We start from the raw sequence: 1026013 nt of genomic DNA, 5'->3' as shown, positions 1-1026013 counted from the left end.
CGGTGGGGGAATAGCTATGGGTCCCTAAGGGGAGACTCCCAAGGAGATTTGCCAACAACCCTTTCTCGGGGTTCGCTGGGAGGTGTTGAACATGAGAGGAAAACAGGGTGGGATCACTACGTGGCCCTCTCTGATGAGCCATATATGAGCACCCCGGTTTAGGACGCTATACCAGAGGTATCAAGATACCAGGCTTGGTTTAAGGGCGGGCACTCTAGAGTGGGGCAGTTGTGGAAGGACGGGAATTTTGGGAGTATTCTGGAGTTGTAGGAAGCACTGGCGATAGGTACTCTTTCAGTGCTCCTCTACCTTAGGTTGAAGGGTATTTTTACAGAGGAGAGGTGGAGGGAGTTGATTCAGAGGGATCTCACACCAGTGGAAGGGGTCTTGGATGGACATAAGGAGATGAAGGGTCTCATCTCATGTCTCTATGGGTCACTGCTAGAATCAAAGGAGAGGGCAATTCAAGAGCTGCACCAGAAATGGAAAGGGACTTGGGTATGGAGCTGGAGGGAAACCTCTGGCAACAGATGTGCCGCAGAGCCTTCAAGACATTGATCTCTTGTCTGTATAAGCTGCACGGTGTCAAATTACTATACAGGTGGCAGTACAATACAATGCGACTATCCAGGATGTTTCCCACAGTGAACCCCCAGCGTTGGCATGGTTGTGGCGACACCACAGAATATTGACATATGTGGTGGGACTGCCCTAGAGTGCGAATGTACTGGACAGATGTCCTGGGGTGGATCAAGGATGCGGGAGGTGGAGTGGGGGAGTTCGAGCCTGATTTAATGCTGATACTTTTTGGACTTGAAAAAAGGGAGGACAGGTGGTATGCCAACCCCCCCGTTGGCATATTTATAACTCCTGGCAGCCCGGGCAACCGGAGCTAGACATTGGAAAAGAACCGCCCTCCGTACACTGAAGCAGTGGGCGAGTACCGCGAGAGGTATATATTTGATGGAAAAGATCACAGCAGCAATCCACGGAGGGGGTGCTGTTGTAGAGATGGAGCAGCAACCATTCTGTAGTGCTTTTTGGCGAGGTGGGCAAGGTTAAAAGATGCAGGGAATGGGGCCTGGCCCAGGCCAGACAAATATTAGTTGATGGACAGACGAGTTGAAGGAGGATAAGTGTGGCCTTACACCCCAGAAACCAATAGGGCATTGTTCTATTCGAAGGTGACTCTAAGTGCTGGACCTATTGAGGATTACTCACCTGGGGGGGGGGTGGGAGGGAGTGAGAGGGAGGGAGTGTGGTGTTGTAAGTGTAAGTTACAGCAACAGTATTCTTGTTATGGATGCTTGTCCCTTGGATGTACATTGACTGTGAACAGAAAACTAATCAAATTCATAAATAAAGGACAGGTCAGAAGCTGCTGTAGAATTTGTGGTACAGTTTGTGTTATTCAGGTATAAAATAGGATAGTGTGACAATGTAGATCCCAGCTGCGCGTCTACCACCGCATGCAGTGGTTGCGGGTCGCAAGGAGGGACTCCAATTGGTGCTGTCAAAGAGAATGCAGTAAGTTTGTACCTATTTGTATCATGGGTTTCTTGGTTAGTGGATTTGATAGGAAGCAATATCCGTTGGAATTGTTTCAATGTTATTGATTCTAAAGTCATCAGTCGAATGGGGAACTTCATTCATCAGAGAGTTAAGTGTGTTGCATTTTTTTCTTTGTGTAACACGGCTGTTGTCCTTGCCTCACAGCTAATTATTGCAACTCCCGCAGGTTTGATTATTGTGTTTTCCATCGGTATAGGAAGGGTGCCTCTTTGAAAGGGGTATGAAAAATGTTCTTCATCTGAAATGTGAGAGTCGGCTTGGGTCTTAGATTGTGTTCCCTTCCAAAGATCTGCGCTCTTTTGAGCAGGCAGTTTATAAGCGCGAGGAGGAATGGTGTGAATCATTGTTCCGTCAGACTCAATGTGGATTTTCGACAAGGTCTGCCAGATTGATCTTAAATCTGGGCTCAGCCATTTAGCTCCATTCCATGATTAGCAGCATGGCCTCATGGTAGGGTAATGGCATATTGGTCTGCAGAGTGTATGCAGTCATGATTTGGTGCGCTTTTTTTTCACACTCCCCTCCTAGTCGCTCACTCTGAGTTTTTCCTGGGTAATGCAATCTCTGAGAGTAAGTTATTTTATGCAGTCGGGAGAAAGAGGCTCCAAGGCTAAGGCTGTACGCTGCTCTGCGGAAAAGTGAAAAAGCACTTGCCAAAGCACTCACCCAAGTAGCTTTTCTAGGGCTTCTGGGTGTTTAGGGGCGGAGCTAAGCAGATTCTGCACAGAGAGAAGTCTAAACAAAGTCTCAGTTGGTTTCCGCCCAGTTGTTGAAAGACAGTAGTGGGCCTCATTACGACCCTGGCGGTAAGGGGTTAGCGCCAGCGTTAGCTGCGCCGACCCCTTACCGCCAATTACGAGTTCCCTTTCCGCCATGGCGGTTTTTACACCTGCTTTTAGCGGGTGTAAAAAACCATGGCGGTAAGGGAACTTGGTGTTAATTACGCCACCGTAATTTACGGTGGCGTAATTAACGCCTTCCCCACTCCCATTATGCCCTATGGGGCAAAAATGGGAATGGGGAAGGGTAAATGGGGATTGGGGATTTACCGCCCCGCCAAGGTCGGAATGGGGCGGTAAATCCCCTTACCGCCATGGCGTTAACGTAGTTAGCACCATGGCGGTAAAGTCACGGCCCTGGCGGTAACTTACCGCCAGGGTCGTAATGAGGCCCAGTGGTTAATGACAGTTTGGGCCTCATTACGACCCAGGCGGTAAGTTACCGCCTGGGCCGTGACTTTACCACCATGGCGTAAACTACGTTTACGCCATGGTGGTTGGCGGACTTACCGCCCCATTCCGAGGTCGGCGGGGCGGTAAGTCCCCAATCCCCATTTACCCTTCCCCATTCCCATTTTTGCCCCATAGGGCATAATGGGAGTGGGGAAGGCGTTAATTACGCCACCGTAAATTACGGTGGCGTAATTAACTCCATGGTCCCTTAGCGCCATGGATTTTAACACCTGCTAAAAGCAGGTGTTAAAAGCGCCATGGCGCTAAGGGACCTCGTAATTGGCGGTAAGGGGTCGGCGCAGCTAACGCTGGCGTTAACCCCTTACCGCCAGGGTCGTAATGAGGCCCTTTGAATGTTAAAGATCCTACTGCTTTCCGGGACTTGAAGTGAATGAATGAATGCTCTCTCAGTCTCTGGATTCCAGCAACGGTGGCGCGTAGACAATAAAAGCAAGGGACAGGGCTCAGCGAAACAGCACTCGCCAAAGCACTCACCCATGGAGTGTTATCACTGAGGCTTTGAGCATGCCCACACCCTCAAACAGTGCCGGCAATGTTGTTTTTATACGCTGTATTGTCATTTCTTGGTTGCTTACCATGTTCACCTTGCTCTCCCCGCAAGGTGCCCCTTCATCACTACTGACTGTTCATAGTGGATGACAGGCCTGTGACTAAAAAAAGGCCTTAAAATATAAATACATGAGCCCGTAGGGGCAAGAACATACAATGATATGTTAAACTACGCATTGCAGTGAGGGTTAGTAGCAATAATATTTGTGCTAATGTTTGTACTACTTAATAATAGTAGTACGCCATTATTGTCGACACAGTATGCAGTTGGTGTTTCTGGTTCGGAATATAAATGCCTTATATGACATACCCTCTCGAGTCAAGCCCCCCCTTAAACAAAAAGAGGGTCACCTATTGCCCCACATATCTCTTATCTTGTTCATAGTGGATGTCAATGAGGGCAAGGACCCTTGCAGTGGGGTAGGTTAGTAGACATCTGCCAGTGGTGGGGCTCTGTATTAAATGTTGAGCTGCAGATACTATGTGCCCTTTGTGATGTAGGTCACATCGGAAATGTCCTGTCGATGGGAGCGGGTGTGCAGCAACCCATTGGAATATCCTTGCCTGGGAGTGAGTCAGCAGGTAGAGGTCACTTATCATCTGATAGAGGTTCTCATTCATCACGTTGACGGTGGCCCCAGTGTCCACGATGAATTGATGATTCAGTACCCTTATCTGGATAATTACTCTTAGGGCTGTGCCATCATCCGCCTCTGCACTTATTAGTCGCGCGTGCTCCCTGCTGTATCGATCAGTGTGGACATGGTCCTCCTGGACATACGCGGCCTCTTCTTGCTCCACCAGTGCGTTTTCACATATGGGTCTCCCATATATCCCGGGTCATATGTTTCGTGGTGACGTGCATATGGCTCTATGGAGCTTTTCAGGTAATATCGCTCTGCGTGGTATTGCGATGGCATCTCGCTCTGATGAACCTGGTATGGGGCTGGGGTGGTGGTATGGGCCTCCCTGGCGGTGGTCTCTGGACAGTCTGCTCGGGATACATCCTGGTTTTAAATCCCTGGGTTAGTTCTTGGCGCCTCGCCTGTCCTTCTGGCACGGGGTTCTTGCAAATCGGGAGGGTCATCGTCTTTTCCTTGCACATCGCCTGGAAGTGGTTTTCTCAACCACACCTCATACACATTTAACAAAATACATATATTATTTCACTCTGCCCCATCTCAAGGCCCGTCCAATCTCACTGGCAAAATATCTGATGAATCTGTTTCAAACTGCATCACAACAAGCCCCATGTTCTTATGTTCCGCGCAAAGGAGAATACCAAAATGTATGAAAACCGTTAATAATCGGTTTATTAATAAGCCAAGTTTCATGAAAACACTAAAAAATGTTAAATTCTATCCCAAATAACTTGCCAAAAGGGGCACCCAACAAATGGACATGACCCCTGGAATTCCAAGATGCCAATTTTAGGTGTTGGGGTCACTTACCACCTATACCATGTAACTATTGCGAACATGCGAAATTATCGAATGATTTCAAACCTCCTGCTACCATTCGATTATCTTGTAAGGTATGAACAGAATGTTCCACATTAACTCCTTATCTCAGAGTTATTTTCAAAGGTGACTTAGCCCAATATTTCTGTACACTGGGATTTATGACACTAGTAGTCGGATTACAGGGAAGTATCCGTACTATTATTACCCAGGGCAAGTTATTTGAAACATTCCATCCCTGATTCACTGGAATAAACATTCCCCTTTTCTCATTTCCCCATTTTCTCACCCCGATTCTTAAATACATCAAAACCCAGCGTTAATAACCTATTTACTTCACCAAGCACTGCCGATTTTATCAAGCTGGAGGATAGATGAAGCATGACCAAGTCCATTTTTTGTTCCCCAATAACTTCAACCTGTAGGATATGCAACAAGTTTATCAACCTAAGACTAGGCATCTCATGAAACAATGACAGAATATAGTGTCGATTAGGAGGGGACCCATTTAGGTCTTTTAACAAACGTTCACATACACAGAATGAACATTACATCCAACCACATGAGCAGGGGCCACATTAACAGAGGCATCTTATATTTGTTTAGTGCCATGATGAGAGGGTGGAAGGGCCCCTATTACCTTACCACCTGTGACAGATCAGGCTGCATTCCTGTTGCACCCCGCGGCATCCCATTCCCATCGCGCCTCATAGCAATGTTTTCTGACCTGTTGTCTTGACGGCACTGTTCTGCGTGTAGCTCCATCCTACATAGGGGTCCCCTTTCAGAAACCCCCACCGAAGGACCTAGCTGGTTGGGCAGGTTAACAGACCTAGAAAGCTAGTCCGGGCAAGCCTGGAAGGAAGCAGGACGGTGCAGGGACAAAAGTGGAATGGTTGATGGGTCAAAAACCAAAGAGGATCTCTTCTGGGACGACAGCCATTGCAAAGGCGGATGGTCGGTGAAAATGGTAAAGGAACGACCCAGCAGATAATAGCACAAGGACTCCACGGCCCACTTAATAGCGAGACATTCTTTCTCAATTGTGGAATAGGCCACTTTGTAAGGAAGCAACTTGCGACTAATGAAGGCCACGGGCCTTAAGTCACCCGTAGATCCCTGGGAGAGGACTGCACCCAGACCAGTTCTGGAGGCATCAGTCTGTAGAATAAAGTGTTGTGAAAAGTCTGGACATTTCAACACTAGAAGAGACAAGATGATTCTCTTCAGCTCTTCGAATTCCGTCACAGCCGTCTCCTCTGATCTGAGGTCACCCAAGTGGGACGATTTCAGGGCCTCCATGAGAGGCATCGCTATAGTGGCGAATAAAGGATAAATCGACGATAATAACCTACAAAGCCCAGGAAGGCACGTATCGCCTTTTTGTTGGTAGGCAAAGGTATCCGTAGTATGGCCATGACTTTGATCACTTGTGGACGTATTTCACCACCCCCAACAGTGTATCCCAGGTATTTGGTCTGATTGCTAGCTAAAATGGGTTCTTTTTGGGTTGATGTGTAAATCACTGTTTTCCAAGGTGGCGATCACACTGCAAAGATGTTCCAGATGTTCTGGCCATGATCGGCTGAACACGATAATGCAGCCTAAGTAAGGGGAAGTGTAGGCCTCATGAGGTACCAGCTGCCACGATCCCCAGTGGAACCCACAGTGTAGGCAGAGTTTGGACCTTGGGAATGACTGGTTGACACAGTTTACAACATAATTCTGGGCATGTCACCTGCAAAATGGCCCCCAGAGTGGGATGTCAATCAGAAACCAAGATGGCTCCTGGCAAACCCCTTTCATTAACATCCCAGGTGGTCTAGTGGTGCTGGGTGATGCCCAGGGCTATGTAAGCCACACCCTGGGCCACACCTAGTGTTTAGCCTTCCCTTTGGCTGATGGAGACAGGCAGCGTAACGCTTGCTCTGCCCTGGAGTCCACGTGCTCCCGGCTCTCCTTATGCTTACCCAACGTGGATACAAGGCTCCTGCTACCTGTTATATATAGTCTTGTACATTGTCACTGGCCTGCAGTGATTGCCAATAGAATGTGATGTATGATGCAGCCAGGAGAATGTTGAGTGCATCAGTGTATCAATGTTCTGAGTGAGTCAGTTGGGGGCCTGAGCTGGAGTGAATGGATGGCCGGTGGGTCTTCTCCTTCATGTGTACTGTACTACCTACCCCTGTCCTTGTCCTGTCATCCAGACTACTGTAAATACCTGAGAGTAACTGGAACTGTACATATTGTACCAATAAAGCATACCTGGAACAACATCAGTTTCCACAGCTGGTCTGTGTGTCCCTTGTGACTAATAAGAGACTTTATTACATTGGCGACGAGGAAAACTAGAAATATGAAAGGACATGGAGAAAGGGACTAGTCAGCGTGCAATGTTGAGTGCATCAGTGTATGAATGTTCTGAGTGAGTCAGTTGGGGGCCTGAGCTGGAGTGAATGGATGGCCGGTGGGTCTTCTCCTTCATGTGTACTGTACTACCTATCCCTGTCCTTGTCCTGTCATCCAGACTACTGTAAATACCTTAGAGTAACTGGAACTGTACATATTGTACCAATAAAGCATACCTGGAACAACATCAGTCTCCACAGCTGGCCTGTGTGTCCCTTGTGACTAATAAGAGACTTTATTACATTGGCGACGAGGATTTAAGAACCCAGGAATATGGACAAATACAACTTAAAAGGACAGAGTGCAACTGAGGAGCTGCAGCTACAAAAATGTACAGTAAGGAGAGCTGTGGGGGTGAAGCAGCCTAAGAGTGACCCACCGTTCCCCCAAAGACTCTAAAATAAACATCCTGCCAGCTCCAGGGTTGAAAATGTATAATGTGCCACTGGACTCTGGGAGGGAGGTCCCCAGCAACCAAAAACATTTCCCCAGAGTTCCCTCATGGAAAGGCGCGAAAAAAAAATAAAATAAATAAAAAGAGGAATATGCCCCAGAGATCTTAATGGAGACAAAAAGGGCCCTGCTAGTTGGGAATTGACTTTTTGAGCCCCGTTCAAATTAATAAGTAAAAAGATAACTCTCACCGTAGGAGTTGGGGGCAGTGTGTGTCAATGAAATGCAATAACTTCATGGGAGCATTTTACAGTTTCATTGACCACCCTGTACATTCTGCAAACCACCGGGTGGCGCCAGAGCTCCATGCACTCAGAATATTAACTGTGAAAATGAATACATAAAGGCAGTGTGCAACCCGTAATGAAAGACATTTTTGTTGTGCCAAGTTCTTTTTGTGTATTAAACAATGTCTCCCATGTGGAATGAACATGGATAAAGTTTGGAGTTTGATTTTATCAAAGATCCTGCCTGAATTTCAAAAAATGCTCCGTGTAATACAGTTACATCAGAGGCCCAGCGAGGTCTGTTCTCCTCCAGCCCTTCGAGTGAATGATGACGTGTGTAAACATTCAGTGGGTGATGGTGATCCATGGAATGCGGAGCAGACAATGGAAGCCTGTGATGCGTGGCAATTTCATTTCTTCAACTTAATATGGGTTAATGGAGAAAAAAGATGCTGAGTTCGCCATCGTGACGTGCAAACATGTCCGGGAAATGAATAATTTCAATGATTGCCTTAAACAAACTGGTGGTATTGGGTGAAGGAAGGAACACTTGCAAGACAAAATGTTATTTTATCAACAGAACTGAAATTACAACCTGGGGGAGATAAGTAAAAGAAGCTACAAGAAAATATATTTTCTGTTGGCTCCAAAATAGTGGAGTTAATGGTTTTTGGCAATTATGCAAACACTTGCTGCCGTGTGCGTACCTTAAGAAAGCCTTAGTTTGGGGCGCTGAAAGGAACATTTTGCACGACATTTTCTTTATCATTATATACATCAATTGAGGAGCTGAAAGGAACATTTTGCAAGACATTTTCTTTATTATTATATACATCAATGGAACTAACGGCACAACGTGAGCAAGCAGCATACTTGTGAAATAAGCTACGAGAAACCCCTTCCCTTGGCATCATTATTTTGGATTGAATTATGTTTGGCAATAATGCAAACGTGACAATTTACATTTTTTCTTTATTTTGATTTTTTTTTTTCTTAATGAATGTGGAAAAGCCACCATGGACTTTTGCAACACTTATCAATATAAAATAAAAACGAATATATTTTTTTTTTTAAGCACAAAGTGAATAACAATATTTTTTTTTATTTTCTAAATTTTCCACCATCACCAAGAAATGTTTACATAATGAATAATGTATGTTATGGTTATGGTGTTAAGGGTCTGATTTACCCTTTGGAGGGTTGTTGAACAAAACATTAGTTACATTGGATACCCTGCAATTGACTTTGGGCCATTGTCTTGCTCAGTTTGTGTGATGTTGTGGCCCACCGTTATGTGTTCCATCCCCGCCATGACACACGTGTTGTAGTTCATGGTCGCGGTGCAGGGTATTCCTGTTAATGTGTACTAATCAAATAGTATTGGAGATATTTGAAGCCAGGTGAGAATTTTAAATTTCCACCAGAGCCACAAAGAAAAATGTGGCGGTATGTATACTCTTTTTTGAGGTATATGTTATATGCGTACGCGCTAATGTGAGATGCTTAAGTGGCCAACCGACTGCATAAGGGTTGCATCATGAAAGAGTTTGGGCAGCTGACTGAATAAGGGTTGTGCCTAAAAAAAATAAAAATCTTTTTTTTATTGCCGGCAAATGTACATTCTGTATATATATAGTGCACACTTTTGCATTAGTTACTGTTAAGCATTCACCATTGTTCCTTTAGTAATAGTTTTAAGCTTAAGAGCTCCGGTGCTGCCAGGAGCACCTCATCTGCTACATGTAGTTCATCCGTGTGAGATTCTGGTTGTGTTTAGATTTATGAGTGGGCGAGTGATGTGTATTTGGCTGACCTCCCTCCACCCCGAATGAAAGGATGATGTTTGTGTGTATGAACCTGATATGAAAGGGAGATGTCACGCGTGGGTACATCCGGTATGAAAGGGAGATGTTATGTTATGGTTGAATCTGGTAAGAAAGGGAGATGTTATATATAGTCTTGTACATTGTCACTGGCCTGGAGTGATTGCCAATAGAATGTGATGTATGATGCAGCCAGGAGAATGTTGAGTGCATCAGTGTATGAATGTTCTGAGTGAGTCAGTTGGGGGCCTGAGCTGGAGTGAGTGGATGGCCGGTGGGTCTTCTCCTTCATGTGTACTGTACTACCTATCCCTGTCCTTGTCCTGTCATCCAAACTACTGTAAATACCTGAGAGTAACTGGAACTGTACATATTATACCAATAAAGCATACCTGGACCAACATCAGTCTCCACAGCTGGTCTGTGTGTCCCTTGTGACTAATAAGAGACTTTATTACACTACCACTCCTCGTACCTGCTTGGCACCCGGGCTTCTTCCTCCAATATGGCCGTAACATCTAGGATTTAAGAATAACACGCGTAAGACAACGACAGAGCCCAGAGCTTCCCAGCACATCCATCCCCTCATCCTTCAGACTTCTGCTTACCTCCGGCAGCCATCAGCTGTTCGACCACTGGCTTCCTCGAACTCCTGGCAGCGATCCAATGGCAGCAATCAGCTGTTCTACAACTCCCGCTTCCTCAAACTCCCGGCAGCAACCCGATAGCAGCCTTCAGCTGTCTCCATAAATCGATGGCAGCCATCAGCTGTCTCCATAACTCTCGCTTCCACGAGCGCCTTTCCGCGTAATAAGTCGGAAACACTGCACCGCTGGAACTCTGAAAAACAAAGGGCGTTGACATTTACTACAAGACAAAGACAAGTATATAACACGCTCTGATCAAGGAACACTGGACAGTATATAAGCGCACAAAAGCAGGAGCTCAACTTCCAGGCATCCAGTGTTTTGCAGCATAACTGGCCCACCACTCGCAGTGAAGCAACTGGGAGACAGATGCCAGTGGGGTTAACCTTAATCCTGCAAGCAGTACCAAGGTGAGCACCTGCCCATAAAGCCTGCCAGCCAGTACATTTTGGGGGAAGGCTAGGGAGATGGGGGGAGGGGCATCAGAACCAGTAGCTTACCTTTTGTTTGTTACTTACCTGTAGATCCATGCCCCAGCATCACCACCAAGGACCTCCAAATCACTCCCAACTCAACCATACGCTGGGCAGTTGCCACCAGCAGACTAGTTGGGGAAGGAGTGGGTTGGGCCCACAGCCACGACCCAGGTCCACACACAACCAAGACCCAGGACCATACATCTGGCGAACCGAACCAGGCACTCTTGCAGGGCACCAGAGGTAAGCATTACAGAACGCTAAACCCACATGCATACGCCCTTCCCGTGTGTCATGACTTCAGAGGTTGACCAGCTAGCCGCAGTGCTAGGAGAGTTGCGGGCAGAGGTACATGCTACCCACTCGGAAACCAACGCCATGAGAAAAGAGTTGGTAGTCAATAGGGAGAGAACAGAGGAATTGGCAAAGCGCTTAACTAGGACAAGCCGGACAAACCCCTTTGCCTGGTTCCGCTGATGGCGCTGCAGCAGCGTCACCCCAGATACAAGTAACCACACCAGTTGCAGTCCCTTTAGCTTCACCCGAAAGGTTCCTTTGGGACCCGCAGAAATATGCAGTATTCATTAATCAATGTAGACTCCACTTCTTGTGCCGGCCAGGGGTGTCCCCATCTGACCAAACCAAGGTGGCCTTCGTCCTGTCCTGTCTGGGGGGGCATGCAGCCAGTTGGTCGGTACCGCTGGTGATCGGGGACGATCCCATTCTGTACAACTTTGCGAGTTTCCAGCAGGAGTTGGATAAGCTGTTTGCCCCCCGAACTCAGGGGCATGCCCTAGACGGAGAGCTGCTGGCTCTTCGACAAGGATCTCAGGACCTATTAGTGTACATTACCACCTTCAACTGGCTGGTGGCAGGGACCAGCTGGCCTGAGGACAAGAGGACCACTCTTTTCTATTGCGGCCTCTGCTGCGTACTAAAAGACGTCTTGGCACAACTTGTGAATCCACCGGTGCGCTGTGCTGATTACATAGACCTGGTGGTGCAATTGGATCATCAATTTAAGGAAAGACGGTCTGACTGGTCTCGCTTTGAGGACCATCCTTTGTATGTACATCCCAGGGAAACATCAACCCGAACCACAGAAAACACGCCTGAGCCCATGCAGTTGGCCAGTATAAGAGGACCCCTAACCAAAGAAGAGAGGGAACTGATGCAGGAAACAACAACTTTGTCTTTTCCAAAGGATTGCCCAAGTAAAACAGCCAGAAACCACTGGCAGCCATGGAGGTAGGCATATCAGAACCAAAGGAGCTGTCGTAAAACTCCATGGCTCGACAAGAATAGAGATCGGCTTGTCGGGAAAGGAGAAGATGTCCACACTACACCCGTTATCCTACAGTGCCCTGAAAAGCCTCAATGAATGTATGCCTTGGAAGCGTACATCGACTGTGGGGCAGTAGGGAATTATATGGACAATACTGTGGCCATATGGATCGGTGTTCCCGTTCAGAAGAGAGAGAGCAGACAACATCATCTCTGTGGACGGAACGCAGCTGTCATTAGGACCAGTGACCCAATGTACAGGTGAAGTTGTACTGTTATACCATGACGGCCTCGGGAACATATAGTCTTTGACCTAATGAATGCACCCCAGTTCCACCTCATATTAGGCATTCCCTGGTTGGAGTGTCATAATCCGGTTATAGACTGGTGGGCCCATTCAGTGACCTTCTCAGCTGGATGTGCGCAGACCTGCTACCCAGTCATGTCCAGCCAAACCAACACCACCAAAGTGCCTGTGTCTGAACCACCGAATAGAGACCTGAGGGTGACAATCGGGATCATGGGACAATTACCTCCAGAGTTCGAAGCTTATCAGGACCTCTTCCAGAAGGATCAAGACAACATCTTGCCTCCCTGCAGACTATACGACTGTCAGATCGACCTGGTCCCGGGAACCCAAGTACCTTGTAGCCACATATATGCGCTCACGTAAAAGGAAAATCAGTATCTGCGCAACTGCTTGGATCAGTACTTAGCCAATGGGTTTATCCGGCCATCTAAGTCACCTGCTTCCTCTTCTCTTTTTTTGTCCCAAAGAAGGAGAGGGACCTTAGAACATGTATCGATTACAGAGGGCTCAATAAGATCACTACTGAAAATCGGTACCTGTTACCATTGATTCTCGTGTTGCTGGACCAGGTGAAAAGCACGAAGATCTACATGAAACTTGACCTCACAGGAGTCTACCATCTGGTTCGCGTGAAGGCTAGGGATGAGTGGAAGACGGCCTTCTGCACAAAGTTTGGGTTATTCCAATATACTGTTATGCCTTTCGGGTTGTGCAACGCCCCGACGGCCTTTCACTTTTTTATGAATGACATCTTAAGAGAACTCCTGGATGTTTGCGCTATGGTGTACATAGACTACATCTTGATTTATTCGGCACCCTGGAAAAACATGTACACCATGTGAGGGGGGTCCTGGAAAAACTATGCCAGCACCATCTGTTCGCGAAGCTTGAAAAGTAAAGTGTGCCTTCCATGTAACCAAAGTAGAGTTTCTAGGATACATCCTGACTCCCTACGGAATTGAGATGGACAATCACAAGGTAGCAGCAATACTCCAGTGGCCTTCACCTACCTCCGTCAAGGCGATCCAAAGTTTCCTAGGGTTAGCCAATTTCTATAGGCGATTCATCGCAGACTTCTCAGACATAGTTCACCCCATCACTTCCCCGCTTCGGAAAAACAAGACCTTCAACTGGACCGCCAAGGCCGAACAGGCCTTTGTGCCGCTTAAACACCAGTTTACCACCGCTCCTGTAATCTAGCACTGGGAACCGGAACTCCCATATTTGGTTGAAACTGATGCATGAAGCATTGCCATGGGGCAGTTTTATTGCAACAGGATCCATAAATTCACCAGTTGCACCCCCTAGCATTCTGGTCCAAGAAATGTAACCCCTCCCTGTCCCCATCATCCCAGAAGAGAAGTTGTTAGGTGCCATGACCATCCATTCACCCTCCTTAGAGGATCCACACGGCAAGGTTAGAAAAACCATGCTGCCTGACCAGGTGCAAGCATGGGTTTCTCAGCACGGGCAGCGAACAATGGAGAATGGGCTCCCATATCACCAGAACCGCCTGTATCTACAGAATTCTACAATGCACAACCAGATATTAGAGATTTATCATGATACACTTGCAGCAGGACATCCCAGTGTCACGAAGACAATGAAAAAGGTCCGGAAGAACTTCTGGTGGCCTACATCGGAAGGATACTATTCACTACATCAAAACCTGTGATTCATCGCTTTGAAGGGTCTACCGACAGCGGGAACTCTGGCACAGACATTCTTACTGAATATAGTCAAGTTGCATTGCTTTCTGTCTGTGGTTATATCAGACCGGGGAAGCCAATTTGTATCCAAGTTCTGGAAAAGTTGTTGTACTAAAGCCCAGATTGACATCTGCCTATCCACCAGCCACCACCCACAGACCAATGGCCAAACCAAAAGAATCAACCAAACCCTTGAACAATACCTGCGATGTATGCTCACTCAGATAGACTCCAGCTCGGTAGAACTCCTATGGGCAGCAGAATATGCCTATAACAACACCATCAATAGAGCCACAGGGTTTTCACCCTTCTTTTTCTTACATGGGAGAGACCGACGCACTACAGCCCATGACCCACTGGTAACACCCCATATAAACCGTCATTAACCCTGTGGCGGTAGGACTTAAGCTACCCTCTACACTCCGTATACAACCAGTCTTCCACATATCCCTGTTGAAGCTCTGCATCCAGGTACTCAGGATTCTCTGAGCCGGCCCCCACCAGTGGAAGTACAGGGAGTCAAAACTGAGTACGAGGTTAGGGACATCCTAGATTCCAAGGTAGTACGACGCAAGCTCTATTATTTAATCGATTGGAAGGGGTATAGTGTACTAGATTGAACCTGAGAACCGGCAGAAAACATACATGCCGCACGCTTACTTCTGGGGTTCCACCACAATCACCCTGAGGGACCGGCCCGAGTGTAGCTCTCCTTGGGGGGGGGGTTGGAAGGGAGTGCTGTCACGATCCCCAGTGGAACCCACAGTGTAGGCAGAGTTTGGACCTTGGAGATGGCTGCTTGGTGCAGGTTACAGTATAATTCTGGGCATGCCACCTGCAAAATGGCCCCCAGAGTGGGTCGTCAAACAGAAACCAAGATGGTTCCTGGCAAATCCTTTCAGTAATATCCCTGGCCTAGAGGTGCGGGGTGCAGCCCAGGGCTATATAAGCCCCTCCATGGGCCACACCCAGTGCTTAGCATTCCCTTCGGCTGATGAAGCAGGCAGCGTACCGCTTGCTGTGCCCTGGACAGTGTCCCCGGCTCTCCTTGTGCTCCTTACCCGACGTGGATCCAAGGCTCCTGCTACTGCACCTCTTACCTGCATGGCTTCTGGGCTTCTTCCTCCGTCACGGCCGCAGCATCTAGGAATTAAGAATAACATGCGTAACAATGGAGCCCAGAGCTACCCAGAACCTCCCCTCAGCCCTCAGACCTCTGCTTACCTCCGGCAGCAATCAGTTGTTTCACCACTCGCTTCCTCGAACTCCCGGCAGCGATCTGACGGCAGCAATCAACTGTTCTACAACTCCTGCTTCCTCAAACTCCCGGCAGCAACCTGATAGCAGCCACCAGCTGTCTCCATAACTCGATGGCCGCCATCAGCTGTCTCCATAACACTTGCTTCCATGAGCGCCCTTCTGCATAATAAGCCAGAATCACTGCACCATTGGAACTCTGCAAAACAAAGGGCATTGACACTTACTACAAGACAAAGACAAGGATATAACACGCTCTGATCAAGGGACACAGTCGTGCACAGCGCTTCAAATGCAATCACAGCTAAAGGACACTTAAAGACAGCGCTGGAGAGCACTATAAGCGCACAAAAGCAGGAGCTCAACTTACCGGCATCCAGTACGCCACAGTAGGACTGGGCCACCACTCGCAGTGAAGCAACTGGGAGACAGATACCAGTGGGGTTACCCTTAATCCTGCAAAGAGTACCAAGGTGAGCATCTGCCCATAAAACCTGCCAGCCAGTACACTTTGGGGGAAGGCTAGGGAGGTGGGGGGAAGGCTCAGACCCAGTAGCTTACCATTTGTTTGTTACTTACCTGTAGATCCATCCAGAACGTCTGCTCCAGTATCACCACCAAGGACATCCAAACCACTCCCAACTTAACCTTATGCTGGAAAGTTGCCATCAGCAGACCGGATGGGAAGGAGTGGGTTGGCCCCACAGCCACGACCCAGGTCCACACACAGCCACGACCCAGGACCAGGCACTCCTGCAGGGCACCAGTAGTAAGCGTGACACCAGTATCTTGTCCATTAAAGATTGAAAAGTGGCTGGGGCACCGTGAAGACCAAAAGGGAGTACTGTGAAATTATATAATCCCCTTGGACTGAAGAAGACTGTTTTCGGTTGGTCTTCCTTTCTCAGGGGTAACTGCCAGTGGCCTTATGTTAAGTCTATTGTGCTTAGATACAGAGCTGCTCCTAACTGGTCCAGCAGTTCATCGATGCATGGCATGGGATAGACTTCATATGCTGGTATGGAATTGAGTTGGCGAAAGTCCATACAAAAACCGATCGAACCATCAGGTTTGGGTACCAGCACTATTGGAGAGCACCAGGGGCTTGATGAGGGTTTGATGATGCCCATGTGCAACATTTCCTCTATTTCCTTTTGTACTTTGCCGCTCTTTGCTTCCGGTATGCGATAGGCTCTCATCCTTATGACCTTTCCAGGAACGGTGTTGATGGTATGTTCGATGAGGTTGGATTTTCCAGGTAGGTGGGAAAAGACATGGGCCCATGGTTTCAGGGCCTGAAGGACTTCTTCTTTGGACTGGGATAACATATTCCTTCACCAGTGGACATCTTGTAAACCCAGTGTTCCCCCTTGTGATCATGTTCAGTGGTGGTTTGTTTCAGAGACGATCAATGACATGTTCTTGACCAGCCCCTTCCACTCCTTTAACAAACTTACATCATAGTTTTTGTCCTTATCCTGTCTATCGGGTTGGTGCACGAGATAGTTCAGTGGACCCAACACTGATTTAATGGTGTAAGGCCCACTCCTAGCATTTTATTGCTGCTGGTCGATAGTAGCACCAATACCTTGTCTCAGGACTTGGAGCTCCTCATTTTGGAGGAACAGCTGTAGTACTCTTCTTGTTTTTCTCCTGCTCGACACAGATTGGTTTGAGCAAGAGTTATCAGCGTATCCAGTTGGGTGTGTAATTAGTCTACATAACTGCTTTACTTGACTTCCATCCTTCTCCTTCAACACACAATAGTACAGACCGCTACTCTCCTCAAACGATGCCACGATGTGACCCCTCTTGTCTTCACCCCCAAGCGCTTGTACTCGGGCTCTGTGAAGAGTTGGATCAGTCTGGCGTTCTGCCCGAAAAGAAGCTTCAGAACCCTCAGGAAGCCAGTCGATGACAGCAGCCGCTGCCCATTTTCTCTTTTCTTCTCTTACTTCCCTCGTAGTTCTGTGAAGTTTTTTCCGTTCCGGCTCCTGTAAAGTCTCTTGAGAGATAGGAGCTGTCTGTAGCCATTCTTTCTCATTAATGCAATCCTGGAATGTAGGGAGATTGGTACCCAACAACACGGGGGCTGACAGTGATGGTATTATGGTGGCCCTAACGTCCAGTGTGTGATCCATTATACCCAGAGAAACAAGCCTGGATGAATAAGGCTGTATATCTCCATGGACATATTTAACTGGTATTTTTACCCCATCCCAGCTTTGGTTACCACTTACTTGGGGTGTTATGGTGGTCTGTTGACTCCCGCTGTCCAACAACGGCTGGGTTGGCTTTCCATTGGTCGTCACTTCCACCGTATTCGGGTATCTCCCTCCTTCTTCAGTACTCTTGGGACTGTAGAACCCCTACTTGCAGAGGTTCAGGCTTGCTTTTACGTGGGCAGAATCTGACTATGTGGCCCTACTCTCTGCAACCAAAACATTGAGGTTGTCTTGAGGTTGGCAGTCCAGGAAGTACACATGGTTTTGCTCAGGGCACCCGTTGTTTGCTAACAGCCCAGTGACTTGTGGAGGGTTTTAGGAATTCTGCTGTTATTGCTGTTGGATGTTGGCTAATCCCAGGCTTCTTGAAGGCAGAGGCTATATTGATAGCTTCCGATAAGGTAGGGCGGTGGTGTTGTCTCACCCATGTCTGCATATGCCCAGGAAAGGCATCCACAAACTGTTCCAGTTGTATTTTCTCCACCGCGTCGACTTTTGTGGCTGAGGTCGCTTTAGCCACTTTTCTGTTAAATCCTGGATTCTGTAATACAATTGACGGGGTGTTTCCCCTTGCTTGAGCTTCACTTCTCGCAGTTGTATGCAACTGAAAACTCTTTTGGAACGGTGCTGCAGGTTTTTATAGGGGAGATGGGTCTCAGCCAATCAGGATACTTGTTGCAAGGTAGTTGAAATTCCAAGCCCCGCTCCCTTCCTGAGCGACAGACATATTCCTGTTTTGCCTTTGCCGTGTTTTTGAGGACCGTATCCTTCACTCTTTACAAGGTAAATGCCGCCCATAGGCCAGGTAGGGTTGCTGTCATCTTGGTGAGCAGGGAGGACTGACTTTGCTCGAGTCAATGTATGTGACTCCAGTTCTGGTAAAGTGTGGCCGCAATGTATTCTGTCCCAAAATGGGGAGGGTTGCTGCATCCCCATGGCGTCCCAAGAACCCAGCTGTAGGTAACCCCTTACAGGGCTCCGAAACCGTGCCTGCAACTGCTCAGGGTCGGGAAACGCAGTACCTGCATTGCTTGGGTCGGGAAATGCTAACATTGTATTCACTGGCGTTCCTGTTGCAACCCGTGGTATTCCATTCCATTTGCGCCTTGTAGCAATGCTTTCTGACCTGTTGAATTGACGGCACTGTTCTGCGTGTGGCTCCATCCTACACACGGGTCCCCTTTCACACCATCTATGGACTGGGCCAAATAAGGCCTACCAGAAGTTTGATCGACAGCGGATCTACAAATTGTTTTGGACACATCATGATAGCCCATCGAGTTAGCACACTGAGCCTCCAAACTAAGAAATGAGGGTGCATTACCACCACCCGGATTATCAGAGTACTCTTTTATCTGATTGCTGCCACTATAAGAAGTCTGAACTGCCCACAAGCCATTGCCGTCTGTGGGCTGGGCCAGATAAGACTTGCTAGAATTACCTGGGGGCTGAACAACTACAGGTCTCCAAAGCATTTTGGTAACATCTGGATAGCCCACGACTTAGCAGAGTGAGCCTCCATACTTAAAAATGGTGGTACAATTTAATTAACTTTCCCTGTCTGATGATTATTTCTGATGATTATTTACAGGTATTTCACTAGCAGGGACCCCAAACACTGTCCCTTTCACCCTTGTACCAGCGAAATTGAGGGCCTTACTTAGAGATTTCCATCTCCTCTCTTAATATCTCCCAGGCATTGATTACAATAGGAGGAACCATCACCGAATCTTTCACCACATTTATGCCTGCGGCTCCCTGACTCAACATATCCAAAATGCGGGGAGCCCTGTCATTGTTTCCTACACATATCTGAGGGAGCATAGGGGTATATTCATGCTGATATGCTGATTTGTTTCACCCATATATAAAACATCCATCTGGTCCCTCATTACAAAATCACCATCATCAGGGTCAATGGTCAAGATGCTCAAGTCTAAATCATCAGGCTGTGTGGACATGGGAACATTAATTCCTGCATAGAAGCACATTCTTCCGTCGCGGCGGGATACTGCTCATGAGTTGGTGATACCTGTGTCACAATTTGATTTATTAGCCATCCGATATTTTAACTGTCTCAAATTCTTCTGTGAACACTTGTTCTTATGTTTCCCCAAGTTCTTAATATTTTTTGATTATTTTCGCTGAACAGCTAAAATCTGGACAGACCCCACATCAGGAATTGTGTTGGGAGCTTCAGACGGTAAACAATCCCGATTTACGGGGAGACCTCCAAGTGGCACTGATCCCACATCTACCTCTTGTGTTAAATTTGGTTGGTCTTTACCCGAGGAGCCTCCCTCCATTGTGCCCCCTGTCACTAGGACTGAGGCAGCAAAGTTTGTAGCTCCTTTATTTAGCCCCATTGTTTAACAGGACAAGAGGGGAGTTCGCTTAAACCTTGCCGCAGTCAAATCAAAATGTTCAACATTTCCTCTGGTGTTATGTGGCAGTTTTTACCACCCCCACCTGCCATAGTGTCATGATTCCTGCCCCTCTTGTACCCAGCCCTCCAAGATGTCAGGCTGGAGCCAGGCCATGATCACCTACATGGCCCTCAGGGCCTCTCCATCCCTCCAAAGACTCACTTGGAGTCAGACTTGGTGCTTTTGGCACCAGACTCATTCACTCCCATAGGATAACATTGGGGATTGGACTTGTAATGCATTGATGGGGACAAGATGGATGCCCCCACATATTTCGGTTCCCAGAACTGCATGTGCGGTCTAGTCTTTTGGGTGTGGTTCAGCCCAGAGGCACCTGGGATACCCAGAGACTATTTAAGCCACACACAGGCTGAGAAGCATGCGTTGCATTTTCTGTACCTGCAGCATGACACTCACCGTGTTCGGATTGGTCTCCAGTGGGCCTGCATCTTTCTTCTGCGCTCAGCTCCTGCAAGAACAAGAACACTGTTAGGAACAGCCTTACCTTGCAGCCCTTCTGCCCATCATTCAACGCTCCTTCTGTTCTGCGGGCATCTTCGGCAGTGTCATTCCCATCGCAGCACGCCGCTTCCTAAAGAAGAGGAAAAGAACTGAGAAAAGGCATTAGTAAGCATTCTACAGCTCTTCGCTTATTTTTTTCAAAAACAGTACGAGCTTCAAACGCTTACCTGAATCCCAGCCGCTCTGGGGGAACTGTGTCTCCGGAACTTCTCATCCATCTGCGAGGGGGAAAAGACACTCCAGGTTAGCGTGGAAACATCTAGAGGCGCCGCATACCGCGCTTACTTACCGCATTTGTTCTTCATAACCGGCATCCACGCTGACAACGTCGCGGCACCTAAAAGACACCGAAAAAAAATTCAGTTCAATACAAATACGAAAAGGGTGCATCGCGCATCGCGCTCTCACTCACCTTCAGCGCCACTCATCTCAGCAGCACGCCGCCATCCACGGATGCCGGCCATCATCTAACCAGGAAAGGAACGAAGTTAGAGAACTGTTCAAAGACTCATTATACTTACCAGTCGGACTCTCGCCAGTGAAGTAACTAGGCACCAACGAGCCTGCATCAATCAACACGCCCCTGCACTGAAAACAGGATGGAGAGCACAACATCCAAGAAAAAAAGGTGAGCTGTGGATCAAAGGGAAGGGTTGGACCCCGGGGAGGAAGGGGTTCAAGCACACAGAGACAATAGGGAGTTAAACTCTACCAATCCTGTGTTTCAGGCCCAGTCGCCAGTCGAATAGCTTCCAGGGAAGGGTTTGAGGTCATAAGAGGCCTGGACCGGCTGAGTGACGTCCCTGTGGATACCAGGTGAGCGTTACACATAGATGGAAGCTGCAGAAAGAAGACCCTCCAAATAGTTTAACTTTGCCAAAGTGTTTGCCACAGAGCTGGATAGAATGTTGTAATCGCCGTGCAAGTACTCATATGACTTTACCAGATCGGATAGAGTGAAATTTAACGCATGTAATACACTTGAAGACGGAGAAATGTTATCACCATTAAAAGGAGGAATAATTCAGTATTCAGACAAGGAGATACAATAAAATTCAAAGAGGCTTGGCCTCTCCTTGGACTATCCAAAGGATATAACAAAGGAGAACGTGATAAGAGGGACTGAGGAATCGTAGAAACTGGGTATAACAGCTGCCCGTCACAACCACTAGATTTCTGCATTTGCTGAACGTCAGCAACAGTGTTAGATACCATGCACATGTTCGGCGCATGCTGCTGCAGTGGTTGTAGATCCATTCCAAACGTTTGCGGAAGTGCTGCAAAAATAGCCGAGTCAGATACTTCAGTTTTTGCAACTCCGACATCATTGGCACTTGTCTGCACAGATATAGTTAAAGGGTCTTTCATTTGCACTCCATACAGGGTCGAACTGCCTCCCGGTATAACGACCGCCATCCAGGGGAGCCGAATTATGAATTTCCTGGAACGTACCCAAATATAGGAAGTGACATCACCGGCAATTATATGACCGCATTTGCACGTAGTCGCCAACTTGCACGTAGTCGGCACAGAACAGTGGAAACATTGGTTAGCATGTATTGCATATACTAAAATCAAGTAAGAAGGAGATTTAAGCCTTCGAGTTGCATTCCGATAAGCCAATAAGCATAATCATCCAAGTTGTAGCCCTCAAAAGGCAGAGCAACACGACTAGGATGGGAGAACGAAATGCTCGCTAAACAGAAGATACAGCTGCAACACCAAAAATGTTCCCAATTCAAGGGAAAACATGAAGTAAAGAAGTTTACTGATTAAAAAAGGACAACAGTGCTTTGTTATGATCTACATCATACCGTTCGTACCGCAGCATGACCATCACCCCGAAGGTGGTCTAAATGCCTGCCTGAAGCTATGGCCGGTGTTTAGACCATATTTCTGTACCAGAAGGACCCTCTGGAAGTTGGTCACTGCACTCTAGTGCAAGAGACACTACTACCCCTGAGAACCGGGCAGATTTACTACTGGACAGCAATACTGCTTTGGGTCCACCTTTGGTGTGAATATATATATTATGATTTTGAACCATTTGTTGTGTTTTTGATTAACATTAGATGCTTTCAGTATCTTCACTACAGTTTCAGTAAACCACTTGCATTGTAGTGGCTTTCATACGCAAAAAGAAACACATTCAAAATGCTCTCACTTTTGTTTAGTATTTATGTATATTTATTAACTTGTAAAGATAATGTATGAGCATTAAGAATAGTATAGTCAAACAATACTCCGTTAACTTATTGCTAATATTAGGGAGTAGATACCCAGCAACCTACTCTTCTATTTATTTAGAAACGTTTTAAACTACCAAGCAAGATGTGTGTGGTGCCATAGCCCAGTAAAACCTCAACAAATCAAACTCAATAGTGCTGCTGTGGATTGGCTAGCCAAGAGAACAACGAGTTTTAGAAATGGTGGCACAGATGCAAAGCAAGAGGGGTGCATAGATGTACAAATACACCCAACCCAAAACGATTTTCAAAGATGGAGGCAAAGCAAAATGGGTGCACAGATGTACAAATCCTCCAAACCCAAAATGTTTTTTAAAAGGTGGATGCACAGATGCAAAGCAAGAGGGGTGCACAGAGGCAGAAGTACACCCAAACCAATTTTTTTTTTTAAGATGGATGCATAGATGCAAAGCAAGAGGGGTGCACAGATGTACACATCCACCCAACCCAAAATGATATTCAAAAATGGCGGTAAAGCAAGATGGGTGCATAGATGTACAAGTACACAGAACCCAAAACAATTTTAAAAATGGGGACACAGATGCAAAGCAAGAGGGGTGCACAGATGTACAAATACACCCAACCCAAAATGATTTTTAAAAATTGAGGCAAAGCAAGAGGTGTGCACAGATGTACAAATACACCCAACCCAAAACGATTTTAAAAATGGAGGCACAGATGCAAAGCAAGAGGGGTGCACAGATGTAGAAGTAACATCTTTTTGGGTTGGGTGCCTCTGCATCTGTGCAAACCTCTTTCCATGAGGGGTGCACAGATGTGGAAGTACACCCAACCCAAAATGATTTTTAGAAATGGAGGCACAGATGCAAAGCAAGAGGGGTGCACAGATGTAGAGGTACATCCAACCCAAAATGATTTTTAGAAATTGAGGCACAGATTTTGTTTTGCATCTGTGCCTCAATTTCTAAAATTCCATTTGGATTGGGTCTACCTCTACATCTGTGCACCCCTCTCAAAGAGGGGTGCACAGATGTATAGGTATACCAAACCCAAAACGATTTTTAGAAATGGAGACAGGGTGCAAAGCAAGAGGGGGGCACAGATGTACCAATACCCCCAAACCAAAACGATTTCAAAAAAGCAAACCCAGATGCAAAGCAAGAGTGGTGCAGAGATGTAGAGGTACACCCAAAACGATTTTTAGAAATGGAGGCACAGATGTAGAAGTGGGGGAAGTGAAAGGGGGTGGGTGGGGTTTGTTGGGCAAATACATGAACGGCGGTTGGGGCGCTACAAAAAGTAGTGGTCGAGAAGTAATAAGAGGGCTGAAATGGAGAAAAAAAACAAAAACGTACCTGTTTCTAAACGTGCTGCTCTCTGCTTGGGTTGATGCTGTGTCCCGTGTGCCTGCTGCTCCTGCCTTAAACACGGGCCAACCAGAAGCAAAACATCAGAAGGTTCCGGTGGCCTCTAAGCCCTCCCCTCCAGGACCATCCACCAATATGAGGCCGAGAGGGGAGGGCTTAGTGGAAACCAGACTGTCTCAGCCCCAAGTTCATTCTGCCCGGGCCCAGAGCACCCACTTGCTCGGCGCCCCTGCCGCCATCGACTTCGGAATTACTGGGACTGCTGGTGCTTCTGCTAGCACCAGACCCAACTTCCGATCTGGAAAGAGTTTGGGGTCAAAGGCTACTTTACTTCGTAAAGTATACATCTTAAGAAACTGTGCTGCACTCACAGTAACAACATAGTCAATGCTCCAAAGCACAAAGTCAATATGGAACCCAAGTGTAAACCGCTCACAGAAATAGAACAGCACGACGTCCGCGTGCCCTCTTCATGGCTGCACTGCTGTAACTGTGTAACTGTGCAACACTCACAGAGCACTCCGCACGGCAACTGCTTCTTAAAAATAGACTGAATATTATGCTCAACAATAGGGAATAAACGAACTAGACCCCGAATTGAATTTGCAGCAGGTCCTTACATATGCATAGAATACTGTGTCCAGAGTTTAGACTGTGTTTAAAATGGCTCTTTACTGGCCTATAGACTGTACATGGATCTGTCTGGACTGTTACAGGGACTTGGCTACTGGTACGCTCCACATTGCTGCTGGTAAATTTGGAGCAGGGTGTGCTGGACAATTTGAGGTCTATATGAGCCTACGGGCTATATCAGTGTGTACAGCCCCCAGAGTGCAGACTACATACCATTGTTTCCAATGCCAGGACAACCCAAACGTGCTAGGGGCTATGATGCTTATTTCATTCATTGAGAAATGTGCAGAAGTGAACATGTTTTTTTAAAATCATGTTTGCAAATTACTTGATTGTTGATTTTGCATTGTTTGTAATTTTTATTGTACATCTTATTTCTAGACAACTTTTATTGCCATTTCCTTTGAAGCCAATGGAGTTAAAATGTCACGTGACAACACTCCCTGCAATATTATTGGTATCACCTATCTCGGTATCTCACCTGCCATTATTGCAGTGATGTTTCTGGTGTCACAGGCAGAAATTACATCACTTCCTGAAACAACATAGCAACATAGCTCAGCTTCCTGCTCATTGTATTTGGCTTGCTTAGCGATTTAGAAAGCAAGTTTGATAAGGTGGATCGGGGTGGGCTATGACGGAATCTAAGAGACTGGAATGTCCTCCAAGTCTTTTCCAGAATCATAATGGGTAACTTTTCTGCATATGGGAATAGTATCAGAGGCAGATTTTGTTGCCGGTGGGCGGGTGGACAGATAATAGGGCACCAGTGAGAGGCTGGGGGGGCGCACTGGGCAGGGTGGGCGGGTCAGGGGTTGTGTTTTCTGGAGCAACTTGTCCTGTTTGATGGCCGTGGGCAGGCATCTCCCCATCTGTATATGCAGTATATGATATGATGCCCATTGCAGCTTATAATCAATCTCTCTCTCTCTCTCTCTCTCTCTCTCTCTCTCTCTCTCTCTCTCTCTCTCTCTCTCTCTCTCTCTCTCTCTCTCTCTCTCTCTCTCTCTCTCTCTCTCTCTCTCTCTCTCTCTCTCTCTCTCTCTCTCTCTCTCTCTCTCTCTCTCTCTCTCTCTCTCTCTCTCTCTCTCTCTCTCTCTCTCTCTCTCTCTCTCTCTCTCTCTCTCTCTCTCTCTCTCTCTCTCTCTCTCTCTCTCTCTCTCTCTCTCTCTCTCTCTCTCTCTCTCTCTCTCTCTCTCTCTCTCTCTCTCTCTCTCTCTCTCTCTCTCTCCTCCCCCCCCCCCTTTGGAAAGGGGTCAGTCAAGGCCAGTTCTTCCATTTACAGGCTGGTTAGCATGAAACGGGCCCCCTCCCTGCACAAGCATAGTAGATGTTGCAGACTGAGCCCGTGCCTCGGGCCGCTTGCGCTCGCACACGCACTTGTACACAGAGACACAAAGATGCTGTGCTGCTTATGAGGTCCCGGCGGCAACTGCCATACGGGACGTCTTTATTCAATCTGTGCATGCGTGGCCAGAACGAGGCTCATACGATCCCTTCTTTTCTTTAAACAGAAACAACATTCAATAACATTTAACAAACTGACTTTAACCAAAACTCAACGTGAGTCAAATGTCCTGGACTTCTACCAGCTCAGTCTCCTGAGTCCATGATATAGTCCTTAAAGTGCACTGGTGGTTGGCGTTCCTGTCTCGCCGGGATGCCTGCTGCTACTTCCTGTGGTCGGCAGCAGTGTGACGTCGACGGGTGGTAGATCCTCCAGCCTATCTGCATTGGGGACATCGGACCTCGCTTCTCGTCTTGCTGAGTCCTCCTGCACTCCTTCCCTGTGGCGCACTTCGACCTTCTTAAAGAACGACTTGTTGCGAGTTACTGTTCCCCTTTCTCTGGCCGCCGTTACCGTTTGCTCCTTTTACGTGGGTGACAGTCCACGGCTGCGGCTCATACATGAGGGACAGCTTCCCCTCCGGTCGGCGGTTCTTAACCAGAGTCACCTACCGCTACTTCCTTCTCCAGCAGGCCTCTCCTCTCACTTTCCTTGGCATTTTTGGCTGCCCTGTCTTGCCGATCTCTGTCATCGTCGATCACGCCCAGCTCGCGCCCTTCTATTTCCGGATTAGTCCCCTCAGGCAACGTCCGAATAGGGCTTCAGCTGGTGCAACCCCGGTCGATTGGTGGGGGGTCGTTCTATACTCCCGTAGGAATTCAAACATGTTTTTCTTCAGCTCCCCTCTGCCGTTTGCTGAGATGCGGAATACTTTATTCAGTGTCCTCATGAACCTTTCCGCTTCCCCGTTGGCCCGAGGCCAGAGCGGTGTGACCTTCCTGTGCTGTATTCCCTTCGCCTTCATGTATTGGTGCAAACTGGTTTCCAGTGAATGGTGGGCCATTGTCAGAGCAGAGAACGATCGAGAAGCCATGAGTTGTGAACATCTTTTCAAGAGCCAATATGGTGTGATCACTGGCAGTGGGGCCACGAGCTGAACTTTGGGGTACCTCGACCACTGGTCGACAACAGCCAAAAAATACATTCCCCTCCCGGTCGAGCCGAAGTCCGCGTGAACAGCACCCCACGGAAGTTCGCTCCTGTCCATAGACTTTATGGGTGGTGCCCTTTCCACCGGGCTTACTGCTTGACACGGTATACATCTTCTCACATGTCCTTCCACCTGGCTCTCTAGATCGGGGAACCAAACTTTCGGCCTCAGCCGTGTCTTTGTCTTTGCAACACTTTGGTGACCGGTGTGTGCCAGCTCCAGGACTCGGGATCCCAGTGCGTGCGGGACTACGATCTGTCACCCTCTTAGTAGAAGTCCATCCTCTGAGACAGAAAGCTCATCTCGCACTTTCCATAAGGCTTGCATATCTCTCTGCGTCCTCTCCCACGCCTCGCGTTGTTGTTGAGCACCTCCTTCCACTTTCCGCTCTGTATGGCTGACCATATGATCTTAAAGACTTCATTGTTGCTGGACTCTCGGGCCACCACCTCCCTCAATAGTGCCACTGGCATGGCCCCTTCGCCGACATTGTGGACAAATTCCTGACACTCTACCAACCCCCCCGGACCGTCCTCATTTTTGCTGTTCGGGTGACGGGACAGGTAGTCGGCAGGATTGTTCGTTCCGGGTCTGTACACCAATTTTACCCCATACTCCATGAGGGCCAGCATCCACCGTTCAATGCGTGACGGGGGCTTGGACGACACGCCCGCCAGGATCGGTATCAGCGGTTTGTGGTCTGTCACCACTACTACTGGTTTCCCCAGTATTTAGAGGTGAAAGTGTCGACAGCCCCACAAGATCGCTAGCGCCTCCCTTTCGATTTGTGAATATCGCCTTTCAGTCTCTGTAAGGGACTTACTTGCATAGGCGATGGGCGCATGTGTCATGATGCCTACCCCCGGGCATCCCGATCAAGCCCATCAGTCCCGGGAGCAGGAATCCATGTATTTAATAAAACCCCAGCAGCCCCGGCTGGGGGCTGTCTGGGGTTCAGTCCTGGCACCTTAGGCGCCAGGCTCATAATAGAAATCAGTCCTGGTGCCATAGGCGCCAGGCTCATAGACTTTACTTACCTCATGCAGACCATGCTGCAAATGTATCCAAGCCAACGTGAGGCCTGGATGGGACTATTTTTCTACAGGGACTATTTTTTACTCGGGTGTGATTCTAGGGACTTCTTACCTGGAACTACTTTTGGAGGCTATTTAAACCACGCCCGAACAGCAGCACATGCTTCGTGTTATTCTGCATCCAGCAGTGTAACGCTCACCGTGCCTGCAGTCAGCATCCAGTCTTCAGCCACGCCCGTCTCGAATCCAGAGCTCCTAGCAATAGAAGAAAGAAGAAGGAAAGGTTAGAAAACAGATATTATTTTAGTCCTTACCTGAATTCCGGATCCATCACGTCTTCGAACTTGAAAAGGACATTATTCTACACCCGTCGCATCGCCAGCTGCAGCGCCGCGCCATACTCACCAGTCCTCACAGCATTTCTCGATCCGGCGCAGCCTCCATCATTTTCTCCGCCAAATTCCACCATCTAGGGGACAAAAGAAACATAAGGTGAGCCGAGAGAGCCAACAAATACAACCTCTCCACCATAGACTTACCTGATTAACAACCGGAGGCATTATTCTGTAACAAACCGCAACTTCTTACGCCGCACCTATAAGGAGAGAGAAACCAGCAATTTAAACACACGCATCTTTTGCCGGACAGTGTTGGGTAATACAGACTCTTACCTCAACACCGTCAGCTGCCACAAGACAATCTTCCCTTGGACCCAGCTGCAACACAAGAAAGGAATGTACAAGAGTGAACATCGGACATATTGAACTCTTTGAACTTTATACTTACGGGTTCTCGCCTGGAACCTCGGAGTCAATATTCATCCGGAACTCTTCCAATGCCCTCAAACCAGTGAAGTAACTGGTATCTACGCGCCCCTGCATTCCACGCAGGATGGAGAGCTCATCATTTACAAACATAAGGTGAGCTTACAGAAAGTGAATATGAATATCGGTGGTGATTAGTGGGGAGAACAGTGGGGTGCCATTACTAAAATCCACGGGTGGCTGAATCCCTTTCTCCACTTGCAGGAGAATATTTCTACGAGTCTGTCATCTCTGCACTATGCTTCCCATTGGAGGAGGTCGCAGCTGTCCGGGTCCGATCAACGCCCCTGTGGAAGCCAGGTGAGCGTAACAGAACACGAAGCCTATCTACAAATTCCCACCCGGGAGTTATGGAAACCTCCGAAACAGACCAACTAGCCCAATTATTAGGGGAACTTAGGGCAGGAAGTGCACTCTGTGCGCCAAGAGACTAATGCCCTCAGGAGAGAACTGATTGTGTCAAAGGAACGCACAGATGATCTTGCTAGACAAATGCTGCAAAATCAAGCTGGGCAAACACCCCTACCTGGACTCGGGGGAAACCCAGCTCCTGTTTCATCGAGCAATCCTGTGCAAGTAATCCTACCAGGGGCTATTCCTTTAGCTCCACCCGAACGCTTTGCTGGGGACCCAAAAAGGTTTGCAGTGTTTATGAATCAATGCCGCTTGCACTTTTTATGCAGACATGGAGGTTTTCCAAATGACCAAGCCAAAGTAGCCTTTGTACTATCATATCTTAGTGGCAGCGCAGCTGACTGGTCAATTCTACTATTCAACCAGGATGATCCTCTTCTTCGGGATTTTCAGGGTTTTCAAAGAAGCATGGAAATACTATTCGCCAGACATTCACAGGGACAGGCCCTGGATACTTTTATCCCTTCGACAGGGTAATAAGGATCTGCTAATCTATATCGCAACCTTCAATAGGTTGGTGGTGGAAACCGGATGGCCTGAGGAGAAACGAATTACATTATTTCATCGTGGGCTTCGGGAAGAACTCAAAGATGTTTTGGCTCAAGTTGTGAACCCACCTCAGGATTGCGCAGAATATATAGACTTAGTGGTCCAGTTAGACCACCGACTTCAGAATAGAAAGGCTGAGCGAGCTAAGTTCGAGAGTCGGGTATGGGTTAAACCCAATGTCACCCCCAAAGGAACAGATGCATCAGAACCTATGCAGATCGGCGGGGTTAAAGGACGCTTAACTCAAAAGGAAAGAGAAAAGAGACGGCAGATGCAATTGTGTCTGTACTGTGGAACCACAGGACATTTTCTATGGGATTGCCCTATAAAACCACCCAAGAAAGTAGTAGGAGTTGCTGACAAAAGTCAAATAGAGCCTGATTCGGGAAACGACCACGCTCGACAAGCGTAGGGGTCCGCTTGCCGAGCTTAAAGAAGGACACTCAGACCTCCCACCTAATTATACCAATGGTCCTAATTGATCCAAGGCAGGCATCACGTATATGCCCGCAGTAAGGGCATACATTGATAGCGGGGCCGTAGGAAACTACATGGACCACGAATTGGCCTCAAGGATGAATCTACCCCTTTGCAAAAAGACCGCTTCGGATGTCATCACCACAGTCGATGGAACTGAAATTGCCTATGGGCCTGTAACTCATTCCACTACTGAGCTGACACTGTTGTTATCAAGATGGGCATCGAGAAACTATTGTGTTTGATTTAATCAAGGCCCCGCAATTCCAAATAATTCTGGGAATGCCATGGTTGGAAACACATAATCATTGTATTGATTGGCGAGAGAAGAGAGTGACCTTCCCAGATTGTGCACACACCTGTTAGCTGGAAAAAACCTTGAACAAAAGCCTGGCCACCGTTACTAATCCAGTTGTGCAGTTACATCAGGAATATCAAGAATTTCAGGATGTTTTTCAAAAAGAACAGGCAAATACCTTACCACCTCACAGATCATACGATTGTCAAATTGACCTAGTACCCGGTGCACAACCTCCATGCAGTAGAATCTACGCCCTTACGGAACCCGAAAATCTTCACCTACGACAATATCTGGACCAATACCTTGCTAATGGCTTCATTCGTCCATCCAAATCTCCTGCATCCTCAGCTCTATTCTTCGTGCCTAAAAAGGAAGGTGACCTTAGAACGTGCATAGACTACTGTGCATTAAATCAGATTACAGTAAAAAACCGATACCCATTGCCTCTGATCCCCGAGTTACTAGACCAAGTAAAGGATGCTTGTATCTACACTAAGTTAGACCTCCGAGGGGAATATCATCTGGTACGTGTAAAGAAAGGCGATGAATGGAAGACTGCTTTTCGCACCAAGTACGGGTTATTCGAATACCAGGTGATGCCCTTCGGGTTGTGCAATGCACCAGCAGCCTTCCAGTATTTTATGAATGATGTCCTTCGTGAACTCATTGACGTCTGTGTTGTCGTATACATAGACGATATTCTAGTGTACTCCTCCTCAGAATCAGACCATGTGAAGCACGTTCGTGCAGTCCTAGAGAAACTACGCCAGCACAAATTATACGCAAAATTGGAGAAATGTGTTTTTCATTCTACTAAAGTTGAATTCCTGAGATTTATCCTGACTCCAAAAGGAGTTCGAATGGACTCTCGAAAGGTGGACGCAATCCTAAAGTGGCCATCACCCAGTTCTGTTAAAGGGGTACAAAGCATGCTTGGATTTGCTAATTTCTATCGCAGATTTATTCCTGAATTCTCACATATTGTACACCCCATCACAGCACTTTTGCGAAAAAACAAACGTTTTTTGTGGACTGAAGAGGCTGAAAGAGCCTTCCAAGAGCCAAAATCAAAATTCACGTCTGCCCCTGTCTTAAAGCATCCACGCCCTGAGCTTCCATACATAGTTGAAACTCATGCATCCAGTTTAGCCATGGGAGCTGTCCTGTCCCAGAAGGATCCCGAAACCGGTCAACTTCATCCAGTAGCATTCTGGTCAAGAAAGTTCTCAGCACCCGAATTAAACTATGCGGTTACTGATAAGGAGTTATTAGCCATCAAATCCGCCTTCAAGGCTTGGCGGCATTATCTTCTCGGTGCCAGGCATACCATCACTGTAATCACAGATCACAGGAATCTGCAGTATTTGAAAACAGCCAAGGCCCAATCATCGCGTCAACTTCGGTGGGCATTATTCTTTGCCGAATTCGATTTCGTAATCACTTATCGACCAGGTTGTAAAAACGGCAAGGCAGATGCCCTATCCCGGATAGGGATGGGAGAAGTATATTCGAACCCGGAACCGGTGCCTATAATTTCAGAACAAAGAATTCTCGGCATAACTACTCTACAGACTCTAGAAGACATTAATTTAAAAATCCAACAACTTTTCGATCCAGCAGCCCTGCAGGACTGGGTAAAGAAAGGCCAATATTATTCAGTCATCAATGACCTGCCTTACTATCAAGGACGTCTATTTCTACCACACAAGGAACTACAAGAACTAGTCATCTCCAAATATCATGACGCCCTTATGGAAGGACACCCAGGTATCGCAAAAACTGAAGCTAAAATTAAAAGACAATTCTGGTGGCCCACCTGGCGAAAGGACGTAAAGTCATTTGTGATGTCTTGTGGTATCTGTGCCCAAAACAAAAGTCAAAAGAAAAAACCAGCTGGCCTTTTACAACCTTTGGATATTCCACCTACACCATGGAACACCTTGTCTTTAGACTTCATTACAGATCTACCTCTGTGTAATGGATTTAACACCATTCTAGTTATTGTGGATCTTTTTTCCAAAATGGCCCATTTTATTCCTTTAAAAGGATTACCTTCCGCTTCAATTTTGGCCAAGGAATTTCTCTAAAACATTGTTCGAATCCATGGATTTCCTTCCGTATTGGTCTCTGACAGAGGTAGTCAATTCATTTTGCAATTTTGGAAGAAATGCTGTCAATTGGCGCAAATCGACGTAAGGCTATCAACCAGTCACCACCCCCAAACTGATGGTCAGACGGAGAGGACCAACCAGACTCTTGAGCAATACCTACGTTGTATGCTACACCAAACCAAAAGCAATTGGAAAGATATTTTATGGATTTCCGAATACGCATACAATAACTCTGTACATTCAGGAACCGGACAAAGCCCCTTTTATACCATATATGGACATCATCCTCGAACCTCAGAACTCGATTCGGCTCAACACTTAGAAATGCCTGCAGTGACTCATCTGCACTCTACTATTACACAAGCCTTTAAGGAAGCAATAGAACACTTGAAACAAGCAAAGGAGAAATACAAGAAAAATGCTGATCGACATAGAAGTAAAACTCCACAATACCAGATTGGAGATCAAGTTTGGCTAGAAACAAAACACATACCTCTAAAGGGAACTCGAACTTTCAATCCTAGATATTTGGGACCTTACACCATTAAGGCCATTATCAACCCGGTGGCCGTCAAATTGGAATTTGCGGATTCATCCTGTCTTTCATGTTTCACTTCTAAAACCAGTTCAACCTGGGACAAGATTAACCAAACCACCTGACCCCATCCTAATAGATGGAGAACCTGAATTCGAGGTAAAGAATATCCTGGACTCTAAGATGGTTAAATCAAGACTTTTTTATTTAATTGACTGGAAGGGTTACGGACCACAAGAAAGGTCATGGGAACCTAGTGACCACGTTCATGCACCTCGGTTGGTGAAGAAATTCCATCGGAACTTCCCAGACAAACCAGGACCAAGGGGAAGAGCAACTTTAGGAGGGGCCTTGGGGGGGAGTGCTGTCATGATGCCTACCCCCGGGCATCCGGATCAAGCCCATCAGCCCCGGGAGCAGGCATCCAGGTATTTAATAAAACCCCAGCAGCCCTGGCTGGGGGCTGTCTGGGTTCAGTCCTGGCGCCTTAGGCGCCAGGCTCATAATAGAAATCAGTCCTGGCGCCATAGGCTCATAGACTCATAGACTCATGCAGACCATGCTGCAAATGAATCCAAGCCAACGTGAGGCCTGGATGGGACTATTTTTCTACAGGGACTATTTTTTACTCGGGTGTGGTTCTAGGGACTTCTTACCTGGAACTACTTTGGAGGCTATTTAAACCACGCCCGAACAGCAGCACATGCTTCGTTTTATTCTGCATCCAGCAGCGTAACGCTCACCGTGCCTGCAATCAGCATCCAGTCTTCAGCCACGCCCGTCTCGAATCCAGAGCTCCTAGCAATAGAAGAAAGAAGAAGGAAAGGTTAGAAGACAGATATTATTTCAATCCTTACCTGAATTCCGGATCCATCACGTCTTCGAACTTGAAAAGGACATTATTCTACACCCGTCGCATCGCCAGCTGCAGAGGCGTGCCATACTCACCAGTCCTCAGCATTTTTCGATCCGGCGCAGCCTCCATCATTTTCTCCGCCGAATTCCACCATCTAGCGGACAAAAGAAACATAAGGTGAGCCGAGAGAGTTGACAAATACCTCTCCACCATAGACTTACCTGATTAACAACCGGAGGCATTATTCTGTAACAAACCGCAACTTTTTACGCCGCACCTGTAAGGAGAGAGAAACCAGCAATTTAAACGCACGCATCTTTTGCCGGACAGTGTTGGGTAATACAGACTCTTACCTCAACACCACAGCTGCCACAAGACAATCTTCCCTTGGACCCAGCTGCAACACAAGAAAGGAATGTACAAGAGTGAACATCGGACATATTGAACTGAACTCTTTGAACTTTATACTTACGGGTTCTCGCCTGGAACCTCAGAGTCAATATTCATCCGGAACTCCTCCAACACCCTCAAACCAGTGAAGTAACTGGTATCTAGGCGCCCCTGCATTCCACGCAGGATGGAGAGCTCATCATTTACAAGCATAAGGTGAGCTTACAGAAAGTGAATATCGGTGGTGATTAGTGGGGAGAACAGTGGGGTGCTTTACTAAAATCCACGGGTGGCTGAATCCCTTTCTCCACTTGCAGGAGAATATTTCTACGGGTCAAGCAGACGAGATTAGGCGGTCCAGTCCAGTCTGTCATCTCTGCACTACTTTTTTTTTTTTTTTTTTTATTGGTTTGTTACAAACCTTTAAAAAATGAATGAGAACAATTCCATCAAAACACTTTACATCAGAACATCAAAGCATCTAGAAAATGGAAGAACTTCTTCGGTGCATCATTCTATCTGTCACTTTTCCGAATTAAATGTGAGAAAGTTTCCGAAATGCCATTAAAAAATTCAGATTAGCACATGAGGAGACAAAGATCCTTATATTGCTAAAAAGACCAGAGTAGTAGAGTCATGAATACTAGGTTATTAAGTAACTTCTGCATTTCTAAGTTTTTTTTCTACTGATTCCAAGAAAAACGTTAGGTCAATTGTTAATCGACGATCAGCGTCCTGAAATGAGTATCTCCACCATTCTTCCATAGTCAATGATGCTTTTTCCGTTATGTATCTTCCCAGATGATTTGCACGGTCTTGATGCAAATTGGGACACAATAATGTGAGATGTTTCAATGTTTCTGTGTCATTTCCACAGAGTCTGCATGTCAAAGAACTTAGTCCTCCTGCTTCTCGAATGCTCTGATTCTCCCGAGTAGGGAATTGATTTAAACGGTATTTCATGAATGTTGCTCTTCTTTTTTTTTCTGGAAACTTTTGCAGGTATGGCTGGACCACGTTTAATTTTTTTTTTTTCTTCAACTGGAATCAGTTGCATGATTCTATGCTTTTTGCATGAATCACCAGTGTCTATCCAATCTTGATTCCAAAGCATTGGCTTAACTTTGTTAGGATTTTCTTGAAGTAGAGACATGTCTGCTCCTATATCTGTTAGTATCTTTTTGCAGCGTCTTGCCCACTGCGATAGAACAGAGTCACATGGTCCGTTGATCACGTCTTTTAAGATGTTATATTGTGGTTGCGGATTCTTGGCAGTTATTTTGCGGAATTCATTGAGTGTGTTCCAAGCTATTCTTCCGTTGATAGATAGCAGACTGAGTTCATATCTTATACAGTCTGTGGGCACACCCAGTGGCAAGCACAGCACTTTGGACCAAAAAGAATGCTCCAACGAAGCCCACACCGCAGCAGGGCAACCGAAGGCACTCTCTGCGCCATGAATTAAAGCCAGTATGACCTTTGTTTTATAAAAGGTCAAAACAGGTAACATAGAATGTTTACCATATTTCATGTTTACGATGCAGGCTTGTGCTGTCAATTGTTTAGATTTGCTTTTGACTTTATCAACCCATGGGGCATCATTTAAGCTCGAGCTCAGCAGCATGCCCAAGTACATTGTTTAATTTGTTAAATCAATCTTTCCTTCACCAAGATTCCAGGAAAACTTTTTTTTTCCAATAGGATCTTTGTTTTTCTGCATATCTTGTAAGATCAGAATTTCTGACTTTTGAGTATTCGCATTCAGCCCATTTTTTTGTATGTATTTATCTAGAATGCATAGTTTTCGTTGAAGACCTATTGGTGTGAGGTCTAGCAAAACTAGATCACCTGCATAAAGTATCCAATTAATTGGTTGTCCGTTTACTTTTGGAGGGTAGATGTTTGCATTTTCATATGCGTCACCCAAGTCTGATATGAACAGATTGAAAACAATCGAAGCGAGGGGACAGCCTTGCTTTACACCGCGAAAGGTTTTTATAGGAACCGATAAAGTTCCACTTTTGTCCATCCTTATTTTTATCTCGGTGTCCGTGTGCAATGCTTTAATTGCCAATAGTAGGCTGATTGGACACTTCCAATCGGACATTTTTTTCCAAAGTAACTCTCTATCTATACTGTCAAAAGCTTGTGACAGGTCCACAAATGCGAGATAGATTTTTCTGTTTCTTTTTATTGCATCCATTTTGAGTATGTTAAGTATAAATAAATTTAGGCCACATCCCACTCCTTTGACAAAACCAGATTGTCGGCAATCTATATGGTTGGACTCTTGGATCCACTTTAGGAGTTGTTGCTGCAATTGCATGGCAAAAAATGTTCCCAAGACATCCAGTAGGGCAATTGGCCTATAGTTTTTGGGATCAGCTCTGTCACCTTTTTTAAATATTGGAATTATAATTGCTGTTTTCCAACTTGTAGGGATTTTTCCTTTGTTGGCGATTGAGGCGAACAATGATACCAAAAACTTTGACCACTCATCCGGATTTTGTTTGATGACAAAGTTGGTTAAGCCTTCTGGACCTGGGGCTCTTGATGAGGAACTTCGTCGGATGCTTGTTAAGATATCTTCTCTTTCGAATTGCAAGTCCCATTTTGGTAGTTGTGGCAGAGGGGGGTCAACTGAGATACTTTTTTTCTTATATACAGCTTGATAATGTTTGACCCACTCACTCTCCCTCACCATGTTGGTTTGGATTGCTTCTTGGCGACATTCGATGTTATTTATCAAGTTCCAAAAATCACAAGAATTTTTATTTTTAAGACTGGCCAGCATTAATTCGCTATCTTGCTGGTACATGATCGCTTTATGCGAAATTTGCCAGTTTTTATATCTTTGTTTACTGGTTTTATTTGCTTGTTTTTTTGTTTGCCTTTAAGATTTTTGTGTTGTCTTAGTTCTTTTCGAAGTTGCTGTTTTCTTTCACGGACTTGCTGATCAAATTGATATTTTGGTTGAAAAGATGTGTGGTACTTCGCATTTATACTTATCGTATGCAATTGTAAGATTTTTCACTTCCTGAGGTTTTATTTTGTTAGGTTCTACCGTCACTTGATTGTTCCATTGCTGAGGCTTTGCAATATTTGTCATTTTTATCGAAAGTTTAAGTTGGCTGTGGTCACTATGTACGTCCGGTGTAATTTGAAACGATACAGCTCGACGATGTACATTTTGTGATATAAAGAAGTAGTCTATGGTTGACGATTGTTTCATACATCTCCAAGTTACCTCAGGAGGAATATCGCCTTTGATGTTCCCATTGACCATGATTATGTTTCTTTCTTCCAAATCATTACACCATCTTTTTGCTAATTTTCGAAGTGGATTTTGAGGGCCGCAACCATTTTTGCTCTCTATCAGGCAATCCAGATTTAAATCCCCACAACAAATAATGTTTGGATTTTGTTGGATACTATTTATTTCATCTATCAAGTTGTTTATCAGTTTTAAGAATTTAAATCTGCCTGCATTTTTGTGATGCCAGTATAGATTTAGGATATGGATTTGATTGACATTGTTGTTTGTGTTGTTTTTAGCAGATATCACTGTATACTGTATGAAGGGCGAAAGATTTGATGTTTTTACTAAAGACCTGCCAGAACTCTTTTTAATCATAGTCAGAAGACCAGCTGATGGACGTCCCTTGGTTCTTGTGATGGCTGGATTTATTGCCAATTGATATTGATCTGAAATTGGACAAGCAGCCATCCAAGTTTCTTGCAAACAGATTATGGTAAGATCATCACTCCAGCTGTTGGATCCGTTGAATAAATGCACAAATCCTCTGGTGTTCCAGGATAAGATTTTTATAGTAGGACCAGTAGGTCCTTGTTGGCATTAGCTTTTATTGCCACCCAAGACACCAGCCAACCAATTCCAATTTGAATTTTTGTTTGGGTCTTGTCAGTCCATCTCAGCACTGTTTTCATTATTGGAAATGTTTGTATTTCCATTTATCGTAATTTTTATTTGTTCGCCAAGAATAAAAGGTGATTGGTTCTTGGCTCCATCTTCCGTTTCCAACCTTGGCTCAGAAGCGTTGGTCACTCTCTGTGAATTCTCACTGTGAGCTTGAGAGTTCTCAGGTCGCTGATTCTTTTTTGTCTGAGTTCTATCAGCTTCTCCTCGGTCTCTTGGTCGGTCTTCTTGCGCGACAATAGGAGTTGTGATTGGAGTCACTTCATTTATGTCAAACCCCATAGAGAGTAAGAACTGAATTGCATTTAATAGAAGGTCACTTATGAGTCTTGAATATATGTGGAGCCTAACTTTGTCGTTCTGTTCTTCATTGACAAATTCAACCGTTTGAATGTCGTTTGACTCAATAGAGCGGAGGCCCGGCACATGATGCAATAAACGTAAAACATTGTTTCGGTTTAACGTTAAGCCGTCTTTTGTGTCTAAAATTCTTTCAAGAATCAAGACATATTTCCCAGGACTCTTATGTTTTACAGCTCGTGGACAACATTTTTGGTTTTGGCCTCTACTTTTTTCTTCATTTCCTGAGACTGTGGATTTAAGCATAAATTCTCTTGTACAGAATTGTCCAACAGGAGGGCTAGAAGAACTCTTAGGTCTATTGATGTTTTCATCTTCCGTTTCACTTAAGTTGTCACTTGGAGATTTTGTATGAGTTTTGTCAAATTTTAATTTGTCTAACACCTTCAGAATTTCTTTTCGTTTTCTTTTTTCATCCATAGTCTCGAATTTTACTTCTGAAACTGTCGTAGGTTGAGCTTTAGTTACGTCCAAGGGCAAGATTAATTGACATATTCTTCCACAATTTGCCATAGCTTCACTTGATTTTTCCATCTGTGGAACAGCATTAGGTACTGTAGTTGGATCGGTGCGGGTTTCCTCTATTTGGTCTTCCATTTCTTCATAACACTTCTCTTCTTCATATGTAGAGAAATTAAGTATTTCGCTCTGCAAGATTTCCTCATTTTCTACATCTATAATCGGTTCTTTAGTAAAACTCTTGTCATTTGGTTTGTGGTTTGTGGGGTCTTTCATTTGATTTTCACTCATGTGTTCTGTATTTACATATACATTTACGGCCTTTAAATTTTCTAGAGCCCAAGTTATTTCGTTTTCTTTTGCATTTTTGATTTTTAGGTTTCTTTCATTGAGTTTGATTTGTATTACATGAGTTTTGCTTTTCAAAGATTCCATAGATTTTTTCCCTGACCACATTTTGCTCTAACAAGGTTATAGGTGGAGAGTCGTTACTCCCATTATGTTTTTTTAAGGAGGGAGTATCAGCTCTGCTTTTTCCATCAACGAGACCTGAATTTTCATTTTCCTGTTGTTCATTATTGTCATTTTCCGCTTGATCATTATTGTCCAACACAGGATGGGACGCTTGAATAGGAGTTTCACCTGATCCAGCGACACCAACCGCGTTGGTGGAAGTAGTGGGAAAAACCTCCACAGGACGTGGAACAGTGGAGCTCTCTGTCAAATTTTTCTTTTCCTGATAGATATTAACACCTTGTGGCTTAGTTGTTGCTCTTTGACCAATGTCATTATCTAGCTGGATTGTTTGCAGTTCCTTGGCAACTGCTTTATGAGGAAAGATAGCAACCAGATTTCCCAACGTTGCCGGATCAGGAGTTTGCTCTTCCACTAAGCATACATTTGATACTTCTTTCTCATCATGAATTACACATACTGTATTATGATTTACCAAGGGTCTTGTAAGGTGTGAAGACAGAGTATCGTCAAGTGCGGTTTTGTTTATAGTCATTTTTAGTGGCAATTGTGAGGTGCGGCCGGCAACTAGATCACACTCATCTCTTCTTAGTTTTTGATTTATTTTCAGCAGGCCCAAGGCTTCTTTAGTCACTTCGGCTAGTAATTTTTTATCCTCACAGTTTGTACGCTTTTGATCAGTTAGATCCTTTAGTGACTGGTCTATCCTCTGAATGCTAGTCCATATATTATTAGATGCTGAATCTCGTTGCGACTCTGGAGCATAAATTTTGGAATTTAGTAAGGCAGACAAAGTTGATAGATCTTTTATATTATCACTGATTTGTTCATACATCTTAAGCATTGGTGCTATGGCTATTGTCAGTGAGGACATGACAAAAGTTCTTAGTTCATTTAGGGCTTCCTTAATTAGTTTTTGAACATGGAGCTCACTCATGACTGGATTTAGAGAGGCTCTATGGTACATCCGTTTTGGTTTTTGCTTATTTCGTCTTTTTTCTGTTGCAAATGAAGTCGTTTCATCATTTGAGGACGATTCTGAATCCTCATTTAAGGACAGCCGGATAGGTGGTGTTGTTGTAAAGCTTGCGTCCTGTTTGTTACATGGTAATTTTGGTGACGGAGTTTTAACAAGTGGCTTAGGTCTATTTTGCGAGCATTCGAATGGAGGAGACGTGCTTAAGGCAACACGTCTTCGTTTTCTGGATCCATCTGGCCTATGGTTCATTGGTGTAGATTCTTTAAATCGATACATAACTGGTTGCTGTAGTAACACAGAGTCCTTATTGTGTTCCTTTACAGTATGTATTTCACCAGCAGATACCATTTTTGAAGAAGTTTTTGAGATGAGTGACCCATTCATTTCCGTCAAATCTAGCAATAATTTGTTCACAATTGCCAGATAATTTCTCCTTTTAGATGGTGAAAAGGCACTTTCGCATGACGTATTACTCTTCGTATGAGGTACAGTGTCTGCTTTTTCATCTGTATTCACTTCATTAACCTCTTCAGTCACCTCTTCAGCGGTCAAGTCAACTATGTGCTTTTCCATATATTCAGAAGTCTGTAGGTTCATTTTTACTACTGAGTCTTGCCTCACTACCAATTTCTTTGTGGACTCAACTCCTTCCTTGGGTAATTCTGGGGAGAGAGTGTCAATATGAATGTTTATGCCTCGATTTTCAGCATGGGTCACAAGACTCATTGTAGAGTCAACTGCGGTCTCTAGCCAAGAGCTGGTACTTTCGGATGTTAAACGACTTTCCCTAGTCGCAGGCACGCCAAACTCCGCACAAAAATCAGAGCGATGCGTCTTTGCAGCACAAACATCCTACGTTCGCATTGGCGGCAATGTGAACGCCGCCGCTGTATCTCCGTGCATCACAACTGAATCATTGAAGCTCCCCCACACACTCGGATCACAATTATCAGAGACCACCCCCCTTTTCGGGTTAGAGTTCCTCAGTACAAACGAATCGACAGCAGTGACTTCCCTCAAATTGCCCATACACCCCGCCTCCTTGGATAATTGCTCTGCAAGATTTACACGTTCATAATTAACGGTAGGGTTTGGGAGACACTGCGTATGATTTATTGTATGATGTGTGAGTGCGCATTCATCATCATTTTGAAAGCAATCCACTTCATTTGTTGTATTATATGTTATATCTTTGTGCACAGAAATTTGTGGAAGAAAAATGGTACGGGGGTGGGGGAGGAGGTGCACTTGAGGTCTCTTACTTGAGGAGCCTCCGGACGGCTCATGGTGTCATCAGACTGTTCAGAGCTCCCTCGCTCGGATCGGCGTAATTGCAGCCGCGTCATTGGATGATGTAGATTTCTGGACGGTTAATTATCGCGACTCATGCCGAAATCCGCCGCACAGGCGTGTAAAGATTCACAAATACGCCTAGTGCCTGCTTAGCCTCGTGAGCCACCAGAGACTCACGAGACTCTGCACCGACTCCGCGCCGCTCCGCGGAATAGATGGGATTTTAAGTGATTCCACACCCTCCAAAGTAGTAGAGATAGAAGAAGGACCAATGTCAGTCTTTCCAAAAGCAGCTCCAAAGACACAGGAAGGTAGAGTATCAGAGACTCACGAGACTCTGCACCGACTCTCTGCACTATGCTTCACGTTGGAGGAGGTCGAAGCTGTCCGGGTCCGATCGACGCCTCTGTGGGAGCCAGGTGAGCGTAACAGCATGTTTCCGCTGGCGCCTGCATGAGTACAGCGCCCAACCCCGCTGGGCTGGCATCCAACACTATCTCTGACACAGCCGCTGGATCAAAATATGCCATTGTGTCCTGATCTGAGAGTGCCTTCTTAATGTCCTGGAATGCTTCTTGCTCCCTTTGGTCCCATGTCCATGGTACATCATTCTTGGTCAGAGCGCGAAGTGACTCCGAAAGTGAAGCGAGGCCTTTTATGAAGTGTCCACAATAGTTCACCATTCGGAGAAAACTACGCACCTCAGTAGGTGATTGAGGTGCAGCGGCCTCCTGGATGTCGCAGACCTTTTCCGGGTCAGGTGATATCCCGTTTGCGTGAAAGATGAAGCCAAAGAATCCAATGCCATCCCGGAAAACTCACATTTTCCACGATGCAGCGTCAGGCCCAGCTCACTCAGCCCCTGTAGTGTTAGCTCTAGCTGCTTCATGTGCTCCATTTGAGACAACGCAAATACGAGAATGTCATCGCTCATGTTGAGCACTCCCTTTAGGCCCGCCAGCGCTCCTCTTATTGTGTTTTGAAACACTTTGGCGGCAGAGGACACACCAAATCTGAGGCGCTTGTATTGATAGAAGCCTTCATGGGTGGTAAATGTTGTTATGTATTGTGAGTCTGGGTGGAGCTCTAGCTGATGATACCCGGACTGCAGGTCTAGCTTTGAAAAGACCATGGCCCCTTGCAATTCGCTCACAATATCATTCAGTGTTGGCGTGATCTGGCGCTCGCGTTTGATAGCGGCATTAGGGAGTCGCATGTCCACACAAATACGGACCGCGCCAGGTTGCTTCGGCTTTGGTGCTACAACAATGGGCGAGACCCAGGGTGTTGGCCCCTCGACTTTTTCAATAATATCCATCTCGATGAACAACTGCAGTTCTTTCTCGACTTGCGATCTGAGGTGGAATGGAATTCTCCAGTGTTTGAGTGCCATGGGTCTTATTGTCTCATCAATATGGAGGCATACTGGATCTGCTTTTAGTTTGCCCATCCCTTGGAAGATGCCAGTGAACTTGCCCAAAGATGTTCAATATCGGCCTGATATACTGCAAGTGTAAAGTGCACAATGTTAAGGGCCTCTGATGCGGCGCAGCTCAGAAGTGAGTGTGGACTGACGTCAGTGACGTAGGATCGCGCCTTGATAGCCTTCGGGCCATGTGTCACAGGTGCAACGAAGACGCCCAGTATCGGCAAAGTCGTGTCACCTCCAAATGTGTAGATTCTCGCCTTCGATTTGTCTAGCGGTGGTGGACCAGGGATTGCGTTGTAGTGCTCCCTGGCCAACATACACACAGAGGCCCCTGTGTCAATCAGTACGAGTTTGGGGGCACCTTGGATGTCTATGACACAAGTGGGTTGCTTCCTTCTCTTGGTGCCTGTGGCAAGGTTTCAAATAAAGAAAATCTCTTGGTCATCCTCCTCCTCCTCCGCGATGTTGATCCTGTGGGCTTCCTGTTCCAGCGCCGCGACACTTCGCGGTCTCCTGCAACCACCCCCACATGCCTTTGCTGGTCCTCTGTGTGTCGTTACTAGGGCTGCTGCTCGGCACATCCTCGCATAGTGGCCAGGCGTATTGCACCTCCCACACACCCTTGATTTTGCCGGACATTCTTCTGTGTGTGTCAAGTCGTACCCGCAGTACTGGCACATTGCCGGGGAGCCTTGAGTGGAGGATGCTTCTTGGCGCTTCTGGCTCCAGAGTGTCTTTGCTGGGATGGACTACCCTATGGCAAATGCTTCTTCTCCTTTGCACGGGCGTACTGCAGCGTCCATTTAAGCTCCTCTGCTCTGAGCGAGCTCATACACCGTGCCATTGTCCAGGATTTGTGTTACAGTCATGCCTGGCTCTCTCAGGATCTGCCTCCTTAGCTTGCTGGAGCTGCATCCCTGTATCACCTGGTTCCTAATCATTACCTCCTCATTGTCCCACCTGCACGTGCTCGAAGGTTGACATAGTCGTGCACAGAACTGGTCCAAGGATTCATGGTGTTGTTTCTCCCCAAACATCACGAATCTGTCGAAATTTACGTTGGACAATGGGATAAAGTGGTTCTGGAGCGCAGTTTTGACAGCAGCATATGTCACCACTTGGAGATTTAAGGATTCGTATATGCGCAGCACTTCAGTGGCTGCCGAGTATAGTAATGTTGCGACCTTCGCATCGTCATCATCCTCCCCTGTCGCCCTGAAAAACATGTCCAATTTCTTTATCCAGAGGAGCCACTTGGGTCCCAGCTTCGATGGTGGGCCTGAGGTATCAAACTCCTGCATGGGTGCTAACGAACCTTGCTGTTGCCGGGCCATCCTTACCGGTGAGGCTGTCTCGCCGTCGCTGTCACCCATCTACACAGGTCGCACAGGCACCTTCCTCAAGATGGAGGCCGCAAACCTGTCCTTCTCAGGTCTACCGCAGCCCTGGTCATGTAGGTGGTGAACTGTGGTGTGCCCTCACCTTCAGTGAACTCCAGAAGCTGTGATCCTTTGCTTGGCAGGCATGCTCTCCACCATGCAGAGAAATGGGGTCCTCACAGACCAGATTTGCGGCCCTCCAGATGGGGGAAGGCCACGAGGGTTCCAAAAATCGGATCTGCATAGCACGTGGGTAGTGCACCAGCACCCTCGCGGGCCGCAACTACGCCACACGCTGAAAAACAAAATGGCCGCCCACTATCGTGTCAGGTACGGGCTGCGTTGGAAAAAGGGAGTGGGATTGATGCACTCGCGCGCACCAATCATCCTTTTCTTGGCAGCCGTTCCTCGTCGCCAATGTTGCAGGCTAAGCCCGTGCCTCAGGCCGCCCCACTCGCGCTCGCACACGCACTTGTACACAGAGACACAGAGATACGTGTGCTGCTTATGAGGTCCCGGCGGCAACTGCCGTACGGGACGTCTTTATTCAATCTGGGCATGCGTGGCCAGAACGAGGCTCGCGCATGCACACTTCATACTTACGACGTAACAGTAGAGACTAATGGTAACAGAAGTAGAGCCCTAGTCTGGTCGAGTACTGGAACGCTGGTAGTAAGAGAACAAGGCTATTTGAGGAGTCTTTCCAAACTCCAATTCCAGCCAATCAACTTGCTGGGCTCAGCTCTTATCACCTCGCCAAATCAGGGCACTTGCCTGGTCTGGATCACTCTAACCACCTTCTGGCACAGACCAGGTTGCCCATCTTATTCTGCTTGGCTGCTGCTGGGGAGTTTCCATCATGTTCCAATTGAAACCTACAGCTTGGAGAGAACACTCGTTGCTGTTAACCAAATCCTGACCCTGAAATAGGATCCTGCAGGCAGGGACCGTATCTCTCCAGCCCTAAAATCTCTAGAATGGCTCCTGGTTTCCCCAAGGATCACATTTAAATCCCTCTGCATCATCCATAAGGCTGTCTGGGGCCGGAGACCATGCTATCTGCAATCTGCTCTCACCAAATACTCCCCTTTCAGATCACTCCGATCCTCTGGCTCCAACTCCGCTTGTCAAGCACTTCTCTAAGCAGAGAGCAGGCGGACGTTCCCTTTCCTCAGCTGTTCCCTCCACTGGCACAGCCTCCCCGTTTCTCTCCATCTTGAGCCAAATCTCCTCAAGTTCTGCAAACACCTCAAGAATGTCCTCTTCTCCTCCTCCTCCTCCTTCCGTCTCTCATGTAGCTGTGATTGGTGGCCTGGACCCTTATGTCTCTGTCTGGGTCCTGTCCTTTTACCCATCTGCCCGACGCCCACAGCATCTGCCCTCCCCCTATACTTGTCTTCGGGCTCCACCTGGCCTGTGCTGCCCCACAGGCTTGCACTTATTGTATGGGCTGGCGGCCCCCCTCCATCCATTGATCACTTACCTGTTGCATTGCAACGGTCTCCCTGGTACTTCACGCCTCTGTGGATCCTCTATCGCTTACCCCTTTCCCTTCTCTCTCTCTGCATTTGCACAATCCCAATGTTCACAAGGCCTAATGTATTTTGCATACTCCAATGCCTTGCTGTTTTCCCTTGTTCCCTTCCCTTTGCCTGGTGGGCGCTTTGAAACACAATTTCATTGATGTATAAGCGCCTTACAAATGCCAAATAAAATAAATAAATAAATAAACTTCCCTGGAACTGTGAACATTATCCATTTGGAACTTTTGCTGGATGCATACATTTTTGAGAACCTGAACATTTGTGCACTATCCAAGCCAAAGACAATGGGCCTCATTCCGAGATTGGAGGTAGCCATGCCGCTATTTGCGCCATGGCTGCCTCCAATACCGGGTCCGGCACCGGTCTGGTTCAATGGGGACTTACCGGTGCATTCCGACCCTGGAGGGACCGGTAAATCCATTGAACCAGACATTCCCCATTCCCATTTCAGCCCCCATAGGGCTCAATGGGAATGGGGAAGTAGCTAATAACGGTACCGCAATTTGCAGTACCGTTATTAGCGCCCTGGTCCCTTAGCGGGACCCGTAAAGGACGTGTTGTCAGACCACACGTTCTTTGAGGCTCCCGCTAAGGGACCTCGGAATTGGGCGTTAAGGGATTACCGGCACCGGTCTCCTTACTGGTGCCCGGTATCCCTTACTGCCCAACTTGTAATGACCCCCAATACTCTTAACACCTTAGAGTTACTTTTAGAATGATAGGGCTAGAATAGGATTTCGGACACTGGACGTTTTTTCTTTGGACATCCTGACTCTTGACAGACCCTTAGTTTTGGTTGCGGTAGGGAAACTCTGAGAGTTAGTCCTAGTCAGGCATTTTCACAACCCCATTTCTTTTATTAAAGGTTTGTAGAAACACATGGCTGCCCTGTGTCCATGTCTCATTCCTGGTTCCTCACACATCTTAAAGAAAAAACCATGATGGCAGTCAGGTATAAAAAACAAATTTCTTGATAGCTTTGTCCATATCTTCCATGATCTTGCTCCATCTTAGTGAGAAGAAAAGGTATGAGGAAGCTGAGACCTTAAGACTTCAGCAGAAGACGTACCGCTGGACGTTCCTGTTCAGACACCATGACGGACCGGTCAAGAAGTCAAGGGGCTAGACTTCTTGGAGTCATACATGGGGCAAACAGGAAATTGTGAAGTGGAATGAGGTACACAGAGGGGTCCAGTGTAACATGCAAATTGGACACTAACCCCTGTGATCGCGGCAACTGGTCTCTGCTGAAATAATTATATTTTTGAACGAATGAGCTGAAAGGGACCTCAATTCTTCAGACGTTGAAGATAAATTGGTCTGACAAAAAGTCTCTAATTTTTAACACCAGAGGGGTCGAGCATGAAATTATATACCAAATGCGTTCCCTCGGCAACTGTGCAATTTGGTGCAATCTTGTGAAACATATGCAAAGTTCAGAAAGGTACATATAAGAAGAGAACATTTATTTTATTTAAATTAAAAAAACAGAACAAAAAAGAGATGCGGATTCACCGTTCAGAACATTGATATCAGGCAATAAGTGCCCTGACAGACGTGTTATTAAATAAAATACATGGCAGTTCTTCTCCCACATTGAGTTCATCTTGTTTAATCGATTTCGAGATAACAGGTAGGATTACTCTAAAAATGGAGGAAGCCCATATGACAGTCATCCCCAAGCCCAATAAAGACCACACAGTCTGTTGCTCTTACAGACCTATTGTGATCATAAATCAGGATGCGAAACTGTACACAATGGTTTGGCTAATCACACAGAACCTGTACTCCCTGTCCTGATTAGGTCTCCACATTATTGAAAAAGTGGGGATTACTAAGCGACCAGCAGTGCTTCTCGAGCTGGACAGGCACTGCCCACTGTCAACCCAGCTTTTCGCTTTAGTGATGGAGTCTGCCTCTCGCGAGATTTGGTGGGGCCTAAGAGAGCCTAAAATAGGCCCTTTTGCGAGGCTGTTCTTGTGATGCTTGTAGAGCCAGACGAATCCATACCCAAGGTAATTGAGGCAGAGATACAGCTGTACTCTAAAGTAGCGCACTAAGCTTGACACATTGGCTAGGTTATCTTGAGGTAGGCTTTGAAGTGAGTGGCCCATGCTGGTTGCAGTGGGCTCTTTGCATTTCTTCCTTTGAGGCAGGTGATGTCCACACAGCAGAGCGCAGGTGTGAGGGTGGATGTTACTTACACTTTGGTTTATTCACGCTTTGTGCATGGGAGGGGTCATGTCGGAGAGGTGCTCCCTACATGATAACCCTTGCTCACTGTGCTCAGTGAGGCACAGCTTCCCCTCACTGAAGAAGCCCTACTAGGCCGAAACACGTTTCTGGTGTTGCTGTTGATACTCTTGTTCAGATGAGAGTTTGCCTAGCATTTTGGTGCTGGACGGCCCAAGTGGGTGGGACCAGACTGATAGGCAAATGGTTATTGCTCCTCAGTGAAAGGTACAGTGAGCTAAAACGTGGTTGTAGACCCTCCAGAGAGGGCACCTTCAGAGAGAACAGGTTATTTGACTGTGTTTGCTCTCGTTGGAATGGCTCACAGACCTTTTTTGAATCTTCCTGTCTTAATATCAAGAGTAGAACTATTAATATGAGAGGAAGATGTCTTTAACTTTAAGTGGTAGGGTTAAAAACCATGCATTAACAAGCAGGATCTATTCAGGTTACAGGATGTGGGTAAGCTTGGTTGCCCTGCGGTAGTAGAATACTTTAAGCCACCAACTCCAGGCACTCGGTGAATAGATGCAGCCAGCCTCGGAAAAGTCATGGTTCCATATGGGTGAGACACTGGTGAGGACTCAGATTTGAAAACATATGTTGTTGTTGCCTAGAAGGAAGAAATATAAGTCTTTATATACCAAGGCTCTCATCCAAACCACAATCTCGATATGGGATGAGGTTTCTTGAAAAAGGAAAATAACTTAATTTCCTTCTCCACTAACACCTATTTTACACACCTACTCTGTCACGCTAGGAATATAAGGATATTTGAGAAATGGAAGGAGGTTGCCATAGGTGATATGTTTTACAAGAGGACAATCAGTAGGAGGGTTTCCCTAGTGACATTACAGAGATCAAGGACAGAAGGCAGGTTGGGCCTCCCTGACTATGAGAAATATTTCATAGCAGCGCAGTTGCAGATGGTCTTGGAGTGGGGACAACCAGGAGGGGACGTCTTGAAAGGGATGGTGGGGGATTTACCGCCATATCAAAGAGGGGTTGAACTATTATGGAACCCAATGGGGAATAAGAGGACTACAGTAGTGTTCGAGGCAGTCAGAGAGACGTGGAGGAAATATGTTCGTAAGAAGGGACATGGGGAACTCTATGCAGGGAATCTACCCTGAGGGATAGATCGATAACTGCGGCAAGCGATAGGGAGTGCCGGGGTACAGATGCTCTAGAGGAAGGGATGTGAGGTGGTGGAGGACCTGTTTGAGGGAGGGAAGCTGCTGACATTCTCAGAATGGTGTACAAAGTTTGAGTTGCCAAAGGGATTGTTTCTGGGATATGAGGCAGTCTTTAGGAGACTAGCGGAAATGTTGAACGGGATTCCGGAGGAGCTGGAAACAAGCCCGGTGTTGCGGATACTGCTGGAGCAGACAGAGGGGAAGGCAAGGGTCTCACGCATATATAAGGGCCTACAAGGCGAGGAATCTAGAGGGGAATTGAAGGTAAAGGAGAAGATCCCGGAGAAGAAATGGATAAAAATATGGGAACAGGTCCAGAAAGTGGGACGCCAGATTCCAATTGGTCCAATTTAATATCATGCAAAGGACATGTGTGACCACTACTAGACTATGGGCTATGAATAGAACGTTAACAGATGAGTGCCCTAGATGCGATTAAAGCCCCGCGTGAATTTGGCACATGATATGGGATGGTGGGGTCATAGCAAACTATTGGGATAAGGTTATGAAAGAGGCGAATGGGTTGCTGGGGACGAAAATGGAACATAACCCGAGAATATGGATTTGGGGGATCCTTCCATGGGTAGGAAGAATTGTATGGCCATTGCGTGGAAACATCCACAGGGACCATCAATAGCGCTATGGCAAGCAGATGCCTGTAGATGGGGGGTAGCCGAACTGGAAACATTGCAGGGGCGAGGGCTGTCACGGAGGGGGGTGGTGTAATAGTAAACTGGGGCCAAATACTGAATTATCCGGCTATACCCAACGACTTGAAACTGCCATGAGAGATGGGACAGGGGGAGGCGGGACGATAAGGCTAAAGGCAGGAAGAACACGGGTGTGGGTAAGGTTGAATCCGTTCTTCTGGGAGGAGGAGGATACAAGTTACTAGCTAATTACAAATGACGGGGGAGGCTGGAGGTGTGACAGGAATGATACAGGACAAGAGGTCTCATGGGAATCTGTCGGGAAAAGAATAAGAGGGATGGCGGGGAGGGAAATGTTGAAACGGTTCTGGTTTGCCTTGTTTATAAAAATGCAAATAAAAAGTGTTTTTAAAAAAAAAAGACATTTTATGTCAAACCAGTCGAAAAGGTGGCAAGGTTGGTGGTAGGTAAGCTTTAAACATGCACAATCCAAGCCTCCGGGTCTTGACATAGAATTTCGATTTTCAACACTAACATTACAGAGAGTCATAATTCGATTAAAGACACAGAGGCGACGGATTATCCCATGATAAATGATTTGATGATGATTTTATGATGTAACTCTGTTATGCGAATGATATTGTAACATTAATACCCACACAAATAGACCAAATGTCTGAGATATGGTTTATGTTGCAGGTTCCGTTGTGGACAACAAACCGACAGGGACATGGAGGTTGAATTGGAGGTTGAATCCAGTTAACGTTTACAGGTTGGGGCACAAAGGTTTTTAAGAGGACCAGCGAAAGAAAGAGGAGGAAATAAGATGGTGTACTGTATTTATATGGCTGGTGATGGACTATTTGTTAAAGAGGATCACGTGTTTTAAGGACCAATGACCATATGAACTACCAAAGTTTCAAACTATCTTGGGGATTGTAGTTTTTTCATGCTTTGTTGATATATTGTTCAATGTTAAAGTTTGCTGCTCGAGAAAGTAAAGAAGAGACAACGCATAATCCTTTGCCTCTGTGTCTTTAATAGAATTATGACTTCTGTAACGTTAGTGTAAAAAATCTCTATTATAGATGGTGCAGTTAAACAAGCAATATCAAGGCCACTTTCCTCTTCAGAGTCTGTTCCTCCATATTTAATAGGAGTGCCAAGCTCTGACAGGGTTTTGGTTGGAGATCAGTACCAGCATTAGCAGGATTGTGGGGCATCTTATTCTGGAGGGTCCAGCCTGTCTTCTGTTGAAACTCCCCCTACACACAATATAATGGATAATCTCCAGAACTCTAGAACGATCTCTAAGCTTATATTGGCTGCGAAATGGTGCACACACGACTATGGACGAAATTAGAGGCTCCAACAAAGTTAATCTGGTTGACAAAGGTTTTGGCATACCTCTCAACTCACCCGCTTTTGACAGATGTCACCCGCCAAGGAAAGTGTTCACTCACCCACCAAGCCCATCATCTGTCCATTTACTGCAATGGACTCTCCTCCGCCTAAAAACGAAATTTTGTGTTTTCACCCGACCTTTGAATTCTAAAGTATGAGAGCTCTGGTTTTGCAGCTATTAGTGATGGACAAGGCTGTGTACCATGTAACACTGAAATGGTCCAGGTAGTATTTCTACCACCTTATATGAATGTTAAGACAACTGGAATATAATATAGGGTGTAATTAAAGGCCTTGCCTTGCACTGCTTCATTGGGTGCTGATCCAAATAATTATATTCCCCAGTTCTCTTTCCTGCAGCCCAAAAGCGCGCTGAAGCAACCAAATGCATGTAGCATTTTACAAAAAAAGGTTTAAAAAATTGCAACAGATGGGTCAAGCTGACTTGTAGTCCAATGAACAGCATACCTGCCTAACCTCTGTGTTTAGGCCAGAGACTCTGGGTTTTTACACTCTTCTCCGGGTCTGCGGGGAAGAACGTGGAGGCTCAGGGTTTTCCTCTGCAGGCCCCAAGTTGCTGTGGCTCTGGGGTTCAAAGGGCTGGAGCACTCAACCATGAAGGGGCTATGGCGACACTTTGTAAATCATGGGGGTCTGCGAAAATCACGGAGGAAGACTCTGCTTCCGTGATTTTCTAATTAAGGGTTACTTCTATTTGTTGTTGCCAGGGTAGTGCTGACCAGGTAATGGTGAGGTGATTTCTCAGCAGGACTTCACAGGCTACAGGCATTTTCCCCTCATTCTCTTTGTTGCTTTTAAGTAACCCACTTGGCACGTCTTATTGCAGGCATTAGCAGACAAGTGTGTGGGAATGGGCCAGTTCTCTGTCAAGCCACAGCTTACTAGGATGAGCTGCTTGGCATTTAAAAGCCCCATAATCTGCATTTACGCTAAAGTAATTACGGTAACATGTCTTTATATCGAAACCCATATATCGAAAGTATTGTATAGTGAAAAACATACAACGAAAACACATTTCTCGAAATGCTATTAACGACATGAAAGCAGTTCATATAACGAAACATGTATAGCGAAATACAGCAATATCGATAGTAAGCAAAGACCACTGAGAAAAGGACCCTAATAAGGTATGTAATTAACTCGAAGTGGAACACGTAGAAGGCCAATATTTGGCAAAACAATATGGAATTGTTACTCAGCTGTACTATAAGAAAATGCCAAACTAATAATAAACTCGAAGGATGTCACAATGGAATAAAACAATTGATCAAAACATGCAATCCTAATTTATGGTGCTTTTTAAAATATCTAAGAAAGAACAATCACATCAAGAAATGAAAGTTGCACAAATTATTTTGAGAGAAAAAGCCAAGTTCAAAGAAAGAAATATCGCGACAATCAACAACGACTTAAGGACTGTGTGCTGGCATTCGAAAAACAGACTAAAATTACCTATTTGACCAGTATTGCTTTAACATAAACTGTTAGAAATCACACTTACCACTGCAAACACCACTTTTCGGAAAACTCCAAATTCACACGAAAAGAATTCTGCACCCAAATCCATAACAGACAAATTCATCTAAAAAAAACAAAAATACAATGAATCCAAAGTCAGAAAACACCAGAAAAGTACAGAAAAGGTAAAAGACCCCACCAAAACAGATCTAATACATGTTCCAAGTATTGCACTGAAAAGCAAAAAACAGATACGTGGCAGCGTCCTATTCCCTGCTCCCAAACACTGGAATGCCCTTGCTACGAACCTACGAACCTAAGGAATGAGACCTCCCACTTATCTTTCCGCAAATCACTCAAAACCAAGTTTTCAATTAGCTCAACCCACCACATGTTGCCCACGCTTACATCTATCCCAGGATGGTCTTGAGTTATCTCTGGCTCCTTTGTAACCTTGGACCCATTGAGATTGTAACCTTGCCCACGTTGTCAATGTCAATGTAACCATCAATTGTCCTGTATCAGCTTCACTGTAACTAAGAACCACAGGCAAGCCTCCATGTTGTTTTCATGTAACTAAGTAATCCTCGTTTTAACAGCGCCATGATGCCCCGGGGCCGCTTTGTGCCGTTTATAAAAAAAAAATTGAAAAAATAAGTTCCATTAAATCCATGCACAAAAACCCAAAGATTCATCCAAAAACAGCCCAGGCAGTCCAGGGAAAAAGTTGAAAAAATACCGAAAAATCCAGGCAAAAATAGAAAAGAAGAGGGAATTCCAAAAAAACACTCCACCCACTCCACGGGAGAAATCCAAAATGGCTGCAATGGATCCTATAGATCCAATTCTAATAAATGGATGAAAGAGCTACACTTAATGGACGAAAAAGATATTGCATATGATGAAACTATTATTATATTTATTAATATTTTAATAAAAGTTTAATTAATGGTTAAACTGTTTAATCTAATTAATTGTTAAAACTGTAGTCAAGATTAAAAGATTCAAGATAAAAACTATTCAGTATATGTGTTATTCTATAAAATAAATCACTAAAAGGGGTTTCCATATAAAGCATTCAATAAAAACACTGCATACCGTAAATACCTGACTAACAATGCATACTAGTCTGTGCCGTGCCTACTTGGTTGACATGAAAACAATGTTTTTACCCTTTATGAGGCATTGCACATTTTATTTACGTCCTGCATAACAAGATGCATGCCAGTGTGAAATGACTGCACTGCTTCCGCTGTTGTTGGTATCACACGAAAATAGTTGAAATGATCGGTTGTCGGCTGTACCAAAATTATCTACAGCCAAAAATGCTGAACATTTTAACCATTCGGTTTTCATTATAGCGAACAAGGGAAGCGGGGGATCTTTGGAGGCCCCCTTGCCTGCAGCTGAGAAGAACTGCCTGAACATGTTAGCAAAAACACCTTTATTTGGAGTAGTGTAAAGTTTCCAAATGCAGAAGGGCACTGTAAAAATTGTAAATGCGTTTCATTTGATGCAGTTTTGTAGACCTAGTCGACCACACAATCAATATAGTTTGCCTTTTTGACATGTGGACAGGGCATGTGGGTGGAGCCTTGTGCAATTGGGCAGAGTCTTGTGTGGCTATGGGCGGGGCATACATCTCAGCGTTTTGGATTTACAAATGTAGGCAGGTATGATGAACAGTTTCTTATGCGTCTACTGATTGGGTGTCATCGTGGTCGCTAGATCATCCTCGTTATAGACCAATCCTCTATTTTAGTACACAAACACATCCTGTAATTCATATTTAGATGTTGCCCAATCACGTATTGAGATTCAAAATCACACATTACCTCCATGTCCTTTCTTTCTCGTCCCAGCACTTATCAATGAGGTGTCCCACCTCCATACCTCCATACAGGTACCCTCTTTCTCTTTTTAAATTTCCTCAGGTCCCGCCCCTCAACCTCCGCCCGGGGCATAAAAGCCCACCTTCCCCAAGACCCAACATTTCGTTGTTTCCTGGGTCTCTGTTTTCTTCAGCCCCCCGCGCCCTTGGCATAGCCAGGTGGGGGGATTTGTTGTTTTTTCCAGCCGCATCGAGGGTCCCTTGCGGGGCAGGGACTGGTTCGATTTGGTGGATGTTCTCTGGGGAGGACCAAGGGCCCCCGGTTGAATGCGGGCAGGGTGCCCGGTCCCGCCCGTCCCTGTTGGAGGGCGGGGTCAGTGGGGCTTCACTGAGCGGCTCGTTCTCCGGATCTGAATAGCCTGAGGTGGTCATCACCCCGGGCGGAGGTAAGCAGGAGCTGGGGGCGTGCGCTATACTGTGATTGTGTGCACCTGGCCTCCCGGGCTGCGTTTGGTTGCCTAGCAACCAGGTTTTTTCCTGCTATAGGGTTATAATTTGTGCATGGGTCTCTGGTTGACTCTGTTGCTTCCTCCTCTGGGACTGCTCCTCTCTCCTTGCGGGCCTCAGCTTCTGGTTGTTGGTGCTGGCACCATGGGGAAGCACACATCCAAATCTCGCCGTGTGGAGCCCCGCTCTCCTTCACCTTCATATTCCTCTTCTTCCTGTTCTCCTACCCCTCCTAAGAGGCAGTGGGGGTATAGGGTGCTGAGGACCGTCACCTGCAGTTTTTTCAGCTAGCCCTGCAGGAGGAGGGGATTATGCCTCATCGTGGAAGGGGGTGTCCCCTTCCTCTTCCTCATGCACTTCCTATAGTCTGAGTGATTCCCTGAGGTCAGCTGAATTCAAGGGCAAGTACCTGACCAAAGAAGCCACGGCGGATGTTCCTCTTCAGGTGTCCCATTTTATGGGGTTTCGGACTCTGAGCACCCGTCTGTTCTGGCTGGAGGGGTTCGGCCCCCTCCGCCCCAGTTTAAACGCACTCTTAAGAAGGGGCTCCCACTTCTCTCTGAAATGAAGACTGAGATTTTGAGGAAGTGGGTTGATCCGGACGAGCCAGCGGTCCCCAGATTGCTTGACAAGCTGTATCCCTTGCAGGGGGTGTGTGGTCCTGCTGCGGGTGGTTCTGGTGGATGACATCATCCCCAGTATGGTGAGGAGGCCGTCCTTGGCCTCAGACAATTCTCTTCGGGACCCCATGGCTCGTAAAGTGAATGCCTTCTTGAGGAAGGCGTATGGTGGGGCTCATGGCCTCGTATACCTCATACACGGCAGAAGCTGCCCTTAGAGTCTGAAATCAGCCCTGAAAGCGACAGAGGAGGGCTCGGATCCTGCGCTCCTTCTGCAGGCTGTCAAGTCTCAGGTGGAGTTTTTGTTGGACTTGCTGTATGATGGTGTGAAGGCGGGCACCATGTCCATGGTTTCCAATTGTGGGGGGCGTCGACACGTAGGGATTAGAAGACAGACGCGGACGCCCGATAGTCGACTGCCATGAAAATTCCTTTTCAAGGACGGATGCTGTATTGGGATTCCCTGGAGGACAAGGTCCATAAGGTCTTTAAGGTGGTCAAACATGCTGGCCAGCTGCGTAGGAATTCTGCCCCTCCTCGCAGGGGTTCTGCTGGGCCGGCTTCCCATCCCCAGCGGGCTTGCCCCCACCCTCGGGGCGGGGCTCGGCCTGTGCCTGGGTGGAATTGATGCTCGGATCCGGTCTCCCCCCCCCACCAGCAGATGTCCTGATGCCGGGCCTCTCGGGGGCTGCCTGACATTCTTTTGGAAGCAATGGTCCCAGCTCTGGGGGGATGCCTAGGTCAATTGTCTGATAAGATGGTGGTACAAGTTGTAATTGGTCTCCCCTCCTGTTTCGTCTGGTCGCCTCTGCCCAGGTGCCCTGTCAGGAGGTTGGCAATGCAGCAGACACTCTGGGAACTTCGCTCCAAGAGGGTCTTTAAGCGGGTGCCTCGATCAGAGGGGGGTCTTGGGGTTTACTCCATTGTCTTCCTGGTGCCCACATCTTAGGGGTCCTTCCATGTGATTATAGGACTCAAGGTCTCGAACCAGGACATTCTGACTCAGAGGTTCAAAATGGAGTGTCTTCAGCGGGTCATTCCTCTGGTGAAGGACTCAGAGTTCCTGGTTTCCCTGGATCTTCAGGACGCCTACCTGCCCGTTCCTATTTGGTCTGCCCATCAGATGTTTCTCGGGTTTGCGGTAGGAAAAGATCATTTTCAGTTCCGGACCTTGCCTTTCGGTCTGAAGTCCGCTCTCCGGGTCTTCACCAAGGTTCTGGTGCCGGTCATCGCCACTCTGCACCTCCGGGGGATTCAGGTGTTCCCGTACCTCGAGGACTGGCTCCTGAAAACTTGTTTGAGGGTTCCTCTGCTGCAACACCTGGAGTCTACTTGTGCTCTATTGACCTTTCTGGGGTTTCTCATAAACTGGAAGAAGTCCCATCTACAGCCCTCTCAGGATCTTCAGTTCATTGGGGCCAGGTTTTGGACTGCTGGGGGGCGTGTTCTTCTTCCCTTTGTCAGAGCTCAGATGCTGCAGGATTACCTGGTGCATTTTCTGGTTCGGGAATCGGCCACAGCCAGGTACTTTCATCAGGCTCATGGGTACATGGCGGAGTGTGTCTTACTTGTTCCCTGGGCGAGACTTCACCTACATCCTCTATTGCTCCACATCCACAGATTCTGGAAGGAGTCGTCTCTGGACTTCGAGGCTCCTATCCCTGTGGGTCCTTCCCTCCGAATCCAGTTTCATTGGTGGCTGCACCTGCCCAATCTGTTGTAGGGGTTCCCACTTTGTCCACCATCTCCGATCATTGTTATCACAGATGCCAGCCTGGTGGGGTTGGGAGACGGTGGCTGTGGGTGGGGATCTGCAGAGAAGTGGTCCTGGGATGGGCCGGTCAGGTGCTCCAACTGGAGAGAGCTTTTGGTGTCCTTCAAGGCTCTGAAGTCCTTTTGTCCGGTCTTGGTGGGGCAGGCTGTTCACCTCCGCTCTAGCAATACGGCCACTGTGGTGTATATCAGCCACCAGGGGAGCTCTTGGTCTCGGTCCTTGGGGTCTCTTGCTCTTCTCCTCTGTACTTGGGTGGAGTCTCATCTTCTGTCGCTGTCTGCTTGTCACATCAGAGGGCGGGACAATGTGGTGGTGGATCGCCTCAGCCGTGTGTTCCCCTCTGGGGAGTGGGTGCTGCGGGACGTAGTATTTCAGAGGATCTGCAGGGTCCTGGGGACTGCTTGGGTCCGCTGTGAATCACAGCGATGGAATCTGATGTCCCTCTTTGCCACCTTGTTTGCCTCTTCACTGTCTGTGAAGGCTCCCTCAGTTTTTCTCCTGGCCCCACTCTCTCAGGGTCTGGGGGGTGGATGCTCTGACTCCCTGTGGCCGCCGGGGCTCCTATATGCCTTTCCGCCCTTCCCTCTCATTCAGAAGGTGTTGCTGCGTGTCCGGGACTCTCGGCCGGTGGTGATCTGTGTTGCTCCGCTTTGGCCTCACAGGTGCTGGTTTGCCCTTCTCCTGGACTTGGCTGTCTCCCCCATGTTGCCTCTCACTGGGGGTCTGGATCCGGTGGTGGGCCCCTTAGAGGTGGAGGGTCCCAAGTACTTGGTCTGGGGGGCTTGGACACTGAAAGGGCAACCTCTTTTCTGGGGGGCTCTCTGATTAGAGGGTTTCTCACATTCAGAGGGACCAACAATCTTCTACCTTGAGGGCCTATGAGAGGCACTGGGGCACTTCGTGTCCTGGTGTCTGAGTCATGGCGGTTACTCCTCCTTGGGTTCCAGGCCTCCTGTGCTCCAGTTTCTTCAGGATAGTTTTAACTTGGGTCTCTCTGTCTCCACCCTGAAGGCTCAGTGGACTGCAATTTGCACCTTTGGGGGTCCAGCTGTGGGTGGTCGCTCCTTGGTGGGCCGCCTTCTTCTGGGTTTTTCTCTTTCTCAGCCTGTCCCTGTTTCTGTGTTGCCCTCCTGGGATCAACCACTGGTCCTTCGTGCTCTACTGTTGTTAGGCAGAATTGCAGGCAGTACCCTCTGGTACCACTACACACAATTAGGACTACAGGTGTTAGCCAAACCAACCTTTGGTATAAGTCCGTACCACACAGTTTTTGGTAGCGAGCTGAGCAGCCAGGCTTATCTCAAGAGGGAATGTGAGCAGTACAAGTAGTTACACAGAGGACTTTCAATCACAGTAGTTCAAGTAAACACTTACACGCAAGGTTACTTGGTAAAAACACTTAGTAATTTATTACAATCATTTAGAACACATATCACTAGAAGAAGGCAACTTAATATTATATACTGATACACGTCAATACAAAATTCTACGGTTTTGAGCCAGTTTGAGCTACCATGAAATAGGAGCCAAATGGCAGTTCAGTTACTTAGTTAGAAAGGAGCAAAAGCACAAGGTAAGTAAAATAGATCATAGATACTTAATAGACAGTGCAAATAGTTTTGGTTCACCAGAAGAGTTCAATTCAAGTCAATAGGCCAGGCCAAAGTCAATGGGCTAATGTTCTGGATAGGAAAAAGCAGTTCTGGTATCAAACAGTAAAGTCTTTGTGAAAGTTCTTAGAAGTTGTTTAGGCGAAAAGGAATCATATGTTGGGTCACAAGCTGATTAGGCCTGCAAGTTGGGAAAGTTTAATGAACTTTCACCGCAAGAGTGGCGTGCTCTCAATCGGGTTGGCACAGCATCTTAGTATGAAGAACAAACTGCAGCTGAAGGCCTTGGTTCCTGGCAGGTCCTGCAGATCTCACTGTTCCTAAGCCTCAGTCATGGGGACAAGAGGGAGGACATTGGGGGACATCTGCACTGCACAGGATCATCGAAAAGACAAACAAGATGGAGTCGCTTCAGTTCCAGTAGCTGTAGATTAAAGTGCAAAAGCTTGTATCCCTCTCCCTGGTTAATCCTAACCAGCCTTGAGAATGGTATCCATGTGGCTTACGAGTTGATTGGTCCCACCAACTCAAAGGAAGAAGTCGTCCTTGAAGGGGCTTCTGTGTCGAGATGAACTTGGCAATTCGGACCTGCAGCAGGGCTTCACCGGTCAAACCAACGGTCAAGGTGTTGCAGCAGCCGTCCTCTTCCCGCTCTTCTTCGGTTCTTTCATTCCAGTGGTCGACTCTGCTTTCCAGTCCAAGAGACTCGCCTTTTTAAACAGTTTTCTCCCTTTCATTCCAGCCTAGCTATCACTCAAAAAAGCAGGGTGGCTGTCCTTGCCGGACAGCCAGCCAGCCAATCACACCAGAGTGCATTTGGGTCTCCTAGGAGACTAAGCACAGGGAGTTTCAGGCACCTCCCTCACTTCCTGCCCACCCTAGACACTCAGATGCCAGAGGCGGTCTTCAGTCCTAAAGCCTGCCAAATGCACACGAACAAAGGGACCAAACCTGGTTTGGCGCGAAAAGACAAACACTAGAAGGACCTTTCCAAAAAGAAACAGCGAAAAAAGAAGACCGGGACCCGTTTAAACAAAGGAGCTTAAGGAGCCATCTTGAAAAACATGGCTCTCGTGATTTTTAGCTACCGGTGTTCGCGGTCAGGAAAAATCATGGTAGTTTGTTGTAAAACCACTGCCACCAGCCTTTTCAATAGGAAAGGGTAGCATTTGACTATTACATGAGTATTTAGACACAGGGGATACTATGTAACCCCTCCAGCACTTGTAAAATGTGTGTAAAATGGTGTGTCCTGGGTCTATGAATTTGTCTATGAATTTGGAACGACTAGTAAAGTCAATTTCACTTTACATTCTCTGGGAAACAGTATTTAAACCTGTGGGAAGTCTAAGAAGACCCCCCCTGTGTCACTGCACTGAGGGTGCTGTGGACACACATGAAACAGATGATGCCTATGGAGTTATCTAAAACTCCATAATCAAAGAACACAAATGTAAAACCCACATCAAAATACATGAAAGAGTGGGGAAAAAAGGCTCACATTCTTTCCAGGTAAAAAAATCGGCAAAGTTGCTGGGGGTCTCTAGGGTGAAGGGAATTAGCACTTGTATGAGAATTCTCCCTAACACTCGTCCCCCCCAGACTAAGGGACAGGAGGATTTAATCCACCCCTGGATGAATCTCCTTACTCCAGTCGGTCAAACATTCTGGAGAGACCATCAGCATTTTGGTGATTACACCCTGACCTGTGTTCAGTGGTAGAATCAAACCCCTGTAGGCTGATTGACCATCTTAACAATTTAGGATTTTCCCCCTTCATCTGCATTAACCATCTCAAGGGTTGGTGGTCAGTCTGAATCACAAAAGTAGATCCATACAAGTATGGTCTAAACTTCTTCGGTGACCACACAATAGCAAAACATTCTCTTTCAATGGTTGCCCACCTTGTTTCTGGTTCCTTCAGCTTTCTGCTAATGAAGCAGATGGGGTGAGCCCTATCTTTCTCATCCAGCTGACTCAGAACTGCACCTATACCTGTATTGGAAGCATCTGTTTGCACAATTAAGGTTTGGCTGTAGTCAGGATCTCTTAGGGCTGGAGCTTGACAAAGGGGCTTTCTTAAATCCTTGTTGCACTCCTCATTCCATCTTACCCTTTTAGGAAATTTGGATGAGGAGACCACATTCAAGGGAGAAGCTATGGACCCATAGTTTTCAATGAAGTTCCTATAATAACCAGTGAGACCTAGGAAGGCTCTCACTTGGGTTTGAGTAGTAGAGGTGGCCCATTCTTGTACAGCTTGTACTTTGCCAGACAATGGCCTTATTTCACCTCCTCCTACCTCATGTCAAGGTAGTCCACTTTGCTCTGACCAATTTGACATTTGCTTGCCTTTATGGTCAGATGGGCCTGCTAAAGAGCCTGCAAAACATATCCTTGGTGATCAACATGTTCTTTTCACATAGGGCTGAACACTGCAATGTCATCCAAGTATGCCATGCAGAAGTCCTCCATCAGATTCAGAACTTGATTGTAACGCTCACCTGATTCTCGCAGAGGCGCCGGTCTTGACTGGGCGACTACCGTATCTTCAAAGGTGATGTGTAGCACCCGGTTGGCTCTTTGGGCTGGACCTCTGTGCACTGTATGCCTGACGTGTAGAGTAAGATGTCTGCAGATAGAAAATATGGGGTTAATGAACTGGGGTTATTGGGGTGTCCCTATCTCTTTCCTCTTCTCCTCTCCTGTAGACCCCCAAAGGTTAACGCTCTCACCTTAGGTAAGTGAATGCCGAGCTCTCCATCTGCCTCGGGGCAGGGTGCTGTAACCAGTTTCTTCACTGGATAGGAAGCGCAGGCCTCTTGACTTCAGAGGACTGCTGTCCGTCGTTTACTGCACGAACGGTAAGTTTCGAGTCATTCAAATGTCTTTAAAGTCTTTAGTAATGATGTCTCTATTTTGCAGGGTTCCGGCGATGGCGGATGACGGGCTGAAGTGAGTTGAAGATGGAGCCCGTGTGATGAATAGAAGCGCCTGGAAGCACGTAAGTAAGCGCTTGTTGCCTGCTTCACTATGCGCTCTAACTGTCTTTTTATTTTGCAGGTACGAGTTCGGAGCAGCTGCAGGGTGCCGGAATACCCACTGGATTAGATGTGGAAAGGAGTAATGGCACGTGAGTATTAAAGTTCCCCAATGTCTTTAAACGCACCTTGTTTTGTCTTTCAGATGCCGGAATGCAGTGTGAAGACCTCCGGAGCGCACGAAGAGTAGGTAAGCCTTTGCCTTCCAGATGCCGGAATGCTAACCTGTTCTTTCTTGTCTTTATAGGTGTTGCTGAAGACTGGATTCAGGATGGTAAGCCTTTGCCTTTCAGATGCCGGAATGCTAACCTGTTCTTTCTTGTCTTTATAGGTGTTGCTGAAGACTGGATTCAGGATGGTAAGCCTTTTTCCTTAGGCCCAGGACCGGATGCAGAAGACACGATGAGCGTTCTGCTGCAGAGGTTGCAGAATAACGCAAAGCAAGATTCATCCACCGGGTGTGGTTTAAATAGCCTCCTGTAGTGCTTAGGTGTCTCCTTCCACAGCCACGCCTAAGTAAGAAAAGAGTTCCTGGTAAGAAAAGAGTTCCTGCCTTCCAGAAGAGTTCCAGTGTTCTGAATCTAGGGAGTGGCTCCAGCCCCACCCAACAGGAAAAGTAGTTCCAAACAGAAGAGGATCAGAGGCTCAACTGGCAGGCAAGTAAGCAGCATGGTCTGCTGAAGGTAAATCCACCGAAGCATTATGAGCCCGGCGCTTCCAGCGCTGGGACTGGGCATATTTATGAGCCTGGTGCCACTGGCGCCAGGACTGGGTCCAAAAGGTCCCAATTGGGACTGGTTGGCACTCGGAACCTGGGTTATGGATCTGCTTCCAAGGGAGTTGGGAAAACCCTGACCTTTTGGAAGCAGAGATCATGACATTGATTAACCATCCTTTGGAATGTTGCAGGTGCATTCTCTAGTCCAAAAGGCATTACCTTAAACTGGTAGAGGCCCGCTGGGGTTGGAAATGCAGTTTCCTCCTTGGCATGGTCTGTCGTTAGCCTGACGCTAGGTCAAATGTACTGAGGTACTTGGCTGAACCAAGTTTGTCCACCAGATCATCTGTCCTAGGTAAAGGATGGGCATCAGTCTTTGTGACTGCATTTAGAGCTCTATACTCCACACACAATCTCAACTCCTTGGATCCTGCCTTTGGCACTAGTACAACTGAACTAGACCATGGGCTAGTAGAGGGTTCTATTACCCCGAGATCAAGCATCTTGTTGACCTCTTCCTTTATGTGGGTTCTGACATTATCTGACATCCTGTAACCTCTGCTTTTGACGGGTAAACAGTCACCAGTGAGAATATCATGCTGGCCTAAATTGGGCTCTGATGTAGATAAATTCTGTAGGAGCTGTCACACTTGTTAGATCTCTGGCAAGAGTGGAGCCAAGAATGTGGCATCTTTGGTGCCCCTCCCAGTGGTGGGAGTCCCTTTTGAGAGGGTAGGAATCAACATTGTTGGTCCCTTAGACCCTCCAACCTCTTCAGGCAATCGATTTATATTGGTTGCAGTAGACCATGCTACTAGGTGTCCTGAAGCCATTCCTATGAGGACTGTTATAGCTCAGGCTGTTGCTAAGGCCCTACTTGGTATTTTTACCAGGGTAGGTTTTCCTAAGGAAGACATCTCTGCCAGGGGATCAAACCTTATGCCCCACTACATGCATGCCATGTGGAAAAACTATGGAGTGACTTACAAGTTCTCAACTGCCTACCACCCACAGACAAATGGATTGTAGAGAGGTTTAACCGTACCATGAAGAGCATGATAGGTGCTTTAGAGGAACCCCCTAGAAGAAAGTGGGACCTTCTACTGTCATACCTTCTATTTGCTTATAGGGACCCTAAGAAGGGTGTTGGATTTAGTCCCTTTTAGCCTCTCTATGGTCATCCAGTTAGAGGTCCATTGGCCCTAATTAAGGAGGGGTTGGAGAGTGCTCCTTCTACCAAGCCAGTGAGGGTCACTGACTATGTGTTAGGTCTCCGGAGGAGAATGACACACATGATGACAGAAGCATCTGATAAATTAAAAGCAGGTCAGGCTCTGGTGAAGCATTGGCATGACCAGAAGGCCAACATGTTTGAGTTTATTCAAGCCCAGCAAGATTTAGTTATGTTTCCTACAAGGCAGAGGGCCTTACAGGACAAATGGATAGGACCCTTCAAGGTAGAGGGGAAAACCTGGAGAGGTCAACTATCTGGTGGACTTGGGCAATCCTAATGAGGACCCCAGGGTCTTTCACACCAACCGTCTAAAAGCTTATGTCACCAGACCAGAAGTGGGAGCTTTGCTTCTAGCTTCAGCTCAAGAGGAGGAAGAGAGTGAACCTCTATCTGATCTCCCCAGGGGACAACCTTTAGAAGAGAATATAGAAGGAGTTAATCTCTCTTCTAATCTGACACTGGAACAACAGGAGGAGTGCAAGTTTCTGTTAAATCAGTTTGCCTCCCTGTTTTCACTATCACCAGGCTTTCCTTGTTCTTCTTGAAGCTCATGTGACTAGCCAAAGGAATCTCGTAAGCTAACTGTAGGAACTGACGTCTTGTCTCTAGAGGTACTGAAAGTCTTCTGTAGTCCCCTGGGATAGACTCAGTTGGTTCACTGTAGAAGAGGCCATCTTCCCAATACAACCTATGCTTCCCTTGCTCTTGCCCATCCAGCTGGGAAGTTGCCTGTTGGCGAAGACCCTCAAGAGTGAGACACTCTTTCTGGCCTCTACTGAAGTTTGCCCTACAGGGGTCGCCTTCTGCCAGTAAAGACTGCAGCTCAGGATGGTCTTTAGGATCCAGATCTCCAACAGGGGTCAGGTCTTCTTCCAGCTCTGAATCTTGAGCAGCTGATTCAACCTTTCCTGGCTGTTCCTCACACTCAGCCTCAGCTGGTGGAGCAGTCACATGTGTGACCTTGGACAGTCCTCGTGTGACCTTGGACAGTCCTCTTGGGGATGTCCTGGTGGGTAGCACAGGAGTGCTTTCTGACTTTTTCCTTGAGAGCTTGGGTTTCCTTTTTGTCTCATTCTTCCATGAAATAGCAGTTAGTAGCTCCTGTGGGCTAGGTGTTATAGATTCTTCTGTAACATCCTCTGGAGAGCCACCTAAGCTACTCTCCCTAGCCCTCCTTTTCTGCTCCTGTTTCCTTTTGCTGGGAGGCCTTGGGGTGCTTGATACAACTCCAAGAGTTTTTAAGCCATTCCCCAACAGGACTCTCCAGGGTACCTCGGTCTGTACACTAACAGGTATCTTGACAGTCATGTTGTTGCACTGGAGGAGAGCTGGTAGTCTAGGAAGCATTTGGACAGGGCCTCCAGCAAGCTTAGGGAGGCTTTTGGGTGCCTTAGCAACATCCTCAGCCTTGAAAAAAGATGTATCCACTACAGTAATGCTGGACCCAGTGTCTCTAATGGGAGGGGTCTCCTAACCATTTACAAGTACTGTGGGATGTTTCAACCCACGCATCCAAGCCATACAACATCATTGTGCATTACTGACATGGGAAACATCAAAATGGCCGCCGGAAAGCATGCTGCTGGCCAGAAATCACCAGAAAGTGTGCAGTGAGAACCTGACAGACAGGCTGCCATCTTCTTTTGCCTCTGTCAGTGTTAATACTGGTGTGACGCTCACCTGGCTCCCACAGGGGCGTCGGTCGGACCCAGACGGCTGCGGTCTCCACCAACGTGATGCGTAGTGCAGAGATGACTGACTGGACTGTCCCTCCTAATCTTGTCTGCTTGACCCGTAGAAGTATTCTCCTGCAAGTGGAGAGATGGATTTAGCCACCCGTGCATTCAAGTGATGGCACCCCCCACAGTCCTCCTCACTAATCACCTCCGAAGTGCCCTCTCAGCAATCTCACCTTATACTCTTGAAAGCTGAGCTCTCCATCCTGCATGGATTGCAGGGGCGCATTGATGCCAGTTACTTCACTGGTTTGAAGGCGTGGGAGAGTTCCGAGAGTATTGACTCTGAGGTTCCTGGCGAGGACCAGTAAGTATCAAGTTCATAGAGTTCAATATGTCCGATGTTCACTCTTGTTCCCCCCTTCCTTCCTTGTCTTGCAGCTGAGTTTGTGAGAAGATGCTCTCGTGGTAGGTGGTGGCACTCAGGTAAGAGTCTGTATTACCCGACGCTGTCCGGTAAATGTTGCACGTGTTTAACGTGTTGTTTTCTCTCTCTTTGCAGGTGCGGCACATGAAGATGTGGAGAGTTATAGAATGATGCCTCCGGTGGTAAATCAGGTAAGTCTATGGTGATAAGAGTTATATTTGTTGGTTTTCTCGGCTCACCTTGTTGTTTTCTTTTGTCCCCCAGGTGCCGGAGTACGGCAAAGAAATGATGGCGGCAGCGCTGAATCGGAAGATGCTGCGAGGACTGGTGAGTATGGCGCGGCGCTTCAGCTGGAGATGCGACGCATACTGAAATGATGTTCTTTCCAGGTCCGGAGGCGAGATGGATCCGGAATCAGGTGAGGAATTCGAAAATAGTTAGTTTTCTAAACTTGTTCTTTACTTTCCTCTTTGTTTTAGGAGCTCCAGATTCGAGGCGGGCGTGGCAGAAGAGTGGATGCTGACTGCAGGCATGGTGAGCGTTACGCTGCTGGATGCAGAATAACGCGAAGCGTGTGCTGCTGTTCGGGCGTGATTTAAATAGCCTCTAAAGTAGTCCCAGGTAAGAAGTTCCCCAGAACCACGCCCGAGTAAAAAATAGTCCCTGTAATAAAATAGTCCCATCCAGGCCTCACGTTGGCTTGGACTCACTTGCAGCATGGTCTGCATCAGGTAAGTAAAGTCTATGAGCCTGGCGCCTATGGCGCCAGGACTGATTTCTATGATGAGCCTGGCACCTAAGGCGCCAGGACTGAACCCAAACAGCCCCCAGCCGGGGCTGTTGGGGTTTTAATAAGAATCTGGATGCCTGCTCCCGGAGCTGATGTGCTTGGTCCTGATGCCCGGGGGTAGGCATCATGACAACAGGAGACCATTGCCAGCCCCATCCTTTGGCTGCCTACAGAACAAAAGCAGACAAAGGGATACATAGCTGTACAACAATTCATTTTCTTTATTGTCAAAATTGCTAGAATCATGGGCAAGAAACCACCAAAAACAATCCAACTTCTGGTTGGGTGTTCTACATTACTCTACTGCAGAATCCACATCAATACAATGTTAGCAAGGATCATATGCTATCAAGTAAAATCCCCTTTTTGAAATGTATTAATTTAAGGCAGTTGTCAAAAATGGGTGCAATACCGGTGCCCGCCACTGACCGGCGCTAGCGATCTAAATTCTGACAGGAGACTTGTATTTCAGGAGCTAAACAGTGAACCTGAGTTAGCTGGGACTTCAAAGGCTTGCTTGTCCATGAGAAGTCTTCACACCTGGTCATCTCAGCAAGAAGGCAGGAAATCACACGGTTCTGTTAATCAAATGGAGAGTGGCACCCTGGACTGATGCCCTGCTAGCAGGAAAAACCAGACAAAGGATTCCTTCAGCTGAATAGGGTATGCTGATTTTGGGTGTTAACTGTCAACACTGCTCCAGGGGAAGGCAAGACATCTGATCTCTGAGTCAAGCCAAGTTTCTAGGGGCGGGGACAAACCAATGGGTGTACTGCAGTGGAGGCAAATGTATGTTTTATTTAATTGCTTATAAAATATTGTATCAAGTTGACAGAAATGTACAATTTGGGGATTCTTAATATGAAAAATGCACCCACGATTTGAGACTAAGCTGGACGTTGTGGGATGTTCTGAGGCCAAGCCCTGTAATTATTAATATTGTAACGTCTGTGTTTATGCTAGAGACCTCAAAACTTACTGTAGTATGCCCAGAGAGGGTGTGTACCTCTGTGTCAGATTTGATGAAAAACCAATATGGCAAAACACACTAAAAGCACAAAATGTTGTCATTTCTGAACCCAAGCTCGTAGAAACATGTGACTTGAACCAAACTGTACCTTGAGCAATCTGTCATGCAATTTAGGTAATATTAACAAGTGGGGTATATTGTAATTATGTGTTTTATGAAAAAGAAGATATGTTGTATGGACACAAAGGGGAGTGTCCTTTCCTTGAGCCCTAACGATGATACCTGATGACTCATTCTGACTCACAATTCCCTTCTCCAGTCAGGTCACAGTAAATCCTTTAACCTATCAGGATCCTCAGAGGGTTGGGCATAGAAAGTCAGCCTTCCCACCCACTTTCAAAAGACATAAAGAGAACCACTGAGACCCAGATAGGGACATTCATTTTCCACTCTTCAATCGATTTCTGCGCAGCACGCTGCCTGACCATGTCCAGAACTTAGACTCCAGAAAGACACCAGAACTTGAAGCAGAGAAGCCAGAACCAAAAGCTGAATCCTTCTCAGCAGGCCTCAGAATCCAGCAACCTAACCAATCTATTCAACAGCCGGGCAAGCTGTTTGATTCTGGCTAGAACTATATCCAGACCCAGAATGCAGAGCTGTATCCAGACCCAGAAAGCAGAGCTGTATCCAGACCCAGACCAGACCGCTGTGCAGTGCCGATAGCAGACCAAAGGCTCTGCTGTGAGCAGACCCAGTGCCAGAGACCATCCCGTGGTGAGAGAACAGCAGCCCAAACCTGACCAGATCTGTGACGAGGTCCATTTCCTTCCAAAACTAGGAGTGAGTATCCGGAACTGTCCAGAACCCATCTCTTAGTTTAAAGTAATCTTATTCAAACCATTTCAACCTGTCCAGAACTGCATAGAAATCGTGTGTCCATTCTGTGATTTCAAAGCTGCAAAAGTGTCATCTGTCATTCTGAAATCTTGACTTCATTTCTGAAAATCTACCTCCATAAAAACGTCCGTATCATTTGAACCGTATGTCCTAGAAGCAAGATTTAACTGTCATTTTAAAGCTAAGAACCTAAGCCCAATACAACATTTCAACTCCTCATAGTTTTTCCGTAATCTCGATCGATGCACTCGGAAAAAGTGCCGCGGATTGCAAACTAGCTCAATTTCACCACTTGTAAAAATAGCTGCTTCTTGCTTTCCACTGCTGAAATTCATTTTCAACCTGATAATCATTCCTGAATCATTGCTAGTGTTGACCTGAACTAATTCAAAGTAGCTATCACCTACCCTGAATCTCCTATAGGGAATTAAAATCATTTTTAGCATATTTTTTACTTCATTGCAATCACATTTAAAAGTATTTGCCCTGTGTTTTAAAATCATCCCTGTTTCTCTAAGCTTGCTGGGTGGAACGGGAACTGAACTGCTTCTGATTGTATTCCTGAAAACTGTGTGCTCTCCTTTCCATCTCTTCATATTGCATAGGGGGGGGAGTGAGTTGTCCCAAAGGAAAAAGTGATCAGATTATCTCTTGTTGAAACCATATCCAGTTTATTTCTGTGCTGCATTCTTTCCATCATTGATGTTCCTTGAAACCATACAAAGTATTCTCTGCTACCTTATCCTTTCTATACCAACTCCTAAGTAATTAAAGAATTGTGCTACTGTAATAATATCCACTGTTGATCACTGTCATATTCAGAAGCGTGATATCAAATATTAATGTATTCATAAAAGTGTGATATATATATATATATTGTTTAATTCTTCCAATAAACCTTTTAATTTGCAAAACAAACTTACTTCTTGACTCAGTGAGGTCAGGGGGATTCAAAGAGAGGGGCGTTATATAAGGGTTCATCATCCAGATTTAAGAACTTGACATAAAAATATATGAATAAGGGCTTCCATTGGGCATTCCAGACTAGGTATTGACTTAGTGGGATTGCTAGATTGAGGTCACTTACAGTACACTGTCCTTGTAATATTCTTTTGTGTTATCTGGAATCGAACTATAGACATCTAAATTCTGCTGATCCCACAGACCCACGGACACTAAAGAAATACTGTCAGAGACTTCAATGGGGTCTCCAGCCAGTACTTGAAAGTTACCACTTGTCACATTTACTTCTTCCTCTGGGGAGAAGGCTAAGGAGACAGCGTGGATCCCTGAAGGTTTACCCTTGCATCTGGTATCCCCTTTCACATGGTCAGTAGACCCACAAGCATAACATTTTCCAAATGTTTTGGCAAATGGGGGTCTCTGCTGACCTTCCTCTGGTTTGGCACCAGAGGTTTCACTAGCCTGATTCGGTTTCCCTGGTGGCTTACCCTTCTTATGTTTGGGGCCCTCTTTTGGATTTGAGGTGTTAAAATCCTCTTTGCCATCTTTCTTTTGCTGATTCCCATCATCCTTCTTCTGAGATGCCCCAGAATCCTTGTGAGTAGCCATGTGACAACCCACAAGTCAGCAGCCTTTGCTAACTTCTTTGGATCAATTTCCTTAGAGTCAGCCAAGTGCTGTCTCAGCTCAGGAGAGCAGGCATCAAAAATAGATTTCAACAAAAATAGATTTCTCATTCCTTCAAAAGTGTTACCTCTGTAACTCTTTACCCAACCATCTAAGTTTTTCAAACATTCACAGACCCAGGAAGCCCAAGGGGTACCGTCATGCTTTTTGAGAGTCCTAAACCTCTTAAGGTACTGGGAAGGAGTTTTTCCAAATCTAGCTATTAAAGCTAACTTCATATTTTCATACTCCAATCTTTCAAGTTCCCCCACCTCCATTACAGCATCAGTTGCAACCTGGGTGTCATGACCCAAGCCCAAAACCCCCTCTGGCAAACCCATTGGCCAGGTGGAGTCAGGACTCGGGCCTCTAGAGCCAGGCATCCTTTTCCAAAGCCCTCTTGGGGCCACTCCTGGCGCCTATGGCGCCAGGCTCACACACCATGAGAAACATGTGCTTGGGAACTACTTATTGAGTTGCCAGCCAACATGGAGGCATCCACATAGCTTGGTTCCCAGGAACCAAGCTATGCGGTCTAATGTTTTGGGTGTGGTAGCCTAGGGACTACTTTACCTGGACTATTTTGTTGGGGCTATTTAAACCACACCCGAGCAAGACAACACGCTTCGCATTACTTTGCAGCTTGCAGCGTGATGCTCCCCGTGTCCAGCTATTCCCTCGAACCTCAGAAAAGCAGAACCTGCAAGGAGACAAAAGGAACATCATTAGCAGCAGCATCTTACCTGCAGTCTTCATCTTTAACCACTCGCAGCTTCTGAGAACAGCTTCCTTGAATCAGTACGCCTCCCGGACAGAACGACCTGAAAGAGGAAGAAAGAGGCAACATTAAAGAAAGCAGTAGAAACATTTGTAAATTATGAACTGCTCAAAAGACTTACCTAGCTGGTCGCCTCACGGCTGGCACCATTCCGGACATTCTACTCGCGCTGAAGAACACCGCGACCTACAAGGATGGAAAACACAGGTTAGCAAAGGCAAGACTTTGCAGCAAGGCGCATAGCACTTACTTACCTCATCATAGCGCAAATTGGACCTTCGAGGAACGCACCACCTGGTCCGAGTCAGAAAAGGAGATGAATGGAAAACCGCCTTCTGTACTAAGTACGGCCTGTATGAATATCAAGTCATGCCCTTCGGGTTATGCAACGCTCCTGCGGCATTCCAATATTTCATGAATGACGTCTTAAGGGAGTTCATTGATGTGTGCGCCTTAATGTACATAGATGACATCCTAGTACACTCAGCCTCGAAACAAGATCATGTCAGGCACGTTCGTTCAGTCCTCACCAAGCTCCGTCAACATCGCTTGTTTGCAAAGCCTGAAAAATGCTTTTTTCACGTCACCGAAGTAGAGTTTCTTGGTTTTATCCTTACTCCAGGAGGCATCAGAATGGACGTGCACAAGGTAGATGCCATTCTGAAATGGCCTTCACCGACGTCTCTGAAAGGGGTACAAAGCATGCTGGGCTTTGCGAACTTCTACTGCCGTTTCATTCCAGACTTCTCTCAGGTTGTGCACCCAATCACAGTACTATTACGAAAAAAGAATAAAAAGTTTGCTTGGACCGAAGAAGCAGAAGAAGCCTTTCAGGAACTTAAACGAAGAGTTACCTCCGCTCCAATCCTGCGACATCCTCGTCCAGACCTCCCTTATGTCGTTGAAAATTATGCATCCAGTCTCGCAATGGGGGCTGTCCTTCCACAGAGAGACCCGGAAACCGGCTAACCACATCCTGTGGCCTATTGGTCGAAAAAGTTCTCACCTCCAGAGATTAATTATGCCATCACGGACAAGGAACACCTGGCTATCAAATCTGCCTTTAAAGCCTGTAGGCACTACCTTCTGGGGGCCAAATACACCATTACAGTCATCACAGACCACCGAAACCTGCAATATCTCAAAACAGCCAAGGCTCAGTCCTCGCGCCAATTACGGTGGGCCCTTTTCTTTGCCGAATATGATTATGTAATCACATTTCGACCAGGAGTCAGGAACGGAAAGGCGGATGCCTTATCTCGCATGGGCATAGATGAAATGGTATATACAACTCCAGACCCAGTACCAATTATACCAGAAGACAAACTCTTGGGTATCACAACAGCCTTAACACAAGCAGAACTACAAAAAGAAATCGAACAGACAATGAATCCTGATGCCTTCCTCGCATAGCAAACTCAAGGCGAACAATATACCATCAAGAACCATCTACCCTTTTTTAGGGATCGCCTATATGTACCCAAGAAGGAATTACAACAGCATATTATTTCAAACTATCACAATTCACTGATCAAAGGGCATCCTGGGATCGCCAAAACCCTAGCTAAGGTGAAAAAGAACTTTTGGTGGCCTACCTGGCGTAAGGACATTATTCAGTATATTCAATCCTGCGGTGTCTGCGCACAAAATAAATCAAAGAAACAAAAACCATCTGGCCTCCAACAACCATTGGACATTCCTCCAGTTCCATGGCACACTCTTTCCCTTGACTTCATCACTGATCTACCTCCAAGCCAAGGGTTCAACACCGTCCTTGTAGTTGTGGACTTATTCACGAAGATGGCCCATTTTATTCCTCTCAAAGGCCTCCCAGATGCAGCCACTTTAGCGAAAGTGTTCCTGGAGGGCGTGGTTAAGCTACATGGCTTCCCTTCGGTTCTGGTCTCTGACCGAGGCAGCCAGTTTGTTTCAAACTTCTGGAGAAAATGTTGTGCAATGGCGCAGATTGACTTTCGGCTATCTACCAGTCACCATCCTCAAACGGACGGCCAAACCGAGAGAACCAATCAGACACTCGAGCAATATTTAGGCGCATGCTGCAGCACGAACAAAGGAATTGGAAAGACCTACTATGGATAGCCGAATACGCATATAACAATTCTTTGCATTCAAGCACGGGACAAACACCCTTCTATAGCCTTTATGGCAGACATCCACGTACCTCTGAACTAGACCTTCCAGCCAGCTTGGAAATGCCAGCGGTAAAGACTCTACACACAACCCTTACCCAGCTTTCAAAAGGGCAAAGGAACACCTTATTCATGCCAAAGAAAAACAAAAGAGATTCGCCGACCAACACCGGAAAAAGGCCCCTGATTATCAAGTAGGAGACAAAGTTTGGTTAGCTGCTAAATTCGTACCCATAAAGGGAACCCGGACCTTTCATTCCAGATTCTTAGGACCCTATACCATTAAGGCAATTATCAACCCAGTAGCCGTGAAACTGGATTTACCACCTAATCTACAAATCCACCCGGTATTTCATGTGTCCCTCCTGAAACCAATGCAACCCGGCACACAAATTGGGACACCACCTAAGCCCATACTTGTTGACGGAGAACCAGAATTCGAAGTCAAAGATATCTTGGACTCTAAATATTCTAGGACCAAACTATATTATCTCGTCGATTGGAAAAGGTTTGGACCACAAGATAGATCCTGGGAACCCAGTGAGAATATCCACGCACCACGTCTAATCAGAAAATTCCATCAAAACTTCCCAACCAAACCTGGGCCAGACAGAAGGAACACCATGGGAGAGGCCTTAGGGGGGAGTGCTGTCACGACCCTCGCCCAAAACCCCCTCCGGCAAACCCATTGGCCAGTTGGAGTCAGGACTCGGGCCTCTAGAGCCAGGCATCCTTTTCCAAAGCCCTCTTGGGGCCACTCCTGGCACCTAAGGCTCATACACCATGAGAAACATGTGCTTGGGAACTACTTATTAAGTTGCCAGCCAACATGGAGGCATCCACATAGCTTGGTTCCCAGGAACCAAGCTATGCGGTCTAGTGTTTTGGTTGTGGTAGCCTAGGGACTACTTTACCTGGACTATTTTGTTGGGGCTATTTAAACCACACCCGAGCAAGACAACACGCTTCGTGTTACTTTGCAGCTTGCAGCGTGACGCTCACCGTGTCCAGCTATTCCCTCGAACCTCAGAGAAGCAGAACCTGCAAGGAGACAAAAGGAACATCATTAGCAGCAGCATCTTACCTGCAGTCTTCATCTTTAACCACTCACAGCTTCTGAGAACAGCTTCCTTGAATCAGCACGCCTCCCGGACAGCACGACCTGAAAGAGGAAGATCGAGGCAACATTAAAGAAAGCAGTAGAAACATTTGTAAATTAAGAACTGCTCAAAAGACTTACCTGGCTGGTCGCCTCACGGCTGGCATCATTCCGGACATTCTTCTCGTGCTGAAGAACACCGCGACCTTCAAGGAAGAAAAACACAGGTTAGCAATGGCAAGACTTCGCAGCGCTGCGCATAGCGCTTACTTACCGCATCATAGCGCTCTTAATGCGCCATCATTTACCAGCGGGGCTCAACCAAGCCAGTTCGCCGCTCTGAAGCTCCACATACGTAAGGGAGGAAAAAGAGAACAGCAATAAGACCTACCTGAACAATATCAAACGGGCTGGCGTCAGTGAAGTAACTAGACCGCACACGCCCAAGAAAGACAATGCGCCCCTGCAAAGAAGGCAGGGCGGAGAGCACGCCTAATTCTACCACCAGGCAGAACCTTCCCCGCAGACCACATCTGGGCAGAGCTGAGAAGCATACCAGCGAGTAACCTGCTGGGTGGCGTCCCTGTGGATACCAGGTGAGCGTAACACTGGGGGAGCCTAGACAAAAGCCAAGGAATCAACTGATTCCCTATGAAACCCTGAATCCCATAGTTATATTCAAAAGCAGCCAACCAATCTAAAATATCAAGTCTCACCTCATGCATACTCACAGCTTCTTTAGGCATGCGAGGCCTCTTAGAACTGGAAGACCTAGAAGACTCTGGGAGAGAACCATTTTCAAGAGACAATTTCTTCATTTCAAGTTCATGATTCAATTCCATTTCTCTGAGCCTGAGTTCTTAATTTTTACTTTCAGTTTGCATTTAAATTCTTTTTAACTTTTCAAGAGAGATAAATTCTGCACTCAGTACTGGACCTGGTAGGGCCCCTGTGGTTATAGCTTGAGGACCTAAAGCAAGTAGAGGTGCAGTGGGGCTCACATCCTGAGACTCCTCTTGCTCTTCTAACTCATCAATAACATTAGAGCCTGACTCTGAATCATTATCATCCTCATCAACATTATCCAAATTTGCTGGGGGGATGGGGGTTATAGCTCTACCTCCCAGTCTTTGATGATTCAACAATTTCTCAATCAATTCATTTTTCTTGCCCTTAACAAAGAGAGACCTGACTTTACACATATCTTTCAGTTGATCTACTGTTAGAATGATCAGGGCTTCCTGTTTGAAGTTATCCATACCTGGCATTATAAAACATTTGCTTTTCTAGTAGTGCTTATCCTTGTGAAGGTTATTTGAACAAAAGTAAGAGCAGCACTCAATGTAACAACTATACTTTATCCTCACTTCTGTACACCAGTGTTAGGCAGAATTGCAGGCAGTACCCTCTGGGACCACTACACAAAATTAGGACTGCAGGTGCTAGCCAAACCAACCTTTGGTATAAGTCTGTACCACAAAGTTTTTGGTAGCGAGCTGAGCAGCCAGCTTATCTCAAGAGTGAATGTGAGCAGTACAAGTAGTTACACAGAGGACTTTCAATCACAGTAGTTCAAGTAAACACTTACACTCAAGGTTTCTTGGTGAAAAACACTTAGGCCCTCATTACGACCCTGGCGGAAATCGAAAAACGATGGCGGAAATGCAATACCGCCATCGAATAGCGCTCGGTGCGACTATGACCCGTCACCGCAAAGTACGAAGCCATTAGCGACACCGTAGTGAACGCCAACGCTAACTGCACCAAGCACGCGCGCGCGCGCCATGCCAAACCGCAAACACCACCATGGTGCAACGGTACGCCAATTCCGACCCTAGCGGACATGTACCTAACGCCATCAGGCATGGCGGAATGTACCATTCCGCCATGGCGAGAAGTACGGCATCGCGAATCAACCGTAAACGGCCCCACTGAGTGCCTGTACACCGCTCCCTGCCCACAAAGTACAACTCCCCGTAGGTGCAATGAAGCCACAATGCAACCATTGAAATGTACAAGTCACCCATGCATGCCAACGAACAAAAGAAACACAACAGGGGCCAATGGGAGCTGCAGGGCACAGATGGCACGAATACAGAAGCCATCCCAATGGACATGACCACAGTCCCCCACCAAGAAACGCACGCAAACACAGGCACCTGTGACCAGCAATATTCCGAAAACCACATCATTCAACCAGTCCACCTGGCTGACCGGCATCTGTTACACAAAACCCAATCCCCCGCCCCTGAGCATGACAACATTCAAACTGGCATATTGGCAGCCCCCATCCCTGACCTCACTGGGCTTCGTAGGCAAACGCGCACAGCACAGTACCACGCAACTAAACCCCGAAGCTGGAACCCAATGCAGATCTCCTCACAATACATCGCCCCCCAAATAGGCATATGCCACATCACTTGCAAAGAAAAACGCTACACGGGCCAAATCAGAATCGAAATTTTATGCACATCAAAATCACAAAGCACATACAGCCATCAGGCCATGAACTCCAAAACACTAATCACCATTGTGGGCTGCTTCCGCAAGAAATGACCAGCCACTACCTGTGTGTCGCCCTGTTCCCCCATGGTACACAGAGCCACATTCACGTACGAAAAGGCAACATGGAAGCGCACAGAACCGCAGGGCCGTCCCAATGGGGAGGCACTAGTCCAGCTGAAAGGTCGAAATGTTGCTCCGAGCCACCAGTACTGCGTAAGGGCATGTGGCCCATTGGCGATCGTCCCATAAGATCGTAATGCTGCTCCACTGATTAACACGAAGCAGCAGGTGTCGGGAGTAAAATCCATCTGCAGGAGTGGCATACAGATGGCAGTGGCAAAAGGGGAGGAGATACCTGTCAACCAAAAGAAAAGAAAAAGAACAGAATGGCCATCAGAACTACATACCAACAACTCACTTCAATGATCACACGAAATCCACAGCCATATGCATGCTAGCCCACTCCAAAGGAACATCACCACCCCAAAACCACTTGCGACTCATAACCATCTATATCGAGGTGCAAACACCATCACAAACGAGTGTCTGAGGGCGCCTCGAGACAGGGAGGGCTCAACAAGGCCAGATGGACGATGGTCCCACTATGGCAGCCCTGCATCACATAGCGTAGGGGAGGCGGATAGATCCCAAGAAGCCCTGTACATGGCAAACTCTGTATCAAATCACCTGCCCATGCATCCATCCATCATTCCCTCATCCCGGGATCAAAATGCCTGAATAATTACTCACATAACATTAGAAACATCCATTGAGTCTGTGCGTTATGCAGCCTGCTAAATCCACAGTGCCCCAGCCCGTAATTCCAGTGTTGTGAAGTAACATGTATTTGGGAACGGACGGCCTCATCGCCCACGTAGCAATTGCGCATCCCAAACTATTCATATCAATCATTGCTCCCTCGCCATGGGCCCTGTCTCAAGGACATAGAACAATAGAACGTTACATTTGCAGTCAGACCTGTGGGCATCTCCTCGCCGCTAGCTGGAAACCGAAAGCGCCGCCCTTCGAATTCCTCATTTGCAACATCACGTCGAAAAGGCATCTGTGGCCGTTTAAATCACTAATTATTCCATCGAGTGCGGCTGTGTGTGAAAATGGCAACTGCCTTCACCCACGAATGGGACGCGCCGCCCGTCGTTGCAACTCGGTACAGTGATGCATGAGGGCCCACCGTTACTCGAGTACTACGTCCCACTGACCCCTCACAAGTCTGTTCGCGACTGCACAGATAGTATGTGAAACAATGGGACCACAGCAGAATGAACATATCAACCAATCTCACACGGCCATCGGGTACAAATACATGATTGCAATAGCAAGATACAATTCCCCGAATTGCAGCGTTGTGCGCGGGACGTGCTCGGCCAAAGGGGAGAGCAGTTTGCACAGGTGGAATCAATCACCACAGGTGGAGGCCATACAGCCTGAAAACACATAAATTGCACAGCCAGTCTCCTCCCACAACCACACCGAAATGCTACCGGCAGGACTCGCGATGTTGGCCCTGGGGGACCTGATAGCACTGCAAGTGCTCCGACTCCAAGAAGTAGACGAACACCAACTACAACCAGCCGCACGGAGGAGACGCAGGAGGAGGAGGAGGCCAAGGCAGGGCCAGCAAGGCCCACCAGCACAGCCACTACCACCACGCAGGCAGCCCGCAATTCAACGCCTCCGAGCACATCCGTTCAACCTCACTGATGAGCAGATCCACACCCTCTACCGTCTGGACCGGGACACCATAGCCGCCATTGTGGACATGACACAGGCTGACCTTGTCAGCATGATAGATAGCCCAACCGCCATCCCACCCCTACTGAAGGTGGTGTCTGTACTCCACTTCCTGGCCACAGGCACCTACCAGCACACAGTCGGACAGTTGCATGGCATTTCTCAGCCACTGTTCTCACGGACACTATTGCAAGTGCTCGATGCCCTCCTGAAGCACGCAGACGACTACATCTCTCTACCACGCTCGGAGCAGGAAATAACCAACACAAAAGTGGGATTCCATGCACTTGCCGGCATACCGGGTTGCATTGGTGCCATCGACTGCACCCATGTTGAATTGGTCGTCCCACATGCCATGGAGGCCCAGTACCGCAACCGAAAACAATTTCATTCCCTGAATGTACAGATGGTGTGTGACTCCAACAGGATCATTACACATTGTTGTGCCCGATTCCCTGGATCAACCCATGATTCTATGGTCTTGAGGAACTCTACAATACCACGCTACATGGAGCGACACGCAGGGAACAGATCCTGGCTACTCGGTGAGTCTCATTACATGCATGATGATGTGGGGTATGTGAATTGTCAATGACCTGCCAGGAAGGGGGGGGGGGTGTGCGTACGTATCAATGGCATTCCACATCATACGTTTCTCGTCCACATACAGGTGATGCTGGATATCCACTGAAGAGATGGCTCCTCACACCAGTCCGGAACCCACGGGACCAGCATGAGGAGGACTACAACCATGCCCACTCACGTACCCGTGTAGTCATTGAACAGGCATTCGGCCTACTGAAGACCCGTTTCCGCTGCCTCAGCAGGTCTGGCGGGGCACTCCTGTACCGCCATGAGAAGGTTGCAAAGATGGTGATGGCATGTGTCATGCTCCACAACATGTGCGTACGTAGAAATGTGCCCATGCCCCCTGACGCAGAACTGCAAGCACCTGATGATGGTCATGATGAGGGTGGGGATGTGGCAGCACCTCATGGAGTCTGCGAGGCACCGGAGGCCCGTGACATTCGTCAGCATCTCATTGATGTATGCTTCTAGCACTCACGCCTGGTGGCTGATACATGGACACGGGACTCGTGGCACTGCGTGTGTCTGGGACATGCACAATATGGACTGTACGCCTATGATGGCCTAGTACACAAAGATCAATGTCCACACTTCTCATTGGTTGATCGTGCACTTTTTATGGCATATGTGATATCATGTTGAACACCCTATCGACCCGCCACCCAAGTGAGCCCAACACACGCCCTCCACCCTCCTACCTCCCCCCCGAACACCAGTGTCCAAAGATGCTCATTGTCAGTGGGCTGTCGCTATTGCATGCCCCCTCTGCGGGTATCAGGGGCACCCCTGCCTGTGGAGCGCAGGTTCCTTCCAGATCTACGTTGGGGGCTGCCCTGGACGGAACTTGCAACGGATGATGTGTCTGCCTGCTCACGTCCATGCATGTCCCTAAGGGTTTGCGAGAGCTCAGTGAGCACACGGCGCACTGCGGCAAGTTCGGCACATACGTCTTTGGACGTCGCATGCAGTTCCCCCCTCAGGCTCTCGGTGCTACTCTCCATTTGGACTCTCAGGCTCTCGGTGCTACTCTCAATTTGTGCCCTTAGCGTCTCTGTACCTCTCTCCATTTCTGCCCTAAGTGTCTCTGTTGATGTTTCTATGTCTGCCTTGGTGCCCCCACATTCATCGGCATGGCCCTTGAGGAGTGTGGCCATTTGCTGCTGTTGGACGATTAACTTGTCGAGGGACTGTTGCCTCTGCTGGGCCATGGCCATTTGCGGTGGTGTCACAGAGGGGCTGTTGTCCTCATGTTGCCTTGCCACAGGGCTTGTGGGGGATGGCCAGTCGTCGTCTTGTGGCTGCACCTGCGTGGTATCCTCATGTTGTACGGGAGGGGACAGACAGGGGGATTGGGACAGGTCATGGATGGATCTGACCTCGACATCCCCGTCTTCTGTGTCCGAGCATGCTGCCATCAATGGGGTGTCACCTATGGTGCTGCTGCCACCAGAGGCAGTGCCTTCTGTGGCATCCATTGGGGGGACCTGTGGTGGTGGTGTTGTGGCCATGCTGGCTGCTGGGGTGCCTGTTGATGTTCCCTCCTCTGTGCTGCCACCTGATTTGTGCTGCTGCCGTGTCTTGATGCGTGCAGCTGAGGTGGAGGGTCTCTGGCCGTTGGTCTTGGCCCTCTTTGCAGGTGTGCTGGTAGGGGTGTCCTGTAGCTCGTCGTTTGGATCGGACCCTGTGGTGGAGTAAAGGAGGGCGAGGGTTATTGATGGGTCAGTGGGAATTGGAATGGCATTGTATCACATGCATTGGGGTGGTACCTGAGGGTGATTTGGGTCGGGGTCTTGGAGGTGCTTTGATTTGTGTGTGGAGTGAGGGTGCAGTTGTTTGGCAGCCTGCAGTTAGGGTGTGCCTGCTGCACGTGTAGTGCGTGTATTAGGGGTTTTTAATTATTTATGTATTTATTGTGGGTTTTGACGTGCGCTTTCAGGCCGATGTGTGTGGACGTTCTCCTGGACATGTGTTTCTGTAGCACTATGTGGACGCATGGTACTTCACATGGATGGACTGTGTGGATTTGGCATTGTTTTATCTGGCCCACCTACCTGAATCTTCGGATGTCTGCACTCCTTTCTCCATCCCTCCGACTCCCTCTATGCTCTCCATTCCGATGGTGGAGGCACAGATTTCTTCCCAGGGGGTCAACTTGATGGGTGATTCAGGACCTCCCCCGGTGGCTGTGGCAATGTTGCGGTTGGCAGAGAGTATGCTGCGGACGCGTATCCGCAGGTCGTCCCATCGCTTGCGGCATTGCTGTGGGGTGCGGGGTGCGGTCCCCACCGCACTTACCCGCTGTGCCACCAGAGCCCATATGGCCTTCTTGTTTGCAAGTGCCGTCCTGGTCATTTGCGTGGAGAAGACGACGGCAGCATTCTCCTGGAGGGTCTCTGTTAGCACGGTGAGTTCCTCACGGGAGAAGTGGACCTGCCGCTTGCGGTCGCACGCTTTCTTCGCTACTTTTCCCATTTTTCTTGGTTTCGCTAGGGTGGTTGACGGGTTGGGGTGTGTTTCAGGGTAGTGATTTTAGTGGTTGTGTGGTTTTGGTGTTTTTATAGGTGTACGCCGGGATGTTTCCCGTTCCGGGCCCATGTTTTAACTTCCGTTTCCGTATATTTCCGGGCACCGTACTTTCCGGTAGGCGCACACTGCGGTGACCGCTAAGAGGGGTGGCGGTATTGCACCTAGGGCGCCGTACGGCGGCGGTGTGGGCCGTTTTGGGGTCATTTCCGCCATCGCGGACTTTGCACTTCCGCCGTGGCGTGGTGCTCGTGCCCGATGGGTCGGAATGGGCCGCACTTTGCTCCTTCGTACAATGGCGGAAACGCTATTTACGCTGTGGCGCTCCGGTCAGTCGCTTTCCGCAAGGGTCGTAATGAGGGCCTTAGTAATTTATTACACAATCATTTAGAAAACATTTCACTAGAAGAAGGCAACTTAATATTATAAACCGATACACTTCAATACACAATTCTAAGGTTTTGAGACAGTTTGAGCTCTCCTAAAATAGGAGCGAAATGGCAGTTCAGTTACTTAGAAAGGAGCTAAAGGCACAAGGTAAGTAAAATAGATCATAGATATTTAATAGACAGTGCAAATAGTTTCAGTTCACCAGAAGAGTTCAATTCAAGTCAATAGGCCAGGTCAAAGTCAATGGGCTAGTGTTCTGGATAGGAAAGAGCAGTTCTGGTATCAAACGGTAAAGTCTTTGCAAAAGTTCTTAGAAGTAGTTTAGGTGAAAAGGAATCATATGTTGGGTCACAAGCCGATTAGGCCTGCAAGTTGGGAAAGTTTCACGAACTTTCACCGCAAGAGTGGCATGCTTTCAATCGGGTTGGCACAGTACCTTAGCACTGCATTTCTTAACAAAATTGATAAGGCCAGGAATATTATAACCAAATCCCAAGCGGCTACCAAGTCACCCACTCAAGACTTACCAGAGGAACTTGCTCAACAGATGACCCAATTTAGGTTCAAGCCCATTACTGCCAACGACATGATAAAAGCCCTGGCATCCATGAAACCCACCACTTGCGCCGAAAACATACTCCCGGCCAGCATCATCTTAGACCACCCTGACATCTTTGCACCAGCCTTAACCAAAGTGATAAACTCATCTTTCCGCGATCAAATTGTGCCTAAAAGTATAAAAAGGGTAACAGTCACCCCCCTTTTTAAAAAACCGAATCTAGACCAAAGGGACCCAAACAACCTAAGGTCCATAACCAATTGCAATTTTATACTTAAAATAATGGACAAGATTGCCACCACACAGCTCCAAGAACACGTAGAAAGCTCAGACCTCCTCCACCACCAACAGTCTGGCTTTCGACCACAGACTACAGACCAGGATGCCCAACATCATTGATCAGGGGAAAGCTGGCTTGCTCGTTCTCTTGAACCTGAGCGCTGCTTTTGACCTATTAGATCACAACCTACTCAAGACAGCGCTAAAAAAAACAGCAAACTGCTCAGATGAAGCAATAAGCTGGATCATGTCTTTCCTACAAAACAGAACATCTAGAGTTCATTGGGGAAATCTATTCTCAATAGAAAACGAAATCACCTGTGGAGTCCCACAAGGTGCCAGCATGTCCCCACTCCTGTTTAACCTCTACCTTAGGTTTCTATGCATAGTCCTCGACAACATCAACACGTTCTTTACCAATTATGCTGACGACACTCAGCTGGTAATTGAAGTAAGTGGAGACCATCAAAAGGACAACAAAAAGCTAAGCCTAGTTTACAACGCAGTAGAGCAATGGATGGACCAAAATTGGATGTGCCTAAACGGCAACAAAACAGAGCTTATGGTCTTTGGCTCCAATCTTGTCAGATCTAAGCTCCATCCTGCATACAACACCTTCACTATCAAAAACACCCAAAAGAAGGTCCTAAACAAGGTTAAAACCTTGGGGATAATGCTGGAAGCATCCCTGGGATCAGATGCCCAAACCCTTTACGTTAGAAAAACGTGCTCATGCCACCTGCGCCTACTAAAAGCCATAAGACCCTACTTATCTGAGGAAAATAGCACCACGGTCGCAAGAGCTACCATCTTTTCTCGCCTAGACTATGGCAATGCCCTAATTCCAGGAGCTAATAAAAACTGCTACCACAGCTACCAAGTTCTGCAAAACAATGCAGTGAGAATCATTAAGCAAAAAACCAGGAATCAGCACATCAGCGAAGCCAGGAAGGAACTTCACTGGCTAAAAATTGAAGAGAGAGTCCAATTTAAATCCCTCACGCTCACGCATAGATGTATTTTTGGCAAAGCCCCTGCATACCTGAAAACTAAAATCATTCCATACAAACCTACGAGAGAGCTCAGATCAGCCGAACAAGGTCTGATAGTGGTAGCTCCCTTCAGACTTAAAAACGGGGCAGGTAAATCCTTCCCTATAACCGCAGCAGGCCTTTGGAACAACCTCCCTGGCCAGTTAAGGATGGAAGCCAATTATCAACGCTTTCGCAAAAAACTGAAAACCCACATCTTCAAGTAATACATATACTACAACCTGCCCCCCTACCTATGCAGCCCTAATGTCTCGCGTTACGTGTTTTATCGTCTTACTTTTTGTCTTTGTGTTCTTGTCTCTGCGCCCCGAAGCTCGAGAGCTACCGGCGCAATACAAATAAATAAATAAATAAATAAATTAGTATGAAGAACAAACTGCTGCTGAAGGCCTTGGTTCCTGGCAGGCCCTGCAGATCACACTGTTCTTAAGCCTCAGTCATGGGGACAAGAGGGAGGACGTTGGGGGACCTCTGCACTGCACAGGATAATCGAAAAGACAAACAAGATGGAGTCGCTTCAGTTCCAGTAGCTGTAGATTAAAGCGCACAAGCTTGTATCCCTCTCCCTGGTTAATCCTAACCAGCCTTGAGAATGGTATTCAGGTGGCTTACGAGTTGATTGGTCCCACCAACTCAAAGGCAGAAGCCGTCCTTGAAGGAGCTTCTCTGTCAAGATGAACTTGGCAATTCAGACCTGCAGCAGGGCTTCACCGGGCAAACCAATGGTCCAGGAGTTGCAGCAGCTGTCCTCTTTCAGCACTTTTTCAGTTCTTTCGCTGCAGTGGTCGACTCTGCTTTCCAGTCCAAGAGACTTGCCTTTTTAAACAGTTTTCTCCATTTCATTCCAGCCTAGCTGTCACTCACCCAGCAAGGTGGCTGTCCTTTCAAGACAGTCAGCCAGCCAATCACGCCAGAGTGCATGTGGGTCTCCTAGGAGACTAAGCACAGGGAGTTTTGGGCACCTCCCTCACTTCCTGCCCACCCCAGACACTCAAACGCCAGAGGCGGTCTTCAGTCCTGAAGCCTGACAAAGGCACATGTCAGGTGTATTGACCCACGTTTGAGTCATTAAGCTGCAACATTTGGTGCTGTGGGCTTAGAAAATCCAAGATGGCCCAAAAGCCCACATGTGCGCCAGAATCCAGGAGAACCACTCAGTTTGTGCGCACACCAAAATGGTCGCCTAACCTTCCACCCACCAGTGCGAGCGTGATGGGCCAAGGGTGCCATGAGTGGAATGAGTGCCAAAGGAAAAACAGCAGTGCCTGTTAGCTTAAAAAGCGCTTTGAAATCACCTTGGTTTCTCTGAATGCAAGCTCAAAATGCCTATTTGAAATATTGCAGGATATTCAAAAATCTCACTGAACACCAGCAGACATTTGGCAGAATGAAGTTTTGTGTGCATACAAAATCTGGAAAGAAAAAGAGCCCAAAACAATGTTCATAACAAAACTGGCTGAGCTGTGGAGGTCAGCAGCTTAAGTTAAACTGAACTGAAAACCACTAAAATCGAAATGTTTAAATTAAATGAGGGACCTACTTTTGAGTGTCACATAGTTTGTAACTGTTGAAATGTCATAGTTTTGAACTTAGAATCAGCATTCTAGCTGCATGTGTAAATATTGTTAGTTTGATTTGAATGTAGAAAACTGGGAACAAAAAGTGACATTTAGCTGAAACCTGGCTTAATGAAACTGGATTCTGCCTGACAACTACCCCCGACAGGAGTTGAAACTGGATCAACAGCTGTGTTCCCAGGCCTGGCTGCATTCTGCTGCCCCCACAAAAAGGAGGTGACATCTCTCTGATTGAATTACCTGGGGACTGCAGGAAACTGAACAATGGACTCAGGCAAATGTTATATTGGGGGAGCCGTAAAGTGGCTTCCTCTTGGGAGAAGTGGGAGGAGAAGTGCCTGTGAGAGCTAGCTGAGCTTGGGGGAAGTGGATAAACAAGTTCTTCCACCATGTGATGTGGGAAGCCACACCTCTTTTTGACCAGGGCATACGTTAAAAAGATAGATAACTCATAGTGCGGACTGGTCAAAATTATATAAGTAATATCATTATTCTTGGGTTTTTTCTGTGCACGTTTTAAGAGGCGTTAGGACCCTGTGGTGTATTCTCGTGGGTTGTTAGCGGAAAATAGGGTCTCACTCCAAATGTCTGCATGTTAAAAATCTGACACTTCATCAATTAATGTCCATACTCCTTGCGCACATGTGTGTAATTTTTGGTAAATGAATGCAAGCCCCCAGGAAGATCAGAGGCGGACAAACATGGACCATAAGGAATATATAATGTGTACATGTAATTTCAACAAATTGTGTATCTGGGAAATATGTATTTGAATCAAATATAGATTTGTGGGCAAATTGATCAGGGGAGGATCCTCTGACCCATAAACAGACCTCATCACTCTGACTCACATTTTCTTCCCCCAATCATGGGAGAGGGGAGAATTGGGCCAATGACAAGTAGAGAGGGGCAGGCTCAGTTATGCCACGCACACACCCACTTCCAAAACACATAAAAAGAGACTGCTGGGACAGGTAGAGAGATTCAATTCCATTTTCTGCGGGACGCTCTGCCGGGAGACTCCAGACTTCACATCCATCAATCTTCAGAGACCAGAAATTTACTTCAGAACTTAAAGCAAGGGCCTAATCCCACAAACTGAGAACTCTTCTCAGCAGGCCTCAGCATCCTTAAAATCATTTGCAAACTATTCCACAGCCGGGCGAGCTGTCTGAATTCTTTTTCCAAGAACTTTTGCCAGTACCCAGAAAGCAGTGTTGCATCCAGAATCCACTTGATCCGGACCGGAAAGCAGAGCAGTATCCAGAACCAGAGGCCGCTGTATCCAGGGAGGCTAGACCAGCGGAGCAGAGCTGACCCAGACCGCTGTGAGCAGAACCAGAGATCCGGATCGCTGTGAGCAGAACCGGTGCCTGATTGACCCGCCGAGCAGACAGAACCGCCGCCGGAAGTGTTGACCAGATCTGTGACGAGGCCTAGTTCAAATTTATATTGTGAGTACCTAGCAGGACTGTGCAGAACCAATCTCTTAGTTAAAATAATCTAATTCAAGCTATTTTAACCTAAGTAGAACTGCCTCCTAGAAATCGTGTCATCTGTCATTTTTAAAGCTGCACAACTGTCACCTGTCAATTCTGCAGCTGCAAGCTGTCACCTGTCATCTACCTTTATTAAATCGTCCGTATCTCTGGAACCGTTTGGGCTAGGAACGAAATTTCATTTTAAAGCTGTGATTCTAGGCTTTCCAACGAACCTAGAACCGACTTCCTACTCCCTATACTTTTTCCGCAATCGCGATTTACGCACTCGCGAAATTTACTGCGATTTGCGATTTTGGCTCAATTTCTCCACTTGTCAAAATAGCAGCTCCATTCTTTCCTTTGTTAAAAATCCGTTTGCAACCTGGTAATAACTCATAGAGCATTGCTAAAGTGAGCCTGAACTAATACCAACAAGCATCTCTCACTCACCCTGAATCTCTAGAGGGAATTAAAATCAGTTAGCACATTTTCCCATCCATTGCCATCACATTTAAAAGCATTTTGGGCCTGTGTTTCAAACTTCTACCTGTTTCCTCTAAGCTTGCTGGGGGGGAACTGAATTTCGTATTGTATTTGATTGCATTCCTGAGAACTGTGTGCTCCTCTTTCCATCTCCTTCCATTTCTTACATTGCATAGGGGGGGGGGGTGAATTGCCAGAAACAAAAGTGATTATCTTATCTTGTGCTAAAATCATATCAAGTATTTCTGTACTGCATTTTATTCCTCATTGCTTTTCCCTTGAAACCATAAAAGTATTTTGCTACCTTATCCATCCTATACCAACTCGTCATTGATTGTAAAGAACTGTGCTACTGTAGGATTACCTATTGCTGATTACTGCTCATATTCACAAGTGTACTATCCATTATCAATTTATTTATAGAAGTGTGATATATGTATATATATTGTTTAATTTTCCAATTAAACCTTTTAAATTTGCAAAACAGACCTACTTCTTGGCTCAGTGGGGTCAGGGAGATTCTAAGAGAGGGGTGTTATATAAGGGCTGTCATCCAGAGTACATGAACTGGACCTAAAAATATATCAATAAGGGTTTCCCTCAGCACCCCAGACTAGGCATTGACTTAGCTGTAGTGTTGAAGTGAAGCCGCTTAACAAAGTGGGGGCTCGTAGCCAGAGATTCTGGGTTAGATCTATCACTTGTGCAGATTAATACAGTGTGCTAACTGACAGGAGACATACATCCGCTCTGATCACCACGCTGTGTTACGCTGTAAAGCACTCCTCAAAGGAACACTCTAAGGAAACAGTCTGTTTTGCAAAAATAAAATACAATCTTCTGTAAGTCAGGAAGGAACTCAAATTCCAGAATGACGCCACTGGTAGGCATCAAAATAGCCAGAGAGCACTTCTTACATAAGCTATTTGTGAGAGGTGAGTGGACTCATCAGGACCAAACGGTCTGGTTGCAGGCAATCGCAGAACAGGTCACTGAAACTGGGTCAGATATATGGAGAGATCAGGGTCCATTACATGTGGCCCTGAGTGAATTATATATGGCTTCTAATGCCAAAGATGAACACAGGATAGCGGCATATTTGTATCTACATATGGGAGCCATGCAGGACAAATGTGCTGAAGGCCAAGATATGGCAAAAAGGCAACAGATGGCGTTAGAAAAGGCCCAATCTGACCTGGTCTCTTCTGAGCAGAGGCTGCAGAGGAGCCAGGAGTCAGAAAATGATGGTAGGCATTATATCATTTAAATAAAAGAGGACATGGATATACTGCAACAGGAAAAGACAGACCAGGATACCAGAATTCTGGCTTTGCAGAAGGAGCACCAAGACAGTTTGGACTCCTTACTGCAGAGCCAGAAAAAGCTGGAGCAACAGATCAATTTCAACAGGGCATGCACAGAGCAGGTAGCCACCCTGCAAATCCAACTAGACAGAGAGAAAGAGGAAAGCAATAAATTGATTTTGAAAGACCTGGATACCCAGGCAGAGTTTGATGAAGAACGCCAGAAAGCTGGTGCCTTTCAAAGGCAGAGGGACGACCTGGTGTCACAAATGCAGGCTCTTGGTCAGGAAAGGGATACCTTAGGCCAGGAAGTCTGCCATTTAAAAAGAAGAATTGAAGAAAATCACTTCTGGGTGACCTCCAAAAAGAGCATCAGGGCTTGCTAGATCAAACCAGGAGGGTGGAGGAGGCTCTGGCAAGAAAGGAGCAGGCCAGTATGGATGGGACTGAGGAGGTAACCCTCCTGCAGCAGAGACTGGCCCAGTACTCCAGGACCAATCAGGAGGCACAGAGAGAAAATGAGGCTCTCTGTCAGCACAATGATAGGCTCCAGCAACAGGTAGCCATGCAGGAGAGACTGATAGAGTCTAGTAAGGCCTTAACTGAGGAACTGAAAGCGCAGGCTCTTGCATTGCAACAGGGAGCAGGGGCTGATAGAGACGAGGTTCGCTGGGAAAGGGAAACGCCTGAGCATAACCTCAGGAGCCCTGGTACCAGAGGCCTTCATCTCTCCCAGTCCCTGGACTCTGCCACCCCCATGTCCCCTGGCGCGCATGAGCACAGGGCCACAGGAATGACAGATTACTATCCAGCCAAATGTATGGGGCTCATAGGCCAGTACCACCCAGGAATGGAGGGGTGGGTATCCGGGTATGGGCACCCAAGCACAGTGCAATTTAGTGGGGAACCCCGGAGAGTAGGCCCATTAAGGGCATCCTGAAAACCTCTGCCCAGTTAGGTCAGTGGGGGGTACCCATCAAATCCTGGCAGCAAGGAGGGATCTGAAGACTCCTCTGAGCATTACAGGACAAGGGAGACCAGGTCCCCACATTCTGCCAGCCATTCCCAGGCTCGTAGAATCCGGGAAAACCTGGAAGATCAGACAGGCACCTCTGGGAGCAGTGCTTCTGAGTCAGAGGATGAATGGACCAGGGTTACCCGAACCAAAAAGGCCAATAAGGCAAAAAAGGGCCTTGCTTAAGGACCCATTGAAACAAATAAAGGCAATAAGGAGTATCATCACGCCTTATCATAAGAACGCCAAGTATTCTGTTTGGGAACACTTGGAGCTCTATGAGCAAATGATGGAGACTTTCCATTTGAAGGACAGCAGTAGCTGCATCCAGTACGTCAAATGGACCTTCTCACCAGAATACTCCAGTTTCTTTGCAGGGCTGGAGGATCACAGCCATTCAAGGTGGTCCACATACAGGGCGGCCATCTTGAAACATTTTTTGTGCACAGAAATCCTCAAGAGGCTCGCAAGGCAGCCTACAATTTGCAATGTGGGGAGGATCAGGCCCCACAAGAATTCGTACAAGAATTGAAGCGTGCCTTTGCGCAGACCACCAGAAGGGTGCACACGGACAGCAGAGAATTTGTCAATACTTTTTTTCGTGCCTTGCCCAAATACATCATGACCCAGCTAGTGAGAGATTTTCACGAGAAGAGGTCACTAGACTGGGTCATTGAACAGGCTACCCGGATCTATGAGGTGCAGAAGCCCATAGAAAACAAAAGTAATGTGCAGAAAAACTCCAAAACCAACAGCACCCCTGCTGCTGCCAAGGTGGCGGAGGTAAAGGTTGCCCCCGTTTTAGATTTGGAGATGGGGGGGGCCTAAAAACCTGCCTGCACCAAATAATTCCCAGCCCAGAAGGCCCTCGGGCCAGTCACAGACAGGGAGTCGAGGAGGTAGTCCCACAAATGGGGTCCCCCGCTCCCCTGATTATGTAAGTCCCTGCTACAAGGGAAACCGACCCATCCTGGGTTATGTGTGGACTCCTCCAGCCCAAGGGGGGGGATCCAGCCAAGCACCTAACCCAGGGAACTTCCCTCCCAACTTCCCACAGGAGGGCAGAAATTCTCCAAATCCTGGGCAGAACTTTTTCCCGAGGTATCCACCCAATTTCCAGCCCCAAAATCATCCATCCTTCTTTCCCCAATTCCCTGAGCCAGGACAACCTAATCCGGGAGAGGGGAGGCCAAGGGTGGAGGGGTACCCAAATCTTCCCAATCCGGGTATTACCAGAGAAGGGATAGCTACCCTTCCCGGGATCAGCCCAGGGGAGAAAATAGAGCCCTGTATCAGCCTGAGCGGGTTTCACAACTCGAGCGCCAGGTCCAAAATATGGCACGAGATCTGGGTCACATACTGAGGGCTCAACAGAACCCTCAGATGAGCATGCCATCGCAGAATGCCCCAAACTCTGGACCTGGTGCTCCAGAACAATGACGGGGGCAGCACCCCGATAACCCACCGGTTCCCAGGGAGGAGGCACAAGGGGAAGGGGGGTGTAAAGCCTTGGAGGAGGCTTCCTTCCCAACTTGTAAACAGCCCCTGGAAAACCAGGAACCGGAAACAAAATCTCCTGCCCCTGAAAGCCTGCCTCCCAAGGAGCAGAGGGGGGGTAGGAGAAACAAAGGACCCAAACAGACCCACTTTGTGGAGGAGGTACAGGTCTTCCAATTTGAGGGAGAGGGATCCTCAGAAGATCCTGGGAAAAGGATCTTCTCCTTCAGAGATGGGGGAACTCCTCCCAAGGAAAAATGGGTCCCAAGGGATGCCAATTCAGACTGGGGAGATGTGGTGACTGAGCTACCGCCGCCCATCATCTCATCCCAGAACCGACAATACCAAAATCCCATGGGTCAAACCCATCCTGATGACTGCCTCCAAAAAGGGGGTGGGCGGCCCAGAACTGGAACCAGGGGAACCCACAATGGCTCTGATCTCCAGTTGCCAACTTTTTCTTTCAGATTCACAAGACTCTCCACAGAATTCTGCCCAAATCTCTTCTCTCGCAATGTCCAAAACCAGAAAGTTAGCCCACCAGTTGTCCAAAAATGTGCATTATCTGTGCCCCCTTGAGGAGAAGGAGGGAAGATATTATGCCCCGGTACAAGTACAGGGGCAGGGTATAATTTTGGCACTGGCGGACACTGGATCCCAAGCTACCCTTCTGTCCAAAAGGGCCTTTGATGAACTAAATGCAGGAAGGGGGGAGAATTACCGTATTCCTCTCACCTCTCTTCCTGGACAACTGCAGAACTTTGACGGGAAGGAAATTCCCGTCGAGGGGACGGCAGATTTGGACATTAAAATTGGGCGACACAAGGTGAAACATCCGGTCATAGTAGTGACTCCAGAGGGCACCCCTTGTTTACTAGGGAGTGACCTCCTGAGAAGGTTGTCACCCCTAATAGATTGCGTAAACAAGTTCCTCTGGACCCAGACTAGCCGACCAATAAAATTAAAACAGAGTGTCAACCATGTTAGTTTAAATGGCACCTGCCACATGGTTGAACAAAAATCTGACCAAGTAGAATTTCACTTCCAAAACAACCAAATTCCAGACGTGAAAGTAATAGCAGTAGGACAACAGACTAGTGATGGGGGGTCCTCTCTATTTCTGAAAATCAACCTTCCTTCCAGTTTAAGGTGGTATTCCACACTGGAAGGAAATACTCTGAAATTCTTTACCAATCCACAATCAGACACTCCCACTCCTATAGTCCAGAAAGATGTGAAATCAGCTCAGAGCCTGGCTGATATTCAGCTAATTGGAGAGCAGTTGTTCATCCCTGTTCAGTTAAATGATGGGAAGGACTCTGTTCTCGCTCGAGTGTGTGTGAACAACGGTAAGAGCTTCATTAGCGAAGCCATGTTCCGCTAACTCCCAAAAGATCCAGCCATTCCCACATTCAAACTGATAGACAAATGGGAAATGGACCTGGAAGCACCTAATTCCAAACATCTCCTGCCAAGCAGGTGTATGCTCAAAATCTCCATTGGCAACAAGAGCATAGTCCATAATTGTTGGGTCATGCGAGACGTCACTGCCGCCTTTTACTTAGGCAGTGACATTCTCAATCGCTTTGCCATTAGTTTGGACCTAATAAACTTCAAAGCTTGGTCCCGATTAGCGGATAATCCCATGGGCTTTGATGATCCAGAAAAAGCATTTAGGTCAGCTCAATTGCTACCTTATGCAGTTGAAATTCAGATTAAAGAGGAAGTCACCATCCCAGAAAGGACCCGACAATTCTCCCTGGAAGTGAAAGTTAAAAGAGGACAAAAATTGAAAGACCCTGATGCTTACATACATCTAAATGCTTCTCTCCAACAGCAAGGGTTGGGGGTAAACCCAACTCCATTAGTCAACATAGAACATGACACCATTCCAATAGAGGTGGATAACAGCGACTTAAAGAGTATTACTCCAGCCGCAGGCACCATTATTGGAATGGCGGTTGATGACCGACATTTCTCCATTGATTTAGGAAATGAACTGTTAGGACCGATCCCCAAGGACTGTTTTGACAGTGACAGTGAGGACAATACAACATCAGACAGGATGTTCACCCGGCATGGGGGGAACTTCCTGGTGTACACTTCTTGCCCTTATGGTAAGGAAGATGTGACTTGTGACTTCAGGAGGGATAAGGTGATTTTCCAGGTCCATGAGGGCTGCCTTTCCCACCTGAAGCCTCAAGTCCAAATCAGCACTCTGACCAGGGACTTCTCCGCTCAGCTGGAGGAGGCCGCTGATATAGCCAAACCAGAAGTCTTCCCAGGCTTCAGGCAGATGGTGGAAGAGAGAGTCAACCTAGCTGATGCCTGTGTGACTCTGGAACAGAAGCAAAAGTTGAAACAAGTTTTCTTGGATTTCCAAGATCTCTTTGCAGTAGACTCATATGACTGTGGTCGCACCGACATCCACACAACAACAATTCCCACGGACCCTGGAATGACACCAGTGTTTGTGAAGCAATATCGTTTGCCTCTCGCATCCATGGAGTCCCTTACTGAAATAATTAAGAACCTTGAGTCCCGGGGAATAATCCGTCCAGTCCACAGCACGTTCAATAATCCGGTGCTGGGAATATTGAAGCCAAACGGCCAGTGGAGACTCTGCGCCGACCTTAGGGAGCTCAACAAACGGGTCCATACTTCCCGATGGCCTCTGCCCTACATTGACCAAGGGCTGGCCCAGATTCAAGGGTCACAAGTATTCACTGCAATAGACCTGACCAATGGATACTGGACCGTGCCTGTCAGTAGGGAGGACCAATACAAACTGGCTTTTACCTTTGGGGGCCAGCAGTACACCTGGACACGGACTCCCTTCGGATACCTCAACTCCGGCAATGAATTCAACATTTTCCTACATAAGGCCATGCCTGACCTGGGTGCGAGGGGTAACCTGGCTTATGTAGATGATGTCCTCATCAAAAGTTCATCTGTGGAGGAACACATAGCGGAGATCCGTTATGTTCTGACACAGTTGAGGGCCACCGGAGCAAAACTTTCCTTTCAGAAAGCACAGTGGCGTAGAACCCGTGTTAATTTCTTAGGGCATGAGATTACTCCTCAAGGTCTCTGTCGCCAGGAAAAGAAAGTGGAAGCACTCCAGAAACTAAAAGACCCCACAACTCTGCGGGAACTAAGGAGCCTCCTTGGACTGACTAATTACAGCAGAAAGTTCATTGAAGGCTACACAGAGATCACTAGACCCCTGATTCATCTCTTGAAGAGGGGGGGTCAAGTGGGAATGGGGTCCAGAACAATCCGAGGCAGTAAGACAACTCAAAAGAAGCCTCTCACAAGCGCCTTGCCTAGCTTACCCTGTCAGAAACAAGGAGTTCTTCCTGGAGACAGGGTTCTCTAATACGTGCTTGACGGCAGTATTATACCAAAAGCATGACAAGGTCAATAAAGTAATCTCCTATGCGAGCAAAACTTTATCCTCTGTGGAGGAAAAATTCAACGATTGTGAGAAGGCACTCCTGGCAACGGTGTGGGCATTGAAGAATTACCGCCCGTTTATCCAGGGGGAACACATCATAGTGGAGACTCCACACCAGCCTCTGCAATATCTCCAAAGTGACAGAATCCGGGCCGCAAATCTGAGTAATTCCCGAATTACTTCCTGGATTCTGTCAATGCAAGGCTTTCCTGTGGAGGTCAGATATGGCCAAAACAAGAAGAGTCCCCTCGCGCAAGGTCTGGCTGATTTGCATGATTGTGCCAGAGGACGAAAGTCTAAAAATCAAGGACAACATGGAGGCATACCTTAATTCCCCACACAAAGTCTTTGAAGAAGACAAGTGTGAGGGAATGCCCACTGTCTATGTGGATGGATGCTCGTACCATGTTGACAACAACGGGGAGAAAGAACTGGTGGCCGGCGTAGGGAATGCATGGGTGAACGAGTCCCCAGAACCCTCCGCTGGATACAAAATTGGTCCCCAAAGTAGTCAGGTGGCAGAATTGATGGCTGTGCATCAGGCCATCCTCACTGCTGTCCAACATCAACTCCACAAACTGGTCCTAATCACAGATTCGGATTATGTACGGAACGGGTTCGTGGAGCACCTGGTTAATTGGAAAGCCAGAGGCATGTTATGTGCTAATAACAAACCCCTGAAACATGGGAAGCTAATCCAAAATATTGATGATCTGGTCACATCGAATGGGATGACCATCTACTGGAAAAAAGATCAAGGGTCATTCCAAAGTAGCGGGACCAGACTAAACTGGAAATGACTTAGCTGATCAGCTGGCCAAAACCGGGGCCATCCAAGGGGATCTAATAGAAATAGAGTCCCTGTTGGGGGAAATCCAGGTCACTGCTATCACTAGGTCCCAACAAATGCTCACAATGATCTTTCAACCGCACAATGGATTAAGGAGACCCCTGAGGCTGATTTGATTACAGCTCAGAAAGGTGATCCAATAATTGGTAAGTTTTACCAACACATTGAGGACCCTGAGAACCTTCCCCTGACGGATACTGATTACATTGGGAAGGAGGACCTTAGAGTGTTGATGAAATGACCAAAGATGTTCCGCATCCAAGACGGTTTGTTGGTAAGGAAATCCCAAGCTGGCCATGATCAGTGGGTGGTTCCTACCTCATTCCGAAGCCTGATGTTAAGTCACGCCCATGATGCGGCCACCGCCGGTCATAGGGGGTATCACACAACACTGTAAATCTTAAGAGAGGTTGCATACTGGCGACAAATGGGGCAAGACCTCGACCAATACTTGAAGGGGTGTCTTGTGTGTGCACAAGTTCAGCCATCATCCCTCACACACCGTGCGCCTCTCCAAAAGAGGGGGATGACACTGCCATGGTCAGATTTGCAAATCGACTTTGTAGGCCCTGTAATCCGCTCGTCTAGAGGAAACAAGTACATGTTGACCGTTACATGCTTGTTTACCAAGTGGGTGGAATGTCTCCCAGCCCCAAACTGCAAGGCAGAAACAGCAGCTGCCCTGATGATTAACCACATCTTTTCCCGTTCTGGTCTACCTCAAAGGATTGAGTCAGACAGAGGTAGCCACTTCACCAGCGAAGTAATGACAAAGATGTGGGAGATACTGGGGGTCAAAAGGAAGTTACATATTGCTTACCGGCCAGCTTCCTCTGGGTCAGTAGAACGCTACAACCGAACCATTGTGAGCATCTTAAAAAAGTTTGTGGCAGATTCTGGGCCAAGTTGGGATATCCGACTACCTGTGGTCCTAATGGCCATCAGATCTACCCCTTCATCTGCAACTAAAATGTCACCATTTGAGTTGATGACTGGACGCAAGATGGTGCTTCCCCAGCATCTGCTCTACAGGACCCAAGAGCAGACACTGATAAATGCCTCCACAACTCATGAGTATGTGGAGAATTTAAGGAAACACCTTCAGCATGCTTTTGCCTATGCTCAGCGGAATCTAGAAAGATCAGCTAATAGCATGAAAACCCACTACGACCTGAAGACCACCAGGAAGGAATATACTGTGGGGGACCGGGTCTATCTATACAATTTCCAAAGGAACCAGGCCAAACAGTGAACATTTTTGCCTACGTGGAAGGGACCCTTTGAAATTATAGACAAGATCTCCCCTGTTGCCTACAACATCTGCATCCCCAAAGGCGGTTTGGCGGAAGGGGAAGACAAGTGGGTACATATAAATCAGCTAAAGTGTTGCCATCGCAGGCACACGCTACAGCAACTGGAGGATTCCTCTGCAAAACCAGAGGGGACCGCTCCAGATTAATTCAGTTCCAACCCTAAAATATCCCACATATAGTCTCTAAAATGTTATGACGCTTGTAAGCCACTGTCTCTGAATTATATCTTGTTTTTCAAAATTGGAATGCTATGTCTATTAAAGTATAAAATGTATATGCCACCCCACTATATCAATGGTGGGGAAGAAATGTCTACGAATAGGTATTGCCGCTTTCCTTTGTCGTCCTAGGAGAAAGAAAACCTGGAGACTGGCCAAGGAGGACGATTTGGAGACCGGGGGCAAAGATCCGAGGGGCCCGGGGTACCGCCCAATATTCCCATCAGGACCGGCGAGGAGAACCGATCGATCCAACCGGATGGAGGAAAAGATGCTGAACTGTGCCATTTGCGGAATTGGAAGAAGATGATGCGGACATACCAGTGCGTGGGTCAAAACATTCTTCGCACCCGACTCCCCCTCAACTAAAATTCAAAGTGCAGTCAGGTGGGGGGGCTTTGTCAGGTGTATTGACCCACGTTTGAGTCATTAAGCTGCAACATTTGGTGCTGTGGGCTTAGAAAATCCAAGATGGCCCAAAAGCCCACATGTGCGCCAGAATCCAGGAGAACCGCGCAGTTTGTGCGCACACCAAAATGGTCGCTTAACCTTCCACCCACCAGTGCGAGCGTGATGGGCCAGGGGTCCCATGAGTGGAATGTGTGCCAAAGGAAAAACAGCAGTGCCTGTTAGCTTAAAATGCGCTTTGAAATCACCTTGGTTTCTCTGAATGCAAGCTCGAAATGCCTATTTGAAACATTGCAGGATATTCAAAAATCTCACTGAACACCAGCAGACATTTGGCAGAATGAAGTTTTGTGTGCATACAAAATCTGGAAAGAAAAAGAGCCCAAAACAATGTTCATAACAAAACTGGCTGAGCTGTGGAGGTCAGCAGCTTAAGTTAAACTAAAATGAAAACCACTAAACTCAAAATGTTTAAATTAAATGAGGGACCTACTTTTGAGTGTCACATAGTTTGTAACTGTTGAAATGTCATAGTTTTGAACTTAGAATCAGCATTCTAGCTGCATGTGTAAAAATTGTCAGTTTGATTTGAATGTAGAAAACTGGGAACAAAAAGTGACATTTAGCTGAAACCTGGCTTAATGAAACTGGATTCTGCCTGACAACTACCCCCGACAGGAGTTGAAACTGGATCAACAGCTGTGTTCCCAGGCCTGGCTGCATTCAACAAAAGGTAGGTGACACCTCTCTGATTGAATTACCTGGGAACTGCAGGAAACTGAGCAATGGACTCAGGCAAATGTTATATTGGGGGGGCCGTAAAGTGGCTTCCTCTTGGGAGAAGTGGGAGGAGAAGTGCCTGTGAGAGCCAGCTGAGCTTGGGGGAAGTGAATAAACCAGTTCTTCCACCATGTGATGTGGGAATCCACACCCCTTTTTGACCAGGGCATAAGTTAAAAAGATAGCTAACTCATAGTGCGGACTGGTCAAAATGATATAAGTAATATCATTATTCTTGTGTTTTTTCTGTGCACGTTTTAAGAGGCGTTAGTACCCTGTGGTGTATTCTGGGGGTTGCTAGCGGAAAATAGGGTCTCACTCCAAATGTCTGCATGTTAAAAATCTGACACTTCATCAATTAATGTCCATACTCCTTGCGCACATGTGTGTAATTTTGGGTAAATGTCCGATATTGGTAAACAAGTCAAAAAGCGCAAAATGTTGTCATTTTTTAATGCAAGCCCCCAGGAAGATCAGAGGCGGACAAGCATGGACCATAAGGAATATATAATGTGCACATGTAATTTCAACAAATTGTGTATCTGGGAAATATGTATTTGAATCAAATATAGATTTGTGGGCAAATTGACCAGGGGAGGATCCTCTGACCCATAAACAGACCTCATCACTCTGACTCACATTTCCTTCCCCCAATCATGGGAGAGGGGAGAATTGGGCCAATGACAAATAGAGAGGGGCAGGCTCAGTTATGCCAGGCACACACCCACTTCCAAAACACATAAAAAGAGACTGCTGGGACAGGTAGAGAGATTCAATTCCATTTTCTGCAGGACGTTCTGCCGGGAGACTCCAGACTTCACATCCATCAATCTTCAGAGACCAGAAATTTACTTCAGAACTAAAGCAAGGGCCTAAACCCACAAACTGAGAACTCTTCTCAGCAGGCCTCAGCATCTTTAAAATCATTTGCAAACTATTCCACAGCCGGGCGAGCTGTCTGAATTCTTTTGCCCAGAACTTTTGCCAGTACCCAGAAAGCAGTGTTACATCCAGAATCCACTTGATCCAGACCAGAAAGCAGAGCAGTATCCAGAACCAGAGGCCGCTGTATCCAGAGAGGTTAGACCAGCAGACCAGAGCTGACCCAGACCGCTGTGAGCAGAACCAGAGATCCGGATCGCTGTGAGCAGAACCGGTGCCTGATTGACCCGCCGAGCAGACAGAACTGCCGCCAGACGTGTTGACCAGATCCGTGACAAGGCCTAGTTCAAATTTATATTCTGAGTACCTAGCAGAACTGTGCAGAACCAATCTCTAATTCAAGCTATTTTAACCTAAGTAGAACTGCCTCCTAGAAATCGTGTCATCTGTCATTTTTAAAGCTGCACAACTGTCACCTGTCAATTCTGCAGCTGCAAGCTGTCACCTGTCATTTTGAGTTTTACTTTAAATCTGAAAATCTACCTTTATTAAATCGTCCGTATCTCTGGAACCGTTTGGGCTAGGAACGAAATTTCATTTTAAAGCTGTGATTCTAGGCTTTCCAACGAACCTAGAATCGACTTCCTACTCCCTATACTTTTTCCGCAATCGCGATTTACGCACTCGCGAAATTTACTGCGATTTGCGATTTTGGCTCAATTTCTCCACTTGTCAAAATAGCAGCTCCATTCTTTCCTTTGTTAAAAATCCGTTTGCAACCTGGTAATAACTCATAGAGCATTGCTAAAGTGAGCCTGAACTAATACCAACAAGCATCTCTCACTCACCCTGAATCTCTAGAGGGAATTAAAATCAGTTAGCACATTTTCCCATCCATTGCCATCACATTTAAAAGCATTTTGGGCCTGTGTTTCAAACTTCTACCTGTTTCCTCTAAGCTTGCTGGGGGGAACTGAATTTCGTATTGTATTTGATTGCATTCCTGAGAACTGTGTGCTCCTCTTTCCATCTCCTTCCATTTCTTACATTGCATGGGGGGGAGGGTGAATTGCCAGAACAAAAGTGGTTATCTTATCTTGTGCTAAAATCATATCAAGTATTTCTGTACCGCATTTTATTACTCATTGCTTTTCCCTTGAAACCATAAAAGTATTTTGCTACCTTATCCATCCTATACTAACTCCTCATTGATTGTAAAGAACTGTGCTACTGTAGGATTACCTATTGCTGATTACTGCTCATATTCACAAGTGTACCATCCATTATCAATTTATTTATAGAAGTGTGATATATATATATATTGTTTCATTTTCCAAATAAACCTTTTAAATTTGCAAAACAGACCTACTTCTTGGCTCAGTGGGGTCAGGGGGATTCTAAGAGAGGGGTGTTATATAAGGGTTGTCATCCAGGGTACATGAACTGGACCTAAAAATATATCAATAAGGGTTTCCCTCAGCATCCCAGACTAGGCATTGACTTAGCTGTAGTGTTGAAGTGAAGCCGCTTAACACACACGAACAAAGGGACCAAACGTGGTTTGGCGCGCAGAGACAAACACTAGAAGGACCTTTCCAAAAAGAAACGGCGAAAAAAGAAGAGCAGTACCCGTTTAAAAAAAGGGGCTTAAGGCGCCAACTTGAAAAACATGGCTCCAGTGATTTTTAGCTACTGGTGTTCGCGGTCGGGAAAAATCATGGTAGTTTGTTGTAAAACCAATGCCACCAGCCTTTTCAATAGGAAAGGGTAGCATGTGACTGCTACAAGAGTATTTAGATATAGGGGATACTATGTAACGCCTCCAGCACTCCATTGTAAGATGGTGTGTGCTGGGTCTATGAATTTGGAAAGACTAGTAAAGTCAATTTCACTTTACATTCTTTAGGAAACCGTAGTTTATCCCAGAGAAGGTATTTAAACCTGTGGGAAGTCTAAGAAGACCCCCCCTGTGTCACTGCACTGAGGGTGCTGTGTGACACATATGAAAAAGATGATGCCTATGGAGTTATCTAAAACGCCATAATCAAAGAACACAAATGTAAAAAACACATCAAAATACATGAAAGAATGGGCAAAAAAGGCTCACACTCTTTCCAGGTAAAAATAAATCAAGTCCTCAAAATCCAGCAAAGTTGTTGGGGGTCTCTAAGGTGAAGGGAATTAGCACTTGTATGTAAATTCTCCCTAACAGCTTTCTCCTCCTTTTAAGCCTTCGCCTGAAGATTCCCTTCGTGTCCTCATGTTGAAAGTTGGTTTCCTGGTGGCTATCACTTCGGCGCCGCGGTTGGGGGAGCTTGGTGCCCTCTCCTGTGAAGCACCCTACCTGGTGTTTTCCCCCAATGTGTTGTTTCTTAAGTGCCACACGTCCTTTCTTCCCAAGGTGGTTTCTAAGTTTCCTCTTGCTCAGGAGATTGTTCTTCCTTCCTTTTTCCCCTCTCCCTCCTCTCCGGAGGAGGTGCATTGGGCCGCTCTTGATGTGCGATGGGCGGTTCTGCTCTATTTGGAATGCACTAGGGCTTTTCATTCCTCGCCTAGCCTCTTTGTTACATTTGGGGGAGCTGTCCGACGGGCGGGAAGTGTCTGTGCCTACCAGGAGCCGTTGGCTCTGGGATGCTATCGCTTTGGCTTACTCTTCTGTGGGGTCATCCCTTACGTCTGGTGTGCAGGGCAGGTCCAAAAGAGGGATGGCTGCATCCTGGGCTGAGGCTCGCAGTGTTCCTATCCAGGACATTTGCCATGCTGCCACCTGGTCTGGTCCACACACTTTCATTAACCATTACCATTTGAATCTACACCGCCGGGATGCAGGGGCTTTTGGAGCGGGTGTGTTGAGTGTGGTGCTCTTGTGAAATTCCTTGTTATTACTATCTGGATTTGTGTATTTGAATAAATTGGTGTTGCATTTTTCATTTGCTTTTTGGTGTTTTTCTTTGCGCTCAGCCATTCTCTCTGGAGTTGTCACGCCTCATTGATAAGTGCTGGGACGAGAAAGAGTGGACATGGAGGTAATGCTCAGATTACCTACCGGTACTCTTCATTGCTCCTAGTCCTTCTCTTCATCGTCCCAGCACGAGTTTCCCGTCTCTCCATTCCTGTGTTGAATGGGCCTATTGGGCAGTGTTGCCAGGTAAGTGAACCCCAGGCCGCCCCTCACATCACACACGCACCACACACAAAGATGCACCGACACATCTGATATGGTTGGGGTCCCGGTGGTGAATGTAGCCTCCGGTCCTCATTTAATGAAACCTGCATGCGCGAGCCGGAACGAGGCTCGCGCATGCATATAAGCCATACTACGCTATGTAACAGGCACTATTACCTACTGTTGGGTCTTTTGGAAGGTGGGCTGTTATGCCTGAGGAGGGAGGTGGAGGGGTGGGGCCTGAGGAAATGTATCAATAGAAAGAGGGTTCCTGTATGGAGGTTGTTGTGTACGTGGTACACGAAGTGCGCATGCGCGGCCCGCCGGGCCGGCGCACGCGCACTGGGTTAATAAAGGCGGTGCCCAGGCAGTTCGCGCCGGAGCACCGGAACACACAGACGTCTCCGGCGTGCGTTCTTGCGCGCCCGCCCGCGCACGCTGGTACTCAGACCCTGGGGAGCCCGCATGCCATCACTGGGCTTCCCAGGTCACAACACTGGCGACGAGGAAGTACGGATCACTTCCCTGCTCCGACAGCCTCGGAGAGACGGAAAGCGCTTCCGTATCACGGACCCGCGGAGTGCGGGCGGCCATTTTGTTTTTGCTCGCACACACAGCTGCAGTGGTTGCGGCCCGAGAGGGTGATCGTGCGCCACCTGCCAGCTGTGTTTTGGAGAAGACAACCTAATTTTTGGAACTCCCACAGTCCTGCAGGCGCAGGGCTGTGGCATTAAAGAAGAAAGAAGGTTTCTACACCCCAGCACCACTACAAGCCCGGGACAAGACGCCCATCATTCTAGGAATAGACAACTGTGAGTACGTAATGCAGAAATGGGCGAAGAGACTGATGATGAAGGTGCCGTAGCCCCAATCCCGCGCAGATCTCGCAGCTCCCTGGCCCCCATGCCTGAATTCGATACTACCGGCCCCCCTTCCAAACTGGGCCCGAAGTGGCTGCTGTGGGTGAAGAGGCTAGATATGTTCTTCAGGGCATCTGGGGTGAACGATGATGACACCAAGATCGCGACTATGATCTACTCGGCAGGCGCGGAAGTCCACAAAATCTACGATTCCCTCGTCATCCCCGTGGTCACGTATGACGCAGTCAAACAGGCACTCAAAGACCATTTTCTCCCCATGGCAAATGTGGATTTTGATAGATTTGTCATGGGCGCCGAAAGGCAACTAGACGACGAACCCCTAGACAAATTCTGTGCCTGTCTGAGGCACCTGGCGACCACTTGCAGATGGGTCGATGAGGAAGAAATGGTCCGCAACCAGCTATTGCAGGGGTGCAGCTCCGGAAAACTTAGAAGGCAAGTACTGAAAGAACCTGGTCTGAACCTCCAGCAAATTTTGGACCTGGGAAGAGCACATGAGCTGGCAGAAGCCAGAGGTGCGAAGATGGACGCTGCCACGCGACCAAAGAATGATGAAGACGCATTTGCTGTGGGACGTTCAGCAACGGGAAGGTCGAAATGGGTGCCGAGAAGGCCTGATGCCCCGCCCACACTAGGCAACGCCTCATCCTGCTCCTACTGTGGATATGACCTTCCCCACGGAGGAGAATGCCCAGCTAAGTCAAGGACATGCGGCCGGTGTGGAACACCAGGGCACTATGCAAGGATGTGCCGGGCTGCCGCCCCTGTAGCGGCAGGAAGAGGACCGGAGAGAGTGGGACGTGGAGGCGCTCGCAGAGTGAGAGGCATCTCATCGATCAATCAGGGTCTGCAGGACCTGGACATTGCAGAAGAGGAGGAGGAAGAGATCTTCTTCATTTCCAGCATTGTGAAAGGTCCTGGCACGAGACGCCAACCCACATGCACTGTTAACATCCATGACGTCCCCACCCCCATTCTCATAGATACTGGGGCTTCGGTCTGTGTGCTGGCCACCAAACATTATGAAGCCCTGCCAGGCCCACCGGAGCTGTCAGCGTCCACGGCGCGAATATATGCCTTCGGAGGGGAAACACCTCTACCCATCCAAGGTGTGTTTGTAGCCCCGGTTTCTCATGGACAGAACACTATCAAAGCGAGGTTCTTTGTCACCAGCGTCAGCCCACATTCCCTGTTGAGCTGTGCGGCATCAGAAGCACTCGACATCGTCCACTTCTCGTTCGGAGTATACCATGCCGATCTGAAAAGCATGCTACACAGATTTGAAACTCTCTTCAAGGGCATTGGAAAGCTGAAAGCAGAGCCCATACGCTTACATATCGACAAGTCTGTGAGGCCGACGGCCCTCAAACATCGCCGGATTCCTTTCCACTTGAGAGCCCAAGTGGAGGAGGAATTGCAGCAGCTGGTCGACCGGGACATCATTGAAAGAGTGGAAGGCCCCACCCCTTGGGTTTCGCCCATCGTAGTGGCCCCAAAGCCGAAGCAACCGGGGGCAGTACGCATTTGCGTGGACATGAGACTCCCAAATGCCGCCATCAAAAGGGAGCGTCACCTCACACCCACTCTAGACGACATCGTCGGAGAACTCCAAGGTGCCAAAGTCTTCTCTAAACTGGACCTCAGGTCTGGGTATCACCAGCTAGAGTTACACCCCGAGTCGAGGTACATTACGACATTCACTACTCACGAGGGGCTGTACTAGTACAAGAGACTAAATTTCGGAATATCGTCCGCAGCAGAGGTTTTCCAAAACGCCATCAGAGGAGCCCTGTCCGGACTGAAAGGAGTCATAAACATGTCCGACGACATCTTAGTCTTTGCCAGGTCGGAAATTGAACATCTGAAACGGCTAGAGAACACTTTTGAGAGGCTACAGGCGGTGGGTTTAACCCTGCACCAAGAAAAGTGCGAATTCCTAAAAGACCGACTAGAATTCTTTGGTTTCACCTTCCATGCTGGGGGCATATCCCCGGACCCTGGGAAAGTGAAGGACATTAGAGATGCACCTCCACCCACATCACCGGCAGAAGTTCGGAGCTTCTTAGGGATGGTCAACTACTGCGGCCGTTTTATCAAGGACTTAGCCTCTCTGTCGGAACCTCTGAGGGCACTCACCAGGAACGACATAGCCTGGCAGTGGACTGAGAATGAACAACGATCCTTCAAGGCCATCAAAGAAGCCCTGTCAGAGCAGGAAACAATGGCCTATTTCAATCCCAGCCGGGAATCGGAGATTGTGGTCGATGCCAGCCCGGTAGGACTGGGGGCAGTCCTCATGCAGGCAGATGAACTAGGGGCCATGAGGCCCATAGCATATGCCAGCAAAGCCCTCACCGACACGGAGAGGAGATATTCCCAGATAGAAAGGGAAGCCCTCGCCATCCTGTGGGGGTGCAAACACTTCAGAATCTACATCCTCGGCAAACCTGTCATCGTGATAACGGACCATAAACCCCTGATTTCTATTCTGTCAGGAACATCTTCCATGCCGCCACCCCGCATCGAGAGATGGATGCTATCCCTCATGGAATACGGCGTCAAGCTAGTATACCGCCCAGGTACACACAACCCAGCCGACTATCTCTCTCGTCATCCAGGCACGAGGGATACCCAGAGCCCCGCGGAGATGATGGACACTGGGGACGCCGTACACCTCGTCATTGAATCGGCCCTGCCCGTGGCCTTATCGAGACAGGACATTGCGGACGACTCGAACTCCGACGAGGCGTTCCTGAGGGTGAAAAGGGCGGTGGCCACAGGAGAGTGGGGGGACGTCCTTTTGAACAACGCCAGGAGGAACCCGGAGGTGCAAAGGGACCTTCAACTGTTGTGGAAAGCTCGACACGAGCTCTCGGTGTCCACGGACGGTCTGTTGCTGCGAGGGCACCAGATCGTGATACCCAGGTCATTGGTCATGAGAGTCCTCCAGTTGGCCCACACTGGGCACCAAGGCATGCCCAAGATGAAAGCACGCCTCAGGCTGAAGGTCTGGTTCCCCGATCTGGAGCACAGGGTGGCCGAGTTCGTGAGGACCTGCATTCCCTGCCAAGCCACGAGTCCTGTGGAAAGGGGCCCACCCATCCGGGCCATGGAGCGGAGTGACGTACCATGGGGAACGGTGCACGCAGACTTCGGCTCGACCGGAAGGGTCCTATATTTCCTGGTGGTCACGGACCAGTGGTCGAGGTATCCGGAGGTGGAGCTCGTGGAATCCACCGCCAGTGATCACACCATCCTGGCAATTGACAAAATTTTCGCCACCCATGGGTTCCCCTTTGAGATCTGCTCAGACAACGGAGCACCGTTCCAAGGGCAGCGGTTTGCTAGGTACTGCGAAGAACGAGGCATAAAGCACCGGAAGGTAACCCCGCTATGGCCAAGGGCCAATGGAGAGGTTGAGCGATTCATGCGGACACTGAACAAGATTTTTTGAATTTCTGTCAATGGAGGGGAGGACCTACGACACAATCTAATTGACTTTCTTTGTGAATACCGGTCCACCCCACATCGATCCACCGGAATCGCACCCGCCGAGGCGCTGTTCAGGCGAATACCCAGAGGGCTGATACCCGAAGCGGGAGACAGACACCCAGGCGTGATTGATAGCGCACGGGTGACAGCAGAAAGAGCAGCGAGAAACGAGAACGAAACAACAAGGCGGAGGCTGCCAGAAAGAGAGATATCGGTAGGAGACACCGTCCTAGTCCGGAACAGGAAGCCGGAGGGAAAACTCTCGATGACTTACGAAACCCAACCAATGGGAGTTACTCATGTCAAAGGGTCAATGGTCACAGCTGCGAATGCGCGGGGTACCGTAACCAGAAACGTATCTTTCTTCAAGCGCATAGGACCTGTGGCGGCGGAAGAAGAAACCAATCCGGACCAAGGACAAGCAGCAGAGGCGCCACGTGGAGGCGGTGAGCCGCCAGAGGACCCGGGGGGACCAGAGGACCCCGAGGGAGGTTCGCCCAGGTACCCGCGCAGGGAAGGACGTCGCCCACCGCAAAGATTCCAGGATTTCATCATGGACTCAGCAGCATGAGTAACAAGCCCTGTTAAGTACAGTTTGATTTGAGCCCTGTTTAATGTGTTTGTTGTTTGGGGGGAAAAGGAGGGATGTTGTGTACGTGGTACACGAAGTGCGCATGGGTTAATAAAGGCAGTGCCAGGGCAGTTCGCGCTGGTGCACCGGAACACACAGACGTCTCCGGCGTGCGTTCTTGCGCGCCCGCCCGCGCGCGATGCTACTCAGACCCTGGGGAGCCCGCACGCCATCACTGGGCTTCCCCAGGTCACAACAGAGGTGGGACACCTCATTGGCAAGTGATGGGACGAGGAAGGATTAGGAGTAATGAAGGTTACAGGTAAGTAATCAGAACATTTTCGGCCAGTTAAGACTCATATCAGTATTTATGTTTATTATCTTGTTATATGGCGAATCCTATTGGTATTATAAGCAACGGGTCTTTTCTATTTTTGGTATGCTACTATTTTCAGAGAGATGTCTTTAAAGTAAATCAAAGAAAATGTACGCCTCAGTGAGTGGGGCCCGAACATGTACCATGAATCTATGCTTTTAAATGACACTTCATATGAAAATGTAATTTTCCACTGTAAGTATAATTAATTAAAATAAGCCATTTTGCATTCATAACAACCTCATTCTCATAGTATAAAGGTATGTCTTGTCGATTCTAATGGATGTTAGAAACGTTTCAAGATGGCTGCCAGCGTCTACGCTTTTGTTTGAAGGCGCTGCACTCGCCGTGCTGTCCGTCGTCTCTTTCCCTCGGCACCTCTCAGAGTTGTTTGTGTTCGGGCTGCGGCGGGGCCTGTGATTGGCGCGCTGCATGGGAGTGGGCGTGGGCAGCGTAGGCAGCTTGCTCGGTTCCCCTATGCTGGTGGCCTGGCACTGGCCCCGCTGTCTGTCGCAGTCGGTAAGTGGCTGCTCCTGGGAGTGCTTCTGCTGGCGGTGGAGGGCAGGTGAGCTGCTGCGAGCAGGACGTGTGTTCGCGGGCTCAGGGGCGTTTGCGTGGCTGCTCTGGGGGAGGATATAGTCTGTAAAGTAAACTCTAGGCAAGCAACCTTTGACCAGTGTCCCCTCCCCCCTGTCACACTCGCCTATTACCAGCATTATATCCCTCGCCGCCTACTTATTTCTCCTGTTGCCTCAGCCATAACTTGCACTTGTCCTCCATCTTGACAGCCTGACACTACTCCTTTCTCTTAACCTCCCTCCCTAGTCCTGTTCACCCTACTCCAGTCATGCTGCTGATATGTTGGTTCCTGTGTAGTGCCTTTCACCGCTGTCAGGTCCGTTTCAAAGCGCTAAGAATTAAGCGCATAGGTGATAGTGAGGCAGAGAAAGGAAGGCTAGGTACGTTGGTGGCTTGTAATTACACATCTGTAGGGTCACTCGCAGGGCAGTGAGTGCAGTGCATAGTGGGAGAGGAGTGGCAGTATAACCCCTCCCTCCCCACCTTATGCTAAAGATCTAGTTCTGAGGGCACTGGGCTCATCAGTCATACATGCAGACAAACACTGAGCTCTATAATAGGGATGACTGGGTTGAAAGTAGTTTCATATAGCCTCTTGCTCCTGTCGTGGTCACTCTTGCTTGAGTATGTGTTTTAGTTTTATTTGTTCTGTTGGCGGACAATCTTAAGTCATAATACAGTACCTATAGTGAGCAACAGTTTAATGAAGTGTTTATAGCTGACATTTGATTTGCAGCGTGCATGTTAAGAATAACAAGAATAGGAATTCTTTATCAAACTGGGGCTGCAAGCAGATGGGTTTATAACAAATTCTCTACTCGGGATTACTAAAGGCATCATCAGTTTGGTGGTAGCAATGTTTTTTGCAGTATTTGTAAAAATCCTGTTGTAATTACCGTCTTCATGGTTTGGGGGAAAACCTGTGGCTTTTCAGCAGTCTGCCTATTTGTTAACCCCCCACTAAAACTTGGAGATGCGCATTTTGAAGTGGCCCTCCAGCATTGTTCAAAAATGTATTTGCAGCAGCATAGCACGTGAGTGAAAATGTAGGCATCGCCGATATCTCCCCCTTGCCCATGTAATGCACAAAAGTGTGAAAGTTGCTTTATTGTTAATTTTTTACATGCAGTAATTGTGTAAACCACTACTGTGCCTTCTCCATTTCCACCTTCACATTGCGGGTTGGTGTGGAAAGTAAAATGGTGTAAAAAATCCTATAATTCAATAGTGGCAGTAGTATTTCTGGAATGCCTTCCAAAAATACCTACCCCAGTGTTACCCTCTGAAAAGGGTGGACTTGCAGAAATATCCCAGGTGCCACTTCCCCTTCTTGCTCCTTCAACATAACCAACGCCACAACACCAGTCCTTGGGCTAGCCACACTACACATAAACAAACCAAGAGTCAATACTATGTTCATACCCATCCTCTCTGAGATGCTGGAAGCACACCTAGCTTGAACCACCCCACATAGTCCATATGCCAAGTCGTCCCAAAGAGAACTCTTTACTATTCTTAAAGAATTTGAAGGGAAGGATAATTCAAACCCTGCATTGCCAAGAGCGAGCAATGCTGTTTTGAAATACAACAGGGGTTTAGTGCTAAACGTAATTATCACTGGGACAAGATTGCTCCAAACTGGATGCTTCTTCCAGTATTAAAGCTGATGATATCTGAGTTTTCTGGTTCTACCACTGCTGTCTTTAACTTTAAGGAGATAACTGAAGTTGATCTTTCCAATATTGTTTCACACCTTATGCCATCTTCTTGACCTGATGACATTTGTCCTCCTTCAAAAATTAAAGAATGTTTTACCTGTTTGGCTCCCTTTGTCACTAGACTGATTAATTCCTCATTTGCCACCTTTACTGTTCCTGCCTCTTTGAAAAGTGTCTGGCTCTCCCCTATTATAAAAAAGGCTACACTTGATACTGCCTCTGTAGGCAGCTATCGTCCGCTAATGTGTCATTTTAACAAAAAAATCTGGACAAAGTTGCCTACACAAATATACAACAACACTTTGAAGATAATCACTTATTGGGTTCCTTGCAATTGGGCATTGGAGCTTTACATAGTACTGAGACGGCCTTGTTAGACCTGAAAGCTAACCTATGCCATATTGCGGACTCTGGTCAGTTTGCCCTTCTGATGCTCCTGCACCTCTCCATGGCTTTTGATCTGCTGGATCACTCGTTGCTGCCCGAGACGTTGGGGGTTATTGCAAACTGATCCAGTAGTGCTTTGCTTTGGTTAGCTTCTTTTTTTGTACCCAAAATCTGCCTGCGTTGACTCTGGTGGTTTTAAATCTCCCTTCGAACTTCTTACGTGTGGTGTTATGCAGGGGGCATGCCTCTCCCCTACCCTTTTTAATCTTTTCACCTGCCCTCTTTTATCTCCTGGACAGCGTTGGCGTAGGTTATACAAACTACGCAGATGATACTCCCATATTGCTCAAATTGACATGTGACAATGACTCTATTAAAATCACCTAAATGCTATGATAAAATACTGGATGATCAATAATTCCCTGGCACTTAATGGGAATAAAACTGGGCTTATGCTTGTTGGTACTACTCGGCACCTTGCTAGGTTAGATCCCAGATATGCAGCTTTCGACTTTGGCAGGTCTTCTATCAAAACCAGCCCCTGGGTTAAGACCCTTGGCGTTTACTTTAATGCTACATTAAACATGAAAAAACATGTTAGCCAGGTAAAGGCATCATGTGCTTACACTACATGCCTCATTAGGCAAATAAAACCTTCTCTTTCCGAATCTAGTACTGCTGTTTTTGCTATTGCCCTGGTTAATTTCAAACTGGACTATGGCAACAGCCTCCTTGCGGGTACCCCGAAGTCCAATTTGGACTCCTTACAATTTGCGCAAAATAATGCCCTCTGAGTTGTGTGCGGCCTCTCAAGAAGGAATCATGTTACTGAGGCACGTACATCTCTTCATTGGCTCTCTATTAAGCATTGTAAAACCTGCACAGTGATGTCTCGCACTCACAAGTGCCTTACTGACAATGCGCCATCCTACTTGATGGAAAGGGTCAAGCGCTTTTGTATCTCCCGCTCCCTTTCGTTCCAGAAACTCTGCACTTGAGCAGCCTCTATATACGCTGGCTTGTTTTGGAGTATTAGTTTTGACTCTATTACTCCTCGCGTATGGAACTCGCATCCCACCTGCCTATGTCTCTGTTCGGAGTTACTTCTTTTTAGGATGTCTCTTAAAACATTTCTCTTTAACTCTAACGCCTAGGTTGTTCTCATGATTTTGGTGTCCTCTCTCGCTCTCCGACCTTTCCCTGGCTTGTTGCGCACTGAGGCCTTCGGGCGAGTTGCGCCTTACAAGAGTTATTTAACATAAAACGTCAGCAACGCAAGTACATACCAAGGCACCAGATAGTCTTAGAGCTATAGCCACCTGTGACTCTGGATCCCTTAAGGACACTAACCAGTGCGCACAACCACACAACACACTTACACAAACAGTATCACACAACCAAGTCACTGAATCTTACCCATACGGTTACAACACAGGGGGCTTCTCGCACCAACTTCCACATTCAAAACAACACTCAGATGCCAGTTCCTCCTGGTTCTGAACCTATCCTCCCATCCTATCTTCACTAACCTACCAACCCTCTCTTCTAGCTCCACGCGAGCGCCTGGAGACTTCCCCTGGGTGGTAGCAGTGCGTGGTATAAATCAACTTAACATGGACAATATTTGTACATAAAATCCAGGCTCCTCTTTAATGTCCAGGCTTCTCTTTAATGTCTTGCTTATCATGGAGGGTAGACCAACCCCAGGCTCCCTGGAGAGTTTAGAGATCCTTTTCAATATCAATTGTGAAATTCTTTTCGGCTCATTAAATTGAACAAATGTAAGTTTAAAAAATAAGTTTCCATGCTTATTTCCACAAGTGTCTTTTTGAGTGTCGTAGAGGCAGTTTGTGACCAGCATGGTACCCAACTGCAGTGCAATGTGGGCATCTGTTGACAGATTGCAGGATTGCTTTGGACACTAGCAGTGTGAAATAGGTGCAACATAGGCACAATGTTGAGGCAGGCCTCTTATTCTTTGGGTACTAGCTGAACAAATATACATTCCTCCCTTGCTCCACCAAAAGTACTGTGCTTTACTGTATATAGTGGCAAGCATAATGCTAGAAACCTCTGGTTGTAAAGCGATACGCTGATCTTGGGCTAGGTTTGTGTTGTAAGCAATACAATAAAAATGTTTTAGAGTGGCAATGCTGGCATGAATAAATGGCCTCATTATCTGATTTGGGCACAACCTGCTTGAAAGTGGGGAAGTGCTGGCATGTATCATTGATACAGGGTTTATTTATTTTTTGGAACAGCTTGCGTCAACATGTGTTGCAAAATGCTCCAGTGTATTGCTAATGTCCTGGCAGCTACTTGTTTCCCAAAATAGACTGTAAATGCTCTAGTTAGCCCCCTTTTCTGATGTGTCCTGCAAAATGCAAGATTTCCCCCCCATTATTTAAAAAGATTTCTGCGGGTATGATTCACCAAAAGCCATATTATTTCAGACGTGCTCTCTCGGGAAATACGTTTACACCCTTTCACTTTACAAATACACCAGCTGCCTCTGCTCAACACCTCTACAGGTATTGTTATAATGGGACAGGAAAGCCCAAGACGAAGACTGGTTAGGTCGTTCTCCTTTCTTTGACCAGACGATGAGCGAAGCCTATTCCCCACCAAAGACGAGAGCACTTTTGCTATAGACTCCCCTTAGGCCCCCTCCTCTCCCACCGCGACACGCTGATGCCCAATCTGGCCGGATTTGAGTTATGCAATGGATCCTTGGCATCTTACCCACCTTTGTAGTGCGGTCATTGTTGACATACTCATTTTTGTGCGCAATTCTATTCTTGTCTCTGCTGCTCAGTGCACTTTCCCCATTGCTCTATTTGATTCTGGATCGGATATGCATCCTGAGGTTGCACGCCACACAGGGTAGAATATCTGCTTCCTCACTTTTTCAGATGTTCCTTTTGCTACTTACTTAACATGGAAGGTAGACGCCCTGACACCCATGCTGTCTGTAGGATCTTCACACTAATTGACGCTGGCCCTCAATTCTAGCACTGCAGCCTGGATTTCACCATGCCGCGTAACAAGGGGCACCATATCATCTTTTTGAAGAATATATGGGCACCTACATTAGAAAAAAGTCTGCCGATAGGATTCTGCATTCTGTTCTCTATGAACGTTGTTTTGTTAAATGTGAATTGTTTGTGTTTTTCTTCACTTTTTGCGTCTGTTGGTTATATTTTCATGTAACATTGGGTTCCGTTTTTGTATGCCTGGTGTAAAATGGCAATATTAATATGAGCATAAAATGTCATTCTGGCGTATTTCGGTGTGTGACCGTTTGGTAAATTGGTGCTTGATTATTCCCAGAGTGATGTCGGTGATAACTTTACCAGTTTTACCCATGTTGAAATTGAAACAGTTTTCTGTTTTTGGAATAAGTACCCAGCGAGGGCCAATCAGAATGTAACAAACATTCTGATTGGCCCTCGCTGGGGCTTTACCCGACCAGGAATTCCTCAGCTGGGATTCCTTTCCTTTGTTCCCGGCGGAGGCCGTGGGACCCCTCAGCCAATGAGGAGGCTCGAAACGGGGCAATCCGCGCTCCGAGCCTCCACACAGCTGGAGGCTGCCATCCTCCCCCCGCTGGGGGTTGAGGTAAGTATTTTCTTTCTTCCTCCACTGCAAATCATCCCCTCTCTGACCTCCCAACCCCACTTACCTTCTTTTTTTCTCCTTTTTCGGGCGCAAACGCGCTGGGAACACTTCTGCAGTCACATTGATTTGTCTAGTCACTGTTTAGATATGAGTCAAGATAAATGCCAAGTGTTTCACATCCGTGGAAACATTTATGATGTTGCCGTCGATGTTAGAGTCAAACTGTCCATCTAATATGAGTCTCGTATGGGATCCTAGTAGGAATAACTCTGTCTTATCATGTAAATAGGTATATCTCAGCTCATCATAGCTTAATTAAAAACACATCTTTCAAAGCGGACCACATGCCTGTCCAGAAAAAATACCACATGCCTGTCCAGAAAAAAAAATGGGTGTTATGTGGCATGACATAGCCACAAATATAATATTTGGAGACAGCTAAAAAAGTGTGCCGATTCCTGACGTGTTTCGAACCCTTCTCCAAAACCTTTCTTTTATGCTGTAGTTGGCAAGATAATCTCCAAGTATTATCTTTTTAAGTGCGTGTTCTATGGTGTCCATTTTCATGGCAGCGTCTTCATCCTGATGATTGCAGCTTGTTATATCCTTGTTGACCAATCCTCTGGATTGTCAAGTCTGTCTGTTGCTGGTTCTTCACGTTTCCTTTCACATAACCTGACAAAAGGAAGCACAGTGTGAGGCCTCTGGTGCAAATCCTCCCAGTCCAATTAGCAGCTGCTCGTTTTTGGACTACAAAGTGTGGATGGTGGTGGATCAGGAACTGGTCTTTCTGGACATGCATTTTGCGAAATGGGGTCTCGACCTCTACCTGTAAGGAAGCGGATGCTCACGCCACTGACTACTTCATTAGTGCATGTTTGCAGCACTGCAAACCTTTCTACTTCTTCCTTTATAACCAGTTTGCTAGCAGCTAATAACGCAGGCTTGCAGAGGCAGCACGACCACAGCAAATAATCCAGTTATTTCTGTAGTCCCCTGGGCTCTTCCATACTCGCCAGTAGGCTCCTGGTCCAGGAAACTATAAGATAAACTGTCTTCACTTTATAAACCGTGAGCGCCTCGGATTCATGGGGGCACAGTGTGATTTTGGCAGTGTATTTAAAGGTTGTAGGAAGTGCTGGCAGTCTAGTAGGAGCGAGTCAGCAAATGCTGCAGGCAAACATTTGAGCCTTATTGCCAAGGTTTTAATTAGTTGTTATATTTGAAACTGGTACATTTTGTCTTGCACTCTCTTATTCAAATTGTCTTTTCTGTTAAACGACGCAAGAGTCGAGTGAATTTGAATTGTGTTTTTAGTTTAAGCAGACCTCGAGACTGCGTGTAAAATAGTTGCCAATACAAGTGTATTTTCAAAAAGCAATAATTGTTCAGTTTGGGTGCCCCGGCACCCTGGTTTCTGTACCTGTGCTTGCTGTAACGGTGCAACCCTTAACTTGCACATATACTGTGCAGGAAAGTGTGTTTACTAGATATGGGGCGTATCATTTCAATGTTCTCTCAGACTGGGATGCTGACGTCACCTTCTCGGCCTTCTCAGAACGTGCTGTAAATTACTTGCCCTGCTCCAAATCCTGTGCAGGCTAGAGAGGTTTGCACTCTGTTCTAGGAAGCACGCCGAAGTAGTGTCCTGTATCTGAGTTTACTTAAAGCAGCGTGTAACTTCTCCCCGCTTGACTCGCTACATGCGAGTGAGGATTTTCTGCACAAATCCGAAAATAATACACGTTGCGTTACTCCTCTTCTCCACCGTAGAAGATTCTGTGAGGATTGGTGCAGAGGGACCTTCCCTGGAAGCAATGTGACCCAGAGCCTTTGGTCATGCGATGGTTTTCCTCGGGTTAAAGACAGTGAAGGCCAAATTGCAGTTCCTGGCTAAGTGATCCTGACATTGTGACCACGGGCCATGCCAGCTCGCACTCTAACTAGTTACCCCACTAGTCTGTGATAGAATCACTTTAATTTATGTTAATGTTGTAATGCAGGCCAGAGGACTAACTTTGTTTCTGTTAAAAACATAAACGTTTACACACAGTTTGCTGCTGCCCAGTGTCAGCAATTGTTATTGGGGAAAAAAGGCGAGTTAGTTTTCAAATGTCAACTAAACAGACTGCACAAAGGCACCCCATTACATATTTCGGTAGTTTTTTGTTACTTTGCTAATGTTTGACTGGGGAGCCATTCAAAAAGTACGCCTGGACCCATGTCGTGGTTATTGATTTGAAGAGTTTTATAGCCTAGAATGTGAACAGTACAGGTCAAAGTTCTGAACCTTACACAGTATCTGCAGTGTTAGTCGGTTTCGTAGATCAGAATCCTTTCCTCGACACGCATTTCACCATTGGTAACCACTTCATGAGGTAAGAAAGTAGTGTTTAAAGGCTCATCGTGCTGGATCATAAACATCTGAGAAGGCGATTTACAAGCAGAGTGAGTTTTAGGAGTGATGCTATTCCTTGAGTGTAGGTGGCCTTCAACTTTTCCTGCAACATGAGAGGACATGCATATGCTAGCACAAACTACCTGAGTTTAGTTCTACATTCGAGGTATCGCATCACTCTTTAACCTTGGTGCCTTGCACATCACCATCTTGGATATTTACAGCCTACGGTGAGCCGTTACACACAGCTATTCGACTCCCGATGAAGCTTTTGGAAACTGTGAAACCAGGATCATGTGTTTAAAAATAATTTATACAAACTTCGCACAGTGCAGATTGAGTACAATCTACTTTTTACTTTATTGGAGAAAATTGGATTGAAGACTGTAGTTAACTCTTCAAATCAATAACCCTGAAACTAAACCTGCAACAAATTCACTCAAGACAAGACTCTTCTGTTCAAGACAGCCAGCGCTAGACAAACCTTGCTCTGTTGAATGAAGTTGAGGTTCATTGGGTTGTCTAACTCCTTCTAGTGTAAAGCAAGGGAATGCCATTTGCATTGCCAGAGGGCGCTGGCACTTCAGCGGCATCACGAGCGCAGGCCAATAGAAAACCGATTTTCAGATTGACACCAATTATAAGGAGAACATCATGTCCTTATGATAATAACCATTTCTGTTTTCTTCAGCCTCGCCCAGGCATTCAACCCCTGACTGTTGCTTTCTTTTCTGGGGCTTGACAGATCTGAATACTTTCTCAGTTCTGTTTCTTGGATGGTTCTGGGCTCGGGTTAACTATGTGTTGTCTGTTTCTGCAGGGAGATGAGGAGTTCCGGGCGTGTGGGGTGTTGGTGTGAGATTCCATTCCTGGAATTCCTGCATCATCCTGGCAACGGTGCACTGTCTCAAGGTAAGGGTTGAGCGTAGACTCTGATGTTATGGGCACCCCCGCCACCGTCCATTGTCTTGAAGTCGTGTAAACTACTCCTCTGTTTCTACTAAAAGTAGATCCTTATTACCAATCCTATGTAACTATGGTTCTATTGGAGCTGCTCCAAATGAAGCTCTGCACATTACGGTGCCTGCATTGTGCACATGTTTAACTCCTGCTCCTTTTCAAAGTATAACTTTGTAAATGTAGTCCTTACGTGTCCAGTTTTAGTTAATTCTTATCACACCGCCTAGAGCATTGTTTTTACGGGTTTATTGCCCATTTCAAGCACCAAATTTTGAAGTGGCATCTGCTTGCAAGCTATAGGGAAGTTCCATTTTTATGTTCTGCTATTGAGCTAGAGAGTTTTAAGTCGAGTATAATCTGTCTGCACAAAGATTGTGAGTAGGCACACAATCACTGAAATGCAATTACACTACGTTTCAAAATGGGAATCGTACCGAAATGTCGCTCTCATTTTGTGTGCCCACGCAGTCACTGCGTCTTTGGGGCTGCACAAAATGAGGGCGACATTTACTGCACCCAAGCAGAGCAGCGGGGGATACAGGGGTATCCCCTGCATACCATTTTGGCAAGCGGGGGACAAGAAAGAAAAAGAAAGAAAAGCACCCTCTACGGTCTGCTTTAATCCACCTTAGTGGGAGGAGCTGATGCCCCAGGGATAGCAGGTCGTAGTCAGCACACACAGAAGTGTGCCGCCATAAAGGTAGGTGGGGTGGCGGCGTTGGGCAGGGAAATGTGGGCCGGGGGATGTGGGCACAGTGATCTATTTGATCACTGCGCCGTGTCGCAATTGGCGTCAACATTTTGGTTGCGCAGTTATGGGCGGCACAGTGATCATAGATTCTTTCAAATGTACTGGGCACAAACTGCTGAGAACTGCACAGTACATCTGATGTAGAAACCTGTTCTTAGCTAATTGGGCTAAGCTTTAACGCATGAAGATGTATCTTCATCCTCTGAGAAGGTTGAGAAGGTAGCTTAAGGTTCCAGAACTGATGGCCAGTCCTCTAAACCGCATGCGCTTAAATAAGCACCAAAAACCAAGGGGCATGGTCTTGGGGAAGCAGAAGTGGGCAATACTTTGTCAATGTATTTTTGTCTGTTTTGCGGCATCCAACAATTAGTAACCGTAGGTCTGCACTTTTTGCATGCTCATATTTCTAGTTATGTGCACAATGTTGTATCATTTAGGTGACACAGGTATAACAAAACACACCAAGTATCCACACAACTATGATTTGAATATAAAAATGGCACAATTCTATTATCGCTACGTGTGGATTCATTTGTTCACTGTTTTGGAACATGCCTAATTGTTGTTAGGTGGGAGCTGTTTAAGCTCCTGACTGGAGCCTGGTTAAATCGACGCCAACAACTTCCAAGAGTTACTTCTGACTAGCCATGCCCACTGATTCCATACCTATGTCAAATTACACCTAGAAGATCTAATGGGTCATGTGTGATGGAAACCATGTTCTAGGCTGCTTCTTGTTTGGAAGATAGTTTCTGAACACTGTACTACTAGCCGGTTGTTGAACAGGGTCATCGCCTGATGGTCCTTGATGCACAGAAGCTGTTTTTGGCTTATGCTTTATACCCTCTTTATTTCTATCCCCCACATGCCTGAATACAGGTACTTGAATCGGATGTTCTTCTTGAATGTTTGTGTCAGCTGCTCTCAGAGCAACTTGTTTTTCATGTTCCCTTTTTGAATTTGTGTCAGATTGTTTCCCTTCTTGGAAAGTATGCACGAGATTCAGATATACTTAATATTCCCAAATTATGTATTCATTAAATGTACATAAGTGATTAATATTCACTATTGAGGAGCTAGTTTGTAGGCTTCTATGTTCATGTTAAAATGGAAATATTAATATGTGGTAGACTCAGAAAACAACCTTGGGGAGGACACGCAAAGAAGGATGTTTACCCTTTCTTACCCCCAGTACTTGCCTGCTCTCATCTCCAGTGTTTCTATCTAAGACAGTCTTTTTTTGGATCAAGCTGGGTGGAAATTAGCTGGTGGTGGATGAACTGCTTTGCAAGCATAGTGAATGATGAGGGAGACGGCGGAGTATGATCTGAGCTTAAATGGCAGACTGTACCATAAGGTGCAACGTATGGGAAGAGACTGCATGGATAGTTCTCTAGGCTCTAATGGGGGGAAAATGAAAACTACATTTCTTTACTGTTCGGAAGACTTATCAAAATGATGCTATTGCAATCTCAAATGTTCTATAAAATGACAATGTTTTCTCCTTGGGCTTTGGCCTCTCATGCCATTGTCTTGTGGTTACCCTTCTCCTTCCCTTTGTGGACTACCTACATTTGTGTAGTTTGGCGGCTTCATGTGTGATAACAGCCTTTTGGTGTTGCCATTCCTTTTTCTGACCCTTTCCACCCCACGTGTGATTACCTCCTGTTTGTGGGCCTGGACTCTGTGTACAGTTCTTTCTTTGCTGCTTTAAGAAAGGTGAAGGTGGGTTATGCATGGTGATCTGGCTGTAGATGGTAAATTGGGCATATGACTTGTGGGTTGTGCGGTGGAGTGTTTTGTGTGCAACAGTTCATCAGAGCGGAACATCTGTGTTGTTGGATGCAAGGTCCTCTGGCTCTAGATCAGTCTACCATCCCATCTACAGTGATACTTGACTGGGACTAACTGTACCTGACTTCAACAAGCCACCCGGTGTCCTTCTATCTCCAAGATTAATTATTCCAACACCTCTTAAGCCCTGAGTTTACCTCGTCCCTTCTGTCTGACGCGTCCTGCTCCACCCTTCGTGTCCTAAAGTCTTCTGTTTTATGCAGCAGATTAATTCATAGGAAAAGTGAAAATGCAATTGAAAAGAGGATTCTAAAATCCCATTTGCTCATGTGCCAAGAAAAGGGGAGCACTTAGATTATTTATGCATTTCTGGGGTGTGATAAAGCAGTCTTCAGAATTTTCTGCTCTCGCTCGTGACCTTTAAATTGGCATGTCTAAATCTTTGATTGGCAAAATATCCTTCTTTCAGCTACTGTCTTTTTTATCAACGAAGGGTCTCTGAGGAATGATGATGGAAAAAGAGACAGAAAAAAGCTTCTTTACCCACAGTCTCCCTTGCTCTTGCATAGGCCTTATCCCATACTGCTCTTCTGAACATGGCACCTGAAAGAGCTTGCTCTCTGCCATTGTTTGGATGGTTCTCTGTTCAGCGGAAAAGATCTACATTGAAGCACGAGAACTGGCTCTGGCGCACCAGCCCCTAAGCGTGCCTGAGGTGTGTTGGACCGTTGCATGGCTGCTGGTTTTACAGGGTTTTCCAACACTGGGTGATGCAGTTAGGTGGTTGGAACATTCACTGCAGATGGGACGTGCTGCAAGTAGGCACTTGATTGAAGATACCCAAATGTGAGAGAAGGTGCAACTGTATGGGTACACGTTCTTCTCGCAGGCCCAGAATATCAGATCCGCATGAGCCAAAACGGGATATTCCACCACCATTACAGAATAGTGCAGGCATGCAGTGCAGGAGCAGATTTCTTTTGAGCCCAGGATTTCTTTTTTTTTTTTTTTTTTTTTATTGTATATTGGCTAAAATATTTGCAACCTTAACAATTTTACTAAATTAAGAAAGACAAAAAGAAAAGATAAAAGAAAAAAAATGTACTTCATACACACTAAAACCTTGTAAAGTTGTCCAATAATAACAGTTTAGACCACATGGTTAAAACAAATTAAAACCACCCGAAAAAAACGAAATGTCTTAACTTTATATTTCACATGGTTCTAAAACAAATGATCACTCAAGTTTAAATTAAAGTAATCTGGTAACTGCTATAACCATAGAGGATGTATAACCAGCCAAGCAAAGTGTCCATCTGTTCGGGATCTGAAATACAAGCCTAATGATCCCAAACATTTCTAAAGACAGAACCACTTAACCTCCATAATTCTGGGCAATAGATAATTAATTAGATGCTTTAAGGTTTCGTCTCTTTCCATACAATATCTGCACATATTCTCCTCCATAGGTATAATCTTTCTACGCAGCAACATTTCATTGGTCATGTACAAATTCCATCTAAACCTTAGAAATTGATGAATAATTAAAAAACCTGGAGATAAGGGGCTAAAACACTTTTTTTTTTATACTCCTTTACTAAATAATTGAGAGAGTTGCAACCATGAAATGTATCCACTGCGCTACACCAATCACTATAACAATAGTTTTTTAACACGGCTGGGGTCATCCCTAAGATCATAGTCTAAAGACGCCAATATTTTGTGACCACTACGGACCAAGTTATTGACAGCTAAATGATGACCTAACGCGACCAACTTGCCCATATCAGCATACAGCAGATTCTCCCCTGGGGACAGATGTTCACTAAATAGTTGGATAAGCTTCCACTTTACATGTGCCCCTACGTAGATCAACACCAATTCGAAACGTATTGCAGCAGTAAGAACCGCTATGGGTATGTAGAAAACCTTGCACCAAACCCATCCCTCTAATTGATCCATAAAGTCGATGATGCAAAGCGGCAAGACCTCCAAGTCGTATGTTAATTTTTAAATAACTTTCCCCTCATAAAATAAGTGTGGGATTATGGAGAACTTGCAGTATGTGGTCTTGCACCTGAGTGGATAAATCTCTCAACCTGCCAAGAAGATATTCCTTTATTTTGATAGACAAGTACCAGGAACCCTAAATATATCCTATTATCAACAACCTTGTGCTTGTTGGTACCTAATTTCCATACATAAGAGGCGTGTCCGAATTGGAAGAATATTCGTCTTGGAGTGATTGATGACCAATCAATTATTTTCTGCCTACAATTTAAACGCCCTAATCAGTCTTTGGAGACCTATCTGAGTTTAATCAAATAACCTAATGTAGAACTGGGGAGGGCGTGGGGAGGGGCTTGGTCTTGCAAATGCTAGTGGTTCCAGACTTTCATCTAAATCTGATAAGCATAAATTGAAGAGACGGGGCGAGAATGCACCCCTGCCTCACACCCCTATTAGTAGGGATCACCCTAGAAAGTGTACCTACCCTGTCCAACCAAACTTGTATATGTGATTGATCATAATGACCACAAATCAAACGTAAAAGTCCCTCTGGGATCCCTCACTGTAAGTTTTTACCACAAGAGAGCCTCATCTACTAGATCAAAGGCTGCCTTCAGATCAAAGGAAGCCAGACAAATATTGTCCTTGTCCCCCTTCCAGAAGGTGTCCTGCAGAGACTTTAATATAAAACAGTTCAAATTGGTACCATGACCCCTACGAAAACCAGTTTTACATTTTTTAACTCCACAAACTTTCATCGCCCAATCCTCCAGATGGGACAGCAAGATCGCTGCAGAAACCTTGCTCTCCACATCTGAGATGGAGATGGGGCGATTGTTAACTGGGTCAGATTTGGGGCCCTTTTTCTATAAGCCAGAAGGATAGCTCAGGAGCAACATGTTTGTGTTGGAAGCAAGACCACGCATAGCAACACAGGTTTGAATCCTGGACTCCCTCTTAAAAAGTGGTTCTCCTGTATTAAGCGTGCTATAAAGAACAATTCTAATTATAATGATTATATGGGAATCGCATAAGCTAGCCTCTAGGATGATGGAAAGTGACTGGTAGCCACAATTTCTTTGAGTAAAGAGTAGTGGCTCATAGCCCGGGATTATCCTTCAAAACACATTACACAGTTTATAGGGACCCGGCGCATGTAATCGTTAGCAGTTTCAGAACAAGTAGGATCTAATATAAGTGGGTTGAGAGGGGACTCTGCAACGGTATAGAATTTAGTAAAGTGGATAACCCAATCCTCTTCAAAGACTGCATTAGTTAAGCGTTCATTAGGATTCCCGTTTAGTGAATTCATCAGGGATCAGAATCTACCGCTAATGGCACTTTTATTCAGGCAGTTCATCTCAAGTTGTGCATCCCTTTGCACCAAGCAGGTTCATTGGTGCGTATACTAGTTTTTAAACTGTTGTATAATCTTTCGTATAACTGATGTAAAATCTGGGCTTTTAAAGGCCCTACGGGCCTTAGCATCCATAACTCGTACGACCACCACGCACTGCTAAGACTAACACCCAGGACATGAAAGATGACATCACAAATGTCATTGATGATGACCTATATCTGAGCCACTTGTTTTTGTTACCCGACAATGAGAATTTCCGTAATTTAAAAGCTGCTATATATCTACACATTAACCTAATTAACAGATTAACTCTGTTATTGTCATTTTTGGTGTTGTTGCTTACTTTAGTTTCCCTGTATGTGCCTCTAATTTTGTATGCATTGTGTGTTTTTAGATATACTTTTTCTAACACAAGTGTGTGGTATGTTTTAAAATGTTCCCGATTTATTCCATGTTTAACATTACTCAAAACTCATGAGGGAGCATTTATTGTTTTACTATCGGAAATTACCAGATTAAAAATATTATACTTCTATGGTCATTGCTGCAACCATTGCCCTATGCATGTATGATTAGGTTCCTATACTAACACCGGCAGGCCAAGATATCGGCCCAAGTGAAGCAAGGGCAGATAACGAGGGCTCTGGGCCATTCTCTCCCATTTCAGTCCCTGCAACGGGGGGGGTGAAGGCCCTTGGCACTCCGGGTTGCCAAAGCAGTAAATCGGGGTGCTAAAAAAAAGGACTTTCTTTCCTACAGCTGGATGCGCGCAGTGTCCGGCTGTAGGAAGGAAAATCCTTTTCCAAGATGGCTGCCATGGAAAGGGAAGGCGGGGCTCTGTACGCAACCCCTCTTCCTTTTCCATGGCGGCCTGCGGGAGGTGAACGGAAGGTGCGAAAGGTGCAGCATCTGATGCTGCCGAAATAAGGTAAGCAAAGGGTAAAACAAAATGGGAAGATCCCATCCAGCATTTGGACCTGTACCCACAAGCAGAATTTCCGTTTCCCATTCAAACCTATCACAATTTCAAAAAACTTTGCCACACTTTCCATGGTGGCAATACCCACTTTAACCCCATTGCTAGTCCCTTGTGGTCACGGTCAGTAGCCATATTGACCGGGTCAGGCCATGACCTGGGCAATCTGGCTACTGCCCATCGCCACAGACTATGTCAGTCACCAAAGGTATATCACTTCTTTATTTTATTTTTTTGTACCTACATTATGACACTTTCCGAAAAATAAAACGCTGACAAATTTGCAAAACCATGCTTTCAGGTCATTGCCAATGCTCCTTGCACGAGTTTGCTGCAAATCCACCCTAGTTTTATTTTTTCAGAAGTGTCAAAATATACATGCATAAAATAGTCATATAACTTTAGTCTCCACTTGACAAAATCCATCAGACTTTGCACAAACATTCAAGGTTGGGTCTAATCTTTCTGAAAACCTTTCTGCAAAACCGTCAAACGGCAACAAAGTTATAAGCCATCTAAAATGTTGAGACCCTCTATAATTTTGCCCCTCTTGACAAGATCCCACCGAATTTTGCAAGAACATTCATATCTAGGTCTAAAATCTTTTAGCACATGTGTCCAGATAAGCCAAATGGCACCACATTTATAACCCTTTAAAATATTTTGGGACCCACCCTCTAATTTTGTTCCCTCTTGGCAGGGCTGGACTGGGAACCAAAAGTGGCCTTGGAAAAAGTTTTCAAAGTGGGCCCCATATTCTTTTGCCGAAGGAGCGAGCACAGCGCGTGAACCCAACCCTTCTATGATGGGACTGGGCGTATCCCCCACGAAAACACGAAGACAGAACAGGTCAGCATAAGCAGCAGCAGTGCAAGATTCACTGACATTGAACTGGTACAGCATGGTCAACAGCCAAGCATGCTTCCATCAAACACAGAACATATCAGCAAACACAGCAGCAGAAGGTTCTCTTTCATAGATACAGCATGGGCTACAACATTTCACAATTTCCTCATATTGGGCAAATCAACATTGGCTCTCCTCGGGGCAAGCTTGCCTCACATAAAGGAGGCACAGTATGGGCCATAGCAGACACTGCACGTTTCGCTCAAGCAAAGAAAGGCCATCATAGGCTGCAATCTCACATCTTTCCCTCACAATGAACAGGCACAGCAGATTCTGCAGCAGATGATGGAGTACATATTCCTTAAGCATGCCACAACATCACCCAACTCCTGTAAAAACATATGCTCTTGGCCACACGAATGGCAAATATGCAGAATACACGCAGAGAGCGTACTGTAGAAATAAGCACACCAATGTTTAGCTTGTTCTGTGTTGGAAACCAATTCTTTAAGTGTTTAAATATGTTAGTTTTGCAAGTAGCTTTATTTTAAGATGTGTAGTAACATTGCAACAGAATATTGTCTTCTGTGCTCACAGCACGCTACATATTAAATAAACATCCTTCCATGTATAAATATATCTTATTCTTAGCTAACGATATTGAATTGTGAGGGGTAGGCAGTTCAGAATGAAGGAATCTGAAAAGTGGCAGCTGGTATTCTGCTCAGGGACCTGCTTTCAACCCTTGGCTTTGGCAGGCCAACATGCATTTGGCCAAAACAGCTGAACTGTAAAATAATATTACAGTAGGGTACTTATGGTATGTTCTTATTGCAGGTGGGTAGTGATGTAAAATGAAAACTACATGGATGCTAACATGCCCAATCCATTCTGAAGATGCTAATCCAGTCCTGGTTTTATTTTGGCATTCTCAGATTTATAGTTCTGGATTCATGATTGGGAATTCTAAGAAAATTACTCATAGAATGCAACGAAAAAACAGGACTGGACTAGCATCTCCCAAATCGAATGGAGACATGCTGGCACTAATGCTGCTAGGAAAATGTGTTGCAGGTTTTAAAATAGATAGTGCTGGTAAGATGTCAATAACTATGCTCCACTGGTGGGGGGCGTGGCTAGGAAGCCATGTGAAAGGACGTGTCTGTACGGGGGCTCCCGAAGATCCGTACATTATCCGACTGAAAACCGTGCAAGGACCGATGTATTTTGGCTGAGACTGATATGACTGCGTACATGAATCTCAGGTGAACGTGTGGACAGGTTTCGATACGGGCCTGCACCGTGAAAGCGCAACAAGAAGCTAAGAGAAGACTTGGAGGCGAGAGTGCGATGAACGAGAAAATGGCCGCCGCCGCTTAACGAAGGAACAAAGGAGTGATTGATCTGGGCGCCTGACGATCGCACTGGAGCGTGGTGGTGGTGAAGGAGCATGACTCGGGTGCATTGTGGTCATTAAGGACACCCGGTCCCGCGAGGCCGACAGCGTGGCCCTGGGAAGGGAGCAGGGCCTGGCCGAAGGTACTTTGTAACCGGACGAGCGGATAGCAGGGGAGCGTGCGGTGTGACCTGAAACTGTGCCCCTGACTCTTCATGGCCTAAAGTGCGCTTCAAAGGGTGAGACGCGACCTGGCCAAGCTAGGTAGTAGACAAGATGGCCGGGGGAGCCGGAGGACAAAGGAACTTTGTGTCGGAGATGTGGCGATAGCGATGGGACACCCGAAGAGCGCACTGTGACACCCTGCCCCAGATCCGAGCGGGGATAGAAGAACGGGAGACATGTCTAATAAGCTCCTGAGAGCGAAGAACAAACAGCCCACGCTCGACGAATACGCTAAAACGCCTCCCGGCCCAGACGGAGCCAAAAGCAAAGATAAAACTCAGGCTAAGGAAATGGCCGCCGGGGGTGCGAACCAGGAGGTCCTAGCTGCGATCGCAGACATGAAAGCGACCTGGGAGACTAAGCTCCAGCTCGCTGTGGCTGAACTGAAGACCGCAATGGAACTCCAGGTTGGGGCGGTGCAGGAGGACGTGAACCTCCTAAGGCAGGACGTGCGTACTCTGGCAGAGCGCACGGAGACTTTGGAAAAAGAAATGGGCCCTACCGCGGCGGACTGCGCTGTGCATAAGCGTGAACTCCATGCCCTGGTGCAACGTGTGGGCAATTTGGAGAGTAGGGCGTAGGAGGCAGAAGGACGCGCCCGGAGGAACAACATCCGTATCGTGGGCCTGCCGGAGGGAACTGAGGGCCATAATCCAACGGAATTTATCGAGAACATGCTACTGCAGGAGATCACGGGAGGCACCCTGTCGCAGGGTTTTGCGGTGGAGAGAGCGCACAGGGCCTTGACTAGGAAGCCACCGCCGGGAAACCCGCCCAGGCCGGTGATAGCCAAGATCCTTAATTACCGGGACCGAGAAAGGATCCTTGAACACTTCCGCAAGGGAGGCACAATACAACGAGGAGCGGCGAACATAACTGCCTATCCCGATTATACCCTGCAGGTACAGCGCAGTCGTATGAACTTTGGATCGGTGAAGAGGAGATTGCGGGAAGCGGGGTTTAAATACATGTTGCTCTACCCGGCCAAACTGAAGGTTTTCTTTCAGAGCAAGTTGCTGTTCTTTGTCACTCCGGAGGATGCCATGGAGTGGCTGGATGCACAAAACTGCCCTCAGGAGCCAGATGTTCAGACGGCTGGTGGAAAATAAAAGACGAGATAAGTGACGCTGTAGGCCCGGTCGGGTCACGAACATTGGGACTTGAATATAGTCATTGAACTCGCTGGAGAACATGCGCGCGTCAGTGGTTATGAAACATGGTCCGTGAGCACGGACATGGTTGCGAAGGGAAGGAGCCTCCAGAGGCCGCTCTTTATACCCCTTTTTTGTGTTTAGTTTAGTCACTGTTAGTGGGGTGACACCCTGTCGGGTTCTCTATTTGGGTTTCCCAAGGAGGACCGAACACAGGGATGCCTGAGATCCAGGGATGGAGCTGGGCAGTTGTTTGGGGTAGGGGTTTGGGGGGGTGTTTTAGTTTTTGTATGAGCCTGGGGGTGAAATCGAGATTGGGTGTCCGCAAAGTGGGGAGGGATTGCCTCGGATGGGGGGAGGAAACTACTGATAGGCCATGGGAGACCCCAGGATATTAACGTGGAACGTTAGAGGGCTTAACAGTTATCTTAAGCGAAATAAAGTCATGTTGTATCTTAAGAGGCAGAAGATAGACGTAGCCCTGCTACAGGAGACACATCTAAAGCGAGAGAAACTGGAGCTGGTAGGGAGGAAGTGGAAGGGGACAGTGGTAGGATCAACGTACTCCGCCTATGCCAGAGGAGTGCTGGTGTGGGTGGCGCCACACGTCCCATTCAAGCTAATTGAGGAGGTAGTGGAGGAGGATGGGAGGTTGGTTATGGTGAGGGGGCTGCTAGAGAACAAAGTAGTGTGCATTGTAAACACATATGCGCCTAACCAGGACACGGCGACATATTTTAGGACGCTGTGCACCAAGCTCAGTGTCGGGATGGGGGGTACGGTGATATGGGGTGGCGACTTTAATTGCGTGTTGAATCCCAGGGAGGATAGGTCGGATGACAAGATGGCTAAGCCCAGTCCGGCGGCTAAGGTATTGCAGACGCTGCTGGCGGATTTTGGCCTGGTAGATGTGTGGAGAGCGAAACACCCGGGCAGGAGGCAATACTCGCATTATTCGGCCCCGCATCTACTGCACACGAGGCTTGATTACTTATTCGCCACGCCAGACATAGTCGCGGAGTGCGACCATATAGACTACAGGGCGAGAGTCCTCTCTGACCACTCGCCCCTGGTCATGCGATGGCAGCTGTATTCCCCACGAGCGCGTATACCAACATGGCGCCTCAGGGGGGAGGCGCTCAAGGACCCTGCCTTCAGAGAGGATATGAGGGAAGAGATAACTGCTTATTTTGAGGTGAATACAGGGAGCGTTAAGTTGGCTGGCACCTTATGGGAGGCCTTTATACGAAGATTGTGAGGGGGGCAGCCAGGAGGAGATAGACGAAGTGCTGGAAGATGTAGGCTTGCCCAGTGTCAGTGATGAGGAGCGAGAGGCGCTGGATGCTCCGATCACCCTGGAAGAGTTGAAGGAGATTGTGAGGCAGTTGCCCACTAGCAAGGCCCCAGGGGCGGATGGGTTCCCCAGTGAATTTTATAAAGTATATGCGGAGGAAGTGCTCCCGCCCATGCTGGAAATGCTCAAAGAAGCGTACGAGGTGGGACGGCTACCGGAGTCACTTAGGGAGGCGATTATAATACCGCTCCCCAAGCCAAATAAACCGGGACATGATTGTGGCTCCTACAGGCCCCTGTCGATGCTGAACCAGGATAGCAAGATCCTGACAGCTGTCCTGGCTACTAGAATGCGTAGAGTGATCAGTAAGTTGATCCACCCTGACCAGACGGGCTATGTCCCTAGCAGGAACATTACTCACAACCACAGACGCCTCCACAGGGTGGTCGAATGGGGATGTAGTGATGACGGCGAAATGGCGATAGTGGCATTGGACGCGGTTAAAGCGTTCGACTCTGTTCGGTGGCCTTGGCTGCTGGCGGCTCTGAGATGGTACGGGATGGGACCAGGTTACGTTAGGTGGGCTGAGATGCTATACAGTGCACCACTGGCCAGGGTCCGCACGGGTGCAGTGGTGTCAGAGAGATGGCAGTTGGGCAGAGGCACTAGGCAGGGGTGTCCCTGGTCCCCAATGTTGTACATCCTGGCCCTAGAACCCTTGGCAATTTACCTCCGGCAGCAATATGACCCGGTCGGCATCGATGTAGGAGGAGAGTGTCACCTTATATCCCTGTATGCAGATGATATGCTGCTATACCTAAGATACCCAGAAGAAAATTTGCAGTATGTTTTAGAGGTGATGGGGAGGTATGCCTGGTTGTCCGGTATAGCGGTAAACCCCCAGAAATCCACTCTATTTCCGCTGGGAGGCTATGTGGGAACTCCGGTGGAGAGGTTGCCAGTGTTGCAGATCCCGTGGGCGACGAGTTCCTTTCGATACTTGGGAATTGACGTGTATCACACGACTGAGGAAGAGCACAAGCACAACACTGAACTTGCTGTGGGGAAGATCGAGAAATGCATGAGGTTCTGGGAAAGATTGCCATTAGCGATGATGGGCCGGGGAGCTATGCTTAAAATGGTGGTACTGCCCAGGCTTTTGCATTATTTTAACAACATCCATTACATGATTCCTAAGAAGTTTTTTGTGAGGCTACATGGTGTTTGCAGGGAATTCCTGTGGCACGGCACGCGTAACAGAGTCGCACTGTGGAAGCTGCAGAACTTCTACGAGAAGGGCGGAGTTAAACTGCCGAACTTTGAGGCATATTATGTGGCAGCGCAGCTGCAATATGTGTCCAGGTGGCTCTCTGACGACGAGACCCCTGAACACAGGCTGTTTGGGAGGGATTGTTCCCCTTTTTATTTGCGAGAGGTGATCTGGGTGACTAATGCATGCATGAGGGAGCGGCCTGGAATGCTAGCTTTGGGACGGAACATGTGGAGACGGGCCTGCCGGATGATGGGTAACCCTTTGCCGTGTGTGTCGCAGTTCCCATTGGTCGCACTGGCGAAGGGAGACGGGCAGCTCAGAGCAATCATCCGGACATACTGGGAGTCAGTGGGGTTGGTCACCATGGGAGATATTTGGCAGGATGGGACCATCATGGAGTTCGAAGAACTAGAGGCAAGGTCGGGATTGCACAGGGGTCAATATGTGACATATCACAGGATAGTGCAGGAGATCCGGAATAGGTGGCCTGAAACTACCCTGGCCGATGAACCGGACGCCACGGTGGAGATACTATACAACACATCGGAGGGCGGGCATGAGGTCTCTAGGTTGTATGAGATGTTGATGACAAAGGTTGGGAGTGATTTAGTGCACTTGAGACTGGAATGGGAAATGGAGATGGGGGCCCCGATGGCAGATGGATTGTGGGAGCGTGCCTTGGGGTATCATAAAAAAGTATCGAGGAACGCCAGGTTTAAGCAAATACAGCTTTATATAACGCACAGGGCATACATGACCCCCTTGAGAATATCCAAATTTCGGGATGTTGGACGCCAGGCGTGCCCCAAGTGTGACGAGGAGAATGCAGACATGATACACATGTTCTGGGCGTGCCCAGTAATTGCAGGCTACTGGGGTGAAGTGGCGCAGAAACTGGCAGGGAAGGGTATCCCGCTCAAAGTGGATTCAGCCTGGGCCTGCTTGCTGGGGGGATATCCCAGAGCGCGTAAACTCAGACATGTTGAGAAATTGAAAGATCTGGCTTATGTGCTTGCTAAACGTAGGATTGCAATGGGATGGAAGGAGTGTCATAAGCCACGAGTGGAGGTCTGGTGGAGGGATCTCCAAAAATGGGCGGAGGCCGAGACGGCGGTGTGGCGGGATACCAGTATTGCAGGGGAGGAGGAGGAAATGTGCTCCCTCGCGGCATGGAAATTGATGATAGCCGAACTGTTTGGAACGGGGTCGGCTCCAATTGAATCTGAGAGCGATGACGCCCCTCCGTTCACAGCGGATGCCGATGGCGGACACCATAGAGGCTCATAGGGGGGAGGGATGGGGATTGCAGTGCTTTTTGTTATGTGTTTATTTATGTTCTGCTGTATTGTCGTTTGGTTTATATATAAAATAAAAATATATTTAAAAAAAAAAACTATGCTCCACTGGTGAAATGCTGATACCCACTAATAGCAAATAAATGAGCATATTAGCATTTACCCGGCTTCGGTATGTGGTTGTGGCATATTAGGTTGATTGCAATTGATCAGTGTGTGCCTATTCCTACACCCCTCTATATTCCTCTACTTTCTCACTCTCGGCTGCACCCCAGTCTTCTGATCCTGATGTACTTATGTGTACACCTATAACACTACCTTTCACTGCACACCTATGGCTCCCCAACATCTCTTCGTGCTGCGATTATGCTCCCAAACCTCTTTTCCCCACACCTTGTGGCCCCAGAGTTGTTCAATGGCCACTCCGTCAATTATCTTCAATATGAATGGCGAGTTAGAAATAGGCCGATAGTAGCAATTTTGGGGTCCCGACCTGTTTCTTTTAACAGTGGGGTGATCCAGGAACCCTTCAGTCTTGTGGGGACCCGTCCTTCTTTAAAGGATGCATTCACAATTTTTGTACTGGAGCCGATCAAAAGCCTAGAACAGGCCTTAATGGCTGTAGCTGGGAACAGGTCCCCTTTGCAGGTGGATCGTTTGAGTTTGATCAGGATAGTACGAAGTTCATCTTTAGTAATACTCCTGAAATTGAACTTTGGAATGGTCTGCATTGAAGGGGCATTTTCAATTAACATTTCCTTAGAGGGTTTGACGGGTAGTATAGTTATAGTTTGTTCAATAAATGTTTTAATCTTTTCCGTTTTAGTCACCATGGCCTTTTGAATGTATGTGCACCACTTCTGATCTTAACAGATGGGTTCTTGGAATTTGACGTCAGGTTTCTCTAATTCCTTAAGGATAGCGAACATTTCTTTGGAGTCATATTGGGAATTCTCTATGCGCCCTTCATAAAAGTAATGTTTAACTTTTATAATAGCCAGTTTAAATTTCCTGGCCGCCCCCTGATAAGATATCTTATCGTCTTGCTCCTTTATTCCACTGATAGAATTTTTTTCTTTTAGCCACTCTTATCATTTTAAGGTCATCCGAGAACCAAGTATTTTTGGAATGGTTAGGAACCTTCCTATTTTTTTAAGGGAGCTAGGATTAATAACTTTAGCAAGGACATCTAGGAGGGAGTCCGTCATACCATCCACATTCGCCGAAGACGACAGATTTGTCTGGGACATAGGAAGGATCAACTCCTTCATGGACTCCGGATTGATCCTCTTCATGTTTCTGGACATAATCCAGTTTTGTCTCGTTATACTCTTTTTGCACACACTAAGTGTATTTATACTAAATTCGATAAAGGGGTGATCCAACCAGGGACATAGGGAAATGTCAGGTTTATTAATCTTGTATTAAGTGAGAAAACTCAGTCCAACATATGGCCATTACTATGCGTGGGCTTGTCTATATGTTGGAAGCCCAAAGCATTTATACACGTGACCAGTTCCTCAGCTGCAAGATCTTTAAGGTAGTCCTTCCAAAGATTGAACTCGCCCATTATCAGCCATTTGGCGGCCCCCTTGAGTTGGACTAAAACCAGGCTCTTCCGATGTGAAACAAACACTGGCATGATGTTTGGGGGCGAGAGGGTGATATATCAGTAGCATATTCAGCCTGGTGGATGCCTCTGTTCTAACTTTAAAGCAGAGTATCTCACAAACACTTGGGCCTTGAATGGCAAATTTCCAAATGTCCAGAGCATTCTTGAATATAATTGCCCCCCCCCCCTTGATTCTCCCTGTTGACACATAGAATGAAATAATCTTTGGGGGTGGCAAAGCCAGGCAGGGGCCAGCAGCCTCATGGAGCCACGTCTCAGTCAGGGCACAAATATCCAAATCCCGGTCTGATAAATACTCTGCTATTTTGACTGCGTGTTTAACCATTGATCTGCTATTAAGTAGTAGTACTCTAAGACTCATGTTATTACCCTTCTGTGGGCAATAAGCCGAGCAGTCTCGAAATAGTTCCCGATTTATTTATATCAAGGACCATAGGTACATCGGCATTCATTATAGGGACCCAACCGACCAAGGGTGTGTTAAGATACAGAAAAAGTAAGGAAAGGCAAGCAAGCTTACCGTAGTGTTGCTGGCGAAGCCGCTGCCTAGGCCAAGGACTGGCAAAGACAGGCTTGACTCCCTCACGCCATCGCTCTCGCGTCTGATCTGAAAATACGTAGTCTCTAGGACTACAGAGCTGCCAGGTGATGTAGTTCCAGCGAATTTCACAGAGCAGACTACACTCTAAATGTATGAACGGTATTTCAAATTGAGTAAAAACTTTTAAAACACCAAGTTCACCGACCCCAAGAGCAGACAGCAAAAGCAGGACGGTGGGGACCCAAGCACCTGAAGGAGTGGCTGGAGCAGGAAATAAAGGAGTGACGCTAGAGGCACTAATGGAGGCCACACAAGTTACAAAGACCTCCATGGAGGGGAGCATCAAGGAAGTGGGGGTGGACGTAACCCTGGTTAGAGCGGACCTAAGGAAGATGTGCAAGAGGGTCATTGAGGTGGAGCACAGGGTGAGCACTATGGAGGATGACCTACAACTTAAAAACCAGGTGGTGGGCCTTGTGGGGGCTACCAGGATGCTTGAAACGCGAGCGGAGGATGCAGAAGGACGGTCCTGGCGCTGTAACATTCTGCTGGTGTGGATCCCTGAAAGAGAGGAAGGACCGAGCATGGAGCTGTATGTGGAAGACCTCATCCTGAATACACTGGGGGTGAAGGGCCTCTCGAAGCTCTTCACTGCAGAGCGGGCGTATAGGGTGCCAGGCAGAGCCCACCACTGGAAGGCAGGAGAGAGTGATAGTTTCCAAAATCCTAAGCTTTCGAGATAGGGTTGCTATTTTACAGGAGTCTCGGAGGATGGGCTACTATGGGACAGGTAACACCAAGCTGCAAATCTTCCCAGACTTTACACTGGAGGTACAGAGGCAACTGAGAACTTATGATGCAGTGCAACACCGACTACAAGAACTGAATATCAGATATATGATGTTCTTTCCAGCGAAACTCAAGATTGTGGTGGAAGGAAAATCTTAGTTCTTTGCATCGCCACAGGAGGTGTGGGACTGGCTGGAGTCTAGGCCGCAACGACCAAGTTCCAGTGAGCATAGAACAGAGAGGGGGGGGGCAGTGGGTGGGGGGGGAGACACGACAAGAGGGCTGCACTCACTAAGGAGGGGGGAAAAGAAGAGTGGAGGCATGGGTTGATGGTGTGAATTGGAGCTAAGGGGGTAGTAACTGATTGAGGATGGTAGGGGGATAGGGTGAGTAGGGGGAAGAGGACGGCAAAGAGGGAGATAATCTTTCTCTATAGTGTTTTTTTCGTTTTGAGACGGGTGGAACGGGAGGGACAGAGGGAGGGGGACATCCCCCGGTACTCCTAGTTTGTCCACAGGGGAGAAAAGGGAACGTGGACAGCACAACTGGGTGTTGAGAACAGGGGAGGGATGATGGGAAGATTGGAGATGTTAGGAAGGGGACTGGGGGTTGAGGATGAGAAGGGGGAGTTGGTGAGGGGGTATGCAGGGGAATTGGAAAGGTATGAAAGTGAGACAGAGAGGAGGACTTGGAGAGGGGGATGTCGACTGCAAAGAGGAAGGGGAAACAGCAGAGGAAGGAAGGAGGGGGGGGGTGGAGGGCAGGATGTTAGATCAGGAGGCGACCGCAAGCTATTCTTGGAAGCATCAATGGGGAACATGAAGATTGGAACATGGAATATTTGGGGGCTGGGAACGATCCGCAAAAACAAAGAATGGGGGGCTTTCTAAAAAAAAGCAGGGAATACAGGTAGCTCTTATACAAGAGACATTTAACCAGGTCCGACCTGGTGGCCCTAGGAAGGCAATGGGGAGGGCAAGTGGTTGGTACTTCATACTCCTCGCAGGCAAGGGGGGGGGTGTTGAGTTGGGTGGCGGCTGGGGTGCTGCTTTAGGTGGAAAATGTCTTGACGGATGAGGTAATGAGGACATTAGTGTTTTTGGGGAAATTGGAGGGCGAACAATGTGTGGCAAATTCGTATGCGTCAAATATTGACAAGGAATATTTTCCATCGGGATTAAATACAGTAGGGGTACATAGAGAAGTCCGGTTTGTATGAGGAGGGGATTTCAACTGCCAAGTGGATGCGAATTTGGATGCTGCTTGAGGGTCAGGGCCTCATAAGAGGCAAATGAAGGCAGCACTACATAGGGTAATGGAAGGGCTACACCTAGTGGAGAGAGGCACCTGGTGAGAAGGGGGGGGCATCTCATATCACTTGGGTGAACATGGGTCCTACACCCGTTTGGATTACCTTTTGGCGGGTAGGGAAAAATGTCATCTATTTGAAGGGATGGAATACTTAGGTCGCACCTTATCAGAACACTCCCCCCTTCCTGACTAAACTGTGAGGGACGGGGAAGAGGCCCCCGCGACGGTTGAGGCGCATGCAGCGGATGACAAAGGATGCTGCTTTCAGGAATGAGCTCGGGGAGGGATAGAACACTATTTTGAGCAAAATGCTGAGTCAGTAGCAATGGTGGGGGTTCTATGGGAGGCCTTTAAGCAACTATAAGAGGGGTTTGTATATCCACAACAGTAGGCACAAGGAAACTGTTACAGGGAGCTCAGATGCACGCTGAAAAGCCAAGTGGTGGAATTGGATAGGGAAGCGGCTGGAGGGCGACAGGTGGGTGATAGACTGGTCAAGGCTCAGTCGTCATATAATAAGAGTACAGTTTGCAATGTCCCAGATACCCTGTGCTTTTTGATTGTAAAGATGGATATCTACACAGTGGTTTGGATATAGTCGCCTCACCGGGATTTGAATCACAACGATGCAGCAGCGAGCCCAGAGCCTATCCAGGATAATCATCAGCCGAGATTTACAGAGGGCGAATATATCATTGCCACGGCCTAATCAGGAGTACTACTAGTCCAGGAATTATATTGGGCATTACCAAGCTATTTTTTCTGCCTTGAAAAGGACCCTAGCGGTCGAAACACGTGTCGGCTGACGATTCAAGACTATATGTCTCCATTACTTTAACAAAACCACTTGAGTTTATTTGAAAACCACGTGTAGATCTCATCTTTACAATCAAAAAGCGCAGGGTACCTGGGACATTGCAAACTGTACTCTACCAAGAGGAGGTGTGGGCACCACCTCCACCCACCTGTGAACTTGCTGCTACCTAAATAACCCAGCAAGTACCAGAGCAAAGCGCAAGGATTGCTTCAGCCTGGGGTCCACCTTCTCCGTCATATAATAAGACCCTGGTCGACCTTTCAAATTTCGACAGTAACAAACGAGATTTAGAACTGCATGGGGAAGGTGACAAAGCCGGAAAACTACTGGCCTGGTTAATGGACACTATTACCCAAATCAGGGATTGAACGGGTGTACTGGTTGGTACCCAAGAGGAAGTTAATTAGGCATTTCAGGAATTTTATAGGAAGCTATATACCAGTTTATGAACGGTCTGTGGAGGAAGATGCCAATGAGTTGCTCTGTACGACCAGATATCCAATGCTAGGGGCAGACCGGAGGGAAGAACTGGAGGGTCCAATAGAGGAGGAAGACATACGCTGGGAATTGTGAACAATGAAGACAGGTATGGCCTGGCAGTGATGGGATCCCAGCAGAATTATACTAGAAATATGTAGGTCTCCTGGCCCCATGGCTCAAGAAGGTGTATGAGGAGGCATTGGAGTACGGTATCCTTCCAGAATCTGAGGAAAGCCATTATCACTGTCCTGCTGAAGGAAGGGAAGTACCCAGCGGACTGCATGTCGTATCATCATGTATCATTGTTAAATGTCAATGGGAACATTTTGGGAAATATCTTGGTGAATAGACTGGCTCCAGAGTTGATACACCCAGATCAGTGCGTATTTATTTGGGGCCGGTGGGGGGGACAGAAAAAGGAACATTGGCCTACTGCATCATGTAATGGACCAGGTCATAACCCTAGGGGGGGGGAATATGGCGGTAGCCTCCTTTGATGCCATGAAGGCGTTCGACTCCCTAGAGTGGAGTTGGTTATTCCAGGTGTTGGAGAAGTATGGGTTTGATATGAATATTTGCAGATGGCTGGGTTTATTATATAATAGACCATTGGCGGTGGTGAGGAACAGCGATTGGGTGTCTGGACAGAGGGAGCTGGGCAGAGACACGAGGCAGGGGTGCGCAGTCTCCCGGATTATATTTGCATTGGCTCTGGAACCACTGGTGGGGTATATACAACAAGAGATGGGGAGGCTGGAATTCTAGTGGTTGGGGTGAGACAGGTCTTGCTCTATGCGGACGATTTGTTGCTGTACGTGGGCAATCCACTGGATAATATCCCAATGTTGTTGGAGGTGCTAAGCTATTCAGATAAATAAGAAGTCCCTACTGTTCCCGTTAAACGGTCTTGGAGACAGTAAAGGGGAGGACCTACCAGACTGGGGGATAAGATGGGAGTCATTTCAATATTTGGGTATCCGAATATTTCAAGAAATGGAGCAAACATTTGTACAGAACATGGGGAGGGCACGATCTAAGATAGGAGACTACAGTTTGCAAAGGGTTGCCTCTCTCCCTTATTGGAAGGGTGGCGATAGGCAAAATGGTGCTCTACTACTTCAACATACCATACGTGATCAAAAAGGTGTTCTTTAAATTGTTGGATGGTAGAATCGGGGAATTCTTGTGGAACACAGGAAGGTGAGGGGGTCCATGACAACGTTACGACGTCCTAGATTGGAGGGCGGTCGCAGTTTAACGGATTATGAGGGCTACTTTATAGCAGCATAACTGCAAATGGTGTGGTGGAATGGGGGCATCCAGGTCGAGAGTCGAGAAAGGGTTGGTGGGGAATCTACCCAATACACAGAGTGGGGGGGTGGAGTGGTTGTGGGACTTGGTGGGAAACAAAGTGACGACAAATGTGTTCCAGGCAGTCAGAGCTGTGGCGAAAATCTATTCAGAGGAGGCGAAATAAGGGATTGTATAGTGGGGCCTTGCCCTGGAGCTGGGTAGAAAGCAATTAAAACAGGCTATCGGGAGGGTTGGGGTACATAGGCTCCGGGTAAAGGATTGCTGTGTGGTGGGGGACCTTTGTGTGAGTGACACTGCCGACATTTTCAGAACGGTGCGTAAAGTACGTGCTTCCAAAGTGGCTGCGCCTGGCATATGGAGCCTTAGTTAAGTGACTAGCAGAGGGAGGGAATACCTGACAAACCTACTGTCAGCCCGTTAATGCAATTACTACTGGAGCAGGTGCCACTGGCCTACATGACAGTCTTATTACCTGACCTGAAACTAATTTTTTTGTACCTTTTCTTAATGAAAATTAGCCCAAATGCAAAGAAAATTCTCCAGGGAATGGCCCGTTTCCTAGACCATTTTCTGGAGAAAAAGGTTTGCATTTGAGATAATTTGCAAACTCACAATGCCTTGCTGATGGCTACTAGATGGTGTTATGGAATGTGACTTGGCTCATAATATATTATTTATTTATTTACAGGGCCTGCAGTAGCGGCCCTGTAGTTATGGTTTAGTTGCTCAACCCATAGGAAGAGCATAACTTCACCCACCCCCCCCAGACAAATCCTCATGAAACTTTGCAAAACCAGTATATGGCATCATTAGATTGATGGTGTGAAGTTTGGTGAGGTTTCGTGCAGGGGGATTGCACATTTATGGGGGTACCAATATTTGTGGTTTTTCCGCTAAATACAATGGAAAAGAATAAAATAAATGCTCACGCCCACAAGCCCAAACCGCTGGACGGATTTTCACCAAATCCACGGCAGGAGCTTGGTCCCAAGAGCGCGCCTTAATAAATTTGATTTAAATCCGTCCAGTATATATGTATTTTTTTTTTAAAAGGCCAAAAGGTAGGACCATAAAAATGTGTGTTAAAGGGTTTGGTCCACTGATCCACTTCCCGGTTCGCTCCGCGGATTGGTCAATAAAAAAAACGTGAGATGCTTCATATTTATGGAAACGTGCGCCATGTTGGAATCGCAGACAGCGTGGTAAAAACATAAAAACGCACAGCATTGCACTTGTCAAACTAATGAAACAATCTCTGGGAAGGTGAGGGGTGATAAGGATGTGATATAGCTTTAAAAAGCCCACAAAACCTGTCTTTTTCCTACTGTGACATCCGCAAACAATCCTGATGTCTGGGGCAGTCCTGTGATGTCCGCGAAAACCTTGGATGTTTGCGGGCATCTATGCCTATTTCTGTATTACAGGGTTGGTGAAAAGCAGTTTTTGGATGGCTTATGACTTTGGCACAACTCAATGAAATTGCATGGAATTTTGGAATGTCATTCGAGGCCTGTCTCCGAATGGTTCTGCAAAGGGTGGCGCTGTTTTGCAAGAGGCAGTGCTGGACTGGCCCACCGGGACACCAGGACTTTCCCCTGGTAGGCCTCGGGGTATAGGGCCTTTTTTTATTGCTTCGGGCTCGTACCCACTCTGATGCTGCCTGTCCCGGGAGGTTTTTCATTTTAGAAACCCCATCGGGGTTTGCATGGGTAATTAAAATCATAATTATTGTTCACAACACTTTTTTTTTGGTTGGAGTATTGGCTCGAACCCCCAACCTTTCAGGTACAAGTCACAACACTGACTGTGCCACAGAGACTGGCATGGAAATCATTGTATAGTAAGCCATGTAATATCAATTCGAGCAAACGCTTGTTTTGAATGAAAAGCCCAAGATTCACAGACAAAAGTGCACAAATGAGATCATATACAGTTTATAGAAAGGAGAAGTGCTGGAAATATATGATAGGGTGGTGGTAGTGAGGGCGTGTTGGGGGAGGTGCGGTAATTGGTGGGCTGAGATGCAGTAGTCCTTTTATGTTGCTGGTCGTCTCGGTTTTTCGTTTTGCAAATCTGGTCACCCTATCGCTGCTCGACGATGACTGAGCTCAGGCGCACACACTGCCATTTCAGGTGTGAATTTGTGTTTTTTATTTTTGTTAATAATCTTCAATCAGAGCTGGCGTGTTGTTCAGGTGTTTCGGACCAAGCTTCTGGTGCCTTGGTGTTGTGGTGTGGCTGGGCACGGGTGGCCTAACTGCTGGTGAGCGTGTGGGTGCACCATAGATATGTTTTTTTATTTTTGCTAATCTTCATTCAGAGCTGGCGTGTTCAGGCGTTTGTATTTCCAAACGCTTGTGTCTCGGTGTCGTGCCTTTCTGTTTTCGTTTATGAATTTGCTAAATTTTACTTTTGCATTTCTCTCTCATCATGTACATGAAACATGTAAAGTACGTGCAAGTGAGCAAACTTTCCTTTTCTGAATTGTCGCCTATGTCTGCAATAAGGAGAGAAGCAGGAGCATTTGCCTCTCTGCCTCTGGTGCACAAAGTGCCGCTGCTTTAAGACATTGTGACTTGAGAAGGACTTTACTGCCCTCCCCCGTCGTTTCCTCTTGTCCTCATATTCTCACTCGATGCCAGTTTGGGATAATGGCATGCCCAGTGCGTCTGGGCCTAACTGGTGGTGGATGTGTGTGAGCTGCGGAGTGGGGGAAGAGGACCGGAACAGGCAGCCATTCTGCAACTATGCTGCTTATCGGGATGAATGTTCTGGTGAGGGGAGCAGAAAGGTGGGAAGGGGCACCATGGCATAGAGAGTGTGCGGTTTTTTTGTGAGCGTGGGTTGGGGATTGGCTGGAAAGTCTGTCCTCAGACGGAGGAGGGATCACCTGCTTGAAGTGGATTGCTGCTAGGGGGCAACCAGGGCAGGTCTGGTCAGAGGAGCTAACTCTTTACAGTCGTGGTGTACAGGGAGATGGGTTGTTAATAGTATGGAGCTAGAACAACCTTCAGGGTTATAGCCAAGTGATTGTTTCCAGGTGGGGCTTATTGTGCCAGGGGTCAGGTGAGGGTATATATGTTAAAAAAGGACATCAAATAATATAAAAGCAACATAAACTGAAAATGTGTATCTATTTGCCACCCTGTGTGAATGTTTGCTGCTGTATATGTCCCGAGTGCCCGGTCCCTTCTCTTTCCCTGAGTCTGCTCTCGCCCCAGCGCGGGGAATAGCCGCAGATCTAGAAAAAGTGAAGGAAGAGCGGTTCATTGGCGAGAAACTCCAGCGCTGGTCTAACAGGCACAAGAAGAGGCTTAGGGGGCTAAATGCAGAGAGGACAACGGTAGTGCAGAGGCGCGAGTGGTATGCGTTCAGGAGAAGAGAATTCCAAAATGAGAAATGTGCAGGCTGTTGAGGGGTAGCAGGGAGTGAGCCACAGAGAGTTGGAGGTAGAGGAGAGAGAAGCGTGCAGTGGGATCAAAGGGGAGCTCATGAATCGAGAGAGGGTCCACAATTGTGATACTCTGGCATTTACAGGGTAGGGGCTAGAGAATGGCAGTAACTTGAGAGACAGCAGTTGCTGCTGGCAGGTGGGTCGTTTACTGGGTGCATGATAGAGGTGTACAGGGAGATCAGAGTATGCAGAGTGGTGCAGCGGAGATAGCCATACAGTGTACAGTCTGGTCAAGGTGTGGCTAAAAGAGAATTTGCTAAACTTCACGTAGTACAAAACCGCACTATTAGAGCAGTTATGGGGATGCAGAAGTATCCACATGTGTCGGAAGTGCGTAGAAGTCTGTACTGGCTACCGATTGCCTCTAGGATAGACTTCAGGCTACTTACTATTATCTGCAAATCTCTGGCAGGGCTTTGCCCTGTTTATATACTCTGCAGACTTAAAAACAAACCTGAAGTAAGCTGTTTTTGCTCAAACAGTGCAAAACAATTGCAAATACCGACAGTCTCACTTGAACTGGTAAAAAAGGGGGCTTTCTGGGTGGCTGCACATGCATAGGAATACCTTGCCACCTGAGCTAAGCTAGAACCTTCCCCTCCATGGAGTGTTTTAAGAAACAGTTTAAAACGTATCATTTTAGATAATCTGCTGGGTTAGGCACTCTTTGTCGTACCCCAACATCTGTCATCTTTTACTATCGACACCCGTATGCCTCAGGCCACTTTGGTTGTGCCTAAAGTAAAAACTTGTCGGTATTTTAAGTTTTATTTTTTGGCCTTTCTACATCTTAACGGCCTCTGTTGCAACTTCTTTCAGGCGGGGTCCTGTACTGCCTCCTCTCTTAATTGTGCTTCACAGGGGCCGCTTCATATTCCCCAGCTGGTTCTGCTTGCATTCCAGACCTCACCAGGGTTGATCTCCGTTGTTGTCAGCCAGCGTCTCCCTACTCTGAAAGCCAGGGGTGGTGATTAGCCCGACCCCAGCGGCCATCTTTTCATCAGGTCCTGTGCGTTGTTGGGTTTGTCCCTCGCGCTTCTCTGGGTCACTTCTCCCGGCAGGATCCGGCTTGCCATACGCTCTTCCAGGTCCCCAGGCTGGGGGGGGGGGGGGGGGAGTACTGTGCTTGCGTTCAGTTTTCCCTTTTATTGCAGGATTTCACTAAGTGTTCATGCTCCGACAGCTGGCCATGCCCCTCAATTACTCTCATAGTTAATTGCCAAACAATGAAAGGTGAACCCCAGATGTCCGACAATGAATGTAATATTTGGGGGATTATTTCTACTGAGAAATCTTTGGAAAATTGTTTTTTTTGTGTACTTGTAAAACAGTTTTTATTGTTGTTGTGGCTCCAGGTGAACTTATGGTGATGGCTATAGGGTGGTGGTGTGGCATGTGACTTGGCTCAAATAGCTTATTCTACATTTGCTTGTTAGTGTGTCGTTTGTGATGTTTTCAAATGTGATATGATTGGGTGGTATGGAAGTAGTCCCTAATGTTTTTGTATGAGCAGTGCCAATATGTAAACTAAGGTATGTTTTGTTTAGATTTACCAAGATACTTTTGTTGATGTAATTATACTGTGCCATGCTGGTTTGTGTATGGGTTTACTGACCTTTTGACTGCTGTAGCTCTACAATCTCTAAGGACCCGCACCAGGCTCTTTCATTCTCTGGTAGGCGGACCTGGCGCCTGGTGTAGCAGAACTGGCGCACAGCCCCTTCACAATGGGTGAAGGTGAAACTCGAAGCCTGATCCTCAGCATGTGCCCATACAGTGTAGGCTCCATTGTACTCTCTCTACTAGAGCCGAGCATGGTTCCTTGTAAAAATGGTCAATGTCCTATTTGGATGTTTAAATAATTTCTCAAATCCTTTTTCAATAAGTGCCAGGCAATTATCAAGTCTATGCAAAAAGGACGAGCATACTCGTCTTTAGTACTTAAGGGGTTAATCTTGCTTGAATTTGTACCATGCGCCCATGCAATTTTCATAGAATATGTTAGGTACTGGGACGAGGAAGAGACGAGCCAGAGCAATAAATCCTTTTTTTACACGCACGCACTTACACGCACGCACTTACACACACACACACGCACTTACACACACACACGCACTTACACACACACACACGCACTTACACACACACACTTTCTCCCTCTCCTCAATGTGGAACTCCCAAGCCAGCAGTGAACCGTCTAGTTCTTTTTGGACAAATCAACCTGGCGGCAGGTTTAAAAGCAGGAAGAACAGAGAAAATGGAATCTGCTGTCGAAGCAGATCTACAGAATGCTAGAGAGCCACCCTCTCCTGCAAGGAGGTGTGGTAGACTTGTGCTCGAGAACCCCAGCTCGACGCAGTGGGACGTGAGACTGAAGGATGCTGGAGGCCTGCGGCAGACTACGGAAAGGGAGCAGACATGACCAGGCAAAGCTTCTGAGTAAGGCCCCAGCGGCGAGAGATGCATCGGGTCAGGAGCGATGCCACAGAGAACCCCTGCGGAGACCAAATGAGGCGCTGCGCCACACGTTAGAGGGAGCGCAAGCTTGGGGTCTGGAAGCCTAGCTGAAAAGACATAAGCACCGACGGTGAATCAACCTAGGCAGGTCGTCACCGGGGCGGCAGGCAAGCAGGTCAGACCTGTGAAAACCTTGAATGAAAGCGTGCATTTTTGAATATCGATGTGAATTGAAGTACTGTTGAATATCAATCAGAATGAAAGCAGTTTTGTGGATTTGCACGCCCTAAAGGAACTGTAACTTGAGAGAACAAGCCTTGGCAAGAGCCATAGAAGCTAATGAAACTGCACCACGGGAATCGTGGCAAAATAAGCAATGGCAAAGCATCACGACGATGTGAAATAAACCAAGCACCACTGTAGAGCTGAAACGGTGGCAACATGCATACAAAGGAAAAGAGGCAAGTAAGGTGTGTCGGTTGCGTGACCGGTGACAGGAGGACTGTGTGGTCTGACGGCTGCGTGTAAACTGAGTACACCTACCTATGGAAAAGCCGCTTAGAATTCCTGCAAAGTAGCTTGTGATTGAAACTAGAGGAGCTTTTTGTGTGACCAGAAATTAAAGAACTATAAGTTGTGAAATTGTTGAAAGGTAACCAAACCAGAAGAGCTGGGACGGATCCCCAGGAATTGTTTTGAAGAAGTTGAAAGACTTGAAAGCTTGGGGAAGGGAACCCCTTTGCATTGTGAACTATTTTGACCCTTGGAGAAGAACGTCCTTGACCAACCAAGAGCTGGAGGAAGCTCTGAACTGTTTTTGAACACTTATTATTGTGATGCTGACATCCCTATACATTGTATACAAATAGGTGTGAGGGCAAGCATATCTTTTGGACACAAACACACTTTTACTTTGAACTTCCTGACATAGACTATTCTTAGTTTCATTTAGGTTGGGAAATCCCACCTTAACATAGGTTAAGTTAGGCCTTCTACCAACTGCATGCTTTGTTGAATAAAGGTTTGTAGCTTAAACTTTAATTCAATTGTCTATGGCTACTTCATGATGCCTTCAGACTGGTATGTGTGTTGATGGTAAAGGAATTGTGTGGTGACTGCTCCAGATGGCTGGTGTGGGAGAGGGGCAGTAGTGGCAAGTCCATCCATGTGGGAAGATCACATTGTGTGTGTGTGTGCCCGGCTTGGTGGGGGGCTCCTTTGACCTTTTGTTTCAGGTGGATCCTTGACAAGTGAGCACTGAGATGATTTGTTTTCTCTCTCAAACTGGATTTGACAATCTCTCCATATAGAATGAGTCTTGTTTCACTGTTTGCTGAAAAACGTACAGATGTCATAGACAACTGAAGTTCAGATAGTGTGTGAGTACTCTGTATATGGGTAGGAAAAGTAGGTTTACATGGCCGTTTAGTTTGAGGTGATGAGGAGAGATTTGCAATCTTGAATGTCTACTGATTGCAGAGATGAGGCTGTGATGTGATTGTTTTTGTGGACCATGACAAGGCTTTCTGTAAAAGGAACCACAGACTGTAGGTGTTCACCAATGTTTTAGAATTGGCTAATTGGGTTTATTTACAAGCGCCACCCCCCCACATACACCCACCCCATCACCTCAAATCACGGACATCAACAGCTGCGGCTTTACAATCCCCAACTGCTTCTCCTTCGTATGCACTTTCCTGCTGCACTATTTTCATGTTAAATAATCAATGAATTGTACCTATCGCACCTTCTCGCTTGCCTTCTGTCTGCATGTACGGGTTTTTAGTGGTTTTGGAGGGCTTCGTAGGCTTCTGCTTTGTAGTCATCAGCCAGGTGTCTGTAAGTAAGAGCATCTGAACCACCTTCATTGAGAAAGTCATTGATTTCGTTGTGCGTTGCCATTGACAGCACGTTGATTAAACCACAGGGTAGTGTCCTTTTTGAGACTGTCTGTTGGTGTATGATTAATGGAGTTCTCCAGTTTCCGTCATGGAGGTAAAGTATTGATGCAACTTTGTATGTTTTGCAAACGTTTCATCAATTTAATTGCTGCGAAGATCCGAAAGGTTGCATGTGGGACCAATCGGCCCTGTATCCTTCTACGATGTCTAAGCTATTATTATTATTTATTATTATTACATTTGTTAAACACCCAGACCCTGGGGTATCACAGCGTTCTTACGGATATCTTATAATGACTGCGAAAGAGTTGCATTACATCAAGCAAAAACTGGTACAATTGTTAACACAGGTATATACAGTACATGAATACTTACAATCTTCAACTGCTGGGATGCAGCTCCACTATAGGGGCCTTGAGAAGGAAGCAAGGTAACTAGGAGTGTGGTGTGAGCGGATGTGAACTAGTATTGATTAAAGAGCCAGGTTTTTAGGTCTTTTTTGAAACGGTAGAAGGAGTCTTCCCTTTCAATGTTAATGGGGAACTTATTCCACAGTTTAGGGGCCATGACTGAGAAACTACTCCCTCCTGCTCTGGATCTTTTAAACCGGGGGACAGCAAGGAGTGATTTTGTGTTGGATCTAAGCATTCGCGTAGATTATTTTTTTGCAGATAGAATTGTCAAGGTAAGTGGGAGCCTTGCTGGAGAAGCATTTGGGGGTGATGCATAGAGCCTTAAATATATTTCTTGTTTTAATGGGTAACCAATGTGTCTCCCTTCTGATGTTGCAGATATGATCAGATTTCTTGATTCCCAGTGCTGCTTGGAGCACTTTATTTTGCATTAGCTGGAGGTTTGCTAAGTTGGCACTGGAGGTGCCTACTAGGAGTATGTTACAGTAGTCCAACTTAGATAGAACTAGTGATCTTGCTAGTGTGATGCAGTGTGAGGGTGAGAGGAACTGGCGACTCAATGCCATCAGTTTGGACGTATAGGATGTGGAAGTTGATGGGGCACTATTTTGCCTAGTCATAGTAAGATTAGCGTCCAAATAAACTCCTAGAGTTTTAACCTGTTTTTGATACAGGGATCATGGAGCCAGCAATATTAATAGCTGAGTAGTCCGAATGGAGTGCGCTGATTTTGTTTTTGGAGCGCACCATGAGAATTTCGTTTTTTTTCCTAGTTAAGGCAGAGGCTGTTCAGTGCCATCCAGTTTTGATTTTTTAATAGATCCTGTTGATAGTTATGGTGTGTTGGTCATAGTTCCCAGAGATAGGGATGAGTATCTGGGTGTCATCTGCAAGGTTAGTATAGATTACACTCATGGCATTCAGAGCTGAGAAGAGGAGTTTTGTATAAGCATTATATAAGGTGGGTGAGAGCCAGGACCCTTGGGGAACCCCGATGGGGACTGGTATGGGGTCAGCTGCTTCTTTGCCAATGCTTACTCTGGACGTGCGTTCTGCTAGGAAGGATTTCACCCACTGGGTGACGTCGTTGGAGAAGCTGAAGTCCTTAGTTAATGTAGCGCAGAGTTTGTCATGGTCTACCAGGTCAAAAGCTGCAGACAGATCTAATGGTGGTAGTATGCAGAGTTTTCCTGAGTCCCTGATGTTGCCAATATGGATTTTACGATCCAGAAGAGCCGTTTCTGTACTGTGGTTCGGCCTGAACCCAGATTGTCTATTTCCAAGGAGTAGGTTCTGTTCAAGATGAGCTTGAATTTGGTTATAAGCAGTTTTATCGATAATCTTTAGTAAGAACGGTACCGTGGTTATAGGCCTGTGATTGGTAGGCACTGTTGCATCAAGAGATGTTGTGTGTTTTAGTTATATATACATATATATATATATATATTTTTTTTTTTTTGAAGAGGTGTCACTCGCACTTCTTTTATACTTGCTGGAACTTGATTTATATTGAAGGGAGTGTTCACATAATTAGTAATGATGGGGGTCTGGAGAGGGGCGCAAAGTTTAACTATTTGTGCTGGGAATTTGTCAGTGAGATTCATGTTATCCTTAGTTGTATTGAGGTTGATTTCTGGTATTTATCGGCTAGGATTTTTCTTTTAATGAGGATTTTCTTTTGGAGCAACTCAATTTTGGAGGGTAGAGCATCTTGTATAGTCGTACACCATTCCTTACTGGCATTGGCAGGTGAGGTAGCTGGGATTGGATTTTCCAGTTCCTTAGGAATAGCAAAAATGTCTTTGGAATTAGAGGATGCGTTACTAATGCGTGTGTTGTACGCCATGGCCTTGTGGGTAACAATTGCGGTTTTATACATTTTGTTAGCAGCTCTGTAGGCTATGGCAGAGTCTATTGTTGATGATTGTTTATTGATATGTTCTAGTGATCTTTTAGTGCGTCTCAGCTAGACCAGCTCTTCGTTGAACCAAAAGCTCTTGCGTTTGTCGGAACAGCAAGTTTTGGTTGTTGGGGAGTGCTGCAATATCAATGGTGGCAGTAAGGCACTTATGGTAGGCCTCTGCTAAAAGGTCGGGGTGGTTGCTAGAAATCACGCACTCCAAGCACAAAAGCTAATGAAATTAGAAAAAGAGGTTACGATATAGGACGCATCGTCCAACAATAGGTGAAGACAAAAATTGCTTCAGCCTTCATCCAAACTAAATGGTACCTAAACTAGACACTGTATGTTTAATTACTCATTTCTCTGGTCTATAAATCACACAATGATTTTATAAACATTGGTGGCTGTTATTAAAGCCTTTCCTTTGGGGAGAGATGAATCTGTCTATCGGACATCTTATTCCGAAATCTATAAATCTGCTCTTTTCTATGCTAGAAAATAAAGATGGACGTGTCCATAACGCATGCAGAAAATCAACCCCCGGACCTCCCCCTTTTTACAATTTGCCTGTTAATTATGTGAAATCCTTTAGAGAAATATATTTTTTTGCGATTGGCTTTAAACAAACCGTTCACAACAATAACAAAAGAGAAAAGGAATTCATACATCTGTGTAAGATGCAGAACTGTATGAGCTTAAATATCGCCACCTGACATTGTACATGCCTTATTTCCTCCCGCTCCTAGGTCGGCTCATGCTTTATCTGCATCTAATTTAAATGTCATGCTGCTTAATTTACGCGCATTGGTTGTGCATGCCAACTATATATATGATCTACTTTGCAGCAATGGCCCTGGTTTGTTCTGTGTGACTGAAACATGACTGACTGATTCTTCGGCTACCATATTTCTGCAGTTCTTGCTAGATGGCCATAATATTCATCATTTAGATTGAGTTGCCTTCCATCCTGGTGGGGGAGAGGGGAGGGAGGGTAGTTGTCATTTTTAAATCGGATTTTAGATTAAATCCGTTAGTTTGGTGACTTGTTCTCACACATCGGATATGGAATCATTGATGGCAAGTCGGGCGATATCTGCCTCAGAAGTCGGTCTATTTTCTACATGTTTACTGCCCTCCTGGGTCTTATTCTTCCTTTTTACATCCTCTTCTGGAATTGGTCACCTCGCTTCAATTGAAATATGCTAACTTAGTTGTCTTGAGCCATTTTAACATTAGACTTTACTTACCTCTAGCCCCCATTCTTGGTCAATTTTTGGAGAGTTTTTCTGACCTTGCCATATAACAATACCTGACTGTACCTACCCATCGGCTTCATGGCATCTTGGACCTGATTTATTTTCAACTATTCTGGGGTAGTAGTTCTTCCCCTTACCCCACTCATTTGGACAGATTATTTTCCTTGTCTCCCTGACTAGAAATTATCATCTGGCGATTAAAACGGCTAAGCAGTCTTCTTTTTATTTATTTTGTAATTTTGTTTTACTCCTGGTATCACAGCTGCTCTTAACCAGTCAAAGGAGCTTTTTCATCTACTACCAGTTTCCTTCCTACTGCTTTGCCATCTCATTCTCATTGCAACGCTTTAGCTGACATTTTCCATTCCAAAATCGCTGGCATACGCAATGACATTGAACTTTCTATTTCTGGCACCAGCGTGAAGGTCACTGACTCTAATCCGCCTGTAACCACCACTTGGGACTCCTTTCCAGTATTTACAGACAAGGTTGTCCTGACTTCCAACTCTTAAATGGGCAGCCTTGTCTGACCTTGTTCCTTTATTTGTTTTAATGGATCTTTTGCCCCTGTAAGAGGATTCAATTCAGCACTACAGCCAAGTCAACGCCTAGTCTAGAATACTGAATGAAAACCCTTATTGATATATCTTTATGTCCAGTTCATGCGTTCTGGATGACTACCCCTATATAACACCCCTCTCTTGGAATCCTCCTGACCCCACTGAGCCAAGAAGTAGTTCTGTTTTGCAAGTTAAAAGGTTTAATTGATAATTTAAACAATATATATATATATATAGATCACGCTTTATAATAAATTAATAATTGAATATCACACTTAATCTGATATGATAAAGATTAACAACGGAGAATCTGGCACTAGCACACTTCTTTATAATCACTAAGGAGTTGACATGAAATGGATAAGATAGCAACAATATTGTTATGGTTTCCAATGGATGCAATGTGGAATGAAATGCAGTACAGAAAATAACTTGATAGGATTTCAGCAAAAGACAATGTAATCACTTTCTTGGACAATTCACCCCCCCTTTTTTGCAATGCAATGCAATGCAAGGAAAGGGAAGGAAGGCACACAATTCTCAGAAATGCAATTCAAACGTAATTCAGTTCACCCAGCAACTTAGACTACAGAAGTTTAAAACACAGGCAAAATGCTTTGATATGTGCTGGCAATGGAGTGAAAATATGTTAAAATGCTTTTAATTCCCTCTAGAGGTTCAGGGTGAGTGGTATCTAGTTAATATTAGTCCAGGCTCACACTAGCAATGATTCAGGGATAATTAGCAGGTTAAACGAATTTCTGGCAAATGGAAGGCAAGCAGCAGCAGATTTTTACACGTGAAGAAATTTGCAAATCGCGGCAAAATTCGCGAATGCGTCTGGCGCGATTACAGAGGATCTACAAGGGCTAGGAAAGCCTAGGATCTCAGCTTCCAGATGAAAGTTACTGCAAGTCTCTAGCACAAACGGTCGCGGAGATATGAGCGATTAAATAAAGGTCGTTTTTCAGATTTGAAATTTTAAAGTTCAAAAGACAAGTGCAGCTTGCAACTAGAAAATGACAGGTGACAGCTTTACAAATGACAGTTTACAGTTAGGAGACAGTTCTACTTAGATTAAAATAGGATTGAATTATATTATTTTAACTAAGAGATTGGTCCTGCACAGTTTTCTAGGTACTCACACTATATTCTTGAGTTAAATGGGCCACGCCACGGATCTGGTCAGGTTTTAGACTGGACTCTGGTTCTGCTAACAGTGGTCTGGGTCAGCTCTGCTCTCTGAAGGTTGATGGAGGTAAAGTATGGATTTTCCCGGCAGAGCTTCCAGCTGCAAATGGATTTGAAGGTCCCTATCTGTCCTGTCTCTCTGCTTTTATGTGTTTTTAAAATGGGTGTGTGTGAGCAGCATCACTAGCCAGCCCCTCTCCACTTATCATTGGCCAAGCTTTCATTTCTCCCCTGATTGGGGGAGCTAAGTTGTGTCAGAGTGATGTCATTTTACAGCCTGCAGAAAGTCCACTCCTCCTGTCAACTTACACACAAATCTAGATTTGAACCAAATACATATTTCATAGCTACACAGTGGTTTGAAATTACATGCACCCATCACATATCACAGGAGGTATACCCTGTTCAAACTCTGCTCTTCCTGGGGGCTTGCATTCAGAAATAGCAATATTTTGCACTTTTTAACTGGTTTGCAATCCCGGACATTACCCCAAATTTACACACATGTGCGCAAGGAGTATGGACATTAGTTGATGAAGTGTCAGATTTTTCACATGCACACATTTTGAGTAATATCCTCTTTTCCGCTAAAACCCCCCTAAACATGCCACCGGTTCTAAAAACCTCTTAAAATGTGGGCAGAAAAATCACAAGAATTATGGTGTCATTTAAATAATTTTCACAAGTCCGCTCTGAGTTATTCATCTTTTTCTAAAACCATATTCTGGCTATAGAGGTGTGTCTTTTCATGTCACATGGTACAGAAACCAGTCTTTCCAGTTTCTGCCAAGCTCAGAGACCCTGCCCCTCCCAGCTTCTGCCAAGAGGAAGCTCCATTTACGACTCCCGCCAATAAAACATTTGCCTGAGTCAGGACAGGGCTTTGTTCAGAGCTCCTGTATTCTGTGGGGGCTCCCCTTAATTCAATTATCAGAGAGATGGCATATCCTTAGTGTGGCCAGCAAAAGGCAGATAGGCCTGGGAACACAGCTGTTACTCAAGTTTCACTCCTGATGGGGGTAGTTGCCAGGCAGAATTCAGTTCCTTAAACCAGGTTTCAGATAAAATGTCACTTTTTGTTCCCCAGTTTTCTGCATTCAAATAAAACTAAAGATTTTTACATATGCAGCTAGAATTCTGATTCTAAGTTTAATACTATGACATTTAAACAATTGAAACCTATGTGACACACAAGTAGGTCACTCAGTCAATTTAAACATTTAGATTTTTTAGTGTCTTTCAGTCCAAATTTACTTAAACTGCTGAAATCCACAGCTCAGCCAGTCTTGCTATAAACCTTCAAGTCACTTCAGAATATAACTTTACATTGGATCCACCTCTCAGTAAGTCTTTCTTTGGCTTGCTTTGGGTTCATTTATTCAGTTTTCTACAAAATCTGGTGGTTTTAAAACGCCGGCTTTTGGATAGTGGTGAGTACTGGTACTGCACCCCTTTTTGGGATTTAAGAAAATGAATTCCCAACAGTTATGGGTTTGCTTTTGGCAATCAGCATTGCCACTCCCAATGGTTTCAGACTACTGTGTGAATAGTCCAATGGTGGTTTTAGGCAGCGTCCTTCTGTGCCCATAACATCGGCAAAAATGAGTGGCAGCCTATTCTTCATGCATTTCCCTGTACATTTTCTGGGAAGCTCTGGCCATCATGATGTTTTCCATGTCAATACTGCACAGTTTTTGAGGTATGGCTCGGATGCATGGGTAAATACATCCCACACCCCTGATCATCCCTTTGGTGACTAGGGCGGTAAACCTCTCCTGTGGCCTAGGTTGTATTCCTAGTGAACAGGCCACAGTGGGGCATCTTCTAAAGAAACCGTCCCTGGACACTTACATTCTTTCTAATTTCCACCCCATCTCTTTACTTCCTTTCTTTTTGAAACTTCTTGTCCTTTGTCTTCCTTCCTTGAGTCTTCCTCGGTGCTTGACTCTTTATTTCAGTTTGGCTTTTGCCCCGGTAGGGGTACGGAGTGTGTTCTGGTCTCAGTAATGGACGATACTACCAGGCTTGTTGATGGTGGTGGAGGGGGGGGGGATTGAATGAGCGGCAGTTGGCTCAAGATTAACGGGGATAAGACTGAGGCCCTGGTAGTAGGGACCTCCTCTGCATTGGGTTCTTGGTCTTACTTTTTTTTTTGCCTTCTTCACTGGGTGCATTTCCCACTCTGGTAACTGTTGTAAAAAAAAAAAGTAGGGGTCTACTTGTCTGCATCACTGCCTGTGGCCTTGCACGTTAGTGCGGTATGTCCGTCTGGACACTTCTTGTTGTGGGTTCTTTTGCAAGATTTGGCCTTTATCTTCCTTCTCCGCTTTGTCCTACATGTGGCTTCTCTTGTTGCTATTCTCTTTACCTAGCTCTGCCGATAGGCCTTATCCATCGGCTTCAACTGTTACAGAACCTGCCACTGGAACACCCACATAAACCCGGTTCCCACATAAACCCGGTTCTGCGTCATTTACATTGGCTTACCGGTGAAACGGCTCATAGTTTTCAAATCTGTATTTGTTTCACCGAGCCTATTATCAGGTTGGGCCTGAATTCCTTTTCCAGCCTTATATTCCTTGCCGGACTCTCTGCTCAGGTGGTGACTGTCTAGTACTAGTTCCCAAGTTCCGCCTCCAGCGAGTTGTGGTTGGTTTTTTTTCGTAGAGGCCGGTAAACTTTGGAACAGCAGACTGAGAACCATTTGGATTTCTGCCACTCACTTAAACTGTTCTCTTTGGCTAAATTGTTGTCGGCTGCAGTGCAGTGTTTTTCCTCGCTCCAAGGTGCCTATGGGTGAAGGTGCATGTGATACATTTATCTAACATAACATGCTGCACTACTTTCTACTTAAGTGAGATAGTCTTGTAGAGCCCTCCCTTTCAGCCTTGCCAGCTGGAGCCAGGACCATGAGCTGCACTTAAGTGCAGATTTTCAGGCCTGCAGCTCTCCCAAAAGCCCCCACCCTTTAAAGATGACTCCACCCGACCCTGCCCTTCATTTAAATAATGTAATCGACGTATCCTGTCCCCTCCTCCCTTAATTTTAATTCATTCTGACCCATCTGCCCTTGATTTAATTCTGACCCCATCCTTTAACTTAATTAATGCTCACCCGCCCCTTCATTTTAACCAACTAACCCTTATCCTGTAACTTTGACTTTTTACCATTTAACCCTTTATAAAACAAAAGTAAAAATTGCAGTACAAATCGATCTTTAGAAACTGCTCCCTAGCCATTTGTTTGAACCCGCTCCAAAACTACCTTCAGGTCTGAGAAGACTGAATACTGAGCCATCAATTGTTTAGCTTTTCACCTAGCCTTGAGTATACGACGAACCAGAGGGCGTTTTGCCACTGGGACGCCGTCCATTGTCTCACACCCTGCTGAAATGGGCAAGAGCAACCTATTCACCAGCCTGTTAAACCGGCAGATCCTCTACTACTGAGTGCTATGTAGTAATACCCACTGGCCTACTGTATGGAGATGTATAGCTTCCCTTACGGGGTTACTGTGCAATGCACGATCACTGGTGTGCCTTCAATTGGACACATGCAATTTGCTTCGTTGGGCATGACTGAAGCATGGCTCATGGAGAGCTCTGCTCCGGACATGGATCATGTCATTCCCAAAGCCTGCTCCATTTTACATGGGGATAGGGATGCCGTCCGCACAGGGGGTGGCGTTGCTCGGCTTTTAAGACATCCCTAAAATGTTCATCTATACCTATTAAGTGCATAGCTTGAAGATGGAGTCGCTGTTGCTACGGCTCTTTCTCTTTCACTGTGACTATTTATATATTAATAACATACTGTCCCCCTTCCTTTGATGCAACATTTCTTGTAGCATTTTCCAATTTTGCCGTAGCTTTACAACTTCAAGACGGTCAGTTGTCCTAGGGGATTTTAACCTTTGGGTTGACGATTCATCTGACTTGCTTGCTGCACATTTTGTGGCTCCATTGTCCGATATTCATTTAGAACAAATGGTATCTGCTTCTACCCATTCCCATTGGACTTGATCTTCTCTGACTCTAGGAGTGTTGCTACCTACCCTTCATGTAGAATAGTCTGACCTCTTTATTTTGCCATTTACGCTTGCTGTAGCGTCAACTGCCCCCCTTCCCACCTCCACCTAGGAAGAAGCACCCTTGCTTGCCCTCTCGGAATTGGAGGCAGGTCGATTTTTTTTTTTTTTTTTTTCTTCGTCTGCCTCCATCCGTGAGCTTAATGATCGGATCACGTTACAGCCTGATGTGGACCCGTTATTTACTTTTCATACCGCTTGTGGGGGTGCTGCAAATGACTTGGCGCCTGAAAGAAATCGCACTAAGCCATCAGGGCTGTCCGCCTCTTGGTTCTCTTCTGAGCGGCACTATTTGAAAATTCAATACAAACGGTATGTCTTAAAACAGCCCGATTCAAATATCACAAAGCCATAACAAATGTCAAGTGTATATTTTTCCAATCTTATTTCCGCAGCAGGGAATAGTTCTAAAGAACTTTTTGCTGTGGTTCGTGAACTTTCCATCCCAGCTGCTGCTGCTTCAGTCATACCAGTGTCAGACTGTGTGACTCTGTCACTTTGCTTTACGCTACGATCCGGGCAAATATTGCTGTCTCTTCTTTGGACCTCATGGACCATGATGTTGCTAGAGCTCCTGTTACTGTTGGAACAACCACTTCATTTTTGGTTTTCTTTTAAGCTACTGTGGATCAGGTTTTTAAGATTCTTCGACAAATTAAATCATCTTCTCCGAGATCCTGTACCTCCTAAAGATGAAGTGTGGCGAGGAACTTGCTCCGATTCTTACTGGAGCACTGAATTTGCCTTTCTCTACTGGGTTAATCTCTCCCGCGCTGAAGTACACTGGTATATCTCCCCTCTTAAAGAAGCCCTCCCTTGATCCTGCTGTGCCTGCCCATTTTCAGCCGATCTCTATGCTGGGTTTTCCTATGAGGAGGCGATAGTAACTCCCCAGCTGAGAGAGCCAGCTGCTGTTGATGTTTTTCAGTCCGGCATCTGCCTTGTAATGGGAAGAGAGTCTGCATTAATCTTGGTTATGGATGATCTGTCTGAGGTTTGATCAGGGGGGTATAGGTCTGCTTATTATGTTGGATCCCTCAGCAGCGTTTGACACGAGAGATCATGCTATATTGTGTCAACGCCCAAATGAGATTTAGATTGGCAGGGTTGTTCTTGACTGGTTTGTGCCGTTTCTGGATGAACGAATGCAAATCCTTACCCTCCCCATTTTTTCGCCCCCTCTTCTCCCCACCACGGTAGCATGTTGAGTGCTGCAGGGCCTGGCTATTTCTCCTCTATTGTTTAATATCTATGTCCTTCCTTTGGTAAAACTCATTCATGTCCATGGGTACCTCCTCTTTGCATATGCTGATGACACACCGCTAATCCTTCGTATTGATCATGACTGTGTCATCTCATTTGAGAAATTGTCTCACTGCCATTGGGAATTGGGTCAATGCCAAATAAACTCTGAGAAGATGGAAAACATGATCTTGGGAAAATCCCCTACTGTGGCTTCTCTATGGACAAATGACTTCTGGCCTATCTCCTGGGGCCCTCTGCCGACCCCGATTTCTATTGTCAAGAACATGGGAGTGAAAATCTCCTCATCACTTTCTCTGGTTCGAGGTCGGTGCCAGGTGTAGCACAGGCTAGTTCAAACTACATGAAAGAAAATTCTGCCCTATGTTGCAGGGAGTCTGAGGTGCTAGGTGGTTGCTGCCACCATATCCGTCACTCTGGACTGCTGCAGTGCACCGTTTCTTTCTCAAACAGAACTTCGCAATGCATTTTACCATCTCCCTGCTTCCAGTTGCTACAGGTGAGCTCAACCATATTGCGGGCCCTGGCTATTTGTTGCGACGAAGTAAGAATGACTGCTATCAAGAGCTATGATCGCCCTCTTTATCTGGACGTGCACCCTGCCTGTAATCAAGTCATACCAGTGAGGCAGAAAGGATGCTTGAGCTGCCATCCAGTATGCTTCAAAGTCAGGAAGAGTGAGTCCCCCTCATTCTGAAGGAGCTACTAACGTACACGCGCCTGCTTTCCTTGCCATATACATTTCGTTATTATGGCCTTCATGGGCACTGCAATGGGCACACTAAGGAATGTGTATAGAAACCTGGGCGAAGTTACCATTTTAACAAACGCTATCCGACCATACAGGGACAAAGGCAGGTTCATCCACCTCCCAAGGGTTGCCTCAGCGTGTGTTAACTTTACCCCATAGTTCTTCCGGTAAAGCACTTTGGGCGATCTTGCTACCATCACCCTGAGATAACGAGTGTGATCTGAGTGCCACTATCAGTTGAACTCCTCTTGAAATCTCTGTTTCCTCGAACAAGGGAAACAGCACTGATTTGGATGGGTCGATATTGAGCCTCGAAAAAGCACCCAAAAACCAAAATATCCCTCCTGACCGGTGCGAAGTTCGTTGTGGGTTCTTTAACCAATAGAATTCAGTCATCTGCATAAAGCAAAGTCACTAAATTATGCTTTAACATTTGCACTCCTCTATGTACCTAGAGCGGACTAGTGCCGCAAGAGGTTCCACAGCGAACGTGAATAGTAGGGGGGACAACAGATGCCCCTACCGCAATCCCATCCCCATCCCAATGGAAGCGAATAGTCTGCTGTTAAACCGCAGTCGTGCCACATGGCCTTCAAATAACAGGGAGACCATGCTTCTAAATCCCTCATCCAGCTTCGCCTGGCTCATTTTAGTCCGAGTGGAATACATAGCTCTGTACTAATCCACTAGTGCCCCCATTATCTTTTCGTCCGTCTGCAGTAGCCCCTTCCCTGCGGAGCTTAAATTGCTGTGATATGCAACTAGGCATTTTTCGGTTCTCATCAGTCGGGCCAGCAAGCTCCCTGTCCTTTGTCCCTCCACATACTGTCACAAGCCGCATTCCTGTTCAGAAATCTCACCTCTGCCGTGTCTCTTAATACCCACAATTCTTCACAGAATCTGGCCTGCTTCCTATCATCTTTAAGGAACCCCACTCCTATATCCAAGATCCGTAATCTAGTTTCACAGGCTGCCAGCTCAGCCCTTATACCTCTGAGAACTCACACTTCTTTGGCGATACATAGTTCCAGAATTATACTCTTAAAGGCTTTCCAGAGGCTAAAGTAAGATGCCACAGAGCCCTCGTTCTCTTGCAAAAATCCCTCCCGAACTTCCTCCTGAAACACTGAATCTCGCAAACTCTTGTTCTTAAAGTACCAACTCCCCAGCCACTTCCCAGGGATAGTTAAAGTTGCAGCCACCGGAGCGTGATCGTAGAGCGTGTGCACCAAAATCTTCCAATCAGTGAACCAACCTGACCCATTTGTGGAGACAAGAATATAGATGAGCCTAGATGCAGAGCCATGTACAGAGGACCTAAATGTAACCCCCTTCCCAACCTGTGACGATCGCTCCTCACATCCACTAGCCCCTCGTTGGCACAGACCTGCTGCAATTTGCATGTACCCCTGGCTGTCCCCTTATTGGTTCCCTCCTGATCTGTTTAGCATGTTGTTCATGACCGCGTTGAAGTCTCTGGCCCAACACACTATACTCTACTCTCCGGGTGTCTCCTGAGATGCTCTTCAATAAAATCCAGTATCTCGAGAGAATGAGTGTTGGGACCTTAATGGTTCACAAAGGTGAATCCCTTCCCCTGTATCAGTCATGTAAGAACCAGGGCTCCCCCTTCAGTATCCCTCACCACCTCTAGGAAGCCTGCCCCTATTTGGCAATGCAGACCCCGCGGGATATCTAGAGTATGAAGAAAAGTACCTCTGGCAGCCACACGATTTTGGCAAAAGCAGCCTCCCCAGAAAGTGAGGGGTGTCTCTTGCTGGAATGCAATGTCCACCTGGTGCTGTTATTGTTATAGAGGTTCAATTCAGGCCTGCCATTCCATGTCATACAGGTAATCCCCCTCCCCCTGCTAACCATCCCGTTTCAGGTGCAACTTCCCTGGACTCAGTACTTCATGGGGGCACTACTATCAAGGCCAACCTTGGCTGGGAGAACCCACCACATCACCACTTCCAACCACCCCCCCCGCCCACTCCATCCATGGCTGACCCCACTTAAGTAGCGGTTGGTAACCTGTGTGCCGTCAGATCCAGCCTAATGCCAACCAAACCTTAAACTGGAACTTCCCCACCCCCAATATGCCAGTTTAGTCCCCTCCCCCCCCCCACCAATAGCAACCAAAAAGCCAAAGCATGAGAGCCTCTCAAGGCTTAGCCACGCCCACCTACCATAGCCATTAAAGGCCACGACAGTAGGTCAACCCACGCTGACTCAAAAATTGCCACTGTTCATAGGTCCTTTATCTGCAGCCTCTGAGACCCTGATTATCCTGATCTTATTACGGCAGCTCCTAGACTCCAAGGGCCTGATTCAGAGTTCTATAATGGTGCAATCGCATAGGAAAACGCTCTGTGAATCGGGCCCTAAATTGACTGCCTTCTTCAGCTGGGCCACTTCCCTCTGTTGCGGTGGACTCCTCCTACACGTGGAAAGGTGTGGCTCCGCTTCGTCCAACCTGTCGCCATGCCTGTTGAGCCGGACCTGCATGTGGTGGACCTTGCAGGCAAGGGTGTCAGTTTTGTTATCCAAAGAATTGATGCTAGTCTGCAACTGCGGCAGGATGCACTTTGTCCCGTAGAGTGTCCGGAGAACGTTCTGCTCTTGGTTCAGCTGCCTCCTCCATTTCCTGAGATCTCCTCGCTGCGTTTATTACATGTAAGGGGGTGCCATAAGGAGTTTGGACTGAGTTTTCTCGTGTTTCCCCATCTTGTTAGACTGGTGCGAGCCCACGGACGCCTGCATGATTGTCTGATTCAGATCTGCACTATTCAGCCACACTGCAGTACCTTTAAACCTGAGCAGGGGGCCACCCTTGGAGGGCTGATATCAGTGAGCCATGATCCCAGTGTTGACGTCTTCTGCCTTGGTATCACTGCGTACACTATTGCAGGCTTCCCAGCTGATGGCCCCACCGACCAGTGATTGGGATCCGCTGATAACGTGGCACCTTACTCAGTCCTTCTTGGGAGAAAACTCAGGCCCACCCCTGGCCTCGCAAGTGATGTCCCTTAGAGAGGCCCAACAGGAGCTAAGCGCAGCCACAGGATAATGCCAGATCGCCCCATCCAGGCTCCATTGCTCACTGCACCACGACTGACCTGCAGATGCTTCGCATCCCCTTTACCTGCTTTGCTCCTCTTTGCCTTCTGTTCTGCAGCTGCTAGCCCGCTCCTGCAAACTGGGCTGCAGCCACAGAAGAGGTCTTAATGTTAAAGCTGGGGGCCCACCCAGCCGATATGAGTGGCCTCCTGCCTGCCACCAGCGTTCACACCACAGTCCCCCTTGCTCTCCAGTGCCCAGAATTAGCTGTTGCTTAATGCACCTGATGGGGGTGCCTCCCGGAGCAAACCTTTAAATATGTACGGTTCAACACACTGGATGCAGGTGCCTCCCCTTAGCCCACACGTTGTACCAGCCTGCAGGTAGCGACTCCCTGGCCCGTGCTTAGGCTAAATGTTAAGCGTATAGAAGCCGCTCACAGTTGGAGATCCCGGCAACAAGTTTGGATGGATTTTCGGCTGTCGTGCACGACGGGCAGCCTGGCCCCAGTCTCACTCAACTGTTCCTCGCTCGATGACCCGCCCAGGACATCGGGCACATCGCCAGTTAGGTACCTGTATTAATGCAGGCAGTCCTCCACATGGGCTCAGCAAATCTTTGATTCAACATTTACAGATTCTAAAAAACTAGGCGGCCTGCCTGTGGGCCTGCCCAAATGTGTCCACACCTCGGGTGGTACGTGAGCTTCACTGGTTCCTGGTGGAAGCAAGAGTTGAATTCAAATTGATCTGCATTTTTCATGGGGCTTTTTATGGCTCTGGGACTGTGTGCCTGCAGGAAAGGTTTGTCTAGCATGTTTCCCCTGCAAAAATCTTCTCTCAGCAGACCGTTTTCACCTTTCTGTTCCTAGAGTGGTCGGGAGCACTATTGGTGGCCGAGTGTTTTCAGTGGCCACTCTTGTCCTTTGGCACTCCTTCCTGCTTTCTTTGAGAGCCACTGCTGACCGTCTGTCTTTCAGAAAAAAACGGAAGTCCTTCTTTGTGTGGTTGGTGGCTTCTGTGGCCTCTCTAGTTGTGGGTACCTACCAGTGGATAGTGACCTTCCAGCACCAATTTGCCCTCGGCTCTTTGCTGCGCTCAGTACACCTCCTTCTCATAACCTACTGAGGTTATGGAATTCAGGACGGTCGCCAAATGGGATGCACCCCTCTTTCCAAGCACCAGTGACTTCAAACCGATCAAGGAGTTCTGTAGCACTTGCAGGTGAAGGTGGTCGAGTTCTCACCCCAGATCCCAAAAGGTCAGTGGTGCTCAACGTGCCCTGAAATCTGCTGTCAGTACAGGAGACCTGTCCTGCATCAGAGGAGAGGGAAACCCACAGAATCATTCAACTGAAGTGCCCTGATCTGCTGTCACCTCTGGACTAGAATAAGTTATTGACTTGTGTTCTTGCCAGTTCCTGTGAGTTGACTGCCTGCTCTAGGACTTTCTGTCGCAGTGCTAGAGGTGGTTTTGGGAAGAGAGCACATGTTTAATTGATGTCTGCGCTTTCCCTAAGGCTGTGTAGGTTCCTATGAATTGTCCAGTTTCTTTGGCAAACGGATTGCCAAAGAGTCAGTCTTGAGCCCGCTGTCCCATTTCTGATGTTGCCAATTTGAATAGTTTGGCGTCTAGATCTTTATTGGCATTTCTCTTGTTCATCTGTGGAAATGGCACATTTGGTGTTGACCTACGGATACAATGTCCTTTGTGATCAGCTCACTGGTTCTCTGGTATCGATGGCCCTTTCTGCTAAGCGCAGGGTCTGTGACATCTTGCCACTTGTACAGACCTCTGCCTTAATGACAGTCAGACTGAGATTCTACTCATCGGCACACCCACTCCCTCCTTCCCTGCAGCTCTCTGGCCGGCCTCTCTTGGCCCTCTTCCTGTTCCTACCTGCAAGGCAAAAAACCTTGTGGTCACCTTCGACTCCACACTCTCCTTCTCCTCACATATCTGATGTCTCTAAGAAGTCACACTACCAGCTGCACCTCCTCAGAGGTATTCTTCTTTTCCTCTCCTTCCCCCCAGAAGCTCTCTGTCTCCCGAGCCCTGGTTCTCTTGAAGCTGGACTACTGTAACAGCCTCTATCTAAATCTGCCTGCCTCTACACTCCGCCCTCTGCAACTTACCCAGGACTGCGGTGCTTGTCCTTGGCCTCAAGCCCAGGGACCGTATCTCTCCAGGACTGAAATCTCTACACTGGCTCCCAGTGACTGCGAGGATTAAGTTTAAAACACTCTGCATCGTCCACAAGGCCTTCTGGGGCCTGGGGCCTAAAGACCTTCAACTCTCTCTTCCTAAATATCTTCCTTCTCAAGCTCTTCGCTCATCCGCCTCCAACTCCCTCAGGGTCAGCCGCTTCTCCAAGCAACGAGTTGGGGGTAGATCTCTCTCTCTCTCCGCGGCAGGGGCCTCCCTCTGGAACAGCCTTCCTGCCTCCCTTAAACTTGAGGAGAACCATCTCCGGTTCCGGAAGCACCTCAAAACCTTCCTCTTTGCTTCTGCTTTCTCTTCGCCCTATCCCCTGCTAATTCTTGACTGAAACTGCACTGAATCGGCAACTGGGCCACTCTCCCTGATCTCGGTCCTTGGCCCAGCCACTCTCCACTTGCACTGACAACCCCAGGACTGTCTCTGTATCCCTACAGCCCCCTTCCCAGCACTTGTTCTGCACTTACCACTAGCTGGCCATATTATTTATTATTATTCTACTTACCCTGTACTGCACTTTCCCCCTTCCGTTCCCCCTTGCACTTTTCCCTTCCCTCTACCCATGCACTTGCATGATCTGAATGACACCTGGCCTACTAGGATCGTTGTCCGTCTTCCCTTTGTTCCCCCTCTCTGCCTCGTCGCGCCTTGAAACACTTGTGTATAGGCGCGTTACAAATGCCATATCATATCTTACAGTGCTTTTCCTAAATGGGTTAACTTCTTGGTGTCCAGTAGAAATGACCTTTTCTTTAATGTGGAACATGGGGCTTTCTGCCTTAAACTTACCCCTTATGATGATCATCTTATGGCGTCTCAGGCAGTCCACCTTTTTGGTTGGGCGGATGAAGGGGGCAGTCGGGGGCTGTATTCACCTGCCCTTGCTGAATATTATCTTATAGACTTATAGGCAAACATTCTGGCGGTTTCTCCTTTTTGGACTTGTGTAGCGATCCCTTACTGAGTAGTCCCGAAAAAGGTTTGACTCTGTTCTTGGTCTTCAATTCAGTGGAGATGCCCCTGCTAGCCGTGCCACCACTTGCCCCATTTTGTGCCGTGCTCCCCATCTCCGGCTCAGCAACCCGTGTATGAGCACTCTGGGACTGCACTATATCTACTGTGGCTTCCTCAACAGGTAAGTGCTTATTCTTCACGGTTGTCGGTAGCACTGCTTTGTGGAGCTTTCCTGAGGGTTATTTGTGGCCTGGCTTCCGAAGCCCCATCGTTGCGCAGGACAGTCGGGTGTGTTGGCAGGTAGCAATCCTGCAGGTCCATGAAGATGCTTTGATATGTGACTGCGCTACTGCACCCTCCCATGCAATGATGATCCCCATGATATAGAAGGAACCCGCTTTCTGAAATATAGTAGCAAAATATGTACTACACGTGCTACACGTGATTCCATTCCTGGATAGTATGTTATCTCAACCTCTCTGGTGATCGGATGGGACCTGCAAGGTCTGGGCACACTTTGCCAAGCTACTTTTGATATGATAACACGGGTAAAGGGCAGATTGTGAGCAGTGTACCCTTTATCGCTGTTCACACGTTCCCTGACCAGCCTCTGTCTGAAGGGGCCACTGGGCACCAACCGCTGCTCCAAATCCAGTCCCTTCGTCCTTGTAATACCCTAGTGACCTTCACTTTCTGGGTATATTCTGCATGTGCTTACCCCCTTTGGACCCAATAATCCTGCCCCCTCCTGTGATAATGCCACACTTCACATGTAGCTGCTCCTTGAAGTGCTTGAGGTTTGCTTAGTCTTTTGTGGGATTTGTTGCACTAAAAGGTGACCCACAACCAACACAAAATGGCCATCTTCAGACCTGGCACATTGCTTTTCATAGAAATTGAGTTTTACCTGCAGTGGAATATCCAACACCGAGTTCTCTTTGCATCCCGAAATAAAAGGAGTTTTAACAGAGTATTGCGTAAATACTCTATTTGATGTGAAGCCGTTAACGCACACTTTCACACCATAATTCTACCGTAGAAATCTGTTTGAAATGTGAAGTGGGCAGAAGTCAAAAATGAATCTACGCCCTCTATTTGTTTTTCTGTACCTGGACATCATTCTACTTGGAAGTAGGCCAATAGAATGTTCTTGGGTGCCAGAAACCTTTGATTTAAAGGTTTGGGAGGGTGTGGCAGTCCCCTGGAATGATCTTTTCCCATGAAAGTATGTGAAGCCATCCACAATGTTTTGAGGGTGTTGACTTTCAATAGAGTAATGAAATGACAAAGTGCAGTGGTGCCCAGTCCTTGCTCTCCCAGCTGCTTTCCAAAACCCTTCCACTAACGGAGGGGCAGCATCGGGAAATATGGAAGCTTCTGCATTTGGATTGCCAGTTGACCTACTTCCCTACCTCTCACCCCCGCACACATTTTATAGCTTAGGAGTTAGTGTGAGTTGGGGGACAGAGAACACCAGTCTTCCAAGTTTTCCAGTCTGTGTACATCCCCATGGTCACAAAGCTAGAATTAGGGTTATAGTTGGGAGATTTGTATTCTATTCCATTATGGTGGATTGAAAAGGCTGTAAAAATTCACCTTCGGCTTGGAACCACAACCGCAAGGCATTGTGGGTATACAAATTAGCCCAGACTTGGAGTCTGTACAACGCAAATCAGAATGTGGGCCCACGCCTGAAATAACGGCACCTCCACAACCTGCCAGGATATAGCTGACATGAGTCAGGCCCTTGGGGCGAATGGCGATATAGATGGACACCCAATGCATTCCAAGCATGGTCTAGAGCTCCGTCTGCATTCTCCACAAACACGTGCACTGCAAATGCCTGCCTCTGTGTTAGAAGTCTATGGTGGAGAAATGCAGCTCGCGCGCTGACATTCCCCAGTGCATGGTGGTGGGCTTTACCCAGAGTGTGCATCTTGGGATTCGGGAACCGATGGGACTTCATGGACCGCTGTGCATCCAGCTTCACGGGAGCCCCGCGGTCCAGCTGCTGCACTAAGGCCCGGTCATCGGCGTGACCGGCCCATGAAATGCAGAGCGCATCAGGAGCAGTGATGCTGGCGTCTTTTTCCGGGGATAAGAACTTGCTGGGGGGCAGACTAGGGGGAATATGAAACACTCGCCCACTGCGGTCTGCAAATTGCAGGCATTTTGAAAGCAAATGAGCGCCATAAAGCAAAATCTCCCATGGCAGATCATTCACAATGCCCAACATCTAGACACAACTGCCCCTGGCAATACAGTGCACATACGTGCACAGTGCAAGGAAGGAGGCACTGACCTTCTACTTGAGGTGCTGTTTACAGGGATGGGGGAGTGTTGAAGATTGTCTGACGAATTTCTGGAGGAATTCTGAGAAAGGTAGTTTGTTTTTGCCTTAATCGGTGCTGCTTGACTTCTTGATAAAGAAAGCAAAGCCTATCCCACTGCCCCAGCCCCGACGTTACTGCTTGAGTGGTACATTGCATGCCGCTCTCAATTTGTTTTTGTGCCCCAAGTATAATTACTAGGCAGATCTACAAAGAAGAGTTGGCGGTGGGTAAAACCGTTTGTGGGTCTCTGCTGAGGAGTATTGACCTCTGTGGATGGCGGAAAGGTGTGTGTTCAGGATCTCTGTTTACACTGTCCAGTTTGCTGGCGAAACATGATTTTTTTGTTGTTGCAAGGGTGAATTCTTTCTCTCATTCCAGGATGAATTTGGAGAAAGCTTGTAGTTTGTGTTTTGAATCTGCATTGATTTGATGCCTGGTTTACGACTTTAGCCTACAACCCTCCACGCACCATCAATACGCCAGAGCAGACCAATAAAATGCTGACTTGACTAGTATTCCAGGATGGGGACCTCCTCAGCCACTGCAATCCGTGGTCCTTAACGTTTTCGTGGTGGTGGCTGAACAGCCAGCCCTCGCCTAGTGGGTACCTCTGGCTCGAAGTGTTGGCACTTAGGTTAGCAAAGCACAAGACCATCTTTATGGTACAATACCATCTGATGTTCTTGTAAAGCTTCTTGTACTGCGCACTGTTGCCACCTGCACGGTCTCTTTGTGTTCTGGCAGACCAGCAATGCAGGGGGGGTAGCAGGTTTTGTTAGTTGGGTTGAGCGGGTGAAGAGCAAGAGACTTTGTCCTGTTGGCAGCATCTGTTCAGAGAAACCCGTCACGGAGCGTTGGTGCGTTTGCGGTCGGTAGACATCCTGTCGTGTTGAGGCATGGTTGTGTATGGTTTGCGGTTTGTGGTGCGGTAGTGGTATGGTTGCGTTTAGTCCAGAGTTTCAGGGTGGGTATGCAGAATGGTGACTTTTCAGTATGGTTCGTTGGTAACAATACATGCCCACACCAAAAATCCATTCAAGTGTGGTACATTGCCCACCCCCAACAATCTATTCAAGTGTGGTACATTGCCCACCCCCAACAATCTATTCAAGTGTGGTACATTGCCCACCCCCAACAATCTATTCAAGTGTGGTACATTGCCCACCCCCAACAATCTATTCAAGTGTGATACATTGCCCACCCCCAACAATCTATTCTAGTGTGGTATATTGCCCACCCCCAACAATCTATTCAAGTGTGGTACATTGCCCACCCCCAACAATCTATTCTAGTGTGGTACATTGCCCACCTCAACAATCCATCCAAGGATGTACGTGGGCTTGCATTCGTCAGGTCTGAGGACTGGCACTGATGGGTAGTTGGCATGATTTGGACTGTTGTCTTCGGATTGAACACCTGCTATCTCCAGAGTAGAGCAGAGACCACCGTGTGCGTATCTTCTGGGGGATGCCGGCTCTACTGGATACAATTGTGTGTGCTGCTCCTCTTCAACAGAAGACGCGAATTACCTTGGTGGCTGCTTACCTGTGTATATTCTGAAAATATTGCATTGCTAGTACTGCAGCAGTTATGTAACTCCATTTCATAAATGTTTCACTTTCCTTTTTAAAACTGGAGTTTTTCGGTGAGGTGCCAAGTTTTCTTTTGCGCATGAGGTTTTCTGTAGGTTCGTGGGAAGCCCCTGCTGTGTTTCCTGCGCAGTCGGTCGCATGAACTCTGCTGGTCTTGGCAGTGGGACAAGGCCTTATTTGCTCAGGTGAGTGGCTCTCGGAGGGGGCCCGCCAGGGTCTGGACGTTCCCGGGGCCCAGCTGTAGCAGTGGTCTCTGGAGCCGAGCCCGCTTCGCTGAGAGCCCGGGCGAGCCGCAAGAGCCCCTAGGCTGCAATGAGTTGCTTAGCTGAACCGGGAGCAGCGGGTTACCGAGGTCAATGTGCCCGCAGATGACTGTTCATCTTCCTCCCAACAGTGACGGGTCACCGGGCTTCTGGCGCTCCTCGTGTGCAGACATCCAGGCTCTGTGACCAGTACACACACAGGCTTCCTAGCCCTCCAGGGCGTCCCGTGTAGACTTGTGATAAGCGCGCTGGTCGGAGCAGTGCTCCTCTATTTTTAAAACAAAACAAAATGTTACTGTTGCTATACTTTCCGGAATGGTTTAGTCTTAAAAGAAGTGCAGGAAGAAGTTGAAATGTGCGCTGAATATACCCTTAAACAGCAGGTGTTTGGGATTGCACGTGGGAGTGGGTGCTTTGTGGGGACCAGGGCCAGGCCATCAGGGAACATGGTTCCACTACTTTTTGTGCACTTCGACCACAGGATAAGCGTTCTGACTTTCTCTGCCCACTTGAGTGAATTCTTTCTAGGTGCCTTTCGACAACTATTTTAGTAACCCCTTCTAGAATTCCAAAATGTGCTCCTATTTTCAAGATGCAAGGGCATTCTAGAACAAATTCCTTTATTATACAAAGTTTGACATGCCTTGGCATGGATCGCCAGCACTGAAGCAGCGAGGCTGTCCAAGTTTGGTGCTACCGAAAGAGTGCCGCCTGCCAGTGCCCACTGATGCCGCCCTGGATGGTATGAGGGTTGTGGGGGGAGGGGGTGATCCTATCTATTTTCTGTCACGTAGTTATTGTAACTGAAACCCTCGTTCATGCCCTTCGGTGTGCCCAGCCTTGTGGGGGGCATGCTGTGGGTCACAGTAGTGTCAGCTGGAGGTCTGAGGCGAGGAGGTATTTTTGACCTCTCTGCACGATTTTTCCTGCTCTGCATGGCCAGTTACCTGACAAAGGCCAGCGTTGTCACTATAAATATTTGATCACGTTGGGTCAAGAAAAGCGACACCAAGATTGAAGTCTCTTACTGTGTGCCTCCAGAATGTTTTAACATCGCTGTTACAAGGTGATAGTTCACTGGGGTTTCTTCTCTTACCTTCTAGAATCTAATCGAAACACACGAACATTGCCAGGACCCTAAAGATGTGAGTGATCCTTTCCCAAAGCCCCACCTAATCCAGTGGCTCGGACAATGGATCGGAATAAACGAAATTCCATCGCTGGCTTCCCGCCGCGCCTGGACCGGCTTGAAGACCTGGATGGCGGGGCTGGTGGTGGTGGTGACAGTAATGCCGCACAAATGGGGCGTGTCTATTCCACATCCTACAAAGCGCTCATCAGTGCCTTTTCCAGACTGACGCGGTTGGACGACTTCTCCTGCGAAAAGATCGGGTCCGGCTTCTTCTCCGAAGTCTTCAAGGTGAGTGTGTTACGTTATCAAGAGTAGAATGCATAGCAGACCGCAATATCTGTATAAAAGCCTGGAAATAATGTTCTCGTTACCGGCTAGTTGTGAAATCATAATGAACTGTGATATGAAAATGACATCCCTGCTCTGTAATCTGTTATTACGCTTCAGTTGCGACGTCACCATGCCTGCTGCTTGAGCCAGCAGGGGATTCTAGCTGTCACTGCAGCACTTAATTAAAGCCGTGAAAAGCTTTTCAAATTCCTTGCTCGCAGAATCGTTTTCGGTGTCACTTCACAGCCATTAACTGACCAGGAACAGTTTATGGTGCAATGTTTAATTTGTGCACTGCTCAAGATTAACACGTGAGCAAGAATGTGCATGTTATTGCATCTTGTAAAGCACAAAATGATACATTTTATTAAACGGCTAGAGCTATTTTTCAGCAACATGTTAGTAGCTGCATTTTTGGTTTTTTATCCAAACTGATTTTAAATTGATTATATGGATTAGCAAATGGAAGATCTCACGTTCTATTATGCAAGAGGCGAGCTATTAAAGACAGTATGAGGAATAAAATACCCCCTACCGTGCATAAAAAGGATATTGCATGTCGCCTCAGAGTTTAATAACCTTACAGAGGAAGTCTGCATTCGGCCTTGTGCACCTGTTTGATCACAACTCCTCAGTGACTTCCAATGTCCTTACAACGTACGGCGGGCGGGGGGGGGGGGGCTTTGTCCCATATATTAATGCAATCCACTCTGAATAATGCACAACTCGTCTAGCCTTATTGGCAACCATGCCGACTTTGTATTCTGAGAATGTGATATACACGTTACCAGATTAACTGGACCTGGTGCTCATCCTTGAGATTCAGGAAACGTGGCTTGGATGGCTTCGCGGATAATGGCCCTCATTACGAGTGAACTGGTCCAGAAAAAAGTGCTGGTAACAATGGTTCTGAGTCACTCAGTCTGCCCCTAGGGGCTATGAACTACCGGCAGGCCTGACCTGCCATTAGTTCATGGTACCTACCGGCAGAAAAATCACCATTACGAACTGTGGCTGTGCTTCAGTGTTCCCATTCACATGGAGTCCTGACTGCACAGGAATGGGAATTTACCATTCCTCCTCCGCCGCCGTAATATGCAGGTATTACCGGGATATCAGGCGGCGGAAACGGTAAGCTGTGGTTGCTGGTAGGCCGCCGGTAGCATCAGCAACCTTGTTAATGAGGGCCAATGTGCCTAGAAACAATGCTTGGGTGGCTTTTTCTCGTGTGAGTTCCTTGATGTGCATGACGGTGGTGGTGTGTTAATCTGCTCGTTGTCCCACGGGTTTTCCCGAGGGAGTAGTTTGTGTACCATCTACTGACACTGAATTGCCTGGTTTTTGAGGGGTGAAGCAGGGTACCCACTTTAATTTATCAGCTGTAGAACAACATTGTGTACTCTTTATTTGGTACTACTGCTAAAGGATGGTCCGGCATCCACCACATGTTTCTTCTGACCTGTTGGTGTGGGTAAGGGTACTAAACGGCACATCTGGTCAGTGAGAGGCAGCATTCAGTTCCTGAAATACCAGCGTATTGCTCTAGCTGTTCCCTTAAAGTAGTCTCTTTCCTGACTCGGCTGCACTGTTGGGTCATAATTTGGGTCAGTTTCCTTCAGGTTTCTCGTTTATTATTATCTCGTGCTGCCGTTTCCCAAACTGTACTTGTCGAGAAGCCCTATCGCTTGGCTGTGGTGACATTTCCGCTGAACGTGGCGCTCGTGATTTGTGAGTGTGCTTTGCTGGGAGTGAGAGTTGTATGGCATGACAATGGGAGTGTGTGGTTGCAGGGAGATGGCTTCCAGAGTGCTGTGTGGGAACTCTGGTCAGCTGCACTGTAGGGGGGATGGCCATCAAAGCACAGGTCTCTCCGTTTGCCACCGCACTGCTCGGATGATGTGTGAAGCCCCTAGCGGCTGTGCAAGGACTTCGGCTGAAGTGCTGCCCGATGTGCCGACCCCCTCTACCCCAGGATGACTCCTTTCCTTCTTAGAATTGCTAGCTGTTAACCGACTTCAAACCTCTAGTTTTACTTTCCTAATGCAACCAGCTGAACATTAACTGCTATTTTCTCCCTAGACGTCCTTTTACTCCCAACTAAAATACTGACGCCTCACCTTCTTTTAGGACTGTGATGGGAAGAGCTTAAGCGGGGCATTGTACGGTGTATGGCGCGGTTATGGAGCTCGGAGTGCTGGCGGGCGGGGCGGGGGGGGGGGGGGGGCTATAAGAGCAAAGGGGCCTTTGTGTGGAGGGAGTTGGGGGGGGGGGGGGGGGTCTGTACCTTAGTTCTGTGCAGCGCCGTTGTGGGTTAGGCTGGTATTTCCGGGTGTTCTGCCGCAGGCAGGTGAGGGCCGTGGAGTGCGAGTCTAAAGTGAAAGTGGCACTGTCTACAGACGGCGGCTGTACACTTTCCGAGGGCTAACATCTGAATGAGGAAAGGGGGGCGACGGGACGTGCACGTGCAGAGCTCTGTGCCAGAGGAGGCTCAGGCAGGGGAACGAGGGAACATGGTGCCCCACAGCAGAGGCGTGAACGCTTCGTGTGGAGGGAATACTAATGGGCAAGTGGATTGGTTCTCTGCCCTGGGGGGTCTGTAAGGCTGCTGTGAGCAGAGGGCTGCTTGCAAGCCCGCAAAGGTTCTCACGCTGTTACATTTGCTCTTATCCATGCGGCATGCCCTTGATTTGCTTGATCAGTGAACGGAAGTAATTTCACTGCTATGAAGTGACCTGTTTTTACCATGGTGGGCGAGGTCTAGTGGGGGTGTAGGGGGGGGTATGAACGCGCCGTTTTTAGGTAACGAGTTCTAGCTCCACGCTTGGTACCTTCTAGTTCTACCCTGCGTGTATCTGCTCCTTTGCACACTATACTTCCTAAAGTTGCCCTAGCTAGTTAATGGGCATAACTGTTAGAACCATATGCAGCCATACTTGCATTTGTTGTGTTGGGGTGTGTGTGTGTCGTGTTTTACTGCCCTTGCCCTCCCCATGAAATATTACACCACAACAATTTGGTCAAGTGTTGGCAATAAAAAGGCTGTAGGTTTTTTGTTAGATATGGTTATCGAACATAAACGATAATCGCATATTATTGTAATAATCTAGTATTTTTGGGCACCGGGTCCTGAGGTTACCCCCTCTGGCCTGTGCCGCCTGTTCTGTCCCATGACTTGTTGTGGGCACCGTACAGTGTCCCGAGCTTCTTTCCGTTGTTCTCCCCTTTTTCTAGGGTGGGAGGGTTTGTGGAAAAGAGAGAGCAGGAAGACGCTGACTACACAGCGAACTTCCCTCAAGTGTTTGGGGTCCCCGTGCAGGGTCCACAAACAGTTTGTGAATTTCTGAGCTGAAAGCAGCTCATTATATAGGATCCAGGGAAGCCACTGGGTCTTTGTAGTACCTCTGTGGGGCTGTGAACCAGGCCAGCCATGCAGCTGACTATCTGGGCCCCCGGGATGGGGGCATCCATTTGTACTTTCCCTGCGTGGGTGTTCCTGCTTCCCTTGGGTGCAATGCACCCATGTTTTCGTGGAAGGGTGAGGTATTCTTATTACCTCACCCTCCCTGAGCTTTGAAGCGCCAGAGACTGCTGTCTCCCTTACCCGTCGGAGGGGAGGGCTGCTGCACCTCACCTGAACCTGCTGCCATGGGACAGCAGTTCCCTGGCCTCGCCTGGGGCGGCCCGGCGGCGTTGCCCATCATTACAAGTTCGGCGGTAGCACTCGCAAATGGGCCATAACCAGCTCATTACGAGTTGAATGGGCCGGTAATTGCCCATTCGCCGGTGCAGGTGTGGGTGGGCTCCTGATCCCCATCCTGCCCCATAGGGGTGGGGAGCATGGTTGCACCGGCACCTTTGATAACGGTGCAATCACGGGTCTGACCAGGCATGCAGAGCGGTACCCGCGAGCAGAATTCGTCATGTGGCGGTACAGTTACAACGCTGCCAGTAGCTCTACCGGCGCCGCTGTCACTGTACCGCCACAATCGTAATGAGGCCCAATGTCTTGTGTTCCCAGTAGGATAGAAAGCGTATTTACCCACCTCATGTAACCGTGCTAGTCCCTCCATCTCTGAAGACTGAAGTGAAAAATCCGTGTAGAGTCCTTTGGTGCGCCGGGTTAACACGTCGTCCTTGCTTTAGAAGAACAATGTAAAGGTGGCAACTGAGGAGATGGTGGCGTTTGTTTTATGTTGGTGCTTTTATAGCGATTTTTTTTTTTTTCCAAAGCGCTTAATGCAGCTCGTTAGCAGAAGAGACTGCATCCCCCCCTACCATGGACACTGGCAGGATGCGCACTACTGCAATCATTTATATTGTCCTTGAAGCAGGATTGTAAAGCTGATACTGGTGAGGCCTGGGGACATGATATGATAAGTCGTTTATAATGCGCCTGTACACCAGTGTTTCTAGATACGATGGGACAAGGGAGGGGAGACTAGGACAAAACAACGATCTTTCTAGGCCTTTTGTCATTAAGATCGTGCCAGTGCGATAACACCAAGTGCAGGGGGGTGGGCCGAGGAGAAGAGGGAAGTGCCAGGGAGAGGTTAAGTGGGAAGTGCAACCAGGGCAGCGCGGCTCTGGGTAGTGCAAGTAGAAGGGACCATAGGGTTACAGTTACAGCCCTAAGTGCGTGGTAGGCCCTGAGGCAGTGCAGGGTGACTGGTCATGGAGAAGCAAGGTACTGGTGAGACTGAGGGTAGCCAGGCCACCAATCGGTGCAGCAGATGAGTTGGGTCAGCAGGAGAGGGTGATGGAGAAAACTGAGGCAAAAAGGAAGGTCTTCAGCTGCTTCTGCAACTATTACGGCTCAAGTTTGAGAGGCCAGGGAACCCATTCCAGAGCGAGGCACATGCAGAGGAGAGAGATCACCCCCATCCCCACCGCACACTCCCACTCTCTGCCTGGAGAAGCGTCTGACCCTCAGAGTTAGAGGTGGCTGAGCGAAGGGCTCGAGAAGGAAGGTGTTTAGGAAGAGAGAGTTGGATGTAGTGCAAGCCTCGACCCCAGAAAGCCTTGTGGACGATGCAGAGGGTCTTGAACTTGATCCTTGCAGCCACCGGGAGCCAGTGGAGGGATTTTAAGGCTGGAGAGATATGGTTGCTGGATTTGAGGCCAAGGACACGTCTTTCAGTCCTGTTCTGGATTAGTTGCAGAGGGCTGAGAGTAGAGTAATGAAGATTGAGAGGCTGGTGCAGTAGTCCAGCCTAGAGAAAACCAGTGCTCTCGAGACTGTGAAATTCTGGGGGAAAGTGGAGAATACCTCTGAGGAGTTGCAGCTGGTAGTGAGCCTTCTTGGCAAGGTCTGTGATGGGAGGAGAGAGTGAAGTCGAAGATGACACCAAGGTTATTTGCCTCGCAGGAAGACGAAGGACGAGGGCCCAAGGAGGGCTGCCAGAGAGAGTAAAAGAGGGAGCTGGGGTCCCAATGAGAAGGATCTCAGTCTTACTAGCATTAAGGCAGAGATCGTTGGAAGTGCACCAATGCTGAATCGCGCATCCAGTCAGAATGAGCTGGAGAGGCGAGGCGAGGCTGAAGGGAGCCTGGACGAGAGTGGAGTGTCATCCGCATAACACTGAAATTTAGAGGAGAAGATGGAGATCAGGTGGGCCAAAGGGGCCAAATAGACATTGAAGAGCCAAGATGAGAGGTTATAGCACTGGGAACACCACATGTGGAGAGAGGGGTGGTGGAGAGAAAGGGCCCTAGATGTGCCTGGGAGGGTCGGTCAAGGAGCAAGGAGGTCGGCCATGCCAGGGCCTGATCCATGATGCCCAGGTTCTCCGTCAATTGATCAGGATGGCGTGATTGATCGTGTCAAAAGCAGAGGAACGGTCTAGGAGGATGCGGAGACCAGGAAGGCTGGAATCGAGAGCAGGTCTTCACGGGTGTTCAGGAGAGCTGTTTCTGTGCATCTGGCTGCTCTGAAGCAAGACTGATGGTCACGACTGATGGTCACAAAGACAACCAACAGATTCAGTGTGGAGAGTAAGCTGGGAGATGGCCAGCTTTTCCAGGAGTTTGCCCAGGAAAGGAGTGGTAGAGATTGGGCGATAGTTTGCCATACAGGGAGGATTGGCAGAAGGTTTTTTAAGGAGGGGGTGCACATGGGAGTGCTTGAGGAGGGGGGCGGGGAAGAGTTCAGTGGAAAAAGAGTGATTGCAGATATTGGCCAAGGCTGAAGCGAGGGTGTTTATGTGGTCCTTGATGGTTCTGGATGAGCACCTGTTTGGACGACACTTTCATAGATCCGACTTGTCTAGAAACCTTGTCAGTTGTTGTCGGAGGGAAAGAGGAGAAAGGAGGAGGAGAGGGAGTGGCAGACGGCCGGTGGGGGACGAGAGAGGGAATGGTAGAGGAAGGAGCAGTGAAGTGAGAAGCCAGGGCCGTGCATAGGGGAGGGAACAGAAGAGGTGGAGACTGCAGAAAGATTGGCTGTGCACTAATCTAATCCACAGACTGACTTGTTCTCAATGTCGGTGTTTTACGTCCATCCCGCAAAGTGTATGAAACACACCTTCATTGGTGTTGTGGGCCGGAGAGCCGATAAGGGGCTTATACCCCAATCTCCATGGAATTCACAGAGCCCAAGCACTGTTCGTTCACCAGGTATGGGAGGCAGGATTGTTATGGCGATGCAGTCCCCTCTTAACTTTTGACTCAGAGTGCTCGTCTTTGCCATACTTGCATGCTAACATTTTGTAGATCCATGTTTTTTCCGAACTGTGTAGAACTCTTTGGCTCCATGTCAGACACCCTGCATGCTACTATGTTCAAAAGGGTGTAGAGCAGTCTGTTGTTCTTTCACTTGTACAAGCAGTGGTTCCCCAACAGCAGCTTGTTCTCCATGATCTCTAGGGATGATGTCTGATATTTCATTGCAGTACTCTAGAATTGTGTAAACGGGACGTTCCCCAGGAAGTTCAGGCTGAGCATAATGCCAATGTCTAGTTTGCTAGTTGCTCCATATTTATGGATCTTTTGATACCGTTACCTCGCCTCGCTTTGTATTTGGGAGATGGGGCATTGGCAATGCAGACCACTATGCTTCCAAAACATGTCATCGCTGGATTGTTGCCATGCCAGTTTGGTGCACTGATATTACTTTGTTTCCACGACTACATTGTTTTCGACCACCCCACCCCCTCCCCGACGGGCACTGCCATGCCCTCCAATCTCAGGTCCACTCTTGCCTCGAGACCAGCCCATACAATGATTCCTCCGTTATTTCAAGTCCATCAACCAACCAACTACATGCGTCTGACTTGTACTTCGACGTAGTACATACACCTCCAATAACAGAGCAAGCATTGGGTCACCACGGTCACCTGACTTTTTCACCAACACTTCTCCCTCCAGCCACCACCTGGGCGATACCATAGAAACCAGCATTTGATCATTGTCCTGCCAAACCTAAACGCCCTCTCCCACAAGGTTGTAGATAACCTCTTCTCCCTTTTACCAATCTTTTTATTTATTTCCCGCCCCCATACAAACCGAAATCTGGTTTCTGCAGATGTGGTACCAATATGCACTCTGGACAAGTCTGCACACCATGCGACAAGCAGCCCAAATTGCTATTTACTGGGAATGCCACGCTGGGTGTTGCTTGAATTTCAGGCTTACAGCGAATATGAAACTGGGAGCTTGTAGTGAATCGGAAGGTTCCTGGGAATATCGATTTGAGATCTTACTGGAGATGTCAATTATTGGAGATGGCTTGGAATAGCCTGACCTACATCCTTCAATGTATCATCTGATGGCAATTACCTGATGACCTGTACCAACTGGGAGTATACCGGGTTAAATCAACAGAGCAATTATTTCAGGGCACTCCTATTCATACATGCACCTTTTTTAGAACGTCAATTTCTTATTTTTTTTTTATCGCCTTTCAAGAATGGTACGTTGCAGAAATCTTTAATTCATTGTTTCAATACTGGGGTGGATTTTTAGAATGTTTTTTTTCTAGCGGTCTTTATAGATGTTTTTTTGTTTAAAAAAATGGGACCTGCGTTGTCATATTTTTGACGCATGACAACGTGCGCTAACATTTAAACTGTTTTTAATTTTTTTTTTTTTTTTTTTTTAACCAGATCCCCTGAAACGCCTTTAATGGCATTTGGAGAGCTTTAATAATTGAAGACTTCTATTCAATTAAGCAGTAATGCTGCCATCTGAGGACCAATAACATGCTGTAACCGCATTCAGCCCTATTTAATCACGCAGGTGTTTAACAAGAGCCAGGGATTGATATCACCTGGTTATTTCTCAAGACAGAGGGCATTATTTAAACTTCAGACCTATTCCTAGGGCCATACAATTGCATAGGGGCCCTGAAGACATAGTGTTTAATGAGGCATGAGGGCCCATAATGCCAGAAAAGGAGGGACGTCCCTGATGCTCTTGTACAAGAATTCGAGGCCCCCATTCAATCAAGCGAACTCCAAGTCTTGATCGAACTACAGAAAGATACAATACAAGGCCCAGATGGGTTCACAGCTTTATTTTACAAGGTATACCAGAGGCAGCTTATTGCCCACCTGACCTTGCGATATATATTTTTGCTCCTTCATTCGGGTTTGATTATTCCTTCCATGAGTGAATCCACAGCCACTTTTGATCCTGAAACCAGGGAAAGATCCAGCTACGTGTGAATCGTATAGGACTGTTAAGATGATGAATACTGAGGCAAAAATGTATTTGGAAGACTTAGCTAATCGGCTCTCCACAGTGATGCCCTCTGTGATCCTCTGACCAAACTTGTTTATTGTGGACAGGTCCGCCCATGATATTAGTCGAACCCTTAACCTTATTGACATCTGGACAAGGAAAACCCTCAGGATTGGACCTACTGTCTTTGGATGCCACATTGCATTCTCCATAGAGCCTCTCACCACAAGAATCGGAGGGAATCTGCATATTGGTGGGATTGCCCAGATGGGAACTGAATACAAGGTTCCCCTTTTATGCAGATGACCGCCTTCTGACCCTATCCAGCACCCTAACCTATGTGGGTGTGTTGGTGGTAGAGCTGCAATTGTATAAACTAGCATTGAATGCGATTTCCTCAATCGGGTGGGGGGGAGGGAGGGTCTATTGAACAATGCAGACTAAGGATACTGGCTAACCTGCTTGACTTATGCCTACTTAACATCACTCCACTGTTTAAGCAATTAGCTTAAGATCTGGACATATGGGGGAACCAGGAGATCTCCTGGATAAGGGCGTATCACAGCAGTGAAGATGATCCTGGTTCCTAGGCTCTTCTAGCACTGCTTGTCCGTCCCAGTGAAGATCCCAGTCTCTAGAGTGCACGGGTTACAAAATAAAATCCCCTTTTCGTGGGAGGAGGGACACCTAAATTACTGCAAAGAGTTCTCCTGCGAAGTGAGGCATGGGAGTCCCTGACATATCTAGGTAAAATGTGGCAGCACAGATCTCCCCCCACGCTGAGTGGCGTTTCGCCTGACAACCTTGCCAAAACCGCAAATGATGGAACTGGGGATCACCATTTTCCCTTCACTCCACTTTGCGAGATATGCCATCACTCTTAATCTCTACCTGCACCACAACATAATGTTTGGGGTTGTTTCACTAAGGTGGAAATGATCGAAGGAGAAATAAAGGAAGATTATTTGTTCGAAATAATCTTCGGTCTTTTCTTCCCTGAACATTCCCGATGTGGCCAAACCCCTACCCACACACCCAACACATCCCCCAACCCCCTACTTTCAGTTTCATCTCGCTAGTCTCTGCGACGCCAGTTCCCCTTCACTTCTGTGACCGGGAACCGGCGCTGCACGATTTATTTATTTTTGTTTGTTTTTTCTTTTTTTTCTTCTTCGGGTCAGCTGCAGGGGTCCTTCTTTCGGACTTTTGGTTGGTTCCGTCATTTGGATTCAGTCATTTTGGCTGAAACCCAGCATACTACTAGACTAGACCAGACCAATAAATCGCTAGGCTACCCCAGTGGGACAAGGTCCTCTGTGTGCAATCTTAAAAAATCCAGAATTTCAGCCTGGTATGACCAAGGGCAGCTTTGTGAGTTGGAAGCTGGAGGAATAAGCATTCCCCCGGCTACCAACAGTTTACCATGAGGAAATCCCACTGACGTTTGAAGAATCAAACATTACATGTCAATTGACCAAGACAGTCTGCAGTACACACAGATCATAAACTGGACCACAAACCCTAGGGCCAAGCTCAGGGGACCAAACCCCTTAACGCACTCAAGCTCACCCTCCAAAAAAAGCAAGGCCAATCCAAAGCATCCATTCTAGACAAGCTCTGGAGCACTCCGACCCTTCAAAAAAGCTCCCACACATAGGCAGATGAGAAGACCTAATCGTTGGAGGAAGAATCTTGGGGACACAATTTGCATTAATCGTACAGCTGCATCACCAACAAAGAATGTGTATTTTATTTGTGCTGTTGGTGGTACCTTGCCACCCAGAAGACTTCACAGAATTCGGCCAACCTTTCCCGCTGCATGTTGAAAAGGGGACTGTGATGAATATGTACTGTTTGTCCCTTCTCCTCAGAGGGAAGCCAACCCCTTTGAGGCTAGGTAGGCGAGCCTGCTCAGCAACGCCCTCACTGGGAGTGACTCGCCTCTCTTGGTCAAGGACTCCCATTCCGATAAAGAACTCCCGGTCCAGTGTCTGGGAATCAAAAAGACTGTTACTTCTCTTTTGAACTTTCCAAGTATTGACATCCCTTCAACTTCTGGTAATGATGGATCTCGATGGAACTCCAAAGTCAAAAAGGAGTGACACACTCAAAAGGAGTGACCCACTCCTTTCCAAAGTCAAAAAGGAGTGACACACTCAAAAGGAGTGACCCACTCCTTTCCAAAGTCAAAAAGGAGTGACACACTCCTTTCACTTGACATGGCGTACATACAACGAATGGACCAGAGAGAGGACCAGAGTACTTTGGGAAGTCCAAGAACTACCAAATATAACAGAACCTTCAGAGAGGTTGTGAACTCTGTTGGACATTGACAAACTTTTAAAACCTATTGAAAAGAGAAAACCTTTTCTTCCCGGAGAGAGTGAATTGTATGGAATTGGAAATTTTCCATACAAAACCCGCAGAGAGGTTGTGACCTGACTTTGTTTGGCGACTTGACAACTTTTAAAACTTATTGAAAAGAGATCCAAGTGATTGGCCAGGTGGAAACTGAAGAATGAGGCTATTGCTCTGGCCTTTTTATTTTGATATTTTTCTAAGTGGTAGGGCCATTTAGCTGAATAGGATTTGGACTACTATGTCTTTGGGACTTTGACGAGCACTCTTATATCTTAGGTTGGTGGCAGAATCAGAATAGCAAGGAATTGGAAGGTAGCTGAGGGCGCGCTACTACAGATGTGGTGGAGTAAAATATGGAACATTCTAGCCACTGAAAAAATTCTCATCACTGTACTCCTATATCTGTCCTCTTTCCACCACACCATACTTGTGGGATATTCCATCCTTGGGGACAGGACCAGAGCACTTTTTGATGGCATCCAAAAACATTTGCTTTTTTAAAATGTATTTATTTTTTATTTATTTTCTATTTAAGTTGGGCCAGCATGTGTGGCTTTAGCCCTGCCTTCCTGAGACCTGCCAAGTATATCACCCTTCAATCCTTTTCTCCCTTTGGTCAGGATCGGGCGCACTGCAGTGCAGTATTTTATTACCCTGCTGTTTGTCTTCAATCTGTCTTCCTGACTTGGTACCGCAGTAGTTTTATTTTTCTCTGCCTATGCCGGAGCATGAGGGCTTCTCCCTCGTGTGTCTCTTGCGGACATCATTGCACAGCAAGTGGACCTTTAGTCTTTGCCTTGTGTGTCTACGCCCAGACCATTGTTGGAACGCGTGAATCTAGTGCGACTCCCTCTTGGTCTGTGCACTCGAAAGAAGGCTCATTAGGTGGGACACTGTTTCGCACTGCTCTCCTCCAGTCTACTTGCAGGAATTAATTGAAGAAAAAAACAGCTTGGTGTCTTTTTTTTTTTTTTTCTTCCCCGAGCACCCTCTCTGGGTGACTCCTTCCGGGGGTTATGCGGTTCAGGGAGGAATCGTATGGACTCTAGCATTGCCATGGCTTGCCCTGTGGTTCCCCACTCTGGGTCGAAGCTGGATACCAGAGTTTCCCCCTCTGGGGGCTAAATGTATTGGGGGGGGGGGGGTCATTCCTCAGGGTCCCCAAATAGGGGCAAAGAAGTCTACTTGCAAGGACAAGGATCCCTGTCCCAGGGCTAATAAAACCGGATTGGTTTCTGAGGTTCCCCTTAAAAGGATTAAACCTTTTACTAGCCAGTCTGAGGGAGCAAAATGGATGGATGCTTGTCCAAAGTCCACATCTTCCGGCTCTGCCGCGGATCCCTCAAAAAGAGCGAAAGAACCTTCAAAAGCTCATAAAATGAGAGCCAAACCAGCCATGGACTCTGACTGGTGACATGCATCACAGATCTGAGCATCAAAATGTCACCGATGTTCAGCTGCATCCAGTATGGATGCCAGGCCCAAATCCTTACCATTTCCATCCTTGGGGGGGGGGGGGGGGGGATTTGTACAGTCTGAGAACGAATTGGAATAAGAGAATGTCCCGAACACCGACAATCACACTTCCTTCTACTTGGGCCCCATTACACTATATAGACCCATGGATGAGGGGTTTGGGGGTGGCTCTTGGCAGCCAATGCCAATATGATTGTGAAGGCATATTCTATTCAACAAGCTGGTTCCAACTGTACAGCCAATGATATCTTCTGAGGAGGCTTTTTTCTGCACTCCAAAACCTGGTGCGCGCAGATCCAATGAAGACCTACCTTAACAACCTCTTTCAGATAGCTTGTGCCAAACCATCAGAACCTCCAAGACCAATGGCTGTAACACCTCCTCCTCCGAGGCCAGTAGAAGTTCCACCTCTGCCACCCCTTACCCCCTCTGAGAGTCCTTCTGAGCCTAAGGAGCCCACGCCTCTGCCTCATGTTTTGTTCTCAGCCTTGCCTGCTGAATTTACCACCGAAAAAGGTGCGATAGATGTGTATGACAGGATGGTGGATCTTAAGTCTTATTTAGACATTTGGACTCCAGAACCTCCTACTTTACAGGCAGGCATTTTGTCAGGGGCTCTTTGAAGACACAGGAACGGGCAGGTCTTTTCTGTCAAAAGGATTTTGGCTGGGGCAAGGAATGTGTGGGGAAAAATCCACACACAAGCCAACACTTAAACAAAAATATAGATGCTAGATACAGGCTACAAGCGTATAAGGAAATGTCCCTAACCACATGTCCCGTTCCGTCTTTTATGGTGATGGCAGCAGATACCTTCTATTCTAAGCCTTTGGCATCGTCCTCTGCATCACAAGTCTTGTCAAAGGAGGATAAGAGTTTGGAGGGTGTTGGGAAGAAAGTCTTTGCAAACGTGGCCCTCCAGCTCTTGTCAAGTAAATACCGAACTGGTGCTGACTGTGGCAAACTTAACTCTGGATCTAGCTTGCGGAATTCGAACAGTTAATTCCCCAATACAATCCTGACCATTTGAACACTGGTCTATCAGATTCCATTCTCCTGGCTCGGGCTATGTTGGCGACCGCTGCACATCATATTGACACTTTGGCGTGCGGCCTTCTGATTGGTGTCGATGTCACCCGCCAGCCGTGGCTTCACACAATTAAGTTCACTAAGGAAGTCCAAGAGATGGTTATGGAACTTTCCCTCGAGGTAAAAGAATGTTTCCACAGTGCTAATGATGAAGAGATGCCAAAAACCATGGCGAGTACTTTGGCGGCAAAATTACTGTCCGTCCTTGCAAAACTTCCAGCTGTGAATTCCTCTTAATCCCCCCCCCCCTCCCAAATCAGACTTTTGTTCCAAATCCGGTTCTGGGTTTTCAAAATCTAAAGTCTGTGGGATGTATTTGCCCATGCATCCGAGCCCTACCTCAAAACTGTGCAGTACTGACATGAAAACATCATGATGGCCAGAGCTTCCCAGAAAATGCCCAGGGAAGTGCATGAAGAATAGGCTGCCACTCATTTTTGCTGATGTTTTGGGCACAGAAGGACACTGCCTAAAACCACCATTGGACTACCCACACAGTAGTCTGAAACCATTGGGAATGGCAATGCTGATTGCCAAAAGCAAACCCATAACTGTTGGGAATTCATTTTCTTAAATCCCAAAAAGGGGTGCAGTACCAGTACTCACCACTATCCAAAAGCCGGCGTTTTAAAACCACCAGATTTTGTAGAAAACTGAATAAATGAACCCAAAGCAAGCCAAAGAAAGACTTACTGAGAGGTGGATCCAATGTAAAGTTATATTCTGAAGTGACTTGAAGGTGTATAACAAGACTGGCTGAGCTGTGGATTTCAGCAGTTTAAGTAAATTTGGACTGAAAGACACTACAAATCTAAATGTTCAAATTGACTGAGTGACCTACTTTTGAGTGTCACATAGGTTGAAATTGTTTAAATGTCATAGTTTTAAACTTAGAATCAGCATTCTAGCTGCATATGTAAAAATGTTTAGTTTTATTTGAATGCAGAAACTGGGGAACAAAAAGTGACATTTTATCTGAAACTTGGCTTAAGGAACTGGATTCTGGCAACTACCCCCCATCAGGAGTGAAACTTGAGTCACAGCTGTGTTCCCAGGCCTATCTGCCTTTTGCTGGCCACACTAAGGATATGCCATCTCTCTGATAATTGAATTAAGGGGAGCCCCACAGAATACAGGAGCTCTGAACAAAGCCCTGTCCTGACTCGGGCAAATGTTTTATTGCAGATGTCGTAAAACAGCTTCCTCTTGGCAGAAGCTGGGAGTGGCAGGGTCTCTGAGCTTGGCAGAAACTGGAAAGACTGGTTTCTGTACCATGTGACCTGAAAAGACACACCTCTATAGCCAGAATATGGTTTTAGAAAAAGATGAATAACTCCTAGTACGGACTTCTGAAAATTATTTAAATGATACCATAATTCTTGTGATTTTTCTGCCCACATTTTAAGAGGTTTTTCGAACCGGTGGCATGTTCAGGGGGGTTTTAGCGGAAAAGAGGATATTACTCAAAGTGTGTGCATGTGAAAAATCTGACACTTCATCAATTAATGTCCATACTCCTTGCGCACATGTGTGTAAATTTGGGGTAATGTCTGATGTTGCAAAACCACTAAAAAAGTGAAATATGTGCCATTTCTGAATGCAAGCCCCCAGGAAGAGCAGAGCTTGAACAGGGTATACCTCCTGTAATGCATGATGGGTGCATGTAATTTTAAACAATATGTACCTCTGCAAATATGTATTTGGTTCAAATCTAGATTTGTGTGTAAGTTGACAGGAGGAGTGGACTTTCTGCCGGCTGTAAAATGACATCACTCTGACACAACTTAGCTTCCCCAATCAAGTGAGAAATGGAAGTTTGACCAGTTAGAAGCTGAGAGAGAGGTAGGGTCAGTGATGCTAGAACACACCCACATTCTAAACACATAAAAGCAGACAGACAGGACAGATAGGGACCTTCAAATCCATTTGCAGCTGGAAGCTCTGCCGGGAAAATCCATACCTTGCCTCCATCAAACCTCCAGAGAGCCAAACTAGAGACTTCAATCTATCCAGAACTAGAGACCCAGACCAGAAGAGTAGAGCTGACCTGTTAGCAGAACCAGAGAGAGCTGACCCAGATCACTGTGAAGTGCAGAGACCAGAGGCGAGTCTAAAACCTGACCAGATCCGTGGCGTGGCCCATTTCATTCAAGAATATAGTGTGAGTACCTAGAAAACTGTGCAGAACCAATCTCTTAGTTAAAATAATATAATTCAATCCTATTTTAATCTAAGTAGAACTGTCTCTTAACTGTCACCCGTCATTTGTAAAGCTGTCACTTGTCATTTTCTAGTTGCAAGCTGCACTTGTCTTTTTGAACTTTAAAATTTCAAATCTGAAAAACGACCTTTATTTAATCGCTCATATCTCCGTGACCGTTTGTGCTAGAGACTTGCAGTAACTTTCCTCTGAAAGCTGAGAATCGTGGCTTTTCTACGAACCTAGAACCGCATTCCTACCCCCTATAGTTTTGCCGCAATCGTGAAAAACGCACTCGCGAATTTTGCCCGATTTGCAAATTTCTCCACGTGTGAAACAGAAGCTTCTTGCTTTCAGTTGCCAAAAATTCGTTTAACCTGCTAGTTACACCCTAGATCCTTGCTAAAGTGAGCCTGGACTAATATTAACTTGATTTCACTCACCCTGAACCTCCTAGAGGGAATTAAAAGCATTTTAACATTTTCACTCCATTGCCAGCACATATCAAAGCATTTTGCCTGTGTTTTAAACTTCTGTAGTCTAAGTTGCTGGGGTTAACTGAATCACATTTAATTGCATTTCTGAGAACTGTGTGCCTTCCTTCCATTTCCTTGCATTGCATAAAAGGGGGGGGTGAATTGTACAAGAAAGTGATTACATTGTTTTTGCTGAAATCCTATCAAGTTATTTTCTGTACTGTATTTCATTCCACATTGCATCCATTTGAAACTATAAAAGTATTGTTGCTATCTTATCCATTTCATGTCAACTCCTTAGTGATTATCAAGAAGTGTGCTAGTGCCAGATTCTCCGTTGTTAATCTTTATCATATCAGATTAAGTGTGATATTCAATTATTAATTTATTCTAAAGTGTGATATATATCTATTGTTTAAATTATCAATTAAACCTTTTAACTTGCAAAACAGAACTACTTCTTGGCTCAGTGGGGTCAGGGGGATTCTGAGAGAGGGGTGTTATATAGGGGTAGTCATCCAGAACGCATGAACTGGACATAAAGATATATCAATAAGGGTTTTCATTCAGTATTATAGACTAGGCGTTGACTTAGCTGTAGTGTTGAATTGAATCCTCTTACAAGTCGCATCAGCCAGACTGCTCCCCGTGCAGCCTGCAAACACCAGAAAACGTGTGATAGCAGATTTTTCTCACTCGGCAGCCTTCACCTCGAGAACCAATACCTCCTCTTTGGATAAAAATCTCAAATGATGGTGTGGAATGGTCCCACTCTAATCCATTGGGCCGACGTATCGCTTTGCACCTGGAGGCCTGGTGGACCATCATGAAGGACCCTTGGATTCTGTGAGTAACCCATTGGGGTTTCCGCCTTCCTCTCCCACCAATTCATCTTCCATCGCCCCTCTACAGCAGACCAGATCTTCCTCTCTCCTTTCGTGAGTTCAGAATTAAGGGCGATCGCGCCCCTCCGTTGGAAGAGAACAGGGGTTAATACTTCTGTATTTTTACAGTGCCAAAATCCAACCAGGCTGGCCTGAGCACTATTTTTTTTGTTAGACTTGTCTGATCTCACTCTCCACATTCCCCAGGAAATATTCAAGATGATCTCGCCCACACAAATCCATTCCTCTTGTGTAAAGGATGATTTGCTCTCTGTGGTGGATCTTCAGGATGTGTACTTTCATATACCAATATGGCATCAACACTGCAAATACCTTAGTTTGTCGGTAGGAGGCAAGCATTTTCAGTACTCGTTCCATCCTTTCGGGTTGAGGTTGGTGCCCAGGGTCTTCGAAAAGATGACGGCTGTCATAGCGGCGTTTCTTAGCCTTAGGGGGAGTCCAACTCTATCTATATCTGGACTGGCTCGTCAGGGAGTCACTGTTTTCAGAAAGCAGCGTCACAAATGCACTTTTTAATTGCGCTTCTTTTCAAACTGGGATTGTCCGTTAACTGGAAGAAGTCGTCAATGAAATGACTATCTCTCGAGATCTTGATTTGCTTGGACTTCCTATGGAATAGTCAACGGACGATCGGATGAGACCTAGTGCATACACAGGTCAGCATGGTGCTTCCAGGGCTTCTGGGCTTAGTGGGCTTCCTGCCTGGTAGGATGGGGAAAGGGTTTTACAGGGAAAAGGATACCGAGTCTCTCCTTCCGGGGTCCCACTTCCACTGCCCGAAGATCCCTCATCCAGGTGATCCTACTGCACTGGTCCACCCCCAGGAAATGGACCCAAAAGCGATGGCTCTGTCCTGGCCACCTGGATGACAGATCCCTGGGGACTAGTGGATGAGACACCTTCAGGTTTCTCAATCGGGGTCTGGTTTTCAGAGCGAAATACGCTGTCGGTCTCTCTCCCAATCTCCTGTACCAGAACGACCAACTGGTTTGGCAACCCTCTACACAATCACTGAACTTAACGGCCTGGTTCCTGAAATCAAGTCGCTAGCACAGTTCAACCTATCCGATGAACGTGTTCTGCCATAAACCGATCGAGCCCATGGCAATGGTGGTCTTGAAATTGCTCACCTGGTAGGTGGTTCCTGGTTGCCATCACTTCAGCTAGAAGGATTAGCAAACTGGAGGGCCTCTGTATTGAATAACCTTTTGTGGCTTTTCATAGGGTTAAGGTGGTGTTGTGCACACACCAGGCTTTCCTAGCAAAAATAATTTCAGAGTTTCATATTGTCTATCATGTTACCAGGGGGTTTTCTGGACCCTGCGTCAGACGAAGAACCAGTCCTTCACAACCATGACCTCAGAAGAGCTCTCAAGATGTATCTTGATAGGATAAGTCTTTAGAACCTCTTCTCACCTTTTTGTGACATTCGAAAATTCAAAAAAAGAACACAAGTCTTTATGGCCACAATTTCCTGCAGCCCCCATCCCGCCCCCCCCCCCGCAAGGGCATCTGCGCACATCTAGTATTGGGTAAAGCTGCCTCTATAGCTCTCCAAAAGTATGTTCCTTCATTGCCAAGGCGGCCACTTGGACTGCCTCCTTGGTGCTCTGTAAACATTCTCTACCTCCGCTTTAGGGCAGATACTCAGTTTGGTCAAGTGATCCTCAGAAACCTCTATATCTAGGTGTTTTAATCCATCCACCCAGTTCTGTAAATCAGTGCTTGTGAAACTCCAGCAAGCATGGAGGAAAGGGGACGGGACATAGGAGCAAAAGTCACTCACTGTAGTGACCAACTTCTAGTCTATATACCCTTTCGTCCATACGCCCGCCTGCCATCCCCTCTAATAAGTTTCAATTGCTAACCGGTCTACCGACCTTGGTGATTGAAAAGGATTGAAGGGCAGTACGTTGGGTGGGGCTCGGGAAGGTGGGGGCTAAAGCCTCACGCTGGCTCTCATAAAAATAAAAAAAGGAAAAATGTTATTTGATGCCATCAAAAAGTATAGGACTATGTAAGGACTACAGTGAGGTCCTGTCCCGAAGGACGCAATCGCCCCAAAGTATGGAGAAAAGCAGGCTATGGACTAGGAGTACGTTAGTCACTACTTTGAGTAACTTTTTCTATCTTGAACAGAGATTCGAAATACGTTGGTGTTTATCGGATACATACAGATACTCCCCCAATTACCGAACAAGCTTAAACTCGTAGCACACTTCGACCAACTGTAGACCATACGGTTCCATTTGTGTTCTTGTACTCGAACAGATGGAACTTGTATCAAAAGGGGGAAGCGGCAGAGGGCTTGGAACAAGAGGTTATTGGTTTTAACCGCTAGTGGTGTTAAATTACTTACTGTGTAGCTTTCTGATACTGCACTGTGAACATTGCTTCCTACCTGTCCTGTTTATAACCAGTGATGGTCGTACCTTTACGTTTTTTTTTTAAGCTACTATAAATCCCACTGCCACTGTCTTTCATGAGCAAAAATCCCCCTGCACCCTTTCCTATGACTTGAAGTGCCTTATTGCTTTCTAAGCTAGGCCTGCGCTCAAGCAATACAATTACAATAGCAAAAGGCTGTTGTGGGGAAATTGGCTGCGTGCATCCCTGACACTACTGGTGCGCTATATGTTGGTTTCCTCACGTTCTTCCGTTTTGTATAGCTGCAGATTATTCATTGAGAATGGTTTCAATGTTCTCTTGGTTATAATTGGATGGAAGCATCATGCAAAAATTGATGTCCATGAAAATGGATGAAATTCGGAATATTATTTTTTAGTTTCCTTTTTTACCTATTCAAAGACCTCAAGTCATAGCCTGGTATTTCATTGGATCTAGATTGTGCCTTAGTATGTACTGTTCCATTGTGTTTCCGAAGAGAATGCAACTGAATGGTCGAGGGAAATATGCAAGTCTTGTGACTGCAATACGAATTTGAAGGCATTACGTGATGTATGATTGCCTCGCATCCTAAGCAGACCACGCACATCAATTGGACGTATGTGTATGGCACCAGCTGGGAAGAGTGTGAAAGGTTGCCATTACTGGGCTGGCAGCAGTTGGCCCCTGACTCCACTTTTATGGCGGGGTTAAATTACTTGTCTTAGAGCCCGCGGAAGAGGTTAACGTTGGTCGGAGCACTGGTTCAATACAGTAGTTCTACTGCCGGGCTACTGCAAATGCTTCAGTGCACCAGGTCTAAAATCATCCAGATGTGTTAGTCGTGATGGGGATACACGAGCCCTGCAGGTGCTGGAACAGATCTGCCGCCCTGTAGTAGCTCTTGTGCAAAGAAGTGATCTCTGCTAGTGCTTGCAAAGGTGCCAATCGGACGCACCACTTCATGGCACCGTTGTTGCCCTGGTGCTATGGCAAGTGACGTGTGCCCTAATCAGTTACCAGAGGATGGTGTTGGAGGCCCTTCCCCCGAGTTTGCTGCTTGCTGGGGCAGCCTTTGCCTGCAAGCCCATGAGGCAGAGTGGGTCTTTACTGCTGTGTCCACCTTTTGGTTTCGGCCTCGCTGCTTTGAGAGTGCCTGATCACCATGTGTGGTGCCGTGGAATGCCCCCTTTGCGACACACCAAAAGGTAGCACTTGCTGTTCAAAAAGATTTGGTCCCTTTTTAGTAGCATTTCCTTGTTTTTTTTTTAAATTATAATTTGTTTAATTCACGTTGGGCAAAAGTGAATCTGATCTGCCGTCAGATCGAAGTGGGGTGTGCACCCCGCCGCAGGGACCTTGCATTCACCCTGCCCAAAACAGTAAGCGGGGTGGGGAAGAGGTCACTTGCCTTCAGACTCCCACCTCCAGATGGCCCGCTGCTCCTAGCAGGGTCCGTCTTTAACCCTAATCGCGCAAGACTATTCTGCAGACCTCGTTTGGAGCAGCGTCGTGTCTGCGGTTTTACACTCGTGAACCACGAGACTTTTTCAATAGTCTGACAACAGTTTTTTTTGTTTGGGCGAGGCGGGGCAGCTGGCCATTACATTTTCTGAGATATACATTTTAACCTGCTTACGACCATAGGGGTGGCTGGCGTTTCGTGTACGGCACGTTTCTCAGCCCTTTTATTTTTTGTATAGCCTTATTTACCAGAGCCCTTATGGTCGGCCTACTTTTGGCAAACCTTGCTCCTTATTCCGAAGGCTAAACATGCTGCCTGCATCCGAGACTCGCCGTCTAGGACGGAGGCCTGCGCTCCGTGGCTCTCCAGCTATTTTGAACTAAGGTTCCCATGATCTCTCCATTGACTGTGCTGGCTCATGGGAATTGTAGTCCAAAATCCCAACTCCCTCTGTTGCAGGATCGTCCCCTCTCTAGACTCCAGCTGGCCCTGTGCTAGATAAGAAGCATGCACGTGTTCCGCTGTGCTTGAGTGGGAACCTTCAGCAAAAGAAGAGTTGGGATGACATTCCCTTTTTAGACTAACATTTACTTTAGTCTTTTGACCTTGAAGTGTGAAGATACTGCCAGGACTCGACTTTATCATCGGCCGCCTTGGCTTGTATTTTATTTGCACTTTGACATGTTGTTATGATGTTCTGGATGAAAGACAATTGCTGGCCAAGCTTTATTCTATTACTGGGAATTGTACGTCAGCCATTTTTATGATCTCCAGGCCCACTAGTGTATCTGAAAGTGAGGGGAAAATGCAAGATAGCTTTGCTCTTCTGTTGGTGAGCGCCGAACGCAAATACCCTGGCCCATGCGTCCGTTTGTGGGGGTTCACTGTTAAGAGTACATGAGTTCTGTCCAGAATGGGAGCCATCTGTGCTGAAGTTTAAAGATACGTTGCTCGAGGCTGAAGCAACATAGCTAAGAAGTTACATAGCTAAGAAAACTCTGCGCTTGGTATCGGCTTTCACGCCTGCAAAAAGTCCAGCCCTTTCTGCCTCTGGACAGTTTTGGATCCACCGTTCAAGTACTGGTCCTATCCCACCCGGATGGTGACAATGCACTCCTCCAAGACCTCCCTTGTGCCCCAGAGAAATGTCCTACACACGGCTGCATGCCTCAGGTGTCTACACAGATGCAACCACATCGCCCGACCCTCTGTGGCTTTCACTGGGTCCCACTGCACACACACATCCCCTTCAAGTCTTGCTGCATCATCTATAAGGCAGTTGCCCTCCAGTCACCCAGCTACCTCGCAGGGAAACTCAGCATCTTTGCCCGACTGCACACCACCAGTAGCCAGGACACGTGCAGACTTAAAATCTGCTCCTGCATAAAGGAAATGACCTCAAAACAAGCCTTCTCTGCCCACCCACCAAGACTCTGGAACCTCCTCCCTGTCTGCATCAGACTCGCCCCCACGCTCCTTCAATTTAGAAAAGACCTCAAGCCCCACCTCCTCAAGTAGTCTCTCCTCCTCAACACCTAGACCATCATGTCGCCCCTCGTGGCACCTGCCTTGCTAGACGCCACATACCCCACTGCTCCCCGGTACAGATTTACTTCTCCCCTTTGCTCCTGTGCGTCCTACCCCTGCTGTATATCTCTTCTGTTACCACTGAAAAGCGCTCTGGTATGTATCTGTATTGCTGTATACCTCCTGTAAAGCGCTCTGATGTGTATCTGTATTGGTGTATACCTCCTGTAAAGCGCTCTGGTATGTATCTGTATTGGTGTATACCTCCTGTAAAGCGCCCTGGTGTGTAACTGTATTGGTGTATACCTCCTGTAAAGCGCTCTGGTGTGTATCTGTATTGGTGCATACCTCCTGTAAAGCGCTCTGGTGTGTATCTGTATTGGTGTATACCTCCTGTAAAGCGCTCTGGTGTGTATCTGTATTGGTGTATACCTCCTGTAAAGCGCCCTGGTGTGTAACTGTATTGGTGTATACCTCCTGTAAAGCGCTCTGGTGTGTATCTGTATTGGTGTATACCTCCTGTAAAGCGCTCTGATGTGTATCTGTATTGGTGTATACCTCCTGTAAAGGGCTCTGGTATGTATCTGTATTGGTGTATACCTCCTGTAAAGCGCTCTGGTATGTATCTGTATTGGTGTATACCTCCTGTAAAGCGCTCTGGTATGTATCTGTATTGGTGTATACCTCCTGTAAAGCGCTCTGGTATGTATCTGTATTGGTGTATACCTCCTGTAAAGCGCTCTGGTATGTATCTGTATTGGTGTATACCTCCTGTAAAGCGCTCTGGTATGTATCTGTATTGGTGTATACCTCCTGTAAAGCGCTCTGGTATGTATCTGTATTGGTGTAAACCTCTGTAAAGCGCTCTGGTATGTATCTGTATTGGTGTATACCTCCTGTAAAGCGCTCTGGTATGTATCTGTATTGGTGTATACCTCCTGTAAAGCGCTCTGGTATGTATCTGTATTGGTGTAAACCTCTGTAAAGCGCTCTGGTATGTATCTGTATTGGTGTATACCTCCTGTAAAGCGCTCTGGTATGTATCTGTATTGGTGTATACCTCCTGTAAAACGCTCTGGTATGTATCTGTATTGGTGTATACCTCCTGTAAAGCGCTCTGGTATGTATCTGTATTGGTGTAAACCTCTGTAAAGCGCTCCGTTGCTTTTGGAAGCCAGGTGAGCCCTCTATAAATACCATAATAATAATCATAATAAATGAGTTGTTTGGAGAGGCCTAGCTATTTGATGTCTGCTGGGAAGGTGTTCCGTTTCTATATGTGGGAGGTGCTTGGCTGGCATGCCGAATGTTTCTTGCAACGTGCAATAGAAGCACGTTGATGCATGGTCAACTTCCGTGACCATGGTCAGCTGACCTGCTACAGTGTGGCTTTGTGGGATAAAGTCACTGTCCTGCACCCTGTGTTGCCATGTCTCCTTGCCCCAGCTGGGGTTTTCTTCAGAAGAGAGGCAACATGTTTGAAGCCATGTCACTATGTGCTCAATCCTGGATGTGCTTCCTGCACCGATCTACTTCCCTTCACTGTTCACCAGAGATTCAATTGGATTTTTGGGAAGTTGCTTTATAAAAAAAATGTTTACAACTAATTTTGTTTAGTTTGCTTTGTGTTTATCAAGCTTGTTTCAGATTCCGTCTAGTACCAAGAAGCCCACCTTAGGGGATAGTGTGCTCTATACAAAAAGTACACCCGCTGAAAGTATCATCCCGACCTTGTACCTTCAACCCAAAAATAATCTTGTTCAAGCTCTAGTGCTCACAAAGCTAGTCTCCCCTAAAAGGATATCTGCACGTTACAGGCCATCCCGTGCTGGCCCCAGGAAAAACATGTCTTTGGAGACCTATGCAACGTGCAATGGTTTCCAGTAAAAGGCTGCATCAAATGAACGGCCCTGTGAATGACTAGGCAAGCTGTATGGAACCCAGTGCCTGCGTATATCTGCAGCCTGTTGAGCATATGCTCGCCACCCTGCCGTTATTACAGCTGACCGAGTTATCCAACCAAAAGCGGGGACGGAAGACTGAACATAACGTGACGGCAACTATGGCATGCGCCACTTCATCTCCTCCCAGAGTGGACTGGAACCTAACCACCCGAGTTTCCACGTGGCCCTTCAACAGATTTCAGAACCCCCTCGTTTCCATCCCCTGTCCTAGGCAGTCACTCCACACTTGTCTGTAATTATACCTTCAAAGGACTTTTCAACGTTATTGGTCTACCTGCTGAAACTGGCCTGCTGCCTCATCACTAACCATCTGAGTGATTTGCCGTAGCTATGCTCTGAAAAAAGGTCGCAAAAAGATCCGGGCCTAAGTTAATGTTGCGACTGTCAGGACTTGGGGCTAGCTACCCTTTTGGTTGTAGTCCCTGGGTTTTTATCCGGGGCTACAACCAAAAGACCCGGGGCTATAGCCTCCTCAGGCCCCCACAACTGCCCCCAGCAACGCCTCTCTATCTTAAAGAGGTTAATCTGGTGTCTGAGATCTGCGATAAGAACATGTTTCTCAGTCTGAGCAAGGTCTTTTTTAATGGCTTTTGAAAATTGTATGGAGTGGAAGCTAATCTGGAGCTTGGCAGACTAAGTTGGTTTGCCACTCTACTTTGTCATGAGCTGTGAATGTTCAATGTGGAAGCCTAGAGATGGTGCCCGGTGGGCGAGTGTTTGGAAGGAGCCCAGCTTGCCTCCATCCACCGGGAAGGTTTCCATTTTGTTGTTCTGGGCTCCCGTTGCAGAAAAGGATGGATTCCGTGTTGGATATCTCACTGATCAGAGTAAGTGAAACCTGGCCCGACCGATGTCCCCTGCTACTGACCTCTTTAGGTGGGTATCCGTGCACCGGTGCATTATTTTCTCGTTGTCTGGCAAGACGTCCATGGGTTCCATGCAGAGATGTTAACGTTAAAGGACATTTGTACCGCGCACTATCACCACCGGAGTGGTCCCCTGGCGCTCTGGCGGCTTTGAAAGAGGGAGGGAGGGAGGGAGGGAGAGGGTGGGTTAGTGGGAGTGAGCTGGAAAAGTGCAAGATAGCAGTGATGTGCTGTTGGCAGCCTCAGCCTGGTGGGTCCGTTGGCTGGGCTTGGGGTGTTTTACGGTTGGTAGTCGTCGTGTGCTGTTAAAGTGTATGTGCGGTTTGGTGGTTGTTGTAGTGAAGTTTGTGCGGTTTGCCGAGTTTAAGACTTGTGGTTGTGCTTGGTAAGAGTTTGAGAGGTGTATGCAGAGGGATGAAATTGTTAGTGTATTGGTTAGTTGGCATTGCTGTGCTTGCAATTATGTCTGGGTGTGGATCCTGCCATCTTTCACTATTCCATCTAAGTGTGGCACCTGCTAACATTCACAATTCTATCTAGATGTGGCGCAAGCTAAGGTTGAGACCCTGAGCTAAGTGTGGCACATGTTAACATTATTGCCCCTGTCTAAAGGTGATGCAGGTTGATCTTGACCGTTCTCTATAGGTGTAGCACTGATTGACATTGGCTAGTATGTTGGCACCCTCAGGATTCTGCGCTGAGGAATAGCATCCTAACGCCCCCCCCCCCCACCCCTTCCAGTCCTTGCAGACATATCAAGGCCCCATCCCTCCTTATCCGTCCCTCACTACCCTTTGGCCATTTTTCTTTTCTTTTTCATTTTTCTTTTCATTTCCGCTTTCTATTTAAGTGCATTTACCCTTTTCCATTTAGTTTTTCCTTGTTTTCTTGTTCTGCTTTCTTAGAATCCTTCCACTTCTCCCTTTCCCTCCTCATGCTTCCTTTTATCCCAGATTCCCTCTTCCCCTTTTCCCTTGGAGGTCATTCTTTCCTACCGCTCTAGCTCCCCCTAAGTGTTTCCTTTTGCCTGCTGGGATTCCCCCCTTACGTCGAAAACCAGGGCTGCCCTAACTCCAGTCCACCTAAGCTGTCCTCACCCCCCCTCAGGCCCCTCCTTCCCCTATGCGCCCTCCTGTTCCCATGAACCCCCGCCCCCACAATATCTACCTCCTCCCCGGAGACCAGAGTCATTCCTTCCCCATCCTAGTCCCCTTCCCCGTCGCTTAAAAGGTCCTCCCCAGGTCTCCCCCTGCTCCTCTTGGGCCACTACTCACCGGCTGCCAAGTGCCCCCCCCTCCCAAGCATTCCCCAGTGTTCTCCCTAAGCCTTCCCTTGTAACTGACCCTGCTCTCCTCCTAGCTCACCCCCACCCCCAGCTGACCCATTGTCCCAGGTACCCACCCTCCCAAGCATTCCCCAGTGTTCTCCCTAAGCCTTCCCTTGTAACTGACCTGCTCTCCTCCTAGCTCCCCCCCAAGCATTCCCCAGTGTTCTCCCTAAGCCTTCCCTTGTAACTGACCCTGCTCTCCTCCTAGCTCCCCCCACCCCCAGCTGACCCATTGTCCCAGGTACCCCCCCCCTCCCAAGCATGCCCCAGTGTTCTCCCTAAGCCTTCCCTTGTAACTGACCCTGCTCTCCTCCTAGCTCCCCCCCTCCCAAGCATTCCCCAGTGTTCTCCCTAAGCCTTCCCTTGTAACTGACCCTGCTCTCCTCCTAGCTCCCCCCTCCCAAGCATTCCCCAGTGTTCTCCCTAAGCCTTCCCTTGTAACTGACCCTGCTCTCCTCCTAGCTCCCCCCCACCCCCAGCTGACCCATTGTCCCAGGTACCCCCCCTCCCAAGCATTCCCCAGTGTTCTCCCTAAGCCTTCCTTTGTAACTGACCCTGCTCTCCTCCTAGCTCCCCCCAAGCTGACCCATTGTCCCAGGTACCCCCCCTCCCAAGCATTCCCCAGTGTTCTCCCTAAGCCTTCCCTTGTAACTGACCCTGCTCTCCTCCTAGCTCCCCCCCACCCCCAGCTGACCCATTGTCCCAGGTACCCCCCTCCCAAGCATTCCCCAGTGTTCTCCCTAAGCCTTCCCTTGTAACTGACCCTGCTCTCCTCCTAGCTCCCCCCCCACCCCCAGCTGACCCATTGTCCCGGGTACCCCCCGCTCCCAAGCATTCCCCAGTGTTCTCCCTAAGCCTTCCCTTGTAACTGACCCTGCTCTCCTCCTAGCTCCCCCCACCCCCAGCTGACCCATTGTCCCAGGTACCCCCCCCTCCCAAGCATTCCCCAGTGTTCTCCCTAAGCCTTCCCTTGTAACTGACCCTGCTCTCCTCCTAGCTCCCCCCCACCCCCAGCTGACCCATTGTCCCAGGTACCCCCCCCGCCCCAAGCATTCCCCAGTGTTCTCCCTAAGCAGTCCCTTGTTACTGCCGCAGATCTCCTCCTAACCCCCCCCCCAGCTGCCCCATTGTCCCAGGTACCCCCCAAGCATTCCCCAGTGTTCTCCCTAAGCCTTCCCTTGTAACTGACCCTGCTCTCCTCCTAGCTCCCCCCCCAGCTGACCCATTGTCCCAGGTACCCCCCGCCCCAAGCATTCCCCAGTGTTCTCCCTAAGCCTTCCCTTGTAACTGACCCTGCTCTCCTCCTAGCTCCCCCCCTCCCAAGCATTCCCCAGTGTTCTCCTTAAGCCTTCCCTTGTAACTGACCCTGCTCTCATCCTAGCTCCCCCCTCCCAAGCATTCCCCAGTGTTCTCCCTAAGCCTTCCCTTGTAACTGACCCTGCTCTCCTCCTAGCTCCCCCCCCCGAGCATTCCCCAGTGTTCTCCCTAAGCCTTCCCTTGTAACTGACCCTGCTCTCCTCCTAGCTCCCCCCCAGCTGACCCATTGTCCCAGGTACCCCCCCCGCCCCAAGCATTCCCCAGTGTTCTCCCTAAGCAGTCCCTTGTTACTGCCGCAGATCTCTTCCTAACCCCCCCCCCAGCTGACCCATTGTCCCAGGTACCCCCCCCCCGCCCCAAGCATTCCCCAGTGTTCTCCCTAAGCCTTCCCTTGTAACTGACCCTGTTCTCCTCCTAGCTCCCCCCCCAGCTGACCCATTGTCCCAGGTACCCCCCCCCCGCCCCAAGCATTCCCCAGTGTTCTCCCTAAGCCTTCCCTTGTAACTGACCCTGCTCTCCTCCTAGCTCCCCCCCCCAGCTGACCCATCGTCCCAGGTACCCCCCGACTTTTCCATCCTCCTTGCCGACACTGTTTAAACTAAAATTCTTTAATTCCTTCCCCTCCCCCTGTTACTCTCCTTTTTCTTTTCCATTGATGTACTTCCCTTTTTTCCCCACCCATGTTTGGAGTTGGAAGGTCTTCCAAGCCTCCTATCCCTCCCCTTTCATAGGGGCCTCCCCTGAGCCTAATACTCCTGGGTGCGGTTCATTCTAAGCTGATGGCTGTGCAGTTCCCCTTGTGGTATCCGCCAGTACTTTCTAAAGGGAGCACCATGTAACATCCCTGGGCGTTTTTGAAAGAGAAAACAGAAGGATAAAACATGAAATGAAAAAGGGCGGGTGGGAGGGCAACAAACGGAAAAGAGGCTGAGCCCACAGCCTGGGGCCCCCTATACAGGCTAGGCCTGCGCCCCGTCGCACCGTGCTGCGTCACCCTCCTGTGGGCGGTGTTCACCAGGCCTTGGGACTGACCTCGTCGTGTTCAATGAGGGGGGGGTCGGCACTAAGGGGGGGGCCCCGCCAATGCCATTCATCAAATGGCACGGGAGCCCGGCGTTCTCGCGCTTTGGTAGCACATGGAACTCCCATTTCATGAATGTGCTCTGAACCCTGCTGCTTGCAGCGGTGCCACTCCCCGGGAGGGCTCGAAGTACGCATGCAGGAGTTGCCTGCTGTGCAGATCAGTGATAGCATGGGTTACATCATCGGAAGACCGTCCTCGGTCGAGGTGTAGGAGTGAGGCCATCCGTGTACATTTCTCCTAGAAACTTCAGGGAAAGACATGATGTGCTGCAGAGTATGAGGGACAAACCGCAGTGAAATATGACAGCATTGTTTAGGAATGGGCTTAACCAGTACAAATCCGGCATCCCGTCGTATTTGGGGGACTGCTTGCAATGGACAGATGGCGTTTCCTTGTCGAGTGTTGAGAAGTGACCATTGGAGACAGCGCTGTAAATGGAGCGGGGTGGGGGCTCGGGGCGGCTGACCGGACGGGTTTATCGGGGGCCGAGGCTCTGCTCCATCCCGAGCCGATACGTGCTGTCTTGCTGGGGCTCTGCTAGGACTCCCCGACCCACTTCCGTTAATGTCACTCTGCGAGTCCCGCACCTGTTGCATAGTTATTGATTTGTTTCATTTTTAGTTTGGCCTGCACTTTGGAAACTTGCATTAGAGTAGATATGGGTGGGGGGGGGGACGGAATGGCAGGTGAGGAGGGACGCAAAGCTGGTAGGTGATTGGAGTTTAACCCACCCATTGAACGGCCTTGCTAATCCATATGGCGAGTCTCGCCCCTTTCTGCCACTCTGGGAACTAGTTGAGCTTGCCTTATTCAAGCTTGACCATCAAACCTTGCACACTGCCTGCCACTGATTGTCAAAGCAGTCTTTTGAGAGTTTGCTACTAGTGCAGTAAAAATATCTTAAGGTCTGCCTTCAGCCACTCGATTTATAAGCACTCTAAAATCCTGTTAACACAAATTGGCAATTTTGCCTTGTGTGGAAGTATTCTGCATTTGCCAGGCGCCGCTATTGGATGTACTGGTACTCAACATTTGGCACCTGCTAACATCAGCCAGTTAATGCCACTACGGCAGTGCTTGGCAAGTGCTGTTCCCATGACTACGAAAACCCAAACTTTTGGCATTGTCAGTGCGTCCGTTTTGGTGGTAGTTTTGTGATGCATAAAAGTTGCCGGACTTTGAGAACTCCCCCCACTTTTTTTGCACGTCTGGCACAATGAGATTACACGGTTCGCCCAAGATCACAGATTTATGATGAACAGTAAAGCCAGGATTTTTAACAGCTGTAGAATTAAAGAACTTGACCAAATACTTTCTGAGCTCTCGGTGGTACATACACATTAAGGTTTTGGCTTCCTAGAGTTGACTTGCAGACCAAACTGAAAACAACCTGCACTACATAAATCCCCCCCTTAGAATCAAGCCGAAATACCATTGCAGCCATATATTTTTTTTTTAAAATCTTTTTTTAACAGTTTAAATGGAATTAAATTCCAAAATGCAAAGTAATGAAATCATGAACACTCGGCTTCCTCCATTCTACTTTCAGCACTAGCACACCATAAAAGCAATGGTCTGGTTTGGTTCTGCGGTCTTCACGCCTGCCCTGTTTGGTATTAAGGGAATTTGAATATGCACATTAAATAGGGTTGCCACACAACTCCACATTGAGTCCTGTAAATGCAGAGCGCTCCAGTTTTCCAATACCATGCATGAGTAGATGGTGGAGTCTGCATTCTAGGACTTGTAGTTTGCTTTCACTATTTGCAGAGATGAATACCTCCACTGCATGACGTGCTCTTGCATGTGTTAGGTTGAAACTTGAGCGCTGCACGTGCATGTATATATATCTTTTATTTAAGGCCGCTATGCAGCTGATCAGCGAATCGCCCAAATTCGACCCTAAACAAAATATCTTTGATCTCATTCACTCCCTGTGGCCTCCGAACTCGACCAGTCCTGACCCTTCAAACTCCATAGGTGTACAAATGTAGTCCACTTCGGAGCAACCACAGAATAAAGTCGCAGGAAATATGCCAGCACAACCTGCATTAGAAAATGATCAATGACGAACACACCGCTGCTCCTGCATGCACAGAACACACCGCTGCTCCTGCATGCACAGAACACTCCGATGCTCCTGCATGCACAGAACACTCCGATGCTCCTGAAGATTTGAGTATAAAATGATCAATGACGCACACATTGCCGTACTCTTACGTCCTGTCACCTTTAATACTGCACGGGCATCCCTTCCAAGGGACGGGAGACGTAACCGTTTTCACCAGGAAAAAAAACACCTTCCCCTTTAAATTTAGAGGCGCGCGGGGGTGCGGCCCTTGGAGCTTGCGCTGCCCTCTGGTGCCACACCTCAGTCCCCTTTTCTGTGTCGACTGGAACAGGCCGAATTCACCAGCGCTCCTGGTTTTGGCTTTGGCCATGTAATTCCATGCGCAGATACTTCTTCTCTTCTGTCTTTTTTGTCTTTATCATTCAGGTACTCGGTCCTCAGGCCTCGCGCTCCTCCCTGGCGCATATCGACTTCTACAGGGTTCAGCAGGTGTCCATCCTGCGACAGGCTTTTCCCAACTAAAGACCCTCACGCCCTCTGCCTAGGGTGCCTTGGCCCAGACCACGGTTGGCAAGCTTGTACCGTGTGCAACACGCTTTCCTCGAGGTCACTGAAGAACAAACAGACTAGCCAGGTGGATTGAGTTGTTCCAGAGATTGCCTCCAAAGGACCTAAAGGACTTTGTCTACCATCGATCCAGGCCCAAGGTAGGGCCGCTTGTTTCCAGCGCACCCCGCAAGGGAGACTCCTTCCCAAGGACTCATCTGCACGGGTGGGACCGCCCAGGTCCTGGTACCAGCACAAATACCGAGACTGAATCGGCTACCGGCTGACAGGCGAGTGGTCAGTGGATCCTCCCAGTGACAGTGCTGAGGGACCGGAAGGTTCTTTTACCGGGTCTTCACCTGAGGGGCTACACCCTAGTACCCGCAACATGTCCGAGGGGGGGCGCCTATACACAGTTCTACCGGCAGATCCGCCAAGGACGAAATGCCTACCGGGCCTCGGCCTGGGGAACAGGGTGTAGGACTCATGATTCACACTCCAGAGTCCTTGAAGGAGCGGGCACCAGTGAGCCGAGCAACACGACACTGGCACGTGGAAGGCAGCTTGACAAAATGGCCGCTGCGCCAGAAAATCTGGACAATCGGCCGATGCCGCTCCAAGGAGCAGGTGGAGGAATGTGTGTCATGGTGGGACTGGTGTCGACCAGGTATGTGGCCTACAGCTTACCCTTCCTTCGCAATGCAGGTTCCCACTGCGTCCATATGGGCAGGGTACGCAACAGCTCCAGCAGCCGCTCGCTACCCCGACAATATCGCCTACCACCACTTCGGCGTGCAAGGACAGGTTCTTTGAACAGTTCCTTGGGCACATGAAATCTCCTCGGATGGGGGTCATTTTCAGGGATGCCATCAGGGGCGTGCTCCCACCAATTGGATCGGGTGCGGATCGGGTGCTGCAGGCCTCAGTACAGGCGCCCCGGTCCCTGTTCAGCCTCCATCGCCCGCTCCGACCCCCCCCCCCAACCAAAAGTGCTGGTGGTCCCGTACCAGCCTGCGCTGCAGCCTCTGCCTCCGTTCCCCATACCAAAGCCTTCGGTGCCCAGCACCCCTCCACCGGTGCTGGACCAACCGGACCCTCAGGTGGACACTGAGGAGGACGACCCCGACACACCGTTATGAGCCAATGCCTTCCATGAAGGTCTTGCGGGGTTGGCAGAGTACTTGGGTCTTCCTCAACCTGAGGTCGAGCAACTGTCTGAGGGGGTCCTCGCTGAAGTCCTCCTGCTACATCCCACAGCTAGAGCAGGTATCCTGATGCAGAAGGACGTAGTTGCCTTGACCAAAAAGGGCTGGCTCAAACCCCACTTGGTCCAGCTGGTCAATCGACACTTGGACGCCAAGTACAGGCTGATGGAGGGGGATACACTCTTGCTATCGGGCCACCCTCAGCTGCACTCTTTGGTGATCGCTGCGGCATTACTATACTCCAACCCTCAGTCGTCCTCGGCCTCTTCCTCCACAGCGCTGCTAGGCAAGGAGGATATGATCTTGGAGGTGTAAGGGAAGAAAAGAAGCTGTATTCCAAAGCGTCCTTGCACCTTCGTCAAGCCAACTCCGATGCCATGCTGGCAGCCGTTAGCCAAAGGCTCTGGAAGGAAATTGCGGATTTCCTCCCAGAGCGTCCGGCACAGAGTCAATCCCGATTCAAGGCGGGATTGGCAGAGGCCAAGATGGTTCCGCAGGACATCATGGAGTCCACTGTGGCCTACATTGAAACCTCTGGCCGTGCCATCTGCATTGCCACGGACATAAGAACGGCCTGGCTCCGTGCTTCGAAATTCAACCCAGATGTCTAGGAAGAGCATCTTAGATCTTCCGTTTGAATGAGATGACCTCTTCCACTCCACCGGACGAGTAGCTGGACAAAAAGAAAAACCGCTCACAAACGACCAAGTCGTTATCCATCTTGACCAAGACCACGCCCAAAACGTACACCCAGTCACAGCAGCGATCGGACAAGGGGCGTACATACAGAGGGTTCCGCGACTTCCAAGAGCGGAGGTCCAGGCAGCTTGACAGTTTGCAGACTCAACATCGGCGCAAAGAACAAAAAGGGGGAGAGGGTAAGGGCTTTTTCCAGTCCCCCTCCTCCGCAACAGCCTTTGAGGGAAAGACGGCATGACGTGCCCCTCCAGACTTGCTCTCATGCACATTTCTGCTGCCAGAATTTCGTGGACCCCTGCATCCTCTCTGTAGTCTCCGCGGGGTACCGCCTCCCTATCCCAGCCTCTCCTCCCTCCTCCCCTACACAGGTTGGGACAACAAATCTTTTGGCGGAGATCCACCACTGCCTGGCTCTCGATGAGCAACCGGAAGTCCCAGCCACCCAGCGAGGCTTTGGCTTTTACTCCAAGATTTTTGACATTCAGAAAAAGAACGAGGCGGGACCGAGAGTTGTGCTGAACCTTTCCACCCTCAACCTCTCCTAACTCTACAAAAATTCAAGATGGTTACGCCTGCTTTGATAGCAGAGACATTGTGCAAGGGAGACTGGATGTGCTCCCTGGATCTGAAGGACGCATACCTACACGTCCCCATCTGGCAGCCTTATTGTTCTGGATCAATGTAGCATATGCTGCATTCTACGATTCAGGATCACAGGCTACCATTTCCAATACAAGGTACTTCCTTTCGGCCTGGACTCGGCCCCCAGGGTCTTTACCAGGCTGATGAACGTAGTGGCGCCTCTCCTCATGTCGCAGGGCTACCACATCTACCCGTACCTCGACGACTGACTCGTCAGGGCGACTTCTCCGGAAGCAGTGCACCATACTTCCCACGCTCTTATGAATACACTGCGAGAACTGGGTTTTTCACTCAACCTCAAGAAGTCGCAGCTGCAGCCCACGAAGAGACTGACCTTCTTGGGTCTCATTTGGGACAGGTGCTCCGAGAGAGTTTTTCCCTCGGAGGACCAGATCACAGCCCCAAGAGAGCCACCGCACACTTCTTCAGCAGAGAAGTGACCTCGGCCTAATGGTACCAACACCTACTGGGGCTCATGGCAGCAGTCCTCTTGGCCATCCCCCCACACAAGACTCAGGATGAGGAGGGATATAGCTGCACTTTGCAGCCTCTTGGAACCAGGAGCGAGGCTCTCAGTCAGAGATGATCAACGTTCCTCCATCACTTCACCCAGACCTCACATGTTGCTCCAGGGGCTGCAATCTTCGGCTGGGCAAGCCCTTCTGGTAACCTACCCCGCCGGTCACCATCACCACAGACTGCTCTCTCGAGGGCTGGGGGCGCCAACCTGGATAACCACTGCGCCCATGGCACCTCGACCCGGCAGGAGTACCACATCAATTGGTTGTAACTAAAAGCCATCAGGCTGGTGCTTAGAGCCTTCCTTCCGATTATCGAGGGCAGGGTCATCCTCATTCAGACAGACAATTCGACCAGCATGTTCTACGTCAACCAGCAGGGTGGTACCGGATCCCCCCCGTACCCCCAACTGTGTCGGCTCGCAGTCAGCATGTGGGAATGGGCCCTGGAGAACATCTACCTCAGGGCTGTCCACCTGCCGGGGGAATCCAAACTGGAGGCAGACAGGCTCAGCAGATTGGGCGCAGACAACTACGAGTGGCAGTTGAACGACCTAGTTCTGCAGGCAATCTTCTACAAATGGGGGCACCCCCAGGTGGACCTCTTTGCCTCCTGGGACAACAGGAAATGACAACTGTTCGCTTCCTGGCAAGATCAGGGCCTGGGCTTCCTGGGCGATGCATCCCAGATTCAGTGGGACGGAAGGACCGCATACGCTTTCCCGTTGTTAGGGACTTGGTTTTTTTACCTGGAGAGAGTGACTTTTTTTCCTCACTCTCGCGTGTTTTGAAATGTCTATTACTCTTGTGTTTCTTTTGGTTATGGAGTCTAACCAACTCCATAGGCATCATCTATTCAGTTGTCACACAGCACCCTCCGTGCAGTGGCATGGGGAAACCTTTTCAGGCTTTCCCAAGGTTTAAATACCTTCTCTGGGATAAACTACTGTTTCCCAGAGTAAGTAAAGTGAAATTGACTTTATTAGTCTTTTAAATTCCTAGACCCAGCACACCCCATCTTACAATAGTGCTTCAGGGTTTACTCTGTATCCCCTGTGTCTAGATACTCATGTAGCAGTCAAACGATACCCTTTCCTCTCAGAATGGCTGGTGGCAGTGGCTTTACAACAAACTACTTTTTCCCGAGCGCCAGTAGCGTTAAATCGCGGGAGCCATGTTTTTCAAGATGGTGTCTGAGCCCCCTCTGTAAAAACAGGTCCCTGTCTTCTATTTTCGCCATTACTTTGTGAAAAGGTCCTTCTGGGGTATTGCTCTGCACGCCAAAACAGGTTTGGTCTTTGTTCATTCGCCTTTGGCGGTCTTCAGGAGTGAAGACCGCCTCTGGCGCCAGGGTGTCTGGGGTGGGCAGGAAGTGAGGGAGGTGCCTGACACTACCTGTGCTTAGTCTCCTACGAGACCCAAATGCACTCTGTGGTGATTGGCGGGCTGACTGTCCGGCAAGGACAGCCACCCTGCTGGGTGAGTGACAGCTAGGCTGGAATAAATGGGAGAGAACTGAATAAAAGGCGAGTCTTTTGGCTTGGAAGGCAGAGTCGACCACTGGAATTAAGGAACCGAAGAAGAGCTTGAAGCGGACGGCTGCTGCAACTCCTGGACCGTTGGTTTGCCCGGTGAAGCCCTGCTGCTTGTCCAAATCGCCAAGTTCACATTGACATAAAGCCCTGCAAGGACGACTTCTCCCTTTTTGAGTTGGTTGGAACAATCAGCTCAACAGTAAGCCACCAAGATACCCATCTCGGAGCTGGTTGCATTTTCCTCAGAGTGCTGCAGGAAACCTTATAACCAGGGAGCGGGACACCAGTTTGTGTACTTTACTCACAGGTACCGAAATTGAAGTTTGCCAAGTGCCAGCTTTTTGTCCAGTCCCAGTGCAGTGGAGGAGTCCTCCCTCTTGTCCCCACGACTGAGGCACAGGAGCAGCGAGATCTGCAGGGACAGAAGCCACCAGCTGCATCTTTTTCTTCGTTTGTAAGGTACTGTGAAATAAGACTGAGAGTACTTGCCTCTCGCTGTTAATGTGCTTGAAACTTTTGCAACTTGCAGGCCTAACCAGCTTGTGATCCAACATACGATTCTTCTTTTTACAAACTACTTCCAAGAACTTGTGCAGAGACTTTACCTTTTACTTACCAGAACTACTTTTATCCTATCCAAGACTTAGCCCATTGACTTTGGCCCAGCCTATTGAATTGAAATGACTCTTCTGGTGAACTCAAAGTATATGCACTGTCTAAGAATTATTGTAACCTTTCATGTTCTAATAATCTTTGCCTTTTACTCATCTTGAAAAGTATTCTGAAATAGTGTTGAAGTAAATTTGTGTGTGAATATATTGCCTCCTTCTAATTAATGTTTTATAACTGTCAGATAAATTAATAAGTATTTATTTATCAAAGAAACCTTGAGTGTAAGAGTTTACTTGAACACTTGTGATTGTAGAGCTCTGTGTAACATCATTACTGCTCACATTCCCCTCTTGAGATAAGACTGGCTGCTCAGCTCTGCTACCAAAACTGTGTAGTACAGACGTATGCCAAAGGTTGGTTTGCTTAAACCTGTAGTCCTAGTTGTGTGTAGTGGTCCCAAAGGGTACTGCATACAAACTTTGCCTAACACCCGTCCACACCACGGATACACAGGGTGATATGCAAGATCAAGGAATCTCGCCACCTCAGCATCATTCTAATAGCACCGTGGTGGCTGGCAAGGCCATGGTTCTCGGAGCTGTTCAGCCTCTCGGACAAGCTGCCCATTCGCATTCAGACTGGTCCAGCACATCTTCTGGCGCATCATGGGGGGGGGCAGGGTCATCCACCCTGCGCCACAGAAACTAGCCCTCACAGCGTGGTTCCTGAGCAAGCCACGTTAGCTCACCTCAGTCTTTCCCAGGCTAACATAGAGATCATATAGGGCGCCAGGAGCAAGTCTACCAGGGCCCAGCATAGGAGCAAGTGGACCAGGTTCTGCCACTGGGCAGACTAAGGGTATCCACCCCCTTGCATGTGCCTTGGACGACGTGCTCTCCTTCTCGGCGCACCTCACCCACACAGCTGTGCAGGTGGACACTTGCTGCACCTACTTGGCAGCCATTGGGCGGATTAAGACCAGGGTATCGGGCCTCCTTAGCCCGTTGGATGGTCTCAACCATCAAAGAAGCTTACAAGGATCAGCACAAGCCACTGACGGCCAACATGCACGCCCACGCGGTCGGAGCCAAGGCAACGGCCATCGCTTTCCAGCGACATGTCCCCTGCCAAGTCATGGGCCACCCCTTCAGCTTTCTGCAAGCACTACTGTTTGGATGCCGATTCTAGATCAGACTCAGCTTTCGGACAGGCGGTTCTTAGAAACCAGTTTGCTTAAGGAGGGTCTCGTCTCCACCCTGGGGCTACACTCAGTTGTAATCGCCCTTGCAATATGGAGGAAAGGGGAGGGGGATGTATGAGTAATTATAAGTTACTCACCATAGTGAATAACGTACTCTTAGTCCTTAGTCCCTTTTCCTCCATGCGTCCCACCAGCCTCCCCCCTAATAAAACTGGTGTCATTAGGCAATGTTAATCTATTGTCAACGCGTCTATGGAGACTCTGGTGTGGTGCCGGAGGGCGGAGTCAGGGCAGCGCATGCTTCCAGTGCCGCACCCCCATGCGCCTCTAAATTTAAAGGTGAAGGTTTTTTCTGGTGAAAAAGGGTCCGTCTCCCGGCCCTTGGAAGGGACACCTGTGCAGTATGAAGGAAAGGGGACTAAGGACTAGTCACTACGGTGAGTAACCTATATACATGCACAGAACACCCATGCTCCTGAAGCCTGGAGTAGAAAATGATCAATGACCCCACACATTGCCGATATGCATGCACGCACACATTGCCGATATGCATGCACAGAACACAAAGCTGCTCCTGAAGACTAGAGGAACCGGTGTTATTCGTTACAGTTCATGCCTTTTTAAAACTGCATGAATTCCATTGGGAACAAAGTGTCCTTGAGCATAAAAGCAAATAAATACACGTTAGCTTGGCTGTGAAACTAGCCAACCCGCCCACTCAAAAATGTGTATTAACTGCACAACACAAAGCGTGTATACATCGAGACTAGCACCTCGTGCTTTGGTCCCAAATCTAGGTGTGTTGGGGAGGAGCAGCAACTGTACATTGATTTTGCTTCAGTGATATTGTTTTTGTTGCTAATGTATAAGTTCCCGTGGCGAGATGCAGCAGTTTCAGTTGTTCAGGGCGTTCCCAGCACCCATTGTCAGGTGAATGCAGCCCATCCAGTGATCTGGGCGCTTTTTGCGTTTTATGCTTCTTAAACCTCCATTTGTTGCAAAATGCAAAACTACAAATCCCACAAAGCAGAGGCACACCGAATTGGCGACACTGCCCTGGTGTGGCAGCGGTCTGCGCACTTTATGGTGAGTCTGATCAAGCATTTCTGTGTGCACATAACTAATGGGACAAGTGATTAGACGCACACAGTTATTGACATCCTCGGCGCCAATGACTCTTACGAGCACAGCCACTACTGCGATCGACAGCGGGCACAGCCACTACAGCGGGCTCATCCGCTACAGGTATCGACTGAGAGCACAGCCACTACTGCGATCGACAGCGGGCACAGCCACTACTGCGATCGACAGCGGGCACAGCCACTACAGCGGGCTCATCCGCTACAGGTATCGACTGAGAGCACAGCCACTACTGCGATCGACAGCGGGCACAGCCACTACAGCGGGCTCATCCGCTACAGGTATCGACTGAGAGCACAGCCACTACTGCGATCGACAGCGGGCACAGCCACTACTGCGATCGACAGCGGGCACAGCCACTACTGCGATCGACAGCGGGCACAGCCACTACAGCGGGCTCATCCGCTACAGGTATCGACTGAGAGCACAGCCACTACTGCGATCGACAGCGGGCACAGCCACTACTGCGATCGACAGCGGGCACAGCCACTACAGCGGGCTCATCCGCTACAGGTATCGACTCAGAGCACAGCCACTACTGCGATCGACAGCGGGCACAGCCACTACAGCGGGCTCATCCGCTACAGGTATCGACTGAGAGCACAGCCACTACTGCGATCGACAGCGGGCTCATCCGCTACAGGTATCGACTGAGAGCACAGCCACTACTGCGAGCCCACCCACTACAGCGGGCACAGCCGCTACTGGTATCGACTGAGAGCACAGCCACTACTGCGAGCCCACCCACTACAGCGGGCACAGCCGCTACTGGTATCGACTGAGAGCCCACCCACTACTGCGGGCACACCCACTACTGCAGGCACACAGCCAGTACTAGTATCGACTGCGGGCACAGCCGCTACTGGTATTGACTGCGAGCCCACTGCCGCTACTGGTATTGACTGCGGGCACACACACGGCCGCTACTGGTATCGACTGAGAGCACAGCCACTACTGCGAGCCCACCCACTACAGCGGGCACAGCCGCTACTGGTATCGACTGAGAGCACAGCCACTACTGCGAGCCCACCCACTACAGCGGGCACAGCCGCTACTGGTATCGACTGAGAGCACAGCCACTACTGCGATCGACAGTGGGCACAGCCACTACTGGTATCGACTGAGAGCACAGCCACTACTGCGAGCCCACCCACTACAGCGGGCACAGCCGCTACTGGTATCGACTGAGAGCACAGCCACTACTGCGAGCCCACCCACTACAGCGGGCACAGCCGCTACTGGTATCGACTGAGAGCCCACCCACTACTGCGGGCACACCCACTACTGCGGGCACACAGCCAGTACTAGTATCGACTGCGGGCACAGCCGCTACTGGTATTGACTGCAAGCACACTGCCGCTACTGGTATTGACTGCGGGCACACACACGGCCGCTACTGGTGTCGACTGCGGGCACACAGCCGGTACTGGTATCGACTGCGAGCACACTGCCGCTACTGTTATCGACTGCGGGCACACAGCCAGTACTGGTATCGACTGCGGGCACAGCCGCTGCTGGTATTGACTGCGGGCACACACACGGCCGCTACTGGTATTGACTGCGGGCACACAGCCGGTACTGGTATCGACTGCGAGCAGACTGCCGCTACTGGTATCGACTGCGGGCACACAGCCAGTACTGGTATCGACTGCGGGCACAGCCGCTGCTGGTATTGACTGCGGGCACACACACGGCCGCTACTGGTATTGACTGCAGGCACACAGCCGGTACTGGTATCGACTGCGAGCACACTGCCGCTACTGGTATTGACTGCGGGCACACACACGGCCGCTACTGGTATTGACTGCGGGCACACACACGGCCGCTGCTGGTATTGACTGCGGGCACACTGCCGGTACTGGTATCGACTGCGGGCACACTGCCGGTACTGGTATCGACTGCGAGCACACACACGGCCGCTACTGGTATCGACTGCGAGCAGACACACGGCCGCTACTGGTATCGACTGCGGGCACACACATGGCCGCTACTGGTATTGACTGCGGGCCCACTGCCGCTACTGGTATTGACTGCGGGCCGAGCCGCTACTGGTATCGACTGTGGGCACACACACGGCCGCTACTGGTATCGACTGCGGGCACACACACGGCCGCTACTGGTATCGACTGCGGGCACACAGCCGCTACTGGTATTGACTGCGGGCCCACGGCCGCTACTGGTATCGACTGCGAGCACCCACACGGCCGCTACTGGTATTGACTGCGGGCCCACTGCCACTACTGGTATTGACTGCGGGTCGAGCCGCTACTGGTATTGACTGCGGGCACACGGCCGCTACTGGTATTGACTGCGGGCACACGGCCGCTACTGGTATCGACTGCGGGCACACACATGGCCGCTACTGGTATTGACTGCGGGCACACAGCCGGTACTGGTAACGACTGCGAGCACACTGCCGCTACTGGTATCGACTGCGGGCACACAGCCAGTACTGGTATTGACTGCGGGCACAGCCGCTACTGGTATTGACTGCGGGCACACACACGGCCGCTGCTGGTATCGACTGCGGGCACACACACGGCCGCTGCTGGTATCGACTGCGGGCACACTGCCGGTACTGGTATCGACTGCAGGCACACACACAGCCGCTACTGGTATCGACTGCGGGCACACACACGGCCACTACTGGTATCGACTGCGGGCACACACACGGCCGCTACTGGTATTGACTGCGGGCCCAGCCGCTACTGGTATCGACTGCGAGCACACACACGGCCGCTACTGGTATCGACTGCGGGCACACACACGGCCGCTACTGGTATCGACTGCGGGCACACACACGGCCGCTACTGGTATCGACTGCGGGCACACTGCCGGTACTGGTATCGACTGCGGGCACACTGCCACTACTGGTATCGACTGCGGGCACACTGCCGGTACTGGTATCGACTGCAGGCACACACACAGCCGCTACTGGTATCGACTGCGGGCACACACACGGCCACTACTGGTATCGACTGCGGGCACACACACGGCCGCTACTGGTATCGACTGCGGGCACACACGGCCGCTACTGGTATCGACTGCGGGCACACTGCCGGTACTGGTATCGACTGCGGGCGCACACACGGCCGCTACTGGTATCAAAAGCAGACCGTGAAACAAAAATGTGTAATTGCCAGGCCAGGCACGACTTTCAGCAAGACACTTTCTGGGGTCGGGGTGAGAGGGGGGGGCGGAGTGCGCGGGGGTAGGGGCAGGGGGGTCATTTTGGAGTTGCTGCAACATCCTTTTTAACACGAGAGATTAACAACTTGGCAACATGTTTTTCTTTCTACTCGAGAAATCGTATACTTTCACAGGACACCTAATGCATTCTCATGTTGTTCAGTTTAACCAAGTTGGAACCTCATTGCTTAAATATTGCAAAATAAAACCATATTTAATGTGTCAGCTCCGGTTGTCTACTTCCTCCATGCACCGTTTCTTTTGCTTCCCCTCCGGAGCTTCTGCTTATGCGCGGCCGCTGGTCGCCTTCTCGACCTCGGGATGAGGGACTGTGCACCGCCTGTGAGCCCCCGAATTTCTCGAGGTGCAAGTGAGGGAGAAGCATGCCAAGATTTCAGCATGTGTGTTTTGATGACTAGTGGCGTTGCGAGGCTGCGGTTAAGCAGCAGCTCTCTGCAGTGTAGATCTCAGGCTTTCCTTCCTCCCTCCTCCTTCCGCCGATGATAACCTGCCGTGCCCTACACATGGACACGCGGCGAGGCCTGCAGACACCCGCCCCTGCACATCATAGCGCCTGTCCTCGGGGACGCATCGAGGCATGGGGGCTTCGAATAAGCAGAAAGGACGCTCCTTTAAAGTCCTCTTCATCCTGATTGGAGCCCGAATAATGAACACCGGGCACTTGAAGATTGAGATCGGGGTGGACTGGCCTATAGGAAACCTCGGCACCCTGGGCCTCTTCTGAGTGGTATTTCCACATTTTCCCCTAGGTTGGGGCTACTTTGAACTTTCCTTCCAGGGCCGCTTTTGGTTCCCAGTCCACCCCTGTGTACTTGTGATCTAGCATCGGCACGGGCAAGGTATTCCGGCCGGATTAGTAAAGCATGGAACCCGTCATTCACCCCCACCCCCCACCCCACAGAACGTGAACCTGCTCGGGCCTGACTATAGAAGACGATGGATTGCTCATACACATTGGAGGCTCCCCGAAAGGTGTACACATTGGGGCGTAGCTTGAGATTGGAAGAGGGCCATGGGTGGCAAGTGCTATCGCTGTTAGTGAGCCAGAAAGGGCATGGCTTCTGGTGGGTCACATCAGTGCTCTGTAACATTGTATGTGAAGCAACACCAGCCAGTTCAACCACGAGAGAGGTTTTTATTGCGGGGGGCGGGGAGGCTGACCATTCTGAAGCATTTGGAGACTGGCATATGCAACGGGTTAATAGTTGCTTGGGATCACACACACACACACACTTTAAGAGGCCAAGCTCGGATTAGAGCCCACTGTGCAGTTTCTGCACTTGCACCAACCTCTCCATTTTGTTTTTCATACAGCAATGTGCAAATATTGACCCTGTTCTGTAGACCTAGCTTGGGTGGCAGCAGGTTATGTTAAGGTGAAGAGAAGCCTGCAAGTACCCGAATATTGATGAGTCTAACCAATCTGATCTGGGTGCTTCTGTTGCATTGCCTTTGAAAACTTTATATCGTGGTGCACAGTTTGCACTAGCCATTGGTCGGTCTCCCCCTTGGAGGGAGAGCCGGAATGGGAGCCTCGGCAGTTTGGTTACTTTCTGCTCTTCATCCTCTTTAGGAGGGACTTCGCGCTAGGAGTGCACCATACGAATGCGCTGTTCCTTTTCAGAGCCAGTGAGGTCTCGGGTGATATCCACACCTACCGTGTGTCGGCCTCCGACATGGGACAGGCTGTATGGTCCGGCACATGCACAAACTCACCAAGCTATCGTCTGTACTACAGTGTCGCTCAAAACATGAGGCCGCTGGAGGGGTAGTGAGCGCCCAAACTGTGCGCACTGCAGTGGGCAGGGGCGGCATTGCATGACTCGTCGGAATGCATGCAATGTGCATGTCGAGAGCTCGGCAGCAGGCAGTCATGTGGGCCCTAGCTCGGCAAGGTGGGGGCCCAGGGCAGGTGGGTCAGGTGGCCCTTTGCCCTCCCGTATAGACGTCTGCTTTCACTCGTGCGTGCAGAGCTCACTGTTCGCGTTTCTTGGCAAACCTTCCATTCTGCACGCCTCGCCTGAGCTGGCCACCACTCCATTTCTTTACATTGTTCTTACTTGCGCAACCACTCGGTTCAGTTGGCTTTTTTTCTTGACATTTAGCTGCGCTGTACACGTGTATAGGCAGTTACTGCAGTTTGAGGGGTACTGCATTTGCACAACAGCGACACCCTTACGATTCAACAATGTGTGCGTTGTGTTGCTTCTCGGGAACAGAAGCCCGTTATGACCCTTTGCAGTGCTTAAGCAGGCCTAGGTCTAGCCCGGAAGTCTCCAAAAGGAGTTCCCTAGCCAGGGCCCTGCCGATGGCCCACCCCCGACTAGCCCCAGATACGCCGACCCCTCAGACAGCCCGTTTAACCAAAGCGCTGCATAGTTAAGGTGCTCTCTGCTGAGTGTTGGCACCTTGCTAAGAAAGAACCCAGCCCTCCTGTTTGTTAGTGAAAGGCACTAGCCCCCAGCAGACAGCCCTTTCACTCATGGAGCCGCATGGCTAAAGGGTAGCCCACATACACCTGCAGTCAGCCCTTTAACTGCTCGGCTCCTTTATTGAAAGGACTCCCTGCAGGGAGTTGGTGTGTCTCATTAGGAAACAGGAGGGCTGGCACACACTAGTATCATACCTTTAGTGCAACCAGACTCTCCGTTTGCTTCTTAATCACATGCTCTGACCCCGTTGGGGTGGGGGGCGTGGCCTATGCACACGCTCCCGTATTCTGCCTCACTTATAGCACTGGCCCAGTTCTCAGGGACCTGGCCCTGCTGACTGCACTGAACGTTCTTCTTGCCGGAAAAATTCAGGTTTTCTAATAGCGCTCAAGTCAAAAGTGGTAGGAAGCCCGGAAAATGCTTTTACATCCTGAAGTGCCCCGATTATCACGGTCATCCTTCTAAGTAGCATTTCTAGGTGGAAGGTAGTGCCCGCCGCTGGCCCCTGTGACCTCTGTTCCTGGATTTAGGCGCGAAAGCAGCCTAGGGACTGCATCTGAAGGGGGGGGGGGGGGAATCTTTCCTCGCACCAGGATCCAACACAGTCCATTTATCCTTTACCATTATCCACAGCTGTTCTTCACTCTGCTGTTACTGAACATACCCGTAGCAAAACCAGGCCAGTTCTACACTTGCACAGATCTGTCTCTTTCCTTCAGAGAAAGCGGTCACATCTGTGCTTGGCCAATTCATGGATTCACACTTTGTGACGAATTCGTGGTATTCGTCCCTTCTCCCCAAGGAGGAGACAGCCCTTTTGAGGCCAGGAGGGTGAGCCCACTCTGCTGGACCCTCCCTAGGTGTCTGGGCAAGTGGGTCTTCACTGGGAGTGGCCCCTCCTTAGGGGACAATGACTCCCATTCCCAAAGGGGACTCCCTATGCAAGATACTTCATCTGCATATGTGGGACTGCCTTTCATGAAAAACCGTGTCTTCCTGTTTGGGTATAGGCAATGTTGAATCCAGCACGCCTGTCTGAAGGAAAAGGGAATACTCTTTTTAAGAGGAAACTCGCATGAAAGTGGGACAAGTAGGCCAGAAGAGGGAGAGAGAACAGTACGTAGGTAAAACCCCTCTGATGTTAGAACGCTGTGGAGAGGTGGAGCAAAGTTAAACAACGGGAACCGCAGAACTGAGATCGAGAATGCCAATCGCAGATGCTGCAGCCCTGGCGAAGCAGACAACGGCAAAGCTGTTATCAGTACAGTTTAAGGAACTGTCCGACATGGTGTTGTGGTCACGTAAGTACTGTGGTGGGCAGGCGCCCGTTTACCAATGCCGAAACCTGGGAGATGAGAAGTGTTGATAGGTCCCATCCGCTGCCATTTGCTGAACGTGGTGAGCTGCAGGTCCACGGACAGGTATGCATGTGAAGCCCGAAAGGAAGAAGCGAGAAAGCAAACAAACCTACCTGAGCCCCCCCCCGAGGTTGCCCACAGCAAACCAAGTTCAGGGATGAACTGCAGAAGTGGGAGGCTGCTTGGGCAAGATGTAATGAATAGAGGTACTGTGATTGTGATAAGGGCGATAACGGAACATTGAACCAGTATGACCTGATGCGTGATGAACAATTCAGACACCCGGAGTAAAAGAATGGTGGGGTCAATATCCTGGGCGAGGGAGAAAGCCCCAAGAGAATTCCACGAGCGATAATTAACGAAGAGTGGGGAGACCATTTCATGCAAAACTGCTGAAAGTGTTGTGAGCTAAACGCAGTGAATTAAAAAAAACATTTGTAAACTTTTTTTTAAGCATTTGTTGTTACAATTACAAAAAACCTTAACCTTATACAAAAGAATTCAAAATAAAAAATGCATGAAATAAACAGTGTACAGAACAAAAACTAAGTGTCGCGTCCTCATTTTTGTCCTCTGCCCACTTTAAGACATTTCTTTATAGTTCGCATGATGCCAAAGCTGAACCTGAAAGTACAGGCTTCCACAAGGTGATCGAGAAGAAAGGTTGAGGATGATTAAACTCATTCTTTCCTATTTCTGTTCAGAAAATGTATTTCATGTCTTAGTGGGCTTTTTTCAGTTCAGGATATTAGTTTCATGTCTTAGTGGGCTCGTCGGCCTTGTCTGTTTTCAAAAGCTTGTCTCAAAAAAACCAAGCACGGATAGCACCAATGCAGTGTTTTCACCTTGTAAAATCTCAGACCACCAGTGATCCTATAAATCTTGTTACAAATTTCCCAACAAATCTACCCATCCATCTATTTCACTTAGTGTTGAGACCCGGGCATTGCATAATCAGGTCTTGTAGGGTCCCCTTTTGCTCGTCGCACCACCTGCAGGTAAGGTCCCTCAAGGTCTTAGTTTTTCTAACTTCCATGATTTCTTTTGTCGGCATTAGGTTCATCCTGAGTCCTCATGAAATCTACAGGGGAATTTTTTCAAGTATAGTCTTGTTTTTCCTCTATTGATAGGAACTGAATTGTTATGACCATACAACTTTAAGGTACTTACATTGTCTCTTGTGTGTGTCCTTCAATCCAGGTCTAGAAGTTTACGTTTAACTCTGGAAGGATTCATTTTTAATATTTCTACTGAGACACATACTTCCGCTAAGATAGCTAGACAGTTGTTTTTCCAGATGTTCAAGTTGTGTTCGGACTCTTTACATAAAATTTGATGTAGGAACTTAAAGCCTCAACTCAAATTGTTTAACAGACATTTCCTGAAGAAAGCAAGGTCTTTCTATTGTACTGTAGCAAAAATGGAGGGCAAGCGAGCTCCTGACAAATGAGGCCCATTGGGGTACATGGAGGGAGAACCAGTAACGTTCACCAATATATCCCCTCTAATTTAGGCCAAAGATCCTTCGATATCCAGAGTGGCCTCTGAGCCATAAGTTATGATGGGGGACGACCTTGATGTTGTGAAACTCTGTTATTGGTTGTAGTGTAAACTTGCAGTGTTTTCTGAGGATCCTTTTTCCCTGTGAAGTTAGGGTTCTCATCTTAGTTCTGAGGCTCAGTTCTTGCAGCGCCTCTATTTTGCTGTTGCTACTCGTAATCCCCAGATGAACAATGCTTGAGCCTTCAGGTATGATTTCTCCTTTGAAGTACCATTTTTCCTTACCCGATGTTTTTTATTTTGCCCAGAGGGAACCAAGCAATGAGTTGGAGGTGTTAAAGCAGGGATCAAGTCGAGGGTACATGCGGGTGGGCGGAGTCCCCCACCCTCCCCCCCACATATGCTACTTCACATTCAATTGGTTTGTTATTGGGTCCCGACACCTTTCTTTTTATTTTTTTATTCTATTTTTTATTTTTTTATTAAAGCACTTGACCCCTGGTTAAAATCACTGAGTGGGCAACGCTCAACCCTAATAAACAAGGGAACGACAGAAAATAAAAGGAAGGTGTCTAAGATGTTAGGGAGAATTCTCTGTTTAGGCTGAATTTCCTAAACTAGTGAGTCCCCCATCAGCTTTGCTGGATTTCTGGAGTTTGTTTTTTTCTCCTGCCAAGAGTGAGACTCTTTTTCTCCCACTCTTGGACATGATATGATGTTCCTTTGACTGTTAATGTGTTTTATGGGCTATGGGGTCCTTTATCCGATAAGGTCTCATGTGTTTTTACTATGTGTGTTACACAGCACCCTCCGTGCAGTAACACAGGGGTGTCATAGTGACAACCCACCATAGACTCCATACCCTGGGACTGACTACAGTCTCCCAGGGCATGTAAAGTCACCATTGGCTTTACTAGTCCCAAATTATTAACAGAAGCCAGTACAAACCATCATATTGTGGACGCACTGGTCGGGGAAATTCGATTGCCCTGGGGTCTGTTAGTCGAGGAGGCACGTCTCTGTCCCCCCTGATCGAATTTTGGCTGGTGGCAGTGGATACTACTTTTTATTTTCGACCGCGAATATATCCCTATGGGATTTTCCCATTGTTCGAGGCTACCAACTTTAATTATTTAATTCTCATAGCCTCGAACATACCGCCGGTTTATTTAATTTTAATTCGCCGGTTGGTATTTTTTGCCAGGACTCGATTCTAAAATGGCGTTTGTGTTCTCTTCTGTGACTCCAACCCAAGTCGAGCCCTTTGTTCCACTTTTTGGTGGGCTTCTCCACAGAAGCCTCCAAAAGTGGTGCCACTCTGTCTGGGTAGCACAGGAGGTGTGGGAGGGGGTTTAGGCACCCTGGACTGAGTTACCTTGGTAACTGAAGTCGCACTCTTGTGTGATTGGCCCAAGTGGTGAGCCGGCCAGCTCACCACTTAGCATGTTTGACAGCTAGGCTGAGTGAATGGGGGTGTGCTGCATAAAAGCAGGGCTTTGGGGACTGGAACTTCAGAAGTCGCCACAGGACCTGAGAATTCGACTAGGGAGAAGCTGAGCCGACCTACCACGACGACACCACATGTGGAGCCCTGCGGAACCGACTCACCACTTCCCGACGACAGAGAAGATCTCCCGGCTGGAGAGGCTTCTTCCCCTGACTGGTGGGCACAACCAGTTTACCTTAGTTTCCTCGCATCCCAGGACGTCTTGTGGTCGAATTACCCGTGCCAAGCACCCCGGCAACTGGATAGCCACTTACCACTGAACCGCGAATAAAAGGACTGCTCCTTTTACCTGAGAACTCCGCGGCTGGTTTCTTTCCTGGCAGTGCAACAGACTCCTATCTTCCTCCCCGACGAGATCCTCTCTTCCCCCGGACGAAGCACCGACTTGCATCCGCTGCCAGGAACAACTGCCCCCGCTGGAGTATTCTCACCACTTTAAGGTACCGTGTCCGCCAGGCCTCCCTTTCTAAAGATTGCTTTAAGGTAATAATAATCCCTTAACCTTCTGGACTGGGCTGGCCGCCTTGACCCTCTAACTGGTCCCTTTCTTTTGGTCCAACTGTTTCTGAACCTTTGCAAGTCTTTTGTGCACTTCAACCGTGTGACCTTTGGACACATATCGTTCTGATCCTCTTAAAGTGGATCCGGTATTCTGAACTCTAACTTCACAGTTTTACTTGCCTTCCTCTCTTGTTGTGTTCTTGTGTAAGTGTTGGGATCTGTTTCAAATTATACTCTGCTTTTCTCTCCCTTTTAAAACGAATTATTAGAGTGCCATCTGCGTTAAGCGCTCACCGCTGTCTGAAAAAATAAGTGGGGCTTTACTTTTTAGTGACTGTGTTTTTAACTGCTTAACATTAGTGCCTGTGTGTTTTTATAGATGTGGTTTTAAATAAATAATTATCTCTTTTACACCAAGCTCGGGTCAGTGTTTACTTGTTCTACAGTGTTCTTTTGACCTATTGTGAATACTCTGTATACTGCCTAACTCTTCTTGAGGGAAGTCTGACTGCTCAGCCACAGCTACCAAGTGAATCTGTGTGGTACAGACTGCTACCAAGTGGGTTTACTGCCAAACACCTGTAGTCTTAAATCTTTTGCAGTGGTCCCAGAGGAAAGTGCACAGGTATCTGCATAACATAAGAGAATATCTCAAAGAGAAGAATGATAAATGTTATGTTAGGAAGACAAGATCTTTGAACAGTTGAGAGGAGGTACGAGAGCTCCGGAGTAAAACCAGAGAAAAGAATCAGATGAAATTCCCATCGGGAGCAGATTTTCAAAGAGACATTTGCATATTAAAGATTGGTGTAGAACAAGAAAAGCCTGAGAGAAAGCCCAAAGACATCTGGGTAAGGGGAGACAGCTAAAATGGAAGCCTTCCTTTGGCAACTTTTAGTAGTTACTGTTGGGCTCGGGTAGATTTAGGCTTGGACTGAAACTTTGACTTTGGCACTTCTGAAGACAGACGAGGACCTCCTAGATGAATGTAGTCATGTAGGGCGTCCCTCTATAGCGATAGTGTGAGAGGCCTTTTTCCTTCATAACGTCCACTGTGTTCGACCCATTCCTCAGACTCACCACAGCTTCCATTCCTTTAATTGGCGCCCTGCATCTTTAATTTCAAATTCTCATTGCTCTTTGTACCCCCTTTGCCCAAAATGTAATGACATATTAAAAATGTGGTGTGGTGAGTTTGATGCATCCAGTTCATGGGTCTACTGATGTGGACCGTTGAGATGCATGGTATTAAATTTTCCATAAACACTGAAGAATACAGGGTTTGGACCATTTCAAGCAGCTCGATGTACGCCTTGGTTTCTCATTTACCTACTCTCGGAGCATCACCAACACCACTGGGGTTGCAGGGTCAAAGGTCACCCAGTTTAGTTTGCTAGCCCTATGCATTAAAGTCTAAATACTTGGCACACAAAGTTATCTGGGCCTGGACTTTCGTTTTACCCCTTGCATCTAGAACCCTTTACTGGAGCCCCGCCGAGTGTGATATTCAGCCTCTGCTTCCATTGGCCTTGGCATCATTTTACAAACCGGTAGATACCGCCCTGTTATGGGACTCTGCTACACCGTGCACCACTTAGCAGGCGCACCATTATTCACTACCCTCTGGAATGGGGCTGTCTGATCCGTTCTTCTTTGATCAACCTTATATTGATGCCATTTTAACAAGTAACTTTGTATGAGATGCACCTGTTTTTCAGAATACCTAATATCCCTAATTACTTGCACAAACCTCTCAGCCGATCAGATGCGAGATCCTGAAAAACGAATTTCTTGCAGAAATGTATTTTCGGTTTTCTGTCCATAGGCTGAAAATGTGTTGCTTTACCGACTCGAGAATTACTTCTGAATGGGGCGAGTTCAATGACTGACTGGCAGTTGCCGGCCCTTCTGCAGCTGGTTCCCCCCTTACACACAAGGGAGAACTATTCCTATGGACCTTGTCCTTCACTCTGGCCGCAATGGCTCTATGTTGCACACAAATTGGTGTATTTGGGCCAACTTGGTATCCTCACGGTCTAGCCTCTGCACGCTCGTGGCTTAGTCTGAGAGGACCCACTGCATAGCCCCTATGCACAGCTGCCCTGAGCCGGCGAGTTGTTGGCTATGGATGTGTCGCAACCTCTAGATTTGGTCTCGTATGTTGCCATGATGGTAATTGGCATTAGGATGCATTTGACCTTTCGGGATTAGCCTGGTACTGGCAGAGGATGAGTGGTTACGTTACCATTCGCTCACTTGACTTTGCGGCCAGATGGTGGTTGATGGGTGGGGTGGGGGAGATAGGAGAGGGGCCTGGCCCCTCCATGAAGAGGCACAGTGGTTCTAGAAGTAGCAGATGTCTTTACCAATTGCTCCTGAAAGCTAGGTGGCGGTGTGACTCTTACAAGTGCGGGATCGAGGCGCGCCTGCACCGGAATCGCTTTGACTTCGACATTTTGAGTTAAATAGTCTTTCGTTGACAAATTTGAGTTATTAAATCAGTATTGTGTGATTACATAAGCATTGTGCTGCCTCTTCGGCTAATCTATAATGCAGCCTGTAGTGAAGGGGGTGCTAATCACGTGTATGGAGAGTGAAACCAACACCAAGGTTATAGTCCCTTTACAGAAGGCACTTTTCGGTTTCGGTCCAGTTTGCGGTGTTGTGTCTTTGATAGTTTTGCTCCATGAATTTAGAACTGTAGTGCACGTTTCTGTCTTGGGAGAGGATTTTCTGCCAATAGAATGCTTCTGGCAAGAAACATGCAGTGATGTGTGTGGGTTCATTTCAGTGGTATAGCACTGTAGATGTATAGATGACTCAAGTTGTGTAGAGCTATGCCCCAGGATCAAGGGTAAGCAGCTGTTGGTGGCATTTTATGATACATGTTCTCGTAATATTAGTGAATCTTGTGATCTAGACCGCAAAGAGATTAACAGTTCACATGCAGTTGATCACAGAGAGCCACACTGGGGACCTCAAACTTATAGTTGTCATATAGAAATGGGACTTTGGTGTCTTGAAATCTAGCTTTGCTGTAATTTTTTGCAGATAGTGCTTATAAGATGCCTGATTTAGCAGAGTACTGTATATTAGAGGGGAAATGAAGTGCTTGGGTTGGAGGGCTGGGGATGAAGTGTTCATCTGCTTCTAATGGGGTTCTCCAGAGGTATGGACATTGGAAGCCGAGTTGGAGAATTTAAAGGGGTCAGGGAGGGGGAGGATAAAGGATTGGATTAGGACAGTAGGTGCATAATTCCGTCAAGTCCGCAGAGGTGATGCAGAGAGGAAACCATTGGCTCCGTTACATGGTGCATATATTTTCAGACTTCTGTTGAATATAGAACCATTGGATTGACTCACTAATGGGACCTTCCCGGTTCATTTTTACCACTTTTGCACATTTTATTACAATATTTGAGTCACTTCAAGTAACTTTTTTGATTATGAAAATAGTTTCTTTTAAAAAAGAAAATGAATGTTTGTTTTAGGACATTCCCCTTTGTTTTTAAGCATTATCCTTATGCAAGCATATGTTGGGAATAAAACAAAGCTGTAACGAAGTCGGTGCTGCATCTTATTATAAACTCGTATAAGCATTGCGCAACAGTCTGGCACCCGCCGCCACGCTTCGCGTTTGCTCAAGGCACATCCTGTTGGTAGTCTGCCTTTTCCTGTTTCGCATTAGTGTTGCTGTGTTGCTGTGGAATGGGTGATTGGGTTCATTGTCCTCACTCCCTACAGTGATAGAGGCCATCTCGCCTTGATTTTATTTGACAGCCCATCTGGACTCTTAATGCTATACCTCGAAGGCAAATCGCCCAAAAAAGGTATGCTTCGTAATTATTTTTTTGGGTGCTTGCTAGTTTCCAGGCTTCAAATGAAGGTGGCCATTTCCCCAAACGAGTCTGACCCCAAAACCACAGCCCCGACTAAAAAGTTACTGGTGGAATACCTAGGATGTTAGAGCACTTTTACATGAAATTAACTATTTGACTCCACAGAATAGGAAGCATTACTGAGAAATAACAATGAACCTGACCATTCTTTGAATAGTTGAGTTTAGACCATTCTCTGCTCATGTTGCAAAGCCCATGGTTTACAAATGTGTCATAGCAGCCAACTGGTGTTTCGACCCTCCAGGGCTCTGTATACATTGAAACCAAATCCCCTGGCGAAACACACATGGTATTTCAGAAACTTGACACATTACTTGTTTTCATCTATGCAAAAAGTTATGTTATTATCAAAATCTAAAAACAAGTGCAACAAAATAGAATTGGAGCGTAATGTTTGTGCAATTTTATAGGTCCAAAATAAATGTGTTTAAAAACAAACAAGCCGTAATGGTTACAATTCATTATTAAAGATACTATTGACTGAAATAGAATAGTGTGTAATTTTTTAAAATTCAATTGGTGTTTGGGATTCATTAAGATTGGTTTGTGATCTGGTTATTCTGATATTTACAAAACCAAAATTAAAATAGATGGGTAAATGACATAATGTTTGGACTCCCTGTTATAGTGATTATTCTTGCATCTATTGCTTTATGGTTGAAAGGTGTTTTTAGCCTTTTGGCTGTTAATTACTTTAAACCATAGAAATGATTTGAAACCGACAAGATCAAAACCGAAGTGAACGTTTTAAAATAATTCTCGCATTTGTACCACTTACCTCAGATGTGTATGTATAAACATATTCAAATTCACTCGAAAGTTCACTCTAGTTATTCAAGACCGAAGTCCCAGAGAAAATATCCATGCAGGAACCAATGTCATTCCTGTCGATATCTGGTCTTGCACACACAATTATTTGTTTTCCTTGTAACCATGATTGGAGAAACCATAAAGTATCCTAAGTATATAAGGATATAACGTACTTAATCCAAGTTAACCCCACAGCTATTCGATGAACTGATTGATTGCTGCCCAATTTGAAAAAAAAACAACTCATTAAAAATAGGAAGGCTAATGGCATTAAACAGAAAGTGTTCTAAACTCTCAGAATAGTTTGCAGACAGTAATTGTGGAAATGGCAATCTCTGCATGTGGAATCCCGAACGCCTCTACTAGCGTTTTACCTATAGGTCACTTGTTGTGTACAGTAGGATTTTTGGATTTGCAATATTACCAATGTTTTGCGTGACTTTTCCCAAATGTATTTTCCATCTTGCACTGCATGTGACTGTGTATTCGCTCCTGACTACAGTTTCTGTGCTATTTATGCTTGTGGTTTATTTCCGCCAAGTGCTTGCATGTTTTTCTTGTGTGTATTTTGTCCTGTATTTAACTATTGCATTAACGCTTCACTGTACTTGGTTCAAACATTGCCTGATCACTATGTTTTGTACCTTTACTTATGATCACTATAGTTGTTCGTGTGTGTGAGAGGGGGAGAGACGCTGTCTTGCTATGTTTACCTGTGTTTAGTTCCTGCCATTGGGTTTAGTCCGCGGTGTCCCTTGCACATGTAGTATGTGTGTTGGGGTTGTGGCACAGAATTACTCCAGTCATGGGGAAAGGACTCAACTCCCTCCTAAAACTAGTCGTCCCACTAACTCCCCGGTGTTAATCCTGTTCCCAGCAGAGCTACCAGGCGTTTCCACTGTAGTGCCATTGTTGATCTATAAATGTCCATTACTGTTGCCAAAGTGATATGATATGGCATTTATAACGCGCCTATACACAAGTGTTTCAAGGCGCGACGAGGCGGAGGGGGGGAACAAGGGGCGACGGACAACGATCCTACTAGGCCAGGTGTCATTCAGATCGTGCAAGTGCAAAGGGTAGAGGGGAAGGGAAAAAGTGCAAGGGGAGAGGCGAAAGTGCAGTACAGGGTTAGTAGAATACAAAATAAATAAGGGCCAGCTGGTGGCAAGTGCAGGGTAAGTGCAGGGAGGAGGGGCTGTAGGGATACAGAGACAGTCCCGCAGTGCTGGGGTTGCCAGGGAGGCAGTGCAGGGATGAGTGGCTGGGCCAAGGACCGAGATTGGTGAGTGGCCCAGTTGCGGATTCAGTGCAAGTTCAGTGTTTTTTAGCAGGGGAGAGGGGGAGAGAAAGCGGAGGCAAAGAGGAAGGTTTTGAGGTACTTCCGGAACCGGAGATGGTTCTCCTCAAGTTTCAGGGAGGCAGGAAGGCTGTTCCAGAGGGAGGCCCCTGCTGCGGAGAGAGATCTACCCCCAACTCGTTGCTTGGAGAAGCGGCTGACCCTGAGGGAGTTGGAGGCGGATGAGCGAAGAGCTTGAGAAGGAAGATATTTAGGAAGAGAGAGTTGAAGGTATTTTCGCCTGAAGCCCCAGAAGGCCTTGTGGACAATGCAGAGGGTTTTGAACTTCATCCTCGCAGCCACTGGGAGCCAGTGTAGTGATTTCAGTCCTGGAGAGATACGGTCTCTGGGCTTGAGGCCAAGGACAAGTCTCGCAGTCCTGTTCTGGATGAGTTGCAAAGGGCGGAGACTAGAGGCAGGCAGATTTAAATGGAGGCTGTTACAGTAGTCTAGCTTCGAGAGAACCAGGGCTCTAGAGACAGTGAGCTTCTGGGGGAAGGAGAGGAAAGGAAGGATACCCCTGAGGAGGTGTAGCTGGTAGTGTGACTTCTTAGAGACATCAGATATGTGAGGAGGGTGTGGAGTCAAAGATGACCCCAAGGTTTTTTGGCTTGCAGGAAGAGGGCAGAGAGAGGCCAGCCAGAGAGCTGCAGGGAAGGAGGGAGTGGGTGTGCCGATGAGTACAATCTCAGTCTTACTGGCATTAAGGCAGAGGTCGTTGGCGGCATACCATTCATGGATAGCAGAAAGACAGTCGGAGATGAGGGAAGGGGAAGAGGAGGCCGTGGGTAGCCTGAAAATGAGCTGGGTATCATCCGCATAGCACTGAAAGTTGGGACAGAGCGGCGATGCGGTGGGCAATGAGTGCCAGGTACTGGTTGAACAGCCAGGGAGAGGGGTTAGATCCCTGGGGGACACCACAGGTAGAGAAAAAGATGTCAGAGAGGAAGGACCCCAGTTGGACCTGGGAGGGTTGATTGGAGAGGAAAGAAGTCAGCCACGCCAGAGCCTGACCAGTGATACCCAGGTTATCACAGAGACGGTTGAGCAGGATGGTGTGGTTGACAGTATCAAAGGCAGAAGAGAGATCGAGCAAAATGAGAACACAAGGGGTGTTAGAGTCAAGGTTCGAGAGCAGGTCCTCACGGATGTTCAGGAGAGCAGTTTCCATGCTTCTGGCAGCTCTGAAGCCAGACTGATGGTCATGAAGACTACCAACAGATTCAGCATGGAGATTAAGTTGGGAGATGGCCAGTTTCTCCAGGAGCTTGCCCAGGAAGGGAGTGATAGAGATTGGGCGGTAGTTAGCCGGGCAGGAGGGGTCGGAAGAGGTGTTTCTTAAGGGGGTGCCTAAGGGAGTGCTTGAGGGGAGATGGGAAGACACCAGAGGCGAAGGAGTGATTGCAGAAGTCAGCCAGGGCAGGAGCCAAGGAGTCGATGTGGTCCTTGATAGTTTTGGAGGAACAGGGGTGGACCTGTTTTGACGAGACTTTCATAGATCGGACTTCTCTCAAAACCTCGTTAGCAGAAAAAAGGGGAAAGGCAGAGAAGGAGGGAGGAGGGGTGGCTGCAGAAGGGCCAGAGTAAGAGCAGGGAATAGAGGGGGGGGGGGGCGGTGATGGGAGGAGAGTGAGGACAGGATGTCCTGAGTTTTTGAGATGAAGTGAGAGGCCAGTGCTGTACAGAGGTTCTGGGAGGGGACAGGAGAGGTAGAGACTGCAGCAGGGTTGGCCAGCTTCTTGCAGATTTTAAAGAGTTCGGCCGAATTGTTAGATGCCACAGAGATGTGGGCTTGGATTTGGGCTCTCTTCTTGGTGAGAACGGAGAGCCGGTATTGCCTTTGGAGCAGGCGGCAGGCCAGTTTGTCAGAGGATGAACATGAAGCACGCCATTTCCTCTCTGCCAGCCTGCACTTGCGTTTAAGGGTGACGAGATCCGAGTCAAACCAGGAGTTACATTGGCTTTGGGCTTCAGGCGGATTCTCATGACTGGGGCAAGGATATCAAGAGTATCAGATCTAGCAGAGTGGAGCGTGGAGAGGGCTGTGTCAGGGTGAGAGTCAGGGATGGGGGAGCGAGAAGGTGGCAGCGAAAGCCTCAACTGGCACGCGCTTCATGGGTCGGATGACCGAGAAGGACGGTGGCAGTGATGAGGGTGGCTTTGCCCGTTGGGTGGGGTAGGGAAGGTGATGTGGGGGGATAGGAGAAAGTGATCACTCCAGGAGAGAAGAGTGGAGAGGGGGACAGAGAGGGGATGGTTAGAGATCAGAGCATCAAGAGTGTGCCCTGCAGAATGAGTCGGCCCAGATGGGAGAATAGAGAGTGAGAGAGAGTCGCAGAAGTCGCGAAAGAGTCCAGAGGGAGGGCAGGAGGCATCCAGGTGGATGTTGAAGTCTCCTAGAAAGAGGAGTTGAGTGGTTGAGGACAGGAGTGAGGAGGAGAGGTCCGCCCACTCGGAGAGGAAGGAGGAGATTTGACCAGGTGGCCGATAGATAGTAGCCACAGTAAGGGAATGGCTAGGAGAGAGAGTCGGCAGACAAGCCATTCAAAGGAGGAGTTGGACTGCGTAGGACAGTGGCAGGAATCCACTCGGGGAAGATAAGGGCCACACCCCCCCCTCAGCACGGTTGGGCCTGGGCACGGAGAGGATCTTGTAACCGTCGGGTAGGAGTGTGTCAAAGCTGGTGACAGAACTGGCCGTGAACCATGTCCCAGTGAGACCGAGGATGTTAAGGTCCAGTTCCTCAAGAAGGCGACAGATATCTGAGGAATGTTTGACGGCAGAGCGAGAGTTAAGTGTGGCAATGTGGAGAAGGTTGCCATCCTTGAAGGATTCGGGGGAGGGGTACCGGTCAGAGGTACGCCCTGCGGAGGTGAAGGAGCCTGAGAGGCGGCAGAGTGGGAGGGTGGAGGCAAGGTAGCCGAGGACAGAGGAGAGGGGACAGCAGGAGAGGAAAGGAAGTTGATGAGGTGCGGGAAGCGTCTATCAAAGAGGTGGAGGTTGGCCTGAGGGCCTTGGACCAAGACGGTCCCATTAGCGTAGACATGGCCTTTCCTTGGTGATGCTACCTTCTCTCCCTGCTCAGCCATGCTGCACTTGGCCTCACCCCCTCCCTTGATTTAGGTCTACTTGATCGAGCATTTTTGACCTTTTCCAATTTCAACAAAGTCTATTGGCTTTTGTTGTTCGAAAATGCAGGGGAGACACCACCCATATTCTTCTCAGCACCCATCCACATGCCTACCACATAGGTTGCTTCTCTACCGGTGCCTGGCATCCCCGGCTAAGCCCATTTCAGCCAAATGCACACATGCAATATAATTTTGCTCCATGACCTCCAACACTCTGGACTTTGGTCCTCCGAGGGCGTTCCCACTAACAGCGCATTGATCCTTAATTATGGTAACATTGGCACTATACAAATTACACTTGCTGCAAATGTATTGTATTTGTTATCTACAGCCTAGGGCTGAACCAATACATCTCTTCTTGAGCTAACGACCTGGCCTGCCCTTTTCGTTTATTGCCACTGCCTGTATGTGCACTGTAATTTCCACCTCCTTTTTGTCACTGTTGCCTGGCAGCGAACAACCAGAAACCAGCTCTGCAGCCTAGGGCTGACCATTTATAATAGCCTCCTTTGCCCTCCCCCTCCCCAGTAACAGCAATCTAATAATCTAGCCTGCCCTTTCCATCTATTGTCCCTGACTGTATTTGCCCTGCACCCTGTAATTTCCATTGCCCTTCCCTGGGAACCGTACAGAAACTAGTCCTCACTTGTTGTGAGACGAAGCATCATGGGGGTGGGTAGTGGGGCTGACTCTGCAGTGGGTGGGAGCGACAGCTTTGTAGAAGTGTATGGCGAAAGGACAGGGCTCTCCTTTTGGTTGTTGGTGGAGTGCTGACAGGCGCGGGGGCAGAGAAGCTGAGGAGGCACTTTTCAAAGATTCCCTGTATTCCCTTCTCCATTCTTCCCCTTTTCTCCTCCCCCAACCTGCTCTAACTTTCCACCAGTAGGCCACCTGGCCTCTGTTTCCCATTGCCGTTCTCTGTGTGTCTCACACTCCCTTCTATCTAGAATACATTTGTTCTTGGTTTCTGCAAAGGCTTTGGTGCCTTCATTTGTGTTCCCGCTTTTCGGTGTAACCTGCCTGTTCATGCCAGGCAGGGGGTGAGGACCCAGTCCACATGCACAACACACCCTCACTGGGGTCTGTTAATTCTCTGGCCCAAAACTGTGGCCCTGCCGGGTGTCCCCCACACAGCCGTCTCCATTTTGTCCTGCCTCCCCTGTCTACATAACGGAGTACTCTAATATTCACATTTTTAAAAAGCAGGTGACTGGGGGCATTGATCTAATTATGTATAGAAACAAGTATATTCAAGAAAGAAGAGATTTAGTAAATACACTGCTATGAATCCTTGTCAATGATCAATGTCAAGTATGTAAGAGCAAAACATGCATTGGCTGTTGGGATGGGTTATTAACTAGAGATGTAGGTGAATATACTTGTGTGAAACACCGTAGAACACTATATATATATATATATATATATATATTTCATTTCAAAGACCACAAGGAATATATTATTTCCACCATTAAGACCAGTTTGAAGCAGCATAGGTGGTATGATAGTACCGTAAGCCGTATTTGTGGATTGTTGAGATTTGTATGTTCTTTCCACTTTAGGTAATCGCTAATCTACTGTCAGTAGTATACAGTCCCACCAACAATTCTAGGACAGTAAACCGGTTAATTGTGATCAAAACTCAAATGTATTTAGATAGAAGAAATCCAAAGTCTGTCCCCTTACAGGGGAATTCACCACATAAGACAATTAATGAACTATCGATATTTGTTTCTCACAGGCATGCCAATTCTAATTGTGCAACCTCACTATGAGACAGCACACATTTCCAGTCAAACCATATCTATACGCTTTATATTCATAACCTTTTTATCCTAAGTAGTACAAGACCACCACTAAGTAGCATATTCAATTCGATGGCAACCATACCACTCGTTCCATATATTAAAGCTCAATTCATTTATAACAAATTGCTTTCTGTTCTTCAGTAGCAGATTAAATCTCATGTTTTCTACAATACCAAAAACCAGCAATGGTATTGAAGAAAGCTGGGAATGTTGTGGATTTGTGACCAGCATATAATTTTAAATGTAGACTAGGAGTAGATGTACACCTTCTTGGGTTAGAAAAACAATGCGAACAATTTAAAATGGAGATTCTTGGTTCACCTATCCAGTAACTGAAAAGTATTGTATGATAACCTAATACGAGGATAAGTTCTCCCACTTCGTAAATCTGATTCCACTGGTGCAGAGCTCTTCCCCTACTGTACAGTGTCGAGAGAGGAGGATGTGTTTTTTTTTTGTATGCTTTTCTTTGGGAATGGAATCGAGATGGGACAAATCCTTTTTTATTTCCCCATCCATGGTTTACATGTCTATGGCTTTTATGTCATACATTATCGAGCAGTGTTCTATTTAGACTGATGCGTGGCCACCGATTCACAGTCCAAAGTGTTAGATTATACCTATGAATATAACGATGACGTACAAAATGCTATACTGTCGAAACTAAGAAGGGCTGTCTGGTTTGCACAGCAGTCGCAATACAGAAAACACATTTTTGTTGATATTTAAGTATAATCTCCATTGGATTTAGTACAATGAAAGTAGGATATAACCTACACCAGCAAACTACAATACCCTATTCACATTCTGATTTATCGATTTATCAGCCCTTTCTCATAGGACACATGAACCTTCCCCCACGTTGGAATATGTAGGCAAGGCTAACGGAAGAAGTGAGTTTGTGGGTGATTTCACTGGAGAGCTTATCCAGCAATGCCTATGGCAACCCAAAACATCAATTGATCGTCTATGCTTAAAAGGGTCTATTTACTTCTATTTTAATGGGAAAGTGTAAGTCCTTCTTATCGATAAAGATTGCAATGGCTTAATTCCTTTGTGTTCAACATGATCTAAATAGGCATCATTACCAACTCTGGCAAAAACTAGATGGCACACGGTTTCATTTTGGCTTCATTGTAAACACCTAAAATGTTCATTTATAAAATTACACATGAATGGATAGGTTGGTGTTATCTTTACATTAATTTATGGTTGGTCTGCAACTGGTGCTGCTTAAGTTTCAGTGCTGTGTGCCATTATGACGCAACACTTTAAATGCAGGCAGAAAATGTTACTTTATCATTGTTTTCAGCACTTCTGGTTGTGGGTTTAGTATTTAGTTGCACATTTTCTTGGTGAGTGGCAAACTTTGTGCCATTTGTTCTATGCTGTTTCTCATGGAACTACCTACCTGCATCTCGCATGTACACCCTTTTCATGATAAATGGAACAACACGCCAGTCTCATTTGGCTTTGCTTCTCCCATACAGAACGAGACACTAAAACAGCAGAACATGTTTGAGATGGTAAAGCTTTACTTGTCAAAATGAAGACCTAACATGGTAATCCCATGATTGAGTGACCTTTGACGTAATTACCATGTGTGCGCCCGCGCATGATTTGGGAATAAGGATTGGGAATAAGGATTGGGAATAAGGATTGGGAATAAGGATTGGGAATAAGGATTGGGAATAAGGATTGGGAATAAGGGCAGTCCCGTATTATCTAGATCAGCATTGTTAGTTCATATGTGAGAGTTGAAGGTACTATCAAGGTGCTTGAGCTAATATTGTCTAACAATTGATGGGATGGAAGCCCCCAATGTGCGCTATCAGCACCCCTCCAAGAAGACCATTCCAAATCGCAAATAATTTTATGTCAAATGTGGCAGGCAAAGCAGTATGGCTGCTGGGCATCCATATCACAGGCATAAGAAGCGAATGGCTGGAGATGCAGGCGGAGGGCAATGCCTAGGCTAGCAGAGATCTACTGAGTCTGGATGTGATGACACCCTGCCATGCTACATAGAGCAACACGTGTTTATCCCAGATGCCATAGCCAGAGAATTTTATGCAATGTGTGGCCCCTGGCGGAACCATTGCTCCCCGTTACCTCACCCCACCACACACTGCTTTGTGTGCTCTTCTTTCTTTGACTTCTATAAAGCTTATGAACACTTGTTACTAATTTGTCTGTTCTTTAACGGGCGACTGTTTTGTGTGGGATCTTGGTCTCACACATCATGCGATATAGGGTTGTGTATATTAAGAGCAGGCAGTTATTGCTCCACAGTATCTTCGATCCTGCTCCACACAGCCTCAGTTTGGGACATTTGGGGAGTTAAATTCCCTGTTTCCTTAAGGTTGTTGTGTGGTAACTGTAAATATTGAGCAGTTACCTACTGGCCTTCATTATAAGGTTTCATGGTTCTACTGTGATCTCTGTACTTGTTTTTTATGCATTATGGCTGAACGATCTGGAAGAAAAGAGAACCCTGCCCGACTGCCATGTGTTTTAAATATATGCCTAGTTTGGAATTTAAGAGCAGCTCAGGAGATTTTTGTGCTGGCCACAGATGAGTCTATCAGCTTGTTGCTCAGTCTGACTGCAAGCCTTCATTTAACACTTTGGTCAGATTTGTAGTCCACGGCAGCCACCCAGCCGATACTTCTAACGAAGCGACAACAGAATACAGGTGGGGACACAACCGCAATAGCACAAAGAACCCAAGATGTCGCCCTATTAGTGTAACGGGACTAGTACCATTATTTTTCCCATTCCCACATGTGGAAGAGGGCAGGGTTGGGCAGGTACTGCACACTAACGAATGGGTGAGCAGTGGTTTACTTTCAGCCTCAGTACAGGCCAACAGGATGTGCCCTATGTTATTCGGAGGTTCCGCGCCTTCGGGCTCTAGGTGTTCCACCTATCCAGTTTGAGAGGTGCCGCCAAACGTCCAAGAAAGCACTCGCCAAAACGGATTGGTATTTCTTTTGAAGTTGGTTGTTTCAAACATTTGGATTTTAGTTTTCATAATTTGAAAATGAATCTAAAGGAAGAAAGCATGTCCACAATTTGAGGAGAGGGTATACAAGATATAAGGAATAGGAGCAAGAAAGGGAAAAGACACAAAGAAAAACAGTGCAGGCAAGAACACCTCAAGGATGAATAATGGGTAACTGTGGTGTAACGCTCCCACCCCATCCACCTGGAGTAATGGTGGCAGTGAAACACCAGGGAATGAGAGATGGGCACCTAATGGCAGGCGGAGGCGGCCAACAACCGTGGCAGTGCTGTCTGCACATGCCAGTGCAGGAAGTTGTTGGCTAGTTGTAAAGCCAACTGCCATACAAGTGGTCTCCCAGTGCCGTTTAATTGCCCCACCCAGTTGACAAAACACTGCTATTGTTTAGTGGCTAGAACAAGAGCGTAGATTGTAGGTTTAGAGTGACGTGTAGGTCCGATGTGTTTCATTTAATTTATAAAACTAGCTTGGAAGATAAAGACAGCCCTTTTATAATATTTGACTTTATAACCCTTTGATGATGATGATCCATTGTTTGCTTCTCGCAGTTGCCGGCTGGTAAGTAATGCACGCAGTGTCTCAGATCTAATCCATGGAAAGCTCTGTAGGCCGAGTCGATTGTATGGTCACGGGTAGCCAGTCGAGCATTTGCAGGGCAGTTTTCGTGTACTTGTAGCAGTGGAAGCAATGTTGGGAGTATGCAGCATCATTCTGACCAACTGGCAAAGACCAGTATTCTAGCCTGAAGGTAGAGTTCCTGCCTTCCCTACATCATGGTGAGACTGTGTTTTTCATAATTAAACAAACCTGGAGACCCGTTTCAGAAGGCTGATCAGTCCACCTAATCTCCACCATTTCCCTGGGCCATCTTCAACATAAAATAACCCTGAAATGTATGTCGTCTGTATCCCTCTAACCAGACATGCAAGGAAATGCACAACACTAGCGCCCAGGTTCAGCCTTCAATGAGGCTTCTGTTAAGCCCCTTGTAAACTTAACTGCTGATTAAGGAAGGATTGCGACATAACCTACTGCTGCTATGCAATTCTCCTCTGAACAAGGGTGCCAACAGCAACCCCATGCACTGGTTTCGGCCTAGTCTGGGGGAGGAAGCGGGGGGAGGGGCGGGGGAGAGTTGGGGGGTGGCGGGTGCGGTTTGCTGATTATACTTTTGTTCAGAGGAGGTTTGGCTAGCATTTCGGTGCTGGACTTCCCTTGTGGGTGGGGACTAGACTGATATGCAAGTGGATATGTCTGCCCTTTGAAGGGTGCAGTGAGCTAAAACGTGGGTGTAGACCCTCCTGAGTGGAAGGATGAACAGGTCTAAATCTGCGAGGCCATATTCCCTTTATAAAAAAGCACAAGTGACCCCAGCCTCGATTTCAGTCTTGTTGGACATCATTTGTGAGGGGCAGCAAGCTGTGGTGGTCGGTCTCTGTAAACCAAACCCTACTTTAGGAGACTGAGAAAGCCAAGGAGTAATGGATAGAAATGTTTGTCAAGAATAGGTTGCGCCTCCAAGTCTTGGGTTCAGCCCTACAAGGTGAAAGCTGCGAATGTGCTAGTTTATCAGGGAGGAGTGACGGGAGGCAAGTATCGACTGACTTAATTTGTTTATTGTCCTTTCTGCAACTCGCTCGGAGACGCACCTTGTTTTATGAAGGTTGACCCTCCCATTTTACGTGTCTTCAGTGGAGGTTGATGCACCGTCATTACTAAGTTTCATTATTAGTCCAGTTGAGGAAAGTGCATTTCATCACATGGCGAATCTCCGACACCAAAGACTTCTTGACCTGTGAGCACTGGTTTCTGTTCCACATTAGGACTATTTTGATGCCCCCTAAGCACTGCGTGCTCGAGGGATGGGCTGAGTGAAGGAACTATCCTGGGAGTAGCACAAGCCTTGGCAACAGCATGTGAAAGGCAGAGGCAATCTGATATACGGGGCACTCTACATGTCATGGTACGTCTGCATGCCTTGTACAGTGTGAAATATTTAAACATGTTTAGTTTTAACCTGCCCAACTTGGCAGTTGTAACGCAAACATGGGTAAAGAATGAATTGACTTTGGGTCTAGGAACTCCAACCCTACTCCACACCTGGCAAATGGATAGGTGGAGGGAGGGTGTGGTCGCGGGCGTAGGAAGCTTGTGCCAGGTATGAAACGGGAATATATGCTCTTGTGCACGATCATGTTCTGAGCAGGAAACGACCAAGGCCATTGCATACTAGTGCTGACATAGGAAATGGGCTCCACTGCTTTTGGGCATACTTTCTTTCTACCCCGCCTGACCACTGCACTTGGGTTAATAGCAGCTCCTCCAAGAGGCTGTGCCCTTATCCTGCTGGGAATCTGAAAGACAGATTGTATTTACAGGCTGTAACTATGCACAAAATTAAAATGCACATGGATTGGTGTCAAAAGCCAGGCATTGTCCAACTTGGGATCCGAGGCATTGTAGAGAAGACCACTTTAACTCACTCTTGATTACTTGGACTCGCTTATTGGAAAACCCCTACTGTTGATAATTTGTGCATCATCAGTTCTCTGTTCCATGGATTCATGTATTTAGCAGGTTGGTGACAGTAAAGCAGGATAATATTGGGGCGGATCAATTTAAAAGTTTTGTTTTTATTGGCAGAATTGCAGCCATATTGGAGTCTGTGATTTAAATTTGCCTCAAAGATCAGTGATTGATCTGTAATTTGTTACACTCCACGAGTTCTTGGTGCTACCAAAGAACAATTGGCCACACAGGCTAACATTTGGCATCCAATAAACTACAGCAATTGTTGGCTTTCACTTTTATAGACGGTGACCATTGCAAAAATCTACTGATAATGCAGCCTCTTATCAAGAGCTTTGCACCTGTGAATAAGAAGGCAGGCCATGCGTGGCTACTGGAAGTATATTTAAATGCAGTGTTGCTGCTTTAGCTCTGATTGTTAGTGTTTCCTACAGCACAGAACATGCAGAAGTAAACCAGCTTTAGTGCTTTTGTTGGGGGTAGATTGGGGCAGGATATAGAGATTAGCCGGAATGGGTTGAAAACGCCCGGGTCTGAAGGAAGGGGTGGTGGCATAAGATCCTCTGGGGCGTAAGCACATTGTCACTCCTGGTTATGAGCGGGAAAAGAGGGGTGGGCCGTGAAAATATTTCTCTTGGCTCTAGGGTTGAAGTCCTGTGCCGCCAAGCTGGTGACGGAGGGTCATCAATCTGTTTCTCAGCGGGCAACCTTCCTTTGGACTTGAAGTCCGCATAAGTGTGTTATCTATGCACTGGTTCACCTTGGCTTTTCCTAGATTGTCCCACTGCTTTATTCCATGGTGCTTAACATATTTCCTTGATGGATGACTAGTCTGCTGCAGATAAGGGTAACCTAGTAACCTCTGTGCTCTTCAAAAACAGAACTTGAGGGGTTTCTTGCAGGAGCTCTCCTGCTGATGAGGCTAATTTGCCAGAGTAGGTTTCCATTTTTTCATTCAAAGTATTTTATTAGATACAAGATGGAAACGGAGCTGTGTATGTGTAGTAGCATATTGCACCTGAATCCGACCTTCAGTACATAAAATATCGCTAGACAGACTGTTTCCATCTTACACCATTATCTGAATGCTGAGTGATAGGCTACACATCACTACCATGTATGTTGTTGGGCTACACATCACTACCATGTATGTTGTTGGGCGAGAGATGTCGTTCTTGCAGGAATTTACAATAAAATGAGGTGAAATTCTGGGCAAATTCCCCTTACTATGCATACATAATTACCCCCACCTGCTATTACTCATGTGGCCGGCAAGTGCCCCAAAGTATAGTCCAGCATAACTTGATCTTGCCTCATTGCAAGGACACTTGATTTGAGGTGACGGGTAGGAGAGAGAACCCTCTGAACCCCACATCCATGGAGGAAAAACTCAACATGCCATTCCCTAGTTTCATAATAAACCTATCCTCTGTGTGTAAACCAACACCGTCAAAGCTGCCAATCAACGGCACACGAGGTCAGTAAATCAGCATACTGTATACCCCCACAGAATAGCACCTAGATGGCACTGAAATGGCGCTCGCAGACAAATCCTCACCCAGAAAACTTGCATACCAGACCATACTTACGTCCCGTCCCCTTTCATCCATACTGCATGAGCGTCCCTTCCTAGGGACGGGAGAAGGAACCTTTTTCACCAGAAAAACCTTCTTCCCTCTTTAAATTTAGAGGCGCGCGGGGGTACAGCCCTGGGAATATGTGCTGCCCTGACTCCGCCCTCTGGCGCCACACCCCAGTCCCCTTTTCCATGTCGACCGGAACGGGCCAAATTCACCAGCGCTCCTGGGTTTGTCTCCAGCCATGTAATTCGACACGCAGATACTACTTCTTTCTTTTTTTTTTTTTTTGTTGTTTTTTGTCTTTATCATTCAGGTACTTGTTCCTCAGGCGTCACGCTCCTCTCCGGCGCATGTCGACTTCCACAGGGTTCAGCAGGTGTCCATCCTGCAACGGGCTCTTCCAAACTTCAGACCCCCAAGCCCTCTGCCTACGTTGCCTTGGCCCAGACCACGGTTGGCAAGCTTGTACAGCGTGTGACATGCTGTCATCGAAATCACTAGCCAGTTGGAGGGAGCGCTTCCAGAAGTCACCTCCCGAGGGCCTCAAGAACTTCGTGAAACACTGAGCCAGGCCCAAGGTAGAGCCGCTATTTTCCATCGCACCTCGCAAGGGAGACTCCTTCCCAAGGACTCGCCCACGCGGGAGGAACAGCTCAGGTTCTTGTACCAGCACGTGCACCGAGGCAGCGGCAGCTGCAGGTACCAGCCTTGGGGCAGAGGGATCCTAGGATCCTCCCGGTGTCAGTGTTGAGGGAACGGAAGGTTCTTGTATCGGATTGTCACCCGAGGGGCTCCGCCCTTGTACCAGCAGTATGGCCGAGAGGCTATGCCCTAGTACCGGAAATGCGTCTGAGGGAGCGCCTAAATGCAGCTCTACCGAACCCCGGGTCGAGGGTGTGTCACCTACCGGGTCTAGGCCCGAGGAGCAGGGTAGGTCTCGTGATCCACAGGCAAGAGTCTTGGAGGAGGCTGGGCCCAGCGAGCCGAGCAACACGTGGCAGGCAGCGCAACAAGATGGCCACCAGACAGAGGCACCCGTCGAACGCCATTCCAATAGTTCGGCGAACGAGTGTCAAGGTGGGACTGGCCTCAACCAGGTACGTGGCCTACAGCCTATCCTTCTTATGTGCAGGGCAGTTTCCCACTGCTTCCATACAGAGCGGGTATGCAGCGGCTCCATCAGCCCCCGGCTACCCCGTCAGTACCCCCTACCACTTCTACGGCCAGTGAGAGGGGTTCTTCGAGAGGTTCCTCGGGTTCATGAAGTCACCTCAGATGGGGGTTATCCTCAAGGACGCCATCGGGGAGGTCGTCCCTACGATGCTACCGGCACCACAAGCTCCTCCGGTGCTCCTGGCCTCGGCACAGCCGCTGCCTCTGGCTCCCCAGCTGATTCCTCAGGTGATTCTGTACCAGCCTCGGCCTCCGGCTGCGGTCTCTGTACCCCAGCCTCCGGTCCAAGCTACTCCTCCACATCCTGACACGCCATCCTCAGCCAGGGCCTTCTGCAAACATCTTGCAGGGCTGGCAGAATACCTGGGCCTACCTCAACCCGAGTTTGAGCAGCCGGCAGAGTGGGTTCTGGCTAAAGTTCTCATGCGACACCCCTCTGACAAAACTGGGATTCCACTGCAAACTGATGTAGTCTCCCTGCCAAGAAGGTTTGGCTCAAGCCCCACTCGGTCCATCCAGTCAATCGATGCCTGGGCGCCAAGTACAGGCAGATGGAGGGGGATACACTATTGCTATTGGCCCATCCTCAGCCTCATTCCTCAGTGATCGCTGCGGCATCACTATACTCCAAGCCTCAGTCGTCATCAACCTCCACAGCAGCGACGCTACGAGGCAAAGAGGAGATGATCTTGGAGGCGTACGGGAAGAAGCTGTATTCCAACACATCCTTACATCTTCGTCAGGCCAACGCTGATTCCATGCTGGTGGCCTCTAACCAAAGGTTGTGGTAGGAAATTGTGGACTTCCTCCCGTAACTCCCTACGCAGAGCCAATCACATCTTAAGGCACGACTGGCTGAGGCCAAGCTGGTGGCGCAGGACCTCATGGAATCCACTGTGGCCCATATTGACACCTCTGGCCGTGCCATCTGTATCGCCACAGACATGAGGAGGACAGCCTGGCACCAGGTAATGAAATTAAACCTGGATGTCCAGGAACGCATATTAGATCTGCCGTTCGTGGGGGAGAGGAGGGCACCTCTTCCACTCCACCACGGACGAAGAGCCGGACAAGAAGAAAAATGGCTCACAAACGGCCAAGTCTTTATCCATCTTGAAAAAGACTACGCCCAAGTCGTACACCCAGTCACAGCAGCGCTCTGACAGGGGGCGTACGTATGGAGGGTTCAGCGGCTTCCAGGAACAGAGATCCAGGCAGCCTGACCGCTTGCATCTCAGAACCGGCACAAGCAACAAAAAGGGGATGGGGGAGTAAGGGCTTTTTCCAGTCCCCCTCCTCCGCGACAGCCTTCGAGGGAAAGTAGGCATGACACACCCCTTTGGGTCCATGTGTCTCGCTCTCCATGCACTTCTCTGGTGCCAGAATTTTGCGGACCCCTCCCAGTCTCTCCTCCACTCCCTCAAGTTGGGACAGCAACTGTTCTGGTGAAGATCCTCCACTGCCTGGCTCTTGACGAGCGACCGGAAGTCCCAGCCCCCCAGCGAGGCTTGGGCTTTTACTCCAGGATTTTTGCCATTCACAAGAAGAACCAGGCGGGCCTGAGAGTTGTGCTGTACCTTTCCATTCTCAACCTCTCCTTACCTCTACAATAATTAAAGATGGTTACGCCAGCTTTTATAGCGGAGACATTGTGCAATGGAGACTGGATGTGCTCCCTGGATCTGAAGGACGCATACCTACACGTTCTGATTTGGCAGCTCCATCGTTCCTTCTTACGGTTCAGGATCATGGCTACCATTTTCAATACAAGGACCTTCCTTTTTGACCTCAACTCGGCCCCCAGGGTCTTTACCAGGCTAATGAATTACAGTGACTGCCCTCCTAAGAAAGCAGGGCCTCCACATCTACCCATGCCTCGACGACTGTCTCGTCAGGGCTTCATCTCCGGAAGCGGTTCACCACTCTTCCCATTCCCTTATGAACATACTGCACGATCTGGGCTTGTTGCTCAATCTCAAGAAGTCGCAGCTGCAGCCCACGCAGACTGACATTCTTGGGCCTCATCTGGGACACGTGCTCCGAGAAGGTATTTCCGTCAGAGGACAAGATCTCTGCCATCAAGAGGGCCACCACCCACTTCCTCAGCAGAGAGGTGACTTCGGCATGGTGGTACCAGCATCTCCTGGGTCTCTTGGCGGCGGTCATGTTAGCCGTTCCGCACACAAGATTGAGGATGAGGAGGATTCAGCTGCACTTCGCTGCCTCATGGAACCAGGAGCGGGGCTCCCAATCCGAGATGATCAATGTTCCTCCATCTCTCCACCCGGACCTAACATGGTGGTCCAGGGACTGCAACCTACGGACGGGCATGCCCTTTCGGCCGCCTGCCCCGCAGGCCACTATCCCCACAGATTCCTTGCTAAAGGGCTGGGAAGCCACCCTGGACGATCTCTTGGTCCAAGGCACCTGGAATCGACAGGAGCAGGAATACCACATCAATTGGTTAGAGCTGAACGCCATCTGGCAAGCGCTGAGAGCATTCCTATCACTTCTCAGGGGCAAGGCTGTCCTCATCCAGACGGACAACTCGACCAGCATGTACTACGTCAACAAGCAGGGAGGCACCAGATCCCCACCTCTGTGCAGACTGGCAATCAGCATGTGGGAGTGGGCCCTGGAAAACGGCATCTACCTCACGGCAGTCCACCTCCCGGGGGAATACAACCTGGAGGCAGACAGGCTCAGCAGCAGTTTGGCAAAGGACAATTACGAGTGGCAGCTAAACTACCTCGTTGTTCAGGCAATCTTCAACAGGTGGGGTCATCCCCAGTTGGATCTTTGTCACTTGGCACTAAAGTGCCCTCAGTTTGCCTCCTGGCAGGGACAGGGTCCCGGCCCCTGGACGACGCATTTCATCTTCAGTGGAACAGCATGAAGGCTTTGCCCCCCCTCTGCTGATTCACAGAGTGATTTGCAATATCAAGGAGTCTCTCCAACTCAACATCATTCTAATCGCTCCATGGTGGCCGACCTTGCCATGGTTTTCGGAGCTGCTCAGCCCCTCGGAGATGGCACCGATTCACCTCCCGCCGGGCCCAGCACATCTTATGGCACAGCAGGGTCATCCACCCTGCGCCTCCAAACTAGCCCTCACAGCGTGGTACCTGAGCAGATACCGCTTCGGCACCGCAGCCTCTCCCAGGATAATCTGGAAATCCTACAGGGTGCAAGGAGCAAGGCTACCGGGGCCCAGTATAAAAGTAAATGGACCAGGTTCTGCTACTGGGCGGACCCTAACGAAATCAAACCCCCCCCCCCCCTTCCTGGTATGTACTTTGGACGATATGCTCTCCTTCTCTGCGCACCTCGCCCACTCTGGTGTGCAGGTGGACACCTGCCGTACATATTTCGCAGCAATCGGGGCGACAGGACCTTGGAGGAGGGGATCTTCTTCTCCTCCTCCATTCCTATAGTCCAACATTTGACAGGGCTCGCAAGGCTCTACCCGCCCATCAAGAGGCCGCACTCCATGTGGGACCTTAATACAGTCTTGGGAGCACTATTGCATAAACCGTTTGATCCAATGGGGTCAGCGGACATCAGGATGGTCACCATCAAGACGGCCTTACTAGTCTGCCTCACCTCGGCTCGTAGAGTCTGAGAAATCCAGGCACTGGTCACCTCAGAACCATATACTACCTTTCACAGGGACAAAGTAGTCCTGCGGATACACCCAGCATTTCTGACCAAGATGCCGTCTGCTTTCCACTTGAATGAGGAAATAGTCCTTCCTTCGTTCTTTTCCGATCCTAAGAATGAAGCACAGGGTGCTGCACTACCTGGATGTCAGTTGTGCCCTGAAATTCTTCTTGGACAGGACCAAGGGCTTCCGCAAATCAGATGCCCTGTTTGTCACTTTCGGAGGCTCAAGAGCAGGCTATCAGGCCTCCATGTCCCGCTGGATGGTCTCGGCCATCAAAGAAGCGTACGAGGGCCAGCACAAGGCGCTTCCGGCCAACATGTATGTCCACGCAGTTGGGGCCAAGGCAACAGCCATCGCTTTCCAGCACCATGTCCCTTGGCAAGTCAAAAGCAGGGCGGGCACGTGGGCCACTCCCTCAGCTTTCTGCAAGCATTACTGTTTGGATGCCAGCTCTGGATCTGATGCTGCTTTGGGACAGGCAGTTCTCAGGAACGTAATTGCTTAAGGAGGGTCTCCTCTCCACCTTGGGGCTAGATTCAGTTGTAATCGCCTGTGCAGTATGAAGGAAAGGGACGGGACGCAAGAGTAATTATAAGTTACTCACCGCAGTGACTAACATACTCTTAGTCCATAGTCCCCTTTCCTCCATACGTCCCACCAGCCTACCCCTTAATAATACTGGTGTCTTTAGGCAATGTTAAATTTACTGTCGACCAGTCAATGGGGCCTGAGGTTTGGCGCTGGAGGGTGGAGTCAGGGCAGCACATGCTCCCAGGGCCGCACCCCCACAAGCCTCTAAATTTAAAGGGGGGGAAAAAGGGTTCCGTCTCCCATCCCTAGGAAGGGACGCCCATGCAGTGTGGAGGAAAGGGGACTAAGCACTAAGAGTACGTTAGTCACTACGTTGAGTAACTTTTAATTTACTGTCTGCTTTGGAACTGAGCTCGGAAGTGAGAAATGGAGCTCACCTGGAATACCACTGCAGTAACTGAGCCCCTGCGGCCTAAGTGGCAGTTGAGTAGCACCCCTCACCACCACTGCCAACCAAGCCCCTGAGGTGCCACACCCAAGAGGCGCTACAAAGTACCTGTCAACACCAACCTCTAATCTGCAGTGTGTATGGGGTACTCAATGAATAAACAAAACCATTTAGGGAGAAAAGGCATCAATCTCCACCTAGCGGGGAGACTGGACTTCCGTTTGGGGGTGATCAATGTGCTGGCGAAATCCTTGTCTGACTTTGCGGCAACAAGCGCCTGAAGCTTTGAATGCTTCAAAACCTTGTTTTGATCAGGTTACTACTTGCAAGCCGACATGGACAGCTGCCAGGGCCTGGCTCGATGTGGTTGGGAAGGATTGCATGGCATGCGCTGGATTGGTCATTCCATCTGCGGGCCAGAGGTCTATTTCGACAGTTTGATGACTTGGTGGAGACTTATAATGGGCCCCCTGCTGTGTGCCCAGGTCTGGCTGGTGTTAATTCTGTCTCTGGGGTTCCAGTCAGACCAGAACTGTGCAAGGTCTTTGTGGAACTGATATGTCAACCTCTGTGGCCCCTCTGATCTACTAAAATGCCCCTTGCAATTTTATGGGACAAGGAACTGCAAATGACAATCCCCTTGGGGGCTGGCGTGACTAAAATATGATTTTCTGTTTTAAGGGCCTCACTCATGGCAATACAAAATGTTAGCATGTGGCATGTCTGAATTGTTGGGGTTGAATTATGTCTCTCAAAATGTTCCCCGTTGCTCGAATTTTGTCTGACTGCATGTACTGTAAGGAGGTCAATGTTCGTTTTTCTTTAGTTAATAACAATTTCCACACATGTATGGGGAATTGTTGCAAGATTTTGGCTTCAAGGGGGATTGAGGTTTTTGACGATACGAAGACTGAGCTCTGTCACGCCCTTGATTCCTGGCATCATTGATAAGAGGTGGGTGTTGGGACGGGGGGAGTCAAGGAAGGTTCTTTTTTTTTTTTTTAAGTATCCTGTTATGGGTTCCAGGGTTCCTGGTAGCAATTCTGAGCCTTTCTTTGATCCCAATCGCCCTAAAATCGACTAAACTAGATCGGAATTGGTACAGAGGCTGAGGCATATTTCTTCAGCTGCCTTTCAAGTCTCGCAGCAGGCCCAGGATAAGGTGTATGCCTTTGCCATTCAGGCCCCTCCCATGAATCAAGTTTAGAGTTCATGGGTGTTGATGGAAAGGGAGGCCCAGTGGCACTAGTGAGCATTCTGTGGCCAATGGTCCTCCTTTTTCTGATGCATTATGTGTGCAGTCCCCTCGCTCGAAACTTGGGAATTGTTGGTGTGCATGTCTTCGAATGTGGCGGATATTACATCCAGATTAGATTATCCTGGGTCTCTGTCACTTTTTGAAGGGTCCGATATTATTCTAATACAAGAGTCCTGGCCTTTAGACAATGTGGATGTTGAAGGCTTTATGGCTTTTTCTGTCCCGATGCAGAGAAGCTCCAGGGGGCATTGCTATGTTGGGATGTGTCTCCTAGTCAAGTCCATCTATGTGTGCGACTCCTTCCAGCTGGTGTTTTCCTACCCTTTCCTGCAGGCGGTGACAATCCGCTGGGTGGGTGGCCACAACATTTTGGTGGTCCACTTTTATAATGGCCCCCATGCCCAATTTAGTTGAAACACTTTCTATTTTGGCCACTGTGATTGATGGCTTGGTCAGTTGGGTGGCTGCAGATGACTTACTTTTTATTTTGCCTGGGGACTTTAATGTCAAATTGGGCAGTGAGCTAAGTGTGACTTTGTTTGACCCTACTGAAGATGATCTGGCTGGTATCTTGCCCCCTACTATGAGAGACGTTGGAATGTGTAGAGAGGGGCCTAGGTTATGGAAGTTATTTTTTTCCTGGGGGATGCGGGCGGTCAATGGTCACTTGCCCGAAAGTTGTTCTGATTAACTTTGTTTTTTTCTTCTCAACGCTGGGCCGCACTTTTTTTTTTTTTTTATGCTTTCCAGTAAAATTCTGGGATAGGGCTATCGGGTTTAGTGTGCTGGATGATATATTCAGCTATCATTTTCCTATCCGAGTGGAGCTTAGGGTCCAGGGTAGGTCTCCCCGCCCCCCCTAGGTCTAACATGTCCCCTGGGAGCTTGAAGCATCGGTTAAAGTGGCAGTCAGTGGATTGGGAGAGCCTGCAGAGGGATATTGGCCTAAAGAATTGGCTGGTTTTTGACGTCTTTTCTCTGGCAAGTCAAATCAGGGTGACATTTGGTCCACTTTTCGCAGCTGCAGACAAATCTCTCTCTGCCTCATTTACTTTGCGGCAGGGGAGAGTAATAGCAAGAGCTGTGGTTTAACACAGTAGGTGGTTTAACGCAGAGTGTGTAAAACTGAAGTCTTGCCTGTTGAGAACCTGATTTTATTATAGCTCAAACTATTTTTAAGAAAGCCATAGCTCATAGAAAGCATGAAATTAAAACCGTCTTGGGAGGGCTAGGTCAACTTTTCTGTAACAGATGTCAAACTCTTTTGGGACATTGTTTATAATGGGCCCTTTTTATAAATGTAAGCTTGGTGGCTCGTGATGGTTTCTTGTTATGACTAGGTAGCCCATTACTCTTCTTTATATAGCAACAATCCGGGGGATGGTATAATTTATTATCAAGCACTATGGAAGGCAGCATTATTTTGCCTGTTGAGGCAACCGTGTTAGCTATCAAATCAAGGTAGGAATAAGGCCCCAGGTCTGGATAATGTTCCTGCTGACTTGTTTATGGCATAACAAAATCTGTGGGCCCCTATTGTGGCACTGGGGGTTTGATGTTGTATGTGCCCATCCTGCTTCCTTGTCCCGCATTGTGATTCATCCAGTCTATATGATGGGGGGGGGGGGGGGTAAGAGCACTCCCAGCGTCATATAGGCCAATCTCTTTTAGATTCCTTATTTCAGATCTTGAGGCGGGCCCTTCGTGGGAGATTGGAGTCCTGGGTGGAGAGTACAAACATCCTCTCCCATATCCAGCTCGGGTTTAGACTTGATTTGGGAACTGCAGAGCAGGTCTTGCATCTTTACTTGGTGGTGGCACATTCATTATTCATCAAGGATGGAGTCTATCTTTTTTTTTTTTTTGGATCTGAGCACTGTAATTCAGCAGGTTAATCGTGGTAGGCTATGGAGCATGCGCCCATCTATGAATTGCCCCACTGCTTTGGTGGATCGTTTGGAGGGATTGCTTCTCTCGACAGTGGCTTGTGTAAGGTGTGGAGCCACGGAGTCGGTGTACCTCCTTTTTTTTTTTTTTAAGGTAGAATGTTTGGTGCACCAAGGCTGTGTCTTGCGCACTCTGATTTTGTCTGTATATAAATGGCCTATATGACAATCTACTTAAATCCAACTCTGAGTGAATCCCTAGAGTGGATCATTTTGATTACCTGGGGCGTGAGAGTCTCTTCGAAACATTCGGACTGAGGCACATGTCGAAAAGACCCTAAGAATCAAACAGGTGATTGGAGGGGAGTAACCATAGTTTTGTGCTTGTTTAAAACTAAGCTATTTGAACTGGTGCTCAGTCTTTCATGGTAAAGCCTCCTCTGTGGCAAGACATGGGGATGGAGCTGTGGCGATTTGGCAAAATTGATCCTAGCTAGGTGACCGAGAGCATTTTGGGGTTACCTGGGTATGCTCCCAATTGTGCAGTCCACAAGGTTTCTTGGCGATCTTACCTCCCAGACATTGGTTTAGAATTTGGGGCAGTACTAAAGGTATCTTGACCCAGGAATCTATTAGCTATCTTGTGCTTGGAGATCCTCACTTGAAGATCCCCCGGCTTATGTATGTAAAAGCTTTGTTAGTGGATGCGGGTGTGGGTGACTGTCTTTTTACTAATGCCATTTCATCTATCAGGGCTACAAAGGCAAATGTACTCCAGTTTATACTGGATAGGAGTCCCTGGAGTTTGAGACCAGTCAATAGGAAACATTCAGTCCTCGCGTCCCCATGTTTGCAGACGTATCTGAGCAGGGCTCAGTGCAATCGTGTTTCTAGGGCACATTTTAATTGTATTTTGTTTTTTTTATTATTTAGTTGAATTTAATCAACTTTTAAAAACAAAATCTATACAAAGAGGAACAACATGAAAGACAATGTATACAGGTGAGAAAAGAAAAATTAAGAAAGAAAAATCCAGAGTGATGAGATGGCACAATTTCTTTTAAAACAAAAAGAAAAGTTAAATATTCACTATGGAATTCATTTTTAAGCAATTGACAGTTAATACAATTTAAAAAAAGTCACATAGGATAACATTGAATGACATTAAAATACAATTAAATTGGCTAAATATCTTAATCAGAGTAATCGTGGATTTTTATTCTCATCATGAAATGATTATTTCTTAGGAATATAGGCCATGAAATAAAGGGTTATTGAGCACATCATGGAGAAAACGGATAACATTAATTCTAAGTGAAGTGTATCTCCTTCAAGTATCATTTGCCATAGCGAATTCAAGGACAGTTCAACGTATTCTTTAAGGGCAGGTTTGAGGAACTGTGTTCGCTTTGTAACAAGAGATGTACATTCGGTAAGCAAATGTTTTAATGTTTCTTTTTGATTAATCTCTTGACAATGTCTGCAATCATTAGCCAATGTCAACAATTTTAGTCTCATCAGTATTTCACGTATTGGACAGATTAAACCTTAACCTAGAAAATTCCTTTCTGTATAATACTGACGGCGATCTAATCGGATACGATTCGATTGTGCTCTGTTTTTTGTGTGCCTGGAAATCATTTGAAAAATCACACAAGGTAGTGCACCGTTTCCGAGTTCTGATCCAGTCAGCGTTAATCATCTTACTTTTAACTTTCATGGGGTTTTGAATTAAGGTTTGTAAAGAGACATCAGCGTCAGCTAGCGCATTAATGGCAATTTGACGCCATTTAGATGTATGCGTTTCCTCGCTCATGAATATGTCAGCATACAGAGTACCTATTAGTATTAAAGAGTCCATAGTCATTAAGCATTTTCTAAACAAACTTGCTATGAGCCACAAATGTCGCCTGTATAAAGAGGTCAGGCCCAGTTCATGTCTGATCCAAGAGATTAGGACACTGTTTGGAAGTCCCAAACAGCGTTTCCAATAAATACTCTCCAGTCTAGACCAACAAATCTCTGGCATTAGATCCTGGGTCTCGGAACCATGAAGAATTGGGGTTACCTTTTGGCAGTAGCAAATTATTGCTGGTTTGATTGAGAACTTCCCCAGCCTTGCTTGGATAATCTTGATTCGCGAAAGCATCTGGCTCAATTTATCATTAATGGTATACCAATATGATTGAGTTTTGATATTGGATATAGTCGCACCCAAATAGGTGTATTGATTAACCATTTCAATTTCAGAATTATTGATGTGCCAATGAAATGGTTTTGTTTGATTTAGTTCCAAAAGTGATAATTTTGGTTTTAGATAAGTTGATGGACAACAGATTTTTCTGAGTGTACGTTGATGCTCCATGTAAATTTTGGAGACCAGACAGTGTTTTGGACAGCAAAACAAGGTCATCTGCATAAAGCAAGGCTGGAGTCGATTTAAAGGCAAGCATGGGAGGATCTCCCCCTATTTGACTGAAACTGTCACCAATACCTGCGATGAAAAAGTTAAATATTGATGACGCCAGAACACACCCTTGTTTCAGGACACTGAAGGCTTTAATCGGGGAAGTCAATGCACCTTCACAAGTCAGTCTGATCTGCACCGTTGTCTGATTGTGTAAGGCATGAATTAACAAAATCAAATATAAGGGGCAACCAGCTAGCTTCAATTTGTGTAGGAGTATTTCACGTGAGACTGAATCAGAAGCAGCTCTTAGGTCAATAAATGCCAGATAAAGTGGTTGATGATTCATAAAATGAACATTTAGTATGGTTGTTAAAAAAGAAAAAAGAGAGTAATCGAAGTTCCCAAACCCTGTATGAAACAGACTGGCAAGGGTCGCGTTTGAAATGCTTTAGCGTCCATGAATTAAAATCTCGCAAAACAAAGCTGGCAAACAACTTTCCAGGAGCATCAAGAAGGGCGATTGGTCTGTAGTTTGAGGGATCAGACTGATCACCCTTCTTGAAAATTGGTACAATCACTGATTGACACCACGATTCCGGAATTGTATTAGTTCTGAGAATTTGGGCAAAGATTCGATGTAATATCATAGCCCATTCAGCCGGATGTTGCTTAAAGGTGTAATTGGAGACGCCATCAGGGCCAGGAGCTCTCAAAGAGCTGGATTTCTGTATATAGAATAAGATGTCCTCCTCCAATATTTCCATTTGGCTAAAAGGTGCAGATGGTGAGCTATAAAGAGGTTGAGGCACTTCAGGCAAGGCATACAAGGTCTGGTAGTGTTCAATCCATACACATTCCAACACCCCATTTATATGCACAGATGTCTGTGAGTCATCATTGGCAAGATTTAACAAGGACCATATGGCCATATGGCAGATAGCATTGCCTTGCCATCATGCTGTAGCTGGGTGATCTTATAGCACCTTAACCAGTTGTTATATCTACATTTGAGAGTTTTTATGGTAGCAACTCTGCTGACAAGAGGTAAATGTGCTGTTTGGTGTTTTCGCCAATTTAGCCACTTCTTTTGTTCTTGTATTTCTCGATCACATATTTTTATGAATGTGATGTGAACGGAGATTGACCCCAATTTTAGTACGAAAAAGAGAGAGATGTCAAGTGTAAGGCTCATAATGCCGGTTCATGTGTTCATGTTCATTTGTAAGTTGCCCAAGTAATTCTAATGATTTGTGCGTCCAACACAATCTTTTACGTGCATATTAGCCAACAACGGGATCTTATAGGTGTCATCTGTACACAATGCAATCTTAGAGAAGGGCTTCCACAAGATTGACAAAAGTTCGTGGTCACTGGAGTTGCGTTTAATCACTTCAAAATTGGAGGTTTCTGACAAGGTGCACGTGTTAACCAATACAAAGTCTATGGTCGAGATTGAAGAACCTCTATGCTAAGTGTGGTGAGGCGGAATATCACCCTCACAGGCACCATTCAGCATAATAAGATTGCGATATTTCATGAGCGTTTCCCATTTGAGGTAAACTGATGAAAGTTTGCTTTTTGAGCTGGGTAGACAATCTATGTTGAAATCTCCAACTATGAATAAATTGGTAATTTGTGCATCTTGCATAATGGTGTCAAGTAAAATTTCCAATTCACAGAAAAAAATTGAATCTATTATTGCAGCAGGATTTCGATAGATTTATAAAGGCAATGACTCCCCCTGAAAATGCAATTCTAGCCAATTGTAAATAATGATTTGGTGCAAGCCAGGGACTCATTTGAAACCCTAAACCACACTTCACAGCAATCAACAATCCCGATGATGGGCGCCCCATCATTCCTGGTTTAGCTGGATTCTAAATATCATACCCACTCCATACAGGCCTCTGTAACAACCAAGTTTCTTGAAAAGCGATTGTGACTCAGTAGGCAAGTATCCATAGCATTCATCAAATGGGAATGCCCACAAGTATTCCAACTAGCAATTCGATATTCAGTGGTTTGGGACTGCAGTGGTGGTTATTTCTGCTAATGCCAAGCTTGTGAGTTGGGTCCATGCTTAAGGATGGGCTGAGCTTTAGTCTGTGAATGCAAGAAAGGTTTGGAGGAAGAGTAAATCCTTGGCTTTTTAGTCCTTGGAGTAGTAAAACCTGGGGCCACACTAGAAGATTCCTCCAAATCAAACGTATCAAGAGCCAAAAGAAAGCCCATTTCAAAGATCTTCATTTTTGCTTGCCATAAGGTGTTAGGAATCAGTGTGGAAGCTACCCAAATGCGAACAGACCAGTCTTGGTCATCCAAAAATTCGGCCTGAGATGTCTTGTGTGGATGTACCACTTAATGAGTCAACATCATTCAGTATGGCTAGTACACTCGCTCTAGATAAATCATAGGATGGAAATGGAGCAGCTCAGCATTTAAGAATGAAGCGATGATGTTTGTTAGGAGGTAAGGCATGTCTAGATTTAGGAGGAGCACACATCATTGTAACCTTCATTCTTATTATTCTTTCCAATATGGTCAGTTGGATAAGAGTGGTTATTATCTCTGTGTGGAGGTTGAGGTCGGAATTCAAGAGAATTTAAACAGGGAGCTGTTAGCCTTCTCGCAGATAGTTCACAAGATTGATTTGTTGAGGATGTAAATTTTGAGAACTCTTCCATAGAATGTCTAATCTCAGCTTGCACATCCGCCAATATAGCCTCAGGTTGTGACAGTGTGGCTACAGGAGTTTCGTTCGAAGGTGCCGAAGTTTGTGGAGCAGAGTGACCAGGACATGCAATAGATGGCATTACGGCTGGCATGGTAGCAGGCCAGGGTGTCGGCTGATTCATTAGTGTTTTACTTTTTAAAGTATTCATCCATTGATTTTTTTTAATCTCAGCCCGCATATCGGGTAGTATATCAGCTTGTGACTGAGTGATTTCAGATGCGATTTTGGGAATTTCTGCCGCAGATTTTTCTTGCAGGGCGGGTTTGGAAAAGGGTATTACATTCAATGTAGGTGAAGAGTCAAATATCAAGTTATTGGTTAGTTTGATTTGAGCTGAAGCAGAGTCTAGATTTGATGGTGCTTCAGATTGAGTTGTAATAGCTTGAGGTAAATCATTTAAGGGTTCATGATCTTCAATGCCAGAACCGAGTTTTAGAAGATTAGCTCTTGTTGACTTCAAATTCTTCTTACGTTTTGCTTTGTTCACTTTATTCATATTACTGTTTGGTATTTGAATGCGTCGTATAGGTTTGGTGCATTGTTTGTTGTTCGTACTTCAAGGTAGATGAATTTTTTTTAGTAGAAAAAAAAGTTGTGAAATCTTCAGGGGGATTAGCGTTGAATATATTAACCCTTTAAGTGCCATGGGTATTTCCCCCCAGTGCCACGGCCTTTTTTGGTGATTTTGGTATGTTGCCATTCAATGGCTTGTAACTTTTTTGTTACATGAGATATCTCGGTCAAATTTGGCTCCTTTTTTCCCACATGTAGGCGGTCGTAACGCCACCCAGGAATCCCAGGTTGCTGTAGGGGGGGTGAGAGAAAATAAGAAAAAAGGGTGAAAATGTTGGGTTTTTTCAAAAAATGATGTACAAAGAAGCCTGTGGTTTTTTCCTTGTAAGAGCTAGGAACAAATGGCTTGCTGTGCTGAGTTCCCCAATATCCTGGCTTTCAGGAACAGGTTGAGTGGAAATGGCAAAACATTATTTTGATGTGGTTATCAACCGTTTTGTGAGAGGTAGGCGATTTTGGCCATTTATATTTCTGAAAAGTAGACAAAATTCCAAGTTTAGGAAGGGGTGATTTGCATAGGTCAGGCAACAACTAGGTTGGGGAAACTGCCATTGAATGGGGGAAAAGCGGGAAAATGACTGAAAAAAAGGTATGTGTTGGACATGGTTGGCTTGGTACGGCAATGGCTTCTATGAATTTTGAGAAAAGCAATGCTCCGCTACATTCCCCCGACTCTTGCAGTTAGGAGAGCATACATTTTCTGTAGTGTTTTTACAAAACAAGCAATACCACAAGCCAAACACTGAGCCATGGTACACAGGAGTTTTACGCTCACGGCCTGACCAGACGCACTTAGTATGTGTAAATCGGGAAAACCAATGTGGTGAGGAACGGCAAGCATACATTTTTTGAAAGAGCACAGGCAGACCTTTCCAAGGGTAGGTGACTTGTGCAGGTTACAAAAGTGTATGGTGGCTAAAGCAGCGACTAAATGTAGGTCACATTTGGGAAATTAAAGGGTTGTGAGACAAAGGCCACCAGCAAATGGGTCAAAACGTTATGATAACCACACAAACACAACACATGGCCTACCGTCCTGCGTTCCCACAGGTGTCCCGATGAAAATGGTACCTCACATTTGTGGGTGCACCTACCTGGACGCCAAGGGGAAAGCCTAAAACACAAGTAACCCTAAATCTGTTTTCAGAGCGAAATCTCAGACATTCTGCCGAACGGCACAACGCACAGATCTGGGCCTCGGGTGTCCAAGCCACCGAGGAAAACAGGGAACCCCATGCATTTGCGAAAAGAGGACACCCGTGGGAATCCGCAGAGGTATGATTTGCGCACATCGGCCTAGATTTTATTACCCAGACAGCCCCACAAAGTCCGAAATGTGGGGAAAAAAATGCTTTTTCCGCACATTTCACTCGGCGCACCCATCGAAACACGCCCCCAACAACACATGGCCTACAGTCCCGTGTTCCCACAGGTGTCCCGATGAAAAGGGTACCTCACATGTGTGGGTGCACCTACCAGGGCCGCAAAAGGAAAAGGTTAACCCACTGGTCACCCCAAGCCTTTTGCTACTTCCCATTGTGTTCATGTGGGCAACCTACAGATTTGGCGCTAGGGCGTCGAAGCCAGCAAGGAAAACGGGGAACCCCATGCATTTCTCAAAAGAGGACACCCCTGGGAATCCACAGAGGTCTGCCTTGCGCAAATTGCCCCAGTTTTTATTAGCCACAATCCCCGACAAAGGGTTATATTTGGTGGGGAAAAAAAAACCACAATGTTCACTTGGTCTGGTTTTCTTGGTAATAAATTCTGGGCCGCTTCGCGCAAGTCAGACCTCTGCGCATTCCCACAGGTGTCCTCTTTTGGGAAATGCATGGGGTTCCCTGTTTTCCTTGCTGGCTTCGACACCCTAGGGCCAAATCTGTAGGTTGCCCACATGAACAAATTGTGCTGTGGCGAAAGGCTTGGGGTTACTAGCGGGTTACCCCTTTCCTTTTGCGCCCCCGGTAGGTGCACCCACACATGTGAGCTACCATTTTCGTCAGGACACCTGTGGGAACGCGAGAAGGTATGACATCTGTTGGTGGCGACGTGTTTCGGTGAGTGCACACAGGGAAATGTCTCTGAAATTGGCTGGAAATGCAGACAATTCTCAGATATTTCCCTCTGGCCCCTCACGGAAACACACCGCCAACAACACGTGGCCTACCTTCCCGCGTCGCCACACGTGTCCAATGAGAGGCAGACCTCTTGTGTGCAGGTGTCGTACCTGAGTGACAATGGGTACATCTTTTGTATAGTAACTTCTTTGTAGTGCGCTTAGGAAACAGTAAAGTACTGGTAGTAAGCCATTTCACATGCACCTTTCCTCACACTTCCCATACATACCAGACACAATGCAGTTAGACACGCAAGGTGGGATTTAGCACAAGGAGAAACCTCCTTATGTAGCACAAGGTTTGTCCTTGTGAGCAGTGATGCCACGACAAGGCACCCACCGGATCACTGGCCATGCGTATCCCTTTCGTGTCTGCAGTCAGTTGGCATCCATTTCAGCAGTTGCACTTCTACCAAATCACTAGCACCAGAGCAGGTGTATCTACACATGAGCATATCTACACACTTACACCACGTGGACATGTGCGTACAATGCAACTGTGTCTCTAGCAATATCGTAACTATCATTTGGCAGCAATTGTATAGCAACTGTGTCTGCATGCAAACTTTATGTGCCTGCAATCACATGTGGACACTGATAGCAAGTGCATACTGGCTCACTTTGCTACCCTGCCCTACAGGCGCTATCTTCCACACCAGCTTTGAGTATGCCCATAGCAACTATGGGCAAACATTCTTATGTTCAACCGTACCCACATAAAACAGCCACCCTGCAACATGACGATCATTTCTGCAGTGCTGGAAAAGTGCATTCAGAGAAATTGCATCTGCATGTTCTTTGTATCTTTACCCAATTCACACACCAATCATATCTAATTCATTCCTACAGAAGACGTGTCACTTACACCACACATAACATTACTCGCAGTAAAACAATAAACAAGGCAGGATGTTAACGAGGTACGCAATACACCGCTGCCATATAGTTGGTGTCCAAGTACCACTTTCATGACACTTAGACCTCAAGGGAGGGAGCCAAAGTGGCGTGTCTTATTTTGAAAAGACACCCCTTGAGTGGAGGGAACCTGAATGGTGTTCTGGTCTTCCACAACGCACCGCTTGAGTAGAGGGAGCGGGACTGGCCTTTCTTTGCTTGCCAAACCTTAGGTGGAAGGAGCCAGATTCGGGTTCCTGTCCAAAGTACGCCGGAAGCAGATGGGGCTTTCCAGACGTTTTTTCTACGGCAATCCCGAACCGGAGCAAGCTGCACTAGCGTGCCTTGCCAGGACACCCCAAAGGGGAGTAACCCAGAGTGCTCCCCCCTTCTCCATGGCCCGCGTCAACTAGAGGCGGTGGAGTGGCATTCCTTTCCAAGATGCGCCTGCTTTGGAAGAAACAAGCATTGCGTTACTTTGCAAGGCACACCACGCGCAGAGTGAGCTAGACTGCCTTTTCCTTATGAGGCAGACCTGAAGTGAAAGGTACCGGGGGTGATGTCTCTTTCCCAGGCAGGCATCAAGTGGAGGGGGCAGGACTAGCATTGCTTGCTTAAGCACGCCAAAGGGGAGTAAACCAGAGTGCTGTCCCCACCTACTCCAAGGCACACCTCAAGTGGTGGGAGCTAGAGTGGCATTTCTTTCCAAGATGCGCATGCTTTGGAAGAAACCAGCATTGCGTTACTTTGCAAGGCACACAACGTGCAGAGGGAGCTAGACTGCCTTTTCCTTATGAGGCAGACCTGAAGTGAAAGGTACCGGGGGTGATGTCTCTTCCCCAGGCATGCCTCAAGTGGAGGGAGCAGGACTAGCATTGCTTGCCAAAGCACGCCAAAGGGGCACAACTTAAGTACAGGGACTCGTAATGATTTACTATTTCGCAGGCACGCCTCCAATGGAAGGAGCCTGATTAGCGTTACTTTGCAAGTCACGCTTTGAGCTGAGGGATCTAGACTGATGTACATTTCGTAGGCAGGCCTCAAGGAAAAACTACGGCTGTGGTTGCCTTTCCAAGGCAGGCCTCAAGTGGAGGAAGCAGGACTAGCAATGCTCATGAATGCACGCTAAATCAAGTGAAGTGAGTTGACATCCTGTTGCATTTTCATTGAAGGTACACCTCCAGGGCAGGGTGCAAGAGTGCCATTCCTTTATAAGACGTGCACGATTTCAGTGGCGAAGGGTCCCTTTCAAGGAATGATGGGCATTTTCGGAAATCAATTGATCTCCCAATAATTTTCCTTTGTATGATACAAAAGGAAACAAGGCTGAAAGCAGAGGGCAGGCTGGGAAGGGCATTGGGGACAGTACACCAGAGTATCCTTCCTCTTTCCTTGTTTTGTACACACCTTGCATTTTCGGTACGGTTGTGCCTTCGTGGCAGTGGGAGGAACATAATCACCGAAGTGTCGCTCTTGCAATCTGGCCACATCTTCGACCTCTGGAAAGAAGGGAATTTGTACATGAACATTAGCCAGAGATTGAACAATTGCTAATTCAAAATCCAAAAAGGAGAGCTTGTTTTCTGGAGTAGCAGCACGGTACACCACATAAGCATTGTACGTTGCCATATGCACAATGTGTGTGGCTAACTTTTTGTACCAGAAACTCGAGTTGCGTTCAGCGTGGTATGACTCAAGCACTTGGTCATTTTTGTCTACTCCACCCATGTACTTGTTGTAATCCAGAATGCAATTGGGCTTCAACACTTGCTGAGTCTGCCTGCGCAGAGGGACAGCTGAAGTACTTTCATCATGAATATTACTTAGCATGTACACATCCCTTTTGCCGCAGAATTTCACTGCTAACAATTCATCCTGCCGCAATGCCATACATTGTCCCTTGGCCAACTTCTTACACACAAGTTGTCTGGGGAAGCCTTTGCGGTTACTGCGGATTGTACCGCATGCCAGTGTGCCCACATTGAACAATTCCTTGAACAGTAGAATTCCAGTGTAGAAATTGTCTACATACAAATGATGTCCCTTGTGGAGCCATGGTGTGAGAAGATCCCAAACAATCTTCTCACTTGTCCTTAAATGGGCTGGGCAGCCCGGAGGGTTTAGGGTAGAGTCTTTACTGGTGTAGACTCTCATGCTGCTGACATACCCAGTGGTACTTTCACACAACATGTACATTTTAATCCCATATCGTGATCTCTTGCTAGGAATGTATTGCCTGAATACTAGGCGACCTTTGAACAACACCGATTCATCAATGGATATGTTCTGGCTAGGAACATACACCTCTGCAAATCGGTGAGTGAAGTGGTCCAGAAATGGCTTCAGTTTGAAGAGCCTATCAAAGTTTGGGTCAGTTCTGGGTAATATTGCCGAGTTGTCATTGAAGTGCAACATACGGTGCAGTGCTTGAAAGCGATTTCTGCTCATTGTAGATGAAAATAACGGGCAATTAAGTGGTGCTACAGTAGACCAGTATATCGCGACAGACGGCTTGTGTCCAATTCCCATGAGCAGAATGAGACCCCAAAACTGTCTCATTTCAACATCGTTTGTGGGTACCCATGCTTGTGCTCTGGAGTGGGGTTTCAGAGTGGGACCCCTAGACCTCATGAACTGTGCAGCGTATAAATTGGTTTGCTGAACCACATCAACAAAAAGGTTGAAAAAATCAATAGGCTGAAACCCTTCTGAATTGAATTCACTGTGCACCCTGATATACCAGTGAAAGGGGGCACAACAGGCTGAGCCATTGCTGGAGGCATCCAGAGCGACTCTTGAGTCATGTCAGGAACTGCCACATTGCGTGGCCGTCTTGCACGTCCCCTCCCCCTTACAGGTCCCATGCGTGTGGGAAGTGTGCGAAAAGGTGGACGCACTCTTCCTTCCTCTTCGTCATCAGATGATGATGATGAGTGGGAGGAGGGACTTTCGTCAAAGGCCATCTCACTTCCCCAATCACTTCCCTCCAGCCCCTCAGAAGCGCTATCTGTTTCAGAATGCATGTTCACATCTGTGCCTTGCTCTGAGCCAGACTCCATCACTACAGCTAATGCCTCCGCACCAGACATTGATCGCCGAGAAGCCATGAGTACCTTCGCTATGGAACCCTTCACTGCCCAAAGACCAGATGAAGACTGAAACAATAAGTATGTGTGCTTCTCAAAGTATGGAACGTAGCACAGTAAGTGGTATTCAGTGCCACAAACCTACTCCACACAAGTACACCAAAAGGTCCAGACTTTGCCCACAAACTGTAGCAGCCCTCTGCAATATGACATACTCCCTGCACGCTACAACATACGGAATACTACTTTGCAAACACTCACGTGAAATGCTAAGGAACGGCTGACTGCTTTCCTACAAGTGGGTAGACGGCTACAACACACCTGCACCTAAAAGAAAGAGAACAAAAAATCTATGGACAATGTACTATTCCGCTAAACTGTACAGAAATACAAGCGTGGGGACGAGGATTTCAGCCACACTACCTATTCAGAAACAGCCAACATGCTTTGCACCATGCCCTCCTCCAGGGGATGCTTGTGGATGGGAAATCGAGGTGAGAAGCAACCATGCAACGTATTAGTGATTGGGTGAGTTGAAAAGCCATAGGCAATGAAGAAGCAGAAAGGGAAGATAAAGTACACGGCAGGCCCTTCCAGGCAACTGCTTGCACACTTTTGACAAAAACACCTGCTCATTCACATAGGGGTGTCTATTGTAAGGGGAAAGGTCACCAGGACAAAATTAATGCAAGGCCAAGCAAATTGATGTAGGCTGAAGCAAGTGGTGATGGGTAGCTAAGAAATAAGCAGCACAAACATACTGAATGCTTTGACATGCCATGAATGCAAACAATTGCTAGGAAGTGGAAGTCTCACTGCCAAAATACTTACTACCATTTTTATTCACTTTTCACATCTTCCAGTGCTCCATCAGTCACTGGGCACACCCCCCCTTAAAATAGCGTCTGGGCAAAATCCAGTATGTCTCCAATGAACAGCTCCATGCCTGTTTTGGAAAGGTGCACCCCATCTCTGTGAAACATCACAGCACCTTTGATATTGCCATGGTGAATGGTCCGTATTCTGGTGTTGCCCTCTTGTCAGTCTAGTGAACCCCCCATTCAGTTTCCACACCGAGCGGTTGATGGCCCTTCTATTCCCTTGAGTTCTCCAATCCATCCTGGGAATCATCTGGGACCAGGCCACCACAGTGTTTGGAAACCTCTGTGCAATCCATTCAAGGTCTGCCATGAGCTGCTCCCGTACCCCCTTCCGTCCCACAGACGCAAAATCATTTCCTCCCAGGTGCGCCACTATAAGGTCAGGGGGGGGCTCTCCTTTTGCTTGGGCATCGATGATGGCTCCTCGGAGCTGGTGAAGGCGCAACCCCCCCCCACCCCAAACCAATGCACTGCAAGGCCATCCCTTCCAGACCCAGATGTAGGTGGCCCTCGGAAAAGTCGTGCAGCCCTTTGGATATAAGAGTGGCCGAAAATCCACACAACCCTCATCCTCACTAGGAAATGAAACAGGAAAACCCCCATGATTATGGCTACACATACATTTTACCAAATTACACAACAATTGCGTCAATACATGACTCTTGTAACAATCCCAGACACACACTTCACCCATTCGGAACGCACCTCTCATTTGAGATAACAGTAGGTCGACACATAATTGCCACATTATTTTCAGGGGAAAGAGGCGAAGAAGATAGTATGTCACCTTGTGCCAATAACACAGTTGTGCTGGCGCAATTGGAATCAGTACAATTCTGCTCCTGCTCCTGTGGCCCACCGCCTGCACAGCACTGTGGTAAGGTGACTTGCACATGCTACATCGTTACACTTTGGCAGGGTGACTAGTCTGACAGAGGATATGAAGTCCACAGGAAGTGTGCCTTGTACGCTCTCTGAATATAGGTACCCTGACAGAATGTGCCACATTTACCACAAATGGATGCACCTTCAGACACTTTCATTGCGAGTGTTTCGGCAACAGCTCCAGGACCACTGGTGAACTTGGGGGCACTCGACTACCAAGGAAGGGAGCTGGCCAAGGTCACACCCATCACCCACCACCACCCTACATCGCTTCCTGGTCAGCACTACAGCTTTCCCCTCCAGGAAGGGATTGGACCCTGCCAGGGCACCCTGCACCCACTGCTGAATTTGGGGGACAAAATATCCACCTGGGGGACGGACGCCCAAGGCCAATGACATCCCACCCCTCCCCTCTCTAGCTACCCTGCGTTAGTTTTTCCCCATGCAAAAGGATGGGGACCCTGACAGGGCACACTGGGACCACTGCTGGAATTGGACCACAGAAATGGTGAACTTTGCAGTAAAAAGAATGAGCTCTAACAAGTGTGCATAGCATGCTCAGAAAAAATGAACATCTACATAACTACTGGAAAAAAATTGAAAATTTGCTGCTACTTATATCGGCCAAACCTTTCCTTCTGCAAAGCAGCCGCCTTCCTCAATGCAAGGCACACCCATCACTGGCCCCCGACCCTCCCCACTACCCTTTCCCACCCTTATCACTGACAATCCAGCCACAATTCCTTCCACCGCAGTAACCCTCCACCCCCACATTACCAAGTAATAAATGTTGTACTTGCATAAGTCAGCAATAGCTTTTCAGTAGCCACAACTGCAAAGGAAACATAAAAGAATTACATTCAATGCTTTGCCTACCAATAACACATCCAAACTGTCTGGCAACTATCTGTACATTTTTCACTTCCTTCCACCAGTTCCATGACACTTCTCAGTCATCTACCACTACGGAAGGCTAGACTGCACACGGATTGGAAATGGAAATAAGACAAGTGGGCATATGGCATCCTGCAGAACAAAACAAAAAAAATAATCCCGGAAATCTGTCACCAAACCATCAATGTTTGGAAACCTCTGTGCTATCCATTCCAGTTCCTCCATGAGCAGCTCATGTATCCCTTCCCCTCCCACAGACGCTAAATCATTTCCTCCCAGGTGCACCACTGTAGGGTGGTGGTGCATCTCCTTTTGCATGGACATCGCTGATGGCTCCTCTGAGCTGGTGAAATCGCTTCCCCCTAACCCCAAACCAATGCACCAGGAGAGCATCCCTTTGAGAGCCAGATGTGGTTGGCCCTCGGAAAATCGTGCAGCCCTTTGGGTAAAAGAGTAGCCAATTATCTACACAACCCTCATCGTCACTAGGAAATGGAAACGAGTAAACCCCCATGAATATGGCTATACATACAGTTTACCAACTAGCTGAATGATTGCGTGAACACATGGCTCTTGTAACAATCCCAGACACACACTTCACCCATTCAGACATGCACCTCTCGTGAATTTACAGTAGGTCATTACGTAATTGGCACTTGTTTTTCAGGGGAAGGAGGTGGGAAAGAGGTGAAGAAGACAGTATGTCACCTTGTGCCAATAATACAGTTGTGGTGGGGCAATTGTAATCAATAAAGGTTGTTTGCTCCTGTGGCCCACCACCTGCACTGCACGGTGGTAAGGTGACTTGCACATGCTACACTGTTACACTTTGACAGGGTGACTAGTCTGACAGAGGATATGACCTGTGCAGCAAGGATGCTTTGTAACCTCTCTGAATATAGTTACTCTGACAGAATGTGCGCCATTCATCACACTTGGATGCAATTTTGGACACTTTGATTGTGAGAAATTGGGGTGCAGCTCCTGAACTACTGGTGAACTTGGGGCCACTCGACTACCAAGGCAGAGAGGCAGCCAAGGTCACACACATCAACCACCACCACCACCCTACATCTCTGCCTGGCCAGCACTGCAGCTTTCCTCTCTAGGACGGGATGGGGACCCTGCCGGGGCACCCTGCACCCACTGCTGCTTTTGAGGGACAAAATATCCATCTGGGAGATGGATGCCCAAGGCCAATGACTTCACCCCCACCCCTCCTGCCCCTCTAGCTACCCTGCGTTATAGCTTTTCCCCTTGCAAAAGGATGGGGACCCTGGCGGGGCTCACTGGGACGACTGCTGGAAAAGGACCACAGAAATGGGGATCATTGCAGTAAACGTAGTGTTCTCTGTATCAAGCGTGCGTAGCATGCTCAGAAACAAATGACCATCTGCATTACTACCGGCAACATTTTTGAAAAGGAGCTGCTACTTATGTCGGCCAATTTTTCCTTCTGCAAAGCAGCCACCTTCCTCATTGCAAGGCACTCCCATCACTGGCCCCCGAACCGCCCCACTACCCTTTCTCACCCATACCACTGACACTGCAGCCACAGTTTCTCCCACCACAGTAACCCTCCACCCGCACATTACCAAGTAATATATGTAGTACTTACATAAGTCAGCAAAAGGTTTTCAGTAGCCGCAACTGCAACGGAAACATAAAAGAATTACATTCAGTGCTTTGCCTACCAATAACACATTCAAACTGTCTGGCATATATCTTTATATTTTTCAGCTCCTTCCACCACATACATGAAACTTCTCAGTCATCTACCTCCACAGAAGGCTGGACTGCACAGTGATACCAAATTGGCATAAGACCAACGGGTGTATGGCAACCCCCAGCACACACAAAAAATTGCACAGATGCCTAAGTGGCAAACTTCCCTCCAGGGAAACAGCACTGTTCAGCTGCACTGAGGGGCGTTTTTTGCGCTACCCCGGCAAGTGTGTTCCTGGCTACCCCAATACCTCCCCAGAGCACCCACTTCCCTTCACAACACCGACACTACAGGCCCTGTTCACCCCCATCCCAATAGCAATGTGCCCTCCACCCACTATAAAATGTTGGAATAACCAAAATTTCATACGTACATAACAAGGGAGAAGCTTGAACTGCTCAATACCTGTAAAGGGAAAAACAAAACATATATTATCTGTGTCAGCCCACCCAAATACCAGACCACCCATATTGGCCTCCCTGTTGCATTGGCCAGTATGTTTTGGGCACCCCGTCGCCAGACTGGCACACCAATGTGCCCCTCTATGCCAAGGCAGGTATAGTAAACTAAGAACACAATTCAAAATGGCAGGCTGCCCTTTAGCGGGGGCGGAGGGGCCCCCTACAACGCTGTGGAATTTTCTAACGTGAAGGGGGGTGCACCTCTCCACCCCCACCCACACCCCAATTGGAGGGGCGGCCCATCTCATGTAGCCCTCCCCAGGAGCAGATAAGGGGGGAGGCTGTCCTGCACTCCTCCCTGGGCTCAGGCGTCCGTTCCTAGGAGCAGATATCTGGTCCCAGGGAGGGCTGCATGACATGGCACCCACTCCATTGTGGACGGGGGGGGGTCAACGCCCCATCCCATTCGAAAAATTCCCGACCCTTTGGGGTGCCCCACCGCCCCCCCTAAAAAGCGTTCCACCATTTTCACTTTTTTCCTTTGGTAACCCAACTCCCCTTGGTGCAGAGGGGCACATTGGTGTGCCAATCTGGCGCTGGGATGCCCAAACCTTACTGTCCCATCTATTGGGGGGCCTGTCCCACCATTTTTGTGGGCCCTCCCCACCCCAACCCCCAATGGCTGGGAGACGCACCTCATGCAGGCCTCCCTGGGCCTCCTACAAACGGCTGCGTGAGGTACACCCCACCTCCATTTGGGGGGAGAGGGCCACCACAAAAGGTGGGGGCAGGACCCCCAATAGATGGGGCAGTAGGGTTTGGGCACCTGGGGGCAGATAGCCACACTAATGTGGCCATCTGCACCAAGTTGGGTAAACAAAAAAAAAATACAAATTCACAGGCTGCATTTTAGGGGAGGCTGAGGGCTACCCTACATTGCCATCGAATGATGTACTGCAACGGGGGTGGCCCTCAACCCCCCACCCCAAATGGAGGGCCCCACCTCATGCAACCCTCCCTGGGGGCAGATAGGGGGGGCCCACCTCATGCATCCCTCCCTGGGGTCAGATGCCCCTTCCTAGGAGCAGATATCTGCCCCCAGGGAGGGTTACAAGGGGTGCCCCTTTCTACTTCGGTTGGGGGGGCACCCCCCCCTTTTTATTCAATAAAAAATCCATGGTGGCTAGTGGCCCCCCACACCCACCCTTTCCCCCACCCCCTTACCCCATCATTTCTATTTTCTCATTCCCCTGGGGCAGATGGTCAGCCATCTGCCCCAGGGTTCACATGCATGTGCCACCATGCTTTGGGGGCCGGGAGAGGCAGAGCACTGCTTACTTGAGGCAGCCCCCCCTCACAAACGGATCCATGGTGGTATAGTGGGTTGCTGGTCACGGATCGAGCGCTCTGCGCCGATCCGTGACCAGCAATGCCTCATATATATGGTGTCCTTGGAAAGGGGGAACCCCCTTTCCAAGGACACCACTATTTGCAAAATCCCTGGTGGTCTAGTGGGCCCCAGGGCCCCAAATCCCCTCCCACCTCCCCCTTCCCTCCTTTTTTATTTTTTTAATTTTTTTTCCACCCGTATTGACCCCTGGGGGCAGTGATCTGCCCCCAGGGGTCTCTGCCGCTGTGGCCTCATGCCTTGGGGCCACAGGGGAGGGGTCCGCTTACCTAGTAAGCAGCCCCCCCTCCCCCTGCGTCACAAACAGATCTGTATTGATCCGGTGGCATTGCTGCTCGCGGATCGCGCCCTGCGCCCGATCCGTGGGCAGCAATGCCACACAATGGGTATCGTTGGAAAGGGGAGAATCTCCCCTTTCCAACGATACCCGCCTCGATCTCCGGCTTGAAATACAGCCGGAGATCGAGGCGTACAAAGAAGGTCTCTTACCTTCTCTTCCCCGCAGCAGCCGAAAATGGCTGCTGCGGGGAATTTACTTTCAGTTTCACGCCAACGTGCGTTACGCACGCCGACGTGAAACTGAAGGTAATCCAGCCCCCTGGCAGTGAGGGGGGGACCTCCCCCTCACATAGCCCGGGGGTTGGATTACAACAAGGTGCCGAAAAGGACGAGCTATCGCGTCCTTGGCACTGCGTGTGCACTGTCAAGGACGAGATACCTCGCCCTTGGCACTTAAAGGGTTAAACATGGCTGGTGCAATTTCAGCATTTATGGGTTTGATTGCCATGAGTGGAGCTTCCAAGGGGGGCGCTACTAGAGCCTCAACAGGACGAATGACTTGCGAAAAAGACGGTAGAGCTGAGATATTTGATTCTAGCCGTCGTATGATCACAGGGGTTTGATCTGGATTTACAAGAAAGCAACTGGATTCTACCTCAAGAGGAGAGAGAAGACAGTCATCCGTTTGCGTACCTTGTGGTGATGTCATTGTGTTAGGAGAGGACACAAGAGTCTGTAATTGTTCTGACAGCTGTGATCTTTTATCCAATGTTTCGAACAGTTCAAGCATGCTATTAACTGACGAGTTAATTGCCACAAGTGCAACTTCTGTTGGCGTGTTTGATGTAACTGGAGGAGCTGCGGCAAGTAAGGGTAAAGTGGGAACATTTGAAGGTCTTCGCAGAGTAGGATGTAAAAACGAAGCTGACAATAGTTATTATGTTCAGGATCGAATTAACTAGGTGAGTGGTACAGGCTATCATTGTGAGTTTTTGGAGCTCCAGATTCTACGAGAGAAATACAGAGTCCTCGTGATGAGATTTATTTGGCAAGGAGTCAGGAGGAAGGATAACAATTGTGCCATTAATATCACTTGCATGTGGATTTTGTGTTGGTCGGTGTGTTTCTCCTAGATGTTGGAGATTGACTGTGAAGGTCCTCGTCAGGAATAATGATTATGGGTAAATTGTTATCAGTGTTTGTTTCTACAGGTAATTCAATAGATTTAGATTAATCAAGAGCTGGCAAATCAGAGTCTTTTACAATTTGAGAATCTGTGATTGAAGTATTCTAAACGTTTGTGGGAGGACAAGTTAAATCAACACACGGGATATCGAGTGCAGTAACGCTGTTTGGCTCACCTTCAATGCCATGGGCAGAATCCAGGCATATTGCGTAGAAGTCGCGAATATCAGCGGAAGCCATTTTTTTTCCCCAGGAACAAGCATGGGATGGCCACTTAGTTTGTGCTTCAAAGCAATCTTGGGTAAGAGTTTAGGCGTTGAATGTTTTAATTGAAAAGTAGCACTTGAGGGCTGACATCCCAGTTTTTAGTGTGTACATTAAAAGTTTGTGATATTAATTACAACAAAAAATACAAAAAGGATTGATATGCCGCCACCGTCCGCAGACACGCGTAACAGCAGACTTTCTGAAGCGTACTTCGTGAAGCGCGCGCTCGATGCGCAGCGTTCATGATATTGTAGGGAATGCTGGGAAAGGGGGTGGAGTTAACTCTGTTGAACTCCGAAGTCCCGGGAGCAGTGCTCTTGGCAGTGTTACCTCAGTGTAACAGCAGACTTTCTAAAGCGGACTTCGTGACTTCGCGTTTTAATTGTATTCATCCAAGAGATGTGGTGGTGTCTTGGTCTAAGGGGAACATGGATCAATCACGTGTGCTCTGTGGCGTGCTTGAAGAAGCAGTAAGGGCACACCTTTTATTTTTTTTTTATATTTTTTTTTTTTCCTGCCCCTCTTTTTCAGCGATGAAGGCACACTCGTTGAAACATGTTCTGCAGGGTTTGGGTTTTCGATGTTCTGAGCCAGCAATGCATTCTCTTCTGGGTGCACTCTGTACAGGTGGGGTGGGCTGTATTGGTTTTCTTTAAACGTGCTTTGTCTTTGAGGGAATTTCTATTAAGTGTTGGGTTCTGAACTTTGTGTTTTTTTTTTTTTTAAGGGTATTATGGGGGGGCATGTTTGATCCCCATTTTTGTTTTTTTGTTTTTATGGCATGCTTTGTTGTACCAAAATAAACACACGCTACCCCCACCTAGCACTGCAACAATCTGCTATGGTGCTTTCTGAAATCTCCTAGCAACCAGCGCCCAGTCGCTAGACTGCTCCAACCCTACTAATGCTGTATGCCAGGCTGCAATGCATTTGGTGCCCATTGACCAGTGCTTGTAGACCAGACTTGATCACAGTGAAAGTGGTGTCTTGGAATTAACTCCCTGGCCCCACCCACTCTCTAATGCTTAAATCTAAATCTTTAACCAGTCATCTCTCCGTCTAGAACACACACCATCAGGACCAATGCTTGTCCGGAACTATACTCTTGCTGCACTGCACTGAAGGTATTTTTCCTCAAGATGGGTGTTGATGAATGGCAGGAAGCCAGAAAGCAAAAGGCAGATGCATTTGCATGCGATTGGGCTCCCTTCCCAAACTTATGAGAAGGGAGTACCAGGAGTTTAGGGAAAGCTCCTTGGTCTGGAAAAGAGGGTGCAATACCCTTGCTAGAAAGACTAATGCCTTCTTTCATTTTTTTTTTTTACCCCAAAAATAATTTGTGTTTTTTAGCAGAGCAATATCCTATTTCTCCAGCATGGGGTCTGTCATGGATTCACATGCTCATGAATATTCCCCGTCGTCCAGCTGGGAATCCTCGGTAAAGAAAAAATCAGTATTAGTTTAGTTTCTGATCTGTCTCTTAGTAGTAACCAATCGCTGGTCTCTGGGTCATACTACCCCCAGCCAATGACTGCCCTCTCCCTAAGCCCCGCCCCTGGCAGCTATCAGATTTTTACCACACGTTGAAGTGTTGGGAGTCCTCGTGCTATAGCTCAAGCTTTTACTGCGTTTTGCGCTTTTTCAAAGAGATTTTCTCATTTTTCGCTTCAATCGAGCCTCAAGCTCCACCGCTTCTACTTCCGATCAACGGACACCCGTTTTGGATTTATCTACGCCCTTCAAGGGTGAAGTTTTCGTCGAGTTACTCTTCTTGGAGGATTCCAGATGTTTTCTGAGGCCTACTTCGTGGACGGGCAAAACATGGCCCAGGAGAAGGGAAGCTCGACTCCCGGCAAACTGTTCAGGATCTGCCCTGGATGCAACCTACAAAATGTGTTCAAGAAGGACGAGCATTCTAAACGCCTTTACTGCCTCCACGTGGACAAAACGCACATGGAGAAGGACTGTGCGTTTTGCATGATCATGTCGGATCGGACTATGAGGGATCATCAGACCCGTCTCTCCAATTGGCTGGAAGGCAAGAGCCCAACAGGTGAGAAAAAGAAGTCTGAGCGGTCTTCTAAGTCCTGTGAGAGCGCCCCAGTGACGGGGGCCCAAGAGAAGGCAAAGCGCTGTGAGTCTGCGGGCACCGGGAGCGCCGAACGGTCAGGCTCCTCGGCTGCCAGGCAGGGCACACCTTCACCGACGCCATCAACCACGAGCCAACGCGCTGGCTCAGGGAAGAGAAAATCCGAGAACCCGGCTAAGCTTCTGGAGAGGCCCCGGTCGATCTCGAAGGAACCGCCAAAGGGGAGCGAGGCGGTGACCCTCCCCCTAAGATGAAGGCCTCAAGCGCGCCCAAGGTGGTGAAGGCCTTGATTCACCCGGCTAAGGCCTCTATCGAGGAAGTCGCTGCGGCCCTGGTGAAAACTATGGAGGCGACCTCGGGGCCCAGAGTATCCCTGCCTCCGCGGAGGGAATCCTCTTTGAAGCCCATCGAGAAGACCAATGTGAAGACCCCGTGGAAAAAGAGGGGGGACTGGTGGCCATTACGGACACGGACACAACCTTCGAGGAGGAACTGACTGAGAATTTGGAAGAGGCCCGGTCCCACTGGAGGAATCCCAATGAGGGGGACGACGAGAGCGAGGGTGGCAACGACGAGGTTCCCGTGGATGAGGAGCAACTGTCGCGCCCGTCGCAGCCCGAGCCGCAGGACAACTCGGCGGCCATTTTGACGGCAATCCAAGCCTAATGCACGGAGATGAGGACGAGACTGCCCCTACCCTCGACGGAAGACCCAGCTGCGACCCAGCGTCGCTGAACTTGCAGGCCTGGCTCCTGCAGCACTAGAGTTTGGAGGGTACGATATCCCGGCGGATTGCAGAGAGGTTCTTGCAAAGGCCAGGGCGTCCTCAACTCTCAAGTGCTACGGGCACAAGTGGAAGAGGTTCTCTGTCTGGTGCCGTGCACAGAAGATTAACCCTCTACGGATTACGGCCCCTCAAGTGCTGCCGTACTTACTGTCGCTGGCCAAGGCTGGACTAGCTCACGCTTCCATCAAGATTCATCTGGCAGCGATTTCCCGATACACCAGAACTGCAGGACGGCCATTCCTGTGGTCTCATCGCCTGGTGAAGGAGTTTATGAAAGTACTTTTCCGATCGTTCCCGCTGGTGAAGGCTCCAGCCCCGGCGTGGGAGCTCAACGTGGTACTGACCAGGCTCATGGGCCCGCCATTTTAGCCTTTGCATTTGGCCCCATTAAAGTTCCTGTCGTGGAAGACAGCGTTCCTTGTGGCCATCACCTCTGCACGACATGTGGGAGAGATTCAGGCCCTATCCTGCAAGCCTTCATACTTGACTTTTCATGAGACGAGGATGGTGCTGAGGACACACCCCTCCTTCATGCCCAAGATGTCATCGGACTTCCATCTCAACGAGCCCTTGGTGTTGCCAGTTTTCTTCCCATTGCCTTTGTCGCCGGCCGAGAGGACTTTTGTTGGGATGTTAACTGGACGTATAATATTAGGAAAATGGTACATAGATAAATATGTATTTGGATCAGAAATAGATTTGTGTGCAATTTGACAAGGCGAGGATCCTCTGACCATAAATCTACTTCATCACTCTGACTCACAACCCAGTTCGCCCAATCAAGGGAGAAAGGAGGAACTGGCCAATGATAAATTGAGAGGGTTGGGCATAGAAAACGAGCTGACCCACCCACTTTCTAAACACATAAAAAGAGACATTGAAACCCAGGTAGAGACATTCACTTTCCACTTTCTTGCGGGACGCTTTGCCGGGAGACTCCAAATCCAGAACTCCAGGGATCCAGAACTTGTAACAGAGAGGCTAACCCACAAGCGGAGTTCTCTTCAGCAGGCCTCAAAAATAATTTGCAAACTATTCAACCGCCAGGCTGTGCGGTTTGCTGCTTGCTAAGAATCCACTTGATCCAGACCTGCAGAACCAGAGACCGCTGTATCCGGAACCGCTAGCAGAACCGGAGACCCAGAGACCAGATCGCTGTGAAGAACCGCTAGCAGAAGTCCAGCCAATCCTGACCCGATCGGTGACGAAGTCGCATTCCTGTCCAAAATCTAGTGAGTACCCAGCTAGCACTGTGCCAAAACCAATCTTAGTTTTAAATAATCTAATCCAAACTATTTTAGCCTATTGGAACTGCCTCCTAGAATCGTGTCATTCTGTCATCTTTAAAACTGAAAACTGTCACCTGTCATTCTGAGCTTTAAAATTTCAAATCCGAAAAACGACCTTTAGTAAATCGGCCGTATCTCCGCTAAGATTCTAGGTTTTCCAACGAACCTAGAACCGACTTCCTACTCCTTATAGTGCCTCCGTAATTGCGCTCGACGCACGTGACTAAATTGCCGCAATTTGACATTTTGCTTCATTTTAGCCACGGGTAAAAATATTTGTTTTTGCTTCCATCCCTGAAATCTTTTTTCAACCTAATAACCATCCCTGAATCATTGAATCAGTTCAGGCCAGCCCCATCAAAGTATCTATCACCTACCCTGAACCCCATATAGGGAATTAAAAGCCTTTTTAGCATATTTTTCACTTAATTGCAACCACATCAAAGTATCTTCCCGGTGTTTAAAACTCCTACCTGTTTTCATCTAAGCTTGCTGAATTATATTTGATTGCATTCCTGAGAACTGCGTACTTTCCTTCCATCTCTTTACCTTGCATAAAGGGGGGGGGGTGAATTGTCAAGGAAAAGTGATTACATTGTCTTTTGTTGAAGTCATATCAAGTTTATTTTCTGTACTGCATTTCATTCATCATTGCTTTGTCTTTGAAGCCATAAAAGCATTCGCAGCTACTTTATCCTCTCTATCACTTCTAAGCCATCAAAAAGAGTGTACCACTGTAACATTATCCATTGTTGATCACGATCATCTTCACAAGTGTGCTATCAAACATTAATTTATTATAAAAGTGTGATATATATATTAGTTTCATTTTCAAATAAACCTTTTAATTTGCAAAACAAACCTACTTCTTGGCTCAGTGGGATCAGGGGATTTTAAGAGAGGTATTGTATAAGGGTTGTCATCCAGAGTAAATGAACTGGACATAAAAATATATCAATAAGGGTTTCCCTCAGCATCCCAGACTAGGCATTGACTTGGCTGTAGTGTTGAATTGAATCCGCTTACAAAGTGGGGGCTCGTCCGGGATTCTGGATTAGATTTACCACTTGTGCAGCTTAATACAGTGTGCCAACTGACCGGATACACATATCCGGTTATATCACCACGCTGTTTTACACTGTGAAAGCACTCCTCAAAGGAAAGCTTTAAGTAAACGGTCTGTGTTGCAAAATAAAATACACACTTCTGTAAGTCAGGAAGGAACTCCAATTCCAGAATGACGACACTGGTAGACATCAAAATAGCCAGAGAGCACTTCTTACATAAGCTATTTGTGAGCGGTGAATGGACTGAGCAGGGCCAAGATGCGTGGTTGCAGGCAATCACACAACAGCTCACTGCAACTGGGTTAGATATCTGGAGAGATCAGGGTCCCTTACATGTGGCCCTGAGCGAACTATACATGGCTCCTAAAGCTAAAGATGAACACGACAAGATGGTTAGGATAGCGGCATATTTGTATCTATATAGGGGAGCCATGCAGGACAAATGTGCTGAAGGCCAAGATCTGGCAAGTAGGCAACTGTTGGCATTAGAGAAGGCCCAATCTGACCTGGTCTCTTCTGAGCAGAGGCTGCAGAGAAGCCAGGAGTCAAAAAATGATAGTAGGCAGTATATCATTAAAATAAAAGAGGACATGGATATACTGCAACAGGAAAAGACAGTCCAGGATACCAGAATTCTGGCTTTGCAGAAGGAGCACCAAGACAGTTTGGACTTCTTACTGCAGAGCCAGAAAAAGCTGGAGCAACAGATCAATTTCAACAGGGCATGGTCAGAGCAGGTAGCCACCTTGCAAATCCAACTAGACAGAGAGAAAGAGGAAAGCAATACATTGATTTTGAAAGACCTGGATACCCAGGCAGAGCTTGATGAACGCCAGAAAGCTGGTGCCTTTCAAAGGCAGAGGGACGACCTGGCGTCACAAACGCAGGCTCTTGGTCAGGAAAGGGATACCTTAGGCCAGGAAGTCTGCCATTTAAAAAGAAAAATTGAAGAAAATCACTTGGCCCTCCAGGGGCTGGGTGACCTCCAAAAAGAGCATCAGGGCTTGCTAGATCACACCAGGAAGGTGGAGGAGGTTCTGGCAAGAAAGGAGCAGGCCAGTAGGGATGGGACTCTGGAGGTAACCCTCATGCAGCAGAGACTGGCCCAGTACTCCAGGACCAATCAGGAGGCACAGAGAGAAAATGAGGCTCTCTGTCAGCACAATGATAGGCTGCAGCAACAGGTAGCCATGCAGGAGAGACTGATAGTCTAGTAAGGCCTTAACTGAGGAACTGAAAGCGCAGGCTCTTGCATTGCAACATGGAGCAGGGGCTGACAGAGATGAAGTTCGCTGGGAAAGGGAAACGCCTGAGCATAACCTCAGAAGCCCTAGGACCAGAGGCCTTCATCTCTCTCAGTCCCTGGACTCTGCCACCCCCATGTCCCCTGGCGCACATGAGCACAGGGCCACAGGAATGGCAGATTACTATCCAGCCCAAAGTATGGGGCTCATAGGCCAGTACCACCCAGGAATGGATGGGCGGGTACCCGGGTATGGGCACCTAAGTACAGTGCAATTTAGTGGGGAACCCCAGGAAATTAGGCCCACTAAGGGCATCCTTAAAACCTCTGCCCAGTTAGGTCACTGGGGGGGGCGGGTACTCATCAAATCCTGGTAGCAAGGAGGGATCTGAAGACTCCTCTGAGCGACACAGGAGACCAGGTCCCCACATTCTGCCAGCTATTCCCAGGCTTGCAGAATCCGGGAAAACCTGGAAGATCTGACGGGCACCTCTGGGAGCAGTGCTTCTGAATCAGAGGATGAATGGACCAGGGTTACCCGAACCAAAAAGGCCAATAAGGTGAAAAGGGCCTTGCTTAAGGACCCCTTAAAACAGATTAAGCCAATCAGGAGTATCATCACACCTTATCATAAGAACGCCAAGTATTCTGTTTGGGAACACTTGGAGCTCTATGAGCAAATGATGGAGACTTTCCATTTGAAGGACAGCAGTAGCTGCATCCAGTACGTCAAATGGACATTCTCCCCTGAATACTCCAGTTCCTTTGCGGGGCTGGAGGACCAAAAACATTCAAGATGGTCCCCATATATATATAGCGGCCATCTTGAAACCTTTTTCTGTACATAAGAATCCCCAAGAGGCTCGCAAGGCAGCCTACAATTTGCAATGTGGGGAGGATCAGGCCCCACAAGAATTCGTGCAAGAATTGAAGCGTGCCTTTGCGCAGACCACCAGAAGGGTGCGCACGGACAGCAGAGAATTCATAAATACATTTTTCCATGCTCTTCCCATGTACATAATGACCCAGCTCGTGAGAGATTTTCACGAGAAAAGATCTTTAGACTGGGTCATTGAGCAAGCCAGCCGGATCTATGAGGTGCAGAAGCCCATAGAAAATAAAAGTAATGCGCAGAAAACCCCCAAAACCAACAGCACCCCTGCTGCTGCCAAGGTGGCCAAGGTAAAGGTTGCCCCCGTTTTTAGATTTGGAGATGTGGGGTGGGGGGGCCTAAAAACCTGCCTGCGCCAAATAATTCACAGCCCAGAAGGCCCTCGGGCCAGTCACAGACAGGGAGTCGAGGAGGTAGTCCCACAAATGGGGTCCCTCGCTCCCCTGATTATGTACGTCCCCGCTACAAGGGAAACCGACCCATCCTGGGTTATGTGTGGACTCCTCCAGCCCAAGGGGGGGGGGGAGGGGAGATCTAGCCAAGCACCTAACCCGGGGAACTTCCCTCCTAACTTCCCACAGGAGGGCAGAAATTCACCAAACCCTGGGCCGAACTTTTTCCCCAAGGTTTCCAGCCCCAAACAACCTAATCCGGGAGAGGGGAGGTCAAGGGTGGAGGGGTACCCAAATCTTCCCAGCCCAGGGTATTACTAGAGAAGGGATAGCTACCCTTCCCAGGAGCAGCCCAGGGGAGAAAACCGGACCCCGTATCAGCCTGAGCGGGTTTCCCAGTTAGAGCGCCAGGTCCAAAACCTGGCACGGGATCTGGGTCACATGCTGAGGGCGCAACAGAACCCTCAGATGAGCATGCCACCACAGAATGCCCCAAACTCTGGGCCTGGTGCTCCAGAACAATGACTGGGGCAGCACCCCGATAACCCACCGGTTCCCAGGGAGGAGGCACAAGGGGAAGGGGGGTGTAAAGCTTTGGAGGAAGCTTCCTTCCCAACTTGTAAACAGCCCCTGGAAAACCAGGAACCGGAAACAAAATCTCCTACCCCTGAAAGTCTGCCACCCAAGGAGCAGAGAGGAGGTAGGAGAAACAAAGGACCCAAACAGACGCACTTTGTGGAGGAGGTACAGGTCTTCCAATTTGAGGGAGAGGGATCCTCGAAAGATCCTGGGGAAAGGATCTTCTCCTTCAGAGATGGGTGGGGGGAACTCCTCCCAAGGAAAAATGGGTCCCAAGGGATTTCAACCCAGACTGGGTAGATGTGGGGATTGAGCTGTCGCTGCCCATCATCCTCTACCCAGAACCAACAAAACCAAAAACCCCTGGTTCAAACCCATCCTGGTGACTGCCTCCCAAAAGGCCGGGGCGGCCCTGAACCGGAACCAGGGGAACCTAAAACCGAGTCAACAGACTGGGTAGATGTGGGGGTTGATCTGTCGCCGCCCATCATTCTATCCCAGAACCAACAATACCAAAATCCCATGGGTCAAACCTATCCTGATGACTGCCTCCAAAAAGGGGGGGCAGCCCAGAACCCGAAACCATTTCCAGTTGCCAACTTTTTCTTTCAGACTCACTAGGCTCTCCACAGAATTCTGCCCAAATCTCTTCTCTCGCCATGTCCAAAACCAGACAATTAGCCCACCAGTTGTCCAAAAATGTGCATTATCTGTGCCCCCTTGAGGAGAAGGAGGGAAGATACTATGCCCCGGTACAAGTACAGGGGCAGGGTACAATTTTGGCACTGGTGGACACTGGATCCCAAGCTACCATTCTGTCCAAAAGGGCCTTTGATGAACTAAATGCAGGAAGGGGGGAGAAATACCGAATTCCTCTCACCTCTCTTCCTGGACAACTGCAGAACTTTGACGATAAGGAAATTCCCGTCGAGGGGACTGCAGACTTGGACATTAAAATTGGGCGGCACAAGGTGAAACACTTGTAACTCCAGAGGGCACCCCTTGTTTACTAGGGAATGACCTCCTGAGAAGGTTGTCACTCCTAATAGATTGTGTAAACAAGGTCCTCTGGACCCAGACTAGCCGACCAATAAAATTAAAACAGAGTGTCAACCATGTTAGTTTAAATGGCACATGCCACATGGTTGAACAAAAATCTGACCAAGTAGAATTTCACTTCCAGAACAACCAAATTCCAGACGTGACCGTAATAGCAGCAGGAAAACAGACTGGTGATTGGGGGGGTCCTCTCTATTTCTGTAAATCAACCTTCCTTCCAGTTTTTTAAGGTGGTATTCCACACTGGAAGGAAATACTCTGAAATTCTTTACCAATCCACAATCAGACACTCCCACTCCTATAGTCCAGAAAGATGTGAAATCATCTCAGAGCCTGGCTGATATTCAGCAAATTGGAGAGCAGTTGTTCATCCCTGTTCAGTTAAATGAGGGAAGGACTCTGTTCTCGCTCGAGTGTGTATGAACAACGGTAAGAGCTTCATCAGCGAAGCCATGTTCCGCCAACTCCCAAAAGATCCAGCCATTCCCACATTCAAACTGATAGACAAATGGGAAATGGATCTGGAAACACCCAATTCCAAACATCTCCTGCCAAGCAGGTGTATGCTCAAAATCTCTATTGGCAACAAGAGCATAGTCCATAATTGTTGGGTCGTGCGAGACGTCACTGTCGCCTTTTACTTAGGCAGTGACATTCTCAATCGCTTCGCCATTAGTTTGGACCTAATAAACTTCAAAGCTTTGTCCTGATTAGCGGATAATCCCATGGGCTTTGATTCAGAAAGAGCATTTAGGTCAGCTCAATTGCTACCTTATTCAGATTAAAGAGGAAGTCACCATCCCAGAAAGGACCCGACAATTCTCCCTTGAAGTGCAAGTTAAAAGAGGACAATATTTGCAAAACCCTAATGCGTATATTCATCTAAATGCTTTTCTCCAACAACAAGGGTTAGGGGTAAACCCAACACCATTAGTCAACATAGAACATGACACCATTCCAATAGAGGTGGATAACAGCGACTTACAGAGTATTACTCTAGCCGCAGGCACCATCATTGGAATGGCAGTTGATGACCGACATTTCTCCATTGATTTAGGAAATGAACTGTTAGGACAAATCCCCAAGGACTGTTTTGACAGTGACAGTGATGACAATATAACACCAGACAGGATCTTCACCCGGCATGGGGGGGAACTTCCTGGTGTACACTTCTTGCCCTTACGGTAAGGAAGATGTGACTTGTGACTTCAGGAGGGATGAGGTGATTTTCCAGGTCCATGAGGGCTGCCTTTCCCACCTGAAGCCTCCAGTCCAAATCAGCACTCTGACCAGGAACTTCTCCACCCAGCTGGAGGAGGCCGCTGAGATAGCAAAACCAGAAGTGTTTCCAGGCTTCAGGCAGATGGTGGAAGAGAGTCAACCTAGCTGATGCCTGTGTGACTCTGGAACAGAAGCAAAAGTTGAAACAAGTTTTCTTGGATTTCCAAGATCTCTTTGCGGTAGACTCATATGACTGTGGTCGCACCGACATCCACACAACAATTCCCACGGACCCTGGCATGACTCCAGTGTTTGTGAAGCAATATCGCTTGCCTCTCGCATCCATGGAGCCCCTTACTGAAATAAGAACCTTAAGTCCCGGGGAATAATCCGTCCAGTACACAGCACCTTCAATAATCCGGTGCTGGGAATATTGAAGCCAAACGGCCAGTGGGAGACTCTGCGCCGACCTTAGGGAGCTCAACAAACGGGTCCATGCTTCCCGATGGCCTCTGCCATACATTGACCAAGGGCTGGCCCAGATTCAGAGGTCACAGGTATTCACAGCAATAGATCTGACCAATGGATACTGGACCGTGCCTGTCAGTAGGGAGGACCAATACAAACTGGCTTTTACCTTTGGGGGCCAGCAGTACACATGGACCCGAACTCCTTTCGGATACCTCAACTCCGGCAATGAATTCAACATTTTCCTACACAAGGCCATGCCGACCTGGGTGCGAGCGGTAACCTGGCTTATGTAGATGATGTCCTCATCAAAAGTTCATCTGTGGAGGAACACATAGCAGAGATCCGTTATGTTCTTACACAGTTGATGGCCGCCAGAGCAAAATTTTCCTTTCAGAAAGCACAGTGGTGTAGAACCCGTGTTAATTTCTTGGGGCATGAGATTACTCCTCAGGGTCTCTGTCCCCAGGAAAAGAAAGTGGAAGCACTTCAGAAACTGAAAGCCCCACCACTCTGCGGGAACTAAGGAGCCTCCTTGGACTGACTAATTACAGCAGAAAGTTCATTGAGGGCTACGCAGAGATCACCAGACCCCTGATTCATCTCTTGAAGGGGGGGTCAAGTGGGAATGGGGTCCTGAACAATCCGAGGCAGTAAGACCACTCAAGAGAAGCCTCTGACAAGCGCCTTGCCTAGCTTAACCTGTCAGAAACCAGGATTTCTTCATGGAGACAGGGTTTTCTAATACGTGCTTGATGGCAGTATTATCCCAAAAGCATGACAAGGTCAATAAAGTAATCTCCTATGCGAGCAAAACTTTATCCTCTGTGGAAGAAAAATTCAACGATTGTAAGAAGGCACTCCTGGCAACGGTGTGGGCATTGAAGAATTATCGCCCGTTTATCCATGGGGAACACATCATAGTGGATACTCCACACCAGCCTCTGCAATATCTCCAAAGCGACAGAATCCGGGCCGGAAATGTGAGTAATTCCTGAATTACTTCCTGGATTCTGTCAATGCAAGGCTTTCCTGTGGAGGTCAGATATGGCCAAAACAAGAAGAGACCCCTCGCGCAAGTTCTGGCTGACTTGCATGATTGTGCCAGAGAAAACTGTCTCGAGGACGAAAGTCTAAAAATCAAGGACAACATGAAGACATACCTTAATTCCCCACACAGTATTTGAAGAAGACAAGTGTGAGGGAATGCCCACTGTCTATGTGGATAGATGCTCTTACCGTGTTGACAACAACGGGAAGAAAGAACTGGTGGCCGGCGTAGGGAATGCCTGGGTGAAGGAGTTTCCAGAACCCTCCGCTGGGTACAAAATTGGTCCCCGAAGTAGTCAGGTGGCAGAGTTGATGGCTGTGCATCAGGCCATCCTCACTGCTGTCCAACATCAGCTCCACGAACTGGTCATAATCACAGATTCGGATTATGTACGGAACGGGTTCGTGGAGCACCTGGTTAATTGGAAAACCAGAGGCATGTTATGTGCTAATACTTCCCTGAAACATGGGAAGTTAATCCAAAATATTGATGATCTGGTCACATCGAATGGGATGACCTTCTACTGGAAAAAGATCAAGGGTCATTCCAAAGTAGAGGGACCAGACAAAACTGGAAATGACTTAGCTGATCAGCTGGCCAAAACCGGGGCCTTCCAAGGGGATCTAATAGAAATAGAGTCCCTGTTGGGGGAAATCCAGGTCACTGCTATCACTAGGTCCCAGACAAATGCTCACAATGATCTTTCAACTGCACAATGGAGTAAGGAGACCCATGATGCTGATTTAATTACGGCTCAAAAGGGGATCCAATAATTGGTAAGTTTTACCAACACATTGAGGACCCTGAGAACTTTCCCATGACGGATACCGATTACATTGGGAAGGAGGACCTTAGAGTGTTGATGAAATGTCCAAAGATGTTCCGAATCCAAGACGGTTTGTTGGTAAGGAAATCCCAAGCTGGCCATGATCAGTGGGTGGTCCCTACCTCATTCCGAAGCCTGATGTTAAGTCACGCCCATGATGCCGCCACCGCCGGTCATAGGGGGTTTCACACAACACTTGAGATCTTAAGAGAGGTTGTATACTGGCCACACATGGGGCAGGACCTCGACCAATACTTGTAGGGGTGTCTGGTGTGTGCACAATTTCAGCCATCATCCCTCACACACTGTGCGCCTCTCCAAAAGAGGGGGATGACACTGCCATGGTCAGATTTGCAAATCGACTTTGTAGGCCCTGTGATTCGCTCGTCTAGAGGAAACAAGTACATTTTGACCGTTACATGCTTGTTTACCAAGTGGGTGGAATGTCTCCCGGCCCCAAATTGCAAGGAAGAAACAGCAGCTGCCCTGATGATTAACCACATCTTTTACCGTTTTGGTCTACCTCAAAGGATTGAGTCAGACAGAGGTAGCCATTTCACCAGCGAGGTAATGACAAAGATGTGGGAGATACTGGGGGTTAAAAGGAAGCTACACATTGCTTACAGGCCAGCTTCTTCTGGAGCAGTAGAGAGATGCAACCGAACCATTGTGAGCATCTTAAAAATGTTTGTGGCAGATTCTGGGCCAAGTTGGGATATCCGATTACCTCTGGTCCTAATGGCCATCAGATCTACCCCTTCATCTGCAACTAAAATGTCACCATTTGAGTTGATGACCGGACATAAGATGGTGCTTCCCCAGCATTTGCTCTACAGGACCCAAGAGCAGACACTGATAAATACCTCCACAACTCATGAGTATGTGGAGAATTTAAGGAAACACCTTCAGCATGCTTTTGCCTATGCTCAGCAGAATCTAGAAAGATCAGCTGATAGCATGAAATCACACTATGACCTGAAGACCACCAGGAAGGAATATAATGTGGGAGACCGGGTTTATCTATACAATTTCCAAAGAAACCAGGCCAAACAGCGAAAAGTTTTGCCTACGTGGAAGGGACCGTTTGAAATTATAGACAAAATCTCCCCTGTAGCCTATAAGATCCGCATCCCCAAAGGTAGTCTGGCAGAAGGGGAAGACAAGTGGGTCCATATTAATCAGCTAAAGTGTTGCCATCCCAGGCACACTCTGCAACAACTGGAGGAATCCTTTGGAATCCCAGAGGGGGTCGCTCCAGAGTAATTCAGTTCCAACCCTAAAATATCCCACATATAGTCGCTAAAATATGATGATTCTGGAAAGAAAATATTTCCTGTTATATCTTGTTCTTTAAAACAAGACTGAGAAATGTAACCGGATGTATAAAATGTACGTATTCGCCACACCATTAATAGTGGTGGAGAAATGTCTACGAATTGGTATTGCCGCTTTTGCTTTATCATCCTAGGAGAGATGAAACCACGGAGACTGACCAAGGAGAATGACCCGGAGACCGGGAGCAAAGATCCGAGGGGCCCGGGGTACTGCCCAATATTCCCATCAGGACAGGCGAGGAGAACCGATCGATCCAACCGATGGAGGAAAAGATGCTGAACTGTGCCATCTACGGAATTGGAAGAAGATGATGCAGACATACCAGAGCGTGGATCAAAACATCCTTTGCACCCGACTCCCCCTCGACTAGAAATCAAAGTGTAGTCGGTTGGGGGGCCTTGTTGGGTGTCCTGACCCACGTTTGGACTATTAAGCTGCAACATTTGGTGCTGTGGGCTTCGAAAATCCAAGATGGCGGAAAAGCCCACAGTTGCGCCAGAATCCGGGAAAACCGTGCAGTTTGTGCGCACATCAAAATAGTTGCCTAACCTGCCACCCGCCAGCGCAAGCATGATGGGCCAGGAGTGCCATGAGTGAAATGTGTGCCAAAGGAAAAACGGCAGTGCCGGTTGGCTAAAAAAGCGCTTTAAAATCACCCTTGTTTCCCTGAATGCAAGCTAAAAATGCCTTTTTTAAACATCACAAGATATTCAAAAATCTCAATGAACAACAGCAGACATTTGGAAGAATGTATTCTTGTGTGCATACAAAATCTGGAAAGATGAGCCCAAAACAATGTTTATAACAAAACTGGATGTCAGCAGTTTAAGTTAAATGGACAGAAAGCCACTAAAATCAAAATGTTTGTAAATAAATGAGTGACCTACTTTTGAGTGTAACATAGGTTGCAACTGTTAAATGTCATAGTTTTGAACTTGGAATCAGCATTCTAGCTGCAAAAATTGTGAGTTTGATTTGAATGAAGAAAAACTGGGAACAAAAGTGACATTTAGCTGAAGCCTGGCTTAATGAAACTGGATTCTGCCTGACAACTAACCCCGACAGGAGAGGGAATTCAGCAGCTGTGTTCCCAGGCCTGGCTGCATCCTGCTGCCCCTGCCAAAAGGAGATGAAACCTCTCTGATTGAATTAGGGGAGTGGCACCTGGGGACTACAGGAAACTAAATAAAGCACTGTCCCTGGCTCAGGCAAATGTTATATTAGGGGGGGTCGTAAATGGCTTCCTCTTGGAAGGAGAAGTGGTAGGGGTAGTGCCTGTGAGAGCAAGCTGAGCTTGGGGGAAGTGGATAAACCAGAAATTCCACAATGTGCTTTGGAAAACCACACCCCTTTGGGGCCAGAGCATGATTTTAAAAAGATGGATAATTCATAGTGCGGACTTGTAAAAATTATATAAATAACATCATCATTCTTGTGATGTTTCTGTGCACATTTTAAGAGGTGTTAGGACCCTGTGGTATGTTCTTGGGGATAGTAGCAGAAAAAAAGGTTGTTACTCCAAATGTATGCATGTTAAAAAAATCTTACACTTTGTCATCTGAAAGCCATATCCCTGGTGCACATTTGTGTAAAATCCGGAAATGTTTAGAGGTCGTTATCTGGATGAAAAGGGGAGAATTCTGTCATAAGTGGACACAACATCTTACAAAGACAGGGATCGGATAGTTTGGTGCTACAGAAAATATGTTAACTGGACGTATAATATTAGAAAAATGGTACATAGATAAATATGTATTTGGATCAGAAATAGATTTGTGTGCAATTTGACAAGGGGAGGATCCTCTGACCATAAACCTACCTCATCACTCTGACTCACAACCCAGTTCCCCCAATCAAGAGGAGGGACTGGCCAAAGATAAGTTGAGAGGGTTGGGCATAGAAAATGAGCCGACCCACCCATTTTCTAAACACATAAAGAGACCATGAAACCCAGGTATAGACATTCGCTTTCCACTTTCTTGTGGGACGCTTTCTTGGGAGACTCCAGACTTCAAATCCAGAACTCCAGGGATCCAGAACTTTACTTCAGAACTTGTAGCAGAGAGGCTAACCCACAAGCTGAGTTCTCTTCAGCAGGCCTCAAAAATCATTTGCAAACTATTCAACCGCCGGGCTGTGCGGTTTGCTGCTTGCTAAGAATCCACTTGATCCAGACCCGCAGAACCAGAGACCGCTGTATCCGGAACCGCTAGCAGAACCGATAACTGGAGACCCAGAGACCAGATCGCTGTGAAGAACCGCTAGCAGAAGTCCAGCCAATCCTGACTCGATCGGTGACGAAGTCGCATTCCTGTCCAAAATATAGTGAGTACCCAGCTAGCACTGTGCCAAAACCAATCTCTTAGTTTAAAATAATCTAATCCAAACTATTTTAGCCTATTAGAACTGCCTCCTAGAATCGTGTCATTCTGTCATCTTTAAAACTGAAAACTGTCATCTGTCATTCTGAGCTTTAAAATTTCAAATCCGAAAAACTACCTTTACTAAATTGGCTGTATCTCCGGAACCGTTTATACTAGAGATTTAACTTTCATCTTAAAGCTAAGATTCTAGGCTTTCCAACGAACCTAGGACCGACGTCGTCCTCCTTATAGTGCCTCCGTATTTGCGCTCGACGCACACGACTAAATTGCCGCAATTTGACATTTTGCTTCATTTTAGCAACGGGTAAAAATATTTGTTTTTGCTTCCATCCCTGAAATCTGTTTTCAACCTAATAACCATCCCTGAATCATTGATGGGGCTGGCCTGAACTGATTCAAAGTATCTATCACCTACCCTGAACCCCCTATAGGGAATTAAAAGCCTTTTTAGCATATTTTCCACTTAATTGCAACCACATCAAAGTATCTTGCCTGTGTTTAAAACTCCTACCTGTTTTCATCTAAGCTTGCTAGAGGGGAACTGAATTATATTTGATTGCATTCCTGAGAACTGTGCTTTTCTTCCATCTCTTTACCTTGCATAAAGGGGGGGTGTGCATTGTCAAAGAAAAGTGATTACATTGTCTTTTGTTGAAGTCCTATCAAGTTTATTTTCTGTACTGCATTTCATTCATCATTGCATTGTCTTTGAAGCCATAAAAGCATTCTCAGCTACTTTATCCTCTCTATCACTTCTAAGCCATCAAAAAGAGTGTACCACTGTAACATTATCCATTGTTGATCACTATCCTCTTCACAAGTGTGCTATCAAACATTAATTTATTATAAAAGTGTGATACATATATATATTGTTTAATTTTCAAATAAACCTTTTAATTTGCAAAACAAACCTACTTCTTGGCTCAGTGGGGTCAGGGGGATTCTAAGAGAGGGGTGTTGTATAAGGGTTGTCATCCAGAGTAAACGAACTGGACATAAAAATATATCAATAAGGGTTTCCCTCAGCATCCCAGACTAGGCATTGACTTAGCTGTAGTGTTGAATTGAATCCGCTTACACTTTGCACTCGCTGGATGTAGCTAGGGCGCTGAAGTTCTACGTGGACCGAACGAAGAGTTTTCGAAGACATCGCAGCCGTTTGTGAACTTTGGACCTGTGAACCAAGGGAAGGCTCTCTCGAAGGCTTCCATTTCCAGATGGCTTTCTGGCTGCATCATGCACTGTCACCGGTTGGCAAACCGACTGCTGCCCGGCCGTCCGAGAGCCCATTCGACCAGAGCGATCGCTGCCACCACGGCATTCTTGTCTGGTGTACCCCGGCTGGATATCTGCAGGGCTGCTATGTGGAGGTCGATGCACACATTCACGAGATTCTACTGATTCGACCGGGATTCCAGGGAGGAGTCCAGAGTCGGGGGCAGTGTTGCGCAACCGGTTTGCTTAAGGTGAGCTTGGTGAGGAGGTAAGAGTTGCTTAATGTTGAGCCTTGCCACCTCCCGTGGTTGTGCATGGGTGTACTGCTATGTATTCTTATATTCATGAGCATGTGAATCCATGCCAGACCCCATGCTGGAGAAGGAACAAGTTACTTTGTTCTCCAACATGGGTCTGGCATGGATTCACATGCGAATCCTCCCTCCTACCCCTCTGTGGCTCTTCACTTGGTCATACTGCCACTTTACGTGCTACCAAATCTGAGGATGGCTGCCAGGGGCGGGGCTTAGAGAGAGGGCAGTCATTAGCTGGGGGCAGTATGACCCAGAGACCAGTGATTGGTTACTACTAACAAAGACAGATCAGAAACTAAATTGATACTGATTTTTTTCTTTACCGTGGATTCCCAGCCTGACGACAGGGAATATTCATGAGCATGTATATCCATGCCAGACCCATGCTGGAGAACAACATTTACAGGTAAGTAACTTGTTCCTTCCTTTGCATTGTTTGCATCTCCAGCAAACATGTTCATCAAGCATGTACTTTCTGACAGCTGATGAGTATTTACTATTTAGTAGCTTGATCTGGTTAACTTTCCTGCTTCAGTCAATTGAAGTTGGGCAAATGTTTTGCTGCATCTCTCTGGCCTCCTGCCCCACCTCCTCATTATAGCTAGTGTATTGGCCACTGCAGCAGCTCTGCGCCACCACCACACTCCGAGAATCCCTCATTCAAAGAAGAGGAAGCAGTTTGTCTTTTGCACATGAAACATCTGGTGGCTAGAGTTCATGCTTTGCACTCTGGCGACATACTGAAGTGAATGTGTGCCTGGTGGCAGCACCATGGGTGTACAGCCCTCTTGCACACACTTCTGTATGGCTGCACCTGGCTCTGATTCTGCCTGTTCCTCACCATTACTTACAGTTCTCTTCTCACACTCACTCGCTGGGGTGATGCACCAGCTACGAGATCCCACTTTTTCAGAAACCATCATACCGCCATCTTCTCTTCCGGATCTACCTAGATTCCCTCCCCCCCCCCCCCCCCAAACCTCCCACACTCCCCTCCTTCCCTGCTATCTGCTCCCTCTGCCTTTCCACAGACCCAGGCATGGGTACCACTGGCCTAGGGGCACTATGTGCTCCAGACCAGCCTCTATGCTGGGGAACCCTAGGGTGGTAACTGTTGCAGTATAAGTAACTGCTCCCTTTCTATGGCAGGGCTGTGCTCGGCTGTCCCCAGGCATGGGTACCACTGGCATAGGGACACTGGGCGCTCCAGACCAGCCTCTATGCTGGGGAACCCTAGGGTGGTAACTGGCGCAGTATAAGTAACTGCTCCCTTTCTATAGCAGGGCTGTGCTCGGCTGTCCCCAGGCATGGGTACCACTGGCATAGGGACACTGGGCTCCAGACCAGCCTCTATGCTGGGGTACCCTAGGGTGGTAACTGGTGCAGTATAAGTAACTGCTCCCTTCCTATGGCAGGGCTGTGCTCGGCTGTCCCCAGGCATGGGTACCACTGGCATAGGGACACTGGGATCCCGACCAGCCTCTATGCTGGGGAACCCTAGGGTGGTAACTGGCGCAGTATAAGTAACTGCTCCCTTCCTATGGCAGGGCTGTGCTCGGCTGTCCCCAGGCATGGGTACCACTGGCATAGGGGCACTATGTGCTCCAGACCAGCCTCTATGCTGGGGAACCCTAGGGTGGTAACTGGTGCAGTATAAGTAACGCTCCCTTTCTATGGCAGGGCTGTGCTCGGCTGTCCCCAGGCATGGGTACCACTGGCATAGGGGCACTATGTGCTCCAGACCAGCCTCTATGCTGGGGAACCCTAGGGTGGTAACTGGCGCAGTATAAGTAACTGCTCCCTTCCTATGGCAGGGCTGTGCTCGGCTGTCCCCAGGCATGGGTACCACTGGCATAGGGGCACTGGGCGCTCCAGACCAGCCTCTATGCTGGGGAACCCTAGGGTGGTAACTGGTGCAGTATAAGTAACTGCTCCCTTTCTATAGCAGGCCTGTGCTCGGCTGTCCCCAGGCATGGGTACCACTGGCATAGGGGCAGTATGTGCTCCAGACCAGCCTCTATGCTGGGGAACCCTAGGGTGGTAACTGGTGCAGTATAAGTAACTGCTCCCTTTCTATGGCAGGGCTGTGCTCGGCTGTCCCCAGGCATGGGTACCACTGGCATAGGGACACTGGGCGCTCCAGACCAGCCTCTATGCTGGGGAACCCTAGGGTGGTAACTGGTGCAGTATAAGTAACTGCTCCCTTTCTATGGCAGGGCTGTGCTCGGCTGTCCCCAGGCATGGGTACCACTGGCATAGGGGCACTATGTGCTCCAGACCAGCCTCTATGCTGGGGAACCCTAGGGTGGTAACTGGTGCAGTATAAGTAACTGCTCCCTTTCTATGGCAGGGCTGTGCTCGGCTGTCCCCAGGCATGCACATTCGGCTACTAGAGGTTTGCAATGCATTGCATGAGTTGGGAAAAGGCTGCTTTAACGTGGTGGGGGGTGTCCCGCCTTGTTTCTAGAGCCACTTGGAGGGGAGACGTCTTATTTGCGATCTTCACATTAATATTGGAACGCACAGTCTCTGCTGACCCCCTTCTGCTCCTTTAGTTTATGGTGTTCCCTACAGATGGTGACGTGAACTTAGTTTTATGGAGCTCGTAATCCTGCGCGTGTCTTGGGAGAGATTGCAAGGCAGTTTATCGAGCTGGATGTTACTGCTGAACTTTGCATCCACTCTCCCGCAGGGATGTCAAACGCGAGAATTGGCCTCGGAGACCTGGGTGCAGAAGGAGATGGTGTGGCATCTGTGCAGATGGGCTTTCCCAGGGCTGCCGTGTTCCTAGAGGAACTGGGGCTCCCTGCTCTATAGGAGGAAGTACAAGCCTCCCCCCTCTACACCCCTTACACCTCTACCCATCCTTCCGGAGTGGCTAGGGGTGGAAGCTGCTTTCCACAAAGCTTAAATGGCCTAACCACGAGCGCCCCTGGCATCTAGTGGCGGTGACCTTTTCCTGCATCAGCTAAACGGAACGAAACCATGCAAATGTTTTCTTTTATTTTGGTGCATCAAATTTCAAATGACGGTGAAACGTTGTGTTCCTGCACTCCTTTCGGTTGCTCCAATCCTGCAGGAAGTGTGGGTACGTACGTGTACATCTTTTCTATTGGCCTACATGGCCTCGTGAGTAGTGCAAGATGGTGGCTCGTCTCTTTATCTGATGGGCGAGTAATTGTTGCTTTAGAAACCATAACTAGTGATCTCCAGCCTGCTTCATGTAATCTCTTCACTGTAGATTTAGCAGCATGTGTGCTATTTCCCTGGGGGACTGAATCTCCCAGGGCACTCGTGAGTGAACACTCTCATGCTGTGAGTGAAGGAGGGGAGGACTTGGGGACACCAGAAGAGGACCGTCAATGAGTCGGTTGGTGTTGGCTGGGGAATGGGAAATGCTGTCTAGGAATTCAACAGAAGCAGAGCAAGGTTGCGCGAGAGTAACGCTGCAGATGCAGAAGCTGGCTAGCCAGTGACCCATTGGTGTAGAGCAAACGGCAGTTGGTGAGTGTAGGCGCACCTGACTGAGCGCACCTGACCAGACTCGACCAGGCAGGAGACCGAGCCGGAACAGTAGCAGGCCTGGCACCTGTAGGTGAGGCACATTGGGTGATCTCTGGAGCAGATGGTGTTTCCAGGGACAGCCGACCCTCTCCAGAGGCTGTGATGACTGCTTCAGCTTAGGTTAACAGAATGTGGGCTGATTAGAAGGCCTTTACGACTCTCTGAACCTAAAGCTTGCCTCGAGATTTCAAGGTCACGAAGTTCAGCAACGTCCGTCCGTCCGGCGTGTAGTAGAGCCGGTTTTACTGTTGAAACAGAATGGCAAATGGAAGAGATACTGTCAAATGAAAAAACACAAGTATTAACCATATCAGAAAAGAAAGACGCCAGCTGCTATCATCCCTTCCTGCAGGTGTGGCTTGGTCTATCATTGTGAGACTACCTGTACGGGATATTCACGTTAGCAAGGAACCTTGACCAACCATTCCTGTAACGTGGGGCATCCTTTTATTCATGCAATATTTACAGAAAGAAATCCGAGCAGAGCACCATTGTTAAAGCGCATAGGTTGCCCATTTGCATGGGACAGACTTGAGGTTTGCCAGAAGCCTGTATTCCTAGTGGCTTTAACCTAAACAAGACAGGCAGAAGAAATGTGTGCTTTTGCGATCAACAATCCCTATCTTTAAGTTTGTGGTTTTTTGGGACCTTTGCAAGAAAGAGATTAAAATTCTACTAAACCCAAAATTCTTCCTCTGGATGACATTGGACTTTCACCTCAATGAAGTAGTCGTTCTACCCAAATTCTTTGCTAGGCTGTTATCTCGTGCAGAGGGATTACTTCATATGCTGCGAAGAAGCGTAACAAAGTTTATTCGGCCAGGACAGAGTATCAAAAAGGGAACTGTTTGTCTTTGGAAGGCCTCCCAAGGTGAAGCCATCTCGGAACAGGTCCTTGCCAGACAGGCTACCGTTTGCATTGCTTAGTCACAGAGAGCCAGTAGGGCTGGTATGGCCGCATCGGAGCACGTCCCTCCAGAGTGACGACTGTCACTCATGCTGTGTAACGTCCTGCTGATGGCTTTTATAGGGCACCTACTTGCTTCGACGAGGCAGGACTGCTTTTACATGTAAGAGGGCCTTTGACTCTTGTCAGTTATGTTGAGACTCTAATTCCCCCATTTCCTTTTCTCTTCTGCTTTAATGTTTTCTGGGGCCCTGCTTGGTGGTCTCTTCAGAGCAGGTGAATCCTTGAAAGATCCTGTGCTCTATGGTTGGTGAATAAATTTGCCTGCGATGAGACCTCCCAACCACCCCTTTTTTATTTTTTATTTGAGAATGGTCTCTGAGAACAGAGCTAGGGCTTAGCCACCTGATTGACTGCATGGCAAATTGTCCAAGAATCGGGCAGATTCACTGTATGTTTTCTTTCGTCTGCTCTGTTAAAACTGTACCCTACTAGGAACATTTATATTCAAGGCATGTGAATCTGTTACAGACACTAGAGCTGGAGCACTGCAGTTAAAAATAAAATGATAATAAAAAAATACATACTGTGAGAATAAAGGGCAGACGTGCTGAGACAGTTAGACTGGTACCATAAAGATTTGGCTGTGGTCCACAGGATAAGATCACACCTACTGCACTGACCACTCGCTGTTGGGTTTCCCTGCCATGCGGGCTACTGGCCAGAAAGATGCTGCATGCCTCCATTCAGAGGCAATGAGCGAGTGCCTGTGCCTTGCAGTGTGCGTGTTTCCATTGCCATTGTTCCACAACGCGGTCCGGAGTCTCTGTACTCCTTCATTTCTAGCCACTCCTGGGTTCTGCAGCTGCTGCTTCAGGATCTTCAACCTCCCCCTTTCCATTCCCCATTAGCGGCTGTTACTTGCAAATGCAGCTGGCATTGTCTCACCTACCTGCCGTAGTTCCTCACTTTTGCTGGTGGCTCCTCTTGGCATATGAAGTTGCTGCCTAGGGCAGACACCTTACCTCTCTTTAGCCCACACCCATTGCCAGCCACTCTGGGTTCCCATGGTCTGCCTGTAGAAATAATCAGTTTCCGCCACGTGTCTAGCACTGAAGAATCCGCAGCCACGGTGGGTGGGAGTGTTGGAGGTGTGTGCGCTCATGTGCATGTACAAACCTAGGATACCATGTAAACTCGCTGTCTCCTTTTCACGTTGACCTACTTCCCCTTAGCCTAAAACATGCCTTTCTAGTTCGCTGCTTCTTACCTTGCATGTGCTCTGCCATACTAGGCAAACCCTTTCCCCCAAAACCCTAATAACACTGCCAGCCAGGAAACATGACTGCTCTCCTGTTAGTGGTGCCATGAGCTGACAATGCTCTGCTTGGCCCTGTGGGTGTGTAGAGGCTCCCCAAGTCATGGGAAGGGAGGATTGGCTAGCTCATTACATGGGGCCTTTTCTTAATGATCTTGTTTTCACAAGCCTACTAACCTTCTGACCTCCTGAACATGCTTCTTTGGTCCTCCAAATGACTATTACCTCAATTTGTCTGTCTTCTAACCTGATGGCATCGGCTTTGTCTGCAGTTCCTGTGACTTTCTTCTTGGCGGTTACGGCCTTGGCGTAGGCTTCACTTCACTGTTCTGGAGAGGTACACCCTTGCGTGGGTGTTGGACTGCCATTGCAACGACTCTGATATGTAGCCTGAGTCTGTTTCCAATGCTCACAGTCCTGAAGTGATGGAGCCCAGAGAAAGAAGGCTCGGTAGTAAACTGCATCTCTCCACTTGAGTGAAAAGATAACAAATATATGGGAATTACTAGAACACTGGAAGAGCAAAGGGAATAATTAACGTATGAGACCCCAGAGCAGCCCAAAGCAGAGTGCTCACACCCCCTTCCTTGGAAATCTCATGTCCTCCTTTTGGCTTTAACGATCACTTCTTTGCAGATGACACATAGATAATCTTTTTCATTTTTCACCTTCACTGGTGCGGTCTCAACACCTAACACACTGCCTGAATGCCATCTGACATTGGATGGCCCTACACTGCATCATGCTAATCTCGCCAATCCACTTTCTCCCAGTGTCCAGTGCCAACCCCACTCTCCCTTCCAGCATCTCATTTCCTCCCGACCTTCTTACCTTCCATCCATGGCTTGCAACCTTTAGGTTTTTAGATGGTTGCCTGAAACTCTGTTCGTCAATGGCACTGGGCAGAACCTTCTAAACATTATTATAGAAATCGGCCCACTCCTCACCCTTTCCTCTCCAAAAATCATAATGTCTACCCAACTGCATCAAAGAGGACCGACTGCAATAGCTTTGATTTCTCCCGCCGCCCTTATATTCTACAAAGGGAAACTCTACAGCACCCTGTTCAACCTTCCTAAATACTTCCCACCACTTCATACCCTCACCAAGCTGGATGGCTCTCCATTCATAATCGCGATCTTTAGGTTCCTGCTATTAGCTCTAAAACCCATGTGTGGTCTTCCTTTGCTGTGCCCGGCTGAGTATCTCAGTGAAGTCTCTCTTGCAGACTCTCCGTTCCACTTCTCTTTATAACCTTTGTTGCCTGCTCAGCCTGCACCACCTCCTCTTTACTCTCCTACTTCTTACTAGCACCTCTTTCTGGAATGCTCTTCCTCGACTACATATCCATCCCATCTGTTGAACTCTTCAAATCTAGACAAACTCAATCTGCTGGTTGGTGAGCTGAATGTGGAAGGTTGTGGTAGCTGTAGCTCCCAGCCCAGTTTGCGTGCATCTGGCTCCTATAGACTATGAATGTTTGTGCTACTTTGTAAATATCAGCTCTCAGGCTCTAGAAGTTGACTTTTTTTCCCCTGTCCTTATGTCCTGGGTGTGTGTTCCCACTACTTCTCCCTTTTCGACTGGTCGAACTAATCCGTCTCTCAACACTTGGCTACTGTACGAGCAGCTTAATCACTAACGACCTTCCCACCTCTCCCTGCAACACATTGCCCTCTGCCATGGAATATGGTGTTGAAATAGAAACTGACTGACACATGGGTTATTAGTCTCATACTGTAACTTGTGACTCTACGGTCACTCTCCTGTGGTCACGGGACTTGCATAATCTTGATGTTCCTCTTTTCCTACAACTGATTTTCTGTGTTGTGATCCCAAAATAAGTATCTGTTTGCTGTAGCTATAGAAACGTCTTGTTTGTCATTTGTAAGATATAGTGTGACTGCCGCACTATAGTTCAGTTGTGTACCAGTACCATAGGAAACACAAACATGTAAATGCTAATAACGTTTGACTTGAAGGATGGATTTGGCTGATGTTTTGCAAGCAAAATTTGTCCTGGGGCCCACCAGACTGGAAAGAATCATTAAATTTATTATAGCAAAAGACGCTGCTTTCGGCCTGCTCAGATACATTTTCCCCATAGAGGAAAGTCCAACATTTCTGCACAGTAAAATAAACACTAGATGGAAATGGACTAAATCAGAAACAACTTGGGTACGAAGCGTTAACACAATTCCATGGGGTTATTCCGTCCAGTAGATTTTAAAATATTTGACAAGGAGTTGGCGCCCCTTCTCCCAAAATTATAGCTATAACTTCCATGGTGCCTTGCAACAGACGCTTTTAATTTTTTTATTTTTTGCTTGGTGCAAGCAATTACCACGGTTATGTTGTGGAGGGGGAATGTGAAAACCTAAAGTGCAAAAAAAGCATTTTGGAGGAAGAAAAAGGTTGACATGCATCAAGGGTAGAGGTGGGGAGGGGAAAGAGGACATCATGTCTAGTTGGGGGGGGGGGGTTTGGAGGTGGTCTGGGAGGAAATTACAGTTGAGGTGTTCGCAATAGCGGCAGAATCTCCCAAGATTACTGTGGTAATAATGGAAGACGCGTGCAGAAACAAAAAATGTGTACCATGTGTGTTATCATAATTGCCACGTAATTATTGCGGAAATTATGATGGGGAATAGAAACTGGAGAAAAATTAATAAATGGGGGGAGGGGCATCTGTTGTGATCACATATACTAGTCAGTGGCAAATGGGTCTTTGTTACAGTAGCCCTGACTAATGACCCCCGATGTAATCTATTGGTGCAACATTTACAGTGCCACTGCCAATGCCCATGGCCAGTGGGCCCCAAGCAGACCTATTGGCTCAATATATAGAGTGGCCAAGACTTGTGGGCTTGAAAGAAAAGTAATGTTTTAAAATAAGCAGTGGGCACGGCCAAAAGATATGCTCAATGGCCAGGTCCAAAGGCCATGGCTAGTGAGCCCCAAGGAAACCTAAAGGTGGAACATGTACCGTGATCCTTGAATAATCTATGGTATAACAAAACCCTTGAAATTCACTGAAACCTTTAGTTAAGGAACGGTGATGTGATCAGATGTAACGCAGCAAAACCCTTGAAATTGAGTGATGCTCAGCTTAACTCGGTGTCCCCCCTCTTGCAAAGCCCATGAGCACGTACAGAACAGATAGGAATCACAATGACATACAAAATTAGAGGCCAGCAAAATGGCTCAATGTGTTGCACACTTGCTGCTGTGATCTGCAGATTGCAGGTTCGTATCTCGGCAAGAAAAACTCCTTCCGAGGTCGATAAATGAGTACAAACTCTCGTTGGGTGATATTCTCTGTATGTGTTCTATGTTAACCGCTTAGTTGTGCGCGCTATATAAATAACACCTCATTAGATCCTAGGGGGGTCATCATTTTGGGGGGGAGAATCAGAGTTCAGGTGAGTATCCCTTCCCACATTTGTTGACTTTCAAGGGTTTTGCTAAATCTAATGAGCTTAACTGATGTTTTTCTGCGCATATTATCTGCTGTGGGGTTTAATGGCACCAGGATCAAATGAACTGAAAGGCCAAGTTAGGCACAAACTGTGCAGCAAGACACGTGACAAGATGTGACTGGCAAACAAAAAGCCTAGCAGTTAATTTTCAAATTACAAAACATGAAAACCCTGTGTCCTTTTTACAAAGCAGAGAGGCCATGTAAATGTGGGCCTTCCGCAGATTGAAAACCACAATAAAATGCTTTTTTACATTGAAAGGGAGTACAAAATGAATCGTGCAAAGTGAATGACAAAGTGCTACTATCTGAAGCCTCCCTTTTTCAAAATGGTATTAAAATAAATAAATGAACGGCACTTTTCACAACAAAACTCATCTTCCGCTTGAGGTATCTGACCCCTGGCCGTGCCTTTCCACATCCTGCATATCACCTTAGTCAAGCACACGCAGCAGAAACCCATTAGACAATCGTCAGGTCCTTCATGAACTTTCTAGTGTAAGTCCTCACAGAAGACCTCAGACCCCACCCTCTCGGCCTCCATCGACTGACACATGCCACTGAAACAACGCACCTGCAAATTGAAACTGTCAGCACCCTTGTGCATGCAAGAACTCCACTTCAGCAAAAGAGTAATCGGGAAACAAGATGGAACCTGCCACTGCACCAGGACCGCATTTGACCTGGCTCCCCTCAAGGAAATACGAGCAACCCCCCCCACCCCCCGCGCCCCTCGACATCTAATCAACACAGCCAAGCCCACCAACTATCTGAGCACCATAACTGAAGCCGAAAACCAAAGCAGAGTCCTGAGACAACCTGACCATGCCATACCACTGCCATCAACACGTTCATCAACAAAATCAGCAAGATTCGTCAGCACATAGACACCAGTTCTGCATCCATAGACCCACCTCACGTCCCTCCTCATCAAATCTCCACATCCTGTACATCATTCAAGTTGCTAAACAGAGGACCTCTTAGAAACCCTGGCCGCCCATAAAGCCACATCACATACAGACATCATCCCAGCATCCATCCTCAAGAACCTCACTCCAGAAGCTCTCCTTCCCTACCTGGAGATCAGAAATGGCTCCCTAACTCGAGGCACCTTCCCATTGACCCTAAAGACAGGACAAATCCACCCTCTACTAAAGAAGCCCACTCTGGATCCCAACAACGTTGGTAACTATTGCCCCATCATCCATCTTCCCTTCCTAGGTAAGATCATTGAGAAACCGGTAGCCGCGAAACTGCAGCAGCACATCAACAACCACAATCTCCTCTAAACCTACCAATCCATGTTCAGACCCAGATGCAGCAAAGAGACTGCAATCATGCAGGTGGTGTGCGACCACCCCCCCCCCCCCCTCAACATCCTTGACGACAGCAACTCGTGCCTCCAGTTTCTACTCGACCTATCGGCCACTTTCGCCACAGTAGACCACCAGGCACTCATGAACACCCTACACAGGTACATGGGGGATCAGCAACATTGTCCTATGCTGGTTCAAGTCCTACCTCGCCAACCACCAGGAGTTTGTTCAGAAGGACTACCCGTCCTCTGTGGAGTCCCACAGGGTTCAATCCTTTACCCAGTGATCTTCAGCCTATACACTGAGCACTCCTAACCACACACCACATCCACCAATACGCTGACACACAGCTATACCCCAAGATCAACTCCAAGGACATCCACAGGCTCAAAACCTGCCTCTCGTTGATCCAGTCTTGGATGTCCAGTTAATACTTGCTCAACCCCTCCCAAAACCGTATACCTATTAGTCACCACCACCACCACCACCAAACATGCAGACCTGTTATAAACCATGAACCCTTTGGGCTTCACACTTAAGCTCACCACCTGCACCAAGTCTCTCCGGTTCCACAAACGCCTCTCCTTCAAGACACACATAGCTAAGAAAAATCAGATTGCTTGGTGTCGGCTCGCCCTCCTGTCATGCCCTTTCTCCCCCCGGACAGCTTTAGATCCACTGTTGGAGCAGTATTCCTATCCCACCTGGATGGCCTCCTGTCGTCCTCCCTTGTGCCCTTGAGAAGGGTTCTACATGCGGCCACGCGCCTTTTCAAAGTTCTACGCAGATACGGCCACAGCACCCCAGCCCTCATCCAACTTCACTGTGTCCCACTGCACGCAACAAATCACCAGGTTTTGCTGCTTCATCTATAAGGCAGTCGACCTCAAGTCACCCAGCTACTACGCAGAAAACCCTGCATCTTTTGGCAGACAGCACATCTCCAGAAGCTAGGACACATGCAGACTTGAAATCCACCACTGCAAAAAGGAAAGGACCAGAAAACCAGCTTTCTCTGCCTACGCTCGAGACTATGGAACCTCCTCCCTGTCGGCATCACTCACCCCCACACTCTGCTGTATCTATGTTCTGTTATTACCACTGAAAAGCACTCTGTAGAGGTATACAACAATACAGATAAACAACAAAGTGTTCCGTTGCTTCTTGAAGCTAGGTCTTCGCTCAATAAATAGCATAGTATAGCACATGCAAATTGTATCGGAATAGTCATTCTACAATAAATTCTATTATGGTTCATGACCTCATCAGTGACCAAGGTCTTTATATTTTATGTAGATCTTCAATCCGGTCAATTATTATTTGGTCCCTATTGACTTTGCCCAATTATTAAATTCTAGCGTTCAGAAGGTCATTGAAACGAGGAAATTTAGCATTAATCTGTAAAGATCTCGGGCACTACTTAATTGATGTGGAAACCGACCAGGTCTCGTGTTGTGTAATGTTATTTAGTATCAATAAGGATGTTGTTAGGTTTATGCAATTTTAGGATGCCTGTCCGTGTAATGTGTAAAGGAAGGGTTTGGGGAACGTTCTAGAATGTAAGGGGTATTGAAGTGGACTGTTGATAAAGAAAGCTATATACATCCATGGCTCCTGAGTAATTGATATGAAAATATACTATAACAATGGCGACGAAGGGAAACGGATCCTAAAAGGAAAAGAGAAACTGAAACAGCTCCTGAGTAATTAATATGAAAATATACTATAACATCTCGGAGCCTACTTGTCGGACTAAAACACAGTGGTAAAAAAGGTTTTATTATGAACAATTACAACCATGTTTCCTTAATAGTCTCTGGTATTTCTCATTATTTTTACAATATTATTTTGAATGCAAAAACAATCTACCTAATAAACACGTGTAAAATACACATTTTCAATTGCAATACTGAAAGGGGTTTTCTGGACATGGGTCGCAGAGGTGCTTCACTGCTTCTAGGACTGGAGCCAGCGTGTAGAGTTCTTGTGTATTGTTTGAAATTGCTTGACCAACCAACACCATGCGAAATGTGAGGTTTGAAAAGACCACCTCTAAAGATGCTCTTAAAATGTTTCCCTTCTATGGGCCTCTCCCACCTTTCTCCCTCACGAGCCAACGGGAAAGATATTACGTATTGGTTTGCAAAATATACAGGATTCGTGTGCAACAGATTGTCCCCTCTACTGTGGAGCCTTGCCAGTAGGCAAGTTGAGGAATATGATTGTTGGCCTGGTTCAGCGACCTTGCAGCTGTCGGAAATAGGATTACTCGGCAGAAAACCGACTAGATGCTGATACCACTGATGTTTTTGTCATGGAACATAAAGGGAGTCAATAACCCAGTAAAGTTGCACCTATAAAAAGAAAAGCTCATTTTGTTTTAGTTTTTAACTGCAATCCCCACATGCACAGGGTGAATAAGGACTGTTATTTTTAATATCTTTAATGGGGAAATATCAAGCTGCTTCAGGACAGTGTTGCAATTGGTGGCAATCATTTTTTATTTGCACCCATCAGTTTGCTCCAATCCCGGGCTGACTCCCAACGATGCAAGCCTGGGTTCGGAGCAACCAGAGTGCTCTGTGCATCCACCCTCCAACCAGTGCTGCTGTTCTCCCTCCTCCTGCAGCCATAACCAACCCCTCAACACCCTTCTCCTTACCTTTTTAAAAGGGCTCCTGCGCCTGGGCCGCACCGTTTTGCTCCCTGTTCAAGCCATGGAGAGGGGCTCCGAGCGGAGCCCAGCCTTCAATTTCCATAGCAATCCAGACTCCGTCTGACCACTGCTTCGAAAGAAGCAGGGGTGCCGGGTGATTTGTTTTTAAATTGTCACCCCAAGGGTTTGCCTCTGGCTGCTTATGGCAATAATGACGTGTTCTGCGAGCTTCGCCCCATGCCGTTGCCGGCTGCTGAAGCCTGCAGAACACATTATTGCCATAATAAGGTCTCATACGTCACAACTGTCGGGAATATGATGGACACAAATTGTAGGAAACTCTGGAATGTAGGTCCTTAGTGCCTTTACATATCTATGCTACAAAATATAAACCAGCAATCATTCTCAAAAAAGTTGTAAGGCATATAGGGGACTCGAAAGGAGGAGATGGAACATGGGGCGATTTATTTATTCATTAAATTTCTTTTTTTCTTTGATAATGGACAGCTGAATTAACAATTCACCTGGGGAGGCGTTGCGGGCTCAGTGATAGGCTAGACAGTTGGTCAAGTCACTGATAGAATATCTGAACTTGCTTGACCCGTCGACGTCTGCTACCTGCTAGAGGGAGAATATTCTTCCATTATAGCCCCAATGATACCTCCTCCTTTATTGATTTCCTTCTAATATTGAGGCTGATGCAAACTGATATGCATCGGCAGCAGTGTTGGTAATTTGTAGTCTCTGACCATGTGGCTGTCTCCTTTGTGATGGACTGTCCAAAGGAAGAAAAGCCAGTGCAAGGGGGTTACACTTCACCAACTCTTGCCTCTAAGGCGTATCAGGAGATGTAGGCAAGACAAACTTGACCATTGATGAAAATGACGTTGACACCTTTAGCAGTATCAAAGCCTTCTTCCACTGCATCGAAGCCTCCTTCAACTCCCTCAACGCCTTTATCGAGACCTTCTTTGATACCAAGACCCAGGTCGACGCCATTGTCTATGCCTAGGCAATTTCCACCTTTTTATGCCTGAAAAGACTTTCCACCCTCAACCTAGACAGGAATTTGTTTAATCCATGTCATCTATATATGAGGAACATTCCTCTGAAGAGGATGGCACTCCAGCTGGAGTTAGATCTGGAGATAGAGAGGTTCCTGATGAACTAGTGGACCCACAGTCTAAGATAACAGACCTTATTGACTGTCTACAAAATGCCAGTGGCTTAGACACTTCACCTGAAGTGGATTTTGAAATGCCAGATCCTACAGATCATGCTGATCCCAGTTATAGGAATCCTATGGGAAGGGTCATTGATTTTATGGGTTGGAAAGCTGCTTCCCTGGATTTTGACCAGGATGACACGACTGACATCTTGAGTGAGGGTTCCTTAAAAGAGCCTGTTCTTCCATTTCACAGAGCACTGCAAAAAAAGGTAATGATAAATTGGAATACTCCTGATTCAATTGCAGCAGTAAATAAGAAACTGGTTCCAAAATATAGGCCAGCTTTGTCAGATCCAGAATATTTATCAAAATATCCATCTCCTGAAAGTCTAGTGGTTCAAGCTGCAACCTCCACTAGGCAATCAGCTTACCCATCAATACCACCAAACAGGGACGATAAAGTTGATGTTTGGGCCCGGAAAGCTTTTTCTTCGGGCAGCATGGCCCAGAAATAGACTCACTTTCACATTAGCAAGATTTACTTATACCCTGTGTCATCAGTGGCTGAACGCATCCCGGAAGGTGAGGAACGGGATGGTTTCCTGGCTAAAGTGAAGGATGGTAAAGAGGCTATGGAGGAATGCCTTCAGTCAGGATTGGACACTGCAGATATTATAAGCAGGTCCATAGCATCTAGCACGGTCTTGCGCAGATTCGCATGGCTAAGAAAATCTGGTTTTTCACCTGATGTGCAATCTATATTACTTAGTATGCCCTTTGACGGCTTGAGGTTGTTTTGCAGCAAGGCGGACGAGAGCCTGGAGAAGCTTTAGACCTCGAAAGTGGGAGCAAAATCACTCGGCGCCACCATAAGGCAACCTCAACAACACTCTTGCGCGGGCTCATCTTCCTGGAAGAGTCCCTTTCGCTTTTATTCCCCTTTTGGAAAAGGGAGGGGGCAGGCCAGTCACAGAGGCCAACAGAGAAAACCTTTTTGTGGTGGAAAAGGGAGAGGTGCTAGATCAGCCACAGCAGCAGCTACTACCTCCTCAGCCACTGCTGCAGCCGCTGCAAAGCCACTTTGAGGTCTTAACCCGCAAAACCCCGGTGGGAGGCAGAATCGCTCGGTATCTGGATGAATGGCGGGGTATTACGTCAGATGCCTGGGCACTAGAGATAGTGACCCATGGTTACTGTCTTCCTTTTCATCAAAGACCTCACGATCTTCCACTGGGAGCCAACTCTGTAAAAATTCCAGACCCGCTCCTTGTGCAGGAGATTTTAACCCTGCTAGAGAAAGGTGCAATAGAACATGTACCTGTAGCCGGTAGGAACAAGGGCTGGTACCTCTACCACCCCCACCCCTATTTTCTCATCCCCAAAAAAGGAGAGGATTGAGACCCATCTTGGACTTGAAGCTTGAACAAGTTCCGCAGGAAGGACAAGTTCGATTGTGACCCTTTCTCAGATCCTTCAGCCTCTTCAGCTCCAGGACTGGCTGGTTTCATTGTACCTTCAGGATGCTTACTTTCATGTGCCAATCCATCTCAAGCCCAGAAAGTACCTGAGGTTCGCAATTGGTGGTTCTCATTATCCGTTTCGGGTTCTACCATTTGGGCTTACTTCCGCCCGAGGGTTTTCACCAAACTGATGGCGGTTGTGGCAGCGAGGATCGGAAGAAGGGAGATTTGCGTCTACCCTTATCTGGACGATTGGCTAATCAGGGTGAGTTCATCAGATCAACCCCAGGAATATCTGGCCTTGACATGCCACTTCTTACACAGTCTGGGCTTCTCCCTCAATTACAAGAAGGCACAAATGATTCCAAGTCAAAAACTCCAATTCATCGGAGCGATCCTGAACACTTCCTCAGGGAAAGCTTTGCCTCCCGAGGAGAGAGCTCACCACATTCCGCAGATGGTAATGAAATTTCAAAATGCCCAACATCTACCAGCATTCAACTTTCTAAGGTTGCTAGGACTCATGGTATCCTGCATTTTTCTGGTGCCAGAGGCCAGATCAAGGATGAGATCCCTTCAGTGGGCCCTCAGGACTCAATGGTCCCAGTTTTCAGGGGAGATGTCGGTTCTCAATCATGGGGTCTGGCATGGATTCACATGCTCATGAATATTCCCCGTCGTCAGGCTGGGAATCCTCGGTAAAGAGAAAATCAGTTTCAGTTTCGTTTCTGAACTGTCTTTCTCCTAATAACCAATCACTGGTCTCTGGGTCATACTGCCCCCCAGCCAATGACTGCCCTCTACCTAAGCCCCTCCTCTGACAGCCATCTTCAGATTTTTACCGCACATTAAAGTGTTGGGAGTCCTCATGCTATAGCTCTTGCACTTTTACTGCGTTTTGCGATTTTTCAAAGAGTTTAAGCTAATTTTTTTGGTCAGTCGAGCCCCAAGCTCCACCGTTTCTACTTCCGTTCAACGGGGACCCGTTTCGGAATTTTCTATGCCCCACAAGGGCGAAGTTTTCATCGAGTTCCGCTTCTTGGAGGATTCCAGAAGATCTTTGAGGCCTACCCCACGTGGACATGGCCCAGGACAAAGGGAGCACAGCGCCCAGATCCATGCTGTTCAGGAGCTGCCCTGAATGCGGATTGTAGAATGTCTTCAAGGAGGACGAGCATTCTAGATGCCTCTACTGCCTTCATGAAGACAAAATGCAGGTGGAGAAGGACTGCATTTTGCAAGAACATGTCGGAGTGGACCATGAAGGATCGGGATATCCGCTTCACCAACTGGCTGGAGAGGAAGAGCCCAGCAGCAGGTGAGAAGAGGTATGAGCGGTCTTCTAAGACCTTTGAGGGCGCTTCGGCGACGGGGGGCCCAACAAAAGGCAAAGCACCGCGAGTCCGTGGGCACCAGGAGTGCTGAACGGTTGGGCTCCTTGGCTGCCAGGCAGAGCACACTTTCACCGACGCCATCAACCATGAGCCAATGCTCTGGCTCGGGGAAAAGGAAGTCGGAGAACCCGGGTAAGCTTTGGGATAAGTCCCGGTCGATCCCGACGGAGACAGCAGAGGAGGAGCGAGGCGGCGACCCTCCCCCCAAGGTGAAGGCCTCAAGTGCGTCCAAAGTCGTGAAGGCCTTGATTCACCTGGCTAAGGCCTCTATCGAGGGAGTCGTGGTGGCCCTGGCAAAGCCTGTGGAGGCTACCCCAGTGGAGGCTACCTCGCGGTGGCAGGAAAACTCGGGGCCCCGGAGGGAATCCTCTTTTCAACCCATCAATGAGACCCCCAGTGGAAAAAGGGGGTGGGTGGCGGTGGCCATCACGGACACAGGTACAGCCTCTGAAGGGAGCTGGCTGAAGTCGTGAAGATCCTGGACAAGAGGTTCGAGGAAGTCCGGTCCTGCGTTCCCGACGAGGCGGCCAAAGAAAGCGAGGGTGGTGCCGACAAGGTTCCCGTGGAGGCGGAGGATTCCACTCCCCAACCGTTGCGCCCGTCGCAGCCGGTACCTGGGCCACAGGACAACTCAGGAGCAATCTTGGTGGTGATCCAGGCCTTGTGTACAGAGATAAGGACAAGGTTGCCCTTACCCCCAACGGACGACCCAGCGGAGCCTGGACCGTCGAGAAGCCCTCCCATGCAACCGGGGGAGAACTCATTCGCCACCGCCCTTCCAGCCTGCGCAGCCCTCGCAACCTTCATCTCCTTCTCCGGATCTGAGGGATGACACGGGAACAGACGGCCACGACTAGGACGGATGACAACGGTGGTGACGACGGGATGCGCCTTCCATCACCACCTCCTTGGGCCTCTCCGCCTGACGAAATTGGCTCCTTCCACGCCATGATCGCCAGGGCATCCCAGCTCTTCCAGCTCTGCCCGTAAGAACAGAAGGAAGGTTTCCTCTATCAACGGCATTAGGCCAAGAGGAAGACGGTCCTCTCGGTCCCGTTACTTGATGACATCTGGGACGAGGGGCTGGTGCTCCTGAAGAACCCGTCCCCGACCCCTGCCAAGAGAGACCGGTACGAGAAGTACTGGGTCCCGGATTCCGCCACCATGTGCCTTAGGGCGCAGCCGACCCCGGACTCGGTTGTTTTAGCGACGGGCAAGAAGAAAGTGGTGGGGGCAACGGCTTCAACTTCGACCTCCCCGCCGGACAGCGAAGAGACGAAATTGGATGTAATGGGACGACGGGTCATCTCGTCAGCGGCGATGACGATTAAAGTGGCCAACGCCCTCACGATTGTGGCCCGCTACGACAGGGAGCTGTGGTTTAAGATCGCTCCTCTGCTGGACTTCCTCCTGGAAGACAAGAGGGCTGAGGCCCTGGAGATCCTGCAGGAAGGCGAGGTGGCGTCGGACCACGCCATAACGGTGGCCACGGACATTGCTGACACCGACTTCCGCCAGATGGGCAATAGTGTTTGCCTTCGCCGGCGTGGTTGGCTCAAGGCTTCCAACTTCCGCCAAGATGTGCAAACCAGAGGTTTGGACATGCCTTTCGACGGAAACAACATGTTTGGCAAGACAGTGGACGAGTCACTGCAGGCCATCAAGGCCGACACGGAGACGGCGCGGGCCTTGGGAGTTTTGCAGCAACGACGGCCACCCTTTCGGAACTCCAGAGGCAAGCAAGGTGCCTCCAAAGAATTCGGCGGCGACTCCTCGACGTACCGCCAGGCAGCCTGCTCCTTGTCGCATGAGGCCTACAGAGGACGCGGCAAGTCTGGAGGATCTCGTCATCAAGGAGGGCAAGGCAGCAAGGACTGAACCGGCCGTAGCTTCAGGCCCCCCAACCTGAGCACCCCGGTGGGACGCCGGCTGTCGAAGTTCGTCAGCATGTGAGAGTCCATCTCCACTGACCGATGGGTGCTGGATGCCCTGGCCTGCAGGCACACTCTCGAGTTTCTAAAGAAGTACCCCCCGCATTCCACCCATGACCAGGAAGGAAAACCATGTCCCTCAACTGCTGTTGGAAGTAAGGTCGATGCTCAAGAAAGGAGTCAAGCTCGTCCCAAAGAGGCTCCGGGGCTCTTGTGTGTACACGCGATACTTCCTCTTAAGAAAGAAGACCGGCGGCTGGCGACCCATCCCGGACCTTCGTCGTTTAAACAAGTACATCAAGTCCCAGAAGTTCCAGATGTTCACTCTCCAGCACGTGCAGGGGCAACTGGAGGAGGGCTACTTCCCTTCGTCACTGGACTTGGAGGATGCCTACTTCCACATCCCCATTCTAAAAGGACATCGAAGGTTTCTTGGATTCGTAGTCCAAGGACGGCACTACCATTTCAAGGCCCTCCCCTTCGGATTGAAATCGGCGCCCAGGGTATTCACCAAGTGACTTGCACCAGTGGCGGCGCGGCTGCGCCTGCAGGGGATCCACGTCTACCCTTACCTGGACGATTGGCTCATCCGAGCAAGGACACGAGAACTTGCCGTCGAGCACACAGCGAAGACTGTCCAGCTGCTCACGGATCTGGGATTTTCCATCAACTTCGTGAAATCCCACTTGGTTCTGTCGCAAATCCCACTGTTCCTGGGAGCCAGGCTTGACACAGTGGCGCGATTGGCCTCTCCGTCGGAGGAAAGAATGAAGGTCATCCTGGGCAAGGTGCAACAGCTTTCGACCTTGGACGTGGCCAGGGTGAGGTCCTTCAAGTCCCTTCTCGGCATGATGTCCTTGTGCATCTACCTCGTGCGCCTGTGCAGGCTGCGGATGAGTCCACTGCAAGAGTTCCTCGACGCCCGTTGGATGCAAGCGGCGGGCAGCTTCGAAGACAGGATTTCGCTCAATGAGACCTTCCGCTAAGCGAACCGGTGGTGGGGCACTCCTGCGCATCTCGAGGCGGGTATGGTCTTCCAGACCCGGCACATCAGGAGATGGTGACGACAGATGCCTCCCTGGAGGGATGGGGAGCGCACACCGAAGATCTCCACGCAAGAGGCCTTTGGCTACCAGAGGAGAGGTCACTACACATCAACGTCCTGGAGCTCCGGGCCGTGTTCTGGGCCCTCAGGTCGTTCCTTCCGTCCCTCACGGGCAAGGTGGTGAGGATCTTCACCGACAACACCACCACCACAATGTTCTACATCCGGAAGCAGGGAGGCACCACCAGTGTCCCAGCCCTATCCCAGGAGGCCCAGGATCTGTGGCACTGGCCGTTGCCCAAGGGATGTTTCTGGTTCCCTTCCACCTGGCAGGAATAAAGAACACCATCGCTGTCTCACTCAGCAGGGAGCTGGCTCGTGGCACGAGTGGGAGCTGCGACCGGATCAAGTGGATCTGCTATTCCAACGATGAAGTAATCCCCAGATCGACTTATTCGCAACAGCGATGAACACTAAGTGCCGGAGGTTCGCCAACAGGTTCCCCCAGCTGGGGAGCATGGGAGATGCCTTCTCATTCCCCTGGGACGGCCTGTTCCTCTATGCGTTGTTGCCGCTGCTGCTGCTGCTGCTACTGCGACTCATCAACCAACTCAGACTGTCCCGGTGCAGGATGATCCTCGTTGCACCGGCGTGGCTGAGACCGATCTGGTTCCCGGACCTTCTGGACATGTCAGCGTCCCCACCCGCCCAGTCAAGCTTCCGATGGACGCGCATCTCCTCTCCAGCGAAGGAGGCACCATCCTCCACCATGACCCGGGGTCGCTGAACTTGCAGGCCTGGCTCCTGCAGCACTAGAGTTTGGCAGGTACGATATCTCGGCGTACTGCAAGGAGGTGCTTGCAAAGGCCAGGGCATCCTGAGCTATGGACACAAATGGAAGAGGTTTTCTGTCTGGTGCCGGGCACAGAAGATTAACCCTCTAGGGATTACGGCCCCTCAAGTGCTGCCGTACTTGCTAGCGCTGGCCAAGGTGGGGCTGGCCCATGCCTCCATCGAGATCCATCTGGCGGCTATCTCCCGCTACACCAGAACACCGGGACGCTCATCCCTGTGGTCCTATCGCCTGGTGAAGGAGTTCATGAAGGGACTGTTCCGATCATTCCTGCCGGTGAAGGCTCCGGCCCTGGCGTGGGAGCTCAACGTTGTGCTGACCAGGCTTATGGGCCTCCCATTCATGCCTCTGCGTTCGGCACCGTTGAAGTTCCTATCATGGAAAACGGCGTTTCTTGGGGCCATCACCTCCGCATGACAAGTGGGAGAGATCCAGGCCCTCTCCTGCAAGCCCCCATATCTGACTTTTCACGAGACGAGGGTGGTGCTGAGGACACACCCCCCCCGCCCCCCCCTCATGCCCAACTTGCCGTCGGACTTCCATCTCAACGAGACCTTGGTGTTACCTGTTTTGTTCCCGTCGCCTTCGTCACCGGCCGAGAGGACTTTGCACTTGCTGGATGTAGCTAGAGCGCTGAAGTTCTACGTGGACCGCACAAAGAGTTTTCGGAAGACATCACAGCTGTTTGTGAACTTTGGACCTGTGAACCAAGGGAAGGCCCTCTCGAAGGCTTCCATTTCCAGATGGCTCTCCGGCTGCATCATGCACTGTCACCGGTTGGCAAACCGACCCTTGACCGGCTGTCCGAGAGCCCATTCGTCTAGAGCGATCGCTGCTACCACAGATTTCCTATCTGGTGTGCCCCTGCTGGACATCTGCAGGGCTGCTACGTGGAGGTCGACGCACACCTTCACGAGAGTCTACTGCGTCGACCGGGATTCCAGGGAGGAATCCAGTCGCCTGAAAGTTGGCCTGGTGAGGAGATAAGAGATGCTTAATGTTGAGTTGTTGAAATGCTTACTGTTGAGCCTTCCCACCTCCCGTGGTTGTGCATATGTGTACTGCTATGTATTCTTATATTCATGAGCATGTGAATCCATGCCAGACCCCATGCTGGAGAAGGAACAAGTTACTTACCTGTAACTGTTGTTCTCCAGCATGGGTCTGGCATGGATTCACATGCGAACCCTCCCACCAACCCCTCTGCAGCTCCTCACTTGGTCCTACTGCCACTTTACGTGCTACCAAATCCGAAGATGGCTGCCAGAGGAGGGGCTTAGGGAGAGGGCAGTCATTGGCTGGGGGCAGTATGACCCAGAGACCAGTGTTGGCTATTAGGAGAAAGACAGTTCAGGAACGAAACTGAAACAATTTCTTTCTTTAATGAGGATTCCCAGCCTGACGACGGGGAATATTCATGAGCATGTAAATCCATGCCAGACTCATGCTCGAACAGTTTCAGGTAAGTAACTTGTTCCATCTTCTACAAGTCCTGACCAAAGTGGCTCAAGCTCTCCTATGGTGGGCTTGCAAAGCGAATATCCTCAAGGGGGAACCTTTTTGGCAACCATGGCCGGAGATAATGGTAGTGACTGAAGCCTCACTCATGGAGCCCACACCAACGATCTGACAATCCGTGGTCTTTGGTCTCAATCGGAGTCCAAACTAGACATCACCCTTTTGGAGCTGAGAGCAATCAGACTAATGCTGAAGGCTTTTGTGCCCTCTGTACAGGGAAAGCATGTTGTGATAATGACGGATAACACAGAGGCCATGTACTACCTCAACAAAAGAGGAGTAGGATCACTTCCACTGTGCAGAGAGTCAATGTAGCTCTGGTTCTGGGCAATGCAAGAAGGAATCTCTCTATCGGCACTTCACCTCGCCGGAGAGCTAAACACGGCGGCTGACGCTCTGAGCAGGCAGAGCACAGTCTCCCATGAATGGGAGCTAGCTCAGGAAGTCCTTCAAGAGATCTTCATCCTTTGGGGAACCCCTCAAGTGGACCTGTTTGCGACCGGGGCCAACCAGAAGTGCAAACTGTATTGCTCAAGGGAATTTCCCCCAAGAGGAGCTCTAGGGGATGCGTTCATAGTGGACTGGGTATTTCCACTTTACGTGTTTCCTCTAGACCCCATGATTCCTCACAAAATCAGGAGATTGAGAAAGTTCAGGAAAACCATGATCCTTATTGCCCCGGATTGGGCCACAAGGACGTGGTACCCAGACCTTCTGGACATGTCCATCTGCCCTCCAATATATCTTCCACAAAGAGAGGATCTTCTCTCGCAAGAGGAAGGTTGGGTTCTCAAACCAGAGGTCAAGACAGTCGGCCTTCACACATGGTTTCTGAGAGGCTAAGATATAAGGATTGGGACCTCCCGGATGACGTAATGGAGATTTTGCTTTCGGCCAGAAGGCCAGCAACAAAATCCCTGGATCAGTGTCGTTGGAAAAAGTTCAGTAACTGGTGCAGGGATAAGAATGTGGATTCATTTCTTTGTAATACTCCAACAGTACTTTCTTTTCTCTTACACTTAGCCAGTTTGGGGCTCCAAGTTGGAACGATAAAAGATTACTTGGTAGCGTTATCTATCTTTAAGCGCTCCTCAGAAGAGGTGTCCTATTTTAAAATGCCTTTAGTCATTCAACTCTTGAAAGGGTTGACAAATATATAACCTCCGACACCTTTTCAGGTGCCAATCTAGTCTTGAAAGTTCTTGTGTGCTCCTTTCGAACCTTTACATTCTTGTCCATTAAGACGGCTCACTCTTAAAACAATTCTGTTAGTGGCTATAACATCAGCCCGCAGAGTAAGTTTCAGGCACTGTCTTGTAAGCCTCCTCACACCGTTTTCCACAGGGACAAGGTTATCTTAAAAGTCGAGCCATTTTTCTTGCCTAAAATAGTGTCTGATGTTCATCTGTCTTACCTTCCTTTTATCCTCCACCTCACGCTAGTAAGGAAGAGGAATGATTACTTAGACTGGAACCAAAAAGGGCTCGGCTTTTATATTTCCAGATTGGCAAAAATCTCTGACAGTGTGGCCACCTATTCGTTGGATATACTGAGCACAAATTGGGCCTTGCAGTATCTAAACAAACTCTATCCAGCTGGATAATTCTAGCAATCTCTGAATGCTATAAACTAGCTGGGAAAGAGCCTCTAGATGGCATTCAACCGGAGGCATGGCAACTTCCACAGCCTGTCAGAGGGGTTTCCCGGTGCAGGATATTTGTGCTGCGGCCACCTGGTCGTCAATGCACACCTTTTGTAAAGCATTACTGCTTGGACTCTACTTCATACCAAGGAGGACTATTTGCAAAAGCTGTCCTTCATTCAGGCCATACTTAAAATTTCTAGTACTCCATCTCCAAAATTACCACTGCTATGGGAGTCTATCATAAAATGAGGAATACGTGGGAGGACGCAAGACATTCGAAGAACAAGTTACTTACCAACTGTAAGGTCTTTTGATTTGATGTTCCTCCCACGTATTCCTCATCGACCCTCCCATCCTACCCCCTCCGTACAGTTTATGCCAATTGCACTCTGTATTCCTTAAGAGCCTGAAGACTTAAAGCCTGATCAATTGATGCGACCATGAACACCGTAAAAACAGAACTGAGGTAACGAGCGCTGCTCGAGCCCTTTATACAACTGATGACGTCGACGTCGGCCCTCGAGGGACTTCGATTCCGCGGTCCTGAACACAGCGCCCCCTGGTGAAAAATATGTACGAAGCAGCTGAAGCTGGGATACGATTATCATAAAATGAGGAATACGTGGGAGGAACATCCAATCGAAAGAACATTACAGTTGGTAAGTAACTTGCTCATCTCTTTTGTGTGAGCATACCTACCAATTTGATGGAGATGCAGTTCGGGGATCCTCTCTCGGGTGTGACCATTGCTACAGATTCCTGCCCTCTGTGCTGGGGAGCAGTGCTAACTACTTGCAGGATCTGATCCTGTGATCCTTTGGAACAACTTCTTTAAATCAATATGTTGAGCTTCAAGCCATCTTCGCTAAGTCTAGGGCCTTCACTTTGGCAACAAGCGCTGTTCGGTTAAGGTGCTGATGGATATTAGAATGGTCATGTTGTATCTAAACAAGCCGGGAGGTGCAGTAGGTCTTCTCGCCTTGCCATGTTGCAGGTGGAGATGTGGGGATTGGCCTAGAATAATCAAGGTCAGGGACCTCACCTGTCTGTAGAGTCCAATTAATACGTGGATGCGTACAGCAGGTTGGAAGCAACTGTTCACCATTGAGAGCTCCATCCCATGGTGCAAGCTCGGGTTGAGGTGAGGCAATTTTTATCATGCTTGCCTTGAGGGCTGGTTAATACATCGACCTGTGACTTGATCGTTTGTACCCCAGTGTCATTCTAACGGCTGTGTGTTATGCTCACCTGGCTCCCACAGGGGCATAGATCGAACCCGGACAGCTGCGGCCTCCACCAGCGTGAAGCGTAGGGCAAAGATGACCGTCTGGACGGACCCCCTCAGTCTTGTAAGCTTGACTCCTAGAAATATTATCCTGTAGATGGAGAAAGGTATTTAGCCCCGTGGGTGTGAATGCAGACCCCCCCTCCCTGCTCCCGTTCTCCCCACTTGCCACCTCCGATATTCCTAGTCAGTGTTCTCACCTTATATTTTTGATTGGTGAGCTCTCCATCCTGCGTGGCATGCAGGGGCGCGTAGATACCAGTTACTTCACTGGTTTTAGGTGTTGGGGTTCTGGACGATTATTGAGTCCTGAGTTTGCCAAGTTTTTAAAGAGTTCAAAATGTCCAAGGTTCACTCTTGCACTCCCCTGTTGATTTGTGGTGGCAACTTCTGTCTGGAGGTTGCTGGCGGAGTTCAGGTAAGTCTGTATTACCCAAACTGTCCTGTAAAGGTGCGTGAGAATTGCTCACTGTCTTTTCCTTTTTTCCTAGATGCAGCGTATTGAAGGATAAAACCTCCGGAGATAATCAGGTAAGTCTTGTAATATAAGTGATTCTTTTTAGTCTCTTTAGGCTCACCTTGCCTTTTCTTGTCTTTTCCCCAGGTGTTGAAAATCACCGAAAAAGTGACGGAGGCAGCGCCAAGTCGGAGATGCTGTGGGCTGGTGAAAATGGAGCGGCGCTGTAGCTGGGATGCGACGCGTGCCGGAAGAATGTCCCTTCAGGCTCGGAGTGATGCAGGATCCGAAATCAGGTGAGGAATCAGATTAAAGTCTGTAATCTAACCACTTCTTATATTTTCCTTTCTCTCCTAGGGGCTCCGTGTTCGAAGCAGGCGTGGCAGAAGGCTGGATGCAGGTTTGCTGACACGGTGAGCGTTACGCTGCTAAATGCAGAATAACGCGAAGTGTGTGTTGAAGATCGGACGTGGTTTAAATAGCTTTGAAAGTAGTCCCAGGTAAGAAGTCCCTAGAACCACACCCGAGTGAAAAGTAGTCCTTGTGGAAAAATAGTCCCTCCAGGTCTCACGTTGGCCTGGATGCATGTGCAGCATGGTCTGCCTGAGGTAAGTGATGACTATGAGCCTGGCGCCCTAGGCGCCAGGACTGATTTCTACTATGAGCCTGGCGCCTAAGGCGCCAGGTCTGAACCCAGATAGCCCCTAGCCGGGGCTTCTGAGGTTTAAACAGATGTCTGGATGCCTGCTTCCGGGGCGAATGGGCTTGGTCCAGCTGCCCGGGGGTAGGAATCGTGACACTGTGGCACACAAACATTTTGAGTCCATGGCGACTTTTGACATCAATGTTTTTGAACGTTGCTGTTTCTGGTCGCAGCATTGTATGCATGCAAGGTTGAGCTTCAGGCCCTGTCAGGATATGAACAGTTTACCACATTCGATAGGGATAAGATGGTGCTCCACAGCCACTCTTCCTTGTCACCCCAGATGTTTGGATGTTCATATCCAGGTAGTCTACCTGCTGATTTTCTTCCCTAACCCTTTCTCTGAGGGGGAGAGGGCATTAAACAATTTGGATGTCCATAGGGCACTTAGTTGTATCACGACTGGGCCCGAGAGTACTGGTTCTCAGAGGCTCTGGCCTTTATTGGGTCCTTTTACCATTCAGCTTGCTAAGACAGCCACTGTGCTGGAAACAATCCACCAAAGCCAGGTGTATTGTTTCCTGCATCAGTGAAATCTACAGGTGTGATGATTTGGCCCCTCTTTCACGTGTATGTATGTGGTTAGAGTGAAGAAGACACCTGTGGCCCTACAAGAGGCATGGTTCTTGGAACGCCATTGCTAGGGATGCTATGTGGCTCTTGCCGTGTGCATTTTGTAGCCACTTCTGCTTGGATTGGTTCTCTGGCTAATGTTTGTGCAGGTAATTGAGGTTAGATCCACCTCCCTGCTCCACAAGTCTGGTGGAGGGGTTACCAGAAGCCTTAGTATGCAAAATGTCCCCACCATAGGGACTACTCCACACTTAGTTGTGAGGAATCCTTGCAGTCATCACCAAACCCCATCCTAAATTCTCCTTCCATGTGGCCAGAGGAAGGCAGTTGCAACCCGTTCCTAACCTTAGGGATAGTATTGGGAGGGAGGATCACATGGGAGGAGATGGCTGTCAGGGGAAGTGCTGACTTCTCCGGGAGGGACGTGATCTTCATCTTCGGAGAAAGAGACCTATAATTCCTAAGTACCTAATGGCATGTTGTCGATGGCACGGGTGGGGAGTAGAGCAATCGCTCTACTCCAGTAAGCCCTGCCACCCCACATTACCTTACATCATAACATAGAGTTGTGAACATTAGCCTGTGTCACATCTACATAGAACTGTGGTTGTTAGCAAGCATCACACCTCGCTAGAACTGTGAAGGTTTGCCTATGCCGCAGCCAGATAGGATTGTGAATGTTAGCAATACTGCCCTTAGTTAGAATTGTGAACATTAGCCTGCACCAGACCCAGACAGGATTGTGAATGTTAGCAATGTCGCACTTAGTTAGAATTGTGAGCATTAGCCTGCACCAGACCGTGACAGGATTGTGAAGGTTAGCCTGAGTCGCTTCTAGATAGAAATGCAAATGTTGTCATGTACCACACGTGTATCGCTGTGTACCCCGCTTTCCTGTTCCCCATGCTGTTGCTATATACCTGTATCCCCCCCTCGTGTCGCTGTAAGCCCAGTCCCCTGTCTGTGCCCGTGTCCCTCTGTTCCCTGCCATCCTGTTCATGTGCCTGATCTCGGGCGCTTTAAAGATAACCATCATACCACATCTCTATGCTTACTCTGTACTGTACACCACCATTCAACTAGAACACAGCTATACCCTTGATTAAATTGGCTTAGCTGTTCACATACGAATATGACCCCTTGAACACCTCATCACCTCAATAGAAAGCAGCTAGCCGAGCACATTCCGGTCTAGTTGCTCACATATATGCGTCCTTTCAGGTATAACGCAGCCAGAGCCTAGTCTGGGTGTCCACCAACCAGACTGCACACATCCAACTGATCTCTTCAGCACCACATCTAACAATAGGATGCAGCTACCATCCGGGAATTGCATCAGCTGCACACATCTGATGCACCCATGTACCCTACAACACTATAGCTCCCTCTCTACTGACTATAACTACAGATCCCGAGGGCGTTCAACCTACTAGCGCTTTGATGTCATATCAATGATGTATAGTGTGCTATATAAATGCCAAGTAACAAAACCTAACATGTAAAAGTCCATCCTATATAACTACCCAAAGAACATGTTATGAGAAATCTTCTAAACAGAATAAGGGTTGTGCTTTGGGAGTTCAGGAATTAAATAAAATATCTCTTAAGTGGCATAATTCTGCTTTAGATAAAAATGCTCACTCCGATGTTTAATTACAAACCCTTTCTACAACCTCCCCTTACTCTGACAACTCTGAATACATAAAACAGTTAAAACTAACTGTAAAAAAAAAAATAATGTTTTTGATGTACAATCCCTTATGGGCTTCAGTACTCCTAATGCTTATGGTACTGGGACGAGGAAGAAGGGCTCAGTCAGTGAGGATTACAAGTGCTGTTAACTGGAATGTGCTGTCTAGTTGTTACAGGCCAAGGCACCTGTGTGGGACATTTAAACTCTGGAATGAGTTTCACCTGAGGAAAAGAGATGTGTAAGGAGTAGGTGAAGCAGAGGCTGCCCGAGATGCTTGGTCTGTCGTAGACTGAAGAAAAGGAAGAACGCCGACTGATAACTCAAGGAAATAATACAGGCAGCAGTGCAGAGTATGCGCAGCAGGAAGTGGTGTGTGGAGAAGCACAGCTGAGGCGGGAGATGTGCGCGCACCTCACTGTTATGGCGTGTCGGTGTGCGATCAGCTGCTGAAGAGCATTGGCGCTGTCAGAGCTACAGGGAAGAGCAGCACACTTCATCGAAGGTACTTGGGAGTTGGAAACAACAGAGGGAGGATGCAGGAGGTTTTCTGCCCCGACCGTGAAGAGGAGACTCTGCAGAAGACGATGAGTTGACTGCAGGCTGATGCTGTCCCCCGGGTTGCTCCGAAAAGGAAAGTTGTTAACAAACTGTAATTTTGATTACCTAACGAGTAAAGAAGCATTTAAAGAGGTGGCAAGGACGTAACTCTCCTTACGTGGGATACCGTTTAGGGTAAACTTATAACCTGTATTGCCAACAGCCAGGAGGCGACAAGGGCGCATCTCTCTTTATATAGAACACCAACACAGGGAACTTTGTAATGCACATTGCCAGCAGCCAAAAGGCTACCAAGAAGTAGAAGAGGAGCACTCTGAGAAAAAGCCTCCTATCTTGAGTTTCCAGTTTGGGAAAAACTGGAATCCCCATTGCCAAGAGTCATAATACTAAGACGAGGCAGACATTGTTCAGTCTTCGCAGGATATACTGGTGTGGGTTATCGTGGAACAAGCATTGCCATTGAAAGTGATTGCAGTTGTAGGAGTTGTCTTCCTAGCAAGCGAGCATACCAGTAAAGATGTTCATTGGAAGTAAATGTGATATGCTGAGAATTGTTTGGCATCTTGGAGAGTACAATCATTTTGGTTTATGAACGTTTTGGGAGAGATACATTTGCCTCAAAAGGGATACTGTGGAAATCGACAGTAGTTTTGAAGTTGTGAACCAGTATTTGGGAAAGACATTTGCTTTACAAAGTGGAAGGACGTAGTAGATGGACAATACTCTTTATGCAACAGTCAGCAAAATGTTGTTGAATCAGAACTTTGCTCAAGGTATTCCGGAATTGATCCTGGGAAAGGGAGTCCAACCCTGGTCAGAGTAATTTCCAAAGTTTCTACTGGTATATTGCTTTGTTGAATTGATCACTGCCAAATCTTCTTTGTATAATTTTTTGTATATATTAGTGTGAGGGTGGGGTCACACTTTGGACACTAGGTATTTTTTTTTTTTTTTTTAGCTCTAGTGTGCTAGGTAGGGAAATCCTTGTTAGGTGAGGGAAAGATAGGTGTTCATCTTACACTTTTATTCATTAAAATGACGAATTGTGAGAAAACTATACCTTTTTGTGTCCGTCTCGCATTTCTGACTCCTCAGCCCATATTCCCCTTACTCCATATGCCCATATTCCCCTTACTCCATATGCCCTCCAACTTTCCCTGCTAAATGAGCCAAATTTGTGGCTAAGGCGATGGAACAGGAATGGCGGACGAGCCTGGAAATGGCACCATGAGGAGCATGCCTGCGTAGATACACGAATCGATCAAATTTGAGAGATTTTTCTTATGCTGAAAATATTTTTGTCCTCCCTCTAAGGAAAGAGGCATATGGACAAAGTGTACCTACCGTTATTCAAGAAACCCTCCCTCAGCCCCTCCATACCTACAAACTATCACCCCATTACTACAGTACCTTACCTCCTCAATATCCTGGATCGTGTAGCCTACATCCAGGATATTGGGTGTCCACCAATCAAGCTTTCGCCACAAGCACGGAATGGAAACTGCCTTACTTGACTTGAAAATTCAACTCGATGCCATCAAGGATACTGGCAAACTTGTCCTTCTGATGATGCTGTACCTCTCCGCTGCATTAGACTTAGTAGACCACCAAATCCTCTGCTCCCCAGTTCCAACTTCTCATCGGCCACCAACTGGATTAAATCATTCCTAGCCAACGGGTATTCATCGATTATTTTCCCGCTGCACCCACTCCTGTCACCTGTGGAGTTCCCCAAGATTCCTGCCTCTCCCCACTCTGTATAACATTTACATGAAACCCCTCTTCGACCACCTTGACCTACTCTTCATTCCCCTTTCTGGTTCATACACTCAGCCACCATCAATGCTGTGTGTCAAGTCATACAAAACTGGATTGCAAATCACTTACTTTGCTTCAATGACGAAACCGAAATTCTCATTGTCGGCTCCCACTCCACGCAATATAGACCCAGCCTTCAAGGAATTTACCATCCCTACCTCCTCTGCAGCCAAAACCCTTGGCGTATACCTGGACTCAAACCTTGACCTTTCACAACTGGTGAACTTGGCGCCCCAAGCAGCCTACACCGCCAAACTGTTAAACGCCAGTAAGCCCTTCCTTAGTCCACTGATGCCTCTCTAACACAGCCCCAACCTACCTCTCGCACTGTGTGGAGAAATACTCCCCCGCCCGACCTCTTAGATCTGCAAACTCCCACCTCCTCAAGATCCCCAACTTCAGTCGGCTGTCGGTGGAGGTAAAGTGCTTCCCGGTCTTGGCCGCTAAACCCTGGAACAATCTCCCACCAGCCCTCAGAAAAGAACTGGCCTGCTGGGCCATCTGAAAACACTTAAAGGCCTGGCTGTTCAACTAACACGGCTCATCCTAAGACTTGTCACTCACCCTCATGCATGTCCCCCCTTTCTCCTCTCCCCCTTCTTTTTTCCCTTCAATGTAACTAGTATTTGGGTACCTGAGGGATGTGTTTGCTGCTATAAATGCTTAAATAAATCGCTATGATGAGGGGAAACCCTACTACAAACTAACCTGCTAAAACAGCAACCCAATCTTGATTATCAAATTACTTCAAGGGCATCTGGGTCTGTCCCATCACATAAAGGCTTCCCTTTACATAGCCAGCTACTCCAGGAGCAATGCCTTTTTTTAGGGGGAAAATCGGATTTGGGATGAGGCCCATCACCGCAAGATGGGAAGCCAGCAAAGAAAAGGAAAACCCGTTTCTGGATCAAAATGGAAGAATGGGATTTTGATTATTTCTCACAGCAGAAGACAATTGGTATTGCTTACACGTAGGAGATGGGCAAAGTTTTAGAGCATACTAATCAGCACACCAGGCCATTTGGGTCTCCAGAGTGTCCAGGGAGGATTGGTTGTGCTCAACCGCCTGTAGTCTATCCATCTTATCGATTATCAAACCTTGTCCGATTATCGAACCCTCTCCACCACCCAGAGCACTTAAAACCATAGCAGGGCAAGTAGCTTATTGAAGGAAACCAAAAAGTGAAACCAATTTGAAGTAAAACTAAATTAAAAAAAATTAATAAGCCACAGAGCTAAAATAATTTGGATTTTGAAATTCATTCTACCCACTGAGGTTGAATGTGCAATATATGTACTCGCTAGGCTTTTCCCCAGAACCGCATTCTGTAAAGTCTCCCCGCCCAGGGGTAAGGCTTAAGCACTTCTAGCAGGTAATAAGGCAAATAAACCAGGAACTCCTTCTACGAAGTGCCTTTTATTGGAAGATTGTAGGTCTCTATTGCTGGTTGTGCACTGCCAACGTTTGCATGTCCTGCGGGTAGTCGGTCTACTAATCATGTTGTATGGCCATTCTAAACTCTCACATGGCGGTTTCTGAAGCGTTTCCTCATATGACAATTTAAACTGCCCCCCACCCACCATCACATCAAGCAAAGGTATATGCATTTGGTGGAGCTAATATTGTGCAGAATCAAACGGTTGGTTTTCTCAGTTTACTTATACTTCAGATTCAAATCACTTCAGAAAGAATATAGATGTTTTATGATGACTGTGATGAAGCCACATGGTATCCCCAGCCTTTAGGACTCTGAGAGGCTCTGCAGATTGGAGATTACGCTCTACCTGAAAATGGTATACATGTTATTTCCCAGAGTCATTCCATGGCTCGCCGGTGGTCCGGTTTAGTCGATTCTCTGCAACCTTTACAATTGAAGTATTAGGGGTAGTAGTAAGTCTGCCTCTCCCTTCTGGCTTACCCATGTTGCTGGCTCTACTCCACGTGCCGTGCTGCCTCTGGGGTAATGGCGGCAAATGTCTAACCTTAGAAGTTCCCAGATATGCAAAAGAATCCCCTTCCCAGCTGCTGAAGCCTGTTGTCTGGAGGAGAAATGGTGCAAGAGAGGAGAAAATGGCTTCAGTGTAAAGCAGTTGTTTCCACTCTTGCACACATTCTCCTTCAGGGAAGCGATTGATCTTGCAGCCTGTCCAATCTACCGAGTTGGCTCACAGGCAGAAAGCTAATATCGTCACCTTAAGTTGGCACTGTAAAACCCTACAGTACTCTGCAGGTAGCACAGACCGTCCTGCATCACTGGAGGCCGCAAGAGAAAAAAGGAGTCCTCTTGGATGCTACAAATCTAGAAAAAAGTGAAGAGCCTACTGCGGCCTAGACCTCGTGCCCTAGAAGCCAACCAAGCAGAACGGAAGCTGGAACTTAAGGAAGCTAGAAGCCTGCCGAGAACTTTTAGACCATGTGGAAGACTAGATTGGAAACGACCGGAAGAGCTCCTGCGATTTGCCAAGAGCTCGAAGTGTAGTGTGGGTTAAACTAGGAAAGACTGATAAACCCTAAACAAGATGAAGAATGACTTGATGGTGGTAGTTTATGTACATGTGTTTTCTACTGGCCCAGGAGGGGGGGGGAATCTGTTTCTGCTTGCCACTGTGCCCTAAATCAAGGTGGTGTGGGTGGCATTCATGTTGCTAAAAACCAAGGAACCAGCTGGGTGCATTATTCCTGACCATAAATAGTACGCGAGTCCTGGAAGGGCTGGTGGGCTTCTAAGGTATGCCCTTGTACCCCTGTCCTAAACAGTTACCCTCATGTTTTAGTTAAAAATCCATTAGACCCTATGGACGTTCATCCACCCTTCCTGACTGAGTAAACCAAGCTTCTTGAACAATGCCCTTCTGCTGATACTACTTCACAAGGTGAATCGAAGAATGGGCCCTTGTTGCGCTTGCTTCGTGCTTACCCGTGCAGGGGATTCTTGATGCTGGCAAAGGAGTACAAGATGCTACCTGATTGAAAGTGGAGAAAAAGATCAAACAAAAGAACCCACCGGTACTTGGGAAAGCAACCCAGGGTAAACATTCCAAAACCAAACAATGGGTGGCACATTGTACCACATGGATATTCTAGGGTACAAGAAGCGTCCTCGGGTCCTCGGATTCTAGGGTCCTCGGCCAACACTGGTTAATGTTAATGGATATTTATACCGCACACTGTCACCACCGTAGTGGTCCCCTGCCGCTCTAACAAACCATATATGGAGTACATCAGATGTAAGGTTACAAATATTGTCAGGAGCTATCGCATAGCGGATTGGTTGCAAAGGTGCAAGCATTGCCATTGCAAAGAGTCTGGGGGTGAGAGGAAGGGGCAGAACAGGGGGCCAGGGCACACATGGTGTGCAGCCAAATCACGATGCCAGAAAACATTTTGCGTTCTTTATTTCTCTCATTTACATCATTTAGACACTGAAAACATGTGTTTTGTGGGTACACCAAAAAAAGCACTGGCAATGCCAACAGTTATGCTTTTGTGTAGGAATGGAAAAGACACTTGCTAGGCACAGTGTAGTGCTATTAACTCTATATTGATGGTAGCCGATGCAATATGGTATGGAGTACCTGGGCATCTAATGGCAGCGACTGGCAAATGCCTTATACTTTAAAAAAAAAATGTATTTTACAAGTACAATTAAAAATTGTTCAGCTATGTGGCGACTGTTGGATTCTTAATCCCACCCTCCCTTTAGTGCCCTCTATAACCCCAACTTTAAACAGTAACTGTCTCTGGAGCATATTACTTAAAATGTGCAAGTTTCTTTTTTTTTAAACTTCTTTTTATTATAAGCGAGGCAGCAAAACACAGGCGAACAGTGTCAGGCAGTAGCAATGTGAAAAAGCAGCGTACATAGCGTAGGTATGCAGCGGTTACTACACATGATGAAACATTCAAAGAACAAAATACAGTCACATCGTAGAAAAGGACATCAGGAAACTATGTCAGGGGTGAGACCCCGAGCTGGTGGGGGGAAGCGGGGAGGGAGGAGGTGTCCTGAGTCTCGGCTAGGTCAGACATATAGGAGCGGAACCTGAGCCAGATGTTTCTAGGTCTGGAGTGAGTGGGCTGTAGGTTCCTCAGAGCCAGAGGCCCACGTGACCGCTCTCAGCCATTGGGCATGTGTGGGAGGCCAGGGGAGAAGCCAACAGAGCAGGATGGAGCGCACCGCGAGAAGCAGGCAGAGACCGGCTAGTTTCTTGGAGTCCCGAGTGAGTGAGGCCTGGGAGATCATGAAAGAGTCATACCAGCGGAGAGAGAACAATGGGGTGGTCAGTTACAGCGGACACTGTCGAACAAACAGCTTCCCAGAATTGTGCGAGGCGGGGGCAGGACCAGATCATATGGATGTAGTCGGCATCATCCTGGCCGCATCTGGGGCAGCTGGCAGGGTGGTCGACGGACATACGGTGTAGTCTGATCGGGGTGTGGTGAAACCTGTGAAGCACTTTGAATTGGATAAGTTTAAACCGGGAGTTGAAGGAAACCCGTTGCGTGCGTTCGCATAGGTGGGCCCAGCGATCATCAGACATCTCAACACTGAGGTCCGCCTCCCAAGCACATCTCAGTTTGGCAAAGTCTGGGAGCGATCTGGATTGTAGCATGGTATATAACCTAGAGATCTTGCCCCTCGTAGGGCCCGGGGGAAGTGAGCTCCTCAATGGCAGGGTCATCAGGTGGCATTGCAGGGAATGTTTGGTAATGTCGCATAAGAGTCCTGCGAAGGGATGCATACTGAAGCCATACACTCCGGTCTCATCTCAGGGGGAGGTCGGGCCACTCGACGAATATACCCTGGACAAACACATCGCGCAACAGCTCGAAGCCCGCGTCCGCCCATCGGCGAACCGTACCCGGTGGAACCCATGGGACCCCAGGGAGAAAAGTCCAAAGAGGGAGATTGCCATGGAAGGCATATGCAGTCCCCGTCAGCTTCCACATCTTTGCCAGTGCAACGGCTGTGCAGGCAACCGGATTCTGTGAGTCCCGTGTCAAGTGGGCGGGTTGCAACACCAGGGAGCGGATGTCCCGGTCGATCACCGCAAGCTTCTCAAGTCGGACGTGCGGGGGAGGATCTGTAGTATTAAACCAATAGGAGGTGTATTGGATTTGTGACGCCAGCCAGTATTTAAGAAAGTTAGGGGCTCCAAAGCCCCCGTTAGACATGGGAGTGGAAAGGGTCACGATTTTAAGGCGGACCGCACCCGAGTGCCAAAGAAAGGAGTTCACGGTGCGAGTCAAGTCGCGAAAAAAGCCCACCCCCGGCCACAAGGGAATGTTAGCGAACCTGTAGAGCAGCTGGGGCAACACCACCATTTTCAGCAGACCTATCCTGCCAGCCAGAGAAATCACGAGTTTGTCCCAGACCTGGATCTTAGCTGTCAAGTGTGTGAGATACTCCTGGTAATTTTCATGGAAAGTCAGCTCGCGCTGGCGAGTCACCGCCGTCCCCAGGTAGGTAAATGTGGATTGTGCCCATGTGAAACCGAGGGGGGGAGAGGTACATTCCGTGAGCGGAAAAAGAATGGATTTCGAGCAATTCACTTTAAGACCCGAGACCCGACCAAAACGGATAATGTCCGCTAGTATAGGGGGTAGGTTGGTGGAAGGAGAGCGCACAAACAGCAACGTGTCATCCGCATAGAGGGACACTATGTCCGTCTGCCCCGCGGAGCGAAGGCCTCTGTGAGCATGGAGTTGGCGGAGCATGACGGCGAAAGGCTCGATTGCTATCGCAAAGACCAGGGGAGAGAAGGGACACCCCTGTCTCGTCCCCCTGGCGATCTTGAAAAGGGGGGAATAACGGTCGCCAGTGCTGACCCTTGCAACCGGCTCGGAATAGAGCAATCTGACCCAGGAAAGAAAAGAGGGGCCGAATTTACAGCACTCGAGGACCCGCCACAGGTACCTCCATGAAACCGAATCGAATGCCTTTTGCATGTCAAGGGCAGCAGCCACAGCGTGTGTCTCGGGGCTGATTCTGTCAATAATGTTGAATAGGCGCCTCAGGTTCAGGGAGGTGGAGCGACCCGGGATAAAACCGGCCTGGTCCGGGTGGATAATAGATGGCAAGAAGGGAGCTAGCTGGAGAGCCAGAGCCTTGGCAAATATCTTGACATCGCAGTTTATGAGAGAGAGTGGGCGATACGAACCGCACTGCAAAGGGGGGTTTACCGGACTTAAGAAGTACTGTAATTGTGGCCTCACGGAGAGATGGGGGGAGCACCCCGGCCTCCACAGACTCCTCCCAGAGAGCCAGCAAATGAGGGAGCAGTTGTGGCTTGAAATGTTTATAGAACTCGACCAGGACACCGTCCGAGCCAGGGGTGCGACCCGACGATAGGGAATCGATAGCAACCGACAGCTCCTCCCGCGTGAGAGGGGAGTCAAGGGAGCCCGCGGTCTCCGGAGACAGAGTTGACAGAGGGAGGGTGTCGAGAAAGGAGTCGATCTCCGCCAGCGATACCTCATCGGCATTGGAGTACAGGGATTCGTAGAAGGTGAAAAATTCCCTGTTAACCTCCTGTGAGGAGACTGCCATAGAGCCATCAGCTCTCTCAACCCCGAGGATGTGCGGGGACCCCGTCTCGTGTCGGATCAACCGAGCCAGAAAGCGGCCGGGGCGCTCTCCCTCCCCATACCTCCTTGCCATGCCAGGGTTATCAAGGAACCTCTGCTCACGGTCCGCAAGAGAACGGAACTTGTCCAGTTCCTCGCCGATGTCAGCCAGGTTACCCGGGGTGGAGTGAAGCGAGCATGTAGCCTCCAGAGACGAAAGTCTAGATTCACTGGTGGCAAGGTCTCTACGGATCGACTTAAGGGCCCAATTCTCCTTGGACAGCGCAATCCCTCTAATATGAACCTTGAATGACTCCCATAAGGTGGCCTGGGACGTTACCGAGCCCGTGTTGGTCTCGAAGAACTCTTCGATCGACAACTCAAGCTCAGAGCAGAACTCCGGGTCAAGTAGGGAAAGGGGTTTCAGTTTCCAGTGTCGGAAGCGGGCGGGATCGGGGCCCCAATCTACGGTAATGGTGACAGGAGAGTGGTCAGATAGGGTTCTTAGAAGGATCATTAGTTGTGTTACGCTCCTAACCAATATGTTGGAGATCACCCACCTATCAATGCGAGAGTAGGAGTCGTGAACAGAGGAGTAGAAAGAGTAGATGCGAGAATCCGGGTAGAAGAACCTCCATGCATCCACCATGGCCAGACGGGGAAGGGAAGACTGTGCAGCGTAAGCCGTCCTGGAGAGGTGACGGGGCCTGGAGCCTGATCTATCCAGAGCTATGTCAAAGATCGTGTTGAAGTCCCCACCCCAAAGGATTGGAACAAGGGGGAAGCCATCGAGAAGGGAGGTGACCTGCACATAAAAATCCGGGTCATCGATGTTTGGGCCATAGATGTTCAGAAGAATCACTTCCTTGTGGTGCAGCATGGCGTGGAGCAATACATATCTACCCTGGGTGTCGATTGTCGACGAGATGAGGGTAAAATGGAGGCTCTTGTGAATGAGGGTCATGACTCCCCGGCTTTGAGAGGAGTAATTGGTGAAAAACCTATGGGGACCCCAGGACTTGGAAAAACGCATGCAGTGTACAGAGCGGGCATGAGTCTCTTGAAGAAAGAGAATCTTTGATCCATGGCGCTCGGCCTGCAACTGAAGTTGTCTCATCTTTCTATAATTCCCTAGTCCCCGTACGTTCCAGCTCATAAAGGTCAGGGCACTCTCAATCACAGTGTGACGGTGTTTGGGATTAAGTAGAATGTCAGTGACCTAAGGGTCGGGTCCACGGTCCTACGACACCAGTTCCAGAGTGCCTCAGCACAGTCCGCCTTCACTGCCAGCGCTAATTTTCCAATAACAAAAACCCCAACGTAACCCCCCCCCCCCCCCCCAAACAGAGGGATGATACGCCCATCCCCTTGCAAACAAAACCAAAACAAAGGCATCAGCGCCTGGGGGTCTGAAGGCCTGACTGGCCGTATCGCTCCGGGTTGCAGCAGAGCAAGTAAATCATGAGATGCCCACAATGGAGGTGAAATGTAGATTGGACAAAGTTCTCGCACATAGCGATCCGGGCGGGCCCTGCAAATTGGACTGAGCAAACAGGCTACGGGATGAAGGATCAACATGGCCCCGGTACAGGAGGGCGGGGAGACCCATGCACCCCCCGTCGGGGACCTAGGATAACTGCTGAACCGAGGTCAAGGGAGAGGGATCAGCCAGGGAAGTGTTCATCAATGAATTTGGAGGCCTCTTCTGGGATCGTGAAGAACACCTGATTGGCGTGCTCTATGCGGAGCTTGGCGGGATAGAGCATAGAATATGTGATTGAGTGGTCTCGTAGCCTGCGTTTCACCGCCTGGAAGGTCTTGTGCTCCCGCTGGACAGCCGTTGAGAAGTCAGGGTAAAGATGGATCCTTGCACCGCCCAGTAATAGCTCTCCTTTGAGTCTTGCGGCCCTGAGGAGGGCGTCACGGTCACGGTAGTTCAATACACGAGCTATGATGGGCCGAGGTGGGGCATCGGGCCTAGGTTTGGCCACCAGAGCGCGGTGTGCCCGCTCAATTGCGAAGTGTGGAGAAAGCTCGGGCTCATCAAGGAGCGCCAGAAGTGTGCGCCGAACGAAGTCCTCCATTGGCTCGTGGATTTCATCCTCAGGGACCCCGATAATGCAGAGATTATTGCGCCTCGAGCGAGATTCCAAATCTTCATTTTTCTTTTCCACCTCGAGGACCCGGTTGGAGAGAGCGACAACCTCGGTGCGCAGGGCACCCAGCGCCTCCTCAGCGGAACCGACCCGCGTCTCGACCTCCAATACACGGCTGTCAGTCCTCTCAATGTGGGCCTTAATCGAAGATATGGTGCCGTACATATCATCTAGCTTTGAGTGCAGGGCAGTGAAACCCTCTCGCATAAAATCCATCATATTCTGGGACTCCGGGGCTGCGTCAGGCGGGGCGGTAGAGGCCTGCTCAGCAGCCTCCCCAGGTGGTCTCCCCGCAGCCTTCGCGAACATATTGATGGAGCTCTGCTTCCTCGCACCCCCTTTGGTCATCCTGGCCGTTACGTAGATCGAGGACAAGGAAGGGGGAGAAGTGAGAACCAAATGCAAGTGTCGAGGCAAGTCCTCCAGGTCGCCGGGACCGATGCGAATACCGGATCAATGTAGGCGGGGAGCAACCAGTGAGCACACCCGGAGTCCAGGGGGTGAAGAGAAGGAGAGGCTATGATCCCTCTGAGGCTGGTGGGCGGGTGTCGCCGAGATTGGTGACTAAGAGGATGCAGCAGTCCCGAGCGCGCCCAGGCGGTGTAGGACACAATGACAGGTGCAGAACTCCAGAGAAGCCCTTGGGGGCAACAGCGTAGATTGTTCCCCGGCTCCGCAGCCCCAAGACATCGGCAGCACAAGGGTAGATTGGACGTGGAGAGTGCGCCGCGGCCCGGCGGGTCACGGTGTCCAGGGCAACCCCAATAGGCCCCAGGCAGGAGTCGGGAGAGAGGCGGGGCCCGGGCAGGGGCAGGGGGGTCCGCGCCGCCAAGGGCCAAGCAGCCGCGCCGGCCCAGGTGCAGGGGACCACTCGCAGGGTACAGCAGGAGCGAGTGACCAATCCGGGGCCGCGGCAGCCAGGCGCAGCCCCCCCCCCCACAAACCCCCTACCTCTCGGGCGCTCCGGTATCGAGGCCGAACAGCGCCGGCGGGCCAAGCCGAAATGGAGGAGGGGCCGGCAGTCACCGACGATCCTGGTCGGGAGATGTAGTGGAGTGAGGAGAGGCCCGGCCGGCCGCGATAATCCGGAGCGCCTCGCCGGGCGGGCGCCCCTCCCCCAGAGCGGCCCGCAGAATACCCATTCTTTGCTGGGTAGCCAGGTGGAAGCCCCTCTCACAGTGCAACATCTCAGTGTATGCAGACAAACAGATCACCACTTGTCCTGCCTGTTACCAGTCTTTTTGTTGTCACCCATCATCTAAACTAGGCGCAGATTGAGATTTACAAGGAGAGTGGCTGCCCTGCCAGCCCTGCACCAAAGATGAACTGTAAAAGGAATTAACTGTAATAGGCATGAACTGTAATAGGCATGCCATAAATTTGTTCTACTAAAGTGGCTTGTTCGCACAATGTGACGACTGCATTTCTCAGGTCGAAGGAGACCTCCGGTCGAAGGAGAGCCGACACCACCGGAGCCGTGGGGCGGAGAGAGCGGGAGGTCGCAGCCGCTGATGGAACGGAAAGGCGCAGCCCCGTCCTCAGGACTCGCAGCGGCTCCAGGCTGCACCCAGCCGCAGCGGCAGGACTCCCGAAGGATCGGGTGAAGTCCAGCAGGATCTCTGACAGCGTCGGGCAGAGCGGGACAGGATCGATCGCTCTGCTGCTCCGGAGCTCGACGTTCAAGCGGCCATCTTGGTTGCCGCGCAACAGCGCCCCCAAAATGTGCAAGTTTCTTAAGTCAAATTTTCTTTGAGGATGACGTGAGCTCAAATATTAGGCCTTTTTATTTTCCCCCAGATCTTCCATTGTTATCTTTCTGCAGAGTGCTATGTTCAGGGGGTGTTTGTCATCTGGCGTGGTGAATAGTTCCTGCACAAGTGCATTCCACGATGTAATATCTGTGAAGCTTTCCCTTCTGCCTCTTCCTAGCGCTTTATACCATACTGTTGTCTATTTGGTCCTTCTTTGGCTTCCCACATCATTGCTATTCGCCGCTTGGCCAAGGCCCATGCCAGGTCTGTCATATTTTTCATTGCTCTGCTTTTACCTGGATATTTGTACAATCCTAAGAGGCAATCCTCGGCTGTGCATTCTTGGCCTTTTATTCCGTTCTTTCGCAGAAGCTGTTCTTTTTCTCACCGGTATGTCTGGATCTACTTTTGTTTATCTGTTGTCCTAGCTGTAAGAGCGTTGGAGATTGTGCGATTCTTTTTCTCAAGCCATATCATGGTGATGCTCAGCAGGGCGTATTCTGCTGTTTCCACGTCCGCTAGCCACTTGCTACATGTTGGAGTTGTCCTGCTAGATAGTATAATTCAAAGTGAGGGAGGCGCACTCCGCCTTCTGTGTAGTCCCTACATAGTACTCCATGGCAACCATTTTTCAACTTTTCCCCCATATAAAGCTGCTTGGTACTGAATTTATGTCCCTGGCAAATGCCTAATACTTAAACACAAGCCAACGCTGTTGGCTTTGCCAATGCTTGTTTTTAACAGGATTTCAGTGATGGACAAGCATAGTACTTATAAATACTGGCTGAAGGCAGACCTGGTTGACCCTTTTTATTACACCTGTAGCGTGTTTACAACTCAAATTAAGTCATTAACTTTCCGAAGACTGCTTTGAAAAAACACTCAGGCACTTTGAGAGCAAAGTTTGATGTAAGGCTTTATTAAAGTGAATTAAGAGTTCTCATTAGGAGGCATTTTGGATGGAGGAGGGGAAGATGCAGGAGGTTAATGGCTATAGGGATTAGCATAGCCATGGGCAGTCCATGGGTGAGTAAATAGCCAAACACCTTCAAGCTTTGTGCACATCTGATGCCATTTCACTCCGTCAGGTGGCTTGCCACCTAATATCCCAAACTAATGAGATGACCCATTTCTCCCCCTGGACCACGCAGCCCCTGCTATATGGCAACCAATCAGTTTGCTGATTGGATGCTGCTCACTTTTTGCACCTGAGCTGGGGCGACAGCCAGGAATAAGGAAGATATAAAAACAATCATTGGCTTTTGTGTAGGAAAAGGAAAGGCACTTGTCAGGCACGGCCGCAGTGGTATTAACTGGCTAGTGATGGAAGCAGGTGCGAAATGGTGCGAGTACCTGGGTGTCTAAAAGCAGTGCCTGCAAATGTGTGTCTAATACTTAAACACAAGACAAAACTGTTGGCTTTGCCTATGCTTGGTTCTAAAAGATCTTCAGTGAAGGACAAGTATAGTGCTTCTAAATAGAGTGGCTGAAGGCAGACCTGGTTAAGACAGTTTTATTACTCCCATGTCATTAAATCTCAGAAGATTGGACAGGAAGGGGAGAAACTGATTGGGAATGGCCATAGGGTTTAGCATGACCATGGACAGTCAGTTGGTTGGCAAATAACACCTAGCAAACACTGGTGTACAGGCACGTTATAAATGCCATATATATCAGATCATATCGCCTACATGCTTTGTGTCCCTCCTTCCAGTTCTTCCTATCTGTACTGTAATGCAATAGTTTTGGCTTATAGGTGGCGCTAGAACGACACCTAATAGCCCAAACTAAAAACGGTAATGGTTGACATGGAGGTGCTTGTGTTGTCTGACGTCTCCACCCCTCCCTGCAGTCAGCCAATCATTTGTCACTGTTCTGTCTTCCCTGACTTCTGGGTGTGGCTGTGGGTGCGACGGCAAGAGAGTGCACCTGTGCGAACCTTGGAGCCAAGCAGCATGAGGGCCCACGAGGCAGCAGGCCTTGGCTTCTATCCTGATCCCTGCCTGCCTTGGATCGGATGCTTCTTCTCCTGTGCGGGTGGCACACTGCAGCCCCTTGCCTGAGGTGGCTGCTCTGCCCTCCCTCTGTATATGGTGTCACAGGTCGCTACCAATATTAGTTTGTCTGCCCCACACAATCAGCACTTTCACTTTGCTGCCTACGTCCTGCCTGCCACAGAAGGACAGCCAGCTAGGAGCCTGAGCAGCTCTTCCTCCAGTCGCTCCTCCTTGAGGCAAGAGACAAATGGTCCTCAAATTGGGGAAGGTACGTACATTCATCATACATGCATACAGGGCTGTCACAAGGGGAGTGGCAGTCTGAGGGGAAAACTGCCCCGGACTTTGCAGGACAGGGCAGCCTTGTTGGGTTGGTGGGGGGGGGGGTTCCTGATGTACTGTGTATTATTTGCATGGCAATTCTGATGTCTGAGGCCAAGTCACAGTGACGACGAATTGGATTGTGTGGCCTAGTGTCCACATTACTGAGTTTACCATGCCGACACTTCGATTTAAATCCTAGCTTCAGTACCTGCTCAGCACAGTGTTATTCTGGACCATTCACTACATCTCCCTGTGTCTAAAACTGAAATTATGTGGAATGTGATGTGGAACTGTAGCCACCAGCTGCTGTGTGCTAATATCGTCCCATTACTTCTAGGAATCTCCAATTTGGCCTCCAAAGCCCGAAGGCCAGGTTATGCGTACAGTAGCACATGTTTGAGGGGGCCCTGCCACCATCTATCTCAATGATCTGCTTTTATCTAGCAGGATACAGGAGTCTGGCAGTAACGGTTCACCTTTTACATTATGTTGGATTTGCAATAACTTGCTCAGTGAACATAAAATATACACGTAGTTAAAGGAAATGGAGTGCTGAGCTTTACCCTGCAGGACACCGTTTCTGAACCTCATCGGTCCAGCTCAGCTTTCATCCTTTCAGAGGCAGATAAAATGAGTACCATTTAGCTGAGCATATTAACCCCCGACTACTTGAGCCCCAGGTTAAAGTACCCAAAATAACATGACTCCTAGGTAAAATAAAATGCTTGTCTGCAGAAGAAATGCAGTCGTCACATTGTGCGAACAAGCCACTTTAGTAGAACAAATTTATGGCATGCCTATTACAGTTCATGCCTATTACAGTTAATTCCTTTTACAGTTCATCTTTGGTGCAGGGCTGGCAGGGCAGCCACTCTCCTTGTAAATCTCAATCTGCGCCTAGTTTAGATGATGGGTGACAACAAAAAGACTGGTAACAGGCAGGACAAGTGGTGATCTGTTTGTCTGCATACACTGAGATGTTGCACTGTGAGAGGGGCCTCCACCTGGCTACCCAGCAAAGAATGTGTTACACTAAAGACTTGCACACATCATGAAAATGCATAGTGTGCTGATGAGGTATTGCACCCAAATTCAGATCCACTGAACCAAATAGTGCCCACGTTGTGAATTCACTACAGCACAACCTTTGTGCTGATCCCATCTTTCTTTGGGGACTATATTAATAAAATGCAATAATCAAAGTTGAAATGAATATTAGTAAGTTTGAGTTCCACCAAGGTAAAGAAGATAGCCCTGTGAGTTAAGCACTTGTTGCAGAAATCTTTGTTTGTGTGCTTTGGTTCATATTTGTGTATATACATACTGTTGATACAAGCACTTACTGTGCTACTAAAAACATATCTGAATTAAAAACAATTAGTTATGTAAACTAAAATAGCGCCATTATGGTGCTGGTCTAGTTAGTGGTGGTGCGTGTCATTCCTCACACCAAGATTTTTTTTATATCAAGAACAGCATTGCAAGATAAATGGTAGCTGCTACATTTCTCGGTGTCGCCCATCTACTGGTTTATGCAAAATGTGCAATGGGAAGTGATAGCGTTTCTCAAAGTACCCTTATAATTGCCTTAATTTTGCATTTGTGCTTTCTCAGAGACTTATCTTTCAAATTGTGTCCTCTTAGTTCAATGTCCTGTTTTTGTAAATCAATTCCTGCGTGTGACGCATGTCACATTTTAAAATGTAGACAGCGCGAAGAATTGCTTTTTATTTTTTTTAATACATAAAACTTTGCAGGTAATTCCATCTCCAAAAGCTTAATCGGCCAACCACATTCTCCTTTTTGTCCACTCCATGCCAAAACCAGTGTGCATGCACCCTTTTGCATCAGTAGCCTGGTCACCAGCGCCTGCTCTGCTCCTGTCGTAGGTCTGATTCAAAAGTAAGAAGATGCCCACTCGACCGCCATAGAGACAGCCAAGTTTCTGCTGTTCAGGGGCAGCATTTAAGATATACCCCTCCTTTTCTCACTTACCCCCCAGAAGCTCAACGTCTCTAGAGCTCTGGTTCTCTCAAGGCTGGACTACTGCAACAGCCTCTACCTCAACCTGCCTTCCTCTACTCTCTGCACACTGCAACTAATCCAGAACAGGACTGCAACACTTGTTCTTGGCCTCAAGCCCAGTATCGCTCCAGCCCTGAAATCTCTCCACTGGCTCCCGGTGGCTGCAAGGATCAAGTTCAAGACCCTCTGCACTGACCGCAAGGTGGTCTGGGTTGGGGCCCGCACTACATCCAACTCTCTCTTCCAAAACATCTTACTTCCTGAGCCTTTAGCTCAGCTACCTCTAATTCGGACGGTCAGACGTTTCTCCAGGCAGAGAGCTGGAGGTAGATCTTTCCCTCTCCCTTTCCCTCTCCCCCTGGGACCCACTCTGGAATGGCCTCCTTGCCCCTCTCAAACCCGAGCAGGACCACCTTAGGTTCCGGAAGCAGCTCAAAACTTTCCTTTTAACTTCTGCTTTCTCACCCTTGCTGACCACCTGTCGGCTGTGCTATCTGGCTGCATGGCTACTCTCTGAACCCAACGGGCACTAGGCTTCCTCCTCAACTTGCAAGCACCTGCACTGCCTCCGCCAGAGGCAGCTGTCCTGGGCCCAGGCATGAAGGGAGCACACCCTTTCAAAAGGGAGGAAGGGTGCGGGAATAGAGTAGACAAGAGTCCCTGGTCAATGGAGGGAGACCTCCACCATCTTGTTTCACTTTCTCGTTCTTTCATGTCCCCTCCATTCGCTCTGGAGCAAGGCACTTTGGGTCTGACATCAGAAGAGCAAAGCCCCCTTAGTTCAAGAACAGGGATTGGGCTAGTAAATCAGGCTAGCTTAAGTCAAATCACCTGGGGACTTTTGCATTTAAGAGGGGGTCTCCCACTCCTCCTTTAGATTCTCTCAGATCTTCTTGGATCCTCTCAAGACACAACACTTAGGAAGAGCTCACTGCACTTCCTTTGGGAAAGTTGTGCTTTTCATAGCCCTCAACCTGCGGTGAAGGAGCTGTCCAAGGCAGAAGGAAGGTCTGCTTCAAACCACTCGCAGGGCACAGCGTGTACTTTGTTTGGATTAGGACCTACCACTTTGCCAGAATCTCCTGATGCTGTCAGAGGAGACCCTGAACTGAACCATCCAGTCCTCCCCCCTGAGCGTGCTTCACAGCAGCTAGAGTGCCAGACCAGCACAAGCTGTTCTATCGAATTGGTCACTCTGTTTATTGCACCATGAACGAGAGGGAAGGTGCCAGCGCTGGCTTTTGCGATCCTCTACCAAGTGAAACTGTTGCTTGCACAATTCGAACCAGCTCGATGTTGCTTCGTGCCCTATCTAAGCCGGTCACCTGCTAGACCCGAATCCACTGCTTGTCGCTGGGAGCCGATCTGAATCACTCGTGAGCCACCCACTGACTCCGACCAGGGGTTACAACCATGGCTCAGCACAGCTAGACCTTGAATATCAGCGTCGTCAACTGGCACATAGGCAACCCCAAAGTCATCACTTCCACCATTGTCCGCCAACTTGAACCTATGGAGTGTCATTCATTGCCCCCCCCCCCGGACCTCCTTTACCAGCGGTCAAAGCCTGCCTCAACTGCGGAGCAATCCTGGCACTGCTCTAACCTGCATCATTGAGCGTACCCTTTCTGCTGCACAGAGCGACTACATTTGCCCCTACTTTGCGCCTACCAAGATCTGAATCCAGGAACTGCCCCGTCTGTGCACTTGGGCCCCAGACTGTCCCAATCGCACCTGTTTTAAACTTCCACTTATAATTTTTGTGGCTAGAAATTCTACCACCCATGGAACCACATTAAGAGGGCTAGTTTCGTTTTACATCTTCTGTTCTTCCTTCAGGGTGGGTTTTTGTACAGTATTTTCTATTTGTTCTATTACAGGTGGTGTGTACGTGTAATATATACACTTTAAAAAAAAAAGTTTTTATTAATAGAACCTTGATTGTACAGGCTCTTTTTTTGGACTTTGATACTGTCTTGTTTGGGTTGCTACTGGATCACCTTCACACCCCTCTTGGGAGCATAGCCTTCCCTCGTCCTGCATTACCACAAAAGTAGAAGTGGGTATATCTCTTAACTCCCTCACTGGCTAGGACCACCCGACACTCCACCTGTGACAGAAAAAGATAATTCGACAATGCTACAACACAATACAATTATACTTAGTTTCAACAATGATTGCCACTTTGACACTGCACTCTTTAGGTGATGCGAACGCCTCACCCTGATTCCCCAGGGACCCAATCTAACTCCACTCCATCCACTGTGTTATAGTAGACAACACTGTCACTACCAAGACCACAGCAAGTCCCAAAACCTACCCCATCAATGGGGATGGTAGGACTCTTCGCCTTAGATCTTGTACCAAAGTACCCCACCGGCACCAGTCCTCTTTTTCCGTGACACCTAATCCAGCAAAAACGAATGGCCTCTGGCAAAAGAAAAACTACACGCCACTGTCCGCCTTGACCCAAAAAAGAACTCCCACTGCGCTCCATCCTCAGACACCTAAAATTGACACCCCAGCTGAACCAAAGCCACCCACCATCTTGAAAGGCACCCTCATCAACGCCTGATCATTAGGAGCCCATGCTATCGAAATCCATGACTTAATTATTGAACAAAACCTAGACCTACTAGTAATCACAGAATCCTGGCTTCACCAAGCTTCTGGACCCCTGTTAGCTCTTGCCATCCTGCCCGACTATACTATCCTTAGAGTAGATTGAATCCATACCACAGCAGGTGGCGTAGCCATCATAGTTAAAAATAATTTACAACTCCGAGTAAATCCTATCGAAGACATGGCAGGGTAGGAACTTCTGCTAGGAAAACTCGCTTTGAATGAGAAAACCACAATCAATATTGTGGCGATCTATAGAACACCTAGCTCCAATAGCCACCCGGAAATAGACATTCCATTATTTCTTGCCCCAATCATTACACCTAACACAAAATGTATCATCCTCGGAGACCTAAATCTAGGCTTCAACGACGACCAAGACATGAAACCATCCCAGATCAGCTGTAAAAATCCGGTAAGCGCGGACACATTGCGCTATTTTTATTGCCACCTAAGCTCGAATTTTCTGAAATCGCTGCATAAATGTATACAAGTGTTCCTAGATGCCCCATTAAGAGCCCAGGCAGCCCTGCACCCGCCCTGCATCGATAAAAGCATGTTTTGCCCTGCTTCCAGCATTGTGGTACATGAGGTACCCCCTTCTAAGATGGCTGCCGCATTTTAGGCTAGTTCCTATCGGTGCCTTACCAGGCACACAGCAGCACTCTTGGCCCTACCTGATTGGCCATTGCAACTACAACTCCTGGCATTGGTCGCCGGCAGGCGAAGGCGGCCCTCTCCTTCCAAGGCCCTCAAGGACAAGGCTGGTGCCTGTTCCCAGCCTGTCCACTGCTGACTCTGCCGTCTGCCAGACCCCCTGGACCTCCAGACACACCTGTTAAGGTAGCATTGCTCTTGCAGTATCAACGCTCCGCTGAGCCCACAACCCATCTGCCTCTCACATAACACACCTGAACGTTATCACATCCGACCTTTGCTTTAGTGTATCTTCATCCTGCCTCTAACCTAAAGATATACTGCTCTCCTAACCTATTGGTAGGCTCCTTTTTGTCCAGCAGCCCCTCTGCGCTCAGATACCACTCCGGCACACTAGCACCGCCACTCTATGCGGTCCACCTAGCCCTACAGCAACTTGAAGTTGTGCAATCTCTGCCCTTCTGCATTAAGGGCTTGAGCCACGACATTGCGCCATATTGTATGCTCCTTGTAAACTCATGTGATAATCAATTCTCGCTACTTAACTGTGTCACCTCAGTGCTCATTGCTTCTGCATTTACTGTGCCACCTTTTTTGCCTCTATGCATGACCTCGGACCATGTGCCATGATGCACTCCACTCAATGTGTGACGTCAATACATGTATGCCCCGTACTGTGATCTTGAATTTAAGTGCCCTGATGCACTCTTTTCATTACACGGCCTCAGTACATGTGTGCCCCCTATTGTGATTTCGTACTTGGGTGCCTTGATGTACTCCAGTTAATGTGTGACCTCAGTGCATGTGAGCTGTGTTGTGCCTTATGGTCGCCTCCAGACTACATTTAAACTGTGCTGTACTTATTGGTCGCATCTAGACCACATTTGAATTGCATTGTGCCTACCCTATGTCACTGATGCCCCTTATTCGCCAATCCTCTGCATGTTACCCCGGCCCTAGCATCCTTATGATGCTACTCTGCCTTACCGCGATCATGTTCCCCTTTTGTGTCATGCAAAGCAACATACTTTGCCTTGGTAATAGTTCCATAGCCCACAAAAATGGTTTAGCCTGCCCAAGACATTACCCTATCATCTGCCCCACACCATTCTTGCCTACCACACCAGCCTTCCTCCCGGTCTCACAATCCGCCTATCCTACCTATGGCCACGCACACCTTTCTGATGTCCTAGCCAATAAGTACTCAGATATCTCCAAGCGGAACCCTACTGACAGGAGAGCATCCTGTCCTACCCTTGACTACAGCCCCTCCATAACCGCTGACCTAACTGTCTCTCGAACCACTACCCTCATCCCTACCGATCGGAACAATAGACTTGGTGCCAGAACCCACCACATAACTAGCAAACGCCCAGATAAACTACCCGACAAGACTAACAATTACACTAACACCTATCAATTCCACCCCTCCTACGCCAAAAGGAGCTCTTCTAAATGTTAGATCACTAGTCGCCCATTCCATAGAAGTCGCCGACATTATTCTAACTAACAACCTGGACTTCCTCGCTGTGACCGAAACCTGGTAGCATTATGCTACCGGACCATCTCTTACCCTAGCCATCCCTGATAACTACACCATCCTCAGAGCAGATAGACCTAACGCTCGAGGAGGTGGTGTAGCTATCATCTTTAAGTCCTCGCTTGATATTAGACTAGCCTACTCTCCCCCCTCAAATCATGTGAGCATCTCGCAGTCAAATTGCAAACTTCCCCTAAGAGCACTATCACGTTGCATTTAATTTACAGACCCCCGGGCCCACCTGGCTCATTTGAGGAAGACATCACCTCACTAGTTGCCTAAGTTCCAAACCTTCAGCACAAATGATTATACTTGGAGACTTCAATCTTGGGTTTAATGACCCTCTCGACACCCCAGCCATTGCCCTGGCCACGGCATTAGAGGAGCATGGCCTCCAACAACTCTGCTACAAACCCACCCACTCGAAGGGCAGAATCCTTGACTGGGTAACCGCCCTTAACTGCAACATTACCCTGAAGGACCCCGTACAGCTCTTCTGGACTGATCACCACTTCCTCCCATTTGACATTAATACTAGCAATTTAGTGCATAAAAGGCCTGTTATTGCACCGGCCTGCCCAACTAGGAAGAAGAGTAACATCACAGCGGAAGCCTTAATACCCTTGGTGACCTGTATTCTGAACGCACTACCAGCTACAACTGACTTGAACCTACTGGTCAACGTCTATAATGATACCATGGCCAAAGCCATCGACGACATTGCCCCACTAAAAATGCGCAAAGGGAAACCAAAAGCGCACCTGAATACATGGTACACCCCGGAGCTCAAACTTCTCCGTGAACAAAAAAGTAAGCTTGAAGCACTATGGAAATCAGTGCCTTCAGTAAATAACAGAACTAATCTCACCAATATCTCCACTCTACAAAAATGAGATTACACGCGCTAAGGAAGAATCTCTTAACTCCAGGATCTCTCAGGCAAGCTCTAGCACAAAGGAGCTCTTTAACATCCTAAAGGAACTAGAAAACCCCATTCCTCCCACTGATACTTGCACAAAGGATAAACCATGGTGCACAGGGATCCAGAATGCCCTTGCTAGCAAAATGTCAGGGCTCCAAACCAAAATTGACAACAAACGACAACAACTCACTCATGGTCCTACTTCCAGTTCCACCCTTCTTCCACCTACCGCCACCAGCTCAGGCTTTACTTTCAAAAAAGTATCCATACCTGAAGTACAAATAATTATAGCATCTTTGAAACCTTCGAATTGTAAGGGGGACAGTTGCCCCGCACAGATCATAAAAGATGCAGTCAGGGATCTCTTCCCCCTTCATTACCAAATGAATAAACCTGTCATTCTCCAATAACTCGGTCCCTAGTAATCTGAAACAATCCTGGGTCCTACCACTACTAAAAAACAAAACTCTGGACCCAGATATACCCACGAATTATAGACCCATTACCACTGTCCCATTCTTACTAAAAATTCTTGACAGAGTGGCCTATCTACAAATTCAGGATTACCTGGAGACAAACCAATTATTAGGAACTCGCCAATCTGGATTTCGTCCTCAACACGGGACAGAAACGGCCCTTGTGGATCTCAAGTGCCAGATAGATGAACTCAAAGATAAAGGTAAGGCCGCCATCCTTCTCCTCGACCTCTCTGCTGCCTTTGACCTGGTTGACCACAACATCCTGTGCAACCACTTGTCATCGGCAGCACACTTCTCCCACTCTGCGGTCACATGGATCCAATCCTTCCTGGACAACAGGACCATGCGGGTCTTTTCACCCCTAGCAGCGGCCGACCCTATCCCCATTACTTGCGGTGTCCCACAAGGATCTTGTGTCTCACCTACTTTGTATAATATATTTACAAAGCCCCTATTCGACAAGCTGGACCATCTGGGTGTCACCTACACTAATTACGCAGATGACACCCAGATACTCCTCACCTTATCCGGCAATTACAACTCGGACGCCAATTGGATCAATGAAGTCTTCTCCATCATTCAGGCATGGATGGCCACACATGGCCTCTGCCTGAATGATGACAAGACCGAACTGCTCCTTGTCGGTTCACCTAACACCATCCGGTAACTCGGTCACAGCTACATCAGCTTCACCATTGACGGTAACACCATCCCCATCGCCAAAAGTGTAAAAACCCTTGGTTTCTACCTAGACATGAATACCAACCTCGCCAAACAAATTAATACGACCGCCTCAGCCACTGCCTACACTGGTAAACTAATTAGGGCCTGCAGACCACTGATTTCCCCCAACAACTGCCTCACCTTAGCCAGAGCACCTATACAATCCAAACTGGATTACTGTAATAGCCTTTATGTATGTGCCAACAAAACGGTAATCAATAAACTGCAAGTTCTACAAAACAATGCACTCCGTGCCGCCCTAAATATTCCCAGAAGAGAACATATCTTGGCTACAAGAATCTCATGCAAATGGCTATCCATCCAACAAAAAATAGAACTAAAAACCATCTGCCTCACTTACAAAGCTCTTAACCACCTAGCCCTGCCCTATCTAACCAACAAATCCACGTTAAGATAGAACACCAGAACCACTAGATCCTCTAATACACTACAACTGACGGTGCCCAAATATTCCCTTAAAAGAGCTGGCGGATCCAGCTTCCCAGCTCTAGCCTCACAACTGTGGAACACCATTCCACTGGATATCAAATCCACCCCCACCTTCCAACCTTTCAGAACTAAGGTCACCACTTAGTTACTCAATAAATAACCAACTATGTATGTATGCATATCTAATTTATGAATGTATCCTTTACTATGACTGCCTATTATCTCTGCACTAACTGCTTTCTTGTCAACTATACATATGCTTCACAACTGTACAAATGTTCCCTACATTTGCCTGTAACTTGATGTTTAAATGCCAATATACCCCTGGGTCAGAAGCGCTATACAAATAAATAAACAAACAAACAAAAATGAAGTCCAACATTCAGCTTTTAAAAACATGAACTTCTTCCCAACTTGACTGGATCCTTTCACTTAATGTAACTATTGACTCCATCGCTCCCCTTGGGTGGACAGACTACTTTTGCATAAAATTCACACTGAGTGATGAACCTTGTCCCCCCAAGACCAACATAATGGAGACCTATGAAGGTAGAAACTCCTGCAGGCTCACTGTAGAGAACTTTGCCCCCATCCTTAACAAAACACTAGAAAATAATAGTCATCAGTCAGGACCCCAATACCATTGCTGACTACTTCTATAAATGCCTCACCCTGACAATCGACAAAGTAGCACCGATAACAACCAAAACACGACGTACCGACATAAAGGTCCCACTTTGGGTTCAACAAAGAACTAGTTTCACTAAGAAGAACCAAGTGTGCCATTGAACACTCCCATAACAAACATCCCACCCTTGACTCCAGCAAAGCACTCAAGGACGCTAACAAATCCTATGAATCAGCTATCCTCTCCCACAAAGCCAATGCCTATAACACGAGGATCAGTAATGCCTCATCAGATTCTAAAGAACTCTTCTCGATCCTTAGAGAATTAGAAAATCCTGACCAATTCCAGTAAAGAATGGTGCACTATCATACAAAATTGCTCTTCTCCAGAACAAAATAACTACCAAAAGACTGGTATTAGCAGAATAAAATGCTTTATATTCCAACCCCCTAACCGTCCCCAACGAAAACACTAACTCCCAATAACGTTTCGCCACAGTCACTCAAGAGCTAGTGTACGACACCATCTCAAAGTTAAAAGCCTCTAACTGTAAAGGTGATAATGTCCCAGCTAAACTAGTCAAAGCTTGGCATTCACCCTCACCATCACCAACTTTGTTAATGCCTCCTTCGACACAAACACAGTCCCAGCCAGCATTAAAGAAGCCTGGGTCACCCCACTTCTAAAAAAAAATAAAAATTTAAACTGGACCCCACAATACCCACCCATTATCGCCATATAACTACGGTCCAATTTGTACTTAAAATCATCGATAAAATAGCATACACACAAATCCAAGCACACCTTGAACAGAACCAGCTCCTTGGAACTAGACAATCTGGCTTTAGGCCAAACCATAGTATGGAAACCGCCTTCCTGGATCTCAAAAACCAGATGGATACCTTCAGATTCAGGGAAACTCTGCATACTCTTGCTGTTAGACCTCTCTGCAGCATTTGACCTTGTAGACCATGACAAACTGTGTACCTCACTAGCCAACGATTTCAACTTCTCGATTGAAGCCACTATGTGGGTGAAATCTTTTCTAGCTGAACGCACCTCCAGAGTTGCCATAAGTAAAGCGGCTGATCCTATCCCAGTCCCCATCGGAGTACCCCAAGGATCATGCCTCTCTCCTACCCTCTACAATGCCTACACAAAGCTCCTTTTTCAAGGCATTGGACGATATGGGTGTCATCTATACCAATTTTGCAGATGACACCCAGATCCTCATACCCATCTCAGGGAATTATGACCAAGACACCTTGACCATTAATAAAATATACGCCATCATCCAAAAGTCGATGGCGGTGAATAGTCTCTGCCTCAACGATGAGAAAACAGAAATTCTCATTGTGGGCTCCCAATCTAAAATAGCTGCCCTCCAACCGAACTACTACTCCATTAATATAGATGGTACATCGATCCCAGTGCTCAAGCAAGTAAAAACATTAGGTGTATATCTAGATGCAAACCTCACCATGACTAAACACATCAGCACACTCTCATCTTCCACGGCTTACACCTCCAAACTAAGTCAACATTTTCTGTCTCCTATCAACTGCCTCACCCTGGCCAGGGCCTTGGTATTATCCAAGCTGGATTACTGCAACGTTTTACTACTAGGATCTCCAATACCAACCTCAGTAAATTGCAACTCATGCAAAATAAAGTTCTAAGAGCAGCCTTAGGATACACATCTCCAAGATCAGAAAGAATGCTCACTGGCTACTCATCAAAGCTAGAATTATCTTTAAAACACTCTGCCTCGCGCACAAATCCCTTGCCAATAAAGCCCCCATCTACCTGAATAACGCCTTATAGAAAAAATACACTACCAGAACACTGAGATGCAATGACCATCAATGTGTAGCATTGCCCCGATACAAAAACAGCAGCGCGGGGGGGGGCAGTAGCTTCCATGTCCTGGCCCCCAAACACTGGAACTCCCTCCCCATCAACATAAAAAAAGAGCCAGCATTCCCGTGCTTCAAAAAACTGCTAAAAACCGGGCTGTTTAACCAATATTAGTATTACGCTCACACAAACCAACACTTATAGATCGCTCACCTGTTGAATTTGTAAATGCTGTTCTGTAATGTACTGTATGATCCTGTTTTTTAAATGTCCATATTCTTCGTTATGTATGATCAATGTTAAAGCTGTCTGTAACCACGCTGTGATACGCCAGGGTCTGGGCGTGCAACAAATGAACAAAATAAATAAAACTGTCCCTGTTTGACCTTTATGATTGAAGCCAGATTGAATTCGTTGGTTCTGTTAAGCATTGAGGTTGGAATGGCTCAAGAGAATTTTCTGACCGAATTAATGATTTTGCAATATGCAAATCTAGATGCAAATAAACTTTAATCTTGGCAGTGTTTCAGGCACATCAACCTTCGACAGTAGTAATCGTATACTCACTGGTTGCTTCTTATTTAGTTCTTTCTATGATGACTTGAAATTGTCTGCTGTGTGGGCATCCACTGACATGCTTATTGAATTTTGATGTTTGTTGCATGCCTTTTTGTTTTCTCTACTGCCAAGTCGGTAATGATTTTCCAAGAGCATGTACTTTGGGAACATTCATATAGGAAAAAATGACCAGGTTGAACTGTTGGGTTTCATTTTATTAAATAAATGCTTGCTTTAAACATTTTTTTTTTTTTTTTAAATAGATATTCGAAAAGCAAAGTAAAAATGTCTTCAGTGTTAGACCCTCTAGAGGAAACGGTACACAGAGATGTGTAATGTTTATATTTTATTAACTAGATAATGCATTTAAAACCCAGGCGAGTTTCTGTTGAATTTGGCTTGAGTTATGTAATCCCTTCATCTGTGGATTGGGAGAGGCCTTGGGTTTCGGGGGAGGTGGGGAGTGACGGGCATTTCAGGGGTGGAGGGGTAGGAGGAGGGCATGGGTTTTAGGAGAGGGGGGGGTTAAGGTAGTCTGTGCCCTGGGCTCTTGAAACTGTTCAGATGGACCTGTCTACGACTCGACAAATGTCTGCTGCTTTTGGAAACACAGAAAATAGTGCACAAAAGACATGGTAACTATTTCCTGTACTGGGCTCTGTTCCCTTCAGGCACCCGGCTCTAGGACCTGAACCACCTCCCCACTAGGTTACTTTATTTCTTAAACCCTCTGTGTCGCCGCCGCCTGTCTTTCAGTAGCGCTCCCGTGAATCTATTTTACTTGCCTCAGTGTTTGGCTTCTATCCTTTTTGTCATTGCTCACTTGACTTGTGAAACCCCAGCGTGTCATGTGACTCCTAAGATTATAGTTTTGTGTCTTGCTGGCCATTCTGCTGCTTATTTTGGTGTCGCACAAAGGCAATTCTATGGACTGCTTAAAAAGGTAAGATGAGCTGGCAGGCATTGCATGGCGCTCTTGGAGACAATGGCGTGCCCAGGTTTCTGTTGGCATTTGGAAGTGCAACCAATTGTGTCATTATTAGTCTTGCTCATCTGGTATTCTTTGTTCCGTATTTTATGAAATTGTTCAGGAGAATGAAAGGTGGGAGTGTACACTTCTTGCTAGACTAATTCCCAGACAAATATTCTAAAATCTTGTCTTTATACCACAACACGAACTGGGTTAGCATTGAGAAAGCCCGCAATCCACCCTAGTAGCTTGTTTTTCATGCAGCGAGAACAACAGGGCTAACTTTCAGTCCTCAACTTACAGCACTCCATCATGGGTTCAATACGGGCAGTGAGACAAGTGATGATCCAAGGGTGGGCAAGCGAGGAGGAAGGGAATGTGACGCTGGAGCGGGGAGCAAATGAGCAACGCCCCAAATCAACCTAATGGAAAAATAAAACGTGCCTGTTGGAGCACCTCTACCAAGATCGAAATATCCTGTTGCATGGATTTTCATCCACTTCGGGGGTCTACAACCCCGTTTTAGCACACTGCACTCTTCACACAAGAGAAATAGCCATTTGCATGTCAGTTGAATCCCACCCTAAAGGGGAGTCCAGCACGGAAATGCTAGGAAATTCTCCTAAGAACCAGAGTACCCCAGCCACGTGTTTGGGTGAGTAATGGATTAAAGAAGAATAATACTCATCTCAGCCCTTGCTCTCTTGCATAGACACGCCATGCCATGCCGCTGGTCTTCTATTGGAGTATTTGAATACCCTTCTCTGAAGAGACTACGCCTGGTTTTATGTATCCTCCCCTTCTTCCAAAACCTTTATAACTGAACCAGCAGGAATATCTCATGTTATCACGCTACAGCACCCCGTTGCGGCATGGTTTACATTCCCTTAACTGGAACAGTACCTACGATGCACAGCATGACGACAAAAGGGACAGCCTACTTGCTGTGTTTGTCAAATGACTGCTCTTAGGTTAGACCCTGACAAAGTACCTATCGTAGTTGCCCATGGTATTACAATTCCTAATAGGAAAAAAAACATTTTAAATAGTCCAAACATGTAGTTTCTAAAACTCAAAACACTGTAAAAAGGTGTGGGAGTGCATTCTTACAATCAGTTTTCATCTGCCTGCTCCACTTGCAAACGAAGGAAGATTGGCATTGGTGATATGCCCGCTTGTCTACTATTCATCCATTATTCCTCCTGCTAATGAGGAGTTCCAATTTCCATCACTTTAGCAATCCGCTCTGACCACAAGGACTAACGCACTGGCTACTCAAGACTCTCCGCACGATTGTCCTCACTTCAACGGTAGTCCTGTCAGACTACGGTTATTGCCTCAAACCGATTTCCCACAAAATTGCATAAGTGAAGTCCGGGAGAAGAAGGAAGTAGACCGAGTGTAAGTGGTGGTGAGTTTCAGTTGGTAGCATGGTGATTCTCTTGTAAAATAATTAGGATTGTGTGTTATATGTTTGTGGTGGAATTCATTTATTTCCACATCAGTTGTTAATGCTATTGCAATATGTAAAGCCCATTATTACCTTGGGTAGAACCTTGGAATTCTGACGACCAATTAGTAGCCAGTGCTTCCTGGCTCTAGTCACCCATGTAGCTATGGTTGTATACGAATTGTTCGAGCTACAATTGTTGGAATCACAATAGACCTTTGCAAAATTGACCGAATTGTGAAGGTCAATTGTTACATATATGCGGGGGGGGGTTCCCCCACAACTATATGTATGTGTGTGTGTATATGTATATATATATATATATATCTGAGGCTTGTGGAATCTGCTTAGATCACATGCTGTGCATAGGCCGACATCTAGTGGAAGCTGCAGAGTTTTACAGTTTGTTTTTCGAAACTCGAAAATGGGCGTCGACACAGGGCGTGCCAGTAATACTATCCCTAGTGTGACGTTCACTGTACCCAAGATCCCTCACGCGTCTAGGATCCTCAGATTGTTTTTTTCCGCCATACTGGTCAGAAGCATTTTGCGGAGTCCCCTGGCCTTAGCCATACTTTTGCTAAAATATTTAAAATATTAATCTATTGACATCCTTCCGCACCCCAACGTCGAAATTCGACAATCGACGCCGGCTGGAGAAGAAATCGACCGTTGGCTGCTGCACGACGGATTTGGGCCTCGGAAGGCCTCTGGCCTCGGCCTGGGCCTTGGAAGGCCTCTGGCCTCGGCCCTGCAAGTAGGGAGAGTGGGGGGTTGTACATACTCTACACTCTTGGTATATAGGTACACCTTATACATTTCCTACACTTAACAGCCCGCTGCCTCAAGGTGCGTATGGAGGGTACCCCTTTTCAATTCTGCCCCAAGTGCAATCGCAAATACCCTTGGGTCGACGGGCACGCCACGTGCAATCTCTGCTTGCCGAGGGACCACCCCGAAGCGAACTGCAGAGCGTTTAGTAGGTTTAAACCTTAGACACTTAAGGACTGTTCGATGAAGCGTTGGGCCCACCACGCCAGGCAGGCGGCCATGGCAGCGGAGGGCGCCTTCAGCGATGGCAGCGACGCCGTACTTTCGGACGGCGAGGGCCTTACGGCGTCGAAAGACAGCCGAGCGCAAGTCCCCGACCTCGGAAGGTCGTCCAGCAGGGCGGCTATGGGGAAGACCCCCGGCGACACAAGCGCTTCACACACTACACACACTAAACACACGAAGTCCAACCAAGACTCGACAAAGTTGAGTTCTCGGAAAGAGGCACAAACAGAACGGTCCGATTCGGTGTCCTCTGGGCGCTCTCGATCAAGATCGCCGAATGACTCCAGGCAATCATCCACTCTTGCCAAGAGTGCCTCGCTCCCTAGGCTAACAGAAGTTCGATCGTCGGAAGACGAAGACGACTTCCACCCCCAGACCGCGCTCCAGGAGTCAGAGTCCGCAGTCAAAATCAGCGAGGCCCCACGCTCGAAGGACAGGGACCCCACCCCTGATCCTCGACGCCAGGCGTCGAAAACCTCCGGAGCCACTAAAGGACAGGGAAAATATTTTTCCACTCACGTAGAGGGGGGAAAACAGCAGAAGAAGCAGCCTTTACACTCTTCCACACCTGTGAAACACACCACTCCCCCTAAACAGACAGACAAAACCAGGTCTGCTGATATGTCTAAAACCAGCAAATCTACTCAAGATAAATCCCATAGACTTGCTGAGAGAGTCATTCCCATTTCCAGAAAATGGTCGAGTGAAGACATAGGGTCATGTCAAGGGTGTCTTCTTTGTCTGATTTTTACGATAAAAATCCAGAACATTTCCTCTCGTATGATCCACAAGGGGCGACACCCTCAGGCTCTAATGATCCTATTCCCCCGAGTAAAAAGCCCCGGTTCGAAACACCGATTAGGTCAGACCCCTTCGAGGTACAACCATACTCAAGACCATACTCACTGTATCAAGGAGAGGCTTCCTTTGGTGAGGACCAAGAATTTGGCATGGTAGAAGAGCAAACCGGGACGGGCTACTATGGGGATGAGGAGGACCAGGAAGAGGAAGACCCGGAAACATACAGAGTAGATTCCCCGGTAGAGAACAAAGCCCCGGTTACCGACTCCCCGGTCGATAACCACCCCCTCCTAAACGAGGTTCTCGCACGTGCAGCAGAACATTTCCATATTGACACCCACAGTGTCCAGGAGGAGAGGGACTTCGCAGAAGAGTTAGTGGGAGAAAGGAGGCCTGTTGCCCAGACCATCCCTATCCTTAAGTCCATTAAGCGAAGAATAGACTAGTCCCTGGTGAACCCGAACCTCACCAGAGCAGTCAATCCCAGGGTTGAAAAACTTCAGGGCAGCCCAGTCTGACCCTCTCTATATAAGAGGACATCTGAAGCCAGACTCCCTAGCTGTCACTAACACTCGTAAGCGGGCTGGAACACCCTTGTCATCGTCCGAAGCTCCTCCCGACAAGGAGAGCAAAAAACTATATGGTTTCGGCAGGAAAGTAGCCTCAACGTCCGCCTATCAAGCAAGGATTGCAAACTCCACCACCCTGTTGGCCAGCTACAACTGCCATCAGTGGGAAGAAGTCGCGGCACTCATAGCCTCTGCTCCTGAACCTTTAAAGGGCCAGTTAGCTCGGATTTCCGCAGAGGGTAGAGCCCTGTCTGGTTGCATTTTGAAAGCAACCTTCGACGCCGCGGACAACGCAGCAGATTGATAGCAGAAGGCACTGTTATCAAAAGACATGCGTGGTTACGGCAGTCTGGTTTTAAGGCAGAAACCCAGGCATCATTGTTCGACAAACCGGTGGAAACCGATCTGTTGTTTGGTAAGGCGGTCGAAGACGCACTGAAGAATGCCAAGGACGAATACGAGACACTCAAGTCCCTTGGCCAGTTAACCAATAAACCCCCTAACCAGGGAATAGTAATTTTCGTCGCCCACGCCGACAAAATTCCAAGAGAGGATCTAACTATTCCCAGGGGCAGGGTACACAGTGGAGCAACAACCAACAGTCTACCCAGGGTTACGGCAGGGGTAATAGGAGAGGTCGTGGTAAAGGCAGAGGCAGCCCCCAGCAAGGGAGGCGGCACACCTCCACCAAAGCAGTGACGCTCAGTTCAGGGTCCCTTCTCACGCAACCCCAGTAGGGGGACGCATTTTCAACTTCACCCAGACTTGGGAAGGGATCACATCAGACAGATGGGTGCTGTCAACAGTATCCACAGGATATTGTATAGAACTACTGCAGCGTCCCCGGAACCATCCTCCACGACAAAGAGTACACTCTTTAGAACATCAGAAGATTCTCCTCGAGGAGATCGCCATTCTGCTAGAAAAGGACGCGATAGAACTCGTCCCGGGACACCAGGTAAACAAGGGTATTTATTCAACTTACTTCCTTGTGCCAAAGAAAGATTTGACAATGCGCCCAGTATTGGACTTACGGCCTGCCAACAAGTATGTCAAGCCCCAAAAGTTTTGTATGACCACGCTACAAGAGGTAATCCCCCTCCTAAAAAAGGGGATTACATGGCATCCTTGGATATGAAAGATGCTTATTTTCATATTTCCATGTTCCCAGCGCACAAAGTACTTGCGCTTCACGGTGGACAGTCGACACTACCAATTCAAGGTACTGCCCTTCGGGATAGCTTCAGCACCAAGGGTATTCACCAAGGTGCTGGCGGTGGCGGCTGCACACCTACGTAGGGAGGCAATCCCAGTGTACCCTTATCTGGACGACTGGCTCATAACGGGGGAAACCCCAGGAATTTGCAGGACAAACATTCAAAGGACTATCGACCTCCTCCACGAGTTAGGCTTCTCAATCAATGAGAAAAAGTGAAGCCTGGTGCCAAGCACCTCCAAACAGTTCCTAGGAGCAATCCTAGATACTCAAGAGGGGTTGACCTTTCCTTCAGAAGAAAGAATTCGGAATATACTATTGTAAATTCCGCATTATCAGTCCGGTCGCCAAATAACGGTACGCAAAGCAATGTGTTTACTGGGCATGATGGCGTCATGTATTTACCTGGTCCCCCACGCGCGCCTGCGTCTCATGCAGGAATGGTTGGCGAAACAGTGGTCTCAGGCAAGCGGTCAGTGGGCCGATCTATTGGTCGTTTCGCCAACACTGGTACAAAGCCTTCACTGGTGGACAAGAGAGAATCTCGCACAGGGGAAACCCTTTTACGATCCCGAAGTACAGGCAGTAGTCACTACCGATGCATGTCTGACGGGGTGGGGAGCTCACCATCTCCACCACACAGCTCAGGGTCTCTGGTCTCCCTCAGTGGCCAAGAACCACATCAACCTGCTAGAGCTTCTGGCAGTATTCAGAGCGCTTCAGGCGTTCGAGCCCCACCTACTAAACCTGTCAGTGCAAATCCGGACGGACAGCACAACAGCCATGTTCTACCTGAACAAGCAAGGAGGGACTCTTACGCCAAATCTGTCCAAGCTTGCCCAGAAAATCTGGATATGGGCACTCAGACGGAACATCTTCCTGTCATCACAACATGTTCCAGGGGAGCTCAATTCCCTAGCGGATGCTCTGAGCAGAGACTCACGAATGGGTTCTACACAGAGAGGTCGTAGAAGATATAGAAGATATCTTCTCTCAGTGGGGTTTCCCCACTATAGACTTATTCGCCACAAGCGAAAACAGACAATGCCCAGGATTTGCATCCAGGTTCCCCCAACCAGACTCCAAGGGGAACGCCCTGTGGATGAACTGGTCAGGGATGTTTGCGTACGCTTTTCCACCAACTCCTCATCAGGAAAGTGGTGAACAAGATGAACAGAGAATCGATGACGCTCGTCCTAGTTGCTCCCATGTGGGCAAGACAACCGTGGTTCCCACACCTACGCAGGATGGCGGTGTGCAAGCCCATCAAACTTCCAGCCTGGTACAACCTACTGTCCCAGCACCAAGGTCAAACAGTGCACCAGCAACCCAACTCGATGAACCTGGCAGCATGGCTCCTGAGGTCATAGAGTTTGGACATCTCAATTTGCCACAGAGGTGTATGGACATCCTAAAGGAATCTAGGAAACCAAACGCAAGGCACTGTTACTTTGACAAGTGGAAGAGGTACGTTATCTGGTGCCAGAGTAGACAAATCAACCCTGTTGATTGCACTCCTTCCACTATTGTTACATGCATGCTCCACCTGCTAGATGCCGGATTGGTTTTTAACTCACTGAAAGTACACCTGGCAGCCCTGTCGGCTTACACCACTTCCCATAGCAAGGTTTCGTGGTGGAAAGTACCAGTAGTTAAAGCCTTCATGGAAGGAGTAAAGAGACTTCACCCTCCTATTTCAAACCCACCACCAGGGTGGGACCTTAATGTGGTGCTAGCCAAGCTCATGGGGCCCCCCCTTTCGAACCCATGCATAAAAGCAGTCTCAAACACCTGACTTATAAAACGGCCTTCTTAGTAGCTATTACTTCTATAAGAAGGGTCAGTGAAATTCAGGCTCTGTCAGTGCAGGATCCCTTCTTTACTGTCCATAAAGACAAACTGGTTTTACACACACACCCTAGGTTCTCACCTAAATTTATATCAAAATTCCATGTAAACCAGTCCATCGAGCTTCCGGCTTTCTTCTAGGACCCGCTAAGCTCGGCTGAGGTGAAACTACACACCCTAGATGTGCGTAGGGCGGTCCTCTACTATGTAAATAAAACCAGACCGCTAAGAAAAACAGATCAACTGTTTGTCTCCGTAGCTACAGGCAGAGAGGGGGATCACGTCTCTAAAGGTGTCATCTCGAAGTGGATTATTAACTGTATCCAGCTGTGTTACTCACTCTCTGAAAGAACTCTGCCTTTCACGCCAAGAGCCCACTCTACTAGAGGCATTGGGGCCACTCTGGCTTTCATTGCAAATGTACCCCTTGACACCATTTGCAAAGCAGCTACTTGGAGCTCTATTCACACTTTTACTCAGCATTACTGCATTGACACCCATTCCAAGGGAGATACACAAGTGGGACAAGCGGTTCTAAGACACTTATTTGCTCATAACCCTTCTCACATCCCACCTCCTTCAGGTACTGCTCGCTAATCTATGCACATCATGTGATCTAAGCAGATTCCACAAGCCTCAGAAGGGATACATTACTGTCACAACCGCAGGTTCCTGGCGTTTATGGAAGAGGTGGAAACATGGCGGTCGTCAGACTGTGCCGCCATGTTGTACTCTCTAGCGCGGTTGGCGTTCTAGTCCTTTCCATCATGGCCGCCGCTGAGAGTACTTCTCGGTTCACGCTCGGCGGTTCGGCGCGTTGCAACTTCTGAATTCTTCTTCGTTGCTAGCGCGCCACAGTTCTCTCGCTTTGCGGAGTTCCGCTCCTGTCCTATTATTCTTCTGTTACCCTCTCTATTTCAGTGCTCTCCCTCTTACCGGTGCTCCTTCTCTCGGTGCACTTGTTTGATCTCCTCCCGTCTCTACACCTGCCTTTACTTGTATTAGTTTCTCTCTCTGGCCCCCCCCGATCTCATTTCAGGGCCGTGCTCTACACATATTGCTACATCCTACCGTCAGTTTTGCCGGTCTCCCATATTCCAGCTGGCTTTGGGTCTTTCTCTCGTTCCGCTTCATCGGATACCTACACTCCGAAGGGGTTTTTGTGCCGTAAGGCTTTTCCCCTTGCCGCATCTGTCTGTCGCGGGGGGGAGTCCCCGCGAATTCGTTCCCAAAGGGTCGCGGTGGCTTCCTCCCGAGGCCGACCCTATCTACACAAGGAGAGGAGGACTTTTACTCGTCGACCTCGTGGAAGGAAGTTGGACTTCTCGTCTTCATCAGGTGAGGAGGAAGGGGAATTGGAGGACTCTCAGGGTCCGAACCACATCACGGAAAACCCTGTTGATACGCCCACAGCGTCAGACATTGTTGATAATTACTCACCGTAATCGTATTTCTGATGCTTGTATCTGCTTAGATTCACATGCGACCCACCCTTCCTCCCCTCTGAGAGAAGGTGCATGATTGCTTGTAGTCTTACCTTTCTGTCTATCTGCTTGGATTATCTTTACTCACGCTACTCCTCATGCTACCTCATGTCAGAAAAAATACAATCTGAGGATCCTAGACGCGTGAGGGATCTTGGGTACAGTGGACGTCACACTAGGGATAGTATTACTGGCACGCCCTGTGTCGACGTCCATTTTTGCGTTTCGAAAAACTGTAATACTCCAAAGCTTCCACTAGATGTCGGCCTATGCACAGCATGTGAATCTAAGCAGATACAAGCATCAGAAATACGATTACGGTGAGTAATGTATCATGTGTGTGTGTGTATATATATATATATATATAGTATGTGTGTACAAAGGTCAATTTGGACCCTTGATTCTCGGTCAATTAGGTAATTCAAACAATTGTGTTCAAACAATTTGGGTAGTACTGTAGCTATGGATCCTGATCCCGGTCAGGACCCCAACCTTCACCCCGGCACTTCTTGGTAGCGCCTCAACACTTGCCTGCTCTTCCGCTCACTGGCTGCTCCATGATATGTGGCATTTATAACGCGCCTATACACAAGTCCTCATCCCACAGCAACATTCGACCTGACTTCCACTTGGCTTTGCTTCCATGCCATAGAAATGAAGAACTGACTTCACTGCCATGTTGGCAGAGGAAGTTCATTCTTTTCTGTATCATGGAGGCAATGCTGCTGCATTGGAGACTGGATGAAAGTGGCTTTGCCCCATCCATCTACCACCCTCCCCGGGTGCTACTAACGTCACTGCCCACAGCAGCTCTTTAATACAGTCTCTTTGAGCTGGGAATCGCTCCTTACGCGTTCCTGCTTTGCGCTGGGCAATTATGTGTGTCTTCAGGCTCATTACAGCTTGTATTGCCCCAGCTCTGGCCAATCTCGAGCAAAACGAGTTCAAAGTCTTGCTCCCAAGCTCATTTCTTGCCTGGAGCATTCAATGGATTTCACCTTTTCCCTCAAGTCCTTTCACATGTACTTGAGCATCCTCTGCTTTACATTGAAGCTGCCAGTGGCTGATCTACCCCCACGATGAAATGTGCACCTGGAATCGCAACAATGGGGGTTCTCCTGTCCCTCAAGGTACAACATTTTCGAAGTAGATCCCAACTACAGAGGCCCTGGAACACCTTCCTGATGGCACTCAAACCAGAACGGGAACACTTGAGATTGTTGGCCTCACCTTGCCAGTGGAATTCTACTATGGATGTGGCTAGATGGGAATTTGATAATGTTGTAAATAACAAGTGTTAATAATGACCAATTTACTTTTTTATTGACTTCCGAGATATGAGTCAATCGGGGATTTAAACCTGCGTCCTGCATGATCTATGATGGCTCTCTATGCGAACAACTCCCTGTAACATCTTTGCTCTAACATCTCATATTTAGTTGGGGTAAAGTTTATTCCTACAACTCCAATCCTCCTATGTGGTCATTTGGCAGTGTATGTGGTAGCAGCCTTGGCACTGCCCTTTTGTGTTAATGCATCTTCTGCTTCTTGCTCTTCAGCTCAACCTGGAACTGCAATCATCTTCATAGGCTGAACCATTTTCTCCCCAAAAATATTTAGTCTGAAGGCTTGCTGCTGTATTTTCCAAGATTCCAAAATGTTATGTGGATGTCCTCCGATGGATGGCTCTTCTGGTGTTACATGTCCTGAAAAACCTGCCTGTACGATCTAATCTGGGCATTGTCCAGATTGTTTTTATAGTCACTGCACATGTCTAACCCAGGAGTGCTTCATGGCCATATTGCACAGATTTAGCACAAAAAGGTACTCTTGGGGGCGGGCGGGCCGGTGGAGGGGGGGGTCAGGTTTGTATAGGCTTTTGTTCCATGTTGCCATAGTTATTCTAGAGGCAAGCATTCAAAGTTAGTGTTTTTGAGAGTATTTTTAAACTTCAGACAAAATATACCAGATGAAATCAAGATGGTAAAGCTATTGATGGTGACTAGGCAGTGGTACATCGAGCTAGCCTGCTTGCCTTAAATGGTTATCACATTCCTGTCCTTCAATCATCTGGACTGTAGTCCAGTCTTCGACCAGGCCTGCCTGAAAGTAGACATTTAAGCAGCTAGCTGAAAGTCCACCCAAACAATGTTGTAATGAGGTGCCATGGAAGCTTCAATGGCTCATGGTCTTAGCTGACTCGCAGTGCTTTAGAGGACCAAGACGGTGGTCAGCATCCTCAAAGCTAGTCTTAGACAGGTTGTCCTCTTGCTGCATGGGAATATTATCTTTTAACTTAGTCAGACTGCTGCCCTACAGAACACAATTGTTGCAACATGGATTAACAAGGACTCATGTTCTCCATATGTCTTCACAAATTGAACCTACACCCAACACTCGTGCAACTCGAGCACTGCAGGTTTCTAAAGCTTCTCCACAAACTCATACCAACTCGCCTGTAGGCACAAAACGTGTCTTCAAGATCTGTATTTTATTGCATTACTTAAACCTCACTTGCTAACATTCAAAGTGCTCTACCTGATTAGAATAAGACCATCTCGAGGGCAACCTGGGTAGGGAACCTTTTAAGAGTGTACAACATTTGTCAAATATGTGAAGGGTGGTGAGGGTTGGGTGCTGGCTGATAGGTGGTATGCAGTAAATGGGTGGTTATCTGTGAATTGGGTGCTCTTGCTGCAAATGTGGTGTGTGCCTGATGTACGGTGGGATTTTATTACAGATAGGAGGATAGCACAGGGGCAGCATTCTTCTCTTGGAAGCAAGACCACACAGAGCAACAGGGTTTCGAATCCCAGATCTGCGCTTGGAAACCGAACTCTGATATTAAGCGCGTTATAAATAAGCAATACAATAAATACAATTCGGCAGCTTTGACTAAGAAAGGTTGCCTTTTCTCTTTCTTTCAAATCCTGGCTTGTGTTTTGGCTCGATGCTGCGCAGACCTCCGGAGATGCAGATTTATTATTTCTTGGGTTTTTTCCTACTTGATTGGGTGGTAATGTACAAATTAATTCTATTAATTTGATGCAGCACATTTTAAGGCGATGCAAGCTGAGCCCGCCACTGCGGGTCTGTGTGTGATGTAGTTGTATATCCTCAGTTCCTTGATATTCTGTTTGGTTGTACATAATTGATTTTAATCATGATGCAAGGGTGTTGTTGGGTTTAGGTCAATGCCAGTGTTGCGGTGGAAGATGGCTAGGGCTTTGGTGGTGGTGCTGAAGTATGCTTTAGGTAGGGATGGCGGATTTCTTTTAACAGGGAGCACTGTTCCCTAGATATTTAAGTGTTCTTCAGGTGCTCCTGTTCCTGTTCATAGCATCAAACGTGTAGCAATTTTATTTGCGTTTCCCTCCCCAAAAAACGATTTGGTGAGTGTGCGCGGAAGGGCCTTTTAATTAACTTAACACAAAGCAGCCCCACTACTCAAAAAGCGAGTGCACGTTTGTATGTAAAGCAAGTCTATTGTACATTTGTCCGGGCAGAGGCTAGTTGACGCTGTAGAGTCAAACTAACTCGAGTCTCTCTGTACCACACACGTTGACATTATATGCATTTTACAACAGTTAAAACACTCCTATCTTTTTTTTATTACAATCCACCCCCCAGATGTGATTAGACAAGACCTATACAAAAGAATCCAATCTGTCTTCTATTCTCGCATTCTCATTGGTTGCAGTCATCTTAACTACCATATTCAGCTCATGTGCGCAACACACCCATTTATAGGATTTGTCTGTGGGAGGTCAAGACAGTTAAACATTGGTATACAAACAAATGTCATGACAAGTCCCAGCTGATCTAAGACCTCCTAACCCTGAATGTAATTGCGAATGGCTTGCACAAATACTTCAAACATGAGGAGGGCCAGAATAAACCAGTTCACTTTGAACCGTCGATTCCCATCTCATCCACCCTGTCATTGGACCATTCTAATTCAACACTGGTGCTGGCCAGATCCTGGGAAAACAATTGAAACACAGGGAGTATGGCCTCCGGTGTTCTTAATTCCACATTTATTGGTCAAAAACAAATGGCCAGGTCCCTCTGCAAGCTCCCATGCACTTCTGCCTTTGCGATACTGGCGAGCCATAAAAACCATTGGTCAGCCTTTTGGTTTAGCATCTGCTAAGGTTGGTGTTACTCATTACCTCTCTTCTTGCCTCTGAAACCCTGCAAAACTGGTTCCAAGATGCTCCGATTTCACCTCGTGAACCTCTGACTGCAGAATTTAATCAATTTATAAAGAAGCCCACTACTTCTAGATTTATAAATTCCTTCTCAGTGTGCAGCCATATCGAAAAACTATAGTCCCCTTCACATGGGATTCTTCCTGACAAGTCTCCTTCCTCGAATGCCCGTTACGAAACTTCTGGTTGGCTAGCATCTAGGCACTTAGTAGCACATCATATCTGGATCGTGTTTATATTTAATTTGGTATTTCTGACATTTATACAAACATATCCATAGAACTGTGAGGGTGAACGCAGGGACACCAGGTTCTACAGGTCTGTTTCTTATTTTTTAGTGGGAGTATTTTTACTCATTTTTATTTTTTGCCTGTATTCGCCTATTTTTTAGCGAGTAAAAGTTACTAATACACCCCTTATCTGTAGGCCTTGGTGTGGATCTTTATTCTGAGACAGATGTCGGTACGTTATTTACATTCCTCACCTTCTATTTCATAATGGTTGTGGTGTTCCCTGTCCTTTACACAAAGTATTTTACATAGTATACTAAGTCTTCCCTTCTCCCTACCACCAACCTTTGTTTGGGCTTTGCACAACTTTTGCATCATAAGTCTGGTCTTTTCCATGTTAGCCTCCTTCTTGCTCTTAATGTGTTACATTTTTGTTAAGAAAACACCAGTACCAAACAAACATTTTCTGGAGATTGGAGGCATCGATTCTATTTTGTATTTTATTTCTGTATTTATGTATATTTGTATAGCGCTTTGATAGCAATAAAATAATACAAAATTCATAGACATTGCTAGAAATACTATAAGGTGTCGAAGAAGGAAGCTGACACAAAAGTGGCATGGTGGTTGTTATAAACCTATTTGTGCATAGAAAAATTTCCTGCCCAACTTAAAGGGTCCATCACAATATCCGTCACATTAATCTCCATGTCCTTTGTCAAAACCTACTTCTATCCCTCACACTACAACTAAAGGGTAAACTAATAAAGTTCCTTCTTCAGGAGGAAGGCTACCTTCCCCTGCTTCTCGGATATTGTTCAAAAGAATGTTCTCTTGCAACAAAACCACCAAGGGAATTGACTCCCTTTCCCTGGATTGTTTTTTGTTTTTTACAGTCTTCATATAATCTCAGATCCAGGAGAATGGCTCCCTTCTCCTGTGGTAGATCTGTACAGTTTCCAATAAAACCAGGAGGAATGACTCCCTTCTCTTGGTGTTTCCAGCACAACTCTGTTCAAGACCAAGAGAATGCCTCCCTTCTGGTATAACTTGGCATACACTCTGCTACCTGGTTTGTTGTCAGCAAGTCCCAGATCTTGTTGGGGTCCCAGATCCTTCCCTGGTGGTCCGTGGTTCTCGCTTTCCCACTGTGATGAGGAGGATTTCTTCTAATACACTTATCGACATCTGGGTTCCTGACCCTTCTCTGTTCAATGGTCCCAGACACAGAAGTATCACAGCACTAGTTAGGATTTAGTACAGTACTTAACGTAATAGTCAACTTAAATGTGACAACATTTAGGCATATTTGTTAAACAGTCGTTTTCAGTTGTTTTCGAAAGTTGAGGTAGGAAGGTTTTCTAGGATGCATGGAAGCGGAGCATTGCACAATGAGCGAGCTATGACTGAAACTTACTCCACCTGCTCTGTTTGGAGAATCTTGGTGTAATTAGGAAGATGAAGGATCGCAGACAGGGTGGTTTGGGTCTTTTGGTGATGCCATGTTCGAGGTAGGAGGGAGCAGGGGTGTGAATGCTTCGGTGGGTGAGTTGCCGCATTTTTCAATTCAATGCAAGCTCTAATTGGGAGACAATGGGCTTCACGTCTCACAAGGGAGATATGGTCATATTGTTTTATTCCCCCCCGGCCCCCCCACTCTGACCACAGGGAAAATTTTGAAGGAGTTGTAATTTGGTTATGTTTTTGTGGATGCTCCTGCGAGGATGGCATTGTAGTAATCCAGGTTACTACCGATGATGGCCCTGACTGGCGTGAGGCAGTTTTCAGGGAGCAGGAACCTTCTGCTTTGGTTGTTGAGTTTGGTTGAGTAGGCTGCATAGGATGCAGTGGCTTGGATGTGTTTTTGCATGGTGAGTTCCAAGTCGAGAAAGACTCCCAGGGTTTTCACACGGCTTGAAACAGGGGAGGCTTTGCTGTCGATGGAGCAGGAGAATACTGGGTCTAGGTGTTTGAGATGCTATGGGGAACCTACAATAAGTAGCTCAGTCTTGTCGTAATTTAAGCACAGGGGGTGGCTGGCTTTCCATGCCTGGATGATACTGTAGACCTGATTGATTTTGGTGTAATCTAGGCTGTGATTGCCAGTAAGTTTGAGTAGGACTTGCGTATCAGCAAAGTAGGTATACGGGTTACCATGGCTGTCAAGATGGTCAAAAAGGGGCTTGGTGTACATGTTGTATAGCATGGGTGAGGGAGATCCTGGTGGGACACCATCCATTTGGGGATAGGGTCAGCTGCTTCAGACCCGGCAAAGATCCTAGAGGAGCCTTCACTCTGAAAGTAGTTAATACAGTTGGCTACGTCGTTGGAGAGGTTACAGCTGAAGGTAAGGTGCTGACAGAGGATGTCATGGTTGACTAGATCAAAGGCCGCAGATAGTTCCAGCATGAGTAGGATGGCTGGATCTACTGCTTCACCGATGTCGAGCTGGATCTTAAGGTCAAGGAGAGCTGTCTCTGTACTGTGTCTCGATCTAAAGCCAGATTGTCGTGTGCTAAGAAGGTTATGGGTTTAGGTTTGGAGTTTGGTGTAGGCGGTACAATGAAGAATTTTCAGGGGGAAAGGTACCGTTGTGATAGGGCGATAGTTGGTATGGAGGGTGGGGTCAAGCAAAGGTTATTTGAGGGGTGTGACCCAGGTTTCGAAGGAGGCATTAATGAATTTGGCAATGATGGGTGCAAGGTCCTCCGCACACATTTTAATGAAGCGTGAAGGGCAGGTATCTCCTTTGCAGTTGGATTTTTTCAGGCGGAGGGTGGTAAGGACTTCTTCGGAGGGAGGGACGGGAAAAGTGGAAGGGAGAGCGGGGGTGGGTGTGGCAGTCATGGGGTGAGCTCCTAACTGGGGGTTGGACTCATCCTTTGTATGCAGGGATGATTTTTTTGAGGATGGTTTTATTCTCTAGTTTTGAGAGTCTTGTTTGCAAGAGCGGACTGGATGAGGGAACACCAGGCCTCGTCTTTAAGAAAGCTGTTGCTAGGCCGTTGCTGGTGATTCAAGCTCTTTAAATATTTTGAAGAGCTCTCTGGTGTTAGCACTGGCTTAATTGATCCTTGTGTTTATAGATGCTGGTTTTGGTAGCGATGGTCATTTTGTAGGTCTTAGCAATGGGGAGAACTGTGCATTTGTGAGTTTTTGTTTTCTCCAAAGGTGGTGTTGGCCTTTTTTATTTTTTTGCAGAGGATGGTTGGTTCTTCTGTGAACGAGTTTTGGTTGTTTTTTCTTTGAATAATAGTTTTATGGGGTCAAGTGTATGCAGGAGTGTGGCTTTGTAGTGGATGGTTTCAGGGTCGTCACTATCCGGCAGGAGAGTGAGGCACAGATAGTTGGCTCTAGCATCTCCTTGGTTAGTTTACGGGTGTCTCACTGTGATCGGGAGGTGGTTGGAGACGTTATGGTCAGTGTTTGGTAGATGGGGCATGGTGAAGAGTATCAGAGAATGGTCTGTTCTGGGCAGGTGTTCAATATTAGTGGCCTTGAGAGGTGTGTTGAGGTTCAAGATCCAGTCGAGAATCCATACTTTTGAGTGTGGGGGCAGTGATGACTTGTGTAAAGTTAATTTCTTGCAGTGAAGCATAGAGGGCTGAGGCTTTGGAGTCAGCGGGGTCATTAAAGCCCAGGTTAAAATCAGAGAAGAATACGTTTAGTTATGGGTTTAAGGAGGTGTGCGAGAAATAAAGGGATGTCAGTATCTGAGGAGCTGAGGTAGTTGGGTTGGTGGTACAGGAGTACTAGGTGTATGGTGGTCTGGGCTCAATTTTGCCAAGTAGAATTTCGTAGCCCGGTATGGGAGCGATCAGGGATCGGGGAGGGTCTGATGGAAAGAGGATTTGGAAATTATGGTGACCCCCCCGCCCCCTCCTGGATTGATGGTGGGATGCCATAATTTGATATTCCCTTATTCCTTTTTATAAATTGTATCCAGTTACTGTAAAAGTCCTTTGTCTCTGTGAAATTACTCTTTATGCTTCCTCTGGGCTACCTCGTCCTAGTACGTTTGACTTTATCTCCTATGTTACAATAATATGTATGTTTGCTTTCGAGGAACTGATTCTGAACAGTGGGGAGGGCTAGGGAATGTTGGTGAATGTTGGATGTACCCCAGGTGATCGTCCTTGTCCCCAGAGGTGGAGGGGGGTGGGGGAGTCCCTCCCCATGAGGTCATCCTGCGTTAAACCACCCCTAGGACACTATTGGGTAGCGGCTTCACCGCCGTATGGGAAAGGGCTCCTCCTTTGGGAGAAGTGACGAACACCTTGTGAATTGTCAAAATACATAGTGGCAGAATTAGAATTGAGAAAGGGAATTAAGCTAATTTAACCTTTAACTGAGTCTGAAAGACCTGGAAAGAGGCGGAAATGTACAGGGGTTCAAGCTTTCCAATGCTTGGGAGCAAGAAGAGCAAAAGAACGAAAGCTAGAAAATGGACAAGGTGGTTTATGGACACAAAGGTGCAAGACTGAGCAGAGGGAGCGAGTGGGTGCGTAGAAGGTTACTAAAGAGCAGAGATGGGCCGAGGCAAGACCATGAATTCAAAGCAGAAAAAGTGAAGATGGAGAACAAAGGAGACTAAGGAAGTGGAAAGTGGTTAAGAGTAAGCAGATGGCAGAATTAAAGACGAGCGTAGAGGGGTTATATAAGAGAAGGAAAGGCGAACAAAAACAACAAACCTGTAATTGAGCCAAGAAAAGACTAAGCAGTAGACCATAAACTTAGTAGCCTGAATAGGTCAGGCACTCTGATGGTAAGGAGCAGAGCAATCTGTGGCAAAGCTATGAAGAGAAAAGAAGTGGGAAGGGTGAAAGTTGACCCCAAGATTTCGACCGGCAGAGGTGTTGAAGAGAAGGAACAGTGGAAAATAAATACCAGGGGGGTTGACGTAAAGTGGGGGTTAAAAACCAGGAGGGGAAGTAAAGAACCTCAGTTCTATTTTCTCCCACCTAAAGGAATTAGAATAGTCCAACACTAGCAGTTGTACTTGTCTGTGACTGAAACTTCGGCTCACTATCAGATTGCGTAGGGGGAGCTTCCCTCCCCATCTGGCACTTAATACTATCAATATATTGTTTCGCTTCTTGGTTTTCCCCTTTCTTCCTCTTTCATTTTCTCCTTTCCCTTCTTTCTTTCCCCTTTCGCCTGTGTTGGGGCTCATTTCCTATACTCTGGTGGACAGATGTATAGTAGGCCAACCTAGATTAGTGACGGGTACGGCTCGGGGAGCTCTAACCAAATCGGAAGGTAGGTGGCCGAGGGTTGCAGGTTCAAGCACTTTTCTGGTCTGCGGCAAATGCTGGTGCAAAGTCTTCAGGTTGGAGAATGCAGAAGAGCTCGACTCAGGGCTCCTCTCTGCATCGGACTGGATGTAGGAAAGCAGTTTCGGACGACTGCCACCGATACATGACGACACAGGAAGACAGGCTTGCCGTGGTCATACTTTGCCTCCTATCTCGGGTGACTTTGATCCTGGATTCCCACAATTTGGCAGAGGTGACTCTTATAGCACAGGCCGGTGAACCCAAGTTCCAGGCCTCAACGTGGAACAGTGACATCTGCTGCACGGTTGCCCAAACGCTGAGCTGGTCAGCCACCAAGTGGTCCAGGGGCACTTCCGAAGGCTCTTCCTCGCAGGACTCTGAGCTGACGATGAGAATGGATGTTCCCTCCACTCCATGGGTCATAGCTCATTTGCAGGACTGCTTGAGATCACAAGGAGCATGCCTATCTGCCCTCCTGTTCAATCTCTACTTGATCACCCTCCCACCAATAATTCGTTCACACAACATCCTGCGTTACAACCACGCCGACGACACTACTAATTCTAAAACTCCTGGACTCAAAACCCAACTCCTGGCCTCCTGCCTCCTTGACATATTACTCTGGATGACCCAAAGCTACCTCTTGTTAAACCCCTCCAAAACGGAAATCATGGTGTGGCAACTCCGAACTTCTTCCGCACCTAATACCCTGGCCATCCGCCATGGGCAACTCACCGACCCCCTCCAACTCAGTGAAAAATCTTGCATGCACCCTTGACTCTGACCTAACAACTCTCAACGTCTCAAAGACCTGCCACTACCACCTTTTAAAACCCTTAGGCGCATCTTTCCATATCTCTCCTTTCCCAACAGACTCTCCGCTGTCCATTCAATCGTTATATTAAGACTGGACTACGCAAACCCCCTATATCTCGGAGTCCACGCGTACCAACTGAATAATCTCCAAAGGGCACAAAACGCGGCAGCCAAAATGCTACTTTCGCTCGGCCCAAGAGACCACATCTTCCCAGCCCTTAAGACGCTGCACTGGCTTCCAGTAGCCCGAAGGGCGACTTTCAAAACCTTATGCATCTCCCATCGAGCACTGCATAAAACCGGACCTCAATTTCTTCAAGAAAAGCTCAAACACCATGTAAACCCACCCTCCCCCCGCCCCATAGACCCTAAGATCGAGCGCAGCCGGCCTCCTAGTCATACCGAAGACAAACTCAGTCAGGTTAGGCGGATCATCATTCTCAGCCTTGGCCCCCACACTATGGAACTCACTCCCATCCCACATCTGCTTAACTGAGGATTTAACGTCTTTCCGCAAACTACTGAAAACCTGGCTCTTCCCATAAAACCAACCCGTACCAAACTAACCCAAACAGTCTAACAGCATCTCAATGACACCAGTCCAACAAACTACCTGATGCGAGAAATTGACAGCTAATAACCCCTAATATAAACTAGAAGGACAAACGGAATTAAACGAGTAAAGTAGATCAAAGCAGTGAAGTGGTTAATAAGAATAAATCCTACGGAAACAGTAAAGAGATTTAACCTCCTGAAATGGACATAATGCATGAGGAGGGAACGAAGTGAATGGTGTGGATGAAATAGTTAGAATGGATGAAGCATGTGGAACAGATGAATGTGCTGAGTGGAAGAATGCATGAGTGGAAGAACAGATGACTGTATAGTTCGGATGAGTGTATAGAATGGATGAAAATGTTGAGCGGATAAGTGTGTAGAGCGGCTGGGTGTGTAGAGCGGATGAACGTGTAGAGCGTATGAGTGTAAATACAGAGAAGCGAGTAGCGCGCATGAGTGTGTAGAGCGCGTAGATCGCTGGTGCAGATGAATGTGCAGACCTGGCGGATGAGTGTAGGGAGCGGGTGAATATATAGAACAGGATTACTGCGTATTAGCAAATGACTTTATAAGGCTGATGGGTGCATATTGCTGTTGAATGCATGGAGCGGATGAGTGCGGGGAGCGGATGAGTCCGGGGAGTGGATGAGTTCGTAGTGCATGTGAGGGGATAAAGCGGACAAACGCCTAGAGCGGATGAGTTACATAGACCGGGTGCGTGCGTAGAAAGGATAAGCATGTAGAATGGATGAGTGCGGAATGCATGCAGAGTGCGGGGAACGGATGGATGAGCGGAGCTGGATGGATGGATGGATGGATGGATGGATGGGCTGTGCGGAAGAATGTGTAGAGTGGAGGACTGCATAGGACAGACTAGTGGGTAGGGCCGGCAAGTATATAGAGCAGACGAGTGCATATGAGCGAATGAGTGCATATAAAAAAAAGGGGTACGTAGAGGGGATGAGTGCACAAAACGGGTGAATGCATAGTACGTGTGAGGGCATAAAGCGGATGAGTGGCTGGAGTGAACGAGTGCCTAGAGTGGAACGGACGTGCTGCGTAGAGCGGATGAGTATGTAGAACGAACGAGTGCAGATTGCATGCAGTACTGATGAGTGCGTAGAATGGATGAGTACGTAGAGCTGCTGAATGCATAGAGCGGATGGAACGAGTGAAGTATGTAGCATAAAACAACTTAGAATACACGAAACGGATCGGAGTAAATAGAGCACATTTGAGTGTGTGTGGGGCGGACAGGAGTGTGTGTGTGTGGCGGACAGGAGTGTGTGTGTGTGTGTGTGTGTGGGGGGCGGACAGGAGTGAGTGAGTGTGTGTGTGTGGGGGGCGGACAGGAGTGTGTGTGTGTGGGGCGGACAGGAGTGTGTGTGTGGGGCGGACAGGAGTGTGTGTGTGTGTGGGGCGGACAGGAGTGTGTGTGTGTGTGGGGCGGACAGGAGTGTGTGTGTGCGTGTGGGGCAGACAGGAGTGTCTGTGTGTGGGGCGGACAGGAGTGTGTGTGTGTGGCGGACAGGAGTGTGTGTGTGTGGCGGACAGGAGTGTGTGTGTGTGTGTGGGGCGGACAGGATTGTGTGTGTGGGGCGGACAGGAGTGTGTGTGTGAGTGTGTGTGTGGAGCGGACAGGAGTGTGTGGGGGGCGGACAGGAGTGTGTGGGGCGGACAGGAGTGTGTGTGTGGGGGGCGGACAGAGCATGGAACGGACTGGAGCGCATAGAATTGCGTGACGTGTATATAGTATGGTTTGGAATGCAGAGAATGTTTGAAAGAGCATATAACCCATCATATCACACCACCACGCTTACTCTCTCTTTTACACCACCACTCCACTAAAACACAGAAATACTATGACACTATTCGTTATAACTGTTCTCATACCAACATCCGCCGCACACTCCACATCATTCTAAGTAAACACTGCTGGTTACACACCCCCCAGCCAGGCGTTCTCCTCAGGCCTAACGCAGCCACATTTGGTCTGGATAAATCCTGCCAGAACGAACACATACTCCTGATCTCTCAACCACCACACCTACCGCTAAGAAGCAGCTATTACACGAATACCGCTCCAGTTGCACACATACCCGGTGCTCACACACACCTTTGACTCTCTCTACACTCTCTACTGATCTGAACTTATGTTCCCAAGGGCGTTCAACCTACCAGCGCCTTCAGACCATACCAATGGTATATAAGGCGCTATATAAATGCAAAATAACATAACAAGACAGGGCTTTTCCAGGACAGCAGCAGAAGCTGGTCGCCAGGGCATTTTCCAACTGGTCCACGGTTTCCTTGCAAGTCTTGTAGCTGGATAGGATACTTGGCTCCTTTTGGTTTCTTCCAGGAACTCTCCAGAATGGGTGCAGGAGTCCTCTTCTTATTAATAAACCTAGGCAAGAGCCAAAGCTCCTTCTACCCAATCAGATAGCAGACGGACGTCAAATTGGTACCATTGGTGGCACAATTCATGCATATCACTGAGACACACTGAAACCGGTTTGTGGATTGGGACCAGACAGTCCCAACCCACTTCTTGGCAGCAAACTCGCATGGCTCTGCAGTAGCCCACGAAAAGCCTCTGCTTGTCTGGGCACTGGAAGTCGTAGAAGGGTTTTCATGCCCTCCCAGGTCAGGAAGAGGGGTCAGTGACAATATGGCCAAGAGATAAATGGAAAAACCTTGGGTCACGGTCATGTTTGGACACTAGCCACAGTAGGTAACCAAAGGCTAAAGTAAAATACACCACAAAATAGCAAGAAGTAGCTGCTGCCACCAGCTTGTCCCTTAGGCACACCTAAAGTAACCAGAAATCCACTTGAGTGTCTAGGGTAAAGCAAAAAGTGTACCCCATTGTACTGCATTGTACAAAGATAAAGTTACCAAAAGTGGCATCAAAGTAACAAGACTGACAGCTTGAACATGTGACTTTCCCCACGACAAATTAGCAAATGCCAGTGTAGTGAGGCTGAAGGCTTCACTGCACTTCAAAAAGAGCAGGTCAGATCATAAAATAAAAGTAACATGTTTGGGGGTCTATTAAAAATTATTGGAAAAGAGCTGTAAAGAGATCTTTCCTAATGAGTGTCCATCAGCTGTTTAAAAAGTTCTTTAAACTGATGCTACAAACCAGAACTCTTCTGCCTCTGTCATATGCTCGCCTTGCACTTGTGCTTCCACTTCCCTCTGTATACAATTCAGCCACCCTGGTTGGGTTTCACAGTCTATCATGTGCTCCCCTTATTAAAGGGTGAGCTCAGATTTTTTAAATGTCATTAAATCGCCACATTTTAGTCTACCTCAATTTACTTCAGCTGTGTATCGGGGGGAGCTTTGAGTTGCATCTGAAGTCTCGTCCATAAGAGCTTGCCTAACCAGATCGATTTCTTTTAGACCAGTTAGGCAGGTACACCATTTCTTGCAAGCTTGAAAATCAGTGCAGATGGGTATGCCCATCTGTATTTCACTCAACTTCTCAGCCAAGTACTCCTCAACAAGGTGTACGCTGAGAAGTGTTGATAGATGATCACTCATGCCTTTATGTTCAAATACATCCGGGTTCTGACTGCTCTTAGGATATTCTTTTTTGATCCATAATGATCGATCTTCAACATCATTCCCATTGACCTCCCCTGTGTGCTCCTTCGATCTTAAGTGGGGTTCTCAGCCTATTCACTATCTCCTGGACATATCTCTCAGCCTGGACTGAGTCTCTCCTTCTGTGACTCCAAAGATTCTGTCCGTAGAGTTGAGTTCTGCCCTGTGGGCCTGTTTCTCCAACTCTACAGTGATTCCTCATATTTTATCTCCAGTAAGTCCAAGTCTAGTTGGTTACTTTCTAAACCTTCAAATTGGTCTTTTAGTTTCTCAACTCTTCCCTTCAGCTCTCCAATTGCTCTACTCCAATCACATTGCTTTAATCTCTGATAGTATATCCCTTATGTCTTGCATCGAGGCGAGGTCTAGTGCAGGGGTGCAACGAAGCCTACATTTCGGTGGGTGCTAACCAGTGATGGGAGGCACCACTGCAGAAATGGAGTGGGGTGGACTTCGAGGCTCCACCCTCTGTTCTTCCCCAAGGGTTGTCTGGCGTGGAGCCCAATTATAAAATGGTAACGGCTCAGCATTACACCACACCTAAGCAAGCACGCGCTCATCCACACAATTACACATTCACTCACTCATTTAAACATCCCATTCACCATACGCTCGCTCATTTACATGCACTCCCAACCTCCATACCTCATATACTCATTCACACATACACATTACATGCACACTCCTTACACACATGCATACATAATGAGCTAACGTGCAACACCGTTTAACACTGCTAGTTTCTGAAAATGCTTCCCCCGCCTCTCTGCCTACCTAAAAGAAAGTGTGCACATCAGCCCCTTCGCCCCAAATGCGAAAAAACACATTCGCTCGCATCCGGGGGGGAGAGGGCTGATGTGTGCATTTGAGTTCTGTTGGGCACAGAGGTGGGGGAAGCCTTTCTTGAAACTAGCAACTTTAAAGTTTTTCCGCGTTTGTGCAATTACACTTTTCTGCAGAAACACAGTAACACTAGCCACCAGTTTCAGGACAGTTTTTTTCTCCCATCTCTGACTAACAAAGAACTATATGCAGAAGATCCGGCGCTAAGCTCGCATTTTGGGGGGAAAAGGGGTTGAGGAGGGGGCTGAAGCCTTTTTAGCTCAATGGCATTGTGCACCTGGTCTAGGTGGCTCCCTTTTCCCTTGCCGCTGCATTTCGTGAAATTACCTCCATGGTTGGAGATTGGCTTTCCAGGAAGTGCACATGCAAATCAGCTATTTTCGACCTTGTTGCATGGTACTAGACCTTGTTGACTAGCTTGAGATGTTTGAAACCTTTATTTGACATTTACTGTAAACAAAATTTGTTTACAGTAAATGGCAGATAACATTCACTGTGCATGGCTGATCTTTGGTTGGCAAAATTATAAACCACCTATGAAGTGTGCTTATGTTGACATGCTCCACTTTACAGAAAGCACTAGTCAATATTTTGTCACCCATCACCATGGGGCAAGTGAATTTCTTAGGTTGAGTATGTTAACAAAGGAACTTGTCCTGCAGGTGTAGTAGGATTTTAAAGATTTTGCAATGCCTGCCAAGATGCATCTTGGGAAAGTAAATACTATCACATATCGCGAAGGACTGCAAAGGGCTGTTTGCTGGTCCTTGCTCTGCCGCCCGTTTGACTTTGTTGGACATTGGAGTTCGTCATTTTCCCACTCATTATTGAGTGCCTGCACGCCGATTTCAACCAGGAGGAAGTCCCTCTATGTAACACTGCTTTTGCCTGACTTCCGTGGGATCAGGTGCTTTGATTGTTGCTTCGGAAATTGTGCTTTGGAAATTGTGCATTGTATGGCTGGTGTCCCTTATGAGGTTAACTGGCCTCACATTTACCAATTATTAATACACCTTATTTTTTTTTTTTTCTTTCTATATCAAAGGTGATTGATGACACGTTTCCTTTCCCATTGAATTGGAAACGCCCTTTTTCTTGTGGCTATTTCAACACGGACCCTCAGCGCACACGCGCTGCGCACTCGCGAAGGACTGCAAAGGGCTGTTTGCTGTTCGCGGTGCGCGGAGCGGGGTGCGGTGAGGGTCGTGTTCTTGTATGTTTTATTGATACAGGACTCTCAGTGTAGTACTGCAAGTTTGTTTAAGCAGTCTTGCAATTGTTTTGCTGTATCGACCTGAGTTAGGCAATGAGTAATGTGGATGGCACATTGTCGACCTTAAGAAGTGGTAAATGTTTGAGAAGCACTACAAAGGCTTTGGTAAATATGGAGCCTCTCTTGACTTTAGAAGAAAATCATTTGCCATGATGTGTTGATGTAACCTTCATTGATGACATACCAAATGTGTTGTCGCAAGGCTCAGGGCCCTTTTCTAATGGTACTTTACTGCACGAGTCTGCAGTGCCCTCAAATGCATTTCCCCCTTTTACACTGAGGTCTGCCAACGAGGCTAATGTATCGGTGGTAGCTTTTGCAGACGAGACGGGGAAATCTTATCCGCCGATTTCTGACATATCAATGTTAGCACCTGGGATAATTGATGCTTTAGAAAGACGCATTAGTTTATCCTTGGGGCCATCAACTCCAGCGGCAGTGTCGCGTGGCCTGCGCGATCAAGTACATTTTCATCCTTTACCTCTATGTAACATGGATGCTTCTCTTAGTAGCAGGGAAGCTCCCCAGGTTTTTGCTAATACGCGCAGCAATCTCCCGAGTGGTTTGCAATCTCCTGGGGAATCCATTTTTGAAGAAGCCTCAAAGGTGAAATCTCCCGTTACACAGTTTCCCCAGGCTTCAACTATGGAGCATGCTTTTCCCCATACCTCAAGCTCTCCTATACTCGATATGGGAAATTTGGTGTTTCAAACAGAACAGGATTTACAATCGTTTCCTGTTCTGACGCGAATTCTCAATTTACTTGATAAAGGGCACGAACTTACTCATGTACTCCTAAAAGACTTGAAAGATTCTGTTGTTGCAAATTCACTTCATCTGGCTAAGATTGAGGGTTTTATGCTGGCTCAAGAAGCCTGTCATAGTTTCCATGCAAATTGTCCAGATCGTATGGTGGAACTTGTAAGGAGGAATGTGTTTCCCTCTCCTGTTCCGCATGTCTTAACCTCTCAAAGCACTCAAACAACCAATGCCTCACTGTTATTACATGGTATGCCTACTTCATTTGCATCTGCGGTAGCCCAAGTGGCGGTTGAGGGTCAGCCTAGTATGATTTCTCCGCCTATTGAGCTTGTAGATCTTGCTAAATTACATCACGAAAGAATATTGCTAATTGAAAATATTATGTATAATTCTAAGCTCTTTAACTTGGATATGTGTGAGCCTTGTATCAGTTCACCTACACGTATGGTAGATCAAAGCATGCCTGATAGTCCTTTGGCTCTCACAAATATCATCGAATCTGCCGAGTTGGAGGTAATTGCTGAAGAAAATGAATTGAATAATCATACGTATCATGCGTCTCGTAAAATGAAGAAGGCATTTCAGAGAGCAGTAAAACGTAAAAATAAAGCAAACAAAACAAGAAAGCTGCTTCTAATACCTTCACCACTGATTATGTTACACAGAATGAAGCTTCTAGGGAGGTAGTGACTTTGGCCCTCTCGACCACATTGCATACTGGAGAGGCAGAGCTTCAAATTAATGCAAGTCAATTAACTGACGAGACCCAAACTACACTACAAATCAAAGTTCCTAAAAAAAATCAAAAGGATAAATTAAAGGGTACACACAGTGTAAATAAGGGTTTGTCTTTGCAACAGAATGTAGATGACAGATGTATCTCTGCACTCTGCACTAGTCCTGTTGAAGAACTTCCATCTGCGGTTATCAGCCAAACAAATTTGAATACGTTTTTTCCTATGATTGAGAACAAAAAATCTGTTTGTCACACAGGGTTAACTGGGGAGATGCATGTAGAAAGTGCCTATGATGCATCTAGTACGTCTTTAGGGCAGGCAATGCTTCTTAAGCCCGCTCCTTGCAGCCCTCAGCCTTCTTCTCAGCTTTCGTCTGAGTCATGTCACGAAGCTTGTGTTGTGAGGCCAGTTGCTTCTGAACATCTGTCTATAGCATCGAACCTGGAGCATGTAGCAGTGCCTGCCCATAATATGGCTAAAATGGTAACGCCGGCTCTAGGCTTGGCATCTGTATCCGCCGCCCAGGTTGTACAGCAAGGAGGGCCTGCTCTATCCATATATCCTGCTATAACGGGGCAGTCCTCAGTTCCTAGCTCTATATCTGATAAGAGCATAGTTGAATTTAATGACATCCCCGAGGAAAATCAGATACTTATTGGATGGATTAGTAATCCAAAGATCAATGGCACGTCCCCCATCAACCGTGGCTTTTTGATGAACTCTCTATACAAAATTCCTTCCCTACGAAATCTGGTCTCACATGATGTAGATTGGATTAAATTACCTTTGGTGAATAAATAACAATCGGATGTTATGCAAAGTAGTCTCTCCCATTGTTGCGAGACTGATTTGGGAACATAAAACCGATTTATTTTTGGGACTTGAATTACAAGCCTTCCATTCTGTGGAAATAGCTATGAAATTTTTGGAATATATCTCGCCTGTGGTGAAGAAACAGGATCCCCTTAGTGGAGGGTCTACAAGCTGTCCATAGTGAGAATGTACAAATCCTGACACACTTAGCCTCGCTGACTGCTGCACTGAATAGAATATTGGGGAATTTGCCTAATGCAGCCCCTCCTATGATTCTATCTTCTTCAGGTGGAAGTTCCATAGTTTCGTCATAATGTGAAAGCCTTACCATTTGCTCATGGAACTGCTGTGGTTTTCATAATATTTCGAAATGGTTTCTAGATAGGCATATGAGTACTTTACCTTCGATCTTGTTGTTACAAGAAACCATGTGTGTTCATGATTTATATGTGGACGGTTTCACGGTTGTGCAACAAGGTGCTGTTCGTTCGGTGTCTGGCCGGCCCGTAGGTGGAATTGCCATTCTACTTAATAATGATCTTAGATTTGTAATAAATAACACATTTGCGACCCAACTTTTTCTTCTGCTGGATGTTACCTTTAATGTGGGTGTGCCAAGAAGGATGTTGTTGATATCTCTGAATTGGAATCCTCAATCTCTTCCTCTTACGAATGCTATTAATATGTTGAATGATTCGCTTTTAGAATTCTTCCAGATACAGCCTACGATAGAGTTATTGATCGGGGGCGATTTTAATTCTTATTTAGATGCATAGTCTAAGATCTCCATTCCTTTGGAATCTTCGCAACATTTTAAAACATCGTTTCAGAATGGCTTAAGTTGGTGTAATTTTTTATCTAGTTGGCACTTGTGTATTATCAACTTTATCCGATCTAAATCATCTTGCACTTGGCATGGGGGTAATGCCTCTTCGACCATTGACTATATAGTGTGTTCTAAAGAGCTTTCGGGTTTACTTTCTCTGGTTAAACCATCTTTCCTGCCTTATGGAGACCATGCCATTTTAGAATGCACGTTGTCAGGGCCAACTGAGTTATTTGATAGGGTCCATTTGTTAGCTTTGGCCCAGGGGGATAGATCGTGCATTTCTATCCGTTGGAACAAGTCCATCTGTCGTCGTTTGACTTTTTTAGTCAATCGTGATTGGTGGCCCGACATGTTTGTTGGTGACACGTCGTTTGGCACAATCCTCGAATGGAACATGCAGATGATTCAGTTTCATCTTAAGGATCTTGCTGATGAAGCTTTGGATCATACCCAGAAGTCACATTCATTTAATGTATTGTCAAATAAACTCTTGAAATTGAAATCTGAAAAGAACACTGCATTACGTGCGTTAAAAAAAGAATGTGGGATCAAGAATAGGATATTGGCTTTGAGCGCAAAAAAGAAGGTGCTCAGATTATATAAATCTAAGATAAAGGCTACACGGTGCACTTTTCACTTGTCTAATAGTCAAAATATGGTTCAGCTCTTATGTAATCACAACATTCGTGATATTTGGAAAATGCTTAGAACACCAGACAATTCAAACGTAGCCCATATGGAACCTGCAATTGACGGTACTACATGGTTTTCATTTTTTGAACATAAATATCGTCTCCCGACAAGTGTTTGTGAAGAAGATATGTCATATCTAGTGAAATTTATACCCGAGCACTGTCCGTGGGTGCTCAATGATGTCATAGCAGCAATTGAGACGCTGAAACCGTCAAAGTGTGCTGGCCCGGACGGTTTACCGCCATGTGTCATAAAAGATGATCCTATCTTTTGGGCTACTGTCTTTTTGAGGATATTTAGATCTATCTTTGCAACCAAAACCCTTCCGTGTTCTTGGGTCAAGTCGATTATTATTCCCTTGCATAAAAAAGGACCCTGCACTGATCCCAATTCTTTTAGGCCAATTGCCCTATTGATGTTGCTGCCAAGATTTTTGCCCTTCTTCTACTCAATGAAGTTGAGAAACACATCAAAACAGAAAAAATTTTAAATAAAGTACAGACGGGCTTTAGAAAAAATATGGGGACTCAACTGAACGCTTCCGTTCTTGCTCATCTAATTTCGGAAGCTCATAATTCTGCACATGGTCCGATTTTTATTGCATCACTCGACCTATCTTCAGCATTTGATTCAGTAATTCGTAATAGGCTGTGGAAAAAAATGATAAATCTGAATTTTCCCCCAAGTTTGGTGGCGCTGATTGCTCTTTTGCATCAACATACTTCCATTAGAGTACGTATTTCAAGCAAAGGCATTTTATCAGATTCTATTCCAACGGCTATTGGAGTTAAACAGGGATGTAATCTTGCAGCAGTGCTCTTCAATTTATACCTACATGATATTGAAGGTATTTGGGATTCTTCTAAATCTTACTCTGTGAAGTTGGGGAAGATTCATCTCTCGTGGTTGGCTTATGCCGATGATATATTACTTTTTGATAGCACGCAATCTGGGCTGCAAAATAAATTGGAGACATTTTTGTTGTATTGTAGAAAAAACAATCTTACTATAAATCCCTCAAAATCTAATATCCTGATACTTTCTTCGAAAAAAAAGATTCGGAAGTTTCGGTGGCACTTGGAGTCTTCTATTATTCAAATTGCAGTCCAGATAACCTATTTGGGATATAATCTGGCAAACAATTCATCTGCACTTTTTTGGCAACGTGCGATTGCAGAAAAAGTGATACCTTTACAGAATCAAATGAGAATCATTTGTCGTAAACTTTGTAAATTTTCTTTAAGTCCTCTATTTGAATTCTATTCAAAAAAGGTTGAATCCATCATTCTTTATGGTTTGGATATGAATTTAAATGATCCGGCAAGCTTTTTGAATAAATTGCAAGCCAGGCTATGGAAAACAACGTTATGTCTTCCTTCTTCTCTTCCGAATGCAATACTTCGTCATGAGTTAGGTTTAAACTCACTGGCAGCACGATATAATTGGCGTCTTTTGAAAACTTATTTAAAAATGAGTTTACCAGAGGAAAACTCGCTGTATGAGGACTTTTGTTATATGCTAAGAGCATCGCAGCCAAGATCAATTGCTGATTTTAAGCAGGGTATATTGTCTGTCCTTGGAAGTATTAATATTTCCGCTGAATATCTTCAAAGCAGATTCCACATTGCACATAAGCGTATTTTTTTGAATGACTGGGCAGAGACTTGTACTCAAATATCGAGCTATTCTTCTTTTTCTGAATATGCACGTGTTAGGCACGCTCAGGTGCCTCGGCAACAATATCTTATTCTTATTCCGAGTGCTGAAATTCGTTCAGATTACATGCGTTTTCGATTAGACTTATTGCACACTAGGGTAAGAATGAAATATTGGGGCGCCAGAGATGGAGAAGAGGTTGATACTAGTTGTAGATTTTGTAAAAAACTTGAATGTACAGAGACTTTGAAACCCCTTTTTTTTGTTCTGTACAGCCTTTGAAATGGTGAGACTAAAAAACATTTCACTATTCAGTACTACTAACACCCTTATGGGAAGAGAATTAATCTGGACCCGTTGTATGTGGGGTTCTAGTAATTCCTTAATGTTGGCAACGGTGCGATTAGTGAAAATAATTGAGTCCGCACTTCTTTTTTGTGTCGATGGTAAAGGTGTGGTTGGGACAATTTGAGGCCGTTGTTGAGACCATGTGTTTCTGCGCTTTGTTTCCATGTTTGATGTGTTTATAGGATGTGATGGGTTTGTGGCCTTTGTTTAAGTAAAGAATATGTTTGTGGTTAAGGAACAGAAAAGGGAAAATAAATGTCTGATTTATGTAAATGCTTGTTTTTAAATATGTATTAATGTGAAATGTAATTGGTTGTAATTGTTGTAAATTAATTTTGTGAAGATGCGTTTGCATCAAAAACAAAATAAAAATAAAAAAAAAAATACTATCACATATCCTATAAACACAATTATAAAAACCAACTCAATAGTTATGGTATACAAACCAAAGTACAACATTATTTAGAGTAGCATTAAGAAAGTCGTGGTGAGTAAAACCTAAAGTTATACATTCAGAATGGCACTAGGCTATTCTTGGACGAACAAGGCCAGGTTCTTTATACGCTTTGAAAACCATAAGTAATTCAGTGGCAGCAGACCCTATTGGTCAGAAGGTGGTGTTATTCAGATATAGAATCACTTAATTAGGCCAACACTACTACAAGCTTAGCTTGCAACGTATGTGCCTTTCTTCTATTATGAATGGATGCAGTTACAACACCGATGATAACTTTAAGAACATAGTTCAGGTGGAGTAACTTAACTCATACTTTCTAGAGGGGCCTTAAGCTACTCAGGGACAAGTAAGAACCTAGTGAAACTATTTTAGAAGTGCACTAAAGCGAGGGGGGGCGCTGTTGCGCTCAAGGAACATGGCCGCCTGAGCGCCGAGCTCCGTTCAGGGAATTACCCTTGCACGCACTAATCCGTCTCAGTGCGCCAAATCTTTCCCACACATTGCAGGGAGTTGAACACGCCTGCATACTTTGCTCGACTCGCAGCTTCAGCAGCCTGAGAACCGCGGAGCTTTAGCCACTCGAACGTCGGCGTGGAACCCTCTCAGATTCTCCCGTGGCGCAGCTCCGATCGGCGCTGCTTGCCCAGTAACTGTGTGGCGGGGTGCCGTGGGCCCGCTGGGGGAGGGGCGTCGCTGCCTGGCCCGCGCACCTTATCTGCACAGTCCAGTATCTGCAGACTTCGGGAGGCCGGGAGTGCTACACCGGCTGAGGCATCACTCAACCTCTCTGCCCATCGTTGTGCTGCCATCTGCAGGGGCCCCCTGCACCGGCCCCCCTTTTTTTTTTGTTTAACATCGGTCTGGCGGGCCCATCCTGGAACGCCGGGGGGCTCTCCTGAGTCGTCACCACCCCCCGCCCCCCAGATGCCGCGCTGTGGCAGACCCTTGGGCGGTGCTGTTAGGGAGAATTCTCTGTTTAGGCTGAATTTCCTAACCTAGTGAGTCCCCCAGCAGATTTGCTGGATTTTTGGGGTTCATTTTTTTCTCCTGCCAAGAGTGAGACTCTTTTACCCTCACTCTTGGGCATGATTTGAGTGTGTTTCTTTGAATCTAGATGTGTTTAATGGGCTATGGGGTCTTTTACTCCATAGGGCTTCATGTGTTTTTGTGATGTGTGTTACACAGCACCCTCAGTGCAGTGGCACTGGGGTGTCATAGTGACCCCCCAGTATAGACTCCATACCCTGGGACTGACTATTGTCTCCCAGGGCATGTAAAGTCACCATTGACTTTACTAGTCTTGAATTCTGAACCGAACCAGTACAAACCATCATATTGTGGACGTACTGGCTGGGGCAATTCAATTGCCCCAGGGTCTGTTAGTCGAGGGGGCACATCTCCGTCCCCCCTGATCGAGTTTTGGCTGGTGGCAGTGGATACTACTTTTTATATTCAACCGCAAATATTTTCCTATGGGATTTCCCATTGTTTTAGGCTATCTTTATTTAATTATTTACGGTAGCCTCGATTATATCGCCGGTTTATTTAGTTAATATTATTTCTCCGGTTGGTATTTTTTGCCAAAACTTTATTCTAAAATGGCGTTTGTGTTCTCTTCTGTGACTCCAACCCAAGTCGAGCCCTTTGTTCCACTTTTTGGCGGGCTTCTCCACAGAAGCCCTCCAAAGTGGTGCCACTCTGTCTGGGGTACTTAGGTGGGGTGGAGGGGGATTTAGGCACCCTGGACTGAGTTGCCTAGGCAACTCAAGTTGCACTCAGTCCTGATTGGCCCAAGCCGGCTCACCACTTAGCATGTTTGAGTGACAGCTAGGATGAGTGAATGGGGGTTTTCTGCATAAAAGCAGGGCTTTGGGGACTGGAACTTCAGAAGTCGCCACAGGACCTAAGAATCCGACGAGGGAGAAGCTGAGCCAACCTGCCACGACACCACCACCGGTGGAGCCCTGGTGGACAGCCTCACCACTTTTCCCAACGACAGAGATCTCCCGCCGGAGAGTCTTCTTCCTTTGACTGGCGTGGATAACCAGTTTCACCGTCTTTTCGCCTTCCCGTCGTACCTCATGGCCGCCTTGCCTGTGCCAAGTACCCTGGCAACCGGGATACCACGTTTTACCACAACCGCGAACAAAGGTACCACCTTTAACCGGAAAACTCTGCTGCTGGTTTCTTCCCTGGTAGTGCAACGACCTTCATCTTTCCTCCAAGTCGAGATCTTCTCTTCCTCTGGACGACAACGCAACTTGCACCCACTGCCAGGAACAACTGCCACCGCTGGAGGATCCTTCCCACTTAAGGTACCGTGTCCCGCCTGGCTTCCCTTGCTACCGACTGTACGGGGTAGATTTAGCCCCCGGCTTCCGAACCTGGGTTAGCCTGGGACACCCTGGCTAAACTTTCCTAAGCCTCTCTAAACTCTTTTTGAACTCTCTGCAAGACTTTCTAAGCCTAGAGTAACTATGATCTTGGGTGCATTTGTGCTCTGCTCTCTCTAAGAGTGGGCCCAGCCTTTGAACTTTGTCTCACCAATGACTTTTGCTCTTCTGCCTTGCTAACAGTGTTCCTGAACCTTACAGTGGTGTACCTTTCCATATTCTGTCTTTTTCCCTCCCTTTCTCACAAACTTATTGGAGTGCCATCTAGTTAAGCGCTCACCTCTGTATGAAAATAAGTGGTGTTTTGCTGTGACTTATCTGATAAGGAAAAAGGGGTGTACATATTACAAAAGTAACTGTGTTTAGAATATTTTACAACAAGAGTGCTGGAGTGTTTCAAACCGTGTGTTTTTAAATAAATAATTATATACTTTGATACCAAAGCTCTGGTCAGTGTTTGCTTGTATTATTGTATCTGAGTGCCTATTGTGTATACTTTGCATACTGTCTAACTCTTCTTGAGGGAAGTCTGACTGCTCAGCCACAGTTACTAGGTAAATCTGGGTGGTACAGACTGCTACCAAGTGGGTTTACTGCCAACACCTGTAGTCTTAAATCTTTTGCAGTGTTCCCTAAAGGAACTGCACAGGTTTCTGCCTAACACGCGCACCTGGAGGACCTTTGCTCTGCGGGAAGCCGAGGAGCCGCACACGTAGCCTGCCATCTCTGCGGCCGCTCTTCACTTACCTGGGAACGCTCTGCACCTTCCATTAAGGTGGGACTTCCAGGGAGTTTGTGGTGGGTTGTGGGGGGGGGGGGGCCTGCGCCGCACTTCCTGCTGTGGTGGGGGTGCGGGGGTACCTGTGCTGCACGTCCTGCTGTGGTGGTGGCTCTGCAACAGGGGCCTCTAAAGTCCTCATTGACCTTGCGAGAGCCTGGATTCCCCTGCTGCCACTCTTCAGGCCACAATTCGCACGCCAAACCAGCTGGAGATGGCCGGTGCGGGGACGATCTGGGCACCAGGTGTCACCACTTTGTTTTGCCTCTGCTGCACGGTGGGCGTCTCCTAGTATTTCTGGTACCCTCAAACCTATAAGGAAACACTCGTGCCCCCTGGATCTGGCAGAGCCCTGTGGGCAACAACTCTGCTGACTGGAGACGTATGTATACCACCTGCTGGACCCTACTGAGCGAGCGTCTGGCCCATTACATGAGGCTCTGTGGGGGGTACACTCTGGACTGCCCAAGATCTCCACCTGGGCACTGATAGCCCCTTGTCACACCTGTTCCGGCGCACGAACCCCGGTGAGTGATCCCCCTGTGTGAAGTAGGCACCTCACCAGAATAAGTGCCGACCAACTGGACTCCCACCGGCTACAGTCAGGTGTGCCCTAAAACGGAGCTAACTACTTGATCCACACTCACATCTCTGCACCTACATGGGAAGCCACAACCTACTCGAATAATCCTGCGGGGGGACCGGGCCTCATTCTTCTGCTCCCTGAGGCTCACAGCCTGCCCGGTACGCCTCCCCCCCCAACCCCCCTCCTCCGGCTACAGCCTCTACGATCCCCCCCATCTACACACCATGACTAAAGGAACGGGGGTAAAAAAGAAACTTCCATTAACATGTTTACAAAAACTCCCTCTAAACCGGGTGGGGTGTAGGGGGAGCACCGGATCTTGAACCCACCACATCTACCCACCCAGCCTCTGACGCACAAAAGATGCTTGAATACATACACGAAGGGTTCACTACGCTTCACACCAAACTGGATGATGTGAACGGCACTATATCCTCCATCAAAGCCCACATTGAAAAAACTGGCCGGGTGGCTGAAATTGAGACGATGTTGGGTGCTGCGGAGGATGGCCTGGGCTCCCTCCGCGCTGAGGTTTCCTCACTATCCAACTGGGTACGGGAGGTGGGGGGAAAAAAGAACGAGGACCTTGAATCACTTTTGTGACGGAATAACCTCTGCATAATTGGGGTACCTGAGGACGGCGTCAAGGAACCCATGGAAGACTTTGTTGAGCGTACACTGATGTCGCTGCAGGCTCTCCGAAGCTCTCGCCACAGTTGAAAGAGCTCCTTATTCCTTAACAGCTAGACCGAGGCCTAGCGCGCCGCCACGTCCCGTCATAGGCAGGATCTTAAACTTACGTGACCGAGAAGCCCTCCTCAGGGCTGCTAGAGTCAAGGGCAAACTTTTCCTTGGGTCCGCCAGGATCCACTTGTACCCAGACTTTTCTGTAGCTGTACAACAGGAGCGCAAAACCTTCCTGGCTGTCAAGAAGAGGCTTTGCGACCTGGGGGTGGCTCGTTCAAGATGTGTCCCAAATTTCAAGCAGTCACCTTGGCTGCACACCATAACTGTTTCTCATGTTTATTCCATTTTAAGATCCTCTGCACAGCAATCGTATACTCCCTGTGCTGTTTCAAGCTGAACTTGTTCCTCCAATGCTTCTGTGACATGTACATTGATGTTTCCGTGAGAAAAGCCATCATACACAACTACCCCAGAGTGGCACAACAGAAGGCATGCTGTCCTCTGACAACCTCTTGCACTGTATAGATTTATATTTATGCGTCATCTGCTGCCACTGCTTTTTAAGAGTGCTGCCCAGTGTTTATCCACTGCATAATTCAGAGCTTTAAATCAAATTGTAGAGCCTAAGGCTTTTCACGTGTTTGGATAAACGGTGATCATGCTTTTTACTGAGGAGGATTTTGTTTCTTTAATTGCAGTTTCAAGTTGCTTGTTGGTTTCATCAGATAGGGATGACGTGGGCTATCGCAGTCTCAAAATGCAAGGCAATGGAGTTGAATAGAAGGGGCGGGGGCCCTCACCTGGTTAGATTGCTTTTTTTTTGTTTAACGGTTTTACATAGCACTCTGTCATAACAAGGCCTGTCCTCTAGCTAATGTCCCTTTGGGCTTGTGATCATGATCAAAACCAGCTTTTTATTGTATTTCTTTATATAGCGCACCTAGCCCATAGGCATCTGGGCACGTATCTTGGGTTACAAACAGAAGATCATACGAGCACAGTTAATAAACAGTACATTTACATCAAGAGAGATACAAGCAAATCTACTATGCATTTAAAATATTTACAAGCAAGGACAGGCAGTTGCAGTGAATGTGTAACTCGTAGGTTAGCGAAGGTGCAGTGAATCTTGGTCCATGAGCCATGCTTTGGCTTTACTTTTGAAGGCGAAGGATGGCTCTTGTCTGAGTGAGGTAGGCATAGAGTTCCAGAGTTGCAAGGCAAGTACTGGGAAGCTAGCCCCTCCAGATTTCTGTAATTTAAATCTGGGTATAGATAGGCAGTGTGTTTGGGCTGTTCTTTTCGGCTGGCTTGAGGTCTGCATGGAGAACCGGGTGGCTAGGTAGGGAGGTGCCTTGTTGGTCAGACATTTATGAATGAGGGCCAAGGATTTGAGGGCGACTCTTTGTGAAACAGAGCCAGCGCAAGTTGCGTCGGGTATCCGATATATGTATGTTCCTAGGTAGGTTCAAGGCAGCCCTGATGACGTTGTTTTGGGTGACCTGAAGCTTACTAAGGCTATGGTGGCTGGTACCAAGATAGAGGGCATTACAGTAGTCTAGCTTGGACATGATTAAGGTTTTGGCAAGGATAATGCAGTTAGCTGTGTTGATGAATTGCCTGTGATAAGTTTGTAAGTGTATGCAGATGCTGAGACAACAGCATTAGTTTGTCTCGAAAGTGATAAGGCAGAGATGAGGTAAATACCTAAGGTTTTGGTGTCATTCGTAACCTTGATGATGTTACCATCAATAACAAAGGATTTGAATGAGTGATTCATCTGCTAAGTCGGTTAGTAGAACCCAAGATGAGGAGCTCTGTCTTATCATTAAGACAGAGCTCGTGTTGGGCCATCGAAGCCTGAATGACCAAGTACACCTTGTTTAGCGTCAGCTAAGTGGTCGTCCGAGTTAGGAATAGTATCTGGGTGTCAGCCGCATAATTGGTGTAGGTAACACCCAGATAGTCAAGGATATCAAAGAGCGGTTTTGTCAACACATTATAAAGCGTGGGTGACACGCAGGATCCTTGGGGGTCACCACACAGGACTGGTGAGGGTGCGGCTGAAGCAGAAGGGGAGAAAACCCTCATGGATCGATTGGCCAGGATATATTGCTACCCCCAATATCCCAGTACTGTAAAACAATCCTTAAAGTGGTTTTCTGTCGTTTTCCATAATTTTGTTTGATCATGGTTTGCTTTAAATTGTTAACATTGGAAGCATTGTGTTTTTTTTTTTTCTGTTTGTTGGCTCACACGTCTCTCTAAAGCTCGGATGTGTCGGAGTGCAAACTGGATGCGTGATTGGGAGCCACCTTTACATTTTTTTTAGTTTTATTAAAGGGTTATTTTGGTTAGACATTTTAACATTATATTACAAATCAATCAAAATACATCAAGGCAAAATATACATATAAAAGGTACAGATTTATAGATATAGATATCTCTATATATATCTATCTCAAAATACAAGAACTACGATCAAATCATCTCTACATAATATAAAATGGAAGCTAAAACATTTATACAACCTTTAAATGTACATATTTCAGAGACACACTGTATTCATATTTGCATCTAATCTAATTATACTTTCTCTGAATATTTCACAATTTTTAACCAAATGATATAATGTAAATTTCAAAATTGTACTATTTACTAAATATAAAAGCGTCCACAATCCGAATTAATTTTCCAATTTATAATCTACATTTTCATATCCTTTAATATATACATCGGACACGTCACAAAGGTTTCCCCTTTTTTTGCACAAGTGACAGATGTTCCTGATAAGGGATTGTCTGTCAAGCACCCTCATCGTAGAGAGAAAAGCACACACTCTCGACATCGTAGGGAGAAGTTTTATTTGCGCCTGCATTGTGAATCTCCTCACTCTTCCATTGTAAAGGTTTCTGAGATATGTGCAAGGGACTTCGACAGGGAAACTTTGCTTAACATGAAGTGCACATTTTCTATGTTACCCCAGGATTGTTATGTTAGCATCTGTGTCCGATGTTTTTGCCAAATTTTCTTTCATTTGTCCACTAGTGATATATTCATGTTATGTTACTTTGCATTTATATAGTGCTTTATGTATCATTGCTATGATCTCAAAGCGCTGGTAGGTTGAACGCCATCAGGAATCCTAGTTCAAATCAGTTGAGAGAGTCATAAGGTGCATGGGTGCACCGGATATGTGTGCAGCTGGTGTGGTATTTGCATGATAGCTTCTTCTTAGCAGTAGGTGTGGTGGTTGGGAGGTCAGGAATATGTGTTCATTCTGGAGGGTTGACACCCAGACTGATTTCTGGCTGCGTTAGGCCCGAGAAGATGCTTAGGCTAGCAGTGTGTGCTTAGCTATCTGAGTTTAATTAGTATGTGGCAGGTGTTAGTATGAGAACATCTATACCGAATGTGTCATAGTATCGCTGTGTTCTAGTTGAGTGGTGGTATATAGGAGAGAGTAAGCGTGATAGTGTGATATGGTGGATTTCAGTAAGGTGCTTGAGGTCGAGCACTCATCAGTACCATCTGTTCTGTTTTATTCACTCTGTCTGTTCATTCCACTTCGTCTGTTCATACATTTCGTCCGGTACAAAATTTAATTTACTAGTCTTTCCATCCATTCCATCATTCAATCCTTCGTCCACATAAACATCTCTATCCAATCAGTTGATCCATTTCTTCCTTCCCATCTGTTTAGTGTGTTCCATCCTTCCTAATCAATCGATCTGCTCTGTGTTCTACTCGCTTCATCAGTTCCATCTGCTCAATCCGTTCCATCCGCTCCATCTGTTCTATCCACTCCATTCGTTCGATTTACTCAGTCTGTTCCGTCCCATGCACTCCATCCGTTCCGTCCACTCCATCTACTCCATCCACTCCAACGGTTTCATCCACTTCATCTGTTCCATCTACTCCATTTTGTCGAACCTGCATTTGTCAGCTACTCTCCCCTGCAAAGTCCCTGCAACGAGTAAGGGTACACCGAGCCTCTCTCAATATGCACATGCGGTGGCCCCCGCCCTCCCTGCATCCGTTATCTCGCAAAAGACAGCTGGGCCGCCAAAAAGTATGCCTCGACATCTGGGGCTCCAAACCCTCCCCTCTCCCATGGCTGTGTCAAAATCTCCCAGCCTATTGGTGGGGTTTTGGGATGCCAGGCTAGTTAAATGAGTTGAGAGCTCATCTCATGAAAGTAACCCTTCCCCAGCCAGACTGGTATATTTACGAACATATACAAGAGCTTGGAGACCGCTACCATTTTAACAATAGCTACTCGACTCATAAGTGTGAGTGGCAGTTTACACCATCTCTCCATCTTTGCTCTCAATGATCGTAAATACTCCCCATGATTCTTATCCAGCAGGGACTGGGCGTTCCTACTAACCACCACCCCCAGGTATGTATCCCTATCATGCTCCCACCCAAACCCCTCCATGCTGGTTGGAGGAGTCGTTGCCTCGTTAAAGGGGAACAGGGAGGACTTAGCTCAATTCAAGCAGAGACCAGAGAATTCGCCGAACTCAGCCACTTCCTGTGTGAGGGGCTTAAGGTTAGCCTCAGGGTTCCTTACATAAATAATGGAATCATCTGCCTACAGTGAGATCAACAAACTCGGCCCGCCCATGCCCAGTCCCCTATGTCCATGCAACTTTCGGAGTCTGCCCGCCAGTACCTCTATAGCCACTGCAAAAAGCAATGGGGAGAGCGGGCACCCCAAACCGGTCCGACCTAGAGCCGCCTATATTTATCTGAGCTCTACATCCCGAGTACAGCAACCTCACGGCCTTCATAAAATATGGAGGGGTCCCCACGCACGCCAGCACCTCAAACAAGTACTCCCACTCAACGGAGTCAAATGTCTTCTCCATATCCAACAGCGCAGCCACTGCCTGCGTCCCCGGGTCTATTCGCGCCAAGATTGCGAATAGTCGCCCGAGATTCAGAAACGTCGACCTTCCGGGAATAAACCCAAATTGGTCCCTGGGCACTGCTTGCGGAACATGAGGCAGGAGACGATCCGCAAGACCTTAGCAAAGATCTTCGTGTCAAGGTTTATCAAAGATATTGGCCGGTACGACGAGCAATCAAGTGGGTCCTTGCCTGGCTTTGGAATCCGCATGATAACAGCTTCCCGGAGCGTAGGGGGGGGGTAAATAGACCCCTAGCCATCCCCTCTTCCCACATCCCTACCATATGACTAGCCACCACCGGACCCCATTCTTTATAAAACTCGGCCGTTATGCCATCTGTTCCCAGTGCCTTCGAGGTGGATAGGGCTTTTATCGCTCCCAACACATCCTCTACCGTTATGGGCCTGGCAAGGGACTCCACATCAAACCTGGGGAGTGCCGCACCTTCAATGTAATCTCTCAATTCAGGACCCGAAGGTGTACCCCTTGCAGCATACAAGGATTCGTAGAACCTGCAAAACTCCCCTGCTATCTCACATGGTTTCACCAGGATTTCTCCACAGCTAGACCTCACTGCTGTTATTTCCCCAAATCCCCACTCTCCCCCCGACCAGAGCCGCTAGGTATCTGCCTGGCCTCCCCGTATTTACAAGCTCTTGCAGGTCGCGCAAAGTACTGCACCTCCCTATCCGCTAGCGCCCTAAACCTATCCAACCCTTCCTTCAGCTTGGCAAGTGACTTTGATGAACCTAGTCTCTCCACCTCCCCCTCCCACTGCTTTATCTCCAATTCCACCGCATTAAGCTCTCTACGTATTGTCCTCAACACCACGATTTCTGCAGACAAACACCCCCTCTCAACATCACTTCAAACGCCTCCCAAAGCATTCCCTTGCTCTGCACCAAATCTTAGTTTTCCAGGAAGTAATGCTTAATCAAGCTATGTATATGACTTTTAAAGGCAATATCTAGCAAGGCTGCTGGTTTAAAACCTCCATCTAGGTCGGGGCAGTGGTTCTCCCAGTGATCGGACAGAGTCCTTGGTAGCATCTCACAACCAACTGTGCAGCGAATAAAGAGGGGGCAGCCCAATATATAATCCATCTTGGTTGATGTATTGTACGCTGTAGAGTGATGCGAATAGCCGCCACTTCCGGATGCAGCACTCACCACTCATCCCCCAGTGCAAGAATTTCCATAGCCCCCAGCACTGCTTCAGCCGCCCTTGTGCACCTCTCTCTCTCCACGGATGTGTCCAGCCCTGGGTCCAAGATATTCAGATTCCCCGACCACAAAACATACATATCTCGATACTTTAAGCATTTTTCCAGGAGACCCTCAAAAAAGCTTGGATCGTCCACATTGGGGCCATATATGTTGACCAGCGATAATTTTGATTGCCCCAGACATCCCAAGACAATGACAGATCTTCCAGCTGGATCTATCTTGGTCCCACTGACCCTGAATCCCAACTATTTGTTTATCAAAGTCATTACTCCTGGCGAATATGCAGAATATGTGGTAAAATACTTTTACCCCACCCTCGAACAACCCATTAATTCCCCTGTCCCTTAAGATGTGTTTCTTGCAACAATACTATCTTAGCGCCATGCCTCTCGCAGTACTGCACGACTTTCCTGGCTTTGCGCGGGTCGTTCAGGCCCGCACATTCCAGCTCAACACCCACCATAGCTCAAACCAGTGCAGCACGAAGTGCCAATATATCTTTCCCAGGTGGTCATGATGTCCAGTCATACACCATGGTCTTTCCGATGTAATGTGAACCCTTTTCATAAACCCCAACTCTGCCAACCGGGCAGTTTATACTCCCATTCCCTCTGGCCCCTCTCCCTCCACCCCCCACTTACACTGCCCTCCCCCAACGCAGTGATCAACCACCCCCCAACCCCAACAATCCCACACAAACAATAGCATGGGCCACTGCCCGAGGGCGCCGGACACCACTTCCCAAGCAGACGGTGGTCAGTAATTTTTTAGAATGCAATAATTTAGAAAGTCAAAATGTCGAAAAAAAAAATTTGAAAACAATGTCGAATTTTTAGAAAAAAAAATAAATATATATAATTAAATGTGAGTATGAGGGGTGAGAGGGTGGTGGGGGGTGGGGAGGGGATGCCGGGGGGGGGGTGTTGGGTGAGGGGGGGGTCCCCCCTCGTAATTGATACTCTTGTTTATTTATTGATAGTGCTAATTGACATTTGTTTTTCTAAAAATGGACTCTTTTCATTATATGTATAGGTTTGACATTGTTTTCTACATTTTTGTAAGTCGACATTTTATTTTCTACATTATGACTATAAACCCAAGCAGACAACCGCACTTTAACAGCAGAGGAGAATCGACCAATAAAAAATAAAATTAGATAAAAGCATTCATGCATGCCGCAGGACTGACTAGGTACATAACTAGCTATATCCCAGCTTCACCCTCTGGGGCGGGAGTTCCGATTGAGCCCGCTTCTCGTTGACCTCCTTCCCTTGACTTAGATACACCTGGTTATATATCTCCTCCAGCGTAACCGGACGGACCGTCTCCTAGTCCCTTATCGTCTCAGTTCGGCAGATTCTCAATAAATTAATGTTCAGCCAGCACATCTGTAAAAAAAGATGCTCTCCCATTGTGCTGCACCCTGAGCTTGGATGGATACTGCTTTGAATACTGCAAGCCCTTCTCACGCAGCCTTCTCTTCACAGCTGCAAACGACATACGGGCCTTCTGGACTGCCAGGGTGAAGTTAGGATGAAAGTAGACTCTGCTGTTAACATACGTGAGGTCCCCAAACTGCTTAGCCCATCTTAGTATGGTATCCTGGTCGCGATAATCGAGTACCTTAGCAATGACCGGTCACGGATCTTGACCTGGCCTTGGCACCACCTGCGTTATCCTGTGTGCTCTCTCTACCAAGAATTGTGAGGACAAAGCCGGTCCCTGCAGTACATCTTTGATAAAGGTCTCCATAAACACCTCCAGGTTCTGCTGGGGAACAGTTTGCAGAATCCCAACCACTCTTATATTGTTCCTGCGTGACCTCACTTCGAGATCTTCATTTTTATTCCTAATGGCCTTCACCTCTCTTCTCAGTTCTTGCACTGCCTGGGCTGTCTCATTGCTTGCATCTTCTACCCCCCCCCCCACCCTTGTCTCCACCTCTGAAGTTCTGCTGCTTTCCTTGTCGATCCTTTCCAAGCCCTTTGATGTTTCTGCGAGGTGCACAGCTTGCGCCATGTTGGCCGGATCAGTCCCCGACTCAATTGCTTCTCGATCCCTCCGAGACTCCTCCTTATGTGTGAACGGCAATCGAGTTTGCTTCTTGCCACCCATCACCATCAATGTCTTCCAGGTTGCCGGCCGCCATGCATTCCTCCGGATCCCTGGTCCCTCCAACCGTACCTCCTCCTTGAGATTAGTCCGGGATCCCAACCACTTCTGCAACCAAGTGGGCCCAGTGTCCAAGCATCCCACCCACACTACTTCCAGCCCCTCTGTGCATATGTAGTCAGGCTCCTGAGCTCCATTCAGCCAACAGTTTCTTCCAGGCCCCTAGCATACAACATCTGCCTGCCCCCACCAGTCTGTGGCCCATCAGGCCTCCTGTCCTGGGCTGCAGCCCCCGCGCTCTCCAGCACACAGTGCAGTTTCTGCACGGACTGCTTGCCACCCTTCCCCCGGGTGTAGTCGGCCACAGTGCCCTGAGACTTCAGAGGGCCTCCAGTGTCCACCTGCCCCCACCCCCTTCCAGGTGATGCACTGTCGGCGTCAACAGGCTGCCCCCCTCTGTCCCCCAAGCACAGTTAATTTTTGGGCCTCAGAGGGGCTGTATGGCCACGTGCAGGGAATCTATGCTCTGTTCCAGCAATAGATATTCCTGAGCCAGCGGGCCATCCCACCATGACCCCTCTACTGCCAGTGTCTTCCTGACCTCTTCGGGCACTTGGGCCACTGCCGTCTCCTGTACCGGAGGCCTCCTCGCACCACGACCTCATCGGCCCGAGGCTGCCCAGCCCCTCCCTGCTCCTCTGCTGGTATGGCGCACCGCACCCCTGCGGAGCCCGCAGCTGACCGCCTTCAGCACCGGAGGGCGGGGGCGCTTCTCTCAAGCCCTGTGGCACTCCTCGCCGCCAAGGCAGATCTCTGCCCGCGCAGAGCTCCAATCGCTCTCCCCCCCTGCACCGCTGATGTTCCTCGCCAATCTGCTGGCCGCGACCACCTCCTCGCCTCTCTTCACAACAGCCACACTGTCCCGCCGACTCCACTGGTCCAGAGGCGCGCGAGCACTCAGGCTAGAAGAGAGCGAGCCGCGCCGCCGGACCCGTCCTCCAGCCTCGCCACCACTGCCCGGCCGCTGCGCCAATCACTCAGGCCACCTCCACTTTAGCCTCGGAACTCCACCCGTTGGTGAGGCGCTCCGCACCCCCGAGACCCCTCGAAGCCCGCAGCTGACCGCCTTCAGCACCGGAGGGCGGGGGCGCTTCTCCCAGCCGCCAAGGCAGATCTCTGCCACGCAGAGCTCCACTCGCTCTCCCACCGCTCCACCGGCTTTCTTCGCCGACCTGCTGGCTGCGGCCTCCTCCTCGCCTCCTCCTCGCCTCCTTACACCGCTGCCGCACTGTCCTGCAGGCTCCACTGGTCCAACGGCACATGAGCACTCAGGCTAGGACAGAGCCGAGCCACGCCGCGCCACCACTTCCCAGCCGCAGCCCCGATCACACAGGACACTTCCACTTTGGTCTCGGAGCAGCTGCACCAGACGTCCAAACCGCGTCCGCCACTGCCTCTGAACTCCCGAAGCTCTTCCTACTGGTTTGCTGCAGTTTTTGGCCCCAGAGGGTCAGATTTCGTCCTCCTCCGCTGTCAGGCTACAGAGAGCTCACACAAACCCCGCCATCTTGGTTGTGGGCTCTCTAGCGCCCCCCAATGACAGTTTTTAATTTCAGTGTAGTGTCAACACATACTCACCGCCCCTAACGCACCCTTATGGAGGATTGGCAGTCCACTTTAAGTATTCCTTCTAGATCTGAACGCATCGTATACAACTAATCTAGAGTGATCTCGGTAATCCAAACAATCCTCCTGCTTTTGATCAGGATTTCCAACTCTGAATTGGGTTTAAACTCTTTCCACTTTGTCGCTGTATTCAAATTGTGTAGATCTATTGATGCATAATCCATCTTCTAATGTTTTGGGGGAATAAAAAAAAAAAGGTTAATGTCTTCAAGGGAATTGGTTTTATGAAAAGGGTAGGAGTGGAACACCCGTTTGACCCGGACATTCGGCTATGGCAGATTGAGGCCCTGGCGCCCACATGTGACATGCCCATAGTAGGGGAGTGCGGAGGGTCGGGGATTGAAAACATGGAGGATATGCATCCTGAATGGAGGTTTATGTCTCAAGAGGTGTTTGGGGGTATGATGGGCAAAGGCCCTCAAGGTACATTACAATATTACAGGCTGAGGGCGGCCTTTAAACAGTGGTCGCCGGTTTTCCCAGAGGTCCCTTGGACTATGCCCCTGCTGCATTATATACGCAACTCTCAGGGGTGAAGTGGGGTGATCTCGACAATATATAAGATACTAGCAGATACACACCAGGATCCCAACCCCAGGCAAAGGGCAATGGGAATGAGAAAGTGGGGTCACTTTAGGGGACAAGCAGTGGGAGAGAATATGTGGAATCCCGCACATTGGGGCGTTCAGTTCAAGGTTGCAATTTATTCAGCTTAAGACACTCCATAGGGTCTATATTTCGCCAGCGCGAGCGCATACATTTGATGAAACATGATATGCTGCTTGCCTGCGGTGTAGGGACGATCAGGCGGATATGATCCACATGCTATGAGGGTGTCGCTTTGCGCTCCTTTTGGGGGGGGGTGTTTGGGATCATGACGGAAATCATAGGGCAGAATGTTCCGCGCATGATGCTATGTGGCATGCTGGGGTGGTCTCCGGGTATACCTAAGAAGTGCAGTAATCTTTTGGCAATCTGTATGATAATAGCTAGAAAATGCATTCTCATGAAATGGACACAAACCTCCCCCCCCCCTTCCCCTGGAGTTGAAAGGGTGATTGAAGGACCTACTCCGGTTTAGCGATACTGATCGACTACGCCGCCCTGTGTGGGCCGCAGAATAGACCGAAGGACATATGGGGTCCACTCATGGCGAGGGATGAGGACATGGAATGAAGGGGGGGTCGAATAGGGGGGGTCACATTCTCTCACCGGTAGACGGAGGTGTGAGGCGAAGAGAACAATAAGAAGGTGCGCCCTAAAGGTTGCATGGTGTTATTTGTTGTAAACCTGCTGAGCTTATATTTTACTGATGTAAATGTGATATGGTTTGAGGTGGAGATTTGAACCAGTTAAAGAAAAGGTTAAAAAAAAAACTGTCATTGTAAATTAAGTGGTATGTTGCACATCAAAATATGGATTTGATGAGCCGTTGCCAAAGGAAACTCCTGGGTTTCGGGCTTCACCCAGTTAACAGGGTCTACATCTTGGGACGTGCAGCAAATGAACAGAAAATCACTAATGTAACTTCTACATGAGTTGCACAAAAATGTTTTGTCCATTATGACCATTATGCTTTAAATCTGTGTCCCAGCTGCACATTCCCCCCAAAAGAATCCATGTCGGATAGGTATGTTTCTTTGGCACCAATTGGCCTGGGGATGCAAGTTAGCTTTTGATTGCTGTTGGTGTCAAGCTAGCCGAGCTCTTCTAAGCTGGAAGCAAGAGCCATTTCAAACCATGCTTTTATTTTATAGTCCCACATTTACAGTTTGTGTTATGTAAACACCATGTCATTGCAGAATCCGGATTCACCTGCGCTCTCCCCAAATAAATTGTGTAGTGTATGCAGTTAGCAGTCCCAAAACATTATTTTGCACATCTATATTGCCCTTGTGCAAAAGCAGTTGAAATGAATGTATGTTTAGTTTTGCCCAACTATGATGCTCTAAATGACCGGGATAAACATGCTCATCATTATATTTTAATGAAGCACTTTGTTCTAGGTGTGGAAGTATACATTCCGTGTGAGCAGCCTAAACTCTGAATCCATGAAGTAACTGATGGGACACAAGGTGTCCACAGGAATGGATTTGGTGGGGTACCAGAATTTGGATGGCAAGAACCATTCCTCTCTATTAAACTGAAATGCATCACAAATGATAGAACAATAGCCATCTGTGATATCTAGGTACTCCAAATCTGTGAGCAGAATTGATAATGTAGTGCTAGAACTAAACACATGCATTTTATCAGGTATATTATGAATCCAGACACCAGGCCTTGGTGGCGGACTAGTAGCTGCTCATCGATTATGGTTTACAGAAGTCGAAGCCTGTTTTCAAAGCTAGCCGAGCCAGAAAAGCAGCCTTCTATGCGAAGAACGGTTTTGTATAATGCAATCAGGAAACTGAGCTTTTTATGCAAAATACATCATGTAGTTACTATTTACTCTTGTGCACCATTGGCAAGTCAAAGTGTGGACGCCTCAATGTTTTGGATTGAGACCAGATTCCCTCTGTTTCAATTAGTGTTACACCCCAACCGTACTGCTGCTCTACTGGAACCACTCTACTGGAAGCACTGAAACCATGCACCTCCAAACTGAAACCATCCGCGCCCTGGTACACGCAGGAACTCCACCTCAGCAAAACATCAGGAAACAAGAGAAGACCTGGTGCTGCTCCAGGACCGCATCCTCGAGGAACTCCAAGCAACCTGCCGACAACTAATCAAGACAGCCTTGGTTACCTACTATCAGAACACCATAACAGAAGCCGACAACAAAAGCAGAGCCCACTTCAAATCGGTCAGTCACTGCATCAAACCGCTACCCGGCCCTACCATACCACACCATCAAAAATCCACTGCCATCTACAACTTCGACAAAATCAGCAAGATTCGCCAGCACATAGTCGCCAGCTCTGCATCCACAGACCCCCTCCACCCCCCCGTCGCCAAATCGACATACCCTGAACAACATTCAAAACGCTCTCGACAGAGGACCTGGTAGAAACACTGGCCGCCCTCAAATTCACATCGTGTGGGTGGCATCCTTCCAGCATCCAACCTCAAGACTCATCCCACAGAAGCTCTCCTTCCCGATCTGCAGATCATAAATAGTTCCATAACTCAAGGCAACTTCCCATTGACCCTAAAACGGGACAAATCCTCCCTCTACCAAAAAATCCCACTCTGGATCCCCACAACCTAGGTAACTATCACCCCATCACCTTTCTTCCCTTCCAAGGTAAGATCATCGACAAAGCAGTAGCTGCACAACTGCAGCAACACATCGACACCAACATTTGCCTTCAAACTTACCAATCCGTGTTCAGACCCAGATGCAGCACGGAGACCGCAACCATACAGTTGGTCGACAACACCCTCAACATCCTTGATCCCTGCCACCTGATTCTACTTGACCTTTCAGCCGCTTTTGACACAGTAGACCACCAGGCGCTTACGGACACCCTACATCAGCAACCTTGTCCTACGCTGGTTCAAGACCTACCTCACCAACTGCCAGTTTGTTTTATATGGACTCCTCTAGATCACCAGTACCACCAGTCACCTGTGGAGTCCTGCGGGGTTTCATCCTTTCCCCAGTTATCTTCAATCTATACATGGAGCCGCTGAGAGCCATCCTAAACACACACAACATCCACAGATATGCTACACGCAGCCCTACGCCTCAAGGCCCCACGTAGATACGACCACGTCACCCCGGCCCTCAATGTCCTTCACTGGCTTGCACTGCATCCACAAATCACCTTCAAGTCTTGCTGCATCATCTGAGGCGGTCACCCGGCTATTGTGCGGAGAAACTCTGCATCTCCGGCGGACAGTGCACCATCAGAAGCCAGGACACATGCAGACTTGAAATCCGCTGCTTCAAAAAGGAAAGGGCCAAAAAACAAACTTTCTCTGCCTACGGCCCAAGACTTTGGACCTCCTCCCCAGTGCTCCAGATGCGATTTTGAAGTGGGAGTATTTTACTCCCTATTTTTTTTTTTAAGTTGGGAGTAAAATAATTTTTTAGGTAGTACATATATAAGTCCAATTCCCAATGGGAGATTTTTATAAGCAAGTAAAAATGTTTCAACTGGGAATGTTTTTGTAATAAGTATTCCTTTGCACCTAGTTATTCATACCGATTAAAAAAGGTACATGTTGACTTCTTCCAGTCAGCCAGTAATAATAGTAGTCGTTTCTTCCTATGGTACTATGTGCACTGCTGGTTGAAACATATCCATGGAGATGTGTGGGTGAAAGCAGGGGCAGAAGGTTCTGTGTGTCTCCGTTTTTTGTTGGTAATATTTTTACTCCCCATTTTTTAAATTTTTTTAGAGCATTTGCCTATTTTTAGGGAGTGAAAGTGGCCACCACGCACCTACAATTCAGACCACCACTCCAGACCCACCTCTTCAAGGAATCTCTCCATCTGAATACCTAGGCCATCACATGGCCCTTCGCGCCACCTGACTCACTAGACTACGCCCGCCCCCTCTCCTTCACGGGACAGTGCCCTTCAGTAACCCACACCCACCCCCGCTGTATTTCTGTTTGGTTACCTCTGAAAAGCACTCTGTTATGCATCTGTAATGTTGTATACCCCTGTAAAGCTCTCCGTTGCTTCTCGACGCTTGGGCCGCCATTAATACATATATAATAATAATAATGGCTATACAATTAGTTGTAAGCAAAATTACAAATATAGCCTGAAACATTACATTGGACTACCATTAAAGAATCACTCCAAAATACCTTTACTAAATGTGAACAGGGAAGATCTCTGTCGAGGCACATTGATCCTAGCCCCGAGGATGTACTTGTATTTTCAAAACACTGGCTATGCAACAGTATAAGGAGCACTCACTTGTAGACCAGATTTAGACCAAGCATCTGTTTTGACCGTCTGCCTCAGTGATGGAAAGAGTCCCTATATTGGAAATGAATGCACTCCCAAACTAGTGAGCTCTTCTTAGGTCGCTGCTCACTGGCTGCCCATGGGGATCTTGCCCAGATGATGTGCATGGCATGAAGGGCATCCCTGCATGAAGTGGATCGTTCTCCCAACGGGTGCATAAAGAACGTCAAGGATCTACTATTGGCCCCTCTCGCGAGAATTAGTGCTCTGTTTCAACTATTTCACCTGGAATCTACCTTTTTAAGTAGTACTTACTTAGAACCTATTGTAAACCTGTATCTTTAAATCAAATTGAAGTGACTGCACTGGGCCACATAAAACATTTTACTTCTATTTGCGTATCTGCAACCCAGAGCAAGTGTTGCATCTGTTCCCCTAATGACCTCGAGTTCGTGGCTTATCGAATGTGCAGCCGTCTCGCACAGTGGCAGGTAATTGCAGAATGAGTAGACTAAAAGAAGACTCGAGATGGGAAATGCCGGTCTACCAGCCATGTACCAATCCAGGAAAGATGTGAAATATGGTCGGCTGTTAGTACAGTTGATGGAGAATTTCAGTGGTGTTTATTTAGGAAGTGACCCTGGGACTTCACATGGAGCAGATGGGTCTAGACCTTACGTAACGCAGCAGAAAACCTAATTTATGAGGACATTGGTTATTAGGAAGAATCTGCTGTTGAAGCTGCTCTTGAGACATTGTGTGGAATATTACAAGTTAATAAATACCGCTGTAGGCTTAGGTCTAAATAGTCGGGTGCGCGTATCTATTGGATCTGTTGACCGGAGTGCTCGGCCCTTGGGGCTGGGATAGATGTGTCTCATTGTGCCCCTCTGTTAAGGTGAAGGTTAGGAGAGAGGGCAGGTGTCCTGCCCTTTGATCTTTTACATGTGCTTGTCCATGGAGTTCACCCCCCCGCCCCGCAGCAATAGATTGCCTGTTCCTTGCCTCCTCATTTAGAAGGCCCTCAATCATCCTCATGTGTACAGATGATTGTGTTATTCCATCGAACCAGTGTGATGAAGTGGCTTCTGTGACCACAAGCAATTGGCAGTGTTTTCTCCAGGGACGTGATCCTGTGATGCTGTCCAGAGAAAATAAGTTGCGTTTCTGCAGAACAGACGTCCTGGCTCACAAGGGCACGCCGGGCAGTCCAGTCTATCAATGTCTGATACAGGCTCAGTCATCTGTTTGTTGTTTTTTAAATTTTTTTTAGCTAAGAGCATCTAAGACGAGAACACGGCCCTAAACCATCTCAAACATGTCTTTTAAGATTTGAAAACTTCATCTGCTCTTGAACCTGGTCTGTTCCCCTCCACTGGCGCATCAAGAGACAGTTTTTTAGAGGCAGTCTTCGAATTCCTGTAGAGTCATGGAGTGATGCTTCATCAAACACTAATTGGGGGACACTGCATGTGTGTGTGAGACGCTTCATGCCATAGACCTGGGCGTCCTGTACATTCATATTGTTGAGGTTCTGTTTAACAGTTGGTGAAGAAGGCCATAGCTGGAGGTGTCCCATGCATGCTTCCAGCAAATAGTTTCAACAGCCAATTGAAGGCGTCTACTTTGCTACAAATTGGTGACAGCTGCCATTCTTCACTTTAAAAAAAATATTTAAAAAAATTAACTAGTGGACTCCATGCAAATTGAATGTGTTCAGGCTCTTACCACGGGTGCCAAAGCCATCGGTTCTCCTGACAAAGCTGTGTGTGGATAGTGCAAGGGCATCCTGGGGCCACGCGAGTCCCAAACCTCCCCCATAGCAGAGTACACAAGTATTTGGTACCATCAGAAACTACATCGGCAACAATATACTGACCGGCATAAGAGATGGGTGGCAGCCGCGTCATGTTTACACGCTGAAGAGCATACAAAAAATCAGCCACATGCATGCTCCCTTTATGCCTTGCTTGGCAACTGAAGGCTAGTATGTGAAGGGGTGCACCAACACACGGAGAAACAGCATATTGTTTGGTCACAGGAGGTGCTGCCACATCTGTACTGTTACTACTCAATGAAAAGCTACTCGTGCTGGGTGGGAGCCTCTTCAGTGAATGGCCGACACCCATTAAATCGAAGCTCATGCAGTAGGAACAGGCAGGAGTGATACAAAAATGACCCTGTACAAAATGGTGGTTATGAAAGTAAAAGCAGACACACTAAACTAATGGGACATTCAAATCAACTTTAAGCTGTGGGAAAAGTACCATACAGCTATTCCCAATTAAGGCTATAAGGTTAGCGTAAACTAAGGCTGCTTTCCAACCACCATTAACCCCATGCATCCCGCCCTTATGCTCTGCAATGAACTACGCTGCATAACGCATGCCTATATGCAGCAGTTGTATCTGCCAACAAAATTCCTCCTAATGCCAGGCACACTATGCCCCGTTCCCAGGAAAAGATGCAAGCACAGCACACATTTGGTGGTACTTTGAAGGCCATATATCATGTGCAGTTCTCTGTGGGCAGAAACTTGTGCTTGCTCTTTCTGGGTTTGAAGGACCAAGAAGGGTACAGGCACAAAGTCCCCTGCCAAGCTCTGTGGACATCTAATGGGATCATCAAGAGGGGGGGGGGAGGGCAGACTATCGTCCCAAGTTACTGGCATGGAGAGGATCCTAGGTTTGACCCCATTCAGTTCCTCTCTAAGGGCAGGAGACCATCTCATGAAGCTTATTGGGGATGGGCACTCTAAGAGGCAGACCCTACACCCGTGGGGCCAGAACCCTAAAGGATCAGTGAAATCGGCTTCCCAGATCCATCAAAAACCTACTTCAGGCATTACTAATGGTTAGCTAAATGGTTTTCCTTGAGTGCCCCTCATCACTGAATTAATCTGATTCTGAAAGATGGTAGGGCGTAGGGAAAGAGCTGGAAGGGGTGAATTCCACAAACCACGATCTCTCTGATCTGAGAAGTGTCATAGTGTTGCTTTAAACTTCTCTCCAGACTAATAAGATGTGAACTTTAACAATAGTCATGGCACGATGATTAAATAGGGAGTGCTGCAAACGTCACTTAATTATCTACATGCCAATGTGAACATAAACAAATACCATCTGCAGTTGAATCAATTGAGGTAAAATTGGAGGATCTGATTGGGATAGCTGTTGCGGCAGGAAAGGCAGAGACAGAGGTTGTGGGCATTGAGGACGTCAACAAAACATAGTAGTCGGCCTCTTCCAGCTAGATACTGAATTGAAGGTTTTGGAAAATGCAAGGAGGTCGGATCACCTGAGGAAACCCGAAATATCAAATGAGCTACAAGCGGGTGAGTTGCAGATTAAGTTGGAGGAAGCCCCATTCTAACTGGATGCAGAGGCGGCTCGGTGATATGCTGGGTTTACAGGTTTTTTTCACAAGTCAAAACGGAATGAGGAAAGGGGTGGTACAGTGATGGCGGTGTTAACGTTCCTGAGATGGGATCACCTGTTCTAGGGAGCCATTAAACAGAAAGGAGTTTTACTGGGCAATATTACGTTTGACTTTCTGATATGGGCTTGAGTACTCTGTATAGAATGAAAGATTTGTTAGATGTTGGGAAGGAGTTAAAACGAGGAGAATATAGTCTCCAGTTTAGTTCTTTTGCCGCCTGAGGAATGAACACCAGGTTAAATCTTAGGTTTACTCAGATGGCGACAGCTAGCACTTTGGGGTGTCTTGATGAAGAAGTTGGGTGAGCATCCGCAGTGTTGGGGGATTTTCATTAGTTTGTTTTTGAAGGGTGCTCTTCCCAGATTCAGTCGTGGAAACCCTTCTCTCAGGTGTGGACGGGGGGTTGGTAATCTGGCCCCCTTCTCGCCCTCCTTTTTTTTGTTTTGTTTTTGGAGTAGCCTAACCTGGTTAGCCTTGGTTGATGTTTATATTTGAGGAATATGGTCTTTACTCCTTGGGAAGCGACAGTGTAGTGAACCTTTGTTGTGGGGCATGGCTCATATTTTACTCATTCTTGTTCCAAACTGTCTAATAAAAAAGCTCGCCTTCAAGCAAAATCAGCTTTAGAAGTTTTTGAAGTGTGTTCCATCTGTTGATGAATGTCTGGTTTTGTCAATTAAGTGATTAATTTTGTCCCATGCTTGCGTGTTTTGTACCAACTGTCTATATATGTTAGCGCCCTGATGCTTGCGACAGACCAGCGCTATATAAATAAATGATTCATGTTCAACTTCTGAATGCCCTTTGAGTCCTCTAGTTTCCATAAACCAAGTTTTTTTTTTTTACTACCTGAATCTGTCGATCAATAGAACCTTCAACTTGATCCAGTAGCCAGACATATCACCAAAGAGGTGGATACTCTACAAGACCTCTTGAAGGGAAGAACAGACCTTTTAGTGTGATGTCTAGGTAGAAATCGAGTTGTTGTAATGCCCAGCTGCATGACCAGTCCTCAATTGATCTACACTCCTTGTGTTGTGCGCAAGAGTTTCCTTTTGCTAGGATGAACAATGGTGACAGTGGGCATTCTTGCTTTGTCATGCTCTGTGCTGTGAATTGTTCTGATATTTGTCAATTTGTGGGCACTGGGGCGGACGGTGATGTGTACAATACTTTGGTCATGTCAATGAATGTTTCAACAGTGACCAACTGGGACATGGCCCATATGTGGTACTTCCAGGTTGAACACTGTCTCTGCAAATGAGACAACCTCTAATGCGTCTGGTTACTCGACCCTGTGCAGTAACTATTACCCGCTTGCGTCGTTTAGCCATGATTTCTAAATTTGATCATTTTGCATACCTCTTCTCCCCTGAGCCTAGTTTATCTTACCCCCCCTTATTTCAGTCTTTCTGGTGCTCTATTTCGACTGACGTTTCTGCCATCTATGCAACCCCTTTCTGCAGGACATCTAGTTGACTGCTTATCTTCGTGGATCCTGCTTTCCTCCACAGGTCCTTGTGCTCCTCCATGTCTGCTGTAAAACGAGGCGTCTATGAAAGCTTCCTCTAAGCAAGACCAAGCACTAAACTTCTTGCCATTGAGGGGATCAATTTCAGATCTTATTAATTTCCTCTCCTTTTCTTATTTAAATTCAGGTATGCTTATTTCTTGACATTGTATTTGTTAGGCCGTGGAGGAAACCCTTTTAAAATCCAGAGGTACAAGCTGTAGTCACTACAGACGCGTCCCTGTCAGGGTGGGAGCACACCTCCTTCACCACACAGCTCAAGGTCTCTGGTCTCACACAGTGGCCAAGAATCATATCAACATGCTAGAGCTTCTGGCAGTATTCAAGCACTACGAGCATTTGAACCCCACCTGTTGGATCTGTCAGTACAGATCTTAACAGACAGTACGACAGCAATGTTTTACATAAACAAACAGGGAGGGACTCGTTAGCCAAATCTGTCCAGGCTTGCCCAGAAAATTTGGACATGGGTACTCAGATGGAACATTTACCTGTCGTCTCAACATGTTCCAGGGGATCTCAATTCACTAGCAGACGCTTTAAGCAGAGATCCCCTCCCAGGAGAACACGAATGGTGTCTACACAGAGAGTCGTAGGAGACCTCTTCTCACAGTGGAGTTTCCCCACTATAGACCTATTTGCCATAAGCAAAAACAGGCAATGCCCAGGATTCGCATCCAGGTTCCCTCAGCCAGACTCCAAGGGGAACGCCCTGTGGACGAACTGGTCAGAGATGCTTGCCTACGCTTTTCCACCAACCCCTCTCATGAGGAAGGTGGTCAACAAGATGCACAGGGAATCGATGACGCTCATCCTAGTTGCTCCCATGTGGGCAAGGCAACCGTGGTTCCCACACATACGCAGACTAGCAGTGTGCAAACCTATCAGACACCCCTGCTGGTACAACCTGCTGTCCCAGCACCAAGGTCAGAAAGTGCATCCTCAACCCAGCTCAATGAACTTGGCAGCATGGCTCCTGAAGTCAGAGTTTGGACATCTCAACTTACCACAGAGATGCATGGACATCCTAAAGGAATCTAGGAAACCAAACACGAGGCACTGTTACTTTCATAAATGGAAAAGATTTGTTATCTGTTGCCAGAATAAGCAAATCAACCCTGTTTATTGCACTCCTTCCAATATTGTCACATACATGCTCCACCTGCTGGGTGCAGGGTTGGTATTTAACTCACTCACGGTACACCTGGCGCCGCTGTCAGCCTACACCACCTCCCATAGCAAGGTGTCCTGGTGGAAAGTACCAGTGGTTAAAGTCTTCATGGAAGGGGTAAAGAGACTCCTCCCTCCAATTTCAAACCCACCACCTGGTTGGGACCTTAATATGGTGCTTGCTAAACTCATGGGCCCACCCTTTGAACCCATGCACAAAGCCAGTCTCAAACACCTGACCTATAAGATTGCATTCTTAGTAGCCATTACATCCATAAGAAGGGTCAGTGAAATTCAGGCTCTGTCAGTGCAGGATCCTTTCTTTACTATTCATAAGGCTAAACTGGTTCTACAAACACAACCTAAGTTGTTTCTAAATTGCACGTTAACCAGTCAATTGAGCTTCTGGCTTTTTTCCAAGAACCCAAAAGCTCTGTTGAGGTAAAACTAGACAAACTAGATGTGCGAAGAGCGGTCCTCTACTATGTAGACAAGACCAGGCCGCTAAGGAAAACAGACCAACTGTTTGTCTCCGTAGTTACAGGCAGAGAAGGAGATTGCGTCTCTAAAGGTGTCATCTCTAAGTGGATAGTCAACTGTATCCAGCTGTGTTACTCCTTTTCTGGAAAAACTCTGCCTTTTACGCCAAGAGCCCACTCTACTAGAGGCACTGGGGACACTCTGGCTTTCATTGCAAATGTACCCCTCGACACCATTTGCAAAGCAGCTACTTGGAGCTCTATTCACACTTTTACTCAGCACTACTGCATTGACACTCATTCCAAGACAGATACTCAAGTGATTCTAAGACATTTGCTCATGACCCTTCTCACATCCCACCTCCTTCTAACACTGCTCGCTAATCTATGCACAGCATGTGATCTAAGCAGATTCCACAAGCCTCAGAAGGGATACATTACTCACCGTAATCGTATTTCTGATGCTTGTATCTGCTTAGATTCACATGCGCCCGTCCTTCCTCCCCTCTGATAGAAGGTGCATGGATGCTTGTAGTCTTATTCTATCTATCTGCTTGGATAATCTGTACTTGCGCTACTCCTCATGCTACCTCATGTCAGAAAAAAATACAATCTGAGGGTCCTACATGCGTGAGGGATCATGGGTACAGTGGAAGTCACACTAGGGATAGTATTACTGGCACACCTGTGTCGACACCCATTTTCGAGTTTAGAAAAACAAACTAATACTCCTCAGCTTCCACTAGATGTCGGCCTATGCACAGCATGTGAATCGAAGCAGATGCAAGCATCAGATACGATTACGGTGAGTAAGGTATCATATATATATATATCTATCATCCAAGATGTTTTGATCTATGTTGTATAAGCTCAGGACATGGCAATATCAGATGTTCAAGTGTTTCCACTGGCGCTTTGCATAGTCTGCATTCTCTAGTTCCATCGAGGCTCTTCCCTTTCGAATGTAATATCTGGTTGGTCGGTAGAAGATTTAGCCTAAAGTGTAGGAAGAGGTCCTGATGATCTGAGAGAATTTGTTCAAGTATTTCAGAAGAACATTAACTGGTCTTATGTCTTGGTTTAGGTTAGCATATAGCTTGTATTGGGATTTTTACAACTCAGTCTCTATCCAGTCCCATAATTTTGGATTTGTTTTCAAGGTTTCAATTTCTAAATTGGCACCAATAAGGATAGCTTGGCAATGTTGGAACCACTGTTTCTGCACGCCGTCTATTTGATTATTCTCCTTGCATGTAAACATATACAGTTGGATTGGCGTGTCATATATGATACATTTTCAAAATAGACAAGGACTTCCAAGCGACCCCCGGGGTAGATTGAAAACTTACCCTAGCTCAGCTTGTATCTTATCGTGCTGATGGGCATGCACCTTGGTGAATTTTAGATTTTTCGCTAAAACATCCCTACCAGTACCGCCAATTCCATCCATGAGAAGCAAAGAGCGGTTTCAGCATCCTATGAGGATTGAGATGACCTTCTGTCTGTAGAATTTTATGACTGGTACAAGGGAACATTTTCCCTATCTTCTGTGTATTATTGGTCCTTGGGTTGCTAAATTCTTAATTTTGGATCTTAGTTCTTTATTGCATGGTTTATCCCATATGCTTTGATTTATATCGACTCCGGGATATTGCATATTGTTAACTTGAGCTATGGGTTTCTTTCCCAAATACCAACTGAACGATTCTTTTCATCTTTGACCTCCTATTCATTTTTAGACCATAACCCAGATTTCAGGGTGTTTATTTTTAGCCAATTTCTTTCGATGTATAGATAGAGCGCATTCAATTTTGCATGCCAGTAGGTGTCTTGTCTATTATGACGAGATTGTCCGCGTAGAGCATCCAGCTCACACTGTTCGAATAGCTCTGCTGTTAAGGGGAAACCTTGCTCAGTCCACGGAAGGTAGGTATGTTTTTACTTAATAAGCCTTCGTCGTTTAATTGTATTTTAATCAAGGTATTTGAGTATAGGGTTTTTATTGGACTCAGAATGTGCTTGGGCATTTCCATTTGGTCATTTTTTCCAATAGAAGGTCTTCATCTAAACTATCGGAGGCCTTTGATACGTCTATGGATGCAATGTATATTTTGTGCTTTCTTTGAGCGATCTTACTTTGAGGAGATTCAATACGAACAAATTTAAACAGCATCCAACGCCTTTAACAAAACCTGTCTTATCGAATCAACTTAAGCTCAGTATCCACTCCTTGAGTCTTATTAGGATGATCAAATGAAATATTTTCCCTAATACGTCCAGTAACGTAATTGGTTGGTAGCTCTTAGGATCTGATCTTGGGTCTTTCCTAGAGATGGGAATCACAATTGCTGTATTCCAGGATTCTGGCATTATTCTTTTGGAACCAATCTCATCAAATAATACCATACAAAAATCGGGCCATTCTTCGAAGGCATCTTTTAGCATGGAGTTCGATAACCTATCTAGTCCAGGGGCACAGGAGTTACTAGCTTTGTTGATTAGCATTGTGATATTTTGCCTATCATAGTCTAATTCCCATTAACCTTGTGGTGATGGGGTTTCATAGATGGCAAGTTGCAGATTCCCCATATAATGTGCCAAACAATTTTATCCAGACTATCTCTTCTACTGCATTGTGTTGCAAGGCTCTTTGATTTCCGCCTGTTTCATTTAGAAATAATCACAGTGATCTGGAGTCATATAATGCTATAATTTTTTACATATGTTCTGCATCATTTTGGGAGGTGATCCATTTGTGGTTCTGTAGCCAGTTTTAACATTTTTTTTGTTTTGTTTTTTTATTTTTTTTTTATTCTGGCTCTTGATTAGGGTTCTTTGTAATTTAAATTTCTTAGATCTTGGCTCAGTTCTAGCTTCTCTTCTGCAATCTCCTTATCGTGTCTGTGTCTCGACTTAAAATTTGTTTTTAAACCAGTTTCGATTGTCATTTGAAATTCACTGAATAAAGGCGGGTAATTGGGACCCTGTATTTGTATTTAGTTTATTTGTAAAGGGCAGCCAGGCCGTGGGCATCCGGGTGCATAGTCTTACATACACGGTTACAGAATATTACATTAAGGGTTCATGGCAAGAGATTCAAACTCCCCCAGTTTACAAGAGGATATGGGTGAGCAGAAGTCTCGTCGAGGATTCATGAATACAATATACAAATTAACAAGGGGGGGGTCCTGGGAGTCCCTCTGCCAGACATTAGTCCTGGTTACGAGAGACTTGCCCAGAGTCTTTAGCTCACTATCTTTCACAGAGAAGAAATATCCCAAACATATCAGTCTTTGTCCTCCCCTGTGGCAGTCCAGCACCGAAATGCTAGGCAATTCTCCTCTGAACAAGAGTACCAACAGAAACCCCAGACACGTGTTTCGGTCTGGTTGGACCTCATCAGTAGGGTGGATCTGTGCCTCTCTAAGAATAGTGAGCAAGGGGCTTACCCAGGACTAAAGTCTGGCAGAGGGACTCCCAGGACCCCCTTGTTAATTTGCATATTTAGGTAACTTTGGGTCTCACCCTAAGTTACTAGGGGAATCCAGACGTGGACCCCTTGCTCACTATTCTTAGAGAGACACAGATCCACCCTAATGATGAGGTCCAACCAGACCGAAACACGTGTCTGGGGTTTCTGTTGGTACTCTTGTTCAGAGGAGAATTGCCTAGCATTTCGGTGCTGGACTGCCCCAGGGCAGGACAAAGACTGATATGTTTGGGATATTTCTTCTCTGTGAAAGATAGTGAGCTAAAGACTCTGGGTAAGTCTCTCGTACCCAGGACTAATGTCTGGCAGAGGGACTCCCAGGACCCCCTTGTTAATTTACAATAATATACAGACATAATCAAAGAGTAAGCAGGTAAATCTACAAAATATACAGACCTGACCAATAAAATAAGCAGGTAAATAAACACGGTATACAAGAAAGCAGAACGACCCTGTAGTTAAATGCCTGATCGTGTAAGTAGTGCATCATGTGTTCTGCGTTAGGAGCCAAGATTTAGTCTTATTCTTGAAGGTTTGAAAGGAAGGCTCAGTTCTGATGGGGACAGGAAGGGCGTTCCAGAGTTTTGAGGCTAGGACAGGGAAGCTCGCACCACCAGCTTTTTGTAAATTGAATCTGGGCAAAATTAGGGTGTGAATTTGTGGAGTTCTAGTGGGTCGTGTGGAGGTTGAAGAGTGAGACGGGTGGAGAGGTAGAATGGGGCCTTGTTGTCCAAGCATTTGTGTGTCAAGGCTAGGGTTTTCAGGGCGTTTCTTTGTTTTACTGGGAGCCAGCAAAGATCTGATCTGACGTTAGAAATATGAGAGTGCCTAGGGATATTGAGGGTCGCCCAGATGGCATTATTCTGGGTTGTTTGCCGTTTGTTGAGGTTGGACTGACTAGTCCCCAGGTAGAGGGTACTGCAGTAGTCGATCTTGGACATGAGTGTTCTTGCTAGGGTAATGCAATTGTGGGAGTTCAGGAAGGGTCTGCAGGCGGTGATGAGTTTGCAGGTATAGGCCGAGGCTGATCTTACTGCATTAGTTTGTCTATTTAGTGAAAGAGCGGAGTCGTTAGACGCCTAGAGTTTGTGTCTTTGGAGACCTTAATGTCATTGCCATCAATAATGAAAGACTTGAAGGCCTGGTCTAGTTTATTAAGGCGTTGAGTTGAGCATAGTAATCGGAGCTCCGTCTTCTCATCATTGAGGCAGAGTTCGTATTGTGCCATCCAGGCTTGAATAAGCAGTTAAACGTCATTCACGGCTTTGGTATCGGCTGTGTGATCACCAGTAATGGGGATGAGTATCTGGGTGTCATCCGCATAGTTAGTGTAGGAGACACCCAGATAATCAAGCACATTAAAGAGAGGTTTGGTGAACACATTGTAAAGAGTCGGCGACACACAAGAACCTTGTGGGACACCGCAGTGTATCGGAGAAGGGTCAGCGGATGCTGTAGGAGAGCAGTAGGAAGAGAAAACCCTGTAGGAGAGAAAACCCTCATAGATCTATTGCTTAGGAAAGAGTGGATCCACGCATTGCCAGAATCCGAGAAATGAGCCGCAGATTTAAAATGTTTGCAAAGTATTTGGTGATTGACCAGATCAAATGCCCCGGAAAGATCAAGAAGTAGGAGTAACGTTAATTTCCCATTATCTCATAGGATCTCCATTTGAGTTTTCAAATCGATCAAGGCAGTTTTAGTTCTGTGTTTAGGGCGGAAGCCAGATTGTCTTAACCCAAGGAGATTGTTAGATTCAATATATTCTTGGATCTGCAGGTAGGATGCACGATCTAGAATCTTGAGCAGAAATTGTTTTCTTGTGTAGCTTTTTGGTAGTACCTGGTCCCCAATTGGATCTCGTGTGCCTTCATTCAGAGCATATTTCTGCCTGATTCTACTTCAATAGGTTTTTCCCAGCTTTCTCTTTTTAACTGGGTTGGCATATGCAAGCACAATTATACCAGATCATGATCGCTTAAGGCGGTTCCGATTATTCTTAGTGATTTTGTCAGCTGATGCATGTTACTAGACACAAAGAAATAATCGAAGGTTGGCAAGTGGGTCCCTCTTTGCCATGTCGGGGCTGCAGGTATCTCTCCTGTGGTCTGGCCATTCAAGAGATGCAAGTCCCGTTCTTTAGTTTCTAGCATCCATTTGTCCACTCTCGATAGATTCTTGCGCGTATTCTGATTTTCTTTATCATGAGTTGAGACAGTGCCATATTGATGTTTGAGACAATTCAAGTTTAGATTGCCTCACAACTAGCATGCCATTATGGTATTGGATTTTGTAGTTATCTTCTGTTGGCATAGCTTTAACAAAGCATTTCTCTTCCTGTGCCATCAGGCTCCAATAAAGGTTTAAAAGTATGATGTATGATGCATGATCTTTTGATGTTTTTTCCTACAGTACCGCCAGTTGCATCAAATGATTTGGATTCCTTTTCTTGATTTTTAAAGCCCATCCCAGCTTTTATCAGTTTTATAAGACCAGAGGATAGTCTGTCTCATCTGTTTTTCTTTGCAGGGGTTTATCAATAGTGTATAGCCTAGTGTATAAATATAAGCAGTTCTGTGGTCTTTGGTTCTGGGCACTATTGCATATTCCTGCAGTTTAGACATTTGGATAACTATTCCCAGTTAGTCTCGGTTGTTTTTTGCGTGTTCTTCTCGGTCTGGAGGCTTATTTCTCTTTTGCTCTCATTGACCGTCTTGAAAGTCATTTTCATAGGGAATGGGAGAGCTTCACCATGAGCTTCACATTCCGTAGGGCCTTGCAAAATTGGTCTATATGCAGGTGTTGGTGGTGAATTGGACTGTCTTCTCAGAGGCTCTTGTGGGAGAACTTAGTGTTTTCTTAGTTGTTTGCAGTATTTGTTTGTTGGCTCTTTGTAATGTCGATGCTTCGGAATTAAGCCCGTTTATGTAAAAATTCAGTGGCCAGAGTGATTCGGATGCTTCAAGGAGCAGGGTTATTATCATTCTTGAGTCTATATGCAGACCAGCTCAATCGAATTGCCCGGGAATCGGAATCTCGATTGCGGCCATGTCACACGACTCTAGACTACGTAAGTTTAAATAGTCTGAAAACATTTGAGCGATTAAGCATCAGCTCATTTGGCGGAAGGAGCCGTTCCAAATACAAGTTTTTTTTTTTTTTTTACTGGCATGTGGGGTTCTAGAATCTTTTCTTGGTTATTTCTCTCCACATTTCTATATTCAAATACAGATTTGTATTCTGAGTCAATTAGTTTCATGTTCTTAGGTACTTGTTTGCTTGGTGTGGTTTTTGAGACCATTTGGATGTTTACATTATTTGGAAATGGTGAATAGTCTCAGGAGAATTCGTTGGACGTAAGATCGTGTTGATTGTATCTTGTCGATTTGGTTTTTTCAATTTCTTGGTTACTCCCAATTCTTTTTACGCCTTTCCTCGAGTTAAAAAACATTATTCTCAGCTGGTTCAGTGGATGTGCCATCCTTCAAATTTTTCACTGCCCTTTGAGCGTTTTGGCATCTAGTCAAAGGTGAGGTTTTTGTGGTTGGTACAGGGAACATTAGGTGTATCAATATGCCATTATCGGGTTCATCATAGAATGAGATTTCTTCAATCTCTACATCACTATTGGATTGGATTGGTCTAGGTTCAGTAATTATCATTTTGCAGTTTTCAGCCATACTACTAGTATTCCCTGAAGATGTCTTGTTTTAGCTCTTTAGTTTTGCTCTTTTCTCCGATCTCGTTCAACAAGGCAGTCCCATGTTCTGGGAGAGCAGACTTTAGATTTTGATTAAAGCTGCACTCGCCACTTGTTCTGGTCACCTGTTTTTGCTGTTTCCTTTTTTTTTTAGTTTTTGTGGGTGAATGTGTATCGCCATTCGTTTTTTTTCTTGCGTGAGTAGAAAATCTCGTAATTAGCCTCGTTATCGTCTCCCTCAACCGTTATCTTTTCGGTGCTTGGTTGTGTTTGTTGGTGCTAATCGTGGTGTTACCAGGTTTGCAGTGATCACTTGCGTCGAAACACCTTGTTACGCAATCGAAGTCTGAGATGGTGACTTGTTGCTCTTTATCTCTGGCCTGATCTCTGCGTTCCACGTCAGTCGCTGAGGATGTTGACCCTGTGTTAGCACGAGGTGATATTGCTCTTTTATCCAGCTGGTCATGAGGTATGACTGGGCTGTGATGGCTCCCATTATGTTAGATATTCCTTCGATTGCACTAGAAAAGATATTTGGATTGATTGTGGGCATGGAGATAGGCCGATTGTTTGGTTTAACTATAACCTCTGGGTCTAGGTGAACTCTTTTGTTGATCCTTTGCCCCATTTTGGTATCTCTTTTGCGAAATCAAGCTGGATCTCGCTGATGTCTCTAATATGATAGCATAGCAGCTTTTGAAGCAAGTTTCCCAAGTCTTTTTCTCGATCAAGTCTGTTTTGCAAGTAAGTTATGAATACATCCATATGGATCAACCTGGTATGGGGCCATGGCTAACAACGTTGCTTGGTCCTTTAAACCTTTGTGAATGGATTGATATAGCTTAAGGAACGGGGTCATCTCGATTAAAGCAGTAATTAAGTTGCACTGCGTTTGCAGAGACTCAGATTTTATTTCGCGATCTTTGGCAACCATATCTTTGGTTGCATCTTTTTTGTGACATTGTTATATCCGGAACTTCTATGAGTGTTCGTAGAATCTGCAGAAGGGTCAGTCACTTCCTGTTCCTGGGTTGTTTTTTTGAGGTTGATCGTTGACATTGGTTTTGGTCAGCCCATTCGTTCTGAGACCGTTCCATTGCTCTTGTGACTGAGCTTTTATTCTGCGTCACTATTGCAGTACTTCCGGTCATTTCATCCTGCATAATCTGCGGTACATCTATGCTGAAGGGGGACAAATGAGGTGGGTTGGAACAACTCTGCAGATCTCGTCCATTTGAAGGGCTATGGGCATCAAAGACGAAGGTTATGCATCTTAACTGAGATGAAGACTTCCATGTCGCCAATTTTTGTTCTGGCATATGCTTGTAAGGTATTTGTGTTTAAAAAAAAAAAAAGGCTCTAGATCAGAGAAAACATTTGTATCATTTCTCGTATAGTGTGCAGCAATTGTAGCAGGGCTGTTTCCGTTGCTATACTCTTGCTCTGATTCTTTTTCTCAGTTGTCATCGTCTGTCTTTGCATATGTTTTCCTTGGGCAAGGGTTCCCATTGTCGCATTAAAAAGACTCGGCAGTGGAGCATTCAGTGCCAACTGTCATTCCCTCAACCCATATTTTGGCTTGGGCTAGATTTCTTTTGCTTTTCTGTCTATCCCATCTGGATGTTGCTATATGCAGTTTTCCATTGTGCGTGATCGTTAGATTCACCATTTATTCAACCTTCGGGGGTGGTGGAGGGTGCTGCTACGCTCGTGTTTGCGTGCGCAAGGGGCAAGGTCCTTATACTTGTCCACTTCTGCTGCAGCAAGACCGCTCAAGTGAGCTTTCTCTAAAAGATAGGTCCCAGCTGACATTTACAAGGTTTACATTCAGACAGACAATAATCTTGTATATGAATTGCGATTTTTATTTTTTATATATGTTGTCTGTTTTGTTGCACTTTATCACTGTTTTTTGCACAATTGAGATCATTTTTTGTGTTTATATGCATTGTATATTTATTATGTTGTGTATTTAATTATGTATTCTATGTGTGTACGTTATTAATGTGTTGGTTGTGATGATAGAAATTGTGATCATGTACATGTGGATGTTAGCCTCTCTTTTGCCTACAAATTATATGTAGAATGCGGTGTGAATAGGTGTCGTATTTAGACTAAGTAAAACATATCTTGAGACACCACCTGTGTATGTGTCTCGTTTGAGCATGCAGGTGACCTTGACTGAAGGTCTGTGCAGTTAAATTATTTGCTCGACATTCACTTTTTGCAAATGGTTATGCTGGTCTTGTGTTGCTGTGCGTCCAACCACTTGATTTGTATTTTGTTAGGTGCGTCACAGGACATCCGACCAAGTAATGGCTCTGAAGATGAACACGTTGCACAGCAACCGAGCCAACATGCTGAAGGAGGTGCAGCTCATGAACCGGCTCTCGCACCCAAACATCCTAAGGTACGGATGTGCCTGTGTTCTGTGCGACAATGTATTTCTTTATTGTGAGCATTGCTATAGACCACTTTGGGAAACTATGGTCCAAGGAAGTGTGATCGTGATAAGACACATATGGTTATGGTAGTTCTGTAGACTGAAGGGAAATTACAACTTTGGGCCAAGTGGCTGATGTATGTGTAGCAGTTAAATGTGTATATAGATGACCCCGGCCATATGTCGCCAGCTTCCTCAGGCCAAAGGCCTAACACATGACTGATTGTGTACTTTCCAACTGGCCTTCTAGAGGCACAAGTCTGACTTTTGGATGACTCTGCTGCTTCCGATCTCGCGAAGGGAATAGCTTAACCGATAACATAACAGGTGTATTTGCAAAGCGTACGTTCACCCCTGAATGGGCATTTTGGCGCTAATAACAGATCAAACAACATCTATGGAGTGGGTCAGTCAAACAATGAACGCATTTCAGTACCTCCTTTCAGACAAGGCTAACTCTAATCGAAAGATCCTAACAATTAGTTGGAATACATGCGGAAATTCACATCTCTTTGGCAAAAGTGTGGCTGTCTTGTCCAACTATGATATTATTTTGCAGGAGACGTGGTTAAAGGAAAAGCCTGTATGGGAAGACCATTTAATAGTGTTCCATCCTGCTAAGGCCTCTGCCCAGGGGCGTCCCTCGTCTGGTGTGTTAGTAGCAATCAAAAATCATAGGAACTGGCAGCTCACTTGGTGGGCTGCTCCTAATCCCTATTTACTACTCACCAAGCTTAGTCTCCCGGGAGGAACAGTGGCAATTTTGAATATTTATCGTAATCCAATGGGGATGTCGGTTGAACATTTTTTTGGTGATCTGGAGTGTTTAATAAATGAAGTCTCGGAATCCTCCGCTATTACTAACATCATTGCCACGGGAGATTTAAACCTACAGATTCTCCCAGAAAACAATCCGAACTTTAATTTGGCCTGCTTAAGATGGGTTCTGTTAGCACAAAATAGAGGACTGTATATGTGCAATGGTGCTCTACCTGGAGACACGATTCTGCAAGCTACATGGCAAAGAGGAGGATGTGCATCAATTCTCGATTACGCTTTTGTTGACCTAAGCACGTTTGAGGTGGCTACGAGTTTTAGGGTAATACTCCAAGCCTTTAGTGACTGCAATATGTTAATTCTTGCATGGTCTGTTAATTCGAGGGCTTTCAATAAAGATCACTTTAGCTTCCCTCAGATGATGACAGTTAATAATGCACGAATGCGACTGAGTTGGAACCCTCAATCTTTATTGGCTTTTCACAAACAGGTGGCTAATTGCTATCAGGATGGCTTAGCAACAAATAATGATTCCACCACTTATTTACATAGCTACTGTGAGAGGGTAATATCTAGTTTGCAAGTGCAATTTCAACCGCGGCATGAATTTGATCCCATAGTACAGTCTAAGAAGGCACTTTTGCGCAAAAACAAACTTTTTGCTTCCTCCAACTGTGCGAACAAACATGAGCGGTTACGTGCCTTACACTGTCAATATCGAAATTGGATGCAAAGTCATCAAATACAGCTGTTGAAAGCTGACGGTGAAAGTATGTTGAGGAGCATTCGATGCAAAACACAGCTCAAACTTGGGCTTTGATAAATATTGCAAATAACTTAACTCAACAATCAGTTCAGATAAATGGCGTCAGTGAGTCAGACTGGACAGCACATTTTTCCACTTTGTATCAAAGTCCAATTGGGATGGAGCCTTATGCTCCCATGTAGGTCTCAAACTATGATGGTCTCATTAATGATGAGGACATTCTGATGGAAATAAAAAAACTCAATGATTCTCGTGCCCCTGGCCCGACAAACTTAGCAACTATGTTTTCAAGCAAAATGACGAATTGTGGGCAAAAATTCTGGCTACCAACAAGATTCCGTCGTCCTTGCTTTCTGCTATATTTGTTCCAATCTTCAAAAGGGGGGAGCGGTCTGCGTCTAATAACTATAGGCCCATCTCTCTTTTGGTTGCTCCCGGCAAGCTGTTTGCCAAATTTATACTAAGATTTCAACAACTGAACCCACACTGAAGGCATTAGAGATCCCTTTCAAACCGGCTTTATCCTGGGATGGGTACCTCAGTTAATCTTTTGGCTTTATCTGTTCTTCATAGTAATCAAATTAGAAAACAAGTTCTGTATATGGCACTTATAGATTTGAAAGCAGCTTTCGACTCAATCTCAAGTGAATTGTTGATATATAAATTAATCCAATTAAGTTGTCCGTGCTATATAATTTTTCTTAAGGATCTCCATGATAATAATACGATTCAGGTTAGACTATCCGCTGATGGTAAACTTTCAGCTTCATCGTGGAGTAAGACAAGTTTGCACTCTGGCATCTGCTATTTTAATTTTTTTTTATTATTTCTAATGTCTGCAACGTATTTCAAAATATGCTATCCGACCCTCGGAAATTGGCCCAGAAAAAATACCCTTTTAAATGTATGCAGATGACTTGGTCGTTATTTCTAAAACACCAAGAGGCCTTCAAAATGCATTAGATACGCTTGCTGTTTACACTCGAGACAATTGATCATTAATCTAGATAAATCAAAGATCATGGCATTTAATTTATTAGGTAAGCGTAGACTCGATGGAAAAAGGGGGCTCCTCAGAGCAAAGCTTGCAAGTGGTTTACCTTTACACCAATTTGGGTGTTCAAATAGCTAGCCAAGGGGCAAATGAAATTTACAAACAGCTTCTTATTGATGAGATCAGCTCAGCTAAACATCAAATGATCATTATCCAAAGGAGATGGGGCAACTTTTCAGCCGCCCCTGCGCTGACCTACAACCAACAGAAAGCCACTCCGATTTTGCTATATGCTGCTGAAACCAGACCCATCATGACCAAGGAGATCTGGTCTCTGTTAGAGGGGAAATTCTGGTGAGGAGTTTTAAACCGGCCTAACTGTACACCGCTTCTACTCATACGCTACGAACTTGGTCTCATTTCTTTGTACAGCAGATATACCTGGCACATGATCGCATTATTCAGAAAGTGCATACTGGCCATTGACAACTCTGTTTTGGGTTTTCTAGCAGATTGTGTTCTCGTCAGGTGATCCGTTCATAAGCAAATGGTGATCTCATGTGGTTTAGGCCATGGCTGGAATAGATGGATCACTAACAGTCTTGCTCCAAAATCCTATGCAAGTGAAAACTAGATTGTATGCCATAGACTGGGTCAATGATTGTGAGCAATGTGCAAAACCTCGTGACTGTGATCCAGAAGGGTATGGATCCAAAACACATGACATACCTGAGGCATATTTGGTTCAATCCCTATCTACGGCTCATGACTTTCTACGGTTGAGACTGAATCTATGGCCGACAAGACGGGTCTTGATGCGCAGGAAGATGATTAATGAAGCCCTGAACATTTGTTGTTTTTGCCTGGATGATACTAAAAGAGAAGATCTACAGCACCTATTGACTGAGTGCAAGGCACTTTCCCCGCAGCGCCAACATTTTAAAGCATTTGTAGATCTATATGAAGTTGAAAGTGCCACCACCTTGTGGCAAATGATCTACTCTGGTTATTCTGTTAAAGTGAGAATTCGATCCTTAGCGCTTCTGTGTGGTTTTAAACTAGGAGAGAACACGAGTACCTGGCGAAGAGGCCTAAAATTGGCATCCAGCCTCCTAAGCTTTGTGCACAAAAATCAGTGTTCTCTCATTTTTCTTTCTTGTACTCACATAGGTGAACGATTGTATGCTGTGACTTCTTTTGTGATTTCTCTAGTGTTTGTAATTTTAGATGTTTTTGTTTCCTTTTTTTTATGCTATAATATTGTGAAGTTCATATTTTTCAGCTATATCAATTAAAAAAAACAGATGTTTGTTACCCAACTTAATGGTGCTCATTTTATCGACCTCGGAAGGATGAAGGGCTGATTGAAACCTGTGACCATGAGGTCAAACACAGGTCCCCCTGAAGTGGATGCATTAGTCGACTGAACCACAAAAGCCGATGTCTTTCACCATGTCAGCATGACTAGCGTTTTAGATGCAATGCCTGGAAATGTGTCCTTTGAAACGCTACTTTTTAAAATGCGACTGTTTCATATCCATAGCTTAAACATAGTGGGCAGCAGACTCAGTCGAGAGGCACAAGCCGGTCCGCCTCTGACCTACTGGCCTTCAACAAAGTTGCCCCTACCATGGATGACGGATGAGAACGGTACCTTTTGAACGTCAGTATGAACTGTTTTTGATACTGCAAGATCCCCAATGTGGACTGGAGATGCACACCAGTGTCACTACAGATCATGCCCTGGTGGGCATGGACAACTAGGCCAGAAGATTGCACACTTTCACTGAAGAAGATGCCAATGGTTCTGAACTTTCTGTTGAGACAATCTAAGGATGGTAAAGTAGTCAAACAGGAGCCACTCGTTGGGCCATCCAGTTAGAGAAGAATCATGTTGTTCTTCTAGCAACTCGAACACTGTCATGAGAAATCCATGAGTACTGTTTTCGGTAACATAGCTATGTTGATGGCCTACAGCAACCTAATCATGAATTGAGGATGCACTCATCCTTTGAAGAGTGGTCCATCCACCACAGAGTATGCTCTGCCCGTGTTTACTGTTTGCCTGCATGACATTTAAAACGTCAAATTGAGGTTTACATTTTAATAGCATTGAGCATCAGACTTATTGCTGGATACATATTGTGCAGGTTTGAGCAATGCGTTTGTGATTCTCTGCAAGTATCAACTTGTTTTGTGGATTCTGTCCACTTGGCTACAGGTTGTCTTTCTTTTCGCAAAAAGCTCACACCGAGCCAGGCCAGACTAACGCGGTATGATACCGGGAGATGTCCTTTGCTCTGTTCACACGGAGCGGCCTGAGAGTGAAAGCATTGCCTAAGAGCAGCTCGAGCCAGACTGTTTAAATTCTGCCTAATCCTGAGAGTGGCACCCGAGTGAAGACGGCCCAACAGAGTATTGGCTTGTGGTTTGCAGACATTTTACCATTTGGGCGAGTGGCAGGATAAATGATTATCAAGCCGATGGTGTACTCGCTGCTCAGAAGGGTTTCATGCTTAAATCACTATTACAGGCCTATTTGTCAGTTATAAAATTGTGGCCATTTTTATGCTCCCAAAATGGTCTTCGATTATATGCACATCAGTGAAGTGCCATATGTCGTCCCCTTTCTTATAGAGGGTTCACTTGCAGGATGAGGGGGAGTTGCTCACTGATTGACATGTTCGTATACTGATTGGCAAGTGTTTATTTACAGTCAGTGATTCCTTTATAAACTTATCCAGATTTTATTGTAGATGTGCAGTCTGGAGATCGACCATGCTAGGTGACCCAAAACACGTTTGCAGGGTCTCGTGACTTATTATTTCTTTTCACAATATCCATCATTCGAGGGGATTGGGTCCTCCGACGTATTCTATATCTGACAGTAATCACCACAGCTGTGCTGCTTCAGAAAATCTTTCGGCGTCCTGCGCCAATGACATCGATACACTGTCCTCGAGGGCCTCCGTCGAGCCGACGTCACCGGATGTTATAAGTAGTTCACTTCTGAGATCTTGGCATGCCTCGATTCTACTAAATTCTGTTTCGGTTATTCGAACCGGTTTCTTCATTGCTATCGATATGTTGTCTTTGGCTTCTTCCACCCCGCGATCCGGGTTTAAGAAGTGTCGGGTGTGCGGGTCCAAGATGTCGCTGACGGATATGCACGACGCTTGCCTCTGGTGCCTCGGGGAGGACCATGATACGGACGACTGTGTCGACTGCCAATCGCTCACATCTAAGGTGTTGCAGAAGCGTAAGAAGCTGTCGGTCGGTAATGTGGCCAAGCCCCGGAAGGCGCGTTCCACTGGTCTTTCAACGGACGATTCGAGGGGCGACTCTCTGCATCGTCGTTGTGAGTCCGGGGGGGTTCTCGGTCTGGGAGTCTGTCCCGCCATTCCTCTGCCTCTTCGAGGCACTCCAGGAAGCACCGTCACAGGTCGCCTGATGTGCAAGCCCGGCTCCTCATAATGCCCTTTGATGGTGACCATCTTTTTGGCAGCAAGGCTGACGAGTCTTGAGAGGTTGCAGACCACCAAAGCTGCAGTGAAGTCGCCAACCTCTGCCTTTTCTTCCTAGCGGACAGCAATAGAGGGGAGGTTCCTTTCGATATTACTAGTCCTCTAGTAAATCGCGAGGAGCTGCAAGTCCAAGGGCCAACCGTAGGAGTGCCAGCGGTGGAAAACAGGGTTCTCGAGGTGCCAAGGCCACGCGAGCAGTTGCCTCTTTGCCCTCAGGCACCTCCGCAGCTGCTTAAGCTCAGTCATGAGGCCCAGCCTTCTCCGGTTGGGGGGGGGGAGGCTGGCGCAGCATCTGGTAGAATAGCGTGCCATTACTTCAGATGTGTGGGTTCTGGAGATCATAGCCCCCGGCTACTGTCTTCCTTTCCAGCAGAGGCCTCACGACAATCCACCAGGGAACCTCTATGAAGAGTCCGGATCCGCTCCTTGCGCAGGAAATTCAATCCCTGCTGGAGAAAGGCGCCATAGAACTGGTGCCTGTAGCGGAGAGGAACAAGGGATGGTATTCCCCTTATTTTTTGATGTCTAAGAAAGACTGAGGATTGAGACCCATCATGGACTTGCAAGGTTTGAACAAGCTCCTCAAGAAGGACAAGTTCAAGATGGTTACTTTCTCAAGTCCTCCAGGTCCTTCAACTTCAGGACTGGTTGGTATCTCTCGACCTCAAGGACGCTTATTTTCATGTGCCGATCCATCCGAAGCACAAGAAGTACCTGAGGTTCGCGGTTGGTGACTCGCGCTTTCAGTTTCGGGTCCTGCCGTTCGGATTGACCTCCGCCCGAGGGTCTTCACCAAGCTCATGGTGGTTGTGGCAGCGCATCTCAGGAAAGGGGGATTCACGTTGGACTATTGGTTGATCAGGGCGCGCTCTTCCAAGCAAGTCCTGGATCATCTGTCCATCACCTGCCACTCCCTTCACAAGCTGGGCTTCTCCCTCAACTTCAAGAAGTCCCACTTGATGCCAACATAGCGGCTCCAGTACATCGGAGCGGTGCTCGACACATCCCTGGGGCAGTGTTTCCCTCCCCAGGTAAGGGCTCTTCACATTCAGCAGATGGTGCACAAGTTTCAACTTGCCGAGACGCTCCCGGCGTTCGAGTTCTTGAGTTTGTTCGGCCTCATGGCATCCTGCATTCTTCTTGTGCCAGAGGCCAGGTTGAGGATGAGATCTCAGCAATGGGTCCTCAAGCTTCAATGGTCCCAGTCCTCAAGCTTGAATGGTCCCAGTCCTCCGGCAGGATGTCGGACCCCGTTTAGGTGCCGCCCTCGGTGCCCAGGACCTTCTGTGGTGGGCTGTCGAAGGCAATCTAATGAGGGGGGTCCTCCATTTTGGCTGCCCTGGCTGGAGGTGATGATCGTGACAGATGCATCCCTCACGGGATAGTGAGCTCATGCCAACAAGCTGACAGTCAGCGGTCGTTGGTCTCCATCGGAGTCCAGACTCCATATCAATTTGGTGTAGCTGATGGCCGTCAGGCTTGCCCTGAAGGCTTTTTTGCCGACTGTGCGAGGGAAGAATGTCCTGATTCTGACGGACAACACAGTGGCCATGCACTACCTCAACAAAAAGGGGTAGGGGAGCAGGGTCACTTCCTCTGTGCAGGGAGGCGATGCAGCTCTGGTTCTGGGCTGTCCAGCAGGAAATGTTGATCTCGGCAGTTCATATGGCCGGAGACGAAAACGAGACGGCGGATGCTCTGAGCAAGGCCGTGCGTGATCTCTCACGAGTGGGAGTTGGCTCAGGAGATTCTCCTGGAGATCTTCGCCCTTTGGGGGACCCCTCATGTGGATCTCTTCGCCTCCAGTGTCAACTGGAGGTGTGAAAGTTTCTGCTCGCAGAAATTTCCTCCAAGAGGAGCCTTAGGAGACACGTTTGTAGTGGATTGGTCCTTCCCACTGCTGTACGCGTTTCCTCCAGTCCCCGTCATCCCACAAGTGCTGTGGAGGCTATGGAGGTTCAGTTCCCAGATGATCCTCATTGCTCCGGCATGGGCCCGGAGGATGTGGTACCCGGACCTTCTCGACTTGTCCATCTGCCCTCCACGTCGTCTTCCCTACCAAGACTATCTGCTCTCACGGGAGGGGGGTCAGGTTCTCCATCCAGAGGTCAGGTCCCTCAACCTTCACGCTTGGCTTCTGAAAGGTTGAAGTATAAGGATTGGGACCTCCCTGAAGACGTGATGGAGGTGTTGCTTTCGGCCAGATGGCCGGCAACAAAGTCCCTGTACCGTTGCCGTTGGAGAAAGTTCTGTGACTGGTGCAGGGTTAAGAATGTGGATCCTTTTTCATGCGACATTCCTGTGGTTCTGTCTTTTTTGCTTTCTTTAGCCCACAGGGGCTTGCAAGTGGGTACCATTAAAGGTTACCTGGCGGTGCTGTCCATATTTAAGTGTTCTTATTTTAAAATCCCTTTAATTTCTCAGTTTCTGAAAGCGTTCATTAATGTGCTCCCTCCGTCACCTTTCGAGGTGCCCTGGTGGGATTTGAACCTTGTTCTCAAGTTTCTAATGGGTGCTCCATTTGAGCCTTTACATTCTTGTCCTTTGAGACTGTTAACCATGAAAACTGTGTTTTTAGTTGCGGTCACTTCCGCTCGCAGAGTGAGTGAGTTACAGGCACTGTCTGTTAAGCCACCCTTCACTGTGTTTCGTAAGGACAGGGTTGTCCTTAGAGTTCCTCCTTCTTTTCTTCCGAAAGTTGTCAGATTTTCATTTGAGCCAGAAGGTCATTCTTCCCGCATTTTATCTTCCTCCGCATCCTGGTAAAGAAGAGGAGAGGCTCCATAGTTTAGATCCTAGGAGGGCTTTAAGTTTCTACATTTCACGCATGTCCCAGGTCAGAGTGGACGATCAGCTCTTTGTTTGTTACGCTGGAAGGCGTTTGAGACAAGCTGTGATTAAGCAGACTTTGTCTAGATGGACTATCTTGGCAATTTCTGAATGTTACCGCCTGGCGGGTAAGGACCCTCCAGTAGGCTTATGGGCCCTTTCGACTAGGGGTATGGCTGCCTCTACTGCGCTGCAGAGGGGTGTTCCTATTCGTAACATCTGTGAAGCTGCCACTTGGGCTTCGGTCCATACTTTTGTACGTCACTACTCCCTAGATTTCTATCCATGGGCAGGATCTGGCCTTTGGCAAGGCGGTCCTTTACTCTGCAATTTGATTGGGCATTCTAAATTTGTATATTCTAAATTCTTTCCCACCGCCTTACGTTGGTACTGCTTTGGGAGTCTGTCATAGATCTGTAATACGTCAGAGAACCCAATCCCCTCGAAGAACAAGTGACTCTCTTACCTGGTAACGTTCTTTCGATGGGATGGTCTGACGACGTATTCCATATCGCTCCCTCCCTGCCTTCCCCTCTACAAAATTTCTTATGCGATTGCAGCTTACGTTTCCGCAAGGCTTTCTGTGGTCATACTGGCAGTAGATTGGTGCCACACGTTCTGGGAAAAAACTACAACTGAGGCTACGGGCGTTGTGCATCCTACTTATAACTTCCGGTGACGTCGGCTCGACGGAGGCCCTCGAGGACAGCGTATGGACGTCATTGACGCAGACGCTGAAAGATTTTCCGAAGCAGCACAGGTGTGGTGATTACTGTCATAGATGTGGAATACGTCGTCGGATCATCCCATCGAAAGAACGTTACCAGGTAAGAGTAACTGGTTCATCTTTAGGCCACACCCCTTTGTTAGGCATCCTCCCCCTTTTGATTTCCCATCCCACTAGAAGCACTGAGCCTGATCCAGTGCGTATGTGTCAGTTGCAGAGGATGTCGGAGGGGGGCGGTGGATGTAGGCAGGAGGCCTCCTTTGGGACTCACTTCTACGCCACTCCACACTGTCTTCCTCCCGGTATGCTGGCCTGGCAGCAAAGGACTTCTTTTTGTTTTTTATAATGGCGTGCCGGGCCAACCATGTCAAGAGTATATAGAGCTGCCCAGTAGTTTATTTTATTGAGCATTTATAAGGCGCTTTATACCAGGAACAGGAGAAATAATAACAATTGCAAAAATAAAATTATAAACACTCATGGTCCTACTAGGCCTTGTGGCATTCGGCCGTGCAAGTACATTGAGAAGGGCAGGGGAAGCTTGGTTACTAATTGGGGGGGGGGGGGGGTGTGTGTGTGTGTGTGTGTGTTTTTTTTTTTTTTTTTTTGCTGGTAATTCTATTTCTAAAAGGTAACCCTGTTAATCTGCTCCTCTTTCATAAAACTTATCTAAAAGACTATCTCGAGTGGATTGGTCAAACAGAATCTTCTCTTTGTAGATGCCCTATGGAACAATTTAGGTGGTCCTTGTCTGTGTTCCTGCAGATGGTATGGGTTTGGTGCCTTCGAGACACTCTGGCCTCACTTGGGCTTTTCCTTTCGTGCCCAGATCCCTATGTGTCTGTCTCTATGGGTCTCCCCATTGGCCCCCCATTCTCCTTCCTATTACTCCCCACACCATCCCTCCTCACTCTCCCTTGCACTTCCTTTTCTATACCTCCTGATCCTCTCTAATGCCTACTGCCACCCTATGATCTTACTCCCTACTCCGCTCTCCTCACTACTGCAACTCTGCCCTCTCTACACTAGTGCGCACTCCAGCATCAGTCGTCCCTATATTTTCCCAAGTACCTTTTGTAAGGAACCCATCGTGGCAACAGTAAAGACGGACGCAAGTGATCATAGTCTAAAGGTGCTTATTGAACTTTGTAATGGGTGAGAATAATGCCCAAACTAAACCTAAAGCTAAGATGGGAGAAAGCTACGACCATCAAATAATAAGGTCTTCCTAGTAGTGTCTTGTCAAAATAAAAAGGGTCTATACTAAAAAAACTGATGCCCAATCCTTACCACTAAATTACAAACGGTGTTGTATAATTTTCACCAGAAAAGAAAGTAATGTTCACAGAATAAGTCAGGATGGTATGGCTGAGTCTCATTTCCCCAAGTGTTTAGCACAGAACAAGGCAGGACTTCCGAGCACATCACACTCATGTGCCTCTCCAGTACGAGCCTCACACTTCCAGTTCAACGGGACCAGGACCGTCAGGGAGCCAAGTCCCTTCTCTATAATGTCTCTTGCCTTAGACGGCCTGATAGATCAAAACAACAAATAAAAGTTCTTCTGTATCTTGGGTGATTGCTCTTCTCCCCTTGGATCTTCTTTTGCCCGGCTCGGATCCTTCTTGCAACTTGAGCCTCCCTCCATCGGGTTCACTACGGCCTTTCAAATGCAGCTTGCAATACTCAAGAACCTTAATGTCTTTTTTAAACAACTTTACACTGTGGACAACCCTCAACCAGGTTAACTCTTGCTTTCAGTGTTCACAGGTATATTGCTCTTCACCCCAACTCGGTCCTCCCTCAAACCGGGTTCATATTTGCCAAATATACAGTTCACTTTTTGTTCTCTCTCAGATCACTTTACTTTCTTACGATGCAGGAATCACTTCCCTCATCTTTCTCTTGGCAATGGGTCAGAGACTTTAGAGTGTACAAGGGTTTTGTCGTGGCCCTTGTAGGACCACTCCGACACCTCATGCCGCCCTTTCCTAGGGCCCTCTGGTACTTGCAGTTTCTATGAAAAAGGGGCCAACGAGAGTCCTTTGAATGAGCACTCCTGCTGCTCCTGAACACTTTGATGCTGGCCCTAATCGGGCTTCCCCAAATGGTCAAATACACAAGTTCTTTGTTCTCATGTAATGTTGCCACTTGCAACCTTGGATTCTATACTCTTTTGTCTTCTATCAACTTCTTTCGACTCACTGATTGTGTCGTGGCTGCTGACTGGGCTTGCCTCTGGATTCAACGGCGGTACCACGGTAGCCAGCTCGCCTCCCCGCCTGTGTTATCAATGCGAGTGTCTCCTGTGCACCATTGACACTCGTTCCTCCGCACGCCAGATGTCACTCCTGCTCTTATAAATTCCTTTTTTGAGGCTTCGTGGGGTCTAAGTTGAAAAGGGCAAGAGTGGTTTCCCCTTCGTCCCTCCAGGTCTTGTTGCTGTCTTCCTCTGGTTGAACTGCCGGTTCTGTGTAGCTGTTTCCCTGTGCGGTTGGCCTTGCTCGAAGTGTGCTCTTGTGCTCCACCTTTTGTCCCTGTGGGGAAGGTAAAGGGCATCAGGTGTGTGTGATTATTATCAATTACCTGACCCTTGTGTTGGGATAGGTCAGGTAAACGGCTCTGGTGTTAGTTCGTTGTCTGTTACGGTGTAAGAAAGTGTTCATGTCGGAAAAGGGGAGCGGGGGGGTTACAGCTTCCAAGTACCCTACAGGTAGGATGGGGAAAAGGTGTTACAAGGAATGGGGTACCGCGTCTCAACCTTTGGTGTCCCAATTCAACTCCCTACGACCCCTATACAGTTGGTCCACCCCCACTGGTCCACCCCAGGTACTGGATCCAATAGCGATGGCCGTGTCCTGGCCAACTGGATGACAGATCTCCGGGGACTAGTGGGTGAGACACCTTCATGTGTCTCACAACTACCTATGACCCCTTAATGACCTCTCACCTAGCACACAGACAAACCCAAATACCACCTTCTCCCACCAACCAATACCTGACCTTGCACACTCTTTCAGAAATTCTCCTCCATGCTCCTCTGCTCCATCCTTCCTCCTCCTGGTAGCTTCAGGCTCCTGCTCCTCACTTGACCCGAATATCCCACACCTTCCTGTCCCCCCTTTTTTTAAAATACCCCAAGAAACCATTTACCTCCATTGGCTTGCTCCATCTTGCTAACCACAGACTCACATTTTTTCCCGATGAGGTGTTGTAAGCAAAGAACAATACAAAATGGGTTGAGACTAGCCCTTTTCTCGTACGCAGGTCTGCCGCTCTCGGGCAATGGCAGCCCTCTGCGTTCAATATTCCAGTTTGTGAGGCTTCTCCAGCTGATATGACATTTTGGTGAGGGCACGGCTCTTCAATTCTTCCTCGTAATCATCTCCCCTCCCTAGGTGAGCACAATTTGAGCAGGATTCCTTTGAGCGGGTCAGAAATGTTGTAGTGCTCGCGCAGCACCTTGACAAGCACTGGCATTGTGCTTGTTAGGGCCATGTAGCTGCTTGTTTTATTCAGGCTGCTGTGTGGTCCATTCTATGTCCCATTCCTCGCTGAATCTGGTTGTTTACTTGAGCCAGTAGAAGCATAGGTTAGCTGCCAACTCTACTGCTTACTTGAACCGCTAGAAGACAATCACTCGATTGGTCTTGAAACGCTAACTTGATCCTACGTGAGCCCAGTTGCGAACCAACTGCGCACTGACTCGCCATTGGGCAAGTGTGACTCCGCCATCTCAACACTGGCCTACCCACAAGAAAGAGTCAAGTTGCCAGTCTTCACTGGTGAGCTACCAAGATGAGCAATACATGTATTTGCAGTCCTTCTGCCCCTTGGACCGCCTTAAAGTGCCTTTTATAAACTTCTAAAACCCCCATTTGCCTTTGCAAGACACTCAAGTACTTTTGGTATTTGCTACTCAAATAAATTGCTTACACCCCTGTCTTCATCCAAAGGGCCCTTTTTGCTCTGTCTAGATTCTCTAGGTTTGCTTTACAGGGGGTGGGGTGTTAGTGGTTTTTCTTTTTTTTTTTTTTAAATTAGTTGTGTGAAATTTGTTATTTTCAAACATCCTGTTTTTATTAACCTTGGTTGGACATACCACCTTTCTATCATTTGTGTTGCATCTGTACTAGCTCACACGCACCCGGACAAGCATAGCCTGCGAAAGAGGCTAAGGAGGTATACCTTTTGGGCTGTGTCAGTTTCACCTGCGATCACTGCTGGCCTAGTAGTCGTGTGGGGCTGAGTACGCTGTTTAGCCACTACTACTTTGTCCAAATGCATACGTTAAAACGTACAGGTTTCTGCCCTAACCAAAATACCAAACCTGGGTTAGCAACAAATGCAAGCTTCCGTGGACTCCTGAATTTTTTTTTAAGACTCCCATTCATAAGATAAATTAAATGCCTGAAACCAATATATTTTTTAACCAGATAAATCAAATACAACACAATATTAATAGACCCCGATAGCAGAAGCAGTAATGGGAGCAAAGTGAAGAGGAGCACATTGTAGCTGTGCCAAAGAGTGTTTCCTGACAACTTTGTGCAGTCCGCCTAGATTATTGTAGTTGCGCATTAAAACAATGTGACAGTATGATTCCTCTCGTCATGGTTTCTTCTGCTTGTGAGAATGACTAAACCTGTCCTCATGGTTATACATTATTACAACAAAGTAAATTACTCCATGGTGTAAGGGTAAAGAAGTAAGATTCTGCCACAGAGGGGTCATGGTGTTGGTTATAAACCATTATTCAAAAGTGAAAAAGAAAAAGAAACCATAACTTGCCCTAACTCTCCAAGAGGGGTTTCCCTACCTCAACGGAAATAACTAGTGTCAGAATGTCCATGGTAAAAGTCCCACTGTGCAGTGTCAAAATCCTAACTCTTGTCCCTGTCCCTGTCCCTTACACACTAAGCTAACTTAAACAAAGGAGATGCCTTCTTAATCCAGAGAAGTGACTTGTTTCCCTGGTCAAAGGGCAGTTCTTGTCTTGATTAGATTCTCTTCATCTAACTACAGCCACTCCTTGACTTTCAGAGAAATTTCTTTCTACAGCTTTCATCAGGCTTACAAATCAGTTCTTTGGCGTCCCAGGCTTTGGCTACTCTTGCCAGCTTCTGCGCTGAAGAACAGCCCTGATACTCTTTACAAGCTGTTTTGGGTTCTCAACCCTTGGGTGCAGACCCTGTGTCGATCTTGTTAGGACTGATTTTCTATACTCTGTCCTGGTGAACAGATGTATAGAAGGCCAACCTATATTGTGACAGGGACAACTCTGGGGAGCTGTATACAAACCAGTTCAAGTAGCAGTGACAGGCGGTCTAGGCTAAGTTCTTCAGAGGTGGTGAGCTTGTAAAGGGTCCACAATAAGGTCACACAATGGGATTCACAGATTACACTTGGACAGGATGTATAAAAATACAGTTACTGATTTCTATTTGCCAAAACACAGTATGAAAGATGACTGCTAGCAAGTAGTTATCACACAACACTAATAAACAATAGATGCATATATAGTCACTTATTAAAGGGCATAATACATATCAAACTCCTGTAAAGGAAAGGTTAGATTGGTATTATTCACTCAAGATCCATAGAGATGATTCCCAACTAAAATTTCCCAGCCCTAAATTGTTAGGGGCCTTTTGCACAATAGATCAGGTAAGATTTCCACATAAGTTATGAAGCAGGAAAACATGCAGGTAGGGTCTCTGGGGTCCAGTGAAGGGTTCTTAGGGTTGGGGTACAAGTAAAACTAACTACCAAAAATAGTCCAAACTTTCAGAGGTCTTGCCCAAGCAAGCAAAAGCAAAGCCAAAAGTGTTAGTCTAAGGCTTATTATAAACCCATGGAGGAAGACTAGGGGTAGGTTGGACTCTTAATGGTGATGCTGGCAGCATGGTTGCCCGAAATCGTAGCTAGTCAGCCACAGGATGGTTCAAGGGCACGTCCCAAGGCTTCCTTTGGCAGGGCACTGAGCAGAAGTCAGGAATGGATGGTGTCTCCACTCCAAGGGTCGCAGCTCCTTTGCAGGACTGCTAAAGATCACGAGCAAGACGGGGCTCCTCCAGGACAGCAGCAGAAGTTGGTTGCCAGACCTCTTTTAGTCAGCTCTCGGGTTTCTTCACGAGTCTCACAGCTGGATAGTATACTTGGCTCCTTCAGGTTTCTCCAGGATCTCTGAAGCATGGGTCCTCCTCTTATCCTAAAAGCCAGGTAAGGGCTGCAGCCCCCATTAAACAATGGCAGGACTAGGCCCCACACGCATACCCCAGCAATAGACCAATCCGCACCACTGGCTGGAACATTCATGCATACCACTTGGACACACAAACAAGTGTGTGGATTGGAGTCAGACTGACCCAGCCCACATCCTGCCTTCAAACACACATAGCCCTCCAGTAGCCCGCCAAAAGCTGCTGCTTTCCCAGGCACTGGAAGTCCTTAATGATTTCCCTGGCCTCTCGGGCTAGGAGGCAGCAAAAGGACAAGCAAAAAAATCTCATGGCATGGCCATGTTTGACCAGTAGCCACAGTTAGTAGCCAAACACGGTAAGGCTAAAACAAAATTCCAAAAAAGTGGGGAAAAGTCACTGCTGCCACCAGCTTATCCTTTTAGCACACCGCGAGTAACCAAAAATCCTGTGTGTTAGTCTAGGACAAAACCCAAATGGACCCCGATTGTATTGTAGTGTAAGCTGCATTGTACAATGATAAATCGTTACCACAAGTGATACAAAAGTAGTTGCACAGTAACACGACACTGGGAAACAAGGTTTCCCAGTACTGACCGCCTGAAGGACATGTCAGATTCCCCATGACATATGAGCAAAAGCCAGTGTAGTGAAGCTTAATGCTTCACTGCACTGCGAAAAATACAGGTCTGATTAAAAAATAAAGGTTCCATAAAGATGGAAGGAAAGGTGCAGTAGAGGGAAATCTTTCCTACCACCTCTCACCAAGTGCTGCGCTGCAGCAGCATTGCCTTGATGCTCTCTCCTCGTTAGCAAATTACCACAATCACGAAGGCACTTAAAACAAATTCCAAGAAATGAATAATCAGAAAAACAATCAACCACAACTAAGAAAGAATACGAAAACATGTAATGGTAGCCATGTAAAATGATAATCTAAAAATAATTAGCTAATAAGAGAAAAATACTATAAAAAGCATCATTGTACTCGTGCAGTGCCACCACTGAGAAAAACCATGAAAGACTAATATAAATTAATTGCCCACCACCAAAGTGACAGATAATGAACAGAAAAAATTGTCTAATAAGAATTTAAATGGTGACGAACTGAGTTCACACCATGAGCCACACTTGTGTGTTGTGTGAGGAACTCATTGTGTTAACAGTAAAGACAGACGCAAGTGATCACAGTTCAAGAGTTTTTATTTAATTGTATAAATGGATGAGAAAAACGCCTAATCTAAGCCTAAAGCTAAGATGGGAGCAAGCTACAACCATCAAATAATAAGGCACTCCTAGTGGCGTCTTGTAAAAAAAAAAAAAAGGGGGGGGGTCCTATGCTAAAATAAAAAAAAACTATTGCCAATCCTTACAGCTAAATTACAAAATAGTGTGGGATAATGTTCACCAGAAAAGAAAGAAGTTGTCAACAAATAAGTCAGGATGGTACAATTGGGGTCTCCCTTCCCCCACATTTTTTTAGCCCGGGACAAGGCGGGACTGTAGAGCACAGCACACTCCTGTGCTTCACCAGCACAACCTTAGTTACAAAAATATCAGGGCCTTCTGTGGCCAAGTCTTTTACACAAGTCTCTTGCCTCAGAGGGCCTGATGTGCTATAAAAAAAACAAAGGTTCCTTTCAGTAATCTTCCCGTCAGGTGATTTCCTTTCATCCGTGGGTCCCCCCCTCAACCGGACCCCGATCCTTTTTGCAATGTAAACCTCTGTCTGATTCACCAGGGCCTTTCACTCTTTGTTTTGACCTGTAATGTTGATGGGTCTCAATGTCTTTTTAAACAATCATTCACTGTGGACATTGCTCAGCCGTGTTCACTCTTGTCAACACAATATTCACTGGCTTATTATGCTTCACCCCGACTTGGCAGCCATCCCTCAGCTTGGTTCACATTTGCCAGATACACCATACACATTTTGATGGGGATTGGGTCCTCCAACGTATTCCATATCTATGACCGGTAATGTCCACAGCTGTGCTGCTTCGGAAAATCTTCGGCTCCTGCGTCGATGACGTCGATGCGCCGTCCCCGAGGACGACCTCCGACGGCCAACGACGCCCATAGCCTCAGTTCCGTTTTTTCCGCGAACGTGTGCGCTTCGTGAATCTCGGTACGCCTCGACTCTTTGGAGTTTGCTGTTTTCCTCTTGGTTTGTTGAACCTGTTTGGTTTTTTGTGAAGACCTGTTCGTGGCAATGTCTACTTCGTCTTCAACCCCGCGTCCGGGCTTCAAGAAATGCGGGGACTGTGGGTCCAAGATGTCGGTCACAGACTCGCACGACGCCTGCCTCTGGTGCCTCGGGGAGGCCCACGATACGGACGACTGTGTCGACTGCCAGTCGCTCACGGCAAAGGCCTTGCGGGGACGCAAGAAGAAGCTGTCGGTAGGTTGGGTGTCTAAGCCCCGAAAGTTGAGGTCTGCGGGGCTTTCGATGGATGACTCGAGAGGCGACTCCGCGTCATCGTCGGAAGTCCAGTGGGTCTCCTTCCAGGAGTCGGTCTCGCCACTCCCCTGCCTCTTCGAGGAATTCTTGTAAGTGCCGGCATCGGGCGCCTTCCCCATCCTCTTCCGAGGACTCTGCCCGTCGGCGGGTCGCTTATCCCTCCATGCAAGCGACACCGGAGGAATGGGCTTTCTTCGGGAAGCAGATGCTAGCGATTCTTGAATCGCAGGCCACCGGTCCGTCTGCGCCTCAGAGTGGGGTCGGTCGGCTCCCGACGAGAGACACCGCTCATACGCCTTCGGGCTCGGGTGGTCGGCACGGCTCGCGGGAGAGGTCCTGCTCGGACAAGCGTAGCCGTTCTCACCATGCCCGTTCCAGGTCCCGGTCCTCGACGCGCTCAAGACTGCGTGATCCTGTGCCGTCTTCGAAGAAGACGTCAACGCTGTCGGCTCCTAGGTCGTTGAGAGACACGCTCGGAGCTCTGCCTTCGAGGCCTGTGTCAACGCCGTCAATGCTGGCGGCGCTGCAGCTGACATCGACGCCGTTTCTGTCGACGCTGGCGCCGACTCGTTCGGCGCCCTCGATGCCTTTCGAGGCGGTGGGGTCGGAGGGGCCCTATGGCACAGGGTTAGCCCCTCGAAAGGCTCTGGCTAAGGTCAGGCACTGCTTTGGTCCCCAGATGCCTTCCTCTCACCGCCTGGGGTACATTTCAGAGGGTAATGAAGGCTCTGATGACGGCTTGGTTCCGGTTATGGTACCAAATGAGCTTATCTCGGGCCATAGCCAGTTTGATGACCTGAGGCAGTCGCTGCATGATGCCAGTGGACTGGACACCTCTCCGGAGGTGGAGTTTTGTAGGCCGGTGCCTGGCACTCATGCCGATTCTTCATATCAGCGCCTTATGTCTCGGGTCACCGAGTACTTGGGTTGGTCGGCTCCCCCAGGGGAGTTTGTTCAGGGTGATCTCACGGACATCCTTGATCTTGGTCCCCCCACTGACCCGGTATTGCCGTTTCATATGGCTCTGCAGAGAAGGGTGGCGGCGGCTTGGGCTGCTCCGGAGAGTCTCCCGGCAGTGGGCAAGTCTTTGTCGCGAAAATACCGTCCAGCCAGTAGCGACCCCTGCTACTTGTCCAGGCACCCCACTCCGGAGAGTTTGGTGGTGCAGGCGGCTACGGCCCCAGCAAAGCATGCGTCGTATCCTACCATCCCTCCGGATAGGGACGACAAACGTTTTGACAGCTGGGCGAAGAAAGTGTTTTCTTCAGGGGGTATGGCGCTTCAGGCGGCCAACTCCATATGTGCCTTGTCTCGTTTTCCACAAACTCTATGGAACTGTGTTGCATTAGCGGCTGAACGTATTCCCGAAGGGGACGAACGGGATGGTTTCCTTGCTATGGTTCAGGATGGCAAGGATGCCATGTGTAAGGCCGTTCAGTCGGGTTTGGACATGGCAGATTGCGTCAGCCGGTCCATGGCGGCGAGCACCGTAATATGCAGGTTTGCGTGGTTGCGGAAGTCTGGGTTCGCTCCTGATGTGCAGTCCCGGCTCCTCAACATGCCCTTTGACGGTGAACCTCTTTTTGGCAGCAAGGCTGACAAGAGCCTTGAGAGGTTGCAGACCTCCAAAGCTGCAGCGAAGTCGTTGGGCGCTGCAGTTCGACAACCTCTGCCTTTTCGTCCTAGGGGACAGCAATGGAGAGGAGATTACTTTTGCTATTACTCGTCCTTCAGTAAAGCGAGAGGAGCTAGCAGTCAAAGAGGCCACCGTAAGAGTGCCAGAGGTGGAAACAAGGGTACTCGAGGTGCCAAGGCCGCTCGGGCAGTTGCCTCTTTGCCCTCAGGCAATGCCGCTACCGCTCAGACATGAGGCCAGGTCCCATGGTCCGCCGGTTGGGGGAAGGCTGGCGCAGCATCTTGTAGAGTGGCGAACCATTACTTCAGATGTGTGGATTCCAGAGATCATAACCCACGGCTACTGTCTTCCCTTTCGGCAGAGGCCTCACGACAATCCACCTGGGAACCTCTTTGAAGAGTCCGGATCCGCTCCTTGCGCAGGAAATTCAAGCCCTGCTGGAGAAAGGCGCCATAGAACTGGTGCCTGTAGCGGAGAGGAACAAGGGATGGTATTCCCCTTATTTTTTGATTTCGAAAAAAGACACGGGATTGAGACCCATCATGGACTTGCGCGGTTTGAACAAACTCCCCAGGAAGGACAAGTTAAAGATCGTTACTCTCTCTCAAGTCCTCCAGGCCCTTCAACTTCAGGACTGGTTGGTGTCTCTCGACCTCAAGGACGCTTACTTCCATGTGCCGATCCATCCCAAGCACAAGAAGTACCTGAGGTTCGCGGTTGGCGACTCGCACTTTCAGTTTCGGGTCCTGCCGTTCGGATTGACCTCCGCCCTGAGGGTTTTCACCAAGCTCATGGTGGTGGTGGCAGCGCATCTCAGGAAAGGGAGGATTCACGTCTACCCCTACCTGGACGATTGGTTCATCAGGGGGAGCTCTCCCGAGCAAGTCCTGGATCATCTGTCCGTCACCTGCCCCTCCCTCCACAAGCTGGGCTTCTCCCTCAATTTAAAGAAATCCCATTTGACACCAACGTAGCGGCTCCAGTACATCGGAGCAGTGATCGACACATCCCTGGGGCAGTGTTTTCCTCCCCAGGTGAGGGCTCTTAACATTCAGCAGATGGTGCACAAGGTTCAACTTGCCCAGAATCTCCCAGCGTCCGAGTTCTTGAGACTGCTCGGCCTCATGGCATCCTGCATTCTTCTGGTGCTAGAGGCTCGTCTGCGGATGAGATCTTTGTAGTGGGCACTCAAGCTCCAGTGGTCTCAGTCCTCCCGCAGGCTGTCGTACCCTGTTCAGGTGCCGCCCTCGGTCGCCCAGGACCTTCTGTGGTGGGCCGTCGAAGGCAATCTGATGTAGGGGGGCCCCATTTTGGCTGCCCTGGCCAGAGGTGACGATCGTGACGGACGCATCCCTCACGGGATGGGGATCTCATGCCAACAAGTTGACAGTCAGCAGTCGTTGGTCTCCGTCGGAGTCCAGACTCCATATCAATCTGTTGGAGCTGAGGGCCGTCAGGCTTGCCCTGAGGGCTTTTCTGCCGACTGTGCGAGGGAAGAGTGTCCTGATTCTAACGGACAACACGGTGGCCATGCACTACCTCAACAAAAAGGGGGGGGGGAGGTAGGTCACTTCCTCTGTGCAGGGAGGCGATGCAGCTCGAGTTCTGGGACATCCAGCAGGAAGTTTCAATCTTGGCCATTCATCTGGCCGGAGACAACGAGACGGCGGACACTCTGAGCAGGCAGAACACAATCTCTCATGAGTGGGAGCTGGCTCAGGAGATTGTCCTGGAGATCTTCGCCCTTTGGGGGGACCCCTCAAGTGGATCTCTTCGCGTCCAGTGTCAACCGGAAGTGCGAAAGGTTCTGCTCGCGGGAATTTCCACCAAAAGAAGCCTTAGGAGACGCGTTCGTGATGGAGTGGTCATTCCCACTGCTTTACGCGTTTCCTCCAGTCCCCTTCATCCCGCAAGTACTGTGGAGGTTACGGAAGTTCGGTTCCCGGATGATCCTCATTGCTCTGGCGTGGGCCCGGAGGACGTGGTAACTGGACCTTCTCGACTTGTCCATCTGCCCTCCACGTCGTCTTCCCTACCGAGACGATCTGCTGTCACGGGAGGGGGGTGGTCAGGTTCTCCATCCAGAGGTCAGATCCCCTCAACCTTCACGCTTGGCTTCTGAAAGGTTGAGGTATAAGGATTGGGACCTCCCTGAAGACGTGATGGAGGTGTTGCTCTAGGCCAGGCGGCCGGCAACAAAGTCTCTGTACCGTTGCCGTTGGAGAAAGTTCTGCGACTGGTGCAGAGTTAAGAATGTGGATCCTTTTGAATGTGACATTCCCATGGTTATGTCTTTTTTGCTTTCCTTGGCCCACAGGGGCTTGCAAGTGGGGACCGTTAAAGGTTACCTGGCGGCGCTGTCCATATTTAAGCGCTCGTCTGAAGAATGTTCCTATTTTAAGATTCCTTTAATTTCTCAGTTTTTGAAAGGGCTCACTAATGTGTTCCCTCCGTCACCTTTTCTGGTGCCCGGTTGGGATTTGAACCTTGTTCTCAAGTTTCTTATGGGCGCTCCGTTTGAGCCTTTGCATTCTTGTCCTTTGAGACTGTTAACTCTGAAACAGTGTTTTTGGTTGTTGTTACTTCCGCTCGCAGAGTGAGTGAGTTACAGGCACTTTCAGTTAAGCCACCCTTCACTGTGTTTCATAAGGACAGGGTTGTCCTTACAGTTCGTCCTTTTCTTCCGAAAGGTGGTTTCGGAATTTCATTTGTGCCAGAAGGTTGTTCTATCCTCCTCCACATCCTGGTAAGGAAGAGGCAAGGCTCCATAGGCTTGATCCTAGGAGAGCGTTGAGCTTTTATATTTTGCGCATGTCCCGGGTCAGATTGGACGATCCACTTTTCATTGGTTACGCTGGAAAGCGTTTGGGACAAGCTGTGACGAAACAGGCTTTGCCTCGTTGGATTATTTTAGCTATCTCCGAGTGTTACCGCTTGGCGGGTAAGGACCCTCCGGCTGGCTTGGCGCCCATTCTACCAGAGGAGTGGCTGCGTCTACTGCCCTGCAGAGGGGTGTTCCTATTCGTCACATCTGTGTTGCAGCCACCTGGGCTTCAGTACATACTTTTGTATGGCACTACTCCCTCGATTCCATCCGAGGGCAGGATCTGGCCTTTGGCAAGGCAGTCCTATATTCCGCAATTTGATTGGGCATGCTAAATTTGTGTGCTAAATTCTTTTCCCACCTCCTTGCTTGGTACTGCTTTGGGAGTCTGTCATAGATATGGAATGCGTCGGAGGACCCAATCCCCTCGAAGAGCAAGTTACTTTCTTACCTGGTAACGTTCTTTCGATGGGATGGTCCGATGACTTATTCCATATCGCTCCCTCCCTACCTTTCCCGCTGCAGAATTTCTTTTCCGATTGCAGCTTGCGTCCGCAAGGCCTTGTGTGTATGACTGGCCGAAAACTGGTGGCACACGTTCTGGGGGGAAAAAACTATAACTGAGGCTACGGGCGTCATGCGTCCTACTTATTCCATCGGGTGACGTCGGCCGTCGGAGGAGGTCCTTGGGGACGGCGCACCGACGCCATCGACGCAGGATGCAGACGCCAAAGATTTTCCGAAGCAGCACAGCTGTGGACATTACCTGTCATAGATATGGAATGCATCGTCGAACCATCCCATCGAAAGAATGTTACCAGGTAAGAAAGTAGCTTGTTCTTCTTTATCAAAATGCAGGATTAATTTCCCAGTCAGGCTTTCGTTGGTGTTTGCAAGACGTTTCCCCTCAGCCAGGCACACACGCCTATTTCACAATGTCAAAACTTTGGTAATGGGTTAAGGACTTTCGATGGTACAAGGGATTTTTGCTCGACCCTTGTATGACCTAACTCTCTATGCTGGCCTTTCCTATGGCCTCTTCGTACTGTAATGGTCACAAGAAAAGGGAACCAGCTAGTCTTTTCGAATGGGTGTGCGCATGGCACGGACCACTCTGCAGCTGATCTTTCCCTGGGCTTTAAAAGTTAATTAGCGCACACATCCTTGGTTCATATCATGTTGCTGTTAGCAACCTTTGCTCAACGTCTGGTTTTCTATTGGTTCTCCTTCTGACTCACCAGATGTGCTGAACTCCTTGTTCCTTGTCTCTGGAGTCAAGGATGGTACCATGGTAGCAAGCACGTCTCCCTGCCTGGGTTATCGGCACAGGAGGGTTCTGTACACTATTGACACCTGTTACACCACACATCAGTTGTAGTTCCCGGTCTTCTTATTCCTTTCACTGAGGCTTCTCAGGTCTGGGTCGAAAAGGGAAGCAGCACTTCATTTTTTTTTGTCCTTTCCAGTCTCTCCTCCTTTCTTCTCGGTTTGTACTGCTGTCCTCGAATAGCTGCTTCCTCATGTGTTTTCTCCTTGCTCAAAGTGTGCTCTCGTGCTACGCCTTTTATCCATGAGGAGAAGGGGAAGGGAAATGGCCATCAGGTGTGTAGTTATTGTCATTTGCCTGACCCTTGTGTTGGGACATGCCAGGTAAACGTCTCTGGTGTTAGTCTGTTGTCTTTCACAGTGTAAGAAAGTATTTGTGTGCGAAAGGGGTTGAGGGTAGAGCTTCTAAATATCCTACAGGGTAGGATGGGAAAAAGGTGTTATAAGGAAGAGTGGCACTGCATCTCACCGGCCGGTGTCCCACTTACACACCCGAAAACCCCTATCCAGGTGATCCTACCCTCCAGGAACTGGATCCTGTAGCGATGGCTGTGTCCTGGCCACTTGGATGACAGACCCCGGGGATTAGTAAGTGCGCCAACTTCAGGTTTTTCAGTTGGCTCACCTGAATGCTGAAAGCTCTCCAAGCTGTATGGGTCCCTGACCCTTGGGTGCAGACCTGTTTCCCTCTCACCAAGTGCTGCGCTGATGAATTATTGCCTGGATGCACTTTCCTGACTGTAGTGGGTCAGATTGTCTCAGTTCACTAACCTGCCAAGTACCTTGAGGACCTCCCACTACCTCCCAATTCTCCTTATTTGGGTGTGAGCCCCAGACACTCCGACATTATTCGTCCCCGTTGCAGAATTTGTTTGATCTCCTGCCAAGCCTTAGTACAGTCCAAGTACGATTTGGGTGAGAGTCCCAGACTCGCCTTTCTGGCTTTATTATCCCCCTTCTGTAGACTTGGTTCACTCTCTTGGCAAGTCCTCTCATGCGTCGCCTGAATAGCTATTAGTTCCGTGCATGTGGTTGGGGTCCCAGAATCGGGCATCTAGGCCTGTTCTTCTTTCTCTCTTGTAACCACTGGCTTGGGGTCCCGGCTTCTCCCACGCCGGAGGGTTGGACCCTGTGTCTTGTTCCTCCGGGAGCTGATTCTTCCATGAGACAACCCTGCTGCTGCCTTTATGGCTCACTTCTTGGCTGTGCCTCCGCTGAGTACGTGAATGCTCAGTGTCATTGGATGGAGTATTAGTACGGCCTCCGCTCCTCCTCTTCGTCTTGTTACTTTTAGGTCCATATTGACTAGACTACATGTGTTGGTTCCTTGGAGGGTCCTTCATTATTCCATGCAGCTTTTGTTCCAGTGTTAGAATACAGGGAAGCATCCTTCTTCCTTGTCTCAGTAGTTACAAGATTGCCAAAAATAGTCCCTAGCATCCCTAGTCTCTCTACAACGTAGTGATGTGTGAGAGTCTACCTTACATAGGTACATGGGGCGGGGGGCTGTGAAGGAGGTTGTCCCTCATCACACAAAGGGGGGGGCCCTCCCCATGTGATCCTCGTACAGTGCACTATTGGACTGTGGCAGTACTTGGGTTTTATCAATGCGATTGCTGGCAGTTATGTTACTTGTGTATTTTCATGTATTTTGATACACTAAACAGGGCAGGACTACAAAATTATGGGGTCTTCAAATGCATGTGTTTCGGTAGACTGGCTTGAACAGACATCTGATAACTCATGCTTTCCACCCTCTGAATATGTGGGTGATCCCAGCATTCAGAACTGATGCTTTAAAACATTTTTCCAAAGCCCTTCACTGGCATCTAACTGATGCTTCACCAGCTTCTCTAAGTTAATGGCTCATTGCCAGACGGATTCCATCCCAACCCTGCCACTTGAAAAAAAGATCTGCCCCACAAGTTACCCAAAAGCCTGTGAGGGCCCCTGTCTCATGCCAGATCCTATCCTTGCCAAATGACAAACATGATCCTGAGTATGGTATGTGGCCCAAACCTGCCACACTAGACTCCAGGAGTCAAAGGCCTAACATATGACTGTTTTTTCCTACTCTGTGCCGGCTTTCTAGAGGCACAAGCCTGATATGTGGAGGATAGGCCACCACTGATCTTACAAAAAGACCGGCCTAACATATACTGACCTTTAACAGGGCTCCACCTACCATGACTGCCACTATGCCATCACCCGCCTTCCTGAGAGCACTTTAACAGGGTTTTCTTTCCCTTTTCATTAACTCCCCTCACCCTGCCATACTTAATGTGCCGATCAAACCTTGAAGATCGCAGTGCATGAGGGGTTTCTCATCCTGTCTCTAAAGATGCTACAAATCCAGGTCCTCGGCAAGGTACAGATGGAAAATTCTAAAATATCATTGAATGTTTATTCAATCTCTTTCTGGGGAAGTGGCTACAAGGTCACGAAAGCTTGTAAATTAATGATCGTCAGCCTAAAGGCTTTGACTCTTCCTTCGGTTTCCTTTCAGTCGGTGCATGTGCAGATCATTATGTAGTCCTATATTTGGAGGCATGAATCTGGAGTGACGTCTGTGAGAGGCAAGAGGGGCTTTTGAGAGTTGGTGAAAGGTCAATATTTGGCAGAGGTATGCGAGCTTCTGGGGTATCTGAGGAATGGAGCAGTTGCAAGTTCTGATACTTGTACTGCTTGCTCTGACATGGAGCAGGCACACCCCAGCTTTGTCTTGTGCCTGTGCCTGTGCCTGGTATGCTTGTGAGTGGAGACTGCAGTCTTCACTTTGAATGACCCCGGTCCATCATGTAGCAGGGATGTCAGGTTTGCAGAGCAGGGCATATAAGCAGCGTCTGGGTATCTGGAATTCCCGAGTAGACGGAAGCCACCTCTGGGGATTTAGCAGCAAGTACCCAGCTCTGAAGGTGTGATGTCGACATGGTGTTTTTAATGCAGTTGGAATCTTCAGCAGTGTATTCGAAGGCTCGAATCATGACTTGGCACGTGCATGTGTTGTGCCTGCCGTGCATCCCGTGCTCTTTCTGTAGTAGCTCATGGGTTTGTCTGGTTTCTTTGCACCATCCTGGTGGTTCGAACAGCTTTCCTGCTTCTAGGAATGGAAACTGTACCCTATGTTCCTTTGCAGCCACACCAAGTGTTGTGGTCTACTTTCACTGCTGGCCACACATAGAGCCAGCCCATCCATTGTGGTAAACTAGGGCTTTTTTCTCCCCTCGCAGGATTCTCAAACTTAGGTGGCCTCTACACTGGGTACCTAACTCATATTTACTGCTACTGTTGCTCAGTAATTGTGGTAAACTAGGGCTTTTTCTCCCCTCGCAGGATTCTCAAACTTGGGTGGCCTCTACACTGGGTACCTAACTCGTATTTACATTTACTGTTGCTCTGTAATTGTGGTAAACTAGGGCTTGCTGCTTCATTCCTGTCCGCTTGCTCTCGTCTGTCTTCCTCCCCCCAGCTCACTCCTTATTCCATGGTGCTCTCTATCTCTCCTATCTTCTATAACTGCTTCTCAATGAACTATCCTGCTCTCCTCACTAAATCTCGTAGGAAAACGTTTAAAAAGGATATCCTGGTCTCCATTCCAGGCCTCCCTATCGCTGACACCTACACCAGTGCCTTTTCCAAGGAAACTCTTACTGACCTCCTCTTTTTCGTGCCTTCCCCTGACCAATGGACCCTTCATATGGTCTCTGTGCTCTCTCCCTTCTCCTCTTCTCCCATTAATGGTGTCACCCGTTGGGATGTCCTCTTGGCCCCCTTCCGCTCCTCTAAGGCCATCATTAATGTCTACGCTAATGGGACCGTCTTGGTCCAAGGCCCTCAGGCCAACCTCCACCTCTTTGATAGACGCTTCCCGCGCCTCATCAACTTCCTTTCCTCTCCTGCTGTCCCATCTTCCCTGTCCTCGGCTACCTTGCCTCCACCCTCTCACCCTGCCCTCTCTCTGGATCCTTCTTCTTCACCTCCACAGGGCGTACCTCTGATCTGTACCCCTCCCCGGAAATCCTTCAAGGATGGCAACCTTCTCCACATTGCCACTCAACTCTCGCTCTGCCGTCAAACATTCCACTATCTGTCGCCTTCTTGAGGAACTGGACCTTGACATCCTCGGTCTCACTGAGACATGGTTCACGGCCAGCTCTGTCATCATCTTTGACACACTCCTACCTGACGGTTACAAGATCCTCTCCTTGCCCAGGCCCAACCGTGCTGGGGGGGGGGGGTGTGGCCCTTATCTTCCCTGAGTGGATTCCTTCCACTGTCATTCCTACGCAGACCTACTCCTCCTTGGAATGCCTTGTCTGCCGACTCGCTCTCTCCTAGCCATTCCCTTACCGTGGCTACTATCTATCGGCCACCTGGTCAAATTTCCGCCTTCCTCTCTGAGTCGGCACGCCTCTCCTCCTCACTCCTGTCCTCAACCACGCAACTCCTCTTTCTTGGAGACTTCAATATCCACCTTGATACCGCCTGTCCTCCCTCTGGACTCTTTCGCGACCTCTGCGACTCTCTCTCACTCTATTCTCCCGTCTGGGCCGACCGATTCTGCAGAGCACACTCTCGATGATCTGATCTCTTCTGACCTTCCCCTCTCTGTCCCTCTCTCCACTCCTCTCTCCTGGAGTGATCACTTTCTCCTATCCTCCCACCTCACCCTCCCTACCCCACAGGCAAAGCCACCCTCATCACTGCCACCCACCTTCGCGGTCATCCTACCCATGAAGCGTGTCAGTCGAGGATTTCAATACCACCTTCTCGCCCCTTTCGGCTGACTCCCACCCTGACACAGCCCTCTCCACTCTGCTATATCTGATACCCTTGCCCCTGTCATGAGGATCCGCCTGGAGCCCAAAGCCAAATGTAATTCCTGGTATGACTCGGATCTCGTCATCCTTAAACGCCAGTGCAGGGTGGCAGAGAGGAAATGGCGTGCTTAAAGTTCATCCTCCTGACAAACTGGCCTGCCGCCTGCTCCAGAGGCAATACCGGCTCTCTGTTCTCACTAAAAAGAGAGCCCTTATCCAAGCCCGCTTCTCTGCGGCATCAATTCGGCCGAACTCTTTAAAATCTGCAAGGAGCTGGCCAACCCTGCTGCAGTCTCCACCTCTCCTGTCCCCTCCCAGGCCCTCTGCATGGCACTGGCCTCTCACTTCATTTCAAAAACTCAGGACATCATGTCCTCACTCTCCTCCTATCACTTCCCCGACCTCTATTCCCTGCTCTCCCTCTGGGCCTTCTGCAGCCACCCCTCCTCCCTCCTTCTCTGCCTTCCCCTTTTCTCTGCTGACGAGGTTTCGAGACAAGTCCGATCTATGACAGTCTCGTCAAAACAGGTCCACCCCTGTTCCTCCAAACTATCAAGGGCCACATCGTCTCCCTTGCCCCTGCCCTGACTGACTTCTGCAATCACTCCTTCGCCTCTGGAGTCTTCCCATCCCCCCTCAAGTGCTCCCTTGTGCACCCCCTTCTTAAGAAACCCTCTTCCGACCCCCCTGCCCAGCTAACAATCGCCCAATCTCTATCACTCCCTTCCTGGGTAAGCTCCTGGAGAAACTGGCCATCTCCCAGCTTAATCTCCATGCTGAATCTGTTGGTAGTCTTCATGACCATCAGTCTGGCTTCAGAGCTGCCAGAAGCACAGAAACTGCTCTCCTGAATATCCGTGATGACCTGCTCTCTAACCTTGACTCTAACACCCCTTGTATTGTCATTTTGCTCGACCTCTCTTCTGCCTTTGACACTGTCAACCACACCATCCTGCTCAACCGTCTCCGTGATAACCTGGTATCACTGGTCAGGCTCTGGCGTGGCTGACCTCCTTCCTCTCCAATCGACCCTCCCAGGTCCAACTGGGTTCCTTCCTCTCTGACATCTTTTTCTCTACCTGTGGTGTCCCCCAGGGATCTAACCTCTCCACCTGGCGGTTCAACCAGTATATGGCACTTCTTGCTCACCGCATCGCCGCTCTCTGTCCCAACTTTCAGTGCTACGCGGATGATATCCAGCTCATTTTCAGGCTACCATCGGCCTCCTCTTCCCCTTCCCTCATCTCTGACTGTCTCTCTGCTATCCAAGAATGGTGTGCCGCCAACGACCTCTGCCTTAATGCTAGTAAGACTGAGATTCTACCTATCGGCACACCCACCCACTCCCTCCTTCCCTGCAGCTCTCTGGCCGGCCTCCCTTGGCCCTCTTCCTGCGCCTACCTGCAAGGCAAAAAACCTTGGGGTTATCTTCGACTCCACACTCTTTCTCTCCTCACATATCTGACATCTCTAAGAAGTCACACTACCAGCTACACCTGCTCAGGGGTATCCTTCGTTTCCTCTCCTTCCCCCAGAAGCTCACTGTCTCCAGAGCCCTGGTTCTCTCGCAGCTGGACTACTGTAACAGCCTCTATCTAAATCTTCCTGCCTCTACTCTCCGCCCTTTGCAACTCATCCAGAACAGGACTGCGAGACTTGTCCTTGGCCTCAAGCCCAGAGACAGTATCTCTCCAGGACTGAAATCACTACACTGGCTCCCAGTGGCTGCGAGGATTAAGTTCAAAACCCTCTGCATTGTCCACAAGGCCTTCTGGGGCCTTGGGCCAAAATCCCTTCAACTCTCTCTTCCGAAATATCTTCCTTCTCAAGCTCTTCGCTCATCCACCTCCAACTACCTCAGGGTCAGCCGCTTCTCCAAGCAACGAGCTGGGGGTAGATCACTCTCCGCCGCAGGGGCCTCCCTCTGGAACAGCCTTCCTGCCTCCCTGAAACTTGAGGAGAAACATCTCCGGTTCCGGAAGCACCTCAAAACCTTCCTCTTTGCCTCTGCTTTCTCTCCCTCTCTCCCCTGCTAAATTCACTGAACCTGCACTGAATCTGCTACTGGGCCACTCACCGATCTCGGTCCTTGGCCCAGCCACTCTTCCCTGCACTGCCTACCTGCACTACGGGCTTGTTTCTGTATCCTTCAGCCCCTTCTCCCGGCACTTTCCTTGCACTTGCCACCACCTGGCCCTATTATTTATCTTGTATTCTACTAACCATGTACAGCACTTTTTTCCCTCTCCCCTTAGCCTTGCACTTGCGCAATCTGAATGACACCTGGCCTAGTAGGATCGTTGTCTGTCTCCCCTTGCCCCCCTCGTCTCGTCGCACCTTGTAACACTTGTGTATAGGCGCGCTACAAATGCCATATCATATATATCATATCCACCCCCCTACACATTCTTTGGCAGTGAAACTTGAAGCATTTGTGTTGCTTTTGTTTGATCGGGTATTACAAAAAAGGAACCGAGTAGCGCATGCTGTTAATCCAGAAGAAGGCGTGTTTTGGACCTGTCGAGAGAGTAGCCGTTCAATGCATAGGCCTCCCTTTCCTGCGACTGCTGATGGTTGTGTTTAGAAGGCAGGATGCTATATTTAGTTGCAGTAGTTTGCCCACTGAAAGCGTGCACCAGAACACAGCTCAACGTGATAGTAAAATTGGCAATGTTCCCCGGGGACACCTCAAGGTGCTCTCACTATCCACGTATAATGTGTCTGGTGTCTTCAGAGTGGTTTTCTACGGCCATTGTTAAGTTTATTAAACCACTTTTTCACTACGGTCTGATTTCTTTAGAACAGTAAGGACATACGGAAATGTGAGCCATTTCATTGAAAACACTCATGCGGCTAGCCGTAAATAGCCTAAGGGCATATTCCATCTCTTGCCAGGAGCCTTTCCGTCCACCGAATTGCAAGATATCTTTAGTGTTGGTTGGTGAGTGGCTCTGTATGCTTATCTATTAGCCAGAAATATTACCGTGAGAAGTGAGGATAGGAGAGATGGAACATGAGGAGGGACACCCATCCTGTGGGTGTTTATTTTGCCATACGATCAACTCCCATGACCATGCTACTCCCTGTGGCCATTTCTTCCCACTATCTGCTCCACCCCGCTCAAATCTCCCCCTCACCTCCCTGCCCACACCCGTTCTCCGGGATCTGTGAGCTAGCAGTGTGCTTTCTGAGCAGCCTTCTGATGGTTAGTGGCCCAATTGCAGCTATGAACTCACTCCTGGAGTAATACAAATGTCTTAAGCAAATGTGTTTTCAGCCTCTTGACTTGTAAGCAGTACGTGTGTCCATGCATATGTGCCTTGCACTGTTTAAAAATAAAGGTTGACAAAGCTAACAGTTTGGACCCTTTTATAGGCATTAATTGCGCATTTGTCATGCACTGCTATAATATTCCCAGGTACTGACATTGGCCCGCTGTTGCCATCTAATGGCCAGGTATTTTCTAGACACTTGTGTATCCCAAGCCTTGACTTTCCCAGTGCTTAAGTTTTTGCTTCTAGTGGTGGCAGAGGATGGTATGCAGTGGCGTGTGTATGTGGTGTAGTAGTAGGAGACTGACGCACAGGTGGCATGCTTTTGGCTATAGACTTTTATTAATGAGGAAATAAGCGAAAACCCTGCATGGCACTAGTTCTAAGAGGGATTTCCCTTCTGCAACCAATGCTAATCTGTCTGTCAGGATCGCTGTCTAAAGCAAGAGTTCACTGTCCTGTGTCTGAAAACCTATTTCTGACCCTCACACTAGAAACCTATCTAAGAAAAAGAAATGGTCTCTGTCCAGCAGATTAGCCCCTTTCTTCCGGATGACAGCCAAGTTCAATTCCTGAGAATGCAGACACAAAATTAACTCCCAGAAATTGCAAATCGGGGGGGCGCTGTTGAGCAGCCTGCAAGATGGCTGCCTAGCTTTCAAGCTTTGTGCCCGACTGCTGTATATCCACCTATATCAGCGGTTCCCTGAACCATCCGTCGCTGGGAGTGAGCGCATAGTCTTGGCTGCCTCGGAGCGACATATTTATCCAAGTCATGGTGAAAACTGTGACTTTTTCACTGAGCAGGACCCTTTTTCCTCCCAACCCGGCTCCCCGCTCACTGAGGCCTACCGCGCCACATGACGCTGTGGCGGGCTCGGCCCTAGCGTGCTGCTGTGGCTGCGACTTCCTGGCGGAGTGGCTGCCTACCTCTGGTGCCCTGCAGAGCCGCGCAACATCGTCAGGGGGGAGGCCCCCCCCGAAGGCCGCGGGAGCGGCAGACTATATTTTTTCCTGGCCTTGCCACCTACGCACTTGACCCTCTACGAACCGCCCGGGCGGTGCCTTCCTCCCGAGCTTCTCCTTCTGTGCTGACCTGCGCCTGAAGCAGTTCCTATTCTGTGCGCCTCCTGGTTGCTTGCTGGCCCGCGGTTGAAAGATCCGATCTACGCCCCTACGGGTGAAGGGGTTGGGGGCTGCGGTTGTGGCGCGGCGCCCCTCCGGCTCTGGGGCCCTTATACTCGTCAACTGCTGTGGAACTGTAGCCCTGGGGCGATAAACTGAACTGCTGGGGACCCAGCCCTACCACCGCGGACCCACCGCCCTTGGGGCCTACCCTGATTACATTGACCCGCCCAAACGAGATGCCGGAGTTGCGGCCTACGTCTGAACCTCCATCTGAGCCTTCTCTGCCGCTGCACCTACCGGGACCTGTGATCCTGCTCTGGAACGGTGTCGCCCGGTGAGCATTTCAACACTACCCGTACACCGAATTTAGACTCCTGCTGGCGGAGGGGTGGGACTCCCCTCCCTGTCCCGATACTACTGCACCCAAGGGGCCCAAAGATTACAGTCCTAATAATTGGCAGGAGCTGCCCCGTGGTGCTTCATTGCACTCCTGTAGCATGCCAAGTAAATCACGTGGAACCGACAAGGCGGGAGCAATGGACAAATACGCTAAGTCGCTACCCAGACAGGAGTGCGGGAGGTCACCCCCGAGCCGGGACGACTCTGACCCACCATCCGGATCCCCGCAGCCTGACCTCACCACCCTGATGGAAACTATGGCGAAAAACTTTTCCTCATTTTACGAAAAATTGGACGACATAAATGCAAGTGTTGCTTCTATGCGAGCCAATTTGGACCAGCACGGCACCAGACTGGCGGAGGCCGAGACACGTATTGGGGCCACCGAGGATGGCGTGCACACTCTTCAAAACACTTGTTTCTGAACTGGTGCGGGATATGAGGCAAGTCAAGGCAAAGTGCAACGACTTGGAATCCAGGTCCCGCCAGAATAATCTCCGTATCGTGGGGGTCCCGGAGTCTGCACAAAACGGTAAGATGAAGCAGGCAGTTGAGAATCTACTGAGAGAACTCCTGGGCAACCCCCAACCCTTCCCGTTCTTCACGATTGAACGCGCCCATCGGGCGCTTGCCCCACGCCCCAAATCGGGAGACTTCCCCAGGCCGATCATTGCCAAGGTTCTGAGCTTTCGGGACAGAGACCACATACTACGTCTGGCCCGGGAGAAAGGGGAACTGAAATTTGAATCCCAAACCATTAGTTTTCCCAGACTTTTCCATGGGTGTGCAAATGGAGCGTAGGCAGTTCAACGGCGTGGAAAAACTGCTCAGAGAGAGGAAAATTGAGTATGCCATGCTATTTCCGGCACTTACTTACTCATCGCAATAAGTGGTACTTCTTCACCGTACTTGAGGAGGCAGTGAAATTCATCGAAGCCCACATTCCTCTCCCTGACCTGCTTGAGGAGCCAGCAGCGGGTGACTGAAGAGGTGAACATTGACCCATACACTTGGGCCGCCATGGGCGCTACTTTAGTGCTTCCTTTGTGGTACTTATGAATATCGTATCATCTATATCCTTTGCTAAGTGTAACCTATTGTTAAAGCTCCCTGTAATGTACTAATTATTACCGCTGCATAATACACGGTGCGCTGCACCAATCTCACATTCAAGTAGGGTTTACGGCAACAGCGACCCCCGTTGCAGCGGCAATGCCGAGTTTGGCATGTTACGGCCGTTGTACATGCCCCAGTTGGGCGCGCAGCCGGGTGCGCCCTTGTTCCGCAGGGCGTGCCCCCGCTGGGTATTGGGGTGGGGTCTTATACACTGCTTGGTTGGGGAGGGCATTGAGGGTGGGGGGTGGTAATGTTGAGGGATGTTATTGTGAAAATGGCAAGGAGCGTGTGGCTTGGAGGGTGGAAGATGGTGGCCCTGCATCGAAGATTACTACATGGTCCACAATCAATGTTACGTGATGCTGGGATGTTCCTTAAGCTTGTAACATGGCTATTAGGCTAATGTCGTGGAATGTGCGGGGGCTCAGTAATTTCACCAAGGCTCGTAGGATAACTGCATACGCCCAGAGACATGGGATCAATATTCTTCTATTGCAGGAAACCCATGCACTTGCGCACCTTTCCGCCTCCCTGGCACCGGCATGGGGAGCCAATAAATTCTACACAGTGTACTCCTCTCAATCCAGGGGAGTGCTAACCTTAATTCACAAATCAGTGAAGTTTTCCTTACGTATTAGCCACATAGATTGAGAGGGTAGATATGTGATCCTCCACTGCCTGTTGGTTAACACGGAATGCCTACTGGTCAACACTTATGCCCCGAGTACAGACACCCCAGACTTCTTCGATGATATCAATACCCTACTTTCGAGATACATAGGAATCCTGGTTATCTGGGGGGGGGGGTATGAACCTCATACTGAACACTGAGCTAGACCGATCAGGCACTGCACACAGGACACTGTCTAGCGCCGCTTGTCGGCTCCAGGCACACATGGGCCCAACTGGCCTAATAGATGTCTGGCGAGCACTCAACCCAATAGCTAGGGAATACACGTTTTATTCCTCTGCACACGACAGCCATTCAAGAATCGATCTTTCTCCTGTCAGCCGGGCTGATGAGGAGGAACCTCCGCATGCAGATTTTACCACGAACACTCTCAGATAACTCCCCAGTGACACTCGATATTACCCTACAACACACACTACCGCGCCACTTCGGCTGGCGCTTCAAATCTGAGGCACTACATGACCTTGTTTTCAAGGCCGACATCCTTGCGGACATCAACACCTTTTTTGACACCAATAAACATCATGACGCAACAGACGGGGTCCGGTGGGAGGCTTTCAAGGTGTACATCAGAGAGATGTGTATTTCTAGGGAAGCAGGGGTCCTGAAAGACATCAGGAACTCTCTACAAAGATCTGAATCAAAACTCAAGGAACTAGAGCGTGAATACGCCTCTGCTCCCTCCCCACCCAAGTTGGCACAGATACGGGTGGAATTGGAGAGCTTCGAGGCGCATGACCTCAGGGAAATAAGATATTACGCACGACCCATTGCGGCTTGCAAATATGGCGAGGGGGAAAGACCCGGTCGAACTCTGGCCAGGCTGGCCCGGATGGAGGGAGGCAGAACCCGTATTGAAGGCATTAGGGGCGAGGACGGTGTACGTCACTGGGCTGACCAACCCATTCTGGAGGCCTTTTCCGACTTCTATGCAACACTTTACGCCCCGCAGAGTGAGCAGTCCTCAGGATCTGGATCGTCTCCTGGATAATATCCCCATGTCCTATATATCTCCCGCCACCAAAGAGCAGCTTGACGCTCCCATCTCCCTAGATGAAATCACTGAGGCTATCTCCGCCCTCCCAAAAGGCAAGGCCCCCGGACCGGACGGCCTGACCGCTGAATTTTATCAAGAGCATGTCGCTCTACTAGCCCCGTGCTTGCAGGAAGTATGGGACGAGTCCCTTCGCCTTGCCACTCTTCCCCCAGTCCCTGCACGAGGCTATAATTACTGTACTCCCAAAGCCAGGCAAGCCCCCGGAGGAATGTGGCTCCTACAGACCTTGTTCCCTTATGAACACAGACATGAAAGTTTTCGCCAAGATAATTGCCAACAGATTCCTTCCCATCATGTCGTACCTTATTCACCCAGACCAAAGCGGCTTTGTCCCTGCCTGCTCTACCTCCTTAAATATCCGACGCCTCATCAACGTCATGTCTAGTATTGACCCTAAAGCTAATGCGGTCGTGGTGACACTGGATGCCCAAAAGGCGTTCCACATGGTGTCATGGCAATACCTGTGGTCCGTGCTGGAAAAGATGGGAATTGGCCCACGCATGCTCTCCTATATCGAGCTACTGTACACAAACCCAATGGCCAGAGTCCTGGTTAATTCCCATATCTCTGCTCCCTTTGCCCTCCACAGAGGGACGCACCAGGGGTGCCCATTCTCCCCCCTACTATTTGCGATGGCTATCGAACCAATTGCGGACAGTGTCAGAGACAAACACACTCGTGAAGGGATTCGTCTTCGTGACACACCTGAAATTATATCTTTGAACGCGGATGACGTGCTTCTGTATGTCGGGGACCCCTCGGTCCACTTAGACCCAATCATCCGCGAGATCATCAAAATTGGCACATTGTCGGGCTTCACTATAAACTACACCAAATCAGAAATTGCAAATCAAAGTTTCCAGAAAGGATTCCGTGGGTTGGGTTTTCCAACAAGGAACTCTGAACAAAAAGTTTTGGATCTCTAGTGTTGTGGGGATTTCTCAAGTTTTCTCAATGCCAGGACAACTGCCTTTCTTCTACCGGGCCTCTATGCCAATAATCACTGTGTCAAGAGAATGACCCCCTTCTCCTGGCTCCTTATGCAATGTTCAACAGCGCCAGAGATTGAGTCTCTCCTCCCCTGGTTTCTTTCCCTCTCTTCAGTCTTCACCAAGCAGCCCACGTTGTTCCCTATACTGGCAGGTACTATGACTGTATGGGTGATCTGGAAGGCAGTTCGTTATGTGTGGGTCCCATAACCTTCTTGGCTATTGTTTCCCAGGATTTACAGCCGTATCACCATCCTGCCAGGTATACCCTTTGTTGGTGTTCCCAATCTGCCAGGGACTGCTTCTCCCTGTTGGGTCCCAGACCCTTTTGTATGGATTTCTTTCTCTTGGGTCCGAGACCCCTTTGTATGACTTTCTTTCTGCTGTGGTATAGGCAGCCCTGGTTTCCCAGTCCGCCAGGGACTGACATGAAGATGACTCTGGATGCCACTACTGACTGGGTGCAGGTTTCAGACCCGTATCTCATGGTGGTAAGAGCCCTTGGTGTTCCCAGCAAGGTGTGCAGTTTCCCAACACTTTTCAGGCTGATCACAATCTTCGTTTGCGGCTTCTGGGTCTCTCGCACCTGTCCCTGCACTTCCTTCTCTCCCTCAGCTCTGTGGCGGTTCCACAGCGACTTCCTGCTTCAGGACAGCATGCTCCACATGGAGGACACGCTCCAGTGACCAGCTGGTTGCCCGAGCTATGGCTTCCATGTACTCGATTGCGGTAGATCTGCTGGATACCTCTGCCTGCGGGCAAGCATCCCATTCGTTGCACTTTCGGCATCCCAGCCCCTCCAGCGGCTCACGAAGCTTCAGGTTGCCCAAGGGAGGATCTCTCTCGGTTCGGATTTCCCTCTTTATTTCATGTTCTGACCAATAAAAAGTCTTTGTAAACTTGGCCGCTCACAATGAATTCTGAAGGTGCTCTTCACTCTCCTGCACGTCTTCCTCTTCCCAGTACTGAACTCCCAATGGGTCAGTTGTTCACCCCCTTGTCTCAGTACATACAGGATACAACTCTCTTTTGGAGTCTACACTGTTCCTCGTCTCAGTACTTTCTACATCACTGATATGGCAAAGGTACATGGGTACATTGGGGAAGGTGTTGCAGGTAGTGGGGCTAGGAAGGTGTTAGACATGCTATGGGATGCCATGTTCTCCCCAGGTCATCACTAATCCCGTAGGGGGTTTTCCTCCCCATGAGCTCCACCCGCTGAGCGCCACCCACAGTGAGACTATCTGGGTAGCAGCCTCACCTCCCTGGCCTCATGGGAATGGTCTTCCCCTAGGGGAGAAGTGATGACATCCAGGTATTCGTCAAAGTGGTCTTAGTAATGTCTCAACTAAGCAAGAAAGTGAGTGATAGTTGTGGTTTCTGTTGGTGTGCTTATGCCCTGTTGCTGACCAAACACTGGAGCACATAGTTGTATGGTCCATTAACCATTTGCCGCTTTTCTAAAGATGATGCATTTGATCTCTAATTGCAAGGTTAAGACATGCGTGGGCACTGATATCTTGGGCTACAGGAAGAAACTAATGAGCCTGTCTTTCAGGAAACATGTCCTTGCACTTTGACCAGATAAAAGCACTTGTCACCCCTTCACCCAAGGATTGTACTATGTTAATCGCATGCATACAAGTGCATCTATTCATTAAAGCCACAGTGACAACTTATGGTGCAATAAATGCCAAACTTGATAGTGTATTAATAAGCATGTATAACATACCCATCACTGTAGTAGTGTTGCAGCTCAGAGGCTTGTTGCATTTATTTATTTTTGGCTTTTATATATGTGCGCCAAGCCAGAGGGCATCGGGGCGCAGGTTACAGTAAGAAGGGAGCGGACACTGGGAGGAGGAGTCTTAGTTGAAGATCTGTGTTTTTAGCTTTTTCCTGAAGCTGCTGGAGGACGGTTCTTTGCAGAGATTGCCAGGGAGCTCCTTAGAGTGCGGGGCACGGGCTGGAGAGCTGACACCCACTTTTCTTTTTGCAGTTGAATCTGGGGTTGATGGGCAGTGGTTGTAGACAGTGCGTTGCATCCTTGTTGTAGTGTATCTTGAGATTTTTGTTGGCAGGTAGGAGGGGGCGTTGTTGGAGAGGCAGCAGTGTGTGATGGACTGAATCTTGAAGTTGAGCCTATCCTTAACCGGAGGCCAGTGGACGGATCTCCTAGCTTCGGATATGTGGTCATGCTTTCCGATGTTGAGAGCGGCTCTCAGTGCATTGTTTTGGATAGATTGAAGCTTGCTTAGGCTTTTGGTGGAGGTGCTGCAGAACAGAGAATTGCAATAGTCACATTTGGAGCAAATAAAGAGCACAAGCCAATTCTAGCCGGTTTTTTGAGAACAGAAAAGGTCTGCTGGCTGTGATGAGCTTAGTGGCATAGCCTGATGTTGAGGTGATGTGGTTGGTTTCACGAGTCATGTTGAGGATGGAGTCCAGATAGACACTGAGGGTTTTTACGTAAGTGGCGACCGGAATAATGTGTCAATCGATTGTGAAGGATGTGTAGTCCTGATTGAGCTCCCAGTCGTGTTCCCCCCTGCAAGAATAGCAAAGCTTCATCTCATCATTGAGAGATAGTGTGGCCATGCAGGATTGTTTCGTAGAGGAGGTTGACCTTGAGTGAGTCTTGTGTGTGATTGCCTCAGAGAGGGATGAGGATCTGGGTATCATCCGCATAGTTGGTATAAGAAGCCCCTAGCGAGTTGAGGTGGTCGAAGAGAGGCTTGGTGTATGTTATATAGTGTTGGGGAGATGCAGGAGCCTTGAGGGACCCCATGGGTTATGGGGGTCGGGTGTGCAGAGGCTTCTCCCGCAAATAGTCTGAAAGTTCTATCACTGAGGAAGGAGGTGACCCACTTGGCAGTGTCAGGTGGTAAGTAGGCTGAGGATGTGAGGTGAGGTGGTGGAAATGTGTTGTGGTTGACCAACTCAAATGCGGCAGAGAGGTCTAGGAGTAGGGTGATGTTGCCATGGTCATTGGTAGCATCATGCTGATTTTTGAGGTCTAGTAGTGCAGTTTCAGTACCATCTTTGGGCCGGAACCCGGAACCGGACTGGTGGGAGCCTAGGAGGTGGTGAGACTCGAAGTTCGTGATTTGCAGATAGGCGAACCTGTCGATCTTGAGCATGAAGGGGACTGTGGTGATAGTTGATGGGAATGGAGGGATCAAGGGAGGGTTTCTTGAGGGGGCATACCCATGATTCATTGAGGGCCAAGGGGACAGGGCAGGAGGCAAAATAAGAGTTGCTGGCGGTGATGAGGGGTTTGATGCAGTCTTTAATGCGGGCTCTGACTCCCCCAGACAGTCCTGGATCCACAAGTGATATCGGTGTGATCCGGCTGTGGCCCGAAGTATTGTTGAGGTGTCATTGAGGGATGGGAGAACAAGCTCTCGTTGAGAGACCATGGAATCGATACTCCCTTTGGATTTGATATTTCTATGTGCCTAGTCCCATAAAGGAGCGCTTAGGACTGTATGGTTGATTTCAGATGTAGCGTTGTCCAGAACATCAAGAAGTTCTGCTTCTGAAATGTTGTTGGAATCAGCATCGCCGTATTCTGCAAGAGTGGAATCACCAAAGTTCTTTGCCATTGCCTCGGTTTAACCAAGTTCAAGAGGATGCAAATTCACTCTGATTTTCATTATCCGTACACCTACACAAATGGTTTGTAGTTAAAGACAATGGTGCTTAATCCAGTTTTTGAAAAAATGTTGTATTTATCGAATCAACTTTTGGAAGGTTTGCCATGTTGGCATGGCTCCTAGATGGTACGACTGAGGAGGGCTGTGTAGTAGAGTCGTTATTGGATACGATATTGAGACTTTTCTGTCACCTGTGACCTAGCAGGTAATTAATTATACGAGCTGCTAACTCAATCGCCATACAGGATTCTAATGTTCTGTGTCACGATAGGGGTGGTAGAGTTTGCGGTCTTCTTACTCATATCGTACATTCTCCACTGCCAAACGGGAGCTTTCAATTGGCTGCTGTAACACCACTGCTAGGCGGCACTCTGAGGGAAGTAGGCCAACGGAACAGCTAACGGTGCCCTTCTGAAGCCACTCGGCTTACCTGCCAGTATCAGCTGTCATTAGGGGCCATGAGTAGTAAGATGTTGGAAATTAGCGCAGTGCTGGTAATGTCAACAGAACTGACCTCCCATTGGAAAAAGTATGGAAAATGAAGGCCAAAGTTTTCCGCTCAAGGTCTTGCCCTGGAGTGCAGCTGTCTGCACTCTCGGCACCAGGCAGTCATTCCAACCACGGTAAAAGCATTCCTGTTTTGGGAATAATGTAAAGGAAACACCATAAGTTCAGCAAAGTGCTAAAGGTTTTCTTTGTGCATTACGACCAAAGTTGGAAATGGCAGTGCAGTAAAAGTAATTCAGTTTTTGTCAATTTCTTTTTATTACCCTGTGGCTGAGAAAATGCATTATCCTCCCACTCAGTCGTAGCAGTAGGTTTGAATTCCATTGTCTACCATGAGATTGCAGTAAGAATGAACAGTTTTCAGAAAGGGAAATGGTTTCTAAGCCATGTAATAGGGATCCCAATGCAAGACCTGTCCCATGGATGAGTACAGGTAGGAAGTTTTGCGTTAATCGCTTATCCTCTACTTTTTTCTTTTTCATTTTCTATCCAATCAATGGCCATATACCTCGCCTCACTTTTTATACCCCGCCTTACCCACTCCCATCTCGTACTTCGCACTACCCACATGCAAAATGGGGCAGAATTACAGTTTCCCAGTGAGTGAGCAAAAATCGGACCCTCATTAATAAAAGCTTAAAAAAATAAAACATTTGCAATCCAGTATTGTGCGGCTCATTTAGAAACCAGGCAAAATTGGACATCTTTGGTCAGACCTCAGTATGTTGCTCAGGTGAGAACACTGTGTCCATTGTTCTTGGGATATGTACAGTAATTGTTCATTAATTTAGAGCCAGACTCGGAATGCTTCACGACGAAGGAAATTATTTTTTTAACATGGAGTACAAAAGATTCTTTTTAATGAGGATGACCTGTTCCCTCGATGTGTCCTTGCTGTTACATGAATGCTTTCTTTTCCTTTGCTGTTGGGCCTGGACTTCTGTTTCAAGCCAATGAAAGTTGACCTGTGTCCTGCTCTTGAATTCATTACATTGTGCTCTTATCCCTGAAAGAGTGCAAGTCCTGCTGCCCCCTCCCCCCAACCCCTTAGTTTTTTTTCCAATCAAAAGCTGATTGCTCCCTTTTACTTTTAGTGGTATCTTTTCAAATGTAGACCTTCATGGTCCTTATCTCTCCCGTAGGGGGCATCAGTGAGATTGTGCGCTTGTCAGTTTTTAGTTTTGGCTGTTAGGTGGCTAAAATGGCTGTGAATCCATTGCTGGAGCCATTATATCTGCTAAAATTGATTACTGCGGATCACTCCTGATTGGAGTGAATAAGGCCGAACTAAAAAAATTACAAGTGGTGCAGGATAGTGCCATAAAATCTATCATGGGCCTCCGCAAATTTTCACATGTCTGAGGTAAGACGGAAGCTGCATTCGCTACCTATTGAGGAAAATGTGCAGTTTAGGCTGCTAACTATCGCATTCAAAGCACTTGTAGGAGATACTCCCCCCTTATATCATGAATAAATTAAAAACTAAACCGGCAGCACGTACACTTCATTCTAATGGAGATAGGAACTTACAAATACCTAAAACCACCTTGGAATTAGTGAGAAGGGGTGCATTCTGGTCAAGTGTCCCTATGAAATGGAACGCCTTACATTCTGATGTTAAAAACTGTAGGACGATCAAGGAGTTTAAAAATGAACTCAAAACCCACCTCTTGATAGGAGGCCAAGGCCATTGATTCTCTTGAGAGTAGTGCTAGATTCTGGACCTGCTCCCGTATGCCTGCAGACCTTTTTGGTTGTGCATAACAAATAACAAAGGTGTTGCTTGAGACCTGTGGAAATGGGAGGCAGGCCAAAATGGGGGATGCTGTGTGGGAGACTCCAGCCAGGGCCACAGTTTTGGTCCACGGTGTCAACTGAACAGGTGGGGGTGAGTTGTGTACGCAGACTGACTGGGCCCCTCCTCTGACAATATAAGGCAGGCGGCACTGAAAAGTGCAAGCACAATGAAGGCACCAAACTCTTTGTAGAAACCAGGAACAGATTTATTACAGGAAGAGGGGTAAACTCCTTGCCAGCAGGATACATTGGAGACACTGGCCTAGCTAGGCACACCCACTGGCATGAGACCCGTGGGCCTGGGGGGGTAACCTTGGATACAGGGGAGTGGGGGCGGTCAGATACCGAGGGCGAAAGGGAAGGGTTTAGAGGGTGTTGGAGAGGGGGGGGGGGAGCTGGAGAACGGGGCTGGTAGAGATGTTGAGGGGGGAAAAAGAGAGACGGGTGCAGAGGCACAAAGACACAAAGGGAGAGAGACTGGGGCACAGTGAGACTGACGGACACCGGGGGACTGGGAGGCACAGAGGCAGGTGGGGAGGGCAGAGGCTGAGATCAAGGAGAGAGAATCAGAGGGAGGCAGAGAGGTCAGGAGATTCACTGGTGGAAAAATAGAGCAGGTTGGGGAGGAAAGGAATCAGGGGAGAAGGATAAGGCCAGACCGAGGGAAGGGAAGGCCAGACGGAAGCAAGGGTACCTGCTAGAAGGGCAATGGCCTCTGTAGCATCTGCAACCAACCCACACAGTCTGCACACCACACTGCCAACAGCCAAAACGAAGTGGTGTTCTCTCTCCACAGATCTTATATAAGGCTGTCGGCCCAGGAACACGTGGTTGCTATGGATATGTTTTTGTGTGGTCTCCGGAGAAGGGGAAGACCAGGCAACTGGTTTGTTTGGTTGTTGCCAGGGACAAGGTTGTGGATCGAGGGGAGGGCAGATGGGCACACATTATAAGTTAATTACAGGTGGACGACAAGTGTACTTCTAGAGCCTGCCCCCACCCATTCCCACTATGGGGAAACTAGATTCTGTGTGATTAAAATTATAGAGTGCAGGGCAGTTAGGATTAATTGCAGGGCAGGGGAATGGGGGAGGTTCCCAGAAAGGGTGCAAGAAGTCAGGGGCTAGCTTGGTGACTTGGGAAAATTACATGGTGTGGGACAAGTGGGGTTGAGGACCCACCACCATACCCATGATGGGCACTACAGTGGAACTCGTTTTTTAGGTTTTAGGGTGGATTGGTGTTGGGACAAAGAGGAAATGGAAATTACAGGCATACATTCTCAGGAAGGGTTGTAGGGTACAGCCCCAGGCTAACTGAACAAGTGGAACCAGTTCTTGGAGGGAGTGGGGTCCTGGGCAAGGAGCATGCAGGGGACACAGAGCAAAGCAGGGTCACACACTCTCTAAGGACATAAATGTCCATGAAACAAAATACACATAATGGGGAACATGCAATCACTGCCATAAATAAACCGCTTACAAAACAGTGCAGTGAATATAAAGTCATATGCAGTGCAAGGTGGAAAATACATTTGGGAAACGTCACAATCATTTCCACACACCTAAAAGCCAAAACTATTGCATTAAAGTACAGCTAAGGGGGGGGGGGAAGGCATATGCAGTAGACACAGCTTGAAGTTGTTTGGTTATTTGCCCTCCTATTGACTGCTCATGGCCATGCTAATCCCTACAGCCTTTTCCACCCAGTTCGTGGCCCTCACTTCCCAAAGCACCACCTCATGGGAAATCTTTGAGCTTGCTTTGAACAAGCATTACCATCAACTTTGCACTGGTAGTGCCTGCCTGTGTTTTTTCAAATCGGTCTCCTGAGAGTCAGTGACTTAATTGGAATTGTAAAACGGGGTAATAAAAGTCTTAATCAGGTATGCCATCAGCCATTCGATTTATAAGCACTCTGCGTGTCCTTCAGTGAAGCCCTGTTGTACACAAGCCAATACTGCTGGCTTTGCCAATGCTTGTTTTTAAGTATTAGGCATTGGCAAGACACTTCTATTAGATGTCCAGGTACTTGCACCATTTTGTACCTGCTATCATTTATAGGCAATTAATACTGTAATGGCTGTGCCTGGCAAGTGCCTTTGCTACACTAAAACCCATGCTGTTGGCATTGCCAAGGCTTCTTTTTTAAAAAAAAAATCCCTCTGCATCATTCATAAAGCTGTATGGGGCCAGGGACCACACTATCTGAAAAAAGCTCTCACCAAATACTCTCCTTCCAGATCCCTTTGACCCACAGGCTTCAACTCTCTGCTTGTCGAGCACTTCTCTAATCAGAGAGCGGGTGGCTGTTCTCTTTCCTCGGCTGGCTACCTCCTCTGGAACATCCTTCCCCCTCTCTGTTGGTTCTGAGCTGGATCTCCTCAAGTTCTGCAAGAACCTCGAGACTTTCCTATTCTACTCCTCCGTCCCTCTCTCCCTCCATACTAAATCCCACAGTTGCTGTGTTTGGTGGCCTGGACCCTTGTGTGGCCTTCTGGGTCCTGGCCGTCTGTCCAATCGCCCGCAGCATCCATCCTTGTGAAGGGCCTCCCTCCTGCACTTGCCTTCTGGCACCACTGGCTTGTGATTTCTCACAGGCCAGCACTTATTGAATCGGTTGGTGACCCCTTTTCCAAGTGGTCACTGCATGGCAATTACCTGTTGCCTTTGCAACCGACTCTCTGCCACTCCTGTCCCCCAAGCCCCCCCCTCCGCCCCATCTGTGGCACCTTCAGCACCCGCCCACCCACCTTCCACTGTCTCTTCTTTCTCTCTTTACTTGCACAAATCGAAGGTTCACAAGGCCTAGTAAGACTGCGTTTTGTATTGTGCTAACCACCTTGCTGCTCCCTTGTTCACTTGCCTCTACCTTGTGGGCGCTTTGAAACAATGTCTTAATCTACAAGCGTCTTACAAATTCCCATTAAAATACATTTTAAGGTGTTCAGTCTTCAGAAAGATCCAAAGCAGTGGTCCAGTTTTTGCCTGCTGTTGTACTTTAATCCAGTTAGAAAGGGGCATTTGGGACTTTTTTCTTTTCTCAGCCATCTCCGCACAGACAATGCCCACTCTACAGTATAAATGTTCGTCCTATTCCAGTCTTACTCTGTCAAGTCTGAGGGCAGAGGAAGCGAGGAGGAGAGGTGAGGGGCTTTTGGCCAACTCTAGTTGATACTGTAGTGGCGAAGAATTCCTGAAGGTCCCTCATGTGCATCCTCTGCTAAATGGCACCAAACTGACCTACAGAGAACACCCAGCTCCACTATTGCCAGCATTCCACCTGGCATCAGTCATCCATGCCATACATGCCAGTCAGTCACCCAGAAACTTAAACAAGCCGGACCGCTTGCAACATATTAATGTTCCTTTTTATAGTACAGTCCATCATTGTTGGATTACTGTGACGGCTCAACTTCCTGGGCACCAGTGTCCAGGGATGAATATCGGTTTCTAAACCAATCAGCCCCACACCTCTAGTACACCAGAACGGATCCAAACAAATTGGAAACTCAAGCAAATTATAAACCTCCTTGTCCAAGTTTGGTAATGTTGATGGAACGGCAGGCTTATCTCCGCCGAGTTGCAACTAACCAATGATCCACAACCTTGCAAACATAAAATTATTACCCAATGATAAAAGGGACTGTCCAGTCAAGGTTGTATACAATAATCTACTTTATTATTCTCACAACAGACAGTTCTAGCACACTACAAAATACAACCCACTCTGTAAAGGAATGCAGAGGACAGTTTTAAGAAGGAAAGAGGATGCACTTGATACCGACAGGAGAGTAGTCGGTAAAGTAATTAATAAATAGTTCAAGTATACTTGGTTTCAGGAGAAAGGTAGCAATGGGTTGTAAAATGTCAGGGTGACAGAACCACAATGTACCTTGTGCATGTAGAGGTTCTTGGTGCTCGATAAGGTCAAGTTGATATCAGGGCGCTTTGCAGCTTCTGTGACGGATTTCAAGACTGGAGACCGCTGCGGGCAGTGCTCAAGTCGAGGGTACACGTGGGTGGACAGAGCCCCACCCCCGCAGTTTTTTCAGAAGTCCTCCAACTTCTTATGAGGGCTCCCTTGACATGCTAATTTCTCGTGACACCTGTAAAGACTGGGGGGGTGTCTGTACTTCTGCTCTCTATATGGTAGAGGAGAGGCACAGAGCCAAGATTCTCTATTATTGGTACGTGGTCGAGCAATCAAGGCCTAGCTTCTCAGGAGGTGAGACAGGCTGGTTCTTAAGTACAGTGTAGTCCCCAAGCCCCCACAAAGGAATGTCCCCACACTGTATTACTGAACAGTCTTTATATAATTAATATTCAAGGTTATGTACACTATCACAATAACTCACTTTGTACTCAGAAAATCAACAATGGTAAATATATACAGCTCTACAGTGTTACCACAAATATTATTCGATCTCATTAAAGTGCATCAATGTCACACAGATCAATAAAGAGGAAACCAACAGAGAGGAAGGAAAGCAAGATGGTTGAAACAATAGGCAGATTACTGGCCCAGCTACCTAGACACAGTTCTGTTTGGATATCCCCCACCGGGGCAACCTGTAAAATAAAGATCTAGCACAAGCCAAGTCCATATATTGCTCAATAGTCTTATTCTCTCCTATAATGTTTTTACCCCCCACCCCAATGTACCTGGTGGAGCAGAGTTCTTCGAAGAAGCATCGACGGATCCTTCTTGAGTGACTCCCTTTAAAGCAGGAGCCACGGATCGTCGAGAGGCGTCGAAGATGGTGAACTTGGCGTCGATGAGAAGTTCGAGGGTGCCGAGACCGCGGCGTCGATCCAGGCGTTGCTCGTTGGCGACGTCCTGCGAGGATGAGGGCTGCGGGGCACCTCGGCGTTTGATAGTTCTGGACCGCAAAGAGTTTCAGAAGAACTGTGGCCCAGCAAGGGCGTCGAGTCGTCGAAGTCTTTGGGGCCTTCAGGCGGCGGGAAACCCACCGGCGGATTCTCCTCGGCGGCCTCGACTTTCTCCGGCAGGACAAAGCGGTTGACGGTGCGGACAAGGGAGTCCTTCAATTCAATACTTAGGCAAAGGAGCAGACGGCTCCGGTCGGCAGCGGCACGGCGTCCAGTGGTCCCCTCTTCTGGGGCAACACGGCTTTGACGGGCCTCCAGCAGTTACGCCGATACTCCGAAACCTCGGCGACGGCAATGGACTTTGACAGCGGCGAAGTCCTGGTGCTTCACTTCGTTCTCCTCAGCTGTCCCCGTCTCCGGTCGGCAGCCTTTCGAGGGTCTGACTTCCAGGGAGCTTCGGCAAAGGTTAGCGCTGCTCGATGTGTCCCTCGGAGCACGGGAAGAGGGCGCCTTACCAGGTCCTCTCTCGGATCAGTCTTCGAATTCGGCAGCTTTCAGCTCAGGTCGAAGCAAATTCAACAGCAAGTCGTCTTCTTCCAGCTCGGCGTCGAGGATCAGCAGTTCCAGTTACTCTTCAAGTGTAGACAGAGCTTCTGAACAATGTCCAGTGGTGAGAGGTCCCCAGATATACTAGTCCGTCTCATCTACACAGCTGGGTTAAGCTCAGCAGCCAATCATACAGAAGATCATTCAGTCAGTCAGGCATTCAGGCCATCCTCCTCCCACTCAGACACTCGCAACAAGGAATATGGATTGGGACAAGTACCCAGCCATTCAACACTACACACTGCATTCAGGCCAGTTTCGGGCAGGACTGTCTCAGTATTTGTCTCTCGTACCAGAAACCAGACAGCCACAACAAGAAGTGCATATTGGTCACACACTCCATTCACCCAGGTCCCACCCACAACATACAGTCACTGCGAAGGCTCCAGTCAGTCTGGCCTGGACTTCACAACAACACCATATATGGAACTTCCACCCAATAGCCAGTCACGGGGAAAGGGGCAGAGTCAGGACTTCCCACGACTTTGGGAAAACAAGGTAACAGGCAATAGAAAGCAAGAGGCCACAGGGGCCATCTTGTTTTCTATCAGGAATCAACTGATTCCAATGGCAGGGCCTGGGTATCCCAAAATGGAGGATACTCGGAGCACCTGTCAAATTCAGCATGGAGTTGCCACCAGCCCATATCCTACTCTGTGGGCCACCCACAGGTGCCCAAAAACATACACTAGGGGCACAGGGTTGTACCTTCACCCATGGGTGCCATAAGGGTATCCCATGGGTCTGTACACCAAACCAAAAACAGGAAGAGCTGCACTGCCAGGAGTCCCACATGGACTCCTGGGCAGAAAACAATACAGAACACAAATAAAAAGGACTACAAGAGGGAGGCCCTGTCCCTCCAATGAATTTCCAGCATCACAACACCACATTCAATTGGTATGGTAATGAGTCCCCCCACTTTTTTTTTTTTTTTTTTACTTCACCCTGGCTGTGGTTATCAGGCAGCAGGCAATTCGGCGAACAAGGCTGGACGGATGCCTGCAGGCTGGCCTACACAGCGGCTCGGGGTTAGGAATCGTCTGTGCTGGTTGACGTGTCTGAAGCACTGGTCATGTTGTCTCGGACTACGTTGTTTACTGCAGCGTGACAAGTCAGTGGTGCAATCGGTTGCAGTTCGATGGGCTTGACTGGCTCCAAAATGTCCTTTAAAGGGATGGTCTAGTAAAAAATGTTATTTAAAAAATAGATAGGCCACATAAAAAAAAATATACTAGCATCCTCCGTTTTAAAACTTCCTATGTAAAATGTTGAGCTATTCAAGCTCAAAATTCGAAAAAGCAAGCACAGGGGCGCAGCCATTTTGTGAAATGGAGGCCCTCCTGTGCTGGCTTTTGCTTTTGCGGCACTAATGAAGGAAAAGCCAGCCAGCTGTAGTAAACAAAGTCTACCGCTGGGTGGCTTGCCCTTCATTTGTGCCGGGACTCGGAGGACGCGGACCGGAGACCAGAGCAGGAAAGCTGCAGCTGAATCTCGGTAGGTGCTATTTATTTTTTTTACAAACAATAAGCACTCGCTGTGGTTGGAGGAGCCCGGAAAACTTAGAAATAAAACCACAGCTTTAAAAACGTTGTATTTATGTTTGCGGTCGCTTTTGAAGCGACCGCAAACATAAATACAACGTTACTGTGTTGGAAAACGCTGCGGTTTTAAAACCGCAGCGTTTTCCAACACAACCGCGTTGTCTGCCTGAATCTCCTTTACCATTTGGGGCTCTCGGGCTCCCCACAGGGAGCCCGAGAGCCCCAAATGGAAAAGCAGATTCAGGCAGACACAACGCGGCATTGCGGAAAACAACCGCGTTGTCTGCCTGAATCTGCTTTCCCATTTGGGGCTCTCGGGCTCCCTGGGAGCTCCCTGGGAGCCCGAGAGCCCCAAATGGGAAAGCAGATTTAGGCAGACAACGCAGCATTTAGCATTTCCCATTTGGGGCTCTCGGGCTCCCCACGGGGAGCCCGAGAGCCCCAAATGGGAAATCAGCTGCAGGTAGAAACACTACGCGGCATGTAAACACAACCGCGTGTGTGTTTCTGCCTGCTGTGGCTTTCACTTTGGGTCTCCGGTGCTCCCCTGGGAGCACCGGAGACCCAAAGTGATAGCCACAGCAGGCAGAAACACACACGCGGTTGTGTTGGAAAACGCTGCGGTTTTAAAACCGCAGCGTTTTCCAACACAATAACGTTGTATTTATGATTGCGGTCGCTTCCAAAGCGACCGCAAACATAAATACAACGTTTTTAAAGCTGCGGTTTTATTTCTAAGTTTTCCGGGCTGGAGGAGCCCGGAAAACTTAGAAAAAAAACCACAGCGAGTGCTTATTGTTTGTAAAAAAAATAAATAGCACTTACCGAGATTCAGCTGCAGCTTTCCTGCTCTGGTCTCCGGTCCGCGTCCTCCGAGTCCCGGCACTAATGAAGGGAAAGCCACCCAGCGGTAGACTTTGTTTACTACAGCTGGCTGGCTTTTCCTTCATTAGTGCCGCAAAAGCCAGCACAGGAGGGCCTCCATTTCACAAAATGGCGGCGCCCCTGTGCTTGCTTTTTCGAATTTTGAGCTTGAATAGCTCAAAATTTTACATAGGAAGTTTTAAAACGGAGGATGCTAGTATATTTTTTTTATGTGGCCTATCTATTTTTTAAATAAAAAATTTTACTAGACCATCCCTTTAAGGCGAATGCTGGTTGATGCTTGTCAAAGCACTTCTCCTAGCTTCTTCACTGGGCTCGTGTCCTTTAAGGTGGACAGCCCAAAGCAGAGGACCGTGTTGCAGGCACCCGCCTTGTCCTGGATTTGCTTCAGAGACTCTCTGCAGTTCCAACCTAGGAAGCTTGCTTACAGAACCTAGCAGGGCACACTGTGTGCTGGCTGGGTACCCGTTCTGGAGCTGCTGGAGGATCCTCTGGATTCAGCATCTCCCGCTTTTCACTGGGAGATGTTTAGGGGAGGGTTCTTGCTTCCCTCTTTGGAAATCCTGGCCTTCCTTCAATGGCGGAAGCTGTAAGGCAAACTGCACTTTCAGCCAGGGGCCAAATGAGTTCTTCTTGTTACTCCTTGTGGTGATCTGCCCAAAAGAGGGGCTCAACTCTTTTAAAGCCAAATGGGCCCCAGTGGATGGTGTAGGCTAAGCATATCTTAATGAACCAAACCTGGGTCCCCACCAACAATCTACTGTATGCGTGTGATCATAACAAAATCGATTAACATAAGGAAAGATAAAGGGGCGAAAACACTTACTACTAAGTAAGTCCCACCCATCTTCCTGTCTGTTGTGGATCAAAGGGCCTCTATAGTTAATTGAGCTCTCTGTGGTTCCTGATTGAAGCAACAGGTCTCCCTTGATGCTGCGGCCAGACCAGACATTTGGTAGCGGCCAAACCACATACTCCTACTTTCTGAATGGGGTCCCACTGCGGGCTTGACTACTGTAAAGACTTTGGGGTTTCTGGTCTTTTGATGGCCCTGCGACCAGGCCTCTCGTGAGCCTGCTTGGATTCTCATCAGTATGCGTAGCTGCATCAGCAGGGCCAGTGAAGGACAGGGTGGATCCATGGAGCCGTTGTCATTTAATCAGGCTGGCCATGGCAGAAGGAAGATTTTGCCCTCCCCCTTTTTGAGATGCCTTGATGTACTCCTGGCTGTCGCATTCCAACTCAATGTAGCTGGGGTGGGGGATGACGCCTGTAGGCTGTGTACACAGGTCTTGTTTGTCGTGCGGTGAGCATAGGAAAATGTGTGCAGATTAGCCTCACAAATTATCTGAGGTTCATCGACCATCATTCAATTTCATATAACATTTCAAAAAAGCCCAGATGAGTCCACACCCACCGTGCGGATGGTCAAATTCACAATGACAACCCACTGGAAACAGAAAAATGCTGAAATATTTTGGTCACCTCTAACAACCTCTGTCCCCGCTTTGCACCCTTCCTTCGCACTAAACCTGCTATGTTCCTGTTATCAACCTTTTGCCAGCATTCTATTAGCTGCCATTTGAATGGTTTGTGTCCTCCAATGTATTCCACATCTTTGACATGTAATGTCCACAGCTGTGCACTTCTGAAGCTTTTTTGGCATAGGACGTCCTGCGTCAATGACGTTGGGTCGATGTCCCTCGAAGGCCTCCGTCAAGGGCGACGTCGCCGGATGTTATAAATAGGACGCACGGCGCCTGTAGCCTCAGTTCCGTTTTTTCCGCAAACTTGCTTGCTTCGAGAACTCGGCACGCCTCGTGTGTTTCAAACACTTGAAACACTTGTGTATAGGCGCGTTACAAATGCCATATCATATATCATCACAGAGATGTCTTTTTCTTCGACCCCTCCCACTCCGCGGTGTGGCTTCAAGACCTGCCGGGACTGCAAGTCGAAAATGTCAATCACCGACCCACATCGCATTTGTTCGTGGTGCTTGGACAAGAGTCACAACACTGACTACTGTTCAAAATGCCAGTCACTGACTGCCAAGGCCTTACGGGAGCGTAAGGGGAAGCTCCAGGTAGGTAGGGGTCCTAAGTCCAGTAAGTCCTGTGCTTCTAAATCGAAAACCAAAGGGGTGTCCACTGACGATTCGAGGGGCGACACTCTGCGTCAGGAGGAGACCCGGGGTTCTCGGTCTCGGAGTGGTTCCTGCTATTCTTCAGCATCACCACTCGCCTTCCCCGTCCTCCTCGGAGGATTGAGCCGCGAGGAAAGTGGCATGCCCGACGAAGTCCTCAACTCTAGAGGAATGGGCTGCCTTTAGGAGCAAATGTTGGTGATATTTCAATCACAGGGCACGGTTCCAGTCGCGCCTTCTAATGAAGCCAGCAAGGAACGGTTGCATACCGTGGCTCGCACACCTCTGGGCTTGGGTCCACAATGCGACTTGCACCGGGAACATTCAAGGTCCTGTTCTAACAAGGCTTCGGATAGTCGCAAGAGATGTGCTTCCAGGTCTCGGTCCTCGTCTCCAGCAAGACCCGAGTCGGCGCCGTGTCTTTCCGACTCGGATGTGTCTTTGCTGTCTTATCAGCCCACGGCGCCGTCAGCACCAGTGTCGACGCCGAAGGCTTCGGCGCTCACGTCGCTGAGGTTGTCAACGCTTTCGGCGTCGAAGCCTTCCACGCCTTCGGGTGTTTTTTGCCTGCAATTTATCATTGGAGTACCCCGATTTGGTGGATCCTCCAAGGAAGGCTGCGACTAAGTTTTTGAGGTCAGTTTTGGACTGCAAGCCCTCTTCTGTCCCCAGGCAAGGGGCTCATGCCGAGTATTCGTACATGCAACTCATGGCTAGGGTCTCAGTTTCTGAGCTGATCCAGTCCTCCTGAAGACTTTGTGCAGGAAGATCTAATGGACATTTTATATCAAGGCCCGTCCTCTGACCTGGTGTTACCGTTTCATCTCACCTTACAGAAAATGGTGGCAGCTGCTTGGCAGTCACCGGAATCTCTTCCGGCTGTTCATAAATCATTGACCAAAAAGTAGCTTCCTTCTGTTAGTGACTCCAGCTATTTATCCACTCATCCCACCCCTGAGAATTTGGTGGTTCAGGCGGCTACGGCCACCTTGAGGCAGGCGACGTACCCTACCATCCCTCCTGATAGGGACGACAAATGCTTCGACGTTTGGGCTCGGAAGGTATTTTTCACGGGGAGCATGGCATTGAAAACGGCCAACTCCACTTGTGCCTTAGCAAGGTTCTTACACACTCTGTGGAACTGTTTCTTTAGCATCTGAACATATTCCCGAGGAGGAAGACAGGGATGGGTTCCTTGCTCTCGTGCAAGATGGCAAGGATGCCATGTGCAAATCCCTTCTGTCGGGTTTGGATACGGCCGACCGTGTTAGCCGGTCCATGGCTGCAAGCACCGCTATACGCAGATTTGCGTTGTTGCGGAAGTCGGGTTTTGCTCCAGATGTGCAAGCCCATATTCTGAACATGTCCTTTGATGGCGCACATTTGTTTGACATCAAGGCTGACGAGAGCCTTGAGAGGTTGCAGACCTCGAAAGCTGCAGCAAAATCTTTAAGCGCAGCTGTGCTTCAACCTCTGCCTTTTCGTCCTAGGGGACAGCAGTGGAGGGGTGGTTCTTTTCGTTTCTACTTCTCCTTTGGTAGAACGACGGGACGCCAGTTAAAGGGCCCAGCATAAAAGTACCTGTTGTGATCGGGGAAATGGAGGTGCCAAAGCCACTCAGGCAGCTGCCCCTTTGCCTTCAGGCACTGCCGCAGCTGCAACTAAACAGTAAATGAGGCCATGTCCTATGGTTCGCTGGTCTGGGGCAGGCTAGCTCAGCATCTCGAAGAGTGGCAGCCATTTCTTCGGTTGTGTGGGTTCTGGATGCGATAGCCCACAGCTGCCTTCCCTTCCTACAGCGGCCACACGACAATCCACTGGGGAAATTCTTTGAAGCTTCCAGATCGGCTCCTTGTGCAGGAAATCTTAACCCTGCTGGAGAAAGGCACTATAGAGCTGGTGCCTGTAGCGGAGAGGAACAAGGGATGGTATTCCCCTTATTATTTGATCTCAAAGAAAAACGGGGCATTGAGACCCATCCTGGACTTGCGGTGGTTGAACAAACTTCTCAGGAAGGACAAGTTCTAGTGGGTTACTCTTTCTCAAGTCCTCCAGGCCCTTCAACTTCACAATTGGTTGGTGTCTCTGTACCTACAGGATGCTTACTTTCATGTGCCGATTCATCCCAAGCACAGAAAGTACCTGAGATTTGCGGCTATAGACTTGCATTTTCAGTTTCGGGTCCTGGCGTTCGGATTGACCTCCGCCCCGAGGGTGTTCACCAAGCTAATGGTGGTGGTAGCGTACCTCAGGCGAGGGGGGGATTCACGTCTACCCCTACCTGGACGACTGGCTTATCCAAGCGCGCTCTCCCGAGCAAGCATTGGATCCCCTCGGTCTCACCTGCCGCTCCCTCCACAGCCTGGGCTTATCCCTCAATTTCAAGAAGTCGCATCTGACACCTTCCCAACAGCTCCAGTACATCAGGGCTGTGTTAGACACATCCTTGAGGAAGTGCTCGCCTCCAAAGGTAAGTGTTCCTCACATTGTGCAGATGGTGGACAAGTTTCAACACGCCCAAAGTCTCTCTGCTTTCGAATTCTTAAGGTTGCTCGGCCTTCTGGCATTCTGCATTTTTCTGGTGCCAGAGGCCCGGCTGAGGATGAGATCCCTGCAATGGGTCCTCAAGATGCTGTGGTTGGTCTCAGGCAAGATGTTGGATCTTTTTCAAATTCCTCTCTCAGCCTCCCAGGATCTTCTGTGGTGGGCCAATGAGGGGAACCTGATAAAAGGGGAGCAGCTTTGGCTACCATGGCCGGAGGTGACTATAGTGACGGATGCTTCCCTCACACAATGGGGCGCTCATGCCAACGACTTGAACGCCAGTGGTCGTTTATCTCCATCAGACTCCAAACTCCACATCAACCGGTTAGAGCTGAGGGCCATCAGGCTAGCCCTGAAGGCTTTTCTGCCGTCTGTGCGGGGGAAGTGTCCTGATCATGACGGACAACACAGTGGCCATGCATTACCTCAAGAAAAAAGGGTGGGTGTAGGGTCACTCCGTTGTGCAGAGAAGAAATGCAGCTCTGGTCCTGGGTCATCCAGCAGGGAATTTCGATCTCGGCAGTTCATCTGGTCGGAGATGAAAATGCAGTGGTGGACACTCTGAGCAGGCAGAGCACGATTTCTCACGAGTGGGAATTGGCTCAGGAAGTCCTTCTGGAGATCTTCGCCCTTTGGGGAACCCCACAAGTGGATCTCTTCCCCACCAGTGTCAACCGTAAGTGCGAGAGATTCTGTTCAAGGTAATTTCCTCCGAGAGGGGCCTTCGGAGACGCGTTTGTAGTGGATTGGTCATTCCCACTGCTGTACGCGTTTCCTCCAGTCCTTGTCATTCCTCAAGTGTTGCAGAGTTTACGGAGGTGCGGTTCCCACATGATCTTCATTGCTGCGGATTGGGCCAGGAGGGACTTCTACAAATGTTCATCTGGCCTCCACGCCTTTTTCCCTACCGAGAGGATCTTCTCTCTCTATATATCTATCTACAACTATATCTATATCCAGAGGTTCACGCTTGCTATCTGAAATGTTGAGGTATAAGGATTGGGACCTCCCGGATGACGTGATGGAGGTGTTGCTTTCGGCCAGGCGGCCTGCAACAAAATCCCTGTGCCGTTGGCGTAAGTTCTACGACTGGTGCAGAGGTCACAATGTTGATCCTTTTCAGTGCTCCATTCCTATTGATTTGTCTCTTACTTTCATTAGCCCACTGGGGCCTTCAAGTGGGTACCATTAAGGGTTACCTGACAGTGCAAGCTATCTTTAAGCGCTTGTCTGAAGAATGTTCCTTAATATTCCTCTGATTACTCAATTTCTTATAGGACTGACTGTCTTCTGGCTGTCACCTTTACAGGTGCTGGTTTGGGATTTAAATTTGATTTTGAAATTTCTCATGGGTGATCCGTTTGAACCTTTGCACTCTTGTCCTTTTGAGATTATTGTCCTTCAAGACTGTGTTCTTGATTGCGGTTACTTCCACTCGCAGAGTGAGTAAATTGCAGGCACTTTCCTCTAAGCCACCCTTTACTGTGTTCCACAGGGACAGGGTTATACTGAGCACATCCTTCCTTTCTACCTAAGGTAGTATCTGAATTTCTTTTGAGTCGGAAGGTGGTTCTCCCAACTTTCTATCCTCCTCCTCATCCTGGTAATGAAGAGGAGCGACTCCATCGGTTGGATCCTAAGAGAGCTCTGAGCTTTTACATTTCTAGGATGTCCAGGCTCAGAGTGGACGATCAACTCTATGTAGGATATGCTGGACACAGATTGGGCCAGGCTGTTATCAAGCAGATCTTGTCCAGGTGGATTATCCTCACCATTACAGAGTGTTACCGATTGGCGGGGAAGGACCCTCCGGAAGGTTTGCGAGCTCATTCCATTATGGGCATGGCTACTTCAACCGCCCTCCAGCGGAGTGTTCCCATTAGGAATATTTATGATGCCGCTACATGGGCTTTGCTTCACACCTTCGAAAGCATTAATCCCTGGATACAATCCATGGTCGGGATACGGCCTTTGGTAGGGCGGTTCTATATTCCGCCATCTGATTGGGTACTCTAAATTCTTTTCCCTCCTCCATTTTCTGGTACTGATTTCGGAGTCTGTCAAAGATGTGGAATACGTTGGAGGACACAATCCATTCGAAGAACAAGTTACTTACCAACTGGTAACATTCTTTTGATTGGATGTTCCTCCAACGTATTCCACATCGCCCTCCCAGCCTGCCCCTCAGGAGAATTTCCTATGCCATTTCAGCTTAAGTTTCCGCAAGGCTATGTGCAGTCAAGCAGGCATGAGACTGGTGCCACACGTTCTGTGGAAAAAACTTAAACTGAGGCTACAGGTGCTGTGCGTCCTATTTATAGCATCTGGGGACGTCGCCCTCGACGGAGGCCTTCGAGGGACATCGACCCGACGTCATCGATGCAGGACGCCCTCTGCTGAAAAAGTAACCTGCACAGCTGTGGACATTACATGTCAAAGATGTGGAATACCTTGGAGGAACATCCAGTCGAAAGAACGTTACCAGTTGGTAAGTAACTTGTTCTTTGGAGACGTGTAGTTTTTGGTAAGCCACGGCCGTATTTTAGTATACTTTAATATGGCTCCCCCCCCCAGGGTGGCAAAGTGTAAGGGTAATGAATGGCCAGAGCACCCTTCCTCAGAGGGCTATCTGGCACTTCTCCCCATCAGATTATCATGCCTCCTTTAGTTGAGTTAATTGGAGTTTATTTTCTTTATTTTTCGTTTCTGTAATTTCTCTGTGACACAAAAGCCGCTTAGAATTGATCCGTAAGAATACCACACAATTCAGTATTGCAAACATATCTTGTTGCAAAGCAGTGTTAAAATACATATTCCGTTTAATGCAAGAACTTATGCAGCTACAGGCAGACACTTTAGGAAATGCAAGTAGTAGCTTTGTAACGCTGGATCCGTTTAGGCGCAGCATATTATACCGGCAGGAGAATGTTGCCTGAATTTAGTCTGAATCAATGTCTACATATGGCGCTATCATTTCATGGTTTGTGAAAGAGGAGGAGAGGGGGTTCTCTGGCTCCCTGGCCAGGCTCTTGCCACAGTAATCCAGTGGCTTCGGGTTTACAAGGGGTATTTTGGGAAAGTGAATGTTTCTACTGTGAGCTCATACAGTTGAGCTTGGGTTCAGTGCTGATGTACGGGCCAAGAAACAGATCTCGATTTGTCTGGAAGCTTCCCTTGTTTTGCTATGTAGAGCGCAAGCACCTGGACGGCTGCAGCCACTTCACATATTTCTTTTTACTGCTGTGTTGATATGTGCTGAAGTTTGAGTGTACAAAACGTTCCTTGTACCCAGGTGTTTTGATTCTTGGTTTCCCTGGCATTGCACGCGCTGCACACGTCATCTCTAGCACCTGTTGGCAGCCGAGGGGGTGAGGGCAGGTGGGTGGGGTTGCTGGTCTGCGTGAGGTCCTTCATTGGGCTAAGGGAATTCTTTTTACCAGTGTATTAACTGCTAGCGCAAAGTTGTCCTACTGCCCCTCACCCATCCAGAACGTGAATACACCATGTGCAGTGTTAGTCCATAGTGCTGTTCATGTCGGGGTTTTGCGCAGGAGCGCGCTGGGGGGGTCCAGCTGTCTCGGGAACCAATGAAAAAGTGGTCCCAGAATTGCAAATGGTAATTCATTCCTTTTTTGACAGACTGAGTCAAAGAGGGGGAAGGGTCATTGGGGGGGCTTCCGGATAGGGAACTCTGGAGATTTCCCCATAAGCCTCTGCACCCTAGGCCTCTTGTGTGGTTTTCATTTTGTTTCCAAATGTTCTCATTGGAAAAGGCTGACAATGTGTAATACGGGGCCACTTTAAAAATGATTTCATGGGCCTCTTTTGGTTCCTAGTCCAGCCCTGGTTTGAGTAGTACCCACGGGGAGGGTTTTTGATAAAATGGGATGCAAATTGTGCATTTACTGGTCTAACCTAATAGCCACATTGTGATGTAACTTATCAAATTTGCCCACTTTGACCAAATACACTGGACCCTACTAGCATTGTGTGTTTGGTTCGGGCATTGCACTATTGCCCTATGAGCCAGTCCGAGCCGGTGATGCGGTATTTGATTCTCTTTTGCCCAAATACCCAATCTAGTCCCTGGAGTATCCAACAGCAGCAAACCTCTGGTCCTGAGTGGCGGTCTGCAAGGCATTTAAAAACGAGCGATCCTGTAGAGTTGTGATGGGAGAATCTTGGAGCTTAACAGAAAGACTGGGTAAAATCTCTCTGCTTCTGAGAAAGATGCAAACGTGTGATAATTGGACTTTTACTTCCGAATCCGTGCAGTGATGTAGCACGTCAGGTGGGACCCCCTGCAAGACATGCGGCTCTCCCTCTGCTCCCCCGCCCCCCTCCACAAAGCCGGGGCTGCGCCGCACTCTTGGCCGGCCTGGACCACTGCGCTTGTGCAAGGCCCACTACTCTCAAGCCGCTGCAGAGGCACGCTGTGCACTGCTCTAGCTGAAAGATGTACGTGTTCTGATCCGCGTAGAAACAAGGGGTGATGCCTGGCCCTGAGCACCCACATGCACCAATCAGCAGGGCGGCGTTTGGCTTTCCTTTTTAATTAGAGGGGCCTAAGTATTTGCCACAAATATGCGAGAGCGGCTGACCGTAGCCATAGAGCTGGGTTTGTTTATTAGGGGGGCGGCAGGGGGATTTTATACCCCGCCCTCCAACTAAACTTTTTGAATTGGTTATATATATTGCATTATACAGCACAGTTTTAGAAACATTGAGTAGAAAGACACAGTTTACAATCGGTTTTTAAAGGTAGCTCCTACAAAAAAGTCACCAACAGCAAACAGGTGTTTCCCACAATATATATTGCCATGTTGGCTGCACCTTTACACGCCTGTATTCCCATATGTTTGCTTTGCGAAAATTGCCAGGAATTATACTATAAGAAAACTTATCCAAACTGACTCTAATATATGCCCTATCCCACCACATGTCCTGTAGGCTTTGCCATTAAAATGCCATGCCACAGTAAGAAATGGCTTGACTGGCCAGTCTATCCACGAAATTAAAAATGTTGGGAAGGTGATTCACGCTCAGATTATTAATATTGTCGATAAAAATTATATATAAAGCAAATCAGTTTGCAGTGATGTGGTGATTTTATTATGTTGTACCCCCAACTCCCTTTGATCAACACTATACAGCACATTCATACCGTCCTATCCCCAGCCCTAGATCACTTCTGAGATACAGACCCTCAAAGCAAACATGCGTCATGAGCAAAGATGCAGATTCAAATCATGGGCCTCCACGCTACTCTTAGCCTGCAAACATTCTATTGCTGCTGTTAGGCACTGGGTTCTACCTAATCTGCCTTCCCAGTCACCCCTTCAAACATTCCTCTAGCCTCCACGCTTACCTTGCACCTCAGAAGCCAATATCCATTACCTCGTGACTTTGCTCACTTTTCCTTTAAAATCTCTAAAATTTGCAGCCCTCCGCTCCACCACTTCTTTCCCTCGCCCTACTTCTCCTCTACTGACTTGGCACCCATCCTTTACAGCGACAACCAGCCCTACAGATAAGGGGAGTATCGGCCACTTTTACGCCTTCGAAATTAGCAAACACTCCCAAAAATAAAAATGGGGAGTAAAAATACGCTCAACAGAAGATAGGAAAAAGACTTATACAATATTGCAACCCTGCTTTCACCCTTACAGCTCCATGCATATGTTTGGAACAGTAGTGCACATACTACCACAGGAAGAAACTAAGAAACTGCCTGATTGGAATAAGTAACATATCTTTTAATGTGCATGAGGTGCAAATAAATAAATATTACAAAAACATTTGTTTCATTGTGAACATTTTTTACTCGCTTATAAAATTCGCTTATTGGGAATTGTAATTACATTTGTACTTGCCCATCTTGTGGTCTTAGCCATCAGTTCTCTCCTCAAATTGTAAAATACCTGTCTCAATCGCCTTGCCTGAGCTCTTTAACTCCTTTCTAGGAGTCTAGCTCTCTCTCTGCTAGACATTTCTCTGCTTCTCCAGCATGTGGTCTGGCATGGATTCACATGCTCATGAATATTTCCCTTGGTCAGGCTGGGAATCCTCGGTAAAGAAAAATTCAGTATCAGTTTCGTTTCTGATCTGTCTTTCTTAGTAGTAACCAATCACTGGTCTCTGGGTCATACTGCCCCCAGCCAATGACTGCCCTCTCCCTAAGCCCCTCCCCTGGCAGCCATCCTCAGATTTTTACCGCACGTTCAAGTGTTGGGAGCCCTTGTGCTTTAGCTCTCGAGCTTTTACTACTTTTTGGGATTTTTCAGAGTTTAATCTCACTTTTTCGGTCAATCGAGCCTCAAGCTCCACCGTTTCTATTTCCGATCAACGGGGACCCGTTTCTGAATTTTCTATGCCCCTCAAAGGCGAAGTTTCATCAAGTTATGCTTCTGGAGGATTCCAGAAGATCTGAGGCCTACCTCGTGGACATGGCCCAGGACCAGGGAAGCTCGGCGCTCGGATCCAAGCTGTTCAGGAACTGCCCTGGTTGCGGATTACAGAATGTTTTCAAGGAGGATGAGCATTCGAGATGTCTGTACTGCCTTCACAAAGACAAAATGCACGTGGAGAAGGACTGTGCGTTTTACAAGAACATGTCGGAATGGACATGGACCATGAAGGATCAGCGTATCCGCCTCACCAACTGGCTGGAAGGAAAGAGCCCAGCAGGTGAGAAGAGGTCAGAGCGGTCTTTTAAGTGTTTTGAGGGCGCTCCGGTGGCGTGGGCCCAACAGAAGGCAAAGCACCGCTAGTCCGCGGGCACCGGGAGCGCCTAAGGGTCGGGCTCTTTGGCTGCCAGGCAGGGCTCACCTTCACCGACGCCATCAACCACGAGTCAACGCTCTGGCTCGGGGAAGAGAAAATCCGAGAACCCGGGTAAGCTTCTGGAGAAGTCCCTGTCGATCTCGAAGGCGTCAGCTGAGGTGGTGACTCCCCCCACCCCCAGGTGAATGCCTCAAGCGCGCCCAAGGTGGTGAAGGCCTTGATTCACCCGGCTGAGGCCTCTATCGAGGGAGTCAATGGAGGCGACCTCAGGGCCCAGAGTTTCCCTGCCACCGCAGAGGGAATCCTCTTTTCAGCCCATCGATAAGACCCTGTGAAAAAAGAGGGGGGGGCGGGGCGGTGGACCTTACGGACACGGATACAGCCTCTGAGGAGGAGCTGGTTGAAGTCATGAAGGGCCTCACCAAGAGGTTTGAGGAGGTCCGGTCCCACGTGAGGAACCCTGAGGAGGCGGACGAAGAGCGCGACGGTGGCATCGACGAGGCTCCCGTGGAGGAGGAGCGCCCATCGCAACCAGTGCCCGAGCCTCAGGACAACTCAGTGGCCATTTTGATGGCAATCCAAACCTTATGCACGGAGATGAGGACGAGGTTGCCTCTACCCCCAATGGACGACCCAGCAGAACCGGGCCCGTAGGGAAACCCTCCAAACAAGCGGAGGAGAGTTCATCCCCCCTGCCCTTCCAGCCCTTGCGCCCCGCTCAGCCTGATCCTAGGGATGACACAGGAACAGATACGGCCACGAAGGGGACGGTTGATGACGACGGGAGGGGCTATCCATCACCCACCCCCTCAGGCCTCCCCGCCCGACGAAATTGGCTCCTTCCACGCCATGATTGCCAGGGCATCCAAGCTTTTCCAGCTCTGCCCCGAAGAACAGAAGGAAGGCTTCCTCTATGAACGACGCGAGGCCAAGAGGAAGACGGTCCTCCTGGTACCGTTGCTTGACGACATCTGGGACAAGGGACTTGCTATCCTGAAGAACCGGTCCACAACGCTTGTTAAGAGGGATCGGTACAAGAAGTAGTACCGGGTCCCTGCCCCTTTGTGCCTTAGGGCACAGTCGACCCCGGATTCGGTCGTCTCGGCAGCGGCCAAAAAGAAAGCGGCGGGCGCGACGGCTTGAACTTCAACCTCCCCACCTGACGGCGAGGGAAAGAAACTGGACGCATGGGACGACGAGTCATCTCGTCTGCGGCGACCACAATTAAGGCGGCCAACGCCCTAGCGATTGTGGCCCGCTACGACAGGGAGTTGTGGTACAAGATCGCTCCCCTGCTGGACTTCCTACCAGACGACAAGAAGGCGGAGGCCCTGGAGATACTGCAGGAAGGTGAGGTGGCGTCGGACCACGCCATAATGGTGGCCACCGGGTTCCGCCAGTTGGGCTGACACCGGGTTCCGCCAGTTGGGCAACAGTGTTTGCCTTCGACGGCGGGGATGGCTTAAGGCAACAGATTTCCGCCAGGACGTGCAAACCAGAGTTTTGGACATGCCCTTCGACGGAAACAACCTGTTTGGAAAAACAGTGGATGAGTCACTTCAGGCCATCAAGGCCGACACGGAGACGGCTCGGGCCTTGGGAGTTTTGCAGCAATGACGGCCGCCCTTTCGGAACTCCGAAGGCAAGCAAGGTGCCTCCAAAGGATTCTGCAGTGGCACTTCTACGTACCACCAGGCAGCCCGTTGCTCATCGCAAGAGGCCTACAGAGGGCGCAGCAAGTCGGGAGGATGCCGTCGCCAAGGAGGCCAGGGCGGCAAGGCTGCCTCCAAGCAGGACTGAACCGGCCGTAGCATTGGGCCTCCTCCTGAGCACCCGTGTGGGAGTCCATCTCCACCGACCATTGGGTGCTGGATGCCCTGGCCGACGGGCACTCTCTTGAACTCCAAAAGAAGTGCCCACGCATTCCTCCCGTGGCCAGGAAGGAAAATCACGTCCCGTAACTACTGTTAGAAGTAAGGGCGATGCTCAAGAAAGGTGCCATCTAGTTCGTCCCGAAGATGCTCCGGTGCTCCGGAGTATACTCCAAATACTTCCTCGTCAGAAAGAAGACAGGCGGTTGGCGCCCCATCCTGGACCTGCGTCGGTTAAACAAATACATCAAGGCCCAGAAGTTCTGGATGGTCCCCCTCCAGCACATGCTGGGACAGCTGGAGGCAGGTGACTTCCTATCGTCTCTGGATCTGGAGGATGCTTACTTCCTCATTCTAAAAGGACACCAAATGTTTCTCAGATTCGTTGTCAAAGGATGGCATTACCAATTCAAGGCCCTGCCATTCGGATTGAAGTCGGCGCCCAGGGTATTTACCAAGTGCCTAGCACCAGTGGAGGCGCGGCTGCGCCTGAATGGGATCCACTTTTACCCCTACCTATATGATTGGCTCATCTGAGCAAGGACAAGGGAGCTCGCCGTTGAGCACACAGCGAAGACCGTCCAACTGCTCACGGTTCTGGGATTCTCCATCAACTTCCCCAAATCCCACATGGTTCCATCGCAGGTTGCACTGTTTCTGGGAGCCAAGCTCGACAGTTGTGCGACTGGCCTCCCCGTCCGAGGAAAGGACGAAGGCCATCATGGGAAAGGTGCAGCGGCTGTTGACCGTGGACGTGGCCAGTGTGAGATCCATCAAGTCCCTTCTCGGCATGATGTCCTCTTGCATCTACCTGGTGCGCCTATGCAGGCTGCGGATGCGTCCTCTACAGGAGTTCCTCGACGTCCGTTGGATGCAAGCGGCGGGCAGCTTCGAAGACAAGATCCTGCTCAATGAGGGCTTCCACCAAGGTATTCGGTGGTGGGGCACCCACGCGCATCTCGCGGCGGGCACAGACTTTCAGACCCCAGCACACCAGGAGGCGGTGACGACTAATGCCTCCCTGGAAGGATGGGGAGCGCACACCAGAGATCTTCACGCAAGAGGCCTTTGATTCCCGGAGGAGAAGTCACTCCACATCAACATCCTGGAGCTCCGAGCAGTGTTCTGGGCTCTCATGTCGTTTCTCCCATCCCTCAAGGGCAAGGTGGTGAGGATCTTCACTGACAACACCACCACACTGTTCTACATCCAGAAGCAGGGAGGAACCAGGTCCCCGGACGGGGGATGTTTCTGGTGCCCTTCCACCTGGAAGGGATAAAGAACACCATCGCCGACTCGCTGCGCAGGGAGCTGCGCTCATGCCACGAGTGGGAACTGCGTCAGGACCAAGTGGATCGGCTTTTCCGATGATGGGACAAACCCCAGATCGACCTGTTCGCGACGGCAGCGAACAAGTGCCAGAGGTTCGCCAGCAGGTTTCCACAGCCAAGGAGCATGGGCGATGCTTTCTCGTTCCCCTGGGACGGCCTGTTCCTATATGCGTTCCCTCCGTTGCCATTGCTACTGCGACTCGTCAACCAACTCAAGAGGTCCCAGTGCAGAATGATCCTCATCGCACCGGCGTGGCCGAGACAGTTCTGGTTCCCGGACGTTCTGGACTTGTCAGCGTCCCCGCCAGTCAAACTATGAACGGACGCAGATCTTCTCTCAAGAGAAGGAGGTGCCATCCTCCATCACGACACGGGGTCGCTGAACTTGCAGGCCTGGCTCCTGCGGCACTAGAGTTCGTAGGGTACAATATCCTGGTGGATTGCAAGGAGGTGCTTGCAAAGGCCAGGGCGTCCTCAACTCAAGTGCTATGGACACAAATGGAAGAGGTTCTCCTTCTGGTGCTGTGCACAGAAGATTAACCCCTGCGAATTACGGCCCCTCAAGTGCTGCCGTACCTGCTGTCGCTGGCCAAGGTGGGGCTGGCTCATGCCTCCATCGAAATACATCTAGCGGCAATCTCCTGCTACACCAGAACTACGGGACGATCATCTCTGTGGTCTCATCGCCTGGTGAAGGAGTTTATGAAGGGACTGTTCCGTTCATTCCCGCCGGTGAAGGCTCCGGCGTGGGAACTCAAGACGAGGACGCACCCCTCCTTTATGCCCAAGGTGCCGTCAGACTTCCCTCTCAACTAACCTTGGTGTTTTCAGTTTTCGTCCCGTCGCCTTCGTCGCCGGCCGAGAGGACTTTGCACTCGCTGGATGTAGCTAGAGCGCTGAAGTTCTACGTGGACCGCACAAAGAGTTTTCGGAAGACATCACGACGGTTTGTGAACTTTGGACCTGTGAACCAAGGGAAGGCCCTCTTGAAGGCTTCCATTTCCAGATGGCTGTCCGGCTGCATCATGCACTGTCACCGGTTGGCAAACCGACCGTTGCCCGGCCATCCGAGAGCTCATTCAACCAGAGCGATCGCTGCTACGACGGCGTTCTTGTCTGGTGTACCCCTGCTGGACATCTGCAGGGCTGCTACGTGGAGGTCGACGCACACCTTCACGAGATTCTACTGCGTTGACCGGGATTCAAGGGAGGAGTCCAGAGTCGGCCAAGCAGTGCTGCGCAACCTGTTCGCCTGAAGGTGGGCCTGGTGAGGAGGTAAGAGTTGCTTAATGTTGAGTTTATGTAATGCTTAATGTTGAGCCTTGCCACCGCCCGTGGTTGTGCATGTGTGTATGCTATGTATTCTTATATTCATGAGCATGTGAATCCATGCCAGACCCCATGCTGGAGAAGTTACCTGTAACTGTTGTTCTCCACCATGGGTCTGGGTAAGGCGCCAGGACAGGTTCCATTTGGACCCTTTGGATGGAGGAAATAAGGGCCCTTGGTTAGTGGTCATGACATCGTCCGACACCACCTCCGTTCGGGGAGCAAGTACATAGTGTCCAGGTGGGACTGGTCTTCGCCAGGTATGTGGCCTACAGTTTATCCTCCGTGTCGCAGGGCAGGTATACTCTGCAACCAGCAAGGCAGAGCACGCGCAGGCCCCAGCTGCCGCCCGCTACTCTGTCAATACCATCTGCCACTACACCAGGTTGATGAGGTCCCTACAGATGGGCGCCATCCTTCAGAATGTGATCAGGGACATGCTGCCTCCAGTCCCCCCACCTGCGCCTTTAGTCATTCCTCCTATGGCTCTAGCGTCTCAGGCCCCCGCGCAGCCCCATCTGCCCACGCCGGGGTCTTTAATGTCCAGCTTCCCTGCCTCCTACAGTTCAGGGGGTTCCACACTAGCCTCCACAGCAGCCTCTGGCCTTTAAAACGTAGCCTTCGGCACCCAGCACTCCTCCGGCACCAGACACCCTAGTGGACACAGAGGAGGAGGCCCCCGATACGCCATCTTCAGCCAAGGTCTCCCATGAATGACTTGCAGGTTTAGCCGAATACTTCCACAACCCGAGGTGGATCAACCTGAGGCGCAGGGGTCCTGGCTTAGGTCCTCACTCTACGACCCGCAAACAGAACAGGAATCCCGATGCGAAAGGATGTGTTCGCCTTGGCCAAAAATGGATTGCTTAAACACTATTCGGTGCAGCCTACCAATCGGCGCCTCAACCCCAAGTACAGGCAATTGTCACGACCCCCACCCAAAACCCTCTGGCAAACCCATTGGCCAGGTGGAGTCAGGACTCGGGCCTCTAGAGCCTGGCATCCTCTTCCAAAACCCTCTTGGGGCCACTCGTGGCGCCTATGGTGCCAGGCTCATACACCATGAAAAACATGTGCTTGGGAACTACTTAATGTGTTGTCAGCCAACATGGAGGCATCCACATAGCTTGGTTCCAGGGAACCAAGCTATGCGGTCTAGTGTTTTGGGTGTGGTAGCCTAGGGACTACTTTACCTGGACTATTTTGTTGGGGTTATTTAAACCACACCCGAGCAAGACAACATGCTTTGCGTTACTTTGCAGCTTGCAACGTGACGCTCACCAAGTCCAGCTATTCCCTCGGAGACAAAAAGAACATCATCATTAGCAGCAGCATCTTACCTGCAGTCTTCATCTTTAAACACTTGCAGCTACTGAGAAATCCTCGAATCTGCACGCCTCCCGGACAGAACAACCTGAAAGAGGAAGATAGAGGCAACATTAAAGAAAGCAATAGAGACATTTGCAAATTACGAACTGCTCAAAAGGCTTACCTGGCTGGTCGCCTCTCGGCTGGCACCACTCTGGACATTCCACTCGCCCTGAAGAACACCGCGACCTACAAGGAAGGAAAACACAGGTTAGCAAAGGCAAGACTTGCAGCGCTTCGCGTAGCGCTTACTTACCGCATCATAGTGCTTTAAATGCGCCATCATTTACCAGCGGGGCTCAACCAAGCCAGTTCGCTGCGCTGAAGCTCTGCATACCTAAGGGAGAAAAAAGAGACATTTTAAATAAAGAAAGGCATGCAGGATAGCGACAAAACTAAAGAACACTGAGACCCTCCTGAACAATATCAAACGGGCTGACGCCAGTGAAGTAACTGGACCGCACACGCCTATGAAAGACAACACGCCCCTGCAAAGAAGGCAGGACGGAGAGCACGCCGAACTGTACCACAAGGCAGAACCTTTCCCGCAGACCACATCAGGGCAAAGCTGAGAAGCATACCAGCGAGTAATCCGGCTGGGTGGCGTCCCTGTGGATACCAGGTGAGCGTAACAGCAATTGGGGACGGATCCACTCTTGCTTTCGGCACACCCTCAGCCACCCTCGTAAGTGATTGGCCTCACTCTACTCCAAGCCTCAGTCATCCTCGGCTACCTCTTCTTCAGCACTTCTAGGCAAGGAGGAGAATATCTTTGAGGCCTAGGGAAAGGTTTATTCCAACGCCTCACTGCACCTTCATCAGTTTAATGCTTGCAACCGTTAATCAGAGGCTTTGGCAGGAAATAGCCGACTATCTTCGAGAACTTCCGGTGCACAGTCGGACGTTTCAAGGCGGGACGGACAGAAGATAAAATGGTGTTGCAGGACATCATGGAGTCCACCCTTGCCTATACAGACACTTCAGGCTGTACCGTGGACATCGTCACGGACGTGAGGACGGCCTGGCTACGAGCGACCAAGTTCAATCCGCACATTGGACCTTCCATTTGAGGGTGGTGCCCTTTTTCATTCAACCGCCGATGGGGAGCTGGATAAGAAGAAAAACAGTTCCCAGACTGTTAAGTCCTTCTCTATCCTCATCCTCAAGTCCATGCCCAAGATGTACAGTCTGATGCTTCAGCGTTCCGACAAGGGACGGGCCTTCAGCGGGTTCCGGGGCTTCCAGGAACGAAGGTCCAAGCAGGTGGAACATTCTCCGAGCTAGCGCTGCTGCAAACACAGGGTGGGGAATAAGGGATTCTTTCAGTCCCACTCCTCAGCCCCATCCTCAGGGAAAGAAGGCATGAAATTTCCCTCTGGGTCCATGTGTCTCTGGTGGGGGGGGACTGGCTTGCCCTACACGCACATAGTTGGCGTACGAGGTTCGGGGATGCATGGATCCTATCTGTAGTGTCCATGGGTTGCCAGTTCACCGCCTACCAGTTCCTCCCTCCACTCCCACTGATTGGGACAACTCTGTTGGCGGAAATTTGATTGCTCGTAGAGAGCCAAAAGTCTTCCAGCTGGGCCTGGGCTTCTAGTCCAGGGTTTTCGCCATACACAAGAAGAACCGGGCTGGCCTGAGAGTTGTGTTGGACCTTTCAACCCTGAACCTTTCCCCTCCCTCTTCAAACGTTCAAGATGGTTACACCAGCACTTATTGCAGAGACACTGTGCAGGGGGGAATTGATGTGCTGCCTCGCTCTGAAGGACGCGTTTGTTTTATTTGCTTATATAGCGCACTGAACACAAAGGTATCTGGGCGCTATTCTTAAGGTACAATGTTACAATAATTATACACAATACAGTACAAGATACAATAAAATATACAATTGTGGATACAAATCTTTACAAATCTATACAAGGTAGAAAGATATACAAAGTGTACAAGTACAGGTTCATCATATAGCTGAGGTACCTACACGTTCCGATTTGGCAGCCTCGTCATTCATTCCTGAGGTTCAGGATCATGGTCTTCCATTTCCAATGCAAGGTTCTACCCTTTGGCCTCAATTCAGCCCCCAGGGTCTTTACCAGGCTGATGAATGCAGTGAATGCCCTCCTCTGGGCTTAAGGCCACCATGTCTACTCGTACCTAGACAACTGGCTTGTCAGGGTGAGCTCCCCGGCAGTTCATCGCACCTCCTCCGCAGTCGTGAATACGCTACACGAATTGAGATTTTCTATCAATCTCAAGAAGTCACAGCTGCAGTCTGCTGCTGCTGGCCCTCATCTGGGACATGAGTTTCAAGAGTTTTTCCCTCAGAGAACAAGGTCACAGCCATCAAGGGGGCCACGAGTCCTGCTCTCAGCAGATCTCAGTGACCTCTGCATGGTGGGTATCATTGCAGCATGTCTACTGGCATGTCTACTGGCAGTGCCTTAAACAAGGCTCAAAATGAGAAGATTACAGCTGCACTTCGGAGTCAGGATTGGAGTTCCCAGGTGGAACTCGTCCGCATTCCTCCCTTTCTCCACCAGGAACTTGTCTGGTGGAGCATGGACTGTATTTTGAGGAGAGGCAGACCCTTCCGTCAACCAGCACCGCAGGTTACCATCACCACATACACATCCTTGGAGGGCTAGGGAGCTACCCTCGACAATTACAGCGTCCACGTAGTTTGGTCTCTTCAGGAACAGGAGGCCCATATCAATTGGCTAGAGCTGAAGGCCTTCCTTCCTTCCTGCTGCTCATCAGCGGCAAGACGATCCTCATTCAAACGGACAACTCCACCAGCATGTATTGCATCAACAAGCAGGGTGGCACCAGGTCTCCTCTATGCACTCTGGTGGTCAGCATTTGGGAATGGACTCTGGTTAACAACATTCACTTGACGACAATCCACCTCACGGGGGAGTCCTACCTGGAGGCGGCAGGCTCAGCATGTTGGGGGCGAACAATTACAAATGGCAATTGAGCAATCAGGTCCTTCAGGGTATCTTCAGCATATGTGGGCAGACCCAGGTGGATCTGTTTGCCACCAGCAACAACAGGTAGTGCCCTCAGTTTGCGCCTTGGCAGGGACAAGGCCTTGGCTGCCTGGGCAAAGCCTTACAGTTAGTGGAACAGCATGAACGCTTATGCATTTCCTGCCACTCCCCTGGTGCACAGGGTGATCTGCAAGATAAGGGAGTCCCGACACCTCAGCCTCATTCTGGTAGCTCCATGGTGGCCTGTCAGACCATGGTTCTTGGAACTGCTCAGTGTCTTGGACCAGCCGCTGATTCACCTTCCGTTGGGCCCAGCTCATCTTCTATTACAGCAGGGAGGCAGGGTCATCCACCCCACTCCGCAGAAGTTAGCCCTCGCTTTGTGGTCCGTGAGCAGGTCATGCTTAAGAATCTGCGTTTGTCGCAGGATAACCTAGACATCATGCAGGGCGCTAGAAGAGATGCTACTAGGAGCCAGTACAAGAACAAATGGACTAGGTTTTGCCACTGAGCGGAATCAATGGAAGTTGATCCTCTTACTTGCACGATGGACAATGTAAGATCCTTCTCTCGCACCTCGCACATTCGGGAGTGCAAATAGCGCATGCCGCACCTATCTGGCGGCCATTGGAGTCTACTAGAACTTGGAGGAGGAAGTCTTCTCATCCTCCAACCCGGTAGTTATGAGACATCTGGCGGGCCTCACCAGGCACTACCCGCCTATCAAGAAGCCACACCCTGCGTGGGACCTCAACGTAGTGTTGGGCACCTTGGCACACAAACCTTTTGAGCCAGTGGCATTTGTGGACATCAAGCTAGTCGCCATTAAGACAGCCCTAGTGGTGGGTCGTACGTATGCACGTAGGTTAGCGAAATCCAAGCACTAGTGGCTTCAGTACCTTACAATACTTTTCATAGAGACAACATGGTCCTTAGAACGCATCCCACTGGTTGTGCCTAAGGTAGTCTCTTCGTTTCACCTAAATGAGGAGATTGTGTTACCTACTTGTTTTGTGGACTCCAAGGATGATGCTCAGAGGGTCTTGCACTGTCTAGATTTCAGGTGGGCTCTGAAATTCTATCTGGACAGGACTAGGAGCTTCCACAAATCAGAGGCTTTGTCACCTTCGGAGGGTCAAGGCCAGGATATTGCCCTTCCAAGGCCTCTATATCAAGGTGGATGGCTTCGACCATCAAGGAAGATTATGAGGGGAACCACAAACTGCTTCCGGCGAACATGCATGCCCACACTAGTAGAGTCAAGGTCACAGCAGTCGCGTTCAAGAGGCACGTCCCGTGGCAGGTCTTCTGCAGGGTAGCCACGTGTGCCACTTCTTCCACCCTCTGCAAGCGCTACTGTTTGGATGCTGGCTCCAGATCAGACGCGGCAATATTAAGGAACTTGTTTTCTTAAGGAGGGTCACCTCGCCACCCTGGGGCTAAATTCCGTTGTAATCATCCATACAGTATGGAGGAAAAGGGATGGGGCGTAGCAGTAATTAGACGTTACTCACCGTAGTGACTAACTTACTCCTAGTCCATAGTCCCCTTTCCTCCATATGTCCCACCACACTGACCCCCCCCCCCGCAATCTCCCCCCACACCCTATTAAAACTGTCATTAGGCAATGGTAATATTGTCAACATGGACAGAGTGGCGCCGGTGGGCGGAATCCGGGGAGCGCATCCTCCCAGGGCTGCACCTATAAATTTAAAGGGGAAGAAGATTTTTTCTGGTGAAAAAGGTTGTCTTCCATCCCTAGCGAGGGAGGCCCATACAGTATGGTGGAAAGGAGACTATGGACTAGCAGTAAGTTAGTCACTACGGTGAGTGACTTCAAATAACTTGAAGGACGAGGTGAGGGACAAAGGTAAGATAACAATCCTCCTAGACCTATCTGCGGCCCTCGACCTAGTCGACAACCAAAAACCTCACCTCAGCTGCAGCATTTTCCACTAATGCTTCCGCCTGGGTTAAAGCTTTCCTCTCTAACCGGACCACCAGCGTATTCTCCCCATCAGCCTCAGCAGATCCAACACCCATACTCTGTGGAGTTCCTTAAGGGTCCTGTATGTCACCTACTCTATACAATATATTTACGAAGTTCCTATTCCACTGCCTGGACAACTTGGGTGTCATCTATACCAACTGTGCAGATGACACCCAAGTCCTCATCCCGCTCACTGGCCACTATGACCAAGACGCTAAACTACTGAGCGACATTTATCTGGAAATCCAAGCCTAGATGGTCACCAACAGTCTGTCTCAATGACAACAAGACTGAGTTAATGATTGTGGGCACTCGGGCACCCTTGAATAAACTCTATACTAGATATTCATCCTTCAGTATTGATGGCAACCGTATCAAAGTGTCCAGAGAGATACAAACCCTTGGGTCATACTTGACTCAACACTATCTCTTAAAAAACAAATCAGCAGTGTGGCATCCTCTACAGCCTACACAAATAAATTGATTTACAGCTATAAATCGTATTTATCCACAAGTAGCTGCCTAACGTTAACCAGAGCTCTTTCATTGTCAAAATTAGACTACTGCAACACACTCATTTTAGGCTCTTCTGAACAAAACCTAAACCGACTTGTGGTACTCCAGAACAACTCATTGAGAGCAGCACTCAGTCTACCCAGATCCTGCCATATCTCCACGCACAGTAAATTACCCATGGACAAAAGAGAACCTTGCGGAACATATGTCTCCAGCGGTTACAGGCTGTGGGGGAGTGCCGGTTTGTGTCAATGGACTCTGTTGGAGTGCACTAGATTGTCCAAATATGCAGCTAAAACTGACATTGTTAGAGTGGTCTTTGGGGACGCAGATTTGGCAAAGGAGGTTTTGGAAAGATGCAATGGCCGAGGGCGCCCGTGGGAATCTGGTATTATGGTTAGCTCTACTCTCATCCCTGTTAGTATGAGACCCATGGGTGACCCTCCAAGCAAGAGCCCCCTTTCAGGGGCTAATATGACTGCCCTGGGCCCGAGGCAATTTGGGAGATGGGAGGGTCAAGGGGACGGCGGCTCCTGATTTTTGGTTAAAAGAACTGTCGGGCATGTTATGGTGCAGCCTTTTGTTCTTGCCTGGGTATGTTTTTTTTTTTCTTTTTTTTTTTTTTTGCCTTGTCTATTGTAATTATATTTTAGCAGTGTATTTTTAGGATGTACTTTGATGGTTTTTTCAGGCCGAATAAAGTTGTTTATTTTGTTTGTAAAGCGCTTAAGAAGATGGTTACTACATTGAGAAGTATCTTGGAGTTGCATACTTCGTACATACATACTTATAATACATATATAATAAAATAGAGTACAGCTTACAGTTTGAATAGAATACAATGATCAATATACAGTTTCCATGTACAGTCATATACAATACATGAGCCAATTTCCGAGCAGGGGTGTGCGGTCGGGTGTTAGCGGAGCTACTCTTTGTTTATGAGCCAACTGATGACCTGCTTCCTGAAGATCTGGAAGGACTCGATAGTTTTCATGTTGAGAGGTATGGTGTTCCAGAGTTGGGAGTCAAGTACTGTGAAGCTGGACCCTCCAGCTCTTTTTAGGTGGAATCTGGGCACTGTCAAGCATAGAGTGTTGGAGGATCTGGTGGTTCTGGCAGAAGGTTACATGGTAAATTTGTTAGCTAGATATGGTGGTGCTAGGGGATTGAGGGACTTGTACGTGAGGCAGATGGTTTTTAAATCTATATTCTGGCGTATGGAGAGCCATTTGCAGGCTTTCCTGTTAGTGGAAATATGCTCTCGTCTGGGAATGTTGAGGGCTGCGCGCAGAGCGTTATTCTGTAGTACTTGTAGTTTGAGTACGGATTGGTTGGCACCTAGGTACAGGCTGTTGCAGTAGTCCAGTCTGGATTGTATGAGGGCTCTGGTGAGGGTGAGGCAGCTGTTGGGTGATAGGAAGGGTGTGCTGGCCCTAATGAGCTTGCCGGTGTAGGCAGAGGCGATCATATTGGTTTGTTTGGAAAGATTGGTGTTGGCATCCAGATAGAAGCCGAGGGTTTTCACGCTTTTGGCAATGGGGATGGTGTGACCATCGATCGTGATATTATTGTAGCTGGGATTGAGTCTGGTTAGGGTGTTAGGGGAGACAACGATAAGGAGCTCTGTCTTCTCATCGTTCAGGCAGAGGCCATGCAAGGCCATCCATGCCTGAATGATGGAGAATATTTAGTTGATCCGGGCGACGTCTGCTTGGTAATCGCCTGTGATGGGGAGGAGTATCTGGGTGTCATCTGCGTAGTTTGTGTAGGTGACACCCAGATGGTCCAGTTGGTACAAATGGAGGCTTTGTAAATATATTGTACAAAGTGGGGGATACACAGGATCCTTGTGGGACTCCGCATGTGATGGGGGATGGGATCTGCTGCAGATGTTGAGAACACCCGCATGGTTCTGTTTGCCAGGAAGGATTGTATCCATGTGATGGCAGAAGAGAAGTTGGGCTGCGGTGGCTAGGTGACTGCAAAGGATTTCGTGGCTGACCAAGTCAAAGGCAGCTGAGAGGTCTAGGAGGAGTAGAATTGCGGCATTGCCTTTATCTTTAATTTCATCAATCTGGCTTTTGAGATCAACAAGGGCAGTTTCTGTTCCGTGTTGAGGTCTGAAGCCAGATTGACGTATTCCTAGTAATTGGTTGGATTCCAGGTATTCCTGAATTTGAATGTAGGCGACTCTGTCCAAGATTTTTAGGAGGAATGGGACTGTGATGATGGGCCTGTAGTTGGTGGGTATGGCTGGATCAAGGGATTGTTTTTTCAGGAGTGGGAGAACCCATGATTGTTTTAGGTTGCTGGGTATGGAATTATTGGTGAAGGATAGGTTAATAAGTTTAGTGATGAAGGGGGAAAGCTCTCTAGCTGCATCTTTTATGATCTGGGCGTGGCAGCTGTCTCCTTTGCAGTTTGAAGGTTTTAAGGAGGCGATGATTTTTTTGAACTTCCGTAGTGGTAACTTAAACGTGAAGGGCAAACTGGTGAGGTTGGGCGTGGGTGGGCTCGGGTTGGTGATCTTGTTATTGGAGAGTTGTTGGCGCTTATCCTCAATTTTGGTTTGGAGTCCTGAGATTTTGTTGTTGAGTTTGGATGCTGGTGCCACCAGGATTCGTCTTTCAAACAGGTGTCTGGAGGTGAAATAGGGTTTTCTAGTTCCTCCAGAATTTGAAATAATTCTTTGGTGGAGGATCCTGCCTGGGCAATCCTGGTGTTGTATACATCTTTTTTGGTGCAAAATATTTTTTTTTTGTAAAGTGGGGATAGGTTTGTGAGGTTGGATTTGTTTTCCGCGGTGGGGTAGTTTTCCAGGTGTGTTGTGCCTTGGCTTTCTTTTTTCTGAGTGATTTGAGCTCGGGTGTACCACGAGTTCAGATGAGCTTTGGGTTTGTCTTTTCGTAGCTTCAGGGGGGCAGCGGTATCCACTGCTCTAGCCATGGAGTTATTGAAGGTGTCGACCAGCAGGTTTAAGTCAGCGTTGGCTGGGAGAGCATTGAGGGTGGGTAGGATCAGTGGTAGTAGGGCTTCAGCAGTGATGTTGCGTTTATTCCTAGTGGGACAGGCTGGTGCCAGGGGGTATTGGGCAGTATCTGCTTAGTGTTGATCTCAAGAGGAATCGTGTGGTGATCAGTCCATGCCAAAGGTTGGGGCTCCTTGAAGGTTGTATTGCAATTGTAAGTTGCTACCCAGTCGAGGATTCTGCCCTTTAGGTGGGTGGGTAGTACAATGAGTTGTGTGAAGCCATGATCTGTTAGGACATTGGCTAAGGATGCAGCATGTGCATCGTGTGGGTCCTGGTAACCGAGGTTGAAGTCCCCGAAGATCATGATTTGTGCTGATGGTTTGGAATTTTCAGTGATGGTAGATGTGATGTCTTCTTCAAATGTTTGAGGTGGAGGGTGATCGTGGTTGTGGGGGATGTTTGTAGTTTGGCTGTGAGTATCTCGCAGGATGGGAGTGAGACTGTAGAAGCTAGTCTGAGGTCTAGGGAGGCTTTGACTGACTTATCCTTTTGGACCTATGCCACATTCAATACTGTCGACCACTCCTCTCTCTGTGATCTTGGATTTCGAATGTCTGCTCGGATTGCCTCAATCCGTAAGGATGCTTCTTTCAACATCCCCAAGGATCAGTTATTGGGCCTTTTCTGTTCTTCAGCCCCTCTATCTCTGTTCTAGAAAGATGTATTTCTTTGTCTCTTACCACCACCTCTTTGCTGACGCCACATTTTGTTTGCTTTTCCCTCCTATATACCAGTTATCTCGGAACAGATTACCAACTGTCTCAATGCAATCCACCACTGGAAGTCTCTTGGCTGCCTCATGCTGAACACTTCAGAAAAAGTGCAAGTTATTTCCTCTAACTTCCAAAGCCATCCCTCCCATCTGAGATCTTCTTGCTGTCTGAACCTTTTGCTCACTCGCCCAAGTCTTACAATCTTTGAACCCTATCGGATGGAAACCTCTGACTGCAACAATTCATCACTACCACTGATGTCGGTATTCACCTTCTGACCATTCAGAAAATGTTTCCTTTTCTTACTCTTGTCTCCATCCTTGTGCTCCATAAACTTGATTACTGCTTATATATACTCCTTGGCCTTACTCTTAATCTTTTTTTACCTCTTTGCAGTCCTCGACTCTGCTACCTACACTCTGCAGGCTACTGCCTATATCCTCCCTCACTTCTACCTACCGACACCATGCTTGTGGGTCTCAATGCACAACCATTCCCTTTTCCATTCCTTCTCCTAATCTACAAAGCTATAACTGGTTTTGCTCCTCAGTACCCGTATGATTGAATCTGTCTGATCAGCGGCTTGTCCCTCCTCCTAACTTCACGCTTTCTCCATGCTCGCCCCACTCCATTGGATCCTGCTTCCCTTTGCATTCAAAGCTAGATGGACTGGGTCTTTTCAAAGCTAGTCTTTAACGTAATTTACTTGCCAAAGTGGTAGCGCCCTGCCCATCCTGACCACCCCTCTCCTAGTGCCTCGCAATGGGAAAATCCCTCCTTTCTCAATGGTAGGTTTGTCGCCTGTTTTTTGTTTGGTCCCTGGTTTGTGTCCCAGTTTGTTCACACCCTCATTAACTGACTGATCTTTGTGTTATTGCAAGGGCCTCAAATGTATATCTTACTCTTTGTCATTTCTCGTCCAAATTGACATCCCTGTTCCTCGAATAAATGCAAATACCGCTCCGTCTTTGTGATGACTAGTCCGATGGCATTTTACCAATGCTCGGGGTGGTCTCCAACTCTTTTTAAGCTGAGCCGATTACTGTACACCCTTGTTGCATACTCTTCCCCACTGGCGCGCACAAAATTACATGCAGCACCAGATCTTCCATATGCCCATTGTAGCCGATACAATGCATACAATGTTGCTTTCATTTCTAGGATGTCAGTCATTGGAAGCACATCAGGCATGGTATGCTGATGACATGGCCATGCATGCCTGCATTGGAAATACTAGAATCCATCCATTCCAGACATTACATGCAATTCCAGTTGGAGTACTTCCTCATAGGTCATTGGGAGGTGATGTGGTCTTTCCTTCAGGTGCACCTCCTGTCAAGTTATTTGAATGCAGGTCGTTCCAATTCACTCGTCCTAGTTGCACAATGCAGGTGTGCACACACATTATGTTCATTGTTTTAATCTTTTTTTTATGTAGTTGTGTACACGCACATGCACCACGCACCACCTTGTGTTTACTTAATGTTGCATTGCTCCACTGCATCTCGCTCTCGCGCACTCTGTTCTCTCTCTCTCTCTCTCTCTCTCTCTCTCTCTCTCTCTCTCTCTCTCTCTCTCTCTCTCTCTCTCTCTCTCTCTCTCTCTCTCTCTCTCTCTCTCTCTCTCTCTCTCTCTCTCTCTCTCTCTCTCTCTCTCTCTCTCTCTCTCTCTCTCTCTCTCTCTCTCTCTCTTCTTTCCCCCCCCCCCCTTCCTGGGATGTCGGTGACTCCCACGAACCCTGCTGATCAAACCATGACCCCAAAAAGCTAGAACAGTAACACTCTCTCTAGTTAAGAACAATGTGCCTGGAATTTCATCAGGGGTACACTTTCATTTCCACACCTTATAAGCAAAAAATATGCTCAATGGGTCATAGATTTGCAATGAAACAGCCTTTTCACATGTCCTGTCTTTTTGCATCGGTGTGTCTTTTTCAAAAAACAGAATTTTTTTGGCTTCCTTCTCTTACTGCATTTATTACCCTCGGTCTATAATACTAAAAACACACCATATGAGGATATTAATTACCCATTGAGTCACTATTTATTAGCTAAATTACTTAAATCACAATTTACTTTGCTAAAGAGAAAAATATTCACAGGCATTGCCACTCACAACACCCTTGTTCACTTACCCAATTTCATACTTTAGTATGTGTGGTTTCTCCCAATCCACTTCACTCAGTTTTGTTTCTTTTTAATTCTTATTTAATGTAAGATTCTGCAGACAGCCAGCGCTTGGTCATAGTCCCAAGCTGTTTACAAAAGAAAAACGGAAAAAATGAGCATCAGTTTTTAAAGCTATATGTGCTGACTCTCACATCTCACTAAAGCTTCCTATTTTTTTTTCTCTGCTGTTGAGATTATTTTAAAATCCTTTTTTACAACTTAGAATCCATTCCTCTTCATCTATTGTCATTTTGGCTGGTTTAGACAAGCCACCAGCACGCACCGTTGTGTTTGGCCTTGATTCTGTCTTGGAGCCTCTATCTAGATCTGCAGACCATTTCTTTCAGCCCCTAGTGAACAACATGCTATCTTACGTAAAGGACACCACGCAAATAATTAAAGAGATGGAAGGAGCAGATTTTGACTCAGAAAAATAAATTCTTATAAGTCTAGACGTGGTGGCATTGTACACCAGTATTCCACAAGACCGATCACTGGAAGTGGTAGGTGAACGATTAAGACAAGCTGAACCTGAAACACTCATTTCGTTTATACTGTGGTGTGCCGAAGTGGCCTTAAAAGAAAACTATTTTCACTTCAATGGTAAGTTTTTCAAACCGATTCAGGGTACGGCGATGGGGGCTGTTAGGGAGAATTCTCTCTTTAGGCTGAATTTCCTAACCTAGTGAGTCCCCCAGCAGCTTTGCTGGATTTCTGGAGTTTGTTTTTTTTCCTCCTGCCAAGAGTGAGACTCTTTTTCTCCCACTCTTGGACCGGATTTATGGTATTCCTTTGACTGGTAATGTGTTTTATGGGCTATGGGGTCCTTTACTCCATACGGTCTCATGTGTTTTTCTTAAGTGTGTGACACAGCACCCTCCGTGCAGTGACACCCCACCATAGACTCCATACCCTGGGACTGACTGCTGTCTCCCAGGGCATGTAAAGTCACCATTGGCTTTACTAGTCCCAAATTATTAACAGAAACCAGTACAAACCATCATATTGTGGACGTACTGGTCGGGGTTCTGTTAGTCGAGGGGGCACATCTCTGTCCCCCCTGATCGAGTTTTGGCTGGTGGCAGTGGAAACTACTTTTTATATTCGACCGCAAATATTTTCCTATGGGATTTTCCCATTGTTCGAGGCTACCAACTTTAATTATTTAATTCTCATAGCCTCGAACATACCGCCGGTTTATTTAATTAATATTAATTCTCCGGTTGGTATTTTTTTGCCAAGACTCGATTCTAAAATGGCGTTTGTGTTCTCTTCTGTGATTCCAACCCTCTTCTATGACTCCAACCCAAGTCGAGCCCTTTGTTCCACTTTTTGGCGGGCTTCTCCACAGAAGCCTCCAAAAGTGGTGCCACTCTGTCTGGGTACCACGGGGGGTGTGGGAGGGGGTTTAGGCACCCTGGACTGAGTTACCTTGGTAACTCAAGTCGCACTCTTGTGTGATTGGCCCAACCACTTAGCATGTTTGAGTGACAGCTAGGCTGAGTGAATGGGGGGTTTTCTGCATAAAAGCAGGGCTTTGGGGACTGGAACTTCAGAAGTCGCCACAGGACCTGAGAATCCGACGAGGGAGAAGCTGAGCCGACCTACCACGACGACACCACCAGTGGAACCCTGCAGAACCGACTCACCACTTCCCGACGACAGAGAAGATCTCCTGGCTGGAGAGGCTTCTTCCCCTGACTGGTGGGCACAACCAGTTTACCTTTCTTTCCACCCCAGCCCGGTTTGTGGTCGAACTGCCCGTGCCAAGCACCCCAGCGGCCGGATAGCCACTCACCACTGAACAGCAAATCACCGGACTGCTCCTTGTACCTGAGAAACTCCGGGGCTGGTTTCTTCCCTGGCAGTGCAACGGACTCCTGTCTTCCTCCACGACGAGATCCTCTCTTCCCCCGGACGAAGCACCGACTTGCACCCGCTGCCAGGAACAACTGCCCCCGCTGGAGCGTTCTCACCACTTTAAGGTACCGTGTCCGCCAGGCCTCCCTTTCTAAAGATTGATACAAGGTTATAATAACCCCTTAACCTTCTGGACTGGGCTGACCGCCTTGACCCTCTAACTGTTCCCTTTCTTTGGTCCAACTCCCTTTTGAACCTTTACAAGACTTTCGTGCACTGCAACCGTGTGACCTTGGACACATTTCGTTTGGATCCTCTGAAAGTGGGTCCGGCCTCTTGAACTCTAACTTCACGGTTTTACTTTGCGTTCCTCTCTTATGTTCTGATATGTGTTGGGATCTGTTTCAACTTGTTCTCTGCTTTTCTCTCCCTTGTTCTCTGCTTTTCTCTCTTTTTAAAACAAACTATTAGAGTGCCATCTACGTTAAGCGCTCACCGCTATCTGAAAATAAGTGGAGCTTTACTTAAGACTTGTCTAATATTCTTTTAAAGGAGTGTATATCTTTTAGTGACTGTTTTTGAATTGCTTACCATTAGTGCCTGTGTGTTTTTTCTAGATGTGGTTTTAAATAAATAATTATATCTCTTTTACACCAAGCCCTGGTCAGTGTTTACTTGTTCTACTGTGTTCTCTTGACCCATTGTGAATACTCTGTATACTGCCTAACTCTTCTTGAGGGAAGTCTGACTGCTCAGCCACAGCTGCCAAGTGAATCTGTGTGGTACAGACTGCTACCACACCTGTAGTCCTTAATCTTTTGCAGTGGTCCCAGAGGGAACTGCACAGGTTTCTGCCTAACAGGGGCCACTCTAGCCCCTAATATAGCAAACCTGTACATGGAATACTTTGAAGAAAAACATATTTACAGAGACACCAACCCATTTAACAGCGCTGGTACATGAGTGTTTCGGTATATTTACAGAACCAACCATAGACTATCTGCCAGTAATGGGCTGACTGTTGCACAGCCCCTGCTGGAGAGTTCTGAGAAGTATCCAGCCCGGTCTTCCCAATCTCTTGAAGATATGAAGACAAGGAAGAGGTTTCTGTGATGTCTAGCAGGGCATGAGGGCTAGCAGAGCAGACAAGCAGTCTAAAAAAAATCATCTCCCTAAAACTGAGATCATGGCCTTAGGGAAGCAAGTTGGCCACTAGCCCTCCAAACTCATGTCCCCAAGTTAAGAAGATGGGCAAACCGACCCACAATGTCTTGACCATGGTACCTCGGTTCAGTACTGTAGTTAGCACTGAACAGTTTTTATCCTTTGCCTCCTGAGGAGGATTTCTCAATTTCTGAACTTTCGAAGCAGAGTTCAGGAAACCAGGACTCTGGATATGTCCATTTGAAATTACTCAATGTCTTTTTGGGATTACAGGACTCAGTTTTCATAATACAGCTGCACTTCTGATAATGAAGCTACACGCATTCGATCATGTTATGCCAGCACAGAAAGCTTTACACTGGCTGCCTGTTATGAGGCTCCTGTGCATAACACACAGAGCATGGTACACTTCAGACCTTCTGTTCATCCTAGAACAGTTTCGAAAGTGTACTCTGCATAGATCTTTGATATCCGCATTGTCACTCTTTGATACTCTTATGTCCTGTCCCCTTTCCTCCATACTACATGGGCGTCCCTCTCGAGGGATGGGAAACAGAACCTTTTTTAACAGAAAAAAAACCTTCCCCCTTTAAATTTAGAGGCACGGCCCTGGGAGCATGCGCTGCCCTGACTCTGCCCTCTGGTGCCACACCACAGTCCCCTTTTCCACGTCGACGGGAACAGGCCGAATTCACCAGCGCTCCTGGGTTTGGCTTTGGCCATGTAATTCCGATCTTTTCCAGTGCACCCCGCAAGGGAGACTCCTTCCGAAGGACTCGCCCGCACGGAAGAGATCGCAAGTACAGAGGCTGAATCCGCTATCAGTAGATCCTCCCGGTGACGGTGCTGAGGGACTGCAGGGTTCTTTTACAAGGTCTTCATCCAAGGGCCTAAGCCCTAGTACCTGCATCTGGTTCGAGGGGACGCCTCTGTGCAGTTCTAGCAGCAGATCCGCCATGGGCGAAACACCTTCCAGGCCTCGGCCTGAGGAACAGGGCCTGCCCCATGATCCACATTCAAGAGTCCTGGACGGGGCAGGGCCCAGTGAGCCGAGCATTACGACGCAGGCACGTAGAAGGTAGCTTGACAAAATGGCCGTCACCGGTCGACGCCCCTCTAAGGAAGGCAGGTGGAGGACTGTGTCAAGGTGGGATTGGTGTCAACCAGGTATGTGGCCTACAGCTTACCCTTCCTTCACGCAAGGCAGGTTCCCGCTGCGTCCATACAGGCAGGGCACGCAACGGCTTCAGCAGCCGCCCGCTACCCCATTGGTACCCCCTACCACCAATCCAGTCTGCAAGGACAGGTACTTTGAAATCTTCTTCGGGCTCATGAAAGCTCCACAGATGTTGGTCATTCTCAGGGACGCCATCAGGGACTTGCTCCCTCCAATGGTTCTGGCGCCGCAGGCCCCAGTACAGGCTGCTCCAGTTCCTGTTCAGCCTCAGTAGCCTGCTCCGGCCCCCAGACCAATTGCACATGTGCTTCCATACCAGCCCCCACTGCAGCCTCTGGCTCTGGTCCCTGCCCCTTAGCCAGCAGCTCCTAGCACCCCCCACCCCTACGGTGCAGGACCCTCCAGACCTACAGGTGGACACTGATGAGGAGTACCACCCTTACTCGCCATCTTCAGCCAAGGCCTTCCACAAACGCCTGGCAGAGTACTTGGGCCTTCCTCAATCTGAGGTCGAGCAAACAGCAGAGGGGGTCCTCGCAGAAGTCCTCACACTACGTGCCATGGCCAGAATTGGGATCCCAATGCAGAAGGACATACTTGCCTTGGCCAAGAAGGGTTGGCTCAAGTCCCACTCGGCCCAGCCTGTAAATAAACGCCTGGACGCCAAGTACAGGCAGATGGAGGGGGATACACTCTTGCTATCGCCCCATCCTCAGCCACACTTCTCGGTGATCGCTGCAGCATCGCTGTACTCCAAGCCTAAGTCGTCCTCTGCCTCCTCCTCAGCTGCGCTGCTAGACAAGGAGGAGATGATCTTGGAGGTGTACGGGAAGAAGCTGTGCTCCAACGCATCCTTGCACCTGCGTCTAGCCAACGCGTATGCCATGCTGGCAGCCGTTAACCAGAGGCTCTGGCAGGAAATTGCAGATTTCATCCAAGAGCTTCCAGCGCAGACCCAATCGCGATTCAAGGCAGGCTTGGCGGAGGCCAAGATTGTGGTGCAGGACTTAATGGAGTCCTCCGTGGCCCACATTGACACCTCTGGCCATGCCATCTGTATTGCCAAGTACAGGAGGAGAACGGCCTGGCTTTGTGCTACGAAATTCAACTTGGATGTCCAGGAACGCATACTAGATCTTCCGTTCGAAGGGGGTGACCTCTTCCACTCCACAACGTGCGAGGAGCTGGAGAAAAAGAAAAACAGCTCTCTGACGGCCAGGTCTTTCTCCATCCTTACAAAGGCCACGCCCAAACCGTACACCCAGTCACACCAGAGCATTGAGAAGGGGCGTACGTGCAGAAGGTTCTGCGGCTTCCAAGTGCGGAAGTCAAGGTAGCCTGACTGTTCGCAGCCCCAGCATCGGCGCAAACAATAAAAAAGGGGTAGGGGCAGTAAGGGCTTTTCCAGTCCCCCTCCTCCGCAACAGCCTCAGAGGGAAAGAAGGCATGACACACCCCTCCAGGTCCACGTGTCTCCATTGGTGGGGGGGGGGGGACTGCTTGCTCGCCACGCACCTTTCAGGGGCCAGAATTTCATGGACCCCTGGATCCTCTCTGTAGTCTCCACAGGGTACCACCTTCCTATCCCAGCCTCTCCTCCCTCCTCCCCTTCTCTCCCACATGTTGGGGCCGCAACTCATTTTTTGGCGGAGATCTGGTCGCTCATCGCAAGGCTTGGGCTTTGACACCAGGATTTTCGCCATTCAGAAGAAGAGCCAGGCGGGTCAGAGTTGTGCAGGACCTTTCCACCTTCAATCTCTCCCTCACTCTACAAAAATTCAAGATGGTTACGCCGACTTTGATAGCAGAGACATTGTGCAGGAGAGACTGGATGTGCTCCCTGGATCTGAAGGAAGCGTACCTACACGTCCCGATCTGGCAGCCTCATCGTTCCTTTCTACGATTCGGGATCATGGGCTGCCATTTCCAATCCAAGGTGCTTCCATTCGGCCTCAACCCGGCCCCTCAGAGTCTTTACCAGGCTGATGAACTCTGTGGCGGCCCTCCTCTGTGGTCAGGGCCACCACATCTACCTGTACCTCGACGACTGGCTAGTTAGGGCTACATCTCCGGAAGCAGTGCACCATACTTCCCACACTCTTATGAACACACTGCACGAGCTGGGCTTTTCACTCAACCTCAAGAAGTCGCAGCTGCAGCCCACGCAGAGACTGACCTTTTTGGGCCTCATTTGGGACACGTGCTCTAAGAGTTTTTTCCCCTCGGAGGACAATATCACAGCCATCAAGAGGGCCACAGCGCACTTCCTCAGCAGATAAGTGACCTTGGCCTGGTGGTACCAACACCCACTGGGTCTCATAGCAGCAGTCCTCTTGGCCATCCCCCCACACTAGACTAAGGATAAGGAGGATACAGCTGCACTTTGCAGCATCCTGGAACCAAGAACGGGGACATCAGTCAGATGATCAACGTTCCTCTGTCGCTTCACCCATACCTCACATGGTGGTCCAGGGACTGCAACCTGCGCACGGGCAGGCCTTTCCGGCAACCTACACTGCAGGTCACCATCACCACGGCCCCCCCTCTCTCTCGAGGGTTGGGGGGGCCACTCTGGACAACCACTGCGTCCATGGCACCTGGACCCGGCATGAGCAGGAGTAACACATCAATTAGCTGGAATTGAAGGCCATCTGGCTGGCACTCTGGGCCTTCCTTCTGGTTATCAAGGGCAAGGCCGTCCTCATTCAGACAGACCACTCCACCAGAATGTTCTATGACAACAAGCAGGGAGGTACCAGATCCTCCCCACCCTCTCCTACCCATCCCCCCCACTGTGCAGGCTGGCAGTCAGCATGTGGGAGTGGGCCCTGGAGAATAACATCTACCTCAGGGCGGTCTACCTGCCGGGGGAATCTAACCTGGAGGCATACAGGCTCAGCAGACTGGGAACGGTCAACTACGAGTGGCAGCTGAACGACCTAGTGCTGCAGGAGATCGTTCGTGAATGGGGTCACCCTCAGGTGGACCTCTTTGCCTCCAAGGCAGGGTCAGGGCCCGGGCCCTCTGGCCGATGCCTTTCAGATCAGGTGGGACGGAATGACTGCATACGCATTTCCGCCCACTCCCCTACTTCACAGGGTGATATCCAAGATCAAGGAGTCTCGCCTCCTCAGCATCATCCTAATAACTCCATGGTGGTGAGCCAGGCCATGGTCTTCGGAGCTGCTCAGCATCTCAGTGAGGCCTCCCATTCGCCTGGCGACGGGCCCAGCACATCTTCTGGCGCAGCAGGGTCATCATCCCGCACCAGAGAAAGTAGCCCTCACAGCATGGTTCCTGAACAGGTCACGCTAGGGCACCTTGGCCTCTCTCAGGCTATTGTAGAAATCCTACAGGTCGCCATGAGAAAATATACCAGGACCCAGTATAAAAGCAAGTGGACCAGGTTCTGTCACTGGGCAGACTCTAAGGGCTTCGACCCTCTGACATGTCACCTGGACGACGTGCTCTCCTTTTCAGATCATCTCGCCCATGCAGGTGTGCAGGTAGACACTTGCTGCACCTACCTGGCAGCCATTGGGGCATACAGAAATTCTGAGGAGGAGAATTTCTCCTCTTACAACCCAATTGTCAAGAGATCTAACGAGTCTCACCAGGCTTTACCCGCCTATGAAGAGGCCGCACCGCGTCTGGGACCTCAACATAGTCTTGGGCACCTTTTTTTCTCTGGATAGGACCAAGGGCTGCCACAATTCGGCCACTCTTTTTGTCACCTTCGGTGGATCAAGACCAGGGCATAAGGCCTCCATAGCCTGTTGGAGGGTCTTGGCCATCAAAGAAGCCTAAGAGGGACATTACAAGCCACTGCCAGCCAACATGCACGCACACGCAGTCAAAGCCAAGGCAGCGGCCATCGATTTCCAGCGGCATGTCCCCTGGCAAGTCAAAAGCAGGGCGGCCACATAAGCCACCCCTTTGACTTTTTGCAAGCACTACCGTTTAAATGCCAACTCTAGATTGGACGTGGCTTTCGGTCAGGCGGTTCTTAGAAACCTGTTTGCTTAAGGAGGGTCTTCTGTCCACGCAGGGGCTGCACTCGGTTGTAATCGCCCATGCAATATGGAGAAAAGGGGACGGGGGATGTAAGAGTAATTGTAAGTTACTTACCGTAGTGACTGATGTACTCTTAGTCCCCTTTCCTCCATACGTCCCACCAACCTCCCCCCTAATAAAACTGGTGTCATTAGACAATGTTGAATATATTATCGACGCGTCTATGGGGACTGAGGTGTGGTGCTGGAAGGCGAGTCAAAGCAGCGTATGCTCACAGGGCTGTGCCCCTGCGCGCCTCTAAATTTGAAGGGGCAGGTTTTTTTCTGGTGAAAGGTTCCGTACCTCGTGAGGGACGCCCATGCAGTATGGTGGAAAAGGGATTAAGAGTAAGTTAGTCACTGCGGTGAGTAACTTATAATTTATCACAACACGTGAAGAAACCTCTAGGCAATTTAGCTGTTTTAGTGGGTGTAGCTAAACCGTGGACGACTGCCTTGCCAAGTGATCTCTGGCACAAGGAATAATTCCAGTTCGCAAAGATGTTGATGATGCACCTTTCCCCACTAAAACATTTTGAGTCTTTGTAATGTCCACATTAGTAGATGGTGATCAACCGCACCAGAAAGCCACATGGTTTTGTTGGGGTGCTATTTAGCCATCAAACAAAAGGTGAATATTTTAAAGCTATACAGCTATCCCACTCGGCACACCTATAATTCTAGTTCAATCTCCTTTGAAATGGATGTGTATTGCAAAGAGATGTGGGTAATTTCCTTTTTGTTCAGAACAATCCCATGTTAAAGTTTTTTCGCCATAACCGTGGTAGTTAAGAGCTGCTTAGTTGACATTCAGAAATGTTTGTCTTCTTGGGATAATGTCTACATAATGAATGCAATTTATAAAGGGAACTTGGCAAAGCGTGGATAGAGTACAAGACAGTTTGGAAATGTAAACAGGCTTAGGAGGTCAAGCAGCATCCCAACCTAAACGTTCTCTTTGGTTTTGCATGTCCTCAGTGACAAAAAGGCTTTCTCTAGAACAATGGAGCCATTGTACGCTCAGCGTGTTCCCGCTGCCACGCCAGCCATGTGACTGGGTGAACTTGTCAAACCTCTGTGCCCAAGAACAAACAAGAGTCAAGTTGTCCTACGCCCATACAAAGCATAGATTATCTGCTCTAACTCGTTTTTTCTATTTCTGGCTTCGGGGTCCATTTTATTTGCAGTCTTGGTTGTCTTGGAAAATCCCATTTTAGGGAAGCCAAGTCTTTCCCATATCCTTGCTTCCTTTCAAATGTTCACAATTGCATTGCAGCAACTTCCTGAAATTATGTACCCTGTATGTGGCAAGTTGCACACAGGACAGGATCGGTTGATCAGCCAGAGATCAGACATTAAGTGGGATGGAGTAGGTCGCTCGACTAGCTTCCACCTCAAGTTGAACCTGTTTCAAATGTATTAAGGGTGTGGCACAGCGATGTTTAAGACCCAGTAAAATTGTCTGTAAGAGAAATACTGTAATATATGGTGACGGGGATGATCTTTGGCCAAGTGTTTGCCTATTTTCTTTAGGCAATCTTGGTTTACTTCTGGAAAGCCCCGACTCCTGGCACATTCTAGTTTTTATTTATTCAGACAGAGAATCAAGCGCTTTCTAGCAGACCGCAGCTTCAAAGCCGCTGGACAGGTCCTGGTCTGCTTTTACTTGGATTGGGGCAGTGCCCTGCTCTCTGGTCTACCCACAATCAAGAAGCCACCTCTACTTTATTCACACCTCATCAAAGGAATCTGCAAATAAGACCACATAATACCCACATGCTTCAAACTTAATTTGTGTAACCTTACAAGCACAAAACCCCTTCATGCATTTTATACGAAGCTGTTACTATCCATTGTACCCCCTACCTGGCAGTCAGTCACCATCTCTGGCGGTCTGCGCCTCATAAGCCCCCAGCACTAGCCCCAAGCACCAGGAACGAAGAGGAGCTGCTCCCACAAGGTGCCAGCACAGTAGAGGACCGGCAACGTGCACCGAGGCACAGCGACCCTAATGCGGGCCGAACGTGTCTGCCGCAAAGAGAATGGAAATGAAACCCCTTTTGGGTACCATGGAAGCCGAGACTGCTGCCCTAAGTAAGATGGCCTTGGATTGGCCCAATGGTGATTTGACACGCTATAATCCGCGGAGCAAGCAAGTGGAGCCGGCCGTCCTCGAAGGCTGCACTCCAAGGCTGCCAGTCGGTGCCTGTTTAGGCCTGAAGGGCCACATGGAACGCTGCTCTGCCTCCTGCTCCAACCTACCTGCACTACAAGAATTGGAAGACCCTACGTTCGCCCCCTTGCCTCCGCAGTGGCTGTGACCAGAAAGGTAAGCAAATACATGTGAATGTGTCTGGCCGCATATCGCCTGCTTCCTGCTGTAACGACATTGCCACTCCTAACCCGATTCCTCCCGTACTGCCCCCCCCCCCACCATTCTCTGACATGCCCATCATCAAATCAGTCGCGTGAAGACACCATGCAAGCGCCTAACAGGGGCCCTGATCTATGCTAGAGCCATTCCCGCACATGCCCTAGAAATAAACAACCTCATCAGAAGCCATAACCTAGATTTCCTGCCAGTCTCGGAAACCTGACTGCACCCTTCCACTGGCCCGGCCTTATCACTTGCCAGCCCTTCCGGATATGTCGACAGGCCATCCGCTAGAGGCTGTGACGTGGCGTTCTTCTCCAGAGTCCATCCCCATTGGATGTACCACAATACCCATGGCGGGCAACTGTGACCTCTGCCAAGGTGTCATTGTCTCACTCATGACCATATTCGTTGTCTACAGACCCCCTGGCCCCATTCTCACTTTTGAAGAGGACCTCACTCTTGCTGTGGGAGCTAACATCAAGCCCACTTCCTGAATTATCCTTGTAGGGGACTGAACCTGGGTCTTAACGATCCTTCGGACTTGCATGCATTAACAGTAGCCAACTCGCTAGGTAGATCTCCTATTCTGATGATTGGGCAATCCCCAGATCGATCTGTTCGCGACGGTGCTGTACACCAAGTGCCGGAAGTTCGCCAGCAGGTTTCCCCAGCCGGGGATCTTGGGGGACGTGTTCTCCTTTCCCTGGGACGGCCTGTTACTCTATGCATTCCCATCATTGCTTCTGCGACTCATCAGTCAACTCAGACGGTCCCGTTACAGGATGATCCTCGTCGCACCGGCGTGGCCAAGACCGATATGGTTCCTGACCTTCTGTAGACGGACTCAGATCTTCTCACCAGGGAAGGAGGCGCGATCCTGTATCACGACCCAGGATTGCTGAACCTGCAGGCCTGGCTCCTGCAGCATTAGAGTTCGGAGGCTACGATATCCCGCCGGACTGCAAGGAGGTACACAGAAAATCAACACTCTATGGATTACGCCGAGTGCTGCCTTACTTGCTGTCGTTGGCCAAGGGGGGGGGCTGGTGCATGCCTCCATCTAAATTCATCTGGCGGCTATCTCCCGCTACACCAGAACTGCGGGGCGGTCGTCGCTGTGGTCCCACCACCTGGCGAAGAAGTTCATGAAAGGACTGTTCCATTCGTTCCCGCCGGTGAAGGGTCCGGCCCCGGCGTGGGTGTTCAACATGGTGCTGACCAGGCTCATGGGTACACCATTCAAGCCTTTGCATTCGGCACTGCTGAAATTTCTATGGTGGAAGACAGCGTTTCTTGTGGCCATTACCTCCGCATGATGAGTGGGAGAGATCCTCTGCAAGCCCCCGTACCTGTCATTCCACAAGACGAGGGTAGTGCTAAGGATGCACCCCTCCTTCATGCCCAAGGTGCCGTCGGACTTCCATCTCAACGAGCCCTTGGTGTTACCTGTTTTCTTCCCATCGCCTTGGTCGCCGGCTGAGCGGTCTTTGCACTCGCTCGATGTGGCTAGAGCACTGAAGTTCTACGTGTACTAGACAAAGAGTTATCGGAGGACATCACAGCTGTTTGTGAACTTTGGACCTGTCAACCAAGGGAAGGCCCTCTCGAAGGCTTCCATTTCCAGATGGCTCTCCGGCTGCATCATGCACTGTCACCGGTTGGCAAACCGACCGTTGCCTTGCCGTCCGATAGCCCATTTGACCAGAGCGATTGCTGCTACTATGGCGTTCCTGTCTGGTGTGCCCCTGCTCGACATCTGCAGGGCTGGTACGTGGAGGTCGATGCACACCTTCACGAAATTCTACTGCGTCGACTGGGATTTCTGGGAGGAGTCCAGAGTCGGCCAAGCAGTGACCACGTGACCAGTCGGCCACGCTTGAACGTGAGCCTGGTGAGGAGGTAAGAGATGCTTAATGTTGAGTTGTTGAAATGCTTAATGTTGAGCCTTGCCACCTCCCTTGATTGTGCTTGTGTACTGCTATGTATTCTTGTATTCATGAGCATGTGAATCCATGCCAGACCCCATGCTGGAGAAGGAACGTTACTTAACTGTAACTGTTGTTCTCAAGCATGTGTCTGGCATGGATTCACATGCGAACCCTCCCTCCCCTCTGCGGCTCTTCTCTTGGTCCTACTGCCACTTTACGTGCTACCAAATCTGAAGATGGCTGCCAGAGGAGGTGCTTAGATAGAGGGCAGTCATTGGCTGGGGGCAGTATGACCCAGAAACCAGTGATTGGTTATTAGTAGAAAGACAGTTCAGAAACTGATTTTTTTTTCTTTACCGAGGATTCCCAGCCTGATGACTGAGAATATTAATGAGCATGTGAATCCATGCCTGACCCATGCTGGAGAACAACAGTTAAAGGTAAGTAACTTGTTCCTACCATCCAATTGTGGGACATGCTACCAGTCACATTTATATCAAGATGCGACTTGGGCTAATGCTCATGCTTTCATCTAAGTTTGGGACATGTTACCATTCACAAATTCGATCTAGCTGTGGGGCATGCTAACAATCCTATTTCTATCTAGATGCCACTCACGGTAATGTTCGCAAATTTGTCTACGTGCGACGCATGCTACCCTTCACAATTGCATCTAGGTGTGGGACGTGCCAACATGCACAATTCTACATAGATGCGACACAGGTTAATGGTCATGATTCCATCTAAGTGTGGGACATGATAGTATTTACTTTTTTTTTTAAACACCTTTATTTTTGGTTTTTATATCGAACATAATACAACTTCACCCCCACATTAGGGTGGGCTTAACTTGCGCCAAACCCCATTCTCTCCAACACCCCCCCCCACCGCTCTCCACCCAGTATTTCAGTATCTACATTGATACGCATTGTACCATTCTAGTCCAATATCCCAGGGAGATGGAAGCACTAGGCCAGGCGGCCTGCCGGAATATGGCCTCTTTTTAATTGGTGTTTGCTGGGGAGACAGGGGCTTCCACAGCTTCGTTCATCAGGAAGAGTATCAGGGGGCCCCAGATGTCTGGCGGACGGGCATGTAAGGGCAACAGTTTAACAAAGTCTGTTTCTACATCTTAGCAGTAGATGTCTTTGCGCCAAGCCGCGACAGTAGGGAGGGGTCCTCGGCTCCAGGCCATGGCGACTCTCCTGCGGGCAAGAGTTAGCAGCAGGCCAGCCAGTTTCCTTATTGGTGCTGACAGCAGCCTTGTCATTCCAAGCAGGGCTGCTGTCTGGGCGGGTTGTATCGCTTCCCCCAAAATCGCAGCTGTCGTCTCTAAAACTTGGCCCCAGAACAGGGATAGTTTGGGGCAGTCCCACACGAGATGGGCAAAGTCAGCTGAGGGTGTTCCACATCTTTCACGTTTTGCAGATGCTTCAGGATGATGTTTATTCGCTTTTGCTGGCGTGTAATAGGTTTGGTGAAGGAAATTTAAAATGGATTAGCTTAAAGTGTGAGTTGAGGGCTATCTTCTGCGTTTGTCTCAAAATGTAAGTCCAGTCTTCCTCTGGGATGATTATGCGTAGAGACTTTTCCCATCTGGCTTTTGCGCGGGTGTTGGTGGTGGTTGTTTCGGTGATAATAGATTTGTAGATCTGCGATACCAGTCTGCCTTCTCTCTGTGCTTGTATTGCGTTATGTAGTAATAGCCAGGTCTGTGGCTGGCGTGGGAAGTCAGGCAGGAGTGCTTGCAGGGTGTATCGGGTTCTAAAGTAGATAAATATGTCAAGTGCAGTATTGCCGCCTCTCTGTTTGGCTTTATGTGGGGTTATAAAGCTGTCCTCGATGAAATCTCCCAGGGTATTTATATGCAGTTTTTCGACCCATTGGTGGAAAACTTTCTCTGATGTCAGCGGCACCCCTGGTATAAACTTGGCGGGAAGGAGGGGTGAGTAACGCATTTGCACTCCATACCTTTGGGCAAGTTTTTTTCCAGATCTTGTACGTCGAGAACCTCACATTCATGGTATTGTTGGGGACCGGGGTCTGGCTCAAGATGACAGCACTCAGCAGGTTGGGTGTCACCAGGGCCCGCTCCACTTGCACGTGGGATCTGACTGCTTGTGTGGCGTACCAATGGCTGAGGAACTGTGCTTGTGCCGCCCAGAAGTATTTCTCCAGATCTGGCAGGGCCAGTCCCCCGCTTGCCACCGGGAGACAGTGTTGAGTGTGCCACTCTGGCTTCTTTGCCTGCCCATAGCAGCTCGAGGACCAAGCTTTTCAGTCTTTTCAGGAAGGATTGTGGAAGCAGTATGGGAATGTTGGTGAAGAAGTACAGGAGCTTTGGTAAAATCACCATCTTTACCAGGGAGGCTCTTCCCCAGATAGTTAGTGGTAGGGTCTACCAACGTGCCACTTTTTCCTGCAAGTATTTGGTGACCTCTTCATAGTTGTCTCGGAATACCTCTTGGTAGGTTAGTGCCATCTGTATCCCCAGGTACCGGACTTTAGAAGCTTTCCATGTGAGCTGAAAGGCGTAAACGGCTTGGTCGACGGGGTCAGTGGGAATATGATGGATTTTGACTGGTTGATTTTTAACCCTGAGGCTGCTCCGAATTTAATGACTTCTCTCATAAGTGGGTTCAAGTTGTCTGTGGGGTCGCGGATGAACAGCGCCACGTCGTCCGCGTAGAGGGATATGATGAGCTTGTGTGGTCCTATGATGAGTCCCCTGTCTTGTCCTTGTTCCCTTAGGTTGGAAGCTAGGGCCTTCATTACCAGGGCAAAGATCAACGCCGATAGCGGGCAACCCTGCCTGGTTCCACGTTGTAGTTCACAGAGGCTGATTTTGCTGTTCCCACAATGATATTAGCCTGCTGTTTAGTGTAAAGTAGGAACACTAGTTTGATGAATCGGGCTCCCAATCCCATCCTGGTTAGTACTGCGAACAGAAAAGGCCATTCTACTGAATCAAATGTCTTCTCGGCATCAAGAAGGACTGCGATTGCCTGTTGTGAGGGATCTAACGCTTCGATGACACTGAACAGTCTTCCAATTCCAAAGGTCGTATTGCGGCCGGGAATGAACCCTGCTTGGTCTGCAAGCACCAGGGCTGGCATCAGTGGCATCAGCCTGTTTGCGAGTACCTTTGCTAGTATTTTGTTGTCCAGGTTAAGTAGGGAGATGGGACGGTAGGACGCACAATCCTCTGGGGGCTTGCCGGGTTTGTGTAAGAGGATTATGTTGGCTTCACAGATGGATTGGGGGAGGGCCTTCTTTTTGAGTGCCTCTTCATATACTGCCGCTAGGAGGGGGCAAGCATATTAGCAAATGCTTTATAAAATTCCCCCGTTAGGCCATCCGGTCCTGGAGCTTTGGAGCTCGGGAGGGTCTTAATGGCCTCGATCTCCTCTTGCGTGATCATTTCATTGAGTGGTTCTCGCAGTTGACTCTCGACCCAATACAGCGCCGTGTCTTCGAGGTACTCCAGTGGAGAGCTTGAGTCTCCGTTATGTTTAGTGCTGTAGAGGTATTGGTAGAAGAGCCTAAAAACCTCTGCATTCCTTCCTCTGTGTGAATTAGCTCACCCTCTTTGGAGCGTATACCTTCTATAGGAGGCAGCTTGTTGTCTGCTATTATCAGGTTTGCTAAGAGAGCACCAGGCTTTTGGCCCTCGCCATACGGTCTGATTTGGTTGTTACGATTTAGAAATTTTATTTCGCGCTCTGCTGTGCTGTTGAACTTCTGTAGTTCCTCTTTCAAGGCGGCTTTTATTTTGGGGTCGTCTGTTCTTGTGATTTGCCGTTCAAGGTCCTTCAGACGTTCTTCGCTGGTTGCCAACTCCCGCCTGCTGAGTTTGAGGATGCCATGTTCCTTGGCGAGGCAAACTCCTCTTGTAAAACACTTCAGCGCTTCCCAGACTGTGCCGGGGGAGGGGACTGACCCAATGTTGGCTTCCAGGAACGTGCTGATTTCCTCTGTTCGGACGTGAATACCTCATCTTGCATGGAGCCAGATTTGAAACGCCAGCGCTGTAGTGGGGATTTGGGATTGGCTGGCCTGAGGCTGAGGCTTTTTGGGGAGTGATCGGATAGAGTTCTTGGGAGGATGTGACATGAGTCACTTACCAGTGGGCCATGTGCTGAGATGAATAGGTAGTCGATCCTGGAGCTCGTGTTGTGTACTGCCGAGTGGAAGGTGTAGTCTTGCCGCTCTCCATTGGATGCTCTCCATGCGTCCTTCAGGTCAAATGCCATGCATATTTCTCTTATTTGATGGCTGGCTTTGGACATGGGCTGTGGTGTAGTCCGTGAACTCTTTTGCCGGGTCGAGCACTGTATTCATATCGCCCCCCCCCCCCCCCAATTATGGATGTCTGGTCCTGGGCAGAGAGATGGGTTAGTACCCAACCAAAGTTGTCGGGCCGTCCACGTTCGGTGCGTAGGAGTTGAGGAGGGGGATTCTTTGACCAGCTACAATGCCACTTACTAGAATAGATCTGCCTTCTGCGTCTTTTGAGGAGTGGACTAGCCGGAAGTTGGTTCTCCTGTGGATAAGGATTGCGACGAATCTGGAGTAGGACGAATATGAGGAGAAGTACTTGTGACAACTCCAGCTTCTGGTCCAGATGTGCTCTTTCCCCGGGAGTAGATGCTTTTCTTGGATCATGGCTACGTCGATCTTATGTCTTCTGAGGTACTGCAGGATGTTCCTGGTTTTAGCCGGGATGTTACCACCTCTTATGTTCCATGTTAAGACTTTGAATGGAGCGGGTTGAAGCATCTGTTGGTTCTCATTTTGTGCAAGTTAGCCGGTGATGTTGAGGCTAGTTTTGGTCCTGCGGCTTGGTCGTCGCATAAGGGGTCATTTGCTGGATGGCGCAGCAGCTTTGATGAGATGAGGGGATGAACGGTCGGTGGGAGGTGTCGAATGAGTGGCTCAATTCCCTCCCAATTCCCATGATGACTCCTGTCCACGGGCAACCCGCAACTGGCCCGTTGAGTAACTTAAGTGGGGTGCGAACTGCATTGATGCGAGTCCGTCACCTAAAACCCCCCCCTTTTTGTAAAACTGAACTTGTGAACAAACTTTTGCTCTGCGTGGGGCACTGGGGGCCTCCCAAGTCGTGGGTCCCCGGAGGTACTTAACTCAGGTTCTCGTTTCAGTAGAAATGTAAACTTGGGTAAGAGGATTTGGTTTCCCGCCAATGACCGAGATGACCTATCTCTGATTCCTCTGATCGCCGCCTCTTTGCATGCGTGTATTGTTGGGATTCAGTCCGGGGCATCCCACCTGATCGAGAAATGCATTTGTTTCTTCAGGCGTTTGGAAAAAGTGGATTTTCCCATCGTGTTGTATTCTAAGCCGTGCCGGGAAGAGCATGGAGTAGTCTATCTGATTTTCTGAGCCTTTGTCTGGTAGCCGTAAAGGATCTTCTTTGTGTCTGCACTGCTTGGGAAAAGTCAGTGTAAAAGTGGATTTTACCTCTGTCATGGTGAAGCTCCCCCTTTTCCCCGGCGAGCCGGAGAAGTGCATCTCGGTCTTTATAATTGAGTAGCTTTGCGATTATTGGCCTGGGGGGGCACCTGGAATCTGCTTGGCACGTGGTGTGCCCTTTCCACCACGAATAGGCGTGATAAGGCCTCTTGCCCAAACAGCGTGGTGCACAGTGACTCGACAAAGTCTTCCATTTTCGCTTGGTGGTGGTGTTCTCTCACTCCGACAATTCTAATGTTGTTGCGCTGTGACCGTCTCTCCAAATCTTCGCACCAGGCGTTTGTTGACTTCATTTGGGTTTCAAGTTGGGCCACTCTGGTCGACGGTGAACTTGCGCCGTCGTCTAGATTGGACACATGTTGCTCTACATCATTGAAGCGTTCTGAGTGGGTGTCCAGATGTTGTTGCAGGAGGTCAACCTTGGATGGGAGGCCGTCCATCTTGTTGTTCAGGCTCCCTATGCCTGCCTTCAGATCTAGCAGGAGTTCCTTGATATTGGTGGAGCCTGACTCCTCGTTGGTATGCTACGGGATGGCCCTCGAAGATTCTGGTTCTTCCTGCATTCTGGGAGTTTTGGCGGCTGATCTGGAGTCAAAATTCAGCCTTCTGACTTATCTGTTTTCCCCATATTCCACCAGCTGGGCGGGAGTCCCACCATAAGCTTTCTGGAACTTGTGTTTTCCACTGGGGACCTTGGCTGGCTTATGCGCCGTGTGAGACGCAAACGCTGTGGGCTGGGGGTTAGGGACCAGAGCAGAGTTTTTTTGGGCGGCTTGTTAAGTCTCACACTGGCCAAGTTGCCTGCTCCCCCTCTGTGGACAGGATGGTGGAGGGGCGGAAACTCGACCTATGAAGCAGTCGCTTGCAGGAGGATTTTGTGACTGGAGTGCTTCAGTGTTTAGGCTTGGAGGTTTGTCTCCCCAGCTATGCCCTGGGGGGGTAGGTGAATGCAGCCCAGTGAACTATCTTGCAGGCTGGTGGGCAGGTTGGCTGGGGTGTGCATTGATGGTCGCCAGCAGCGTTAATGCCTTAGCAGGAGATCATCTGAGCCCATGCAGCGTACGCCATACCTTTATTGAGCTGAAACCTTTGTAGATGTTGCCGCGTGCTTCCTCCGATTCGATCCGTGAGCTGCCTTGCAGCGTGATGCCGGAGTTCGCCGGGTCTCTGTGCCTGCTCTCACCTCCTAGCGGCGCCGCGGGCTGGCACTGTCCGCCGCCAGGGACGCGTCAGCTGTGGTGGTCCGGGCAGACTCCGGGGAGCGCCGTAGCCCAGCATATCCCCGCTCGCTTCTCCCGCCGCCCGCTCAAGGCCGGGCTCCCTGCCACCTCCTGGCGTGCACTGCGGCCGCCCAATGGGTGCAGCGACCGCAGCTCGGTGCGGGGGGGGGGGCATTGCCGGCAGCAACACTCCACGCGTAGCGCCACAGGACCCCCGATCCGGGCGCACTCGCGGGAGACTCTTCTTTGGGTTCGCTGGCTGGGCGGGGGGGTTGCCTCGACTCTCCTGGCCCTCTCTGCACCCGGCCCCGAGATTGAGCACGGGTGCCTGGATTCCGACTGGGCCTCTCCGCGGGCCCCAGGGTTCGCGTGTGCAGATGGGTTTCTGGGGTTCCGGGATGGCGATTTTCACCGGAATTACGCCGTTCAGCAGGGAAGTTAGGCAGGCAGCAGGATTAATGCTCGGTCAGGGCGGGAGGGAGCTGAAACTATCAGGATTCTGCAGGATTCATTCCGGGTAGCACAGAGCTCACTTGAAAGCGGCAATCTTGGATGGCCTCTAGCGCCCTCTCCCATGGTAGTATTTACAATTCAATTAAGGTGTGGGACATGCTAACAATCAAATTTCTGTCTAGCTGCGACCCAAGGTAATGTTCACAAATTCATCTAAGTAAACTTTCTAGTAATCTTTGAGTGCACTATATGACAGTAGTAAGGGGTAGAGTGTGGCAAAACCATGGGACATTTAGAAATGCTCATAGGTTATTGAGTCATGCACAGGTTGGCTGTGCAAAATGAGAAGAGAATGAGGCATCTATTCTTTTGAATAAAATGTTTATTTTTGCACCATGAAGCAGAAAGGAGATAGATTGTCAAAAGGAAATAGGAGGGTGCTTTAGGCAACCTGAATGAGAAGAAAACTGGGAGTTGGGAATAGAGAAATATTGCACTGCAATGGTAGCATGAAGTATAAATGCATGTGAGTTTAAATAGTGCATCAAATAAATTTGGAACACAGTAGACCAGTGCCAAGCAAAGGAGCAATGTTTCCAGTGCTATACATTGTGTCTGTAAAATTTGAGGACATTTGGAGACAAAATGGGAAATGTGTCCAAGATCACATGTGTAGCTGAGATTCAAAATGTACTTTTGCATGCAAATTGCAGAAAAAAAAACAGACCAGTCTCCTAGTGGATGTTTTTTTCAATTAAGTATAGTAGATATCTATTAAGAGGAAAAAGATATAAAATGAATTAAAAGGCAATTTTTTGTTTGCTGACAAAAACATGATGAATATATGTGAAAGTGATTAATAATTTTTTTTTTTTTAGCATAGTGGGAAGCAGTTGGCATTGAAAGAGCATGCGAAAGTATGCACCTGAGAAGGTATGCATACAAATGGAAAGACATGCATGCAATGGGAAGGCCTTTATGTGGATGCACTGACATTAGAGAACCCAAACACAGACTCGTGCACACATACAAGCACACACACATGTGATTTTATGGAAGTATAGGCAATCGGTACACTTCAGACAATGCATCATTGCATGCATGCATGCATGCATGCATGCATGCACCACACACACACAACAGAAATGTGCATTTTTTAAAATATTGAGATTTTTTCGAAACGCGAGAATAGGAACAGTAATTATATTTTACTGCGGTTTATAGTGAAAACTGTTTGAAGAAGATATGAAAGCATTTTGGGAACAAGTGGGAGTACCAATGTGATCATCAAAGAAGGATGCAGCAGTTATCGCACATTCTGGGCAGCCTTGAGGAAAGTCTGCAAAAGTCCAGGCTGGCTAATGACTAAGAAAGTTGGGAATGTGGCAATCAGTGGGTGCGCCATGGGCAAATAATTGAGCACCAGATGGATTAAGGAAGGGATGGGTGTATGCTCGAAAGCAAAGAGAACATATTTCAAAGGAAGAGATGGTTTGCAGAAAAAACAAAGATAGATTTCAGAAATATGATGAATGTGTAAACGGGGCTAATCATAAGAATTCCTCCTGTGCATTAAATATGAGACAACAGAGCGCACATTGTAAACACACATGAAAGCCAAGAATATGCAGGATGGACAGATCTAAACAAAGGTGGCTTGTTTTGCCAAAAGCATAGAGCCTTCGCTGTGGACAGGTGGATTTAAAATAGACTAGAAAGGTGAGAGCCCCATTATTTAGGGACAGAGAATATGGCAGACCAAGAAGGGGAAACCTTTCAAGAGAAGCAGGGTGCTAGTGCTTATTATCCCGAGGGGAGGGGTGTTCTTAGACAGACAAAGAAGTGAGATGGTCAGGACCTACCCAAATCCTGGGCGTCAGAATCCCTGAAGCCGAGTTGTGAGAATACAGGGAAATGTAGTACTAGTTAATATGGAGATTCTACGTATCCTTCCTGTACTGATTTCCCCTCCCTTTTAGAAAAGGCATGTTGCACCCCATATGGAGTAATACGTTTCTGGTTATAAACACCCCTAGTTCTGACATTAAGAAAGGATTTAGAGCAGCAAACGGTAGGTTTGATTGTCCCTTCTCGGGTCATTTTACTTTTGTAAATGCGCGTCATTAGGGTATAATCGATTTACATAATGGTACCCATTCAATGGTGGGTCAATATACAACCTTTTGAGATCTCAGGAGTGAGTGTGATAACAAACCTCTCCTTCTCACTTGGGTCTGGGATCGGGGGCGTGGGTGGGTTAATAGCAGACATCTCCACTTTTCCTAGTAATGAAATGGGGAAAGGATTTAGGGTGGACATCTGCTAAGAGGCCTCGCTACAGAAGGTGATTTCTTTTCATTTTTCATTTTCTTGTGCATTTGTAAGGCGCTTATTTGTGTTTCAAATCACCCACAGGGCGACGGGGAGGGAGCATGGGAATGAAAAACAAATATAGCAATGAAAACTAGAGGTGGACATACTAGACGTTTTGAGCGTTCAGATTGTGCAAGTGCAGAGAGAGAGAGAGAGAGATACAGGAGTTGGTAGGTAAGTGCAAGGTGTATCGGAGGGAAGTGCTAGGTAGTGAGCCACTAGTGCCTAGGTGGATTGGTCAGCCAGCCATAAATGGGTAAGTGCAGGCCTGTGGTGACATAGGCCAGTAGGTGCTTAGGGGGGAAGTGCTAGGAGGGGTGGAAGCTGTAGGGGATTGGGTGTGGGAGGCCAGGACCAGAGAAGGCACATAAGGGCCCTGGTCACCAATCTCAGTAACTGTGGGATTTAGCAGAGGAGGGAGGAAGGGAAGGAGGAGGTGAAAAGGAAAGTCTTGAGCGTCCGGAATTTGAGGAGATCTGGCTCAAGACGAAGAATGAGGGGGGTGGGGCTGTTCCATAGGAGGGAGCCTGCTGAGGAAAGAGATCGGCCACCAGCTCGCTGTTTAGCAAAGCGCTTAACACACAGAGTTGGTGCCGGAGGAACGTAAGGATCTAGAGGGAGAGTATTTAGTGAGAGCAAGTTGTAGTTGGAGTGGTCCCCTGCCCTAAATTGCCTTGTTCATGATGCATAGGGATTTGAATGTGATCCTTGCAGCAACCGGGAGGAAGTGAAGTTTTTAGGGCTGGAGAGATGCAGTCCCTGGGCTTGAGGCCAAGGATAAGTCTTGCAGCCCTATTCTGGATTAGCTGAAGGTGTTGTAGAGAAGATGATGATTAAGGAGTCTAGCCCAGAGAGAGAACCAGAGCTCTAGAGACTTTGAGCTTCTTGGGGAAAGGGAGGAAAGGAAGAATTCCTTTGAGGAGGTGCAGTTAAATGTGTAACTTCTTAGCAGGGTCCTGAATGTGAGGTGTGAGGGATGAAGGAGAGGGAGGATTTGATGATGACTCCAAGGTTTCTGGCTTCAAATGAGGGAGAAGGGAAGAGCCCGTAGAAGATGGCTGAGTGAGGGACAGAAAGGGGGAGCTGGAGTTCCAGTGTGCATGATCTGTCTTGCTGGCGTTGAGGCAGAGATCATTGGAAGTACACCAGGACTGGAAGGCAGATAGGCAGTCAGGATTAATGGAGGCTTAATTGAGCCTGCAGAAAGGAGATGACATGCCTGGAATACTGTATTCTCTCGGCCCTTTTCCCTAATGTGTGGCCACTATTAAAAGACCTGGGCATATTTATGGAGGCCCAAATCAGCAGATGTGCGCCAAACTGGCCACTTAAAACTTAACCTCTTACGTAGGGTTCTTCATGCTCCAGTTGAGGCCTCTGCGGTTTTTGGCTGCCTCGACTATTGCAGCCCAAGCTGCGTACTTGCTTCACAGAGAAACTGGATGGAAAAAGCATTGGCCAAGCGGAGCGATCTGGGAGGAACGTAGGGGGAAAATGGGTCATGCAGAAATTCAGCTCTATGGCCATAATAGTCATGGCTGGTAATTCTGTGTGTCTAACTTAATTCTGCCTGCTACAGGCAGCCAATGCAGGGCCTGTAAGAAGGGAGAAATGTGTGCGCGGTAGGGAGAACCAACGGAGGCTTTCCACAGCCAAGTAAGAAGTGAATCTTGTACAGGCTTTCCCGAAGAGCCTTTTCAGATGAGGTGAGCCCCTTGACCCCTCTTTTCGTACCTCCCTTCTCTGTTGGATCTGTGACATTGCTTGTAACTATTTATTAATAATGTGATAGTTTATAAATAAACTTTACAGATATATAAAATATATCTAATCAAATTCATAATACATCATATTAGCTATCACATTTCATATGAAAGGTGTTCTACTCAAAGATTTCGGTTAAAACAATAACAATTACTTCTCGAATATAAAGTGAGACAAATTCATTGCGAAGATTTACCACATATTGATTATGGTAATACTTATAAAGACCTCATAGAAGGTAGAATAGTAGGTGGAAATCTAATTCACAATTTAGCATTCAAAAGCATCTTTAGTTTCCACTATTATTGTTATTGTCCCAAACAATAGCTAGCCTTAGATATAACAGTAAGTCTCTAAGTAATCCTTTCTATTCAATGTCACTTTAAAGTATCCACAAACAGAGGCCATCAAAGTAAAATCCTTGTGTAAACTGTAAGTTAAGTCAATGGTATAATTCAATTCTTAGATGGGTATTACTAAGATTTTCAATCCTCAGCCAGATATTGTACATTGCTGTAAGTAACTTAATGTTTTGCGAGTTAAGACAACGAAACCAAAAAATGGGTTCCCTTAGATTCCAAATCATGTATGTAGCTACCGTAACATAACCAATACATTTTTGTCATATCTATACAGCCAGTCAAAATGTTTTGCTGTTTCACTAATAACTCCATTTTTACAGGCTCGACAGTATCATTCTGAGTAATGTACGAATTGGCGTTTTCTAAGTTTACCCAGATGCTCGTAGTTTTCTAACCAGTCCCATAGACCCACCCGTTTAGACAAAGCGAATTTCATAGTCACTGTCTCACCACCACCCCCATCTCGAGGTCCAGCATATCTCTTTACAGAAACGTTCCATTTTCTTTATAAAGAGGGAATTCATAGATTCCTTGGAAATTTCTTGATGGATAGATCCCATTAAAAGATTCTCGGGATTGTTACTCTTCAGATACATCTCAACTATGTTTTTCAAGACAATTGATTTTAAAGAGACTAGACCTAGTTCTAGTCCAATAATCGCCATTGGTATACAGGAAGGCAGGCCTAATATTCTAAAAAATGTACCTTCCACCACTTGCAGCCATTTCAAATCAATGTGTAGAAGCGCCTCCAGGCCATAGACTACCATTGGTGCCAGCACCTGTATGTAAAATTGGCCGGCACCCCATACAGTGTATCCACTATTCTTGATGGTGAATTGATGTATCAGTGCTATTACTTGGGCGGCCCTGACTGTGATAGTATACAAGAAGTGTAGTTGCCTTTTTACGTCCATCTCTACACCCAGTTGTTTATATTAGGGTGTGGACTTTATTTCTAATTCTTGTACAATTAGTCTGGGACGCACAATCTTTCTACCAGAAAATACCATCAGCTGTGTTTTTTCCAAATTAATTATTAAGCCTTTGCTCTCGGCATATTCACATAGAGCATTTGCCGATCTTTGGAGCCCGCTGAATGTATGGTCCAAGCTTATTAGGTCGTCAGCGTAGGCTAATACTGGGCAATGGGCTGCTCCAATTATGGGGGGGCATTTATGCTCTGCTGATACGACCATAGGAAGATCGTGAGTATACAAGTTGTATAGAAAAGGGCCGTCACACAGCACTGCTTGACTCCTCTAGTCTGCACAATTGAATTGGTCATATTCCCCTGGGAGTGTAGCGTTCGTGTCACTGTGGTATTCTGATGTAATATCCTTAAGTAGTATACAAGTTCTTCTGGGAAGCCTAGGAGTACTAATTTTGACCAGAGCTTTTCTCTTCGCAACAAGTCGAAGGTGGCTCGGAAATCTACAAAGAGGGCATAGAGTGGTAGATTTGCCAATTTTCTTAGCTCTGGTTCATAGGTTGTCCATTGTTATGAGATTTCGAGTTGTATATCCTTTCCTGAAGCCGCTTTGAAAGCGATTAAGTATTCCTGCTTTAGCTACCCAATCTTCCAACTTCTCTAGTGATAGCGATGCAAATAACTTGCCTCTACAGTCAAGCATAGATAATAATCTGTAGTTATCAGGTTCCATTTCGTTCCCTCTCTTCAATATAGGGACTAGGTTGGCAGTTTGCCAGGACACGGCACAGGTATTTGTCCAGTTACCAATATTTTTTCAAACAGAATCTTAAGCAAGCACGCCCAGATTTTAGGTTTTCTCTTAAGTACTACGTTTGCTGGGCTATTAGGGGCTGGCGCTCGGGAAGATTTCAAACATTTCATCTTAGAGATCATATGACCCATAGGGAGCCTGAAGGGATTCTCGGGAGGAACGACTACCATCACTTGCTAACCCACTTCGCTAAGCGGAATGTTTCGACTTGCCAGAAAATCTGTTCACTGCTGAGCGCCAATGGGGTTGATCATAGCAGTTTTTTCACAGCCCCTGGCTTCCCCCAGCAGTGCCCAAATACTTGGTCTTTTTTTGAGCATATGACTTGGGCCATGTTCTTCCATCGTCTAATCTTCTCCATACTTCTCTTTGATTTGACCCAAGCTCTATATTTATTCTTTAGTGATTGATTGAGTAGTATGACCCAGGTAGTAGACTCGTTATTTTAGCTTTTCGAATTGCAGCCCTAAGCGCCCTCTTAGCATCTCTTATGCTTCTGTCATAGGGTTTACTTTGCTTTCCATCCTTGGCTATCCTACTAATCGCAGTAGTGGCGTGAGTGGATGCAAATGAGGCAATCCACTTTTCTATGTCGTTTACTGACAGTGTTATAAATTGTCAGTGGTCAGAAGTTAGCGCTGCCTGCGCAGTTCGGCCCGCTTTATTGATATTTTCTTCAGTCCAACAGATGCAGGTCCCAGCGTGGTTGACTTTCATATTGCCCATAGGTTTAACATTCTGGGCCACTTTATCGGCTATGAACGTTAATACAAGTGAGCCATGATCACTCAATAGATAGAAGCTTATCTTCATATCTTTAACTCTGGAAGCAATATCTGGGCTCACAAATATGTAGTCTAGCATACTTTGAGCCTGACCATTACGCCAAGTATGCTTCCCAGGTTAGTCACTTTGCGTTCTCCCATTAATAATTTCCATGTCCCAGCTACCAAAGATGTTCAGCCAACATAACCCCTCGGGATATTCAGTTGTATGGATCATTTCACTTTTGCTTTTAATAGAGGATTAGTAGATGCACTCCCTCTGTGCCTCTCATGTGGCAATTAAAGTCTCTAGTAAAACAGATTTGTTCCCCAGAGTCATGGTCCATTGGACCAGGAGGTCATGTAGAGCCTCATGAATACTTTCTCCAATCTTGACTTCTGGTGGTTTATAAAGGCTGACAAGCAAAATTCTATCACTGATACCTTCATATTCCCATTCCAGTTCAACAGCAATGTTATCTTGTAAGTTAATTCTCTTACGCCATGATTTTACTGTCTGTCTCACACCAACAAACGGCCCCCCATAAGGTCTTCCCCTCATTCCCTTTTTCCATAGTTTAATGGAATGGGTGAAGTTAGCCACGTTTCCTGAAGACATATGCAGGAGTGGTTAACAATAGAGGAAAGAGATCGGCCAGGGGACAACAAGTGTCTGTGACCTCTACAGTTCCATGAGAGGATTGTACTAGCTCACTGTTTTTTTTTTATAGCCATAGGGAGAGAATTCTGCAAGCCAGCTTAATACTTTCTGGATGTCTTCAATCTGAACTTGTTCTCCTTTAGGAAGTAGGGCGCACAGACTGTTACATCAGACACTTTTTCTTTGGCCAACTGGGGTCTTCCTTTTCTGTGTCAGCATCTATTTCAATGTCCACCACAAGCAAACTCTCCTTATAGCTTCACATCATTTGGACTGAAAACAGAAACTTGCAGCAGATCGCTGATATGTTAGAGTTCGTTACCCGTAATGTCTCAACGTACTTGACATCTTCAGATCTAAGCACTCGCAGTAAGTTCAGATCTGGTTAACTTATTACGTTCACTTTTTTTGGTATACATGTTTAATAGATATACGGTTGCCAGATTAATCCACTGGGTTCTCTTTATTCATTTCAGTTGGTTTGTTTTTCCTTGTCTGAGGTAGCCATTTTTTGATTTTTATTTGGAGTTGTAGAGTTTGTATGTCTTGATTATTGCTTAAGTGTGATGACCACAAGTCCGGCAAAAATTCTACTTCTCTTAAGGACTCATTATCATTATCGGAAATGCGCCAGCCGGTTAAAGAGCCTGGACCATTCACATTACATTTTTTAGCGTGTTCTGCTTTCTTGCCATTTTGGTGCATTTTCCCATAGGAGCAGTTTCTGGTAACTGAGAGGCCACCACGCACAGGTGCTCATTGCAACACTTCTAGCGAATCTCCGTTATTTACGCGAGTAAAATGTTGAAAGCGAGCCCCATTTTACATGGGCACACCCCTAAAATACAGGGGACCCATAATCACCATAAGCCAGAGTAAATGCACCCCTCTAGGGAATCAAGTCATGAGGTTGTCTTGCAGGTGATGGCAAGACTTTAATCTTTACAGATCATGAGGATTGGGGAAATGGCATAGGACTCTGCCATTTGAGGCCAGCATTCTGTCATCATCGCTGCCTCCCTCTAAGGTCCTCCGGATACTCTGTGCCTTGGGCTTAAATACCCTTCACTTGGTCACTGGATACCAGCAGAGCTTCTCCAAACTTGTTGTTCTTGCCATACAAGGGATGTTGCAGAGGCTGCAGTGTTGCATGGTCATGTTCCCTACTTTAGATAATGCTGCATTAGCAGGAATAATTTTTCGCTCTTGTTTAGTATAATTTACTATGTTATAAACATTCATACATAAACACATTTTCACACCATTCTCTCAGCACTTAGCTCAATAAACTTATATTTGATCTGGTGCAGCAATTCCTACAAAAAACCTGTTTTCCCATAGTATTCTGTCGTGCCTTGAATCTTTTTTTAATCCCCATTGGCCTGTGATTGATGGGACCAGTTGGTCAACCACGTTCTCTGTTCAAGCCTTTAGATTCAGTAATGCAACACCGCACACAAGCTCTGCGATCTATTCTTAGCGCAAGCAAATTCCTCTTTGGCAGCCTGCTTTTTTAGTTTGTTTTGAACAAAGCTATTTTACAATGTACAACAGTTTTACAAATGAATTCAACTAATACTTGGGGTTGAAATATAAGATACAAATAACTAACTTTATTTAGTGACTGGCCACGCCTCTGTGATTATTTTTTGCATGAAAGAAGCTTTCCCAGTCCTATAGTGCTTAGAAGTCTTGACTAATTGTAAAGCGCTTGGGACAATTTGGAAATGTAGGGATATTCTAGGCTCCTTCCCAACATTCCCCCCTTTCGTTACTTCTACTGTAACAACCTCATCCCCACCCCACATATCTACAACCTCAGAAATATTAGTTTGATTTTCTTTGTTTATTGTATGGCAAGGTGTTTTAGGTCCCCCAATTGATATCATCATCTTTGTACTATTAGGGACTATAGGCACACCTCATCGGAGACCCCATTGGCACGCGCAGAAGAGAACCAAGAAGAACATGATCACAGGAACCAGTATTTGTATTGCTGCCCTCAGCCATGACAGGACCCAATCAAAGGCAAGCAGTAGCCAATCTGTGTTCTGAATTACACCTTTTTTTTCCATTTGAACACCTAGATTTTGCACCTACTTGATGACGTGGGATAATAACCCATTCGCAGCATCCTCCGGGGGTAGAAAAGTGCAGCAGCTGCTTGTACCCCAGGAGCTGAAAAAGATTAAAAAAAAGTCTCTTCTGAGCTAAAATTCCAATACTTGTCTGGTAGTCCTCTGAGCAGTGCGGAACAGACTTTTGACAGTTTGAGCATTTCTTTCTTCCTCGCCGTTGAAATCGTCCTTTCTGGCAGCATACCAAATTCTTGTGTGATCTGCAAGCTTCTTTCCGTTTCCTTTAGGTGCTAGAGTGGCTGTTGGCACCTAGAAAGGCATTTCTTCTTCCTTCACATGTCCTTCCAGGATTACTAGTAGCAATGAGTGCAGGGTGGCCAGTGAACACTTGCCCCTCCAAGAATATAGGAGTTGCAAGTAGGCTTGTCGTCCACAAACCGAGTAGTAATCCATCATTGCTGCTGTACCTTTTGTCATACCAGGGATCACAAGTGTGTGGTTGCACCACCAGGATCTATTCCTTCATTGCTAAAACAAAGTTCAAAATGTTTGACCATATCTATTCGCACTGCGTTCTTCATTGTTGCAATCCGTGTCAGCCTTGTGATGTATTGGGACCATACTGCGCACAGTCTCTATTTGAGATATTGCTTCTCCGCTGTACTCGATCAGCCCATCTGCCAGGCACATCACTGTGGTGCCCTGCCATTAATCATTGTCATTTGAGTAATCTCCCAAGGAGAAATATGGTCCTTGTAGCCACTGGCAGTATTTCGTGTTGCTATTGCATAACGCTGGGTCTAGATCAATGCTCCTCAACTGCACACTATGTGCCTGGAATGTGCCTTTTATCCCTTATAGTGCAAGATGTACCAAGCATTGTGCCTCTGTAATTGGGACTGGATGTGGACCTAAAAACCTTAGGAGGCCCCGATGTGTGCGGGATAAATGCACACATGTAACATCTTTCATTGACTTCCTTCCTGCAATGCGCATATCAGAGTATTAGCTATTAAATGTTTCTACATTCTGGTCATCAGAAATAGTGTCAAAGCCCGGCACCTTAAGTAAATCATATGTCATTCATACTTCCTGTTTCATTCGTCTAAGAAAACTTGTAGGGGCAAAAAGTGAGACATTTTGTATTTCCTTTTTTATAGACATATTAGCATTTTTTTCTTTCCCAACTGTCCACCCCCCCCCCCTTTTTATATGGCCAACCCATATAACAAACCTCCAACAACCACAACCAGTGTCGTACAAAACATGTTACTACTACATTTCTAGACTAAATAACATCTTTATTATTATTATCCCTACATAACGGAGAGGGAAACGGAGCGGGGGAGGGAGAGGGAAACGGAGCGGGGGAGGGAGAGGGAAACAGAGCGGGGGAGGGAGAGGGAAACTGAGCGGGAAACGGAGAGTAGGGAGGGGGGGGAGAGACAGACAGATACATAGAGCTGCAGAGGAAAAAAAGACCCTTTTCCCACCAGGGCCGACCGGATCCTGGAACTTCCAAAAAAAAAAAAGAAACAGGAAAAAAAAATGAAAAATATAAATAATAAATGGACAAAAGAAAAAGCAAGAAAAAATTAAAACATTTAAAAAAGAAAAAAACAGGTGTACCACTGCACACCACCCTGGCATGGATCCTCAAAAATGCCTCTTTGGGTGCTCTTAGGACATCCGAGAGATGCACCCAATATCTAACTCCTTCATATGGAAATCCAGAGAAGTACAGAACACCACCTCATATGGACCTTTAAACATGGGGCTGATCAGTTCCCCAGAAAATAATGGCCGAGTATAGGCAATGCTGTGTATGAAACCATGTTCTCGCTTTCTACAGGGGTGGTAACTATTTCTCCCCCCCCTTTACCGTGTCCCACTACCGCCCCTGTGTGCTTCCGTCCCGTCCCCTGATCAATTATTTATGACCCATCACCATATAATATGCCTCCTTCTGTCAATGCATGAGCCATTCATCAGAGTGAGAAAATAAAAAAAACTCCTGTAAATAAACCGGAGTTGCTAAAACCTGGGCCTTGCAAATCACTTAAGTCCTCAAATTGTCTAGTCATTTTGTCAGTCCACTAAAATGTACTTTGAAGTCTTCTCCCCTTCCCTGAAACTTTGTAAAGTGGCCTTGTGTAGACTGCGTAGTCTAGGATCCATGCCCTACAAAAATTACATAAGCCCAAAAACTGCTATATTTCCTTCACAGTACTGGGCCTAGGAGCGGTGCGTACTGCCACCGCCCTAACCGATAAAAAGATTTTGCCCTATTACAAAAATGAGTTGTCCCAAGTATAGTCCCTCCTGTTGGCAGTATTGTAGCTTCTTTTTTATCCGCCTTGTACCCTTTTTGAGCCAGCAATCACAATAATGCAACACAATCCCTCCTGCACTGATGATCCTTTTCACTACCTACCAACCGTTCATCCATATACTGGATGATTTGTGCTAAGCACCTTACTTCAATGTAATCTGTACAAGGGTCACAGCTCTCAGTAACCCAACATTGTGTGGATTAACAGTCCATATTTTTTCTGGCACATATCCCATGTGTCCTTCTCAAAAATAAAAACATCTGAGTTACTACTGCCATCAGGGGGCACTGTACCTCCTTGTACTGCACCATGATATCACAGGGGATGCAGATTCCCAAAATAATCTCCCCAATAACTCCTTCTCCAGCATGGGGTCTGGCATGGATTCACATACTCATGAATATTCCCCGTCGTCAGGCTGGGAATCCTCGGTAAAGAAAAAATCAGTATCAGTTTCGTTTCTGATCTGCCTTTCGTAGTAGTAACCAATCACTGATCTCTGCGGCATACTGACCACAGCCAATGACTGCCCTCTACCTAAGCCCCGCCTCTGGCAGCCATCTTCAGATTTTTACCGCACGTTCAAGTGTTGGGAGTCCTCGTGCTCAGCTCTCGAGCTTTTATTGCGTGTTTCGCGCTTTTTCAGGTGAATTTTCACATTTTTTCGGTTAATCGAGCCTCAAGCTCCACCGTTTCTACTCCCGTTAATGGCTACCCATTGCAGGATTTTCCTACGCCCCTCAAGGGTGAAGATTTCGTCGAATCAACTTCTTGGAGGATTCCAGAAGATTCGCGGCCTACTTCGAGATGGCCCAGGATGCGAGCTCGTCGCCCGGACCGAAGCTGTTTCGCAGCTGCCTTGGATGCGGGCTGCAGAATGTGTTTAAGGAAGACGAACATTCGCGATGCCTCTACTGTCTTCATGGGGACAAGACTCATGTAGAGAAGGACTGCCAGTTCTGCAAGAACTTGTCGGAGCGGACCATGAGGGACCGTCGATCCCGTCTCGCAAGGTGGTTGGAGAAGGGCTCGACTGGTGAGAAGAAGAAGAAAGGGTCCGAGCGGGCTTCTAAGTCCTGTGCGGGCGCCCCGGCGACGGGGGCCCAACACCAGGCCAAGCGCCGCGAGTCCGCTGGTTCCGGGAGCGCCGAAAGGTCGGGCTCTTTGGTCGCCAGGCAGGGCGCTCCTTCCCCGGCACCGTCAACCACGAGCCAATGCTCCGTTTCGGGGAAGAGAAAGTCCGAGACCCCGGGTAAGCTTCGGGAGAAGCCCCGTCCGATCTCGGAAGAGGGGGAGCGAAGCGTCACCCCTCCCCCGAAGGAGAGGGCCCGGGGCGCACCTAAGGTGGTGAAGGCCCCTACCCAGCAGGCGAAGGCCTCTATCGAGGCTATCGCGGCGACTCTGGCCAAGCCGGCAGACACACCGCCAGCGGAGACCGCCTCCGGGACTAGAGTTTCCCTGCCGCCAAGGAGGGAATCCTCTTTTCAGCCCATCGTCGTGGCCTCCATGATGGAAGAAGCGAGGGGGGGCACGGTGCCCTCCTCGAGCTCGGAGTCAGCCTCGGAGGAGGAACTGACCGAGGCCGTGGGGAACCTCGAAGTCCAATTCGAGAAGGTTCGATCCCGTCAAGAAGATCCTCGGGAGATAACCGAGGAAGACGACGATGGTGAGGAAGAGCGGCCTTCCCTTCCGGCGCAGCCGGATCCTAGGCCTCAGGATGGCTCTGCGGCCATTTTGTCTGCCATCCAGTCCTTATGCTCTGAGATAAGGACGAGATTCCCACGGCCCAGGCCGGAGGACCCGCAACCTGGCCCGTCGGGAAGTCCTCAGAACAAACGACGGAGGACCCAGCCCTCTCCTCCGCCCGCCCCCGTAAGGCCTACAGTTCCCTCCTCATCCTCCCACGAGTCGGGAGATGACGGTGCGTTGGGCTCGACGACTGGTTCTGAGGGCGGCGGCGGCGACGACGACGGAACGGGTCTCCCGTCGCACGGGCCCCGCCGCCCGACTAGGTTGGCTCATTCCACGCCATGATCGCCAGGGCCTCTGAATTGTTCCAGCTCTGCCCGGAGGAGCAGAAAAAGGAAGGTTTCCTCTATCAGCGCCGGGAGGCCAAGAGGAAGACGGTCATCGCGGTGCCCCTAATCGATGACATCTGGGAGGAGGGCCTGTCGGTTCTCAAAAACCCCTCCACGGCACCAGCCAAACGGGACCGGTACGAGAAGAAGTACCGGGTCCTCGAAACCGCTCCCCTGTGTCTCAGGGCCCAGCCAACGCCAGACTCTGTTGTCTCGGCGGCGGCGAAGAAGAAAGCGGCGGGGTCAGGAGCCTCAACGTCGAATTCCCCGCCGGATGGCGAGGGAAAGAAGTTGGACGCCATGGGGCGGCGGGTTATTTCGTCGGCGGCGACGACGATCAAAGCGGCCAACGCCCTGGCGATCGTGGCCCGTTACGACAGGGAGCTCTGGTTTAAGCTGGCCCCCATATTGGACTTCCTGCCGGACGACAAGAGGTCCGAGGCCCTGGAAATGCTGGAAGAGGGCGAGGTGGCGTCGGACCACGCCATAACGGTGGCAACCGATATTACTGATACTGGGTTCCGCCAGCTGGGCAACAGTGTTTGCCTACGACGACGGGGCTGGCTCCGGGCGACCGACTTCCGTAAGGACGTCCACACCAGGGTGTTGGACATGCCGTTCGACGGCAGCAACTTGTTCGGGAAGGCGGTGGACGAATCCCTCCTAGCCATAAAAACAGACACGGAGACGGCCTGCGCCCTAGGAGCCCTTCAGCAACGGGGGCCCTTTCGGAGCTCCGGAGGCAGACAGGGTGCCTCCAAGGGATCCAGCAGTGGCTCGTCGTCCTACCGCCAGGCGGCACGCTCCTCGTCTCAGGAGGCCGACAGGGGTCATGGCAAGCAAGGAGCGCCTCGCCGCCGTCGGCAAGGTGGCCAGGGCGGCAAGGCCACCACCTCCAAGCAGGACTGAACCGGCCGTGGTCTCGGGCCCCCACCGAAGCACCCCTTTGGGAGGCCGGCTGACGAACTTCGTCGGCGTGTGGAAGTCCATCTCCACCGACCGTTGGGTGCTGGATACCCTGGCAAGAGAACACACTATCGAATTCCTGAAGAAGTGCCCTCACGTTCCACCTGTGGCCAGGAAGGAAAATCATGTCCCGGAACTGCTTTTGGAAGTACGGGCGATGCTCAGGAAAGGCGCCATCGAGCTTGTCCCGAAGAGGCTCGGGGGTATACTCAAGGTACTTCCTCGTCAGGAAGAAGACAGGCGGCTGGCGCCCCATCCTGGACCTTCGTCGTTTGAACAAATACATCAGATCACAAAAGTTCAGGATGGTCACCCTCCAGCACGTACTGGGACAGATGGAGGAAGGTGATTTTCTATCGTCGTTGGACCTGGAGGATGCGTACTTCCACGCTCCCTCAGGTTCGTCGTCCAGGGACACCACTACCAATTCAGAGCGCTGCCGTTCGGATTGAAGTCGGCCCCCAGGGTCTTTACCAAGTGCCTAGCACCAGTGGCGGCTGCGCCTGCAGGGGATTCACGTCTACCCCTACCTGGACGACTGGCTCATCCGCTCAAGGACGAGGAAACTTGCCGTCCAACACACTGCGAGGACCGTCCAGCTACTCACAGACCTGGGATTCGCCATAAACTACCCAAAGTCCCACCTGGTGCCGTCGCAGGTGGCCCTGTTTCTGGGAGCGAAGCTCGATACAGTGAGGCGCCTGGCGGCCCCGTCGGAAGAACGGACAAAGACCATTCTAGGCAAAGTGCAGCGCCTGCTTGCCACGGACGTGGCCAGGGTGAGGTCCATCAAGTCCCTCCTGGGGATGATGTCCTCTTGCATCTACCTGGTGCGCCTCTGCAGACTACGGATGCGCCCTCTTCAAGAATTTCTCGACGCCCGTTGGAGGCAGGCGACGGGCACCTTCGAAGACAGGATCCCCCTCAACGAGGTGTTCCGGCGGGGCGATTCAGTGGTGGGGCGTTCGAGCGCACCTCACGGCGGGCAAGGCCTTTCAAACACTGGCGTACCAGGAGACGGTGACGACGGACGCCTCCCTGGAAGGCTGGGGCGCCCACACCGGAGATCTCCACGCAAGAGGCCTCTGGCTCCCGGAGGAGAGGCTCCTGCTCATCAACGTCCTGGAACTCCGAGCCGTGTTCTGGGCTCTCAAATCGTTCCTCCCGTCGCTCAAGGGCAAGGTGGTGCGGATCTTCACGGACAACACCACGACAATGTTTTACATACGGAAACAGGGAGGCACCAGATCCCCAGCCCTATCCAAGGAGGCACAGATTCTGTGGCACTGGGCGGTCGCCCAGGGGATGTTCCTGGTTCCCTTCCACCTGGCAGGAGAAAGAAACACCATTGCCGACTCGCTCAGCAGGGAGCTGCGCGCGTGTCACGAGTGGGAACTGCGCCAGGATCAGGTGGATCAACTCTTCCGACGATGGGGCAAACCCCAAATCAACCTGTTCGCAACAGCGACGAACTCGAAGTGCAAGAGGTTCGCCAGCAGGTTTCCCCAGCCGAGAAGCATGGGCGATGCGTTCTCGTTCCCCTGGGACGGCCTATACCTGTATGCGTTCCCTCCGTTGCCGTTGCTGCTTCGACTCATCAGCCAGCTCAAGAGGTCCCGGTACAGGATGATCCTCGTCGCACCGGCGTGGCCGAGGCAGATCTGGTTCCCGGACCTTCTGGACTTGTCAACGTCCCCTCCCATCAAGCTGTCGGCGGACGCGGACCTTCTCTCCAGAGAAGGAGGCGCCATCTTCCACCACGACCCGGCGTCGCTGAACCTGCAGGCTTTGCTCCTGCAGCGCTAGAGTTTGGAAGCTACGATATACCGGCTGATTGCAGAGAGGTTCTTGCAAAGGCCAGGGCGTCCTCGACTCTCAAATGCTACGGTCATAAGTGGAAGAGGTTCTCTATCTGGTGCCGAGCACAGAAGATCAACCCCCTACGGATTACGGCCCCTCAAGTGCTGCCGTACCTGCTATCGCTGGCAAAGGCTGGGCTAGCCCATGCCTCCATTAAGATTCATCTGGCAGCGATCTCCAGATATACCAGAACCACAGGACGGACCTCCCTGTGGTCCCATCGACTGGTAAGAGTTTATGAAAGGACTGTTCCAGTCGTTCCCGCCGGTGAAGGCCCCGGCCCCGGCGTGGGAACTTAACGTGGTGCTGACCAGGCTCATGGGGGCCCCATTCGAGCCGATGCACTCCGCACCGATGAAGTTTGTGTCGTGGAAGACTGCGTTCCTGGTGGCCATTACCTCCGCACGACGAGTGGGAGAGATCCAGGCCCTATCCTGCAAGGCACCATACTTGACTTTCCATGCCTCGAGGGTGGTGCTTAGGACGCATCCCTCCTTTATGCCCAATGTGCCGTCGGACTTCCATCTTAACGAGCCCTTGGTGTTACCTGTTTTCTTCCCGTCTCCTTCGTCGCCGGCCGAGAGGACTTTGCACTCGCTGGATGTGACTAGAGCGTTGAAGTTCTACGTGGACCGCCCGAAGAGTTTCCGGAGGACATCACAGCTGTTCGTGAACTTTGGACCTGTGAACCAAGGGAAGGCTCTCTCGAAGTCTTCTATTTCCAGATGGCTCTCCGGCTGCATCATGCACTGTCACCGGTTGGCTAACCGACCGCTGCCAGGCCGTCCGAGAGCCCATTCGACCAGAGCGATCGCTGCTACTACGGCGTTCTTGTGTGGTGTGCCCCTGCTGGACATCTGCAGGGCTGCTACGTGGAGGTCGACGCACACCTTCACGAGATTCTACTGCCTCGATCGGGAGTCCAGGGTCGGCCAAGCAGTGCTGCGCAACCTGTTCGCTTAAGGTGAGCCTGGTGAGGAGGTAAGAGTTGCTTAATGTTGAGTTTTTTGTATTGCTTAATGTTGAGCCTTTTGCCAACCCCCGTGGTTGTGCATGTGTGTACTGCTATTTATTCTTATATTCATGAGCATGTGAATCCATGCCAGACCCCATGCTGGAGAAGGAACAAGTTACTTACCTGTAACTGTTGTTCTCCAGCATGGGTCTGGCATGGATTCACATGCGAACCCTCCCGCCTACCCCTCTGCGGCTCTTCACTTGGTCATACTGCCACTTCACGTGCTACCAAATCTGAAGATGGCTGCCAGAGGCGGGGCTTAGGTAGAGGGCAGTCATTGGCTGTGGTCAGTATGACGCAGAGATCAGTGATTGGTTACTACTACGAAAGACAGATCAGAAACGAAACTGATACTGATTTTTTCTTTACTGAGGATTTCCCAGCCTGACGATGGGGAATATTCATGAGCATGTGAATCCATGCCAGACCCATGCTGGAGAACAACAGTTACAGGTAAGTAACTTGTTCCTTATCCGTCATTTACTTTAAATACACTGTAGGGTCTATACATAATCTTGTGCTCCACTCGCACCCGTCCTGGTCTGTTCCAATCAGGACTACTCTTTTTCTGACATCTGTAGGTACTTGTGAACACTTTCTCAATCTGAAGCCCTGCATTTACTAATACCTTTAATAGCATAACACAAAATATATATATTGAGGAACTTTTTTGAGATATCATAGGCCTGTACCTTCGCGACCAAATCGGGGTTACTTGGTAATTATTAGCCTTTTTAGGGTTTTTGTCTTTTGTGGTTGGTTCTTTGTCGCATGAGTGTAGGTCACTACGGAGACACTGAGTTCCTCTACTCCGTTTGCAAACTGTAGGAAAAGTTGCAAGTGTGCCTGCACTTATTTGCACCAAGATAAATTACTGGTGTACTTCCTTTTGCAATGAATGACAACTCCAAAAGTTCTGTTGTATTTGATGAAGTTTTTTATTTTGAATTTTCAGCCCCTCTTGGATGACACGTGTTTCGGCGTACAACCTGTGCCTTTTTCAAATCTGGGCTAGTTTCATTAATCAAGAAGATGAAAAAAATATAAAAACACAACATTCAGAAACTTTTAAATGAAAACCATGTCAATTTCAAAAACAAAAAAGAAAAAAAAAATCTTGTCAGTGTTTAGTCCCATACCATATATTATTCAAAAACCACATTACACCTCGTGCATTCTAAGGAACCAGACTCTTATAAAAATAGATATATGTGCGTCATTGTAACGGAACAAAGCATGTGTTTACCAACATTATGCATTCTAAAATGGTTATGTCAGCACCCAAGCAGTACCGCGCCTGGTTAAACAGAAGCCAGCAACTGTGAACAATTGCTGTTTATAATTGCATATAGCATGTGTTATAGTAGTATGCACGCTACACGCTGCAAAATTTAAACAAGTAATTTGACTTTTACACTTGCTTGTTTGCACAGGTGGGATTGAGCCCAAGACTAAAAGTGCTTCATTTACAACGAGAACATTATTCTTTGTAAGAACCGTAATGACACATTAAAGGGTAAGAGATGATTTACATGTAACCCACTGGCAGTAATAAAGTAGGCAATCACATTTAGTGACAGCAGTGCTACCGTAAACAGCACTTTGAATAAGATGAAATACAATTAGCAGGAGTTTCCTAACCTCCCTCCCCTTCCACCTTTGTTCCGTTACAATGGCACACATATATCTATTTTTATAAGAGTCTGGTTCCTCAGAATGCATGAGGTGTAATGTGGTTTTTGAATAATATATGGTATGGGACTAAACACTGCCAAGATTTTTCTTTTCTTTTTTGTTTTTGAAATTGACATGGTTTTCATTTAAAAGTTTCTGAATGTTGTGTTTTTTATATTTTTTTCATTGTCTTGATTAATGAAACTAGCCCAGATTTGAAAAAGGCGCAGGTTGTACGCCGAAACACGTGTCATCCAAGAGGGGCTGAAAATTCAAAATAAAAAACTTCATCAAATACAACAGAACTTTTGGAGTTGTCATTCATAGCAAAAGGAAATACACCAGTAATTTATCTTGGCGCAAATAAGTACAGGCACAGTTGCAACTTTTCCCAAAATATATATACATCTGGTACCACAGGAACCCCATGGACTACTGACTTCCTTGCTATTGAATTGATTATTACCATTGCTTGAGTTACACACATCGCTGGAGTAGAACACACTACCCCTTCAGCTGATACTGATACATTTCTGAGCAGATCCCTACCCAACAAGTTCACAGGGGAACTCTCTGACTATAACAAGGGCTCGTACTAACTCCCTTCCTACTTTTATATCCAGCTCCTCAGTCTATGGAACTGTAGAAATAGTCCCAGATAATCCCTGCATGTAAGGTGTTTTTACCTGATAATTAAGTTCCCCTCCATGATGCATGTTTTAGTTACACCTAAATCTACCATAAATAAAAATTGCCTGTTTCAGATTTCCTCTTCCACCAAGGGCACGTCTTCAGGGTCTGCGGTTATCAATAGGATTGGACATGCACATGCTTTCTGTGGGCTGTCCTAATCAGAATATGTATATGTCCTGGGGAATGAAAAAGGTGTATATGTCCTGGGGAATGAAAAAGGGCTGCCCTGTCATTGTAACTCCTTGGAATGGAGCACCTGTTCCCCCTGCCATCCTGTCAAACTGTGTTCCCTCACCATGCTGTAGTTGTTGTCCATGTTGCCCTTGCCTGTCGGCCCCATAAGGGGACTGATTTTGACCCCCTAGCCCAAATTGCTGTTATCTTCTTCCTTGAGGCCCTTGGAATACCAGCCCTGAAGGTGAAGGCCCATAATTAAATCTCACCCCAGGCCTTTTCCTGCACTCCCTTGTAAAATGCCCCCATTTCCCGCAACACCAGCACTCTGATCGTCCCAATCCTCCCCCCGAGACCCTATCCTCCCAAAGCCTCCTGCTCTTGCTACTTGAAATCCTCCTTTTCCCTTTGGTGCTCCTTCATACTGCCACTGTGGGTTGGGGTACTGTCCCCCACACCACATTGTCCCTGTCCACCTTCACCCCATAGTGCCGCAGTTCAATGACAACTTTATTTAGTTTCTTTTCCACTAGTTTTGCCTCGTCAATTTGCTGCTTCTGTACTGTCTCCCTGTCCTGCTTCTTGATTCTCTTACAATTGGCTTCAATTCCCACAATTTTATCTAGTGCCTTCCGCACCTCTTTTGGTAGTCCACTCTTTACGATAAAATAGATAAATGGTACTGTCTTAACTCTCCACATTTCCTGTAACTTAAGAATAAACCTAACTGGGTCCTCCTTACCCATTGTGCACTGCATTAAAGAATGTAAGTCAGGGGCATCTGGGTACATGCTTCGGAGGGCAGCCCATACCCTTGCCCTTACCTCATCAAATGCTACTCCATCATGTTCATTATCTGCAAGATTTACCCAAGCGCTTGCCCATATGTCCCCAGCCTGGTCCCCTACTATGGTGACCAGTACACTCTTAAAGTCTCCTACTTCTAAGGGTCCTGCTGTTTGTTTTTCAAATTCTTAGATACATTTAGTAGCTCCGGCTATAAACTGGGGCAGAGCTTTAATCAAATTATCTGTCCTTTTGAGGCCATGGCACATACTGCATTATCCCTACTTCTTTATGTATTAGAGGTATATGCATATCTGTTTTGTTTTCTACCCCTTTAGTATTTTTCTGATCTTGTACCATGATTAAATGTGGTCTATTTCTTGGTCTGTCCCTCCCCACTGCCTCTTGTGGCAGGGAGGGTTTCTCGCCACCTCTTCTCCTTGATCTCCTTCTTGCCCTGCCTCTTCATTATTTCTACCACCTTCACCTTCCCCTCCATTATCCCTTGCTTGTTCTACTTCTTGTCCCAGGACTGTCCATACACTCTGCCCATCATCTTTTTCAACACAAACATTTCTTATTGCCCCAGTTGTTCAGTTTAAGCTGAACAAAAAATCTCCTGAATTCCAATCCCCGGTTTTCTGCACAGATACCCTTATTTGTGGTGATACTTCTTCAGGCACTTGCAACATGACCAACCTTTCCTGCAATGCTCTTAGCTCATTGTCAATGTCTACTTGTGGACCCTCTTAGTGCACTAATTCTACGGGCATATTAGAGCTTGTGAATGGGTTATATGGAGATGCAAAAGCTCTTGAGCCCCCCCGCTTCCCTTAGTTGCTAATCCTGATAATCCTGTTGACACTCTCTCCATCTCTGGAGGTTTATAAACTGGGTTTTTATACCCTACTGCAGGTTAAGGCGTTACAGGGTATATACCCTTACGTTTTATCTCATTTTCACGTTCCTGATCTCCTATATCCTCAACTAATGTACAGAGATCTACAAGCTCTTCTCTTTTTTGGGACTTGTTCCCTTCATATTTTGCTGCTACATAGATGGACATTTTTTCTAGCATGTTTCTTTTATGGGAGCCCTGCTCTGGCCAAGAGCAGGACGTCCCCCCTTCCTTTGTTTCTACTATCAATTGTTCATTTATTCTGTCACAACACAGTGGCAGAACCCTATGCATGTGTTTTATTGGAGTTCCTTCCTCCATAATATTGCGCGCGTCCCTAATGCTTCACTTTAACCCTACTGCTATGTTGCACGTGCTTCAATAATACAGATCTACACACTTTTTCCCTCCCACCGACTTTTAAACTTTCTCCACTTTGATTTCACACATACATACACACACCACGACTCATCCACCTTCCTTTCTTTTTTACCACAAAAGACAGCATGAGAAAATATAAAAGACTAAAGTCCAGGCCCATGCCTTATACAGAGCCACTACGTAATACCACTTTTTGCTTTTATTGTCATAAGAAGAAAACTGTGTGGTACTACCTTCTCAACCTGTATGGCGGCTGATGATCCCTTACCTCCCAGTCCTTATAAGCTGGGGAACCCCTTCCTTTCCATTATAAAAAGTAGAAAAACAGAAATACGTGACAATTTCAATACATGACCCACTTATCACCAAAAAGTCCTATTTTATACTTCATCACCAATACTACATCACCAAAGGTCCTATTCCACTGACCTCGTACAACAATCACATCACCATAATATCACCCTATTGCCCTTTCACCACCTTATCACATACATGTTCCCATGTTGTCATCACCTGCAAGAGTATACTCACATGGGCGTTGTTCACTTGAGTTTCCCTCTGTTACGAAGTCCCCATGCTGGTTGTTTCTGAGCCATGCCCTGCTCCAGTGAGAAGAGAGAATTTCTTTTAAAATGGCTTCTACTGAAATCGCTCAGAATACATGGGGTTTTTAAGTTAGGAGTCGGATCACTACAGTTGGGCGTGGCTGATCTGCCTGGGGCTTCACAAAGCACAGGGGACAAAACTAAGTGTCACGTCGGGTCGTCACCACTGAAAGTGAGACCCATTTTACAGGGGCACAGCCCTAAAATACAGGGGACCCATAATCACCACAAACCAGAGTAAATGCACCCCTCTAGGGAATCACGTCATGAAGCTGTCTTGCAGGTGATGACAAGACTTTAATCTTTACAGATCATGAGGATTGAGGAAATGGCAGAGGACTGCCATTTGAGGCCAGCATTCTGTCGTCTTCGCTGGCTCCCTCCAAGGTCCTCTGGATACTTTGCTGTGCCTTGGGCTTAAATACCCTTCACTTGGTAACTGGATACCAGCAGAGCTTCTCGAAACTTGTTCTTCTTGCCATACAAGGGATGTTGCAGAGGCTGCAGTGTTACATGGTTATGTTCCCTACTTTACATATTGCTGCATTAGCAGGAATAATTTGTCGCTCTTGTTTAGCATAATTTACTATGTTATAAACATTCATACATAAACACATTTTCACGCCATTCTCTCAGCGCTTAACTCAAACTTATATTTGATTTGGTGCAGCAATTCCTACAAAAAAACTGTTTTCCCATAGTATTCTGTCGTGCCTTGAATCTTTAGTCCCCATTGGCCTGTGATTGACAGGACCAGTTGGTCAACCACGTTCTCTTTTCAAGCCTTTAGATTCAGTGATGCAACACCGCGCATGAGCTCTGCGATCTATTCGTAGCGCAAGCACATTCCACTTTTGCAGAGAGCCTGCTTTTTACTGTGTGTTTTGAACAGCTATTATATAATGTACAACAGTTTTACAAATTAATTCAACTAATACTTGGGATTGAAATATAAGATGCAAATAACTATCTTTATTTAGTGACTGGCCATGCCTCTGTGGTTATTTTTTGCATGAAAGAAGTTTTCCCAGTGCTATAGTGCTTACAAGTCTTGACTAATTGTAAAGCACTTGGGACAGTTTGAAAATGTAGGGAAATTCTATGCTCCTTCCCCACAATGTTGCAGATTTATCTGCAGCATTTGTGTCAGGGTCTGCAGCAGACTTTGTTGAACCACACATTGCTTGCAGTTGCTTGATCTCTTCCTTATCACTAATTAGGTCTTTGACTGGGCCCCCTGGTGCAAGGTTTAAAGTGGTCTCCAGTATTCGGCCACAAATTTTCAAGAGTATTTTTAGAGCCAACTGAAGCGAGGCCATTGATGATTGTAATTCGGCCAGAGCTGGCAGGACTTGATAGCGTGGCTTCACTTGTCTCCAGGTCTCTTCCATCTGCAGAAGATTCCTGATGTATCTACCTGATTGCTCCCTAGTGGATTGGGGCTCTCCAGTGTACAAACCTTGAGAGTTTGTCTTCCATGATTTTATGGGTGCAGGTGTCATTGATCTCTGCATTGATAAACCTAGTTCAAGAAGGGAGTTAGTTATTATCAATGTCCCCGTAATTAGTCGCATTTTGGGGTTTTGTGTTTGGTGCGATTAGTTCCTCTTCTTCCATGACAGTATTTTTTTTTTCTGGCTGCGCGTTTGTACTAACGTCAGTTATTGCACTTTTAGTTAAAGGCTCTTGCTTTTTCAGTTTTCCTTTACTCATAGCACTATCTCTAGAGTTAGTGATTTTTTAACTATTTCGGTTGTGCAGACGGCATATAGTGTTAAAGATGTGCTCTCCCAGAAAGAAATTTGTTAATCTTTACTCAAAGTTAATTTCCACTTGGCTCGTCAGGTGCCCATTTCTTCTCAGTCAAAAGTGTGTCTGGAGAATGCCCCGAAGCCTTACGTCACAGTTTAGTGTAAAGCGTATAGCTTGTGCTAACTCAAACGCTGCAGGGATCAAAGGATCTTTCCCGCAGGCTCTCCCGGCTGTGCGATGTCTCAAGTATCTCTGCTGTTCTCAATAGGGTAACTATTCAAAGCATGCGACTCTCTAAAAGTTAGAATGCTGGATAATAAACTTTAAGTTACTTGCCTATAAATCTAGTATTGGTATCTTTTACAGATTGATATGTACTCCGCTGCCACCAACATAGAGGCTCTTGAAGGTTGCCACTCAGAGCTCTTAAGAGGTCCTTTGTGGTCATAATTAAGGCCTTCCTACTTCATTGGCTGCAGGATTCATTGATAGGCTGTTGCTTTTAACTAATGTGATGAATCTACACAAAATATTCACAGCCTTCCTGATAATGGGTTTATTCAAAGCACCCGATTCTATGGAAGATCTGTAGTTGCAGCCAAGTAGTTTATTTATTCCTCTTTGTGACATTTTGTATTAGTGATCATTACTCTGAAATACTCCTTATTCATCAACAATAATACCTGGTTGGACAGTAAATTAAACGGGACCATGGGCGATATGGGGCACTATTCTTAGCAGATCGAAATTCCAGTGTCTAGAGGTTAGCTCAGTGGGAGGTAACTTCGATGTGCACCACATTGATAGTTTTATGCTAGCAAAATCTGAGTTATTAACGTTTTGAAAATGCTTCATAACATTCTACATATGCTACAGTGCCATAGGCATCTTCGTTTTGCATTTTTGCCTTTCACAACAGCATTCCCTCTATTAAACAGGGCATACAATCCTTTCTGAATTTCAGTTCATTTTCGTTTCTTTCTGTAAAGTTGCTGTTTGGTTGCTGAGTATTTGCTGGCATTAAAATCGTATGCACTTTTGTTTCAGGTTTATGGGCGTCTGTGTTCACGAAGGGCACTTGCATGCGCTGACTGAGGTAAGATGACTTTTGCTATGTTTATAGTCCTAGTACTGAAGAGTTGATGTGTAGTGATTGTCATTGGAAAGCCTGAGATGGTGCTATTGGACGGCGTGCAGTGGCAGACCGCTTCCAAGTATAGAATGGCTTTCGAGGATCGCATCGAACTGGGGGAGAGTTTTTAATGGCATTCAATCATTTTGCACTTCGAGGGGCATCGCTTATGCATCATTAGGAAGCAGAAAAGGCAATGGCGGCCTAAGGATTGGTATGATGCCACGGTGGAAGTAGTAGTAAAAAAAAAAATATCGGATGCCAATAAAAAGGCTGGCAGAACAATGGAAGGCATCAACCAGGAAAACGGAGAGATAGATGGCTGAATCTTTGAAAGGCTGGGCTGTAGTATACCGCCCGCTATGGAAGGGCTCCTAGGGTGGCGTGTTGTGACCCGAGCAGCTGCTGTTACCATTGAATGAGGGAACTACGGTGCTGCAGCGGCGGTAATCTGGGAAGGCGCCAGGCCTAGATTATTTGTTTTTTGCCTGTAGGTCTATTCAAAAGTGGGGAATTTGTGGACCCGCTGTTTTATGACCGTTACTAAAGAAGCTAGTGCCAGGCTGTAATTGTCCAATTTATTTAAATTGACATTTGTAACCAATCCTGTTACCATACTGTATCTCATCCTCCTATACATTGTGGTGCAGAAGTAAACAGCTAAGGTGGGAGGTTGCTTCTGGACCTTGATGTAGAGTTTTTTTTGTAACATATAGTTTATTACAAACTTTCATTACATTTTTCCTCTCATTTCATTGTCCAGTTACTCTATACATCACATAACGTGACTAATGACTTTCTAAACTCTTTTACAGATCGGTCTCTCCATTTTAGTTTAACACATGATTTTGTCTATAAAATTTATACTTGAACATGTTAAGTGCACAGAACTCCCACTTAATATGCGGAACCACCAATCGTCCATATTCATGTTCAGGGGAGCAAACTTTCCAAGATGCAGAATTCTCAAGTCTTTAAGCATCGGACATTCTGTAATTAGATGTTTTATAGATTGTTTTAATCGCACAGTATCTACATGCATTGTCCTTTGTAGGCTAATCATGTCTCAGCAGCAGCATTTATTTGGTTTTAATGGCATTTAATTGTACGTGAAGAAATCCATTGCGATGATATTGTGACGGAAATTGTAGTAAATACATCAGCATTTTGTTCAATTTATTCATAGTAGGCCCGAGCTGTTGCTAATCCTTTGAACTTGGCCAGGTTTTGTATCCACTCCCATTGTTTTAATTTTCTTTTTGTAATTTGGGGTTGCACCGCCAACCTATCGCTGTTTGTCAACGGCTTGCAAAATCGCCTTTAGTCCTTGGACCCATCGCAAGAGTAATCCAGCATATGGTCGTGTGTTGCTAGGAGCGAGTATTTCATACACCGGTTCTGGATTTGGGATTGTCATCTTTCTCAAGAGTGTCATCGCCTTCCAGATCATATTTACGTACAGTTCGTCTAATGCCAACTCGTGTCTGATGATGGTAATCGATATGTATTTTGGCAATTTTAATACTAGTTTCCAAAATAACCCTTCCAATTTTGCCCAAATTCTGTGGTCTAAAATCCACCCTGCTTTGGAGCTGAAGGTGATAGCAGGTATTACCTTTTGCAAATAAAAGGTCCGTACTGGTGTTAAGGTGAATTTTCCATACAGGCTGTGGATTTGTGCGACTTGTAAGGCCAAAGTTTTGATACGTCGAACAATGTCTTGCACCCAGCTCCATTCCCTTAGTGATTTAATCAGGATCTCTAGGTATCTGATTTCGATGATTTCTTCGATAGCTGTGTTTACGATCCTCCAACGGAAATTTTTGTTTTTAGCTCCTTTTACTGAACTAATTTCCATGATTTTTGTTTTGGTGACATTTATTTTTAAATCATTGTAGTTCATATAATGTTGGAGCTTCATAAGCAATCGTAACCCTATCTGGGTCGTGTCAGCCAAAACTAAATCATCGGCATAAGTAAAGCAATTGATGTGGTGACCATTAATCTTTGGAGGAGAACATTTTACCTCACCCAAGGCCGCAGGCCCATCGGCAATGAACAATTTAAACAAACATGCGGCAATCGGACAGCTCTGTTTTACTCCCTTTTGCGTCTTTATAACTTCTAATAGTTCTCCTTTTTCATTTATTCTTATTCGGATTGATGTCATTGTATATAGGGCTTTTATTGGTTGTAATAGACTGTCCGGGCAGTCCGTTTTTTAATTTCTGCCACAGCAATTCACGTTTGATTGTATCAAATGCTTGGTGCATATCAATAAAAGCTAAGAAAAGCTTTGACCTTTTTTCTAGGGCGTTCAATTTTAACATATTTAACAGTGTCAGGTTGATTTCAGTCCCGACGCCCTTTGTAAATCCAGTTTGATGACAATCAGTGATTCCTTTCTTGCCCAGGCTGTTAATTTCTGCTGCAAAAAGTTTGCTAAGATCTTGCCGATTGTGTCTAGTAGGGCAATCGGCCGATAGTTGGCTGGATCAGCCCGATTGCCCTTCTCGAAAATCGGGACTATTATCGCCGTTGACCATGAGGCCGGTATTTTTCTATGTTCTGCAATTCTTGCGAATAATTATGCAATAAAGTTTGACCACTCATGTTTGTTTGTTTTCAGCATAACGTTGGTAATACCGTCGGGCCCAGCCGCACGCGAGTTTTTCAACTTTGCAATTACAGCATTTATATCTTCGGCTGTCTCATTGCAGTCCTATCCAGCCGCCACTTCCTCATGTACTGGAAGCGTTGTTACATTATCCTTTGAGAACACTTTATTGTAATGTTTTTTCCAATCACTTTCAGCCACGCCACTAGCCATCCTGTCTGCTTGATTTCCAGTGCAGTTATTCAGGGTGCGCCAAATCTCTCTGCAATTATTCGATTTTATTAGTCCCAGCATGACCTCTCCTCATTTTTGATCACGCATAAAGGCAAATGCTTTGACCCAATTGCAATATTTTTGCTTCCGTTGTTTGATCATTGCGACAAAACCCACGCCTCCTTGCATTTATAATTTACGTATTTCTTTGTAAGCCTTCTTTTTTTTCCTCTTTTACCTTCATGCTCCATTCGTGAGTATGTATTTTAGTTTGTTTTTTCAGTAAAGATCTTTCCTTTTGATGAGGAAGAAGTGTGAGATAGTTTACCGAAGCTCCTTCAAACCTATCTAACTTTTGGAAATTATCGGTCAGTGAGGTTATTTATTTGTTGGTTATTCCTAGCCTATTTTTCCCATTATTTATGGCCATTACGAATGCATCATGGTCACTGTTGTCGAAATTGTTCTCAAGCTCACGATTTTTTGCCAACATTTTTTTGATAACCAGATATAGTCCAAAGTCTTCTCATAGCCCATATTATGCCAGGTATTATTAGGCGGTATATCGCCATTTACCTGTCCTTTGGCCATGTCGCAGTCACGTGCCTCAATTTCGGTTTCCCATTTTACCCTTCTTGAATGATAATTTTGCCCTTCCTTCCTGCTCTCTTTGATACGGTCTCCATTTGCATCGAACCATGTGATGTTCATATCGCCGCACACAATTATGTGAAGGTCACAGTGAGTTTGTTGATGTTTGTCTATGATCGCCATTACTGATGACACACATTTTTCTGAGGTTATCTGAACTGGGTTCCAGTACACATTAATTAGCAGTAACTGTTGCAGTTTGGAAGTTTTAACGGTGGAATATTGCAACAGCGTGCTTTGCACAAGAATATTTGGATTTTCAGATTCGATCACTTCCCAATTTGTCCCAATCTTTTTCATCGTTGTTAGGCCTGAGAATGAACGTCCCTGGGAATTTTTCCCTGCTGGATTTAGCAGGGTCACGTAGCCATCTTTCACCGGAGAGCTGCTCAGCCATGTTTCCTGGAGACATATTGCAAAGTTGTTGTTCAAATCCACAGGAAAATCGTCATATAAATGTCGAAACCCTTGGGTGTTCATGATATCAATGTTGAGGGTACTTCTACGTAGCTCTGGTTTAGCTAATGATTTCTCCCACCAGTCTTTCCTTTGCCAGATGATTGTTATGAGTTTGGCATTTTGATCAGATGTTGCCTTAATTCGTCTCTGCGTTTATCGGTTATCCCATTCGGGCAATTATCACTGTTTCGGGGTTGATTTTATGTGTTTCAAGCATCACTTCTGACACCTCAAAACCCAGCAACAGCAATTCTTCTTTTGCGGACAATATAATCTTGCATACGGCCTGATATTTTATGTGCAGGTGGACTGTCTGCTCGCTCTTCTGAAATGTATTCAACAATAGAAATGTCACCAGAAGACAGTTCTTAGAGCCGGTACTGAATGCAAAAGACGAATTACATTTCCTCTGTTCAAGTTGACATCATTATCATCAAATGCATTCGCAACACGAATGGCTTGAGGTCTGCCCTGATTTGTTGTTCAGCTTGACTTTGTTCCTTCTGTCTCTGTGCTGCCGTTAGTTTAGGATTCAATTTCACTGGCATTTTTAATTTCATTTCTTGAGCGACCAATCGTTGGCTTTCCACAGCTCTTCTTTGGCTGACTACGGGTGTATCCTTTTCTTGTCTGGTACCAACTCGTCTTGCTCTATCCTCCGGTGCTCCCTCCATCAGATTTTAGACCATTTTGAGTTTTTGCAATCCAAGGATTTGAGGTTCGCACTTCAACCGTTCTGTCCTGCCTGTCCAAATCATTGATGCAAGATAAGCTCGCCTCGTGTCCATCGGTGCTGTTTTCCTCCTCCTATTCTTCGGAGTAAGTTGAGAGGTTACATAACTCTTCGGATAACGTCAGGGTGGATTGACTGTATGTCAGAGTCCAATCTTTGTCGTTTTGTTTGGATTCGGTGGAAGCACTTTCGTCGTTCTGACCTCTACGATTTTCGTCTCGTCCAGGTGTCTTGATTTGGCCGTCTCCCCATTTTTTTCTCATACAAATAGGCTTGGTTTGGCCGGTGTAGTTACATTTCTTATAAACTTTCTTGAATTGCTGGTCAATTTGTTCGGTGCACAGTTTTTCTTTTTTATTTTTTTTGGTTTGGCCAAAGCCCGCCTCTTGCGATTTCTGCTTTACATTAACAGGTTTTGCAGCCCCACTAAATATGCCAAATGACATTCTTGTTGTTGAACAATGTGCGATAACAGGGTACTGTTGGGTAGAATCTTTTTGAGAAGACTGTCTTTTTTACAGGCTTGTCCGCAATCACGGGTGGTAGTTACGCATTCAATATTGAGGATATGGCTGGCCTCTACCAAATTTGGACTCGCGCTCGGAGTAGATGGTATCTTATTAGGAATCTTGACTGTTGGTGTGTTCATTTCCTCAAGAATTGTATTCCTTTTTCCTCGTGAGGTGCCAGCAGCGTGGACATCATTATTTGGCATGTTCGTGTTGTAAGGCTTAGGGGGAGACCTCAGTAAGCAGGTTTACCTGTGTTGTCGCGTTTGAAACGCTGTAACTCTTCTCCAAGACCATATTGGATTTGTGTCTTGGATTGTCAGTTGTTTCATGCACCTGATCGTGGCGTCCATCAGCTTTTTTTTTCTTTTTCAAGAGTGTCTTGCACGGCTATATCGTTCAGTCTGTTGTGCCACAGTATTGAAGTTGCAGCTTCATTATCCAAACGGCCTTGAAGCATTGTATTCAAGCTTTCCATTTTTATTAGCTTTTTATTTAATTGACTCAGCATTGACCCATTATTTTGTACAGCTTCGTGTAGATTTTCATAAAGCTTAGTAAAGGCGGGTAGCGCCAGCGATGTCGCTGCTAGAACGTTATTGTGGATCTGTATGGAAGCGGCTGCCGACAGATGGGATTTTAACGCAGAAGACACCGCTTTTAGAACATGTGTGTTCCTTTTCATTGCTCGTATTTATCGATTCCTGGTCACCTTGTGCTCTGAGTGGGGGACTTGCCGGTAAGATTTTATCTTTAATATTTTGAGGGGGCCCGTTGTCTCGATTGTGCAGTGCTTTACTCTTTGATCCCTGTGTGAGGTATCGGACAGACACCAGTTCATCGCGTTGGGTCGAGTCCCGACACTGTGATTGTGCTGCACTGTTCACATGTGGAGTGTGCAGCAAACTTCCTGCCTCTGCCACCTGGGAACACTCTGGATCCAAACTAAGTGTTGTTTTACTGGAATTTGTGAAACTCTCGGACAGTCGCTCTCTCTTTCAAAGTCTGCTCTGAGACGCTCCGTGAGTCTAGCCTCCCACCCAGCAAGATCAAACCCATCAAGGTATGTGCTTGGTTCTCTTGTCTGCACTAATACCGTTTTGTGGGCGGCTGTGTGTTAATTTGGCAGTTCTCGCTTTGCGCATTGATGCTAATTTTCTCCATTAATGTTTTCGTGCCTCTCTCGGCAAGCATGGTGTTTGTTTTGTTGGTAATCTTTTGCGTCTCCATTTTAGACTGTGTCCCCATGGGAGACTACTCTGTGGTAGCGCTGTTAGCGACGTTTATACTGCCCACTTTTGTTTTCTCTGGAAAAGTTAATTTTAAGAGTTTTGTATCTGTGTGCATCGAGGGCACTTCCATCTCCAGCAACTGTCTGTTACGTCGAATGGAGATTGAATGGCAGTAATGTTTACTTCAATCACATTTAATCCTGCATCCATATTTTGGTCTGCGTTCATGTCTGTATTCCCCGACTATCTTCATGTTAGGTTCGCCGCCAGCCTCAGCTACCTCGCTGGTTGAGACCTCCGCCTCAGCCCGTGGGGCGCTTGCCACGGCGCTGATGAATACATCGACATGGTCAACGACATTGAGAGCTACTGCCGCGTAGTTTTCCATTTCCACATTCGTTGCCCTCGTTTGCTGGCTTGCGGCATGCAGATTCCATCGCAATTTGCACAAGGGATGGTAGGTGTGTAATTTATTTTTTTGGGTGGGGGGGGTGAATATCGGGGTCCACCACTTTGGGGGCTTTGGAATCTTAGCAACAATTCCTCACACTCTTCACGCTCTTCAGGCTCCCCCCTTGACCTTTTGTACCCCCCCCCCGCAAGGCCCCTGTTTGTTCTGGCACATCACCTTGTAGGCGCAGCATATTTTCATTCAAAGCACATTCTCGCAATTGTAAAGATTGCTTTAACTTTGAGCGTGTCTGTGGGCCAATTTCGGCCATGTGTTGGGGCTTATCTCTGCTCTCAGCTGCGGACTGCTGCATACTGAACTCTGCGCCCGAACACCATGCGCGCTCTGCGGTTGCCAGGAGTTTATAAAGGCTGTAGGAGTTGTTTTCCTTAAAGGTGCACACGCCCAAAAAACACAGGGAAACAAATTCGAAGTCCAGTAGCTGCAGCTCCTCTCTCCAACCAGACTGCTGCAGACTGAACTCTGCGCCCGAACTCAGTAGAGTGGGATGAGAGGTTTGCGATTGTCAGCCCTGTAGGCGGGGTTTAGGTTTTATACAGTTGAGCATTCCTTCTTGCTTTGCAGGATTATTGGTAAATTTGCTGTTGCCAAATCTCCCCCGTAAACTGTAAAATATGGGAAGAATAGAAAACTCTCATGGTGTTGGGGTGTGCTTAGTCAGCCTGCCTGTTCGTTATCAATAGTTTTTTATTTTTTAAATCCATCCAGTTTTACAGCAGACGCACCTTGTATTTGGGGAGAAACATTGCTGCAGTGCAACTAACATGATCCCAGAGGGCAATGTTTAGCCTATTGTGAGACTTGTTCTGCTGGGGTTGGGGAGCCTGGAGCTCTATATGGAAACGAGCAAAGTTATGTTGATGGGTTTCGGTGCACAGTAAGACAACTGCTTTCAAGTTGCATGAGAAGACATTGAAAGAGATACAAAAACAATTATTTAATTGGGAGTTAGTTTCACAAATTGCAACTCTGGGCTGCTATAACATAAAAGGGACACAAATAGATTGTGATTGAAGGTCACAGGCATCGGGATCGTGGAGACTATTAAAGAACCCCCATAGCACTAGAACATATTGATTATTTATAAGACCAAGACTGTGGCACCTGCGAAGTATGGGTCGGAAAGGTTTTCAACTAGATTCCATATAGTATATTTCTGGCATCTGTTATTTGGGGTTCTTCGGAGTGTGCCCTAAATAGCAGTGCAAGCCGGATTAGGCTGCAGGAATATTGCAGCTATTCCTGCCATTAGGACAGTTTTCGTTTAAGCGGGGGTCGAGGGGTGGGGGGGAATCCACCAAGCTGCCCCAGTTTACAATTAGGAACTGGACGACGTCGTGGGCATTTAGGCGGCTGAGCAGATCTTTTAACTCAATTTTATACCCACTGAATCTGATCTTATTGGACATGCCCATATGTGGATCCTAACCAAAAGCCTTCAGTTTATTTTTAAATGTTTTTATTGGCATTTTAATGTAAGCAATTATGCATTTATCATTTGTTTCTGTAACATCTGTACACATTATACGCTTATGTTATAAAAGCGTGCCTTTTAATAACAACTTAGCACAACCACAAACACACATTTTCTTCACTTAGTAGGCAAAATAAGTACCTTAACATCGTTTCATACTGTGCAGACGGTCAGGGTGTCATATGGGATGCATAATGTCTGTATCAGAGCACCATGCTGAAATCTGTTATCGGCGCGCTGTCCATTTTTGGCATCAAATTTCTGCTAGTCTATTAGTAGCATCCCACCATTCACGGGGGTTTATCAACTGAGGGGTGGAACATATCCCAAACCAGCGTTTTCTAGGCTCCGTAGGTGACACTTGCCTTCTCTTCTGATCTAGCAACCGCCCCACCCCACACTCTGGTCTCTAGTGCTTAAAGTCCCTATGCCAGCGTGCAGCCGATTTCCAGCCCATTGCTATGTATCTTTTGGCTAGGATGCATGCCATGTCCATGAATTTCACCAAGTGTTTGAACTTGCTCTCTCTAGGATGAGCCCCCAGCAGGCCTATTTTCAGTCTCCAGCCGTATCGTGTAATCCCGGCTCTTCTACATGCCTGTTCTATACGCGCCCAGAACCCCTGGTTGCACACACATCCAAAACGTGTTTTTGGTCTGCCTCTGTGGTACCACACCAGGGGCAATTTGATTGCATGTTGCAGTTGAATTTGGCTACTCTATGTGGTGTCGTATAGGTGCGATATAATACATTCAACTGGATTAGTCTGAAGCGAGAGTTCCTGGACACCTCCCTGGGGTTTGACATTATTCGTTACCATTCTTTCTCCTATTTCACCTCAGAAGTCCACCCCCCCAGTGTACTTTCAGTAGTTTGCTCTTAGGGTTGGGTCTATCTATCAGGAGACCATATAATTATAGATACCGGTTTTCAACCATCACCCAGACTGTGCATCAGGGTCAGTTTCCTGTTCTTCAGGCCATTTCAACCTCCTCCACTTTGGTACCCTCTTGACTTTCTGGTAACAAAGGAACTGTCCCCTGGGCAGCCCTTCCTGCTCAAGCAAAGACCCAAACTCCCTGAACACTCCTTCCGCATACATGTCATCCCAGGAGTATATACCCCACCTCTCCCAGTGTCTCACTACCGCCAAATCCTCCCCATCCCTGCAAACGTCTGCTGCCATCAGAGTCTCAGGCGAATAAGGGCGCACAAGCTTCAACGGCGCCAGTGTCCTATGCCAAACTTGACTCCCTAGTAACACAATCATGGGCGTGCTGCCCAAACAACCCTGGTGCAACCATAGACTTTCTTTACCAATCTCTGCAGCAGCACTGATTCCAAAGTAGCCTCATCTGAAAGCCACTTCGCTACATAGCCAATCTGTGCTGCCAAATAATAATTTTCCAGATCTGGCAACTGTGCTCCCCCCTTCTTGTAGGGTAGGCAGAGTGTTGCAAGTGCAAGTTTATGATGAGCCATACCCCATAGGAATTCCCGTAACAACACTTCTAATGAACGATAGAAGGGGGCCTTAATGTAGTGATGGACAGTGTTGAAAAAATACAAAACTCTTGCCAAGATTATCATTTTGGTTATGGCAATCCTGCCCATCAAAGATAACGGTAACTTGGACCAGAATGTCATGGATTTTCTCACTCTTCACCACATTCGCCGTATTGCACTCATGCATTCTCTCAGGTGCATGCATTATATTCACCCCCAGATATTGATAGGTATCGAGCTGCCATGTCAGCCCCACTCTCGGTAAATCATTCACTCTCTTCCACTTCAGGCCTAGTGGGAATATACAGGTCTTTACTCTGCTAATGCGAATTCCAGAAACCCTTGCATAGTTGTCTAGCACATCGAGTATCACTGGTGCGTTGTGGTGGGGATCCTTCAGGTATAATACATCTGCCTAAAGTGAAACCAGATACCCACCTCCTCCCACCCATATACCCGCTTCCAGGAACTGCTTTCGAAGATAAATCTCTGTAGGCTCCAGCGCTAGCACATAAAGCCTGGGTGACAGTGGACACCCCTGCCTAGTGCCCCTCTGTATATCCCAGGTCGATGACACCAACCTCCCTGACTTAACCTTCGCCACCGGTGACGTGTATAATATCCTTACCCATTGAATGAACTGCTTACCGAACCAAAACTCGCCCAATACCACAAGCAGCCACTCCCAGTACACCGAATCAAAAGCTTTTATCGCGTCCAGCAAAATTGTTGCATATGCTCCTGTGAGTCAGCGGTTTCGGCTATGACGTGCTGCAGTCGGCGCAAGTTCATGGCCGTACTGCGACCTGGTATGAAACCATTCTGGTCCCTCATGTATCAAACCACTGATCACCCTGTGTAGCTGCCCTGCTAATATTGTCACCAATATCTTTATATCGTAGATTAATATTGCCAGTGGCTGGTATGAGTCGCATTTATCAATGGCTGTCCCTGGCTTGGGGATCGGGATCACTAGGGATTCTCTCATACTAGTTGGGAGCACCTCTTTTGCATAGGCCTCCCTGAATACCTCATATAACACTGGAGTCACAACCGACGCATATGTTTTGTAAAACCCTGGAGGGAGTCCTCACTAACAGGAGTCTTGCAAGTGGCCAGCTATTTGTTTGCTTCATCCATTTCCTCGACCGATATGTCTATGTCCAGTGCATCGCACTGTGTCCTGTCTCGCCTAAACAGCTCTATTTCTTCTAGGGTGCCTAATATTTCGTCTTGGGGGACCAAAGTTTCATGTTTATATAGTTGGGAGTAAAATCCAGCAAAGGTGTCATTGATTGCTTGCTGTGTCTTATGTACATTGCCGTCATCGTCTGTAAATTCTGTGGTTGAGTGTCTCGAGTGTTCTCTCTTGCATAGCCACGATTGCAATCTGCTCAGTTTGTCCCCCAGTGTTTCTAACCAAATAGACAAATTTAGTTAGTCTTGACCAGGCCTCTTGGCAGTTCCTCCTGAGCTCAGCTATTTTCAGTTCCTTGTCCCGGCTCGAGGTAGGGCCTCCATTCGCCTGATGTCCTCTTCCCACTTTTCTAGTTCCGCCCGAAGTGTTTTCCGGATACCCCCCGCACTGGCAATGACCTCCCCACTCACAACTACCTTCATTGCCTGCCACACTGTGCTCCAATCCTTCACTCTAGTTACATTGTGCTCTAGTTTGGAGCCCGTCTTTGAAGACTTAATCTGACAGGGTGTCTGTGGGCATACGCCACAACGGTACGGGTGGCCTTGGACCTATCCTCTTCCACTCCAGAAATAGAGGTGTGGTCCGAGATCGTTCTGCCTAGGTATTGTGCCGATCCCATTTCCGCCAGTTGTGTCCTACCACACATCGACAAGATCCAGATTGTGTAACATTGTCATAAATGCCCCGCCCCCCCGCCCCCACGATGAAATAGCTTTCCCAGTTTGGTGTTAATTTAGCACATAATGTACTTGGGTGAGCTGGGATTCCATGATTGGGGAAGTAAGAGTTGATACATATCTCTACTTGCTCTGTGACCCTGTAGCATCAAGTACCTCCCTTCTGCGCCAGCTTCCATCTCCAGCAACCGGAAGGGCCACGCAGCATTTATCCATGTGAATACCCCGCAAGCATATTTGGAGTGCGCCACCCCATACCCCTGTCCCCCATCTTTCTTTCACCATTGTCAATTCCTCCTCCGTGAGGTGGGTCTCTTGTAGTAGTGCAATAGACACCCTCTTTCTGCTAAGAAAGGATTTTACACGGTTCCTTTGCAAATATGTACCCATCCCCCGTACATTCCATGTTGGCACCTTTAATGATGGATGCCATGGTTGTTAAAGACTGTTCCTTCCCACCACTCCCCCAATTAACACCCAACCGCACAGCGCCCCTGCATCAGCCCCCACATCCCTTCTTGGTCCCCCTGGCCACCTCCATCCTCCTGCCATTCCAAGTAGCCATTGCCCTTTATTTACCTCTTTACGTGAAGAATATAAAACAGTCCAAGCAACAAACAAAACATTTGTATGCAGCAGCTGCTCCCTTCTCGCATCGCTTAGATGCCCCTGCACCCTTATGACTCATTCAGGCCCTTGTGTGCGAGCAAACCGGTGTCAGCAACGCGCCAACATCAACTTTAGCGTGGGTTAGACCAATGAGTTCAAGGTGGGTGGCCAGACGCTGCCCCCGTCCACCCTGTATTTCGCAGGAGTGGTTTCGTACAGTGCCTGTATATAGTGTTAGTGACCATTAGGGGCATATACGGCAAGCGTCAGGATTTTCCCTGCTCCTGTCTCCCCCTTGTATGCTGCTTCTGTTAATGTGACAGCGTCTTCTCCTCCATTCAAGTTGTTGTGCTCTAGACACATGGCAGCCGCAGCCGGGGTTTCAAGAAAGATTGCAACGTCCTTTGTATATCACCTTGAACCTAGACGGATACATAAGCATGTATTTGATCAACTGCCGTAGTCTAGCTTTAATCGGTACAAGGGAGTTCCTGGCTCTCTAGACTGCTGGCATATAATCTGGATATACAGCTATTTTAGAGTTGTCTCGACATGTCTCTCCTCCTTCCCGTGAGAATTTTAATACGACTTTGCTATCTTGGAAGTTTAAAATCTTGGCGATCGTTGGTTTGAGGGTATGACCCTGGTGGGGGTCATTTCTGCAGAGACTTGTGGGCTCTCTCCACCACAAATCCCTGCAAGAGATTTCCTGTACCAACCTCTTGTAGTAACAAGTTCTCCACAAATCCCGTGGGGTTCGGGCCCGCCATACCCTCCGTAAATCCTAGTAGCCTTACATTGTTGCGTCTTCAGCCCGTGATTCCAACACAGCAGTTCTCCTCTCCAGTCCTTCAATCTCGTTTCCAGGTCTTTCGTGGCCTCGCTGGTTTCTTTCAGGCCAGTGTTAGGGAGAATTCTCATTTTATGGCTAATTTCCCTTACCTATAGAGTCCCACATCAGCTTTGCTGGATTTGAAGGGTTTGTTTCTTTTTACCTGTTAAGAGTGAGACTCTTTCTCCAGCATGGGTTCTGGCATGGATTCACATGCTCATGAATATTCCCTGTCAGGCAGGGAATCCTCGGTAAAGAAAAAATCAGTATCAGTTTCGTTTCTGATCTCTTTCTCAGTAGTAACCAGTCACTGATCTCTGGGTCATACTGCCCCCAGCCAATGAGTGCCTTCTCCCTAAGCCCCGCCTCTGGCAGCCATCTTCAGATTTTTACCGCACGCTCAAGTGTTGGGAGTCCCCGTGTTTAGCTCTCGAGCTTTTGCTGCGTTTTTGCGCTTTTTCAAAGAGAATTTCTCATTTTTCGGTCAAATAGAGCGTCAAGCTCCACCGTCTCTACATCCGATTAATGTCGAGTTACGCTTCTTGGAGGGTTCCAGAAGTTTCTGCGGCCTACCCGAACATGGCCCAGGAGAAAGGAAGCTCGACGCCCGGAAAGCTGTTGAGGGTTTGCCCTGGATGCCAGCTACAGAATGTGTTCAAGGAGGACGAGCACTCGAAATGTCTCTACTGCCTTCATGAGGACAAAACGCACGTGGAGAAGGACTGTGCGTTTTGCAGGAACATGTCAGAACGGACCATCAGGGACCGCCACCTTCGTCTCTCAAACTGGCTGGAAGAAAGGAGTCCGTCAGGTGAGAAGAAGACGAAGTCTGAGCGGTCTTCGAAGTCCTGTGAGGGCGCCCCGGTGACGGGGGCCCAACAGAAGGCAAAGCACCACAAGTCCGCGGGCACCGGGAGAGCCGAACGGTCTGGCTCTTCGGCTGCCAGGCAGGGCGCGCCTTCCCCGGCACCATCAACCACGAGCCAACGCTCTGGTTCGGGGGAAGAGGAAATCCGAGAACCCGGGAAAGCTTCTGGAGAGGCCCTGGTCGATCTCGAAGGATTTGGCCGAGGGGGAGCGAGGCAGTGACCTCCCCCCAAGGTGAAGGCCTCAAGCACGCCCAAGGCGGTGAAGGCCTTGATTCACCCAGCCAAGGCCTCTATCGAGGAAGTTGCAGCGGCCCTGGCGCAGCCTGTGGAGGCTACAACAGTGGAGACGACCTCAGGGCCCAGAGTCTCCCTACCTCTGCGGAGGGAAGCCTCTTTCAGACCCATCGAAAAGACCCCCGTGAAGACCCCGGCGGAAAAAGAGGTGGGGGGGCGGTGGCCATTGTTGACACGGACACAGCATCCGAGGAGGAGCTGGTAGAAGTCTTATAGGGCCTTGACGAGGGCGTCAAAGAGGCCCGTCCCCACGGGAGGGATCCCTACGAGGGTAACGGCGGCACCAGCGAGGGTCCTAGTCACCCGTCGCTTTTGGAGCCGCAGGATAACATTTTGCTGGCAATACAATCCTTATGTTCGGAGATAAGGACGAGATTGCCCTTACCACCGACTGAGGATCCAGAACCAGGCTCGACGGAGGAGCCAGACCCGGGCCTGGCGGGAAGCCCCCCGAACAAGAGAAGACGGATCCATCCAGCCCCGCCTTTTCAGCCCTCGCGGCCTGCTCAGCCTTTACCCACGTCCCCGTCCCCGTCCCTGGGGATGACACGGGAACGGACACGGCCACGATGGGTACCGACGGCAGTGACGACGGGACGGAGCTCCCATCGCCAGCCCAGGCCTCCCCGTCCGACGAGATCGGATCTTTCCATGCAATGATCGCCAGGGCATCCAAGCTTTTTCAGCTCTGCCCGAAGAGAAGGAAGGTTTCCTTTACCAACGGCGCGAGGCCAAGAAGAAGGCGGTCCTCGCCGTGCCTCTGCTGGTTGACATCTGGGACGAGGATCTAACCCGTCTACGATGCCTGCCAACAGGGATCGGTACAAGAAGTAGTACCGGATCCCCGACGTGGCCCCTTTGTGCCTTGGGGCACAACCGACCCCAGACTTGGTCGTCTCAGCGGCGGCCAAGAAGAAAGCGGGGGTGGGGAGGGCGGCGCATCGGCCTCAACGTCAACTTCCCCGCCTGACGGCGAAGGAAAGAAGCTGGATGCAATGGGATGACGAGTTATCTCGTCTACGGCAATGATTAAGGCGGCCAACGCCCTCGCGATCATGGCCCGCTACGACAGGGAGTTATGGTACAAGATCGCCCCCCCTGTTGGACTTCCTACCGGATGACAAGAGGGCCAAGGCCCTGGAGATCTTGCAAGAAGGTGAAGTGGCGTCAGACCATCCCATTACGGTGGCAACGGACATTGCCAACACCGGTTTCTGCCAGCTAGGCAACGGCGTTTGCCTTAGATGAGGGTGGCTCAAGGCGATGGATTTCCGCCAGGACGTACAAGCCAAGGTGTTGGACATGCCGTTCGACAGGAACAACCTATTTGGGAAAACAGTGGATGAGTCCCTCCAAGCCATCAAAGCGGACACGGAGACAGCTAAGGCCCTAGGCGTTCTCCGGCAACGAAGGCTGTCCTTTCGGAGCACCGGAGGCAAGCAGGGTGCCTCCAAGGGATTCGGCGGTAGCTCCTCTACGTACCGCCAAGCGGCCTGCTCCTCGTCACAGGAAGAATATAGAGGACGAGGCAAGTCGGGTGGGTCCCGCCGTCGTCGCCAGGGAGGCCAAGGCGGCAAGGCGTCCTCCAAGCAAGATTGTACCGACAGCGGTGTCGGGCCCCCACCGAAGCACCCGGAGGGAGGCCGGCTGGCGAAGTTCGTCAGCGTGTGGGAGTCAATCTCCACCGACCGTTGGGTGCTGGATGCCCTGGCCCAGGGGCACGCCCTCGAATTTATAAAAAAGTGCCCCTGCATTCCACCCGTGGCCAGGAAGGAAAATCGCGTCCCTCAACTGCAATTGGAGGTAAGGGCGATGCTCAAAAAAGGTGCCATCGAGCTCGTCCCGAAAGGGCTCCGGAGTATACTCAAGGTACTTCCTCGTGAAAAAGACAGGAGGATGGCACCCCATCCTGGACCTGCGACGACTGAACAAGTACATCAAGGGGCAGAAGTCACCCTCCAGCACGTGCTGGGACAGCTGGAGGAGGGCGATTTCCTGTCGTCATTGGATTTGGAGGATGCGTACTTCCACATCCCCATTCTAAAAGGACACCGAAAGTTCCTCCGGTTTGTGGTCCAAGGACGGCACTACCAGTTAAAGGCCCTCCTGTTCGGATTGAAGTCGGCACCCAGGGTGTTCACCAAGTGCCTCGCACCGGTGGCGGCGTGGCTGCGCCTGCAGGGGATCCACGTCTACCCCTACCTGGACGACTGGCTCATCCGAGCAAGGACAAGGGAGCTCGCCGTAGACCACCCAGCGAAGACCGTCCAACTGCTCACGGACCTGGGATTCTCCATAAACGTTCCCAAATCCAACCTGGTCCCGTCGCAAGTCGCACTGTTTCTGGGAGCCAAGCGCGACACAGTGGCGTGTCTGGCCTCGCCGTCGGAGGAAAGGACGAAAGCCATCTTAGGCAAGGTGCAGCGTCTGCTGGCCACGGACGTGGCCAGGGTGAGGTCCATCAAGTCCCTCCTCGGGATGATGTCCTCCTCCATATATCTTGTGCGCCTGTGCAGGCTTCGGATGCGCCCTCCTTGACTCCCGCTGGATCCAAGCGACGGGCAGCTTCGGGGACAGGATCCTGCTCAAGTAGACTTTCCGACGAGCGATCCGGTGGTGGGGCACAGACTTTCAGACCCCATCCCACCAGATAACGGTGACGACGGATGCCTCCCTGGAAGGGTGGGGAGCGGACACCAGAGAACTTCACGCGAGAGGCCTTTGGCTCCCGGAGGAGAAGACGCTCCACATCAACATCCTGGAGCTCCGTACAGTGTTCTGGTCCCTCAGGTCCTTTCTCCCGTCCCTCAAGGGCAAGGTGGTGATAATCTTCACCGACAACACCACCACGATGTTCTACATCCGGAAGCAGGGAGGAACCAGATCCCCAGCCCTCTCCAAGGAAGCCCAGGATCTGTGGCATTGGGCCGTCGCCCAAGGGATGTTTCTGGTGCCCTTTCATCTGGCAGGGATAAGGAACACCATTGCCGACTCACTCCGCAGGGAGCTGCGCTCATGCCACGAGTGGGAACTACGTCAGGATGAAGTGAATCGACTCTTCGGACGATGGGGGGAAAACCGCAGATCGACCTGTTCGCGGCGGCGACGAACTCCAGTGCCAGAGGTTCGCCAGCAGGTTTCCCCAGCCGAGGAGCATGGGCGCTGCTTTCTCGTTCCCCTGGGATGGCCTGTTCCTATACGCGTTCCCTCCGTTGCCGTTGCTGCTCCGACTCGTCAACCAGCTCAAGAGGTCCCGGTGCAGGATGATCCTAGTCGCACCGGCGTAGCCAAGGCAGATTTGGTTCCCGGACCTTCTGGACTTGTCAGCGTCCCCACCAGTCAAGCTGCCGACGGACAAGGATCTTCTCTCCAGAGAAGGAGGCACCATACTTCATCACGACCCGGAGTCGCTGAACTTGCAGGCCTGGCTCCTGCAGCACTAGAGTTTGGAGGGTACAATATCCCGGCTGACTGCAGAGAGATCCTTGCAAAAGCCAGGGCGTCCTCAACTCAAGTGCTACGGACCTAAGTGGAAGAGGTTCTCTGTCCGGTGCCGTGCACAGAAGATTAACCCTCTACGGATTACGACCCCTCAAGTGCTGCTGTATCTACTGTCGCTGGCCAAGGCTGGACTGGCCCACGCCTCTAAGATACATCGGGCTGCGATCTCCCGATACACCAGAAGCACAGGACGGGCGTCCTTGTGGTCCCATCGCCAGGTGAAGGAATTTATGAAGGGAGGGACTGTTCCGATCGTTCCCGCCGGTGAAGGCCCCTGCCCCGGCGTGGGAACTCAACGTGGTGCTGACCAGGCTCATGGGGGCGCCATTCGAGCCCCTGCATTCGGCACAGTTGAAGTTCCTGTCGTGGAAGACTGCATTTCTTGTGGCCAACACCGCCGCATGGCGAGTGGGAGAGATTCAGGCCCTATCCTGCAAGCCTCCATACTTGACTTTTCACGACACAAGGGTGGTGCTGAGGACGCACCCCTCTTTTATGCCCAAGGTGCCGTCGGACCTCCACCTCAACAAGCTCTTGGTGTTACCTGTTTTCTTCCCGTCGCCTTCGTCACTTGCCGAGAGGACTTTGCACTCGTTGGATGTGGCTAGAGCACTGAAGTTCTACGTGGACCGCACGAAAAGTTTTCGGAAGACATCACAGCTTTTTGTGAACTTTGGACCTGTGAACCAAGGGAAGGCTCTCTTGAAGGCTTCCGTTTCCAGATGGCTCTCCGGCTGCATCACGCACTCATCAGTTGGCAAACCGACCGTTGCCTGGCCGTCCGAGAGCCCATTCGACCAGAGCTATCGCTGCTACCACGGCGTTCTTGTCTGGTGTGCCCTGCTGGACATCTGCAGGGCTGCTACGTGGAGGTCGACGCACACCTTCACGAGAGTCTACTGTGTCGACCGGGATTCCAGGGAGGAGTCCAGGGTAGGCCAAGCGGTGCTGCGTAACCTGTTCGCCTAAGGTGAGCCTGGTGAGGAGGTAAGAACTGCTTAATGTTGAGTTTTGATGTAATGCTTAATGTTGAGCCTTTTTTTCCACCTCCCGTTGGTTGTGCATGTGTGTACTGCTATATATTCTTATATTCATGAGTATGTGAATCCATGCCAGACCCCATGCTGGAGAAGGAACAAGTTACTTACCTGAAACTGTTCTCCAGCATGGGTCTGGCATGGATTCACATGCGAACCATCCCTCCTACCCCTCCACGGCTCTTCACTTGGTCATACTGCCACTTTGCGTGCTATCAAATCAGAAGATGGCTGCCATAGGCGGGGCTTAGGGAGAGGGCAGTCATCGGCTGGGGGCAGTATGACCCAGAGACCAGTGATTGGTTACTACTGAGAAAGACAGATCAGAAACGAAACTGATACTGATTTTTTCTTTACCGAGGATTCCCGGCCTGACGGGGAATATTCATGAGCATGTCAATCCATGCCAGACCCATGCTGGAGAACAACAGTTACAGGTAAGTAACTTGTTCCTTTTCCCACTAGGGCATTTTTGTTGTGTGTTCTAGGCTATTTTTGTGTTTAATGCCTATGGGACTTTCTCTCCCCCATAGGAACCATCTTTATGCGCATGTGTTACACAGCACCTTCCGTGCCTTACCACAGGGGTGTTGTAGCGACCCCCAAACATAGACTCCATACCCTGGACTGACTACTGTCTCCCAGGGCATGTAAGGCCCCATTGACTTTACTAGTCAATTTCTACGAACTTAACCAGTACAACCCGTCTTACTATGGAGGTGCTGGAAGGGGTTAATAGTTTTTCCCCTAGGTTAATTTGCGAGAGTGTACCTTACAGTACCCCTCTAAACAGTTTCTGGCTGGTGACAGTGGTTACTACCAAAAATATTCGACCGCAAATATTTCTCTATGGGATTTTCCCCATTGTTCGAGGCTACCACTTTTTCTGACAGCCTCTAACCTACCGCCGGTGCATTTTAATATTAACTTTGCTCCGGTAGGTTTTATTTGCCAGAACTTTGAAATAACTTCTTTTTCGTGTTTTACTCTACAATCCTAACCCAGGTCGGGGATCCTTTGTTGGTCCTTTTGAGGGGGGTTCTACCAAGAAGCCCTCTTTTCAGCGCCACTGAGTCTGGGGTGGGTCCATTGTGTGGGAGGGGGAGTAGGACCCCTGGACAGGGTTGCCTCAGCAACTCATGTCGCACTCTATCCTGATAGGCTGGAGGGTCTCCCGCCAAGATGACCACTCCACTGTGTGAGTGGCAGCTAGGCTGTAGGAATGGGTCTCTTTCTGCATAAAAGCAGGGTCCCGAGGACTGGAAGAGCAAGACGTCACCACTGGAACTACGGAACTGAAGGGGAGAGAAGCCAGACATCTTCAGCATCTACACCACCAGATCGTCGCACCACTTTTCTTCCACACGACCAGAGGAGATCTTCATGGAAAGAGCCTCCTTCACTTGAGCTGGTGGGAACAACCAGTTCGCCCATCACTTCTCCGGACCTGCCTTGGTCGAATCGACAGTGCTCAGCATTTGGAGAACAGATAGCCAGGCAGCTATCGACCCGGACCGCGATTAAAAGGAGCGTACCTTTTAAACTTTGTTTGGCAGCACCGCGGTTGGTTTCTTCCCCGAGTAGTGCAGTACCTCGAACCTTCCTCCACGACGAGAACCTCTCTTCCTCTGCTGGATCCCCCAAACTGCAGGAACTACCAGGAACACACGCCACCGCAGGAGCTACTTCTCCACGTTTAAGATACATTGTTCTGCCCGGCCGCCCTTTTCTTCGTGGTAGTGCTAAAGGTGTTTTAAATCCTTTTTCCTACCTGTAGGGTTGGCCGCCGTTCTCTCTAAACATTGTCTGCCACTTTCTGCATCCACCTTTTCAACATTGTTAACCAAAGACTTGACTGCAGCTACAAGAACATTTTGCTCCTGGGCCCTTGCCCTGTACCACTAACTCTGGCACAGGCCTATTGACTCTGGTCATATTTGTTAGACCTGCTTTCTCGAGATTGATTCTCCATTCGAACTGTGTGGTGCAACCCTGTTTTATAACTACCCTTTCCTTCCCACTGCATAATCATTGTGAAATGCCATTTTGCTTAGTTTCCATACTAAGTATTGCTTATATTGAGGCACTGTCTTGCTGAAATGGTTCACAACTGATGTGAAGTGTTGCTAGGGTGTATAAGAGCCTATTTCTAGATAACTTGTGTTTTCCCTCCCTTGTGAGAAATTGCTAGAGGTTCCCTTGTGTGTAGTTATCACTGTGCCGTTTTGCTCAGTTTTCACTTGGGCTCACTTGGTCTACAATTTATATAGGGAGTGTGTATATTTTTCTATTGACTTAATTTAACTTGCTTGATACTTGTGATACATGTGTTTGATTAGAAGTGTATAAAATAAATATTGATCTACTTTTTAACTACAAAGCTTTGGTCAATGTTTCCTTGTACCCTAGTACAGTAGGCCTATTGTGTAAACCCTGAATACTGCTCATCTCCCTCTTGAGATAAGTCTGACTGCTCAGCCACAGCTACCAACTAAATCTTTGTGCGACAGACTGATACCAAAGGGGATTTATTGCTCTCACCTGTAGTCCTAATCTGGTCGAGTGCTCCCGAAGGGAACTGCACTGGATTCTGCCTAACAGCCAGTTTCCACATTCGTAACTCTCTGCCGAATTACGTATATCTTGCCTCATTAGTTGCATGTCAATTTACAACTAGCCAATTTTCGTCTCGAGGGACGTCCTTGAAGCCGCAATTGCCGCCTGCGCCGAGTCCTGTGGCCTGGATGCATTATTGAAGGAGTCCATAATTGGGGATTTGTTCTTTCCTTTAGGTGGAGACATGACCCTGCCTGTTTGCGTGTGGGTGTACTTTCAGCAGAGGCTCGGTATTTGTTCCTACTATTGTTGCACAGTCACCAGTCCCTTCTTTTCCTTTTGAGTGTTTATTTTATTCCCCTCTGTGTCCTATCCTCCTTATTCACAACAGCATCGGGTGCTACCAGCACTTCGCAGCGCTCACTCCTGCAGTATGTCAAGCCTCTATACTTTGGCACCAGTAGTGGTCGTGAACGCCAGCCAATGTCTCCTTCACGTCTGCCCTTGGGTTGAAGTGCCACCGCCTGGGAAGGCTCTTATCCCAAGGGCGGTGGATCACTGCAGCAGGCACCCCTCTCCCTCCACACTCTACATCCAGCAGCTCCCTCCATTGGTATTCAGCTTCCCCCACTGTGTTCCCAGTTAGGAACTGTAAGTCTCCTTGCGTGGCGGCTGTCTTGTGTCCCACTAAGCTCTGTACTTTAGGGCGCAGTGACTCATGTTTACCTGGTGGCCACGTACCGTTGTCTGGTCCGCTGTTGCACCTCTCCACCTCGCAGACCCAGCACCCCATGTTGTCCCTCGTCCATTAGGGGTTGTAGTCTTCTGCAGGGTGTGGCGTGTCACCAAACTATTGACCTAGGAGTGTGTACTGCGCCGGTGTCTCAGATTTATCCGGCCCATATGCCATGTTGCGTCTTGGTTGTTCCAGTTGTTGCCCTTTCCAGGCTGCACTAGTGCACCGATTCCACCGCTCACGGATGTTCCCTCGTCCCTAGCCAACACACACAGCCTATGTCTGCGCTCAGTGCACTGGGGCCGCGGTGCGCACAATGCAGCACATTGCGTGCTGTCTCTGTTGTGTGCCCCACGGTTACTCACACCACGGGCTCTTCGCCATGGCTCTTTCAGCTTCTCGCTCACACAGTCCCTGGGCTCGGTGTCAGTGGCGACGTCCCAGGAACCCCCAATCAGGAGGTTCACACGCTTCCCTATACTGTCCCTCTCACTGACTCTTCACCAATTGTGCTGCGGTTAGGTGCTGGATGTTCTCGGGACAATTCGAGCTGCCTGTGTCCCTCGCTGCACGCTGTGGCGGGCTTCGGCCATGTTGCAGCGTATGTCAGCGTATGTGTTGACGGTGCTCGCCTCACTCCTCCTCATGCCATCGTGTCCCTGCTGCACTGTGGAAGATTTCCCCCCCTCAGGCAGCCGATCGGGTCTGCATTAAACTCCCGCCTGCCTCAGTGCGACTCCCACCGGTCTCCTCCTGGGACCCAGACCCTGTCGGCCGAGTGGTCGGTCAGGTTCCTCCCCACAGTTCTCTCTACCTTACGGTACTGTGGGCCACGAACCTCGACTTCTGCTGCTCCTCCAGCCATTCTGGCGAAATTGCCACTGGGGCGTAGACCCCTTCCCACGTCAGTGGGTTGCTTTTCCACCATCCAGGCACCACCGTTCCAGCTAATTATATCATTGCAGGATCAGGACGGGAGCTACGTCTCTAAGCCTCCTCACTCCATGCACTCATGCAACGCCCCCAACCAAAAGCCTTCAAAGGATCAGACTTTTTCCAGCACCGACTGAAACTTTGTAAGGAACCAGGAGAAATCTGCATGCAAAGGAGTCCATAAGCTTTAGGAATATGACCTATTGGGAGTTCTAACTAGAATACTGTTTGGGTGGGGAGTTTAGTGCCAACCTTGGATTGTCTATTACCCTTGAGTACTTGGGTAGGTAGAGGAGAGTTGGGCTTTTGCCCCTCTGGTAGAGGCACTGGCTCATGTTCTTTTTTTTGGGGGTGGCATATATAATGGAGAGCTATGTGGCGGATTGCACGTTTTAGAGCCAGTGCCACGAAAATGATGCCATGGCTCTACTAAGGGGCCAGACAGTGGATGCGTATGTCTCAGTTATGTTAAGATGTATAATGGGTTACATGATCATCCTGCTTGTATCTCCTTTAGGCGTGCTGTTATAACTAGACTTGTTTAGGTTGGGACATAAAATATATTTGTAGATTGAAATTAAATGTGCATATTAGTAATTGGGAGTTAACTTACTCCAATCCATTAAATAAAATGGTTGTTGGACGAAGGCTATTCACATTTGACCGATTTCTTCTGTACTTGCAATGTGTCTTGGGCACAACTTGCTGCTTTGTATCTGCTGTTACCGAATTTTGGGTGCAGTGGATGGCAACATGTTCTAACAAGGGCACGAGCTAAGACCTCCTGTTTTTAGAAACGACAACGAAAGTGACAAGATCGTCATTCTAGATGTCTTCCAGATAATGCGCTTTTGATAGGGTACATGGTTTCCTCCAAACGAGTATTTTAATAAAGATTTGAGGCTGAGACATCAGTTTGCTGTCCTGTTGGTATAGGCGTCTAGAAAGTGTGCCTTATGTGAACCCTGTACATTAGAATTGAAATTATAATAGGAGCAAGATCCTGATCCATGACCTGAACGCCTACGTTGGTACATATAACCATGGGTTGTCATTGGGCTGGGGTTGTCTACGGGACAGACTTTGTTTTAATGGCTTGCTGTTTTGGTGGTGCGGGTGGTCTGCGACTGCTGGCGAAATACTGCTTGGACTCCAAAGTTGCTGAAACATTGCTGTTTTCTGGTGGCGAGTAATTTCGATAGTAAACATAGAACCAGTGAAAAACGGTTTGCATGCATCATCTCGTAAGGCACTGGTAATGCAATAGATGCCATGATTGTTTAGGGGCCCCCATGATCACTCCTATGATTTCCTGGCAACTCTGTGTTCAGCTACGCTTACCACAGAGTCTTTGCAACTACAGGGGAGCAGAGATAGTGGCACATGACTAACCGACCTGCACTAGCCTAGAATGACTTTGGTACTTATATATGTATTGTCTCTGCTCTAATAAATGTTTGCCTCATCTGTCTATACCTGTAACTAAGCTAGAAGTATCCATGTAATCTGTTGTGCCCAGTTACCTAAGGGTTTGGTGTGGGGGTTTGGTGCGCCCTACAAATTAATAAACAAACATTGTGCACCATTCCCAGTCTGCAGAACCCAGAAAGGCACTGAAGGGCACACTTTTTAGCTGGGCTGCAGTTGAGACTACCCAATGTTTTGCACCTCCTATGCCTGTAGTTTTTCCTTGTGGCTCTATTTGTTTTCTGAGAAAAAACAGTGCGTTGGTCCAAGACTACACCAGTCATTGTTGCATTGCTAGGAGTAGGTGTTTGACGATGATAAAAGGACGCAAATGCAAGTTGTTTTGTGGTGAGGGAAGATCGGTACATGGAATGTGGTCAGCAGAGTCAGAGGATGGTTATAATTCTATAAAATCTGTATATATAGTTATGTCTTGGTCTAGTAGCAGTTGAGTTTCAGGGGACGCATTAATGCAGTTACCTTTCAAATGCTCTCTAGCAAGAGGAGGGACTTTTTTGAAGCACTCCTGAAGGCCTAAATTCTTGTTCTCTTGGTGTACCACTAACCTTTGTACTGTATGCGCTACCGCGCTACCATAAAAACGTATCGGCGAGGAAGCCTTTCTAGATCATCCCGCAGATGACTTCCCCCTTCTACGGGCATTTGGGTGCATGCTCAGCCTTCCGTTTTGGCGGCTGCCCCAGTCACGGCCATGTCATTTTTTTATGGGGAGAGGTCAGGCTTGGCCTCACAGGTGCTAAAAGCCTTCACACCTGTGGGTGGGATGGTAAATCAGTTTCTGAGCAGCTTATTCCTGAAAATTCCACCTTTTAAAAGAAAAAGTTAAATCCTAACCAGAAGGTGGGAAATGAACTGGTCTTTATCCTTACTCTGTTGTTTTAATTCGCCCTTTCATAGGAATAAACGAACATGGCAGAGTCTGTGCTGAGGGCAGTAAGAGGGTTTGTGTTATGATGGGGAATCGTGGTCGGTGATCGTGTCCTCTCTCTCAGCTTCCTGTGATGGCGAAGTGATATGTGATAAAGATGATCTAGTTGCTTATCGTTTGGGAATTCCAGAGTCCTAGTGAGAGATGGGTTTGAGGGGGGAGGGTAAGGAGAGGACGTTTGGGTGCAGGAATGGGTAGATGGTGGTGGTAAAACCAATGCAGTGGATTCGGATTCGGCTGTAACGCTTGGTGGAGAGGTGACTAGAGGGTGGACTGTAACCGCAAGGGTTGAGTTTTATGGAAGTGGTGAGCATGGGTATAGGGTGAGGGTAGTGTTGCAAGGTGGTGCACAATCACTTTTGTTGGGTTTAGCTGATGGAGCGCCCAAGTGAAGACTGTGTAGAACCTCATAAGAGAAAGAGGAGCATGTGAAGGTGTTTGTCATTGGATGGATTCATTATAGGGCTAGGGCCAGTGCCAAGAGTTGAGGGTTGTTGGTGGTGGGGGTGGGGAGAGGGGATGTGGCTAGAGTTCCAAATGGCTGTGTAGTCCGTATTGTCCAAACATATCATTGCAAACCAAACAAACCTGTTCGAATGACTTCCCACTTTTCCTCGCAGGCCCCTTGTTTCTTGGGCGTTTGTCTTAAAGGGACCACTTGCAACTTAAGACACAGCTTTATAGAATGAACTCCCTTCAGAGAATTGAAAAGATGCACCTGTGGTTAGTACTTTTTACATTGGGTATCGATACAAGTTAATTCTTGTCTCGAGTTTTTGCTTTCATGGTGTCCACGATTGCCTGTACACAACTGGTAAGTTATTTTAGCATACTTATGGTGTCGGTCTCACTTATGAACTATTGTAAAGTGACAAAATATGCTTGCGTAAGATGCACCCTTCATATAATTGTGCTGAGTCACTCTTGTATTTGTAGCTACAAGCAGTTTTTCTTTAAACCAAAGAAGACATAGGATCATCTGTAAACTGATGTGCCATACTTTTGGGTATACTTTTTTATTCAACAAAGTGTTTATCACTACTGTTATGCAGGCACTGATCCCTGGAGAACAGTAGCTGTTTTAATGACCCAGTTCCCTTTAATTGCTGTCAAGAAAACAGAGCTGCTGCATCAGGTGCTAGTGTTTTTTTCTTCTTTTGAGGACTGCACTGTGAAGTGATGTGTTAGGCACTGCATGTTCTTGGTCACAGTGACCCTTTCCATTTGTTAGGATTAATACTCTGTGCCCCTGGAGGGCCTGGCGAATGGCTAGGAGCTAACCCTTTCTTTTATCATGTGCACTACGTGGAAATGGTACCAGAAGAAAGCCCTTCAAAGAGTGCAATATTTTATGGCATGTGTAGTGTTGCTCTCCAACTTTGTGCCCACTAGTGAAAGGTACAGCCCCATTGCGCATGGGGGGGGGGGTACATTTTAGCACACTTGATGGGATTCTTCCAGTGCTGCACCTGTTTGGAAAGCAAATGGAGACACTTGTGAAGTGTAGCTCTGTGCACTACAGGGCATCAAGGGCCGGATTTGCTTGATGAGGAATTAAGATAAATGGTTTGCACATCTATAAGGTCCATGTCCCAAAGTGTGTGGGGTCATTTGGTGCGTCCACTAGGGCTGCCTGTATGATGTGGGGTTTCTGAAGTAGCACCAGTGTTCAGTGAGCACCTAGTTTTGTGGCTAGATGCACATTGAAATTGGCTCCATTCCATAAAAGGCTAAATCTGTCCATGGGGATCTTGGTTCTTCCCACATCCTTTTGACTGATGTTCGCACTCTACATTCCCCACATGTCTAATGTTACTTCCTGCTTGTAACTCCTATAGAAGCTTTATTTTATTGTTAAAAGCACTTAACTAGCTCTAACGCAGCGGAGTGCTGTACAGGGCAGGTGTAGCCAGCGTTTGGGCTGGCGTCTTAACAGTAGTGCTGTACTGTTGGTCATACATCCTTTCGCTTTAGTCCTTTCTGGGGTGTTGTGGAAAAAAACACGTTTTGAGAGATTTGCGAAACTTTGAATTGTCGTGGGATTCTGAACCGATACCAGGATTGAGTTGTATAGGGTGGGTGCGTGACGAGACAAAGTTTATTTGCGTGTCTTCTATGCAGACGTGTCGTTACTCTAACCGGTTGGTCGATTTGCTATGCAAGGAGTGTTGCCACCAGATGTGTGGAACTTAGCAACCATGTACACTGGTGTGTTACTCGGCCCTGCTTTGTAGATAATCCAGTTTTGAATAGTGTCTTGGCCTGGCGAGGAAACCAATGTAGTTTGCATAGGATAGGAGTTGTTTGGGTTACATTTCTATGTAATAAGGTAGCATGCTTTTGGGGGTGCCAAGTTAGTGGCTGCAAGCCCCATCAGGTGGGCATTACCCCATCAGAGTGCTAGACCACAGGGGCCTGCACTGTGGTCCCCAAGTCCTTTGGTGGGATGAAGGGTTTGATTTTGTGAAGAGTGGAGATTTGGATCCTGGCCTTTTTAGCTAGGATTCTGCAAGGACTGGCTGTTGTCGAAGGTGATGCCTAAAGATTTTGTTGAATCAGATTTGTGGATTAAATCCTTCTTGTTGCAAATCGAGTTGTTTAACGGGGGCACGGATGAGGACAAATTTGGTCTTTGAAGGATTAAGTTTAATGGTAGGTTGTCGACATCGGCACTGGGTGATGGCTAGGTAAGTGCAATTCATTTTACGGACCACTTATGTCCTGTAGGCTTTTGACTCCTCACGCACATATTGGTGGGTGGCTTTAATTGGGATCGGAATATGTTCAGAGCCTCCATGTAAAGGTTAAAAAGGATAGGTGAGGGGATGGAACCTTAAGGACCTCTAAGGAGACAGAGATAGAATGCAACATGTTCATCTCGATGGCCTGGTGTCTTTTCAAGAGGCAGAAAGTAACCAAGTCAGGACAGTGCCAGAGGATCACATCCTGTTGGCGAGGAGGAAGATGATGATTGAATGTAGCCTAGAGGTTAAGGAGGACTAGGAAGCATGAGTCGGCCTTATCCATGATTTGCAGGGCATTATCCACCACCTGGTTGATGGCTGTCTCAATGCAACACTTTGGCCCTAACCCTGACTGTTGTTTAGGGGGTGTAGTTTGATTTTGCGAGTATTTGTATACCAACTAAATTTTCAGAGATTTTGTTGGTAACAGTTTTGTAATGGGCAGGTAGTTGGCACGGTCATTTGGGTCTAGGGTCGTTTTTTCAGAAGAGTATACATATGAGACCAGGCTTGAGGGTGTTGGGGAGTGACCCATCGGGGAGCGAGACATTCATGATATTTTGACCAATTCAGTTTGCCTAAATCAACTGATCCCTCTGCCTCAAAGCATGTTCAAATAATTGCCTGCTGTTGTTGATGGTGGGGACTACCTCCACCCCTGTCTTGCCCCTGCTAACATTTCAAATGGTGTGCCCTATCCCCCATTCTCACCCAGAACCACAGCAGTTATCTTTTCCTTGGTTTGGGGGTTCCTTTCCCCTACACAACCCTCCTAACAAGGCAAACTCATCACTCCTCTGTACATGCTTACTCCTAGTTTGCACTGCACCTCATTAATCAATGAAGATTGACACTCTCCTTGACCCAACTGCAATTAAGGATACAAAAGTGAAAACAGACTGTGGCCATCACAGCATCAGGTACGGTCATGTTGGTTGACCCTGGGATACCCCAATCGGAAATTGGCAAGCAGGGATTTAGTATGTTGCCTTCCAGGAATTGTAGGTAGTCACCCATGAAACAGATTGGTCTGATGCGGGGGGTTGAATTTGCACCCACTTCAGATTCTGAGCCTAGTTTTTACACCTATCCATGGCATTCTCACCACATTAGTCTCACTTTCTGTTCCTCCACTCATGGTTTCATTTGGTGCTCCCTCCTGGCACTTCAGTGGGCTGTGACTAGCTGAAGATTGGCATTGGCAGTGTCCAAAAAGTGTTTAGAAGCCGGGTCGCTTTCCCTGAAAAGATGATTGTCAAGATAAACATTCACATTAACGGTTTCCGAATTTTGCAGTCAATAATGATTCTTAATACTCTGAAGGGAAAATAGAATATAGAGACTGCATTGTTTGATTTTTGCATGAATTATATTAGGATTTAGTTCAAATGAATAGATACAAATATTTTTTCTTCAAAAGAATTCACTTTGGAACCTGTATTGACCTATCTTAAGTTAGTTTTTGTTTGAATATTTTATTTTCATTTGTTTTTGGTTCCATTTTTAAAAACATTTTTTATTTTATTGCAGATTAATTCTATTAAATATTTTTTAAATTTGTTTTAGCTGCAGAATCAGCCTTTCAAAATGTAACATTAGAAAATGGTACAATACATCAATTTAATTTCAATTCCTTTTTACTGTAGCTCACAATACAACATATTTACATTACATCATTACTTCATCTTTACACTCTAAATCACAAATGTTAGGACACTAAAACAATAATAAAAAAATAGAATGTACCCAATTTAAACCTATATCCTGCTCGATGCCAGTCACGATCAAGAATTTCCCGCTCAGCACGAGCCAAGCCATATGCAAATCATTTTTGCAGAGGCTGCATTCAAATTTTTTGATTTAGACATTTCCCAAAGGGTAGGTAAATTAGAACAGCAAAAACAGTTTCGAACAAGACATACATAGAATACGTCATTTATACTGCTCCAGCAGGCTCAAAGATTGAAAGTTACCATAGCTACATTCATTCTTGATTTTGAGCTGTTACAAAGCAATTCCTAGACTGTATCAGAATCCAACCGTCGATACTCAAGGAGTATATGTTTGAAAAGTCTCACTCTCGTTTGTAATAATACAGGGCATTCAGCAATCAAATGCTTCAACGTTTCAATTTTTGTGACATCAGAGCAAAAACAGTAATTAACATCACTATTTCGGGTAAACGTGATCTCTCTAGTATACCACAGATTGAATCTCAGTCTCATATACAGAGATCTACGTTTAGGATCTGGGAATTTGATCATATACTGTTCAGCTACACATAAATCTTTCAAAGCAAAAGGTTGGACCTTGAATAGTTTAAGTAGCTGACACTTCTCTCTTGTCCGGATACAATCATATAACCAGAGTTTTCCTTTAGCGCTATTCGGGTTAGTAATTCGGGTACTTTCTGATATCCCTATTTGTTCTAGGATATTCTTTGCACTTGCTTTCCACGCTGCGATCTTAGCATGGTGACAAGTTAGCACCTATTTAGCCAATACAGTCAAGATTGGAGGTGGATTCAAGATCATTAAATACTCTGTATAAAGGGAGGCCAGCTACCAAACATATACTCCATACATAGAGATCATACCCATTTCATGCTGGATTAGGCACATAGAAACAACCTGTGGCAGACCCAGGATAGCCCTCCAAAAGCGAGCTTCCAACTTCTGCCAGAAGGACTCAGCCAGGCAGTCTCTTGTCTCAGAGCCATAGGTGAGGATAGGAGTTACCTTTTATTTAAAAAAGTAATTTTAGGCGAGAGTGAAAATGTACCGTATTGCGCCTGGGCAATACCTGTCTTCAATTTTCCATCAAGAACTATATGCTAGGGGAGATCACCGGGATGGCAGCGCAGAATTACACCCAATTACTTATGTTCCCGGACTACCTCAAGTTTATTACTCTGCAGGAGCCAAGAGAATGCCTTCCCCGTCCTTCTGCGAGGAATGACCAACACCATTACCTTGAACATAGACTGATTGTCAAAAGGTTCTTCTCAACATAAGTTCCTAGCTGCGAAAGAAGAGAGCGCTGCCCCCCGGGAGTCTTAGCCAACAGCACAAGGTCGTCAGCGTAGAACAACCAGGAGACCCAGACCTCACCCAGCCTAGGAGAATTGGAGACGAGACCAGTAAAGTTTTGAAGCATATCGAAAACAAAGAAGTTAAACAAAGTGCAAGCCAAAAGGCAACCCTGTTTTAACCCCCTAACGGTTTCAACTGGTTCAGATAAATTACCGTCTAACGAAAGCCTAATTTCGATTGTGGTCTGTGAGTGAAGCTCCCTGATCCAATAAAGAAGGTAATCTGGCAAGTGGCCTCGCTCAGCTTGTAAATTAAACGGCCTCTACAGACTGAATCAAATGCGGCCTGGAAGTCAATAAAGGCCAAATAGACTGGCTGCTTTTTATTAAGTTAATTACCCTTTATTGCCTGCAAAACATGCAGGTTTACAGCTGTGCCCATACCAGGCAGAAAGCCGGTCTGTTTGGGATCTCGCAATTGGAAGCTATCCAGCCATAGATTTAAGTCTCTCAAAAGAAATCTAGCGAAAAGCTTGCTTGGGATGTCAAGTAAGGTGATAGGTCTGTAATTTGAAGGGCTGGCACGGTCCCCCCTCTTGTAAATCGGTATAACAATCGATTTTCTCCATGAGATGGGTAGCACACCAGTCTGGACAAAGATGGTTAACAAAAATAGTGGTCCAAGCCATAGGATTTTGTTTGATCATATGATTTGATAGCCCATCAGGGCCTGGAGATCTGGAGGATGACAGTTTAGAGATGAAAAATAAAATGTCATCCATGTCAAAACATAGTCTGTCATTCTGCAGGGTGAAATTCATGGTAGAGAAATGACTGAATGGGGTGATGGCATACATATAAAAGCTGACCCAGGTTTCCTCAGGGACCATGTTCACTTGAGCAGCCATCTGATAGCTCCCATAGGCCTTATTCAGAAGGGTCCAGATTCTTGCAGAGTTCTGCATCACACTGATAGAGTAGCACTCTCTAGCCTTTAACCAGTTATTATACTGACACTTAAGAGATCTTAAGCGAGATGTCATACTCAGGCCAGAGAGTAGACAGGCAGCTCTTTTATCTGCCCTATAGAGGGATTTTCTAGCTTCAAGTTCCGGATCATAAGTGTGAAAATTCATTTTTACAGGTTTTATCGAGAATTTCTAATCAATTGCAAATGTTTGCATGACATCCACGTATGAGGGGCAACCTAGTCCACCCAAATAAGTAAATGTGTTGCCCTGCAGCTTCAGTCTGTTGCTAAAGTTTTGGAGGGAGGTAGGAGTCCAGTTCAGTTTATCCTTAGCATTATTTAAAATCATCGCTGAGGACGGATTTAATCTTTTTTGGGGATTAAACCAAGACTAGCTGGCTGCCAGAATGTCGAGGTCACTAAAGGTTTGAGTGATAATGTGAAAACTACTTACACAATTGAACATTCCGCTGTCCATAAATATGTAATTGATTAACGCCACTTGCTTCACTCTATGCCAGGTATAGGAAGCAGGTGTGTCTGCAGTTACACATCCGTTGAGCCTATACATGCGTCGCCCTTGCTTTAAGGAATTCCATCTCATAGCAGTTGTCGACAAGGGCATAGATGGTTGCGGTATGCATGAGATATTAAGATCACCCACCAAAATTACATGGTCACAAGACCGTTCAGTGTAGTTAAATTCATGAGGTCTTCTAGGACATTAAGGAAGGCTTCATCCGTAATACTGGAATGATTCCAATAGGCGTTAATTACTGTACTGTAATAACGCAATAGGGTGATATGATCTTTACCATTTGGAGGAAACTATTCAGGGAGGCCCAAGGCTCCAATGCTAGGTTGGAATAAGTTTTAACCCCCACCAAGAGTCAGCCATGGGGCGACCTCTAATAGGGGGTATAGCAGGTATTAAGGCAACTATGTGTTGATCCCAGACGGGTGGCCCATGGAGCCAAATCTTTTGTAAGGCTATGATGTATGTCTCAAGGAGGTTATTCTCAGAGCTAGTTAAATGTTTAAACCCCCTGGTATTCCAAGAGTCCAAAATACAATGCATCTCGGTATTTGGGCTCTAATGTTGATTCTGCATACCATGGGGGATTTTCGGACCTATTGGCGCATTAGCAGTTGGCAGGAGAGATTTATTGCCCCACCCCAGAACGTGCTGGTGTTCCAAAGAAGGTTTGAGAAGTAGAAATCCAAATGATAGTTCAAAACGTGCCTGCCATAGGGTATTCCACACCAAAGCTGATTTCATCCATAATTTAACAGTGAGGTCATAATCATGTAGAAATTAGATTTGGTCAATGTTACCTGAAGCCACGTCTTCTAGAGCTGCTATTTCAGCCAGAATGTTCATTACTGATTGCCGGTTCAGGTCATAGTTAGGATAAGGAGGCGGCCGACATCGCAAAATCAGATGAGTCAGTTTATGGTTTGGATGGTCCTGTTTCATACACTAGAAAGGCAGTTGTTTGGGCCTTCCACGGGAGTTATCAGTACGGCCATCCAAAACTAGCACCTGATTTTGAGTACAAGGCCTGACTCATTCGGCCGAAGTATCCCAGTTAATTGCTTGGGAGAAGAGACGCTGCAGCGATTTGTCAATTTCTTCCCTCCAAGTCTCGAGCATTGTTTGATTATTGGCTAACATCGGGATCAGACGATTTGTCTCTGAAGGTTTTTGTAGTGTCAGCTCTTTGTGGAGCCAGCAAACGGTCAGAAGGGGCCCTCGGAGCAATGGCTGCATCAGATTTCTTTATTTCAGTACATGCATTAGACCGTACCTCCTCCTCTTTCTCCATCGCCAGCTGAACCAAAGTATCAAGCGGTACATAAGATAGGGATATATTTTGAGATTGAGACTTCGGAGGTTGCACAGATCTCTGGAGTGTTTTATTTCAATATTTGTTGGCAATTGCTATGCGTGCCAAGGAGGCCGCAGTTTTGGGTGAAGTCAATTTATCAAAGAATCTTTGGGCACCAGTGGACTTATTCCCCGCACTGGATTTTATATTTTTTTTATTTCATTTTTAGTTGGTTATGGACAATTTTGTTCAATTTAGCATCAAATATAGTATAGTTTGGCGCAGCAGCCTTTTCGTCCACCACCTTCTCTTGGAAGGACCCATCCTCGGCCTCCATCAGAGCAATATGTGAAGGTCTACTATCTGCACACACGATGTTCTTTACTTTAACCTTTTTCTATTTTTGGCAAGGAAAACATAAAAACTTGACAAAACATAAAGCCCCCATCGTTAGTTACAAGCGACGTGGGCATTCGTTAAGTCATCCACATAAGCCGTAGAATCGGGTAACATTGCAGGCTTTGGGATTGATTCTTTCTCATGAGATTGTAAAAAATATGATTGCTGGCTGGGAGTACAGTCAATAAAGTAGAATGTCTTGAACTATCGGGCCGTACTAGCTGAGGAGCCGGTCAAACCGCTACAGACCTAGTTTGGACTGATCGTACTTCACTATGCATACAATGAGTTTGGACTTTGCCCTGATGGTTGTTAAATTGTGCCAATAATGAATACTGGGCATTCAATTTGACATCTAAAGTCTCATACAATTTAGTCACTTAAAACAAATCCGCATTCATTGATTGCAAGGACAATTTAAGACCCACAGTGAAGTTGCCACTGGAAGGTCTAGGGGAAGCTGCAGGTGAAAGACTTCCGTCTAGGGGTCGGCTGCAAAATTGAAATGGACAAAGCTGATGAATCGGCCGCAGTCGGGAAGAACATCATAGGGGATTGTGAAAGGTCACAATTCGCAGGCATCTTAGGCAAGGTTGATTGAATACTCTTCAAAACTTTCAATGGCAACCTACTATTTGTGAGTCGCATAGCAGTGGCTATAGCTGTGGGGTTATCATTAAGGTAAACCTGACTGCCTACAGATTCAGTTATTATAGAATTCGAGGTGTCATAGTCCTGTGGAGTAACCAACTCCCTAGTTACCGGAGAGGGAGTTGAGATAGATAAATTAGGAACACCATCAGCTAGTAGCAATGGTAACCAAAGCCGCAACAGAGCGGTGTAATTTCATTTCTATCCAGCATACCGGACGTTAAGGTATAGTGCATGTAACTAGTACAAAACACACTGAATGATACACAACCCACTCACAGATGAAATCTAATATATGCTGTACTAATACAAGATAATTCAAAATAAGGATAACACAACAAAACAAACAATTAAAACAGAGGAGTGCTCACCCACCCACTTCCCACTGCCAACTGACAACCGATAGCACTTCTCAGAACGCACTTCCGAAATACGTGCGTAAAAGGGAGAAAAACCAAACAAATTATAATTAGGAGTGTACCAAAGTTCGTCAGCGATAAGCCCGTAGTTTGTAGAAGGTAGTCTGGACTCGAAGCAGGCTCTCTAATTAAATATCCAGTTATCCAAGGGTCCGTGGCCGACACAGCCGACAGCACTTCTCAAAGCGCACTTCCGAAATGCAAGATTGTGAAATGCAGCAGACATGTGAAATGCGCGTGGCCCACAGGTAAATACAATTGTGGGTAAGTGGGCGGGGTTTGCCAATAAATATACCAGAGAAGGCTCTCCAATCAAATATCCAGTTATCCAAGGGTCTGTGGCCGACAGCACTTCTCAAAGCACACTTCCAAAATGCTTTTTAAATTTGACTTGCATTTCAAGTCATACAAGAACATTCATGTGCATCTGTTAAGTCACTCCTGTTGTTCCATAGGCCACATCTTCAAAAGGTTCCTTGGCTAGGTGCCATTCATTTGTCGCGCCAGACAATTCTTAGGCCTTGTTACTAAATAATGTTTGTAACTAGTAAAGGCCCCACCTCAAATTCCTATCCCACATGAAGCACTCCCTACACCTCTGTCTAACAATAGTCTAGTCTGTCTGCTACTGCAAAGCTGCCTCCAACCAGCGTCTTCTCTAGACTGAAGGTAAGTTCTGGGCTCTTTGCCCCATCCCTCCCACGTGCCTCACGGCTACCCTACATTTTCAAAGTAGTCCCAAATCCAAGGTCTTCATTTGCCAAATGGAGTTGTTCCAGAGGTAGTTATATTTTTGGAGTGTAGCTTTTTGCTTTTGCAAGTACTAGCACTTGAAATGCTTTGACTACTGTCACTACTACAGACATTTAGTTGTGATATTTGTTCAGTTGTTGAACTTTGTGATGTGGAAGTTAAAGGAGTAGTAGTAATGGGTAAATGTATCTTTTTTGGGGGTGCTCTATGAAAGTACTTTGCACCATTGAAGTAGTATTAGTAATAGGGAATGTATGTTATTTTTTGGATTTGTGGATTTTCAACTATTGTAATAGTTTCGAAAAACAAACTGTAATACTCTGCAGCTTCCACTAGATGTCAGCCTATGCACAGCATGTGAATCTAAGCAGATGCAAGCATCAGAAATATGATTACGGTGAGTAATGTATCCCTTATTAGGTGGGATATGTTTTTTGTTTTTTATTTTGCAACATCACTTTGAATTAAAACATTGCTAGAACTAGCAAAAGGCACTGTAGGTTGTATTTCTATAGGCAAAGTTTGCACTATCATCGTCTTGCGCCCCCCTCCCCCAACCGGGCAAGCATGCTCCGGTCTCAGATAATCTTTGACAATCCCCTAGGGGAGGTGTGTGGATCCCTACACCCCCCTGCTCCTTCGTATCTTAGGCCCTAGGTGCACTGTGTTACTCCTAGATTACTTCTAACAACATACCCATGCTGTACAGAACAAATAATACCAACACAATACCAACATACTCCTGTCTTACTACTGTGGACACAAATAACATAAAACACAAAGGAAAACACATGAATCATTTCAATTATAAAAGTGGAATAATTCAGGCAATGCTAAAACTCTAGCCAATATCGAATTTGCATCTTTTATGTTTCAGGTGCAAAACTATTATGCAATAACTATAAGCCTATCAGGTCTCTAATGCAAACCTGTGATGCAAGCCTATAATTCTACTACAGTCTAGATGCAAGCGTGTGATTCTAATGCAGTCTTAATGCAAGTGTCAAACATTCAACAATCCTCTCCTTCATGCAAAATCAAACCTCTCCAATCCACACCATACTTCACACTCACTCTCAAGACAATCCCTTTCTAATCTCCCCTTTCCCAAACTCAAAGCTCTTTGTGTGAGTGTCTGACCAACAACTAGATGGTGTCACATTCTAATCATGGGCGTAATTCTTGGTGTGGGGGGTGGACGGGGATGCCCGTACCCCCAACCTCCATGGCACACCATTCTGTCCCCACTCATTTGGCTCGGGCACCTCCCCTTCAGATGCCATGTCTTTCCCAAACCCATCAGCAAAGTTACCCCACTAAATGTAATCCATCAGTTTGTCTATCCATGAACCAGATTTCCCATTTGCTTGTGCGTGTCTGTCTCCAGCTCTGTCTTTGTCAAGCCAGATCTATCCTCTTCCCGCTACTCTCTTCAATCAGTCAGCCAGCAGTGGCAAGCCCCTTAAGATCTGGTCACACAAACTGCTTCTGCCAAGCTCTCTGCCCCAAAGCCATCGGATTCTGCTTTGCCAAGACATCTCCCTCATTCTCGGTAACTAAATTTTATTTTGAGTGGTTCTAATTCAACTTTAGGTGTTTCACATGGTGAATTTAATTCATAAAATGTGGTACAGGTAGCCTGAGTGGTAACATTGGCAGTTTTTGAAAGCGTATTACTATTTTCTGAGAGCTTTTACATTGTATCTACAAGTTAAACGGATGGTAAGATTTCAACTGGTGCAATGAATGTTGTTGTGTAAGTTCTTTTACGAATACATGTTTCGGCTACTACTTCTGTTAAATCGTCAATAGTTGTAATGTCAGCAGGAATGTTTATTTGAACATCCTGGTGAAGACTTGTGTGCTGTTCTATTGTGTGTTCCTTTTTTTAGTTTTTTTTTTTTTTACCACTAACTTTTCATATTTGTTTTTCTGCTGCAGTGAAATGACGAATGATATGTTAAGACTATATATATATATAATTTTGGTTTAAAATTCAATTGTGTTTTTGGGGAAAAACATAAGTTTGAATGTGCCTGCTTTTATAATAAATTCTACTACAGGATTCATGCGTTTGTCCTTCTTTTAACATTTCGCCTATACAAAAGAAGACATGTCAAAATAATACATGTTGTGTTTACTATATGCACCTGTATGTTCTAAAGAAATGTAAAACTGCTGCTTCGAAGGGATTGTGTCCTCTGACGTATTCCTTAGCTTGCTGGCCTCGGAATTATTTTTTCAGTAGAGGGCGCTGCGCCTCGACGTCCCTCGAGCCGATGTCCCTCGACAGCCTCCGTATCAGCGCCGACGTCATCATGCGTATAAATAGACTTGCGCAGCGTCCGTTGCTCAGTTCCGTTTTTCCGCGCTTTGTGGGCCTCGGTATCGCGTTGCTCAGTTCGTTAGTCAGATATATTCTTCATTATTCCTCGAATACCAACTCTTACTCGATGGCTTCCTCATCCGAACCGACGACTCCACGGTCCGGCTTCAAAAAATGTCAAGACTGTGGAAAGAAAATGTCATTGACAGATCCTCACAGGATCTGTTAGTGGTGCCTGGGATCAGACCACCAATGTTCGGAGTGCGAGGACTGCATGTCCATGACGGCGAAAGCCTTGAAGGAGCGTAAGGGGAAGCTTGAGAGAGGTAAGACAGTTAAAACTCCTTCAAAAGTTTCCTCGGCAGAGTCGAGACATTAGTCTCCTCGCTGACACAGGAAACATTCTCGTTCTAAGTCTCGAAGCAGTTCCCACCACTCTTCGAGATCCAAGCATTCGAGTAAGAGACGTCGAAGATCCCCTTCCTCGTTTATTCTGTTTCCCCGGAAAGAGTCACCTGCCCCACAAAACATAGCTCTCAGGCTGAGTGGGAGGAATTCCGTAAAAGGATGCTTAGTGTCTTCGAGAAAGCGGCCTCGACCCCCTCGAAGACAGCTGAGGGTGATACCTTGGGTGAAAGACCTGAAAAATCAAAACGCTGCGAGTCGTTGCACCCAGTGAAAGAAACTCCTTGAGCGTCACGAACCCTCAAGCAAAGGCACCGTTCCATCGACGACATCGTCGAAAGTCCCTTCGCCGTACAAATCTGCGTCATCGACGCCATTATCGACGGGCTCTTCGACGCATAGGTCGATCGAGTCGACGCTGAAAAGAACAAACCCACGGCTGTCACTACCTCACAGCCAGTGGTCATACCCAGGGCCTCTATCATGACTTTAAGAATGTCATCGCGTAGGATTCTGATCCTCTCTAGCTCTTTGAGGCCTCTTCTGATCTTCTCGACGCCTTTTTCGGTGTCTTCGAAGGCTTTAACGTCCGCGTCGACGTTTTCTCAACCAATTACGACAAATTTGGCCCCTTCTGCTCTGGAAATGGGATTTCAGCTATTTCCAAGGTCTGATTATTTCAGACCTTTGTCTTCAATTTATGAAGAAGGGGAGGATTCGGATCAAGAAAGACCCTTTGGGTTGCAGAGAACTACAACACCTGAACCAGAGGAATTTACCTCTGAGGAAAATAGGTTAAAGGACCTTCGAGAATCCTTACATGAGGCAAGTGGGTTAGATACTTCCCCAGAAATAGAATTCGCCAAACCAAACCCAGGAGAACATGCCGAGACCCCTTACAGAATTTTAATGGCAAGGATTATAGAATTCATGGGTTGGCCTACACCTTCACCTGCATTCCAACAAGATAACCTTACTGACATTTTAGTTAAAGGCCCACAGGAGGATACTGTGGTTCCATTTCACGCTGCATTACAAAGAAAAATATTGGCTAACTGGGAAACTCCTGAGGTTATCCCGGCGATTAACAAGAAGTTATCTGCCAAATATAGGGTATCTGCTACTGACCCTGAATTTTTGTCTAAACATCCAACTCCACAGAGTCTGGTTGTTCAAGCAGCAACTTCATCAGGCAGTAGATCGGCATACCCGACTGTTCCACAGGACAGGGATGACAAAAGATACGACTCTATGGCTAAGAGTCTTTTCTGCATGTAGCATGGCGTTGAAATCTATTAACGCTACTTGTACGCTTGCAAGGTTCAGCCATACACTTTGGGAGTGTGCTTCATCAGCGGCTGATTGCCTCCCAGAGGGAGAAGAAAGGGAAGAGTTTCTAAACATCATTAAGGATGGTAAAGACGCAATGTGTGAATCCCTTCAAACTGGCATTGATTCTGCTGACAGTATCAGTAGGGCCATGGCGGCAAGTACTACAACCCCGCAGATTTGCGTGGTTGCGAGTCTGGGTTTGCTTCAGATGTACAAGCCAGACTCTTAAATATGCCCTTTGTCGGCTCTTCTTTGTTTGGTAAGAAGGCGGATGACAGCCTTGAAAAGTTAGACCTCCAAAGCAGCAGCAAAATCCCTGGGAGCTGCAGTCCGTCAAACGCCATATCGCCCCTCAGGAACCTCTTGGCGAGGTAAGTCCTTTCGTTTTTATTCCGCATTCGGAAAAGGCAGAGGACAGTCGGTTCAAAGAGGTCAAAAAAGATTCACCCGAGGTGGACGGAGTAAAAATACAAAAGCCGCAGGTGCCTCTTTACCCTCTGCATCTGCCGCCTCTAAATCACTCTGAGGACTCTCCTCACAAGACACCAGTAGGGGGCAGGATAACTCAACATCTGACGGAATGGCAGGCTATTACGTCAGATGCTTGGGCATTGGAGACAGTTGCCCAAGGTCACTGCCTGCCTTTTCTACGCATTCCTCAGTCATCCACCGGGGAAAAGCTCTCTGGAAGTTCCAGATCCGATCCTCTTGCAGGAAATTGTAGACCTGCTGGAGAAAGGTGCCATAGAACCGGTACCTGTAGCGGAGAGGAACAAGGGCTGGTACTCCCCCCACCCCCCCCCCCCCCTACTTCCTAATACCGAAGAAGGACGGAGGACTGAGACCTATCTTGGACTTACCAGAATTGAACAAGTTCCTCAGGAAGGACAAGTTCAAGATGGTAATTCTCTCTCAGATCCTTCAGGCCCTCCAGCTCCAGGACTGGCTGGTGTCTCTGGACCTTCAGGATGCTTATTTCCATGTGCCAATCCATCTCGAACACAGGAAATACCTGAGGTTCGCAATTGGCGGCTCTCATTATCAATTTCGAGTTCTGCCATTTGGGCTGACCTTCGCCCCGAGGGTCTTCACCAAGCTAATGTTGGTAGTGGCTGCAAGTCTGAGGGAAGGGATTCACGTCTACCCCTACCTGGAAGATTGGCTGGTCAGAGCTGTATCTCTGGAACAAGCTCAGATCCAGCTAGATAATGTCTGCCACTTCCTTCACAAACTGGGCTTCTCCCTCAATTCAAAGAAGTCGCAGATGATACAATCACAGAGACTCCAGTTCATTGGAGCGGTCCTGGACACTTCCCTGGGAAAAGCCTCGCCACCAGAGGTGAGGGCTCAAGATATTCTGCAGATGGGTCACCAAGTTTCAAAATGCCCAACGTCTCCCAACCTTCGACTTTTTGAGGTTGCTAGGCCTCATGGCATCCTGCATCTTCCTTGTGCCAGAGGCTCGCCTGAGAATGAGATCTCTTCAGTGGGCACTAAGAACTCAGTGGTCGCAATTCTCAAAGAGAATGACAGATCTCCTTCAGGTTCCAGACAAGGTGGCTCGAGACCTTCAGTGGTGTGCTTGTCAGGGGAAAATTTTGAAAGGAGAACTGTTTTGGCAACCATGGCCGGAGATAACAGTAGTCACAGATGCCTCACTCACGGGGTGGGGAGCCCATGCCAAAGACTTGACCATCAGTGGTCGTTGGTCTCCATCGGAGTCCAGACTACATATCAACCTGTTAGAGCTGAAAGCAATCAGACTAGCGCTGAAGGCTTTTCTGCCATCTGTACAGGGGAAAAATGTCCTGATAATGACGGACAACACAGTGGCCATGCATTACCTCAACAAAAGAGGAGGCGTAGGATCACTGCCTCTGTGCAGAGAGGCGATTCAGCTCTGGTTTTGGGCAATCCAAGAAGGAATCGCTCTATCAGCAGTTCACTTAGCCGGAGAGAAAAACTTGACGGCGGAAGCTCTGAGCAGGCAGAGCACAGTCTCCCACGAGTGGGAACTAGCTCAGGAAGTTCTTCAACAGATCTTCACCCTTTGGGGAACCCCTCAAGTGGATCTGTTCGCCACCAGCATCAACAGGAAGTGCGATCAGTTTTGCTCAAGGGAATTTCCCCCGAGAGGAGCTCTGGAGACGCGTTCGCAGTGGACTGGGAGTTTCCACTTCTGTACATGTTTCCTCCAGTCCCTGTCATTCCTCAAATGATCAGGAGGTTGAGAAGGTTCCAGAAAGCCATGATCCTAATTGCCCCGGACTGGGCTAGGAGAACGTGGTACCAGGACCTTCTGGACATGTCCATCTGCCCTCCAATTCGTCTTCCACTCAAGGAGAATCTTCTCTCGCAGAAGGGAGGTCAGGTTCTCCATCCAGACATCCGAACCCTCAACCTTCACGCTTGGTATCTGAAAGTTTGAGATACAAGGATTGGACCTCCCAGATGATGTCATGGAGGTGTTGCTTTCGGCCAGAAGGCCAGCAACAAAGACTTTATACCGCTGCCGTTGGAACACATTTTACAGCTGGTGTAGAGAAAAGAATTTCGACCCCTTTTCATGTGGTACACCAACGTTGTTATCCTTTCTACTCTATTTGGCAAATTCGGGCCTTCAGGTTGGCACCATCAAGGGCTATCTCGCGGCGCTATCGATCTTCAAGCGCACTGCAGAAGAACCATTGTATTTCAAGTTACCCTTAGTAATACAATTTATTAACCAATGTCTAGCCTCCAAGACCATTCCAAGTTCCCTTATGGGACTTAAATTTAGTCTTAAATTTCCTGATGGGTATTCCTTTTGAACCACTCCACTCTTGTTCGCTAAGATTTCTCACCCTTAAAACTGTCTTATTAGTGGCATTGACATCTGCTAGGAGGGTGAGCGAATTACAAGCTCTATCTTGTAAACCCCCTCATACAATTTTTCATAAAGACAAAGTTGTCCTACAAGTGAAGCCTAATTTCCTCGCAAAGGTGGTTTCTGAATTCCACATCACTCAGAAGATTACCTTACCTTCATTCTATCCCCCTCCCTATCCGGGGAAAGAGTAAGAAAGGCCACATAGGCTGGACTCAAGGCGGGCTTTGAGCTTTTACGTCAGCAGACTTGCTAGGATTAGGCAAGCAGACCAACTGTTCGTAGGTTACCCGGGGCACAAATTGGGATTACCGATAACAAAACAGACAATTGGTTATTTTGGTCATTCTGGAATGTTACAAACTGGCAGGGAAAGAGCCTCCTCAAAATCTTAGGGCTCATTCAACCAGGGGTATCGCAGCCTCTTCGTACCTCCAAAGAGGGGTACCGATTCGAGACATATGTGCGGCTGCCACATGGTCGTCTGCACATACCTTCACAAAATTTTACAACCTGGATTCCTCCTCTAGCCAAGAGACTAGATTTGGCAAAGCTGTGTTGCACTCTGTTCATTCTGAAGGTAAACATGGCAATTTCTACTCCCACCTCCAGTTACACACCACTGCTATGGGAGTCTATCAAGATAAGGAATACGTCGGAGGACACGATCCCTTCGAAGAACAAGTTACTTCTTACCTGGTAACGTTCTTTTGATGGGATGTTCGTCAGACGTATTCCTTATCGCTCCTCCCATCCATCCCCTCAGTAAAACTTCCCTTGTGGTTACAGCTTACGCTCCTTCAAGGTCAATAACCAATTCATGTAAAGCAACTGTTAAACGTCAAAACGGAACTGAGCAACGGACGCTGCGTAAGTCTATTTATACGCATGACGTCGGCGCCGGTACGGAGGCTGTCGAGGGACGTCGACGCGCAGCGCCCTCTACTGAAAAATGTTCCGAGGCCAGCAAACTGGAGATGATCTATCAAGGTAAGGAATACGTCGAAGGAACATCCCATCTTTTTGTATACACTTGTTATATATAGTGGCATCTATGGTATGCTAGGGCCTACAGTTGTATTAACGTTTTGTATATTGTGCTATTAACGTACGCTAGTGGCTTTATGCATATTAACATGTAGCATTACAAACCTGTCTGAAGGTTGTGTACACAGGTTGAAGCTATGCAGCATAGGAAGTGTATTGACTCGTGCAATTAACTGTAAACACCTGTATGTTATAGTAAGGACATTAAATGCATGTTATACGCACGTTATAAATGCCATATCATATATCATAATGCTTAAAATTGTCTTCACGATTTCTATTGGTACTATTTGTAGCATGCTGTTGCGTACATTCGTGTATTGACCTAGAACTTCCCTCAACTGTATCCAGCATATGTATGGAGAGGGATCATGGGAGTTGTAGGCCAAAACATCTGCAGACCCGCAAGTTGCAAATCCTGGCCCTGCAATAATGCAGTACTACAGCAATTTAAACGCACATATACCTACCCATCTCATGGGTCCTTTTTTTGCCATGATCGTCTATAAGCTCCACTTTCAGAGGCCATCTTCAGATTCTTGCAAGAGTATTATTCATAGCAGCTTTGCAAGGGTGAGGTGAGTGGACAGCATGTGATTCTAGGAAGGGTCTGAGCTGTAGTTGATAACTAGTTCTCCTGCATTGGATAGTTAAATTATTGCTGCAGTAATGAAAGCTTGTGAATATCTTAAGTGCTGGTGGAAAAAGGCATATCCTTACTCGGCACTGATTTATTTGCTGTTTTACCTACAAATATCCGAAGATCAGATTAATTGGGCCTTTGAAAGGCCTATTATCCTCTTCCAGGATCATTTTCATAACCGGATTATTGATGGTGACTGACCCAACCCAGTGCCTGTAAGAAAGGCATGGCATCAAACAGTGAGGACCAACACAAATGATCACAGTTGAAGGGTGTTTATTGAACTTCAAATGGGTTGGTTGAACACCTATCTACCTAAATCTAAAGATGGGAGAAAGCTACGACCATCAAATAATAACACAGTACTAGTCGAGTCTCTGTCAAAATAAAAGGGCTTATACTAAAACTTATTGCCAATCCTTACTTCAAAATACATAAGGGTGTGGGACAATGTATGCAAAAAGGAAAAGTGTTCAAGAAATAATGTCAGGACGGTTCAGTGGTTGGCTTCTCTTCCCCACGTTTTCAGCACGTGCAAGGTAGCATGTTTGTGCTTTGCACACACTGGCTTCTTGGCCATGAGAATACAGTTCAAAGCAAGGACATCGTGGCCTTCTGCCAAAGCCCATTTTCCAAGAAGTCTCTTAGTGCAGAGGGTCTGTTGTGACAAACAGTCTCAAAGTTCCATTCCTATCAGGTTTTTTACCTGCACAAATTCCTGCTTTCAATGTTAATCATGGGTCTCCCTCTTCAGACTGAGACCCCCTTTTATCACAATGTTCACACTTAGTCTCCCTCGTTCGGGCTCAGACCATGGATCTCCCTCATTCGGGCTCAGATCCTCTTGATATGGATCTCTCTCGTACAATCTCGGATCCTCTTGATATGAATCTCCCTCGCTCGGATCCCCTTCATATGGATCTCCCACGTTCGGGCTCGGATCATCTTAGTATCAAAATGGAAGACTTTCGAATGTGCGATTTGATTTTGGTTATTTCTTGTGTACACCAGGCAGACTAAACCGCATTCGGGCGCAGATGTTAACTATAATTCAACCTTTAGCTGTAAGACGCTGTTCTCGCCCCTGCCTCTTTGGATCACTTAAATAGGAAGATTTTGACTTCCTTTCTAAAGCCTTCTAGCGATGGACATGGCCGTATGGCTGTTGGTAACTGGTTCCAGAACTTTGGGCCAAACACAGAGAACCTCCTGCCCCCCTTAGAGATCAGTTTAGCCCAAGGGATGTCCATCAGAAGTTTGTCTCCAGACCGGAGATATCTGGTTGGCTGATAATGGTGGATTCTGGCACTCAGATATTTTGGTGCAAGTTCATAGAAGCATTCGTACATAAGGCATGCCACCTTGAACTTAACTCTGTCCTCCACCATCAGCCAATATAGAGCTCTCTGTGATGCCGAGACGTGGTCCCTTTTCCTAAAATGGGCAATTAGCCTAACTGCTGAAATCTGGGCCCTCTGGAGTCTCATCTGTTTCACTGGGATCCCTGTCATCAGACTATTACAGTAGTCAAGATGAGTTTGCCATTGCTCCTTCGACCACAGTGTGGTCTTCGGTTGCTACGAAGGGGAGTACGTTTCGAAGCATGCGCAGGGCGTAGTACACAGCTTTTACTTTGGACCCTATCTGGGCTTCACTGGCCAGATTTTCCTGCCATATGCACCTTAGATTTCTCATTTTCTTTGAGAACGGAATTTGTTCACCCAGAATTTGCTGTTACATTTTTTTGTTCGCCTCTCCTTTTTTTCTCAGGTCCAAATAATATTACTTCTGTTATGGCTGCGTTGAGCTGCAGCTGATTACATAACATCCATTTTTTTAGGTCTTGCATGCACAGGTCAATCCTTTCCAATGCCTCGGACAGATGGGTTTTGCTTAACCCGTTGCAGGACAACTCGGACAGTGGTATCAGATCTTGCCTTCTGAAGTTCAAACATTCATCGACAGTTTAGCATTACTCCCGTCCCATCACACGCTTTTAACAATGTTCATTCCAGCTCTTGTTATACAATGTTGCTGCTTGCAACCTTGACTTCAACACAGACCGGTCTTGCATCGGTCTCCCCAACTCACTGGCTGTATGGATTTCTCTGGTGCTTCTTTGTTCTTGGAGCCAAGGACGATACCACAGCTGCTGCTGCTCCTCCTCCATGCCTTAGTCAATTATGCGGGAGGGCCTTCGATATCTGACACACAATGTAGGAGGAGTCTGTCTGGTTACCTGGCCTTACACTTTCTGCCTCAAAGGCTTCTTGAAAGTGTCTTGGCAAAAAGGTCAAGGGTATTTCCCTTCTTGCGTACCCTTCTGGGTTTGCTGTCTTTATCCGCTTGTTCAGCCGCTGACTCGAAACTGCTGTTCCTTTGTGCTTTGCCTCGCTCAGTGTGCTCTCATGCTCCACCTTTTATCCATGTGGTGAAGTTTAATGACGTCAGGTGTGAGTGATTGTCAGTAATTGCGTAACTTTGCCTGACCATAGTAGCGGAGCATGTCGGGTATACTGCTCAGGTGAGTCTTTCACCCAGAGCTGGCTGTCCATGTGAAAGTGCTAGCGAAGGGAAAGGGAGGGGCAAGATTCCCACATATCCTACCTAGTAGGATGAGGTAAAGGTGTTACAGGAGGAGGGATACTGCGTCTCGACATCCGGTCTCCCACTCTCGGAAGACCCCTCACCCAGGTGATCCTCCCGCACTGGTCCATCCCCAGGGACTGGATCCAAATGGATGGCCGTGTCCTGGCCACCTGGATGGCACATCTCTGTGGACTATCGGGTGAGACACCTTCTGGTTTCTCACACTACCCAGGCACTAGCATGACCTTTCTGTGATGCAGGAAGATTTGCTGGTGCTTTGAGTTTGCAGTTGTTGGGGGTGCAGGGTGAGAGCGAGGATGGGTGGAAGAGTCTTTATCAGTCCAGACTTCAAAAGAAAAAGCACAACCATTGCTAGGTAACAACGGTATCTTCACTGGCTAGGTGTGGAAAACTGCATAAAGTTTAAGATCCTGTGTCTGATGTACAAGCCCTAATAATTTGGCACCGGCATATTTGATCGAAGAACTACATTTTTACCAGCCAACACTGGCACTCCCATTTCAGGACAAGTTACTTTTGGTTGTTCCTCCCTCCTTTTGTGTCTATAGAGGTGACCAGAGATTCTCTGGACCTTGACCGAAAGAATGAAACATTCTCCCATGGGAGATGAGGTGGATGGAATCTTTTTTAAAAGTTCAGTGAAGCGGTAAAAACCTTACCTGTTGAAGCATTGGAACTGCTAGCTATCTGTCCCTGAACTTGTCTTTCTATCAGGTTATTAATTATCCAAACTTTCTATATATTTAGTCATCTGCACCTAGATTCGATTTAGTGTGTATAGTAACGTGATTATAAATTATTCAAATCAAGTTGTGGGCGGCTTTTACTGCCCCTGGCTCTGGTGACAATTGCATGCCGGCACACTTGCAATGCTGCTTCTGCGGGTCAGTTGTGCTGTCATTAGACTTTATATAATACAGGTGGCCATGTTGGAAAGGTCCAATCACGCCAGCAGTCCATAGAATGACCTACCTGACAGTAACATAGTGCCAGACATTGCAGCTTATACTAAGCATGTTAGTGATTTAAAGATCAACTAGCCGTTGCCTGTGGGACATACAGAGTTCTAGAATATCTTAAAGGTCATTATTAGTAGGTAATTCATAGGGTCACTTATGTCCTTCTTGTTTATTGGAATTACCACTGATCACTTTCAAGTAGGGGGCGTATGTCCCTGTGACCTAAGTTAAACTTAAAGGTAACTGTCTTTTGAATTTGAAAGGCATATTTGTATCGGGTGGAATGAGAAGTATGCACGGTATAAGAACAGTATCTAAGTTATATTGATTACACAGGCCTAGGATGTAATTGTCAACCTTGCTCCATTGCAAAGTCCCTGTGATGGTATAAGATTGTGTAGTAGAATAATTACAGCACTCTTTCAATATTTGCTCATGAGGAGGCTTTCTTCCTACACCGTTTTGCTCTTTAGAGACTGCAACGTTGAGCCAGTAATTAACGTTTCAGTCAAAAAACAGGGAGGGGGGTGTCCTGGAAGTCCTTCTGCCGGACATTAGTCGCGGTTACGAGAGACGTGCACAGTCTTTAGCTCACTATCTTTCACAGATGCCAAATATCTAAAACATATCCTTCTTTGTCCTGCCCTAGGGCAGTCCAGCACTGAAATGCTCTCCTCTGAACAAGAGTACCAACAGCAACCCCAGACATGTGTTTCGGTCTGGTTGGACCTCATCAATAAGGTAGAGCTCGGCCTCTCTAAGAATAGTGAGCAAGGGGTTCATGCCTGGATTCCCCTAGTAACTTAGGGTGAGACCCAAAGTTACTTAAATTTGCAAAAAACAACGGGGATCCAGAGGAGAAATGCCTTGCATTTCGGTGCTGGACTGCCCCAGGGCAGGAAAAAGACCTATATGTTTTGGATATTTCTCCCCTGTGAAAGATGGTGAGCTAAAAACTCTGGGTAAGGCTCTCGCAACCAGGATTAATGTCTGGCAGAGACACCCAGGACCCCCCTTTGGTTGTATATTTTAAGTAACTTTGAGTCTCACCCTAAATTATTAGGGCAATCCAGACATGGACCCCTTGCTCACTATTCTTAGAGAGGCACAGCTCTACCCTACTGATGAGGTCCAACCAGACCGAAACGCGTGTCTGGGGTTGCTGTTGGTACTCTTGTCCAGAGGAGAAATGCCTTGCATTTCGGTGCTGGACTGCCCCAGGGCATGACAAAGACCTATATGTTTTGGATACTTCTCCTCTGTGAAAGATTGTGAGCTAAAGGCTCTGGGTAAGGCTCTCCCAACCAGGACTTATGTCTGGCAGAGAGACTCCCAGGACCCCCCTTGTTATTTGCATTAACGGTTCATTGACATTTGAACTGCCCCGTGTCCTATGCGAAGAGATGTGGGGTAGAAAAGAGTAACTTAAACGTATTCTGAATATTTGCGATAGAAGAAGGTGAAGGTGACCACGTAGAACCCTGCTCATTCTGTTTGTTAAAATGATAGCTGTTGTTGAAGTAGAAGGGCACACAGAGGTGCACTCTGCCATTTGGAGAGGGCAACCTAACCAAGATGAATTGCATCAGCTGAGTATGGAAACATACCTAAGCGTTTTGTGTGTATACATATATTCCCAATTATTACTGCAAAATGTAAAGTTAGAAGTCCCTTTTCCTATAAACCAAGAATGTTACAATAGAGCCAAATGTAATGTACACCCTTAAAATGTCCAAACCCTTGCCCCAGCCACTGGTTTTGCTTGCTCCCTTACATCCTTCCCCTACCCCTTACGAGCTCCAATATTGAAATATTGCAGGGCCTTTTTTTAAAGCTGGGATCCACAACTAAACTCTGCTGTTCCCCTTTGGCCCTTAGAGCAATGAAAAAGAGCGGCCATCTCTGTTGTGGCAAAGTCAATACTGTGACCTTGTCAAGCAGGGATCGAGCCCCTCAGCCTGGGGTGGTAGGGTCTACCTGGGAGAAATTCAGAGCCAGTCCTACCCCAAAGGAAAATGTTGGCAGATGAGGACCCCAATGCCTGCCCCCTGCGCTACCTTGTTCAGGTGTGGTACCCATTTGAAATAACCCTTGCCTATGACTCCAGTGCTGGTCCAGTGTGTTGCTCTATTTTCAACAATACCCTGATGATGGAAAGAACTCCATCAAGAAGAGGTACCGGCAGCACCTCACAGCATGGCTCTTAGAAGCTCTAGAGGATCAGCCCAGAGGGAACTGGAACCAACCACCCCCGGGAAGCCCAATCGCGAGCAGCATGGGAAACGGGCCTATTAGATGCTTGAAACTGCCCTTAAAGGAACAGCAGTTGTGAGGGGCAGTGAGGCAAGATTGGGTTCATAAGCACGGGCCGTGAGCACTCTGTACAGTAACCTGAAATAGTATACGAACAAGGAGGAGCCGTGCAGTGGGAAGTGAGGTGTGCATATAGCTTTCCGCCCAGGAGAAGCAAGAGTAAAAAATACTCAGGTGGAGCCACGCTGCAATACCACAATATAATAGCGCAAAGAAAGCTCAACAGATTCACCATATCCACTACTAGCGAAAACGTTACCCTGCACGGACAGCCTAACAAAATGTGAACCAACTAAAACAGCAAACGCTCAACATTGACGCCATTATGCTTGAATAAAGGGCATGCTACAATCCTTCGATGGTAATAGGGACACACTGACCAACAAGGTTGAGGCATTGCAGCATAACGGTATGCAATTGTGCGGAAGGTTGATAGGCAGAGAAGCGTATAGGCGATACTGAAAATACATTCTGCATAACTTAAATGGTGTTAAAAAAAGAAATGTCAACAGTTGAGCCAAAAATGAGGACCTTGAATCATGCACCTGGCGCAACATTAGATTGGTGGGCATTCCAAAGATGCAGGTCAAAAGCACCATGGAGGTTTTTCCTAGAAAACACATTTCTACTAATACTGGGCAACCCAGTTCGCTCCATTAGTTCATAATTGAAAGAGCACTTGGTCACCATGTGTTGGTCGAGCCCTGGGAATGCCTCTTTGGCCCATCGTTGCTTGGGTCACCAACTACAAGGATTGACCTGATCTTGAGAGCGGTCTTGGAAAAAGGATCTCTGATTTAAAATGCACAAGTGGAGATTTTTCCAGACTTCTGCCTGGCACTAGAAGCATCCAGAACAACGTGCCTTTATGTAAAGAGTAGATTGCAAGAGAATTGGACCGAAATATCTCCAACTCTCTTCAGAAGTATCTTCCTACTCTAGCCCTTCGCTCCTCCAACTCCTTGAGGGGCAGTCCTACGCATTCATAGTGGACTGGGAGTTTTCACTCCTATACCACTTTCCTCCAGTTCCTGTCATTCCTCACGTGATCAGGAGGTTGAGAAAGTTTGGAAATCCATTATCCTAATTGCTCTGAGGACGTGGTATGCGGACCTTCTGGACCTGTCCCATCTGCCCTCCAATGAGTCTTCCACAAAGAGAGGATCTTCTCTCGCGAGAGGAAGGTCGGGTTTTCCATCCAGAGGTCAAGTCACTCAGCCTTCACGCATGGTTTCCGAGCAGTTGAGATACAAGGATTAGCACCTCCCGGATTACATAATGGAGATCTTGCTTTCGGCACGAAGGCAAGCAACAAAATATTTGTACCGCTGCTGTTGGAACAAGTTCAGCAGCTGGTGCAGCGATAAGAATGTGGATCCCCTTATATGCGACACACCTATGGTGCTTTGCTTTTTGTTAAATTTGGCCAATCTGGGGCTCCAGATTGGAACAATTAAGGGTTACCTAGCAGCACTTTATATTTATAAGCGCTCTTCAGAGGAGGATTCATATTTTAAGACCCCTCCGATTGTTCAATCTTTGAAAGGCCTTACTAATGTATATCTACCAGTCCAATTCAATGTCCCTGTATGGGATTTCAATCTAGTGTTAACATGCATTCCCTTTGAGCCTTTACACTCTTGCCCATTAAGACTCTTGACATTAAAAAACATTTTGCTTATTGCAATAGCGTCAGCCCGCAGGGTAAGCGAGTTTAAGGCCCTTTCCTGTAAACCTCCACATACAGGGTTCCATAAAGACAAGGTAATTCTCAAGGTAAAGCCTTCTTTTTCTACCAAAGGTAGTCTTTAACTTCCACTTGTCACAAAGAGATACCTTATCAACTTTCTATCCATCTCCGCACTGAGGAAAGGAGGAGAGGTTGCATAGACTGGACCCAAAAAGGGCTCGGTTTTTATATATCCAGAATGGCTACATTTGACCAAAATGACCAATTGTTCATTTGCTCTAATGACCTCATATTGGGTCTTGCAGTTACTAAACAAACCATATCCAGATGGATCATCCTGGCTATTGGCGAATGCTACACATTGGTGGGCAAGGACCCGCCGGAAGGACTAAGGGCACATTCCACAAGGAGCATGGCAACCTCTGCTGCTCTTCAGAGGTGTCCCAATCAATGATATTTGTTAAGTGGCCACTTGGTCATCTATCCATACCTTTGTGAGACATTACTGCCTGGATTCATCTTCCAGTCAGGGAGGACAATTTGCAAAAGCAGTCCTTTATTCAGTCCATGATTAGATAAAAATGTTATTAGTACTTCCACCTCCAAATTATTACTTCTTTGGGAGTCCATCATAAAATGAGGAATACGTGGCAGGACTCAATCCATTTGCAGAACAAGTTACTTGCCCCTGGTACATTCTTTTGATTGGATGTTTCTACCACGTATTCATCGCCACTCCCAGCCTACGCTTCTGTACAATTTACGTGTTATGACACTTTGTGAGCCTACAGTCTATGGTACTCCTGGTAATTCCTCTTCAGGAGTGGGGAGCTGCAGCCAACGGGTGCTGCGTGCGCTGCTTATACTGATGACGTTGAACGGAGGCCCTCGAGGGGCAACAAATCCACGTGACTGCACACAGCGCCCCTGGCAAAAGACAAATCAGAAGCAGCTGAAGCTCGAGATAATTGGCATAAGATGAGGAATACGTTGGAGGAACATCCAATCGAAAGAATGTTACCAGGGTTAAGTTACTTGTTCATTCTCATCCTTTCATGCTGATTAAATTAGGGAAAAGAATATAAAAATGGACAGGCTGATTCCTCACACCAGACAGGTCCTGTGAAGAGCTATTGCTTCTGTTTGGGGAAACCTTGCGCTAACCCTCAAATACCAACCCTATATGACCCCTACAAACCAAGCAAATTGCTTCCCCGGCAGAACAGATACATATAAGATACATATAAGAAATCGCACCTTCCTGGTTCCAAAAATCCCTAGCCCCTTAATTCTTTCAAGAAGAATGATCTGTGAGCCACAATGTCATATGTCCAAGCGCTCATGGAAATACACAGGGTACGCCGTTTCTGCTGACAGTTTCAGTTTTTATAGTTCACCTAGTTATATAAACGGCTTCCTAAAGTTTTCGTTGCATACCATGGGCCACTGTAATAAGCTAGGTAAGAACGTTTTTAGCAACTCCCAAAATGCATATGCCAGAGACTTGAGTAATACGCAGGGTAATTCGAGGGTAAACACGGGTGGATGCCATACCCGCTTTTTTCAGAGGGCAGACGCCGTCCCCCAGGGTATTTTAAGGGCCATGTGTAAAACCAGGCACTTTTACCGTCTTTTTCAAAATTACGATTGTAAGCGCGACCTGCGGTTTCGTGCCGTGGTCGCCGGGTTCACAGGTCAGGCACTACACCATATTACGTTGTGAAAAATAACACTACTAAAGGTGAAATGTCACATTTCGGGGCTGCACTCTCCTGATTCTTGGGGTTTAAAATGTGCACGCTTTTTAACATTTTCAAACTCTAGTATTTATTTTGCATTTTATTTATTGGATATTTGTAAGGCGCTTATACAACAAATGGTGTTTCAAGGTGCCACAAGACACAAAAAAAGCGGGAACAATGAGGAAAGATAACAATAACGGTCCTACTAGGCCTTATCACATTCGGATCGTGCAAGTGCAGTAACAAAGTGAGGGGGGGGATGCCGGTCTGCGAAGTGCTAGGGTGGGAAGGGAAGTGCAGGGTGAAAAGAAGCGAGTGAAAGTGAAAAAACGGAGGGGCAAAGAGGTCCACAGGGGCTAGTCCAAATGGCCAGGAGTGTTTTTTCACCAACCACCTTTTTCAAGTCCCAATACTAAGAGTGGATAGCCCACACCCGTTAAGTCACAAGATTAAGGGAGGGTTTTTGATTATAAAAGTGACTGCGCATAGATAATTTTTAACCAAAGAGCTGGTTGCCTGTATGGATACCAACAGAAGTCTGGATTTCCATAGAAGCTGCAGAGAGGATCCCTATTCGCTATGAGATGAGCCGTATGTATTGGAACCTGGCCACAGCAACTTAAAGGATTTTGAGCAGATTGAGGAATTCCAAACTGCGAGGGTCCAGGCTGATTACCAAAAATAGAAAGCAACATTTTATATTTATTGTTCACTTGTTAGGCGCTGGAAGCAAATACTGTTTCAAAGTGCCCACAGGGCAACAGGGAGGTGACATGGGATGATAAACCATTACAAATTACACTACAAAAGATAATAAATATAAAAATACAGTGGGGAAGACACAAACCTAAGCCTTTTGAGTGTTCAGAACATACAAGTGCCGAAGTAAAAGGGAATGGGTTAGGTGCTGTGATGCTTGTGGATGAGCAGCATGTGAAGTGCAATGCAAGGTAAGGGCAAGCTGCCAAAAGTGGAGGGTGAGCCGAGGATAGACAGCAGCTGGGATGATGAGGGGTGGGAGTTCAGGGCCCTGAGGATGCATGAGGGCCGCGCACACCAATCTGGCTACAGTGAGACTAGCAGGGGAGGGAGAGGGGTGGTGGAAGGGAGGGGAGGTCTTGAGGCTCTTCCGGAATTCAAGAAAGTCCTGCTCAAGACGAAGAGGGAGGGGAAGGGTGTTTCAAATAAGGGAGTCAGCTGAGGAAAGGGATTGCCTACTTGCCCTCTGCTCAGCAAACTGCTTTACACACAAGGAATTGTTGCCAGAGGTCGAGAGGGGAAATATTTAGGAAGAGTTGAAGATAGCATGGTGTCAGGCCTCAGAAGGCCTTGTGGATGATGTGGAGGGATTTGAATTTAATCTGTGAAGCAACTGGGAGCCATTGAAGACTTTGTAAGGTATGAGCGTTGCACTCCATGGGCTTGAGGCCAAGGATAAGACTTGCTGCCCTATTCTGGGTTGAAGAGTGGAAGAATGAAGATTCAGGAAGAGGCTATTGCAATTGTCCAGCCTAGCGAAAACCAGAGCCCGAGTAACATTGAGCCTCTGGGGGAAAGTGAGACTAAGTCCCAATCTAACTGATTGCCAGTGTTTAACTCCCCGAGGGGTGAGTGGGGCCTGGGAGAAAAGGACACTAATTCCAAATAGTCACAGGAGCATTGTAAGATAATACTGTTTTTCATTGCAATCAAATGCAAAACTGGAATAGTGCAACACTGGCTGCATTCCTGCCCAAATAAAGTGGTACTTTGGCCATTTTACAATCTACCCATGTGCTTTCCCAGACTTATTAGTCAATGCATACTATGGATCAGTCATGAAGGTGCGTTGTCTGATAGAGAGAACTAAAACATGATTTGACACCTGTGGGAGTCCTAGAGGATTTAAAGATTTGAATATGCAAAGGGAGATTAGATGTAACCCATATAAAATGTTGTGGTAAAATCCCCCTACTCCTTATGCTGTAGATGCACAACAGAACTCTGTGAAGTGAAAGTAAAGGGTTACCTTTATCAAATGCAATCCAGGAATATTCTCTTACATTGGGTGGGTAGACCAAAGTTTTTTCAAACTCACTGAGTCTTGATTTCATAATCCAAATCTGTAGGAGTCAGTTGCAATTTTGTCTTGCCTACATTTAAATCCCCCTGCACATGGTTTATACATTAACATCCTAACACTCCTATAGGAAGGCCAGCCGGAGTGAATGTATTTCTAAATGTCATTTGAGACTCCTTTCTCCAATACCATAATTGATTTTATATTGGAGAAAATCAAGTGTTTTGCAGAATTTTACAACTGTTGATGAGAAAGGTTCTTGGTGAAAGCTTTGTAACTACATGTGAACACACCGACCGATAAGCGGTAATATTATAATTGAAGTTCATTGTTTTGCTTAAATGGAAATATTCATAGAAGTGGTGACTATGTGTATTGACAATAGTGAGATTTAAGCAGGCATGTCAACTTACTGTTTGTAGATAAGCTGCCTGTGGTTAATTCAAGGAAGCATAGTAATTTTGTGCATAAGCTGTCTGAGTAATGTGGTGGCTTCAACTGCATAAAGCTGGAGACCAGCTTTGTTTGGATTTGACTTAATTGTCTTTAAGTACATTAGATGTTTCACTCTAGTAACTGTTTGCCTTGCTCACAATTGTGGGGTGGCACTAGATCAGTAGAGATTATTAAATAAGTGGTATTGCACCAGCATAGAATCTATAATGTAATCTGCCATGTCATGGGTGCATACTCCAAGCTGTTGGCCATCTTCCTCATTTGCTATTTTTTCTACCTGCACCGTACGGAATTTAGTCATCAATTGCTTGAACTTTTTGAATTTTGACAGGGTCACTAGCTAAGTCAGGCTTTGTTGACTGCAGAGATGACACTGTTCCATGTCCAGATCTGCACTCCTGCTCTTTTGTCTTGAATGATCTGTATGTAGCGTGCATCTGGTCAGGCAGTGTTAGGAAAGATTTCTCTTTTAGCAACATTCCCTCCATAGTTCCATGGACCCCCAAACCTAATGCTTTTGGACCGGTCTTGACTTTATACAGCGAAGTGAAGCCTTTAGCTTCACTCCCCTTGCCCTTTTCTCATAGGGAAACCAATCATTCAGACTATCAGTACTGGGATACTGCTGCCCTCCTCCCCCCTCCCAGTCGAGCCATCCAGTCCTCTGGGAAAATTGGAGTCAGGAGGGTAAGTAAACTCAAAGTATTTGCATCCCCATGTCCTTTATAGGATAACATTGAGAACAAGTCTCTTTGTATCCTTCCACTCCACTTCTTTTTGATTGTCGCACCTGAGCATGGAAGCCTGAAAGAGGAGAACAAATGTTTACTTACCAGTAACTTTGTTGCTTCTCTTTTCTTGAACATTCACCAACGCAGTTACTTTACATGCATCAGATACACTCTTGGGGTGGGTGGGGACAGGGGGTGAAGCATTGGGGCTTTTGGGCACAAGACTCCACTCTTCATAGGGCTTGGACCTCTGAAGTGAGGGCATATTTCTTGTGACTTGGTCCTATATTGCTGTATCACTTAATCACCTTTTTATTGATTCAATTTAAGTCATTGAATGGATTTTAAGAACATATGGTGATAAGTTTATTATTGCGTGTAGTGCAATATCACCTGCTAGTTTCACTTTATTAGTCTGTTTGAGGCCTAGAATAAAAATAGCATTTTTGTGTATTCCTGTTTAAATTGACTTGTGTGCTTCAGTGCATGCATGCCTTGTGGACCCTTGGTCCCATTCGCACACTCCTGAGAATAGCCTTCACAGCTCTGCATTGCTATTTGATTGGGTTTTGGCTGAATTCTGACTCCTCCTGTTCACTATAACTAGGGTGGCCTCCTGAAATCTGTCCACCAGGCCGGATTCTAGTAATCCATCTTAAGAGGCATTGACGCCAAAACCTAGTGACGCCAAAAGCTTGTAGGAAGTGGACCGCTAATAATTTCATGGCTTCTAAATTAACTCATGAAAAACCTTCACTGGAGACTCCCTGAGACTCTCAGAGCCCGAGATTCATCAGTAGCGCTTCTTGTAGAAGGGCAAGAAGTATAAGTGGAAGAAAACTCACCATTCCAGAAGAGTCATCCGCTCCTCACATGCATTTGTGCTCCTCAACAAACTAAATTAATGAAGACGCCAATCTGAATCTGACTAAAAGGTTCTGCAGTTGAGGTGTGTGGGCAACTTGTTGCTTTCCGAGGAGTGCGGGGGGGGGGCGCGGTAGGCTTTTCCTTGAGGCGTAGTGCTTCTGTCCCTCACACTGCTATTGAAGAGCTGAAACATGCTGATCCTGTCCACTGGCAAGGAGGCACACCCCCTTGGCATTTTCTGCCCTGGAGTTCATCATTCAGAGCCTCCTACTGTTGCTTTAGCTCTGGTGCCAGAATGCCAGAGCTCCGACCCGCTCTGTGCCATAGACTACAGAATGGATTTAGTGGAGCCGGTATACCGTGAGCGGTCACCTTGATGTGCCTGTCAATCTGAGCTATAATAAGTGCTAGACCAGCTGTTTCATGAAGACACCACGACGGCCCATTTAGCAAGATTCCGGGAAGTAAAAGTGAAAGATGAAGACCTTGCAGCAGCTTAAAACCTTTGAGAGATGTGGAGCATGCTGAAGAAGCAGCGGAATTTTGGCTTAAATGTTTCCTCGGAGTAAAAATATGTTCAGAATACCTTTATTTGAACATCCCTTTGTTCTCTGTATTCTTGACTGCTACCAAGAGATGAGCAAAGGTAAGCTTAAGGAGCCAGTCTGCTTGGCTGTAGTTACTGCCCCTGTTCCACCACAACCTGAACACTGTTTTGGGCAGAACCTCCTTAACACAGAGTACTGGTTTACAGTGAGCCGACAGAATGATATGCAAGTTGACCCTCTTTGCATTTGCAGTGGAGAAGGTAAGCAAGTAGTGATATCCCTGAGACTAGAATGTTAAGGAGGGATTTAAGCAAACTGCAGTTTGAGGGGTGAAGTGAAATATTAATTGCAAGCCATTTCAAAGGCATTGATTTGAAGCGAGAATGACCCAGTGCTGTGGCAAACGATGTGGTCAAGTTAGTGGATACCTTAATATGGGGATTTTGCTATATTCTCATCCAATGATCTCAAGTGTGGGATAGTAGTGGGGGGGGGCTACGGTACTGTTTGGGTGCATTGGGTGGAACCAACAAAAAAGGTGGTGAGGAAAGTATAGTCTGATTAATTAACAGATGTGGCCTACTAAAATGGTGTGGGTGGTAAAGGAGCATTACAACCTAGTTTTACATCCATAGAGAGCATAAAAACCTGTGAGGACATTTTCCAGAAGAAGCATGCTTAAATGAGGCTCAGTAGAAACATACAAATATTTTACTCTGGCACTGGCTTCATCTAATGCTGAAGGCACCCAGCACCTGGCTCCCAATGACTTTTGTTAAAAGGTGTGTAAATTCACTGCAGTGCATTCCATTGGGGTATAATATGTGATCTAAAAACACTAAATCTTTGGGCATAGTTATTTAATAGGATATGGTAAGTGTGGTGGTGCTGTGTGCAGGGAATTGATTGGATTCACTGCCGTTGATTCACTTGCATCTAAATGGATGCTGCAAGTACTTCCACAAACCATACAAAGACCAATTTTCGGATACTTTAATATATTGAGAGCATGTGCATTGTAATTTCTTTCTCTGCCTCTCCTGGGTTGTACCCTTTTGTAATGTAAATGTGTAAATCAAAAGTCTGTAATGTGTGCCGTCCTGTTCGGTATTCATTGCAAGGTCCAAGTGGGCCACTATGGCCCCCCTTTCAGTCACCCAGTCTTAAACCTACGGACCATTTTTGTCTATTTACGAGCCCCCATACGGGAGATGCTCCTGCTACAATAAATGCACTCTGAAAAGCGTTTTTGTTCCATGGAACCTAGTCTGCACTAAGTGAAATGGCTAAAAATAAGAGCTGTGTTTTGCTTGATTTTGCGTTTGAATCCACGGCAGCCACTTTGTAATATTTTGGTTCCCCAAATAACAACATGTCCAGTCCAATGCACACATCGGTCAGTGGAGGTGAAGTGACTGCCAATGGGTCTGGTGATGGCAAGTTTTGATGTTGCTCCTGTTGGTTGGGGGCAGCCTAGGCGATATTGCAGTTGGGTTGAATGGTGTGGCCAAGAACCCCATGACTGTCAGTGTTTCTTTAGAAAGATCTCAGCTGTGATTGTGTAGACTTTGAAAGCAAGTTAACTTGGCGGCACAGTGGTTTTAATCACACAAGGAATCCGTCATTTGGGGTATTTTCTGTTGGTAGCCCATATTTTATTTTGTGGTGGGTGACCCATGTTTTGGAATTCGTGCTGTCAGTTGCTGTTGCTAAACAGAGGTGTTATGTATTGTGGTGTGCAACTATAATGGAAGAGTCTCATGGTAGCATTTGCAGCGTCAGTGGCTGTTAAGCACAGTTTGTACAATGTGGTGTGCGGTTTTGGTACATAGCAGCGGCTTAGCTTTATGTTTTTACATGTCGAGGGTATTGATGTTCTAAAGTATAGGTAGCTTTGCTGTTCTGATTTAGTTACTTATTCCACTTGCAAGGGAATACATTGGCATATATGTGCTAAATTTAAGAAGAATGGATTTCTTGTGTGTTATTTGCGACCCCCTCGTGTTACAAAAAGTATTCAAGGCAAAAGAAATGTATTCCATATCCTCCAACATTTTACTTAGATTTTGTATAAAAAACTTACAACATTTTTCCACGTAATGAGAATCCAAAGAGTGCAAATAATTTACAAAAAGTAAAATATTCGAGCGCATGAAAGATCTTTTTCTTTTCTTTTGAACACTTGATTTAGTGTTGAGCTTTGCGAAGACCTCATTCATTCTCTTATAGCAATTTCAGTTATCCAGTGCTGTTGATCAATGGCTCAGCCTGCCTGGCGGGTCCATTGTAATATTTAAACAAGCTGCCGCAGAAATTGGTCTCTGCTGGATTAAGATGGTGCATTGTGCTAAGCAGAAAAGGGCCGGGTCGGCTGTAGATATCCTGAGCTACGTTTGAGTGTGCGCAGGCAGGCCCAGGATCACCTAGTGTTGCTGATTTCAGTAAAAAGTAGACTGGTCCCCCGATGTTGTCCATGACTTTCCCATCACACAACCTCCTTCCCGGTCACGTACTTCCACCTGCGTCATTATTTAATGAACTGATGCTGGTCTAGTCCATTTATAGAGCTGAGTATCCGAAGAACCAAATATTATCAAACACCAAAGTGAAGGATTGAGAACACACCTGTCATTTGCCTTGGACAGACACGGCTATGCCGAATGTGTACAATAGTTAATGAGGTCATTGGGCCTATTGGTTTAGTTACTTCTGTTTTCCTTCGAAATGTATGCCCTTTTCCATCTAAGTGCTTCCACATGGAGTAGCTCACTCTTCCCCGATGTCTTTAGAAGGTGCATCAAAGAACTAGTGTAGAGTTCCCTCCTGGGGAACACCTTTCCAGAAGATTCTGGTAATATGAGCAAACCGATGTGCTTCCAGCCCAACTGCCCTTTGAGTCCTTTGTGGGGAAGGAGATGTTGATTAGACTCACTCTTGTGCACCTGAAGGATACTTAATGCATTCTCATCTTTGGAGCTCTTGCGCCACAGGCATGTCTTTATATTGGACATCCCAGTTTACTTTCACACCTAGAGAACTAGCTCTATGCCCCTTCGCCCTCTCTGGGAATCCAACCTTTTTTACCCGTCACAAGCTATTGCCAATCCACCATAGCATTCTGTAATTGCTGGCCTACAGCCAAACCCCTCTAGGAGTGGGAGAATTCCTTTTCCCATTTCTGAAAAAAGAAATGCCTGCAAACGCTGTAACCGCAAGCTTAGCTTTATTCCGACATAACCACCAAAGGCTCCATATCAAAGCGAAGACATCGCAAGCACATTCTGCCCTCGACTGCCCCTTCATAATTCTTTGTACTGGATCCGCCTCTTGCCTTGTCAATTCCTGACACCATCCCTGACGTTTCATCAACAGCCTGACCGAATGCCCAAAGGTCCACAGAGTGTCTAGTAAAGCCCTACATATGTGCATTGCTAATATAATGGGTATCCACACTTGAGGGAGGGTCGGGAGTTCTGAGAGCACAGTTCAGTGGGTGGAGGAACATAAAATGGGGCTAAAGGGTGGCTAGTAACTCAGACTGACAACACGGGTCTGTGGTGGAGCAATGAAACACAACTCAAGCTCCTACCTGTATCTCCACCTCAGCACATTTGGCTAAGGCCTATTTGTAGCAGTTGAACAAAGAATGTGGGGGTGGTGAGGGCGGCCTTGGGTTCCTTCCCCCATCGTGTAATGTCAGCATTTTCACACTTGCCTGTGCAAAAGAACCATACAAAACTGCATTTGTATACTTCATATTCAAAACATTCTGCAGTCAGATTCCGCATCCATCCCAGACACTAGCCTTGGCAGTCCATTTTTGTTGGGATTGATGCAGCTAATGGCAGTCAAGGTAGAAGAGGCTTAAGGCCCCCAACTGAGTTGCCCTCAAAAGTAGAGCGTGAAAGTTTACTGGAAAGCTCCTCATCCGTATGTGCCTTAATAAGTAGATTGGAGTGGTTCCCATAGAAGCGATTTTACACATTTTTGGCATTGGAGGAGCCTAGCCATTGTTAAAAGCCTTGGTTTTTTTGTTTAAAGTGTTAATTGATGAGTAGACAAAGCATCCAGCAACGTACATTACTCTTGCATGTATACAATGTTAACATTCCTTCAAGTCATCGTAGAGCACTAAATATATCCCAACATGTCTTGTGAATGAACATCAATTCAACTTGTTAATCGTTTCATTCTGAACCTTAAAATGAATAAATTATTACAACTGTTTACTTCACAGGTGTAGGTAGGCAGCGCAATAAACGTAGTACGGGTAGTACTGTAACATTAGTTTGAATTTTAGAATCCGTAGTCCTATCCATGTTTGCTTCACAGGCATGCGTCTTACATCCGGTGGTAGTGATACAGCTTGACGATTCTGCTTTTTGCCTATGCCCCAGTGAGGGTCAGTTCTTTCGAATGTGTCAGTATTTTTACCTCTTTTCACGGAGGGCACAGGTCGGTGGCGGTAATCATATTGTTTAATAATTAACCCCAGTCCATAGTACTGCTCTCCTCTCCATCTACTTTGGGCTGATCGCTGAGTAATTCCATCTCTGCCCTCCCCCAACGATATATATCTTTCAGCCACTGTTGAATTGATGGACCTTTCGGGTTCTTTCAGGAGATCGCTATCCTACGTGTAGCTAGTATGAGTAGGAAGGCCACCTTTTTTCCTTCTGGATTTTGTTCGCTACCACCATGGCAGTCTTCCCCACAAACATGTTTCAGGTACACACAGATATTCACTAGTGGTCCAAGTGTTAGTTTTATTCACTACCTCTTCCCAAAAAGCTTTAATCACTTGGCATGCCCAGGTCATATGCCAAAAACCCGCCGTGGCTTCTTTGCATCTTGGGCAGGTGTGTGGGTGCTGTGCATTGATCATGTGGCGTCTAGACAGTGTCATGTATACTTTATGGATGAGTCTAAACCTGGCGTTTCTTGACACCTTGATACTCATATCTTAACCAACTGTTCGTCCGATATCTCTATCCCAATATCTTGTTCCTATTTGCCCTTAACCCCTAGTTAAGTTCCGGGAGTTTCTTCTTCCCTCTGATCTGTGGGTAGAGTTGTGATATCAGACCTCGGCTATCGATAATACTTAACTGGTGGGTTGGGGGGGGGGGGGTGGATTTCTCGTTCTGTAGGGGTGTCTACCCACAGGACCACTATTCTTTTAACTATCCGGGCGTAACTTAAAAAGGCTCCTTCAGCCATGTCATATCGTTGGTGCATTCTTGGAATGGCATCAGTTTCCCTCCCTCATAGAGGTTCCCCACTGTTGTACACCTTTTACTTCGTAACTTCTTCCAATCCAGATGAATCAGTATGCCTGGAGTCCTGGATCAAAGCTCAAGGGCGAGTCTGGACTATACGGGTATGTGTCTCGTAGTATTCTCAGTATTTTAATGCAGAGTTCCCTGGGCACTGTGTAGATTGCACACTTCCCCTTACTTGCCGTCGCGTCCCATTGGAGTTATATCCCTTTCCTATGTGTGGGGAAATCCTCCAGTAGGTGTTGCAGGTCACCTTTGGGAGTGTCCACCTAGTTGGAGACCGTCTGCACCTGGCCCGCCGCATAGTACCCCTCAAAATCTGGTATTGTGAGCCCCCCATCCGTGTGAGGGCTCTGCAAAGTAGCCAATGCCACCCTACTTCTATTGGATCCCCAAAGTAATTCCCTGATGTAAATGTCTAGCATCTTAAAGAACATCTTTTTGACCTTGTATTGAATAGTGATAAAATAATACAATAGTCTGGGTAGTACCACCATTTTACTTATGGCTATTCTTCCCATCAGGGAGATCAGAGGGGTTCCCAAAATGTTATAGATTCTCTTATGCCTGTCAGTGCTCTTCACTTATCAAACTCGAATGGTTCCTGTATACTGTGAAAGACGGTGATTCCCAGGTAACAAAATGATTCTAGTTCCCAACGGATCTCTCCTCCCGTAAGCAAGTCCAGTGATTGTGTACTCATGGTCCCCAGGGGGAACACCAGGGATTTATCCTCGTTCACACTATGACATGACAGTTTCCTAAAGTTATTCACTACCTCTAATATTAGCGGAATGTTTGCCCTGGGGTTGCTCTCATATATCAATGTGTCATCTGCGTATAATATATTGTGCATTAAACCGCGAACCCGGATTCCCCCGTCTCTTGTATGTAATGTCTAAAATGCCAGGGCAAACTATATTGGGGATGCCGGGCATCCTTGTTGTGTGCCCCTTTCTAGTGTCCATTTCTCTGATATCCACGCACCCATTTTGACTCGTGCCTGGGGGTTAGAAAATAATATCCAATGCAGCTTGATGGGACCTATCCCTATACCCTCTAAGACCTTAAACAACCACTGCCACTCTACAGAACAGAAGGCCTTGGTTGCGTCCAGGGCCATCAACGCCAATTCCTCTTCTGAATGGCGAACGTGCTCCATTATGAAGTGCTATCTTCTTATATTCATTGAGGTGTTCCGCCCTCCAATAAAACCGCATTGGTCTGGGTGTGCGAGGTCAGTAGATGCTGCCTCTAGCTTAGTGCTAATATCTTCCCCAAAGGTTTTGTATCGACATTTAGGAGCGATATGGATCTATATGATCCACAAAGAAGTGGGTCTTTCCGGGGTTTCAGGATCAATGCCTCCCTCATGGATTCAGGGAGAGCTCCCAGATTAAAGGTCTCCTTTATAAACTCTCTGCAGTACCGGCAGTAATATTTCTGCGTAGTTTAAGTAATATTCGACCGGTAGGCCGTCCTTCCCAGTGTTCTTCCCTTTCGGCATCGTCCTTGGTACCCACTCCATATCCTCAACTTCTATGGGGGTTTCCAGTGATTCGCTCTGGAATGCCACCTGTTTAGGCATCCGTCAGATAGCTAGTAGGTCCGAAGCATACTCCTCTGAGTACGTACCTTCGCTTGTATATAATGCTTTGTAATATTCTTGAAAGACCCCGTTAATCTGTTTACCCTGGAGCCCTTACTGTCGGTGATTTGTGTAATTGCGCCCCTTGCGTGTTGCCTACGAAACAGCCATGCTAGTTACCGACCCGCTTTATCTCCCTCCCAGTGTAATTTTTTAGTATACCGGTCCCTGTCAAAATTGGTTAAAGCTTCCTGGGGCTTCATTTGGGTTCTAATAGCTTCTGCTAAGTCTTGCCCCACCTCTCCCCCTTTTCCCAGCTAGACTTCCAATTTCCTAATGACCCCCTCTCATGCCTTCAGTTTTCAGGAAAGAGTCTTCCTTATTTCTATAAAGAAATATCCTGAAACTTTTCCACGTTCTTGTGTTGGTATTCAACACATGTCTGTTCATGAAACAGTTTGTACTTGTCCTCCCCTGCTGCCTCACACCCACCCTACCTCCACCTACTGTGGGTTCACTATGCTCAGTCTATAACTGATTGGACTTTTCCGTACACTGTCTCTGGTTTACCAAGTTCCCGGGCACACCTATTCTTCCTGCCCTTCAGATAACCAAGCTCACTGTATCCAGTCCCTGTTTTGGTCAAGACACGGCACCCACTGACTGCTCTTCAAGACTCATTCATGCTATTCTCATACTGTAAAAACAAGATTGTGTCCTCAACATGTATTTGTGTAGCTGCTTATTGTAAAACATACAACTATAAAACAGAAGTCTTTGCAACTCATTGTGCATCCAGAATAATGCAGCAAGAGTAGATGCTCAAGTGATTTAAATTATTGGTTTTTATGTTTGTGTTGAATTGTTTTGTATGTGACTTTCAATATTGCTTTTGTTTCAGTACATCAATGGTGGCAACCTGGAACAGCTGTTGGATGGGGATCAACATTTGCCATGGACTGTCCGTGTGAAATTGGCATGCGACATTGCACAGGGACTCTCCTATCTACACTCTAAAGGCATTTTCCACCGTGATCTCACATCCAAGGTACCATTCAGAATGTGGAAGACTCTGCTTTTTGTGTTAATCTGTATTTATGGGTTCAACTAGGTCTGTGTTTTTGCCCTGGTGATGTGTTGGCTATTTGACTTGAATGTTCTTTGTGGGATTAGTTGGTAATGCTTTTTTCAGCCTTGGTTGTCGGGTCACCTCTTTTTTTTTTTTATCTCGGGAGGATTGTCGTTTGGGTCCACACGCTATTTTTAATCTGGCTGTCGAGAGTTTTAGTGGGCGTTTGTTTCGATATGCCAATGTGTTTCTGGCAGATGTCTATTGTGTTCTAAATGTGTTTCCCCTTCCAATGCCTTTTTGTAGCAAGTCAGTTGGATAATCACATTATTTGACAAATTTATGCTGGAAAAACGGGTAAGTAGTGAATATGTCAACCCACAGCCACAGCAGACTCACCTCCACCCCCACAGACCCACCACTCCTGCAGGCCAACCACCACTCACATTACATATTAATCTTCTAACCCTTACCACAGTCTTTGTTGAGGCTGTGAATGCACTAGGATAATGGGCATACCTTGTCTTCTAAAATATTTAAACACCATATTACTTCTTTGCATTCTTCTTGAGATTACCAGGCACCTAGGGTTGCACAATAAGATGAGTGGAAACATAAAAATATATATTTCTGAGGCTTGTGGAATCTGCTTAGATCACATGCTATGCATAGGCCGTCATTTGGTGGAAGCAGAGTATTGCAGTTGTTGTTTTTGCAAAAACTCAGAGGGACGTTGACGGGTGTGCCAGTAATACTATCCTGTGTGACGTCCACTGTACCCATGGTCCTTCATGTGTCGAGGTTCCTCAGATTGTTTTTTTTTCCGCCATCATGAGCGGTCACATTAGGCGGAGTTAAATTTCGGCTAACGCCATTTGCTTCTGCAAAGTTTAAAAGATAGTTTCTCTTTCTGTCCTATAACTCCCGGTGCCGTGCTCTCGACGAGGTAAAGAACAAGAAAAGGGACAAGCATCCGTCGGAGGACGTCAACTTTCGACAGACCCCTTTCGGCCTTGGAAGGCCCAACGGGCCTAGGCCCTTACAGTAGAGTGGGGCACGGTCATTAGACAATGTGTTTTTTCCCCTCCCCTTCCCCTTATCGCCCGGCTGCCTTCTCCAGACATGGACAAGACACCCTTTAAATTCTGCCCAAACTGTAATCAAAAAAATATCAGTGGATCGACAAACACAGGGTCTGTAACATCTATTTATTTATTTATATTGGCTTATACAAACTTTTAAAAGAAAACAAAAAAAGAAGAAAACACAATTCCAAAAGTCTTATCCATCCTTAGCATCCTCAACATCAGATAGACAATAGCAAACAATAAGGTTCTCCAACTAACCATACGAGTCAAAAATTAAAATTCCAAAGTCAGTCAAAGTTTCAACCATTCCCATCTCGAGGAAAACAGAAAAGTAGAAGGGGGAAGTAGAAAGCAAGATCAAACAATGTAAAATGATTCTGCATTTCGAATTCCTATGCCCCTTTCATTGTTCGTTTTCATCTTCTGGAAGTTTTAAGGCCAGCTTTGTTTTAATGTCACTTAGGAAGTTAGTTAGGGCATAAATCAACTTCTTATCAATTCCATCAAACATCCTTTGCCACCAGTTGTTTGCACATAGTGTCGATTGACTTGAGAAGAGAACTCCTAGGTGTCTTGTTCTTATTGAATGCAATTCTCCGCAAAATAGGACAAGATGTTTTAAGGTCTTTTCGTCCTATGAACAAAATCTGCTCATCAGATTAAGATTGGCGTATTTCGCCAATCTCTTTATTCTATCCTTTGTCTGAAAAGCGTTCAGTCGAAAGCACAGGCACAGGGCTCTTAGTCTAGGATCTGGAAAAAGTGCAACATATGGTGGTACCCTTCTATAGTTGTTTGCTTCACATGGGGCGTCTTTCATACTGCTGGTTTGACGCTGCTGTTATTCAGCAGAATACCAGTCTTGTTGCCACATTTTCTTTTTTGCCAAGTTTAATTATTTTAGGATCTCCTCGCAGAGGGTTTTGCAACTTGCCAGAATAGAGTTGGTATTGTTGACAACGTGATTGTAGAAAATTTCAAATTGCGGAATGTTTGCCTTTTGTTTGGTCTTACAGCGATACCAAATTCCAGCTTATTCGGGCATTAATGGATATAAGCGATAGTTCGGATCAGACGCAAGCTGTTGACATGCCCTTTGGTAGTTGCAATACTTTTGACCATGAATTTTCCAAGGTTGCCCACAAATCATTAGGGCATCCAAATGCATTCTCTGCACTGTAGATCAAAGCTGGAACTACCTTCTGCTGATAGAAGGTAAGTACAGGCTTTAAGGAAAATTTTCCATATTTTTAGATGAGAGCGTGGGGGTTGCATAAATCTTCCCTACAGCGTCTAAGAGGGCAATTGGGCGGTAATCTTTTGGGTTTGCTCGGTTTCCCTTTTTAAAGACAGGTACGATTATCGCACTTTTCCAAGACTTTGGGGTCTGGCCTTGTTCAGCAATTCTTTTGAATAGTGTGTAGCAGATGGTGGACCATAGTTCAGGATTTTGCTTAATTAGATGGTTTGACAGTCCGTCCGGCCCAGGTGCCCTTGAGGAGCTTGGTAAGTTAATCACATTTAGGATCTTGGCTTCAGGGAAGTCAAGATCCCATCGTGGTAGCTCTAGCAAAATCTCATTGACTTTTTCGCCTTTCATGCTGTATACTTCTGAAAGGTGTGTGATCCAATCCACTTCTGTTACTGAATTGCAGTTTGAGGGGCTTCTTCATGGTTAATTATACGCCAGAATTCCGCCAGGTTTTTGTTTTTCAATTTGCTCAACATTAGTTCTGCATCTTTTTGCATCATCGGGTGTTTATGCGCCCCAATTTTTGTACTTTTGCTTGGCTATTCTTTTTATTTCTTTAGAACCAATGTTTAATTGTTGGCAGGTTCAAATCTCTTGGCGCCTAAGTCTTTTTTTCTTAAGAACTTCTAAGTCGAAGACATGTCTACGAGTAAAGCCTTTATGTTTTAGACCATGGTTTTTCTCCTCAAACTTAGACAGTAGATGTCGATATTCCAGTGGCATTCCTTTTTTACAATAAAGAGTAGCAATTGAGGTCACAATTGAGGTCACAGCCTGTGTCCAGGCGTATTCTACCTCTGTTAGGTTCAACTTCCACCATATGTTTCCATTTAGAGGCGCACAAGTCATTGTACAATGCCATTCTCATTATGAGCATCTCATGGTCATGGTGTCATTCAGACCACCTGCATAGATTTTGTTTGAATATGTAGACTTTCTGACACAAAGATATCGTCTTTAATGGAGTTCTGATCGCCTCTTCTCCACGTTGTCTCAGGTGGGATGTCTCCCAAGATGTTTCTGTTCAACATGGAGAGCTTTCTCTGCTCCATTTCAAGACACCAGTCCTTTGTGAGTTTGTGGCTAGGTGGTAATTTGCCACTAATCTTAGTTTGCTGCTTGAAACAATCTATGTTCAAGTCTCCACAAAGGAGGATGTTAGGCCTGTCTGATTCTTCGTAGATCTCGTCAATAAGTGAAGTGACTTGATCCATGAACATACTCGTACCAGCATCTTGGTGGTTCCAATACAGGTTAATGATCTTTAATGAGAAACAATTACCAAGTTTCTCGCTAGGCTTGTTGACGGTGATGATCTGAATAAATGGAGCGGGGTTCTTGGAATCCACAATTCTGAATCCTGTGTCCATTTTTATGATAACAACCCAGCCATTGGTCTTCCCAACTTCTTTTTTATTGCTGGATTTAATGCAACTTCATATCCCTCGATGTTGGGACATTCGCACATCCATACTTCCTGTAAGCAAGCCATAACCAAGTATTGCAGCCAGTTTGATTGGAATAGGTGCAAGTGACCTCTTGTGTTCCAGGATCCAATCAAATAATCAGTTCGGTCCTCCGTTTTCTGCCATTCATTTTTATGTTTTGAGTTCAAAGTAGTAGCTATCCAAGTCCATTTGTCCATTGCGTTTGAGTTTTCCGCTGTTCTTTCACCACCATAAGTACGCTCATCCGCACTTGTTACTCCCGCTTTAGTGATTTTAATCTGATCTCTTTCAGGGGGTGATGAAATATGTTTCCCTCTAGTTTCTTTCGATGGAACATACATTGTCTCTAAATTAAGATGTTGCTCTTTGGGGGGGAGCCGTGTCTTTTATTTTAAATTTAAGAGTACGGATATTTTCCATTTCATCTTTTTCTTTCTCTGTACTCTCATTATGTTCAGATTTCTTTGGGATGCTTGTAAATTTTGGGTAAATTGGTCATTCACTTGGTTCTTTGATAGGTGCGGTTAGATTCTCAGAGTATCTGTAAATTTCAAACCCCAGCGACATGAGAACAGACTCCGCCTCCATAATCGTGTCACTAATTATTTTGGACTCAAGATGTAGGACCACTTTGTCGTTTCTTTTTTCTTGTGGGAATTCTATGACTTTCAGATCATCTGATGTTATTAATCTGAGACTTGGCACTAAGTGAAATAACTTAATGACGTTATTTCGATTTAGAATTAATTTGTCGTTATGTACACGTTTAATGATTATTTTGTGCAGCTTTATTTGGACATCCTCATGATGCACCTTCTTTCTACCAATGTTTCTCGATCTTTTCATGTTTTTAGTGTCGTTGGACAGTGGACTAGGTAGTCGAATTGGGACTTTTTTATCTCGCATGGTGAATTTGCTAGCCGGGCTGCATGACCTGCAATCTCCTCGCTGGAACGAGAGATGTCTGTCTTTGTGTTCATAGATAACATAGTTGTCCTTTAATTTCATTCAGGCTAGCTGTTCTCATTTGTCATTTAAAGTCATGAAAATCGGGCTGCTAGCACATTCCAGATTCGGGGTGGGTGTCACGATTGGATAGACAATTGTACACGTCTTCATTGTTTTATCACTTTCGCTCTTCACTCAGGACTGGTATTATCGTTGCATGCTTGATTGCGGGATACTTCTTCAGACTTGGGGACGGGAGGGCAGGGGGGGTGAAGGGGATAAATCCGTTCTTTCCGGTGAGGGAGTATGCTCTGCATGCATCGTTTCCACAATCTCGTTATCTTCGTAAGTTGACCTGCTCAGAAGCTCTTCTGAAATATCGATTGAGCTAACTGATTTCACTGCAGTATCTTTTGCTGCAGTAGTCTCCAAACAGGTTATAACTGCCTCAGATACTTTTGTTTTGCTGTCAACTTTCTGACTTCTTGTATTGATCCTTTGGGTGTTATTTAGGTGTTATTTACTTCGCCGTTGACTGTTACATGTAGCGATTTTATATTTCGAAGGAATTTCCTTGCACCATTACCTCGCTTCGTATTTTTTGCGAGTTGGTTTTTCGATTTCTTGGTTGTGCATTGGGAACTTAATTTAATTTCTTTTGAGTTTTCTAAGGTTGATTTATTTCCCTTAAAAATTTGGAAAATTCCTCTTTCGTCTTTCGTAATGTCAAACACCTCATCTGCCTCGTAATTTGGTTGACATCCAGATGGCTTGTAGCCTTTGCGGTTGAGGGTGTTTGAATGTCTTGGAGCGCAAGATTGTCTTTTCCTAAGCTTTGTTTGAATGCCGTGCTAAAGGAAACATTGTGAACTTGTCTCTTCAGCAAATTTACTGTGATTGGCGGTTGACTAGTGTTATCATCTTCCTTGATTGGTGAGGTTACAACGCAAGCTTGGATGCTAGCTTCCTCACTGTTACTCGAGGTAAGTGTCACACATTGATTTGTTAAGTCCACTGAGACTGTGTTCCATTTGCGCGTTCGTATCTTTGTAAGTATTTGTATTGATACATTCTGAAAGCGCTCCATTAGGTTTTTCTTCAGAGCCACCCCTATCTTCTGCTGGAGTTTTACCAGTACTGTTGATTTTGGTTTGATCTGGGGAGATGACCAAATCAACAGGCGTGGGTTGATCCATTTTGTTAATTTGGTCCATCTCTCTACTGGTCTCTTTTCTTTGTTCTTTCCTGGGGTCGTTGTTAAAAAGAGCCAGTGCTTCACGAGTCACTTCTGCAAACAGTTTCTTTTCCGTAAGGTCATTCTTTTTTTGTTCAATCAAAATATTTAATAAGGCTTCTATTTTTTTGTTAAATTCATTTTGGACTCCTTTACCGATGTGGCTCTCATCTCCGATTTTTAGTAATGTTAAGTTCATAAGTGCCACCAACGTGGTCAGATCCTTTGTTTTCTCATTTATAGCCTCATACATTTTAATAAATGGCGCAGTGGATATCGACATGGAGGCCATAATTAAAGTTTGCAATTCCTGTGGAGAGGGACATCCAGTAACAGTTTGTCAATTTTTTTCCTTGTGGTAGAGACTTAAATAGTCTTGGGATTTTCGTTCTCCTTATTTTTGGGTATGGACGGTCCATAATTGAAGAGTCCATGTTTGAGGATTCAGATGATGAATCCACACTTTACTCTCTTGATTGAGCTGTTTTGTTTTTCATCATCACTGTGTCGCAATCAGATACTGACACAATGTGTCTGTTGATTTTAAGTTTTGGTGATGGACTCATTTCAGTGCGTCTTCGGTTTTGTGAGCCTCTTGTCCATTGTTCTTTTTGCTCATATACTTTGGGGGGTGGGGCGGGGGGGGTCATCTTTCCACACGCTTTCACTGGTTGTGTGGTTGCATGGTTTTGATTTTCCGATTGCGTTTCTGGGTAGGATTGCACCATGCGAGATTGATTTAGCTGCGTTAAGTCATGCAATCACTTATTTACGACTTCCAAAGAGTTGCATCTGTTTTCTTTGTTGTTTGTATTAGTTTGAGTTAATAGCACTTTAAGTGGGTGAACAAGTTCACTAAGGTATGTAGAATCATTAGGTTTGCTGCAGCTTCCAACGTGATCAGCAGACCCACCTAGAGGTCCGGGTAAGAACACTCTTGGGGAACCGAACACTTCCTCGAATTCCTCTTCTGCCACATGGGATTTGTTCAAATTATCTTGGTGAATTCCTTCACCGAGTGCAGTATTAAATTTCATGTTTGAGTCTGTACTACTTGCAGTATCAGATAAGTCATTTTGCCAGTCCTGTATGGCTGCTTTCGCAATTTCCACATACTATTTTCCATGCTAGAGCATGACAAGTACAGACTTACTTGAGGCCGGTGTGGTCTGGGCCAGATGTCCTCTGCTTCCGAGGTCGCTGAAGGCATCGCGTGCTTTTGCTGTGCTCTCTTCTCGCAATCGTAGTTGTCCCATGAGCACTACTGCTCGACATTGGATCCTGGATCAAGGCAGACAGACTGTAGGGATTGGAGGGCAAGGGGACAGATTGAAGGTCCAGGACCTCTCCTCCTCTCCTCCAATGACGCCAAAGACTCTGCGAGTCAGTTTTTAAAGGAGTCGCCGCCCAAAACAGTTGAAAGCAACAAAAAAAAAAACTCAAGACAGCAGGTCACTTCTCACTCAAAAGACTCTGCTTGACTCCGCACTCTGTTTAAAATGCAACCACGATGAAGGGTACTGTCTAGCTTGTAAGCTCTTTCGACCCAAGACACTTACGGATAGCGGAACAAAGATCTTGGCCCATCACGCCGTGCAAGCCAAGGCCATCATGGACATGGAGGGAGCCTCCAGTGACGACAGCAGTGCCACCTTTTCGGACGGCGAGGGTGACTGTGAACAGTCACGTTCCCAAGTGCTAGCCCCCGACCCTGGGAGACAGGTCGGTGGCTCTGTTGTGGGGACTACACCGGGCAGCAAAAGCACTACATCTTCCCACACTAAACACACGTCCCGCGGTGTCTAGGGGCAGATCGGTGGATTCTCTGTCCTCTGGGCGCTCCAAGGCACGGTCGCCTCATGAGAGGCCCCATAAGACAAAAGACGCCGCCCATAAAACTTCTACAACCGAACGTCGGCTGACGCGGCAGATGTGCTCCCCAGTACTGAAACTCTACGCGTTTCGTCGAAACCGGTGGGGAAGCCTAAAGATTCAGGGTTATCACACCTGATTCTAAAACGTGTCCCAGAAACCCTTATTAGAGGTTCTAATTCCAAAGAATCTTCCTTTAAGAGCCCAAATCATAAGGACAAGTCCCAGACAAACAGAATCCAAAAGGGAAAGTCTCATAGGGTGGAGGACACTGTAACTGCCGCACAAGAGGAGGGGGGAGTATGTCCCACAAATTGAGGGGGAGGGCCCATTAAGTGAAGCCCTACATAATAAAGATCTTACCCAAACACGTACTGTACCTTACTCTAGGGTCTTACCCAGTGCAGCTAAGTGGTCATCAGAAGACAAATAGTTATGTCTAGAATGTCTTTCTTTGCAGATTTCTTTGAAAAAAATCCTAATGCTTTAGAAAGTTTACGAAAAATACACCTCCAACTGATCAGGCCACAAGCTCTCAGCCCAGGTCTTCCTCTATGTATCCCCTGTCTTCATCCGAGCCTCCAACTAAGAGGTCTCGCACTACACACCTTTGACATGCATGCAGACACAGAGGGAGATCAGGAGGATGAAGACTACTATGATGGGGATGATGATGGGGATGATGACGATGAGTCAGGCGTTTACACTATAGACTCTACAATTTCACAAGACTCCCCCTTACCTGATTCCCTAGTGGATAATCAGCCAGTCTTTAATGATGTCTTAATCAGAGTAGCTGGGCACTTCGGAATTGAGACCCACGAAACTCAGCAGGACAAAGATTTGCCTGAGGATATTTTTGCAGAGGATATCCTGGAGGACAAGAAAGCGGCCACCCAGTTGAAAGGAGGATCCAACACTCTTGAAACGCCCAGTCAAACTAGGGCAGTCAGTCCGTGAATAGAGAAACTATTCCGGCCTTCACCATCTGATCCCTTATATATCAGAGGACAGCTTAAGCCATATTCACTAGTAGTCGCAACTACCCGGAAGAGGGCGGGTACACCGCTAGCTTCTTCAGAAGCTCCCCCAGACCAGCAGAGCAAGAAGCGCTACACCATGGGTAGGCAGATGGCAACTTTGGCAGCATGCCAAGCTAGGATCACCAACAATTCAATACTGTTGGCGAGCTATGACTGCAACAAATGAGATGAAATTACGGCCCTTGGTGATTCTGCGCCAGAGCCTCTAAGAAGGAAACTTGCCCTTGTAGCAGCTTAAGGCAAAGCTACTGCCAGCAACCTGTTAAAGAATAACTTTGACGCTGAAGACAATGCCGGACGAATAATGGCAGAAGGAACCATTCTCAAGCGCCATGCTTGGCTTCGCCAATCCAGTTTTAAACTGGAGATACAGGCAACGTTGCTCAACATGCCAGTGGCACCAAATGTGCTATTCAGCAAAGCAGCAGAGGATGCTCTGAAGTCGGTCAAAGAGGAGTATGAAACTCTAAAATCTCTTAGCCAACTTACCAATAAACAAACTGGGCAGAGGGGCGAAAACCATTTTTGTCGTTTTTGCGGACAAAACTCCCAAAGAGCTTCAGGCTATGGACAAAACCAAAATTCTTCATGGAACAGCAACCAGGGTCAAGCCTCCCAGGGCTATCCTAGAGGCCAGCGCAGGTCCTGCGGCCGATGCAGAGCCTCCACTTCCAGAGGTGGAGGCACGCCTCCCAAACAATGACAGCCGTCTACAGGTCTCCTCCCATGCCTCCCTAGTAGGGGGACGAATTTCAACCTTCACCCACGCATAGGAGGGAATAACCCCGGACAAGTGGGTGTTATCGACAGTAGCGGGAGGTTATTGTGTGGAGCTCCTAGGAACACCTTCAAACCTCCCTCCGCGCCAAAGGAAAACATCAAAAGAACTCCTCTTAATAGAAGAGGTCAACGCGCTGCTCCTCGAGGACGCCATTGAGATTGTGCCATATAACGAGGTAAACAAGGGTGTTTATTCAACCTACTTCCTTGTACCAAAGAAAGATCTTACAATGCGCCCAGCATTGGACTTGCGCCCTGCGAACACTTATGTAAAGCCACAAATGTTCTGCATGACAACTCTACTAGAAGTAATTCCCCTGCTAAAACAGGGGGATTACATGGCAACATTGGATATGAAAGATGCCCATTTTCATATTTCAATGCTGCCAGCGCACAGAAAACTCTTGCGGTTCAAAGTAGCAAACCAGCACTACCAATTCAAGGTGCTGCACTTTGGAATAGAATCAGCTCCAAGGGTGTTCAGCAAGGTACTGGCGGTGGTGGCGTCGCACCTGCGCTGGGAAGCAATCCCAGTGTACTCCTATCTGGACGACTGGCTGATAACAATGGAGACTCCCCATCTTTGCAAACTAAACGCGCAAAGAACCATAGATCTTCTCTTCCAATTGGGCTTCTCGATAAATGAGAAAAAAATCAAGTCTTGTACCAAACACATCAAAACAGTTCCTATGAACTGTATTAGATACAAAAACAGGCTTGGCCTACCCTTCCATGGGAAGAGTGCAGAACATGCTTTGGCAAATACCCCAGTATCAAGCCGGTCTCCAGTTAAGCATACGCAAAGCTATGCGTTTGCTAGGCATGATGGCATTGTGCATATATCTAGTCCCACACGCACGTCTGCGCTTGTGACCAATTCAGGAGTGGTTGACGAAACAATGGTCTTGGGTAAGTGGTCCGTGGGACGATTTAGTAGTCGTTTCACCAACACTAGTACAGAGCCTACGCTGGTGGTCAAGAGAAAATCTGTTAAAGGGAAAACCCTTCCACGATCCGGAATTGCAAGCGATTGTCAAAACAGATGCTTCACTCTCCGGGTGGGGGGGGGGGCTCATTATCTTCACCACACAGCACATGGTTTGTGGACCCAAATCACTGCACAGAACCAGATCAACCTGCTGTAACTATTAGTAGTACTCAAAGCACTCCAAGCATTCGAAGTAAAACTGACCAACCAGACGGTTCAGATCCTGACGGACAGCACAACAGCGATGTTCTGCATCAACAAACGGGGGGCACACACTCTTAATAGTTTGCCCAAGTTGGCACAGAGACTATGGAAACGGGCCCTCAGACGAGGAATATCCCTATCCTCACAACACGTTCCAGGGGTACTCAACACTCTAGCAGACTCTCTGAGCAGAGGTGCCCTACCAGAGGAACACGAGTAGCACTAGACTCGGGCGTCGTAGACAACATCTTCTCTCAATGGGGATACCCCACAATAGGCTACAGGAGAAAACAAGCAATCAGACTTCGCGTCCAGGTTCCCCAGCCAGACTCCAAGGGGAACATCCTATGGATGAACTGGTCAGGGAAATTTTCTTACGCTTTTCTCCCCCGGACTCCATTAATGAGCAGGATGGTGAACAAGATGCACCAAGAACAGATTATGCTTATCCACAGCTGCGCAAACTGCCAATGTGCAATCCCATCAAACTCCCATACCTAACCAACGTGTTAACCCAACACAAGGGAACGGTGCACGCTTTACCACACTCAGAGTTTGGACACCTTTACCTCAGCGGTGTATGGATATCCTCAAGGAGGCAGGTAAACCAAACACCAGACACTGTTATTTCGACAAGTGGAGGAGATTTGTAATCTGGTGCCAGTCTAAGCAAATAAACCCCATAGTACTCCATCTCACTTTCTAAATAATATGCTCCATTTGTAAGACCCAGGGTTAGTATTCAACTCCATAAAGGTCCACCTGGCGGCTTTATCAGCGAGCAACCTCTCAAATTAAGGTATCGTGGTGGAATATTTCAGTCATTAAAGCATTGATGGAGGGAGTCAAGAGACTCCACCCTCCTATTTCAAACCCACCGGAAACTTTATTTCAGTGCAGGAGTGCTTTTATTTTACAAGAACTTTCCAGGAGCTGAAAGCCTTTATTCCGGAGAACATCCTCATGTGCTGACTCATCGGGTGTGGCAGGCAGGTTGAACCTGGTGGGCGTGGCTTCAGAATCTCAGCTATATAAGCTGCTCCATCCTTAAGGCTGGTGCATCGCGTTACTGTGCACTCACGTGCAACGTGACGCTCACTGCCGCTTGGACCAGTTTACTTACCTTTGAAACCAGGCATTCTCCTGCATACGCACCTCCAGGAAACCAGTGCTTCATCGCTTCATCTGCAGACTCATCTCCTGACATCCAGTGATCTTGATCCCGACACCGCAGCACTGAGCTCCGCATCCACGAACTCGGACCCTGTGAAGAAGGACAAGGTTAGAACATTCGTCCTAGGGATGCACCACATTTGAACCCTGCGCGCCCCCTAGTTAACAACTTACCAGCTACTGTACCACTGCAGCTTCGTTCCTCGTTTCCTCTGGCTGCCACCTCAAGCTCCGCAGCTTCTTCCAGGCCGGCAACATCACCTGCAAGGGAAGAAAGCAAAAGAGCAAACATCAAAAGCGGAACAGACAGCAATACCAGACAACAAACTTTAGAATGCAACAAAAACAGACGAGGAAAGACAAAGGCAAACAGGAACACTTAACTGAAGTATAGTGGCTTAGTTGCAGCAAGACTGGACTACCACATGCAAGGGACCAGTGAAAGAACTTGGGTCAAGATCATACAACCGCCCCTGCCAGAAGCAGCAGGACGGAGTGCTTGCCAAAACTAATCAACAGGTGATCTTTCCAGGGACAGCGCATCCCACGGGTACCACGGTTTAGGAGAAGGTGTCTGGAAGGGGATCAGGCTCACAAGCTGGCATTCTCACACCCTCTATTCTCCACACAGGAGCAGTTCCGAGCAGCATCACCTATTACCACCAATCACCTATTACCACCAATCACCACATAAGCGCAGAGGGCAAAGTCGGACCCGAGCAACCTCACCCCCGGGGGGGCTGCAACCGTGCCCCAACGCCTCCGCAGAGACCAGGTGAGCGTAACAAGTTAGTGAATTGCAAGCATTGTCAGTGCAGGGCCCATTTTTTAATATACATCAGGATAAATTGGCTTTACGTACTCCTCCTAGGTTCTCCCCTAAATTCATTTCTAAATTCCACATGAACAAATACATTGAGCCTTCCGGCTTTCTTTCAGAGGCCAACTAGCTCAGCTGAGGTAAAACTCCACACACTGGATGTGAGCAGAGCGGCCCTTTACTACGTAAACAAGACCAGACCGCTTAGGAAAACGGCAACTTTTTGTCTCCATAGCACCAGACGGAGAAGGGGCCACATTTCTAAAAATGCCATCTCCAGATGGATAGTAAGATGTATTCAGTTGTGCTATTCATAATCAAACAAAACACTGCCTTTTACACCAAAAGCTCACTCCACAAGGATCACCTGAGCTACGCTGGCTTTTATTGCCAATGTCCCATTAGACAGCATTTGCAAAGCAGCTACATGGAGCGCAGTACATACCTTTGTTCAGCACTATTGCATTGACGCACATTCCAAGACAGATTCACAGGTGGGACAAGCGGTTCTAAAACATCTATTTGCCGCTGCTCCTTCTCATGACCCACCACCTTCTCCTAACACTGCTCGCTCATAACTCTCCTAACTAATCTATGTATAGCATGTGATCTAAGCAGATTCCACAATCCTCAGAAGGGATACATTACTCACCGTAATCGTATTTCTGATGCTTATATGTGCTTAGATTCGCATGCGCCCATCCTTCCTCCCCGGAGAGAAGGTCCATAGATGTTCTGAGCTTTCTGCCTGTATCGGCTTGGATTCAACTGTACTCGCGCTACACTTCATGCAACCTCATGTCAGAACAAAACAATCTGAGGGACCTCGACGCGTGAAGGACCATGGGTACAGTGAACGTCACACTAGGGATAGTATTACTGGCACGCCCTGTCGACGTCCCTTTTCGAGTTTCGAAAACAACTGTAATACTCTGCAGCTTCCACTAGATGTCGGCCTATGCATAGCATGTGAATCTCAGCAGATACAAGCATCAGAAATACGATTACGGTGAGGGGTGCAGGAGCTGCATCCTGGGTGAATGGAACATGGTCCATCACGGAAGGAAGAAAACTGACCAGGCTCAGCTACGCGAATACTCTACACTGAGGGATTACAGGATCAGTTGGCGAACCTGCTGGGGTGGAGTGGGGAGGCGGTTGGAGAGCCACCCTACTTGTTGGACACCGCCATCTGTTAAAATGTGTTTTTGTTAACATGGACCCATGCTATTGGGTAATTCTGGGAGTGCTTTTAGGACAGTTGTCTGACATTTGTGGGGGGGGGGGGTGACTAAGCATGTGGTGTCTATTGGGGAAGGAAAAGCGAAGCAGGGAATCGTGGGGATGGGTGCAGAGTTAGGGCTAATATTGGAATGGAATGCGACCCTAGGACAGGTGCCATGATGATTAACGTTGGCACCTTGAATGTTCAGGGCCTTAATGCCCTGATTTAAACATGCACAACTGTTCAGAGGGCTCAGGCACCTCCAGATGCGCCTATTAGCAAGGGATAAATTCAGAACCTGCAACAGACTCTACCCGCAGCATTGCATGCCTCTGCGGAAAGTCAGATAGCGGGGGTTACGATCCTGATACACTAGAACCTGGCCTTTGTTCACATTAATACTAAGATGGGGACTGATGGGAGGACGGTTATGGTGGTGGGCAAAATATGCTGGTAATTGGTATCTATTGTGGCATTCTATGCCCTAAACAGCACTCGGGAGTCACTAATGTTGCAAGTGATGAACTCCCTGGAAAAGTTTGTTCAGGGTGAGTTGTTATTCTTGGGCGATATGAACATGGCCATGGATGGGAGGAGGGAGGGGTCTATAGGTGTACACAAGCAATGTACTCGGCAGGAGTGGCCTTGCACAAACTAAAGAAGCGCCTTCGGGAATTGAACCTGATAGACATGTGGTGCAATAGAAACCCAGCATTAAGAGCAAATAAACACTTTACACTTTCACCTATCAGTGGCAAGAATAGACTACATCTTTCTGGCAGCAGAGCAGATCCAGCTGGCTCTCTCGGCTGAGATCGAAACAATGACAGATCATAGCGCCGTGGAGGTTGGGCTTGGAGACTGGATGGAGAGACGCCTAGGACTCAGTGGAGGCTATGCCCTCAGTTCATGAGGGACACAGTCTGCCTCCAGGGGGTGAATGATACAGTCAGGCACTCTTAGTACCAACTCTCCGGCGGACACCTCCTACGGGACCCATTGGGAAACTCTTAAAGCAGTGGCCTGGGGGGGAGATAAAATATCTAGTACAACAGCACTGAAAAGGCTGCAAGGACAAGAACAGGAGATGAGAGGAAAAGCAATACAGCAAGGCCCCCATAAGGAAGGCCTTTAGAGAGGTAACCACGGTAAAAACTGTTAAAGCTGCTTAGAACTCAGAGGGCAGAATGCACCCTGCATTGTCTCCGGTAGTGCTACTTTGAGCAGGGGAACGTCCCGGATTGGCCCAGCTCCTTGGGCAACAGAGTGGCTCCTCTTTTATTTCAACACCGAGGGAAACCCTGCACGGAGAGGAAAAAGGATCTCCTTTACGAATTCTAGAGCTCGCGTTACTGCTCAGGCGAGCCAGACACTCGGGGCATACCTGGATGGGGTACAGTTGCCACTGTTATCCCCTGCAGACAGGGAAATCCTGGAGGCGCCGATTGACCCTCAGGAAGTTATAAATGCAATCTGATCCCTAAAGGCTTGCCACAAATTCAGACTAAAACCCTGGCCCAGGTCTTCAACGCTGTAAGGGAGTGGGGAAATATGCTGGTGTCCATGACTGAGGCGCAGATGGTACTTATAACTGAGCCGGGGAAAGTCCCTAAACAGTGCTAGTCGTACAGACTAATAGCCCTTTTGAACTTTGACAAAAAAATTAAGAAAATCTTAACAGGCAGGTTGGATAAACTAATTCCATCCCTAATAGACCGTGACCAGTCAGGATTTATTTGGGGAAGGAGTACTACAGACAATAAACCTAGCAGAAACCAGGCTCACTACCTCTTGTTGGCACTGGATGCTGAGAAAGAATTTGATGGTGGGGATTCTTGGCATAAGTGCTTGACTGGTTTAACATGGGCCCCAAAACGCGCCGCATGCTAGCCAAGTAAATTGAACTCGGCTGACAGGAAGATAGTCTATTCTTGCCGCTGATAGGTGAAATTGAACCTTCGGCCCGCCTGGTGTTCAGTGGAGTCCTTACCCAGAAAATATGTTTTAAAACAGGAACACGGCAGTGCTGCCCCCGGTTGCCCGTTTAATATACTGTGGTTCTATAGCCCCTTGCAGCGCATATAAGATCCGATACGCGGATAGCGGGTATCACATTTTGGCATGACGCCCAGCACAAATTTTATCTGTTTGTGGATGACATTATACTGTCTCTCACAGACCTGCAGAGCTCCTTGACCCAGGTCGAAGAAAAGTTGACACTGTTGGGGAAAGTCTCAGGCTTTAAAATCACTTTCTTTAAATCTGGGCTAGCTACAGGTTCACCGAAGTATGTGGGGGTAACATACCAGCAAATCTGGCCCAGTTATATAAACTCAATTACCCTACCCTTGTGCAGGGGGTTTAAAATATTTTTACCCGCAGGTGCTCCCAACATTGATCCTGGTTTGTCATCAAAATGAATGTGCTCCCGCGCTTTCTGTATTCATTCCAGTCGATTCGTATCCCTGACTTTAGGCTCACTCTGCAAAGTTGAGATGCCATACTTCCTCAATTCCTATGGAATGGGTCCTCTCCCAGGGTGAACAAGCATACACTATATACCCCAAGGGCTTAGGGTGACCATTCCTTTCCCAAGCTTCTCAATTATTACCTGGAGGCACAGGTCAGTCCCATGATCGACTGGGAACAAAAAGACTCCAGAAAGCTCTGGATCGCCATTGCACAGGCTGTACCGGGGCCGCATTTATGAGCGCATCAGTGGGTGCCTAGGAAAGGTCGGGCCTGGGTCCTATACTTAAATCCTGTCACCGGGGCAACCTTTGAAGTCTGGGACAATTTGAGCAGTTCTCCTGGGGCCTGCTCCTTCGATCACCCTTCACCCCATTCACAATGATAGTTTCTCTCCAGGTAAATCGGATAAGCGATTTGAGAGGTGGTTGGGTGGAGTGACTGATATGGTTGGAGACCTCTTTTCGGGGGCAGGAGGGGGTGGGCGCAATTGGAACATTTGAGGAGTGCAAAAAATGCTATGGGTATCACTGAAGGAGACCGTTTTCGATTCTTGCAAGCCTGGCACTGCGTGCTTCACCCATCTGTTAAGAAATGGCTACTAGGGAGCAAACCCTCTCTCTCCCTCCCCCCTTAATGATGAGCTCTTTTTCCAGGCACCTGCAGAAGCCATAGGGCTGATTTTCAGGCTGTATAAAGCAATCCATTCACTCTCGCTCCCTAAAAAAAATCCTATTGTGCTGGCTGGGAGAGAGAGTGAAGTAGAGAGATATCCCCCGACATATGGGACAGGATATATGTAGGAAATTACTGGAAGTTATGCCTGCGGTTGGCGGAAACACAGGCCAAGATACTGGCCAGATGGTATAGAGCCCACTCCCGTTTACACCAGGTGTCCCTGGCGGTCTCAGAGTTGTGCTGGAGAGGGTGCAGGGCAGAGGGAAATCTATTGCTTATCCTGTGGGACTCCCCAGTGTTGAAAGGCTAGTGGCTGGAAATTGGGTCTAAACTAAATTATAAAGTGGGCACAGACATCCCCGAAGACTTTATAATATGTATCCTATCCTATGCCTGAATGACTCACTTAAACAAATGTGCACGGCAGCGGACCACAAGCTGGTAACATACCTGCTGCTGGCGGCCATGCTTTCTATTTTGCCTTTATGGAAGAAACCTGAAACGCCAACTATTTGCATGTGCCTGGACAAAGTCTGGAACACTTCCACGTTGGAAAAACATACAGCTAATATGAGGAACTCCTTTATTTGCGTTTACAGTGGTCTGGTCCCCCTTTTTGAACTATGTCCCGAGAGACTTTAACACCATAACATGCCCAGCAAGGCTGAGAGCCCTCAACTTGGTTGAACTGCCTAACTTTATTATCTGATGCATTATGATCTAATCTACTTAACTTGTTGGGTATATTATGCAATACGTTATTTGAGAGCACTCTCCGGGGTGGTGGGGGTTAGACGCCGGTGAGGGAGGGAAATTATGCTTCGCTAGCAAGATGTTCTTTAATGTTGATTTATTCTGGCATGGACTGGAGGTTGTTAAAAGCATCTCAAAACTTAATACAATCTTACCTTTACGAAGTGTCTGCCTTCATCGCTGAAGACAGTGTGATCAGATTGAAAACTGTTCTGCTATGCCAAATTTGATCTTTTAGCGCATGGCCGTTGACTGATTTACTTTCTTTTCACATGGTTCTTTCCAGCCTCATCAGTCAATTTATATATTTCTTCTCCTTTTTTGGGTTGCGTAGCCAGAGACTTTCATTTTTCGAAGATAGTCAACAATAGTGGACTGCAATGTTTGTGAAGGAGAATATGTCAAAATATCGAAGCTGGAGAAAAAATAACGGTCCAACAGTTGTCAGAATTCTGTTTCAGTAATAAAGATATATATGGTCTTAATGTATACCCCTATTAAACTGAAGACCATGTTGTAATATCAATGGCTAATTGAATATTGTATAGATATATATATTTTTTCTTGCATTCAGTAATAGCATATCCTGAAACATTAAATGTTTGTTTTTATATGCTCCAACAACTTGTGGGATGTTGGATTACTGTGATTGGTCAGCATCAGGAGATGGACAAGATGGCATGCTATTTCCTTCACTCCACCTGGGGGGTGAGGGGGTGGCGCTGGTTGCTTTCACCCTGCCTTTGGGGATGGGGGAAGGCTGGCCTGGTTTCTTTCTCCTCGTGCTTTGGGGCAGGGTCTAGTTTCTTTCTCCTCATGCTTTGGGGTGGGAGTCTGGTTTCTTTCACCCCTTCTTGAAGTGGACTTTCAACCGCCATCCCCCCCGCCTTGGGGTGGTCTGGTGCCTTTCACCCACCCCCCACCTTGGGGAATTCTGTGGCCTTTTTTGTCCCACCGTCTGCCTTGGAGGCAGTCTCCTGGTGCCTTTCTCCCCCCTTTTGTGGGGAGGAGTCTTCTAGGGCCTTTCTGCCCACTGAGGTACCTCGAGCAACCGAATACCTTCAGTTTCTGAGTGGTGCTCCTCCGAGCGGTGTTCCAGGAGGATGATGCAGCTTCTTTTCCCCTTAATGTTACTCAAGTCCTGTGTGGTTTGAAGCCTTGGCACCCTTTCTGCTGATACGTTTCAGGGTTCCTGCATCAGCTTCTCATCATGGTTGTTCGTTACTGCTCAGGTTCCCTCCTCTGCTCAATCCTCTCCAGAACCGGCTCTTCTGGTCTGTGTGGCAGGGCTGCCGTGCGTTCCACTGGCTTGTCCGTGCTTGGGTCCAGCATGTTGGTGTATGCTGGAGGTGGTTTCTAGGCATCTGCTGCTCCACAGGTGGCTCTCTTCTCCACACTCAAAGCTGGTTGGAGCATTATTGTCCCACAACAAGGGTGCGTCAATTCTCTGGTCCCTTTGGGTGTGGATGGTGCCTAAAAGAGGTTTGAAACGCCAACAGCCAGTCGTGTATACAGTTGTCAGTTATCATAAAGGTTTACTCCCATATAACCAATAAAGCGTTTTTCTTCTTGGGACAAGGGAGGATAACTTGGATCTCTATCTAGGGATTGCTGGTCTTTTAAGGTGCAGTCGTCTCCAGTCAGATTACTCTTGCCCTGTCCCATGGAGTGGGTGTTAAGCTTAGCAGGCTCATCTCCTCAGTCTCAAAGTGGGTGGTGCCCTTTGTAATTGAAGACAGCCCTCATCCTTGCCCATTCCTTAGGGCCTGCATGTAATTTTAGTAGCTTTCTGAAGTGGTTAACCGGGATAAACCTATAATTGTTTTGTGTATTTATTTATTTTTTACTTTCAACCCCAACCTATTCCACCAAAACATTATTTTATTTATTAGATGTACCAATGTCCCAACAGAGTACTCGAACAGGGGTCAAAGAAATGATTTGAAAAACATTTTATTTGGGCAAATTCCTGAGTCTCAATGCTTTTTAAATTGATTTTGTTTTTAAAGTGCATTTCATACTTGTTACTTGCTTTTATTCTTTTAGCCTAATTTAGTAGTACTCTTTAGTTTATTAAGTAAACCGATTCTAAGTAGACGTATGTCCTATTCTTATTGGGTATGAAGTTTGCTTATCTGGATCTTGTGTAATATCCTATCCTATCTATAGTGAGGATTGCGCTCATTGGTGGAGTACATAAGGAAGCACACCTTTTGGGATTCCTGTCTCTATTACAGTCCATTGCCCCAATGGTCCTCTTTTCTTAAGTCTGTGCTCAGTTGGTGTTGAACAAAGGGAAAACAAGGGGCTCCCCCTCTGACATTGTGGTGTTTACAAATTTCTACTCAAGAATCCCTAAAGCAGCTTTCCTCGAGTTCTATCCCTATTCCATCCAATAACTCGGAATACTGGGTGTGGCAGAGAGGCCATCATTTCAGGATTTGGCGAGTTGTATTCTGAGAACCTCTGTGTGCGTTTCCTTAACTTTGTTCATTCAATAGAATGTCATGGAGTATTGCTGCTGAAATACAAGTGTGTTTCTTGTTTCCTACTGGAGGACCACCCTGTCCTTCAAAATCGGTTGTTGCACTGAAACCTGACCTTCACATCAAATTAGTTATTTTTTTAAACCAATTAGCCCAAGTGAGCCAATGCTCTGGAGCTGGTTTCTAGGGAGTAATGAGTGGAGTTCAGATGTCCGGCTGAGCTGTTAAGTGAGGGAGTAGCCCTGATCCCTGTTATGTCAATGTATTGAGTACCAATGAAGTGCTATATAAATATCTAATATTACATTGTATTGTTCCTGTATCATCACTGCGTCAGATATTTGCAATAGAATTGTACTTCTGAAAAATTGCAAACTGCTTTCATTTTGGTAAATTGTTAATTTGAAATTGCACAATGCAATGTGTACGGGAGCCTTTTACAAAGGTCTTTGGTGCTGCTGCACTCCTTAGTGATTCATTGCAAATGATCTGCGCTTGTTCGCGCCCATCAATTCTGATAATGCACAGCTGTCTCTGTCCCTAAAGCTTGGGGCCAAGGAAAGAAGACTTGTAGAAATGGCTCCTGCTTTATGTGGAAAATGAAATCGGGAATGAAGCCATTGATCTTTAAGCTGGAGGACCATTTATTTCTTGCAAAGAAGTTGGATTCAGATTACACTTCCCCTTTGTAAAAGCTTTATAGTTAGGAAATTCGACTACCCTGAGGTTTCCTCACAGAACTAGTCTGTGTCATGACCACTAGGAATGCTGTCGTCAAAACCTGCAATTAAAGTCTCTTGTGCTCAGATGGAGTTTTGTTCACTATGGGGAAAATAATACTGCAATCCTACTACTGGCGTTCTAGTACTGCAGAGGACATCTCAAATGAAATCATTCTGTGTATTTATGGGGTCGAACATTAAGACACACTAGAACGATTTCTGCATGTCCAATTTTTACAGAGGTTACATTTAATGCCTATTTGAGCTTGACCATTCTGTGGTTACTGAACCGGTCCTTTATTTTTGTAATATGATGTCATCTTGTACCCTGTCATTTTTATTTGTTTATTTAAATATGCAAACCTCTTGAACATGGATTCTCATGTCTACAAAATGAGTTTTCAGTGTCCTAGATAATTTGAAGAGATGGAGAATGTGCTCTCCGCCAATCATCCTTTTTCTGGGAGAGTCCATGACTTTGTCCCTAGCCCCAGAAACGGGTGATCCAGAACTAACCTATACTATAAGTATAGTCCACCATGAAGGGTGCAGACTTTTCTCAAGAATGCAAGAGATCCTTTACCCAGAATGAACAATGCAAGTAACCTGCTCTGAGGCGATGCCCATTCAGAAGTGTCTACAATCGCGTTTTAGCATTTTGTCATTTCAGAGTCCAGATGCACATTTGTGTTTCAATCTGATCTGGCTTCAAGTACAGTATTGCGCCGAAAGCCAGGCAATTCTCCTCTAGACTAGATTGCTGACAGCAAGCCCAGGTGAATTTTTCTTGTGGTTGATACTCTAGGCTCTTCTGTGCCGTTGAATAGTGAGGTGCTTGGATTTTCACTCTAAATTAGTAAGGGTATTCAAATATATGGTTCTCTGCCTAGAGACATTCTGTACCTCACTGCACCTTACTTTATAACTCTTAACAAGACAAACTTGTGTCCAGAAATGTTATTTGTGCTTTTTTATTTTTTAAATTGCTTACCGTTTCAGTGTTTGACTGTTCCTCTGCATGTGACGGCACTGAACAATTGGCACATAAATAAACATAATTGTAGGCCCAAGTGAGAGGGAACATCCCTTAAAACAGGCTATTTGGTCTCATCTGTCATTGCTACAGGGTTCTTACTTTTAGTGTAGGTGCCAGCTTGACTGCACTTGAAGTCACTCAAAGGTGGAAAATGTTAGAGAAACACAAAAGCAGCAGGAGTGTACCCAGGGAGCTGCAAGGACCCTTGTGACGGCGGGGGTCCGTGGTGGACAGTGTGGACTGACAGGTTCACCACAGAAGTAAAGCCTGCTCTCTGGGTGGCGCCTGCCCCTCTCGCCAACGGAGCTGGTGTTGGGGCGGCATACCTGCAGGCATATATACTGTGCATAGAGATGGGAGCCTCGCCAGTTAAGGACATCGGGCAAGTTTGGCGACCAGAGGCGTGGAAGTGTGTGGGTATGGGCGCTGGAACAGATATGAGGAAGCAGCATTCTGGGGGATCCGCTGGATTTCAGTAGGAGGGGGTGTGAGACACAGCCACAGGGTGTGCTCACCAGGCTTAAACTGGGGCTACGGCAGGAAGGCCTGGAAGTGTGGGGGTGAGGTGCTGGCTGACAGATCGGTACCCCTTGTAAGGGGAAGGAAACTCAGCGTGGGTCAAGAAGCACAAGTGAAACACAAAGGCATACCAAGCACAGCAGGGACTGCTGCTGGGAGGTGCGGGCGGACCAGTGAGTGCTCTGGAGTGGTGCGACTCCACCACCCCCATCCCCCCATATCACAAAATGGCAAAGGAGAAGAGTAAAAAGGCTGCACAGCACAGCAATTTTGAGCAATTTGTGGTTTCTGGCCCCGCTGCGGTGCAGCCCACCACGAAGTGTGCCTCTAGCATAGCACGCCTGACTCGAGTCCCGGCCATTCCCCTTCGTGAAATCATGGGGCCCATTGCGGAGTCTCAAACCTTGGTGGAGGAAAAGATAGATGGACTGGCCTCTGAACTTTCCTTTCTGCGGTAGGACGTCTGCATGCTGTCTTCAAAGGTAGCTGAGCAGAGCAGCATATTTCGGACTTGCAAGACGCAGAGAAGAAGATGGGGTAAATAACTGACCGTGCTTTCGCAGAAGCCAAAGGTCCTGCAGTGTAGGGTGGATGACAGTGAAGGGAGGTTGAGGGGAAACCACCTCCACATCCTGGGACTCCCAGAGAAAGTGGAGGGACCCTGCATGGAACGGTTTCTCAAGGTGGCCTGCAGAGCTAGTGGCACCAACAAAACTATCCAACTTGTCAGTGGAGCGGGCCCACGGGTAGGCCCATGCACTTTTATTGCAACACTCTTAATTTCAGAGACAAGGATTCCCTGCTGCAGATGGCAAGGTGATTGGTACTATTACCTACAATTACTCCCGCATCAGACTCTTCCACGATTATACAAGGGAGATGCAGCAGCGGGCAGTGACAATCCTTTGACTCCATCAAATGAAAACTGCTCTCCAGTGGCATTAGGTAGGCCCTGCTTTTCTCTTCGCAATTGAAAATATACCATGGGTCGAAGACGCTCCTCTTTAATACTCCATGAGATGCGTGGGAGTGGTATGAAACCAATATCTAGCAGGCGGCGGCCCACATGTTGCAGAAGGGGAAACAACCAGAGCCTGAATCAGTGCCCTTGTAATGCCCATTATTCTCGCAGGATCTGATGCCCCTGGGAGATATCAGTGTCACCACAGACTGTGGAGAGGAGGGATGAACTTTGGGCGAGAGGCGACACGGCGTAGTTGGGGAAAGTTTCACTGTTGGGATCAAGCAACTTTAAATTACTGGCTTCTGGAGCACAGGAGGCTGAGGGACAGGCCCGATCAGGGCTTATAATTATGGTCGGCTACTTTTGCAAGCACCCTATTTATGTTTGTGTTTATTGGTTCGCGTATATTCCGCATGAGCCCGGGCCACAGATGCTCCAGTTGGGGGGATAAGTGCATGGTGGTGGGAATTGGGGATGTTTTGTTTTTTTGCATACTTATCGGTTTCACATCTCTTGGCTGTGGTTGGAAAGTGTTTTGGTGGCGGGTATTTCCTCGGCTCACACTTGAATACTATTGCGGGGGAGGGGGAGAACCCACAGGGGCAATAACCTGGGATTTGGTAGTTAGGGGAGGATGGCATGTGATAATGGTGTCACGTTCCACACGTTACTGGGATGTGCTCAGGCATTAAACGCAAGTTGATGCAGTTCCTCAACAGGCGCTCTCCTCACTGAAACTCACCTAGTGTGGTCAAATTGGCAAGTTTGTTATGCGAACAAACTATAGGTTGGCATTTCATGCGGGCTTCACCAGGGGGTTGAGGGGTACCATGATCTTAATCAAAAGGGTGCCATTCTCTGTGACTGAGGTGCAATCGGAACCCCTGGGTAGGTTTGTGTTGATCTGTGGGGAACTGTGGGGTGCCACCTGGGGCTTGCTTAGCGATGTTCAGAAGCTTATTGTGTTGGGTGAGGTGGACAGATAGGTTCTCTGTGGGGATTTCAATGACGTCATGGACACTGGTTTGGTTATGTCCCACGTGGGCAGTAAAAATCCAGAGTCACTCATTAGGCTGGGCTCCTTTGTTGGGGCAATGGGCTGGCTGGATAGCTGGAGGAGTTTGCATACTGTGGAAGCCCGATATTCCTTTTTCTGTGGGGTGCATTCTTCCTTTTACAGATTAGACTATCTATGTATTCCGCTGGGGGGTGGCCATAAGCTGAGATTAGTGGAATTCCTGGATAGAGAGGTTTCGGCTACACCCTGCTGCTCATTGCACTCAAGAGTGGGCGGGAGATGCCCGCACTTACTTGGATGCTGAACTCCTTCAGGTGCACTGAACTTTCCTTTAAAGCGCCTGTTTGACTGAGTGCTTCCTTTTTATTGCCACACGGCTGTCTATTTTCCACCCTAGGGCAGCCTGCACTTGGGCAAAGGGAACTTGTATAATTTTTGGGAAATTTACCAGATGGTCCTTGTGGGTTTAAAGATTGCCGAAGGACCTCTGAGTCCTCCTCTCCCACCTGCTTGCAGCTGATTGGTTTGAGAGTCTAGCAAACTGGCCTATCGGGGACCCACAGGCTTTAGCCTGTCCCTTTTACAAAGGCACGGTCTGCTCCCCTGTCGGGTCTGGGGGTTCCCCTGCACCCCTCGCGAACGCCTTGTGGTTGGCGTTCATGCATTCTTCTGAGCAACTTAAACTATGATGACTCTTTGCTATTGGTTAGTCACCTTTACTTATGATCATCTCCTACCCCTGACTGTCACTCCCGCACTCTTCTCACCTGGACTCCCATTGGCATCTAGCTGTGCCATGTTGGCTGCACTGTGTTGTATACTTTGTGCTTGTTCAGTCTCTTTTGCTTGCACCCCTCAATCCCCCTTGTGTTCTTCCCCATTGTCTCCACCACCCCCCCATTTCTCTCTTCTCCCATTCCCTACCCCCCTTCTCTCCTCTTCCCCCTCCTCCACATCTCCTTTGGCACTCTGTTTCATCTATTTTCTCCAACTGTTTCACCATCGACTATCCTGCCCTTCTCACAAAGTCTGGCAGGAACAACTTCAAAAAGGATATCTTGGTCTCCAACCCTGGCCTCCCTATCGCTGATAACTACACCAGCGCTTCCTCCAGACAGACTCTCACCAACATCCTCTTTGTCATGCCTTAGCACAGCCTATGGACTTTTCATATGGCCTTCTGTGCCCTCTCCTTTCTCTTCTTCGCCCATTAATGGTGGCACCCGTTGGGAGGCCCTCCTGGCTTCCTTCCACTCCTCTACGGTCATCATTAATGTTTACCTTAATGTCATCGTCCTGGTCCAAGGCTCTCAGGCCAACCTCCTTGTTATCTTTGACAGACGCTTCCCACGACTCAATTTTCTTTCCTCTCCTGCTGTCCCTTCAATCCCTTCCTCTTCTTCCTTACCTCCACTCTCTGTCACTTCCCACTTCCCCGGCACCCTCCTCCTCCTCAGCTACTTTGCCCTCTTCATCTACCTCTTCCACCCTTCCTAACTGCAGGGAGCACCTCTGACTTGTACCCCTCCACAGAAGTCTCAAGGATGGTAACCTTATCCACCTCGCCTACTCGCTCTGACATCTGCAGTCTCCTGGCAGAACTTGACCTTGATGTTCTCTTTCAAACCGAGACATAGTTAACGGCCAGCTCTGTCACAAGCTTTGACACTCTCCTCCGTGATGGCTACAAGATCCTCTCCACGCCCAGATCCACCTGCTCCGGTGGGGGTGTAGACTTGGTCTTCCCGGAGTGGATCTTTGCCTCTACCATTAATATGCAGGCCTACTTCTCTTTTGAATGCCTGATCTGTAGGCTTTCACTGTCTCCTGGCCACTCTCTCACAGTGGCTACTATCTACCAGCCTCCTGGTCCGATCCGCTCCTTCCGCTTAGAGTGGATGGATCTCGTTCTCCCTAATGGTCTCGGCCACTTGACTCCTCCTCCTTGGAGACTACAACATCCACCTGGATGCTTCCTGTCCCGCAACACAGGACTCTTTCACGACCTCTGTGACTCTCTAGTTTCTTCACTCTGCAGGACACACTCTTGATGCTCTGATCTCCTCAGACCTCCCCCTTTCTAACCCTCTCACCACTCCTCTCTCCTGAAGAGACCACGCTCTCATCTCTTTCACCACCCCCAGGCCAAACCTACCCCCAAACTGCCACCCACCTTCTCAGTCATTCGACCCATGAAGCGTGTGTCAGTTGAGGCTTTTGCTGCATCTTTCTGTCACCTTCCTGCACCTCTGGCTGATTCGCCCCCTGACACAGCCCTCTCAAGGCGCCACTCTTCTATCTCTGATGCTCTTGATGTACTTGCCCCTGTCATGAGGATCCACATGAAGCCTAAAATCAAGTGCAATTCCTGGTTCAACTCCGACTTCGTCAACCTTAAACGCAAGTGTAGGGTGGCTGAGAGGATATGGGTGGCATCTTGTAAATCCTCTGACAACTGCCGCCTGCTCCAAAGGCATGCACTCTTGTGCATACTCTCCTAAAAAAAAATGTTTTAAAAAACCTGCAGCCGACCCCTCCCTTCTGTCTAATTATCGTCCGATCTCCCACTCCTTTCCTGGGTAAACCCCTGGAACAGCTAGCCATCTCCCAGCTTAATCATCACACTGAATCTGTTGGTTGCCTCCATGACCACCAGTCTGGCTGCTTCAGAGCAGCCAGAAGCACAGAAACTGCTCTCCTGAACATCAGTGAAGACATGCTCTCTGACCTCGATTCCAACCTCCCCTGTGTCCTCATCCTACTTGATCTCTCTTCTGCCTTTGTTACGGTCAACCATGCCATCCTGCTCAAACGGTTCTGTGATAACCTGGCTATCACTGATCAGGTCCTGGCCTAACTGACTTCTTTCCTCTCTCACCGACCCTCCCTGGTTCAATTTGGGTTCTCTCTCTCTCTGTCTCTCTCTCTCTGTCTCTCTCTCTGTCTCTCTCCCTGTCTCTCTGTGGCTGTCTCTGTGGCTGTCTGTCTCTGTGGCTGTCTCTCTGCTTCAACTTCCAGTGCTATGCGGATGACGACCAGCTCGCATTTAGGCACCCCTCTGCCGCCTCTTCTCGTTCTCTCATCCCAGACTGTCTATCTGCAATCCAAGAGTGGTGCGCCGCCAATGATCTCTGCCTGAATTCCAGTAAGACAGATCCCCCTTCATCGGCACGCCTGCCCCCTTTTTTCTGCCACTCTCTGGCCAACCTCCCTTGGCCCTCTCCCTGCTCCCACCTGTGAAGATAAGATCCTCGGCGTGATCTTCTACTCCACACACACCTGCTCTCCTTGCATGTCTGACGTCTCTAAGAAGTCAAACTACCAACTGCACCTCCTCAGAGGTATTCCTCATTTCCTCTACTTCCCCCAGAAGCTCGCTGTATCCAGGGCTCTGTTTCTCTGCAGGCTTGACTACTGTAACAGCCTCTTTTTAAATCTACCTGCCTCTACTCTCCGTCTGCATCTCAATCAGAACAGGGCTGAGAGACTTGTCCTTGGCGTCCAGCCCAGGGATCGTATCTCTCAGCACTAAAATCTCGCCATTGGCTCCCAGTGGCTGCAAGGATCAAATTCAAGACCCTTTGCACCGTCTAAAAGGCCTTCTGGATGCAGGGACCAAAATATCTCCAGCTTTCTCTTCAGAAATGTCTCCCTTCTCGAGCTCTTGGCTCCTCCAACTCCCTGAGGATCAATCACTTTTCTAAGCAATGAGTTGGTGGCAGATCTCTTCCGCCGGCGCTTCCCTCTGGAACAGCCTCCATGCATCTCTAAAACTTTAGCAGAACCATCTCTGGTTCCGGAAGCAGCTCAATACCTTCCTCTTTGCTTCTGTCTTCTATCTTCCACTTCCTTGCTGACCTCCCGTCTGATACCGCACTGGTTACTTGGCTACCCTTGAACCACGGATCTACTTCCCAACCCTCCCAGTTGTGCACCTGCTCTGCCTCTGGCAACCCTGCACTTGGGGGCTGTATCTGCAACCCTACAGTCCCCCTACTTGCAGTTATCCAGCACCTGTTTTCCGTACTTAACCCCTGCACTGCGACCTGCTGGCCGCACTTCTTTTTCTATGTCTCGATCCTATGTCTCGCACTTCTCCTCCGGCCCTTCCCCTTGCACTTTTCCCCTTCCCTCTCCCCTGCACTTGCACATTCTCAATGTCACTTGGCCTAGTAAGATCGTTGTCTTGTCCCCCGTTCTCCTCCCTTGCCTCAGTGCACCTTGTAACACTTGTGTAGAGGCGTGCTATAAATAAAATATCATATCATATATCATATTATCTGTTTCCCAGTTCCATGCAGTGATGTCCCCGCAAAAATCTTTTTGTGCGGAGACAGTATTACATTGGACATGCTGCACCCCTGAAACTTGTTTTTTTAATTTTTTTTTTAATGGGAGCAGGGGTCATCCCTGCAACCCGTCCCCATACATAGTGTCACCATAGATGTTGCCAATGACTTTTCCCAGCGACATTATGTATGGGAACATTTTGTATGGGGATATTATTACCTGATACCAGTTTCCCTGAGTTCACAGAGGCATTAGTTAACACTACGCAAAAATACTTTACGGTTAATGAGGTATCAGTCACGATCTGGGAAGTGTACTAAGTGGTTCTTGGCAGAGGTGATCTCGCGGTTTGCGGCCCAGCAGAAACGTGCTGGCGGTGGAGGAAGCGGAAGCGGCCTCGGAGAGGGCTGAGGTGGATTTGGTTGCCTTTGGGATTCCTGGAGGTGCAGCAAAAGCTGCAGACGGCCCAGGAAACACTCTGGAATGTGGTATTGCAATAGTATGAAGGAGGCACACGGCTCAAGCTAAGCCAGATCCATGAAGCTGGTGATAAGGAAGGGAAGATGCTCACGTGGCTGGAGCGTAGAGAAAGGGGCAGTGGGCATGTAGGAGTGCTGCTGGCAGGTGTGAAGTTTTGACGGATGGTGCAGATGTTTGTGCGGTACTATGAATCCCTATACAGCGCCCTGTCAGATCGATTAAGGGAGGAAGGACCCGGGGTGGCGCAGCCAGTGGATTTACCACAATTAACAGCTCAGAAGCGAGAGGGGTTGGAAGCAGATATTTCGGAAGAGGTAGCGGCAGCCATCTCTCATATCCAGTCTGGGAAGTCCCCAGGTCTGAATGACTTCCCGGTGGAAGTCTGGAAGAAGCTCGGAGGGGCTGTGGTTGGGCCACTCCACCAGCTATTCCTGCAAAGCAGACGGGATCGTACACTGCCCGAGGATATTAGGAAGGCATATATAGTGGTTTTTCCCAAACTGGGTAAGCCACAGAACGTTTTGCTTCATACAGATCAATCTCGCTTATCAGCGGAGAAGCGAAAACCCTAGCAGGAGTCCTGACACATTGCCTTCTAGGGGGTCATAGGGTGCTTAATCCACCCAGACCAGTGCAGTCCAAGTCTACTCGCATGAACCTTTGAAGGGTGCAATTAGCTTTGGGCATGCTGCAACAATCCCAGGCCCGCTGGCTCTGTTGTCAGATTTTGAAAAGGCATTTGACTCAGTATATTGGGAAGCATTATGGAGAACGATGAAAAATGTGAAATTTGGGGGTAGCTGTCTGGGATGGGTGTGTCAATCATCAGTGGCTGAAATGCGGTTAAATGGGTTCCACTCCAGAACATTCTCCCTCGGGCATGGAACAAGACAGGGTTGTCCCCTTTCCCCAATGCTCTTCCCCCTCGCAGTTGACCAATTGGCAGTGCAGCTCTCGACAGAATGGGAGGGCTTTAGGTGGCCCTGGGGAGGTGAACAGAGAATATCTTTATATGCAGATGACATGTTGATTTATATGGGGTACCCACAGGTGTTGGTCGTGCAGTGACAGATATTGAACGACTTACAGGAGGTCCACAACCTTAAGGTTAACCAGCAAAAATCTGTCTTCTTTCCTGTTCAGGGCGGGGTTGCGGCACTCCCGCTGGATTGCTCCTATAAGGTGTCGCTGACGGGCTTCCAATATCTGGGAATTCAACTGGGCGAACACCTGTCGAAGTTTCTCGACCTGAATCTGCAACAATAATGGTTCAATTTAGGTCAGATGTCGCACATTTGCCAGTCCATCTGACTAAGTTTGATGGACAAAGCGGATCTGGTTAAAATGATATGCCTTCCCAAGTTTCTTTTATGTATTGCAGAATACCCCATTACTGGTCCACCGGAGAGTGTTTGGAGAGATTGAGGGGTCCTTGAGGGAGCTTCTGTGGGTTGGTGGGCAGGCGCACATCGCCCTCAAAACCCTCCTGCAGTTAGTCTGGGCAGGGTGCGGGGGGCGAGGGGGAATTGGCTTACCCTGCCTACAACAATACTATTAGGCAGCACATTTGGGTGTTGTTAACGATTGGTTACACAGTGATTCTGGATTGCCTCATATTGCATCGGAGAAGGGCTGGATGGGTGGTGGCGGGGTAGGGACCCAGCGCAGGTACTTTATAGAAGGAAAAGGGGATGGGTGGGGCTCCAGCTCATGGCATGTGCAGCAATTTTGGGCTGAGGCACACACACACATTGGCTGGGGAGGGAGGCCAACGCTAAGCCAACCCCTATGGGGGTAATTCCCACCTTCCAAGGCTTCTTAAGGTGGGCCATTTCAGGAACTGGTAGAGTCATGGGATTCGGCACCAGGGGGGGTGTTGTGCAGGGGGATGGTCTCCTTCCCTTTTGAGTCTCTGCAGCATAGGTTTGCCCTCAGGGATGGAGAACGTGTTTGATGCACACAAGTCACATGCATTCGGTTTGCAGTTTCCTGTTCTAAGAGGCATCCTACAGAGCTCCTCACTAGAGGCAAATCTATTACCAGTCTGAATTGAGACGAAGGTCACGTCCACGCTGTACCAAGTAATATCTGCTTATGGGACCCAGGAACTGACCCGCCTGAGTGACAATTGGGAGAGGGATGTAGGCCCCATGGAGTCTGCGGAATGGGTAGAAATGTTGATGTATCCACAAGTGATTGGCATATCAGCCAGGCTCTGCCTTAGACAGTACAACATTCTTCACAGGGTCTACTACTCCTGTACCAAACTGTGGGTGGAGAACGGCGGACAGTGACTGCTGTTTACAGTGTGAGTACGTTCTTATTTATTGGGCATTTGTAGGGCGCTTGTACATCAAGTAAATTGTGTTTCAAAGTGCCCACAAAGGAAACAGGGTGGGAACATGGAAAGGCAAATATAACAATGAAAGAGAGGCCTACTAGGGCTTGTGAGCATTCACAGCGTGCAAGTCCAGAGAGAGAGAGAGAGAGAGAGAGAGGGAGGGATAAGTGGCGGCGGTGGTGCTAGGAGTAATCGAGAAGGGACGTTCCCTCAACCCACAAATAATCAATTCTGAGTGCTACTAAAGAAGCAGCAAGTAATCGGGCATAAGAGGCAGCAAACGGAATCAAAATCTGACCTTTCCTCCCCAAATAAAAACCCCTTGCACTGTTATGAAAGGACACTTGGAAATGGACAAATGTGTTAAAAACCTTGAAACAAATACAATTCCTCACTAAAGCAACAATGCCAAGATACTAACAATCACAAACAATGGATTACCAAGAGCATACAATTTGAAAAATGAGTGGAAAGTTCAAAACGGAATGTTGAGGCCATGGAGCTCACAGAAGCCAGCACAGCTATTTTGCTGTTTCTGCTGAAATGCAGCTTTGTGTTGTGGGGAAGCACAGCTGAGTTGGGTCAATGGGTCAATATATCCCACAAATAGAAATATTCATGTATTGCTAATATTAATAGAAATTATTTCACATTTAGTATAAGTAATGAAACATTTATTCAAATCTGCAGGGAGATGACAATTGGCCACTGCATTTCGGATCATAGGGTCATTCATCGGTGCAAGATCTAGCCTGTAACATGAACTACAAAAATCAAAATACAAACGTGTAGAAATCTCTATAGTTTCAAATCATAGTACTGCTTTTAAACCTTGGCCAAAACACTCTAATTATGTGCTGCTAGAGATTTACGGCAGATTAAAATCTAAATAAACGTCATGTATAGTTTGGATTTTTGGGACCTCTGGAAATCGACTATACTGGACAAAATATGTTGATGCAGTCTGTCAGCTTGATTGCTGGTGACATATTTCACTGATGGGGACTTGTGTGTGTCGGAGTCTATATTGGATTTCTCCCAAAACCATTTACACTTGTCAAAGAAAATCCCTGTGGATATAGGCTTGTCCACAGGACAGGAAATCTCCCTATGGGGCTAGCTTTGAACCACTACTTCAAAGGCAACCCTTGCCAAGACCATGCAGAGCTCGCACCTGATCGATAATTACTAGAGACTCTACAATGCAGGGCTGATAAAGGTGGAGTTAGATTATCCAAGAGGGCAGTACTAAACCCACCATCTTTGGCTCCCACACTACCTGTGCACCACCCCATTTCCTGCAGAGAAAGTACTCTGGGACTGAGATGATCAGGCAAAAGAGACTGAACAAAGCAGTCAGGATTTCTACCCTTTACAGAAGAGGCTAAAAGGGGGCAATCTGCTGGGGCAGAATGCCTGTCTAAGGGTGTGAGACCATCCCATCTGAATCCATTTTGGACAGCAAAAGAAATATTTCACCTGGCAAGTTATTTTGTGGGGTGGGGTGGGGGGAAGATCTGGAGGTTTAAAGTATGCACCAAGTCCTCTTTTATAAAGGTGAAGATAAAGACTTACAGGTGAGGAGCTAAACCCTTTCTGCAAACCATCTCAGGGTAACATTTGGGTTGAATTGCTGTCTGGACAGGTACTGCTGCAAGGTGAGACCACCAGAACCCAAGAATCTGCCCAATGGAGTTGAAAGCCTCTGGTAGTGCTTGCTCGCAACATTTGTGGCTCGAAGTGCAGAACAAGGATCCATCTTGCCCCAGGGAATCCTGCACAGGGTTCTTTAGCCACTGGTAATCAAGAATCCACCATGGCACTATTTGTCTGTTTTCAGTCCACATTCGAGCTGGTTCACCTGCTTTTTAGATGCTTTTGCAGCCACTGCAAGCACACAGTGCTGCTTTTTTATCACACTGTGCTCCATCTGAATTGCAATTCGATAGGTGGTAGACTGACTTGCAGTCTCGACACCGACCCGAAGCAATAATCTCAATCAGTCTTGATCTGATGTGCCCTGGGCTTGACACTGTCTCGAACTTCAGAAAAGATCTTGGAAGTCTGTCTCAAAGCTGTTGAGATTCATGAACAAGCCTAAAAGGTATTTGACATGGTTCTGTCCCACCTAAAAGCCATAGTTAACTTACGACTCCACCCCTTGTATATTTAAAGACCTTTTATGAACTTTACAGCTAAATTATATTTCCTGTACATCCCTATGAGCAGACCGAGAGCAACACCTGAATATTCTTTGTCTTCCATTACAGGGATGGGTTATACTTTTTGGAATTGGTGTTGTATAATTTTAGTTTAATTGTTGTCTCCTATATTTAGAAACTTGGTTGGACTTTTTTTAAAAATGTTTTATTGGTACCACAGTACTAGTGTTTGGACTGCTTCTGTGCCTGCTCATTACCCTCCTGTAGAGTATTGCCTGCTCCAGACCCACATTACCACAAGAGGCAAAGGAGGTATAATTGTTGGGCTGTGCCCATCACCTTCTATGACTCTGATGACTGCTGGTTTAGTGGTGGGGTAGGGCTGAGTATGGGTGTTATCCAATCCTCATCTCTGTACTCCTTCAGAGGAGCAGTTATATGAGGGTCGAAAGCAAACCCGTGGGGACCCCAGTGGGAGCGTAGACCCGTTCAAGGGAGTTGTTGGTGTTCCAAGAAGAATCAGATTGAATTAAAACTTTTCTAAGCAGTCCAAACGGAGCATAGTCATGGATACCGATGAGATGGGGGACCTGCAGTATGGATGCTAGAGGTCGTAGGGACCAAGAAGAGCAGAAGTGCATGATGTAATGAACAAAGGGGGCAGGCAGTGGAGGGGAAGTGGTGTGAGCCGAGTGGAGGAAAAGCTGATCAAGAGTTGCTGGATGGACTGCCCCAGCAGCAACATGATCATTGTGTGCATTGCGCATCAGCGGTGGTTAAGGCCTGCCTGGAGTGTATCATGACCTGTGCGTTGTTGCTAAGCTTGAGGTGGGCCCTCGTTATGGCTTTCAGGTGAGCCTCCATATTTTGCGCTACTCCACTGCGCATTCATACATCCTTTGTGACTTTGGACTTTTTTTCCTGGCTGTTGGGGTGCGTCCACAAGTAGGGTTTATAACGGGCTCCAAACCTATAATGTTTGCGGTCTCGTTTTGAGGCTCTAGCTGTTGTAGCTGCTTGATACCAGCCCCATTGCTATGGTTCATGGTGATTCACTCTCTTCGCCTTCTGCTGTTTGGTAAAGACTAGGATCCACCACACAATGGTATTTATCTTGGTCTTGAGTGAAGGTATTTTCCTTTGCTTCTCTGTATAGGCTGCAAGTTAACTGGTCTCCTATTGTAATCTGAACATTGTTCGACATTCGGTTTCTGTGATTTGAAGGTTTTTTCCTATTCATTGCAGATTTTCTTCCCAATCTACGTGTTTCATGTTTGCCACAATTACTGTACACCACCTCTTTACATTCTTCTCTGCTTGCTAGAATGCCTCTGACTTTGCAACAGAATAGGACTGCATCTAAGAGCGGAACCAAGTTACTCACTGTTACTAACTGCATGGTATTTCAGGATTTCTAAGCTATCTTTTGCCTCCACTCTTGCCCGCCACCTCTGAGAGGTTATGTGCAGACTGGCGATACGTTGGTGGTCAAAGCAATGCACTGTGCATTCTCAGCCTCCAGACAACCTGCTCGGTACCACTACTTATTTATTTTAATTTTTATAAAATGCCACACGCCTGTGGGCCTCAGAGCGCACAAAAAACCAAACTGGGACAGCTGGGCAGGAAGAGGACGACAGAAGAACAGACTAAGTTCACCCTTGATTAAGGTTGAACAGGTGGGCTTTTATTTCCTTCTTAAAAAGCACTAGATTATCAGCCAGGCGTATATGCCCGGGAAGTAGGTTCCACTGCAGCGGAGCCTGAGTATCGAAGGACAATCCTCCAACATGAACCAGATTGTATCTGGGCTGGGGCTGGATTAGTGTGGGATAGGCGGAGGAGCGAAGCTTCCTTCCGCCTACTTGGGGCTTTACTCGATCAATAAGAGATGTAGGGCAGGAATTTCAATGATATTTGAAGGACCGTGTAAGGATCTTATGAGTGAGCCTGTGTTGAATAGGCAACCAATGAAGAGCCCTCCTTACATTTGAGATATGTGCACATTTCGGCAGGCCCTGAATGGACTGAACTGCATTATTCTGTGCAACCTGAGCTTGTATGTGAAGATGTGTAGTGCCCGCTAGGAGACTATTGCAGTAGTCAAGTCTGGAATGAACTTGTGCAGAAGCAAGCAGCGCACTGTTGTTGGCAGTGAGAAAAGGGCGAATATAGTGTATTCGCTTGGTCACAGGACGATCAAATGTAAGAAACATGTGGTCTCCTAGATAATTCCTCATCTAAGACAACCGCCAAGGTCTTCACTTTTTTTTAAACCAGGTTGATATTGCCAGCGATACAGAAATTGGCGTATGCCGGGGCTAATTTGCCAGGACGATCTCCGGATGCCACAATCGGAAGCTGGTTTTTTACAATTCAATGCAAGAAAGTTGCCCGCCATCTCAGCCTGGATGGCATTGTAAATTGTGTTTATGGCAGTCTGGTCCTGCTCGTACCTCCCACTGAGCTTGAAGACAACATGGGTGCCATCAGCATAATTTGTGTACTAGACACCAAGGGTGTCCAACATGTCAAGGAGAGGCAGGATGAAGAATCCACTGGGATGCTTCATCGGAACAGTGTGCAACCTCCCCCAGTCTTGTCACCAGCAGGGAGTGGTCCACCAGGTCGAAGGCCGCGGAAAGGTCCAGAAGCATCAGCAGGTCCCTCTGTGATATGACCCAAAGTTTCTGAAAGTTTAGACTTTTGTGCTTAGAGTCTGCAACATAGAAGGGGATTCCCTCAGGGAACCTAAAGGGTTGGGAGACATTTCATATGTCAAGCTGGCTCAAACATGATTTGCATTTCTAGGGCGCAGTTTCTGTCCCACAGTGAATGTGTTGAAAAGGCACAATCAGTTTGTTGTTGGGATAGCGAACACACTTTTCCATACATCGCATCCCTGGCGTGTTTTGTACTTCTATATCCACATGCATTACTGTTGGTTGAGCTACTCAGACCCACCAGGTGTCATAACCTCAGACACTCCTTCGTTGTCATACTTTCTGGCATATTCTAGCAAGCGAAATAAATGCCACACATAGGAGAGTTGCTGCAATATGAGAAATGGTTTGCTCTGATGCATGTCTTATTCATAAGACCACCTTCACACAGCAGCATTATTTCCTGCAGTATGGTATCCCCTCATAGCCCTGATCTACAACCTGGGAGTTAGGTTGAGGGAGGGTCTTCCTGCAGTCACCTCCCCACAACCAGCTGCTGTCTGCTGCATCACCTGCAGATGTGGCCATCGAGGTACTTCTGCTCCAAACAGCGAAACGACCTACATACACACAGAGAACCTGACCATCCTAGTTGAACGTAGATGCATCTTTTGCCCTAATGCTATTAAGTCTGTATTCAAACCATGGGTGGAATGTGCCTAATTGCATATTAGCCCAGTGATTTAAAATAATCTTGTTCTGGTTGTCCCATGCATCGGCACCTCTTGCCAGACAGCCCTTGTATAAGCCAAAGTTTTGGAAACACATGATTTCCTATACCCAGAAATTACATCAGGAGCTTTGAACACTATAATTGAAGTCACAACGCCAAGTCTTTGTTCCTTGATATTCAGCACTGCAGTTGAATCCCCTTTTATTTTTGAGATGCAGGCTAGCGTTTGTGCTTTGCTGTGGACCAAGAGGGTCCCCTCACGTGACCACGCACAGTTTCCATCTTCGCCCTCTGTTGGGACTGCTTAGAGGCACTGTTAATTGCAACACTTAATTTCCAATTACATTTTATTCATTTTTTAGCGAATACACAAATTGGAAAGAGTGTAGAAGTTGGGCAAGATTGTGTGCAGTATCCTTTGGAAGACTACAGCAACCTTGACCTCCTGGCAATAGGAACCCAACCTTTGGTAGAATTCTGTACTACACAAGTTGGTAGTGTAGCTGAGAAGCCAGGCTTATCTCAAGAGGGGTCAATGTGAGCTGTAAGTTTGTAACAGAGTTTCACAGTGACAGTTATTCAAATAAACACTTACACTCCAGGTTTCTTGATTAACCAATTATTAATTTAACAGTCAGTTATATAATCCTTCTTCAGAAGGAAGCAAAACATGTAACAATTATAATGCACTTCAAAACAAACTTTCTATAAATCAGATGATACCCATTGGAGATGGCACACAGACACTTCCTACACCCTCGGGTAACTTAAATAGCTAGGATACTGTGGACATTGATTTATCACTGCAAGGCATAAAATAAGCAGTGTCTCATAGCAGTTTGCTATGCAATTCTGTAAGTTTGCTAATCAAATTGACACTTGTGTAGCAAAGAGCCATTTCAGTTGCCCTCTTCAATGAAAGCACAGCTCGCCCTGCATTTCTCTCTCCCCCCTCTGTGCTCTCTTCCCCCCTCTTTTCACTTCAAGTCCTATTAAAGAGAAAGTGCAGCAGTAATAGTCTCCGCTAAATGCCAAAAGGCATGGTTGGGAATGCTAGGCAAGAATTTCTTTTTCAAATCAAATCATTGCAAACCAGAAATAATCGGGATGCTACTTTTATAAAGCTTTCTATATATCCTGTATGTGACAACTTTATATATTTTTTAAAAAGACAAGTCATGCAATTCCATTCTTAAAATGTAGGTTGTTACATAATGCATAAATAGAGTATTTATTTTATTTATTTTTTATTTCAATTTATATAGCGCGCTAGCAGCCCATGGGCATTGAGGCGCTGTTACTTGCAAAAGCTTAGTTACAGGAATAGTGGCATTCAGTGGTACATTATGAATTCTACAAGGCATAAAACTGATATTTTGGTTGGTACAGTTAGTCATTACAATAGTTTATGCAGTAGGAACATATGCATGTGATATGGATACCACTGGTGCGGCGCAACTTATGTGAATAAGATGGTTTTCATGGTTTTGTATTGATACTGTAAAACACTGCATCATCTCCATGTTTTACAGGAAAGTTTAGGTTAGTGTATGTAAATTTCATTGCGTCAACTAGATTTCATTTTGTTGGGGGAAGATGCCTCATATTGACGAGTGAACACTTGAAAATGTACATGATCAAATGCTTTTGATGGCAAACCTAGTTCTGTAACCTGCAGGGTGCATTCATCTTGCAACTGGTGCTTCAATCATGAGCAAACTCATACTCCTTGACATTCTATATTATCACCTAGTTGCTTTATACCAGTGTTAAGTAGTCAGCTGGAGACAAACAAGGTTTTTCTTTCACAGCGGTTTATTGCACAACAAATACTGGTCACAGATCAATAATTTCAGCCAACTGATGACGGTTCCTTTCACCTCATAGGCACAGGCATTGTGCCTTGCTTTACTTGCAACTTCCGCTGCTGGGCTTAATTAGTTCCAAGCTAACAGCCAGGCAATTACAGACTTTCACCATTCAAACCTGTCCGCCGGCCATGAAAACGAAAATAGCAAATGGCAATAGTGCACACTTCACCCCTCCGAATCCTTCTTCATCGGCAGCCGTTTCTCTCCACTGGAATGTCTTGAACCTTGGACCAGGTATGGCGTCAATCTGTGGGCTTTCCGCTTACTACTAGTAAGCCCACTCGTATTCTTGGCTGGTCTCACTCCACTCGGGTGTGGCGTCTCTCGCCACGCGCTGTTCCTGCAAAATAAGACGCCTCCTGAGTCTCTTGGAGTTGCATTTAACCCCTGTCCGGCCCCTCCCCTGTAATCAGCCCCATGTGTTCTCAGCATCGGTTTTAACACACCTGATTCAGATTCCCCACCTCCTCCCCACCTCCTCCCTGCTCCGTCCACTGTGGGTTAACCCTGTACTTTGTTTGTGTTCGGGCGGTTTTAACATAAAGAAACCCGGTTCTCCCTTTCCTCTTTTTCCTTCCTTTACCCATCGGTGTGCCTCCCCCCTGATGCAGTATTTTGTGGGGCATTCTGGGATCTGTAGTCTGTCTCATTTCATTGATGGCCAGCACTTGACAGCCCCTTCTGCCACCCCCTCCTTTCTCCCAGTATCCAGGGTGGCTGCCACTGCTTCCACCTCACATACTCCCCCCCCAAGGACCCATGCCGTTCGGGCAGGTCCATGGCACGTGACAAGTAATCAGCCACCATCTGATATTTTCTGGTTTATGCACAGTCACGAACTGGTAAGGCTGTAGCGTCAAAAACCATCTCAGAACTCTATGGTTTGAGTCTTTTGTGTAGCCAACCATTTTAGGGGTGCATGATCGGTACAAATGGTAAACCGTCTACCCAGTAGGTAATATCGGAGAGACTCTACAGCCCATTTTATGGCCAGGCATTCCTTCTCCAGCGTTGAGTACGGAATCTCGTGGAAGTAACTTCCTACTGATGAAGGCTATTGGGCAAAGGTTTTGCTCTGTCCCCTGGGACAGCAATGCTCCTAAACCACATCCCGAGGCATCCGCCTGCAAATTGAATTCCTTTGAAAAGTCAGGACAATGGAGAACAGGTTTTGTGGGAATCATCCGGATCAGCGTCTGAAATTCTTGCACTGCCTCCGAGGTGATCTGTAGGGGACGGTTGGTTTTCAGAGCATCTGTAAGCGGTGTAGCTATGGTAGAGAAGTGTGGCAAGAATCTCCTATAATACCCCACAAACCCCAAGAAGGCTTGAATTTCTTTCCTAGTTTCGGGAGGCCTGAGCTTCTGTAGGGCTTGAATATTGTCCAAAAGGGGGGTTATCACCCCTCCCCCCACTGCATACCCCAAGTATTTGGTTGTGTGTGCTGCCAGTTTTGTCTTTTTTGGGTTAATGTGCAGACCAGCCTCTTTTAATGATTGTATCACTTGGGTCAAATGTGCCAGGTGTTCGTTCCACGTATGGCTGAAGATCACTGTCATCCAAGTAAGCCGCGGCATATTCGTCGTGTGGTCTCAATATTTTATCCGTTAATGCCTGGAATGTGGCCGGTGCCCCATGCAAACCAAAGGGTAGGACAGTGAACTGAAACAAGCCTTGAGGTGTCGAAAAGGCGGTTTTCTCCTGGTCTGCTTGGTTGAGAGGATCTGCCAATACCCTTTGGTTAAATCCAGGGTGCTCAGGAATGAGGCTGAACCCAGTGTTTCTATCAGTTCATCAATTCTGGGAATCGGGTAGGCTTCATAGTGGGATATTGCGTTCAACTGCCGAAAGTCCATACAGAACCTGGTAGTACCATCAGGTTTGGGTACTAGGACCACTGGCGAGCACCATGCGCTTTTAGATGGCACAATGGTCCCCAATTCGAGCATGTTATCGATTTCCTTGGCCATTTCCCCACGTTTTGACTCCGGAATTCGGTAAGGCCCAAGCCTTACAATTTTCCCTTCTTCCGTGGGTATAGAGTGGGTAGCCATATGTGTTCTTCCTGGTATTCCTGAAGAAATCTCGGCCACCTGTTTCAAGGTATCCAATAATTCGGTCTTTTGGGATTCACTCAACTGCTCCCCCATTTCCACATCTTGAAGACTACTATGGCTATTAGGGACCATTTGCTCTGAGACTGACGTATCTGAGAGTGTTGCACATATGTCCGGTGTTCCTTCTTTCCACAGCTTGAGCAAGTGAATGTGATAATTCTGAAATCTATTTTTCCGTTCGGGTTGTTCCACCTCATAGTTTACAGGTCCCAATGTTTTTGTTATCTGATACGGGCCCTTCCACTGAGCCAACATGCGGGTAGGCAGTAAAACCAATACCTTATCCCCTACCTTCAAAGTTCGAGGTCGGCTCCCATGATCATAATACTTCTCGTCTGTCTTGGGCCCACCCCAGGTTTTCTTGAGCAAAGTCTCTCAGTTTACCTAGATGTTCTTTTAGGTCATTAACATAGTCGGTGAGTGAGGTTTCCCCATGTTGTTCCCAGGTGTCTTTTAGTAAACCCAGTATGGACTTGGGCTGTCTTCCGAATAACAATTCAAAAGGGGAGTATCCGGTTGAGGATTGCGGGGTATCCCTTAGTACCATCAACACCCAAGGTAGAACCCGATCCCATCCCAACCCTGTGGGGCTGGTGGCTCTTCTTATCATCTGTTTAATAGTTTTGTTATATCGTTCCACCAACCCATCCGTCTGGGGATGGTACACTGAGGTTTTCAAGTGTTGAATTCCTAAGGTCTTACACACCTCCTTCATATCCACTGACATGAAATTACTACACTGGTCTGTCACTATCTCAAGGGGAATTCCCACTCGAGCAAAGAATGGCATAAGCACATCGCATACCTGTCTTGCTGAGATTCCCCTTAAAGGGAAAGCTTCGGATAGCGAGTGGCATAGTCCACAATCACTAAGAGGAACCAGAACCCTCTACTGGTGGGCTCCAAATGGCCCTAGAATGTCCATCCCTATTCTCTGGAAGGGTTCCTTAATCAGGGGCATTCTTTGTAGAGGTGCTCTAGCCGGTATTTGATGACATGTGTTTTGACATATGGCACATCTTGACAATATCTGGCTATTTCCGCATACACTCCAGGCCAGTAGAAATTCTGCAACACCCTTTTCACCGTCATGTTTTCCGCTAAGTGCCCCCCTGTTGTGTGATCATGGGCCAGTTGGATCAGAGTTTTCCGGTATGACTGGGGAACCAGCATTTGCTCCCTCTCCTGATTATCGGAACTTCTGGTCACCCTATATATTAGCCCTTGTTTTTCCTTGAAGTCTGGAGTAGTAACTGGGGTCCCTCTCATTGCTTGGGCTTGCTCCCTGGCCCTTTTTAGGGTTTCATCCAGTCCGGTTTCGGTCCGGAACGAGGGAAGATGGTCTCCCACTCGCCAGTCTATGAGGGCAATTTCCATTCCTTTTCCCCTGTTCTCTTCCATCTTCTTTCTCTGGCTTTTTGTGAGTTTCCCCCTTCTTGCTGGTACCCCTATCTCTGTTTTGGCACATGGAGCTTCCTTTAACCATTTATCGAATTCTGAAATATCTCTCCCTATTAGTACCGGGGCTGGTATGGCCGGAATAATGGCTACTTTAACTGGTATCGCTTGTCCCTGTAGCCCCAACACAATGTCTTTCATAGGATACCTTTTTACGTCCCCATGCACACATTTAATGTCAATGGTTCTCACCTTTCCTGGGTCTTGCTCACTCACATGCGGTTGTTTGGCTGTCTGTCTGCTACCGCTGTCCATCATGGCTTGTTGGGGACGTCCATCCACCGTTACCTCTATCACATAGGGCAGTTTCTTCCGATATCCTGGAGCTTGTAGCGTTCCAATGTCCATTGGTTCTGCCTTAGTTTTTCTGGCACAGAACCGGGCTATATGGCCCCATTTCCCACATTCGAAGCATTGGGGTGCCTGTCCCTTTAGGACACTGGTTCCGTTGTTGGGCTTAGGGTCTGGCCTATTCCTGGGTTCTTGGATTGCTCCCCTGTAATTGCTGCGCATAATAGGAGTTTTGTTGGGTTGGCCTCGCTGGTAGTGTTGTGAAGGTGCGGGGTGTTCCGGTTTTTTGATAGGCGGTGGCCACATCTATGGCTTCCGACAGAGTAAGGTGGTGATGTTGCCTTACCCACCTTTGGATGGGACTAGGCAGGGCGTCAATGAATTGCTCCAACATTACCTTTTCCTTAATCTGTCCAATCGTGGCTGTGTTGGGTTGTAGCCATTTTTCCGCTAAATCCTGTACACGGTAGAACAGTTGCCTGGGGCTCTCTCCGGGTTTCAGTTTAGTTTCACAAAACTGGAGCCTATAGGACTCCTCATCCATCCCCAGTCTTTCCAGAACTGATTTCTTGATGTCCACATATGGGGTGTCCCCTGTGGGATTGGCAGCCTGATAGGCTCCCTGCATTACTCCAGTAAGCAGGGGCGCCAAAAAGCAAGCCCATCTGTCTTGTGGCCATTGTGCTGCTTGGTCTATTCTTTCAAAGTTTACAAAGAAATAAATAGGGTCATCCCCTGCCTGGTATTATTGAAGTACGGTAGGTGGAATGGCTGGATGTGCCCGTTGGTTAGCCATTGATTCACCCAGAATCCTCAATGCTTCTCTTCCCTGTTCTTGAGCTGCTCTTTGCACTTGTAGAGCCTGCCGGTCCGCCTGGGCTTGATGTCCTTGAACTTGCACCAACTGCTGCAGTTGCTGTTGGCCTTCAGCCAATGCTTTTAACACAGCTTCCATGCTGCTGGAGATTTTGCGTTCCTCTGGAATCCCACCTCTGCCACCACTGTTAAGTAGTCAGCTGGAGACAAACGAGGTTTTTCTTTCACAGCGGTTTATTGCACAACAAATACTGGTCACAGATCAATAATATCAGCCAACTCATGACGGTTCCATTCACCTCATAGGCACAGGCGTTGTGCCTTGCTTTACTTGCAACTTCCGCTGCTGGGCTTAATTAGTTCCAAGATAACAGCCAGGCGATTACAGGCTTTCACCATTCAAACCTGTCCGCCAGCCATGAAAACGAAAATAACAAATGGCAATAGTGCACACTTCACCCCTCCGAATCCTTCTTCGGCGGCCGTTTCTCTCCACTGGAATGTCTTGAACCTTGGACTAGGTACGGCGTCAATCTATGGGCTTTCCGCTTACTACTAGTAAGCCCACTCGTATTCTTGGCTGGTCTCACTCCACTCGGGTGTGGCGTCTCTCGCCACGCGCTGCTCCTGCAAAATAAGACGCCTCCTGAGTCTCTTGGAGTTGCATTTAACCCCTGTCCGGCCCCTCCCCAGTAATCAGCCCCATGTGTTCTCAGCAACGGTTTTAACACACCCGATTCAGATTCCCCACCTTCTCCCTGCTCCGTCCACTGTGGGTTAACCCTGTACTTTGTTTGTGTTCGGGCGGTTTTAACATAAGGAAACCAGGTTCTCCCTTTCCTCTTTTTCCTTTCTTCACCCATCGGTGTGCCTCCCCCCTGATGCAGTATTTCGTGGGGCATTCTGGGATCTGTAGTCTCTCTTTTCATTGATGGCCAGCACTTGACGGGCCCCTACCGCAGCCCCCTCCTTTCTCCCAGTATCCAGGGCGGCTGCCACTGCTTCCACCTCACAACCAGGTACCCTGAAATTGAGATGCCCACAAACTACAATATTCCATCTAGTTTTCAATATTCTCTGCCTGCTACACAATCCACTTGGCTTAGTGTATATTTCCTCTTACATGATGAATACACAAAGCAAACTAGATGCTTACACAAAGTAGTGATCAATAGTTCCATCCAATCTGTACATCTACTGATCTATTGCAAAACCAAACACTGTAGTTAGCCTCCACAGCTTGCTTTATGATTGATTGCATCATATATTACCACATGCAGGAGACAGCTGGCCAAACTGATTTCAGAGCCTTTTTATCATATCTAGTTGTGTCCATTCATGCAGCTAACCTTTTAAATTTTACAGACAATCAGATGTGGGTCGCAAAGTCTTTTGTCCCACTTGTATAGTAAAGTAAATTTTATGAAGCGCGAGTTGCATTTACAAGAGATGTTTGAAACTTTTTATGTAACTTTTATGTCCCTATCCTCTGGGGTGTGGGGACTTTAACACCAATTTGGACATAAATCTTGATAGATCGGGCTCCAGATGCCGCCAACTATCCAGAGCAGCTAAAAACATAGAAGTGCAATCCCAGTTAATGGTGTCAGGCACATGGAGACTGATCCATCCGTATACTTGTGCGTACTCCTGCTATTCCTCAGTAAATGATTCACATTCACGGATTGACAGATGGCTCGTCTCAGATATACTCATCAGAAACATCACGCATATGGCGATTCTCCCCAGAACATTCTCTGATCATTCCCTGATAACAATCTCCCTCAAATGGGCTACAGATAACTATGGGGCTCGCTCATGGAGTTTGAACCACATTCCTTATTAGACATTGCCTTTGAGACAGAGCATGGAACTGCCATAGATGACTTTTTTTGCACTGAACACTGGTTCAGTCCGCACGCAAGCTACCCTGTGGGAGTCGTTCAAGGTCTACATCAGGGGCATAGCGATTTCCAAAGAGTTGGGGATCCTTAAAGTGATCCGTAGGGATATCGCAGAGAGTGAATCTCGACTCTCCTCCCTTGAGACCCAGTACGCCTCTTTTCTGTTACCCAATGCCCTTTCTGGTATTGACATAGAACTAGATACGTTTCCCTCCCATGCAGAACAGTAAAGGAAGTTCCTAGACAACCCACACTCGGATCACAAATACGGGGAGGGGGAATGCCCTGGTCGTGTCTTGGCTAGGCTGCCTCGCCAGGAGTCTGGTTCACCCTACATTCTGGCTATAGAAAGGGCTGTTGGCACCCTGGCCCTATCATCGCAAGCTGTTAATACAGAATTCTGTTCATTCTACGAATCTCACAATTCCAATGCAGACATCCGAGGCCTGTGTCGAGGCATACTTAGTCTTCCACTCTGTCATCTCCACCAAGACCATGAACGGATCGACCCGAACATACAGGCAGTGGCGGCCACCCTCAATATGCAGAAAGCATTCGACTCTGCCTCCTGGAGCTACCTCTGGCGGGTCCTTGTAAAGAGCAACTTTGGACCCTGCTTTCAGTCCTGGGTCAAACTCCTTTATTCTTTTCCCGTAGCCAGAGTCTGCACAGAGGACAGGTGCTCCTTTTCCAAATAGCCTGGAGGACAAGGCAAGATTGTCCCTTCTCGCCCCTGATTTTTGCTATAGCCATCGAGCCCTTTGCTGACAGGATACGTGAAATGCATGCACATAGAGATCTGAAACTGTCCAGCTCCCCTGAGATCCACTACGTATATGCTGATGACGCCCTCCTCTTTATTCCCTCCCCTGCAGATAATCTCACCCCTATTCTGGATGATGATGTCCACTTCGGCGAGATATCTGGCCCCAAGGTGAACTGTTCTAAATCCATTCTGTTTCCACTAACTGAAGTCACTTCCCTCCTCGACCCCATCAGACCCTCTAGGTTTCACATGGTCACAGACCGAGATCACCTATCTCCGAGTGGTGATTGCTCGCCAACCAAACCCACTATACATGGGCAACTTTGGGAAATACCCGACTACCCTTGCCAGAAATTGTACAGGTTGGGCTAAATTACCAATCTCCCTGGCAGGTAAAATCTGCCTCCTCAAAATGATTGTACTCCCCCCCAACTCCTTTACAGGTTCCTTAATATCCCTTTAAGGCCTGGCCACAAGTTCTTTCTTTCACTGACCCGCATTGTAAATGCCTTCCTGTGGCATTCTGGTGCGGTTCGCTTAAAACTAGACCCACTAACTGTCCCTATGTCCGGGGGTGGCTTCGGTGCCCCAAACTTTGAAAGATATTGGATAGTTGCTCAGGCACATTACGCTTCGCACTGGTTTGTGGCTACTGACTCTCCTCCGCATACTAGGCTTGAGCGTCTTGCTGTAGGGGGTTGCGACATCCGTTATTTAGTCCACCCCTCAACGTATTAAGTTCGAATCCCTCGACCCCCCCCACCCCCCCATAGGCTTCACGTCACTGGCCATGACTAAGCTGTGGAAACTGGTTAATGTCTTGCATCCTTTTCATGGCGACCTTCCTCTTTGGAATTTTCTCCCGGATGCTCCCAGCGTAACCTCCGCCACAATAAGTCTATGAGCCGGTACAGGTTTTGAGGTAGTCCAGGATGTTTTCAAGCAGGGCAACTTCCTAGAATGGCCAGATTTGCCAGTATCCCTGCATAAGAAGCCCTCCCATTGGCTCCAATATGCGGGTCTCTGCCGCAGCCTTAAAAAGAGGTACCCGGACTTTCCCGCAATCCCCCTAGATGATCCTATACTATCTGAAATCCTGAATACCATGTCCTTCAAAGGGAGGCTCTCCAGATTATATATCCTGCAGCAGTCCAAGAACCTCCCCCGCCCCCTTTTTGACAGACTCAAACGCACCTGGGGCGAGGATCTAGAAATCTAAATAACTGATCAACGATGGGACTGCATGTGTGCCCGCATCCATGAAATCTCGTTCAACTCTCACCTTAAATTGATCCTATTTAAGGTACTCCATAGGTTCCACTATACCCCGATCAGGCTGCACTATATGTCAAAGGATCACCCCCAGACCTCCCCCCCCCCCCCCCCACGTGCCCCAGATGTAATTCAGCTGAAGCGAACTACATACATATGATGTGGTCTTGCCCACGTCTCTGTTCTAGGAAGAGGTATGCTCTACTATGTCTGAGATCCTAGAGTGTACCAGCATGTCTTTTTCATGAACTCCCCGGACTTAGGCGGGACTCCAGGAAACTAGCTGGCTATGTATGCTACTAGAAGTCCGTAGTATCTTGCCGCTCTGGCTTTGCCCTGGGGCCCCCATGAAGGGGCCTCTGGGGGACCCTCAGATGTGGAAACAAGGCACAATCACCACACACTAACTGATACATCGGACACAAGGTTGTATTCCCAAAATCTTGGGTTTATTGCAAAAAACAGATAGTCCCAGTTGGCCAAATGGTCCCACGCCCCGCGACGTGTGTCTAACAGACCTCGGGGGACGCAAGCAAGAGTTGTACATCAGTTACATATATACAAAATGAGCATCTCACAATCAGTAATGACACATTTGACACATTCGATGGCGCCCCTAATTCATTCCCTTTGAAGTGGAGGCAATGATTGACAATGGTGACGAATATGACATTTTAGATCACCATATTTAGTAACAGTTTGCAATCTCGAATTTACAGACACTATTCTTTATTTGCGAGAACACAGTGCTTCTGTTTTCATGGACAAGCTGCGCGTAGGAGGACTGGCACATTCCAGGCCTTACTATCTCCTGGTTTCGATTCACGCTCTAGAGGTCAGCTTGCTCTCCGGGGCTCACAGCGCTCAGAAGGGGGGCCGTAAAGAAGAATATAATTCAAACCCTTTAATATTAGTTTTATGCATTGCTGTTCTTTTAAGGCGACTCACTGGCATCTGTGTACTAAGAATGCCTTGCTCCCCGCTTCCAAGGATATGTGAAGGAGGGAAACAGGCTTTTCTGTCTGGCTCCTCGCGCAATGTTTCAACATGTCTTTAACAACCTTGGACCATTGAAGCGAAATAATATCTACAGCAAAGCAGTTTTACATGAGGCAAAAGTGGCGATGTTAAAGAAAAACATAGAGAAAACAAAATGGCGATTCTGGTTACCTTAAAATGGCCGCACTCTAGTTAAACTAATAGCTACATAATGAGTAATGAGCATATATTCTTTATACTTCAAATGAGGCGGCTGGTCTTTGGCCAACCAATTATCCTGCATAAACCTTCTGTTGGAGGGTTGTCTACTTTTCTAGACTGACACCCACACATGCTCAGTGGCTTTGGGCTGTCCCCTGGGCCTCTGACACAGAGGAGGCTTGGGCAGACCAGCAACCACAAGTGTCGTGACCCAGAAAAGTTTGGATTCCATTCCGTTCTTATAGCACCTCCATGCTGGCCGATGATCTTCACAAGCTCTCCTCCCCAGCTCTGATAACCGCCTGATGTGTGTGCCTCAATTGCCACTCCAATATGTTTATCTCCGTTTACTGCACTACTTGCTGGCCACCATTTTGTATGAACTACTATCATACTGTGTATGTTGATTGCATATTTGCCTACTATCTGTTAGTTGCTTGCTCTCTTGTAACGTCAAGCATAAAGTTTTTTTTAAAAAAAAGAAATTAAATTAAGTCCAAAAGTCCAGCAAAAGAGCTGGGCGTCTCTAAGGTAGAAGGGAATTAGCACATTTCTGAGATTTCTCCCTAACACATTGTTTTATTCCATGTATTTCTGAGGAAATGCTTCATGTAACACGTTACTATAAAATTGATTACGTCCGTCATCCGCATTATTTCCTAAAAATTCACAATCCAACTATTGTTAAAGATGCACTCTAACCATCCCTATCCTTGCACCTGCTTCCTACCCGCCAACCTCTGAGATTTGTACAAAATAGGCATGCCCATCCCTAAAGAACATTAGACCACAACGTTTTCTTGCAGAGATTTCCCTTCTTAGGGCCTCTATTAATTTCTCACTGTTCTTCCAAAATTGTCATTATTTCCAGTTTGAGCTCCTTGGTATTTTGTGAGGAATGGTAATGATTCCAACTCAACGTTGACGGGGGATTCATTAATCCAATGTGTTGGTCTTGGTTGCTTAACCCTCCCCCACCTTCTGTTACCAGTCAAGAAATGGTCTCTTATACACTGTGGCTTGGCCATACCCTTGCAGCAAGCAACACACTTCCATGTGTGGCAGAAAGCAGGAGTTATCCTCCCTTCCTGGCAGCCCAAACAAAATCCAAAAGTGTTGGAATTCTCTGTATTCCCTGATCCAGGAAAGCACTTCCTTGCAAAATGCCTGTTTTTGCATGCAAGCCCACCAGATATGCCGGTATGAAGCAATGTATACACCAATGTCCCCTCTAAACTGTGTGCATTTGCGCTTGCCCAGCTTCATTCTGGGTGCCGCTCAGAGGAATTTTAGCAGCGCATGCAGGCAATTCTCACCTTCTCAAGATTTAATAAGGCACAAGCCACAGCAATTGCCTGATATTGTACACAAATTATAGTCATGTACTCCTGGTCCCTAAATTACTAAAAAAAACACATGAATTCCTATTAGCATGTTTTCTGATACATTTCTTTTAGTTGCCATTATTCCATCTGCAAATATTGTATCCTGTCTGATATCTTGACAGCCACATCACTTATTAAAGCGATAATTGTTTATTGTTATACACATGAGTATTTTTCTAGTGGCATAAAGCACACATTTTTCTCTGCACAGGTGTACTTTTGCTAGCTACTGTGGCAGATCGTGAGATCTTGAACTGGTTGCGTTCTCTTTATAACCACATATAATATTTGTTTTTTTAGCCTATGTATTTCGAATAATTGTTGTACGGTGCACCTTTAACAGATTTGTTAAGAATTGCAGTAGTTGGAAAGGGGAAATTCCTTTCCAAACTTGCTTCGGAGATGTTGGCTCACTAACTTTGCATGCTCACAAAGTGGCTTACCTCGTTAGTCCGTTGCGCACATAGAAAATAAAGTGTGCACGAAAGGCAACCAGTTCTGCATTTAGAGAAAAATAATTAGAGAGAACATTGGTATACACACCCCTCCAACTCAACAAGCTCACATTTCGACAACATCTTGGACAGGGTAAAGGGTAGATATTACAATTTGTAGGAGCTTAAATACATGGAGCTTTTGCTGGCAGTCAAGCTGTCTTTAATTACATAATGGGTGTAAAAGGTAGTTGACCATCCGATCATGGCCATTTCACCACATTTAGTGAATCTGCCATATTACAGCATTTTACGCTATGTATTTTATTGGGGGGTGTCGAGGGACAATTAAAGGGATGTGGGAGGGCGGGAAGTATGGGGGGGGTTGGAGAGGGCTATGAGGAGGTGGGGCTTGCCCCAAAAGTCACAAAAAATGTCAGACTAGCTCAATCAAATGTCCCTGATCGTGCAAAATTTGTCCAAAAGCTCTCGACATGCATCCTCCCTCTGCCCAACCCTTCCTCACTCGCACACCCAATTGCGTCTTGTATGCTGGACCCATTTCTCTGCCAAAACCAACATCCCATACATTAGCAAAATCAGACCCTTAGATCCCTTCTACATGTGCAAGACCTTTCCGATCTTGAATAAGTGAGCACTTGGTTAAAACCTAGGTATAGAAAGACTGATGGGTGTTCTGCTCCCAGGTCCTCCTTTCAATTGTGGAAGGCTACTGGCTCCCAAGCTGAGGGGTTCAGGGGCCCTACCGGGCTGTCCTGGGAAGGGCTATCAAGTTTGTCCTACTTCTACCCCAGGGTGTAAGGGATCATCGAGTGGCAGCTACTGCCCCTGAGGGTGTCCAGTTTACCAGAGCTCGCTCTGAGATCATGAGTCAGGGCGTTACAACTACCAGCCATCCGGCTGAGGGCTCGGCGCCTACCAGAGTGATCTCGGAGGTTGACGCCTCTGCCTCGGGTGCAAGACCCAAGCTGTATCCTTTCTCATCTGAGGACTTTCTTGGCTCAGGGCCTACGCTCCACCTACCTACCCCCCAGGACGTGGCGCAAGGCTTCAAAATGGCACAGGGGCACGTGGCGGAGCCTACTAGGAAGGCAGCCAACTTGAATCAAGCTTTGGGCCCACTAGTGATTTTGCCCCCCATTGAATGGGCTTTGTAGGATGATCCCAGCCCCCTTCCCTCTGAAAGCGACAGGGGAATCCTACGGTGCAGGTTTTTTGGTCCCCTCAGGGCTAGATCTAGCCATCACAGCTGTACGGCTACACACCAGGTGCCTCAGTGCTTTGACCAGGAGTGGAAGCCCAGCACCGCAGAGGGCCAGGCCCCTACAGACCCGGTGGCTTGTGAGGACTGCTTTGAGTGCTTCCTGCTCATGCACTCCCCTCAGATGAAGGGGCTCCTGAAGGACATTGTGAAGGTCCTCCCGCAGGTGGTGCTGCACAAACCCCCATCCTCTGAGTACTCCTCCCGGTCCTCCTCCGCTCACTCCACTGTTTCAGGCCCCACCAGTCATTCTGACCCGTCCACCTCCTCCTGTACCACTGCCTCCCCCTCAACAGCCGTTGGACCAGTCTGCGGCTCCGGACGTGTAGGGGGACCTGCTGGCACATGTGTCCCTGGATTCCCATTGGTCTGTGAAAAAGGGAGGGGAGTGTGGGGGGACGCCCAGGTCGATGAGCCCTTGACATCTGTTAAGGCCTTTCATGACCGCCTTCAGGGCCTTGCAGAGTTCTTTGGTGTTCCTCTTCCTGAGGAAGCTCCCCAGGAATTGGGTGTGCTAGCAGTGGTCTTCGGGAAACTTATCACGATCTGGCATCCCCCTCCAGAAGGATGTCCTGCAGGTGGCGTGAAAGGTCTGGGAGAAACCCAGGGCCAAAGCACAGATGAAAAAGAAGTTGGATAAGGCTGACGGACGGGGAAACAATCCTCCTGGCCTCCCTCCCACATTCCTCTGTGGTGGCTGCAGCCCCATTGTATTCTAATCCTTAGTCTTCTTCCACAGTTGTCTCTCCAAGCAGGACATGGTCCTTAAGTCCTTGGGAAAGCGCTGTTACCCCCATCGCAGGACTGCATCTATGGCAAGCCAATGCGGACACCCTCTTGGCTGCGGATAACCAGAAGCTGTGGCGGGAGCTCAGGGAATTTCTACCTGACCTCCCTTTGGACAAGCAAGCTTCCTTCAAGAACGGGCTGTCTGTTACCCGGGCCATTGCGCAAGATATTATGGAGTCTTTGGTCTCCCACATCGCCACAGCCAGCAGAGGGCTGTGCCTTGGTGTCGAGATGAGAATGACATGGACGCATGCCACTATGTTTTCATCTGACGTGCAGGAAGAGATCCTGGATCTACCTTTTGGGGGCTTGGACCTTTTTCATTCATCTACCGATGACTGGTTGACAAAGAAGAAACCTCCACTAAACCCGGCAAGTCTTTGGCCATCCTGACAACCGGATCAGAAATCCTTCCCTCCGTCTCGGGGCCGGACCGAGTTCAAGCTCTCGCTATCTCCGGCTACAAGGGGCTGGACAGGTCGCCCAGCTACAACAGGGGGAAGCAGCAGAAGACATTACATGCGTTTTTCCGCTTCTCCTCCTGCCTCTGACAGCAAGAAACAGTGATGTCAGGGTAGGGCAACACTGCTTGCCTGTGAGGGGGCCGTTTGGCTCTGTTCCAGGACACCTGGATGCATCTCTTCAGCAACCCATGGATTCCATCTGTAGTCTCCACAGGCTTCTGTCTTCCTTTGCCTCTACCTTCCTCTCCTCCTCTTTGTCAGATCAGGTCCCTGGCTCTTTTTTTACGGAAGGTCCTTCCGCTTTTGGAGATGCAGGCAATGGAACTGGTTCCTCTTGTAAACAAGGGCTTCGGTTACTAATCCAGGATTTTTATGGGAACAATCAGGCTGGCCTGAGGGTAGTCCTGGACCTGTCATTTCTAAATTTGTCTTTACCCTGAAACGCTTTAAGATTACTTCCGTGCGCATAGTCTAGTCTGTGTGCAGAGGACTGGATGTGTTCCCTGGACGTCAAGGATGCGTACCTGCATGTACCCATCTATCAGCCGCATCAGATGTTTCTGTGGGATACGATTGTTGTACCACTTTCAGTACAAGGATCTGTCCTTCGGCCTAAAATCGCCCCCTCGCGTCTTCACGAATTAATGAACGCAGTGGCGGGCCTTCTCCGCCTGGAGGGCCATCATATATATACCCTTATTTGAACGACTGGCTGGTGAGGGCAGAGTCACCTGAAAGTGTGATGCGCTCCTACCGAGATTGGCGGATATCCTTCAGCTGGAGGTTTCCCCTCAACCCGCAGAAATCCTTTATGCCTGTCTCGGGAGCTGGTCTTCCCAGTGGTGCGTTGGAACACTTCCATTCAGCGGGTATTCCCCAAGCCTGAGAGGCTTATGTCCCTCTGCAAGGCAGTGGGACATTTTCTGGCCAATTCGACCACCTCGGCATGGTGGTTCAGCACATTCTGGGCCTGATGGCCTCCTGAGTGCTCACTGTCTCCGTGGGAACACCCTTCACCCGACCGAAGCCTACCCTGGTTGTGACGACGGACTCGGGTTGGAGGACTACTCTGGAGGGCTATGCAATTCATGGAACATGGTCCAGGATGGAAGCCCTCTTGCATATCAGTCTGCTTGAGCGCAGCCAGCCATCTCTGCCTGGAGGTGGGTTCGATCTGGGAATGGGCACGGACGGCAGAGATTTGGATTTTGGCAGTCCAACTCCCAGGGTAGAGCAATGCAGAAGTAGACCAGTTGAGTCAATTGGCGTTCAACACTGACGAGTGGGAGTTGCACGACGAATCGTTGCCCCTGTTCCAGAGTTGTGGGTTTGCAGACCTAGATTTGTTCACATCTCCCAGGAATACCAAGTGCCCCCAGTTTGCTGCATGGGCAGGTCAGGTTTTGGGGAGGGTGTCACTGGGAGAAGCCTTCCAGATCTATTAGCACGGCTGCAGGTGTTATGCGTTCCTGCCCACCCCTCTGTGCCAACGGACCCTCAGCAAGTTCGGGGACTCAATGGGTTGCAGCCTCATCCTGGTTGCCCCCCACTGGCCTTCGAGACCCTGGTTTTCGGATCTGCTGCAGTTGTTCTCCCAGGGTCCTGTCCATCTTCCGATCCCCAGCAAGGGGCCTCCTGATGAAGTGGGGCAGTGGAACGTCCAGACCTGGCCAAACTGCATCTGGCGGCCTGCTTCCTGATCAGCTGAGGATTCAGCATGCTCAATTTTCAGATGACAAGTGGAACATCATTCAGCAGGCCAGTACGCCCTTGACTCAATACCAGTATAAGAGCAAATGAACTAGGTTTGGGCTTACAACAAGGGTCTGGACCCCGTCACCCATCCTCTGGACGACGTACTGGCCTTTTCGTCACACTTGGCTCATCCTGGGTTTCAGGTAGATACTTGCTGTCGAATTTAGCGGTCATTGGGGCTTACAAGAATTCCCCTGACCAAGTATTTTTCGATAGCCAACCTGGTGGTTAAACTCACCTTACGGGGATGTCTAGTCTTTCTTCCAGTGCATCGGCCGCATCCAGTCTGAAACCTCAATGTGGTTCTTGGAGATTTACAACGCAAGCCTTTCGAGCCGATGGCCTCTGTGGACATCCACTTGGTGATGCTAAAGACTGTTTTATTAGTGGCTCGCAACTCTGCACGCAGGGTTAGTGAGCTGCAGGTGTTGTCTTCGTACGAGCCCTTCACCACGTTTCACAAAGATTAGGCAGTCTTGCGCACTTAACCAGAATTCTTGCCCAAGGTGGTCTCTGTTCCATCTGAATCAAGAGATCTACCTGCCGGTGTTATTCCCAAACTCAGTCGGAGGCAGAGATGGCCCTACATTCCTTGGCCATCAAGAGGGTTCTCAAGTTTGATCTCTCTCGGACAAAATCCTTCAGGAAGTCCCAGGCATTGTTGGTGACTTTTGGGGGCTCCTCTCCCGGCTCTCAGGGGGCATACACGGCCATGGGTAAGCCTGTGGCCACGGATGTCGTATTTCAGAGACATGCTTCTTGGAATGTCATCAGGAAGGCGGCTACTTGGGCTACTCCGTCTGCCTTCTGTAAGCACAACTCGCTGGACACCAGCTCCAGATGCGATGCAGAGTTTGGTTCGGCGGTTCTGAAGAACCCTTCTGCTTCATCCTAGATATGTGGCAGGTTGCCATGTCTCCATCCTATGTTACTGTTTGGTGAAATCGCCCACAAGGATTTAGGAAACGTTTCGAGACGTAGAAGTAAAAGCTAACGTAGTGACTATAGAACTCCTAGTCCTTTGTCGCCTTTCCTCCATACATCCCACCCACCTCACCCCCCCCTAGTATGCCAATGGCTAATAGGTAAGTGTAGCCAGGTATCTAAGCGACAGATGTGTTCAGGGCAGACTGAGGCGAGGCGGGGCCTTGGCTGGGGCATTCCCACGACCGACACTGCACCCCCACACGCTGCCTAGATTTGAGGGGGCTCTCGGTTTTTCGCTGCTTGGGTGCCGGTGCTGTACCCATGTTGGGGGAGGTGCCCACAAGGATGAAGGCAAGGCATGTGTCCCTAGATGGAGGCATCGGGGAGGGGGGGTAATTGCCCCCCCATTAGCTGCTTGCCCTCCCAAATTGGTGGCCTGCCCCCTCCCCTCTGTCAAATAACTATTTCTAGGAACCTTAAAGATGCTTCCTTGCTCGCCCATCATTTGTGCGTTTGCAGGCTTTATTTGCTTAGCCTGAGTTTGTTCTTCTACCCTGAAAGGGACACCACAGGAATCCATGGCCCATGAATATCACTGGGGTGTTGGCCAGCTAAAAGCAGGCTACCTACATCCTGAATACACTATTGTTTTGCAAATGTGCATCTTAGACTTGTCGAGAAAACAAAAAAGACATTTCCAAACTAAAACATGCTTTTATTTAAACTTTGACTAGTTTTCATAATGTGTTTATTTTTTTGGCGGACTACCACACAAATACCCTGTGATGTGTGCCCCTTTTTGTGTTTTATCACAGGATATATTTCTAAAGTTATGTTTTTCAAACTGCTTAATCACAAATAAATGCGTCTATTGTGCTGACAGCAGTTATTAGGAAATTAAACTGTTGGTTCATGGGTGCCAGCTTTTGATTTTCACTATGGGGACCTCAATTCCCCTGGCTCTACCTAAATATTAGCAAACTACCACCCCAACGCATCCCCTGGCCGAACACATTTTGTAGCACTTCATTTTTTAAAAGGAATTTGAAAAAGTGATCTGATTTACAGCCAATTTTAAATATATAACATCTTAGCAACAGCCCCTCAACCTGCTGAGCTACCCTGCTAACCTTCTACTGTAGGACAGGTCTACGGATCCCTTAACGTGTTCAAAATCTCTGCATTAACAGAGCAGTTCATCTACATGACTTCATAGTCCTCAGTATTTAATCTCCAGCCAAGGTGACCCTGTGCATAGATGCATAGACGGTGTACCACTGGCGGTTTCCCGATAATGGGCGAGGGGCGACGACCCACGGCCACCCTTGGCCCTTACGAAAGAGCCAGCCCAGTGTAAACACAGAGCACTCCCTCGCCTGACTTTGCTTGAACAGGTGGCTTAAACTGTTTAAAGAAAACGCAGTTTCCTTTTTGACATTTGTTCCCCAGCATTGCATATCCAATGAGCTATGCAAAACCGGGGGTGTTTTCATTCCCCCAACCTTGCATGGCCCATTGAGGATGCAAGCTGGGGAACTGCAGTTTGTATGTGTGTTGACAAGTTCTATTGTGCTCCTCGCACAAACGGAGAGGCCCACTCCATCAGTGATCTGGCTCTTGCGCACATGTGGGTGAACTTGGGAGCACTCTTTGCTTCCTGGTAATGCTACATAGAAGCTGGAGCGCTTGGAGGGAACACCACGATTGGGTCAGAAGTTATGTTTATGTAAATATGTGTATGTTTGTTTTGTGTGTGTGAGTGTATAATCATGGGTGTGTGTGTGTGTGGTTTTGCGTTTGTTTTTGTATATTTCATACTGGGACGTGGAACTGATTTTGGCAGGAGAGGGGTTGTGCATCAGCCAAAATCGGTTCTGTGTCTGGTGCTGGGGAGGGACAGGGAGACAGGCGTAGTATTTTCTTTTTACTGCCCATCTGTGATAGATGCCTAGCAAAACATACCATGCCTACTCCTTGGGTCCCCCAGCACCTCACATGCAAACATAATCACATTGTGTGTGTGCAAGGCACTGGAGGGCCCAGAGGGCAGGCATGGCATTTTTTACTGCCCATCTTTGATAAACCACGCATAAGTGTTATTTTATAGCTAGAGTGTTATTTTAATGCAGCCAGGTTGGACATATTTTCATACTGTGGCAGAACATACTCCAGATGGTAATGCCAGCTGGAGTATGTTCCTACGTGGGGATACTGCCATCTTTATGTGGGAAGCCCCCCCCACCCCAACACCTCTTAATTAGTTCAGGCTCCCTTGCTACGCTCACACACTGGCATATTTGGGGAAATGTTTACGCAACTCCAATTAAAAAATTAACCAGCCGCCACTTTGGTGTACAGCCAGAAACTGAAAACTGAACAATTCGACAGGGCAAAGTGAGTATTGCTAAAGAACCAAAGTAGCAGTTGCCACCTTTCCACCTCTACTTGGTGTCGTTATGTGCTAGTTCATTTGTTAAACAGATTGTCATTAACTGTCATTTGAAACTGAGGTATGAGGGATAGCTCTTCTGTTAAACTGATTATTTTTTACTAGCTATTATTTAAAGCTTAGCCAGAAGTGATTTCTCTTCGGCTCAATAACATCTCGAACTACACATTATTTGAATGTCTGCTGGGGTGATGTCTGCTTGCTGTAAAAATAATGCAGTCTCTTGCTGACTGCAAGGGCATTATTGCAACTTCTGAACATGAGTTTAAATTTTAGGATGTATATAAACTTGATGCAAAACATTTATTGCATTATACCTACTCTGAACATGCTTAATGGCCTGTTGTTTAACCAAATTGGTAAAATATAGCTATACTAAAACCAGTTTGACATGTTGACCCTTAATTGATGTGCCATTACTCCGCCATGTTGTATTTATGCCCCACCCCATACTGATTTCGAGGGGATTGGGTCCTCCGACGTATTCCATATCTGTGACAGGTAATGTCCACAGCTGTGCTGTTTCGGAAAATCTTTGGCGTCTGCGTCACATTACCTGTCATAGATATGGAATACGTTGGAGGACCCAATCCCCTCGAAGAACAAGTTACTTTCTTACCTGGTAACGTTCTTTCGATGGGATGGTCTGACGACGTATTCCTTATCGCTCCCTCCCTTCCCCGCTGCAGAATTTCTTTTGCGAATGCAGCTTGCGTTCCGCAAGTCCTTGTGTGTCTGACTGGCAGAAAACTGGTGGCACACGTTCTGGGAAAAAACTATAACTGAGGCTATGGGCGTTGTGCGTCCTACTTATCACATCGGGGGACGTCGGCCGTCGGAGGAGGTCCTCGGGGACGGCGCATCGACGCAGGACGCAGACGCCAAAGATTTTCCGAAGCAGCACAGCTGTTGACATTACCTGTCTGATTTCTATTGACGCCACTGAGGAAAGGGGACTACGGACTAAGAGTACTCCAGTCACTAAGGTGAGGAGCTTTAATTTTTCAGTCCTGTCCCCAAATATTGACAGTCGAAAAAGTGAATTTGGAAAAATTATCAGTAAGTTTTAAGCCCATGAGCAGATTTAGGGTCATGGCGAAGGCATTTGAAAACGGTTGACTTATTCTCATCAAAAAGGTTCCGCTTTGTAGGCTTTTGTCTGCTCATCTCTGCAAGCTGTCCTTGGTATGAAGCGATTTGCCTCAAATTATTGAAGCAAGCATACAAATGTTAAGTGCCTGGGTAGAGCCATAATGGTGATGGGAGAGGACGCAGAAGCGTGGGGCTCCAGTCTATGGCACCAGACGCTTGAGTTTTGAAACGCCCCGGACAGCCCATGAGCCCTACCATGTAGTTCCAGGATAATGGGGGGTTGTCTGCCGGGGCCGGTGCCACAGAGGATCACTTCCCACGGTACCGCTGTGAGGAAAGAGCAGTGCAGCATAACCATGTATGTTACATGATGGCCACCACACTGAGGAAATAGGTAATTGGAGGGCGGCAAGTGAGGTTGGATCAAGTTGGAGAAGGATCAGAATGTGGTGAGTTCCCTGTGCCTTTGATCGCCTGATTGGTGCAGGGTGATCTGATGAACACACCCTTTTTATGGTGGGTGTTCCAGACATTCACATAATGTCATTGTGGCCAGTAAGTTGATTCAATGGGGGATGGGGGGGCACAAGCAGCTGTCATTTTCTCCAGTTTCCCCCCTTAGGCAAGGTGGCCATTTACACCAGACTGAGATTGTGTGTTTGCCATAGATGATTGCATAAACAGGCTGGTGGCAACCCCCTGAACTCCCCGCCCTCTATCCCAAACCACCCCCGTTGTAAAATACTGTGGTGCCGAAATTGAAATTATGTGAGAACAGCAGATGTCTACAATCTTGTGGAACAATCCAGTCCTCTGCATACCCTGTTATTATTGTAAATACAAACAAATTGTTTCTAGTATGCTTTGTACATATTAAGTATAAGATTTGAAAAACAATTAACCATGCTCAAGATACGTTGGAAGTGCATTAGGGAGTTGCCATAGACAACTTCTATCTTTATGATGGGCATAGACAGGAATTGGAGACCACAGGATATAGACTCAATAGAATTAAATTAGATTTATACTTGAGATACTCCCATTGATCAGGCTTTGCCTCCCTAAATATTTACTCAGAGGAGTGTAGAACATATAGATCTTAAAATTGTGCTCCCTTTTCTTATCCTTGAAGGGGATTTATTAAAGTTGTGATTGACTTTACTTCACTATACAGTGTTTAGCCATTAACAGACTTGTTAAAGACGTATGAACAGATTACTGTAATATGAATAACTTTATCACCAATATTTTTGAAGAACAGTTTGGGAAAGACAACCACACAAGAGGAGCAGCTAATGGCACATACCGAGATCTCGAGGAAGCTGGGGGAAGGGAAATGTAAAACCCTCCCAGGTAAAGGAAACGGAGTAGGGAAATCAAAAGGTTGAGCATGGCCGGGGCTGTAGCATTTTGCCCCGAGAAGAGCTGATAGAGATAGATCGCCCCAAAGAAGATGCTACTACTGGTTTTGAAATACCAAGACTTTGGTTAAAATCTATTAAAAAAAAAAAAAAACCAGTCACTAAGCAGAACAGTGATTCTATTTACGTTTAAAAAAATTAATAAGTCTTTTTCTATTCTCCACCATAGACACAGAATATGTAAAATTCCCAAGTTCTAAAGATCGGTTTTCGGTGGAGATAGGATTAAGTTCAACGAAAGCTTATTCAGCCATTCTAATTGCCATGAAAGATATAGAACATCAAGGTCTTAAAGTAGCAAAGGGCCCGTTTGAAACAACCAAGGAAGAACTCTCACAGAGACTGGATGATGGAGGGGTTCACATGGAGAGAAATGGAAGAGGCCTGACTGGTCCAAGAAATTAAGAAAAAGCGAGAGAAGGTACCACTCAAGACAAAGTGATAGCTGGTCTGCCAGAGATATTGTCTCCGGTTCTAACGAACATGGGGATGGGGCTACAACAACTTTAGTCAGACGGCATTTAATATGACTAGCTGGAACACATGGGGAACGAGTGTACTCGGGTCAAGGGACTTAAGGGACTACCTACTAGAAATAATTGACATTCTCCTATTTTAGGAGACTTTGTTGGTAAACCCTATAGCCCTGAAGGTCTTCTCAATATATTGTCTACCAGCTAGCCAAAAGGAAGACCAGCAGGAGGGCTTCTCATAGCAATTAAAAAAAGAACACTGTTTTACAAGCATAGCCTGGGAATCCTGGCCTGCAAAATTCATTTAAATTTGAAGATACACAACCCGTTGCTAGTAGTGATAAACATCTATTGGAACCCTGCATCCTCCAAACTCAATTTATTTCTGGCCAAGCTAAATACGCTTCTAATAAGAATCAAACTAGAAATGGGAGCAGCCAACATTGTAATAGCCGGAGATTTCAATGCCAACTGTTCTCAATCAATGGGTCAGGAAAAGCAACTGTGAAGATCTCCAAAAAGGACAGCGTTGGCTAGAATTTATGGAAGATTGGGACCTAAAAATGCTAACTTAAAACAAAAGTGGTAATGCGGGCCCAAGCAAGACACGGCATAGAGGCAATCACTCGTCACCCATAGACTATGTATTGGTTAGCAAGGGCCTTCTCTAGCTCGCCTCTAATTTGCTGGTCAAACAGGACCAACGAAGTGATCATTCTTGCCTAGAATCGCTAGTCCCAAATTTTATAGTTGCACCCAAGATGGTGCACAATCAGAAAGTCAAAGGACAAAGGGGACGAATCAAATAAGTAAAATATGGACATGGAGGGAAGGACTTAAATAAAGAACTAAAAGAAATCGCGTATTTTGGGTTCCAGGAGTGTTGCCACCCAGAGAAATCTGTCAACTTTATTTGGTCCGTGGTCCCTCCAAAATCACCGAAAACATATACCAAACATAAACACATTCGTGATTATGATGAAAGTGCATGGATCAAAAGGCGCGGGAGCTAAGAAGAGATATACGCAGGATAAAAGCAAATCAAAACAAGGAAACATACACAAAAGAAGTTAAAGTAAAAAACAACTATACGCATTGGTCAACAAACCATAAAATGATACGACTTTAGAATGATGGGGAACTAACGCTAACACTCCTAGTAGAAACCAATACAAGAATCAGTAATGGGAGATTCAGACTCAGTCACATAGTACTTTGTGTAACCTGGTTCCGGAGGAGATCTGGGTACAATTTCTCTCAGAAACATTCAAGAAACCACAAGGCACAGAAGAGCCAAAATCACGAAACGGGGATTGGAAGTTGTTGATTGAAGATCATATTGCAGAAATAATCTCTAACACATCATCCTCCAAAGCTGCCGGCCCGAACAGCCTTACATATCAAGTCCTCAAAAATGAGGTAGTGTTGTGGTCTAAACTCTTAAAACATTTATACGAGGAGATACTGAAGACAGACAGTCCCCCCATCATGGAAAACAGCTCGTCTTATTCCACTCTTTAAGGGGGGGGGGTGATGGGACAAAGCTGGAGAACTATCGACCTATCACCCACTTGGATATTGAGAGCAAAACGTTTATGAAGCTGCTGCTAACTGAGCTAAACACCTGGGTGGATAATGAGGTCTTGTCATTGTTCCAACCAGGGTTCAGGAGAGGCCTTTCAACATCTTTAAATGGCTTAGTCATGAGCCTGGCAAGTGAAACAGCTACAGAAAAAGGGGGAGCACCAGTTTATGGCGCATGGATAGACTTCTCCAAGGCCTTTGATCAAATCGATAGAGCAAAACTTTGGGCCAAACTCAGAATAAAGGGAATTCCAGAAAACCTGCTATCAATGTTGATGGAGCTACACAGTGGTACTACCGTAAGGGTTCGCCTAGATGAACAGGGTCATCTCTCGGATCCAATCCAGGTCAGAAGGGGTGTAAGGCAGGGGTGCCTAGGTGCACCACTCATTTTCAATCTATTTCTTTCAGACCTGGCAGACTTTCTGGGTGCATCAGCCTTGGCCCGTCCACTCATAAACGGGAGGAAAATATTCTGGTTGGCCTATGCAGACGATATTGTCTTACTTGATGAGACGCTATAGATCTGCAAAGACTGCTGACAAAACTAGGAGAGTATGCCACTTTGAACGGGTTGGTAATAATCAATCCTGGGAAATCTAAAATCTTGACCTTCAAACACCCATTAAACAAAAGCAAATTTAAGAACTGGCAATGAAATGGGCAGAGCATCCCCCAAGCAGAGCACCTAATTTATTTGGGGTATAAGATCTTTGCTAACCCAACAGCCACTAAACTGGAGCTGGACATCCTAAATAAAATACAGAAATTGGTTCCACAAATGAAACAAATCAATAACAATTAGTGTAAATTTTACCATTTTGCCATTGATCAAATATTACACAATGAAAGTGGTCCCCATTCTACTTTATGGCCTAGAAGCCAAACCTCACCTATGGGATCAAAAATGGTCCAAAATCGAAGGGAGATTATGGAAAGAGACCTGAATCTTCCATCGGGTCCTCCAGGGACCTGCGTTTTGTATTAGGGCTCAAATCATTAGAATGTTTGGCAGAATTGAAGTTAGCCTCACTATATAGAAATCATAAACCCCAAGAAAAAGATTCTATACGAGGATATACAGGAAATGTTTGAAAAATCAAAATCCAGGCACTTGAGAAGACTAAAAGAAAAAGTGGAATCCATTATGGCAAGAACAATATTAGATCGAGATATTCTTGTCACCAATCCTTTAAAGTTGAAGAGAGAGTTGGAACTACTAGACTGACTGGATAGATACAACATCAAAAGTCCGGAACTCGGTTCCATGAAACTCCTTCTTGGTAGTTGATAAAAACGAGGTCACCTGCCGAGATACCTGATGAAATATCCCGACCACAAAGTTAGGAACAGCTTCCTAAGGATTAGGCTGAATCTATTGCCCACTGGTGAGATACTCTTAATTTGACACCAGTCCATCAAACTGGTTGCTGTCTGCCAAACCTGCGCCATCCCAACGGAACAGACCCTTCACCATCTCCTAATGGAATGTGAAGGGACTCTGGCCCTGAGGAGAGACACACTTGCAAGATTCACTAGGGAGGTGGACAGATTCATGTCCGAGCATTTATGGAGCAGGATGATATCGAGCCAGGAAATCCTTCTCACATCGGAAGTGGTAGAAGTAATGAGGGCTCTCAATCTCTTAAACTGATTCGTTGATAATGAAGAAGGGAGACCTCAAATGTAACCCAGGAGTAAAAATATGAGATTTCATGAGACTGTGACCCGATATAAGACAGCTGTTCAGAATCATGCTACGTGGAAATGTTCTGTTTACATTTTTTCTTATTTTTGTTGCTTTTATTTTTCAGTTTTTGTTTTTATATAGAAAGGATCTTAAAGAGGAAAAAATGTGTAAAGGTTTAAATGCCCCCAAACCAAATACAAATAAATAAAAAAATTATAATTACCTTTCTACATGTCAATATGATGGCAATTTACTTGGTATTGTGCTCAGATGTAAACAATGTGATGTCATCACGCATTCACGTGATGCCATCATTCTAATAACAGTGGCCATTTTGATTTTGCCGTTTTTATGGCTATGGGGAAACGGAGCACGTACCAAACAATCTCCATTGAATGATGTTGTATTAACTGAAAAAATCAGACTATGATGAGATTGTAATAGTTTGAATTTAAATATTTTTTATATAAAGAATTACTTTGATGAATCTTTGTTGGCAGGTTGTTTTTTTCAAATCTTATACTATATGTACAAAGCATATTAGAAACAATTTGTTTGTCTTTACAATAATAACAGGGTGTGCAGGGGACGGGATTGTTCCACAAGATTGTGGACATCTGCTGTTCTCATTGTTTAATACAACCCAGTGTCAGGGTTGGTTTTCTCCCCCGCACTCCACTAATTACCCTAAGCCATTAACATTTTTCCAAAATAGGTGTGCTCTGGGCCAAACTGGTTATCCGCTACAGAAATTGAAATTAAACATGGAGGACACTCAAGGAGATGGTGATGCCCAGCAATAAAGGAACTGAACTCTTCGCTTACCTAGATCCTCTGCATCAAAGTCCTGTTAAGATGTTGACGGTTACAATCCCAGGTGGTTAGTATTGTACAGGATTCCATTGGAATTGAGCAACCATTGCAAAACGGGTGGCCCTGGTCTGGACGATGCCATTGGGTTGATTTGCACTTAAAAAATATGAATAAAACATAAAAATAGGTTAGTAATCTCTTGGGCCTGGATCAAGCAGCATATGACATTGAAGGTAGCAAAAATAGCTAAATAACCTGAGGAGTACAAAGACGTGCCTAAAAGCAGAATCGACCAAATTGTGCTACTCACCCCTTTTGGGAATAGCACACTCAGGTTGGTAGAACCCAAATTACAATCAGCCACTTTCACTGAAGATGTCGTGTCTGCAAGGCTTCCAGGACCACCAGACCAAGGAAATGACAAGCCTGAAGTCTGAGGTGGCCAAAAAAAAATTAAAGACAGACCTTGTATTTCTTGGGATACAGGGTCTGCGTTACTCAACTACAGTTGAGGGTTTGGCAGCCCATCTCTTTAAAATGTTGTATGACCCAAATCTACAACAAATTGTCTTAGAACTTAGTCCAATATTTAAAGACCCTGAGAATCGCTACAGGCAGGGCCCATTGGTGTCATGATCTCTGCTTCCAAAAGATCAGGACCTGCCCGACTCCCTTGGAAGCAGACCCATAACCCCGGTTCCGAGTGCCAGCCAGTCCCAATTGGGACCTTTTGGACCCTGTCCTGGCGCCAGTGGCACCAGGCTCATAAAGATGCCCAGTCCCAGCGCTGGAAGCGCCGGGCTCATAATGCTTGGGTGGACTTACCTGCAGCAGACCATGCTGCTTACTTACCTGCCAGTTGAACCCCTGATCCTCTTCTGTTTGGGACTACTTTTCCTGTTGGGTGGGGCAGGAGCCACTCCCTAGGTTCAGAACACTGGAACTCTTCTGGAAAGCAGGAACTCTTTTCTTACCTAGGCGTGGCTGTGGAAGGAGACACCTAAGCACTACAGGAGGCTATTTAAACCACACCCGATGGATGAATCTTGCTTTGTGTTATTCTGCATTCTCTGCAGCAGAACTCTCATCGTGTCTTCTGCTTCTGATCCTGGGCCTAAGGGAACAAAGGCTTACCATCCTGGAATCCAGTCTTCAGCAGCACCTGTAAAGACAAAGAAAGAACAGGTTAGCACTACGGTCTTCAGTGGCAGCGCATCTCTTACCTGGTCCATCGACTGTCACCAAAGCCTCGCGCTGCATTCCGGCATCTGAAAGACAAAGGCTTACCTACTCTTCGCATGCTCCGGAGGTCTTCGCACTGCATTCCGGCATCTGAAAGACAAAAGCTTACCAGCTCTTCGCACGCTCCGGAGGCCTTCGGCGCTGCATCCCGCATCTGAAAGACAAAAGAAGGTGCGTTTAAAGACATTGGGCTACTTTATTACTCACGTGCCATTACTCCTTCCCACGCCGAATCCAGTGGGTATTCCAGTACCCTTCAGCTTCTCTAAAGCTCCGAACTTGTACCTGCAAGATAAAAGGGACAGTTAGTGCGCATCGTGAAGCAGGCTACAAGCGCTTACTTACGTGCTTCCAGGCGCTTCTATTCCTCATGCGGGTTCGATCCTCAACTCTCATCAGCCCGCCACCCGCCATCGCCGGAACCCTGCAAAACAAGAGATATCATTACAAAAGACTTTTAAGACATTTGAAGTGCCCAGAACTTACCGTTCGTGCAGTTAACGACGGACAGCAGTCCTCTGAGGTCAAGAGGCCTGCACCCTTATCCAGTGAAGAAACTGGTTACGGCACCGTGCCCCGAGGCAGATGGAGAGCTCGGCGTTCACTTACCTAAGGTGAGGGCGTTAACCTTTGGGGTTCTACAGGAGAAGAGAAAGGGAAGAGGAGAGAGGCACCCAATAACCCCAGTTCATTAATCCCATATTTTCTATCTGCAGACATCTTACTCTTCGAGTCAGACATACAGTGTACAGAGGTCCAGCCCAAAGAGCCAACCGTGTGTTACACATCACCTTTGAAGATACGGCATTCACCCAGTCAAGACCGGCGCCACTGCGGGAATCAGGTGAGCGTTACAATTGGTTAAGAAAATACCTCTGAGAAATATACAGAAGGACTAGATCTGTGAGTTCTTCTAAACCAACTATTTTCTGAAAGGTTTCCCGATAAACAGACACACACCATGGAAATCGCTAAGTCACCTAGGATGGGCCCCACAACACTGGGCACCAACTAGGATGTTTGCTCTATATCCCACCTTGGCTTTCAGTTCCATTCATCCCTGCCTGGTGCCTGGTTTCACCCTGCATCAGGTTCTCTGGTCTCTCACCCCCACCTAGGGGTTTCTCTGGTGTCTCAGCCCACATTGTGGTTTTGTTGGGCCTTTCCTCTCCTCTCTTGGTTCCCTGCTCTTCAGGAGAATCTGGTTGATTGGCTGCCACAGCACTACCTCTTCGGTCTTGCGGAGACTGACAGAGCTAGCCCTCTTCCATGTCGGGCTTCATGCGGGAAACCTGGTGCCTGCGTCTTGCAGCACCAGTTTTGTCGGTGGGAGCTCTACTACGTTGCTCCTATGGGATGGGCGTTTCAGGTCCTGCACGGGTTGGGCTGTCAGCGTTCTGCGGGCTTGTCCGCGATTCCCCTAGCCACATCTGGTGTAGGCTTGTACTCTTCTTGCCACTCAACTTCCCTAGTTTCTCTGGCTCCAAAGGCTTCTCTTCTCTTGCTTGAATGCAGATTGGTTTATCGCTCCCTCTGTAAGGGGTGACCTTTCAGCTTGCCTTTGTTCTAGGTCAGTCCTATGCTCAGAGGGTCAGAAACAATGCCAGCCAGTCTTAAGGACGTATGTCAATGCACAGTTTAGTCTCATAAAGCCAACAAAAACATGGGGATCTCAAGAATCGGGAGGATTACGGACACCCCTTTAAGAGAATCTCCTATCACCAAACCGAGGAGTTACCCCAGTGGAATCCCACTTGCCCAATTCCCCTAGGGGATGTTAAGCTTAACTGGATCACCTCCATATGATAGGGAATTTATAACGCGCCTGTATAAGAGTTTCTAGCCCCAAGACAAGGAGGGGTTAACAGAGGGAGGACAAAATAACAATCTTACTAGGCCTTGTCATTCAGATCGCACAAGTGCATGGAAGTGGAAGGAGAGATGTGCTGTGGGGGGATAAGTGCAAGTAACTCAATAATTGCAGCCAGGGAGTGGCTCATAAGTGCAGAGAGAAGGGACTGTAGGGTTGTAGATACAGACCATACCTGCTGTGGAAGCCCGGAGGCAGTGCAAAGGCAACTGGCCATGCAGAAGTCTGTGCCAGAGTTCAGAGTGTAGCCAGGTGAACAGTGTGTGGAGCAGTCTGGACATCCGCTTTCTTTCTTCCTCTCCCCTGCTGAAGCGACAATAAAGGTCTTGAGTTGCTTCCGGAACTGGAAGTGGTTCTGCTCCAGTTTGAGAGAGGCAGGGAGGCTGTTAAGAGGAAGGGCCCAGCCAAAGAGAGATCTGTCCCCAACTCTCTGCTTGTAAAAGTATCTGACCCTATGAGTTAGAAGTGGATGAGCGGAGAGCTTGAGAAGGGAGATGTTTAGGAAGAGAGAGTTGAAGGTTAGTGCTGTCCCAGGCCACAGAAAGCCTTGTGGACGATGCAAATGATCTTGAACTTGATCCTTGCAGCCACAGGGAGCCGCTGGAGAGATACGGTCCCTGGGTTTGAGGCCAAGGACAAGTCTTTCAGTCCTGTTCGTGATGAGTTGTAGAGGTTGGAGAGTAGAGGCAGGCAGATTTATAAATGAGGACCAGAGCTCTGGTGACAGTGAGCTTCTGGGGGAAAGTGAGGAAAGGAAAAATACCTCTGAGGAGATGCAGCTGATAGTTTGACTTCTTAGAGACGTCAAAGATGTGAGGAGAGAAGAAGAGGATGGAGTCGAAGATGATACCAAGGTTCTTAGCCTCACAGTTAGGAGCATGAAGAGGGTCCAGATTCGGCGGCCAGAGAGGAAAAGAGAGAGCTATTGTTCCGATGAGAAGGATCTTAGTCTTGATGGCATTAAGGCAGAGATCATTAGCAGCACACCATTCCTTAATTGCGGGCAACATTCTGGTATGACAGAAGGGGAAGAGGCGGCTGAGTAGAGCTTGAAAGAGCTGGGTGTCATCCGCCTTACACTGAAAGTTGGAGCAGAAAGTAGCAATGCAGTGTGCAAGAGGTTCCAGATAGTGGTTGAAAAGCCAGCGAGAAAGGTTAGATCCCTGAGGAACACCACTAGTAAAGAGAGAAATAGGAGTCGAAAGACCCCAGTTGTAGCTGAGCGGGTCGGTCAGTGAGAAAACGGGTCAACCAGGCCAGGGCTTGATCAATGATACCCAGGATATCACAGAGGCGATTGAGCAGGATGGCTTGGGTGACCATATGAAAAGCAGAACAAAGATCGAGGAGAATGAGGACAGAAGGAAGGTTACACAACACCCCATTTGGCGTCTGTCAGTGGTGAATTATATTTTATTTTCATTGCAGACGCAAGTTATTTTTATCTTTATTTTTATTATTTTTATTTTTCTCTTTGTATATATTACTGTATTTCTGATCGTTATAATCAATTGCTAATGTGGAAGATTAGCTTGATTGCTTGAGTTATTTATGCAACCTTATACACTCAAGTCTAATATGCCTAATTCAGTCAATCAAATAGGCACCTCGTCGAGTGCTGACTCGAGTAAGTTAAAAGATAAGCTAAAAAGAGTATCCTCATGCACGTCTATCACACTCACGCCGCAAATCAAAACTCGAGCAAAAACACCTACTTCAAGTAAAGACATCAGACAGTTCTGTCCCCCCTTGAAAATTACACCACGGGATACCACTAATTCCGTATCACAGAGCGGCCCTTTTAACACAACAAAAATGAATCGGGAAGAAGTTCAAAACTTACCAAACTATGCGGCTCAAGCCGCCACTCCTTCCACAACCCTGTCCGGCACCCCCAAGGCAGCATCAATGAACCATGAAGAAATGCGAAATCCATTAAAAGTCAAAGCACAAGGTCCTACTGAAACCGTGGCTCAGTCCAGCTCCCCCAAGGTTTTATCAACGAATGACAAAGAATCCCAAAATCGTGAGGAGCTTCCTGTATCTGATAACACTGTTACAAACACTCAAGATCTCCGAAAAAGACAAACAATCGCGACCGCAATTGGATCAGATTGAGGAAATCTCAGACACCGAGGACAATGAAGAGGTGTTCTCAGAAGTCTCAATTCATGCAAGTACTTGAGGAATGATTTCATAACCGCGTTCTGCAACTACAGATTACTGTCAACGCTGTTCAATGGACTCCTCTATTTCGCTAGCGGCTTCTAACATTCTCCCAGACAACGAGCTTCCTCAAGAGAAAGTGATAACATCTAATACTGGTCTTCTCGAAATCACATTGATGGCGGTAATCTCAACAATCCAAAGTTTAAGTAAACTTTTTGAGTCGCTCGAGCTAAAAATGAATCTTCAATCTGAAAAGATTGATCAAATTACAACATGGATCAAAACGCACCCTCATCAGAGATTGTTTCCCTCACAGGATGTATCAGTTGAAAATTAAATCTCCAGGGCTGTTCCAAATATGTCTATACCATCAACGATCTCGACAAGACCTGTGCAAATTCTTCCCTCTTTTGAGCACATCATCCGTCCAATTGAATCTGACATTCCGACAATAGTGGACCCTAACTCATCATGGGTAAGTGTGGATAATAATCCAACAATGGATAACCAGCAGTCAAATAAAGCGGCATATGACATTTTTAGTAAACGTCCTTGTGCTAAAGGTAAAGCAAGACATCTCCTTACCAAACCCTATCAACCAAGTAACAAACATCTAAAGCTAGCAATCCTCCAACCCGCGCTCTTACAATTGATCGAACAAAACCTACGAAAAAAATTGGTGAACAAACTGGTTTGGACGGACAATAGTCCAAAAACCAAGTCCCCACAAGACCAATTGAAAAACCGTCCTGGCTTCCAACGAACAACTCTCCTCTGAATCAACTTATTACCTCCCTGGAAGACAACGTTCCTGCTCCCCACATTGATTCAAATCTACAAGGTCCCTGCGAGAAATCCATGCATACAGTGGCCTCTGCGCCTCAGCCGGTGATTCCGCAGCAAGCATCGGACCCAAAAATATGCATACCCAGATTGATCTAATTAAAGCTGCTGTTGATGCATATTTTTCACAACGCGCAACTGAAATAAATGCGTTAGTTCCTGTAAAAGAGACTGGTCCAAAAGCTTTAATTACAAATGCACAAGAATCTAATGCAAGTGAAACTCAGCTGCAATTGAAGCAACAGGTGATTATGGAACAAGCGAGACAATTTAGCTCAATGAACTCTCCTCTATCAACAATAAGGCAAAGAAAACTACCTCTTACGAGGAATGAACAGAACAAAATCATTAAGGCAGTTATTGAAACCTACTTTGCGTAGCACAACCAGGCGCCGAATCTCAGTGCTCAATCAAAAGATACAGAGCCCAGAGTCACACATACAAACAGCAGTGTTTCGACTAATGACTTTGTATTACGACACGACAAAGGACTCCTATTTCTGTGAAAAATCCTTCACAAAAAAACCAACACACAACAGAAGGCCCCAACAATAAACATCAGAAGCCGGATCCTAAAAAAATGTCTTTGTCAATTATCAAATGCTAATATTGAAATGTTGTGCAGCTCCACACCAACAGTATGATTTATCAAGAGCAAGTGTTCTCAATATCTTTAACAACATCCCTGAACTCGAAGATCTGACATCAGCAGATATTGACCAAGTGGAAATCATTTGTGATGTGAATTTCTCCATAGTTCGGTTATGGATGAAATCTGGTCTAGTGTTGAACACGTTATAGCGAGGAAAGATGGAATGGGTTTCCTTCTGGCCCAAGATCCTGAAAGGAAGAATTATGAAACATCTTGCGAGACACAAATAACTAAAAAACCTTGTATTACTAATGTCAATGTGCATACTGCGCCATAGAGCAAAAAACGACCACTGGACAGCATCTTAATGCTCAAGCATAACCATCAATGCAGCAAAGAGTTTCCAAAAAAGAAAATCAAGTTCTCTCACTCTCGTATGCTGGAATACGAGGGGTAATAGCCTTTTGCAATGGGAACAAAACGTCATTCTCACTGAGGCGGACATAGTAATCCTTCAGGAAACCTGGATGACTACCTCTCCTATATGGGACAACCATGATATAGCTTTCATTCCAGCGATATTAGCGCAGAAGGGCCGCCCTATGGCGAGCCTATTACTAGCTGTTAAATCCAGTTCAGCCATAAAATGACATCCATGGCTAATCCGAACAGCTATATCCAACTTGTTAAAATCTCGGTCGACGCTCAAGACTTCGCTCTAATTAACTTATACAGAAACCCCACAGCAATATCAGATGGCCTCTTCTTTAGAGACTTGTCCATGTTATTTGAATTGATTGCAAAACGAATGGAATTACATCAATCATCCTAGCTGGAAATCTTAACCTTGATTGTATTAAAACAACTAGTGGGAACAGCTTTATGAACCATGTTGGCATGAGAATGGCCAATGGTTCTCTACCAGGTGATATACCATTGCATGTGACCTGGCAGAGAGGAGCTTCGACAAGTACTATTGATTACATTTATTTATCTGAGGCCCAATTTATGCGGTCAACAAGTTTTAAAATGATAACGCAATCCGCAAGTGATCACCACATGTTAATGTTAATCTGGCCTAGGAAAAACCCTGATGATCAACAAAAGCGACAATGGATGTCGCAAGATCTAAGCATAAATCTCGCTTCAAGTGGACCCCGAAGACTGTCATCACTAAATGAGACATTGACGCGCAGCTAAAATCATGTCAACCTCAATCCCATGTAGATGCATTGTCATTGTACAAAAATGTATATATTCCCACCAGGAGTAAACATAACCATGCATTTGACCTTAATATGCAACAAGCAAAGAAAACATATTGAAGAGAATTGAGAACTACTAACCATCTTCCATTGATTGAGAGGATCAAAGCGTGTAAAGCCATCAAATCTCGCTTTAGAACCTGGTCTAGATCCCATAAAGATAAATTGTTCCCAGCAAGATGGTGAAGCTTTCTTAGTGTCAACATCTAATAAAAATGCCGCACAAATTTGGCAATTACTAAATGCTAACTCAAACCATAAACAATTCCAGTCACAATTAAATGGAGTCTCTGAAAGTCATTGGATCACACACTTTTCGGCTCTATACCTTGACAAGTCCTTTGACTCATTTCACTACAAAACCAAATTACATCATCCTGGACCATTGGAATGCTCGGAGCCCATAATAAAGGAACTCATACTGAAATCATCTTCTTCACGGGCTGCTGGACCAGATGGTATCACCAACTATATGCTAAAACAGCATCCCAAACATTGGGCAACCATACTAGATAGAAATTTTCAACACATCCTCAGCTCACAGAAAATCCCAGACTCATGGCGTACTTCACTAATAGTACCGATATTTAAAAAGGGCGATTGTGGAATACCTTCAAACTATCAACCGATAGCTCTTTTGGACTCTCCAGGAAAAATCTTTAATCGTCTAGTTTTAAGGGATTTCAACAAATGGTCAGTCAACCAACTCTCGCGATCGAAATCAAACAGGCTTTGTTCCCGGTCTTGGGACTGCAGTCAATCTATTGATACTTAATGCTCTAAAAGAACAAGCACAAAATACAAAAACATCACTGTTCTTTGCATTTATTGATTTAAACGCCGCCTTTGACTCAGTCTCAAGAGTGAAATTAATTGAAAAATTGGAAAAAGCTCAATGTCCTCAGAGTCTAATAGACATCATTTTCATGTTGCATTCATCAACCTCTATACAGACTTGATTGTCAATCATGGGATTGTTATCTGCTGTAATAGGAACTTCAAGAGGGCTGAAGCAGGGTTGTCTCATTGCCTCAGCCCTCTTCAATTTCTTCATCCATGTCAGAGACATCTTCTCTCATATCACATCAGACTCTCCAAAAATGAATTTGATTGCAATTCAAGCATTATGGTACGCTGATGATCTTGTTCTTATATCTAAGACCCCGTTAGGATTGCAGAAATTACTATCTGCACTTATATTTACTTTGATGAAAATTAACTGTCAATGAATGTAAAAAAGTCACAAATAGTAGTACTTGCCCCAAATGAACTAACAGAAATAAATTTGTATGGAGGGTCAAAGATATTATCCTGGATATTGTACTGAACTACAGATATCTGGGCTTACCATTCGAAGGTAATAGTTCTGCCTCAGTGCATCTACATACATTGCAAGATAAATTAACTTCAGCCATATCTCAAACTAAAATAATACTCTATAAATATGGCAAATTCACCATTAATCCAGCACTGCTCTTTGGGCAACAAAAAGTATCCCCTTTGTTGTTGTATGGGTTGGAGTCAAGAGCCATCACATCTACTCAGTGGGCCTCATTACGACCCCGGCGCTAAACCATGGTGCTATTAGCACCATGGTCCATTCCGGGGTCCGCCATGGTGAATGGCGGAATTACCGCCCCATTCCAAGGTTGGCAGGGCGGTAATTCCCCATTCACCATGGGCCCTTCCCCATTCCCATTTTTGCCCCATAGGGCTCAACGGGGAAGGTGCTAAGTACGGTGCCGCAAATTGCGGCACCGTACTTAGCACCAAGGTCCCTTTGCGGCACCCTACTTTAACGGCTGGTAAAACCAGCCGTTAAGGTCGGGTCCCACAAAGGGACCTCGTAATCGGGCGTTAAGGGTTTAACGGCACCGACACCTTTTACGGCGCCGTTAAACCCTTAACGCCAGGGTCGTAATGAGGCCCACTGTATGAATAAATTAGAAGCCACATTTTGGAGACCGATTCTCCTGGTCCATGTTTGAGATATGAGTTGGGTCTTATATCTTTAAGTGCAAAATATCATTGGCAATTATGTGCTCTACTACGCAAGTGTCTTGTTAATACCAATGAAACATCAATTCTTGCTGTGTTATCGTCCTATTTGTTTTCATCGAATCACATGTTTATCCAGAAATGGACTAAATATGTTTACCAAGTTATGGCTGTGGCAGATGTTAATTTGTAAACCCTTATAATGAATCCTGTAAGAGCTAAAAAAGAAAATTTTCCTCCAAGATTGGATTCATACTCGTTCATTATGTCTGCAGTATAAGCACTTTAATAGCAAATGCTATGTTGAAAAGAGAATGGGGGTTGTTGAATCTTATCTGTCTAAAGCCCCCTAACCATAAATACGTACGGCAATTGTTAGAATGAGATTTAACATATGGCTCACGCGAGATGTCTTGGCCCAACGTAGACACATTTGTATGACTGAGAATTTCAGTAGATTCTGCAGTGACCTAGCACATAAACCTTACAACATCTAATTATAGAATGTGCAACATCAATTCCCCTGAGAAACAAATTGTATGAGAAGCATATGGCTGTAGTTGCAAATGTGCAGCCCGAACTTAGATGGGCTTTCCTTCTCAATTCTGCCAACATGAGCCTAAACATGGCCTTGGTGAATTTTCTTACTGCTCTTCTCTTGAATGATTGAAATGGATAGTGTGATTTTTTTTTTTTTTTTAATGAAATGTTAAACAAAAATTTCGAAGGGATTGTGTCCTCCGACGTATTCCTTATCTTAGATAATTCGTCTCCAGCTTGCTGGCCTCGGAAATTTTTTCTCTGTAGAGGAAGCTGCGCATCGACGTCCGCCGAGTTGGTGTCCCTCGACAGCCACCGTATCAGCGCCGATGTCACCATGCCCATAAATAGCCACGCACGGCGTCCGTTGCTCAGCTCGGTTTTTCAATGCTTCGTGGGGCCTCGGAATATCGTTGCTCAGTTCAGTCAGATAAACCTCTTATATTTCCTCGATAAAACCAACTCTTACTCGATGGCTTCTTCATCCGAACCGACGACTCCGCGGTCCGGCTTCAAAAAATGTTGAGACTGCGGAAAGAAAATGTCGATAACGGATCCTCACAGGGTCTTTTTGTGGTGCTTGGGAGTCGAGCACCATTGTTCGGAGTGCGAGGACTGCATGTCCATGATGGCGAAAGCGTTGAAGGAGCGCAAGGGGAAGCTCGAGATAGGTAAGTCAGTCGAACTCCTCGAAAGTTTCTTCGGTGGAGGCATTCGTCTCCTCGCCGTCTAAAGCATTCCCATTCTAGGTCTCAAAATAGCTCCCACCACCCATCGAGATCTCGACTCTCAAAAAAGAGACATCAAAGATCCCCTTCCTCGTCATCTTTTTTTTTCCCCAGAAAGGGTCTCCTGCCCCACAAAACACAGCTCTCAGGCTGAGTGGGAGGAATTCAGGAAAAAAATGCTAAGCATCTTCGAGAAAGCGGCCTCGACCCCCTCGAAGACAGCTGAGGGTGATACCCTAGGTGTAAAACCCAAAAAATCAAAACGTCGCGAGTCGTTGCACCCAGCGAAAGAGTTCCCCCGTGAGTGCCACGGACCATCGGGTTGGAAGGCACCATCTTCGCTGTCGTCAAAGATCCCTTCGACTCATGGATCGGCACCATCGACGCCGTTGTCGAAGGGTTCTTCGCATCGGTCGATCGAATCGACGCCGATAAAAGAAAAAAACGGCTACTTCACAGCCAACGGTTATACCCAGAGCCTCCAGCACGACGCTGAGAACGTAGTCGACATCCTCGAGTAGGATCCCGATCCTCTAGAGTTCCTCGAGGCCTCTTCCAGTTTTCTCAACGCCTTTCTCTGCGCCTTCGAAGCCTTTCACATCGGGGTCAACAACATCAACGTTTTCTAGGCCAATAATGACAAGTTTGGCTCCTTCTGCTTTAGAAATGGGTTTTACACCATTTCCGAGGTCAGAGTATCCCAGATGATCTTCAATCTATGAAGAAGGGGAGGATTCTGACCAAGAAAGACCCTTCGGGCTGCAGAGGACCACACCACCTGTTTCGGAGGATTTTACCTCTGAGGAAAGAAGGTTGAAAGACCTACAGCAATCCCTCCATGAGGCAAGTGGATTGGACACTTCCCCAGAAATGGAATTTGTCAAACCAGACCCAGGGGAACATGCCGAAACCCCCTATAGAACCCTGATAGCAAGAATTATTGAATTCATGGGTTGGTCTACGCCTTCACCTGTTTTTCAACAAGATGACCTTACAGACATACTAGATAAAGGTCCACAAGAGGATCCTGTGGTCCCTTTCCATACAGCTTTACAAAGGAAAATTTCATCAAATTGGGAAACTCCTGAGGTTATCCCTGCAGTCAATAAAAAATTGTCAGCCAAGTATAGGGTAGCTGCGGCTGACCCTGAATATTTATCAAAACACCCGACTCCAGAGAGCCTGGTGGTTCAAGCGGCAACTTCATCAAGCAGCAGATCCACTTATCCTACTGTTCCACAGGACAGGGATGACAAAAGGTACGATTCTATGGCAAAAAGTATTTTCTGCTTGTAGTATGGCGTTGCAATCCATCAACGCCACTTGTACGCTCGCCAGGTTCAGTCACACACTGTGGGAGTGTGCTGCTTCAGCAGCTGACTGCATACCGGAAGGAGATGAAAGGGAAGCCTTCCTTAACATCATTAAAGATGGCAAAGATGCCATGTGCGACTCTTCAAACTGGCATTGATTCCGCTGACAGTATCAGCAGGGCCATGGCGGCAAGTACTACAATCCGCAGGCATGCGTGGCTACGAAAGTCTGGCTTTGCTCCAGATGTATAGGCCAGACTTTTGAATATGCCCTTTGACGGATCTTCTTTATTCGGTAAAAAGGCTGATGACAGTCTGGAAAGTTGCAAACATCTAAAGCAGCAGCAAAATCTTTAGGAACTGCAATCCGCCAAACTCCTTTTCGCCCTTCAGGAACCTCTGGGAGAGGAAAGTCCTTTCGCTATTATTCCGCATTCGGGAAAGGCAGAGGACAGCCGGCTCAAAGAGGCCAAAGGAGATCCACCCGAGGTGGACGGGTCAAAAGTACTAAGGCCGCAGCATCAGCAGGTGCCTCTTTACCCTCGGCATCTGCATCAGCCGCCCCAAACCACTCTGAGGTCTTTCCACACAACACCTGTAGGGGGCAGGTTAACTCACCATCTGACGGAATGGCAGGCTATTACGTCAGATGCTTGGGCATTAGAGACAGTTGCCCAAGGTTACTGCCTACCCTTTCTACGCATCCCTCAGTCATCCACCGGGGCACAGCTCTCTAAAAGTTCCAGATCCGCTGCTCTTGCTGGAAATTGTAGACCTGCTAGAGAAAGGTGCCATAGAACCTGTAGCGGAGAGGAACAAGGGCTGGTACTCCCCCTACTTTCTCATACTGAAAAAGGATGGAGGACTGAGACCTATCTTGGACTTACGAGAATTGAACAAGTTCCTCAGGAAGGACAAGTTCAAGATGGTTACACTCTCTCAGATCCTTCAGGCCCTCCAGATCCAGGACTGGCTGGTATCTCTGGACCTCCAGGATGCTTATTTCCATTTGCCAATCCATCTCAAACACAGGAAATACCTGAGGTTCGCAATTGGCGGCTCTCATTATCAATTTTGAGTTCTTCCATTTGGGCTGACCTCCGCCCGAGGGTCTTCACTAAGCTAATGTCGGTAGTGGCTGCAAGTCTAAGGACGGAAGGGAACCACGTCTACCCCTACCTGGACGATTGGCTGATCAGAGCTGTATCTTCGGAACAAGCTCAGATCCAGCTAGATTATGTCTGCCACTTCCTTCACAAACTGGGCTTCTCCCTCAATTTAAAGAAGTCACAGATGATACTATCACAGGCTCCAGTTCATCTGAGCCGTCCTGAACACTTCCCTGGGAAAAGCCTCGCCACCAGAGGTGAGGGCTCAAGATATTCTACATCTTGACCTCAGATGGTCAACAAGTTTCAAAATGCCCAACATCTCCCAGCCTTCGACTTTTTGAGATTGCTAGGCCTCATGGCATCCTGCATCTTCCTTGTGCCAGGGGCTCGCCTGAGAATTAGATCTCTCCAGTGGGCACTAAGAACCCACTGGTCACAATACTCAGGAAGAATGACAGATCTCCTCTGGATTCCAGACAAGGTAGCACACGACCTTCAATGGTGGGCCTATCCAGAGAACATCTTGAAAGAAGAACTGTTTTGGCAACCATGGCCGGAGATAACAGTAGTCACAGACGCCTCACTCACGGGGTGGGGAGCCCATGCCAACGACTTGACCATCAGCGGTCGTTGGTCTCCATCGGAGTCCAGACTACACATCAACCTGTTAGAGCTGAGAGCGATCAGACTAGCGCTGAAAGCTTTCCTGCCATCAGTACAGGGGAGAAATGCCCTGATAATGACGGACAACACGGTGGCCATGCACTACCTTAACAAAAGAGGCGGCGTAGGGTCACTGCAACTATGCAGAGGCAATGCAATTCAGGAAGGAATCTCTCTATCGGCAGTTCACCTAGCCGGAGAGAAGAACTTGACAGCGGACGCTCTGAGCAGGCAGAGCAGTCTCCCACGAGTGGGAGCTAGCTCAGGAAGTCCTTCAAGAGATCTTCGCCCTTTGGGGAACCCCTCAGGTGGATCTGTTCGCCACCAGTGCCAACAGGAAGTGCGATCTGTTCTGTTCAAGGGAATTCCCCCCGAGAGGAGCTCTAGGGGACGCGTTTGTGGTGGACTGGGAGTTTCCACTCCTTTACGCGTTTCCACCAGTCCCTGTTATTCCTCAAATGATTAGGAGGTTGAGAAGATTCCGGAAAACCATGATCCTAATTGCCCCGGACTGGGCCAGGAGAACGTGGTACCCGGACCTTCTGGATATGTCCATCTGCCCTCCAATCCGTCTTCCACTCAAAGAGAATCTTCTCTCGCAGAAGGGAGGTCAGTTTCTCCACCCAGACATAAGAACCCTCAACCTTCACGCTTGGCTTCTGAAAGGTTGAGGTACAAGGATTGGGATCTCCCTGACAATGTCATGGAGGTGTTGCTTTCGGCCAGAAGGCCAGCAACAAAGTCTTTATACCGCTGCCGTTGGAACAAATTTTGCAGCTGGTGTAGCACAAACAATATCAACCCTTTTTCATGCGGTACACCAACGGTGTTATCGTTTCTACTCTACTTGGCAAACTCAGGCCTTCAAGTTGGCACTGTAAAAGGCTATCTCGCGGCGCTATCAATCTTCAAGCGCAGTGCGGAGGAACCATCGTATTTCAAACTACCCTTAGTAATACAATTTCTCAAGGGATTAACTAATGTCTATCCTCCAAGACCATTCCAAGTTCCCTTATGGGACTTAAATTTAGTCTTAAATTTCCTAATGGGTACTCCCTTCGAAATACTCCACTGTTGTTCGCTGGGATTTCTCACTCTTAAAACTGTCCTATTAGTAGCACTAACTTCTGCTAGGAGGGTGAGCGAATTACAAGCTCTATCTTGTAACCCCCCCCATACTATTTTCCATAAGGACAAAGTTGTCCTACAGGTGAAGCCTAATTTCCTCCCAAAGGTGGTTTCTGAATTTCACATCACTCAGAAAATTACCTTACCTTCGTTCTACCCTCCTCCCCATCCGGGGAAAGAGGAAGAAAGGCTACATAGGCTGGACTCTAAGGCGAGCTCTAAGCTTTTACATCAGCAGACTGGCTAGGATTAGGCAAGCGGACCAACTGTTTGTAGGCTACTCGGGTCACAATTTGGGACTACCCATAACAAAACAGACCATTTCCAGGTGGATTATTTTGGCCATTCTGGAATGTTACAAACTGGCAGGGAAAGAGCCCCCTCAGAATCTTAGGGCTCATTCAACCAGGGGTATCACAGCCTCTTCGGTCCTCCAAAGAGGGGTACCGGTCCGAGACATATGTGCGGCTGCCACATGGTCGTCCGCACATAAATTCACAAGATTTTACAACCTGGATTCCTCCGCTAGTCAAGAGACCAGATTTGGCAAAGCCGTATTACATTCGGTCCATTCCTAAAAGGGATGCATGACATTCTTACTCCCACCTCCAATTACATGCCACTGCTATGGGAGTCTATCTAAGATAAGGAATACGTCGAAGGACATAAACCCTTCGAAGAACAAGTTACTTCTTTCCTGGTAACGTTCTTTCGATGGGATGTTCCTCTGACGTATTCCTTATCGCCCCGCCCATCCATCTCCGCAGTAATACTTCCCTTGTGGTTGCAGCTCATGCTCCTTCAAGGTCAATAGCCAATTCATGCAAGACTTATCTTATGCTACAAAACGGAACTGAGCAATGGACGCCGCGCGTGGCTATTTATGGGCATGGTGACGTCGGTGCCTGTCGAGGGACACCGACTCGGTGGACGTTGACACGCAGCGCCCTCTACAGAGATAAAATTTCCGAGGCCAGCAAGCTGGAGACGAATTATCTAAGATAAGGAATACGTCGGAGGAACATCCCATCGAAAGAACGTTACCAAGTAAGAAGTAACTTGTTCATCTATGTTACAGAATCTTGGTAATTTTTTAGCCTAGATATAATGTACTTCAGTTAAACAGCTCACAGCGATTGTCGAGGGTGGAGAAGTAATTTGATTCTCCCCACTCATGTGATAGATCTGATGTTACTGACATTATTAAATTTTATATGTATAAATAATCAAAGTTTTAATTTGTGTGTAAAAACTTTTTCTTTTCTGTAACTTAGTATGAATTTAAGAATTGTATTTTTATAAATTGAAAAAGCTGATTGATTTCAGCTAAACTTCAATAATTTTTTTTAAAAAAATATACTTTTATTTCAACTGTATAAACGCTGCCACCATGTGTAAGCATCAGAAAGAGGAAACCACTCCATGTTCGTTCATGGGTTAGTTGGTAACATACATTCGTTTTGATGAGCCATCTATTCTGTAATTGGGCCCCCCCCCCAGGATTTTTAATGGCCATGTGTCTGGGTATGTGTTGTCATTAATGTGATATAAAGCTAAAGTGTGCATTACAAATTGCCATTAACCTGTCCAGGTCTTTGGGATGGAAAGCTGGCCTGAGCGGCATCACTCGCTGTGGAACCATATGCACATTGGTTACCGAGGAAGTGTGTGCAGTCGGCTTCAGTTAAACCAGCTTGAACTGGTCTACTGTTGTGAAGCACATATAGACCTTCAGTAGTTATTGTAACACTGGTTTGTGTGCAGAGCCTGCTATTTCTACCTCAAGCATTCCCTTCTTTGTAGATTTTGGGCCATCCAGGTGACGGGCTGTTTGTGGCTCGATGGAACGGCCTAGAATTGGCGTAATGGAAGACCTCTGTGCAGCATTATTGTAATGGCTTTCTCTGCACAGCCAGGTCACTAATGCATAAATCGGTATGTCTTGCTCATAAATCCTGAGCGCCGTCTCGCTTAGTATCTGATTTTGAGTGTTGTGTTCCCTAATCTGATAACTCTGGCATGATTCCGTAGCTTCCTACTGATTTTCAGTGCCAGGATTAAATCAAGGCTGTCTGGCTCGCTCCGCAGCCTAAACTCCCATTTCCTGGGCAGGCATTTGCTGATATTCATGTCCTATTAATAGAAGGGAGTTGTCGATAAAGGTACAGTGAGGCAGGAGTTTACATACTGGAGCCAGGAACTCTGTATGGAATGCTTAGGCTTGGAAGATTAGGTTTCCTGCTATTTTTGGGTGAAACTGGGTTTTTGAAGACTTAAGAGTTATCAGTATCGTAAATTGGGGAGAGGATGAACTGCACAAAGTATGCGTTTCGGCACATCAGCAGCAAGCTTCAAGTAAACCCAGGCAAAGGTATTTAAGACCCTCCAGTTATGTTAATCTTCATCAGCTGCATTGCTTTGATTCGTAAGTGTCGGAAATTTGACTTGTTCGTTTAGCTGATGCCCCGTCACCTCTTTGCCCACGTGACCATGTCTTCAGAATAAAGCACAATTGTATGCAGTAACCACCTCCTGTCATCTTTGGGCCAGCTTGGTATGAAATATTACACCGTCGTGGTCGGGTACTTTTTGTGCTATCACTTGAAATGGCACTAGTGAGTATCTGCAATCGGTTTTCATCTGAAATTTGACTTTTTCACCCATCTTGAGTTCCTTTGTTTGGACTCCTGTCTCTGTAAAGGTTGTCTTGGCCCTTTGCCTGGTTCTATGATGATTCCCTGCAGGCAGGATTCACTGAAGCCCAGTTTTCCCGGTTTGTGCTGCAGGGAAACTGTGTTCCCTTTGTGCACCCATCCTTGTCCTCTACAATGTGAGCACACCCCTGCACCGCCAATTCCCCTCCCGCCTGCTCCCCCTTGCCTCGCAGCCTGTCACTTGTTCTTCGGGCGACACCCCTGGACGGCCAATTTGCCGTTCCTACCTGTAAATCATGCAGGCATACACACCCTCATACATACCCCTAATGCTCCCAAAGCCCCACTTCACCTCAGTGCTACCACTGTCCCCACCACTTCAGCATTGTGCTGTAAGGGCATGGCGACCTGTCAGGGAAATGGTTGCGATCAAACTGGGCCTTTCCCTTTGCTTTACCATTTTACCATGGAGATTCTTACCCTGACTCCAGCCTCTTTCGGAATAGGTCCTCTGGTTCACGTGTTTATTAAAAGGTAGTTTCATCATTAGTTGTGCTGTATGAATGCCTGCTTCATGTCATGGTGTGCCAGTATTGTAGAATTTTGCAGAGTGCCCTCTATTTCTGCCCTCTGTGTTCCGTTTTCTTTTTTAAATTCAGCCATGTTGTGTCCAGTTCAAACCCAGTACTAAAAGTCCAAGAATGCAAGTTACAACTAGAACTGGACTAGTATCTCCCAAATGAAAAGGGGCCGTTGGCTGGTCTGATCTACAAAGTGACAGCGCATAGCATGGTCCTGCTCTCTCAGCTGAAGATGGTAATCAAGTGCCTGCGGACGCGTATCCCGCGCTCATTCTGTCAGCTAAAGACACGTGCCTGCGGACGCATATCACAGGATCGTTCTATCAGCTCAAGATGGTTGCCAAGTGACTGCGTGTGTGTTTCCTGTGCTCCTATTGTTAGATAAAGATCAAGTGCCTACATGTGTGTATTCCACGCTCATTTGGTTAGGTGACAGTGGAATTACCGCCAAGAAAGCACTAGGTCAAACTGGGCAACTGCAGTTGGAGCTGTCCAGAAACGGTGTGTCAAACAGCCCGGGTTTCCCCTCTATTGTCATGGATTACAAAAGAGTAAACCAATCTTGCAGTAGGGCCTCATACAGCCCTTCAGCTAGCTAGAATGCTCAAGTATAGATGTTAACTTAACAGTGAAAGCAGGGCTGTTTCCTACTGATCTTTGGTTGCGGTTTGCGCACAAAGGCCTAGCCTAGCAGGAAGAAGTATTTTAAAACTACATGGTCCGAACAAGGTCCCTCTGTTATGTTGAATTGATCTGATATCAAGTGTTCTTGAACCCCGGTTCTAGAATACTTGAGAAACTGAATTGGGTGAGCAGGGCACGTATGTACCAATAAACACACTTGTTCCAGCTCACGAAGTGTACATCAATTTATAACAAATTGCAGATGAGGTGCTGTCCAGAGCCCAGAGGAGACCCCAGAGAAGGTGAGTGGCTCCACGACTGCCTACATCTTCAATGCCCTTGAGTGAAGGGAGAGTATTGGCCTTCCCAGGATGAGTCCCCTGTTTCCCCACCACCATAGTGATAACAAAAGGAGAGCCAGAGAGCACACAACCCCCTCCAAATATAAATAGGGGCATGCGAGTAGCGCCACTGAAATCAGCGCAAACACAGCTGGTTAGAAGAAAGGACGTGCAACGTTCCCCATTGTTGACACGGGTACCATGGCAACGCATCTCCACAGTGCTTTGTGCTTGCCAGAGAAGGCAGAGCCAGTGAAGGAAATGGAGGAAGGTGCTATCCTCACAGCAACACATGGTTGAGACCAATAATGCAGCCACAACACAAGTGCTATCCACATAGAGGGGTAATAGGGATGTGGAGGGTTCAGAATTAGCATTAGAGCAACATTTTCTTTTTTTTCTCCTTGAAGGACCGTGAGGGAGAATCATTAAGAGGACCCAGCTGCCTAAGGTACAAAGAGTGATTACGAGCATTCATAGAACACCCAATAATAAAACCACGACCAGAACATTCAAAACACTCCTGCCACATGTGCATTCCTGGCTTCCGCAGGAGAACCTCCCATGCATTGGGAACAATGGGTGGACTCTTCACGTATACCTGCGTGCTTTGGGTGGAGGAAAGTTTGACGACTTCTTGAAAGAAGTATCTTTATTGAACTGAGGAGGTTAGTAGACAAGTCTGGTCTATAAAAGCCTCCTCTAAAGAGGCGTACCCTTGTCTGTCCAAAACCATATTGACTCTCTCGCCCCAGCTTTGTTAGACCTTTGTAACCTCTTTCACCACTGGAGTTTCCCCACTGCTCTTAAGCACTCTCTTGTGCACCCTCTCCTCCAAAAACCTTCTGCTGACCCTTCCATTCTGGCAAACTATCGCCTGATCTCTCACTCCTTTCCTGGTCATACGCCAGTCACCAGTCTGGCTTTAAAGCATCCAGAGGCACAGAAACTGCTCTTCTGAAAACCTGTGAAAATCTGCTCTCAAACCTTGATTCTAACTCTCCCTCTATCATGCTACTCGTCCTCTCCTCTGCCTTTGATATAGTGAACAGCAATACCCTGATTGCACGTCTCTGTGATAGCCTGGGCATCACTGATCAGGCCCTGCGTAGCTAACCTCCTTTCTCTCCGACCTAGGTGGAATTGGGGTCCTTCCACTCCCCTACCACTCTCTACGTGCAGTGTCCCCCAGGGATTTAACCTATCCCCATGGTCTTTCAATGGCTACATGGCCCCATTGGCGCCTATGATAGCCACTTTCACCTACTACTTTCAGTGTTACGTGGATAACGCGCAGCTCTCATTCAGGCTACCCACTTCCTCTTCCTCACTCATACCAGACATCTCTACCCGCAATTCAGTCGCCGTGTGCTACAAACAACCTCTGCCTCAATGCCTGTAAGACAGAGATTGTCCTCATCGGGACACCTGCTCCTGCCTTCCCTCTTTCTCTCTAGCCGGCCTCCCTTGGCCCTGCACCTCCACCTACCAACGAGGCAAATCTGGGGGGCATCTTTGACTCCACACTAACCTTCTTGTATCGTATCACGGACATCTCTAAAAAGTCCTACCAACTGCACCTTCTCAGAGGTTTTCTACCTTTTCTCACCTTCCCCAGAGGCTCACCATCTCCAGAGCCCTGGTTCTCTCTACTGGACTACTGCAACAGCCTCTTTCTCAACCTGCCCTCTTCTACCCTCTGTCCTCTTCAACACATCCAGAACAGAACCATGAGACTTTCCTTGGCCTCAAGCCCAGGAACTGCATCTCTCCGGTACTGAAAGCCGTTCACTGGCTCCCTGTGGCTGCAAGGATTAAGTTCAAGACCTTTTGCATTGTCCACAAGGCTTTCTTGGGCCTGGGCCCACTCCATCTGCAACACTTTCTACCTAGTCCCCTGCACTTGCCCCGGGCCTTGCACTTGCCACAGCACTACTGCACTTCGGTTACGACCCATGAGAGCGGCATCTCTTTGCACTTAACCTATGCTCTGATGGGACTGGGCGATCTTGGTCCCTATTGCCCCCCTCGGTCCCCATTCACTTGTGTTTTCTGTTCACCTGCATAATCTGAACGTACCACGCCTAGTAAGATTGTTTGTCTTGTGTTTCCCTCCCATGCATGATTGTGCTTTGAAAGACTTGTGTATAAGCACATAATCAATCAACCTCATTGCTGATTGTTTTTCTCAGTTACCGTGGACTGAAGGAGTGGGTCAGTGTGAAAGAGAAGAGAGCATCATTGCCCAGATTGTGGCAGGATTTGGAAAAGAGGAGTGGCCTAAAGAAGGAGCAAAAGATCCTGAACAGCAAATGTTGAGACGTGCGTACGTGAAGGATGGGCGAGTGTAGGGAATGCCCTTCCGGAGTATGAACAGATCCATGACGAAATCACAGAGCGCACAGTGTGTATTAAGAGGAGACTGCATAACTCTATCAAAGTCTATGAGGAACAAAATACTCAATTTGGCAGATAAAGGGCACCTAGGGAGGAATCTCACAAAGAGAAGAGTGAGAGACCAGTATTGGTGGCCTGGAATGTGGAGCGAGGCTTAGGATCTGGTGAAGTCATGTCAGGATTGTGCTGCCAGCGATCAATCAAAACCTAGCCCCCCCTTCAACCTGTTCAAGTTCCTGAGTCGGTATGGAAAAAGCTAGTAATAGACATAACCGGTCCTTTTGAGGGACTGGAGCAATGGACAGGGTTTATAGTGGTCCTTATGGATTACACATCGAAGTGGGTGGAATGGTGCCTTCTTTATTTTGATCACTATTGTCTTTGAAACTGTTTTTATATCTTTACCGGTAACTGCAGTCTCTCAATACTGATCCAATTATACTCTTCTTGAAAGACCACCATTAACCTGATCTACCTGGGTTTCAAACTGAATCTTGAAATGTATGGGCTGTGAGTGGAACAAAATGTGAATGTTAAAACGTAGTTCTCTCACCTGTCCAGCATAGTACACCTGGTGGTAACTCCCACATAAAGTTAAAAAATGAAGAACTTTAATTGATCCTTGAAACTATTATGACCCCCAATCGTAAGGCAGATTAAACACCTGAAGCCATTATTTCTTAAACCAGACAAAAGAAATAAAACACAGAAAATAAATGGAAATCTGTAATGGAAGTAATAACTGGAACAGTGAAGAGGAACACAATGTAGCTGGTTACCTTACAGGAGAAGTCTTGGTTATGATACCTTTGCTGCAGCAGTGAAGGCAAGGAATGGCAGTGCCAAGGAAAGTGTTTCCTGGCAGCCTTGTGGTTTAAGTCCAGATTATTGGAGTTCGGATGTTAAATAAGTGTACAGTATGATTTCTATCATGATTGGATCATCTATTAGTGAGAAGGGCTGCACCTCTCCCCATTAAGCCCAAGTATTCATGTTCTTAATAGAATGAAATTGTGTATGTGTAAGGCCTTTCACAGCAACCAAATGTGGAATTGTCTCTGGGGTTTCCTGCTCTGGAGATCTTGGTTGGCTTGGGTGTCGGATGTATATATCCGGTTCCCGGGAGAACACCTATTCGAACCATTATTTCAAATGGATTATGTCCTCCCATGCATTCCTCATCTTCTGATATATCCATATTTAGCTTTAGCTGCTTCGGAAATGCATTTCATCAGGAGGTGCTACCCATCGGTGCTGGTCGACTCGATGTCCCTCTAGGGCATTCGTCCTGATGTCAACATCACCACTGGTGCACATAGCGTATGCAGCGACAGTTCACTTCAGTTCTGTTTTTTCCGTGAGAGCTATCACTTCGGAAGATGGGTGCGCTTCGGTTCCTATTTAGTAAACAATGGCATCTTCGTCGGCTCTAAGATCGGGGTTTATAAAATGCCATGACTGTAGGTCAAAGCCCTTACGGACCCCATTCGGGTGTGCCGGTGGTGTCTGGGATTCGATCATAAGATATCAGTGTGTGGATCCTGCTTTCAATCACAGAAGCCTTGAAAGAACGTAAAGGGACGTATGCCACATGTCACTTTCGGCAATGTATGAGGAGCACGAGCCATCAGATGATGAAAAATTAATTTTGGCTTGCTTGGAGTTTATTTGTATTGCGCGCCTGGCCCAAAGGCATCTGGGCGCATATCATAGGTTACATACAATGTGTACACAGGACAGTCAAGCAGAAAGATAATATACATACAGGGTGCTTGCAGGCTAATTGCGTACAACGAACTAACAAGTTACCAGCAGAGTATTTAAGATAGAAAATAACATTTTGATCGCTATTAGGAGAAATCGAGGGTCATTATGTGGTAGAATTGTGGCTGGTAAGACCGGAGGTATGCGTGTCTTGGGCTATGAGCCACAGTTTAGCTTTGGTTGTGAAGGTGTGGAAGGAGGCTTCTGATCTCAGAGGGTTGGGGAGTGAGTTCCAAAGTTTAGCGGCCAGGACCGGGAAGCTGGCCCTGCCAGCTTTCTGTAACTTTAATCTGGGTAAGGATAGACAATGAGCTTGGGCAGCTCTCTGCAGGCGGCAAGAGGTGTGAGGTGTGAAACGGTGCACTAGATAGTTATGTACCTGGTTGGCAAGACATTTGTGTGTAAGAGCTAGTGATTTGAGAGAGGCTCTTTAGGCTACTGAGAGCCAGTGTAAACTGCGTCTTGTGTCGGAAATGTGCTGGTTCCTGGGGATATTCAGTGCTGCCCTAATGGTGTTTTTCTGGGTGACCTGATGCTTGCTGGGATTTCGTTGACTCATCTAGATAAAGTGTGTTCCAGTAGTCTAGTTTCGACATGATTAGGGTTCTAGGGTGATGTAGTTAGGGGTGGTGAGGAATGTACGGCAGGCTGTAATAAGTTTGCACGTGTGGACTGATCCTGAGATTACAGCATTGGTTTGTCTGGAGAGGGATAGGGTAGAGTCAAGATAGATGCTTAGGGTTTTAATATCGTTTGATACTTTGATGGTGTTGCCATCTATGATGAAGGATTTGCAAATGGGGTGTCGGTGTCGATGGTGGGAGCCCAAGATGAGGAGCTCTGTCTTATTGTCGTTAAGACGGCTTGTGTTGAGCCATCCACGCCTGGATGACCAGATAGACTTCATTTAAGGCTTTAGTGTCAAGCGTGTGGTCTCCTGTGATGGGGATGAGTAGCTGGGTGTCATCTGCATAGTTAGTGTAGATAACACCCAGATAGTCATTGTCGAATAAAGGTTTCGTAAACGCGTACAGTGTAGGTGAGACGCAGCAGCCTGAGGGACCCCGCACGGGACTGGGGAGGGTTCAGCAGAGGCAGACGGGAAGAAGACCCTCATGGATCTATTGGCCAGGAAGGAGCTAATCCACATGGTAGCTTTGTCTGAAAAGTGGACTGCTGATTTTAGGTGCTGGCAGAGAATTCGGTGGTTAACCAAATCAAATGCGGCCGATAAATCAAGTAATAGTAGTAGGACCAATTTACCATTGTCTTTTAAGTCCTCAATTTGGGTTTTTATATCAATGAGAGCGGTTTCCGTTCCGTGCCTTGGTCGGAAACCGGATTGTCTGAGACCAAGTAGTTAGTTCTCCAGCATGGGGTCTGGCATGGATTCACATGCTCATGAATATTCCCTGTTGTCAGCCTGGGAATCCTCGATAAAGAAAAAATCAGTTTCAGTTTTGTTTGTGAACTGTCTTTCTACTAATAACCAATCACTGGACTCTGGGTCATACTGCCCCCAGCCAATGACTGCCCTCTACCTAAGCCCCTCCTCTGGGAGCCAACTTCAGATTTTTGCTGCACGTTCAAGTGTGTTGGGAGTCCTCATGCTGTAGTTCTCGAGCTTTTACTGCGTTTTGCGTTTTTTCGAAGAGTTTACTCTTATATTTTCGGTCAATCGAGCCTCAAGCTCCACCGACTTTGCTTCAGATTAACAGGGACCCTTTTTTGGAATTGTCTGTGCCCCTCAAGGGCAATTTCTCATCGTGTTTTCCACTTCTCAGAGGATTCCAGAAGATCTTTGAGGCCTACTCTGCGTGGACATGGCCCAGGACAAGGGAAGCATGACACCTACTGGATCCAAGCTGTTCAAGAGCTGCCATGGCTGCGGGCTTCAGAATGTCTTTGAGGATGAGCACTCTTGGTGCCTCTACTGCCTTAATGATGACAAATCGCACATGGAGAAGGACTGTGCGTTTTGTAAGAACATGTCCGAACGGACAATGAAGGAACGTCTTATTCGACTCACCAACTGGCTGGAGGTGAAGAGCCCAGCAGCAGGTGAGAAGAAGAAATCCGAGCGGTCTTCTAAGACCTATGAGGGCGCTCCGGTGACAGGGGCCCCACAAAAGACTTAGCACCGCGGGCACCGGGAGCACCGATCGGTCGGGCTCATCGGCTGCCAGGCAGGGCGCACTATCACAGACGCCATCAACACGAGCCAACGCTCTGGCTCGGTGAAAAGAAAGTCAGAGAACCCGGGTAAGCTTCGGGAAAAGCCCCGTTCAATCCCGATGGAGACAGCTGAGGGGGAGCGAGGCGCTGACCCCCCCCCCCCCAAGGTGAAGGCCTCTGGCACGCCCAAGGTCATGAAGGCCCTGATTCACCCGGCTAAGGCCTTGATTGAGGGAGTTGTGGCAGCCCTGGCGAAACCTACGGAGTCTTCACCAGTGGAGGCGACTTTAGGGGCTATTGATTCCCTGTCACCCAGGAGGGAATAGTCTTTTCTGCCTATCGAGGATCCCCGTGAAACCCCGGCAGGGAAAAGAGGGGGGGCGCAGGGTCATGGTAGCCATAACGGACACGGATACCACCTCTGAGGATGAGTTGGCAAGTGTCCAAAGGATCCTTGACAAGAAGTTCAAGGAATCCAAGGGCTAAGGGAAGAATCCCGACGAGGCCGACGAAGAGAGCGACGGGGGAGCCAACGAGGAAGATGGGGCCACGGAGGACCCCGCACCCCGACCGTTGGTCCCGTTGCAGCCGGTAACAGTACCACAGGGCAATTCAGGAGCGATCATGATGGCTATACAGAGCCTGTGCGCGGAGATGAGGACGAGGATGCCCTTACCCCCCACCGAGGACCCAGCGGAGCCTGGTCCGTCGGGGAGCCCACCTAGCAAGCGGAGGCGAGTCCATCCCCCTATCCCCTTTCAGCCTTCACCCCATCCCCTCCTCAGAGGAACGTGACGGGGGACAGACGTCAACGGTGGTGACGACGGAATGGACCTCCCCTCACCACCTCCTCGGGCCTCCCCACCCGATGAAATCGGCTCCTTCCACGCCATGATCGCCAGGGCATCTGAGCTCTTCCAGCTTTGCCCCAAAGAACAGAAGAAGGAAGCTTTCCTCTACCAACGGCGGGAGGCCAAGAGGATGACTGTCCTCGTAATCTAGTTACTGGACGACATCTGGGACGAGGGGCTGGCGCTCCTGAAGAACCCGTCCACGGCTCCTGCCAGGAGAGAACGGTATGTGAAGAAATACTGGGTCCTGGACTCTGCCCCTATGTGTCTCAGGGCACAGCCGTCCCCGGATTGGGTGGTCTCCGCGGCAGCCAAGAAGAAGGCGATGGGGGCGACGGCGTCAATTTCAACATACCACCAGACGGCGAGGGGAAGAACCTGGATGCCATGGGACGATGTCATTTCGACGATTAAAGTGGCCAACGCCCTCGCGATCGTGGCACGCTACAACAGGGAGCTGTGGTTCAAGATCGCTCCCTTTCTGGACTTCCTCCCAGACAAGAGGACTGGGGCCCTAGAAATCCTACAGGAAGGCAAAGTGGCGTCGGACCACGCCATCACGGTGGTCACGGATATCGCCGACACCGGCTTTCATCAGATGGGCAACAGCGTTTGCCTTCGCTGGCTCAGGGCCACCGACGTCCGCCAAGATGTGCAGACCAAGGTTCTGGACATGCCCTTCGACGGGAACAACCTGTTCAGCAAGACAGTGGATGACTCACTGCAGGCCATCAAGGCGGACACCGAGTCGGTTCTTAAACAACGACGGCCGACCTTTCCGAACTCTGGAGGCAAGCAAGGTGCCTCCAAGGTATTCGGCGGCAGTGCCTCGTAATGCCAAGCGTCCCGCTTCTCGTCGCAGGAGGCCTACAGAGGACGCGGCAAGACAGGAGGATCACGCCGTCATCGCCAAGGCGGCAGGGCCGCGACGCAACTGGATTGAACTGACTGTGGCGTCGGGCCCCCACCTGAACACCCCGGTGGGAGGCCGGTTGGCGAAATTCGTTATCGTGTGGGAGTCCATCTCCACCGACCACTAGGTGCTCGATGCCCTGGCCTGCGGGCACACCCTGGAATTTCAAAAGAGGTGTCCCCGTATTCCACCCGAGGCCAGGAAGGAAAACCACATCCCCCAACTTGTGCTGGAGGTACGGGTGATGCTAAGAAAAGGAGCTATCAAACTCGTCCCAAAGAGGCTCCGGGCCTCCGGTGTACTCGCGATACTTTCTCATCCGAAAGAAGACCGGCGGTTGGCGACCCATCCTGGACCTTCGTCGTCTAAACAAGAACATCAGGTCCCAGAAGTTCCGGATGGTCACCCTCCCGCACGTAATGGGACAGCGGGAGGAAGGTGACTTCCTATCGTCGCTGGACTTGGAGGATGCTTACTTCCACATCCGCATTCTAAAAGGACATCGAAAATTCCTGCGATTTGTGGACCCAGGGTGACCCTATCAGTTCAAGGCTCTTCCCTTTGGATTGAAGTCGGCGCCCAGAGTGTTCACCAAGTGTCTAGCACCAGTGTCGGCGCGGCTGCACCTGCAGGGGATCCACGTCTACCCAAGCGGACGATTGGCTTATTCGAGCAAAGTCAAGCGAACTCGCAGTCATTCACACAGCAAAGATCGTCCAACTGCTCACAGATCTGGGATTCTCGATCAACTTTGCGAAATCCCACTTGGTACCATTGCAAGTCCCCCTGTTCCTGGAAGCCAGGCTCAACACAGTGGCTCGATTGGCTTCGCCGTCGGAGGAAAGGACGAAGGCCATCCTGGGCAGGGTACAACGGCTGTTGACCATGGATGTGGCCAGGGTGAGGTCCATCAAGTCCCTACTCGGCATGATGTCCTCATGCATCTACCTCGTGCTCCTATGCAGGCTGCTGATGCGACCTCTGCAGGTGTTCCTCGACTCCCGTTGGATGCAAGCGGCGGGCAGCTTTGAAGATAGGATCCCACTCAACAAGACTTTCCGCCAAGTGATCTGGTGGTGGGGCATCCGCGCACATCTGGCGGCGGGCATGGACTTCCAGACCCCGGCACATCTGGAAACAGTGACGACGGAAGCCTCCCTGGAGGGGTGGGGTGCGCGCACCGGAGATCTCCACGCAAGAGGCCTTTGGTTCCCGGAGGAGAGGTCACTACACATCAATGTCCTGGAGCTCCGAGCCGTGTTCTGGGCCCCCAGGTCGTTCCTTCCGTCCCTCAAGGGCAGGGTGGTAAGGGTCTTCGCCGACAACACCACCACGATGTTCTACATCCGGAAACAGGGGGACACCAGATCCCTAGCCCTATCCAAGGACGCGCAGGATCTTTGGGACTGGGCCGTCGCCCAAGGGATGTTTCTGGTACCCTTCCATCTGGCAGGAATAAAGAACACCATCGCCGACTCACTCAGCAGGGAGCTGCGCTCGTGCCACGAGTTGGAGCTGCGGCAGGATCAAGTGGATCTCCTATTCCGACGATGGGGCAATCCCCAGATCGACCTATTCGCGACGGCGACAAACACCAATTGCCAGAGATTCGCCAGCAGGTTTCCCCAGCCAGGGAGCATGGGCGATGCCTTTTCATTCCTCTGGGACGGCCTGTTCCTGTATGCGTTCCCGTGGCCGAGATTTGGTTCTCGGACCTTCTGGACATGGCAGTTAAACTGCCGGCAGTAGCAGATCTTCTTGCCAGAGAAGGAGGCACCATCCTCCACCACGTCCCGGGGTCGCTGAACCTGCAGGCCAGGCTCCTGCAGCACTAGAGTTCGGAGGATATGATATCCCGGAGGACCGAAAGGCAGTGCTTGCAAAGGACAGGGCGTCCTCGACTCTCAAGTGCTATGGACACAAATGGAAGAGGTTCTCTGTCTGGTGCCGTGCACAGAAGATGAACCCTCTGCAGATTACGGCCCCCCAGGTGCTGCCGTACTTGCTATTGCTGGCCAAGGCGGGGCTGGCACATGCCTCCATCAGGATCCATATGGCGACTATCTCCCGCTACACCAGAACTCCGGGGCGGTCATCCCTATGATCTCATCGACTGGTGAAGGAGTTATTGAAAGGACTGTTCCGATTGTTCCCGCTGATGAAGGCTCCGGCCCCGGCGTGGGAGCTCAACGTGGTTCTGACCAGGCTCATGGGGCCGCCATTCGAGCCTCTGCATTCGGCACCGTTGAAGTTCCTGTCGTGGAAGACAGCGTTTCTTGTGGCCATCACCTTCGCACGACGAGTGGGGGAAATCCAGGCCCTCTCCTGTAAACCTCAATACTCGACATTCCACGAGACGAGGGTGGTGCTGAGGACCCCTCTTTCATGCCCAAAGTGCCGTCAGACTTCCACCTCAACGAGCCCTTGGTGTTACCTGTTTTCTTCCCGTCGCCTTTGTCTCCAGCTGAGAGGACTTTGCACTCGCTGGATGTGGCTAGAGCGCGGAAGTTCTACGTGGACCGCACAAAGAGTTTTCGGAAGACATCACAGCTGTTTGTGAACTTTGGACCTGTGAACCAAGGAAGGCCCTCTTGAAGGCTTCCATTTCCAATTGGCTTTCCGGCTGCATCATGCACTGTCACCAGTTGGCAAACCGACAGTTGCCCGGCTGTCCGAGAGCCCATTCAACCAGAGCGATCGCTGCTACCACGGCGTTCCTGTCTGGTGTGCCCCTCTGCCGGTCTGCTACGTAGAGGTCGACGCACACCTTCACTTACTTACCTGTAACTGTTGGTCTCCAGCATGGGTCTGGCATGGATTCACATGCGAACCCTCCCGCCTACCCCTCTGCGGCTCTTCTCTTGGTCCTAATGCCACTTTACGTCCTACCAAATCTGAAGATGGCTGCCAGAGGAGGGGCTTGGGTAGAGGGCAGTCATTGGCTGGGGGCAGTATGACCAGAGTCCAGTGATTGGTTATTAGTAGAAAGACAGTTCAGAAACGAAACTGAAACAGATTTTTTCTTTACCGAGGATTCCCAGCCTGACGACTGTGAATATTCATGAGCATGTGAATCCATGCCAGACCCATGCTGGAGAACAAGCTATAGGTAAGCAACTTGTTCCTTTTGAGTTAATCCTGGATCTGCAGGTAGGCAGCAATACACCTAGCCGTAGAGAACATGGCGAGGGATGCTCTGAGCAGGCAGAGCACAGTCTCCCACTAGTGGGAACTAGCTCAGAAAGTCCCTCAGCCTTTGCGGAACCCCTCAAGTGGATATGTTCGTGACCAGTTCCAACCGGAAATGCGAACTATTCTGCTCAACGAATTCCTAGTGGCCTGGTAGTTTCCACTCATGCACGTGTTTCCTCCAGTCCCCGTCATTCCTCACAGGATCAGGTTGAGAAAGGTCAGGAAATCCATTATCCTAATTGCTCTGGATTGGGCCAGGAGGATGTGGTACCTGGACCTTCTGGACATGGCCATCTGCCCTCCAAGCCGTCTTCCGCAAAGACAGGATCTGCTCACGCAGGAGGAAGGTTGTATTCTCAATCCAGAGGTCAAGACATTCAACCTTCACGCATGGTTTCCGAGAGGTTGAGATATAATTATTGGGACTTCTGGGTTAATGTAATGGAGGTTTTGCTTTCGGCCAGAAGGCCAGCAACAAAATCCCTGTACCGCTGCGGTTGGAACAAGATCTACAGCTGGTGCAGGGACCAGAATCTGGACCCTTTTATGTGCAGTACACCTATGGTGTTATCGTTCTTGTTAAATCTGGCTAATCCGCGGCTCCAGGTTGGCACAATTAAGGGATATCTGGCAGCGATGTTAATTTATAAGAGCTTGTCTGAAGAGGTATCTTTATTCAAAATGCCTATAGTGATACATTTCTGAAGGAACTGATGAATGGGTTCCCTCCGATCTCTCTTCACGTTCCAGTTTGGGACGTTAATCTGGTTCTAAAGTTTTTCATGTGCCTTGTCTTGTAAGCTTCCTTATACAATTTTCTTGAACCTTAAAGTTAAACTTACATTTTTGCCAAAATTGTCTAATTTTCACTTAACATAGAATCCACCTCCTCATCCTGGAAAGGAGAGATTGCACAGGCTTGACCCTAAGTGAGGACTTGGTTTTTATATTTCTAGAACGTAAACATTGCGACAGGATGATCAACTTGTTGGTTATACAGGCAATGCATTGGGAATGGCAGTAGCAAAACGAGCCTTAACTAGGTGGTTTATCTTGGGCTTTTCTGAGTGTTATCGACTAGCTAGAAAGGATCCTCCTGAGGGGTCTGAGGGCTCATTCGACCAGGGGCATGGCTACATCCTCTGCTTTACACAGATGAATCCCAATTCAAGGTATTTGTGCGACAGCCACATGTTACTCCGTTCATACTTTTAAAAATGTTAGGGATGCATGGTATCACAAGTAAACACAGACACAAGATTGGCAAGGTCCAAAATCTTGTCACGTGAAAGGAAGGGTTTGAAAAAAATCCTAGCCTGCCCTATAGCTAAAGATGGGAGTACTCTCAAACAACAAAATAAAAAAAACAGCCTTAGTCATTTGTCAGTCAAAACAAAATGGCCTTTACTAAAAAACCTATTGCTTGCCCCAATTCTACATGTATATAGGGAAAGATGTATGTGTAAAGGAAAAAGCAGTGTTCAAAAGAATGTCATGGTAACTGAGCAAAACTCCCTTCCCCACGTTTTTAGCGTGGGATAAGGTGGCATGCTTGGGTCCTGGAACACATTCTGGCTTTAGACGCAAGGATGCTGCTCAGCACGCGGACCAAGGTCTTTCATGGAAAAAAGTCTCTTGATCGCACAAAGTCTTTTGTCCGCAGAATGCCTTGGGTTCATTCAACAAAACAAAAGATTCCTTTCCTCCAGGAGTCGTAGTTGACAAAACTTCAAGCTTTATGGTTCTCATAGGCCTCCCTCTGTCGGGCTTGGACAGTCTGATCGCAATTTCTCACAGTCCGCTTTTCTAATCGAAGACTTTGGAAAGTGTGAGAGATTTTACGAATACCTCAGCGTGACGACTTCGATTACAGTTCACTTTTCATATTCATTTCCCACTGATGGCAGATACATTTGTCATTCATGGGTTTGTCGGCTTTTCACTTTTCCGCTTGCACCAGTATACACATTTAAACATACTTTTGATTGGGCACTTTCGCTATGCCGGACACTCAGTTATCTGTCCATTTCTCACTTGTTCGATTCACAGTTCAGCAATACTTTGGCGGCTTAATCACATTTTACATTCACTCGCATCTTGCCAGTTTACGTGCATCCTTCATTCTCATGATACACTGTTGCTGCTTGTAAATTTTATCTTCAACACAGACCGTCCTTACACGACTTTCTTTACCTCACCAGCTAGCTGTGCTGGTTTCTGTGCTTGCGTCTTTGATCTAGGAGCGAAGGTTGATAACACAGCTGCTGCTTCACCTCCCCAACTCTGTCCCTCACGCAGGAGGGCTGCTGGTGTCTTTCACACACAATGATGGATTCACTGTTCTTTCGTTGGGGTCTCTTGAGCAGCCTTTAACATTATTTGGAGGTAACGATTGTTCACACGAGACGCCAAAGGTCTCTCCACTCCTGGATTCTGCTTCTCGGCCTGCCGTCCTGCTTCACCTGCTTCCCCAGAAGAACTACTCCTTCTCATGTCTTGCCTTGCTCAGAGTGTGTCCTAGTGCTCCACCTTTTATCTGGCTTGGCAACATCAATAGATATCAAGTGTATGTAATTGTGGTTAATCGCCTGACTCTGCCTTACCATTCTAACGGGAAATGTCAGATGTAATATTTCAGTGTTAGTCTTTCTTCGCTCAGACCTCCTCTTCCTCGGCTAAGTGTTTGTGCAGGAAAGGGGGTGGGGGAGTTGGAAAATCAGAATATCCTAAAAAATAGGATGCGGTAAAGGTGTTGAAATCGTAGGGATACTGCATCTCACCATTAGGTATCTCGCCCCCACTCCCTGAAAACCCATCACCCAGATGATCCTCCTGCACTGGTCCACCCCCATTGTCTGGATCCAAAGGCGATAGCCGTGCCCTGGCCACCTGAGCAAGAGATCCCTGGGGACTAGAGGGTGAGACGCACCCTATGTTTCTCACACAGAGCATTGTTGGCTGGACTTCCTCAGACCAGGAAGGATGATTTGGGAAGGCAGTGTTACTCTGTTCATACATACCCATAAAGAACTGAAATGCTTACTCCCTCCTCCAAAATACTGCTTTGGGAGTCTATCAAAAGATGAGGAATACATGGGAGGACACAATCCATTTGAAGAACAAGTTACTTAACTATGGTAAGTAATTTCTCATCACCCCTCCCAATCTACCCTGCAGTAGAATGTCCATGTTTCACTTTACGTTCTTTCAAGGCAGAACACTGTCTACACACTTTAACACCATAGAGTAATGAGGAACACATCAAAACAGAACTGAAGCTAACAGTCGCTGCACATGTTATATTTATCAGTGGTGACGTAGACATCAGGTCAAAGCCCTCGAGGGATATAGTCGACCAGCATCGACGTGCAGCGCCCCCTGCTTAATATTTTTCTGAGGCAGCTAAAGCAGAATATGGATGAATCAAAAGATGAGTAATATGTGGGAGGAACATCCAATGAAAAGAACGTTCTCATGGGTAAGTAACTTTTTTTCTTCTGCACCTAGAAGCAGACTTCTAGGATTATAAACTCTGAAAAGGCTGAAGAACATAGCCCAGGAAAAGCAGCCTGCCTTTTGAGAAAGCAAAGGAGCCCTGCAGAGGAAGACATGACTGAGTGACGCCTGGCATAGTGGGGAGGGGGCCAATGCAGCTTTAGGGGAAAGAACTGGAATGAATGGGAAGCAAAGGAAAAGGGATAGAGGCATGTCCGTTGCGTTTTCAGCAGTGTAAAAGTGCAGTTTATGTACTAATACATGAATACATGTTCTTTGTGCCTCTGGCAATGCTAGGATCACGTCAATCCTATAAGGTATTATACTGTGGGTGGACGCCAATGGCTTGGACAGCATGAGGAAATTGCATTTATGGAGGATTCTCACATGTCCCATGTGTTTGTCTAACCCGCAGTATGCATTGCTACTCGTAACATTTCAATATTCATTCAATATTAGAAATTGCACACATCTCAGCCTCTTTATGCCAGTCATGCAGAGTGGCTAACGCACCTCAATTCTTGCTTTCTGGTAGTGGGGTCTGTACATTCATGCTCCTTAACCATGCAGTTCCCCCTTGCCATTAGAGTATGGATGCTTGTACACATCTGTCCATGCATTGGAAACCTTTAATTCCAAACTCCCTGCTATTCAAATATTTGGAGGCCATATAACGTTCTGCATTGCCGCTCGATGAATTGCGATAAAGATGAAAGTACAGTTGCAAAACCCAGATTTGTAAGGCGACATTGCTTTGTTTTCTAGTATGTGTAGGCTTTCATTCTGGATAGGGAAAACGAAGCTATAGCCATACGCTTTCTGCTTAACAAGCATTTGTGTACTGGTCTGGTTTGTTTGTAATGTGATTTCGAAACTGCAAGAACCATCTTAAAAACCATACAATACATAGTCCGCTAAAGATAGGTGATATGTTGGCGAGTTTGTTGGACTGGGTTCAAATCCCTGCTTTACTTAACTAAAGTGTGTAACTCTAGGAAAATGAATGTGTCCCTATCATTGCAATTAGATAGATTCACATGCTTTAGTAGTTCCTCTTCAGACTGGGAATCCCGTGTTGTGTGTGTGGATTTTTGAACTGCTCATAGGCGCAGTTGTAGTGCTGGGCAACATTTTTTAGTCTCTGTGATTGTACTATCCCCATACAAAGCAATGGACATTTCTAATAAAATCTTAAAGGCTTCCTTTTTTGCAGCTTTTCCACCCTATTTTGGTCCTTTTTGCGCCCAACTAATGTGAAGGCAGGGCTTTTGCTCCAACCCAGGCAGCCATCTTCAGATTTTTCACCGCAGTGTAGTTACTCTTCAGAGCTCTGAGCTTCCTATCAAAAGCCTTTTTTTCACTATTATTGCCAAAATCTGCAGATTATCTGGAATATGTACACTTCAACAACCAACTTGTGTGCTTCTCATACATCCCATCCCCTTTCCTTCATACTTGTGGGCATCCCCCAACATGGGGACGGTACCGGAACAATTGAGCTTTACCTTTTAAATTTAGCATAGCATGCAGGGGAGTGGCCTCGGGTGTGGGAATGCCCTGCCCTCCGTCAGCTCACCTCAGTCCCTTTTTCCGCACAGACTGTCGGACCTGGCAGCTAGCGCAGACTTTTTTAGCTTTCCGCTTGCCCCCCCCCTTTCCACGTTTTCTTTTTTAATCTTATTTAACTTCCCTTCTGTGCCTCGCCTCACCCTGGCGCATGTCGGCCGCAGGAGGATTCACACGAGATGTGCCTCATGTGACTGCTCGTTCCCGGCCTTGGACCCCGACCACTGCTGGGGCGCATGTTTGGCTTACAGCGCTCTCGGTCACAGGACATTGAAGAATCTGTTGTAGCAGTGGAGGGCGATATTCCACTCTTCTCCACCCCACCTTAAGGACTTTATCTCCAGGACTTCTCGTCAAGGCAAGGTAGGCCCACTGTTAAGCATGGCTTCACATTTTGCCAACTCCTTCCCCGGGGTTCCCACGGATCAGGGTTCCTCGAATTAATGTTCTGGCAGGCCTGAGGCCTCTAAGACTACCGTCTCCCGAGCAGAGGGGCTCTTTCAGGAACAGACCTTGGGCCGTCCAGGCTACCGGCACCCAAGATGAGGGGCTCTTGAGCCCTACTAGGCTGTCCTTGGAAGGGCGATAGTTTGTCCTTCTTCTACCCGAGGGGGTAAGGGATTGAGTGCCACCTCCAAGAGCCTGTCCTTAGCACGATCCAGCCTGGCTACCGGCACAGGTGTCGAGGCCATCCAGCCTACTGGAGCTCGCTCCGGGGTCATGAGTTGGGGTGTTCTGACTATCGGCCATCTGGCCGATGGCTCAGCACCTACCAGTGAGATCTGAGGTCGACGCCTCTGCTTCGGGTGAGATTCCCAAGCTATAGACTCCTGTGTCTGAGGCTTCTCTTGGCTTGGGGTGTCCGCGCCCTCCTGCCCAGGGCGTGGCGCAAGGCTTCAAAATGGCAGAGTGGCACATGGTGGAGCCGGCTAGGCAGGGGGCTATCTTGGATCCAGCTCAGGGTCTGCCAGTGCTTTCGCCCATCAAATTGGCTTTGCAAGATGATCCCAGTCCCCTTCCCTCTGAAAGTGCAGCGGAACATGCTTCTAGTTTCCTCCGGGATATATCTACCCATCAGACGTACGGTTAAACACACCAGGCGCTGCAGCACTTAAACCACGAGCATAGGCACAGTGCTTCAGAAGGGTGGGACCCTAGGTATCCGGCGGCTTGCGAGGACCGCTTCTTCGAGTGCTTCCTCTTCCTCACGTTATACCCCTCAGATGAAAGGGCTCCTGAAGGACATAGTGAAAGTCATCCCGCAGGTGGCGCTGTCCCGGCCCCCTCATCCCAGTACTCTTCTGGTTCCTCCACCGCTGTCGGTTCCAGTGCCAGCCCTCCCCCAGCCCAGGCCCTACTGGTTGTTCTGGCCTCTCCACCGCCTCCTTTACCACCACCGTCACCCCCCATCCTCAGGACGGATGTCTCCCTTACAGGGTGGAGAGCACATCTAGATGACTGAAAAAGCAAAAGGTACCTGTCAAGAGCAGAGTTGACTCTACACATCAATCCACTAGAATAACAATCAATCAGGTGGGACGTTAAGATAGTTTCAGCCTCTCTTGAAGGTCCAAGTGGGAACAGTGCAGACAGACAACACAACGTCCATGCACTACACAGACAAGCAGGGGGGCACAAGATAGACTTGGATGTCAACGGTGGCTCAAGAAGTATGAGAGTGGGCCCTCAGGGAAGGCATCCAGATCTAGACATAGCACCTCCCTGGAAAATGCCTCTTGGCGAATGCACTCTGGAGACAATCTGCGTCTCATGAATGGGAGCTGGACAGATCGGAATGCTCAGGTTTCAGGAGATGGAAGAGAGAAAAGGTGGGGGGGGGTGTTCTCCACCGGTCGTCCTCTTTGCCACTAGGGCCAGTGCCAGATGTCCTCTTTTTGCAACAAGATACCTGGTGCCAGGATCCCTGGGGGATGCATTATCCCTCCCATGGACCAAACCAACAAGTTCTTGTATGCCTTACAAACAATCCCCTGATACCCACCGTGTTAAGGCAGGTGCAAGGCCAACCATGCAGGATGATTCTGGTGGCCTAGCATGGGCACAGCAGATATGGTACCCAATCCTTTGGAGAATGACATGCACGATGCCCATACGCCTCGGGGTGCATCAAGCACTGCCCGCGCAATAGTACAGCCAAGTACTACACCACGACCGTGCAGCTCTCTCCTTCAGAGCCTGGTTGCTGAACAGTGAAGGCACGTCAATCTAAATATACTTGAGGAATGCTGGTATATTATTTGTGCAGCAATGGCGGGCTCCAAGTGCAGAACATATGCCAAAAAATTGCTGCCGTTTCGGTGTGTTGTGACCTAGACCTGTTGCAAGTCACGGTGGACCAGTAGCTGCCTTCTTGCTGCATCTGCTAAAGCAGGCATATCGCAAGCGTCACTTAAAGTTCATCTTTGGGCTATCACGGCCTATGCGAGAAGGCCTCAATTAGTTTCTCTCTGACCTCCAGTGAAAACATTTCTTAAAGTCCTGCTTAGGACCTTCCCACCAGTGCCATGACCACTGCCAAGTTGACAACTCAATACTTCTCCAGCATGGGGTCTGGCATGGATTCACATGCTCATGAATATTCCCCGTCGTCAGGCTGGGAATCCTCGGTAAAGAAAAAACCAGTATCAGTTTCGTTTCTGATCTGTCTTTCGTAGTAATAACCAATCACTGGTCTCTGCGTCATACTGACCACAGCCAATGACTTCCCTCTACCTAAGCACCGCCTCTGGCAGCCATCTTCAGAATTTTACCGCACGTTCATGTGTTGGGATCCTCGTGCTATTGCTCTCGAGCGTTAGTGCTATTTTTTCACGTTTTTTCACAAAAACTTAGTTTTTTCCGGTCAAAAGAGCCTCAAGCTCCACCGACTATCCATCCGATCAACGGGGACCCGTGTCGGATTCGTCTGCGCCCCTCAAGGGTGAAGATTTCGTCGAGCTACGCTTTTGGAGGACTCCAGAAGTTTCTCAGGCCCGGACATGGCCCAGGAGAAGGGAAGCTCGACGCCCGGAAAGCTGTTCAGGATCTGCCCTGGATGCCAGCTGCAGAACGTCTTTAAGGAGGACGAACACTCCTTTTGTCTCTACTGCTTACATGAGGACAAGATGCACGTGGAGAAGGACTGTGCGTTTTGCGGCAACATGTCGGAGCGGACCATGAAGGACCGCCATCAACGTCTCGCCAACTGGCTGGAAGGGAAGAGCCAGTCAGGCGAGAAGAAGAGGAAGAAATCCGAGCGGTCTTCTAAGACCTTTGAGGACGCCCCGGCGACGGGGGTCCAACACAAGGCCAAGCACCGCGATTCCGCTGGCACTGGGAGCGCCGAACGGTCGGGCTCTACGGGCGCCAGGCAGGGCGCACCCTCCCCGGCACCTTCAGCCACGAGCCAACGCTCTGGGTCGGGTAAGAGGAAGGGCGAGCACCCGGCGAAGCTCCTGGAGAGACCCCGGTCGAGCTAGGCCCCATCGGAGGGGGAGCGAGGCAGTGTCCCCCCCCTCAAGGATAAGGCGGTGAGCGCACCTAAGGTGGTGAAGGCCTTAATCCATCCGGCCAAGCCCTCTATCGATACTGTCGCGGCGGCCCTGGCTCAGCCTGTGGAGGCTACACCAGTGGTGGCGACCTCGGGGCTCAGAGTCTCCCTGCCACCTCGGAGGGAGTCCTCTTTTGTGCCCATCGATAGGACCCCCGTGAAATCCCCGGCGGGGAAGAAAAAGGGGGGGCAGGGCGTCGTCGTAGATTCGGCCTCAACCTCGGAGGAGGAGCTGATTGAGGTCTTAAGCCACGGCCTTGGCGTGGAAGAAGACCGGCCCGTCGGGATGGATCCCGACGCAGGCGACGACGACATCGTCGAGGGTGCCGACGGGGCCCCTGATCGCCCGTCGGATTCCCCTCTGCCAGCGCCGCAAGACAACTCGGCGGCCATTTTGTTGGCTATACAGTCCTTATGTTCAGAGATAAGGACGAGACTACCGTTGCCGACGGAGGAACCTCTCCCGTCGGGGGATCCGGGACCTTCTGGTGTTCCCCCGCCCAAGAAAAGGATTCACCCTCCACCTCCTTTTCAGCCGTCGCGCCCCGTCCAGCCCTCCTCCCCGTCCACCCGAGGGGATGATACGGGGACTGACACGGCAGCGACGGGTACGGACGACGAGGTATACGACGAGGATCTACCGTCGTCACCTCCCACCAGGGCTTCTCCGCCCGACGAGATTGGATCGTTCCACTCCATGATCGCCAGGGCATCCGAGCTTTTCCAACTCTGCCCTGAGGAGAAGAAAAAGGAAGGATTCCTTTATCAACGGCGCGAGGCCAAGAGGAAGACTGTCCTCGCGGTGCCTCTACTGGACGACATTTGGGATGAGGGCCTCGCCCTCCTCAAGAACCCTTCCACGACGCCAGCTAGAAGAGACCGGTACGAGAAGAAGTACCGGGTCCCGGACGCGGCCCCCCTGTGCCTCCGGGCGCAGCCTACCCCGGACTCCGTCTCCGCGGCGGCCAGGAAGAAAGCGGGGGGGGGGGTGCGGCCTCCACATCGACTTCCCCACCGGACGGCGAGGGAAAGAAATTGGACGCTATGGGACGCAGGGTCATCTCGTCTGCAGCAACGACGATTAAAGCGGCCAACGCCTTGGCTATCGTGGCCCGCTACGACAGGGAGCTATGGTACAAACTGGCTCCCCTGCTGGACTTCCTACCGGACGACAAGAGGGCGGATGCCCTAGAGATCCTACAGGAAGGTGAGGTGGCGTCGGACCACGCCATCACTATTGCGACGGACATCGCCGACACTGGGTTTCGCCAGTTGGGCAACGGCGTGTGCCTTAGGCGGCGTGGATGGCTCAAGGCTACGGACTTCCGTCAAGACGTACAGACCAGAGTCCTGGACATGCCGTTCGATGGGAACAACCTGTTTGGGAAAACAGTGGACGATTCCCTTCAGGCCATTAAAGCGGACACTGAGACGGCCCGGGCCCTTGGGGTTCTGCAGCAACGACGGACGCCCTTTCGGAGCAGCGGAGGCAAGGGCGCCTCCAAAGGTTCCGGCGGCGGTTTCTCCACCTACCGTCAAGCGGCCCGCTCGTCGTCTCAGGAGGCCTACAGAGGACGAGGCAAGTCTGGCGGACCCCGCCGTCGTCGCCAAGGAGGTCAAGGCGGCAAAGCCTCGTCGAAACAGGATTGAACCGGCCGTGGGGTCCGGCCCCCACCGAAGCACCCCGGTGGGAGGCCGGCTGGCGAGCTTCGTCAGCGTGTGGGAGTCCATCTCCACCGACCGTTGGGTGCTGGACGCCTTAGCCCGGGGCCACGCGCTCGAGTTTCAAAGAAGGTGCCCGCGCGTCCCACCCGTGGCCAGGAAAGAGCTTCACGTCCCTCCAGCTTCTCCTGGAGGTAAAGGCGATGCTCAGGAAGGGCGCCATCGAACTCGTCCCAAAGAGGCTTCGGGGCTCCGGAGTTTACTCAAGATACTTCCTCGTGAAGAAGAAGACGGGAGGATGGCGCCCCATCCTAGACCTGCAACGTCTGAACAAGTTCATCAAGGCGCAGAAGTTCCGGATGGTCACACTCCAGCACGTCCTGGGTCAGCTGGAGGAAGGAGACTTCCTGTCGTCGTTGGATTTGGAGGATGCCTACTTCCATATTCCCATCCTAAAGGGGCACCGAAAATTCCTCAGGTTTGTGGTCCAAGGGCGTCACTACCAGTTCAAAGCCCTCCCCTTCGGACTACGGTCGGCACCCAGGGTATTCACCAAGTGCCTTGCACCGGTGGCGGCGCAGCTGCGCCGCGAGGGGATCCACGTCTACCCCTACCTGGACGACTGGCTCATCCGAGCCAAGACGAAGGAGCTCGCCGTGGAGCACACGGCAAGGACCGTCCAACTTCTCACGGACCTGGGATTCTCCGTGAACTACGCCAAGTCCCACCTGGTACCCGCGCAAAACGCACTGTTTCTGGGAGCGAAGCTCGACACAGTGTCCCTTCTGGCCTCCCCGTCGGAGGAAAGGACCAGGTCCATCATGGGCAAGGTACAGCAGATGTTGGTTTCTGACGCGGCCAAGGTGAGGTCCATCAAGTCCCTCCTCGGAATGATGTCTTCCTGCATCTACCTCATTCCCATGTGCAGGCTCCGGATGCGCCCGTTGCAGGAGTTCCTGGACGCGCGCTGGATCCAAACGACGGGCAGCTTCGAGGAGAGGATCACACTCGACGAGAGTTTCCGCCGAGCGGTCTGGTGGTGGGGCAACCGCGCGCATCTGACGGCGGGCATGGACTTCCAGACCCCAGACCACCAGGAGACAGTGACCACGGATGCCTCCCTGGAAGAGTGGGGAGCGCACACCGAAAATCTGCTCGCGAGAGGCCTTTGGCTCCCGACGGAGAAGTCCCTCCATATCAACGTCCTGGAGCTCCGTGCAGTGTTCTGGGCCCTCAGGTCCTTCCTTCCGTCCCTCAAGGGCAAGGTGGTGAGGATCTTCACCGACAACACCACCACCATGTTTTACATCAGGAAACAGGGCGGAACCAGTTCCCCAGCGCTGTCCAAGGAGGCGCAGGACCTGTGGCATTGGGCCGTCGCCCAAAGGATGTTTCTGGTGCCGTTTCATCTGGCAGGGATAAAATACACCATCGCCGACTCACTCAGCAGGGAGCTGCGCTCGTGCCACGAGTGGGAACTACGGCAGGATCTAGTGGATCGCCTCTTCCGACGGTGGGGCACACCCCAGATCGACCTGTTCGCGACGGCGACGAACTCCAAGTGCCGGAGGTTCGCCAGCAGGTTTCCCCAGGCGAGGAGCATGGGCGATGCTTTCTCGTTCCCCTGGGAGGGCCTGTTCCTCTACGCGTTCCCTCCTTTGCCACTGCTAATCCGGCTCATCAACCAGCTCAAGAGGTCACGGTGCAGGATGATCCTCGTCGCACCTGCGTGGCCGAGGCAGATATGGTTCCCGGACCTTCTGGACTTGTCAGAGTCCCCGCCAATCAAGCTGCCGGTGGACGCGGATCTACTCTCCAGGGAAGGAGGCGCCATCCTCCACCACGACCCGAAATCGCTGAACTTGCAGGCCTGGCTCCTGCAGCGCTAGAGTTTGGAGGATACGACATACCGGCCGACTGCAGAGAGGTTCGTGCAAAGGCCAGGGCGTCCTCGACTCTTAAATGCTACGGACACAAATGGAAGAGGTTCTCTGTCTGGTGCCACGCACAGAAGATTAACCCTCTACGGATTACGGCTCCCCAGGTACTGCCGTACCTGCTGACGCTGGCCAAAGCTGGACTGGCACACGCGTCCGTCAAGATTCATCTTGCTGCGATCTCCCGATACACCAGAACCACGGGCCGGACGTCCTTGTGGTCTCATCGTCTGGTGAAAGAGTTCATGAAGGGACTGTTCAGATCGTTCCCGCCGGTGAAGGCTCTGGCCCCGGCGTGGGAGCTCAACGTGGTGCTGACCAAGCTCATGGGACCTCCGTTCGAGCCTCTGCACTCGGCCCCGTTGAAGTTTCTGTCGTGGAAAACAGCGTTTCTTGTGGCCATCACCTCCGCACGACGGGTGGGAGAGATCCAGGCCCTTTCATGCAAGGCCCCGTACTTGACTTTTCACGACACGAGGGTAGTGCTCAGGACGCACCCCTCCTTCATGCCCAAGGTACCGTCGGACTTCCATCTCAACGAACCCTTGGTGTTGCCTGTGTTCTTCCCGTCGCCTTCGTCGCCGGCTGAGAGGACTTTGCACTCGCTGGATGTGGCTAGAGCGCTGAAGTTCTACGTGGACCGCACAAAGTGTTTTCGGAAGACGTCACAACTCTTTGTGAACTTTGGACCTGTCAATCAGGGGAAGGCTCTCTCGAAGGCTTCCATTTCCAGATGGCTCTCCGGCTGTATCATGTACTGTCATCGGTTGGCAAACCGACCGCTGCCTGGCCGTCCGAGAGCCCATTCCACCAGAGCGATCGCAGCTACCACGGCGTTCCTTTCTGGTGTGCCCCTGCTGGACATATGCAGGGCTGCTACGTGGAGGTCGACGCACACCTTCACGAAATTCTACTGCGTCGATCGGGATTCCAGGGAGGAGTCAAGGGTCGGCCAAGCAGTGCTGCGCAACCTGTTCGCCTGAGGTGAGACTGGTGAGGAGGTAAGATGCTTAATGTTGAGTTTGATGTACTGCTTAATGTTGAGCCTTTGCCACCTCCCGTGGTTGTGCATGTGTGTACTGCTATGTATTCTTTATTCATGAGCATGTGAATCCATGCCAGACCCCATGCTGGAGAAGGAACAAGTTACTTACCTGTAACTGTTGTTCTCCAGCATGGGTCTGGCATGGATTCACATGCGAACCCTCCCGTCTACCCCTCTGCGGCTCTTCACTTGGTCATACTGCCACTTCACGTGCTTCCAAATCTGAAGATGGCTGCCAGAGGCGGTGCTTAGGTAGAGGGCAGTCATTGGCTGTGGTCAGTATGACGCAGAGACCAGTGATTGGTTATTACTACGAAAGACAGATCAGAAACGAAACTGATACTGGTTTTTTCTTTACCGAGGATTCCCAGCCTGACGACGGGGAATATTCATGAGCATGTGAATCCATGCCAGACCCATGCTGGAGAACAACAGTTACAGGTAAGTAACTTGTTCCTTCTAGTGGCCTTAATGACGGCGCCCTACGAGCCCATTAACAAGTGCGACATCGAGTTCCTTTCATGGAAGTTGGCATTCCTGATCACAATAACCTTGGTTGGGCACATTAGTGATTTGCAAGCACTGTGTGTAGACTCTGGATTGTGTCAAGCATAGACCTTGTCTCAAGGTTTTACCTAACATAGCCTCATAGTTAACTCTAATGGAGATGGCTTTCCCGACTTCATTTCGAAACCACATCAGCAGAGAGCTCTTTGCACTGCCTGGACATTAAACGTGCCGTGAACCTGTACGTACAACTGATAAGTGCCTTGATATGATATATCATTTTGTGCGTCTCCAAAACAGTTTATCGCATATGCAGGACAACACAAGGGCAAGCCATTTCCAAGCAAGGCCTGGTGTTGTAGAGTAGCTGGCTGCATTGCTCACTGCCATTAAACTAGGAGAGATTCCCTTCCAGAGCATGAACCCGCCCACTCTCCCAGAGACATCTGCAGGCAGTAGCAGCTTTACTTTCTCTCCCTTCCGTTTTTAAGCATGCAAAAGGGAGATTACAAAGGGTACAAACGTCTGACTGCATGCTACTAATGCTTGTTATTCTATTCAAGCATGTGAATCTATAAAAGATCCATTGCTGGGGGAAGTTTTAGTTACTTACCTGTAACTGTATTTCTTCAGCTTTGTATCTTTCATAGATTCACATGCACCCTCCCATGTGAGGCTGCTCCAACTTGTTAGTCAATCATCAGTGTATCAGTCACTTGACTTGAGGCTCACATTGGAAGATGGCGGCTGCCTGTGGTGGAGTTAAAACCCTGCCACCTCATTGGTTAGGGGAACTAAGGACTAAAATGAGGTGGATAGACGGCAAAAAGGAAGCCTTGAAGATTTTATTAGCAATGTCCATAGCTTTGTGTGTGATATTATACACTGGAAATTCCCAGTTTGACAGTTAATTCAAGAATGTGAATCTATGAAAGATACCAATGCTGGAGAAATAGTTGCAGATAAGCAACTATCACTGTTTAGTTATGGTGATGCATACCTGTCCACATTGGCAAGCCAGATATGGGTTCTGTGTTGTGCAATTATGTAGAGGCACGACACCAGGTATGGGTGTTTTGTTGTCTGGCATCAGGGCCCCATCTATGGGTTTTGTTGTGGAGTGGCAGGACGCCAGCTATTCAAATATGTGCTCCAAAATGCACCGTTTTGACCTGTATTCTGAAGTTGTCTGAAGAGAACCATCTAAAAGTCCTCATTGAGGAGTTAGACTAGCTCGCTACCATCACTCGAATATCGGGTTCTTTGGGAAAAAAAGACCTGTATTCTGAAGTTGTCTGAAGAGAACCATCTAAAAGTCCTCATTGAGGAGTTAGACTAGCTCGCTACCATCACTCCAATATCGGGTATCTTTGGGAAAAAAAGTCCAGGTGCCTCTTAATTCGAAGGTCACCCTGAGTGTTTGTGCATCCCATTGCCAGAATTTAGTTGAAACCTCATTAAAACGCTGGAGTTTGACCTACTGTTGCGTCATCAAGGATACTTAGCTATATTAAAGCTGACATAGTACCATCTCAGAGCACGTATTGGCTAATACAGTCATGCTTTACATTTGTAATAAATTGGACTGCTAACAATCTGCTTGAAGGCTAAGCGCTGTAACACCAGGACAGTGGTGACCGGCGCAGTACAAATGTATAACATAACTCATTCACATAATAACTCCTAAACTGTGGGATAATTACCTCCCTATCATTGTGTAATACCTCTTTTTTATATTGCTCCGCTCACTTTCAGAGGCCGGGGGGAGAATACAGTACGTTTTGCTGTTCCTTTTCTAGGAATTGTAAATGCTCTTTTGAAGTAATGTCTTGCTTGCCCTTGCAGGCTAATTGGGCGAGCGTTGCCATGGTTAGTAGAAAACTGTGGCTCTCGCCACAGCATGGGAAATCTGCAGGAATGTACACACTTCAAAACCTTATTCGGTTCTGCGTCATAACCTCTGTGGAGAAGGGTTTAGTCTATTTCTTCCGTTTTAATGCGTGTACCTTGAAAATCCAATTATTTATCATTGAAGGTTTCTTGTATAGATCTTGCGTAGAGGACGGTAATTCACCATGGCAGTGCACAAGAGGGCATTTTGCGCATACACTTCTGTGCATACATCACCCATTACCCCCCCTTGTACCTATGTCTGTTTCCTGCGGTTTGAACTGTCATCAGGAGTACTTATGCCTGTTGAGAAACCACATAAGGCTGTGTGAGGTTCACTAAACCTGGACTTGGAGGCATTTGGCCTTTTATATTATTGGCGACCAGAGCAAATGGGGCTGTAGTGCAGGCTGACATGGTCAGCGCCAGGTCCCGCGGGTTCCTAGAAATGACTCTCTGGAATCGGTAGCATTTTTAAATGTACTCTTCTGTGGCTTATACCGAATATACAGATTTGATTGTTTTGGGTAGTTGGGAAGCCCCTGGCCAAACTGTCCCTTGGCCTGCTGTGCCCAGTCACACAATAGCATAACACACAGAAATAATTCCACCTCTAGGCAAAGAAAGAAAGAAAATACACCTCAGCTTGTTAGTTAGAGGGGAAATTAAAACTGAGAAAGCCCCTTCGTTCTGCTGTCAGTAAGGTGCCCATCTAAGTGATGTCTGGGGACTTCTAACCGTACTAGGGCAAACCTCTGTTTGTCGCCCCCTCCCCCCCGCCCTCGGACCTTATTTGGGATTTTTGTATTGCTTATTTCTAGTGCTCTTAATGCTGTACTCTGCCACCTTGCAAGCGCCAAACGATGGATTGCACCTATTAGTTATGTGCCTGAGGGAAGCATGTGCCCCTGAGCTATCCTCCCGGCTAGTGTTTAATTTATGCATTGGTCCGCTCGACTGATCAATTTGTGACACGGTAGGTGCTTATCTACTCATCTAGATTGTTTTGTGCAATGGGCACACCATGGTAGGTGGCATAAGAGATGTTTAATAATCGTAGATTATACCCCCTGCACTCTCCCAGTCACCCTCCCATCCCCCCCCTGCACTCTCCCACCCCCCCTGCACCGGTCTGCGCACTTGCACAATAAGAATGCACCAAACCATACCTTGGAGATTGTCCATCTATTTTTCCCCTTGCCGCCCCTCCTTGCATGGTGGCGCCTCGATGCATTTGTGGAAAAACTGCAGAAATCGTCATCAGACCTAGTTGTTATTGACACCATTAATTGTATTATATGCCCTTGCTCCATGCACCCACCTCTGCCCGTGCAGACTTGTATCGTTCCGAAATTCAATAGCTCTGAATGACTGTTTTTCCCCCCTTGATGCCTCTCATTTTATTTACAAATCAAAATACCATATTTGCCAAACTCCCTCCCTCCTTCATTCAGTGCTCCAGGATGATAGACTTGCCGTGGTGCTACATAGACGACCAAGAGTACGCTGCTCCTGAATGTAGACATTGATTCTTGCTGGGATTGGCAAATTAATGTGCATTTCAAAATAAATTATCGAACTTTGTGAGCTCTGTGGTTTTGAGGATGTATCTGTTCTCCAGGGCATATCTGGTAATGAGAGAGCATTTGTGTGTAGCACTAGGATTAATTAAGGCCAGACATGCAAAGTAGCAAGGTCTGAACTGCCAGAAGGGACTGAATGGTTTTGGGAGTAGCCATAAGTGAACGGTGTCTGCGTAATCCATGCTGGTTTGTAAACCTTTCTCTTTTTCTCTTTCTCTTTTTCTCTTTCTCTTTTTCTCTTTCTCTTTCTCTCTCTGTCTCTTTCTCTGTCTCTTTCTCTGTCTCTTTCTCTGTCTCTTTCTCTGTCTCTTTCTCTTTCTCTGTCTCTTTCTCTGTCTCTTTCTCTGTCTCTTTCTCTGTCTCTTTCTCTGTCTCTTTCTCTGTCTCTTTCTCTGTCTCTTTCTCTCTCTTCCAGCTTCTGTCTGGGCTGCCAGCATGAGCTCTGCTGCTTCTGACTTCCTCTACTCTTCACCAAGAACGCCAACTCTATGGCCTGCACCTGAAAGGGCGTTTTAAACCTCTGTCTCCCTCAGGTGTGGGTCATCTGCAGTAATGAGCTGACCACTTCTACAATATTTTACCTCTTCATTCCTTTTCTTCGTAGCAGTACCTTGGGAATTATGGGACTTGTAGTCCCTTCATGGTATAATTAGGATTTATTTATTTTTCAGTATGCCATTAGAAGAGTGGCGTTTTGGAAAAGGGGTTTTCCCGTTCCTCCTGACCTGCTTCGCTGACCTTATGTGATCCTCCCTCAGAACAACACTACAAGGGGCTGGATCAGGAAGCACCTACATTTCGCTGGCCACATGAGAAGGGCCTCAGGCCAGGTTTTCTGGGGGAACCCTTGTTGATTCATCATAGCAGGCTGTCAGCATTTGGAAGAATGGTGGGTCATTACCTCTGTGCTTGGGCCTTGAAAACAGTGGCCCAGGGTTACTGCCTCTCCCTTTTGAGATGGCCTCTGGATCATCCACTGGTGAGCCCCTCCCGCAAAATTTTGGATCCGTTGTTCTTGCTGGAAATGTCCATTCTTCTAGAAAAAGGTGCTATAGAACAAGTACCTGTGACGGAAAGGAACATGGGGTGGTACGCCTCTTATTTCTTTTGATTCCCCATAAACAGAGGATAGAGACCCACTTTGGACTTGAGATACTTGAACATGTTCTTCAGTAAAGTACAAATTCAAAATTGTTACCCTTTCTCAGATTCATCGGGCGCTCCTGGATTGGATGACGTTATTGGACCTTCAGGATGCTTACTTCCATGTGCCTTTTCATCACAAGCACAGGAAAAGTACCTGAGGTTTGGCGTTGATGGTTTTCATTAATCAGTTTTGAGTTCTGCCATTCGGGCTGACCTCCTCCCCAAGGGTTTTCACCAAGTTGATGGCGGTGGTGGCAGTGAATCTCAGGAGGGAAGGGATTTGCGTCTACCCCTACATGGACGATTGGCTGATCAGGGCCCATTCTCCAGAAACAGTCCTGGAATCCCTCACCATCACCTGCTAGTCACTCCACAGCCTGGGATTCTCCCTCTATTTCAAGAAGTCCCACATGATAGCTTCACAAAAGTTCTAAATCATTGTAGAGGTCCTGAATGCTTCCACAGGGAAAGCTTTGCCACCCGAGGTTAGGGCTCAACACATTCAGATGGTCTCCTGCCGAGTGGGAGCTAGCTCAGGAAGTCTTGCAGGAGATCTTCACCCTTTGGGGAACCCTCGAGTGAATGTGTTTGCATCTATTGTCAACAGCTAGTGCAAACTGTTTTGCTCCAGTGACATTTCCTCCAAGAGGAACTCTAGGGTACGCATTTGTAGTGGACGGCGATCGCTGTTGTATGTTCTGCAGCTGGTCGAGAAATAAGAATGTGGACCATTTTCTGTGCAACACACCTATGGTGTTATCTTTCCTACTGCATCTAGCCAATCTAGCGCTCCAGGTTGGCACTGTGAAGGGATGCTTGGCAATGTTCTCCATATTTAAGCACATGCCATAGCAAGCATCTTACTTCAAAATGCCTATTGTGATTCAATTCTTGGAAGGTCTCACAAATGTGTTCCCTCCAGTCCCTTTTGTGGTTCCCGTTTGAGATTTAAATCTGGTTTTGAAATTTGTTATGGGTGCTCCGTTTGAGCCGCTTCTTGTCCCTTAAGGTTACTAAAATTGAAACAGTCTTTTTTTAACGTCCATAACATCTGCTCCGAGATGTCTCGGGAGGATAGCTCAGGAGCAACGTGCTCGCCTTGGAAGCAAGACGACACAGAGCAACACAGGTTCGAACCCTGGGTCCCTGCTTAGAATCCTCTGGGTATTAAGCGAGTTATAAATAACCAATCATATCATATCAGCGAGTTGCAGGCTTTGTCGTGCAAACCACCGTTTTCCATTTTTTATAAGGAAAAGTTTGTCCTGAGAGTCCGACCCACTTTTCTCCCAAAGATGGTTTTGGAATTTCACCTCTCTCAGAAAATTGTATTACTGACCTTTTATCCTCTGCCTCATCCTGGAAAGGAACAAGAGAGGCTTTATCGACTTGACCGCAAAAGGGCTTTAAGCTTTCATATTTCTTGTATGACAAAGGTGAAGCAGGATGACCAGTTTGTTGGATACACTGGACACAAACTGGGTCTTGCAGTGGCAAAACAAGCTTTATCCCGTTGGATAGTTCTATGAAGCACAGAGTGCTATATCCTGGCGGGTAAAGATGTCCCTGTGGGCTTGCAGGCACATTCGACAATGGGTGTATCCACTTCATCCGTGCAGATAGGGGTGCCAGTACAGGATATCTCTGTTGCAGTCACTTGGTCCTTGTTACATACTTTTACGAGATATTACTGTCTGGACTCGAAGGCTGTGCTTCACAGCATTAATGACAAATTATAAATTCCCACTTCCAATCCAATACTGCTGTGGGAGTGTATCCTAACATGAGGACACATTCCATTGGAAGAACAAATTACTTACCCCGGGTAAGGTTCTTTTGACTGGATGTTCCTCCCATGTATTCTACATCGCCCCTGCCATCCTACCCCTCAGTAGAATTTTCGTGCATTATACTTTTCTTTCCTGAGAGCCTGAACTTTTGACCTCACAAATGCAGGTGTTCCGATACCAGAGGGGGGGGGGGACTAGGAACTAAAGTAATGGGCGCAGTGTGTGCTATATATACCATGGGTGACGTCTGCCTCAATAGCAGATGGAGGCTGTTGATGGACATTGAGTCAACGCCGACACACAGCCCCCCCTCTACTGCAAAAGAGAATTACAAAGCCGCTGATGCTGGAAGGAGTTATTCTAAGATGAGGAATATACGTGGGAGAGCCTCCTGTCGAAAGAACACTACCAGGGGTATGTAATTTTTTCTTCTATAAGCACCAGGAGCATATGACCAAAACTTGAGGATCCAATAGAGATTTTTGGAAGACATTTGGTAGGTGATGTGAGAGAAGTCCGTCAAGGGAAGAGTAGTTGATTCACCAACACAATGAGGGATCTGCATTAGACATCAAACATAAAATAATCAGGAAAATAACCCCTTGTTCTCAGAGCTGCATAAAGTTATCACTGCATCGACCCGCTACCTTCAAATGACTGAGTGCTGATCTTGTTTATTTGCAGAACTGTTTGATAAAGCAAGATGAGAATGGATACTCTGCAATAGTGGGAGACTTTGGGCTGGCTGAGAAAATACCAGACAACAGGTATGTGAACTCTTTGCAACTGCAAGAATATGCAAATCTGTCCTTGTGCACCAAGGTATCATGTTAAATTATTCTTCCCCAGTATGTATCACAGATTGTTTCTGTACAATAATCTACTCTTATTTCCAGTTCAGAGGCTCTCAATATTCCCAAAATATGATACACCATATGCATTCACACAATCTCCCAACTTGAGACAAATTTGTTTTGAAGTTGACTTTGCTGATCTCCAGCACTGCTGTTCGCTTTATACATTGTTATCCACTCCACCAAGTTGGGCAGTTTTTCTATCCAACATATGGGGTTGGCTGACTACTGACTTGATGAGCAGTAGGGCTTATGCATGCTTGGTCACATATCAAACTCTTATTGAGATGTCCCATTGCTTGATGCCTCTGACTTTTTTTGTTGTTTGACTTGTAGACTTTGCTTCTCCACCATTTTTATTTTCTGTATTTTGCTTGGGGCGGTTGAGGGGTGTTGGGATTATTAGTCTTGCAGGTCTGCTGGATGTTCATGACGGTTTTTGGATCATTGTATTTTTTATCCATTTGGTTTCCTTCTTCCTCTGCCTTTTATGCTTTCTGCTGCTAGCATTTCTAAGCTGTAGAAGCAAAATGAACCGAACCTGTTCCTGTGAAAGGTTAGTTGTATATATTGTCTGGCCCGTTAAGTCAGGCCGTCATGCCCATAATTCCTGGGAATTCCTTCCTTCCAGGCTTTTAAAGCTTGATTAAAACCGGTTTCTTCTCAACCACCCATCTGGAAAATGAGAGTATTTATATCCACATGGGCAAAGAAGATGAATACAGAAAGTTAATCAGTGGAATGCCTTTTGTGGGAATGGGCAAAGGTGCGCGAGTAAGGCAAGACAGCTCTTTAGCCTGTTTAGGTTTGTATAAAAAAGGAAAATCTGCGAGTATGACATAAGAAAGAAGATTGGATCTGGATGAATTCCCTAAAGTATAAACCCTTATGAGGATTTTAACCTTTTTTTTATTTTTTGTGTTTATAGAAATGGCCTTTGCTAAACAGATAGTTGATTTGAATGATGCTACAAGGGGACAAACTTTTACGAGCAAATCTTCCAAATGCAGGAAATTACTCAAAGGAATCCTAGCATGACATTAAAAATTGTATTTCCAGAAAATCCGAAACAAAAGCAGCATCACTATAATACCCCAACATCGGTGAACAAGGTTGACCCTATATTTGACACACTGAACCACCTTTGGGACGGGGCATTTACGTTTTTACCAAAGAGAATACGCTTTACCCATTAGTAATGCCACCTGGAAAAAATGGCAGGCTTTTGTAAATGCAAAATATTGATACCAGAAAAACTGTGAAATGGACAAGTTAAAGCTTCAATTTTGCATTAACCAAAGTCTAGTCTTGACTCTGCTGTTTCTGAATGACCAATTTAGAGTTTGCACCACAGCTATCAGAAATGCTTCTTCCTTTAACCTGTAAGCCACCTTTCTCCACTTTTTCACCCCATCCCTTTTTTCTGAAGACTGCAGTCTGAATAGCACAGGCGTGGGCAAAATATTCCACGTTTCTGCTTGGAGACCAAAATGTTGGTGAATTGGACCGGTATACAAAATATCTCATCTAATAAAACAGACGCTCCAACGGTCCGGAATGAATTTAGCATGCTACACTGGATTGGAAACCCCTTTCCAACAATATGTTGATGTATATGTTGGAACGATTGTGTCACAGCAAAATTATATATGGTTCAATCGGAAATAATTGTTTGGAGCAATATAGTGGTCAGTCATTCAGTGTAAGTGGGAGCCTAAAATTAGAACTTCTAAACAGCGATTGGCGTCTCGCCTCAATTTCAGGGTAGTCCAAGATATAGTCACCAATACAATTTGAATGCAATGGCAACAGTTGTAAACCTGTTTTTAAAGCCCGAAGTATTTATAATTGTCACGTATAGGCCTAGTTGGGATTAAATTGTGCATGCCAAAGATTGAGGGACACCAGGGAATTGAGATCAAGAGACTTTTTTAACCTTTTCATTGATAGTCTTTTCATTCTAAGCCTTTTTGAGTTGACAGAATTTTACATGGACCCCAAATAAGCCTTTCTGAAACAAATCCATTTGGCTTCATGGCAGTGAATCCCTGAAGGGCTGTGTGATTCATATGTTGGATGCACTCTGGGCTGTGTAAAGGAGGCCCATTGCTCATTGGGTATTATTACGTCAAAGAGTGTAACAAGGATTATTCTTCACCCACCACCCCGTTGAGGTGTTGTCATTTCAAAATGTCTGGCATTTTAGCTACATAAAATGACACTCACCAGCAAAAAATGTGAAATGGAGAGCCGATGCCACATACTCATGGGTACTTGTGGCAGACTTCACCCAGTCTATATCCGCTCCTTGCGGTACCCTGAACACTATTCTGGGTGGTGAAATTAAGTCTATTGCACTGGCCATTTACATTGTGAACAGGATGGTCTAAACCCTAGAAAGTCAAATGTCTTCGCATCCCAGAGTGTGAGGAGGTGAAGATTGGGCAAGGATTGGGATCTGTAAAGCACACTTCTTCCGAAGGTCAGATTCCCCCATGCAACATGTAGGTGTTTTCTGGACCTTGGAGGTGAATCTTCGAGGTGAATAGGGAGATATTCTGGAGAAGGCCACTGTCCACTTCTGAAGCCTTTGGAGTAGCATAGTAAATTGGTGAAGAGAAGTGAAATAGTTGCTGCGAGAGAGATTTCACTGCGCTCCATAGCATTTCTACTCTGGGTTGGCCAAGAAATGTGTGTGCGCGCAAGTAGTCAGAAATAATGTACAGCGGATGCTTCAGAGCTGTGAACTGATACCTGCTCAGGGATCAAAATATAGAGTTGAGTAGGAGCTAAAAGCGGATCCTAGCTATCCAGCATCAAACAGTAAACGGGAGCTACCTCTGGAATACGAGGAGCTAGTACATAGCGAGTGTTGGATCTGATTTCCACATTAGACTCAGACACCATATATCTATTGTATGTGACACATTACAATTTAAATGTCTTCTAGATGTGCCTTATTATGCTTTTAAACCCATACCCAAGCACACAGAGTTGATGTGTCACCTAGGTATGTCTCTATGGCACCATCTAGTCAAGAGCGAGTGGGGCTATAGTCAAAATTGGCTCCTGGTAGCTGTTGGTGTCAGGCTAACCAGGCTACAAGTCTTAGCGAAGTAGCTTCAAGCGCCTGTCCATTTTTATACCTGCTGCTAGAGGCCAGGAGCTCAGGCAATGGGGGTGGGATAGTGCGGGGGGGGGCGGGAGGGGTGAATGCCATTCATTGTTGGATGTGTTATTTTATTGTTTCTCTTGATGCTGCATTTCTCAGCCTACTTTCTTTCCCTCCCTGATGGTGGATGGTTTCTGCAATGTTACAAGGTTTGGAGTTTTCTTATATTCTGCAATCTTCAAACAATTGAGTCTGACTTCTTTCGGGCATCAGTGGTGGGCTTGTGCATACAAGTGTGTGAAGGGCTTCCTTTCCATCACCTAATGAACCCTTGTCAACGTTTACATGAATTATAAAACTTTCTCACTGGCATAAAAGTTGGAATAAACATGTTAACATTATTTGTTACATGTCAAACACTCCAAACAGGGTTAATGGTTCACAGCTGCTCCTTCTTCAGCTCTGCTTCCCTGATCCTCATTCTTTTTCTGCCATTACTCTCCTTTTTCTTCCCCCCGTGTCTCACCCTCTTCTCCCCCCCCCCCCATGGCTCTCCCTCCTGTACCACTATTGCCCCCACGTCCTCTACCGGTTCTCCTGTTTCCCACTCTACACTAGACCGGTTTTAACTTGGCACTGCACACCTCACACACTTCCTTCTTATTGTCCCCACATAGGGCATGGCCATTTAAGATGGCCATAATATAAGTGCATGGTCTGGCAACTGAGCTGTTGAATTTTGTATGAATAGTACCTCCTTTTGAGACCGAATAAGGCAGAATAACATGCTTTATGGGATAGTGATCTAGCCTAGTAACCACATGAGATTGCTTTAAGTAGAGCAGGTACGGTTGAAGGCAAACTAACCAAAACTCATTTTAGTATCGGACAGAAAGGTGGAATAGTAGACTCAATGACATGCATGGAGTAAAACTAGAGTCCTGCTCACCCACATTCCAAGACGGGTCTGAAAAAGCTGGCTGAAAAAGGTAGCTGCCACTTTAAGAACATTGACGTTATGGGACCACCTTGCGTGCTGTCATGTTCCCTCCTTGTGCCAACGCCATTTTTCACCCCACCGTCACCAACTGTCCACACCCAGTTCTTTTTTTTTTTTGCCTACTGGACATGTCAGAATTGCTATGCTCTGTGACATCCCATCTTTTTTGGGCATTTATTTTTGCTATTTGTCCTCTTTTTCCAACTGGTTGGATGTATTTTTTCTTTTTTCTCTTACTCAGTGTCTCCCACTAAACAATGCATCTGATATAGAAATCAGTTCTCTGTGGCCGATCCTCATGCCTGAGTCTGATGCCTGGGGCTACATCACCAATTGGGTTCCTGTGTCTTCTATCGTGGAATTCACCCAAGGTCTGTGCTGACTCGTCTTCTTTCTATGTCACTGCTGGGACAGTTCCAGAGACGAATGAGGACTTCGGACCAGGAAGGAGGGCGATACCTGTAAAATGGAGACCGTACTAGCAAGTGAGGCATGTGTTTCAGCACCAGCCCAGGTGAGGGCAGCCACCCCAGTTTTGGAGCATTCACTTGATCATTTAGAGGGAATCCCTGGGCGCTTACACCTGCGAGAACCGCCTGGTGGGAAGGCGTTAGTACATCCAGGTGGGAAAGGATCTTAAGACTCCTCCTCCCCCCAGGACCGGAGGACTTATTCACTCCTGATAAGAACCGGGAAAGAGCTCTTCTGCTTCGGGAGAATCGGCTGTAAAGGCAAGATTAGCTCTAAAGAGCCTGGCGCCGCCAGGGTTGAATCTGTACTGACTGGCTTCCCTGTGACTGCATTGGTACCCAAACCGTTTACCGCAGTAAATATTAGTTTTCTCGGTACAGAGCAAGGATGAGAGGACATCGCCAAACATTCTCGTTCGGTACCAGAATCGATACCAACTTGTCCAAAGAAGCATAAAAGAACATTGTCTAAAGAAAGATGTGCAAAAGAGGCATCCGTTCCAGAGGGTCAAAATGAACATGCAAGTCTCATTTTGGACTCTGATGACTTTAGCCCATCAAAATGTTTCACTGTATCTAATCGGCACGGCAGCTAATGTTGACCAATATACATATTTCTAGACATGATTAATATTTTTAATCCTGCACAACAACAGTCCAGGGTGGAATCTTTTACTTCCCCTTTGAGACCATCGGAAGTACAAGGGTAACCTTCTGGTAAGTTTTGATCCTCTATCAGTGGGTTTTGAATCTGGTTCTTTCTACATTAATGCACAAGCCATTTGAACCCATGGCGTCTTGTGATTTGGATCTCTTAACATGGAAAACAACTTTTATAGTAGCAGTTACTTCCGCAAGGAGAGTAGGAGAGCTTCAGGCTCTCTTCAGAGGAATCTTATCTTGAGTTTTTTGTAAAGATAAGCTAGTCCTTCGTATTGCACCCTCTTCCTGGTTACCAAAAGTTGTTCCGGAATTGCTTCTAAATCAAGAGATTCCTTCCAGGTTTTCATTCTAGACCGCATTCTTCTCTGGCCGTAGACACCTTGCTTAACTTGTATGTGTCAGACTTTAAAACTTTATTTCGAAAGAGCAAAAGCATTCAGAAAAACTTTTTTTCCCTCACATTTTCTTGCCAAGAAAGCTGCTACAGCTTCCATTGTGACGTAGGTTGTCTTGTGTATCGCAAAAGCTTATGACTTGAGAGCTTTTGTTACTGCAGAAACTTTGGGCTCTAGCCAAGGCAACTTCGGTAGACTTCCTTAGGCATATCCCTATTGCGGAAAAATTTAGGGAAGCTACCGCCTGCATTTTGCAAACATTGCGCATTGGACTTCCAGGAAAGCTGCCCAGTTTGACAAAAAGGTGCTTCGCAATTTATGTGGTTAACTTGCTTACATTCGGTCTCCTCCACCTTTACTATTTCTGAGGCTTTTTAGTCTGGTCCCACCAAGTTGGGAACGATGGAGAGCAGGACGACAGAGTAATGAAAGAATTACCTTCATGGTGATTCAGTGTCTTAGTCATTGCTCTCCCTCCTTTACAACACCCACCCAGCCACCCCCTTAAAGAGGTGTTATCTTTTTAAAGTCTACTTTTTCCAACCCGCCATTTGTGAGGGAGGCGGGGCAAGGATTAAGAGAACCTGAATCACCATGAAGGTAATGTTTTCATATTTTGCTATACAAGTAAGACAAAAATGGGTAAGACTGCTGAAGAGGACTGCCAACTCCGGCATTCAATTCTGGACAGGCGCCCTGTAATTAGACTAATCAAAACTATTGGGTCTTTGTGGTAAATTTAAAACAAATATCTGGCCACCCAGTTCTTAATTTACTCCAACCAGTCACAGAGCAGAATGTTGTGTACAGATATGAGCATACAGTCTACTACCATCCACATACTAATGCACTGATATGCTTGCACAGGCCACCAGACCACCCCTCAGCAACCCCATGCAAAGATTAAACATTGGGACAGAGGGCTGGTGCAACCTTGGCAACACCCACCCTTAACAAATGAAAATGATTGGTCAGGAAGGAAAAGCAGGCCAGGATTGCACCTCCTGAACCTCATCCCATATTCTATAGGTCCAGCAGTACCCCATACTCTGTTAGTTTCTTGGGTGATCCAGGTGAACAATGAGCCAGGCATCTCCAGTGTCTAACGTGGTAAGGACATCATCTAAGACCTGCAGGGTTAATATTTTGGATCTGCAACTGATAAGGAAGCAATGATTGACTAGAGGCCACGATAAGAGTATCCGAACAGACCTGTTAAAATGGCTAGAAGTGAAGTATTAGATTAAAAGCTTACTGTTCTCTTTTTTTTTTTTATTTTAAATATTTGGGTGTTTATTTAATTACAAACTTTTGCCAATCATGATCATCACACATGTTCCAAGTCTTCGAATTGATCTGTAAATTACAGTTCCTTGACCCTTTTTAAAAAGAACATCTCTAAGAATTTTACCAGAGCACAGGTCAACCCAGCATTTTCTCTTCAATACAAAGCCTCCCACCATGCTTCGGCATCAAATCCGAGTTTCTTGAACAAACGGTTGTCAAAGTACAAAGTCCTGCAAGATCTCAACTCATTGCAAAACTGGGCTACTTGTTTCAAGGATTCCACTTGAGCGTTACACAGTCTACATTTGACATTCCTGATCCCACTCCGTATCTTCAGAGGGTGGTCTTTGTATGTAGTAAATTTTATTTGGAAGTTGAGGAACAAATCTGTCTTGCACTGTGGAATCTTTTAATCTATAACAGTGGACACATTGGGCAATGCTGAATGATTTCTTTTAAAGTGTGTGTACCTTGGAGTTAGCTCTTTTTATTTCAGTGTCTCTCCAACCTTCAGCCCACAAACCGATAAACCCACATTTGATCGTTCTAGTAGTAGTAGAATTCTGAATTGGGGCAGACAGTCAGATGAATGCAATTTGCTAAAGAAAAGTAGAGATTTCCATACCACTCTTGCTTGTTAGGATAACAAACCAATCTCGCGTCTAATCACTGCTATAGGGACAGCGTTTGGGAGGGGCAAAATCTGTCTCCAGAATCTTCCTTCAACGTGATCTGAGATTTCCCATGGCCATCCAAGACGGGCTTCGGCAGCATAAATGATGGCTGGTGTCACCATTTGATTATAGTAGTGTACAACCGGCAGGAGCAAAACGGTGCAATATTCCATCCAATTAGGATGTCCTGAGTTGTTGTTTGATTTTGCTCTCTAGATGTTCTTTCTAGGGGGTTTCACTTGCACTTAACGGGCCTAGATATTTTATAGATGTACCGGCCTGATTCAATGATTTAGGGTCCTGCTCAACGTCTTAGATTTTCGGCTGCTTCTGTTCTCCAAAATTAGTATTTCAGACTTAATGGCATTGATTTGTAAGCCATTTCATTCAGCGTATTTCATTCAGCGAACAATGTCCAATTTCCTCTATAGGCCGCGCTTTGTTTTGTCCAAGATGAGCAAGTCATCGGTATACAGGGGCCACCCTGTCATGTCGATTGATCTTTGGGTAGCAGGAAGGAGGGGATTCATGACTTCACGCAGGTCGGCAATAAACCAGTTGAAAAATCAGCCGGCCAGAGTATATCCCTGCTTTAATCCCTTGAATGTTGGGATGTTTTTGGTCACATGCCCTTCTTGTTCAAGTTTAATTTGCAGAGACGTTCCCGTGTACAGAACATTAATGGCTAACAGTAAGTCCTCAGGGCACTCCAGTGTTGTCAATTTCTCCCACAGATGCTCCCTAGCAATGCTATTGAAAGTGTTTCATATCGATGCATGCTAGGTAGATCTTACAATCACCTCTCGGCATCTTCATTTTTAGCAGGCTCGTTAGGAGTAGGTTTAAATTACAACCAACTACTTTAACAAAGCCTGCTTAACGTATATCAAAGGCTCCCGACGCCTTCCCCCACTCGTTCAGCAAAACTGTTGCAAAATTGCTTAGGACATCTAGAAGGGAAATTGAATGGTAATATTTGGGGCTTGCACAGTCTCCCTTCTTACAAATTGGAACCGCCATACATAGTTTCCAGGAGGCTGGACCCGACCCCTCTGCGCAATCCTTTTAAATAAGATCAGGCAGAAGTGGGCCCATACTCCTGGGGCAGACTTTAGGATTTCATTGGTTTGTCCATCCGGACCCAGACCGCGCGACCTGCTGGCTTTCATAATTATGGACAGGATTTCCCCTTTATCAAAACTAATGTTCCATTGAGTGCTTTGGGTAGTCTCATGATCTTCTCTCTGTTTGGTGTTGCTAAATAGATTCCCAAAGTAATTCACCCACAAACTTTCAGGTATGCGATTTAATTGGAAGGGACAGCTTGTCGGTTTCTCACCGTTCAAGAGCTGCCACAGATTCCCTGTGTTCTGTGAGCCCAAGGTGTGTAGCATTGCCTCCGCATCCTTTTTGGTGGATCATTGATCTATGTGTGACAATCCAATTTCTGTAATTCTGTTTCTGCCTTTTTATCAGGTAGCCCCTCACAATCGATGGAGCATCTCAATGGTCTCTAAAGTCCTTACTAAGGAGGCGGTTTTGGGCACAGATCATTTCATCAGAAGAGTGTTTTGGTTTGAAATACGGTCTGGTGCTCCTTTGGAGTTCTCTAAATACTATCAACACATGCTCATACCCCACCCCTGATTAGGTGAATACTTGCCAGGATAACAACTCTTCAGCTAGCCAAGACGCATCATGAGGCTTGATACGCAATCTGTTTCACCCGGGTTCTAATTCAACCTTTTGGGTCCATGAGTCGACTTTAAATTTGCCTTTCAGGGAGCATGACAGTATGACTGGTTTGTGGTCACGTGCTAGAATGGTTAGAACTCTTGGGGGTACTACTCTTGGCATCATGTTACTAGATGCGAAGTAATAATCAAGAGAGCCACCTGGCACTCCATTGTGCCATGTCGTAGTACCTGGACGATCTCCCTGCACATTCCTATTCAGCATATGAATGTTGAATATCTGTTTCATCAGACCATTGCTGGTATCGAAGTCTTTTAATTGTGGTCCCGGAAAGGGCAGACTTGGCATTCCTCTTTCGCACTGTCAGGTAGTCCATGGTAGCACAGATTATCAACAGTGGGTCGTTTAGAATTGCATTGATTTCCTCAATCCAAGCCATCGCAGTTTCGACTAAGCAAGATGAATCCACACAGGCAGGATTCCAATACAGATTGAAAAGTACCAGATGGTTCGAGTTACTATTTGGAAGCTTCTCGTTGGGATTGATAATTGGTCTGAAAATATGGATTTGGCTGGATTTCACAGGTGACCTCCAATTTTTACCAGTTTTTTTATGTGAGTCAGCAGGCCAGAAGGGGGTCTACCAGATGAGGCTTTTAAGGCCTTGTTGTGGTACGTTGCGAAGCCATCCAGGAAGTGGGCCATATTTCCTGTAGGCAATAGATACGGAGGTTGGTCATCAAGGGAGGTAAGCCTATAAAAAGGTGACCAAACCCCTGAATATTCCAGGATCCAATCTCCAGCGTCCACAGGTCTTACTTCGGCTAGCTCTCGCAAGGCAGTCCCAGGATTGTCCTTTATCCGTTGCGATGTGTTCAGCAGGATCCTTCTGAGATCGTTTTTTTCCAGTTCTGGCAAGGTATTGAATACTTTTAGTGAGCTTAAAAGATTCTAAGTGACTAGACTTGAGCTTCTTCTCTCTACCAAGTCAACTAGTCTGTTCTGAAGATGAGTCATTCAACAGAACTCTCTTATGGTTGTAGATCGACCGACAGCAGTGTCTGGCAGTTGGTGAGGTTCTAATGGCGAGTGGGGACAGAAGAGACTCAGATTCTTTTATGTCCAAGCCTAGAGGTCGAAGTGCGTCCTGTGTGTCTATAAGCAAAGCAGATGGTGAAGCCAAAGCCAAATGCAGGGGGGCTGTCCTTTTCGTCCTTCAAGAAATGTACGATTTTGATGATGTTGGAGTGTACCACTGTTAACCTTGGTACATGATGGAGTAGGCACGTGATGTTGAAACGGTTTAAAATCAATAAATCATTAGCTCTCAGCACTCCCTCTAGTATTGCTGGATAGAATCTAGGTTTTCCTTATTTGCAAACCAGCAACGGTTTGCAGGAGGCTGTGCAGTTGCCTACATTTGTCAGCCAGCTCTCATATTAGTCGTTCTTAATTACACCAAATCTTTCAAGTTAGTGTCTTGAGTGGCTAATCATCCATGCCAACAATGTTGCTGGCTGTAAGGGGTCAGTTGCCAATGTGGATGCTTTAGCTCGTCTCTCTTCTAGGGTGAGATTGGGAGAGATTATGATGGGGGTGTCATTTGAGCTTCCATGTTAACGGTTCTTTGGGTCTTCGCAGAGATCTTAGTCTAGTTTTCATCAGAATCCTCGCCATACAATGAAAGCTGTAACAGCCCGACCAGTGGTTTCGATTCAGTTGGAGCAACCACTCGTTGCAGGATTGATCTCACAGATTGGTCAAAATCATTGAGTTGTTTACTATTTCGTTTGCTGTCAGAGATGGATGTTAATGCAATCGCTCCTCCGACTGGTGGCGGCTTTAAGTTCCTTACAAAGCTCAGAGTACTTTGTTATCGTGGTGTTGGCATGTTTTTGTTTTCTTTGCCTGGTTGGTTTTTGACTAGCTTACGAAGCCTTGGTGATATTTTCTTGGCGATTTGAGCTGAATATTGAGTAATTAGAGCGGTTACTCATTGGTTGGTGGGTCTTCTTCCTCCGGTATGGTAATGGCGTCAGACTCAGTTTCCACTCTGGTTATCCTGTGATAGTTGTTGAGCGACATTCGGGGAAGCTGGCTGGTGTATTTGTGCGGTGACAGATACTTGCAATTGTCCCTGGGTAACGGTGACAAATCATTCAGTGTCTTCATTGGGCTGGGTGGGAGTCCTTGGTGAACTACATGCTTCTTTGCTATCTCGACGAGGATCTACCGGTAGAGATGAAATATTTACACGGTACTCAATCGGAGCCTCCAAGATTGATGGGGTGTCTTCCCTTTTTCTGTGCAGTGCTATATCACACAGGCCTTCTAGAAAGATTCTTTTGTCTGATCTGGCATCTGTGGCTAGCACGACTAGAGACCTCAAGACCGCACCTTCCAGTTCTTTGTACTTTGATCTGCTTTCACAACTTGATTCGATGTGAAGGTCTCTATGTGAATTCGTTTTGAGTGCATTAAGACAATTAAAGTTAATGTTTGCTGTCTCTTAAGTATGATGCTAAATTAGTTGTTAGTGGCTGAAGATGTAGATCAATATATTGTGATGCTCTCTCTGTTAATGAACCTATACCGTTTATTATCTGTCTGCAGACTGGAAATTGATCGAATGTTTTGTGAATTTTTGGCAGGAAGTATATTATGGGCATAATTGGGTGGATGTTATTCAAATAGTTGTATTCTTCGTCAGAGTAGACCCATTTCTTCTCAGTTTTTAATCATGCAATGCCATTCAGTCTGCAATTCCTTAATTGGGTTTTTTTGAAGTATGGAGTAACAGTTCCTGTCATTCAAGTGTCTATTTCCTTCAGTTATGTAATCCTTTCTTTGCATAAGAACGATGTTACCTCCTTTATCTGCACTTTTAGTTACCCAATGTTTATTTTTGGCGAGAACATCAATAGCTTTTGATTTTTTGAGTGAAAGATTGTTTGAATTTAGTTGGTTTATTTTTGAGATAATTTTGTCTCAAGTCTTCACTCACAATTTTTTGAAAAACATCTATCACATTGTTTTCTGCCATTTTAGGAATTAATTTTGACTTCAATTTTAAATTCGATTCTTCTGTTTGAAAAGGATTGATGTTCTGTTCTTCCAAGAACATTTCTGTGGTATAATTTTCCTCAGTAAGAGTCATGATATTCAATGTACCTTCTACAATTTCAACTGAAAGTGGTGACATTTCTTGTTCTGCCTTTTTGTTTTTTGATCATTACTTCAGCAAAGTATTTTTTCTAATTTCAATTTTCTGCGTAAATTGAACAAATCTACTTGCCTATGAAAGTAATCAGCCTTGTTTGATGGACTGAAATGTAATCCTTTATTCAACATTGTATATATTTGTGTCTACTTCCTGTCCAGTTGGATTCATTACTAAATTCACTTGGTCCTTTTGTCTTGTGATCTGGTTTGCATTCCCCCTTGTCCACTTCCTTTGTTTTTGCGTTCCTTCTCTCTTTCCTCTTGTTTTTGGTAAATTGGTTGATGTACTTTCGCTTGTGCCAGATCTTGTGCCCTTTATATTCATCATGCCTTGTTGAAAGTTTGATTTTGTGATGGACTTGTGCCTGCGGAATTCTTCTAAAAAAATTTGTGTTCTATTGGTTCTTCTTCTGTTTCTCTTTCCATTTCACTATTTGTTTCTGTATCTGATGATTGAGTAGTTGAGGATGGTATGTTCACATTTTTATTGATTTTAGAATAAACTTTTGGGATCGGTGTGGTTTTTCCTTTTATATCATATTTTCTCCGATATGTGTATACTCTTCCAATCTTATAGTCAATTTCGTCCCTTAGAAACGCTTTTTGTTTTTTGAATTTCAATTCTTCAGTAAATTTAAGTAATCATCCAATATCTGAATTTTTAAAGGTTATTTCAGGAAGATTTAATTTTTCAATTGTTTTTTTTGATATTTGTATTTCTTCTAATGCTTTCTCATGTGCTAATGCCGAATGATTTATAATTCTAACCATCATTTCTTTTTAGTTTTAGTGAGGAGTGCCTCCCAATTTTCCAAATCTTCTGTCTCTTCATCTTCGAAAGATGGGAAGATACATATCCTTAAGCCTCGTGGGATTCTTCCCATATCCATATACATTCTTAAAGTTTTCATCTCCCACCACTTTGCTAATTCTTTTTTAGAAACTGCTTCCAGTCTTTCAAATAGATTTCTCAGTGATGTCGATGTCTGAGATGCTTGTGCATCTCCTGGTGCCTGTCTGTCGCAAGAACAATTCTTCTGCCTCTGCTTCTCTTTTTTCAAAAATATCTGCCATTCTCCTTACTCTTTTTCAAGAAATGTTATTTGCACAAAATCTGCCTATGGGAAAGCCTGTAAACAAAGTTTTGTATAACAAATTGCAGTCCTTGGCGGCTTTTGTTTCCTATTTTGGCGATTTCTATGTGCACAAAGTTAACTTTTTGCTTGCCTGGATGCTGCACCCTTAAGTGTATATTGCGGCTGTTGCAATATTTAAATCAATAATTCTTTTTCAAAAACACTTATATGGAGTGCGCTTCTGGCACGAACAGTATTATCACACCAACAAAATAACTTTTTCAGTAGTATTTATTTTTTGCATTGAGATCATGCAGTTTCCTTCTTTATACATTGATACACATCTTTATAATTATTTCCTCTCAGTACACATCCTTACAATTCTTTCCTCTCATTTCCTCTCTGTACACATCCTTCTAATTCTTTCCTCTCTTGTTCTTAGAATTTCACCATACGGTATATTTTTGATTATATGCTTCACATGGTTACTTTCTGCATGTAACACTTTGTTTACTGAAGTTGGTTTTATGTATAGATCAGTCAGGATTTTCTCTCCATCCGTATAAATTTGCAGATCCAAGAATTCTATACTTTCTGGGCTTGTTTTGTCTGTGAATTTGATATTATAATCATTTGTGTTTAAATAACCAATGTATTCATGTAGTTGCCTCATATCTCCATTCCATATCATTAGAATATCATCGATATACCTTCCCCAGTATACGATACGTCCTTCTGTAAATACTGGGTGTTGCCATGCATGATTGATCTCAAAATGACCCATGAACAGGTTTGCGTATGCGGGTGCAAACTTAGCCCCCACCGAATTCTAAGGATGTGTACTGAGAGGAAATAATTATAAGGATGTGTGCTGAGAGGAAATAATTATAAGGATGTGTATCAATGTATAAAGAAGGAAACCGCATGATCTCAATGCAAAAAATAAATACTACTGAAAGTTATTTTGTTGGTGTGATAATACTGTTCGTGCCAGACGCGCACTCCCTATAAGTGTTTTCAAAAAGAATTGATTTAAATATTGCAGCAGCCGCAATAAAGACAATAAAAGCATGTAATTGTCACTCAAAATTTCATAGAGCTTTAAATAGGGTGCCAACATGATTGAACCTAGAGATTATATTGGTTTGGGATTGGGCAAAGTGATTCTCTGGACAACTGAAATGAGGGACACGGAGCAGTCAATGGGTCTCCTTGCAAGGTATTTCCAGTGCCATCTCAGCCGGTAAAGCTCTAGTTGGTTCAGCATCGGATTGGTCTTCAGATTTGTCGCTGGTACTAGTTTTTGGTTGGGAAAGAGCACTTGAATCCGTAAATCCACGGCAATGCCAATCAATTGCGGGACAGCGGCCCGCGGGTAGCGAGATGTGGTCTCTTTCTCTGTCAATGATATAGAAGTCATTGCAGATGCAATGAGTTTAGGTTTTTTTTGGAAGAGGATTGACCTTATCCGCCGTCTCAACAAGGTCAGAGCATAGGCGCTTTCCTTGCCGGCAGCCTGCTTCTAGGCACAATGTAAGATCGTCAATGTCTTTTGTTAAACGGGCCGCCAACATTGAGTTCGTTTGAGGGGCCCAGGCCGCAAGTCTATGTTGCAAGGATTGAGGGCCACTGGCTGTATGGAGCGGTTCTAAGGATACGTCCGTAGAGACTTTAGCAGCTTCTAGCATGGCCAGAAGTGGTGGTTTATCGTCGATCTGACGGGTGCAGCAATCCACCACCGGATCAGTGCAGGTAGAAGTTTCTCTCACACTTGGTGGTATAATGGTGGTATAATGCTCTCTTTTCCAGAGCAGATTGTAATTACTCCCATGTCCCGTCTCCTTTCCTCCATACTTGTGGTTCATTCTGTCCTTCGGGACGGGACCAGAGCACTTTGTTAAAAAGAATCAAAAATGTTGTCCTTCTATTTTTACTCGGGGTACCGCACGTGGATGTAACCCCGCCCTCCTGAGCTCAGCCCCGTGCATCGCCCTGCAGGCCTTTTCTCTGTGCGGTCAGGACTGGGCGCACTAGCATCCCTGGGAATTTTTTATTTTTGTTCCCTTTGTCCTTCCTGCTTTGGTACCTCTGTCATCTGGTCCTCTGTCTATGCCGGAGCGTCTGGGATTTGTGTCCTGTTCTTCATGCGAACGTCGCTTCGCTAGGGCAGATCCCCACTCCTTGCTTTGAGTGCCTAAGCCCGGAACATCATTGGGATTCGTGCTTCTACTGCGACTCACTCTCTGTCCGGATACACCAGCGTCGTCGTCTTGGGTGGGAGGTGGTGTTTCAGCGCATTCCTCCACCTCATTTCCAGCTTTTCATCGATGAAGAGAAGAAACGCCTTGCAAGTTCTTTCCTTTTTAGTGTTTCCCGGCCGGGGGACTGCTTTCCGGGGTCTTCAGATCCGGGAGGGGTTTGTGTAGCTCTGTCACCAGGCGTTCCCCTGAGGGGCCCCATGGGCCGAATACGCGTACCGGAGTGTTCTCCAAGGGATCCCGCAGCGGACATGCCAGTACCGGGCATCGTTCCGAGGTTCTCCATTTGGGGGCTAAGGTTAAGCCCAGTTCGTCTGTAGCTCTGGATACCAGGGTTCGCCCTGAGGTCTCTGTTTCTGGTGCTTTCCATACCGAGTCACGGCTCGAGGCCCCTCTTGAGGGAGCTTTCCGTACCGTGTTAAACACCAATGTTCCTCTTGTTGAGGCTAAGGTCAGATCCGAGAGACCCTCTTTGAATGGCTTGTCGTTGTGGTATATCCCTAAACCGTCCCACGCTCAGGGTCGTGGTGGTACCGGTTCTGTCGAGGGGGCATAGAGGTCAGTAATATACCATTACTCCTTCTACCGGCTCTGCCGAGCTTCCTCCGCGGAGGCTTAGTTTGTGGCAGATTCTAAGATGTCCAGTAAACATCAGCAACCACCCAGTACCGGCTCTGCTGAGGATCCTTGTGTCAAGGCTAAGGTGTTGTTGAAGTCCCCTGACGTGACAATTGCCTCATCTCCACATGTGACGCAGTTCTCCTCAGATGTCGCCAAAATGGCGGGCCAATCTCCGTGGTCCTAAGCGGCCATTTTGGATACCTCTTTTACACTGACGTTCATGCCGCCTGGTGCTAGGAGCATTCCTTTTGGGTTTGAGCAGTCTTTTCCACACCATGTGGACAATAGAAATCTTTTCTGTCTGTCATTTGACTGGCATGCTTAGACACCGCTGCGGCATACAGTCTCGCTACCTCCCGCTTCCGTTCCACTGATTTACTTGGACCCGGCCAGTGGTGGGCCTTTATGTCACCGTCATTCTTGCGTTCATGGGTGTATGCACACATCACAAGCAGCCTTTACCTGTACCTATGCCAAAGCCTTTGGCTGAGGATGATTCTTTGGGAAGTTTCAGATGCTCATGCACTCTGACCCTATGAAGGTGTATTTCAAGCATCTGTTCAGGGAAGTGTAACCTGAGACTCCTGTTCCACCATCGGCCCCAACTGTTCCGATGCAGTTTCCGGTAGTGTTACTCCTTCCAATGCTTCCTTGTGGACCGCCTCCGGCTCTTCCTCCTCTACCCCCGTCGTCTCCTATAGAGAAGACACCGGCTGACCGGGACAACACTTTAAAACCTGAGGCGGTATGCGTGGTGGACCAGTATTCTGCTCCCACCTCGTTGGATGAGCCTTAAGCAGATCAGGACAGCGATGAGCAGCCCCGGTCGGTGAGTGAATTCCATGACAGGGACCTGGATATGATGGCCCTCCTTGTCATTTCATTACCTGAGGCTCTCCCTCCGCAGGAGCAAGCCTTTACCTTGTCACCTCAATAGCGCACCAGCCTGTTGGCTGAGGCCCTTAAAGTCTGGGATAAACCCTACACTGGGCTACACATCAACAAGAGAATTGACACTTGATACAAGCTTCACACCTCTGAGGAGATAGCCTTATCGGCTTGTCCGCTCCGTCCTCAGCGGTGGTGGCTTCGGCCACCCTCCAGTCCAGGCTGGCCTCTGCATCTTCAATGGCAGCGGCCCAAATCCTATCCAAGGAGGATAAACTTTTTGACTCTTGGGGCAAGAAGATTTTTGCCAATTCGGCGCTCTAGCTTCGTCAAGCGAACACCAAGCTCATCCTGGCAGCCGCCAGTCAGAGGCTGTGGAAAGAGTTAGCCGATTTCCATGAGTGCATTCCTGTGGATAGGCTAGATAGCTTTAAAGCCGGGTTGTCGGAAGCCAGAGTGCTGGCGCAGGATCTACTGGAAGCTGCGGCACACCACATAGATGCCTCAGCTCAAGGCCTTATGGTAAGGGTTGACATCTCTCGGCAGGCTTGGCTCCATGCGACAATGTTTTCAAAGGAAGCTACTACGAATCCCTACAGTCCCACTACCAGCACTTGCCACCTGTTGTTTGCACTTACCCTTGCACTTGCCACCTGCTGGCCGTACTTTTACTTACTGTTATTTATTCTAATATGTACTGCACTGTCCCCTCCCCTCCACACTTTCCCCCTTCCCCCTTCCATGCCCTTGTGTGATCTGAATGACACCTGGCTTAGTAGGATTGTTGTCTGTCTTCCCTCTGTTCCCCCTCCCTTGCCTTGTCGCACCTTGAAACACTTGTGTATAGGCGTGTTATAAATGCCATATCATATCATGTGCAAGACAAAGTACTGGACCTTCCATTTGACAGCAAGGAATTGTTTCATTCTTCTACCGACAAGGAGTTCACAAAGACCAAAGCGAGTAACCACAAAATCTTTATTGGTCTTGGCGAAAGCTCCAGCTAAGGCCCCTTATACACAGGTTGGGGTCCCAGACTCAGTCCTTCTCTGGGTTCAGGGGGGGTTTCAGGATCGTCTTGCGCACCAAACTGATGCTCTGGGACTCGCTGAAAGCAACAATGGCAGGGTGGCCGATTTCTCTTGCCATCAGCCTCTTCTCCAGGAACAGGTAGTCTCCCTGCTGACAAATCAGCAAAATATTTTTGGTGGGTCGCACGAGACTCCGGTGGGAGACCATCACCGAAGACTGGTGGGTTTTGTCCATCGCTCAGGCGGGCTTGCGCTTGCCCCTCCCACCCTACCCCACCCTTCAGCCCTCCCTTCCAACAGATCGGGACGCCCTCACTCAGAGCTGAGGTACAGAAACTACTAAACCTCAGAGCAGGAGAACCTGTTCCCCTTGGGGGAGGGCTTCTACTCTCGTCTGTTCAGTGCCCAAACCCAACCAGGCTGGCCTGCGTACTATCCTCCATCTTTCCCAGTTCAATCTTTCGCTTTCCCAAGGGATATTCAAGATGATCACGCCTTGCCAAATAAAGTCCTCTCTTCGAATAGGGCGACTGGCTCTGTGTAGTGGACCTTCAGGACACTTACATGCACATCCTGATATGGAGACCGCATCGGAAATAGCTGTGGTTCTCTCTAGGAGGAGAACCAGTTCCATGCGCTCCCTTTTGGTCTCATCTTGATATTGCGTGTCTTTACAAGAGGTAAGTCGACGCAGCTTTCCTCCGGCTACAGGGCGTTCATGTATAACTGTCCACAGTACGGCACCCTTGTCCACAGACGGCATTGAGCAATCTCCAGTCTCTCCTCCAGCTCCTGTTCCACCTTGGGCTGTCGGTGAACTGGCGGAAATCTTCCATGACGGTCTCCCAAGACCTAATTTTCCTGGGTTTCTGTTGGAATGCGATCAATTACAGGGTTTTCGTAACGGCAGACAGGATTGCGGATCTATCCTCCACGTTTCAGCTCAACCTCCAGTCAGCACGGTATCTGGACTTTCCTCAAATTCATTTCCATCAAATTTTGTTCATTGAAAATACTTTCCATCGAAATGCATTTTCATTGAATAAAATTCGATGAATTTCGATGGATTTTAGGCTTGTGGTTAAGGTTAGGGCAAGGGTTAGAAATGGGGTTAAGGTTAGGGTTTGGCGTTTGGGGTGGGGGGTGCCCTTGGGGTTGTGGGGGGACCCACCATTAAGTAATAACACTAAAATGTTACATGAAGCTGGCCAGTGCCGAAATACTTTGAAGTTTTCTGCACTGGACAGCTCCATGTAACGTTTTAACGTGTAAAATAGATGCATGGAAATCTTTTACATTTAAAAGTACATATCCATCGAAACATGCCCATTCCTATATTTGATGGACAAGTTTCGATGGATATGTACGTTTACATGTAAAAGATAGAAATTTGATACATTGCCTTTTCGATGAAATGTTTTCGTTAAAAAGACCATAAACCAGTCAGCGCACATATAACGGCTTGGTGGTTTCAGAGACTTCTGGGCGTCATGGGTGCTTGCCCTTCCTCTTGCACGTCTGAAAATGAGGCATACTCGGCTGGCTCTTCGGGGCTCTTGGTCTCAGGCTTCGGACTCCAGGATGATCCCAGTTCCATCTTGCATGACCACGGATCTACTATGGTGGTCCTCGACCAACAATCTTTCCGTGGGGGCCTCCTTTCAGAAGCCCTACCCACAAGTGACGATTTCCACAGACACTTTCCTTCTGGAGTGGGGCGCGATGCTGGATCATCTCCATGTTTTTGATCTATGGACACTTCAGGACAGGCAGTTTCATATCAATTATCTGGAACTCCTGGCGCTAAAGGCTTTTCAACCGTCCATCACGAACAAGGTGGTCCGTATCCGCACGGACAACTCTGGCAATATTTTATATCAACAAGCAGGGAAATGGGCCAACCAGCAGAGCATTTGGCTGCTGGCTGTACACATTCCGGGTCACTTCAATGTGACTGCAAACTCACTCATCCGCCAGACGGCAGCCAGCTATAAGTGGGAACTGAACACAGAGGTTCTCTCCACCATTTTTCGTCAATGAGGCACTCCAGAAGTGGACCTTTTTTGCCACTTTTACAAACCGGAAACTTCCTCTATGCTTCCAGGAATGGTCTCGGAGTCTCCACCCTAGGGAACACTCTCGAGAACCCGTGGCACAACATGAAGGCCTATGCTTTTTCGCCACTTCCCCTCATTCATCTGTCTCTCTGCAAGCTCAGGAATACATCGAATTGCACTCTTGTTTTCATAGATCCTTGGTGGCCAGCCAGATTCCGGTTCTTGGAACTTCAGCATCTGTCGATTCTTCCTCCGATCAGACTGTCGTTAATTCCCGACCTGCTTCACCAGTGCGATCATCGGATGTGGCGACCCTCATAATCGTTCAGCTTGGCGGCCTGGGGCCTGAATTCAGATCATTAGCGCAGTTTAACTTGTCTGAGGACAATATGCGCATTATCCAAGCGGCCAGGAAACCTTCTACAAGGTTTCAATATAGGAGCAAGTGGCTGTTTTTGCCACTGGAGTTTAGCTAGGCAGCTCGACCCCTGGCATGCTACGATTGACACTGTTCTTTCGTTCATATCTCATCTTGCAACTTCGGGCATCCATGTCTTGTCTTGCTGGACTTACTTGTCGGCTTTGGCCGCCTACCTGTCCACTGACAGCTGTTCCTTTTCATTGACGAATCCAGTCATTAAAAGGCATTTTGCGGGTTTATTGCATCTTTTTCCACCGGTATGCAATCCTCATCCCAAATGGGATTTTAATGTGGTCCTCACGGCCGTATGCCATAAACCATTTGATCCCATGGCCACTACTGATCTCAAATACCTTTCTTGGAAGGTCGCATTTTTGATTGCAGTGGCATCGGCAAGGCGAGTAAGCGAGCTTCAAGCTCTGTCTGTGGAACATCCGTTCCTCACCTTCCATAAGAATAAGGTTGCCCTGAAGTTTTACCTCGACAGAACGAGGGAACTCGGGCTTCTCACAACTTTGTCACATTCAGAGACCAAAAAGGGAAACCTGCTTCAAAGGCTACTATCTCCCGATGGATTGCTTCCTGCATTTCTGAAGCATATACCATTCAGGGCGTTCAACCTCCGAAGGGCTTTCATGCCCATCTTGTACGTGGCAAAGTGGCTGCTGTTGCCGCCAAAAGTATGTTCCCTGGGAAACCATTGCCAAGGCGGCTTCGTGGGCTTTCCCATTAGCTTTTTGTAAGCATTACTGCTTGGACCTGAGCTCCAGGGCCAATGCCCAATTCAGCCAGGTTGTTCTTAAGAACCTATTCCAGTGAGTTTCCATCCACCCGTATTACCTGTGAGGAGTACTTCGGAATCTCCCACAAGTATGGATGAAAGGGGAGGGGACGTAGGAGTATAACAAAGGTACTCACCGTAGTGACTACCTTACACCTACTCCATAATCCCAAGTATCCTCTATTATAGCTTAAATGGTCACAGACCTGGTGATAGAAAAGCACTGAAGGGCATTGCGCAGGGCGGAGCACAGGAGGGTGGGATTACGGCCACGTCTTGTACCCCGTGTAAAAATAGGACAACCTTTTTCATTTTTTGATGCTTTTGTTAAAAAGTGCACAGGTCCTGTCCCAAAGGACATAATGTCCCACAAGTACGGAGGAAAGGGGACTATGGATTTATGAGTAAGGTAGTCACTATGGTGAGTAACTGTTATTCTCCAGCATGGGGTCTGGCATGGATTCACATGCTCATGAATATTCCCCGTTGTCAGGCTGGTAATCATTGGTAAAGAAAAAATCAGTTTGTTTCGTTTCTCAACTGTCTTTCTACTAATAACCAATCACTGGTCTTTGGGTCATTCTGCCCCCAGCCAATGACTGCCCTCTACCTAAGCCCCTCCTCTGGCAGACATCTTCAGATTTTTACCGCATGTTCAAGTGTTGGGAGTCCTCGTGCTATAGCTCTAGAGCTTTTACTGCGTATTGCGTTTTTTGAAGAGTTTACTCGTATTTTTTCAGTCAATTAGAGCCTCAAGCTCCACCGATTCTTCTTCCGATCAACGGGGACCAGTTTGGGAATTTTTTTATGCCACTCAAGGGTGGATTGCCATCAAATTACACTTCTTGGAGGATTCCGGAAGACCTTTGAGGCCTATCCTGTTGGACATGGCCCAGGACAAAGGAGATTCGACGCCTACTGGATCCAAACTGTTCAGGAACTGCCCAGGATGTGGACTGCAGAACATCTTTAAGGAGGATGAGCACTCTCTGTGCCTCTACTGCCTACACACCAACAAGTCGCACATGGAGGAGGAATGTGCGTTCTGTAAGAACATGTCTGTCCGGACCATGAAGGACCGTCGTAAACGTCTCGCTGACTGGCTGGAGGTGAAAAGAAGTCAGAGCTGTCTTCTAAGACCTTTGAGGGCGCTCCGGTGACAGGGGCCCAACAAAAGGCAAAGCACTGCGAGTCTGCGGGCGCCGGGAGCGCCGTTGGTTCGGGCTTCTCGGCTGCCAGGCAGGGCGCAATGTCACTGACGCCATCATCCACGAGCCAACGCTCTGGCTTGGTGAAAAGGAAGTCAGAAAACCCGGGTAAGCTTTGGGAAAAAGCCAAGGAGGTTTGAGGCGGTGACCCGTCCCCCCTCTCCCCCCGCCCCCCAAGGTGAAGGCCTCGGATGCGCCCAAGATCATGAAGGCCCTGATTCACCCAGTCGAAGGCCTCGATTGAAGGAGTCGTAGCGGCCCTGGCGAAGCCTTTGGAGGTTACCCCAGTGGAGACAACTTCCGGGCCTAGAGATTCCCTGCCACCCCGGAGGGAATCATCTTTCCAGCCTATCGAGAAGAGCCACGTGAAACCCCGGGACAAGAAAAAGGGGGGATGGCATGGTAGCCCTAATGGACACAGAAACCACCTGCGAGGATGAGCTGGCTGGCGTCAAAGTTATCCTGGACAAGAAGTTCGAGGCCTACGGGAGGGATCCCGAGGAGGTGGACGTAGAGAGCAACAGTGGAGCCAACAAGGAGTAGCGATCCGTGGAGGAAACGGAGGACCCCGCGCCACAACCGTCGCTCCCGTCGCAACCGATGCCTACACCACAGGACAATTTAGGAGCAATCTTGATGGCTTTGCAGACCCCGTGTACGGAGATGAGGACAAGGTTTCCCTTACCCCCAGCGGACGATCCAGCGGCACATGTACCATCGGGGAGCCCACTGAACAAGCGGAGGCGAATCCATCCTTCACCTCCATCCTCTCCACGAGGGATGAGATGGGAAAGGAGATTGCGACGACTGGGACGGACGGCAACGGTGGTGACGACGGGGATGGATCTCCCATCACCCCCTACCCGGGCCTCCCCTCACATGGAAATTGGCTCCTTTCACGTCCTGATTGCCAGGGCATCTGAGCTTTTTCAGCTATGCCCCGAAGAACAGAAGAAGGAAGGTTTCCTCTACCAACAACGGGAGGCCAAGAGGAAGACCGTCCTCTCGGTCCCATTACTGGACGACATCTAGGATAAAGGACTGTCCCTGCTGAAGAACCCGTCCACGGCCCCTGCGAAGAGGGACCGGTACGAGAAGTAGTACCGGGTCCCAGGCTTGGCGCCTATGTGCCTCAGGGCACAGCCGTCCCCGGACTAGGTGGTCTCCGCGGCAGCCAAGAAGAAATCGGCAGGGGCAATGGCATCAACTTCCACTTCCCCACCGGACGACGAGGGGAAGAAGTTGGATGCCATGGGACGACGGCTCATCTCGTCGGCAGCGACGACTATCAAGGCAGCCAACCCCCTAGCGATCGTGGCACGCTACGACAGAGCTGTGGTTCAAGATCGCTCCCCTCCTGGAGTTCCTCCCAACAAGAGGGCAGAAGCCCTTGAAATCCTGCAGGAAGGTGAGGTGGTTTCGGACCACACCATCACGGTGGCCATGGACATCGCCGACACCGGCTTTCGCCAGATGGGCAACAGCGTTTGCCTTTGTCTGCGCGGTTGGTTCAAGGTCACCGATTTCCGTCAGGGCATGCAGACCAGGGTACTGGACATGCCCTTCGACGGGAACAACCTGTTCGGCAAGGCAGTGGATGAATCACTGCAGGCCATCAAGGCGGATACCGAGACAGCCCGAGCCTTGGGTTCTCTCCAATGACGGCCGTCCTTTCGGACCTCCGGAGGCAAGTCTCAAGGTGCCGCCAAAGATTCGGCGGCCGTTCCTCCTCGAACTGCCAAGCTGCCCGTTCCTCGTTGCAGGAAGCTTACAAGGGCGCAGCAAGATCGGTGGATACTGTCGTCGCCAAGGAGCCCAGAATGGCAAGGCCTCGGTGAAACAGGATTGAACCGGCCATGACGTCGGGGACCCCCACCTCAGCACCCCAGTGGGCGGCCGGCTGGCGAACTTCATCGGCGTGTGGGAGTCTATCTCCACCGACTGTTGGGTGCTGCATGCCCTGGCCCACGGGAGTTTCAAGGAAAGTGCCCCCATTTCCCTCCTGTGGCCAGGAAAGAGAACCACGTTCCACAGCTGCTTCTGGAGGTACGAGCCATGCTGAGAAAGGGCGCGATGGCACTTGTCCCAAAGAGGCTCCGGGGCTCCGGAGTATACTCGCGGTACTTCCTCGTCTGAAAGAAGACCGACGGCTGGCGACCCAGCTTGGATCTTCGCGCCTCAACAAATGCATCAAAGCCCAGAAGTACTGGATGATTACCATTTAGCAGCACGTGCTGGGACAGCTGGAGGAAGGCGACTACCTGTCGTCGCTGGACTTGGAAGATGCTTACTTTCACATCCCCATACACAAAGGACATCGAAAGTTCCTACGTTTCGTTATCCAAAGGCGGCACTAACCGTTCAAGGCCCTGCCCTTCGGGTTGAAGTCAGCCTGAGGGTCTTTACCAAGTGCCTGACAACGGTGGCGGCGCGGCTGCACCTGCCGGGGATCCACGTTTACCCCTACCTGGACGATTGGCTCATCCAAGCAAAGTCAAGAGAACTCTCTGCCGACCACACAGCGAAGACCGTCCACCTGCTCACGGTGCTGGGATTCTCGATTTACTTTGCGAAGTCCCACTTGGTACCGTCGCAGGACGCCCTGTTCCTGGGAGCCAGACTCGACACAGTGGCACGGTTGGCTTCACCGTCGGAAGAGAGGACGAAGGCCATCCTGGGCAAGGTACAACAGCTGTTGACCATGGAAGTGGCCAGGGTGAGGTCCATCAAGTCCCTGCTCGGCATGATGTCATCTTGCATCTACCTCGTGCGCCTGTGCAGGCTGCGGGTGCGACCACTGCAAGAGTTCATCGACGCCCATTGGATGCAAGTGGCGGGGAGCTTCGAAGACGAGATCTCTCTCCAAGATTTTCCTACAAGCGATCCGGTTGTGGGGCACCTCTCCGGTGGGTATGGACTTCCAGACCCCAACGCACCAGGAAACAGTGACGACAGATGCCTCCCTGGAGAGATGGGGAGCGCACATCGGAGATCTCCACGCAAGAGGCCTTTGGCTCCCGGAGGAGAGGTCCCTGCACATTTGTTAGGGAGAATGCTCATTTTATGGCTAATTTCCCTTACCTAGTGAGTCCCCCAGCAGCTTTGCTGAATTTTGGGAGTTATTATTTTCACTTGGTAAGAGTGTGCCTCTTTTTCCCACTCTTACCTGTGTTTTTGCCATGTGTATTTCATCTGCTTTTATGATTGTGGACTCTGGAGTACACCACTTCAGTAGCCCCCTTTTGTGTGTTACACAGCACCTTCAGGCCAGTGACACAGGGTTGTCTTTTAGACTTCCCACCGACTCCATTTACTGTCCCCCAGAAGAAGGTAAAGTTGCCATTAACTTTACCTAGTCATTTAATCACAGATCCAGTACACCCCATCTTACATGGAGTACTGAAAAGGGTTAGTCCTTAGCCCTTTTTATCTGTACCTCCTAGAGCATTGTTTCGCTCTTAACATTTAGACTTGGCTGGTGGCAGTGGTATCTACCCTACCTTTTCTACCACGATTATATTATATAAACGTGGAATCGTTTTAGGCTATTATATTAGCCTCGAACATAAACCCGCTTGACCAAATATTCTTTCTTTTGGCCCCGGTCAGGTTTATTCGCTATTTCTTTTTGTTAAAGTCCTTCTTGTGTTTTACTTTGCACGGCAAACCAAGTTTTCCTTCTTTGTTCACTGTCTTTTGGCGGGCTTCTGCCAACAAGCCCTCCTCCAGGCACCTGGGTGTCTAGGTGGGCTGAATGTGAGGGAGGGGTGTAGTCGCCCCCTGCACAGGGTATCCTAGGAAACCCAAGTCGCACTTTGTCATGATTGGCTGAGGTATTTGTCCAGGCTGGACAACGCCCCCTGCTGCGTGATGAATGGGGGATTTTCGCATAAAAGGCAGGTCTCTTGGGCTAGATGTCAGAGTGGCCACTGGAACTACAAGGACCCGAAGAGAAGTGGAGAAGAAGACGGCTGCTGCAACTACCCTGTCCCGGTGAGGCCCTGCTATAGTCCTGAGCTATCTACCCTTCGACAACCAGAGAAGATCCAGTCCGGAGTCTTCTTCCCGTGAGCCTGGTGGGGATAACCAGCTCATCTTCCACAGCCAGAGATCCCTTTCTTGGTCGAAATCACTGCACACTGCTGTAGTGGTCCGGATAGCTATCTGAAGAACCTCTCCTGTTTTTAAGGAGCGCACCTTTTATTCACCGTCGCTGCTGCCGGGCTCATCCCTGTGTGGTGCAGACCGTTCACACGTCCTCCTTCGTACCAAAGCTCCAGGAACCGTGGGTCTGCAGGAAACTACCAGGAACAACCTCTGTGTCACCAGCTTCTTCATTGAATATAAGGTACTGTGTTCTGCTTGAAGAATTAGGGTGAATCCCTTTTCTTCGCCTCCAAGGCTTGTCCTTGTCTACTCTCCTTATAACTTTTGCTTCCTCTGTTGACCATATTTAAGTACTCTTGGCAACGTTGAATCTTGAACTGTCCGACTGTGTGATCCTCGACAACAGGAACCCGTTTCCACTCGACACTGGCTCCGGCCTATTAACTCTTGAATTTCTGTTAACGAGTGTTCTCTGATTCGGTCTGCCTTGACAAAAGTATTGCCTATGTTTTTTGCCCCCAACTCTCTCTGGTTAACTCAGGTGCTAAGTGTGTTTTTGCCCCGGTAACACTTCTTGTTGCGGATACGCATATCTTTACTAAGACCGAACTGTTATTACTGTCAAAAAGTGATCCCATGCGTATTCCCGGTAACGTCTTTTGTTTCACAACACCGGTCCATTAAAACATGGGGTACTTACCTTGAGTTAGTGTACCAAAGTGAATTGGTTGGTTGTAATATATTTTACGTGTGATCTTGAATTAATAGAAGTGTTGTGTTTATAACAAATGGTTTAAAAATAAATGTACTTATATTTTTTACCTGAAACCTTGAGTCAGTGTTTGCTTTAGTCACCGTAATTGTGGTCCGTTTGTGTAATCTCTGCTACTGCTCATATAATCTTGATAGGCCTGGCTGCTCCGCTACTGCTACCACTTTAACATAGTAGTACAGGCGTGTACCAAAGGTGAACTTGTATTACCACTTGTAGTCTTAATTGTGTGTAGTGGTCCCTAAGGGCACTGCACAGGATTCTGCCTAACGCACATCAACATCCTAGAGCTCTGGGCCGTGTTCTGGGCCCTCGGGGTCTTTCCTTCGTCCCTCAAGGGCAAAGTGGTACGGATCTTCACCGACAGCACCACCACGATGTTCTACATCCGGAAGCAGGGGGGCACCAGATCTCCAGCCCTATCCAAGGAAGCGCAGGATCTGTGGCACTGGGCCGACCCCCAGGGGATCTTCCTGGTACCTTTTCATCTGGCAGTAGTGAAAAACATTGTCGCCGACTCACTCAGCAGGGAGCTGCGCTCTTGCCATGAGTGGAAGCTTCGGCAGGATCAAATGGATCTCCTATTCCGACGATGGGGCAGTCCCCAGATGGACCTGTGCGCGACGGCGGCGAACACCAAGTGCCGGAGGTTCGCCAGCAGGTTTCCCCAGCCGGAGAGCATGGGCGATGCATTCTCCTTCCTCTGGGACGGCCTGTTCCTGTATGCATTCCCACCGTTGCCGTTGCTTCTGCGACTCATCAGTCAACTCACAGTCCCGGTGCAGGATGATCCTCGTCGCACCGGCATGGCCGAGGCAGATATGGTTCCCGGACCTGTCAGCGTAACCCCTCCCCAACCCCCCAGTCAAACTGCAGACTGACACAGATCTTCTCGCCAGCAAAGGAGGCGCCATCCTACATCACGACCTGGGATCGCTGAACCTACAGGCCTGTCTCCTGCAGCACTAGAGTTCGGAGGCTACGATAACCCGGCAGACTGCAAGGAAGTGTTTGCAAAGGCCAGGGCATCCTCGACTCAAGTGCTATGGACATAATTGAAGAGGTTCTCTGTCTGGTGCCGTGCACAGAAGATCAACCCTCTATGGATTACGGCCCCCTCAAGTGCTGCCATACTTGCTGTCGCTGGCCAAGGCGGGGCTGGCACATGCCTCCATCAAGATCCATCTGACGGCTATCTCCCGCTACATCAGAACTCCAGGGCGGTCGTCGCTGTGGTCTCACCGCCTGGTGAAGGAGTTCATGAAAGGACTGTTCCGCTTGTTCCCGCCGGTGAAGGCTCCGGCCTCGGCGTGGAAGCTCAACGTGGTGCTGACCAGGCTCATGGGTCCCCCTTTCGAGCCCTTGCATTCGGCACCGCTGTAGTTCCTATCGTGGAAGACGGCGTTTCCTGTGGCCATTACCTCCGCATGACGAGTGGGAGAGATCCAGGCCCTCTCCTGTAAACCTCCATACCTGACATTCCACGAGACGAGGGTAGTTCTACGGATGCACCCCTCCATGCCCATGGTGCCGTTGTTGTTACCCGTTTTCTTCCCGTCGCCTTCGTTGCCAGCTGAGAGGACTTTGCACTCGCTGGATGTGGCTAGAGCACTGAAGTTCTACGTGGACCGCACAAAGAGTTTTCAGAAGACCTCCCAGGTGTTTGTGAACTTTGGCCCTATGAACCAAGGGAAGGCCCTCTCGAAGGCTTCCATTTCCAGATGGCTCTCTGGCTGCATCATGCACTGTCACCAGTTGGCAAACCAACCGTTGCCCGGCTGTCCGAGAGCCCATTCAACTAGAGCGAACGCCGCTACTACGGCGTTCCTGTCTGGTGTGCCCCTACTGGACATCTGCAGGGCTGCTACGTGGAGGTCGATGCACACCTTTATGAGATTCTACTGCGTCGAGTGGGATTCCAGGGAGGAGTCCAGAGTCGGCCAGGCAGTGCTGCGCAACCTGTTCGCTTGAAGGTGAACCTGGTAAGGAGGTAAGAGATGCTTAACGTTGAGCCATGCCACCTCCCGTGGTTGTGCATGTGTGTACTGCTATGTATTTTTGTATTCATGAGCATGTGAATCCATGCCAGAACCTATGCTCGAAAAGGGACAAGTTACTTACCTGTAACTTTTCTCCAGCATGGGTCTGGCATGGATTCACATGCAAACCCTCCCTCCAACCCCTCTGCAGCTCTTCTCTTGGTCCTAATGCCACTTTAGGTGCTACCAAATCTGAAGATGGCTGCCAGAGGAGGGGCTTAGGTGTAGGGCAGTCATTGGCTGGGGGCAGTATGACCTAATGACCAGCGATTGGTTATTAGTAGAAAGACAGTTCAGAAATGAAACTGATTTTTTTTCTTTACCGAGGATTCCCAGCCTGACGGGGAATATTCATGAGCATGTGAATCAATGCTAGACCCATGCTGGAGAACAACAGTTACAGGTAAGTAACTTGTTCCTTTTCTCACACTAGGATCCAGTACGCTATCACTTTCCATGGACATTTCAATAGACATTTCACCCAACTGGGCCTTTTTTTTTTTGCTTCGGAAAGTAGGACTTGGCTGCTTTTCAGTAGTTTCGCATCTGAAAGGGGACTCCAACTTGATGTCGTCAGATTAATTTCTCTCGGAGCGTCCTTTTTCTGTTGCTCGCCTAATAGGTCTTGCTTAGTTAGGGATGATGGTAGTGCACCCGTTTGTTTAAAGTGCCATCTTAGATTTATCAAGTCCGTAAAAGATTTGCTTATTTTTTTACACCATTGAATGATTTGGGGTTTGAGTAGTACTTGTCTTTAAAGCTAAACCTTCTATGTGGCTAGCATTTTCAGTTGTGGTGGGGGGATGGGGGGTGTAGTAGCCAAGTTCAGTTCTTGGGCAGTATTATCAGCTGTTACTGAGAATGCCCGATCATATAGTCCCTCATTATCGGTGCTTGGGAACTCTGAGCGCAGCATATTAGTTTGTGTACTTTCAATATGTAGAGTGCTGAAAGCATTCTTTTTGCTATACCATGCTGAAATGCTTGGTATTATTGCCAAAGCAGCTTAGGAGAGCGCCAAGGTGTTCTGTCTAAAGGGGAGGATTGCAGTTTGCACATGTCAACAGGTTCAAGATGAACCTCGCAGCAAGTGCCTGATGGTGAGGGTCCATTTCTCGCAGGAATCAATTCGCTGGGGGAGCTGCTGGAACCGCCGGGCACAGACATACGGGAATTCATCTGATCGCGTTGCAGTAGAAGTCTGCTTTGCTCCTTTCCTCTGTAGACCGCTAGCTGACGGGGGGAGCTCCATTCGCTACCCCTACAGCGAACACGCACCAAAACTCCACGACAGGTGAGGAGAGTGTAAGGGAGGAGCGACTCCTTCAAACAGCAGCCAAAGAAAGCCGACTCAAGTCAGGCAGCAGGAGCACAGCAGAGGCAGACAGACAGAAGCAGCAGGACGTCAAACCTCACCACTTTCCATATTTCTTCAGTGCCTTGCCTTGTATTTTTGGTCCTAGTGAGGTGAAAAACCTTTTTAAATGAGTGCTACAGGTTCTGAGGTTTGTCTGTGAAACGGGCAATGGTGGACTATGACCACTGACTTTTGGCATTGTGCTAGTTTTTGTGCACTAGCTACACTATATAGAAGTGTCTGACTAAGCATGGACATTATTTTGAGGTTTGTTGTGGGTTGTCAGGGATGACCATAATGATAGTCTAGTCTTAGAAACGTGATGTCTGGTCTCTGGCTAGAATGGTGAAGTGATTGTGTGATGTCAGTGTCAAACATGAAAGGGCCTCTTTCCTGGGCATTTTGATACTGCTGGCTGTAGCATATGACTTATTTATCAAGATTGTGAGTTTAGGACGGTCTACCAGCATTCAGTATTGTAAACAACAGTGATGCTGGTCTAAGTTCTATGTGAGCATTAGGACCCTTGTATCCATGAATGTAATAGTTCACACGTTTGACACAGGATTGTCTTTCTCTTGACTGATTTTCCAAGGTGCTTTGGAACTTCTGCATGTCTTTGCAGCTTTACTCCTTGGGCTTTAGCTCGGTTAGCTGGGCCTCTTGGCTTAGTCTCACTTTTTCCTTCGAAAATCCCTGACTTTTTACCCTTCTCTTAATCTGGGTGCAGATGCAAGTTTGCAGCTTTTGCCTGCCTCACAGACTCTAGTCAGCATCTTCTCACTCACTGCACATTCTTAGCTTGCAAAACAGGTATTAGGTGGGTTTTTAGGGAATCCTTTACTTGGCTGGAAGTCTCCACTCTTCTTGAATTGCAAGAACTTCCAAGCTCTTTTTCCAATTGGCAAAGTTTTGTTCCTAAGCTTCATCTACGTTTCCAGATTCTTTGTTGGACATCTCCTGTAAAAGCATAACACTTGGGATTTCCTAGTCTTCTTGCAAATTCATAAAACAATGGTCCCGCAGAGACTCTGGAGGAACAATGTCGAACTTGCACAGGGGAAAACAGTCCCAAAATTATTCAGTGCATAATTAAAGTATTGATTCATTTGTATAATATGTTTAACCAAAATGTTGGTACAATTGATCTTTCAGAAACGCATTGAATAAATGTCATGAAATAATAATTCAGTTCTCACAAGATGGTGTCAAAAGTGAAGACAAACTTCGACTTATACATTTGAAAAACTAATTTGAAATCAAAATTGTATGAGAAAATACAGATTGATTAAAATAATTAAATTTTAGTCCGCATTACAACTCTTAGCTTTTCAGGATGCATAATCCACATTCTCCAGCATGTGGTCTGGCATGCTCATGATATTCCATTGTCAGGTCGGGAATCCTCGGTAAAAGAAAAACAATTACAAACTGTCTTTCTCCTAACAACCAATCATGGAGCTCTGGGCCATACTGCCCCCAGCCAATGACTGCACTCTCCCTAAACCCCTCCTCTGGCAGCCATCTTCAGATTTGTATTGCACTTTCAAGTGTTGAGTCCTCATGTTTTGCTCAAAGAGCTTTTCTACGTGGCGCTTTTTAGATAAAGTTTACATTTTTGTCAAATAGAGCCAGTGTGCTCTTTATTTCCTTTGACCAGCAAGCCGGGATGTGTTTGTCAGCATCTTTCAACGCCCCTCAAGGGCAAGAATCATCGAGAGTTTAATCGAAGATTCCAGAAGGCCATTGGGTGTACACTGCACACCAGACCAGGTTGGAGGAGGAGGGGAGGCTCCCTCTTCAAGCTCTGCTCCAGCTGCGGATTGAGGAACGTGTTTGTGGAGGACAAACACTCCCAGTGCCTCTGTCTCCAACCAGACCACTGGGAAGCAGATTGTGAAATCTGCCTTAGGTTCTCCAAGCGCACCGTCTAGGATTCACAGTAGGTTGGTGGTGTGGCTCAACGCCACGTCCTCTACCACGTGCGGCAAGCAGGGGCATGCCTCACCCAGGACCGGCCGGTCCGAAGAGCGGGCTTCTAACTCCTTTGAGGGTGCTCCATCAGTTTCCATAGAGTCTCCGCGAAAGCGGGTCCTGCAACGACTAGGGTACGTTCATCTTCGCCATCTGCCTCCATCTCCAGTCATCGCTCCAGTTCCTCCTCTAAAAGGGAAATCTGCTAACCCAGGGAAGCTGCGGGAGGAGCCGGAAAAGACCAAAGCGCAGCGAAAGGTGTCCGACCTGCCCCTGAAGGCCAAGGTGGTCCAGACAAAGTCATCCTTGACGATCGAGCTGGTGGCAACCGCCCTCTTGAAGGTGAAAGGGGTTGATCCGGTTCAAGGGACCCTGGCGGTGCCCAGAGTGGCCCTACACCTGAGGTGGGAGGCCTCGGCCAAACCGGTGGACAAAAAGGCTAGAGAAGAGGATACCTCCCAAAGCCAGTGACCGACCCATCAAGAAGCAAAAAAAAAAGTGGGGGGAGGGTGGAGGCCTCAACTGTGCTCCAGGGCACGGATATTGCTTCCTTGGACGGGGAGGACCTGGTGTCTGTTCCCACGGTCCCAGAGGATGTGGGGGAACAAAGACGGGAATGCAGAGTAAGACGGCGGAAACACAGAGGGGGGGTGGAATCCAACCACTATGTGGGCGATGGGCCCAGCAAGCCTATCCCCACCTCGAACAGCCCCCCCAGACAGCCCGCCGCCTGTGAAGGGACAGCTGCACCCTATGCCGCCTCATCAACTGATGCACATGCCCCCCCAGCGCCCCTAGGGATACGGGGACAGAGACAGCAACTACGGACACAGACGGCGATAGCAGCATTTCTCCACTGCCGAGGGCTTCTCCCTGGACGAAGTGGGGTCATTCCACGCCATGGTTGCCCGAGCATCGGAGCACTTCCAGCTGATGCCAGAAGAGACCAAGAAGGAAGGTTTCTTTTACCAACGATGTGAGGCCAAACGGAGGACCATTCCAGCGGTACCTCTCCTGGATGACGTTTGGGATGAGGGTCTGGCGCTGATGAGAAACCCAGCCTCAGTGAAGAGGGATAGGCTGGAGTAGTGGTCTTGGTGGCAGCGAGGAGGTAGTCTTCTAATCCCTCATCTTCAGGCTCTATTTCCCTAGACAGCGAGGGGAAGAAGTTGGATGGCATGGGTAGGAAAGTGATCTACTCGGCGGTAACGACAGCCAAAGCAGCAAATGCACTTGCGAGCCTTCCCAGATACGACGGGGTGCTGTGGTATAAGATGGACTTGCTGCTGGAATTTCTACCTGACAAGCAGGTTGAGGCGCTCGATCGTCCAGGAGGGCGAGTTGGCATAGGACCATGCCATCACTGTGGCCCTGGCCATCGCGGATACAGGGTTCCGACAGATGGGGAATGGTGCCTGCCTCAGTCGTCGTGGCTGGTTGAAGGCCACCAACTTCCGTCAAGAGGTCCAGACGAGGGTGCTGGACATGTCCTTCGATGGGGACAACCTCTTTGGGAAAGCCGTTGATGAATCGTTGCAGGCCATTAAGATGGACACAGCGACGACCCATGCCCTGGGCACTCTTCAGCAGCATCGTCCATCCTTTTGTGCCTCCGGCAGAGAATTGGGCAGATCATTGAAGGAGTTCGGCGGAGGGTCCTTCTCGTACTGTAACCCTCCAGGATCAAGACCCAAGAGCATACAGGGGGTGCTCCAAGGATTTCGGTGCAGGTGGCCGGCGTCGTCGCTTCCAAGGCGGCATGCAGGCCCGAAGAGAAATGTCTGCAGATACCACCGGTGGCCGGCCAGGAGCAACACATTCCTCAACTTCTGCAGGAAGTACGGGCCATGTTAAAAAAGGGGGCGATAGAGCTGGTTCCAAAGCGATTCCGGGGCGCCAGAGTCTACACCAGATACTTCTTGGTAAAGAAGACCGTGGGCTGGAGGCCTGTTCTAGTCTGCGGCACCTCAACAAATACCTCAAGTCCCAAAAATGTATGGATGGTCACGTTGCAGCATGTGCTCCCAGGGTGTTCACGAAGTGCCTGGCACCAGTGGCGGCCCATGTGCATCTACAAGGCATACATGTGTCCCTGTACCTCGACGACTGGCTCATCTGCACCAAGTCCAGGGAATTGGCCGTCGAACAAACGGAGAGGACTGTCCGGCTGCTGACGGATCTGGGGTTCTCCGTCAATTATTCAAAATCCTGCTTGATACCATCGCAGAATGTGCTATTCCTTGGGGGCCAAGCTCAACACGGTCTCCTGCCTGGCGGCCCCCTTACAAGAGAGGATAGTAGCCATGCTGTACAAGGTGCAACGGATGTTGGCACTGCACACCGGCACGGTGCGGACCATCCAGTCACTGCTCGGCATGAGGTTGTCGTGCATTTACCTGATCCGACTCTGCAGGTTGCGGATGACCCCTTCAGGATTTCCTGGACGCTCAGTGGATTCAGGTGTCCGGAAGCTTCAGACAAGATTGTTCTAGACGAGGAGTTCCGTTGAGCGATAAGGTGGTGGGGTGTGTGCTCCAACATTGCGGGAGGCACTGATTTCCAGAGCCACATACCAGGAGACGGTCACCAGATGCTTCACCGGAGAGCTGGGGAGCCCGCACCGGATGTCTCCACGCCAGAGGCCAGTGGCTACTGGAGGAGAGGGATCTCCACATCAATGTCCTGGAGCTGCAGGCAGTTTTCTGTGCCCTCAAGTCGTTCATTCCATTCATCAAGGGCAAGGTGTTGATGTTTTTCATGGACTACACCACCACAATGGTCTACATCAAGGAGGCAAGGGGGCAACAGATCGCTGTTTCTCTCCACAGAGGCGCAGGACTTGTATCACAGGGCCGTTGCCCAAGCAATGTTCCTGATTCCTTTTCACCTGGCGGGAATCAAGAACACAATCGCAGACTCCCTCGGCAGGGAGCTGCGCTCTTACCACGAGTGTGAACTTCGACAGGATCAAGTGGACAGCCTCTTCCTCAAATGGGGCAGACCCCAGATCGGTCTGTTTGCGACAATGACAAATTCCAAATGCCAGAGATTCGCCAGCATGTTCCACCAGCCGAGGAGCATGGGGAAAGCGTTCCCTTCCCGTGGGAAGGCCTGTTCCTGTATGTGGCCGCCTGTTGCCTCTCCTGCTGCGAGTCATCAATCAACTCACAGTGCTGATGCAGGATGATCCTCGTCGCCCTGGTGTGCCGAGGCAGATTTGGTACCCGGATCTTCTCAGCATGTCGGCGTCCCACCGTCAAGCTACCAGTGGTCGTGGGTCTGCTCACCAGAGAAGGAGGCTCAATCCATCATCATGACCCAGGATGGCTGAACCTGAAGGCTTAGCTCCTGCAGCCTTAGAGTGTGGAGAGTACGAGCTGCCGGCGGACTGCATGAAGGTCCTTGCCAGTGCTACAGGCACAAGTGGAAACATTTCACAACATGGTGCCGGACGCAGAAGGTCAAACCTCTGAGGGTCTCGGCTCTGCAGATTCTTCCATACTAGTTGTCCTCGCCAAGGCGGGGCTGGCGTACGCCTCTATCAAGGTGCATCTGGCGGCGATCTCCCGCTACACCAAGTCTCCAGGACGATCTTCTCTTTGGTCCCACCGTATAGTCAAGGAGTTCCTCAAAGGACTGTTTTGATAGTTCCTGCCGGTGAAGACCCCTGCCTCGGCGTGGGAAATCAGTGTGGATCTGACGAGGCTCATGGGGGCTCACTTCGAGCCTATGCCTCAGAACCCTCTCAAGTTCCTTTCGTGGAAGACTGCTTTTCTCGTGGCCATCACCTTTGCCAGGAGGGTAGGTGAAATCCAGTCCCTTTCCTGCAAACAGCCTTACCTGACCTTTCACAACACAAAGGTGGTGCTGTGGGCACACCCTTCCTAATTGCCGAACGTTCAGTCGGAATTCCACCTCAACGATCCTTTGGTGTTGCCTGCGTCTTTTACAAAACCTTTGTCGCCGGCTGAAAGTACTTTGCACTCGCTGGATGTGGCTTGTGTGTTGAAGTTCTATGTGGCACGCACAAAAAGTTTCCCGAGAACATCTCGACTATTTGTGAACTTTGGTCCTGTGAACCATGGGAAGGCCTTGTCCAATGCTTTCATCTCCAGTGGCTCTCCGGCCGCATCACTCACACTGTCACCGGTTGGCAAACCGACTGCTTGCCGTCCGATAGCCCAGGTGCAAACGTGAAGGCACAACAGAGCTGTAAATCCAAACATTGAAGCCTGCCAACTGGTCCACAAAGCCTGGGTTGTGGCCAGTGTGTTTGCGGGGATAGCTTAAAATGTATTTGATTAAGTGAGGGCCTAACTTTGTGGTCTATTGACCTGCTTAACCTAGAATTGTCAAAATTGTAGTTACGAGTATCTCAAGCATGAAGTGATGTGTACAGAGAAGGGTGGGTGCTGTGTACAGTACTTTGAAACGGCTTACAGAAAATGAGAGGTGATGGGTAGGGGATTTTAAAACTGTAGTGGCAACAATACTGTGCAGTGGATTTTGGTAGATTGACAATGTAGGCTTCGATGTGTTCTCTAGAGGACACCTTGCAGCATGTGAAGAAATCTTGTCAAAAGACAGTCTGGGTACCCTAGGGCCAACCTGACTATAAGGAAGCCCCTTCTATCAGCTTGAACAATTGGCATTACTCATTTTTTGCTGATTGTGTGACAATATCATCTGACCATTTGCTGCTTCGTCTTTTCCTTCAGTTAACAGACTTCTGCAATTTTCTGCTTGGTCTTAATTTTCCATTGCTTTCATATTTTGGCTCCATCTCTCCAGCGCAGGCCACTTGAGTGAGCAGCAATACCTGCCAAGTATGAGATCATCCCTTTCAGGACTTTGGGGCTACTAAACAGGAACAGAAAGATCAGCTTTCAAGAGTTATGCTGTGCTAAGTGATCTTGAATGTTGCAACACATTTTACTGTCATACTTTTACTGGGTATGCTCATTGAACAGAAATCCACTTTTAGGCAAATGCAGCTCGACCGTTGCCATGCTGCTTGTTTCTAAAGATGTGTGGTTGCAACAGTAAACGCATTTGGAAACCATCTCCAAGTTTGTCTCCTGGAAGATTTATTTATACTTCAGGACACTGGCCCCATGAGAGCAAAGCACGCTAGGAGCGAGCCGGAGCTGCACCAATCCCATTGGCCATTCTTTGCTAGCCTTTCCTGAATCCTCAAGCCTGAGCACTTTGACACCATAGGAAATTGAATGCGTTGTGCGTGTCTGGCCTTACTGAAAAACAATTGTTTTGTTATAGGCATCATTTGCTCTTAAACATATAGGGTATAGAGCGATAAAACAAGCAACTTCCTTCTGTTTCTATGCCTCAGCCCAACAATCACAGTGAGCATCCAAAACGTGCCCTTACTCTTCGGATTCAGGAGAGAACTGAAATATTCAATCTTCAGTCAATGCCTAGGTGCCAGCTAGGCTCCTTGTGTTCCTGCAACACCCACCCTCAACCCGGAAAGTCTCATGCAACATACTGGAAGACATGTTTTGGGATGAACGGCCAGATAGGAAGATTAATAGTTTGGTCTAGGGACTTAGTTGCTGGCTTGCAACGAGCTTGATTATTGAAGCCAAAATCTTCTGTCCAAATCACGATCTTCACATTTCTGAATGGAAATGTGAAAACATATCAACTGTACAGTTTGCAGTCTGTTGTCCTAATTATATATTCCCTGACCACCTTCTCACATTCAGATGTCTGCAGTCACGTCTCAGCTCTCCTCTGCGTGACATACAATTCTATGTGGAGCACCTAGTGTTCAAGGATACTGAGGCTGTAATATGTTTTAAGTGTGTGGCATGCAATCGCATATCAAAGAAAGCCATCTGAAAGGGCTTCTATTACACCTGAATCTTGCGTGAACCTTTGTGTGTTCGTGGTCAAGGAGTAAATAAGTGAAAAAAAAGTTTGAAATTTATTGAAGCTTAATATTTTTCATCTGAATGGCAAGAAGACTGGCATTGTTTGCAGAAACGCCCACGCTGTTAGAATTCATGTGTGTATATTTTCATCCAGCAGGACATATGGAGGTGTCTGCCTGTTGTGATGAAGGACCAACAGAAGACGCACAGGCATGTATCAAATCCATGCAAGGTTGATTAATGTTAGGATGAGTTTACACTAAGCTCTCATGAGGGTTAAGGATATTGCCCAAACAAGGCATTCTGCGTCGAGAACCATTAACTCAAAACTCTGCTGGATTGGAGTATTTGATATGTCTCAAGTGCATAACTAGAGGTGTACTGGTCTTCTTAGATATTAAGAATATGAATAGAGTGGCTAAACAGTGGTGTCCACACCCATAACATTATGGCAGGCCATAATTTGCAGAAGTGTTATGCCTAGTAGATTGGGTTACAGGGAACGTCAAGAGTAGCATCTGACCGCTGCGTGAGGTTTACCTAATCAAACGTGAAGCGGAGGATTTGAAATGATCCATCCGGGAGGCACATTTAAAAAGAGTACGAGTTACATTGTTTCACGACCGTGGTTGTGACACTGACGTTGCATACGTGTAGAGGCTTGAGTAGCCTAGGTAAGACTCCCAATGATATACTCTGTGTATGTTGTTAACCAGGCCTATATGCAGTGTACTTACCAGCTGCCGGATTAACTGAGGTTTGACAGAACGCTTTCCTTTTGATTGTAGAAAATACATCTGGGTTTCCAGACCAGGCCCAAAAAGGTTGGGCACACATAAATGCGAGGGAAGAACAGAACAGAACACATACTTAGGATTGGAACTTATGGGGAATCTACAGTGAGAAAGTGGGTATGTTTACAGTTGGGAAGTTTGTAGTTGCATACATGGGAAAGGGAATTGAGTATAGCAGTCCATACTCGAACAATGTGTTCCTTTTTGTAGTTTGATTTCCCCAAAAAGACTACTGGTGTACTAACTGTTTTTGAAGCAGTAACGGAGGCATTGAGGAATTTATTGAAATACCACCTTTTGGAGTGATCACCTGTTGGATTGGTCATTTGTAACCGGTACACTGGTGTCGCCAATGTTTAGGGGTGCCGCAATTCCACATATACACCAGGGATACTAATGAATGATTGTTTTACTATCCTTCAAATCATAAGGGATGAACTCTCACGAAATCCCACGTTATATATTGAAAACAGGTGACTAAATATATTGATATATACCAATATGTAGTCTATAAATCCAGTGGCATGGTGATTAGGTAAAAATGGTGGTGGATCCAACATTTTGGATGCAAGTGAAAAATTGGATGATCCAGAAACTGGACCTCCATATAGGTTTTTTGTTTGCAGACGTCCTCTCCTGAAGAAGGGTTTCATCACCCCCGAAACGCTGTTAGGCAAGATTGTATGCAATACTCTTAGGGTGCACTACAACAACCCTGACTTTGTGGCAATACTACACAGGTTGGTAGTGTGGTAGAGCAGCCAGGCTTATCTCAAGAGAGGTCAATGTGAGCTGTAGGGGAGTTAGACAGAGGTTCACAGTGAGCAGTATTCAAATAAACACGTACACACAAGGTTTCTTGAATAAACAATTGTTAATTCATCAGTCAGAATAAGCATTCTTCAGAAGGGAGCAATATAAAAAACACAAATACACTCCAAAACGACACTCTCTTAGTTTCTAAATCAGTAAAGAACCTTTTGGGATGGGTCCGTCACAACATACACCCTCAGGTGACTTCAATAGCTAGGGTGATGGGGACATTAATATTTATGTATTTTGCATTTTTAAAGCGCTCACACAGCCCGCAGGCATCGAGGCGCTGTCACAGGAATTTCTTTTTTTTAGTTTTGTAATTGTTTTTTTTGTCTTAGTTGCATATTTATAACGCGCTCAAACACCCAGAGGTTTCTAAGCGCGGACATCTGGATGGAACCTGTTGCTTTGTGTCGTCTTGTTTCCCTGGCGTGCACGTTGCCACTGAGCTATCCTCCCGGGATATGTTACTGGACCATTTAGAACAATCTTAGGAGTTGGTCAAATGAAAAGGTTATTAGAACACACAAGAGATCACAAATGTTTTTAAGCAGGCAAATACTTTTGGTTCCCCTAAGCAGAGTCATTCGGTATAACAGGTTAAGCCAAAGTCAATGGGCAAACGTCTACATGAGATGAAGCACTCTGGTAGGTAAGTAGAAAAGTCTTTGCACAATGTTGTAGAAGTCTTTGAAGAAAAGAATCAATATAGGCCCACAAGCCGTTTAGGCTTGTTAGTAGTAGAAGATGAAGACTTACCTTTGGATTGCAGAAAAAAATGCAGCAGATGACTCCTGTTCCTGTGCAGCTCTGCAGCTCTCTCTGTTCCTGGGCCTCAGTCATGGGGACAGGAGGGTGGACTTCTGGGGACTCTTGCACTGCAATGGGACGATCACCGCTCGCAGTCTTCAAACAAGTGGCACATTGGTGTTTCAGCTCCTCGCGACTACTGCAAATAGCAACACAGCAGTTATTGGCTGTCGAGATGGACTTTCATTGCTTCTGGGGTCCCGCACTCTGAGTGGGCTCATGTTCGGTCAGTTCTGTTTCCTGGGAGTCCAGAGGATCTTCCTGGAGCTCTTGGCCAACTAAGAAGCAATGCACACAATCTGGTGTTCCTCTCCCTGGCTATTTGGTTTCCAGCAGCAACTCTGTGGAAATTCAACCAGCTCTGAGAAAATGATTAGCGCAGATCCTGGCGTACATATGGCAATCAAACCGAGGAAGAATACAGAAAGCTAAAGAAAATAAGAATTTGAAAAATATCTCCATGAAAGCAAAAATGAGAGATATATAAAAATGGAAAAAGAACTATAAGAAATCGGAGAGATCATCTGTAACAAAAAGATAATTTAAATTTAGTATCTCTCATGAAGAACCACGGGTACATACCGTGTGGAAACGCGTGTTGAGAGAAACAAATGTGTATAGAGAGAAAAAATATGAAAATATGAACATGTGAACATGTGAATTTGTGAATGAAAATTAGAGTTGCATGAAAATTAATGCAAAGAATACTACATATGGAATAATTATTGTGTGATTTATACTGTTTCTACCTGAAGTGAAAACCCCTCAAGTGTTTTTCAAAAAGAAAAACAGCTCTGAGAAGATGTCCAGGTGGCTTACTTTGGAGTTCATTGGTCCCACCAACTCAAGGGGAGAAGTCGTCCTTGCAGGGGCTTCTGTCGATACGAATTTGGACTTTCAGCAGAGCAGCAGGGCTTCACCGGGCAAACCAACGGTCCATGAGTTACAGCAGGTGTCCTCTTTCAAGTTCTTCTTCGGTTCCTTCATCCAGTGGTTGACTCTGCCTTCCAAGCCAAAAGCCTCGCCTTTTATTCAGGTTTCTCCCTTTCATTCCAGCCTAGCGGTCAGTCACCCAGGAGGGTGGCTGTCCTTGCCGGACAGTCAGCCAGCCTATCACCACAGAGTGCATTTGGGTCTCCTAGGAGACTAAGTACAGAGAGTTTCGGGCACCTCCCTCACTTTCTGCCCCGCCAGACACCCTGGAGGCAGAGGCGGGCTTCAATCGTGAATCCTGCCAAAGGCAAAGCGAACCAAGGGACCAAACCTGGTTTGGCGCGCAGAGTAAATCTCAAGAAGTACCTTTCCACAAAGAAATGGTGAAAAAAGAAGACCGGGCCATTTTGATAAAGATGGCACCCTTGGGTGCTTTACCACAGCTGCGAACGCATCCCGCGGTAAATGCACACCACAGTAGTTAAAAGTAAACCACTGCCACCAGCCATTCAGTGAGGAAAAGGGCAACATAAAAATGTTACATGAGTGGCTAGACAAAAGGGGGATACTAAGTAACCCCTCCAGCACCCTATTGTAAGATAGTGTGTGCTGGGTCTAGAAAGTTACACATGTAAGTAAAGTCAATTTCACTTTACTGCTCTGGGAAGCAGTAGTTTAGCCCAGAGAAGGTATTTAAACCTTGGGGAAATCTGGAAGACTTCCCTGTGCCACTGCACACAATGTAAAAGATGATGCCTATGGAGTTTGTCAAGCTCCATAACCAAAAGAAACAAAAAGCTCAAAAATCACATTAAAATATGAGCGAGTGGGAGAAAGGGTCTCTCTCTCTCCAGGTTAAAAAAAAATCCTGGGGGGCGTGGCTTAAGAGCCATGGGATAAGACGTGTTTTCCGGAGTGCCTCTGCCGATCCTTCAACATCCTGCTGCACAAAGAAGCTTAAACGGATGCATCTGCATCACAAAAAGAAGTAAACTAACGTCAGAACAGTGAGCTAAAGACTTGGTAGTCTCTCCTAGGGGTTATTCACCCAAGAACAGGTAATTGGGCTGTGTTTGTGCTGGTAGAGAGATTCCCAGACACCCCTTGTTTTGTATAAATTAACTTTGGGTCTCGCCCTAAGTTACCAGGGCGATCCAGACGTGGACCCCTTGCTCATTGTTCTTATAGAGGCACTGCTTCACCTCACTGATGCCCAACAAGGCTAAAACACGTGAATGGGGTTGCTGTTGGTACTCTAGTTAGAGGAGAATTGCCTAGTATTTCGGTGCTGACTTGCCCCTGGGCAGGACAAAGACTGATATGCAGTTCCCTTTCTTCTCTGTGAAAGGGACAGTGAGCTAAAGACTTGGTAGAGTTTCTCCCAGGGGTTGTTCACCCAAGAGCAGGTCATTGGGCTGTGTTCTTGCTGGTAGAGAGATTCCCAGACCCCCCACACCCCTTGTTTTGCACTGATGTTGGAATATACTGCGAACAGACTCAGCGCATTCCCGTGAGCTTTAGAGGATTTGTAATGTCACTGCGATAATCCAAAGTCACAGCACGTCCTGGGTCTGATTGATCGAAAATGGCGGCGGTCCTAGAACAAAGGACTTTGATGTGGCGAGGAGGATCGAGGAGACGAGATGCAACGGGATTGTGTCCCGGATCTGCAGTGGCTGGCTCTGCCACGGCGGCTCCACTGTTGAAGTAACGGACTGGTCTGTTTGAATGTGCAAAGTTTGCTGAGCTGCAAGAATTGGTGAGGGAGCAGGCTGGCAATGCCGCGGGGTCCCCTGCCCTGAGAGCGGCTGAACTAAACGAAGAATCGCTGCCCCTGGATGCCAAGGCGCAGAGACGTATGAATGCCCATCAGGGCGGTGAGCTTAGCGCAGGAACTCGGACACGGACGCTGGGTGCTTTTTAACTGAAATAGCCGAAATGGAGCTGGGTGCGGTGTGGAGAGAATTAGTGACCGCCACCCCGCGGAGGGAGGTGACGGCGCGTCGGGTCACGGTGTGGGTTAAGCCCCATTACATTCATACGCGGAGGAACCATGAATGTGGATCGCGGTGCAGCAGCCGAGGAGGAAAACAATACCCAATACGGCTTTGCTAGGAAGAAAGGTGTGCCATCAGCCGTCACGAGAGGAGACTGCCAGACATCCGCTGCACTCCCAAGGAAGGGATAAAAGTACCCACCAGACGGATACCTGATAAACATCAGCCGATTGTAACAGGCATCTGCGAAAAGCCAGCCGGGGACTCGGAGGTGCTACAGATATTTCCGACCAACCCAGCCACAAGGAAGCAGCAAGGCTGCATATGACATTAGGGACGTCCTGCAGCTCCCAAAGCTTTTGAGACAATATCCTGTTGTGACGACATCGAACATGGATTCCTGGTAAAATGACCACAGCACAGCCCAAGTCCTCTGACCAAAAGGAGAGAAATATCCTGTTGCACTAGGACAAGCCACAGCAGGAGCACACAAGCGGTGAGGCCCATCCATAGCAGAATTATGCCCAGTGAACTGCGGTGACATTGTGGACGGAGAGAGCTCCCCGACATGAATGGGGCCAGACATGAATAGGATTCTGGCGCCAGCACTGAGGAGATTGTGAAACTGTATAGCCGGTGCTGGGGAGCAGATCGTGGGCAATGCAAGAACCCAGTACAATGCTGCTGTGGAGGAGCTGCCCCATACACAGATGAGGGACAGGTCCTCTGACGTTTGTTGGAAACAAGGCTGGTACCATACTGGCTACGGGTGTGCGAACACACGGGTGGTGGAAACGAAACCACCACTAGAAGAATACGCGAGTAACAAGCGAGCCACTACGAGACCCACTGAGGTGGCATTGCACCAACACGGTGGGGGCCGCAAACAGTAAAGGACTGGGAAGCAGCCCTGAAGATAATTCGGGTAACTATTAGGAACAACAGCGCAGTGAGACACGGCGGAACCACTGCAACAACAGACAACTCACAAGTGCATAGGTGCGGACCTGATGCAGACGAAGACGGATTGCAAGGGAGCGATAGCACCAGTCGTGGCTCGTGCCAAGGTATAATAACAAGTGGAGCTACAGAGTACTAGTTATAGTAGGGCCTGGACTACGGGAGTGGTGGGAGTGAGAACACATGATGCCATAAAGTGGACGCTCGATAAGGAGCCAAGGGGTCCGAACTGTAGAGCTGTGCACCAGCAGCTGGGACACACATACACGGAGCCAGAAATGACTTCCAAGGTGAACAAACTGAAAGGGAAACAGACAATGGAAGACTTCGCCAAGTCGACTCCAGCTGAGGAAGTGGTGAGGCCAAAGAAACTAGATATGCAACGAGGGGGTGGGGGGACCCCAGCAAGGAATGACCAACCTATCCTGGACACCATTGCAGAACTGACGATTTCATGGGGATTTACGCTTGACTCGGCTATGGCGGAACTGAAGGCCTCGCTAGAACTCAAAATCAACACTGTCAGTGTGGATGTCAGTCTACTGCGGCAGGATGTCCGGAAGTTGGCAGAACGAACAGGAGAGTTGTAAAAAGATGCAAAGGCTAACATGGAGACCTGCACCAGGAACGCCAAGGAAGTCTCGGCGTTACGAGTGAGCAACCTGGAGTACAGGGTGGAGGAAGCAAAAGGGCGGGCGCGTAGAAATAATATTTGCATTGTAGGACTCCCGGAAGGTGCGGAAGGCTCGGATCCGACAAACTATGTCTAGAACATGCTGCTACAGGAAATGGAAGGCGGAGCACTCACTCAGATTCACGGTGGAGAGAGCACACAGAGCCTTGACCAGAAGACCGCAGCCAGGAGCTCCTCCGCGCCCACTCATTGCTAAGATATTAAACTACAAAGATAGGGAGAAAAAACTTGAACACTTGCGCAAGGGTGGGAACATCAGCAGAGGACCCGCGGCCATCACGGCATACCCAGATTACACCACCTTGGTACAGAGACAGCAGCTGAACTATTTGTCCATTAAGAGGAGGTTGAGGGAGGCGGGCTATAAATATATGCTGTTGTGCCCTGCAAAGTTGAAAGTGGTGCACAACAACAAAGCGCACTTCTTCGAGACCCCGGAGGAGGCAACATCATGGCTGGATGCACGGAACTGCCCGGCAGGAGCAGACCAGACAAGTGAACATGGTTCCCCAGAGAAGTACTTGGGCTGTACGGGGGAGCTTGGGTTTTTGTAACAATGACATTGCCGTTGGACTGGATTATAGTCTGCACGGGACGGGTGCGCACAAAACGGTATTGGAGATCGCAGCCAATGCAAATACTGATGCAGGAGACACAGATGGAACTAATTATCGTCCCTTATAGTTGGTTGTAGTCTGGATACCGGTAGGGTGGTATCCCCCTGCTCTATTCCTAGTACTGGCTGAGGTCAGGAAAGGGCTAGATGTGGGGTAGCCTGAGATCCAGGAATGGAGCTGGGCATCAGTTGGGGAAGGGTGAGTTGGTGGGGGGGGTTGGAGAGGGAGTTGTGGAGTTTTGTTGGGGTGTTAAGAATAGTCTGGGAACAAGCCTACACCAGGGCACCACTGCGCTTAGAGCGAAAGACAAGGGTGGACAGGGACGGAACGGGGTATGGATGAGATGCGAGACCTTCAAGATAGTAGCCTGGAATGTTAAGGGGCTCAATCATTATTTGAAAAGGAATGAGGTCATGATGCAATAATATGGGGAGGGGACTTCAATTGTACGCTGGATCCCAAGCTTGATGGATCAGATCTGAAGACAGAGGCCTACCCAGTAGCTAGAGCCTTGAAGATACTATTGAGTGATTTTCGATTAGTAGACATATGGAGGATGCACCACCCACAAGATAGGCAATATTCTCATTATTCGGCCCCACAAAACCTACACAACCTACACATGCGTCTAGACTATATATTTGTCACAACGGAGGTGATGGGGGAACTAGAACAGTCAGAATATAAAGCGAGAGTCCTCTTGGATCACTCGCCGCTGATTGTTACATGGCAATACTCACCGCCCAGAGCGCGGATCCCGACATGGAGACTCAGGCAGAAGCTTTGAAGGATACAGTGTTCAGAAAAGACCTCAGGAATATGGAATATTTTTAACACAACACCGGGAGCGTAGAAAAAGCTGGTACATTATGGGAGGCATTTAAGGTGGTGGTGAGGGGGCAACGATATCCAAATCCAAAGGCCTGCAAGGGGGAGTAATACAGGAGCTACAAGAGGCTGAAAAGAATTTGGAGATATAATGGGAAAGGGTGGACATTCTCAAGAAGACTGGGACCATACTCCAGTTGCAACAAGATTGCAGAGGATACTGGGAGAGATTATGCAACCTGAACTGTAAAAAATACATTGAAAGGCAACATGAGGAGGGAGATGAGCCAGGCAGATTACTAGCCTGGTTTTATAAGAGTGAGACACCCAGACAAACAATCAGAGCAGTGCAGGGGATGGATGGACAAATGCTAGATACCCAGGTGGGAGTGAACAAATTATTTCTACAAGCAGCTATACGTGGATGTTTGGGAGGGAGAGGAGATTGATGGGGTGGAGACATTGGAAGACATCGGCCTCCCCAAACTGGAGACAGCGGAGAGGAAGAACCGAGAGCTCACAATTACGCTAGAGGAATTGGAAGCAGTGATCAAACTCTTACCCACTAGTAAAGCACCTGGGGCAGAAGTACTCCCTAGTGAGTTCTACAAAACGTACAAAGCGGTGTTACTCCTGCCATTATTAGCAACGCTGAATGAAGCGTTAGACAACAGGTCGCTACCGGAGTCTCTGAGGGAAGCAATTATCCCACTCCTTAAGCCTAATAAACCAAGCATGGACTGCGGGTCTTACAGACCGCTATCCATGCTTAATCCAGATAGCAAGATACTTACGGCAGTGTTGGCGAATAGGCTGAGACCCGTTATTCATAAACTCCTACTTCCGGACTAGACCGGATATGATCCACATAGAAACATATCAGACTATCTTAGACGGCTCCATAATGTTATGGAACAGTCGGAAAAGGATCCCCAGGAGACTGCAATAATATCATTGGATGCAGTGAAGGCCTTTGACTCTGTCAAATGGCCTTGGTTGATGGTGGCCTTGAAGGCATATGGAATTGCGCCCAAATACTGGAGGTGGGTTCAGTTGCTGTACAGTAAACCCTTAGCGCGAGTCAAAACGGGAGAGACCATCTCAGATCGGTGGCAACTTGGTAGGGGCACTGGAGCCCGTAGCGATATATCTCGGGCAACAATTCAGGGAGGTGGGGATTAACCCGAAAGGAGGGCAACATCTTGTATTTGAAATATCCTGAAGAGAACCTACAATATATTCTGGAAGTAATGGAGCGGTATGCAACTCTGTCTGGCACAACAGTGAACCCCAGAAAATCATGTATATTTCCCACACGCAGATATAAAGGGATACCGCAAGAGAAACTTAACAGTGTTACCAATGCAATGGGAGACCGGGCCTTTTAGATACCTGGGGATCGATGTATATCACTGCGTTGACGTCGAACATAAACGGAACACAGAGAAGGCAGTAATTAACATTGAAAACAGCATGAGGTTCTGGGCAAAGCTCCCTTTGACTATGATGGGTAGAGTGGCAATGCTAAAGATGGTGGTGCTGCCTAGGTTGTTACTGTTTCGTGAATATACCGTATTGGATACCCAGGCGGTTCTTTGTTAAAATCCATGGAATATGCAGGGGGTTCATATGGCACAATACTAGGAACAGAGTGGCACAATGGAAATTGCAGAACGCATATGATCGAGGGGGCATTCAATTGCCCAACTTCGAAATTTACTATCTAGCCAGCCAGTTACAATACATGGCGGGGTGGTTATCGGAAGACTCAACATCTGAGTCCAGATTGTTGAGGAAGGAATGTGGTCTGTTTTTCCTGAAAGAATGGATATGGGTGCCGAAATCACAGGGAGTGGGGGGAGTCAGGAATGTTAGACTTGGGACAGAAGATATGGCAAAGAGCCTGACGGGTCATGGAGAATTCACTCCCATGTTCCCCACAGATACCGCTAGTTGCACTAAATGGGGTGGATGAACAATTACGGAAGACAGACCGGAAATATTAGGAACCGATGGGCATAGCAACGTTGGGGGATGTTTGGCAGGAGGGGAAGGTGGTAGCGTTCAACGCATTGGTGGATGACACGGTCTTACACCGCGGACAATAGATCACGTATACCAGACTGTTGCAAAAGATAAGATACCTGGTCGATTACAGTGTTGAAAAGCCAGCCTGACATGGTCATAGAAACATTTTATAATGCGTCAGACGGAAGCCATGAGATCTCCCAAATTTCTGAGCTATTGATGTCAAGAGTGATAGGTGAGCCAGTTGCGACGGGATTGGGAGGAGGAAGCCGGGGAACCCATGAGCGACGGGTTGTTGGTGAGGGTACAGGGATACCACAAAAGTGTCTAGTAACGCGAGGCTGCAACAAATCCAGTTGTATATTACCCACAGAGCATACATGACCCCTCAAAAGATTGCAAGGTTTAAGAATGCAGGAACACAATCATGCCCTAAATGTGGAGAAGATAAAGCAGGATTGATGCATATGTTCTGGGCATGCTCAGAAATAAGGAGATTCTGGGGGGGGAGATAGCCCACCTCATGGTGGAGAAAAAGATGAGGCTAGATGTGGAGTCTCTGTGGGCGTGCTTCGTGGGAGCGTATCCCAGGCCGCGCAAGTTAAAGCATGTGAGCAACTTAGACCTGGCTTATATACTGGTTAAGCGCAGAATAGCGATGAACTGGAAAACACGTAATAGACCAAGAGTTGAAGTGTGGTGACACAACCTTTGTAAATGGGCAGATGCAGAAACAATGGTGTGGAACGAAGCAGCTAATAGAGGGGGGGAGGAGGAGGAAGCTGATACATTGACGGCTTGAAGACACTTGGTAGCTACGCTATCGGATCTGCCTAAATTGACCCAGAGGACAGTAATTCCTCCGCGGGAGAAGGGGGGAGCGGTGTCCCCAGTTGAAGAGGTAAAGGATGGTGGTGTGGGTTAGGCTCGGGATAGGGGATAGGGGATAGGGTGCGGTGGACACAGCATAGACATAGCACAAGAGACGTGAAATGTTTAAGCGTTGTTCACTGTCTGATTCCTTTTGGTTTGTTAAAATTAATATAAATTGTTTTTAAAAAAAAATCAAGTCCACAAAATCCAGCAAAAGTGCTTGTCTCTAAGGTGGAGGGAATTGGCAAATTTCCGAGTATTCTCTCTAACAAATGCATAGAGCGTAAAGGACTTATATTTTATTTTGTGAATGAACATTTTACAAAAAGAATATTGGAAGATTCATATGGAATTGTAAGTGACTCCAATCAAGCAATCCCACTAAGTCAGTGCCTTGTCTGGGATGCCCAAGGGAAGCCCTTATTTATGTATTTTTATGGCAAGTTATAATCTGGATGCTGAACCCTTGTATAACACCCCTCTCTTAGAATCCCCCTTGACCCCACTGAGCCAAGAAGTAGGCTTGTTTTGCAAATTTAAAAGGTTTATTTGAAAAATTAAAATATATATATATATATATCACACTTCTATAAATAAATTGATAATGGATAGTACACTTGTGAATATGAGCAGTAATCAGCAAGAGGTAATCCTACAGTAGCACAGTTCTTGGTTACTTATGAATAGGAACAGAAGAATGAGGTGGGAAAGAATGCTTTATATGATTCAAGGAAACGCAATGATGAATGAAATGCAGTACAGAAAATAACTTGATATGGCTTCAACAAAAGACAATGTAATCACTTTTCCTTGACAATTCACTCCGCCCCTTTATGCAATATAAGGAGATGGAAAGAAGACACAGTTCTCAGGAATGCAATCAAATATAATTCAGTTCCCCCCTAGCAAGCTTAGAGGAAAACAGGTATGAGTTTTAACACAGGCAAGATACTTTGATGTGGTTGCAATTAAGTGAAAAATATGCTAAAAAGGCTTTTAATTCCCTATAGGGGGTTCAAGGTGGGTGATATCTAGTTTATATTAGTTCAGGCTCACTTTAGCAATGCTCTGAGTAACTAGCAGGTTAAAACGAATTTTAGCAAAGGAAAGCAAGGAACTGCTGATTTTTACACGTGGCTGAAATTGTGCAAAATGTCAAATCGCGGCAAATTTAATCGCGTGCATCGAGCGTAATTACGGAGGCCCCATAAGGGGTAGTGAGTCGGTTCTAGGTTCGTTGGAAAGCGTAGAATCTTAGCTTTAAGATGACAGAAAACTCGCTCCTAGCACAAACGGTTCCGGAGATACCGCCGATTTAGTCAAGGTAGTTTTTCGGATTTTAAATTTTAAAGCTCAGAATGACAGATGAGTTTTCAGTTTTAAAGATGACAGAATGACACGATTCTAGGAGGCAGTTCTAATAGGCTAAAATAGTTTGGATTAGAATATTTTAAACTAAGAGATTGGTTTTGGCACAGTGAGTACTCACACTATATCTTTGAAATAAGCCGTTAAGGTCTGGTCAGGTTGGACGGGACTTCCGGCGGGTGGTTCTGAAGTCCTGGCTATCTGGGTCAGCTCTGCTCTCTGGGTCTGTCAAGCACCGGTTCTGCTCACAACGGTCTGGTTTGTGGTTCTCTCTGGTTCCGGATACAGCACTGCTTTCTGGATACTGCTACAGGTTCTTGCAAAAGTTCTTGGCAAAAAATTCAAACAGCTCGCCCGGCTGTTGAATAGTTTGGTTGGTTTTGAGGCCTGCTGAAGAGGATTCAGCTTGTGGATTCAGGCTACAAATTCTGGAGATTGATGGATTTGAAGTCTGGATCTCTGGATGTGAAGTCTGAAGTCTCTCGGCAAAGCGTCCCGCAAGAAAGTGGAAAGTGAATGTCCTGCCTGTCTTTCAGTGGTCCTTTTTATGTCTTTAGAAAGTGGGTGTGTGCGTTGGTCATAACTAAACCTGCCCCTCTCCATTTGTCATTGGCCCAATTCTCCCCTCTCCCATGATTGGGGGAAGGAAATGGATTGTCATCATGATGAGGTCTGTTTATGGGTCAGAGGGTCCTCCCCTGGTCAATTTGCCCACAAATCTATATTTGATTCAAATACATATTTCCCAGATACACAAGTGGTTGACATTACATGTACATATTACAGATGAATTAAGACAGGTCTCTGTTCAAGCCCCATGTTCCTGCGAGTTGGGATTCAGAAAGGACAACATTTTGCGCTTTTTGGTCGGTTTACCAATATCGGACATTTACCAAAAATTACACAAATGTGCGCAAGGAGTATGGACATAAATTGATGGTGTCAGATTTTTAACATGCAGACATTTGGAGTAAGACCCTATTTTCCGCTAGCAACCCCCCAGAATACACCACAGGGTCCTAACACCTCTTAAAACGTGCACAGAAAAATCACAAGAATAATGGTATTACTTATATAATTCTGACAAGTCGTACTATGAATTATCCATCTTTTTTTTAAATTATGCTCTGGCCCAAAGGGGTGTGGTTTCCCCCAAGCACATGGTGGAGTTTCTGGTTTGTCCACTTCCCCCAAGCTCAGTTTGCACTCACAGGCACTGCCTCTCCCAGTTTCTCCCAAGAGGAAGCCATTTATGACCCCCCCAATATAACATTTGCCTGAGTCCAGGACAGGGCTTTGTTCAATTTCCTGCAGCCTGCAGGTACCCCTCCCTTAATTCAATCATAGAGGTGTGATCTCCTTTTGGTGGGGGCAGCAGGATGCAGCCAGGCCTGGGAAGAGTTGTTGAGCCAGTTCAACTCCTGTCGGGGGTAGTTGTCAGGCAGAATTCAATTTCTTTAAGCCAAGCTTCAGCTAAATGTCCTGTTTGTTCCCAGTTTAAATCAAACTTACAATTTTTACACATGCAGCTAGAATGCTGATTCTAAGTTCAAAACCATGACATTTAACAGTTGCAAACTATGTGACACTCAAAAGTAGGTCACTCATTTAATTTAAACATTTCGATTTTAATGGTTTTAAATCCAATTTCAATTAAGCTGCTGACATCCCCAGCTATTTTTTATATATACATTAAATAATGACTTCCTTCAAGTCATTTCAGAATATAGTTTTACATTGTATCCACCTCTTAGCAAGTCTTTCCTTGGCCTGGTTTGGGTTCATTTGTTCAGTTTTACACAAAAGTCTGGTGGTTTTAAAACGCCGGCTTTCTGATAGTGGTGAGCACCAGTATTGCATCCATTTTTGACATTAAGAAAATTAATTCCCCACAGTTCTGGGTTGCTTTTGGCAATCAGCATTGCCATTCCCAATGGTTTCAGGCTACTGTGTGTAGCCAAATGGTGGTTTTAGGCAGTGCCCTCCTGTGCTCACAACATAGGCAAAAATGGGTGGCAGCCTATTCTTCGTTTTCCCTGTGCACTCTCTGGGGAGTTCTGGCCATCATGATGTGTTCAATGCCAGTAATGCACAGTTTTATGGTAGGGCTTGGATGCATGGGTAAAAACATCCCGCAGAATTCAAAAACATGCTGTTTTGATTTGGAATTGTTTGTACATTAAACTCTTATAATTTATGTAAGACGAAACATTTTTGACTGATTTATCAGCACTAAGGTGTGCGGGGGACGGGAGTGGCCAGTTTGGACACTATATATTATTTGTGTTACAGCTTTGTGTCAGGGCTGGTATTCTTTGAATTATTTGTTTACTGATATTGAAGAATTGTAAAACGAAAGTGGTGTGCACTGATTTGTTTTTTTTTCTAAATTCACCTTTATTGAAATTTTAATGAGCATAGCAAAAACAGGGCTACACAGCACGTGGGAATTTCTTGCAGTACTCCAAACATTACATAATTAACATTTCCCCCACCCCAAATGTGCCTGAACTGCAAGCCCCTCCCTTTCTCCCCTCCCCCAGTCTCCCTCCCCCTTCTAGGTATGATATTTTATAAATAGCCTTATGGATCAGGGAACATTTATATTTTATATCTTCCCTGATCCAACCCAATCTCCACTCTGTATTTTAAACTTCACTGCTTCCAGCTTTCTCGTCCAATCAATCGTATGTCAACTCCGGCTCTCCCCTTTTTCATCACTTGAGGTAACCTCCTCCACCGTCAATCCCTATCCCCTTCTGTGTGTTGGACACCTATGGAATTTGTACTGAACAGAAGTCGGATCATTATGAATCCATTGACCCCCCCCCCCCCCCCCCGGGGTCCCATGGAGGGCCGCTGTTATGCGTTCCATCACATATATATTCCGGGATACATTAATCCACTCCTTCTCTGGTAACCGGACTCCCTTCCAACGTGTTGCCAAGCACGCCATTTTCCGCTAGAAGACTGTGTGCCATTCTCGGCAGCCTAATATATTCTCCCTCATATTCTTCCAATCCGAAGAGGACCGCCATAGGGTCTTTCACTCTAGTAACCCTATTCAGTTCCCTAATCCAGCTCAAAACTTCATCCCAGTAGGACTGGACCTCCGAGCATCTGCACCACATATGCCAATAATTGGCTCTCGACCCGCATTAATGCAACACAACAGGCTCACATCCTGATACGTTCTTCAGAGCTTTACCGGGTCATATTGCCATCTATGTAATAATGGTATTGTATGAAATTACAGAGGGCAAAAAGTCTGAAGCCCAAAAGTCTGACCCCTATTTGTTCAAAGATATATATATGTGGGGGGGGGGGTGTAACATTAATAAAAATGTATAGGGGTAAGGTGGGGGCTGTGGAGGGTCTCCCGCCACATATATATAATGGGAAATATAAAAACATACTTTTGGGACTCTGACTTTTGGATTCGGTCATTTCACGTAGATTCGTAATAATTTAACAGCATGCAACATGTATTGACAGGAAACCAAGGTCTTGAAGGCCCCACAACAAATCTTCCGCCACATATCTGGGTCCAACACCAAATCCCTTTACCATATCATCCTCAGCCTGTCCACCACCCCCGAATAACATGTGGAAACTAGAGGGTAATTTAACGACCCTAAAGGAATAGTCCCCCTAAAATCTAACGAGAATACAAAAACCAAAATATTCCTTTAGGTCATGCATTGTAGAACCCTGTGTAGTTTAGTGTCATAACCAGTGTCCGTCATTGTAACATCTAGTAGTGTACAGCCGTTTATCATTAAGCGTGCTGACACCTGTACTCGATACATTTCTATTACAGACTGCAAACCAATTCTACTTTATCAATAAAAGAGTTTATTCCATCATTTCATTTGTGCAGTTCAGTTTTGTTGAACATTTGTGTTATTGAACAGCTGGTAGATAAAGTAGTAGTGTATACAAAAAACAGTAGTTTCCAATTAACTCTCCACTTGATCTTCTAATTACAATTAAAAAGTTATTTTACATCCTCGAATGACCTTATTCACTCATTAACTTCCTATAGATCCCGACATGTTTCGCTCCTTCTCATTCTCATTCAAAATAGTTATTATGGGAGTTTCTTCAGGGGAACACTACATACAATAACCACATTGCTATTACAGGTCTACCACAATTCCACTGTTAAAAAAAATCAATCTTCTGCTATATCGTCATTTCTGCCACTCCAGTTGACATCTCGAGTTCCAAATTAATGTTGCGTGGTCATGCCTGTCTGTATCCACCAACTGCCACGGGGTCTACAATACACAGAAAAAAGGGGTTACAATTACCCGTTTTTTGTGCCTTCCTAAAGTCACGCTAGTGACTGCGTGTTACTACGCGTCAAAGAGTATGAATCTCTTGCTTTAACATAGCATTGCTAGTGATAATGACTAAGTTCACTCACCCATCCGTAACACCCTGGTGTGGGGTTCTGCCATCTTTGAGTTAGAATAGAAGAGCTCTGTGTGGCACTCCATTGGTACAGCTGACTGTTTCCACCACGGTTGACAGTCTGTGTATAGTTCCAGTGGAGTTCACAGCCTCCCCGCTAGTGCCTCTAATCGAGCAAACAGCTTGTGATAAAGTATGGTGCCAGTCTAAAGAGTAAACAGAGATACGTTCTGTTACTCCACGCTCAACCGCGTTCACAGATGTTTATGGAGACCACTGTGCTCCCACATGAGTACGTGCTCAGTCTCACCTATTTCGGGAGGCATCTTCGTCTGGTCCCCCATGTGTGTCAATCCTTTGGTGTATGCTGGGTAAACCTGGTTGTCTGGACGACCAGCATATTGTACCCACCCAATCACGGGTTCATTACACTTATCCCAGTAGCTCCACCCGTCTCCTCGGAGCATAGGAATGGGATGTTATTCTCAGAGCGACACTAATAACCAGAGGCAAATGGGCTATCCTGGACTCTATACAGTTCGGATGGGCTCCTTTATAGCGCATCACAGCGGTGGCTCTATGTAGGGTTGAGCTCATTGCCTAACAACCCTATGCTGCAACCCCATAAATCAGTGGCCGCTATTGCGATGGTCAGTGAACCACAGTCAAATCAACAGCCAATGCTATGTGTCTCACGGCACAGCTGCCGTACACAAAGCCAGAATAACATGTGGAAACTAGAGGGTAATTTAACGACCCAAAAAGAATAGTCCCCATAAAATCTAACGAGAATACAAAAACCAAAATATTCCTTTAGGTCATGCATTGTAGAACTCTGTGTAGTTTAGTGTCATAACCAGTGTCTGTCATTGTAACCTCCACACCCCCTCCTTGTGTCCACTAAAGCCCTGTACAACGCCCAGATAACTATATTGTACTTCCTCGGCCAACGATGTTCAGGGCGTGCCAGCTGGAGGGATGTTAAGCTTCTGGAACTTCCTCGATCCAGCGACCCGCGTTCCAGAATGTTTAGCTTGTTGGGATGATTGCGAAAACAGGCCAGGACCGACCTTGGTGCCCCTCCCCGTGCTCCCCACTCTATGGACCCTCTCAATTTTCATCTTGTCAATGGAGTCCTCTTCAAAGAGGAGCTTAGCAATGTCATGAATGATCCTCCGAAGGATTCTATCTGTTTTCCCCCCTGCCCGCCCCCCGCCTCCGGTATCTGAAAGAAACAGTTTATTTTTCCGTTCACGATTCTCAGTCGTCCATCTGCAGCACCATCTCCGCTTCTCACCTCTCAATTTCACCCGACCTAACGTCCATTTGGGTCTCCAGAGTGTCCAGGGAGGATTGGTTGTGCTCAACCGCCTGTAGTCTCTCCATCTTATCGATTATCACATTAATCTCATCTATCTTCCCTCCAATGTCTGCCGTCATGCTCCTAATCTTGTCGAGGAGGGAGGCAACATCTCTCTTGGTCGCCCTCGAGTCCTCTCCCTCTGTCTCCATCTTCCGTGATTCGGGATGATCCGTGGAGCCTAGTCCGCCTGAGTATGTGAATCCGGACAGCTTTGACCTAGCCGCCATGCAGCCCTGGGCCAGGGTGGGTATTCTGATGAGGTCCTTCCCCCTCTGCTCACTTTCTACTAGTGGTGAAAGTTCTTCCGGCCCCCGTCCACGATATCTCCTTCAACGTGGGATCACCCGCCTGTGTCATCAAAGAAGGATGTTTCACTCTGCCACCTGGTGGTGGGGTGGGATAGGGTCACGACCCATGAGGGGAGAGCACCCGGTGGGGACACCAGGGGCATCCGATGGTTTTGTGCCGTTCCACTACATCTGGGCTCTACCCCAAGAGGGACTCCAGGTCACGAATGGGGCTCAGTTCACTGTTCAAATCCCTGCGCACCAGTATTCACGGTAGCAGCGGGTCCACTCCAGGCCCCAACCTCCCGGGACAGGACTGGGGGCCCACACCTCCCGCAGTGAACCTCCTGGTATAGGACAATTTGTGGTCACCTTTGAGGCCCCCTGGTACCGCTTGGCACCTCCACACACAACTTCCAAGCCTGGTCTCCACCTGCCACTCCTGGTCCCTCCACTGCTATTTGCTGTTCCGCCAGCAGGCCCTCCGGACGTTTCCTCGCCGCTGTCAGCAATCCGTGCAGGCCCCAAGGGCCACCTCACTCCTGCCCCCGACACCCCCGGTAGGCGGGCACACGCCCCTTTGTAGGGGGCCCTTCCACCTCCCGGGCCTTCATTGAAAGTGGCTGGTGCACAGCCTTCTTCCAAGCCGTGGAGGACGTATCGGTGAGGCCTCTCCTACCTCACCTTTATCCTCTTGCCCCCTTCCAGACTACCCAGTTACTGGTGTACCTGAATTTAAGCCCACCAGGGGTGCAACTACTGGGCCTCACTCCTATGGCAAAGCTCCTCTGCCCTGTGCGCCGCACTTTAGGGGCACTCCGGCAGGTGGATGTCCCCTGCACGTAGTTGGCAGGCTGTTGGGAGGGCCCTAGAGCCCCCGATTCACTGTCTGGTGCACAAGGCACCTCTGGTTCCTGTAGAAGGCTTTCTTGTAGGCTGGCCCCCAGCGAGCGTCCTTGCTGGGAGCCGTCTCGGCACCGAGTGCGCGCCGGCAACCATGCGGCTCCAAGAACGGTATCTCTGCTTGTGTCCTCCTTCATGGGGGAGGTCCCCAATCCCTCCCCCAGCCTCTTGTCTACACAGTGTGTATATTTTCATTCAGCAGGACATATGGAGGTGTCTGGCTGTTGTGATGATGGACCAACAAAAGACACACAGGCATGTATCAAATACATGCAAGGTTGATGCATGTTTTTAGGATTAGTTTGCGATAAGCTCCCATGAGGGTTAAGGATATTTACCAAACAAGGAATTCTGCCTGGAGAACAATGAAATCAAAACACTGCCGGATTGGAGTAAATTAAATGTCTCAATTGCATAACTAGAGGTGTACTCGTCGTCTTAGAATTTCCGAGGATAGTCTCACCATTATAATGCCCCAGCATGTAACGTGCTTCCAGCATACTATCTAGAATATAGAGCCCAGCGATTTCTTGGCTGTCTGTCTAAATTTAGTGCCGTGTTTGCTAGTTTTTGTCCCAGGGATAAAGCCCCCTGATCTCTTCTTGACAATCTCCTACCAGGAAGGATTTGTTCCCACCCTTAAGGTAATTGTCAGATCGAGATTTTCTTACCTTCTTGGTCACCCTCCTCGACCAGTAGCAACACCGTTTAACACACACCTTCCAACAAGTATGTCTCTTCCCTTTCCCCCACACCTCCTTTTATGGTTTTTGTCAGGCTGTTCTTTTACCCACCAGTTGTCACGGTATATTATGCAGCACCAGCAAGTCGAGGATCTCTCCCCTTGCAATGAAGGTGGCGCACAAGATGACACTTTTTATTACAACCAAATTTTTTTAAGGAGGCCTCCAACCCGTCTCACACCAATCTTCACCAAATCCCTTTATCCCAATAGACCAGGAACCAGGCCGATGTGTAACAAGATATTTATTAATTTATTATTTAATGAAAAAGGAAAATCAACCAAGGACACAGCCACCAATGTTGTGACAACACAAAATTAAATAATCTCTACAGGTTAAGTCATACTATTAGTTAATTTTTGTTTTTTTGTAATGACAGACAGAAAAAGAACAATTTACCACAAAATGATGGCATCAACAGTTTAGCATTCCCCTCTGCAACACTCGCCCCCAAACCTCAATTAAATGTGATTCCTTTTGAATGGAAGGCACTGGCAAGGAGTAGGAACATAGGGGGAAAATCGGATTTGGGATGAGGCCCATCACCGCAAGATGGGAAGCCAGCAAAGAAAAGGAAAACCTGTTTTTGGATCAAAATGGAAGAATGGGATTTTGATTATTTCTCACAACAGAAGGCAATTGGTATTGCTTACACGTAGGAGATGGGCAAAGTTTTAGAGCATACTAATCAGCACACCAGGGCAAAATAGAAATGAAGTAGGAAAATCGATTTTTGGAACAATGCAAAGGGAAATACAGTGGCAAATGGAAATTCGTTTAGACTGAGGCTTACAATGACCGGCAGCTCGGGGAAGTGGTTTAGCTTACAATAGGAAAATTGGTTTTCAGTGACAGACAGAGGCACATGACAGACTTCTAGGCAAATGGGCTTGCTCACACTGATGAAACCAGTTGAGGTTTAAACTTACAGATGCAAATGGGGATTTGTTTGGTAATACACACAATACACGGACAAATTGGGTTTTCAGCTCACAATGGGAATAATTCTTTTGAGGCAACACTTTTGGCAACACTTTAACCCTTTAAGTGCCATGGGTATTTCCCCCCAGTGCCAAGGCCTTTTCTGGTGATTTCGGTATGTGGCCATTCAATGGCTTGTAACATTTTTGTTACATGAGATATCTCGGCCAAATTTGGCTCTTTCCCCCCCCCCACATTTAGGCGGTCGTAATGCCACACAGGAATCCTAGGTTGCTGTAGGGGGTGAGAGAAAATAAACAAAAAAGGCGAAAATGTTGTTCTTTCAAAAAATGCCAATAAAGAAGCCTGTGTTTTTTTTTTTCTTGTAAGAGCTAGGAACAAATGGTTTGCTGTGCTGAATTCCCCAATTTCATGGTTTTCAAGAACATTTTGAGTGGAAACGAAAAAAAAATATTTTTATGTAGTTATCAACTGCTTCGTGAGAGGTAGGAGATTTTGGCCATTTTTGCCAATTAGACATGCATGGACGGAATGAAAGGGGTAGGAAAGCCGAATTGGAGGACAGAAAGGCATATACTTGTGAAAAGTAGACAAAAGTCCAAGTTTAGGAAGGGGTGATTTGCGTAGGTCGGGCAACAATTAGGTAGGGGAAAATGCCATAGATTGGGGGAAAAACCGGAAAATAACCGAAAAAAGGGTTGTGGTGTACATGGTTGGCTTGGTACGGCAATGGCTTCTATGAATTTTGAGAAAAGCAATGCTCTGCTACATTCCCCCGATTCTTGCAGTTAGGAAAGCATACATTTTTTTGTAGTGTTTTACAAAACCAGCAATACCACAAGCCAAACAATGAGCCATGGTACACGGGAGTTTTATGCTTACGACCTGAACAGACGCACTTACCATGTGTAAATCAGGAAAACCAATGTGGTGAGGAACGGCAAGCATACTTATTTTGAAAGAGCACAGGCAGACCTTTTCAAGGGTAGGTGACTTGTGCAGGTTACAAAAGTGTATGGTGCCTAAAACCCCGACCAAATGTAGGGCACATTTGGGAAATGAAAGGGTTGTGTGACAAAGGGCACCAGCAAATGGGTCAAAACGTTATGAAAACCACACAAACACAACAAATGTTGTACCTTCCCGTGTTTCCACAGGTGTCCCTATAAAAATGGTACCTCATGTGTGGGGCACCTACCTGGGCGCCAAGGGGAAAGCCTAAAACACAGGTAACCCCAAGTCTGTTTTGACACCAGACTTTCTCCAGACGGGCACACAATACAGATATGGGCCTCGGGTGTCCAAGCCACCAAGGAAAACGGGGAACCCCATGCATTTCCGAAAAAAGGACACCCGTAGGAATCCGCAGAGGTATGATTTGCGTAAATCGACCCAGAATTTATTACCCAGACACCCCCACAAAGTCCAAAATGTGGGAAAATAAACGCATTTTCTGCACATTTCACTCGGCTCACCCATCGAAACACGCCACAACAACACATGACCTTCCGTCCTGGGTTCCCACATGTGTCCCGATGAAAATGGTACCTCACATGTGTGGGTGCACCTACCTGGACGCCAAGGGGAAAGCCTAAAACACAGGTAACCTCAAATCTTTCTCCAGACGGGCACTCCATACAGATATGGGCCTCGGGTGTCCAAGCCACCAAGGAAAACAGGGAACCCCATGCATTTCCGAAAAGAGGACACCCGTGGGAATCCGCAGAGGTATGATTTGTGCAAACAGGCTGAGCCATTGCTGGAGGCACCCACTGCGACTCTTCCGCCATGTCAGGAACTGCCACATTGCGTGGCCATCCTGCACGTCCCCTCCCCTTTGCAGGGGTGTGCTAAGAGGTGGATACCCTCTTCCTCATCAGATGATGATGATGAGCTGGAGGAGGGACTTTCATCAATGGCCAACTCACTTCTCCAATCACTTCCCTCCTGACCCTCAGAAGCACTATCTGTTTCAGATTACATGTCCACCTCTGTCCCTTGCTCTGAGCCAGACTCCATCACTGCAGCTAAAGCCTCTGCACCCGACATTGATCGCCGAGAAGCCATGAGTACTGTCGCTATGGAACCCTTCACTGCCCAAAGACCAGATGAAGACTGAAACAATAAGTCTGTGTGCTTCTCAAAGTATGGAACGTAGCAGAGTAAGTGGTATTCAGTGCCACAAACCTACTCTACACAAGTACACCAAAAGGTCCAGACTTTGCTCACAAACTGTAGCAGCCCTCTGCAATATGACGTACTCCCTGCACGCTACAATAAACGGAGTGCTATTTTGAAAACACTCACGTGAGATGCTAAGGACCAACTGACTGCTTTCCTACAAGTGGGTAGACAGCTACAACACACCTGCACCTAAAAGAAAGACAACAAAAAAGCTAAAGACGATATCCTCTTCCAATAAACTTTCCACAAATACAAGCGTGGGGACGAGGATTGCAGCCACACTACCTATTCAGAAACAGCCAACATGCTTTGCACCATGCCCTCCTCAATGGGATGCTGGTGGATGGGAAATGGATGTGAGAAGCAACCATGCAGCGTATTAGTGATTGGGTGAGTTGAAAAGCCAGAGACAATCAAGACGCAGACAGGGGAGATGAGAAAAGTACACAGCAGTTCTCCAATACCTCCTGGGAATAATCTGGGACCAGGCCACCACAGTGTTTGGAAACATCTGTGCAATCCATTCAAGGTCCGCCATGAGCTGCTCCCGTACTCCCTTCCGTCCCACAGGCGCAAAATCTTTTCCTCCTAGGTGCACCACTATACGGTCGGGAGGTGCGGGAGGGGGGGGGGCCCTCTCCTTTTGCCTGGGCATCGATGATGGCTCCTCTGAGCTGGTGAAGGCGCTTCCCCCTGACCCCAAACCAATGCACCACAAGGCCATCCCTTCCAGACCCAGATGTAGGTGGCCCTCGGAAAAGTTGTGCAGCCCTTTTGGATATAAGAGTGGCCGAAAATCCACACAACCCTCATCCTCACTAGGAAATGGAAACAGGAAAACCCCCATGATTATGGCTACACATACATTTTACCAAATAGCACAACGATTGCGCCAACACATGGCTCTTGTAACAATCCCAGACACACACTTCACCCATTCGGACACGCACCTCTCGTTTGAGATAACAGTAGGTCGACACATAATTGCCACATCATTTTCAGGGGAAAGAGGTGAAGAAGATAGTATGTCACCTTGTGCCAATAACACAGTTGTGCTGGCGCAATTGTAAGCAGTTAAGATTTCTACTCCTGTGGGCCACCAACTGCACTGAACGGTGGAAAGGTGACTTGCTCATGCTACACCACTATACTTTGGCAGGGTGACTAGTCTGCCAGAGGATATGAAGTCCACAGGAAGGAAGTGTGCTTTGTACGCTCTCTGAATATAGTACCCTGACAGAATGTGCCACGTTTACCACAAATGGATGCACCTTAGACACTTTGATTGTGAGTGTTTCGGCCACAGCTCCAGGACCACTGGTGAACTTGGGGGCACTCGACTACCAAGGCAGAGAGGCGGCAAAGGTCACACACATCAACCACCACCACCCTACATCGCTGCCTGGTCAACACTGCAGCTTTCCCCTCCAGGAAGGGATGGGAGACCCTGCCGGGGCACCCTACACCCACTGCTGAATTTGGGGGACAAAATATCCATCTGGGAGATGGACGCCCAAGGCCAATGACATTACCCCTCCCCCCCAACCGTCCTGCCCCTCTAGCTACCCTGTGTTACAGCTTTTCCCCTGCAAAGGGATGGGGACCCTGGTGGGGCTCACTGGGACCACTGCTGGAACTGGACAACAGAAATGGGTATCGTTGCAGTAAAAATAATCTCTGTATCAAGTGGGCGTAGCATGCTCAGAAAAAAATTACCATCTGCATTACTACCAGCAACATTTTTTAAAGTTTGCTGCTACTTATGTCTGCTAAACTTTTCCTTATGCAAAGCAGCCACCTTCCTCAGTGCAAGGCACTCCCATCACTGCCCCCAAACCTCCCCACTACGCTTTGCCTCCCATACCACTGACACTGCAGCCACAGTTTCTCCCACCACAGTAACCCTCCACCCCCACATTACCAAATATATGTAGTACTTGCATAAGTCAGCACAAGCTTTTCAGTAGCCGCAACTGCAAAGGAAACACAAAAGAATTACATTATAGTGCTTTGCCTACCAATAACACATCCAAACTGTATGGCAGATATCTGTACATTTTTCAGCTCCTTCCACCACATATGACACTTCTCATTCATCTACCACCACGGAACACTGGACTGCACAATGATAGGAAATGGAAATAAGACCAATGGGCGTATGGCAATCCCCAGCAAACTTTCCTCCAAGGGGAACAGCACTGTTCAGCTGGACTGGGGGGCATTTTGTGTGCTACCCCTGCAAGTGTGTTCCTGGCCACCCCAATACCTCCCCAGAGCACCCACTTCCCTTCACAACACCAACACTACAGGCCCAGTTCCCACCCATCCCAATAGCAATGTGCCCTCCACCCATTATACAATGTTGAAATAACCAAAATTCCATACGTACATAACAAGGGAGAAGCTTGAACTGCTCAAGACCTGTAAAGGGAAAAACAAAACATAAACTATCTGTGGCAGCCCACCCAAATACCAAACCACCCATACTGCCCCCTACCATCCCCCCATTACATTGGCCAGTACGTTTTGGACACCCTGCACCAAGATTGGCACACCAATGTGCCCCTCTGTACCAAGGCAAGTTTAGTAAACAAAGAAAATAATTCAAAATGGCAGGCTGCCTTTTAGCGGGGGCTGAGGTTCCCCTACCCTGCTGGGGTTTTTCTAATGTGAAGGGTGTGCACCTCTCCACCCCCACCCCAATTGGAGGGCGATGCATCACATGTAGCCCTTCCCGGGGGCAGATAAGGGGGGGCTGTCCTGCACTCCTCCTTGGGCTCAGGCGTCCATTCCTAGGAGCATATATCTGGTCCCAGGGAGGGCTGCATGACGGTCTCTGTTGTGGATGGGGGGGTGTCAATGCCCCATCCATTAGAAAATTCCCTGTCCCTTTTGGGTGCCCCACAGCCCCCCTAAAAATCGTTCCATTTTCTTTCCTTTTTTTCTTTGGTAACCCAACTCCCCTTGGCGCAGAGGGGCACTTTGGTGAGCCAATCTGGTGCCGGGGTGCCTAAACATTACTGCCCCACCCACTGGGGGGCCTGTCCCACCATTTTTGTGGGCCCTCTCCCCCTCACCCCAAATGGGAGGCAGGGGCACCTCATGCAGGCCTCCTACAAACGGGTGCATGAGGTACGCCCCCCTCCATTTGGGGTGGGGGGGAGAGGGCCCCCAAAAATTGTGGGACAGGCCCCCCAGTGGGTGGGGCAGTAAGGTTTGGGCACCCCGGGGCCAGAGTGGAACACCAATGTGACCGTCTGCGCCAAGGCAGGTTTAGTAAATAAAGAAAATAATTCAAAATGGCAGGCAGCCCTTTAGCGGGGCTGAGGGGCTCCCTACACCCCCAGATAATGTTCTAATGTACTGGGGTTGACCCTCCCCCATCCCCCCCACACCAAATGCAAGAGGGGGCATCTCATTCAGCCATCCCTGGGGGCAGATAAGAGGGGGGTTCTCATGCAGCCCTCCCTGGGGTTACTTGCCCCTTCCTAAGAGCAGATAACTGCCCCCAGGGAGGGCTGCATGACATGACCCCAAGTCCATTTTGTTGGGGGGGCGGGACAACCCCTTTCCATAAAAAAAATTCCCTGGTGGTCCAGTGGGGGGTGGGGGGGGCACTCCCCCAACACCAGCCATACTAATTGTTCTTTTTTCCCCCAGCCCTGGGAGCAGATGGTCAATCATACGCCCCATGGGTCTCCATACATGTATCCCCATGCTTTACTTAGTAAGCAGCCCCCCCCCATACTACAAAGACATCCCTGGTGTCTAGTGGCATTGCTGCCCCCGGTTCGAGCGCCCTGCGCCCGATCCGGGAGCATTAATGCTTACAAAAAGGGTGTTGTTGGGGAACCGCCCCTTTCCAACGACACCTCCACTAAAAAATCCCTGGTGTCTAGGGCTCCCCTCTCTCCTCCCCCCTTCCCATGCCTCATTTCATTATTTTTATTTTTTTTGCCCCCCTCCCCTGGGGGCAGATCGTCACCCATCCGCCCCCAGGGGTTTCCATACATGTGGGCCCATGATTTGGGATCATGGGGCCACATGGGATTGCAGGGATCGCTCAAAACAGAGTGCCACCCTTGGCACTGCGTATGTAATGTCAAGGACGAGATAGCTCGTCCTTGGCACTTAAGGGGTTAATGACTATAACAATTAAATAAAAACACGAGGAACCAGATAGGTTGGTTTCGAATTTCCCTGATCCATGAAATTCAATGGGGGAATTAATTGATTTAACTACAAAAATGCTAAGGATTTCCACAGCCAAATTCAGGGTTTTCTTAATGGTGATATGCTAGCAAATGCAGGCAAGATTCTTCTATGGGGAGATGACTGAACTACACAGGCAATTGGGATTTTCAATGGGGAAATTTTGGATGCACTGCTACAAAAATGAAGGGCTTATGCAATTTAGGGCTGTGGTTATTGCTACTTGCACAGAAAGCCTTTGTTTAAGGTTTCAGGATAGCCAGCTGCATCTCGGGACATTTCCGAAAGAAAGGGCAGGGCTCTGGTCACTCCACTCTCAAAGATGGTTGGGTTCAGCAGCCTTCTCTCCGTCGTCCTTTTCTGTCTCCCCGGATTTTGTTTGTGTCCGAGTCCTAGTACAGTCCCCCTTATATAGCAGAAATAATATCACTAATTTTACAATCTAGGGGGGAGTACCCTGTAATTATCCCTGCCGCTAGGATTGGACAGTTACCATCCCTCAGCACCCAGTCAGGTTTGGTTCAGGGGAGTAGAGCCCCATTTGTCTTACCATTTCTCATCATCCTTTTGTTCTCCTTACAACTTTTTGGCAAAAACTAGTTATGTATCATAACTTCCTAATTGTACTAGTCACTGCCATATAAAACATATATTCGGTTTGAGCTGATCATGGTAAATTAAATAAGCCGACCGCCAAATCCGTACGATGTAGCATGTCCATGTCACATTTTTGTTGTTTTCATTAAATGTACAACAGTTAAGAATATGCAAGTTAGCAAGCAGGTTTCAAATTTCAATTTACATCTTTTCACCCAGTCTCATACTTGTCACGTGTTCAGATCAGTCAGAAACCTAGTCTAACTGGCCGTTACAGTTCCCAGAGTCACAGGTAAATACAATTTATATCCCCAAAACCGACTGGAAATTATATGAAAAATGGCATAAAATTGAAATGCCTAAAACTAAAATAGTTTGTTTATTAATTTGTAATGTGTTCACCATATGGGAGGGCTGAGTCATCCCCCACAGCCATCTGTCTACCTGGGCTTGCCTGTGACCAGAGTTTTTTTTAATGAGTCCCTTCTCAAGTCATTGCAGGCTCTTTTGAAGTGCGTGCAACAAGGCCTCACACCTTTTTGTCATGCTTTAGCCAAGGATTGCCTTCTTTGAAATCCCTTGCTTTAACGCCCTTCAGTGCCAGCCAGTCTGCAGAATAGGAAGTTTGACGCCTTCAGCAGCATCACATTTTATTTCAGGGTTGTTAGCTGGGAAGTGCGACATCCAGCTGGAGTGGGGTTTTTCTTTGTGCAGTTTCTGCCCCAAGCCAGAACAGGTTTTTCCCTGAAGTGTCCAATGGTCACTGGAGTTCTGTCGGTGAAATATTCCATACATTGGCTTTGGTCACCCATTCACCCCCCTGTGCGCCCCTCCCCCCCCCACATCAGGTCTGCTTTACTTGAATTTTTCTGTCAGCAGTGATATCTTTTTCCACTGTGGCTTTTTAAAGCCGTTATTATTTGCAAAATGCATGTGCAGGCCGTTTTTGCTTTCAATGTTTAAAAATCCTGTTTTACATGTCGCATGATTCTTTGATTACTCCTTCTTGTGTGAATGACATTGCTGCTGGTCCATTGATAGTGACAGGTAGGCCCCTTTCCCAATGGTTCTTTAATTTAACATGAACAAAAAGAAAAAAGCCAGGCCTTGTTTGTTGCAGAGTTTAAATTCCTGCCATTCATGTGAGAGGGAAAGCAAAGCCAGGCAGTTTTTTGGTTGCAATGTTTAAATAGCTGCTGTTCATGTGAAAGGGACTTCTGTTTGGGGCCTCTAAATGCACCCTGCAGTCCACGCGGTCATGCTCCTTGGCCAGTTGTGTAGTTTAGAAGTGTTTCCACAGGCCTTAATCAGTGTTTTCTGTAGCTTCAAGTACAAGTAGGAAAAGGGTCGGGATATGGCTGAGCTCTGGGTTTGCCTCCTCTCCACCTGGCTAATGTTCCTGTGATTGTCCAATATTGCTTCTGATAGGCTATTTGTTGTTCTTTCGGCATATGATTGGCTATTGCCTTTTTCCTTTTGTTTCCCATAATGTAGTTTGCATTTATTTATTAGGATTCCTAGTTTTGACTGTTTTTTGACTACAGATTGGTAATTACTGCTGATTCAGAGCAGTGTAATGGTGACAGGACTGCAAAGCCTAATCACCTTTTTGAAATCCAGGAGAAGTGGCATTCCTGCTTCGTGGTTCCACTGTGCAGACCTAGTTCTTCATGGTGCCTGCATACATTGTGAATGTATTTCTCCCTTCCTAATAGGAGAGTGCCATCCTATATGCAACAATTCTGCCTGCCAATGCTGATCTATGCAGTAACACCCACTGATCTACAGATGCTCCTACAATCTAATGTCATCTAAGGGGAATTTTAAGCTTAATTACTTTTGGAACCGATCAACCGAGAGTATCTAGGTGAAGGTGGTGTTTACTACATTGAGGGTCACAGTTGCAAAGCATATCGGAGGGATGGACTTGCTACCCTCCTAAAATACATCTATCCTGGAGGCTCTGTGCAGAATCCACGTTCATGACATGAAACAAGGATGCCCTAGCATACGTGGAGGGTCTGTGTCGAATTCCCCTTTATGGCCTCCAGGTAGCTCATCGCATAAAAGGTGCCATGTCTGGGCCCATGGGATGAATCTTGGTCCGAACCTTTCAGTAATTAAGAACAGCCCACTCTCCCACTTGACTTTTTAGATGCTTCTGCCTAGTCATCCTTAATGGAAAGATGCACGTTGTTTGCAATTGGCTCTAGGGTTTCCATTCACCTTGATTTAAATATCATTGTGAGTCGTAGTGGCTCCTACGTGGCTGTCATCTTGTTTTCAATAGTACTTGGGCACGAACAATAACTAAGGTCACTCTTTGGACAAAGGTAATCGCTGTATGAATCTAAAAACTAAAATGGATTTTTGGTATTCTTCTCTCTGGTAAAGTATGTGTGAATGAGGGCAACATAGGGAATACCTTTTTGTGCTGGGTGTTTTGGGTAGAGGAGAGTGATTGGCATAGAAAATGGCAAGAAAAATGGGAGGGGTTAATTAATGACTTGTCTTTAGTTCTTTTGGCAGTGGGGAGTTCACAAGACACATTTAGCTTGCTCTCCTATAGCAGAGAGAATAGTAGATGCATGGATACAAAGGTGCAATTAGGAAGGCGAGATTGTTATTTTCACACATACTATAGTTGTAGACTTCCACAACGTTTAATAAAGACAATGCCAAGTATTCCCGCACTAACCTGTATTCCCCGTCTGTGACCTTCTGTAGACCCTCTCTCCATGTTCTTCCTGGTGTAACTCTAAGTCCATTCTGTGTTTTCAACTGAGTGTCACACCAACCATGTTTTATTACACATTGTGTACAGTTTTTTCCTGCAAAATATGTTGATACCGCCACACACAACAGTTTCCCCCACCTCCCACCCACTCTTCATCCAATATTGTCTCCTCCAAACCTACCACTTATTTTGTTTTGTAGGAAAGTGCAGTAAAAAGTATGTTCTATGAACATTGGGTAAAAACTTTGAACCCTTTGTTTTATTCCTCTAATTTTAGGTGTTACTGCTTGATAGAGCTCGTTTAAAGAGAATGCAGGGCAATGTCTTTTGGGTGTGGAGGATCTGGTAGTGGTTGATGTGAGAAGGGCTGTACTCTGACCTTGTCAAGAAGGGGTGGGAGGCCTACCGGAGAGTAACCCAGTGCCAGTCCTGCTTCAGAATGGGTGGTGGTAGTTGGGAGGTTCACGTTTCATCCCCTGTAGTCCCCCCCCCCCATCCCCAAAGTTCCAGCTCATATATGAGCAATATATCTCTTCCATAATCTGGGCAGGTGATTGTGATCCCTACAGAAGACCCTCCTGGGCCTTTATTTCACTTAGGTTTGCGGTCACTGAGTCCCCATACCCTGCTGTACACCTTCTCCCTCCCCGATCGACTACCATTTCCTCCTTGATTCACCTTCCTCCTGCCTCCAAGCCAGCCTGCCACCCCCCCAAGTGGCCTTCTCCCCCCGTCACTCCAGCGTCCCCGCCCCGGTGCTGCCTGGTCTAAGCGACCAGCAGCGCACTCTGCTCGCTCATCCATAATCTGAGGTGGTGAGTGTGATCCCCGCAGAAGACCCTCCTGGGCCTTTATTTTACTTATTTTTGCAGTCACTGCATCCCCCTGCCCCGCTATACACCTTCTCCCTCCCCGAGGACTTCCATTTCCTCCTTGATTCACCTCCCAGCCCACCAACCACCCCTGATTGGCCTTCCTCCGGTCTTAACAGACCCTCCGTGGGCAGCCCTCTGCAGCTAAGGGCCCTAGGCAAAGGGCAGCTCCATATCATGTCTTCAGGGAAAGCCAGTGGCCAGCCGTCAACCAGCAGCGACTATTAAGATAGGAGTGGCATGCGTGAGGAATCAAGCAATAACTCTACCCTCATAACCCTGCCACATAGCAACCTTACCTTCACTAGACTAATACTGTGATTATTAGCCTGTGCCACACTGAGACCACTTTGGTTATTGGCTGAATGTATATTGCATTGTGAAATCTAGGCCTCTCTACCACTATACAGGACTCCGAGACTTAGGTGTGCTTTTTCTCCCATACCTAAACTGCATTGTAAAAGTAGTGCTGTCTTTGGTTTTGCCTTCTTAGCAAAGCGGTCATCTAGCAAACTGTTCTACTATTGTCTGAGCTTTTGTTGTTTTGTCGAATTGTCTTCTTGTCTCTCACCTGCTTACACCCCTCCGTGTCCTTCACTAATGTTCTACCTGCCCCCACTCCTCCCCCCTCCTACCCTCTTCCTCTTCTCTCCTCTCCCCACCTACTCTGTGGTGCTCTGTCTCTCCTATCTTTTCTAACTGCTTCTCTATTGACTATCCTGCTCTCCTCACTAAATCTGTTAGGAAGTTGTTTAAAAAGGACACACTGGTCTCCAACCCAGGCCTCCCACTTGCTGACACCTATACCAGTGCTTCCTCCAGGCAAACCCTCAGACATCCTCTTTGTCGTTCCCTCGTCAGACCTATGGACACTTCACACGGTCTCTGTGCTTTCTCCTTTCTCTTTCTCTCCCATTAATGGTGGCACCCGGTGGGGGGCTCGCCTGGCCTCCTTTTACTCTTCTAAGGTCATCAATGTTTACTTGAATAGTACCGTCTTGGTGCAAGGCCCTCGGGCCATTCTTCTCTTTGATAGACGCCTCCCGTGCCTCATCAATTTCCTTTCTTCTCCTGCTGTCCCCTATATTCCCTCTGTGGCTTCCTTGACTCCCCTTGTTGTCTTACTTGGCTACCTTGCCCTTTCCTCTTTACTCTCTGCCCCCCCTCGGGCTTCTTCTACACCTCCGCAGGGCGTACCTCCTGATTTTCACCCCTCCCCGGAAATCTTTCAAGTTCGGCAACCTTCTCCAAATTTCCACTCTCAACACTCACGTAGCTGTCAAACACTCCTGACATCGGCCGCCTCCTTAAAGAACTTGGCCTCTATGTCCTCGGTCTCCCCAAGACATGGTTCACTGGCAGCTCTGTCACAATCTTTGACACTCTCCTCCCTGACAGCTACAAGATCCTCTCCACGCCCAGGTCCAATCGCCCTGGAGGGGGTGTAGCCCTGATTTTCCCTGAGTGGATTCCTGCCGCTGTCATTCCTATGCAGGCCTACTCCTCTTTGGAATACCTAATATGCAGGCTCTCTCTCTCTCCTAGCCATTCCCTTACTGTGGCTACCATCTATCGGTCACCTGGTCAGATCTCCTCCTTCCTCTCTGAATGGGCGGACCTCTCCTCTTCGCTCCTGGTCTCGACCGCTCAACTCCTCCTTCTTGGAGACTTTAACATCCACCTGGATGCTTCCTGTCCTTCCTCTGGACTCTTTCACGACCGCCAACTCTCTCTGTCCTCCCTTCTGGCCCGACGCACTCTGCAGGGCACACTCTGGATGTTCTGATCTCTACAGACCTCCCCCTTTCTATCCTTCTCACCACTCCTCTCCTGGAGTGATCACGTTCTCCTTTCCTCCCAGCTCACTCTCTCCACCCCTCAGGCCAAGCCAACTCCAGCACTGTCACCTACCTTCTCGGTTATCCGACCCATGAAGCATGTGTCAGTTGAGGCTTTCGTCGCCACTTTCTCACCCCCTGCCCCTTTGGCTGACTCACACCCTAGCACAGCCCTTTCTGTGCTCCACTCTGCTATATCTGATACTCTTGATGTGCTTGCTGCCCCTGTCATGAGGATCCGCTTGAAGCCTAAAGCCAAGTGCATGTCATGATGCCTACCCCCGGGGAACCAGACCAGGTCCAGCAGCCCCGGGAGCAGGCATCACGTTCCCGGGGAAAGGCCCAGCGACCCCTGTTAGGGGCCATCTGGACACAGTCCTGGCGCCTTTGGCGCCAGGCTCATATGAGACTTCAGTCCTGGCGCCACAGGCGCCAGGCTCATAAGGGAAAAACTTAGCTGGACTTACCTGATGCAGACCATGCTGCAAGGGATCCAAGCCCTCAAGAGGCCTAGAAGGAACTACTTTACCTAGGAACTCTTTCCACACTCGGGTGTGGCAGTGGAGGAATACTTACCTGGAACTACTTTGGAGGCTATTTAAACCACGCCCGAAGAACAGCACGCGCTTCGCGTTATTCTGCATCCAGCAGCGTAACGCTCACCGTGCCTGCAGCAGCATCCAGACTTCAGCCATGCCCGCCTTGAACCAGGAGCACCTAGAAACAAGGGAAAGAAGGAGAAAGGTTAGAACCAGAACATTTATCAGCTTCTTACCTGATTCCAGAGCCATCGCATTGTCGAACCAAAGAAAAGACTTTATTTTAAACATGTTGCATCGCCAGCAGCAGCGCCGCGCTGCACTCACCGTTCCTCGCAGCATCTTCACGTTTCACCGCAGCCTCCTGCATGTTCCCGCCGCAATTCCAGCACCTAGGGGGAGATAAAGACAATAAGGTGAGCCAAGGGAACATATACAGGAATACTGGTTACCACCCTAAGACCTACCTGATTTACCACCGGGGGAACCATTCCTCTCCTCGGGTCGGCGCAGCTCCCACTGCACCATCGCCGTACCCCGGCCCCTAAGGGGAAACAAAAGCACAACCGGGTGAATCAAAAGGACAATCAAGGGGAGCCACCTCCCGCCATAGACTTACCTAATTTTACCGCCGGAGGTATAACTCCTCGACTCTGGGTTTCTCTCAGCACCTGAATAAAGGAGAAGACCACAGATTACGGGATTGGATAGGAGTGATGGTCAGGCATTTGAATTCTTACGAACTGCATACTTAGGCGTCTTGCCGGGAGAGTCAAAATAGCCCTGGAACTCACCAATTCCTTCGACCAGTGGAGCAACTGGTCCATCACGCGCCCCTGCGCTTGAAGCAGGCTGGAGAGCTCACCCTTTCAAACTAGAAGGTGAGACTTTAGAGGGGACATCGGAGGTGGTCAGTGGGGGAACAGGGGTGGGGGGAATTTACGCTCAACTCCACGAGTGGTTAATTACCCTTTCTCCATTCACAGAAGAGTACTCCTACCGGCCAGACAAACGACACATCTCGGCCCTACGCATTACGCTGGAGGAGGCCACAGCAGCCCAGATCAGACCGGCGCCTCTGTGGGAGTCAGGTGAGCGTAACAGTGAAGCTCCTGGTACGACTCAAGAGCAGGGTGGCTGAGAGGAAATGGTGTGCTTCCTGTACATTCTCTGACAAACTGCCCTGCCGCCTGCTGCAAAGGCAATACCAGCTCTGTCCGCACCAGGAATAGAGCCCTCATCCAAGCCTGCGTCTCTGCGGCATCCAACACTCGGCCGAACTCTTTAAAATCTGCAAGGAGCTGGCCAATCCTGCTGCAGTCTCTACCTCTCCTGTACCCTCCGAGGCCTTCTGCACAGCCCTGGATTCTCACTTAATCTCTAAAACTAAGGACATCCTGTCCTCTCTCCCCTCCACTCCTCCTCCTCTCTCTACTCCCCGCTCTTCCCCTGGCCCTTCTGGGGCCACCTCTCCTGCCTCCTTCTCTGCCTTTCCCCTGTTGTCCCCAGCAAAAGTCTCGTTAAAACAGGTTCTCCCCTGTTCCTCTAAAACCATCAAGGACCACATTGACACCCTGGCTCCTACTTTGGCTGACTTCTGCAACCACTCCTTCGCCACTGGAGTCTTCCCTTCCCCCTGAAGCACTCCCTTGTGCACCCTCTTCTTAAGAAACCATCTGGAAGAGCTGGCCATCTCCCAGCTTAATCTTCACACTGAATCAGTTGGTTGTCTCCATGACCATCAGTCTGGCTTCAGAGCTGCCAGAAGCACAGAAACTTCTCTCCTGAACATCCGTAAAGACCTGCTCTCCAACCTCGATTCCAATACCCCCTTATGTCCTCGCCTTACTTGACCTCTCTTATGCCTTAGACATGGTCAACCATGCCATCCTGCTCAACCATCTACATGATAACCTGGGTATCACCGATCAGGTCCTGGCTTGGCTGGCCTCTGTCCTCTCAGATTGACCCTTCCAGGTCCAACTTGGGTCCTTGCTTTCCTCAATCTCTATCTCTCCCTAGCTGTTCAACCAATACCTGGCACGTTTTGCCTACCGCATTGCTGCTCTCTGCCCCAACTTTCAGTGCTCTGCGAATGTCAATCAGCTCATCGTCGTTCTCCCTTCCGCCACCGCTTCTCCTTCTCTCCTCTGACTGTCTGTGTGCTATCCAGGAGTGGTGTGCCGCCAATGATCTCTGCCTTAATGCCAGTAAGACTGAGATTCTCCTTGTCACATCTGCTCCCTCCTTTCCTGTCGCTCTCTGGCCAGGCTCTCTTGTCCCTCTTCCTGCTCCCCCCTGTGAGGCTAAAAACCTCTGGGTCATCTTCAACTCCACACTCTCCTTTTCTCTTCACATCTATGAAGTCTTTAAAAAGTCACACTACCAGCTGCACCTCCTCGGAGGTATTCTCCTCAGAGGTATTCTTCCTTTCCTCTCCTTCCCCCGGAAGCTCACTGTCTTCAGAGCTCTAGTTCTCTCTAGGCTGGACTACTGCAACAGCTTCTTTCTAAATCTGCCTGCTTCTACTCTCCACTCTCTGCAACTCATCCTGAACAGGACTGCGAGACTTGTCCTTAGCCTCAAGCCCAGGGATCGTATCTCTCCAGGACTGAAATCTCTGCACTTGCTCCCAGCGGCTGCAAGGATTAGGTTCAAAGCCCTCTGCATTGTCCACAAGTCTTTCTGGGTCCTGGGGCCTCAATACCTTCAACTCTATCTTCCTTCTCGAGCTCTTTGCTCATCCAACTCCCTCACGGTCAGTCTCTTCTCCAAGCAACGAGTTGGTGGTAGATCGACATCTTTGGCCTCCCTCTGGAACAGCCTCCCTGCCTCTTTGAAACTTGAGGAGAACCATCTCTGGTTCCGGAAGCACCTCAAGACCTTCCTCTTTGCTTCTGCTTTCTCTCCTCCTCTCCCCTGCTGAACTCCTGACTGAAACTGCACTGGTCACCTGGCTACCCTCTGAGCTCGGGCCCAGGTCCCTTCCCCACCAGTTGCACACCTGTACTGCCTCCCGGGCAACACCTGGGCTTGGGGGCTGTCTCTGTATCCCCACAGTCCCCTACCATCTCCTGACACTTGCTGGCTGCACTTTTTTACCTCTTGTTCCTATTTTTTTTATTTATTTCCCTGTTGATCCTATTTATTGCACTGCCTTTTCCCCACTCCCCTGCACTTACACGATCTCAATGTCACTGGGCCTAGTAAGATCGTTGTCTTTGTCTTCCCTCTGTTCCCCCTCCTTTGCCTCGTGCCTTGAAACACTTGGGTATAGGTGTTATAAATGCCATATCATAGCAATATCCATTGTCTTGCTCAATGTCTCTTAATCAAAATGCTCTCCACATGTTCTCCTTTCTATATCAAACATGCAAAACCTGATTAATAGAACTGGCAGATAGCGAGCAGCCCCCCTATGCCACATGGGAACAAAATGGGAAGCCTAGGAAATATCCCTCACACCACTGTCCAGCATTGCTGGCAAACTACTCCCCTCCCCCCCCCCTTAACCCTCTCCAGACCACCAGGGACTAAACCCAGGGTCAGAAACCCACACCCAGACACACCGTACAGAAGCCCAAACCAAGGGCCCCTAACACCAGCTTGGACATTGTGCGTCCCCGGCCACCATCACCATTCCGTGGGGGCTCCGTGCAGGGAAAGGGGGCAGGGTTTAACAGTCTCTTCTATATGAAACGCCTTCCCGTGCAGAGAAGACCGGGCCAGATGGCCTGAGGCCAGACAACCAGTTAGAACATATGGAGGGGATTAAGAAACCCCAGGAAGTTGCAGGCTGTTAGATTGAGGTCACAGGAGGAGGGGGTTTTGGCAGACCAAGAGTCCAGATGTAGGCAGGACTGAGGAGCAGATAAACGGCTACAAGGACTGAGGAGCATAGTGTGGAGGCAATTTTCGGAGCATCTGAGGTATATGTGGGTGAGTGAAAATGGTACTGCTTTGTGCATGAAGGGCTTTGATTGTGGGTATGAGAGGAAGTGTAAGGGGAGAGAGAATGTGAAGGGTTTGTGTGAGTGAAAAAGGGTTTCTTACTGGGAGGTAGGGTGGAATCTTACTAGTGCGGAGGAGAGAGTCATTGAGAAAGGTTCATCACCAAAGGGTGGAGGCGAGGCTTAGAAGTAGGGTACATCGGAGGGACCAAGGAGGAAGACTGAGGTGAAAGAGCGCAAGGCGGGTCGAGTTGGAAGGAAAGTAGTGAGAGAAGATAATCTATGGTGTGCATCATAGGAAGGAGGGCGGCACCAGCTGGACTCTGTGCGGGAGCTGGATTGCGACGAAGTGAGTGGAATAAACCAGTCACTGCCACCACATGGGGGCTGGCGTCTGGAACTTCAACAACAAAAAAATGAAATGGAGGTGGATGAGACTGTCTAGGTCTACAAGCTGAAAGAAGCAATTCCTATCTGAGTACTATCAGAAAGAATGAGGCACTCTATTCCCGATTCTCTCGCCTCAGAAGAGGCCAATCCGGGAACCAATAATGAAGACGGAAGTCTGAGAGTAGCAATGGCTTGTAATCAAGAGATCATACACGACCCTCCAATTAGAGTGAAACCCCTGGACCACCTAAAAGAAGTAATCCCTTTTACTCCTACTTACACCAAAAAGGATTGCCTCACATCCCAAATAGACTCAGCAGATTATTCAGAGGAGGGGCGGGCAAAGCGACCTTGACAAAAGCAGCGAGAACGGGGGCGTGGAAGAAATTCTGTCCCCAATTAGAGACAAAACCCATAGTACTGGGGGAAAAAAGTTCACAAACCGCAAAAAACACGTAACAAGTTAGACAAAATCCAACAGATCGAAGCACGAAATACAGGAACTCAAAACAAGCATACGAAAACCCTCGGTTAAAAAACCATTAATAATGCAGCGAAAGAAAGTGGCCACCTCCAAATTTCTGCCTAACCCACTGTTGTGCCCACTAAAAGATTTCTTCACTAAACACCAGAAACACAAACTGGATGCAGACATGGAATTATCCGATGCTTTAATGCTGGAGGCCATACAAGACGTACTCCCCGCAAATAAATTATGCAAAACAGACACACCAGCTGAGCTCTCCGTTAGCTGCCCTCCATCAGGAAAAACCTTGTGTCCAGCAGGCACAAGCAGAGCAATTGACAAAAGCCCATTAGCCACTGGGGCAAAAATCACAGGCGGGCCCGATCATAAGACACCCGACACAGCGATTCCATACATCCAAACAGAAGATCAAAAAGGGGCATCCAGGGAATCTGCCGTCCACTGCAATATCCTGGTTCACCCCAACATTAGCTCAGATCTACAAAAAACACCCACCGTAGCAGATGAGATGTCACCAACAAAATTGTCTGATCCCGAAAGGGACCACGGGGAGAAGAACCAACGGTATGCTTGGACAAAAGCACACTTGACCACAGGCAGAGAACCTAAAGTACTGGAGAAAAAGGGTACCACCACTGTAGAGCCCTCAAACAGGAAACCATCAGTTGTCGTGGTAGCAGAAGCAGAACAGGACCTTAACCACTCTGATGATATACTGACCTTCGACTCACCACGGCCACCAGGCGGACAGCCACCATCCATTCTTCGCCAAAAAATAGAAGATTGAGCGAAATATCCACAGCGCCCCAAAAAGATTCCCCGACAAAAAAAACAGACATGCGAACGATCATTTCGGCCATTACCATCGCCTTAATCGCTTCATATAATTTACAGAAATGCGCTAACAACTCGCTACAAGACAATACATCTTTAATTGTTAACATGAACGAACACCAAACTGACGTTCATAGAGGGTTACATAACCGCGATGGAAGCAAGAAATACCAACCACTTGAACATATGGGAAACAAAAGTGGCAGCTCTAGAAGAAGCAGTAGAGACCCTGCAAATAGCGACTAAAAACCAGACTATGAACGTGAACAAAAAAAACACAAACACCAAAATTACCGACAGCCAGTGAAGTAATCGATACTCCTATGGGAGCTCCAAAAGCAAAAGAAATAGAGATGGTGCTTCATTTATCGGGTAACACAGGAGAAAGAGAAACAACATGGAACAATCAGTAAAAAAACAACCAGCTATATTGAAATTAGCAGCTTCAGAGTCCATACTTTAAATTCACAAGTACCCAAGGGAGGGACCAAGCAGGATCCAAGGATACAAATTGCAAGGGCAGACCAACCGAAGACGAAGCTAGTGGGGACCCACAGAGGCCCCTCAACATGGTAGACCTGACCAGATCTCCCAAATCGGTAGAAGAATTTTTGGCATCCTCGGAAATTGATGAAAACAACCCAACATTGGGATTCCATAGCTGGAGAAACCGAGAGTGAGGGCCCGATAGCAGAGGAAGAAAAGACAAGTGACATTAGATACCATACATCAGTGTCACCAGACTACAATGCAAAACAGGCGGCCAGCACATAATGAAACAGAAGGCCCGCGCCTAAAGATCCAAAATCTCCATATGAACAAAACAAGAAAGGTAACCAAAGTGATGCTCGAATAGAGAGGGGGATCAAATGGCTACCTCTCCAGCACAAACAAAAAGTCAGAAAATTCACGAAGGAAGCCAACCACTGGCCAAAGAAAGATGAAAGACCGGAAGGGCCATTACGGATCTTCAAAATAGAGCAAGCGGCAAATAGTGAGGGGTATATGGTCCTAAATAGAAAAACAGTACTAACAATAACGAGCAAGACTCATACATTGAGAAAAATGAAGACGGAGGACCTGGCACTCGTTGAACCTTACCACAGAAAGAATATAGCGATATCTTCATGTTAAGCCATATGCCCTCCGAGAAATTACCCCAGAAGCCTACACCGAAGTAAAACATCTAGGCTTCACATTAACTGAATTGCTAAACACAGTAACCAACACTGATAACCTGCAAAGAATCAAAGAAGCTGAGCATCTTAAACATCGATACATATCAAGAACAGACAAGCTGTACAGAAATAATCGGAAAGGCAACAGCCGAGGACACAAAGACATCTATAGTCCTAAACCAACTATGGAACAGAAAGACAGACATCGACACAGGTCCCAGAACAAGGACCGGAGTCATAGGGCCAACAAGACCCCGAAGAGATAAGAGCTCTCCTCGCACCTGTACAAGATGTAAACAAGATGGCCCGCCAATCCAACAGGCAACCAGACGCCCCAGGAGCAAAAGAGACGCACAGACGAGAAAACGTCTACAGGTCTGTGCACATGGTTCAAATCAGCTCTTAGCAGTAAAGGTGACAAATGGCAACGAGCGGCGATCTCAGTACCTTCACTCGCAGGATCCGAACAAACCTCAGACGCAAATACTAGAGAAGCATTCACCTTTGGCTCCTGGAACACGAGAGGACACACACACTTAACGAGTGTAGGGGACGTCGATTTAGGAGAATGATCTTCTCTGCCTACAAGAAACATAGTTGACAGAAAAGCCACCTTGGACGGTTTCACGGTAGAAATATCTCCCGCCGTGAAAGGAATACTGGGTCACCCATCATCTGGGCTGTTAACAGCGATTCGAATCTGATCCGGAAAAACACCAATCAAAAAATTGGAAGAATCCTTCAAAATGCTGGCTATCCTAACATCATGGGCTCAGAAACCACCAGGCTCAGACAGACATTTTTTCACGGCTAGTGATCATCAGCACTTACTGGAATCCCCAACGAACAACAAAGCTTTCTCTGGGAAGGCGGCGGGCCTGATTGACAAATTATACGTCGAATACGAAAATACTGACATTCTCATATGCACCGACTTGGAACGCCAAATGCGAGGAACAATGGAAGAGTACCGACGTCCAATGCCTTCATAGGCAAGGCATGGATGAGCCTAACTACCTCTAGAAACTTCCATAACGTTGCAAGTCTGTGTCCTAATCAAAAAATGGAGCCAATCTGGGAACGGCAAAATGCAAAAGTGACACTTGATTACATTTTTGTAAGTCAGGGACTCCTACCCAACATACAGACTTTCCAAGTGCAAAGAACCAACCACAGTGATCATAACCTGCACCACTCCTCATGGCAGGTAAATCGCCCGGTAAAACAGACCTGCAAATATAATGTATCGGTAAATAAGCAACAAACACGACTCCGCTTGACAACAGTCGACATGAGGGAGATAAATGCAAAATATAACCCACTAGTAGTAAGGAAGACCATGACACAAAATGAATTGAGACCAAACTACCTACCATTTCCATTGGCCTACAAAGTATGCCGGCAGGGCACAAAAACACCTGTGAGCAATTCAAACATGCATATGATAAGGCCGTGGTCGAAAAAAGATGGATACGGAAACTGCAAAGAAAGCAAATACAGCGGAATTATGGTCGACAATCGAAATGGAATCAAAGGCGTATACCAGATGGACAAAATATCACAGACTGGCATTATAGCAACAGGATTCGGAGGAAATGTTAAGAGCACCAAGTACAAAAAAAATCTCGAGACTTCTGGGCTCCATTTAAAAAGACAGACCACTAATGATATTTCGAACTCAGTATCCGAAGAGAAGTGGATAACTCATTTCGCATCCCTCTTCGATTTCCCGCCATCTTCCATCCAACATAAACCCCCCCGTCCCCCATCCCCCAAACGGGAAACTGCATCAACATGGGCTGATGTGACAGATCCTGAGGAGATGTGATAGTCAAACTAAAAAACTCTAGAGCCCTGGGCCCGGACGGCTTGACTAATATTGACTTGAAGCAATCACCTAGTGAATGGGCAGCCATAAGAAGCAAAATCTTAGGACTTTGTGGAGAAGCAAAAATGATCCCCGAGTCCTGGCAGCAAGCAACGGTCGTCCCGATTTACAGAAAAGGAAGCAGAGAAGATTAAGAGAGCTACAGACCGATAGTGCTCCTAGATATTATCAGGAAAATCTATGCAACCCTTTTGCTGACGACATTACGGCAATGGGAAAAAAATGCACCATGCGCAGACTACTTTCAAATGGGTTTCAAGAAAAACGGAAGCACATCCGTGAACATCATGCTGCTGAATATTCTAAGGTCAAAAGTCAAGGCAGGGGCTCCTAAAGTCTACCTGGCGTTTGTCGACTTATCCAAAGCTTTCGATAAAGTTGACCGTAAACAACTCTGGTCCAAACTGGAAGCCTGGGACTGTCTGAATTCAATCTTAGACTCAGTGATCACTCTGCATTCAAATACAAAGATACGTGTACGACTGAACCACCAAAGGGACCCTGTCAGAGGAAATTCCAACAAATAGGAGTGAAACAAGGCTGCCCTCTATCCCCGGGTCTTTCCACAGCCTTCCTAGGAGATTATCAATATTCTGAAGCTAAAATTGGAGCGTTCCACCCCCATCCTCCCCCGAAAATCAGAAAAACAGCAATTTCAAGAATACTATACGCTGATGACCTGATTCCAATAGATTACACTCAAATCGGTCTACAGCGCAAACAAACCAACCTGGAACGCTGTATCAACTTGGAAATCAATAAAACCAAAACAAAAATCTAGATTTTGGATAAAATGAAGCCAAAGATCTCAAGTAGCAAAAACCAGAAATGGTTCCTGGAAAAAGCCAAACTTGAAATAGTGTCCCATTACAAATACCTGGGAGTGACCATCGATGGTTCAACTCAAGAGACTATGATGCAGAGAATGTTATGGTATAAAGCAAAGCAGTTAACGGCTCAAATAAGATTGATCGACATCAAATTTGGAAGATTTTTGCTGCTGCCAGCCATTCAATTCTATAAAACGAAAGCAGTCCCCTCGCTCATATATGGAATGGACGCAACCCTTACTATGCCCACTTCAATATGGACAAAGTTAGAAGGCATGATATGGAAGTCGGTATTGGGCTTTCCCAAAACGACGTCTGATAGCAATTAGGCGCGAGTTAGACCTTCTGTCTTTAGCTGCTTCCGTAGACCAAAGTTCCATGCAACTCTACAGAAAACCGCTGCCATCAGACACACTACCAATCTACAAAGTGATAGCAGAAGAAATCAAAGGTGAGAATGTAAAACACTCAACAAATGGGTCGTCCACCAAAAAGTAAAACTGAGAGCTGTAGCATGTACAGAAGATCTGAAAAACAACCCACAAAGGGTAAAAATTAAAATGGAATATAAAGATTGGATTGACCCTAACGAGAAAGCAAACGAGAACAAACTCCTAGTGCATTTCCCTCCGACATTTAATAAAGTAAAAACCCCCCTGGACTATTGTATCAAATTCCCGAACAAACTGCTACGAAAAACATTAATGAAAGCAAGACTCAACTATTTAATGACGCATGAAATTTTGGTCATAAGATCGACTTCCAAGTCCAACGAATGCAGACTGTAAAAATCTGGAGCAGCCAGAAACAGTAAGACACCTGGCAGTGGCATGCCCAAAAATGAGGCAATCTAGATCAGTGTACATCTGGCCCTTACTCACAGGATCCGTAATCGTAGACAAAGACACGGTCTGGAACCGACTGATTTCAGGGTAAACCACAAGATGGACCTTGGCAACCGTAAAAATGCTGGACTTGGCACCGAAAAATATTAAATGACAAAAGACCGAGTGGAAACAAATCACAAGTTTAGTTAACACAACTGTCCTCACCCGAGTGCTCCTCCATGAGAGGAGGTCCCACTTAGACTTTTTCTTTGATTTTACCTGATGCGAAAGATTGAGGTCTTCAGTTCAGTCTTGCTTTTGATGTTTTGATGTCGCGTTTTGCCTTTGATTTGATACGAAATCAATCTTGTAAAATTCACATTTGATTAAACACAAGTAATATAATAAAAAAATAAAAAAACAACCTTTGACTAACTCTAAGCTTTGGAGTATTCCTTGCACCATCAGTAATATTGGGAAAGGCTATGTAGACCACCAAGGACAGTCAATGGCTGGGTAGGTAAGCAACCACCACCCACAATCTGTGTGCCCCGCCTCACATGCCATCTCCCTCATAGCTGCAATAGTTTTGGGTTCTAGGTGGTGCTTATGTGCCACCCAATAGCCATAACTATAAGCGGCTATAAAATTCTGCTTTTCAGATGGCCGTCAATGGATAACTCCTTATCCAAGGTGAACCTGTGTTTAACGATTTGGTAGTCAAATAAAACTATCTTGAACAGCCAAAGATTGGCTTCATGCTGTAGTGATTCTCTAGGTTTCCTAGATTTAATTCAAGCCTCTTTGGTGCATTCATACATTCTCGTAAATGTGGCAGATCAAAGACTGGCTTGCTTATTGAAATGTCAATAATTTGGAAGTAGAGTTCAATTGTTGGTGCCCAGATTTTCTGTTTTAGGAGCCTAAATATTAGCGCAGACAAGATAAATTTTTGTAAGGCTGAGCAAAAGGGATGGAGCACCCGCATTAAACTGAATGCAAGCTTGTGTGAGGAAGGAAAGACTGGTGGTGACTTAAGGCACCTGCAGGCACGCCTGTATGTGCATTGGTTACCGGCACCCTCAAGAGATGGTGCTTGGGTCAGTCTCATAAGGTTTCCATTCTGTAAATCCCAGTTCATGCGTGTGTAGTTATACGTGTTAATGTCATTATTCTATTGCTTCCTACACTTTACATGCGAAAATACAAATCATAGAATCTTTTAAGGACACCCAATTGAAGTCGGCAACCACTGCCGATTGCCCTCCACTGGTTATGGAAAGTATTCAGTTTAACACTCCACATAGTAAACAGGCCCACAAAACCTTTAGCTCAGTCTTTTCTAAAATCCCAATACATTTTTATTTGAGTCCTACTTTCTGCTGAAAGACCCTGGGGTTCAATGATGCTGGCTTTTCTGGGATTTCAGCTTGCTGCAATGTCTTCAGCACATAAGTGCTGTGTACATTGCAAAAAAGCAAACTTCTAATGGCTCCCATGGCCCCCCTCAGACTAAAGGAATTCCCATAAGCAATCGTAATGTATGCATGTGTGTATTGAAGTGTGAAGCTTGATTGTACTTGCGCTGACTTGTATGCTCTCATTTTTTATAGAACACGTATATTTTGCAGGATTAGCACTCTTGTTATAAATACTTGGTCTATCATCTGCGCTTTGCGCTTTTGTTAGGTAGTAGATTAGCTCTAGAAGTCGTGTTGATCGTGCTAGCCATTAGACTCATTTGATTTCCTCTCACATTAACAAACGCATCTTTTGAGAACACCTAGATTTGAAACCTGCATAGGCAGTATATTCTTTTGTTGAATCTGCAGTCAGCGCGCCTTGTGTACGCCGCGCGCACTGCAGGCAGAGCCCAGAACTTAAACTTAAAACTACAACTCCCAGCACTAGCTGGGCCTTAAAATGACATTGGCGGCGCGTTAGGGAGGATAGCTCAGCGGCAGCGTGCGTGTCTTGGAAGCAAGACGACACGAAGCAACAACAGGTTCGATCCTCGGGTCCGCGCTTAGAAACCTCTGTGTGTTTAAGCGCGTTATAAATACGTAACTAAGAAAACCAAACAAAAAATACGCAACTAAGTAAAACAAACAATTCCTGTAACAGCGCCTCGATGCCTGCGGGCTGTGTGAGCGCTTTATAAATATAAAATAAAATAAAAAAAATAGTGCGTTTGTCAGGCCAGTTAGTGGCGGTTTGTGCAAGGTGGTGCACACCCAGTTTCTTTACCATGCCCCTACTTGCCAAATTACTTCTACGAAAACTTCATGTATGATACAAGGTAAGTCTTGCAGCTTTATTATGAACATAAATGGCACACTCCCTGGACCAAGGACACACACAATGGCGAATCTCATGGCCAGACTTAAATCTCTTGCTGTGCTTCCTACTATTGATTCAACAAAAACAGCAGAGTTATCAGAACTATGCCCCATGCTATACGCAGCTGCAAGAAACAAATAAGATGCAGCCCACCATACAGATAAATGACAATATAATGAACAGTGACCCGATGAATGTGAAGACTGGGGAAAAAACTCCTCGCTCCACATCGATCAAAGCTACCCCCAGCAACAATGACCTGAATCTTCAACAGGATAACCTACTTTCCGTTGCTCTATTGAATACGTGGTCTCTAGTACAAGTTATGGAGTTTGCAGACCACATTGCCTTGCATAAGCCAGACCTGTTTGCACCCAACAAGCAGTCAAATCAGTTCCTTTAGGTTACAAAATGTACAGTACAAATCGAACTGAGCAACTGGAGTTGGGGGGGTCACACTTATCACTAAATATTCCTTTGACTGCCATATTATAAACCAACCCAACTTGGAGGGATTTGAAAACCTTTTGGTAAAAATGAAGATTATCCTGAACACCTCATTGTCTATACTCACTCTATAACCCCCCAGAACCTAACCTAACCCTCTTTGAAGACCAGCTCATCATACTGTTGAACAACATCACAACATCCAATTCCTATGTGATCGTCGTGGATAATTTCAACTTATGGGCAGAAGATTCCTCTGAGCCACAAAGTGAACACATTACTATCCTCCATAAGAACGAGTGCCTTCATCCAAATCATAAATAACCTCACATACCAAGGTAGTCGCACTTTAGATTGGGTAATGACACACACTGCCTCCTCGTGGGTTTGGCGGTAACCCTTCAATGCGGTGGTAACGATATTGCCGCTGCGTTTGAGGGGCCTGCCAAATCATGGGTTTGGCAGGATTTACCCCAGTTCTGCTGCAATTTTGCAGATTTTTGGATCTTTTACCGCTGCACTGATGCCGCTGGCAGGAGTAGCGTCAAAAATTCCCTGATGGGGAATTCCCGAATGGGCCCAATGGGGAATGGGAACTTACCGTTCCGCCAAACCGGTGATCTGGCTCTAATAGCGCTGGGGAGGTTTGGCAGAAACGCGAATAGCCCCAGCGCGAATACCGCCGGGGATACCGCACAACTCGTGTTGAGGCCTACAATCTGGAATGTAAGACCGTTGACATTGTGCCCTGTCTGTGTTAGGCAAAATTGTATGCACTACCCTTTGGGTGCACTACAAAAACCCTGACCACCTGGCAATAGAAACCCAACCTTTGGTATAAGTCTGCACTACACAGGTTGGTAGCGTGTGGAGCAGCCATGCTTATCTCAAGAGGTGTCCATGTGAGCTGTAGGGGAGTTTCACAGATTCACAGAGAAGTATTCAAATAAACACTTACACACAAGTTTTCTTGATGAAACAATTACTACTTTATCAGTCCGTTAGAATAAGCCTTCTTCAGAAGGGAGCAACATAAAACACCACACAAATATACTTCTACACACTTAGTTATCTAAATCTGTAAATACCTATTTGGGATGACACACAGGCACTACCTACATCCTCGGGTGACTTCAATAGCTAGGGTGCTGTTGACCTTAATATATCACTGTTGCATTTAGAATATTCTTGGGAGTAGTGTTAAAGAGAAGAGAGTTGAGAATAAAACAAGTATTCATACAGTTATTAAGTAGGTAAGTACTTTCAATACAACCCCTCAATGCAAAGTCAGTTAACCCCTTTCCTGGAAGGAAGGTAAAACGCATAAGCAGAAGAGAGAAGAGTGGGAGCCTAGGCCAGCCAATGTTAAGTTAGCAAAATTCAAGGTGAACTGAAGTATTTCTTGGAGGTAATTAGAAAGTCTCATTGGGCATAGTTATTTTCCCATCTAGCATCTACTGCAAGCAAGGCAGCCAGATAATATTTGCATAATCGATACAGAAGCAAATCCCATTGTGTATGCAAAACCATTTCAGGGGTAAACTGATGTAGCATACCACCAGAATGCTGACGATGACCACTACCACTTTGACCAGAATGGGTGAAGGCTGTGTGTTACAACGATGCAAAAAAGTACCTCTACCTCAGGACGTCCTTGGGGGTTAGGCCTGTCTCCTACAGTAGGCAAACCCGCACATCCAAATCAGGATGGACAACCCCACAGTTTGTCTCGCTTTTGTTGTGTCCCCTGGGGCAACACTTCACACTCTTAAGCATAACAACATCTCTGGCAATAGTTTTCTGTACTGAGCCAGTTCGGCATGAACCTTTGCACAACTGCCATCTTCTCTCCTTGCCCACGCAGCAGCGGCTTCTGATTCTGTCTGCACTTCCATGTGACTAAAGAGTCTATGCGCCTAGTCTTGGTGCACTCAGGCTTATGGGAATCCCGCTTCCTCTCTTTTGAGCAAACACGTTGTTTTCATTTAGGGTTGCAAATTGCTACTGCACACTGACAGTACTCCTATAAGGTGGGGGTCTCCTCAGTCTGTCACTTGGTCACTCCACCGGGGACATTTTTGAAAAATGTTAGTCTGCTAGTAGCCTTCATGAAAAATGTAAGCATCATAATGTGGATGCCCATTATTTACCTAGTGTTACAGGCCGCAAACTCTTACTCCTTCCAACAAATTGTGTTCCTATCTAAGCTTGGTTTAGATTTTGATATAAAACTATTTCAGTTAGTGTTATCAAAATGGCTTTTCCAGTACAAAAGTCTTTATAGTCAGGATGCCAACATGTATTCAATTCATGTGGGAATGTTTTTATGCAAATAACATACTACTGGTGGTTGCATTGCTGACTCTACAATCTGTAGTCAAATGGAGGTTGGCTGGAATTACATTCTGCTACCAGATTTTCATCAGTGGCCATGGATTTTCATGACTCAGTACACAAATTATCTATGCATGTTTATTGTAGGTCTTAATTCAAGACCAGTCCAGCAACCAATTATCACATTAGCCAAATCTACCAAAATCTCTTTAGACGGGAGCAGAATTCTACTTTTCTACGTGGCATCTGCTCTGTAAATGTGCAATGCATGGGTCTCTTGATGCTAGGACATCCTGTCCATTTTCTCCAGACTCCTATGAATATAGACTATTCATGGAACATTTATTGGCAAGCATTGAAAAGGGGTACACCCACTATCTAGGCCAGCCTTGCTTCTAATTGCACACAGCTGGTTCCGTGCAGCAGTCCCTTCGAACCGCTGCCTGAAAAAGGTGGGGTCCAGACTAATGCCTCCCTCAACGGGGATAGAAATCTAGAGACAAAAGCTCCTGTGGGAGACACGTATAACTTCCGTGACTGACCATTCAATTCTCATCCTCAGTCGTACTCGATACACCAACCTTTCAAAACATACTCCTCCTGCAAGGACATACCCAAGGTCTTATAACCAACACCATATGTCTGTATTCTAAATTTCAATGTACAAAATAAATATTTTATTATATTGAAATACAAATAAACCAATAACAGTTTCGTGTCCACTGAAGGTGACTAATCTTTGTGATGGGATTAGCAGAAGTGACTCAATATACTGGAATGAGGAGTGTTGTGAACAAAGCTATCACAAAATTCACCTCCCTCTTCCACAGAAGGGAGTCTGGACTTGAAGTCTAAATTCCTTTTCATCTGGCCATATGCAATAATCATAGTCATCTTAGATATTACCATTTGACCAAATGACATGGGGAAACACAGGCAATATAGACAGCTGGTAAATTATAGTGTGCTCCGTCTCAGATCCGCATTAATAAACTTGGTGCGCTGTGGAAAACAAAACAATGTTGAAAGGAATTTGGAAGGTTTGTAGGCTCGAAGTCCAGACACATGAGGAGATTCTGATCATCTTCCGAGTCATAATCCTGCAGAAACTGAAGTCCCATTGTGGCTTTTCTTATCGGTGAATGCCAGAGACCCTGACAGTTGGTTCAGGAAATTTCTCATAGGTTCAGAAGGCTTCTTTTGCAGACTGTCTAGTGGCTCCTGTATGGTTACCTGTCCTGAGACTCCTGTTATCCTACTCCTCCCTAGCTTCTTCACTTGGCCCTGCAAGGCAGGGGTCAAAACCAAAAAAACAAGCATACTGGAATCCTGGCGTCATTCATTTGAGGATCTGGTGCACAAATACTGGATTGACCAGGAGGCATGAATCAAGGAAAGAGCCACCCAGCAAAGCCCTCTGAACCATGGTCTTTACTTTACAGGCTGGCAAAGCTAACTCCCTTTTTATGGCTAATGCTGGATTCTTCTCTTAAGGAAGTGGCTTTCTTACTGCAATGTAAATTGCCCCAAAAAGAGTTTATAGACTTTGTGACTGTCTCTTATCCGATCCGAAGTACCTGTCCTACCCCATAGAGAAACCGGCCACATGGCGTCTGTGCTAACTAGTGCTGGGCATCTTTGATGCTCACACACTGATCAGACTGCCGGCTCCAGTAATGCATCCATTGCTGCCTCTTCATAGTGTTGAGAGCAGGTTCTGTATCCCCAAATGGCCCAGAGCGCAATATCACAGATGGCAACGGTTGTTTTCTTGTTGGTTACTTGGGTTTGTTCCTCTGGCCACCAGGTGACAGGTGGGACAGATATGCAGTAATGCTTGTTGGCCCCCGGGCTCATGTACTGTCTTTTTGGGTTCTCTCTAGAGGGTAATGGTGAAAACATTTTGTGAAGATGGATGGTCTAAAAAGTCTATTTATGGAGGTTGTGCTTTCCCTTTCTTTTACTTTGGACTCTGCTTTCCACAACACAATATTGGTAGCCATGTCTCATTCCCTACTTTGACAGGTGAGCCAATCAAGTATCCCCAGGTCTCTTATTATTCTGATCTGAACACAGGCCCAAACTAATACATTGCCAGAGGAATTGGATTAGGAGACCTTATCAAAAGCTAAAAGCATTTCATGCTTGATGAAAATGTGTTGAGACTGGGGATGAAATCTTGAATCTCTGTGGCCTTTGAGGCATGGGTGCTTGCTTCAGCTTGTCCATTGAAAGCAGAGAAGGTGGGCATCCCTATCCAATGGAATCTGCAGAGAGTTGTAGCTGAAATCTGAAAGACACTGGCCTCCTTCCCTGTTGCCCAATAAACTTTGAAAAGAAAGTATTGGCTTACACCAGGTGAGAAACCTTCCTGGGCAGACCAACTTCCTCCATGGTGGCTGTAGCTCACCATAAAAGGAATACCATTTCTGCCCCGTTCATTTTTCATTATGCAAGGACGATAAGCAAATTGATTTACAGAAACTTCTCTCCACCCAACACAGGCTGACCCTAGTGACGAATTGAGGGAATTCCATCACTTCTCTGGAGCGAGCCGTTCCTTGTAAAGCTAGTAACATTCCTACTCGGGGACAAGGACTCCTGTTCAGACGGGGAGCTCAATTTTCATTCCACTCAAAAAGCAAAGGAGTGAAATGGGTCACTGGGTACTATAGGGAGCCAGGAAGGAGACCGAGGATGGTGGTTGTAATAGACTAATATTGAAATAATAAAAGGGTGGGGAAATGCCTCACTGTCCCTAATCTAGGAGATATTTACGTACCTCAAACAAAACTAAGGGTCTCAAGTGTCAAGATGTCCAAAGGAACAACGTCCTATCCGAAATACTATCCACAAATCTTCAAGCTCAACAAAAGGTATAACTCATTATCCAAATGGATAATGTTCACAGTTCCAGAGGGAATGGCTCTCTTCCACAGATTTCTCTCCACCAAAACAAGTTTGAAGATTAACCAAGTCCTCTGTAGTACAAGAGGATGGATAACCCCTTCCTTGTGTGCTGCAATTCACTCTAGGAGAAATGTATTCCCTTCCCCAGGCCTTTTCCACATTCAACAGTTTCAAATCTTAAGGGCATGAATCTTCCTTAGAATTTTTGGTTCAAGATAAAACAACTTGGGTTCTGGTCCCAGACTCGCAAGACATCTGGTATACTCCCCAGCCAGGTTCTCATGTGCAACACAATTTGGGTGCGGGTCTGACGCAAAAACACCTGATATACTCCCATGCCAGGTTTTCTCACACAACACAATTCTTAATGGGTGCGTATCCCAGATCCGCTTTTCACCTGGTATACATTCGTGCCACGACTTTGTTATAATATCACTTTCTTACTTCAGTGCAAGGGTGCATGGGTCTTCCCCACCCCCCTACTTACTTTATGGCAAAGTACTGTGAAGATGACACTCATTCCAATGAGGATTACTCTTTCTCCACTCTAGGCAACCAATTAACTCTTCCAGGGTCTCTTTGCCTTCCTTTCTCCCATCTGGATTCAACAATGTGTTCTCTCGCTGCATTTGCACACTTTCTGTAGTTTTTTTGTTGTGTTATGGCCAATTATACTAAGAGAAAACACATGAATAGTTAACATCAAATCAATATTTTCAAAAGTTTCCATTCTTAAGAACACTAGACTGCACATTATGGTTCCCACTCTTGCTTGTTGCAGTCCTCTCCTTATCTCAGTACATGTTTCACAAGGTGAAAAGTGTTCATGAAGACTGTCAGCAGTTTTTACAGAATGTTGAGAGGGTTTCTCACAATATGCCATTAAGGCATGGGAAATGTTTTGTTATGTTAAAAGATTTTACATAGTGCACGTTCACCCTAAGGAATCATGGCACTCACCAAGCAGACCGGGCAACAAACAAGATACAGCAGTTCAGAACAAGAGTTTTGTAAGGCCCTACAAAAGGGAAGATGATCAGAGGTGGCACGCAGGTACAGGGGACGAGAATTACAAGCCCTGGCCGCAGCAACCGAAAAAGCCGCCCACCCATGCGAGAAAGTCTGACCCAAGGAATATTGATCAGGAAAGCAGATTGTGAGCGAAGTGGTCGCAAAGGAACAGAAGGGGAGAATTTAGTCTGCAAATATTCTGTGCCACATTTATAGAAAGCTCTGTATACAATGCAGAGCGTTTTCAAGAGCACATGCTTCTCGACCGTCGAAGAAGGGGAGACATGGTCACCAAAAGTGCGGGGGGGGGGGTGAATACCCGCCCTGGCCTCAGCATTCTGAAGGAGCTGAAGACGGTGCACAAGATAGGCAGGCTGAGCTAAATACAGCGCATTGCAATAATCAATATTGCGGAGTACAAGAGCAGCCACCACTGGTGCCTGAAATTGCACTGGAATAAACGGGAGAACTTTCCTTAGAATGTTAAGTTTAAAATAGCCAGATTTACAAACCGAAGCGACCTGGTCGCACATAGAGAGTAGGAGATTTTAACCCACAGATCCTCAACAGAAGAGACAGGAGAAGGAAATGGTCTAAGAGTAGCTGGGCACAAATACATAGTCCAGAAGGAAAGAGGGCTGGAGGTGCCATCAACCAGGACCTGTCTTTTCACCATTTAGTTTCAGCCAGTTCTCGGCCATCCATGAACCAGAGTCTTGAAGGCAGCCCCTACGCCACGCAGCACTTTCAGGCCTACTAAGATCAAGGCGGCACTATGATCTTCGGGTCATCGGCACAGGAGTAACACCGGAAGCCATGGGAATGGTTAAGGCGGAGATGTTGCCAGATGTAAATGTTAAATAGTGTGGGTGAAAGAGCAGAGCCCTGATGGACTCCGCAGGATAGAAAAGCAGAATTAGCAACACTTAATTTGCACTTTCAACCAGACGACACGCACCCTAGATTAGTTGTTGTGTAGGGAAGTCCTTAGAATAGGGAGAGCTAGGCATTTTCTTTTTTTTTCAATAAACCTCCTTTAAAATGGAAAGTATGTCTGATCATAATAACCACACGTGAAAGGGACCTGTAGGTTGTTAAATCTTCAGAAAACCAAACAATTAGCGGATTCAAGAGTTCACTTGACCATGTGGATCAGTCCTCCCGATGGTGACCCTTGGTGTGACCGTGCAAAGATAAACCTGACTTGTGTCATCATCATCTGGAAGGCTCATAATAATGTATATATCCCTCCTTTAATGGCAAGGAGCTCTCTGGAGCATAGCTAGCAGCTGTGTAAATGGAAGACTCTTGCGTTACTGTTATATCCTTTGGAGTTAATATCTGCACCATCAGCAGAGCCACTTTACACCAGAGTGTCATTATAGACTGTTTTTCAGCTCTCCCTAGAAAGGAATGACTCCACTCTTTGAGTGCACACTAGTTTTTGTATCTGAGAGACTAGTTACTCTGAGCCTTGAATTTAAGAGCATGTGGTTGCCTCCCATCATATCTTTTCTAGACCCCCTTTTCCACTTAGGCCTATCAGTAAATCCAGTTTGTACACCCTGATTTCCCAAAATGCAACCAGTCGAGTCTGGAGCAGGACCTTGCGCCCCTCAGGTGGGTTTCCTCCCACTTTGTTGGGAGGGCATTCATTTAGACATTCTGCTTCCAGAGTGCACTTGGATTTGGGTGTTGGTCCTCCTGTTTGCATTTTGAACTTTGGACAAGCTCAATTTTAACTTATATTAAATTATGAATAATCCAATACTTTGCAGTTTAAGCAAGTTCCCATTACCCAGGAAGTGCTGGAGGGTCTTCATTGGTGGACGGTGGAATCGGACTAGAGGCTTGTGATTCAGTTTATTCCACATTGGCCTTAGAGACCATGACCACTCGTTTGTCAGAGTTGGCTTTGGGTGCAATTCTGGATCACCTTCACTTTTACTGCCAATGATCCAAACAAGACTGTTGTTCCAGCATTGTTCACAAGCTCAAAGCGATCTTCTTTGCCCTTAAGGCATTCCTTCCATCCTTTTAGGAAATACATTTTTCAGTATGATAATTCAAGGGGGATCCCACACGCAAATGTGGGCTCTGACTCAGGAGGCACTCTGAAAATGTGATAGTTCATGACCTTAGTCTCTCCAATATACGTGATTGATGTGGACAATTGGAGTGCATATTTCCAGAGCCAACTGTGCCTCTTGTCTTCATGTGAAGTATGCCTTCAAAAAGATGTGAAATCCATCTTGTGGTTTGGGTGGGGAATTGTGGGGCATCTAACTGGTCAACCTTTTGTGAATTATCCTCAAAATGCTCTGTGGCTCTCTAGTTTTTCCTTCTTTTGAACTGGTCAGGCATCTTTGCTTATGTTCTTACCACGCCTCCTCGCTACAAGGTAATTCTAACATTCATCACGTGGACAGGAAGTGGGTCTACCCATCTGGCTAAACCGTCTCAGATGTAAGGATTTATTTTCACCCACCCCAAATCAGGTGCCCACAAAGTTTATTTATTGGATTCAGTTATTTTTTATCCAAAGATAAGATATTCTTTCCCTACAGACTCCTTCCCTTTTCAGGACTAGAAACAAACAGGATTGAACAGAAGGTCTATTTATAAAATGGAAATAAGAAATAGAAATAATTAAATCAATTTGAATCTAAAGAAATGATGCATCTATGAAATTCCAATGTCAGTGGTAAATAGAATGAAGAATGATCAATACACTTGATTGCATCAGTTTTCTAAGCTTTACATGAATGTGGACTTTTGTAAACACACCCCTGGCTGCACCTTTGGTTTACCCTGAGCACACATAATGTTCATGATGGGTTGCAAAATGTGTGCATCGAGGATAAAGCTTTTCTTTAATAAAAACTAAATTAAATGAGTTTCCCAGCCTAAATCTCTGTACTTGTTCATTGAAAATAAACACCTCCTCTCTACCCAATAAATGTGAGACCATCAAAAGAAAACTCCCATGGAAGTATAAAGCCAAGGGAAATATAATAGAAGGAAAATGTACTTTAAGGGGGACGAGATAATGTCCCCCCGATATATGAACAGGTCTCATCACTTAGGAACATAGGGATCAGTTTCCCTCTACAGCCTGCTTTCCCTCTTACTGTATTGAACCCTTGTGCTGTCTTTTCCACTCACTGAAGATTGCCTGGCGATTTAACTCCAGGTAGGCCACTCTTGCAGTGTACTGCTAGTAATTTAAAAATGGATCCAAAAGTAAAGCAATGTATTATATTCTCCTTTCTGTTGTCAAATATTCTTTCACTCCATCTCTCCAGTTAGTGAGTGAGCAAGTGAGTCCCCAGAGTCTATGGGTTTGGACTTTTTATAGATTAAAAATCCCACTCTTTTAGAGGTGGGTATAATTTCTCCAACCTAATTGATTAGTGCATGTGATTGGATAATGTTACAAAAGTGTCATCACACTAAACCATCCTCTTAGTACTCATTGGACGTATTAAGGAAGAGGACATTCTAAAGGGTGTAACCTCTACACCCAGTTTCCTTTCCATTAAATATGATCCTATCTTGGATAATTCTACATTAAAGAGTTGTGTTTTTCTGAAACCTGTTCCTCATATGTGATCTGATCATCTTTTTCATCAAGTTGTTCTTACTTTGATGAATCCAATGATGTTTGATGTCAGCACGTGTTTCACATTTTTAGGGATTATACTCAGAAACCTTAACTCATGTAACGCAACTTGCTTCATTTTATGCTGATCTGTGAAAAGCTGATATTATTAGAGTGTGGCTTAAGGGCCATTTTATATCTATTAATAAAAGTAAAAATGTGGGGTTTTGTGGTGAAGCATTGTTCCTTATATAATTTCACACTGTTTCACCAATCTGCACCACATTTTGCATAGTTACTGATTAGGAAGCTCCAGGCATTACTGACTACATGGCATTTGGACACCCCACCCCTTTCCCTGGATTTCAGCACCATCACACATGAGACTGTTGTCTGAAGTCGGCAAAACATCAATTTGGTCGTAGAAGGTCCGGTCCCGACACGAGGAACAAAACCCGATGGCTCGAAGCACGTTTCAAGGCCCTAGGATGAACGGTTTCTGAGATATTTGCACTGCAATGCACTAACGAACTGCACCACACCAGGGTGTGGGGACTAGTGTGGAAAGAGCACAGAAGGTCCCAGTATGCAGTAGCACACCAACTCTCGCCTCACCCCAACATCTGCTCCGGGGTATGCCAGCCAGCCACACTCGCCCATTCTCAGTGCAGTTAACTTCAGGGTGAAAAGCACATCAAGCAATAAGCAAATCGGAACAGCGACCTACAGGATCATTGATTTTCAACAATTGAGTGTTATGTCTGTCTTTGCTAGTTAAATATAAAATTACAAACACTGCCGAGGCAATGCTGTTCCTTTAATGTGTTAATGATAGCAATGTTTTAAATTGTATATGTACATTTGTGAAAGCATTTTAAAATATTGGTAGATTTGTTTAATGAAATATGGAAATGTACATTTTATACTCTGTACTATAAATTGGTGGTTGTTTTTTAATATCTGTAATAGGAATGTCATATTTTTTCATTGTATTATATTGTTAAATGCATTGCTGATTCAAAACTATATATTCTCTCAACTCAAACTATTAAATCTCAGAGTAACCGGCTTGCTGGCACGGATGCTAGGATATATGAATCAGTGATGCACAATGTTTCTGCTCAAATATCTACATCCGTGTAATTTGCATAAATAAACAATTATCAAAAAATATAAATTTCATTCAGCTGATGGAGCTTTTCATCCGGAACAAGGTTTTTAAAAGTGAGCTTCTACGACATTTCCTTCAAAAGTTAAAAACAAAAATAGGATTCCATATGTAAAATGTGTATAGGTTGTATTTCTTCCTATTTACAAGATTATAAATTGAGGCTCAAAGCGTCATAGCAAACGTCCTTTGCAATCCAGTTTGTCATAGCTATTTGTTGACCCAGCTACGTGCCTGTTGAGTGATTACAGGCACTTTCTGTCTCTTTAGCCAGAATCCAAGTCTCTGACTGTGTGAATTGCAACCTCCTATGAAGACTTGGCTGATGGGAAGATCTGATTTCTTGGAGAGCAGACCATGCAGGCCAGCGTATTGGGTGCATCTTTAAGGGGTTTTAGCCTAGGTACTGCAGCAAATGGAAGTTGCAAAAGGGAAGCATTTTGTTTTTATTACCAAGGCCTATTGCTGAGAACAAGTGAATCCGCTCCTGTTGTAGCTTGGGGGGGATGGAGTAGAAGAATGCAATTTTGCCTCCTAGGCCAAAGTTGCTGACTTCATTAACTAAAGTAGCATTTAAGTAATTTTCTTTTCCATGTTGCCACTGTCATTTTAAACAGGGCAATATTATAAAATGTTTGCACTGAAACTCGTGTCAAAGACTTGAACTGTGAGTTTCTGTAGCTTTTGAATTTCTAATGCTGCTTCTTAGTCCTGTAAAGAAGCATACATAATGCAGTCCCAATTGGTTGTCGACTCTCCTATGAAATGCTGTGCTTTTCATCTGATTGCACTGTTCTCCAATTAACAAAGGATTGTTGGATTCTTCTGTGTAACTGTAAAGATTTGTTGTGCCTCATTTACTTTTGACACATACTGTTGTATATGGGCTGCTAAAGTCACACCATTCCATGCAAGTGTCCTTTTCTTTTTAGAGGCTGTGCACAGACGGCAGCTCACATTTTTGTTTTTAAATTTAGTACTTTTCTCTGCATCCTTTCCTGAAGTAAAGATTTCCCAACACCACTATTTGAACCACCGTCCCCTGTCAGTTTTGCAATTCCCCCTGCTACAGTGGAGACTGGAATTGCTGTCACAAGAAGACCAGGTGCCTCGCATCTGTCCTCAGTCACTGACTGTGGTAGCTTGGAAAATTAGTCTTTGGACATCTTGAGTTGTCAGACCAATGCTCTCCAGATGTTGGAAGCAGCTGGGCGGCTTTTAGCAAGTTAAGTGCACAAAATATTAATTGGATTAGGCCATTGGAGAAGCATTCTTATACATATACCTATTCCAGTTCTATCCTTTGTCCCATCTGCCGGCTACGGGAAACCAGGTGGTGGTCTCTAGGCTAAACCTCCCAGCCATTGGTGCATTTTGAAATTCTGAGACTACATTTGCATGACAAAATGTAGTGGTTGTCACTTTGAGGGACTGCTACATCAGTTTCCTCCTGTATGAAGATCCTTGGCTTGGTGGGATGTGAACATTGTGCTAGCTGCTCTGGAACGCAAGCCTTTTGTGTCCATGGCCACATGCAACCTTCAAGCTACTCGCCCAGAAGACTGAGTTCTTAGAAGCCATTGTATCACAAGACAATTGAGTTGACTCCAGGCCTTAGATACATATTTCAGAAGGACAAGGACGTTTTTTTAATAATTTTTTTTTTTTTACTTTCTGTCAAAGGTTGTCAGATTTCTGTGTTTCTCAATATGTATTTTATTTATTTATAATGCGATGTAGCCCGCTGGCCTCAGAGCGCTATAACAAAACACAACTTAGAACATAGACTAACATGCAATACACAATCAAATAAAACACAGTAAGTACAACTCGGACAAAATTCATCTCAGTACAAACATTCTTAACTGGGAGTTTATAACTCAAATGCTAGTCTACTTTGAGTTCCAGGTTCGACAAACCCTTAGGCACATACTTGCAGATACTAAGGAACGTTGGCAGGTTGCTGACCCCGCATCCTACCAAAACACAATCCCTGTTTTCCTGAGTGCACAACTCATCAATCTCCAGCCCATCTTACCACTCCTGGTCCAGTTCTTTGATGGAGCCAAGCCAAAACTTTATTTTAAGTGCCTCTCTGTTCTTTCCTACATGGTTTCTCTAAGTTGGTAATATTTCTGCCATCCATGACAGAATCTTGTAGAGTCTTGTCCCTGAGTACCGGCATTGATGTTTTCCTTACTCGAATATTTTTTTAATGGATTTGGAAAGAACAGCCTTTCACAGGCCGACACGCTTCAATTGTGCCTGGATTGGACTTCCTTACATCCGCCAATGGTAGAGGAATAATGCCTTCCAACATCTTGCCTGCTTCCACGGGAGGGACAAAAGGCCAAACCATTGAAAGGGAGCCATTAACAGGACCCAGGTCATCAGATGTGAACGGTATGGTTTGTGAGGCCCAGTCCCTTTTCCCAGATGGAGAAGCTAACCTGCCACGGCTATTCAATTGACCTGGATGTTGATGTATCGTTAGAGGGATTCAAGGATCAATTTGGCATAGCTTATCCATCTTGATCACATGATAATTCCCTACACGGTTATCCAAGGAGTCCATCCAGGTACAAAAATCAAGACTATTGCACAAGTTAAGATCTTTAATTATGTTGGCCTTTACCAACGCCGATTGTTCAGACGTGGTCTGCCTCTGTAAGTCAACGTCCAGGTCAGGTGGTGCCAATGCTGCAGAAAGGACTTGGTGCTCAGGATTATTCTCTGACCCCTCTGCATCAGAGAGGGCTGATATGGACAGGGAAAGCACAGAAGTATCCCCTGAATTTGTTAGTGAATTTTTGAAATTAACAACCTCAACTGTTATTTGATTAAGCACATAACCAGCCAGCTCATTCTCTCCACCATTCGAGCAGTAGCATCACTGACATCTGGGGACAAATCCGCCCTGTCCGTCCGCAACCTTTGCCTCCTGCGTAAGCTTAATACGTGAAACCTCTGCAAGACGGTCTCCCTTAAGAGTCAAGGAAGTGGCCCTGGGAGTAACCGCTGCACTTTCCACCAGCCGGCCCCCATTGACAACAGGGAAAGTGGCCATATGAGTGATAATTGAGGATATATTTTCCAGAACCTGTTTTGGGGGGTCGCATAACATTTATCATCTACCAATAACAATAGCTAAATAGTCGCTTGCCACCATTCTCCCCAGGATGCTTAAATAGTATGGAGAACGAGGCACAGGACGTATCTAGGTATGGGCTTTAGAAATCTGAAACCTGGCTGGGAAGCAACAGTACCTTTTTTCTTATGGATGAAAAAAGGGATTACAAGCAAGATGCACGAGCAGCAAAGGACCTGGAGGGATAAGGGGAATATAGGAGAGGGAGCTTTAGAGAGATAATCCTGGTTGAGTGGAATGATCAGCGATTGGCAAGATGTCTTTTGAAGAGTAAGGGTCTTCATGTCATTCCTGTAGTATAGGATGGGGGGGGCTGTCTTACTGGCATTGGTAACTTGTTCTGGAAATGATTAGTAGCAGGAAAAGACTAATTTCCGGTTTGTATCCGTACTGCAGTTTGTTTCCTTTCTGATGGCGTGTAGTCCTCTAAAGTTCACAGAAAGAAGATGCTCCAAAGACGGAACCCTCCCGTCCCCTGCAAACTTCTATGGGTTTTGAAGAAGAGAAACAATATCTTGAAACGCGTCAGCCATCCACATTGAACTGATCTTTCTCCGTTATGTGGTTTTGAATTAAATCACTGATTGTTTTGTATACAATACAAACAATGTTGATTTTTTTGATCTCTATTGACCATTAATAAGTCTTCAAAATATAGAACTGAATAAGTATTTAACCGTCCAGTGACGGGATATAAAGGTGTGCAGGGGACGGGAGGGTTCCGTCTTTGGATCCTCATCTTTCTGTGTTCTTGTGTTATAGTGGCTCTGTGCCAGGGCCATTTTCCCTCCCCTGCACCTAAAACTTTATTTACTCCTTTTGTTTTGGTTTACCAAATATCCAATGAATAGTGACTTTAGGTGTACACCCTCAACTGTTCTCTATATAGTCCTCTAAAGATAACGTTTTTTCAGCCAGCTAGGGTGGGCCTTTGGTTGTGACTCCTTTTGTAGGTGATGCATGATTAGAGGGGTAGCAAGTGCAGTGCCTTGAGGATGATGTGGTCACATTTTCTTTGTCCTGATGAACAGGGCTTGGACAACTGCTCTGGAACTCTGGGCAGGGATACAAGGCTTGACTTTGCAGAAGTGCGCAACCTGGTAGCATACATCTTGAGTCTAGGATGCATCAGTAAGTAAGTTGATAACCATAGTGTCCCATGTAGTGGTAGTCCTGCCTCTTCCTGCAGGTGCCCTGTCCACACTCGGCTCCCTTCTCAGGCGACTACTCCAGTCACATGGAACACTTCGTTCCATTTACTGCATACCCCAAGAAGCACACAGACCACCTGCTCATGTGGTAAGGTCATTATTTCCCCCACCACATTGCCATCTTCCAGGCCTGCTTTCCTGGATGTGCGCCAGCACCATCAGCGCTCTTTCTCCTTCTGGTCCACCTCCTGCCCCCTTATCCTCCCCAACCCGCCCCTCTCCTGATTGGCTAAGAGGGATTCCTGGAGGTCCTCTGCCAAGAGTCCCAGGACAGCCTTGCCCGTGCTGCAGCAAAGGGTGCTTCTATGTTCGCGTCCATCACCAGTTTGCCTCTTCGCCCTGGGTGCCCTGCCATATCCTGCCTACTGCAACTATTGCGTAAGTTGAGAAGAGTAGAGGGCACAGACAGTGCTGTACCTCTGCAATCTTCCCACTGTTTTAATACTTGGAATTTGACACTGCATTTTACTTGGCTGTGCTTTGAAGTTTGCCACTGTCAAATCCTGCTACTTTTTGATTTTGCCACTGTTTTGGACCTGGCTGTTCTCTGAAGTCTGCCAATGCCTAGACAACTAATCTAGTTGCATTGGCAGCGTAGGCGTGTTGAATCCAGCTGCGTTCTGAAGTTTGGAACTGTTTTGAATCTAGCTGCCCGGAATTTAGTCACGCTAGAATTGTACTGAAACAAGTGGCGCTGTCGCAGAACTTCGAACTGTAATGGTTTAGTAAATACTGCCAATGAATTGAGTCACTAGAATTGGATTGAATCAGGCAACACCACTGTCTAGATAACCCTGCTACTGAATTTGCCACTGTTTTAAGTCCTGCTACCCTTTGAATTTTGCCACTGTGCTGAATTTAGCTGCATTGGGAGTAGCCTCCAAATACAATTCTTGGTATGAGCGCGCTCCAAAGTAGCTCCTGTAGCGATTGTTGGCTGTGAGAAGACTCTGGATACTAATTGGACTTTACTATTTCGTATAATTGGTATGCTTATAAACTGCTTTGCCCTGCATTATAGGATGTTATACTACAACATTATTTACGTTATACCCTTTATAAGTGTTTAAATATCCTATTTTATTTGTTTGTAGGCATTAATTGAGCTGGCCCCTCCTCTGCTGCTGAGAAAACTACATTACCCAGAGGCAGCGCGCGCGCTCCTAAGTAGCTCCTAAGTAGCGACTGTTGGCTGTTCGCTGCTCGGGGTGAGGCGGTGTGGGGGCCAGCATTTATGACTCATTGACCAAGGTAGACCTTTATACTTTATACCGAAGACGTCTGTTCCCTTTTGTGAGTAACAAATTCCTTTCCTTAATCTAACGATTTAAAGGGATGGCCGACAGTAGAGTAGTCAGTTCATCCGAGAAGTGTATTCTGCCATTACCGGAAATGCTGAGCTTAGAGACTACGCCTGCCTCCTTCGTAAATGTAATCTGCAATATAGTAAACAGCTTCTTGTGACTGTTTAAAGTAGTAGCATTGATGTAAATGATTCGCTGTTTGCCAACGTTACTTAGATGGTAAATAGAAACCGAATTACGGAAGCGTTCCGAGTTGCTAATATTGTGTGCCGTATGAGTGTTATATGCGAAATCATTGTAGGCTAATTGGCTTCTAACATTCTTACGACAGTTTAGGTTATTCACTTTTATAGCGAATAGACATTGGTTTTGTGAGCATCGAACTCTTACAGTTATAAAATCTTGAGTTACTCAGTTTCTATTTAACACGGAAACTCAGAGAATATGGTTAAAGGTCTTAAGAGTGGTAGAAAGCCTACGGGCTCTCTGCCACATGGGAACATGGATGAACAAGAAATAGTTGATCTGGAAATTTCTTGTATCCAAGAAAAGTCCACGGAAGGTACAGAATGTGTAGGTAATGATGTTCTTGCGCAACTCCAAGGTAGTCCGGAAATCAATGCCGGAAATATGGAAAAAAAAGAAATTGTACAACAGGATGTATTAACGAATGCCACTAGTGATACCTCTCAATTTACACACGAAAGGAATTGAGTGATAGGCACCACACTATGGGTGAACAGAGTGACCAGGGAGAGGGAAGTATGGGTAATTGGGACTCCTCTATGGATGGTCTAATGCACGATCAGTTCCGAAACAAAATCTTTGACTGCTCATTAATCACCCCTGCCATTGAGGAGGAACTGGGTAGACAGATTCGCCTCTCCCTAGGTCCATCTACATCCGTTCAGCTCCGGCCTTTAGGAGTGGAAAACGTCTTTATGCTTAAGAACTCTCAGGTGACTAATAACGAGGCAAATACACCTCGGATTCCGTTGGTAACTGTAGGTGCAACATCGGAGCATCAGCCCACTAGAGGTATAGTTAACATGAAGTCTAGTTCCCCTGTGCTTGAGCCAAATTCGAATCCTGGGACTAAAGAGACAGGCCAAGAAGCTAACCACCAATAGCCGAATGAAAGTCAGAGTAATGCACTTCCGAAGGAAATTCATAATCAAAATGTACCCAAGGGTTTATTTGCTGAAACAGAACCATTTCTGGATGAGGAATACAGTAATTATTTGTAAATAATGGGTTTCCCAGTAATAACGTGCATTTTGAATTTGCTAGATAAAGGCCATGAACAAACCCATTGGGAAGTAAGGTCCATGAAAAATACACTTCTGGAAATTATGTTAAAATTAAACAAGATGGATGGTGCTATGTTTACTTGTGATGTAATAGCTTCAATGGTAATGGACCGAAACAAAAAATTCACATGTCCTCAATGCATGCCCCCTCCTTCTAGCAATCAATATACGCAGATCATTTTAGTAGGTACTAATGTTAAAAAAGAGATGGGAGGATTTACAAATATGTTAAATGCCCCAGAAGGGGCCCCCGAAGCAATTAATTTGCCCAATGGTATAAGGGGTGTAGAACAGGACAGGTATTTAATGAAAGAAATAGCATCTAATTCTGTGAAGATCAGTGAAGTGATATCTTTGGTAACCACCTTGACAGACGCAATTAAAACTCTGCAACTTATGCAATATATGCAAGACTCTTCTACGTCCTCCTTTCAGGAGGAAAATGTGAATCGTGACAGTCCGTCGGAGTTGACCGACTTGATTGACTTAAAAACTGAAGTTGAGAAGAGCGGACCCTACACTAACTATGAAGAAGCAGAGGGGGCGACCAATACTGATGGAACCCCAACATTGGTGCTTACCAGTAAAGAAAGACGCTCTTTGCTTAGATTAGAGAAACTGAATGCTAGACAAAATAAAAATTCTAAAAAAAGTCGGAATATATTCGAAAGAAAACAGAAGAATAAGTCCTGCGATGACGTTCTGAAGGACTTGCAACAGTTGGGTGATGAATCCAAGTCCTTGATGGGCTTAATGCAAACAGCAAATTCCTTTCATCCCCCAAAGCAGGAGGATGCCCTCCCAACAATAAAAAAGAAAAACATTTTGGGTAATTGGCAAAGCGGATAATAAGGGGGCTGTAAATCAAGACCAGTCGGATCAAACGAAGCGAGTGAGAACAAAAACTCTACAGGCCCCTTTCGGGAAACTGAGTTGCCAACATGCACCAAGGAGGTGTGTATAGCCTTGAATACCTTAACAGATGAAATGAGGCATAAGGGCACTAAAGGTGCTAAAGAGACCGAAAGTAAAGAAACATATCACTTGTTTTCCAAAAAATTGCGAGTGCAAGATCCCTCACAAAATGTTTCGTATGTACATGGATCAAAATCCCATAATCTGGGACCAGTTAACGAAATTCAGGAAAGTGGACCTGTTTCAACTGAGGTAAAGAAGAAGTCCATTGATTTAAATCTTCCCCAAAATATGGACAAGGGCAAAATGGTGGGTCCCAACACTTTATATCGAACAAACTAAATCACTTAAATCTGATGCATCTCCAGATTACACTGTCCATAAAGTGGACTCAAGTATAGGAGAGAAAAAGAAGGAACCTACAGAAAAAATTTAAACAGCTAAACTGGAGGCTTCTCCAGCTGACATAGTCCATAAAACGGAAGCGTAGGAGTGAAAAATAAGGATCTTACGGATAATAAGACTGAAGAGCTTAACACTATGGATAATGCATCTTTGTTCTCCTTGATCAAAAGCATGATAGAACAAAGTATGCCACACTATCCTAATTCAATTCAGGAAAATAATTCAAAGTTGCCGGTTATGGCAACCACCAGCTATGAGGGAGTCCCCCGGATATTCCTAAAAAAGAATTACACGCACAAGGGGTAGCTATGGAGGTGGGGGGACATCGTGGGAGTAAATTCTATGCAGAGGTGACCGAATTTAACGTAGCTGCGGAGGACTTTATGCTAAAACCATCACAGAATGAGGACTTTGGGAAAATATGTTGGCGGCGACCCATAATGACTGACTATCCGAGTATGTTTTTATTCTTTCTATTTGACTATGGAGGCCCGCCCAGCCTGAATAGAAACTGTGTTTTGTCGCTGTTTAGGGAAATTCCTAATTTGAGACTGTTAACATCTGCAGACTTAAAACTAATCGATTATATCCATCTGGATCGTTTTGACTTCGTAAGATTGGTATTCCATTCATGTATCATACATGATTTGGTCCTAAAAGAGACTATGGAACTGAATAGATTGGGATATGACATAAAAAATTTTAATCTGAGTGTCAATATTCAACCCCAGGAACATCTACCTACCGGAAACAAAAGGGATGATACTAGAGAAAGAATAGAAGGGTTCAACAGGAATTTTGGGGTGGGGGAAGGAAGGAAGAGGACAGAGGAGGAAGTTGGAGAGGACAGAAAAGAGAGAAATGTCAATGGAGGTAACTGGCTTCCTCCTAAAAGTGATGTCAATTCATAGATGCTACTGGATCAAACTTTGAAGGAATCCGTAACAGAACTTAAAAATCTAAGAGTGGGACTGTAGAATAAGATCTCCATATTATCCTGTAATTCGAGGGGTTACTCACATTTAACTTCCTCTAAGGAGCTATGCACAGATATTGTTACTAACAGCATTATATGTATACAGGAATCATGGTTGGTCTCAAAATTTCACATTGACGGTTTTGACTCGAGGTTCCAACTGGCAACTAAAGCCAGCAGGGGGGGTCACCCTTCTGGGGGACTTATTATTGCTGTAAAGATCGGTGTGGGAATGAAAATCCTTGAAACTATTTCCTCGGTTCTTGGAGTCCTGGTAGTGGTTTTAGAAATATCTTATACTGTGGGCACAATCTTTGTTCTGGTGCTAAATATATATTTTAATCCCGTTTATCGTCTGGGGATGAAAATCGAGATTGATGCCCTTTTGGTGGAAATGAATATCTAATACAGAGGTCTCCATGTGATTATCACAGGCGATCTGAACGCTGAAATCCCAATAATAGATAACTTTGGTGAGATAATAGATCATAACTTGGGTATATTGTCGTTTGGTGTCGAAAAGGAGGGTCAAATAATTGAGGGAGGCCCACTTGGCTGCCCCCGGAAAGAAATTACAAGATCTGGAACGCATTATTTTCGAATTGGGGCCTTTATCATGCAAACCAATTGAATGACAGTTTGGTTGACACCTATACCTGGTAGAATGGTCTATTCACTTCTACAATTGACCACATATTCATGTCTGGCAATTTGCACAAAGCTTATGCATCCTTTAAACTGATTAATAATGATTTTAGTGATCATAGATTTGTCAAAAAAGAACTGTATTTAAATCTTCAGCAAAACCTGAGCAATTTCTATAGGTCACTTGTAGAAGTGAAACCAGCAAAACATAGAATATCGTGGCACCGGGGCAACGTGTCAAAAATTAACATGGCTATCAATAATGACAACTATGGGCTACAATTGGCTGAACGATGGAAGTTATTCTCGGGTGAGGAATTTAGTACTTGCATCGCTAAAATAATCACCCGATTAAACAACTCAAAGATTAACACAGCTTGTCCCAAACATCCTCCTGTTTTTGATCACCTAGTAAAAGAGCACAAAAAATTGTGTAATAAAAATGTATGGAAAATTAAAACTCTCTCTCGATCAGGAAGGGGAACTCTTGTTAATCCGCAAAGAAAAACAAAAATTGAAAAATTGGTTGAAATTACACAAGGCTACGATGCTACAAAAAGACAGTGAGGCTATGATAAGAGCGTTAAAAGGTTCTTCTAGGAATTTTTGGAAACTAATTCACGCTCTGGAATCCTCCTTATTATCGTCTCGGGTGAATAGCTTGCCAGAGGAGGCCTGGGTAGGACACTTTGGGGCACTTTATGCAGCGGATAAAATCCCTGGTATGATGAGGCTGGGAATATATGAACACGATTGGGAGTGTTTTTTCTCTGAACTTGAGATAACGACCCAAATTACAAAATCTAACCCTTCCAGAGCGGCTGCACCCAATGGCCTATCGAACATCATATTTGAGGCTGACCCATTCTTATGGACAAATTCTCTCTTCATCCTGTTTGGGAACATTGCAACTTCGAAGTGTATTCCATCGACCTGGATAATTTCATACACCATTCCCATATACAAAAAGGGGGATAGGGGTGACCCACAAAACTATCGGCCCATATCTTTACTGGATGCCGACTCTAAGATCTTTGCTGGTTTGGTTCCCCACTCGATTGAAGAGTAGATAGAAAAAGACTCAATATTACATTGCAACCAGTTTGGCTTCAGAAAGCGAATGGGAACAGAATCGGGTGGCCTAATATTTTCACTCCTACAGGACTACCAAAGTACGAGAGTGGCCACCCCGATATTTGTGGCAAGTATAGATTTATAACAAGCATTTGATAGTGAATAGGTCCCTGCTGTGGTCCAAAATGGCATTTATAAGAATGCCTAAGAATATTATATCCCTCCTAATCCATCTACATGAGGGTTCTGGCATTAAAGTCAGAATGAACTAGGACGTTACACTTTCAATCCCTATACCTATGCGGAACGGTCTCAGGCGGGGCTGTATCTTTGGCCCTACCTTGTTCCACCTTTTTATATCTGACGTCGCAACTACACTGGACACAGCCGCATTTATTACGCACAAAATTGAAGGGACTAAGTTAAATTGGTGTTCTTACGCTGATGATTTTTTGTTGTTAGATCGAACCCAAGTTGGGACTTCAACGTTTGATAAATAAATTCAAGGATACATAGATGTTAATGGTCTAAAGATAAATGAAAATAAATTTATAATTCTAATTTGGGCCCAAATAAGAAAGCAATAAGACATAGCTGGTATTTAAAGAACTATAAGCTTGAGACTAGGCGATCATTTGTGTATTTACGGTACCCCATATTTGCTCATATAACAAATGCATATTTTGATGTGCTGGAGGAACGAGTGACTAATTTGATTGCGCAGACTAAGAGAATAGACAGGATGTATTGTAAATTCTCTTTTTTGCCTTTATGTTTTTTTAATTTGAAAGCTGTCCCAAAGCTCAGCTACGGCCTTGAATTTTTTCCTCAATGCTTAGAACAAATATGCTCAAAGATCGAGACTAAGTACTGGAGAAGTATACTTTATTACCTTCCGAAATGCATTCCTATATCTGCCATTAGATATGAATTGGGCCTTCAATCGCTGAAAAGCCAAATTGAATGGAAAAAATTGGCATTACTAAGAAAACTATTAGTGGGATCAGGAAATACTCTATACGCATTTCTGGGCCTTCGGTTGAGATAGGGGACAACTAAATCAAAGTTTTTATTATCACTGTATGAATTGTCAAGAATACTGCTAGCTAAAATCAGCAAAGATTTAGAACATCTGATAACTAACCCCATTCATGTGAAAAATAGATGGGCAGACCGGGTAGAAACTATGGAGAAAGTAAAAAGTTCATCTGTATACTCCGAAATGGTTTCAGATTGGAAGTCGTGGGAGCTTTGGAACCATACTTAGTTAAATTTCCAGAGAAAAAAATGGAGGTGTAATTTTATGCGATTTCGTTTTTAATGCACTAGCCACTGGGCAAATACTAGAAATTAGAGATAAACTTGGGAAAGGTCATGTTCTGTGTCGCTTTTGTAAGAATCCAATCATAAAAGAAACTCTTAAGACATCTATTCTTAGAATGTGAAATCATTGACAAGGAGCGTGAAACCTATTTTGGAAAGTTTGCATCACCAACTGAGATACTTCCCAGATGTAATTTGGTGGAATATGCTTCATGGCAACTCAATTCGCTTAAAAATCTCAATTGATATGATATGATATGATATGGCATTTGTAACGCGCCTATACACAAGTGTTTCAAGGCGCGACGAGGCAGGGGGGGGGGGGAACAAGGGGAGACAGACAACGATCTTACTAGGCCAGGTGTCATTCAGATCGCGCTTGTAAGATTTCTGTCGAATGTATGCGAGTTGATATTTTAAAGTACGTTTTTGGAAGAACTGAAATAACTATTATTGTAGCAAGCATATTAACCTGGATTTTATACCTTCTTTGTTTTTCTTCGAAATGTGTTACGTAATTTTATTGAAATTTAGGTAATTGTACTGTATTGTGTGTAGGTTAGCTAAACTGGATTATTCTTTGTGTGTAGATTTTCTGTTTCTTTGTATTTGAATAATTGACTGTTTTTGTAGAGGTTTTGTTCTTGAACCCAAATACAAATCAAGAAAAAAAAAAAAAATTCTTGGTATGACTCCGATTTGACCTCTCTGAAACACAAGGGCAAAGCTGCAGAGGGGAAGTTGCAGGCATCTAGCCCATCCTCTGACAAACTGGCCCGCTGCCTACTCCAAAGGCAATTGTCATGATGCCTACCTCCAAGGAGCCAGGCCGGGCCCAGCAACCCCAGAGGCAGACATCATTTTTCCCAGGGAAGTCTCAGCGGGCCCAAGTCGGGGCCCTTTGGACTCAGTCCTGGCGCCTTAGGCGCCAGGCTCATAGCGGACCCCAGTCCTGGCGCCTTAGGCGCCAGGCTCATAGAAGAGGATATGTGTTTAAGTGCTTGGGTGCACACTTACCTGATGCAGACCTTGCTGCTTCATCCAGGCCCTCTTGAGGCCTGAATGGGACTACTTTACCTGTAGGACTACTTCACCACCCGGGTGTGGTCGGGGAAGGATACATACCTGATTGGTGGAAGGATACATACCAGGAACTTCTTCCAAGGCTATTTAAACCCCACCCGAACAGCCACACATGCTTCGCGTTGTTCTGCACCTAGCAGCTGGACGCTCACCGTGTCAGCTCCTGCATCCTGACTTCAGCCACGCCTGCCAGCACCCTGGAACACCTGCAAGGGGAGAAAGGAAGAGAATAGGAGAAGAAAAGCCCTTACCTGCTAAATCTGCATCCCGGAGTCATTTCTCCAACGGCCCTGAAAAGGAAGACATCATTTTAAAGGCATTTTGTTTCGATCGCTGCAGCGCTGCATTTTACTCACCTTTGCAAGGCGCTTCCATCTTCAGCAGCGATCTTCCGGATTCAGCTACGCCCCGGCGCCTAGAGGAAAATAGACAAGAACAAAGGTGAGAGGGAGAAAAGGAATAAGGAAAGCTCAGTTTCCTTTTAAGTCTTACCTGTTGGATTATTCCCACTGCATTTCGGGTCCTGCCGCTTCCTGGCATCTCGGACCCCGGCCCCTATGGGGGAAAAAAGACAAAGACATTGAATGAGCGAATGAAAAGACATTACCTGAGCGCTCATCCAGAACTGTTTCACTTCGGGTCGGCGCCATATCTCCGGCACTCCGAACCCCGGCCCCTAAGGGGAAAAAGACATAAGCATTAGCGCTTGCGGCAATTAGACAACGAACATTATTATTAAGCTTGAACTTTTGAACACAACTTTTACAGCGCCTTACCTGAACAGTCAAGCTTACCTGAACTCCCATCAATCCTCAATCCAGTGAAGTAACTGGGTTTCAACGCGCCCCTGCATCAGAAGCAGGATGGAGAGCTCATCCTTCCAAACCCTAAGGTGAGGCTTCACGGGGAATCGTGGAGGGTTGGAAGGGAGTGGGAGGCTTGAGCATTGTTCCACAGTTGGTAATATTCCCTTTTCACGCACAGGAGGGTATCCAACGAGCCAGGGAAGCCAGAATAGAGGGGCCCTTCCTGTCCATCTTCAGAGTTCTGCGCCTTCGACGCCGCGCCTCCGTGGGAACCAGGTGAGCGTTACAGCAATACTGTCACTCATTCTGCTCCAAGAAGAGGGCTCATGTCCAACCCTGCATCTCTGGAGCCACCAATAACATGGCTGAACTCTTTAAAATCTGCAAGGAACCTGCCAACTTGCAGTCTCCTTCTCTCCTCCTCCCTCCCAGGCCCTCTGCTCTGCAGTGGTCACCCACTTTTCCTCAAACTCTGGACATCCTCCTGTTCTCCCCCTTGAGCGCCCCCCTCTCGCCTCACTTGGCACCCCCTCCCCCATACTCTCCTCTTTCTCTCCCATTGCACCAGATGTGATCTCTAGAGTTGTCCGCTCTATGAAGGACTCCTTTAAACATGTGCTCCCCTGCTCCTCAAGAACCATCAAGGACAACATTGCCCCTCTCCAGCCTTGGCTTACCTCTGCAACCACTCCTTTGCCACTGGCTCCTGTATTCAAGCCCTCTCTGGGGCACCCTCTCCAAAAAAAAAAGCCTGCTGACCCTTCTTGCCCAGCCGACTATTGCCTTATCTCCATCACCCCTGTCTTGGGCAAACTCATGGGGAAGCTAGTAATCCCCCAACTGACCCTTCACACCAAAATGGCTGGCTGCCTCCTCGACCACCCGTCGAGTTTTAGAGCTGCCAGAGACACAAACTGCTCTCCTGAACACCCACGAAGACCTACCCTCTAACCTGGACTGTTAACACTCCCTCTGTTCTGATCCCTCCTCGATCTCTCTTCTACATTTGACAGTCAGCCACTCCATCCTCATAAACAGTCTCCATGATACCCTAGTCATCACGGACTGGTCACTGGCGTGGCTGACCTCCTTCCTTTCAAATAGATCTTCCCAAGAGCAAATGGGCCCTTTTCTCTCCTCCACCTCACGCTCTATCCTTTCTCCTTTGCTCTTTCAACATCTACCTGGCCCACCTGATCTCCACTTTCTCCCCTCATTTGCAGTGTTGCCCAGATGAGACACAGCTGCCTTCCTCCACTTTCTCCCCCCTCATACCGGACTGCTATTCCGCCATGGGGCTCTGTAATGATCTCTGCCTTAATGCCAGTAAGACACAGATCCTTCTCATTGGGAGGCCTGCTCCTTGTTCCCCCTCTCCCCCGATTCTCTGGCTTGACTCCTCTCCCCTCACCCACTTGTGAGGCAAAAACCTTGGGATCATCTTTGACTTTCTCTTACTCCCCACGCATCATGGATCTTTCCAAGAAGTCCAACTTTCAGTTGCATCTCCTCAGGGGCATTCTACTTTTCCTCACCTTCCCCCAGAAGCTCAATGTCTCCAGAGCCCTGGTTCTCTCTATGCTAGACTACTGCAATAGCACCTTCCTCAGTCTGCCTCTTTAGTTCCTTTGCCCCCTTCAGCTATTCCAGAATAGGACTGCAAGACTTATCCTTGGCCTCAGCCCAGGAACCACATCTCTCCAGCCCTAAAATCTCTGCACTGGCTCCCGGTGACCTCTAAGATCAAATTCAAGACCCTTTGCATCATCCACAAGGCTGTCTGGGGCCTGGGACCTCTTTACATCCAGCTTTCCCTCCCTAAATCCCGGCCAGAGTAATTTGGTCTTTTGGGTCCAACTCTCTGCAGGTCAAATGCTTCTCCAAACAGAGTGGGGCCAGACCGCCTCCACCAGTCCCTCCAGCATCCGTTGCCAGCACTTCCCCTCGGGCTTCATTCCCTGTACTAGCCCAACTTGTTCATCCCTGTCCACTGCACTCATCTCCTCTGCCCCCCACACCCCTTTTAACCTGGCACTTGCCGCCTTGGCCTGCCCCCACACTGTGGGGGTACCCCACTCCTGCACTTCTCCATCTACCCCCGCCCCCTTGCACTTACCACTTTGTCATGCACTTGCACGGTTGGATTGTCACATGGCCAGTATAACCGTTTTTTTGTTCTACTTGGTTGATTCCCATGTCGTCCATCACCCCCCAGCCCTCTTTTCCTGTGGCACCTGGGAACACCTGTGTACAGGCGCCGTGCAAATGTCCAATAAATATAGCCACTGTGTTGGATCTAGCCGTGCTCTGAAATCTGCCACTGTTTTAAATCCTGCTGCTCTTTGAGGTTTGCCACTGTGTTGAATCTAGCTACCCTGTAAAGTCTGCCACTGTTTTGAATCCTACCAACCACCCCCTGCAACTTGATCCTCTCCCGTAAACCTCCTACATACCACACATGCCAAAAAGGGCCAGCCATGCTACACACAAGCCCACAAGCCACTCATCTGTCACAGGAACAAACATCCGCCAACTACCCAGAAACTGGACGCTACCCTACCGGACACACGCACATTTCACACAACCAAAGAACACTGAGAAAACCAACATGCACAGATGCCAGTTCCTCTGGGTTCTGCTAGCATCAACAGAAGAGCACAACCTCTATCCAGTCCATATTCGCTCCCTAACTGACACCACCCTTTCTTACAGAACCAGGTGAGCAGCGGGAGACCATGCCAAATGGCAGCAGTGCATGGTATAAATCAACATAACATTACTAACTTCAATATGGCATTTGCAGAGAATTGGACTGAGCAATTGATGCTTCTCATGTCTATTCTGTACTGCTTGCGCCTTTTTAAGTGTTTTTAATAGGCTACCTCCACAAATGGAACCTGGCCTGCACATACGATGTCATTGCCTTTTCTATGCTTTGCAAGCAATTCTTGGTTTTCGATAGTGGATACAGATCCTTGAGCAGCCTGTAGGAATGGGGACATAGGGACATGAATTTACCTGTACAAGAGTCTCTACAGTGGCTAACTTGTGCTTGCATATAAATCTGTGGAAAATGCATATTGGTGATTAGTTTATTATTTATATGGCGCACCCGACCTGGGGGTATCTGGTCGCCTTTACATGGTGAGTTACAGGAATACTTTCAACTTGGTTACAACATTTACAAAGAAGGAAGAGGTTGTGGCAGATCAAAGAATACATAATAAATTCCACTTGAGACTACAACATTGCATTGAATGGGGGTGATGACAGTAATGCCAAAAAGTGAAAAATACAGATGAAAACACAGTAAACACTTATGCAAAAATATATATATACAGATGTTCAAAATGAAGGAGAAGCTTCATATGTAGCCTAGGGATCAGAGCAGAGCCTGTATGATCTATACATGGCTAGTGCTGGCCATCAGTGTTGTTAGAGATGAGCCAGCTATAATGCTGCGCCTGAATATATAGAAGGATTGGTCTGCTCTCAAATGAGGGTAAGGCATTCCAGGCCTGGGCTGTCATGCCGGGAAGCTAGTTCCCCCTGACCTTTTTAGCTTGAATCTGGGTACCACTAGACTTGCTGAATTAATGGTCCTAGTAGGGCGGGGTTGAAGAATGTTTGTTAATTCTCTCAGAGAGGTAAATAGGGGCTGCATGGTTAAGGCATTTATGCGTGAGGCATAATGTTTCGAGCATGATTCTATCTTTGGTGTTGAGCCATTTGGTCTGTCTCCTCAGATGAGAAATGTTCTCCCTTGGGTGTACGAAGAGCAGCTCTTAAGGCATTGTTTTGCAGGGTTTGGACGTTATTGATGAGGTATTTGTTGGCCCCTAAGTAAAGAGCATTACAATAATCCAACCTGGATAAAATAAGTGCTCTTGCTAGGGTGGTGCAGCTTTCCTTCGATAAGAATGGTCTACATGCTCTGATCAGCTTACATGTGTAGGCTGTGGCGGATGCCACTGAGCTAACTTGTTTATTAAGTGTGAGGCCCGAGTGTAGGTAAAAGCCTAAGGCTTTTACTACTTTTGCCAGTTAATGGAGTTGCCATCAATGTTGAAGGTGGTGTAGTTCTGGCCTAGTTTGTTGAGGTTGGACGTCGAGCCAAGTACTAGCAACTCGGTCTTGTCATCATTCAGGCATAGTCCGTGTGTGGCCATCCATGCCTGAATGATGAGGTATATTTTATTCACCAAAGCCAGGTCCCTTTCATACTTGCCCGATAGGGGTATGAGGATCTGGGTGTCATCTGCATAGTTAGTGTAGGTGACACCCAGATGATCTAGGTCATCGAACAAGGGCTTTGTGAATATATTATACACTGTGGGGGAAACACATGAGCCTTGTGGAACCCCACAAGTTAGAAGTATTGGGTTAGCCGCTGCAAATGGTGAGAAGACTTGCATGGTCCTGTTATTGAGGAAGGATTTAATCCAGGTAATGACACTGTGGAAGAAGTGCGTTGCTGAGGACAAATGGTTGCAGAGGACTTGGTGCTCCACCAAGTCAAACGCAGCCGAGAGGTCAAGGAGTAGCAGCATGGCTGTTTTTCCCTTGTCTTTCAGTTCGTCAATCTGTGTTTTTAGGTCTATTAATGCGGTCTCGGTGCTGTGCTGGTGTCTGAAGCCCGATTGTCGGACTCGCAGGAGGCGATTTGACTCTAGGTAATCCTGAATTTGAGTATAGGCCACTTTATCGTGGATCTTAAGTAGAAAAGGCACAGTGGTGATGGGCCTGTAATTTGTCGGGATAGAGGGGTCTAAAGTCTGTTTTTTCAGGAGGGGTAGGACCCAAGATTCTTAAGCTGCAGGGGACTGTGTCAGAAGTAAATGAGGCATTGATAAATTTAGTTATGAAAGGGGAGAGGTCTCTGGCCGCGTCTTTGATGATCTGTGCTGGATAACTGTCTCCATGGCAATTAGATGGTTTGAGCGAAATAATTACTTTTTCAACCTCCTAGATTGAGGCTTGGGAAAATGTTCATTGGTTAGGTTTATTGGTGGCTACTGTAGCAATGCTGGGTTTGTCTATACTAGGTAGGGTAGCTTTTTATCCGCAATTGTGCTCTGGAGTAAGGAGATTTTATTTTGTATGGCATTCTGTACACTTGTGCACCAAGGCTTCTCCTTGAGGCAATCATCTATGGGATGGGAGCTTCCAGTTCCCTGTTCCCTGAGAATGGTAAATAATTCCCTAGTCATTGAGCTGGCTTTATTGATCCTGAATTGTAAGATTCTTGTTTGGCGCGTACAATTTCTTTTTTGTAAAGTGATGTTTGGTTAATCAGGTTGGGTTTTATTTTCGTCAGTGGGGCTGACTTTCCATAGGGCTTCAAGATTCCTTTTTTCCCCTTCTCAAAGTTTATAGATGGGTGTAAACCAAGAGTTCAAATTGGCTTTTGGTTTGCTTTTCTTTAACTTAATTGGCGCAATTGTATCCAATTGTATCCAAGGCTTTTGTCATGGCATCGTTGTAGGCATGTATAAGGTTGTCTGGACTAGTTGAGTTAGGAAGTAGGTCAAGAGTCAGCAAGAGAAGTGGAATGATCTTATCTGCAGTGATGTTCCTTTTTGTTGCTTGTGGGGAGGGATGGTGCGATAGGCGTAGCCTTTGGTTTAGTGGTATTGGCTGGCATAGTGAACGATATCAGATGATGATCTGTCCAGATTAGGGGAGTTATAGATAGGATAGAAGTGATGCAATTATAGTCAGCAACCCAGTCAAGGGTTCTCCCTTTGTCATGGGTAGCTTGGGTCACTCTTTGTGTGAGCCCCTGTTCGGTTAATATGTTGGCAATGACCAAGGCTTGGTGATCATTAAATCCTAAATTAAAATCTCCAAGCAGGAGTATTTGGGAGGTCAATTTGGTATTTTCGGAGAGGAGGGCAGAGAGGTCCTCTTCAAATAATCCGGTTGGACCTGGTGGCCTGTACATGTGATGAATGGTAAGGGTGTCATTGTCGGCGATGGGGAGTTTAGCTGCAAGTAGTTCACATGAACTCATAGTGGCAGAGGATGTAATTCTCATGGCCAGCTTGGATTTGGCAATGAGTGCGATACCACCGCCTCTGGTGTCCAACCACATCTCCCTTGTACACAATGTCTTCATAGCTAGGCGTTTGCAGCCTCTAGATGTTCTCATGTTATTAAATGACTTTCGGCTATTCTGTCTTGATACTGCGAAATCACTTCTATAATTGTGTCAATCTGTGGACTTCACCAATGCTAGTGGAGCACTGTTACAATTTACATGGGCTCCGACCTGCCTAACCGAAACAGCTCCATTAGAGCAGTCTTTATAGAACGTGCATAACACGAAGATGCAAGAATAAAATGGACCTAGCACAGAAGTAGGTAGAGGCATTTCTAGAGGGGGGCTGTGGGGGCTATAACCCTGGGTATATTGGTTGTATCCCTGGGTCGAAGCCCAGGGGCTACAAGCAAAAGGCTAGTTAGCCCAGAGTCCCGACAGTCCTGAAATTATCATAGCCCCAGATCTTGTCCAAAACTGGTATAGCAGAGTGGGTATGCCTCTTTCATATGGTTTCAACATCCCCGAATAAAGAAGCTTAATGATCAGATGTGGTTGTGGGTGTTGTTGTAAGCTGTCGCACATAAACGTACAAAAACGCTACAGATATAGTCAACATAATAAACGCACTAGGTCTCTCCCAAAAAGTCAACAAACCTACCCACCAAAAAGGGAGAATATTGGATTGGATGGCGGATTACAACTGTACAGTTACTATCTCTTCCATCCTGCCGCTCCCTTGGACAGACCCTCACTGGTGTCCTTCCACCTATCCACCACAAGACCCATCCCATTGGCTTTTCCATCAGCGCCTCCATGCTTAACTAGAAATAAAAAAAGCATCACAGTAGAGAAAATGATCCCTGCTATCCTTCCCACCCTTAATGAACTATCAGATAATCTCGATCCTAGCATCCGAGCTCACAAATTCAACAATATCATGCTCACCACCCTGGACAGAATTGCCCCTCAAACTCAGACCCAGTAAACCAATGGCCCACTTAAACAAATGTTTAACACCACAACTCAAAGACCTTTGCATCCTAAAAAGAAAAAGTGAAACTAATTGGAGACTCCGCCCTTCCAGTGAGAACAAAGCCAAACTAACCTCGCTTTCCTCACATTATAAGAAGGAAGTCTGCCGGGCAAAACGTAATTCCTATGCTGAGCGTATTGCCAAATCTAATTCTAGTATGAAAGAACTCTTCTCTATACTTAAGAATTAGAGTCCCCAATAGCTACTCTTGACATCTGTACTAAAGATAAATCTTGGTGTACAGACATTCAAAATGCTCTAACTAATAAAATTGACACGCTCCAAAATAAAATTCTGCAAAAAAAAGAAACACTGAACCTTCAGCACTCGCCTAATATCCCTATGCATAGTGTTTCACTACCGGCACACAATAATACTTTCAATTTTTCCAAAATGTCTACCCTGCATGTAGAAAAAATCATCCTGTCACTGAAGCCCTCTAACTGCAAAGGCGACATCTGCCCAGCACAACTAATAAAAGATGCTGCCAGAGATTTTTCCTCATTCATCACCAAATTGATTAATGCTTCCTTTGCCACAGGCACTATCCCTGCCAACCTTAAACCGTCCTGGGTGCTCCCCCCTCATCCCTACCAATTACCAGCCTATTACCACGGTCCCATTCTTACTCAAAATATTGGATAAAGCCGTCTACAACCAAATTCAAAAACACCTTAAATTGCATAAACTCCTAGGTAACAGATAATCTGGGTTCCGCCCTTTACACGGAACGGAAACCGCCTTAATCGACTTAAAATCCCAAATAGATCAGCTGAGAGACAAAGGGAAGCCAGTACTTCTGCTCCTACTTGATCTTTCAGCTGCACTTGATCTGGTCAATCACAAGGTCCTCTGCCGACACCTCAACTCTGCTGCCCACTTCTCCCCAGAAGCCATCAAATGGATTTAATCCTTCCTGAGCGAGAGAACAATGAGTCTTCTCTCCCTCGGCAGCTGCAGACCCAACACCTATCCTGTGCAGTGTTCCTCAAGGCTCCTGTGTTTCACCAACTCTATACAATATCTTCACCAAACCCTTGTTCGATGATCTGGACCATCTGGGCATTGCCTACACTAATTACTTAGATGATACCCAGATGCTCTTCCCGCTTTCTGGGGATCATAGTAAGAACACAGAGTTGGTGAACAAAGTTTATCTTATCATCCAAGCATGGATGGCCACTCATGGCCTATGTTTGAACGTTGATAAGACTGAGTGGATAATTCTGGGCTCTCAGAACAACATTAAAAAATTAGGCCAGGAATTCTCCTCATTCAATATTGACGGAAATTCCATCAAAGTCTCCAAGGAGGTAAAAACCCTTGGCTTCTATTTGGACTATACACTGTCTTTTGATAAACAGATCAAATATCTGACCTCTTCCACAGCCTACATGTGTAAGCTACTCAGAGCCGGCAAACAATTCCTCTCTGACAGCTGCTTGATCTTGGCTAGAGCCTTAATACTCTCTAGAATTGATTATTGTAATGCCATATACAGTGGTGCTGATAAAACGACTATCCTAAAGCTCCAAACATTACATAATGCTTTAAGAGCAGCCTTGGGTATAAACAAAAGACCCCACATTCCCCCCACCCCCCCTCCCTCAGACGCCAACACAAATGGTTATCCACGGCCAATAAAATACAGCTAAAGACATTATCATTGACTCATAAAGCTCTTAATAACACCGCTCCTAGCCACCTTACAAACTTCAGAGAACAATTTCTCATAGACCTACTAGAGCTGGTAATACTAATTGCCTGACCATACCTAAATATAAGCTTACCACTATCGGTGGTAATAGTTTCCCTGTAAAGGCTGCTAAATGTTGGAACTCCCTGCCACAAGACCTGAGAGCAGACCAACCTTTCGTTACATCATCGTTACAGACCCCTAGCATCCTACCCACTAGAAAATGCATATTATTTCACACTTGTGAGCCCTATTGATATACGGAGAGTACTACTCTGTAATTTGTATTTCTGCACACTATTCATGGCTTATTATTGCTACTATATAGGCCACCGTATTTCTGTATATATTTGCACATTCTGTATATTCTGTATTTATGTAAGTTCTGTACCTGGTGTATATTCTGTAACTATGTAAGCTTTGCATCTTCATACTGCTGTGCCCTTTTACTTACGGGTCTGGTGCGCATAATAAATGATTAAACAAACAAACCTGGAGGTCGAACTGGCTAGCACCTGGCAGATGCATAGCATGTGATCAATTCTTGATCTGAATGGAATAGATATGTTTATGCAGGTTGCATGTTGAGATGCATCATGGTAAAGCATATGGTGGCTATGCGATGTATGGTGCTGAAAGCATAGTTTCAGGCTATGTCAGCGCAGCAGCAATTGAACAAAAGCTACTGATTCAAGAAGGAAGTGGAGAAGGGGATGTGGGTGGCTCAATTGAATGGGTTATAATGCTTAATGATCTTCTGTTCTCTCCAGACACTTAAGCTCCTTGGGCTCTGGCCAGCATGTGCTCAGTACATACTAGCTTACTCCTGGGGTTTTATGGCTCTATCCTACCAGTGTGCACATGGGGAATTCCACGAGAAGTGGATTGCATTATCATGCCAGATTAATTGTTCACTTTGGCCCACTGCTAGGCTCAGTTGGAGAACTTGATTGGTTGGTTTCTTTTTTATTTTTATTCTTTATTTGAAATGTTAGTAATTAGAACAGGAATGGGCAATAAATCACAAAGTCTCATAACACAGCATAAAGGATACAAACATTTAGGAACAGAAAAAGAAAGAAAAACAAAATCTTCAAGGTGAACTAGTACCTACTCAAAAAAGCTCCCCAGACCTTCACATGTAAACTCAATTTTCCCATTTTTCTGTAAATAAATTTCTCTATTTGCTAAGCAGTTCATTTCTGTAATCCAATCCTCCTAAACTGGTGAGTCACAAGATTTCCAGCTCCTCAAAATCGTTTTATTTGCAAATAGAAGCACCTCTGAACAAACATTTATTTTCTGATAGCGAAAGGTCCTCAAGTAAATAATATCAGCCTAGCACCACTGTTTTAAAATCCAATTCAATATTTTGGTGCAAAACCCCGAGACAAAGAATACAAACCTCATGCTAAAACCCACAAACCCTCACACAGTCCCACAGAAGATGTTCCATACTGCCTTTCTCACTCCAGCACCACCAACAAACCTCAGAATCAGACAAACCTCTATTTTTAAGCCTTTCGGGCTCCAAAAAACTCATCACAAGCCATAGGTCAGAAGTGTTTTCACAACCCACTCTTGGTTGGTTTCATGGCATAGTAAGCGAACCTTTGGAGAAGGGTTGATCAGTGTTACATTCTATAGCGTTTGTTCATGATGAGCTAAGCTATTTTGGAAAAAGAAATCAAAGAGATGCGCAAATAAGGCATGAGCTAGCCATTTGTGCCATGAAAGTAGCCAGTTCATGGCAATGTAATGTGTTTTGTATTTAGTATGCTTACTTACAAGACATTACGCTTTTTTTTTTTGTAAAGGGCAAACATCCTATTTACCACTAATGGTGTGCTTCTGTTAATTACTTGGCAGACACTCTGTGTTGGTAGAAGAAAGCAAGAGGGAACCCTGACATTTTACAGTGTTATGTCACAGGTTTATAGTGAACAAAATGAAGGACATGCACGTTTTAAATCCATGGATCTGTGCTTATTCTGAGCCACTGAAGTTCTATTGTTTGTTTATTATGAGGTAATTTCTTCTGCTTTTTCGGTGGGTCTCCATGAACCTATCCTTAGTCTGGGAGAGCCCGACCAGCATGGCTATTGAGCTTCAGAAAGTCCAGTTAGCTCAGGAGATGATTTGCATACTGGCATGTTTACTGTGATCTTGCCTTCACCTTGAATGTTCTTTTTCATTCAGCATTGGTCAAGAGAAGTTGTCGGTGGTGGGATCTCCTTACTGGATGGCTCCAGAGGTTCTCCGAGATGAACACTACAATGAGAAGGTGTGTCTGATTGGATTATATTCTTGCGCTGATGACGTGCTTAAGTTAACCATTTCAAGTAATGGTCAACAGTGTTGTCTGCTATTGTGACAGTTTCAGTTGCATTTTATTCTTTGGAGCTACTCTTGTTTGCACTTTCTCTGCATTACTTTTATTGCATTTATCGATTCATGTATTGCTTACGGCAAAGCTCTGTACGACAATAAAACTGCAATGAAGTCAGCTGAAAAGCAGTCTAATCAATTATGATACAATCAAAAAGAGAATTGGGAGCACAAAGCAGAAGAAATAAAATTATTTGAATAAAGGAAGGAGAAAGGATGGAGGGTTGAAACAGGAGAATAAAGGGACAGGAAGAAGGTAAGTGTATGTAATCCAGAACAGTGGTGGATGGACACAGGTGAAGAGGGAGCCACATAAGAGTTCAGATTAATGTCTTCCTGAAGCACAGCTGAATTTTCTCTCCAAGTTCAATGTGCAGGGTTATATCGTGTCACTCTGAGTTTAATTAATTTTCTGTATCGCTCGTGTACTCTCGCTCTAGCAGGTACCATAAGGTATCCCCATAACTACTCTTTTTTTTTTTTTTTTAAATATATTTTTATTTTATATATAAACCAAACGACAATACAACTGAACATAAATAAACACATTTAACAACAAAAAGCACTGCAATCCCCATCCCTCCCCCCTATGAGCCTGTATGGTGTTCGCCATCGGTATCCGCTGTGAACGGGGGGGCGTCATCGCTCTCAGATTCAATTGGAGCCGACCCCGTTCCAAACAGTTCAGCTATCAACAATTTCCATGCCGCGAGGGAGCACATTTCCTCCTCCTCCCCTGCAATACTGGTATCCCGCCACACAGCCGTCTCGGCCTCCGCCCATTTTTGGAGATCCCTCCACCAGACCTCCATTCGTGGCTTATGACACTCCTTCCATCCCATGGCAATCCTACGTTTAGCAAGCACATAAGCCAAATCTTTCAATTTCTCGACATGTCTAAGTTTACGCGCTCTGGGATATCCCCCCAGTAAGCAGGCCCAGGCTGAATCCACTTTGAGCGTGACACCCTTTCCTGCCAGCTTCTGCGCCACTTCACCCCAATAGCCTGCGATTACTGGGCACGCCCAGAACATGTGTATCATGTCTGCATTCTCCTCGTCACACTTGGGGCACGCCTGGCGTTCAACATCCCGAAATTTGGATATTCTCAAGGGGGTCATGTATGCCCTGTGCGTTATATAAAGCTGTATTTGCTTAAACCTGGCGTTTCTCGATACTTTTTTGTGATACCCCAGGGCTCGCTCCCACAACCCATCTGCCATCGGGGCCCCCATCTCCGTTTCCCATTCCAGTCTCAAGTGCACTAAATCGCTCCCAACCTTCGTCATCAACATCTCGTACAACCTAGAGACCTCATGCCCGCCCTCCGATGTGTCATATAGTATCTCCACCGTGGCGTCCGGTTCATCGGCCAGGGTAGTTTCGGGCCACCTATTCCGGATCTCCTGCACTATCCTGTGATATGTCATATATTGACCCCTGTGCAATCCCGACCCTGCCTCTAATTCTTCGAACTCCAAGATGGTCCCATCCTGCAGAATATCTCCCATGGTGACCAACCCCACTGACTCCCAGTATATCCGGATGATTACTCTGAGCTGCGCATCTCCCTTCGCCAGTGCGACCAATGGGAACTGCGACACACACGGCAAAGGGTTACCCATCATCCGGCAGGCCCGTTTCCACATGTTCCGTCCCAAAGCTAGCATTCTAGGCCGCTCCCTCATGCATGCATTAGTCACCCAGATCACCTCTCGCAGATAAAAAGGGGAGCAATCCCTCCCAAACAGCCTGTGTTCAGGGGTCTCGTCGTCAGAGAGCCACCTGGACACATATTGTAGCTGCGCTGCCACATAATAGGCCTCAAAGTTCGGCAGTTTGACTCCGCCCTTCTCGTAGAAGTTCTGCAGCTTCCACAGTGCAACTCTGTTGCGCGTGCCGTGCCACAGGAATTCTCTGCAAACACTATGTAGCCTCACAAAAAACTTCTTAGGAATCATGTAAGGGATGTTGTTAAAATAATGCAGAAGCCTGGGCAGTACCACCATTTTAAGCATAGCTCCCCGGCCCATCATCGCTAGTGGCAATCTTTCCCAGAACCTCATGCATTTCTCGATCTTCCCCACAGCAAGTTCAGTGTTATGCTTGTGCTCTTCCACAGTCGTGTGATACACGTCAATTCCCAAGTATCTAAAGGATCTCGTCGCCCACGGGATCTGCAACACTGGCAACCTCTCTACCGGAGTCCCCACATATCCCCCTAGCGGAAATAGAGTGGATTTCTGGGGGTTTACCACTATACCGGACAACCAGGCATACCTCCCCATCACCTCTAAGACAAACTGCAAATTTTCTTCTGGGTATCTTAGGTATAGCAGCATATCATCTGCATACAGGGATATAAGGTGACACTCTCCTCTTACATCGATGCCGACCGGGTCATATTGCTGCCGGAGGTAAATCGCTAAGGGTTCTAGGGCCAGGATGTACAACATTGGGGACCAGGGGCACCCCTGCCTAGTGCCTCTGCCCAACTGCCATCTCTCTGACACCACTGCACCCGTGCGGACCCTGGCTAGTGGTGCACTGTATAACATCTCGGCCCACCTAACGTAACCTGGTCCCATCCCGTACCATCTCAGAGCCGCCAGCAGCCAAGGCCACCGAACAGAGTCGAACGCTTTAACCGCGTCCACTGCCACTATCGCCATTTCGCCGTCATCACTACAACCCCACTCGACCACCCTGTGGAGGCGTCTGTGGTTGTGAGTAATGTTCCTATTAGGGACATAGCCCGTCTGGTCAGGGTGGATCAACTTGCCGATCACTCTACGCATTCTAGTAGCCAGGACAGCTGTCAGGATCTTGCTATCTTGGTTCAGCATCGACAGGGGCCTGTTGGAGCCACAATCATGTCCCGGTTTATTTGGCTTGGGGAGCGGTATTATAATCGCCTCCCTAAGTGACTCCGGCAACCGTCCCATCTCGTACGCTTCGTTGAGCATTTCCAGCATGGGCGGGAGCACTTCCTCCGCATACACTTTATAAAATTCACTGGGGAACCCATCTGCCCCTGGGGCCTTGCTAGTGGGCAACTGTCTCACAATCTCCTTCAGCTCTTCCAGGGTGATCGGAGCATCCAGCTCCTCTCACTCCTCATCGCTAACCTTAGGCAAGCCTACATCTTCCAGCACTTCGTCTATTTCCTCCTGGCTGCCCCCCTCGCAATCTTCGTATAAGACCTTATAGTATTCCACGAATGCCCTGTTCACGCCTTCTTGGGTGTCTGCCTCCTCCCCCTTTTCATTGGTTACCAATCTGATCGGGGATCGTGGGGTCTCGCTCTTGTACAGCCAAGCTAAGAGTCGGCCCGTTTTATCTCCCCCCCGCATGCAGTCTCTCAATATACTTTCTATAGTTCAAATTACAGAGCCTATCCCAATGTTCCTCACACTCCTGTTGCAATTTGGAGACCGCCTCCGCATCTGTCCCACCACCTTTCAACTCCTCCTCCAGCGCAGTCTCAGCTCTATGCAGATCCGCCAGGACTCCCCCCATCAATCCCTTAGACTTCGCAATGGCGATCCCCCGCATTACGACCTTAAAGGCCTCCCATAAGGTGCCAGCCGACTTAACGCTCCCTTTATTCACTTCAAAATAAGCAGTTATCCCTTCCCTCATATCCTCTCTGAAGGCAGGGTCCTTGAGCGCCTCCGCCCTGAGGCGCCATGTTGGTATACGCGCTCGTGGGGAATACAGCTGCCATCGCATGACCAGGGGCGAGTGGTCAGAGAGAACTCTCGCCCTGTAGTCTATATGGTCGCACTCCGCGACTATGTCTGGCGTAGCGAAAAAGTAATCAAGCCTCGTGTGCAGTAGATGCGGAGCCGAATAGTGTGAGTATTGCCTCACGCCCGGGTGTTTCGCTCTCGACACATCTACCAGGCCAAAATCCGCCAGCAGCGTCTGCAATACCTTAGCCGCCGGACTGGGCTTAGCCATCTTGTCATCCGACCTATCCTCCCTGGGATTCAACAAGCAATTAAAGTCGCCACCCCATATCACCGTTCCCCCCCATCCCGACACTGAGCTTGGTGCACAGCGTCCTAAAATATGTCGCCGTTTCCTGGTTAGGCGCGTATGTGTTTACAATGCACACTACTTTGTTCTCTACCAGCCCCCTCACCATAACCAACCTCCCATCCTCCTCCAAAACCTCCTCAATTAGCTTAAATGGGACGTGTGGCGCCACCCACACCAGCACTCCTCTGGCATAGGCGGAGTACGTTGATCCTACCACTGTTCCCTTCCACTTCCTCCCTGCCAGCTCCAGTTTCTCTCGCTTTAGATGTGTCTCCTGTAGCAGGGCTACGTCTATCTTCTGCCTCTTAAGATACAACATGACTTTATTTCGCTTAAGATAACTGTTAAGCCCTCTAACGTTCCACGTTAATATCCTGAGGTCTCCCATGGCCTATCAGTAGTTTCCTCCCCCCATCCGAGGCAATCCCTCCCCACTTTGCGAACACCCAATCCCGGTTTCACCCCCAGGCTCATACAAAAACTAAAACACCCCCCCAAACCCCTACCCCAAACAACTGCCCAGCTCCATCCCTGGATCTCAGGCATCCCTGTGTTCGGTCCTCCTTGGAAAACCCAAATAGAGAACCCGACAGGGTGTCACCCCACTAACAGTGACTACACCCCTTTTTGTGTTTAGTTTAAAGAGCGGCTTCTGGAGGCTCCTCTACTTCGCAACCATGTCCGTGCTCACGGACCACGTTTCATAACCACTGACGCACGCATGTTCTCCAGCGAGTTCAATGACTATATTCAAGTCCCAATGTTCGTGACCGGGCCTACAGCGTTACTTATCTCGTCTTTTATTTTCCACCGGCCGTCTGAACATCTGACTCCTGAGGGCAGTTTTGTGCATCCAACCACTCCATAGCATCCTCCGGGGTGACAAAGAACAGCAGCTTGCCCTGAAAGAAAACCTTCAGTTTGGCCGGATAGAGCAACATGTATTTAAGCCCCGCTTCCCGCAATCTCCTCTTCACCGATCCAAAGTTCATACGACTGCGCTGTACCTGCAGGGTGTAATCGGGATAGGCAGTTATGTTCGCCGCTCCTCGTTGTATTGTGCCTCCCTTGCGGAAGTGTTCAAGGATCCTTTCTCGGTCCCGGTAATTAAGGATCTTGGCTATCACTGGCCTGGGCGGGTTTCCCGGTGGCGGCTTCCTAGTTAAGGCCCTGTGCGCTCTCTCAACCGCAAAACCCTGCGACAGGGTGCCTCCCGTGATCTCCTGCAGTAGCATGTTTTCGATAAATTCCGTTGGATTATGGCCCTCAGTTCCCTCCGGCAGGCCCACGATACGAATGTTGTTCCTCCGGGCGCGTCCTTCTGCCTCCTCCGCCCTACTCTCCAAATTGCCCACGCGTTGCACCAGGGCATGGAGTTCACGCTTATGCACAGCGCAGTCCGCCGCGGTAGGGCCCATTTCTTTCTCCAAAGTCTCCGTACGCTCAGCCAGAGTACGCACGTCCTGCCTTAGGAGGTTCACGTCCTCCTGTACTGCCCCAACCTGGAGTTCCATTGCGGTCTTCAGTTCAGCCACAGCGAGCTGGAGCTTGGTCTCCCAGGTCACTTTCAGGTCTGCGATTGCAGCGAGGACCTCCTGGTTCGCACCCCCGGCGGCCATTTCCTTGGCTTGCGTTTTATCTTTGCCTTTGGCTCCGTCTGGGCCGGGAGGCGTCTTAGCGTATTCGTCGAGCGTGGGCTGTTTGGTCTTCGCTCTCAGGGGCTTGTTAGACATGTCTCCCGTCCTTCTATCCCCGCTCGGATCTAGGGCAGGGTGTCACAGTGCGCTCTTCGGGTGCCCCATCGTTATCGCCACATCTCTGACACAAAGTTCCTTTGTCCTCTGGCTCCCCCGGCCATCTTGTCTACTACCTAGCTAAGCCAGGTCGCGTCTCACCCTTTGAAGCGCACTTTAGGCCATGAAGGGCCCGGGGCACAGTTCCACGTCACACCGCACGCTCCGGTTACAAAGTATCTTCGGCCAGGCCCTGCTCCCTTCCCAGGTCCGCGCCGTCGGCCTCGCAGGACTGGGTGTCTTAATGACCACGATGCACCCGAGTCATGCACCTTCCCCACCACCACGCTCCAGTGCGACCGTCAGGCGCCCAGATCAATCACCCCTTTGTTCCTTCGTTAAGCGGCGGCGGCCATTTTCTCGTTCATCGCACTCTCGCCTCCAGGTCTTCTTTTAGCTTCTTGTTGCGCTTTCACGGTGCAGGCCCGTATCGAAACGTGTCCACACGTTCACCTGAGATTCATGTACGCAGTCATCAGTCTCAGCCAAATTACATCGGTCCTTGCACGGTTTTCAGTCGGATAATGTACGGATCTTCGGGAGCCCCCGTACAGACACGTCCTTTCACATGGCTTCCTAGCCCCCCATAACTACTCTTATGTCCCGTCCCCTTTCCTCCATACTGCATGGGCGTCCTGTCCAAGGGACGGGAGATAGAACCTTTTTCACCTGAAAAAACCTTCTTACCATTTAAATTTAGAGGCGCGCTGGGGTGCAGCCCTGGGAGCATGCGTTGCCCTGACTCCACCGCCACACCTCAGTCCCCTTTCCGCGTCGACGGGAACAGGCCGAATTCACCAGCGCTCCTGGGTTTGGCTTCGGCCATGTAATTCCACGCGCGGATACTTCTTCTCTTCTGTCTTTTATCATTCAGGTACTCGGTCCTTATGCATCACGCTCCTCCCTGGTGCATGTCCACTTCTACAAGGTGCAGTAGATGTCCATCCTGCAATGGGCTCTTTCAAACTAAAGACCCCCACGCCCTCTGCCTACGTTGCCTTGGCCCAGACCACTGCTGGCAAGCTTGTACCGCATGCAACGCGTTCTCCTCAAGGTCTCTGAAGAACAGACTAGCCAGGTAGAGGGAGCTCTTCCAGAGGACCTAAAGGACTTCGTCTATCATCGATCCAAGCCCAAGGTAGAGCCGCTCTTTTCCAGCACACCCCGCAAGGAAGACTCCTTCCCAAGTACTTGCCCGCTTTGGAGGGACCGCTCGGGTCCTCATACCAGCACGAGTACCGAGGATAAATCAGCTACCGCCCGACATGCCGCAGGGTCAGTGGATCCTCCCGGTGACAGTGGTGAGGGACCGGAAGGTTCTTTTACTGGGTCTTCACCCGAGGGGCCACTCCCTAGTACCGGCAACATGTCCGAGGGGGCCCTTATATGTAGTTTTACTGGCTGATCTGCCGAAGGCAAAACACCTACCAGGTCTAGGCCTGAGGAACAGGGTAGGCCCCATGATCCACACTCAAGAGTCCTGGATGGGACGAGGCCCAGTGAGCCGAGCAACACGACGCAGGCACATGGAAGACAGCTCGACAAAATGGCCGCCCTGCCAGACATTTCTGACATCCGCCCCATACCGCACCAAGGCAGGGAGCAGGTGGAGGATCGTGTGTCAAGGTGGGGACTGGTGTCAACCAGGTATGTGGCCTACACCCTACCCTTCATTTGCACAGGGCAGGTTCCTGCTGCGTCCGTATGGGCAGGGAACGCAACGGCTCCAGCAGCTGCCCACTACCCCATCATATCGCCTACCACCCCTCAGGCCTGTGAGGACAGATTTTTTTAAAGGTTCCTCGGCTCACCTTCGGGGGATGTTGGTCATCCTCAGGGACGGCATCATGGACGTGCTCCCACCAATGGCTCCGGCGCTGCAGGCCCCAGTACAGTCGCCCTTGGCCCCTGTTCAGCCTCCGTCACCTGCTCCGGCCCCTCAACCGATAGTGCTGGCGGTTCCGTACCAGCCTCTGGCTCTGTTCTCCACACTCCAGCCTTCGGCGCCCAGCACCCCCCACCCGTGCTTGACCAACCGGAACCTCAGGCGGACACAGATGAGGAGCAGGACCCCACCACCAAGGCCTTCCATGAATGTCTTGCGGGACTGGCACAGCACTTTGGTCTTCCTCAACCCGAGGTCGAGCAACCATCAAAGGGGGTCCTCGCCAAAGTATTCACGCTATGCCCAGCAGCGAGAACGGGGATCCCAATGCAGAAGGGCATACTTACCTTGGTCAAAAACGGCTGGCTCAAGCCCCACTCGGTCCAGCCGGTCAATCTACGCCTGGACCCCAAGTACAGGCAGATGGAGGGGGGTACGCTTTTGCTATCGGCCCACCCTCAGCCGCACTCTTCGGTGATCGTTGCAGCGCCACTATACTCCAAGCCTCGTCCTCGTCCTCTTCCTCCGTGGCGCTGCTAGGCAAGGAGGAGAAGATCTTGGAGGCGTACGGGAAGAAGCTATATTCCAATGCGTCCCTCCCTGCATCTTCGTCAAGCCAACGCGGATGCCATGCTGGCAGCTGTTAACCAGAGGTTTTGGTGGGAAATTGCGAGGCTTGGGTTTCTACTCCAGAATTTTTGCCATTCACAAGAAGAACCAGGCGGGCCTGAGAGTTGTGCTGGACCTTTCCACCCTCAACCTCTCCCTACCTCTACAAAATGTCATGATGGTTACACCAGCTTTAATAGCGGAGACATTGTGCAAGGGAGCATGGATGTGGTGCTCCTTGGATCTGAAGGACGCGTACCTACATGTCCCGATTTGGCAGCCTCATCGTTCTCTTGTACAATTCAGGATCATGGGCTACCATTTCCAATACAAGGTGCTGCCCTTTGGCCTCAACTCGGGCCCCCAGGTTCTTTACCAGGCTGATGAACACAGTGGCAGCCCGCCTCAGGGCTCGGGGCCACCACATCTATCCATACCTCAACGACTGGCTGGTCAGGGCTTCATCTCCATAAGTGGTGCACCGCACCTCTCATGCCCTCATGAACGCACTTCACGATCTGGGCTTCTCGCTTAATATCAAGAAGTCACAGCTGCAGCTGACGCAGACTCTGACCTTCTTGGGCCTAATCTGGGACACAGCTCCAAGAGTTTTTCCTTTGGAGGACAAAATCACAGCCGTCAAGAGGGCCACTGCGCACTTCCTCAGCAGAGAAGTGACATCGGCCTGGTGGTACCAACACCTCCTGGGGCTCATGGCAGCGGTCCTATTGGCCGTCCCCCACATGAGACTCTGGATGAGGATACAGCTGCACTTTGCAGCATCATGGAACCAGGAGTGGAGCTCTCAGGCGGAGATGATCAACGTTCCTCCTTCTCTTCACCCGGACCTCACATGTTGGTCCAGGGACTGCAACCTGCGGACGGGCAAGCCCTTCCGGCAGCCTACCCCAAAGGTCACCATCACTACGGACTCCTCTCTCGAGGGATTGGGGGTGGCACCATGGACAACCACTGCATCCATGGCACCTGGACCCAGCAGGAGCAGGAGTACCACATCAATTGGCTGGAACTGAAGGCTATCTGGCTAGCGCTCAGAGCCTTCCTTCCGGTTAATGAGGGCACACCATTCTCTTTAGTTTGGAATTGTTGCCCTTAACTATTACACCTGCAATGTTAGATCTAGTTTTGGAACTGCTGGATATACTATCTTACCATCTTACTCATCGCATATGGATTCTACAACTGATTGTCTTGTTACTGATTAGATATTTTACTCTGAGAGGGAAGAATGATTCTTTTAAGTTTGCTGTTACTTACCTTCTATCTCAAGTCTTGTCCTCATTTTACCATAGGACGTTGTGCCCTGACTACGTACCGCGTGCTGTTTAACCACGGATTCTATTTTGGATACTCCCTAAATATTAGTAAACCTAGTGATTTCTAGCATACATTGATCGCAATATGTGTCTGTAGTAATCACAGTAACGTTTTATGTTAGTGTTAAGATTGGTCGATGCTAATTAATCACTTGTAAATATATTTGTGACCTTAATTAAAGTGAATCAAGCGGGCATAAGGATATATATATATATATATATATATATATATATATTTTTTTTTTTTCTGAGGCTTGTGGAATCTGCTTAGATCACATGCTGTGCATAGGCCGACATCTAGTGGAAGCTGCGGAGTATTACAGTTTGTTTTTCGAAACTCGAAAATGGCCGTCGACACAGGGCGTGCCAGTAATACTATCCCTAGTGTGACGTCCACTGTACCCAAGATCCCTCACGCGTCTAGGATCCTCAGATTGTTTTTTTCCGCCATACTGGTCGGAAGCATTTTGTGGAGTCCCCTGGCCTTAGCCATACTTTTGCTAAAATATTAATTTATTTACATCCTTCCCCATCCCAACGTCGAACTTCGACACTCGACGCCGGCTGGAGAAGAAATCGACCGTCGGCTGCTGCACGACGGATTTGGGCCTCGGAAGGCCTCTGGCCTCGGCCCGGGCCTTGGAAGGCCTCTGGCCTCGGCCCTGCAAGTAGGGAGAGTGGGGGGTTGTACATACTCTACACTCTTGGTATATAGGTACACCTTATACATTTCCTACACTTAACAGCCCGCTGCCTCAAGGTGCGTATGGAGGGTACCCCTTTTCAATTCTGCCCCAAGTGCAATCACAAATCCCTTGGGTCGACGGGCACGCCACATGCAATCTCTGCCTGCCGAGGGACCACCCCGAAGCGAACTGCAGAGCGTTTAGTAGGTTTAAACCTAAGACACTTAAGGACCGTTCGACGAAGCGTTGGGCCCACCACGCCAGGCAAGCGGCCATGGCAGCGGAGGGCGCCTTCACCGACGCCATACTTTCGGACGGCGAGGGCATTACGGCGTGGAAAGACAGCCGAGCGCAAGTCCCCGACCTCGGAAGGTCGTTCGGCAGGGCGGCTATGGGGAAGACCCGCGGCGACACAAGCGGTACACACGCCGCACACACTAAACACACAAAGTCCAACCGAGACTCGACGACGTCGAGTTCTCGGAAAGAGGCACAAACAGAACGGTCCGATTCGGTGTCCTCTGGGCGTTCTCGATCGAGATCGCCACATGACTCCAGGCAATCATCCACTCTTGCCAAGAGTGCCTCGCTCCCTAGGCTAACAGAAGTTCGATCGTCGGAGGACGAAGACGACTTCCACCCCCAGGCTGCGCTCCAGGAGTCGGAGCCTGCAGACAAAATCAGCGAGGCCCCACGCTCGAAGGACAGGGGCCCTACCCCCGATCCTCGACGCCAGGCGTCGAAAACCTCCGGAGCCACAAAAGGACAGGGAAAATATTTTTCCACTCCCGGGGAGGGGGGAAAACAGCAGAAGAAGCAGCCTTTGCACTCTTCCACACCTGTGAAACACACCACTCCCCCTAAACAGACAGACAAGACCAGGTCTGCTGATATGTCTAAAACCAGCAAATCTACTCAAGATAAATCCCCGAGACTTTCTGAGAGAGTCATTCCCAGTTCCAAAAAATGGTCCAGTGAAGACATAGATAGGGTCATGTCAAAGATGTCTTCTTTGGCTGATTTTTATGATAAAAATCCAGACCATTTCCTTTCGTATGATCCACAAGGGGCGACACCCTCAGGCTCTAATGATCCTATCCCCCCCGAGTAAGAAGCCCCGGTTTGAAACACTGATGAGGTCTACAGACCCCTTCGAGGTACAACCATACTCAAGACCATGCTCACTGTATCAAGGAGAGGCTTCCTTTGGTAAGGACCAAGAATTTGGCATGGTAGAAGAGCAAACCGGGACGGGATACTATGGGGATGATGAGGACCAAGAAGAGGAAGAGGAAGACCCTGAAACCTACAGAGTAGATTCCCCGGTAGAAAACGAAGCCCCGGTTACCGACTCCCCTGTCGATAACCAACCCCTCCTAAACGAGGTTCTCGCACGTGCAGCAGAACATTTCCATATTGACACCCACGGTGTCCAGGAGGAGAGGGACTTTGCAGAGGAGTTAGTGGGAGAAAGGAGGCCTGTTGCCCAGACCATCCCTATCCTTAAGTCCATTCAGCGAAGAATAGACGCGTCCCTGGTGAACCCGAACCTCACCAGAGCAGTCAATCCCAGGGTTGAAAAACGTTTCAGGGCAGCCCAGTCTGACCCCCTCTTATAAGAGGACATCTGAAGCCAGACTCCCTAGTTGTCACTAACACTCGTAAGAGGGCTGGAACACCCTTGTAATCGTCTGAAGCTCCTCCCGACAAGGAGAGCAAAAAACTATATGGTTTCGGCAGGAAAGTAGCCTCAACGTCCGTCTATCAAGCAAGGATTGCAAACTCCACCACCCAGTTGGCCAGCTACAACTGCCATCAGTGGGAAGAAATCACGGCACTCATAGCCTCTGCTCCTGAACCTTTAAAGGGCCAGTTAGCTTGGATTTCCGCAGAGGGTAGAGCCGTGTCTGGTTGCATTTTGAAAGCAACCTTTGACGCCGCGGACGCAGGCAGATTGATAGCAGAAGGCACTATTATCAAGAGACATCCGTGGTTACGGCAGTCTGGTTTTAAGGCAGAAACCCAGGCATCATTGTTGGACAAACCGGTGGAAGCCGATCTGTTTGGTAAGGCGGTCGAAGACGCACTGAAGAATGCCAAGGACGAATACGAGACACTCAAGTCCCTTGGCCAGTTAACCAATAAACCCCCTAACCAGAGAGGGAATAGTAATTTTCGTCGCCCACGCGGCCAAAATTCCCAGAGAGGATCTAACTATTCCCAGGGGCAGGGTACACAGTGGAACAACAGCCAACAGTCTACCCAGGGTTACGGCAGGGGTAATAGGAGAGGTCGTGGTAAAGGCAGAGGCAGCCCCAGCAAGGGAGGCGGCACGCCTCCACCAAAGCAGTGACGCTCAGTTCAGGGTCCCTTCTCACGCAACCCCAGTAGGGGGACGCATTTCCAACTTCACCCAGGCTTGGGAAGGGATCACATCAGACAGATGGGTGCTGTCAACAGTATCCACAGGGTACTGTATAGAACTACTGCAGCGTCCCCGGAACCATCCTCCACGACAAAGAGTACACTCTTTAGAACATCAGAAGATTCTCCTCGAGGAGATCGCCATTTCGCTAGAAAAGGACGCAATAGAACTCGTCCCGGGACACCAGGTAAACAAGGGTATTTATTCAACTTACTTCCTTGTGCCAAAGAAAGATTTGACAATGCGCCCAGTATTGGACTTACGGCCTGCCAACAAGTATGTCAAGCCCCAAAAGTTTCGTATGACTACGCTACAAGAGGTAATCCCCCTCCTAAAAAAGGGGGATTACATGGCAACCTTGGATATGAAAGATGCTTATTTTCATGTTCCCAGCGCACAGAAGGTACTTGCGCTACAAGGTGGACAGTCGACACTACCAATTCAAGGTACAGCCCTTCGGGATAGCTTCAGCACCCAGGGTATTCACCAAGGTACTGGCGGTGGCGGCTGCACACCTACGCAGGGAGGCAATCCCGGTGTACCCTTATCTGGACGACTGGCTCATAACCGGGGAAACCCCAGTAATTTGTAGGACAAACATTCAAAGGACTATCGACCTGCTCAACGAGTTAGGCTTCTCAATCAACGAGAAAAAGTCAAGCCTGGTGCCAAGCACCTACAAACAGTTCCTAGGAGCAATCCTAGATACTCAAGAGGGGTTGACCTTTCCTTCAGAGGAAAGAATTCGGAATATACTACTGCAAATTCCGCATTATCAGTCCGGTGGCCAAATAACGGTACGCAAAGCAATGTGTTTACTGGGCTTGATGGCGTCATGTATTTACCAGGTCCCCCACGCGCACCTTCGCATGCGTCCCATGCAGGAATGGTTGGCAAAACAGTGGTCTCAGGCAAGCGGTCAGTGGGACGATCTAGTGGTCGTTTCGCCAACACTGGTACAAAGCCTTCACTGGTGGACAAGAGAGAATCTCGCACAGGGGAAACCCTTTTACGATCCCGAAGTTCAGGCAGTAGTCACTACCGATGCATGTCTGACGGGGTGGGGAGCTCACCATCTCCACCACACAGCTCAGGGTCTCTGGTCTCCCTCAGTGGCCAAGAACCACATCAACCTGCTAGAGCTTCTGGCAGTATTGAGAGCGCTTCAGGCGTTCGAGCCCCACCTACTAAACCTGTCAGTGCAAATCCGGAAGGACAGCACAACAGCCATGTTCTACCTGAACAAGCAAGGAGGGACTCGTTCGCCAAATCTGTCCAAGCTTGCCCAGAAAATCTGGATATGGGCACTCAGACGGAAAATCTTCCTGTCATCACAACATGTTCCAGGGTAGCTCAATTCCCTAGCTGATGCTCTGAGCAGAGACTCCCTCCCAGAGGAACACGAATGGGTTCTACACAGAGAGGTCGTAGAAGATATCTTCTCTCAGTGGGGTTTCCCCACTATAGACTTATTCGCCACAAGCGAAAACAGACAATATCCAGGATTTGCATCCAGGTTCCCCCAACCAGACTCCCAGGGGAACGCCCTGTGGATGAACTGGTCAGGGATGTTTGCGTACGCTTTTCCACCAACTCCTCTCATCAGGAAAGTGGTGAACAAGATGAACAGAGAATCGATGACGCTCGTCCTAGTTGCTCCCATGTGGGCAAGACAACCCTGGTTCCCACACCTACGCAGGATGGCGGTGTGCGAGCCCATCAAACTTCCAGCCTGGTACAACCTACTGTCCCAGCACCAAGGTCAAACAGTGCACCAGCAACCCAACTCAATTAACCTGGCAGCATGGCTCCTGAGGTCATAGAGTTTGGACATCTCAATTTACCACAGAGGTGTATGGACATCCTAAAGGAATCTAGGAAACCAAACACAAGGCACTGTTACTTTGACAAGTGGAAGAGGTTCGTTATCCGGTGCCAGAGTAGACAAATCAACCCTGTTGATTGCACTCCTTCCACTATTGTTACATACATGCTCCACCTGCTAGATGCAGGATTGGTTTTTAACTCACTGAAAGTACACCTGGCAGCACTGTCGGCATACACCACTTCCCATAGCAAGGTCTCGTGGTGGAAAGTACCAGTAGTTAAAGCCTTCATGGAAGGAGTAAAGAGACTTCACCCTCCTATTTCAAACCCACCACCAGGGTGGGACCTTAATGTGGTGCTAGCCAAGCTCATGGGACCCCCTTTCGAGCCCATGCATAAAAGCAGTCTCAAACACCTGGCTTATAAAACGGCCTTCTTAGTAGCTATTACTTCTATAAGAAGGGTCAGTGAAATTCAGGCTCTGTCAGTGCAGGATCCCTTCTTTACTGTCCATAAAGACAGACTGGTTTTACGCACACACCCTAGGTTCTCACCTAAGTTTATATCAAAATTCCATGTAAACCAGTCCATCGAGCTTCCGGCTTTCTTCCAGGACCCTCAAAGCTCGGCTGAGGTGAAACTACACACCCTACATGTGCTTAGGGCGGTCCTCTACTATGTAAATAAAACCAGACCGCTAAGAAAAACAGATCAACTGTTTGTCTCCGTAGCTACAGGCAGAGAGGGGGATCGCGTCTCTAAAGATGCCTTCTCGAAGTGGATTATTAACTGTATCCAGCTGTGTTACTCACTCTCTGAAAGAACTCTGCCTTTCACGCCAAGAGCCCACTCTACTAGAGGTATTGGGGCCACTCTGGCTTTCATTGCAAATGTACCCCTTGACACCATTTGCAAAGCAGCTACTTGGAGCTCTATTCACACTTTTACTCAGCATTACTGCATTGACACCCATTCCAAGGCAGATACACAAGTGGGACAAGCGGTTCTAAGACACTTATTTGCTCATGACCCTTCTCACATCCCACCTCCTTCAGGTACTGCACGCTAATCTATGCACAGCATGTGATCTAAGCAGATCCCACAAGCCTCAGAAGGGATACATTACTCACCGTAATCGTATTTCTGATGCTTGTATCTGCTTAGATTCACATGCGACCCACCCTTTCTCCCCTCTGAGAGAAGGCGCATGGTTGCTTGTAGTCTTACCTTTCTATCGATCTGCTTGGATTATCTTTACTCACGCTACTCCTCATGCTACCTCATGTCAGAAAAAATACAATCTGAGGATCCTAGACGCGTGAGGGATCTTGGGTACAGTGGACGTCACACTAGGGATAGTATTACTGGCACGCCCTGTGTCGACGCCCATTTTCGAGTTTCGAAAAACAAACTGTAATACCCCGCAGCTTCCACTAGATGTCGGCCTATGCACAGCATGTGAATCTAAGCAGATACAAGCATCAGAAATACGATTACGGTGAGTAATGTATCATATATATATATTTCTGATGTTTGTTAATCTGCTTAGAATCACATGCTGTGCATAGGTCCGACATCCAGTGGTCACTGCGGAGTATTGCATTTTGTTTTTCGTAGTCGAAAAAGGCGACGTCGACAAGGCGTGTCTGAAACACTATCCCTATAGTGACGTGCGTTGTACCCACAATCCCTCACGCGTCGAGGTCCCTCAGATTGTTTTTTTCCTCCCAGCTTCTGGTCGCCTTCACGTGGAGCTCCTCGAGAGACATTGCAATTCCTCGACCTTTGGTCGTTTTTTCTCAAAATATTAATAATCCCTCCCTCGACGCAGTTGTAAGCTGTTCTCCGCCGAGCAAGATCTTCGACGGAGGGTCGAGCGGAGGAAATCCTTCGGCGCTGCCGAACACGTGGCCTGGCCTCGCAGGCCATATACAGTAGGGAGAGTGGGGTCGTGGGACATCTCTGGGTCTTTTCTGAGAATGCCTTTCCCTTTCCCCTTCCTTTCCCTTGGGGTGCTTATCGCGATTTATTGCCTCGGCTATGGAGAGGACACCCTTTAGGTTTTGCCCGCTTTGCAAAGGCAAATTTACTTGGAAGGACAAGCATTCACGGTGTAACCGCTGCTTGCCCCTCGATCACAAGGAGGAAGGTTGCGCGGCTTGTCGGCTTCTTAAGCCTAAAACTCTAAAAGACCGTAGGGTTAAAAGGTGGGCGGCCTACGCGATGTCGAAGGCCGAAGGTTCACCCGCCGCTGCTACCACCGACAGTGACGAGGAACGCGATAACACGACCTCCGCTACGGAAGTCGAGACCCCCTCTAAGGAGCGCTTGCGCACTTCGTAGTCTGTCCCCGGCCCCGACGGGCTCGGCTCACGCCCTGCTTATGGGGATGAACACCCCGGCGACACTGACGCACACAAAGACTCGCATAAGCACACAACCCACGGCTCTTCTTCGTCTAAGACGAAAAGAGCTTCGGCGCCCAAGGAGACGCAGGTTCCACCGGCGGCCTCCTCGGACCGTTCGGGTTCGAAGCCCCTTTCGCAACCGCAGCCGCGACCAGCGACTGGGCTTTCGGCAAGTAAGGGCGCCGCCCTCAAACCATCGGCCGGCGCGCATCAACAGAAGGCGCATACCGCCGTAGAGCGTTCGACACCCATAGCGTCGAAAACGCAAGCTTCCGCCGACAAACTAGTCGCCGACAAACTAGTCGCCGAAAGCTTGGCGAGGATCGCTGTAGCCGACGCCCAGAAGCGTGCGCCGAAGAACTCGTCGAGCGCTACGCATAAGTCGAAAGACACGCCGAAAAAGCCCGAAGAAAGGCAGGGACTACCCCCTTCAGTCGGGGGGTCACCCAGCACACCTGAAGGTTTTTCGGAGGGCGACGGGACACTTTCCTCGACGCTTTGGGAGGGGTCGAGCCGCTTCCAGCTAGATGACTCATCAGATGACTCACCGTAAAAGCATTTCTGATGTTGTATCTGCTTAGATTCACATGCGCCCACCCTTCCTCCCCGCTCGGATGGAAGGAACATAGACTTCCTTTATATATCTCTCTCTTTTCTGTACTCACTCATGTCTAGAAGGCTCCCTCAGGGCAGAAAAATACAAACAGAGGGACCTCGACGCGTGAGGGATTGTGGGTACAACGCACGTCACTATAGGGATAGTGTTTCAGACACGCCTTGTCGACGTCCCCTTTTTCGACTACGAAAAACAAAATGCAATACTCCGCAGTGACCACTGGATGTCGGACCTATGCACAGCATGTGAATCTAAGCAGATACAACCATCAGAAATGCTTTTACGGTAAGTAATGCATTCTCATATATATTCTGGACCAAAAAGGGAGGAAACCCTCCTTCACTTTTTTTGCAGCGGCACAATAGTTCATTCAAACAATGATTGCAGTTATGCTTAGTGCATCCCAACATTTATTGGGTAAAAAGTTAAATTGCTTGGTGATGGCTGATAAATTGCCCTTTGTGAGACGTGTGTTTCGGCAAATTAATGCCTTTTTCAATCAGGGCAGTCATTTCAATTTGATTGGTTCTATTAAGGCTATTCACGCATGATTTTACGGGTTTAACCGGCCGACGCGAGGAGACTGGCAGCAGATCTTTTGAGGTGGGATGGGAGGGAATCACCAGACAAGTGGGTTTTATCAACCGTGGCAGGAGGTTATTGTGTGGAGAAAAAAAAACCATCAAACCATCCCCCGTGTCAAAGGAAATCAACAATGGAAAAACTGATCCTTTTTGAAGGTCACTGCGCTGCTACTCAAGGACGCCATAGAGATCGTACCCACGAACGAGGTAAACAAGGGTATTTATTCAACCTACTTCCTTGTGCCAAAGAAAATCTATCTATGCGCCCAGTGTTAGATTTACACCCTGCATACTCTTATGTAAAGCCACAAAAATTCTGCATGACAACACTACAAGAGGTAATCCCCCTGCTAAAGCGGGGAGACTAAATGGCAACACTGGATATAAAAGATGCCTATTTTCATATTTCAGTGTTTCTAGCACACAGAAAATGTTTCCGTTTCAAGATGGCAAACCAGCACTACCAATTCAAGGTGCTACCTGTTAGGGAGAATTCTCATAAATGGTTGATTTCCCTTACCTACTGAGTCCCTCAGCAGCTTTGCTGGATTTCTAGGATTTATTTTTTTCACCTGGTAAGAGTGTGAGCCTTTTTTTCCCCACTCTTACATGTGTTTTGCTATCTGTATTTCTACTTTTTGTGACGCCTTGGGCACTGGAGCCTCACCTACTACATGGCACCATATTCTTCCATGTGTGTTACACAGTACCTTCAGTGCAGTGACACAGGGTTGTCTTTTAGACTTCCCACGAACTCAATTTTCTGGGGCTGACCACTGTCCCCCAGAAAAGATAAAAGTTGCCATTTATTTAGTCACTTTTACCACAGACCCAGTACACCCGATCTTTCATGGAGTATTGGAAAGGGTTAATTCTTATCCCTTTTTTGTCTGTGCCTCTTGGAGCATTGTTTCGCTCCCTTTACATTAAGACTTGGCTGGTGGCAGTGGTATCTACCCCAGCTTTTCTACCGCGATTTATCTTATATAAACGTGGTAATGTTTTAGGCTATTATATTAGCCCCGAACATAAACCTGCTTGACCAAATACATTTTATTTTGGTTCCGGCCGGGTTTATTCGTCATTTCTTTTTGTTAGTCTTTCTCCTGTTTTACTCTGCGCGCCAAACCAGATTTGGTCCCTTTGTTCATCGCCTTTTCGCTGGCTTCCACGCAGAAGCCCTCCTTTAGGCGCCTAAGAGTCTGGGTAGGCAGGATGTGAGGGAGGGGTTTTAGGACCCCTGCCATGGGTTCCCTTGGTAACCCAAGTTGCACTCCTGTTTGATTGGCTGGGTGGCTGTCCTTGCCAGGACAGCCACCCTGTTGTGTGATTCTCAGCCAGGCTGTATGAATGGGGGAAAACTGCATAAAAAGCAGGTCTCTGGGACTGGAAGAGCAGAGTCGCCACTGGAACGAAAGAACCAACAAGGAACTGGCAGAAGAGGACCGCTACAACGACTGAACCGCCCGGTGAAGCCCTGCTGCAGGTCCGAATCTCCAGAATCCGACGACAGAGAAGATCCTCCAGGAAACTTCATCCCTTGAGATGGTGGGACCAACCAGTTCACCCAAACTGCAAGCCAGGCCCCCTCCTCTGGTCGAACTCGCTGTATAGAGCTACAGTGGGCCAGATAGCCAGGAAGGGCAGATCCTGTTTGGGTTTTAAGGAGCACACCTTTTATTCGTTGCTTTGCTCTGCTGCTGGTTTCTTCCCTGGGTAGTGCAGGACCCTCCAGTCTTACTACTTCTGACCAGTCCGACAGTCGCTTCAGGAACCATGAGCCTCCAGCTACTACCAGGAATGTCTGCCTCAGCTACAGCTCCCTCTCCGTTTTAAGGTACTGTGCAAATCCGGTTGTTCGTTTCGTTCAGCCACGGTGAAAGTGTTTGAAATCTTTCTCCAATCCAAGGGCTTGTCCTTCTCTTTGAACTAACTTTTCTACCAACCAACCTCGTCTGTAAACTGTGCCACGAATATTACCGCAAACTACACTGAACTGTATAATCTTGAGCAAAAGACTTTTGAACTATTGACTTTGGCCCTAAGCCTTTTCTACCTGATTTTATCATAGTAGTCTCTCTTGATCGCTTGCCCTGAGTACTTACCTGTAGGTGTGGATTCATTTCTGTTCCTCTGTCTTTCCCTCCCTTTTCAATTGCTGGAGTGCCATTTTGCACCCATTTCATTTTGTGAGCTTAAATTGTCTGGAATTTACGGGAAGTGGTGCAGTGTATTAAGAGTGTGAATTTTAGACTGCGTATAATAGTGTAATGTTATACAACTGAAGAGTGAAATAAATGTATATTCTTTTACTTGAAAACCTTGAGTCAGTGTTTGCCTGAATCATAGAAATTGCTGTCTTTTGTGTAACTATTTGATACTGCTCACTTACTCTTGAGATAAGTCTGGCTGCTCTGCTACTGCTACCACTTTAATAGTGTAGTACAGGCTTGTACCAAAGGTAAAATTGTATTGTCACTTGTAGTCTTAATTGTGTGTGGTGTTCCCAAAGGGTACTGCATATAATTGTATATAGTTTTTTTTTTTAACTTTTCTTTATTGGCAAGGAACAGTAACAGATGCGTTGCACATTACATCAACAAACGGTGTTACATAATTTAGAGCATGGACAACGAGGCATAGCATTAGCAATAAACCATGTACATTTACAAAAGCGCATCTGGTCCAATAGGGCTGCTCATAGTTCAGATTACACAACTGCCTGCTCTGGTGATGGGGGAGAAAATAGGAGCTCTAAGTCAGCCTTGCTGTTCAAGTAGCTACAAAACTCTGTCCACACGTTTTTGGGGTGAGCATTCACAGGCAGTGTGTTGAAATAGTCCTCGCACATCTGTGTCCAGGTAAGAGCCCTTAACCACATTTCAAAGGAAGGGGGGGATCGCCGCTTCCAGCACTGCAGAATGCATCCCTTAGCCACTGTCGCCCCCACATTCAAGAATTTAGCAACACGCCTTGCCCCAGTCCCCTCCCACAGCCCGAACAAAACAGCCAAGGGGTCAGGGTCAATCCAGAACCCCACCATCTCCGAGAGGGCCTCAATCACAGCTTCCCAAAATTGAGCCAGCACCCCACATAACCAGAACATATGGGCGTGATCCGCTTAGTTGGATCTGCATCTCTGGCAGGCGTGAGGCTGATCACGTGCAAATTTCACAACCACATGGGTAATATAATACAGGCGATTAAGTAGCTTATATTGCACACATCTAAATCTAGAATTAAGGGAGACCTTGTGTGTGTGTACACATTTTTGCCCACATATTGTCAGTGATGTCCACCCCCAGCTCATGGCTCCAAGCGTCCGGACCTTGTGGGATGATTCCACAGCTTGTGCTATCAGCATTTTATACAGGGCGGACACTATGCCCATACCCCCTGCGGAATTAGCAATGTAGCAGATCAGAGGACTCCGGGGGCGGGAGGGTGGTGGGGGGTGTTTCGTCCGGGTACGAAGGCCACATGTCTGGACTGCCGCTCTGAGTCTAAAGTATTGCAATAACTCCAGTGATGACTTGGAGTGCCCTGGCCTACATGTCTGCGGAGTGATGAATTTCCCCTCGGGGAACAAGTCGGAGAGTGCACAATATCCCAGGTCCAGTCAGTGCTGCATGAGGAGTTTATCCTGTGTGGGGGCGAGGGCCGGGAAAGACCATAAGGGCAACCATTTATAGTACAGGGGGGAGGGGTTCGGAGTGGGATTGCAGAATCTGTTTCCATGCCCTGATTGTGGTGGCCGCTGGATCAGCCGGGACGTCCGAAGGGTACGAATGAAAGAGGATTAGGGACATAACATTCACCTCCTTGGTCGCAAGGATCTCGAGTTTAACATGAGGGGGAGGGTCCTGGTGTTTATACCAGTGTGTTGCATGTTGGGCTTGTGCGGCTATCCAGTATTGGGTTAGATCCGGTGCGTTAAAGCCCCCCCCCCCTCTCGTAGTGTAATGTCATGCTGCCACTTCCTGCGTACGGCACCAGAGTGCCACAGGAATCGGGCGCACCCCACATGCAAGTCCATGAAATAGTGCTTCCCGGTCCAGAGTGGGACGTTGGCGAATATGTATAGAAGCTTTGGAACTATAATCATTTTGATTAGAGACCGTCTCCCAGAAAGGGAAAGGGGGAGGTTGCTCCACCTCTTCATTCTGGCTTCTGCATATTGCGCGGCAGCCACATAGATGTCGGCCAATAAGGAGGATCTCAACAGGGACACCTGGACCCCAAGGGAATTCGCATGTCGGTTGGCGAGTTGCAGGCATGAGAGGGAAGATGTCTGACTTGGTGTAATTTATGGTGAAGCCCGAGAATGTACCTATTTTGATTATTTATTGGGTCAAGATGGACCGAGGGGTCCCTGATGTACAGAAGTAAGTCATCCACATACAGTGAAATGATTTCGGGCGTATCGCGCAGGCGTATCCCCTTGCGAGTATGCTTGTCTCTCACACTATCCGCCATGGGCTCGACAGCCATCGCGAACAGTAGGGGGGAAAATGGGCACCCCTGGCGTGTCCCTCTATGGAGGTGAAGGAAGCTGACAGATGAGTTAACCAGGACTCTGGCCACAGGGTTGGTATAAAGCAGTTTAATGTAGGAGAGCATGCGTGGGCCGATCCCCATCTTCTCAAGCACCGCCCATAGGTATTGCCATGAAACCATATCGAACGTCTTTTGGGCATCTAGTGTCACAGAAACTGCGTTAGCTTTAGGGTAAATTCTAGAGATGACATTAAACAATCGCCGGATATTTAAGGCATTGGAGCGGGCGGGGACAAAGCCACTTTGATCCGGGTCGATCAAATATGTCATGATGGGGAGGAACCTGTTCGCAATGATCTTGGCAAATATTTTGGTATCGGTATTCATGAGGGAAAGAGGTCTGTAGGAGCCGCACTCCCCCAGAGGCTTGCCCGGATTAGGGAGCACGGTGATGGTGGCCTCACGCAGAGACTGGGGGAGAGTGGCAAGGTGTAGCGACTCGGTCCACACCTTGTGCAGGCGCGGGGCCAGTAGAGCAACATGCTCCTGATAAAATTCGGCGGTTAGGCCATCCGAGCCGGGAGCCTTACCCTTGGGGAGAGCCGAGATGGCCACAGTTATCTCGTCGAGGGTGATGTGTGCGTCCAATTGCTCTTTAGTGGCGTGGGAGATATAGGACATGGGGATACGGTCAAGGAGAAGATCCAGATCCTTCGGGCTATGCTCGCGCTGCGGGGCATAGAGGGCAGCATAGAATTCTGCAAAGGTCTAAAGAATGGGTTGGTCAGACCAATGCCGCACTCTGTTCTCGTCAATAATACTATCAATCCGGGTTCTGCCCCCCCCTCAAGTCTGGCCAGAGTTCAACCAGGTCTTTCCCCTTCGCCATACTTCCGAGCCGCAATGGGTCGGGCACAGTATCTTACCTCCCTGAGGACATGGGTCTCAAAGGTTTCCAGGTCTGTTCGTATCTGCGGCAACTTGGGTGGGGAAGGAGCGGAAGCGTATTCACGCTCTAGTTCCTTGAGTTTGGCCTCAGAGCATCGTAAGGAGTTCCTAATGTCTTTCAGGACCCCAGCTTCCCTGGAGATGCACATCCCTCTGATGAACACCTTGAATGCCTCCCACCGAACCCCGTCGGTTGTGTCGTGATGTTTATCAAAAAACTAAGTGATATCTGCAAGGATTTCGGCCTTGAAAACGATGTCGTGAAATGCCTCCGATTTAAAGCGCCAGTTGGAGTGGCGAGGGAGGGCTGGCTGTAGAGCTATGTCCAGTGTCACTGGGGAGTGGTCGGAAAGCGTGCGCGGTAGTATCTGCATGCAGTAAGTTTTCCCCATGAGCCCAGCCGACGGGAGGAAGAGATCAATTCTGGAATGACTGTCGTGTGCAGAAGAGTAAAATGTATATTCCCTAGCCTGCGGGTTAAACGCTCTCCAGGCGTCGACTAGGCCAGCAGGGACCTTGTGGGCATGGAGCCGGCGAGCGGCTCTGGATAGCGTCCTGGGTGCAGTGCCTGATCTATCCAGCTCAGTCTAATGAGATTCATGTCCCATCCTGCCCCCTCCCCCGCCCCCCCAGATGATCGGGACCCTGACATATCTCTGGAGCAGGATGTTGATGTCATCAAAAAAATCAGGAGCATCTATGCTCTGGACATGTGTTAACCAAAAGGCATTTAGTGTTAGCAAGCAAACAATGGAGGATCACATACCTACCCTCCCGATCTATGTGACTAGTGCGTAGGGAGAATTCCACTGATTTGTGAATTAAGGTGAAGACGCCCCTGGACTGGGAGGAATATGCCGTGTAATATTTGTTGGGGCCCCATGTCGGTGCCAGAGAGGACGAGAGGTACGCAAGGGCGTGGGTTTCTTGCAAGAGGAGTATTTTGACCCCATGCCTCTGAGCGTACGCCGTTATCCTGCGTGCCTTCGTAAAGTTGCTGAGCCTTCGGATGTTCCATGACATTGGCCTAATAGCCATGTTAGTCTTAGGATACATCCCAGCACAGTGCGTCCTTGTTTGTTGAACATGCGTTGGTTATCAATGCAATGGCGCGTCATAACGCCCTCCAAGCCACTGCCTCCTTGCCATTTTTAATATAGCTTCCCACAACAATACCCCCCTCCCTCTCTCTCCCCCCAACTCAGCAGTGCACAAGGACCCACCCGGAGATCTGATGAGAGCGTGCCAAACCCAACAGGACACCACCCGCCTGTACGCCCAACTGGGGCGCAACCAGTGATCATAACATGCCAAACTCGGCGTTGCAGCTGCAGCGGGGGTTGCTGCTGCCGTGAACCCAACTTAAATGAGTGATTGGTACAGTGCACCGTGGATCGTACAGCGGTATCGAATAATTCAATTTCTGGGAGGCATTACAATAAGTTACAACTAGCAGAGGATACGCAGGATGCTAAATCCATAAGTTCAACAAGGGAGATGCGGACGAGTGTGTTGGTGGTCCACAAGGAGGCCCACGACGGATTTCCTCAACCATCTATTGGCTCATCCACCGGGCCAGGAAGCAGAATGTGGGATTCAATGAATTTCACTGCTTCCTCCAGTACCGTGAAAAAATATAACTTATTGCAATGGGTGAGCTTCAGCTGTGCCGGGAACAACATGGCGTATTAAACCTTCCTCTCTTTAAGTAGCTTTTTCACGCCGTTGAACTGCCTGCGCTCCATTTGCACATTAACAGAGAAGTCAGGAAAGATTCGGATAGTTTGAGACTCCAGTTTCAGCTCCCCCCTTCTCCCGGGCCAAGCGTAATATGTGATCTCTATCCCTGAAGCTTAGAACTTTAGCAATGATCTGCCTAGGGAAATCGCCCGGCTTGGGACGGGGGGGGGAGAGGACTCCAGCGCCCGATGAGCGTGTTCGATCGTGAAGAACGGGGAGAGTTGAGGATTGCCCAAGAGGTCTCTTAGGAGATTTTCAACAACCAGTTCCATCTTGCCTTTGAGGGCTGTCTCCGGGACCCCCACAATGCAGATATTGTTCCTGCGGGATCTGGATTCTAAGTCGTCACACTTCGCCTTGACTTGTTTCATATAACGCACCGTGTTTTGGAGAGTGTGCACCTCATCCTCGTTGGCCCCGATTCTGGTCTCTGCCTCCACCAGCCTGGCGCCATGCTGATCCAATTCGGCACGCATTGAGGCCACACTAGCATTAATGTCATCCAATTTCTCGTGAAATGACGCAAAGTTCTTCGCCATGGTTTCCATTAGGGTTGTGAGGTTAGGCTGAGGGGGACATGAAGGTGCATCCGGATCGTCCTGAGTCAAGGCAGCCCCCCCTGCTCCTGTCTAGGAAGTGACTTAGCATATTTGTCCATCGCCCCCGCCTTGTTGGCCCCGCATGATTTACTTGACATATTTCGGGAACACCCTGGAGCCCCGTAGGGCAGGTCAGGCGAGGCACGCCGCAGGGCCAGGAGGACCTCAGACCACCAGTGTCAGCGGCGTTGGGCAGTGCAATCAGAGCCCGCCTAGCGGGTGCGGGGTGCGGGTGGCTGGCTGCGGGCCAATCGACCGCCAAGCGGCAAACAGGATGTGGACAGGGCAGGCCTCCACCGGCGTGGCCCACCCCAGATTGGGGAAGCCGCAGAGGTGCCCCAGGCAGTGGGTCAATAGGAGAAGGGTAGTCCCGGCTGCGGTGTAGAAGGATCCCAAAAGAGAGGAGCAGCGCCGCCCCGCACTTCCAGCCAGGGGGGCTGCACAGTCACGGTGCAGTTTGAGGGCCTAGGTGTATAGGGTCTCTGGCACCCGTAGAATTGGGGTGTAGGCAGGTTATGGGCGTAATAAATCCTTTAGGGGCACAGTACGTACCAACTTCAGGCCCCCGGCTCCTCACCTGTAGATGTCAGCGTCGGGCTCCCCGCCGCTGCAGAGGCCCCAGCTACCGCAGGGCCACCCCAGGAGATCGAGCAGGGTGTATGCAGGCGGGCTCGCGGCTCAGGCGGCAGTCAGCCCAACACTACGGCCGCCACCCGAGAGGGGCAGCCGGTGGGCCGGGCACAGACTGGGGAGCTGCGTCGTCTCCGGGGCAGCAGGACCACTCCAGTAGCCTCCGCAGGGCTGGGCATGTCAGGGGGGTTAAGCCACCAGATGAATCCAGCTCGTGTTCGGTGCGGCGGGCTGCTCCGGCAGCCCCTGTGGTGCAAAACCAATCGATCCGGCAGGTGCAACGCAGCCGCCGCGCCCGTGCTCCTCCTGGGGCGGGCTGGGAAGAAGGGGCCGTCTGGACCAGCGGCAGACCCCGGCGCACCCCGCCGCAGGGAGAGCGGGGCCGGGGAAGACGTGCAGAGAACCAGGGGCGCAGGCGGCCTGGCAGAGAGGAAATCAGGCCCACCGCTCCAGAAGGCAGCACACAGCACGGCAGGGCGCCGGAAGCAGGAAGCCGACCAGCGGGAGATGACGAGCCACAGCCCCAGCAGCACACGGGGGCCGCGCCCGCAGTAGTAGCACGTGGCTCAGCAGGCCTCAGTTGTCGGGTACCCGGCCCGGGAGGAGAAAGGGTCCCATTCAGCACCAGAGTTCGGATTTTCGCCCCGACACGCATCTGTGTGTTGGTCCGGTATTAACCAACACGATGCGCTTGTTCCCAGTGCTGGATGATGCAGGGAACCGCTGATGCAGGCGGATGTTCAGCCGTCGGGTCACGGAGCTAAAGAGCTAGGCAGCCATCTTGCAGGCTGCTCAACAGCGCCCCCCGAATACTACCCTTAATAGCGTCTGCTCCAAGGGTATTCACCAAGGTACTGGCGGAGGTGGTAGCGCAACTGCGCAGGAAGGCAATCCCATAGTACCCCTACCTGGACTACTGGCTAATCACAGGGGAGTCGCCCCATCTTTGCAGACAAAACATGCAAAGAACCATAAACCTTCTCTTCCAATTGGGCTTCTCAATAAACAAGAAAAAGTCAAGCCTTGTGCCAAACGCAACAAAACCGTTCCTAGGAGCGGTCTTAAACACTGAAGCAGGGTTAGTCTTTCCATCCATGGAAAGACTTCAAAACTTGCTACGACAAATACCTCTGTATCAAGCCGGTCGACAGATAAGCATACACAAAGCAATGCGTTTACTAGGCATGATGCCGTTGTGCATATACCTGGTCCCAAGCACACGTCTGCGCATGCGCCCCATGCAGGAGTGGTTGGCGAAATAATGGTCTCAGGCAAGCAGTCAGTGGGACAATCTAGTGGTCGTTTCGCCAACACTAGTACAAAACCTACGCTGGTGGACAAAGTAAAACCTGTTAAAGGGAAAACCCTTCCACGACCCAGCAGTGCAAGCAATCGTTAGTCATCATTCCCCGGGTGGGGAAGCACATTACCTTCACCACAGCACATGGTCTGTGGACTTGCAACACAGAACCACATCAACCTGCTAGAACTCCTAGCAGTATTCAAAGCACTTCAAGCATTCTAAGCGCAGCTGACGAACCAGTCAGTTTAAATCCTAACAGACACCAACACTGCAATGTTCTACATCAACAAGCAGGGGGGCACACACACTGCAAATCTTTCCAAGCTGGCACAGAAAGTATGGAGATGGGCACTCAAATGGGGGATGTTCCTATCCTCCCAACATATTGCAGGGGTACTCCACACTCTAGCAGACTCTCTGAGCAGAAATCCCCTACCAGAGGAACACAAGTGGCAACTAGACTCAATCTTCTCACTGTGGGGTTACCCCACGCTAGACAGTTTCGTTACAGGAGAAAACAAGCAATGCCTGGACTTCGCGTCCAGGGTCCCCCAACCAGACTAGAAGGGTAATGCACTGTGGATGAGCTGGTCAGGGAAATGTGCTTATGCTTTTCCACCCAACTTCTAATGAGCAGGGTAGTGAACAAGATTCACAGAGAACAGTTGACGCTCATCCTAGTTGCTCCTATGTTGGCAAGACAGCCATGGTATCCACATCTGCGCAAACTGGCGATGTGCAATCCCATCAAACTCCTGTGCCAAACCAACTTATTGACCCAACACGGGGGGATAACAGTACATCCTCAACCACACTCCATGAACTTGGCAGCATGGCTCCTGAGACCATAGAGTTTCGGACATCTTGATCTACCACAACAGTGTATGGATATCCTCAAGGAGGCATTTAAACCAAACACCAGACACTGTTATTTCGACAAGTGGAGCAGATTTGTAATCTGGTGCCAGTCTAAGCAAATAAACACTAAAGAATGTACTCCATCTCACATTCTAAATTATATGATCCACTTGTTAGACTCAGGGTTAGTATTCAACTCCATAAAGGTCCACCTGGCGGCTTCATCGTCTTACACAACCTCTCAAAGTAAGGTATCGTGGTGGAAGATTCCAGTCATTAAAGCATTCATGGAGGGAGTAAAGAGACTCCACCCTCCAATTTCAACCCCCACCGCTAGGATGTGATCTCAATGTAGTACTCGCAAAGCTCCTGGGGGCCCCCATTCGAGCCTATGCTTAAGTCAAGTCTTAAACACCTGACATACAAGACTGCCTTCTTAGTGGCTATTACTTCCATAAGAAGAGTTAGTGAATTGCAAGCATTGTCAGTGCAAGACCCTTTCTTTGTCATACACAAATACAAATTGGTTTTACGTGCACATCCTAGGTTCTCTCCTAAATTAATTTCCAAATTCCACATAACCCAATCCATTGAGCTGCCGGCCTTTTTCCCGGAATCCAACTAGCTCAGCTGAGGTAAAACTCCACACACTAGATGTAAGGAAGACGGTCCTTTACTATGTAAAGATCAGACCGCTTAGGAAAACAGACCAACTGTTTGTTTCGGTAGCACCAGGCAGAGAAGGAGACCACATTTCCAAAAATGCTGTCTCCTGATGGATAGTCAGATGCATACAACTGTGCTATTCGTTATCAAACAAGAACGTGCCTTTCACACCAAGAGCTCACTCCACAAGGAGCACAGGAGCTACTCTGGCATTTATCGCGAATGTCCCCCTAGACCTCATTTGCAAAGCAGCTACATGGAGCTCAGTACACACTTTCACTCAGCACTACTGCATTGACACTCATTCCAAAGCAGAAACACAGGTGTTACAAGCGGTTCTAAAACATCTATTTGCCGCTGAACGTTCTCACAACCCACCACCTTCTCCTAACACTGCTCGCTAATCTATGCGTAGCATGTGATCCAAGCAGATTCCACAAGCCTCAGAAGGGAAACATTACTCACCGTAATCGTATTCTGATGCTTGTATCTGCTTAGATTCACATGCGCCCACCCTTCCTCCCCTGAGAGAAGGTGCATAGCTGTTATATGAGCTTCTCTGATATTTATCTGTGTGGATACACCTGGACTCAGGCTACACTTCATGCTAACTCATGTCAGAAACAAAACAATCTGACGGACCTCGACGCGTGAAGGACCATGGGTACAGTGGACGTCACAATAGGGATAGTATTACTGGCACGCCCTGTCGACGTCCCTTTTCGAGTTTAGAAAACAACTGTAATACTCTGCAGTTTCCACTAGATGTCGGCCTATGCATAGCATGTGAATCTAGGCAGATGCAAGCATCTGAAATATGGTTACGGTGAGTAATGTATCCCATATACACATCGCTTTTTCTCTCCATCCTAAAATCCAACGGTTGGCTTTTCCATAGGGCCAGGTCTGCAAGTTCTCCAGTTGTCCGTTCAAGCTTATTTTTTAAACGGTGCAACAATGTTTTTTGGGGGGGGAGGGGGGTTTGCCACCTTTTTTGGCTGAGTGGGATTTGGGCAACCTTGAAGGGTTGTAGATCTTGATTTTCTGCTTTATGGATCTTTCTCAAAACATACAACTTGATGTTGTAAGCCAGTGTGGAGAGATCAAGGGTGGTGTTATGTGATTACTGGGTTTAAGGCAAATATCTTGGCCACCTTATTCTTGAAGGCCTGGAGTTGGATTAGCCTTTGGGGAATCTGTGTAAACAATTGTTGCAATAATCAAGTCTTGATCACCATGGCTGTTGTAACCAAATCTTTCTCGTAGATTAAGGAAGATAAACATCTGTTTAAGCACATGAAGCGTAAAATAGAATCTCCAAGAAATATCCTGTCCTTGTTTAGGAGGGAGTGCTATTCCTGAAGATTCGATGTGTGACCAGGTATACTGGATTTTATTTGAGTTGGTAGTCACTGTATGCTAGTGGCAGAGGTGTTGAGGTACGTCAGGGATTTCAGTGTAGACGGCTTTGTGCACTGCTAAACCGGAATGGCAAAGCATAGCTGCATTCTACGGTGCATGGATGGATGGCCATGCCTGTGGCCTGTATCCACAGACGTGGCGTAAGTTATACATACTGTATGCTTCAATGTAGTTCGGCTGCAGCGTTCTTTTATTTATCCAATATGGACGGCATGGTCTCATTATTCATGGTCTCTCTGGAGCGAAGGACTGAGCAGTAGGGTGAGTTCCGGAGTGAGGAGGGCGTGGGGGAATAGGACGACGATGGGGGGGAGAGGGAGGACAACTGTGAGGGCTAAGGTTTGTTATTGAGTGCCTTTGCGAAAGCTTCCGGCATTCGTGACATTTAGTGGGTAGAAGTATTGTTCTTTTTTGGAGGAGTAAGGTTTATTGCGGAGTGCCTTAGCAAATGCTGCCGCCTTCTCTGTGGTATTGATGGGTAGGAGTGTTGTGCATGGGCGGGGGGTGATATTTTTGGCATGGCATGGTGAGCCGCTGCGAATGCAGCCGGCATTCGTGCTGTAATTGGCGGATAGGAATTTTGTTGTTTTTGGGTTTAATTATAGTTTTGAAAGAGAGGAAAGGTGTTCAAGGGGATGTTGGGGGGGGGAAAAGCCAGGTTCTCCAGCATGGGGTTTGGCATGGATTCACATGCTCGTGAATATTCCCCAGCGTCAGGATGGGAATCCTCGGTTAAGAAAAAATCATTTTCAGTTTAGTTTCTGAACTGTCTTTCTCCTAATAACCAATCACTGGTCTCGGTCATACTGCCCCCAGCCAATGACTGCCCTCTACCTAAGCCCCTCCTCTGGCAGCCATCTTCAGATTTTTACCGCACGTTCAAGCTTTTACTGTGTTTCGCGATTTTTCAAAGAGTTTAATCTAATTTTTTCGGTCAATCGAGCCTCAAGCTCCACCGTTTCTACTTCCGATCAACGGGGACCCGTTTCAGAATTTTCTACGCTCCTCAAGGGCGAAGTTTTCATCGAGTTTCACTTCTTGGTGGATTCCGGAAGATCTTTGAGGCCTACCCCGCGTGAGCATGGCCCAGGACAAAGGAAACGCGACGCCCGGATACAAGCTGTTCAAGAGCTGCCCTGGATGCGGATTGCAGAATGCTTTCAAGGAGGATGAGCATTCCAGATGCCTCTACTGCCTTCACGAAGGCAAAATGCACGTGGAGAAGGACTGTGCGTTTTGCAAGAACATGTCAGAACGGACTATGAAGGATTGGTGTATCCGCCTCACCAACTGGCTGGAAGGGAAGAGCCCAGCGGTAGGTGAGAAGAAGTCCGAGCGGTCTTCTAAGACCTTTGAGGGTGCTCCGGCGACGGGGGGGGCCCAAAAAAAAGGCAAAGCATTGTGAGTCCGCAGGCACCGGGAGCGCAGATCGGTCGGGCTCCTCGGGTTGCCAGGCAGGGTGCACTTTCACCAACGCCATCAACCACGAGCCAACGCTCTGGCTCGGGGAAGAGGAAATCGGAGAACCCGGATAAGCTTCGGGAGAAGTCCCGGTTGATCCCTACAGACAGCCGAGGGGGAGCGAGGCGGTGACCCTCCCCCCAAAGTGAAGGCCTCAAGCGCGCCCAAAGTCGTGAAGACCCTGATTCACCCGGCTAAGGCCTCTATCGAGGGAGTCGTGGCTGCCCTGGCGAAGCCTATGGAGGCTACCCCAGTGGAGGTGACCTCGGGGCCCAGAGTTTCCCTGCCACCGCGGAGGGTATCCTCTTTTTCAACCCATTGATAAGACCCCCGTGAGAACCCTGGTGGCAAGAAGGGGGACGGAGGGGCGGTGGCCATCACGGACATGGATACAGCCTCTGAAGAGGAGCTGGCTGGAGTCGTGAAGATCCTGGACAAAGAGGTTCGAGGACGTCCGCTCCCACAGGAGGGATCCCGAAGAGGCGGACGAGGAAAGTACGGTGGTGCCGAGGAGGTTCCCGTGGAGGCAGAGGATTCCACTCCCCAACCGTCGCGCCCGTCGCAGCCGGTACCTGGGCCACAGGACAACTCAGGAGCAATCTTGATGACGATCCAGGCCTTGTGTACAGAGATGAGGACAAGGTTGTCCTTACCCACAGCGGACGACCCAGCGCCGCCGGGACCGTCAGGAAGCCCTCCAAGCAAGCGGAGGAGAACTCATCTCCCACCGCCCTTCGAGCCTGCGCGGCCCTCACAGCCTTCATCTCCTTCCCTGGATCCGAGGGATGACACGGGAACATAGACGGCCACGACAGGGACGGATGACGACAGTGGCGACGATGGGTTGGGCTCTATCACCACCCCCTCGGGCCTCCCCGCCCGACGAAATTGGCTCCTTCCACGCCATAATCGCCAGAGCATCCAAGCTCTTCCAGCTCTGCCCCGAAGAACAGAAGAAGGAAGGTTTCCTCTATCAACGGCATGAGGAGAGGAAGACTGTCCTCTCGGTCCCGTTACTTGACGGACGACATCTGGGACGAGGGGCTGGTGCTCTTGAAGAACCCGTCCACGACCCCTGCCAAGAGAGACCGGTACGAGAAGTACCGGGTCCCGGATTCCGCCCCCATGTGCCTTAGGGCACAACCGACCCCGGATTCGGTCGTCTCAGCGGAGGCCAAGAAGAAAGCGGCAGGGGCAATGGCTTCAACTTCGACCTCCCCGCCGGACGGCGAAGGGATGAAATTGGATGCCATGGGACGACGGGTCATCTCGGCGGCGACGACGATTAAAGCGGCCAACGGCCTCACGATTATGGCCCGCTACGACAGAGAGCTGTGGTTTAAGATCGCTCCACTGCTGGACTTCCTCCCGGACGACAAGAGGGCTGAGGCCCTGGAGATCCTGCAGGAAGGCGAGGTGGCGTCGGACCATGCCATAACGGTGGCCACAGACATTGCTGACACCGGCTTCCGCCAGATGGGTAACAGTGTTTGCCTTCGCCGGCGGGGTTGGCTCAAGGCAACCGATTTCCGCCAGGACGTGCAAACCAGAGTTTTGGACATGCCTTTCGACGTGCTTGGCAAGACAGTGGACGAGTCACTGCAGGCCATCAAGGCCGACACAGAGACGGCGCGGGCCTTGTGAGTTTTGCAGCAACGACGGCTGTCCTTTCGGAACTCCGGAGGCAAGCAAGGTGCCTCCAAGTGATTCAGCTGCAGCTCCTCGACGTACCGCCAGGCGGCCCGCTCCTCGTCACAGGCGGCCTACAGAGGACGCGGCAAGTCAGGAGGATCTCGTCATCAAGGAGGCCAGGGTGGCAAGGCCGCTACCAAGCAGGACTGAACCGGTCATAGCGTCGGGCCCCCACCTGAATACCCCGGTGGGAGGCTGGCTGGCGAAGTTAGTCAGCGTGTGGGAGTCCATCTCCACTGACCGATGGGTGCTGGATGCCCTGCCCCGCGGGCACACTCTCGAGTTTCTAAAGAAGTGCCCCTGCATGCCACCCGTGGCCAGGAAGGAAAGCCACGTCCCTCAACTACTGCTAGAATAAAGGGCGATGTTGAAGAAAGGAGCCATCGAGCTTGTCCCAAAGAGGCTCTGGGGCTCCGGAGTGTACTCAAGATACTTTCTCGTAAGAACGAAGACCGGCGGCTGGCAACCCATCCTGGACCTTGGTCGTTTAAATAAATACATCAAGTCCCAGAGGTTCCGGATGGTCACTCTCCAGCACGTGCTTGGTCAGCTGGAGGACGGCGACTTCCTGTCGTCGCTGGACTTGGAGGATGCCTACTTCCACATCCCCATTCTAAAAGGACATCGAAAGTTTCTCAGATTCGTAGTCCAAGGACGGCACTACCAGTTCAAGGCCCTCCCCTTCGGATTGAAGTCGGCTCCCAGGGTATTCACCAAGTGCCTAGCACCAGTGGCGGTGCGTCTGCGCCTGCAGGGGATCCACGTCTATCCCTACCTGGACGATTGGCTCATCCGAGCAAGTACAAGAGAACTCACCATCGAACACACAGCGAAGAACGTCCAGCTGCTCACGAATCTGGGATTTTCCATCAACTTCGTGAAATCCCACTTGGTCCCGTCACAAGTCGCACTGTTCCTGGGAGCCAGGCTCGACACAGTGGCGCGATTGGCCTCTGTCGGAGGAAAGGACGAAGGCCATCCTGGGCAAGGTGCAACGGCTGTCGACCATGGACGTGGCCAGGGTGAGGTCCATCAAGTCCCTTCTCGGCGTGGTTTCCTCGTGCATCTACCTCGTGCGCCTGTGCAGGCTGTGGATGCGTCCACTGCAAGAGTTCCTCGACGCCCGTTGGATGCCAGCAGCGGTCAGCTTCGAAGTCAGGATCTCGCTCAACGAGACCTTCCGCCAAGCGATCTTGCGGCGGGTATGGTCTTCCAGACCCCCACACATCAGGAGACGGTGACGGATGCCTCCCTGGAGGGATGGGGAGCGAACACCGGAGATCTCCACGCAAGAGGCCTTTGGCTCCCGGAAGAGAGGTCACTACACATCAATGTCCTGGAGCTCCGAGCCGTGTTCTGGGCCCTCAGGTCGTTCCTTCCGTCCCTCAAGGGCAAGGTGGTGAGGATCTTCACCGACAACAACACCACCACAATGTTCTACATCCGGAAGCAGGGAGGCACCAGATCCCCAGCCCTATCCAAGGAGGCCCAGGATCTGTGGCACTGGGCCGTCGCCCAAGGGATGTTTCTGGTACCCTTCCACCTGGCAGGAATAAAGAACACCATCGCGGACTCACTCAGCAGGGAGATACGCTCGTGCCACGAGTGGGAGCTGCCACAGGATCAAGTGGATCTGCTGTTCCAACGATGGGGCAATCCCCAGATCGACATATTCGCAACGGCGACGAACGCCAAGTGCCAGAGGTTCACCAGCAGGTTTCCCCAGCCGGGGAGCATGGGCGATGCCTTCTCATTCCCCTGGGACGGCCTGTTCCTCTATGCATTCTTGCCGTTGCGACTCATCAACCAACTCAGACGGTCCCCGTACAGGATGATCCTCGTCGCACCAGCATGGCCGAGACAGATCTGGTTCCCGGACCTTCTGGACATGTCGGCGTCCGCCCCTGTCAAACTGCCGACGGACGCGGATCTCCTCTCCAGAGAAGGAGGCGCCATCCTCCACCACGACCCGGGTCGCTGAACTTGCAGGCCTGGCTCCTGCAGCAGTAGAGTTTGGAGGGTATGATATCCCGGCGCACTGCAAGGAGGTGCTGTGCTTGCAAAGACCAAGGCGTCCTCAACTCTCAAGTGCTACGGACACAAATGGAAGAGGTTCTCTGTCTGGTGCCGTGCACAGAAGATTAACCCTCTGCGGATTACAGCACCTAAAGTGCTGCCGTACTTGCTATCGCTGGCCAAGGCTGGGCTGGCCCATGCCTCCATCAAGATCCATCTGGCAGCTATCTCCTGCTACACAAGAACTCCGGGCCCTCATCACTGTGGTCCCATCGCCTGGTGAAGGAGTTCATGAAGGGACTGTTCCGATCCTTCCCGCCGGTGAAGGCTCCGGCCCCAGCGTGGGAGCTCAACATGGTGCTGACCAGGCTCATGTGGCCGCCATTCAAGCCTCTGCATTCGGCACTGTTGAAGTTCCTGTTGTGGAAAACAGCGTTTCTTGTGGCCATCACCTCCGCACGACGAGTGGGAGAGATCCAGGCCCTCTCCTGCAAGCCCCCATACCCGACTTTCCACGAGACGAGGGTGGTGCTGAGGACGCAGCCCTCCTTCATGCCCAAGGTGCCGTCGGACTTCCATCTCAACGAGCCCTTGGTGTTACCTGTTTTCTTCCCGTCGCCTTCGTCGCCGGCCGAGAGGACTTTGCACTCGCTGGATGTAGCCAGAGCGCTGAAGTTCTACGTGGACCGCACAAAGAGTTTTTGGATGACATCATAGCTGTTTGTGAACTTTGGACCTGTGAACCAAGGGAAGGCCCTCTCGAAGGATTCCATTTCCAGATGGCTCTCCGGCTGCATCATGCACTGTCACCGGTTGGCAAACCGACCGTTGCCTGGCCGTCCGACAGCCCATTCGTCCAGAGCGATGGCTGCTACCACAGCGTTCCCATTTGGTGTGCTCCTGCTGGACATCTGCAGGGCTGCTACGTGAAGGTCGACGCACACCTTCACAAGATTCTACTGCGTCAACTGGGATTCCAGGGAGGAGTCCAGAGTCGGCCAGGCAGTGCTGCGCAACCTGTTCGCCTGAAGGTGGGCCTGTTGAATAGGTAAGAGATGCTTAATGTTGAACCTTGCCACCTACCGCGGTTGTGCATGTATGTACTGCTATGTATTCTTGTATTCATGAGCATGTGAATCCATGCCAGACCCCATGCTGGAGAAGGAACAAGTTACTTACCTGTAACTGTTGTTCTCCAGCATGGGTCTGGCATGGATTCACATGCAAACCCTCCCTCCAACCCCTCTGTGGCTCTTCACTTGGTCCTACTGCCACTTCACGTGCAACCAAATCTGAAGATGGCTGCCAGAGGAGGGCCTTATGTAGAGGGCAGTCATTGGCTGGGGGCAGTATGACCCAGAGACCAGTGATTGGTTATTAGGAGAAAGACAGTTCAGAAACAAAACAAACAGATTTTTTCTTTACCGAGGGTTCCCAGGCTGACGACGGGGAATATTCATGAGCATGTGAATCCATGCCAGACCATGCTGAAGAACAGTTACAGGTAATTAACTTGTTCCTTTTGATGGCCTTTCTGAATTTCAGGCGATTTTCAGTATTGCCAAAACATTCCACAGATGCCCATTTTCTAAAGATATTTTCACTGTACTGCATTTTTTGTAGTTCTCACCTGGTAGATCTACACCACTTTAAGGGCGCTTGCATGTATTTTCAGCAGTGGAAAGAGTTTCATGCGGAACTTAGTGATATTGGAATGTAACTTGGGTTTAAATATCTGTGTAGCAGAATAGTAATGGTGTCTAATATTTAGCATGTGGCAGAGAATGTTTTCAATCTATTTGTTTGTTTATTATTTGGTAATGCGCGCCAAACCCAGGGGTAGCCAGACGCAACAGTTTTTCATGACAACTTAAGCTTGTTTACAGTATTTGGCAGGAATATATACAACATAGCAGAAAAAGAGCAAATATATGTAGGACTATATACAAACATATGCCTAAAAAAACACAAGCGGCGGGAAGACGCAATTATATACAAGAATATATACAGACAAGTGCCCAGGAGCATGGCATGTCTTGGGGTGTCCAGGCAACAAATCGGTAGTGGCTGGGTGGGAGTAAGCTAGTCCTTGGCGCGCAGCCAGTTGATTATCCTGTGCCTGAATTTCGGGTACGATTGTTCAGTTCTAAGTACAAGAGGTAAGTTGTTCCAGCAGTGAGCAGCTTTGACGGGAAAGCTAGTTCCTCCCGCAGTGGATCGTTTAAACCTTGGAATCTCTAGTTTAAAGGTGTTGGGGGATCTTGTGGGCCGCGTGGGAATTTTCCTATTGATTTTTTCCATTAGATATGGGGGGGCTAAGTTGTTGAGGCATTTAGATGTGAGGGAAGCCGTTTTGAGTAGAATTCTGTCCATTATTTTTAGCCTCTTTCCTGCAGTTAGTGATGTGCTCTTCAAAGGGGATATTTAGTGCTGCTCTGTGTATTGTTCTGTAGTCTTTGAAGTTTGTCTGTGATGTATTTATTGCTTCCAGAGTACAGGGTATTGCAGTAGTCTAGCCTAGACATGATAAGGGCGTTAGCTAATGTGATGCATACCTGGAAAGGTATGGTCTAGATGCGCGGATGAGTTCGCAGGTGTAGGTGGTGGATGAGGCGCGGGAGTTGACCTGCTTCTTGAGAGCGAGGGAGGAGTACAGATAGAATCCAAGGGTTTTAACCACAGACATCACCTTGATAGGGTTATTATCAATGTTGAAGGATGTGTAGTTTGGGCATAGTTTTTGGATGTTGGCTTCAGAACCTAGGATTAGTAGCTCTGTTTTGTCGTCGTTCAGGCAGAGGCCATCCATGCCTGAATGAGGCTGTGTAAATTTTGTTCACCAAGGCTGAGTCTGTCTCTTAGTCACCCGAAAGGGGTATGAGGATCTGGGTGTCATCTGCGTAGTTCGTGTAGACACACAGGCTTATCTGATGACAAAGGTAGTAAATATGCACATCGCCACAGTAGCCTGATCTCATGAACTGTGCCAGGTATTGTTGCTCAACTACGACTAGAAAATGTCACCCGTTACCAAAATGTGCAGCACGAAAATCCTGCCCCCATCACACCGACTAAGTAGAGCGGTTTGCGGGAGTGTACCCCCCCTCTCCCCTTGTTCTGGGTAATGGGGTCAGGGGTTGCAGGGTGTCCCCCCACTTCCATTAGATGGAGGGCGGTGGACACAAAAATAAAAGGGTGAAAGTCTCCAGCGTCGACCCACTTGGTGGGAACTGATGTTGCAGGAGAGATGGGAGACGTAAGCCCATTTTTGCATGCTGCTGACAAGGTTAAGTGTGTGTGGGGGTTGGGAGGCGGGTAGGGTATAAGCAGGGAACAACTGATCTATGTGAGCACCATGCCGTATGGAAGTCAACATTTTCGTAGTCAACATTATGGCCGGCGCAGTGATTAGATCAAAACCTTTGGCCAAGTGGGCATAAATCCATTTAAGATGATTGGTGTCCCTACTGCAGGAAGCTAGAAGGAAGTTCCCACTAGCAGTTGGCAGATAGCAGGACAGCGATGGTGACACAGGACTTGCCGGAGCTGGGGGAGATGTCATTTCTGGCCTGTGCTCTGGCTTGCTTCTATTCCTTTACCCCCACTACTATTTTCAATGGCTCACTGATTACCCATTATAGTTAAATGGCTATAACTCCTCTTTTGGCATTCGATTTGGCTCCATTGTCTACATTTATAGCCCATCAAAGTGCAGGGTTTACCGGGAAGTTCTAGAGGTGGAGTGGAACTGTGATTCTGAATAGAACCCCCAAGGTGATTTTGTACCAGGACATGTCCTACCCTCACTGTCTGCTTGCTGCATGCCTTGTAATAGTATCACTCCCTTTTATGCAGTGTAAATGTGCCTCCTTCAACAAGGGCAAGCGAGCGAAATCTAAATGTGTTTACCCCAGTGAAGTACAGAATAGATCCATGGCGCAAGAGGACAGTTAAAGCTCTTTACCTTGTAGTTCATAAAGGCTACAAAGTCTGTTTATTTATTGTTCACTTGTTAGGTACTTCTACAGGAAGTGAATACTGTTTCAAAGTGCCCACAGGGCAATAGGGAGGGGACATGGGATGAAAGAGAATGTAATTACACAATGTTAAATACAGAGACATAAGAAGAAACAATTGGGAGGGGAATACAAACCTACCATGTCTTGTGAGTGTTAAGAACGTGCAAGTGCAGAGGGGAGATCAATTGACATGGCCAAGTCAAAGAAGAGTTCTGGGGTACTTCAAACTTTGCTGATTTGATGATTTGATTGCTGCTTCTCTGGGTGTGGACCAATTGGAACATCGTAATTTTTTAATGGGGAATGGAAGGGAGTTGCGGGGGTGATGCCGAGCCGGGATATGAAGCAGAAAGATGGCTTTGTGAAACGAGGGTGATTGGGGACATGCCTGGAACTCGGGACTAGTGGATTTCAGTAGAACAATGTGAAAGAGGGTTGCCTGTCTGCTGGTTCCAGCAGGGCTCACGGAATGTTGGAGAAGAGTTGCGAGTGACTTCCCCAGGTCAACGTGTAGGCTTACGGATCACAATGAAATGGCGACTGGGTTCGCAGGCAGACTCTCTGAGGCGACGACAACCAGTAGATCTCGTCTGGCTCTCTGGGCTGAGAGTTTACGCTTGCCGCCCAGCGCCTCCTGGAGCAGACATCCCGTGACACAGGGCCTGGGGACCCTGTACTAGCCGGGTGGGAAGCTCCTGGCCTTCCACCTCAGGCCCTGGCAAGAGGAGAGTAGCGGATCTGAGCAGCCTGCAGGGGGAGGGTACTGCACCCTGGGCAGCCGGATCCTTCCGAGGGTTGGTGACATCTACACGGCAAGACGGCGGGCCTGCTTCCCTGCTCAATCAAGCCTCCCATAGCAGGTATGACCTCCTCCCTTTCATCTATTCCTTGCCAGACCCTGCGTTGCGCGTGTGGTGCCAGGCCCATTGAACTCCTGTATCTTCACAAGGACCCAATGGTGAGACTGACCTTGGGCTCGGGAGGGTGTAATATACCCGGGCCAGATTCCCTAGTGGACCTTGAGACAGTGGTGGAGCCCTGGACCAAGCACACTGTTTCACTGATTTTTTTTGGGCCCTTAAGTGATTTCTTGAAGAGCTACACTATCCTCAGGATGGCCCTAGTGGAGGAGCCTTTAGGTGACACTGACCCATAGGGGCTTCCTGGCTTTCCACGATTACGCTCACGACCCGGTTGGTCGGCCTGTTCTTTGGTCATGGCAGGAAAACCCACAAATGAAGCACTGGTAGTGATGTGCTGTCATGTATCCATAATCGGCAAAAACCTAGGCCTTGTGAGACCCAGAGAGAAGCACAGGTACACCTCGGACCCAGCAGAGACCAAGGGTGATCTGGCAGTCTTGGCATCGTGCAGACCTTCACCAAATGCTTATGGACACCAAAAAAGAAATCCAGGGTGCAGTGGGTGAACTCAACCAGAAGGTTACGCAGAGCGACAAGAGTCGGAGAAGCAGAGAACCATACTGAAGAGCTCAAGATGGGCACCTCAAAGTATTCTTAAGTGCTATCGCAGTTAACAGGCAGAGTGGGGGTTCTCAAATCATCTAGCGAACGCCTACATCTGCGGCTGGAGAATCAGTAGAACGGATACAGAATAAACAACATTGGGCTGGGTGGGGGGGGGGTGAATCCTGTGCAGGTCCAGGATTTGGGTCACAGAGAGAGACAGAGAGACTTGGAACTGGACCACACTCACAGGGTGTTCTCCTCAGGGCAGATCCGGAACAACCGGACGCCAGATATCTTAACTAAAGTACACTTTTAAAGTCAAAGAAGACCTAATGCCAACTGTCTGTGCCCACCCGGACCTTGAATTTAGGGATGTCACAATCTCAATACTTCAGGACCTGGCTCTGTCGTTCAAGACCAAGAGACAATCACTGAGGGATTTCATATAACGGCTTCAGAGCAAGAAAATTAAATATAGATTGGGATTCCCATTCAGTGTCATATTCACCCTAGAGGGTGAGCGACTTACAGTATCTACTGTGCAAGAAGCAATGCTTATCACAAACCCATCCTCTATCCCACCCTCACCCTCAGTGCAGTCGGCAGATGACTGCTCGAGCTGACCGTGAAGGTCTGCTTGGGCCAAGGTCACCAGATCCTGGAATAGCAGATGGAAGGTGGTTTTGGAGGGGCTGGGGGTTGTTCTCGCACTGCCCGACCACTTGACTGTGGAAATTGGGGTCCAGGTTGTGAGGGTGCTTGTAAATTGGGACTGGTCGTGGAACTAAAACATTAGGAACCCCTGACGCAGGTTGAATGAGTGCAACTATGTAACAGCTTTCATGCATCGCATTCGTTCCCACTGTACGCATATCGGAGTACCAGCTATTAGACGACTCTGAATGTCAGAAATGGCATCAACGCCCAACCCCTTATATAAATCATTCGTACTTCCCGTCTTATTAGTCAAGAAAATCTGTGTGGATGGCTGACAAAAAGTGAGACATTGTTTGAATTTTATTTATCATAGACATTCATACCATTGTTCACAAATCTATTAACATTTTTCTCCTTTATATGTAACTGCCCACCCTCCCTTTATATGCCCACACCAAATAACAGACATACCTTCATACACTCGGACAACCACGACCAGTGTCACACAAAACAATATAGTTATCGATCTACCAAGAAAGTATAATGCAGAATTTCTAGAATTAATTGCAAGCAGTTTATCCCTACATAACAGGGAGGGTTGAACACATTGGTCAGGCATCCTTGCTTAACCCTGGAGAGGAGAAAAAAAGGTTACCAAGAAAGAGTCAAAGAGGAAGAAAGAGACAGAGATAGGGAAAGAGACCCTTTTAATCAGGGTGTGTACTGCACACCACCCTGGCATGGATCCCTTACAAAGTCTTCATCAGTTATGTCCTTGATCCGTCAATTGACCTTTGCAATTCACTTGTCTTGGGTGCTCTTTAGAAATCCAAGAGATGCACCCAATATCCCAACTCCTTCACACGCACAACGAGAGGCATACAGAACACCACCTCATATGGACCTTGAAACCTTGGACTGTTCCATCGACTAACAACGTTTTTCACGTATATCAACTCCCCAGGTAATAATGGTCCAGTTGTGGCAGATATGTTTTCAGTTGCTGTCTCCTTCCCTTCCAGTGTGTCCTGTCCTTCGCTCCTGGGTTGCGCAATGTGTTAGATATATTTTATAGCATGTGTTTGTGCCGTTAAATATTCCCTAAATTCTCCAGCATGGGGTCTGGCATGGATTCACATGCTCATGAATATTCCCCGTCGTCAAGCTGGGAATCATCGGTAAAGAAAAAATCAGTTTGTTTCGTTTCTGAACTGTCTTTCTACTAATAACCAATCACTGGTCTTTGGGTCATACGGCTCCCAGCCAATGATTGCCCTCCACCTAAGCCCCTCATCTGGCAGCCATCTTCATATTTTTACTGCACGTTCAAGTGTTTGGAGTCCTCGTGCTATAGCACTCGAGCTTTTATTGCGTTTTTCGAAGAGTTTACTCTTATTTATTCTGTCAATTTGAGCCTCAAGCTCCACCGATTCTACGCCCCTGTCGGACATGGCCCAGGACAAAGATACGACGCCTACTGGATCCAAACTGTTCAGGAACTGCCCAGGATGTGGACTGCAGAACATCTTTGAGGATGAGCACTCTCTGTGCCCCTACTGCCTACACGCCGACAAGTCGCACATGGAGGACGACTGTGCGTTCTGCAAGAACATGTCCGTCCTGACCATGAAGGACCGTCGTAAACGTCTCGCTGACTGGCTGGAGGCGAAGAGCCCTGCAGCAGATGAGAAGAAGTAGTCCGAGCGGTCTTCTAAGACCTTTGAGGGCGCTCTGGGCCCAACAAAAGGCAAAGCACCGCGAGGCCGCAGGGAACCGGGAGCGCCGTTGGTTCAGGATCCCCAGCTGCCAGGCAGGGGGCGATGTCAGCGATGCAGTCATCCACGAGCCAACGCTCTGGCTCGGTGAAAAGGAAGTCTGAGAACCCGGGTAAGCTTCGGGAGAAGCCCCGGTCGATCCCGACAGAGAAAGCCAAGGTGAAGGCCTCAGACGCGCCCAAGGTCGTGAAGGCCCTGATTCACCCGGCAAAGGCTTCGGTTGAAGGAGTCGTGGCAGCCCTGGCGAAGCCTGTGCAGGTTACCCCAGTGGAGAGGACTTCCGGGCCCAGAGTTTTCCTGCCACCCCGGAGGGAATCATCTTTCCAGCCTATCGAGAAGACCCCTAGGAAACCCCCGGACGAGAAAGAGGAGGGGGCACGGTAGCCCTGACGGACACAGATACCGCCTCCGAGGATGACCTGGCTGGTGTCAAAGCTATCCTGGACAAGAAGTTCGAGGCGTACGGGAGGGATCATGAGGAGCTGGACGTAGAGAGCAACGGTTGAGCCAACAAGGAGCTGCAGGCTGTGGAGGAAACGGAGGACCCCACACCCCAACCGTCGCTCCCGTCGCATCTGATGCCTACGTCACAGGACAATTCAGGAGCAATCTTGATGGTGTTGCAGACCCTGTGTACGGAGATATGGACAAGGTTGCCCTTACCCAGCGGTGCCTGGACCATCGGGGGGGCCCACCAAAAAAGCGGTGGCCAATCCATCCTCCCCCTCCCTTCCATCCTTCACCTCCATCCCCTCCACCGAGGGATAAAATGGGAACGGAGACGACTGGGACGGATGACGGTGGTGACAACGGGATGGATCTCACATCACCCCCTGCCCGGACCACCACTCCCGACAAAATTGGTTATTTTCACGCAATGATTGCCAGGGCATCTGAGCTTTTCCAGCTGTGCCCCGAAGAACAGAAGGTTAGTTTCCTCTACCAACGACAGGAGGCCAAGAGGAAGACCGTCCTCTCAGTCTGTTACTGGATGACATCTGGGACGAAGGACTGTCCCTGCTGAAGAACCCGTCCATGACCCCTGCAAAGAGGGACTGGTACGAGTAGTAGTACCGGGTCCCAGACTCCGCTCCTATGTGCCTCAGGGCACAGCCGTCCCCGTATTCTCCGCGGCGGCCAAGTAAAATCAGCCGGGGCGACGACATCATCTTCCATTTCCCCACCTGACAGCGAGGGGAAGAAGCTGGATGCCATGGGATGACGGGTCATCTCATCGGCAGCGACGACTATCAAGGCGGCCAACGCCCTCGCGAACGTGGCGCGCTACGACAAGGAGCTGTAGTTGAAGATTGCTCCCCGCTGGACTTCTCCCAGACAACAAGAGAGCGGAAGCCCTTGAAATCCTGCAGAAAGGAGAGGTGGCTTCAGACCATGCCATCACGGTGGCCACGGACATCGCCGACACTGGCTTTCGCCAGATGGGCAACAACGTTTGCCTTGGTCGGCGCGGTTGGCTCAAGGCCACCGATTTCTGTCAGGACCTGCAGATCAGGGTACTGGACATGCCCTTTGAAGGGAACAACCTGTTCGGCATGGCAGTGGACGAATCCCTGCAGGCCATCAAGGCGGATACCGAGACCGCCCGGGCCTTGTGTTCTCTCCATCAACGACGGCTGTCCTTTCGGACCTCCGGAGGCAAGTCTCAAGGTGCCTCCAAAGGATTTGGCGGCTGTTCCTCCTCGTACCACCAAGCTGCCCGTTCCTCGTTGCAGGAAGCTTACAGAGGCCGCAGCAAGACCGGTCGATACCGTTGTCGCCAAGGAGCCCAGGGTGGCAAGGCCTCGGCGAAACAGGATTGAACCGGCCGTGCCGTGCCGTCTGGCCCCCATCTAAGCACCCCGGTGGGAGGCCGGCTGGCGAAATTCATCGGCGTGTGGGAGTCCATCTCCACCGACAATTGGGTGCTGGGTGCCCTGGCCAACGGGCACACTCTGGAGTTTCAAGGAACGTGCCCCCATTTCCCTCCTGCGGCCAGGAAAGAAAACCACGTTCCACAGTTGCTTCTAGAGGTACGAGCCATGCTGAGAAAGGGCGCAATAGAACTTGTCCCAAAGAGTCTCTGGGGCTCCGGAGTATACTCGCGGTACTTCCTCGTCCGAAAGAAGACCGGCGGCTCGTGACCCATCCTGGACCTTCGGCGCCTTAACAAATGCATCAAAGCCCAGAAGTTCTGGACGGTTACCCTTCAGCACGTGCTGGGACAGCTGGAGGAAGGTGACTTCCTATCGTCGCTGGACGTGGAGGATGCTTACTTTCACATCCCCATACACAAAGGACAACGAAAGTTCCTACGTTTTATGGTCCAAGGGCGGCACTACCAGTTCAAGGCCCTGCCCTTCGGGTTTAAGTCGGCCCTGAGGGTCTTTACCAAGTGCCTGGCACCAGTCGCGGCGTGGCTGCGCCTGCAGGAGGTCCACGTTTACCCCTACCTGGATGATTGGCTCATCCAAGCAAAGTCAAGAGAACTCGCCGTCGACCATACAGCAAAGACCGTCCGCCTGCTCACGGAGCTGGGATTCTCGATCAACTTTGCGAAGTCCAACTTGGTACTGTCGCAGGACGCCCTGTTCCTGGGAGCCAGGCTCGACACAGTGGCGCGGTTGGCTTCGTCGGAAGAGAGGACGAAGGCCCTCCTGGGCAAGGTACAACGGCTGTTGACCATGGAAGTGGCCAGGGTGAGGTCCATCAAGTCCCTGCTCGGCATGATGTCTTCTTGCATCTACTTTGTGCGCCTGTGCAGGCTGCGGATGCGATCACTGCAGGAGTTCCTTCAACGCCCGTTGGATGCAAGTGGCGGGGAGCTTCAAAGGCAAGATCTCCCTCAACGAGACTTTCCGTCAAGCGATCCGATTGTGGGGCAGCCGCGTGCATCTTGCAGCGGGCATGGACTTCCAGACCCCAACGCACCAGGAAACAGTGACGACGGATGCCTCCCTGGAGGTATGGGGAGCGCACAGCGGAGATCTCTACGCAAGAGGCCTTTGGCTGTGGGAGGAGAGGTCCCTGCGCATCAACGTCCTGGAGCTCCGGGCGCTCGGGTCTTTCCTTCCCTCCATCAAGGGGCAAAGTGGTACGGATCTTCACCGACAACACCACCACGATGTGCTACATCCGGAAGCAGGGGGGGGCACCAGATCCCCAGCCCAATCCAAGGAAGCGCAGGATCTGTGGCACTGGGCCGTCGCCCAGGGGATGTTCCTGGTACCTTTTCATCTGGCAGGAGTGAAAAAACACAGTTGCCGACTCACTCAGCAGGGAGCTGCGCTCTTGCCACGAGTGGGAGCTTCGGCAGGATCAAGTGGATCTCCTATTCCGACGATGGGGCAGTACCCCGATCGACCTGTTCGCGACGGCGGCGAACACCAAGTGCCGTAGGTTTACCAGCAGGTTTCCCCAGCAGTGGAGCATGGGCGATGCATTCTCCTTCCCCTGGGATGGCCTGTTCCTGTATGCGTTCCCGCCGGTGCTTCTGCCACTCATCAGTCAACTCAGACGGTCCTGGTGCAGGATGATCCTCGTCGCACTGGCGTGGCAGAGGCAGATATGGTTCCCCGGCCTTCTGAACTTGTCGGCGCCTTCCCCCCACCCCGCGCAAGTAAAACTGCCGACGGACGCGGATCTTCTCCTCAGGGAAGGAGGTGCCATCCTACATCACGACCCGGGATCGCTGAACCTACAGGCCAGCACAAGAGTTTGGAGGCTACGATATCCCGGCGGACTGCAAGGAGGTACTTGCAAAGGCCAGGGCGTCCTCCACTCTTAAGTGCTATGGACATAAGTGGAAGAGGTTCTCTGGTGCCGTGCACAGATCAACCCTCTACGGATTACGGCCCCTCAAGTGCTGCCGTACTTGCTGTCGCTGGCCAAGGCGGGGCTGGCATATGCCATCAATATCCATCTGGCGGCTATCTCCCTCTAAACCATAACTCCCGGACGGTCATTGCTGTGGTCTCACCGCCTGGTGAAGGAGTTCATGAAAAGGCTGTTCTGCTTGTACCCGCCGGTGAAGGCTCCGGCCCCGGCGTGGGAGCTCAATGTGGTGCTGACCAGACTCATGGGTCCCCCATTCGAGCCCTTGCATTCGGCACCACTGAAGTTCCTATCGTGGAAGAAAGCTTCTCTTGTGGCCATCACCTCCGCACGACGAGTGGGAGAGATCCAGGCCCTCTCCTGTAAACCTCCATAGCTGACATTCCACGAGACGAGAGTAGTGCTAAGGATGCACCCCTCCTTCATGCCCAAGGTGCCGTCGGACTTCCATCTCAACGAGCCCTTGGTGTTACCTGTCGCCTTCGTCGCCGGCTGAGAGGTCTTTGCACTCACTGGATGTGGCTAGAGCGCTGAAGTTCTACGTGGAACGCACGGAGAGTTTTCGGAAGACATCACAGCTGTTTGTGAACTTTGGCCCTGTGAACCAAGGAAAGGCCCTCTCGAAGGCTTCCATTTCCAGATGGCTCTCCGGCTGCATCATGCACTGTCACCGGTTGGCAAACCGACCGTTGCCTGGCCGTCCGACAGCCCATTCAACCAGAGCGATTGCTGCTACTACGGCGTTCCTGTCTGGTGTGCCCTTGCTGGAAATCTGCATGTTGAGTTGTTGAAATGCTTAATGTTGAGCCTTGCCACCTCCCGTGGTTGTGCATGTATGTACTGCTATGTATTCTTGTATCCATGAGCATGTGAATCCATGCCAGACCCCATGCTGGAGAAGAAACAAGCTACTTACCTGTAACAGTTGTTCTCCAGCATGGGTCTGGCATGGATTCACATGTGAACCCTCGCTCCAACCCCTCTGCGGCTCTTCTCTTGGTCCTATTGCCACTTTATGTGCTACCAAATCTGAAGATGGCTGTCAAAGGAGGGGCTTAGGTGGAGGGCAGTCATTGGCTGGGGGCAGTATGGCCCAAAGACCAGTGATTGGTTATTAGTAGATAGACAGTGCAGAAACGAAACTGATTTTTTCTTTACTGAGGATTCCCAGCCTGACTGGGAATATTCATGAGCCTGTGAATCCATGCCAGACCTGTGCGGGAGAACAACAGTTACAGGTAAGTAACTTGTTCCTTCCTCTCCTAGCACTGTTGCTGCTTGATGTGCATCTGATGCTTTCCTCACAAGGGATATGGGGGTTTGCATGTGCCTGCCTGTGACTATTTCGTGTGGTGTCAAATGGTGGTCCTTACTAGGCTGTATGCGTAAACTCAAGAAGGCCAAGGGCAAACGGTGTACCCAGTTTTTCTTCAACGTGGAACACAATTTTGACAGTTTAATTTTCAAAAGCCCATTGATCCTCTCGACAACGCCATTAGCCTTAGGGTGGTAAGTTGAGCACATTCAATGTTTCATGCCCAATAGCGCTGTGACATGCTGAAATAGCGCATTAAAGAAATGTGTGCCATTATCCGATCGCAATACTTCGCACAAGCCCCATCGAGAAACACCTCTGACCAGGAACCATGCTGAACACTTCGCATCAGTGTGTGCACATGGTCCTGGTCCACCCACCTTGAAAAGGGGCAAACCACCACAATAAGGTACTTGTATCCATTGCACCTTTCCCCCATACCTGCATAATCTATATGCACTTCACGGAACGGCCCAGTAGGGTGAGGCAATGTAACGCTCAATGTCCATAATGTCATCGCTGTGCTGAAATTTTGACATGTCAGACAGTTTATTGTTTTTTCTGAAATGCTCTCCTGGAGGTTTGGCACAAACCAGTCCTCCTGGATATCTGCCATAATATGTTCGGTGCTGTGTGAGGGGAAATGTAGTTGCTCAATTCTCTAGGCATCACCACCTGCCCAGAACTCTCCTTCCTCCACAATGAATCGGTGGGAGACTGTTTGTATCCCCTCCGCAACCATAGTTCCTTTTCCTCCTTAGGCGCTTTCCCTTGCAACTCTATGATCTGTGATATGGGCAATGCTGTGTACCGAACTTTTGTCTCGCTTTCTACAGGGGTGATCCTTATACACTTGGTTAATATAGTATCTGGGAGATAGGCTGCCAACTTGGCCGACTGGTCCGCAGCCGCGTTGCTCTTGGAGATTTCATCCATGGCATTAGTATAGGCGCCGCATTTGACGACTAGCACAGCGGAGAGCCAGGATAAGGCTCCAATCAGTTCTTCCAACAGCCTTGCATGCTGCACTGGAGAGCCATCTGTCCTCCGAAACCTCTTCCACCGAGACAGAACCGCGTGCAACGTTGTTGTGACTTGCCAAGTCTGAATAGATGGTGACATGCTGCCCTTGAGAGGCTCTATTGCCTCAATGAGAGTGACATGTTCTGCTGCCTGTGCTTCATGCCACCCCTTTACCGCGCACCACTGCCGCCTGTGTGCCTTCATCCCGTCTCCTTGTCAATTCTTGATGACCCATCAACATACAGTATATCTCCTTCCGTCAATCCACTGTCTCTAGATTTAGATTTATCCTCCTTCACCCTTGCATGTAGCACAGTCATGCGTTTTCAATAACATCATAAGTGGGTGCCTCTGTCAAAAATGTCGGGATTCACTGTCCTACACCTTACTATATGAATGAGGTTTGGATATTATAATCTATATGCAGAGGTTCTCTGAGTCATCCACGTCAATTCAGACCTTTCCAAAATAGCGACTGTTCCACAAACAAGGTAACAGAGCAACCCATGACGCAAACTGTTCCTGCATGACTCGAGCATCCCTCTAAAATAATCCAATGACTTGTGGGCCATTGTGCTTTTTTAATTTTTTTGTCAATACTGCAGTGATGAGCCGTCCATCAGAGTGGGAAAATAAATAAAACTCCTGTGTATAATCCGGAGGTGCTAAACAGGGGCTGTGCAAATAGCTTCTTTCAAGTAGTCAAATTTGTCTATTAATTTCTTCAGGCCATTCCAATTTAGTTTTTGTCGTCTGTCCTTCTCTGAAACTTTGTAACAGCAGCCTTGTGTAGGCTGCGTAGTCTAGGATCCATGCTCTACAATAATTACATAAGCCCAAAAACTGCTGCATTTCCTTAATAGTACTGGGCCTAGGGGTGGCGCGTACTGCCACCGCCCTATCTGGTAGTATTTTTTTCCCATTTGCAGAGATAAGTTTCCCCAAATACCTCCTGTTAGCAGTATTGCAGATTCTTGTTATCTGCCCTGTACCCTTTGAGCCAGCAATTGCAATAATGCAATAGAATCCCTCCTGCACTGCTGTTCATTTTTAACTACATACCAGCAGATCATCCACATACTGGACGATCGTGCTAGGCACCCGAATATTTCTCTAGTCGGCATGCAGCACTCTATTGAAAATACTCAGTCTTTAACAGTACCCTTGAGGCAATCTTGTGTGCTCGAAAAGGCGTTACGTGACCATGCGTAAATGCAGTGCGATACCATGAATCGGGGCGAGTGGGATTGAGAAGAACGCATTATTCATATCCACCACTATGAAGTACATTGCTGTCTTGGGAATGCTACATAGGATGGTCGTAGGATTAAGAACTGCCGGAAACTCTTTCTGCATCACGTCATTAAGAGGCCTTAGATTCTGAATCGTCCTCCAATTACACCCTGTTGCTTTTTTTGACTGTGCATATGGCCATATTACATGAGGGGCGTGGATGGCACGACGATCCCTTGCTCTAATAGAGCCTGACTAGTGCCTTTTATGCCTTCCTCCACTTCCCTTGACAACGGGTACTGCTGCACCCTCTGGAGTACTGCTCCTGACTTCAATGTAATTTTGTATTGGGTTCACATCTCTCAGTAACCCAACTTCATGCGGATTATCAGTCCATAATTGTGCTGGCACATATTGGATGTCCTCCTCAAAAAATAAAGACGGTCACCACTGCCATCAGGGGGCTCTGTACCTTGCTATACTGCACCACGATATCACAGGGGCTGTAGATTCCCAAAATTTTCTCCCCATTTTGCTCACTGTCCTCAAATAACTCATCAGTCATGTCCTTCAATTGTACTGTCTAATCTACACATAGTACTGTGCGCCACTCGCACCCATCCTGATCTGTTCCAATCAGGACTTCTCTTTTGTCTGACAGCACTAGTCCTTGCAAATCTAATGACAATATTGTTATCGTCACCACCTCGGGTTGCACGATGGATGGGAAAATAAAATCTGTGGGCACTCGCCAACAATTTGTCGCAGTTTGAGGCACTGCTTTTGAGGTACCTTGCTGCCATAGACAAATATGTCCGGGATCACAGGAACTCCACGGACTACTAACTCCCTTGCCGTGCATTGATTATTACAATTGCTCGAGCTACACACATTCCCGGAGTGGAACACACTACCCCTTGACCAGTGAATGATAGTTACGTTTAGTTTACTGAGCAGATCCCGACCCAACAAGTTAACTGACTTTCCTCCCACTTTTATATCCAACTCCTCATTGTATGGAACCGTAGAAATCGCTCCAGAGAATTCCCTGTCTGTCAAGGGTTTTACCTGATAATGGAAAGTTCCCCTCCATAATGCATCATTTAGTTGCACCTGAATCTATCATAAATATAAATTGCTGGTTTCCTATTTCTGCCTCCACCAAGGGCTCCTCTTCAGGGGCTGCAGTTGTCAATTGGATTGGACACGTGAGTGCTCTCTGTGGGCTGTGTATTTGTCCCAGGGAATACAAAAAGGCCTGCCTCCGCCATCGTAATGCCTTAGAACGGGGCACCCGTTCCCCCTGCTATCCTGTTAAACTTTATTTCCTCAGCCTGCTACGTTTGTTGCCCATGTTGCCTTTCCCTCGTAGCCCCATAAGGGAACTGATTTTGACACCCATTCCCAAATTGCAGGTGTCACATTCCATGAGGCCCTTGGAATCCTTGCCCTGGAAGTGATGGTCCATAATTAAATCCTATCCCCGGCCTGTTCCTGCATTCCCTTTCGAAATGCCCTCACCTCCAGCAATACCAACACTATGATGGTTCCCAATCCTCCTCCCCGGGGCCCTAACCCCCAAAGCCTCCTGCCCTTGTTCCTTGAAATCCCCCTCTTCCCATTGGTGCTCCTCCAAACTGCCACTGTGGGTTGGGGTACTGCCCTTCCGCCCCATTGTCCCTGTCCTCCTTCAGCCCATAATGCCTCAATTGTGGCATTCACAATCTGTTGAGTATCTCCTGTCCTCTCCCGAGCCGGTGTCGTCACTGGTGATTGGACGACAACCTTATTTAGTTTCTTTTACACTAGTTTTGCCTCGTCGTCCGTTTGCTGCTTCTGGGATATCTCCCTCTCCCACTCCTTGATTCTCTTACAATGCTGGACTATTATACTTTGTATCTCCGTCCCACCCATTGGCTTCAACTCCCACAATTGTATCTAGTGCCTTCTGGAAATCTTTGGGTAATCCCATCTTAACAAGAAATAGAAAAATGGTACCAAATGGTCCCATTGCCCTCCTGTCCCAACTCTCCACATTGCCTGTAACTTACGAATAAACCTAACTGGGCCCTCATCACCCATTGTGCACTGCATTAAAGAATGCAAGTCAGCGGTGTCTGGGTACATCTTTCATAGGGCATCCCATAACCTTGCCCTAACTTCATTAAATGCTGCTCCATCATGTTCGTTATTTGCAAGAGTTATCTCAGGTACCCGCCCTTTACCCATATGTCCCCAGCCTGGTCTCCAACTATGGCAGCCAGTAAATTCTTAAGGTCTCCTAGTGCTAAGACTACCCCTGCTGTTTGTTTCTCAAACCTGAGCATAAGGCGCTGACTGCGAGATGCAGTTCTTTCTGATCCAGATGGCGAAAAACATTGAGGTAATACCACAGGGCCTCTATTGCATAACTCGTTCCTCTGCTGCTAAGAGAAAAAAAGAAAATTATAGGGCGGGTTGGTGCTGCAATATGCAAGGCCTCCTGATGCACGTAAGCGCCAGCACAGATCCCCTACTGCAACTGTAATATTTGGCTAGAATCGTGTGGGTAAGTATGGTGCCACCATTGCAGTACTTCCGAAAATTGCCCATCTTAAATGGTCGCCATGCTCTGCCGTCTGTGAGCCCTGCCTGTCTTCCTGTTGTGCCCTGCGGCTGCTGCGATTGGCCCTCCAAGGTTAAAAAAGAACCAATTGGAAGCCGGCAGGCGGACGCCGGCACCACCCCAAAGGCCCCCTTTCCCCCTGTTTGCACCGTGTGCGCCGGTGCCCTCCCTGAACATTGGAGCTACATAGTCATCCATCACCACCACAAAGATGTTTGCAATAACAGCTCTTGGTAATCCGTGGAACACTAAAAGCACGTAAGACTCTGTATTACAGCCGCCATAGAACACTTGTACATTGATGGTCATCACACGCTATCCGATTACCTAACTGTATGTATGTGCACCTACATGTCTATATTGCCTGATCTATAATGCTGTTTCCTCAATTTGTTTGCCATTACCTATTGTACTGTTCAAAATAGTTCATAGCTCCTGCTAGTGTCACTGATCAGGCTACGGTAGATGCACCTCCGTTATCTACACAATGTTTGTTCTATCCATAGCTTGCGTATTGTAACTGCGCATTATTCAAAGGTGTGGATACTACCCTACCTGTGTACCTCAGCCAAGCCCCACTGTGTTGTGAAACAGATAACGGTACCTAAATTAGACTATACCACGCCTTCCATGCTACGGCCACAGAAATTAACATATCTATACAGTCACTCCATTGTCGTGTACAAACCTCTACAATTTTATTAAAGTGAGAGTATATTAACTCCACTGATTATTTGCATATTAGACTTAGCAGGCTTGCCGTATACAATGTACGACAGAACAATTTATTGACTGCATGTTGTATACCACGTTCGTCCTTTGCCTCACATCTTTATTAATGCTAGGAAAAATCAACGTAATCAACTGTACATCAGACCCAATAGGCTTGATCTGTATGATGTGCGCTAGAACAATTTACTGATCCATATTAACTTGTTAACCTATACAATGTATATTATGTCAATCTGCCATTAACATCACTTGTTTGTTCGTATCGTGTAAGCTACTCCACTAGTACTAATTCCCACAAAGAACATGTTGACCTTTACGTCATTTCTTGGGCTCTCTATACTAGCCCTATTAGCCAACACTACTTGGTGAACCCACTATACCATAACAATGGATCTGCCTTGCACAGCTAGTGCATTTATCCACCTTGATAAGGGATTAGGCCGCCTAGTGTATTCACCACCATCCACTCCCATGCCCCAGACCATTCCTCAATAAGACTGCACCCTTTCCTCTCCATTCGTCACAAACTACTACTACATCCGCTACTAAAGTACACTTTCACACTGACTCCAACATCTGACCTCGCCCACTCTGTACTGCCAGATACACCCATAGCCACAATTCCCATCGCCCAAACTCTACCAGTCCCACAACAATCACAACCCATCATTGGCCAATTGAGAAGAAACTGCCTCTCTTCCAGAAGGATACATAAGGCATACCCGATCACACTATCTCCAAACAACACCTATAATTTCTACCGCCCTATCACTAGATCTACCTACAACCACTTGGACATAGACGCTGTCTCAACTCCTATCGCCCAAAACTTAGACACTATGGCCATCACAACCTATCACAGGTATATGGAGAAGAAACAGATTATTTTCTCGATTACTCAAGGCTCCTATGAATAAACCTTATGTGACAGTTACCCAACTGCCCCAGGTCAAGACAGCCACAGTCCAACAACTGCAAACTAACACCACTACCACACACCTTCAGACAACTAAAGGCTCTAGTCACATCACTACTGCGAGTACTAAACCTACCTGTCCTTTTACGATGTCATTAAAAGGAGCTCTCACTAACGCTAGATCCATCAAAGCCCATGCTTTGGATATTGCGGACAAAATAAAAATGAATGATCTTGTCTTTTTAGCAGTTACGGAAACTTGGATCCACACAACCTCTGGCCCCCTCCTCTCCTTAGTTATTCCGGAAGACTACACCATCTATAGAAAAGACAGAGCCACTACAGGAGGAGGTGGAGTAGCACTACTAGCTAAAGAATCCCTGGACACTAGAATATCCCCAGACCCACCTTTCACATCTGGTGAAGCTATGACTGTAAAATTCTCCCTCACACCTTCCTGCACACTCATACTGCACATCATTTATAGACATCACAACATTGGTGGCTGACAACTTAAAACCTCTCTAATATGATCATCATGGATGACTTCAACCTAGGATTGAATGACCCCCTAAACTTGAATGCCACCCTTTTAGCAAGCTCTCTAGAAGCCCAAGTCTTCAGACAAAGAATCGCCACATAAACTCATGACAAGGGGCGTACCTTGGATTGGTTAGCCGACACTAATTGTTCTACCACCATCCAGTCTAATGTCCCCTCACCATGGTCTGATCACATTATCTCATTTACTACCACTATTATCTCTAAGGTTCTAAAAAAGCATCACCCAACTATGATGGCTCCATCGAGAATCCTCAAAAATATTAGATGAGATGTTATCTCTACTCTCCCCTATCCTAAACACACAGCATTCGATTAATAACCCGTCAACCCTAGTTAGCCATTATAACGAAACGATGACAGCAGCTATTGAGAAAATTGCACCACTAAAAAGCAAAAAGTCTAAATCCCCGGCACACACAAATCCATGGTTCACCCCTGAACTTAAAGCCCTGCGGGCCCAAAAGAGATCAGCTGAAAACAAATGGACTAAATCGCCTAGTCAAGAAAAAAAGTAATTTTTCAAAACCATAGCTAACAACTATAAGCTTGAAGCCATTAAATCTAAAAGCGAAGTCTATAATCAAAGAATTTCTAATGCCTAATCGAATACTAGAGAATTATTCACTATCTGCCAAGAACGGGAATCCCCAGCATCTACCACTGACCACACAATCAAAGATGTACAATGGTGTACCAAGATCCAAAATGCCTTGGCTGACAAAATCTCACTCTTCCAATGTAAAATTGAACAGACAAAATGCAAAGTCAATCTTAACCAAACCCCCTCAACTAGTTACCCTCCGTTAGACACCCCTGAGGCAATTAAATTCTCCTTTTCACCACTAAACGCTAGACACAATTAATACTATCAAAAGTTTAAAACCATCCAGATGCAAAGGAGATATCTTCCCGGCAACCTTAGTAAAAGATTGCATATTGGAACTTGCCCCATTCATCACCAATCATATTAATAACTCCTTTGCCACCAATACAGTCCCCAATGACTTAAGAAGCCTATTCTAGATCCCAATATCCCAACCAACTATCGCCCGATTACAACTGTCCCCTTTTTACTTAAAATATTAGATCGTGCAGCTTATTTGCAGATCCAAAAACACCTAGAGGACAACCACCTTTTAGGTCTAAGACAATCCAAATTTAGACCAGTTCATGGTACGGAAACAACCCTGCTTGATCTGAAATCGCAAATGGATAATTACAAGGATAACGGAGAACTGTGTATCCTTTTACTACTAGATCTCTCTGCTGCGTTTTGATTTAGTAAATCATATTTTCTGCCAACATCTAGACACGGCAGCCCAGTTCTCTTCAGACGCCATAAACTGGATCAGATCATTTTTATCGAACCGGTCCATGAGTCTGCTCAGAATCTGCGGCAGCCCCTCCTATCCAGGTAATTTGTGGAGTACTCTTGTGGTTTAACTACTCTTCAACGCATTTACCAAACTCTTATTTGACAAACTTGATAATATGGGTATCTCGTATACTAATTATGCGGACGATACCCAGATTCTCATACCCATTACTGGATGCTACGACACTGACTTTAAGAACCTAAATAAAATATACCTCGCTATCCAGGCTTGGATGGCCAGCAATGAACTATGTCTCAATGATAAGACAGAGCTCATCATCTGCAACAAAACTAAACTTAACCTTGCTCAGCAGTACAAATTATTCATCATTGATGGTAACACTATCCCTGTAGCGAGTGAAATAAAAACCCTTGGAGTCTACATAGACTCTACTCTCACGCTAAATGGACAAGTCAATGCTGTAGTTTCCCCTGCCATGTACACAGCCAAACTGATGAGAGCTAGCCACCCTTCTCTTTCTTCCGAAAACACCATCACACTGGCAAGAGCATTAATACTGTCCAGAATAATTACTGTAACTCTTTCTTCGCTGGAACTAGTACTAGAAATATAAAAAAGCTACAAACAGTGCAAAATAATGTCATAAGAGGCGCACTAAATATCCCAAGACACAACCATATCTCCTCTACTAGAAGGAATATTCATTGGCTTCCGGTCCAGGACAGAATTACATTTTAAATCCTAACCATGACTCACAAATGTATTGCGAAGAAGGCACCTAAATACCTCAGTTATCTCATTTGCAAAACCAGCTCCAACAGACCAACTTGGAATGTATACACTAACCTGCTCAGCATACCTAGATTTGAGAGAATGAAAGCAGGCGGTTCTAGCTTCCCAGTAATAGCTCCCAAACTGTGGAACGTTTTTCCGCACCAACTGAGAAATGACAGTTCATACTGGTCATTTAGAAAAAAATAAACTCTCCTCTTCAGTTCTGACCTCCAGTAATAATTTAATTTAATCTCGAACCTAGTGTATGAGGTTATGTACCTACGCTGTCAAATGTAAAAATTGTAACTTATGTGTAACTATGCTACTGTGAATATCCGAATTTCCTGTAATTACGATGTTTATTGTAATATCTGTAACACAGTCTGCTTCTCAAGATATGTAAGCCTGCAACCACTTTCGTAAGATTATAACTGAGCACCTCTGGGCTACGAGCGCTGTACAAATGCAAAAATAAATAAGTTCATAGATCTAGTTACTGGCTCTGGCTGTAAGATGGGGAAGACCGTTAATCATTTTTGTCCTTTTGAGGCCATCACACATAATGCGTTATCCCTACTCTCTTATGTATAAGAGGCATCTTCATGTATATTTTGTTTTCAACCACTTTCTTTAGCATTTTTCTGATCTTGTACTAACACCATTAAATCTGGTTGCTTTCTCGGTCTATCCCTTCCCCATGCCTTTTGTGGCAGGGGTGGGTTTCTCGCCGCCTCCTCTCCTCAATCTTTCTTCCCCTGCCTCTTCATTATTTCTGCCATCTTGATCTTCCCATTCATATTCCCTCGCTCGTTCGCCTCCTTGTCCCAGAACTGTCCATACCCTCTTCCCATCATCTTTTTCGACACAAATGTTTTTTATTGCACCAGGGTTGAATCTAACCCAAAAAAATCTCCTGACTTCCAATCCCCTATTTTCTGCACTGATACCCTTCCTTCTGGTGTTACTTCTCCAGGTTCTTTTAACCAAACCAACCTTTCCCGCAATGCTCTTAACTAGTCGTCCATATCTGTTTGTGAACCCCCTGGGTAAACTGATGCTACGTACATGTTGGCGCTTGTGGACGGGTTATATGGAGGTGCAGAAGCTCTCGACTACCTCCCCACCCACCTAGATGCTGATCCTGATGATACTGTTATCGACAATTTCTCTACCTCTGGAGGCTGAGACTGGATTTGTATACCCTATTACAGGTTTAGTCGTTAAGGGGTATATCACCTTACATTAGATCTTCTTTTTTTTTTTCATCTTCCTGATCTTTCATATCCTCGAATAACCGCCAGAGATCTAAAATCTTACTTTTTTGTAATTTCTTTCACTTATATTTTTTTGCTTAAAAGATGGATATTCTTTCTAGCATTTTTGTTATGGAAGCTCTGCTCTGGCCAGGAGCAGGACACTCCCCACCCCCCTTGCTTTGTTTCCAACACCCATTGTTTGTGATATTTTTCTATCCTGTCACAGTACAGTGCCCAGGGCCCTATGCATGTGTCTTATTGGTGTTTCTTCGCCCATATTAATATGCGCACGTCCCTTATGCTTCACTTGGACCTTAACGCTACGCTGCACACGCTGCTGCTTGTTGCACAGAAATACAGATTAACCCACTTCTTTCCCCCACCCCTTTTCTTTCCCATTTTATTTTCACTCGTTCATTTTCTTCACACCTTTGTCTTACACACTCACCTACATTTCTTCCTATTTTTTTCTTTTCACAAAAGACAGCAAGAGAAAATTCACAAAAATAATTGACTAAAATCAAGGCCCATTCCTTATACCGAGCCACTACTTATTTTTCCCTTACAGCCTCGTAGTGCCACTTTCTCTGCTTTTTTTTTTTTTACATGCTGAGGATCGCATTGTTTTTATCGTCAACAAAATTCTGCATGGCACTACCTTCTCGCCCTTTTATGGCTGAGGATCCCTTACTTCCCAGTCTTTATACGCTGAGGCTCCCTTTTTTCATTATAAAGAGTAGAAAAACAGAAATACGCAACAATTTCAATACATAACCCAACTCCTATCCAATCTATACCTTAACACATCACTAAAAGTCCTATCTACTGTCATTGACTTCGTACGCCATCCATATCTCTCATACTTTCATACACACTTGTCCCCTTCATGTTATCTCTTACAAGAGTCTACTTGCGTGTTCACCCTGAGTTTCTCAATTACGTGGTCCAACGCTGGCCTGTCTTCTCTGGAGCCGTTCCCCACTTCAGAGAGCAGCGAGGATTTCTATTAAAATGGCTCCTTCTAAAACCGCTCAGGAAAAGCATGTTTTTTTTTTTATTTGGGGGACTGGTAGCTGCAGGTGTGCGTGACTCTTTTCTGAAGACGTGGCCTGGAGCCTCTGCAAGATATGGGGAAAGCTGGGATCATGTCTGGATAGTCACCACTTGTAAGGGTGTCCCTAAAAAACGCTCACACCAGAATAAATACACCCAAATTTAATCATGCAAATGAGGATGGTAGATAAGGACTCTGCTGCCTGAACGTTCTTCTACTGTCCCTTTTCCCGTTCCTTCCTCGAAAGTGGTTTCAAGCAGGAGTTTATATAGGTCCAGCTTGTCGTACGGATGTCACTTTTACAACACACTCCCGCATGACCGATTGGATAGGCCGGAAATAATTCTACTGCTGCCCATAAGGAGAGTCGGATTATGACTTCAGCCCAATCTGTCCTCCTTCCATAATAGGGATACTTCAAAGCCTTCTTTCTTCGTTGTCGCTGGTTTTGTCAGGGCATGCTGGTCTACTGTTTGCTAGCTATGCAAAAACACATTGCCGCTCATGCTGGTCTCCATTTTGCGAACTATGTAATAACACATTGCAGCTCTACAGGCTTTTACCAACGTTGAGACCTAGCCCAAGGAAAACTCCAAAAATATTGTTATCCATGTACAAACATATTTCATCCATTCTATCCACATTCCACTCGTCTTGCTCACGTTATCTGAGTCTGTAGTTTCCTCCCCAAATTAGATTAGACTTTGTCCCATTATGCACTTTGCCACACAACAAAGGCGGGCCCTGTTTAAACACATGATTACGAGGAGCGTACTGTACTGTATTTGAATTGAATGCTGCTTAGGATATTTCATTGCCCTTCTAAGTTATGAGGAGTGTACTGTATTTTATTTATTACATTGAATGCTGTCTAGGATACTTCACTGCCCATCCAAGACATGAGGAGCGTACCATATTATATTATAGTATCTTATTGCTCCTACTCCTAGTAAACTTGAATACAGCCTAAACTTACCTGAACGAAGTACATGCCCACCTAGCAACCCTTATAGGCAAAATCTTCATATTGTCACTACACTGTTGTGCACACTGTGACCTTTATAGCCTAGTGATACACGGGACCCACTGATCCTGGTAGCAATAGGTTTACCATTGTTCCTAATCTTGTAGCCTTAGGAACCATGCTAGCTCTAGGCTCAATAGTGAGTCACACAAGAACTTCCACTTTTCGTTCACCAAATCTCAACAATCCTCTCTCCCAGAGTGATCACGTTCTCCTCTCCTAAGAAGGCTAATTACCATCCAGAAGGATGGGAAGCAGGAAAGGCCTGTGTCACCCTCTCTAAGTGTAAATAGATATCTGAGATTTGCTATTAAGATGCTTGTATAGTGCTCCTCTTCTTTACTTCTTATTCCTCTTACATGATATGTAACTGTATTTCTTGACCTTTGAACTTTATACATGTCCTGTGTAACCTAAGCTGAGAGTCTTCCTGTAACACTAAGCCCTGATACCTCTGGGACTGACGCGCAATACAAATTAATAAACCAACCCACTTCCCATTGCCTTGTGTTTAACCCCATGGACCCTTGACGGGCAGTGGACACATGGTGAGTTAGTACGTGCTTCGGTCATAGTGAGGAAAACCGCACGCTAAGAGCCTGTTGTCTATTTACGATCCCACAGGTCGCATTCCTCCTGTGGAGGATGGGGAGTTTGGATCCTCACTAATCAAGCCTTTTGCAAGGCATGGGCATCCGTTCTCCTGTGACTTTGAGGGAGTCCATTCTTTCTGCATACTCAGCAGCTGCAGGCTATTTCCTCAACTACCACTACCGCCGGTCCTCTCATGCCCTATCTAGATCTCACATTACGAATCTATCCAACTAACAGTTAATTGTGCCTATGTATCCTACTGTAGACATAACTACCTTCAATGCTTGCCTATGTCTGTGTATGTGATTATGCTTGCATAAGAGACACTCCTAGTGCCCCTCCTCCCCCTAGTCTGTTATAGTGCCTTGAAGATGTCTCGCCTAACTCTAAAGCTTGTGGGGGTTCGGGAGGACCCTGGTTCCTTCCCAACAGTTCCCACCTCTCTGATCTTCATTTCAAGGGGTTCCCTCGGTTCATCTGACATGATTTGGGTGTCATTGACTCTTTCTGGAGAAGCGGTAGACTAAGGTTAAGGTCCCAGCCAGGTACGTTCCTGGCCTTTGCCTCTACACGGCCTGGAGGGGATGGAAGGCTGCTTTTTTGGGGGTAGGGGGGAAATACGGGAGAGATGCTGGGGGTTTTGTTTCAGGGAAACTGTGGGGGGGTGTTTGTTTACTCATGTGTATTTGTTTGCCTGCTTAGATGTGCTAGAAAGGATTGACAATACGCAGGGAATTTGGGTTGTGATTTTTTTAGTTCTGCCATGACGTGGATTGAACGGTATAATAGGCTAGCTTCCCTCAGCGTTCAGGGCTTGAATTCCCTGGTTAAACGGAGGACGATGCTGAGTAGGCTTCAGACGCCCAACCTCGCAATAGCCATGCTTCAGGATGAGGTTCATGTCCTATCCTAGTCAGTATTTTGCCTTGCCCGGGATAAAGTGGGAGGGCTATTCTGATTGCCAAGGAAGTCTGTTTCTCTTGGGGTGCATTCTCAGGGACCCGGAGGGGCGATTCCTGTTGAAGGTTTGGTTGGGGAGAATCCCAATGACCTTGAGCACATTATACCTTTCCAACGACAATCTACACAAGTACTTGCCATCCCTTTTTCCGGACCCTGGCAGCCTTCGCAAAGGGCAGACTGCTCTTGTGGGGTACATTTACCAGCCCAAGCAGAAATTCCCTTCATCACGAAACAGCATTTCAGCATTCACCCAAAAACGGCTGTGTTTTTGTCTGCTTAGCACATGTGTGGCGAGATTTGAACACAGCCACCCCAAGAATGGCTGCATTTTGTTCTTCACGTGAAACCAGAGAAAATAACCTAAATTCAGAATGGCTCTATATTCCTGTAATGTCAATTAAAGACTCAAGACTGCAGAAGAAAATGACCTACATTCAAGACGGCATCACACTTGTGCCTTCTTTCCTTTTAAACCTCACACAGTTGTGCTCTATTAAAACACAGCCCTGCATGTGTATTTCATTTGATTGTCATAAAATACGGCCATCCCTCCCAGAACGGCATGGTTTTCAGTAAAAAAAGTCCATGAAGAGCAAAGAATTCAGTTTCAGTCCGCACGTCTAGGATTTACATTTAAACCAGCACACGCAAATTACTTAAAAGGAAAGCTATTGTGGCTCTCTTGCCTCGTGTCAATTACCAAGAAACTAATTGCAGCATAACTGTGTCCAGAAACTGACCATATCTTTAAAAGCCTTTCAGAAAGTTAATGCACAGGAAACTGTGTGCGGCAGAAACCGCATTTTGTGATATTAGCATGAGAAAAATGAACACATGTAAATCTGCTTTTGCAAAGCAGGAAAATGACATTTGGAAAAGCTTTATGATCTCCGAGACCACCAACTCTCTACTTCGCACGAACCAGATTTACTATTTTCAATCAAATAAGGCTAACAGAATTTAGGCCTACAAATTGAATAAACAGACAGCTCAAAATGACGTTGCGGCGATCGGGGATAGGAATGCGACCCTTGTATTTTCAGAGCAGGAAAAGTTTGTGACCTTCGCCGAGTACTATGACATGCTACTCTGATAGTTCGGCCACGCTCCCAGAGTTGTCGGAGGAGCAGCATGCCTCACTGAAAGGCCCTGTAATGTCAGAAGAGGTGGAGCGAGCCATCAACGTCCTCCAGAACCAGGATGACCGTGGACCGGACGGTTTTACATGATCATTCAAGGCGTTTAAGGTGCAGTTGTTGGCTCCCCTTTTCTCCTTGTTCCATTTGTTTCTCGGGTCTCCAGTTTATAGGTGATTCTCACTACTACTCAAACCGAACAGACGCCACACAGTGTTGCTCGTACCGCCCAATCTCTCTTCTCAACAATGATGCAAAATTATGATAGTGCCTTATGAGGTGCCTGCCTGCCCCAATTCACCCCGACCAAACATGGTTCATAGTTGGTCGATGCGCACAGGATATCATAAAACGTGCTATTGATGCTATAGAACTGGGGGAGAAAGTATGCTACCCTGATGCTGATGACCTTGCTGGTGTTTCACGCCAACAAGGAACTTGATAGGGTAGACATTGGGGTTTATTTGGCTAACTCTATAGAGGTTTGGTTTTGGTCCCAACTTCTTCAGAATGGTAATGACCTGCTAGAGATCTCTCAGGATTAATGCCACTCGCATTTTATTCCCATTCTCATTCTATCTATCGGCCACCTGGTCAGATCACCTCCTTCCTCTGAGTGGGCAGACCTCGCCTCCTCCCTCCGGGCCTTGACCACTCAACTCCTCCTTCTTGGAGACTTTAACATCCACCTGGATGCTTCCTGTCCCTCCTCCAGGACTCTTTTGTGACATCTGCAACTCTTTCTATTCTGCCCTCTGGCCCAACTCACTATGCAGGGCACACTCTGGATGTTCTGATCTCCTCAGACCTCCCCTTCTCTATCCCCCTCACCACTCCTCTCTCCTAGAGTGATCACTTTCTCATTTCATCCCATCTCTCCCTCTTTACCCCTCAGGCCAAGCCAACTCCAGCACTGCCATCTACCTTCTCAGTCATCTGACCCATGAAGCATGCATCAGTTGAGGCTTTCACCGCCACTTTCTCCCCCCCCCCCCTCCTCCTCTGGCTGACACACATCCTAACACAGCCCTTTCAATGCTCCACTCTTCTATCTCTGATACTATTGATGTTCTTGCCCCGTCATGAGGATCCGCTGGAAGCCCAAAGCCAAGTGAAACTACTGGTAAAACTCTGACCTAGTCGCACTTAAACGCAAGTGCAGGGTGGCTGAGCGGAAATGGCTAGTTTCTTGCGCATCCTCTGACAAACTGGCCTGCTCCACAGGCAATACTAGCTCTGTCCGCACTAAGAAGAGAGCCCACATCCAAGCCTGCATCTCTGCGGAATCCAATAACTCGGCCAAGCTCTTTAAAATCTGCAAGGAGCTGGCCAATCCTGCTGCAGTCTCTACCTCTTGTCCCCTCCCAGACCCTCTGCAGGGCCCTGGCTTCCCATTTCATCTCTAAAACTTAGGACCTCCTGTTCACCCTCTCGTCCTCTCCTTCTCCCTCTACTCACTCTCCTACCTCTGCCCCCCCTGTGGCCACCTCTCCTCCCTCTTTCTCTTCCCTTCCTCTGTTCTCGCCTGATGAGCTTTCTAGACAAGTCTGATCTATGAAATTCTTGTGAAAACAGGTTCTTCCCTCTTCTTCCAAAACCATCAAGAACCACATTGACACCTTCGCACCTGCCCTGGCTGACGTCTGTAACCACTCCTTCGCCACTGGAGCCTTCCCTTCCCCCCCTGAAGCACTCTTGTGCACCCTCTTCTCAGCCGACCCCTTCTGCCCCGCTAACTATCCATCACTCCCTTCCTGGACAAATTCCTGGAAAAGATGGCCATCACCCAGCTTACTGTTCACACTGAATCTGTTGGTTGTCTCCATGACCATCAGTCTGGCTTCAGAGCAGGAGAAGCACGGAAACTACTCTCCTGAACATCCGTGAAGACCTGCTCTCTAATCTTGATTCTAATCTCCCCTCTGTCCTCCTCTTACTCAATCTCTCTTCTGCCTTTGACACAGTCAACCATGCTATCCTGCTCAATTGTTTCAATGATAACCTGAGTATCACCGATCAGGTCCTGGCCTTGTGGACCTCGTTCCTCTCTGATCGACCCTTCCAGGTCCAACTTGGGTCCTTCCTTTCCTCTATCTCACTCTCTACCTGTGGTGTTCCCCCAGGGGTCTAACCTCTCTCCCTGGCTGTTCAACCAATACCTGGAACCTCTCGCCCACTGCATTGCTGCTCTCTGCTCCAACTTTCAGTGCTATGCGGATAACACTCAGCTCGTTTTCAGGCTCTCCTCTTCCACCTCTTCTCCTTCTCTCTTCTCTGACTGTCTGCTCTCCAGGAATGGTGCGCTGCCAACGATCTCTGCCTTAATGTCAACAAGACTGAAATTCTCATCGGCATACCTGCACCCTCCTTTCCTGTCACTCTGGCCGACCTCCCTTGGCCCTCTTCCTGTGCCCACCTGTGAGGCTCAGAACTTCAGGGTCATCTTCGACTCCACACGTTCCTTTTCTCCTCACATCTCTGACGTCTCTAAGAAGTCAAACTACCAACTGCACCTCTTCAGAGGTATTCTTCCTTTCCTCTCTTTCCCCCAGAAGCTCACTATCTCTAGAGCTCTGGTTCTCTCTAGGCTGGACTACTGCAACAGCCTCTTTCTAAATCTGCCTGCATCTACTCTCTGCAACTCATCCAGAACAGGACTGCAAGACTTGTCCTACGCTTCAAGCCCAGGGATCGTATCTCTCCTCCACTGAATTCTCTGCATTGGCTCCCAGTGGCTGCAAGGATTAAGTTCAAGACCCCCTCTGCATTGTCCCCAAGGATTTCTGGGGCTTTGGACCTCAATACCTCCAACTCTCTCTTCGTAAATACCTTCCTACTCGAGCTCTTTGCTCATCCTACCTCCAACTGGTGGAGAACCATCTCTGGTTCCGGAAGCACCTCAAGACCTTCTTCCTTTCTTCTGTCTTCCTCTCCCCTGCTGATTTTCTGGCTGATGCTGCACTGGTCTCCTAAATACCCTCTGATTTCGGGTCCAGGTCCCTGCCCGCCCATTTAGACACCTGCACTGCCTCCTGGCAACCCTTGCACTTGGGTCTGTATCTGTTACCCTACAGTCCCTCTACCTGCACTTTTGGACACTTACTGTCTGCAGTTTTTGGCTGCATTTCTTATTGTTTTGATCCCATGTACAGCACTGCCTCCTCCCCCTCCCCTGCACTTAGCCAATTTCAATGTCACTGGCCTAGTAAGATCGATGTCTGTCCTCCCTCTGTTCCTCCCTCCTTGCCTCGCCGCGCCTTGAAACATTTCTGTATAGGCGCGTTACACATGCCATATCATATATCCTTTCAAAGAAAATGCCTACAAGGTGCTATACTGATGGTACTTGTTCCCCACCTGGCTCCACGAGTTTCCAACTTCATTCTCCCCACTTTGTTGGATGTGACCAGAATGGGGATTATTTCTACATGTAGTGGTCGGGTGAGAAGGCACAGGTTTTTTGGCGAGTGGTGGTGACCCTCATTGGTGGATATAACAGGCGCGTCTCTGCCGCTGGAGCTGGGTGTGGTCCTCCTGGGGAAACCAGTGGAATCTGTCTGTCATGAGCAGCTCTAATCTCTCGGATGCTATTGGCGGCATGCATTGCCCTGGCTAAGAATTGGAAGGGTGCCCCTGGTAAATGCCTGGTGATATAAGGTGTGGGATGTAGCAGCTTTGAAAAATCAAGGACAGTGAGCCAGGACAGTCTAACCAAACATGTTACTATATGGCTCCTACCGACATGAATTCTGTGGAAAGAACCTAGCGTGCTCTTTTAAGCCGCAAATGCTACGCCATTTTTCATTAATTTAGAACTGTGCAGTCAGAAGATTTTGAATTGGAAGGGGTCTGATGGACAAGAGGGGAAACAACGAAACGGTCTGTGGGTTTGTCTCCAGTTTTGTTCATTTATGCATCCCAAGCAATTCTGTACCTCTATTGTTGCACGCTATAATTGAGTAAGTATTGATAAAATGAATAAATAAAGTCTTTAAAAAAAAAAGAATAGGGAATGGACTTTTTGACTCTGGGCATTAGGTCCACTTCTCATAGGTCCTTCATTGAAAATGCTTTATTCCGCCAGTTTTAACATCCTTGATTTTTTTAAATTCACCCGGTTACAAAGTTTCATTGGGTGACGCATAACAGCCAAAGTTCTCTGAGCACATTGGCTTCTCTGAAAGTGGCATATTGTGCTGCAGCCTTTAAATTCCAGACCATAGTGTTCTCAGTGTTAACCTGCTTCAGTTAACTTAGTTTCACTGTGCCATTTCCACCTTGTACTGTACTTCTATTGATTTCTGCTAATTACTAACCCATAGCAAACATTGACAAGCTGTTCTGTGATGCTTCTATCGTATACTGTTTTGTTGATAGTGCTAACTGGTCCATAGTGTGCGTAGGGAACTTGGTTACTGCATTCATTAGTCATGTACTCTTTGCAAACCACTAAATTACACAAACATTATATTTTCAGGACCTTACTTGTTCTAGTAATAACACTTACCATCATAAACCTAGACAACACACTGCCCCAGAACACATCCACCTTTATTAGGATGCCACCCCACCATAAGTCCAGGATCACGCTCACTATGAGCACAGTATTACCTCAGGCAGAGACTATCAAACCCACGACATTCCTGCCACCATGCCTACTACACTCTACTAATCCTATACTGAGGACAAAAACAATAGTCTGTCACTACTGCCCACTTTCCCCTTCCCAATGGATTCAACATTTTGCTACTAGACCCACCCCAACCAATCTTGCTCCACCAGCCTTAGAAACCTCAGGCTTGGTTCAAGACTCAACATCGCCTCCCAACTTCCATCCTACATCAACAACCAATACCTCCTCCCGGGACCGAAAAAGAGAACCAAGCAGAACTCTAAGGTCATCACTAATTCTAACACTTGCCATCATCCGATCTCCTCGCTGCCTAGCCAACCCAACTCCCCTTTCATCAAAGGGGCACTGGTAAACGCTTGGTCTATAACAGCCCACGCACTCGACATTGCAGATCTTTTGGTTGCTAACCAACTACAACTTCCTTGCCGTAACCGAAACTTGGATGCATGCTGAATCAGGCCATTTTTGTCATAAGCATTACCTGACAACTACACTATAATAAGGCTAGACAGAGAAACCTCCCAAGTTGGAGGCCTAGCTTTTATTGCCAGAACTACACTGGGACTGGGAGCATGTCCTCCTCTCTCCTTCCCCTCCGGAGAACTCCTCACAGTTAAACTGCCACTCTCACCTACACGTACCATAGCATTACACCTTGTATATTGGCCCCCCGGTCCTATCTTGACCTTTGAGGAAGATATCGCCTTCCTGCTCTCCTCTAACATCAAACCTAACTCGCAGATCATAATACTAGGAGATTTCAACTTGGGTCTTAATGACCTTAATGACAACAGTGCCCTAACCTTGGCTAATACCATCACGGAACTGGGTCTCACACACGTATCGTCCTCCCTACCCACAATAAAGGAAGGACATTAGACTGGCTTTGCCTGCCTTAATTGTGACACCAAAAGCATCTCTAATGAACAATGTGCATGGACCGACCATCACATAATCTCCTTCACCCTACCTGTCAAGTCTCAAGCCACCATGAACCCCATAGCCCCACCTATCTTCACGAGAAACAAACGTAATATAACAGTGGGATAGTCTCCTACCATTACTCCAACCCATTACCAACCTCACACCTAGCTCTGACCCCATGTGCTTGTTGAACTCTTGATTAATACTATCAAAACAGCCATCGATAAAATTGCACCTTTAAAAATGTGCAAAGAGGACACTGTCCGGGGGGTGCTGTTGAGCGCAATACAAGATGGCCGCCTAGAGCGCAAGCTCCGTTCCGACAAACATCCTTAATAAAACAATCCTAACTAGGAGCACCCCGCGGAGGATTTTGAAGAGTGGAGGCTGCAGCTGAACAATCCTGCACTCAGCGGCAGAAATCCGGAAGAAAAACGCTATTGTAGGACAGAAATAGAGCGCATGCAACTGTTGGCGGTGAGAGTAGGGGACGTGGGCCGCCTCTCAGATCCACGCAGATATTGGAAGCAACCGCAGACGCTCTAGCCGGCAGACCATAGAGGTCCGACGCCGACAAGCGAATGAACCAAAGGCCGCTTCCCACAAGCTGAGGCGACCACCGTGTCTGTGGCGGGAAGAATAAGAGCGAAGGTACGGCAGGAACGGGTGAGAAGTGTAGACGGCACAGTAACCCAAGCGACACGTACCGAACCCGTCATTAAGCAACGTATTGTGAGTGCTTCGGGGAGGAGACGGTGCAGTGGAGACTGCTGGCCCTGGTCACGAGGACAGCACTAATGCCTGATAAACCGACGAAAGGAGCGGGGGCTAGGAAAAGGGGCCCAATGGACTCGTTCACCAACAGCCAAGGGACGGAGTCGATGGCGGACACATCCGCTGCCCCTAACGTCGGAACTGAAGCTGTAAGTGAGGTCGACCAAGTTAACCACAATTGTACAAAATGGCTTCCTTGCGATAAACGTGAAACTGGATGACATTGTCTCAACTATTGGGTCATTGAAGGCAAGAGTGGATAAAGAAAGCTCCAGAATAACAGAGGCCGAAGGCAGAATCAGTAACAACAAGACACTATTGCAAGCCATGCTCAAGACATAACGCAATTAAAAAACGACTTTCTCCGGATACAGTCTAAATGCGAGAATCTCGTTCAAGAAGAAATAACATAAGAATTGTCGGGGTATCCGAAAAATTCAGCAAGGGAGCTATGGAACAAGAAGTAGAAGCTCTCTTACAGACCCCCTTTGGACCTGAAACTTTTTCGGAACACTTTCTGATAGAAAGGGCACATCGCACACTGGCTCCGACACCAAAACCAGGGGCGCCACCCCGCACGATCATAGCGCGCCTCCTAAATTACAGAGACAGAGATGCGATTCTTAAAAAAAGCCCGTGAGCATGGCACGCTACATTATGAGGAGGACCGTATCCATATATACTTTGATTTTTCGGCAGGTGTTCAGGCCAACCGACGATCCTACGAACCAGTGAAAAAACTTTTACGAGCACGTCAGGTCCAGTATGCATTAATATTCCCTGGCAAAATGCGTATTCAGCACGGAGGGAGAGCACACTTTTTTGAAAATCCGGCGGCTGCAATGGCCTATATCGAGTCACATATACCTCTTCCCCCGGTAGGCCGGAGCCAGGATCAAAATGGCAGACCTCGCCCCGAGGCGGACCGATGATACCCTGATGCAGGGGGAACCAAAGCATATGCCTGCCACAGAGACGGAACAGGAATGAAACAAAATGAACGGTGGTGCGCCACAGGAAAATGTGGAAGTCGGACTGCGAGCTCGACCGGGCGGCCACACAGCGACAACATGACAACCCCAGGAGATCTCCAACAGTTTGTAAGGTTAAATCATCCAGTTGGGGCGGATGATGGGGGCTGGGGGGTGGGGAGGAAGGGGAGAAAATGGACCTTTTTGTTGAAAAGTTGTTTTGTTGAGGGTCGAACAGATAATTGCGCCATGCATGTTGAATAGTATTTGGATAACAATGTAATGGTGAACAGATACGATGGCGGGTGGCACTGACAATAGCAAAGGGATGAAAATCAGACTGCTGTCGTGGAACGTCAGGGGACTGAACAAACCCTCCAAAACTAGGAAAATAGGAACTTACATTAATAGACACTCACCCCACATAGTCATGTTACAGGAGACACATACACAGGGCCTCAGCAACACAAGTATACTGGCCGCATGGGGCAAGCAAAGATACCACACAGAATATTCCACACAGGCACGAGGAGTCATAACCATACTACATCCATCACTGGGATTCCAGACCAAAGGTCATAAAGAAGACCCCCTGGGGAGATATGTACTGATCTGGGGGGAGGTTGCGGGGAAATCAATCACATTGGTCAACACCTCTGGCCCCAATATAGACGACCCAGACTTTTTTCTCAGTATATTGGAATTACTGATTACACTTGATACTACTAGTATTGTCTGGGGAGGAGATTTCAATTTAATACTAGACCCAAATCTGGACAGATCTTCCAAAGCCAAGCGGGTGCGGTCCAAAGCATCTATAGACCTAGATCAGATTATGCCACAGCTGATGCTACGGGATGCCTGGAGGGAACTGCATCCGGATGCGAAGGAGTACACATACTATTCGAGCATACATGACTCAGAATCTCGTATAGATTATTGGTGGGTGTCGGAAGACATGCTGGGAGGCCTTGAAAGCTGTGAAATATACCCACGAACATTATCTGATCACTCCCCAGTATCCCTGGACTTGATGTTTGGGGATGATCCGAAACTGCAGAAGAGATGGAGAATGCCCACACATATACTCAAAGAACCTAATGTTGCAGAGGCACTACACATAAAAAATGGAAGAATTCTTTAACAACAATATGGGAACAGTGGATAAATATTCGACAGTATGGGAGGCTTTCAAGGTCTGGGTTAGGGGAACTCTGATCTCCAAATCCTCGGGGCTGCTTAAAGCAGTGAGACAGGAACTAACTGAAACAGAAATGCGACTCCGGCAATTAGAGAACTCTTATAGCGAGACCTGAAATAAGGATAGGTTAGCTGAAATAAATCATCTCCTGAAGGAATTTAATAAGCTGGCCACGAGAGAACTGCAATACATAGCAGCCACAGCCAGGGCTCGTAGATACGGGTGGGGGGAACAAGGCGGGGAAAAGTTCTGGCCAACATTAGGGCGGATCGCCAACACACTCTAACATGTATTGAAAGCACGGAGAGTGGAATGGTGACCGGGGGTAGATCCATTAATCTTGAATTCCTGAAATTTTACCAGAAACTATACTCAAATGCAGACGAGAAAACGGTACCAGAAATACAGGCATACTTGAATAACCTGGAATTCCCGATCCTCCCACCAGACACAAAACTGGCCCTCGAAAGCCCAATCACGGAGGAGGAAATCATAGAAGCCATAAAAGCATTGCATTCGGGAAAGGCCCCGGGTTCTGATGGGCTAGGGGTGCAACTATACAAAGAATTTGAAAAGGAACTTGCCCCAATTTTGCTAAAAGTATGGGAGGAAGCGCTGGAACTTGGGGAGCTCCCCGGATCCATGCAAGAAGCTGTAATAACAGTATTACTGAAGCCCCGCCGTCCCCCACAGGATATGTCATTTTACAGACCATTATCACTCATTAACGTCGACACTAACATTTTCGCCAAAGTCCTGGCAAATAGACTATTACCAAGCATGCCGGCACTGATCCATCCGGATCAGAACGGATTCATCCCTACAAGATCCACTGCATTCAATTTGCGCAGACTATTTGCAATAATGGCACAGATCGACCCAGAGGCCCAAGCTGTGGCGGTGTCACTGGACGCCGAGAAAGCATTTGATTCAGTGTCCTGGGTGTACCTATTTGAAGTATTGGGAAGATTTGGAATGGGTCCCAATTTAATTAGTTATGTCAAATTGCTGTACAAAAAAAACGGGGCGAGGGTCCTTACAAACACTGTGGTCTCTGAGTTCTTTGCACTGGGCAGAGGTACCAGGCAGGGGTGTCCATTCTCACCAATATTGTTTGCACTGACTATTGTAACAATGGCCATAATGATTAGGCTAAAACACAGGGATAAAGGAATAAGAATGTCCGGCCCGCCTCAATCGATCTCTTTATATGCGGATGATACTTTATTATACCTTAGGAACCCTGAGACTAACCTGGCGCCTGTAATGCAAGATATAAATGAATTTGCTAAATACTCGGGATATAAAATAAATAACGAAAAATCCAAAATACTTCCACTGACACCTCAAACCACATGCCCGGGATCCACTGGAAACCTTAAGTGGGCAACCGGACACATCCGATATTTAGGCGTGCTAGTGTCTCGAGACAAAAAAACACTCTTTGCAGACAACTATGAAACGATAATGCAGACGTTGAAGGCAAAATTGCAAACGTGGGCCAAACTACCCATACCCCTAAATGGCAGGGTTGCGATCCTAAAAATGGTCGTGCTCCCTAAATTATTATATGTATTTACTAATATACCAATCTGGCCAGGCAAAACCTTTTTTGAGAAAATAAGATCAATGGTGGTCTCCTTTGTGTGGGACGGGAAAACCCCTAGAATGAAATGGGAAAAGCTCACTGAACCTTATTGTACAGGGGGGCTAACCGCGCCGGATTTCGAGCTATACTATCTTGCAGCACATTGGTATGACCCAGAGGATAGATCACCCCATATATGGCTTGAAAAGTTTGCAGCGCATCCCATAGACCTCCGTTCTATAATATTTCATTCTCAATACAAAGATCCTTGTCCCTTCGATCCAGTCGGAGCGTGCATGGAAGGCATTATATAAAAAACTGCAGATTGATAACCCATATGACCCAGATGTACCCCTTTGGAAATATCCCGGCATACCACCCACATTGGATAAGACGATACAAAGACACTGGGATCCAGATGCGGGATATGTTCCTGAATGGCAGATTCGTAACGCTCGAGGAACTCAGGGAGGCATTAGGAGGGGGGGGCAACCAAAACACTTGAATACCACAGGATGAAATCTGCATTCAGTGCACGCTGGCCACTCTTCCCGGACGAGCCACCATCCCATCCCTGCATACAAGCCGCCACATCTGGTACAGGGCTGGGAGTATCCAAACTTTATGCACTGGTACAACTACATGCACCCACCACAAACCAGGTAAAAGCCAAATGGGAGGAAGATCTGAACTTGAATATCCCGGAAGAAAAATGGGCGAAATACTGTATGCTTACCAAAGCTGTATCCATGAACGCAGGGCTCAGACTTATTCAGTTCAAGATCTTAAATAGACTGCACTACACTCCTGCAAAAATGGCCAAGTTCTCAACGACTCACTCGGGGGATTGCCCTAAATGCAAGGCTAGCCAAGCGGGAACATATCACATGTATTGGGAGTGCCCCCCAGTGGCTGCATTCTGGAGAGAAGTGGCGGAGATACTTGAAGACATTACACAAATCCCTGCTGACATGCATCCACCGAAATATTTGTTCGGAGATATAGGCAAACAAGGTGAAAAGATAAGACGACTATTCAATGTAGCATGTGCTGTGGCCAAACGGTGCATACTGAGATGTTGGACAAGTACCTCTCTGCCAAAAACTGAACATTTTATTCGCGCTCTGGCCTACACAAACAAATGTGAGGAACAATACACTATGACTGTGACAACGAGATGTCGCCCCAAGGACATATGGGCCCCGTTCAGAATGTACTTATGTGAAATGGCCTCTGATGAGGAAATGCCTGTGTAAACTGTTTGATTTCTGATCTATGCCTTTGACAATTATTGAACTGTATGTACCGACGTATGCGGGTGCAATGAGTTTAATCTGTGTTGACCTTCAGTAATAAAAAGAGTTAAAAAAAAAAAAAGAAAACGAAAAAAAAAATGTGCAATGAGAAACCCCTAACACATCTCAACTCCTGGTTTACCCCCAACCGCAAAGCCTTAAGCAATGAGAAAACAAGGGCAGAAACCCTTTGGGAAACCAACCCTCGGATGATCACAAGAAAAAACTGGCCCTAATATCTAAAAAATTCAAGAAGATTAATACTCCAACCCAAAGACTTTCAATGACAGGATCAACAGCAACAAGCTCTAACACCAAAGAACTGTTCATTCTAAAAGAGCTAGAGTCACCTACCCCCAATCAGAAACCTGCATCAAGGACAAGACTTGGTGCACTAATATCCAAACTGCACTAGCAGACGAAGTTTTCCCAATTTAAAAAGAAAATAGAATATATAAAACTTAACATAGCCAAGGACTTACCTGCACCAAAGTCTTATCTACTCCGGAGAAATACAGCAACCGCTTCAAATTCGCCCCCGTCACCATCAAGGAAGTAACAGAAATAATATCTTCACTGAAACCATCGAGATGTCCGAGGGACCCTTGCCCTGCACCTGTTATCAAAGAGGCCGCCAGAGAACTAGCGCCTGTTATCTATCACTTCCCTGATAAACTTGTCATTCATGCTCCGTTCCTGCTAACCTAAAAGACGCGTGGGTACTCCCGCTCCAACAAAAATATACCAACCTAGATCCCAACTTACAGACCATAACTACTGTCCCCTTCCTTCTTAAAATACTAGCTAGAGCTGCCTACCTCCAGATACAGTCCTATCTAGAAACCAATAATCTCCTTGGTCTGCGACAATCTGGTTTCAGATCTAAACATGGAACAGAATCTGCCTTCATTGATTTAAAAAATCAAATGGACATCTTAAAGGACAATGGGAAACTGGCTCTCCTCCTCCTTTTAGATCTCTGCCGCATTCGACCTAGTTGTCCACAAGGTCCTATGTAACCATCTAACCCCTGCTGCACACTTCTCCAATGAAGCCACAGCTTGGATTCAGTCATTTCTGGATAACCATACTACAGGAGTCTTTTCACCTAACACGTCAGCCGAACCCATACCCACCACCTGTGGAGTGCCACAAAGGTCCTGTGTTTCGCCAACTTTGTAGAACATATTTACCAAGCCCCTCTTTGATGATCTTGATAATCTGGGTGTCACCTACACTAACTATGCAGATGACACTCAAATTCCCATACCCATTACCGGCGACTACGAAACCGACTCTACCCTCAATAAAATATATCTGATTATCCAGGCATGGATGACCACCCGTGGCCTCTGCCTGAACGAAGAGAAGACGGAGCTTCTCCTAGTCGGATCTTCAGTAAAACTAAAAAACCAAAGTAATCAGTTTAAATCTTTCAACATTGATGGCAACAATATCAAACTTTCCAGTGAGGTGAAAACCATGGGCTTCTACCTCGACTCAGCCCTAAACCTAAAGAGACGGGTCAATGCCACATCAGCCATGTCATACACTTGTAAATTAACGCTTGTAAGCCCTTCCTCTCTACAGCCAGTTGTACCACACTGGCGCTAGAGCTTTAATTCTAGCAGAACTAGACTATTGCAATGCCCGATATCTAGGATCAAGTAATTACAACATAACTAAACTCCAAACCCTACAGAATAACGCGTTAAGAACAGTGTTCAACATGCCTAAAACTCTGCACATTTCAGCTGTCAGACACAGTACCAACTGGCTAGCAGTCAAAGACAGAATTTACTTCAAATCCCTAACTCTCACGCATAGGTGTCTAGCTAATTCTGCCCCTAAATATCTAGCTGACAAATTCTCTAAAAGAACTTCAAAACGCCCCAAGAGAACTGCCTGAATGTACCTAGACATTGACGCCAAGGCCCAAGGATGGTGCCTGACACCCTCAGTTAAGAGTAAATATATATCTGTATGTGACAATCTTGACTATTGTAATGTTATGTTTTATTTGTATTTAAATCCCCTGTTCCCATGTAGTTTGCACTCTGTACATAATACCCAATACACCAGTGAACAAATGACATGGTCTTGGCATCTTTCTTTTTTTAAAACTTGTTTTTATTGTTTGACTTGACAACACACTTGAGAAAACAGGGCAAGGGGCGGCCACATGGCAGCTAAGACACCAAAAGTAAGTATACATATAGATTCATCAACAACAACCCACGACTGTTCAACTGTGGGGCCATGGAGCGGGAACTCATAGATCCAACTAAATATCAGCATATGAGACAATCAGACGTACAGATGAGCATGTTAAACACTTCATTATACATTTTTCGGAGAGACACCAGCTGTACATGAAGGAGAAGGCAAGGAGGCCATGTAATCACGGAAGCTCTGCCAGACATCTATTGGGCGGCAGTGCGGATGTTGCATTGCACTCCAGGTTTCCTCAGTGTCATGAGCCCACGTAACTGATCTAAGCCATTGTGAATATATAGGTGGTCTGGCACGGAGCCAGCATAACAGAATGCAGCGGACTGCCAGCAGCATACAGAGACCCGCCAGCCTCCTGGCCTTCCTGCCCAGCTGGGGGAATTCATGAGAGACAATGTAGTGGGGTAGGGGGAATGGGGTGTTCCAGCATGTCTGATAACGTCGAGCAAATCTCGATCCAGAATTGCGATAGGAGTGGGCAGTGCCAAAGCATATGGATGTAGGTTGCTTGTTCCATGCCGCATCTGGGGCAATTGGAGGGGGAATCTGGGAACATGCGGTGCAGTCTCTTAGGTGTGTGATGGTATCTGTGGAGAATCTTAAACTTTATAAGCTTGAATTTTGAGTTATAGGAGACATCTTGAGTGCGAGCACACATTCGAGACCACCTCTCGTCACTGATCTCCACCTCGAGGTCAACCTCCCAGCTGTGCCTCAGCTTGGTAAAGGCCGGAACTGCTCTAGATTGCAACAATGCATATAGTCTCGACACTTTACCCCTAAAGGATAGGTATGAGCAGAGTTCCGCAACCATGGAGTCATCAGGCGGTATTGCGGGAAAATCAGGGAATCTGAACTTGAGATTTCTGCGAAGGGAGGAAAATTGTAGCCAGGCAGTGGGCCGGCGCTTGAGGGATGGGGGGAGGTCCGCCCACTCGACGAAGTTGCCTTGTTCGTATATATTGCGGAGCGACAGAAAGCCAGCTTCCGCCCAGCGGGTCACAGTGGATGGCGGGATAGGTGAGACATCCGGGAGAAAATTCCAAAGCGGTAGGTCTCCATGGAATGGCCGTGGTGTGGTAACCAGGGTCCAGAGTTTAGTGAGCGCTAAGGAGGTGCATGTCACTGGATCTGTCGAGTCGGAGTCAGCTGGTATAGGTTTAAGAATGAGGGAACCCAGCACTCGGTCAGCAGCAGATAGCCTCTCGAGTCGGACATGCGGGGGGGGATCGGTGGTATTAAACCAATGGGAGGCAAATTGTGATTGAGCCACCACCCAATACCTTAAGAAATCCGGAGCGCCAAACCCCCCAAATTCTTTCGGGGTGGTAAGCGTAGAAAGTTTAAGCCTAACCGCACCTGAGTGCCAAAGGAAGGAATTTGTAATATGACGTAGTGACTTAAAGAATATATCGCCAGGCCATACAGGTAGATTGGTGAATCGATATAGGAGTTGGGGTAATACTACCATTTTAAGGATGCTGATCCTACCTGCTAATGAAATGGGAAGCTTGTTCCAACTAGACGTCTTGCCGGTCAGGGCCGTTAGATAATTCGAGTAGTTGTCCATGCGCAGTCTTATTATGGAGCGGGACACCTCAACCCCCAAGTATGTGAAACTAGATTGAGACCAGGAGAAACCCAGCAGATCCGGGGGAGGATACGTACAATCAGTAAGCGGGAACAGTGTAGATTTGGAACAGTTCACTTTTAATCCCGATATGTCACCGAATCTGGCGACGTCAGCCAGGATAGGAGCAAGGTTGATGTCTGGTGAACGAATATACAGCAGAGCATCATCTGCGTACAGAGAAACTATGTCAGACTGACCGGCCGTGTGTAATCCCCTATGGGCATGTGCCTGGCGAATCATGTCAGCAAATGGTTTGATGGCAAAAATTAGTGGAGAGAAAGGACATCCCTGGCGCGTACCTCTAGCTATCTGGAAAGGGGCGGAGCATCTGTCCTCAGTGCGGACTCTAGCTGAAGGGGAGGTGTAAAGTAGCTTAACCCAAGATTGCAAATTATGACCAAACTTACATTTCACAAGGACTCGCCACAGGTATTTCCAAGAGACTGAAGGCCTTCTGCATATCCAGTGTGGCCGCCACCGCCTGGGTGGTGGGGCTGACCCTGCTAATCACATTGAAGAGTCTTCTCAAATTTAAGGATGTGGACCTTCCTGGGACAAACCCAGCCTGGTCAGGATGAATAATGTGAGGCAGAATAGGGGCTAGACGGTTGGCTAACAGTTTAGCGTAAATTTTTACATCGCTGTTAATCAACGATAGGGGGCGGTATGAGCTGCACTTGGATGGGGGCTTGCCAGGTTTGGGAAGAACCGTTATCACTGCCTCCCGGAGAGAGGGGGGGAGTATACCCTTTTCGCAGGATTCCTCCCAAAGGCCCAACATGTGCGGGACCAGTAGAGACTTGTATTTCTTATAGAATTCAATGGGCAATCCATCCGGGCCGGGGGGGGGCCTTGCCAGACGCTAGTGATTCAATAGCTTCGGTGATCTCCTCAGACGTGATTGGTCTCTCCAGAGAAGCACCAGCTTCGGAAGATAAAACGGAGAGTGGGAGAGAGTCTAGGAAGGAATCTATTTCCGAAATGGGGGGGTCATTGGTCTCGGAGTATAAAGATGTGTAGAATGCAAGAAATTCGGAGTTGATGTCTTGCGGGGACAGAGCCATGGAGCCGTCCGATCTTGCTATGGGCGGGATATTGGGGGCACCGAGTTCGCGACGGAGCAGCCTGGCTAGCATACGGCCAGGGCGTTCACCTTCGCCGTATTTCTCGCCAAACATGGGGAATCTAGGAATTTGACTTCACGCTCTGCAAGGGCACGAAAGTTATCTAATTCCGAACCCAGGGCCGAAAGAGTGCTTGAAGAGTGGTTAAGAACGTATTGAGCCTCAAGACCAGCAAGGGTTGATTCACTAACGGAGATGTCCGCGCGGATCCTTTTAAGAATGCCGCTTCCCTTGGAGATAGCCACACCCCTCGTGTATGCCTTGAATGATTCCCAGAGCATGGAGTGAGTTGTTACCGATCCAGTGTTGAGTTCAAAGAACTCCTCAATGGACGATTCGAGTTCAGCCACAAAGGTCTGGTCAAGGAGCGTGCGTGAGCCTAGCCTCCACTGCCTGGGTCTATTGGCGTCAGGACCCCATTCCAGCGAGATGACGACAGGCGAATGATCAGATGGTGTTCTGGGGAGGATACCCTGGTGAGACAGTGACCTGACCAACCTGTCAGTGATGAGCCATCTATCTATTCTGGAGTGGGAGTCGTGGACTGTGGAATAGTATGTGTATTCGCGGGCATCAGGGTTTATTAACCGCCAGGAATCAACCAGTGTCAGATGCGGGAGAATAGTAAGTATAGTACAGGCTGCTTTGGAGAGTTGGCGAGGCCGCGTGCCCGTTCTGTCTAGGGTGACATCCAGTATAGTATTAAAGTCTCCTCCCCATATGATCGGGATCAGGGGAAATCCCTCCAGAAGCGAGGCTAGGTGCGAATAGAAGTCTGGATCGTCAACGTTGGGACCGTAGATGTTTAGGATGGCCACCTCTTGACACTGTAGTGTGCCAACAAGCAGGACATATCTGCCAAGGGGGTCTATACGTGAGTGATTGCACACAAATTTCAAACTTCTGTGTATTAGGGTGAGTGTGCCACGGCTCTGGGTAGAATAGTTAGTATAATATCTTTGGGAGCCCCACTGTTTTGCGAACCGGTCACATTGTTCGGAGCGGGCATGGGTTTCTTGTATGCAGAGAATTTTGACCCCGTGGCGTTCTGCGTATAATTGTATCTGGCGCATTTTTTTATGATTGCCTAAACCACGAACGTTCCAGCTCATGAACGTCAAGGCTTCACTTGCCATTTAATTGGGAATATTGATACAATACTAGTAGTGCGTTATCAAAAGAGAGAAACTCCACGGATCCAGACGTGGAGGGATCTCCAGTCGTGAGTGTGTGATGTGGTGCTGTACAGCATGTGGTGCCCCTAGTGGTTGCCAAGTCATTTTCAACAGTAACTACCCCTCCCCCCATTCCCCCCACCCTCATCCCTCCCAGAACTCGAGGGAAGAAACCCAAACCCATTGACAACAACACCACCAAAATACTAGGCATCTGCGCCTGGGGGGCTGCAAGTCAGCCTAGCGATGTCAAGCTGAAAAACCGGGGAGAGCATAAGGATAATACACAGTGCAATAGTAGTAGGTAACAAAACTTAGTGGTAGTATATAAGGGAGCCGTATGGCTACAGAATGACAGGATAGGAACGGCTTAAGGTCTAAAGTGCCGTGTAAGCGAACAGGTCAGACAGCAAATAAGGGTAAATGCAACAGTCAAGGGTCCCCGGCATCCAGACCGAGGCGAGCCGAAGATCCCTCGTGATCAGAGCAGAACCAAGGACCAGGCAGCCGAGTCCAGTTGCTCGTGGTTAACAGTGCCAGAGTTTGCGTGCCGGGGGTCAGGCAGGGGCCAAGACGCCCGAGCACAACAGAGTCGTTTATATGCAAATGATGGACCCCCGGGGGGGGCACTGTAGACAGCAAGAGCAGAACCGGTGATCAAGAGTTAGCTGAGGTCATGAATATCATAGGGGACCTGGTGGTGATGAACCCCCTGCTGCGAGCGTGATGTGCTGAGGGGCCACCACGGGGTGCCCCATACTATAGGAGCGGAGACAGTCATCAACCGGGAAAGTGTTCATCAATGAATTTCGATGCTTCCTCCGGGATGGTGAAGAAGGTGGTCTGATTCATGTGTTCAATCCTTAATTTCGCCGGGAAGAGCATGGAGTATTTGACCCCCAGGTCGCGAAGTCTCTTTTTTACAGCGAGGAAGGTTCTACGTTCCTGTTGAACAGTGACCGAGAAGTCGGGGTACAGATGGATTCTTGCCGGGCCAAAGCGCAGCTCACCCTTGGCTTTGGCTGCACGAAGCAATGCGTCTCGATCCCGAAAGTTTAGGATCCTGGCAATGATGGGTCGGGGAGGCGCGCCCGGCTTAGGCTTAGCGGTGAGAGAACGATGTGCCCTTTCGACCGAAAAGTGTGAGGAGAGCTGCGGGGCGTCCAGTACAGTTAAAAGGATACGCTCAACATAGTCCTCCATGGGCTCTTTGACATTATCCTCCGGAACGCCAATGATACGCAGGTTGTTGCGCCTAGAGCGAGATTCTAGGTCATCATTCTTTCTCTCCACCGCTGAGACACGGTTAGTGAGTGTAGATACCGCTGCCCGCAGTGATACCAGGTCATCCTCCGCGACACCCACCCTGGTCTCGACCTCGGCGACACGGCCGTCCGTTCTTTCCATATGGGCTTTAATAGACGAGATGGTGCTACTCATGTCGTCCAACTTGGTGTGCAGTGCGGTAAATCCCTCCTTCATGTACTCCAGCATCCTCTGTGAGTCATCCGAGGTTGAGGGCGTCGAAACCCTGGGTGTCTCCTCAGGCGGATCGGGGGGAGCCTTGGATGGGGTTTTCGCAAACATGTTGAGCGAACTTTGTTTCTTACCAGCTCCAGCCCCCTTGGTCATGGTGATGACGGAACCAAGATTAGTGCCACCAGGTGAGCGGGTGTCCGCACCCGCAAAGATAGAGGGGGGCCCCTGCGTGGGAGGAAGCAACAACGGGGTCTGTAGATCTGGAGCTGGGAACACCCCAATAGGCCAGGCAAACGTGGGTCGGGCCGCGTCCCTATCCAGAAGGGAGGCGCAGCCCGACAGCAGTTCGGTAGTTTACGTGGGCGAGCCCACCGGGTGAGTGTTACTGCAGGGAGGGTACGGGGGTCCCAAGCTCCCGGCTGTTGTGTCAAGACCTTAGCCACAGGTGGAGAACATCAGCTAGTATGATAAGGCTGCAACCCGTAGAGACCCGCGTACACACTGACACCACAGGCACCCGTACCGGGGTCCGGGCCTCCAGGACTAGCGCCAATCACAGGGGCAGATGATTTAACGCAAATATGGGGGAGCTCAGGGGCCAGGGACCATCACCCCCCGGGCGGCGACGCGGGGCCAAGCGGGGGGGGAATGCCAAGAACGAACTCACCAAGCCCCGCGGAGAAGGAGGCGCAGCGTGTGAGGAGATTCCCAAGTACCAGGGTATAGTGTAAGGCTGGGCCAATGCAATCCGGCTAACAAGGGCCCAGCCCCAATGTCTCTGGCCAAAGCAGATGTTTAACTCAAACCACAGGGAGATGACTACATTGACAAGTTTATCATTGCAGGATCATGGGTCTTTCTTGGCGCCTTGGCTGGAGAATGGTAAGTTGCTCTCAATGGTGAAGTACGAGAGAGTTCAGGGCCCCCTGGGCCTCCGCCACGAGAAGCCAGGCGGGCAGCGCCGAGTCATGCCCCGCAGCCGGACCAACTTGAGTCAGGAGAGCAAATCAGGGGGAGGTGGGCGAGCCATCCGGGTGGACCCGCGGGGGCAGAAACGGGACAAGGAAGTTTTCCGGGATCGGCAGCGGCGGCCGCCGCAACAACAGGGCATGGCCCAGCAGGCCCCCCAGGGCAGGGCGACCGGCGGACCAGCAGGGTCGGCCGCCGCAGCGCCGCACCCCCAAACCAGAGAGGAGAGCCGGTCAGGAGGTCCAGGCGCCCACCAGCCGGCCACGGCGTAGAGCCCCCCCTGCGAGAACAGATCAGCAGGGGAGAGGGGGAGCGAAGGCAGAAGCAAAGAAGGTCTTGAGGTGCTTCCAGAACTGTAGATGGTTCTCAAGTTTTAGAGTGGCAGGGAGGCTGTTCCAGAGGGAGGCCCCAGCCGAAGACAGAGATCTATCCCCAGCTTGTTTCTTTGAAAAACGACTGACCCTGAGGGAGTTAGAGGTAGAGGAGCGAAGAGCTCGAGAGGGGCGGTATTTGTAGAGGGATAGCTGAAGGTATTTTGGACCCAGGCCCCAGAAAGCCTTGTGGACAATGCAGAGTTTTGAATTTAATCCTTTCAACCACTGGGAGCCAATGGAGAGATTTCAGAGCTGGAGAGATATGATCCCAGGGCTTGAGGCCGAGGACAAGTCTCGCAGTCCTGTTCTGGATTAGTTGCAAAGGGGGGAGAGTAGAGGCAGGTAGATTTAGAAAGAGGTTGTTACAATAGTCCAACCTAGAGAGAACCAGAGCTTGGGAGACCATGGGCTTCTGGGGGAAGTAGAGGAAAGGCAGAGTACCTCTGAGGAGGTGCAGTAGGAAGTTGACTTTTTAGAGACCTCAGATGTGGGCGGAGAAGGAAAGTGTGGAGTCAAAGATAACCCTGAGGTTCTTGGCCTCGCAGGTGGGGGTAAAAGTAAGACCAAGGGAGGCCGGGCAGAGAGTGAGGGGAAAGGATGGTGAAGGTGTGCTGATGAGGAGGATCTCCGTCTTGCTAGCATTCAGACAAAGATCATTGGCGGAACACCAATCTTGAATGGCAGTTAGGCAATCGGAGATGAGAGAGGGAGAGGAGGTGGCCGAGGGCAATCTGAAAATGAGTTGTCAGCGTAGCACTGGAAATTTGAGCAGAAAATGGCAATGCAGTGGGTGAGAGTTGCCAGGTATTGGTTGAAAAGCCAGGGTGAGAGGTTAGACCCCTGGGGAACACCACAGGTAGAGAGGAAGATAGATGATAGGAAGGACCGAAGTTGGACCTGGGAGGGTCGATCAGAGAGGAAAGAGGTCAGCCAGGCCAGAGCCTGATATTTGATACCCAGGTTATCACAGACAGTTGAGCAGGATGGTAAGGTTGACAGTGGCGAAGGCAGAAGATAGATCAAGGAGGATGAGGACAGAGGTAATGTTAGAGTCAAGGTTGGAGAGCTGATCTCCACCGATGTTCAGGAGAGCAGTTTCCGTGCTTCTGGCAGTTCTGAAGCCAGACCGGTGGTCATGGAGACAGCCAACAGAATTGGAATGAAGGTTAAGCTGAGAGATGGCCAACTTTTCCAGGAGTTTGCCCAGAAAGGGAGTAATGGAAATTGGGCGATAGTTAGCCGAACAAGAAGTATCAGCTGTGGGTTTCTTGAGAAGAGGATGCACAAGGGAGTGCTTCAGAGGGGAGGGGAAGGATCCTGAGGCAAAGGAATGGTTGCAAAAATCGGCAAGGGGCGGAGCGAGGGTGTCAATGTGGTCCTTGATGGTTTTAGAGGAACAGGGATGAACCATATTTTGACGAGGCTTTCATAGAAAGGCCTTGTCTAGCGACCTCATCAATGGAGAAAAGAGGAAAGAACTGGAGGGTGGGCGGGTGGCCGAAGGAGGGTCAGCAAGCACAGAGAGAGAGGTGGGGAGGGTGGACAGGATGTCCTGGGTTTTGGAGATAGTGAGAGGCAAGGGCACTGTTAAGAGCCTGGGAGGCAACAGGAGGGGTAGTGACTGCAGCAGAGTTGGCCAGCTCCTTGCAGAGTTTAAAGAGTTCGGCCGAGGAGTTGGATGCCGCAGAGACACGAGCTTGAATGTGGACTCTCTTCTTGGTGAGGACAGAGTTGGTATTGCCTGTGGAGCAGGCAACACGCTTGTTTGTCAGAGGATGAACAAGAAGCCCTCCATTTCCTCTCGGCCGCTCTACATTTACGTAGCTAGGTCATACCAGGAATTGCACTTGGCTTTGGCCTTCAAATGGATGCTCATGACTGGGGCAAGAGCATCAAGAGTATCAGAAATTGAAGAGTAGAGCAGAGACAGGGCTGTGTCAGGATGTGAGACAGCCAGAGGTGGAGGGGGCGAGAAGGTGGCGACGAAAGCCTCAACTGACACACACTTCATGGACCGGATGTCTGAGAAGGTAGGTGGCAGTGTTGGGGTAGGTTTTGCTTGTGGGGAAGAGTGAGAGATTAGAGGAGAGGAGGGAGTGATCACTCCAGGAGAGAGGAGTGGTCAGAGGGATGGAGAGGGGGAGGTCAGAGGAGATCAAGACATCAAGTGTGAGCCCTGCAGAGTGAGTCAGGCCAGAGGGGGGATGGACAGGGAGAGGGAGTCGGAGGTCACGGAAGAGTACAGAGGAGGAACAAGGAGGGTCTAAATGGATATTGAGGTCACCGAGTAGGAGGAGGAGAGGTCCGCCCACTCAGAGAAATTAAGTGATTTGACCAGAAGGCCGGTAAATGGTAGCCACAGTAAGAGAATGGATAGGAGAGAGAGCGAGCCAGCCTACAGTCAAGGCATTCAAAAGAGGAGTAGGTCTGAGTGGGAATGATAGAGGCAGAAAAGATCAGGTCTTTCCCCCACCGGACCGGGAGGATCTGGGTGCAGAGAGGAACTAGTAGCCATCCGGGAGGAGAGTGTCAAAGCTCGTGAGGGAGCTGGCCTGAACCATGTCTCAGTAAGACCAAGGACCTAAAGGTCTAGTTCTTCAAGGAGGTGGCAGATGTCAGAGGAGTGTTTGACTGCAGAGCGAGAGTTGAGAGTGGCAAGATGAAGAAGGTTGCCAGCCTTAAAGACCTTTGGAGGAAGAGGTTTAGACTAGTTTATGAACTTGTTCCTATTCTTGTTTCCCTTTTGCTGCCCCAGTTACACTGCCTCCCTGTATCATTTAGGTTCCTATTTCACGTACGCTCTGTACTGGTTGAACCTTTTATCTACTCTATCCACACCTGTCAATCAATTATCCCTTTGAACTGCCTCTATTAGTATCTTATCACCTCCATTTAAGTATGTTGCTCTTCTAGTTCTTATGTAGCTTCTCAAGTTTCTTCCACCCAAACTGGTACAGATATAACTTTTTAAAATCAATTAATCTTTTATTATGTGCATAATAATGGAGACCAGTCTCTAAAGGGGGACTGGGATTGCTCTATGTTGCGTTGATTCCAAGACATGTGCGTTGCCCCTAAGGTTGCCTCCCGGCCCCCCTGACAACTTTCCATCGCTGACATGCCTCCTTTCTTTCAATCTGGCCCAGGGGTAAAATGTTCATGTTGCAAGTAAATTACTAGCCAGCCATAAAAACATACTTTCCTCAATTCTATACATACAGCACACCGTTTCTTACTTGCCAAGAGTTGGTTATCTCGAGAAAGTGGCATATGAAAATGTTGCACCCTGTTCTGTCCATGTTTTTGCTTATATGTAATGCAACTATGTGAAATTCATGTTTTGTATATTTGGAAATTAATTATATAGTAATTTCTTAAATTGTGCAGCACTTGCGAGACTAGCATTATTTGAACTCCATTAATCCAAAAATGTTTTCTTAATCCACAACTACATGGTAAATCACGTTTTTCTTCTTGCCCGTATTTAGGCCGACATCTTCTCTTATGGTATTATCCTCTGCGAGATAATAGCCAGAATACAGGCAGATCCAGATTACCTCCCACGCACAGAGGTGAGTCCCTGCCTATTTGTAATGTCTGAGGGGGTATCCTGGAGATTGCTGCGACTTAGTATCTCACTGAATCACCAATAGGATTTATTTATAACATTTGTTACACGCCCAAACCTGGAGGATGAGGTGAACGGATGTACCTTGTGAGGTCTTTTTATCGTACACACTGCGGAGCTCTGTATATCCTTTGGGAAACCTGGTGTGTTAGAAGTTGTGGAAGCTTCTGGATTGTGATTGGAATGCTTTCCTGTGTGTATTAAACCTGCTTTAAATTAAAGACCCTAGCATCTGAAATATTTGCATCCTGTGCAGACTGCCAAATAGCTGCTTTGCTAATTTTAAGTGACATTTTAAAGAAAGGTAAACGGCAAACAAAGTAGCAGGGAGAGAGGGGCACAGAATAAGAAGGAAGAGACACATTTTTTTTAATTGTATGAGTGATTTATCTACTGTAAAGGTCTGCACAGAGAACAACTTCCATGGGTGGCGGCGGTGGGCTGCGAGGGTTGCTATGAACTGCAGGAGAAAAGTGTTTCCACATTTCAAGATCACTTTTATAGAGCGCTTGGCTTAAGTGACGAGGCCGATTGGGGATCTCGGTCCCTGCTGCTGGAAGACCACTGAAAAGATTTCCATCAATTATGCTAGAGTGAATCCCTACAACTGGCTTTGAGGAGGTAGCAAGAGTGGTGGGTACCATTTGAAAGATGTACAGTACTGTTTTGACATCTCTTCCTTTCTACAGAATTTTGGATTGGACTATGATAGCTTCCAGCACATGGTGGGGGACTGCCCTCCTGACTTCCTTCAGCTCACTTTCAACTGCTGCAATGTAAGTACACTGTCACTCTCTTGATCTGGAATCCCTTCTTCTATAGGGATATGACCATTCTTAGTTTGGTAACTACATGTCTGTGCAGCCCAATATCAAATGTATTGTTCATATACACCTGTGATGGTATAGGAAGCCTTCCTACTAAAGGATGGGAATACACGAGTGTCCTGAGCATTCATCACCTTTCCTGATTGTCCACTTTTTGTTGCATCTAATTTTGGGTTTGAATTTTCATTACATTGTTTTTCTAAATGTTTTGTATTGCATCATTCCAGCACCATTATTGCAGCTTTTTGATAACATGGGCTGGGAGTTTGCACACACCACGGATCAAAATTGATTGTTGCTTTTTAGCTCTCACTTGCAGACTAGAACGCCGTTTTATCCATACAGCGGCCAAGAGCTACTTTTGATTCTGCATGCCAACTGGTGTCATAAAAATCGACCTATGTGACATTTACTCTGTTTTGGAAAGGAATGTGAAAAGGAATATTAGGACGCATCTAAAGGACATCTAATGCATAATGAGTAATTTACAAAATGGTCAAGTTTGCTTCACGCCTGATGCCCAGTAGCTTATTTCAGCTTATCAAATCTTTATTTTCAACTCTGCACATGTTGCTGGTTAATTGGTTAACAATCTTTTTGAGTTTGATGTGAATAGAAGTCCAGACACACTTAAATTTAAAATGTAGCCTCCTGCATTTGGCTCCACTCAGGTACGTAAAAGCATCATTTCAGTAGATAGTTTCATGCTCAGTACTCTAGTGTAAAGCTTTAGAACTATGGGAAGCGCCATTCTGTACTTTGATGGGAAATAAATACTCTGGATCTGACTGGCCTTGTATTCTACATCAGTAGGATCTCAGCTATGCCCTCTGGTGACTTGACTGTCACCCTTGGGGGAAACCATTGTGGGACCCTGGCGAAGTCTGGCACCAGAAGAAGCCACCAGCTATGTGGTGCAACCACCTAGAGGTATACAAAGGATTTCCCTGAGCTCCCCTGCCTCTCGAGGTTCCCCATTGCATGCCAAACAGTCACTCCTTCAAAGTAAGGACTATAAAATATCCTACCGCCTGTAGAAGGTTCCAAGGGCGTATATCCGTAGGGAACAATATTGTGGGAAGAAAGCCTAAGAAAATAAACTTCTAACATAATACATGAAGGGGCTCTGCAGCTTGTCCCTGGCTGAGTCTGAGAGTCCACAAATAGAGCAGGATTCTCTGATGGCACTTTATATGTGAAAACCCTAAATTGGATAGTAAAACTGTGGCAGACTTTACTATAGCTCCAACAAGGAAATGGTCAACAACACAGAATGCAGGAGCCACATAAAAAGGTTAGCATACCGCACAACTGCCAGAACATGTTTTTCATTCCAAGATGGTGGCAAACTATCGGAACCCTCAGACAGCAGAAGCCCCAGGGCATTAGCTCGAGTACATACAAGGAGGAGGAGGATGAGGATCTCGGTCTTATTGGCATTAAGGCATAGATCATTGGCAGCACACTATTCCTGAATTGCGGCCAGACAGTTTGGTATGAGAGAAGAAGCAGAGGTGGCTGATGGGAGCCTGAAAGAGAGCAGAGTGTCATCTGCATAACATTGAAAATTGGAGCAACAAGTAGCGATGCAGTGGGCTGATAGAGGTTGAAGAGCCCGGGAGAGAGGTTAGATCCCTAGGGAACACCACAAATAGAGAGGGAGATCGAACAGTGGAAAGACTCCAGTTGGAACTAGGAGGGTTGGTCGGTGAGAAAGATTGTCAACCAGGCCAGGGCTTGATCAGTAATACCAAGTTTGTCGAGGAGGCGATTGGGCAGGATGCAATGGTTGACCGTGTCAAAAGTAGAGGATAGATCGAGGAGCATGAGGACAGAAGGGAGATTAGAGTCCATATTGGAGAGCAAGTTAATGCCCAAGCCAACATATAAAACTGGGCTCTACAACATCTGGCTCTCCAGGTACTTTGGACTGACTCCATGATCCCTCATTGATTATGCTGGCTAGGGATGTGGGGGCGATTTGCTCAAACATATGGGTATCCAAATGTTGCAGACCCCTGATATCAACGAGGCAGAAGCAAGACAATAGTCTGGGTGTTAGGACAGTGTTCCAAACAGTTGGTTTTGTAACAGTGAGTGGAACAGGAGAGACTGGTGGATGAGGAGTGCATGTTTAAGCTAAATAGGCTACAACACTTGAGGGCCATGCATTGTAAGAGGCCAAATGAAAGCATCTGCTAAAGGCATTAGCGCAGATTCTGTCATGAGGCTGATTCTGAGGTGGAGGAGCAACAGAGCAAGCCTGACTGGGGATCTAGCCTGATCCTGGCTGAAGTTGCAATCCACGAGTAATACAAAGTAATTTAAGACCTTAAGAGCCTTGGAAGAGCTTGTGTTGTGAGCCGTGGCTGTGAGGTTCCAGGGGGAGAGGGTTATAATTATTCCAGCATCTTGCCCAGAAAAGAGGGAACCAGGAAGCGGGCATACTCTGAAAGGACTTGCCCCAGGAAGAGTGCATCACGACCGAGTCCTGGTGGCTTACTAGTGATTGAGATGATCTGCCATGATGAAGTCAAGTTGTCTGTTGGCTGAGGCACTTCAAACCTCCTGAGACGGTGGCATTCATGTAGGTTTTTAGTTTTCTCATGTTACTGCATTACGTTTCAGCTACCTTTTGGGTCCCAATTTGTGCACGTTTACATAAATAATTCTCCTTTCCTGGGTGCCAGAAAGTAGGCTCTGTTGCTGCCACTTTACACTTCCCTACAAACATTTGCTTGGCTTGATATTGGGCCTTTCTTTGGTAAATTCAGGCACCAGAATTGTCAATGAGAAGCCTACCACTTGCTCTCCATGGCTCAATAGTGCACTGGTTACCCTTGCCACCATCTACTTACCAACTGTTCATTCCATTGTTGCATCCATTCTTCAAAGACCCACAACAGGGCATACTTTGAGCCAGCTTCGGAATATGGAACACTTGTCATTTTCAGGCACACTGACATATCAGTTGATTAGCGTCACTGAAAGCTAATAAACATTGGCTCTCAACAGCTGCCATTTGTGATCAGCAACAGTAAGTGAATGTGGGAGAGCAAAACATTTTGTATAGCTCTAATATCCCTTTCGAAGCCTTGCCTACAGTGCTGCTTACTTCTGTTCTTGACGATTTTGAGCATGCAGCTCATTATCAAAGTGCAGGGTATTAAAGGTTGGGGTATCAAGGGTAGAAAAGGAGGAGGCCCATTCATTCCCCAGGAGGTCACCTGCCTCGGATTACATAATCTGGTGCAATTGTCAATGTATCTTAATATTCAGTGGTAGCCACATAATTTATGATATATGATGGACCCTAGAATCATTGAAAATGCAGAGGTTTTCCTGTGGGAGGGACCCGATTAATGTCTGCTGTCCCTTAGCTCAGCTCCACAGCTGCAGAGGGTTCTGTTATTTTATTGGAGTGAATTACTTTGTAGTAATTAATTTCGACAAAATAAACTTGTAGGGTTTCTTGTTTTTGTTTTATTCTTGTTTTATTTTAATGGGCCCCCCAACTCCTCCCTTACACCCTGTCCCCATTGTTCTCATTCCCCTTTACGCCCTGCCCCCTATTACATACATATTTACACCCCATAGTTCTTTTAATTTACCATGAAGTAATTAACTTTGATAAAACGGTATACGCTTCAGTTTCCTGGATAAACGCTGAGAGTGACTGATGTATTTTGTGGTTGGAATTTTGGGAAACATTTTCATAGGATTTTATCGGGGTTATGTTTGTGATGACCTTTTGTGTTTTATGGACTTGGCCGAAGTCTTACACATGTAACTCCTATACATTCATCTTCACCATTGTCTGCATCATTACACCTGACATCTGGCACAAGTATGTCAGCCTTGGCAGTGATGTTACTTGTAGTTGCTAATACAGAGCAAACCCTTCAATCTCGAGGGATCCGTTCATAGAAGTGATATAAAGTGGAGCAATCAGCGACACGTACTTCAGCCCTGTCACCCGCGATGCTTCGCGATGATGCACAAGATGTCGAATTCTGCTAAATTTCACTGGAAGCCAGTGTAGACCCTAAAGCATGGGGGAGATGAGCTTGTACCTACTAGTGTAAGCTGTACTGACATTGCACTAACTATTTCTCATACAGCCCACATAACAATTAGATCCTGTCATATTGTCATGCCTAGTTCTATTGGGTTTGGCTTTCTTTTTCTCTTTGTAAAAAAGAACAATTTCTGTTTTGTTTACCATTGGGGCAGTTATTTTAATTGGGTAAATTGATTTGTCTTAATTTCTCATTGGCAGCGTTTTATTTTGTCTAAGAAGCCACAGTGCCCAAACCTTCAATTTGTTTGATACCTTAGCATTCATAGGTACCGGCGAAGAATCAGATTATCAACATTGCTGTGTTTTCATTACAATTCTTTGTGCCCTCATTGCAGACTGCAAAGGCCATACAGCAGTCCTATGCTCCCATGATGGGATATAAAATATTACATGGATAAATGTAATGCACTCCATTAAATAATGCACACTCAAAATAACTCTAGACTGCTATATCAAGTTATTAATGTTAAACAGACAATAAAGAATGGTCGGAAACCACGCTAGGTTGAAGGCTTTAATGAAAGAAAAAGGGTGTTTTTAAAACAGTTTTTGCATGTTTGTTGCCATGTGTAAGTGCAACATGGTGAACTTTGAGACTGCAATGGTAGTATTGTATAAGGAAATGTGATGAGTTAAATCTGTTGATAGACCTATACGTTATTAAATTGCCGTTTTAACATATAACATTGAAATTGTCCTCTTGGTTTTTAATTCTGAAAGGTTTGTTAGTGCAGAGGTCAGTTCTTTTTAAGCAGGAATGCACAGACCCCATCATTCGTTCACTTTGATAAAGGCTTGAATGCACCTGTTTTTAAGACAAGGCCAGTTTCAAATTGCAAACAGTGGGGCTCATTACAACTTTACTGCTGCAGTAATACCGTGCCAGTATTAACGCATACCGGAACATTACCACACCGGCAAAGTACAGGTTTTCCAGGGGGGAGGGGAGTGTCCGGAAATATCTCCAACTAAGAGCAGGAGATAATTTCACCACCCTATCGGCAAAATTAGCTGGTATTACATGTACTGGTAATGCCAGCAAATCCCCCATGGAGTTCAACAAGACTCCATGGAGTGGGGATTTACTGCCCTTACCGCCATTTGTAATCTGGCGATAATTATTCTAGACCAAGTGGTGGTAACTGTGTTACTTGTTGGCGGTATCGTGTTATAACCGTCAGGATGCTGGCAACATTGTAATGAGGCGCAATGTCTAAGTGGATGCTTTATGTTGGGTATTCAGGACAAATACCATTGGCTGCATTTAAAATAAAATGTATTAGGCATGTTAATTTACATTTGAAACAGTCAAAAGTCAAAACATTTTTGTATTTTGTAGGCGTGAAAGTCAGTTAAATCAGTTAACAATGGTATAACGGGTTTAATACAATAATAAGTTAAAACGGTTAAATTGCCAGTTGATAATAAAGACATACAGAGGGGACAGACTGGACAAGATACAATAGGGGAAGATAAATATAGAATTATAGGGGGGGTGATGATGTTTAAGCATAGCAATGTTGTTGCTGCATGGTTGAACATCACTATTCAGTATTATTGAGGTATTGGATAAAAACATTACATTTTCTGTTGAATTTATGTAAACAACCTACAGTAAAGGCGTGACATCTTTCAATCCGTTGGATGGAGCAAATGGAGTTTCACCAAGTATTAAGGACAAATTAGAGGCGTTTTTCCAATTGAAAGTAATATTCTGGTAAGCAATGCTAATGAATAAATAAAATAAGGTAGCTGATTCAATCAGCTGCATGTAGGGATTAACAATAGTGTCAATCATAATGTTACTTAAAGACCTAGGTTCTTTAAAAAGCAATATTTTTTGTAGGTAGACAAATCCAAATTTTCCCCCAAAATGCATGTACAAATTTCCACTCAGATTGCATGGAGAAAGTTAGCATTTGATGAAAGACATGACCAACAGTTATTAGAAATGTTAGGAGTAATTTTTGCAATTCTCATGGGCGTGAGGAATGCAAGATGTAGGAGGAAGAAATTAGTTTTAGTTACATTGGCGCCAATAGATGTTGAGTAATAGTTCCATATTTTACTCCACATCTCAGGGGTGGGTTGGAAGTGCCAATCAAGTTCCCATTGTTTAGTAATACTAGAATTTATCAAATTAGGAGATCGGGGGGGGAATCATTTAAGAATGTATATAATTTGGCAGCTTTCATAAAGGGATTATTGATTAGAAATGTTAGTACAGGGGAGGGGGATTTTTGAGTAAGAGTAGCTGCTGATTTGGTTAACGATTTGAGAAGAGAAGTGGGAAGGGAAAGATCAGACGTAGGAATATTAAATTGTAATTGAAGTTGTGCAAAGGTAATTGCTGCATAGTTATGAAACATGTGTAACTAGTTTTGACACCTGAAGAGTACCATCTGTGTATATCAGGTTTGAATTTGTTAGCGCAGTATTTATTGAAACAAAGAAATATATCTCCCAGTTCAGTTTTGATAAGAGTTGGTAAGAAGTTTATTCCAAATGGTTTTCAAGAGATGTATAGATGGTAACCTGGTAATATTAGGGCATGAAGATGTGGTTGAGAAATGTGAGAGATAGAATGGGATAATGATATTTGCTTCTATGTTGATCCAAGTAGGGGCTTCATTAAGATGATTTTCAAAGTGTTAAATAGTTGCTTGAGAATAAAGGATTCATGATATATTTGGAAGTTGGGGAATTTTACACCTCCTAGGAGCTTTGATTGTCTTCATTATTATGTTTTATTTTTTTATTTATTAATTGCAATTCTTGGAGTTTTCTTATTCCATAAGAATAAGGAGTAGAGAATCAATTTATTTTATAAAATTTGGTTGGAATTGTTACGGGAATCATGGAGCTAATCATCATTTTTATAGAATCCAAGCGTCCCACCAGGATAAGAAGAGGTGACCATCCCGATATCATTTTTGTAACTTTGACAAATAAATGGTTAGTGTTGAGAGTAATTGTAGTGTTAATGTCTTTAGAAATATAAAGTCCTAGATATTTAATATGAGAAGATTGCCATGTCATGCCAAATAATCGGGTATTTAAAGTACATGTGTTGGTAAGTGGCATACGTTCTGATTCATCGAGATTTAATTTGTATCCAGAAACGATAGAGAAATTATTTATGGAGGATATTACGTGTTGCATGGAGGAGGCAAGGTCTGAAAGATAAAGTAAAACATAATCGGCATATTCAGATAATTTAACTTCTGGGTTTTTCCCAAGGTAATACCTTTGATATTGTTATTAGTTCTTATACTTTGCAAAAAGGGCTCTAAAGGTTAAATAATCAGGGTGAGAGGGGGCATCCTTAACTTGAAAGGCGGGAGAAAGAGAATTATTGATAAGAATCCGGGGTGGAGGGAGATTAGTAAAGAATTTGAATAAGATTGATAAAGTAAGAGGAAAAGCCATGCCATTTTAGTGAGTGAAACATGAATGTCCAGGATACATGATCAAAAGCTTTTTCTGCGTCAAGAGCGAGATGGGTCAAGGGGTCATTAGATTTCTGGGAAAAGGATAAAATATTAAAAAGTAGTCTGGTGTTGGAGGATGTGTATCTATCTTTTATGAAGCCTGATTGATCTATGTGTGTGAGTTTAGGGAGATATTTTTCTAATCATTTGGCTATAAGTTTGGCGAGTATTTTAGAATCAGAGTTAATAAGAGAAATAGGTTTATAATTTTTTACTAGCGAGGGGTCTCTGTCCGGTTTAGGAAATAGTACAAGAAGGGCTTCTCCAAAGGAGCCTGGACTCTGGCCAGTTTTAACAAAATGATTACATAGTTGTTAAAGATTTGGAGAGATGGAATCAATGCATTCTTTAGAAAAGTCAATGGAAAATCCATCAGGACCAGGGGCTTTATTAGATTTGAGGTCTAAGATAGCTTGTTTGATTTCTCCTAAGGACACTAGTGAATCAAGAGGAGAGAGATCTATAGAATCAGTAAGGTTTTGCTGATTTTTCTTGAGAAAAGAGTTAATTTCAGAATCATTGATGGGGGTATCGGAGGAATATAGAGTAGAAGTCCAGAAAGGCACCATCTATATCTTTCGGGTTGGTTAGTCTTCTGCCATCAGAGGAAGTAATGTAACTGATGAGTGATTTCTTTATTTTTTCCTTTTTGAATATGATGCCAAAATGTTTTTGGTTTCGTTGGATTCACTATTAAATTTGGATTTAGAACGCAGAATGGAGTTGGAAGCCTTTTCAGTGCACAATTTATTGAATGCAATACGTGTTTTCATAATGTTTTTCACAATAATGGGATCATGATTGGCATAGCATTAACTTTCAAGGTCTATGATGGGAGGTTAATAATGTGTTGTGAATAGATTTGCCAGGAATTGAATAATAAAGCTCTGAAAGGTGGCTTTGAAGGCATCCCACTTATTATGGATAGAAGTATGTTCAGGTCGGTAAAGGAGGAAGAAATCATCAATACAAACATTTGTTTTATCAATGAAAGTTTTATCCTTAAGGAGGAAGGAGTTAAATTTCCATCTTGGGGAACATTTTGCAATAGGTGCCCATTCAAGGGCAGTAGAGACTGGGGCATGATCAGAAATAGTTATGGGTCCGATATTAGACTCTAAAATGGCTGTGGCAAGCAAAGGGTTAGTAAAAATGTCTAATCTAGAGAAAGAGTGATGTGGAGGAGAATAGAAAGTGAAGTCTGTAGTATTAGGATGGCAGAAGCGCTAAGAGTCAATCAAATGTAGGTTATGTATTAGATTGAGAAAATTGTTGCAGGATTTGGAATTAATGAAATTGGACATGGATATACCGTAGAGGGAGAAATCAAGTACTTGGTTAACATCACCACCTAAAAGAAGTCTATCTGGACTCTTCTGTACAAGTATATTCTGGAGATTAGATAAGAACAGGGGGTCAGGAGTGGCTGGGCCATATACATTCATTATAGTCACTGGTAGGTTATTAATACCTTCAATAATGATCCAGTGGCCATAGGGGTCTCTTCTCTAAAGCTTTAGATAAGAAAGGCGGCGTCTACATCCTGATCAACAAACAGTGAAGAAAGAAAGTATGAGTAATCCATGGTGCTTTGACTTTGAGATTTTCACTGTCAGTCTAGATGGGTCTCTTGAAGACAAACAGTATCTGCTTTCAATTTTGAGAGTTGGGTAATGATCTTTTTACGTTTGATGGGGTGATTGAGCCCCTTAACATTCCAGGTAGCCAACTTAATAGACATTAGTAAGCATAGAATTATTGATTAAATTACCAAAGTACGTAATATAAATAGGAAGCAGTTGAGAAAATATACAGTAAATATGGTGAGTGATGAGCAAGTGACTTTGCGACATATTTGCAGTGAAGCATCAATAAGGCATAAGGGGAAGGACATAAGGGTGGGTCAATAACATGAGGGAATAATCTAGGTAAAAGATAGTGAGGAACATGTTAAGGATGAAATACGAAAGTGTGAGTAAAAGCAGTAAGGATGGAGAAAGTTCATTTAGAGCTATAGAAAATATAACGAGTATCATGGGGAAACGTATCACAGCGAAGAGTGAAGCAAGAGTGTTAAAGAGCTAACGAACAGGAGATCAAGATGATAACGGTATAATAGGAAGAGGGGTAAAATTGGCAATATTTAAAATAAAGTTATAAAAAGTATGCTATAAGATTAGTGTGCAGTTAGACAATTAGTAATAAGAATAGACGTAGGGAAAAATGGCTGTAGACAAAGTATGATCAAGTTTGTAAAGTAGAAAGAGCAGAGTCCAGGAGTTTAATGGGTGATCTAGATTCATCTCTGGGGCACAAAGGATTTGAAGAGGAATCTTGGGGGAAGTGATGAAACGGATCTGTTACACTTCAAAATAAACTTTGTATGTTGATTTTTAGATCTTCTGTAAGGAGGTACTTGAGAATGGGAGTCAGTTTTAGCCAAGTAGGAAGTTGACTGAGGAAGTGGTCATCTGGATGGATTGAAGAGATTGGAGCAGGTTGTAGAGATCGCTTGGTTCCGTGAATTCAGTGGTTGGTCCATCTGGTATGGTGATGTATCGTTTTCGCTGGTTTGAGCAGGCTTTGTCTAACACCAAGGGTATTCATCAGAGGTCTCATATCGAGAAATATATTCCTTTGATTTGGGTAGGTTTGGAGAAATCCGAGGAAATTGAGATCTTATGTCCTTGGAAAAGAAGAGGAGAGTTTTTCCTAGCAGTATCAATGTTCGGCGTGCTTGCTGATGTCTTGGAAAGCAAGCAATGAAAGGTCTGGGCATAGACATTTTAGTGGCCGAACAAGGCCTTATTTGGTGTGCACGTTGTAATTCCAGTGGGGGTGAGAAAGTAATTCCTAATGCATAAGGGATCCATTTGGTTAGGAAAAGCTTCTGGTCATCTGCTTCTATGTTCTCCGGGATCTCATAAAAGCGAAGTTTGTCTCTCTGATTTCTTTCTTCCAAATCTGTTGTCACGTTCAAGTTGTAGGATTTATTGTTGCATACATTCAAGACCTTCAACCCTATCTTCAACAAAAGAAATCCTTTCTTCCGTTTCATCCAATCCTCCAGAAAACATTGAGATTTCTTGTTTGAAGCCTTTTATTTCGTCATGAATATTGGAAGACCGTGAGTCTAATGTGGAAATGGAAGAGCGAATGCTGCTGAGTTCTAGGATTTTTTCTAAAGAGAAATTAAATGAATAATTTTCCATAGCAGTGACAGTTTTGGTGATTTCAGCCATATTTTAGTTAAATATGAAATGCATTGAGTATAGAATCTAGAGAATCAGCAGAATAAAAAAGGGTTGAGCATAATAATGTTTGGCCACCAGGTGTCAGTGTTGAGTAGGTCTCTGGGTCATCGGGGAAGTCTAGGAATGGGAACAGCTGATAATGCAGAGATTTACCCCTGTGAGGGGTGGCAGCTTGTTTGGCTGGTACTTGCCGGTGCGTTGTTTCTCTGGTGTACTATGGGAGGCATAGACATCAATTGGCTTCAGACTGTCCAAGTCTCCTCCCACTCCCCTGACAGTCCACAGTACCCTGGAAGTACAAAAGTTGACTAAAGGGGCTCACCTCAAGAGGTATGGATGTCGTGTCTCTTCACACGTGAGGGCTCCAGTCACCTGGTAAAAATAATTAGTTTATTTTCGGGAGCTCAGCGGAACAAGACTCTTTGTCAGCAAATGCCTATAAGAGATTTAGGATTGTCTAGATTTGAGAATAAATGCCCATATTTTTTAAAATGATTGCTATTCTGAGGAGCTCCTAAACTGCATTGCCATCTTGGGTGCTGCTTGGCCACGCCCCCTGAAACCAATGATTGGCTCAATTCATCGACCCCTGACTTTGCAGAGCAAAAAAGCTCCATGAATGTGTATGCCCTGTGAAAAGCCTATTAAAATGAGCCTTTGTTCGTAATGTTACTCTGTTGATATAAGGGGCAAACCACACACATGTAATTTAAGCTTCATTAGGTAGCAAAATGTACGCCAGGAAAAAATAGTTAAATCGGCAGTAGCAAATCTATCAACTCTAGTTTTTGAGCCATTTCTGATTTGAAAAACAAGCTAGTTTCAATGGGATACATACAGAACACATGTATATACAAATTATATATTAAAATGGTTTATTAATAAATGTGCATATTTTAATAACTCTTTGCTTCCGGTGACAAAAAAGAAATGTCTCTGCATTCAGAATATTCTTGTAAATAAGAATATATAACTTTTATCCATGGCACAGGTCAAAAAATTAATATTTCACTCCCGTTTTGAGTCCTCATTCCTAATGGAAGTGCTAGCTCACGGCTAACACATCCACTTATGATGCATCAATATACATTGGGTGACTAGAAGCCAGGACCGTAATGCGTGGTACAAAATGAAGAGAACATATTACAGGCTCTGTACATCCAAAAGTGCTGCTTCATTTAATGCTGCATGGGTCTAGTTTGCTTGGTATATGAACAAAAACACATAGGAGGAAGGGAGAGTTTTGGGAAAGCAAAAAAGATGGGAGAAAAGCAGATTTGGATTCCGAAATCTCCTTAAGATGGCCTTTTCTAGATGCAACTGAATGCCGCAGCCTTTCCCAAAATGGAACCACATTACCTCAGATGGATTTAGGGAGCAGGAGGACAGAAAGAAAGAAAGAGATTACTTGACTCTGCAGTCGGAAGCCAATTGATGGTTATGCTTGCCATGGGCCTTTGAAGGACAAACCTGGTGTGAGTACAATGATCCCACAGTATTTAGACAAATGCCACAAGAATTAATTCAATTCAGCGAATCAATTCAATATATTTTGGGGAACCCCGTTTAAAAGTTAGATCATTGAAAGGGGACTATGTGCTTTTTCATTAACAAAACAAATTAAGACCCTAGATCGTTTCACCTGCAATTTGAGATCTCTTAAGGACTTGGACGTCTCATATTGAAATGTGGAATGACAAGAGGTTTGTTTGGTTTTTGCCATAATCAAAGTAATTGAAATCTATTCATAAATTAACTGGAATTGGGGTATTGTGAGGGTATTGAGGTTGAACCTCCTTCCTAGCGACTATTTTGGGTGTCCATGGATTAAAAAAGGAAACAGAAGTCTGGAATCTAAACCTTTATAACTATTTGTTTTAACATTTACTTTAGTATCATATAGCCTATTATGACTTTTTATACAACAATACATCATATTTTATCAATAAAATGTTCTGTACAAATTGGTTCAGATTATTTCATAAAATACATTTACCATGAAGCTTCAGGTGAATGAACATTACTAATCTCAATGGTTCCACAGTAGTTGAGTGATGGTTTCAGTGGTATGCAACATTTACGTCAAGTAATAGATTAAAACCACATCATTGCCTTCATAAATACGACCATAAATACATTAGATCGGTTTGCTTCAAATCTCGCCCACAAGCCAAGAGTGTGTTTCTTCTAATATCTAATAAACTCTCTCATTCTAAAATCAGATGTTTTAGTGGTTTTGAGCGTCGGCTCCCCACATAGTCTGCAACTACGATGCTTGTTAGCCAAAGCAGGCTGTCCCCGCAATACTTCAAATTGTTGCATTTTAATCTCATATATTTAATAACTATCCAGTTATGTGGATGCTCCACTAGATATTTACAAGATTTATTATAATAGAAGTAATGGCTAATGTGCTCGTGGCTGAGCGATTTTGCTGAGGGATCAGTAAGCAATTGTTTCATATCAATTTCATTGATCAGTTTCTTATGCTGAGCTTTGAACATCTCAAAAAGGGTACAGGTCGGCTTCAAATTAGTGGGCGCTCCATTTGCGTGCTTCCTTATCTAACCTATTTAAGCCGGTACTTGTGTACCATGGGGCCCAGTTAGTGTATAATTAGAGTAGATGTATGCAACGGCACAAGCTCCCTAAGATGTATGTAGCCTACGCCGTGATACCTAAAGGATTGGGCCTGTAATCAAATGCAATAAATAAATATGGTATTGAATGGGGCTTTTCCAAGTTTCCATTAGTCGGCGACTCAGCATAAATACACTGTTAATTATTTTCATGCCAAATTCCAAAACTACTTTTCCGATGGGCATTTGTTACGTAGTATTAATATGGTTTTAAACCATATATTTTCTAGCTGTTTTATTTGTGTAGGTATTTAGTGCCCCATATTTTTCTCCATATAGGATCTGTGTGTGGATTTGAGTGTTATACAAGTTAATAATTGGTGTTAACAAATAGCCTGTGTGAGGTCTATTTGCAAACCAATTCTCCATCACAAAAGCTATCCTTTTGTATCTATGTCCAAGCTATGAAAACCTATTGCTAAATAGTGGCCAACATTTCAGCTGTGAATTAGTCCAAGAATAAGTGTGCTACATTGGAATAATACATTTCTTGTATGCCAATACTTGATGATGATTTCAGAGACAATTGTTTGTTTCCAACTTTATTCTGAGAAGTGCTTCAACATTGTTTTAATATTCTCTTCAACAAATGATCAATTCAGATATTCTAAAAAGTCATCATTATTTGGCAAAAGACATTAACAGCATTCATAACACTACTACATCCTTTAATGTCAATGGCAGTGGGTAGACCACTATAATTCCATACTCTAGATTGTTTGATTTTGATTGTCATAAAAATTGATTCAAATTTAATCTACAAAGTAGAAGTATGCACTTATTGTGTACATTAGTCTTCATATATTTTTTTCAATGCATGGCCGTTTTATGCAAATTTGAATAAAAAAAATGAGTGCGACAACAGCAAATGGTTATTTTCCATTCGGTCGACAATCTACCTAGATTTTTTGAAGATTGTCAGCGACTTCTCCTGCGTTGTAGGTTAGGGGAAACACTTTTAAATGCTGGATTTGTTATTTTAAATAAAAATATTCAGATTAATACACTTTAGATTTTGACGTGGGTTTATTGCATTAGGGGACGGGGGTGGGAGGGACCAGAGCATTAAATTAGTGGCATTCTTCTGTAAAACGTATCCTTGGATAAATATACCATAGATGTCATTACAGGTAGATGCTGCATTTGTGGAGTTCCCCAATGATTTCATTCACCAATGGACCACGGGCAAGTCAAACTAGTCAGTCCTTCAGCCTGTTCTGCCGTGGTACGCCTACGTGGCAAGTGGTTATTGCTTATCCACCACCCACAGTGAAATAAACATAGTATTGCTGGGAGCATTCTGGGGAACTCCTACCTCTTCAGAGGCCCACAAAACCCATATCAAGATCCACCACGCTTATTCTGCAGAAGCGGGAGCCAGGTGATTAATTGATGTTGATGCTGGCTTGTCCCTCTTTCTCCCCTCCTACTAAGTGAGATCCAAATCTTCCTTGGCGAGAGTCAGTTTTCTAGGATGTAATTGTGTGGCTCTTCCAGCTGGAGTGTGATTTTTCACATGTTTTATCTTTTATATTGGATAGCTTATTGTGTAATTCAACCTTAAGGTTTAATATCTGAAAAGGGATCTTTGCCCCCTGAACTCATTTCTGCTGCATCATCTCAAACCTGATTGTGTGAAGTTCCAAAGAGCATTAGCGACATATATGTGCTGTGCCTCATAAGAGACTTGAAACGTTTGTGTACTTGGCACTTAAGCCACTTCTGCCAGTGGCAGGATTTCACAAAATAAAATGTAAGTTTACTTTGATATTTGTATTTCATAAGGTTTAATAAAGTGCTCTGGCAGCTCACTCAGTGAATTGTTTAAATGCCTGTAGTCAAATCCCAATCGCTGACTTAGACGTTCTTCCAAGTCTTCCATTTATGGTGTATTTCATCACCAATGCTTTTTCTTATAGATGGATCCTCAACTCCGACCTTCGTTTCCAGAAATTGTTCTAAGTCTGGAGCGCATCTTGAATAGGCTGAAAAATGAAGATTCTGAGAGGGAGAAGAGAATCCTAATCCAAGAGAGCATGGAGAGGAAAGCACTTTCTGTTCCAAAAGGTGAGTGTCTGACTGAGGAAACCTCTGTAGCCAAACAAATCCATGCATGACTTCTATGGAAGGGATGATTGCGTTTCATAGCAAGGACTGTTTCCTGATCCGGATCACGCCTTGGGTAAGACCAAGCTGCATATTTAAATTGGGCTCTGTGCAGAATGCACCACTGTCTGGGGTCTCCCGCAGGAATGAAGATAATTATTTTATTGGTAATTTATTTTGTGCTTAATGCCAGACTCCTCCAGCTTCTAAGTGATGGACCATCTATTGAACCTATGTTGCATGGCATCGTCGCGTTCCGCGAGCATGTTACCCCTGCACTATCATTCTGGGCCATTTCTACTGTACACTGTTTCCTGAGGCTTCGGTTGGCTCTGTAAGGCTAGCTTTTCAGGGCATCCTGGAACTCTAATATAATTTTTTATTGCTAGTTGAACATGGTTGCATCGATAAAACGGTGTGTGAGGGTCACATTGCAACAATGTGAGAAGCACATTTTTTGACAAAGTTGTGCAAATAAGTTGGATGCTTCATGCCTTGAATAAGGTGTACTGGCAGGGCAGACTTCGTCTGCAGAACCATGGTAAGGTGCAATGGCGTAGCAATATGATTTCTAATTCCAGAAAAAGATTGTGTACCCCGCATGTGGGAACAGGTTGGAGGAAGGTGCAGATCGGGATTGAGGAGACTCTGCAGAGTTCTGAATACTGAAATATGTTGCTTGCTGTTGGTCTGTGTACTGAATAGTTTTGTATTTATTGGACCGGGATACATCTGGCTTTGTATGTCAGGATTGAGCTGGAGAGACCAGAGCAGTGAGGTTGTCGGGATGTAGTACTGACTCTGTTTTCCAATGGGAGGGATGCATGCTTTGTCTGGAAATGTGTATTGACAGGGCAGGTGTGAGAGTCTTAGTCCCAGAATAGATCCGGCCAAAACTGGATTGAGATGCATCAGTGGCAATCCCTCTGGAAGCGATGGCAGGTTTGGCGTGTGGCCAGGGATAAAAGGCCTGTGCTTTTAAGATGTAGTGAAGCTAAGGATGACATTCAATGGGATAAATGTTCCTATATTCTAATATATTTTAATGGGCTGTATCGGCTTTGATTGAGTTGGTAGGACATTTTCTTCTGTGAACTGCATTTATTTTCAGGCCAGGACCTAGATATGTCTGTTTAAAGCATACAGACAAAATGTGATCTTTGACAGTGCTCCTTGGAGTGCAACTGCTTTTGCAGAATCTAACCATTTTGACTTTCCACAAAATGCTGCAGAACCACCTCCTGGTAAAGATAATTATTTCCAAAGATGCAGAGGTACTCTGGTGGTGAATCCCTCCTTCTAAAGAGAAGGTGATTGGCATTTTAGGTTTGTAGCACACGTGCCCTGATAGCTAGACTAGCTTATACGAGAACAATTAGGGAAGCCATGCTCATTCCTCTCCATGGACCAACCCCCTGCAAACTCTTAATCCATTCTGAGAGGTCCTGCATATGCCACTAGTATAGTTGTCAAGGACCTAGAATAGTGACATTAATTTCTGTTAAATCTTATGAGAACATTCAGAGCTTAGAAGCAGAGTGCTGCATCACCAGATTTCTACAACAGTTTTTAGAGAGGGAACATCTTATTGACCCAGAAACCAAGTCCATGAATGAAGGTGGTCTCTGTCTTCTCAACACACTAAGCCTCAGGCAGCACTCGAAAGACCTAACGTAAAGGAATGGTGATATTTACAACCCCCTCTTCACTGCCCAACCTCCATCAAATCTTTCAAATCCCATTGACTTGTCGAACCATCTGACAATTTCCTTTGACATTAATCGCACCGCCTGTGTCAAGTGCGCTCATTGGACACCCAGCAAACCACCTTCAGATCATTCAAGAACTTCCTAGTGGAAGTTCTCACGGAGGACCTCTCCAACCTCCATCTTACATAAGCAGATCTACCACAAACAAGGTCTGAGCCTCACTTCTCCAATAACTCCACAATCCTTGAAACCTAGATCAACTGCCATGTCCCAGTGAAACAATACCTGTCCTATCCATATTGATAAATTCAGTTGGTGGTGCAGCACAGATTTTGCACCAGCTAAGGATGTATATGCCAAATACTGTCTTTGGGATTGTTGACTGCTTTCATTACAGTGGACCATGATATTCGGTTTTTATAGCTGGCCACTGTTTCAGGAGAAGCTGAAAACTTGGGAGAGAGGTTTCATACGGTCAAACTTGTTAAGTGTGTACTTGCTTGTGGTGGTCTCAAGGGTTTCCAACCTTTAGCTAGGCCCATTCTGATCTAGAATCTCCCAGCACCAGGTACCATATTCATCAATCTGAGGATAATCAATTAGTTAATCTGTCAAGCTGCCCAAACTAGCCTCATCTTCTATTGCACCCACCCAGGCCCGTTGCTCTGCCCTGACTGCACACTTCACCACTAAAACACAGGACATCCTGTCCCCTCGCTCCTCCGCAACCACTCTTGCACCGTCATCTCTTGGGGCTCCCATCGGCTGCCCCGCCCCTCATCCTATTCTTTCCTCCCTCTCCCCTGTCACACCTGAGGTGGTTTCCAAACAAGTCCGGTGTATGAAAGCCTCCTTCAAACCCATCAAGGACCACATCGAATCTCTCGCTCCAGCCTTGGCAGATCTCTGCAACCTCTCCTTCGCCACTGGAGTTTTCCCCACTTCTCTCGAGCACTCTTGTGCACCCTCTGCTCAAAAACACCTGTGAAGACCTACTCTCAAATCTTGGCTCTACTTCTCCCTCTTTCCTCGTCCTCCTTGACCTTTCTTCTGCTTTTAATATTGTAAACCACAACAATCTGATCTCCCATCTGTGTGATACCCTGGGCATCACAGAGCAGGGTCTGGCATGGCTAGAGTCCTTTCTCTCAGATCGTCCTTCCCAGGTGGAACTCTGGCCTTCTCTCCACTATCACTCTCTACTTGTGGTGTCGCCCAGGGATCTAATCTATCCCCCTGGTTCTTCAATCTCTACATGGCCCCTTTGGCCCACAGGATCTCTGCCTTCACCTCCAACTTTCAGTGTTATGCGGATGACACACAGCTCTCTTTCAGGCTACGCTCGGCCTCTTCCTCCTCCCTCATCCATAACTGTCCGCAATTCAGTCCTGGTGTGTCGCCAATAATCTCTGCCTTAATGCCAGCAAGACAGAGATCGTCCTCATTGTGACCTCTGCTCCCGCTTTCCCACTTGCACTCTGGCCGGCCTCCCTTGATCCTGCGCCCTCACCCACCAGTGAGGCAAATAATGTGGGGGTCATCTTCGACTCCACTCTCTCCTTCTCTTCTCACATCTCGGGCATCTCTAAAAAGTCCCACTACCAGCTGCACCTCCTCAGAGGTATTCTACCTTTTATCACTTTCCCCCAGAGGCTCACAGATTCCAGAGCCCTGGTTCTCTAGACTGGATTACTGCAACAATATTTTTTAATCTTCCTACTTCTACTCTCCAACCTCTTCAACTTATGCAGAACAGAGCCACAGGGCTTATCCTTGGCCTCAAGCCCAAGGACCGCATCTCTCTGGCACTGAAATCCCTCTACTGGCTCCCAGTGGCTGCAAGGATCAAGTTCAAGTCCCTCTGCATAGTCCACAAGGCCTTCTGGGCCGGAGCACGCACTACCTACAACGCTCTCTTCCTGAATACTCTCCTTCTAGAGCCCTCCGCTCGGCCACCTCCAACTCTCTTCGGGTGTGCCGTTTCTCCAAACAGAGATTTGGTGGTTAAACTTTATCCTCTGCAGGTGCCTACCTCTGGAACAGCCTCCTTGCCTCTGTCTTGAGCTGAACCTCCTCAATTCCCGGAAACTCCTCAAGACCTTCCTCTTCTCTTACTCTTTCTCTCACTCTCCCCTGCTAACCTCCTTTCTCCTACTTCCCTCAACCGTTATCCTCCTCAACTATGCTCAGTTTCGCTGACTGTTGCACCTCCAGAACCTCACAGGTCCCAGGCTCCCTCGCCAGTCCAACACTTGCACCACTGCAGTCGGAATATGTTTAATGTGAGGAGCAACCTCATGCACTTAAACAGGCCCCCAATTTACTGAGTGCACTTCTTCCCCCTCCCTCCCCCTTCCTGTCTGTGCACTTGCATGACCTTGAATGCACTAGGCCTACCAAGATAGTTTGGCCCACTCTCCCCTAGTCTCCCCTCCCTTGCTTGGGTCCGCATGAAACACTTGTGCATAAGTGAATTATTGCTGATGACCCATCATCAATCAATCTGAACGTCACTAGGCCTAGTACAGTAGTTTATTGTTCTGTATGCCCTCCTCCCCCCCCCTTCCTTCTCTCCACACTTTTTCTCATGCACGCACTTGTACTATCCGACAAATTGTTGGGCCTAGTACAGCAGCCTATTGATTGTATGCTACTTCCTCCCCCACCCCTTTCTCTCATTCCCTCCTGTTGTGCAGTTGCAATAGTAAAAGTGCATTGAGGCCATATAAATGGGTAAGCGTGCCATAAAAATAACAAAAAAATAGTAGAAATGCCTTAGACTAGTATAATAGTTAATTTATTTAGATCATTCAGACAATTCAAGGCCTAAGAATGACTACTGTATTCCCTTATTCCCTTCCCGCCTTGCAGCACTTTACTTGTGTAAAAGCGCTTTACAAATAGACAATTACAATCTCAATCTACTCTCTTGCCTTAAAACCACAACCTCTCACAAGCCCTCTAATGCAATCTAAAATAGTTTATTGTGCTGAGAAACTCTCCTTGCCTCCTTTTCTACTCCTCTCATTACAAGTACCACGCCTGTTAAATATTATCTTTTTCAACTCCTTATTGAATATTGTTTAACAGATTAAATCCGTACATAAAACTGCAATTTTCCTGATGCATTTGTAAAACCCCCATCTTAAATCATCTCATCCTAGAGCTTCACGCAAATGTGGCAGGGGTCATTATGAGCTACCCTCCAAATATGCCCCTGTGCGGTCGCCTACCAAGTTTCAAAATATGGAAAATATGACAGTGTGCTTAGTCTGTGAACTAAAAGAGAACAATTGCACTAAACTGCAAGAAGCCCCCCTTCATTGGCTTTCAGTAGCTGATGGGATTAGATAACATATTTTCGGCACTTCACAAGTGTCTCGTTTGGGATATTCCACAATACCTAGTGGACCCAATTGGGCCTCGGTACTCCACTAGAACACATTTTCTTACTCAAGCTGTCTCTTCACTGTCCATCTGATCAACATCTACTGCTTGGAGCTCCAGCTGATTTGCATATGGGGTTCTCTGCTGTTGAACAGTCTTCCTGTTCTCATAGCTGCAAAATCTCACACATCGGCATTAAGCCATTAAGGAACAACTCTCCAGCTAGACACACTAGTGCTCTTGTGTTAAATGGTGACCACTGCCAAGAGGCAGTTCAGTCCTTCAGATTGGCAATCGCACTCAATGACATGCCTTTGAGGGGTTTACCTATGCATGACATTCAGGGGCATAGACTTTTGGTTTTTCCGGTGGGGGATGATGGGGGTCGGCAAAATAAAATTCCATTGTAAATATGGGGAGTTTCATGAAATTGGCCTTTTCCGGGGGTTGTCGGGCCCCGGAGCTGCCACGTACTCGGTGCCCTTCATGACATTCTCTTCGACAGCAAAGCACTTTTTCACAACCTATGTTGGAGCATTGTTCTTGTTGCTGACTATAAATTGGCAGTAGGGTACGTAATAAATGCTTAAACTGGTGAGAGACTAACCATGAAAACGTAATTGCTTACTAAAAACGGACTGGTTATTTTCACAAATATGAGTCTATTGATAGGTTTGACCAGTGCACTTGGGTAATGGTAAGCAACTTTAAGTTGATCAGAGTAATAATGATGGGTGAATCTGTTTAGAGCATCCGGTAGTTTGCATCCATTTTGATGGTAGAGGCAAATCTTACTCAAACTTGTTGAGTTGGAGGGAGTTTTTGCTCCAGTCATTACAAAAATGCTAATGTCACAAATACATGTTTTATTTTCTATCGGAATGTTGAGTTAGCTTAGTATAGCTCAGATGTTCAGTATTTTAAGTTTACATTTTTGTTTCTCTCCTGTAGGCCTTAATGTAGCGGGAATGAAGCGGGTGAACCGGTTGGAACCTCAAGAGAGCATGATTCCACCCAAGTCTCCACGTCCACGTAGGTTCATCTGGCTGTCCCGCAGTCAGTCTGATATCTTTACACGGAAACCTACCCGCAAGGTCAATGTGAAGGACCCTTACTACACTCCTACCAAGGGAGCAGCCCGCAAAGTTAACCCCTTTAATGCAAGGGAGGACTTAAAAGGAGGCAAAATCAAGTTTTTCGACATGCCTAGTAAGTCTGTCATCTCTCTGGTCTTTGACCTGCACTCCCCAGAAGCTGGCGACAACCTGGTGTCCTGCCCGCAAGGACATCTCCGACAGCTCTATAACTCAGAATGGCAAGACTTCTCTTTCTTCCATGGCCGACGGTGCCGGTCCCTTCCTGTGTCACCTGAGCTTTTGCACAAAGAGTACATCCCTTTTGACACCCTGTCAGCAACCATTGGTAAATGTGACCCTGTGCAGCCGGGCAATGAGATGCGGCAAAAACTTCTATGCGGTATTAAGTATGGGGTTACTGATATACCGCCTTTTCAATCTAAATCGGTGCATGGGGAGTCTCCCTTCCACAGTGAAGAAGAAATGGACTGTTCCACTGGCCCTGGCCTTCAGGCAAAGAATGGATTCTGCCCAAGTAAACCACCTGCTCCTGAACAGAGTTTCATCCTAAACTCAAGGCAGAGTCCAGCTAATGCTGTGAATGACATGCAGGAATCTACCCAGAATTCGTTCTATGATATGGATAACTCCTTGGGAACACCGGAGAGCTGTGGCTGCACTGAGGAGATGGAGGTGGAAGAGGACCTGCAGAAGAATGCCTCTAATCCTTTGGAAGAGTCTGCAACAAGTGCTGATTCTTCCCCACTTCTGAGAGATGCATCGTTGCTGGCCGAAAATTCTCAGGACAGCTCGAGCAGTGACTCAGTCTTTCTGTCGCCTTGTCTTTCCACAGCTTCTTATGAGGGGCCATCAAAATGTGACATTTAGGAAAAACAAACCGTTTGATGAAATTTGAAAATGAAACATTGGCTAATTTCATTTTGGATTATGCAGTACAGGGTTGTATCCATGGGTTCGCTATATGTTCCCATCCTGGATCAGGATCAAAGAGGTCTTGTGATGTACACTTATCCCTGGGGTCACCTCTGCTCCAGCTGTCCTAGCAAGCACCCAGACAAACTAGCAACATAACCAAAACCACTGTCTTGTATGTGTCCTTCTTTTTGGCCGCTGCTATGGTGTGGTAGATAACCTGGAGCCTAAGAAGGTATCTGGCTATGGCTCCTTCTGTGGAACGTCCATAGCCTTAGTGTATTCTTATTGCACTGAGGACTATCCCCGTGACCTCAGTTGAAGCCTTGCGATTGATACCATTGTGTTCCTATGAAGTACTGGGCCTTAAGGTTTGGTAACTTGAACTCTGTAATTCTGATTTGGCAGGGCATGAGGAATATGGTCTTAATGGAGCAGCTCAAGCAGGCTCTTTCACCAAGACATATTGAGGGAGATCTGTTCCTAGCCACGCCTACAGTTCCCGCTGGCCATTTGCAAAAATTAATACAATATCCAAGTGGCAATGATCAGTGCAGTGTCCATTTCAGAGGATTTAACCAGGCGCGCTAATATTGTGGTTAGTTTGTAAATTTTCAGGAAGGTGCTGCGAGTCATACCATGGGGGGAGATCAATTAAGCATTGATAAAAAACACCAACCATCCCCTATCCAACTTTCTAACTAGCTGCTAGTGTCTCTTGCAATCTATTTGATCAGGGTGCAAACAGTTAAAGTTACCATATTTGTTTTAAACCTCGCTTAACTTTGAACTGGTTTATGGAAGGAGTTGTCAGCCGGGGCAGGGAAGCTGTGGTAAAGGAAGGCGGAAAATGCTGGTCCAGAGTGGCTGCAGCGTCTCTAGGAATGTGTTATGCCATTAATCTGTTCAAATGTGCAGGTGTTGTGGGGTGTAGTTAATGCCTCCGATCAAGACGTGGTACATTTCTAAATGGCCCTGCTTTTAAAAGAACTGTGCCAATAAGATCTCAATGCTCAGATGGAGGCTTGTGACAACAGCTTGCTTCCAACCTTCTCATTTACAAATGATTTTAAAAGTAGATCATTGGCATCACACTTCCAATTGCACCCAGGCACCTACTGGCCCCATGAGACTGCTCTTTCCTTTCTTGATTTTAATTTTTAGCTAATAAATAAGGGCACCTTTTTTATTTTTTAATACGCCCATGGCTCCATATAAAGTTTGGAAGTAGAGCATTTTAATTTTATTTACTTTTGCAAGTAACATACTTTTTTAAAGAATACACATTTATCTTGGCCGTTGGTAGTATTTTTAAGTTGTTATAACATTAAAAAATGTTTAATTTACTATAAATTGGTATGGTTATGCTTGCATTCTTTCTAGATAGAAATCCCTGTAAATGAAAAATAATCCCTTTTTAAGCTCCATCTTCTAATTGAGCATTACAAATAGTAGTGCTTCTCCTTGCAGCACATTTTTACTGTTTTCTCTTGACCTCCCACTAGGGCAGCGTGGGTAGCACCTTTGGTCGAGGCCAGTAAATAAAGCTGTGCACCATCTGTCTGGTGTTCTAGTTTCAAGCCTTAATTCCATGAGTCATCTATATGGTATTCCATAATTTAAGTGGACTACACATTGAAAGCCTGATTGACCTTGGAGGTGGGACTATTGCTCCTTTTTTTTTTTTTTTTTTTTTTTTAACCCAAATGCCCCCTCACCCCACCCCCCCTCCACGCCCAAAGAAGCTTTTATTGCCTATTCCGGTCTGCTCTAAATCTGACATGACCTTTGCCCTCACGGGATTAATTGTGTTAAGTATTGTGATTGGGTACTGATTCATGCATCGATTTTATCTATAGCTTTCGGACTGGATTTACAAATGGTGAAAGATATGCCTCCACTTCCTGGGATATGTTGTCGGAGGTGAAGTTCTTGAAATTGCAATGGCAGTGCGAGATCCCCTTGGAGACCAATAATTAAAGAAACGTGGACTATTACTTTAACCCTGACACAAGCCATTCAGATACCTTGAATTGACCTTTCATGCCACTTACCGTGGCTCATACTGAGTTTTCCAGGTGATGATGATCCAGTGATTGCTCCTGATAGGGTTTTTAGGAGAACATGTCATGTTTCCTACTTTTTAGACATTTGGAGTAAAAAGATTTTTCAGAGAATGAAAAATAGATTGTTGACTGGAGAAGTTATAAGGCAAGCAAAATATATTTTAACTTTAATAATGTGGCAAACACTTGTGGGCTGGCACTGTGCCACTGAACACACTGGTCTACTGCAGAGAGCTTCAGGGCATCTGCAAGAAACATGTGTAGCTAAGGAAGATGTGGGATTTTGAATCCCCCTTCCCCCTCCTATGCATTGCAGCGTACGTGTCCATTCAAAGTCATTGATTTAGCACCTTTGCATGATTGGGGAGGGGAAATTATGAGCTTGTTACTGGAGACACACAGCATATAGCTCATAATTATAGCAAGAGCTTTTTACTCAAATGGTGGTAGTACTTGAAGTCCGCCCACCCCTTTTCAAACTTGCCCATGACAATCGACAAGTAAAAAAGGACGGGAAATGGGCCTTGTGACCAAGGACCGTGACATGACAAGAACATCTAATCTAGTGTGACTGTCATTGTTCACTGCATCCTTCAAACAAGCACATCTTTTCTCTTTTTGCACTGACCACCTTCATACAACCCATTCATCATTGGGAAATATAAAGGCGCCATACAGGCAATTAGAAACCACAGCCAACCTTCTTGTTCACTAATATCCAGTTTTACTGGGGAGGACAGACGTCCTGGTTAGAAAGACGGAGCCAGCAGTGCGATCGCGATGATCCTATGTGGGAACCTTCATCTCAGACAGCTGATAAAAGGAGCAAAGCTTAGCACGACTCACTCTGCAAGCAACAGATTGCAATGATGGCCTAACCACAACAGCACATCCCCATGGTGCAGTGCTGGTCTTGCCATCTGATCTCTGCACCAATGTCCACCCTCTCAATGCACAACTAAAAAGAAAACCGTCAGTAGAGTAATCTGGAAGGGCTGAGTCTAGATGACCTCTGTACCAGGCAAGACCAATCCGCTGTCCATCTCTCACACACTAAGTGTAAAAAGCAGCAGCCCTTCATAACTAACATGCTGAAGCACTGAGCAAACCAGCCTCCAGAAACACTCCATCTCAGCCCGATTCTGGGCACTGGAAAATGTATCCACTTGAACAGACCTGGAGGGATCAGTGTATCCACGAGATGCCCTACAAATTGGCTGAACAAAAGGACTCCACTATAAACTGTCACTGACAACTTACCCAAAAAGAGTGATCATTATCAAAGAAATTACGAACCCAAATTCTTGTAGCATGACACAAGACTATCAGAGCTATGTGACATCAGCAGGAACTTAAACAAAGCAAGGGTGATCCAACAGGCCAAAGATGAGACTATCGGGAAGGAAAACCATTTGAGGATTTATCCAAAGCAGCCCCACCTTTTCTCACAACTTTAACCCCATTGGATTTGCCAAACTTGTAGCAACAAGTAACAAAGCAGGCCCACCAACAGATGCCGCCGGCCACCTTCAAGAACATAGTCACCAAAGAAACAGCATCTGCCCACTACCTTGCACTAGAGAACTCCTCACTGACACAAGTCAAACATCATCCTGGAATTCGCACAAGTAGGCTTCAGAGTTCTAAAGGTAACCAAATCAGCACTTCAATCTACATAAGATGACCTGAAGATCAGTCCAGATACCAATATTCACTCAGCCCTTTTTTTTTTCTATAGACTTATCTGCAACATTGGACAGTCGGCCACATCTACTTCATCAAAATTGGTCCTGACAGAACAGAGGCCACATATTTACACCCTACAGATCAATTTAATGATATCACCTGCACAATAGGGCAATGATCACTTCTACTGTTCAACTTCTACATGGACCCACATGAGAATCATAGAGACATAGCCTTACATGCTACAAATGACTGCGCAAATCTTCTAACTCTAAAGCAATACAGACTTCATAAGAGGAAGACATCTCGTCAACTTGAACTTATGGATGACCAGAAAAGACATAAAAAACTGCCCAGATCTGCCCACAAAATGGTTACCTTCCACGATGATCCTATGGCTTAGAGGTGGGTGTTTGCCAGGAAACAACCCAAGTAGCCAAGTACGTCAGAAATATGATGGAAATACGAACTAGCCTTGGAACATTCTTTCACTTGCACCCGATCAGATAGCTAATTCATGACCTTTTTTCACTTTCCCACATAGGGGTTTAACTCTTTTTTTGTAATTTATATATATTTATTTTCCAAATATACACAATGTATGTGTATATATATATATATATATCGTTCAAACATGGAGGAAGGAAAAAAACGCACTCCAAGCATGAGGTCTGCAGGTCCCAATGGAAAAAGTAACAAACTCGTTTTTGCTAATTGGATTCGAGTTTAATAGATGGTAAAAGTAGGAGGCAAAAACACACAGCAAACAAAACAGGACGCCAGGGCAGTGTCCTTAACGATGCGTTTCGCGCTTCCCCGAGCGCTTGATCACGTTATATATTACAAAAATAATTTAACACCATCACAATTAATACGATTCATACATCAAATTGCCTAAAATCGAACGGTTCCCTCTCCCTCCCCCACCCATCCTTCAGGCTAAGTATAAACATTAAATGTTTCAGAGTCTAGTATACAGATAAACATTTCCCCCAAACCTTCTCAAACAGGGATAATTTGCTTTCCCTTCCATAAATAACTTTCTCAATATCCGCCAATTCATGCATCCCCTTAATCCATGCATCCAATTTCACAGGTAATGTGGATTTCCAACTAGTCAAAATCAGCTTTTTACCAATCATAGCACCACGGAACAGCCATTTCTTCTGACTTGTAGTCAAATCATCTAGAAGCTCATGACATCCCAACACCAAAGTTTTGAAGTCGTAGTCGATTCTTTCCACAAGCACTCCTTCACATACAGCACCAAACTCAGCCAAAAAACCTCTAGCAATCCCAAAGCATATATTCCAAAGTCCCCATTTCATGAACACATGCCCAGCAGTCACTACTATCATTCAAACCTCTTCTCTGCAATCACTCTGGCATCCAATAAATCCTATTTAGAATTTTGGTCTGGCGTGATCTTTCACCAAGACAAAGTGAGCAGAGTTTAACCTTCTGGCAAATATGCAACCATTGCACATTTGAGATCTCACAACCAATGCGACCGCTCCAATCATCCTTCAGACCATCATTTTCTTTGTACTCTGCTACTATTTGACAAAAGAAATTGCTGGCTAATCCTCCCTCATCTGGTGTGAGGTTATTTGTGAAAAGATCTACCTCCATCCCAGATTCCAATTACATCAATCCCACAGCTTTCCTGTGCCTTCGATAATCACTTAATGAAAAATTCATAATATTCCATTTTTCCTTTTAGCTCTTTGGCTGATAGCCACTTCCCATCTTTGAAAAGATTAGAGACCCACCTTATTCCGCCCAGAAACCAGTCAGAGCAGAAGATAGATTTAGCATTAATCCTGATTCCAGGATTCATCCATACCGAAAAACCTGAGTCCAATAAAGCATTCACCTTCAGCAACTCACACAACTTCCTCCCCAAAACTCTCAAAAACTCAGTCATCCACTTCTTGACGCTACTAGGTCCAGAACAGTGGATAAAACTGCTCTAGGCGTAAGAGGTCCGCTGCAACTTGCCTCAGCCTCCACCCATTCGTCTGACTCATTCTTAAGAAAAGGCACAAAAAGATGTGTGACCTGTGCTAAGCCCTTAAGTTGGGAACTCCGAACCCACCCTTCTCTAGTGGAAGTTGCAATTTCCATAGCGTCAGATTAGGCTGTTTGTGGTCCCAAATGTATTCTTGTATCCATCTATCCAATATCTGAGATTAATAGTCAGAGGAAGCATACTCAACACATAATTGATCTTTGGAGCCGCAGTCCATCTTCAAAGCGTTAACCTTTCCCCACAGTGAGAGATTCAGCAATCCCCATCGCTCCAAATCAACCTTGAAATCAGAACAGACAACCCTCAAATTTTCATTTGCATATTCCATGATGTTAGGTGTCAACCAAACTCCCAAATATCTCATTCTATCTACACACCATTTGAAACCATACGAAGTTATAAGATTTCGATCCTAGGACGGCGTTGGTGGCAATACCTCGGATTTAGACCAATTTATTCTATAACCTGTCAATTGATGAAACTCAGACAGAATCTCTCCATAAGTGTTACCGAATACTCCAATTTCCTGAGCACCAGAAGCAGGTCATCGGCAAACAGCCACAACCTTTGCTCTAAGCCCCAGCTCTTCACCCCCAGCAATCTACAGTCACATCTCAAAGCTACCGCTAAGGGCTCCATAGCAATAACAAATAAGAGGCGAAAGTGGGCAGCCCTGTCTCGTTCCTCTTTTCAATTTAAAAGATCCAGACCTCATGCCATTAGTATTCATATCCGCCGTAGGATCAGCATACAATAATTCTATCCAAGACATGAACCTCTTTCCAAACCCCATCTTTCGAAGCAACATAAACCGATAATCCAGTACACTCTGTCAAATGCTTTTTCTGCGTCTAACAAAAGCACTGCAATATAATCATGAGTCTCTTGCTTCAGATATGGTCTAAATCCGTTTCCTAATGTAACTTGATGTTCGCCTGCCCGTAACAAAGCCTGACTGGTTCCAATTAATCAAATTCTGAAGTAATGTTTCCATCCTTGGGGCCAACATTTTTGACAACATTTTGTTGTCGGTATTGATCAAACTAATTGGTCTGTAGCTTGATGGGGAAGTTTCATATTTGCCCTTCTTTAAGAAAACTGAGATTGTTGCGTGTCTAGTGGTAGGAGGTAAAAGACCAGAGGCCAATGAAGCCTCAAACATATCCTTAAGCAACACCAGAGCAGAGTCAGGAAGTAGTTTATAAAGTTCAGATGGGAGCCCATCCGGTCCCGGTGACTTTCCTGAATTTAGCTTATCAATAGCTTTTTTTAATTTCCTCAACTGAAATGTCTTCCTCAAGTTTGAGAATCGATCCGAGTGATTTCGGGAATCTGTAGCTCTTGTAGAAATAGTGCACCATCCCCATGAACATTCTGGTCATTCCGATATAATTCACTGTAAAACTTACAAATTCCCGTTGCTTGAAAAGTAAGCCTACCATCCCCATCTCGAATTGCAGTAATGGATCTTTCTGATTCCCTCTTTCTCAACCTATAAGCCAGCCATCTATCACATTTCTCACCTTTTTCATAGTACGTGCACCTTTGATGGTATAAATTCCTCTCCGCCCTATCCTTTATCAGGGTTTTCAGATCTTTTCTTAGCTTCTGCAAAATCTTTCTCATCTCATACTGGCCCGGATTTGCCATAACCTCTCTCGATAAATCCCAAACAGAAGGATGTTGCCAATTCTGCTAATCCTATAGTTCTCTGCCATTCGCCCAGCCGTCAATAACATGTCAATTCTGGAAAAAACTTCATGCACCCCGGAGTAGAAACTATACTTTGACATTCGGGGGTTCCAACCTCCAATTGTCTTACAAATTATGGTCTCTTAGTAAGTCGATCAAAGATAAATAATTGTTGTCTGTTTCCTCACAACCTGCATTTACTTTTATCCAAACCTTGATCTAGTACCACATTAAAGTCCCCTCCCAGTACAATATAATTTGAACCTCAATCTTGAATAATTTGTGCAACTTTCCTAAAAAAAAAAAAAAAAAAAAAGAAAAGGTACCATCATCAATTGAGGGTGCGTGTATGTTACATATAATCACCTTGGTTCCTTGTCTATTAGAAAATAATGCAATTATCCAACCGTCCTGATCCGATCTCACCTTCAAAACTTGCAATGGAGCATTCTTACTTATTAAGATGGCCACACCTCTAAATTTCGAATTATAGCAGGAACCATAAACTTTCCCAATCTACCCTTTTCCCAACTACTCATGTGCCCCTTGTACAAGATATGTCACTTTTCAAGTCATCCAGATAGCTCAGGATCTCCTTCTTAATCACATTATTTTATCCATTCACAATCCAAGTGACAACATTCAAATCCTCCATGTTAAAATGATTCCAGTTTAATTCACACACACAACTCCACACATTCAAAATAGGGTACTAGACTTGAAACTAAATATGTACAAACAAGCCCTAATGCCCCCAGCCCCCTTTGAAGTAAAAACAGAACCGCAACAGCTGTATAGCCTGAGATGAACAGAACATAACGAGAGGACCCATGTCCTAGGCTCCTCTCCTAAATAATTTGAACTCAAAGTATCTTGAATATTAAAACAAACCCACCCTCTGGTATGAGCATGTTAACCACACATAAAATGAATAAACCAAATCCACTCCATAAGACCAAAATATATACGAATCAGACCATTATTCAATTCAATCCCAGCAATATCCCATTGAACCCAATTCAGATTTTTCATAACCAATTTCAAAATACCGGCCCCTCAAGTCCCAACCATACCATATCGACCATTCATTTCATCAATACCTAAAAAAGCCCAGCCAAATTAACCTGCTTCCCAATCCCGCCATGAGTCTCCCACTAGAAGTGCACCAATCAAATTTGAACATCATATTAGTCGTCATATTTATCAATATGGACCGTTACCAATAATTCACCCATGGCCCCTCCAGCATTGACACCCAATAGAACAGCTCCCATGATGGGCATATGAATAATAGGAATATTCCATATTCAATACACCCAATGGGGCTGGCCTCACCTATACCTATGACTAACTATTAATTGTGTGTTACCTAACGCACAGGCACAGAAAGATTTGGGTATCACATATTCAAAACATAGAACTGACCATATCCTGGAAACCTAACCCATAAATCCCCCAGCCCATCGCCTCCTCCGTGTTCAATTGATAAGCTTGTCCCACAGTAAATTAATCAACTATGTCCAGCACTAGCAATAACAGTTATAGGTATGATCAATACAAACATCCTGTATAGTTAATTCACCCCTACCAAACACAATATTAACATATTGCAAATATCAATACCCTGGCTGTCTATTAAGTCATTTAGGAACCTGCACTATACATTTCATTATCGACCATGCAAGAGTCGAACAGTAAAAATGTGTTCCCATTGAATAGCATGTAGTCCAGCACGTTTCATAAATATCCCCTCCCCCTCAAGATACTTGACATACATACAATAAGCAAAAAACATACATGTGTTAAGTTATTTGACTGACATCGCTTATTCATTATAATTTAATGAGGCCCAATCCATTTAATATGTCATAGCAATTAAAGAAGAGTATGCTTCAATGTAAGCATTTTTATATTTGAAGTGAACAGCGGCATTCAGCTACCTCGTCCAGTGTTTCCAGTAATAGAGAAAGGGAAAATTGGACCATACTGTAGTGGGAGGACCCCATTTAACCCCCATTCATTAGACAGGAGACCGTCCATGTCGGAAAGAACCAACGTTATAGTAGCACATTCACTCTCCTAAACACCTTAAGCTAAATGTAGGCCCCTATTACACAGGAGCTAATACAGAAAACTGTAAAGTATTTAAAATCTATACTGCAGTGTCACAGGATCGGACCACCCTCGACTGGAAACCGCTTATATTTTGCTGCTCAAAGAGTTTCACCCGTTGGACTGCTCCCCAGTAAACTCTCTTCCCCAGGCCGGGAGAGGCAAGGACAGATGGGCGTGCCGATGAAATAAGTCTGCGGGGGGAGATGGAGTTCTACCTCTTATCCCTTGTCCTCTCAAGGATTAATGGATGACCTTTGCCTTCCGGGACTTCAAAAAATTCAGAACACAGAACAAAAATTCAGAACACAGCAGCAAGAAGGCATCCATCTCTCAACCGAAGAGACCATATCCTGCCTGCACTCCAAACTCTTTACTGGTTACCATTGAGAAAAAGGTTACATTTCAAAGTGCTTTGCATCCCCTACCCTACCCTACCATACCCTGCCCTTCAGGGTTATTGAGCTGAAATCCTACAAGATAAAATCGCACCCAGCTACACCCAGGCGTTTACTAAATTGCAGCAGTGTCCTAACAGTGCCTCCCTACATCAGAAAGGGACATGCTGCCAAACTGTGATGCCAGACTTTGGAATTCACTCCCAAAGTGAATGTTCATGCTTCATGACCCTCACCTTCTGGAAATTTCTCGGGTCCTGACTGTTCACCAAGCCATAAGAATGCAACTGCACAAATAGCTTTTGCACCCAGCTGGGAAGGCTTTCAGATTCACCAGGTCGGTCCTTCTATTTCACCCCTACAGCTCGCAACAGGGAAGTGATGCTTTTTCGCGGTCTCGCACTACAGGGAGAAAAGGGAAAGAAAACATGGAACAGGAATGCCCGCAGAGAAGACATGGCACAATCAATATTCATTCTGGATAACTCTGAAGAGCCTGAAGACTGAGATTGTGGACTGTTCACCTTGCATGAAACTGGAAGCCTTCTTTCCACCCGGTTTCATGAGTCATGTCTTGTCTGCAGATCCAGGACTGGAGAAAGGAGTAACGGCCAAAAGGAAAAAAGCTTACTGCACCAATAACTAAGTGTGAATACAAACCAAGAAGTGCGAGAGGGGCTGTGTTGCCGGGGATTGAAGAGCAGCTGCAATCCCTGTTATCACTGTGCCCAGCAATGACATGTTGGTGACCTATAAACGCAGCTGGATTGGGCTAGGAGATGTGATCCTCATGGAACCCTGGCTTCTTGGTTTGCTGGTTATGATGCGTTAGTGGTCCACGTATTACCCTACCTCCTATTAATGCCTGCTCCTTTGGCTACCCCTAGTGACATTGTGCATTTTTGATGTTCAAACCCCACCCTACTAATGTTGCTCAGTCTCCCTTCAATAACATCCAAAACGCCTCACAACACCCAATGTAAAGACGAGGACCACCAACACCACCAAGCACCCTCAACATACATGAACTGAGGGGGACCATAACACATAGTCATGCATGATGCCAAGACACTAGCCACTGGCTGCCCAAACAACTAAAACCCCCCAAACACACATCAGAAATCCACTTGATCCACTTGATCCATAACCTACTCGTTTATGTACAAACACATACTTTGAAACTTACCAGCGCACAGCCCATTTGCTTTGATCCACATGCATCGACCAAACAGCAAAACAGCCTTTTGCTGCTGCAGATTCCCATTACCACCCCTTTCTCAGACTAAACTCAGAGCGGCAAGAGACCATGAGAGGGGGGGCATTATCTACATGAAACTCAATGACCTACTAGTATTGATAATGCCTTCTTATCGACATGTGCTTTTTCGGCCTGGGGCTCATTTACCCATAGTTGCATCTAGGCCCCAGTTGCCACACTTCTATTTCCAATGTTTCTTTAACATGCACCAAATATTGGACAGGCATTTCTTGTGTCTTCTTACCCACATCGATCTATCTTGGACTCTATAACCTCAGGCTCTTTAACCACATTGTTCATGCCTACTTAGCCAGGTTGCTATATCCTAGGCGTGTTTTTTTACAAGTATCTTAGGCAAAAATAGATGTGGGGCGAAACCCCCCACAGCCCATGCCTACATACCACTTTAATACCCCAACCCATCTATATTTTCGCACAAAATCTGTTAAAACTGCAATGTTTTCTACTTCGCATTAATGGTGCAAGTTGATTTCTGGTGATACCCTTACATATAAAGACAGATTTCTAAGCCACTTGCTCAGGCAGGTTAGCAGCACTTTCCACAGTTGGTATATCTTGATAGGTTTGCAAAATTGTGTGAGCCAGTCTACTGAGAATGACCAAACCCAAGTAAATTATCCTACGGGGTGGTTCCCACTCAGGAGGGTCTACCAACACATTTTAGCTCACCAAATCATTCCAGGGGAGTAATATCCATTCGCATATCGCTGCGGTCGCACCCACAAGGGGTGTTCAGTACCGAAATGTTAGGCGAAATTCTCCTCTGAATAAGAGTACCACGAGCAGCCCGTTTCTGTTTTGCTGGGTAACACCAGTGAGGTGTGGCTGTGGTGCTATACCCTTCCGAAGCACAGGGAGCCAGGGTTACACCTCTGGATCGCCCTTAATACCTATGGTTGATGTCCCTTCCTCCACACCCGCAGGTCAGTTTACAACCACATTTTACATCTTTGTACCTTAGCAGAAGAGAAATATCCATTTGGCTAATTTTTTAAAATTTTAGTTTCACCCAAGCGATGAGGTTTAATCCAGATGTGGGTCACTTGCTCAGTGAATAGGGTGACGCAGGGTCACCTCGCTGGTGACACCCGGCAAGGCAGTAAAACATTTCTGGCATTTTGGTTCGTATAATTGCTGGATGGAGAATTGCATAACTCTTCGGTCCATGACTGGACCAGACTGATATGCAATTGGACATGTCTTCCCTGGTAATGCACAACGGTCTAAAATGGGATTGCAGTCGCTCTTGAATGTGCATCTTTTCACAGGAAATGTTATTTAAGTGAAGTTCCCCCTCAGGGGGCTTTTCTCATGTTATGTTGGGATCTTGTGTGCAATGCAAGCTGAAATGTAGACGACAATATGGGACAGCTATTTTAGGAATAAGTGAAAGAGTAGGCAGGTGCACTGTAGGTAGCAGTGTGTGCTCCCCTCTTAAGCAGTTTTTCAGTCTACTACTGTCTCGCTTTGTTGGAAAAAACATTGGAGCTCATTTTGCTCCAGTGAGTGATTTTGGTAATTTGCATGGCGGAGTGCAAATGTGCTGGGGAAAATGCGGCATACACGCGTGGAAGTCACTTTTTTTGCCCTGCACATTTGCACCATGCGATGCCAATGAGCAACCAGTGCCTAACATGCTTACATGGCAGGTAGCATTTACAATTAAACAGTTTAGCACAAAAAGCACATATGTAAACAAGGACTATGAATATATACTGCCTTTCTGTAAAGACTGGCCACTGGTATGGAGCAGTTTAAAATAAAAAATATTCCCACCCAACCCTCAATATAGTATCATCACATTCCTATGTACGGAACCTTCTGTGGATCTGAAATGTACACTGAAGGCAGCCTCTGAAAATTCCTTTCCAGCGTGTGCAAAGGATTCAGCTTCTTCCCACTGTCAAAGGTCAGAATTAAGTTTGTTTTTTTCAAATACCAAGTGCCGGACTTTTCAGCTCCTTTCCTCTTTGAAGACCTGCAAGGTCTGAGTCATAAAATTGGTCACCATTAATTTATTTAAACCAATGTTTCCTGTCCTATTTGTCCAGTCTTCAGCAAATCTTGTAAACACATGAATTATATCACTGTTATTACTGATAATTATAAAGAATTGCTTTGTTAGCTAACCACCACTGCTTACGTTTCCTTGGAGAATGCAGTGCTTTGCTTTAATGAAGGATGGCTGTTTTAACGGGTAGTGGATCAAGACCGCACCTTAATTTCGTGATTGCGCATCGGTCTTGGAGGATATTCCGTCACCCAAGTTGTATCACCAGTGTTGGCTTGGGTGTGCTTCTGCTTTCCCACCTTCACTCCGTCTTTATTTTGTCTGCAAATTTAGTTTTTTTCAAACTGTATCTAGTACAGTGTCACAAACCTAAATATACTCTGAAATAATAAGCTACAAGCTACTCAATATCTACTTTTGGGACGTGAAAAATTTAAATTACCCATTTAATAAAGTCTTTGTAAAAACTGAATTCAGTAATTTGTAAAATGGAGAACTTTCATAAACTATAACAAGTAAATGAATGCAAATGTCTTAATACATCACACCCTATGTTTCAATATTTAATGTGCTCTGTGCTTAATGGGCTTCCACAAATGTGAAAATAAATAAATGTTTTAATGCATAGAGCTCTATCCGAATTCAACAGCACCTATCCATTACCACGCCAGGTCTTCTGACAGACTCAACTGGGTGAGTCTAGAGCAAGTTCTCCTAACTAATCCCATTGTCGCCTTTTATGCGCAATTGACCCACTCTCCTACCCTGTTATACTAATCAGTCTACCTCACCCACTGCACCCTTCTGCCTGCTCATATAGCAGAGCCACGGCTCACCTCTTCAATACTGTCTTGCACACACACCCCCCATGCTAATGCACTTCCCGGTCATGCAGCACCGGCTGTCAACTGATCGATGTTGCGCTCTTTCTTTGGGATTAAATTGCCACTAAGCACATTGCCTCAATCCCACTACTGTTCTAACCCCTGCACCCCATTCTTTTTTTTTCGGGCAGAGCCAAAAGGCAGCCAGATTGGTACGGGTATGCTATAAATTGCCACTTTACAATACCCAACTCATTTACACGTTGTGGTGCATTACCTGTAGAGATGTACATTTGTCAGATCTGCAACATGCATCTTGGAGGTCTGCACTGACGCATATGTGATCTCTGCACCTGCGTAGTTACATAGCGGGGGTGCCTAGCCTGCACCTGTTGGAGGACTTTCCCAGTACTGCCATTACTCTGGGTTTAATATTGGTTTAATTGACTTATCAGTAGTAGTTGTATTATTATACAATTCATGCCTCAAAGCCATGGCTTCACAGTTCAGGTGAAACCTATGGGCCGGAGGGAACTGGAGAAGTTGGAGCTTATGTTCCTTTTCTGTATCTCTGTGGAAGTTGCACATATTAGGCTTCTGAGAATCTTGAGTTAATCTCTTGCTTTAAAAACTTGTTGGCAACCCCGTTTTGGAACCCTTATAGAGAACGCTCTGCTATGTGTCCTTTTAAAGATTGATCAGTTAAGCACTATTAAATTGAGTGATAGTACTACCCATATTTAGAGTGCCTGGAAGTGGGCATTTATGGCATACATTGGTATAAATAGACATTTGTGTGCACTGGACCTAGCTGCGGTTGCAGTTTGTGGTGTGCAGTTGTCAAATTCATCACAGATCCAATCCAGGAATGTATTCTGTAATGTGCCTACACACTGCTTATGGTTATCAATATCGTAGCCTAAAACATGCCATTTGTTTTTGACCAGGGCATCAACGGAAGCAAATGTATGTGTACATCTTGGTTTTAGAAGTGGAAAGGCTTTTACAGCAGTGTTACCAAAGGATCAGGACACAAGTAGCAAGACAAAAGTCCACTGTAAAATAGCATTGTGCTGGTTTATCCAGTTCGATGCAGTTGTTACTTAAAATTTTGACATTTTTATTTAAAGCTTTCATAACAAAGCCGGGGGTCTGTTCTTGCAATTACATTTAAGTTTAGAGAGGCTTGAAATAGAAAAACACTTCTCTGATCTTCATGTTGGAAAAATATGTGACATCACAAATTGTGGGCACACAAACCCAATTCCTGCATTGAAGTATAGTCATGTCTACGACTGCGTTGTGAGTCATAACCCAGCTGACTTCAACAATTGCTGCAGGCTTGGCATTCCCAGTGGGCCTACAAGCAATTGCTGTTTGAGTCTCGGAACCTCCTAAATTAGCTTGGGTGTCCTATGGAATTGTTAATGGTACCTTTGTGATCTATAGCTGGGGGAGGGGATTGATCCGATGAGGCTGGAAATTCCTCACTAGCTTATTCGTACTGGTTTATGGCTATCAGTAATATTTTGTTTAATTTCAGAGAGACAAGCGGGCCAATTGATTTCAATACAAAGCGTAATATTAGTTGATGCTGCGTACCAGTGTACAAGTGACCCAAATAAGTCTAAAGCTCCTGTGCAACGACCTAGAATTGTTCCCGAAACCTTTGGTGTGAGGGAAATATGAAGATTTAGCAATGTGACCTTAACCTCCCGAGTGGCTTTGTGAACCCAGCTGATACAAATCTGCAAAGGACCCTTCTTTGCCCTCTTGTTGGTCAGGGCTGCTAGGGAGTGGATATCGATTATTTAGGGTCAATACCCCTCTGTCACATTTGCCCATGGATTCGACATGGGCAAAGCAGCATCAGGACTAGTTATCGGGAGGCTGTACAGCGGTGAAGTGGGATGAGCAGGAGATGTTGGCAGGGTGTGTCAGGAGGAAGGACAAAGCTTGGACATGCTTATCTTCCTGTTGTCAGCAACCTATGATTTTATCTTGAGTTGTGTGACTTGCCAATTGAATGAGTTGTGCCACATCACAGATAATTTCCAGCTGTAAAATGTGCATGAGGAGCCTTGAGGGATGTATGTCTTTACTACTTCAGCATTCACCTGCCATACATGAACTTTGTCAAGTTTACCTCTTCATACCTTTACATCTTCAGTCTTTTACCTCTTCTCACATGCACTTCGTCATTACAGGGGGAGGCCCAGTGTACACCCTTATTTTCTAACCCATATTCTTCCTTCTTGACCCTTAAGATATCCATTGCCACATTGACAATGTGAAAATACAAAGTAAATGCGTGCAGAAGGAACTGTTTGTCACAAATTAATCCTGAAAGGGCAAGTGTTCTGTTTTTGTCGAAGTAAAGGGAGGATTCTGATAATACTACTGCTTTTGTTTTGGTTTCGAAATGCCAACTCCTAATCAGTTTTTTTTTAAATCTCTTGACCTTTCACATAGCAGATCTTGATTTTTTTTTTATGAATAGCCAGAATTCCTAAAGCACATTGGTTGATATTTACTGAAAGTAATAGTATAGCTCCTCAAACTATCCAATTTCTACTGCAATCGATGGCTTAGGATGTGATTGTACCAGCAGGTCCTGGCCTTTTAGTCAACATTTTGCATTCTGTGACATGAAGGAATCTGTTTAGATTGGGAAAAGTTTAACTCGCAAATCCCCGAGTACGAAGTGCTTTCCAACCAATCTGTGATTTCTGTTGCCCATGGTCCCCTACTTGTCCTTCCTTTGAGCCTGCTGTGTTTCAAATCTAGAAGACTAAAGTATGTGATAAAGCAGCAGTGATTGCCTAGAGTATCCTAACCTAAATAAGACTTCACAAATTCTGGGGTAACCTAATTGTGATTGCCTGGAGTGTGATATGTAATTGTGTTTTGTGAGCATTATGTGATCATTTAATACTTGTCTGCTGTCTCTGATAACCGGTTAGTAGTTTCCCAATTTGTTTAATTCGTGGTTGGGTGGTTTCTTTTTGTGCCTGCTCCTTTGTTTCAATAATTGTGATTGCCTGGAATCTCTGATAATTTGAATTGTGACTGGCTGAAGTCTGTGGTCACCTCATTGTTAGTGGCCAGGATTCCATAATAAGTGTTCTCCTAGTGTTGATTTCCTGGAGTCTGTGATAATTTGATTTTAAAAATGAATGCACTTTGTAATAGTTGGAGTCCAGTTCAGGAAAGCCATTACTTCAAGATAAACACATCTATCAACTAGGAATCCTGTTTATGTATGTTTTATATACTAATGCAACATGGTGATATGATCAAACTAGTTGATTTTTGTTCAAGTTATATCTGTCTGGCCATTTACAACCCGTGCTGTAGTGATATGTAAGCAATCTTTTCTACCAAATCCTTTGTAAGATGTCTGCATTATTATGCACATAGGTTTGTGTGGTGGATTGCCATGATTTAGAGCACCTATTATACAATCTAGTACCCTTGCTGACCTTACACCGCAACAGCCCACCTTCTCCAAACCTCAATCTGTCCGCGATTTGATGAGGGCAAGTCTGTTTGATGGCAATAACCATCTACTTTTTGAGATGGCCCACACACATTTTATAGAAAATATTTTTTTAAAGTATGCACAGCAAATGTGCAATCAAGTGCTTAAAGGGGCAGGGTTGTGCTACCTACTCATCATTTCGAGAGGTTGCATGGTTGTCCCCTATGTAGGTAATCTGATTCACAGCATCACCAGCATGCTCAAGTATCGTACCTGAAACAAAAATGTGACCCTTCATTTTAGACTACGTCAAGATGGCAGATTGAAAATACTTCAAGCCTATTGGCCATCCTTGTCAAGATGGTTTGCTACGACAGCACAATCCATTATATGTAGACTAGGTACACTTGGTGAGATGCTGCCTTGTGTTGAGTAACTTTGTTTTTGGGTCCCTTTCACCCGTGGATTACCGGAATAAATTAAAAGAAGTGTTCCATTTGAAGTTCCTTTTTACAAGCACCTGACATGCTAAGTCGTCTTTTTGCGTATAGCTCATGGTCTGTCATGAGAATGTCTGTTGACTCATGCCCCCTTGTGGAAGGGCTAGTGCTGAATGTTTTATCATTGATGTACAAGCCGGTGGCACTATGTTGGGCTACTCTAAGAGCACTTGATTCATTCCATTTGCACTTTTCTCCTTGTCCACTGTGTATCACTACGTTTCTATGCAAGAAAAATGATCTTTTAAGCTAAAAATATTTTGGCTGAAGTTGAAAATGAAACTTTGCAAGATGTTTGATCTATTTTCATATTTATGAAGGAATTTTACGTCTTAATATTTTCATGTCTGTAAATAGCTGATTTTGAGGACTGAAATGTGTACTTGGTAAAGAAGAAAGTTAAAACTGCCGAAACCTTTACACACCACCTTATTTGCAAAACTATGTAAATAGTCTTGAACATGTGAAGAACGTTTTATGTTGGGAATTGACTGTGTTCTCTTGTTTTAACCCAGAGACTTCTTGTTCCATTGGCTAAGCAATAATAAGTAACCAAAGAGTATTGGGTGAAATATTCAGTGTATTTTCTCTGACTCTTTTCGTAAAATCTTATCCATCTCGCTTTCAGAATAAAGTAATTATTAGTCACAGTTGTGTGTTTTATTTTTATTTCGCTCGCCAGCTTAACTCATTGAGCATGGAAGGAACCCACTTCCAAGGCCACAGGAACAGTGCATGGTGTTGGAGGAGAGAGAGCTCAGTACCAACTAGTTAAAGCCATATCTGTGGGCAGCCTTGGTCCCACGCCACATACGTAGAATTCCAATTGCAGAACAGAACCGTACTCGACATGGGGCAGGAGGGAGACGGTGATGCAGTCACTCACTATGAAGGTTTCTGGGATATTCCAATTTATTGCATTAGAGATGCACAATTAGGGTTGTTTATACACTATTGTTTTTCTGTATTTTTGACGACCTATCCATGAAAGTCTCAGTTGAACGTTAGGAGGGAAGACTTGGAAGATTATCACGATCTCGTCTAGCTTTCAACGCTGCTGACTGAAATCGTAATCCATACCATCTTCCCCATGTCCTCATAGCCTTGTGATTTAAAGGCACCAAGCGGATCTCATTAAAGGTTTTCCTTGTGCATTTCCTGCTGCAGGAGCAGTTCACCATGAGGATCTGTAAGCAGTCCGAATGCAGATATTGGGATACCAACTCTCCACAGCACCCCACTTGGTGGTGAAGAGGGGAGACTTTAGGTTGATATGCTTGAATAATATAATATGCAAGTGTGTCTCTAATAGAAAAAAAGGCAAGAGATTGCAACTACAAAGTTATACATCTCCTAATTCACACTCGCAGAACCACAGTGGTTCCACTCAGGAACTACTGTACGAACCCACTCAGTATCTACTGTACTCCAACCCATTTCTTGGCTCCATCAGTCTGCTCGTGAGCATCTGCACGGTTGGCCACTTCATTAAGCTCTGGCAAACGTGGCTCACATCGGCTCATGTTGCATGTTTGGGTTTGAGGTTAGGGTTGGGGCTAGGGTAAGATTAAGGTTTACAGTAGGGTTAGGGTTAGATTGGGGTTAGGGTAAAGGGGGTGGGCGTGGCGGTTTGGGGGGGAACCCCAAATCCCCCAATATACCAAAAAACCAAAAACGTTACACAGAGCTGGCCAGTGCCGAAATTTCAGCACTGGACAGCTCCATGTGTCGTTTTAACGTTACACAAAAAAATGCTATCTTTAACATGTAAAAGTGCATTTCCATTGAAACCAGTCCATTTATATTTTAGATGGACTGGTTACAATGCAAAGGCTCTTTTACTTGTAAAAGATGGCCTGTCAACGCTTTTATAGTCGATGCGTTGCTATGCCGATGCATCGATTTCAATGCATTGACTATAAACCTACTCTATGATCTCAGGCGGCACTGTTATACAGCCACTTCTGGATGACGCACCTCAAGGCCATATAAAGTGTTGCAACATATCCAGCTCTTGAATTTGTTGCGTCTAACTATGTACACTTTGATCTAATGCTTGGAGGCCTTTTCGGGTGGGAAAGTTGCATTTGATTTTTCCTATAACGCAAATCGTCTGTGCTCTTTCTTAAGATGTCAAACGTCTAGCTTCACCACATCCATTGGAATTAAATGTTCTCCCTTATTAGTGGTTTGGTGAAGTATTTTGAGCCGGTGCATCCAGATATTATTACACACGTGCTGCAAGATGGATTTTTGAATCCACAACAAGAAATTGCTTGGAATGTGACCAACCACATCTACTAAGTGATGACTACTGGTGGCAAATCAAGGAGGTGAGTGGGGGATGCGGGGGTGGAAATTTGGATTCTTGTATAGCATTTCACGGCCGATTTCTCCCTCTTGTAAGCACTGCAATGACCGGTATTACCGAATTCAATAGTACACAATTTTATCGATCTCTGAAGGATGAAGGGCTGAGTTGCTCTGCCAAGGTATTCAAACCTGCAAAGTGCATGTTCCCCATGTCTGAAGCAACCATTTAACTTGAACTATCCAGCGGGGCAATTTCCGTTTTTTGCCTTTGGCCCAACCAGGGCTATTGTGATGCTGGAAATGCATTGGAGGGGCAGGGCCTCCATGTCCTTGTCCTGTAGTCCTTTTACCATGTGTGTTCTGTGTTATTTTCTGCACAGGGGTCCATGTGGGACTCATAGCAGTGCAGCTCTTCTTTTTGGTTTGGCGAACAGACCCTTGGGATACCCCTTTGGCACCCATGAGTTGGGGTACAACCCTGTACCCCTAGTGTATGGCCCACAGAGCAGGGTATGGGCTTGTGGCAGCTCCATGCTGAATTCGGCAGGTGCTCCGAGTATCCTCCATTTTGGGATACCCAGGCCCTGCCATTGGAATCGGTTGATTCCTGATAGAAGGCAAGATGGCCCCTCAGGCCTCTTCGTTTCTATTACCTGTTAGCTTGTTTTCCCAAGGACCTGGGAAGCCCTGACTCTGTTCCTTCCCCTGATTGACTGTTGGGTGGAAGTTCCATATATGGTATGGTGGGGAAGTCCAGGCCAGACTGGCTGGAGCCTTCCCAAGGACTGTATGTTCTGGGTACGACCTTGTGGTGGGACCTGGGTGAATGGAGTGTGCGACCAATATACATTTCATGTTATGGATGCCTGGTTTCTGGTGTGTGACACAATGAATGAGACAGCCCTGCCTGAAACTGGTATGAATGCAGTGTGGTGTGCTGAATGGCTGGGTGCTTGTCCCAATCCACAAATCCTTGTTGTGAGTGTCTGGATGGAGAAGAATGGCCTGAAAGCACTGAGCGCCTGATGGGCTGCCTGCCTGCTGAATGCCCTTCTGAATGATTGGCTGCCTGAGCCTGGCTCAGCAATGTGAATGAGAGACGGAACAGTATATCTGGGGCCTTACTGGAATTGTTCTGAAGCCGAAACATGATGCTTACACTCGAAGCCGAGCCAGAAGAAAAATAATTGCTGCTGCTTTCCTTCGACGCAATCTGAAAGCTGTCGTGCCTTCGAGGACTGATCCAAGAGGACCTTGCTAGGACACCTCTTCCCGAGCTACGAGGGAACATCGTACACCAGCTAACCTTCACCAGGGCTCCCTGGAAGTCAGTCATCGAAAGGCTGCCGACCGGAGACAGAGACCGTTGAGGAATCTGAAGTGAAGCGCCAGGACATTGTGGCCGTCGACAACCATCGCCATCGACCGAGGTTCAGAGGACTGCTGTAACCTTGTCGACCGGAGCCGTAACATTCCATTGCCTAAGACGAAACGAGGAGAATCAGCCGTCTGGTTTCCCGCCACTCAAAATCCACATAGACGCTGACGAAGATCCGAAAGCCAGCCGTGGTCTAGTCCCTATCGCCGACGCCCTTGCTGGGCCTACATTATTCATTGACTCTTTGCGGTAACAAACTCATTGAGGTGTACCGCACGCCTCATCTTCGCAGGACATCCACAACCAATCGTCGACGAGCACCGCAAGGATCGAAGCTGCTGCCTCGATGACATCGTTCACCTTTTCTTCGAGGCATCTCAATGATCTGTGGCTCCTGCCTTTAAAAGCAGTTCACTCAAGAAGGATCCGTTGACGACCCATCGAAGAACTCTGCTAAGCCGGGTACATTGGGGTAGTAGAACATTTTTAGAAGGGAAAAAGCCTCTGCTAAATCATTTATGGATTGGGCTTGTCAATATACTTTATTTACAGGTTGCCCAGGTGGGGGGGGTATCCTCACACAGAACTGTCTTGCGGTAGGGACCCAGTATTCTGCCAATTGTGTAACCCAATTTGTTTTTCTCCTGTGTCTGGTGTTGGTAGACTACCAATCGGTGCCCTGACCAACAGACTACAATACTCGCAAAACTCTTAACACTCCACACAACAGGAAAGCGATATGCACATGACCCACTCAGCGAATGCGCATACATTTCTGCCGTACCACACATGCCACGACTTAGGAGATATCCTGGATTGTCCCGGCACAGACAAGGACCCACCATCCAGGGTTGCTTCACCAACCGTAACAACTCAGACTACAGTGTCATGGTGTTAAACACAGCGCTCGCCACTTGTGTACACATGCGCGGAACGCGATTACTATCCCGTTTCATGCGCAGGCACGCTTCACCCGCCAAGGTAGCATATCAGGAGTTAATCTCCCTCAACCAGTGACTGGCAATCAACCGAGGAAGCAAAAGCTCCAACAGTTACTCTGTTCATAAGGTAAGCGAATCCCAGCCACATTATGCCATGCCAGGACAGCCCTGCTGGCACTCACACGGCAAATGGCAACCGCTTCTAAATGAATCTTTAATCGGTCAAAGGGCGGACTTGCCCGCCCACTTAGCAGCTACAACCTGTTACTCACTGCCATAGACCCCGCAGCCTAATGCATCAGATTAAGCAATGGGACTGAGAACCACACCGGCCTGATAAATGCAGATAAGCACTGGCACTATCACTCCACACAAATACAGTCACAACCTATAACGACCAACAATAACTCACAGGCACTCGGGACACAGAATAATACCAATCCAGGTCGGACCATGACACTACTTCCCCGCCAGCACAATCTGTAAATCCAGCACTATGCTGACGGGGCACACTGGCACCAAGAATCTCACCAGGCCGCCATCACACAATGGAGACCTGGCACAGCACAAGCTCCTGATCAGCATCAGTCTGACGTTGCATTTTGTCTGCGAAGTACTACTGCAGCACCTTCAACGAACAATCAACCATAATCATTATTACTCCAACATCACACCAGGCCTCTATCAAACGATGGAGACCTGGCATCTAACGGATGACCACCGGCTTCCAACACCTCACTCCCGCACAATCCTCACACACTATGCAGAATCAGATCAGGGGGAAATAGGTATCCAATTCGAGGACGGGAGAGATTCCACCATCAATGGTGTCTGACTTATCACGAGGTACTAGCACTTCACGTGCACTTTAACACGTAGAACCTCCACCCATGCCAAATCCCTCATTAATGCTGCTCCTCCACTTACCAATAGGCCCACTGAGCACCCCAACTGTGAACACACAGGACCTGCATAGACCACATACGGGACCCCACTAGGGGCAAGACCCAACCAATACCCTAGGTAAGACCAATTCAAAAGAAACTAAACAACACGTAACAAGACGTATCAACTATACCAATTTAACAAAGTTCTGTTCTACCTTCTTGCCCCTCTCGTCTCCCTTTTTCTCTGCTGGCCATGACCTTTGTATATATGACAACAATTATTGTACAAATAATATGTATCACAATATCAGTGTGCACTAATGTTTCATAATTAATTGCGTACTTATGTTTTGCACTCAATTGAATACAACATCACCGTTTTCACACTCTGCACTCACGTCACTTCGCACACATCACGAATTTCAAACAAACGACTGGATATGTGTGTAATTTTAAATTAACCTCCACCTTGATAAAGACCCACGCGGTCGAAACACGTGTCGGCTGACAACAATTGGGACTATGAGTCCACACTCCAATTGATAAACCTGCACTTCTCAAAACGCAATTAGCGTGGAGAATCTACGTTTTCAAAATTAAAAAATGCGAGTTAGCCAGGAAAAACCCCCCTATGCAATCATACATGGTGGTGTGGGCTTCACCTCAACCATAACCTGTGACCTTGCCCCACCATCTAGAGCAGCACTAAATAGACGCAGCTTAGTGCAGGACGGTTCTAACTCTGGGCCTAATGTCGCTTCTTAGACTTGTATGTCATTGCAACTTTCAGCAGTTGGTGCATTTTAAAGTAGTCAAGATTTAATTGTGGTACCACATAGATATTGTACATATTTATCATTTTAATATTGCCTGAGCACAAAGTGTTATGTGTGTATATATTATGAACCTTATTTTATATAAAGAACTGTGTTATCACTAACATAGTGTGTGGACATTCCTTTGTGGGGGCTTGGTGAATATACTGTACTTAAACAGCCCGCATCACCTCCTGAGAGCTTAAGCCTTGATTGCTCGTCCATTGCTACCCTATAGAGAATATTGGCTGGGTTGTTCTGTGCTTCTACTCTGCCATATAGAGGGCAGGAATACAGAACACTCCCCTCCAGTCTTTACAGCTATTCATTGTCAACTCCTCAATACTATTCCTGTGTACGCTCAAAAGCTATAAAGCAAAACCTAAACCTTACTTTCTTGTTACATTATTGCTCACTATATTGGCATGTTTAATCTGCTCCCACCAATTAAGCATTGGTTTTCATTTCTGGTATACAGTAATAAAGTACACTAATGATACATTTGGAAGAGTAGAAATTCCAAGTACCCTTGGAAGCAAATGAAGAGTGGCCGGGGATGGGGGTCAGGCGGGGGACAAAAGTAGCGAATACAGGTTAGGAATGCAAAGGTGGATCCAGTCTTGGTTAATTTGTTAGTGCCTCTGAAAAGGGTCACCTGTTGAAGTTGTATTACTTCCAAACTGCATTGAGTCCTCAGTCCTGCATCAGCAATCTTGCCCTTTCTTACCTTTTGTTACTACAAGAGACAAAGCCAAGTGTGTTCCCTTTTACTCCCTCAGAAAACCCTGCAAAGGCAGCAAGTTATTAAGCAACCCCAACAGGTGGACTGCCTTTTTCTATGCCAAGGTTTGCATGCTTTAGAAAGCAACTCTGAATGTGTGGTTATGCTTTGGACATCATTGAGACTGGGTAGTCTGAGGCCAATCTGCTGCTTTTAACCCATCTCGTAACAATGTCTAGATTGAAAGGTTTGAGTAGCTTCAAAAACCACATACCCCCATTTCTACAACGTCCCATCTAGACATAACTACTTTTACTGCGACCTGAAGGAGGTATTGCACTACTGCACCGCGCAGGGGGGAGGGGGGAGAGCGCACAGAAGGTTCCAGTATGCTGCACTATACCAACTCTCACCTCCCCTCCACGTCTGCTTCAGGGTATGCCAGCCACACACGCCAATTCTCAGTTCAGTTTACTTCAGAGTTCAAAGCACATCAAGCGATAAGCAACTTGGAAAAGCGACCGACACAGATCATTGATTTTCAACAATTAATGAGTGTTATCAGGTCTGTCTACAGTACCCATGCGGAATACAGGTACTTTTTGATAGTACTTAATAAAAAGGCTATGCTGACTTCAACTCTCAGCTCACTCAGCTGACCCTACACACCGAATCTATTGGTTGCTTCCATGACCATCAGCTTGGCTTTATATCATCCAGAGGCATGCACTTCTGAACACCCGTGAAGACCTGCTCTCAAACCTTGACACTAACACTCCCTCTGTCCTCATTCTCCTTGACCTCTCCTCTGCCTTTGACACGGTTAACCACAACATCCTGATCGCACATCTCTGTAACACCCTGGGCATCACAGGTCAGGCTCTGGCGTGGTTAACCTCCTTTGTCTCGGACCAACCATCCCAGGTGGAACTCTGAGCCTTTTTCTCGACTATCGCTTTCTCAACCTGTCGCGGTCCCCAGGGATATAACCTATCCCCCTGGTTCTTCAATGTATATATGATGGCTGCCTTGGCACGTGTGATTGCCACTTTCACCTCTAACTTCCAGTGTTACGCGGACGACACACAATGATCATTCATGCTACCCTGAGCCGTCACCTCCTCCCCCATATCTGATTGCCTGTCCGCTATTCAGTCATGATGTGCTGCAAACCACCTCTGCCTCAACGCCATTAAGATTGAGATCATTCGCATTGGGACCCCTGCTCCCGCTTTCCCACTTTCATTCTGGCCGGCCTCACTTGGCCCTGCACCCACACCCATCTGTGAGGCTAAAAACCTTAGGGCCATCTTTGATTCCACTCTTTCTCCTCTCACATTACAGCTACATCCCCGCGGAGGTATTCTACATTTTTCCACTTTCCCCCAGCGGCTCACTGTCTCCAGAGCCCTGGTTCTTTCTAGGCTGGACAACTGCAACAGCCTCTTCCTCAATCTACCTGCTTCCGCCCTGCAACTCATCCAGAACAGAACTGGGAGACTTATCCTTGGCCTCAAGCACAAGGGCTGCATCTCTCAGCGCCGAAATCCCTTCACTGGCTCCCTGTGGCAGCAAGGATCAAGTTCAAGACGCTCTGCATTGTCCACAAGGCTTTCTGGGGCCTGGGACCTATCTACCTTTTAACGTTGCCTACCTAAATATTGTCCCTCACGAGACCTGCGCTCATCTACCTTCATCCTTCTGCAAGTGAGCCGGTTCTCCAAGCAGAGATTTGAAAGGAGATCCTTATTCTCAGCAGGTGCCTCCCTCTGGAATACCCTCCCTGCCGCCCTCTGTCTTGAGCCTTAAGTTCCGGAAATTCCTCGAGACCTTCCTCTTCTCTTCTCTCTCCCTCTACCCTGCTAACCTAGCTCTCTGCTCTGTCCCTCTCTCCATCCTTTTCCTTACAGCTTGCTGAATTGCTGCCTGGTGTACCTCAGAGTCTCTCAGGTCCCGGGCACCCCAGCCAGTCCTCTCTCGTGCTTATCTCGGGGCCCTGCACTCGACCCACACTCGCTGCACTAGAGAAATAACCCAAGAGTGGCTCTCTGCACTTACCCCAGTCTATACTGACTGGGTGCATTTGGACCTCCCACTCCCTGCCGTCCGTGCACTTGCACGATCCGAATGCACTGTGCCTGAAGGTCGTCTGTCTGTTCTCCCTTGTCTTCACCCCTTAATTGTACCTGGTAAAACTGCAGAATTGTCATCAGGCTGATTTGCTGTGTCTTAACTGTTAAATGTATGATATGCACTTACTCTGCCTGTGCAGACTATTATCGTCTCAGAATTTTGAGTGCTCTGAGCGACTTTTTTTTCTCCTCATTTTCCCAACCCTCCTTGTATTGTATTTTGTTATTTATATAGCGCTCTTTCCCCACTTGTGTGGCCTCAATGTGCATTTTCCTTGTTTGAATGCCCTTGGTGACCGTTGTCGATGTCATTGGACAGTTCTAGGGGGTTAGTTTTGGAGATGCATGTGTGCATGTTGCCGTTCTAGGACTTGGGTGGCTGGCAAGGCTCGAGTAAGCAGCCGAGAGAGGTCAGACACATGGATGGGTGCTGTTGAGGGTTAGAGATAGATTGCTGTTGTTGAGTGTTTATGTGGGTCAGCTATACCAATTTCCTGGTGGTGGGCGCCGCATGCTAGTGGTAGAGGTGCTGAGGTACGTCAGGTGTTTGTCTGGACGGCTGTGTGAGCTAGGCCGGATGTGCTCAGCCGTGTGCATATTCTATCATGCATGGATGGTTGGCCGTGCCTGTGGCCTGTGTCCACGCTTGTGGTGAGATATATACGTACCGTAGATTCAAGAGCCCTGTATGGTGGAAGAGAGGCGTACGCCTAACAGTGCAATATGAGAAAAAGGCTAAGCACAGCTAGATCTTTGAACAATTTGATACACTTGCCTGTGTATAGGTGCTTTATAAATACACATTACCATTACCAACTTATGCTCAGACCCGCCACTCACATCAGCAAGAGCATGTTGGACAAGACACTGCACTTTAGGACAGTGTCCTAACTGTAATAGTGTAACAGTAGATGGTATAACGAATCTGCGCAATTAAGACTATTCAGTAAATAAATCGTTAAGATTGGATGAAGAGCCGGCGGCCATCCAAAGGCCATCTTAAAGCTAAAACAACCCTGTTTGCCCCTCATTGCGACCTCACATGTGGAGAGGGCAGGAGCCTCCACATCCAGCGAGTAAGCAGCCCCATGCACAAGGAAGCTGTGTGACCACCCTGCACCTGGAGAATTCTACTGAGTGAGCATCCTGCCCTGCCTGGGCATTATTTTAACCTTTTTCAGCTCCGATTTGCCTTCCATCTGGCCCAAAATCATGCGCCGACATTCAGCATTTCCAAAATGTTGGGCGCGATGCGGGATGAAAGCGAGGCTGAGATGCCACGTGTTAGGCAAGGCAACACGTGTTTGCATACTAACACACAAACATCTGCTGACAGGCGACATCCAAAGGCCATCTTAAGGGTGAAACAACCCTGTTTGCCCCTGTTCGCGTCGGGAACACAACACTTAACACTTGGACTTAACAAAATCTAAGAACCAACTGAAACACTTCTAGGTTTGCAAGACTGGCCACATCGATAATTTGTGAGTAGATAGTATAATGCATTCTGTTGCAAAGCCGCTGTTACTGCTTGCGTAGTCAATTAATGAATGCACACAATTTGCATAGAGTCCTCTATTCCACATAAGTGACTGCACACAACTTGTAATAACACACTGTGTAGTCCAGCACACCGTCCTCAGCTGCACCTGACCATCACACAAGTGCCTCTAGACGCCCTAAGTGTGCTTCTAGCCTACAGACTATCGTAGCCTACCAGCCCACAGCTTTTACGCCACTGCCATTAGCTCACTGTGCACCTGTAATAAATGTTATGTTCTTAGTCTACCTCACCTACCCACATCGAGTGGATCTGAAATAACACAGTTTTTGTATAGAGCCGTGCCTTACAAACTAGTCTATCTTGAACACGTTCCTGCTCATCGTGCTTTCTAATTTGTATTAGACCACTGTGTATTTACATATTCTCCCAATTAATCTGGGAATGTGAACTAGCCTATCCTGATTATTGTGTTTTACCCCTTGTATTTGACCACCTGTACTTGCACATTCTCCCAATTAATATGGGAATGCAAACTAGCCTACTTTGATTTTGTTTTATATATTTGTCCAGTCCCTATCTCATCTGCTACCACTGAACTAGCTATACACTCCTCCTGCGGAATTATAAAAATTATACTTAAGAAGAACTATGTACACCGTAAAGACTCAACAAACGATCATATTGCTCTGTGACTTTACAATAATGGCCTGCATCAATCTCACACCTTGTACCTTGCAAGAGAGAAATTTGAGACTCCGAGCAAGATTGCCCCGGATCCACAAACCCAAGACTTCTAAAACTGACACAAGACCCCTATCTCAGGCATAAGACATGTGCCACAGACTATAATCCCTCCACATCTTCCCTAGAAACTATGCAAAATATTCCTACCTGCAGTACCGCCTACCCTCCTCATATTCAATTCGGATCTAATCACCCTAAACAAAAAAAAAAACCTCTCCAAGGGCAAAACAAACTGACAAATATTTCTGGAGCCTTAATTAACGCCAGATTTCTCATGGTGCATAGCACTGATATTGCAGACATACTCGCTATGGATGACCTAGACATCCTAGCGGTTATTGATTCTTGGCTTCATGACGTATCGGGTCAAGCCCTCATGTTAGCTTTACCTGATAATTACAAAATATTTAGAGTCGACAGGCCCAACTCCAGAGGGGGCGGCATTGCTATCGTAGCTAAAACCAAACTGGCACTATGGCTAACTACACTCCTCGAAATCCAATCATGTGAGCTACTCTCAGCCAAACTTTCTATCTCAGATAACAGCACATTAACTATCTTCTTAATATACAGACCTCCAGGTCCAATCAGCACCTTTGAGGAAGACCTCTCCAGCCTCCTCTCTAACAATATCAAGGACGGCTCTCAACTCCTATTACTAGGAGACTTCAACCTGGGCCCTAATGATCCCGAGGATAAACAAGCCCACTCTGTTCAAGCTGTTCTAACAGAACATGGCCTGACCCAAAAAGTCCTTGCACCTACTCATAGAAAAGGGCAAATATTAGACTGGGTAGCCAATTTGAACTGTTCCACTACTATTACCAAAATAACCCCACAACCTTGGACTGACCACCACTTAATTGGATTCTCGTCTGCTATTGAACCCCAAAAATAGTTAATCCTTGAAATAGCTCCACCCCTCCCAACTAGATGTAAAAAGACATTACTACTGAAAAACTACTTCCTCTCCTCCAACCCACCCTCACCGCTATCCCTGATAGCTCCTACCCTGAACGCACTAGTAGCAACCTTTTAATAACACCATGGCCAAGACCCTTGACATTATTGTGCCAATCAAGCTCTGTAAAAGCAAACAAAAATCCCATCTGAACAACTGGTTCACTCCCCAGCTCAAAGAACTGCGTATCAAAAAAGGAAACTCCAAGCCATCTGGCATCACACGCCCACGGTTGAGAATAAAACTACATTAACTAACTTTGCCAATATGAATAAGAAAGAAATGATCCTCACCAAGAAGAATACCTTCAATGCAAGAATCGCCAAGGCTAATTCAAATACCAAGGAGCTTTTCACCATCCTCCGGGAATTGGAAAACCCTATTCCACCTACAGATAGTGCTCCGAAAGATAAACAATGGTGCACCAGCATCCAAAATGCGGTATCCAACAAAATAGTTACTCTGTAGACCAAAATAGCTAACAAAAAAGCAACCCTGCACTCCACTGAGACTCCACCTACCCCACACTCGGGGTCTCCAATCATTGATACACCCTTCAGATATCTCCATCTTGGAAACTGAAAAGGTTATACTATCCCTGAAGCCCTCGAACTGCCAGGGCGATAGCAGCCCAGCACAAATAATTAAGGATGCAGCTAGAGATTTAGCCCCCTTTATCTCCAAGCTAATTAACGCCTCCTTCAACTCAAATACTGTCCCAAACAACCTTAAAGAATCCTGGGTGCTACCTCTCCTTAAGAAACAGAAACTAGCTCCCGCCATTCCCACCAATTACAGACCCATCACAACAGTCCCATTCCTCCTTAAAATGATCGGTAGAGTAGCTTACCTCCAAATCCAAAAGTATTGGAGGCTAACCTTATACTAGGATTGCGCCAATCTGGATTCAGACCACAACACAGGACTGAAACGGCATTCATTGACCTCAAGACACAAATCGACAAGTTGAAGAATAAAGGTAAAACAGCTATGCTACTCCTCCTCGACCTCTCAGCAGCTTTCGACCTGGTGGATCATGCAGTGTTATGCGAACACCTAGCGTCGGCTGCACACTTCTTGAGTGATGCTATAACCTGGGTACAATCCTTCCTAGCTAACCGTACGATGAGTGTTCTCCCCCTCAGCCGACCCAATCCAAATCACCTGTAGTGTTCCACAAGGTTCATGCGTCTCTCCGACAATGTATACCCTCTTTACCAAGCCCCTCTTCGACAAACTTGACAGGCTAGGCGTCGCGTATACCAATTATGCTGACGACACCCAGATCTTCATACCCCTCTCGGGCAACTTTGTCGAAGACACAGCTCTGGTAAATAGGATATACCTCCTCATTCAGGCATGGATGGACAAAAAAACCGAGAACCTGAATTTATGTTCTGACTCTAACTTAAAAACTCAGCCCCAGTTATGCTGCCTTCAACAGTGATGGCAACATAATCAAAGTAGTAACTGAGGTAAAAAACATGAGGCTTTTACCTTGATTCCACATTATCACTAAAAAAACAAGTTGGCTCTTTGGCATCATCGACAGCTTACACCTGTAAACTGATCAGGGCCTGCAGACCCTACTTATCCAGAACTAGCTGCATTATGCTTGCCAATGCATTGATAATGTCTAAACTAGACTACTGCAATGCCCTATAGGTAGGCGCTAACAAACAAATTCTCAACAATATGCAAATATTACAAAATAATGCCTTGAGAGCCGCCTTGAACATACCTCGTAGAGAGCATATCTCAAACTTTAGAAGAGACCAGCATTGGTTAAAAATCAGTGACAGGATTCACCTCAAAATGGCATCCCTTTTCTTCAAATGCCTCAACAATGTTGCACCACCCTATCCCAGACTGACCAGTAAAGCCTCAACTCACCACACCAGATCATCCAACCACCTCTGCCTAGAAATCCCAAGATTCAGACTCTCCAAAGCATGTGGAGCTAGCTTTCCAGTTAAAGCTGCTGTCTCCTGGAATGCACTCCCTGCTGCCATAAGAGTGGAACAACCATACCCGAGATTCAAACATAAATTATTAAACTGGCTTTGCACCAAGGACACCTAGATATTGTTCACCCACCTGTGATTCTATCTTGAACTATGTGCATGACCCTGCGTGTACCATACTATTGCCCCCACCATCGTTCCATTGTGTATTATGTACCCCGTACCCAAATTGTATGCATTGTAAATTGTTTCTTATGCACTGTAAATTGTTCTACTCTTGTGTAATGACATGTATACTGTAACTAAGTCTAAAATATTCTTGTAACTGTTGCGCCCAGCTACCCAAGGGTTTGGTGCGCATTACCAAATAAATAAACAAACCTAAACCACACCCTGCATCATTTTTCACTGCCTGATGATATAGCGGTCTATCCCCTCTTTTAAAGAGCAGCTGAAAGTTTTAGAAATAAAATACCACAAGAGGAAAGGAATCCCCAAGGATCTTGCAAGTTAAAGGCCCAGTGTTTAGTAACATTATCAAACCAAGTCGGGTACTGCAAACACCTTGCTGTTATAAGGCTCGTTTGGTGCAGGATTGAAATATAAATTGGTCTCAAGGTGCCAGATTATGTAATTGTAGCAACCCCATAGCAGATTGATATTGGCCAAAGAGCTATTGGACTGCCTCCACTAGGCAAGGGAATAACAGACTAGACAACCTAGGCAGAAATTGTGCTGCTTAAGTTGTTTTTTCTGCAAAACAGTTTGCAATGCAGGCATACATCTTCCTTCCACTCCTGATATATTGCAGATATAAGTAGAATGTGGATTCATTTCAGCACTTCGAGATGAACCATCGGGTCAAGTAATTAACATGCCTTTCAATTGACTAAGCATATTCAGCAACATTGTTGAAAAGGCATTGGAAAGGATTAATAAAAGAAAAATATGTGGGTCGCTCCATCAAAGATGACTTATTGCATGGAGTCTACTCCCACAAAAAGAAAATCACAAAGACAAACTAATTGCTTTCAGGGATATGCCTAGCATTTTCTCATCTTGTTCTACCCCCGGCCATGGCAAACAATGCCATCATGATGCAACTGAGGTACGAATTGGTCAAGAGGTAGTAATAAAAGAACACACCCACAAAATAACTGCCTATATCAACATTCACCCTGGCTTCATTAACTGCGTCAGAGGGTGACAAAGGTTATGACCAAATACTTGGGATACAACTCGAAGTGGGTGTAATTGGGCCCAAAAGGTAACACAGCCTTCTATTTGTTATTGGCCAATAAAAGAGGCAACACGAGGATGGAGTATATAAATGTGAGGTAACCCAGATTTTATTCAAAGTACTCACAAATCCGGGGGAAACTAGACCGACAATCTCTCACTGAAGTGCTCAGAGTTCCAATGGATGACCACAGATCATGAATTGCTGATTTGTCATAGCCGATGTCATGATGACAAACATGTTACAAAAACATCTCTACTATTCATTGGTTTACACTGCTAAGCTACATATTTTCTTATAGGTCAACCACTTATGATTGGAGGGGTCCCTATCTAAAGTTCCACCTGGGGGACAACCCACTACAGATATCTAGCCCAATACTTCATTGCTTTAATACTCTATTGGTAGGTGCTAAACTAGGGTAAATATGATATAAGTCACTTATAACACACCTGTGCACAAGTGGTACTAGGCGTGAAGGGCCAAGGGAGGGAAGACAGGAAGGACAAGACAAATGATCTTACTAGGCCTTGTGTCATTTAGATGGAGCAAGTGCGCCAACACAAAGAGCTGGCGCATGGGAGAGGGGGTAGTGCCAGGAAGAGGGAAGGGTAAGTGCAATCAGGGGAGAATGCTCTGAGTAAGTGCTGCCAGGGTAGTGTGGGTTACAAGTACATCCCCCAAATATGCGGTAGGCGGCAGTGCAGGGGGGACTGATCATGGAGGAGCTTTTTACCCAGTGAGACTCTAAGGGTAGCCAAGCAACCAGTCAATGCAGCAGGCAAGTTAGTAGCAGAGGGAGAGAAAAAGCAGAGGAGAAAAGGAAGGTATACGTCTGCTTTGGGAACTTCAGGTGGTCTGGCTCAAGTTTTAGAAAAGCAGAGAAGCCATTTCAGAGGGAGGAACCTGCAGAGGAGAGAGAACTACACCCCACCCTCAGCCTGGAGACTCGTCTAACTCTGTTTGAGGTGGCTGAGCAAAAGGCTCGAGAAGGAAGGGAGCTTGGAAGAGAGAATTGGATGTAGTGCAGGTCCTGGCCCCGAAAAAGCCTAGTGGACCATGCAGAGAGTCTTGAACTTGATCTTTGCAGCCACCGGGAGCCAGTGTAGAGATTTCAGGGCTGGAGAGATGCAGACCCTGGGCTCGAGGCCAAGGAAAGGTCTTGCCGTCCTGTTATGGATTAGTTGCAGAGGATGGAGAGTAAAGGAAGGCAGATTGAGGAAGAGGCTGTTGCAGTAGTCCAGCCTAGAGACAACCAGGGCTTGAGACAGTGAGCTTCAGGGGGAGTTCTGAAAAGGAAGAATACCTCTGAGGAGATGCAACTGGTCGTGGGCCTTCTTGGCAAGGTCAATGATGTGAGGAGAGACGGATAGGGTGGAGTCAAAGATGACAACCAGGTTTTTTACCTCACAGGAAGGTGAAGGAGGAGGGTGGCCAGAGAGAGAGGGAAAGCGGGAGCAGAGGTCCCAATGAGAAGGATCTCCGTCTTACTGGCATTGTTGGAGGTGCACCAATCCTGAATCGCGGATAGACGGGAATGAGTGAGAGAGGAGAGGAGGCTAAGGGAATCCTGAAAGAGAATGCAGTGTCTTCTGAATGACACTGAAAGTTAAAGGAGAAGGTAGGGATCAGGTGGGCCAAAAAGCCAAGTAGTCATTGCACCGGGGAGTGTCGGTCCAGGAAGGTGGTCAATGACAGCCTAATCTGCTGCCCAGGTTCTCACGGAGTCTATTGATCAGGATGGCATGATTGACCATGTCAAAAGCAGAGGAAATGTCAAGGAGGATGAGGACAGAAGGAAGGTTGGAGTCAAGGTTAGAGAGCAGATCTTCACGTGTGTTCAGGAGAGCCGTTTCCATTCCTCTGAAGCCAGACTATTGACCATGGAGACAACCAACAGATTCAGTGTGGAGAGTAAGCTGGGAGATGGCCAGCTTTTCCAGGAGTTTGCCCAGGAAAGGTGTGATCGAGATCGGGCAGTAGTTTGCTGGACTGGTAGGACTGGCAGGAGGATTTTTAAGGAGGGGGTCCACAAGGGAGTGCTTGAGGAGAGAGGCCGAAAGATCTGGTGGTGAAGGAGTGATTGCAGAAATCAGCCAAGTCTGGAGCAAAGGTGTCAATGTGGCCCTTGATGGTTCTCGAGGAGCAGGGGAGCACCATACATTGTACTTGTCTAGAAACATTGTCAGCTGTTGTCAGAGAGAAAGAGGAGAAAGGAGGAGCACAGGGAGAGGAAGATGCAAGTGAGGATAGGAAATCCTGAGCTTTAGTGGTCAAGTGCGAAGCCAGAGCTGTACAGCGGGCCTGGGAGGGAACTGGAGAGTTGGGGACTGCAGAAGGATTGGCCAGCTCCTTGCAGATTTTAAAGAGTTTGGCCGTGTTAGAGGCCGCCGAGACGGGGGCTTGGATGTGGACTCTCTTCGTGGACAGGGCACTTCCTCTCAACCACCTTGCACTCACGTTTCAGGGTGGCAAGGTCTGAGTCATACCAAGAGTTGCACTCGGAGTTAGGGTCCAAATGGATTCTCATGACCAGGGCAAGGATATCCAGATGGTTGGGGATAGAAAGATGCAGGTAAGAGAGGGCTGTGTCAGTGAGCCACCGGAGTAGGACGAGCAGAGAAGGTAGAGGCAAAGGCATCAACTGACACACGCTTCATGGGCCAAATGACTGAGATGGTAGTACAGGACACAGGAGTTGTGAGAGGGTTGGAGAGGGGAGGATGTCCGGGGAGATGAGAACATCCAAGGTGTGTCCAGCAGAGTGTCGGACCAGAGGGTAGGATGGCGAGAGAGTGTTGCAGTGATTGCGGAATAGCCCAGAGGAGGGATTAGAAGCATCCAGGTGGATGTTGAGGTCCCCGAGGAGAAGCTGAGAGGTAGAAGACAGGACAGGAGAGGTCGGCCCACTCAGAGGGGAAGAGGTAAACCTGGACAGATGGCCTGTAGATGGTGGCCATGGTCAGACCAGGTGAGAGAGAGATCCTGCAGACCAGGCATTCAAAGGAGGAGTAGGCCTACATAGGAAAGACCGAGGCAGGGACCAACTCTGGAAAGATCAGACCTACTCCACCTCCGGGTCGTTTGGTTCTGGTCTCAGAGAAGATTTTGTAGCCATCGGGTGGCGAGTGTCAAAACTCGTGATGGAGTTGGCCGTGAACCATGTCTCGGGGAGAGCGAGGACATCCAGGTCAAATTCTTTGAAGAGGTAGCAGATGTCGGAGGAGTTCTTGAGAGTAGCAACTTGGAGCAGGTTGCCACATTTGAAAGACTTCTGGGGTGGGGTACAGTCTTGAGGTACACCTAGCGGAAGTGGTAGAGGGGCCAGAGAGTGGGCAGAGGCGGTAGCAGGAGGTGGCATAGTAGCCAGAGAGGCGGTGGGCGCAGGAGGTTGTAGAGGAGCCAGAGAAATGCTGGTAGGAGTAGCGGGAGAAGGAAGTTGATAAGACGCAGGAGATGCCTATCGAAAATGGAGGAGATTGGGCTGAGGACCCTGGACCAAGACAGTGTCATTCAGATGGACATGAATGATGGTCTTGGAGGAGGGGAATTAGGCCAAGCGTACCTCCCACTGATTTCCATCATTAATGGGAGGGGAGGTGATGGGGGAAGAGAGCCAAGACCATATGAGGGGTTCATAATTTAGGACAGTGAACTACAAAGAGGATGTCTGTTAGGGTGTGTCTGGAGGAAGCGCTGATGTGGGTATTGGCGATAGGGAGGCCAGAGTTCTCATTGGTTAGCATGTAAAATGGCCAACTTTGGGCACTGGCAAGGTGCGAGGAAATGAGATACATGGTAGATGTAGAAAAATCAATGGTCCACTGTTATTCCAATTAAAGAACATCCTTCAATCATCCCGGCGCCATGAACCTTTTTTAAATTGATGGGCTTTGTCCTTGGGTACTTTCTCATGCCTATCTCCTTGTCTGGAACGGCAGATACCTCATCTAACCTTAGCACATTTTGACTTACTTTTGTTTTGAATCGCGTGCTACCAGTTTCATCCTTCTATTTGGATTTTTGCTACTTCTGAGTGTGGTGGTTTTGCCTGCCTGCTGGCTTGGGACATCAATCTGTCAGCTACTACGGTATTTCTTGGCTTGCTCATTGTATGCACCTGAACATCAAATGCGGACTGCCTTGCATATTGCTAATTAAGTTTAATGGTCGTCCTGGAAATCACTCCCTCGTCGCTAGCTGTTCCCACAGCCTTGAAAGTCCTTTCCTCTTTAGCCACTTAGCAGCAACTGCAGATTTGCAGAATTTAACTGTATTTGTTTCAATTACCTTCTTTGAGCTCTGAGGCCGAGCTCAATTTCCAGGGCATGTGTTCTGCTGTGCTTTTAAAATGGTAATTGTTTTGTCACATTTACTTCCATGCTGACACTTCTCTGTCGGGTCCAGATGCATGTCTGCCATCCGTTGAATTCCCTACCCATGTATTCTGCATCTTATAGATCTATGGTTGTCAGCTGCCAGATCAGTGGAGTGAGTCCCTCAACTGAGTATGCTCGAACCTACCTAAACTCTGTATTGGTGTCAGCACACTACTTGTGCTCTATGCAATCTAGTTTTAGTTTCTACACTGTCATTTAAGCTAACTAATTCTTTTTGGCAGCACATTTCCAGGAGTGTTTTAAAGTTTGGTTTCAAATGTTTCCATTTCAAATGTGTCCTTCCTCACTTTATATTTTAGTCTGTACTGGAATACATAGGGGGGGGGGGGGCTTGGATGTGCTCCCTAGTCAATAAATGCATCACATTACTTACTCCCCCCTCCACCCCCTTCTGGTTGATTTTATTTAACTTTATTTTTTTTTACCAAATTAATTATACTCCCTTTGGCAGCCATATTTTGCACACCCAATTATTTCACCTCCTCGTGCAGCATACTCTTTGGATTGCACTCCCTGAAGCAACAATCCCGTTCAGCATTACAGTCCACCCAGTGCTTCAGTATAGATTTGGTGATCTTGAGGAGGTGCAAATAGTGTGCCGTATGGCCATAGCATCCCACTAAGGGGACATTAAGAGTGTTGATTTTCTTTGTGTGCTCATCTTTTGGGTCATCTACGTTCACTATTACTGTCATTTCCATGGTCTTGGGTGCCAATTTATTGCATCTATTTAATGTCATTTGCAGAGTACAATATCCTACTAGTACCAATACTCCTGTCAATATTTTGAAAGAGTCAGCCAACCAGGTAGGCACCCCTGAGATTAGATAACTGAGCTAGCTATTGTGCTTAATAGCATTCACTTCCTGCTCTATTTTAGAGTTCAGCTCTTGCAAAGAGTGTATGGCTTCTGTCAAGGTCCCATTGTGTGAGGGCACATAAGTGCAGCAACTTGGGTATATCTTAACGCACACCCCTTCCTCCATAGCTGTGAGGAGGTCCAGAACATATCTGTTCTGTAGGGTCATTAGCCTGACTGCTTTTCTTCCTTCATGCCCTTGAAGCCTTTTACAGTCACGTTAATGGTTTGTTACAGCTCCCATCTTATTTGGATCCATTGTGCATTCACTGACCCTTGCAGGCCACATATAAGAAAAGATATAAAGGACATTGTTGTTCTACCAAACGATTTATGCTCCTCTGGTATTTCAGTGTATGCAGTATTGACCTTCTCCAGCATTGGATCTTTCATGGATTCACATGCTATAAATATTCCCCATCGTCAGGCTGGGAACCGCGCTCATTTTAACTTGGCGTTTTCCTATGGAAAACTTTGACACTTCAGTGTCCTATCAACGTCCTTTTTGGGTGCTTCAGAGCCCACCAATAGGACGTAGGGTATAAATAGCCCCACCCTTGTGGCTTCCCTTCAGATTTCAACCATCTCCAAAGTGTTGGGATCACCTTGTGTTCGTTTAGTTTTTTGCACGTGTTTGTACTACAGTGGGTAGTGATGTCTTCTTGTCCGAAGAAGTCTTAGTTCCGGCACTGTGCAACTTGTGGGCTGAAGAAAGTGCATGAGGGGGACGGGCATATGGACTGCATCTATTGCCTCTGCCCTCATCACTCTGTTGACTCTTGCAAGATTTGTAGAGGATTTTCACAGAAGACCCTTAAAGACCGCAATAGGCGGTTGATTTGTTGGCTTAATGATGGCACCTATGCCACTTCCGAGGTGGGATCGGTGAGGAGCTTGTCCTCTGAGCGGCCTGTATAGGTGGTGGATCATCGCCGGGCGGCGTCAGCTGAGCATCCAGCAAAGGAATCTTGGCCGGCTCCTGGGTCGCAGGCCGGAAAGAGTGGTGGAGCCTCTTCGAGTAAGCACCTGTGGAAGGGGTCTGCTTCATCCAAACATGGTCGGTCGGACCATTCCCGGGGATCTGTAGGTAGGCCCGAGAAATCGACCTCCGGTTAAGGGGCGGCTCAGGAAAAGGCCAAGAAAGACTCGTCATTGAAGCACTCCTCTTTGGGGGACCATCACAGGTCGTACTCTAGCAGAGAGTCCTCGAAGCACCGGTCCAACGTGGCTAAGCACACTGGTTTGCCTGGGAAATCTGTACCACAGGTGGCGGTTCCGACGACGTCCTCGTCAACGGGAGTTCTGTCGTTGACGGTTGTGTCATCCGCTCCGGTGACGACAGGGTTTGATAAAGGCCTGATGCTGTTCTAGTCGCCAAGGATGGATACTGAAGATTTGGCGCCGACGAGTGGCGCGTGGCAGGATTCCGCCTTTGACTCACTGATGCTGGACGCCATTTTACATTCAGAGACGGCTACTTTTTCGGTGTCCTCGGAGGTGGATGATGACTGTGAGCAGGTGTTGCAACCATTGGTCTTGGGGCTGCAGTGTGTTGGACCTTCGACGTCCGGAGCCGTGAGGGCTGGCCCTGCTAGCTACCCGCTGGTGAACCCACAGGCTATGTTGTCACTCCAGGTTCTGTCCACATTGCAATCCTTGTTGGGCCAGCTGAATTCAAGGTTATCTCCTCTGCCTGTGGTTCCGGTGTGTCCTGTCATCGACACGGCTGGTGTTCCACGGTGTTTGTCAGCTATGGCGGGGTTGCCGGGGCCTCTGCCGATAGTGAACATCATCCTCATTCCTACCCTGAGGAGGGTGAGCTGCTGGAGTCTGAGTCGGACAGTGTGCCTCGTGAGTCCATGTCTACTGGCTCTTCGTCGCCGACGGATGCGACGTGGGATACGGATGGGGAGGTGGAACCGCCGAGTAGTCCAGCACAACCTTCCCCTCCTGATGATGTTGGGGCGTTCCACGCCATGATGGCTAAGGCATGTGTGGACTTTGGTTTGATTCCTGAGGAAGAGCGGAACAAGTGCTTCCTGTTCGACCACATGGGCAAGAGACGAAAAGCTGTATTCTCCATGCCTATCCTGGACCACGTGTGACAAGTGGGCCTGCGCACGATGCGACATCCCTTCTCAGAACCGGCTGTCAAAGGGAGGCTGGAGAAGAAGTTTAATGCCCCAGACTCTACTCTGAAGTGCAGTGCCTTCAGGAAGAAGGTTTTGACTGTTGGGGCAACAACAGTGAAATCGGCCAACTCCCTGGAAATCATGGCACGCTATGATCATCAGATGTGGCATCGGCTGGCACCTATTTTGGAACATCTGCCAGAGGAGCACAGCAAGGCCACCATGATTTAAGTGTGTGAGGGGGAGGAAGCTTCCAATCACAGTATTAATATAGCCGTGGACCTAGCGGAGTCCAGCTTTAAGCAGTTTAATAACGGTGTTGTACTGCGTCGCCAAGCCTGGCTTAAGTGCACAGACTTTCGCCTGATGTGCATTATAAGATTCTGGACATGCCTTTGCGAAGGGGAGCAGTCGTTTGGAGAGTAAACTGATGAGGCCCTCAAAGGTATGAAGGAAGACACTGAGACTGCTAAATCGTTGGGAGCTTTGCAGAGTGGGCGCTCCTTTCGTTCCTTTGGTCCGTTCCAAGGGGATTCAGGAGGTTATACTTATGCTGCAGAAAGGGGCTGTAGAATTGGTTCCGGTGGCCGACAAAGGTCAAGGGGTTTATTTCCGTTATTTTGTCGTGAAGAAACCCAATGGTAAGTGGCGGCCCAGTCTCGATCTTCGGGCGTTGAACAAGACTCTGCAACGCCTGAAGTTAAAGATGCTCACTCTTCAGGAAGTCATTCGGTCAGTGCAGCCGGACGAGTTTCTGGCGTCGTTGGACCTACAGGACACATACTTCCACATCCCCATGCGTCAATGGCAGTTTTGGGTACTCCCGTTTGGTTTAAAGTCATCTCCCCAGATGTTTACAAAGTGTTTGGCGTCAGTGGCGACATGGCTCCGACGGGAGGGGCATCACGTATACCCATAACTGGACTACTGGCTGGTGCGGGGTTCGTTGCCAGGGTAAGCGCAGGAAAGTCTTGACACTACCATGCAGCTGTTGAAACGGCTGTGCTTCACTGTAAACTTCGAGAAGTCTTTTCTGTCGCCTTCCAGGGACTTTGTATTTCTGGGGGCAGAGTTTCAGACTCGTCTGGGTCTTGTTAAGCCTTCGGGCGAGAGGGTGTTGAAACTCCAGCAAAGGGCAGCGGAGTGGAAGATTGGTGCAAGGGTGTCGGTCCGGAGCTACATGTCGCTGTTGGGGGCCATTGCGTCATGCATTCTGCTGGTGCCGAACTGTCTCTACATGCAGCCAATGCAGGAGTTCCTCGCGGACCGGTGGGCTCAGAGTCGAGGCTCGTGGTCCGACAAGGTGGTGATCAACGACAGTCTGGTGGGCGCTCTTTGCTGGTGGCAGTGCTCAGAAAATCTGGTTCGGGGCATGCCGTTGCTGGAACCGGAGTGCCCATTCACGATTGTGGCAGATGCCTATCAGACAAGAGTGGGGTTGCATCTCGGCGGCTCACAGGTTCAAGACCTGTGGTCTCAGGTGGAGTCTTGATTCCACATAAATGTGCTTGAGTTAAGAGCGGTACATTGGGCCCTGAAATTGTTTCTGCCGCGCATACGCGGCTCGGTGGTGAGTGTTGACAGACAATCCCACCACAATGTTTTATCTGAGAAAGCAGGGGGCACGCATTCCAGGGTGCTGTCGCAAGAGGCACAGGATCTTTGGCATTGGGCTCTGTCGAATGACATTGGCATTGTGGCGTTTAATCTGCCGGGAGTGCTGAATGTGCAGGCGGACGCGCTCAGCAGGGATGTCGGTCAGCTCCACGAATGGCAGCTGAAGGAGCAACAGGTGTCCATGATCTTCAAGAAATTAGGCCATCCTCTGTTGGATCTCTTCGTTACGAGGGAAAACAAACAGTGCAGGGAGTTCGCCAGCAGGTGGGCTCACCCCGAGTCTCTAGGGGATGCGTTCTTCTTCCCGTGGACAAGCCGGTTCGCTTATGCCTTTCCTCCGTTTCCGTTCATTCGTCGGACCCTCCAGTGGATTCGGAGATACCCATGCTGTGTGATTCTGGTTGCTCCATTCTGGGACAGGCAGCCGTGGTTCTCGGGTCTCCTTCATCTGTCCGTAGTGGAGCTGATTCAGTTGGAAGCAACGCTGGACCGTCTCATGACGAGGGTGCTGTGTGGCACCACAATCCGGGATTCCTCAGCCTCACAGCTTGGCTCCTGACTTCTCAGAGTTTGGCCTGCTAAGGCTGTCCAGTGACTGACGACGAATTTTGGAAGTGGCAAGGGCACCGTCCATGAATGTCTCCTATGCATGCAAATGCAAAAGGTTTTGTGTATGGTGTAAGGACCAGCCGGGGGTGGACCCTTTGAACATTTCACCTGAGCAAGTTCTTCCCTACCTGTTGATGTTGGCGAAAAAAAGGGGCCTTGCGCTCTCATACATAAAGGTTCACTTGCCAGCGATTTCGAGGTTTACTCTGAGGAGACATGCAGCTCCTCTGTTTAGTGATTGTCTGGTCAAACATTTCTTGAAGGGATTGTTCCGTACTTTTCCCCCAGTCAAGAAATTTCCTCCGGTGTGGAGCCTTAATGTGCTTCTGTCCGGTCTGATGAGACCACCGTTTGGACCAATGTCGATGGCTCCTTTGCAGTTTTTGTCCTGGAAGGTGGCTTTTCTGGTGGCTATTACTTGGGGCAGAAGGATGTATGAGTTGCAGGCATTGGTCGTGGACCCTCCATACTTGAGGTTCTTGAAGGATAAGGTGGTGTTGGCTACTAATCCGCACTTTATCCCAAAAGTGCTGACGGCTTTTCATAAACTCTTCTATTGTGTTGCCTTCGTTTTTTGCTTCAGCCTCCACGCCTGCAGAACAGGCTTTGCATCTGCTGGATGTAATGAGAGCGTTGAAATTTTATTTGAATCGTACTCCAGATTTCAGACAATCTAGTCAGCTGTTTGTGGCTTATGGGCCGTCCGTCAATGGACAGGCAATCTCCAAACAAGGACTTTCTCATTTGGTATCCTCTGCAATTTCATTCTGCCACACTAAAGCTTGAAAGCCTTTGGGAAGGACTCCGAGGGCACATTCAACGAGGTCTACAGCTTCGGTGGCGGCATTATGATCCGGAATTCCACTGGAAGATATTTGCCAGGCGGAATCCTGGGCGGAGCCGCATACCTTTACCCAGCGTTACTGTCTGGAGCACCAGCATGGTGAGGATGTGCAGGTAGGACGGGCGGTTCTGCAACGCCTGTTTCCATAAGGTAAGCCCCGCAGCTTCAGGGTATTTGTTTGAACTTGATCACTGGATGGGTTTCTTTGTCTCATGTATGCGATTATGTTTCTGTATTGGTTTGCCTTTACACTCCGCCATGCATGATTGCTACTGCTATGTAACCTATTCACAGCAGGTGAATCCATGAAAGATCCAATGCTGGAGAAGGGAGTAGTTTCTTACCTGTAACTAAATTTCTCCAGCGTTGGTATCTTTCATGGATTCACATGCGCCCGCTGGCCGCCCCTGCAGGCAAACCTGATGCGGGTTGCCTCTACTTTGGAGGTTAAAATCTGAAGGGAAGTCACGGGGCGGTGCCATTTATACCCTAGGGTCTAAAGCACACAAAAAGGAATTTGATAGGACACTGAAGTGTTTTCCATAGGAAAACACTAAGTGAAAATGGCTGAGGTTCCCAGCCTGATGACGGGGAATATTCACAGCATTTGAATCAATGAAAGATACCAACACTGGAGAAATGGAGTTAAAGGTAAGAAACTACTCCCTTCTCAGAGAAGTATTTGCTACTTTTTGTGCACTTTAAGCGTAGGGATATTTTCTTAGTGTTGTATGCCATTGAATGAAAAGTCCCAATGTCATCCTCACTGTGTGGTATTACCAATGCTGGTGCATTCAATAATACTTTTGAAGCTGCATATATGTTCTTGAAACCACAGGCCCAATAGTGATCCATGAGAACAGTAGTGCCAAATGTCATACCTGGTATATCCATAATACATTTAAATCCCTCATTTTCGCCATTTTTTACTGTGCCTTTTTTTCTAAAAAATAACTTTGGCTCTTGTAATTTGGTTATGGATAGTGGTCCTGCTTCATCTTCCACCTATGTTGAAAATGTGGCTGTTTGTTTCCATACTTCACGGCACACTTTATCTGTGTTTATCACATCTATGAAGGCAGCCACCACTGCTTCTGCTCTGCATCCCATTACTCAGTCAACCCGTTCACCTGAGGAGAACACTTTTCCAGTTATTTGCAATTGTGGCCTGTTAAAGCAATAACGTATTGCTTTTCCCTGGTATCCACATTCTAATATTTCATGAGCCTGGACATCGCCTCGGTTTAGACCTGTCAGGATATATTTTACCACCGTGCTGGGAGGTACTTTATCTATCAGACATGCTTCAACATTATCCATCATGTGTTTCTCCTTTATATAGTTATCTACGTATGGGAAGTCTGCTGATGTCACATATTTTAAAACTGCCGATGCTCCTTGAAATTATCCTCTTGTGTGGCACAATGCAAGATGTACCAAGCAATGTGCTCTGGATTCAGGTACTTCTTGATGTATGAATACTCTGGAGCCTGTCATTGCATATGGGATACATGAGCAGACAAAGCGACTCTCCCTTGATTTCCCCTCCCACACCTTTTTCCATGGTCCTATACCCACAATTTCTATACATATTTATAGAGTTATCGAAGTACCTGTTCATGTAAGATTCATCATCTGCAGTACTTTTTGCCCTTACTGTTTTCTTAATTGTCCTTCTATATAGAGCCTTTTATCTTTACTATAATCTCAATGCGCTTGTGGTGGGAACTCTCTCGGGGACCGCAGTCCAGATAATGGGGAAATTCTCAGAGTTTTAAATGTGTGTGCGCGCCTATGGCCAAGATTAGGAATTGGATGGACTGGCTAGGCTCCGATAAGCAACCCAAGAGGTCAGGCATGTCGTTGGGTACTCGGGAGGGGGGGGGCTTTGATCCTCTTCTCCTTCTGGTTCCAGGTAGCTGGGGGGCACCTTGTATGACTTCAAGTCAGTAATGTTGTTCTGCTTACCAGACACGTGTAAAATCCTCAAATATTCACCCTATTACAAGGAATGAAAGTTCTTGTACTCAGGAAGGCAATAATACACACTTAGACCATCAGTTAAAATATAAATGTCTCTTGAACTGCCCTTTATTCATACTCCATAAACATACATAAAACACTAGCAATACAACTAATTACATATACATAGATTATTAGGAATACATCACTGTTAGTGCAGTTGTAGAAAACACCTTCATCTTGACCACAGCAACACCACCCAGTCCCAAGGCAGGTAGTCGGAGAGATCACATAAACTAACAGGGTCTGGAGCGAAGTAACCTCCCTCTCAGCGAGACTTCCTTCCCGGGGTTCCAACTACCTTGACGGATTCTACCTCTTCTTATAGGATCAGAGCACCCGCCTTCCCATAGGTTACCGGCTGTAGGGCGGGCAGCAAGTATTGAAGGCAAGAGTGGACAAATCCAGATAGTGGATAAAAAACAGCTAGTCTCTCATGCTCTCGTTTCCAGCTCCCCTTATCAGTGCACCTGCACATCTGTCTCCCCTCTCGGCTCGTTCTTGAAAGAGAAATGCAAAACTATCCTACGCCATGAGCTCATCTACTTCACACTAAAATATCAGATGCTGCGTAAATACATGTCTGCCTTCTAACTGAGCTCTCAGTAAATGTAGCCTTTCATCGCGGTTTGTAAGTGAATGTCCGAAATGGCCGTGCACTGGTGCCATGTTTTAGCTAATTTACGCTCGCGCACTACAAATGTGGATCCACGGCTTGCGATCCTGCAATTTCACTGATGTAAGGGTACAATAAGTCACGACATGGGGACCAGAGAACCTGAGATTGTGCCACTTACGCATGTGGTTGCAGTACAGCACAAGGTCCCCAGGGAACAGTTGGAGAGGGATAACTGGCAGGATTCAATTCTGTTTGGTCATCTTCTGTGCCTTTTGCGATACTCCCTTGCCTTTCCCTCACCCATCCATAAATGAATTGGAGACATTTAGTCATGGACATCAAATAGTCATGAAACTCATCGCCTAAAACAGTTGCAGCGCTTTAGGCATCTGTCTGTGCGTGTTTTGGCAGGGCAATGGCTGTGTGCATTCTGTGACCAGTCACCAGCTTATCTTATGAGGAGTCAGGTGATGGTCTGAGCCTGACTGATTGTGTAAGGCAAAAAGAACAAGTGGAAGGCAGTATTGCCAGTCCTTATGCAGCATGTCGCGCAATCTTGCTATGCTTTTTTTTAGGAGGCTGTTGAGGTGCTCCACAACACCATTTGCTTGCAGGTGATGGACTGAACAGAGCTCATGTCCTGTAGGGATTTGGTTTGGGCAAATTATTTGCTTGCAAAATGAGGACCATTATCGGATCTCAGCACCTTGCAACATCACCATAGTGGGAACACTTCTCATATGAGGAATTTTGTGGCTGACATAGCGTCTGGGTGGGTGCATGGTTCTGCTTCTATCCATCTGGAGAAGGGACACACCAACAATCAGACATTTGTATCCCTTGCATGTTTGGGCCAGATCAATATAATCAACAAGCAGGTGTCTGAATTGGCAAGTTAGGCAGGGTATTGTTCCTCTGTGTCCTCAGTTTATGGCCTGCTGTACATTTCTGGCAGGTTGCGCAGTTAATGATAAAGTTTGCCACATGTTCATGCAAGTTGGTTACAAACCACTCGCTGGAAATCTGGACTCCAATGCACTCTTTGGAGACTTGTGTTGGATAGTGTAACTGTTCTAGCTCTACTGTGAGTACCTCTAGTGGCATTAGTCTTCCCTGTGTTGCCTTTCACCACAGAAGATCTGCAGGGGCACAATGAACAGCCCATCCTTTCCCTTAATTCCTGCTCCTCTGGTAATGCTCACCCTTGTATCTGTATCAACTGTGCTTTTGGCAGTGAATTGTAACTTAGTTACTGCCATAATTTATTCATGTGGTTTCATGGACGTTGGTATCTTCACTATGGCTGGCAAATGCGCGCTCTTTTGGCCTCGATGTGTGCCGCTTCATTGCTGCAAGTAATTAAATCTGATCCTCTGGTGTTGTGCGCTACACACGTCACCACAGCCACTTCCGATGGTTTGGGTAATGCATTAATCAACCTTTCTAACAGTGCAGCATACTGGAGCGCAGGAAACCCCTCCTTGGCCACCGTGACAGTCCAGAATGCATTGTTGACATCCGAGTCAGAGTACACAGTAACCTCCTCCATCCTCATGTGTCTCTAATGCCGGAATCATTGTAACTCATTCTGAGGCTTGCGCTGAAAAATGCGCTAGTTGCCTTACACACTCCACTGTTTCAAATTCTCAATTTTTATTTGCTCTTATTACTGCGGCTCCTGTCATTATTACTCCATCAACAAAGATCTTTACTCATGTTTCTAAAGCCACCTCCTTGGTACGAAGGATCTCATCATGATAGTCTGTATATGTTGTGTAGTCATGGATATAATGATCTTCCTGTACGGAGTCTGTTATGTATTTCGCAGAATTTACTACATGGCATCTAACAATCTTAATAGATGGATTTGTTAAAATGACTTTGTATCCTGATGCCCTCTGTGGTAGCCCATGTGCTTTTTGGGCTCCAATTACTGCAAAAAGTACATGTTCCACGTATGTTACTGAGCAGCCCATCGTCACTGGATGATTTCTCAATTGCAAATGCTGCTGTAGCTGAAGCCTGTTCACATGGGTAATGCCCTTTCATCACTGGGTCTAACAGCCCGCTGTAATGCCAAAGGTTTGTGTCCCAGTGAAATTTGTGTGAGGACAGCCGTCGTACTAACTCCATTACAGTGGGAGAATATGAACATTTCTGATATGTAATCTGGGATTCCTAATACTGGTGCTATACTTATGGCCTTTTTCAGTTCGTCAAATGCATTGCTCATCTCTCTTGTCCATTGGATGTTTTTCTGTGCTTCCTTTAGCCCTTCAATCAGTGGTTGAAACGCTGTAGTCAAACACTCACACTATCAAGCATACACAAGGAAGAGAGTTATCTAAACTCTTCCCCCAAACCACAGAAGCAGAATTGATTCGGCCCATCCACTGTGGTTGGCATGGGTGCCTGAAAGTTGAAAACACAGGTAGCCACGTGGCAGCTAATGAGGGAGAGGGGGGGGGATCAGAGGGAAGGGGAGATGGATTAGGGAGAGGTTGTGGAAAGGTTGTGGGGGAATTAGGAAAACCAGAAAGAGGTGAAGGGAAACCTTGGTTGGATGGGAACGGGGGAGTTTAGGGAAAAATACACATGCATGAATAATCTGACACGGTTCTGAAACCCTACTCCTATCTGAACCCTACTCAACGCCTAACCTCTTGCACCTATGAGACTCAGCATTGCTCCTTTACTTGCTCCTCACTCTCAAGAACACATAGCCAGGTGGCTACAATCTGCATGGGTTCTCCTTCACCCGTTCTCACTCTCCTGCTCTTGTCCAACCTGACAAATGGTACCACCTCAGGTCTTTTCTTGTCCCCTTTATGCCCATTCATGCAGTGATTCAAACGCAATGCCAAATCAATTGTGCAGTGCAACTAGCCGGCTGTGACTCTACCTGAGCTATAGCATCCTTCAATCCCTTTGTAGGCCTTGGTAAAATTGGTAAAATAACACTGTCTGTTTGGACTCTGCCCAGTCTGTTTCAATCACAAATCTATTAAACGGTGTCATGTATGTCACGTCTTCCCTGGCAGAGAGCCAATAACTCCTTATCCTGAGCCAGCGACACCTCCCTCCTATCGTACAACGTCCCAAACTCAGACAAAAAACCATCCCAATTATATAACAATGGGTCATCCTTTTGGACCAACCGCATCGCCCAGGCTGCCGTATCTCCCGTCAAATAGGATATCCCAAAGGCTGTTCTTGCCTGGATAGTTTCAAACGCTGCCGGTTTACACAGAAAATGTAACCGGCATTGAGTCAAGAACATCATACTTCCTTGGATCCCTTGAAAACCTTTCAGGGGTGGCCATCAGAACAATACTAGGTGGTTGTACAATTACTGTGGAGCCTCGACTAGCCGCTGCCCCCAAAGAAGGACCAGCACTAACCCCTTCCAAAGGGGTCCCTTGTGCCACTTACCCCTATACTTAAGCCTTCAATGCCAATGATTCCTGCCTTGCATGTGCTACCTCGAGCTGAATATCCTGCAGTGCCTTTAGCACATCTGCTAAAGGCAGAGGAGTCGTCTCCATTTGGCTTGGGTTGTAAAAAATAACGTGGTATGGGGGCGGATCATTATGTGAAGCATACACAAGGAAGAGGGTATCAACACTCTCCCCTGAACCACAGAAGCCGAATTGATTAAACCCTTCCACTGTGGTTGGCACGGGCACCTGAATGTCGTAAACACAGGTAGCCACATGGCATCTTATGGGGCTGGGGGGGGAGGGATTAAGGAGAGTTTGTGGAAAGGGTGAGGGGAATTAGGAAAACCGGTAAGAGGTGAAGGGACAACTTGTTTCGATAGGTACAAGGGAGTTTAGGGAAAAATACACAAATGAATAATCTGACACTGTCCTGAAACTCTACTCCTATCTGAACCCTACTAAATTCCTAACCTTCTGCACCTAAGACACTCGGCAATGCTCCTGTACCTGCTCCTCACTCTCAAGAACACAAAGCCTTGACAGCCAGACATGTAATGTGAAACAAGATGCGGATAAACATTTAGCAAGCATGATGGAACATAAAGGGAATTTTTTCCAGTTGAATATAGACACATGGCCCCAAGGGCAGGCAAAGCAAACATGACATAAACGTAAATCAGCTTAACAAGCTGTAACATGAATGATCACAGTATAGTCTGATGTAATTGACGTGTTTTCTTAGCACACACGTCTTATCAACTCAAAGTAGTAACCTGCTTCCTACAGCAACCCTGTGATCATGTCCGGTGTAAATGACAGTTTTCCTAACACACGCGTCTCATTAACTCAAATAAGTAATCTGCTTCATACAGCAGAACTATTGTCCCCTGATCCTCTTCTCCCAGCACAAAGCGTGTTGAGTTGAACACAAACACTCCCCTCATTCTGTGCATTTGTTTAGCCTTTCAAAATAACACTGTTGAAACACATAGCAATATGGACATAACAGAGTATGCAGCGCACTCCGCTTTTGTCCGGGAGCCCCAAAGGACTACCTGGACGAGAAGTTCAGCAGTAAGAGCGGACCCGCCTCCAGTCACCGCCACACCACCCGGGCCATTCACTCAATGCCCAGACCTCTTTCATTCCGCTGATCCCATCAGGATTCCTTTCTCATGCCGTAACTGCCCATGCTAAAACAAAATAATCCGCCCCTGTCACAGGGGCGGCCAGCACGCTTTTACACAGGCTGCATTTACTTTTACCTGCAACCACGTGCGAATTCAAAGAACTACAAGCCTTCCCCAGTGCTGCTGGGAAAGGTAGTTTTTGTAACGTTCCCACAGTCTCCTCAGCATTTCACTGGATACAAACGTCCTTGTCTTCCCCTGCCCTTAACCCTGACAAATACTCAGCAATAATTACATAATCACACGAACTGTTGTAACTCCTTCACTGTGTTTGGACGGAGTGATATTGATTGCCTCTGTTCAAAGTGTCGTTTATCTCCCTTTTCTTGAGATTTGGCCCAAATAAAGTACTTCCTCCTGACAATACTGCATTTTCTGTTTGTCAAATATTTTTATCCTTTCTCAGCTAGCAATGGTAGCAGGTGTACTGAGCCATTTCTGCACTGTTCGAGGGAATCGGTGCACATGAGCAAGGCTTTGACCTACTGTATGGTGGCACTGGGAGTTTGTGTGTTTCCCAGGTCCATCTGCAGCACCCTGTTAAACATACTGGGGGATTCACAGTACCCATGTGGGAGACGACTATGTTCCAGTCTTACTCTATAGCTAAACAAAGTTAAATACCACAAATCTTCATGAAGGGGTATCCCCCAAAAACATTTCTTTTAAATCAATCACTGTGAAATGTGTGCCTGTGGGAGGTATCTTGCACAATAAGGTGGCAGAATTATGCACCACCGTAATTCAGCCTCCACAATATTATTCGTGGGATGTAAGATGTTTTCACTGTGTACATGATAGTATTGCAAGGGGACTCTGATGGCACAATCACTCCGTTTTCATGAGGGCTTCTGTTGTTTCTTAGATGCCCTCATCCGCCTCTCTGGACATTAGGAACTGTTTTAGTCTAGGTTATGTTGCTCCTTTCTTCAGTTTATTTTTACTGCTCCAATCCTTTTTAGCAACCACACATCGTATGGACTGGTCATCCAGCGTGCTGGCTACCTTTGCCAAATATTCTTCCATAAGTGATGATACTCTTTTAGCTAGCATAATCTTTTGTGGCACCTCTCTGTACTCTACTCTCAATTTATATGGTATACTGGCATACTGATTTTGAAACTTATCTTCTAGTCAGTCGTATTCAAACAATTCATCTATCAGCTTGGTCAGTCTGTGTGTTGCATCAAGTGCTATCACTGTGCACCAATTCACATCCTCATCAGTTCCATGTAGAATCTCTCTGTCCTCCCTCACTACAGCAGTTTCCTTTAATTGTGATCAGCTCTCCTGCTGTTACATCTGTAGGTATCTCTGCTCTGAATACAAATACGCTGGATAATCTCAATAGCTTTCCCTTAATATGGGGAATCCATGTTAAAACCCTGTACTCCATAAAGACATAGTTCAGGATTAACTGGTACTCCCTTTGTACTCTTTGCTCGTAAAAGGCTTGTATGTACTCAGTTGCCATCTGGAAATGTATGCCTGGTGTAGAACATATTATACGGTCCTCTGTGAATGATATTCTCATGTTGAATTTAAGATCTCTTCCCAATATGTTAACCGGTGTCCTTCAGGAATATGAGAATGGGTTAGCTACCGTTTGGTCTCCTACTGTCACAGGCAAGCTGTCAGTGAAAGGAACCCTATTTGTCGCCCCAGAGAATCCTTGTGTGTCCACCGACATTCCCAACATTGGAAAATTCCCATCTGACACAAGACCTTGTAGCCCCTTTGTCAACTAAGAGAGACAATCTGGTCACCTATAGATACCGTCACCTTCGATTCCCATTCAGGCTCTGTGGTTACTGATGGGATGTGGCACATTAAGTCACTCTGTGGGCTGTGCTATTGCGGGTACATGTTCAGTGCTGTCCTGTCCCTGTGAAAGGGTTCCCCCACCGACCACCATCACCCCTCCTATCCAGTGGTGGTATGTGTTTGCGTCCCATTGTGTCACTGCATGTGATTGCACTGTATTATGTGGTTGCTGTGGCATCAATATCTGCTGTCTGTTGTGACGGTATCTGTGGTTGTGACATTTGTGGTTGCTGCATTGGTTGCATCTGCTGCTTTGACGGCATCTGCTGTGCTTGTGTCAGATCTTGTGGCTGTTGTGTGTAGTCATGATAACTATAATCTGGCTGTGATACTCTATATGGTGGTGGGACATGCCATCCTTCCTTGCTGCATTGCCCCTCTACTTCTGCATACTTGTGAAATGTGTCCCACTTTCCCACATACTGTTCCAGTGCCCCCAGGGTTCTCCAAATCGTAGCTGTCTTCACCCAAACCATCATTGTGGGGCTCCAAGACCAAATCCTCTCCTTGGTGCAACTACTCTCCCCACTGTGGAGTAAAAATTACTCTCCCCTCTTCCTGCAAAATGGCCACCCATGCCTTGATGTGTCATGACCACTACCCTGTCCGTCGTTTTAGTCTCCTGCATTTGTTAATACTGCTCCTTCCACTTCTATTTTGAATAACGTTTTCTGCACTAATTTTACCTCTCCTTTTTATTTTATTTGTTGGACATTTGTATTACGACTATAAACAAGTGTTTTCAGGTGCCACAAGACAAGTTGAAGGGGGGTGGGGGGGACATGGGAAAGAAGTAGAACAAAAAGGTTATATTGGGCCTGTGACAATCCTCCCGAGCAAGTACAATACAGGGCGGTAAGTGCAGGTGGAAGGGGGATGAGGGAGAAATGCAGGGTGCAGGAGTGGGGTGCCCAAGGGAAGTGGGTGGGCAAGGCAGCAAGTGCCAGGGGGAAGGGAGGATGAGTGCAGTGGACCCGGAGGACCAGGTCAGTGCTAGTCCAGGGAGGGAGCCCGTGTCAAGTGCTGGCAAAGGATGCTGGAGGGATTGGTAGGGGGTGTGGTCTGGCCTCTGTGAGTGATTAGACCAGGCTCCAGTCACAGCAGGAAAGTGATCTACTTCCCACTCTCTGCTTCAAGAAACGTTTGACCTGCAAAGAGTTGGAACCAGAGGACCGAAGGAGACTGACGGGGAGGTATGTAGGGAGGGAAAGCTGGATGTAGAGGTCCCAGGCCCCAGACGGCCTTGTTGGTGATGCAAAGGGTCTTGAATTTGATCCTTGTTGTCACAGGGAGCCAATGAGAGATGTTAGAGCTGGACCCTGGGTTTGAGGCCAAGGATAAGTCTTGCAGTCCTGTTCTGGATTTGTTTAAGGGGCAAAGGTAGGAAATAGGCAGATTGTATTGTATTTTGTTATTTATATAGCGCTCTTTCCCCCCTTGTGTGGCCTCAATGAGCTTTTTCCTTGGTTGAACGCTCTTGGTGACCGTAGTCGATGTCATTGGAGAATTCTAGGGGTCAGTTAAGGGGATGCGTGTGTGCATGTTGCTCTTCTAGGACTTTGGTGGCTGGCAAGGCTCAACTAAGCAGCCCGAGAGAAATCGGACACGTGGGTGGGTGCGGTTGAGGGTTGGAGATGGATTGCTATTGTTGAGAGAGTTTATGTGGGTCAGCAAATACCAGTTTCCTTTCGGGTGGTGATCACTGCATGCTAGAGAATAGAGGTGTTGAGGTACGTCAGGAGTTTGCTTGGACAGCTATATGTGCACTAGGCCGGATGTGCTTAGCCGTAAGCGTATTCTATCATGCATGGGAGCTTGGCCGTGCCTGCGGCCTATGTCCATACTAGTGGTGTGAGATATACGTACCGTAGAATCGTGGGCCCCATATAGTGGGAGAGAGGCCTACACCAACAGGGAATTTGAGAACAAGGCCACGCACAGTTGTAATTGAGAGTCCTGTATAGTGGGAGAAGAGTTCCAGACCTGACAATGCATTTGGATACAAGGCTAAGCAAGGTAGAGCCTGCACTAACAGTGCAATTTGAGCAGAAGGTTAAGTAGAGAGTCCTTGAGTAGGGAGTCCTGGGTCTCCCCTTGCAGTACGTTTCGTCATAAAATGTACCAGGGGAGGTAGAGCCTAGATCGAGAATCCTGTATGATCGGCAGGCGGCCCCGGTTTCTTGGTGCTGGGGGTCTCAAAGAGACGAACAAACAGGGAGGTGGCTACCTCTCGATTCGTGTAGGTGGCGGGGTGGTCCTAGGCATGAAAAGTCATAGGTTGCAGCCTGTTGTGTAGTAAGTATCTGTAATGTAACAATCATCTGGAGCTTGTTGGAACTAGCTTGGGGAATAAGGGTGTGGAGGGAGGTTGCTAGTGGTGGGAGCGTCCCAGGGTGAGCGTAGTGGTTTAACAGTGGCAGTGAGTAGTTAATGAAGTGCATGTGCTAGCCAGGGTCCTTATCTCATAGTTAGTTGTCTCTCATGTGGACCAGTGGGCAGGGTTTCGTGGTGAGTGTGAGTGAGTGTAGCCACAGCGAAGGCTGCTGGCTTAGCTCTGGTGCTTGTAGGGTTGGATTGTTGTGGGTGTGATGCTGGTGGATCAGGAAAGCCACAACAAAAGCTGCTGGCTTACCTGGAGATTCTAGACGGTTGGCGGTGTTGTTGAGCGCAGAGTGGTGGTGTCAGGTGAAGTGAGTAGTAGCTCTCTTGATGCCTGTGATCTTGTCCTCTTCGGGAAACACCCTCTCGGAGACAGTTTCCCAGATGAGGCCCAGGAAGGTCAGCTTCTACGTGGGTTGCAGCTGAGACTTCCTGAGATTGGTAGTAAACCGCAATGTGTTCATAAGTACGGAGGAGGTGTGAAGAACCACCTCCGGAGATAAGGCCCTAGCTAGCCAGTTGCTGAGGTATGCATAGATGTGTTGGACTGGGCCCTGAGGAGAGCCGCCACTGCATTAATCAGTCTGGTAAATACCTCTCAGACTCCAAGGGTTTGGTCTTAACTACTATACCGGTATCACTTGACCGCTCCTCATCTGAAGTATATGTGTTGAATTCTGAGGATTCGTCTGAGATTTCCACCTTCTTTTCTCTCCAAGTGCTGGTTGTCTTCTTCTTGACGGTTTAACCCTTCTGCTTGAAGAGATAAGGACGAGCTCCCCCAGAGGCCACTTTGCCAATAAGGCGATATGCCCGGTAGCGGGTCTCCGGGGAGCCCACCCCAAACCAGGGAAAAGCCTTGGCTAAAAAACCCTGGGTAGATCCTGTAGACTAGACTGTAGTCGTTGAAGATGTGCTGGCGACAGGGCTGTAGTTTATGAATTGAGGGATTTGCAGTTTGGAGTAGAATCCTTACTAATTACTCTTCAAAGAATACTACCAGTCCCAGAATGCAATAGGATAAGAAGAAGCAGCCAAGAAAGGTACAGAGTTCATAGAATCCTTCCGGAGACTTATCTTCAGATTGCGGGAGAAGCATCCACTGAAAGCATAGGAGGAAACTGGCAGAATGAAGCAGTTATGGGAAACTGCGGATGTGAGCAGCAAGGAAGAGCCGTGCATGCTGCCTTAGGTGAAGCAGGGATTCAAACCCTCCGCTCAATAGCGGGGAGCACACCATAACGCCATATAAGCACAGCGAGGATCAAGGTTACCGCCCGACAGCGGAAGGAATGGTACAGCTTGAGTGTGGATGAGAAGGAAATACTGCCTGAGAGCGGGTGGGAACAGCAAGGAAAGGAAAAGGGAATTAAAGGAACACAGGTAGAACTAGACAGGAGAGTAAACACGACACGAGCGCTGTCACAAACCAGCGTTTCCAAAAACTATAAGTTGCAACGCACCGGTGCTCTCACCTACAGGGTAATTATACTCTGCCTCAGTTAGAAAGACGAGAGCGCACCTATTCAGAAAGAACTAGTCCTCCTTCCATCTTGCCCATCGGTCCCAGAGCTTCCATGGACGTTTTATGACCATACCCTGGGGGCTGAGTTGAGGCCGAAGGTTAGAACCTAGTACTGGAAATGGCAGCCCATGATTCTGAAGCGCAGAAAGGACTGGTGAGGCTGCCAAATCGGGACGTGTATATGTATTTTATATTTGTTTTTTATTTATTTGTAAAGCACAGCCAAGCCCTGAGGCAACTGGGCGCTACTCTTACAAGTTCACACAGGTTACACAGGCATGATTATACTAATAAACTTACAAGTTACACAAACATGGGTATACAAACGAAACATCTGGACAAGGCAGAGATACAAATAATATAATACATCTGGTCATAGATGTGGTGGAAAAATACAGATATTATAAACTCTCGTCATAGGGTGGTACCGGAACACAGATATTGTAATACAGGCAGATATTATACAGATAGTACATATAAACACAAGCTGTGGCACTTGAATAAGGGGCTTTAAGCAGTTAGTTTTGAGGTACGAGTGGATTGAGGTGGTCTTGCTCATGGACCCAAGCTTTCACTTTGCTGCGGAATAGTAAGAAGGACGGTTCCTCTCTTATAAAGATGGGTAGAGCATTCCATTTCTTAGCAGCAAGGACTCGGAAGCTGACTCCACCAGCACGCGGTTGGTTGAATCGTTGGATGGTGACACAATGCCATTGCGCCAGTCTGGTGGGTCGTATCAATGTGTGGCGTGAGAATGAGTTAAATAGGGTTGTGGGTGCTTGGTTGTGGAGGCACTTGTGGGTGAGTGTAGATAAACGTCCTTCAGATCCAGGGAACACATCCAGTCTCGCCTGTTCAGTGTCTCAGCAAAGAGAGCTGGCGTAACCATCTTGAATTTTTGTAGAGTTAGGGACAGGTTGAGGGTGGAAAGGTCCACCACAACTCTCAGGCCAGCCTGGTGGTTCTTCTGTATGGTGCAAATCCTGGAATAAAAGCCCAATCCTCTCTGGGAGGCTAGGACTTCTTCCACTGCCTGGCTCTCGACGAGCGACCGGACTTCCGCCAACAGAGTTGCTGTCCCAATATGTGGGAGAGGGAGGGACCGGTAGGTGGTACCCCGTGGAGACTACAGATAGGATCCAGGGGTCCGAAAAATGTTGGTGCCAAAATTGCACATGAGAGGCAAGCCTGCCCCCCAGCGGAGACACGTGGACCCGAAGGGGCGTGTCATGCCTTTTTTCCCCCCTCTGAGGCTGCTGAGGTGGGGGGGAATTGAAACACCCCTTGCCCCCCCCATCCCCCTTGTTTCTTTCGATGCTGCTGACTCTGGGAATGGTCAGGATGCCTGGACCTCCGTTCTAGGAAGCCTCCAGACACCCGCCCCTTGTCGGAGCGTGGAGTGGTCTGGGTGTACGCCTTGGGCGTGGCCATCGTAAGAGTAAAGACTTAGCGATTTGTAAGCTGCTGTTCTTTTTATCTAATTCTTCATCGGTGGAGGAGTGAAAGAGGTCACTACCCTCGAATGGAAGGTCCAATATGTTGCCCTGGACTTCCGGGTTGAACTTCGTACTCCGGAAACAGCCCATCCTTCTCATGTCCGTGGTGATGCAGATTGCCCGGCCAGAGTTATCAATATGGGCCACTGATGACTCCACGATGTCGGATGCTACCAGCCTGGCTTCTCCTAGTCCCACTTTGAAGCGAGCCTGGCTTTGTGATGGGAGTTCGGGAGGAAGTCTGTGATTTCTCGCCAGAGCCTTTGGTTAGAAGCTGCCAGCATGGCATCAGCGTTGGCTTGACGCAGGTGCAGGGAGGCGTTGAGTACAGTTTATTTCCCTCCAAGATCTTCTCCTTGCCTAGCAGTGCCGAGGACGAGGTGGCTGAGGACGACTGAGGCTTAGAATAGAGTGACGCCACAGCGATCACAGAGGAGTGCGGCTGAGGATGAGCCGAAAGCAAGAGTGTATTCCCCTCTAGCTGCCGGTACTTGGCGTTGAGGCGCCAGTTGACAGGTTGGCCCGAATGCGGCTTGAGCCACCCCTTCTTGGCCAGGGCAACAATTTCCTTTGGAATCAGGATCCCCATCTTTGAGGGGGGCCTTAGCGTGAGGACTTCTGCCAGGACCCCCTCTGCAGGATTCTTGACCTCAGGCTGAGGAAATCCCAGGTATTCTGCCAGTGCCGCAAGGCGTTTGTAGAAGGCCTTCGCTGACAATGGTGAGTCAGGGTGGTCCTCCTCGTCTGTGTCCGCCTAAGTGCTCGGAGGATCCAGAATGGGTGGAGGGGTATTGGGTGCCGTGGGCTGCGGTGTGGAAGCCAGAGCCTTTGGAACCACCTGTACTGCCAGTGGCGCGGGGGCCGAAGCAGGAGGCGCGGGAAGTGCTGGGGCCTGAGGCACCGGAGCCATTGGAGGAATGTCTAAGGGTACCGGTGGGGTGGCCTGCAGGAGCATGTCCCTGATAGCATCCCGAAGAATATATCCCATCCCTTCATTTGAAACGATCCTTGTCCCTCGCCGGGTACTAATGATGTTTGGAGGGGTCCCTATCTAAATCTCCACCTAGGGCACAACCCACTACAGATTGTAAGCCTAATACATCACAGCCTTAAAACACTATCCGGTGGAACTGAACTAGGGTAAATATGGGCCCTCATTGGTTGGCATGTAATATTGGCAACCTTGGGCACTGACAAAGTGCGAGGAAATGAGGAGACGTACATGGCGGGGATAGATAAATCAATGGTCCACTGTTATTCCAATTAAAGAACAGCCCTAAATCTTCCACGCGCCATGAAGCCTTTTCTGAGTTGAGACGATTAGTCCTTGGGTGTCTCCTCATGTCTGCCTTCCTGTCTGGAACGGCAGAGGCCTCATCTACCCATGGCACATTCTGACTATTATTTTGAAATCATGTGCTACCAGACCGCGTTACAGATGTTCATCCTTCTATATTTATTTGCATTTTAGCTACTTCTGTGTGTTTGCATTTTACCTGGCTGACTGCTTGGGACATCAATCTGTCAGCTACCAGGTTATTTCTTGGCTTGCTAATTGCACGCACCTGAACGTCAAATGCTGTCTGCCTTGCATTGTAGCTAATTCAATTTAATAGTTGAACACTCGGTTTGGAAATCACACCCTCATCTCTCGCTGTCCCTGTGTATAAACCTTCCTTCTGGTTCCTGCAGCCTTGAAAGTCCTTTCCTCTTTATCCACTATGCAGCCACTGCAGATTGGGAGAATGCAACTGCATTGGTTTCCCTTACCTACTTTGAACTCTGAGGCCCAGCTCGATTTCCAGGGCATGTGTTCTGCTGTGCTTTTATAATAGCAATGGTTTTGTCACGTTTCCTTCCATGATGACACACTTCTTTGTCGGGTCCTGATGCATGTCTGCCCTATGTTGAATTCCCTAGCCATGTATTCAGCATCTCACTTTCCCATGGTTTTCAGCTGCCCTAGGAGTATGGCGAGTCCCTCAACCGAGTATGCTGTAACCTACCTCTTCTCTATATTGGCGTCAGCACACCACTTGTGCTCTGTGCAGTCTAGTTTTAGCTTCTACACTAATGTCATTTAAGCTAACTATTCTTTATGGCAGCTGCGTTTCCAGGAGTGCTTAAAAGTTGGTTTCAATAGCTTCCAATTCAAATGTGTCCGTCCTCACTTTATATTTTCGTCTCTTCTTATATATGCATAACAGCAACATAGCCATGATATATTTGAGGATTGTAGCTTAGCACAATAATGGTATAACCTAGCCCTTACAGTTTAAGAAGCACTTGCACTTTACTACGTCATAATCTATATAACTGCCAATATAAAGTACATTTCCTAATACAATAAGAATGTTCCATGCATTTGCACTTTATTACGGGCCTTAACCAATATGGCTGCCATAAGATTGGCTTGCATATAGGCAATATCCATTACATCATGCATTTGCAGTTTACTACAAAACATCGTTTGTAACACATGGTATTGCAATGAACTACTGTGTCCACTCGAATTGTATAACAATGTAGCCATGATACATATGAGAATTTCCGCCTGCTATACTAATAGAACACAGTCCCTGAATTGATTATACAACGCTATTAGGTCATTGCTTGTTTACAAAGCACTTGCACTTTATCATGTCATATTCAATATTACTGCCTATACCGACTGGCCTCTTTGTAATCAAACAACGTCGTATCATGCACTTGCAACGGAATATGGGACGTGATTTTCTTACCAAGAAACAATGTTCCAAGATGTCTGCCAGTAACACAAACGGTCAAGATTATTCCGTGCTGCGGATTACTTTGGGTAACCACACAAAAGGAGGACTTGCCGATGTATGTTAGAGATCTCTGAGCACTGTGGTCACTATTCTGACAAAGCCTGATTAGGGTGAAACGCATTTTCTAACCGGGATTGTCCACCAACACTTAAATAAAGGACACACTGCAAGAATGCCGCTGAGTTTTGTCTTATATAGCACTACTAAAAACCTATGATGTCATTGTGATGTCATCTGTGATGTCATGGGTGCATGGGTATTAGTCCTTGCAGTGCACAGTGGTAGCCTGAGTTATGGTTGCGTACCTTACCACCACTTGTGAATTTCTGGGGTTTTGAGGTTTTACCTGTAACCAAACGTCCCTGTAGCAACTTTTTCCCATTGAATTTCATAGGTTTTTTAGTAGTGCAACTTAACCATAACGTCCCTTTAACAATGTTTTTTCTTGGTGAATTTCATAGGTTTTTAGTAGGGCACTTTAACCATAACGTTCGTATGTTATAGTTTTTTGATAAAAGGTGATAGGGTTTGAGTTGCACAAGTGAACCATAGTGTCCCTGTAATGTGTCTTTCAGTGAATTGTTAGTTTTTTTTACAGGATACGCTTAGTTTGTAAAGATGTACTGTTAAGTGACTTCAATTCAGCACTCCAACTAAGTCAGTGCCTAGTCTGGGATGCCCAATGAAAGCCCTTATTTATATGTTTTTATGACAAGTTCATAGATCTGGATGATAAACCCTTGTATAACACCCCTCTTTGAATCCCCCTGACCTCACTGAGCCACGAATTAGGTTTGTTTTGCAAATTAAAAGAATTATTGAAAAATTGAACAAGATATATATCACTTTTATAAATAAATTAATATTTGATAGCACACTTATGAAGATAATGTTGATCAACAATGGATACTATTACAGTAGCACACTTATTTGATTACTTAGGAGTTGGTATAGAGAGGATAAGGTAGTTGAGAATGCTTTTATGGTTTCAAGGAAATGCTATGATGGAAAAGAATGCAGCACAGGGATAAACTGATATGCTTTCAACAAGAGATAATATGATCACTTTTTCCTTTTGACAATTCACTCCTCCCCCTATGCAATATAAGGAGATGGAAGGAGAGCACACAATTTTCAGGAATACAATCAAATGCAATACCAATTCCGTCCCCCCCCCCTAGCAAGCTTAGAGCAACAGGGATGATTTTAAAACACAGGCAAAAATACTTTAAATGTGATTTGCAAAGAAGTGAAAGTATGCTAAAAAAGAATTTAATTCCCTCTAGGAGATTCCGGGTGGGTGATAGCTACTTAAGATTGGTTCAGTTCAGGTCAACACTATCAGTGATTCATGAGGGATTATCAGGTTGAAAACGTATTTCAACAGTTGCAAGCAAAAGACAGCTATTTTGACAGGTGGAGAAATTTGATTCAAATTGCAATTCGCTGCACTTTTTCCAAGTGCGTCGAGCGCGATTACAGAAAAACTATAAGGGGTAGAAAGTCGGTATAGGGCTTGTTGGAAAGCTGAGGATCTTAGCATTAAAATGAAAGTTAAATCTCGTTCCTTCCAGATTTTGTGGAGGTAGATTCTCAGAAATAAAGTAAGATTCAAATGACAAATTACACTTTCAAAGGTTCGAAATCACAGAATGGACACACTATTTCTATGCAGTTCTAAATAGGTGGAAATGGTTTGAATTAGATTATTTTAAACTAAGAGATTGATTTTCACAGTTCTGGCTGGATACTCGCTCCTAATTTTAGAAGGAATGGGCCTCGTCACAGATCTGGTCAACAGGTTTAGCTGCGGTTCGCTCTGCTCTGCTGGTCTGGGTCTCTGGTTTTGGCAAAAGTTCTGGCACTGCACAGCGGTCTGGCCTGGTCGCTGGTTTGGCAAAAGTTTTTGGCACAGGGTTCTAGTCCGAATCGCACAGCTTGCCCGGCTGTTGAATGGTTTGGTAAGGTTGCTGGATTCTGAGGCCTCTGGAAAGGATTCAGCTTGTGGACTAGGCCTTTCTGCTACAAAGTTCTGGAATCTGGAGTCTAGTTTTCTAAGTTCTGGTCTCTGAATATTGTCTGGATTTGAAGTCGTCCGGCAAAGTGCTTCACAGGAAAGTGGAAAGAGCAGTCCCTACCTGGGTTTCAGTGGGTCTTTTTATGTCTTTTGAAAGTGGATGGGAAGGCTGACTTTCTATGCCCAACCCTCTGAGGATCCTGATAGGCTATAGGATTCTCTGTCGCCTGACTGGGGAACAGAGTTGTGAGTCCGAGTGTTGCTACATTTTACAATCTATTGAAGAAACTAACAGGTTTCCCAGATACACACGTCGTTGAAATTACATGTACACATCACAGATTGCTTAGGGTACAGTTTGGTTCAAGGCACATGTTTCTATGAGCTTGGGTTTAGAAACGACAACATTTTGTACTTTTTAGTGACTTTTGCCATATTGGTTTTTCCTCAAAATTTACACAGACCTGCACCCTCTCCCTGAGCATATTAATATAAGTTATCATGTCTCTAGCATAAACCCAGTATCTGCAAGATTAATAAATCGCAGGGTTCGGTCTCAGAACATCGTGAGTTTAGTCTCAAATTGTAGGCACATTTTTCATATTGAGAATCTCCAAATTGTACATTTTTGTAAGATTCATACAATATTTTATAAGCAATTAAATAAAACATACATTTGCCCTTAATGGAATTCACATCCGAGTCTGGGTCCGCCCCCAGGAGCTTGGCTTCACTCAGAGATCAAATGTCTTCCTTCCCCCAGAGCAACTGTTGACAATTACACCTCAAATCAGCATATCCTATTCAGCTGAAGTCTATTGTGTTGACTGAGGTGAGCAGAACAGGGTGCCACTCTGCATATGGTTAACAGCAGAAACCTGTGATCTCCTTTTGCTGTTGCTGGTAAGGGCAGGTGTGAATGCTTCCCGTGGACAGAGGCCTCTTGAACTTTTAATTAGATCAGACTGCCTTCTGATGTGGGGCCTGGGAACAGTGGGTGTTAAGAATTCTCATTAACCAGCAAGGCTTTGAAGTTTCCAGCTAACTCAGGTTCCTTGTCAGCTCCTGAAAGACAGGCCTCCTGTCAGAGTTTAGACCGCTAGCAGCAGTTAGTGTCGAGCGCCGGTACTGCACCCCTTTTTGGGAGCTGTCTTGAATTAGTACATTTCAGATTTTGAACAGCACCATATTTCTTTGCACTGGTTTTTGCTCTGTGTGTAGCCAAAGGATAGTGCCTGGCAATGGTCTCTTGTATTAACATTAACAGAGGCAAAAATGGATGGCAACCTATTTTTCATGTTTTCCCTGTGCATTTTCTGGGGAGTTCTGGCCATCATGATGATTTCAATGCCAGTAATGCACAGTTCTGTGGTGGGGCTTGGATGCATGTGTAAAAACATCCCACAGTACTGTACAACATACTGAAGCCGGTGACTCTATAGTAATGGGCACAAAGGTTGGGAACACTGCATCCGTTTGTGGAGATCGGGTGGATTCCAACGTGCCCAGAAAGGGAGGGGTAGTCATAAAAAGTAGTAACATGTAGTAAAGACAAAAAACATAGAAACAGCAGCAAGTGCGTGAATAGAAAGGGAACATGCCATAGCTGTACAAAATCTGTACTTTCGCAACTAAGTGCACAAAGGCATAGGGTATGCAGCATAATGGAAAGCACCAACAAGAGAAGTGACGTTTGCCTTCATCAATGTTACCGCACACCTGCTGCACAATCAAACAAAGAGCGAAGAGGCAGAAGAGCAGACGACGACTACCGAGAACAGAACGTCAGAACAACGTGGTAAGTACACAAACGTTTGTTGTGATTGCTCAGGTCCGGAAGTGTACAATAGTAGGAAAGCATGGTGCTTTCTGTTTGTGTGCAGCAATTGCTTCCACCCTAGAATGACTGGAGGAGAATTTTCCACATGTAGGAAAGAGTGATGACGATAGGCCCATAGATACCCGCCGCACTGTGAAAAGGGAAAGAGTTACTGAAAGGGCAAGCACCCTGGAATGGCTGGAGGAGAATTTCCTGCATGACCAAAGTGTGAGCATAGTAACCCCATAGGTAGGGAACATGGTAGATGAACACCATCTCAATGTAATACTTCATGTGAATATGTGAATTAACATTTGTTGTCTTTTAACAGAACATACCGGAATGCAAAGCAGTACACCAGAAGCGGCACCTTTTCCACATGAACATACGGCCACCGAAACTGAAGTGAACGCTGGACATATGCAAGTTGACCACATGGACGCCAAAATCGATCAGTTGCTCCTCCAATTTGCCACCTTGAGAAAGTTTGTAGAAGAACATATAATGGGGAAAATAACATATCACTGCCCAACTTGCACATGCCTGCCTTCTCCATTTCCCAGCCCCACTTCCCTGCAAATTGAGTGTCCTGAGAGATGCTTCGATGAGACCTCAATCCCTTCTTCCACTCACCAGCAACTTGTTGAAATGGGAAAATCTCCAATGTATCTGTTACTTGTCCCCCTTCCCTTTCCGAATAGTTGCTATGAATGTGTGCTAATAAAGATTGATATGTTAATTTGTACTGATTGGCTATGTCCCTTTTTTTCGTTTAACAATGCCATTGTAAGTGTGAAGGGCACAGCACTAGTGGGGATGATTGCAAGTAAGAAAAATGGAGGAGGCGGACGACTGCCGCACCTGGGTTCCCTATGCGCAATCACAATGAAACCATCTGTTGGACGCCACTACGGGCTGCATGTTTGCATGCACATAACCACCTGTAAATGGTTGCATGAGCATCCGTTTATCTGTGGCACAACTGTGCACATGCGTATATCGTCCTGTGGCGGCTGGTAACACTGTCCCTGGTGAACATATGCGAATAAACGTGTGAAGCGTGCACCCATGTCCGGTGAGTATTTTTGCATGTTAAAAATCCACCTACTGAGGGGGCGCTGTTGAGCGCCGAACAAGATGGCCGCCTGAGCGTAGCTCTCTGTGGTCTGCAGATCCCACGATCCTTTTTTGGGCACCTTCCCGATCTGGCACCCTGCCCTGGAGGGCACGACTGATCCTCTGAGGGGACCTGGCACCACTTGGTCTTACTCCTGTTCGAATCGGAGCTGGGGATCCTGAGATCCGGGCGCCCCTCCGCCCTTCCCCCTCCGTCAGCGCAGCTTCGCGCCAATACCCGGCCTGAGGGAGACGCGCCTACCTTCCTGCGTCCAGGGACTGCTGGCTGCTCTGGAGAGGGGCCGCGGTGTGCCCCGGGGCCCTGTCCCTCATCGCCTGCTCCTGCTTGGCCCTACCATGTGTGATTGTGTCTCTTGGGGCCGCAGACCCCTCGTTTGCCCCGGGGCCGCCTCCTACCGCTGCGGAGGCCCCGCGGCTGTGGCCGCTGCTGCTGGGCGGCTCCTCACCTCCCCTGGACTGGAGATCCCCCCCCACATCGGGGACTGCCGACCGCTTCGGGGGGGACCTGTGGTGGGCCCGTGGTCCCGGCCCCCGCCACCCTCTTCCACCTGGGCCCGTCTTGCGCGGGAGGACCCCTTGGGCCTCACCTCCGCGTTGGCCCCTGGACTGCCTGCGGCTGTGCGTGGACCCCGGAGGGTCTTCCTCGGCGCGGCCGGGCCTCCTCTGCTCTTGGCCCGCACCCTGCTGGTGCCCACCCCCCCGTGGCAGACCCCGGCGCCCTTGGACGCAGAGCCGGGAGTGATAAAGGTACGTCAAGGGGGGTGCTGCTGCGCGCCCCCCCCCCCTGCTTGATTCTGTGACTCTGGGGCAACCACGGACGCTGATCCCTTCCTGTGCTGGCTGTGCTTGGGCTGCAGGCCCTCCTGCTTTGTGGTTCCATCTTCACCTGTCTGCCCTACTGGGGGAGCCCTAATCTTCGCTGGCCGCCCGCATCCCTGCACTGGGGGGCCCCTATCTCCTGAGTGGGCCGCGGCGCTCCTGTTGCCACAACTTCTGGCTGGATCTGTTGTTTACTTGGGGCCCGCCTTACCCCACATTGCTGACTTCGAGCCCGAGATCGGCCCGCCCTACTGCCAGGGCATTGAGCCGGGGAGCGCTCCTCCCTACTCACCGTACTCAGTCGTCTACGCCTGGGCCCCTGCTTTTACAGTGACCGCTGGACATCGCCACCTCCCGCCCCTGTGGTCTCCTGCATCTGTGCTCCCCTGGCGTTGTCCCCCAGGGCTACCTAAGCTTCCACATTTTGCCCTGGCAGCCGCAATATCATATACTCATTGATCCACGGCCTCTGGTTCTGTTCCTAACCATACTTTGCACACTGTGTTACGGGGAGCGGGGTCCGTGCCCCCCCTGCCTTCTCCTTGACCTCCGATATCGCCAGAATGACCAAGGGGGGCACGAGGAAACAGAGCTCCATCAACATGTTTGCGAAGGCGGCGGTGAGATCGTCAGAGGAGGCTGCCGAGCAGGCCCCTGCTGCCTCATCTGACGCAGCTCCGGAATCCCAAAATATGATGGACTTTATTCGGGAGGGCTTCACCGCACTTCACTCAAAATTAGACATGAACGGCACTATATCCTCTATTAAGGCCCACATTGAGAGCACTGATAGCCGGGTGTCGGAGGTCGAGACGCGGGTCGGCTCCGCTGAGGATGCACTGGGTGCCCCGCGCTCTGAGGTCGTCGCCCTCTCCAACCGAGTCTTCGAGGTGGAAAAGAAAAACGAGGACTTGGAATCCCGCTCAAGGCGCAACAACCTCCGCATCATCGGGGTTCCCGAGGATGAAGTCCACGAGCCAATGGAAGATTTTGTTCAGCGCACACTGCTGTCGCTCCTCAACGAGCCCAAGCTTTCTCCACACTTCGCTATTGAGCGGGCACACCACGCTCTGACGGCTAAACCTAGGCCCGGTGCTCCGCCTCGGCCCATCATAGCTCGTGTGCTGAACTATCGTGACCGTGACGCCCTCCTCAGGGCCGCAAGGCTCAAAGGTGAGCTACTACTGGGCAGCGCAAGGATTCACCTTTACCCGGACTTTTCAACAGCCGTCCAACGGGAACGCAAGACTTTCCAAGCGGTGAAACAAAGGCTGCGAGACCACTCAATCAAATACGTTCTGCTCTATCCCGCCAAACTTCGCATAGAACACGCTAACCAGGTGTTCTTCTTTACGATTCCAGAGGAGGCCTCCAAGTTCATTGACGAACATTTCCCTGGCTGATCCCCCCCTCCTCTGACCACGGTTCTGCAGTTACCCTAGGTTCCCGACGGGGAGTGGCCAGGCCCAGCCGCCTTCCAGCATCAGGGCCACGCTGATCCTCTATCCCGTAATCTGCTTGTTCTACTCAACTTACATAACGTGCCATATCACCATGTACAAGTACTTTGCCCAAGTTACATGCGACTCCTATTGTGGGCGCCTTTTGTTCTACTGGATCTGCGGCAGCCCGGAGCGACGCGGCCAGTCCGGCCTACAGGCCCCCAGGTGCTGATGCCTCTGGTTTGGTTTTGGCTGAGAGGGGTTGGGATTGTCATCCCTCTGTTTGGGGGGGGATGTGGGTGGGGGTGGGACATGCTTGGGGTTTTGTTATTAAAAAGGTGGCGCTGGCAGCGAAGGCGGACTGTGGTGTGGCACTCAGGAACTGTTGCCGCAGGGCTGCGAATCTGGCCCATTGGTTATTGACATTTTCTCTGTTTCAAACGCCACCGCATCTGTGATCGAGAGTGACTTGACCTTTATGAGCTGGAACGTACGGGGGTTGGGTAATTATAAAAAGATGAGCCAGCTCCAGTTGCAGGCCGAGCGCCACGGGTCCAAGATTCTCTTTTTACAAGAGACACATGCCCGCTCGGAACAGTGCATGCGCTTCGCTAAAACCTGGGGCCCCCATAGATTTTTCACTGACTTCTCCACTCAAAGCCGTGGGGTCATGACCCTCATCCATAAGAGTCTCAAGTTCACCCTCATCTCCTCGTTAATTGACCCCCAAGGCAGATATGTACTGCTCCATGCCATGCTCCATCACAAGGAAGTGGTTCTGCTGAACATCTATGGCCCTAATCTGGATGACCCGGATTTTTATGTGCAGGTCACCTCCCTCCTCGATGGCTTCCCCCTTGTTCCTATCCTTTGGGGGGGTGACTTCAACACAATCTTTGATGTAGCTCTTGATAGATCTGGCTCCAAGCCCCGTCACCTCTACAGGGCAGCTTACGCTGCACTATCATCCCTACCCCGTCTGGCCATGGTGGATGCATGGAGGTTCTTCTACCCGGATTCCCGCATCTACTCTTTCTACTCCTCAGTCCACGATTCCTATTCCCGCATTGACAGATGGGTGATCTCCAACGAATTGGTTAAGAACGTTATACAGTTAATGATCCTTCCCAGAACCCTGTCTGACCATTCTCCAGTTACTGTTACCATCGGTTGGGGTCCTGATCCCGGCCGGACTCGCAACTGGAGGTTGAAACCCCTCTCCTTACTGGACCCGGAGTTCTGTTCCGAGCTCGAGCTATCGGTTGAAGAGTTCTTCGAGACTAATACGGGCTCGGTAACGTCTCAGGCCACTTTATGGGAGTCCTTTAAGGTCTATATTAGAGGGATTGCGTTGTCCAAGGAGAATGGGGTCCTTAAGTCGATCCGGAGAGATCTTGCCGCTAGTGAATCCAGACTCTCGACCCTGGAAGCTACATGCTCACTTCACTCTACCCCAGGCAACCTGGCTGACATTGGGATGGAGTTGGACACGTTCCGATCCCTCGCGGATCGTGAACAAAGGTTTTTGGATAGTCCTGGCATGGCGAGGAGATACAGGGAAGGTGAACGCCCCGGTCGATTTCTGGCGCGATTGATCCGTCATGAGACGGGGTCCCCACACATACTTGGAATTGAGAGGCCCGACGGCTCCATGGCTGTCTCTTCGTAAGACATCAACAGGGAATTTTTCACATTCTACGAAACCCTATATTCTAACTCAGATGAGGTGTCAGCGGCGGAGATCGACTCCTTTCTCGATGCCCTTCCTCTGTCAACCCTGTCTCCGGAGACCGCGGGTTCCCTTGACGCCCCACTCACACTGGAGGAGCTGTCGGACGCTATTGATTCCTTATCCTCGGGGCGAGCCCCTGGCTTGGACGGTATCCCAGTCGAATTTTACAAGCATTTTAAGTCACAGCTGCTCCCTCACTTGCTGGCTCTTTG

The 1026013-nt window shown here is 47.4% G+C and overlaps 1 protein-coding gene across 3 annotated transcripts; it reads left to right on the top strand.

The window, feature by feature from the left end:
* The first annotated feature begins 109174 nt into the window (after positions 1-109174).
* On the top strand, positions 109175-974140 carry TESK2 (testis associated actin remodelling kinase 2). Of its 3 annotated transcripts, none has more exons than XM_069642367.1 (12): positions 109175-109288; positions 118290-118381; positions 170442-170758; positions 410079-410200; positions 536116-536164; positions 602886-603032; positions 720506-720588; positions 843395-843479; positions 931767-931850; positions 932596-932682; positions 948118-948265; positions 954352-974140. In XM_069642367.1, the coding sequence occupies exons 3-12, from the start codon at positions 170531-170533 to the stop codon at positions 955362-955364; spliced, it is 2046 nt and encodes a 681-aa protein (XP_069498468.1). In that variant the 5' UTR covers positions 109175-109288; positions 118290-118381; positions 170442-170530; the 3' UTR covers positions 955365-974140. The 3 variants fall into 3 exon arrangements, with proteins under 3 accessions (XP_069498468.1, XP_069498467.1, XP_069498469.1); XM_069642366.1 differs by having other exon boundaries at positions 109213-109334; XM_069642368.1 differs by lacking the exon at positions 118290-118381 and having other exon boundaries at positions 109224-109288.
* The last annotated feature ends 51873 nt before the right edge of the window (positions 974141-1026013 follow it).

The sequence above is a fragment of the Ambystoma mexicanum genome, chromosome 1q (genome assembly GCF_040938575.1).
Source record: "Ambystoma mexicanum isolate Mex_15411 chromosome 1q, UKY_AmexF1_1, whole genome shotgun sequence".
Taxonomy (NCBI): domain Eukaryota; kingdom Metazoa; phylum Chordata; class Amphibia; order Caudata; family Ambystomatidae; genus Ambystoma; species Ambystoma mexicanum.
Note: the sequence above shows the minus strand (reverse complement) of the source record. Positions and strands in the feature narration are given on the sequence as shown.

Coding starts and splice junctions, on each gene's coding strand:
- TESK2 (XM_069642367.1), top strand. CDS start 170,531: ATGGATCGGAATAAACGAAATTCCATCGCTGGCTTCCCGCCGCGCCTG. Junction 931,851..932,595: donor ATTACCTCCCACGCACAGAG/GTGAGTCCCTGC, acceptor TCCTTTCTACAG/AATTTTGGATTGGACTATGA. Junction 932,683..948,117: donor TCACTTTCAACTGCTGCAAT/GTAAGTACACTG, acceptor TTTTTCTTATAG/ATGGATCCTCAACTCCGACC.